The 1,153,433-nt window shown below is 43.9% G+C and overlaps 7 protein-coding genes and 1 non-coding gene across 24 annotated transcripts; 3 read left to right on the top strand and 5 right to left on the bottom strand.

Moving 5' to 3' along the window:
• Nucleotides 1-57,710: 57,710 nt before the first annotated feature.
• DNAJB11 (DnaJ heat shock protein family (Hsp40) member B11) lies at nucleotides 57,711-117,957 on the bottom strand. Its single transcript, XM_056533482.1, has 10 exons — nucleotides 117,734-117,957; nucleotides 113,082-113,238; nucleotides 108,720-108,817; nucleotides 101,661-101,793; nucleotides 86,173-86,315; nucleotides 79,037-79,119; nucleotides 71,252-71,309; nucleotides 69,502-69,613; nucleotides 61,129-61,288; nucleotides 57,711-57,798 (listed from the first exon to the last, which is right to left on the bottom strand). Exons 1-10 carry the CDS (start codon nucleotides 117,805-117,807, stop codon nucleotides 57,734-57,736), a joined length of 1,083 nt encoding a protein of 360 aa, XP_056389457.1. The 5' UTR covers nucleotides 117,808-117,957; the 3' UTR covers nucleotides 57,711-57,733.
• A 70,370-nt stretch (nucleotides 117,958-188,327) lies between these two features.
• CALCRL (calcitonin receptor like receptor) lies at nucleotides 188,328-452,708 on the bottom strand. Its single transcript, XM_056533480.1, has 13 exons — nucleotides 452,277-452,708; nucleotides 404,402-404,492; nucleotides 332,366-332,513; nucleotides 320,010-320,120; nucleotides 319,400-319,512; nucleotides 315,573-315,664; nucleotides 293,661-293,787; nucleotides 253,807-253,960; nucleotides 216,467-216,527; nucleotides 216,306-216,372; nucleotides 214,927-215,145; nucleotides 208,869-208,910; nucleotides 188,328-189,046 (listed from the first exon to the last, which is right to left on the bottom strand). Exons 2-13 carry the CDS (start codon nucleotides 404,450-404,452, stop codon nucleotides 188,825-188,827), a joined length of 1,407 nt encoding a protein of 468 aa, XP_056389455.1. The 5' UTR covers nucleotides 404,453-404,492; nucleotides 452,277-452,708; the 3' UTR covers nucleotides 188,328-188,824.
• Nucleotides 452,709-478,201: 25,493 nt separating this feature from the next.
• On the bottom strand, nucleotides 478,202-505,790 carry TRA2B (transformer 2 beta homolog). Of its 6 annotated transcripts, none has more exons than XM_056535471.1 (10): nucleotides 505,562-505,787; nucleotides 487,320-487,550; nucleotides 486,902-487,047; nucleotides 486,575-486,737; nucleotides 485,823-486,011; nucleotides 485,380-485,495; nucleotides 484,797-484,889; nucleotides 484,205-484,252; nucleotides 484,036-484,109; nucleotides 478,202-478,614 (listed from the first exon to the last, which is right to left on the bottom strand). In XM_056535471.1, exons 2-10 carry the CDS (start codon nucleotides 487,347-487,349, stop codon nucleotides 478,604-478,606), a joined length of 870 nt encoding a protein of 289 aa, XP_056391446.1. In that variant the 5' UTR covers nucleotides 487,350-487,550; nucleotides 505,562-505,787; the 3' UTR covers nucleotides 478,202-478,603. The 6 variants fall into 6 exon arrangements, with proteins under 6 accessions (XP_056391446.1, XP_056391448.1, XP_056391447.1 ...); XM_056535473.1 differs by lacking the exon at nucleotides 505,562-505,787 and adding an exon at nucleotides 505,157-505,175; XM_056535472.1 differs by lacking the exon at nucleotides 505,562-505,787 and adding an exon at nucleotides 505,142-505,157.
• VPS16 (VPS16 core subunit of CORVET and HOPS complexes) lies at nucleotides 505,023-814,189 on the top strand. 5 transcript variants are annotated; one of them, XR_008847136.1, is made up of 25 exons: nucleotides 511,060-511,506; nucleotides 518,792-518,880; nucleotides 552,748-552,839; nucleotides 567,112-567,240; nucleotides 579,216-579,360; nucleotides 580,919-581,034; nucleotides 586,882-587,004; nucleotides 590,206-590,261; nucleotides 615,047-615,133; nucleotides 615,819-615,913; nucleotides 624,839-624,915; nucleotides 637,346-637,477; nucleotides 682,712-682,839; nucleotides 684,635-684,670; nucleotides 693,698-693,806; nucleotides 693,895-694,029; nucleotides 697,620-697,728; nucleotides 717,464-717,561; nucleotides 724,752-724,859; nucleotides 744,523-744,600; nucleotides 748,953-749,122; nucleotides 757,154-757,250; nucleotides 802,206-802,278; nucleotides 806,001-806,104; nucleotides 812,168-812,212. XR_008847136.1 is itself a non-coding variant. In XM_056535465.1 (24 exons), the coding sequence occupies exons 2-24, from the start codon at nucleotides 518,811-518,813 to the stop codon at nucleotides 812,310-812,312; spliced, it is 2,439 nt and encodes an 812-aa protein (XP_056391440.1). In that variant the 5' UTR covers nucleotides 505,023-505,070; nucleotides 518,792-518,810; the 3' UTR covers nucleotides 812,313-814,189. The 5 variants fall into 5 exon arrangements, 4 of the variants coding, with proteins under 4 accessions (XP_056391440.1, XP_056391442.1, XP_056391441.1 ...); XM_056535465.1 differs by lacking the exons at nucleotides 511,060-511,506; nucleotides 802,206-802,278 and adding an exon at nucleotides 505,023-505,070 and having other exon boundaries at nucleotides 812,168-814,189; XM_056535467.1 differs by lacking the exons at nucleotides 511,060-511,506; nucleotides 802,206-802,278 and adding an exon at nucleotides 505,309-505,388 and having other exon boundaries at nucleotides 812,168-814,189.
• Nucleotides 814,190-844,575: 30,386 nt separating this feature from the next.
• Nucleotides 844,576-848,965, bottom strand: LOC130284811 (uncharacterized). 5 transcript variants are annotated; one of them, XR_008847148.1, is made up of 4 exons: nucleotides 846,808-848,965; nucleotides 846,542-846,704; nucleotides 845,311-846,187; nucleotides 844,576-845,041 (listed from the first exon to the last, which is right to left on the bottom strand). XR_008847148.1 is itself a non-coding variant. In XM_056535600.1 (4 exons), the coding sequence occupies exons 2-4, from the start codon at nucleotides 846,090-846,092 to the stop codon at nucleotides 844,968-844,970; spliced, it is 573 nt and encodes a 190-aa protein (XP_056391575.1). In that variant the 5' UTR covers nucleotides 846,093-846,187; nucleotides 846,542-848,965; the 3' UTR covers nucleotides 844,576-844,967. The 5 variants fall into 5 exon arrangements, 3 of the variants coding, with proteins under 3 accessions (XP_056391575.1, XP_056391573.1, XP_056391574.1); XR_008847149.1 differs by having other exon boundaries at nucleotides 847,260-848,965; XM_056535600.1 differs by having other exon boundaries at nucleotides 845,311-845,596; nucleotides 845,880-846,187; nucleotides 846,542-848,965.
• Nucleotides 848,966-891,386: 42,421 nt separating this feature from the next.
• TBCCD1 (TBCC domain containing 1) lies at nucleotides 891,387-1,055,275 on the bottom strand. Of its 4 annotated transcripts, none has more exons than XM_056536183.1 (7): nucleotides 1,054,622-1,055,272; nucleotides 1,034,345-1,034,500; nucleotides 1,007,444-1,007,810; nucleotides 1,002,683-1,002,869; nucleotides 997,436-997,930; nucleotides 924,767-924,928; nucleotides 891,389-891,513 (listed from the first exon to the last, which is right to left on the bottom strand). In XM_056536183.1, exons 1-6 carry the CDS (start codon nucleotides 1,054,961-1,054,963, stop codon nucleotides 924,799-924,801), a joined length of 1,677 nt encoding a protein of 558 aa, XP_056392158.1. In that variant the 5' UTR covers nucleotides 1,054,964-1,055,272; the 3' UTR covers nucleotides 891,389-891,513; nucleotides 924,767-924,798. The 4 variants fall into 4 exon arrangements, with proteins under 4 accessions (XP_056392160.1, XP_056392158.1, XP_056392161.1 ...); XM_056536184.1 differs by lacking the exon at nucleotides 924,767-924,928 and adding an exon at nucleotides 932,192-932,258 and having other exon boundaries at nucleotides 891,399-891,513; nucleotides 1,054,622-1,055,275; XM_056536185.1 differs by lacking the exon at nucleotides 924,767-924,928 and having other exon boundaries at nucleotides 891,387-891,513; nucleotides 1,054,622-1,055,275.
• A 42,965-nt stretch (nucleotides 1,055,276-1,098,240) lies between these two features.
• Nucleotides 1,098,241-1,098,433, top strand: LOC130286784 (U2 spliceosomal RNA). Its single transcript, XR_008847418.1, has one exon. It is a non-coding gene; the product is annotated as a U2 spliceosomal RNA (small nuclear RNA).
• A 32,698-nt stretch (nucleotides 1,098,434-1,131,131) lies between these two features.
• On the top strand, nucleotides 1,131,132-1,132,150 carry LOC130285059 (uncharacterized). Its single transcript, XM_056536187.1, has one exon. The coding sequence runs from the start codon at nucleotides 1,131,132-1,131,134 to the stop codon at nucleotides 1,131,876-1,131,878; it is 747 nt and encodes a 248-aa protein (XP_056392162.1). The 3' UTR covers nucleotides 1,131,879-1,132,150.
• The last annotated feature ends 21,283 nt before the right edge of the window (nucleotides 1,132,151-1,153,433 follow it).

Here is a 1,153,433-nt window from a genome sequence, read left to right as displayed (position 1 = left end):
TGTACACACAGGACGTCAGTGATAGAGGCAGAGGAGCGCAGGACCAGGAGGACCGCAGGAGGACGCGTGCCGACCGGGGCCTGGTGAGTGACCGGCCGTGCTATCTTAAGTGATCCGGTCACCGCTCCCCGGTCCCGGCACCTACTGCTATGGTCCATAGGCCATAGCAGTAGATGGTGACCCCGGGCCGGAGGAGCGGTGATTGGAACACTGTGGGGGCAGACCAGTACAGACATACAGCCTGCAGCCATACACTGTATATGGCTGGAAGCTGTATGTCTGTTGGGGGGAGCTGCCTACTATTGTGGGAGAACTGCTGACCTAATGTGGGGGGAGCTGCCTACAAATGTGGGGGGAGCTGCCTACAAATGTGGGGGGAGCTGCCTACTATTGTGGGGGAACTGCCTACCATTGTGGGGGAAATGCTGACTTAATGTGGGGGAATTGCCTACAAATGTGGGGGGAGCTGCCTACTATTGTGGGGGAACTGCTGACCTAATGTGGGGGGGGGGCTGCCTACAAATGTGGGGGGAGCTGCCTACAAATGTGGGGGAGCTGCCTACTATTGTGGGGGAACTGCTACTAATGTGGGGGAACTGCTACTAATGTGGGGTAACTGCTGACCTAATGTGGGGTAACTCCGGACCTATTGTGGGGGAGCTGCCTACTATTGTGGGGGAACTGCCGACCTAATGTGGGGTAACTGCCGACCTAATGTGGGGGAACTGGCAACTTAATGTGGGGGAACTGCCAACTTAATGTGGGGGGAACTATACTGCCTACCTAATGTGGGGGGAACTATACTGCCTACCTAATGTGGGGGAACATGATGCCTACCTAATGTGGGGGGGAACTACAAGGTACCGTACATCACGGTAGGAGGGGTAGTCTTATATGGTGAGTATATCCCAAACTCTATATTTTAACTGTAAAAGTTGGGGGTCGTCTTATAAGCCGGCATATACGGTACATATAATTGTACCTCTGAATCTATAAGAAAAATACTCATGAAACATTGGCCGATTATAAAAATGACCCCATCCTGAAGGATTTGGTTCCGGATTGTCCCCTAATTACCTTCAGGAAACCAAGGTCCCTGCACAACTATTTAGCTCCAAGTAAATTTAGAGAAAAAATTGTAGCAACAAATGCGACACAATTATCTAAACCTTTAATAAATAGGTGCAATAAGAACAGATGTTTATGTTGTGAGATCCTTCAAGATAAATGCTCTTCATTTAAATCTAATGTCACGAATTAAACCTTTCAGATTAAGGGTAATTTTGTGACACTAATTATGCAGTCTATTTGTTGGAATGTCCCTGTCAATTTCAGTACGTGGGCCACACCTTTCAGATGGTGCAGTCCCGTATGAACGCACATCAACATTAACATTAGGAAGGGATACTCGCTACATAGTGTTTCCCGACATTTTGCACAAAAGCACAAAAATGATCCGGCACTATTAAAACTTGTCATTATCGATAGGATTCCTGCTGATCAGAGAGACCGATTTCGCAAACTGATCAACAAGGAATCCGATTGGATATTCAAATTAAATTAAATGAAACGATAGAGAATGCTATATAATAATAATTTTCTCTCTTGTTCCTTATGCACCATATATCTGTGATTTGTTTTATTGGGTATTGTCTATGTACATTTTTATAACTATTTATGTAGTTTTTTTATACTTACTGCTATGCTTTATTCCGGTCCGTGTTCTTTCATTTCCTCTGGCATGCCGTGACCTTGCTGACCACTTCCGGTCTGACGTGCATGGAGGTATTACGTGTTGTAAGTTAATTATCTGTGTTCTAAATATGTATAAATATCTGTATCTGCTCAGTATATGTTGTGAACTTGAAAAAGACGCCTGTCCCGGCATCGAAACGCGTTGTTCCATAATAAATCGACCTTTGTTTATACTACTCCTATCCATTCTGCGCCGATTCAAGTCCCTTTGGAGTCTGGAGGTTGTCGCTACTATAACAATAGGAGGAGGGGAGTTTTAAGTAAGCCCAGGGAGTCGAGTAGAGGCATTGGAGGGCTGTGACAAAAGGGCCAGAGAAGCCCATAGCCTGAAGGACTACAAATAGATAGGGCCATGAGAGAGTGTCAAAGGCCTTCTCTATATCTAACCCCAGTAAAGTCAGAGGGGTGGAGGTAGTGGAGGCCCAGTGGATAACATCCAAAACTTTACGGATATTGTCAGAGGCCTGTCGTCCCAGGATAAATCCCATTTGATCATTGTGTAGTAACCCTGGGAGGAGGCTATTAAGTCTACAGGCTGAAATGGAGGTAAATATTTTTGTATCTAGATTAATAAGGGAAATGGGGCAATAATTGGAAGGGAGGAGGGGATCTTTATGGGGTTTAGAAATGACCACTATGGAGGCCGTAAGAAATTCTGGCGGCATAGGGGAGCCAGACATTAATTTATTACAGAGGGAAGTAATATGAGGGAGAAGGACCGAGCAAATTTTTTTATAATATAAGGATGAAAGGCCGTCCGGACCCGGCGCCTCACCAAGCTTCAAGTCGGAGATAGTCTGCTCCACCTCTTCTGTCGAAATTGGAAGGTTCAAGGAGTCCTTAGCAGAGGAAGAGAGGGAAAGTAAAGAGGCAGAGGCAAGAAAAGCATCAATAGTAGCAGCAGAGGGAGGCGAGGCTCGTTCTTTATAAAAGGAGGAATAAAAAGAATGGAACACCTCATAAATACGGGATGGGTTGGATGTGGGCAATCCAGGCTTTACTTGAATGATGTGAACTCTATTTAGCCACTGTTTCTGGCACAACATAGAAGCTAACAAGCGGTCAGGCTTATTAGCCCACCTATAATAAGTAGCCTGCGTCCAGCGCAGCGCCTTTTTGGTGCGATCCGTATGGACCGCATCTAATTGCAGTGTGGTGGTTTTGATAGCCTGCAAAAGAGAGGGTTGAGGATTTAGTTGATGGGCAATAATTAATTTAGACAACTTATGTTCCAATGCAGATTGAGTCCTAGTCCTTTCTTTCTTTAGCCCTGAGGCCAAAGCAATAAGCTTACCTCGAATGAAAGCCTTATGGGCCATCCATGTCCAGCCAATATCTGTAGAGGAAACAGAATTAGTAGAGAAGTAGGAGGTCAGAGCCTCCTCAATAGCAGTGTGAATATGTGGTCGGGAGAGAAGAGATTCATTAAGTCTCCAAAAATACGGAGTGGAACACCTAGCAGCAAAATGAAATTGAGATAACATCATGCACATGGATATGCTTTGCATAGAGCAAATGTGGAAGAGAGGAGGTAGACAAAAGGATCCAGTTGATCCTGGTATATAGGGCATGAGCAGGAGAATAATACGTGTACCCCCTCTGTGCCAAATTGTGCTCCCTCCACGTATCAGCCAGATCATGACTAGCAAAAGTGTCCAGAAGAAGTCTCTGCTGTGTACCTGACAGTCGAAACCCCCGAGTGTGAGACCTATCAAGCACCCCATTAACTACCATATTAAAATCACCACACCAAATAAGGTGGTCGTATGATAGGGTCTGCAAATTAGAAACCAGGGATACAAAGAAATCCAGTGGATCATCATTGGGAGCAAATGAATTAATGATACACAGCCGAGACTCCCGATAGAGACCTTTGAGAATCAAATATCTACCTTCCTAATCTGTGTGGAGGTTAACCAAAGTAAATGGGAATGAGTTATGTAACAAAACAACCACCCCCCTAGACCTTGTAGTAAAAGAAGCCACATAGAAACGAGAGTAAGTAGAATGGATATGTTTCAGAAAAGAGGTGGTGGTGAAGTGTGACTCATGTAGACATATGACATCAGGGTTATACTTAATATAATCCAACATAGCCTTCTTACGCTTAATGAGGGAATTAAGCCCTCGGACATTATGAGACATCACACGATACATGAGGAAAGGGTAGGGAATGGCCAAGGGAAACAGAGAAGAACCAGATGCTGGGCTATAGTAGCACTACCACGGGAGGGGAGAGCACAGGACCGGAGACAGGAGCGAGGGAACGGAAACAAGCAGAAATCAAAAAATAAAAACAACAACAGTAAAAAATTGAGAACAATCAGGTAATGGACCGATGAGGTCCAGAGAGATGTAGACAGGGGGGACCTCAAAGGGCACTCAGTCCCCCGTGACCACCAGCACCTCAGGGAGTAGGGCAACATGGTAGCCCACTGTCGGGATCACTTTCTAGAGAGGCAAAATATCCACAGCAAGGACTGGAGCTACAACCTCACAAGCACCAAAAATAACAAGAAATAGTAAACCAGCACGGGTTAGACCCGTGTACAGGAGCAGAATAAAACAGAAAAACCTGTGCCTTCTCAGAGGACACGTAGTAGAAACAAAAAGATGAGGTGGAAAAATAAAACAAGAGTCTCCGGAAAATCAGAACAACAGGAGTGTCCCAGACAAGAGAAAAAAATAGAATGAGGACAGCACACAGTACCATATCAATTTGATCATCCAGGAGTCTGTGGGAGCGGTCAGAGTCGCTTGTATGGAGATTATATTCTCTGCCACATCTTCCGAACCTTGGCCAGGCATTGTGGCAGGGGCGCTGGATCATCATACGGTACATTCTCCTGGCGCAGAATCTCCATAGCTTCCTGGGGCGTCCGAGCAGTGAAGAAGGTGGGTCTTGGCTGGAACTGCAACCTGAAGGGAAATCCCCACCGGTAACGTATCTGCGCCTTCTGCAGGGCTAGAGGGACAGGGCGCATGTGTCTTCTTCTTTCCAGATCAGCATAAATGTGTACTGAAGCTGGTAGACCAGGCAGAGGGTCAACGTTCCTGGCTGCTTGTGCAATGCTATCTCGCACTTTGGCGTAATGTATGCGGAGGACCATATCACAAGGAGTATAAGGGTTTTTCGGACGAGCTAGCGCCTGATGAATGTGGTCCAGATGGAAGAGGCCAGGGTCTGTCTGAGGTAAGGAAGCTTGAAACAGACCCGTGACCACCTGAGGAAGGTCATGAAGAGATTCAGGCAAGCCGCGGATCCTAATATTGGCCCAGCGGGACCTATTCTCCAAGTCCTCGATTTTAAGCTCTAGCATATCCAGACGGTCGGCATGATCCGTACTGGCCAGGCGTTCAGAGTCCAGCGCTTCAGCTAGATCATCCACTTTTAACTTCAGGTAAGCCACTCTCTGGCCCAGGTCCCCTATCTGTTTGGTGAAATCCTCAACCGCCTTTGCCAGCTCAGTTTTAAACATACCCTGGATGGAGCGGAAGAGATCCACAGGGGTAAACCGGTCCTCTGGCAGCCGGGTGTGAGGAGGTAAGTCGGCTATGTTCTCCTCTTCCACCAGCTCCAGGCTCGGAGCGCGCGCATGAGTCGGCGCCATCTTTGATTTCGGGCCTGTTCTGAAAATCTCGGGTAAAGTTTGAGATAACGACCTCTGAGACGAGCCAGCATGGGTCAGATCTTGGTTGGCCATGAGGACTAGCTGTATGTGCAGTTTCACAGCTGAGGAGCCGATAAATCTGAAAAAATTCTAATGAAAGCAATTGCAAAATCTATTGGTTTTGCATGCTTTACAACATATCAAAAGTTTTTGTATCTGACAGTGCCCATTTAACATATCTGGTTAAATGAGGACATATTGGGGGCGCATGCGCGCGGCTCACTAGAGAGGGTGCATCCCCTGTGAGCTCCGTGTCACCTGCAGGACTTTATCCAGATACAAAAACTTTTGATATGTTGTAAAGCATGCAAAACCAATAGGTTTTGCAATTGCTTTCATTAGAAAATTTTCAGTATTTCATACTGAAAAAGCCAGTCAAACAACTGGCCCCCCTGCCGGCTTGGACACATACTAGTCCTGCTGTGTCCATGCGTCATCACCTATGTCATGGACACACTTCCATGATTGACAGCTGTGAGCACAGGGCTCACAGCTGGAGGAAAAATCCTCCCACTGTCAGCTTATGTCCCGCTACTGTCATTGAGGACAAGCTGGGAGTTGTAGTTTTGCTAATGCTAGGGGAGATGTGAGCAGACAGCATACTGATGGAGGGGGCGGAGACCTGCTCAGTGAGGCCCTTTGAGAGGAATTCAGACTAGTGAGTTAAATTAAAAGTGTAAGAAAAAAAAAAATAAAGGTGCTAGACACATAAAAATTAGATGTACGTGGTCAGGATTAGGTACTGAGTGATATATAAAAAATATATATATATATTTTGTTGGATCTGACGGGTATGCTTTAATATATATTGTGCCTACTACTATAAATATCCAGATGAGCCCGATATCGTATATATCACACCTACTAGTACAGTTGTATGTATATGATCACTCCTCATGCCACTATAGCTCCATTAGAACACTGTTCCCCAATCCAATAAAGATATAGATGAAGGATCGGCAGCTGCTAGGTCCTTCATCTATATCTTTATTGGATTGGGGAACAATCCAATTTTTTTACTTTACAGGCTTATTAGCAGAAGCTGTCTTGTAAACGGAGTCCATGACTAAGGCGAGGCTTAGCGTTAGCCCCAATAACAGCTAGCGCTAAACCCCAATTATTACCCTGGTACCAACCGCCACAGGGGTGCCGGGAAGAGCCGGTACCAACAGGCTGGTGTTATTTAGGCTGGGGAGTGCCAGTAATAATGGTCCTCGCCCACCACTGGTATCTGGCTGAGAATGAAAATATGGGGAACCCCAAAAGTTTTTTGCATAATTAGCCCCTTAAGGACCAAGCCCATTTTCACGTTAAGGACCAGGCCAATTTTTGTTTTTGCACTTTCGTTTTATTCCTCCTCTCCTTCTAAAAATCATACCACTTTCAATTTTGCACCTACAGACCTATATAAGGGCTTGTTTTTTGCTCCACCAATTGTACTTTGTAATGACATCAATCATTTAATAACAAAACCTACCGCAAAACCAAAAAATATATATTTGTGGGGTGAAATTGAAAAAAAAATTTTTGTAAATTTTGTGGGCTGACATTTCTACACAGTGCAATTTTTGGTAAAATAACACCTTATCTTTATTCTGTAGGTCCATATTGTTACAAGGATACCAAATTGATGTAGGTTTTATTTTATTTCACTACTTAAAATGTTTTTTATCAACATGCACCAAAATTTGTATGTTTAAAATTGTGATATTCTGACCCCTATAACTTTTTTATTTTTCCACATACGGGGCTGTATGAGGGCTCATTTTTTTATGCCGTGGTCTGTCATTTTTATCGGTACCATTTATGTTTAAATGAGACTTTTTGATCGCTTTTTATTAGTTTTTTTATGGTATATGAAGTGGCCAAAAATGCACAATTTTGGACTTTATCAGTATTTTTTTACGTGTACACCATCAACTGTACGGTTTAGCTAACCTTATATTTTAATAGTTTGGACATTTATGCACGCAGTGGTACCACATATGATTATTTTTATTTTTTATTACATTGTTTTATTTTAAAAAAAATGAGAAAAGGGGGTGTGATTTAAACTTTTAATAGGAAAGGGGTTAATTCACTTTTTTTTACACTTTTTTTCTTTAGCCCCAATCTTCTGATTGCATATACTGATCAATGCTATGCCATAACATAGCATTGATCAGTGTTACCAGCGCTCTGCTTCTCTAGCCTGCTGAACAGACTTGGAGCAGCAGAATGCTGAAGGGATGACGAAGAGGCAGGTGAGGACCCTCTCGTCGTCCAGTAAGCTGATCGGGACATCACGATTTTGTTGCGATCAGTCAACTTTGATTTCGGCGTCTAAAGGGTTAATGCCGGGCAGCAGCCCGATCGGCAGTGCCCGGCATTAGCCGTGGGTACTGGTTGTCCGTAGGGACCCACCGGGTTTAACCCGTTCTCCACTGGTGAGAATGGTTTAAACCCTGTAAATGGGACTAGGGCGTACAGGTATGCCCTTCGTCCTTAAGTACCAGGGTTCAAGGGCGTACCTGTATGCCCTTGGTCCTGGACAGGTTAATGTTTTTTTTTTCTTTTTTAAATTCATAGGGTTCCCCCTATTTTTATTCTCAGCCTGACATTACCAAGGTTATTGTGGACCATTGTTACCACCTAGGCACAGGAGTGCCATTTTTGACGCTCCGGGCCTGTTGGTACCGGATCTTCTCGGCACCCCTTACTGTAAGGGCATCCTGGGAGTTGTAGTTGTGCGGTGGGAGCAGATGACAAGCTTGTCATGCGACCAGGCTGCACGACTACAACTCCCAGCATGTCCTTACAGTAAGGACATGCTAGGAGTTGTAGTCGTGCTGCGTGGGTGGAGAATGTTGGGGCCGGTCACAAGCTTGTCACGTTCCCCCGCTGCACGACTAAAACTCCCAGCATGCCCTTACAGTAAGGGCATGCTGAGAGTTGTCATGTGACGGGGTGGGTGACAAGCACATCTCCCACCTGCCCGTGTCACACGACTACAACTCCCAGCATGTTCTTACTGTAAGGGCATGTTAGGAGTTATAGTAGTGCGGCGCAGGATGCAGGAGATGTGCGAGCCAGGGAAGCTTGTCACCTGCCTGCACTTCTACCGCCAACCCGCCGTCTCATAACTACAACTTCAACTTGGCTACCGCACGTGCAGCACCACTACGCCCTAACAGTAAGGACATACTGGGAGTTGTAGTGCTGCGTGGTGAGAGAAGTGCGGGTGGGTGACAAGCTTGTCACATTCCTGCACATCTTTTGCCCGCCTGCGCCGCATGACTACAGCTCCCAGCATGTCCTTACTGTTAGGGCATGCTGAGAGTTGTAGTCGTGCTGAGCGGATGGGTGACAAAGAAGCCAGGGAAGCGGGCAGCATTACGCTACGCTCCCCGGCCACCCGTCCGCAAGCTGTTGGGTTCTACAACTCCCAGCATGTCCTCACTATAAAGGCATACTGGGAGTTGTAGTCCTGCAATCGCTAGTGGGTGGTAGATGCGGGCGACGCTCCCAGGCCACTTGCCCGCATCTACCACCCATTAGCTATTGCAGGACTACAACTCCCAGCATGCCCTTACAGTGAGGACATGCTGGGAGTTGTAGTCCCAACAGCTTGCGGGTGGGTGGTAGATGTGAGCGGGTGCCGGGGAGCAGGTGCGACTTTTTTGAAAATGCTGTCAAAGGCAAGTTTGTAAGCCAGGTTTGACCTGGCTTACACTTGCGACTTTTTGAAGGGGGTTTGCAACTTTTTTTTTGCTTCCTTCCCCCTTTGCACTTGATCAATTCCCGACCACTGCAAACTGAAAATTGCTTAGGTAGGGCTGATTGGTATTTTTTGCTTACCCATAAAAGTCGCACCCAAAATTGCTTAGGCACATGTGCGACTTTTTGTGCGACTTTTGTAAGCAAAAAAAAAAAAACCTCTAAATCCTTTGATAAATTTCCCCTAGGAAGGTGCCCCTAGTTAAAATGTCATTGTACATAGCTGAGAGTGCCGAACCAATCTCAGGCTCCAATATTATAAAAAATTTCACCGGAAGTCTGTTGGGGCCTAGCGCTTTGTGATTCCTAGACGCTTAATAGCTGCTCAGACCTCCTGCTCCTGGTGCATTCAGCATGGACCTATGCGCATCCGACAAAGAGGGAGGCATCAGCGAGCCCAGGAATTGCTCACCTCCTGGTGTGTCCAATGATGACTGATGAGTAGAGTTGTACATAATGGGGGAGATTTATCAAAACCTGTGCAGAGGAAAAGTTGCTGAGTTGCCCATAGCAACCAATCAGATCGCTTCTTTCATTTTGCAGAGGCCTTGTCAAAAATATAAGAAAGGATGTGAGTGGTTGCTATTGGCAACTAGGCAACTTTTACTCTGCACAGGATTTGATAAATCTCCCCCAATATTCTTTGAATACCTCAGCTATTGCTCTGGGATTTCTCCCCATCTTTTGGTTAACGGAAGTGACAGGGTTTCCGCTGCCCCCTCACCAAATGTGGCAGAAGCCTGCCTGACTTCTTGCCTGATGGTACAACTTGTCTGCATATTGATTTCTATGAAATTGTTCCACTGGATTGCATGCTACATTAAATTCTGACTGTGCTTGTTCTCATCTAGATTTATTAGTAGGGGGAGGGTCTGCCAGAAAGGTAGTGTAAGCCGCCCGGAGGCCATTAGTGATAAAGTAAGCCAATCTGGCCTTTCTCTTCCTAGAGAATACATATCCAACTATCCTTCCTCCATAAAACTACTTTAGCAGCCTCCCAGAAGAGAAAAGCCTCCAATTCTGATGCATCAAGCAGATCTGTAAGGTAAGTTTCCTGGGTGGGGATCACCTGGTTATTAGCATGTTTCCTATCTTCAAAGTAATGCCAGACTGTATTCAGATCTCCCCCAATTAGTTTATCAGTGGTTGGATCGAGCAGTACTTTGCCCTCCACTCCTTTAGAAAAAACTCCTTCTTGCATGTATGAGGGCCACAGAGATTATAGAGTTCCAGCCTCCCTGTAGGTATATCTTTAAGGGCCCTGTGGAGTCATTATCTGATGTCTGGGAAATCAGAGTGTAGTCTAAATGTTTATGAAAAAGTGTAATTTTGCTACGTTTCGCCAGGGAACGAAGTCCTTTAACATTCAAAGAAACAACTTTAATCTACTAAACTATAAATAGAGAATAGATAAGAGTTGGTGTAGAGGATCCTCAAAGGATCCCAGCAGGTGCAGGCTAATTTATCACAAATAAGGGGCTAATAGGGGAGATCCACACACACACAGAAGCAAAAACAACATGAACTTAAACTCTAACTGAGAAGTCAACAACATTAGAGACCTAATAAGAAATAACATAAGTTCTTCCTGCTGGATGACCAGGAAAAAATAAGCAGGTTTGGAGGCTTCACTTTTTTCGCAGACTCCATGCGAGCACCTGCAGACCAGTTATTAAAGACCGATCAGGATCACCTCAACCATGAGGTTAGCAGCCAGGAGGGGAGCAGAAAGAAATACTTTGGGGGAACACTTATCCCTGTGGAGAAGAACAGAAAAGGGAGAGAAGGAGGTCCTGGAGGGAGTACAAATAGAAGTGTGAACCAAAGCAGAAGAGAAGTGGAAAGAGAAGGGGTGGAGAGGGTCTGCTAGAAACACTGTCAAGGGGGAAGACAAGGGGAAGAAGGGGTGGAGACTAGCAGTGGGGAACAGAGTGAATGTATACTGTCAAATATGGGGTCCGTGCCCCTGGCAGAAAACCATCAGAACTAATGCCTTATCTAAGGGCAGAATAGAGAGGGACTTGGGGAAAAGTAAGAGGGGATTGAAAACATAATGTAAATCCTCCTAACATAACATATAATCACACAGTGGAAGTCCACAACATCAGTAGCACTCTAGTGAGTGAAGAAACCTCTTCATCCTTTCTGACTGGAAGAATATAGAAAATCAGGTCATGTCCACAACTTGAGCAGGAGGGTTCCTGCTGAGAAGAAACATTAACCGCAGGAGTACAGAATATTTCAACATATCCAATAGCTTCCTACATGGTCAAGATTGCCAGGAATTTGTAACTGGAACAAGATTTGTAGATTATGAAGTTGGGCACACCTTATGGCCCCTTATGCTTAGAGAAGATGGTAATTTACGATAGGCTATCATAATTGCTGCTTTGTCGGTGTAATTAAAATACTTAGCAATAGCTTGTCTGAGGCGGATATCTTTAGTGTCCCCTCTGTTGCCTTGTCACAATCATCTGGGATCTCAACCTGTGCGCCTGTTCAACTAGACAAGGCAGTTTAAAACCCAGAGCCAAGGGTTATACCTCTGCAAAGATGGCAGGCAAAGGTAAGATGCACTCTGGGAGGCCTAGTAGCCTGATATTGCTCCCGCTAGAGTGGTTCTCTAAATCATCTGTCTTTTCCAGAAGGGTTCTGGTGGTTTTAACGGAGACTTGTAGTTGTGGTTTCATTGAGACAAGTTCATCTTCCACCATTGGCTACCTGTCTTCCAGCGCAGTAAGCCAGGCAGGGTGTTGCTGAACTTCAGTCTGCACCAGCAAGGCTTCCACTGTAGCGCCCAGCAATGCCTTGAGATCAGGGCTCAGAATTTTCGCTACCTCCACTGCTATCATTTTGCAGGAAAAATTAAGCCCGGGAATTGCAACCTCAGTGGGATCATCTGGAGATCTCACCATTTTTGACAGGTAGAGGTCTGGTAGTTGTTCTATTGGCGAGAGAACTTTCACAGAGGATAATGGCATTGCCGCCATCTTGGGCTCCAACTTCGGCCCTCAGTGTCAAGTGATGTTGCGTTTGAGCAGGTGCCAACCCCAGCTGGTGCCAACCCTAGAGCGCTGTTCACATCCACGCATCGGAACCGGGAGTCCCTTTTTGTGTCTTTGTATGGTAAATATGAGGACATGTCAACTTTATTTATAAAAAAAATAATATTTTACACTATTGCTGTTATGTCCTGTATTTATTTGCTCTTGCCCACTGTTTCAATATGTCTTTATATTCTTATAACTGGGAGGAGGATTTATGATAGATGTTTGTTTTAGAAATAAAGCATTATTGATATTTTTTTTGTTTCTTTTGGTACATAACAAAAAGATGCATCTATAATTCTGGTACATAAAAAAAAAATGCATACAGCATACATACATACATTATCCAGCCTACAGTTTTTTTTGTGGGTAACAAACATACTTTGCAATTATGGGTTCATTATTATTATGGGTACACTATTATCATACACGTATGTTACCCCCTCCCACCTAAAACACACAATTATTTAAGACCAACAGATGCCTGAAATTACGGTGCTTCTGTGGGATCTTATCACGTATGTTATTTTTGTTAACTAAACTAATAAATATCCTGATCCCACCACCTGATTGTAATCGTGGAAATCCAATGAGTGGATTGTGGGAGGGGAATGGTATATGTATAAAAGTTGTGTTTAGTTACAAGATGTGAGTATTACTAAGGTCATGAACACCTGAAACGTGTTATTTTTTTACCTGTTTTTCTGATTTTATGTTGTTTTTTTTCCAAGAGCACTTGAAACAGCTGTTTGCTGTGTGGACATGCTGGGATTTGCAGTTTTGCAACAGCTGGAGGGCCACAGTTTGGAGATCACTGTTCAGTGGTCTCTAAACTGTGGCCCTCTAGATCTTGAAAAACTACAACTACCAGCAGGCCCGCACAGCAGTTTGCTGTCTGGGCATGCTGGGATTTGTAGTTTTGCAACATCTGGAAGGCCACAGTTTGGAGATCACTGTGCAGTGGTCTCTAAACTGTAGCCCTCCAGATGTTGCAAAACTGCAAATCCCAGCATCCCCAAACAGCAAACAGCTGTCTTGGCATGCAGGGAGTTGTAGTTGCGTACCTCCAGCTGTTGCATAACTACATCTCCCAGCATGCCCTTCGGCGATCAGTACATTCTGGGAGTTGTAGTTTTGCAACAGCTGGAGGCACACTGGTTAGAAAATACTGAGTTAGGTAACAGAACCTAACTGAAAATTTCCCAATCAGTGTGCCTCCAGCTGTTGCAAAAGTACAACTCCCAGCATGCACGGTCTGTCAGTGCATGCCGGGAGTTGTAGTTTTGAAACAGCTGGAGGTTCCCCCCCCCCCCCCCCATGTGAATGTACAGGGTTCATTCACACGAGCGGGTTTATAGATGGTCTCCTGCTTCAAGTTTGAGCTGCGGCTAATTTTCCACTGCAGCCCAAACTCCTAGCGGGAAACTCACCGTAAACCACCGCCAGTGCGAATGTACCCTAAAAACACTGCACTACACTAACACATAATAAAGGGTAAAACACTACATATACACCCCCTTACAGTGTCCCCAAAATAACAATGAAAACGTATCGTACAGCAGTGTTTCCAAAATGGAGCCTCCAGCTGTTGCAAAACAACAGTTCTGGACAGCCACTGACTATCCAGGCATGCTGGGAGTTTAGCAACAGCTGGAGGCACCCTGTTTGGGAATCACTGGTGTAGAATACCCCTATGTCCACCCCTATGCAATCCCTAATTTTGTCCTCAATAGAGAAGTGAAGCGGATGATCCGATCACAAAAAAAGTGGAACATCTGAAGAAGCGCAGACCTCCAGTATGTCCCTGTGGCAGGCACCCAGTCTTACACACACAGGACCTCATGTGCACCCAGCCGGGGCGGCTAGGCTGGGTGCACATGAGGTCCTGTGTGTGTAAGACTGGGAGCCTGCCACAGGGACATACTGGAGGTCTGCGCTCCTTCAGATGTTCCACTTTTTTTGTGATCGGATCATCCGCTTCACTTCTCTATTGATGTGCTGGACCCCGCTACCCAGAGCCCAGAGGAACCTGGATGCTGCGACCCCTCTCTAATTTCTAAGTGACTGCAGGTGTTATGCTCTGAGCATAACACCGTAAGGTAAGGGACCACCCTGCTGGCCCATTTATCTAACTATTTACACACGAAGTTACCTTGTTTACCTGCACGAGGTGCACACCGTTCTCTTTCTTGTATTCTAATTTTGTCCTCAAATACACATGGCGCTCTCTCACATGAGCCCTGTCGTATTTCAAGGAAACAGTTTAGGGCCACATATGGGGTATTTCCGTACCCAGAAGAAATTGCACTACAAATTTGGGGGGGGGCTTTTTTTCCTTTTATCCCTTATGAAAAGGAAAAGTTGGGGTCTACACCAGCCTGTTAGTGTAAAAAAATAAAAAAATGTACATTAACATTCTGGTGTTGCCCCATACTTTTTATTTTCACAAGAGGAAAAGGAAAAAAACTCCCAAAATTTGTAATGCAATTTCTCTTGAGTACGGAAATACCCCATATGTGGGCGTAAAATGCTCTGTGGGTGCACAACAAGGCTCAGGAGTTAGAGCGCTCTATGTACAGTTGAGGCCTAAATTGGAGATTTGCACTGGGGTGGCTGATTTTACAGCCGTTCTGACATAAAACCCCCAAAAAAATACCTACGTGTGACCCCATTTTGGAAACTACACCCCTCACAGAACTTAACAAGAGGTATAGTGTGCCTTAACACCCCACAGGTGTTTGACGAATTTTCGTTAAAGTTGGATGGGAAAATGAAGAAATGCTAGTGTTACCCTCAATTTTTCATTTTCACAAGGGAATATAGGAAAAAAGCACCCCAAAATTTGGAACCCTATTTCTTCTGAGTAAGAACATAGCCCATATGTTGATGTAAAGTGCTCTGCGGGGGAACTACAATGCTCAGAAGAGAAGGAGCGCCATTGGGATTTTGGAGAGAAAGTTTGTCAGGAATTGAAGGCTACATGTGTTTTACAAAGCCCCCATAGTGCCAGAACAATGCCCCCCCCCCCCCCGTCCACATGTGACCCCATTTTGGAAACTACACCCCTCAGGAATGTAATAAGGGGTACAGTGAGCATTTACGCCCCACAGGTGTCTGACAGATTTTTGGAACAGTGGTCCGTGAAAACGAAAAATATAATTTTTCATTTTCACAGCCCACTGTTCCAAAGATCTGTTAAACGCAAGTGGGGTGTAAATGCTCACTGCACCCCTTATTAAATTCTGTGAGGTGTGTAGTTTCCAAAATGGGGTCACATGTAGGTAAATGCACATGGCCCCTGATTTCCATTCCAAACAAATTCTGTCTCCAAAAGCCCAATGGTGCTCCTTTTCTTCTGAGCATTGTATTGCACCAGCAGAGCACTTGACGTCCACACATGGTATTTCCATGCTCAGAAGAAATGGGGTTACAAATTTTGGGGGGTATTTTCTCCTATTGCCCACCATGTAAAAATGTAAAAAAAATATTTTTCATTTACACATCCGACTTTTACAAAAAGTCGTCAAACGCCTGTGGGGTGTTAAGGCTCACTGGACCCCTTGTTACGTGCCTTGAGGGGTGTAGTTTCCAAAATAGTATGCCATGTGTTTGTTTTTGTTTTTTTTCTGTTCTGGCACCATAGGGGCTTCCTAAATGCGACATGCCCCCCAAAAACCATTTCAGAAAAACTCACTCTCCAAAATCTCATTGTCACTCCGACCCTTCTGAGCCCTCTACTGCACTCGCCGAGCACTTCACATACACATATGCGGTATTTTCTTACTTGAGAGAAATTGGATTACAAATTTTGGGGGCTTTTTCTCCTATTACCCCTTGTAAAAATTTGAAAACTGGGTCTACAAGAACATGCGAGTGTAAAGAAGATTTAGAATTTTCTCCTTCACTTTGCTGCTATTCCTGTAAAACACCTAAAAGGGTTAACAAACTTTCTAAATGTCATTTTGAATACTTTGAGGGGTGCAGTGTTTATAATGGGGTATTTCTAATATGAAGGCCCTTCAAATCCACTTCAAAACTGAACTGGTCCCTGAAAAATTCTGATTATGAAAAAATAGAACATTGCTGCTGAACTTTGAAGCCCTCTGATGTCTTCCAAAAGTAAAAACATGTTAAATTTATGATGCAAACATAAAGTAGACGAGTGGGCTTGTACATTTTGATCAAAATGTATACTATCAACCTGTTTGTTTTTGAATTTATGCTGAGAAGCAATTAGATCAATATGCAATATGTAGATGTGCGACCATGCCTGTTTCTTCTACCTGAATTCACATTGAGGGGCATTTACTAATCTTTTACTATGTAGTCTGGTTTTTACCCTGTTTTTTTCTACTTCATTTTTGACTATGTGCGACAAATTTACTAAATTGTTGCACGGCATTAATAAATTTGGCACACATAGGCAAAAGTGGGAAATTTACTTCATGTAGTAGAAAAAATAGTCTGTTCTGGATCTTTTGTTTTTGAGTTTTTTTTTAGCTTTTTCACCACATCTAAATAATTCAATAACTACAGTGGTCCCTCAAGTTACAATATTAATTGGTTCCAGGAAAACCATTGTAAGTTGAAACCATTGTATGTTGAGACCATAACTCTATGGAAACGTGGTAATTGGTTCTAAAGGCACCAAAATGTCATCCAAAATAGGAAAAAGTGACAAAGAAAAATAAGTAGATAACTGATATAGATAAAGCAAATCCTTACATATAAAAGTAATAAAGATCTGCTGGGAGCTGTAAATTACTGTCTATGTCAGTGTTTCCCAAGCAGGGAGCCTCCAGCTGTTGCAAAACTATAACTCCCAGCATGCCTGGACAGCCAAAGGCTGTCCGGGCATGCTGGGAGTTGTAGTTTTGCAAAAGATGGGGCCACCCTGCTTGGGAAACACTGGTCTATGTAGAGGACAGGAGCTTCTTCAGGGGTCCTGTACAGTACAGGCAATGTCCCAAACAAGTAATGGAGTCGCCCTCACCTGGTGTCCAAAAGAGCAGCTAACCCTGATACAGGTAAAGTGTACAGAACATGTAATACCAGACACCAGTCAGTGCATACACTTCAGTAATACAGGGGTTTTACCAGTGAATGCCCATTTTGATTGGTTGGTTCTTCCAGCCATTGACACGTTTTACAGATCTGGACTGTCTGTAGCATTGTATGTTGAGTCTGGTTTCAACTTACGATGGTCCAGAAAAGACTATTGTATGTTGAAACTATTGTATGTTGAGGCCATTGTAAATTGAGGGATCACTGTAAATTGTAGTCATGGCTCAGAAGTGGTAAACGGCGTTTAGTGTGTGTGTGTGTGTGTGTGTGTGTTTATTACATTTTTTTAATACAGTTTTTTTCTCCCTAAATGTACTTACACTTTTTTTTTTTTTAGGTTACTTCTTCTACAGATCTGTGTATCCTGTGGACTCCTTCGGATTCGGTGGACTACTTCGATGACCAGCGTTTTTCTTTGCTTGATGTTAATAAAATGGTTAACGAGGGCTTGTGGGGGAGCCATTGTACTAAATTTTTTTTTAAACCTGTTGTGTTTTATTTTTATTTTACTAGACAGGCTTAGTAGTGGAAGCTGTCTTATAGACTGAGTCCATTACTAAGCCGGGCTTAGCGTTAGGCACAAAAACAGCTAGCGCTAACCCCCAATTATTACCCCGGTACCCAACACCACAGGGGTGCCGGGAAGAGTCGGTACCAACAGGCCCGGAGCGTCAAAAATGGCGCTCCTGGGCCTAGGCGGTAACAGGCTGGCGTTATTTAGGTTGGGGAGGGCCAGTAACAATGGTCCTCGCCCACCCTGGTAACGTCAGGCTGTTACTGTTTGGTTGGTATTTGGTTGAGAATAAAAATAGGGGGACCCTATGCGTTTTTTAAATATATTTAAATATTTATTTAAAAAAAAAAAAAATGCATAGGGTCCCCCCTATTTTCATTCTCAGCCAAATACCAACCAAACAGTAACAGCCTGACATTCCCAGGGTGGGCGAGGACCATTGTTACTGGCCCTCCCCAGCCTAAATAACGCCAGCCTGTTACCGCTTAGGCCCAGGAGCGCCATTTTTGACGCTCCAGGCCTGTTGGTACCGGCTCTTCCCGGCACCCCTGTGGCGTTGGGTACCGGGGTAATAATAGGGGGTTAGCGCTAGCTGTTTTTGTGGCTAGCGCTAAGCCCAGGTTAGTAATGGACTCTGTCTATAAGACAGCTTCCACTACTAAGCCTGTCTAGTAAAGTAAGAAAAAAACACAACAGGTTTTAAAAATTTTTTATTACAAAAAACACTCCCCCACAAGCCCTCGTTAACCATTTTATTAAAATCAAACAAAGAAAAACGCTGGTCATCGAAGTAGTCCACCGAATCCGAAGGAGTCCAAAGGATACACGGATCTGAAATGAGAAGAAAACAAAAAAAATGGGTTAGTACATTTATTATCACCTGCTCACACATCTCCCGCCCCGCACGACTACAACTGCCAGCATGCCCTTACAGTAAGGACATGCTGGGAGTTGTAGTTGTGTGGTGCAGAAGATGTGTGGGCAAGTGACAAGCTTGTCCCCTGCCCCCAGCTGCAGGACTACAACTCCCAGCATACCCTTACAGTAAGGTGGGGCGGAGGCCGGGCACAGTGTTTCCCAACCTGGGACTTGTAGTTTTGCAACATCTGGAGGCACCCTGGTTGGGAAACACTGTTTTAGGCCAGTGTTTCCCAACCAGGGTGCCTCCAGATGTTGCAAAACTACAAGCCCCAGCATGCCTGGACAGTCAAAGGCTGTCTAGGCATGCTGGGAGTTGTAGTTTTGCAACATCTGGAGGCAACCTGGCTGGGAAACACTGGCCTAAAACAGTGTTTCCCAACCAAGGTGCCTCCAGATGTTGCAAAACTACAAGTCCCAGCATGCCTGGACAGTCAAAGGCTGTCTAGGCATGCTGGGAGTTGTAGTTTTGCAACATCTGGAGGCAACCTGGCTGGGAAACACTGGCCTAAAACAGTGTTTCCCAACCAGGGTGCCTCCAGATGTTGCAAAACTACAAGTCCCAGCATGCCTGGACAGTCAAAGGCTGTCTAGGCATGCTGGGAGTTGTAGTTTTGCAACATCTGGAGGCAACCTGGCTGGGAAACACTGGCCTAAAACAGTGTTTCCCAACCAGGGTACCTCCAGATGTTGCAAAACTACAAGTCCCAGCATGCCTGGACAGTCAAAGGCTGTCTAGGCATGCTGGGAGTCGTAGTTTTGCAACATCTGGAGGCAACCTGGCTGGGAAACACTGGCCTAAAACAGTGTTTCCCAACCAGGGTGCCTCCAGATGTTGCAAGACTACAACTCCCAGCATGCCTAGACAGCCTTTGGCTGTCCAGGCATGCTGGGAGTTGTAGTCTTGCAACATCTGGAGGCACCCTGGTTGGGAAACACTGTTTTAGGCCAGTGTTTCCCAACTGTTTTAGGCCAGTGTTTCCCAACCAGGGTGCCTCCAGCTGTTGCTAAACTACAACTCCCAGCATGCCCGGACAGCCAAAGGCTGTCCAGGCATGCTGGGAGTTGTAGTCTTGCAACAACTGGAGGCACCCTGGTTGGGAAGCTTGCGCAACTTACCGTCTTCCGTAGGATCCAGCGCTGCACGACACTGCCGCGCGACGATCTCCGACAGCGATCGTCGCTGGAGCCTCGGAAGGGTAAGTGAACTTCTTCGCCGGTCCCCTTCAGCTGTTTAGTTTTGCAACAGCTGGAGGACTACAGTTTACAGACCACAAACCAGTGGTCTGCAAACTGTGGCCCTCCAGCTGTTGCAAAACTACAACTCCCAGCATGCCTGGACAGCCAATGGAGTTGGCTACCCCCCTTGTCTCCCGCCCGGGCTCCTCATACGGCCTCCCCGCTACCCCCCCCCCCCCCCTTGTCTCCCGCCCGCGCCGCTCAGCTCCCGCTGCTACAAGACTACAACTCCCAGCGTGTCCTCACTGTAAGGCCATGCTGGGACTTGTAGTCTTGCAACAGCAGATAGATGGGAGTTGTGTGGTGCTGGCAGGTGAGAGGGGGGGGATGTAAATCACTGTAGTGTCCCGGTAGCGCAGTGAGGGTAGCGGGGAGAAAGTATGTTGGAGCCCGGGCGGCAGTAGCTTTTCCTGCTCCATGTTGGAGCTGGAGTAAATTTAGTCAATTTTTATGGTCGTTGCGACAGTTTATTGCGCAACTGCGACTGTCTCAGTTAATAAATTCCTGACCACTGCAAGTCAAAACTGAAAACTTGCGTAAATTAAGCGGGAATTTTTTTTTTTGACTTTCTAGCTCTTGCTAGGGAAAGTCGCACAATTTATAGGGTAGGCGCAATTGCGACAATTTTGCGCCAAAAATAGTCAGAAAAAAAATGACTAAACCCCTTAGTAAATGCCCCTCATAGTGTTTTCTATCCCCTCCTCTTTCTTTGGTTTTAACATGTGTCTGCACTCTGCCTTACCCCCTCAGCCCAACCCTATATAAGTAGTTAGCTACACAAGGGCCTTTTCTTTCCTAGCAGCCTCCCAGTCTGACTGGGAGCGCATGGTAAGTGAGCTTTAACACCCTGTTCACACTGGTGTGGTACTGTGCGGCGTCCGTTGCTTCCGTGGCGCCGTGTCTGTGGGGAGATGCGACCCATGGACTGGTTTGAGCAGCATTGGGGCCGCTCTGCCAGTGGGTCGTTACCCCTTTGGGCACTGGTGTCGCGGCCAGTGCTACGCCATTTTATGCTAGGGACGATAGGGACCCGCTCAAATTAGGTGGCCTTGACGTGGCGAGTGGGCTTGTACCTTTTGATCAAAATGTATACTAACAACCTTTTATTTTTTGAATCTATGCTGAGAAGCAATTAGATCAATATGCAATATGTAGATGTACGACCATGCCTGTTTCTTCTACCTGAATTCATAAAGTAGACGTATTGTATATGTGAATCAATATATAATTTATTTGGAATGTCTATTTTCCTTACAAGCAGAGAGCTTCAAAGTTATAAAAATGAAAAATTTTCAATTTTTCATCAAATTTTTTAATTTTTCACCAAGAAATTATGCAAGTATCGACGAAAATTTACCACTAACACAAAGTAGAATATGTCACGAAAAAACAATCTCGGAATCAGAATGAAAAGTAAAAGCATCCCAGAGTTATTAATGCTTAAAGTGACAGTGGTCAGAATTGCAAAAAAAATGCTCCCGTCCATAGGGTTATAATTGGCTCCGTCCCCAAGGGGTTAAGGGGTTAAATACATATTATTAACAGATTATTTATCATTATAAATAGGGGGGAGGGGGGGAAGATTGAAAATAAGAAAACAAAACAATGCTGCACAGGGCTCTAGTAAACTTCTCTTTAGCTTTAGAGGGAGAAACCTTGTCTCATTATCAAAAGAAAGGAAGGTAATATAAATGAAAGCACTCCATTAAATCGCACATCACTCTCATACCCGGGCTGGAATATAATTTAAATAAATAATTGCTATACATAAAAGCCAGGTAAGAAGTCCAGAATGGAAGGTAACTCTTGTCCCTACATTCTCATGGTATGAAGGACATTTCCAAAAGAATCTGCATGTCCTACTGAATAACAGTATTATTTCACTAACCCAGCACATGCCCTGTACGTGTTACAGCAAGGCAAAGTGTTCTACGCCCCTATTGAGCCTCTCTGTAGGCCAGAAATAGCAGTTTTTAATAGCGATTTGCCTTGAATAAATTTGTACTGAAACAATTTTTTGGGGAATCACATGACTTTCATGTGCAATGTGAAGGAATGATCTCAGTGCAACATCAGTAGTGACAAGCATCCAGGCAGGCCATTGCTGCATTAGTTAGATTCTGGCATTTACATTTCCACAATGAATGAAGAGAAGCAACTGTAACATGCCCAAGGCCAATGTCAGTAGCAACTGAGTTAAACACGTGTGTAGGGCTATAGAGGTGCTAACAGCACGCCAACATTAAACAGTATTTTCCGTGAGTAAAAAATTGCAAAAACTCACATTAATCGGGAAGATTCTTCCGGCTTTATTTTCCTTATTTCATATTACACGTGGACAGTCTCACAGGACTTGATAAGTTACATATAGCAGCAACGATTAGCAGCGATATCTGTGCTTTCACCAGTCATGGCACAACGTTTCAGGGGCGGACCCCCTTTATTCATGCGCTAAGACTGCTGGGAACAAGAGCTTCTAAATAAGTCAATCTCAGCTGTTACTAATTGGAGTACCATTATTAAGTGTGAACATGCACATATAAGTTAAAAGTATTTTAAACCAAAAAACAGCATAATATAACTTATAAAAATACTTTAAAGCTACAATGTTCATTCATACCTTTTGGTATGAGAGTTTCGAGTTCCGTGATCCAAAACGTTTCACGCTGAAGCAAGCGTTTTCGATTTTGGTTTTCATTCGTGTGAACTTGTTACCTGTTCTATCACCTGCCACCTCAAATCTGATACTTGATGTTCATGTTCTTTAAAATGTCATGCTAATGTTGTTTCACCATACTTATTAGATGTAATGTCAGATTAGTTTTGTTCATTTTTTAAAGTTTTTCTAATTGCAGCTCTATGTTCATTAATAGGAATTTTTATGTTCCTGGATGTTTGGCCTATATAGCATTTGCCGCAAGGGCATTTTAATAAATAAATTACATTCATAGAATTGCATGTAAAAAAAACTTTTATTTGAATTTTATGTCCTTTTGTAGGATGATGTAAGACATCACCTTTGATGATACCACTACAATTAATGCAGGAGAGACATGCAAACGTGCCTTCTCTCCGGGAAGCTAAAAATGTTTGTCTGTCTTGCTTTTTATTAGAAATGTCACTTCTAATTAATTTATCCCCCACTGACTTTCCTCTTTTATGTACATACATCGGTGGATTTGTAAATAATGTACCATATTTTGGGATCACTTTTTAATAAACCCCAATATTTTTTTTATTATTTTTTTTTTAAAGATTACTTCTTTTATCATAAGTGGTAACATACAATACTCTCTCTTTTTTTTGTTTTTCTGATCGATTTCTCAATTGTTGTCCAGTATATTCTTTAATTTAGTTTTTTTCTTTTTCTACATAATTTTTTGAATATCCTTTCTCTTCAAATTTTTTTTACAATTTTTGTGCTTATATTTTCATACTCGTCATCTGTACTAGTAATCCGTTGTGCCCGAATAAACTGGCTCCTAGGTAACCCTTTAAACACTGAGGGAGAATGATAACTTTTTTTATAAAGCATATTATTTTTATCCGTAGGCTTCGTATATAAGGTGGTCTGAAAAACCTCTGCTGTTTATGTAACTTTTACATCCAGGAAATGTATGTTTTCGCTATCATATGTGATTGTGAATTTTATCGTATCATGTAACATATTTAAGTTCTCAACAAATTGCAATAATTCCTCTTTACTTTTATGCCATAATAGGAATACACCGTCCACATAGCGTAGCCACATGGACGATGCATTCAAGATCCCCGGCTCAAAAATGTATCTCTCTTCAAACATATTCATAAATATATTGGCTAACGATGAGGCCACAGAGGATCCCATCGAAACGCCAGAAATTTGCTAAAAATATTCTTTATCAAAACGGAAGTAATTTTTAGTTAGTACAAAGTCTAATAAAGTCATAAGAAAAGATAATTTTTTTATTGTCAAGAGTGGCATTTCTGGCCAAGGTTTCATGTACTCATTCCATACCCTCCTCCTGTGGAATGTTAGTGTAAAGACTTTGTACATCGAGAGTACATAAAAAGGTGACATCTGTACTAGAGATACTTTCAAGCTACAGCAAAAAATCTGTGGTATCAATCAAACATCTGGACAGCTTCTTTTTGCAAAAAGCTATCAACAAGGATCCAAAAATGATCGGGCGCCCTGGCGGCCTGTCACGATCCCTGTGGACCTTAGGAATGGTATACAAAACCGGTACTCTAGGAAATTCTGTAACAAGTGACTTCAACTTTTTTTTTCAGAAATAATACCATTTTGATAACTTTGTGTGACATATGTATCCACCATATCTTTGTATTCACTAGTGGGATCTTTCTTCAATCTCGTATATACTTTCTCATCTGCCAACTGACCTAGGATTTCTGACACATAATAATCCTTATTCATAATAACGATGGCCCCTCCATTGTCAGCCCTCTTGATGACAAGGGAGGGGACATCCCGTAATGTCTCAAGTGCCGCTTTTTCGTTCTTACTCAAGTTGGATTTAACAAAAGGTAACTGGGTCCATGATTCTTCTATTTCTTTAACAACTGTAGTAGAAAAAATGTGGTCAAATGTGGAGGATTTACATAAAGCTACCGGAATTTCTTCTAAAGGAGATATTCACTCCGATCTTCCTCTATTTATATCGAAAAGAAACATTTGCATCCGAATGTTACGACAAAATTTGTAAAATTCAACCTTAAATTCAAATTTGGATTTCTCATGTTGGGGCACAAAATTAAGGCCCTTATTTAGAAGATTATATTCATCTCATGTTCGTTTCTGGATTGGGCTCCCTGTTGCAGCCTCTCGCGATCCTTGTCGATAGCAACTGTCCAGAGTTTGATTGATACCACAGATTTTTTGCTGCAGCTTGAATGTATCTCTAGTACAGATGTCACCTTTTTATGTACTCTCGATGTACAAAGTCTTTACACTAACATTCCACAGGAGGAGGGTATGGAATGTGTACGTGAAACCTTGGCCAGAAATGCCACTCTCAACAATAGAAAATTATCTTTTCTTATGACTTTATTAGATTTTGTACTAACTAAAAATTACTTCCGTTTTGATAAAGAATATTTTCTGCTAATTTATTGCGTTTTGATGGGATCCTCTGTGGCCCCATCATTAGCCAATATATTTATGAATATGTTTGAAGAGAGATACATTTTTGAGCCGGGGATCTTGAGTGCATCGTCCACGTGGCTACGCTATGTGGACGATGTATTCCTATTATGGCATAAAAGTGAAGAGGAATTATTGCAATTTGTTGAGAAGTTAAATATGTTACATGATACGATAAAATTCACAATCACATATGATGTTCATCAAAAGCACTAGCATGTACTACTTTATTTTATAAATTCCTCAAAAGTAGAGGTAAAAAAAAAAAAAGAAAATCCACAATCAAATCTATTAATGAGGGAAATTATTTTTAAGTACAGTTTATGCCTTAGCCAACTCGTCTTATTACGGTTGGTAGAAAATCAGAGTAAGCAAAAGGCAGAATGAATCAGTAGAGGAGATAGCCCATATATTCTAAATTAAGGGGGAAAAATGTAATTTGTTTATGTTCGACGTAACTATCAACTGTCTATGGGTGTATTAGATACATTGGATAAAATAAGTATTAAACAAATCATTTTTCTCACTAAACATATTTCCACCAGATGTTAGTATCAACTCAAGTAATCCATTCATACACAGAAACAAAAAAAATAATCTCAGAAATTAAGTAATAATGCAATGTAATAATGTGAAATGGCACAGAAAAAAAAAGAATTGAACACATGAAGGAAGGGAGGTGCAAAAAGGCATGGAAATCCAAGACAATGGGTGATATCTATCAGCATCTAAAAACCAATCCAGCCCCATGTCCGTGCAAATTATTAATTAACTCCTTCCCAACCTATGACACACTGGTACTTCATGGGTCGGCTGAGGGGAATATGACGCGGGCTCGCCAGTCGGGTCCGCCTTCTAACCGGCAGATCCCCGCTGCTATCAGCAGCTGACATCTGTCGGTAATGACGGACATCAGAGCTGGCTCTGATGTCCGTCACTGAAATGGTTAAATGCCATGATCAATAGTGATCATGGAATTTAAACATTAAATGCCGGTTATCCCTGGGGTCTAGGGGACCCATCTGCAGCTTTACTGTGACAACAGTGCTCTATGCTGACAACTCTGTCAGTGTGAGGAACTGTCCAGATTAGAAGCAAATCCCCATAGAAAACCTATCCTGCTCTGGACAGTACCTGACACGGCCAGAGGTTTCAGCAGAAAGCACTGTGGTCAGACGGGAAAGAACTATATCATCCACAATAGTTACCATTAACACACACTTATTCAATGGGTATAGGCAAAAGTCCTTGATGGATGGGCTCTACGGACCCTTCAGCACTATAATCCAACACAATTATCAAGGCAGATAGTCTACAGACAGGTAGGATATATGGAAAAAATCTTCTAACATCAATACCTCGGAATTGTTTCCAGTATCTACGATTTATTCTTGAAACTTCATAATTCACATTTTCATAGTATAAGATGTAAGTAATTCCCTTTTGCAAGATGAATGAAGCACATCGATCTCAATCAGATGAGGAGAGACATGGGTACAAACCTGCTGGCGAAGCGTTTCTGTGGCACGCCCCCTTAGTCATGCGCACAGGTTCCTGTCTCAGCTGAGTTTAAATGGGTGAGCAGTGAAGGAGTAAAATTAACCCTTAACGTACTTCACATACTTCTCATATACTTCTATAAATAAGACACTGTTCACACAAAAAAACACACACCTTCACATAGATATTTACAAGAATACTTTAAAATTGCAATTCTCATTAAAACCTTTTGGTTCCAATGATTCCAATTCTACAATCCAAAATGTTTCCTTTTTCAGCAAGTTTCGTTTATTCATATCCACACTGTTCATTATAGGTACCTCTTCTATCACTTGCCATCTCAGATCTGATGCCACATTACCCTTCTCTTTAAAATGCCTGGCAACTATTGAATCTACATATCATGATACCACACCTGCATCAGCGTCAACGTGTGTATACCGTCTAATAGCAGGTTTATGTTCACCGACTCTAATCTTAATAGCACGGGAAGTCTGACCAACATACACGAACCTACATGGGCATTTTAGTAAGTAAATTATGTTGGAGCTGTTGCATGTATGGTATCCCTTAATGGGAATTTTATACCCCTTAGTGGGGTGAAAAAGGACACTTTCTTTAATAATCCCATTGCACTGGGTACATGCAAGACATGAAAAAGTCCCCTTTCTTCTAGCTGCCATAAATATATGTTTCTCTACTTTCTTTTTTCTAATATCACTACAAATCAATTTACTGCCAATGCTCATACCTCTTCTGAATGCAAACATCTATGGTTCTTTAAACAATACTCCATATTTTTTTTTGTCAGTGGCTAGTAACTTCCAATACTTTTTAACAATCCGTTAAACAATATGAGAACGCTTGTCATGGCCGTCAGTGTTTGAGAAAACCCACAGATAGAAAGGAAAAAAAAACTGAAAAATAATTAATTATGTATATAAGCAAATATGACAAGCATTCTCATATTGTTCAACGGATTGTTAAAAAGTATTGGAAGTTACTAGCCACTGACAAACAATATGGAATATTGTTTAAAGAACCACTGATGTTTGCATTCAGAAGAGTTATGAGCATTGGCAGTAAATTGATTCATAGTGATATTAGAAAAAAGAAAGTGGAGAAACATATATTTATGGTAGCTAGAAGAAAGGGGACTTTTTCATGTCTTGCATGTACCCAGTGCAATGGGATTATTAAAGAAGTAACATGCTTCACCCCAATAAGGGGTATAAAATTCCCATTAAGGGATACCATACGTGCAACAGCTCCAACATAATTTACTCCAACATAAAATGCCTGTGTGGGTTCACGTATGTTGGTCAGACTTCCCGTACATTAAGGGTTAATTTTATTCCTTCACTGCTCCCCCATTTAAACTCACCTGAGACATGAACCAATGCGTATGACTAAGGGGGCGTGCCCCTGAAACGTAGCACGGCAGGTTTGTACTCATGTCTCTCTCCATCTGACCGAGGTATGTGCTTCATTCATCTTGCAATATGGAATTACTTACATCTTATACTATGAAAATGTGATTTATGAAGTTTCAAGAATAAATCGTAAATAATGGAAACAATTTCGAGGTATTGATGTTAGAAGATTTTTTCCATATGTCCTACCTGTCTGTGGACTATCTGCCTTGATAATGGTGTTGGATTACATATGGGAAAGAACTTCACAAATGTCTCTGTAGTATACAGCAGCTGATAAGTATACATTTCTAAATGTAAGTAATTTACAAGTCTGTTTAACTTTTTGGCACCAGTTGATTTGAATATTTTTTTTCAGCCATAAGCAATAGAGCGCCAAATACATAGATCAATGTAATGCAATTCCAGTAATGGCTTACGATAGGCCCCTAGGGGTGATAGGCCCCCGGGGGGGGGGGGGGGGGGGGGGGGCGCAATAAAGTTAAAAATATGAAATATAAAAAATCCTCACCCTAATAAAAGTTCAAATCACCCCCTTTTCCCATGGTTCAAATAAAACACTGTAAAAATAATAATCAGATTTGGTATCGCTGCATGCGTAACTGTCTCAACTATTAAAATTATGATCCTGATGCCGCACAGTATAAAGCATAAATGCAAAAAATTCCAAAGTGATCAAAAAGTCATATATACGCAAAAGTGGGTCTGTTAACCCCCTTAACGACCACGGACATAAATGTACGTCCTGGTTTGACGGTGCTTCGCGCACCAGGATGTACATTTCCGTCCTGTGTATGACCACGAGCATCGGAGCGGTGCTCGCGTCATACACGGCAGGTTCCCGCGGTAATGGCCGACATCCGCGGTCACGCGGATGTTCGGCATTAACCCCTCAGATGCAGTGATCAGTACAGATCACAGCATCTGCGGCAATGCGCATGTTAAAATAGATGATCGGATCACTCGCAGCGCTGCAGAGGCGATCCGATCATCTGTAACGGCAGACGGAGATCTCCTCACCTGCCTCCGTCCGTCTCATGCTCTGGTCTGAGATCGAGCAGACCAGAGCAGAAGATCACCGATAATACTGATCAGTGCTATGTCCTATGCATAGCACTGAACAGTATTAGCAATCAAATGATTGCTATAGATAGTCCCCTATGGAGACATAAAAAGTGTAAAAAAAAAAAAGTTTAAAAATGTAAAAAAATTAAAAAAGGGAAAAATCCCCTCCCCAATAAAAATTAAAATTGTCTGTTTTTCCCATTTTACCCCCAGAAAGCGTAAAACATTTTTCTATAAACATATTTCGTATTGCCGCATGCGTAAATGGCCGAACTATCAAAATATGTTAATGATCCCATACAGTGAACGGCGTAGATGTAAAAAAAAAAAGTACAACAATGCTGCTTTTTTGTCATTTTATTCCAATTTTTTTAATTTTTTATAAAAAATGATTTAAAAGTTTTATATATGCAAATGTGGTATCGATAAAAAGTACAGATGACTGCCCTATATATGGAAAAATGAAAAAGTTATAGGTGGTCAAACTAGGGCGATTTTAGATTAGTGATTTTGTACAAAAAGTTCTAGATTTTTTTTAAGCGGTACAAAAATATAAAAATATCTAGCCATGGGTATCATTTTAATCATATTGACCCACAGAATAAAGAACACGTCATTTTTATTGTAAAGTGTGAAAAAGAAACCCTCCAAAATGTGCAAAATTTCATTCCTCCCTAAAAAAAATATTTCTTTGAGGTTGCCATACATTATGAGGGGTTTAATTACAAAGTACAATTGGTCACGCAAAAAACAAGCCCTTATATGGGTCTGTAGATGGAAATGGAAATGGATTTTAGAAGGCGAGGAGGAAAAAATGAAAATGCAAGAATAAAATTGGCCTGGTCCTTAAGGTCAAAATGGGCTTGGCCCTTAAGGGGTTAAGGTTGGCTGCTGGTTAGGCCTTGAAATGTGAGTGACTGCCGCTGTTCAAATTAGTATACTGCTGAGTGTTGACGCAAAGAAATAAACACCAGACAAAAAGTTGGTATAAATCTCCTTCTCAGCAGAAGTTTAGCTCACCCTGGCTAAAAAGCTGTCCCAGGGAGTTCTGATTATTATATGGAAATACATTGTTTTTTACCGTTGACAAAAAAAGGGGAGGTTAGTTATCACATCAAAATCATCGTGTTATGTTTTGATTGGTTGTTTAAGTATGTGCATCTGTATAATATATATATTTTTACTCTTAGCATTTCATAGGTCACTTATGTACCAATTTCCCTATTCTGACAGAAAATTTCAGATGTATTTTTCATTCTGCACAGTCTGCATATATTTCTCAGATGTTTTGTCTCCAACTTCTTCTTTATCTTGCGTCTTTGTGCCTCATCCCAAGGTCTTCATATTAGTTACAAGCAAATAGCAAGCTGATAGGTCTCATAAGGATAATAATGTTTTTCTGCAGCACTTGATTAACATTAGCATATATATCTATTTTTAATACATATATATTGATCAGTAATCAAAATCCTAATGGCCATCCTTATCAGTCCCCCCATGAAAAACATTATTACACTTTATCTTTCCCTACTATAAATTCTGCCTAACAGTCTCAGGTGCAGGTGTAAAAAGGAGTATGGGATGCTTCACTGGTTTGAGATGAGTGGCTCCTTATGAACCACCTCCTTTGTACTCAGATTGATCCTTCACCTGGGACTCCTATATTAGCCCTCCCCTTTGGGTCTGTCCTTGAGCCATTAATTATACTACATCCTTTGATCGTCTAAAATCTCTCACCCCTTCCCTCCTCTAGAAGCTAGGGAGATTCTGTATTAAAGGACGTGTTGTATAAGAATAAGATAAGGGGGTGTAAGCAGGGAGGGGCACTGTGGAGTGGAGAATCTGGTATTCCTGAAAGCACCAACACTACTACAGGTCAGTGAATGCAATCTACATTTAACCCAATGGGACAACAACGTTTTAAAAGCAGCACTTTTAAACTGACAAAAACAGTATGGGGCCTTACAAGTAGTTAAGGCAAAATTATGCAAAACAGAAAGGTGACTTAACAGTATCTGTAAACCAAAGAATATGCTATACTGAGGAGAGAAAAACAAACAAACACAAGAACAAAAAAAAAAAAAAAAAAGAACCTAGGAATGACGCTCTTAGCAGAGAACAATGAGAAAAAGAGAGTGCTGCCCAGTGCACCCACGAGATCGCGGCAGGGACTCGGCTGTATCACACAGCCGGGACCCTGCTGCACTGCCAGGACCGAAGTAAACTTCGGTCCCGGCAGTTTTAACCCTTACAGCCGCGGTCGGAAGTGACTGCGGGCTGTAAGTGTTATGACAGAGGGAGGGGGCTCCCTCTGTCTCCTCTGCAGCACCCCGCATCGCGATCGCGGGGTGCTGTGTGTGGCCGTGGCTGGCCGGGACCTGCCGCACTGTCGGGAGTGAAGTTCACTTCACTCCCGACAGTTTAACCCTTACAGCCGCGGTCAGAAGTGACCGGGCGCTGTAAGGAGTTCTGACAGAGGGAGGGGGCTCCCTCTGTCTCCTCTGCAGCACCCCGCAGCGTGATCGCGGGGTGCTGTGTGTGGCCGCACTGCCGGGAGTGAAGTTCACTTCATTCTCGACAGTTTAACCCTTCCAGCCGCGGTCAGAAGTGACCGCGTGCTGTAAGGAGTTCTGACAGAGGGAGGGGGCTCTCCTGCAGCACCCCGGAGCATCGCGGGGTGCTGCTGCATACCTGGGCAGCCGGGGGTCCTACAAAGACCCCCAGGTCTGCACTGGGTATTGCCTGAAAGGACGTGCCAGAGGCACGTCCTAATATGCTGCCTGCTAGTGACAACTGGCAGGCAGCATATAACTGCAATGCTTTGGAATACTAAGTATTCCAAAGCATTAAAAAGTGTAAAAATAAATAAATAAAAAAGTGTAAAAATAAATAAAAATGTAATAAAAGTGTAGAAAAAAAATTTATATTAAAAATACATTTATTAAATGAATCTAATAAAAAAAAAAAAAAAAGCATAATGTGTAGGATCACATTGGCGGACATCCGCAGCATGTAATATGCTGCGGATGTCCACCATGTGATCCTACACATTATGCAGCAGTCACGGTAATGAGCGCCCTGCTGCGGCTGGGTAGCTTTGTGTGTCCACTCATAGCGGCGGATTTCCCGCCAGCAGTCATGAGCGGACACACTGAGGTACCCAGCCGCAGCAGTGATGGATATATTCGCCATGAGCGGGTGCTTATACCCACAACATGGCGGATATATCCATCAGGAGCCTTAACTGTCACAGACAGACGCGTTATACTGCCAGCCAACCAAGGACCAATCAGAGAGGTCCTTGGTCCAGCCAATAACTTGTAGGGGTGCGGTATATAAATGGGGTCACTTGTGGGGGTGGGGGTACTGTTCTGCAATGAGAGCCAAATGGCGCTCCTCTCCTTCTGAGTCCTACCACGCAGCCAAGGAACCATATATGGCCTAAGCGGGGGGTATTTCCGAACATGGAACAAGCAGCTAAATAAAATATAGGGTGTATTTCTTTCAATATCAGAAGTGATGTACAAAAAATATGCCCCCCAAATGATGCATTTGTGAAAAATTGCTAATTTTGAATTTATAACACTGACTTTGTAATAATTCCTGCCAAAAAACTATGGTGTTAAAATACTCACTGTACCCCCTAGCGAATACCTTGAGGGGTCTAGTTTTTAAAACGGGGTCATTTGGGGGGGGGGGGTGTTCCTATGTTCTACTACCTTTTAATTTCTGCAAACCTTGCATAGCACACAAAAAAAGATGTACTTTTCAAATTTTCAAAATTTCAAGTTAAATTGTTAGGCTTCTAACTAATTTAAAATGTTAATTAAAAACAACATCTGAAAGTATAAGTTTCATAAACTATTTGGTCAGTAAGTATAAATATATGCAACCTATTAGTGTTAAAATAGCAAAAAATCGTAATTTTTTTGTAAAAATTTCATGATTTTTTGCATTGTAAAAAAAACTACAAATGACATCGGCTTACTTTTACTATGTACATGAAGGACAACTTGTGACAAAAAAACAATGTCAGAATTATCGTGATTGGCAAAACGTTACCAGAGTTATTCTCTAATAAAGACAGACATCCCCGATTTGAAAAAACAGGCCTGGTCTTTCAGGGGCGTACAGGTTTATTTGAATTGGTCCTTAAGGGGTTAATCCAGCAATATTTGACATTTACTATATGTATTACTGCAAATATTGATTACCTTTTATCCCATAAAATTACAGTGGTCCCTCAACATACGGTGGTAATCCATTCCAAATGGACCATCGTTTGTTGAAACCATCGTATGTTGAGGGATCCGTGCAATGTAAAGTATAGGACAGTGGTCTACAACCTGCGGACCTTCAGATGTTGCAAAACTACAACACCTAGCCGTTGGCTGTCCAGGCATGCTGGGAGTTGTAGTTTTGCAACATCTGGAGGTCCGCAGGTTGAAGACCACTGGTATTGGCCATCACGTCGCTATGCACGCCGCTCCTATTGGATGATGGGACGGCGTGCGCAGCGACGTGATGACCATGATGGAGAGCACCGACAATGCAGGGGATCCCAAAGAGGACGTGCCGGAGTCCCCAGGACAGGTAAGTGATCATCAGCGGACCACACGGGGCACCGTAAACGGCTATCCGGTGGCAGCTGAAGAAGGCGCTGCCGGATAGCCGTTTATGCGATGGAACGACATACAAAAGCATCGTATGTTGATGCTGCCTTCAACATGCGATGGCCTCTGAGAGGCCATCGTATGTTGAAATGATCGGATGTCGGGGGGGGGGTCACTGTATCTATTTTGTCACTTATTAAACCATTATTTCAAAAAAGGATATATATCAGGAACATGGTGTAGGAACCATCTTGCAGTGCGGGGCGTGTATCCATGTTGATTTTCCTTCCAGCTTCACCGATGTGGGTGTAATATGCATACTCTGAACAGCTCATGGTAAACAGTACATTCAACTTTTCCTTGTCTCTTCCATAGCTTCTCTCAGTTTGCTTTTTAATATACCATTAGGTCTTTCTACAACCCCTGCTGACTGGGGTGCACAATGATTTATTATTTCTATACCTATTACTACTATTAGGTGTTTTATAGATATATATTATCACTATAGATCTTTTCTGGAATCCCAAATTGTGGAATCATGTATTTTAGTAAAAGTACAGTATAGTACTATAGGGCATCAGCACTTCCTGTGGGACATACTTCTACCTATTTGGTCAATGCATACAGATGTGTTGGAATGGGTATTTCGGGGTTGGAAATTTGCCTCTCATAGGTCTAATACCTCCTTGTGGATTGTTTCAATTTAGTAATTTGTGCCAGGCATACAGTTCTATTAGTGCCCCATACTTTCCCCCCTCTTGTGACATGGGTTACCCCATGTATTAAATACTGCTGCATGTCAGTGAATACGGGATCATCATATGTAAGCATCTCTTTCCTCACTTGTTTCCTGAAATTCAAACATGGGTTTAAGGAACTGGGTAACAATTGCAGAATTTGAACTAGGCACAACTTTATAAAAGGTTCTCGTTGTATTCTTTTCTGTGTCTATGATTAGGGAATCAGTACAATCAGACAAGGACATACTTATATTGGCCCACCTTAGGCAGTTAGATGAAGTCTACTCATAGTCTCTGAAACAGGTAAGATGGTTATGGAGTGTGTTGGTCAGGCACCTTTATTGTTTTACCTAGGTCATAACAGATGCAAATAATGAAGTCTGTACAAACCTTTTTGCATTGTTAAATCCTGAGGCCACCCAATATATGGACATTACTACACACATAGCTCCCCTTTGCTTAGCGTAGGAGGCCATGTATGTTACCATGGGGTACAAGACTGCTGGCACACACAGTTTCTTACCAACTCTCCAGATGCCGTCTTTGCCCTGTACCACCTCTTTCTTCTTCCATTGGTCTTTCTCAGCATGCATTGCTGGTTCCTGCAAGAGACCTAACCAGACAAATCCACACTCCCCATCCACCTGTACACTCTGTACCAGAACTGTGGGAGGACAGGAGCACTGCAGCCTTGGCAGCCATCTCCACCATCCAGTCCCCTTGGCTTCTGGGGTTGTTTCCATGTGGGTCTAATCTTTATGATGGCCAACTTCTCTGGGACTTTGAACACTTGAATTGCAAACTACAGATTTTACATTTGATTGGTTTGCCCAAGGATTCAAGAAAAACCTTTTCCTCCAATAGGCCCATACTTGTGGTTGGTAATAAAAGTGTACCTGTACACAGTCTTACCTTCAGATATCTTACACATCTCAGTGAATATCTTCAACTATACTTTTCTGAACTAACAGCTCAGATCGAGTGGTTTATTGAAGTAGAACTTCATTCTGCGTGTGATCACCATATATCCTGTCTTATGTATTACATCTTTACATCACTTGAAACAACTCAGCATCAACCATGGATTCCCTGTTATTTTGGTTCATAGTTTCTTAACCTCATAAGTTCAAGACAATTTAATCATAATCTTAGAGTAGTAAAGGTACCAAAGAACGGTCTTCTTTTTCAGCATCTTTAGATTACACTAAATTATCATTATAAAGTTATCCACTCCAAATTGATGTTATACATATAAATGCAATGTAGAATGTATAGGTATATCACATTATGTATGCAGGTACTATAAATATACTCAATTTCAAACAATAGATATATATTTTTCCTTCAAATCTAAGGTGATTTTTGTGTTTCAGGAGAGGAGGCTGTCATTCTCCCTAAAAGGCCCCACCTTTCGCCTCCCACTCTTTTCACTGGTCACCACCCCTTTGAGTCTGGCTTTTTGTTTTCCCTCAGGTTTGGTCAGTCTTCAACAACACTTGAACATCTAGTATGTGACTGGATTCCTGTGTTACTTTACAAGGTGACATATGATACACATGTATATATGTATAACAATACCGACATGTACAAACACTCAACGTACAACACACAGGGCCCAACACACATTCTCACCAAAAATGTAAAAGAATAATATATACACAGAGCTCTTTCTAAAATTGAAAAAGTGCGCATTGTTTATAATCCAATAAGCCATTAGCTGATTTTAAATGCTTAGGTAATATCTATCAATTAAATAGAGATTACTTTTTTTTTATCTTATTTAATTTTTCTTGGCCAAACTTCTTCTCTTGTTACTCCTATAATATAATCAGACAATCGCATTTCCTGATACACTTCATTTTTTGGTATCCATCCTGTGCAACTGTGAAAACAAAACTTATTAGGAAATTAATGAAATATCATCAAATATGTTCAATTAACCCCTTAACCCCTTAAGGACTCAGCCCATTTTGGCCTTAAGGACTCAGACAATTTAATTTTTACGTTTTCATTTTTTCCTCCTCGCCTTCTAAAAATCATAACTCTTTTATATTTTCATCCACAGACTAGTATGAGGGCTTGTTTTTTGCGCGACCAGTTGTCCTTTGTAATGACATCACTCATTATATCATAAAATGTATGGCGCAACCAAAAAACACTATTTTTGTGGGGAAATTAAAACGAAAAACGCAATTTTGCTAATTTTGGAAGGTTTTGTTTTCACGCCGTACAATTTATGGTAAAAATTACATGTGTTCTTTATTGTGAGGGTCAATACGATTAAAATGATACCCATTATTATATACTTTTATATTATTGTTGCGCTTAAAAAAATCACAAACTTTTTAACCAAATTAGTACGTTTATAATCCCTTTATTTTGATGACCTATAACTTTTTTATTTTTCCGTATAAGCGGCGGTATGGGGGCTCATTTTTTGCGCCATGATCTGTACTTTTTTTTGATACCACATTTGCATATAAAAAACTTTTAATACATTTTTTATAATTTTTTTTTAATAAAATGTATTAAAAAAGTAGGAATTTTGGACTTTTTAAATTTTTTTTCGTTCACGCCGTTCACCGTACGGGATCATTAACATTTTATTTTAATAGTTCGGACATTTACGCACGCGGCGATACCAAATATGTCTATAAAAAAGTTTTTTACGCTTTTTGGGGGTAAAATAGGAAAAAACGGACGTTTTACTTTTTTATTGGGGGAGGGGATTTTTCACTTTTTTTTACTTTTACTTTTACATTTTTTTACATTTTTTTTTTACACTTGAATAGTCCCCATAGGGGACTATTCATAGCAATACCATGATTGCTAATACTGATCTGTTCTATGTATAGGACATAGAACAGATCAGTATTATCGGTCATCTCCTGCTCTGGTCTGCTCGATCACAGACCAGAGCAGGAGACGCCGGGAGCCGCACGGAGGAAGGAGAGGGGACCTCCGTGCGGCGTTATGAATGATCGGATCCCCGCAGCAGCGCTGCGGGCAATCCGATCGTTCATTTTAATCGCGAACTGCCGCAGATGCCGGGATCTGTATTGATCCCGGCACCTGAGGGGTTAATGGCGGACGCCCGCGAGATCGCGGGCGTCGGCCATTGCCGGCGGGTCCCTGGCTGCGATCAGCAGCCGGGATCAGCCGCGCATGACACGGGCATCGCTCCGATGCCCGCGGTTATGCTTAGGACGTAAATGTACGTCCTGGTGCGTTAAGTACCACCTCACCAGGACGTACATTTACGTCCTGCGTCCTTAAGGGGTTAAGGACCTAGCCCATTTTAACCTTAAGGACCAGGCAAATTTTATTTTGCTTTTTTGTTTTTTCCTCCTCGCCTTCTAAAATCCATAACTCTTTTATATTTCCATCTACAGACCATATAAGGGCTTGTTTTTTGCGTGATCAATTGTACTTTGTAATGGAACCTCTCATTTTACCATAAAATGTACGGTAAACCCAAAAAATTCTTTTTTTAGGGAGGAAATTTTAATGAAAACCACAAATTTGCACATTTTGGAGGGTTTTGTTTTCACACTATACACTTTATGGTAAAAATGACGTGTTCTTTATTCTGTGGGTCAATACAATCAAAATGATACTCATGGCTAGATACTTTTATATTTTTGTACCGCTTAAAAAAAATCTAAAACTTTTTGTACAAAATCAGTAAACTAAAATCGCACTATTTTGACCACCAATAACATTTTCATTTTTCTGTATATAGGGCGGTATGAGGGCTAATTTTTTGCACCATCATCTGTACTTTTTATCGATACCACATTTGCATATATAAAACTTTTAGATCTTTTTTGGGGGAATAAAATGGGACAAAAAAAGCAGCATTTTTGGACTTTTATTTTTTACGTTTACGCAGTTACGGGATCATTAACATTATATTTTGATAGTTCAGACATTTACGCACACGGCTATACCAAATTTTTGTCTAAAAGTCTGGGGATAACCCGTAGGCCCTTGGCCACTGTTTCTATCACGGTGTGGGTCATACAAGGGGTACAGGCACTTAAGTCCGAGTTCCTGCTCTCTCATCATCAGATAATTCAGACTACAGATTGGGAGTGGTGGAACACTCTCTCAGGTAGGATGTTTCTGCCTCCCTTGAGGTGTGGTGGTGATTGGTGCCACAGAAGTAGAAGTTACTGGGTTTTGTTCAGTGGTAGGGTCTACTCTGGCAGGATGGACTTGGAAAACAGTGGGAGTGACTGGCTTCCCGAGTTTGGTGAGGCCGCACCTCCACATAGGGTGGGGCTGCCTCTTGGAGTTGGAGTGGATGTTCAGCAAAAACAATAATTCAATCTCCATTATCTCCACTGTCTAGGGACATATTTTTGTTTATTTTCTCTTGTTAGAACTGACTTGGGTGCGGTTCTTTCCCTGCACCAGCCAGTGCCCCATATCCAAGCTTCTTTTGTTCTGTTAGGTGTTAAGCTCTTGCAGCTGTGTTTGTGGTAGGGGCGGTGGCTCTATAAATACCACCTCCTACCTTCATTCAGGGCGTACGTGGTGTTTTGAAGTGTTCCCGTTTACAGTCACTTCTGCTAACCCGTGCGTTTGTCTTTGTGACTCCCGGCTCGTTGGTTTACTTTCACTTCGCGCGGCTGTCAGGTAAGTGCCGACTTCGGCACCTCGTTTTCTTACTCTCACTGGGGAGGGCTCCGGCCTGTACAGCGCCGTGGCCGCACACCGGCTCCCACCAGGATGCCGGCGGCAGCGGCACTTGTGCACGGCGGGGCTCAGGCAAGCCTGAACTCGGCACCTCGTATGTGCATGTCAGTCAGGTGGGAGAGTGCAGGATCAAGCTGCTGCGCGGCGGGATCCGGGGTGCACTGGGCAGCAGTGAATGGCACACTCCCGCGTGTCCTGCTGCTGCCCCCGGCCCCTGTGCACCTCTTTGTCCTGGGTAGTGGCGGGTGAGGTCGGGACCGGCATCTCACAGCTCCGCACAGCGGTCCCAGCCTCACAAGCACTATCCTGGGTGGGCTGTTTTCTAAATACCCTTCAGGCTCTCAGGGCATTCAGGTGGCCCACGGACTCAGTAGAGGGTCGGTGTAGCCACTGTCATTCAGTGGCCAGGTCCAATCATTATGTTTTTTGTTTATGCAGTTTTCTTCGTGTCAACATCAAAGTTCCTAAGTGCTGCTAAGGTGTGTGCAGTTACTATCAGGGAATTGGTAAAAAAAAAAAAAAAAAGTTTGGTTTATTTTCATGCATGTGTATAGATTCGTGTGACGTTGTGTAGTGCGGGCCCTTACTGGTGGGGGCCCGCAGGAGGGTTCGCTACGTTCTTTATTTTATTTTTCAGGGTGTAACCCTACCTGCTGCCAGGGGCATAGGGTGTGAACAGCTCCAGAGCCGTAGGTTGGTTTCAGGCATGTTATGTCATGTATAATTGATTGGCCAGGTGCCAAACAAAAAAAAAACCTGGTTTCTGGCATATGTAAACTGACCGTTCCTGACATGTCCGCAGTACACTCATAGGGTCAAGTTTTTTTTTGTTTTGGTGGCTAGGAACTGACACGTCCTCAGAGCAGGCTGCCTTAAGTCACACGTTCCCTCACGTTTTACTCAAGTATTTCAAAGCCAGCACGCTGCCCACTTTGATCTGAAGAAGAGTCAGAAGTCACAGTCCCCATAAACACAGCAGCACACGTTTGTTACTGACCCATCTTCAGAGCAATGCCACACAGTCAACTTCTTCAGAGCAGTCTCAGGGTCTGGGTGGTGCACAGTACCATGGGTCACGCCCACGTCCACAGAGCAGACCACGCAAACAACTAATTTGATTCCTTTCTCAAATAGTCTGGGTAGGGGTATCAATGCACATGCTTGTTGCTGACACATATTCAGAGCACGCCACGTAGTCTACTGTTCCTGACTCCTCTTCAGAACAGTCTCAGCTCATTTAGTATTGCATCACATGTTTGTTACCGGCACGTCTTCAGAGCAGGCCACGTAATTCCACTGTTCCTGACTCATCTTCAGAACAGTCTTGGTTGTTAAGTACGTCATCCACATACTTGTTACTGACACGTATTCAGAGCATGCCACATAGTCTACTGTTCCTGACTTGTCTTCAGAACATGAATACTATAGATTAAGTCAACTAACAAAACCAAATTGTTTTTAAAACATATATATTTTATTGTTATTTTTCTTAAAATTCCATAAGTTAAAAAGTTACAGAGAACTGAATGGGCAGGAGGTTATTCAATAGTAAGTATATATAGCATAAGACAATAATATATAACAATGGTTTCATATAAGGACAATCAGTTGTAGGTTAGTGTAAAATATGTACACATATCTGTTCAAAATATCGCAAAGTTATATCTATAAGGGCAGCACATATAGATAATTAATGCACTAGAAATGACCATACATAAAAGGTGCGTCCGAGATTGTTTTAAAGCTCAAAGTAACACTCACCCGTTGTTATAAATAAGATAACCTGCTGCTGAGCCCCAAACAGCCGTTTTCGCGCCTTCCTCAGGGGGGTAATCTATTCTGTCTGCTGCTTTTTATATCTCCCTGGGCATCTCGTTTCCGGGACGCTGGAGTAACTTCCGGTAAAGTCCCATTGGCCGGCGCATGTCTTCCACCCGGCCCGTGTATCTCGCCCTCACTTCGTGCGTCATTGCATCCGCCAAATGTCCCTACGTTACTAATGACTTATTTTTTGCGTTACCAATTCTACTTTGTAATGACGTCAGTCATTTTGGCCAAAAATCTACGGTGAAACGGAAAAGAAAATCATTGTGCGACAAAATTGAAAAAAAAAACGCCGTTTTGTAACTTTTGGGGGCTTCCGTTTCTACGTAGTACATTTTTCGGTAAAAATGACACCTTATCTTTATTCTGTAGGTCCATACGATTAAAATGATACCCTACTTATATAGGTTTGATTTTGTCGGACTTCTGGAAAAAATCATAACTACATGCAGGAAAATGAATACGTTTAAAATTGTCATCTTCTGACCCCTATAACTTTATTTTTCCATGTATGGGGTGATATGAGGGCTCATTTTTTGCACCGTGATCTGAAGCTTTTAACGGTACCATTTTTGCATTGATAGGACTTATTGATCGCTTTTTATTCATTTTTAAATGATATAAAAAGTGACAAAAAAATGCACTATTTTGGACTTTGGAATTTTTTTGCGCGTACGCCATTGACCGAGCCGTTTAATTGATATATTTTTATAATGCGGACATTTCCGCATGCGGTGATACCATATATGTTTATTTTTATTTACACAGTTTTTTTTTTTTTATGGGAAAAGGGGGGTGATTCAAACTTTTAATAGGGGAGGGGTTAAATGATCCTTATTCCCTTTTTTTTGCAGTGTTATAGCTCCTATAGGGACCTATAACACTGCACACACTGATCTTTATCATTGATCACTGGTTTCTCATAGGAAACCAGTGATCGATGATTCTGCCGCTTGACTGCTCATGCCTGGATCTCAGTCACTGAGCAGTCATTCGGCGATCGGACAGCGAGGAGGCAGGCTATCCTGAACAGCCCACTGAGTTAACCGGCAGCTTTTACTTTCACTTTTAGCCGTGCGGCTCAGCTCTGAGCACGCGGCTAAAGGGTTAGTAGCGCGCGGCGCCGCGATCGGCGCAGCGCGCTATTAGCGGCGGGTCCCGGCTTCACTATGACGCCGGGCCCGCCGTGATATGATGCGGGGTTACCGTGTAATCCCGCGTTATATTACGGGAGCAGGAACAAGGACGTACCTGTACGTCCTTGGTCCTTAAGGGGTTAAGGACCAGGCCATTTTACACCTTAAGGACCAGAGCGTTTTTTGCAAATCTGACCACTGTCACTTTAAACATTAATAACTCTGGAATGCTTTTAGTTATCATTCTGATTCAGAGATAGTTTTTTTGTGACATATTCTACTTTAACATAGTGGTAACATTTTATGGTAACTTGCATCCTTTCTTGGGGAAAAATCACCAAATTTGATGAAAAAAATGAAAATTTTGCATTTTTCTAACTTTGAAGCTCTCTGCTTGTAAGGAAAATGGATATTCTAAATAAAAAAAATTTTGGTTCACATTTACAATATGTCTACTTTATGTTTGCATCATAAAATGTATGAGTTTTTTCTTTTGGAAGACACCAGAGGGCTTCAAAGTTCAGCAGCAATTTTGAAAATTTTCATAAAATTTTCACTCTATTTTTCATGGACCAGTTCAGATTTGAAGTGGATTTGAAGGGTCTTCATATTAGAAATACCCCATAAAAGACCCCATTATAAAAACTACACCCCCAAAGTATTCTAAATGACATTCAGTAAGTGTATTAACCCTTTAGGTGTTTCACAGGAATAGCAGCAAAGTGAAGGAGAAAATGCAAAATCTTCATTTTTTACACTCGCATGTTCTTGTAGACCCAATTTTTGAATTTTTGCAAGGGGTAAAAAGGAGAAAATTTTTACTTGTATTTGAAACCCAATTTCTCCCGAGTAAGCACATACCTCATATGTCTATGTTAATTGTTCAGCGGGCGCAGTAGAGGGCTCAGAAGGGAAGGAGCGAAAAATGGTTTTTGGGGGGCATGTCACCTTTAGGAAGCCCCTATGGTGCCAGGACAGCAAAAAAAAAAAAAAAAAAAAAAAAACACATGGCATATTTAAAAAGGATAATAGCAGAAAATACCCCCCAAAATTTGAAGCCCAATTTCTCCCGATTCAGAAAACACCCCATATGGGGGTGGAAATTGCTCTGCTGGTGCACTACAGGTCTCAGAAGAGAAGGAGTCACATTTGGCTTTTTGAAAGCAAATTTTGCTCTGGGGGCATGCCGCATTTAGGAAGCCCCTATGGTGCCAGAACAGCAAAAAAAACAACCACATGGCATACAATTTTGGAAACTAGACCCCTCGGGGAACGTAACAAGGGGTAATCTGAACCTTAATACCCCACAGGTGATTCACGACTCTTGCATATGTAAAAAAAAAAAAAAAAAAAAAAAAAAATAACTTTACCTAAAATGCTTGGTTTCCCAAAAAATTTACATTTTAAAAAAGGGTAATAGCAGAAAGTACCCCCCAAAATTTGTAACACAATTTCTCCCGAGTACGGCGATACCCCATATGTGGCCCTAAACTGTTGCCTTAAAAGACGACAGGGCTCCAAAGTGAGAGCGCCATGCGCATTTGAGGCCTAAATTAGGGGCTTGCATAGGGGTGGACATAGGGGTATTCTACGGCAGTGATTCCCAAATCGGGTGCCTCCAGCTGTTGTAAAACTCCCAGCATGCCTAGACAGTCAGTGGCTATCTGGCAATACTGGGAGTAGTTGTTTTGCAACAGCTGGAGGCTCCGTTTTGTAAACAGTGGCGTACCAGACGTTTTTAATTTTTATTGGGGAGTGGGGCTGTGTAGGGGTATGTGTATATGTAGTGTTTTTTACTTTTTATTTTATTTTGTGTTAGTGTAGTGTTTTTAGGGTACAGTCGCACGGGCGGTGGTTCACAGTAGTTTCTCACTGGCAGTTTGAGCTGTGGCAGAAAATTTGCCGCAGCTCAAACTTGCAGCCGGATACTTACTGTAAACCTCCGCCCATGTGAGTGTACCCTGTACGTTCACATTGGGGGGGGGTGGGAACATCCAGCTGTTGCAAAACTACAACTCCCAGCATGTACGGTCTATCAGTGCATGCTGGGAGTTGTAGTTTTGCAACAGCTGGAGGCACACTGGTTGTGAAACACCAAGTTTGGTAACAAACTCAGTGTTTTGCAGCCAGTGTGCCTTCAGCTGTTGCAAAAGCTACAACCCCAGCATGTACGGACAGCAGAAGGGCATGCTGGGTCTTATAGTTATGCAACAGCTGGAGGCATACTACTTTGGCTGGGGATTGTAGTTATGCAACAGCTGGAGACACACTGGTTTGCTACTTAACTCAGTGTGCCTTCAGCTGTTGCAAAACTACAACTCTCAGCAGTCACCGACAGCCAATGGGCGTGCTGGGAGTTGTAGTTATGCAACCAGCAGATGCACCACTACAACTCCCAGCATGCACTTTAGCTATTTGTGCAAGCTGGGAGTTGTAGTTATAAAACAGCTGAAGGTACCCTTTTCCATAGAAAAAAAATGGGCATCCAGCTGTTGCAACACTATAAGTCGTGTTGTGGTGGTCTGCCTCCTGCCATTGCATAACTACAGCTCCCAGCATGCCATTTTTGCATGCTGGGAGCTGTTGCTAAGCAACAGCAGAAGGCTGTCACTCACCTCCTGCTGCTGCTCCACGCCGCATCAGGTCAGTCCCTCGCCGCCGCTGCTCCTGGGGCCCCGATCCCAACATTGACGCCGGGGATCGGGCTCCCCAGCACCCGGGGTCTTCTTCCTGCACCCGCTCACGTCCTCCGCAAGATGGGCGGAGCGGGTTGCGGAAGTGACACTCGCAGCAGGTGCCCTGATTGGTCGGTCGGTAAACCGGCCGACATATCAGGGCGATCGTGAGGTGGCACCAGTGCCACCTCACCCCTGCTGGCTATGGCTGTTCGATTTCAGCAGGCATCGGGCACCGGCTCCCCTCCGGCTAGTGGTGAGGGGCCGGGAATGGACAGGACGTACTCCTACATCCTCGGTCCTTAAGGACTCGGAAACGGGGGCGTAGGAGTACGTCCATTGTCCTTAAGGGGTTAAAGATAAGCTGAAAATCCCAACTGCTCATTAAGTCCGCTGGGGGACATTGTGCCCAATATTGTAATCCAGCGGAACTCTTTTCTCGCTAAGAGGTTCTTAATGTTTCCACCTCTGATGCCACATTTTACTTTCTCTATGCCTCTAAAATAGAGGTCCTTTGGATCACAGTTATGCACCAGCTTAAAGTGTCTTGGCAATGTTTTCAGGGTATGTATGTCATGCACCCCTTTCGCTGCAACTATGTCCCTAACGTGTTCCCTCACTCTGATCCTGAACTCCCTTGAAGTAAGTCCTACGTATATCTTATTACATGTACATGTAGCATAGTAAATAATATTACTACTGCTACAGGAAATATACTGTCGGATATTGTATGTTCGATTACCATCTGATGTCATGAATACTTATGTTCTTAGTATATTGGAGCATGCTCTACAATCACAAGGAAAACATCCTACTCTTGGTCCTGTTGTTTTAAATGGATTTGTGTGTTGTGGGACATAGTGGCTGCTCGCTAATAAATCTTTAAGATTCGATCCTCTCTTTGCAGTCATCTGAATTCCACTCTCTACAAATGGCGCTAATGTTGGATCTAACTGGAGTATACCCCAGTGTTTTTGCATTGCTTTCCGCATCTCTTGCCATTGGCAGTTATAATTTGAGATGAATTTTATAGTTTCATTACCCATCTGACCCTTTTTAGTTGTTTGCAACAATTCTGTCCTGGATGTTCTTTTTGCTCGATGGTATGCATTTTTTAAATTTTTCATGCCATAACCTTTCTCTCGGAATCTCTCAGTAGATTCTTTGCTCCTCATCTCAAATTTTTAGCAAATTCTTTTTGTCCTCAGAAATTGTAGTGTTTGTACTGCTCTAATTATAGAGCCCGGATGAGCGGAGTCTGCTTTCAGTAGTGAATTTGTCGCAGTTTTTTTCCGGTGTATATCTGTCATTAGAAAACCATCAATGTCTTTTTCAATCTGCAGATCAAGGAAATCGACTTTCTCCCTGCTGTGTAAATAGGCAAGTTTGATATTCATCTTATTGTCATTCAATATCTGTAAGAATTTTTCCAGCTGAGACAACGACCCCTGCCAGATGAACAGCACATCATCTATATATCTTAGCCAGTGACATAGGGACGTTTGGCAGACGCAATGACACACAAAGTGAGGGCGAGATACACGGGCTGGGCGGAAGTCTGGGACTTTACCGGAAGTTACTCCAGCGTCCCGGAAACGAGATGCCCAGGTAGAAATAAAAAGCAGCAGACAGATAGAATAGATTACACCCTGAGGAAGGCGCGAAAACAGCTGTTCGGGGCTCAGTAGCAGGTTATCTTATTTATAACAACGGGTGAGTGTTACTTTGAGCTTTAAAACAATCTCGGACGCACCTTTTATGTATGGTCATTTCTAGTGCAATAATTATCTATATGTGCTGCCAGCTCCACTGGGACTGACTAGTAGCAGGCACCTTATAACTTTGCGATATTTTGCACAGATATGTGTACATATTTTACACTAACCTACAAGTGATTGTCCTTATATGAAACCATTGTTATATATTATTGTCTTATGCTATATACTTACTATTGAATAACCTCCTGCCCATTCAGTTCTCTGTAACTTTTTAACTTATGGAATTTTAAGAAAAATAACAATAAAATATATATTTTTTAAAAACAATTTGGTTTTGGTAGTTGACTTAATCTATAGTATTCATGTATTATATAAGTCACCCAAGTGGGAAATTGGTCCAATGACAGAAGGGACATGGACACATAAATGTCCTCAGGCATTTTGGAATTTGTGTGCTTGTCAACATGCTTGTTGCTGACACGTCTTAAGAGCAGGCCACGTAGTCTACTGTTCCTGACTTCTTCAGAACAGTCTCAGTTCTTTAGTACTGTATCACATGCTTGTTACTGACACGTCTCCAGAGCAGGCCACGTAATTCCGCTGTTCCTGACTCGTCTTCAGAACAGTCTCAGTACTTATACTACAGCGTCACGTACTTGTTATTTCATACGATCCCGGAGCAGCCCACGCAAACCACTGTTCCTGACCCATTTCTCAGAATAGTCTTTAGGTAGGGGTATCAACATTACACGCCTGTTGCTGACGCGTCCTCAGAGCAGGCCATATGGTTGATTGTCCCTCACTTGTCCACAGCAGTCTCAGGATCCGGTGCAGTGCTTCACATTGCTCACCGACTCGCCCACAGAGCTGCCGCAATGACTGTGACATCAACTTCAGGCTTGTTTACTGGCACGTATTCAGAGCAAGGTTACACGCTCGCTCGCACCACCGTCGGCTTGTGACTCTCCTTTAGACCTGTAGCGCTATTAACCCACTTTAGAGCTAGTACGAAGGGACAGATGTACGACACCCGCAGTATGAACTAGGTAGTCATGTATGTAACAAGGTTCCATGTTTGTCTTTGTTTAGTCGTTTTCAGAGGACGGGCTTATCACAGCTCGTTGGCTGTCCAGGCCTTCGGAGGTCAGAGTACAGGTGCAACATTTATCACGTTCTTGCAGTCTTTTCACCTAGTTAGTATCCAGTAGAGCGACAGACAGGCTCAAGTGTGGCTTGCCCCCAGGCTCCATCAGCTGGAGCCTGGGGGCAAGCCACACTTGGTTTCTAGCTAGGGCACGGTATACAATCTGGTACGGGCTAAACCACTCACGTCACAGTTCTGGCACTCCAATGGTCGGCAGGTGGTAGTCATCCCGGCTTCTGGTGCTCCGGGTCACGGTGTTGTGGGGTCCTCTCGGGCGGTTTATATATTTACCATTGGTTTGTTTTCTGATTCAGAGGTGCTCCGCAGCATACAGGAGCCTTTTTCTCAGTCAGTACTCAAAGCTGAGATACAAGGTGCGTACCGGTTGCTTAGGGGTTCGGTTCAATTGATGTCTCTGCTTACTTACGTTGTCACAATTTGTCCACCGGCACCCATTTACTTGGCCCGGACAGGTTGGGCCACAATTTCGCATTGCTCAGACATCGAGGACACCATGTCTTTGCCTGAAACTCCCGTCAGGAGCTCCGAGAGGGATAGCGGGCATGCTTACGGTAACTGGACTATCCCCCGGCTGATGGAGGAGCTGCGCAAAAAGGGAGTGGCCTATCCTGCATGCGCCAGGAAGGCAGAATTGTATAAACTGCTCATGGCAGTCTGCAGCTGGTCCCAGCCAGGTTGCAGGGACCTCAGTGGCTGAGCCCACCCCACGGTGGCCCAACTTCAGGACATGATGAACACTGTACTCAACACCATGGCGGTCTTCCAGGCCAGGCTAGAAGCCATGGACTGCAGCAGGGCACAGGCTGTCCAGGCGGCGGCCCCGGCTATCATGGAGCCGGCGGCTCAGCCGGACCCCGAACCTTGCAGGCAGATAGAGCCAGTGGCTTTGGGCCCTCAGCCTTCCTTCCTAGGTAGGATGCTGGAAGCCACTCGAGTTGACCCAGCACATTTTGTTAGTGCGAACATTCGCAAAGAGATATTGGAGGGCAGGGACGTAAACTTGGCGTCCCTGTTGATCGCCACTCACGATCTAACGGAAGCGAGAGCAGTTTCCTGTGGGGAGCTATCCGTGACTTTCAGGAGCAAAGATGCGAGACTAAACCGCAAATTGACGATCCCAGAATTCGTCATCGCGTTTAGTATGTACCGTGACATTGTGTGCTCAGCCAGACCAGAGCGGAGAGAGGAGTTGGACATGTACCTCCTAAACGTGACAGATCTGGGGTACAGATACGGCCGTATGGCTTACTACGACTACCACAAGTCCTTCGCGGCCAAAGCAGCTGCCTCCTTCGCTCAACACAATTACACCTCTGACTGGTCTCGGATCGATAGTTATTCTGTATGCACTTTGCGGGCTTGAGGGCCCCGTCTTGTTCGGTGTGTCAGTCGATCTCCCACATGGCAGCATGGTGCGACCAGTCTCAAAAGGATGGCCCTGTGGGTAGAGGTACTGGCACGGGGACAATCGGGGCACATAAGAGTTCTGCAAGCGCTGACAAATTGGGCAGGCCAGTCAGGTATCTAGGAAAGAATCAAATTTGTAGACTTGTGCACTAGAAACATTTTCGTTTTGTTTTGTTTTTTCGTTTTGGAAAATATTTTCGGTTCAGCAATATTTTTGGTTTTGATTTTTCGGATACATTCGGTAAATCTTTTTATTCTTTTTTGGACTTTAGCGATCCTAAAAAATTATGGAGATGCCTTTTTTATGAAAATTTCGTAGGGTACCATAAAAAAAAATCATAATAAAGAAGATACAATTTTTTCCATCACTACTGTATCTAACTAAATGTATCTTTTTTATTATGAAATGTTTATTAATTTTTAAACAGGGATCAATTTATGTGAGTGGGTAAAGCACTAAAAATGTAGCCGACAATAAAAATGTATTGTGTGCGTGTTTTTCATTTTTTTAAATTTTTTACATTTTTTTTAGGTAGTACTACTACTCCCAGCTTGGAACACACTCTTCCATGATGGGAGTAGTAGTTACCTGTACAAATTGCTAATGCATTCGTTATTTTGCTATTCGTATCGGTCCGAATGCCCGAAAACTGTAAATTTCGGTAAATTAGACATTCGTGCGTGCCGAACCGAATTGCACATGTCTACAAATTTGTAATAATTTTAACTTGCCATCTTGCAACTACAACCAATGCAGGTTACTCCACGTGTGCGTCCTCTGTTTCCGAGCCCATCCGCAGTCGGTTTGTCTTCAGAAGTCCTCCCAGTCCTGACTAGGCGTGGTCCAGGTCACAGCGCTGTGCAGGATTCTTGGGGATCACCACGACCAAGTTTGGGTGAGGTGGCTCCTCACGGGGTTCACACAGAGTTTCAACACAGGTTTGGTGGCTCTGCCACAGTCCAACTTTGAGTGCCTCAACCTTAGGTCGGCACTCAACAATCCGACAGCAGTGACGGAACAGCTGCAGATTGAGGTCAAGAAGGGTTACATCATTGGCCCCTTTGAGACGCCACCTTTCGAGTACTGGAGGGTGAGCCCAATTGGTGTTGTCATCGGCAAATTCAATAAAAAGCAGCGTCTTATCTACGATTTGTCGGCGCCTCATTCTACTACAGTCCCCAGTTTGAATTCGCTCATCCCCTGAGGAATTCGGGATGAAATGCACCTCAATAGATCAGGCAATACAAATGATCCTACAGCTGGGCGCTTGGCGGTCAAAAATTTACATTATGGATGCTTTCAAGTTGCTCCCAGTCATGCAAGAATTGTGGCCTTGGTACGGAATCAAATGGCTGGATTCTTATTATTTTGCAGTAAAACTCATTTTCGGATCAAAGAGTAGTCCCTGGCTCTTTGACCAGCTGGCAATCGCTCTACACTGGGCACTAGAGCAGGTTGTAGGAGGCAAGAACATTTTGCACTACCTGGACGATTTCTTCATAATCGAGCCCCCGGGCATATGCCCTTATCAACTAGAAGAAAGCCTCCGAGTATTCGAGCTGGTGGGCATCCCTGTGTCTCCCAAGAAGGTTGAGGGACCGGCTAGTTCTTTAACCTTCTTGGGCGTTATCTTGGACAGGGTAAAGATGGAGGCCAGACTTCCCCAGGAGAAGCTGGATAAAATTAGGGTGGTCATTCTCAAATTCACCAGGTCACGGGTCACTACCAGGGTAGAGCTGCAGAGCTTGCTGGGTATGCTAGCCTTTGCCATGAGAATTATACGACAAGGCCGTTCCTTCGTTTCTAGACTCCTGGAACTTTTGCCGACAGCGCCCAGTCAGGACAGCATGGTACAGGTGGGGCATGAGGCAGTAGCTGACTTATGTGGCAAAAGTTCCTCAGCAGTTGGAACGGGGTGTTGTTTTTCAGGCACGAAATATCACACGCAGCGCCCAGGGTTTTTTCTGATGCCTCGTCCACAGTTGGATTTGCGGCCATATACTCACTGGGTGGCAGGGGAATGGCCGATCCAAGTAAGTGGCATCCCGGGGGTTTCAACCTGCTCCGCACTCTTTGAAATTTACCCCATTGTAGTAGCAGCAGCAACAATCTGGGCTGCGGATTGGTCTTGACACTTGGTGACCTTCATATGCGACAACGCAGCCACAGTAGTCATCATTAACAAGGGTAGGTCCAAATCTAGCCAGATTATGCGATTCCTCAGGAGATTTGTTTGGCTTTCACTACAACATGATTTCCAGTTCACGGCCCACTTCATCGAAGGGGTCCGCAACGTTACGGCAGACGCATTGTCTTGTGCTAAGTTTCATACTTTTTTCCAGGTCGCTCCAGGGGTGGATCCTGTGGGGACTCCGGTGCCCCCCTTGCATTCGCTAACAATGGGCTGAGCCAATACAGACGAATAGCCAACACACTCATCGCAGGCTCTCTTTCGGTCAGAACGAAAAGATGTTATCAAGTGGCTTGTGACGCTTACCAGAAGTTCCTGAACTCACATCCAGAGGATGCTGCAGAGTACATATCTTCCCTACTTTGTTTTGTGGGGTTTTGCCACTCAACCTTGCATTTGTCCCTCTGTACAATCAAAACGTACTTAGTGGTCATTCAACATTTTAAAACCATTCAACATCCTGGCAGGCCCTCGCTGTTTTCAGCCCATCCCATCAAGGCTATCCTAAGGGGCATCAGCAACATTTCCGTCACCAGAACCCCTACCCGTATACCAATATCCGGGGAGCTATTTAGAGGCATGTCAGACATGCTAGACAGGTACCCTTTTGGGTTCCTGTATAGTCTGGTCATTAAGGCCGCAATTTACCTGGCGTTCTATGGGTTCCTCAGACCCGGGGAATTCGCCCGTATAACAGGCAACAGCAACGTTTTACTCACAGCCCATCTAGTTAGCGCAGGCAACTCGTGTGTTCTCAAGCTTGCGTCAACTAAGACCTCCAGGTGCAAAGTACAGGTCAAATACTTCCCGACGGGGCACAAATTGTGCCCTGTAGCAGCGCTCAGGCAACTACTTCCTGTCAAGGGTGCATCTTTGTCAGCCAACAAATTCATCAAGTATGTCCGCTCACTAGCCGCGGCACTAGGGCAGGATTCCAAGGTAAAATCAGGGCACTCATTTAGAATGGGGGAGGCCTCCGCAGCCTCCCGTCACAAGGTTCCGGCCCATCTCATTAAGAGCATGAGAAGGTGAAACTCCTGTTTTGCTCGCTATATCCCTAACCCCAAGGCCAAGATAGCGGACATTTTCACTTACTTAGCTCTGTAAATAATCCGCACATATATTCAATAAAAGGTTTTTCATCTTCCTAGCTGTTCTTTGCCCTCTATAGAAATGCCCTCGACTACGGTTTTGGCACACCACAGACCGATAAGTAAGGTTGCTAGAACAGCTTCGGTAAGTACGTAACACATTAAGCCACGACCACAAGTGTTAAGCTCTTGCAGCTGTGTTTGTGGGAGGGGCAGTGGCTCTATGAATACCACCTCCTACCTTCATTCAGGGCGTACGTGGTGTTTTGAACACCCATCCAACCCTCCCTTATATTTATCAACTCCATAAGGGGCATGCCCTCTATAGGCGTGCCCTCGACTACGGTTTTGGCACATCACAGACCGATAGGTAAGGTTGCTAGAACAGCTTCGGTAAGTACGTAACGCATTAAGCCACGACCACAAACTTTATTTCTTAATCCTACCATATAAAGCGTGCAGTCAATTATTAACTGCAGGGATGTGGAAATACTATAGCCCGACGCCCGGGACAAGTAGTTTTGGGCACCGGGCAGGTGAATTGTTTATAGATTTAGCCCTGTATCGGGCGAGCAGGGACAGACAGACTTCTCCCTTATTGTTCTTTAGTGTCGGTGTGAGGCGCAGGAGCGGATGGAAGTCTACACCTCACACCGGTGCTCAGAGTGTATGGAGGGGGCGGCGGCCTCCAGCTGACTGCAGAGCCCCCTTATCTCCCCTCCCAGAGGATGGACGGAGCTCAGAAGACACAGCAGGGTGAGAGAAAGGACGTAGACAGCTCCGTGCACAGCTCCATCCCCCGCACACAGCTCTATCCCCTCCCCCTCCCCCTGATCTGTCTCCACAGGACCTAATTCAGCACGGGGAGGTTGCTTGTTTGCACAGGGAAAACACAGAGCAGGGGTGAGGGGGAGGACGGAAAACTCATCTCACACCGGCGGTGACTACAGCTCTGATGTCCACTCATGGCGGCTCAGGTGAGGAGGCAGAGAATACAGGCGGCGGCAGGAAGGGTGGTTGTATATGTATGGTGTGAGTGTATGTGTGATGTGTGTATGTAATGTAATGTATGATGGGGGGGGGCAGCGGCAGGTGTATGTATGATGTGTGCATATGTATGGTGTATATCAGTGTTTCCCAACCAGGGTGCCTCCAGCTGTTGCAAAACTACAACTCCCAGCATGCCCTGGGCATGCTGGGAGTTGTAGTTTTGCAACAGCTGGAGGCACCCTGGTTGGGAAACACTGGTGGATATGTATGTGTGTATGATGTGTATGTAGTGTGTGATGTGTATGTGATGTGTATGTAATGTATGATGTGTGTATGATGTCTAAGTGTGATGTGTATGTATGTAATGTATGATGTGGGGGACAGCGGTGGGTGTATGTATGATGTGTGCATATGTATGGTGTGAGTGTATGTGTGTATGTAATGTATGATGTGGGAGGGCAGTGGTGGGGGGTGTGTATGTGATATGGGGGCAGTGGCTGGTGCATGTATGATATGTATATGCATGAATGTTTTGTATAGGAGCGGACTGTCACGTCGGGCATTAGGGCAGTTGTGCCATCTAATTTTATTTATTTTTAGTGGCACCAGCACTAAATTGCACCCCCAGAATCCCGCCCCCTTCATACTCGCACGCCAACCAAGAGCCCCACGGATGCACACAAACACGCCGAAACCAAAACTACAACTCCCAGCATGTTGGACCATAACCTAAACTGTAGAACTATAAAGTGCAACATGCTGGGAGTTGTAGTTTTGGTTCGGGTCAGCTGCAGAGCCATAGGCTGCATCAGGGCATGCTGGGTGTTGTAGTTACTAATTGCAATTCCCAGTATTCCTTGACACATCCTATGGCTCTGCAGCTGACACAAACCAAAACTACAACTCCCAGCATGTTACACAATAACCTTAACTGTACTATACAGTGCAACATGCTGCAACATCCACACAACCATAGGCTGTATCAGGGCATGCTGGGTGTTGTAGTTATCTAGTAACTAAATGCAACTTCCAGCATTTTCTGACACAAAATGCAGCACATAAACTGGAGAAGCAGACCTCCCCCCCCCCCCAGTAACACATAAGTCCCTATTGAGACTGAAAAATAGTGATTAAAATATTTTAAAAAGTGCGTATGTGAATAAGCCCCTTTCCTAATAAAAGTTTCCAATTTTCTTTAAATAAAAATAATGTACAAAAATAAACATAAGTGGTATCGCTGCATGTGGAAATGTCCAGGCTATTAAAATATAATGTTAATTAACCCGTACGGTGAACGGTGTAAATGTAAATAATAGTCCAGAATTGTTCATTTTTGGTCACTTCATATGAGAAATTTTTAAGGTGATCAAAAAGTTACATCTAGATTTTTCTGGGCTTCCCTCAGGTGTAAAAGGAGCTACAGCTCTCCCACCGCTAATAGCCTGGCATACTGCGATCACCTATTAACCCATTAGATCACCGCTGTCAGCAGTGTCTAAAGGATCTTATATCCATCCCTGGTGGTCTAGTGGGGGGGGGGGGGGGGGCGGGGGATCAGACTATTTTGGTTGAAATTATTTCATCTACCAGGACAAGTAGATTGTGTTCCGCTTTAGTCCCTTGGACAAGTAGTTTTTTTTAAAAATTTCCACACCCCTGTAACCTCTTAAAGGTGTACTCTGGAGCAGACTCCTCCTGGTCCGTCCTGCCCGGGCTGCAAAAAAATGAAAATAAACCATCCCTCACCTTCCTGGGTTCAAGCTGAGTGCCAGTACAGCTGAGTGCCAGTTTCTCCGTGAAGGAGTTTGTTTGTTATTATATGAAAACTTAAATAAATAAAAAAAAGGAGTACTCTGGTGCAGACTAGTCCTACTCCGTCCTGCCCAGGCTGCAAAAAAAAAAATTAAAATAAACCATCACTTACCTTCCTGGGTTCCCGGGGAGCGCCACTACAGCTGATCGGTCCTCCGGTCCATCTTCTTCATACTTCCGTGTGAACGAAGCGTCACATGGCGCTCAGCCTATCGCCGGCTGCCACGATGTTCTGCATCGGCCCATAATAGGCTGAGCGCCATGTGACACTTCGTTCACATGGAAGTATGAAGAAGATGGGCCGGAGGACCGATCAGCTGTAGTGGCGCTCCCCGGGAACCCAGGAAGGTGAGTGATGGTTTATTTAAATTTTTTTTTGCAGCCCGGGCAGGACGGAGTAGGACTAGTCTGCACAAGAGTACTCCTTTTTTTTATTTATTTAAGTTTTCATATAATAACAAACTCCTTCACGGAGAAATAAAGGTACATTAATTATTGAACATACAATCAAACAGTCCATCTGATGTATAGCATACAATACGAGTATATATCCATCCATATGAAAGCATCATCACATCAGAGAATCTTAAAGAACCTCACGCCATGAAAACCATTGCTCTATCCGGGGTTTAGATAAGCCCAGTCTTTTAGCTATTAATCCCTCCATTGTGAGATTATGCTTCACCATAGCTTTGACGGCAGAGATCTCCGGTATCTCAGCCGATTTCCAAAGCTTCGCGATGGAGGACCTAACCACGGTAAGAACCTGAAATATCAAGGTTCTCTCCCCTAAGGGGAGGAGTGCTAAATTCAGGGATAGCAAGGCAACCTCTGGTCCCCAGTTAAGGGGGGCATCTATCGCGGTGTCCAAAAGACACCTAATCTCATGCCATAGGGGTATAATATTTTCGGGCAGGACCACCAGACAAGTAGAAGGGACCCTCCATGGGCCCCCACAGCGCTAACAAGCAGAGGAGACATTAGGATAAATTCTTCAGAGCCTAACAGGAGTATAATACCACCTATATAACAATTTGTGGGATGTCTCAAAATGATTGGCACATCTAGAAAATCTCTAAGGAAGGTGAAATGCAAACTCCCATTGTTCGGGGGGTAAATGTACATGCGAGGTCCTCCTCCCAACGAGCCTGAAAATTGTATAGCTCATGTGAGTCTAGTTTCAGAATATGATCGTAACCAACCGTAATGCCCTTCCTGAAGGTCACTCCGTTAAAAAAGTGAGATTCAAACTGTGTCTTGGGCACAGCGTCAGGCCAACGAAGGGACACCAAGAAGTGGCGCAATCTCCTGTATGGGGCCCCTGCAGCCCGTGGGAAGGGGGCGTGTTGATCACCGCACGAAGCGGCGGCTGAAACACCCCCTCAATACAACTCTATGGCAGAGCCAGAGCGCTGCCTTCGGCAATCTTCGGCTCTGCTATAGCGATGTATTGAGGGGGCGTGTCGGCCGCCGCTTTGTGCGGTGGTTGACAGGCGATATCTGGCCAGCGAGCCGGGGCCCCGTACAGGAGCTCGCTGGGGCCCCAGTGGTCGGACCCCCCCCCCCCCCTCCGCAATCTGATCTGAGTTTTCATCACTGGACTACCCCTTTAAAAGGAGGTTAAAAACAGCATGCGAGCCTTAAGCTACCCATCTACAATAGTTTGGAGGAATGTATATCTCCTGCATAATGCATAAGTCCTGATCAATTTAATTTAGTTATTTTTAGATGGAAGCAGTTTAAAACGTCTATGAAAGAGGTTTTTGCATCTTGCAAAGTTATTCCCTATCCAAAAGGACCCAAGTCTCCTGTTGCAATACTCTGGCAATTGTCAGAGAATCTCTGCCTCCATTCTAATAGAAGACTCAGGCCTCAAGATCGTAAGGGGCGCTCATCAAGAGCTCAGACCTCCCCGCCATCAGATGGGGGATAACCCTGCAAGAACTGGAAAACCCCTTTAAGGAGTCCCATTCAAGACAATCTGTCCAGGAATACAGAAACATGGCTGTTTTATTTGACAAAAAAAAAAAAAAAAGACTACATCTGTTAATTGGTTAGCTGCACCTGGCGTTGAAGTGAAGTAAATAGAGCTGGGCTGCAATGCCACAACCCATGGACAGGTGTGATACTGCTTGAGGAAAAAGGTATTTCTATTGGTTTAAGCGGATTTCTTTAAAAACAACATCATACCTGTCCACAAGTTGTGTGCTATCGCAGCTCAGTACCCTTACAATGAAGAAGCAATACCACACACAACCTCAGGACCAGTGAAGTGTCGCTTTTTGGAAAATATCTCTATCCTTCTATTTTCGATAACCCCTTTAAGTCTAAGTTATGTTAACAGTGTGTGTTAAATATTCACTGATTACTGATTCATTGTAAGAATAACTAATAATTAGAATAATTCTGTTCCCTATTGCAGGTGTTATAAATTTTATGAAGTATAAAAATGCTGCAAACTATATTAAGACCAATTCAATGGAACATTTATTTATATTAAAAAAACAACAAAAAAAAACCCAGAATAAATAGATCCAGATACTCTTTTGCCTAAAGATCATGTATTAATAGCCCTGAAGTCCATTGTAAACTTTTTGCACTGGCCCATGTTTCAAGAGCTGTTTCACACCTAGAACACAAAAAAGAAACAACATTAATGAACCTGGGTTATGTTACTCTTGCTTCATTAAATGGGCACTATCATTTGGAAGAACTTTTGACATGTCCTAGCGACAGGTCAAAAGTTTTGATCAGTGTTAAAACCTCCGCTGAAGAACGAGACCGGAAAAGTCTAAGTGTGTTCTCTCTTGGCTCTGTGTCAACGTGATCAAGACACACTCTCTATGCAAGTCTATAGAGCATGTCTCGATCATGTGACAGAGCAGGGAGAGGAGAGGAGTATGCAGAAGCACATACTTCTTCCTGCTCGTTTTCCTGACTGGCCACTGCCGATCAAAACTTTTATCATGTCAAAAGATTTTTAAGTGACAGGTACACTTTAAATCAAGATCATAACAGGATTCACACAGTAATAGAGTTTAACCAGATTAACCATATCCTAAATAAAAAATGGTTATAAATGGTACTTCTTCTGATTGGGTGACTGATACTAGTGGGGTACCACAGGGGTCCGTCTTGGGTCCTGTTCTGTTTAATATATTCAGTAATGACCTTGTAAAGGGGTTGAATAGTAAAGTAGCAATATTTGCAGATGATACTAAACTCCGTTAAGCGGTAAACCCTATAGAGGACAGTGCACTATTACAAATGGATCTGGATAAGTTGAAGGTTTGGGAAGTGGCAGAGGAGGTTCAACACTGATAAATGTAAGGTAATGCACATGGGGAGGAAAATCCGGGCTGGGATTATGTATTAAATGGGAGCACACTTGGGACGACTGATGTAGAAAAGGACTTAGGGGTCTTAGTTAACAGTAAATTTAGCTGTAGTGACCAGCGTCAGGCAGTTGCTGCCAAGGCAAATAAAATCATGGGGTGCATCAATAGGGGCATAGATGCCCACGACAAGGAAATAATTCTACCGCTGTACAAATTACTAGTCAGACCACACAGAGAATACTGTGTACAGTACTGGGCCAGTGTGCAAGATAGATACAGTGGAGCTGGAGAGAGTTCAAAGATGGGCAACCAGGGTAATACAGGGAATGGGAGGACTACAGTACCCAGAAAGATCATCAGAATTAGGGTTATTTAGTTTAGAAAAAAGGCGGCTTAGGGGCGACCTAATAACTATGAAAAAATATATCAGGGGACTGTACAGAGATCTCTCCCAGAGATCCATCCCTTATACCCAGGACTGTATCTATAACACGGGGGCATCCTCTACGTCTAGAGGAAAGAAGGTTTCTACACCAGCACAGATGGGGGTTCTTTACTGTAAGAGCAGTGAGACTGTGGAACTCTCTGCCAGAGGAGGTGGTCATGGGGAACTCTGTAAAAAAAAGAGTTCAGAAGGGGTCTGGATGCATTTTTGGAGAGTAATAACATTGCTGGTTATGTATACTAGATTTATAGGGATGGAACATTGATCCAGGGATTTATTCTGACTGCCATATTTGATTCAGGAAGGAATTTTTACCTCTAGTATGATTTTTTTTTTTTGCCTTCCTCTGGATCAACTCAGTAGGGACTCATTAGGGTTATAGTTTGAACTTGATGGGTTCTGGTCTTTTTTCAACCTTATGAACTATGATACTAACTCGTAAATGCCATCAAATAATGTAATAAATAGCTAAAACAGGTATGCACAAAACCCTTTACATTATTCTTTAATAATAGCCTTTATAACTATACTGCACTAAATAAGGGAAAAAATTTACTGGAGTGTTTCTGTAAAGTACATAAGCAAGCTTTGTATTTCACCCCCTCCCACCACTGTACATTTGCATACGTCCCAGTTGCCTACATGTTAACGCAACTGGACATATGCATTGATTCTAGCGATCTCCTGCTCAGTGCGTAAATCAAAGCCGGGAGCCCGCCGAAGCCGCTAAGACTAGTGCGATCCCATTAATATTAACTTCACAGATCTGATCACGGCATCTATGGGATTGACTATGGCAGGGTTGCGATGGTTGCCATGGCAGCAAGAGGCCAGCTGATGGCCTCCTGTCTGCCTAGTAATGCAGTCTGTGAGGTCCAGCCATAGGCTGGATCGCACAGGCTAAATGTCAGTGTGATACTCACAGTTCTACTGTGCTGCAGTACAGATGTACTACCGCATAGTATAGAACAGGGGTCCTCAAACTTTTTAAACAGGGGGCCAGTTCACTCTCCCTCAGACCGTTAGAGGGCCGAACTATAGTAAAAATTAGGTTGGCAGTATAGTTCCCCCCACATTAGGATGGCAGTATAGTTCCCCCCACATTAGGTTGGCAGTATATTTCCCCCCACATTAGGTTGTAGTTCCCCCACATTAGGTTGGCAGTATAGTTCCCCCCAACATTAGGTTGGCAGTATAGTTCACCCACATTAGGTGCAGTTTAGTTCCCCCACATTAGGTCCAGTATAGTTCCCCCACAGACATACAGCCTCCAGCGATACAGTGTATGGCTGGAGGCTGTATGTCTGTGTACTGCCCCACTTCAGTGCTCCATCCACCACTCCTCCAGTCCGGCCATAGCAGTAAGTCCTGGGACCGGATGAGTGGTGGTAACAGAACCGAAGCTGACGCGCCGCTGTTAACACCAAGCTGGCCAGCGCACGTCCTGCTCGCTGCTCCGCGCTCCATTGCTATGAGCACATGCACGGGACATCAGTGACATCCCTGCATGCGCTACCTCCCAGCGGCCCCTGTGTTTTTAAAGTAAACGTGGGGCCGCAGAAAGGTAACCGGGGCATCACTGTGTCCCGAAAACATCTTTCGGGACACAGGGATGTCCTTAGGCAGCTGGGGGAGGTGGGCTGGATAAATGTCCTCGGCGGGCCGCATGCCGCAATGAGGACCCCTGGTATGGAAGAAAAAAAAAATATGTATAAAAATGTTTTTAAATATTAAGAAAGTGTAAAAAAAAAAAAATATGCCAATTTCCCAATAAAACCTTGTATTATCACTTAAAAAAAAAGCCCAAACCTTTACATACTATAAGCCGCACATCCCCTCCATATAGCTCTATGGGAGAGCCCGAAGATAGCCGAACGGCTTTCCCATAGAGAAGTGACCCCCCCGCGATCTAAAAAAACTTATCCCTTATTATTATCTCCTTTAAAAAGGTAAAAACAGGCTGTGTTCTTAAGTGGTTTAAAGTATTAGGATTGAGTTCTTTTTGAAGATGCCAAGGAATTAAAAGTTATTCTTGACAAAAGCATCAACTAAAATGTAAACATGTAAACCTGTTGTTGGAAAGGGGCAAACATCAGGAATCTGTTACAGAGTTTCACATTTGACATTACTATTTAGCATTTTACACCTTCCATTATTTTAAAAGACAGATGCGTACCATTTTTTTGTTCCTCTGTTAGCTGCTCCTTCGGAAATTCCACATCAAAAGTAATCACCAATGATCCTTTGATGTTATTATTGTCAAAATTTGGAAGGCCTTCTCCCTTTTTCCAAAGCTTTGCTCCTGGTTTTGTTATTTTATCTCTCATGATATGAACCTATAAATTTATAAAAAATAAACAATGTTTTTTGTGTTCTTGTAGCTACAATATGAAGCAGCATATACTCTTGAAACACTCAATGATTCTAACATGTTCATTGGTTAATACTTGTCTCCATACTAACTATGCTTGCATGCTAACTCTCTGTACATCTATGGTAGACTGTCACTGGATTTTAAATGAAAATAAAAGATATGTAATAACTTACATAAAGAAACGAGTGTGCTTGTCTGCTAAACATTTATGTACCTGTTAGAACTACAAGCTCTGGCAAAAACTGTATAATCCCACACAGGATTTTTATCCAGCTGTTTTACTTCACAGCAAATACACAATTGGATGACTCCAAACTATGGGGGAGATTTATCACAACCTGTCCAGAGGAAAAGTTAACCAGTTGTGAACAGCAATCAGATTTCTTAAAAAGGCCTCTGAAAAATAAAAAGCAGCAATTGGTCGCTATGGGCAACTGGTTAATTTTTTATCTGCACTGGTTTAAAAAAAATCTTCCCCTACATTTATAGGATATCTGCATCTAAAAATGTACTTGGGAGAGCTAAGAGGGTTTAGGGAACCTGACTTTAATAGCTGGTTCAATTTGCCCTAGTGAAACAAACATCAAGCAAATAAAAAGTAGATTTAAAGTTATCAATCCACAGGATATGTGGGACACCCAGTGATCATGAGAATAGGGATAACTTGTCCCCAAGTGAAAGCAGCAGTACACATGCTAGCCCATTAACTTGCTATGGGACTTTAAGGGGTACTTCACCCCTAGACATCTTATCCCCTATCCAAAGGATAGGGGATAAGATGTCTGATCATGGGGTCCCCCCGCTGGGAACCCCAGCGATATCTCCTGCAGCACCCAGTGTCATCTGCTGCACGGAGCGAAGTTCGACCCGTGCCTGATGACGCGCGAAACAGGGGCCGGAGTATCGTGACGTCACGCCCCACCCCCTCAATACAAGTCTATGGGAGGGGGCTTGAAAGCCGCGCCCCCCTCCCATACACTTGCATTGAGGGGGTGGGGCGTGACACCACAAGGGGGCAGGGTCGTGACAACACAATACTCCCCTGTATCGCCCCTCATCAGACATGGAGCGAACTCCGCTTCGTGCAATAGATGACCCGGGGTTCTGCAGGAGAGATCGAAAAAATGAAAATAAAATTTAAATTATCCATAAACAATCGACTGCTGATGTAGCCAGTGGGGCTTACCTCTCTCTCTCTCTCTCTCTCTATGGTCCATGGCTCTGGCTGGAGCAGGCTCTATCAATCAAGCACAGAGCACATAGAATCAATGCAGTTCCATTGAACTGCATTGATCTATATGAGGAATCTAATGATTCCTCCTAAATGTCCCCTATGCATCTCATCATATCCCAGAAAAAATCATATCCAAGTAAAAAGCGATCGAAAACTCCAATCAATACCACAAAAGATCATGGAGCAAAAAATGAGCCCTCATACAGCCTGGTAAACATAAGAAAAAACTGAACGGCATAAAGGACCTCCCCAAAAATCATCAATCTTCAATATCGTTTTGGTATCCACTGATGCTTTCCTCAGGTCCTTTTACAGTTCTAAAGGAATAGATACAGTGGTCCCTCAACATACGATGGTAATTTGTTCCAAACGACCCATCGTTTGTCGAATCCATTGTATGTTGAGGGATTCGTGCAATGTAAATGTGAGCTCCAGGCCGTGTCCTCACCGCTCCCGATGCTGTCCCAGGGGCTCCCGATGCTGTCCCGCTGCTCCGGCGTCTTCTTCCGGATCCTTTGGCTTCTTCTGCATCTTCTCCGGTGTCCGAGCCTCGCTTTCTGGTGACATTACGTTGGTGCGCTGGGACAGCGTGCGCAGCGACGTAATAACGCCAGAAAGCGAAGCCCGGAGAAGATGCAGAAGACGCCGGAGGATCGCAAAGTGGAACCGGAGCAGCGGGGATAGGTAAGTGAACCTGTCCGGGATGCTTAAACTGCTATCCGACAGCAGCTTAAGCATTTTGCGCTGTCTGATAGCAGTTAATACGATGGTTCCCGACATATAAAAGCATTGTATGCCGATGCTGACATCGACATGCGATGGGCTCTGAGAGGCCATCGTATGTCGATTTGATCATATGTCGGGGCCATCGCATGTCGGGGGGGTTACTGTACATATAAACGGTGTTTTTTTATAATATATTTATATATATATATATATATATATATATATATATATATATATATATATATATATATATATTTATATTTGTAAGATAAAAGGTCAGTTTAAAAAGTAAACAAATCCGCTGCTAGAATTGCAGGGTGCTGGGTAGGCGGTAATGCGTATGTGTCGCTTTAAAAAGACATGGTGGTGCCAGAATAAATGGCATGATAGCGCCGGAAACAAAAGGTATGCTGTGAGTTATCAGACAGGATGCTAGAGAATTCTAAAATATATATACACAAATGTGTATGATGGGTGGTATGCCGTATTGTACGGAGCATGAGCAGAGTCTGTATGAAGGGAGGCATGGCAAAAATATAAACCTTGCCTCATATGTGCACGGAGACATAGATACACAGACATACAAAGACACAAAAAAAACACTTACTAGCATTAGGTGAAACACTTTGCAATATTGTAAACTCATAAAAGTTGCTGCTTTGTAAAAACAATGATATTTGTGCACGGAGACATAGGAAACCGCTTTCTGGCGTTAGGTAGAACATTTTGCAAGTTATTATATAAAAGTAGCTGTTTGTAAAAGTTACTGCTTGTAGATACCATATTACATTTAAGTAGTCATCCTTTGGATGTGTTGACTTACCCCAGATGAAGTACTTGCTATGCGCTGGGTTGCCGTGGAGAGGATATACAGGGGTTAAGTCTGCGTGTGGGTGGCGGGGGTAAGAAAAATGGGTTTGGGGGTAAAGCAAATACCTGGAGAGGAGTCCTGTTGTGCATCTGTTCTGCCTCGGCCCGTGGCAGCATGCCTAGAGCGCACGCTTTAAGGCAGAGGAGCCGCCGGCATGTCACTTCCAGCGTGGGTTGCCATGGATACCAGAGATGCTGTGGGGATATGCGCATGGGTTATGCGCAGCCCGGCATGTGTATGCGCCGGCAGTATACTTTGTATGGAAGCATATGTGCCCAGAGACTGGGCTGATGGGGACATGTGAATAGTGGAAATTAGATGAATAAAACTATTTGTAAAACTAGTTGTTTGTTATCTGTGGTGTGTTTCAGCTATGTAGAGAGGCTGTAGTGGGTTTTCTGTTTTAGTATGCTGCAGGCACTGGGCTGATTTAGGCAAAGGCAGGAGGAAAGGTGGATATGGATGGATAATTATGGATATTATAGGGGGTTGGTATTGGAGGGGTAGATGGATGGGGGGGGGGAATGAGGTTTGGGTCATGTATAGTAATGTTGGGGTGTATTTATGGATTAGTATCTGGGTATGATGTTATGGATCATTGTGAGGGTGTGTATTTATGGATATTGGGAAAATGAATTTTATGGAGGGGGTGTGGTTGGTGGTACAAGGAAATTGTAAATTGTCTTTTGTTGAGGGGTATGGATGGATGGGATGTATAGGGGTGTGGATGGATGGGATATGGATTGCTGGTGGGGGCGGGGAGGGTTTTGGGGGGTATGACTTATAGTGGGTGCAGAGGATGGTTATTGGTAAGTGGGTATTAGATAGGAGACTTGTGTGGATGGATACAGGGTGGGGGTGGGAGACCCATTCGGCGGGGGTGCAACATGAGGGGCACTGGAGTCATGTGGGTACGTATATCGGATTATTGAGGCCGTTTTGGATTGGTGATTGGGAAGGATCTGAGAATTTGTGGATCAAAAAAGGGGGTTGGGTGAATTGTTGGGGTTTACAAGGGTGGGACTGGTGGCGGGTATTTACAGTTCAATACATTCATTAAGTCCATTGGGTTGGAGACCGTGCATCTTGAATATCCAGTAGGTCTCTCTTCTGTTCAGGGTTGCTGTTCTGTTCTGCCGAAATCTGGTTGATGGGTATGATTTTGATCTGTGAAAAGTCTCTGTCGTGCTTGTTGGCTAGGCGACGGGAGACACTGTGCTTTTGATGGTACAGTTGTGGCGGTGACCGTTGAACCGTTTGCGCAGGGGTTGGGTGGTTCTTCCAACACATTGGAGTCCACATTTACATTCTATTAGGTATACCACATGCGTGGAGCTGCAGTTGAGAGGAGTCTTGATTGTATAAGAATTAGAGGCGATTCTTTAGGTGAATGTATCTGTGTTGTGGCCTATGCTATTACATCATAAACATCCCCCTCTGGCCGCATTTGAAAGAGCCCATGGCAAGTGGGGTAAGTGTGGATTGTCTGGGGTTACTCTTCGTTTTTTTTCTTCTTCAGACGACTGGGGGCCAGTATATTCCTTAAGGTTTTTTTTTGATCTTCTGAAAGTGAATCCTGGCTTGGTGGGGATTATTTTCTTGACAGGATCTTGTTTAAGTATATGCCAGTGTTTCTGAAAAATATTCTTGATCTGATTGTGTGATTGGTTGTAAGTGGTGATAAAGTTGGCAGAATATTTCAGAGTTTTCTGTTAGGGCATTGTTGGATGTGGAAGGTGTTTCAGCTTCCATGGCTGGGTTGTTGAAGGGTAGAAGAGTTTCTTGGTTGGTGGCCAAATTGCGGAGGTATGCATCTCTCAAAAGAGGTGTTGGATAATGTTTTTGTTTAAAACGTTTTTTGGAGGGTTTGGATTGGGTCTTGTAGTGTTTTGTGTCTGTACAATTCTTCCTGATCCTTCTATATTGGCTAAAAGGTATGTTTTTGAGCCATTTGCTATAGTGAGCACTTTTAAAATCCAGAAAGCTGTTGGTATCAACGTCTTTGAAATGGGTGCATGTTGTGATTTTGGATTCTTGATGGCTTACTTGAAGGTCTAGAAAAACGATGCGTTCTGAGCTGATGTTGGGTGAAAATTCAAGACCACACTGGCTATTGAGATGTTTGATAAACTGTTCGGTCGAGTTGGTTCCTCCATTCCAGATAATGAACAGGTCATCTATGTAGCGTTTGTAATAGATGATGATGTGAGGGTTGAATTTGGTTGAACCGTCTCTGGGCACATATGCTTCCATACAAAAGTATACCGCCGACGCATACACATGCCGGGCTGCGCATAATCCATGCGCATATCCCCACAGAGTCTCTGGAATCCGTGGCAACCAGCGCCGGAAGTGACGAGCCGACGGCTCCTCTGCCTTAAAGTGCGCGCTCCCGGCGTGCTGCCACCAACCGAGACGGCACAGATACACAACTGGACTCTTCTCCAAGTAGACCCCAACTTTTCCTTTTCATAAGGGGTAAAAGGAGAAAAAGCCCCCCAAAATTTGTAGTGCAATTTCTCCAGAGTACGGAAATACCCCATATGTGGCCCTAAACTGTTTCCTTGAAAAACGACAGGGCTCCGAAATGAGAGAGCACCATGCGCATTTGAGGACTAAGTTAGGGATTGCATAGGGGTGGACATAGGGGTATTCTATGCCAGTGATTCCCAAACAGGGTGCCTCCAGCTGTTGCTAAACTCCCAGCATGCCTGGACAGTCAGTGTCTGCAACAGCTGGAGGCTCCGTTTTGGAAACACTGCCGTACGATATGTTTTTCATTTTTATTGGGGGGGGGGGGGGAAGGCAGTGTAAGGGGTGTATATGTAGTGTTTTACCCTTTATTATGTGTTAGTGTAGTGTAGTGTAGTGTTTTTAGGGTACATGCACACGGGCGGAGGTTTACAGTGAGTTTCCTGCTAGGAGTTTGCGCTGCGGAGAAAAACTTTCCGCAGCTCATACTTGAAGCAGGAAACTTACTGTAAACTCACCTGTGTGAATGTACCCTGTACATTCACATGGGAGGCAAACCTCCAGCTGTTTCAAAACTACAACTCCCAGCATGTACTGACAGACCGTGCATGCTGGGAGTTTTACTTTTGCAACAGCTGGAGGCACACTGGTTGGAAAACCTTCAGTTCAGTTCAGTTCTGTTACCTAACTCAGTATTTTATAACCAGTGTGCCTCCAGCTGTTGCAAAACTACAACTAACCAGCATGTACTAATTGCCGAAGGGCATGCTGGGAGATGTAGTTATGCAACAGCTGGAGGTACGCAACTACAACTCCCAGCATGCCGAGACAGCTGTTTGCCATTTGGGCATGCTGGGATTTGCAGTTTTGCAACATCTGGAGGGTTACAGTTTAGAGATCACTGCAAAGTGATCTCCAAACTGTAGCCCTCCAGCTGTTGCAAAACTACAAATCCCAGCATGCCCAAACAGCAAACAGCTGTCTCAGCATGCTGGGAGTTGTAGCTTTGCAACATCTGGAGGGCTCAGACTGCAGCCCTCCAGATGTTGCTTGGCAACTGACCGGCTTCTGTAGGATCCAGCTGCACAACATCGCCGCCCACCGATCACAGCCCACTGCTGCCGGATGGGTAAGTGGACTTAGGCGCTGGTCCTCTGTCGGTTTCCCCGTTCTGCCCTGCCTATTGTGGGTGGGCAGAACAGGGAAACCCAAAGTTAACCCCCCCGCCCTGATCTGCTATTGGACATTGCTTCTAGACGATCAATAACAGGGATAGGAGGGGACCCCTGCCACCTCACTCCTATCCCTTCAGGGGGATCATGGGTGTCTTGGACAACCCCAATCCCCCTTATTTTCCCGGTCACCATAGACCCATATGACCCAGAATTCACCGGTGATTTGTGGCGATCGCCGCCATGGTGGGGGGGGGGGGGGGTCTAATGAACCCTCTGGGCATTTGCGCATGGTGACTGTTGATCGATATTTGCAGTCATCCCAGCTCGGTCTCCACCCGGCAGGGACCGAAATTTCCACGGACGTACACGTACGTCCTTTGTCCTTAACTACCAGGGAGCTTAGGGGTACGCGTATGTCCTTGGTCCTTAATGGGTTAAATAGAAGTAATTCACAAATCTGTAACTTTCCTGCACCAATTGATATGAAAACTTTTTCCCCCATCAGAATTCCCCTTTTAATAGGCACTGTCTGAAACAAAAACCTTTTGTATGTTAAGCATCATGGCAAACAGTTTTTCTAATATAATTCTTTAAAAAAAAAAAAATCTAATTTTTTAAAGAAAACGGTTTTTAAAAAAATCACTAAAACTAGGGGTCCCCATACCTCCTGGGACACTGAAAAGTCCCACAGCAGCATCAGTTTGTCCCTGGGTCATGGACCAGTAAGTCAGAGCAGAGTGAGGGAAAGATATGAGTCATGCACAGTGCAGGCAAGAAAGGGACTTGCCCCATCCACAAGAGAGGATTGAAGAGACAGTGAGCAGCTTTAATATGCAATTTTTTTTGTGAAATATGGGTGATAGAGACATATGTACATGATCAGGATTAGGTACTAAGTAACATAATAGTTTTGTTTTTTGAAGGATCTGACAGGTATTACCATCTCACCACATACTAGGTTGTTATAATATGTTACAATCCTATCATAGACCAGTATAAATAGCGGGAAGTAATAACCCAGCTTTTTGCCTGTCTCTGGTATCCTGTCTCTAGTTTCCTCCTTTCTGGTGAACTGCGATTGTATAGTGGCACTTTGATTGTTGCTTGTTGTCTAGCGGAGTGGTAGTGGAGGTGAGCAGAAGACCACCCAGCCAGTGGCGCCTCTACCACTTGCTGGTGTGTTACTCTGGATTACTGTGTGATGTCACTACAGCAGGTGGTAATGTCCAACCTGCTGTAGTGACACTATGGTGCAATCCAGTCTACTATTAATAGCAATAAAGAGGCCACTTCACTCATATGTGGCAATAGGTTTGTATTTTTCTTCCGTGACTGTAATAGGTAACGTGGTATATTCAATAGCAGACATTTATATATTTTTCATTTGACAGTAGCTACATTTTTTGTTTTGCATCAAATATCCATAACTACCGTGTGTATACACCAAGTTACATCTTGACATACCAAACCAATACTAACTGGTTTTCTAACACACAGAGCAAAATATGTCAATCCATACCCTTATTTCCCCATTGTTTTGTGCTGTTTATTATATTATGTTGCTTAAACCTTATTGAACAAAAATGGCACAAATTTGTGCTGCTCCAGTTTTACAATATCCTTTGAAATAACATGGAGAGGACATTGAGAGGGCATATACAATGCACATGTTTCTTTGGCAATTAACTCTAACTTACTTTGTGGCCATCCAAATGTGTAATGTCCATTTCAAAACCAATGAGCGCTTCAACTAAAGAAATGGTTACATTTGTATAAAGGTCATCCCCTCGTCGTTCAAATATAGGATGCCTATGAGTACAAACACAATCAAGTTGACAATAAAGCAATCCAAACCAAACAAAAAACACAACATATGATTATGATGACTCGTAAATGCTGTGAAGTGCTGATACGAATTTTTCTTAGGTTGTGCCAGTATGGTAACTAATGGCAGTACCCTATTGGATTCTGGTATTATCAATAGGGATCATGAATATGTCAGCAGATAGGCCAAATAATTCTTATCTTGTCTACCCATTATTCTGAATTCTATCAAGGTCCCTTGCCCATCTTATATAAAGGACAGCCTTATGCCTATCTCATGCATGCCTATATTCATTCACAGCTCCCCCTTCCGTAGGTAGGCTATTTATGCATCCACTATTATCTTAGTAATCCTTTAGGGCTTTTTTTTCTGGTGTAAGGAGTCATTCTTTTTAAATGATTGAAGGGAATGTGTTGCTTAGATATATATATTTTTTTTTTTTTTGCCGATTAAAGATAGATACTGAAACCTGTTATTTTTTTTTCTAATCTGTTTCTATTTTCTGATTGTAATTTTTCTTTTCTTTTTTGTACATTATTATGAGGGCTGCCATCTTGCCAGAGCTGTTTATAACAGCATTTAGTGATAAGATTTACAGCAGGACCCATGGACCATAGCCAACATAAACAGGACTTTTTTCACTCCGATGAATTGGAGACCTTTACAGAGGTCATTTTACAGGGGAGGGGATGCTGCTCTTTGCAGAGATGTGATCCAGTATTATCTCTATACCGGTGTCACATTTTACTCTGCTCTTGAGGCATTACTTGGAAATGATGTGCACATAACAGGAAGTCTTAGTTTTAGGCCTAGTGGCCAGAATAGAAATTGCAATACTTCAGCATTATAAAACATAGATTGCAAAAAAAAAAATCACTAGAAAAATTCCAGTTATGCTAAGAATCATCTTGGCTACCAAATAAAAAAACAGTTTTAACCCGTTAATGATGCAACCTATTTTGAACTCCAGGATCAAGGTTTATTTTTTAAATCTGACCTTTCTTCACTTTATGTGCTGATAACTTTGGGTTGCTTTAACTTATACAAGTAATTTTGAGATTGTTATGTTGTGCCTTCAGCTAGCATTTGTGGAAAAACTCAAACTTTTCATTTTTTTTATTTGACAAACTTTTGCATTCGCTGCAGACAGTCAGGCCACATAAAATAATACTTCACATTAACAATATTTCAACTTAATGTTGACTTTATGCTATAAATGTCCTTTTACTTTCTTAGGGCATTAGAGGGCTTAGAATTGTACCAAAATTTTTTTACCAGATTTATGAACATTTACCAATTTTTTTTTTTTTTTTAAATGGACAAAAGTTTTCTAAAGTGGATTTGAGGGGCCTAAATGCTAGAAACCCCCTTATAAATACCAAACACAGCTGGCCCCCGTTGCAGTTTATGTGCACTCTGTTTCTGAGCTCACAGAATCAGAATGATATGCTTACATAATAGGTAGAAAATGTACTCTTCACTATGAGGTAAATATAAGTTATACAGACATTTACTGTTGAGCAATGATTTGCTGGGAAGAAACAAAGAAATGTACTTTGAAAACCCACTTTTAGTCTACTAATGAGACAGTAAACGCTTAATCAACTGAATATAAAGCTTACTTGAGAACTTTGATTTTAAAGCGCAAGTCGCCTGGCTCTCCATCAATATGGGGTTCACCTACAAAAAAATAAAAAAATAAAAATGGGATTATAATTGCTGAACTCAAGCACTTAAAGGCTATGGTCACCTTTTTACATATATTAGTGGTTACCCTGAGTAAAAAAAACCTTGCCCGAAGATTAAGTCTGTAATCTTCCTTCCTTTATTCTTTATCAGATCCCTGATATGAAGTTTACCGACAGCTTTTCTACGTTACAATTCCTCTCATGTGGGTGTTACATCTGTGTGTTGAGAAGTCAGTTTGCTGTGACTGGTCTGCTTTCTATCTTAAGAGTTTAGGTGATCGAGTTGTGTGGGTCCCACGTCAGACCAAAATCCCAATCTCATATCCGGCAAATTATATTCTCAAACATAAACATATGAGCTATATACATGTACATTCATAGAATAATCACCAACACGTATATTCAAAGAATAATCAAACACGTTTCTGCTGCCAGATAATATGCAGCTTCATCAGTGACATAAATTTGCCAGGGTAACAACATTCTATTACCCACGCAACATTAGTATAATTACTGCCTGTAAAGAAAGTTTCTTCATATGACAGGGAATTATCTCTCTATAGCTCCAACAGACCACAATTTGTATGGACACATTAACTTTAGTTTGTTTTTCCTGCAAAGAAAAAAGTACCAGGACACCAGGGCTGTAGGCTCATAAACGCTTCTATCAACGGCCGTACCTGTGAAGAAAAATAACATATTTCACTTTTCACTTCATCCCGGTGCCTGCAAAGAAAAACCAATCTGGCCAAACCAGTATTTACAGTTCCGAGGGTCAAAGTGCATTCCCAGAGCTAAGCGCTAACCTCCGTCATGCATGGAGCAGAGGTTGCCCGGCTACTAGCAATCACTAGCTCTGGATTCGAAATCTGCAGTCATATCTGCTCCGGGCAGTCGCGTCACTTCCGCACCGCTCTCTGCATGACGCTTGGTGTGGGTTGGGGTCCTTGCCGTATCCCAGTAACACCCCTTTCCGGATCACGGCCAGTACTATGTATTAAAAAGGATACTTCTTGATGTATGTATAAGCTCAAAAGTATAAATATAACCCAAACTGGCATAATAGATAATTCAATCCTCCTTTCTCATTAACCTCATTCTTGCTTTAGAGCTCAAAAAAGATGATTCTGATCCATCCTGATCTTATAGAAGCAGGATCATATATAGGCAGAATCACAGCGGCATTTGCTTTTAGACAGACTGGCACCCAGGCATAACCAAAAGGGATTAAAATCCTATTCACTTAGGACTAAAAGAATTAGAAAAAGCTTTGTATAGGTGAGGACCCTTATCAAGATGCTAGAATAGCTATCTCCAGATGGGGGAGATGGGAGACCTATTATCTGTATAGGGGATGGGAGGGGTAGCATGGGCCCATGGGTCTATTCTCATATACACAAAAGTCCCCCATAGGGTACCCAGGGAATTTAATTCATAAATTCCAATTCCCTTCAGGGTCGAAAACCCATCCATGACTAAGACCCCCAACTAGGGTCACCCTTTTAAAACTTCACTTTTATTTATTATTTTTTTTAAACAAATTATAGTGCAAAAATAATACAAAAAAGGGTGTTTAAAAACACAATATATAGGAATTGGATTGGTCCAATAATGGTTCCACTAATTTAATTTTAACTCAGGCTTCTATGTTAGGGACTCTTTTATTCCATTATTCTGGGTCCTAAGACTGCAATTTTAACGGTCCACATAACATATAACTTCCTCTATTTTATCTACCAATTCCTATTATTGCTTATTAAAGTTAGTTGCACCCTAGCATCCCCCCGATGTTTCGCTGGAGAGACCCAGCTTTATCAAGGTATAGGACACTAATGATGGGAGTGGGCAATCGCAGTGGTTTATATGTCCTCTGTTTGTAGGTGTGGCCACCTACAAATCAACTTTACCCAATCAGGGACTGCCACATCAGTACTTCGTCTCTTAGTTATGATTCTATATCCTGTTACCTTCTGTGTTATTCCCGGATCACTTCCGGGTTATCTAAGTCATGTGATACCCATTTCCATCCAGACCTATCAGATTTCAAGTTCCATCCTTGGTTCTTACCTGTTTACTGTTCATCATCCAATCCGGATAGGTCTTATAGGCTTCACCCTCCTACGTCACTTAGCCAATAAAGTTGGACCGTTCAGGCTTGCGCATTAACCTTCCGTCCTTGCCTTCTATCTTACCACGGCTTTCCTCTATGGTGTTTCCGGCGAATACGTGTCAGATATTACGTTCCCATGGTAAAATATAAACATACAATCCAGCTTCTCCGTGGTTTCGGCTTCTCTCCATGGCGCTAGTAGCGCACGCGCACTATGGTATTCCCGGCGCACGCGTACTAGATTCTTAGTTCCCATAGTAACATATGGGGGTAAACAAACAATCCAGTTAAGCCTGTTGACAACTCCCGGTCTCTCAATATAGTTTCGGCAGCTACAAGTTATTAACAGCGCACTAACACTTCTTATTAGGACTTAATCTTTATGGTAACCTATAAATAATGAAGCTAAGTCACCATATAGCAGACTCAAGTCATCTGTGCTCTCTCCTTGATTATAAGGCAATAAATTATTGTGATGACCTATTATTTTATTCGTTTCTTTCTTTATTATCTTGTAGGTGGGTTCTTTTTATTCTAATAAAATTAATCCTCCAGGTAAGTATCATATCGGTTAGATGTATAATAATGGGTAATTGATTTTATTTTTTGTTTCTTATTTTCTTTTTCCTTTTAAGCAGGTCATTTAAGTTTTTAAGAGTTTTACACACATTCAGGTAAGTACAGGAAATCCCTATGCAGTTAAGCAGGGATTTTATTAAAATATTGTTTGCGATTTAACCCACTTAGTTTTGTATTACTTATTCGCTACTAATCCACTCACTATATTAATAGCTATATTTGCCTTCTCATCCTATTTCATTCTAAAAATGCAGAGTAAGAAAAACCTTCATTGAGGCCATTAGGTGATCTGCTCATTAGGCGAAAGATCCATCTTGCTTCTTTTTGAAGTAGATTATCTATGTCTCCTTTTCTTGGCCCCAATTTAACTGTAGTAATTCCCCAAAATTGAATTGCTTCTAAACTATTCCTGTGTACAGGGTCTATTCTGTCCCTAAATGCCCTATTATAAAATAGTCTTATACCTAGGCGGGGTGGCCGCCCTAAAAAGGGCGGTCCCGCTCTGGAACCTCCTATCACACGCTATCCCATATCTATACTAGGAGGTGCAATCTAAGGTCCAGCCTTAGAGACCTCCATGTATAAAGTCATTTACAACCAGAATATACACAATCAGAGACATGGTTAGAGAGGAGTACCCCGTTGAAAGGATGCTATGCATGTGGACATTGTAAAGCTTGTAAATATGTGAACAAAACATAGGTGGTTCTTGGAAACAAGAAACCTACATAAAGAGCTTTATAAATTGTTCCAGGAAGGGTGTCATCTATGTCGCATCATGCCCGTGTCCAGTTTTATATGTAGGCAAGACGAAAAGAGAACTTCAAAAGGCATATACTAGAACATCTAGGGGATGTGCGACATAGAAGAAACACAACAGTAGCAAATCACATACATGCAGTACATGGGGGTGATGGGTCATGTCTTAGATTTGTAGGAATAGAACACATTAGACCACCGTTTCGGGGAGGAGACTGGGACCATTTGATCTTACAGAAAGAGTTATGTTGGATTTTTCAGTTGCAAACAACTGCCCCTGGGGGCCTGAATGAACAGCTTCATTTTGGTTGTTACATATAGCTTGAAGGAAGCGGGAGATTTATGGAGGTGTGGATAGGTAGTGAGGGAGGGCTGTAGGCAGCCCTTAGGAGTAAATTGCACCTCCTAGTATAGATATGTGATAGGAGGTTCCAGAGCGGGACAGCCCTTTTTAGGGCAGCCACCCCACCTAGGTATAGGGTGATCTTATAATAGGGCATTTAGGGACAGAATAGACCCATAGGCCCATGCTAACCCTCCCATCAACTATACAGATGGAGATAGCTATTCTGGCATCTTGATAAGGGTGCTCACCTATACAAAGCTTTTTCATCTTTTCTTTTAGTCCTAAAAGGAGTAGGATTTTAATCCCTTATAGCCTTTTGGTTATGCCCGTCTGTCTGACTAAGTACTAGTGCTGCTGTGATTCTGCCTATATATGATCCTGCTTCTATAAGATCAGGATAGATTGAATCATCTATTTTGAGCTCTAAAGCAAGAATTTGGTTAATGAGAAAGGAGGATTGAATTATCTATTATGCCAGTTTGGGTTATATTTATTCTTTTGAGCTTATAAATACCTCATGAAATATCCTTTTTAATACATAGTACTGGCCGTGATCCGGGAAGGGGCGTTCCTGGATGTCACTATGCCTATCCTGGGTCACGATCACATGATCGCGACCGGGATATGGCAAGGACCGCCGCCTCACTAAGCATCATGCGGAGAGCGGGGCGGAAGAGACGTCTCAGAGCGGATATGACGGCAGACACTAAATCCAGAGATAGCAAGCGCCAGTAGCCGGGCAACCTCGACTCCCTGCATAACGGCAGGTTAGCACTTAGCTCTGGGAATGCACTTTGACCCTCGGAACTGTAAATACTGATTTGGCCAGATAAGTTTTTCTTTGCAGGCACCGGGATGAAGTGAAAAGTAAAATATAAAAGTTATTTTTCTTCACAGGTACGGCTGTTGATAGAAGTATATATGAGCCTACAGCCCTGGTACTTTTTTCTTTGCAGGAAAAACAAACTAAAGTTAATGTGTCCATACAAATTGTGGTCTGTTGGGGCTATAGAGACTTAAGTCCCTGTCATATGAAGAAACTTTCTTTACAGGCGGTAATTATACTAATGTTGCATGGGTAATAAAATGTTGCGTTACCCTGGCAAATTTCTGTCACCACTGATGAAGCTGCATATTATCTGGCAGCAGAAACGCGTTTGGTGATTATTCTATGAATATACATGTGTATAGCTCATGTGTGACATTAGCCTATCTCTGCAAATAACTTCTCCTTGGAGCTGTGCACAATTCTGCAAATAGCTCAGGTGAAAGGATCACAGTATCTTATTATTTTACCTTGCACCTCAAGGATTATTGGTTACTTTTTAACTGGATAGAATAAAAGTTAAATTTTAAAGGCACATATCCTTTCACGTTTTTGCATTCATGTTTGAGAATCTGTTTTCTCTCTTTACAGCCCATGTGAGTCTACCCTTTAAACTGCCTTTTATACGATTCCCTTCCTGTCTGCAGCATGTGTCAACTGCCCTTCATGTATTACCTCCCCTATGTCCACACTTCGGTACTGTACACAACTCCTTCCACCCTTCCTGCTGCTTTCACTAACAATGAAAGAAGGGAGCGCGGTGCAGAGAGCCTGACAAAGATCTTTATTCTCTGAAAGATGCACCAAAGTGGTAGAAAATATTCTTTAAGGATAACTATTTAAAAAGTGGAAAATATACTTGTGTTGAGCCAGCATTAATGAATAAATTAATGTCATTTATTTTATCAATCCATTAAAAATATAAAATTGGTGGCAGAAAAGCACACAGACATACAGAGCACTAAAAAACAAACAAAAAAACCAACAAAACACAGGAACAGACACCACACCTAACACGTTTCAGATCAATGTGTGGTACTTTAACACTTTTATATATAATTGTAGCTGAGGTACAGTGAAGAGAAGTCTGAGGAGCTTGTCTGGTGTTCCTGAAGGAGGCCTGAGGCCTGGTCCAGCAACCACGCATCTACTTCAAGCCAACTCCTGAGCCTTGGGTGAAAGTCAAAGCCAATGGTAGGACCTGAACACAGTGGGGATTCAGCTGTAGTCTAGTCCTGTCCAAGTAGTCAAGTTAAGCCTGTCAATTACTAAATTCAAGCGTGGCTGCATCAGTCTATACAATTGCAACTACAAGTCCCAGCAAGCCGATAAGTTTCCCTAAGTTCACCTTGCATCTCCTTAATGCCTATCTGAGCTGTGTGGACTTTAACACCTTGTCTACCTCAGTAAAGCATACCAGTTAACTGTAACCTTGCATCGGAGTGATTATTTTCCCTGTGCCAGGTGAAGCTGGTCTTCCGAGGGCGGTGTATTGGTCAACCACGCCCTGGCATCGCGAAGAGGTTAATACACACATTACCCAGTCTGAATCCTGTATCCTTGTATGTATGGATAGAGGATTCTATCTGAAACTAAATGAAGGATCCTTACATGAGGTTAAGCTACGTTCCTCCTTAGCATTTTAGAATTAAATTAAAAGTGCTTTTGTAAAATGGAAAATCTAGGGCAATCATTACACAAAAATAAATGGATAATATGGATTTTGTTAAGTCTGTAATACCCATCATCCATTCATATTCAATAGTCTGTTGGTCCTACAAGCATGAATATTTCTCATGTGCCCAAACAATAATTTATCATAATGGGGACATCTATTCTCTACAGTTTTACCGTAATAAAAAGGTTAATAAATGGAAAGGAGGTGGAGACCATGTATGTACTCCTAGAAATTGTAAAACCATGCGGATTTACAGCTGGTGAAATAGCCAAGGACTACTAGTGGAGGGGGTCAAAAAGACCTGAAATTAGCAGTTGCTGTTGTCGCAAAGAAACCGTATTTAGTGGGAAAAATAGTGATGTGTTCAATACTTATTTTACCTGCTGTATTTTAACTGTATATAACTATATGGTTTAAATATTAGAACAGATTTAATTCTGCACTCCCAACAGTCATCTTCATTACCCTAGATTTTGTTTTTATTATTTTATTTGTTTTTCTGACAATAACATGGTTGAAAGAAAATTACCTGATAACTCCCCCTGCCCTTGTATGGAAGTTTCCTTTATTATATAAAGGTGTACTACGGTGGAATTTTTTTTATCAACTGGTGCCAGAAAGTTTAACAGATTTGTAAATTACTTCGATTAAGAAATCTTAATCCTTCCAGTACTTATTAGCTGCTGAATACTACAGAGGAAATTATTTTTCTTTTTGGAACACAGTGCTCCATGCTGACATCACAAGCACAGTGCTCACTGTTGACATCTCTGTCCATTTTAGGAACGGTCCAGAGCAGCATATGTTTGCTATGGGGATTTTCTCCTACTCTGGACAGTTCTTAAAATGGACAGAGATGTCAGCAGAGAGCACTGTGCTCGTGATGCCAGCAGAGAGCTCTGTGTTCCAAAAAGAAAAGTATTTCCTATGTTATATTCAGCAGCTAAGAAGTACTGGAAGGATTAATATTTTTTAAGTAGAGGTAATTTACAAATCTGTTTAAATTTCTGGCACCAGTTGATTTAAAAAAAAAAAAAAAAAAAAAAAAAAAAGTTAAAAGTTTTCCACCGGAGTACCCCTTTAAAGTACCACATATGCTATGAATAAGGGTCTACTGATCTGAAACGTGTTAGACAAGAGGATCTTTTCGTGTGCTTTTTCATGCTCTGTAAGTCTGTGTGCCTTTCTGCCGTCAATTTTGGACTTCATGTATTACCAATAAAAAGTGACACTTATTCATTAGTGCTGGCTCAAGGCAAGTATTTTTTCTATGAGACGACCGAGGACTGCGGTTCATATGTATTCCAGGTGAGCTAAGAATCTTTCTTCCTTTTTTCTCGTATTTCGAAAGTGGCTTTATTTTGCATTCAGGAATTGAATGAATAACAGCAAAGACAAAAATCATGACAATTCATGCCCACCTTCTCCAATGAATGGATACTCCATCCCATCTCTAACACCAGGTTCAATTTCAACTTCTAAAGTGCGTTCTTCATTTACAAGTCTAAACAGAAAAAATAAAATAAATATAAACAGTGCAGACCAATAATTTAATTTACAAAATTACATCACAAAGTTTCACCATTAGTCTACCAGATCATTGCATTCCAGTGAGCGCAATAAGTGGTCTCAAAAGTCTCTGAGGTTTCTTACTGCTGTTATATTCCCCTATAGTGAAAAGTATAGACCCATACTACCATGTGTTTTCCCTATCTCCCCTCTTTAAGATAAGTGGGTTTTACCAAGTGGAGTACTACCCCTCTTGTTCGCAGGATTGTTAGTCATTGATGGCTCGGACTCCCCCTGGTCCGTCCCTGGATAATGAAATATAGCTCTGGCAAAAACATTATTGACATGGACGGAGCCCAAGCTCCATCTACGTGTCTCGCGATATACCTGATACCAATGAGTATATGGAGGGTGTACTATTTCCTGAGTGTTCATGTCTTGTTTTGGTTGCCCATTTTTGTGGGCTATTTCCTAAAAATATATTTACAATACCTGTTTCAAACTTGTTAAAAATACTAATTAAAAAAACAATTGATAAAAATAAATAGAACGAGAACCTCGGTGCTTTAAAAAACAAATAAAAAACTAAGGCATACTAATCTGTTCCTACCCCACAGCTTCTGTCCTGATGGCTTCCAATCCTGACTGCTCCTCAAGTCCTCTTGCACTCTAACCCCCAGAAAATGACCACTTAATGAGTAGCAGTGAACAGGAGTCATTGGAGCAGCAGATGTGGGGAAGGGGGCAAGCGGAATATGCATGGTGTTTTTTTTTTTTTTTTTAAATCTTCATTTCTTAAATAAAATCATCACCCCCCAAGACATACAACTTACTAATCTAGTATTATCACAAATTGTACTGGCTGCACCTTTTTTTTTTTTACTTCTGACCATCCACCTACTACACACACAAACACACACACACACACACACTTTAATTTGGACATTGAGGGATGAAGGAGGCGTGTTTACAGAATGCTGCCCTGTACTGAAAAATGCTAAGGAGTAGAAAGGCAATTAATACAGCAGCTTTTGCAGACTTGCTGTGTGGAGAGTTTACTGTGGAGAGTTTACTGTGTAGAGCAATGTTTTGCAGAAGTTCTGGACAGAGAACTGGCAGAATTGCTGTGGAAGGAAAGTAGACTGGGTGGTAGGACCGTGATGTAGCTGAGGGAAACCCTTGCATTCTGTGTATTTTAGTACTGAGCAACTGCTTAAACAGAAAGTACAATGATGATCTGACATAAGACCCACAGACAAAAAGGAGATTTTTTTAACATTTACCGTAAAATCTCTCTTTCTCGAAGGATCCATTGGGGGGGATACAGACCGTGGGTGTATCTTGCTGTCTCTAGGAGGTGTGACACTATGGTAATAAAAAAAAGTCAGCTCCTCCCAGCAGGATATACCCACCTGGTCTCCTAGAGCAATAGGAGGAGACCAATAGGTCAAGGAAAACCTAAACACTGTCCAAGAACCAGAAGGAAAAACATAACTGAACACACCCTCGGACAGAGAACCAACGGGAAACAAACCCAAACAAAGGCGGGAGCTGTGTCCCCCAATGGATCCTTTGAGAAAGAGATTTTACGGTAAGTGTTAAAAAATCTCCTTTTCTCTATCGGCTCCATTGGGGGACACAGACCGTGGGACGTACCAAAGCAGTCCTTTGGGTGGGCAGATAAATAATCAGGCAGCCGGCCGATCCACTGCCGCCTGCAACACTTTACACCCCAGACTAGCATTAGCCGATGCGAAAGTATGAACTCGGTAGAACCTCGAGAAAGTGTGCAAAGACGACCAGGTAGCCGCCTTGCAAATCTGCGAGGCCGAGGCTCTATTCTGGAGAGCCCAGGATGCCCCGACAGAACGAGTGGAATGAGCCACAACCCTGAAAGGAGGAATCTTCCCCTTGCAGCGATAGGCTTCTGAAATGACGGACCTAATCCACCTAGAAATGGTGGCCTTGGAAGCAGGTTGTCCCTTGCGACGACCTTCCGTAAGGACAAACAAGGAATCACATTGACGAAACGAAGCAGTGATGGAGAGATAAGCCCGAACAGCCCGGACTTGGTCCAGCTTGTGTAGTAAGCGCTCCCTAGGATGAGAGGGAGTAGGACAAAAGGACAATGTCCTCATTGAGATGAAAGGCTGAGACCACCTTGGGCAAAAAGGAAGGATCTGGCCGGAAAACAACTTTGTCCTGATGGATCACCATAAACGGAGAACGGCAGGAAAGAGCTGCCAATTCAGACACCCTCCGGATGGATTTGATAGCCACAAGAAACACCACTTTCCGAGAAAGGAGGCGGAGAGACACCTCTCTAAGGGGTTCAAAGGGTGCACCCTGGAGGGCACTCAGAACCAAATTTAAGTCCCAAGGGGGAGAAGGAGACCGTTAAGGAGGAACAGCGTGCGCCACTCCTTGCAGGAAAGTCCTGACAAGAGAATTAGAAGCCGGGGGCCGCTGGGAAAGAACAGTAAGGGACGAAACCTGACCTTTAAGGGAACTGAGAGACAATCCCAGTTCCAGCCCCGACTGTAAAAAGGAGAGAAGACGGAGAACAGAGAAGGTCACCGGGGAGAAGTCCTGAGCTTCACACCAACTAAAATAAGAACGCCAAATACGGTGGTAAATTCTTGCGGTGGAGGGCTTACGAGCCTTGAGCATGGGGTGAATGACTTGTGAGGAGAACCCGTGGACCCTCAAAACCGCGGTCTCATCCGCCACGCCGTCAAATGCAGCGACTGTAAATTGGGGTGGCAAAGAGGACCCTGAGAGAGTAGATCCGGGCGGAGCAGAAGGCACAGAGGAACGTCATCCAGGAGCCTGACTACGTCAGCATACCACGACCTTCGGGGCCAATCTGGAGCTACCAGAATGGCGGGAACGACCTCTGCCTTGAGCTTCCTCAGCACCCTGGGAAGGAACGGAAGAGGAGGGAACAGATAAAGCAGGGCGAACCCCGTCCAAGGAATCACTAGGGTGTCCACGGCCAAGGCCTGAGGGTCCCGGGACTTGGACACAAACGGAAGAATTTTCCGATTGTGCTGGGACGTGAAGAGGTCCCCGTCCGCAACGCCCCAGAGGTCGCAGAGCTGCGTGAAGACCTCTGGATGAAGAGACCACTCACCGGGGTCAGGAGAGGACCAACTGAGGAAACAACTGAGGTCCGCTTCCCAGTTGAGCACTCCCAGAATGTGGATCGCTGAGGAGGCCGGAACCTGGCTCTCCGCCCAGGAAAGAATTTGTCACCTCGGCCATGGCTGCCGAGCTGCGGGTGTCGGCCTGTCGATTTATGTACACCAAGGCTGTGGCGTTGTCTGACTGAACGCAGACAGGACGGGACTTAAGACAGGGCTCCCAATGAAGAAGACAAAGAAGAATCGCTTGTAATTCCAATATGTTTATCGGAAGAAGGGTCTCCTGGGGAGACAAGAGACCCTCAACCGTCCAATCCCTGAACACGCTGCCCCAGCCTGACAGGCTGGCATCCGTAGTAACCACTTGCCAATGAAGGGGAAGGAAGGACCGCCCGTGGATAAGAAGAAGGGGCGAGCGGAGCCACCAGAGCAGAGACTGACTGACCCTGGGAGGTAGAATAATCTGACGAACGAGGGACAGGGGAAACCTGTTCCTTCGAAAGGGAATCGCCAGGTGGAGAGGGGGGAATGGAATTGAGCAAAGGGCACGGCCTCCATAGCTGCCACCATCCGACCCGGGACTTCCATACAAGTGCGGATGGAGACTGATACCTGAGTACGCAGGGAGCGGACCCCCTCCCGGAGATAAATTCGGGCATAGGCCGTGTCAAATCAAAACCCCAGAAAGGTTATAGACTGGGTAGGCTGGAGGACTGACTCGTCTCGATAGACCAGCCAGCCGAAACGAGTCAGAGTGTGGAGAGTGACGTCCAGATTCTCCCGAGTCTGGGCTCTGGTTGGAGCCTTGATGAGAAGGTCGTCCAGATAGGGTATCACCGAGATGCCTCTCGACCGTAACAGGCCCATCACTGGCGCAAGGACCTTCGTAAAGACCCGAGGAGCCGTGGCTAGACCGAAGGGGAGAGCTACAAATTTCAAGTGCCCCTCCGGAACCACAAAGCAGAGGTACCGATGATGGCCCCAAAATATTGGCACATGGAGGTAGGCATCCTTGATGTCCACTGAAGAGAGGAACTTCCCCTGTTCCAGGGATGCCACCACCGAGCGGAGAGATTCCATCTGGAAGCGGCGGATGAGAAGACGGTGGAGACGCTTGAGGTCTAGGATTGGTCGTACAGAACCGTCCTTCTTGGGGACCACAAAGAGATTTAAATAGAAACCCCAAAAATGTGTGAGGTCCAGATGACTCGGAAACACAAAAGACGACCTCCCACCCGCAAAGAAACCTCGGGTGGAGGTCTTACTTCATGCAGAAGGGGGTTTGCAGTTGCACGATTTGGGCGCAAAACGGCCAGAGCGGTTGGAGTCCAACTTCCAAGACGGGCGAGCCTGGAACGAGTGAGCCTTCTTGTCCCTCAAGGGCGCATGCCCGGACCCTCTGTTGGAGCCAGAGGCCCGAAAGGAAAAAGACTTCTTTTGGGAAGTAGGGCGAGCCTTATTTTGAGGTAACAAGGAACTCTTACCTCCCGTTGCCTCGGAGATAATCTCAACAAGGCGTTTGCCAAAAAGACGGCCACCCGTAAAGAGAAGCTCAGTGAGAGACCTTTTGGAAGCGGCATCCGCATTCCAAGCTTTAAGCCACAGAGCGGCGGAGGGCTGCTAGGTGACCCACAACAAAGGCAGAACAACGGGCTGCCTGCATGGAAGCTGCGCACAGAAAGTCCCCAGCCTTAGCGAAACGGAGAGCCAGAGCAGATAGATCCTCTGGGGGGGGGGGGGGGATCCCGCTAAAATATCCTGATGGAGCTGTCTGCGCCACTCCAACAGGGCCTTGGACACCCATGTCGAGGCAAAGATGGGAAGAATAGAAGAGCCAGCTGCTTCAGTAGCGAACTTCGCTAAAGAATCTACCTTTTTGTCCACGGGATCCTTAAAGGCAGCGGCATCTGCCAGAGGCCGCCTTTGAGATCCGGGAGATTGGTGGGTCCACAGAGGGAAGGGAAGCCACCTTATCCATTTGACAAGGACTTTGTCGCCAACGTTCTTGAATTGTCCTGACTCCCGGGAATCTCTTGTCCGGATGCTTCCATGCGGATTCCAGAATGTCGTCAAAGTCAGCGTGAGAGCTGAACCTTTGAGGTGCTGCCTTAGTAAGATGAAAGTGTACTCCAGACTGGGTACACGGCTCTGGCATGTCAGAGCGGCGACTCCGAGAACGTCCTCTGGAGGAGTGACGTTTGTGCCCAGATGATAGGGGGGGGGGGGGGGGGTGGACCCGCGAGGGGAACGCCCACGTCTATCCAAAGACTCAATGGAAGAGTCAGACGAGGCACCCCTAGCACGCTTGTGAGAGCGTGAAGTATGAGCAGACGAAGAGCGGGCCTTTTCAGAGGTCCTTCGCAGGGATGACCCCTTCGAAGCTGACATCATTTCGCGGGAGGCCTCAGCCACCGAACGGGAGACTTGGGTCAAGTCAGCCATATACTGGGTCAGGGAAGAAACCCAGGCTGGAGGAGCGGCTGAACCCACCGGGACCGAAGGGGCATCAAAGGGTCTGGTGGAGCAGAGGAGCAAGCAGAGCAAGCGGGCTTAGCGGAGCCAGGCATCTTGGTATTGCAGTGCATACAAGGTATAGTAAGTCACTGAATTCCCAGGTTTCTGTTTAGAGGGATGAACAGCCCTGGGTGCGGACATAATGGGGTACAAAAAAAGAGAAGACAGGCACTTTCTCACTCAGATCTGTGTCCTCTGTCAGCTGCAGAGAGGAGACTTGTTCCGTGCAGCCAGCTAGACTGAAAAGGCCAGCCAATAGTAAGGGAGGGGCGTGCCTGAAACAAGGCACATAGTAACTGACCCCTACACACAGAAAATCGCGCCCACAGCGCTGATTGGGCACTGCTTCAAAAGTAAAAAGAAAGCCGGCGCTGAAGCGCCCGGCTCATAACAGTGCCGCGGCTGCAGCCACGTATAAGGCGCTGTAGAATGTGACATAAGCCAGCGTGAGAGCGCTCGAGACGAAGAAGCGCCGCGGCTGACAGCCGCATATAAGATGCTGAGTAGTGGCCAGAACACACACACAAAGGATTTTATAACACATGCCTTATAAAAACATGCCCCCTTAGTGTAATTGCTCCCCCAGTATAGTGCAGCCCCTGTAAAAGAAGCCCCAAAAAATGAGGGTGGGCCAAAACATGGGGTCTCCAGAGGTTGCGAGGCTGTACCTGTGGAAAAAGTACTTATCTCAGTCAGAAGAACTTACCTAATGAAGTCTTCAGTCAGCTTATGGTCCCTGCATCACACCTGGCTGCTATGCGCGAGCGAGGCGAGCAGATACATAGGGGGACCCGGACCCATGAGGTACCACCCAGGCGCTCACCGTTGGCGAGAGGGGGTTAACAGCGCATATACGCAATGTCTTTGCCCCCTTACTCGCAATGGGGGGGAACAGTGAACCGTAGTTCCTGAGTCCCCACCTAAAAACAGAAAGAAAAAAGGAATAAAAAAAAAAAAAAACTAACACGTCCCTATACTAGGAAAATAAAAAAAGAGAAGACCTAGTCTGGGCAACCCAGACCAGTCCACCTCCTTCAGACACTAAGCTTAAACTGACTAGCTCAGAGCCTGAAGGCGGGTATATCCTGATGGGAGGAGCTGACTTTTTAATACCATAGTGTCACACCTCCTAGAGACAGCAAGATACACCCACGGTCTGTGTCCCCCAATGGAGCCGATAGAGAAACAAAGATTTTTGGTGGTTTTAGAACAGAGGCAAACAGGTGAGCAATGCTATGTGCTTTGGCAGCATTTTTTAAATCTATTTCTTTTTAAACCTGATGTTGTAATACCCCTCTAAAACATCCAGACTCCATTTTTAAATCTTTAACACGCTGGAATACTTCGTTAATTTGCATGAATAAACATAATCCTAAATTTGAAACACGTACTTGACATTAGGGCATTCATCACAAACAACTTCCTGTGTCATTTGAAAACGTCCAGGCCCCAGTTGTGTTGTTCTCATTTCTTGGCGACAGTTACATTTTCTCTTGCCTGGTGCCTGCCGTGCTACAGGCTTGTTTCTTACCACCTAAGGAAAAAAATTATAGTGAATATGTTATGTAAATTATTGCCTACAGATTCCAAATTACCAGGGAAAATTCTATGGTCAGGAATAATACAGTACAGTCTTTTCATCATTACCTCTTAAGGTATGTTCACAATGCGGAATCTCCACTCGCAGAATTCCTCGAGCGGAGATCCCATCTGGTGGCCGCCGCCAAAATATTTTGGCGATAAGACTGCGCGGCACTGCGCCGTCACCATTGACAGCTATGCAGTGCTTGCAGACTACCGCGCAATGAATGAACCAGTTTTTGCTTTGGGCAGAACAATTTCAGCGGCGGAAGTGATGTTAATGTTCACTGCGCATAGGTCCACATGCAGAATTCCGCAGTGTGCACATACCCTTAGCTACTTTTTTTTAAAGGACACAGGAATTTCTCATTTTTTGCACCTTAAAGGGGTACTTCGGCCCTAAGACATCTTATAAGATGCCTGATCGCGGGCTATCTTTCATGCAGCACCCCGCTAGCCTCCTAGCGCTAGCCTCCTGAGCTAACATTGCTCCGGGTCTGATGAATCACGATCACGGGGCCAGAGTATCGTGACTTCATGCTCCGCCCCCTCAAAGCAAGTCTATGGGTGGGGGTGTGACTGCCCCTTCAATGCAAGCCTATGGGAGGGGGTGTGGTGGCCGAGTGTGCTGCTACACAAGGGGGGAGCCGTGACGTCACGATACTCCGGCCCAGAGATCATGATTCATCAGACCCGGAGCAATGTTTTCTCCGGAGGCTGATGATGGCGGGGTGCTGCATGAGAGATTGCAGGGGTCCCCAGTAGCGTTCAGGCATCTTATCCCCTCCCTATCCTTTGGATAGGGGATAAGATGTCTTAGGGCCGGAGTACCAGTTTAACACCTTAAGAATGCAGGGTTTTTCAGTTTTTGCATTTTAGTTTTTTCCTCCTTACCTTTTAAAAATCATAACCCTTTCAATTTTCCACCTAAAAATCCATATTATGGCTTATTTTCTGCATCACCAATTCTACTTTGCAGTGGAAGTCATTTTACCCCAAAAATCCACGGCGAAACGGGAAAAATAATAATAATTGTGCTACAAAATGGAAGAAAAAACGCAATTTTGTTACTTTTGGGGGCTCCCGTTTCTATGCAGTGCATATTTCGGTAAAAACTACACCTTACCATTATTCTGTAGGTCCATACGGTTAAAATAGCAGCAGAGGAAAGAAATGCAGAGATGGCGCAATATAGTGCAGTTAATCCTTCTTAAAAGGGGCGGACAGCTGTCCAAAAACAGAATAGTGCTCACCTATTGGTGTTGTGCAGGCAGGAACAACATTGGCGATCGCATGTAGTAAGTAGCTGGAAGCGATGTTCAGTATCGGGAGGCAGCCGGCCCCGCTATGCAAGCGTTTCAAAGGTTTTCCTTCTTCAGGTCCTTTTCAGAAAAAGACCCGAAGAAGGAAAACCTTTGAAACGCGTTGTCCTGTTCACACTGCATGTTTTATGGATTAATAAAGCCTGCTTTTTTGCACTATACTTGGGTGGGCGCCTCCTAGCCTATATCGTATTTTTCTGCCGGAGCTCTGCGGGAACCTTGCCAGGGGCTCACAGAACCAGCTGTTTTCCCCCATACGGTTAAAATGGTACACTACTTACCGTATATACTCGAGTATAAGCCGACCCGAGTATAAGCCGAGACCCCTAATTTCAACCCAAAATCCCAGGAAAAGTTATTGACTCGAGTATAAGCCTAGGGTGGGAAATACATCATCCCCCCCTGTCATCATCCAGACCCGTCATTAACATCCTCATCATCATCATCGCCTGTCATCATCCAGACCCTCATCATCATCACCTGTCATCATCCCACACCCCCCCTTCATCATCCTCTTGTCATCATCCGCCCTCAGTGGTCTTCAACCTGCGGACCTCCAGAGGTTTCAAAACTACAACTCCCAGCAAGCCCGGGCAGCCATCGGCTGTCCGGGCTTGCTGGGTGTTGTAGTTTTGAAACCTCCGGAGGTCCGCAGGTTGAAGACCACTGCGGCCTTCGACATCATCCAGCCCCCTCTCACCCCCTTTAGTTCTGTACAGTACTCACCTCCGCTCAGCGCTGGTCCGGTGCTGCAAGGCTGTCCGGAGAGGAGGTGGTCCGGTGGGATAGTGGTTCCGGGCTGCTATCTTCACCGGGGGCGCCTCTTCTCCGCGCTTCGGGCCCAGAATAGAGGCGTTGCCTTGACGATGACGCAGAAGTACGTTGGCAATGAACGTACCTCTGCGTTGTTGTCAAGGCAACGTGACTATTCTGGGGCCGGGCCCGAAGCGCTTAGAAGAGGCCTCCCCGGTGAAGATAGCAGCCCGGAACCACTATCCCACCGGACCACCTCCTCTCCGGACAGTCCTGCAGCACCGGACCAGCGCCGAGCGGAGGCGAGTACTGTACAGAACTAAAGGGGGTGAGAGGGGGCTGGATGATGTCGAAGGCCGCAGTGGTCTTCAAGCTGCGGACCTCCGGAGGTTTCAAAACTACAACACCCAGCAAGCCCGGACAGCCGATGGCTGCCCGGGCTTGCTGGGAGTTGTAGTTTTGAAACCTCTGGAGGTCCGCAGGTTGAAGACCACTGCGGGTGGAGAGTTCACTCGAGTATAAGCCGAGGGGGGGTGTTTTCAGCACGAAAAATCGTGCTGAAAAACTCTGCTTATACTCGAGTATATACGGTATATAGATTTAATTTTGTCGTACTTGAAAATTTATACGTTTGAAAATGTCCTCTTCTGACCCCTACAACTTTTTATTTTTCCACGTACAGAGCGGTATGGGGGCTCATTTTTTGCGCTGTGATCTAAAGTTTTTATCGGTACCATTTTTGCTTTGATCGGACTTTTTATTCATTTTTTAATGGTATAAAAAGTGACCAAAAATATGCTTTTTTGGACTTTTGATTTTTTTTTACGTGTACAGCATTGACCGTGCGGTTTAATGAACTATATATTTTTATAGTTCGGACATTTACGCATGCGGCGATACCCCATATGTTTATTTTTATTTACACTTTTTTTTTATGGGAAAAGGGGGGTGATTCAAACTTTTATTAGGGAAGGGGTTAAATGATCTTTATTAACACTTTTTTTTGCAATGTTATAGGGGCCTATAACATTACATACACTGATCTTTTACACAGATCACTGGCATTCATTAACACGCCTGTGATCAGTGTTATCGGCACTTGACTGCCCCTGCCAGGATCTCAGGCACGGAGCAGTCATTTGCCGATCAGACACTGAGGAGGCAGGTAAGGTCCCTCCCGGTGTCCTGTAAGCTGTTCGGGATGCCGCGATTTCACCGCGGCGGTCCCGAACAGCCGGGATAGTTTCACTTTCGCTTCAGACGAGGCGGTCAGCTTTGATCGCCGCATCTGAAGGGTTAATACAGGGCATCACCGCAATATGCCCTGTATTAGCCGCGGGTCCCGGCCGTTGATGGCCGCCGGGTCCGACCCGATATGACGCGGGGTCACCGCTTGACCCCGCGGAATATCGCGGGAGTCGGCGGAGGACGTAAATATACGTCTTCGTCGTTAAGGACCAGAGCATCTTTTGCAAATCTAGCCACTGCCACTTTAAGCATTAATAACTCTGGAAAGCTTTCCAAAATTTCAAACATTTAGCATTTTTCTAACTTTCAAGCTCTCTGCTTGTGAGGAAAATGGACATCTCCAAAAAAATGATATATTTATTCACATATACAATATGTCTACTTTATGTTTGCATCATAAAGTTGACATGTTTTTACTTTTTAAAGACATTAGTGGGATTCAAAGTTTAGTAGCAATTTTCCACAAAAAAGTCAAAATCAGAATTTTTTAGGGACCAGTTTAGTTTTGAAGTGAATTTGAGGGCCATTATGTTAGAAATACCCCATAATGGACCCCACTATGAAAACTGCACCCCTCAAAGTATTCAAAATGACTTTCAGAAAGTTTGTTAACCCTTTAGGTGTTTCACAGGGATAGCAGCAAAGAGGAAGAGAAAATTTAACTCCTTAAGGACGGAGCTCATTTTCACCTTAAGGACGCAGGCCTTTTTTGCACATCTGACCACTGTCACTTTAAGCATTAACAACTCTGGGATGCTTTTACTTTTCATTCCGATTCCGAAATTGTTTTTTCGTGACATATTCTACTTTATGTTAGTGCTAAAATTTTGTCGATACTTGCATCATTTCATGGTGAAAAATTCCCAAATTTGATGAAAAATTTGAAAATTTTGCATTTTTTTTTACTTTGAAACTCTGCTTGTAAGGAAAATGGACATCCCAAATACATTTTATATTGATTCACATGTACAATATGTCTACTTTATGATTGCATCATTAAGTTGACATGTTTTTACTTTTGGAAGACATCAGAGGGCTTCAAAAGTATAGCAGCAATTTTCCAATTTTTCACAAAATTTTCAAAATCAGAATTTTTCAGGGACCAGTGCTGTTCTGAAGTGGATTTGAGGGGCGCACCCCTCAAAACTGCACCCCTTAAAGTATTCAAAATGACATTCAGTAACCTTTAGGTGTTTCACAGGAATAGCAGCAAAGTGAAGGAGAAAATTCAAAATCTTCATTTTTTTTTACACTCTCATGTTCTTGTAAACCCAGTTTTTGAATTTTTACAAGGGGTAAAAAGGAGAAAAATCTTCCTAAAATTTGTAACCCAATTTCTCTTGAGTAAGGAAATACCTCATATGTGTACGTCAAGTGTTCGGCGGGCGCAGTAGAGGGCTCAGAAGGGAAGGAGCGACAATGGGATTTTTGAGAGTGAGATTTTCTGAAATGGTTTTTGGGGGGCATGTCACATTTAGGAAGCCCCAATGGTGCCAGAACAGCAAGAAAACCCCCACATGGCAAACTATTTTGGAAACTACACCCCTCAGGGAACGTAACAAGGGGTACAGTGAGCCTTAACACCCCACAGGTGTTTGACGACTTTTCGTTAAATTTGGACGTGTAAATAAAAAAAAAAATATTATTTCACTAAAATGCTGGTTTTCCCCAAAATTTTACATTTCTACAAGGGGTAAAAGGAGAAATGCCCCCCAAAATTTGTAACCCCATTTCTTCTGAGTATGGAAATAACCCATGTGTGGATGTCAAGTGCTCTGCTGGTGAACTACAATGTTCAGAAGAGAAGGAGCGCTATTGAGATTATGGAGAGAGAATTTGGTTGGAATAGAAGTCGGGGGCCATGTGCATTTACAAAGCCCCTTGTGGTGCCAGAACAGTGGACCCCCCCACATGTGACCCCATTTTGGAAACTACACCCCTCACGGAATTTAATAAGGGGTGCAGTGAGTATTTACACCCCACTGGCATTTGACAGATCGTTGGAACAGTGGGCTGTGCAAATGAAAAATTATATTTTTAATTTTCACAGACCACTATTCCAAAAATCTGTCAGACCCCTGTGGGGGGGGGGGGGGGGTAAATGCTCACTGTACCCCTTGTTACATTCCGTGAGGGGTGTAGTTTCCAAAATGGGGTCACATGTGGGAATTTCTTTTTTTGAGTTTATGTCAGAACCGCTGTAAAATCAGCCACCCCTGTGCAAATCACCAATTTAGGCCTCAAATGTACATAGTGTGCTCTCCCTCCTGAGCCTTGTTGTGTGCCCGCAGAGCATTTTATGCCCACATATGGGGTATTTCCGTACTCAGGAGAAATTGCGTTACAAATTATGGTGGTCTTTTTTTCCTTTTACCTCGTAGGGAAAAAAAAAAAAAAAAAAAAGTATGGGCAACACCAGCATGTTAGTGTAAACAAAATGTTTTTTTTTTTTTTTTTTTTTTACACTAACCGGCTGATGTAGACCCCAACTTATCCTTTTCATAAGGGGGTAAAACAAAATTTGTAGTGCAATTTCTCCCGAGTAAGGAGATACCCCAAATGTGGCCAGGACAGGGCTTCGAAGTGAGAGAGCGCCATACGCATTTGAGGACTAAAATAGGGATTGCATAGGAGTGGACATAGGGGTATTCTACGCCAGTGATTTCCAAACAGGGCGCCTCCAGCTGTTGATAAACTCCCAGCATGCCTGGACAGTCAGTGGCTGTCCGGAAATGCTGGGAGTTGTTGTTTGCAACAGCTGGAGGCTCCGTTTTGGAAACACTGCCGTACAATGTTTATATTTTTTATTTTGGGGGGGGGGGGGGGAGTCTAAGGGGGTGTATATGTAGTGTTTTACCCTTTATTATGTGTTAGTGTAGTTTTTTTAGGGTACATTCACACTGTCGCAGGTTTACAGTGAGTTTACCGCTAGGAGTTTGCGCTGCGGGATAAAATTTGCCACAGCCCAAACTTGAAGCAGGAAACGTACTGTAAATCTTCCTGTGTGAATGTACCCTGTACCTCCAACTGTTGCATAACTACATCTCCCAGCATGCTCTTTGGTCATCAGTACATGCTGGGAGTTGTAGTTTTGCAACAGCTGGAGGCACACTGGTTGGAAAACCTTCAGATTGGTTGGAAAATACTGAGTTAGGTAACAGAACCTAGCTGAAGGTTTTCCAACCAGTGTGCCTCCAGCTGTTGCAAAACTACAACTCCCAGCATGTACTGATGACCAAAGAGCATGCTGGGAGATGTAGTTATGAAACAGTTCGAAGTGCGCAACTACAACTCCCAGCATGGCGAGACAGCTGTTTGCTGTTTGGGCATGCTGGGATTTGCACTTTTGCAACATCTGCAGGGCCACAGTTCAGAGACCACTGCGTGATCTCCAAACTGTGCCCCTCTAGATGTTGCAAAACTACAAATCACAGCATGCCCAGACAGCAAACTGCTGTGTGGGCATGAGGGGGTTGTAGTTTTGCAAGATCTGGAGGACTACAGTTTATAGATCACTGCAAAGTCATCTCCAAACTGCAGCCCTCTAAATCTTGCAAAACTACAAATCCCAGCATGCCTAAAAGGCTGTCTGGGCATGCTGGGAGTTGTAGTTTTGCAACATCTGGGGTTTAGCCCCCCCCCCCCCCAGATGTTGCTAGGCAACTACTCCCCGGCTTCCTTAGTCTTCATCAGGGAGCCACGGGTGATCGCTGCCCGCCACTGCCGATCAGGTAAGGGACATCCACCGTCGCTGCCGCTGTCACGCTACAGTTCCCCCGTTCTGCCCGGTGTACCGTCGGTGGGCAGGACGGGCGAACCGAACTTTAACCCCCCCGCCCACCGATCTGCTATTGGTTGTTGCGTCTTGACAACCAATAGCAGGGATAGGAGGGGTGGCACCCCTGCCACCTAACTCCTATCCCTTCAGGGGGACCGGTGGAGTCTTGGACACCCCCGATCCCCTTGATTTTCCGGGTCACCGGACACCGGTATGACCCGGATCCGCCGAAAATAGTCAGTCTGAATTGACAGTCGATGACCGGCATGGGGGGGGGGGGGGGGGGGGTCTCAGGACCCCCCTGGGCATATGCACGGGATGCCTGCTGATAGAGTCAGCAGTCATCCCGATCCGGTCCCCAACCGGCTAGCGGTGGGGACCGGAATTCCCACGGGCGAATGCATACGCCCCACGTCCTTAAGGACTCGGGATGCAGGGCATATGCATACGCACCTACGTCCTTAAGAGGTTAAAATATTCATTTTTTACACTAACCTGTTCTAATATACACATTTTTTATTTATTTTTTTATTACCATTTTTACAAGGGGTAAAAGGAGAAACTTTCTTAGCCTTGGCAGCCGCTGCCTGGCACTGATCTCTAAAGGTGAGCCTACTGTCCACCAGTACCTCAAAGTTTATTTCAGTAGCAGTTTTACTTAATGTTTTATTATTTAGCACATAATTATACATTTTGTTTTTACAGCCCAAGTGCATAACAACATTTATTCACATGAAATAAAATTTTCATATCCCCTTGTAATTTAACACAAAAAAAAATTATTTTTTAAAACATTTTTGGGGGGCTTCAGTTTATTACAAAGTGCACTTTTCAGTAAAAAGAAACTTTGTTAAAGGCAAAGTTTATACAAATGAGCAGTTATTTTTCCTTTAAAGATGAAATGCCCTTCATTACTGTACTGTCCTTCACCATGAATCTAATCCCTTCCTGCTTTTCTCTCTGAACTGTGACTCAACTGTGGCAACAGAGCATGCACTTTCCTACAAACCCCCTTGCCTGCATACACAGTGGAGGCGAACAAGCAATATGCAGTTAAATTAAGCATTTTCAATCGTCTCAGCAAATGCCATAAGACATCATAACCAGGGGCAACCAGGATAAAAGAAAGTAGGTACATGGGAAATTAGTAAATTTATATATGGCTCACAAACAGAAGTGCTTATATATTGAAAATATTTTAAAATTACACACATAATGCCTAGGTTTAGGCCTACCATATTTTTCGCTCCATAAGACTTTTTCTCCCCCAAAAGTGGGAAGGAAATGTCTGTGCGTCTTATGGAGCAAATGTGTGTGTGCCAAAGTGCAGGGAAGGCTGCAGAGGGGAGACTGCTGAAGAGGTAAGCTTACCTGCCATGCCGCTGTCCCATTTTCCTGTCCGCATAATAGAGTCTTATGGAGAAGCATGTGTCACTCCCCTGCGCCAAGCGTAACACTACAGAGGGAAGCAGAGTGACGTGTATCACATGCTCCTCCGTAGAATCCATTATGCAGACTGCAGAACAGGGCAGCGGTACCGGTAAACAACTACAAGGGGGGGGGGTTTAAATATTTTAGTACCCGTTTGGTTCAGAATATTTTTTTCTTGCTTTCCTCCTCTAAAACCTAGGTGCGTCTTATGGTCAGATGCGTCTTATAGTGCGAAAAATACTGTATTTATCTTTGTGGTATAGTCCCTTTAATCAATCAAATTAGGTTGTCCAGAGAAAGAAAACCTCTGTATGGTGTCAAAAAGGATAATAAAGCAACTTACTAATATAATGTTATAGATCTCAACATATTAGCCAAGATGCCTTGCTTGTAGCTGTGACATCACAGGTTGTAAATCCAGAGAACTCCCATCCCTGTTCTTCCCTCCAGTCCTGCATGCTAAAGATCAGACCAGTGATCTGAAGGGGGAGCTCATAATGCTGCTCATTTGATTTTAAAGACAGGAGAAAGCAGCAGTAAGCATGTTCTGGTGGAAACTAATGTGACTGAGAAAGGAATTCTGAAAAATCTAAGCAGTGATATAACCCCCCCCCCCCCCCTCTTCACATCATTTGTCTAGTCCTCAGCAGACAGGAGAGGTGGGAAAGGGGAGTAGCGATGGAGCTCTAAGTATGAAGAAATGTCACAACTACAAGGGAGAGATCAGAGCTAATATGGAGAGATCTGTGCTGACTAATTAAATCATGTTAGTAAGTTGATTTTTGACACCATACACAGGTTGTTTCTTTTGTCAGACAACCCATTTAAGGAGTTAGTAATGGTTAGCATATTCTAAAGCCTTTAAGAATCTTGTCCATTTCAATGACAACTACAAAAGTAGTTAATAGAACACAACTATGTCAACCTTGGGTGCATAAAATTTAACATTTTGATTGCGTGTCAAGATATGACAAATTGAAATTTTTTCATGCTCTGATCCTTTTATTTTTACATTTTAAGTGTCACTGTCACTAAAAGAAACATCTCGAGACATGTCAAGTTTTTTTTCAGTCAGGGTCGAGGTGTTCAGACCCCCGCCATTAGAATCAGGCGGGAAAAGCTCTTGGCTAGGCACTTCTCTGTTTCTCTGTTCACTGCAGAGACAGGCTTCATATACTTTCTATAGAATCACCCTCAAACGATACACAAGTTCATTATCATCTTTAACCCGTTCAGGACATCGGGCATACCAGTAAGTCCTTGGGTCCTGGTACTTAAGGACTAAGGAAGTACCTGTACGCCCTGATGCTTTAAGCGGGTTTGAAGCTTCAGAGCAGTGACTTTTGGCTACTATCATGAGCCAGACACTCACTGCTTATGACAGGCAGTGGCAATCCTGTCGCTGTCCGGAATTTAATCCTTTGAGTCGCTGTGATATGTTCCCGGTAGCTCGATGGATCTCACCGAACCCCCACAACGTGATCACGGGGGTTCGGGTCAGCTAAAATGGCAAAGAAGGGTCCTCTTACCTGCATCATGCCGCCGATCCAGTGGGCTTAGCCAGACTACCGTATATCAGTGGATCACCGATCTCACTATGTGATGCTATGCCATAGCATTATGCAGTGAATTCAATCTAATGATTGCATATTAAAGTCTTTACACTTAAAAAGTGTAAAATAAAAAAATAAAAGTTTGGTATCACCACGCACGTAATTGTCCAAACTATTAAAATATAATGTTTATGATGCCGAACGGAAATGGAGGTAAACTTAAAAAAAAAAAAAAAAAAAAAACTAAAATACTGATTTTTAAATCACATCATATATCAGAAAAAAATAAAAAATAAAAAGGAGATTAAAAAGTCCCATCAAAACAAAAATGGTACAGATAAAAACTTCAAATTAGTACATAAAAAAAGAGCCCTCATAAATCTCTGTATATGGAAAACGAAAGTTATAGGGGTCAGAATTTTAAGCATACCAATTTTGTTAAATTAAGTTAGCATTTTTTTTACAAGTCATACAATAGAAAAACAACATAAATTGGGTGTTGTATTAAATTGCATTGACCTACAGAAGATAATGTATAATTTTTTACCATAAAGTGGACTGTGTAAAACTCAAACCCCCTCCAAAGTTGCAAAATTGCTGTTTTCCGCTTTCAAATTTTTTTTTTTTTGCTTTTGTAGTAAATTTAAAGATGTCCGTACAAAGTACAATTGGCCGTGCAAAAAAAAAAAAAAATCTCTCATATGGGTCTGTAGGTGGAAAAATAAAGTTATGGATTTAAAAAACGAAAATTCATAAAGAAAAATTGGTTGTATCCTTAATCAGTTATGGATGCAGGGCGTACAGATACGCCCTAGTCCTCTGGTACTTAAGGATGCAGGGTGTACCTGTACGCCCTGACACCCTAAGTGGATTTGAAGCAAGCACAGGAGCTGCGCTCACTTCAGAGCAGTGAGTGTCGGCTACTATGAGTAGCCCCACACTCACTGCTTATGCCAGCAGCGGCGATTCCGCCGCTGCCTGGCATTTAATCCTTTAGACTCTTTAACCTTGTGATCAATGCCGAACACTGCGTCAAATGAGAAAATGAAAGTTGCCATTAGCTCAGTGGAGATCACGGAACCCCCACAACGTGTAAATGTATAAAAAGCTGTATACGGAAAAATAAAAAATAAAGTTTCAAGGGTCAGAAAAGGATAAATTTTCTGCATACCAATTTTGTTAACAAAAAGTAGTACAATAATAAAAAAATAAAAAAAACTATAAATGGGGTATAGTTTTAATCGCATTGAATAAAAACAGGTCATTTTTATCATGAAAAGCACTGTGTAAAAACCAAACCCCTGAAAAGTTGCAAAATTGCAGTTTTCTTCTAAATTTCCACCCACAAATAAAACATTTTTTGGTTTTGCGGATCATTTTATTTTAAAATGTAATGTGTCATTACAAAGTATAAATGGTTGCACAAAAAACAATCCCTCATATGAGTCCTTAGGTGGAAAAATAAAAAAGTTATTGATTTTAAAAGGAAGAGGAAAAAAAAAAGGAAAACAAACTAAAACAAAATAGGCTATTTCCTTAAGGGGTTAAAACTACAATATGTTATCAAGTCAGTGAATTTAAAATATACACTATGACCAGGTTGAAGTTCTCACGTAAGTGCCAGTGCATCACAGTCTAGCAGCTATTGTTAAAGGGGTACTCCGGTGAAAATTACTTCCATTAAAAAATCTTAATCCTTCCTGTACTTATTAGCTGCTGAATACTACAGAGGAAATTTTTTTTTTTTTTTTTTTTTTTATTAAACACAGAGCTGTCCGCTGACATCATGAGCACAGTGCTCTCTGCTGACATCTGTCCAGAGCAGCATGTTTGCTATGGGGATTTCCTTTTACTCTGGACAGTTCCTAAAAAGGACAGATGTCAGCAGAGAGCACTGTGCTCATGATGTCAGCAGACAGCTCTGCGTTTCAAACGGAAAAGAATTTCCACTGTAGTATTCAGCAGCTAATAACTACAGGAAGGATTAAGATTTTTTAATAGAAGTAATTAACAAATCTGTTTAACTTCCTGGCACCAGTTGATTTAAAAAGAGTACCCCTTTAAGAACAATATGCATCACATTAAAAACACAGTAATGGAACTCCAATTAAAAATAGTCTAACATTTTACATGTATTAGGCTGGAATTCCACTTTTTTTTTTTGGGGGGGGGGGGGGACGCCAAGAAAACGCCAATTCTGCCGCATGGCGTTTTTTCAGCCAGAAAACGCTGCAACCAGATGTTAGCTGTAAATCAATGAGAAATCGCAAAATTCTTTTTCCACTTTGCATTTTTCAGTTTGGCGTTATTTTAAGCCTTTTGGCATTTTTTCACTCTTTTTCAGCTCCTTGGCGGTTTTTGATTTTCCCCCGAAATCGTGTTATCTCCTTTGGCGTTTTTGCAGGCAGTTTTTATTCTTTTTTGGACATTAGCAATCCCAAAAAAGTGATGGAAATACCTTTTTCAATAAAATTTCGTAGAGTACCATTAAAAAATATATATCATATAGTAGTGATGGAAAAATTGTATTTGACAAAATCTTTTTTTATAACTACATTTTTATTCATTTTTAAACAGGAATCGATTTATCTGTGCGGGCAGGGCACTAAAAATGTAGTGTGTGTGTTTATTCTTTATTTTTTTATATTTTTTAGGTAGTACTACTACTCCCAGCATGGAACACACTGCACACCGGCCGCATCTATACATTATACAGGAGGATCACAGCGGGTGTCAGGAGTGACATCCTCTGTGATCTTTCCTTAACTGCAGGTACTACTGCTCCATGCTGGGAGCTGTAGTACCTGCATTAACAGACAATTCGCAACAGGTGTCAGAAGTTACACCTATTAATGTAGGTACTACAGCTCCCAGCATGGAGCAGAGTGTGCTCCATATTGGTGGAAGTAGTACCTGCAGTTAAGGACAGATCACCGCAGGCGTCACCCCATGCGATCGCCCTATCTATTGCAGAGATGCGGAGCAGCTTTCTCCTCCGCTCCGCATCTCTGCACTATACTCCGGCCGGCCAGTGATATGAATAGATCAGAGCAGTGATTGGCTGCAACCATCCGGCAATGACCACTCTGGGCGGAAAATATGAATGAGTGATGTTCTATTTGAATCACTGGCCGGCCTACAGAGCAGAGATGCGAGCACTATATAGAGCCACTCCGCATCTCTGCTATATTATGGACGATCACACCGGGGCAATCTGTCTATTAGTACAGGAACTACTACTCCCATCATGGAACATTCTGTGTGGAGTAGTACTACCTAAAAATGTAACTAGAGAGAAAGAAAAAGTGAAACACACACACTATTAAAAATTAATTAAAATTTCATAATAAAAAAATGTTGTTACTTTTTTTTTTCCATCCCTACTGCATTTTTTTTTTTGGGTACCCCAAAAGGGGCCAAAAATACAATTTCCCCTCAAATGCAAAAACGACAGAAAAACGTCAGATGCGAGAAATTGCACTGGCGTTTTTTCTGTGAAAAAAAAACGCAGGAAAAAAAAAACCAAGCGGAAACTTTGCCTTAGAGGGCCAAGCCTCTATATTCTGAAAAACCACTTGGCTGTCACAATCCAGCTATAATAAGTCACAACCAAAGTTCAGGTATACAGATTGTTAAACTAGTAACTTATATCACACTGTAAGTAAGAACATTAAGACCAATGGAAGAGAGTTATAAAAACCGGTGCAGAGGAAAAGTTGAGCAGTTGCCATATTCTTACATATTTAAAAAGGCCTCTGAAAGATAAACTAAGCAATCTGGTTGCTATGGGCAACTAGTAAACCCTTTCCTCTGTACAGTTTTTGAATCTCCCTCAATGTCTCTATATAAAAGAGATCCAGTGCATTACATAAATTGAAAGAAGATTGGGGCTCAAGGTCAAGGATTTGTGGACACACATAGGATAATAATTAAATTTATTAATAATAAATGTGTAAACAGTGATCCCACACATTATTAATAAATAAAAATTATTATCCTATGTGTGTCCACAAATCCTTGACCTTGAGCCCCAATCTTCTTACTTTTTAATTTTACATTTACCTGATACACCATGGGTATAGGTGTATCTTTTGGGCAGCCCAGGTCTATTTTGGTCGTGATTTGAACAAGAGGAACTCCATTTTTCTCTACTACCATTACATAAATTGCTTACCCATGTGTATTGAAAGGGCTGCTGTGACTCATCACAAGGTAAGCAATTTTTGTTGTGCACTCAATCCCTTAGATATAGAGACACTCGGGGAGATTCATCAAAATTTGTGCAGAGGAAGAGTCGACCAGTCACCCATAGCAACCAAAAGTTTGCTTCTTCCATTTTTCCTCTGAAAAATAAAAGAAGTGGTCAACTTTTCCTCAGCACAGTTCTTGATGATTCTCGCCCATTGGTTTTAAAAAGGTTATCCAGCACATTTCTTCCAAAAACAGCCCCAAACCTGTTCTCAGGTTGTGTGTGGTTTAACCACTTGGTTTTATTCAACTCAATGAAACAGAGCTGCAATACCACACACAACCTGAGGACATGTGTGGGGCTGTTTTTGGGAGAAGTAAGCTCTGTTTTTCTTAACTTAGATAACCCCTTTAATATTGTTACTTACTATGATATGAATTACTAGTTTAACTATCTGTCTACTCAAACTTTGGTTGTGGTTTATTATAGCTTTGTTGTGACAGCCAAGTGGGTGTTCAGTATATAGATTTTTGGCTCTGTAACACAAGATTTATAATATTCGTAATTGAAGTTTCGTTATTGTTTTTTTCCTGCTATGCATATTGTTCTTACAATAACTGTTAGTCTGATGAATTGGCATTTATTCTTTGAGGATTTCTTCAACCAGGTCATTATTTCTATTTTTAATATACTGACTAAAAATATTGTAGTTGTAAAGGTCATCATGAACTCATGTGTTTCTGTTGATGGTTTAATGTAAAGTTTTCCATATATCCCTATATGATGCTGTCACTATGACATAGATACAAAACATTGTAGGACTATAATGTATAGTTTCCTACAGAATCTGTCTACTGCATCGAGGAAAGAGATGGGCACTTAGCTGAGCACTTCTCCCTGCTCGTTCTAGTGAGTGGAGGTCTAAACACCCAGACCACAAAGACAGCTCAAATTAAGCTGTCCAAATAAGTTAAAACTGTTCTTTTTGACATGAATGTATAAGACATGCATAAGAAAAAAATACCTCAACAAAATTTCCAGAATAAACTTCTTCCAACGTCACTTCCAGGTCAATTATTATGTCACTGCCACGTGGGACATTTCTGTCTTGTTGACGCGGATTGCCTCCAAACATAAATCCAAAATCTCCAAAGAAACTAAGAAAATATAAAATAAAATAAACTGAAAGTTTATTCTTATATGAATAAAAACTGGATCACAAAATGTACTCAAACGACTATATGTCCTTATGAAGGTTAATGTATAATGCTAGCACCTCGACCCTTGATAAAGCCGGGGTAGTGCCAACATATGACGTTTTAATAGCCGTTTAGGGATCAAGAGTGAATTAAAATAACACTAGGATTGGAGTTAATAAATTGACTCAGGAGAGTGGAATAAACACCAATCTCTGGGAGAATATCCGATTCTATCACTATATGAAGGAAATGATCCCCATTTCACTTGCTCCCAAAATGTGTTTTTAAAGCACATCAATAATTTTTCCTCACAGGTGTTAGAATTTTAAAGGGGTAGTCCAGTGGTGAAAAACTTATCCCCTATCCTAAGGATAGGGGATAAGTTTGAGATCGCGGGGGGTCCGACCCCTGGGGCCCTCTGCGAGCTCTCTGTACGGGGGCCACGCTCTCCAGCCAGATAGCGGGTTTCGACCCCCGCACGAAGCGGAGGCCGACACGCCCCCTCAATACATCTCAATGGCAGGGCCGGAGATTGCCGAAGGCAGCGTTGTATTGAGGGGGCGTGTCGGCCGCCGCTTCGTGCGGAGGTCGATACGCCCCCTTCCCGCGGGCTGTCGGGGCTCCGTACAGGAGATCGCAGGGGGCCCCAGCGGTCTGACCCCCCGCGATCTGCAACTTATCCCCTATCCTTAGGGGATAAGTTGTTCACCACTGGGTCACCACTGGACTACTCCTTTAATAAAGAACAATAAATATATAAGTTTTAATATTAGGGGTTCCCTAGTATTGGGAAATCAGTCCCACAAGGGCGTAAGCCTGAGTGGGAAATTGGAACTGTTTACACACTTCAACCATGAGGTCTAGCATTGCCTTGCATTAGCAGGAACCCAGGGCCAACCGCACCAGCATATGGTCTCACAAGGGGTCTGAGGATCTCATCTCAGTACCTAATGGCAGTCAGGCTACCTCTGGCAAGTACATGGAGGGCTGTGCGCCCCCCCCCAAAGAAATGCCACGCCACACCATTACTGACCCACCGCCAAATCGGTCATGCTGGAGGATGTTGCAGGCAGCAGAACATTCTCCAGGGCGTCTCCAGACTCGGTCACGTGCTCTGTGTGAACCTGCTTTCAACTGTGAAGAGCACAGGGTGCCAGTGGAGAATTTGCCAATCTTGGTGTTCTCTGGCAAATGCCAATCGTTCTGCACGATGTTGGGCTATAAGCACAACCCCCACCTGTGGATGTCAGGACCTCATACCACCCTTATGGAGTCTGTTTCTGACTGAGTGGACACATGCACATTTGTGGCCTACTGGAGGTAATTTTGCTGGGCTCTGGCAGTGCTCATCCTTGCACAAAGGTGGAAGTAGCGGTCCTGCTGCTGGGTTGTTGCCCTCCTACGACCTCCTCCACATCTCCTGATGTACTGGCCTGTCTCCTGGTAGTGCCCCCATGCTCTGGACACTACGCTGACAGACACAGCAAACCTTCTTGCCACAGCTCGAATTGATGTGCCATCCTGGATGAGCTGCACTACCTGAGCCACTTATGTGGGTTGTAGACTCAGTCTCATGCTACCACTAGGGTTAAAGCACCGCCAGCATTCAAAAGTGACCAAAACATCAGCCAGGAAGCATAGGAACTGAGAAGTGGTCTGTGTTCGCCACCTGCAGAAGCCCTCCTTTATTGGCGGTGTCTTGCTAATTGCCTATAATTTACACCTGTTGTCTATTCCATTTGCACAACAGCATGTGAAATTGATTGTCAATCAGTTTGCTTCCTGAGTGGACAGTGTGATTTCACATAAGTGTGATGGACTTGGAATTACATTGTATTGTTTAAAAGTGTCCTTTATTTTTTTTGAGCATTGTATATTTAATATGGCTGAGACAAAAGGACAGAAAAATTAAGCTTATATAAAAATAGTCTTGGTGGTTCAAAAGTCATATACAGTAAAATCTCCCTTAGCGGACACCTCCCAATAGGGGACACCTCCCAACTGTGGATAGTTTTTAAAGGGGTGGCAGAAAGTTAAACATATTTGTAAATGACTTCTATTAAAAAATTCCTGTACTTATTAGCTGCTGAATACTACAGAGGAAATTGTTTTCTTTTTGGAATGCACTCTGATGACATCACGAGCACAGTTCTCTCTGCTGACGTTATTATAATAATAACAATGCTTTATTTATTGTTGTCCTTAGTGGGATTTGAACCCAAGTCCCCAGCACTGCAAGGCAGCAGTGCTAACCACTGAGTCACCATGCTGCCCTTAGCATAAATCTGCTATGCATGGTTGCTAAAATGGACAGAGATGTCATCAGAGAACACTGTGCTCGTGATGTCATCAGTGTTCCAAAAAGAAAGGAATTTCCTCTGTAGCATTCATCAGCTAATAAGTACTGGAAGGATTAAGATTTTTTAATAGAAGTAATTTACAAATATGTTTAACTTTCTGCCATCAGTTGATTTAAAATAAAAAAGGTTTTCACCGGAGTACCCCTTTAACCCCTTAAGGACTGGGCTTTTTCCATTTTCAATTTTTCCTCCTTAACTTTAAAAAAAATCATAACTCTTTAAAATTTTCACCTAAAATTCTATATTATGGCTTATTTTTTGCGCCACCAATTCTACTTTGTAATGACATTAGTCATTTTACCCAAAAATGTACGGTGAAACGGGAAAAAAAATAAATCAATGTGCGACAAAATTGATAAAAAAAACCACTATTTTGTAAGTTTTGGGGGGCTTCCGTTTTTACGCAGTACATTTTTCGGCAAAAATGATACCATATCTTTATTCTGTAGGTCCATACGGTTAAAATGATACCCTACTTATATAGGTTTGATTTTGTATCACTTCAGAAAAAAATCATGAATACATGCAGGAAAATTTATACGTTTAAAATGGTCATCTTTTGACCCCTATAACTTTTTTATTTTTCTGTGTTCAGGGGGCTATGAGGGCTCATTTTTTGCGCCCTGATCTGAAGTGTTTAGCGGTTCCATTTTTGTTCTGATCAGACTTTTTGATCACTTTTTATTCACTTTTTTGCGGTATTTTTTCTTTGGAATTTTTTTGCGCGTACGCCATTGAACGTGCAGTTTAAAAAGCAATATATTTTTATAATTCGGACATTTCCGCACGTGGCGATACCACATATGTTTATTTTTATTTACACTTTTTTTTATTCTTGGGAATGCCGGGTGATTCAAACTTATTAGGGGAAGGGATAATTGAAAGGGTTAATGATTTTTTTTACACTTTTTTAATGCAATATTATAGCTCCTATAGGGGGCTATAACATTGCATTAACTGATCTTTAACACTGATTGATCCATTCCTATGGAGATGAATCAATCAGTGTTTTCGGCGATTGAATGCTCAAGCCCTGATCTCAGGCTTGAAGCATTCAATCGGCGATCGGACTGCAGGAAGGAAGGTAAGAGACCTTCCTCCTGTACTACAGCTGTTCGGGATGCCGTGATTATACCGCGGCGATCCCGAACAGCTCCCTGAGCTAACCGGCACTTTTTACTTTCACTTTTATCCGCGTGGCTCAGCTTTGAGCGCGCGGCTAAAGGGTTAATAGCGCGCGGCACCGCGATCAGTGCCACGCGCTATTTGAGGCGGGTCCCGGCTTCACTATGACGCCAGGCCCGCCGCGATATGATGCGGGGTCACCTTGTGAACTCGCGTTATATAGCAGGACCGGGACCCAGGACGTACTCCCTGGCAGAGTTCCATAAAACTTAATGTATTTGCACTCTCCGAATAGGGGACATTCCCAATAGTGGAAGCGGACACACCCAAAAGGAGACAAAACACTCCCAATACGGGACAATAGGGAACAAAAACACTCCCAATAGGGGCCAACCAGGCTTATGTGCTGGCTCTACCTTGTTAACAGGGCCGCCGTCAGGAAGCCCTGCAGAAGCCCCAGCACAGAAGCAGAAGACCAATGTTTAACACCTTGCAGCAAAACGCCGTTACTAAACGGCACTGCGGCACAGGAAGGTTATGAAGCAAGCTCAGGAGCTGAGCTCGCATCATATCCGCATGGTCCCGGCTGCAGCAGCCAGGACCCGTGGCTTATGCTGGACATCGCTGTTCAGGCAGATGTCTGGCATTAACTCTTTAGACTCATCGATCAAAGTTGATCGCCGTGTCTAACGTGAAAGTGAAAGCTTCCCGGCAGCTCAGTCGGGCTGATTGGGACCATCGTGGTAAAATTGCGATGTCCCGATTGGCTAGAACGCATCAGGAGGGTGCCTTACCTGCCTCCTGCGCGTCCGATCGGCGATTGATTGCTTCAAGCCTGAAATCCAGGCTTGAGCAATCAACCAATGATAACACTGATCAATGAATTGCAATGCAATTGTGTTGATCTGTGTATTGAATACTGCATGTTATGATTTAACCCCTTACCTAATAAAGTTTGAATCATCCCCCTTTTCCCATTAAAAAACAAAAAAACAAACTGTAAATAAGAAAAAACATGTGGTATCGCCACGTGCTTAAAGGGGTACTCCGCCCCTGGCATCTTATCCCCTAGGATAGGGGATAAAATGTTAGATTGCCGCGGTCCCACTGCTGGGGACCCCGGGGATCGCTACTGCGGCACCCCGCCATCATTACTGCACAGTGCGAGTTCGCTCTGTGCGTAATGACGGGCGATACAGGGGCCAGAGCAGCGTGACGTCGTGGCTCCGCCCCTCATGACATCACAGCCTGTCCCCATAATGCAAGTCTATGGCAGGGGGCGTGACGACCACCACGCCCCCTCCCATAGACTTGTATTGACGGGGGCAGGCCGTGACGTCACGAGGGGCGGAGCCGTGACATAACGATGCGCCGGCCCCTGTATTGCCCGTCATTACGTGCAGAGCGATCTCGGAGTGCTGCGGCAGCGATCCCCGAGGTCCCCAGCAGCAGGACCCCGGCGATCTGACATCTTATTCCCTATCCTTTGGATAGGGGATAAGAGGTCTAGGGGCGGAGTACCCCTTTAAGTGTCCAAACTATAAAAATATATCGTTAATTAAACCGCACGGTCAATTGCTGACGCGCAAAAAAAAAAATTGAACAAACTAAACAATTAAGTCCAAAATAACCTATTTATGGTCACTTTTCAGACCATAAAAAAAATAAAAATATTAATAATAAAAAGCGATCAAAAAGTCAGATGAAAACAATAATGATACCGATAAAAACTTTAGATCACGGCGCAATAAATGAGCCCTCATACGGCCCCGTACGTGGAAAAATAAAAGTTATAGGGGTCAGGAGAAGACAATTTTAGAACGTATACATTTTCCTGCATGTAGTTATGATTTTTTTCAGAAGTAATACAAAATAGGGATCGACCGATATCGATTTTTTTAGGGCCGATACCGATAATCTGTGACCTTTCAGGCCGATAGCCGATAACTTAGACCGATATTCCGGTATACGTTATCGGCTATTTCCCCCCCACCGGGCGCTTTAAATCAATGAACTGCAGCGGCTTTTGCGGGGCCAGAGACCACCACCACCGCCCGCTTCTCTCCCCCTGCCTGTCCTGGGGTCCTCCCTAGTCCAACCACCGCCGCCGCCCCATTGCCTCACCCATCCCCGGTTTTATAATTACCTGTTCCTGGGGTCCGCGCTACTTCTGGCTCCAGCGGCGTCCTGAGCTGTCACTGTGCGCGCTGACTGTGACGCTGCGTTGAGGACGTCACTCATCATTGCACAGCGCACAGGAGGAGCCAGAAGTAGCGCGGACCCCGGGAACAGGTAATTATAAAACCGGGATGGGGGAGGCAATGGGCAGGGGCAGCGGTCTCTGGCCGGGGCATTTGGTCGGGGCATAATCGGCAAGGTAATTGCCGATACCTATAATGTCCAAATTCGTGAATATCAGCCGATAATCGGTCGAACCGTAATACAAAATCAAACCTATATAAGTAGGGTATCATTTTAATTGTATGGACCTATAGAAGATAAGGTGTCATGTACTGCACAGAAACGGTAGCCCCCAAAAGTTACAAAATGGCGTTTTTTCTTCCATTTTGTCGCACAATGATTTTTTTTCGTTCCGCCATAGATTTTTGGGTAAAATGACCGAGGTCATTACAAAGTAGAATTGGTGGCACAAAAAATAAGCCATCATATGGATTTTTACGTGCAAAATTGAAAGGGTTATGATTTTTAAAGGGTAAGGAGGAAAAAACGAAAGTGCAAAAATGGAAAAACGCTATGCCCTTAAGGAGTTAAACAGGGGTCTCCTGCTTCTGTATGTCCGGCAGCCACATCATTCAACCCCCTCCTTACCTCATTCCCCTGTGCCAATTCATCACCCCCTCTTTACCACCCCCTGTGCCATTTTATTCCCCCTTTTTCCCCTTGTACCACTTCATAAAGTGGGGGGGCTTATGAATTTACACAGAGGGTAATAAAGGGGGAATGAAATGGCACAGGGAGGGAGGCTCAAGGGGAAATTATGTGGCACAGAGGGGGGCATAATTTGGCCCAATGCAGGGGAAATAAGATGCACAGGGTATAAAGGGGAGATGAACGGATACGGGGGAGGGATAAGGAGTGATTAAACGACACTGAGATTCTACGGTAATATTGCTTTTTATTGTGTTTTATAGGTAATTACACTCTGGGGTGGGTACAGTACAGTATTCTGTCATTTAGGAATAATTTTGAGCCTTTTTCCCAATAAGGAACATCACTCCATAGCAGACACTTTTATTCCCCATGAGTGTCTGCTATTGGGAGATTCTATCGTACTGTTTTGTGCTTTGTATAGAACTGTTAAGTGGAACCATCACCATAAAAAGGGCAGCATAAAATAGACACAAGTCTATAAAGAGTACATTTGCTAGAAATACTCACTGTGAGAATATATCACCGTGAGAACTTTGATGACCATCTTTAAGTCCTTCTTCGCCATATGCATCATACTGTTTTCTTTTTTCTTCATCAGAAAGCACCTAAAAATATAATATATTATTTATATACACTGGGAGTTTTGAAATGTTTAGCTTAAAATCCAACAACATACAATTTCAAGGAGATGTTTAGGCAAGAGAGTTTTTAAATATGTGGTCTGGGCTGTGCCAAAAACAACAAAGTGGTATAAGTGGCCCAGTCTTTGCCATGGCCCACAATGGCGGTACCCCTAATGTTAAGAAGCATGAAGCAGGATTTCATAATAATATATATATATATATATATATATATATATATATATATATATATATACACACACATACATATATACACACATACACACACACACACACACACATGTTATTTTTCTACATTATATAAAAAAGTTTATGCAAATGACAATGCCCATTTAACAACAGAAGGTACAGTGAGAGAGAAAGACATGGCAAAATAGCTACTCTCCCATAAAGATTAGTCAGGTTAACCCCTGTGATACAGCTACACCAGTGGCACTTCAGCTATTTTCTTCCTTACCTAGTAGTGTTGCTGGAGGCCTCTGATTTACCTATTTTCAAGTGTGTCTGGAGAGAGACCAGCCTAACATGCCTTGAATGCTTTCCCAAATTACTTAAATTTAGGAGGTGATAATAATTAAAAGTTTAACCTGTTCAGGAAAAAGGTTGTACGCCCTTGCGTCCTGATACTTAAGGACCGAGGGCGTACCTGTATGCCTTGGTCCCATTACCAGGGTTTGAAGCATTGATCGCAGTGTCTAAATGCAGGAGTTAACAGTGCCAGTTAGCTCAGCAGAGCTGATCAGGACCCGCTGTTTCGCCGCAGATGTCCCTATCAGCTGAGTGCACAACAGGAAGGCACTTACCTGCCTCCTCGCCATCCAATTGGTGTTCTGAAGCTCTGGCAAGCAATGGTAGGCTAGAACAGAGCACCAATAACACTGATCAATGCTGAGTCAAAGCTCAACATTGAACAGTGTATGCAATTTTAAGATTTTTAATTTTAGTCCCCCCCTTTTCCCCCCATTTAAAAAAAATAAAAAATAACAATCAAAAATAAACAATCATATGTGGTACCGCTGCGTGCGTAAATGTCGGAACTATTAAGATTTAAAGGGGTATTCCAGGCAAAAACTTTTTTTTTTTTTTTATATATCTCAACTGGCTCCAGAAAGTTAAACAGATTTGTAAATTACTTCTATTAAAAAAATCTTAATCCTTTCAGTACTTATTAGCTTCTGAAGTTAAGGCTGTTCTTTTCGGTCTAAGTCCTCTCTGATGACACCTGTCTCAGGAAACACCCAGTTTAGAAGCAAATCCCCATAGCAAACCTCTTCTAAACTGGGCGTTTCCCTAATAAAAATCAGTATTCCCCCCCCCCCCTTTCCCCATAAAAAAAAAAAAAATGTTTGTAAATAAAAATAAAAACAAACATGTGGTAAAGCCGTGTGCGTTAATGTCCAAACCATAAAAATATATTGTTAACTAAACTGCACTGTCAATGGCATACGGCGAAATTTTTTTTTCAAAAGTCCAAAATAGCGTTTTTTGGTTACTTTTTATACTATAAAAAAAATTAATAAAAAGCGATCAAAGTTCAATCAAAAACAAAAATGGTATCAATAAAAACTACAGATCACATCGTAAAAAATGAGCCTTTATACCGGCCCGTACATTGAAAAATAAAAAAAGTTATAGGGTTAGAAGAAGACAATTTTAAATGTATTAATTTTCGAGCATGTACCGTATTTATCGGGGTATACCACGCACCGGCCTATAACATGTACCCTCATTTTACCAAGGATATTTGGGTAAAAAAAGTTGTGTGTGCGTGTATACCCCGATATAAACCCAGGAAAGGCAGGGGGGAGAGGCCGTCGCTGCCCGCTTCTCTCCCCCTGCCTTTCCTGGGGTCTAGAGCGCTGCTGTCGGCCCTTCTCACCCCCTGGCTATCGGCGCCGCTGCCCGTTCTGTCCCCCTGACTATCGGTGCCGCGCCGTTCAGCGCATAGCAACGACGCCGGGGGATGCACGCCGGAGGCCTGCAGCAGCGAGGACCCGACTCAGGTAATTATGCCACCGGGGATGGGAGGAGGCAACGGGGCAGCGGCGCCGGCAATGGGTGCCGCTGTCCCTTCTCTCCCCCTGGCTATCGGCGCCGGCACCGATAGTCAGGGGGACAGAACGGGCAGCGACAGCCCCAGGAAGGGCTCTAGACCCCAGGAAAGGCAGGGGGAGAGAAGCGGGCAGCGACGGCCTCTCTCCCCCTGCCTTTCCTGGGGGTGTATCGGCGTATAACACACACAGACTTTAGGCTAAAAATTTTAGCCTAAAAAGTGCGTGTTATACGCCGATAAATACGGTAATTATTTTTTCCATTAGTAAGACAAAATCAAAACCTATATAAGTAGGGTATCATTTTAATCGTATGGATCTACAGAATAAAGAGAAGGTGTCATTTTACCGAAAAATTTACTAGAAACCCTTCAATTTTGTCGCACAATGATTTTTTTTCCCCGTTTCGCCGTAGATTTTTGGGTAAAATAACTAATGTAATTACAAACTAGAATTGGTGGCGCAAAAAATAAAAAATAAAATAAAAATAAAAACATCATATGGATTTTTGGGTGCAAAATTGAAAGGGTTGTTCTTTAAAATGTAATTAGGAAAAAACAAAAGTGCAAAAACGGAAAAACACTTGGACCTTAAAAGGGGTTAAGGACAAAACTGGCTTCATCCTTAAGATTAGAGATGACCGAACTTACAGTAAATTCAATTTGTCACGAACTTCTCGGCTCGGCGGTTGCTGACTTTTTCTGCATAAATTAGTTCAGCTTTCCGGTGGGCTGGAAAAGGTGGATACAGTCCTAGGAAAGAGTCTCCTAGGACTGTATCCACCTTTTCCAGCCCACGGGAGCACCTGAAAGCTGAACTAATTTATGCAGGCTAAGTAATCAACTGCCGAGCCGAGACGTTCGTGACGAATCAAATTTATTGTAAGTTCGCTCATCTCTACTTAAGAGGTTAAAGGATATTATTAATAAAAATAATAATAATAATATTATTATTAAACTAACTGGCACCATACTGGCTCATTGCCTCAGTTTCAGAATGTCTGGCATACACTGTAGAGGTGCCACAGCAGCCAATCACCAGCCTAAACAGTCACTGCACACACTTCCTCTTGCACAAGGCCAGCGACTGGCTGCAGCATACTGTCCACATTATAAGGCGAGGTCACAGAGGCATTCTTACAGGCAGTATGGATAGGTTAACTTAAGCAAACATAGATTACAGCCCATGATAAAACTTTATTTTTCAAAGGATGTTAATAAAGCAATGGTATAAACAGATAGTTGACATGGGAACCAACCTCTAACATGTTTCCACCCTACCCATCAGTATAGAGAGGGTGGCAGCACAATACCAGAAGCTAGTAGAGGGGCTAGTATGGTTTATGGGTTTTGGTTTTTTTGTTTAAATGCCATACCTTGCTAGCCAGAGTATAAATTAGGTGGAATCAGTAAAGCTTAAGTGGGCATTATACGGGGGGGGTTCACGATTCATGCCCAATTAACCCTATATTCATAACCTTAACCCTAGCAGTCTCAGCCTTTTTAAAATAAAGTTCACACCCACCTGACTATTAACAAATAATCAATCACATATCATAATGTGGATAGTGTAGAACCCCTCCAAAAAAAAAAAAAAAAAAAAAAAAAAAACACATTACAATCAGGACCCCCAAGGCTAGAAAATCCAATTTTTTATACTGACCACATGTCAATGTATTTAATTCAATCCATCCAATGAGATGTGTAATCAGAGTTATCATTAGGTAGCAATAATGCTGCTATCACACTATAAAAATACCTCTGTTATAAACGCCCGTAACAAAAACCCTGGAAATCGGCCATAAAACGGACATTAGAAAATCCCATTATAGTCTATGGGATTTTTCTAATAGCCGTTTTAACCTGTTATCACCTGTTATTAATAATGGCTGTTATTTTGTGACGGGTGAATGAACGGAAGAAATGGTGCATGCACTATTTCTCCCGTTACTATCGCCCGCCACAAAATAACAGCCGTTATTAATAACGGGTTAAAACGGCTATTAGAAAAATCCCGTAGACTATAATGGGATTTTCTAACAGCCGTTTAATGGACGATTTTCAAGATTTTTATGACGGACGTTCATTATGGAGGTATTTTTTTTGTGTGAAAGCAGCTTAACATGGAAGTATAACATGTCTAAGAAAAAGAGGAAAGCTTTACAACTTTTCACTGACCTCATAAGCAGCACCTAAATCTTGAAATTTTTCTTGTGCTTGTGGATCATCTGGATTCCGGTCTGGATGCAACTGTAATGCTAGTTTTCTATATGCCTTCTTTATTTCCTTCACAGTAGCACTGCGCGATACCCCCAGGATTTTATAGAAATCACGCCTAAAACAAGGAAGACAGGTTACTATGAGTAAGCAAAAAGTGGTTGCAAAGATCTTAAGAATCTTGTATCCTTCACTTGTACTGGAGAAAAAGGAGAATGGCACTTCCTAGGTAGTAACATCTGTAATGAATAATCCTTGTAAGAACAATGTAACCTATTTATAATGGTCATGCACTGTGAAGAACTTTGTATCACATGGTTTTCTAGAACTGCAGCCAGATCTCTCCTAGTAACCATTCATTGCTCTGGCAACATGAATATCCAAATACATGGACTACACCAGTAATGGCAATGCTCCACATAAAAAAAAAAAAAATAAAAAGTGGATGTTTGTACAGTATTCCAAAGGACATTTCCTTTATTTGTGTGTTTGCTGATGCAGGATCCAGGTTTTTGAGTACAAAATGTTGTTTTAGTTGGAACCTTACTAGGACAGTTTCTCACTATGGTAATGGCATGTTATAAGCACGTGGCTTTTCGTGTAAAAACGGACAACCACCTAGTCAAAAACCATGAAACATCTCCTTTGAAAAATAGGAACCATACAGAAGACAAATGACATGTCACTTTTTTCCAGTGCAGTTATACGCTGAAACTACCATTAAAGTCAATGGTTGCGTCAGGAGTGATCCCCCCCCCCCTCCCACCGCTGCGCTGCCTGGATCAGAAGGAGCTGCAGATCAGCAATACACATCGGAATGCATTATGCCCCATTGCATATGGGACATATGGTAATCAAAGTTCTTTTCAATGGAACTACATTGGGTAGTTCTCCAGCTCTTGGCAGTTCCTGACATGGACAGAGGTGTCAGCAGAGAGCACTGTGGTCAGACTGGAAAGAACTACATAACTACTGGAAGGCTTAACATTTCTAACTAGAAGTCATTTACAAATCTGTTAAAACTTTCTGGCACCAGTTGATAAAAAAAAAAATTCTCCTCTGGAATACCCCTTTAGGGCCACATTTACATCACATATGTTCTAAACCTGACATATAAGCTTGTTCACCTAGAACAACTAAATTGTGTAGCCATAGACTTCCATTAAGCAAATGTATGCGAAGAGTGCCTTAAATAGTAAAAGTACACAACCAGATCCTTAACTAGTAACCTATAGGTAAAAAAACAGATGGATAATTAAAAGGAGCAAAGGTTTTTACACTTGAGTAAAATGATATGTTGAATATATACCACTGAAAAAAATTGTCATCAGAATGGGACCTAAAGCTGTAATGTAGTGCATGCATGCTTGGACACGATCTGTTCTCATTCAGGTGGGAACAGGCCAAATGGTGACCTAGCCGTAAACATTAACTACACCTACTGACAAGACAACAACTGAGGAAAATACTGTGGAATACTAGCATGCTAGGTCCTTCCTTCTGATCACCAGTCAGTATGTCCTAAAATATTTTTTTATTTGTTTTCCAGTTTACATTGCGTTTGTTCCATCTGCCACACGTATATGTTGGCAAAATGTCAAAATGGGATAGCAACAAATATACGCAGTTAGGTACGAGTCCCATTGACTTGAACAACCTGAACGCCATTAACACGTACGTGAAATTACCAGAACGTAGCTCAGGTTATTGAGGTCAACAGGGCCCATGCACAAATCCCACTTAGCGGACAATAAAAATTTTGACAACAGGTCTCCTGCCTATGACCAAAAAGGCTCACATTGGTGCCCGCTGTGCTTCAAACTGTTAAAGGGTTACTACACTCCCCAGCATGTTACTCTGCTCCACAGCATCCGGAACATTGAGTTCTTGAACACTGTGTGCAGGCTTCCATATTCACGCCCGCCCCCTCGTTACCTCACGCCCCATCATGTGACGTCACGTCCCGCCCCCTCAATGCAAGTCTATGGGAGGGGGCGTGACGGCCGTCGCGCCCCCTTCCTATAGACTTTCATTGATGGGGCAGGCCGTGACGTCACGAGGGGGCGGGCCTGAACATGGAAGCCCGCACACAGCGGCCAGGAACTCAATGTTCCAGTGTGAGGTGGAATTTTCCGGACGCTGAGGAGCGGAGTAACCCTTTAAGGGTCCATTAAAGAGTACCTGTCATCAAACCATGTTTTTTTAAACTAACTCAGATTATGTTTCCTAACTACTCCTAACACCCCTCCTGCCCTTAAAAAAATTGTCCAAGCTTTAAAAAGCTCTGTATCATACCTTTCCCCTTGCTCACATTGTGGAGATAGCAGATGTTCCCCAGCAGGCGCGACGTCATTAAAGCCTGCCAGAGCTGTGCCTCGCTATGCCCCACAAGCACTTCCTGAGTTTGGTCTCCTGCCAGGCCGGGAGGAGACCAAACTAACTGTAAAACTTGTGGTAGGGAACAGAACAGAGCCACTTAGTGGCCATGTTTTCAATCACATTAAAGACATAATAGTTGAGAATTTTAACAGCAAGTAAATAGCAAAGTGTCTTATAATTACATAAGGAACAATAAATTAAAAGTTTAGTTTGGTAAAAGGTACTCTTTAAGAACAGAAAAAAAAAGCCCAATGGACCCTTAAAGGGGTACTCCAGGGCTTACACATCTTATCCCCTATCCAAAGGATAGGGGATAAGATGCCTGATCGCAGGAGTCCCGCAGCTGGGGACGCCCGTGATCATGCACGCGGCACCCCGTTTGTAATCAGTCCCCGGAGCGTGTTCTCTCCGGGACTGATTACGGTCGACCGCAGTGACGTCTCGCCCCCGTGTGACGTCACGCTCCGCCCCTCAATGCAGGCCTACGGGAGGGGGCGTGATAGCTATCACGCCCCCTCCCGTAGGCTTGCATTGAGGGGCGGAGCGAGACGTAACACGCCGCCGGCCCTGTGGTCGACCGTAATCAGTCCCGGAGTGAACACGCTCCAGGGACTGATTACAAACGGGGTGCCGCGGGCATGATTACGGGCGTCCCCAGCTGCGGGACTCCCGCGATCAGGCATCTTATCCAAAGGATAGGGGATAAGATGTCTAAGCACCGGAGAACCCCTTTAACAGGAAGGAGCATAGCGGCAGTGTGAACCTAGCCTAATATCGGTAACATTTGGATTTGCACAAATAGCAATATGTTGGGCAAATTGGTCATATTTACTATCAGGACAATGACAGCTTTCTATTATAACAGTTAGAGAGTTGTTGTTTACTTTTTGGGGTGACATTGATCACTGTAGGTAAAGTTTTGTTTTTCTTTTTTTACCATTTTTAAATTGTATTAAATGGACGGAGGACATTTGAAACATTGGCCGACATTTATCATTGTCTTTAGACTTTTTTGTGTCTAGAAAAGGTGCACAAAAGGCGCAAGCAGGGTTTACTTGCGCCTTCCAGTTTACACATTTCTGCTGATTTTGAGTTGTAATCCACTGATTTTGGCAATACACGATATTTGTAAAAAGGCGCAAAGCCACTGAAAAGTCTCTAAAACTACACCAGCCCAGACTTAGCTTTTTGGAGTATGTGAAGAGAGAAATTTCAGAAAATGTGACCTGCACAAAATTTATCATACGCTCTGTGACCATTTAATAAATGTGGTGCTCCTACACATAAGGCTGGGTTCACATCACGTTTTTCCCAATACGGGGCCACATACGGCTGGGGGGAGCTAAAACCGGGCGCTACCCTGTATCCCTGCCGTGTGCGGCCTGTATGTAATTCATTTCAATGAGCCGACAGGAGTGAACCGGTCGGCTCATTTTTCCCAGTATGCGGTTTTCTACCGGACCTAAAACCGTGGTTGACTACGGTTTTAGGTCCGGTGGAAAACCGCATACGGGGAAAAACGAGCCGACCGGTTCACTCCGGTCGGCTCATTGAAATGAATTACATACAGGCCGCATACGGCAGGGATACAGGGTAGCGCCCGGTTTTAGCTCCCCCCAGCCGTATGTGGCCTCGTATTGGGAAAAACGTGATGTGAACCCAGCCTTATCAGCACACAAAAGAGGTGTAGAAAAATGCTTCACTTACACCTACAATGATAAATGACGGCCATTTTGTGCAGCTACACATTTCCTGCAATTTCTCTGGTTCATGCGTTGAGCAAACTTTTGCAACTTTTTTTTATCCTGCTGCACAAAAATTTGCGACTTTTCTAGACATACACAAAAAAGGTCTTGGCTGGTGTATTTTTGCGACTTTTGAAAGCTGCATAGTGAAAAGGATAAATGATGTACTGCAAGTTAACTTTGTGAAGAATGTCTATTTGAATTAAAAAGTCGCAAAAGTCCTCTCCCCCACCCCCCCAAAAAAATAAATAAATAAAAAATAAAAAACACCAAAAATAGACAACCAAACAGCAATGCATTTTACAGAATACAATGATAAATTCCCCCCGTTGTGTATATGAAGCATTGTTGAAGCAGAAACCCCCTTGTGTCCATAGTGTGGGCCCCTAACTAAAGCAAAGCAACTCTCAGACCCCCATCACATGAACAGGAAGACCAAGTCTATGGCAGAGGATCCACAAGATGTGTGCACGACAGTTTCATCCTTACCCTGCGGCCACCATTCCCAGCACATAAACGAGCAGGAGACACACGCTGCTCAGCGGTAAACGGCCGATCTTCATGGCTCCTGTAAGGCAATCCCTCCGGCTGTTACCACATATACACTCTGCTCATTCACCTCTAGCTGAACAGAGTCCTCACTATTTCCTATACACCATGCATTGAACCGCACACAGCCAATCACAAACTACAACGTCGGCTCCAGGGTTAGCGTCACCGGCCAATCATCGCTCTCCTGCTGACGCTTCCGGGATCGCTCGTCCAATGAAAGGAGCAGACATGGCACATCGACGTTCTCGCTTGCCTGGCCAATCCCCTGCCTGCGGGAAAAGCGCCGGCTTCCCTTCCTGATTGTCACCTGTGTGTATGGGTTTCCGCCTCCTCATGGTGACAGGGAAGGCTTGGGATACCATTGGAAGATATATCACTTTTCTACATTTCCTGCCATTTGTGGCAGGTTTATCAAACTCTCCGAAAGTAAAATTGACGTAGCTGCCCATACCAACCACAACATAGCTTTAATTTTACCAAAGCAGTTTAAGAAAGAAAAGCTGAGCTCTGAATGGTTACCTTGGACAGAAAAGCCATAGTGGGATGATGGGATGATTGACTGCAATTCTCATAACTATCATTAGATGTCCCTACACTTTTTATAGTCATGGTAAATCGCAGTATGTTGTTTTCTGTAGTTCTTGTTACTATGTTGCAAAAAGGATCTGCAAGTAACCATTTACTTGCTGACATATTTACAGTTGTATAATGGAATCATAGTAGATTCTATAGAAATAGTAAAATGAGTCAAAACATTTGTAAGGCTAGATTATTGATTTTACATGTTTTGATTATCATCATCTTGGAATACATTTCTTTTACATGGAAATTATGGGTGGAATGTCAGAAATGTATTTACTGTAGTCCGGGGATACATTTACTGACATATGGGGATACATTCTCCTGTAGAACCGATCATAGAAGAGTATGATACTAGCAATAAGCACAAAGATTGATTAATGCCCCCCCCCCCCACCCACACACACATATATACATATAATGCCCTATATAAAGCCCCCCACAAACCGGCAGAAGGTGTAAAATTTAATGCAGAAATATAACTTTATTGGGAGGGATCCTTGTGCCGCCTACGGATTACAGGAAATGGAAATTTCAGGTAAGATAAATTTCCCACTTCCTGGGCGTCCTACGGTGGCACACATATGGGGAAACCATGGCAATATGAAATTAAGGGAGTGAAAATCTTAACTGCTCCCTGCGGCTTATATAACACTCAGACCAAAGGCTGACTCCTCTGACACTGCGACATCCAGCCTATAGTGCTTAACCCCTTAAGGACCTAGCCCAAATATACCTTAAGGACCCGGCCATTTTTTGAACACCTGACCACTGTCACTTCAAGCATTAATAATTCTGGGATGCTTTTACCTTTCATTCTGATTCCGAGATTGTTTTTTCGTGACATATTCTACTTTATGTTAGTGGTAAAATTTTGTCGATACTTGCATCATTTCTTGGTGCAAAATTCCAAAATTTGATGAAAAAATTGAAAATTTTGCATTTTTTTTTAACTTTGAAGCTCTCTGCTTTTAAGAAAAATGGATATTCCAAATAAATTATATATTGATTCACATATACAACATGTCTACTTCATGATTGCACCATAACGTTGACATGTTTTTACTTTTGGAAGACATCAGAGGGCTTCAAAGTTCAGCACCAATTTTCCAATTTTTCACAAAATTTTCAAAATCGGAATTTTTCAGGGACCAGTTCACTTTTGAAGTGGATTTGAAGGGCCTTCATATTAGAAATACCCCACAAATGATCCCATTATAAAAACTGCACCCATCTAAGTATTCAAAATGAAATTCAGTAAGTGTGTTAACCCTTTAGGTGTTTCACAGGTATAGCAGCAAAGTGAAGGAGAAAATTCAAAATCTTCATTTTTTACACTCGCATGTTCTTGTAGACCCAGTTTTTGAATTTTTACAAGTTGTAATAGGAGAAAAAGCCCCCAAAATTTGTAACCCAATTTCTCTCGAGTAAGGGAATACCTCATATGTGTATGTCAGGTGTTCGGCGGGCGCAGTAGAGGGCACAGAAGGGAAGGAGCGACAATGGGATTTTGGAGAGTGAATTTTTCTGAAATGGTTTTTGAGGGGCATGTCACATTTAGAAAGCCCCTATGGTGCCAGAACAGCAGAAAACACCACATGGCATACCATTTTGGAAACTACACCCCTCAAGGCACGTAACAAGGGGTCCAGTTAGCCTTAACACCCCACAGGTGTTTGACAACTTTTCGTTAAAATCGGATGTGTAAATGGAAAAAAAAATTCACACTAAAGTGCAGTTTTTCCCCCAAATTTACCATTTTTACAAAGGGTAATGGGAGAAAATGCCCCCCCAAATTTGTAACCCCATCTCTTGTGAGTATGGAAATACCCCATGTTAGGAAGTAAAATGCTTTGCGGGCGAACTACAATGCTCAGAAGAGAAGGAGTCACATTTGGCTTTTTGAAAGCAACTTTTGCTGAAATGGTTTATTGGGGGCATGTCGCATTTAGGAAGCCCCTGTGGTGCCAGAACAGCCAAAAATACCCACATGGCATACTATTTTGGAAACTACACCCCTCAAGGAACGTAACAAGGGGTCCGCTGAGCCTTAACACCCCACAGGTGTTTGACGACTTTTCGTTAAAGTTGGATGTGTAAATGAAAAAATTTTTTTTTTTTACTAAAATGCAGTTTTCCCCCTAAATTTTACATTTTTACAAGGGGTAATAGGAGAAAATGACCCCCAAAATTTGTAACCCCATTTCTTCTGAGTATGAAAATACCCCATGTTAGGACGTAAAATGCACTGCTGGCGAACTACAATGCTCAGAAGAGGAGGAGTGCTATTGAGCTTTTGGAAAGAGAATTAGTATGGTAGTCAGGGGCCATGTGTGTTTACAAAGCCCCCCGTGGTGCCAGAACAGTGGACCCCCCCACATGTGACCCCATTTTGGAAACTAAACCCCTCACAGAATTTAATAAGGGGTGCAGTGAGTATTTACACTCCACAGATCTTTGGAACAGTGGGCTGTGCAAATGAAAAATGTAATTTTTCATTTTTACAGACCACTGTTCCAAAAATCTGTCAGACACCTGTGGGGCGTAAATTCTCAATGTACCCCTTATTACATTACGTGAGGGGTGTAGTTTCCAAAATGGGGTCACATGTGTCGGGGGTCCATTGTTCTGGCACTATGGGGGCTTTGTAAACACATGTGGCCTTCAATTCCGGAAAAATTTTCTCTACAAAATCCCAATGGCGCTCCTTCTCTTCTGAGCATTGTAGTTCCCCCGCAGAGCACTTTAAATTCACATATGTGGTATGTTCTTACTCAGAAGAGATGGGGTTACAAATTTGGGGGGCTTTTCTCCTATTTTCCCTTGTGGAAATGAAAAATTTAGGGTAACACCAGCATTTTAGTGAAAAAATATAATTTTTTTAATTTTCCCATCCAACTTTAATGAAAATTCGTCAAACACCTGTGGGGTTTTCAGGCTCACTATACCCCTTGTCACGTTCGGTGAGGGGTGTTGTTTCCAAAATGGGGTCACAGGTGGGTATTTTTTATTTTTTTTGCATTTTCAGAACCGCTGTAAAATCAGCCACCCCTGTGCAAATCACCAATTTAAGCCTCAAATGTACATGGTGCGCTCTCACTCCTGAGCCTTGTTGTGTGCCCGCAGAGCATTTTACGCCCACATCTGGGGTATTTCCGTACTCAGGAGAAATTGCGTTACAAATTTTGGGGGTCTTTTTTTCCTTTTACCGCTTGGGGAAATAAAAAGTATGGGGCAACACCAGCATGTTAGTGTAAAATTTTTTATTTTTTTACACTAACAGGCTGGTGTAGCCCCCAACTTTTCCTTTTCACAAGCGGTAAAAGGAAAAAAAGACCCCAAAATTTGTAGTGCAATTTCTCCCGAGTATGGCGATACCCCATATAGCGCCCTAAACTGTTTCCTTGAAATACGACAGGGCTCCGAAGTAAGAGAGCACCATGCACATTTGAGGACTAAATTAGGGATTGCATAGGAGTGGACATAGGGGTATTCTACGCCAGTGATTCCCAAACAGGGTGCCTCCAGCTGTTACAATACAGGAATATGGGTGCACAACTGTGGTAGATGTATACAATGACATTGATGTTAAAATTGAGACATTCGCCAGTGTATCCTTATATAAGGATACACTGGCGAATGTCTCAATTTTAACATCAGTGTTGAGGGATAGCCAATGTCATTGTATACATCTACCACAGTAGTGCACCCATATTCCTGTATTGTATTCTAATTGTTTCACATCCACACCGTTTATCTGGTTTAGGATTCTATTGTGGCACTTGTAGTCCGCTGCAGGCATCCTCCATTGTATGCATTTTTATGCTGGGGATCGCCCTTAGCAACGGACTACAAGGGCAGGATCTGCTCCCCCAGTATAAATGCACAACCGCATTTGGGGTTGAGCACCTCCAGCCATTTGAGACCACGTTTTTTGTTGTTTGCCTCCAGCTGTTGCTAAACTCCCAGCATGCCTGGACAGTCAGTGGCTGTCCAGAAATGCTGAGAGTTGTTGTTTTGCAACAGCTGGAGGCTCCGTTTTGGAAACCCTGCCGTACAAGACGTTTTTTAATTTTTTACTGGGGGGGGGGGGGGGACAGTGTAAGGGGTGTATATGTAGTGTTTTACCCTTTATTATGTGTTAGTGTAGTGTAGTGTTTTTAGGGTACATTCGCACTGGTGTGTTACGGTGAATTTCCCGCTAAGAGTTTGTGCTGCGGTGAAAAATTTGCCGCAGCCCAAACTTGAAGCAGGAAATTTACTGTAAACCTGCCTGTGTGAATGTACCCTGTACTTTCACATGGGGGGACAAACCTCCAGCTGTTTCAAAACTACAACTCCCAGCATGTACTGACAGACCGTGCATGCTGGGAGTTGTAGTTTTGCAACAGCTGGAGGCACACTGGTTGGAAAACCTTCAGTTAGGTTCTGTTACCTAACTCAATATTTTCCAACCAGCGTGCCTCCAGCTGTTGCAAAACTACAACTCCCAGCATGTACTGATCACCGAAGGGCATGCTGGGAGATGTAGTTATGCAACAGCTGGAGGTACCCAACTACAACTCCCAGCATGCCGAGACAGCTGTTTGCTTTCTGGGCATGCTGGGAATTGCAGTTTTGCAACATCTGCAGAGCTACAGTTTTTAGACCACTGCACAGTGATCTCCAAACTGTGGACCTCCAGATGTTGCAAAACTACAACTCCCAGCATGCCCAGACAACAAACAGCTATGTGGGCATGCTAGGAGTTGTAGTTTTGCAACATCTGGAGGGATATATTTTATAGACCACTGTATAGTGGTCTCAAACTGCAGCCCTCCAGCTGTTGCAAAACGACATATTCCAGCATGCCCAAACAGCTGTCTGGGCATGCTGGGAGTTGTAGTTTTGTAACATCTGGAGGGCTACAGTTTAGAGACCACAGTCTCAGACTGTAGCCCTCCAGATCAACTTACCGTCTTCCGTAGGATCCCGGCAGCCGTCCTCTTCAGACGCACGTGACGCTGCCCGCCGATCAACGTCGCTGCAGCCTCCGGACGGATAAGTGGACGTTGGCGCCCGGTCCCCTTTGGTTCCCCGTTCTGCCCCGCCTATTGTGAGTGGGCAGGACGGGGAAAACAAAAGTTAACCCCCCTGCCGCCAGTCTGCTATTGGTTGTCGCCTCTGACGATCAATAGCAGGGATAGGAGGGGTGGCAACCCTGCCACCTCACTCCTATGCCTACAGGGGGATCATGGGTGTTTTAGACAACCTTTATCCCCCTTCTATTCCAGGTCACTGGGTCACAATAGACCTGTATGACCCGGAATCGGCGCAAATCGCAAGTGTGAATTCACTTGCGATTTGCCCCGATCGCCGACGGGGGGGGGGGGGGGGGTCTGATGATCCCCCCCCCCGGGCATTTGCGCGGGGTGCCTGCTGATTGATATGGATACGCCCTGGGTCCTTAAGTACCAGGACGTCAAGGCGTATCCATATGCCCTAGGTCCTTAAGTGGTTAATAAAAGTACAGGGTGGGCCATTTATATGGAAACACCTTAATAAAATGGGAATGGTTGGTGATATTAACTTCCTGTTTGTGGCACATTAGTATATGTGAGGGGGGAAACTTTTCAAGATGGGTGGTGACTATGGCGACCATTTTGAAGTTGGCCATTTTGAATCCAACTCTTGTTTTTTCAATAGGAAGGGGGTTATGTGACACATCAAACTTATTGGGAATTTCACAAGAAAATGATGTGCTTGGTTTTAACGTAACTTTATTCTTTCATGAGTTATTTAAAAGTTTCTGACCACTTATAAAATGTGTTCAATGTGCTGCCCATTGTGTTGGATTGTCAATGCAACCCTCTTCTCCCACTCTTCACACACTGATAGCAACATCGAAGGAGAAACGCTAGCATGGGCTTCCAGTATCCGTAGTTTCAGGTGCTGCACATCTCGTATCTTCACAGCATAGGCAATTGTCTTCAGATGACCCCAAAGATAAAAGTCTAAGGGGGTCAAATCGGGAGACCTTGGGGGCCATTCAACTGGCCCACAATGACCAATCCACTTTCCAGGAAACTATTCATCTAGGAATGCTCGGACCTGACACCCATAATGTGGTGGTTCACCATCTTGCTGGAAAAACTCAGGGAACGTGCCAGCTCCAGTGCATAAAGAGGGAAACACATCATCATGTAGCGATTTCACATATCCAGTGGCCTTGAGGTTTCCATTGATGAAGAATGGCCCCACTATCTTTGTACCCCATATACCATACCATACATTTTTGTGTACCAACAGTCTTGGAGGGATCTATCCAATGTGGGTTAGTGTCAGACCAATAGCGGTGGTTTTGTTTGTTAACTTCACCATTCACATAAAAGTTTGCCTCATCACTGAACAAAATCTTTTGGGTAAACTGAGGGTCCTTGTCACGATGCCGGCTGGCAGGAGGTGGATCCTCTGTGCCAGAGAGGGATTGGCGTGGACCGTGCTAGTGGACCGGTTCTAAGTCACTACTGGTGTTCACCAGAGCCTGCCGCAAAGCGGGATGGTCTTGCTGCGGCGGTAGTGACCAGGTCGTATCCACTAGCAACGGCTCAACCTCTCTGACTGCTGAAGATAGGCGCGGTACAAGGGAGTAGACAGAAGCAAGGTCGGACGTAGCAGAAGGTCGGGGCAGGCAGCAAGAATCGTAGTCAATAAGGCAATAGCAGGAGGTCAAGTACACAGTATGGACAAACACAGTAACGCTTTCACTAGGCTCTAAGGCAACAAGATCCGGCAGGGGAGTGCAGGGGCAGTGATCAGATATAGTCTGGGAGCAGGTGGAAGCCAATTAAGCTAATTGGGCCAGGCACCAATCATTGGTGCACTGGCCCTTTAAGTCTCAGGGAGCTGGCGCACGTGCGCCCTAGAGAGCGGAGCCGCGCGCGCCAGCACATGACAGCAGGGGACCGGGACGGGTAAGTGACCTGGGATGCGATTCGCGAGCGGGCGCGTCCCGCTGTGCGAATCGCATCCCCGACGGCCATGACAGTGTAGCGCTCCCGGTCAGCGGGACCGACCGGGGTGCTGCGGAGAGAGAGACGCCGTAAGCGCTCCGGGGAGGAGCGGGGACCCGGAGCGCTAGGCGTAACAGTACCCCCCCCCTTAGGTCTCCCCTTCTCTTTGTCCGGTAACTGCCTCCCCTGGGATGAGGACACCGGGAAAGAATGGAGGGTTTCCTCAACGTCAGGCAGTACAGCAGGAGTGGGAATGGGGAGGGAGGGCAGAGGGCGAGGCCTGGCACGGGGCAGTGTGACACCAGGACGGGGGCCATGAGGAGGCACCGAGGCTTGCCTGACTGGACTGGGAGGGGGGGAGAGGCACTTCTTATGGCAGGCAGAGTCCATAAAGACCTTAGGGAGACCGGTTACAGGGGGAACCACAGGGTCACGGCAGGGAGTACTGGGAACCGGTTTAAGGCAGTCCTTGAAACAAGAGGTACCCCAGCTCTTGATCTCCCCTGTGGACCAATCCAGGGTTGGGGAATGGTGTTGAAGCCAGGGTAGTCCAAGGAGAATTTCGGAAGTGCAATTGGAGAGGACCAAAAACTCAATTTTTTCGTGATGAGGTCCGATGCACATTAGGAGGGGCTCCGTGCGGTAACGCACGGTGCAATCCAACCTGACTCCGTTGACCGCGGAAATGTAGAGTGGCTTGACGAGACGGGTCACCGGGATGCGGAATTTATTCACCAAGGAATCCAGAATAAAATTCCCAGAGGCACCGGAGTCCAGGCAGGCCACGGCTGAGAGGGAGGAGTTGGCTGAATGAGAAATCCGTACGGGCACCGTGAGACGTGGAGAAGCCGACTTAGCATCAAGAGACGCCACACCCACGAGAGCTGGGTGCGAGCGTGCGTTTCCCAGACGTGGAGGACGGATAGGGCAATCCACCAAGAAATGTTCGGTACTGGCACAGTACAGACAAAGATTCTCTTCCCTACGGCGATTCCTCTCTTCCTGGGTCAGGCGAGACCGATCCACTTGCATGGCCTCCTCGGCGGGAGGCCTAGTCGTAGATTGCAATGGAGACTGTGGGAGAGGTGTCCAGAGATCTAAGTCTTTTTCCTGGCGGAGCTCTTGATGCCTCTCAGAAAAACGCATGTCAATGCGAGTGGCTAGATGAATGAGTTCATGCAGGTTAGCAGGAGTTTCTCGTGCGGCCAGAACATCTTTAATGTTGCTGGATAGGCCTTTTTTAAAGGTCGCGCAGAGGGCCTCATTATTCCAGGATAGTTCAGAAGCAAGAGTACGGAATTGTATGGCGTACTCGCCAACGGAAGAATTACCCTGGACCAGGTTCAGCAGGGCAGTCTCAGCAGAAGAGGCTCGGGCAGGTTCCTCAAAGACACTTCGAATTTCCGAGAAGAAGGAGTGTACAGAGGCAGTGACGGGGTCATTGCGGTCCCAGAGCGGTGTGGCCCAAGACAGAGCTTTCCCAGACAGAAGGCTGACTACGAAAGCCACCTTAGACCTTTCAGTAGAAAACTGGTCCGACATCATCTCCAAGTGCAGGGAACATTGTGAAAGAAAGCCACGGCAAAACTTAGAGTCCCCATCAAATTTGTCCGGCAGGGACAAGCGGAGGCTAGGAGTGGCCACTCGCTGCGGAAGAGGTGCAGGAGCTGGCGGAGGAGATGGTTGTTGCTGCTGTAGCTGAGACTGAAATTGCTGTAGCTGTGACTGAAGCTGCTGTAGCTGCGACTGGAGTTGCTGTGTCATGGTGGTCAAGTACGACAGCTGGTGATCTTGTTGGGCGATCTGTCGGGCTTGCTGGGCGACCAGTGTAGTGAGGTCGGCGACAACTGGCAGAGGAACTTCAGCGGGATCCATGGCTGGATCTACTGTCACGATGCCGGCTGGCAGGAGGTGGATCCTCTGTGCCAGAGAGGGATTGGCGTGGACCGTGCTAGTGGACCGGTTCTAAGTCACTACTGGTGTTCACCAGAGCCCGCCGCAAAGCGGGATGGTCTTGCTGCGGCGGTAGTGACCAGGTCGTATCCACTAGCAACGGCTCAACCTCTCTGACTGCTGAAGATAGGCGTGGTACAAGGGAGTAGACAGAAGCAAGGTCGGACGTAGCAGAAGGTCGGGGCAGGCAGCAAGAATCGTAGTCAATAAGGCAATAGCAGGAGGTCAAGTACACAGTATGGACAAACACAGTAACGCTTTCACTAGGCTCTAAGGCAACAAGATCCGGCAGGGGAGTGCAGGGGCAGTGATCAGATATAGTCTGGGAGCAGGTGGAAGCCAATTAAGCTAATTGGGCCAGGCACCAATCATTGGTGCACTGGCCCTTTAAGTCTCAGGGAGCTGGCGCGCGCGCGCCCTAGAGAGCGGAGCCGCGCGCGCCAGCACATGACAGCAGGGGACCGGGACGGGTAAGTGACCTGGGATGCGATTCGCGAGCGGGCGCGTCCCGCTGTGCGAATCGCATCCCCGACGGCCATGACAGTGCAGCGCTCCCGGTCAGCGGGACCGACCGGGGCGCTGCGGAGAGAGAGACGCCGTAAGCGCTCCGGGGAGGAGCGGGGACCCGGAGCGCTAGGCGTAACAGTCCTGTTCCAATTTTTGTTTTGCCCATTCTGCAGCACCTGAAACTACGGATACTGGAAGCCTGTGTTAGCATTTCTCCTGCGGTGTTGCTATCAGTGTGTGAAGAGCGGGAGAAGAGGGTTACATTGACAAATCCAACACAATGGGCAGCACATTGAACACATTTTATAAGTGGTCAGGAACTTGTAAATAACTCATGAAAGAATAAAGGTACGTTAAAACCAAGCACATCATTGTTTTTCTTGTGAAATTACCAATAAGTTTGATGTGTCAAATGACCCTCTTCCTATTGAAAAAACAAAAGTTGGATTCAAAATGGCCGACTTCAAAATGGCCGCCATGGTCACCACCCATCTTGAAAAGTTCCCCCCCCCTCACATATACTAATGTGCCACAAACAGGAAGTTAATATCACCAAACATTCCCATTTTATAAAGGTGTATCCATATAAATGGCCCACCCTGTAAATTGGTATGACATAAAGATTACAGATTTAATAATAGGTGTTTGTCCAACTGGACCTTCTTTATCATTCCTTTTTTAGTTTACAGGGGCTTTCTTCAGTGATAATAAATCAGCTCATGTTGCAAAATTGAAATGTTTACCAATGTGAGGAAGACTCCCCTGTCATCATGCAAGTATCCAGGTCACATCACATCTACAAGTAGTGGTAGCTTATCAAGGATGCATGTCAGGTATGCCAGCCCTTGGAAGACACCAAATTAGTCACCCTCCTAATATTTATGTTACAGTAAATGCTTATTTTGGTGAAACAAGGGATGGAGGAAGAATAGCTTTAAATGGGCACTAATGTACTTTGTTTAATAAAAATTAAGTTTTCTATGTTTTATTTGTGTTTAAAAAAAGCTGCCACTAGGTGTCTCCCTTCTTGTCCAGAGCACATTTCCCCCCATCTTTTGCACAGACTTTGGATTCCTGCTGACCTTGCAGAAGTCCAAAAGCAGAAAATGCTGAGGGGTGTGTGTGCAGCCTTAGCCAATCGTAGCTCATCTCACACTCTGAACTGCTATGGACTGTGTGTAGCAGAGTGAGGGAGGAAGTTCTCCCCTGTATAGCTTCAGATGATGTCACAGCCTGCTGGGTAATGCCTTTCCCAGTCTGTGAGACTGAGCAGAAAATACAGAGCAATATCAAGGTAGAAAACTAACAAATAATAATAAGGGCAGGGGGTGGTTCATCATGATGGGGGACAGTGAACGGGGAGGATTATAGTATTTAACAAGATCATGAGAAGTACTCTTTAACATCTTGCACACTACCGTTACATTCATCAGTGGAGAACTCTAGGAGAAAGATTATTTAGGCTATATTCACACAGCAGAGTTTCCGCATACCGAATTCTACATCAAATGAAAGCCCAATAGACTTCCCTCTCCTATTCACACTTCAGAATATCTGCATACGGATTCTGTATGGATTCTGCAAGGAATCCACACCGATTCCGTGCCAAATCCAAGACAGAAACCACCCAAATGAATGCGGATGCAGCATTGGTGCGGATGTGTGGAAATTCTGCTGCGTGAATATATTCTAAGAGCAGTTGGTGTTGGAGGGGTACATGGACTTTTTTCATGGGCAGCTAGGGGAAAATGTACACACTACTGGCAGAAATGACAACTATAAAGCTGTCCATAACCACCCATGGGAGCATGAACCAACTGGGTCCTAGGTATGTTGGCGAACATGGCAAGCAACATACTTTCTTATGTGCAGAAGGGTATATCACTAGCATCAAGCAAAGGGATGATTATTGTATAGCCCCCCTTTTAGATCTTCAATATAAAGGCAAAATGAGGAATTGTTTTCTGGGTTCAGAGAGGGAGGCAAAAATGATATATTATCTGCTGTGTACCCAGCTTGCCACAGCTTTTGCCAAGCGGACACTTACCAGCCCCACATCTCAACAAGCGACCCATCTCTGCTTCCAGGAGTTTGTGTTTACAAAGCCCCCATAGTGCCAGAACAATGGACCCCCCCCCCCACATGTGACCCCATTTTGGAAACTACAGCCCTCATGTAATGTAATAAGGAGTGCAGTGAGCATTTACGCACCACAGGTGTCTGACAGATTTTTGGAACAGTGGTCCGTCAAAATGAAAAATTTAATTTTTCATTTGCTCAGCCCACTGTTCCAAAGATCTGTCAAATGCCAGTGGGGTGTAAATGCTCACTGCACCCCTTATTAAATTCTGAGAGGGGTGTAGTTTCCAAAATGGGGTCAAATGTGGGGGGGGGGCATGGCGCTCCTCCTCTTCTGAGCATTGTAGTTCACCCGCAGAGCACTTGACGTCCACACATGGGGTATTTCTATACTCAGAAGAAATGGGGTTACAAATGTTGGGCGTAATTTTCTCCTATTACCCCTTGTAAAAATGTAAAATTTGGGGAAAAAACTGCATTTTAGTGAAAAAATAATTTTTTTAATTTACACATCCGACTTTAACGAAACGTCGTCAAACACCTGTGGGGTATTAAGGCTCATTGGACCCCTTGTTACATGCCTTGAGGGGTGTAGTTTTCAAAATGGTATGCCATGTGGGTTTTTTTCTGCTGTTCTGGCACTATGGGGGCTTCCTAAATGTGACAAGCCCCCCAAAAGCCATTTCAGAAAAATTCACTCTCCAAATTCCCATTGTCGCTCCTTCCCTTCTGAGCTTTCTACTGCGCCCGCCGAACATTTGACATACATATATGAGGCATTTCCGTACTCGAGAGAAATTTGTTTACAAATTTTGAGAGGAATTTTCTCCTTTTACCCCTTGTAAAAAAAATAAAAAAAACTGGGTCTACAAGAACATGCGAGTGTAAAAAATGAAGATTTTGAATTTTCTCCTTCACTTTTCTGCTATTCCTGTGAAACACCTAAAGGTTTAACACACTTACTGAATGTCATTTTGAATACTTTGAGGGGCGAAGTTTTTATAATGGGGTAATTTGTGTGGTATTTCTTATAAGAAAGCCCTTCAAATCCACTTCAAACCTGAACTGGTCCATGAAAAACTCTGATTTTGAAAATTTTGTGAAAAATTGAGATCCAGGCATGAGCAGTCAAGCGGCAGAATAATCGATCACTGGTTTCTTATGAGAAACCAGTGATCAATGTGAAAGATCAGTGTGTGCAGTGTTATAGGTCCCCATGGGAGCTATAACACTGCAAAAAAAAGTGAAAAAAAAGGGAATAAAGATCATTTAACCCCTCCCCTATTAAAAGTTTGAATCACCCTTTTCCCATTAAAAAAAATTAACATATGTGGTATCGCCACATACGGAAATGTCCGAATTATAAAAATATATCATTAATTAAACTGCACGGTCAATGGCGTGCACACAAAAAAATTCCAAAGTCCAAAATAGTACATTTTTGGTCACTTTTTATATCAGGAAAAAATGAATAAAAAGTCCTATGAATAAGTCCTATCAATGCAAAAATCACGGCGCAAAAAAATAGCCCCCATACCGCCCCATACGCGGAAAAATAAAAAAAGTTATAGGGGTCAGAAGATGTCAATTTTAAACGTATACATTTTCCTGCATGTAGTTTTGATTTTTTTTCCAGAAGTACGACAAAATCAAACCTATATAAGTAGGGTATCATTTTAACCGTATTGACCTACAGAATAAAAAGAAGGTGTCATTTTTACCGAAAAATGTACTGTGCAGAAACGGAAGCCCCCAAAAGTTAAAAAATTGCGTTTTTTCTTCAATTTTGTCTCACATTGATTTTTTTTTCCGTTTCACCGTAGATTTTTGGGTAAAATGACTGATGTCATTACAAAGTAGAATTGGTGGCACAAAAAAGCCATCATATGGATTTTTAGGTGAAAGATTGAAAGAGTTATGATTTTTTAAAGGTAAGGAGGAAAAAACGAAAATGCAAAAATGGAAAAACCCCGGGTCCTTAAGGGGTTAAGGGGTTAAATGGCTTCCAAAAATAAGAAAAACTTTTGGTGGCTTTTTCACTTTCCAGGACAATTGGGCACACTGTCACATGTCGTTATGGCAGTGTAAATGATAGTTAGGATATATTTTTCTTTTAAAATAAGACCAAACTTATTGCTACTTCCCAATATTTATTGTGTTTTGATTGCTTACGCGTTGGGCAGTGAATAGTGTGGCCCTATGCAGCAGTTCCACAACTAGTCGACTTTGCCTGCATTGAAATACAGTGGTCCCTCAACATATTTAGTAATTGGTTCCAAACAGACCATTGTTTGCTGAAACCATTGTATGTTATTATACTCACGTTTCCCCGCCGCTCCGGCCCTTCTGTTCGCTGCTCCTCTGCTGCCGTATCACTACTGTTGCTGTCATCACGTCGCCACTAACACCTCCCCTGTTGGACAACGGGGCGGCGTGAGCAACGACGTGATGACGGCGACAGAGAGCAACTGTGCTTGGCAGCAGAGGAGAGGCAAAATGATGGGCCAGAGCGGCCGGGATATATAAGTATAAATCAGCGGGGCACATGGGGCACATTAAACGAATAGCCGTTTTTGCAATGGCACCAACACACAGAAGCATCATATGTTGATGCTGCCTTCAACATATGATGGCCTCTGAGAGGCCATCGTATGTTGAAATGATCGTATGTCGGGGCCATCCTATGTCGGGGGACTACTGTAAAGTGTAGGAGGTCTCAAGTCAAAACAATAAATAGAACTGTACACAGGTTAGGGAAACCAGGCCGGGACACAAAGGGATATAGACAAAAACTAAAGTCCAAGGTCAGACTGAGAATGCACAAACAAATGTGAAATTTGAGTCAACAGGCCAGATCTTAACCAGAGAAAGCAATGCTTTACCAAAACAGTAAAACAGTCAAGAGACTAGCCAAGGGTCAAGTAAACACTGAATAGCAAAGCAGGAATAGAACAACAGCTAGTGCTGAATAAGACAAACAAACATGAGCAAAGAATGGCAGACTGGATGGAAATTTATATGCACCTGAGATGGGTGTGTACACAGGGAGCAGATGTTATAGATTCAAAGCCAAGCTCCCTAAAATGACTGGGCATTGCCCCAGCTAGACAACAGAAACCTTAACCCCTGCAGATCCAAGTCCTACTCATTATAATCGCTTTCTATAATTTTTTATTCAGTACCTAAATTAACTCCTTTTTTTAATTGTTACTGGTATTGTTATGTACTGTACACTTACTGATATGAAAGACTAATAACAATTTATTTAAATAGCCGCATTAATGATACTGCGATCATTCATGCAGCCCAGCTACACGACTGTTTGTAAAGGCTTGCGAAGGCTCAGCAAACAAGCGCCAATTGTTACAGTTGCGCTCCAGTCGGACTCGCCGGCCGTGAGGGCTTTTTGTCCCCGCTGTCGGCGGGGCTGAGATTCGCAGTGCGGAACGTGTCTGCATGCTAGTCTTGCTCCCTGATGTCCCGTAGTTCTGGCATGTGTGAGGGGTGGTATGAACTAGGGACCCAGAGGGAGATTTAATGCATGGGATGTGGGATTGAGCAAGCCTTGAGCGCAGCACCCTAGCCAACATGCTACCACTCTTATTGCCGTATTCGGAGAATTTACTACGGCCGACCTTTACTAGGTGACCCCAGGAGGCCTCAAGCAGACGCTTCACTTCCAATCTGGCAATTTCAAGATCCCGGAGGACTGGCAACTGGGAAGAGAGCTCCTGGGATATGAAAAACTGGGAAAAAAGGTGTAGAAAACATGGAAAGGCTTGCGTGGGGCACTGAAGAGAGAACAAGATAAACACAGGTGTGAGGGGGGGCAGGGTAGAGAACATAATTAAAGGGGTACTCCGGTGAAAAACTTTTTTTTTTTTAAATCAACTGGTACCAGAAAGTTAAACAGATTTGTAAATTACACTGCATAAGACAACCTCGGCACTGCAGACACACCTGAGGGTTCAGATATTGCGCAGCTGATTCCTACACCGGCTGAACAGTCCGCAAAGGAGCGGTGCAACACAGGTCCACAAGACAAAGTCTAAATGTTCCAAGGAGAAGTAAAGAAGACCGTGGCACTCACCAAGATGCTTCAAACGACTTTATTCACCGGGTGACACTGCAGGGGGATAACGGGTAGACAAGCAGGGGTGCTTCTGGACAACGGAACTGTTTCGCATGCTCTGACGCTTCAACTGGTCCTGACGTCAGAACATTCACAGGTACGTATATATAGCACCTGACCTTGGTTACCATAATGATCACATATTGTCACAATCACACCCTATCGGTCCAGCCAAGACGCTAGAGAGAGTGTGATGGTGCAAGGGTTAAAGCCGCCAGACCTCTGGGTATCCACTACTAGTCCCAGCAAGTCACCAAATTAACCCTTAGATAAACGTGTTTCAGCCGAGCTGCCTTCAGAAAGGTGAGCTCATATACTTAGAGATCAAAGACCAGAGCTGATTAATTAAACATTTAATCTGATAAAAGGTATCACAGTGCTGACGATATAAAAATACAGAAACAAATGACATACAGTTACAAAAATATATAAAAGAGTTTAGCAAGTTCAGAAAAGCAAAAATGAAGTTCTTACAGCATGATAGTATAGCAGTCCATGAGAGTGGGTCTCCAGCTGTTCTTAGGATGGTCTTGTCAGCTTGGGGCACAGATCTTAACAACTGACTCTAGCATTGTTACATATTATATATCTCCTTTTTGGAGGGACTCCATCCCCCCCTCCCCTCTGGTCCCACCAGGGGGGGGGGAGGGGGGGCATCTCTTATCTCATATATGGGACCAGAGACCCCTTACATCCTGCTACTTCAAAGAAACTCCTGACTTCAAAAAGAGGAAAACAGCAGACAGGCCCCAATTGACTGCAATACACAAAAACAAAGGATATACCGTCTGAATGACCCCTCACCCCCCAGGTCTTAGTTTATACATAGATGCAATTATAAAACACGTGTATGTTTCCATAATCAGGCCTTGGGCCTGACACATATACAAAACAATTATCGTGTGAAAAGTTAAAACATACCTTAAAAACAAAAAGTAGCAAAGAGATAGTAATACTTATAACAGCACATTCAATTCCGTTTTATCATTAAGACCTACATGTCCCATAGCCTCCAGCCTTAATATCCACCTTGCCTCTTTTCTGCACAGAACAGCTTCTTTATCCATCCCGTACTGCGAATGTTCAACTCGTTCTAAGGCTGTGAAGCAGAAGGCCAGGTTCTCTCCAGAATGACATTCATTAATATGCTGGATGAATCTTGTCGCTCCTACCCCCGTTCTCAGCGAGCGAACATGCTCGCGGATCCGGTGAAATAAAGGGCGCTTAGTTCTGCCCACGTAGAAGCGGCTACATGTACAAGTAAGGGCATATACAACAAGAGTAGAGCGACACGTAATGAATTGTCTCACATTCACAATGTAACCATTCAAATTAATCCATTACATTTTGAATAAAATTTGCAAAAAGTACAAGAACCGCAAAAAAAATTACATGTTGGTCTATGATCACCTAACCAACATGCACCGGTTTTTTCTTCTTCCAATTTTTTCCTTTGACTCTTAACAACATCTCCGATAGTTTTATTTTTCTTGTAAGTAATAATTGGTTTTAACTGGGTAACTTTCTCTAAATCTTTATCTCCCTGTAACATATACCAATTCTTATAGATCACATTTCGAACGATGTTGTTAAGTGGGGTGTTGTCAAAGGAAAAAACTATTCTTTCTTCATTAATAGATTTTTTTCTGCTTAGATTCTAACAAAGCCTGTCTAGGGATCCCATCCACCTTCAATCTCACTTTTTTAATAATGTCCATGGGGTAACCTCTCTGAGATAATCTTAGACCTAATTCATCAGCCTGTTTCTTATACCTGGATGTATCATTATTTACGCGTTTGATTCGCAAAAATTGACTATAAGGTATACTACATTTAACGTTGGGTGGATGAGATGAATTCAAGTGCAGGAGGGAATTCTTGGCTATTGGCTTACGAAAAATAGATGTCACTATATTGTTCTCCTAAATATCGATTTGGACATCTAGAAATTCGAGGTGATCTCTACCGAACTGGGATGTAAATCTCATGTTCACACCATTCTCATTATTCAGGTACTGAACAAACATATCGAACTCCTGTTCAGAACCCTCCCAGATCACGAAGAGATCATCTACAGATCTCAAAAACATTTAAATTTTACCAATAAATGGATTTTTGGTGGAAAACACTATATTGCTTTCTAGTACAGACAAGAAAATGTTTGCATAGGAGCATGAGGCTGGGGACCCCATTGCAGTCCCATCCACCTGTCTGTACCAGGTCTTATTGTAAACAAAGGCATTATTTGTGAGCACAAACAGAAGAGCATCAGAAACAAAATCAATAGTGTCTTTTGACTTTCCAGTTTTTTCTAATAATTCACGTGTAGCCTGCACTCCGCACTGTGGGGAATGCGGGTGTACAGGCTGTCTAGGTCAATAGAAGCTAAAGCAAACCCTGGCTGCCAATGGAAACCGCTAAGGGCGGTAATCAGATCACTCGTATCTCTAAGATACGATGAAATGTGTTTCAAAAGAGGAGAAACAATGCAATCAATGTAGCTGGATAAAAATTGAGTCGGTGAGCCAATCCCCGAGACAATAGGCTGTCCCGGGGGCTGGCTCAACGATTTATGGACTTTGGGTAATAGGTACCAAGTAGGTTTTCTCGGGTGTCTCGGTAATAGTTTCTCTGCGGTTTTAATCTCAATTATCCCCCTTTCCACATAGTAACGCAAAAAAGATCTACGTTTTTGCATAATCTGAATAGTTGGGTCTTTATATAACTTTTCATAAGTCATTAAATTTCCTAACTGATTCTCAGCTTCATTATCATGGTCCAACTTGGACCACAAGACAACCGACCCACCTTTGTCACTTTTAGTTATGATGACATCACTTCTTGTACTCAGCTTGTCTAAAGCTATTTTTTCTCTTTTAGACAGATTATTATGTGGTTTGGGGTAAATTAGACTTTTCACTTCCTTTAATACTGATTGACTAAATATATCAATAACACCACCTGGTATAAGAGGGGGATTAAACATGGAGGGATTACCTCCTTAAAATGTACTAACATCTATTTCCCTCTCATTACCATGCTTGTCACGATTCGGCAGGCTGGAGGTGGACCCTCTGTGCCAGAGAGGGATAGGCGTGGACCGTGTCGGTGGACCGGTTCTAAGTTGCTACTGGTTTTCACCAGAGCCCGCCGCAAAGCGGGATGGTCTTGCAGCAGCGGTAGCAACCAGGTCGTATCCACCGGCAATGGCTCAACCTCTCTGACTGCTGAGATAGGCGCGGTACAAGGGAGTAGACAAGAGCAGGGTCGGACGTAGCAGAAGGTCAGGGCAGGCAGCAAGGATCGTAGTCAGGGGCAACGGCAGGAGGTCTGGAACACAGGCTAGGAACACACAAGGAAACGCTTTCACTGGCACAATGGCAACAAGATCAACAAGGAAGTGCAGGGGAAGTGAGGTATTAATAGGGAAGTGCACAGGTGAAGGTACTGATTAAAACCCATGCCCCAATCAGTGGCGCACCGGCCCTTTAAATCGCAAAGTCCCGGCGCGCGCACGCCCTAGGGAGCGGGGCCGCGTGCGCCGGGACAGCACAGACGGGGAACGAGTCTGGTAAGCGGGTCGGGATGCGCATCGCGAGCGGGCGCGTCCCGGATCGCGAATCGCATCCCGGCTGGGGACATTATCGCAGCGCACCCGGTCAGCAGGTCTGACCGGGGCGCTGCGAACAGGAGAACGCTGTGAGCGCTCCGGCGAGGAGCGGGGACCCGGAGCGCTTGGCGTAACAATGCTCAGTATCCATTAAATCACACAATAATAAAACATTCTGTTCATCAATAGCATCAAACTCTTTAGGGATCATAAACCCCAACGGTCCAATATGACATCTAGTTTCTCCATCTTTTATCTGCTTCACCACATTTTTATTATCATTTATCACATTAGCAAAACACTTCTTTAAATTGATCTTACGAATACCCTTAAACCTGTCCTCTTGAAATTTAGCAAAGTCAAATGCCTCAGAACGGGATAAATGAAGAAGCTGTTCTGTGCAGAAAAGAGGCAAGGTGGATATTAAGGCTGGAGGCTATGGGACATGTAGGTCTTAATGATAAAACTGAATAGTATTACTATCTCTTTGCTACTTTTAGTTTTTAAGGTATGTTTTAACTTTTCACATGATAATTGTTTTGTATATGTGATCACTATGGTAACCAAGGTCAGGTGCTATATACACGTACCTGTGAACGTTCTGACGTCAGGACCAGTTGAAGCGTCAGAGCACGCGAAACGGTTCTGTTGTCCAGAAGCACCCCTGCTTGTCTACCCGTTATCTCCCTGCAGTGTCACCCGGTGAATAAAGTCGTTTGAAGCATCTTGGTGAGTGCCACAGTCTTCTTTTCTTCTCCTTGGAACATTTAGCTTTGTAAATTACTTCTATTAAAAAATCTTAATCCTTCCTGTACTTATTAGCTGCTGAATTCTACAGTGGAAATTCTTTTCCGTTTGAAACACAGAGATGTCTGCTGACATCACGAACACAGTGCTCTCTGCTGACATCTCTGTCCATTTTAAGAACTGTCCAGAGTAAAAGGAAATCCCCATTGCAAACATATGCTGTTCTGGACAGTTCCTAAAATGGACATTGCGTAGATCAAGAGCCTTCTGACGGCGAGCACCATGGCGCATATGAGTACTCCCCAGAGAACACACTTGAGGGCTTCCCAGCGAACCGGGAGTGGGGTGGGATCATTAGTATGATCAGCGTAGAAGTTGGCCACAGTCTGGGAAAGACCAACGACACACACGGTATCTAGGAGTAAAGATTCGTTCAACCACCAAGACCATGCAGGGCGGGTCAAGAAAGGAAAGTGAAGCAATAAGTACATGGATGCGTAATCCAACCACAGAATGTGCCCAACCTAAGCCGAAGTCAACCAAGGGAGAGAGCTATTTTGGATTAGGATGAGATCTATTCGGCTGTAGGAGGCATGATGGGGAGAATAAAAACTGTAGTCCCTGTCAGAAGGATGTAGGAGGCGCGAGGTGTCACATAGCTGGAGCAGGACTAAGGAATGCTTGACCTTCTTGATCGCAGCATAGGAGAGACAAGAACGGCCAGAGGAGTTATCCATAACAGGATCAAGGGTAAGGTTAAAGTCTCTGCAAAGTAACGTAGTACCTCATAGTAAGGGGAGGGCAATATTGACTAAGGAGGCAAAAAATTCAACTTGGCCTTTATTAGGGGCGTAGGAATTGATGATAGTAAATTCACGACCTCCTAACGTGAGAGTCAAGATAAGGTAGCGGGTGGCCGGGTCTGTCGTAACCGAGAGGACCTGATGGGCCAGGGATTTGTGCATGGCAATAGCTACCCCCTTTGAACGGGAGTCGGGATTGTCGGCACAAAACCACAAGGGATAGAATTTGTTCTTTAGGGAAGGAGTGTGTCCTACCTTAAAATGCATCTCTTGAAAGCAGACAATGTGGTTCTTATGTCTTTGGAAGTGCTGAAGAATCTGGGCTCGTTTGGAGGGGACATTCAGACCCTTGGTATTGAAGGAGGCCACGTTGAGATGAAGGGAATCGGAGGAGCCCTAGTATTTAGACCAGGGGGTGAAGCTGAGGAGAAGAGAGCAGGGGAAAGAAAGTGAGAGAGAAAGAAGAGTAGGAGAAAAGAAGGAGGAGCAAGAAGGAAGAGGGAGGGGAGAGGGGAGGGAAAAGGAAGAGAGGATAGAGTGAAAGACCGAACAAATGAAAGTGAAACACAAAGAACTATAAAAGCAAACAAGCAAAACCAGGGGGAGAAAGGGACAACAGGTACGGAAAAAATGATAAGAACTGTAAGCAGCAGGGAGTACTGCTGCAGCAGAAACTAAGGCGGACAAAAGTCCAACGAGGAGGAACACACCAAGGTACGCCCTGGCTGTACCTCCTGACTACTCGGGGAAAGTGGAAGACCGGCAACTGGGAAGAGAGCTCCCGGGATATGAAAAACTTGGAGAAAAGGTGTAGAAAACATGGAAAGGCTTGCGCGGGGCACTGAAGAGAGGACAAGATAAACACAGGTGTGAGGGGGGGCAGGGTAGAGAACATAATTAACCTCTTAAGGACCCAGGACGTATGGATACGCCCTCACACCCTGGGCGCCGGACAGAGATCGGAACCGGATGCCTGCTGAAATGCTTCAGCAGGCATCCAGGGCAAACGCCGAGGGGGGCCATGTAGGCCCTCCATGTTGGCGATCGCCGCAAATCACAAGGGAAATCGCCCTTGCGATCTGCGGCAATACCGGGCTGATCGGGTCTCTGGAACCCGACCGCCCGGTAATTTCGCATGATCCCGGCTGTCACAGACAGCCAGGACCATGCTAACGTATAGGAGCGAGGTGACAAGCCTGCCACCTCCTCCGATCCCCTGCGATCCGTCGGTTAGTTAACCGACCAATCGCAGGGGGGGGCGGTTACTTCCTCCCGTCCTGCCCGGCCCCTGGAAGTCCGGAGAGGACGGGAGGAAGACCGGAGGACGCGGCGGGGGACAGGGGAGTGCTGGGGACCGGCCCCGGTACTTACCTCGTCCCTGAAGACCCGGATCCAGACGATGAAGACGGCGGCGACAGGTGAGTTGATCTTCAGCCGCGGTCGGGCCCTTTACAGCAATGCACGTCGCCGTAAAGCGACATGCATTGCTGTAATGGGACCCTGTAAACTACAACTCCCAGCATGCCCAGACAGCCCATGGCTTCTCGGCATGCTGGGAGTTGCAGTTTTGCAACATCTGGAGGTCCACAGTTTTGGGACCACTGTGCCCTTCCAGATGTTGCAAAACTACACATCCTCAGCATGCCCTTACTGTCCAGGCATGCTGGGAGTTGTAGTTCTGTAACATCTGGCCCTTCAGATGTTGCAGAACTACAACTCCCAGCATGCCTGGACAGTAAGGGCATATTGGGAGTTGTAGTTTTGAGACATCTGGAAGGGCACAGATTGGGAACCACTGTATTAGTGGTCTGCAAACTGTAGTCCTCCAGGTGTTGCAAAACTACAACTCCAAGCATGCTGGGAGTTGTAGTTCGGCAACATCTGGCTCTAAAGATGTTGCCGAACTACTACTTCCAGCATGCCTGAGAATGTTTGGGAGTTGTGGTTTTGCAACAACTGGAGGCACACTGGTTGGGAAACATTGTCTGTTTCCTAACTCAGTGTTTCCCAACCCGTGTGCATCCAGCTGTTGCAAAACTATAACTACCAGCATGCACTGATAGACTGTGCATGCTGGGAGTCGTAGTTTTGCAACAGCTGGAGGTCCCACCCCCTGTGAATGTACAGGGTATATTCACATGGGCAGTGGCTTACAGTGAGTATCAGGCTGCAAGTTTGCAATGCAGCAAATTTTGCGCGGCAGCTCAAACTCGCAGCGGGAAACTTGCTGTAACCCCCCGCCCATGTGACTGTACCCTAAAAACACTACACTACACTAACAACGTCTGGTAAGCCACTGTTTCCAAAATGGAGCCTCCAGCTGTTGCAAAACATCAACTCCCAGTATTGCTGGACAGCCGTTGACTGTCCAAGCATGCTGGGAGTTTTGCAACAGCTGGAGGCACCCTGTTTGGGAATCACTGGCGTAGAATACCCCTATGTCCACCCCTATGCAAATCCCTAATTCAGGCCTCAAATGCGCATGGCGCTCTCACTTTGGAGCCCTGTCGTATTTCAAGGCAACAGTTTAGGGTCACATATGGGGTATCCCCGAACTCGGGAGAAATTGCCTAACAAATTTTGGGGGGCTTTTTCTCCTTTCACCCCTTATGAAAATGTGAAGTTGGGGTCTACACCAGCATGTTAGTGTAAAAAAATAAATTGTTTACACTAACATGCTGGTGTTGCCCTATACTTTTCATTTTGACAAAAGGTAAAAGGGAAAAAAAGCCCCCCAAAATTTGTAATGCAATTTCTCCCGAAATTGTAATGCAATTTCTCTGGGCCTTGTTGTGCGCCCCCAGTGCTCTGGGGGCGCACAATAAGGCCCAGACGGGAGAGTGCGCCATGTACATTTGAGGTCATTTGCACAGGGGTGGCTGATTGTTACAGCGGTTTTCACAAATGAAAAAAAAAAAAAAAAACACATGTGACCCCATTTCGGAAACTACACCCCTCACGGAATGTAATGAGGGGTGCAGTGAGAATTTACACCCCACAGGTGTCTGACAGATCTTTGGAACAGTGGGCTGTGCAAATTAAAAATTTCGTACAGCCCACTGTTCCAAAGATCTGACAGACACCAGTGGGGGTAAATGCTCACTGTACCCCTTGTTACGTTCCTCAAGGGGTCTAATTTCCAAAATGGTATGCCATGTGTTTTTTTTTTTGCTGTTCTGGCCCCATAGGGGCTTCCCAAATGTGACATGCCCCCCCGAGCAAAATTTGCTCTCAAAAAGCCAAATATGACTCCTTCTCTTCTGAGCATTGTAGTTCGCCCGTAGTGCACTTCAGGTCAACTTATGGGGTACCTCCATACTCAGAAGAGATGGGGTTTCAAATTTTGGGGGGTATTTTTTGCTATTAACCCTTGCAAAAATGTGAAATTTGGGGGGAAACACACATTTTAGTGAAATTTTATGTTTTTACATATGCAAAAGTCGTGAAACACATGTGGGGTATTAAGGCTCACTTAATTCCTTGTTACGTTCCTCAAGGAGTCTTGTTTCCAAAATGGTATGGCATGTGTTTTTTTTTTGCTGTTCTGGCACCATAGGGGCTTCCTAAATGCAACATGCCCCCCAAAAACCGTTTCAGAAAAACGTACTCTCCAAAATCCCCTTGTCGCTCCTTCGGTTCTGAGCCCTCTACTGCACCCGCCGAACACTTTACATAGACATATGAGGTATGTGCTTACTCAAGAGAAATTGGGCTACAAATATAAGTATACATTTTCTCCTTTTACCCCTGGTAAAATTCAAAAATTGGGTCTACAAGAACATGCGAGTGTAAAAAATGAAGATTGTGAATTTTCTCCTTCACTTTCCTGCTATTCCTGTGAAACACCTAAAGGGTTAAAAGGCAGACCAAATATCATTTTGAATACTTTGGGGAGTGCAGTTTTTATAATGGGGTCATTTGTGGGGTATTTCTAAGATGAAGACCCTTCAAATCCACTTCAAACCTGAACTGGTCCCTGAAAAATAGTGAGTTTGGAAATTTTGTGAAAAATTGGAAAATTGCTGCTGAACTTCGAAGCCCTCTGGTGCCTTCCAAAAGTAAAAACTTGTCAATTTTATGATGCAAACATAAAGTAGACATATTGTTTATGTGAAAAAAAATTTAAAATATTTTGAATATCCATTTTCCTTACAAGCAGAGAGCTTCAAAGTTAGAAAAATGCAAAATTTTACACCAAGAAAGGATGCAAGTTACAATTTTTTTTTTATCACTATGTTAAAGTAGAATATGTCACGAAAAAACAATCTCGGAATCAGAATGATAACTAAAAGCATTCCAGAGTTATTAATGTTTAAAGTGACAGTGGTCAGATGTTCAAAAAATGGCCGGGTCCTAAGGTGTAAAATGGCTGGGTCCTTAAGAGGTTAAAGGGGTACTCCGGTGAAAAACTTTTTTTTTTTTTTTTTAAATCAACTGGTGCCAGAAAGTTAAACAGACTCTATTACTTCACAAGGGTGAGACGACTCTTGGTGTAAATTCTGCCTCTCCACGTCTGACTGTGCCTCTGCGATTTCTCCTTCCGCCAATTCCTCCTTCTCAGCTGTGGCCTTCTTGGACTCTGGTTCTGCAGGAAACTTTATTTTGGCCTCTTTTGTTAATAGGTTCAGAATCCCAGTAACCTGTCTCGTTAAACCGCTCTATATCTCTTCTGTTAACGGAGAAAAGTTGGACTGCACTGTGCGCTACCGCACAGAACCCCTGCCTATGAGCATTGGACTGCATCATGAAAATATTGAATTTTTTGTTCTGCCCAACTGCACCTCTGAAGTTCTTCTCGGCCTGCCGTGGATCCAACGTCATGCTCCTACCCTCGACTGGACCACCGGGGAGATCAAAAGTTGGGGTCCTTCTTGTCACAAACGATGCCTCACATCTGCTCCCACTTGTCAAACCCCTGAGGCTCCACCTATACCGGGCCTTCCCAAGGCCTACCAGGACTTTTCAGATGTTTTCTGCAAAAAGCAAGCAGAGATCTTACCACCTCATAGGCCTTATGATTGTCCCATTGATCTCCTTCCTGGTACCACTCCGCCCCGGGGCAGGATCTACCCTCTGTCTGCCCCAGAGACTCAAGCCATGTCTGAGTATATCCAAGAGAACCTAAAGAGAGGTTTTATTCGGAAGTCCTCATCCCCTGCTGGAGCGGGGTTCTTCTTTGTTTGTAAAAAAGATGGATCCTTACGACAATGTATTGACTACCGCGGTTTAAATAAAATTACCATCAAAAACCGCTCTCCCCTTCCTTTGATCTCTGAACTCTTTGACCGTCTTCGCGGAGCTAATATTTTCACTAAATTGGACTTAAGGGGCGCGTATAATTGGAGATTTTCCTATCCTAGGTGACGGAAAATGTAGATTTTATGAAAGACAGGAGGCGAGCATTATATGCAATAACTTTCTTTACTGAAAACATATAGCAGTATTAATAAAGTTCTTTTTCACTGAATTATAAGAAAAAACTTAGGTAGCAGGTGTATCAGTACAGGTATGCACAGCCGAACATGCTGGTCAAGGTACTGGCCAATGAGCATCCAGCCCAGGTGATATAAGGTCCTGTATGCTAGAGATAGTCCTCTTTCTTTAATAATAGTCAAATAAATCAATAGTAGATAACAGAGTCAAATCCATGAACAGAACTGGAACAACATGCAGAAGAATTCTTCGTCAGGAGAAGATCTAGGAGTGGGATGAAGTCAGCGTTGGAACTGAAGGAAAACTTGGCAAAGAAATGTGGCAATAATCCATAGCGTAGAGATGTAGAATAGAGAGGTCCATGCATCCGGAATATTAGTAAGCTGTAACAGAATAAAAATTATTAGAGGAATGGGTTAAGGGAGGGATAATGCTCGCCTCCTGTCTTTCATAAAATCTACATTTTCCGTCACCTAGGATAGGAAAATCTCCAATTTTATATCAAGACAGGAGGCCTCGCATTATATGCAAGTTTAAAGCTATATTGCCATATAAGTATTATCTAACAATATACAAAATAATTATAACAGAGACATGGATACATGAGAATCAGGTCTGAAATAAAAGGATTTAAATGTAGACTCAGAAGACCAATTTGCAGCTTTGAGCAAGTCTGAAAGGGAACCGCCTGACTGAAAGAGTTTGGTAGAGACAGCTCCTCTAGTTGAGTGTGCGCCAAATAAGGAAATATCTATACCAGCTAAAGACATGGTTTGTTTGATCCATCTAGCTAAAGTGGCGGAAGAGACTGGACGATGCGGTTTGCAGTAGGAAACTAGAAGTTGGGCAAAGTTAGGGTGACGTAAAGGTTCAGTTCTGGATTCATAGGTTTGGAGACAACGGACTACACACAGTTTTTCGTTATGAGGAAAAGCGGGATAGAAAACCTGATGTAAATTAGTTTTGGTGCGTCTGGTAACAAAAAATATAACTCCTTGAGGTGAATATTGCCTGCGAGAGATATCTAGGGCTTTGACGTCAGAGACCCGTTTGATAGAAATAAGGCAAAGGAGGGAAGTGAGTTTGAAGGATAAGAATTTGAGAGATAAAGACTCATTATCTTCCCAAGAAATGAAAAGATTAAGGAGTAGATTAACGTCCCATGTGGATGTATATTTGGGTAAAGGAGGGCGTCGGAAGCGAATACCCTTTAACAATTTACAAATAATAGGGTGTTTACCTACTGGCATGGAGTTTATGGGAGAGTGATAGAAAGAGATGGTAGAACGGTACAGATTTATGGTGCGGTACGCTTTCCCTGAATCAAAAGAAGATGATAAGTAATTTAAGATGTGAGGAATAGATGCATGAACGGGATCCAGACTCCGTTGACTGCACCAATCAGCCCAAAGTTTCCAGGCTGATCGGTAAGCCTTTCTGGTACCTGGAGCCCAGGCATCTGCCAGGATGTCTCTAACTGATTGAGAAATTTCTGATTCAAATGAGGTTGTCCTATAATTAGCCAAGCAACCAGAGGGAGTTGATGGGATAAGATCTGAGGATGAGGGTTCCCTAGAGGGTCTAATAATAGGGACGGATGGTGAGGAAGTATCCTGGGATAATCTATCAGTTTCCTGAGAATATGAGGGAACCACGACTGGGATGGCCACCAGGGGGTGACCAGGACTATGGTTGTTTTCCAAATGGATACTTGTAGAAGGACTCTGGGGATCAGAGCAAATGGAGGGAAAGCGTAAAGGGTTTGAGAAGGCCATCTCTGAAGGAAGGCATCTACCCCTAACGCTTCCGGATCGGGTCTCCAACTGAAAAATCGTGGAAGTTGGCAGTTGAGACGGGAAGCGAAGAGATCCAAGTGGAGAGGACCCCAGAGAAGATTCAGTTCTTGAAATATGGAGGGATCCAGCTTCCAATCGCTGGAATCTATGAGATATCTGGAATTCCAGTCCGCCACAATATTGGAGAGACCCGGAAGGTATTCTGCCCTTAAAGTAATATTTCTGTCTAAGCAAAAGTGCCAAAGATTCTTGGCAATGTTGGCAAGAGTCTCCGACTTCGTTCCTCCTAAACGATTTATGTATTGGACAGCAGGAATGTTGTCCAATCGAAGAAAAATACAGCAATTTGAGTAATCCTTCTCAAAACTCTGGAGAGCAAAGAAGCCTGCCAGGAGTTCTAAACAATTGATATGCAATAGAGACTCCGAAGGGGACCACTTGCCTCCTGTAGAAAGGGAGCCACAACGAGCTCCCCAGCCGTTCAGACTTGCGTCTGATTCCATGACTAAATCTGGGTTGGAATGAAAAATTGTCTTGCCATTCCATTCTTGAATATGCTGAAGCCACCAAAGAAGTTCTTCTTTGGCTTCTGGAGAAAGTAAGACTTCGTCTGAATAAAGTAATCCTTCCCTCAGATGTTGAATCTTTAAACGTTGGAGGGCCCTGTAATGTAATGGGGCTGGAAAGATCGCTTGTATAGAGGAAGAAAGGAGGCCTACTATACGAGCTATGGCTCGTAGGGAGATAAAGTTCTTGTTGAGGAGAGAACGGATTTCTTTCCTTATGGTTCTTAGTTTTTTTGGGGGGAAGACTCAGAAGGGTAGAATGGGTATTGATGAGAAAACCTAGGAACTCCAGTTCTTTGGAAGGGGTAAGGACAGATTTGTCGTAATTGATTAAAAAGCCCAAATGGGTCAGAAGAGAGAGGGTCCATTCCATATGAATGTAGGCTAAGTGTTGGGAATTGGCCATAATGAGGATGTCGTCCAGATAAATTATTAGACGGACTCCTCGGGAACGAAGAGCGGCCATGACTGGTTTCATCAGTTTGGTGAAACACCAGGGAGCTGAGGAAAGGCCGAAGGGGAGGCAATTGAATTGCCATTTTTTGTTGTTCCATATGAATTGAAGGAATTGTTGGTGCGAGGGGTGGATAGGGACTGTTAAATAAGCATCTTTTAAGTCTATTTTTACTAACCAATCTTCTGGTAGCAATAGATCTCTCAACAGATGGATGCCCTCCATCTTGAAGTGTTGATAACGAACAAAATTGTTCAATATTTTCAAATTTATTACTGGTCTGAAACCTCCATCCTTCTTTTTTACCAGAAATAGGTTGCTGATGAAGCCCGGGGAGTTTAGAGGAACTTGAATTATAGCATTTTTTGCGGAAAGTTCTATTATCTCTTGATTTCCAAGAATCTGATCTGCATTGGAAAAATGAATTGGATGAGGGAGTTGTTCTTGGTAAGGAAGAGAAATGAATTCTATCTGATATCCCTTTACTGTGTTTAGGATCCATAGATCGGATGATATTGTTACCCAGTTTAGGGAAAAAAGAAGGAGACGACCGCCCACTGGAAGAGGGGAAGAAAGAGGAACATACAGTCTTACCTGATGGTCTGGAACGGGTGAAACCTCTTTGTCCTCTCGCTCTCCAAGGACGTCCACGGGTTGGGAAGAAGGGGTTGGGTTGGGTGGTGGGGACGGGATAGGAGGGTCTATCTTGCTGATGGGATCCTCTTTGTTGAGGTCTATAATGGGGGCCACGGCCGGAAAAACGGCCTCGACTTTTTCCGGCCCTGGAGAAAACCTTGCTGGAAAAGACCTTCTTCAGAGAAGATTGGGCCTTGTCCAGGGAAGAAAATAAACCTACATACTTGGAGATTTCTTTTATGAATTGTTCACCAAAAAGGGAACTTTCATTAGGAGACTGGGGGTTTGAAGAGGCTAAATGGGTTAGCTGGGGGTCTAACTTCATTAGAATTGCTCTTTTCCTCTCCGTGTAAAAGGAATGGTTAACATTTCCAAAGGTGCACATGGCCCTTTGGGCCCAACCTCTGATGGTAGGGACATCAATGGGTTTACCAGAATTATATGCTTCCTCTGAAATGTCCAATATTTTGGCAAGGGGACCTAAAAGGTCCAAAAATTTATCCTGACACAGCTTAAAGCTGCGGTCAATGCCCTTTTTTGGGTTTTTACCTGATTTTTGGAGGTATTTTATAAGGATCGGGTCAAGCTCAGGTGTATGAGCTGCAGTCAAAGAGATAATAGGTCTTGGGCATTCAGCTTTTAGTTTATTACGGGTCTTATTATCTAAACCATTTTTTATCCAATGTTCAATACATTTTTTCAACTGAAGAATTAGGTGTCCATTCACCCGATCTGGGGTGTGAAATTTGGGATGGATCAAAAAATGGAACACCTTTACTATCTAGAATACCTTCCTCTCCAGTAGAGGAGTCTTCCATATGGAATTCATTATCATCATCATCACCCTCCACTTCGTCTGGTAAGTAGGAGGGGTCATTATAGTCTGAATCGACTGACTTATCCGATTCATTATTGTCAGAGTCCTCATTGTAATTAGTGTGATCAGGTTGAAATGAGGCTTTTTTAACCCGCTTGCTTGTTTGCTCCTCACGGGTAGAGGGTCCTGGATGTGAGGTATACACACCATCATCATAGCCGTCATTCTGGGACTGGCTTTCAATATAGTCCTGACCTTCAACCTCAAAAGAGGGTTTTTTATGTTTGGGATTAGGAAGGTCGTTCGTATTAATATGCCTCTTTTTTGAGAGACTCTTTCTGACAAGAACATTAGATTGATGCGTTTTGTGGGACATCATTTGAGAAACGGTCATAGCGACCGATTTGGCCATGGATTCATGCATGGCAGTCATGGCATTATTAACAGCGGTCTGGACTGACCTGGAGACAGATTGGTCGACCAGTTGTTGAATATGGTCTTCTGACATATTACTAGGTTGATTTTGTCCAGAAGACATGATGGGTATTACTACTATTAATTATATATATATAAGTTAGTCAGAAATATGTATAAATGTATTAACTATGACTAAAACTAATTTCAATATTAATGCGGGCTCAAATATTTTTACCACAGGACTAACAGTATATAAATTAAATGGAGTTGGAGAAAAAACCTGACTGGAATGTCCTTAAAAGAACACTTATAGTACAGTCTGGTAACAATGGTTAGAATTGGTTAGGTTTCTGGCGTGTGACAGGAATTACAGCGCTGAATGACGGAGGTCCGCTCTGACAGGGAGAGGAGCGCGTCTGTCAGGGCGGGAGGCGGGGACTGCCAGTGATCACCACTGGCAAGTCTCGCGAGAGCCGAGATTACGCGCGTGTTAGATAGAGCAGGAGAAAGCGCGCATATACAGGATAGAAGGAGCGTCGGAGTAAAAGATGAAGGTAACAGGGGGTTAAAAACGAGGTTAATAGCCCACCGGAGGATGAAGAGTTGGTTTGAGGTGAGAGAACACTGTGTTGGAAAAAAGGGGTTTAAGTATTTTTTGTTTTATATACAACCGGAATATAGCTGAGGATGAATATCAGAAGGAGGACCAGAATATATATGGAAAGAACTATACAAGTATTACATTATAAGACAATAAACTGATATGAACTACTTATCTGCGGAGCAGTAAAGAAAGAGGACTATCTCTAGCATACAGGACCTTATATCACCTGGGCTGGATGCTCATTGGCCAGTACCTTAACCAGCATGTTCGGCTGTGCATACCTGTACTGATACACCTGCTACCTAAGTTTTTTCTTATAATTCAGTGAAAAAGAACTTTATTAATACTGCTATATGTTTTCAGTAAAGAAAGTTATTGCATATAATGCGAGGCCTCCTGTCTTGATATAAAATCTTATTTGCATCAGGAAAGGTGATGAGTGGAATGAGTTCAATACTAGAGATGGACATTTTGAATATCTAGTTATGCCCTTTGGGCTCTGCAATGCCCCTGCAGTCTTCCAGGACTTCATTAATGAGATATTTCGGGACTTATTGTATACCTGTGTTGTGGTTTACTTGGACGACATCTTGATTTTTTCCTCTAACTTAGAGGAACACGTCATGTCCGTCTAGTGCTCCAAAGACTTCGTGAAAACCACCTATATGCCAAAATGGAAAAATGTCTCTTTGAATGCAACAGTCTTCCTTTCCTAGGTTACCTAGTCTCTGGCCAAGGGCTTCAAATGGACCCAGATAAACTGTCAGTGATTTTGGATTTGCCACGCCCTTCTGGCTCCGCACTATCCAACGCTTCCTGGGATTTGCCAACTATTACCGTCAGTTTATTCCCCACTTTTCCACCATTGTGGCCCCTATTGTGGCCCTGACCAGGAAGAATGCTAATCCTAAGTCATGGCCTCCTCAAGCAGATGAGGCCTTCAATCGTCTCAAAACTGTCTTCGCTTCTGCACCAGTGCTGTCCAGACCAGACGGCAGTGCTGACCAGAGACGCTGCTTAGCTGTGCCCGGCGGGGATGCGATCCGCCTAGCGGGACGTGCCCGCTCGTGGATCGCACCCTGTCCTTCTCACCTGCCCCGTCCTCCTGCTGTTCTGTCCCGGCGCGCGGCCCCGCTCTCTAGGGCGCGCGCGCGCCGGCTCTTTGAGATTTAAAGGGCCAGTGCACCACTAATTGGTGCCTGGCCCAATCAGTGTTAATTAGCTCCTACCTGCACCTTGCTTATAAAAACCCACTTCCCCTTCCTGTCCTTGCCGGATCTTGTCGCCTTAGTGCCCTGTGAAAGCGTTTAGTGTGTTCCCAAGCCTGTGTACCCAGACCTTCTGCTGTTGCCCCTGACTACGACTCTTGCTGCCTGCCCTGACCTTCTGCTACGTCCGACCTTGCTCTTGCCTTGTCCCTGTGTACCGCGCCTGTCTCAGCTGTCAGTTGGGGTTGAGTAGCTATCGGGTGGAACGACCTGGGGGTTATCTGCCGCTGCAAGTCCATCCCGCTTTGCGGCGGGCGCTGGTGAAAACCAGTAACCCCTTAGACTCCGTTCCCCTGGTATGGCCCACGCCATCACCCCACTGACACAAAGGATCCACCACCAGTGTCCTCGCTGCATACCAGTCCGGATCCTGACATGAGCATTGTGGCGCTCCTGCAGTGCACCTGACGTCCACACATGGGGTATTTCCATACTCAGAAGAGATGGGGTTACAAATTTTGGGGGGTCTTTTCTACTATTAACCCTTGAAAAAATGTGAAATTTTAGTGGAAATTTTTTTTTTTTTTACATATGCAAAAGTCGTGAAATCCCTGTGGGGTATTAAGGTTCACTTTACCCCTTGTTACGTTCCCCAAGGGGTCTAGTTTCCAATATATAATGCCATGTGTTGTTTTTTTTTGGCTGTCCTGGCACCATAGGGGCATCCTAAATGCGGCATGCCCCCAGAGCAAAATTTGCTTCCAAAAAGCCAAAAGTGACTACTCCTCTTCTGAGACCTGTAGTGCGCCAGCAGAGCACTTTTCACCCCCACATGGGGGTGAAATTTTGTGGGGTATTTTCTGCTTTAACCCTTTGTAAAAATGTAACATTTTTGAGAAAACAAGCATTTTATGTAAAAAATAATAATTTATTTTTACATTTGCAAAAGTCATGAAACACCTGTGGGGTATTAAGGCTCACTTAATTCCTTGTTACGTTCCCCCAGGGGTCTAGTTTCCAACATGATATGCCGTGTTTTTTTTTTTTTTTTTTGCTGTTGCTGTTGCTGTTTTGGCACCCTAGGGGCTTCCTAAAGGTGACATGCCCCCTAAAAACCATTTCAGAAAAATGTTCTCTCCAAAATCCCCTTGTCGCTCCTTCCCTTCTGAGCCCTCTACTGAGCCCGCTGAGCAATTTACATAGACATATGAGGTATGTGCTTACTCGAGAGAAATTGGGCTACAAATACCAGTAAAAATTTTCTCCTTTTACCCCTTGCAAAAATTCTACAAGAACATGCGAGTGTAAAAAATGCAGATTTTGAATTTTCTCCTTCACTTTGCTGCTATTCCTGTGAAACACCTAAAGGGTTAAAACACTTACTGAATGTCATTTTGAATACTTTTCGGGGTGTAGTTTTTATAATGGGATCATTTGTGGGGTATTTCTAATATGAAGACCCTTCAAATCCACTTCAAAACTGAACTGGTCACTGGAAAATAGTGAGTTTGAAAATTTTGTGAAAAATTTGAAAATTGCTGCTGAACTTTGAAGCCCTCTGGTGTCTTCCAAAAGTAAAAACTCATCAATTTTATGATGCAAACATAAAGTAGACATATTGTATATGTGATCCAAATTTTTTTTATTTTGAATATCCATTTTCCTTACAAGCAGAGAGCTTCAAAGTTAGAAAAATGCAAAATTTTTATTTTTTTCAGCAAATTTTGGGATTTTGCACCATGAAAGGATGCAAGTTGCCACAAAATTTTACCACTATGTTAAAGTAGAATATGTCACGAAAAAGCATTCTCGGAATCAAAATGATAACTAAAAGCATCCCAGAGTTATTAATGTTTAAAGTGACAGTGGTCAGATGTGCAAAAAACGCTCTGGTCCTAAGGTGTAAAATGGCCTGGTCCTTAAGGGGTTAAGGAAGGGGAGGGTGGACAGGAAGGCAAAAGAAAGACAGGAGAGGGGAGGAGTGGGTAAGGGGACACAGGAGCAACTGCAAAGCCTGAGAAACTATGAAATAAACAAGAAACAAGTAACGATAAACGTATATAAGTATATAAATGGCCCATACAAAAAATATGGAGAAAAACTGTTCCAGGTTAAACCCCCCCAAAGGACGAGGGGGCACTCCCTCCGTCTGGAGAAGAAAAGGTTTAGTCTAAAGGGGCGACACGCCTTCTTTACCGTGAGGACTGTGAATTTATGGAACGGTCTACCTCAGGAACTGGTCACAGCAGGAACAATTAACAGCTTTAAAACAGGGTTAGATACATTCCTGGAACAAAATAACATTAATGCTTATGCAGAATTGTAAAACTACATCCCTTTCCCTTATCCCCTTACACCCTTCCCTTCAATTCCCTGGTTGGACTTGATGGACGTATGTCTTTTTTCAACCATACTAACTATGTAACTATGTAACACCAGTAAATCATTAACAAGCAATAGGATGCAGTAAACCCCATGCCCCCCCCCCAAACACCCACCCACCACCCCATTAAAGTTATATTTTAACCCCTTGGGGACGGAGCCCATTATGACCCTAAGAATGGGAGCATTTTTTGCAAATCTGACCACTGTCACTTTAAGCATTAATAACTCTGGGATGCTTTTACTTGTAAATTTGATTCCGAGATTGTTTTTTCGTGACATATTCTACTTTATGATAGTGATAAATTTTCGTCGATACTTGCATCCTTTCTTGGTGAAAAATTCAAAAATGTCATGAAAAATTTGAAAATTTTGCATTTTTTTAACTTTGAAGCTCTCTGCTTATAAGGGATATGGATATTCCAAATAAATTATATATTGATTCACATATACAATATGTCTACTTTATGTTTGCATCATAAAATTGATGAGTTTTTACTTTTGGAAAACATCAGAGGGCTTCAAAGTTCAGCAGCAATTTTCCAATTTTTCGCAAAATTTTCAAAATCTTAATTTTTCGGGAACCAGTTCAGGTTTGAAGGGGATTTGAAGGGTCTTCTGATTAGAAATACCCCATAAATGACCCCATTATAAAAACTGCACCCCTCAAAGTATTCAAAATGACATTCAGTAAGTGTGTTAACCCTTTAGGGGTTTCACAGGAATAGCAGCAAAGGGAAGAAGAAAATTCAAAATCTTCATTTTTTACACTCGCATGTTCTTGTAGACCCAGTTTTTGAATTTTTACAAGGGGTAAAAGGAAAAAAATCCTCTCAAAATTTGTAACCCAATTTCTCTCGAGTAAGAAAATACCTCATATGTGTATGTCAAGTGTTCGGCGGGTGCACTAGAGGGCTCAGAAGCGAAGGAGCAACAATGGGATTAAGGAGAGTGAGTTTTTCTGAAATGGTTTATGGGGGGCATGTCACATTTAGGAAGCCCCTATGGTGCCAGGACAGCAAAACCCCCCACATCGCACACTATTATGGAAACGACACCCCTCAAGGAACGTAACAAGGGGTACGGTGAGCCTTAACACCCCACAGGTGTTTGACAACTTTTTGTTAAAGTCGGATGTGTAAATGAAAAAAAAAATTTCCACTAAAATGCTGGTTTTTCCCCAAATGTAACTTTTTTTTTTACAAAGGGTAATAGGAGAAAATGTCCCCCAAAATTTGTAACCCCATTTCTTCTGAGTATGGAAATACCCCATGTTTGGACGTCAAGTGCACTGCGAGCGAACTACAATGCTCAGAAGAGAAGGAGCGCCATTGAGCTTTTAGAGAGATAATTTGTTTGGAATGGAAGTCGGGGGCCATGTGCATTTACAAAGCCCCCCGTGGTGCCAGAACAGTGGACTCCCCCACATGTGACCCCATTTTGGAAACTCCACCCCTCACGGAATGTAATATGGGGTACAGTGAGCATTTACACCCTACTGGCGTTTGACAGATCTTTGGAACAGTGGGCTGTGCAAACAAAAAAATTAAATTTTTCATTTTCACGGACCACTGTTCCAAAAATCTGTCAGACACATTTGGGGTATTTCCGTACTCAGGAGAAATTGCGTTACAAATTTTGGGGGCCTTTTTTTCCTTTTACCTCTAAAAAGTAAAGGGCAACACCAGCATGTTAGTGTAAAAAAAATTTTTTTTACACTAACAGGCTGGTGTAGACCCCAACTTTTCCTTTTCATAAGGGGTAAAAGGAGAACAAGCCCCCCAAAATTTGTAACGCAATTTCTCCCGAGTACGGCGATACCCCATATGTGTCCCTAAACTGTTTCCTTGAAATGCGACAGGGCTCCGAAGTGAGAGAGCGCCATGCGCATTTGAGGACTAAATTAGGGATTGCATAGGGGTGGACATAGGGGTATTCTTCGCCAGTGATTCCCAAACAGGGTGCCTCCAGCTGTTGCTAAACTCCCAGCATGCCTGGACAGTCAGTGGCTGTCCGGAAATGCTGGGAGTTGTTGTTTTGCAACAGCTGGAGGCTCCGTTTTGGAAACACTGTACAATACGTTTTTTTTTTTTATTGGGGGGGGGGGGGGGGCAGTGTAAGGGGGTGTTTATGTAGTGTTTTACTCTTTATTAGGTGTTAGTGTAGTGTAGTGTTTTTAGGGTACATTCGCACTGGCGGGTGACGGTGAGTTTCCCGCTAGGAATTTGCACTGCGGCGAAAAATTTGCCGCAGCTTATACTTGAAGCAGGAAACTTGCTGTAAACCCGCCCGTGTGAATGTACCCTGTACGTTCACATGGGGGGGGGGGGGCAAACCTCCAGCTGTTTCAAAACTACAACTCCCAGCAGCATGTACTGATAGACCGTGCATGCTGGGAGTTGTAGTTTTGCAACAGCTGGAGGCACACTGGTTGGAAAACCTTCAGTTAGGTTCTGTTACCTAACTCAGTATTTTCCAACCAGTGTGCCTCCAGCTGTTGCAAAACTACAATTCCCAGCATGTACTGATCACAGAAGGGCATGCTGGGAGATGTAGTTATGCAACAGCTGGAGGTACGCAACTACAACTCCCAGCTGTTTTCTGTGTGGGCATGCTGGAATTTGTAGTTTTGCAACATCTGGAGTGCTACAATTTAGGGACCACTGAACAGTGATCTCCAAACTGTGGACCTCCAGATGTTGCAAAACTATAACTCCCAGCATGCCCACAGCTGTGTGGGCATGCTAGGAGTTGTAGTTTTGCAAGATCTAGAGGGCAGTATAGAGATTACTGTGCAGTGGTCTCTAAACTGCAGACCTCCAGCTGTTGCAAAACTACAAATTGCAGCATGCCCACACAGCAAACAGCTGTCTGGGCATGCTTGGAGTTGTAGTTTTGCAACATCTGGAGGGCTACAGTCTAGAGACCACTATAGTGGTCTCAGACTGTAGCCCTCTAGATGTTGCTAGGCAACTCACCGGCTTCCGTCGCATCCAGGGAGCCGTCCTCTTCTGCCGCATGCCGCCGCAGATCTCCGTCGCCGCCCGCCGATCGCCGTCGCTCTGCTGCCTCCGGACGGGTAAGTGGACGCCGGCGCCGCTCCTCTTCATTTTCCCCATTCTGCCCCGCCTATTGTGAGAGGGCAGGACGGGGAAAACGAAAGTAAACCCCCCCGCCCCCAATCTGCTATTGGTGGTCGCGTCTAGACCACCAATAGCAGGGATAGGAGGGGTGGCACCCGTGCCACCTCACTCCTATCGCTTTAGGGGGATCGTGGGTGTCTTAGACACCCGCGATCCCCCTTCTATTCCGGGTCACCATAGACCCGTAATGAGCCGGAATCGGCACAAATCGCAAGTGTGAATTCACTTGCGATTTGCGACGATCGCCGACATGGGGGGGTCTAATGACCCCCCTGAGCATTTGCACGGGGTGCCTGCTGATAGATATCAGCAGCCACCCCGGCCCGGTCCCCACCCGGCGCGCGGCGGGGACCGAAATTCCCACGGGCGTATGGATACGCCCTTCGTCCTTAAGTACCAGGACGCAAGGGCGTATGCATACGCCCTTCGTCCCCAACAGGTTAATAGTTCGGACATTTACGCATGTGGTGACACCAAATATGTTTATTCTAGTTTACATTTTTTTTTTTTTTTTTTTTTTTAAGAAATGGGAAAAGGAGGGTGATCAAAACTTTTATTAGGGAAGGGGCCTATTTATAATTAGGGGCTGATCACCGGAGTAGAAACCCTCTGCTTACTGTCTGAGGTCATCAGGACACCGCAATTTTGCTAGGGTGGACCTGATCAGCTCAGAGGACATTTTAGATGAATGCTCATTCTACAGGTATATCAAAAAAATAAACCTGTACCTGTACCCGTCTCCAGCACTGAAAATATTGGACTAACACGTCCAAATTAGTTATTTCCAAACCAAAAACATCTATCAAAATATATAATTATTTATTGTAGTTATACCTTAAAATCCTGATCCTACAAAATTTCTAAGCAATTATAAACAGAAGATCGGTACACATATCAAAAAGTGGAACTCTAAGAAAGAGATCTACTTGGTGGTCAATCCCACATTTCCCAATGCATTTCCCTGTGTATCAGATAATACTACGGTTCATCAGGGGATATTATAGAGAAGATTTGAGTGGAGATTTTAACTATACATAAGATTATTCCATCTTATAGGTACAGGAACTGTAACGCCGAGCGCTCCGGGTCCCGCGGCTTCCCCGGAGCGCTTGCGGCGTTATGCTAACAGCAGCGCTCCGGTCTCTGTCTCTGACCGCGAGCGCTGCTGTGTTCATGCCGGCGGGGACGCAATCCGCGTGGCGTGTCAGACCCGCTCGCGGATCGCGCCCCGTTCTACTCACCCTCCTCCTCCGGTGGCTGTCTCGTCCCGACACGCGCGGCCCCGCTCCCTAGGGCGCGCGCGCGCCGCCGTTCTAAGATTTAAAGGGCCAGCGCACCGCTAATGAGGTATTCTAGGTATATAAACATATAATGTATGAGGATAGAATGTCACTACCACGTACAATTTAGTTAATACTAGCTGAGTACCCGGCGTTGCCCGGTTTTTTCTTCCTAATCCTTGTTGTGGAGGAAAATCAACAGAGGAAGCTTTTGACTTCATATCTCGTCCTCATATATTGTTGTCATATCCCAACCCCATATCCCATCCTCATACCCCGACCTCCTATGCCAACCTCCTATCCCGTCCTCCTATCCTGTCCTCCTATCTCTACCTCCTATCCTGTCCTCCCATCCCGTCCTCATATCTCGTCGTCATATCCCGTCCTCCTGTCTTGATCTCCTATCTCGACCTCCTATCTTGACCTCCTATCCCGACCACTTATCCCGACCTCCTATCTCGACCTCCTATCCCATCCTCCTACCTCGACCTCCTATCCCAACCAAATATTATCGAAATATCTCCAGCCGTTTGGAAGTTATGCAGTAACATATATTTCCCATAGACTTGTATGGGACTTTAAACAAAAACCCCAACCCTGGCAAATGGGGGTGAGTAAGGGTTAAATCACCTATCCTATGTTTGTTGTTGACATATAAGTAACGTGTGCCAAGTTTTCTGTTAATATCTTTAGCCGTTTGGACGTGATTGTGGAACATATATACACACACACACACACATTGAGTTTTATATATATAGACTAGCTGAGAACCCGGCGTTGCCCGGTTTTTCCTTCCTAATCCTTGTTGGGAAGGAAAATAAACAAAGGAGGAAGCTTTTGACTTGTTATCCCTCATATATTGTTGTCATATCCAACACCAACAACAAAAGCGTCAGCAACAAGGATGTATGAAACATTACAAAAGTTTATTTATTGAGAATCATATAAAAAATGAATCATAGCAATTAAAAAGCACAGTGTACACAGCTGGAAGAGAAGGCAGAAACATACAGGCTCAAAGTGAGGGGTATTTGAATGAAAAGAACACTGACAAACATTGCTTAAACGAGGGACTCACATGGAGAGATGCAAACTATGCAGTAAAATTCTATAAACTGAGTACAAATGCAACAGCGGTCAGAAAGAATGACAGGTGTATATTACCACAACCGAGCCATGTAGTTACCTGCACCTACCCCAACGCACGTTTCACGCCAATGCGCTTCGTCAGGAGGCGTGGCTATTCCTGGATACAGGTGTTCTATTTATATGGTGGACTGACCTATCCCTAACTAATGACCATGAGAGACAGACAAATGCACCAATCATTAACTGCCGCCTAGAGGAAGTAGTTATATGTTAAACCGTACCTAGTTCAAAGGGATGGTGGACTAGCGCCATAATGGTGCCGCGCAATCCCGGAAGTGGCTGCAGCCATGTGATCGTATCGGTCACATGACCGGAGACACGCCCGTGTGATGACTCGGCGGTAAACAAAGTCCTATGTGTCAATGGTAAGCACCGGGTGGATGGAGGCAAGGCATTGCGAAAGGCGCATGCGCACGTGTGTTCAGGCCGAACTTAGACAAGGTGAACAGTGCGAATAGTGCTAAAGTGGAACATGCAGTGCAAGTGAAAAAACAGTGCAACATAAAAAATAATGAAAAGTTAATACCTACCTGAGGTGATTACTGTGTAAAACAAATTAATTACAATATATGTGACCATTGAATGAATGTGATTGGATAGTGGAGAATGCGTGTGTATCAGTCAAATGTGAGCATGTAGAAGAGAAATGAGGGAAGTGAACGTGGTGTAAGGATGATGTGAGTGTTGTTTAGACTATGTGTGACTATGTGATGGTGAGATAAGTGCCATGTGTTAATGTGGATATAACATAACACAGCATAGTGGACAAATAATAGACTATAGTATTAAACCTCATCAGTAATGGATAATTAGTAGACACTTAATTATTGGAATATATAAAAAATATATATAAAAAATATATGTAAAAAAAATTATTCTATGAAGGAAAATTAAAGGGGAATTTATGTATATACACACATATATAAAAATAATATTAAAATCTATGGAGGTGTGCATAAAGAATAAATGCATCTGTACACATACAAAAAAGTGCAAATGCAGAAAATGAATGCCGCCTAGGCGCAAATAATACATGGCTCGGTTACTAATTAATAAACACATTAGCAGCAAAAAGATATAAGGTGCATTGAACAGTAGATAGTCCAGTGGAAAATGGTGCCCATCCAGCAAGGAACTCTAGAAACAAAGGGAATAAGAGACAAAGAGAGAAAGAAAGAAGAATTAAAATAAGATAATTAAAAACCCAATAAAACCAGAAATAAACAACTGGGAGCAGACCAAAAATATAGAATACACGTGTGATGGTTATATAAAGGGGGCATAACTGATATAATCATTGAGTCCGGCAGGTTGCATGGTTTTGAGTTTCACAATCCATCTGATTTCCCGTTATGCCAACAATTTTCTCCACTCACCTCCTCTGGGACTGATGAAGATCCTATCTATTCCTCTGAACCTGAATCCTGTGGGATCACTGTTATGGTGTGTCTTGAAATGTCTGGGGATGACGGTAAGACTGGATAGATCCTCTTGATTACTGGCAGCTGCAATACCAAGAACATGTTCCCTAATACGTCTTCGGAACTCTCTCGTGGTCATGCCAACGTATATAAGTCAACAGGGACATGTTGCGTGGTAGATAACTCCGACAGTGTTGCATGTGATATTATGTGTAATCCTGAAGTTCCACTAGAGTCAAGGAAATGGGTATCATCAGCCATATTCTTACATGCCACACATTTGCTACATGATTTACAGCCCCAACGTGGGCCCTTGTTATCAGGTATCACTGTCATAGAGGGTTCTGTATAGTGGCTATGTACCAGATTATCTCGAAGATTCGTAGATCTTCTGTATGTGACAGATGGATACTTCTGGATATACATTTTGAGGATAGGGTCTACCGTCAGTAGATCCCAGTATTTACCCAATGCATTTCTCACTTCGTTGGATTGTGTATGGAATGTGGTGATGAACCTCACCTGGTCATCTTTGTTGTTCATAGGATGAGTTTGGAGTAGCGTGTTTCGGTTGGCAGCTTTAGCTCTGGAATAGGCTCTCCGGATGACATGTTCTTCATAGCCCCGGTCACGGAATCTTTGACTTAATTCTCTTGCTCTTATCTCAAACGACTCAAACGTCTCAAACGACTCAAACGTCACAAATGCGACGTATGCGTAAGAATTGGCCAATAGGGATACTCTGAATGAGTTTCCTAGGATGGGAAGAGTTGGCATGGAGAAGTGGGTTAGTAGCCGTACTTTTCCTGTATAGATCCGACTGTATGGTCCCACTATCATCTACCTTAAATGTGACATCCAGGAAATCCATATTTGTCCGTCCGTACTTGAAGGTAAGTTTGATGTTCTGATCATTTCTATTAAGATTTTCCATAAATAGATTCAGTTCTTCCACCGTGCCTTTCCATATGAAGATGATGTCATCTATAAATCTTGCCCAGTATTGGACCCTGTCAACAGAAAGGTGAGTGTCAGTCTGGAAGATGGAACATTCCCAAGCGCCTAGAAACAGATTAGCATAAGAGGGCACACAAGCCGCCCCCATTGCTGTGCCCTGCGTTTGCAAGTAAAAGGAGTGTTTAAACAGGAAGAAATTGTGGGTCAAGGCGAACTGTAATAATTCAACAATGAACTCACCAACTCCAACTTCTGTATCAGACATCCTAAAGAAGAGTTTTACTGCATTGATACCATTCGTATGTCGAATGGATGTGTAAAGCGATTCGACGTCGCATGCAACAATTAACATGTCATCCTCGAGATGTATATCCTGCATCCTGCGGAGGACATCAGTGGTGTCCTTTAGATATGATGGTAATGTTTCGACCATATCTCGTAGGACAGAGTCTATGAGTTTAAAAATAGGCTCACAAAAATTATTCCTACCTGATACGATTGGTCGGCCGGGTGGAGACGTCGAGTGCTTATGCACCTTGGGCAGGAGGTATAATGTTGCCACTGCGGGATATTCAATCGTCAGTTGTCCCATCTGTTGGTGTGTGATGGTTCCTCTAGAGACAGCACGTAGTAGGATCTCTTTTAGTTCAGCCTGAAATTTAATAGTTGGATTAAATGTTAATTTTTTAACAGGCAGTATCTCGCAGTTGTCTCTGAGCTTCTTTTTCATAAAGGTGGGTGGGCCAAATGACCACGTTCCCACCTTTATCTGATGGCTTGATGACAACATCCTTTTTTGTAACTCATTGATCGCTTTACGTTGGCTTGTGGTACAGTTCTGACGAGTGTGCTCGGTGTTAATACCTTCAATTTCTTTTGATACCAACTGAACAAACAGATCAATATTGGAAACGAGTGAAAGAGGAGGACACTTACGTGATTTTGGTGTGAGAGTTTTGGGAAACCATTCAGGAGGTGTATCTTGTTGTTCATTTGCCAATTCTTTGAGGGCTTGGAGTGCAATATATTCATCTCTTGTTGAACAAATTGTTGCAGAGGATTGATTATGAAAGATCTTCTTGAATACTAACTTTCGTGCGAAGAGATGTAAATCTTTAATGGTATCAAACTGATTAATTCTAGAAGTGGGAACAAAAGTGAGACCTAGATTTAGAACATCTAACTGGGCAGGTGTTAAAACTCGATCTGAAAGGTTGATTACCTTAAGGTTTTGGCGTTGAGCATCAGAGGTGTTGGCTCTATCATTACGTCTGCGGCTAAGTGGACCATTTGTCTGATCCTTCTTCCTTTTGTAGGAGTGGTGTCTCGAGTTCCTTGTAGACACAGATGAGGCATCAGATTCCGCATCTACTGACTGTTACGCCTAGCGCTCCGGGTCCCCGCTCCTCCCCGGAGCGCTCACGGCGTCTTTCTCCCTGCAGCTCCCCGGTCGGTCCCGCTGACCGGGAGCGCTGCACTGTCATGGCCGTCGGGGATGCGATTCGCACAGCGGGACGCGCCCGCTCGCGAATCGCATCCCAGGTCACTTACCCGTCCCGGTCCCCTGCTGTCATGTGCTGGCGCGCGCGGCTCCGCTCTCTAGGGCGCGCGCGCGCCAGCTCTCTGAGACTTAAAGGGCCAGTGCACCAATGATTGGTGCCTGGCCCAATTAGCTTAATTGGCTTCCACCTGCTCCCTGGCTATATCTGATCTCCTCCCATGCACTCCCTTGCCGGATCTTGTTGCCTTGTGCCAGTGAAAGCGTTTAGTGTGTCCAAAGCCTGTGTACCTGAACTTCTGCTATCCATCCTGACTACGAACCTTGCCGCCTGCCCCCGACCTTCTGCTACGTCTGACCTTGCCTCTGCCTTGTCCTTCTGTCCCACGCCTTCTCAGCAGTCAGTGAGGTTGAGCCGTTGCTAGTGGATACGACCTGGTTGCTACTGCCGCAGCAAGACCATCCCGCTTTGCGGCGGGCTCTGGTGAAAACCAGTAGCCTCTTAGAACCGGTCCACTAGCACGGTCCACGCCAATCCCTCGCTGACACAGCGGATCCACAACCCGTAAGCCGAATCGTGACCGTAGATCCGGCCATGGATCCCGCTGAGGTGCCGCTGCCAAGTCTCGCTGATCTTCCCACGGTGGTCGCTCAGCAATCGCAGCAGATTGCCCAACAAGGACAGCAGCTGTCGCAGTTGACCGCCATGTTACAGCAACTTCTGCCTCTGCTACAGCAGCAACCATCTCCTCCGCCAGCTCCTGCACCTCCTCCGCAGCGAGTGGCCGCTCCTAACCTCCGCTTGTCCCTGCCGGACAAATTTGATGGGGACTCTAAACTCTGCCGTGGATTTTTGTCTCAGTGTTCCCTGCATATGGAGATGTTGTCGGACTTGTTTCCTTCAGAACGGTCTAAGGTGGCGTTCGTAGTAAGCCTTCTTTCAGGAAAGGCCTTGTCTTGGGCCACACCGCTCTGGGACCGCAATGATCCTGCCACAGCCACAGTCCAGGCCTTCTTCGCTGAACTCCGGAGTGTCTTCGAGGAGCCAGCCCGAGCTTCTTCTGCCGAGACTGCCCTGTTGAACCTGGTCCAAGGTAATTCTTCAGTGGGCGAGTACGCCATCCAATGTCGTACTCTTGCTTCCGAGTTATCATGGAATAACGAGGCTCTCTGCGCGACCTTTAAAAAAGGCCTATCCAGTCGCATCAAGGATGTGCTGGCCGCACGAGAGATTCCTGCCAACCTCCAAGAACTCATCCATTTGGCTACCCGCATTGACATGCGTTTTTCTGAGCGACACCAAGAGCTCCGCCAGGAAAAAGACTTAGATCTCTGGGCACCTCTCCCACAGCATCCTTTGCAGTCTACGCCTGGGCCTCCCGCCGAGGAGGCCATGCAAGTGGATCGGTCTCGCCTGACCCAGGAAGAAAGGAATCGCCGTAGAGAAGAAAATCTCTGTCTGTACTGTGCCAGTACCGAGCATTTCTTGGTGGATTGCCCTATCCGTCCTCCACGCCTGGGAAACGCACGCACGCACCCAGCTCACGTGGGTGTGGCGTCTCTTGGCTCTAAGTCTGCTTCTCCACGTCTCACGGTGCCCGTGCGGATCTCTTCTTCAGCCAACTCCTCCCTCTCAGCCGTGGCCTGCTTGGACTCTGGTGCCTCTGGAAATTTTATATTGGAGTCCTTTGTGAATAAATTCAGCATCCCGGTGACCCGTCTCGTCAAGCCGCTCTACATTTCCGCGGTCAACGGAGCCAGATTGGACTGCACCGTGCGTTACCGCACAGAACCCCTCCTCATGTCTATTGGACCCCACCTCGAGAGGATTGAGCTCTTCGTTCTCCCCGGCTGTACCTCTGAGGTCCTCCTCGGTCTGCCATGGCTCCGGCTTCATTCGCCCACCCTTGATTGGACCACCGGGGAGATCAAGTACTGGGACTCTGCCTGCCACAGGAAGTGCCTCTCCCCCCCTCCCAGTCCCGTCAGGCAAGCCTCTGTGCCTCCCCATGGCTCCCGTCCTTGTGTCTCCCTGCCCCGTGCCAAGCTTCACCCTCTGCCCTCCCTCCCCATTCCTACTCCTGCTGTACTGCCTGCCATTGAGGAAACCATCCATTCTTTCCCGGTGTCCTCATCCCAGGGGAGGCAGTCATTGGACAAAAAAAAGGGGAGACCTAAGGGGGGGGGTACTGTTACGCCTAGCGCTCCGGGTCCCCGCTCCTCCCCGGAGCGCTCACGGCGTCTTTCTCCCTGCAGCTCCCCGGTCGGTCCCGCTGACCGGGAGCGCTGCACTGTCATGGCCGTCGGGGATGCGATTCGCACAGCGGGACGCGCCCGCTCGCGAATCGCATCCCAGGTCACTTACCCGTCCCGGTCCCCTGCTGTCATGTGCTGGCGCGCGCGGCTCCGCTCTCTAGGGCGCGCGCGCGCGCCAGCTCTCTGAGACTTAAAGGGCCAGTGCACCAATGATTGGTGCCTGGCCCAATTAGCTTAATTGGCTTCCACCTGCTCCCTGGCTATATCTGATCTCCTCCCATGCACTCCCTTGCCGGATCTTGTTGCCTTGTGCCAGTGAAAGCGTTTAGTGTGTCCAAAGCCTGTGTACCTGAACTTCTGCTATCCATCCTGACTACGAACCTTGCCGCCTGCCCCCGACCTTCTGCTACGTCTGACCTTGCCTCTGCCTTGTCCTTCTGTCCCACGCCTTCTCAGCAGTCAGTGAGGTTGAGCCGTTGCTAGTGGATACGACCTGGTTGCTACTGCCGCAGCAAGACCATCCCGCTTTGCGGCGGGCTCTGGTGAAAACCAGTAGCCTCTTAGAACCGGTCCACTAGCACGGTCCACGCCAATCCCTCGCTGACACAGCGGATCCACAACCCGTAAGCCGAATCGTGACACTGACGTCATTGAGGATATGGACTGAGACCTCGAACGCATCGCCGAACTTGAAAACTTCCATTTATAGATTCTATTGTTCAAAAAATCTTGTGTGTCTCTATGAAATTTCTTTGTCTTTTGTGCCTGCATCTGTTTCTCCCAGATTTTATGGGCTTCATCCATCTCCTTCTTAAAAGACTCAATCTCTGGCTCACTCAGCGCATCATATAATTGTTTTGTTGCAATCTCAATGTCACATGTGATTTGATCAAGATTTCTTGTATTGAGATCTATGATTAGTTGTAAAAATGTCATAGAACATTTATTGCACGTTTCCTCCCATTGCTTGCTAAACTGTTCGTCATCTCGCCCATAAGACGGGAATATTTGCACCCGAAGCCCTCTTGGGATTAAATTTCTGTTCACATATTGCTCAAGAGAGGATTTATTCCACCATACCTTGACTCTTTTATGTAGTAAATTCCTCAATGTGGATTTAAATAAACGTGTATTAATTTGGTCTGCTCCTACCAGCGTTGTGTCACTTGTGCTAAACAGATCATTGACCTGGGACCGCCAGGTCGCTTCTCTGGCTGAAAAGTCCATTTCTGGACAAAAGATTCCTCTGTAAAAAAACAGGAAACAAAATGTCACCTATAAGGCAATACAACAAAGAATATGTTGCCGAGGCCACCCACTGGGAAAATTCAACACCAACAACAAAAGCGTCAGCAACAAGGATGTATGAAACATTACAAAAGTTTATTTATTGAGAATCATATAAAAAATGCATCATAGCAATTAAAAAGCACAGTGTACACAGCTGGAAGAGAAGGCAGAAACATACAGGCTCAAAGTGAGGGGTATTTGAATGAAAAGAACACTGACAAACATTGCTTAAACGAGGGACTCACATGGAGAGATGCAAACTATGCAGTAAAATTCAATAAACTGAGTACAAATGCAACAGCGGTCAGAAAGAATGACAGGTGTATATTACCACAACCGAGCCATGTAGTTACCTGCACCTACCCCAACGCACGTTTCACTCCAATGCGCTTCGTCAGGAGGCGTGGCTATTCCTGGATACAGGTGTTATATTTATGTGGTGGACTGACCTATCCCTAACTAATGACCATGAGAGACAGACAAATGCACCAATCATTAACTGCCGCCTAGAGGAAGGAGTTATATGTTAAACCGTACCTAGTTCAAAGGGATGGTGGACTAGCGCCATAATGGTGTTATATTGTTGTCATATCCCAACCCCATATCCCGTACTCCTATCCCGTCCTCCTATCCCGTCCTCCAATCTCGACCACCTATCCCGACCTCCTATGCCGAACTCCTATCCCGACCTATCCCGTCCTCCTATCTCGACCTCCTATCCCGACTTATCCCGTCCTCCTATCCCTTCCTCCTATACTGTCCTCCTATCCTGACCTCCTATCCCAACCTCCTATCCCGACCTCCTATCCCGTCCACCTTTCCCGACCTCCTATCTTGACCTCCTATCTCAACCTCTTATCCTGACCTCCTATCCTGATCTCCTATATCGACCTCCTATTCCGTCCTCCTATGCTGACCTCCTATAGTGACCTCCTATCCTGTCCTCCTATCTCGACTGCCTATCCCGACCTCCTATCCCGTCCTCCTATCTTGACCTCCTATCCTGACCTCCTATCTCGACCTTCTATCTCGACCTCCTATCTCCCCCTATCCCAACCTCCTATCCTGACCTCCTATCCTGATCTCCTATATCGACCTCCTATCCCGTCCTCCTATCCCGTCCTCCTATCCCGTCCTCCTATCTCGACCTCCTATCCTGACCTCCTATCCCGTCCTCCTATCTCGACCGCCTATCCCAACCTCCTATCCCGACCTCCTATCCCATCCTCCTTTCCTGTCCTCATATCTCGACCTCCTATCCCGACCTCCTATTGACCTCCTATCTTGACCTCATATCCCGACCCGTAATATGTGTACCAGGTATTGAAATATCTCCAGCCGTACGGAAGTTATGTGGGAACATACATTTCCCATTGATTTGCATGGGACTTTAAACAAAAACCCCGACCCTCACAAATGGGGGTATTTAAGGGTTAAATTAACTATCTTATGTTTTAAGTGGACATATAAGCAACATGTGACCAAGTATTATCGAAATTTCTCTAGCCGTTTGGAAGTTATGCAGTAACATATAATTCCCATAGACTTGTATGGGACTTTAAGCAAAAACCGCGACCCTGGAAAATGGGGGTGAGTAAGGGTTAAATGACCTATGTTTGTTGTTGACGTTTGGACGTGATTGTGGAACAAACATACACACACACATACACACAGTAGCCCTGATTTACTAAGACTGGAGTGTTTATTCTGGAGTGATTTCAATATCACTCGTCTTTTTTTTTCAAGCTTATTTACTATTCTGTCGCACAATCGTTTTTTTTTCTTTCGCACGTTTTTTTTGTGTCACACTAGTCAATTGTGTCGCACAAACTCAGAGCTAAAAAAATTAGTTGTGTGAGTCAAAATAGTTTAGACTTGTTTGTTTAAAAATGCTTCCATGAATCAAAAGTATGTGTTTGCAGTGGGGATCAAAAGTTTTGGCACCCCAGGTAAAAATGTGTATTAATGTGCATAAAGAAGCCAAGGAAAGATGGAAAAATCTCCAAAAAGCATCAGGTTACAGATTAGACATTCTTATAATATGTCAACAAAAGTTAGATTTTATTTCCATCATTTACACTTTCAAAATAACAGAAAACAAAAAAATGGCGTCTGCAAAAGTTTGGGCACCCTGCAGAATTTATAGCATGCACTGCCCCCTTTGCTAAGCTGAGACCTGCCAGTGTCTAGAAATCTGAAACTGAAAATAGTTGATGCTCACAAAGCTGGAGAAGGCTATAAGAAGATAGCAAAACATTTTCAGATGTCAATATCCTCTGTTCAGAATGAAATTAAGAAATGGCAGTCATCATTAACAGTGGAAGTTAAAGCAAGATCTGGAAGACCAAGAAAAATATCAGACAGAACAGCTCGCAGAATTGTGAGAAAAACAATTCAAAATCCACGTTTGACTGCACAATCCCTCCGGAAAGTCATCAGAAGAAAACCTCTTCTACGTCCTCACCACAAAAATCAGCGTTTGAACTTTGCAAATGAACATATAGACAAGCCTGATGCATTTTGGAAACAAGTTCTGTGGACCGATGAGGTTAAAATGTAACTTTTTGGCCGGAATGAGCAAAGGTACGTTTGGAGAAGAAGGGGAACAGAATTTAATGAAAAGAACCTCTGTCCAACTGTTAAGCATGGTGGTGGATCAATCATGTTTTGGGGTTGTATTGCAGCCAATGGCACAGGGAACATCTCACGAGTAGAAGGAAAAATAGATTCAATAAAATTTCAGCAAATTTGGGATGCTAACTTGATGCCATCTGTGAAAAAGCTGAAGTTAAAGAGGGGAGGGCTTCTACAAATGGATAGTGATCCTAAACACACCTCAAAATGCATGGGGGATTACATCAAGAGGCGTAAACTGAAGGTTTTGCCATGGCCTTCACAATCTCCTGACCTCAACATAATTGAAAATCTATGGATAGACCTTAAAAGAGCAGTGCGTGACATACAGCCCAGAAATCTCAAAGAACTGGAAGACTTTTGTAAGGAAGAATGGGCAAAGATACCTCAAACAAGAATGGAAAGACTCTTGGCTGGCTACAAAAAGCGTTTACAAGCTGTGATACTTGCCAAAGGGGGCAGTGCAAGATATTAACTCTGCAGGGTGCCCAATCTTTTGCAGACACCATTTTTTTGTTTTCTGTTATTTTGAAAGTGTAAATCATGGAAATAAAATCTAACTTTTGTTGACATATTATAAGAATGTCTAATCTGTAATTTGATGCCTTTTGGAGATTTTTCCATCTTTCCTTGGCTTCTTTATGCACATTAATACAAATTTTTACCTGGGATGCCCAAACTTTTGATCCCTACTGTAACATTATTTTTCAAACATTACAACAATAACCCTTTTTTAGCAGCTTGGGTGTTAAATTGATTTAAACCTAATATTGCAAATGTGTTAAAAAGAAAAAAAAATTAACATTAATTATCACAAAAGCATTCAATATTTTATTCATAAAAGCGTTTAACTGTACAAAATGTTTTCAGGTTATAAAACAAGTTACTTTCACACAAAAACACAACAGTCCCTTGTTAGAAAGCACTCCATTTTTTGAATTTCACTCAACCTCTTGGCTGTCGGTTATTGTGTGAGGCAAATTTTGGTAGTACCAGAGTATTTTTCTGTTTTTGTCAGGAACACGCCCATTTATGCATAAAACACGCCCATTTCTGAGTGGTTTCTAAAGTGTCGGTTGTGCGGCGTAAAATTTGGTCGCAGAAATTGTCACACAGACGTTGCGACAAAAATTTTGTCGCAATAACCGAGAAAAATAGTCGGTTGGACTTTAGTAAATCAGGGCCATTGAGATTTTTATATATAGATTATATGATGATTATTGATAGTAAGTTACCTTCAACCGTGTATCACCATATAATAATGTGAGGTAACAAGAATAACCTATATTTAGAGGCAAACAATATATATAGCAAATAGCCTTTCCATACATGGAGTCCAGACACCCATGATAGTGATAATCAAATGTTGCCTTAACAATTCTAAAGAAGTTATCTTCACCAATATATAGGATAATGCCAGATAATGCCAGACCTACCATGCCAGTGTAAATACAAATAAGTCTCCTTACCTAAGGTTAGATAATCAAGATAAGGGAGCAGGGCCACCATCAGGGGTAGGGAGGGGGGGGTACAACCCATACATCTGTATGGGGCCTGGAGCTTCCGGCGGCCCGGACGTCCCTGGACCTTTTTTTTTTATTGGCTTGTAAGTGAGTGACTGCGACTGTCACTCACTAACTTCTGGGTGCCTGCCAGGACTATGACCGGGCCTCATGGTCCGGGGGGGCCTGCACATTTCTATTAAATTACCTATTTCTAGGGCGCGGGCCCCTTAAGAATCATAGCAGGGCTGGTGTGAGGTGGAAGACAGGCCAGGGGCTGATGGGAGTAGAGACGTCACTGATGTGCCCCGCGCAGGCACGCACGTCTACTCCAATCACCTGACCTGTCCCTGCCTACATCCACGTGCGATCTCCAGCATCCTCCCCGTGCAGTGACAGGAGCAGCAGCAGCCTCACGCAGTTGCACCGATCCCTGACAGGGTAAGTAAACTGGCGCGGGGGATTAGGGTGATAAGAGGTGCAGGGGAGGGGTGTTATGGGGGTGATAAGAGGTGCAGGGGGGTGTTATGGGGGTGATATGAGGTGCAGGGGGTTATGGAGGTGATGAGGAGAGGTGCAGGGGGGGTGATGAGAGGTGCAGGGGGGTTATGGGGGTGATGAGAGGTGAAGGGGGGCTATGGGGATGATGAGAGGTGCAGGGGGGTTATGGGGGTGATGATAAGTGCGGGGGGTTATGGGGGTGATGATAGGTGCGGGGAGGGGTTATGGGGGTGATAAGGAGAGGTGCGGGGGGTTATAGTAATGATGAGAGGTGCGGGGGGGGGTTATAGTAGTGATGAGGAGAGGTGCAGGGGGGGGTTATGGGGGGTGATGAAAAGTGATGAGGACACAGAGGATAAGAGGGGGTGTATAGGTATATATGATGTGTATGCATGTGTGGCAGCATTATATTCAGTGGGTACAGTGTGTGGCAGTATTATATTCAGTAGATACAGTGTGAGGCAGTATTACATTCAGTGGATACAGTGTGGGGCAGCATTATATACAGGTTATAGTGTGTGGCAGGATTATATTTAGTGGGTACAGTGTATAGCAGTATTATATTCAGGGTACAGTGTGGGGCAGTATTTTATTTAGGGTACACTTTCTGGCAAGGTTATAATGATTACTGTCTTCATGCAGAGGATGAGGATCTGCTGACAAAGTGAGGAGCCAATGATGTCTGGATGTCAGACTCTGCAGATAAGATGGAGCTGGAGTAAGACCTGGTCTCTGGATCAGATGAAGAAGAAAAGATAACAGAGAAGATATCACTCAAGTCAAAGGACATCACTCAGGTCACTGATATCATTGTGTATTCTCCTGACTATCCCATCAGAGCTGTAGTCCCTTGTAAGTTCTGCGGTGATGATGGGTAAAACTGTGTCCAATCTGTGTCTCTCCAGCTGTTACAAAACTACAACTGCCATTGCCAGAGGCTCTCCAGACATGATGGGAGTTTTAACTTTCCATCAGCGGGAGAACCACTTCAACCGAGGTGATCGTGGGGGTCTCAGCAGTCGGACCCCCACCAACAAAATGGCTGAGGGGGGAGGGGTAGGGAGCCCCGAGGTAATTTTTTGCATCGGAGCCCTGTGGTTTCTAGATACACCTATGGGGGCAACTATTAACAGAGGGGCCTACCTATTTATACCCAGGACTGTATCAATAACAAGGGGGCATCCTCTACGTCTAGAGGAAAGAAGGTTCCTACACCAGCACAGACGGGGGTTCTTTACTGTAAGAGCAGTGAGACTGTGGAATTCTCTCCCGGAGGAGGTGGTCATGGTGAACTCTGTAATAGAGTTCAAAAAGGGTCTGGATGCATTTTTGGAGAGTAATAACATTACTGGTTATGTAAACTAGATTTATAGGGACAGAACGTTGATCCAGGGATTTATTCTGATGCCATATTTGGAGTTGGGAAGGAATTTTTACCTCTAGTATGATGATTATTTTGCCTTCTTCTGGATCGACTCAACTCAGTAGGGACTCATTAGGGTTATAGGTTGAACTTGATGGACTCTGCTCTTCTTTCAACCTTATGAACTATGTTACTATGTTACCCAAACTATATGGAGCCCCCTATATAGTTCCATATATTCCATATATATATTCCATATAGTTTGGGTAGGCCCCTCTGTTAAAGGAGTAGTCTGGTGAAAAATAACATATCCCATATCCAAGGATAGGGGATAAGTTATAGATCACAGGGGGGTGCAAGTGCTGGGACCCCCCGGTTCTCCTGCACGGGTGCTGGCAGTTTGCTGGAAGCTGACACCTGTACCCTGCAGGAAGCTGCGTCCTGCACACCCCCTCCATGTATCTCTATAGGGTACATGGAGGGGCGTGTCGTCCGGCGATCTGTGCGGGGTATGGCATGCTGACTGCCGGGACCCTGTGCAGGAGACAGCGGGGGGCCCAATGCTCGTACACCCCTCGATCTATAACTCCTTGGATAGGGGGATAAGTTATTTTTTACCAGACAACTCCTTTAATAGCACAATATTATACAACACAGCACTCTGCTCTAATCTAATTAGATATATATAGTTAGAAGATAAAATAATATTGGGGCAGGCCACGGGGGGGGGGGGGGGGGGGGGGGCGGTGCGGTCCAGGGCTTGAGCTGTGTGAGGGGCCCTGAAATTTCTGATGACAGCCCTGTAAGGGAGCCTCAACTCATCAGCCAAGTCTACAATCAAACATACAGCATCTGAGAAATAATCCACAACACAGTAAGCAGAGCTAAAACTGGCAAGTAACGATAATGATACTCTACCCCCACTTCTAATCACTCACTGTCCATGACCACGCAATTCTCCAATCCTGACTGGTGGTATATGTGTCAAAATACAGCTCTTTTATATATCCCTCACTGTGTGTGCTGCTTTGTGCACGGCATCGTTTGTTCTTACATCTGTATGAACCTGCTGGTAAACCAGAATATTTTTTGAGTTTTATGTTGTTTAATTATGCTAGGGGCCAAAATGTTCTTTAGAGTGGGGGCCCAGCGGTAAGTGACTTTCGGTTGGTTTGGCATTTCTTCTTTCAGGAGATCGTCATTCTGCAGTATATGCCAGTGTTTAAGATTTGTTTAATTTCTTTTGCGAGGTCACAGAAGGTAGTGATAAAGTTAATATTCTAGGTGCCAACTGTCTCCGTGTCTGATGGAACCCCTGCCTTAGTGGGGTCTGTATGTAAACATTCCTGTTGAGTTCTTGTTTTGACCTTATTATAGGCGTCCTTAATAATGGATTCTGGATACTTCTTCTCTCGGAACCTATTTGCCAGGATTCCAGCTTGTACTTTAAAGGTGACATCATTCATGCAGTTTTTGCGTACATGTTTGTACTACCCATACGGCACGTTTCTTAACCAAGGTTTATAGTGGGCACTATTATATTCTAAATAACTATTGATGTCCACTGTTTTAAATAGGTAGATGTGATAAACTTAATCTCTTAAGGACTCAGGGTTTACCTGTATGCCCTGAGCCCGGTCCCAGTGTGAAAAACGGGGTCACGCCGTGACCCCGCATCACACCGGGTCGGTCCCGGCTGCTAACGATAGCCGGGACCCTGGGCTAACAGCGTGCAGCACAGATCGTTGTGCCGCACGCTGTCAACCCTTCAGACGTGGCGATCAAATTTGACCGCCGTGTCTAAAAACGAAAGTAAAGATAAAATCGCAATGTTCCGATCAGCTGGGACGCAGGCAGAGGTCTCCTTATCTCTCTCCGCGTCGTCCGATCATCGATTGATTGCTCCAAGCCTGAGCTACAGGCTTGAGCAATCAAGCCGCTATCTGACTGATCCCTGCAAAGCTATGGCTTTGCAGGGATCAGCATAGGAGATCAGTGTGTGCAGTGCAAATAAAAAAGTGAAAAAAAAATGTTAACAAAGGCCATTTAACCCCTTCCCTAATAAAAGTTTGAATCACCCCCCTTTTCCCATTAAAAAAAACTGTAAATAAAAATATTTGCATATAAAAAATTTGCATATGTGGTATCGCCGCGTGTGTAAATGTCCAAACTATAAAATTATATCATTAATTAAACCACACGGTCAATGGCGTACGCGCAAAAAATTCCAAAGTCCAAAATAGCGTATTTTTGGTCACTTTTTATTTAATAAAAAAATGAATAAAAAGCGATCAAAAAGTCCGATCAACACAAAAATGTTACCAATAAAAACTTCAAAATACGGCGCAAAAAATGAGCCCTCTTACTGGCCCGTACGCGGAAAAATAAAAAAGTTACAGGGGTCAGAATATGACAATTTTAAACGTATACATTTTCCTGCATGTAGTTAGGATTTTTTTCAGAAGTGCGACAAAATCAAACCTATATAAGTAGGGTATCTTTTTAACCGTATGGACCTACAGAATAAAGATAAGGTGTAATTTATACCAAAAAATGCACTGCGTAGAAACGGAAGCCCCCAAAAGCTACAAAATGAAATTTTTTCTTCAATTTTGTCACACAATTATTTTTTTTCCATTTCGCCGTGGATTTTTTGGTAAAATGATTAATGTCACTGCAAAGTAGAATTGGTGAAAAATAAGCCATAATATAGAAAAATAAGCCATAATATGGATTTTTAGGTGAAAAATTGAAAGCGTTATAATTTTTAGAAGGTGATGAGGAAAAAAATAAAAATGCAAAGACGGAAAAACGCTGAGTCCTTAAGGGGTTAAAACCATCATGTGTGATATTGAGATCAAGAAAATGAACCTGTTCCTCACTCATCTCTAGAGTGAATTTAATTCCCCAATTATTCATGTTAATCTTCTCGTTAAATTGTACTATGGATTCCTTCGGCCCCCTCCAGAGGAAGAACAGGTCGTCAATATATTGACGATAAAAAATAATGTGTGCTGAAAATTCTGGGTCATTCTCAATGTGCTCACATTCAAAGATCCCCATAAACAGGTTTGCATAGGAAGGGGCCACTTTGGACCCCATAGCGGTCACTTTTTGTTGATGATAAATGTTTTTATGGTATATAAAATAATTATTTTCCAGAATTAATTTAAGGCCTTTTATCAAAAATTCCCTCTGAGGTTCTGCGAGATTGTCATCATTTGTCAAAAAATTCCTGACACAATCAATCCCAATTTCATGCTTGATGTTCGTGCATGAATCGGTTACGTCACATGTGATTAAATACAGACCTTGTTTCCATTTGCATGTTAGTAGCTGTTCGATAAGTTGTGTGGGTAGACCTATGACATATTCCTGTAAGTATAGACCTATGACATATTCCTGTAAGTATAGATCGATGTAATGGGACAAGTTACTAGTCAGACAGTTAGTGTTGGAGATAATGGGGTGACCCAGTGGATGACTGATGGATTTATGGATTGTAGGGAGAAAGTGAAAGTAAGGTTTATTGCTGTGGTTGGAGAGTAGAAACTTCTGTTCATTTTTATCCAGTATCCCATCTGCTGTTCCTGTTGCGATCAGGGCTTGGTATTCATCACCGATCTTCCTAAGCAGATGTTCCAGAATCCATTTATAGAACTGTTATCAGACATAGAATCTAAAATGTATATGTATTCCGGCGCTTCCCCAGAAGGTGGCAAAAAAAGAGAAAAATCTTAATGTAGCTGCCAGGTATTAGTTATGGATCCCTGTATACCATAAAAAACCAATACAATGTAATGAGTGTTACGCCTAGCGCTCCGGGTCCCCGCTCCTCCCCGGAGCGCTCACGGCGTCTCTCTCCCTGCAGCGCCCCGGTCAGTCCCGCTGTCCGGGAGCGCTGCACTGTCATGGCCGTCGGGGATGCGATTCGCACAGCGGGACGCGCCCGCTCGCGAATCGCATCCCAGGTCACTTACCCGTCCCGGTCCCCTGCTGTCATGCGCTGGCGCGCGCGGCTCCGCTCTCTAGGGCGCGCGCGCGCCAGCTCTCTGAGACTTAAAGGGCCAGTGCACCAATGATTGGTGCCTGGCCCAATTAGCTTAATTGGCTTCCACCTGCTCCCAGACTATATCTGCTCACTGCCCCTGCACTCCCTTGCCGGATCTTGTTGCCTTGTGCCAGTGAAAGCGTTTAGTGTGTCCAAAGCCTGTGTTACCTGAACTTCTGCTATCCATCTTGACTACGAACCTTGCCGCCTGCCCCGACCTTCTGCTACGTCTGACCTTGCCTCTGCCTAGTCCTTCTGTCCCACGCCTTCTCAGCAGTCAGCGAGGTTGAGCCGTTGCTAGTGGATACGACCTGGTTGCTACTGCCGCAGCAAGACCTTCCCGCTTTGCGGCGGGCTCTGGTGAACACCAGTAGCCTCTTAGAACCGGTCCACTAGCACGGTCCACGCCAATCCCTCGCTGACACAGAGGATCCACTACCTGTAAGCCGAATCGTGACAATGAGTAAACAATAAATACCGGCGCTTTTGTAAAATATGACAAAATTTATTAATTGAATGGTTTTTGTAAAAACAATGCAATAAAAAGAATGCAATAAAATGGTGTGATAAAAAAGTGTGGAGAAAAATAATAAAAGTGATAATAATCTTGAGGTAGATTCTGACTGTAGATGAGGCTTAGATCATGTTCCAATCAGTGGACAGATGGTCGGGGAGGCTGAAAATACAAATGTGTTGAATGAAATACTTCTCAAAATTAAAATTAAAAGTGGGAGATATGTAGTTAATAATTAACAGATTCACACATACCCCGTTCAAGAAGTTGGAGGGTATTCCTGGTAGATCTGTGAGTAACAGAGCGGAGTAATGGGGTATGCAGACTGATCGATTTATTCTGTATGTAGTATCCAAAGAAGGGGGAAGAAATATATATATTATAATATATGATGACGCATGATGGCGGTAGGTTTGAAATAGAATGTACCTGTCACGCTATGTTGGTGCAGGTACTTGTTGTAAATAATGTATAAGAATACTTGTGTCTCCTTTATTTCTATGACGATGTGCCAATACTTCAAAGTGGACAGGGAACTCCTTTTTATGAGAAGAGAAAACAATTAAAGATATAAAAAATGTATAGCTGGTTGTGAGATGAAAAAATATTAATGCACTGCTTACATCTTTTTGTGCAAAGGAGAAAAAAGTTGAAAAAAGTTGAAAAAGACTGTTGTTTAATCCACTGAAAACGTGCTTGAGGAGCAGCCGTGGGTTATTTGAACTGAATGAAGGATATATCCGTGGGTGAAATGCTCTGCTGGCATATATAGTGAAATCCTGTGGCTCTGCGCTTGGGAACGCAAGTGCCTGTATGAAAAGAAGCACTATTTTAGTGGAAGTTACCATGCTGAACAAGGAAGTAGCAATGTATATAGTATATCCAGTGGGTAAGCTCCGTGCTATTAATAGTGATACAGGTGCGATCTTCTGCAGTAGTGCTTGTTACACTATAATTTAACAGGATCGCCGTGGAATTAAGTCCTATCCAAACGGTACTTGTAAATTGAAAAGGGAAAAAATATATATAATAAGTACCTGGTACGGAGTCCTGGGGCGCTCTGACTTGTAGGTTTGTCCTCGGAAATATAAGTCCTGAATGGTCTGGGAAAACAGCCCCGGCCGGTGGCATCTCAACCAGATCCCGTTTGCGCTACTCGGTGAAAGAAAAAGGTAATCCTGGGTTCACGCTGTCACAGTGACGTCACTACAGGTGTAAGTTTGGACCAAAAAGGGCTCCGACGCGTTTCGGAAATCTGCTATTTCCTTCGTCTGGGAGTGTCTGATGGTCCATGATTACCTTCCTTATATACCGGCAGTGATTGCTCCGAGTGCAAGGTGTTTCAGGTGAGGGTGTGATTGATGTGCAATTGTCCGGGAATGCAAAGCATTTGTTAAAAACGGAATCAGCCTATCGAATTATAGATGATAGGGAGAGTGTATATATGTAAAGAAATTTTGTATACATATATATAGAACATAAGCAAAATAATTATAAAACCGTGTATTAAAAAAGGGGAGAGAACTATGTTTACGTATAGTAAATTATAAGCATGCTTCTGAGTTTTCACCACATGTATTGGGATGTTATAGGAAATCAAAGAGTTCCATTTCCATATTTAACCCATTGGGGGCCAAAGTATCAAGGTTAAAAATCCACCGAGTTTCGGCTCGGGACATCTGAGCGATGTAATCACCACCTCTCCAGTGTGGGTTTATTTGTTCTATTGCAAAAAATATGGATTCCTTTATACTGGAATTGTGTGTAATTTTCAGTAAGTGTGTTAACCATTTAGATGTTTCACAGGAATAGCAGCAAAGTGAAGGAGAAAATTCAAAATCTTCATTTTTTCGCATTTGTTCTTGTAGACCCAGTTTTTGAATTTTTCCAAGTGGTAATAGGAGAAAAAGCCCCCCAAAATTTGTAACCCAATCTCTCTCGAGTAAGGAAATACCTCATATGTGTATGTTAAGTGTTCGGTGGGTGTAGTAGAGGGCTCAGAAGGGAAGGAGCAACAATGGGATTTTGGAGAGTGAATTTTGCTGAAATGGTTTTTGGGGGGCATGTCACATTTAGAAAGCCCATATGGTGCCAGAACAGCAGAAAACCCCACATGGCATACCATTTTGGAAACTAAACTCCTCAAGGCATGTAACAAGGGGTCCAGTTAGCTTTAACACCCCACAGGTGTTTGACGACTTTTCGTTAAAATCGGATGTGTAAATGAAAAAAAAATTTCACTAAAGTGCAGTTTTTCCCCCAAATTTACCATTTTTACAAAGGGTAATGGGAGAAAATGTCCCCCAAGATTTGTAACCCCATCTCTTCTGAGTATGGAAATACGTAAAATGCTCTGCGGGTGAACTACAATGCTCAGAAGAGAAGGAGTGCCATTGAGCTTTTGGAAAGATAATTCGTTTGGAATGGTAGTCAGGGGCCATGTGCATTTACAAAGCCCCCCGTGGTGCCAGAACAGTGGACCCCCCACGTGACCCCATTTTGGAAACTACACCCCTCACAGAATTTAATAAGGGGTGCAGTGAGTATTTACACCCCACTGGCGTTCGACAGATCTTTGGAACAGTGGGCTGTGCAAATGAAAAGTTTAATTTTTCATTTTCACGGACCACTGTTCCAAAAATCTGTCAGATACCTGTTGGGGGTAAATGCTCACTGCACCCCTTAATACATTGCATGAGGGGTGTAGTTTCCAAAATGGGGTCACATGTGGGGCTCTCCAAAGTTCTGGCACTATGGGGGCTTTGTAAACACAGGTGGCCATCAATTCCAGACAAATTTTCTCTTCAAAATCCCAATGGCGCTCCTTCTCTTCGGAGCATTGTAGTTCGCCCGCAGAGCACTTTACATCCACAAATGGGGTATTTTCTTACTCAGAAGAAATGGGGTTGCAAATTTTGGGGGGCTTTTTTTCCTATTTTCCCTTGTGAAAATGAAAAATTTAGGTTAACACCAGCTTTTTTGTGAAAATACTTTTTTTTTTTTTTTCCCATCCAAATTTAATGAAAATTTGTCAAACATCTGTGGGGGTTAAGGCTCACTATACCCCTTGTCACGTTCCGTGAGAGGTGTAGTTTCCAAAATGGGGTCACGTGGGTATTTATGTTTTTGCGTTTATGTGAGAACCGCTGTAAAATCAGCCACCCCTGTGCAAATCACCAATTTAGGCCTCAAATGTACATGGTGCACTCTCACTCCTGAGCTTTGTTGTGCGCCCGCAGAGCATTTTATGCCCACATATGGGGTATTTCCGTACTCAGGAGAAATTGTGTTACAAATTTTGGGGGTCTTTTTTTCCTTTTACTGCTTGTGAAAATAAAAAGTATGGGGAAACACCAGCATGTTAGTGTAATTTTTTTTTTTTTTTTTACACTAACAGGCTGGTGTAGCCCCAGACTTTTCCTTTTCATAAGGGGTAAAAGGAGAAAAAGCCACCCAAAATTTGTAGTGCAATTTTTCCCGAGTACGGAAATACCCCATATGTGGTCCTAAACTGTTTCCTTGAAATACGACAGGGCTCCGAAATGAGAGCGCGCCATTAGCATTTGAGGACTAAATTAGGGATTGCATAGGGGTGGACATAGGGGTATTCCCAAACAGGGTGCCTCCAGATGTTGCTAAACTCCCAGCATGCCTGGACAGTCAGTGGCTGGGGGGGGGGGGACAATGTACCTGGCATGTTACAGTTTCCCGCTAGGAGTTTGCGTGCGGCGAAAAATTTGCCTCAGCCCAAACTTGAAGCAGGAAACTTACTGTAAACCTGCCTGTGTGAATGTACCCTGTACATTCACATGGGGGGGGGGGACCTCCAGCTTTGTCAAAACTACAACTCCCAGCATGTACTGACAGACCGTGCATGCTGGGAGTTGTACTTTTGCAACAGCTGGAGGCACACTGGTTGGAAAACCTTCAGTTAGGTTCTGTTACCTAACTCAGTATTTTCTAAGCAGTGTGCCTCCAGCTTTTTCAAAACTACAACTCCCAACATGCACTGATCGCTGAAGGGCATGCAGGGAGATGTAGTTATGCAACAGTTGGAGGTATGCAACTACAACTCCCAGCATGTCGAGACAGCTGTTTGCTGTTTGGGCATGCTGGGATTTGCAGTTTTGCAACATCTGGAGGGCTACAGTTTATAGATCACTGTATAGTGGTCTCAGACTGTAGCCCTCCAGATGTTGCTAGGCAACTTACCGGCTTCCGTAGGATCCAGGGAGCCGTCCTCTTCTTCCGCACGATCACGATTCGCCCACCGATCACCGTCGCCCGCTGCCTTCGGATGGGTAAGTGGATCTTCTGCTGTCGGTCCTCTTCGGTTTCCCCATTCTGCACCGCCTATTGTGGGTGGGCAGGACGGGGAAAACTAAAGTTAACCCTCCCACGCCCGATCTGCTATTGGTCGTCGCTTCTGATAACCAATAGCAGGGATAGGAGGGGTGGCACCCCGGCCACCTCACTCCTATCCCCTCAGGGGGATCATAGGTGTCTTAGACAACCGCGATCCACCTTATATTCCAGGTCACCATAGATCCCGTATGACCAGGAATCGGCGCAAATCGCAAGTGTGAATTCACTAGCGATTTGCGCAGATTGCCGACATGGGGGGGGGGGGTCTGATGACCCCCCCCCCCCGGGTATTTGCACGGGGTGCCTGCTGATCAATATCAGTACCAGTCCTTAAGTACCAGGACGCAAGGGCGTTTGCATATGCCCTTCGTCCCCAACAGGTTAATCACAAGGACTTGGATAGCTTAGTGTTAGGCCTACATGTAAGTATGTTTAGCTAGTATGCCAGTCTGGTCCCATTCTTCAGAGTAGGCATAGTGGCCATAGCTCATAAGTACCAGGTACCACCTTCATTGATAACTAGTTGGTAGATGCTACTCTGTCTCTGAATTAGGTTGTTGTGATCGTCAGTGTACTTAGGGTGTGGTATTGTTTATGATGTTTATGCATTCTGCTACTTACCCTACTGAGTTATGTTTTACCCACTAGAGGCGTGCCCTCGTACACGGTTATGGGCACAGATCAACCGCTTTTATTAAGGTTTAATGTTTTCCATTCAGGTATGTGTAACGCTGTGACACGAGCACGAGTGTGAAGCCCCGAGCACAAGTGTTAAGCCTATCAGGCTGTATTTGTGCCAGGGGCTGGAGTTTTTCCACCCCTAAACTACTAGGCGGGGCATATAGGTGTAATGGGTGGGGTGTAGGTGTATATAACGCCCCCTGCTCTTACTGGCGGGGCATACATGACGTTTTTGCAGAGCCCTCCCAACCCTCCTTATTTTATTTATTTTAATTTAATTCATTCATTACAGGGTATGCCCACTAAAGGTAGTTATGGGCACAGTTATGACGCAGTTATGGGCACAGAGCAACCGCTTTTGTTAAGGTTTAATGTTTTCCATTCTTGTATGTGTAACGTTGTGACACGAGCTCGAGTGTGAAGCCCCGAGTACAAACTCCTTTCGTTACCTGCTCCTGTGTTAGTCTGTTCAGTGCCTGGAGACCGTGCATTCTTTTCCTAGAAGTTTGTCCATTATTCACCCTTTCTATCTAGGCAGGAGGGCTGCAGTAGGATGATAGTATTCCTATCACTCCTTCCATTGTTGGAAATGGGCTGCACAACATGTTGGGATAAGCGCAAACCATTCTGTGCGATTCTCTTCATCCTGCTGTACTACACTATGGAGCACTCTTTCTTTGTTTCAGGTTTTACTATTAGACAGTTTAGAAGTATCTCCTCCAATGTTTTTGATTCAGCACAGATTATTTGGATAAGAAAAACACTTTTTTGATGTCATGTCATAGCATACACTGTCATACATAGAAAGAGATGAAGGACAGGTAAGACGAAAGGACAGAAAACTGTCTATGCATATTGTATATGCAAAAACTATGGTTAAAAGATTGGCCATATATATGCTTATTCCTTCAACAGCTACTTCCCCCATTTAATGTATTTGTAATGATGCCAATATTTCTGTAATTTCTTTGCCATTAGCCATCCTGCATGTTTATTTTAAGGCTAGGTTCACATTACACTTTTTGCATCCTGTTGAAACGTCCTGGGTTTTTAATTAAAAAAAAAGTCATTTAAAAAAAAAATTTTTTTTTTACAAAAAGCTTAACCACTTGTAAATCCTGTGCCTGCTGTATGAAGAGTGTTCAGCATCCCAGGAGCTATCAGCAACCAGGACCCATAGCTAATCGCCAATTAGGCCGTTGTTCATCATTAACCCTTTAGATGCCACAATCAAAGTTGATCACGGCATCCAAATGCAGAAAATTAAATTTCCAGTAGGCTTAGGGAGCTGTTTGGGACTACCATGACAAAATTGCAGGGTCACAATGAGCTGAGAGGATGGCATGAGGGCCCTTACCTGCCTGCTTGCCAGCCAATCGGTTATCCAATGCTATGCTATAATGTAAGAAGGGGTGGTGTCACTCTGCGTCCTGGGACCAATTGTCCATTGCACTTGAGTATGTATTGGTACAGTTTTTCCCTCTGTATCTAGGTTTTAGTAGTAGCATTGTTATATGCACTGTATTTTTGTCTGACTAGAATGTTTGTACACTTTTGAGGAGTATATACCAGGGCTCAGTGGGCCACCTTGTGGGTTTCTTCTTCACCCCACTTTTGTCGAATATCTCCATCTATTTTATTGATAGTGAACAATAAAAGTATTTTGTATTATCATGAATTGAAATGACTCAATTTTTCTTATTGTAGTATATTGTGTTGAGGCAGTTCATTTAGTAATAAATATAATTTTTGGCCCTTATATTTGTTTGATGTTTATAAGGATATTTGTACAGCACTCACCCTTTAGTTGAAGAATAGGTAGAAACTTTATTTCTTTTCTTTACATCAAACAGGTCACAGTGGAGGAGAGAAGAACAGAGATCTCCGTGAAGCTTGTGGGTGACAAATCCGTTTTGGGGGCTTTCCACTTGATACCACCTACCTGGTACATGCTTTTTATAACCCTAATGCAGCCTTGTGGAAGTACACAAGAAAAACCTCCATTTTGTGCAAAAAAATTAACATTGTTACAATTGTAAAGTTTTGTGCCCAAATTGCATGCTTTATATAACCCTAAAGCAGCCATGTGAACCTTATGGCCATATTCACACCTCAGAATTTCAGCTGCAGCATTGAATTCTACAGGATTCTCTTGCACTGTGCACACAGCTGAATTTCGTGCCAGAAATTTGATTTTCCATGTCCACACAAAGAATGAACACGTTCATTCTTCGTGTCGAGTCCGCACGGAATGCATAGCCGCCTATGAGACGGCACATTCCTGTGCGGTCCTAGTGCCAGCATATTATGCTGGCACCCCGCAGTGTCCGGAATTTCTGCACAAAAATTCTCTGTGTGGACATTCCTTACGTGTGAACATAGCTTCTGTGTTAAAAGGCCACAGGAAAAATCTGCATTTTGTGCCAAAAAATAAACATGTTTACATTTGCAAAGCTTTCTGCCCGAAGTACATGCTTTTTATAACCCTAATGCAGCCATGTGGACCCTATATAATGCAAATACACAAGAAATAAGTTCATAAAATTATCAAAGATAAATAATTTTGCATATAAATAATAATTATGTACTTGTATTGCTTGTCAATGTGTATGGAAATGCTCCTCTCCTGGAAAGGCTGCAAGCTGTCTGGATCTTGTCTGAATCTTGTCTGAATCTTATTATACATTGTACTGAGGCACAGGAGGGAGCAGAGTAGAGAGATAACTACGCCCCTATTGTAATGACTGGCTCTAGCTGCACCTGGAGGCTTAAATCATTGTAGCCTGGTTGTTTACACTGGTTGCTGGGACAACGCCTTTGGCTGCTTGGGTGTGTTCAAGGTTTTCTTCAGCCTATCTGTTCCCTGTTTTCTGTCACATATCAGGATTCTCCTTCTATCCAGAAGGTTTTGGTCACTGAAAATTTGTCTGTAAAAGTACCTGTTTACTGAAGCTGACACTTTCTGAACTTTTGGCTGTTCTGCTATACTGATTTTTGGCTTGCCTCTTTACTACTCTCCTGATATCTGCATTGTTACTGCATGATCTCCTGGTATAGACTTTGGCTTGTTGACACAAACTGTGTGTTCGTCTTTAATGTTTTTTTTGTTAGTGTTGTCTATTTCTACTTTTCCTTGATCTTGTACACTATTGTAGTTTGTTGTTTTGACCTACTCTGGCCCAGCACGTAGCAGTCAAGGGAACATCTTTGTAGTTGTGGACCCATTACCTAGGATGGGTACGCAATAGGAAGAAACAGAGGCTGTGGGTAAACTAGGGCTTCACTTGTCCCTTGCCCAAAACGTGACACCCATCTCAGCAAACAGGTACATATTTCTAGTTGCTAGTACCAAAAAGACTAGGATAAAAGGGTTTGGTTGCAATATTAAAGAGACAGAGATCCCTATTTGCAATTTTTTAAACAATTTTTCACATCTTTAGCAATCAAATTTTTTTATAAAGTGTATAAGAAAATGCTTAGTTTTTAAGGAGGAAGAGTCATCAGAAGAAAATCTCTTCTACGTCCTCACCACAAAAATCAGCATTTGAACTTTGCAAATGAACATATAGACAAGCCTGATGCATTTTGGAAACAAGTTCTGTGGACCAATGAGGTTAAAATTTAACTTTTTGGCCGGAATGAGAGAAGGGGAACAGAATTTAATGAAAAGAACCTCTGTCCAACTTTTAAGCATGGGGGTGGATCAATCATGCTTTGGGGTTGTATTGCAGCCAGTGGCACAGGGAACATCTCACCAGTAGAAGGAAAAATGGATTCAATAAAATTTCAGAAAATTTTGGATGCTAACTTGATGCCATCTGTGAAAAAGCTGAAGTTAAAGAGAGGATGGCTTCTACAAATGGATAATGATCCTAAACACACCTCGAAATCCATGAGGGATTACATCAAGAGGCGTAAACTGAAGGTTTTGCCATGGCCTTCACAATCTCCTGACCTCGACATAATTGAAAATCTATGGATAGACCTTAAAAGAGCAGTGCGTGACAGACAGCCCAGAAATCTCAAAGAACTGGAAGACTTTTGTAAGGAAGAATGGGCAAAGATACCTCAAACAAGAATTGAAAGACTCTTGGCTGGCTACAAAAAGCGTTTACAAGCTGTGATACTTGCCAAAGGGGGGCAGTGCAAGATATTAACTCTGCAGGGTGGCCAAACTTTTGCAGACGCCATTTTTTTTTCCGTTATTTTGAAAGTGTAAATGATGGAAATAAAATCTAACTTTTGTTGACATATTATAAGAATGTCTAATCTGTAATTTGATGCCTTTGGAGATTTTTCCATCTTTCCTTGGCTTCTTTATGCACATTAATACAAATTTTTACCTGGGGGGTGCCCAATCTTTTGATCCCCACTGTAGACATATGACCAGAGGCATTGTCTCCTATCCCTGAGGAAGTTACTACTGGTAACGGAACACCGGAGTCGTTTTTTTTTTTATCCTTCTTGGATCTTGGATCTGTTAGACGACTGGGTTGTATTGTATCTAACTTTATTTTTTCTCGATATTCAAGTAGAGGTTGTTGCCTGCTCTTTTGAAGAAGATTTATATACATTTGCTACTTATTTTACATAGGCCAGGTAACTATTTCTTGTTGTTGTAACCCTGTTTCTATTGTGGACAAAGCTTTGAGGGTGGGATATAGCTTATTTTTACTATATGGCTGTGTCTGTTTTTAATCATTTTTATCCTTCTGTCTGGTAGTTCTTTCCATTTTTGAGCTCATTTTTCTTTGTTTCCCTTTCTCATGTTTCATTGTATGTGTAGTTTCAAAGAAGGTGCACCCCATTTTCTTGCATTTTCAGTGGTGCCTAAACTTTTGTTGGGATTCACACATAGAAACCTGTCAACATCTAAGCTACTTAGTTATTTATGAAGAACATTCACCTCTTTGATAAATGTGGGAGAAGAACACAAGATCTACGCCCAGGCAAATGGAAGTAAAATGAACTGATTTACACATAATGATAAACTTTCCATACAGGTTTTATTTAACCATGAAGGATGCCCCATTAAAAATCAACGGATCTATTAATGCTGTTTGAAAAAAATAAAATAAAAAAAATCAACAGGCCAAAGATGATGGGAACAGGTCTGTATGGGGACAGGGGAAAAAAGCTGTTTCCAAATCTGTTATTGTCAATGAGACAAAAGATGAGGCATGTTTTCATCACAAACGCTCAACATACAATGAAACCTCTTTGGGAAAAGTGCTTTAAGTGGTTTTGTATGGGGTTGGTCTTCTCAAAGAAAACAACCACTATGAAAAGGGTATGGTGGTCTGAAAATCTGGTCTGGATAATGGAGTAGTCTTCTTTAACAGGTGGCCTTTTGGAGAGATTTCACTATATACATTTACTTGTCAAACGATCCTTCCAGAGGATTAGGGATAACTACTGCCAGAGGTGAAAGGGGTACTCCACTGGAAAACTTTTTTTTTTTTATATCAACTGGGGGCCGAAAGATAAGCAGATTTGTAAATTACTTCTATTTAAAAAACGTAATCCTTCCAGTACTTATCAGCTGCTATATGCTCCACAGGAAGTTCTTTGAATTTCCTTTCTGTCTGACCACAGTGCTCTCTGCTGACACCTCTGTCCATTTTAGGAACTGTCCAGAGTAGAAGCAAATCCCCATAGCAAATCTATCCTGCTCTGGACAATTCCTAAAAAGGACAGAGGTGTCAGCAGAGATCACTGTGGTCGGACAGAAAGGAAATAAAAAAAAAAAAGAACCTGTGGAGCATATAGCAGATGATAAGTACTGGAAGGATTAAGATTTTTAAATAGAAGTAATTTACAAATCTGTTTAACTTTCTGGCACCAGTTGATTAAAAAAATTATTTTTTCCAGTCTAGTACCCCTTTAAGGGATAACTTTTATTCGTTGATAAATCCCTTTAACTGTTGCCTTAAAGGGGTACTCCACTGCCCCAGCATTCAGAACATTTTGTTCCGAACGCAGGGTATTGGCTGCTTGTGATGACGTGGCAGTCGCCACGCCCCTCTCAAACTTGCGTAGATCGGGCGTGGCCGTGACATCATGAGGGGCGTGGCCATGGCGTCCCCACCCGACAGTCTGCACCCAGCGTTCGGAATAAAATGTTCCGAACACTGGGGCAGTGGAGTACCCCTTTAAAAAAAGTGAAATATAATAGAGACTAAAGGAAAAAACGACAATTGAGGCACATGAGTACAATTTTATTGTATGGCTTTAATATAATAGTTTTTAGTTTCAGATTAGTTTTTTTCACATAAAAAATAGCACACTATCTACTTTTCCCTTTAACAAGAGCTTTTATAGTATAAAGAACTTGCAGGCAAGATATCAAACTGTAAGCGGCAGATTGTAGTTGAAATGTAAGCATCAAAATACATAGTAATGATAAACATTTCTGTGTAATAAAAGAGAAAATATAACCTACGGTACTGGCACTTAAAAAAAAAAAAGAATATTTTACTTAAAAATCAACATAAGAAGTCATTATTCACATACCTCTTATAGAAGAGTAACAAGTGCAAACACATTTTAATGGAGTTTACAACAAACATACTTTGCATAAAAAGTATATATAAATATATTTTGAGACACACTTTATATGTTTAAAAGTAGATATTGCATTCAGACAGCAGTTACATCCAATAATAAATGCAGCAGGCATAAACAGTAATGCTGGAGCAGAAACACACATTACATATAAGGTTTTTCTGGTTTATAAGAAATATTTTCCATGTCATGGTAGTTTTTTCCATTTGAATGCTCACTGCTATAGTCATGCGTGAAGGTGGTACCCTGAGCTTCACTGATAGAAGATATAGTGTAGGAAGCTGATCTGAGACCTTCAGAATGTGCAAAGCTATTTCCAAACTGAATTCTGTACTGATTCCAGTGTCTTTTTAGAACAGCTTGCACCTAGAAATAATCATTTTTACAGATATAAAAATGTATTACTGATATATTATGGCAAATTAGTGTAATAAATTCAGTAGTTTTTACAGATTATGAACACCATAAAACAAACAATTAAATTAACACCTTCCAACCACAGTGACTTTTGACAGTTTGACTTTTTTTCATTCTTGCCTTCCAGGCGATGCTATTGACTCTGGTATCCTGTGGTATCCTGTATCCAGGAGCCTAAACCTCTCTTATACCAGCCTCTTTAGATGGACAACAAGGTACTCAATGTGTATTCAATGTGTATTCAATGTATTTAATGTAATAAGCAACCACAAAAGGGTAAGGTTTCGCTCATAAATGACTTTCCTGAGACCTACGTGTAAAGGCAGATTGCTGCGGAGGATATAGGTGAATAGGAGAGGTAGGAGAAACGGTCCTCAGTTATGTAATGGGGAAGTAGGATATTGCGACCTATGGCCGCTAGCTGGTGTTACAAAATTCTACTTCCCCATTACACAGCCGAGGACTGTTTCTCCCACCTCTTCTATTTCCCGTTTCCTCCGCAGCAATCCACCTTTACACATAAGTCTATGGAAGGTAATTTTTGACAGAAACTTTACCATTTTGTGATTGTTGTTACAATGAACACATTGATTTTATCAAAGTGGAGTGCCTAATTGTCTATCTAAAGGGTATAGGAAGGATTGGGATCCTACAAATGCACAAACCATCACCAGGGAGGGCAGTGTTTTTTGTCTTGATACCAGCCTCTGCCAGCAGTACTAACCAGCCAGCATCCTCCATGTATATAGCAGTCTCAGCTCTTGAGCCTGCTCCATATCTTACTTCCCAACATATTGATGTATATATAAGTGAAATGTTAACAGGTAAAATATGTCTTGTAGCCAATTGTGATTGTGAATAAAATTAAACAGAATGTACTGTAACTGCTTATTTACCTATTTAGTTTATGGACACTTGGTATTCATCAGGATGCTGACATACACTGTGGCGCACTGCAGTGGGCCCCATTCATTTCAATGGTCAAAAAAGTAATGCAGTGACTATGCTCAGGCCCCTTTCCACTGGTATATGTAATTTAACTCAATATGCTAATAGAACTCAATAGCTAGCAAAAAACATATTTGGCCTATGAAATGAATGGGGCCCTCTGCAGTTCTCCACAGATGCCAACAATTACCTGTGATATAATGCATAAATGCAGTGTGACCCAGCCTTATCTTGTGTGAGTTTAAAGGTGGACAACTAAAATATAAACAGAATATTTAGACTACAGTACCTAGAAAGATAAACAAAATGACATTTATTTAGTTTATAAAAATGTTGGCTATTTGGTGACCTTATAACTAGTATATCAAAGGTCAATATAGAGATCTCTTTCTGTTCTATGTATACCCAGGACTACAGCTATAACAAGGGGCAGCCTCTATGTCTAATGAAAAAGTTTTCTACATCATCATAGAAGAAGATTTTTCTGTAAGGGCAGTGAGAATGTAAAAATATTACAAACTATGGTTACTAAATTAGTAGAGGTAGGTTGTTTATTCTGGGATTTATTCTGATTGCCTTACATGAAAATCGGATAAAATTATATTAACCATGAGGAATTTTGCTTCTAATTCATGTTTTTTTTTTGTCTTCCTTTGAACAAAAATGGAGTTAACTATATATAACTATATGAGGAATTTTGACATTTGCCTCATTGGGGTATTGTGTTCCTCTGGATCTACACTCAACATTATGCTGAACTGGATGGATTTTTGTCTTTTTTTAAACCTTACAAACTATGTTTCAATTTTATTATATAGAATGTAATATTTGACACATTAATAAAATGATTGTTATTCTTATTTCACTGGAGATCATGACAGGTCCCCAACCCTAAGAAGCAATGTGGGTGCTGTTAACTAGCATAAATTACTGTGCACAGAGATTTGTTGATGAGTTAAAAGGGATACTCCGCTGGAAAAAAAAATGTTTTATTAAATGGTGCCAGAAAGCTAAACAGATTTGTAAATTACTTCTATTTAAAAATCTTAATCCTTCAGCTGCTGTTATGATCCACAGGAAGTTCTTTTCTTTTAAAATTTCCTTTCTGTCTGACCATAGTGCTCTCTGCTGACACATCTGTCCATTTTAGGAACTCATTAACAACCTTTAAGTGGTTGCCCCCTCCAGGGGAAAACCCTTTACTAGAAACCCCCCGTAAAATAGTAACTTTATTTGTTAACCCCTCAAGGACCCAGCCCATTTTCACCTTAAAGTGGTATTCCGGGAATTTTTTTTATTTGACTATGCTACAGGGGCTGTAAAGTTAGTGTAGTTCATAATTTAGTATCGGTACCTGTGTGTGATGGTTTTCTCACAATTCTTCTGTGATTTTCACCTCACTATTTATTTTTACCAGCATACAAAATGATTGTTGTCTCGGATTTTTCCCAGCTTGCAATGCGGCCGAGACCTGACTCACTAGTCAGCTGATGACAGGGAGCCTGTCTGCTTCAATGGGTAATGCAACAGCTGGAGGCACCCTGATTGAAAACCACAGGCCTGCAGCTCATTTATGTTTCAATGGGTGGGGTGGCTGATGTGTGGGAAGGAGGAAAATAGAATTGTGGGATTTGTAGTAAAAAAAAAAGAATAGTCAAACAGGAAATATAAGTTCACAAAAAGCTAGCCACAGTGTTATGGTAATCTCACAGCATAGCCATTTATCCCCAAGACAAGTGAAGATCCTTCCTAAGCATGTCCATTACTGTCAGCCAGGTACGTACTAAAATCACCTTATGGTGGATAACCCCTTTAAGGACCCGGACATTTTTTGCACATTTGACCACTGTCACTTTAAGCATTAATAACTCTGGGATGCTTTTACTTTTTATTCTGAGAAAATTTTTTCGTGTCATATTCTACTTTATGTTAGTGGTAAAATTTTGTCGATACTTGCATCATTTCTTGGTGAAAAATTCCAAAATTTGATGAAAAATTTGAAAATGTTGCTTTTTTTTTACTTTGAAGCTCTCCGCTTATAAGGAAAATGGACATCCCAAATAAATTATATATTGATTCACATATACAATATGTCTACTTTATGACTGCATGATAAAGCTGACACGTTTAAAGCAGGGCTTTAAAGTTCAGCAACAATTTTTCACTAAATTTTCTAAATCTGAATTTTTCAGAGACCAGTTAAAATTTTGCCGAAATGGTTTTTGGGGGGCATGTCACATTTAGGAAGCCCCTATGGTGCCAGAATAGCAAAAAAAAACACATGGAAACTACACCCCTCAAGGAACATAACAAGGGGTATAGTGAGCCTTAACACCCCACAGATGTTTGATGACTTTTCTTAAGTCGGATGTGTAAATGAAAAAAATATATATTTTTTTTTTCAAAAAAATTCTGGTTTCCCAAAATGTTATGTTTATGTATGGAAATACCATATGTGTGGACATCAAGTGCTCTGCTGGCACACTACAATGCTCGGTAGAGAAGGAGCGCCATTGAGATTTTGGAGAGGGAATTTGGTTGGAATAGAAGTCGGGGGCCTTGTGCGTTTACAAAGCCCCCCGTGGTGCCAGAACAGTGGAACCCCCCCATTTGACACATGTGACCCCATTTTGGAAACTACACACCTCAAAGAATTTAATAAGGGGTGAAGTGAGCATTTACACCCCACTGGCATTTGACAGATCTTTGGAATAGTGGGCTGAGCAAATGAAAAATTACATGGGACTCTTTCTCTTCTAAGCATTGTAGTTTGCCCGCAGAGCACTTTACATCCACATACGGAATATGTTCTTACTCAGAAGAAATGGGGTTACAAATTTTGGGGGGCTTTTTTTTCCTATTTTCCCTTGTGAAAATGAAAAATTTAGCGTAACACCAGCATTTTAGTTAAAAACATTTTTTTTTCATTTTCCCATCCAATTCTAATTATGCTTATTATGTTCCGTGAGGGGTGTAGTTTCCAAAATGGGGTCACACGTGGGTATTTATTTTTTATTTTTTTGCGTTTATGTCAGAACCACTGTAAAATCAGCCACCCCCAATTTAGGCTTTAAATGTAAATAGTGTGCTCTCACTCCTGAGCCTTGTTGTGGTTCCGCAGAGCATTTTACGTCCACATATGGGGTATTTCCGTACTCAGGAGAAATTGCGTTACATATTTTTATTTTTCCTTTTACCTCTTGTGAAAATAAAAAGTATGGGGCAATATCAGCATGTTAGTGTAATTTTTTTACACTAACAGGCTGGTATAGACCCCAACTTTTCCTTTACATAAGGGGTAAAAGAAAAAAAGCCCCCCAAAAAACGCAATTGCTCCTGAGTACGGAAATACCCCATATGTGGCCCTTAACTGTTTCCTTGAAATACGACAGGGCTCCGAAGTGAGAGAGCACCATGCGCATTTCAGGACTAAATTAGGGATTGCACAAGGGTGGACATATGGGTATTCTACGCCAGTGATTCCCAAACAGGGTGCCTCCTGCTGTTGCAAAATTCCCAGCATGCCTGGACAGCCAGTGGTGGTCCGGAAAGGCTGGGAGTGGTTGTTTTGCAACAGCTGGAGGCTCCATTTTGGAAACACTGCCGTACGATAATTTTTTTATTTTTATTGGGGGGGGGGGGGGGGGCAGTGTAAGGGGGTGTATATGTAGTGTTTTACTTTTTATTTTGTGTTAGTGTAGTGTTGTGTTGTGAATTTAGGGTACATTCACACAGGCGGGGGTTTATGGTGAGTTTCCCGCTAGGAGTTTGCGATACAGGGAAAAATTTGCCGCAGCTCAAACTTGAAGCAGGAAACTCACTGTAAACCTGCCCGTGTGAATGTACCCTGTACATCCACATGGGGGGGGGGCAAACTTCCAGCTGTTGCAAACTACAACTTAAAACATGCACTGACAGACCGTGCATGCTGGGAGTTGTAGTTTTGCAACAGCTGGAGGCACACTGGTTGGAAAACTTTCGTTTAGGTTCTAACTCTGTATTTTCCAACCAGCGTGCCTCCAGCTGTTGCAAAACTACAACTCCCAGCATGTACTGATCGCCAAAGGGCATGCTGGGAGATGTAGTTCTACAATAGCTGGAGGTACGCAACTACAATTCCCAGCATGGTGAGACAGCCGTTTGCTGTTCATGCATGCTGGGAGTAGTAGTTTTGCAAGATTTAGAGCACCACGGTTTAGAAACCACCGCACAGTGATCTTCAAACTGTGGCACTCCAGATGTTGAAAAACTTTAAATCCCAGCATGCCCAGACAGAAAACTGATGTGTGGGCATGCTGGGAGTTGTAGTTTTGCAACATCTGGTGGGCTACAGTTTAGAGACCACTGTATAGGGGTCTCCAAACTGTAGCCCTCCAGATGTTGCTAGGCAACAACTCACTGGCTTCCAGAGTCGCAGGATTGAAGCACCAGGGAGAGGATTGCCGATTGCCGCTGGTAGGTGAACCTTCACCGCCGCTGTCGGTCACAGGACAGTTCCCCCGTTCTGCCCAGATTACCATGGGTGGGCAGAACGGGGGAACCAAATTTTAACCCCCCCACCCCCGATTTGCTATTGGTCGGTTACTTCTGACCGACCAATAGCAGGGATAGGAGGGGTGGCACCCCTGCCACCTCCCTCCTATCCCATCAGGGGGATCATGGGTGTCTTGGACAGCCCCGATCCCCCTTATTTTCCGGGTCACAGATCGCCAGTCTAAATTGACCCCCCCAGGGGTTTGCACGGAGTGCCTGCTGATAGATATCAGCAGTCATCCCAGTCTGATCCCTGCCCAGTGCGTGGTGGGGACCGAAACTATCACGGGCGTACAGGTACACCCTGGGGCCTTAAGTACCAGGGTGTCAGGGCGTACCTGTACGCCCTGGGTCCCTAAGTGGTTAATGGTTAAAATATACCCCACACAAACATTTAAAATTTCCAGCAGCTCTGAGGTGGTGGTTATCTGGAGAGTCAATACCACTCTCTCAATAATGGGACACATATTTAGCCCAGGACAATGCTTATAATCTGTGTGCTTATATTACAACACACTATTGTGCCTGGTGCTGGATACCTATTCTTATTAATATGCCACCTTTATACACGCTGTATTAAAACTTCTAACTACTAGCCTCCCCGACATTTCGCTGACGAATCAGCTTTGTCAAGGGTAGCGAGGCTAATACATTCACAAACGCCGTCTACGTTCTTTTATAATCTACTATTGATGTCATTGCTCCATTATTCCACCAGTCAGTGTGTCCCACGTAATATATCACGTCTCTCGCGTGAACTAAGATGACCAATAGGAGAATTTGACGTCCAGATGTATCTTCGCCTGCTTTGCGAGACTGCGGTCAACCTGACCGAGTCATGTGACTGCAAATCTCGCGGTATGACGGCGCCGATCATAGTGCGCATGACTTTGAATTTAGTGTTTATCACTTCCCCTCCGCAATCACTGCGCATGTCATTGCACTTAGTTATTGAACGATCCAGTGTTCTATAAAGCGTCTGCCAGCTGTCCTGGTTTCCTTTTATATAGGTATTGATAGCTGCTTGTTTTTTGTATATTGTAAACATCAGAATATCTCCAATCTCATACTTCCTATTATTGAGATACATAATTGTGATGGTTAATTGAGATATATGTTTTCCTATCTCTAAATACTATGGTGAATATATCATTCTTGCCTGATTATTCATTTTTTCTATTCAAATATAACACTTATTGGTGGATCTACATAATATTTCCAGTATCATTGTATTTAGATTCCTTGACACCAATGATGGTATATTTAGAATTCAATTAATTGGTTATAATATCCACCATTCTTTTATTCCACATACATATATTGGATATATGATACGGTATATATCCTTCCATAAATATTCAAGTGATTATTTTCTTCACATATCACTTAACAGGTATATAGAAATTTTATGGTTTATATTTGGATTATTTGCATACTTAATTTATTATGTAGAGAGATGTAAAATGTTTCTATAAGGGAATATTATGTTAGGGGCAGAATAACTCCCAATAGTCACCCCTATAAAACCTTTTTATTTTGAGATATATCCTATTATGTTGATTTATGCTCATCTTTTTCTCTCCCTCTTCCTAGTTGACATCTCATCTGATGATCTCCTCACTACTCCGGAGGAATTCCTTTATTCTTCCATCATCAAGTACCAACAAAAAACTCCACTGTATACCTCCATATCCAGACGCTGATCTCCTCTTCTCTCCTATATGTGTACTACAGCCACCGGTAAGTATTGACCTAATTTATTTTCTTTGGGTGTATTAACTGGTTATTTATTATTCACACTGTTTTATTGATTAAGATATCTTTGTGTTTAGGTTTAAAGGGGTACTCCGCCCCTAGACATCTTATCCCCTATCCAAAGGATAGGGGATAAGATGTCAGATGGCCATGGTCCCGCTGCTGCGGAGCCCCGGGATCCCCGCTGCGGCACTGCGCTATCATTGCTGCACAGAGCGAGTTCGCTCTGCATGTAATGACGGGCAATACAGGGGCCAGAGCATAGTTACGTCACGGCTCCGCCCCTCAAGACATCACGGCCCGTCCCCTTAAAGCAAGTCTATGGCAGGGGGCGTGACGACCACCACGCCCCCTCCCATAGACTTGTATTGAGGGGGGCGGGCCGTGACATCACGAGGGGCGGAGCAGTGACATAATGATGCTCCGGCCCCTGTATTGTCCGTCATTACGTGCAGAGCAAACTCGCTCTGTGCAGTAATGATAGCGCAGTGCCGCAGCGGCGATCCCGGGGCTCCCCAGCAGCAGGACCGCGGCGATCTGACATCTTATCCCCTATCCTTTGGATAGGGCATAAGCTGTCTAGGGGCGGAGTACCCCTTTAATGATAATAGTTAATTTTCATAGGTGTTTGTTAGTAGTTAATTTAAGGGGTTATAATATTGTTTTATCTGTTTATCTTTATTAGTCAAGGATCTTGATAGATATTGGTTACTCCCTACTTAATATATTATTCAAGAAATGCTGTGAATGTAAATTCTTAATTTAGCCCACTAGGGCTCTTGCAGTTTAGATAATAGTTACATCTCGTTTCTTCTTTTAGCAGCAATCTTTCAGTGTTCCCTTTTCTTGGACCTGTCTTGATTTGACAGAGTCCCCAAAATTACAAAATGTCGGCTTTCTTCTCATGTCTCAGACGAACATGTCTCGCTAATGGGGTATCAACCCCTGTTCTGATAGTACTAATGTGTTTTCCTATCCTCCTAAGTTCCTGTGTAGTTTTACCTACATATAACTTCGGGCAGGTGCAGGTAGGAATGTAAATTACGTTTTGACTACTACAGTTGATGAATTGTCTTATAGACTTGTGCACGACCAAAAATTTAATTTCGTTTAGTTTCGTTTTTTTTCGGATAACATTTTTTTCGTTCTGTTAAACCTTCGGGATACAGTAATTTGTTTTATTCTGTTTTCGGATGCATTCGTATATATCGTATTTATCGGCGTATAACACGCACTGGCGTATAACACGCACCCCCATTTTAACAGGGAAATTTAAGTAAAAAGAATGAAATGTAAAATAAATTACTTGGACTAAATGCCACATCATCCCCCCAACTTCGTTTTCTTCTGCACCTCAGTTTGGTCCCGTCCCCTCCAGTGCCACATCATTCCTTCCCTTTTATCAGTCCCTGTGCCACATTTACCCCTATCATCGCCACCCCCCATGTCTCATCATCCCCCCATGTCTCATCGTCATACAGCCATTAAGCATTTAGTGCCTCCCCCACCATCATTTCCTGTCTCATCATCCCCCACCCTGTCTCATCATGTCCCCCATGATTCCCCCTCATCATTTCCCCGTCTCATCTTCCCCCACCCTGTCTCATCATGCCCCCCATCATTACCCCTCATCATTTCCCCCTGTCTCATCATCCCCCACCCTGTCTCATCATGTCCCCCATCATTCCCCCCTCATCATCCCCCCCACCCTGTCTCATCATGTCCCTCATCATCCCCCCACCCTGTCTCATCATCCCCCCCAACCTGTCTCATCATGCCCCCCATCATCCCCCCCTCATCATTTCCCCCTGTCTCATCATCCCCCCCACCCTGTCTCATCATGTCCCCATCATTGCCCCCTCATCATTCCCCCACCCTGTCTAATCATGTCCCTCATCATCCCCCCCCACCCTGTCTCATCATCCCCCCAACCTGTCTCATCATGCCCCCCATCATCCCCCCCCCTCATCATTTCCCACTGTCTCATCATCCCCCCATCATGTTCCTCCTAGTTCAGTGGTCTTCAACCTGCGGACCTCCAGATGTTGCAAAACTACAACTCCCAGCATGCCCTGACAGCCAACCGCAGCCCGCAAGACAATAGGAAAATAAGGAAAATAAAAAAACTATAAAAAGCAGGGAAAAGGGGAATGATGAGGGAGGGGGGAGGTAAGAAAAATGAAAAGTAAAACTGTCACTTGTTTTCTCCCGCACTATCCACAGGTACTGGTGGATAGTGAGGGAGACAATGATTAAAAGGTAGGGCAGATTCGGACAAGGTAGGGCTCACTTTAATCAGCGTCTCCCGCACTATCCATCAGTACCTGTGGATAGTGTGGGAGAAAACAAGTGAACGGGGAGGAGACGCCGCTGGTCACAGATTTAAAGTGGCCGCGGCCGTGCTGCTAATACTTAACAAGCAGCCGCTGCTGCGGCCGCTTTAAAGGGGTCCGCCCCTGGCATCTTATCCCCTATCCAAAGGATAGGCAATAAGATGTTAGATCGCCACGGTCCCGCTGCTGGGGACCCCGGGGATCGCCGCTGCGGCACCCCGCCATCATTACTGCACAGAGCGAGTTCGCTCTGTGCGTAATGACGGGTGATACAGGGGCCGGAGCAGCGTGACATCATGGCTCCGCCCCTCATGACATCATGGCCTGTCCCCTTAATGCAAGTCTATAGCAGGGGGCGTAACGACTGCCACGCCCCCTTCCCATAGACCTGTATTGACCGGGGCGGGCCGTGACATCACGAGGGGCGGAGCCGTGACATCACGAGGGGCGGAGCCGTGACCTAACAATGCTCCGGCCCCTGTATTGCCCGTCATAACGTGCAGAGCGATCTCGCTCTGTGCAGTAATGATAGCAGGGTGCTGCAGCAGCGATCCCCGGGGTCCCCAGCAGCGGGACCCCGGTGATCTGACATCTTATCCCCTATCCTTTGGATAGGGGATAAGATGTCTAGGGGCGGAGTACCCCTTTAAATCAGTGACCAGAAGATTTATTGGCGTATAACACACAGGCAGGCTTTTTGCCTTAAATTTAAGTTTTAAAAGTGTGGGTTATACGCTGATAAATACGGTATTATTTTCGGTTCTATTCGGAAACTGTTCGGCTTTCGGATGCATTCATTATTTTGGATCTATTTGATATATATATCATTAGTTTTACTTTTGATTTCGTGCGTTCGGATCGTATAAATTAGTATTCGTGACGAAACAAATTGCACATGTCTATTGTCTTATAGTATATTCTCTACCATCCGGTGGGTTCCGAAATCTTTTTATCTTTGCCATGTATTTGCACATGGCACAGTGCCCACAGAAAGGAAAACCACCATGTGGTTTCTCTTTCATCTTCCTTCTGAAAATGGCTATGTAGAAAGATATCTTTAATATTGGCCCCTCTTCTATAAGTGATGCTAGGTCTATGACCAATCACTTCTTGTAGATTGGGCTCCAATCTCAGTACATGCCAATGTTGGTTTAGAATCTGTGTAACATGGGATGCATAAGCATCAAATGTCCCAATACATCTAATTACCTTTTGTTCCATATTGGTCTCTCTTTTACGACCAAGTAATTCCATTCCATTGAGGGTTTTGACCTTATTAAAAGCTCTTCTCATATGCTGTTTTGGATAACCACGATCTATGAAGCGCTGCACTAAGTTATCACTTTCTATTTGGAAATTCTCCTCTTCCAAACAGTTATTCTTCGCTCTTAAATATTGTCCAAATGGTATAATGCGTCTTAAAGAACCAGGGTGCCAGCTTTGCCAATGGAGGAAGCTGTGGGTTTTCTATATATTGTTCAGAATTTTATATTCTTTGTCAATATATATAGTTTTATCCAGAAAGTTTATGCTTTTGTCCCCTTCTTCTAGGGTAAATCTCATCCCTATCTTGTTATTGTTCAATTTATTAACAAATTCCCGAAGAAGTGTGGTGTCCTCGTTCCAAAAAATCAGTATATCATCTATATAACTCCCCCAAAATAAATTGTGCTGTGTGTCGTGCTGTGATTCATCTCCAAAAACAAAAGTGCTTTCCCACCACCCCAAAAATACATTTGCAAACGAAGGTGCACATGTGGTCCCCATTGCTGTACCTTTTACCTGTTGGTAAAAGGTACCCCCAAAAAGAAAAAAGTTGTGCTTTAAAATATATTCTAATAGTGTAGTGACAAATTGGTTATGCCTCTCAAAGTGAATACTACGTGTGGCCAAAAACGTGCTCACCTCAGTGAGCCTAATTGGTGATCTATATTGCTGTACAAACTTTCTACGCCAAGGCTTATTAATTTGGTGTGTGGTGCCACTGACAATTAACACATTTTCATAACTGTGTCCTTTGGTGTCCTTTAGATAAGAGGGGAAGCAAGAAACAAATGGGGCTAGAATCATGTCTACATAGACACTTGCTCCCTGTGTTAAATTTTTGTTACCTGATACTATGGCACAGCCTTTTATTGGGTTTGTACCTTTGTGGGTTTTGGGCAAAGTATAAAAAGTGGATATTACTGGATATTGATTGTAGATGTAGTTATATTCACTTTCCGTGATCAAAATATCCTCCTTGGGTCCTAAGTTCTAGAAGGTACTGTTTAGTTGGGTCTTTGGGTAAAACATTGTACGTTGTTCTATCATCTAATAGTCGATGAACCATATCTTCATAATCCTTCTTGTCTGACAGTACAATGTTTCCTCCTTTGTCTGAGGGTATGATAATCAAATTATGATATTCCTGTAACCTTTTCAGAGCAACGCGTTCTTCTGGAGGAAGATTCGAATGTCGTATGAGACTACTTTGCCGCTGCGCGCATGGGGGATATGCAAAGGGGCGCATGCGCTGGGACCTGTGTGTCAATCACACAGCATTCCCAGCACTGACATGCAGGGGATAAGCGTGGTGGCAGCGGGGCATTGCGAACCTCACGCCTATCTCACTGTGTGCGGCTTCCATTAAAACTGTTTTTTTGGGGGGGTAATAAAGGACTGTAGACAGAAGGTGTTGGGACGGGGACACCGCACTTTTTTGGGAATTTGTTAATAAACTGAACAATAACGAGATAGGGATGAGATTTACCCTAGAAGAAGGGAGCAAAAGCATAAACTTTTTGGACATCACTATATATATATATGTGTGTATGTATATATGTATATATATATATATATATATATATATATAGACGAAGAATGTAAAATTCTAACCAATATATATAGAAAACCCACAGCGACCAACAGCTTCCTCCAATGTCAAAGCTGGCACCCTGGTTCTTTAAGACGCATTATACCATTTGGACAATATTTAAGAGCGAAGGGAAACTGTTCGGAAGAGGAAAATTTCCAAATAGAAAGTAACAACTTAATGCAACGCTTCATAGATCGTGGTTATCCAAAACAGCATATGAGAAGAGCTTTTAATAAGGTCAAAACCCTCAATAGAATGGATCCCAAAAGAGAGACCAATATGGAATAAAAGGTAATTAGATGTATTGGGACAGTTGATGCTTATGCATCCCATGTTTCACAGATTCTAAACCAACATTGGCATGTATTGAGATTGGACCCCGATCTACAAGAAGTGATTGGTCTTAGACCTAGCATCACTTATCGAAGAGTGGCCAATATTAAAGATATCTTAGTAAATAGCCATTTTCAGAAGGAAGATGAAAGACAAACCACATGGATTCCCAACCCTTTCCCTGTGGGCACTGTGCCATGTGAAAATACATCACAATAACAACCTATAAGGGGTGACCCCCTTATGGGGACAACCCTCACTAGAACCCTCCCTAGGGAGGGTTCTAGTGAGGGTTGTCCCCATAAGGGGGTCACCCCTTATAGGTTGTTATTGCCAATTTTGCCCTGAACACTCTCAGGGACACTTTTTTGAGTATTGATGTGAAAATACATGGCAAAGATAAAAAGATTAGAGAATCTACTATGAGACAAATTATCAACTGTAGTAGTCAAAACGTCATTTACACTGCTACCTGCACTTGCCCGAAGTTATATGTAGGTAAAACTACACAGGAACTTAGAAGGAGGATAGGAAAACACATTAGTACTATCAGAACAGGGGTTGATACCCCATTAGCGAGACATGTTCGTCTGAGACATGAGAACAAAGCCGACATTTTGAAAATTTGGGGACTCAAATCAAGACAGGCCCAAGAAAAGGGAACACTGATAGATTGCTGTTAAAAGAAGAAACAAGATGGATCTATCATCTAAACAGCAAGAGCCCTAGTGGGATGAATGAAGAATTTACATTCACAGCATTTCTTAAATAATATATTTAGTATGGAGTAACTAATATCTATCAGGACCCTTGACTAATAAAGATAAACAGATAAAACAATATTATAACCCCTTAAAATTAACTTCTAACAAACGCCTGTGAAAATGAACTATTATCATTAAACCTAAACACATAAAGATATCCTAACCAATAAAACAGTGTGAATAATAACATTAGTTAATACACCCAAAGATAATAAATTAGGTCAATACTTACCGTTGGCCGTAGTACACATATAGGAGAGAAGAGGAGATCAGCGTCTGGATATGGAGGTATACAGTGGAGTTTTTTGTTGGTACTTTATGGTGGAAGAATGAAGGAATTCCTCCGGAGTGGTGAGGAGATCATCAGATGAGATGTCAACTAGGAAGAGGGAGAGAAAAAGATAAGAACAAATAAACAACATAGCATATCTCTCAAAATAAAAAGGTTGTGTAGGGGTGACTATTGGAAGTCATTCTGCCCCCAACATAATATTCCCTTATTTAACATTTTTACATCTCTACATAAATGAAGTATGCAAATAATCCAATATATAATCCAATAATAATATAAACCATAAAATTTCTATATACGTTATTATATGTGAAGAAAATAATCACTTGAATATTTAAGGAAGGATATATATACAAATATGTGTATATGGATTAAAAGAAAGGGAGATCTTATAACCAATTAATTTAATTCTAAATATACCATCATTGGTGTCAAGGGATCTAAATAATACTGGAAATATTATGTAGATCCATCAATAAGTGTTATATTTGAATAGAAAAAAATGAATAATCATGCAATAATTATATATTCACCATAGTATTTAGGGGTAGGAGAACATATCTCAATTAACCATCACAACCAATAAGATTATGAATTACGTATCTCAATAATAGGAAGTATGAGATTGGAGATATTCTGATATTTACAATATACAGTAGCTATAAATACCTATATAAAAGGAAACCAGGACAGTTGGCAGGCACTTTATAGAACACTGGATCATTCAATAACTTAGTGCAATGACATGCGCAGTGATTACGGAGAGCAGTTATAAACACTAAGTTCAAAGTCATGCGCACTACAATCGGTGCCGTCTGTCTTGCAAAGCAGGCGACTATTGGTCCTCTTAGTTCACGTGAGAGACGTGATATATTACGTGGGACACAGTGACTGGTGGAATAAGGACGTAAATGACATCAATAGTAAATTATAAAAGAAGGTAGACAGCGGTTGTGAACGCATTAGCCTCGCTACTCTTGACAAAGCTGATTCATCATCGAAACGTAGGGGGGGCTAGTAGTTAGACGTTTTAATACAACGTGCATAAAGGTGGCATATTAATAAGAATAGGGAGCCGGCACCAGGCGCAATCGTGTTTTGTAGTAGAAGCACACAGATTATAAGCATTGTCCGGGGCTAAATAAGTGTCCCATTATAGAGAGAGTGTTATTGACTCTCCAAATAAACACCACCTCAGAGCTGCTGGAAATTTTAAATGTTTGTGTGGGGTATATTTTAACCATTAACCAATAAAGTTACTATTCTAGTAAAGGGTTTTCCTGTTATTGATTGATTTGCCCTGTAACCTCCAGGGACATTCTTTAGATTTTTGCATTTTAGGAACTGTCCAGAGTAGGAACAAATCCTCATAGCAAACCTCTCCTGCTCTGGACAGTTCCTGATATGGATATAGGTGTCAGCAGAGAACACTGTGGTCAGACAGAAAGGAAATTCAAAAAGAAAAGAATTTCCTCTGTAGTATACAGCAGCCGATAAGCACTGGAAGCGTTAACATTTTTAAAAAGAAGTAATTTACAAATCTGTATAACTGTTTCAACTAAATATTGGAAGATCAGCCAGTCCTAATAAAACCAATGCATTTGGCCAACTTTCCACAAATGTGTATGGAGGCCTTTAGGGAGATCATTTTAGAGGAGGATAACTTAATATTGAAGAGAGATCTGGGGAATCTGGAGGCTTGGGCACAGACATGGCAAATTATGTTTAAATGTAGATAAATGTAAGGTTATGCACTTGGGCCGTAAAAACAGCATGTACAATTTTGTGCTAAATAATAAAACATTAGGTAAAACATCTACCGAAAAGGACTTAGGGGTACTGGTGGACTTTCCAGGATTCCAGAATTCCAGGAGGCAGTTGATGCAAAGGCTAACAAAGTCATGGTATGTATCAAGAGAGTCATAAAGGCTTGGGGACAGGAACATAGTTTTGCCATAGTTTTTGTATAAATCATTAGTCAGACCACATATGGAGTATTGTGTCCAATTTTAGACACCTGTATATATGAAGGAAATGGCAGAACTAAAGTGGGTGGAGAGAAGGGCGACAAAGATAACTGATGGTATGGGAGGATTCCAGGACCAAGACAGGTTATCAAGCTTGGGGTTATTTAGTGTAGAGAAAAGTTGTCTTAGGGGCAATCTGATTACAATGTACAAATATATGAATTGACAGTACAGAGATCTTTCCATACCTAGGCCAGAAACCATGACAGGGGGTGCCCTGTACGTTTAGAGAAAAGAAGGTTTCACCATCATCAAAGATGGGGATTCTTTACTGTAAGAGCAATGAGACTATTAAACTTTATGCCACATGATGTTGTGATGTCTGACTCAATAAAGTTCAAGGGGGGCCTGGATATTTTTCTGAGAAATATAATATTACTGTACAAGTTATGGATACTAGATTATTGTGAATAGAACATCCAGGGGCTTATTGGTGTCTGGAATTAATTTTTTTTCTGTCATGGGTCAAGAACTTGATAGACTCTTGTCTTTTTTCCAAACTTACAAACTACATAACTATTTTACTGTTAGAGATGTAAAATCTTGATATAGAAAAAAGTGGGCTTTCTTCCATTACAGCATGGGTGTCAAACATGCGGCCCACAATGAATATTTTTGCGGCCCGGGACACAAGGATGCCCCGTTTACCTCTCTGCGGCCCGCGTTAACTTTAAAAACACAGGGGACGCCGGGAGGTAGCGCATGCAGGGATTTCACCGTGAGCCCATAGAAAAGCAGAGCGTAGTGGAGCAGTGAGGAGGACACGTGCATGGTAAGTGACCAGCGGCACGTCATCTTCAGTGCTCCGACCACCGATCCTCTCCAGTCCTGGGACCTACTGCTATGGCTTATAGGCCATAGCAGTAGATCGTGAACCCGGACTGGAGGACCGGTGGTCGGAATACTGAAGTGGGGCAGTAAACAGGCACACAGCTTCCAGCCATACACTGTATTTGGCTGAAGGCTGTATGTCTGTGGGGGAACTGTACTGCACCTAATGTGGGGGAACTATACTGCACCTAATGTGGGGAACTATACTGCACCTAATGAGAGGAGCTATACTGCACCTAATGTGGAGGGAACTATACTGCACCTTATGTGGAGGGAACTATACTGCACCTAATGTGGGGAACTATACTGCACCTAATGTGGGGAACTATACTACACCTAAGGTGGGGGAACTGTACTGCACCTAATGTGGGGGAACTGTACTGCACCTAATGTGGGGGAACTGTACTGCACCTAATGTGGGGGAACTGTACTGCACCTAATGTGGGGAACTGTACTGCACCTAATGTGGGGAACTATACTGCACCTAATGTGCGGGGAACTGTACTGCACCTAATGTTTGGGGGGAACTGTACTGCACCTAATGTAGGGGAACTACCGTATTTATCGGCGTATAACACGCACTTTTTAGGCTAAAATTTTTAGCCTAAAGTCTATGTGCGTGTTATACGCCGATACCGCCCCAGGAAAGGCAGGGGGAGAGAGGCCGTCGCTGCCCGCTTCTCTCCCCCTGCCTTCCCTGGGGTCTAGAGCCCTGCTGCCGGCCCTTCTCACCCCCTGGCTATTGGCGCCGCTGCCCGTTCTGTCCCCAGGGGGAGAGAAGGGGCAGCGGCACCCATTGCCGGCGGCGCTGCCTCCCCCCATCCCCGGTGGCATAATTACCTGGGTCGGGTCCGCGCTGCTGCAGGCCTCCGGCATGCGTCCCCTTCGTCGTTGCTATGCGCTGCACGGTGCGGCGCATGACGTCAGTGCGCCGCGCCGTGCATAGCAACGACGCAGGGGACGCACGCCGGAGGCCTGCAGCAGCGCGGACCCGACCCAGGTTATTATGCCACCGGGGATGGGGGGAGGCAACGGGGCAGCGGCGCCGGCAATGGGTGCCGCTGCCCCTTCTCTCCCCCTGGCTGTCGGCGCCGCTTTTCTCCCCCTGGCTATCGGCGCCGGCAATGGGGCGCCGGTACCGATAGTCAGGGGGACAGAAAAAAAAACAAAACTTTTTTTACCCAAATATCCTTGGTAAAATGAGGGTGCGTGTTATAGGCCGGTGCGTGGTATACCCCGATAAATACGGTATATTGCACCTAATGTGGGGGAACTATATTGCACCTAATGTGGGGGAACTATACTGCCCCTAATATGGGGAACTATACTGCACCTAATATGGGGAACTATACTGCACCTAATATGGGGAACTATACTGCACCTAATGTGGGGAACTATACTGCACCTAATGTGGGGGAACTGTACTGCACAGTCTTGTGCAGGGGACGGAATCTTGTGCAGGGGGGCATGGGGTCTTGTGCAAAGGGGGGCGTCGGGTCTTGTGCAAAGGGGGCATGGGGTGTTTTACAAAAGGGGCATGGGGTATTGTGAAGGGGGTCATGAGGTGTTGTGAAGGGGGGCATGGGGTATTGTGTAAGGTGGGCATGGGGTCTTGTGCAAAGGGGGCATGGGATGTTGTGCAGGGGGGCATGGGATGTTGTGCAGGGGCGCATGAGGTGTTGTGCAGGGGGGCATGGGGTCTTCCGTAGGGTGGGCATGGGGTCTTGTGCAGGGGGGACATGGGGTCTTGTGCAGGGGGGGCATGGGGTCTTGTGCAGGGGGGACATGGGGTCTTGTGCAGGGGGGACATGGGGTCTTGTGCAGGGGGCATGAGATGTTGTGCAGGGGGGCATGGGGTCGTGTGCAGGGGGGGCATGGGGTCTTGTGCAGGGGGGACATGGGGTCTTGTGCAGGGGGGGCATGGGGTCTTGTGCAGGGGGCATGAGATGTTGTGCAGGGGGGCATGGGGTCTTGTGCAGGGGGGGCATGGGGTCTTGTTCAGGGGGCATGGGTTGTTGTGCAGGGAGGGCATGTTTTTTTTTTTTTTGATGCAGCCCACATAAACTTAAACTTTTTTGGCCCATGTTAGCCTTTGAGTTTGACATGCTTGCATTACAGTATAGAGACTAACTGCAGTGATGTCTCCCGTACGAGGCACACACGGGCGAGGATATCTTCTCTATAACACACACTATGAAGTAAAAAAGCAGCAGCACAGAGGATATTTTTAAGCAGTACTGAACAGTGTGAGCTGGAAATCAAGCAATGCGGTGGTCTGTGTGTCGATGTTGGCCTCTGCAGCTCCCTCCTTCTCCCATCTCTACATACTTCTACAGGCAGCATGAAACATGATACTTTACTAGGCTGATCCATCTCGAGATAGACTTAAGTTTTTTTTTTTTTTTTAAACGACAACGTGGTTAGGAGAGAAGAACGACGTGAAAAAGTGTATTTTTCTTTAGACTTTAAAAGTTTATTTTATTTGCAAGGACAAAACTAAATTGGCAAGGACAAAACTGTTTCTGAATCACATTTTTGCCATTAAAGGGGTACTCCGCCCCTAGCATCTTATCCCCTCTGATAAGATGTCAGATCGCAGGGGGTCCATCCGCTGGGGACCCCTGGGATCTCCGCTGCAGCACTCCACTTTCATTACTGCACAGAGCAAACTCGATCTGTGCGTAATGACCAGCGATACAGGGGCCGGATCATTGTGATGTCACGGTTCCGCCCCCTCGTGATGTCACGGTCCGCCCCCTTAATGCAAGTCTATGGGAGGGGGCGTGATGGCCACCATGCACCCTCCCATAGACTTGTATTGAGGGGGCGGGACGTGAAGTCATGAGGGAGCGGAGCCATGACCTCACAATGCTATGGCCCCTGTATCGCCCGTCATTACGCACAGAGCGAGTTTGCACACGCCCCCTCCCTTTAAGAGGATTTCAAACCAAGCGAGCTACAGAAAATAGTTTTTTTGTTGTTGTTGTTTTTTACAAAAACAAAGGCATGTACATGATCAGGATTAGGTACTGAGTAACAGTTTACTTTTTTGTGGATACCCTTTAAGTGGTTTAGTAATATCAGTACACCAAACTTACCTCTCCATTAAAGAAACAGAATATTGTTGCAACCAGCAATCCCTGAAAAAAAGACCATGTAAATTAAAGATTTATACAGCACAGAAGCTGACTAAGATTGTAAACTACAGAGTCACAATGAAACACAAAAGCTGACATTCAGAGATATACAAATGCAATCATCTATCATCCTTATGGTAATCATACATATTAATTTAACCCCTTAAGGACCAAGCCATTTTACACCTTAGGACCAGAGCGTTTTTTGCACATCTGACCACTGTCACTTTAAACATTAATAACTCTGGAATGCTTTTAGTTATCATTCTGATTCTGAGATTGTTTTTTCGTGACATATTTTACTTTAACATAGTGGTAAAATTTTGTGGTAACTTGCATCCTTTCTTGGTGAAAAATCCCAAAATTTGATGAAAAATTTGAAAATTTTGCATTTTTTTAAATTTGAAGCTCTCTGCTTATAAGGAAAATGGATATTCAAAATATTTTTTTTTATTCACATTTCCAATATGTCTACTTTATGTTTGAATCATAAAATTGACGTGTTTTTACTTTTGGAAGACATCAGAGGGCTTCAAAGTTCATCAGCAATTTTAAAATTTTTCACAAAATTTTCATACTCACTATTTTTCAGGGACCAGTTCAGGTTTGAAGTGGATTTGAAGGGTCTTCATATTAGAAATACCCCACAAATGACCCCATTATAAAAACTGCACCCCCCCCCCCCCCCCAAAGTATTCAAATTGACATTTAGTAAGTGTTTTAACCCTTTAGGTGTTTCACAGGAATAGCAGCAAAGTGAAGGAGAAATTTCACAATCTTCATTTTTTACACTCGCATGTTCTTGTAAACCCAATTTTTGAATTTTTATAAGGGGTAAAAAGGAGAAAATGTCTACTAATATTTGTAGCCCAATTTCTCTCGAGTAAGGACATACCTCATATGTCTATGTAAAGTGTACGGCGGGCGCAGTAGAGGGCTCAGAAGCGAAGAAGCGACAAGGGGATCTTGGAGAGTACGTTTTTCAGAAATGGTTTTTGGGGGGCATGTTGCATTTAGGAATCCCCTATGGTGCCAGAACAGCAAAAAAAAAAAAACACATGGCATACCATTTTGGAAACTAGACCCCTTGAGGAACTTAACAAGGAATAAAGTGAGCCTTAATATCCCACAGGGGTTTCACGACTTTTGCATATGAAAAAAAAAATATATATATGTTTTCACTAAAATGTGTGTTTCCCCCCAAATTTCACATTTTTGCAAGGGTTAATAGCAGAAAATACCCCCCAAAATTTGTAACCCCATCTCTTCTGAGTATGGAGGTACCCCATAAGTTGACCTGAAGTGCACTATGGGCGAACTACAATGCTCAGAAGAGGAGCACGATTGATCTTTTGGAAATAGAATTCGTTTGGAATGGTAGTCAGGGGCCATGTGCATTTACAAAGCCCCCCGTGGTGCCAGAACAGTGGACCCCCCCCACATGTGACCCTATTTTGGAAACTACACCCCTCACAGAATTTAATAAGTGGTGCAGTGAGCATTTACACCCCACTGGTGTTTGACAGATCTTTGGAACAGTGGGCTGTACAAATGGAAAATTACATTTTTCATTTTCACGGATCACTGTTCCAAAAATCTGTCAGACACCTGTGGGGCGTAAATGCTCACTGTACCCCTTATTACACGAGGGGTGTAGTTTCCAAAATGGGGTCACATGTGGGGGGGGGGTCCATTGTTCTGGTACCATGGGGGCTTTGTAAACACAAGTGGCCTTCAATTCCGGACAAATTTTCTCTTCAAAATCCCAATGGCGCTCCTTCTCTTCTGAGCATTGTAGTGCACCCATAGAGCACTTTACATCCACATATGGGGTATGTTCTTACTCAGAAGAAATGGGGTTACAAATTTTGGGGGGCTTTTTTTTATTTTCCCATGTGAAAATGAAAAATTTAGGGTGACACCAGCATTTTAGTGAAAAAAATATTTTTTTTCATTTTCCCATCCTTTAATGAAAATTTGTCAAACACCTGTGGGGTGTTCAGGCTCACTATACCCCTTGTTACGTTCCGTGAGGGGTGTCGTTTCCAAAATGGGGTCACATGTGGCTATTTATTTTTTTGGGTTTATGTCAGAACCGCTGTAAAATCAGCCACCCCTGTGCAAATCACCAATTTAGGCCTCAAATGTACATGGTGCGCTCTCACTCCTGAGCCTTGTTGTGCGTCCGCAGAACATTTTAAGCCCACATATGGGGTATTTTCGTACCCAGGAGAAATTGCGTTACAAATTTTGGGGGTCTTTTTTTCCTTTTACCTCTCGTGAAAATAAAAAGTAAAGGACAACACCAGCATGTTAGTGTAGAAATTTTTTTTTTTACGCTAAGAGGCTGGTGTAGACCCCAACTTTTCTTTTTCATAAGGGGTAAAAGGAAAAAAAAGCCACCAAAATTAGTAGTGCAATTTCTCCCGAGTACGGAGATACCCCATATGTGGCCCTAAACTGTTTCCTTGAAATAGGACAGGCTTCTGAAGTGAGAGAGCACCATGCGCATTTGAGGACTAAATTAGGGATTGCACAGGGGTGGACATTGGGGTATTCTACGCCAGTGATTCCCAAACAGGGTGCCTCCAGCTGTTGCTAAACTCCCAGCATGCCTGGACAGTCAGTGGCTGTCCGGAAATGCTGTGAGTTGTTGTTTTGCAACAGCTGGAGGCTCTGTTTTGGAAACACTGCCGTACAATACGTTTTTTTTTTTTATTGGGGGGACAGTGTAAGGGGGTGTATATGTAGTGCTTTACCCTTTATTATGTGTTAGTGTAGTGTAGTGTTTTTAGGGTACGTTCACACTGGCAGAGGTTTACAGTGAATTTACCGCTAGGAGTTTGCGCTGCGGCGAAAAATTTGCCGCAGCTCATACTTGAAGTAGTAAACTTACTGTAAACCCGCCAGTGTGAATGTACCCTGTACGTTCACATGGAGGGGCAAACCTCCAGCTGTTTCAAAACTACAACTCCCAGCTTGTACTGACAAACTGTGCATGCTGGGAGTTGTACTTTTGCAACAGCTGGAGGCACACTGGTTGGAAAACCTTCAGTTAGGTTCTGTTACCTAACTCAGTATTTTCCAACCAGTGTGCCTCCAGTTGTTGCAAAACTTCAACTCCCAGCATGTACTGATCCCCGAAAGGCATGCTGGGAGATGTAGTTATGCAACAGCTGGAGGTACACAACTACAACTCCCAGCATGCAGAGACAGCTGTTTACTGTTTAGGCATGCTGGGAATTGCAGTTTTGCAACATCTGGAGAGCTATAGTTTAGAGACCACTGCACAGTGGTCTCCAAACTGTGGACCTCCAGATGTTGCAAAACTACAACTCCCAGTATGCCCAGACAGCAAACTGCTGTGTGGGCATGCTATCAGTTGTAGTTTTGCAAGATCTGGAGGTGCACAGTATAGAGATCACTGTGCAGTGGTCTCAAACTGTAGACCTCCAGCTGTTGCAAAACTGCAACTCCCAGCATGCCTAAACAGCTCTCTGGGCATGCTGGGAGTTGTAGTTTTGCAACATCTGGAGGGTTACAGTTTAGAGACCACCATAGTGGTCTCAGACTGTAGCCCTCCAGATGTTGCTAAGTAACTCACCGGCTTCCGTCGGATCCAGGGAGCTGCGTCGCCGTCCTCTTCTTCCGCCGATCGTCGCCCGCTGCCGCCGCCGATGGGTAAGTGGATCTTCGGCGCCGTTCCCTGTCGGTTTCCCCGTCCTGCCCCGCCTATTGTGGGTGGGCAGAACGGGGAAACCGAAAGTAAACCCCTAGACCACCAATAGCAGAGATAGGAGGGGTGGCACCTCTGCCACCTCACTCCTATTGCTTCAAGGGGATCGTGGGTGTTTAGAACATCCCGATCCCCTTTATTTTCCGGGTCACCGGGTCACTATAGACCCGTATGACCCGGAATAGCCGCAAATCGCAAGTGTGAATTCACTTGCGATTTGCAGCGATCGCCGACATGGGGGGGTTTGATGACCCCCCCTGGGCATTTGCGCAGGGTGCCTGCTGATAGATATCAGCAGTCACCCCGGCCCGATCCCCGCCCAGCGTGTGGTGGGGACCAAAATTCCCACGGGCGTACAGGTACGCCCTTGGTCCTTAAGTACCAGGGAGCAAAGGTGTACCTGTACGCCCTTGCTCCTTAAGGGGTTAAAGGGGTACGCCGGTGAAAACCTTTTTTCTTTTAAATCAACTGGTGCCAGAAATTTAAACATATTTGTAAATTACGTCTATTAAAAAATCTTAATCCTTCCAGTACTTATTAGCTGCTGAATGCTACAGAGGAAATTCCTTTCTTTTTGGTACACTGATGACATCACGAGCACAGTGCCCTCTGCTGACATCTCTGTCCATTTTAGCAAACGTCCATAGCAGATGTATGCTAAGGGCATCATGGTGGCTCAGTGGTTAGCACTACTGCCTTGCAGTGCTGGGGCCTTGGGTTCAAATCCCACTTAGGACAACAATAAATAAAGAATTATTATTATTATTATAATGATGTCAGCAAAGAGCAATGTGCTCGTGATGTCATCAGAGATAATTCCAAAAAGAAAAAAATTTCCTCTGTAGTATTCAGCAGCTAATAAGTAGAGGAAGGATTAAGATTTTTTAATAGAAGTAATTTACAAATCTGTTTAACTTTCTGGCACCAGTTGATTTAAAAGAAAAAAAAGGTTTTCACTGGAGTACCCCTTTAAAATGAAACTGTCAAATGGTTCCACATAGTGATATTCCTTGTTGGGGTAAAAAGCACCTTCACAAGCACACCTTTAGATTTGCAAACCTCTGCTTTTAAAGGGGTAGGAAAACTTTTTTTTTTTTTATCCACTGGTGCCAGTAAGTTAAACAGATTTGTAAACTACTTCTATTAAAAATCTTAATCCCTCCAGTACTTATTAGCTGCTGAATACTACAGAGGAACTTCTTTTCTTTTTGGAACACAGTGCTCACAGTAGGAGAAATTCCCCATAGCAAATACATGCTGCTCTGGTCAGTCCCTAAAATGGACAGAGATGTCAGCAGAGAGCACTGTGCTCGTGATTCAGCAGAGAGCACAGTGTACCAAAAAGAAAATAATTTCCTCTGTAGTATTCAGCAGCTAATAAGTAATGGAAGGATTAAGATTTTTAATAGAAGGGATTTACAAATCTGTTAAATTTACTGGGACGAGTTGATTTAAAAAAAAAAAAAGTTTTCCACCGGAGTACCCCGTTAAGCCATGAAATAGCCTCATAAGAAACCAGCTGAAAGAGTTTCTTTCAATACAAGAATATGGTATTTTTTAAGGTTAGTTGTGATCTACTACCACTCAGATACCACACCCATGCTCAGTCACAGAACTAAGAGTTATAGGTGAGCTGTTTTTCTACAAAACATCAGAGGATAGGCACTAGGAACTAATGTGAAAGGCTCAGCAGTGAGGGAACACAATATATAGTGCACAAGAGCATGGAGACTCAATCTTCAGCAGCCAGGAAAATAAAGATGGAAAAGAACAACCTAGATAACTATAGCCAGCTGATGCCAAGTTTATTTGTGGTTACCGTGATTGGTTATACAGTCACAGGGAGCAGTTCCAATCACACTCGCCATGCCCCCTCCTGCCCAGTCAGTGGTAATTGACAGCCTAAAGGCAGGGAGAAGCGATGCACTGAGGTTTTCAATCAAGCCTGATTGGCAGGAAGGGACACAGCAAATGTGACCCTATCCACTTGCCTCTGTTTATCTCTAACGTCAGCTTTTGCAACAATTTAACTTTGATTTCAGCTCTTAATGGGACCGCAAAGAACTGTAGAAAAGAGCGTTGGAATGCTGTTCTCCTGACTTGTCAGGTCCCAGGGCTGGTGTGTGAGGCCCCAGGAACCGGACAGGTTTGACAACAGCCAATCAATCAGCAAGAGATTTATGAACTTTGTACATTTTAAATGAATATTAAACATCACTGAAATACGAACATCGTACTATGTTTGGCAAACAATATATTGCTATACATTTTACTATATATTACCTGATAATTCATGAGAATATGCATAATATAGTCAAAGACTTCTTCTGCTATTCGTCCACTTGGTCTCCATGGAAGCAATACAAACTGAATTCCAAGAAGGGGCACAAGGATTAGAGTTGCCCTCACAGCTTTCATGTAGAGATTAGATTCAGCTTGGTGTGTAACTTTCAGTTTTGTTATCAGAACACGAACAATATTCAGCAGAAAAAAAAGATTCACCTATATTAAAAAAAAAAAAAAAAAATCTGTAACTAAACTATACATGAGATATACAGTAACCCCCCGACCTGCGATGGCCCCGACATATGATAAAATCGACATACGATGGCCTCTCAGAGGCCATCGCATGTCGATGTCAGCATCGACATACAATGCTTTTATATGTCAGGGCCATCGCATTAACTGCTATCCGACAGCACAAAATGCTTAAGCTGCTGTCGGATAGCAGTTTAAGCATCCCTGGCAGGTTCGCTCACCTATTCCCGCTGCTCCGGGTCCACTTCGCGATCCTCCGGCATCTTCTGGATCTTCTCCAGGGTCCGGGCCTTACTTTCTGGCGTCGTTATTACATCAATACGCATGCCGCGCCGGCGCAGCAGCGTAATAACGTCACCAGAAAGCGAGGCCCGGACCCTGCAGAAGATGCGGAAGAAGCCGGAGGATCGCGAAGAAGACACCGGAGCAGCCGGACAGCATCGGGAGCCCCTTGGACAGCATCGGGAGCGGTGAGGACCTGGTCCGGAGTGGCGGGGACCGGTGAGTACAGCTTCCTATACTTTACATTGCACGGATCCCTCAACATACGATGGATTCGACAAACGATGGGTCGTTTGGAACGAATTACCATCGTATGTTGAGGGACCACTGTAGTTAAGTTCTAATCTCACTGAAAATATAAGGTGTCTATTATACGGTGTATATAGCTGCATTTACAGTACATATGTTCTAAAAACTAAACTAAAATGCAAAAAGAAAAAAAGAAAACAAAAAGGCAGTTAGGATATATTGAATACTTTTGTTCACACTTCTAAAAACATAAACATAAGCAGAATGTAACCAACAAAATGAATGCTTTACAATATTTTATTTGTTCCTGTGTCAGTCTAGATCTACACATGAAGCTTTGCTATATTTGGCCAAAAAGGCTTATAGCTTAACCACACGTTTTTCACAATTTTCCAGATTACTTCATATGCCCTGTATTGGATTGTACAGTCAATATGAAATCAGATGATGATCAGATAAAGAAGCAGCATGCTGCTTCTTCATCTAACTTCTCAGCAATGTGTCGCTTGTTTAGTCAGCTTGCCAAGGTTATTCTGCTTTGTAACTCTTAGAAACACTTATGCAGTTATAAACAAACAAAAAATTCTACATACCAACAATGCAGCACAAATAGGTCCATGAATAATATATAGTAAATGGGTGTCAGAACTAATCCAGCAGCTGCAAAGATATTAATATATTACAAATTATGACTACTATAAATACATTAATAATATGAAATAAAAACTCTACTGGAGAGATAACTCATACTTACTTGTCATTATAATACAAACTTCTAGCAACAGCATGTATACAAGCTGGTATCAGTGGAAATCCTGAAAGTAAATAATTTAATATTATCGGTCAAAAATTCTGGCAATCTTCATAGTTACATAGTTACATAGTTACATAGTTAGTACGGTCGAAAAAAGACATATGTCCATCAAGTTCAACCAGGGAATTAAGGGGTAGGGGTGTGGCGCGATATTGGGGAAGGGATGAGATTTTATATTTCTTCATAAGCATTAATCTTATTTTGTTCCAGGAATGTATCTAATCCTGTTTTAAAGCTGTTAATTGTTCCTGCTGTGACCAGTTCCTGAGGTAGACCATTCCATAAATTCACAGTCCTCACGGTAAAGAAGGCGTGTCGCCCCTTGAGACTAAACTTTTTTTTCTCCAGACGGAGGGAGTGCCCCCTCGTCCTTTGGGGGGGTTTAACCTGGAACAGTTTTTCTCCATATTTTTTGTATGGGCCATTAATATACTTATATACGTTTATCATATCCCCCCTTAAACGTCTCTTCTCAAGACTAAACAATTGTAACTCCTTTAATCGCTCCTCATAGCTAAGATGTTCCATGCCCCATATTAGTTTAGTCGCGCGTCTCTGCACCCTTTCCAACTCCGCAGTGTCCCTTTTATGGACAGGTGACCAAAACTGAACAGCATATTCCAGGTGAGGCCGTACCAATGCTTTATAAAGGGGGAGTATTATGTCCCTGTCCCTTGAGTCCATGCCTCTTTTGATACATGACAATATCCTGCCGGCTTTGGAAGCAGCAGCCTGACATTGCATGCTAAGAGCTTCACTTAAGAGCAACATGATACCTTAAAGCAGTGCAATTTATCTTCAGTTTTCACGTGTATTTTCCACTAATATGTTCTATTAAATGATTTTTCACCCTTTAAAAAGGGGTTATCCACCATAAGCTGATTTTAGTACTAACATGCCATACAGCAATGAACATGCACAGGAAGGATCCGTGCTTGTCTAGGAGCTAAATGGCTGTGTTGTAAGTTCAATATAACACTGTTGATTTATTTTGGTGAGAACTACAAATCCCAGGATTCTTTGTTTGTACGTGTGAGGTCACTTTTCTTCCTCCCACACATCAGCCACCCCACCCATTGAAGCACAGGTGACCTGCCTTCCATGCTGTGCTGTGAACAGTAGACCAGTGTCTTCTAACCGGGGTGCCTCCAGCTGTTTAAAAACTAAATGATCCCACCCAGCAGTCGCTCCACCCATTGAAGCAGACAGGCTCCTTTGAACACCTGACTAGTGATGTAATGCCTCAGGCCACATTGCAACCTAGGAAAACCTGAGAGGACACTCATTTTGTATGCAAGACCACCATCACACACAGGTACAGACACTATATTATGAACTACACTAACTTTACAGCTCCTGTAACATAGCCAAATAAAAAAACTATAGGAATTTATTTCTGTATAGGTAGATAAGCTAAGAAGATAAGCTACTTATAGCTGACCTTTATTTTATCCTGTCTGAAACACAGGCATCATAAAACAGGGGCAGGCTGCCTTATTATAATAGTGTGGCTTCTCCCCGCCTCTCTGTGCTTGATTCATAGGTCTTTCCTTATGTACATTCATTAAACTGATGACAGGTTCCATCTTTAAGGTTCATCTTCACAAATATTTTATATTAAAAAAAAAAAAAAAAAAGGAATCCGATACCGATCAACATCGATCTAAGTTCCTGAACCTCTTTTTCTGAAAAAATTCTATGCACCAATTAGTGTTTTACCTTTTAACTCCACTTCAACTGGAAATGTGAGGCGTGCCTGTGGTAATACATTGTTCAATTTCAAAACCATATCTCACTTCTAAATGGGTCTTCCTATTAAACACTCATTGAAAAATAAATACGGTAGTAATAATAATAATGCACCAGGAAGGAGATGTTGGTATCTAGTAAAACATGTAAATGATTACAATATTACAATGAAAGGATAAGTTTATTGGAGAAAACTGTACAAATGAAAGAAGGCTACAATATCCTGTTGGGACGCCTCTAGCCCGGATACCAGATGAGATATGGTTTGGCATGGAAGCATACAGGTAATATGGCATCCTGTGGCACATTTGCAGTTGCTGCAGCTGGGACTGTAAATCCTGCGAAGGTTGTGGAAGCTGGTTTAACATAAATGCATGTTTGAAGATTAATCTGGTAATCAAGCTGGCCAAGGATGTGCTGCAATCTGGGAGAGACATTCCTGGATCATTCCTCTAGTATTATCCTGCTAAAAAATGCCAGTTGGAACCCTGCCATGAGAGGCAATACATATGGCCTCATGATGTCCTACAAATCGCTAAGCTTTAGTGTCCCTCGTACAACAATTAGGGGTGATTGACTGTCATATGCAATAGCTCCCAAGATCATCACACCAACAGCTGGGGCCATTCAAGAGCAAAGGCAGAATTGAAGCGCTCACCATGAGACCTCCATACTCTAACTCACCCATTGTTGGATCCCAAACAGCACCTGCATTTTTCACTAAAGACTTCATAGTTCAAGGTCATAGTGGAGGTTTCTCGTTCATGCAAACGAAGACTATTATGGCTTGCTGTCTATGGTAGCACATAAAATGGGTGCCATGACATCAAATTTCCTTCTGCTAAGTGCCTGCCAAGTACCCGTGTCTGGAAGTTGGACAAGGGACTGTGAGAGCTGCTCATGCTTGTTGGGGGACAAACAATCGTCTCTACTGGTGGTCAGTTTAGACTGTGCTGAGCCTGTTTGCCATGAATATGTGCCCCCCCCCCCTCAAAGTCTGTCTACTGGGAATGTATTCACCTGCATTGTAAAGGCATGTCTAGCAGTCAATGATTTCTCACAAAGAAGTACACTACCCAAATGTAGTCTTTTTTTTATAGAGCAGTGGGGGAAGCACTTTTACACTCTTTGTTTACAAGACCCAGTGTGTCTATTCAGGCTATAAAGTATAAAAGAGAAAATTATAGCATTCTCCAAAGTCAGATGTAAAAAAAATATTTTCTTTTAATCTTTTCTTAATTACAACGTCCCAGGTAATAAAGTTATGGCAACAATTAGTATTTGTCATGCATAAGAAGCAATAATAATTCACATATAACTAAAATGCAAAACTCAACCACAAACAGACCTGTATAATGAACCTGTTCAAACCCCAGTAAGAATACATTAGTTAATCCTGTAGTATAAACAAATACATAGACAAACACTACCATGTGATTAGAACCAGATAAGAAAAATGTATTTTTATAATTTGTTTCTATTGCATTTTTTTTTGTTATTATTGGTGCTGCCATCTTGCCTGATCTGTAAAGTATTTAGTGATATGCTTTACAGCAGGACCCATGGACCTGTAATAGATGTTTCTATGGTTTCCTTCCATGTAAAAAAAAAATGATTCATTTAGGAGGCCCCTTCCCCATCTGTTTTCCCCCTCTGCTCCTTGCGGTATCTGCTCTGTACCCCTCCCATCGTGTAATGACTTTGAACAAAGAAAGCCCGGGAAAGTTACAGGAAGTGGAGTGTCATGAGGACAAGGCACATTCCTCATGATATTTGCACACTCCCTAAATGCTAGAACATCCCCTAGCAGGGGGTGGGAACTTATGTTAATGACAAAGGTGATATAAGCTTGAACGATTTGAAATAAAGCCAGTGGACAGCACACAACGCTAAAGCACAATGGCTCTGTCTGATTTATTTCTCTATGCTTCGGTATATACATTATGTACAAGAACGATGAGTTAATCTACCACAGATGTTGCCCAACGTGGGGCTTGGACTAAAGGCCTCATGTGCAAGTCGCAATACGCAGACCAGACGGATTGAACAAAGACGGACGCAGATGGGATTTGATCAACTCCAGGCGTACGGTAGGACATACTTGTACCTAGCCAAAAGCACCCATGTCTCCCCTTTGTTTTGTCATGCTGATCTGGCTGACTTGCATGTGACCTAACAGAGAAAGACAGATAAATTATCGTCCAGCCAATTACCCATGTATAATGTAGCTATCTTACTGCCCGGGTGTGTATGAAGTGTGTTTAAGTGAATAAGTGGAATTGGGACTGTTCATTGGGGAGTTGCGTTGCGGAGTGCATTGTCATAAATAGATAAGTGATCTAGAACAGATAGGTGCTGGTTGCCTGGTATAACGTCATAATTAGAGCTTGTCTAGGACTGGGGGTACAAGGGATTTTCCCAGCAATAGCAGACTTCTGGAACTTGTCCCATTATAACTGATTGAATATGTGATATGTGTCTTGTCTTGTCTTAATGTGTATTGTTAAATTAGCTAATTCAGACGAAGAGGGGGAAATAACTTCCCTTCTAATACTAGATCTAATGTATTAGTGTTTTAAAGATATCTCCTAAAAGTACAGCAAGGTTTTTGAGAGGGTTTTAGTTGCAACAGTTGGGGACACCCTAGGGTTTGTGAGCTGTTTAGAGGAGACAGAGGGGGCTGAAGTGAACTGCAGGGCTTTGGAATGTGCAGAAGTAATCTGATCTCATTGATAGAATTGCATATGGAGAGGAAGTGGGGGAAGGGAATTACAGTTGTATAGAAAAAAAAATGGAGTTTTGATTGAAAGCATGTGGTTAGTTCAAAATGGAATTGATAAATTATAGATATTAAGGCAGTTGCAAGTTTGAAATATATTGATGGTTGATAGGAACCAAGAAGGTTTATATATATGGCAGTGTAATATACAGTTATATATAACAGTGTGATTCTTGAGAACAATTGTGATTTGACTTAGTTACGTTGTAGTTCTCTGAATGGATATAGATAGGCAAAAGAATGTGAGGTGAATAGATAGGCATAAGGTGTTGGCTGGAAGTATGATGCAAATATTTAGGTATTGAAGTTAACACCGATGTACAGACATACATTTGTTTATAATTTGGTGATAGGATAGTGAGAATTATCATATTTACAATTAAGAGAGTTTTTGAATTAAGCAGGGAGGAGTGTGAAAATTGAACTGCTTTTATAATATTATGGAGCTTAGAATCCCTTATGGAGTGACACCTTAAGATCATAACCCAGATTTTACCTTTCTTTATTCCATGTTTCTTTCTCTTTCTCCCTTTTCCTCTCCCTCTCTCTCTCTCCTTCTAAGCTATTAGTCTCTGCCACGTGCTTACACCTATGGGGGGCAGCCATGTTACCACTGCCAGAAGTGAAGTTCCTCCCCCAGCAGCCATTTTGCCTCCTGCAATTAGTTCTCACCTCCACTCCCCAGCAGCTATTTTTAACACATCTAGTCAATTGAAACATATATGATAAATTAGGAATACACGGAGTATGACCAGTGAATGGATTTAGGTGAAACTGTGTATGTACATGATTATGTCATAATGAAACTACTTGATATTTTATTAATCTCTTAATAAGTTTGTTTTCGCAGGAGTGCAAGATGGATAAAAAAAATTAAATAAAAAAAAGGAAATTTATAAGGAAACGCAATTAACTGTCTGATTATAATATAGGAGTAATGAGAGAAATTTGGCCAAGGAGAATAAAATAAAACTTAAAATAAATGAAAAAGTGATCACTGTTTAATTAATGAATATTACTTTAAGCATTTAAAATCAGCTAATGGTTTATTGATTAAAAAATTGGGAAAAAATCCTCTTCAATGCGCATTATTTATAAAGAGCTCTGTATATATTTTTTATTCTTTTACATTTTATTTTTGGTGAGAATGTGGGCCCTGTCTGTGTGTGTTGTATGTTGAATATTTGTAAATGTTGGTATTGTTACATGTGTATGCTATGTCTCCATGTAGGCACTGATTGCTCAATGATTTTTGAGGAATGAACAAACTGAAAAAAATACAAAAAGACAGACTCAAAGGGGTGGTGACCAGAGACATAGAGGAGTGGGAGGAGAAAGGCAGGGCTTATAGGAAGATTGACAGAACAGCCTTGGTCTAAGGAATCAGTCACATTAAATTGAGGGAACTACAAATCTACTGTTTAAACTTGAATGTGTTCTAGTACCTGCATACACAACGTGATATACCGTATTTATCGGCGTATAACACGCACTTTTTAGGCTAAAATTTTTAGCCTAAAGTCTGTGTGCGTGTTATACGCCGATACACCCCCAGGAAAGGCAGGGGGAGAGAGGCCGTCGCTGCCCGCTTCTCTCCCCCTGCCTTTCCTGGGGTCTAGAGCGCTGCTGTCGGCCCTTCTCTCCCCCTAGCTATCGGCGCTGCTGCCTGTTCTGTCCCCCTGACTATCGGTGCCGGCGCCCCATTGCCAGCGCCGATAGCCAGGGGGAGAGAAGCGGCGCCGACAGCCAGGGGGAGAGAAGGGGCAGCGGCACCCATTGCCGGCGCCGCTGCCCCGTTGCCTCCCCCCATCCCCGGTGGCATAATTACCTGAGTCGGGTCCGCGCTGCTCCAGGCCTCCGGCGTGCGTCCCCGGCGTCGTTGCTATGCGCTGAACGGCGCGGCGCATGACGTCAGTGCGCCGCGCCGTGCATAGCAACGACGCAGGGGACGCACGCCGGAGGCCTGGAGCAGCGCGGACCCGACTCAGGTAATTATGCCACCGGGGATGGGGGGAGGCAACGGGGCAGCGGCGCCGGCAATGGGTGCCGCTGCCCCTTCTCTCCCCCTGGCTGTCGGCGCCGGCAATGCGGCGCCGATAGTCAGGGGGACAGAACGGGCAGCGGCGCCGGTAACCAGGGGGAGAGAAGGGCCGGCAGCAGCACTCTAGACCCCAGGAAAGGCAGGGGGAGAGAAGCGGGCAGCGACGGCCTCTCTCCCCCTGCCTTTCCTGGGGATGTATCGAGGTATACACGCGCACACACGCACCCTCATTTTACCATGGATATTTGGGTAAAAAACTTTTTTTACCCAAATATCCTTGGTAAAATGAGGGTGCGTGTTATAGGCCGGTGCGTGGTATACCCCGATAAATACGGTACCTATACATTCTACATTGTATTTATTCGAATAACATCAATTTTAAGTGGATAACTTTATAATGATATTTAGTGTAATATGAAGATGCTGATTGTCTTGAACTTATAAAAAAAAAAAAAATTCAAGAGCCATGATAGGATATCGGAGAATCCATGGTTAATGCTGAGTCATAAATGTAAGTTTGTTCTAAGTAATGTAAAGATGTAATACATAAGACAGGATATATGGTGACCACACGCAGAATGAAGTTCTACTGCAATAAACCACTCAATCTGAGCTGGTGGTTCAGAGAAGTAGAGTTGAAGGTATTCACTGAGATGTGTAAGATATCTAAAGGTATGACACAATGAGTACGGGTACACTTTAATTATCGCCCACACGTATGAGCCTATTGACGTAAGAGTGTTCTTGAATCCCTGAGCGAACCAATCTGTAGTTTGTAATTCAAGTATTCAGAGTCCGAGAGCCGCCAGAGAAAGTGGCCATCGTAAAGATCAGAGACACATGAAGGAAACAGCCCCAGAAGCCAAGGGGACTGAATGATGAAGGAGGCTGCCAAGGCTGCAGTGCTCCTGTTCCCCCACAATGATGGTACAAAGTGTACAGGTGAATGGGCAATGTGGAATTTTCTGGTTAGGTCTCTTGCAGGAACCAGCAATGCATGCTGAGAGAGACCAATGGAAGAAGAAAGAGGTGGTACAGGGCAATGACGGCATACAGAAAGAGTTGGTAAGAAAATGTATGTGCCAGCAGTCTTGTACCCCATGGTAACATATATGACCCTATACACTAAGCAGAGGGGAGCTATGTGCATAGTAATGTCAGTACATTGGGTCGCCTCAGGATTCAACAATGCAGAAAGAAGGTTTGTACAGACGTCATCATTTACATCTGACATATGGCCTAGGTAAAAAAACAATAAAAAGGTACCTGACCAACACACTCCATAAACATCTTACCTGTTTCAGAGAATATGAGTAGACTTCATCTAACTGCCTGGGGTAGGTCAATACCAGTATCTTCTTGTCTAATTGTACTGATCCCTAACCATAGATACAGTAAAGTATACAATTAAGAACCTTTTGTGAAACTGTACCTAGTTCAGATTCTGTAATTGTCACCCATTTCTTCAAAACCTATGCAGGAAATAAGTGAGGAAAGAGAAGATTGCATATGATGATCCCGTATAGATGTATCTCTGATAACTGTTAAATCTATGTCTGTGCATAACCATGGTTCCAAAGGGAAAGATAATCACAACGGATTGTTAGGATGTGACGTTGTATGAGAAGAAACAGTAGGTGAACATGTACAAATAGCGGGGTGCAACAAGTATTTCAGTGAGTAATAATGTTATAAAGGAAAAGAATACTTGGTGTAAGATTACAGAAAGGATAGACCTAGCTAGCGGGATGAGATGAGTAAATGGTAACTATCGTAAAGTATGGGATACTTGGGGATATGAAGTTTAGAGTCAAATTAGAAAGGAATTAAACTGGGGAATACACATTAGTCAAGACACGTCTGCCTATACACACTTCCATTAACGAACCTACAAAGAAATCCAAACCACACTTTAGAGGAAAAGGTACAGCCCCTCCTGGGAGTTTTGATCCCTTTGTGTATATTGATGTTAAAGGAGTCCCAAGGGGGGCCCCAGATGAGTTTTATAGCTAGAGGTCAAATAAAAAGACGTAGTTGAGTCAATAATATCCCAGATTTCCATGAGTAAAATTAATTATATCTATTATAACCAACTAAGATTAATACATTTCTTTGTAAATGCTTTTCAAGGTTAGGCCGAACAACTAAGAGCCACATCCGGTAAAATATTCCAAAATGGTACGGCATTAGATATGATGTATGGTGTAAAAGGAAAAAGGGGGGTATACAAGATGTTTGGGAGATTTGTTGCTCATATATCTCAGCCAATATAGGACCAGTAAAATAACCTTACTTATAATTCTAATAATCTTGCTTTGTTGTGTGTTGTGTTTTGCCTTGCCTAAAGAAGAAGAAGTGTGAGACGACCGACAAGAATGCCACACCAGTGATGACAAATGTGGACTTTGAGATAACAGATGAAGCCTATACCCCATTACAGAGCTTCAATGCCATCTATTACACCAGTGACCCTCAGGGACAGCATCTGACTCCATATGTGTAAAGTCTGAGGCTAAGGGGGTCCATGGAGACGCCATTGGTCGTCTAAAGTACAGTGAAACGTTCGAGAAAACACATTGGGGCAGATGAGTTAGGATGATGGAAATTAGGGAAAGGTAGAATGATCATTTTTTAGTTGGGCTTGTAATAGATGTTTCTATGGTTTCCTTCCATGTAAAAAAATGATTCATTTAGGAGGCCCCTTCCCCATCTGTTTTCCCCCTCTGCTCCTTCCGGTATCTGCTCAGTACCCCTCTCATCGTGTGATGACTTTGAACAAAGAAAGCCCGGGAAAGTTACAGGAAGTGGAGTGTCATGAGGACAAGGCACATTCCTCATGATATTTGCACACTCCTTAAATGCTAGAACATCCCCTAGCAGAGGGTGGGAACTTATGTTAATGACAAAGGTGATATAAGCTTGAACGATTTGAAATAAAGCCAGTGGACAGCACACAGAACGCTAAAGCACAATGGCTCTGTCTGATTTATTTCTCTATGGTTCAGTATATACATTATGTACAAGAACGATGAGTTAATCTACCACAGACCATAGACAACAATAGACAGTACCTGTCCCATTCAGATGGATTGGAGTAAGTGCGCTACCAAGCCGACTCCCTTACTCACGTGATCATCCAGCTTTCATCCCGGTTACTTAATTGCACAGTGCAGTGTTTTTACATTGTGCAAACTTCATTAGCTCTATGGTACCCCTTTGAGTACTAGAACTAACTAAGGGCACAAATAAATGGGGAATAGAAATAGTAAAAGCTCATTCTACCTTTAAAGAAGAGCATATCTTTATTGTTATTATACATATAAAGCTCCTAAGGAGAGTGATATAGCAATCACTTCCCCTACTTTTAGGATGCCATATTATACTGGGCTGAAAACCTGTAAGCTCAATACTTTGTTGGGTGTATCGCACGAATTCTAAAAGGGTGTCATCCTATTGTGTAAGTCAAATGGACCACCAAGAGATAGCTCACTTGTTCCTAGGGGTGCCCGATAAGCATGACCCCCATTTATGTCCATCAGCACAAAGTCCACCCTGCATATACACTATAGAGATGAGCAAGCTGAGTGTGGGCTTAGCATTACTGACAATGATGTACTTCTACCCATTATTGACTGCCGCATGAGAAAGTGGAATTACATCCGAGACATGTGTTCTCTTTCAGTTATAAGATGGCACAATGGTTTTTAAAGACACAAGATGCAGAGATCTGGTATAACTTAACATTAACCCCTTAAGGATCACGGGTTTTTCCGTTTTTGCACTTTCGTTTTTTCCTCCTCACCTTTTAAAAATCATAACCCTTTCAATTTTGCACCTAAAAATCCACATTATGGCTTATTTTTTGCACCACCAATTCTACTTTGCAGTGACATCAGTAATTTTACCCAAAAATCTACGGCGAAAGGAAAAAAAAAATCATTGTGCTATGAAATTGAAGAAAAAACGCAATTTTGTAACTTTTGGGGGGTTCCATTTCTACGCAGTACATTTTTCGGTAAAAGTGACACCTTATCTTTATTCTGTAGGTCCATACGGTTAAAATGATAGCCTACTTATATAGGTTTGATTTTGTTGTACTTCTGTAAAAAATCATAACTACATGCAGAAAAATTTATAAGTTTAAAATTGTCATCTTCTGACCCCTATAACTTTTTTATTTTTCTGCATATGGGGCAGTATGAGGGCTCTTTTTTGCGCCGTGAACTGAACTTTTTAGCGGTACCATATTGATCTGACTTTTTGATCGCTTTTTATTCATTTTTTCATGGTATAAAAAGCGCCCAAAAATACGTTATTTTGGACTTTGGAATTTTTTTGCGCGTACGCCTTTGACCGTGCGGTTTAATTAACTATATATTTTTATAGTTCGGACATTTACGCACACGGCGATACCACATATGTTTATATTTATTTTTATTTACATGGTGTTTTTTTTTTTTTATGGGAAAAGGGGGGTGATTTGAACTTTTATTAAGGAAAGGGTTAAATCACATTAACTTTTTTTTTTACACTTTTTTTTGCAGTGTTATAGCTCAGGCTTGGAGCAATCAATCGCCGAGGGGACAGGCCGGAGGCAGGTAAGATGACCTCCGCTCGTGTCCCAGCTGATCGGGACACCGCATTTTCACTGCGGTGGTCCCGATCAGCCCCGCTGAGCAGCCGGGCAGCTTTCACTTTCGGTTTAGACGCGGCGTTCAACTTTGAACGCCGCGTCTAAAGGGTTAATAGCACATGGCACTGTTAATAGCGCGATGCCCCGGGTCCCGGCATCAGATACATGCCGGGACCGACCCGATATGACGTGGGGTCACCGCGTGACCCCGCATTATATCGCGGGAGACGGCCAAGGACGTAAATATACGTCCTTGGTCGATAAGGGGTTCTCCAGCGCTAAGACATCTTATCCCCTATCCAAAGGATAGGGGATAAGATGCCTGATCGCGGGGGTCCCGCGTGCTCGCTCCGGGTCTGATTACTAGCGATCACAGGGACGGAGCATAGTCACATCACGGCTCCGCCCCCGTGTGACACGTCACGCTCCGCCCCTCAATGCAAGCCTATGGAGGGGGCGGAGCCGTGATGTCACTATGCTCCATCCCTGTGATCGCTAGTAGCCCGCTCCAGGGGCTGATTCCAACGGGGTGCGGCGTGGAAGATCACGGGGGTCCCCAGCGCCGGAGTACCCCTTTAAGCACTACAGCACTTTATAAGTATGAAATTGTGGCATTTGCCCATTTTTTTTTTTTTATTATCATAGAAGCTTAATTAATATAATGCATTCTGATTGGGGTTACAACACGTCAATTATAGAGAGCTATTTGTCATTGGCTTTTGTATTCTATTTATATATGAGCTATATGTAGTTAATTGTATGTTTGATAAAGATCAATTGTTGGACATAATGTTGTTACCTGGGATGTTGTAATAAAGAAAAAAAAAATTTAATCTGACTTTGGAGAATGTGGTCATTTTCTTTTTCTAACTAAAGTAAGGCTTTTATGTCTGGGATTACCAGTGTGGGACATACATTCATGGCCGTAAATGTTGGCACCCCTGAAATTTTTCAAGAAAATGAAGTATTTCTCACAGAAAAGGATTGCAGTAACATATATTAAGCTATACACATGATTATTCCTTTGTGTGTATTGGGGCTAAACCAAGAAAGGAGGAAATAAAGCAAATCGGACACCGAACCCAAAAATGGGCTGGACAAATTATTGGCACCCTTAAATTAATATTTGGTTGCACACCGTGTGGAAAAAATTACAAAAATCAGTGGCTTTCTATAACCATCAATAAGCTTCTTACACCTCTCAGCCGGAAAGTTGGACCTCTCTTCCTTTACAAACTGCTCCAGGTCTCTCTTAGGTGCCTTTTCCCAACAGCAATTTTAAGATCTCTCCATTGGTGCTCAACGGGATTTAGATCTGGACTCACTGCTTGCCACTTTAGAACTCTCCAGTGCTTTGTTGTCATCCATTTCTGGGTGCATTTTGAAATATGTTTGGGGTCATTGTCCTGCTGGAAGATCTCAGACCCAAACCCAGCTTTTTGACACTGGGCTGTACAGTGCAACCCAAAATCCGTTGGTAAAGCTCAGATTTCATGATGCCTTGTACACATTCAAGGCACCCAGTGCCAAAGGCAGCAAAAAAAACAAACACAATTGAACCTCCACCATATTTCACTGTAGGTACTGAGTTATTTTCTTTTGTAGGCCTCATTCTGTTTTTTTCGGTAAACAGCAGAATGATGTGCTTTACCAAAAAGCTCCCTCTTGGTCTCATCTGTCCACAAGACGTTTTCCCAGAAGCATTTAGGCTTACTCAAGTTCATTTTGGCAAAAAGTAGTCTTGCTTTTTTATGTCTCTGTGTCAGCAGTGGGGTCCTCCTGGGTCTCCTGCCATAGCATTTCATTTAATTTAAATGTCGACGGATAGTTTGCGCTGACACTGATGCTCCCTGAGCCTGCAGGACAGCTTGAATATCTTTGGCACATGTTTGGGGCTGCTTATCCACCATCCGGACTATCCTGAATTGACACATTTTATCAATTTTTCTCTTCTGTCCACGCCCTGGGAGATTAGCTACAGTGCCATGGGTTGCAAACGTTGTTGCCATTGTTGATATTTTTCCACAATGTTGGTTCTCAAGTTCTAAGACAGTTCTCTTCTTCTCTTTCTGTTGTCCATGCTTAGTGTGGCACATACAGACATACAATGCAAAGACTAAGTGAACTTCTCTCCTTTTTATCTACTTTCAGGTGTGATTTTTATATTGCCCACACCTGTTACTTGCCCCAGGTGAGTTTAAAAGGAGCATCACATGCCTGAAACAATCTTATTTTTCCACAATTTTGAAAGGGTGCCAATAATTTTGTACAGCCCATTTTTGGAGTTTGGTGTGACATTATGTCCAATTAGCTTTTTTCCCCTCCTTTTTTTGGTCTAGTTCCAATACACACAAAGGGAATGAACATGTGTATAGCAGAACATGTGTATAGCAAAACATGTGTTACTGCAATCCTTTTCTGTGAGAAATACTTAATTTTCATGAAAAATTTCCAGGGTGCCAACATTTACGGCCATGACTGTATATCCTCTGCTTGGGGCCAAATTTGCAATTGCTGATTGAACATGTGCTGCTTTATGAGTGTATAAAGTAATAACATATCGTTAGGATAGTCCATCACTTTATGATTAGAAGGGGTCCAATTTCTAGGATCCTGAAAATGAAGGGACTTATGTTTTTGGAATGTAAATGGACACTAGGGTATCACTAGAGTATCTCTAGCAAACTCACAAAACATCACTAGGATTCTAATCCACTTCTACCCTAATATGTTTAACATAAGCGGAAATATGTCAATCCATTGTAATTTACATTATGACAAATTAAGATAAACTCATCTGATAAAGACACAAATTAGTGTAATCTATCTATCTATATAAAGCTCAACGGGTGGTGTGTGTGTGTATGTATGTGTGTATGTTCCAGCATCACGTCCAAACGGCTAAAGATATTAACATGAAACTTGGCACACATGTTACTTATATGTCAACAACAAACATAGGATAGGTGATTTAACCCTTACTCACCCCCATTTGCCAGGCGCGGGGTTTATATTTAAAGTCCCATACAAGTGAATGGGAAATATATGTTACTGCATAACTTCCAAACGGCTGGAGATATTTCAATAATACTTGGTCACATGTTACTTATATAGCCACTTAAAATATAGGATAGTTAATTTAACCCTTAACTACCCCCATTTGTGAGGGTCAGGGTTTTTGTTTAAAGTCCCATGAAAATCAATGGGAAATGTATGTTCCCACATAACTTCCATACGGCTGGAGATATTTCAATAACTGGTACACATATTACGGGTCAGGATAGGAGGTCGGGATAGGAGGACGGGATCTGGGGCTGGGATAGTTTATATCCTTTCAGTCCCGGCTGCTATCAGCAGCAAGGACCCGCGGCTAACACTGGCAATCGGGCCAATGCCCGGTATTAACCCTTTAAACACCAAGATTAATGTTGATTGCGGCATTTAAAATGCAAAAAATACACTCCCTGCAGTTCATGATTTCCCAGTATTCCTGATCGGTATAATAACTGGGAAATTGCGATGACTCAATCAGCTGGGAAGGCAGCGGGAGGGCCCATACCTGCCTCCTCGCCATCCGATCGATTCTCCACGGCTCCAGTCAGCCTCAGCAGGCTGGAGCATTTGAGTACTGATAACACTGATCAATGCTATGCTATGGCATAGCATTGAACAGTGTATGCAATCTAATGAATGCATGTAACAGTCCCCTATGGGAACTAAAAAATAGTGTAAAAAAAAAGTAAAGAAAAATAGTTAATGATTGTGATTTAACCCCTTCCATAGAAAAACTTTGAATCACCCCCCTTTCACATAAAAAAATATATGTAAACAAAAATAAACATATGTGGTATCGCCGCATGCACAAATGTCCGAACTATAAAAATATAACAATTAGACCACACAGTCAATGCCGCATGTGTAATAAAAAAAAAAAAAGTCCAGAACTGTGTATTTTTGATCACTTTGTATACCCTAAATTATTTTATAAAAAGCTATCAAAAAGTCCCATCAAAACAAAACAGGTACCGATAACTACAGACCATGGCAAAAATAATGAGCCCTCACTCATCCCCATATACGGAAAAACTAAAAAGTTATAGGGGTCAGAAAAGGATATTTTTTCACATGCTAATTTTTGTACAAAAAGTTCTAATTTTTTAAAAGAAGAAAACAAAATAAAACCTATATAAGTTTGGTATTATTTGAACCTGTTGGGGACCAAGGGCGTACAGGTACTTGAGGACCTTATTATCCTAATAAATGCTAATCAGCATAACTGTCACTATGTGTGTCATTCATCTTTCACAGACTCCTGAATGTCTGATCAACTTCTTAGTCATTCAGGATTCCGAGAAAGCTTCGACTATTTCAGCATGCTGGGAGTTGTAGTTTAGTAACAACTGAAGCTGCAATGTTTGTAAATAACTGTGTTGGAGCACCAGCTGTTGTAAAACTACAGCTCCCAGCCTGTCCACACACCCTTTATCTGTAGTTTTGCATACACTCAATAGAAATCTCCTATATTGCATACCGGTATGCTTTACGGCCGGTATCCAGTATGCTGTAAAATCTAGACTAGTCTGTCTGGCTAAAAGACAGGCAACCCCTAGTGGCGGCTATTTTGAGCTTGAATTTCAGGTGAAAATGTAAAAAAAATTTAACAGGTGTATATTGTGAAATGTCATATTATAATGAGTCCTGCAATATATGAAAAGTTTTTAACAATGACAGTGCCTCTTTAATGTCGGGCAGTGCAGATCGGGCCGATGCCCAGCATTAACCATTTAGACTCTGCAAGTTGATTGCAGCATCTAAAATGAAAGTAAAAGTATCTAGGCAGCTCATTTTAGGCGGAGCTGATTGAGACCATCACTATCCCGATCAACTGAGAGAAACATAGATGTCGGCAGATAAGAACCATTTGGCCCATCTAATCTGCCCAATATTCTGAATACTATCAATAGTCCCTGGTCCTATCTAATATGAAGGATAGCCTTATGTCTATCCCATGCATGCTTAAACTCCTTCATCCACTACTCTCTCAGTAAAGTAATACTTCCTCATATTACTTGTAAATATTTGCCCCTCTAGTTTAAAATTATGTCCTTTTGTGGTATTTTTTCTTCTTTTAAATATACTTTCCTCTTTTACTGTATTGATTCCCTTTATGTCGGGAGGGCTCTTACCTGCCTCCTTGCTGTCCGATAGGTCTTCTGCTGTACCCAGCCAGGCTCTGCAGGCTTGAGCAGCAGAGCACTGATAACACTGATCAATGCTATGCTATGGCAATGATATATGCAATGAAAAGTTGATAAAAGTAAATTAACCCCTTCCTAATAAAAGTTTAAATCCCCCCCTTCTAAAATACAAAATAAAAATAATCATATGTGGTACCACCACATGCGTAAATGTCCAAAATATTAAAATATAAGGGTAGCTAAACCGCACTGTCGATGGCGTACAAAAAATACCAAAGTCAAAAATTGTGCATTTTTGGTCACTTCATATACCATAAAAAAAAAATGTATAAAAAGTGATCAAAAAGTCCTATCAAAACAAAATTACTAATAAAAACTACAGACCAAGGCGCAAATAAATTTGCCCTCATATAGCCCCGTATGTGTAAAAATTATAAAAAGTTATAGGGGTAAGAAGATGACAATTTAAACATACAAATTTTGGTGCATGTAGTTATAATTTTTTTTAAGTAGTAAAATAAAATAAATTGGGTATCCTTGTAACCGTATGGACCTAAAGAATAAAGATAAGTTGTGATTGTTACCAAAAAGTGCACAGCGTAGAAACAGAACCCCCAAAAGTTACAAAACGTTTTGTTTTTTTATTTCACCCCAGATTGTTTCGCCGCAGATTAGGTTATAAAATAAGTGATGTCATTACAAAGCAAAATTGGTGACACATAAAACAAGCCCTTATATGGGTCTGTAAGTGCAAAATTGACAGCATTATGATATTTGGAAGGAGAGGAGGTAAAAAACGAAAGTGTAAAAACGAAAATTGTCCGGGTCCTTAGGGGTTAATCGTATGGACCTACAGAATAAAGATAAAGTGTAATTTTTACCAAAAAGTGCACTGCATGGAATCGGAAGCCCTCAAAAGTTAGAAAATGGTGGTGTTTTTTTCACTTTTGCCCGACAAATAATTTTTTTTTGTTTCGCCATAGCTTATGTGAAGAAATGATTGATGTCATTATAAAGTAGGAAAATACAGGAGAAAAATCACAAAAGTGGAAAAAAAAAAAAAGTGTTCTTAAGGGGTTAATAATAACAGAAGTTGAACAATTAAATAATAAAGGAAACAGCTTTTAATGCCACAAAATGAAGACAACACGCTTCAAGGGAATTGCTCCCCTCTCCGTCAGGTCCGCAATTCATAAAAGCAATATATAAATTTAGATACAGAGAAAACCAACAAAATCCCCTGACCTGGGGTCATGTGACATCACGGGTGCACATGTAGAGTGCGTGCACAATGCATGTTATACAGTGGTAGATAATCAGACAGTTATATATGCAAAACTAGCAGCAGTTATAATATAAGGCTTTACAGTGTACAGATATATTGCATATAGTTTTCAATCATATATTACATGGTCAAATAGTTATTATTGTGTTCGCACATCGGCAAGTGCGATGTGCTGTAGCTTCTTCTATTATTCATACAGAGAAGCTCCGATCGTAACGTTGGGTGGTGCTTGAAATACACTCTGTCTAGTACAGGAGACAGTGCAAGTACAACAGCGAGATCAGCTGTGCAGCATCCCTCCCGTCCTGGCTCCGGATGGAAGACACTCAACAAGGACATCACAAAACAGCTCTGTTGGTCTGATATTCAGGGGCAAAAGATGGAATTCCTGACAAAACAAACTTTTTTTTGTAGCAGAGATCAGAATGGCAGAGAAAATTAAGGTAGTATGAGAGGTCCCATTTCTGAAAGTCCTATTCTGAGCGGGACATGAATGATACAGAAATATGTAATATATATAGTACTGTAATTAGGCAAATAGATATCTATCTTGTGATGTACTGGGCTTGACTAATGCAATAGTAGGGAATTTTGTAGAAGCGCCACAGTAAGTATTTGAGTTGTTACAGTTTAAAATGGGATACATAAAGAAAAAATCTGCAACATAGGAAAATAAAAGATATTTGCAGATGCAGAATTTTGTAGAAGAATAAGAGGAGCAAAAACGTAGTAAATTCTTAATGATATGTAGAAAACAGAGGCAGTAATAATGTGCCTGTTATGCTGCCAAGTATGTTTATAATGATGGCGTACAGATAAGTGATACCATGAATTTTAGAGCACGCACATACTGTAAGACTGGATTTTCATATATATATATATATATATATATATATATATATATATATATATATATATATGTGTGTATGTGTTACGCCGAGCGCTCCGGGTCCCCGCTCCTCCCCGGAGTGCTCACAGCGTTCTCCTGTTCGCAGCGCCCCGGTCAGACCTGCTGACCAGGTGCGCTGCGATAATGTCCCTAGCCGGGATGCGATTCGCGATGCGCATCCCGACCCGCTTACCAGACTCGTTCCCCGTCTGTGCTGTCCCGGCGCGCGCGGCCCCGCTCCCTAGGGCGCGCGCGCGCCGGGTCTTTGCGATTTAAAGGGCCGGTGCGCCACTGATTGGCGCATGGGTTTTAATCAGTATCACCCCCTGTGCACTTCCCTATTTATACCTCACTTCCCCTGCACTTCCTTGCCGGATCTTGTTGCCATTGTGCCAGTGAAAGCGTTTCCTTGTGTGTTCCTAGCCTGTGTTCCAGACCTCCTGCCGTTGCCCCTGACTACGATCCTTGCTGCCTGCCCTGACCTTCTGCTACGTCCGACTCTGCTCTTGTCTACTCCCTTGTACCGCGCCTATCTCAGCAGTCAGAGAGGTTGAGCCGTTGCCGGTGGATACGACCTGGTTGCTACCGCCGCTGCAAGACCATCCCGCTTTGCGGCGGGCTCTGGTGAAAACCAGTAGCAACTTAGAACCGGTCCACCGACACGGTCCACGCCAATCCCTCTCTGGCACAGAGGATCCACCTCCAGCCTGCCGAATCCTGACAGTAGATCCGGCCATGGATCCCGCTGAGGTCCCGCTGCCAGTTGTCGCTGACCTCACCACGGTGGTCGCCCAGCAGTCGCAACAGATAGCGCAACAAGGCTACCAGCTGTCTCAACTGACCGTGATGCTACAGCAGCTTCTACCACAGCTTCAGCAACCATCTCCTCTGCCAGCTCCTGCACCTCCTCCACAGCGAGTGGCCGCATCCAGCCTCCGTTTATCATTGCCGGACAAATTTGATGGGTACTCTAAATTTTGCCGTGGTTTTCTCTCACAATGTTCCCTGCATTTGGAGATGATGTCGGACCAATTTCCAACTGAAAGGTCAAAGGTGGCTTTCGTGGTAAGCCTTCTGTCTGGGAAAGCCCTGTCATGGGCCCCACCTCTCTGGGACCGCAATGATCCTGTCACTGCCTCTGTACACTCTTTCTTCACGGAGATTCAAAGTGTCTTCGAGGAACCAGCCCGAGCCTCTTCTGCCGAGACCGCCCTGCTGAACCTGGTCCATGGTAATTCTTCTGTTGGCGAGTACGCCATCCAATTCCGTACTCTCGCCTCCGAATTGTCCTGGAATAACGAGGCCCTCTGCGCGACCTTCAAAAAAAGGCCTATCCAGTAACATAAAAGATGTGCTGGCCGCACGAGAAATCCCTGCTAACCTGCATGAACTTATTCATCTGGCCACCCGCATTGACATGCGTTTTTCCGAAAGGCGTCAGGAGCTCCGCCAGGATATGGACTTTGTTCGCACGAGGCGGTTTCTATCCCCGGCTCCGCTCTTCTCTGGTCCGCTGCAATCCGTTCCTGTGCCTTCCGCCGTGGAGGCTATGCAAGTTGACCGGTCTCGCCTGACACCTCAAGAGAGGACACGCCGCCGCATTGAGAACCTTTGCCTGTACTGTGCCAGTACCGAACACTTCTTGAAGGATTGTCCTATCCGACCTCCACGTCAGGAAAGACGCACTCCGACTCCGCACAAAGGTGAGACAGCTCTAGGTGTGAACTCTGCTTCTCCACGTCTTACTGTGCCTGTGCGGATTTCTTCTTCTACCTTCTCCTTCTCAGCTGTGGCCTTCTTGGATTCCGGATCTGCAGGAAATTTAATTTTGGCCTCTTTCGTTAACAGGTTCAACATCCCGGTGACCAGTCTCGCCAGACCCCTCTACATCGCCTCTGTTAATGATGAAAGATTGGATTGTACTGTGCGTTACCGCACGGAACCCCTCTTAATGTGCATTGGACCCCATCACGAAAAGATTGAATTTCTGGTCCTCTCTAACTGCACTTCTGAAATTCTTCTTGGACTACCTTAGCTTCAACGCCATTCCCCAACCCTCGATTGGACCACCGGGGAGATCAAGAACTGGGGTACTACTTGCCACAAAAACTGTCTTATGTCTGCTCCCAGTCCTGTCAGTCAAAACCCTATGGCTCCTCCGATACCAGGTCCCCCCAAGGCCTATCTGGACTATGCTGATGTTTTTTGCAAAAAACAAGCAGAGACCTTGCTTCCTCATAGGCCTTATGACTGTCCTATTGACCTCCTCCCTGGTACTACTCCACCCCGGGGCAGAATCTATCCTCTGTCCGCTCCGGAAACACAAGCCATGTCGGAATACATCCAAGAGAATTTAAAAAGGGGATTTATCCGCATGTCTTCCTCCCCTGCCGGAGCTGGATTTTTCTTCGTCTCCAAAAAAGACTGCTCCTTACGACCTTGCATTGATTACCGCGGTCTTAATAAAATCACTATAAAAAAACGCTATCCCCTACCTCTTATCTCGGAACTCTTTGACTGCCTACGTGGCGCCAACATCTTTACCAAATTGGACTTAAGAGGTGCATATAATCTCATCCGCATCAGGGAAGGGGACGAGTGGAAGACCGCGTTTAACACCAGAGATGGACACTTTGAATATCTGGTTATGCCTTTTGGGCTTTGCAACGCCCCTGCCGTCTTCCAAGACTTTGTAAATGAAATTTTTCGTGATCTTCTATATACCTGTGTTGTGGTCTACCTGGACGATATTTAGATTTTTTCTTCTAACCTAGAAGAATACCGCCGGCATGTCCGCATGGTTCTTCAGAGACTTCGGGACAATCAGTTATATGCCAAAATGGAAAAATGTCTCTTTGAATGTCAATCTCTTCCCTTCCTAGGATACTTAGTCTTTGGCCAGGGACTCCAAATGGACCCGGACAAACTATCAGCCGTATTGGATTGGCCACGCCCCTCCGGACTCCGAGCTATCCAACGTTTCTTGGGGTTTGCCAACTATTACAGACAATTTATTCCACATTTTTCCACTATTGTGGCCCCAATTGTGGCCCTAACCAAGAAAAACGCCAACCCTAAGTCCTAGCCTCCTCAAGCGGAAGAGGCGTTCAACCATCTCAAAACCGCCTTTTTTTCTGCTCCCGTACTCTCCAGACCTGATCCATCTAAACCCTTCTCACTGGAGGTAGACGCCTCCTCGGTGGGAGCTGGAGCGGTACTCCTACAGAAAAATTCTTCCGGACATGCTGTTACTTGTGGTTTCTTTTCTAGGACCTTCTCTCCGGCGGAGAAAAACTACTCCATTGGTGATCGAGAACTACTGGCCATAAAACTGGCTCTCGAGGAATGGAGGCACCTGCTGGAGGGATCCAAATACCCGGTTATTATATACACTGATCACAAGAATCTCGCTTATCTTCAGTCTGCCCAACGGCTGAACCCTCGCCAGGCTAGGTGGTCGTTGTTCTTTACCCGTTTTAACTTTGAAATTCATTTTCGCCCCGCTGACAAGAACATTAGGGCTGACGCTCTCTCTCGTTCATCGGATGCCTCTGAAATGGAAGCTTCCCCGCAACACATTATTCCTCCGGACTGTCTGATCTCCACTTCTCCAGCTTCCATCAGACAAACTCCTCCAGGGAAGACCTTCGTCTCTCCACGCCAGCGCCTCAGGATTCTCAGGTGGGGACACTCCTCACACCTCGAAGGCCATGCTGGCATCAAAAAATCCGTCCAGCTCATCTCTCGTTTTTATTGGTGGCCTACCCTGGAAGCTGATGTTGCTGATTTTGTTCGGGCTTGTACAGTCTGTGCCCGGGACAAGACCCCTCGCCAGAAGCCTGCCGGTCTCCTCCATCCTCTGCCTGTTCCTGAGCGACCATGGTCTCAGATTGGTATGGACTTTATTAATTACAGATTTACCTTTATCCCATGGCAACACAGTTATTTGGGTGGTCGTTGATCGGTTCTCCAAGATGGCACATTTTATCCCTCTTCCAGGTCTTCCTTCTGCGCCTCAGTTGGCGAAACAATTTTTTGTGCACATTTTTCGCCTTCACGGGCTTCCTACGCATATCGTCTCGGATAGAGGCGTTCAATTTGTGTCGAAATTCTGGAGGGCCCTCTGTAATCAGCTTAAAATCAAATTAAACTTCTCGTCTTCTTATCATCCCCAATCCAATGGGCAAGTGGAAAGAGTTAATCAGGTTCTTGGTGACTATTTGCAACATTTTGTTTCCTCCCGCCAGGATGACTGGGCCGATCTTCTACCATGGGCCGAATTCTCGTACAATTTCAGAGTCTCTGAGTCTTCCGCTAAATCCCCATTTTTTGTGGTGTACGGCCGTCACCCTCTTCCCCCCCCTCCCCACTCCCATGCCTTCTGGTTTGCCCGCTGTTGATGAGGTGACTCGGGACTTCTCCACCGTCTGGAAAGAGACTCAAAAATCTCTCCTACAGGCCTCATCCCGGATGAAGAAACATGCCGACAAAAAAAGAAGAACTCCTCCTGTCTTTTCTCCAGGAGACAAAGTATGGCTCTCCGCCAAGTATGTCCGCTTTCGTGTCCCCAGTTATAAACTGGGACCACGTTATCTTGGTCCTTTTAAAATCAAATGCCAAATCAACCCTGTCTCCTACAAACTCCTTCTTCCGCCTTCTCTCCGTATTCCTAATGCTTTTCAGGTCTCTCTCCTTAAACCACTCATCCTTAACCACTTCTCTCTAAGGTTGTTGCTCCTACTCCTGTTTCCTGGTCCTCTGACATCTTCTCGGTTAAAGAAATTCTGGCATCCAAGACGGTCAGAGGTAAAAAAAAAATTCTTGTAGATTGGGAGAATTGCGGCCCAGAGGAGAGGTCATGGGAACCCGAGGACAACATCATTGACAAGGACCTTATCCACAAATTCTCAGGTTCTAAAAAGAGGGGGAGATCCAAGGGGGGGGGGTACTGTTACGCCGAGCACTCCGGGTCCCCGCTCCTCCCCGGAGCGCTCACAGCCTTCTCCTGTTCGCAGCGCCCCGGTCAGACCTGCTGACCAGGTGCGCTGCGATAATGTCCCCAGCCGGGATGCGATTCGCGATGCGGGACGCGCCCGCTCGTGATGCGCATCCCGACCCGCTTACCAGACTCGTTCCCAGTCTGTGCTGTCCTGGCGGTCTTTGCAATTTAAAGGGACGGTGCGCCACTGATTGGGTTTTAATCAGTATCTTCACCTGTGCACTTCCCTATTTATACCTCACTTCCCCTGCACTTCCTTGCCGGATCTTGTTGCCATTGTGCCAGTGAAAGAGTTTCCTTGTGTGTTCCTAGCCTGTGTTCCAGACCTCCTGCCGTTGCCCCTGACTACGATCCTTGCTGCCTGCCCTGACCTTCTGCTACGTCCGACTCTGCTCTTGTCTACTCCCTTGTACCGCGCCTATCTCAGCAGTCAGAGAGATTGAGCCGCTGCCGGTGGATACGACGTGGTTGCTACTGCCGCTGCAAGACCATCCCGCTTTGCGGCGGGCTCTGGTGAAAACCAGTAGCAACTTAGAACCGGTCCACCGACACGGTCCACGCCAATCCCTCTCTGGCACAGAGGATCCACCTCCAGCCTGCCGAATCCTGACAATATATATATATATATATATATATATATATATATATATATATATAGTCAATTTTTTTCGGAAGCATGCAGGAAATAGAATGGTTCTCTTTCTTTTTACATTATCAGGGTTATTTTCACAGATATGGCAAGATGCAGGTAAACCCTGGCTTTATGTTGCTCCATACAGTTGGATCCTTTAGTGGATTAGTTCAGTTTTTTCATTAAGCCCATGTGGTTGGAGTGACTTCAAATTGTAGATCAAGAACATTTCCCTTTTGACCAGTGCTTCAAATCTATTGGTGACGTGAGTGGAAATCTGGTCAATAGAAATAATCAATTTGGGGTTTAGATTATCCAAGTGCATTCTTCTGCAATGACGTGATAGGCCAGGCAGCTGGAAATTCTTTTTTAAGTTTGTACAATGTTTATTTAGCCTGAAATGTAGAGGATGGATTGTATGCCCAACATACTTCGTCATGACTGGGGGTGGGCAGGGAGAAGTGAGCTCTAAAGCTGTCCCTATAAATAACTGTCCCTTCCTACTTGCCCAATTGCCCTAAATGATGGATCGACAACTTGGAGCCTGTCCCATCCTTGCGCTAAAGTGCGCTAAACCAGAAGATGCAGGGGATGAACAGGTTAACTGGTCAGAAATCAAGGACACTGTTCACACTGGACTTAGAACAAGGAACACACTAGACACCCCACTCCAAGCATGGAGGGATATCAATACCAAAGCCAAATAGGCTCCTAGCCAGGGTGCACTCTCCACTGAGTGATGAGGATACTGGCCTAGGAGGTAACAAAATCCAAAATACAACCAGACGGATTAGCCCGAGGCTCAGAACAGGATTCTATCCTCGGAGTTGCAGCATCAAACAAGGTCAAAACAGGACTGACACAGTGTGAATACAGACTAAGGCAACACAAAGCAAATGCAAAACGAACATACACAAATACTAAAACCCAACAAATGTACTAAAACAAAGCAGGCAAGTCTATACATCAAACAGGGCAGATAACCATGGCTAAAACTCAGAATATGTGCTCAGACAAACATAGCTCAGGTGCTTCATAAACAAGACATGATCAGAGTACAAGTATAATTACCAGCAGAGAATTCCAGCAGTTTACACAGAAACCGTTTAGACAAAAACAATGTCTGAACAGGACCCAAGGGAGAAAATACAGAAAAACAGACATTACACTTCTTTTTGCACTTGCATTCAATCAAGTATACAATGAATTTCGATTAGCATGTGAGAGGTTTCTTTATTTGAAAGGATTCTCCTGTGTGTGTGCTGGTAAAGGTAGTGGTGCTATGTTAGACTGTCGTGCAGCATAGGCATCTAGGTTTCTTACATATACCGTATATATGCCCCTTTTCTTTGGATGGACTGTTCTGCCCCGAGTCTGCTCCCTTTCTATAACGCGGGGCCACGGCGTGGCCTCGCATCATAGCGGATCAGGCCCGACCTGTGGCTAATACCGTGCAGCACTGATCTGGCATGCCGCACGTTATTAACCCTTTAGGCTCGGCGTTCAAAGTTGATTGCCATGTCTATAGTGGAAGTAAAGTACTCCCGGCTAGCTCAGTCTGCTGTTTAAGACTGCCACGGCGAAATCACGGTGCCCCAAACAGCTGGAACACACAAGGCGGGCCCCCTACCTTCCTTCTGCGTTTCCGATCGCCGAATGACTGTTCAGTGCCTGACATCCAGGCATGAGCAGTCAAGTGGCAAAATCATTGATTAATGTTATCCTATGGGATAACAATGATCAATGTAAAATATCAGTGTGTGCAGTGTTATAGCCGCATGCTGTGGTATCGCCGCATGCTGAAATGTCCGAATTATAAAAATATATTGTTAATTAAACCGCATGGTCAATGGCTAGAGATGAGCGAACTTACAGTAAATTTGATTTGTCACGAACTTCTTGGCTCGGCAGTTGATGGCTTTTCCTGCATAAATTAGTTCAGCTTTCAGGTGCTCCGGTGGGCTGGAAAAGGTGGATACAGTCCTAGGAGACTCTTTCCTAGGAATGTATCCACCTTTTCCAGCCCACTGGAGCACCTGAAGGCTGAACTAATTTATCCATATATCAACTGGCTCCAGAAAGTTAAACGGATTTGTAAATTACTTCTAATAAAAAATCTTAATCCTTTCAGTACTTATGAGCTTCTGAAGTTAAGGGTGTTCTTTTCTGTCTAAGTGTTCTCTGATGACATGTGTCTCGGGAAACGCCCAGTTTAGAAGAGGTTTGCTATGGGGATTTGTTTCTAAACTGGGTGGTTCCCGAGACACGTGTCATCAGAGAGCACTTAGACAGAAAAGAACAACCTTAACTTCAGAAGCTCATAAGTACTGAAAGGATTAAGATTTTTTATTAGAAGTAATTTACAAATCCGTTTAACTTTCTGGAGCCAGTTGATATATAAAAAAAAGTTTTTTGCTGGATAACCCCTTTAAGGACCCGGCCATTTATTGCACATCTGACCACTGTCACTTTAAGCATTAATAACTCTGGGATGCTTTTAATTTTCATGATTCTGAGATTGTTTTTTGTGACATATTCTACTTCAAGTTAGTGGTAAATTTTAGTTGATACTTGCATCATTTCTTGGTGAAAAATTCCAAAATTTTATGAAAAAATAATAATTTACAATTTTTCAAATTTTGAAACTCTCTGCTTGTAAGGAAAAAAGACATTCCAAATAAATGATATATCGATTCACGTATACAATATGTCTACTTTATGATTGCATCATAAAGTTGACATATCTTTACTTTTGGACGACATCAGAGGGCGTCAAACTTCAGCAGCAATTTTCTAATTTAAAAAAAAAATTTCAGGGACCAGTTCAGTTTTGAAGTGGATTTGAAGGGCCTTCATATTAGAAATACCCCATAAATGATCCCATTATAAAAAATGCACCACCCAAAGTATTCAAAATGACAATCAGTAAGTGTGTTAACCCTTTAGGTGTTTCACAGGAATAGCAGCAAAGTGAAGGCGAAAATTCAAAATTTTCATTTTTTACACTCGCATGTTTTTGTAGACCCAGTTTTTGAATTTTTACAAGGGGTAATAGGAGAAAAAGCCCCCCCCCCCCCCCCCCCAAAAAAAAAAAAAATGTATAACTCAATTTCTCTTGAAAGCGAAGGAGAAACAATGGGATTTTGGAGAGTGAATTTTGCTGAAATGGTTTTTGGGGGGCATGTCGCATTTAGGAAGCCCCTATGGTGCCAGAACAGCAGAAAACCCCCACATGGCATACCATTTTGGAAACTATACTCCTCAAGGCATGTAACAAGGGGTCCAGTGAGCCTTAACACCCCACAGGTGTTTGACGACTTTTCGTTAATGTCGGATGTGTAAATTAAAAAATATATTTTTTTTATTTTTTATTAAGTGCAGTTTTTTTCCCAAATTTACCATATTTACAAAGGGTAATGGGAGAAAATGCCCCCCAAAATTGGTAACCCCATCTCTTCTGAGTATGTGGTTACAAATTAGGATGTAAAATGCTCTGCGGACGAACTACAATGCTCAGAAGAGGAGGAGTCACTTTTGGCTTTTGGAAAGTAAATTTTGCTGAAATGGTTTTTGAGGGGCATGTCGCATTTAGGAAGCCCCTATGGTGCCAGAACAGCAAAAAAGACCCACATGGCATAATATTTTGGAAACTACACCCCTAAAGGAATGTAACAAGGGGTACAGTGAGCCTTAACACCTCACAGGTGTTTGACGACTTTGTTAAAGTCGGATGTGTAAATGAAAAAAAAAAAAATTTCACTAAAATGCAGTTTTCCCCCCAAATTTTACATTTTTACAAGGGGTAATAGGAGAAAATGACCCATGAGTATGGAAATACCCATGTGTGGACGTCAAGTGCTCTGCTGGCACACTACAATGTTCAGAAGAGAAGGAGCGCTATTGAGCTTTTGGAGAGAGAATTTGTTTGGAATGGAAGTTGGGGGCCATGTGCGTTTACAAAGCCCCCCGTGGTGCCAGAACAGTGGACCCTCCCACATGTAACCCCATTTTGGAAACTGAGGATTTACACCCCACTGGCATTTGACAGAATTACATTTTTCATTTTCACTGTTCCAAAAATCTTACACGTGTGGGGCGTAAATGCTCACTGTACCCCTTATTACATCACATGAGGGGTGTAGTTTCCAAAATGGGGTCACATGTGGTGGTAGGGGTCCATTGTTCTGGCACTATGGGGGCTTTGTAAACACACGTGGCCTTCAATTCCGGACAAAATTTCTCTTCAAAAGCCCAATGGCGCTCCTTCTCTTCTGAGCATTGTAGTGCAATTTTTGAATTTTTACAAGGGGTAAAAGGAGAAAATGTATACTTCTATTTGTAGCCCAATTTCTCTCGAGTAAGGACATACCTCATATGTCTATGTAAAGTGTTCGGTGGGCGCAGTAGAGGGCTCAGAAGCGAAGGAGCGACAAGGGGATTTTAGAGAGTATGTTTTTCTGAAATAGTTTTTGGGGGGCATGTCGCATTTAGGAAGCCACTATGGTGCCAGGACAGCAAAAAAAAAAAACCACATGGCATACCATTTTGGAAACTAGACCCCTTGAGGAACGTAACAAGGGATAAAGTGAGCCTTAATACCCCACAGGTGTTTCACGACTTTTGCATATGTAAAATAAAAAAAATTCTCACTAAAATGTGGGTTTCCCCCCAAATTTCACATTTTTGCAAGGGTTAATAGCAGAAAAGACCCGCCAAAATTTGTAACCCCATCTCTTTTGAGTATGGAGGTACCCCATAAGTGGACCTGAAGTGCACTGAGGGCGAACTACAATGCTCAGAAGAGAAGGCGTCATATTTGGCTTTTTGAGAGCAAATTTTGCTCGGGGGGCATGTCGCATTTAGGAAGCCCCTATGGTGCCAGAAAAGCAAAAAAAAAACACATGGCATACCATTTTGGAAACTAGACCCCTCACAGAATGTAATGAGGGGTACAGTGAGCATTTACCCCCCACTGGTGTCTGACAGATCTTTGGAACAGTGGTCAGTGAAAATGAAAAATTTTGCACAGCCCACTGTTCCAAAGATCCGTCAGACACCTGTGGGGTGTAAATTCTCACTGTACCCCTTATTACATTCCGTGAGGGGTGTAGTTTCCAAAATGGGGTCACATGTGGGTGTGTTTTTTTTTTTTGTGTTTGTCAGAATCAGCCACCCCTGTGCAAATCACCTCAAATGTACATGGCGCACTCTCCCTTCTGGGCCTTGTTGTGTGCCCCCAGAGCACTTTGCGCCCACATATGGGGTATCTCCGTACTCGGGAGAAATTGCGTTACAAATTTTGGGGGGCGTTTTTCCCTTTTATCTCTTGTGAAAATGAACAGTATGGTGCAACACCAGCATGTTAGTGTAAAATTTTTTATTTTTTTACACTAACATGCTGGTGTAGACCCCAACTGTTCCTTTTCATAAGGGGTAAAAGGAGAAAAAGCCCCCCAAAATTTGTTAGGCAATTTCTCCCGAGTACGGCGATACCCCATATGTGACCCTATTCTGTTGCCTTGAAATACGACAGGGCTCCAAAGTGAGAGCGCCATGCGCATTTGAGGCCTGAATTAGGGACTTGCATAGGGGTGGACATAGGGGTATTCTATGCCAGTGATTCCCAAACAGGGTGCCTCCAGCTGTTGCTAAACTCCCAGCATGCTTGGACAGTCAATTGCTGTCCAGAAATGCTGGGAGTTTTTGTTTTGCAACAGCTGGAGGCTCCATCTTAGAAACACTGCTGTACAATACATTTTTCATTTTTATTGGGGTGGTGGGGGGGCAGTGTACGTGTGTATATGTAGTGTTTTACTCTTTATTTTATGTTAGTGTAGTGTAGTGTTTTTAGGTTACATTCACACTGACGGCGGATTACACTGAGTCTCCCGCTAGGAGTTTGAGCTGCGGCGGAAAATTTGCCGCAGCTCAAATTTGTAGCGGGTAACTCACTGTAATCTGCCGCCAGTGTGAATGTAGCCTGTACATTCACATGGGAGGGGGGGCAAAACTACAACTCCCAGCATGCACTGATAGATCATGCATGCTGGGAGTTGTAGTTTTGCAACAGCTGGAGGCACACTGGCTGGAAAATCTTGAGTTAGGTTCTATGACCTAACTCAGTATTTTCCAACCAGTGCGCCTCCAGCTGTTGCAAAACTACAACTCCCAGCATGTACTGATTGCGGAAGGGCATGTTGGGAGATGTAGTTATGCAATGACTGGAGCCACGCAAGTACAACTCCCAGGATGCAGAGACAGCCTTATGCTGTTCCTGAATGCTGGGAGTTGTAGTTTTGCAAGACTTAGAGGGGTTCAGGTTGTAAATCACTGTCCAGTGGTCTCAAAACTGTGGCCCTTCAGATGTTGCAAAACTACAACTCGCAGCATGCCCAGACAGCAAACAGCTGTCTGAGCATGCTGGGAGTTGTAGTTTTGCAACATCTGGAGGGCCACGGTTTAGAGACCACTGTAAACTGTGGCCCTCCGGATATTGCTAGGCAACAACTCACCTAGCAGGACCCGGAAGTATTGCTGCCGCCGCCGCACGTGGGGGAGGATCGCGAACGGGGATCTGGGATCCAGGTAGGGACCTTCGGCGCCGACCTTCCCTGGACGGTTCCCCCGTTTTGCCCGGACACCGATAGGTGGGCAAAGCGGGGGAACCGAACTTTAACCCCCCCTCCCCCGGTCTGCTATCGGTCGGTCGCTCGGCCGACCAATAGCAGGGATAGGAGGGGTGGCACCCCTGCCACCAAACTCCTATCCCTTTAGGGGGATCGAGGGTGTCTCGGACACCCCCGATCCCTCTTATTTTCCGGGACACCAGTGACCCGTATGACCCGGAATCGCGCAGATCGCAGGTCTGAATTGACCTGCGATTTGCGCGCATCGCGGTCATGGGGGGGGTCTCAGGACCCCCCTCGGCGATGTGTCGGGATGCCTGCTGTTAGATAACAGCAGTCATCCCGGCCCGATCACCGCTACCGGTGACGCGACGCTCCCGGAACCCCACGACGTACATGCACGTCGCCGCGCGCCAAGTGACACTTCGCGGCGCCGTGCATGTACGTCGCTCGTCGTGAAGGGGTTAAGGTCCACAGTGGAACCATTTTTATTAGGTAAATAAAATAAAAAACATGCGATGACACGTTTCGGGAGGATCTCTCCCTTCCTCAGATCAGGATCATTTTGATTTTGAGAGAGCCGCAGCGCCATCTACTACAGGTATTTTTCAAGCTTCTCCCCATATGGGGTATGGTCTATGGGGTTACAAATTTTGGGGTGCTTCTTTCCTATTTTCCCTTGAGAAAATGAAAAATTTAGGATAACACCAGCATTTTAGTTAGTGAAAAAAAAAATTTCTTCATTTTCCCATTCAACTTTAATGAAAAATCTTCAAACACCTGTGGAGTGTTAAGGCACACTATACCCCTTGTTACATTCCGTGAGGGGTGTATTTTTCAAAATGGGGTCACATGTGGGTATTTTTATTTTTATTTATTTTTTTTGCGGTTATGTCAGAACAGCTGTAAAATCAGCCACCCCTGTGCAAATCACCAATTTAGGCCTCAAATATACATAGTGCACTCTCATTCCTGGGCCTTGTTGTTCACCAGCAGAGCATTTTACGCCCACATATGGGGTATTTCCGTGCTCAGGAGAAATTGTGTTACAAATTTTGGGGGTATTTTTTCCCTTTTACCGCTTGTGAAAATATAAAGTATGGTGCAACACCAGCATGTTAGTGTAAATTTGTTTACATTTTTTTTACACTAACAGGCTGGTGTAGCCCCCAACTTTTCCTTTTCATAAGGGGTAAAAGGAGAAAAAGACCCGCAAAATACAGAAATACCCCATATGTGTCCCTAAACTGTTTCCTTGAAATACGACAGGGCTCCGAAGTGAGAGCGGCATGTGCATTTGAGGACTACATTAGGGATTGCATAGGGGTGGACATAGGGGTATTCTACCCCAGTGATTCCCAAACAGGGTGCCTCCAGCTGTTGCTTAACTCCCATCATGCCTGGACAGTCAGTGGCTGTCCGGAAATGCTGGGAGTTGCTGTTTTGCAACAGCTGGAGGCTCCGTTTTGGAAACACTGCCGTACGATACGGTTTTTCATTTTTATTGGGGGGGGGGGGAGGGACAGTGTAAGGGGGTGTATATGTAGTGTTTTACTCTTTATTATGTGTTAGTGTAGTGTAGTGTTTTTAGGCTACATTCACACTGGCGGGCGTTTACGGCGAGTTTCCCGCTAGGAGTTTGTGCTGCACGCGAAAAACTTTGAAGCAGAAAACTCACTGTAAACTCGCCCGTGTGAATGTACCCTGTACATTCACATGGGGGGGGGGGGGGGGCAAACCTCCAGCTGTTTCAAAACCACAACTCCCAGCATGTACTGACAGACCATGCATGCTGGGAGTTGTACTTTTGCAACAGCTGGAGGCACACTGGTTGGAAAACCTTCAGTTAGGTTCTGTTACCTAACTCAGTATTTTTAAACCAGTGTGCAACCAGCTGTTGCAAAACTACAACTCCCAGCATGTACTGATCGCCGAAGGGCATGCTGATGTAGTTATGCAACAGCTGGAGGTACACAACTACAACTCTCAGCATGCCGAGATAGCTGTTTGCTGTTTGGGCATGCTGGGATTTGCAGTTTTGCAACATCTGAAGTGCTACAGTTTAGAGACCACTGCACAGTGATTTCCAAACTGTGGCCCTCCAGCTGTTGCAAAACTACAAATCCCAGCATGCCCAAACAGTTGTGTGGGCATGCTGGGAATACTGTATAGTGGTCTCAAACTGTAGCCCTCCAGATGTTGCTAGGCACCGGCTTCCGTAGTCTGCAGCAGGGAGCCAGCCGCACGTCATCGCCGCCCGCCGATCGTCGCCGATGGGTAAGTGACCTCCGGCGCTGGTCACAGGACGGTTCTAACGTTCTGCCCCCACTATTGTGGGTGGGCAGAACCAAACATTAAACCCACCCCCCGATCTGCTATTGGTTGTCGCTTCTTGACGACCAATAGCAGGGATAGGAGGGGTGGCACCCTTACCACCTCACTCCTATCCCTTCAGGGGGATCGTGGGTGTCTTTGACAACCGGAACCCCCCTTATATTCTGGGTCACCGGGTCACCATAGACCCGTATGACCCGGAATCGGATTTGCGGCGATCCCCGACATGGGGGGGGGGGGGGGTCTCAGGCCCCCCCCCTGGACATTTGCACGGGATGCGTGCTGAATGATTTCAGCAGGCATCCCGGTCCGATCCCCGCCTGGCGCGCAGCGGGGACTGGAATTTCAACGGGCGTACAGGTACGCTCTGGGTCCTTAACGATCAAAAACCCAGGGTGTATCCATACGCCCTGGGGCCTTAAGGGGTTAAACGTATTCATTTTTGTTATGATTTTTTCCAAAAGTACAACAAAATCGAACCTATATAAGTAGGGTATCATTTTAATCGTATGGACCCACAAAATAAAGAGAAGGAGTCATGTTTACCGAAAAATGTACTGCATAGAAACGAAAGCCCCCAAAAGTTACAAAATTGTGGTTTTTCTTCAATTTTGTGGCACAGAGATTTGTAGATTTTTGGGTAAAATGACTGATGGAATTACAAAGTAGAATTGGTGGCGCAAAAAATAAGCCATCATATGGATTTTTAGCTGCAAAATTGAAAGAATTATTATTTTTTTTAAAGGTAAGGAGGAAAAAACGAAAGTGCACAAACGGAAAAGGGGTTAAGTGTACTTGAGGCAATCATGCCCAAAGTGTCAGTGCTCGTTGGAAAGTCACCACTGGTGTCTTTGGTAGGATCTTCCTTAGGTAAGGGTAACATAGTTCATAAGGTGAAGAGAATTCCACAGTCTCACTGCTCTTACAGTAAAGAAAGAATCCCTGTCTGTGCTTATGTAGAAACCTTCTTTCCTCAATACGTAGAGGATGCCCCCTTGTTATAGATACAGTCCTCGGTATAAATAGATCATGGGAGAGATCTCTGTAAGGTCCCCTTATATATTTATACATAGTTATTAGGTCTCCCCTAAGCCTTCTTTTTTTCTAAACTAAATAACCCTAATTCTGATAATCTGTTTGGGTACTGTAGTCCTCCCATTCCCCGTATTACACTGTTTGCCCATCTTTGAACCCTCTCCAGCTCCACTATATCTTTCTTGTACACTTGTAGAATTATTTCCTTGTCGTGGGCATCTATGCCCCTATTGATGTACCCCATGATTTTATTTGCTTTGGCAGCAGCTGCCCGACACTGGTCACTACAGCAAAATTTACTATTAAGTAAGACTCCCAAGTCCTTTTCCACGTCAGTCATCCCAAGTGTGCTCCCATTTAATATATTTTTCTTCCCCTTGTGCATTACCTTACATTTATCAGTGTTGAACCTCATCTGCCACTTTCCAGCCCAAATCTCCAACCTATCCAGATCAATTTTTAATAGTGCACTGTCCTCTATTGTGTTTACTGCTTTACAGAGTTTAGTATCATCTGCAAAGATTGCTACTTTACTATACAACCCCTCTACAAGGTCATTAATAAATATATTGAATAGAACAAGACCCAAGACTGACCCCTGTGGTACCCCACTAGTACCCCCCTGGGGGGGCGGAGCCGGTATTGCTGCCGGTCATTACGCACAGAGCAAGTGTGCTCTGTGCAGTAATGATAGCGGGGTGCCGCAGCGTAGATCCCGGGGGTCCCCAGCAGCGGGACCCCCGCGATCTGACATCTTATCCCCAATCCTTATAGTACCCCTTTAATAACCACTCTGTTTCCTATCACAGAGCCAGTTACTTATCTACTTGCACACATTTTTCCCCCAGTCCAATCCCTCTAATTTTATGCACCAACCTTCAATCAAATGCTTTGGAAAAATCCAAATATATCACATCCAGAGATTCCCTCTGGTCCAGTCTGGAGCTCACCTCCTCATAAAAGCTGATCAGGTTAGTTTGACAGGACCGATCCCTCATAAAGCCATGCTTACCGTATATGGGGTCATACATTTATTTTTATCAACATACTCTAAAATAGCATCTGTTAGAAAACCATCAAACAATTTACATACAACGGAGGTTAAACTAACAGGTCTATAATTCCCGGGGTCAACTTTTGACCCCTTTTTAAATATTGGCACCACATTTGCCATGTGCCAGTCCTGGGGAACAGTCCCTGTTACTATAGAGTCCTTGAATATTAAAAATAGGGGTCTGTCTATTATATTACTTAATTCCTTTAGAACACGGGGGTGAATGCCATCTGGACCTGACAATTTGTCTATTTTGATTTTTTGTAGGTGGCTCTGTACTTCTTCCTGGGTTAGACCGGTGACCTGTACTGGGGAGTTTATCTCGCTGTATTTCACCTGGCATTTCATTTTCCTCAGGGAATACAATGGAGAATAATTTGTTTAATATATTTGCTTTTTCCTGATCCCCGTCTATAATTTCTTCTTTATCATTTTTTAAAGGGCCAACACTTTCATTTTTAACCTTTTTGCTATCTATATAGTTAAATAACATTTTGGAGTAGTTTTACTCTCTTTGGCAATGAGTCTCTGTCTCTATTTTATCTGTTATCTGTTTTTTACATATTTTACATTTTTCTCTATAGTTTTTTAATGCTTCTTCACTGCCGTCCTGTTTTAGTAGTTTAAATGCTTTATTTTTGGCATTTATTGGCCCCTTAACATTTTTATTTATCCATATTGGTTTTCTTTTATTTCTGACCCTTTTATTTCCATAAGGTATTTACATCTTACAGTGAGAATTTAAGATATTTTTAAAAGTCTCCCATTTAGTGTCAGTATTCTTGTTTTTGAGGACATTATCCCAATTTATATTGTTAAAGGGGTACTCCGGTGCTAAGACCTCGTATCCCCTATACAAAGGATAGGGGATAAGATGCCTGATCTACTTCTGATTACTAGTGATCACAGGGACGGAACATAGTGACAAGATTGAGAGAGAATAAAGTAATTTTATTTTTGTAATCCAATATAGTATAATATAATGTTTTGGTCAGCAACTATAGGTCGCATTCCACTCACCACATAGCCCAGCTGACAACCATATTCATATACTAATTCACCCTCCGCAGCAATCCTCATATATGATGAAGGTCCTTAGAGACCGAAATGTTACATTATACTACATTGGATTGCAAAAATAAAATTACCTTATTCTCAATCTCGAATGGCAAGTTGTTATTAATACATACAATGAAGGAGTGGGATCATACTTGTGCACTGTTCATATAAGAAAGTGCCATATCCTATAATACATTGTCCTCAGAAGATTGGGAAACAGCTTTGTTTTACACCCCTTTGCTGTCCCTTTGCTGTTTATGGAATGCAGCTCCATCTTACCTCTAAATGCTAGGCCGTACTGAATGTAGTGAGGAGACTGCTGGACCCGAAGTGGAAGTTATGTGGCTTCTTTATTTGGCAAGAAAAATTATTGTCCAGTTCTAGCTCTGCTCCACTCCTTTAGCTATCAATTACTTAGTTACCTGTGTATCTCTTTTAGTTCACCTTGAAAGAGGGATTTACTAAAAACATAAAGTGCTACATAAATTCACTTCTGTATGGGTCCCATGGTATAGGGAGTACTGCATGAGAGGTTCACAGTCGTAGGCTGTGCGGTTTCCTGAGTCTCTAACTTGTCCTAAGGTGCTGTTGGGTGGGTCTCTCAGTCAAGGACATTTACTCATTTTGGTGCAGGCTTTCGTTTTTCATTGTCTACTTACGGACTAAGGATGACATGTATATTTTGAAAATGTGCATTTATATTTAATATTTTTTCTGGGAAATGCTTATATTGGCTACTGAAGTTTTCCTTTTCATGCTTCACAGGTAGATAAGTGAGTTTTGGGATAAGGGGGGGGAGGATGTTGGGGCAATTTTCTTTGCATTTCTGTATCTGTTTGCTGAATTTAAAAAAAAATTTAAAAAAATTGATAAAAAAAAAGAAGCTTTTCTATATATTTATGAATATGACATAGTACTGGACAAGGATTCGGTGTCTCAAAATACGTTAATACAATACAGTTACATACCCCATCCAAGTAAGTAGTACCATATCAAGTGCTGCTTTTCCGCAAATACAGCAACTACTATAAGTGTATGTAAATATATTCCTTCACACAGCATCCAAAAATAATTGCATCCCATGAGGTAAAAGTGGATGAACTGAGATACCTTACAGCTGACCTATAGGAAAAAGAAGGAAACAAAAATCAAAATGTTCAGAAAATATGTTTATAAACATGCATATTAAAGCATCATTACCTAAAGAAAAAATATTATGAGAGTACTATAGTAAACTGATGTACAGAACAAGACAGTCTATTGAAGTAAATTTATGCAGAATACCATTAAAAGTCATATATAGGTGGGCATGGGCACTAAAGCCTTTATTAATCGCTTTATCACCAGTTTCTTGGAACATTGCTGTTTTATCCTCACTTGACAACAATTGCCACTGATGTACTGATTTTGAGTGAAACCCAAAGTCAAACAATTGGTGGGGCTCTCTAGGCTTGAACTCCACTGAGACTATCTTCAAACATGTGCAGCATAGTGCTGCTTGTAATGTGTTTATGTCATATACCTATTAAGATGACAAAGTCAAATAGATTTCAGGTTTGATCATGCTTAACTCAATATGAACATTAAATGATGTTCAAACATAAAAAAAACAGGTGTTTTTGAAAATCACCAGAACTGTTTCTTAGCTTACATATAATGCAGTCTGTTTGCTGTATAGCAGCATATAGCCACAGAGACTCCATTAGAGTACTTACCCTGAAGCGAGTCATCATGTGGTCTGTAGCTGTCTAGTAGGGACCTTGTAATTCTCAATGGCCACAGTATAAAAAGATTATTAGATAGATTGATGTATGTTCTTTGTGTATATTTATGTATAGGCTTTCTTTGAGTCAAGTCCAACCAAATCTTGCTCATATAACCATTGTTTTTGACTGCTGGGGTTGCCATCTTTAGCTCTGCTTTGTCTTTCTTACATAATGGCACGCAAAACAGTGTTTCACTTTTGGTCTAATTAGTATATAGATATATATACCCCTTTTCCCATCCAATAATCTTTTATTTCACCTGGTAGCAGCCACTATTTTCTAGATCTGTTTGTTATTTGCACTTATACTAATTATTGTTTATTTTTTTATAAAATGTATTAAAATTACGCACAACATGAGCCAGAACACTCTCCAACATAACATTGTTTTACTTATTGTTTTAATGAACTTAAAATTAAAAAAGAAGGGAGGGTCTGCAAAGCAGTTTATCTTTTGACATAAAATGGTAGGAAAGAAGCGCTGGACATCAGATACTGAGAAGCTTGGCATGTAGTTGCAGTTCTGGGCTTAGAAAGAAACGTGTAGCTGGAAAAGCAGTTGTAGCAAGCTATCTGCAGTACATCTGTAGGACGATATGGCGTTCTCTATAGCGATCACTCCAAAGAGGCATCTTTGTGATACTGAATAGTCCCGTGCTGAATAGGGATATCTGTTTTGAAGTTAAATTGAGAGGGAATGTGAGACACTCTTGGAACATCTGCGATTAAAGTAGTTACATATCTGAGGCTGTTTAGGGAACCACTGAGGCTAAAACAAAAACAGAGATAAAAATCCAGCCTACTTTATGCTATGCATCCTTGTACACCAAAATGCTGTCCATGTGATGTAAGGTTTGTACTGCTTTTAAAATATTTAGATGTTGAAGGACATGTCCTAAGAAACAGTTCGGGACTTCCACATACTTTTCACATTTATAGTGTTATAGTGAGAAGGTGTTATTTAATTAGTTCAAGAACAGATCAGGTCCCCCCTTAGGCCAGCATTCACTCCTCTTGTTTATTTAGGGAAAAGTCGCCCAAATAGTAAAACCACTGTATTTCAGGAAAGAAGCAACTAAATAAAAACAGCGTTGGAATCAGGACAACTGATACAGAGATACAAAATGGTATAAAAATTGGAATTTCACACTGACTCTTTAAAGAAAAACTGTCAGCCTGTTCACCCACACTAAAACCAATACACTGGATTATAGTGTGCATGAACAGAAGTCCAACGAGGGCTCACTTACTTAAATATGTCCAGTAGGTCCTGAGATATGTTCCTAGAAGATCCTCTGCTAAATTCAGTGAATTGAGCGCAGGAGGTGGGGCTCTGTCCGCTCAATTTACATATTCATTGTCTGGGACTCCACATCTTACACAATTCACTAAATTTATCAGAGGATCTTCTGGGGGACATATCTCGGGACCTACTGGACATATTTAAAGGGTACCTTTCATCATTTTTTTTTATATATATTATAGATTAATGTATGCAGAATAACTTTCCAATTGCATGTTATTAAAAAATATGCTTTTTTCTATAAAATTTTCCACTTTGAAAAAAATGACCACTAGAGGTCTCCCTATCAGTCCTGGCCACAAGCCCTTTTTTTTAGATTTCAGACTCATGCTGGAGTATTAAATCTCAGACTGCAGCCGGGACACAGACAAGCTCAGCACTGCTCCCTGCCTGTCAATCAGACAGGCAGGAGCCAGCACAGCAGGGCATACTCCTGACTCTTCCTTACTGCAAGCCCTCATTTTACTATCTGAGCTCTGATCTTTCTTCTCTCTGCACATGCAGTTGTAAACAGAAAGGAGAAGATTCAGAGCTGCCAGCTGAGCTTGTCTCCAGGCTGCAGTCTGAAATTTTTTTTTCAAAGTGGAAAATTAAATAGAAAGAAGCATATTTTTTAATAACATGCAATTGGAAAGTTATTCTGCATACTAATCTACTAATTAATCTATAATATATCAAAAGTTTTTTTGATGAAATGTACCCTTTAACCCCTTGGGGACCGAGCCCATTTAGACCTTAAAGACCAGAGCATTTTTTGCAATTCTGACCACTGTCGCTTTAAGCATTAATAACTCTGGGATGCTTATACTCATGAATTTGATTCCAAGACAGTTTTTTTCGTGATATAGTCTACTTTATGTTATGTCGATATCATCGATACTTGCATCATTTCTTGGAGAAAAATAAAAAAAATGTCATGAAAAATTTGAATATTTTGCATTTTTATACCTTTGAAGCTCTCTGCTTGTAAGGAAAATAGACATACCATATAAATTATATATTAATTCACGTATACAATACGTCTACTTTATGTTGATATCATAAAGTTGACATGTTTTTGCTTTTTGAAGACATCAGAGGGATTCAAAGTTCAGCAGCAATTTTCCAAGTCAATTTCAAAATCTGAATTTTTAAGGGACCAGTTCAGTTTTGAAGTGAATTTGAGGGTCTTTAAGTTAGAAATACCCAATAATGGACCCCATTAGGAAAACTGCACCCCTCAATGTATTCAAAATGACATTCCGAAAGTTTGTTAACCCTTAAGGTGTTTCACAGGAATAGCAGCAAAGTGGAGGTGAAAATAAAAATAAAAACATTTTTACACTAACATGTTGTAGACCCATATTTTTTATTTTTTACAAGGGGTAAAAGGAGAAAAAAAAATTCTAACCCAATTTCTCTCAAGTAAGGAAATACCTCATATGTGGATGTAAAGTGCTCTGTGGGTGCACTAGAGGGCTCAGAAGAGAAGGAGCAACAATGGGATTTTGGAGAGGGAATTTTGCTGAAATGGTTTTTGGAGGGCATGTCTCATTTAGGAAGCCCCCATGGTGCCAGAACAGCGAAAAACACCCAACATGGCATACTATCTGGGAAACTAAACCCCTCAAGGAACGTAACAAGGGGTACAGTGAGCCTTAACACCCCACAGGTATTTGATGAATTTGCATTGAAGTTGGACGTGAAAAATGAAAAATTTTATTTTTTTACTACAATGCTGCTTTTACCCCAAATTTTTCATTTTTACAAGGGGTAATAGGTGAAAATGTCCCCCAAAATTTGTAACCCCATTTCTCTCGAGTAAGGAAATATCTCATATGTGGGTGCACTACAATGCTCAGAAGGGAAGGAGTGACAATGGAATTTTGGAGAGAGTATTTGGTTGTAATAGAAGTTTGGGGTCATTTGTGTTTACAAAGCCCCCATGTGACCCCATTTTGGAAACTACACCCCTCACAGAATTTAATAAGGGGTGCACTGAGCATTTACACCCCACTGGCGTTTAACAGATCTTTGTAACAGTGGGCTGTGCAATTGAAAAATTTAATTTTTCATTTTCACGGACCACTGTTCCAAAAATCTGTCAGACACCTGTGTGGTGTAAATGCTCATTGTACCCCTTGTTACATTCCATGAGTGGGATTTTATCGTTTATGTCAGTACCGCTGTAACCAGCAGCCACCCCTGTGCAAATCACCAGTTTAGGCCTCAAATGTACATAGTGCGCTCTCACTCCTGAGCCTTGTTGTGCGCCCGCAGAGCACTTTGCGTCCACACATTTCCGTACTTGGGAGAAATTGTGTTACAAATTTTGGGGGTCTTTTTTCCCCTTTTACCTCTTATGAAAATGAAAAGTATGGGGCAACACCAGCATGTTAGTGTGAAAAATTTAAAATTTTTACGCTAATATGCTGGTGTAGACCCCAACTTTACCTTTTCATAAGGATAAAAGGAGAAAAAGCCACCAAAAATTTGTAGCGCAATTTCTCCCGAGTACGGACATACCCCATGTGTGGCCGTAAAATGTTGCCTTGAAATACAACAGGGCTCCGAAGTGAGAGAGCGCCATGCGCATTTGAGGTCTAAAGGGATTTTCATAGGGGTGGACCCGGATGCAAGCATTACACTTGCCTCCTCCACCAAAAATACTGTATATCAGTTTTCCCCTAACAGGGTGCCTCCAGCTGTTGCAAAACTCCCAACATGCCTGGACAGTCAATGTGTGTCTGGCAATACTAGGAGTTGTTATTATGCAACAGCTGGAGGCTCCGTTTTGGAAAAACTGACGTACAAGACGTTTTTCATTTTTATTTTAGGGGGGGGGGGGGGCGCACAGTGTAAGGGTGTAATGTATATGTAGTGTTTTACTCTATTTAGGGTTAATGTAGTGTAGTGTTTTAGGGTACATTCACACGGGCAGGGGTTTACAGTGAGTTTCCCGCTGGGGGGGGGGGGGGGCAAAACTACAACTCCCAGCATGCACTTACAAACCATGCATTCTGGGAGTTGTGCAACGGTAACAGACTACTGCAGTGTTTCCGCACCACTGTCTGTTTCCTAACTCAGTGTGACTCCAACCCATGTGACTCCAGCTGTTGCAAAACTACAACTCCCAGCATGCATGGTCTGTCAGTGCATGCTGGAAGTTGTAGTTTTGCAACAGCAGGAGGCACACAGGTTGGAAAACACTGACTTAGGAAACAGACAATGCTTCCCAACCAGCGTGCCTCCAGTTGTTGCAATACTACAGCTCCCAGCATGCCCAGACAGCCGAAGGGCATGTTGGGAGTTGTAGTTATGCAACAACTGGAGGAGAACAGTTTGGAGACCTAAATGGCCAGATGTTGCCGAATTACAACTCCCAGCATGCCTGGACAGTCTCAGCATGCTTTGAATTGGCATCTGGAGTGCTACAGTTTGGACACCACTGTATAATGGTCTCCAAACAGTGCCCTTTCAGATGTTGCAAAACTAAAACATCTGAAGGGCCAGATGTTACAGAACTACAACTCCCAGCATGCCTGTGCTGTCTGGGCATGCTGAGAGTTGTAGTTTTGCAACATCTGGAGGGACACAGTTGCTGTCTGGGCATGCTGGAAGTTGTAGTTTTGTAACTCCTAGAAGCAGCAGTGAAGATCACTTTACAGCGATCTTCACTGCTGCCTCTGACGCTTCTGCTGCCTCCACTTGCCTGCCGGTCCTCCCCTACTCCACTCGCCAGTCCTCGGTCCCTGCCTGCCGCCGGTCTCCTGCATGCCCAAGGTACTACCCGCAATCTTCCCCCACTGTGTCCCGGCTTCCTAACCGACCAATAGCAGGGGACAGAAGGAGCTGGCACCCCTGCCACCTCGCTCCTATCCTTTAGGATGATCGGGGCTGTGTCTCTGACAGCTCCGATCATTCCTATTTTCCAAGCTATCGGGTCAACGGGTCAATCGCCGCAAATCACTGATCAATTCAGATTGACCCGATAGCTTGGAAAATAGGAATGATCGGAGCTGTCAGCTGTCAGCCCTGATCATCCTAAAGGATAGGAACGAGGTGGCAGGGGTGCCACCTCCTTCTGTCCCCTGCTATTGGTCGGTTAGGACTAACCGACCAATGGAAGTTGGGGCGGGGGGGGGGTTTAAGTTCAGAGCTTAAGTAAGTGATGACCCCTCGTTGGACTCCTGTTCATCCATCCTGTCAGTTTTCCTTTAAATAGTTCTTTGATAAGTAATAGAAACAAATAGCAAACCTGCTATATATATATATATATATATATATATATATATATATATATATATATATATTTGTGTTCGGGGCTCCATATGTGTACTAGTGACAGGAAAGATTGCCTACATACCTATACATGATCTTACCCTAGCATAGCGGTCTGAGTTGTGCCATAACCGCGCAATGAGGGCACGCCTATAGAGGGCATGCACTATAGTGAAAGAATAAGATAAGGGAGGGTTGGGAGGGTTCCACAAACGACACGTGCTCCGCCCCTGTAGGAGAGGGGGAAGTTATATACACACGCCCCCACCTGTTCCCAATAAGCCCCACCTGGAAGTGCAGGGAGCGATAATTACTTCCGTCTCTCGCACAAATACAGCCCATCAGGCTTTATACTTGTGTTCGGGGCGTCATACGTGTACTAGTGACAGGAAAGATTGCCTACATACCTATACAAGATCTTACCCTAGCATAGCGGTCTGAGTTGTGCCATAACCGCGCAAGGAGGGCACGCCTATAGAGGGCAAAAAGCAACCATGCTAGGATGAATACAATTCCTGAAATAACAAATCCTATATCCAGCATCAATCTTCACATACCCGAAGTAGACTATACCTAGTGTGCTGACAGAGTAGCCCTGACCAACTAGTGACTACTAGAGGCGGTAACCATACCTTTGAAACCGTGGTAGTAACGTCCATCTGTAAAGAATCAACCTGAGAATAACATTCCCTGTCAAATATACTAACTGAACTATACCTATTACCATCCCTACTTGTGACATTACTTCAAATGGACATGGAAAGGCTAACTTCATGGCAGGTCTGACAAGCACCAATCCCCTGCTATTTAAGAGGCAAAAACTAAACTGACAGGTAAATGACAAGAAATACCTATCTACCTGATAGACCGTGTGAGTCATGTCGCCTGGCAAGGTTCACGAAGGCACCTTACCTGATTGAGACTGTAACAAAAGACATACCTAACTAGCCACTGTACTGACCCAACTGGACTTGGAAGTGATGACCCGTTGCAGATGACAGCTCCCTGCGTGAGCAACGTACCTGTAGACATGACCAGTGTTTAGGTGAACCATCATGCCTGTAGACCTGACAGGTCTTTGTGACACCGTCGTGCCTGAACCCGTCACAGGTCCCCGCTAAACCATCGAGCCTGTAGACATGACAGGTCTTTGTGAAATCATCGTGCCTGTAAATGTCCCAGGTCTTTGTAAACCACTTTTTTTTTTTCTTCCAAATACGTAAGTGTGAAATGCCATATTGAGATTGTATGCTATCTGAAACGTGTCAGATTACCTACATAACCATGTCAAAATCAATTGCTCTGAAATGAGACAGCAGCAACCACGATTCAATCCCCGATCCTAAAGAAATGAGTCATGTAACTGTGTATTAAATGCACAATATATCTGCAACTAAATGCTGGCTTACCTTAAAAGAGAACATGCAAGTATGCTGGTCAGTTGAATCTGTGTACTATAACGAAATGATAACATCATCTCAGAAATACAACAGACGAGGTTGTATCTGACCTGAAAACGTGTCAGGTCATAACAAATATAACAAATGACAAAATTGCTCTGAAAACGAGTCAGTAGCAACTGGCATTACCCCTTTAACCTAAAGAGGAGTCAGGCAACAAGGTAACATCATGAGTATTCCTGACAAGAAACCTGTATGAAGCTGGCGTGATGTTCTGAAGGTGTGTCAGTAAAAAATGACCAATTGTGTCCAATACCCTAACCAAATGATCTACATCCACTGTGTGCACCGCATAAAACATGTTAACCGTATGTACGGCACAACCTGCTAACAGTATACCCAACTACAAGTCGCTACTCAATATGTTATTGCTCTGAGACATGTCTGTAACAATAACCTATGTGTTGCATCCCCCCCTGCAGACGTAGGAGGTTTAAGAATGTGCTCGATATATCTGCAGTGAATGTAAGCACAATTATGGACATTTATCAACGGGTTTAGTCAGGTTTTCTTTACTATAATTGTCGCAAAATTGTCGCAACTGCGACTACACGATTTTTCGTGCGACATTTTGACTGGAAAGCGAGAAAAGCAAGTTTTCCTAAAATTTACTATGAAGTAATAATTTTAAAATGGACTACGGGTAGTCAGGTATTTATTAACTGCGACAGTCGCAACTGCGCAAAAAAAAGTCGCAACAGCGTTAAAAATTGACTAAATTTACTCCAGCTCAAACATGGAGCAGGAAAAGCTACAACCAAAGTAAAAAAGGAAAAATTGCTTACGTGAAAGAAAATTATCAACAGGCTGAAACCAGTTGATAAATACGTCACACATAAGCAAAAAAAAAGTAAGGAAAAAATTACTAAAAAAAAGAATACATAAGCAAACATTGATAAATGTCCCTCATTATGAATACTGTAATCGTGTATTGTAAATATATGTACAGCCAGAGGTGCAACTGTTATTCAACAGTAGGAACAAATGCACATAATAACCTACCCGCATACAACTATGGTAGTATGCAACAAATGCTGTGTACTGGTGCATGTATCATACACAAGCTGGGAGCGTAAGTAGAGATGAGCGAACTTACAGTAAATTCGATTCGTCACAAACTTCTCGACTCGGCAGTTGATGACTTTTCCTGCGTAAATTAGTTCAGCCTTCAGGTGCTCCGGTGGGCTGGAAAAGGTGGATACATTCCTAGGAAAGAGTCTCCTAGGACTATAACCACCTTTTCCAGCCCACCGGAAAGCTGAACTAATTTATGCAGGAAGAGTCATCAACTGCCGAGCCGAGAAGTTCGTGACGAAAGAATTTACTGTAAGTTCGCTCATCTCTAAGCATAAGTATCGTGAAAACGTAAGGAACGTTATGAATTTATGCTCTAACACCATAATGAGTACAGTATACATGCCTGGAAAATAAAGTGTTAACAACATATATCTAAAAAGATAAAAGACAACGTGCAACTATGCCGGATAGTTGAATATGTCTACTATAAGTAACTGATAACGTGGTCATGAAATATCACGGAGGAGGCTGTATCTGTCCTGAGAACGTCTCAGGTCATGAAAATAAACCACAATGCAATTGCTCTGAAAATTCGTTGGTAGCAACCGACATTAACCCCTTAAGCTGAAGGAGTCAGGCAAATAGGGCAACATCCTAACAAAGCTGTATAAGCTTTCCGTATAAACACTATGCACGAATATGCAGTATGAAAGCTATGAGCATGAGTACAGTAAAGCTACGGGAGCATGTGTGTAGTGTAGACTCTAAGGATGGAAATACAGAAAAGCTATTACCCATGTGCAGTACAACAAAATAAAGCTATGAACTTAACCAGACTACCAGACTATGAGCGTAACGTGCAACTATGCCAGATAGTTGAATCTGTTTACTATAACGAAATGATAACGTAATCGAGAAATACAACAGACGAGGTTGTATCTGACCTGAAAACGTGTCAGGTCATAACAAATACACAAATGACAAAATTGCTCTGAATACGAGTCAGTAGCAACCGACATTACCCCTTAACCTGAAGAGGAGTCAGGCAACAGGTTAACATTGTGAGTATTCCTGAAATTGGTTGCTCTGAATGTGAGTCAGTAACAACCGCGATTCAACCCCTAATCCTGAAGGAACGAGTCAGGTGACCGGGTATTGAACAGCCGATTAGTGCCACTAAAATGATGACCACCCTTTGAACGAGTACCTGTGCCGGATAGTTGAATATGTGTACTATAACTGATAACGTAGTCGTGAAATACAACAGAGGAGGTTGTATCTGACCTGAGAACTTGTCAGGTCATGACAATAAACAACAATGCAATTGCTCTGAACGAGTCAGTAGCAACCGACATTGACCCCTTAACCTGAAGAGGAGTCAGGCAATAGGGCAACATCCTGACAAACCTGAGTGAACTTTCCATATAAAAGACTATGCACGAATACACAGAATGAATGCTATGAACATAGGTACAGTAAAAGCTACGGGAGCATGTGTGTAGTGTAGACGCTATGGATGAACATGCAGAATAAATACCATTACCCATGTACAGTAAACGCTATGGATGCTAGTGCAGAGAACATAACAGAATGAATGCTACATGTACGCAGAATAAGTACTACAACGTGTCAGCATAATAATTACTACCATCGTATGTACAGAATGAATGCTACGAATGTCCGTGTAGTGTATTGCTACAATTATATGTGCAATATACGACGTGGACATGTCTGTGATATGAATACAACGAGCGTATATGTGGTATAAATGCTATGAGCGTATAGTGGTATGATACTATGAGCAGTATAATGCTATGAGTATACTTGCGGTATCAATGCTAAAAGCGTATGTGCCTGATGTAGGCCATGTGTATGTGCAATATAAATGCTACAAGCACATGTGCAGTATAAGCGTCGAGCATATGTGCTACGAATAAATATGTGGTATGATGCTATGCGGTATGAGCAGTATAATGCTGTGAACATGCTATGAGCGCGTGGCCACAACTGCACGAAACAGCATGACACTATGTGTGAGAACCGTATGAACCTGCGTGTATGAATGCGGTGAACATGTGAACAACAAAACCATGACCGTGTAACCAATATATCTGCCATGAGCGTATGAACCCTGCGTGTATGAATGCGATGAACGTGTGAACAACAAAACCATAACCGTGTGACTAATATAACTGCCATGAGCATATGAAACCTGCATGTATGAATGAGGTGAACATGTGAACAACTTAAGAACCGTGAGCGTGTGACCACTATAACTGCCATGAGTGTATGAACCGTATGATTGCCATAGGCAGTATACTGCCGTAACCTGTATAAAATACCGTTAACATATGAACCAAATGATACTTTGAGCATATGAACCAGTGATAATTACGAGGTGTTTGATTGCCATGAACGTAACATGGTAGAAAGAACGTAAGACCATGAACATGCCAAGAATATGTGAACAGCATAAAAGCCAAGTTTGTGGACAGTGTAAAACACCAGTGAGTGAGAGAATAACCATGAGGTGAACAGCATAAACGAGTTTGCACAGTATAAATGCTGTGAATGTATTGTCAGTGAGTATATGTACCGTATATAATGATATTAGCACATGAAACTGTATACATACTATGCGCATACGAGCAGTGTGCCATAAGTGTATGAATTAACCATGACAGTACGGATGATAAGAAACTCATGGAGCTATCAAACCGTGAAGATGCTCTACTCGTGTGCACCTTGTACCAGTAATGCGTGTATGCCCATTATAACCCAAGCGTATGAACCGTATGGATACAATAATCGTGCAAATAATGAGTATTACACGGTGTATACTATGATTTAATTAGATGTAGCCTATGTTCCATCTCTACAGAGCATTGCACCCTACTGTATACTATATTGAAACAAGACACTCTGCAGAGCACTGCATCACCACACACAGCATATGCTACCCTGCAACGAGATCCTCTGAGAAGTATTGCACCACACCAAACATTAAATGCCACCCTGTGTTGCAACGAGACCCTTCGCAGAGCATTGCACCACACTGCACATGCTAACTGTAACGACCCTCTGCAGAGCATTGCACTATGCCCTATATAATATGTTATATTGAAACCATCCCATCTGCAGAGCATTGCACTAACTGTATAAAGTTTGTTTATAATGCGACCATCTGCAGAGTATAGCACTATACTGTATATAGTATATATTATATTGTAACAAGACCATCTGCAGAGCATAGCACTATAGCTGTATATCGTGTATACTATACTGTAACAAGACCATCTGCAGAGCATAGCACCATAGCTGTATATCATGTATACTATATTGTAACGAGACCATCTGCAGAGTATTACACCATAACTGTATATCATGTATACTATATTGTAACAAGACCATCTGCAGAGCACTGCACTATACCGTTATACAGTACATGTTATATTGTAACGAGACCCATTGGAGAGCATTACACTGTACCGTATAATGCAAGGGCACCGTATACCCCGCAGAGCACCGCAGCACACAGCAAAAATTATTTTGAAACGATTCTTTGCAGAGCATTGCACCACACTGTATACAGCAAACGTTATATTGAAACAACCCTCCGCCGAGCATTGCACTATACTTTAGATTAACGATAGCAGACAAGCTGACAGGACCGCCTAACGAGGACTGGAAAGCTGCCGCAACCTGTCCCAAGGGCATAGACAATTGTAGCTGTGCGGGTGGTCAACATGCCACCATGAGGCAGCTAGCGTGCTACGCGAAATGCTGAGGCCACACCACCCCCAGCACCGATTTAACTCACCTGCTCGCCGCTCCTGGCCCCCACTACCACTGCGGGGAGAGCCAGCCAGAACCATACCTTCCCAATATTACCTTATAATCAGAGTGAGACACAGCATCCCCAGATAAAACAGCCAGCGGAGCTGCCAGGGATGCTGCGCCTGCACCCCCCAAGCCAGACTCATGAACAGCAAGGCCTCGGCACCGTGAGTAGCAGCTCTGAAGATTTTTGTGGGAGATTCAAACACCAGACACAGGAAGCAGAGATTCCAAAAACGACACGTGCTCTGCCCCTGTAGGAGAGGGGGAAGTTATATACACACGCCCCCACCTGTTCCCAATAAGCCCCACCTGGAAGTGCAGGGAGCGATAATTACTTCCGCCCCTCGCACAAATACAGCCCATCAGGCTTTATACATACATATATATATATATATATATATATATATATATATATATATATAAAGCACTACAAAGTACTAATAAAACGTGAAAAATATTAAAACTTCGCTTTTATTGCGTTCCCATAAAACATATTAGTGAACGTATCAAAAAATGATGTGCAAAAATGTTCGGCTGCCACCTGATTGCTGAGAATAAAGTTCATAGAAAAAACGGCAGTCATTTCTTTCATTTGTTCGTCTAAGCACACCCAAAAACGCACTGCTGTTATATGTTTCTATACACACCAATCTTTGTTGTACAGCAGATTCATTAAATTTTACATAAAAACGCTGCTTACTGTGTGCATTTTAAACTTCTCATGCATACAATGTAACTTTTGCAAAATGTCCATAATTCATATGCACAGCAGTCCATACCAACGTATAGTATTGCAGTTGTTAGAACTCACAAATTATGTTATAATCCATGTGTGGAAGTCCATACGTCTCTCTAAGGTGCGGAAACTGGATGGAGCCCCTTTCGTCAACTAAGTCACCCAAGGGGGAGAGAGGTAAGTCTGGGAGGTAGTTTGTTAGAAAATCCATTGGGATTTCCCCTAAAGGGATCTTCCTGTCCTCGGTGGATTGTCTTAGGAATTGCTTCCAGAGCCAGCCTGAGACATTTACTGAGGAAAAGTAAGAAGGGGGTAGGGGGAGGATTGGTGCGGGGGAGAGGGTGAGCAGGCTGGACTTAAAGGGGATATCCAGGGAATTGCTTCTAAACTGGGCGGTTCCCGAGACGAGTGTCATCAGAGAGCACTTAGACAGAAAAGAACAACCTTAACTTCAGAACCTCATAAGTACTGAAAGGATTAAGATTTTTTTTAATAGAAGTAATTTACAAATCTGTTTAACTTTCTGGAGCCAGTTGATATATAAAAAAAGTTTTTCCTGGATAACCCCTTTAAAGGAGGACAGAGTGGTCTGGAGGAGGAGGAGGAAAGAGGAGTCTGTAGGAGGAGTATACAGGAGTCTGGAGAAGGATGGAAGAAAACATAGGAGGGGTCTGGAGGACGAGGGTTGAGGAGGAAAGAGGAGTTTTCAGGAAGAGGATACAGGTGGACAGAGGGGTCTGGAGCAGGAAGAGGACAGAGAAGGAGGAAAAAGGAGTATGGAGGAGGACAGAGGGGTCTGGAGGAGGAAAAGGGAGGAGGACAGAGAGGTCTGGAGCAGGAGGGTGGACAAGGATGGAAGAGGACAGGGGTCTGGAGAAGGACAGAGGAGAACAGAGGGGTCAGAAGAAGAGGGGGATGGAGGAGTAAAGAGGTGTCTGGAGATGGAGGATGGATTAGGACAGAGAGGTCTGGAGCAGAAGGGCAGAAGAGGATGGAGGAGGAGGACAGAAGGGTCTGGAGGAGGAAAGTGGAGGAGGACAAAGGGGTCTGAAGAAGGAGAAGGACAAAGTGGTCTGGAAGAGAAAAGAAAAAAAAGGGGTCTAGAGAGGGAGGGCAGAGGAGTCTGGAGGAGGACAGAGGGGTCTGGAGGAGAAGAGAAAAGAGCGGTAATGAGGAGGACAGTGGAGTCAGGAGGAAGATGGAGGAGTAAAGAGGGGTCTGGAGGATGGAGGATGACAGAAGGGTCTGGAGGAGGAGGGTGGATGAGGAAAGAGGAGTCTGAAGAAGGAGGAGAGGGGTCTAGAGAAGGAGGATAGAGTGGTTTGGAGGAGAAGGAGAAAGAAGGGTCTGGAGGAGGATGGAGGAGGACAGAGGGGTCTGAAGGAGGGGGATGGAGGAGGACAGTACAGGGGTGAAATTCAGCTGAACCGAGAAGAAACAGTATGTGGCAGTATTACAGTTAAAGTGTGTAGCCGTTTTAGTATTACAGGTACAGTGTGTGGCAGTATTATTATAATGGGTACTATGTGTGTCAGGGTTATTTTCAGGGGCACAGAGTTTGGCAGTGTTATATTAATTATTATTTTTTTCATATAGAGGATGAGGATATGCTGAGTGAGGAGTGAGGAGGATGAGGATATGCTGAGTGAGGAGCCAACAATGTCACACTCTGCAGAGAAGATATAGCTGGAAGAAGACACAGCATCTGGACCAACAAAGTAAAAAAAAAACATCACTCAGGTCACTGATATCACTATATATTCTACTCACTGTCCATTCAGAGCTGTAGTCACTTGTAAGTTCTGCAGTGATCATGGATTAAAGGGGTACTCTGGTGGAAAAAACATTTTTTAAATCAACTGGTGCAAGAAAGTTAAACAGATTTGTAAATTACTTCTTTTAAAAAAATCTTAATCCTTCCAGCATTTATAAGCCGATGTATGCTCCACAGGAAGTTTTTTTCTTTTTGAATTTCCTTTCTGTCTGACCACAGTGCTCTCTGCTGACACCTCTGTCCATATCAGGAACTGTCCAGAGCAGGATATAATTGCTATGGGGATTTGCTCCTGCTCTGGACAGTTCCTGACATGGAACAGAGAGCACTGTGGTTAGACAGAAATTAAATTCAAAAAGAAAAGAACTTCCTGTGGAGCATATAGCAGCTGATAAGTGCTGGAAGGATTAAGATATTTTAGCAGAAGTAATTTACAAATCTGAATTCAGGTAGAAAATAGACATGGTGCACATCTACAATCTTGCACAATGATCTAATTGCTTCTCAGCATAATTTCAAAAACTAACAGGTTGTTAGTATATACCGTATTTTTCGTCCTATAGGACACACCGGCGTATAAGACGCACCCAATTTTTAGGGGCAAAATCTTAAAAAATAAAGATTTTGAACCCAATAGTGGTCTTCAACCTGCGGTCCTCCAGATGTTGCAAAACTTCAACTCCCAGCATGCCCGGACAGCCGTGGGCTGTCCGGGCATGCTGGGAGTTGTAGTTTTACAACATCTGCAGGTCCGCAGATTGAAGACCACTGCAGGAGGAGGTAATACTCACGTGTCCCCGCCGCTCCGGACCCGTCACCGCTGCCCTGAATGTCGCTCCATCGCTGTCACCGTGTCCCCGTCGTTCCGGAACGTTTCTGCTGCCGGCCGGGTATCCTCGCTCTCCGTCGCCGCCATCACGTCGTTACGCACGCCGACGTACGTACGCGACGACGTGATGACGAGGAAGGAGAGCGCCGGCATACAGGGGATCCCGGCACGGAGCAGACACCAAGGAGGCAGGTAAGGTCCCTCCCGGTGTCCTGTAAGCACTAACCCGGCTATTCAGTCGGGCTGTTCGGGACCGCCGCGGTGAAATCGCGGCGGTCCCGAACAGCCCGACTGAACAGCCGGGTTAGTGTCACTTTCCCTTCAGACGCGGCGGTCAGCTTTGATCGCCGCGTCTGAAGGGTTAATACAGGACATCACCGCGATCGGTGATGTCCTGTATTAGCCGCGGGTCCCGGCCGTTGATGGCCGCAGGGACCGCCGCGATAGGGGTGCATTCGCCGTATAAGACGCACCGACTTTTTCCCCCCAGTTTTGGGGAAGAAAAAGTGCGTCTTATACGGCAAAAAATACGGTACGTTTTGATCAAAAAGTACAAAGCCCACTCGCCACGTCAAGGCCACCTATTTAGAGTGGGTCCCCAACGTCCCTAGCATAAAATGGCGTAGCACTGGGCGGCGAACACCACATCCGCGACACCAGTGCCAGCAGGGGGAACGACCCACTGGCAGAGCGGCCCCAATGCCACTCGAACCAGTCCATGGGCACTGGTGTCGCGGCGGTGGTGGTCGCCGCCCAGTGCTACGCCATTTTATGCTAGGGACGTTAGGGACCCACTCTAAATAGGTGGCCTTGACGTGGCGAGTGGGCTTGTACTTTTTGATAAAAAATGTATACTAACAACCTGTTAGTTTTTGATATTATGCTGAGAAGCAATCAGATCATTATACAAGATTGTAGATGTGCACCATGTCTGTTTTCTACCTGAATTTACACTGTGTTTTCTATCCCCTCCTTTTTTTTTTTTTGAACATGTGCTGCACTCTTCCCCACCCCCTCAGCCCAACCCTATATAAGTAGTAGTTAGCTACTCAAGGGCCATTTCTTTCCTAGCAGCCTCCCAGTCTGAGAGCATGGTAAGTGAGCTATTACACCTTGTTCACACTGGTGTGGTGCTGTGCGGCGTCCGTTGCTGCCGTGGCGCCGTGTCTGCGGGGAGGTGCGACCCATAGACTGGTTGGAAGTGGCATTGGGGCTGCTCTGCCGGTGGGTCGTTTCCCGCCCATGGGCACTGGTGTCGCGCCGGTGGTCGCCGCCCAGTGCTACGCCATTTTATGCTAGGGACCCACTCTAAATAGGTGGCCTTGACGTGGCGAGTGGGCTTGTACTTTTAGATTAAAAATGTATTCAAAAATGTATACTAACAACCTGTTAGTTTTTGATATTATGCTGAGAAGCAATCAGATCATTATACAAGATTGTAGATGTGCACCATGTCTGTTTTCTAATTTACAAATCTGTTTACCTTTCTGACACCAGTTGATTTAAAAAAAAAAAAAAAAAAATTCCACCGGAGTACTCCTTTAAACTGTTCCCCAATCTGTGGCTCTCCAACTGTAGCAAAACAACAACTTACATAATGCCAACTTACAAAAATGGGCTGCTTATTCTAAAATGCCCGGGCCTACTTTTGGTCCCAGTCTGGCTCTGAATACATTGATGAATGTAACAGACTACTAGCAGATACCACCTTCTACAATCTGCTGCATAGCAATCCATCTGCAGTATATTATACAGAATTAAAAAATTTACTAGAAGATGGGCTTTCTAAGGCGTCCTGACAAAACAACTTCATACTGATTACTTAACCAGACACCCTATTGTTTTACCATCTGCCAAAAGTTCGACCTGTTCAACCTCCCGACAGACCCATAAAAGCCAGCATAAATTCACTCACCTCCAACTCTCCTAGTTTACTGAAACACTACTGCAAAAATATGTAATCCAAATTCCATCGTACAATCCAGATACAACAGACTTTATTAAATCTATTATTGATATACATTGGGAGGACCACTGTACCATCTAACCATGGATATTACCTCATTATATACTATTATTGAACATGAAATTGGCATCTCATCAGTATCTAATTTTTTACACTCTGATCCCGATATGCCTGAAGCACAACAACAATTCCTCCTTGATGGGATTCGGTTTATCTCACAACATAATGTTTTTTGGTTTAACGGGCTCATCTATAAACAACAGTGCAGGACCGCAATGGGGATGTGTTTCGCGCCAAGTCTAGCTAATCTTTTCATAGGATTTTTTTGACAAACAAATCATCTATAACAACATCTATTTCAACAAGTGCAAAATATACAGGCGTTACATAGATTATATTTTCATTGTATAAGGAGGCAATGCAGAGGAAATAGAGACCTTTGTGACATGTCTAAACAATAATAAAAAACTTTACTCATATCCATTTTCAGAACAGTGCAGAATTTCTCGATGTAGAAGTGTTCCATACTGCTCACAATAAAATCATGACTAAGATGTTCTTTAAAACCCTTGAGGGGAACAGCTATTTTACTTATTCCAGCTGCCACTACAGAAAGTGGATCCATTATATCCCATTTGGGCAATATAAACGTATTAAAAGGAACTGCCCGAATTAAGCTGATTACACCAGGAAAAGCAAGACACTTACTGAAAGATTCAAGGCTAAAGGCTACCCCTGTTCCCTAATTCAGAGCAGCCAAAACAAAGCAGGACAATTAGACCGAAATCTGTGAAGCTGGAGTGACATGTGTGAATACTTACATTTGCACATAGAGGAATCACTGAATTTTAAACAACCTTTTCACTTTTTTTTTCTCTACTCTGCCTCTAGGGGGAGGGGTAGATTGGTCACAGGTGCTTAAATCTTAGCCTGGGACTCAGTTCTGAGTGTGCTCTGTCTGAGTGTTGCATTGGAAGAGAGGCAGTTGAAAGAGAGTTGTAAAACAGGAGCTTGAAAGCAGGAGTTTGAGATCGCTGTGAGTGTTACTTTGTGAAATCCCCATAACTAGATGGCCTCCATGTTGGAAAATGCAGTCCGGTGTACATCTTGCCTGATGTATGCAATCCTTGAACAGCAGTTTGAGGGTGCATATTGTTGTACGAGGTCTGTGCGAGTTGTTAATTTGGAAGCCCAGATCCTGGATCTAAAGGAGCAACTGGCAACACTGAGATGCATTGATAACTTGGAGAGGAGTCTCCTGCTCACTGAGCAAGTATTCTCTGGGGTAGAGGTGGGGGAGGATAGTGGGACAGAGGTGAAGGACAGGCAGCTAGCTGGGTAACAGTTAGAAAACATGGTAGAGGAAAAAGTGTCAGGGAGGCTAGTCCTGATCTGCAACTGGGCCGACTATGCTGTTGGATACCAGCTCTACCGTAGGGACGGGCTGCACCTCAATGGGAAGGGTGCAGCTGTGCTTGGGGAGAAGATGGCTAGAAGGGTGGAGGAGTGTTTAAACTGGGGGTGGAGGGTACCCACAATATAGAGGGGGAAGATAGTGTAGATAGAGAGGGGGGACTTATTAATGTACCTGGGGGTGGAGCGGAGGGAGGGGTTAAATAGTTAATAGGGATAGACTTCATAAAAAAAAAAAAAAAACATACACCATTGAATTGCATGTTGACTAATGCCAGAAGTCTGTCCAATAAAACTGATGAACTGGAGTTGATAATGTCTGAGTAGAATTATGACATAGTGGGTACAACAGAGACTTGGTTGGACGATAGCTGTGACTGGGCGGTCAACATACAGGGTTATAGTCTATTCAGGAAGGATTGGATAAAAAAGAAAGGGGGAGGAGTTTGTTTTTATGTAAAGTCCAGTCTGAAGACCGCACTGCGGGAGGATATACGGGAGGGAAACGATAATGTGGAGTCATTATGGCAAGAAATATATGGAGATAAAAATTTTAAAAATCTGATAGGGGTTTGCTATAAGCCACCAAACATAATGGAAGAGGCAGAAGATCAATTACTGAGGCAAATAAACAAGGCAGCAAATCAGAATGAGGTGATAATAATGGGGGACTTTAACTATCCTCATATAAACTGGGAGACTGAGACCTGTGAATCTCATAAAGGAAACAGGTTTCTGACTATAGCTAAAGACAATTATCTGTCCGAAATGGTGCAGGGCCCGGCCAGAGGGGGTGCCCAACTAAACTTAATATTAAACTACTAAAACCGTACGCATTAAAAAGCTATGGAGAAAAATTTAAAATATGTAAAAAAAGAAAAATGATAAAAGCCGCAAAAATAGAGACAGAAAGATTCATTGCCAAAGAGAGTAAAACTAACCCCAAAATGTTCTTTAACTATATAAATAGCAAAAAGGTAAAAAATGAAAGTGTAGGCCCTTTAAAAAAATGATGAGAAAGAAATTATAGCTGCGGATCAGGAAAAAGTTAATATATTAAACAAATTCTTCTCCACTATATTCACTGAGGAAAATGAAATGCCAATTGAAATACAGAGAGATAAAGGTAAACTCCACTGTACAGGTCACCTGTCTAACCCAGGAAGAAGTACAGTGCCGCCTACAAAAAATCTAAATAGACAAATCACCAGGCCCAGATGGCATTCATCCCCGTGTTCTAAAGGAATTAAGCAATGTAATAGATAGACCCCTATTTTTAATATTAAGGGACTCTATAGTGACAGGGACTGTTCCCCAGGACTGGCAAATGTGGTGCCAATATTAAAACAGGGGTCAAAAGGTGACCCTGGGAATTATAGACCTGTTAGTTTAACCTCTGTTGTATGTAAATTGTTTGAGGGTTTCCTAAGGGATGCTATTTTGAAGTATCTTGATAAAAATAAATGTATGACTCCATATCAGCATGGCTTTATGAGGGATCGGTCCTGTCAAACTAACCTGATCAGCTTTTACGAGGAGGTGAGCTCCAGACTGGACCAGGGGGAATCGCTATTGTATATCTGGATTTTTCCAAAGCATTTGATACGGAGACACATAAAAGGTTGGTGCATAAAATGAGAAGGATTGGACTGGGGGAAAATGTGTGCAAGTGGGTAAGTAACTGGCTCAGTGATAGAAAACAGAGGGTGGTTATTAATGGTACTTATTCTGATTGGGTGACTGTTACTAGTGGGGTACCACAGGGGTCAGTCTTGGGTCCTGATCTATTTAATATATTTATTAATGACCTTGTAGAGGGGTTGTATAGTAAAGTAGCAAAATTTGCAGATGACACCAAACTCTGTAAAGCGGTAAACACTATAGAGGACAGTGCACTGTTACAAATGGATCTGGATAGGTTGGAGGTTTGGGCTGGGAAGTGGCAGATGAGGTTCAACACTGATAAATGTAAGGTAATAATGCACATGGGGAAGAAAAATCCAAGCTCCAATTATGTATTAAATGGGAGCACATTTGGGACGACTGAAGTGGAAAAGGACTAGGGAGTATGAGTGAACAGTAAATTTAGCTGTAATGACCAGTGTCGGGCAGCTGCTACCAAGGCAAATAAAATCATGGGGTACATCAATAGGGGCCTAGATGCCCACGACAAGGAAATAATTCTACCACTGTACAAATCACTAGTCAGACCACACATAGAATACTGTGTACAGTACTGGGCACCAGTGTACAAGAAAGATACAGTGGAGCTGGAGAGGGTTCAAAGACGGGCAACCAGAGTAATACAGGGAATGGGAGGACTACAGTACCCAGAAAGATTATGAGAATTTGGGTTATTTAGTTTAGAAAAATGAAGGCTTAGGGGCGACCTAATAACTATGTATAAATATTTCAGGGGACCGTACAGAGATCTCTCCCATGATCTATTTATACCCAGGACTGTATCTATAACAAGGGGGCATCCTCTGCGTCTTGAGTGAAGAATTTTTCTACACCAGCACAGACTTTACTGTAAGAGCAGTGAGACTATGGAACTCTCTGCCAGAGGAGGTGGTCATAGGGAACTCTGTAAAAGAGTTAAAAAGGGGTCTGGATGCATTTTTGGAAAGTAATAACATTGCTGGTTATGTTTACTAGATTTATAGGGGCAGGACGTTGATCCAGGTGTTTACTCTGCCATATTTGGAGTCGGGAAGGAATTTTTATCTCTAGTATGAGGGTTTTTTGCCTTCCTCTGCATCAACTCAGTAGGGACTCATTAGTGATATAGGTTGGACTTGATGTACTCTGGTCTTTTTTCAATCTTATGAACTATGTATGTTATTATGTATGTAATACCACCACCTGTAAGTGCTGTAACAACATCACACACAGATGTAAAACTTTTAAATCCAATATCACAGGAGAAATATTCAAAATAAAAAGCCTTATGACCTGTAATACCACCTATATCGCTACTTACTTGAATGCCTATGTGGGCTATTGTCTGTTGGACGTACGATTCAGGCAGTCAGGAGCAGAATCAACATACATCGGTCCAACATTACCAATGGCTTTTAACCCCACAGTCTCTTTCGACACATGGCAGAAAAACATTACTGTGACTTTCAAACACTCAAAATTACACCTATTGATCATAGCAAGAAAACCACCAACCAGCGCTTTGGAAACTTACGCAAACAAGAAAACTTCTGGATTTTCAAGTTAAAAACTTTTATACCTCAAGGTCGAAATGGATATATTGAGAATGTCATCTAACCCCTTCAATATAGATTCCATCTAGTACAACTGTACCCCCATACTCGGTTGGGCCTCTTCTCTCCCCCCCCCCCCCCCCGTATCTCTATTACCCTATTGTTTATTCCATTACTATGCCATTTTCTGGGTTATCACCATTATTATTCACCATAATTGGTTCATATAATACATGAAGTGTACTATTTTATTATATGTCTGATGGTACTTTCCATACATTAAACCGTAATGATGACTGTGATGCATTGTATACAGCCATCACATCAACACTTCCAGATTACTTGCCTGGATTCTCTCCATATTCACCAATGTCCATTTTTTTTTTTTTACCTTGGTCTATTACTATGTATTGATCTCAATAATCAGTCCTTTTACTTAGCTTCTCAATTGTTTTAATATTCCCTTCCTTGTTATTCTATCCACACCTACTAGGTTTAACCCTTTCAGGACTTTTTTTTTAGGTTTTAGTTTTTTCCTCCTCACCTAATAGAAATAACTCTTAATTTTCCATCTAAAGACCCATATGAGGGCTTGTTTTTTGTGTCACCAATTGTACTTTGTAATTACATCACTCATTTTACCTCCAAATGTACGGTGAATCAAATAATTATTTTTTGCAAATTTTGGGGGCTTCCGCATTTCTGGACTTGGGTATTTTTTTAAGCTTTCGCTTTTCACTGTGTAATTTAATGAACATTATATTTTATTACTTCAGACATTTACACACGTGGCGATACCACATATGTTTATGTTTTTATGTTTTACATTATTTTATTTGAAAAATGGGAAAAGGGGGGTGATTTAAACTTTTATTAGGGAAGGGGTTAAATCACATTTATTTCATATATATATATATATATATATATATATATATATATTTACACCTTTTTAGCCCCCATAGGGGACTATAACATGCAATCGGTGCTCCATTGCAGGAGGTAAGAGACCTCCCGCCGTCTTCTCAACTGATCAGGATGCCGCGGTTTTGCTGCAGCAGTCCCGATTAGCCTGCTGAGCTAGCCGGGAACGGGATTTACCGCATTTAGACGCTGCAATCAACTTTGATCACAGCGTCTTAAGGGTTAATGCCGGACATCACCCCGATCGGCGATGTCTGGCATTAGCCGTGGGTCCCGGTTGCTGATCCTTTTCTGATTGGACCAATCCTTTTTTTATGAATGAAGCATGGAGTGCCTGTTACATGTTTAGTATTTGTTTGTACACTAACCTCTATTTCATTTCAGCTAGTCTTACCAACATTATTTCCTGTGTTTACTATTTTGTATATGTTCCTAATATAGGATCTACTAATGTGATTTTATTACTTTATGTATGGTTTAAATTTTATTTGTGTATGTCATTTATCCAAATCATGTCACGTGCCCAGCTCTTTGACCTTACCTTGGCACCTTTTTTTGCTATTTAAACCTGTAACTTGTACCTGTAATTCAGATAAGCTTTAATGGCAATTGAAAAAGGGAGTACTAGCTCCTGAAACGTGTCTTGCAAAATGTGCACCTTATATTGTTTTATTTTATATGATGTGTCAATAAAATTTGTTGATACTCTTAATCTTCAAGTCTGATCCGTGACAGTAGCGCCACCGCAGTGCTTTTTTTCTCTGAGAACCATTAGTCCATACAAGACAGAGAGGAGGGTACTGTAGGATATGTAGCAGAGCTGAGCCAGCTGCATACCTTCCAGCACTTTTTGGGCAGTTTCCCTGCTATGCTGGTGGTTGTGGCTATAGTGAATGAAGTTGCAAACAGCTAGAGCAATCTTCCTGGACTCGACACTGTTTAAATTGGCAATTACATGTCCCACCTGCAGTTCAGAACTGCATGCGCTAGCTGTTGCTGTTAGCGAAGCAGGGAGGAGCGCCCTTGATTTACTAATTTGGTGGACTAAATCGATGACCAGTGTTTCTTAGTGTTAGTGTGCAAAGCGACTAACACTAACCTCTGCAATATTACCCCAGTACCCACTGTCAAAGGGGTACTGAGATGAGCTGGGTACAATCAAGCGCAGTGCCTCAAAAATGGCGCTTTAGGTCTGGGGTGGCATGGCTGCTTCGTCTGTTGTATGTAAAGCCAGGCACCTAATGACCTTACCGGCACACATATGCGTGCAGTCGTCATCATGTAGATTCCACAGCTTGTTTGTCAGGTGATGTCGGGCAAGTCATGTGATGAAAGGGAGCATGGTTGTGTTGTAATGGATGGAGCGACCAATGTGTGGGAGGAAAATGAGGAGCTAAGCACAGCCAGTGAGAGATATGATACAAGCCAGTCATGAGGGGGCCATCCCGGGACAGCAGGACATCACCCCAAAAACAGGAATGTCCCACCTAATCTGGGATGGTTAGGAGGTACGCCTTTGCCTATACTTGCCTTCTCCCTGTAGCCACTTCCCTGTAGTGTTGACAGCTTCTCTCTTCTCAGCAGTGCTGTGAGGCAGCAGAGGAAAGGCAGGACACTGCCCAGACAGAGATTATGAAGGCTATGGGCATCTTATTGATGCCTCCCAAAAAGACCCCTGTACTAGCAGGGTCCAGGAAAAAGCTTTCAGAAATTTAGAGCAATTAACAGCCTGGGAACTAAGGAGAATCCCAGCTAGCAGAGTTTCATAGGTGCACAGTCCTGGCTGAAGCTTTCTAGTATGGTAACTTTTCCCCGGCACCCAGTAGAACGTTTGGAGCTGAAAAAGATTTTATTTGTGGCACAGGCCCTGGATGTTAAAGCCTAGTGACACATCTGTTTAAAGAGAATCTGACACCCTGTTCACCTGCACTAAACCCAAAATGCTGGGTTATAGTGCTGGTGAACAGCTTTACAAACAGGAATCACTTACTTAAATCTATTGAGTATTTCCTGAGTTATGGCACTGTAATCTTGCCCTCACCTGCGGCATTCATTAGCAAATTAATGAAGGGGGCAGGCCGGATGAACAAAATGGAGGAGGCATGGGAGGTGGGTGAACCAGCTCCCTGCCTCCATTAAGCAGAGCTTTGCAATGCAGCAGGAAGATTAAATAACTCAGGAAATACTCTGATTTAAAGGGGTACTCCACCCCTAGACATCTTATCCCCTATCCAAAGCGGATAAGATGTCAGATCGCCGGGGTCCCGCTGCTGGGGACCCCGGGGATCGCTGCTGCAGCACACCGCTATCATTACTGCGCAGAGCGAGATCGCTCTGCACGTAATGACGGGCAATACAGGGGCCGGAGCATCGTTATGTCATGGCTCCGCCCCTCGTGATGTCACGGCCCGCCCCAGTCAATACAAGTCTATGGGAGGGGGCGTGGCGGTCATCACGCCCCCTGCCATAGACTTGCATTAAGGGGACGGACCGTTATGTCATGAGGGGCGGAGCCATGACGTCATGCTGCTCCGGCCCCTGTATCGCCCGTCATTACGCACAGAGCGAACTCGCTCTGTGCAGTAATGATGGCGGGGTGCCGCAGCGGCGATCCCCGGGGTCCCCAGCAGCGGGACCGCGGCGATCTAACATCTTATCCCCTATCCTGTCTAACATCTTATCCCCTATCCCCACAAAGAACATGAACAACGAAACACCACAGACAAACCTTTCACACATACACCAAAACATATCCTGGGAGCTCACCAGTTATCCTCGTAACCATCCTAAGGCTGGGAGGCCCCACGAACTGGGGGATCAGTAGAAACATCCAACAACATCCACGGCACCCATACATTGTCAAATTATTGTGAGCATCACCGACTTACATATAAGGCATAGTAAAGGGGAACATATTTATTCACTAAGGCTATCCACCGGGACAGAGGAGGGGGAAGACGCATCCTTCCGGGCCATCACTACAATTTTGCATGCACAAAACAGGAGAAACCGGATCAATATGCGCCTATAAGAGCCTGTCACCAAATCATTAATAACTCCCAACAAACAGACTTCTGGTGTCAAAACAAAGGGGAGTTTCAGATGGTCTGACAAGAATGTCATCACCTCTCTCCAAAAGGGCACAACACAAGAGCAGTTCCATACCGCATGCAAAAAAGTGCCTCTCTTACTCCTGCACCTAAAACAAACATCCGATCCCGAGACCCCCATACGGTGTAGTTTAACGGGAGTATACTACAAACGGAGGACAAACCTGGATTGAATGAGCATATTTCGGGCACTAACCACCGTAGGATAATATGTCTTAACCACTTCATTCCACATGTCTACAGAAAAACTAGGAACATCCTCAACCCACTTCAGCTGTGCAAGAGCAAATGGGTCCGGACCCACTGATTGCAATAGAGCATAACTCTGAGTGAGAGGCCCTTCCAGTGAACCAAACTGCGTATAGACTGCATGTCGCAACTGAAGATACCTCAAGTGGGCATCCTGAGGGACATGAAACGCCCTCTAAAGTCAGCAAATGAAGGAAAGACACAGTCATTTCCAAACAAGTGCATGGCGAATTTGAGTCCATGAGAGCTCCAAAATCCAGCTGCCTCCAACTCCCGCAGGTGTTCCAAATGAGGAATACCAACCAGGGGTGCTCTAGGAGACACCACCGGCTGAGGGAAGCGAAGAGAAAGCACCAACCAGACCGCAGCCACCGTCGTAATAAAAGCTGGCAAGGATGAAGAGGGAGCATACCTGTACAATTTATTTGTCAGTGTCTCATAGGAACCCAAGAGAGCCCCCCGCCAAAGCTGTGAAGGCATTAGAAAGGTCCAGGTCTATCCACCAGGCTGCATACACCAGCTGTGAAGCTAGAAAATAGTTATGCATATTAGGAGTGGCAAGTCCCCCCCGCTGCCTTGGCGCCTGGAGCAGTGCCTGTTCCAATCTCAGAGGTTTATTCTGCCAATAGAAGGATCACAGAGCCCTGTTAAGTTTAACTCCCGGACGAAGGCTTGAACGTGCTGAAACGCGCGTTGGGGTGACCCTGCCTTGGACCCTGTGAGCTGTCTGCTGCTTATATTCTGCACTTGAACATTGCACTTTTTCTGGGTTGGTATTCTTTTTATGTTTACTCTAGCACTTCTTGCATTTATCTTGCACACCCCCCTTAGTCCACCTTACAGTGTGACTTATGTATATACTGCCATTTTACTACCAGGGTTAGTGCAATATCAACTACAGTTACCTTCCCTAGTGCAATATTGTCACCACTTTTTTGCCATAGCTTTAATTCATGTGACAGCGCAGGTTCTGGGGCAATGTTTTTGCTTTCCCCATGTGTTGTCATTTTCCTCCTTTGCATATTATGTGCCTGTTTTTATGAGCTTTTGATCTAATAAAGTTTATAATTAATTTGGCATGACTCCAATTTTCTTTTTGGGTGTACAAAAAAAAAAACCTTGGGAGGAATAATATGTGACAAATGAAAGAGGTAGAGGAACTTAGGGAGCAAAATCATTTTGAAAATATTAACCCTACCTGCTAAGGATAAGGTTAAGTGCCTGTAACGGCATAAGCGTATCACCTAGAAGAGGGTCTAAATTAAGGGCCATAAACTCAGAGTTATTGGGTGACACCTCCACCCCCAAATACCTAAAGCAGGACACCGCCTGCAACCCATTAGGCAGTTTAGAAGGTAAAACCCACTCCCGGGACAAGGACATAATAGATGATCTAGCCCAATTTACTCTCAGATCCGAGACCTCCCCGAACCTCTCCAAAAGACCAAACAGAGCATCTAGGGAGCCCTCCACATCAGCTAAATAAACCAAGGTTTTCATTGGCATACAGGGGTATCTTTTCAGTCAGGGGCCTCTAGGGATTCCTTAATAGAGTCAGAGGCACAAACAGCCGCCACCAGAGGTTCCACAGCCAAAGCAAACAGAAAGGGAAATAAAGGTCACCCTTGCCAAGTACCCCTGCCCAGCGGGAAGGATCTTGAAATCTCCAAATTGGTGCGTATTCGGGCTCTAAGCGTATCATACAGCAAACGGACCCAAGCCCTAAAAACAGGTCCAAATCGGAGGATACGCATCAGGCATCAAATATAGTGCCACTCTACCGAATCAAAGGCCTTATAGACATCAAGGCTAACTACATAACCAAGGGAAGTGTTGCGGAGATGTTAAGCTGGAGTCTTTTGACATTAATATCAGTAGCCCTCCCTGGCATAAACCCAGTCTGATGAGGGTAAACCACTGAAGAAATTACCCTCTTAAGCCTGTTTGCCAGTACCTTTGCCAACATTTTTATATCAACATTGAGAAGGAAAATGGGACGATGAGAGTCCGGCAAAGCCCCAGACTCCAAGGCCATAGCATACAGTTTAAGCAAGATAGGGATCAATTTCTCTTAATTCACCCTGTACCAGTCCCCAACCAAACCATCAAGCCCCAGAGTCTTCCCAGAGGGCAAATCTTTTATAACCCTTAACAACTCCTCAGCCATCAATGGGGTCTCAAGACCAGAAGACTGAAGCGAGGTCAATGGGATAAGGGGCAGCTCCCTCAGGGAGTCATTTAAATAGAATTAAAACATGATTACTTTTATTAGTTACATAAAAACATAGAGATGGGGAAAGGACAAACTAACTGCGGGAGGTTAGACAAAAAGGGGCGACACTACCTGCTCATGTGCATAGACAATATAGTTCAATAAAGGTGCATGGTGCATTAGATAAAGTGCATACATCAAAGGGTCGAGAAAAGACCTCTATAAAGTGCACATAGCTAAAAATACAGACATGCATACCACTCGTAAGAGGTGATTGATAATACCAGCAGCAGAGCAGGAGCGACGCCACCACTACGATCGTTTCGGCGAACCTTCGTCCTGGGGGTACCTTCGTCCCGGCGAACCTTCGTCCCCCAGGACGAAGGTTCGCCGAAACGATCGTAGGGGTGGCGTCGCTCCTGCTCTGCTGCTGGTATTATCAATCACCTCTTACGAGTGGTATGCATGTCTGTATTTTTAGCTATGTGCACTTTATAGAGGTCTTTTCTCGACCCTTTGATGTATGCACTTTAATGCACCATGCACCTTTATTGAACTATATTGTCTATGCACATGAGCAGGTAGTGTCGCCCCTTTTTGTCTAACCTCCCGCAGTTAGTTTGTCCTTTCCCCATCTCTGTGTTTTTATGTAACTAATAAAAGTAATCATGTTTTAATTCTATTTAAATGACTCCGTTCTCTTGGTGTTTTGTTTAACAATTTTTGGAGGCCATATATGAAGCCCTTTTGTACCGGGGATGTGCTTTAGACATAGTGTATGTCTCATCGATACATTTATACCCCGATACTTTGTTGCTATTTTATTATTTTTTGTACCTCAGGGAGGATAGTATAGTCTCAGGGGTCACCCTGGAGGAGGAGGAGTATAGGGAACTATAAAAGAAGTGAAATACCTCAATAATTACCATGGGGTCAGAGCTAAGGGACCCATCCTGAGTACGTTTACAGGGTATGAAAGCTATAGGAAGACTCTCCCTAGATAAGTAAGCCAACAGCTTACCATTCTTGTCCCCAAATTCAAAAATGTCTCTGTTATACCCACTATGTCATAATCCTCCTCAGACATTATCAACTCCAGTTTGTCAGTTTTATTGGACAGACTTCTGGCATTAGTTAACATGCAATTCAATGGTGTATTTTTTTCTTCCTATGAAGCTTATCCCTATTAACTATTCTAACCCCTCCCTTCGTTCCACCCCCAGGTACATTAATAAGTCCAGTTTCTCTATCTACACTATCTTCCCCCTCTATGTTGTAGGTTCCCTCCCCACTCCTTCACCCTTCTAGCCATCTTCCCCCCAAGCACAGCTGCACCCTCCCCATAGATGTGCAACCCGTCCCTACGGTAGAGCCGGTAACCGACAGCGAAGTCGGCCCAGTTCTCCATGAACCCAAACCCCTCCTTCCTACACCAGCTTCTGAGCAACTTGTTTACCTCCCTAAACTCCCACTGCCTCTCTGGTGTGGCTCGTGGTATTTCAGAAAATATTAACTTGGAGGTCCTTGCCTTAAAGGGGTACTACCGTGCTGACAATTTATCCCCTATCTAAAGGACAGGGGATAAGTTGCCTGATCCCGCGGGGTCCCGCCGCTGGGGACCCCCGCGATCTCGCACACAGCACCCCACTCTCATCAGGCCCTGGAGCGAACATCCGCTCCGGGTCTGATGACTGGCGATCACGGGGCCGGAGAATCGTGACATCACGGCTCCTCCCCCATGTGACGTCACACTCCGTCCCCTCAATGTAAGTCTATGGCAGGGGGCGAGACAGCTGTCTCGCCCCCTGCAATAGACTTGCATTGAGGGGCGGAGAGTGACATCACACGGGGGGCGCGGCTGTGACGTCACGATCACCGGCCCAGTCATCAGACCCGGAGCAGATGTTTGCTCCGGGGCCTGATGAGAGTGGGGTGCTGCGTGCGAGATCGCGGGGGTCCCCAGCGGCAGGACCCCGCGCAATCAGGCAACTTATCCCCTGTCCTTTAGATATGGGATAAGTTGTCAGCACAGTAGTACCCCTTTAAGCTTGCTGCCTAAGTCCCTGAAATCCTTTTTAGTAGGGGGATGAAAAAAGAACAAGGGAAATGGCGCTCTGGTTTAAAAATGTGGATAGAGTAATTGAGAAATGCCGCTTACCCTGCGGGGTTGTGATGTTGACAGGCACAACTCTGTTCAGCACTTTGAAAAGTAGCGGCACGGTCCGGGAGCCGCCGGTCGTCGGTACCGCAGGCAGCGGTCGAGAACGTAGCAGGAGGTGGTGCGGGAGTCCCTGGTGGGGGATGTCCCAAAGTTCCGACTTGCGGGAGCGGCGCTGCACCGGGGAGGTGGAAGAAATGGACGTAGGCAGTGGAATTGTGGAAACCGTTTTTATTTGCCGAAGTGCTGGAGATACAAAGGCAAACAGGTTCTCACAATGATCTTGGCAGGCTGGACAACGTGTTTGGAGACGGGATTCCTCTCTTCGTCAGGTCCGCTATCACAGGGCTTATGAAATGTATTTATACAGTAGTGGGGTTGGACAGCTTTGAGCTCGGTTGGGTTGTGGATGGGAGCCGGGCTGAGTCCGGGATTGAAGCCTCGTAGGTATAACTTTAATTGGTGATGACAGCTGGGGTCAAAAGGTTAATTGGGTAATGGTTTGGGGAAGTTAATAATGTAGTTTGTGGTTAGGTTAACTGCGTTTGTGGTTTCTTTGAAGTGTTGGGGTTATTGTAGGACATTGAGACTTGTCAGTGAATAGAAGCTACAGTGGAGTACTGTGGGAATGTAGTAGCTGTGAGCTGCCAGTAGATGGCAGTGAGGTAGTTTGTGAGACAAATCTCATAGGGGATTAAAAGCATGGGGAATTAGGGAGGTGAAAAAGTGGTGAAACAAATTTTCTTGTTTACGAGTTTTTTGTGTTTATGATCTTAATCATTTCTGTTTATTATTTAAAAACATTTTTGTGTGCTATTATGCTTTTTTATATTTTCATTTTATAGTTTTTTAAAAAGTTTTTATTATTATTTAATGGTTTTATTGCGCGTTATTTATGTCATTTTTTATTTTTATTTTTTTTTAAATGTTTTTAATAGTTTTTTATGGTTTTCTATTTTTATATATTTTATTATTGTTTTTTATACTTTAATTTTGTTAGGAAGTGTTTGATTTTAGGGTGTTTTGGGATAGGGGGTGTGGGCTGGGTGGGGGGGGGGGGTATGGTGGGGATGTGGTGTGGTTTATAGTGGGTATTGCTTGGTGGGTAGACTAGTGGTTAGCTTGTAGTCAGGCTTATGTGGGTAGACCAGTGGGTAGGCAGTGCTGGTGGTTACATGATAAGTTCAGTTGCATCGTTTAGACCTTGGGGTTGAAGTGTCCCCAGACGGTAGATCCAGTACATCTCATTCTTTTTTAAGGTTGTAAATCTGTCATTTCTGTGTACTGGGATGTGGTCAATGGGACAGATGGTGATGGGGTTGGTTATGTCCGGATGTTTTTCGTGGCAAAGTTTTGACAGGCTGTGGAGGAGAAATTTTCATTTTATGTTGTTCCTTTGTCCTACCCACTGTTCTACCCACATAAGCCTGACCCGCTACTAACCACCAGTCTACCCACCAAGCAATACCCACTATAAGCCACACCACATCCCCACCATATCCCCCCCCCCACCCAGCCCACTTCCCCTATCCCAAAACACCCTAAAATCAAACACTTCCTAACAAAAGTATAAAAACCAAAAATAAAAATATATAAAAATAGAAAACCATAAATATAATATAAGAATAAAAAAAACAATAAAACAAATATATAAATAGATATAAAAAACAATATAAAAAATGAATATAAAAAATCAAATAAATATATAACAAGCAATAAAACCACAAAATAATAATAGAAACCTAAAAAAAACTATAAAATGAAAAAATAAAAAGCATAATAGCAAACATCCAATTTTTTTTTAAATAATAACCAAAAATGATTAAGATCATAAACACAAAAAACTCGTAAACAAAAAAATTTATTTCACCTCCCCAACTCCCCATGCTTTTAATCCCCTATGAGATTTGTCTCAGGAACTACCTCACTGCCATCTATTGGCTGCTCACAGCTACTACATTCTCACACTACTCCACTGTAGCTTCTATTCACTGACAAGTCTCAACATCCTACAATAACCCCAACACTTCGAAGAAACCACAAACTCAATTACCCTAACCACAAACTACATTAATAACTTCCCCAAACCATTACCCAATTAACCTTTTGACCCCAGCTGTCATCAACAATTAAAGTTATACCTACGAGGCTTCAATCCACGGACTCAGTGCGGCTCCCATCTGCAACCCAACCGAGCTCAAAGCTGCTTAGCCAACACTGTGGTTCAGCTGACCTAACCATAGACCATAATGGCCTATTGATTTCAATGGGCAAAATTCTTTAATGTTATAGATACACACAACACAGCCACAGTAAACCCTCCTATAGAGGTCACGGAGGCTGACGTCACACACCAGCCCCCAGTGACCTCACAAGCCCGCTAAAATTTGAAAATTTGTCCAACCCCACTACTGTATAAATACATTTCATAACCCTTGTGATAGCGGACCTGACGAAGAGACGAAATCCCCTCTCAATACGCATTGTCCAGCCTGCCAAGGTCACTGTGAGAACCTGTTTGCCTTTGTATCACCCGCACTTCGGCAAATAAAAACGGTTTCCATAATTCCACTGCCTATGTCCATTTCTTCCTACTCCCGGTACAGCGCCGCTCCCGCAAGTCGGATCTTTGGGACAACCCCCGCCTGGGACTCCCGCACCACCTCCTGCTATGAAATAATTTTTAAAGGACACTCCACCTACCTCTTACTTTGTCATTGATGCCAATATGTGCCATGATTGCTGGGTCCTCTCCAGCCCCACCCAGCAACCTGTCAACCCGATCCGCGATGTGCCAAACTCGAGCACCAGGAAGACAACACACTGTTCAGCAACCCCAGTCTTTGTGACAGATCGCCCTGTCTGTCCCCCTAATAATTGTGTCCCCCACTACCAGTACCTGTCAGGCCTGCCCTGCACTCCTCCCTCCTTACTGGAGCAGACACCCCCCTGGCGGTCAGAGGCAGTATCTTGCTGCAGTACTGCTAGCTCTGAAATGGCATCCCCTTCATCTGCCAACCGGGCAAAGTTGTTGGGGTGTGCCAGATCAAGACTAGCCTTCCTGACACTTTTCCCTCTACCCCGTTTTCTAACTGTAACCCAGCTAACTGCCTGACTGTCCTGCACCTCCATCCCACTATCCTCCCCCACCTCTACCCCAGAGAGTACTTGCTCAGTTGTCAATGAGTCTCAGTGTTGCCAGTTGCTCTTCTAGATCCAGGATCTGGGCTTCCAAATGAACAACTCCAACACATCCTGCACAACAATATGCACCCTCAAACTGCTGTTCAAGGATTGCATACATTGAACAGGATGTACACCGGACTGCATTTTCCAACATGAAGGCCATACTAGTTATGGGGATTTCACAGATTACAGCCAAAAACAGACAGTAAATATTACAAATGAATTCTATGTAGACCTTGTGAGTTAAAGTCTCTACAGTGTAAGCAAAGTAACACAGCAATATCTCAAACTCCTGCTTTCAAACTCTCAGGTTTTCTAACTCTAACAAGTGCCCTTCTTTCCAAAGCCCACTAAGACAGAGCACGCTCAGACTGAGTCCCAAAATAAGATTTAAGCACCTGTGTGTGACCAATCTACCCCTCCCCCTAGAGGTAGAGTGGAGAAAAAAAAGGTGAAAAGGCTGTTTAAACTTCTAGCAGTGATCCCTCTATGTGCAACCTTATGTACTCACACAAATCACTCCAACATTGAAGTCTCCTATAAAAAGAACAGGGTCAGTAGGGAAGGAAGTCAGTTTATCCATAAGCGAATCCAACAAGGCCACATGAAAGGGAGAAGGCACATAAAGAGAGACCACAGTGAAGCAGAAGGAAGACAACGCACAATGTAAGATCACATACCTACCGAAGTGGTCACAGGAAACCCAGGAGACTACCAAAGGCAGGGATTTTGACACCAGGACTGAGACCCCTCTAGCAAGGGACAAGTAAGAAGAATGATATCCCTTTGCAACCCATGCCCTCTTAAGGGTCAACACTTTTTGACTTGTCAGGTGAGTTTCCTGCAAACAAATGATATGTGGGGAGTGTCTCTTTACAAAATCTAGGCACAGCGCTCTCTTAAACTTGGAATTAAGGCCAAGGACATTCCAACTAAGTACCTTAAGGGACCCCATCATGAAGCCGTTGAGAAGCACAAACATAGCCCAACACGCCATACAGAAACCATCCAACTAGGGGAGCTCCCAGGCACACCACATACAACCCGACAACAAGGAAAGACGACAAAGACACCACATCACAGAACAGCAAAAACAAATAAGAACTGGATAACATTCCCAAAACGAATCCCTGTCTAAAACTAACTAAACCAGTGCAGACCTGCACCCTAAACAAGAGAACTATATCAGGCGAGTGCAGAAGCTACGTACAATCCACCAACCACCGCCTCCCGCCCACCCAGTAACTAAGGTAAACAACCCCCTGACCCACTAGCCAGGGAACCCTAGGGGGAACTAGTACCTCAGCCAGCTACTACTCCCAGCCTACACCTCTAACTAACTAAGAAGAGAGTAGGCAGTCCAGCAGGGTCATCAGTCCGGTGGCTGAGCAGCCCTAGGGGCAGCTTCCGCCCAGCAGGTGAAGTGAAGAATTTCTCAGACTAGCCGGGTACAGCATAGCATATCGATACTTTTGGAGTGAAGTTTGGCTCAGACATCCGTAAATTGGGTACGCTGTTTTCTTAATTCCACAGAGAAGTCCGGGTAGTAGGAGACTCTGCTGTCACCGAAGAGCACCTTGCCTTTAATCTTCACCGCCCTCAGGATAGCGTCTCTGTCTTTAAAGTAAAGAATCTTCACCACGAACAGTCGGGGGGGGGGGGGGAGGGACAGGAGGTCTGGCTGGGACCATATGGGCCCACTCCACTGAGAAGAAAGGAGAGAAGGTATCCGCAGGCAAGATCTCTTTCAGCCAGGATTCGAGGAATGCCACGGGATCGGCGCCCTCCGACTTTTCAGGAAGGCCCACCAGCTTAACATTGTTGCGCCGTAAGCGATTTTCAAAGTCGTCAGCTCTCTCCACTATGCTTCGAAAATGCTGCTTTAGATCAAGGATTTGTTGAGGGATAGGGCCTGTTTTCCACTTCTGTGGTGCGTTCTCTCAGCTTTTGAGTCTCGTGACGTAGGATGACAAACTCCTGTCTAAGCTCATCCACTTTAGAGATCATAGAAGTATGACAAGAGGTTATAGTAGACAATATATCCGTAAAACGGAGGTCCATGGTGGCCCCATCATACGGCATCTGATCAGGAGAAGGAAGAGGTGACGGATCAGAAGGCTGATCGGCTACGGACACGGACTGACCAGTTGAAGCGCTGCCTGACAGATCCTCAGACCTGGAAAACTGACTCAACGTTTTAGCAGGGTGGAGACGCCACTTTGGTGGAAAGAGGCATCTGAGCCACAGAGTGTCGCTGGTAGTGCCCGCTAGCCTCAAAGTGTCCATCATCTGAAGAGACATCTTCATCCGATGAAGGGCAAGCCACACCAATCCCTGACATATTCAGCTTGGATTTGCCCCTCGGACCTCCCATGGTAGCACACAGTCACTTATCCGGGCAATTATGAGCAAAGTAGGGCATAAGAAGAGAGGAACACCACACGTAGCATACAGGGCGGATGCCTCTGGTTAAGATAGCATAAAGATCCGCAGTAATAGAGCTTCAGTAGTAGGTGAGTGACAGAACTTAGCAGAGCACTACACAAGCACTGTAGCCCCCACAAGGCACAGAAAGCCCAGCCAGAAGTAATGTCAGCACAGTCCAGTACAGGGGGGGGGGGGGGGGGGTTCAAGGAGCTTTAGAAGAGGAGACCTCCTGCACTGAGCCAGATCTTCCCCCTATATAAGTCCCAGCAGCTTGTATGGAATAGGGAATTCTATAGTCCCGAGGGCCAGATAAAGATGAGAGGGGAGGGTGTACTAACAACTCCACAATATTAAGGGGAAGGTGCCTCCGTCCTCCCGTGACCTCCTGTGACCTCCTGCAGAGTGCTTATCTTCATCGCTGCAGCCCGACAGTCTCAGTAGCACAGGGACAGCAGGAGTTGCCTTGGAAACCCAGCCAAGGTCCAGGTCCCGCCTACGGAGGCCAGTAATGGTGGGCCCTCAGTACAGCAGCCAGGAAGCAACCCGGGACTACAAGATATACGGGACACCACTGGCACCACACAGCATGCTTAACATGCATGCCTATTTTAAATGTGGTTTTCAGTGGTTCTTCTATCTAGCTAGGATCTTGTTTGGTTGTCCAAATAATAAGTGTGTCTTAAAGATTTTAAGTAAGATTTGGCCTTGAGTACTGAGAATCTGAAATGGGAACAGTGAGCTGTTTTTGCAGACTGATTAAGACTGGTGACCTGTGACACAGAATTCACTTATTATAACCCTGATCTGCCAGTAAAACCAGCTTATAAGCATTTAAGTAGCATGTACAAAAAGAAAAATAGCCAGCACAACTACCTGCTGTTGCAGCAGCACTCTTGGTCAAAAAATGGAGGCTCTAAGCACACTTTTTGATCAAAACGTGTCCCACATCCACCACACGGAGGTGGCCTCATTTGGGATTGGACATAACACTCATTTCACTCACCTCTGCTGGGCATATAGTCTTTGACTGGGTGACATGCTGGATCCACTATCAAAGAGCACAACGTGCAACGTACGTTGGGGTTGGAGCTGGTAGGTTGGCAGCATGCATGGCAGGATGTTCTGAAATTGTATTTGTGGATTTTGCATGCATTTTTTCCATATGTAATGTCACCGTGATTTATTGGTCTACTGCTTTCCCTTATGACCCTTACATCTTTTCCAGCAGTGTTATTGGCATTTTATATAACATTCTCATTCCCCTGTATTCCATATTTTTGCACCCACCATACCGCCTCAACTTTTCTGTAGTTGTCAACTCAGTGCCTGCTATATTTTAAATGTATGTCTATATTGCATATATGCCTAATAAAGTGGTTACTTTTACATTACTGGCTCTTTTGTCGGTGTATATAGGTGGAAATTATAGGCAATTAGCAAGACACCCCCAATAAAGGAGTGGTTTGCAGGTGGTGACCACAGACCACTTCTCAGTTCCTATGCTTCCTGGCTGATCTTTTGGTCACTTTTGAATGCTGGTGGTGCTTTCACTCTAGTTGTAGCATGAGACTGAGTCTACAACCCACAAAGTGGCTCAGGTAGTGCAGCTCATCCAGGATGGCACATCAATGCGAGCTGTGGCAAGAAGGTTTGCTGTGTCTGTCAATGTAGTGTCCAGAGCATGGAGGCGCTACCAGGAGACAGGCCAGTACATCAGAAGATGTGGAGGAGGCCGTAGGAGGGCAAAAACCCAGCAGGACCGCTACCTCCGGCTTTGTGCAAGGAGGAGAGAGAGGAGCACTGCCAGAGCCCTGCAAAATGACCTCCAGCAGGCCACAAATGTGCATGTGTCCACTCAAACGGTCAGAAACAGATTCCATGAGGGTGGTATGAGGGCCGGACATCCACAGGTTTGGGTTATGCTTACCTCCCAACAGTGTGCAGGACGTTTGGCATTTGCCAAAGAACACCAAGATCGGCAAATTCACCACTGGCGCCCTGTGTTTTTCACAGATGAAAGCAGGTTCACAATGAGTACATGTGTCTGGAGACACTGTGGAGAACGTTCTACTGCCTGCAACATCCTCCAGCATGACCGGTTTGGCGGTGAGTCAGTAATAGTGTAGGGTGGCATTTCTTTGGGAGGTTGCACAGCCCTCCATGTGTTTGCCAGTGGTAGCCTGACTGCCATTAGGTACTGAGATGAGATCCTCAGTCCCCTTGTGAGACCATATGCTGGTGCGGTTTGCCCTGGGTTCCTGCTAATGTAAGACAATGCTAGAGCTCATGTGGCTGGAGTGTGTCAGTAGTTCCTGCAAGAGGAAGGCATTGATGCCATGGACTGGCCCGCCCATATCCCAGATCTGAATTGAGCACATCTGGGACATCATATCTCGCTCCATCCTCCAAACACTCGTTGCACCACAGACTGTCCAGGAGTTGGCGGATGCTTTATTCCAGGTCTGGGAGGACACCCTTCAGGAGACCATCCGCAACCTCATCAAGAGCATGCCCAGGCGTTGTAGGGAGGTCATAGGGGCACGTGGAGGCCACACACACCACTGAGCCTCATTTTGACTTGTTTTAAGGACATAACATCAAAGTTGGATCAGCCTGCAGTGTGGTTTTCCACTTTGATTTCCAGACCTCCATGGGTTGTTAAATTTGATTTCCATTGATAATTGTCAGCACATTCAACTATGTAAAGACGAAAGTATTTCATACGATTAGTTCATTCATTCAGATCTAGGATGTGTTATCTTAGTGTTCCATTTAGCAGCCCAGGAATGGAAGCAATTGCACTGAATGCGATCAGATGTTAGAGATTAATGGACAGATTGGTGCAAAAATGTTAAATGACAATACTCTGCTTAGTGCTTAAATGTGTGCATAGTCAGAGATGTTTTCCTCTGCACTTATTAAAATCATTGTGAAATGTAAGACCAAATAAATCATTAATTACACATTTCATTTTTACTTACTGGGTTGGTAGCCACCAAAGGTTGGTTGTTTGCCACAGCTGTTAATGAAATTATTGTGACCACTGAATTGCAGACAAAGGACAAAAAAAGATTCTTGTGGAGGGTAATTCTCTGGCAGCTTAAATTTCTGAAGCAGAAAGATTGAAAAGTAACAGATGAAACATGTTGTCCAAATACTGTGGTACAAATTGCAAAGAAAAAGCAGTTTTACAGTAATACAAGTGTCACCAACAATCTATAATCTGAATTTTTTTTTGTAATACAGACACATGGCTAATATAGTACGAAAATCACTACAAAAGGGTTTTCTAAATAATTCAGCCCTCTTTTGAATTAAAGATCCATCAGCTGTTATTGTCATGTGAAACTGTGGGCAGATGCACATTTCTCCTGCAACTACCACAGCAAATAATGTTTGGATAAGTATTATGGGGGGCCCTACTGATTTTAAGAATGGAGGGGCTGCTTTGCTGTTTTAAAGGGGTGCTCCAGTGTTCTGAACATTTTGTTTAGAATGCTCAGACCTGGAGGCCGTGATCGTGACATCACAGTCACGCCCCTTGTGCTTTCACGTCACGCCCCCTCCATTCATGTCTATTGGACGGTATGTGTTGGCCGATACACCCCCTCCCATAGACATGAATGGAGGGGGCATGGTGTGATGTAACGAGGGGGCATTGCTATGGCGTCACGACCACTGCCGCAGGAACCCAGTGTTCGTTTAGAACGCTGGGTGCTGTGGGAGATCGCAGGGGCCACAGCAGCGGGACCCCCGCGATCAGACATCTTATACCCTTTAGATAGGGATAAGATGTCTAGCAACAGAGTACCCCTTTAAGACAATAAATCCTGTACTGCAAATCAGCTGCTATCATAATTGTGATTGTTGGTGCTTCTAGCAGTGGTACCCCCCAGTCTCAAACGTAATGTTATATTACATAGTACAGGACTCCCTTTACACCCTTTGAATGAAATGTTTTCAGTTTTGATCTATTTACAAATCTAATAAATATGGTCAGGTGTAGAGATATTTTGCTAGTAACACAACAACAAAAATCCACAAGTATATTAACAACATCACAATTGATATTTCATTAAAAAAAAGTTGGGGTCTGCAGTAGCATGTTAGAGTAAAAAAATTGAATTTTTTACACTAACTTGCTAGTGTTTCCCCATACTTTTCATTTTCACAAGAGGTAAAAAGATAAAAAAAGACCCCCAAAATTTGTACCACAATTCCTCCCGAGTACCGAAATACCCCATATGTGGACGTAAAGAGCTCTGTGAGTGCACAACAGGGCCCTGGAGTGAGAGCGCACCATGTACATTTGAGGCTTAAATTGGGGATTTCCACAGGGGTGGGTGATAGTTGCAGCGGTTCTGACAAACGGAAAAAAAAAAAAAAAAAACACCCACATTTGACCCAATTTTGGAAACTACACCCCTCAAGGAATGTAATAAGAGGTGCCTTAACACCCTCAGAGATGCTTGATGAATTTTCGTTAAATTGGACGTGAAAATAAAAATTAAATTTTTTTTCACTAAAATGCTGGTGTTACCCTGAATTTTTGATTTTCACAAGAGGTAATAAAAAAAAAAAAAAAAGCCCCAAAATTTGTAACACCATTTCTTCTGAGTAAGGAAATACCCTATGTGGATGTAAAGTGCTCTGCAGGCGCACTACAATGCTCAGAAGAGAAGGAGCTTAATTTGTTTTTTGGAGAGAGAATTTGGCTGGAATTGAAGTCCATGTGCGTTTACAAAGCCCCCATGCTGCCAGAACAATGGACCCCACATGTGACCCCATTTTTGAAACAACACTCCTCACGAAATGTAACAAGAGGTGCAGTGAGCATTTACACCTCACAGGTGTCTGACAGATTTTTTAACAGTGGTCTGTGAAAATAAAATAATTTTTTTTTATTTGCACAGCCCACTGTTCCAAAGATCTGTCAAATGCCAGTGGGATGTAAATGCCCACTGCACTCCTTATTACATTCCGTGAGGGGTGTATTTTCAGAAATGGGGGTCACATGTTGGGGGGGGTGCACTGTTCTGTCAGCACTGGGGCTTTGTAAATGCACATGGCCCCCGACTTCCATTCCAACCAAATTCTCTCTCTCCAAAAGCCCAACGGCGCTCCTTCTTTTCTGAGGCCTCTAGTGCACCCACAGAGCTCTTTACATCCACATATGGGGTATTTCCTTACTTGAGAGAAATGAAGTTAAACATTTTGGGGGACATTTTCTCCTATTACCCTTTGTGAAAATGAAAAATTTGGGGTAACACTAGCATTTTAGTTAAAAAAAAATAAAAAAAAATCTAATTTTTCAATTAATCTAATCTCATTTCCCACTTTAACGAAAGTTCGTCAATCACCTGTGGGGTGTTAAGGCTCACTATAACCCTTGTTAACTTCCTTGAGGGGGCTCATTTTCCATATAGTGTTCCATCTGGGTTTTTTTTCTGGCACCATGGGGGCTTCCTAAATGAGGCTTGCCCCCCCCCCCCCCCCAAAACCATTTCAGCAAAGTTCGCTCTCCAAAAGCCCAATGTTGCTCCTTCCCTTCTGAGCCCTCTAGTGTACCCAGAGAGCACTTTACATCCACATATGAGGTATTTCCTTACTCGAGAGAAATTGGGTTACAAATTATGGGGGGCTTTTTCTCCTTTTACCCTTTGCAAAAATGAAATAAATGTGTCTACAAGAACATGTTAGTGTAAAAAATTGAGATTTCAAATTTTCTTCTTCACTTTGCTGCTATTCCTGTGAAACACCTTAAGGGTTAACAAACTTTCTGAATGTCATTTTGAATACTTTGAGGGGTGCATTATGGGGGATTTCTAACATAAAGACCCTCAAATTCACTTCAAAACTGAACTGGTCCCTGAAAAAATCAGATTTTGAAATTTTTGCTAAAAATTGGAAAATTGCTGCTAAACTTTGAAGCCCTATAATGTCTTCAAAAAGTAAAAACATGTCAACTTTATGATGCAAACATAAAGTAGACATATTGTGTATACAATTTATTTGGCACGTCCATTTTCCTTACAAGCAGAGAGCTTCAAAGTTAGAAAAATGTAACATTTTAAAAATTTTCATGAAATTTTTGAATTTTTCACAAAAAAACTATGCAAGTATGGACGAAAATATACCACTAACATAAAGTAGAAAATGTCATGAAAAAACAATCTCGGAATCAAATTTTTAAGTAAAAGCATCTCAGAGTTATTAAAGGAGATGTCCGGCGCAGACTTTTTCTATTCCGCCCTGCCCGGGCTGCAAAAAAAGACAAAACAAACTTTCACTTACCTCCATATGTTCTCCCGGAGCTCCGCAACAGCTGATCGGTCGGCCAGGCTGTCTGCTTCCTACTTCCTTTAGCCCGGTACGTCACACGGCGCTTCAGCCTATCACCAGCTGCAGCGATGTCCCGCCTCGGCCGGTGATAGGCTGAAGCGCTGTGTGACGTACCGGGCTAAAGGAAGTAGGAAGTAAACAGCCCGGCCCACCGATCGGCTGTTGCGGAGCTCCAGGAGAACATATGGAGGTAAGTGAAAGTTTGTTTTGTCTTTTTTTGCAGCCCGGGAAGGACGGAATAGAAAATGTCTGCGCAGGACATCTCCTTTAATGCATAAAGTTACAGTGGTCAGATTTGCCAAAAATTATCTGGTCCTTAAAGGGGTACTCCCGTGGAAAACTTTTTTTTTTAAATCAACTGGTGCCAGAAAGTTTTGTAAATTACTTCTATTAAAAAATCTTAATCCTTCCAGTACTTATTAGCTGCTGAATACTACAGAGGAAATTGTTTTCTTTTTGGAACACAGAGCTCTCTGCTGACATCATGACCACAGTGCTCTCTGCTGACATCTCTGTCCATTTTAAGAACTGTCCAGAGTAGGAGAAAATACCCATAGCAAACATATGCTGCTCTGGACAGTTCCTAAAATGTGCAGTGGTAAGGAAGAAAAAAACCCTTTTCAAAGGGCGCTGCTGTTGTCCTGGTGAGATGAAGATGAAAAGTCTGAGGCAGAAGTATTTTGCAAGATATAGCTTCTTTATTGGTGTAGAATCAAAGCAAGCAGGGATACAGGCTAGATAACGCGTTTCGGGGGACAGCGCCCCCTTCTTCAGATCACTGATCACTGATCTGAAGGGGGCGCTGTCCCCCGAAATGCGTTATCTAGCCTGTATCCCTGCTTTCTATGATTCTACACCAATAAAGAAGCTATATCTTGCAAAATACTTCTGCCTCGGACTTTTCATCTTCATCTCACCAGGACAACAGCAGCGCCCTTTGAAAAGGTTTTTTTTCTTCCTTACCACTGCATATCTATCCAGGACTGGCTAGTCCTGTCCTGTACCCTGGGCTTAGCAGCTGCATCCGGTGGACTATCATCCATACCACTAACCCCATTGTGGGTCTACATGCAAGTTTTTTGCTCGCTCAAGGTGAGCATCCATTATCTACTCTTCGACTAACCCCTCCCACCTGTCATCAACGGTATCACACTAGGCGCCTTCCCGTCTGTCTTTCCTTCTTTTGCTCTTTTCAGAGTTCCTAAAATGGACAGAGATGTCCAGCAGAGAACACTGTGGTCATGATTTTAGCAGAGAGATCTGCTTTCCAAAAAGAAAACCATTTCCTCTGTAGTATTCAGCAGCTAATAAGTATTGGAAGGATTAAGATTTTTTTTTGTAGAAGTAATTTACAAATCTGTTTAACTTTCTGTCACCAGTTGATAAAAAAAAAAGTTTCACATGGGAGTACCCCTTTAAGGTCAAAATGGGATTCGTCTTTAAGAGGTTAAAGGGGTACTCCGATGGAAAAAAAAAATTCAAATCAATTTCTATTTAAAAATCTTAATCCTTAATCTTAAACTGCTGTATGCTCCAGAGGAAGTTGTGAAGTTCTTTTCAGATTGAACACAGTGCTCTCTGCTGACACCTCTGTTCGTGTCAGGAACTGTGCAGAGTAGAAGCAAATCCCCATAGCAAACCTCTCCTGCTCTGGATAGTTCCTGACATGGACAGAGGTGTCAGCAGAGAGCACTGTGGTCAAACTGAAAAGAACTTCCCGACTTTCTCTAGAGGATTCAGCAGCTGAAATGTACTGGAAAGATCAAGATTTTTTAATTGAAGTAATCTTAAACTTAAAGAGGTACTCCGGTGAAAACCTTTTTTGTTTTAAATCAACTGGTGGCAGAAAGTTAAACATATATTTGTAAATTACTTCTATTAAAAAATCTTAATCCTTCCAGTACTTATTAGCTGCTGAATGCTACAGAGGAAATTCCTTTCTTTTTGGAACACTGATGACATCACGAGCACAGTGCTCTCTGCTGACATCTCTGTCCATTTTAGCAACCATGCTTAGCAGATGTATAGCAGATGTATAGCAGATGTATGCTAAGGGCAGCATGGTGGCTCCGTGGTTAGCTCTGCTGCCTTGCAGTGCTGGGGACTTGGGTTCAAATCCCACTTAGGACAACAATAAATAGAGCATTATTATTATTATTATTATTATTATAATAACGTCAGCAGAGAGAACTGTGCTCGTGATGTCATCAGAGAGCATTCCAAAAAGAAAAGAATTTCCTCTGTAGTATTCAGCAGCTAATAAGTACAGGAAGGATTAAGATTTTTTAATAGAACTGATTTACAAAATATGTTTAACTTTCTGCCACCAGTTGATTTAAATGAAAAAAGGTTTTCACCGGAGTACCCCTTTAAACAAATCTGTTTAACCCATTAAGGACACAGGGCGTACAGGTACGCCCTGATGTCCTGGTACTTACTGACACAGGGCGTACCTGTACACCCGTGGGAATTCCAGTCGCCGGGCGGGGACTGGACCGGGATGACTGCTGAAATCATTCAGCAGGCATCCCGTGACAATGCCTGGGGGGTCCATGAATTCACCCGGGCTATCTGCAGCGATTCCGGTCATATGGGTCACGTGTGACCCAATGACCAGGAATTAGAAGGTGATCGGCGGTGTACTATACACCGCCAATCACCTCCTGTTGCTGGGGGGAGGTGGCGATCATGTCACTTCCCCAGATGAGCTGCTATTGGAACTATTGCTGCTGGCAGAGGAGGGGTTAATGTCCCCTTCTCTCAACTCTGCTAGCCCACTGAGTTCAGCCAGCGGGCAGAGCTGAGAGAAGGATCCAGGGACCCCCCCCCCTCTGACCAGATCTGTGCCCCTCAGGGCAGAAGAAGTGGCCTCCTGCCACCTGTAGCTCAGGGTGATTTTGTGTGCAGGGACAGGTAGGAGTTGACAAAAAAAAAAAAACTTTTCCCCCCACTGACCCCCTAATAGGTCCTCAAGGATCTGCTGGGCATTTTGCAGCATGACCCGGGCCCTATTAGGGCTTCAGGGCGCTGGATTTGGCCAGTTTATTTATTTTTTTGGCCCCGATTTATTTTTTATTTTTTTTATAACCGTGTTATATTTTATCACACACCGTTATATAGAGTTTCCACCAAACACACACACACACACACACTTCCCCGCCCCACTCTACGGTATGGCCATGACACAGGGATGGTTCGAGGCCATACGGAAATGCCTGCATTACGCTGATAATGCAGCATGTCCCCCCCCCCCCCCCGAAGTGATTCTGCCAATGACCAGCTTTACAAAGTGAGGTCAGTCATAGATCACTTTGGGGCCACATTTTCGGAGGCCTACGTACCCCTAAGGGAGCTCTCTGTAGATGAGTCTCTTATCAGTTTTAAGGGGAGAATCATCTTCCACCAGTATATTCCCTTCGAAGCAGGAGCTTGTGCACCCATTGCTGGATAAGGGTTACCACATGTATATGGACAACTTTTATACCAGCATCCCTATGTTCACATCCCTCGCCGCCAAATCCACGTCCGCTTGTGGGACTGTGCGGAAGAACCAGAGAGGCCTCCCTCAAAATCTTCTCTGGACACCTATGCCCAAGGGTGAGTCCCGTGCCCTTACCCATGAAAACCTGTTGCTGGTCAGGTATAAGGATAAGAGGGATGTCATTAGGCTTTCCACAATTCATGGTAACGGCAGCTCACCGGTCCCTGTGCGAGGTACCACAACAACGGTCCTCAAGTCTGATTGTATTCTGGACTACAATCAGTATATGGGGGGAGTTGATCTATCTGATCAAGTCCTCAAGCTATACATCGCCATGCGGAAAACACAGGTACGGTACAAAAAAGTTGGTCTACTTGGTATAGGTTGCCATGTACAACTTTATTGTACTGTCCCAGTACGCTGGCAACACAGGGACATACCTCTAGTTCCAAGAAGAAGTCCTAAAGGCCCTGATCTTTGGCGACCGAGAAAGAGCAAGCCGGAGTTCCCAAGGAACTGGAAATATAGGTGCCAGGGTGATCCCAGGCAAGCACCTTCCAGGTGAGGTCCCCCCACCCTGGAAAGCAGGGACGATCCCAGAAAAAATGCAGAGTGTGTCACAAGAGGGGAATACGGAAGGACATCACCACTCAATATGACACTTGCCCCGATCATCAGGGCCCCTGCATTAAAAACTGCTTCAGGGAGTATCACACTTCCATGGAGTGCTACATTTTCCCCATTCATGTTAATTTCCCATAATTTGACCCCAATGTACAAAGCCTAGGGTACATTCCAAATTTTAACCCCATAAACCACTAAATTCCCCCCCCCCCCCCCCCCCAAAAAAAAAAAAAAAAAAAACCTAATAAAAGCTCTGGGGGTATTTTTTTTAAAACTGGTCTTTTTTATGTTGCCTCAAATGTGCAGTGCTCTATTTCCACCTGAGCGGTGTGCGCATTTGAGGCAACAGGTTAGGGATGGCCACACACATCACATTCCCAGAATGTTGATTAAGAGCATAGGGTTTGCGGCGGGCATATTTTTTTACTTTTGGCTATGCTTTGGGTCATCATTCTGGGAACATAATTGGCATATCAGTAGTGAAATTGCAATTTTCATCCCCCCCAAAGTACACTTCATCCATTCCTGGAAAATAAATTTAGGGAACACCCATCCGTTTCAAATGTCCAGTTCCCCCCCTATACACCTTCCCCAGGGGGTGTATTGTGTGGAATGGTGTCACATGTGGGTGTTTCTTTATTTTATTTTCCTCTGAATGTATGTAACTGTCAGCTACTGATATGCCATAGGCCTCAAATGCAAATATAGCTCTATGACTCTTGAGCCCTGTAGTGCGCCCGCACAACATGTTATGTCCACATATGGGGTATTTCCATACTCAAAAGCAATGGGGTTACAAAATTCTGGGGCAAATTCCTCATATTGTGCAAATGAACAATTTGGGGTAACACCTGCATTTTTGTGAAAAAAAAAACAATTTTGTCATTTTACGGCCCACTGTTCAAAACACAAGTGAAGTGTAAATGCTCACTGTACCCCTTGTTACGTTCCTTGAGGGGTGTAGTTTCCAAAATGATAGCACTTGTGGGGGGTCCCGCTGTTCTGGCTCCATGGTAGCTCTGTAAACGCTCAAGGCCCTGACAAAATTCTCCAAAAGCTAAATGGCGCTTCTGCTCTTCTGAGATCTGGTGGGCAACCGCAGAGCAGTTTATGTCCAAATATGAGGTATGTCCTAACTCTGAACAAATTTACGGGGACATTTTCTCCTATTACCACTTGTGAAAATGAAAAATTTTGGACAACCCCAGTATTTTGGTGTTAAAAATAAAATTTTTCCTTTTCACATGCCACTTTAATGAACATTTATCAAACACTTGTGAGGTGTAATGCCTCACTGTACCCCTTGTTACCTTCCTTGAGCGGTGAAGTTTCCAAACTGGTATGCAATGTGGTGTTTTTTATGCTGTTCTGGCACCATAGCGGCTTCCTAAATGTGACATGCGCCTCAAAAACCATTTCAGCAAAATTTGCATTCCAAAAGTCAAATGTGGCTCCTTCTCTTCTGAGCATTGTAGTGCACCCGCAGAGCACTTTACGTCCACAGATGGGGTTACACATTTTGGGGGGCATTTTCTCCTATTACCCCTTGTAAAAAATGTAAAATTTGGGGAAAATCTGCATTTTAGTGAAAAAAAAAATATTCATTACACATCAGACTTTAACGAAAAGTCGTCAAACACCTGTGGGGTGTTAAGGCTCACTGTACACCTTGTTACATGCCTTGAGGGGTGCAGTTTCAAAAATAGTATGCCATTTGCTTTCCAAAAGCCAAATGTGACTCCTTCTCTTCTGAGCATTGTAGTGCGCCCGCAGTGCACTTGACATCCACACATGGGGTATTTCCAAACTCAGAAGTGATGGGGTTACAAATTTTGGGGGGAATTTTCTCCTATTACCCCTTGTAAAAATGCAAAATTTGGGGGAAAACTGCATTTTAGTGGAAAAAAATTCATTTACACATACGAAATGAACGAAAAGTCGTCAAACACCTGTAGGGTGTTAAGGCTCACGGTACCCCTTGTTACATGCCATGAGGGGTGGAGTTTCCAAAATAGTATGCCATGTGTTTTTTTTTTTTTTTTGCTCTTCTGGCATCATAGGGTGCGACATGCCCCTCAAAAACCATTTCAGCAAAATTTGCATTCCAAAAGCCAAATGTGGCTACTTCTCTTCTGAGCACTGTAGTGCACCCGCAGAGCACTTTAGGTCCACACATGGGGTTACACATTTTGGGGGGAATTGTCTCCTATTACCCCTTGTAAAAATGCTAAATTTGGGGGGAAAAATGCATTTTAGTGAAAAAAAATTAATTCATTTATACATCCGAAATTAACGAAAAGTAGTCAAACACCTGTACGGTGTTAAGGCTCACTGTACCCCTTGTTACGTGTCATGAGGGGTGTTGTTTCCAAAATAGTATATCATGTGTTTTTTTTCTTGCTGTTCTGGCACCATAGGGGCTTCCTAAATGCGACATGCCCCCCAAAAACCATTTCAGCAAAATTCACTCTCCAAAATTCCATTGTCACTCCTTCCCTTCTGAGCCTTCTAGTGCACCCACAGATGAGGTTTTCTTTACTCGATAGAAATTGGGTTACTCATTTTGGGGGGCTTTTTCTCATTTTACCCCTTGTAAAATTTAAAAAACTGGGTCTACAAGAACATGCGAGTGTAAAAAATGAAGATTTTGAATTTTCTCCTTCACTTTGCTGCTATTCCTGTGAAACACCTAAAGGGTTAACAAACTTTCTGTCATTTTGAATACTTTGAGGGGTGCAGTTTTTATAATGGGGTCATTTATGGGGTATTTCTAATATGAAGGTCCCTGATAAAATTCAGATTTTGAAAATTTTTGGAAAAATTGGAAAATTGCTGCTGAACTTTGAAGCCCTCTGATGTCTTCCAAAAGTAAAAACATGTTAACTTTATGATGCAAATATAAAGTAGATATATTATATATGTGAATCAATATATAATTTATTTGGGTTGTCCATTTTCCTTATAAATAAATGTACAATTCTATAATAAAAGAGAGACAGAGCTTCCCATGGGATTGCATCGCCAGTATAACCAGGTGCAGACACGTTAGTGCATAAGTGAAACTGCTCACCTGGTTTGGTTGTGTTACAGACACAACTACTATATGCGCGTCAGTCAGGGATAGTGGAATCCCTGGCATCAGTATAGAGGGATCTCCATGCCGATAGTAGCAGTGTTGAAAGGTTGAGGAAAAAAATGGACTTGTAGCACAAATCACTTAGACAGCAATGGAAGGTAAAATTCTTCTTTATTTCAAACAATAACAATGCGTTTTAAGGCTACACTGCCTCTTCGTCAGGTAAACAGGCTTACATGCATGAACATTAAAACATCAGTGTTTATACCTATACCTACACTCGCCAGGTATTGCTCATCTATAGCAAACATTCTTAAAATCAAGTGTAAGGTTAATAGTGTTATTATAGCATAAAAGTGTGGTATATTAAAACCATATATAAATATATAATTAGAATATGTGGATCAGGGTTTCCGCTGCATTCGGTGACCAATTAAAAGGTTTCCGATAATTCTTGGAAAGGTATAGAGTCTGCCAGAATAACTTCTTATAGTTGATTATACAGTTATTCTTGCTCTTAGGCAGCTTTCACATTAATGAATGGCTTTGAGAACAGATGCAGAATAATGTGAGAAACGATCTGCAATATATACGAAGAAAACTAACGCATTCTACTGAGAATTAGTGACCAAATATATATACATTATAAACTGTTGGATTTGTGTGAGATGAAGGGTTATTACTAGGGATGTCCCGATATCGATACTGGTATCGGTATCGGGGCCGATACTAGCCATTTGCATGGTATCGAGGACCCGTTTAATGTCCCGATACCATGCCCGATACCTGTTGCCGCTCTGCTGCCCAGTTCTCCCATCCTCCCGTCCGCATCATAGTGTTCCATGGAGGAGCATGTGACACACACGTCACTCCACCTCCTCCACTGCACCCAGCGTACTGCTACAGAGAAAGCAGAGTGAAGTGTATGTCACATGCTCCTCCATAGGACGACACGATGCGGACCGGAGGAGGGGAGAACGGGGCAGCAGAGCGGCAGCACCCGACCCGAGGAGGTGAGCTGCCTGCAAGGAGGGGGCTGCTACTAATGTCTACAGGGGGGGACTGCTGCTGTCTAAAGGGGGGCCCTGCTGCTGTCTAAAGGGGGGCCCTGCTGCTGTCTAAAGGGGGGGGCCCTGCTGCTGTCTAAAGAGGGGGGGCTGCTGCTGTTTAAATGGGAGCCCACTGTCTAAAGGGGGGATGTGGTCTACAGGGGGGCTGCTACTTATGTCTACAGGGGGGCTGCTGTCTAAAGGGGGGGCCCTGCAGCTTTCTAAGGGGGGGGGGGCCTGCAGCTGTCTAAAGGGGGGCCCTGCTGATGTCTAAAGAGGGGCCCTGCTGCTGTCTAAAGGGGGGCCCTGCTGCTGTCTAAAGGTGGGGGGGCCTGCTGCTGTCTAAAGGGGGGGCCCTGCTGCTGTCTAAAGGGGGGGCCCTGCTGCTGTCTAAAGGGGGGCCCTGCTGCTGTCTAAAGGGGGGGTCCTGATGATGTTTAAATGGGGGCCCACTGTCTAAAGGGGGGCTGTGGTCTACAGGGGGGCTGCTACTTATGTCTACAGGGGGGCAGGTGTCTAAAAGGGGGGCTGCTACTAATGACTGCAAGGGGATACTACCTACTATTAAAGACAATCTTACAGCACCTGCACTAACTTGAATTTATGGGTAGATAGTGCAGGTGACCCGGTTTCTGCCATTGCTCACCATGTGGTCATGGGTCTCACAGCCAATGCAAATTTCCTGTTCTGTCCAATGGAGAAGAGAGAAATCTTGGCTCATACTACAGCAGCCTCCTCCATTGTACACAACAAGGACCCACATATCATACGGTAAACAGCGCCAGAAACTGGGACATCCTGGTGTCAGATTCCCTTTAAAATATAAGTACTCTTACTTGGTATCGGCGAGTACTAGAATTAAAGTATCGGTACTCGTACTCGGTCTTAAAAAAATGGTATCGGAAAATCCCTAGTTATTACTATAATGCAGAGGGGAGCAAGTAGAAAATCATGATGGTGAATGGAATAATGGTAATATGGCAAATATATATACAGGGTGGGCCATTTATATGGATACACCTTAATAAAATGGGAATGTTTGGTGATATTAACTTCCTGTTTGTGGCACATTAGTATATGTGAGGAGGGAAACTTTTCAAGATGGGTGGTGACCATGGCGGCCATTTTGAAGTCAGACATTTTGAATCCAACTTTAGTTTTTTCAATAGGAAGAGGGTCATTTGACACATCAAACTTATTGGGAATTTCACAAGAAAAACAATGATGTGCTTGGTTTTAACGTAACTTTATTCTTTCATGAGTTATTTACAAGTTTCTTTGTTTACAGCCAATGACATGTCGTCAAGGTTAACACGTGGGGAGCGGATAGAAGTTGTGTTGATGTCTGGTGAACGCAGTAACCGGGTCATTGCAGCAGATTTCAATGCAAGACACCCTACGAGACCAACCATCTCCCATGCTACAGTTAGCAAACTACTTGCTAAGTTTCGTGAAACTGGTTCAGTGTTGGATTTGCCAAAATGTGGACGCATGAAATCTGTCACTAATAAAGAAACATCAGTGGCTGCCCTAGCTTCATTCAGCAAGAGCCCACAGCGTAGCACTCGCCGCATGTCACTGGCGAGTGGCATTAGTCAAACATCCCTTCGATGGATATTAGCTACTCACAAATGGCACCCTTACAATCTCCAGCTACTGCAGCATCTCAACGAGGATGACCCAGATCGGAGCACTGAATTTGCAGAATGGGCAAAAGAAAAATTGGAACAGGCCCCTCAGTTTACGCAGAAGATTTTGTTCAGTGATGAGGCAAACTTTTATGTGAATGGTGAAGTTAACAAACAAACCCACCGCTATTGGCCTGACACTAACCCACATTGGATAGATCCCTCCAAGACTGTTAGAACACAAAAATTGATGGTATGGTGTGGTATATGGGGTACAAAGATAGTGGGGCCATTCTTCATCAATGGAAACCTCAAGGCCACTGGATATGCAAAATTGCTACATGATGATGTGTTTCCCTCTTTATGCACTGAAGCTGAAATGTTCCCTGAGTTTTTCCAGCAAGATGGTGCACCACCACATTATGGGTGTCAGGTCCGAACATTCCTAGATGAACAGTTTCCTGGAAAGTGGATTGGTTGTCGTGGGCCAGTTGAATGGCGGACCGGTGTTTGTTCATTCTTGCTTTTAGTTGTTGTTTAGTTTGTCCTACATATTGCAAGTTGCATTCACATTCCAAAAGATAGATCACATAGGATGGTGAACAGTCAATTTTGCTTTTTATTTAGAAAATTTCCCCTGTGGTGTTGCTTCCGAAGGTGTTGGTCCCATGTCTGATATTCAAGCAACATTTACAGGAGTGACTGTGGCATTTAAAAGCGCCTGGCTTCTTCTCAATTCTTCATTCTTGAGCCTACTAGGGGCTAATTTGCTTTTTAAAGTAGCTGCTCTTCTAAACATGAGTTGTGGTTTTCTTGGAATGAAAAGACAGGATCTTTTAGAAAAATGTCCCAGTTCTCTTCCACGATCCGTCTGATTGTATTATGTTTAGTGGAATATGTAGTTATGAAGTTATGTTTGTGGTCCAGTTGGGGTTTTCCTTTGTCTTTGTTATTATTATTATTATTTTTGTTGTCCAATGTCACTTCTGCTCCAATTTTTATGTTGCCTTCTCCAATGTTGTTCACATCCTGATTATTTGTCAGGTCTCGCTGCTTTCCCAATTTACCTTCCACTTCCTATAGTGGCAGCTACTGTAAGATAAAAGGCTATTGCAGTCAACTTTAAAAAAAAAAATTTGTTATAATTTTCTCACCTTTGTTGGATAGCTCCAAATCCAGATATTCCATGCGGTCATCGCATCTACCAGGGAGTGAAATATTATAACGATTATTATTAAGGTATTCAGTGAATTTTATAAACTCCTCTCTTGTTCCCTTCCAAATAAATTGCAGATCGTCTATGTACCTTTTATATAATTTGTAAATGTATTCAGGGATGTGGAAATCCTATTGCCCGACGCCAGGGACAAGTAGTTTTGGGCGCCGGGCAAGTTAATTTTTCATAGATTTAGCCCTGTATCGGGCTAGCAGGGACAGTCCGACTTCCCCCGTATTTTTCTTTAATGCCGGTGTGAGGCGCAGGAGCCGATGCAAGTCTGCACCTCACACCGGGCTCAGAGTGTATGGAGGGGGCGGCGGCGGCCTCCAGCTGATTTCAGTAGCCAGGGGCCGCTGCTCAGAGAACCCACCCTGTGCCCAAGTCTGTCCTCCTTCACACACAGAAATCCTCCCCGTGCAGTGCAGTCTGTCCTCCTCACACATTATCAGGTGAGGAGCTGTGCACGGACGTCCTCCCCCTCACCCTCCTGCTCTGTGTTTTCCCCGTGCAAACTTGCAGCCTCCCCGTGGTGTATTAGGTCCTGTGGAGACAGAGCAGGGGGAGGGGGATGGAGCTGTGTGCGGGGGAGGGGAGGAGCTGTGTACCGAGCTGTGTTCGTCCTCGCTCTCCCCCTGCTTCTTGTGTAATGTAGAGCGGGGGGTGTGAAGCTCAGGTGAGGAGGCCGAGCATGCAGGTGGCGGGAAGGGTGGTTGTATATGTATGTAATGTATGATTAGGGGGGGTGTATCAGCGGCGCGTGTATGTATGATGCGTGCATATGTATGGTGTATATGTATGGTGTGAGTGTATATATGATGTGTGTATGATGTCTGTGTATGTGTGTATGTAATGTATGATTGGGGGGGTGTATCAGCGGCGGGTTTATGTATGATATGTGCATATGTATGGTGTATGTGTATGATGTGAGTGTATATACGATGTGTGTATGATGTCTGTGTATATACGATGTGTGTATGATGTCTGTGTATATACGATGTGTGTATGATGTCTGTGTATATGTGATGTGTGTATGATGTCTGTGTATATATGATGTGTGTATGATGTCTGTGTATATATGATGTGTGTATGATGTCTGTGTATATATGATGTGTGTATGATGTCTGTGTATGTGTGTATGTAATGTATGATGGGGGGGCAGCGGCGGGTGTATGTATGATGTGTGCATATGTATGATGTATATGTATGGTTTGAGTGGATGTGTGATGTGTGTATGATGTATGTGTGATGTATGTGTGATGAGTGTATGGTGTCTGTGTATGTGTGTATGTAATGTATGATGGGGGCAGCGGCGGGTGTATGTATGATGTGTGCATATGTAAGGTGTATATGTATGGTTTGAGTGTATGTGTAATGTGTGTATTATGTATGTGTGATGTATGTGTGATGTGTGTATGTGTATGGTGTCTGTGTATGTGTGTATGTAATGTATGATGTGGGAGGGGCAGCGACGGGTGTATGTATGATGATGTGTCTGTATGTATGTATGTAATGTATAATATAGGGGGCAGTGGCGGATGTATGTATGATGTGTCTGTATGTAATGTATAATATAGGGGGCAGTGGCCTGGTGTATGTATATGTGTATGCATGTATGTTTTGTACAGGGGCGGACTGACAAGTGCCGTCGCCAGTTGTGCTATCTAATTTTTTTATTTATTTTTAGTGGCTTCTGGCCACCCATACTGAATTGCACCACCAGAATCCCAACCCGTCATACTCGCCCGCCGACCAAGAGCCCCACGGATGCACACAAACACGCCAGAACCAAAACTACAACTTCCAGCATGTTGCACCATAACCTAAACTGTAGAAAACTAAAGTGTAACATGCTGGAAGTTGTAGTTTTGGTTCGTGTCAGCTGCAGAGCCATAGGCTGCATCAGGGCATGCTGGGAGTTGTAGTTACTAACTACAATTCCCAATATTCCTTGACACAGACTATGGCTCTGCAGCTGACAGGAACCAAAACTACAACTCCCAGCATGTTACACAATAACCTTAACTATACAGTGCAACATGGTGCAACACCCACACAACCATAGGCTGTATCAGGGCATACTTGGAGTTGTAGTTATCTAGTAACTAAATGCAACTTCCAGCATTTTCTGACACATAAATTAGAGTAAATAAAATGCACCACACAAACTGGAGAAGCAGAACCCCCCCCCCCCCCCCCAGTAACACAGCGCTGTTCAGTGTTTTCCAATCATAAGTCCCTATGAAGACTAAAAAATAGTGATTGAAATATTTTAAGAAGTGCGTATATATGTGAATAAGCCCATTTCCTAATAAAAGTTCTGATAACAAGTGGTTCCGATAAAAACTACAGATCACGGCACATAAGATTACCCTTATACATCCCTGTATATGGAGAAATTGGAGTTATAGGGGTCAGATGGGGGGGCTTGCCTCGGGTGTAAAAGGATCTAGCTACAGCTCTCCCGCCGCTAATAGCCTGGCATGCTCCGATCACCATGGCCGCTATTAGACCATTAGATCACCACTGTCTAAGTTGACATCAGTGTCTAAAGGGATCTTATATCCATCCCTGGTGGTCTAGTGGGGTGGATCGTACTATTTTGGTTGAAATTATTTTATCTACCAGGACGAGTGGATTTTCTTGAGGGACAAGTAGATTGTGTTCCGCTTTAGTCCCTTGGACAAGTAGTTATTTATTTTAATTCCCACACCCGTGTATTCTTGCTCAAACGCGCCCATGAATAGATTAGCAAACACGGGCGTGAAGCGAGTACCCATGGCAGTTCCACGGGTCTGCAAAAATATTTTTTTCTTGAATGTGAAATAGTTGTGGTACAAAATAAATCTGATACAATCAATGATGAATTGTAGAGCAATCATCCTCTAAAACTTTTTCTATAACCCCAAAACCTTGTTCGTGGGGAATATTTGAATATAAGGATGAAACATCCAAAGATGCCCATAAAAAGCCAGGTTGCCACTCTACATCCTTAATCTCTATTAAGAATGGAGAGTCTTTGAGGTATGAATTTAATTTGACGACGTATTTTTGTAATAAAGTATGCACATATTTTGACAGGTTACTAGAAATGGAGTTAATTCCCGAAATGATAGGTCTCCCTGGGTGGTTGTCCATATTTTTATGGACTTTGGGGAGATTATAGAATAACGCTGTTTTTGGATTCTTTATAATAATAAATTATTTCTCTTTTTTGTTAGAATGCCTTTAGTGAAAGCGTTCTGGACCAAGTTAATACATGTCTCTTGGTACTTCAATGTAGGGTCAAAAGTAAGTAAGGTAGTCTGGGTCTTCTAAAATTCTATAGGCCTTTTTCACATAGTCACCTCAATTCTGTATCACGATTCCTCCTCCCTTATCAGCACTACTGATGGTCAGATTCATATTTTGTGATAGCATCTTTAAAGCCTCACGTTCTCCTTTGATGAGATTGTGTTTTTCTGGACTCTTTTGGTTCAGGTTCCTAAATTCGCCTGCTACTAATTCAAAAAAGGTTTCTATATATTGACCTTGTGATGGGTGGTAAAAAAGATGGATGGTGGTTTTAGGTGCATATTAATGGGAGGTGGGTCCAGTAGTGGTGTTGTAATCTCTGAGCTTGATGTTTCTTTAATCATTTGAGTTGGTAAGTTGAAGTGTCTGGTTAGAGTTAGTTTGCGGATGAACCTGTTAAGATCAATGAATAACTCAAAATCATTGATTCCGTTAGATGGACAGAATGAGAGTCCCTTGTTGAGGAGATTCATTCTCGTTCCAAATGTGGTCTGAGAGATTAAATATTTGAATACTCTCTTTGGTTCCAACTTTAGCTACTGTTATTTGTGTATTCTGTTCTTCTTTACTCTTGGTAAGATAGAGTCTTTTCTCCCTGCTCCCTCTCCTCCTGCAGACCCTTTTGGTTTTTCTTTTTCTTCTTCTTCCGGTTCTTTTCTCTTCTGGGGTTTTGGAAATTGGTAATGTAATTGGTTCCCAGGTCTTTCTTTATTGTATACGTTGATGTTGGTGTGAGGGTTGTCGGGAGATCTAAAAAAAAAATGTTGAGTGATGGGAAACTTGATTGTTGGGAGGAGTTGCTTTAAAGGAAATCTGTCATCAGAATCACCCGCACTAAAGCTGTTACACAGGCTTGTAGTGCGGGTGATCCTGATTAAAACGCTTCTTACCTGGTTAAAAATGGTTCAGCGGTTCTTCAGATATCTTTATTTTTAGTTTCCTGTTATTCCCTGGCTTGGGACTCAGTGGGAGGTCTTATCATCTCGAACTCGGCTACATGTCATTCTAGCTGGGCGGAGCGTCCGCTCGGCTCATGAATATTCATGAACTTAACGTCGTAATCTAACTCCTTTTTCTAGGTCTGGTGGGGAGGGCCGCGCATGCGCCGCATTCCGTACAACCTGAAGTGTGGAGTCTCCATCTTCCTTATGGGTGCTGTTTCGGTTCTGACCCACATGGGAATGAAACCTACTATTGGTGAAATGTCGGGTATTTTGTAGGTTCTTTTGGTTTTGATCCGATCGATCTTACGTACTTCTTACGTGGTCCATAGGGAGTGGGGTTATGTTGTGTGGATTTGTTTTGAATCTGGTTGGTATTCTTTTCCCCTCTGTCATTTGGCTCTTCCATGTCGATGTTATTTGTGTCATCCTTTTGCCAGTACTTTATGTTCCCGGTCATGTAATCCTTCCTTTTTTTCCCCAGGACATCTCTTTCTATGTTCAGGATTCTCACTGTGAGTGCTCTATCTAATTTCGGGAAATCCCGATGGTTTCTATGTTCGTTAATGGTGTCCATAAGGCTCGATATATCTGAGTTTAAAGCCTGGCACACTGTTTCCTGTTTTTTGCATAGTAGTTCCATAATAGTCAGAGAGAAGTTATGTATCATAATCTTCCATTCTTCTACAAATAAGACATCATCCTTAACCCCTTAACGCATATTGACGTTTACGAACGTCCATAAGCGTCTCCTGAGGTATGACGCGCGCTCAGCAGGTGAGCGTGCATCATACCTGGTGGGTCCCGGTTGCTATAAGCAACCAGGACCCGTGGCTAATGCCGGACATCACCGATCGGGCCGATGTCCGGCATTAACTCTTTAGACGCGGTGATCAAAGTGAAAGTAAAAGCTTCCCGGCAGCTCAGTCGGGCTGATCGGGACCATCGTGATAAAATCATGATGTCCTGATCAGCTGGGACGCAGCAGAAGGGTGCCTTACCTGCCTCCTGCGCGTCCGATCGGCGACTGATTGCTCCAAGCCGGAAATCCGGGCTTGAGCAATCAACCGCCGATAACATTGATCCCTGCCATTGAATGCAATGGCAGTGATCAGTGTATTGAATCAATGTACTGCATGTTATAGTCCCCTAAGGGGGCGATGACATTGCAATGAAAAGTTTTTTTTCATAAAGATCATTTAAAGGGGTACTCCGGTGAAAAACTTTTTTTTTTTTTTTTTTTTAAATCAACTGGTGCCAGCAAGTTAAAAAGATTTGTAAATTACTTCTATTAAAAAAAAAATCTTAATCCTTCCTGTACTTATTAGCTGCTGAATACTACAGTGGAAATTCTTTTCCGTTTGAAACACAGAGCTGTCTGCTGAATCACGAGCACAGTGCTCTCTGCTGACATATCTGTCCATTTTTAGGAACTGTCCAGGGTAAAAGGAAATCCCCATAGCAAACATATGCTGTTCCGAACAGTTAATAAAATGGACAGAGATGTCAGCAGAGAGCACAGTGCTCGTGATGTCAGCAGACAGTTCGATGTTTCAAAAAGAAAATAATTTCCACTGTGGTATTCAGCAGCTAATAAGTACAGGAAGGATTAAGATTTTTTAATAGAAATAATTAAAAAATCTGTTTAACTTTCTGGCACCAGTTGATTTAAAAAAAAAAAAAAAAAAAAGTTTTTCACCGGAGTACCCCTTTAACCCCTTGCCTAATAAAAGTTTGAATCACCCCCCTTTTCCTATAAAAAAAAAACTGTGTAAATAAAAATAAACATATGTGGTATCACCACGTGCGTAAATTTCTGAACTATAAAAATAAATCATTAATTAAACTGCACGGTCAATGGCGTATGCGCAAAAAAATTTAAAGTCGAAAATAGCGTATTTTTGGTCACTTTTTATACCATAAAAAATGAATAAAAAGCGATCAACAAGTCCGATCAAAACTATAATGGTACTGATAAAAACTTCAGATCATGGCGCAAAGAATGAGCCCTCATACCGTCCCGTACATGGAGAAATAAAAAAGTTATAGGGGTCAGAATAGGACAATTTTAAACATATAAATTTTCCTGCATGTAGTTATGATTTGTTTCATAAGTAATACAAAATCAAACCTATATAAGTAGGGTAATGGAATGGAAGGTAAAATTCTTCTTTTTTTCAGCCAATAACAACGCATTTCGAGGCTACACTGTAAACAGGCTTAACTGACTAAGAGGCAGTTTAGCCTCGAAATGCGTTGTTATTGACTGCAATAAAGAAGAATTTTCCTCAACCTTTCAACACATTTTCCTTATAAGCAGAGAGTTTCAAACTTTTAAAAAATGCAACATTTTCCCATTTTTCATAAAATTTTGGAATTCTTTACCAAGAAATGATGCAAGTATCGACGAAAATTTACCACTAACATAAAGTAGAATATGTCACGAAAATACAATCTCGGAATCAGAATGAAAAGTTATTAATGCTTAAAGTGACAGTGGTCAGATTTGCAAAAAATGCTCTGGTCCTTAAGGTAAAAATGGTCTTGGTCCTTAAGGGGTTAACTTTCTAGCACCAGTTGATTTGATAAAATAAAAAAAATGTTTTCCACCGGAGTACCCCTTTAATGGTTTGGGTGTTAGGCAGACCTTGAGCTGTGTAAGGGGCCCAAAATGTTCTGATGGTAGCCCTGATTCAGACTAACTATAATATGTTTTACAACCACTTACTAACCTGTTGATAGCAGCTATATAATTTCTCCTAACATCCTGGAGAAACTATTCAAACCAATCATTAGCCGTATTGTTTATTTTGTATGATTGTTTTGCTAAGCTTTTTAAAGGGGTTGTCCCACAATCAACACTAAGCCTTCCACAGGATGGCACTTCCAGCGGTCAGACATTTATCATCTATCCTGTGGATAGATGATAAGTGATGATGGTGGGGCAGCTTCTTTAAAGGGTGCCAATAATTCTAAAGATAACTGCATAGGTTATATGGCAATACATTTTTAGCAGAAAATTAGGCATAATTAGATGTCAGAACAACACTGGTTCAAATATTTTAATCAATATGTAATTTAAAAGTTAAAAACATAGTCAATATTTGTGCCAGACCAATCATCTTAAGTCATAGGCCAAAATAATTATACTAGAATAATTATTAATTGGTGGCAAGTTATCTAGTTAAGATGAAAGATATATTTGTTACACCTGTAAAAAATAATTACATATAGCTACTTACTTAAAGTAAAAGAAAATTCCTAAAGATATCAAAAGTGATGCGACCGACAATCCATGTCCAATAATGGTCAAGTAAAACAAATTGAGGGCTGTCTACAGAAAGAAAAAAAAATGTATAAGAATATGACATATAACACAAAAATTAGGGATCGACCCTTTAACGGATTGGCCGATATTATCGTCCGATATTCACGATTTTGAAAGTTATCGGTATCGGCATCTAACCTGCAGACAATGCCAATAATGCGTTCAGCACTGCTCCGCACGCCAAAACAAGGCGTGTGCACTAGGGGCACAAATCGTGGGACTTCAGTCCCGGCCCTGAAGCAGTGGCGGATCCAGGAGGGGGGCAACGGGGCAATTTCCCCCCCCCCCCCCCCCGAGATTGCTGCCCCTCCCTGACAGCATGGTGGAGCAGGAGCTGTCAGCTGTCCCGTTCCACCACTCCCTCACCTTTCTCACACACTGCTCCATTCTTGCAGTGGGAGTGAGAGCCGCGGGGACGCCATCCCCGTCAGGCCGGCGCAATGACATCACATCATCGTGCCGGCACCCGGAGATCACATCCCCGCAGCTCTCACTCACACTGTAAGAACGGAGCAGCATGTGAAAAAGGTGACCACTGCTCGGGCACGATATGGGCGGTCAAATTATAAGTGAGGGGCACATGTCAGGGGGCACTATATGTGAGGGTCACAGGACAGGGGGTATTATATAGGAGGGATGAGGGGCACATGACAGGGGGCATTATATGTGGGGGCACATGACAGCCCCCCCACTCCCCCTGTCATGTGCCCATATAATGCATGGAAAATCGCTATAAATTATCGGCTATCGGCCTGAAAGTTCACAGGTTATTGGTATCTAAAAAATAAATATCGGTCGATCCCCAATAAAAATGTTATTGATGTTAGTAAATTAAATAAATTTGTGAGTGCACATAGTTACTCTCTAATTGCTTGGACAAGGCACAGGCACATGAACCAGCCAAAATGCTACATTGTCCAGGAATCCTATGGTGAATAAATATTATACAGGAAGGTACACTATCTATTTTAATATACAGTGCTGTAAAAACAGTATTTGCTCTGATTTACTCTATGATTGCATTTGTGCTACAATTATTTCGGCTGTTTTAACACAATGTCAAAGTCATCACATTGTTTTTTTAATTTCATTTATTGAAGAATAAAAATTTACCCAACACAGACTTTGTGAAAAATGAAAATGCTCCCTGGTTACTCAGTCAGCTAACTGAATAAGGTTAATACAAATGTGTGTACAATTATGGTATGGTCTGTTGTAATAAAAAAAACAACACAGGCTTGATGTAGTTGAGAGCCGTGCAGACATACTGTTCATTGAAATTTTTTATTTGACTAGTAATTGGTTTACCACTTTGCAAGTAAACCTGCTGTTTAGCTGGAAATTATACAGTTGTTAAAATAGCATCTATGGCTTGTAGAACTGCATGGCCAATAACAAAAGAGAATAGCAGGTCCACATGGTTTTCAACTGCATTGCTGCCACATGACATTTCAAACAGTAATAACTCATTCTACGGTATGGGGTCTTACCAAAATGTCTTCAACCGCGCATAAGCGGCTATTTCAGGAAACACTAAAATAAGTCATTTGACCGCTTGGGCAAAAAAATAAATTTCTGGGTAAAGTAGCAAAATAAAATCCAAAGCAAACCAAAAGGAATACAAAAGAAGTATTTTTAAATTTGCCTATACAGAACCACCGATGACTGCTAAGCCATTTCAGATAAACTGCAGTGGACCAATAAGTCAAAAATAGAACTTTGTTAAACACACGGGTCCGGTTTGAGAATTTGCAGTCATAATTCAGTGGTCTGAGGCTGAAGTGCATTTGTTAAATGCAGTCACACAACAATATAAAAGCACAAAAGTAAGAAACATTTAATGCAGGCAGATCAATGCCTGATAAAAGTGCAAATTTAGCATAACGGTGGCCCTGGGCCTTTTACAAGGTGCAATAATTGGCCTGTTTGGAAGACAATTGCCCTGTATAAAAGGCCTTTTAGTTCAATGCTCAATAATAAAAACTAACAAAATTAAAGATATAGAGTGCCCTAATCAAAGGCCTGCTTTGCACCTAATTGTAATGTTGATGTAGGAATTGAAATGGGTAGTTCAGGTTAAAAGAAATGAAAGTGTTATCCCACAACCCTAAATTATTATTATTATTTTTTTTTTCAAAAGGCACAGTTCCTGTATGACTATTACAAATACAAACCACTGGAAAACTAAATCCCCAGCAGCACCCATATTGTTCTGTATTCTGTATCTACCTGAATAGTTTGATACTATCTGTAAAGTGATACTGTTGTATTCGTAAATAACACTGCTGACAAGTCCTAGATCTCTCTGGAGAGACTTTGGTAAGATCTTAACAGCTACTGCTGCGACTACTGTAGTAATATAATTAGATATTCTAATATCAAATGAGACTGATATTTTTTGATATATAGAAGGTGGGGGACTTCAATTAAAAAATCTTCACCCTTCCAGTACATTTTAGCAGCTGTATGCTACAGAGGAAATTATTTTCTTTTTTAATTCCTTTTTTTGTCTTGTCCACAGTGCTCTCTGCTGACATCTCTGTCCATGTCAGGAACTGTCCAGAGTAGCATAGGTTTGCAATGGGGATTTTCTCCTGCTCTGGACAGTTCCTGATACGGGCATCAGGTGTCAGCAGAGAGCACTGTGGACAAGACAAAAAATTAATTCAAAAAGAAAAATTATTTCCTCTGTAAGATACAGCTGCTAAAAAGTACTGGAAGGGTAAAGATTTTTTTAATAGAAGTCATTCACAAATGTGTTGAACTTTCTGGCACCAGTTGATTTAAAAAGAAAATGTTCTCCACTGGAGTACCCCTTTAAGGATGTCTCCAGCAGCAACAGCAGATAAATACAGGGTGGGAATAAAAAAAAAAAGTGGGGGTGGGGGGGGAGCTTAGTTTATGTACATATATGAAAAGTGAACGCTTCTGAAAAAAGTAATTTATATACCCAATGAGCCAGCAATGGGGTCATGGGGACATCCCTTTGAATGTGGATGAATTAAAGTAATTCTGTAAAGAACAGTTAACCAGGAATCCTCCAGATCAATGTGGTCATGGTCTATTTCTAAAAGTATTATATGACATTCCTCTGAAACAAAAGCTCAAAATCTGGGAGTAAAAAAAATACATTTTCAGAAGTCTGTTTCCCAGAGATTCTGGCACTTTTGTTCACCAGTTAGTAGTAAGGCTCAGCTAAAGAGCCCAGGACAAGACTCTGATTGTCATACACAGAACTGTGGGAAGATTTCTGATACAAGCTGTCTCACAGCCAGATGCACATTAACTTAAGCCCTAACTTTTTAAAAAGAGTTTTGCATCCATCATAGAAGGAGGAGGAGATAAAATGATATCTGCTATGGCGATTTGCTCCTACTCCGGACAGTTCCTGACATGGACAGATGTGTCAGCAGAGAGCACTAAGATCAGACAAAAAAGAAATTCAAATAGAAAAGAACCTCCTCTGTAGTATACAGTAGCTGATAAGTACTGAAAGGATTAATATTTTTAAATAGAAGTAATTTACAAATCTGGCCCGAGTTGATTAAAAAAAAAAAAAAAAAAATTCCACCGGAGTACCCCTTTAAGCATCTATATGATGCTTTTGATGACTGATTAAACCAATTAGTATATATTTTAAGATATTTAAAAAACAGAAGCTCTGTGTGATGTGTGTGTATAAAAGTGGTTCCTTAAAAAAAAAAAAAAAAAAGATGATAATATAGTTTCAGAAACACCCACCTTCACTCTTTCAATCGTGAAGGCATTACACTGTGTATAATTTGTCCATGTTCTATTACTGTCGGGATGCCTGAACCAGTATCCATGTGCATCACAATGCTTTGTAACTTTCTCTTTAAAACAGAAAACAAATCAAATGGTTACTTATGAAAGCATTAATTGATTTGAAAAAAAGAAATTACTTTATTCCCAGCGTACAGCATGTGTAATTCCATTCTTTGTGTCTATTTTCCCCAACATATATACGGTTTCTGTGCTAGAGTCAAAACTGTAGCAGACCACACTTTTGAGTCCAGCACATAAAAAGTGTACGCTTGGGGAAGAAACTAAAAGTTATAGGCAAAATGAGATGTGATTGGGGCCTTAGGGTCATTTCAAACTAGCGTAATATAACTAGGATATTCACCCACCCAAAGTTTGCATAGGTGAAACCGTCCAAATACATTTATACTTTATGTATGTTATACTGCATTTAGACCCCAATTCTTCTCACAGGAGTATGTACAAAAACACAAAATATATTCCTACTAACACAATGCCAGTTCATCTCATATCTACATATTATGTGTCATGAAGACAAAATAAAATATCAGTAATAATCAAAACTTACCTGAGGGATCAAAGTCCTGAAAATAATCTGGGCAGTGTTGCTCAGAAATGTCTCCTGCTGTTGCATCTCCCCAACATAACCATCCATCCCATGTTCTATTACAAACCCGACCTAGAAAAATAAAAAGGCAAATTATTAATAGGTTTATATAAGGTTTAAATAAGGGTACAATGTTGCACAATAGCAGAAACAAATAAATTAGAAATTTGTCCAGAATGGTGAATGAATAGTCCATCATTTGGGATAGGATGAAAATATTACATGGATTAAAAAATATTATACAAATAAAAGTCTGAACAGTTCAATAATAAAAGATGGAAGTCTGGCCCTACCTACTGTGTCTGAGTCCACACTTCACATAGGGAGGAGAAAGAGTCTAGACACCAACAACCTATGTGACTGTGGTGCTCTGTAAACATACAGCTTGTTTCCATCCAAGGAATAAAAATGGCACCCACCAATATGTGAAGACAGCACTATAGGCATGAGGAAGTGCATAAGCATGAAATAGGTGTCCAGAGAACACCCCTGTTTGCACTCCATGCTGCCTTTGTATGTATGCACACAATTGTATAAAGTAACAAGAAGTCTTCAAAGTCTTCACATATCAGTGAATGCCATTTTCATTTCCTCTCTATTTGGATAAAATATGCATATGTGCATATGTGTGAAACCCATAACAAAGATATGGTGCAACCAATTGCCTTCACAAGTCACATATGCAAGTCACATGATTAGTGAATAGGGTCCACCTATCTGCAATTTATTTTCAGTGCAAATACACCTGTTCTGTGAAGGCCTCAGAGTTTGTTAGAGAACATTACTGAACAAACTGAAGCATAAAGGAGCTTACCAAAAAGGTCAAGGATAATTTGTGGAGAAGTACAAAGCAGGGTTAGGTTATAAAAAAAATAAACTAAGCTTTAAACATCTCACAGAGGGCCAAAACATTCATGATAAAAATGGAGGCACAGCTTCAAACCTACCAAAACAAGGCTGTGAAGCCAAAGTGACAATTTGGGCAAGGAGAAAATTAATCAAAGAAGAAACCAGGGCCGGACTGACCATAGAGCATACTGGTAAGCCTTTCGTCCACTGAGCCGTATATGTATTTAACTATAACAACATATTAATGACAGGCTTATAGTTAAATGTGCCGAACGGCTGTTTGACAAATGGAAGATTTGTGCCTTGGTCTCCCAATCACTCTTGTGGTTGCCCGCATTATGCAGACAGCCACAAGACACCAAACAGCCTTCCTTTGGGCTCCAGTACATCTGACACTTGACTTAATAATCATGTGCCGAAGATCAGATCAGAGATGAGGAGAGCAGAGGCGACGCTGTGGACTGTCTGTCCGGAACAAAGGTTATAAGTGCCGAAAAGTGTATTGGAGTGGCGCTATCCCGGTTCCTGCATTTTCTATAACACTTGCTTCTTGGGTGTGTATGACCTATAATAGGGGTTATACTACTATATATATGTTGTTGCCTCTTCTTGCACATGGCTTTTACTGTGTTTGCAGTCGCTTGATGCACTTTACTATTTAAATCCTCATGTCCTACACTATTGGTGTTCATTATGATGCCATTTAGTCTGGGTATATGGGTTCATTCTTTAGTATAATTATCCATATTAATATGATTATGTCCTATACTATTTAACTAGCAAGGCATGCAGGTTGCAGTGATGTCCCACTTTTCTGATGTGTGAATTCCTCCCCATAATACTAATATTGTAATTTTACTATAAATTTTAATAAAGATTGTTATATTATGTGTATTTTTTTATATAAGTGACTTGGCTTTCTATTTTTTTGGTATATATGCTATGCATGGAAATCACCATATGGTTGCCTAATTAATTACAGGGCTTACCTTTGTTGCACTTTAGGAATATATATTTGTACATATATTCAGCATCTCCATGTTTTGGTGTGTCATTTTGAATAAAACTACCTAAAAGGGGCTGTCACTACTATTACTACTAATAATAATCTTTATTTATATAGCGCACACAGATTCTGCAGCGCTCCTAAAGGGGGCTGCTGCTACTACTACCACCAATACCAAAAGGGGGCTGCCACTACTATTACTACTATCTTAATGGGGCTGCTGCTGCTGCTACTACTACCTAAAGGGGGCTGCCACTACTACTACAAAAAAAATGGAGCATCTGAAATAACTACCTAAAGGAGGCTGCTGCTACTACAATTAATGCTTAAAGGGGATACTACTACTACTTAAAGGGGGATGCTACTACTACCTAAAGGGGCTGATTCTACTACTACCTAAAGGGGGATTCTACTAATATTACTACCTTAAGGAGCCTACTGTTACTACTACCTAAAGGGGACTGTTATTACAACTAGCTAAAGGGGGCTGTTGCTACAACTACCTAAAAGGGGACTGCTACTACAACTACCCAAAAGGGGGCTGCTGCTACAACTACCCAGAAGGGGGTTGCTACTACTACTACTACTACTTATAGGGGGCAGTTGATACTACAATATGCTATGCAGGGGGCTGCTACTACTATATATGGGGGGGGGGGGGAGGGGGGGGGTTGCAACTATATACAGAGTGGTACCAATTTCAGGGAGACCTACCTACAGGGAGTAACTCCTACTAATAGGGGGCTGCTACTAGATAGATAGATACAGTGAGTAACAATACAGGAGGTAGGCAGCACAACCACGTAATCCAAGAGTTTCTTGGGGTGCAGGCAGAGAAATACAGTCCCAATCGCAGACTGCATAGACAATCCAAGATACAAAATTTCCACAGCACACCCAGTATTAAAGTGCAAAAAAGTGGGATTTTATTGACCCATATCAGATGCGACGTTTCCATGGCATCCCGCCATCTTGAAAAAGATGGTGGGATGCCATTGAAACGTCGCATCTGATATGGGTCAATAAAATCCCACTTTTTTGCACTTTAATACTGGGTGTGCTGCAGGAATTTTGTATCTTAGATACAGTGAGTAACTATCTACAGGGGACAGCAATCTACACGGGGACCTACCTACAAGTGACACCTGCATACTGAGGGAAACCTTGTAAAGGGACCTGTCTATCTACTGGAGCGACCTATCTATTTATCTACCGTCTGAACTGTAGGACACCAAAGGGGACACTATCACTGTTAAGAGCACTGTAGGTGCTGGAAAATTATGGTTTCTAAAATGGTTGTCTGGCAGGTTCTGCGGCGACAAGTTGTGGCTGGAAGAAATTGTCATAACAATCTGGGCCGTATGGAGAAGAAAAGGTAAAGGAAAAGTAGTAGACATCATCTGTAAGTCACTAATGTAACTGCACTGTAAGCAGAGCCTGTGTAGAGCTGATAACTACCACTATATGTCACTGTATGGTGATAACATTTCCTTCTTTTATACTGGTATTATTGGAAATATTGGTCTCAGTATGTAGGATTGAATCAGTAAAAGTATCATGGTAATATCTATGGTAATCATATTTCTCCTTGTATACTGGTATTACTGGTGATATTGGTAACAGTATATAGGATTTGGTCTGTACCAGTATGACAATAATATGTATAGTGATAAAATTGCTCCTTGGATACTGGTTTTATTGGACATATTGGTTAGTAAACAGGTTTTGGACAGTATAATGGTAATATGTAGGATGATGTATATTGTCCTTCCCCTTTGCAGCTCCGACTTCACTAACTGAAATTGGCTGCTTACCTTATAGATTTCACAGTATGAATGCATGAGATAACTCAAGATTTTTAAGGGGTATTAGCAGTAGTCACACACTTCTAACTTCTAACACAGTGTCCATATAAATTCCCTTGCCACAGTGACCATAACACAGTTACATCATCATTTATAAGGTTGAAACAAAAGAGTCCATCAGGTGCAACCTAAAACCCTACTATGTTTAACCAAAGTAAGGCTTAAGAACCCTATGAGACCGATGCCAGTTGTTCCATAATAGAAAAACAAACTGGGGGAAGAAAACCCCAAGGTAATGTACCCAAACTAGGAACCCCCAACTTAAATTAGTGAGGCTAAATTAGTGACACAGAGGCTATCCTCTGTGTCCTTGACAAAGCCTGTCCCACTGGCGAAACGTCAGACAGGCTAACTATGTCATTTTAAATAGCAGACTGCCAAACCATAAATACATCAAAGCAGAAGCACATCAGTAGATGCATTTGCTCCGTGACCGCTGTTAACAAGTGGATATGCCCACAGCGTGTCAAGTACAAAGAAAGGGAGTTGTATGCAGTCCCATACATAACTACTAATGCAGTTGCATGACATGGGCGGCACACTGTGTTTTTAAAGTTTGCTATTATTTGGGTTACACACTCTACGGAGTACAATAAAGTTTACTCACTAATTTAAGTTGGGGGTTCCTAGTTTGGGGACATTACCAGGGGTTTTCTTCCCCCAGTTTGTTTTTCTATTATTTGCTCTGGATCCTCCGGGAGATTGTATTTTTTAAATTGTTCCATAATAGGACAAAATCCTTCCCAACTTCAATAATAAATAGAACAAATCACTAACTGTCTGTTAGTGCATGCTGGGAGTTGTAGTTTTGCAACAGTTGAAGGCTAGCCCCCCCCTCCCCCCATGTGAATGTACATTCACACGGACAGAGGTTTACAGCGAGTTTCCCTTTCAGTTTGAGCTGCAGCAAATTTTCCGCCGCAGCTCAAACTCCCAGCGGGAAACTTGATGTGAACCCCCAGCCGTGTGAACGTACCCTAAAAAACACTACACTACAATAACACAAAATAAAGTGTAAAACACTACATATACACCCCCTTACACTGCCCCCCACCCCCCAATAAAAATTAAAAACATCTCATACGGCAGTCAAATACAGATTGTTCTGACTTTTTGTTTTAAACTTGCATGATACTACATATTGTTCACACAGAGCACCTGACCTGGGGAAGCTTTTGACTTCATATCCCGTCCTCATATATTGTTGTCATATCCCAACCCCATATCCTGTCCTCATATCCTGACCTCCTATCCCGTCATCATATCCCAACCTCACATCTCAAACTCTTATCCCGTCCTCCTACCCCGTCCTCCTATCCCGTCCTCCTATCCCGTCCTCCTATCTCGTCCTCCTACAAATCCATGTGCCTCCAGCTGATGCAAGACTACAACTCCCAGCATGTACGGTCTGTCAGTGCACTCTGGGAGTTGTAGTTTTGCAACAACTGGAGGCACACGGGTTGGAATCGCTGAGTTAGGAAACAGACTCTAGCTCAGGGTTTCCCAACCAGTGTGCCTACAGCTGTTGCAAAACTACAATTCCCAGCACGGCCAGACAGTCAGGGATGCTGGGCGTGTAGTTCTGCAATATCTGGCCCTTCAGATGTTGCAGAACTACAACGCCCAGCATGCCTGGACAGTCTGGGCATGCTAGGAGTTGTAGTTATGCAACAACTGGGGAAGAACAGTTTGGAGACCGCTAAGTAGTGGCCTCCAAACTGTAGCCCTCCAGATGTTGCAAAACTACAACTCCAAGCATGCCCAGACTGTCCAGGCATGCTGGGAGTTGTAGTTCTGCAACATCTGAAGGGCCAGATATTGCAGAACTACACGCCCAGCATCCCTGATTGTCTGGGCATGCTGGGAGTTGTAGTTTTGCAACATCTGGAGGACTACAGTTTGGAGACCACCATATAGTGGTCTCCAAACTGTGCCACTTCAGATGTTGCAAAACTACAACTCCCAGGATGCCCAGACAGTCATTGCATGCTGAAAGTTGTAGTTTTGCAACATCTGGAGGACTACAGTTTGGAGACCACCATATAGTGGTCTCCAAACGGTGACCCTCCAGATGTTGCAAAACTACAACTCCCAGCATGCCCAGAAAGCCTTTGTCTGTGTGGGCATGCTGGGAGTTGTAGTTTTGCAGCTTTTTGAAGGCCACAGTGAAGATCACTTATCGCGATTTTCACTGCAGCCTTCTCCACCGCACTTTCCGGCCGCCGCTCCTCCTGCTGCAGCCGCTGGTCCGTGATGCCGCCTCCGCAGGTCCGGGTAAGCCGGGCCATGCTCCCCCCTCTCCGCCCGTGTTCCCCCGCTCTGTACCGACTTCCGATCGGTGGCCAGAGCGGGGGAAATTAACTCAAACCCCCCCCCCCCCCCTCCTGCCATTGGTGGTCAGCCTGACCGACCAATGGCAGGGGATAGGAGGGGGTGGCAACACTGCCACCTCGCTCCTATCCTTTAGGCTGGTCGGAGCTGTCTCTGACAGCTCCGATCAGTCTTCTTTTTCGGGAGATCGGGTCACCAGTGACCCAATTTGCCCGGATTGCGATTTGCTGCGATCGCCGATATGGGGGGGTCTCAGGACCCCCCTAGGCATTGCCACGGGATGCCTGCTGATAGATATCAGCAGTCATCCCGGTCCGATCACCACCCGGCGAGCGGCAGTGATCGGAAATGCCGAGGGCATATGGATACACCCTCCATCCTTAAGTGACGGGACGCGAGGGCGTATGCATACGCCCTTCATCCCCAAGGAGTTAAAGGGGTACTCCGCCCCCAGACATCTTATCCCCTATCCAAAGGATAGGGGATAAGATGTCAGATCGCCGCGGTCCCGCTGCTGGGGAGCCCGGGGATCCCCGCTGCGGCACTGCGCTATCATTACAGCACAGAGCGAGTTCGCTCTGTGCGTAATGACGGGCGATACAGGGGACGGAGCAGCGTGACGTCATTGCTCCGCCCCTCGTTACATCACGGCCCGTCCCCTTAATGAAAGTCTATGGCAGGGGGCGTGACGACCGCCACATCCCCTCCCATAGACTTGTATTGAAAGGGGCGAGCCATGACGTCACGCTGCTCCGTCCCCATGTATCGCCGTCGCCCTTTGGATAGGGGATAAGATGTCTAGGGGCGGAGTACCCCTTTAAGACCTTCATTATCAAACACTCATGAATTCTTGACTCCTCTTTCTTATCTATTTTTTCACTGCCTCCCTTAACTGTGCATATCTAAATAGCGACATCATATTATTAGGAATTTTATATTGTGCATTTAGCTCCTCAAATGGTCTGAGTTTCTCAAAAAATTGTGCAACATATTTTAAATTATATTTACCCCAAAATCGCCACTCCTGTCCATCAAGTTCTTTGAATCTTGTGGTATTAAATAGTCTTGTGCAATCTAGTGAGCCTTCCACCTTCATTACTTTACTCATTTGTGCCCAAACTTTACCCACCATCTCTGCTATAGGCTCCTTTCTACCCAACTTGGATTCTAAAAATTCTCCCATATCTTCACACGCCTCCTTTTTTTTTTCTTTTACCATGTTAGCAAAGGAATCTGTTTCCTTCCACTTCTTTACGTACCTCAACTGTGCCGCTATATAGTATAGTCTAAAATCTGAAACAGCTAGTTCTCCATTCTTCATTCCCCTACATAAATAACCTAATTTCAGTCTTGTTTTTTTTCCCCTTCAGACCAGTTCTCTTTCCATAGCTTCAATTTCTTAAAAAATTTGTTCTCCTAACCATACTGGACTATTGGTCAACACAAACAAGATCTGAGGCAGGATTATCATCATTAATAGGCTAATCCTATCTACCATACTAAGTGGTAAACCTATCCAAATTTTTATTTTTGCTTTTATCTTCCTCAGAGTGGGCCAAACATTTAATTCCGGATATTTTAAAAGTTGCCTTCCAACATTTATACCCAAGTACTTAAACGTTTCTCCATCTCCTATTATCTTGAGTCTCCCATGAGATATTTGTTTATTTAGTGGCATTAATACAGTTTTATTCAAATTTATACTCAATCCCGATTTATTCCCAAATTCCTCTTTTTCCTCTATTATCCCCTCTAGTGCCTGTTGCGTCTGCCCCCCGACACCTAAACCCCTCTACCATCTTCATGTTTCTAATCCTTGTTGCCAATGGTTCAATGTATAGGGCGAAGATATGGGGGGACAAAGGAAAGCCTTGTCTGGCTCCTCTGGTCAACTGAAACCCTTCTGACTGGATCCCATTTACCAGAACCACTGCCCTGGGGGAGTCATACATAATTCCCATCCATTTCATAAAATCTTCACAAAACCCATATCCCCTTATTACAGTCCAGAGGTAGGACCACTACACCCTTTTGAAGGCTTTGACAGCATCCAATGACAGGATGGAGTGGTCCCCCCCCCTTCCATTTGCAAATTTCCAAACAGTCTTCTCACATTATCTGCGTGGTTCTTTCACTCATAAATCCACATTGATCATTGGATATTAATAAAGGCATTACCTTCACCAATCTCACTGCTAAGATCTTTGCCAATATTTTCAGATCAGTATTTAGCAGTGAGATTGGCCTATACGCATCAGGCTCATGTTCGTTTTTCCCAGGCTTGAGAATCAATGTTTTCATTGCCTCCTTCATTGAGGGGGGGTAATATTCCTCTCTTAAATGTCTCTAAATAACTTCACCATTCTGGGGACAAGAACACTTGCATACTTTTTGTACAGTTCGAATGGTATCCCATCCGGACCTGGGGCTTTTGATCTTGGTGCTTCTTTTACCACCTTCCATACTTCACTTTCTGAGATCTCACCTTCCAACATCTCAACAGCTTTCTTTGTTAATTTTGGTAGTTCACATTCATCAATATATTTTTGTATGTTTTCTTGTTCTACTTTTGTTTGTGAGGTATATAACTCTTTATAAAATTCTAGAAAGACTTTTGTGATTTCTTTCTGTTCTCTTACAATCCGTCCCCCTTTATCTTTGTCGGCTGCTATTAATGTTTTTTCTTTTTCTTCTTCTATAAACTTGGCCAGCCATCTTCCCGGCTTTTAACCTTTTAAATATCTCTTCTGCTATGACTGGAACATTGTTTTTTTAACCTTTGCTGTTAATAATTCTTTATACCTCCCTATTGCCGCTTCCCATTCTCTTCTATCCTTTTCCAGTCCTGTTACTACAAAGTACTTTTCTGCCTCCTCTACTTCCCTTCACATCTTTTCTTCCTCTATCTTAGATTTTTTCTTCATCCTTACAATTTTCTCTTTACAAATATCTCACAATACCGCCTTAAAAGCATCCCAAACCATCCCCTCTGAAGCTGTTCCATCATTAACTCCTTAAGGACCAAGCCCATTTTCACCTTAAGGACCAGAGTGTTTTTTCCATATCTGACCACTGTCACTTTAAGCATTAATAACTCTGGGATGCTTTTACTTATGAATTTGATTCCGAGACTGTTTTTTCGTGATATATTCTACTTTAACATAGCAGTAAAATTTCAACGATACTTGCATCATTTCTTGGTGAAAAATGCAAAAATTTCATAAAAAATTAGAAAATTTAGCAATTTTCGAACTTTGAAACTCTCTGTTTGTAAGGAACATAGACATACCAAATAAATGATATACTGATTCACATATACAACATGTCTACGTTATATTTGCATCATAAAGTTGACATGTTTTTACTTTTGGAAGACATCAGAGGGCTTCAAAGTTCAGCAGCAATTTTCTCCTGAGTAGGAAAATACCCCATATGTGGCCCTAAACTGTTGCCTTGAAATACAGGGCTCTGAAGTGAGAGAGCGCCATGCGCATTTGAGGACTGAAAAAGGGATTTGCATAAGGACGGAACTGGATGCAAAAATGACACTTGCCTCCGATACCAAAAATACCCTATGGCAGTGTTTCCCAAACAGGGTGCCTCCAGCTGTTGCAAAACTTCCAGCATGCCTGGAAAGTCAATCGCTGTCCGGCAATACTGGGAGTTGTCTTGCAACAGCTGGAGGCTCCGTTTTGAAAACAGTGTCATATGAGAAATGTTTTATTTGGGGGGGGGGGGGCTGTGTAGGGGTATGTGTATGTAGGGTTTTACTTTTTATTTTGTGTAATGTAGTATAGTGTGGTGTTTTAAGGGTACATTCACACGGCCGGGGTCTACAGCGAGCTTCCCGCTGGGAGTTTGAGCTGCGGCGGAAAACTTGCATCTCAAACTTGTAGCAAGAAGCTCGCTGTAGACCCCGGCCGTGTGAATGTATCCTGTACATTCACATGGGGGGGAGGGGCGCAAACCTCCAGCTGTTGCAAAACTACCACTACCAGCATGCCCTTTGGCTGTCCGTGCATGCTGGGGTTTGAAGTTATGCAACAGCTGGAGGCACACTGGTTACAAAACACAGAGTTTGTTACTTAACTCAGTGTTTCGCAACCAGTGTGCCTCCAGCTGTTGCAAAACTACAACTCCCTGCATGTACGGTCTATCAGTGCATGCTGGGAGTTGTAGTTTTCAACAGCTGGAGGCACACTGGTTGCGAAACACTGTGTTAGGTAACAAACTTCACAACCAGTGTGCCTTCAGCCGTTGCAAAAACTACAACTCTCAGCATGCAGTGACAACTGAGGGCATGCTGGGACTTGTAGTTATGCAACAACTGGAGGCATACTACTAACACTCCCAGCATGCCCTTTGGCTGTCCGTGCATGCTGGGGGTTGTAGTTATGCAACAGCTGGAGGCACACTGGTTGCAAAACACTGAGTTTGTTACTTAACTCAGTGTTTCCCAAAAAGGGTGCCTCCAGCTGTTGCAAAACTACAACTCCCTGCATGCCCAGACCGCCGAAAGACATGTTGGGATTTTGGGGGTTTTGCAATATCTGGAGGGTCACAGTTTGGAGTCCAAGCTGTAGCCCTCCAGATGTTGCAAAACTTCAACTCCAAGCATGCCCAGACTGTCCAGGCATGCTTGGAGTTGTAGTTCTGCAAAATCTGAAGGGCCACATGTTACAGAACTACAACTCCCAGCATGCCTGGACTGTCTGGGCATGCTGGGAGTTGTAGTTTTGCAACATCTGTAAGAGCACAGTTTGGAGACCACTGCACAGTGGTCTCCAAACTGCGGGCCTCCAGATGTTGCAAAACTACAACTCCCAGCATGGCCAGAAAGCCTTTGGCTGTCTGGGCTTGCTGGGAGTTGTAGTTTGGCAACTCCTGGAACGCAGCAGTGAAGATCACTTACCGTTGATCTTCACTGCTGTGTCCGCCGCTGCCTCCGCCGGTCCCGCGCTGTCGGTCCGGATACCGCCACGGGTCCCGACACGATCGCCGATCCCGGGACATGATCGCTGGTCCTGGGACCATCCGCCATCTTTCCCCCGGGGCAGGCAGGATTTCACCTCTAACCTCCCGCCCCCCTCCTGCCATTGGTCGCTAGTCCTAACGACCAATGGCAGGGGTTTAGGAGCGAGGTGACCCGGGAGATCGGGTCACCAGAGACCCAATCAGCCCGGAACCCCGCAAGTCATTGTCATTAGTCAGTGACTAACTGACTGACTAATGACAACGATCTGCAGCAGGGGACCAGTCTGATTGGTCCCCTGCTGCATAGTGTCATCGGTAAGCTGTCCAGGACAGCTGAGATGACGTTTCTATCACCATGCCAACGGACATGGTGATAGAAAATGTATTGGACGTGTATACACGTCCATTTGCGTTAAGTCAGAGAAAAAATGGACGTGTATACACGTCCATTTGCGGGAAGGGGTTAATGTCAAAATATGCTTTTATTTTATCCCCTACCTCACTATCTTCCCCCATACTTCTATCCAAAATGGATCTATTCTCATATTCATCTGGTGTGTTTTTCTATTTACCATTTGAAACATTAGCGGTGTATGATCGGATATATACTCCGGGGTTCGTATTTTATACCCTTTATCCATGGCATGATCTCCTTATCACCAATTATCATATCTATACGGGATAGTGTTTTCTTAGATTTATTATAATGTGAGTAAACTCTCGATTCTAGGTTTCTCTCTCCGCAATAATCCACCCATCCTAATTCCTCCACATTTCTTTTTAATTCTTTTATTCCATTGCTCGGATTTTGTCTCCCTATCCTTAATCTATCTTTCCCTTCATCCATTACTGCATTAATATCTCCCATCACCATAATTGGGATACCTCCTTTATCATTTGCAAACCGACAAAATTCCTGAAATATTCCTAATGAAAAAGGGGGTGGCACATAGACAAAAAAGCGAGCAGCAGCCTTCTTCCCTCCCAATTTAATACCAGGAATACATATCTTCCTTTTTTATCTACTTTTGAATTCAGCACTTCTACCTTCAACCCTTTATGTATTAACACACTTACCCCTCTAGAATAACAAGTATGTGTTGAGTGGAACTGCTTTGCAAATCCACTTTCTCTGTAGAATTTAAATTATAAAATATCTTATGACAATGTTGGAACCATACCAGGAAAAAATCAGCATATGTTAGGATTCAGCTCATAAACCATTATTTTCATTTAAATAATTAATACCATTATTTTTATTGAAAAACATGAAGGTTACTTAGAAATGTTACCTTCCTTTGTGTGTGTTGGTTCTTGCATTATTTTCTGATAGCACTCAAACTGTGCAGTCATAATCTTGTTCCTTGTAACACCAACTGCTTGAAAAGCTTGCTCCACTGATTCAGTAGTCTCCTCCTTCTGGTCAATCATTGTATGAGTCTATTGTAAATAGAAAAATTAGATGAGCACATACAGTAAAACATATATGACTACTGATATCATTTATAAGTAGGGCACACAGGAATAGTAGCTATATGTAGCTATAGTCTATTTCTCTAAAATATCCCCATTTAAGGAAAGTCTGATCTAGTATAGGCAAAAGATTTAGTATAACTGGCATCCAATGTATTTAAATATCTGATGTTTATTGGCATATAAGTACATTGGGAGGTCTCACTCCATAACTGACTGCCTTCCAGTATAAGTATGGACAGAGAGAAAACTTTCAATCACAGATTGTGACCCGGCGTTTCGAAATGAGGAAAGAATAGCGAGAGAAAAATTACTGCATGCGCCGTCTTTTTCTCCCGCTTAAAAAACAACGGAGCCCGACGGACCCCATTACAGTCAATGGGATCCATCGGGACCCATTGTTGCCCGCTATGCCCCATTCCGATAACGGCCATTAAAGGTAAAAAAATAAAAAAATAAAATAAATAAATAAAAGAGAGCCTGGCGGCTGTTTTTGGGAGGCGCACAGCGGCAGTGTGAAAGAAACCTTAGACTCCAAAGTCCAGTATGAGCAGGGATTTTTAATGAAGAATGTACTAGTTAGATTAAACCTTTTCCCCCAAACTATTATATCAATCTGTTCAGCTCCTTCTGCTTTATAATATGGTGCAACGTGAAAGGTTTAAAAGGGTTAAAGCTGGAGTTTTTTTTTTTTCAGGATTTCAACAGTCAAAGTGATATTATTGTGCTGAAAAATGTATCCCCTAGGGGAGAAGTGTCTAATCATGGGGAGGATGGAGGTCCCCCCCCCCCCCCCCGACGATCTCTTGCACAGGACCCCAGCTCTCCCCAGGAATGGAGCGTGTCAACCCCCGCACGAAGTGGTGGCCCACGCACCCCCTTCATGTATCTCTATGGAAGAGCCAGAGATACACGAATGCTGTATCTCCGGCTCTCTCGTAGAGATACACAAAGGGGGCGTCTCAGCCTTTGGATAGAGGATAAATTGTCCTGCATAAGAGTACTCATTTAATAGCAATTTAAAAAAAAAACTTTTGCTTACCTCCTGCACTCCAGCGGTGGCTCTGGTAACCTGCTCTGGTCCCTGGCTGCGCTCCTCTTCAGTTCAGAAATCGTTGCACCCAAGCCCTGAGTGGCATTAGGGCCCGGAGTGTCACATTGCCTTTCAGACAAATCATTGCTGAGGCGGGACATTGCCGAGACCAGTGACTGGCTGAGAGGCAGTGTGACACTCCGGGCCCTGACGTCACTCCGTGCATGGGGCGTCATGAATTCTAAACTGAAGAGGAGTGCAGCCAAGGACCAGAGCAGGTCACTGGAGCCACAGCTGGAGAGCAGGCGGTAAGTAAAAGTTTTTTTTTTTTTTTTTTTTTTATGCTGTTAACGGTTTCATTGGGTTATTCACCATGAGGTAATTTAAGTGCTTACCTACCAGATAGTAATGGATATGCTTAGGAAGGAACTGTGCTTGTATAGGGCTAAATAGCTATGTTGGGAGTCCACTATAATGCTGCTGATTAATTTTGTGAAATGTCTATTTACTGTAGGAGCTCCCTCCCTCCATCTTCAAGTCCCAGGATTTCTTATTTGTTATAGGTCACTTTCTCCCTCCCACACATCAGCCACATCACCTATTAATGCACACGTGAGCTGCCCTCCCTGCTGTGCTGTGAACAACAGAACAGTGTTTTCTAACCAAGGTGCCTCCATCTATTGCAAAACTACAATTCCCTGCAGAATGATTGCCCTTCCACCAAGCGGTCACTCCACTCATTAAACCCTTAAAGACCAAGGACATATATTTACGTCCTTGGCCGGCTCCCGCGATATATATATCATATCGGGTCGGTCCTGGCATGTATCTGAAGCAGGGACCCGGGGCTAATAGCGCGCAGGTGTGATCGTGGTGCCACGTGCTATTAACCCTCTAGACGAGGCGTTCTAAGTTGAACCCCGCGTCTAAAACGAAAGTGAAAGCTGCCCAGCTGCTCAGTGGGGCTGATCGGGACCACCGCAGTGAAAATGCGGTGTCCCGATCAGCTGGGACACGAGCGGAGGTCCTCTTACCTTCTTAGTTAATAAATGTGATTTAGCCCTTTGCCTAATAAAAGTCCAAATCCCCCCCATTTCCCATAAAAAAAAATGTAAATAAAAATAAATATAAACATATGTGGTATCGCCGCATGCGTAAATGTCCAAACTATAAAAATATATAATTAATTAAACCGCACGGACAATGGCGTACGCGCAAAAAAATTCCAAAGTCCAAAATAACTTATTTTTGGTCACTTTTTATATCATGAAAAAATGAATAAAAAGCGATCAAAAAGTCTGATCAATACAAAAATGGTACCGCAAAAAATTTAAGATAATTAAAAATTAGCCCTCATACCACCCCATACGCAGCAAAATAAAAAGTTATAGGGGTCAGAAGATAACAATTTTAAATGTATACATTTTTCTGCATGTAGTTATGATTTTTTACAGAAGTACGACAAAATCAAACCTATATAAGTAGGGTATCATTTTAATCGTATGGACCTACAGTATATATTTAAAGTGTCATTTTTACTGAAAAATGTACTGCGTAGAAACGGAAGCCCCCAAGATTTACAAAATGGCGTTTTATGTTCAATTTCGTTGCACAATTTTTTTTTTTTCGTTTCGCTGTAGATTTTTGGGTAAAATGACTGATGTCACTGCAAAATAGAATTGGTGGTGCAAAAAATGTGTCATCATATGGATTTTTAGGTGCAAAATTGAAAGGGTTATGATTTTTAAAAGGTGAGGAGGAAAAGACTAAAGTGCAAAAAACGGAAAAACCTGTGGTCCTTAAGGGGTTAAAGGGGTACTCCGGCACTTAGACATCTTATCCCCTATCCAAAGGATAGAGGATAAGATGCCTGATCGCGGGGGTCCCGTCGCTGGGGACCCCAGTGATCTTGCACGCCGCACCCCGTTTAAAATCAGTCCCCGAAGTGTGTTCGCTCCGGTCTTGCATTGAGGGGGGCGGAGCGTGATGCCACACGGGGCAGAGCTTTGACGTCACAACGCTCCGGCCCCGTGATCGATAGTAATCAGACCCGGAGCGAACACACTCCGGGGACTGATTTTAAACGGGGTGCGGCGTGCAAGATCATGGGGGTCCCCAGCAGCGGGACCCCGTGATCAGGCATCTTATCCACTTTCCTTTGGATAGGGGATAAGATGTCTAAGCACCGGAGTACCCCTTTAAAGCAGACAGGCTCCTTGACTAGTCATGTAATGTCTCAGGCTGCACTGCAATGGTAAAACCTGAGACAACATTAATTTTGTATGCTGTATGCTGTTTAAAATAAACCATGGGACAAAATTCACATAAGAATTGCAAGACCAGCCATCAAACACAGGTTCAGACACTATATTATGAACCACACTAACTTTACAGCCCCCATAGCATAGTCAAAAAAAATAGAATAAGCCTTTAAGTCCTGAAAAAAAAAAAAAATACTTTCTGCTGGTGACCCGCTAAAACAAGTGGATCCAGTATTCCTTTTCTAGACACTGCAACCATGTTTGTACTAAATGCAGAGGGGTAACGTTACCCATCCCTGCATCTAAGCCACCTTTCTGCTTAAAGCGTTACTGCAATTTAAATTTAGATAGATCGCCTGGGGTTTTAGACAGGAGACACCCTTATATCATCAGATATATTAACGAGAAGAATGCGGCTGTGTGCTCCATTCCCAGACTCAGCACTCAATCTGACAGATTGCAGGAGACGGGCTTCATGAGCAGTCTAGGAGCGAATCAGTCAGATTGAGTGGCCAGCCGGGGAATGCAGCTGTCTTCTCCTGCTTATATCTAATGATAAGAAAGGGTCTAAGAACTGAGACCCAAACCGATCTAAACTTTTGGCATGTCTGTGTGACATGTGAAAAGTTTATTTTAATGACAGTAACCCATTAAAGTTAGTCTTTCACTGTATGAAAAAGGTAAACGCTACATCAAGGAAATAAAAATACTGGTTAACAAAAAAGAAATGTTTTATAGTAATGTGATGCGGAATAATGTAGGATGCAGTAGCTGCTGCCCTGTCTTTAGTAGGCAGGGAGAGATAATTCAGTGGTGGAAGCTTGTAGAAGAGTGGCTAAGGACTTTTAGGGATTTTGCTGGATAAGGTGGGATATAACAGCACCGCAGGACTTTGCTTTTTGTTGGTGCATGGAACCTTACCTACATTGTGAAGTATTTATACACTACAGATGTATACTTTATATTCTATCCACACACTATTCTGTGAAAGATGAGAGCTTAAACTGTGAAGGTTAGAAATAAACACTGAAAGGCAGCTTGCAATACAAAAATGCTAAAAAGTCCGACATTTTGAGGGAAAGGGCTGATATCAGAGCCGTAGACTGTAATGCCCAGAACATTTTAATTAGAGGTGCAAGCTAGTTTGAAAGGGTTATCTAGGATTAGAAAAATAGCGCTAAGGGTGCATTCACACCACGTTTTGGACATACGGGTGCCGGATCCGGCGGGGGGAGGGGCAAACCGGGCGCTCCCGTACCCTGGCCGCATCAGCCCGTGACTCCATTTACTTTAATGACCCGACCAGAGTCAAACAGTTTCCGAGTCCTTAAGAATCGAGGATGTAGGAGTACGTCCTGTCCATTCCCTGCCCCCGCAGCCAGCTGGAGCTGGGCCGGTGCCCGATACCTGCTGATATTTATCAGCAGGCATAGCGGCATATCGCCCAGGGGGGTCATGATGACCCCCCATGTCGGCGATGGCCGCAGATCGCTGAACAATTCAGCCCAGCGATCTGCGGCGGATTCCGGGTCAACCGGGTCTCCAGTGACCCGGTGACCCGGAATTACTGACTGATAGGGGCAGTCTCTGACGGCCCCGAACAGCCATAGCCAGCAGGGGTGAGGTGGCACTGGTGCCACCTCACGATTGCCCTGATTCGTCGGCTGGTTTACCGGCCAACCAATCAGGGCACCTGCTGCGGGTGTCACGTGATCGGGTGCGGGAAGAGGACCCCGGCAGCTGGGGACCCCGATCCCCGGCGTCCCTGTTGGGATCGGGGCCCCAGGAGCGGCGGCGAGGGACTGACCTGAAGCGGCGTGGATCAGCAGTTGGACGTGAGTGACAGCCTCCTGCTGTTGCTTAGCAACAGGTCCCAGCATGCAAAAAGGGCATGCTGGGAGCTGTAGTTATGCAACAGCAGGAGGCAGACCACCACAACTCCCAGCATTCCCTTATGGACATGCTGGGACTTATAGTTTTGCAACACCTGGAGGCACATTTTTTCTATGGAAAAGTGTACCTTCAGCTGTTGTATAACTACAACTCCCAGCTTGCACAATCAGCTAAAGTGCATGCTGGGAGTTGTAGTGGTGCATCTGCTGGTTGCCTAACTACAACTCCCAGCATGCCCGTTGGCTGTCGGTGACTGCTGAGAGTTGTAGTTTTGCAACAGCTGAAGGCACACTGGTTGTGAAACACTGAGTTAAGTAGCAAACCAGTGTGTCTCCAGCTGTTGCATAACTACAATTCCCAGCCAAAGTAGTATGCCTCCAGCTGTTGCATAACTACAAGTCCCAGCATGCCCTTCCACTGTCTGTACATGCTGGGGGTTGTAGCTTTTGCAACAGCTGAAGGCACACTGGTTGCAAAACACTGAGTTTGTTACCAAACTCTGTGTTTCACAACCAGTGTGACTACAGCTGTGTCAAAACTACAACTCCCAGCATGCACTGATAGACCGTACATGCTGGGAGTTGTAGTTTTGCAACAGCTGGATGTTTCTCCCCCCCCCCCCCCCCCCCCCTCAATGTGAATGTACAGGGTACACTCACATGGGCGGAGGTTTCCCGTAAGTATCCGGCTGCAAGTTTGAGCTGCGGCAAATTTTCTGCCGCAGCTCAAACTGCCGGCGAGAAACTACTGTGAACCCCCGCCCGTGCAACTGTACCCTAAAAACACTACACTACACGAACACAAAATAAAATAAAAAGTAAAAAACACTACATATACACATACCCCCACACAGCCCCCCTCCCCAATAAAAATGACAAACGTCTGGTACGCCACTGTTTCCAAAACGGAGCCTCCAGCTGTTGCAAAACAATTACTCCCAGTATTGCCAGATAGCCACTGACTGTCCAGGCATGCTGGGAGTTTTACAACAGCTGGAGGCACCCTGTTTGGGAATCACTGGCGTAGAATACCCCTATGTCCACCCCTATGCAAGTCCCTAATTTAGGCCTCAAATGTGCATGGCGCTCTTTCGCTTTGGAGCCCTTTCGTACTTCAAGGCAACAGTTTAGGGTCACATATGGGGTATCGCCGTACTCGGGAGAAATTGTGTTACAAATTTTGGAGGGTATTTTTTGATATTACCCTTTTTTAAATGTAAAGTTTTTGGGAAACCAAGCATTTTAGGTAAAAATTTTTTTTTTTTACATATGTAAAAGTCGTGAAACACCTGTGGGGTATAAATGTTCACATTACCCCTTGTTACGTTCCCCAAGGGGTCTAGTTTCCAAAATGGTATGCCATGTGGGTTTCTTTTTGCTGTTCTGGCACCATAGGGGCTTCCTAAATGCGGCATGCCCCCAAAGCAAAATTTGCTTTCAAAAAGCTAAATGTGACTCCTTCTCTTCTGAGACCTGTAGTGTGCCAGCAGAGCACTTTTCACCCCCATATGGGGTGTTTTCTTAATCGGGAGAAATTGGGCTTCAAATTTTGGGGGGTATTTTCTGCTATTACCCTTTTTAAAAATGTTACATTTTTGGGAAACCATGGGAAACCAAGCATTTTAGGTCCAATTTTTTTTATTTTTTTTACATATGCAAAAGTCATGAAACACCTGTGGGGTATTAAGGTTCACATTAACCCTTGTTACATTCCACGAGGGGTCTAGTTTCCAAAATGGTATGACAATTTTTTTTTTTTTTTGCTGTTCTGGCACCATAGGGGCTTCCTAAAGGTGACATGCCCCCCAAAAACCATTTGTCGCTCCTTCCCTTCTGAGCCCTCTACTGCGCCCGCTTAACAATTTATATAGACATATGAGGTATGTGCTTACTCAAGAGAAATTGGGTTTCAAATACAAGTAAAAATTTTCTCCTTTTTACCCCTTGTAAAAATTCAAAAATTGGGTCTACAAGAACATGCCAGTGTAAAAAATGAAGATTTTGAATTTTCTCCTTCACTTTGCTGCTATTCCTGTGAAACACCTAAAGGGTTAAAACACTTACTGAATGTCATTTTGAATACTTTGGGGGGTGCAGTTTTTATAATGGGCTCATTTGTGGGGTATTTCTAAGATGAAGATCCTTCAAATCCACTTCAAAACTGAACTGGTCACTGAAGAATAGTGAGTTTGAAAATGTTGTGAAAAATGTAAAAATTGCTGCTGAACTTTGAAGCCCTCTGGTGTCTTCCAAAAGTAAAAACTCATAAATTTTATGATGCAAACATAAAGTAGACATATTGTATATGTGAACCAAAAAAAATGTATTTTGAATATCCATCTTCCTTACAAGCAGAGAGCTTTAAAGTTAGAAAAATGCAAAAATTTCCTTTTTTTCATCAAATTTGGGGATTTTTCACCAAGAAAGGATGCAAGGTACCACAAAAATTGACCACTATGTTAAAGTAGAATATGTCATGAAAGAACAATCTCAGAATCAGAATGATAAGTAAAAGCATTCCAGAGCTATTAATGTTTAAAGTGATAATGGTCAGATGTTCAAAAAACGCTCTGGTTCTTAAGGTGTAAAATGTCCTGGTCCTTAAGGGGTTAATTAACATAAACCTCCCTAAAAGTTGTGACCTTGGGTTGACCCCTTTAAATGGGTGCTGTTAGATAAAAAAAAACTATATGTTGTACATCTTGGCAAAACATGAACCTTTCAAATATACTTCATAAGAAAATGTTATTTCCTTTTTTTGGGGGTGAAATCATGGCTTATATAATCATGACTTTATCCAAACTGAAGCATAGGCATGGACAAAGTCCAGTAAGTGAGGGTGGGCTAGCACTCCTCTGTACTCTCTTCTGTTTGATAGGACAGGAGAGAGCACAAATGAGTCCTATCAGACAGGAGAGAGCACAGAGGAGTGCTATCAGACAGGAGAGAGCACAGAGTAGTACTATCAGACAGGAGAGAGCACAGAGGAGTGCTATCAGACAGAAGAGAGCACAGAGGATTGCTACCAGACAGGAGAGAGCACAGAGGATTGCTACCAGACAGGTGAGAGCACAAAGGAGGCCTATCAGACAGGAGAGAGCACAGAGGAGTGCTATCAGACAGGAGAGAGCACAGAGTAGTACTATCAGACAGGAGAGAGCACAGAGGAGTGCTATCAGACAGGAGAGAGCACAGAGTAGTACTATCAGACAGGAGAGAGCACAGAGGAGTGCTACCAGACAGGAGAGAGCACAGAGTAGTACTATCAGACAGAAGAGAGCACAGAGAAATGCTACCAGACAGGAGAGAGCACAGAGGAGTGCTACCAGACAGGAGAGAGCACAGAGGAGTACTATCAGACAGGAGAGAGCACAGAGGAGTACTATCAGACAGGAGAGAGTACAGAGGAGTGCTATTAGACAGGAGAGAGCACAAAGGAGTACTATCAGACAGGAGAGAGCACAGAGGAGTACTATCAGACAGAAGAGAGTACAGAGAAATGCTACCAGACAGGAGAGAGCACAGAGGATTGCTACCAGACAGGAGAGAGCACAGAGGAGTACTATCAGACAGGAGAGAGCACAGAGGAGTACTATCAGACAGGAGAGAGCACAGAGGAGTGCTATCAGACAGGGGAGAGCACAAAGGAGTACTATCAGACAGGAGAGAGCACAGAGGAGTACTATCAGACAGGAGAGAGCACAGAGGAGTGCTGTCAGACAGGAGAAAGCACAGAGGAGTACTATCAGACAGAAGAGAGCACAGAGGAATGTTAGCCCACCCTCACTTACTGGACCTTGTTCATGCCTCTACTTCAGCTTGGACAAAGACATGATTTCATAAGCCATAATTTCTATAAAAAGTAAGTACAATTTTCTTATGAAGTGTATTAGAAAGGGTAATGTTTTGCCAAGATGTACAACATATAAAGTAACAAGATGTACAACAATGTAAAGTGATCTGCGGGTGCACTACAATGCTCAGAAGAGAAGGAGCGACATTTGGCTTTTTGAAAGCAAATTTTGCTGAAATTGTTTTTGGGGGGCATGTTGCATTTAGGTAGCCCCTATGGTGCCAGAACAGCAAAAAAGCCCCACATGGCACACTATTTGGTAAACAGCACCCCTCAAGGAACGTAACAAAGGGTACAGGGAGCCTTTACACACCACAGGTGTTTGACAAATTTCCGCTAAAGTTGGATGTGAAAATGAAAAATAAGATTTGTTTTACTAAAATGCTGGTGTTACCCCAAATTTTACTATGGACATACCCCATATGTAGATGTAAGGTGCTCTGCAGGCGAACTACAATGCGCAGAAGAGAAGGAGCGCCATTGGGCTTTGGTGAGAGAATTTGTTTGGAATTGAAGTCGGGGGCCATGTGCGTTTACAAAGCCCCCATGGTGCCAGAACAGTAGACCCCCCACATGTGACCCCATTTTGGAAACTACACCCCTCACGGAATGTAACAAGGGGTGCAATGAGCATTTACACCCCACTGGTGTTTGACAGATCTTTGGAACAGTGGGCTGTGCAAATTAAAAATAAAAAAAATTTTGGACCACCTGTGGGGTGTAAATGCTCACTGCACCCCTTATTACATTGCGTGAGAGGTTTAATTTCCAAAATGGGGTCACCTGTGGGGGGGTCCACTGTTCTGGCACCATAGGGGCTTTGTAAACGCACATCGCCTTCAATTCCAGACACATTCTCTCTCCAAAAGCCTTATGGTGTTCCTTCTCTTCTGAGCATTTTAGTTCGCCCACAGAGCACTTTATATCCACACATGGGGTATTGATATACTGAGAAGAAATTGGGTTAGACATTTTGGGGGCTTTTTCCCTATTACCCCTTGTGAAAATTTTAGATAAAACCAGCATTTTAGTGAAAAAAGTAAAAAGAAAATTCATTTTCACGTCCAACTTTAACGAAAATTCTTCAAACACCTGTGGGGTGTTAAGGCTCACTATATTCCTTGTTACATTCTGCGAGGGTTTTAGTTTCCAAAATGGAGGGGTTTTTGTGTTTAAGTCAGAACCGCTGTAACGATCAGCCACCCCTGTGCAAATACCAATGTACATGGCACTCTCACTCCTGAGCCCTGATGTGTGCCCGCAGAGCATTTTACGCCCACATATGGGGTATTTCCGTACTAAGAAGAAATTGCGTTACAAATTTTGTAGGCCTTTTTTTCCTTTTACTTCTTGTGAAAATGAAAAGTATGGGGCAACACCAGCATGTTCGTGTAAAAAATTTTTTTACAATAACATGCTGGAGTAGTCCCCAACTTTACCTTCTCATAAGGGGTAAAAGGAGAAAAAGCCCCCCAAAATTTGTAACGCAATTTCTCCCAAGTACGGAGATACCCCATATGTGGTCCTAAACTGTTGCCTTGAAATACGACAGGGCTCCGAAGTAAGAGAGCGCCATGCACATTTGAGGCCTAAATTAGGGATCTGCATAAGGACGGACCTGGATGCCACAATTACTCTTGCCTCCCATACCAAAATTACCCTACGGCAGTGTTTCCATCTGGGAGTTTGAGCTGCAGTGGAAAATTTGCTGCATCTCAAACTTGTAGCGGGGGCAAACATCCAGCTGTTGCAAAACTACTACTCACAGCATGCCCTTTGGCTGTCCGTGCATGCTGGGGGTTGTAGTTATGCAACAGCTGGAGGCACACTGGATGCAAAACACAGCGTTTGTTACTTAACCCAGTGTTTCCCAACCTGTGTGCCTCAAGCTGTTGCAAAAGTACAACTCCCAGCATGTATGGACAGCCAAAGGGCATGCTGGGAGTTGTAGTTTGCAACAGCTGGAGGAACACTGGTTACAAAACACTGAGTTAGGTAACAAACTCTGTGTTTCGCAACCAGTGTGCCTTCAGCTGTTGCAAAAACTACAACTCTCCGCATGCAGTGACAACTGAAGGGCACGCTGGGACTTGTAGTTATGCAACAGCTGGAGGCATACTACTAACACTCCCAGCATGCCCTTTGGCTGCCCGTGCATACTGGGGGTTGTAGTTATGCAACAGCTGGAGGCACACTGGTTTCAAAACAAAGAGTTTGTTAATTAACTCAGTGTTTCCAAACCTGTGTGCCTCAAGCTGTTGCAAAACTCCCAGCATTCATGGTCTGTCAGTGCATGGTTGGAGTTATAGTTTTGCAACAGCTGGAGGGACACGGGTTAGGAAACACCGAGTTAGGAAACAGACAATGTTTCCCAACCAGTGTCCCTCCAGTTGTTGCAAAACTACAGCTCCCAGCATGCCCAGACAGCCGAAGGGCATGTTGGGATTTGTTGTTATGCAACAACTGGAGGAGAACAGTTTGGAGACCACTGTGTAGTGGTGTCCAAACTGTAGCCCTCCAGATGTTGCAAAACTACAACTCCAAGCATGCTCAGACTGCCCAGGCATGCTGATAGTTGCAGTTCAGCAACATCTGAAGGGCCAGATTTTGCCGAACTACAACTCCAAGCATGCCTGGGCAGTCTGGGCATGCTTGGAGTTGTAGTTTTGCAACATCTGAAGGGCTACAGCTTTGGCACCACTGTATAGTCGTCTCCAAACTGTGGCCCTCCAGATGTTGCAAAACTACCTTTGACTGTTTGGGCATGCAGGGAGTTGTAGTTTGGCAACTCCTAGAAGGCAGCAGTGAAGATCACTTACCACTGATCTTCACTGCTGCATCCGCCGCCACCTCCTTACTGCCGCCGATCCCGCCATAGGTCCTGCCACGATTGCCGGTCCCTCGCCGCTTTTGCACCCGCCGCCATCTTCCCCCGCTCTGCCTGAACATCGAGGGGCGGGCAGAGCGGGGATTCCAACTTTAACCCTCCTGCCCCTTACTGCCAGTCAGTCCTAACCAACCAATGGCAGGGAATAGGAGGAGGTGGCACCCCTGCCACCTCGCTCATATCCTTCAGGAGAGTCGGAGCTGTCTCTCTGGTCACCGATGGGCCTCATGACACGCCTCAGTGCATGAAACGGACTATATCGCCCGGTGAACGCCTATGCCTCTGCTCTCCTGTATGTACTTTTAAAGTTTCCATTTTCATGGATATGCATCAATGAAGTACCGAGTGTTCTATTTCATGGAGTCTGGTAGGAAATGGCGCCTGGCATCCAAAATTAGATCTTGTCCCCCATGCAAGCGCACCCTAAACCCCTAGGTCTTCAGTTTTATACCTTGCTGTGGACAGGTGACACCTCTAGGTTTAGCCCCTGGGCGGGAATAGGTCCGCCCCTATCCAAGTCATACAATTATGCCAAAGAAATAGTTTTTCCAGCAAATCCTCTTCCTAGGGGTACCAGACATGACCCCCTTATTGTGTAAGATTTACCCAGCAGGCAAAGTTCGAGCAGAGACAAGGGTCACCTGAGGACTCATTTTAAGGGTATTAGGATGAAGAATTCAACCGTATAGAAAGGGGCTGCAAACATACTTTCCTGACCCCATATTTAATAATTGGAAGATATGGCATTTTTTTAAGTGGGCCACTTCCATACATCTCTTTCATTTATGGACACCAGAACCTGGTGCCTTGCTGCCTGGAAATTGTGTTAAATTTCCTGTCAAAGAACAGCTGTATTAATGGCCACGTCTTACTAGTCACACCTATAAAGCAGTTTTCTAGACATGCGGTCTCCAGTCTTCTTGATCAAACGGGAATTTATTATTTTGGAATGCTTAACCCCTTAAGGACCGGGGGTTTTTCTGTTTTTGCATTTTCGTTTTTTGCTCCTTGCCTTTAAAAAATCATAACTCTTTCAATTTTGCACCAAAAAATCCATATGATGGCTTATTTTTTGCGCCACCAATTCTAATTTGTAATGACGTCAGTCATTTTGCCCAAAAATCTACGGTGAAACGGAAAAAAAAAATCATTGTGCGACCAAATTTTTTTTTAAAACGCAGTTTTGTAACTTTTGGGGGCTTCCATTTCTACGTAGTACATTTTTCGGTAAAAATGACACCTTATCTTTATTCTGTAGGTCCATACGATTAAAATGATACCCTACTTATATAGGTTTCATTTTGTCGGACTTCTGGAAAAAATCATAACTTCATGCAGGAAAATTAATAAGTTTAAAATTGTCATCTTCTGACCCCTATAACTTTTTTATTTTTCCGTGTATGGGGCGGTATGAGGGCTCATTTTTTGCGCCGTGATCTGAAATTTTTAACGGTACCATTTTTGTATTGATAGGACTTATTTTTAAATGATATAAAAAGTGACCAAAAATGCACTATTTTGGACTTTGGATTTTTTTTGCGCGCACGCCATTGACCGAGCGGTTTAATTAATTATATATTTTTATAATTCGGACATTTCCGCACGCGGTGATACCATATATGTTTATTTTTATTTACACTGTGTTTTTTTTTTATTGGAAAAGGGGGGTGATTCAAACTTTTAATAGGGGAGGAGTTAAATGATCTTTATTCCCTTTTTTTTTCACTTTTTTTTTGCAGTGTTATAGGTCCCATAGGGACCTATAACACTGCACACACTGATCTTCATCATTGATCACTGGTTTCTCATAAGAAACCAGTGATCAACGATTCTGCCGCATGACTGCTCAGGCCTGGATCTCAGGCACTGAGCAGTCATTCGACGATCGGACAGCGAGGAGGCAGGTAGGGGCCCTCCCGCTGTCCTGTCAGCTATTCGGGATGCCGCGATTAGCCGCGGCTATCCCGAACAGCCCGACTGAGCTAGCCGGCAACTTTCGCTTTCACTTTTAGCCGCGCGGCTCAGCTATGAGCACGCAGCTAAAGGGTTAATAGTGCGCGGCGCTGCGCGCTATTAGAGGCGGCTCCCGGCTTCACTATGACGCCGGGCCCGCCGTGATATATCAGGAGAGCAGGACCAAGGGCGTACCTGTACGCCCTTGGTCCTTAAGGGGTTAAAGGGGTACTCCGGTGAAAACTTTTTATTTATTTTTTAATTTTTTAAATCAACTGGTGCCAGAAAGTTAAACAGATTTGTAAATGACTTCTATTAAAAAATCTTAATCGTTCCTGTACTTATTAGTTGCTGAATACTACAGCGGAAATTCTTTTCTTTTTGAAACACAGAGCTCTCTGCTGACATCAAGAGCACAGTGCTCTCTGCTGACATCTCTGTCCATTTTAGGAACTGTCCAGAACAGCATATGTTTGCTATGGGGATTACCTTTTACTCTGGGCAGTTCCTAAAATGGACAGAGATGTCAGCAGAGAGCACTGTGCTCGTGATGTCAGCAGACAGCTCTGTGTTTTAAACGGAAAATAATTTCCACTGTAGTATTTGGCAGCTAATAAGTACAGGAAGGATTAATATTTTTTAAAAGAAATAATTTACAAATCTGTTTAACTTTCTGGCACCAGTTGATTTAAAAAAAAAAAAGTTTTTCACCGGAGTACCCCTTTAACTAACACAGATAAGGGTAACGGAATTACAAGTTGTGCATAGTTACATCGTTCAGCAGGTTGAAAAAAGACCAGAGTCCATCAAGTTCAACCTATAACCCTAATGAGTCCCTACTGAGTTGATCCGGAGGATGGCAAAAAACTCTCATGCTAGAGGTAAAAATTCCTTCCCGACTCCAAATATGTCAGTCAGAATAAATCCCTGTATCAACGTTCTGTCTCTATAAATCTAGTATCCATAACCTGTAATGTTATTACTCTCCAAAAATGCATCCAGACCCTTTTTGAACTCTATTACAGAGTTCACCAAGACCACCTCCTCAGGCAGAGAATTCCACAGTCTCACTGCTCTTATAGTAAAGAACCCCTAGAGGATGCCCCCTTGTTATAGGTACAGTCCTGGGTATAAATAGATCATGGGAGAGATCTCCGTACTGTCCCCTGATATATTTATACATAGTTATTAGGTCTCCCCTAAGTCTTCTTTTTTCTAAACTAAATAACCCTAATTCTGATAATCTTTCTGGGTACTGTAGTCCTCCCATTCCCCGTATTACTCTGGTTGCCCATCTTTGTACCCTCTCCAGCTCCACTATATCTTTCTTGTACACTGGTTCCCAGTACTGTACACAGTATTCTATGTGTAGTCTGACTAGTGATTTGTACATTGGTAGAATTATTTCCTTGTCGCAGTGGCGTAGCAGGGGCCCCCGCAGCCCCCGCGGTGCGGGGGGGCCCCGTCTAGGCTGGGGCCCCCGGATTATCACTGACGCTTTGGAGCACCTGCTCCAGGCCCCCGCGCGCCCAGTGAAGAAGGGGGCCCCTGACCCGGCCGCCACAGGATCGGGCCCCACGTTGCTAGGGGGCCCGCCGCCCGCAGGACCCCCATTGCCACTCCACTAAGACATACCGCAAATCCCCCCCGCAGGCACCTCCCAGCCTTCAGCGTGCGGCCCGTGCGGCTGCGTCATCACGTCAGTGAAAACGTGACGTGGTGCCGGCTGAGAGGAGAGCGCGGGAGATGAGTGCCCACCGGCAGTTTTCCAGCGCCAGGCCTACTGCGGCCGTACAGGTACCCCTCCCCCCCCCCCAGCATGGCCTCCCTCCCACTACAACTACCAGCATGCCCGGAGAGCCTTTAGCTGTCCGGGCATGCTGTGAGTTGTAGTTTTGCAACAGCTGGAGGCACCCGGGTTGGCAAAAACTGCCAACTATATAGTGTGTGTGGTGGGGGGATTTATTATATAGTGTGTGTGTGTGTGTGTTGGGGGTATTTATTATATATTGTGTGGGTGGGGGGATTTATTATATAGTGTGGGGGTGGGGGGATTTATTATATAATGTGAGGGGGTATTTATTATATAATGTGGGGGGGGGGGTTATTATATAATGTAAGAAGGGAGGAAATTATGCATGTGAAGGGAGGATAATAATGATTATTATAATCCTCCCCTCACATATATGTAACATCTCCCCCTCACATGTATAATCTGATAACCCCCTCCTCACATTGATTATCCCTTCACATATAATCTGATTATGATATTATATATGTGAGGGGATTATCAATGTGAGGAGGGGGTTATCAGATTATACATGTGAGGAGGAGATGTTACATATATGTGAGGGAAGGATTATAATAATCATTATTATCCTCCCCTCACATGTATAATCTGATAATCCCCTCCCCCCGTACGTATCCTGTACTGATGCGGAGTTATATCCTGTATTATACTGCAGAGCTGTACTCACTATTCTGCTGGTGGAGTCCCCGTCTACATACATTACATTACTTATCCTGTACTGATCCTGAGTTATATCCTGTAGATCTTTTATTAAAAAATATAAAACATTACAAAAAGAACGAACATCACCATAACAATAATACAAACAACATACACCTGTATAATATATACAAAAATGAGTCCATATTAGTCCAAAAATGTCCAACCAAGTATCTTCTGGTCCAGCCTCATTCTCACCAAACACACCGCTATAATAACAACAACTACTAAACACTCTACAATAATAATAATACTTACAGTAATAATAACAACAACAATAATAACAAAAAACTGGTCCGGTTGCATTTCCCCACCCAAAATAATAAATATAATAAATATGTGTCAAACCACCAACAAACACCGCAAACAGAAAAACAGAATATACAATTTATTTTTATTTTTATTTATTTATTTATTTATTTTTTTGGCCCTGAGCTGGTCCCGCATCCCATGCCCCCAGTACATGATAACAGACGTCCATGAAACAGTCCAGGATTTTTTTTTTAAAATTTTTTTTTTTTTTTTTTTTTATAAAAGGTCCCACACAGAAACCCCCCTCCCCCCATCTACCCACCACCCAACCTAACACTAAACCCCAACACAACACAACCCCTAGAAAAAAAACAATATATATACATATATACACATATACATAAATGTACAAACAAAACAAATATATACAAAATAATACAAACTATACAAAACAAACAACAATAAGGCTTTTCAATCACACAATCCCCTAAAGCTCAAGTTCAGTGCCTGCAAGCCCTATATCACCATATGTCTACAGCACAAAACAAAAAGACTAATGTGCCAGCATCAGCCCACCACCAGGGGGAGACAACAGGCTAAGGCACTTTAAAGGCAGAGCCCCTCCACAGACGAGAGGCCCTGCCAGCACCCAGCCTCTCGTACTCCAGAGAACGCACCTTCACCAGGTCACCAAGAATGTTCCTAACCACCTCACCCACAGGGAGGATTTTACGCTGCGTCGACACTAAACACCGTGCGTTCCACGTGTAATACCTGACCACTGAGCTGACTAGGAATAAAGTGCACTGGTCCCAGCCTCCAAGGTTTCTGAATGCCCCATAGGCCCATTCCGCATAGGAGAGACTGGCCAGCCGAGGCCAACCAATGGAAGCGCCCACCCTGTTGTAAACCTCTGTGTTAAAGGGACAATGAAGCAGAAAATGCTCCATGCTTTCCAGCATGCCTCCACACTCTTCGCGGGGACATCCCCGGTCATCAGAGCTCCTGCACTTCAGATTGTCTCTCACACACAGTTTCCCGTGGAAGCAGCGCCAAGTCAAGTCCCAAAACTTCAAGGGGATCCTGATAGAATTCAAAAGCTCTAAACCCACCTCCAGATCCCGACTTGGGCAGTCCTTGAGCGCCAAAGGCCTCTGGAAATGAGAAGACAGGACCCTCTTGTCAAGGAATTTCCTCGACAGAGTCCTAATCTCCAACATCCCCAGACCCCACCGACGAATAACCTTCAGAGCCGGGGTAGCGTAAGCCGGGAGATGCCCGTGTGGTGTGCGAAGATCCTTCACTTGCCCTCCTGTCTCCCATTCCTGGAAGAAAGGCCGAAACCATCCCCTACAGGAGGATACCCACGGAGGAGCCCTCTCTGACCAGAGGTTTGCTATATTGGTCTTAAGAAAGGTATTCACTAGGAACACCACAGGGTTGACCATACACAACCCCCCTAGTCTCCTTGTACGGTAAGTAACCTCCCTCTTCACTAGGTTCAGTCTATTCCCCCATAACATTTGGAAGAACACACTGTAGACCCGGGTCCAAAGAGGTTCTGGCAACATGCATACACTGCCCAGATATATCAGCAAAGGGAGCAGGAAAGTTTTCATCAGGTTAACCCTTTCCCGGAGGGTCAAAGACCAACCCTTCCACTGATCCACCCTCTGAGCGGCGATCTTAAGCCTGCTGTCCCAGTTTTGTTTGGGGTAATCCCCTTGACCAAATTCGATGCCGAGGACTTTTGCGGATTCCTGGGGCTCTGGAAGGGCGTCCGGGAGATTAAAATCAGGATCTCCCCCTCCCAGCCAGAGACTCTCACATTTATCCTGATTGATCTTGGACCCGGATACCTCCGAGTAGCGGTCCACCTCTGACATCAACCATCTGCCCTCCTCTTGTGAGGAGACAAACACGGTGATATCATCAGCGTACGCTACCACCCTCAGAGCCGAATCCGGCACCGCCAGGTCCATTCTCACCCCCGCCAACGGTCCACAACCAATCCTTCTAAGGAAAGGATCGATTGCAAACACGTACAGCAAAGGGCTCAAAGGCCAACCCTGACGGACGCCAGACCCAACCTCAAAAGAGCGGCCAATCCAACCATTCACAAGCGGGAAACTCTCTGCCCCTACATACAAGGTCTTAAGCCAATCAACAAAACCCCCTGGCAGGCCATATCTCAGAAGGACAGACCAGAGGTACTCATGGTTAACCCGATCAAACGCTTTTGCCTGATCCAAGGACAGCAAGTACCCCTTCCAGTGGCCAGCCCTACCCTGCTCCACAGCCTCTCGGACACTGAGCACAGCACTGAATGTACTGCGGCCCGGAACAGAGCAATGCTGAGCCCCCGAAAGGAGCCGGGGTGCAAACTCCACCAACCGGTTAAACAGCACTTTTGCCAGAATCTTTCTGTCCGCATTGAGAAGTGCTATGGGACGCCAATTCTCAATGTGGGACGGGTCTTTACCCTTTGACAGGATGATCAGCGCTAACCTCCTCATTGACTTTGGCAGAGTGCCCGAGGATAGACACTCATTAAAAACCGCAGTCAAGAGGGGAACCAAAGTGTCCTTAAAGGTCTTATAGAACTCAGATGTTAAGCCATCCGGACCGGGTGACTTCTTGAGGGCAAGCCCATCAATAGCCATCCTGACTTCCTCTTCCCTGATCATCTCTGTCAAAACGTCAAGAGAGGGGTCTACTCCTGGTTCAGGGACGGTTTCAGCCAAGAAAGCTGATACCTTATCTCGATCTAGATCCTTCCTTCCCAAGAGGTGCGAGTAGAAGGATCTGACGACCTCCAGGATCCCTGATCTGGACCTTTTCAAGGATCCCGTACTATCAATCAGTCCTGAGACTATTTTACTATTCACTGACATCTTGCAGTTTCTGTAAGGGTCGGGCGAGCGGTACTTCCCGTAATCCCTCTCAAAAACCAAAGATGCGTGCCTATCGTACTGGCACTTCATCAGCAAGGACTTCACTCTGGAGATATCCTCTTGGCTACCTCCAGCCGAGACAAGGTTCTCAAGTTTCTTCCTCAGGCCCTGGTACAAGCGGTACCTATTTAGGCTTCTGAGGCCCGAGAGCTGGCGGAAGAATCTCGCAACCCTTTCCTTGAAGATCTCCCACCACTCTGACTTACTGTTACAAAGGCCCAGCAATGGTACCTGGCTCTGAAGAAAATCCTTAAAGGACTGTCTTATTTCCGCTTCTTCCAAGAGAGACGAATTCAGCTTCCAATAGCCTCTGCCCATCCGGGGGGTCTCTGTGACATTCAGAGAAAACAAAATTAAACAGTGATCGGAGAACTCCACCTCAACAACAGACACTGCTGAAGAGACGGCTTCCTCCTTTAAATAAAACCTGTCTATCCTAGACCTACAACTACCCCTATGATAGGTGAATCCCGCGTGGCCTGGGGTGTGCCGGATGTGGACATCCACCAGGCGAGCCTCACTCGCTATGCTATTAAGGGCGACGCTATCATAAGTCAGCTTGTCTCTGGCACCTCCCCTGTCTTGGGGCCTCGTGACAGCATTAAAGTCCCCTCCAAAGACCACCTGCCGACTTGTAAAAAGATAGGGCTTGATCCTCATAAAGAGGCACTTCCGGTCCCATTTAGACTGTGGGCCGTAGATGTTAATAAGGCGAAGTTCTTGTCCCCTCATGAGGACATCTAAGATCAGGCACCTCCCCATTTCTAACTCGATAACCCGTCGGCATTCTACCGCTGCGGTAAAAAGGACCGCCACTCCGCTATACGGCTCGGCCCCAAGAGACCAGTAGGAGGGCCCATTCCTCCACTCTCTTTTAGCCTTGTAGATAGATGACATATCTGTTAGCCTGGTCTCCTGCAAAAATAAAATATCAGCATTAATATGGGCAAAAAAATCATAGGCCGCAAATCGAGCTGTATCTGACTTAATGCTGGCAACATTAATGGATGCCAGAGTCAACGGAGAGGGTGCCGCCATCAAGGGTGATTGAGTTAGACAGCTTTCTTTTTCCCACTCCCCTTCTCACCCTCCACATCAGAAGAACTCTTCACCCTCTTTAGAGAAATAGAAGTGTCCATCTCACCAGACGTCGTTTTACTTTCCTCGTCTCCGGATTCTAGGCCAGTCCCTTCCCCCGAGGACATAACCTCCCCAGGGGAAGAGGACTCGGCGCCCCCTGGAAGCCCCTCTGCCACCTCCCCCTCATCCTCCCCTTACGAAGAAGAGGAGGAGATGTCCCTGAGGGGTCGGAATCGATTGGAAAGGCCAACCAGAGGGGAGTCAGTTTTGCCTTCCTTTGGCACCTGGACCAGGGTGGGAGAAGATCTCAAATCTCCCTTTTTTTTTTTACTTGTACCCCGCTTTCGTGTCTCCTTCTGCCATCCCATATCATCCTCCTCCACGCTATCTGAGGAGATGGCACCTTCCTCATTCTGGATCCTCCTGACCTCCTCATTCAGCTCGCGATCCCTCAGGGTCTCAGCAGCAAGGTTGGCCTCTGGGACAGAATGAGAGGTCGTCCCAGTAACCCGGGCTTTCCCCATCACCCTATCCCTTTGGCGTTTATCAAGACGTCTTAGTTGGGCTGGTGTCTTTCTCTTGCTGTTCCTCACTGACCCCTCAGTTCCTCCACCCCTGCTAGTCCCCTCCCCAGCAGATTCCGGCTCGTGATCTTCACCCGCTGGGGACAAGACCGCATTAGCGAAAGAACGAGGGCAACGACTGAATGGGTGACCTAAGTCACCACACAGGTGACACCTAATCTCTGCACAAGATGCGGCAAGATGGCCTACACCCCCACACAAGGCACATTTCTGCACCGTACAGTTTGCACTGAAGTGTGTGGGGTCACCACATCTGTGACAGAGCTTCGGCTGACCCCGGTAGAAAATCTGGATACGATCCCTGCCGAGAAAGGCAGAGGATGGAATATGGGTAACTGTATTTCCTGAACGCTTAAGTTTTACCAAAAACGTCCAGGCTCCTGACCAGATGCCAAACTCGTCCCTGTTCTTCTGCGGGACCCCCATTACCTCGCCATACCGTCCTAACCAGGTGATAATGTCAACACAAGAGAGTGATTCGTTACGGGTCAAAACGGTCACTCTCTTGATTTCGTTTTGACGAGACAATGCCTGTACGGCAAAGTCTCGCCAGCCGGGCTCATTCTTTACCAATTCATAATTCGACCAGAAAAGCTCAAGCCCCTCTGGCCGAACAAAACTGATATCGAATTCAGGAGCACCGTAGGGATGTATCAAGGCAAAGATATCAACTGCCTTGAAGCCCATCTTTAGCAAGAGCTCAACCACTTTGGTCCTTGAAGGACACATATCTTCGCCCTGCCACCGAAGACGGACCACATTCCTACGGTTACTACCTGCCCCGGCTGTTGGGAGGGACCACACAGTATCGCCCCCTCTTTCCTCTCGGAAGGCAGAGAGACCGTGTCTCTCTATCCAGAAGGACAGATCAACTGCTCTACCCTCTACATTAATCGACCTTTCCCCCTTTTTCAGAGCTTCCAGGAGACGTCGCTGCAATAAACCGTCCCTAGAGTCAGGAGACGAGGAAAGTATTCTACTTCCCCCAGCAGTGACATTGGCATAACTCCTATGGTCTGTCACCACTGGGGGGGCAACCGGACCAGACCCTACACCTACACCACTTCTAATGACAACATCCCCACCACCCTCAATAACAACATTAGCACTTCCCCCAACAACATTGTTTCCAATAGCCTCATCTGTAGTCCCATCACCACCACCCCCAATTACAGCAACAGCAAAATCACCTTCTCCAATAACATTAACCTCCATCCTCTCCCCAGTCATACACCCCATACCCCCATTTACCCTCTCATTCACACTGGCTGGACCAGAAATAGCAAATCCGGGAAACGAGGACGATGATGATGATGATGATGTTTTTTCCTGTTTTGCCTCAGCATCACGGGGCACTGGGGCTGGGACAACCTCCGCTGGCCCTTTAAGGGACCAGGCAGCATGCTTGCCCGGTCTAGAGGAGGCCCCAGCCCTGTTCTTATTAGTGCCCTCCGCCTCATCAGCATCATCTCCAGTCTTTTCATGGCGCCGCTGATCAATGGGATCAGCGGCACCAATGCAAAACAAACGTTTTTCTTCACTTTTGGGAGTGTCTGTTATGCCCTTTACTACCTCCGGCACTGAGTCACCCCCCTCTCCCACAGGGGAGCGAACTACAGCACCGGAGTCTGCCTCTCTGCCCACCGCTGGGCCGCCCCCACTGTACGGCCTTGCGGCCGATGCCTTCTCTGCTCCATCCCTGCTACTGCAAACAGACACGGAGCTCTGCGCCCTTTTAGAATCTGTACTCTCCCCGCACCTTTGCACCGAGTCCACCACAGAACACGGGCTGGGCTGGGTAACGGGGCTTGCACAATGAGCTGACCCTGCAGCCGACTCAGGATTTACAGGGAGGGGGGTGTAGATGTAACTCACCACTTCTTGCTGCTTTGGCTTGGTCTTCTTCTTACCCCCAGGTGCCTCATTTGGGAGCTCATCTCCAAACACCAGGTTCTGAGGACACACTGGGGATTCCAGCATGCGGATCTGGGCCATTAGCGCCCCTCCCTGGTAGCTGCTGTCACTGTCCTCTCCTGAGTCGGCAGGTGATACTGCTGGTTGCTGTGCAGGGGGCCCACTGTACGGGGCCTGCTGCTGTTGCCGCAGGCCACCAGGTGGATCTGGCTGTTGTTCTTCCTCCATCTCCTCCACATCATCCACCTGGCTCTCAGGTTGCAGCCCCATCAACCTTTTATTTTTATCTTCTTCTGTCACCCTGAAGCGCTCCTCATTTTCCAATTTTTCTTTAAATGGACCACTCTTCTCCAGTAATGCTGCTCTCCTCTCCTCCAAAACTTGCATGTCAGCCATAAGTCTTTTTATCTCTGACTGGATCTCAGTTTTTTTCCGTTTAGGAGTTACCTTGGCTCTGGCCCGGGCACAGCGCAGTTCCTCTCGGAGCCTCCTGATGGCCTTACAGGCGTCTTCATACTCACGGAGGTGACTTTTTACCCGGGAGGTATAGGTGGAAATAGACTCCCGGGTCCTCAGCACTCCCCAACCTTCCTCACTGAGGTCGGCTTCACCTCCGTGAGCACTCTGCCTTCTTCCGGACGAACCCAGCTTTCCACTGGCAGCACCCAGCTTTCCCAAGGAGGATCCCACCTTGGAGTTTTTCGCCTCTGTGGGGGGAGTTGGAGCAGCATTGCTGCGACTCCTGGTGGAACGCCTCACCCCCAAATCCTCCGATGTTCCGGCCGCTTGCTGGCTTCTACTGCTCCCCTGCGGCCTAGTCCGAGGAGCAGAAGCCTGGGCCTCGCCTCCCTCCCTCATGCCTGGAAACCCACTCCCTCCCTGGGGAGGAGGAAGCAGGCCCCAGGTGGAACAGATGGAAATCCCTGGAGCTCAGGAGACACAGCAGACACCACCACACAGCTGAAGCACGACCACACCCGCAACTAATTGGTCAGCACTCCAGAGCTGTACTCACTATTCTGCTGGTGAGGTCACTGTGTACATACATTACATTACTTATCCTGTACTGATCCTGAGTTATATCCTTTATTATACTCCAGAGCTGTACTCACTATTCTGCTGGTGAGGTCACTGGGTACATACATTACATTACTTATCCTGTACTGATCCTGAGTTATATCCTGTATTATACTCCAGAGCTGTACTCACTATTCTGCTGGTGGGGTCACTGTGTACATACATTACATTACTTATCCTGTACTGATCCTGAGTTATATCCTGTATTATACTCCAGAGCTGTACTCACTAATCTGCTGGTGAGGTCACTGTGTACATACATTACATTACTTATCCTGTACTGATCCTGAGTTATATCCTATATTATACTCCAGAGCTGTACTCACTAATCTGCTGGTGAGGTCACTGTGTACATACATTACATTACTTATCCTGTACTGATCCTGAGTTATATCCTATATTATACTCCAGAGCTGTACTCCTTATTCTGCTGGTGGGGTCACTGTGTACATACATTACATTACTGATCCTGTACTGATGGAGGTGGGGGACCGGGGAGCCCAAAAAAAGTTGCTTGCCCAGGGTCCAATCAAAATTAAAGACGGCCTTGTGTGTCGCCGCTGGCACTGCACTGCGCTGCCGCTCATGGGCCCCTTACCGAGAATTGTGTGCCGCTTCGCTGCTGCTCGGGGGCAAAAACAAATGTAAGAATTACCTACAGATGCTCTTCATAAGTCCATAGAAAATGCCTATGGCAGTACATATCAGTATGGGCGGAGTAATTTGTGATGGGTGGGGTATATTGGCGTGGGCGTGGCATACCTTGTGGGGGAGGAGCTTAGGGGCCTCCTCAAAACCCCAAATTTATTGTTACCCCACTGCCTATGCCCCTATTGATGCACCCCATGATTTTATTTGCCTTGGCAGCAGCTGCCCGACACTAGTCACTACAGCTAAATTTACTATTAACTAAGACTCCTAAGTCCTTTTCCATGTCAGTCGTCCCAAGAGTGTTCCCATTTAATACATAATCCCAGCCTGAATTTTTCCTCCACATGTGCATTACCTTACATTTATCAGTGTTGAACCTCATTTGCCACTACCCAGCCCAAACCTCCAACCTATCCAGATCCATTTGTAACAGTGCACTGTCCTCTAGTGTTTATCGCTTTACAGAGTTTAGTATCATCTGCAAAGATTTCTACTTTACTATTCAACCCCTCTACAAGGTCATTAATGAATATATTAAATCGAATAAGACCCAAGACTGACCCCTGTGGTACCCCACTAGTAACAGTCACCCAATCAGAATAAGTACCATTAATAACCACCCTCTGTTTCCTATCATTGAGCCAGTTACTTACCCACTTACACACATTCTCCCCCAGCCCCATCTTTCTCATTTTATGCACCAATCTTTTATGTGGCACCGGATCAAATGCTTTGGAAAAATCCAGATATACGACAACCAGCGATTCCCCCTGGTCCAGTCTGGAGCTCACCTCCTCATAAAAGCTGTTCAGGTTAGTTTGACAGGACCGATCCCTTATAAAGCCATACTGATATGGAGTCATTAATTTATTTTTTTCAAGATACACCAAAATAGCATCTCTTAGGAAACCCTCGAACAATTTACATACAACTGAGGTTAAACTAACAGGTATATAATTCCCGGGGTCACCTTTTGACCCCTTTTTAAATATTGGCACCACATTTGCCATGCGTCAGTCCTGGGGAACAGTCCCTGTCACTATAGAGTCTCTGAATATTAAAAATAGGTTTCTGTCTATTACATTACTTAAAGCGTACCTGTCAGATCACCCAAAAAAAACAAAAAACTGTTTATGTTGCTCAGTATCTTATCCTGATCATGTACATATCATTTTTATCATTTGTATGTGTCTTTGACCTATATTTCTCTCAGAATTAGCTTTATTTCTTAATTACCTTAATATTGTCGACTAGAAGAAGGGGGGCAGGTCCCTTTCTTCTCCTCAGGTGATAACCACTCCACCTCACTCACTCTCCTCTGTCACTGGTCTGGGAGGGAGCATCTGTAACCCTTTCCTTTCTGGTTTTATGCTATACACACACACACTGTGTGCTTACAGCTTTTGCAAAACTACAGCTCTCAGCATGCCCACACATCCTTTGAGTTGTAGTTTTGCAACAGCTGGAGGCATATGATTGGTAAAACTCAGATTTACAGCAGTGTCATTGAAGGCTGTTTTCCTCCTACTGTTGCAAAACTGCAACTCCCAGCATGCCCACACATCATTTGGCTGTCCAGGCATGCTGGGAGTTGTAGCTTTGCAACAGCTGGAGGCACACGACTGTAGTCCCCCTGTATTAGATACACACACACATTGACTTCATTTATTCATACACATGCACATTACCTAGACAACAAAGATTTACACACATACATATATATCCACACACACATACATACATGTAGGGACACTTACTTTTTAAACAAAAAATCCTCCATTCAGTCCACATCCTTAGTCACCAGCTTATTTCCTCATTTGCTCACAGGCAGCAGTGTACTCCTGCCCCTCCCCCCCCTTCTCCTCACACGAGGAGACTGTAAAGGAAACACAGACAGTGAGGGAGACAATCACATCAGCTTTAGATCTGCAGACCTGTCAATCATGAAGTGGGTCCATGACTTAGGTGACGACAAGTGGACACTGTTATGATTTGGCTAGCTGGATGTGGATCCACTGTGTCAGCGAGGGATTGGCGTGGACCGTGTCGGTGGACCGGTTCTAGGGTTGCTACTGGTTTTCACCAGAGCCCGCCGCAAAGGTCGTATCCACCGGCAACGGCTCAACCTCGCTGACTGCTGAGAAGGCGTGGGACAGAAGGACTAGGCAGAGGCAAGGTCAGACGTAGCAGAAGGTCGGGGCAGGCGGCAAGGTTCGTAGTCAATGAGGATAGCAGAAGATCTGGAACACAGGCTTTGGACAACACTAACGCTTTCTCTGGCACAAGGCAACAAGATCCGGCAAGAAAGGGTAGGGGAAGGGAGGTTATATGGACAGGGGGCAGGTGGAAGCTAATTAGACTGATTGGGCCAGGCACCAATCACTGGTGCACTGGCCCTTTAAATCTTAGAGAGTTGGCACGCGCGCGCCCTAGAGAGCGGAGCCGCACGCGCCAGAACATGACAGCCGGGGACCGGGACAGGTAAGTGACTTGGGATGCGATTCGCGAGCGGGCGCGTCCCGCTATGTGAATCGCATCCCCGCCGGCAGTGTCAGTGCAGCGCTCCCGGTCAGCGGGTCTGACCGGGGCGCTGCAGAGAGAGGAACGCCGCGAGCGCTCCGGGGAGGAGCAGGGACCCAGAGCGCTCGGCGTAACAGTACCCCCCCCCCCCCCTTAGGTTTCCCCCTCTTTTTGTCTCCTTGTCCCTTCAAATGAAAAGAGAGCATAGAGGGCGCCTCTTGAGTTTCCTTCCGGAACAAAAAGTCCTGGGTAGCTACACCAGCGGCAGGTAGTTCAGAAGGAATGGAAATGGGGAGGGGGGGCAGAGGGTGAAGCATGTCACAGGGCAGAGTGTCACCAGGACGGGGGCTATGAGGAGGCATGGCACAGTCCTGATAGGCCTTGGGGAGACCAGGCACAGGAGGAGACACTGAGGCCCGACAGACGGGACTGGGAGCAGATATGAGGCATTTCTTGCGGCAAGCAGGACCCCAATTCTTGATCTCCCCGGTGGTCCAGTCAAGGGTGGGAGAATGATGCTGGAGCCATGGCAGACCGAGGAGGACTTCAGGAGGTGCAGTTGGGCAGGACGAAAAATTCAATTTTCTCGTGATGCAGTCCAATGCTCATAGGCAAGGGCTCTGTGCGGTAACGCACAGTGCAGTCCAACTTCACTCCGTTGACCGAAGAAATGTAGAGCGGCTTGACGAGACGGGTCACCGGGATGCAGAACCTATTCACCAAAGAGGCCAGAATAAAATTTCCAGAAGAACCAGAGTCCAAGAAGGCCACGGCTGAGAAGGAGGAGTTGGCAGAAGGAGAAATCCGCACGGGCACAGTGAGATGTGGAGAAGCAGACTTTGTACCAAGAGACCCCACACCCACGTGAGCTGGGTGCGTGCGTGCGTTTCCCAGACATGGAGGACGAATAGGGCAATCCACCAAGAAATGTTCGGTACTAGCACAGTACAGACATACATTTTTATCCCTACGGCGAGACCTCTCTTCATGGGTCAGGCGAGACCGATCCACTTGCATTGCCTCCTCGGCGGGAGGCACAGGGGTAGATTGCAAAGGATACTGTGAGAGAGGTGCCCAAAGATCAAGGTCTTTTTCCTGGCGGAGCTCCTGGTGTCTTTCAGAAAAACGCATGTCAATGCGGGTGGCCAAATGGATAAGTTCTTGCAGGTTGGCAGGAATCTCTCGTGCGGCCAGCACATCCTTGATGTTACTGGATAGGCCTTTTTTAAAGGTCGCGCAGAGGGCCTCGTTATTCCAAGATAATTCGGAGGCGAGAGTACGAAATTGGATGGCGTACTTGCCTACTGAAGAATTACCCTGGACAAGGTTCAGCAGGGCAGTCTCGGCAGAAGAAGCTCGGGCTGGTTCCTCGAAGACACTACGGACTTCAGCGAAGAAGGACTGGACTGTGGCTGTGGCAGGATCATTGCGGTCCAGAGCGGTGTGGCCCAAGACAAGGCCTTTCCAGAAAGAAGACTCACTACGAACGCCACCTTAGACCGTTCTGTAGGAAATTGGTCCGACAACATCTCCATATGTAGGGAACATTGAGACAAGAAGCCACGGCAGAGTCTAGAGTCCCCATCAAATTTGTCCGGCAGGGACAAGCGGAGGCTAGGAGCGGCCACTCACTGCGGAGGAGGTGCAGGAGCTGGCGGAGGAGATGGTTGCTGCTGTAGCAGTGGCAGAAGTTGCTGTAACATGGCGGTCAACTGCGACAGCTGCTGTCCTTGTTGGGCAATTTGCTGCGATTGCTGGGCGACCCCTGTGGGTAGGTCAGCGAGACTTGGCAGCGGCACCTCAGCGGGATCCATGGCCGGATCTACTGTTATGATTCGGCTAGCTGGATGTGGATCCACTGTGTCAGCGAGGGATTGGCGTGGACCGTGTCGGTGGACCGGTTCTAGGGTTGCTACTGGTTTTCACCAGAGCCCGCCGCAAAGCGGGATGATCTTGCTGCGGCGGTAGCAACCAGGTCGTATCCACCGGCAACGGCTCAACCTCGCTGACTGCTGAGAAGGCGTGGGACAGAAGGACTAGGCAGAGGCAAGGTCAGACGTAGCAGAAGGTCGGGGCAGGCGGCAAGGTTCGTAGTCAATGAGGATAGCAGAAAATCTGGAACACCGGCTTTGGACAACACTAACGCTTTCTCCGGCACAAGGCAACAAGATCCGGCAAGGAAGGGAAGGGGAAGTGAGGTTATATGGACAGGGGGCAGGTGGAAGCTAATTAGACTGATTGGGCCAGGCACTAATCACTGGTGCACTGGCCCTTTAAATCTTAGAGAGCTGGCGCACCCGCGCCCTAGAGAGCGGAGCCGCGCGCGCCAGAACATGACAGCCGGGGACCGGGACGGGTAAGTGACTTGGGATGCGATTTGCGAGCGGGCGCGTCCCGCTATGTGAATCGCATCCCCGCCGGCAGTGTCAGTGCAGAGAGAGGAACGCCGCGAGCGCTCCGGGGAGGAGCAGGGACCCGGAGCGCTCGGCGTAACAGACACAGCCAGGCTGGTATGTATCCCAGGAGGCAGGGAGGCATTTTTTTTTACAGTTTTTTCAGTATGAAATACTGAAACATTTTTTATGGAAGCAATTGTAACCTATTGGTTTTGCATGATTTACCACATATCAAAAGTTTTTATATCTGACAGTCCCCATTTAATTCCTTTAGAACACTGGGTGAATGCCATCTGGACCTGGTGATTTGTCTATTTAGATTTTTTGTAGGCGGCACTGTACTTCTTCTTGGGTTAGATCGGTGACCTGTACTGGGGAGTTTACCTTATCTCGCTGTATTTCACCAGGCATTTCATTTTCCTTGGTGAATACAGTGGAGAAGAATTTGTTTAATATATTTGCTTTTTACTGATCCCCGTCTATCATTTCTTCCTCATAATTTTTTAAAGAGCTTACTGTCATTCTGTCTCTATTTTTGCATCATTTATTAGTTTTTTTTTTACATATTTTACATTTTTCTATATAGATTTTTAATGCTTCTTCATTGCTGTCCTGTTTTAGTAGTTTAATTGCTTTATTTTTGTTCCCTTAATATTTTTTTATTCATTCACATTGATTTTCTTTTATTCCTGACCCTTTTATCCCTATAAGGTATATACATCTTCCAGAGAGATAAAATATTCTTAAAAGTCTCCCATTTAGTGTCAGTATTCCTGTATTTGAGGACATTATCCCATTTTATATTGTTAAGGGCATCTCTCAGTTGGTCAAACTTTGCCTTCCTAAAGTTCATTGTTTTTGTGGCCCCTCGAGAGATTCCCTTATTGGAGAACAAGTTATAATGTATTATATTATGATCACATTTTCCTAGGTGTCCTTCTACCTGCACATTAGTTACTCTGTCAGGTCTGTTGGTTAATATTAAGTCCAGTAGGGCGCCCCCTCTGGTCGTGCCCTGCACCATTTGGGACAGATAATTGTCTTTAGCTATAGTCAGAAACCTGTTCCCTTTATGATGATTCACAGGTCTCAGTCTCCCAGTTTATATCAGGATAGTTAAAGTCCCCCATTATTATCACCTCATTCTGATTTGCTGCCTTGTTTATTTGCCTCAGTAATTGATCTTCTGCCTCTTCCATTAAGTTTGGTGGCTTATAACAAACCCCTATACGTATTTATTTTATTTTTATCTCCATAAATTTCTACCCATAATGAATCCACATTATAATTTTCCTCCCGTATATTCTCCCGAGGTGCGGCCTTCAGACTGGACTTTATATAAAGACAAACTCCTCCCCATTTCCATTTTGTCCAATCCTTCCTGAATAGACTATAACCCTGTATGTTGACCGCCCAGTCACAGCTATCGTCCAACCAAGTCTCTGTTATACCCACTATGTCATAATTCAACTCAGACATTATCAACTCCAGTTCGTCAGTTTTATTGGTCTGACTTCTGGCATTAGTCAACATGCAATTCAATGGTGTAAGTTTTTTTTTCCTATGAAGCCTATCCCTATTAACTATTCGAACCCGACCCTCTGCTCCACCCCCAGGTACATTAATAATTCCTCCCTGTTGATCTACACTATCTTCTGCCACTATGTTGTAGGTTCCCTACCCCCCAGTCCATAGTTTAAACACTCCTCCACCCTTCTAGCCATCTTCTCCCCAAGCACAGCTGCACCCTCCCCATTGAGGTGCAGCCTGTCCCTACCACAGAGCCGGTATTTGATAGTGAAGTCGGCCCAGTTCTCCATGAACACAAACCCTTCCTTCCTACACCAGCTTCTGAGCCACTTGTTTACCTCCCTAATTTCCCGCTGCCTCTCTGGTGTGACTCATGGTACAGGTAATATTTCAGAAAATATTACCTTGGAGGTCCTTGCCTTAAGCTTGCGGCCTAAGTCCCTGAAATCATTTTTAAGGACACTCAACCTACCTCTTACTTTGTCATTGGTGCCAATATTTACCATGACCGATGGGTCCTCTCCAGCCCCACCCAGCAACCTGTCAACCCGGCCTGCGATGTGCCGAACTTGAGCACCAGGAAGACAACACACTGTTCGGCGATCCCGGTCTTTGTGACAGATCGCCCTGTCTGCCCCCCTAATAATTGAGTCCCTCACTAGAAGTACATGTCTGGCCTGCCCTGCACTCCTCCCTCCCTCCTTACTGGAGCAGACACCCCCTGGCAGTCACAAGCAGAGTCCTGCTGCAGTACTGCTAGCTCTGAAATGGCATCCCTCTCATCTGCCAACCAGGCAAACTTGTTTGGGTGTGCCAGTTCAGGACTAGCCTCCCTGACACTTTTCCCTCTACCCAGTTTTCTAACTGTAACCCAGCTAGCTGCCCGACTATCCTGCATCTCCATCCCACTATTCTCCCCAACCTCTACCCCAGAGAGTACTTGCTCAGTGATCAGGAGACTCCTCTCCAAGTTGTCAATGCATCTCAGTGTTGCCAGTTGCTCCTCTAGATCCAGGATCTAGGCTTCCAAATGAACAACTCGCACACATCTCGCACAACAATATGCACCCTCAAACTGCTGTTCAAGGATTGTATACATTGTGCAAGATGCGCAATGGACTGCCTTTTCCAACATGGAGGCCATGTAGTTATGGGGATTTCAGAGATTAACAGCCATTAATCTGCACCCATCACAGGTTTATAATGGGGGGGGGGGGTAAATACCGTGGAACCGCCATGTTGTTCAATGTGCATAACGTACTGTAAATAAATAAGACCTACCCTGAAAATAAGCCCTAGTGTGTTTTTTGTGGCTAAAATTAATATAAGACCCGGGCCTATTTTCGGAGAAACACGGTAAGTACTCAAACAAGTCACTCAAAGAACTATGAGAAAGATCCCACAGAAGAGAACTGGTCCCAAGTTGATCAAGCACAGGCAGGGCTCCATAAAATAATGATGGTGAAGGCTCAACATGCTATTTTTTTTAGGAAAAAGACAGGTAAACTGAATAAGTCATTTATGTGCATTGTTAATCAGAAGGGGAAAAAAGATAGAAGGGGTGAAAGATAAGGAAGGAAGGGAATATGCCGAACAGGGGGCAATAACCAACGTAGCCACTCAGTTCTACCAGGATCTCTATATGAAGGAATGTAAGATGACAGAGGGGGAAATTGATAGATTCTTGGAGGGGATCAACCTTCCTAGACTTAATGAGGAAGAAAAAAGTAAAATGGGGGAGAATATTAGTATGGGAGAAGTGGAAGCGGCCCTGAAATCCTTCACACATACATCTGCCCCAGGGTCGGACGGTTTGGTCTTTGATGTCTACAGATGTTTTAGTGACCCATTGCTTTCGTATCTTTTGGAGGTTTATAATGAATCCTTGAGTAGGGGGATGGTTTCCCCAACAATGGCTGAAGCCATTATTGCACTAATTCCAAAAAAAGGTCAAGAAAATGGAGCTATGGATGTCTTTAGGCCCATATAATTATTAACCCCTTAAGGACGCAGGATTTTTCAGTTTTTGCATTTTCGTTTTTTCCTCCTTACCTTTTAAAAATCATAACCCTTTCAATTTTCCACCTAAAAATCCATATTATGGCTTATTTTTTTCCTCACCAATTCTAGTTTGCAGTGACATTAGTCATTTTACCAAAAAATCCACGGCGAAACGGAAAAAAAAATAATTGTGCGACAAAATCGAAGAAAAAATGCCGTTTTGTAAATTTTGGGGTCTTCTGTTTCTACGCAGTGCATATTTTGGTAAAATTGACACCTTATCATTATTCTGTAGGTCCATACGGTTAAAATGGTACCCTACTTATATAGGTTTAATTTTGTCATACTTCTGGAAAAAATCATAACTACATGCAGGAAAATTTATACGTTTAAAAATGTCATCTTCTTACCCCTATAACTTTTTTATTTTTCCACGTACAGAGCGGTATGAGGACTGATTTTTTGCACCGTGATCTGAAGTTTTTATCGGTATGATTTTTGTTTTGATCGGACTTTTTGATCACTTTTTATAAATTTTTTAATGGTATAAAAAGTGACCAAAAATGGTTACTTTTTGACTTTGGAATTTTTTTGCGCGTATGCCATTGACCGTGCGGTTTAATTAATGATATATTTTTATAGTTCGGACATTTACGCACGCGGCGATACCACATATGTTTATTTATTTATTTTTTTTACACTGTTTTATTTTTTTTATGGGAAAAGGGGGGTGATTCAAACTTTTATTAGGGAAGGGGTTAAATGACCTTTATTAACACTTTTTTTTACTTTTTTTTTGCAGTGTTATAGGTCCCATAGGAACCTATAACACTGCACACACTGATCTTTTACACAGATCACAGGCGTGTATTAACACGCCTGTGATCAGTGTTATCGGCGCTTGACTGCTCCTGCCTGGATCTCCCGCCGATCGGACACCGAGGAGGCAGGTAAGGGCCCTCCCGGTGTCCTGTCAGCTGTTCGGGATGCCGCGATTTCACCGCGGCGGTCCCGAACAGCCCGACTGAGCAGCCGGGTCACTTTCACTTTCACTTTAGAAGCGGCGGTCAGCTTTGACCGCTGCTTCTAAAGGGTTAATACCGCACATCGCCGAGATCGGCGATGTGTGGTATTAGCCGCGGGTCCCGGCCGTTGATGAGTGCCGGGCAGGCCCGTCGGAAGAGGACAGGCAAACCAAGCAATTGCTTGGGGCCCCGAGCTGGCCCGGGGCCCCGAAGCAGAGCCTGTGTTTGCCTGTCCTCCTTCCCTATCCCGTTCAGCAGGCAGCTCGCCCTGTCGGCCTGCCGGGCCAGCAGTGCTAGAGCTTGTCTGGAGCGGGAGGCAGAGACTGAAGTCGCTGCCTGCGTCTCCTTTTTGTGCCCCGCCCCGGCTCACCTCCGGTCCGGACTTGGTACGTTCGTGCGTCACATTACGTCACGCTGAGTCCCAGGGCGTCCTAACGCCGGCCCTAGAGCGTGACGTGTCACGTGACTGTGCGCGTTGTGTGGCGTTAGTTACATTTCAGTGACTCTGACTGGGGTGAGTACCCCTAACTACTTGCCTACTGGGTCTGGGGGGAGGGGTTTAGTCTGGGGTACTACCTGCCTATTGGGGGGAAGGGGGTTAATCTGGGGTACTACCTTCCTACTGGGGGAGGAGGGGGTAAATCTGGGGGTACTACCTGCCTACTGGGGGGGAGGGGGTTAATCTGCCCCCCCAGTAGTCAGGTGGTACCCCCAGACTAACCCCTTCCCCCCCAGTAGGAAGGTAGCACCCCCAGATGAACCCCCTCCTGGGGTGCAGGGGGTACTACCTGCCTACTGGGGGGGGGGGTAATCTGGGGTACTACCTTCCTACTGGGTGAGGAGGGAGTTAATATGGGCCCCCCCAGTAGTCAGGTAGTACCCCCAGATTATCCCCTCCCCTCCAGTAGGAAGCTAACACCCCCAGATGAACCCCCTCCTGGGGTACAGGGGGTACTACCTGCCTACTGGGGGGGGTTAATCTGGGGGTACTACCGGCCTACTGGGGGGAGGGGGTTAATCTGGGGTACTACCTGCCTACTGGGGGGGGGTAATCTGGGGCCCCCAGTAGGTAGGTAGGTAGTACCCCCAGATTAACCCCCTCCCCACCAGTAGGAAGGTAGTACCCCAAGATTAACCCCCACCCCCGCCCTGTAAGAAGGTAGTGCCCCCAGATTAACACCCTCCCCCCCAGTAGGAAGATAGCACCCCCAGATTAACCACCACCTGGTGTACAGGGGGTACTACCTGCCTACTGGTGGGGGTTAATCTGGGGGAACTACCTGCCTACTGGGGGGAGGGGGTTAATCTGGGGCACTACCTGCCTACTGGGGGGTTAATTTGGGGCCCCCCAGTAGATAGGTAGTAACCCCAGATTAACCCCCTCCCCACCAGTAGGAAGGTAGTACCCCCAGATTAACCCCCACTCCCCCACCCTGTAGGAAGGTAGTACCCCCAGATGAACCACCTCTTCCCCCCAGTAGGAAGGTAGCACCCCCAGATGAACCCCCACCTGGGGTGCGGGGGGTACTACCTGCCTACTGAGGGGGAGGGGGTTAATGTGGGGGTACTACCTTCCTACAGGGTAGGGGGGAGGGGGTTAATGTGGGGGTGCTACATGCCTACAGGGGTTAATCTGGGGGTACTACCTGCCTGCTGGGGGAGGGGGTTAATCTAGGGGTACTACCTGCCTACTGTAGGGAGGGGGTTAATCTGGGGGTACTACATTGTATCGAATATACATTAAACATTTGCAAAAAACACCACTGTACCATACAATTTATATGGTACAGTGGTGTTTTTCGCAAATGCTCATTTATTGAAAATGGTAAAATTTCATGCACATTAAATGCAACAGCAGTATTTGCACAGTGCAAATATTGCTGTTGCATTTAATGTGCATGAAAATTGCAATGTTAACCTCCTTTTTTATTTACATAAATTGTGGGTAAACTTAAACTGTATGGCTATGCTGTGGTTCCTGTAGGCTTTGCGTGGGGGGGGGGGCTCCATGTCTATTTTGCTTGGGGCCCCCAAATTCCTTCAAACGGCCCTGGTGCCGGGACCGACGCGATATGATGCGGGATCGCGGCACGATCCCGCTTCATATCGTGGGAGCCGGCGCAGGACGTAAATATACGTCCTGCGTCGTTAAGGGGTTAAAAAAATACAGGGTGAGATTGATGGGTTTTTATGGGAAGGGAAACAGACACGTATGAGACACGCATTCCTGAGTCCTCCAATGATAAATGGAGGCTTTGGAATAACAAATTTGTAGCTGTATTATGTAACGGCACAGACTGAATACATGATTATTACATGATTTAATACATGAGGTATTAAAAACCTTCTTCGCTAAAATGAGTAGTAGGGGAGGATCTACATTAGAATTAATTGAGGGTGGTAAGTGTATGCACAAGGAATGTGGGGATTTATAAGACGTTTACTGGGGATTAAGGGGAGTATGCAATATACACTACTATGGGGTAATGACTATTTCACAGAAATGGTGAAACTAAAAGAATACGTAGATTGGGAAAAGAAGGGTGTAGTTAGAGTTAAGGATTTAGTGGTAGAGAATAGGTTAAAAGGTTGGAGCACATTAAAAAGTGAATATAACATAAATCAGAAGAGAAATGAAGAGCGCGTATGAGAAGGAAAAAAATAATTCCAGATGGGTAATAGACAGACATACATTAACCTCTTAAGGACCCAGGACGTATGGGGATGTCCCCGCACCCTGGGCTTTAAGAACCCAGGACGTCCCCGTACGTCCTGCCGTTTTCCGGTCCCTGCCGCGCGCCGGGCAGAGATCGGAACGGCATGTCTGCTGATATCCTTCAGCAGGCATGCCATGCAAATGCCGAGGGGGGTCCCGGGACCCCCGCATGTCGGCAATCGCCGGAGATCGCTTGCGAAGTCACGCAAGCAATCTTTGGCAATTCGGGTCACTTGTGACCCGATGACCTGGAAATAAATGGTGATCGGCGGTGTACAATTACACCGCCAATCACCTGCCGTTGCTAGGGAGCGGTGACAATACTGTCACCGCCCCAGGAACGCTGCTATTGGCTGGCGATCATCCAGCCAATAGCAGAGCGGTCCCTTCCCGCTGCTGCACCTGCTCTTTTCGTTCAGTCAGCGGGTGCAGCAGCAGGAAGAGGACCATTGATCCCCCCTCAGAGCTCCGGAGCCCCCTCAGGAGCCGTAGAATAGGGAGAGCTGATTGCAGGGACAGGTAGGAGTAAATAAGTAAAACAGTGAAATAAAAGTTAAAAAAAAGTTACAAAAAAGTCCCCAAGGGTCCTATTAGGGTCTGATCCCTGACCCCGGGTCCTATTAGGGGTTCAGGGAGCTGAGTGCGCCATCCCCTTTTTTTTTTCTTTGGCCGCATCTTTTTTTTTTTATAAAAAAAAAAATCCCCCCCCTGATCCCCTAATAGGTCCCCCAGGGTCCTATTAGGGTCTGATCCCTTACCCCGGGTCCTATTAGGGGTTCAGGGAGCTTCGTGTGCCACCCCATTTTTTTTTTGTCCGCAGCTTTTTTTTTCTATTACTGTTATTACACTTTTTACACCAAGCACCACACAGTACATGCAAGCAGAGAGCTTCAAAGTTAGAAAAATGCTAAATTTTCAAATTTTTCATCAAATTTGGGGATTTTTCACCAAGAAAGGATGCAAGTTACCAAAAAATGTTACCACTATGTTAAAGTAGAATATGTCACGAAAAAATCTCGGAATCAGAATGATAACTAAAAGCATTCCAGAGTTATTAATGTTTAAAGTGACAGTGGTCAGATGTGCAAAAAATGGCTGGGTCCTAAGTTGTAAAATGGCTGGGTCCTTAAGGGGTTAATGGACTATATATTAGGTTTACGGGCATCAACTACAAAAGGTGCTGGGTAAGGTATATAGGGGATTGGTAAGAGCCTCCCTGGAAAAATCAGGCCCAAAAATTAGGGAAATGAGGTAGGTCAGGTAGGAATAGAAGAGTGGGAGGAGTTTTTTACCAACACTGCATTCTCCTCTTTAAATATGAACCACAGAATCTCGCTAATAAAACTGGCCCATAGGATACCGTACACACCATTATTCCTACATAGGATAGGGAAGAGAGAGGACATTGTTGAAAATGTTTCATATATTGCAGGACTCATAATATGACATTTCACAATATACACCTGTTAAAAAAAAATTACATTTTCACCTGAAATTAAAGCTCTAAATAGCCACCACTAGGGGTCGCCTGTCTTTTAGCCAGACAGATTAGTCTAGATTTTACAGCATACTGGATACCAGCTATAAAGCATACCGGTATCCAGTATAGGAGATTTCTATTGAGTGTATGCATGGGCACGCACTGCCTGTGAACGAGCAAAGGAGCGTGCTCACACAGGCAGTCCCCCACCCCCCTCTTCCTCACTGCCTTCAGACATGCTTCAAGGTCAGTTCCCAATTCAGCCCCCTGCTGAGCGCATTGAGAGGCCTTACCTGGTATGTTGCCACTGTGCAAACTACTAAATATGCCTGTCCTTTGCTTATGTAGAGCTGGCACTGGAGGATCGTCACTGCTCCGGACGCGATTCCTGCTTTCTCCCGTGCTGCGGCCCCTGCTGCGTCCCGTGCTCTGGCCTCTGCTCTCTCCCATGCTCTAGCCAATTTAATGTGGATAAGTGCAAGATAATGCACCTTGGGTGTAAAAACTAAAGAGCAGGTTATAGAATATATGATACAATCCTAACCTCAGTAACTGAGGAAAGGGATTTAGGGGACATTATTTCAGAAGACAAAGTTAGGCAGACAATGTCATAGAGCAGTAGGAAATGCTAGCAGAATGGTCTAAAGAGAGATATTAGTAGAAGAAAGAGGGAAGTGATCATGCCGCTGTACAGAGCACTAGTGAGACCTAACTTGGAGTACTGTGCGCAGTACTGGAGACCGTATCTCCAAAATTATATAGATATTTGAGGAGAGAGTTCAGAGAAGAGCTACTAAACTAATACATGTGTAGTAGTACAGGATAAAATTTTCCAGGAAAGGTTAAAGGACCTTAACATGTAAATACACAAAACCCCGCTATATGTAAATGCCACAATGGACCACATAAACTACTCTCTCCAAAAATAGAGGCCAATTACGATAGTAGAATAAACAATCTCTTTATTGGAAAACAAACATACATATCATTAAAATCAGACATAGAAGATAAGGCACCAAGGTACACATAAAGAAAAGTGGGGTGAGGATGGTAGCTGGAATATCATGGAGTACAGGATAACAATATCAATACAATGGATACACAGTGTGAATAGATGCTGATAGAAGCAGCACTCACAGGTAAATATCCAGATAGTATCTTGCACTCACTGGTAAATAATCACGGTATAAAAGGTATATAGGCCACATTCCCTGTCGTCCCTCAGCAGCACAAACGGGGGTTTCCTGCCCCTTCGTGAGCCAATAGGACACAGGAATTTTTTCATGAAAAAAAGTAGTAAGGCACCTCCCCAAGTGCTTATATAATGTCCGTCCGCCTACAGGACAGTGAGTTTTTTTCCTGTCCTATGAGTCGGACGTGTTGCCTCTGTCCCGCTCACTACGCTTTTCTATCTTTATTTTATTCCAGAAGTCTCTTCTTTCGTTGGTTAGACCAGACTAACCTGTATGTGTAGATTTTCTCTGATTCGCCGTGCAATTTTCCCGGAGCCCGGCTGCTCCTGTGGAGCGCGCATCGTGTGCGACCTCATTTCCGGTGACATCACCGGAAGTCTCTCCGGTTTCCGAGCGTGGACGGGGCAATATTCTTCTATTTTTTGTGTTATTTCATACAAAGCCTATACTTACTTACTTTTATTATACGATTCTGTCTAAATCTTCTAGTTTTTATGCAGTATTTTTTTCTTCTTCTGCAGGATCTAGCGGGCCGGAAGTGAGGGGGCGTGGCATGTTTGTTTGGCGCCGCGGCGCCCTATTTTAACCTCTCCCTACTTTAGCTCAGTTTCTTGGTAGTGGTAGTGTTTGTACTCTGTTGTGTACACTTGCTATTCATTTTTTGATCTCTTGATCTTAGAGAACCCTTGTTCTGTAGGTCCTCATGGTCTCTTTCCTCTGCTTCCTTTCTCATTTTTTTCTTCTTGCTAAATAACTTTTTTAGATGTGTTTTCTCCATTAGACATTCTCAAAGGATTCTGGGGGCTCTAGTGATCGCAAGGACTCTAGAAAAAAGTCCACTCATAAAAGGAAACACATTGAGTGTTCTGTGTGCAAGGTCCCTCTCCCGAATGGATTTGAGTTCCCTACCTGCAGTAGATGCTGTCCCCGGTTACCCTCAAACCAGGAGCCATCCATGCAGGACATGTATGTTTGGGTGAAGAACCTGGTAGCGTCCTCCATTAAGGAGCTGAAGGATTCGCTTGCCACAGCCCCCCCTCCAGCCAAAACTCCTAGAAGGGGTGAAGCTCCCACCTTAGTCCACTCTGAAGAGGAGTTCAGAGTAGAGGATGAAGCAAATTCTTCCTCCTCTGAGGATATTGAAGTCCAGGGCAAAAAAAGTTTTCCCATTGAAAAATTTCCCAAATTTATTAGAGCCGTGCAGACGGAAAATCTGCCGGAAGGTCAGGAGGAAACCCCTTCAACCTCCAAAGGTCCTAGAACCTTTTCTGTAGATGACTCTATTATGGATCTAATCAAGAATGAATGGATTAATCCAGAGAAAGCGCCTGTGTTGAATAGGCGTTTCAAGACGCTTTTTCCACTAGATCAGGCAAAATGCAAGTCTTGGATATCCCCTCCCAAGGTGGACTTCACTATTGCGAAGCTATCAAAGAGGACCATCATTCCATCCAAAGATGGCTCTAACCTATCTAATCCTATGGATTGCAGGATTGAGGTGACGTTGAGACGTTCCTATACCACCGCCACTAGCCAGACTACAGTAGCTTGTGCGCTTTCTGAAGTTATTAAAGCTATGAAATCTTGGCTATCTAAGATCCAGGATGACATAGACTCGGGCGTCAGTTGAGAGGATATCCTAAAATCCATTAAATCCATTAACCTGGGCATGGATTACTTCAGTGATGCCAATAACCAACAGGTTAAACTGGCTGCACATAACATGTCCCTATCCTGTGCCGCCAGAAGAGCGCTTTGGATAAAGCACTGGCCTAGTGACACCTCGTCCAAATATAGCCTATGTGATCTGAAATACGGCCCGGACAAACTCTTCGGCCCAGAACTGGACACGATTATGGAAGAACTATCCAACAGGAAGGGGAAAAACTTTCCTGTCACTTACCAGTCCTTTCGAGGGAAATACAGTCAATCTAGACGTGACCGCTCCCCTCAGCGTTTCAGACCCAGTAGAGGCTCCTCACGCGGTAGAGGTGCTGCCTCCTCCAGAAAAGGAGCATCTAGGAGGCAAAGATACCAAGAAGCCAGAATTTTGACTACCTGCCTGTAGGTGGTCGTCTTCTCCACTTTCTTCCAGCTTGGAGGCTAACTATACAGGATATGTGGGTACTAAACATTATCCACAGAGGTTACTCTCCACCCCTAACCTCTCAGCCTCCAGAAGCAGCCAAACCCAAGCAGCCAAAACAGAATATTATAGAAGAAGCTATTCTAGAACTCATAGCTGTACGGGCAGTAGAACCAGTGCCTCTACTAGAGAGAGGCAGGGGAGTTTACTCCCCAGTATTCCTAGTTCCAAAACCAAGAGGAAAGTGGAGGCTCATCATAGATCTCCGCTACTTGAACAGGTTTATAGTCAAGAAAAAGTTCTGCATGGAAACTATAAAATCCGTAAAGATGTTGCTCCAAGAAAACGATTTCATGACGTCCCTGGACCTCAAGGACGCTTATTTCCATGTTCCCATTGCAGTCAGTCACCGGAGACTACTCCGCATTGCAGTCTGGATCAAAGGTACTCTTCATCACCTTCAATTTCGAGTTCTTCCATTCGGGATTTCTACAGCCTCCTTTGTATTTACAAAGGTAATCTCCTCTATGATGGCAGTGCTCAGGATTCAGGGAGTACGTATAATTACGTACTTAGACGACTGGCTCATCCTAGTCAGTTCTCAACAAGAGTCTCTCCACCATACCAACCTAACCTTGAGTCTCTTGTACAAGTTGGGATGGATAGTAAATATGGAGAAGTCACAACTAACTCCAGAGACACTGAAAAAGTTTCTGGGATTCCTCATAGACTCCCACAATATGACTGACTATCTCCCTCTCTCCCGAAAGGAAGGACAGAGTTTCCAAGGGCTATCAGTTCCTGCGAGTTCCTCGCAGTGTTTCTCGGAGGACTCTTATGAGATTCCTGGGTCTCCTATCCTCCTCAGCAGAGGCAGTACCTTGGGCCCTCTGGCACATGAGACCTCTTCAGTCCCAGATTCTGAAGTGCTGGGACAGGAAGATTTCCTCCCTGAATACCTGCATCAGACTCCCCCTTACAGTACGCAAATCCCTCACTTGGTGGGAAACACCTCAGGATGCAATGTCCCTCCTAGAACCAAGGTGTTTGATTCTTACAACAGACGCCTCAGGATCAGGATGGGGAGCTCATCTTCTGGGAAGAAAGGTAGCCGGAAAGTGGAGTTCAAAAGAACTCCCCCTATCATCCAATGTCAAAGAATTAAGAGCAATATATTATGCCCTGCTACATTTTTATCCCCTTCTCAAAGGAGAGGCGGTCAAGGTAAGAACGGACAACATGGCGGCCGTATACTATCTAAACAAACAGGGAGGAACAAGATCCACTGTGCAAGAAGTAGCGAAGATATTCAGGTGGGCCGAAGCCAGCGTTACCAGGTTGTTAGCTGTTCATATAAGGAGCATAGAGAATATCATAACAGATCGCCTCAGCAGAGATCTTACCGTACCAGGGGAATGGACTCTCAACCAGAAAGTTTTCCGCCAGAGTGTGGATCTCCCAGACATAGACTTAATGGCAACAAGAAGAAATCGCCAGGTGAAGAAATTCTGCTCCCTATATCCTTCAGACAACCCCTGCTGGACAGATGCAATGACAATTCCCTGGAACTTCAGCCTGGCTTACATCTTCCCACCAACTTCCATGATACCCAGGGTATTGATGAAGATCAGACAGGATAAAGCCTCGGTGATAGCGATCATTCCCTTTTGGCCCAAGAGATCCTGGTTGTCCCAGCTCATCCAGATGAGCAGAGGAGTATACTGGAAGCTTCCCCTCAGGCAGGATCTACTCTCTCAAGGTACACCGCTTTGCCACAACCTCAGAACCTTCAATCTGACAGCATGGAGGTTGATAGGTTTTCGGACCGTATTCTGAGCACACTATCTCACTCTAGGAGTGAGTCTACTAACAAAGCCTATGCCAGAATAAGGGGGATCTTCCACAAGTGGTGCCTTGGTAAGAATATTAATCCTACCAATCCTTCTATTCCAACCATACTAGAGTTTCTCCAGGACGGCTTTGACAAAGGACTTTCTCCAAACTCCATCAAAGTTCAGCTAGCAGCTTTATCGTCTTCTCTACACAAACGATTCACACAAGATTCAGTTGTCAAATCTTTCATCAAGGCTATAACCCGCTTACTCCCTAGAACTATTGCTCCAGTGGCCCCTTGGGATCTTTCGCTGGTTCTCCAACAATTGTGTACCGACCCCTTTGAACCCCTGGAGGAGGTGGAACTGAGGTTCCTCACTCTAAAGATATCTCTATTATTAGCTGTCACTACGACTAAACGTGTGAGTGAACTTCAGGGTCTGGCTGCTATCGAGCCATATACAACCTTCTTGCCTGGGAAGGTCCTTATGAGATTCCTTCCATCATTCCTACCAAAAGTTGCGTCTTTTGTAATCAAGTGATTTCTCTTCCTCAGTTTTCTCTGGAGCCTGATTTGTAACATGAAAACCTAACAACCCTAGATGTGGTAAGATGCCTTCAGATCTATATTGAAAGAACAGACTTTTCGCACAGTAGAGAACCTTCTTGTTCTATTCCATGGGTCAAAAAAGGGGTCTAAGGCTTCTAAACCATCGATTTCTCAATGGATTTGTGATTGCATTCACTTATGCTACACTTCCAAGGGGTTAACAGCTCCACAGTTTACCAAGGCCCATTCTACTAGATCAGTTTCAACTTCTTGGGCAGAACGAGGTTCTGTTCCCTTAGAGCATATCTGCCAGTCCGCAACATGGAGCACTCCTATTACATTTCTTAAACATTATAGAGTAACATCATTCCTCTCTAGCGATACATTGTTTGCTAGATCTGTACTTAGTTCTGCAAGGCATGAGAGCCCTCCCTAGGGGTTATACTTGCTAAATCCCTGTTTGTTGTTAATTTGTTTTTCCCTTAGTCTCCTCAGCAGCACAAGCATCCCTCCCTTATTTTATTTTTTCTTTCTCTACTTTATAATTTACTCACTGTCCTGTAGGCAAACGGATATTATATAAGCACTTGGGGAGGTGCCTTACTACTTTTTTCATAAAAAAATTCCTGTGTCCTATTGGCTCACGAAGGGGCAGGAAACCCCTGTTTGTGCTGCTGAGGAGACTAAGGGAAAACAAATTAACAACAAAATTTAGTCTTATAAAAGATTCTTGCCATGCATCCTGCCTGAAACCACCTCACCTCTTTACTCTTAGCTGCAAATACAGTGAAGGAGTTTTAGCATGCATGGGATAGGCATAAGGCTATTCTTCGTATAAGATTGGACCAGGGACTATTGATAGTATTGATATGGAAACTTAAAGGGGTACTCCGGTGAAAACCTTTTTTCTTTTAAATCAACTGGTGCCAGAAAGTTAAACCTATTTGTAAATTACATCTATTAAAAAATCTTAATCCTTCCAGTACTTATTAGCTGCTGAATGCTACAGAGGAAATTCCTTTCTTTTTGGATTTCTCTTCTGTCACGACCACAGTGCTCTCTGCTGACATCTCTGTCCATTTTAGCAACCGTGCATAGCAGATGTATGCTAAGGGCATCATGGTGGCTCAGTAGTTAGCACTGCTGCCTTGCAGTGCTGGGGCCTTGGGTTCAAATCCCACTAAGGCCAACAATAAATAAAGAGTTATTATTATTATTAGGACATCAGCAAAGAGCATTGTGCTCGTGATGTCATCAGAGAGAATTCCAAAAAGAAAATAATTTCCTCTGTAGTATTCAGCAGCTAATAAGTACAGGAAGGATTAAGATTTTTTAATAGAATTAATTTACAAATCTGTTTAACTTTCTGTCACCAGTTGATTTAAAAGAAAAAAGGTTTTCACCGGAGTACCCCTTTAATAGTTAATATCCTTAAAGTACAGAATTTGTTAGAAAATAAGCTGAATTTGAGAAAGGCCGAGAAGTTGTTTTAGATTGTATTTTATAGGAGTTCTCAGGAAGGAATTACCAAGCTGACAACAGTAAACTGAGGAGTTTCTGTAAGATTAGCCAAGGGCTGAGATAGCAAGCAGGTGTCCTCTGGTTAATTGCTATGTATAATTGTATAACCTGTGACGTACACGTAACGTATATCTAGTGTATAAAAGGTGGCGTTAGACACTGCGCTCCGGCGGACATACCGGCCGTGAGCGCACTTCCCCGTTAATTTCTGCCGCCGGTGGGGCTGGAATTTGCATCGCATGCGCTCGCATGAGAGTCCCAGCCCGTGACTCACCTCTGACTCCGGTCTCTGTTCCTCAGCTCTGGTGCGCATGCCCCCGCCTCCTAGGGTGCGTGTGCACTGGAGCTTTGAAATTTAAAGGGCCAATGCATCCGTAATTAGTTTGACACCTGTACCTCTGTTATAAGTTCCACTTCCTCCCTATGGCCCTTGTGAGATCTTTGTTTGCCTTAGCGCCTTAGAGAAAGCAGTCTTTACTGTTCCTTGCCGTATACCAGACCTTGCATTCCGTGACCTGACCGTGTTCCTAGGCGCCTGCCTATTGACCTTCTGCTACCCTACTGACTACGCTCCTGTGCAACCTGCCCAGACCTCTTGCTAGCCTGACTACGTCCTGTCTATTGCCTTCTGTGCCACGCTTCACCTCAGCCACCTTTGTGGTCGAGTCGTGCCAGGGGTAGCGACCTGGGTGCTGCCTGCCGCAGCAAGTCCATCCCGCTTTGCGGCGGGTTCTGGTGAAAACCAGCTGCACCTTAGACTCCGCTCCCTGGCACAGCCCACTTCATCTGCCACACAGGACCAGCTGATCCACTACATCATCTGTTCCAGACCACCTTGGTATTACGTTTCTATTACCTCCGTCTGCGGTGAGTCTTACAGGTGGGTAGCCAATTTTTAATAAACAGTGATATTGAAACTAAACAGTTAAAGGGGTACTCCGGTGAAAAACGTAATTTTTTTTATTTTTTTTTTAATCAACTGGTGCCAGAAATTTAAACAGATTTGTAAATTAAGAAATATTACAGAGGCTCTTATCTCCCAGACAACCTGTGACTCTGGCTGCCCAAACAACACCTGTACCAGGGGCGCCAAAAATTATACAAAATATATAGAAAAATTGGGGCTCAGAGTCATGAATATTAGATACAAATTAATTTATTGATAATAAGATATTCGTAATATTTGTATCTTTTGACCCACAGGGCCCTTGTGGGTCAGCAGAAATACACTGATATATTAAATAGTCTATACATAAAATATTCAAAGCATAAAATATGGCAAATAATTATTTAAAACTAATAAAATACATAAAATGAAAAAACTTTAAAATTATTTGCTAAGTGTCCACAGAGTCTGTAGAAATAATGCAGGTAGATAATGTGAATAAATATCTCAGTTGCAGCAATAAATCCAGATTATTTAACTTCAATTATGGGGTCTGTAGATATTCTCTCTAACGGATACAGCGATTGATACAATAGTAACTGGGCAACAGATGAAACAATTTGTAACCTTATATGAGGTTGTGATTCTAGTTCTCTGCACCGTGCACTATTAGAGACTTGGCGGTCTCAAAAAATGTGCAGCGGCGGTAATTATTTTTGGTTGCTACTGGTTACAGTATTTGAAATGCAATATGGTAAAAGTTAGTACCTTTGTTGTATGCTGGGTTGGTCGCCGGACGGGTCCCGGTTTCCCAAGCAGTAACAGATCTGCTAGAGACACGGCTGTCTCACAGGTATGTAGCGGAGATGGTGTATAGCGCTTCTCACATGATAAATAATTTTTAGTTGGTACCTCTATTGTGTTGTCCTGATCGTCAGCCGGTCACAATCCCTGGGCAGAGGGTGCGCTGTTAGAAACTTGGCCGTCTCAGTTCGTACAGCGGCAGCGGTGGGCTCGATCTGAGGGTACTGCAGCAGTTCTCCTGCAAGCAAGGAAAATGGAAAGCCAGCAATGTTCTCCTGGTGTTGGTGGCACATAATGTCCTGTGATGATTAGCAGGTGCCGTGGGTCTTTGTGTATCGCTGTATCCTTGTGGGATTTTGGTGGATGACACTTAGGATAAATAGTAGTTTAAGGCTGGACGCGTTTCAGGTCCTCCATAGGACCTTTCTTCAGCAGCTATTTATCATGTGAGAAGCGCTTCCACTATACACCATCTCCGCTGCATACCTGTGAGACAGCTGTGTCTCCAGCAGCACTGTTACTGCTTGGGAAACAGGGACCCGTCCAACCCAGCGACCAACCCAGCATACAACAAAGGTACTAACTTTTACCATATTGCATTTCAAATACTGTAACCAGTAGCAACCAAAAATAATTACCGCCACTGCACATTTTTTGAAACCGCCAAGTCTCTAATAGTGCGCGTTGCAGAGAACTAGAATCACAACCTCATATAAGGTTACAAATTGTTTCATCTGTTGCCCAGTTACTATTGTATTAATCGCTGTATCCGTTAAAGACAATAACTACAGACACCATAATTGAAGTTAAATCATCTGTATTTATTGCCGCAACTGAGATATTTATTTCCATTATCTATCTACCTGCATTATTTCTACAGACTAGCGAATAATTTTAAAGTTTTTTCATTTTATGTATTTTATTAGTTTTAAATAATTATTTGCCATATTTTATGCTTTGAATATTTTATGTATAGACTATTTAATATATCAGTGTATTTCTGCTGATCCACAAAGGCCCTGTGGGTCAAAAGACACAAATATTACGAATATCTTATTATCAATAAATTAATTTGTATCTAATATTCATGACTCTGAGCCCCAATTTTTCTATAGATTTGAAAATTACTTCTACTTATTAACTGCTGAATACTACAGAGGAAATTCTTTTCTTTTTGGAACACATTGCTCTCTGCTGACATCACAAGCACAGTGCTCTCTGCTGACATCTCTGTCCATTTTAGGAACTGTCCAGAGCAGCATATATTTGCTATGGGGATTTTCGCCTACTAGTTCTTAACCCCTTAAGGGCTCAGCCCAACTTATTTTTAAGTTTTCGATTTTTTCCTATTTGCCTTCTAAAAATCATAACTCTTATATATTGTCATCAACAGACTAGTATGAGGGCTTCTTTTTGCGGAACCAGTTGTCCTTTGTAATGACATCACTCACTTTACCATAAAATGTGTGGCGCAACCAAAAAAAAAAAAATACTATTGTGTGTGGGGAAATTGATAAGAAAACCGCAATTTTACAAATTTTGGAAGGTTTCGTTTTCATGCTGTACACTTTACGGTAAAATAGACCTGTTTTCTTTTTTCTGTGAGTCAATACGATTAAAATGATACCCATGATTACATACTTTTCCATTATCATACCGCTTTAAAAATCACAAACTTTTTAACCAAATTAGTGCATTTAAAATCCCTCTATTTTGCTGACCTATAACTTTTTCATTTTTCCGTATAATCGGCGGTATGAGGGCTCATTTTTTGCGCCATGATTAGTAATTTTTTTATACCACATTTGCATATATAAAACTTTTAAACCTTTTTTTGATCAATTTTATTTGGAATAAAATGTTATTAAAAAAAAGCATAAATTTAGGATTTTTTTTTACGTTCACGCCGTTCACCGTATGGGATAATTATATAATATTTTATATATAATATATACCGTATATACTCGAGTATAAGCCGAGTTTTTCAGCACGATTTTTCGTGCTGAAAACACCCCCCTCGGCTTATACTCGAGTGAACTCCCCCACCCGCAGTGGTCTTCAACCTGCGGACCTCCAGAGGTTTCAAAACTACAACTCCCAGCAAGCCCGGGCAGCCATCGGCTGTCCGGGCTTGCTGGGAGTTGTAGTTTTGAAACCTCCGGAGGTCCGCAGGTTGAAGACCACTGCGGCCTTCGACATCATCCAGCCCCCTCTCACCCCCCTTTAGTTCTGAGTACTCACCTCCGCTCGGCGCTGGTCCGGTCCTGCAGGGCTGTCCGGAGAGGAGGTGGTCCGGTGGCATAGTGGTTCCGGGCTGCTATGTTCACCGGGGAGGCCTCTTCTAAGCGCTTCGGGCCCGGCCTCAGAATAGTCACGTTGCCTTGACAACGACGCAGAGGTGCGTTCATTGCCAACGTACTTCTGCGTCATTGTCAAGGCAACGCCTCTATTCCGGGCCGGAAGCGCGGAGAAGAGGCACCCCCGGTGAAGATAGCAGCCCGGAACCACTATCCCACCGGACGACCGCCTCACCGGACAGCCCTGCAGCACCGGACCAGCGCCGAGCGGAGGTGAGTACTCAGAACTAAAGGGGGTGAGAGGGGGCTGGATGATGTCGAAGGCCGCAGTGGTCTTCAACCTGCGGACCTCCGGAGGTTTCAAAACTACAACTCCCAGCAAGCCCGGACAGCCGATGGCTGCCCGGGCTTGCTGGGAGTTGTAGTTTTGAAACCTCTGGAGGTCCGCAGGTTGAAGACCACTGAGGGCGAATGATGAGAAGAGGATGATGAAGGGGGGGGGGGGGTGGGATGATGACAAGAGGATGATGAAGGGGGGTGGGTGGGATGATGAAGGGGGGATGTGTGGGATGATGACAAGGGGATGATGAAGGGGGGATGTGTGGGATGATGACAAGGGGATGATGAAGGGGGGATGTGTGGGATGATAAGGGGATGATGAAGGGGGGATGTGTGGGATGATAAGGGGATGATGAAGGGGGGATGTGTGGGATGATGAAAAGGGGATGATGATGAGGATGTTAATGACGGGTCTGGATGATGACAGGGGGGGATGATGTATTTCCCACCCTAGGCTTATACTCGAGTCAATAACTTTTCCTGGGATTTTGGGTTGAAATTAGGGGTCTCGGCTTATACTCGGGTCGGCTTATACTCGAGTATATACGGTATATAATTATAGAACATCCGGATGAAGCGCATAGTGATTGCGTGAAACCACCGGCAGTCGCCTTTTCTGAGCGCTCCACATCTGATATGCCCGATCGTTGATTGTGGAGGCACTGTACGAGTGAGGCCGGAGTTGAGGTACCCTTGCGGTGAATGCAGGTGTGATTTTGTTCTTTGTATGTTCTATTATTGACTATTGCCTGTTTCACCTAGCACCGCCGATGGGACCCTTTGTACAAGTACCTATCTGATGTAAACCTCCCATGTGTATCCTTTACAATTAGACGCTGTGTTTGCTAGCAGTGCCACTTGTTTCTGTCTTTTCAATTGGTTTTCATAAATATAATTATATTTTAATAGTTCGGATATTTACGCACGCAGCGATACCAAATATGTTTATAAAAAAAAAATTGTTACACTTTTTGGGGGTAAAATGGGAAAAAAGGACAATTTACATTTATATTGGGGGAGGGGATTTTTCTTTTTTACTTTTCTTTTTTACTTTTATTTTTACACTTTAACCCCTTAAGGACGCAGACAATTTTATTTTTACGTTTTCGTTTTTTCCTCCTCGCCTTCAAAAAATCATAACTCTTTTATATTTTCATCCACAGACTATGAGGGCATTTTTTTTGCGCGACCAGTTGTCCGTTGTAATGCCATCACTCACTTTACCATAAAATGTATGGCACAACCAAAAAATTACTATTTGTGTGGTGAAAATAAAAAGAAAACCACAATTTTGCTAATTTTGGAAGGTTTTGTTTTCACGCCGTACAATTTACGGTAAAAATGACATGTGTTCTTTATTCTTTGGGTTAATACGATTAAAATGATACCCATGATAACATACTTTTCTATTACTGTTGTGCTTAAAAAAACTAGCAAATTATTTTTTTTCTTTTTCGGGCATTTTATGTGGGGGTCTGTACGTGCCATCAGCAAATGTTCTGGGCTGAGTGGCCGGAACCTCCACTGACTTCTGCGCTCCCTGCCGCTACTTAGCCCTAATCAGTGAGCACACCACTGATTAGGTAAACGCTTTTTTTTTTGGTGCAGGGCTTTTTTTGCGCAAGAAGTCTTTTTTGTTTTCTTTTCCCCTTTTTAGTTTATATTTTTTCTGTTAGGTTAGGTTTAGTTAGGCTACGGCAAAAAGTATCGCACCACACCACACGCAGCACACACACCAATAAAGTTTTACCCCTGCAAATATATAAACTTCACCCCCCATTAGAGTAGGGAAATGGCCCACAGGGCGTTTTTAGCAGAGGAGGCATATGCCATACATGCCTCCGACACTGAAAGCGCCTCAGAGGACGAGGAAGACCCCCACCTTCCTTATTTCTCCGTCCTCCTCATCATCTAGTTCTGATGATGAGCCACCAAGGCAGCAGAGACCCCACCAAGCGAGGCTGCAAACCTCCTCTGCTCCTGACCCTGTGCCCCATGCTGGTATGAGTCCCCCTGGCGCTCATACCAGTCAAGCCCCCCAGCCAAGTTTACTGGTGCCCCGTACTGGCAAACTTGTCTGGACATGAGCCAATGATTCCTGAGTTTGTTTGCGACTCAGGAATCAAGATTGACATTGTCGGGTTCACTGAAATGGACTATTTTAGTTTTTTTTTCAGTGACTACTTTGTCAATCTGATGGTTGAGCAGACGAACCTGTACGCCCAACAGTTCATTGCCGCACACCCAGGCTCCTTTTTAGCTAGGCCCGGTGGCTGGTTCCCAGTCTGTGCAGCCAAAATGAGGACCTTTTGGGGCCTCGTGCTGCATACGAGCCTAGTTAAAAAGCCATAAGTCAGGCAATACTGGAGCGGGGACGTCCTCTACCAGACCACGCTCTACAGTATGGCCATGACCCGTCCCCGGTTCGAGGCCATTCGGAAATGTTTGCATTATGCCGATAATGCGGCATGTCCCCACCAAACTGATCCCGCATATGACAGCCTGTATAAAATCAGGCCAATCATCAATCACTTCAGGGCCAAATTTTGGGAGGCCTATGTCCCAGGAAGGAAGGTCGCTATTGATGAGTCTCTCATCAGCTTTAAGGGAAGACTCAGCTTCCGGCAATACATCCCTACCAAGCAAGCGCGGTATGGCGTGAAGATGTATAAACTTTGCGAGAGTACCTCAGGGTACACTTGGAAGTTTATGGTGTATGAGGGACAAGATCCCCGCATTGAACCCACAGATTGTTCCCCCACTCTGGGTGATAGCGGGAAAATCATTTGGGGCCTTTTGCACCCATTGCTAGATAAAGGTTACCACCTTTACGTGGATAACTTTTATACTAGTATCCCTCTTCACACCCCTTGCCGCCAGATCCACAGTCGCTTGTGGGACAGTCCAGAAGAATCAAAGAGGCCTTCCTTCCTATCCCCTTCAAATTCCTATCCCCCGGGGTGAGTCCCGTGCCTTTTCCAATGAAAACCTGTTACTGGTCAGGTATAAGGATAAGAGGGATGTCCTTATGCTGTCCACAATTCATGGGAACGGCAGCACCAGTGTCTCTGTGCGAGGTACCGTGAGACCGGTCCTCAAGCCCAACTGTATCCTGGACTACAATCGGTATATGGGGGGAGTTGATTTTTCTGATCAAGTCCTCAAACCATATAACGCCATGCGGAAAACACGGGCATGGTACAAAAAAGTTGCGGTCTACATGGTACAGGTTGCCATGTACAACACTTTTGTACTGTACAAGTACGCTGGCAACACAGAGGACATTCCTGGAATTCCAAGAGGAAGTTCTAAAGGCCCTTATCTTTGGTGACCGCCAAGGAGCAGGTTAGAGCACCTCTAGAACTTCAGTGCCCCAGATCGTCCCTGGCCAACACTTTCCAGGTGAGGTCCCCCACACTGGAAAGAAATGACGATCTCAGAAAAAATGCAGTGTGTCGCAAGAGGGTGATTCGTAAGGACTCCACCACTCAATGCGACACTTGCCCCGATCATCCGGGCCTCTGCATTAAAGCACTAAATTTTAATCCTTTTCCCTGATTTAAATTCCCCAGAATTCGACTCCAATGTACCAGTCCAGAGTACATTGTCTTTAAAATTTTAAATCCAACCCCCACCTCAAAAAAAAAAAAAAAAAAAAAACAACCTATTTTCCAATACCCCTGATAATATAATTTTTTTTTCTCCCCCCAAAAAAATGGGTCATGGGACACAAAGTCAACAGCATTGGGGGTTTGCAGTTGCCTCAAATGCGCAGCGCTCTCCCCACCTGAGCGGGGTGCGTATTTGAGGTAACAGAATAGGGACAGCCATTCCCAGAATGATGATTCAGAGCATAGGGTTTGGGGCAGGCATAATTTTTACTTTCGGCTATACTCTGGGTCATCATTCTGGGAATATAATTGGCATATCAGTATTAAAATTGCAATTTTAATTTCCCCCCCCCCCATAGTACACTTCATCCATTCCTGGAAAATAAATTTAGGGAACACCCGTCTGTTCCAAATGTCCACTTCACTCCTATACACCTCCCCTAGGGGGTGTATGGTTTGTAATAGGCACACATGTGGGTGTTCCTTTCTTGTATTTTCCTCTGAATGTATGTAACTGTTAGGTCCGTAACAAACATCGGCCTAAAATGTGAAGAGTTCTCGCTCATGAACTCTGTCGTATTTCCAGGCGAAAATTCGGAGTCACATGTTAGTTGTTCCCAGAAAGATGAAGCAGAGTATAGGTTGAAAATTGCAATTTTCAAAAGCTACCCTTCATCCATTCCTGGAAAATAAATTAAGGAAACACCTGTACATTCAAAATGTCTTCTTTAGCCCTATAACCATTCCTCAGGGTGGGTACTTTCTGTAATGGTGTCACATGTGGGTGTTTCATTTTTGTATTCTCCTCTGAATGTATGTAACCGTCAGCTACTGATATGCCATAGGCCTCAAATGCAAAAAAAACCTCTATGCCTTCTGAGCCTTGTTGTGCGCCCGTCCAGCACGTTACACCATATGTGGATGTATTTCCATAGTCAGGAGAAAAAGCCCTCCAAAATTTGTAACCCAATTTCTCCCATTACCCCTTGTGAAAATGTAAAAAATTGGGTAACCCCAGCATTTTAGTGTAGAAAAATAAAAAAAATTAATTTACGGCCCACTGTTCAAAAGACAAGTGAGGTGTAAGTACTCACTGTACCCCTTGTTACCTTCCTTTAGGGGTGTAGTTTAAAAATTGTGGTCACTTGCCGGGGTTTTGTTTTTTTAGATTTTACATCAGAACCTCAACCATTGCCGTTCAAATCACCACTTTAGGCCTCAAATCTCATCGGTGTTGTCTCACTCATAAGCCCTGTTTTGCACCCGCATAGTGCTTTACTGCCTTACATGGGGTATTTTCTTATTCTGGAGAAATTGGGCTACACATTTTGTGGAGATTTTTTCCTCTTACTACTTGTAAACTAAAAAAAAATGTTGGTTAATACCAACAATTCAGTGTTAAAAATCAATTCTCTTACTTTTACGGCCCACTGTTTAAAAAACATGTGAGGTTTAAATACTCACTATAACCCATGTTCTAGTCCTTGAGGGGTGTAGTTTCCAAAATGGTGTCACATGTGAGGGTTTACTGCTGTTCTTGCACAATGGGGGCTTTGTAAATGCACATGGCCCCCGACTTTAATTCTAACAAACTTTTCACTCCAAAAGCCCAAGGCGCTCCTTCTATTCTGAGCATTGCAGTGTGCCCGCAGAGCACTTTACATCCACATATGGGGTATTTTCTTTCTCAGGAGAAATTGCACTACAAATTTTGGGGGCCTTTTGCCCTATTACCCTGTGTGAAAATGAAACATTTAGGGTAACACTATCAATATAGTGCAAAAAATCAAATTTTTCACTTATAGAGCCTACTGTTCAAAAAACCTGTGAGGTGTAAGTACTCACTGTAACGCTTGTTATGTTCCTTCTGTTCTGAGACCTGTAGTGCGCCAGCAGAGCACTTAATGTCCACATATGGGGCGTTTTCTTAATCGGGAGAAATTGGGCTTCAAATTTTGGGGACCATTTTCTACTATTACACCCTGTGTGAAAATGAAACATTTGGAGTAACACCATCATTTTTGTGTTAAAAATCTCATTTTTCACTTTTACGGCCTACTGTTCAAAAAACCTGTGAGGTGTAAGTACTCACTGTAACTCTTGTTATGTTCCTGGAGGGGTCTAGTTTCAAAAATGGTGTCCATTTGGGGGGTTTCTGCTGATCTGGTACCATGGGAGGTTTGTAAATGCACATACCATGTTTCTCCGAAAATAAGACCGGGTCACAAAATTTTAGTCACAAAAAACACACTAGGGCTTATTTATGGGGGGCTGCAGGAGTGTGGAGGATGGGGGGCTGCAGGAGTGTGGAGGATGGGGGGCTGCAGGAGTGTGGAGGATGGGGGGGCCTGCAGGAGTGTGGAGGATGGGGGGCATCCTCCACACTCCTGCAGACCCCCATCCTCCCCTTCCCCTGTCATCCTCCACACTCCTACCGTACCCTACAGTGCCCCCCACCCCTCTGCCATAATAAACTAGGGTACTGGTACACATTTCACCTTCATACCCTGCGGCGAGATCTCCTTCTTCTGTTGCTTAGTAGCCAGGGGCCGGGACAAGTCCGTGACGTAGGCCGTGCAAACGCGCCGACGTTTTAAAACGACAGCGTCCCTGCCCCGGCTGAATTGCGGTAAGGTAACTTGCCGCGGTACCAGCTAAGGGAGGCAGGGGGGCAGGGGGGGGGGTGGCCGAAGGGGGCTGTGGGGTCTGCGGGCATTACTGGGGTGGCCGGGGGGTTTGGAGTCTGTGGGCATTACTGTGATGGCCGGGGGGGGGGGGTCTGCAGGCATTACTGTGGTGGCCATTTGGGGTCTGCGGGCATTACTGGCGGCCGCGGTACGCATCTGGATGGCGATCCGCCAGCTGATTACCTGTGGACTAGGTCTTATTTTAAGGGTAGGTGTCACGATGCCGGCTGGCAGGTAGTGGATCCTCTGTGCCAGAGAGGGATTGGCGTGGACCGTGCTAGTGGATCGGTTCTAAGTCACTACTGGTTTTCACCAGAGCCCGCCGCAAAGCGGGATGGTCTTGCTGCGGCGGTAGTGACCAGGTCGTATCCACTAGCAACGGCTCAACCTCTCTGGCTGCTGAAGATAGGCGCGGTACAAGGGAGTAGACAGAAGCAAGGTCGGACGTAGCAGAAGGTCGGGGCAGGCAGCAAGGATCGTAGTCAGGGGCAACGGCAGGAGGTCTGGAACACAGGCTAGGAACACACAAGGAAACGCTTTCACTGGCACGATGGCAACAAGATCCGGCGAGGGAGTGAAGGGGAAGTGAGGTGATATAGGGAAGTGCACAGGTGATAACACTAATTGGAACCACTGCGCCAATCAGCGGCGCAGTGGCCCTTTAAATCGCAAAGACCCGGCGCGCGCGCGCCCTAGGGAGCGGGGCCGCGCGCGCCGGGACAGGACTGACGGAGAGCGAGTCAGGTACGGGAGCCGGGGTGCGCATCGCGAGCGGGCGCTACCCGCATCGCGAATCGCATCCCGGCTGGAGGCGGTATCGCAGCGCCCCGGGTCAGTGGAACTGACCGGAGCGCTGCAGTGAGGAGAGTGTAGCGAGCGCTCCGGGGAGGAGCGGGGACCCGGAGCGCTCGGCGTAACAGTACCCCCCCCTTGGGTCTCCCCCTCTTCTTGGGGCCTGAGAACCTGAGGACCAGACTTTTGTCCAGGATATTGTCCTCAGGTTCCCAGGACCTCTCTTCTGGACCACAACCCTCCCAATCCACTAAAAAGAAGGTTTTCCCTCTGACCTTTTTTGATGCTAAAATCTCTTTGACGGAGAAGATGTCCGAGGAGCCGGAGACAGGAGTGGGAGGAACAGATTTGGGAGAGAAACGGTTAATGATAAGTGGTTTAAGAAGAGAAACGTGAAAGGCATTAGGAATACGAAGAGAAGGAGGAAGAAGAAGTTTGTAAGAGACAGGATTAATCTGGCGCAAAATTTTGAAAGGACCAAGATAGCGTGGTCCCAACTTATAGCTAGGGACACGGAAGCGGACATATTTAGCGGAGAGCCATACCTTGTCTCCAGGGGAAAAAATGGGAGGAGCTCTTCTTTTCTTATCCGCGAATTTCTTCATGCGTGAAGAAGCCTGTAAGAGAGAATTTTGGGTCTCTCTCCATATGATGGAAAGATCACGAGAAATTTCATCCACAGCGGGCAGACCAGAGGGCAAGGGGGTAGGGAGGGGAGGAAGAGGGTGACGGCCGTACACCACGAAAAATGGGGATTTGGAGGAAGATTCAGAGACTCTGAAATTATACGAGAATTCGGCCCAAGGTAGAAGATCTGCCCAGTCATCCTGGCGGGAGGAAACAAAATGTCGTAAATAATCACCCAAGACCTGGTTAATTCTTTCTACTTGTCCATTGGATTGAGGATGATATGCAGAAGAAAAATTTAATTTAATCTTGAGTTGTTTACAGAGAGCCCTCCAGAATTTAGACACGAATTGGACGCCTCTATCCGAGACGATCTGCGTAGGCAACCCGTGAAGACGAAAAATGTGTACAAAAAATTGTTTAGCCAACTGAGGCGCTGAAGGAAGACCAGGAAGAGGGATGAAATGTGCCATTTTGGAGAATCGATCAACGACCACCCAAATAACAGTGTTGCCATGGGATGGGGGTAAGTCAGTAATAAAATCCATACCAATCAGAGACCAAGGCTGTTCGGGGACAGGCAGAGGATGAAGAAAACCAGCGGGCTTCTGGCGAGGAGTCTTATCCCGGGCACAGATAGTGCAGGCTCGCACAAAGTCCACCACATCAGTCTCTAGAGTCGGCCACCAATAGAAGCGAGAGATGAGTTGCACAGATTTCTTGATGCCCGCATGACCTGCGAGATGGGAGGAGTGACCCCATTTGAGGATTCCGAGGCGTTGGCGTGGAGAAACAAAGGTCTTTCCTGGAGGAGTTTGCCTGATGGAGGCTGGAGAAGTGGAAATCAGGCAGTCAGGAGGAATGATGTGTTGAGGAGAGAGTTCAACTTCAGAAGCATCTGAGGAACGAGAGAGAGCATCGGCCCTAATGTTCTTATCGGCAGGCCGAAAGTGAATTTCAAAATTAAATCGGGCAAAGAACAGAGACCACCTGGCCTGACGAGGATTCAGCCGTTGGGCAGACTGGAGGTAGGAGAGGTTTTTGTGATCGGTGTAAATAATAACTGGAAATCTTGATCCCTCCAGCAGATGCCTCCATTCCTCAAGTGCTAATTTAATGGCTAGAAGCTCTCGATCCCCGATGGAGTAGTTCCTCTCCGCCGGAGAGAAGGTCCTAGAAAAAAAAACCACAAGTAACAGTATGCCCGGAAGAGTTTTTTTGTAGAAGGACAGCTCCAGCTCCCACTGAGGAGGCATCAACCTCCAATAGGAAGGGTTTAGATGGGTCAGGTCTGGAGAGCACGGGAGCCGAAGAAAAGGCAGACTTGAGCCGTTTAAAGGCGTCTTCCGCTTGAGGAGGCCAAGACTTGGGATCGGCATTTTTTTTGGTTAAAGCCACAATAGGAGCCACAACGGTAGAAAAATGTGGAATAAATTGCCTGTAATAATTGGCGAACCCCAAAAAACGTTGGATGGCACGGAGTCCGGAGGGGCGTGGCCAATCTAAGACGGCAGAGAGTTTGTCTGGATCCATTTGTAGTCCCTGGCCAGAGACCAAGTATCCTAGGAAAGGAAGAGATTGGCATTCAAACAGACATTTCTCTATTTTGGCATAGAGTTGATTGTCACGAAGTCTCTGAAGAACCATACGGACATGCTGGCGGTGTTCTTCTAGATTGGCAGAAAAAATCAGGATATCGTCCAGATATACAACAACACAGGAGTATAGGAGATCACGAAAAATTTCATTAACAAAGTCTTGGAAGACGGCAGGGGCGTTGCACAGGCCAAAGGGCATGACCAGATACTCAAAGTGTCCATCTCTGGTGTTAAATGCCGTTTTCCATTCATCCCCCTCTCTGATGCGGATGAGATTATAAGCACCTCTTAAGTCCAGTTTGGTAAAAATGTGGGCACCTTGGAGGCGATCAAAGAGTTCAGAGATGAGGGGTAGGGGGTAGCGGTTCTTAACCGTGATTTTATTAAGACCGCGGTAGTCAATGCAAGGACGTAGAGAGCCATCTTTTTTGGACACAAAGAAAAATCCGGCTCCGGCAGGAGAGGAGGATTTACGGATAAAGCCCTTTTTTAAATTTTCCTGGACGTATTCAGACATGGCAAGAGTCTCTGGGACGGACAGAGGATAGATTCTGCCCCGGGGTGGAGTAGTGCCCGGGAGGAGGTCAATAGGACAATCATAAGGCCTGTGAGGAGGTAGAGTTTCAGCTTGTTTTTTGCAAAAAACGTCCGCAAAGTCCATATAGGCCTTAGGGAGACCGGTTACAGGAGGAACCACAGAGTCACGGCAAGGGTTACTGGGAACCGGTTTTAGGCAGTCCTTGGAACAAGAGGGCCCCCAACTCCTGATCTCCCCAGTGGACCAATCCAGGGTAGGGGAATGAAGTTGAAGCCAGGGAAGTCCAAGGAGAATTTCAGAAGTGCAATTGGGGAGGACCAAAAGTTCAATCCTCTCGTGATGAGATCCGATGCACATTAGAAGGGGCTCCGTGCGGAAACGTATGGTACAGTCCAATCTTTCATTGTTTACACAATTGATGTAGAGGGGTCTGGCGAGACTGGTCACCGGGATGTTGAACCTGTTGACGAGAGAGGCCAAAATAAAATTTCCTGCAGATCCGGAGTCCAAGAAGGCCACAGCAGAGAAGGAGAAGGCAGAGGCAGACATCCGCACAGGCACAGTAAGACGTGGAGAAGCAGAGTAGACATCAAGGACTGTCTCACCTTTGTGCGGAGTCAGCGTACGTCTTTCCAGGCGGGGAGGACGGATAGGACAATCCTTCAGGAAGTGTTCGGTACTAGCACAGTACAGGCAGAGATTCTCCATGCGGCGTCGTGTCCTCTCTTGAGGTGTCAGGCGAGACCGGTCGACCTGCATAGCCTCCACGGCGGGAGGCACAGGAACAGATTGCAGGGGACCAGAGGAGAGAGGAGCCGGGGAGAAGAAACGCCTCGTGCGAACAGAGTCCATATCCTGGCGGAGCTCCTGACGCCTTTCGGAAAAACGCATGTCAATGCGAGTGGCTAGGTGAATGAGTTCATGTAGATTAGCAGGGATTTCTCGTGCGGCCAGAACATCTTTAATGTTGCTGGATAGGCCTTTTTTAAAGGTCGCGCAGAGTGCCTCATTATTCCAGGATAATTCTGAAGCAAGAGTACGGAATTGTACGGCATACTCGCCAACGGAAGAATTACCCTGGACCAGGTTCAACAGGGCAGTCTCAGCAGAAGAGGCTCGGGCAGGTTCCTCAAAGACACTTCGAATTTCCGAGAAGAAGGAGTGTACAGAGGCAGTGACGGGGTCATTGCGGTCCCAGAGCGGTGTGGCCCAAGACAGGGCTTTTCCAGACAGAAGGCTGACTACGAAAGCCACCTTAGACCTTTCAGTGGGGAACTGGTCCGACATCATCTCCAAGTGCAATGAACATTGGGAAAGAAAGCCACGGCAAAACTTAGAGTCCCCATCAAATTTATCCGGCAAGGATAGTCGTAGTCCAGAAGCGGCCACTCGCTGCGGAGGAGGTGCAGGAGCTGGCGGAGGAGATGATTGCTGGAGCTGTGGTAGTAACTGTTGTAGCATAACAGTCAGTTGAGACAGCTGTTGGCCTTGTTGCGCTATCTGTTGTGACTGCTGGGCGACCACCGTGGTGAGGTCAGCGACAACTGGCAGAGGAACTTCAGCGGGATCCATGGCCGGATCTACTGTCACGATGCCGGCTGGCAGGTAGTGGATCCTCTGTGCCAGAGAGGGATTGGCGTGGACCGTGCTAGTGGATCGGTTCTAAGTCACTACTGGTTTTCACCAGAGCCCGCCGCAAAGCGGGATGGTCTTGCTGCGGCGGTAGTGACCAGGTCGTATCCACTAGCAACGGCTCAACCTCTCTGGCTGCTGAAGATAGGCGCGGTACAAGGGAGTAGACAGAAGCAAGGTCGGACGTAGCAGAAGGTCGGGGCAGGCAGCAAGGATCGTAGTCAGGGGCAACGGCAGGAGGTCTGGAACACAGGCTAGGAACACACAAGGAAACGCTTTCACTGGCACGATGGCAACAAGATCCGGCGAGGGAGTGAAGGGGAAGTGAGGTGATATAGGGAAGTGCACAGGTGATAACACTAATTGGAACCACTGCGCCAATCAGCGGCGCAGTGGCCCTTTAAATCGCAAAGACCCGGCGCGCGCGCGCCCTAGGGAGCGGGGCCGCGCGCGTCGGGACAGGACTGACGGAGAGCGAGTCAGGTACGGGAGCCGGGGTGCGCATCGCGAGCGGGCGCTACCCGCATCGCGAATCGCATCCCGGCTGGAGGCGGTATCGCAGCGCCCCGGGTCAGTGGAACTGACCGGAGCGCTGCAGTGAGGAGAGTGTAGCGAGCGCTCCGGGGAGGAGCGGGGACCCGGAGCGCTCGGCGTAACAGTAGGGCTTATAATTGCAGCCCTACCCCATAACCCTGCTAGGGCTTACTTTCAGGGTAGGGTTTATTTTCAGTTCTGAGACCTGTAGTGCGCCAGCAGAGCACTTAACGTCCACATATGGGGCATTTTCTTAATCGGGAGAAATTGGGCTTCAAATTTTGGGGTCCATTTTCTTCTATTACACCATGTGAAAATGAAAAATTTGGAGTAACACCATAATTTAGTGTTAAAAATCTAATTTTTCACTTTTACGGCCCACTGTTCAAAAAACCTGTGAGGTTTAAGTACTCACTGTAACCCTTGTTATGTTCCTGGAGGGGTCTAGTTTCCAAAATGGTGTAAAATGTGGGGGGGTTTCTGCTGTTCTGGCTACATGAGAGGTTTGAAAATGCACATGGCCCCCCGACTTCAATTTCAGCAAAACTCTCTCTTCAAAAGACCAATGGCGCTCCTTCTGTTCTGAGACATGTAGTGCGCCAGCAGAACACTTAACGTTTACATATGGAGCATTTTTTTAATCGGTAGAAATTGGGCTTCAAATTTTGGGGTCCATTTTCTCCTATTACCCCTTGTGAAAAAGAAAAATTTGGGGTAACACCATCATTTTAGTGTTAAAAATAAAATGTTCAATTTTCACGTCCAACTTCAATGTAAAGTCATCAAATACCTATGAGGTGTAAGGCTCACTATACCCCTTGTTAAGTTCCTTGAGGGGTTTAGTTTCCAAAATAGTATGCCATGTATTTTTTTTTTTGTTTTTTTTTGCTGTTCTGGCACCATGGGGGCTTCCTAAATGCAGCATGGCCCCCAAAAACCATGAAAGCAAAATATGCTTTCAAAAATCCCACAGTTGCTCTTTCCCTTTTGAGCCATGTTGTGAGCCCGCAGAGCACTTTATGTCAACAAATGAGGTATTCCCATACTAAAGAGAAATTGGGCTACAATTTAAGGGGGGCTTTATCTCCTAATATTACTTTTAAAAATGAAAAAAATGGGGTTACAAGAACATGTTAGTGTAAAAAATGCAGATTTATATTTTTCTCCTCTCTATTCTTGTGACACACCTAAAGGGTTAACAAACTTTCTGAATGTCCTTTTGAATACTTTGAGGGGTGTGGTTTCTATAATGGGGTCATTTATGGGGTATTTCTCACAGAAACACCCCTCAAATCCACTTCACACTTAACTGGTCCCTGAAAAATTCAGATTTTGAAATTTTCGTGAAAATTTTGAAAATTGCGGCTATACTTTCAAGTCCTCTAATGTCTTCAAAAAGTAAAAACATGCCAACTTTATGATTCCAACATAAAGTAGACATATTGTATTTGTGAATCAATATCTAATTTATTTGGAATATCATGAAATTTTGGGATTTTTCACCAAGAAAAGATGCAAATAACGATGAAAATTTACCACTATGTCAAAGGAGAATATGTCACGAAAAAACAAACTCGGAATCAGAATAAAAGGTAAAAGCATTCCAGAGTTATTAAAGCATAAAGTGACAGTGGTCAGAATTGCAAAAAAGAGTCCTTAATGTGAAAATAGGCCCTAAAAAAAAAAAAAAAAAGGTTTCCACCGGAGTACCCCTTTAATATCTTTAAAGTACAGAATTTGTTAGAAAATAAGCTGAATTTGAGAAAGGCCGAGAAGTTGTTTTAGTATGTATTTTACATGAGTTCTCCGGAAGGAATGACCAAGGTGATAACAGTAAACTGAGGAGTTTCTGGGAGATTAGCCAAGGGCTGAGATAGCAAGCAGGTGTCCTCTGGTTACTTGCTATGTATTATTGTATAACCTGTGATGTACACTTAAAGGGGTATTCCAGGAAAAAACTTTTTTTTTTATATATATCAACTGGCTCCGGAAAAGTTAAACAGATTTGTAAATTACTTCTATAAAAAAATCTTAATCCTTCCAATAGTTATTAGCTTCTGAAGTTGAGTTGTTGTTTTCTTTCTAACTGCTCTCTGATGACTCACGTCCCGGGAGCTGTGCATGATGGGAGAATATCCCCATAGGAACTGCACAGCTCCCGGGACGTGAGTCATCAGAGAGCAGTTAGAAAGAAAACAATAACTCAACTTCAGAAGCTAATAACTATTGGAAGGATTAAGATTTTTTAATAGAAGTAATTTACAAATCTGTTTAACTTTCCGGAGCCAGTTGATATATAAAAAAAAGTTTTGGCCTGGAATACCCCTTTAATACATACCCAGTGTATAAGAAGTGGGTAACCCAGCCTAATAAACAGAACCATGAGATATGATTGCATCTGGGAGGGGAGGTAGACTAACCTTGAAAGAGGAGACAATTAGTTTCTTTTGAATCTGGGATGGTCTCCAATGATTATGAGGGCTGGGGGATGTTTTCTTGTGATGGTGTGAGAAAATGTGGTGTATTTATTTTAAAACAATATAATCTGTGACGTATATCTAGTGTATAAAAGGTGGATAGCCTTTTTTAATAAACAGATCAGCACATTATTGTCCTCGTACCAGCTTGTCTGTGTATTCATTAAAGGGGCTGACAACTAAAGGATAGGGGATAAGTTGCCTGATCGCGCAGGGTCTAGCCGCTGGAGACCCCCACGATCTCACACACATCACCCCTCTCTCATCAGGCCCCGGAGCGAACATCTCTCCGGGTCTGATGACTGCCGATCACGGGGCCGGAGTATCGTGACGTCACGGCTCCGCCCCATGTGATGTCACGCTCCGCCCCCTCAATCTAAGTCTATGACAGGGGGCGAGACAACTGTATCGCCCCTGCCATAGACTTGCATAGAGGGGGAGGAGCGTGACGTCACACGGGGGCGGAGCTGTGACGTCCTGATCACCGGCCCAGTCATCAGACCCGGAACGGATGTTCGCTCCGGGGCCTGATGAGAGCTGGGTGCTGCGTACGAGATTGCGGGGGATAAGTTGTCAGCATGGTAGTATCCCTTTAATGTAGCTTTTCTCATTTGGCCAAATTATACCTCTCATCCTTTTTGGACCCACACAGATGACCTGTAAGTGGATGTTTATCCAGATCAGTATATAGAATATTGGAAAGACTAAATGGGCCAAATGGTCCTTATCTGTTGACACATTCTATGTTTCTATGTTTATGGAGTCAGCCATCACAACATCATGTTGCAGAGTCTCACTGCTCTAAAGGTAAATAACCTGTGAATATGGTGAAACCTTTTTTCCTGTAGACGTTATGATTACTGAACTTGTCATGGTTACCGGCCTAGTTTCAAAAATCACCCCAAAGACATCTTTTCTCCAAACTAAATAACCCCAAACTTGATCATTCTTCTTGTGACGCTAATCCACCTATACCATAAATTACCTTTATCACCCTTCTCTGCACCAGCTCTAGCTGAGCATGTCCTTATATACAGGTGCCCAAAATTTGACACATTACGCCATATGTAGTCTGGCTAATGGTTTACAGAGGCAAAACTATGTCTATGTCACAAGCCTCTGTTACTCTCTTAACATATCCCATGAGTTTATTAACCTTGGCAGCCATTGCCTGGCTCTGGTCAATTAGGTTGAGTTTACTGTTCACAGTACCACAGTAATTTTTGGTAGTCGTTTTACCTAGTGTTTTATTATTTAACACATAATTGTACATTTTAAAAATACAATGTAGCCCGGACCTTCTAGGTGAGTAAAAAATGGATATACGTGGATCGTGCTTCAATAATAATTATCATTTATTATAAAATGTAGATAAGATTTCGACACTTCTCACAGGGCCCTTGTGAGAAGAACATACATATTAAAAGGCACCGCGCTCAGATCCTACTGGACCAGGCTCACAATTGGAAGCACCGCACAGAGAACTGTGCACACCACGGACACTCAGCCATTGCGGGAGCAATACCCATCACCTGAGTTACCATTTACAGACCGGTAACAATTTCTAATATTACAGACTGTTTGCTACTGTATCTAAAAGGGACATATCTACCCTAAATATCTAGAAGAGCAACTCTTTAATATATTTGTATGGTACAGATTTTACTCTGCTATTTTATCCTATTATTCTATGACAAGTTTATAGTTTTAATTACTATTGCCTAAATACATTGTTAGGTTGCCTTTTAATATGTATGTTCTTCTCACAAGGGCCCTGTGAGAAGTGTCGAAATCTTATCTACATTTTATAATAAATGATAATTATTATTGAAGCACGATCCACGTATATCCATTTTTTACTCACCTAGAAGGTCCGGGCTACATTGTATTTTTTGGTTTTCCCTTTCTAGCAATTAAGGTATAGTTGCTTGCCCAGTTTGACCTCGGTGCGTAATAGTTGTGAGCTGCACACACCTACATAGTTTTTTCTTAATTGTACATTTTGTTTTTATGGCCCAAGTGCAAAACTTAACAGTTATTCACATTAGACTATATCTGCCATTTCTCTGCCCAAGCCTTCGGAGCGGCAATATGGCGCAACGTGCAGACACACTGAAGCGATGTGCGAGTGGCCGCGCATGCACGGTGTACTCACACACATTGCAGCTGCTCCCCCTGCTCTATGAGCTAGGCCGAGAGCTCCCGCAATGTGCGAGTATACTGCGCATGCACACTGCAACTCTCACATCACAGTGTATCTGCTTGTAGCGGTGTATTGCCGCTCCGAGCAAGCACTTGTTAAGGCAGCATACAGCAGTCCTTCAGCGGCGGATCCGCAGCAAAATAAGCGCTGTAAATCCGCTCCTCTGAACGTACCCTTTCTGCCAACAAGTTTTCCTTTGCTGGACTTGCAAGTTTTCCGCTTTTCAGATAACAACGGGGTAGTTAACGTGTGTACTTTAATAATAATAAAAAATAATAACACCCTTCTTTGCTCCTTCATCTCTGTCTTTTTAGTAGGTTTTCTACTGTTTCCATTATACTTGGCAACTTATAAAAAAAAAGCCAGAAAAATAAGCTATGAATTCCCAAAAAATAGGCTATAAGGTGATTTGCATTTTGTACTTAGTTAAATAAGCATTTGACCTCTTAGCAAATCACAACTTAGTACTTGGTGGGAAAATCCTTTTTGGCAATTACAGAGGTCAGATGTTTCTTGTAGTTGGACACTAGGTTTGCACACATCTAAAGAGTGATTTTGCCCCACTCCTCTTTACTGAACCTCTCAAAATCATTAAAGAAGAAGTATCATGGACAAAAACGAATCCCCCTCCGCCATCGAATTATTATCCCCTATCCGCAGGGGATACTTCTCCTTTAACGCTTCAAGGCTGACTATTGGCAGCTTGAATCTTCAGCTGCCACCACTAATTTTCTATGGGATTAAGGTCTGAAAACTGGCTAAGCCACTCCAGGACCTTAAAAGGAAAACTGTCAGATATTTTCTCCCGCACTATCCACACTACTGGTGGATAGTGTGGGAGATGCCATGTTGCTATAACTGGCACGGGCGGGGCTTCTGGAGGTTAACTGGCAATGACGTTAGCGCCGCTTATGAATATTCATGCCCCCTCCCTCCAGTTCTCCCTCTCTTCGCCGCTCCTAACTGAAGGGAGGGGGATGAATATTCATAAGCGGCACTGACGTCAGTGCCAGTTAACCTGCAAAAGCCCCGCCCGTGCCAGTTACATCAAGATATACACACAGAATAAAACTACAATTGCGGGTGAACGGCCGGGCAGATCCGGACAAGGTAGGGCTCATTGGAATCAGTGTTTCCCGCACTATCCATCAGTACCTGTGGATAGTGCGGGAGAAAATATCTGACAGTTTTCCTTTAATGCTATACTTCTTAAGCCACTGCTTTTTTCACTTGGCCATATTTTTTGGTCCCTGTCATGCCGAAATACCTATCCACGGCTTACTTTCCTGCAGCTGCATGATTTCAATGCAGCTGCAGGTTTTGCAAGGATGCTACTAGCAGACCAGTCTGGCATTTAAAGTGTACCTCTCATGAAACAAATTTTTTATATATTAAAGATAAAGCCCTACTGAACAACTTTTCAATTGCTTTTATTTAAAAATGTTCCCTCCTTTCATATTTTTTTTACTTTTAAAACTCCTCCACTAGGGGTCTCCCTAGCAATCCTGTCAGCAAGCATTTTGGACTCAGTGAGCGAGTCTGAAATCACTCTGCAGCCAGGACACATTGAAGCTCCCCGCCAATCAGACAGGCAGGAGGGAGGTAGCACTGAGCTTGTACAGAGAGGATACTTTCTCTTTTCTCTTTTTCTCTTTTCCTCTCCCCTCTCTCCACATGGCTAATATATGCACTGCTTATCTCACTCTCTCCACCGACTTGCAGTTGCTATGACAACCTCCCCTGCACTGTGCCTTGAATTGAGCTACAGAAAAGCATATAAAAAAATTATTTTTAGGGGTTTTTAAAGCAAAATAAATGCTGGGATAGACTTAGTCAGAGACAGGGACAGATGGAGAGGGGGATTAGGAAAAGTTTAGATGGTAATAGGTACTCTTTAAGTTGTTTGGCCTGTCTGCAAGCTTTTTACAATATATCTTTAAAAACATGTAAAAAAAAAATTGCATGATTTTTGGTTCTATAGTAACTGCAAGGGAAAACGTAAAAACAAAAAAAATATTTAGGGGGAAATTTCTTACAATGGTGCTAAGTAAAATCATTGAGTGAAGAATGAGGGAAAAAATGAAGTACAGTATACATATAATACATATTCTTTTACGTACAGTCATGGCTGTAAATGTTGGCACCCCTGAAATGTTTCAAGAAAACGAAGTATTTCTCACAAAGAAGGACTGCAGTAACACATGTTTTGTTATACACGTTTATTCCCTTTGTGTGTATTGGAACTAAACCAAAAAAGGGAGGAAAAAAAGCAAATTGGACATAATGTCACACCAAACTCCAAAAATGGGCTGGAGAAAATTATTGGCACCCAACCTTAACTTAATATTTGGTTGCACACCCTTTGGAAAAAATAACTGAAATCAGTCGCTTCCTATAAACATCAATAAGCTTCTTACACCTCTTAGGCGGAATGTTGGACCACTATTCCTTTGCAAATTGCTCCAGGTCGCTCTTACTGGAAGGGCGCCCTTTCCCAACAGCAATTTTAAGATCTCTCCACAGGCGTTCAAGGGGATTTAGATCTGGACTCATTGTAGGCCACTTCAGAACTCTCCAGTGCTTTGTTGCCATCCATTTCTGGGTGCTTTTTGACGTATGTTTGGAGTCATTGTCCTGCTGGAAGACCCAAGATCTTGGACACAAACCCAGCTTTATGACACTGGGCTGTACAGTACGACCAGAAATCCGTTGGTAATCCTCAGATTTCATGATGTCTTGCACACATTCAAGGCACCCAGTGCCAGAGGAAGCAAAACAACCCCAAAACATCATTGAACCTCCACCATATTTCACTGTGGTGTTCTTTTCTTTGTAGTCCTCATTTCGTTTTCGGTAAACACTAGAATGATGTACTTTGCCAAAAAAAACTCTATCTTTGTCTCATCTGTCCACAAGACCGTTTCCCAGAAGGATTTTGGCTTACTCAAGCTCATTTTGGCAAAATGTAATCTTTGCTTTTTTTATGTTTCTGTGTCAGCAGTGGGGTCCTCCGGGGTCTCCTGCCATAGCGTTTCATTTCATTTAAATGTTGACGGATAGTTCGCGCTGACACTGATGCTCCCTGAGCCTGCAGGACAGCTTGAATATCTTTGGAACTTGTTTGGAGCTGCGCACTGTGGACAAAGACAAATCTAGATCTCTGGAGATGGACTTGTAACCTTGAGATTGCTGATATTTTTCCACAATTTTGGTTCTCAAGTCCTCAGACAGTTCTCTTCTCCTCTTTCTGTTGTCCATGCTTAGTGTGGCACACACAGACAAACAATGCAAAGACTAAGTGAACTTTTCTTCTTTCTATCTGCTTTCAGGTGTGATTTTTATATTGCCCATACCAGTTATTTGCCCCAGGTGAGTTTAAAGGAGCATCACATGCTTGAAACAATCTTATTTTTCCACAATTTTGAAAGGGTGCCAATAATATTGTCCAGACCATTTTTGGAGTTTGGTATGACATCATGTCCAATTTGCTTTTTTTCCTCCCTTTTTTTGGTTTAGTTCCAATACACACAAAGGGAATAAACATGTGTATAGCAAAACATATGTTACTGCAATCATCTTCTGTGAGAAATACTTAATTTTCTTAAATTTAAGGGGTGCCAACATTTACGGCCATGACTGTATGTGTGTGTGTTACATTTAGGGCTCACTCAGCTGATCATTTAAAGCTGAGCCCCCTGGTATATACATTTAGGGCTCATGCATACCAGAGAATTTCAAAGATGAGACATTCAGTCTGAAAATTGTGATCCAGCACCCTTCCATTGTTTTCAATGGGGATCTGCTGCAGTGTGCACACTGCAGAATTTCTGCTGCACAAATTCAAATTACAGACAAAAGAATGAACATGGCAGACTTCTTCTAGTAATTTCTATGGTGAGGTCTATTCACATATGTATTGGAGAATTCCCTACAGATTCTAGTGTATTTCATGGAAAGAATAGCAAAGAACTATTCAATATGTAATCTTGTTGTTAGTGAATCACATGTCCTAACTGCAATAATGAAATAGCTCAAAACACATAGAAACAACTGAGCTCTATACATTATACATAGAAATGTAATTCTATAAGTCACAGGTTCCCTCCATTTTATAGCATATGTGATTTGATATTGTAGTGTATATTGATTACTTCATTTACCAAAAATGACTACTTACTCTAGAAAAAGCCCCAGAGTCTTGGCCACTAGGTGTCTTACTTTGCTGCTGTCCAGTGCCTGTTAGGCTCAGTCCATTTATAGTGAGATACTAAGAAGCATTCTAAGCAGCTGTCCTTCGTGCAAATACCATTGTTCTTACTACTGTATGTACAGAGTATTATATGTAATCACCCCCTCAGTCTGAAGGCTTGTCAGCTTGTATTAAATAATCCCAAGCACAGTGCCAGCCTTTCATCAGCACTATGCCATGGAATAGCAGAGAAAAGTAGGTGATGTATTGTGACTGGCCAGACATGTAAGGAAAGGAAATATAGGAGTACTGCTGGAAAATCACCCATCTCTTGCTTCACCTCCTGAAATAAAAAGAATTAGACATAGCTGTGCACCATGAAGGAGCTCAATAACCACAATGAGAGCCCCAAAATAAACTGTTACCACTGTGAAGGGTTAAACTAAGAGAGTCAAGCAAGTTATTTAAGTCTTATGAAAATTGCAGTTACATGATAATGTAGTAATCATTTTTTCATGGCATGCTAAATTACTGTCATGGACTGGCAAAGTTTGATTGCTTTGCTGCATGGGTTTTGCCTTTCTTATTTATATCTTAATATGTATTAGAAAGATTGATCAGAATTCAATATGTCTAAATGTAGACAATTAATAATCACAAGATTCAAAATCCTTTAATGTATATCTAATATAATATAAAATAACACAATAGTAGAAATGAATAGTAACAACAAAGTAATGAAGGTATTAATAAAAAAAGAAATGTAATGAATGAGAACCCATGAAAAAAAAAAAAACACCACACTGAGCATGTGTCTCAATATTTCCATACATTGTCATAAGATATTAAAAAAAAGGTATTGCCTTAATATACTATAAAATCATACTTACTCTTGTTATTATAGCAACTAAGATATGAATTACAAGAAGATATTTCCCCATTGCTGAGATATGTCATAGAAGTTGTCTCTTCTTAAATTACCTGCAACATCAAAAGGTGAAAGCTTGAATTAAATAATGTATTATGAATTACCTAAATAAATTAAGCAATGATCTTATTTAAAAATGCAAAACTACCTTCATTACATTATTCAAATAAATGATAATTAATTCCACCCACCCCAGATAAATTAACAGAATAATGGCATGCTTCATGACCAAAAGCCTGATAAAGGGAATCTTTCAGGTCCCTTGTGCCCCCACATATGCCCAAGTACCTAACTGATGCGTTCTAATGCTCTTCTCATATGTGTAATGCTTCAAACACTAAATAAAATACCATTTTAACCAGAGATTGTGCTGTATGCTAATTAGGGTTATCCTTGGGGAAGTAGATGTGACTGCTTCAAAGCATGCTTGCTGCACCCTACCCCCTGCCAGAGCAGCCAGATTGACACTGAGTGTAGGGGAAAGTCCTAAAAATGTTCCACAGACACAGGCTGCATCTATAGTTAGGGGGAATACATTTAAAGGAATTCTGTCATCAGTGTCACCTGCACTAACCTGTTGGTACATGCTTGTAGTGCAGGTGACACTGATGATACTAATGATACTTACCTATCCCAGATCTGGTGCTCCGTTCATGGTTGTGCTTATTGTACAGCCCAAAAATGGATCACTAAGTTGACGTCGGACATCTTGTATGTATCCGCCATTTTGTGTATGTTCTAAGTAAGCAAGTTTATTCTTTACAAATGTGCCAGTCTGAGGGGAGTATCTCTCTAGTCACTCCAGATTTGTTCTCGCTGAAGAATAGAGCCATGTCTGGTATCACCTCTACAAATTCCTATCTGTTGATGGACCAAGGGGGGTTGGCATGTAGAAACTGTGAAACTTACAATTATGTCTTGTCCAAATGAACATTAGTTCATATATATATATATATATATATATATATATATATATATATATATATGGTAATCAGTAGGACATATGATATTGTCATATACTGTTAAGTATTGTAAAGGACATCAATACATATCTATTATCTTATATATGATTCTCACTAGGAGTATTGCTTAGCGCTTGCATTCCTAAGACGTGGTGGGAAGGAGAAAACCTCTCAAGTACAGACTTTAATAAGGAGCCTCTGTCTTAAGCTATGCTAGGGTTTGTGTGTGTTATTCTAACTAACAATGAATTACCCATTTTACTTGACAGAGTAACATGCACGCATTTGTGTTGAAGGAACATCCATTGTATTTTTATCTTTCCAATAAATGTATAGTTGGGAATATGTTCAACTAGGTCCCGAGATGTCTTAGGGTCCACCATGGTTGATTACTGAAGTGTCAGAGTTAATCCCTATACTTCTAATTTAGTAGCCATATGTCATGTGTGGAATATGGGTCTGAAATCAGCTTTGGACAGTTAATCCTTACTGGTAATGATGCTGGTTGCCTATGCAATAGTACCCCCTAGTGTATGGGTAGATGTCATTACGCCAACAAAAAAGTAATTATGGGTGATGTGCCCAAATGCATTGTGGGTGATTTGACATCATATAGTCATTACCATATGTACACGCCCAACCTACATTCATTGGGGAATTCCAATTTGGGAGGGTGTGTCTAATTGTTTAGAACATGGTAATAAACCCCATGTTCAAAAGACAAGGGGTCAAACCTAGAGAAAAGACAGACAAAGAAGCCTGCCCTGAAAGAGGTCCAACAAGATGGAAGCCATAAAAGCCCTGTAAGTTCAATGTAGATCCCAGCAAAGTGGACTGATCATACAGTACAGACCAATGGCTGGCTGAACATGATGATGCGATGATGGACCATGCAGCTTTCCAAGGAGCAGAAGTGAGATTCTTATATAGACTTGGTAAGAGAGACACAAAAATGGTATTCCATTTAATTAAAGGGTAACTCTCATTAAAAAAATGTTTTGCTATTGTACTCCTTATAGTAAATAAAAAATATTTCTAATATACTTTGTTTAAAAAAAAAAAGAAGTTTTCTATGTTTTATTTGTGCTGAAAAAAGCACAAGGGCACATTTTCCCCCATCTTATACACAGACTTAGGACTGAGGTCCAAACACAGAAAGTGCAGCCTGGAGTGCTGAGGGGGGTGTGTCCAGCCTCATCCAATCATAGCTACTCTCACACTTAACTGCCATATGCTGTTGGTTGGACACACCCCCCTCAGCACTCCAGGGTGCACTTCCTGTGTTTGGGCTTCGGTCCTAAGTCTGTGTATAAGATGGGGGAAAATGTGCTCTTGAGCTTTTTTAACCTCTTAAGGACATAGGACATTCTCTAACTTCCCCGCTACCTGGGCTTTAATGCCCAAGGACGTTAGAGAACGTCCTGTTGTATTTCCGGTCTCTGCCGCTCGCCGGGCAGAGATCGGAACCGGATGCCTGCTGAAATACTTCAGCAGGCATCCAGGGCAAACGCCGAGGGGGGCCATGTAGGGGGGAAAATCGCCCTTGCGATCTGCGGCGATACCGGGCTGATCGGGTCTCTGGGACCCGACCGCCCGGTAATTTTGCATGATCCCGGCTGTCACAGACAGCCAGGACCATGCTGGAGTATAGGAGCGAGGTTAACTAACCGACCAATCGCAAGAGGGGGCGGTTACTTCCTCCCGTCCTGCCCGGCCCCTGGAAGTCCGGAGAGGACGGGAGGAAGACCAGAGGACGCGGCGGGGGAGTGCTGGGGACCAGCCCCGGTACTTACCTGGATCCAGACGATGAAGATGGCGGCGGCAGCGACAGGTGAGTTGATCTTCAGACGCGGTCGGGCCCTTTACAGCAATGCACGTCGCCGTAAAGCGACATGCATTGCTGTAATGTGACCCTGTAAACTACAACTCCCAGCATGCCCAGACAGCCCTTGGCGTCTGGGCATGCTGGGAGTTGCAGTTTTGCAACATCTGGAGGTCCACAGTTTGGAGACCACTGTGCCCTTCCAGATGTTGCAAAACTACACATCCTCAGCATGCCCTTACTGTCCAGGCATGCTGGGAGTTGTAGTTCTGTAACATCTGGCCCTTCAGATGTTGCAGAACTACAACTCCCAGCATGCCTGGACAGTTTTGGCATACTGGGAGTTGTAGTTTTGGGAACCACTGTATTAGTGGTCTGCAAACTGTAGTCCTCCAGATGTTGCAAAACTACAACTCCAAGCATGCTGGGAGTTGTAGTTCGGCAACATCTGGCTCTAAAGATGTTGCCGAACTACTACTCCCAGCATGCCTGAGAATGCTGGGAGTTGTGGTTTTGCAACAACTGGAGGCACACTGGTTGGGAAACATTGTCTGTTTAATAACTCAACCCGTGTCTGTTTCCCAACCCGTGTGCCTCCAGCTGTTGCAAAACTATAACTACCAGCATGCACTGATAAACTGTGCATGCTGGGAGTTGTAGTTTTGCAACAGCTGGAGGTCCCCCCCTTGTGAATGTACAGGGTACATTCACATGGGCAGGGGGCTTACAGTGAGTATCAGGCTGCAAGTTAGCGATGCAGCAAATTTTGCGCGGCAGCTCAAACTCGCAGCGGGAAACTCGCTGTAATCCCCCGCCCGTGTGACTGTACCCTGAAAACACTACACTACACTACACTAACACAAAATAAAATAAAAAGTAAAAAAAACACTACATATACACATACCCCTACACAGCCCCCCCTCCCCTCCCAATAAAAATGAAAAATGTCTGGTACGCCACTGTTTCCAAAATGGAGCCTTCAGCTGTTGCAAAACGACAACTCCCAGTATTGCCGGACAGCCGTTGACTGTCCAAGCATGCTGGGAGTTTTGCAACAGCTGGAGGCACCCTGTTTGGGAATCACTGGCGTAGAATACCCCTATGTCCACCCCTATGCACATCCCTAATTCAGGCCTCAAATGCGCATGGCGCTCTCACTTCGGAGCCCTGTCGTATTTCAAGGCAACAGTTTAGGGTCGCATATGGTTTATCGCCGTACTCGGGAGAAATTGCCTAACAAATTTTGGGGGTGCTTTTTCTCCTTTAACCCCTTATGAAAAGGTGAAGTTGGGGTCTACAACAGCATGTTAGTGTAAAAAAATAATTTTTTACACTAACACGCTGGTGTTGCCCTATACTTTTCATTTTGACAAGAGGTAAAAGGGAAAAAAGCCACCCAAAATTTGTAATGCAACTTCTCCCGAGTACGGAGATACCCCATAAGTGGGCGCAAAGTGCTCTGGGGGCGCACAACAAGGCCCAGAAGGGAGAGTGCACCATGTACATTTGAGGTGATTTGCACAGGGGTGGCTGATTGTTACAGCGGTTTTGACAAACGCAACAAAAAAAAAAACACATGTGACCCCATTTTGGAAACTACACCCCTCACGGAATGTAATGAGGGGTGCAGTGAGAATTTACACCCCACTGGTGTCTGACAGATCTTTGGAACAGTGGGCTGTGCAAATTAAACATTTTGTACAGCCCACTGTTCCAAAGATCTGACAGACACCAGTGGGAGGTAAATGCCCAATGTACCCCTTGTTACGTTCCTCAAGGGGTCTAGTTTCCAAAATGGTATGCCATGTTGGGGTTATTTTGCTGTCCTGGCACCATAGGGGCTTCCTAAATGCAACATGCCCCCCGAGCAAAATTTGCTCTCCAAAAGCCAAATATGACTCCTTCTTTTCTGAGCATTGTAGTTCGCCCGTAGTGCACTTCAGGTCCACTTATGGGGTACCTTCATACTCATAAGAGATGGGGTTACAAATTTTGGGGGGTCTTTTCTGCTATTATGCTATTAACCCTTGCAAAAATGTGAAATTTGGGGGGAAACACATTTTAGTGAAAATTTATTATTTTTTTTTTACATATGCAAAAGTCGTGAAACCCCTGTGGGGTATTAAGGCTCACTTTATTCCTTGTTACGTTCCTCAAGGGGTCTAGTTTCCAAAATGATATGCCATGTGAGGGTTTTTTGCTCTTGTGGCACCATAGGGGCTTCCTAAATGCGACATGCCCCCCGACCAAAATTTGCTCTCAAAAAGCCAAATATGACTCCTTCTCTTCTGAGCATTGTAGTTCGCCCGTAGTGCACTTCAGGTCCACTTATGGGGTACCTTCATACTCAGAAGAGATGGGGTTACAAATTTTGGGGGGTATTTTCTGCTATTAACCCTTGCAAAAATGTGAAATTTGGGGGGAAACACACATTTTAGTGAAAAATATATATATATTTTTTTACATATGCAAAAGTCGTGAAACACCTGTGGGTTATTAAGGTTCACTTTACCCCTTGTTACATTCCCCAAGGGGTCTAGTTTCTAAAATGGTATGCCATGTGGGGATTTTTTGCTGTTCTGGAACCATAGGGGCTTCCTAAATGCAACATGCCCCCCAAAAATCATTTCAGAAAAACGTACTCTCCAAAATCCCCTTGTCGCTCCTTCCCTTCTGTGCCCTCTACTGCGCCCACCGAACACTTTACATGGACATATGAGGTATGTGCTTACTCGAGAGAAATTGGGCTACAAATATAAGTATATATTTTCTCTTTCTACCCCTTGTAAAAATAAAAAAATTGGGTCTACAAGAACATGCGAGTGTAAAAAATGAAGATTGTGAATTTTCTCCTTCACTTTGTTGCTATTCCTGTGAAACACCTAAAGGGTTAAAACACTTACTGAATGTCATTTAGAATACTTTGGGTGGTGCAGTTTTTATAATGGGGTCATTTGTGGGGTATTTCTAATATGAAGACCCTTCAAATCCACTTCAAACCTGAACTGGTTCCTGAAAAATAGTGAGTTTGAAAATTTTGTGAAAAATTGGAAAATTGCTGCTGAACTTTGAAGCCCTCTGGTGTCTTCCAAAAATAAAATCACGTCAATTTTATGATGCAAACATAAAGTAGACATATTGTATTTGTGAATAAAAATTTTTTTATTTGGAATATCCATTTTCCTTACAAGCAGAGAGCTTCAAAGTTCTAAAAATGCAAAATTTTCTATTTTTTCATCAAATTTTGGAATTTTTCACTAAGAAACGATGCAAGTTACCACAAAATTTTACCACTAACACAAAGTAGAATATGTCACGAAAAAACAATCTCGGAATCAGAATGATAGGTAAAAGCATCCCAGAGTTATTAATGTTTAAAGTGACAGTGGTCAGATGTTCAAAAAACGCTCCGGTCCTAAGGTGTAAAATGGCCTGGCCCTTAACCCCTTAAGGACACATGACGTACTGGAACGTCATGTGTCCACTCCCGATCTATAACGCGGGGCCACGGCGTGGCCCCGCGTCATAGCGGGTCGGGCCCGGCCTCTAACAACGGCCGGGACCCGTGGCTAATAGCGCGCGGCATTGATCGCTGTGCCGCGCGCTATTAACCATTTAGACGCGGCGTTCAAAGTTGAACGCCGCGTCTAAAGTGAAACCGAAAGCATGCCGGCTAGCTCAGTGGGCTGTTCGGGATAGCCGCGGTGAAATCGCGGCATCCCGAACAGCTGACAGGACAGCGGGAGGGCCCCTACCTGCCTCCTCGCTGTCCGATCGCCGAATGACTGCTCAGTGCCTGAGATCCAGGCATGAGCAGTCATGCGGCAGAATCATCGATCACTGGTTTCTTATGAGAAACCAGTGATCAATGTAAAAGATCAGTGTGTGCAGTGTTATAGGTCCCTATGGGACCTATAGCACTGCAAAAAAAAGTGCAAAAAAAAAGTGAATAAACATCATTTAACCCCTTCCCTATTAAAAGTTTGAATCACCCCCCTTTTCCCATAAAAGAAAAAACACAGTGTAAATAAAAATAAAAATAAACATAAATGGTATCGCCGCGTGCGGAAATGTCCGAATTATAAAAATATATCGTTAATTAAACCGCACGGTCAATGGCGTGCGCGCAAAAAAATTCCAAAGTCCAAAATAGTGCATTTTTGGTCACTTTTTATATCATGAAAAAATGAATAAAAAGCGATCAATAAGTCCTATCAATGCAAAAATGGTACCATTAAAAACTTCAGATCACGGCGCAAAAAATGAGCCCTCATACCGCCCCATACACAGAAAAATAAAAAAGTTATAGGGGTCAGAAGATGACAATTTTAAACGTATTAATTTTCCTGCATGTAGTTATGATTTTTTCCAGAAGTCCGACAAAATCAAACCTATATAAGTAGGGTATCATTTTAATCGTATGGACCTACAGAATACATATCAGGTGTCATTTTTACCGAAAAATGTACTACGTAGAAACGGAAGCCCCCAAAAGTTACAAAACAGCGTTTTTTTTTAAATTTTGTCGCACAATGATTTTTTTTCCCGCTTCACCATAGATTTTTGGGCAAAATGACTGACGTCATTACAAAGTAGAATTGGTGGCGCAAAAAATAAGCCATCATATGGATTTTTAGGTGTAAATTTGAAAGAGTTATGATTTTTTAAAGGCAAGGAGCAAAAAACGAAAATGCAAAAACGGAAAAACCTCCGGTCCTTAAGGGGTTAAGGGGTTAAGCACAAATAAAAAAATAAAACATTGAAAACTTCTTTTTTTAACCAACGTATATAGAAATCTTTTTTATTTACCATAAGGAGTGCAATAGCAAAAATTAGTTTTAATGAGAGTGACAATTTAAGACTAATTTGGATAATGTGCATGGAATTATACCATTTAGATTGGTGAATAGAAACATTAAATGGGTATTCCGGGCAAAAACATTTTATCTCCTATCCAAAGGAAAGGGGATAAGATGTCTGATCACAGGGGGCTTTCCAAATAAATGATTTATTGATTCACATGTACAATATGTCTACTTTATGTTTATATTATAAAGTTGACATGTTTTTACTTTTTGAAGACGTTAGGGGGCTTCAAAGTTTAGCAGCAATTTTCAAATTTCTCACGAAAATTGCAAAATCTGAAATTTTTAAGGACCAGTTCAGTTTTCAAGTGAATTTGAGGGTCTTTAAGTACAAAATAACCCATAATTGGCCCCATTATAAAGACTGCACCCCTCAAAGTATTCAAAATGACATTCAGAAAGTTTGTTAACTTTTTAGGTGTTTAAAAAAAAAAAAAATTTCCCATACACCCTATTATATTAAGTTAAAAGTGCAATCTTTATTGTCTGATTTTCGCACATTCTTTGGAGTTTAAAATGATCATCCGCCTCGTTGTCCTGATGTGAAAAATATTTGGACCAGCAGGTCTATTTTTGTATATATATCAAACAGTGCACAGTGCCTGCAGTAACACCTGCACAATTGCACGTTCAGGACAGGGCGTCTGTATTTAAAACTTATATGGCCCCCCTCAACATGTTTTACTACCGAAGTAGCGTTGTCAAAAGGCAAATGGGCACTAAGAGAAAAAAGCTGTGTCGGGGGTTCTTATCACCTCCCTTCATGAGGTCACAGGAAGCTGTATTAAAATAAGAATAAACACCAATGAGATTTGTTCCACTATGATTGATGTATCTATTGGCCACTGGAAGTAGCCAGTATAAGCAGCCTATCAGCCACAAGGTATAATGTCTGCCAATCCAGGGCCAGATCCCCTGATTGACAGCTAGGTCCACAAGTTAGACTATTTCAGTTTCTTTAATGATGTCCGGTCATGACGTTCTGCGCAGAAGACCTGCGCGATGTAACTAGCTCATTAGCTCCGTAATAATTTACTGTGCGCGTGCACCGTGACCTGTCGGGCGCATGCATACTTCCGGCTGTGCACGGTCCTGTGCGCAAAACCTTAGACGAGCAAAGAGACTGATGCGCAGTATAGATGCGCAAGAACTTGGTGGAAAAAACAAATAGGTGCCTTATCTCTTGTATATGTCTTGCCTTAGAATAAACAGTTTATTTCAGAAAAGAGTTCAGCTTTGTTTCTGATTGATTTATGTATGCTTTCCATATATGTCCTTTTATTTATGAGATTAATTGCTAACAGTGGTTGCAATGATTATATAATGAATACAAGATGTTTATATGGTGCATGGTAAGTATATGACGATAGGCATTGTATATCATTATGAATAAATGGTTACATAGTTACATAGTTAGTACGGTCGAAAAAAGACATATGTCCATCAAGTTCAACCAGGGAATTAAGGGGTAGGGGTGTGGCGCGATATTGGGGAAGGGATGGGATTTTATATTTCTTCATAAGCATTAATGTTATTTTGTTCCAGGAATGTATCTAATCCTGTTTTAAAGCTGTTAAATTTTCCTGCTGTGACCAGTTCCTGAGGTAGACTGTTCCATAAGTTCACAGTTCTCATGGTAAAGAAGGCGTGTCGCCCCTTGAGACTAAACTTTTTCTTCTCCAGACGGAGGGAAACAGGAATGGTAAACAGGAAAGCTCTTAGGCTCTTTCTGTATATATGTTGTACAAACAATTGGATAGTATTTGCAACAATTATGTAATAAAAAGGCATACAACAAGCATAGAATATCTAGTAAGCATGTATAAAGAATACACATAATCGACAGTGATTCTTAAATGGTAAGTATTATAAATGAATACTCCAGAATTCTTTTTATACTGATAGGCTGCTTCATCTTCCAGATTTGAGTCTGGATGTATTTGATTCTTAAATTTAGTCATATGGGACTTCTCTATTTTTATATATGTGAGAGTGACCTCAACATAGGCTAAAGTGCTAACTCCAATCAGAAACGAAGCTGAACTCTTTTCTGAAATAAACAGTTTATTCTAAGGCAATACATATACAAGAGATGAGGCACCTATTTGTTTTTTACACCAAGTTCTTGTGCATCTATACTGCACATCAGTCTCTTTGCTCGCCTAAGTGTTTGCGCACAGGACCGCGCGCAGCCGGAAGTAAGCGGGCGCCCGACATATGACGGCTTACGCGCATCTATACTGCGCACTTGTCACTTCGCCCTTCTAAGTGTTTACGCATGAGTTCGTGCGCAGTCGGAAGTAAGCGAGCGCCCGACAGGTCACGGCGCACGCGCACACTAATTACGGAGCTATTAAGCTAGTTACATCGCGCAGGTCTTCTGCGCAGAACGTCATGACCGGACATCATTAAAGAAACTGAAATAGTTTAACTGGCTGTCAATCAGGGGATCTGGCCCTGGATTGACAGACATTATACCTTGTGGCTGATGGGCTGCTTATACTGGCAACTTCCAGTGGCCAATAGATACATCAATCATAGTGGGACAAATCTCATTGGTGTTCATTCTTAATACAGCTTCCTGTGACCTCATGAAGGGAGGTGATTAAAACCCAGACACGACTTTTTTCTCTTAGTGCCCATTTGCCTCTTGACAATGCTACTTCAGTAGTAAAACATGTTGAGGGGGGCCATACAAGTTTTAAATACAGATGCCCTGTCCTGAACGAGCAATTGTGCAGGTATTACTGCAAGCACCGTGCACTGTTTGATATATATACAAAAATAGATCGGCAGGTCCAAATATTTTTCACACCAGGACAACGAGGCGGATGATAATTTTAAACTCCAAAGAATGTGCAAAAATCAGACAATAAAGATTGCACTTTTAATTGAATAAAATTGGGTGTATGGGAAAAAAAATTTGGGGGTTGCCTAAGGGTGACCTATGAGTTTGTGGATTAATTCTCCACCCTCCATACATCTGTCTCCATTTAAGTATATACTCTTTAGGTGTTTCACAGGAATAGCAGCAAGGTGGAGGAGAAAATTCAAGATCTTCATTTTTACACTAACATGTTCTTGTAAACCCAGGGTAAAAGGAGAAAAAGCCCCCCAAAATTTGTAACCCCATTTCTTCCGAGTATGGAAATACCCCATTTGTGGATGTTAAGTGCTCTGCAAGTGCACTACAGGGCTCAGAAGAGAAGGAGCACCATTGGGCTTTTGGAGAGAAAATTTGGTTAGAATAGAAGTCGGGGGCCATGTGCGCTCACACAGTCCCTGTGCTACCAGAAAAGTGGACCCCCCCCCCACACGTGACCCTATTTTGGAAACTACACCCCTGAATGTAATAAGGGGTGCAGTGAGAATTTAAACCGCACTGGCGTTTGACAGATCTTTGGAACAGTGGGCTGTGCAAATTAAAAATGTGTTCAAAAAAATCTGTCAGACACCTGTGGGGTGTAAATGCTTACTGCACCCCTTGTTACGTTCTGTGAGGGGTTTAGTTTCCAAAATGGGGTCACCTGTGGGGGAGTACACCTTTCTGGCAGCATGGGGGCTTTGTAAACGCACATTGCCTTCAATTCCAGCCAAATTTACTCTCCAAAAACCAAACTTTTCTCCTTTCCTTCTGAGTGCTGTAGTGCGCCCGCGAAGCACTTAACATCCACATATGGAGTATATCCTAACTCAGAAGAAATGGTGTTACAAATTTTGGGGGTCTTTTTTCCTCTTGTGAAAAAGAAAAATTTGGGGTAACAAAAAAATTATTTTCATTTTTCACGTCCAACTTTAACAAAAATTTGTCAAACAACTGTGGGGTGTTAAGGCTCACTATACCCCTTGCTATGTCCTGTGAGAGTTGTAGTTACCAAAATGGGGTCACATATTTTTTTTTTTTGTGTTTATGTCAGAACCGCTGTAACCAGCAGCCACCCCTGTGCAAATCACCAGTTTAGGCCTCAAATGTACATGGCACGCTCTCACTCCTGAGCTCTGTTGTGTGCCCTCAGAGCACTTTACCTCCATATATGGGGTATTTCTGTACTCAGGAGAAATTGTGTTACAATTTTTGGGGGTCTTTTTTTCATTTTACCTCTTGTGAAAATAAAAGGTAGGGGCAATACCAGCATGTTAGTGTCAAATATTAAATTTTTTTACACTAACATGCTGGCGTAGACCCCAACTTTACCTTTTCATATTGGGTAAAAGGAGAGAAAATTTGTAGCGCAATTTCTCCTGAGTACAGAAATACCCCATATGTGGCCCTAAACGGTTGCCTTGAAATACAACAGAGCTCCAGTGCGAGGGAGTGCCATGCGCATTTGAGGCTTAAATTAGAGATTTTCATAGGGATGGAACGGATGCAAGCATGGTGCCTCCTCCACCAAAATACCCTGCGGCAGTGTTCCCCCAAACAGGGTGCCTCCAGCTGTTGCAAAGTTCCCAGCATGCCTGGACAGTCAATGGCTGTCTGACAATAGCAATACTGTGAGTTATTACAGCCGGAGGCACCTTTTTGGAAAGTTATGGGGGGTAACACTGTAAGGGTGTGTGTGTGTATATGTAGTGTTTTACTCTTTATTTTGTGTAGTGTAGTGGTTTTAGGGTACATTCGCACTTGTGGGGGTTTACAGCCAGTTTCCCGCTGGGAGTTTAAGCTCCAGCGGAAAATTTGCCACAGCTCAAACTCAAAGCAGAAAAACTCGCTTTAAACTAGACATGTGCAATTAGTTTTGGACGTAATTAGTTTTTGTCTGAATTGTTCATATTTCGTACATTCGGATTGATCCGAATGTACGAAATATTTACATCCGAATGAATCCGAACAAAACGAATTGTATATGGCTACGAAATTGTAAAAAACTAATTTTATTTTTGTTAAAACAAAATTTGTTTTCATTTAGAAGCAAGGAACCATTATCGGGAGCAGGTGCATGGAAAAGAAGAGACCCGTGGAGATCAGAACATTAAGACAGGTAAGATACTGTATAATTCTATGTGATTCATTAATACATGATGTAATGTTGAATGAATGAATAAATGAATGCTGCATGAATGATTGATGTGTTTGATCGATGTGTTTGATTGTCGGGTGATTTATGTATAACATGTCATGTCACTTGCGCTAACATAGTATTTCTGTTACTATTACCCTGCCTCCAGCTGTTGCAAAACTACAACACCCACCCAGCATGCCCTGACAGCCGAAGGCTTTCTGGGCATGCTTTCTCTTTTCTGAACTGGGTTAGTAGGTCAATGAAATGCATAGTAATAGCCGTTGGAACATTTGTTATTCATAAAACCTCAGACTTAATTGGATGATTGCCGTTTAGAATGTTTGGACCCCAAATGGTTGTCTGGGCATGCTTTGAATTGTAGTTTTGCAACATATGGAGGGCTACAGTATGGACACCACTGTATAGTAGTCTCCAAACTGTGGCCCTCCAGATGTTGCAAAACTACAATTCCCAGCATGCCCAGACAGCCAAAGGCTGTGTGGACATGCTGGGAGTTGTACTTTGGTAACTCCTAGAAGGCAGCAGTGAAGATCACTTAACACTGATATTCACTGCTACCTTTGTGATGCTACCGCTCCCGTCGCTGCCTGCCGCGATCACCAGTTCCCCGCCGCGGTCGCTGGTCCCCCTGCTCTCTGGCCCCCGTCGCCATCTTCTACCTGCTCTGCCTGGACTTCCAAGGACGGGCAGAGCGGGATTTCAACTTTAACCTCCCGCCCCTGTGATTCGCCGGTCAGTCCTGACCGATGCATTGCCGTGGAATGAGATTTGCCATAGAATGAGATGGTCCACCTCCATCACATCCTATTAGCTTGTCACGTGACAAGAGAGAGCCAATAGGATGTGATGGAGGCGGACCATCTCATTCTATGGCAAATCTCATTCCACGGCAATGCACCGGCCAATCGCAGGTGACAGGAGGAGGTGGCAACCCTGCCACCTCACTCCTATCCTTCAGGATGGTAGGAGTTGTCTCTGACAGCCCAATCTTCCCTACTTTCCGGGTGACCAGAGACCTGATCAGCCCTGAAAAGCCATAATTCGCCGATCTTAGGACCCCCTAGGCGATACGCCGGGATGGCTGCTGATAGATATCAGCAGCCATCCCATCCCGATCCCCACCCCGTGCGGGGCAGTGAACGGAAATGTCAAGGGCGTACAGGTACGCCCTGTGTCCTTAACCCCTTAAGGACGACAGGTTTTATCATTTTTGCACTTTCGTTTTTTCCTTCTCACCTTTTAAAAATCATAACCCTTTCAATTTTGCACCTAAAAATCCTTATGATGGCTTATTTTTTGCGCCACCAATTCCACTTTGCAGTGACATCAGTCATTTTACCCAAAAATCTACGGCAAAACGGAAAAAAAAAATCATTGTGCGACGAAATTGAAGAAAAAATGCAATTTTGTTACTTTTGGGGGCTTCCATTTCTACGAAGTACATTTTTCGGTAAAAACAACACCTTATCTTTATTCTGTAGGCCCATATGATTAAAATGATACCCTAACATATATAGGTTTGATTTTGTCGTACTTCTGTAAAAAATCATAACTACATACAGAAAAATGTATACGTTTAAAATTGTCATCTTCTGACCCCTATAACTTTTATTTTACCGCTTATGGGGCGGTATGAGGGCTCATTTTTTGCGTCGTGATGTGCAGTTTTTAGCGGTACAATTTTTGATCGATCGGACATTTTGATCTCTTTTTATTAATTTTTTCATTATATAAAAAGTGACCAAAAATACATTATTTTGGACTTTGGATTTTTTTTTGCGCGTACGCTATTGATCATGCGGTTTAATTAATTATATATTTTTATAGTTCGGACATTTACGCACGCGGCGATACCACATATGTTTATATTTATTTTTCGTTACATTTAGTTTTATGGGAAAAGGGGGGTGATTTGGACTTTTATTAGGGAAAGGGTTAAATGACATTTATTAACTTTTTATTTATTTATTTTTTTGCAGTGTTATAGCTCCCATAGGGTGCTATTACACTGCACACATTGATCTTATACACTGTTCACTCCATAGCTTTGCATTAATCAGTGTTATCGGCGGTCGATTGCTCAAGCTTGCATCTAAGGCAATCAATGGCCGAAGGGACACGCCGGAGGAAGGTAAGAAGACCTCCTCTCCTGTTCAAGCTGATCGGGACACCGCATTTTCACTGCGGTGGTCCCGATCAGCCCCACTGAGCAGCCAGGAAGCATTCACTTTCGTTTTTAGACACGGCGGTCAACGTCTAAAGGGTTAATAGCGCGCGGCACCGCGATCGCTGCTGCGCGCTATTAGCCCCGGGTCCCGACTTCAGTTACATGCCGGGACGGACCAGATATGACACGGGGTCACCGCGTGACCCCGCTTTATATCGCGGGAGCCGGCCAAGGACGTAAATATACGTCCTTGTTCGTTAAGGTTTCCTCTGGATAGAGTGATGTATAAACCTTTTTCTTGTATGATATGATATCCTGACCTAGTAGCCTATGTTGTATCATAACATAGTTGCTTACTACTCACATGTATTGTTCTACTATATGTAGTCAATTAACAAGCTTGTAATGTTTGCTAACATATCTAATTGATATTAGAATTAATATGAATTAATTTGCATATATCATTCTGTTTGTTACTCATTTATGTTTATAACCAATAAATCTGCATACTTTATAATACCTGTGCAATTTTGTACATTGCAAAACTACATCCTTAAGCGTTAATGTCATCCTATCATAAAAAGAACTTGTTGATATCTGAGGAAATAGTCAGACTCAGATGTGAATTGTATTGATTAGGTTTGTCCACAATTCACCAGGTCATAATTTTGATATTTTCTGAGAATTTTCCAAATTTAAAATTTTTCATAATTAATATTTTTATGGCCAATAATTCATAATTGATTTATTACTGCACAACATCACTGGTTATCTTCCTTACTTGGGCAGAAGGCTTGGTGCACGGGCGGCATAAATAAGATCTACAAAATCACTGATATCAAGCAATTACATTTTTAAATTGAATCCCTATTGTGTTAAAATGGAGAACATAAAATAAACATTTTTAAGGAGTATTCCAGCTCCCAAAAAGGTTGAAATTCAGGAAGCTTAAAAAAAAAAATAGTAACTGAAGCTGGTTGTCAGCCATAACTCCGTCCCGCATCAGGCGAAACAGCATCCTGCCTCCTCCCTCGGACCAATCTGCATCAGGCGCAACTCCCTCCTCCCTCATCCTAAACTTCCTCAGACAAAAAAACCTTCCTGCCGTTTAGCAGAGCCAAGTCAGTGTTGGCTCTCTGCTCCACGGGTTCTGCTCTACATGCTATTCAGTGTCGGCTCTGCTATACAGACTCTGTAGCACATGTAGTGTCTGTAGTACAAGTTTCACAGTTTCGACATGCTGCGCAGCGTTGGCTCTACTATGCGACAGGAAGTTGTGTCTGAGGGAGAATCGTCTGAGGCATGACCGCGTTTTGGAAGAGGGAGGAGGGAGTTGCGGCTGAAGTATGACGGTGATTGGTGTGAGGGAGGAAGCGGGACGCTGATTTGCCTAACGGGGGACAGAGTTGCGGCTGACGACTGATGGCGATTCGTCTGAGGCAGGAGGCGGGACGCCGTTTCGCCTGACGGAGTTACGACTGACAATGTCCTAAAATGGATGCCGTACAATGGCTTCTGGTCCCAACTGCTTTCCACTGCTTCCTGGTTACTGTAATGAACTTTTGGGAAAGTTATGTTACATGTAAATTACTTATTATATTTTCTTGTTTTTCCAAGCCTATATGCATGTTCTTCTCAAACTTTGTAATTCCCATCTCCCTCCTCCACTTTAAAGCATATGAGTCTTTTGGCAGAACATACTGATTGATTTTAATTAATTACCTTTTTGTAATGTCCTCTTGTCCATTCAAATTGTATACATGTCTTAATACTTAAAGGGGTATTCCAGGCAAAAACTTTTTTTATATATCAACTGGCTCTGGAAGGTTAAACAGATTTGTAAATTACTTCTATTAAACAATCTTAATCCTTCCAATAGTTATTAGCTTCTGAAGTTTTCTATCTAACTGCTCAATGATGATGTCACGTCACGGGAGCTGTGCATGATGGGAGAATATCCCTTGCATGATGGGAGAATATCCCCATAGGAGCTGAAAAGCTCCCGGGATGTGAGTCATCAGAAAGCAGTTAGACAGAAAACAGCAACTCAACTTCAGAAGCTAATAACTATTGGAAGGATTAAGATTTTTTAATAGAAGTAATTTACATATCTGTTTAACTTATATAAAAAAAAAGTTTTTGCCTGGAATACCCCTTTAAAACTTTTTTTGCTGCCCACAAGTTCCCTCTTCCAACAATAAAGTGACTGAGACCACCACAAATTGCTTCAAATTATTGAAACCACAGCCAGGTGATTTGGATAATTGATTGTTAGCACATCCAAAGCTCCGGCAGTCAGTCACCTGTAATGGAGAGTTATAATTGCCCCTTTTTTTCATGGCACACGCACACATTTTGCTCAAAACTTTATTTGAAGATTCACATGAACACCCACACAGGTTTCTGGCGTTTCCTTAATGAGTCACAAGCACCGCATATATAAGCCATTGCCTGACTCCTCCTGAGTAGCGTGATCAAGCAGTTTCACTGCGAAACCATTTGTTGCACTCAGCCAGCTCCACGGAGCTGATGTCTGCTCTCCTCCCTTCCCTCCAACCTGCTTTGACTGTATAGCACTTCGTATTTACGAATAAACCCGGATTTGAAAACCTCCATGCTGTGTCTTGTGGTGAGTGCAACGTTACTTTTTCTATTACCTGTATTACCCCTATTTAGGTAGTAACAGTACCCCCTCTTTTAGGAAGCTACAGTAACCCCCATTAGGTAGTAATAGTAGCCCCCTTTAAATAAAAAATTAATACATTAAAAAAATAAAAAATAAACACACTCACCTAGGGACCTGGTTGCGTAGCAGGTCGCCTAATCTTCTTCTCCTCCGGTCTGTGCTTCGGCGCATTATGACGTCATTCATGAGTTGGAGAACAGAGCGTAGAGGGCCTTTTGTGGTAGCCTGCATATTGTATGCAGCCACAAGAGTGACTGACAGGGCAAGGAACCAATGGCGCTTCACTCTCTCAATCAGCGGTGCACCAAATTTAACTATAGGCGCGTCTGTAAGACGTGCTTAAAGAGAACCTGTCACCAATAAAAGTTTTAATATAGTGTTCCTTGTGTAATTAGCAGACACTTTACCATTCACTTACTTTTAAAATAATCAACATAAATATGTTTAAAATGTAATAGAAAAAATGGCTCTGTTCTGTTCCCTGCTGCAATTAATACAGTGAGTTTGGTCTCCCCCCAGCCTGGCAGGAGACCAAACTCAGGAAGTGTTTCTCTGCTCTGAGCTTGATTGACACCTGGACAGAGCCTCACTGAAAGCTGCAAAGAGCCTCATTGAAAGCTGCATAGAGCCCCACTGAAACATGCATAGAACCTCACTGAAAGATGCACAGAGCTTGAGGTCTTCTATTCATCACAGCACTGCAACCATGTGAGTGCGGAAGTGGTCCCCCAGCAGGCTTCAGTGATGTCATGCCTGCTGGGAAACACCCACTTTTTCCTACTGGGAGATTGCACTATGTAAGCAAGAAGAATGGTATGATACAGAGCTTTTTAAAGCTCTGAAATTAGGGAATATAGCCTGAGTTAGTTTAGAAAAGTTTACTGGGTGACCGGTACTTTTTAAAGTTAAATGGGTCCCAGAACGGCTGGTGTAGTAAGGTTTTACTAGACCGACCGTGCTGACAACATTGCCACCGGGCAAATGCCCGATGGCTAGGCTGGCCCTGATGGGATATATTTCAGTTGGGGGGGGGGGGACACATGGGGGAGCACAGTTCGCTTTTGGGGGGGGGGACATGTCCCCCTCTGGCTCTCCACTGGGGACACCACTGTTTAACGCGCGTGTTTTTGCCATGAATGACTGAAATTGCGGGTTTGAGATTTATTTATTTATTTTTTTTGTGGGACCAATTGTACTTTGTAATGACACCTTTCATTTTACCACAAAATATACTGTGTAACCCCAAAAAATATTGTGTTAAATTCGGAAGAACTTTTGGAGGGTTTCGTCTTCATGCTGAACACTACAGTTTTCTTTATTCTGCGGCCAATACAATCAAAACGATACCCATGTTTACATGCATTCTATTATTGTATTTAAAAAAAAAAACCTCTAACTATTGCTTTTTAACTTTAAAATGTTTTCATAAATGGGGCTGTATGAGGACTTTTTTTTACACCATGATCTGAAGTTTTTATCGGTACAGCGTTTGCATAAATGTGACTTTGTGATCACTTTTTATAAAAAAGATTTGATGTGAATAAAAGCAGCGTTTTCTCTTGTTTACTGTATGGGACCATTAACACTAGTTTAACAGTTCAGATATTTACACACGTGGTGAAAATATGTTCATTTATTTATTTATTTTTTTACATTCTGTTTGGTAAAATGGTAAAAGAGGGGAATAAACTTTTTTTTTTTCTCCACATTTTTAAAAGGTCCCCAAAGAGGACTATTTATTGCAATCTTTTAATTGCACATACTGATCAGTGCTATGCATAGGTATAGCACTGATCTGTGTTATCTGCAACGTACTTCTCTGGTCTGCTAGAATGTAGACCAGAGAAGAAGACAGCAGCCGGCCTGTAGGCACTAGTAGACTGTTTGGTCTATCAAAGTCTCCAGCTGTCTAGCAGGTATGCCATGTTATGCCTTTTTAAAGGCATCCTAATGTGTAACAGAGGCCTAAAAAGTGATATGGATGGGTTCTAACAGCATAATTCCTATTATTAATTGCTTTAATTTGTGAATTATTTATCTGGTGAAGACACTGCATGCATAATAGGTTAGGCATTAAAACTACTTATAGATTACAAGTTTGCTTTTTAAAACCAAAACACAATAATGTTGTTGGAATATTTCACAAGAAAAGGTCAGCCAAGTTTTATTTTTAGTTAGGAAAAGTTCTCAACAGAGTTATCTGGCTGCAAACAGAAAGTGGCAAGTGACGAGCAAAAGAACCATGTAGCAACTGTTTTTAAACTCAAATAAAATGTCTGGGGAAAAAAAACTATAAGAATATGTTCCCACAAAGTATTTTGGCTGCTTTTTAAGCACAGATATGTGTACATATTTTACACTAACCTACAAGTGATTGTCCTTATATGAAACCATTGTTATATATTATTGTCTCATGCTATATATACTTACTACTGAATAACCTCCTGCCCATTTAGTTCTCTAACTTTTTAACTTATGGTATTTTAAGAAAAACAACAATAAAATATATATGTTTTAAAAATAATTTGGTTTTGGTAGTTGACTTAATCTATAGTATTCCTACTTTTTAAGCTGTATACTATCAAAAAACAGAATAAAAAAAAAAAAAGTCTTAAACCTTGTGGGAACATGAGCTCATGCAAAAAAAAAAAACAAAACCTGCTGAAATATGGCCTAAAATACGTACCATAAAAACTTAACACAAAATCTATGTCAAAACCAAAATAAAATTATTTGTGGGACAAAATTGAAAAAAAAAAAAAAAAAACAAACACCATTTGGTAATTTTTAGCGGCTTTCGTTTCTACACAGTGCATGGCCAGCTGACCGGTGCGATGATTCATTGTACCTGAGGTGGAAGGAGCCTGCTGCGATTATGCTGTGGAGGTTGCAGAGTTTTGAGAGCAAGTGAGCAGAGGTCCCAACAGAGGCGGAGGGTGAGAGGCTGGACTGTGGAGGTCTGAGCGAGGCATACGGAGGAGCGAGGTGGCGTCGGCAAGCTGCGTTGAACAGCTGTGAGGAGGAGAAGGCTGTGAGCCACGTGGGACGCCGTGCTTTTTAGGAGTTGCGAGACGGGAGTGGAGAGAGGAGCAGAGCTCCAGAGCACAGTTAACAACTTCTAAGCTTCGGTGGGGCAATTGAAATATCAGAGATTTTCCTGCATTCAAAAGTCTGCAATTGTGGGTTGACTTTTTGTGTAAGCTTGGAACCCAGAGGGTTGTTGTTCCCTTAGGATTGTGATGTCCCAATGCAATGTTTATTTTTTAAGACCTAGCCACTATAAGAAGGTCTGAGCTTCCAAGAAGCTGCGCTATTCAGGGACTCTCTCACTAATAACTAACAACTTATTCTGCCTCATCATTTACTTTTTTTTCTCCTTCCCTTTTTTTTTTTTTTTTTGCTTGGCTATAATACTAATATTTATATAAAAGCTGAAAATGACTGCTGAGCTTTGAAGCTGCTGCATTGTAATTTTCAGTAATTAATTATCCATCTTCCATGCGTTAACACTTAACGGACTTTGGTGCTTTAACATTTATTAAGGACTCATCGTTTTTCCGTTTTTACATTTAAATCTTTTCCTCATCACCTTGTAAAAATCATAACGCTTTCAATTTTGCACCTAAAATTCCATATGATGGCTTATTTTTTGCGCCACCAATTCTACTGTGACAGTCATTTTACAAAAAAAAATCCACAGCAAAATGGAAAAAAAATTAATTGTGCGACAAAATTGAAGAAAAAATTCTATTTTGTAACTTTTGGGGGCTTCCATTTCTACACAGTGCATTTTTCGGTAAAAAGGAAACCTTATCTTTATTGTGTAGGTCCATGCAGTTAAAATGATACCCTACTTATAAAGGTTTGATTTGTCGTACTTCTGAAAAAAATCATAACTACATGAAGGAAAATTTATACGTTAAAGACATTCTCATCTTCTAACCCCTATAACTTTTTTATTTTTCCGTGTACAGGCTAATTTTTTGCACCGTGTTCTGAAGTTTTTATTGGTACCATTTTTGTATTGATCGGACTATTTGATCGCTTTCTATTCATTTTTTCATGATATAAAAAGTGACCAAAAATACACTATTTGGGAATTTTTTTTGCGTGTACGCCATTGACCATGCAGTTTAATTAACAATATTTTTTATAGTTTGGACATTTCCCCACGCAGCGATACCACACATGTTTATTTTTATTTACACGGATTTTAATTTTTTATGGGAAAACTTTTATTAGAGAATTTAAGAGTTAAATGACCTTTTTTTTCAGTGTTCTAGCTCCCATAGAGGGCTACAACACTGCACACGCTGATCTTTTACACTGATCACTGCAAAGCCATAGCTTTGCACGGATCAGCGTTATAGGGGGTTGATTGGTCAAGCCTGTAGCTCAGGCTTGGAGTAATCAAACGCCGATCGGATGCGACGGAGCAAAGTAAGGGGACCTCCGCTCGCATCCTAGCTGATTGGGACATTGCAATTTTATTGCCGTCACGCCCCCTCCCATAGACCTAGACAGAGGAGGCGTGGCATGACGTCAAGTCCCCAGTCCCGGAGGTTTCCAAAACTAGAGACGCAGTCCCATAGGCGTGCGCATGGGGTGTGTCGGGTGTGCCTGGGCACACCCTAATCAAGCCTCAAACTTGAGGCCAGGGCTGGACTGGCCATTGGGCAGACTGGGCATTTGCCCAGTGGGTCGGGCCGTTCACCTGCCCTGTCGCGATACACCTGTTTTCTGCACTACACCGGCCACTGCTTTCAAAGTCTCGGCCTCCGCTTTGAAAGTAGGGGTCGGTGTAGTGAAGAAAACTGCCCGCTCTGCCTCCTCACTGACACAGCCCGTCCCTACCCTAAAAAGGGCCTCACTCCGTCCGGTGACCAGTCCTCCGGCCCCAATTGCAGTAAACCAGGGCAGGGACACTGCTGCTTTATGAGAAGCAGACGTCCGTGCGCAGGCACGCCCCTGACGTCACAGACATCCCTGCCCCGGCTGCTCTGCTCCGAGGAGAAGAGGAACCCGGAGCCCCGCTCACTTCTACAGCTGACTAATCCTCCCCTACAAGGTAAGAGAGGAAGGGGGAAAGGAAGAAAGTATAAAGGAGGATAATTCAATGGCAGGGGGTGCGGAGGAGAAGAAGGCTGGGAAGAAACATGTGAAGGCGGATGACTGAAAAGGGGTGTGCGGAGGAGAATGGGGCTGGGGGAAGATGACTGAAGAGGGGTGTGCGGAGGAGAAGCGGGCCGGGGGGGGGGGGCCGAGAAATATAAAGAAGGATGACTTAAGAGGGGTATGCGGAGGAGAAGGGGGCTGAGTAACAATGAAAGATGACTGAAGAGGGGTGTGCAGAGGGGAAGGGCTTGAGAAATGGATGACTGAGGGTACTTGGGGTGGAGAAGGGATCAGGGGGGGTCAGAAAAAATGTTAAGGATGACTGGGGAAGGATGAGTCTGGGGGGTGCAGAAAAGTCTGAAGGAGGATGACTGAGGGGTCTTGGGGGAAGTGGTCTGGGGGTGCAGAAAAGTAAAGGAGGATGACTGAGGGGTCTTGGGGGAAGTGGTCTGGGGGTGCAGAAAAGTAAAGGAGGATGACTGAGGGGTCTTGGGGGAAGTGGTCTGGGGGTGCAGAAAAGTAAAGGAGGATGACTGAGGGGTCTTGGGGGAAGTGGACTGGGGGTGCAGAAAAGTAAAGGAGGATGACTGAGGGGTCTTGGGGGAAGTGGTCTGGGGGTGCAGAAAAGTAAAGGAGGATGACTGAGGGGTCTTGGGGGAAGTGGTCTGGGGGTGCAGAAAAGTAAAGGAGGATGACTGAGGGGTCTTGGGAAGGGGGCAGAAAAGTGTGAAGGATGATTGAAGGGGGTGTCTGAGGAGAAGGGGGCTGGGAGAGCAGAAAAGTGTGAAGAAGGCTGACTGAGGGGTCTTAGGGGTCAGGACTTCTTCCAGTTACATCTTTTTTTGTTCCTCATGCTCATCCTCTGTATGAAGACAATATTCATTATAACCCTGCCAGACACTGTGCCTCCTGAATATAACTCACACATGACCCCTGAGGGGGAAGGGGTCTGGGGGGAGGTCAGAAAAGTGTTAAGGAGGATGACGGGGGCAGAGGAGTCTGGGGGACTTAGGAGTCTAAAGGAAGAGGGGAAAGATGGGTCTGAAAGAGTACTAAGGGGTCTGGGGGGGACTTGGGTCTTGTTCACACTGGAGTCTGTCGGCAGAAATCCACTTGCAGCAGCAACCCATTGTTTTCAATGGGATTCTGCTGCACTGTGCATAGTGCGAAATCGTCACAGTGGAATGGACATCTACCCAAAGAATGAACATGTTCATTCTTTGGGCTGAATTCCACCGGACTGCTTTACCATCTATGAGATCCAATGACTTTAGCGGCGCCTAGCAGACATTCAGCTGGCTTAAAGGACATCTGCAACAAAAGACAACTTATCCCCTATCCACAGGATAGGGGATAAGTGTCTTATTGCTGGGGTCCCACCACTGGGTGCCCCAGTGATCTCTCAAACAGGGCCCCCGCATTGCCGCTGTATGTGAGCGGCTAATACGCGTAGCATCAACCTCTCTGAGGTCGATGGTACGCCCCCTCCATGCCCCCTCCCCATACAGTTCTATGGGAGAGACGGGGAGGCACGAACGCTGCCTCCCCGCCTCTCCCATAGAGATACATGGAGGAGGTGTGTCGGCCATGGCATCACGCTGCGGCCGGCATGCCTCCTATGCGGGAGAGCCGCGGCCCCATGCAGGAGATCTCAGGGGGTCCCAAATGTTGTCTTTTGCTGCAGATGTCCTTTAATGTCCGCAGTGGGGACGAGTACAGGGGTGAGATTTTGCTAAACAGAAGAAACATGTGTGAGTTATATTCAGGAGGCACAGTGTCTGGCAGGGTTATAATGATTATTGTCTTCATACAGAGGATGAGCATAAGGAACGAATGATGTCCAGTGTCAGACTCTGCAAAAAAAGATGTAACTGGAAGAAGTTCTGATGTCTGGACCAGATGAGAAGAAAAGGAACAACAAAAGAGAAGACATCTCCTGTCAGTCATTATAGCATTATGTATTCTGCCTGACTGTCCCATCACTGCTGAGGTCACTTATTATTTCTGCAGTGAAGATGGATGAAACTATACACTGATCTGTGGCTCTCCAACTGTTATAAAACTACAACTCCCAGTCCCATCATGCCTGAAACTCTGCAGGCATTATGGGAGTCGTAGCTTTGCAACAGCTGGAGAGCCACTTCAACTGTGGTGATTTTAGACTATGCACTCCATTTTATTTTGGTGAGGTCCAACTGCTGGGACCCACACCTAAAAAAGAAATGGGCTACATAGTTTTATAAGCCCGGGCCTATTTTTGGTCCCAGTCCGGCCCTGCATGAGGCTCTATACCCTCTGTGCTGCACTGCCTTGCCGAGCATTTGTTAACCTGCCGATCCAATCCTCCTACACTATGCGAGCGATATCGCCGCACAGTGTGGGACGGACATGCTCCTCCTCCAGACCTCCCCTGTAGCATGCACGGCGGCTACGCAAGTGTGAGGCACGGCCATGTGGTTACTGCGCAATACCAGCGGCATTACTCACACTCCCAGAACGGCTTACGGCAGCCAATATCTGCTAGAGGTGATTTCTTCATTTTTAAATCATCAATTTGTAATAAATTGTGTAATTTATTGGTTATATAATTATTATTATTATGATAGTATATGCTAGCACTACCATATTTCTATGGATTCTCTAGTTAGTCACCCGAATTTTAGTTTAGCAGCTTTAATGATAACAGCCAATGTTTAATTATTTTATATATATATTTTTCCGATTTTTTTTTCCTCAGCCATGTACACTAAGAGTTTTTCTTCTTCCTTCATGCTGCATTTTTATTTCATTTACTCGTTTGTTCAGCCTCAGTCAGACCCATCTGTGCCACATATTAAAGGGGCAAATGGCTCCTCCTGATAGTTTAGATTCAAATACACATTGTTCTGTTTTATTGTTTTAAACTTGCATTATACTCCATATTGTTCACACAGAGCACATGACCTGAGCTGTTTACTGAGCGCAATTCAAAGAGATAAGGAGGTCTGTTTATGTATGTATGTGTGCATGTGTGTATATATATAAATACGTACACGGGTTTGTGCTTTAGGGTGCACACCCTAATGCAATAGGCTGCGCCCGCCTATGCGCAGTCCCCACATAGAATACGGGTGCTGCAGGGAGATCGCAGGGGTGTCCCAGCAGCGCCCCCCCGTGATCAGATATCTTATCCTTTGGATAGGGGATAAAAAGTTTTTGCCCGGAATACCCCTTTAACCCCTTAAGGACTGAGCCCTTTTTCACCTTAAGGACTGAGACCTTTTTCGCAATTCTGACCACCGTCACTTTAAGCATTAATAACTAAGATGCTTTTACCGATTATTCTGATTCTGAGATTATTTTTTCGTGACATATTCTACTTTATTTTGGTGGTAAATTTTCGTCGTTACTTGCATCCTTTCTTGGTGATAAATCCCAACATTTCATGAAAATTTTGCATTTTTCGAACTTTGAAGCTCTCTGCATGTAAGGAAAATTGATATTCCAAATACATTTTATATTGATTCACATATTCAATATGTCTACTTTATGTTGGCATCACAAAATAGACATTTTTACTTTTAGAAAAAATTAGAGGGCTTCAAAGTATAGCAGCAATTTTCAAAATTTTCATGAAAATTGCTAAATCTGAAGGGACAGATGTTACAGAACTACAACTCCCAGCATGCCTGGGCAGTCTAGGCATGCTGAGATTTGTAGTTTGACAACACCTGGAGGGCCTCCGTTTGGGCACCACTGTAATAGTGGTCTCCAAACTGTGACCCTCCAGATGTTGCAAAACTAGAACTCCCAGCATGCCCAGACAGTCTTTGGCTGTCTGGGCATGCTGGGAGTTGCAGTTTGGCTTCCACTAGGAAGGGCAGCGGTAAATATCGCTTACTGCCCCCTTCCTTTTCCCCCCCACCGTCACTTCCCTACCTGTGCCGCTGATCTCCCCAGTCTCCAGCAATGATCTGCGGTCCCCACAGCATCTTCTGCACAGGTACAGGCCGCCATCTTCTCCCTCCGTTCTGCCCGACATCCAGGGGTGGGCAGAACGGGGGGTTTCCATGGCAACCCCCTGTCGTGCGCTGCCATTGGTCAGAACTCAGTTCTGACTAATGGCAGGGGATAGGAGGAGATCGCAGCACTGCAACCTCACTCCTATCCCTCAAGATGATCGGGGCTGTCACTGACAGCTCCGATCATCACTATTTTCCAGGTGATCGGGTCACCAGAGACCCGATCAGCATGGAATAGGAGAAAATCGCATGTCTGAATGGTTTCAGCAGGCATCCTGGTCCCGTCCCCAACCGGCTAGCGGCAGGGGATTTTCCCATGGGCGTATCCATACGCCCTCAGTCCTTAAGGACTTTAAAACGGGGGCGTATGGATACACCCGCGGTCCTCAACAGGTTAAGCAACCATTGAACTTGAACTTTTAAAATCTGGAGAAAACTGCTATAAAAAAAAAAAAAATTTGTGAACGGACCCAACTAAGAGAACTATGGTGGCAAATATCGGTTACAATTAATAATTTAAAATATTGTGCTATCTTGGATTTTGTTTATAGAATCTCTCCTTTATAGCTGAATATTTAGTATCTGGTTTATGTGATTTGTTAATGTTGTGTGGTAACAGAGATTGAGGTCATCTGCTGTATTGTTAAAACCAAAATAACGGTGGGGTTCATTGGGCTAATCTTTTAAGGTGGCCTAGTGGAAAGGTGTGGGTGAGGAGAGAATATAGGTGATCGCTAAGTAAGAAGAATAATAAATTGGTTCTGGAGCATAAAACAATGGGGTGTAAAAAGAACGCAGGGAAAGATGACTCGGTGCCCAACTGCATGCCAGGGGGTTGGACATCAACCCATCAGAAGGAGAAGGGAGATGGTGCGGTGGGCGGAGGCTCAATGGAACAATTCTTCAGATCTCCAGGGATCAAGGGGGGGGGGGGGGGGGAAGTGCAGTTTGGATGATCCAGAAGAGTATTGGGGGAATGTCATATGGTCAGAAGAAACCAAAGTAGAACTTTTTGGTAAAAACTCAACTCATCGTGTTTGGAGGAGAAAGAATGCTGAGTTGCATCCAAAGAACACCATACCTACTGTGAAGCATGGGGGGTGGAAACATCATGCTTTGGGACTGTTTAACTGCTAAGGGGCCAGGAAGACTGATCCGTGTAAAGGAAATAATGAATGGGGCCATGTATTGTGAGATTTTGAGTGAAAACCTTCTTCCATCAGCAAGGGCACTGAAGATGAAACGTGGCTGGGTCTTTTAGCATGACAATGATCCCAAACACACTGCCCGGGCAATGAAGGAGTGGCTTCGTAAGAAGCATTTCAAGGTCCTGGAGTGGCCTAGCCAGTCTCCAGATCTCAACCCCATATAAAACCTTTGGAGGGAGATGAAGTCCCAAAACATCACTGCTCTAGAGGAGATCTGCATGGAGGAATGGGCCAAACTACCAGAAACAGTGTGTGAAAACCTTGTGAAGACTTACAGAAAACGTTTGACCTCTGTCATTGCCAACAAACAGTATATAACAAAATATTGAGATTAAATTGTTATTGACCAAATACTTATTTCCTACCATAATTTGCAAATCAATTCTTCTAAAATCAGACAATGTGATTTTTTGGATTTTTTTTTCTCATTATGTCTCTCATAGTTGAGGTATATCTATGATGAAAATTACAGGCCTCTCCTCTTTTTAAGTGGGAGAACTTGCACAATTTGTGACTGACTACTTTTTTGCCCCACTGTATATGTGACACTAATGAAATTGTAGAAATAGACAATCAGTGGTTTGGCTTCTTCTCCAGGCCTAGATATGCTACGAGTGTGTTGGGCTGTATTGGGTGGGTGTATGTATTTATGAGTATGTCAATGTGTATGTATATAAATGTGTGAATGAGTGAGAAGAGAATGAATGAGAGTGACAATATAGTTAATCTGCTTGTGGTTTAGAGGATGGTGGTTGAAAATGTAGTGTGGTAAGAGCGCCTGCAGTGCACTTGCAGGCGCTGGAGGCCCCCTATTTGGAGCCCACTGTTCGTGCAAAAAGCAACTCAGTTCAATAGACAAGTATAGTCAATAGGTTTAGCTGAATCCACCGGCCCTCTGGGTCACAACAGCACGGCGGCTGTATGATAAGGTGAATATAGGCAGCACGGCAGCTGTCAATGACAAATCACAGCACGGCAGCTGTCATGAGATGAAGTCTGGCCGGTACACAGTACCGCTTACCCTTAGATGGAGGATGTGGCGGTCCTCAGTGTTGGAGTCGGGTACAGCGGTTCAGGGTCAGGTTCCAGCGCTCCTGGAGCCGGGCAGTAGTGGAGTCGGAGGATATGGCAGTCCTCAATGATGGTGTCGGGCGCAACGATGCAGAGTCCGGTTGCAGCGCTGCTGGAGTCAGAGGATATGGCAGTCCTCGGTGGTAATGTTGAGTCCAGCGGTTTTTAACCTTTCTATAACGCGGGGCCACGGCTGGGACTGATCGTGGTGCCGTGTGCTATTAACCCATTAGACAGGGCGTTCAAAGTTGATCGCCGCATCTAAAGTGAAAGTAAACTACTCCCGGCTAGCTCAGTGGGCTGTTCGGGACCGCCACGGCGAAATTGCGGCGTCCCAAACAGCTGGAGCACACAAGAGGGCCCCTACCTTCCTCCTGTGTGTCCGATCGCCAAATGACTGCTCCATGCCTGAGATCCAGGCATGAGCAGTCAAGCAGCAGAATCATTGATCAATGTTATCCTATGGAATAACAATGATCAAAGTAAAAGATCAGTGTGTGCAGTGTTACAGCCCCCTATGGTGGCTATAACATTGCAAAAAAAAAAAAAGTGAAAAAAAAATAACTTAATAAAGATCATTTAACCCCTTCCCTAATAAAAGTTTGAATCACCCCCCTTTTCCCATTTAAAAAACAAAAAGTGTAAATAAAAATGAAAATAAACATGTGGTATAAATGCGTGCAGAAATGTCAGAATTATAAAAATATATTGTTAATTAAACCGCAAGGTCAATAGCGTATGTGCAAAAAAATTTCCAAAGTCCAAAAATAGCGTATTTTTGGTCACTTTTTATATCATGAAAAACTGCATTCAAAGTGATCAAAAAGTCTGATCAATAGAAATGGTACAATGGTACTGCTAAAAACTTCAGATCACAGTGCAAAAAAATTGATCTCATACCGCCCCGTTTGCGGGGGAAAAAAAAAGTTATAGGGGTCAGAAGATGAGAATTTTAAACGTATTAATTTTTGTGCACGTAGTGCGACAAAATCAAACCAATATAAGTAGGGTATCATTTTAACCTCTTAAGGGCACAGGGCGTACCTGTATGCCCTGCGCCCGGTCCCAGTATTTAAAACGCGTCATACCGGGTCGGTCCCGGCGGCTTATGATAGCCGGGACCCTGGGCTAATAGCGCGCGGCACAGATCGTTGTGCCGCGCGCTATTAACCATTCAGATGCGGCGATCAACTTGAGCGTCTAAAACTAAAGTAAAAGCTTCCCGGCAGCTCAGTCGGGCGCGATTTTATTGCGATGTCCCGATCAGCTAGGACACGAGTGGAGGTCCCCTTACTTTGGTCCGTCGCATCCGATCGGCGTTTGATTGCTCCAAGCCTGAGCTACAGGCTTGAGCAATCAACCCCCTATTACGCTGATCCATGCAAAGCTATGGCTTTGCAGGGATCAGGGTAAAAGATCGGTGTGCAGTGTTATAGTCCCCTATGGGAGCTATAACACTGCAAAAAAAAAAAAAAAGTGAAAAAAAGTTAATAAAAGGTCTTTTAACCCCTTCCCTAATAAAAGTTTGAATCCCCCCCCCCCCCTTTTCCCATAAAAAAAAACCGGTGTAAATAAAAAAAAAATAAACATATGTGGTATCGCCGCATGTGGAAATGTCCAAACTATAAAAATATATTGTTAATTAAATCGCACGGTCAATGGCGTACGCGCAAACAAATACCAAAGTCCAAAATAGCATATTTTATGTCACTTTTTATATCATGAAAAAATGAATAAAAAGTGATCAAAAAGTCTGATCAATACAAAAATGGTACCAATAAAAACTTCAGAAGACAGCGTACCCGGAAAAATAAAAAATAAAAAGTTATAGGGGTCAGAAGATGACAATTTTAAAACATATACATTTTCCTGCATGTAGTTATGATTTTTTTCAGAAGTACGACGAAATCAAACCTATATAAGTAGGGTATCATTTTAATTGTATGGACCTACAGAATAAAGAGAAGGTGTAATTTTTACCGAAAAATGCACTGCATAGAAACGGAAGCCCCCAAAAGTTACATAATGAAATTTTTTCTTCAATTTTGTCGCACAATTCATTTTTTTTCCGTTTCACCATGGTTTGTTTTGTAAAATGAATAATGTCACTGCAAAGTAGAATTGGTGGCGCAAAAAATAAGCCATCATATGGAATTTTATGTGCAAAATTTAAAGCGTTATGATTTTTAGAAGGTGATGAGGAAAAAATGAAAATGCTGAGTCCTTCAGCGGTTAATCGTAAGGACCTACAGAATAAAGTGAACATGTCATTTTTACCAAAAAATGTAATGCGTAGAAATGGAAGCCCCAAAAATTTACAGAATGGTGTTTTTTCTTCAATTTTGTCGCACAATGATTTATTTTCCGTTTCGCCATAGATTTTTGGATAAAATGAATGATGTCATTACAAAGTAGAATGGGTGGCACATAAAATAAGCCATCATATGGATTTTTATTTGCAAAATGTAAAGAATTATGATTTCGTAAAGGTAAGGAGGAAAAAGCGAAAGTGCAAAAACTGAAAAACCCTGAGTCCTTAAGGGGTTAACTGTGTGTTTCTCACCAGCTTTTTCCTTTATATATAGTATAATTAAAGTTGTTTTATTTTTAACACATGTATATAAGAGACTTTTGTTAACTCCTTGGGTTAAATAGTTGTGAGGCTTCAGTACCTCTATATGTGTTAATAGGCCAACTTTAAGTAGGTTGTTTAACCCCTCAATGACACAGCAATTTTTTGCGCTTTATTTTTTTCCTTCTCCCCTTTTAAAATTTATAACTCTTCCAATTGTCAATTTTGTGGGCGATATTGGAAAAAAATGCCATTATGCAAACTTTAGGGGATTTAGTTTCTACGCATTACACTTTTCAGTAAAAACTACACATTATTGTTTTTCTGTTGGTACATACACTTACAATGATACCCAATTTATATAGGTTTTGTTTTATTTTACTAGTAAAAAAAAATTATAAAAACTTTTTGTAAGAAAATTAGTAGGCTTAAAAGGGTTACCCCTGTGGTCAAGGCTTTTTTGCTTGTGATTTACCCTGTTTGTCTTGGCTAGCTCTTTTTTATGGTGTTTGGCCTAATGTCCTTCTGTTCTTTGTTTGCTTTTTATACCCCAGTTTGTTTTCTGGCCGTTGTTTCTACTTCCTTTTTGTAGCCTGCCTTGAAACTATGAATCCCAGCATGCCTCATGTCTTGCACGTTTGTTTGTTTTTTTCTTTGGGATCCGCCCTGCTTTTTTTTTGCCTTTTCTTTTACCCTTTGGGTAACGCCTTGCACACGCCCACTTGCTATTGCTGCACAAACCCACATGGCTAATTGTGATGTCATGCAGCAGCTGCAAAACTCAAACCAGCAGGCACACGTTACAGATGCGGAAAAAAAAAATCCACACACATACATTGCATGATGCATCGGCAAACCAGACACCCACACATATATACACACACACACACACACACACACACACACCGGTACTAAAAACACAGCTGGATGAACAGAATCACCCACGCATCCAGGCCATATGCCTGGGGATTGGACGGGCAGCCGGAGTGTCAGCGCGATGAATGAACAGGCTCACACAGGCAACCACGCCTTCATGCAAGGGGATTGGACGGGCGGCATGAGCGTCATCAAATAAACAGAAAGAAGCACGCATGCGCTACACACCACCGGCAATTGGTTTAGCAACATGGTAGGAGTTACTGAAGGGCTAACAGGGCTAACCAATCATCAAATAGGCTGATCGGAGCAACATACATATTCAATAGCTGACCGCCCACACGCCGAGAGAAAGGAGCGGGGGGAAAAAACAAACCAGTGATGTATTGGCCACCATCAACTCTGGACATGGCCGATGTGGTGGCCGACAGTAAACTCCCTCATAAAACTACTGAACTTCTGGGGCCACAATCAGGTAAGAAAAACATACACTTGCAGGCCAAAAAACAAAAAAAAAAAAAAAAAAGCACATGTCAATTGCAAAAAGCAAGCACATAAGAAGAAGAGGCAACATAGTTAAAAATATTCCCCACCGGAGTACCCCTTTAAAGGGGTACTCTGGTGGTTTTTTTTATTTTAATCAAGTTAAACAGATTTGTAAATGACTTCAATTAAAAAATCTCTTCCCTCCCAGTACTTTTTAGCAGCTGTATGCTACAGAGGAAATTATTTTCTTTTTGAATGTCTTTTTTGTCTTATCCACAGTAATCTCTACTGACAACTGCTGTCCATGTCAGGATCTGTTCAGAGCAGCATAGGATTGCAATGGAGATTTTCTCCTGCTCTGGACACTTCCTGATATGGGCAGAGTGCACTGTGGACAAGACAAAAAAGAAATTAAAAAACAAAAAGAATTTCCTCTGTAGCATACAGCTGCTAAAAAGTACTGGAAGGGAAAAGATTTTTTTTAACCCCTTAAGGACCCGGGCTTTTTCCATTTTTTCATTTTCAATTTTTCCTCCTTTACTTTAAAAAATCATAACACTTAAAAATTTTCACCTAAAATTATATATAATGGCTTAATTTTTGCATCACTAATTCTACTTTGTAATGACATTAGTCATTTTACCCAAAAATTTACGGTGAAACGGGAAAAAAAATCAATGTGCGACAAAATTGATGAAAAAACACTATTTTGTAAGTTTTGGGGGCTTCTGTTTTTACGGAGTACATTTTTTGTCAAAAATGATACCTTATCTTTATTCTGTAGGTCCATACGGTTAAAATGATACCCTACTTGTATAGGTTTGAATTTGTATCACTTCCGAAAAAAAATCATGAATACATGCAGGAAAATTTATACGTTTAAAATGGTCATCTTTTGACCCCTATAACTTTTTTATTTTTCTGTGTTCAGGGCGCTTTGAGGACTCATTTTTTGCGCCGTCATCTGAAGTTTTTAGCGGTAAAATTTTTGTTCTGATTAGACTTTTTGATCACTTTTTGTGGTATAAAAAGTGATCAAAAATGCGCTATTTTGGACTTTGGAATTTTTTTGCGCGTACGCCATTGAACGAGCGGTTTAAAAAGTGCTATATTTTTATAAATCGGACATTTCCGCATGCGGCGATACCACATATGTTTATTTTTACTATTATTTACATAATGTTTTTTTTTTTTTTTGGAAATGCCGGGTGATTCAAACTTTTATTAGGGGAAGGGATAATTGAAAGGGTTAATGATTTTTTTACACTTTTCTTATGCAATATTATAGCTCCTATAGGGGGCTATAACATTGCATGTACTGATCTTTTACACTGATTGATCCTTTCCTATGGAGATGGATCAATCAGTGTTTTCGGTGATTGAATGCTCAAGCCTGGATCTCAGGCTTGAAGCATTCATTCGGCGATCGGACAGCACAGGAGAAGGTAAGAAGACCTCCTCCTGTGCTACAGCTGTTCGGGATGCCGCGATTATACCGCGGCGATCCCGAACAGCTCCCTGAGCTAGCCGGGCACTTTTACTTTTGTTTTTAGCCGCGCGGCTCAGCTTTGAGCGCGCGGCTAAAGGGTTAATAGCACGCGGCACAGCGATCAGTGCCGCGCGCTATTAGAGGCGGGTCCCGGCTTCACTATGACGCTGGGCCCGCCGCGATATGATGCGAGGTCACCGTGTGACCCCGCGTTATATCGCAGGACCGGGACTCATGACGTACGCATATGTCATGGGTCCTTAAGAGGTTAATAGAAGTAATTTACAAATCTGTTTAACTTTCTGGCACCAGTTGATTTAAAAAGAAAAAATGTTTTCCACCGGAGTACCCCTTTAACGACGCAGGACGTAAATGTACATCCTGGTGAGGTGGTACTTAACACACCAGGACATACATTTGCGATGCCCGGATCATGCGTGGCAGGTTCCGGCTGCTGATCGCAGCCAGTGACCCGCCCGTAATGGCGGACATCCACGATCCCGCGGATATCTGCCATTAACCCCTCAGATGCTGTGATCAATACAAATCACGGCATCTGCAGCATTGTGGTCATTAAAATAGATGCTTTTTTATAACATTTTATTTTTAAAAAATTAATAAAAAATGGATTAAAAGTTTTATATAAGCAAATATGGTATCAATAAAAAGTACAGATCACAGCGCTAAAAATTAGCCCTCATACCGCCGCTTATACGGAAAAATGAAAAAGTTATAGGTCTTGGGGGATTTTAAACTTACTAATTTGGTTAAAAAGTTTGCGATTTTTTTTAAGCGCAACAGTAATAGAAAAGTGTATAATCATGGGTATCATTTTAATCGTATTGACCCAAAGAATAAAGAACACATGTAATTTTTACGGTAAATTGTACGGCACGAAAACGAAACCTTCCAAAATTAGCAAAATTGCGGTTTTCTTTTTAATTTCACCAAATAGTATTTTTTGGTTGTGCCATACATTTTATGGTAAAGTGAGTGATGGCATTACAACGGACAACTGGTCGCGCAAAAAACAAGCCCTCATACTAGTCTGTGGATGAAAATATAAAAGAGTTATGATTTTTTGAAGGCGAGGAGGAAAAAACGAAAACGTAAAAATAAAATTGTCTGAGTCCTTAAGGCCCAAATGGGCTGCATCCTTAAAGGGGTATTCCAGGCCAAAACTTTTTTTTTATGTATATCAACTGGCTCCGGAAAGTTAAACAGATTTGTTGTTGTTTTCTGTCTAACTGCTTTCTGATGACTCACGTCCCGGGAGCTGTGCAGTTCCTATGGGGATATTCTCCCATCCTGCACAGCTCCCGGGACGTGACATCATCATTGAGCAGTTAGACAGAAAACTTCAGAAGCTAATAACTATTGGAAGGATTAAGATTTTTTAAATAGAAGTAATTTACAAATCTGTTTAACTTTCCGGAGCCAGTTGATATATATAAAAAAAGGTTTTGCCTGGAATACCCCTTTAAGGGGTTAAAATTGCCCTCCTCTGACCCCTATAACTTTTTCATTTTATCATATACTGTGCTTTATGAGGGCTCCTTTTTTGCGCCGTGATAGTTTTTAATTATACCATTTATGTTTTGAGGGGACTTTTTGATCACTTTTTATAAAATTTTTTCTTCAATATGAAGTGACAAAAAATGCGTAATTTTGGACTTTAGTATATTTTTATGTTTACACCTCAGGCCTCTGTGCAGCAGCTTTCAGTCTGTGTATTTTTCACTAAGGCTCTTTTTAGCTGTCAATCAAGCTCAGTACAGAGAAACACTTCCTGAATTTTGACCAGACGGAATGTGTTCTGGCCAAGAAAGGAGACCCCTGGTGGCCAGAAGTATACAGATGAAAAACTAACATAAAACTTTTTTTTGTTTGTTTTTTAAATGGAAGCCAATTACATAAGTTATTTATTTGTCAAAAATCATGTTTAATGGCAGTGCCCTTTTAAATGGTTCCGACATTTATGCATGCAGCAATACCACATATTTATCTTTTTTTTTTAATTATTATTATTTTTTACATTTTTTTTTTGTTCATATAAGGGACTATAACATGGAATCTTTCAATTCCTAACATTAATCAATGCTGGGCTACTGCAGTGTTACCTGCGCTCTGTTGCTCTAGCCTGCGAAAGCAGGCCGGAGCCACAGAGAGAAGATCGGATGGCACGTAGGCAGGTAGGGACCCTCCGTCCGTCATGTAAGGTGCTCGGATACAGATGATTACCCTGCGGTGGTCCCGATCCCCCATAGCAACCAACCCGTAACATTGAATCGCTTTAGGTCCCGCGATTGGCTTTGATTGCAGGATCTAAAGAATTTATAGCCACGCAGGGGTTATTAACTATGACCCCTGGTTGTTGATTCCAGCCAGGGGCCGTGCGGTATGGAGTGGGAAGCTGCCCCCCACCTTCCCAGGAAGTATGCATTAAGATTTGATGCTGCAGATTTCAATGTAAACTAATTTAATGTACACAGCTTCAAATATGCTACAGATCCTGTGTGTGTGTGAATAGATCCAAAGGGTATGTTCACATGTGCGGATTTTTCTGTGGATTTATTGCTGCTAATTTTGCTACCCATTGACTTCAATGGGTAGCAAAATTTGCTGTGAAAAATCTGCAACAAAACATGCATGTGTGTATGTATCCCTGACTAGTTTCTTTGTACAGATAAGGCTGCTTTCAAACTATGAAAACTACCCGTTATATAACACCTGTTCTAAAATAGCGGGCGATTGCGGGGTTAATACGCCATTAGAAAATCCCTAACAAATGCCTTTTGTGACGGGAGATTGAACCGAAGAAATAGTGCATGCAGTATTTCTCCCATTACTATCTCCCGTCATAAAATAACGCCTGTTATGAATGACGGGCGATAACGGTTTAAAACGGCTATTAGAAAAATCCCATAGACTATTATGGGATTTTCTAACGTATGTTAGGGATTTTCTAATGGCGGTTGAACCCCGCGATCGCCCGCTATTTTATAATGAGTGTTATATAACGGGCACTTTTCATAGTGTGAAAGCAGCCTAAGCTAGATGAGACATCCTGTGTGAATAGGCTATAGATTGTAGTTAAAGGGGTACTCCGGCACTTAGACATCTTATCCCCTATCCAAAGGATAGGGGATAAGATGTCTGATCGTGGGGGTCCCGCCGCTGGGGACCCCTGTGATCTTGCACGTAGCACTCCAGTTAAAATCAGTCCCCGGAGGAGATAAGATGTCTAAGTGCCGGAGTACCCCTTTAAAGTTAATTAAAACTACATGGGCTGTAACTGACCAACTGTGCATAAATGCCAGATGACCAGTTAGTTCTGTTAGGTAGTGATATGAAAGTTTTTTATTAATTTTTTTTTTTTTTTTTTTTTTTAAATCAGATCGTTTTTATTAAACACTTTTTATCCTGCTTCACAGGTCGAGGAAAAAAAAAAAAAAAAAAACACACAACACAAACAAAAAAGATATTAGAGAAACCTCAAGCAAGCAGCCTAGTTCCAGAATATCAAACCTTAAATCATCAGGAAACCAGAGGCTGCTGATCACAGGAGCTGTGTAATATACATTCTTGTAACCACATATCCGCAGTATTGAGGAATCATAAAATAAAATGAAAAATAATATATACATAAAAAATAAAAATAAACTGTAAACCACAACAAACATTTGTGTGCAGCGTCATGTGTAAGGGTAAATCAGATACAGCAAGAATTCTCTCTACAAGATAAACCAAAAGGTTATAGAGAATTGAGATGCCCTGGGGAGACACCTAGTCATCAAAAAGAAAAGGAGATAAACACAAAAAAAGGGGAAGCAGAAAAGTCCGGCCGATGAAGGAACAAGAAGGAAACAATAGTCATAGGAGAGGTGAAACATAAAAGGGAGGTAGGAAAGACCTAGCATCAAATGGGGACAAAGGAGAGGTACAAGAGTGAAACATAAAAATACATAGAAACTCTTTCCCATCCCACAAGTATTGATATGACTAAGTAGAACCAGCAGAAAAGAAGGCATGCATAGGACCCCTGCACAATTGTAGAAGAATGGCTGCGGGTAAGCCCGGTGTATCAAGCCATTGCCCCCAGATCCGCTCAAATTTAGCCAGTGCATTACGTTTCAAATACACCCCTCTCTCCAACCTGATAATGGCATTCATCCTAATTATAAATTCCTGTATCGTGGGAGGAGCTGCATGGGTCCAGTGTGAAGCAATGACCTTGCAGGCCTGGTATAGAATGCGTTGGACGCCAAGGACAGCACCGCCGTCCTCCTGATTTCCATCCAAATAATCCAGCACACACGATACAGGAGTCAGTGGGATAATAATGGAAAATACCCTTTGAATCAGGGCAACAATCTCACGCCAGAACTCCCCCAATTCCCTACAACCCCAAAACATGTGTAGTAAGTCAGCATTGTCCATTGAACATCTGGGGCATGTAGAGTCGGAGCGCCATCCTATCTTATACAAAAATTCCGATGTACGATACACCCTATGGATAAGATACAATTGAGATAAACGGTTAGGTTCTTTTTATTGATCTTCTAACTTTGTATGGTTTTTTACCCCCTTTTTTTTTTAACCTTTTTTACTACAACAGTTTCCCTTCCACTTGTGCCATTTTGTACAGCTGAATTTGCAAGCAGGAAATATTTAGCATCTTTTTATAGCCTATATCTGCTTTGTAAGAGAATAATCTTTATTTCTTGTCCTCTAGTGCTTACAGGAGAAAGCCACTTTTGAATGCTTTTCTGGTGCTGATCTTTTGCAAAAGGGCTGTAACTTTGTAGCAATAACCTGGCAAAACTGCAAGTGAGAATACTCAATCTTTTGAAGTGGCAGAAATAATTTTAACTGTGAACTAGTGCAGTTAAAATTTGGTAGCGGATTACAGTGGCAGGCAAGTGGATGGGATTTTATTCATCTTATTTACCTGCTGGGGGCATTTAAATTTTGCTTGGAAATATGAGCATGCTGTAATAAACCAGGTGGTCCTGGCCAAATATTTGCACCCTGACTTGTCTACATTTGACTTAAAGGGGTACTCTGCCCCTAGACATGTTATCCCCTATCCAAAGGATAAGGGATAGCATGTCTGATCATGGGGGGTTTGGCCGCTGGAACCCCCCCCCCCATGATCTCTGGGGCGGAGTTTCTGTATTCATGAACACGGAAGCCTGGGTTTTCCATATTCAGGACGTCATGGCCCCTCCATTTAGGTCTATGGGAGGGGGCATGACGGCTAGTACACAGCCATGGTGCCCTCTCCCATATGTCACGTCCCCATCTCGGAGGCAGAGCCTTGCACAGAATGCCAGGGGCTGTACTGAGATTGCAGGGGTCCCACGATCACACATCTTATTCCCTATCCTTTGGATAGGGGATAAGATGTATAAAGCCGGAATACCCTTTTAAGTAGTCCGACTTCAAGTGCATGCCTAGATATATGGCTATATGCCCTTTCACGTCATATTTTAATTCCTGTTAAGTATAAAAGCTTCATATTTGACAGTCTTTCCCTATTCTCTATGTACTTTAGACCTTCAGAGATTAGCTAGTTACTGGTTCACTCTCCTGTATGTAACCTTTTTATTTATAAAATATGGCTGGAGCATTGTATCAATAAAACCTGTTATGCCTTCTGTCTCAACCCCATTCCTCATAGTCTGTAAGCTCTCACGAGCAGGGCCCTCACTCTTTCTGTTTGAATAGTTAGTGTGTAATATTGTTATGTCTGATACTTGTCTTTATTTGTACCCCAAAATTGTAAAGTGCTACGGAATCTGTTGGTGCTATATAAATAAAAATACTATTATTATCAGCATTTCCTGATTTTGGACTTCTGCCAGGCCAGCAGGAGTCCAAAGGCTTTGCAAAAGATGGGGAAAATGTGATCTGGACAAGTAGGGAGACACCTAGTGGCAGCTTTTTTTTAAACACAAATAAAACATAAAAAACTTCATTTTTTAAAACACAGTACATTAGAAAGATTTTTTTTATTTACCATAAGTAGTGCAATAGCAAAACTTAATTTTAATGAGAGTGCCTATTTAAATATTTACAATTACGTCATATTATCTCTTCCCTGAAATAGAAATCTAATAACCTTATATACCTATATGAAAATTACTTTCTTAGATCTATAGGAGTAAGAAGAGGGATATCCAGGGCATATAAGGCTTTGCAATCTGCTGTGTTACCCAAGATTAATTTAAGAAGAATGGGAATGTTGCCATCTTTATTCCATTATCGACATGGGTTAACCCCTTAATGACGAGTGCCGTAAATGTACGGCGCTGCTAAATGTACGGCACTGAGTTTCTTGATCACCGAGTCTCCAGATCCGGTGATCGGAACGGGATGACTGCTGATATCTATCAGCAGTTATCCCGGTATATCGCCCAGGGGGTTCCTGAAACCCCCCTTGTCTTGAGACCCCTTGTAAATTCTGACCAGCGAATTCCGGGCTGATCGGGTCTCTGGTGACCCTATAGCCCGGAAAATAGAGATGATCGGAGCTGTCAGTGACAGCTCCGATTATCCTAAAGGATAGGAGCGAGGTGGCAGGGGTGCCACCTCCTCCTACCCCCTGTGATTGGCCGATCAGGCCGATGGGTGAATCGCAGGGCAGGGGCAGTGGGGGGGAGGGTCAAAGTTGAGATCCCCGCTCTGCCCACTCTGGAAGTCCGGGCAGAGCGGGGCAAAGATGACGGAGGCGGTTACCGTTGGCATACAGTGGGGGACCGGCACCAGTGAGGACCAATGCAGCAGTGAAAGTCTGGTAAGTGATCTTCACTGCTGCATTGTAGTTTCACAACTACAACTCCCAGCATGCCCAGATAGCCAAAGGGTGTCTGGGCATGCTGGGAGTTGTAGTTTTGCAACATCTGGAGGGCTACAGTTTGGAGGAGACCACTGTATAGTGGTCTCCAAACTGTGCACTTCCAGATTTTGCTAAACTACAACTCCCAGCATGCCAAGAATGTCCAGGCATGCTGAGCATTGTAGTTCGGCAACATCTGAAGGGCCAGATGTTGCAAAACTACAACTCCCATGCTGGGAGTTGTAGTTTTGCAACAACTGGAGGCAAATTTGTTGGGAAACACTGTCTGTTTACTAACTCAGTGTTTCCCAACCTGTGTGCCTCCAGCTGTTCAAAAACTACAACTCCCAGCATGCACAGTCTGTCAGTGCATGCTGGGAGTTGTAGTTTTGCAACAGCTGGAGGTTTGCCCCCCGCCTATGTGAATGTACAGGATACATTCACATGGGCAGGTTTACAGCGAGTTTCGCGCTTTAAGTTTGAGCTTCAGCAAATTTTCTGCCGCAGCTCAAACTCCCAGCGGGAAACTCGCTGTGAACCCCCGCCGGTGTGAATGTAGCCTAAAAACACTACACTTCACTTACACAAAATAAAGGGTAAAACACTACATATACACCCCCCTACACTGCCCCCCCCCTCCCACCCCCACAATAAAAATTAAAATTGTCTCATACGGCGGGGTTTCCAAAACGGAGCCGCCAGCTGTTGCAAAATAACTCCCAGTATTGCCGGATATTGACTATTCAGGCATGCTGGAAGTTTTGCAACAGCTGGAGGCACCCTGTTTGGGGAACACTGAGGTGTCCATCCCTATGCAAATCCCAAATTTAGGCCTCAAATGCACATGGCGCTCTCTCACTTCGGAGCCCTGTCGTATTTCAAGGCAACAGTTTAGGGCCACATATGGGGTATTTGCTTAACAAATTTTGCAGGGCTTTTTCTTCTTTTACCTCTTATGAAAAGGAAAAGTTGGGGTCTACACCAGCATGTTATTGTAAAAAAATAAAACATTTTACACTAACATGCTGGTGTTGCCCCATACTTTTCATTTTTACAAGAGCTAAAAGAAAAAAAGGCCCCAAAAATTTGTAACGCAATTTCTCCTGAGTACGAAAATACCCCATATGTGGGTGTAAAATGCTCTGCGGGCGCACAACATGGCTCACAAGTGAGAGCGCACTATGTACATTTGAGGTCTAAATTGGTGATTTGCACAGGGGTGGCTGATAGTTACACCATATTTGTAACACCATTTTTTATGAGTATGGAAATACCCCATATGTGGATGTAAAGTGCTCTGCGGGTGCACTACAGGGCTCAGAAGAGAAGGAGCACCATTGGGCTTTTGGAGAGAGAATGTGTCTGGAATTGAAGGCCATGTGTGTTTACAAAGCCCCATGGTGCCAGAACAGCAGAACCCCCCCCACATGCGACCCCATTTTTGAAACTACACCCCACACGGAATGTAATAAGGGGTGCAGTGAGCATTTACACCCCACAGGTGTCTTGACAGATTTTTGGAACAGTGGTCCATGAAAATGAAAAACGTAATTTTTCATTTGCACAGCCCACTGTTCAAAAAAATCTGTCAAACGCCAGTGGGGTGTAAATGCTAACGGGTATAGTTTCCAAAATGGGGTCACATAGGAGGGAGGTCCACTGTTCTGGTAGCACGGGGGTTTTGTAAACGCACAAGGCTCCCGACTTCTATTCCAACCAAATTCTCTTTCCAAAAGCCCAATAGTGCTCCTTCTCTTTTGAGCATTGTAGTTCACAGAGCACTTTACATCCATACTCAGAAGAAATAGTGTTACAAATTTTGGGGGGCTTTTTGGGATAACACCTGCATTTTTGTGAAAAAAGTAAAACGTCCAACTTTAGCGAAAATTTGTCAATCACCTGTGGGGTGATAAGGCTCCCTATACCCCTTGTTACATTCCTTGAGGGGTTTAGTTTCCAAAATAGTGTGCCATGAGTTTTTTTTTTTTTTTTTTTTGCTGTTATGGCACCATGGGGGCTTCCTAAATGAGACATGCCCCCCCAACAACTATTTCAGCAAAATTCGCTCTCCAAAATCCCATTGTTGCTCCTTCTCTTCTGAGCATTGTAGTGCACCCACAGAGCACTTTACATCCACATATGAGGTATTTCCTTACTCAAGAGAAATTGGGTTACAAATTTTGGGGGACATTTGTACCTATTACCCCTTGTAAAATGAAAAAATGGGTTTACAAGAACATGTTAGTGTAAAAAATAAAGATTTTGAATTTTCTCCTCCACTTTGCTGCTATTCCAGTGAAACACCTAAAGGGTTAACAAACTATCTGAATGTCATTTTGAACACTTTAAGGGGTGCAGTTTTCATAAAGAGGTCCATTATAGGGTATTTCTAACATAAAGACCCTCAAATTCACTTTGAAACTGAACTGGTCCCTGAAAAATTCTGATTTTGAAATTTTCATGAAAAATTGGAAAATTGCTGCTAAACTAAAAAGTCCTTTGATGTCTTCAAAAAGTAAAAACATGTTAACTTTATGATGGAAACACAAACTAGATATATTGTATATGTGAATCAACATATCATTTATTTGGAATGTCCACTTTCCTTACAAGCAGAGAACTTCAAAGTTAAAAAAATGCAAAATTTTCAGGAAATTTTACCACTAACAAAGTAGAAAAAAATTTACCACTAACAAAGTAGAATGTCACGAAAAACCTCTTCGAATCAAATTCATAAGTTAAAGCATCCCAGAGTTATTAATGCTTAAAGTGACAGTGGTCAGATTTGCATAAAATGTCCGCGTCCTTAAGGTCAAAATGGGCTGCGTCCTTATGGGGTTAAAGAGTACCTGTACCTGCAAAATAAGCTATTTGTAACAAGTATTATTTAACGAAAAATTATGTTTCCATGTTTATTTTTGAAAACCCACCACTAGGGGTCTCACTACATGTCCCGGCCGCTAGTCTCTTATTGATCTCGGACTCACGCTGGCCTGGCATGAGTCCAAAATCCCAGACTGCAGCCGGGACACGTTTCGAGCACAGCGCTTGCTGCTCCCTGCCTGTTAAACAGACAGGCGGGAGCGAGCGCTGTGCTCGTAGCAGCTCCGGAAGGGAGATCTGTCTACAGCTGTCAGTGCCTACAGCTGTCCAGATGCAAGAAAAAAGACCTTTGTTGTCATGGCGCTGCCCATTCGGTCATCAGTATGGGAGAAAGAAGGCTAAGAGTAGATCTCAAGTAAAATGTAAAGCTTTATTGCTTAAATATAAAAATAATAAAAGTGTGGATGATGCGTTTCGAGGGGGGCTCCCCTGTAGCATAGTCAAATAAAAAAAAATCCTGGCATACCCCTTTAAAATAAAACAGTACTGCATGGTGAATGGTATACACACAAATTTAAAAAAAAATAATAATACTTTTTGGTCACGTCACATATCTGAAAGAAAAGGAATAAAATGTATGGTCACATGTATATACCGATAAAACTACAGATCACGGCACAAAAGATTAGCACTTGTGGCAAAATATGATGATGCACATATTTTATTTTTTAATTAGTAAAGCAAAGTGTATATCAATTTGGTATTGATGTTATCATAGAATAAAAAACTGAATTGAATGCTTTGTCATTTGACCTCACAAATATTTTCTTTTTGTTTCCCAATGCATTATATGATAAATGAAGGGTATCAATACAATATACAACTTGTCCTGCAAAAAAAAAATCCTTATACAAATATGTATATAGAAAAATAAAAAACATTTGGGTCTTAGAATGTGACAAAGAAAAAAAATATAAGTGAAAAATAGAAATTCACCAAATCGGGAAGGCGTTAATGTACAGCAATGCCAGAAGGGAAAACAGAAAAAGCAATAATCCTGCCATGAGGGTCCTCCAAGAGCCATGTTCCACATACAGTGACCCCCCGACCTACGATGGCCCCGACATACGATCATTTCAACATACGATGGCCTCTCAGAGGCCATCGCATGTTTAAGGCAGCATCAACGTACAATGCTTTTGTATGTCGGGGCCATCGCATAAACGGTTATCCGGCAGCGCAGACTGCTTCAGTTGCTGCCGGATAGCCATTTATGGTGCCCCGTGTGGTCCGCTGACGATCACTTACCTGTCCTCGGGGCTCTGGCGCGTCCTCTTCGGGATCCCCTGCATCGTCGGCGCTCTCCATAATCGTCATCACTTCGCTGCGCACATCATCCAATAGGACTATCATCCAATAGGAGTGTGATGGCGGCGACGGAGAGCGAGGATGCCGGGGAAGCAGAGGCCTTGCCGGAGCGACGGGGACACCATGGGGTCGCGGCGACAGTGATGGAGGGTGACATCCAGGGCAGCGGTGACGAGCGGTGACGTCCGGAGCGGCGGGGACATGTATAACCTCCAATACCACTGGTCTTCAACCTGCGGACCTCCAGATGTTGCAACGGCTGTCCGGGCATGCTGGGTGTTATAGTTTTGCAACATCTGGAGGTCCACAGGTTGAAGACCACTGTCCTATACTTTACATTGCACGGATCCCTCAACAAACGATGGTCCATTTGGAACAGATTACCATCGTATGTTGAGGGACCACTGTACATGGAGTTACTGTATTCTTAATCAGTTATATACTGAATGACACTTGAGCTGCAGAGTTGTCACGGATGAGACAAAGGTTTACACATCTGTAGTTTGTATAGTATATGCCCTGACATATAAAGGTCACTGAGCGAGACATCTTAACCCCTTAACGACGAAGGACGTACATTTACGTCCTCCGCCGACTCCCGCGATATGCTGCGGGGTCACGCAGTCATATCGGGTCGTCCAGGCGGCTATCAACGGCCGGGACCCGCGGCTAATACAGGACATCACTGATCGCGATGATGCCCTGTATTAACCCTTCAGACGCGGCGATCAAAGCTGACCGCCGTGTCTGAAGTGAAAGTATCCCGGCTGCTCAGTCTGGCTGTTCGGGACAGCCGCGGTGAAATCCCGGCATTCTGAACAGCTTACAGGACACCGGGAGGGCCCGTCTGATCGGCGAATTACTGCTCCGTGCCTGAGATCCATGCAGGAGCAGTCAAGCGCCAAGAACACTGATCACAGGCGTGTTAATACACGCCAGTGATCTGTGTAAAAGATCAGTGTGTGCAGTGTTATAGGTCCCTATGGGAGCTATAAGGCTCTTTTCAAACTAGTGATTTTAAGTTCCGTCACTATTTTCGGCAAAAAACTGCCGATAAAAAAAACCCTGTCGGCCGAGACAAAATCGCTTTGCAGCCTATGGGATTTTGTAACTGCCCGTTTGCACCCGTATATGCCCGTAATTCATTCCGGAAGTTACACAGTGACGGGACATCGTGGCGGAAAAATTACTACATGCAGTAATTTTTCCGCCGCGATGTCCCGTCACTGTGTAACGTCTGTAATGAATTACGGGCATATACGGGTGCAAACGGGCAGTTACAAAATCCCATAGGCTGCAATGCGATTTAGTCTCGGCTGTCAGGGGTTTTGTAACGGCCGGTTTTTGCCGAAAATCATGACAGAACATGTGACGGAACTTCAATAACGGAAAAATCACTGGTGTGAAAAGAGTCTAACACTGCGAAAAAAAAAAGTGTTAATAAAGGTCATTTAACCCCTTCCATAATAAAAGTTTGAATCGCCCCCCTTTTCCCATAAAAAAATAAATAAACCAGTGTAAATAAAAATACAAATAAACATATGTGGTATTGCCGGGTGTGTAAATGTCCGAACTATAAAAATATATTGTTAATTAAACCGCACGGTCAATGGCGTACACGTAAAAAAAAAAATTCCAAACGTCCAAAAAAGCGTATTTTTGGTCACTTTTTATACCATTAAAAAAAATAAAAAGTTATCAAAAACCCGATCAAAACAAAAATGGTACCGATAAAAACTTCAGATCACGGCGCAAAAATGAGCCCTCACACCGCCCTGTACGTTGAAAAATAAAAAAGTTATAGGGGTCAGAAGATGACATTTTTAAACGTATACATTTTCCTGCATGTAGTTATGATTTTTTCCAGAAGTACAACAAAATGAAACCTCTATAAGTAGGGTATCATTTTAACCGTATGGACCTACAGAATAATGATAAGGTGTCATTTTTACCGAAATATGCACTGCGTAGAAACGGAAACCCCCCAAAAGTTACAAAATGGCGTTTTTGTTCGATTTTGTCGCACAATGATTTTTTTTTCTGTTTCACCGTGGATTTTTGGGTAAAATGACTAATGTCATTACAAAGTAGAATTGGTGACGCAAAAAATAAGCCATAATATGGATTTTTAGGTGGAAAATTGAAAGGGTTATGATTTTTAAAAGGTAAGGAGGAAAAATCGAAAGTGCAAAAACTGAAAAACCCTGAGTCCTTAAGGGGTTAAAACACACAGACATGACAAATCTTAAAATCTCCTCGGCTGGCGAGAACGGTTATACAGTAAGTTCTGTCCCATAACCAGGCTGTGACGATATGACACACTGACGAGACGCATGGAGACAAGTCGTGACATAACGGTCCGAGCATCAGAAAAAAAAAAGCAGAGGGGCTGATCATCAGGTGTCAGGAGGTGACTGCTGTCATATACACAAGAGACATGCCCAGAAACCCCGCTACTCACAGCCCTCAGTGCAAGCGGATCCCCGGGAAGAAAGACAATGGCAGCCCTCAGTGCTTCAGTCTTCGCCACAAGGTAACGCAGTTGTCATATGAAGAAGACCCAATGTATAAAAACGCCAAAGTGAATGTCTCCGATCATCAACAGGAAACATAAGAGCTTCCTGTGACATCATCGGACTCCGCCTGCCTTATGTTCTCTTACTGAAGAAAGTGCCTGCCCTGAGCTGTGACCTGCCGGGGATAGCGCTCCTCCGCACTGCGGGAACAGGCTGGACCTGGTCACTTCCTATGCCCATAAAGCAGGATATGGCTGTTTAGATCAGGAAATCTGGCTCCTGCTACACTCTCACAGATAACATTGTGTGTGTTCCATTAGTGCTGCCCAGATGCGAAGCCATGATAAACTTAGCCAATTCTACCAACGACTCTGATTTTCCTGTCACTTCACAGGAGTCTTGTACATGCAAAGGATTTCACTAGGATCGCACTCGATCCATAAACTGATGTAGGAAATGATGGAGTCTATGCTGGCCTGTTAAAATACATTTTTGGAAAGGGTCGCCCAATTTAATTGATAAATAAAAACGAACTATGGCCTGTTAATAACAAAATACAAGTAGTGAGTGGGGTTGGGGAACATGCTTGGCGCAAAAGTTGTACTACAGTACTGGGGTGCGGTAGTTGTAAAGTTTGTGATGCCAGAAGGTGTATGCTCACACGGAGGAATTCAAGCTGAAAAATTTCCACCTGGAATGTAGTCTTTTTATTTTGCGCCGAAAGGTAAAGGGTGTGGGAGGGCCAAATCGAGCTGACTATTTCAAGATTTTGTGCGGAATTCCACGCGAATTCCGCGAGAAAACGATTTTGGGTGGAAAATGTTTTTACCGTTGACTTCAATGGACTTCTGTTTGCGTATTCCGCAAGAAGAATGAACATGTTCTTTCTTCTAGCGGAACAGAATTCCCCGAGCGGAATTTACTCAGTGTGAACAGTGCAGAATAAAATACATTGAAGTCAATGGCAAAAACAGATGTTAATTATTTCTGAGTGGAGGATTCAAGAGGAATTACTGGAGTAAATTCCTCTTGAATTACTCAGTGTGAACGGACCCAAATAGGGCTGTGTACATTTTCAGTTATATAGGTGTACCATGAGGGCTGTAGTATCATGTGGCTGGAGTGGTGCAACCTTGTATCACTATGAAGATTCTGCAAACCACTATTTCAATGAAGCTGTAATCCATACAAAATTTTAAATTAAAACATCAAATGCCATTGTATTTAGAAAATAACTTGGACTTTTCTCCTGGTGCAGTCCAGTACACTTCAGTTATGTGGTACAGTTCTTAGGATACATTTTCAGTTCAGGAGCAAGTGTCACTAGGACAAGCCACAAAGCTTCTTGAAGAATGTCTTTTTGACAAATATGCCGAAACTGGAGCTTTTTGGAAACTCACATCAGCTCTTTTTTCGCAGTCACAAAAATGAAGTATACAGAAGAAAGAACACTGCAGTGGCAGCTGGTTTGCAGGGTCGGATTAAAAGCATCATGGGCCTGGTTCTGAAGATTTTGATGGGCCTTCTTATCGAAATATATAAAATGAAAACGCAACATAAAGCTATTTGGTTTAACACAAATAAAGCACATCTGTCATATGTTGTATGCACATTAAAACGCAACTGTCATCAAATCTGGGCCATATAACCTACACACAGCCTTTGTACTGTGTGCAGATTGTGTATTAGGCAGTGTTTTTACCTTCTGTCTGCCATCCTTTATTACCCCAAAAAACAGTTTTGATTGAAGCCGCACACAGTCGGATAGGCGTGGCGCCTATCCCCTGCTTGTCAGCGCCTGGACCACTGAGTGATCGACACACAGGTCCCAGCGCATGCGCACCTTCGCTTATCCCCCGTGCACGCGGTGGCGTGTGTCGTCATGTCAAGTGCTCGCTTCCGCTGCCTACCTCCTCAGTGTGCATGCCCAGTGCTAGGGGCAGGGAGTGCACTTCCTCTCTTCCTCTAGGCACTGGGAATAGAAGCAAAAGAGCGTGCGTCTCCGGTACAGCATGAAAGAAGAGGATAGCAAGCACTATTAGATATTCAGTAGTAATAAAGGTGCACATCTGAATGAAGTTTTATTTGAACAGCAGGGCATGACGACACGCCGCGGCACGCACGGGTGATTAGCGAAGGGGCGCATGCGCTGGGACCTGTGTGTCAATCACACAGCAGTCCCAGCGCTGACGTGCAATTGATAGGCATGGCGGCAGCGGGGCATTGCGAACCTCGCGTAACGCCTATCCGACTGTGTGCGGTTTCCATCAAAACAGTTTTTCTCTATCGGCTCCATTGGGGGACACAGACTCTGGGTATATGCTGCTGTCTCTAGGAGGTTGACACTATGGTAACCAAAAAGTCGGCTCCTCCCAGCAGGATATACCCGCCTCCAGGCCACTGAGCAATTCAGTTTTTTGCTTAGTGTCTTAAGGAGGTGCGCTCGGTGTTCGGAGCGGGCGCCATTACAGAGGAGTCCCGCTGTATATCTTCAACGGCCCGGTGGATGTTAGCTCCGCCCACCTGGCCGCATAAGCGCTTCAGCAGCGCGAAAAGGGCCACCAATCAGCGATGTGCGCACGTTGGGGCCGTGCAGGGGCCAATCACAGAGCTCCTTGCCCTGACCCGGCCTCTTCCTCCTATTAGTGCTTTTTCTCTCTCCCTCAGCATGTTGCAGAGTTCACCTCACAGCAGCTGCCTCGGGACACAGACTCTGGGTGAGACTGTTCATTTTTTGATTATGTCCGTGCCCAGAACTGTTCCTCCCTCTAAGCAGATTCCGGGAATATTAGTTACCCATTACGCTTGTAAAAGCTGCTCTGCTAAAATGTCAGGTTCTGCTGAACCCACTTGTCCTGCCTTCTCCACCAGACCCCCCTGCTATTTCTAACCCAGGTGCCCCTTCAGACCTGGTGGGTTCGGCCGCCCCTCCAGCCTGGGTTTCCTCCCTCTCCCAGTCTATATCCGACTTGACACAGGTCTCCCGTTCTGTGGTGACTGCCTTGGAGAGGTCTACCCTTCACCGGCCCTCTAGAAGGTCCCGTTCCCCTTCTCCCTACGCTTCGCATAAACGTAATAGGGGTGTCTCCTCTGACTCTTCCCAGGAGTCTACTGGTAGGCACGGGCGTTCCTCTCGCAGGTCTCGCCCGACCACTGCTTCAGGCCACAGGCGTCACTCTTCTAGAGGACGTTCCCGTGGTCGCCGCTCTGGCTCTCCTGAACCTCGTACCAGGTCGGAGTCTCCCTCTTCCAGGGCCGCCTCCACTCGTTCGCACTCTCCTGGAGAGCTAGCGGCCGAGGGTTCCGATTCGGAGGACCGTTCGGACTCAGTGGACACGGTGAACTCATTGGTTATGGCCATAAGAGACACCTTTAACCTAGAGGACCCAGGAACTTCGGATGCAGCTCCAGAAGTATCCTTTCATTGTGCCCGACCGACACCCAAAGTGTTCAGCTCTCACGCTGAATTTGAAACCATTCTAGAATCTGCCTGGAAGCACCCTGAGAAGAAGTATCAGGGACTGAAGAGAGTTTAAAAGCGATATCTTTTTGCCAAGGACCTTGTTTCCAAAGTGACTTCCTCTCCGTCGGTGGATCCTCCCATTTCCCGCCTCTCTAAAGCTACTACTTTGCCGCTGGCGGATGCAGCAGCCTTCAAGTATCCTACAGACAAAAAGGTTGAGTTGTTAGCGAAGTATGCCTTTGAAGCAGCGGGTTCTTCCCTGCTCCCTGCCTTCGCCTCTACCTGGGTGTCTAAGGCCCTCTCGGTTTGGCAGTCCCAACTCCGTCAGGTTATTCTTTCAGGTTCTCCCCCAGAAGAACTGTCTGCTCTGGCCCTCCAATGTTCCAAAGCTGGAGATTTCCTGTGTTCTGCTTCCTTGCACTCAGCTCGTTGCGCTGCCTATGCCACCGGTAATCTAGTGGCCCTCCATCGTTCCATTTGGCTTAAAACTTGGAACGCGGACGCTGCATCTAAGAAGTCTCTCACCGAGATTGCTTTTACTGGTTCCCACCTGGTTCCCAAGCGCCTGGATGAGATTATCTCTGAGGTGACAGAGGGCAAGAGCTCTTTATTACCTCAAAACAAATCTAGCACTTCTTTCCGTAGGAAGTCTTCCTTTCGGACGTCTGGCCCCTCTAAAGGGTCCAACCAGGCGCCTCCACGGGACAAGAAGGTCCCCTTTTTCAAGGCCCGTTCATCGTGGAAGTCGGACACCAACCGGCCCGACCGTTTTGCGGCCAAAGCGGGCAACCGCAAGCCAACTTCTGCATGAAGGGACGCCCCCACCCGCAGCTTTTTTTCTGGTGGGAGGTCGTCTCTTGTTTTTTAGACATGTTTGGACCACGCACATTCAGGACTCCTGTGTCAGGGAAGTGGTGTCCAACGGATACCAGATAGAATTTGCCTCCCTTCCGAGGGATCGTTTTTCCAGTCCCATGCTCCCCGATCTCCCTCGCTTGCGAGGGGATTTCGGGAGGCTCTTCAGTCCCTTCTCTTCCAGGGCGTCATTATCCCAGTTCCTTCAAAGGTAAAGCTTTCGGGAGTTTTTATTCCAATCTTTTCGTGGTTCCCAAGAAAAACGGTTCTGTGCAGCCAATCCTGGATCTCAAACGTCTCTCCGTTTGGTGGTGGCATCTATGGATCAAGGGGAGTTTCTTTCCTCGGTGGACATCAAGGATGCCTACCTCCACGTTCCAATTTTTCACGGACACCAGCGGTACCTCCGCTTTGCGGTTCCGGAAGGTCATTATCAATTTGTGGCTCTCCCCTTCGGTCTGGCCACAGCGCCATGAGTCTTTACCAAGATTCTGTCGCCTGTGGTAGCTCTGTTACGGTCAAGAGGAGTCTCAGTGATACCCTACTTGGACGACCTTCTCATCAAAGCCCCCACCAGAGCCCAGGCTCTGTAGAATGTGAGCCTCACTCTTCAGACCTTATGTCGCTTCAGGTGGATGGTCAACCGAGACAAGTCTGTTCTCTCCCCCACCCAGTCTCTGGTCTTCTTGGGGCTTCAGTTCGACTCTGTTTCGGCTCGGATTCGCCTTCCGTCGGACAAACGTCTGGACCTCTTGTCGGGAGTCCGCTCCCTCCGGACGCCATCCCCGGTCTCCATCCATACTTGCATGGAAGTCCTGGGTCGGATGGTGGCAGCCATGGAGGCCGCACCCTTTGCCCAGTTTCATTACCGTCCTCTTCAGCTGGCGTTTCTTGCACGTTGGGACAGGTCTCCCTCGATTGCAAGATTCTTCTTCCACTCCGGACTCGGCGGTCTCTGCGCTGGTGGCTCTGCTCACCTCTTCTTCTACAGGGGCGTTCGCTCCTCCCCCTCCACTGGCAGGTGGTCACGATAGACGCAAGCCTGTCGGGCTGGGGGGGTGTTTTCTGGGATCAGACGGTTCAGGGCCTCTGGCCTCCCCAAGTAGCCCTTCTTTCCATAAACATTCTGGAACTGAGGGCGATTTATCTGTGTCTGAAGCATTGGGAGTCCCTGCTTCTGGGTCACCCTGTCCGTGTCCAGTCGGACACTGCCACAGCTCTGGCATACATCAATTGGCAGGGCGGCACTCGCAGCTCAGCGGCCATGTCCGAGGTGTCAAAGATCCTCCTCTGGGCGGAACAAGTGGATCCAGCCATTTCGGCGATTCACATTCCGGTGCATTGCCGTAGAATGAGATTTGCCATAGAATGAGATGGTCCGCCTCCATCACATCCTATTGGCTCTCTCTTGTCACGTGACATATTTAAACGTCACGCATCGATGCGCACAGCAGTGTCAGTTTGGCTATCACAGGGAGAGGATCTCCTCACCCTGTGATAGCTGAAGCTGTACGGAGCTCTCATGGCCTCTGTGGCCCGACAGGAGTTCACACATGTACGCAGCTCATACGGCTGCCTCATATACATTTACTGTTGATCCACAGCGCTATCGGGATCCCTATGCCCGATGGCGCTGTCATCAGAATCCCCACGCCCGCAGCTCTACACCCCTTCCCCCGCAGCTGTACTCCCCGTCCCCCGCATCTCTACACCCCGTCCCCCGCAGCTGTACTCCCCGTCCCCCGCATCTCTACACCCCGTCCCCCGCAGCTGTACTCCCCGTCCCCCGCATCTCTACTCCCCGTCCCCCGCAGCTCTACTCCCCGTCCCCTGTGAACGCTCAGGGAGCGATCCACAGCGCTATGGGGATTCCTACGCCCGATGGCGCTGTCATCAGTGTGCGTCCCCGCGAGCGCCCCATGCCCGCAGCTGTACTCCCCGTCCCGTTAACGCTCAGGGAGCGGGGAACAGAAAGTAGAGCATCGGGCGCAGGTAAAGTAGTGCTGCGCATGCGCAGCACTACGTGAATAACTTAACCTGCGCCCGATGCTCTACTTTCTGTTCCCCGCTCCCTGAGCGTTAACGGGATGGGGAGTAGAGCTGCAGGGGACGGGGAGTACAGCTGCGGGCATGGGGCGCTCGCGGGGACGCACACTGATGACAGCGCCATCGGGCATCGGGATCCCGATAGCACTGTGGATCAACAGTAAATGTATATGAGGCAGCCGTATGAGCTGCGTACATGTGTGAACTTCTGTCGGGCCACAGAGGCCATGAGAGCTCCATACAGCTTCAGCTATCACAGGGTGAGGAGATCCTCTCCCTGTGATAGCCAAACTGACACTGCTGTGCGCATCGATGCGTGACGTTTAAATATGTCACGTGACAAGAGAGAGCCAATAGGATGTGATGGAGGCGGACCATCTCATTCTATGGCAAATCTCATTCCACGGCAATGCACCGGGAGTTCTCAATTGGGAAGCGGATTTCTTCAGTCGGTCCTCAGCCGACCCCGGAGAGTGGTCTCTTCTTCCGGAGGTGTTCGCGCAGGTGGAAGGAGTCCCTGCGATTCTGGAAGCTCCAGACTGGCCTCGAAGGGCATGGTACGCCGACGTGGTCTGGCTTCTGGAAGACGTTCCGTTCCGCCTTCCTCTTCGTCCAGACCTACTGTCACAGGGTCCCCTCTGCCACCCCAATTTAGTCGCTGCATTTGACGGGGTGGCGGTTGAGACCGCAATTCTAAGGGCCCGCGGCTTTTCTTCCCAGGTAATTTGCACCATGCTTAGGGCTCGCAAGCCCTCCTCTGCGAAAATTTACCACCGTACCTGGCGGTCTTTCTTTGGTTCGAAGCTCATTCTTTTTCTCCAGTTACCTTTTCCGTGCCCCGTCTCCTTTCCTTTTTACAGTCGGGGTTGGAACTAGGGCTGGCTCTCAGTTCCCTTAAGGGTCAGGTTTCGGCCCTTTCTATTCTTTTTCAGCGTCCTCTGGCTTCCAATTTTCATGTCCGGACCTTCCTCCAAGGTGTGGCACATGCGGCCCCTCCTTACCGGTCCCCTTCTCCCGCTTGGGACTTGAACTTAGTTCTAGGCGCTCTCCAGGGCGCACCCTTTGAGCCCCTTGGGAAGGTTCCCCTTCGCCTCCTTTCCTGGAAAGTGGCTTTTCTTATAGCTATTACCTCCATTAGGAGAGTTTCTGAACTGGCAGCTCTCTCCTGCCGTCCCACTTTCCTGATAATTCATCAGGACAATGTTGTTTTCCGACCAGATCCGTCTTTCTTGCCTAAAGTCGTTTCGGCCTTTCATCTCAACAAGGATATCATCCTTCCGTCCTTTTGTCCCGCTCCTTCACATCCCAGGGAGGGCCTGCTTCACAAATTGGATGTGGTCCGAGCGGTTCGGACTTATCTTTCCGTCACCTCTTCCTTTCGTCAGTGCGATTCTTTTTTCGTCCTTACGGAAGGCCGTCGGAAGGGACAGCCTGCTTCTAAGGCCACCATTTCTTGGTGGATCCGTTGTGCTATTTCGGAAGCTTACCGCTGCAAGGGGAGGACCCCACCTTTCAGGGTTTTGGCTCATTCCACCCGCTCTGTGGGAGCATCCTGGGCTCTCCGAAACAAGGCCTCGGCCTCGCAGATGTGTAAAGCGGCCACTTGGTCGTCTTTGCACACTGTCACGATTCGGCTTACGGGTTGTGGATCCGCTGTGTCAGCGAGGGATTGGCGTGGACCGTGCTAGTGGACCGGTTCTAAGAGGCTACTGGTTTTCACCAGAGCCCGCCGCAAAGCGGGATGGTCTTGCTGCGGCAGTAGCAACCAGGTCGTATCCACTAGCAACGGCTCAACCTCGCTGACTGCTGAGAAGGCGTGGGACAGAAGGACTAGGCAGAGGCAAGGTCAGACGTAGCAGAAGGTCGGGGGCAGGCGGCAAGGTTCGTAGTCAGGATGGATAGCAGAAGTTCAGGTAACACAGGCTTTGGACACACTAAACGCTTTCACTGGCACAAGGCAACAAGATCCGGCAGGGGAGTGCAGGGGCAGTGATCAGATATAGTCTGGGAGCAGGTGGGAGCCAATTAAGCTAATTGGGCCAGGCACCAATCATTGGTGCACTGGCCCTTTAAGTCTCAGAGAGCTGGCGCGCGCGCGCCCTAGAGAGCGGAGCCGCGCGCGCCAGCACATGACAGCAGGGGACCGGGACGGGTAAGTGCCCTGGGATGCGAATCGCGAGCGGGCGCGTCCCGCTGTGCGAATCGCATCCCCGACGGCCATGACAGTGCAGCGCTCCCGGTCAGCGGGACCGACCGGGGCGCTGCGGGGAGAGAGACGCCGTGAGCGCTCCGGGGTTCATACCTTCGCATCGGCTGATGCTAGTCTGGGTCGTAAGGTGCTGCAGGCGGCGGTGGTAAAGCTGACTGCCTGACCTTTTTATTCTCTGCCCACCCAAGGGACGGCTTTGGTACGTCCCAGAGTCTGTGTCCCCCAATGGTGCCGATAGAGAAAAGGAGATTTTTTTTAGACTTACCGTAAAATCTCTTTCTCGAAGGATCCATTGGGGGACACAGCTCCCGCCCCTTTTCTGGGGTTCCCTTTTCGGTTATCTGCCCGAGGGAGTGTTCAGTTATTGTTCTTCCGGTTCTTGGACAGTTCATGTTTTTTTCCTTTGACCTGTCGGTCTCCTCCTATTGCTCTGAGACTAAACTGAATTGCTCAGTGGCCTGGAGGCGGGTATATCCTGCTGGGAGGACTTTTTGGTTACCATAGTGTCAACCTAGTAGAGACAGCAGCATATACCCAGAGTCTGTGTCCCCCAATGGATCCTTCGAGAAAGAGATTTTACGTTAAGTCTAAAAAATCTCCTTTTTTGGGCAATAAAGGACGTCAGACAGAAGGTTAAAGGGGTATTCCAGGAATTTTTTTATTTGACTATGCTACAGGGGCTGTTAAGTTAGTGTAGCTCATAATATAGTGTCTGTACCTGTGTGTGACGGTTTTCCCACAATTCTTCTGTGATTTTCACCTCACTATTTATTTTTACCAGCATACAAAATGACTGTTGTCTCGGATTTTTCCCAGCTTGCAATGCGGCCGAGACCTGGCTCACAGGAAGCCTGTTTGCTTCAATGGGTGGAGGGATCAATCTGCAACTAATGCAACAGCTGTAGGCACCCTGATTGAAAACCACAGGTCTTTTGTTTCAATGGGTGGGGTGGCTGATGTGTGGAAGGGAGGAAAAGGGCATTGTGGGATTTGTAGTCAAAAAAAGAAGTCAAACAGGAAATAAAAGTTCACAAAAAGCTAGCCACAGTATTATGGTAATCTCATGATATAGCCATTTAGCCCCAAGACAAGCGCAGATTCTTCCTAAGCATGTCCAATACTGTCTGCCAGGTACGTACTAAAATCACCTTATGGTGCATAACCCCTTTAAAACACTGCCTAATACACAATCTGCACATAGTACAGAGGCTGTGTGTAGGTTAAATGGCCCAGATTTGATGACAGTTGTGCTTTAAATTACCAGGATAGCTGAATATATGTAAATGTATGGAAACTTTGCATATCTTTATAGAATCTGTTCTTTAGCTAAAAAAAAGACTGTAGCACCTATCCATGTGATGTCACACCCGCTGCTTCTTTGGTTGACACGCAGGGTTGCTTACCAGCGATGTGTTGACATCCTGTGCATGTGGCGTGAATGGGGATTATGGTTCTCAAGAGTCTAAACCTAAGGAAAGAAAAGATAAAAGGGGAATGCGACCCTAGTGATGCCTGTAAAAATTCCAATAGGTGAAAAATGCAACGCAGCTGGATGTGGATCCTCTAACCTGTACGGCTGATGACTCAGATCGTATTGGGGAGCGGAGTCTAAGGTGCCGCTGGTCTTCACCAGAGCCCGCCGCAAGGCAGGATGGGCTTGCTGCAGCAGGCGACACCCAGGTCGCTACCCCCGACACGGCTCGACCACACAGGTAGCTGGGCAAGGCGAGGTACAGGAGGATAAGGCAGTAGCGTAGTCAACGTAGCAGAAAGTCAGGGCAGGCGGCAAAGGTGCGGAGTCAAATAATGTAGCGGAAGGTCTGGGTACACGAACAAGGAAAACAGGCTATAGGGTACGCTTAATCTCAGGCTAGGGGCACTGAAGATCCGGCAGGGAAGTGTGGGAGGGGCAGGGACTTTATAAGGTAGTATCAGGTGCAAACAGTAATTATGGGCGTACTGGCCCTTTAAATCTCAGAGCTGTGTCGCGCACGCGCCCTAGGAGACGGGGGCGTGCGTGAAGGAGCCGACACACAGGAGCAGAAGTGGCAGCAGTACAGGGTTAGAGACAGACTGGGATTCGCATGCGAGCGCGTCCCGCGATGCGCATCCCGGCCCCGCCGGGAGTAGGGACAATGTGCTCACGGCCAACATGTGCGGATGGAGCGCAGGCTGTAACAGTACCCCTCCCCCTTTGGTCTCCCCCTCCTTTTGCGGCTCAGGAATTTCCTGAGAAGGTCTTTGTTCAGAATATTGTCCTGCGGCTCTCAAGGCCTCTCCAGCCCGAAAACTTCCCAATAAACCAGAAAAAAAGCGTTTTCCTCTGACAAACTTAGAGTCCAGGATTTTCTTTACAATATATACATCTGAGGTACCAGAGATGGGAAGAGGAGAGATGTCTCTTGGAGAAAAACAGTTGACGATGGCTGGTTTCAGGAGGGAAACATGGAAGGAATTCAGGATCCGGAGAGAAGAGGGAAGATGGAGGGAATAAGCCACAGGATTGAGCCGCTTCTTGATTTTATAGGGAACCAAATAACTAGGACCTAGTTTATAACTGGGTATCTTAAAACGGATATATTTAGTAGATAGCCAGACTTTGTCATCAGGAGAATATTCAGGAGGAGGACGTCTCTTCTTGTCTGCCTGAACCTTCATACGAGAAGTAGCCTGTAGAAGTGAAAGACGTGTTTTTTGCCAGATAGAAGACAAATTCTGTACTTGTTCATCAACAGCAGGAACTCCAGAGGAAGATGACAAAGGAGGAGGAGGACGAGGGTGAAGTCCATAGACCACATAGAAAGGTGAAGCACCCGAGGAATCTGAATTCTTGTGGTTGTAGGGGAATTCTGCCCGTGGTAGCAGATCGACCCAGTCATCTTGATGCGCAGAAATAAAATGGTGCAGATAGTCTCCCAAAACCTGATTCACCCTCTCAACCTGTCCATTGGATTGAGGATGGTAAGCTGAGGAGAAATCCAACTTGATTTGTAGACGTGAGCACATGGCCCTCCAGAATTTAGAGACAAACTGAACCCCTCGGTCGTAAACAATATGGGAAGGGAGTCCATGCAAACGAAAGATATGATGAAGAAAAAGCTTGGAAGGTTGTGATGCTGATTGGAGGCCAAGGAAGCTCAGGAACTGGTAAGGGCTGAAGCAGAGCTGCTGGCTTGGAACAGGGAGTCTTGTCCCGGGCACAGACTGAGCAGGACCGAACAAAATCAATGACATCCTTTTTCAAAGTAGGCCACCAGTAATGTCTGGAGATGAGCTGTAGAGATTTACGAATACCAGGATGGCCGGCCAAAAGAGAAGAATGTCCCCATTTCAAGACTCGGAGCTTCAAACAAGGTGATACGTAAGTTTTTCCTGGAGGTAGATGTTGGAGACTTGCTGTTGCTGTAGAAATGAGACACTCTGGCGGGATAAAATGCTGTGGAAGAGATTCACCGTCGTGCACATCTGAAGACCTGGAGAGAGCGTCAGCTCGGACATTCTTTTCTGCAGGACGGAAGTGGATGTTGAACCTGGAGAATAATAAAGACCATCGGGCCTGTCGTGGGTTGAGACAATGGGCTGACTGAAGATAAAGCAGATTCTTGTGGTCTGAATAAATTGTGACGGGATGTACCGAACCTTCCAGGAGGTGACGCCACTCTTCTAAGGCCAGCTTGATGGCTAAGAGCTTGCGATCTCCGATAGTATAGTTTCTCTTAGCAGGGGAGAAGGTTTTAGAGAAAAATCCACAGGTTAAAGTCCTCCCTTTAGTAGACTTTTGTGTTATAACTGCCCCAGCTCCTACTGAGAAAGCATCCACTTCCAAGAATAATGGCTTGTTAGGATCAGGTCTGGATAAAACAGGAGAAGAAGCAAAGGCAGACTTCAACTGTTTGAAAGCTTCTTAAGTCGCTGGTGTCCACACCCTTGGATTAGCCGTCTTTTTGGTAATGAAGATGATAGGAGCTACCAGAGTGGAGTAATGAGATATAAATTGCCGATAGTAGTTGGCAAAACCAAGGAAGCGCTGGGTCGCTTTCAAACCAGACGGTAGAGGCCAGTTTGGAATTGCAGACAACTTGTCGGGATCCATTTGGAGACCTTCACTTGTAACAAGTACATTTTTCCAATTTGGCATAGCGCCAATTTTACGGAGACGGTGTAAGACTTGGCAGAGATGAGAGCAATGAGATTGAGGATTGGGCAAATAGATGAGTATGTCGTCCAAATAGACTACGACAAAGGAGTATAGAAGATCTCGGAAAATATAGTTGACGAACTCCTGAAAGACGGCTGGAGCATTACAAAGTCCAAATGGCATGAAAAGATACTCGAAATGTCCATCACGGGTATTAAACGCAGTCTTCCATTTGTCCCCTTTACGAATGCGAATCAAATGATATGCCCCACGTAGATCAAGTTTTGAAAAGATCCTGGCACCTCTCAGGTGATCAAATAATTCCGAGATTAGAGGTAGTGGATAACGGTTCTTTCACAGTAATTTTATATTTAACCATGGTAGTCAATACAAGGTCGCAAGGAACCGATACAAGGTCGCAAGAACCCAGCACCGGCAGGAGAAGAGGACTTCCTGATAAACCCCTTCTGAAGGTTTTCTCGGATGTAGTCTGCCATGGCCTGGGTTTCTGGAACAGACAAGGGGTAAATTCTGCCTCTGGGAGGAGTGGTGCCGGGCAGTAAATCTATAGGGCAATCGTAAGGACGGTGTGGAGGCAATACTTCAGCTTGCTTTTCGCTGAAAATGTCTGCAAAGTCCTGGAGGAAAGAAGGCAGACCAGGCAAGGGTTTAGAAGTTGGTTTCAGCTTAGTAACACGTACATGGATACAATGGCTGTTACAATGTGGACCCCAGCGTACAGTACAGTCTTTTTCCATTTACCTTAGAGATGTACAGGGGTTTCAGAAGGCGGGACACAGACAGACAATACTTATGCACAAGGGAGGCGTCAATAAAGTTTCCTGCAGAGCCAGAATCCAGGAAGGCCAGAACGGAGATGATCTCTTTGGTGGGAAGAAGAAGCTGGACCGTCAAATTTAAGCGTGGAGAGGAATTCACACCTAGGGAGGCCTCTCCTACAAACCCTAGGTGCGAGCCTTTCCCTGGCTGAGGACGCAGAGGACAAGTCTTTTAGGAAGTGATCCGCACTGGCACAGTATAGGCAGAGATCCTCAGTTCATCGACGATTCCTTTCCTGCAGGGTCAGGCGAGACCGATCCACCCGCATAGCCTCCACTGCGGGAGGCAACATAGAAGGTTGCGGTGGTTGCTGGAAGGCTGGTGCCAGATGAGGAAAGCGCTGATGTCATGCAGACTCCCTTTCTAGGCGTAGTTTCTCACGTCGCTCTGAGAAATGGATATCAATCCAGGATGCCAACTGTACGAGGTTATTGAGATTAGATGGCAATTCTCGGGCAGCGAGAACATCCTTGATTTGACTTGGCAGTCCTCTCTTGAAGGTGGCGCAGAGAGCTTCTTCATTCCATGCCAACTCTGATGCCATAGACAGACAAGGAGAGCGCTCCTAGTGTGATAGCGTAATGTAAAAGCAAAGATAAAAGACAAGAAAACTTGCTCACCAAGTCTAGTTGTACTGCGACCAAGTACAACTATGGTGAAGGCGTGAAGTGACCCTGCAAAGGGCGAAGAGCGGCAGCTGCTCCTGGACACAAAGGCGAAGAAATTAAGCGGATCCCTCCAGGGAACAAACCAGGATAGAGGCAGCGCACAGGACTTCAAAGGTAAAATGGTTTATTTACCCGGCATGCAACGCGTTTCATCAGGCATGTTGAGGGTGGAGATACATAGGGTATTTATACACAACAGTTAACCCGCACATTGCTGGAATAAAAGCAATGGGCGGGAGCCCATAAAACACACATATGAAAAATAGTAAAATACAAAAAAATATATATAAAAATAAATAAATAACAAAATTATATATATCCACATGCCCAACTAGAAAAATTGGACATGTAAATACATAAGATATAAAATATAAAATATGTCAATAAATTTGTAATATATTTATAATATGTTATGATAATAGAAGGCAAGTCAAGTCACATAGCGTTCTCAATCATCTCATTTAAACCACCAGGGAAAAGGGAACCAAGTGAAAAAATCCAGAATGATTCTCTATTAATTAGCCTTTGGAAACGATTTTTTATAATAGATGGTATGACTTCAATGATTTTTAATTTAAGACAGTCAAAATTCCCGGAGTGTATTTGACATATGTGTCGTGAGACACTGTGTAGCATGAATTGTCTTCCCACATTAGAACGATGTTTATTCATGCGGGACCGCACTGTCTGAACAGTGCGGCCCACATACTGCAAACCGCAAATACAAGATAAAAGGTAAACCGCATAGCTGCTTTCGCAATCATGCGTTCCCTTAATCCGAAATACATTTTTCGAAATATTACAAACAAAATTATCACCTTTTTCTATCATGATGCAGCATTTACATCTCATTTTACCACAGGGGATAGTGCCATTATCCTGTCCTACACGATTAGATACAACAAAACGATTATTCTTAAGACCGTCACTGGGGGCCACCAAATTACGCAGATTTTGTGATCTGCGGAATGTGACACCTGGGTGGTCGGGTAGTATATCTTTAAGTATCGGATCACCTTTTAATATATACCAATATTTATTGAATATTGTTTTTATCTTGGGTGCTGCGCAATTAAAATTGGTAACGAAATTGTGACTATAATTCTTATTGGATTTTTTATTATTTTTGCAATCAATTTGACATTTATCGATTGTGAGATTTATAATTTCTTTCTTAATATCATTCGCATTAGTTTTATCAATTATCAAATCCTCTTGTCGTTGTCCCTTAGCCTGATTAAAAGCTTTATTTAGAATCGATTTTGGATAGTTTTTCTCTCTAAAACGATTCTGTAGAATACGTGATTGTTCCAAAAAGTCAGAATTAGATGTACAATTTTTTCTGATACGCAAATATTGCCCATAGGGCACATTACGGATCCACTGGGGATAATGGGAACTATTGAAATCCAATAGACTATTTATGTCCACTGGTTTAAAAAATGTTTTTGTTTTTATACGGCCGTCCGAATCCTTTCTGAGTTGAAGATCAAGAAAGTCAATAGAGGAAGAAGAGCAGTGAATGGTAAATTTTAGACCCCAGGTGTTAGAATTAAGAGTGTCAACAAAATCATGTGCTTGAGAGGAAGAGCCTGTCCAAATAATGAACAGGTCGTCAATATATCGCCTATAAAAGGCGACATACCGATTAAAAACAGGGGACTGTGTGATATGTGAGGACTCGAAACGCCCCATGACCAAATTAGCATAACTGGGGGCGAATCGAGTCCCCATCGCACAGCCCCTGCATTGTCTGTAAATGATATCATTAAAACTAAAAACTAAAAAACTCTGATGCCAGGGTACGAAAGCAAATGGCATACTCACCCACAGAGGAGTTGCTCTGAGTAAGGCTCAGCAATGCCGACTCAGCGGAGGAAGCTCGAGCAGGTTCTTCGAAGACACCCCGAAATTCCGTCAGGAACGCCTGGAGATTGGTAGTGAGAACATCACCGCGGTCCCAAAGTGGAGTTGCCCAGGCAAAAGCCCTTCCAGTTAAAAGACTGAGGATGAAGGCCACCTTTGCTCGTTCCGTAGGGAACAGATCTGCCATGAGTTCTATGTGCATGGAGCACTGAATCACGAAACTACGACAGGACTTCGGATCCCCCTCATATTTCTCGGGAAGACACAAGCAGAGTCTAGAACCGGAGACAACTGCAGGAGCGGAAGGCACCACCGGAGCAGGAGGAGGCTGTGGCGGTTGCTGCTGAGCAGATAGCAACTGGCTCATCTGCTGTGCCTGCTGGGCCAACTGCTGAGACTGGAGCGCCATGGTGGAAGCGAGATCCGGACTAGCGGGCAGAGGAACCCCAGCAGGATCCATGGCCGGATCTTGCTGTAAGGCAGCTGGATGTGGATCCTCTAACCTGTGTGGCTTATGACTCGGACCGTATCGAGGAGCGGAGTCTAAGGTGCCGCTGATCTTCACCAGAGCCCGCCGCAAGGCAGGATGGGCTTGCTGCAGCAGGCGACACCCAGGTCGCTCCCACCGACATGGCTCGACCCCACAGTTAGCTGGGCAAGGTGAGGTACAGGAGGATAAGGCAGTAGCGTAGTCAACGTAGCAGAAGGTCAGGGCAAGCGGCAAAGGTGCGGAGTCAAATAACGTAGCGGAAGGTCTGGGTACACGGCAAGGCAAACAGGCTATAGGGTATGCTTAATCTCAGGCTAGGGGCACTGAAGATCCGGCAGCGAAGTGTGGGAGGTGCCGGGACTTTATAAGGTAGTGTCAGGTGCAAACAGTAATTATGGGCATACTGGCCCTTTAAATCTCAGAGCTCCGTCGTGCGCGCACCCTAGGAGACGGGGGCACGCGACGGAGCCGAGACACAGGAGCTTAAGCAGCAGCAGTACAGGGTGAGAGACGGGCCGGGATTCGCATGCAGGTGCGTCCCACGATGCGCATCCCAGCCCCGCCGAGAGTAGGGACAATGCGCTCACGGTCGACATGTGCGGCCAGAGCGCAGGCTGTAACAAAAAAGGAATGAAATCCACTCACCATTATATGTTGTGCTCAGAGCACAACATCTAATGTGGCATATGGGGTGAATAGTGAGAGTCCTGCTGCACACAATCACTTCCGAACACCTCCACAGTTGATCGGTAGAAACATGTATAGTATGAAAAAACCTGATTCACGTGGCGCTGGACTGGTTCAAGATGTAGAGATCAAGGCTCCATGATGTAGGATGAAAAATGTTTATTTTATTGCACAAACAATGCGCTTCTGGCCTGTAACAGGCCCTTCCTCAGGACAGTACATACAGAAATAAAACAAGTGTTGATTTAAATAGACATGCACATGTTAGGAAAAGGTCACATCAATTTTGCTATTCACAAAAATAGTTACGTAAAATCACTTGAACAGGTATTGATCGCCTTTTAAAACAATTCATAAAAAAGCATATCCTATCTATATATCAGGGAAATACTGCATAAGGTGGAAATTAATCATAAGAAATCATTATCATAGTGGAATGGTAACATTAGAAATAGTTCAGCTTGGAAGTTACCAGTGCTGCAATGAGGTAGTGACAGTACATAGGATGCTAGAACCCAACCGGGTCTGAAGTACTATAATGCAGTGAAGAGCGCTATACTCAAAGCGGTGTTGAGAGTGGCTGTAGTTAAAAGTCCCTCTCCCATGCCGGACAATGGTGTTCGAGAAATAGATAGCCAGGTCTGCACTATAATGCAATGAGGAGCGGTATACTGGTAGCGGTGTTGAGAGTGGGCGTGGTTAACAGTCCCTTTCAGGAGGGAAGTTTAAGGACTTATGTATCTTCGGCAAAAAATAAAAATATGGTTTATTAGTATTGTTGGTGATTAAAAACTGAAAGTCATTTTTGTTCAAAATATTCTCCCCATGGGCCTTATCGAAGATCTCCAGTAGTGTCTTGCGGATGGTAGGAAATGGACCTTGGTGGACTTAACAGTAATATTCAGAGATTTTTTGCCGAAGATACATAAGCCCTTAAAGGAGAACTCCAGAATATAAAAATTGTTGCCCATAATGCCGGCAGTAAAAAAAAATAAAGATGTTCATACCTTCCTCTGCTCCCCCGGGGCCTTCGGTAACCGGCTCTGGCCTCTGCCGTGATCCACTTTCTGGTTGCCGGTGGTCGGAGAGTCTTACTGCGCTCAGCCAATCGCCGGCCGCAGTGAAGTCCCGACTCGGCGATAGGCTGAGCGGCAGTGTGATGTTTTCAGCCCCGGCCGCAGGTGCCGGTGTGGTGAAGAATTTTGTGCCCTGAAGCGTTCTCACACTGTCGCTCGGCCTATCGCCGGCTGAGTCGGACTTTGCTGCGGCTGGTGATTGGCTGAACGCAGTATGATTCATCCGACCACCGGCAACCAGGAAGTGGATCGCGGCGGAGCCGGCTACCGGAGACCCCGGGGGAGCGGAGGAAGGTATGTACAACTTTATTTTTTTTACTGCCGGCACTATGGCCGACAATTTTTATATTCCGGAGTTCTCCTTTAACCTCCCCTCCTGAAAGACCCATTATAGCTTGTACGAATTTGGCTAGTAGCAATCTATCTCACTATTTAGATAATTTTTTTACAGAAACATGTGAAGCTAACAAGTTTTTAAGGGACTCCACTGAGCTTATTAAATTATTATTTACTTTTACATGGGATGCCCATTTTTCTCTTGTCACATGTGATGTGAATTCTTTAGATACTAATATTGATCACACCTTGGGCCTTAAAGCCACCCATTGATTTTAACACAGGATCCTGACCTACCTCCTGACCAATGTAATTTTATTCTTGAAGGATTGAAATTAATTTTATACAACAACATTTCCTTTACGATGGCCATGTATATCACCAGGTAAAAGGGACAGCGATGGGGGCCAAAGTGGCGCCCTCATACGCCAACCTTTTCATGGGGGCTTTTGAGGAACATCACATTTGGGAGAATAGCTCCCTAATGGAACACATTGCCCTTTATCTCAGATACATCGATTATTTAATATTTCTGTGGAGAGATCCTCCATTTACTGCACATATGTTTCTGGAGCACCTTAACAATAAGGATTGGGGACTAATGTTCACCATGCAAGTAAGTCAGCAATCCATTGAGTTCCTGGATCTCCTCATTACACATGATGAGAGATTTTTGTTACGTCCACTTTTTTTATAAAAGTGTGGATACTAACAGTTATATTGATTTTACCAGTGGACTGTTACGCCGAGCGCTCCGGGTCCCTGCTCCTCCCCGGAGCGCTCGCTGCGTTCGTCTCCGTGCAGCGCCCCGGTCAGACCCGCTGACCGGGAGCGCAGCACAAGTGTCAACGGCGGGGATGCGATCCGCGTTGCGGGACGCGCCCGCCTGCGGGTTGCATCCCGATCTCCTCACCTGCCCCGTCCTCTGTCTGCTCAGTCCCGGCGCGCGGCCCCGCTCCCTAGGGCGCGTGCATGCCGGCTCTCTGAGATTTAAAGGGCCAGTGCGCCATTGATTGGCGCCTGACCCAATCAGTACCTACACCTGTTCCTTCCTTATAAAAACTCACTTCCCCTTCCTGTCATCACCGGATCTTGTTGCCTTTTTTCCCTGTGAAAGCTTTTAGTGTGTTCCCAAGCCTGTGTTTCCAGACCTTCTGCTGTTGCCCCTGACTACGACTCTTGCTGCCTGCCCTGACCTTCTGCTACGTCCGACCTTGCTCTTGCCTTGTCCCTTTGTACCGCGTCTGTCTCGGCAGTCAGCTGGGGTTGAGTCGCTATCGGGTGGAACGACCTGGGGGTTACCTGCCGCTGCAAGTCCTTCCCGCTTTGCGGCGGGCTCTGGTGAAAACCAGTAACCCCTTAGACTCCGTTCCCCTGGTACGGCCCACGTCATCACCCCACTGACACAGCAGAGGATCCACCACCAGTGTCCTCGCTGCATACCTATCCGGATCCTGACATGGACATTTTAAAAAATGCCTAGAGAATGTGCCATTTTCTCAATACAAGGGAATCAGAAAAAACTGCTTGAGAGAGGAAGGTTTTAAACTGCAAGCTAGGATCCTAGAGAAGCAATTCCAGGTAAAAAAATAAAAATATAAAGTATTCCAGGGACTTAAAAAGTCATGCATATAAAAAAAACTAAGAATCTCACACAAGCCCAATGTCTTTTACCAAAAGAAAAATCTACAACATTACAGTAGCGTGATCTTAATTTTATCACTACCTTCAATGCTTCAGCATACAAACTGCAAAAAATCTTTAAGAAACATTAGCATATCTTGGAAATGGACCACTTCCTGAAATATTCATTGCCCAAGAATCCTCAAATCACTTTTAGGAAGGCTCCATCTCTCAAGAATCTCCTAGCCCAGGAGTCTGAAACCTTTAAGACAAAAAGAGCCACTTGGACCCGTTTCCGAAGAAAAAAAATCTGGGAGCCGCAAAACCATTGCGACATTTAAAACAAATATAACCGTGCATATATTGTTTCTTACCTTAATGCTATATATACAGGATCGTGCAGTCAGCTGTCAATCTGAAGAAAAAAAGGACTTTCACTTAACAACGTAAAATATATTTTTGGGGTGGGCTTTTTTGGGGGCCCAGGCTTGGGGTGGGCTGGGAAGAGGGGGGTTAATGCTAACAGACTTGCGGAGCCGCAGCAAAGGAGTAAAAGAGCCGCGGGTTGCCGATCCCTGTCCTAGCCCCTAGCTAGCTTAACCCCTTAAGGACTCAGCCCATTTTCACCTTAACCCCTTAAGGACCCTTGATGTACGCCTACGTCATGACACCCTGGTACTTAAGGACCTATGAGAATTCCGGCCCAGCCGCGTGGGGATCGGACCGGGAAGCCTGCTGAAATCATTCAGCAGGCATCCCGTGCAAACGCCCAGGGGGGGGGGGGGGGTTTGGTGTCATCAGACCCCCCATGTCGGCGATCGCGGCAAATCGCAAGTGAATTCACACTTGCAATTTGCGCAATTCCGGGTCATTACGGGTCTATGGTGACCCAGAATATAAGGGGGATTACGGTGGTCTAAGACACCTATGATCCCCCTGAAGGGATAGGAGTGAGGTGGCAGGGGTCCAACCCCTTTCCCTGCTATTGGTATTCTAGACGCGACCACAGCGAGTGATCTGGATATCCCCGCTGCTGTCAACTCATCCATCCAGGGCCGGACGGAGCTCCGAGCCACCTGCCACCATAGACCTACGTGCCAGGATATCCAGAACAAAGACGGAACAAACACCTAAGAAGACTGCAGGTATTTCTATCAGGCCGAGTGCGCTGTGAGCACCAGCACCCTTGCCAATCTGCACAACACTATATTTCATCACATTCATTAATTCCTTACGCATTAGACTGCTACAAACCACAATTGTCTTTACAGCGCTGCTACTATTTTTCTCTATTTTTATTATACATCATTTTACAAGTGATTCTAACTTTTTCCTTGTCAAAGACTGGTACTATCATTTTAAAACCATTTTTTATGTTGCATTATGCTATACTGCTTTTAACCTATATATATATATATATATATATATATATATATATATATATATATATATATATCATTATTTCTGTAGCAAGGGCCCTGCTGTGACTGAATTTCACTACCAACTATATTGGCATTATATTTAAATAAAGCACATTATATTTAGATACCAGCCACATCTCCCATCTCATTTTTCCCCACACACACTAACACAAAATGCTAACTGTACTCAGTTTTAATATGGTGTTTTATTGGGCAAGTACGGCCCGGTAGGTCAGAAAACTTGAGTCCGTTTTCCTGCAGGAATTCCCTCACCTCCTGCTTCTGGTGCACTGACAATGTCTCACCTATTGTTACTGGGGGAACTGGTTGCACTACACCGCAACATGCGGTCTCTGCACAGTTTGGTTCCCTGGCGATTACCCCTGTCTTTAACGAATTGGAGCTACTCCTGGGGACCACCAACCTGGCGAAGCCTCTTACCCAGAGTTATGCTTTGCTGCAATCAGTGGGTTCGGACCCGTTTGCAGTGGCGCAGGTGAAGTGGGTTGAGGATATTCCCAGTCTCTCAGAGGTTATGTGGAAGGAGCTTGTTAAACCCTTAAAGGGTAGCTCCCACCATCCTATAATTTTTTTTTTGCTAGCCCGTCCTCCCCCCACCTACCCCGTTCCCTCATTATACTGGCAGTTATTGCAGAGTCCGTCAGCGGGCGTGCAGGGACAGCGGCGGCGATGTGCGGGAGGAGTGGCCGGGGAGCCAATGCGCTCGCTCCCGCCTGTCTGATTGACAGGCAGAGAGCGAGTGCAGCCTAACTGAAAAAGGACTGATTGCCACTCCAAAATCAGTCCTTTTTCAGTAGCCGGTTTTTAAATGTAAATTAAACTTTTTAATGAAAAAAATAAAAATAAAAGTATATTAGAGATATGTTGTAGTACATAAGTACTACAACATATCAAAAAATAAAGTTGGTGACAGTGCCCATTTAAGGACTTAGCGTTTTTCCATTTTCATTTTTTCCTCATCACCTTCTAAAAATCATAACGCTTTAAATTTTGCACCTAAAAATCCATATGATGGCTTATTTTCTGTACCACCAATTCTACTTTGCAGTGACATTATTAATTTTACCCAAAAATCCACGGAGAAACGGAAAAAAAATAATCATTGTGTGACAAAATTAAAGAAAAAATTTCATTTTGTAACTTTTGGGGGCTTCCGTTTCTACGCAGTGCATTTTTCGGTAAAAATAACACCTTATCTTTTTTCTGTAGGTCCATACGGTTAAAATGATACCCTACTTATACAGGTTGGATATTGTCGTACTTCGTAAGGGCCGGTATGAGGACTCATTTTTTGCGCTGTGTTCTGAAGTTTTTATCGGTACCATTTTTGTATTGATCGGACATTTTGATCGCTTTTTATTCATTTTTTCATGATATAAAAAGTGACCAAAAATACACTATTTGACTTTTGAATTTTTTTTGCGCGCACGCCATTGACCGTGCAATTTAATTAAGGATATATTTTTATAGTTCGGACATTTTCGCACGCGGCGATACCACATATGTTTATTTTTATTTTCATTTTTTTTATGGGAAAAGTGGGGTGATTCAAACTTTTAATAGGGAAGGGGTTAAATGATCTTTGTTAACTTTTTTTTTGCAGTTTAGAGCACTTTTTTGCAGTCTATAGCACTGCACACACTGATCTATGCTGATCCCTGCAAAGCCATAGCTTTGCAGGGATCAGTCAGATAGGGGCTCGATTGCTCAAGCCTGTAGCTCAGTCTTGGAGCAATCAATCCCAGATCGGACGCCGCAGAGAGAGGTAAGGAGACCCCCGCCTGCGTCCCAGCTGATCGGAACATCACAATTTTATCGCAATGTCCTGATCAGCCCGAATGAGCTGCCGGGAACCGTTTATTTTCGTTTTCAGATGCGGCAATCAACTTTGATGGTCGCGTCTGAAGGGTTAACAGCATGTGGCACAACGATCGCCACACGCTTGTTAGCCCAGGGTCCCGGCTACCGTTAGCAGCCGGGACCGACCCGGTGTGATGCGGGGTCACCGCATGACCCCGTTTTTCACACCGGGACCGGGCTTAGGGCAAGTCCTTAAGAGGTTAAGATGTATTCTACAGTTGTCAGTGCTCAGGATATGCTTATTCAATCCAGGTTTGTTCTCCGGTTGTATTATACTCCAGTTAGACTACATCGGATGGGGGTCTCAGGGTCAGCAGTCTGTTGTAGGTGTGGGGGAGAGAGAGAGAAGGGAACCTTCTTACATGCGTATGGACTTGCTCCTGCGTTGTACCCTTTTGAAAGGAAGTAATGACATTATCGGATCACTTAGAATTCCTCTGTTTTAATGCCTGAGGTATGTTTACTGGGGGGTTATTAATGGGTTGGTGACAGGCTCTTACAGGCGCATTTTGATCTGCTTCCTTTTGTTTTGTGCACAAAGTTATAGTGATGGCCTGGAAGGATGGGTCCTCACCCCCTCTGGCCCAGTGGATAGCCCTAGTTAATAAATATGTCCCATTGTACCATGCCCTTTATGTTAGTAGGAAATGTCCGAAAAAATTTGATATCTGGGTTCCATGGTGGTTGTTGTTGGATGTCTCCACTGATCCTCCAGTTCGGGGAGCCTCTGTGTCATAGGAGGACTAATTTGAACTGAAGAGGCTCCTAGGGTATGTTTGGATGTGTGTTAATGGATTGTTTAGGTGTGTTCTTTGGGGGAGATTTATCAAAACCTGTCCAGAGGAAAAGTTGCTGAGTTGCAAATTGATGGTATATGGGTCGGACATAGGAGAGCTGTCCACCTGAGACACACACGGGATGTGCAGAGACAGGAGAGCTGTCCACCTGACACACACACACGGGATGTGCAGAGACAGGAGAGCTGTCCACCTGACACACACACACACACACACACACACACACGGGATGTGCAGAGACAGGAGAGCTGTCCACCTCACACACACACACGGGATGTGCAGAGACAGGAGAGCTGTCACACACACACACGATGTGCAGAGACAGGAGAGCTGTCCACCTGACATGCACTCTCCACAGTACCCCCTTGCTGGAGAGAACACTGCCGAACCCCGTGCCAGACACCCCCCCTAACCCCACAGCAGACATGCTGGCGGCTCCCGAGGAGAATTAAGACGGCTGGGAAACCCCTCATAACCCACAGCAACAGGGGCCCTGCAGCTCAGTACAAGGAAAGTAGTCAGAATAAAAAATTCTCCCAGACCTCCTATCTGTAGGACAGGAAACCTAAACTGAGGATGGAGAGGAAGGAGGTCCAAATCTATATCCAGGTTTCCTGTCTCACGGTGGGAGGTTCTCTCCAGGGGTGCCATCATGGGTGATCTGGTAAACAAGATTTTGAGTTAAAAAAAAAAAATTTCTATGAACATTTTGTTCAAAAACTTTATTAAAAATTGCATTACACAAAGAAAGCAACTATGTTTACTGTGCTTTTATTTGGAGGGATGCACAATTAAAGCACATGGGTCACCAATACATGAGGCTTAAAGGGATACTCAGCTGGAAAACACATTTAAATCAACTGGTGCCAGAAAGTTAAACAGATTTGTAAACTACTTCTATTAAAAAAAAAAAAAATCCAGTACTTAGTTGCTGTTATGATCCACAGGAAGTTTTTTGAATTTCCTTTGTCTAACCACAGTGCTCTCTGCTGACACATCTGTCCATTTTAGGAACTGTTCTGAGTAGGAGCAAATCCCCATGGAAAATCTCTCCTGCTCTGGACAGTTCCTTAAATGGACAGAGGTGTAAGAGCATTGTGGTAAGGCAGACGGGAAATTTAAAAGGAAAGAACATCCTATGGATGTAACAGCAGCAGAAAAGTACCGATAGGATTAAGCTTTTTGTTTAATATAAGTAATTTACAAGTCTGTTAAACTTTCTGGCACCAGTTGATTTAAAAAAAGTTTTCCAGGGGAGTACCCCTTTAAAATGCTGTGAAGTTTAAGTTTAGAATAAATCTCACACATAAGCAGATAACCTGACACCGAAAGAACAAATAAGGCTCACTCACAGGGCCATTGCAGAAGTCTGAAAAAGGGAGCATAATCATCGATTACAAAACTCCACAGGCAAACTTTTGGAATGTTTTAGAGCACTGTCTGATATAACCAGAAAATCTTGACTATAACCAAATTTTAGTATGGCCAGGTTACCACTGCCACATGGCATCTTTATTGTATTCTAGGAAAAGGTTAACAGAAAACACTTCAGGGAAATTTAAACAAATGCATTAAATGGCAGGTGTGTAGGAGGATGAAGGTTCTTAAAATGTCAGGAAAAGAACATTTATTTTCTCTTTACGTTGCCTTCTATGGATTAAGAAAAGAACGCTTTTAAACAGAAAAGACGATTCTACTTGTTACCATCAAAAAAACAAAACAAAAACCAAACACATGCACATTTGCAAGTCATTGACTACAAGAAAAGTTCCTCTTTACAAAAATTGCAAAAATGTTCTCAAAGTGTATGATGTACATCCGAGCGTTATTGTATGTATAAACTGGTTTGTTTCAATTTGTATGAAGAAACTTCACTTTAATATCGACCTAAAAAGAAGAACAAAAATGTAGGCATCAATAAATTTAGCTCAAGTCATTTTTTTATTATATAACCTGCAATCATAGGGTATAGTGTTCATGAGCAATACAAAAATAACCTAGATTATAGTAGCGATTCAACAATCATGTCCTTAGATGTCTACTAATTTCTAAAAGGGAAACTGACAAACAGTTCACCCACACTGGGTTAGTTTTACTCCTGTCACCTGTACTAAACTGTGTCACTAACATGAATCAGTCAAGGTATGACCCTCTATTCTACTGCTAAAGCACTTCTATGCGCAATGGAGGCAGGGAGCCAGCTTGCCAAGAATCCCTGCCTCCTCAATGATTCCATATACCCGCCCCGATATAAATCGTTAATTTTCCCTCAATCTCACGTCCTAATGATGCAATAGCCTGTTAGAGTCAGAAGTGCTATTCTTATGCAGTCTTAAGGGCTTAGCGAGGGAGTGACCCCTGCAGTCTGCTACAACAGCACCACACAACTGCAGGTTCTCGTAAGAGTGGCGAAAATCGCATATGTATAGCAGGGATGAGCAAAATGTGGCATATTGAGGATGTAGGAAAGCTTAGCAAGCCAGCTACCCGCCTCCTTTGAACACAAGCGCTTTAGCATTAGAACAGAAGGACGACATTACTGCGACACCACTGGACCGATTCATGCAAGCAACAGTTTATTTACCTGCACTATTATCCCAGTGTATTGAGTAGGGATCATCCGATTATCAGTTTGGCCGATATAGATTTTGGACGTTATCGGTAATTACCTTGCTGATTATCCAATAAAGCCCCGCCCCCCACACCACCGGACCGGCAGAGGCCGCTGCCCCATTGCCTCCCCCATCCCAGGTTTTATAATTACCTGTTCCCAGGGCTACTTCTGGCTCCTGCGGCGTCCTGTGTTACGCTGTGCGCTGCGCTATGACGTCCTCAACGCGACATCACCGTCAGTGCGCACAGCGACAGCTCAGGAGGACGCCGCAGGAGCCAGAAGATGCAAACCCTGGGCCCAGGTAATTATAAAACCGGGGATGGGGGAGGCAATGGGGCAGTGGCAGTCTCTGGGGTGGTGCGTGGGGTCGTGGTGATTGGACTCAGGACAACCCCAGGACAAGCAGGGGGAGAGAAGCGGGTGGCGGCAGCGGTCTCTGGCACCACAAAAGCTGCTGCAGTTCATTGATTTAAAGTGCCTATGGATAAATAGCCAATAACTTATACCGGAATATCGGTATAAGTTATCGGATATCGGCCCTAACCTCCACAGAGTATCGGCCCTATAAAAAAACAAAAAAAAAAACCCCGATAGCGGTCAATCCCTAGTATAGTTTAATGTAGGTAAACAGGCTGTCAGTTTCCCCATTTATGTGCCTTTACAGCTTAATTTCTAAAATACAGACTTATAAAATATTCTGACTGCCTACCACCTTATAGAGAAGCAATTCACACCAATATGCAAGCTCTTGCTCCCTTTTGGAGAGACTTCAGGCCAGCATTCAATAATTTACTTCCATAGTGGTTTAAGTTCTGTTTTTCTAATACATTTAAATACTGCAAGTGATTTGGAACTCTTAAATTTGGCTTAGGCCACATCAGTGTTCACTATTTCTTGAGTCTGCTATAAAATGATGAGACTTGAGTGAATTTTTTTTTTTTTTATATACAATTGTGCACATTAGGAATTTGTCAAAATTCTGCAAAACAACAGACAAAGAAACCCTATTTCTGTATGCAGTTCATGCTTAAATAAACCTAAAGATTCTTTAAGAAACCATTTGAGTGCCAGGATTACATAAAAATGAACCCTGACTGACTTCATTTAACGTCAATGGGACGTATAAGAATGTCAGACATGTGAAAAGTTGACTGGATGGATGCACTTCCCTGCTCACTGCAATATCCAACCAGTTGCACTAAACATTTTTTCCTTGCAATACTTCCTTACAATCTAATAATTTTCTTAATATACTTCATTAAAATTTGATTGGCCACTTTAAACTACTCATATTTTTACCAGTCTTCAATTTAATGCACATAAACCCTGAAAATCCAGCCTTTGGTCCTTTAAAAAAAAAAAAAATCTGAGGGGAGGGGGATGTTCTCTCCATTATGTTCCTCAGAGCACAGACAGCTTGCAGTCTTCAAGAGAAGAAAGTTTTTAAAATGACTGTAGGTTCCCCATTGCTGCTTTAGGGTATGTTCACACTGAAGAATTGGCAAGGAAAGCGTGTTCATTCTTCATGCGGAATGGAGTTCAGCGTCGGAATTCAACTTGCGGAAATTCCTCAGTGTGAACTGAGGAGCGGAAACAATTAAACTATTGGGTTTTTCACTGCTGACTGAATTGGAGGGGTATAAGCAAGCAGAATTATTCAAGTAAATTCCTCTCCAATTCCTCGGTGTAAACATACCCTTTGTCATGAAAAGTATGCATTTTGGTTACAAAGCTGTAAAGAAATCTATTTTTGGCACAAAATACAGGTTTTTCTTCTGTCTTTGCACTATAGTTTCACATGACTGAATTAGAGTTCTATAGAGCATGCATTTAGGCAGAAAATGTTTGTAATAGGGAGAGGGGGAGAAGAGAAGCTCCTCATGCTCCTGGAGAAACAACCCCCAGCCGCTGAAAGAATTTCAGAAAGACTCAGTAATATGTAAAATATCTTTTGATGTATGTATTAAACACATGCATATTATGCATACAGGTCTTAGGGCACATTACTACACCGGTTTAAGCTTTCAAAAAAAAATAAATATATATATATATATATATATATATATATATATATATATATATATATATATATATATATATATATATATATATATATATATATATATATATATATATAATTTTTTTTTTTTTACTAATGACTGTAATGCTTTAACTAGACTACATCAGTGATCAGTGGAAAAAAAAGCGCACAGCAGCTTCTCCCAACTCATTTTAGTGATAAATAGGGGTCTCAGCGTAGAGACTGACCAATCAACTCTTAATATGCATCCAAAAATGACATGCTGCCAACTTTTCAAAAAGGTGCATGCAGCAGTTTTTATTATTATTAACTTAAAGGGGTACTCCGGTCAAATTTTTTTTTAATCAACTGGTACCAGAAAGTTAAACAGATTTGTAAATTACTTCTATTAAAAAATCTCAATCCTTCCTGTACTTATTAGCTGCTGAATACTACAGTGGAAATTATTCTCTTTTTGAAACAGAGCTGTCTGCCGACATGAGCACAGCGCTCTCTTCAGACATCTGTCCATTTTAGGAACTGCCCAGAACAGCATATGTTTGTATGGGGATTTCCTTTTACTCTTGCAGTTCCTAAAATGGACAGAGATGTCAGCAGAGAGCACTGCTCGTGATGTCAGCAGACAGCTGTTTCAAACGGAAAGTAATTTCCAGTATTATTCAGCAGCTAATAAGTACAGGAAGGATTAATATTTTAATAGAATTTACAAATCTGTTTAACTTTCTGGCACCAGTTTTTCACCGGAGTACCCCTTTAACCCCTTAACAACGCAGGACGTAAATGTACTTCCTGGTGATTTGGTACTTAACGCACCAGGACGTACATTTACATCCTGAGCATAACCACGGGCATCGGAGCGATGCCGGCATCATGCACGGCAGGTCCCGGCTGTGGATTGCAGCCATGGACCTGCCGGTAATGGCGGACACCCACCATCCCGCGGATGTCCGCCATTAACCCCTCAGATGTCGTGATCAATACAGATCACGGCATCTGCAGCATCGCAATCACTTAACAGGGTGATAGGATCGCCCGCAGCGCTGCCGCAGCGATCCGATCATCCAGCACGGCAGACAGAGGAGTCTTCTGCTCTGATCTGCCTTCCCGCAGACCAGAGCAGAAGATGACCGATAGCAATGAACAGGGATTAGCAATCGAATGGTTGCTATAAATAGTCCCCTGTGGACTATAAGAGTGTAAAACTAAAAGTTAAAAAAAATGTGAACCCCCAACAACGTAAATTGTCCCATTTCCCCCCAAAAAAGTGTAAACATTTTTATATACATATTTGGTATCACCGCGTGCGTAAATATCCGAACTATTAAAATAGAATGTAAATGATCCCGTACGGTGAATGCCGTGAACGTAAAAAAAAACAACTCCAAAATAGCTGTTTTTTTATAACATTTTATTCCAAAAAATATATAAAAAATGTTATAAAAGTTTTGTATAAACAAATATGGTAATAAAAAGTACAGATCACGGCGCAAAAAGTGAGCCCTCATACCACCGCTTCTACAGAAAAATGAAAAAAGTTATAGGTCTTCAAAATAGGGGGATTTTAAACGTACTCATTTGGTTAAAAAGTTTGCGATTTTTTTTTTTTAAGCGCAACAGTAATAGAAAAGTGTATAATCATGGGTATCATTTTAATCGGATTTACCCAGAGAATAAAAAACATGTCATTTTTACCGTAAATTGTACGGCGTGAAAACAAAACCTTCCAAAATTTGCAAAATTGCGGTTTTCTTTTTAATTTCCCCACACAAATAGTATTTTTTGCGCCATACATTTTATGGTAAAGTGAGTGATTGCATTACAACGGACAGCTGGTCGCAAAAAAAAAAACAAGCCCTCATACTACTCTGTGAATGAAAATATAAAAGTTATGATTTTTTTGAAGGGGAGGAGGAAAAAACGAAGGTGTAAAAATAATAATTGTCTGAGTCCTTAAGGTCCAAATGGGCCGAGTCCTTAAGGGGTTAAGGGAAACTGACGGCTGTTAACTTGCACTATAAACTAGTGTATTGGTTTTAGTGTCTGAACAGGAGTGAAAGGATTTTCCTTACATTGGTCCATGCATTTAAGCTATGGCCCCCTATTAATATAATGCCAATTAGGTTAAATTTGCAATGGAGACTGGAGACCGCTTGCTGAGCTTCCCTGCCCACCTTATGCATATTCATTATTCTTCACTCTCACATCTCATCACGACACAAGAGTGAATGAATATGCATAGCATGGGCGGGCATAGCAAAGAATACAGACAGAGGCAGGGGAGGTCTGCAAACTGGCTGCAGTCTCCACTGCACCCTAAAACTAAATAGCCTTCTAGCAACGGGGGCCCATCTTCAAAAAATGTGTGAACCAGTTTAACTAGTACATTTCACTCTTGTTAACCTGCAATATAAACCAGTGTATTGGCGGTCAATCTGGCAGTATCCCCTAAATTCTCTTTATAATCTTGTATTGTGTTTTTTTGTAAAGAGATTTTTTTAATAGGTCTTTATTTAAAAAGAAAATTGCTTGTACAGCCTCAATAATGTGCTGTATGTGAGCTCTATTTTTTTCAGTACTTTTATAGAGCCTATGATTCTCTCTAGCACACTTATATTTGCTTATTCCTCAGCATTTCTTCATGTTTCAAACTTACGTGGAGAATAAGAGCGAGACCTGGATCGAGACCTGTATCCACCTCTACTGTAGTATGGTGAAGGAGACCGCCTTCTGTTGAAGTGAAGTGTTACAAGATTACACACTTTTTTTTTTTAGACTATTTGGGGCACAAGGTTTTCTTGTTTCTTCAAAACCAAGACCCCTACCTTGAAAACTGATCCCTGTCCTGACCACCACGCCATCCTCCACCACCTCTGAAATACAGAATATTAGATACATGAAGAAATAGAAACCACAGAAAGTATATCATAGTGGTATTCCCACTCCAGACACTTATCGAAAATCCATGGGCAACATACTTCGGATAGATGGAAATGCTGGCTTAGATGTTAAGGCAAATCTGACAACTAGTTCACCCACACTAAACCCAGTATACTATGTTATAGTGCAGGTGAAGAGCTGTAAAATGAGGGTTACTATAGGAAATCCGTTTGTTAGGTGTAGCGTTATGCTTGTAAATAATTTTATTCCTAATGAGCTCCAGCACGCATAGGAGGCAGTGAGCTCGGCCAGCTTAGACCAAAATACTGGTAGATAGAGTTTTTGCTTTAGTGAATATACAGGGTGTGACCCTATTGGAACACCCAAGATACTGTGAGGTGCCATAGTATCCTTACATTTAGACTTCTAAAATACTGGTAGACCTCAATTTAAATATGGTACTACAAATTCAGTAATCAGTATTTCAAAGAAAGATTGCAGAAGATAATACACAGAAAAATAAATAAAATTGACTACCTGTAAGAGGAACGGCTGTAATATTCCCTGTCATCATATCCTCCACGGTCATAACCTCGATCATAGTAGTCTCTTCGGCGTGAACTGCCACTACGTTAGAAGGTAAAGAAAATGGGAGTAGGGGAGAATAAAAAATAAAGTGAATGATCACATTTCAACAGCATAGCAAGCGAGAAGGCTCACTGTACATCAAAGCATTAGTCTCACATTGCTTGGGCATTAGGATACTTCTAAGCTTCCCCTGGAAATCTTTTAGCCTAAGAATTGCTGGTAGACTCATTATCAGACTGCTTCCCAAAACTCTTGTTGGCATTAGTAGAGTCGAGATTTAGGCTGGGTTTACGTATACTGGATATATAATCCCAGCCTAAGCAACCATTCCATTGTTAATCAATAACTGGTTATTGAATGACCTGTACTTCAGAAAGCCTAAGGCTGCAGTGGCAACTGATCTACCTGCCATCTCATTTTGGGAAGCCAGTCTGCCATTTAACACCAGTGACTAACCTATAACAAACCATAGACTAACATATGAAATTATGTTAAATTCGTAAGAGACCACCACCTAATCCTTTATACTTACTAGGTAGGCCTTCCCATGTAAATCCCTGGTGTGGGTGTATGAGGCCTTTTAGTTATTGAGAAGTCAACTCTTATCCTCCTTCCATCTAGTTCCATGCCATTGGCTCTCTCTTTAGCCTGCAGAAAAGCCACTTATTTAGCCACAAAACTCAGTGTAAAGTTGCACAACACACAAGTTAGACAATCAACCTCTGGCTTATGTACAGATGTTTTTGCCCTATAAAGATCAAACACTAACATGATAAATCAATGGGATAGGGTCAAATTGAGGAATAGCTGTGTAGAACACTGCAGATAGAAGGAACATACTTCCTGTCCAAACAGCCATTTGAAAAACGAATACATATGTATGGGGCCAGAGATTAATCTATGTTCTTTTGTCTCAAAGCTTGTCTAGCTAAATTGACTGACAATTTGCTAAATATACCAATAATATATTCTCACCTCCTTTGCATCGTCAACATTTTCAAAATATACAAATGAGAATCCTCTGGATCGTCTTGACTGCTGATCATATACAATGGAGACATCAGCTATTGGACCATATTTCGAAAATACCTCTCTTAGGTCACGCTCTGTGGTATAAAGGCTAAGGCCAAATACACCCAAGCAACAATTGGGATCAGGATTTGCCTAGAGAGAAAAGACATTTTATTAACTTCGCCCATTGAAGTTAGGGATCGACCGATTATCGGTTTGTCCGATATGATCGGCCGATAATCACGATTTTGTAAATCGTTGCAGATATGCCGATAATGTCCCTCCCCGCCCACAGACGACCGTCGCTTCCCCATTGCCTCCCCTCATCCTCTGGCCACATACCGCCGCCCCATCCCTGGTGTTATAATTACGTGTTCCCGGGGTCCGCGATCCTTCTGGCTACGTCGGCATCCTTCGCTGTCACTGTGCAGCAACAGCGCAATGATGAGTGGTGGCGTCACCGTCCGTGCACAGGATGCCGACAGAGCCAGAAGAAGCGCGGACCTCAGGAACCGGTAATTATAACACCAGGGATGGGGGGGGGGGGGGGGCGGCATTATGTTTGCATAAAGTGCCTGCTTTAAATCATTGATCTGCAACAGCTTCTCCTCAGGGAAAAAAAAATAAAATAATAAACAAACAACGATATCGGTCGATCCCTAATTTTATTATGTGAAGGGTATTACTAAACAAAAGCCATCGTAAAAGTAACTTACTCTATTGCCAACATGACGTCTACGATTTGACATAGGAGAGTGGCTATGACTGTGACGTCGTCTATAATCTCTGCTGTATGAACGGCTTCTTGACCTTCTATGTGACCTGGAACGAGTACGAGACCTTGTATAGTGTCGACGAGAACTCCTCCTTGATCTGGATCTTGGGGGTGGAAAGGGGAGCAGACAGAATTAAAAAAGAAAAAATAACTTACCTAAACATTTTCTACTACCGCAAGAAAACCCCTTCATGGGTTAATGTACATAAATTAGTAATTGTATTTGTGCAATGAACTGTACATAAGAGATTAAATGGTGACAACAAACCTTGATTCGGATCTTGACCTTGATTTGGATCTTGACCGTCTTGACCCCTCTTTTGAACGAGATCGTGCTGGAGAACGATTGGGAGAGTGGCTTGCAGACTTTCCAGAGCGCCGTGCACTTCCACTTCTTGAAGCAGATCGAGATTCCTGAACAGAAACAACACACTTAATACAAGAGATAAATTACACTGCATTTGAAGTGTTAAAAAACCTCCTACAAAGTTCATTTTAAGTAGTCTTCACTAGGAGTCTGAGGGACAAGTTTACTTACAACCCCATTTTGACCTACGTATTTTACCCTGTATGCTCTCTTTAAAGATAATTGCATGCATATATTTTGATATATACAGGGACACAGAAACAGACTAGTAATTACTTAGCGTAGAGCTTTATGATCCCAGATTACTTCTTATCTTAACTTCATTTTTATTTCTTTCTTCATTCTTCATTTTCAAAATTCTGACTTCTTTTCATCTTCCCCACTTCATACATATTCCTCAAAATTCTACAAGTAGGGCTTCAGTTCTGACAATTAGCATGCATACTTTATTTTTCATATTTCAGCTTCAATTATTTCTGAGCTTCAAAAAATTCTCATATAATAAACGTGTCAAATGACGACTTCTGTTTTTTCCTTCTTCAATCTTAACCTTAACAGAAAAAGAACAGGATGGAGTTTAAAATCTTTTGGATCAAAACTCTGACAAAGCTAGTAGAATGTAAAAAAAAAAATATATATATATATAAAAATAAAGTATCCTAATGCCATAACTGCCTTGAGTTCCCTATTTTATTTCACTTGTCCTGAAATGTGAAAGGGCTTCTATTTTCCAGTATACAAATTTGCAGCACCCAGTCAATTTAGACTACACTATTTCAAATGGGAACATTTAAAATGCTTTTAAAAATGCATTACAGATCTAATTGCCATGTGTACAGAGAACTTGCAAGGTGGGCCTGCTCCACATCCAGCACTTGTAAGCTGCATTTGGCAGCAGACAGCTCCAGCTAATAGCTCAGAGAGCTTCATTGCCACTGTTGAAATGCCACTGTCAACTGACAGCTGCATTTTAACATTATTCGGTGCACATCACTGGTGGTCCAAGAATTTGGCCAGCTCACTGCAGATCCAGGTCACTGAGGTCTTCTGATCGACCTGCCATGAGTGATCTGTGAATACAGCCTGCCTATGGCAGACAGTAGAAACAGATCACCTATTGCTGTTTGTCCCCTGCGCAGTACTCCGGTACCCCAAACAAGTAATGTTTTCAGGATTACCCTACATGCCTCCTCTTAGTCCAGTCGGTTGCTCTGAGCAGCAGAGCGCTGATTGCATACCGTTCAATGCTACGGCACAGCATTGATCAGTGTAATCAAAAGATTGCATGTAATAGTCCCCTGTGAGGACTAAAAAATGGTGTAAAAATAAAAAAAAGTTAAGTGTGATTTAACCCTCCCCCCCCCAATTTAAAAAAACAAACACAAAAAAACACATGTGGCATCGCCACGTGCATAAGTGTCCAAACAAAAATATATTAAAGTGCACGGTCAATAGCGTACACAGGGAAATTCATAAGTCTAAAATTGTGTATTTTTTGGTCACTGCATACACAAATAAAAAATTAAGCGATCAATAAGTCCCATAAAAAAAATTATAAAAGTTTTAGACCAAGGCGCAAAAAATGAGCCATCATATGGAAACATTTTATATATAGGGGTCAGAAGAGGAAAATTTTAAATATTCAAAGTTTCGTACAAAAAGTTCACTTTTTTTTAAAAAGTAAAACAAAAATCAAACCTATATAATTTAGGTATCATTTTAATTGTATGGACTTACAGAATATAACGCGTCACTTTTACCGACAAGTGCACTGCGTAGAATTTTAAGTCCTCAAAGTTACAAAATGGTGCTTTTCCCCTTAAATTTTGCCTAATTTTTTTCTGGTTTCACCATAGATATGGCAGTGAAGTAATTTACAGTATTATAAAGTAAAATTGGTGGTGCAAAAAACAACCCTTCATATGGGTCTGTAGGTGGAAAATTTAAAGAATTATGCTTTAGAGATAAAGAAAAAATGAAAGTTCAAAAATTAAAAATGGCTCTGTCCTCATTGGACATTTAACACCTCAACCAGTCATTGGCTGAGCAGCAGTATGACACACTGGACCAGATGTCAGGTGCCACAGGAGTGCTGGAGGTTAATAGATTTTATTATTTTTTTGGACATTTTTACTTCACCCCTCCTGCCAGATAATCCATGCAAGAATGTGCACAAGGACTATGGGAATGTTGTCATGTTGTACGTAACATGCCCTACATGGCTTTAAATGTAGGGGTTCTTCAGGGCCTTTCTGCCAGATCCAACACTGGGTGTAGAGAGATGCTGCAAAGGCAAGCTCAGGGAGGACAAAAACCTCCCGTGGAGCAGAAGGGCTGCATCATCAAATAAACCTTTTAAGAAACAGCCAGAGTGTTATGCAAATTTCCTATTTAATAGTTGCCTCAGCTCCGGTCCCATCTGAACTACAGAAATCTCTCTCCTTGCCAGATGTCAGAACATTACAACCCCCACACACCCTTCCAAACTTCTGTCTCTCCATTACTGGTCCGTTTTTGGTCTCTCCAATTATATGGTAATCCCTTTACAGACTAACAGTTCTGTAGATGTTTATAAACCGTTTCCCCACAATACATGCCCCATTGATGCGACTGCCTCACAAACCTAAACATATGCATTATGTGAAATTATTTCTTGCTAATTCTTAAGTTTGAAAGGTTTATACATTCTAATCCCCTATGTGCCTGCCATGCTTTCATAACCTACTTGGCTGTAACCCACTAAGGTAGGTCAGGCATGCTCAGTTCAACTGCCACCTCCTGGTAGTTCCAGAAAGTACTGACTCACTGTCCATTGTACATATAAGCAAGGAAAATCTGTTGAGGCTCCACTATCTCAGGAACAGGGACTCTGGAGCCGTGGTGGGCCTGCATGACTGCCACTGTATTCATTCTCTATGCGAGCTCCACCACTTCCAACAGCTGTCTATCGAGTATTGACGTCACGACTTCACCCCCTTGTGACATTCCGACCCCCCCAATGCAAGAGCCATCACGCCCCTCCCATTGATTTTCATCAAGGGGGCATGGAGTGACGTCACGATACTCCAGCCCCATAGTAGTGACCCTTCTTCAGACACTGAGCGAACATTGCTCTGTGCAGCTGCCACAGGTGGGTGTCTGCATGAGACATCTTATACCCTATCCTTTTGGATAGGAGATAAGATGTCTTCGGGCCGGAGTAACCCTTTAAGGACAGAGGGCATACCTGTACACCCCGAGTCCCGTTACCAGGGTATGAATGACACGAGCTGAGCACGCCTCAAACCCGGTGGGCCCCAACTGCTATCAGCAGCCAGGACCAAAGGCTAATGCCGGGCACTGCCAATCGGGCTGATGCCCAGCATTAACCCTTTAGACCAAATGAAAGTGAAATGTCTCGCCAGCTCAGCAGAGCTGATCAGAACTATAGTGACAAAATCGTGATGTCTCGATCAGCTGAGAGGACTGCGGGAGGGTACTCACATGCCTCCTCGCTGTCTGATCAGTGTTCTGCTGCTCCATGCCTCTCCAGCAAGTTGAACTGATCAATTCTATGCTATGGCATGTTTCAGCCCCCTACTTTTTTTTTTTTTTTTTTACACCATTTTATAGTCCCCATAGGGGACAATAACACGCAATCATTATATTGCATACACTGTTCAATGCTATGTAATAGCCTAGAATTGATCAGTGTTATCACTGCCAGTGCCAGGAGTGTTTTTTTAACGTGGTGTCTAAGCTGTTAATGTCAGGCACCACAGCAATCAGTGATGTCCGGTATTAGACACTGCTCCCGTTGGTTGATAGCTGCCGGGACCGGCCCACTATCAGCTCCTGAGCCTGTGTCATAGAAGGGGAGCTGGCGCAGGATGTACATGTACGCCCTGCTTCCTTAAAAGGGTACTTTTTTTTTTAATCAACTGGTGCCAGAAAGTTACAGATTTGTAAATGACTTCTATTAAAAAATCTTAATCCTTCTTGTACTTATTACTGAATACTACAGAGGAAATTTTTTTTGTTTTGGAACACAGAGCTCTCTGCTGACAACTCTGTCCATAGCAGCATATTTTGCTATGGGGATTTTCTCCTACTCTGGACAGTTCTTAAAATGGATAGAGGTGTCAGCAGAGAGCACTGTGGTCATGATGTCAGCAGAGCGCTCTGTGTTCCAAAAAGAAAAGAATTTCCACTGTAGTATTCAACAGCTAATAAATACTGGAAGGATTAAGATTATTTTAATAGAAGTCATTTACAAATCTGTAACTTTCAGGCACCAGTTGATGTAAAAAAAGTTTTCCACCAGAGCACCCCTTTACCTCTTAAGGACGCATGATGTACGCGCAAGTCATGAGTCCGCTACCGATCATAGCGGGTCGGGCCTGGCCTCTAACAACGGCCGGGACCCGTTGCTAATAGTGTGCGGCCTTGATCGCGGTGCAGCGCGCTATTAACCCTTTAGACGCAGCGTTCAAAGTTGAACGCTGCGTCTAAAATGAAAGTGAAACCATGCCGGTTAGCTCAGGGAGCTGTTCAAGATCACAGCATCCCAAACAGCTTACAAGACTGCTGAAGGATCCCTACCTGCTTCCTCGCTGTCTGATCGCCGAATGACTGCTCAGTGCCTGAGATCCAGGCATGAACAGTCAAGCAGCAGAATCATCGATCAGTGGTTTCTTATGAGAAACCACTGATCAATGTAAAAGATCAGCGTGTGCAGTGTTATAGGTCCCTATGGGAGCTATAACACTGCAAAAAAAAAAAAATAGAGTGAAGGTCATTTAACCCCTCCCCTGAAGAGTTTGAATCACTCCTTTTCCCATAAAAAAATAAAAACAAATAAAACTGTAAATAAAAAAAACAAACGTGTGGTATCGCCACATGCGGAAATGTCCGAATTATTAAAATATATTGTTAATTAAACCGCCAGTCAATGGCGTACAAGCAAAAAAATTCCAAAGACATAAAAAGTGACCAAAAATGCACTGTTTTGATCATGAAAATAAGCAATCAATAAGTCCTAGCAATGCAAAAATGGTACAGTTAAAAACTTCAGATCACGGCGCAAAAAAAATAAAAAAATAGAGCCTTCATACGTGTAAAATGTATGTTAAAATGTAAAGTGATCTGTTAAAATGTTATAACGCCATTACAGAGCTAGCAGAACTGCAGCAGGATACCGCCTCTGACCGCCAGCGGGGTGTCTGCTCCAGTAAGGAGGGAGGGAGGAGTACAGGGCAGGCCAGACAGGTACTAGTGGTGGGGGACTCAATTATTAAGGGGACAGACAGGGCAATCTGTAACAAAGACCGGGATCGCCGAACAGTGTGTTGTCTGCCTGGCGCACGAGTTCGGCACATCGCTGATCGGGTTGACAGGTTGCTGGGCGAGGCTGGAGAGGACCCAGCAGTCATGGTACATATTGGCACCAATGACAAAGTAAGAGGTAGGTGGAGTGTCCTTAAAAATGGATTTCAGGGACTTAGGCCGCAAGCTTAAGGCAAGGACCTCCAAGGTAGTATTTTCTGAAATACTACCAGTACCACGAGCCACACCAGAGAGGCAGCGGGAGATCAGGGAGGTAAACAAGTGGCTCAGAAGCTGGTGTAGGAAGGAAGGGTTTGGGTTCATGGAGAACTGGGCTGACTTCGCTGTCGGTTACCGGCTCTACCGTAGGGACGGGCTGCACCTCAATGGGGAGGGTGCAGCTTTGCTTGGGGAGAAGATGGCTAGAAGGGTGGAGGAGTGTTTAAACTAGGGACTTGGGGGGAGGGAACCTACAGCAAAGAGGGGGAAGATAGTGTAGATAGAGAGGTGGGAATTATAAATGTACCTGGGGGTGGAGCGGAGGGAGGGGTTAGAATAGTTAATAGGAATAGGCTTCATAGGAAAATAAAACTTACACCCTTGAATCCCATTAACCCCAATAACATAAAGGATGGAAATGTAAAGTCTATGTTCACAATAACAGAAGCCTAGCAAATAAAATTGGGGAGCTTGAGGCCTTGATACTGGAGGAACATATTGATATAGTTGGGGTCACTGAGACATGGCTGGATTCCTCGCATGACTGGGCTGTCAATCTGCAGGGGTTTACATTGTTTCGCAAGGATAGAATGAACAGAAAAGGTGGTGGAGTCTGTCTGTATGTAAGAAGTGGTATGAAAGTCAGTGTGAACGATGCCATAGTGTGTGATGATTCTGAGGATGTGGAATCACTGTGGGTAGAATTACAAAAAGAGGTAAATACTGAAAAAAATTATACTTTGTGTAATCTACAGACCCCCTAATATCAAGGAAATAGAAGGTCGGCTGTATAAACAAATAGAGAGGGCTGCCCGGGCCGGTACAGTGGTAATAATGGGAGATTTTAACTATCCAGATATAGATTGGGGTCCGGGGTTGGCTAAAACTACAAAGGGGCGACAATTCCTAAATTTATTGCAGGATAATTTTATGGGCCAGTTTGTGGAGGACCCAACAAGAAGTGATGCCTTGTTGGATCTGATCATTTCCAACAACGCAGAGCTGGCTGGTAATGTAACTGTGCGGAAAAACCTTGGTAATAGCGACCACAATATAGTTACTTTTGACTTAAAATGTAGAAAATAAAGACAGGCAGGGAAGGCAAAAACATATAACTTTAAAAAGACAAACTTCCCTGGGCTCAGGGCTGCACTACAGGACATAGACTGGGGGGAGGTGTTGTCAAACACTAATACAGAAGGTAAATGGGACATCTTTAAATCAACTCTAAATAACTATACAGCTAAATATATACCAAAGGGGAACAAATATAAACGACTAAAACTAAATCCTACATGGCTGACAAATGTTAAAAGAGCAACAAAAAAAAATAGCCTTCAAAAAATTCAAATCTGATGGGTCAGCTATAACATTTACACAGTACAAGGAGCTTAATAAAATCTGTAAAAATGTAATAAAAACAGCAAAAATTCTAAACGAGAGACAGGTGGCCAAAGAAAGCAAAACTAATCCTAAATATTTTTTTAGATATATAAATGCAAAAAAAAAAACAAGGACAGAGCATGTAGGACCCCTTAATAATGATAATGGGGAGGTTGTCACGGGCGATCAAGAGAAGGCGGAGCTACTGAATGGGTTCTTTAGTTCTGTATATATTATGGAAGAAGGAGCTGACATTGGCCAGGTCAGTGCTGGTAACACATCATGTAATGAACTCAACTGGCTTAATGTAGAGATGGTACAAGGTAAGTTAAGTAATATAAATGTAAGCAAATCCCCAGGGCCGGATGGACTACACCCAAGAGTTCTTAGAGAGGTAAGTTCAGTAATATCTGTACCCCTGTTCATGATATTTAGAGATTCTCTGGTGTCTTGTATTGTGTCAAGGGACTGGCGCAAGGCGAATCTGGTGCCAATCTTCAAAAAGGGCTCTAGGTCTTCCCCAGGAAACTATAGACCGGTAAGTTTAACGTGCATTGTGGGTAAATTGTTTGAAGGACTTATAAGGGATTACATACAGGAATACATTGGGGATAATTGTATTATAAGTGATAGCCAGCATGGGTTTACTAAGGATAGAAGTTGTCAAACCAATCTAATTTGATTTTATGAAGAGGTGAGTAGAAGCCTTGACAGAGGAATGGCTGTGGATATAGTGTTTCTGGATTTTGCTAAAGCTTTGATACTGTCCCTCATAGACGTCTGACAGGTAAGTTAAGGTCTTTGGGTTTGGAAATTTTAGTTTGTAACTGGATTGAACACTGGCTCATGGATCGTACCCAGAGAGAGTGGTGGTCAATGATTCGTACTCTGATTGGTCCACGGTTATTAGTGGTGAGCCCCAAGGTTCAGTACTGGGCCCGCTGTTTAATTTATTTATCAATGATATAGAGGATGGTATTAACAGCTCTGTTTCTATCTTTGCAGATGACACCAAGCTTTGTAGCACGGTACAGTCTATAGAGGATGTGTATAGGTTACAAGATGACTTGGATAGACTAAGTGTCTGGGCATCCACTTGGCAAATGAGGTTCAATGTGGATAAATGTAAAGTTATGCATCTGGGTACTAATAACATGCATGCATCGTATGTCTTAGGGGGGATTAAACTGGCAGAGTCACTGGTAGAGAAGGATCTGGGTGTACTTGTAGATCACAGACTACAGAATAGCATGCAATGTCAGGCTGCTGCTTCCAAAGCCGGCAGGATATTGTCATGTATAAAAAGAGGCATGTACTCAAGGGACAGGGACATAATACTCCCCCTTTATAAAGCATTGGTAAGGCCTCACCTGGAATATGCTGTTCAGTTTTGGTCACCTGTCCATAAAAGGGACACTGTGGAGCTGGAAAGGGTGCAGAGACGCGCGACTAAACTAATATGGGGCATGGAACATCTTAGCTATGAGGAGCGATTAAAGGAGTTACAATTGTTTAGTCTTGAGAAGAGACGTTTAAGGGGGGATATGATAAACGTATATAAGTATATTAATGGCCCATACAAAAAATATGGAGAAAAACTGTTCCAGGTTAAACCCCCCCCCCCCAAAGGACGAGGGGGCACTCCCTCCGTCTGGAGAAGAAAAAGTTTAGTCTCAAGGGGCAACACGCCTTCTTTACCATGAGAACTGTGAACTTATCGAACAGTCTACCTCAGGAACTGGTCACAGCAGGAAATTTTTACAGCTTTAAAACAGGATTAGATACATTCCTGGAACACCACAACATTAATGCTTATGAATAAATATAAAATCCCATCCCTTCCCCAATATCGCGCCACACCCCTACCCCTTAATTCCCTGGTTGAACTTGATGCACATATGTCTTTTTTCGACCGTACTAACTATGTAACGGCGAAGGATGTATATTTACGTCCTCCGCCGACTCCCGCGATATATCCGGTCGGTCCCGCGGCTATCAACGGCCGGGACCCGCAGCTAATACAGGACATCACCGATCGCGGTGATGCCCTGTATTAATCCTTCAGACACGCCGATCAAAGCTGACAGCGGAGTCTGAAGTTAACGTGAAAGTATCCCGGCTGCTCAGTCGGGCTGTTCGGGACCACCGCGGTGAAATCGCGGCGTCCCGAACAGCTTACAGGACACCGGGAGGGCCCTTACCTGCCTCCTCGGTGTCAGATCGGCGAATGACTGCTCCGTGCCTGAGATCCAGGCAGGAGCAGTCAAGCGCCGATAACACTGATCACAGGCGTGTTAATACACGCCAGTGATCTGTGTAAAAGATCAGTGTGTGCAGTGTTATAGGTCCCTAAGGTCATTTAAACCCTTCCCTAATAAAAGTTTGAATCACCCCCTTTTCCCATAAAAAAAAAATAAAACTGTGTAAATAAAAACATACGTGGTATCGCCGCGTGCGTAAACGTCTGAACTATAAAAATATATTGTTAATTAAACCGCACGGTCAATGGCGTACACGCAAAAAAATTCCGAAGTCCAAAAAAGCACTTTTTAAAAAAATGTTTATGTTATAAAAAGTGACCAAAAATGTGATCAAAAAGTCTAATCAAAACAAAAATGGTACTGAAAAAAACTTCAGATCACGGCACAAAAAATGAGCATTCATACCGCCCTGTACGTGGAAAAATAAAAAAGTTATGGGGGTCAGAAGATTACAATTTTAAACATATACATTTTCCTGCATGTAGTTATTTTTTCCAGGAGTACAACAAAATCAAACCTATATAAGTAGGGTATCATTTTAATCATATGGAATTACAGAATAAAGAGGTGTCATTTTTACCGAAAAATGTACTGTGTAGAAACGGAAGCCCCCCCCAAAAGATACAAAATAGCTTTTTTCCCCAGTTGTGTCGCAATGATTTTTCCCCCCCCGTTTCGCCGTAGATTTTTGGGTAAAATGACTAATGTCACTGCAAAGTAGACTTAAATGCAAAAAATAAGCCATCATATGGATTTTTAGGTGCAAAATTGAAAGTTATGTTTTTTTAAAGGTGAGGAAAAAACAAAAAAGTGCAAAAAACTGAAAAATCCCGGGTCCTTAAGGGGTTAAGTTGTTAAAAGGGTACTCCGGTAGAACACTGTTTTCCATATCAACTAGCACTAGAAAGTTACAGATTTGTTAATTATTTCTATTAAAAATTCTAATCCTTACAGTACTTAGCCTCTGTATTCTACAGGGGAAGTTGTGAAGCTCTTTTCAGTCTGACCAAAGTGCTCTATGCTGACACCTTAGTCCATGTTAGGAACTGTCCAGAAAAGGAGATTTTTCTATGCGGATTTGCTTCAACTCTGGACAGTTACATGTGTCAGCAGAGCACTGTGGTCAGACTGAAGAGAGCTTCACAAATTCCTATGTAGCATACAGCATCTAAGTACTGGAAGGATTAAGCGTTTAATAGAATTAAAAATTATGTTTAACCCCTCAAGAACCAGGCCAATTTTATTTTAGCATTTTCATTTTTTCCTCCTTGCCTTCTAAAAATGGTAACATATTTTCATCCACAGACTAGCATGAGGGCACAGTTGTCCTTTTTATGGTAAAATTAGTGATTTCATTACAATGTATAGCGCAACCCAAAAAAAAAATATATATATATATTTGTGGGGAAATTAAAAGAAAACTGCTATTTTGCAAGGTTTCATTTTCACGGTGTACAATTTACAGTAAAAATTATGTTCTCTTCATTCTGTGGGTCAATACAATTAAAATGATACCCATGATTACACACTTTTCTATTGTTGCCCAAAAAAAAAAAAAAATAAAAAAAAAAATACGCAAACCAACCAAATTAGTAAGTTTAAAATCATTTTGACGACCTATAACGTTTTCATTTTTCCGTATGAGGGCTCATTTTTGGCGCCGTGATCTGTACTTTTTATTGATACTACATTTGTGTATAAAACTTAATTTTTAAAACAAAATGTGACAAAAAAAAGCAGCAATTTTTGACTTTTTTCATTCATGACTTACTGTACGGTATCATTAACATATTTTACTAGTTTGGACATTTACGCACGCGGTGATACAAAATGTTAATTTTTTAACACTTCTTGGGGCTAAAATAGGGGGGGGAAAGGACATTTTAAATTTTTACTGGGGTAGGGGATTCTTCAAATTTTTTTTTTAAACCTTTTTTATACTCTTTAATAGTCCCCATACGGGACTATTTATAGCAATCACTTGATTGCTAATACTGTTCAGTGCTATATTCAAGGCAGTGTTATAGGTTATCTTCTGCTCTGAGATCGAGCAGACCTGAAGAAAACGGGAAGGAAGCAGAGGCAGGTGAGGGGACCTTTGCTCGCCAGGTTAGCTGATCTGATCTCAACGGGCGATCAGAACAGCATAAAATGTAGCCACGCTGCCGTGATCTGTATTGATCACTGCATCTGAGGGGTTAATGGCAGACATCTGCGCAATCGCATATGTCTGCCATTCCCTGGCTGTTATCAGCTGCTGGCACCTGCTGAACATGACCTGTCACCACTCCGATGCTCGCGGTCACGTACAGGACGTAAATGCACGTCCTGGTGCGCCAAGTATTGCCACAATAGGAAGTACATTTAAATCCGACCTCAGTGAGAACAGCAATTCCCCGTTAGGGAAATTGCAGGGGGAGGGGTCCCAGCAGTTGGACCCCCCCCCCCCCCGCGATCAGACATCCATTATCCTGTGGATAGGGGACAAGTTGTATTTTGCTGGAGATTTCCTCTAACTTTCTAGCACCAGTTGATGTGAAAATATTTTCTCCCACTTAAGTACCCCTGTATTGTTTTAAAAAAAAAAAAAAAAAAAAAAATAAATATTATATTATATATATATATATATATATATATATATATATATATATATATATATATATATATATATATACATATACACATATATATACACACACACACACAAACACTAACATTTAACCCCTTAACGACCAAGAACGTAAATGTACACCCTGGTGCTGTGGTACATATATTTACGTCTTGTACATGACCGCGAGCATCTGAGCAATGCTCTGATCATGCGCGGCTGATCACAGCTGCTGATCACAGCCAGGGACACGCCGTAATGGCAGACATCCGCAATCGCACGGATGTCTGCCATTAACCCCCCAGATGCCATGATCAACACAGATTACGGCATCTGCGTGAGTGCGGTCAGAAATATGGATGATTGGATCGCCCGCAGCGCTGCCGCGGAGATCCGCTCACCCAGAACGGCACACGGAGGTCCCCTCACCTGCCTCCGCTGAGATTACTACATTCTAGGCTTCCGCTTCATCCAAGAACTTGCAGCCCTAGACAATGTTCACTAGTCCCGTAGTGAAAGCATGAAGCAGGGGCAAAGTAGGTGTTCTGCAATTTCATACATTAAAGGGGTGTGACGAGGAAGGTACGAAAAATAAAAATGCCCCAAAGCCACCACAATACCTGTTGTGTCCCCAGTAGTGATCCTTGTTATTTTTGCCAGCTCCTGTGGCCTGTTTTCTTCTGAATATTCGTTTTCCTTGCAGCTCACACTACAACTCTCAGCAGTCCGTGCAGCTCTGTGTAATGGCTGCCAGCCAATTGCTATTACTAGAGATGAGCGAACTTAGAGTAAATTCGATTCGTCACGAACTTCGGCTCGGAAGTTGATGACTTTTCCTGCATAAATTAGTTCAGCTTTCAGGTGCTCCGGTGGGCTGGAAAAGCTGGATACAGTCCTAGGAGACTCTTTCCTAGGACTGTATCCACCTTTTTCAGCCCACCGGAGCACTGGAAAGCTGAACTAATTTATGCAGGATAAGTCATCAACTGCCGAGCTGAGAAGTCCGTGACGAATCAAATTTACTCTAAGTTCGATCATCTCTAGCTATTACTATCTGTGTGCATACTAGGGATCGACCGATAGATTTTTTTAGGGCCGATACCGATAATCTTTTGAGGTTAAGGCCGATATCTTATACGGATATTCCGTTAAAAATTATCGGCTATTTCTCTCCCCCCCACCCTGAAGCCGCTGCAGATAATTGATTTAAAGCTCCCTGCCTGTATAAAGCCCCCCTGACTTATAATACCCCCTGTCCTGTGCCCCTCATATATTGCCCCCTGTTCAGTGCCCCTCACATATAATGCCCCATGTCCTGCCCCCTCAGGGGGCATTATATGTGAGGGTACAGGACAGAGGGTATCATAAGTCAGGGGGGGGGGCTGTCATGTCCCCCCCCCCATATCCCCCTGTCCTGTGTTCCTCACATATAATACCCCACTGATATGTGCCCCTCACTTATAATTTGCCCGTCCATCCATACAGCACCTGAGCAGTGCTCACCTCACACGCTGCTACGTTCTTGTACTGTGAGTGAGAGCTGCAGGGACGTGATCTCCGGCGCGATGATGTGATGTCACCTCGCCGGCCTGCCGTGGATGACGTCCCTGCGGCTCTCACTCACACTGCAAGAATGAAGCAGCGTGAAAAGTGAGCAAGTGGAGGACCAGGATAGCTGACAGCGCCTGCTCCACCATGCCGTCAGGCAATTGCTCCACACAGCAAAACAAGGCATGCGCACGAATCACGGGACTTCAGTCCGGGCCTGAAGTTCAGGGCTGGGACTGAAGTCCCACGATTCGTGCGCACGCCTTGTTTTGCGCATTATCGGCAGGTTAGAAGCAGATAACGGGGGAAAACGTGAATATCTGTCGATAATATCTTCCGTGCCGATAATCAGTCAATCCCTAGTGCATACTATGTTGTTGTAAACAGGGTTACAAGTCTTTTCTTTCAAACTATCCCTCCCCAGCAATAAATCATGCTATACTCTGAATGGCAGCAGTCCGTGATCAGATCTACGGCAGGCAAAGAGCAGCATTATGTGCAAAGATGTGACTGAGAATCTTGAAAGGAGAATGGGCTCTGCCGGGAAGATCCTCATACAGGGAGGGGAGGTGTGGCTGTGAAGACAAGACAGAAACCACGTGGTGTTTTTCCAGGAGGGTGGGATTACTCTTGGGGTATGATCACACTGCGGAACTGTAGCTGAATCTCCGCTTGCGAAATTCAGCGAGCGGAGATTCAGCCTGGCAGACGCCGTTGGCGGTAGGACCGCACGGCAATGCGCCGTCACTATTGGCGGCTATGCAGTGTTCGCGGACTTCTGCGCAAAGAACGAACATGTTTTCTTGGCCCGAAACAATTTCAGCGGCGGACAATTCAGCAGTGTGAACGGGTCTCGCGGAAGACCCATTCACACAGATGCGAACGTTCACTGTGCGGAATTCCATGAACACAAATTTAGTGAGGGCTTTGCACCAAGACAAGGTGGATCTGATAATGGCATATTTCACTCACTTCCTGTATGCAAGTGACAGAGGGAAACTGCTCTATAAAGCTAATGAGTGCTATTTAGACAAATAGGTTGGTGAGAGGGAAAGGATGGGCTATGGGCATTTGTTTTCTAGTCCACTTAAAGGAGTACTCCAGGGAACTGCTTTCTCTTTCCCCCATTGCCCCAAAGGAGAGAAAAAGACAGGGGTGTTGAAATTGAACTTGTTCTAGGGACTAAAATTGGATTTCACTACTGTAAAAGAATTTTTTTTAAACTTTTTGTACTAAGTATGCTTGAAATTGTCTGATATCTTTAACTTATTTTCCCCATATACATGCATAAGGGCTTTTTTCCCACACCATAATCTGTAGTTTTTATTGTTACCATTGTGGTATTGATCTGCCTTTTTCATGGGTTTACTTAATTTTTTCTGGGATATGCAATTTTGAGGTTTGGCATTTCTTTAACATTTATGCCATACACCGTACAGGATAAAAAATTTTTTTAATAGTTCAGAATGTTAAGCACACAATGACCCCAGACAGGTTTACATATTTTTTTATGGAAAATGGGATCCACCCCACTAGACAACCAGGGTCCCTTTAAATGCTCCTTTTGACACTGCTGTCAGCGGTGATCTAAAGGGTTAATAGCTGGCCACAGTGATAGCCACATGCTGGCTAACAGCAACGGCCCTCAGCAGATAGGAGCCTGCACCATGCACACTTGACAGTACCATGCCGTACATACATTTCATGGTGCCATTTAAGTCCTGGATACCATAGCAGCACATGGCCCTGCTAAATACCTTCAGAATTCACATACCCAGCTCCCTGGCCTGTATGTTCTGGGCGTCAGACACTAGGCTTTCCACACCCCGGAAAAAGTAGCCAAATGATGTGTACTACTATTAAGAGATCATGAAGGAAAAAAATAAAATTAATTAATAAGTCTTACCCCCTATCTGAGCCAAATATAGCTGAACAGCTCTCCAATAGAGATATATGGAGGGGCATGGCAGTTGTGACATGCCGCTCCAATGGAGAGCGGAGTGCCCGAACAGGAGATCACTCCTTTAGGGTGCATTCACACACTATTTGTTCTTGCGGGTTTTCCGCTGTATATTTGAAAGTGGGCGGGCTCTTCTCGGCTGTCCGTAGCAGATTTTCCGAGGCGGAATTTACGCCGCAGTCCCTAGGTGACTTCAATGGGGCTTGTGGCAGATTTTCCGCAGGGTAAATTCCGCCACGGACAGCCGAGAAGAGCCCACTCCCTTTAAAATACGCAGCGGAAAACCCGCAAAAACAAGTAGTGTGTGAATGCACCCTGAAAGGAGTAGTTCTGCACACACTTTTATCCATTCCAGGCTACAAAAAAAATTAAGAAAACTAACTTGCCTGCCTACGCACCCCCGGAGCTCTGGTACAGGTGTTCGGACGCCGAGCTGTTTGCTTCTTACTTCCTGTAAGCCCGGCACGTCACACGGAGCTTCAGCCTATAACCGGCCGCCTGACTACTTCTTTAAACTAGAAGCCTTCAAAATGGCTTTGAAGAATTGACTTTCCATCAAAAATATTTGGCACTATTGCATTTGTACCAAACAGAGTTAAATTTATTCTCCACTTTCTCTGCAGGAAGGTGGCGTATTGACTAGGGATCGACCGATATCAGTTTTTAGGGCCGATACCGATAATCGGTGGAGGTTATGGCCGATAACTTATACCGATATAAGTTATCGGCTATTTATCCCAGCGGGCGCTTTAAATCAATGCACAGCAGTGGCTTTTGAGGTGCCATAGGCCGCGGCCACCACCCGATTCTCTCCCCCTACCTGTCAGGGTGGTCTGGGCCATCCTTCCTTCCTGTAGTGTCCGGCAGCATTCCGGGTGGAGGGTGAACCAGTCCGGGCTGTCCTTCTCCAGGTGTCATCTTCTCCACTCCGGGCAGGCTCCGGCCTAGTAACACAGCATAGACGCCGCTGCGCAGCGACGCCCGTGCGCAGCGACGCCCGTGCGCAGCGGAGAAGGACAGCCCGGACCGGTTCACCCTCCACCCGGAAAGCCGCCGGACACTACAGGAAGGATGGCCCGGACCACCCCCATTACGGGTAAGTTTTAATTTTTTTTTATTGACTCGGAGGGTGGGGCCCGACCGGTCGTGGTGGTGGTGGGGGGGGGGGGGAAGGGGCAGGGCATTATCGGCAAGGTAATTGCCGATACCGATAATGCCCAAAATCGTGATTATCGGCCGATAATCGGTCGATCCCTAGTATTGACCACTGCACAAAGCGATGGCTGACACGCCCCCTCAGTACAACTATGGCAGAGCCTGAGCACTGCCTTCAAGCCCCGTACAGGAGATCACAGGGGCCCCCAGCAGTCAGATCCCCGGCGATCTGAAACTTATCCCCTATCCTAAGTTTTTCAGCACTGGTCTACTCCTTTAAGATTTCTAAGAATCATGTGCAGTTGTCATGTTCCACTGGAAGTTGTATGGTGATTTAGGGGGAGATTTATGAAAACCTGTCCAGAAGAAAAGTGGTTGAGTTGCCCATAGCAACCAATCAGCTTGCATCTTCCTTGTTTCAGAGGCCTTATCAAAAATGCAAGATATGGGCAACTCAGCAACTTTTCCTCTGGACAGGTTTCCATAAATCTCCCCTTTAGTGTACAGTGTTGGCAGAAAGCTGCAGCCCATCACTGGCCTCATGGTGACGTCATCCCATTCCAGCTGGATTTCCAACTCCAGCAAATATTTGTCACAGCTTTGAGGTAGCGCACACAAAAACCCCTCCCCAGTGCTATTTTAGCAACCCCTGTGCAATTTCAGCAGTCTGCATGCAGTACCTGCTGTATGTTATTTGACTGTCCACTCCTGCAAGTTTTCTTACAGGTCCAGCAGGATCCTACCCCAATGAAGTCCTCTACCTCAGGCGTCAGATGCTGTACATGAAGGAAGAGACCACCAAGGCAAGTGACTGATACAGCAGCCATAGTCCATACCAACCTTTGCGGGCTTTCTGCCTGTGACCAGCTGGAGCCTCACCCCCACTGTGTACATGAAGTCAAGCAGGGGATAACAGGTGTGGAAAAATCAGGGGTGAGTAAAGCAAAATTTTACTATTATGTACTCCCTAAATTATATTAAAAAAATATCCACACTCACACAGCTTTGTCAACACAAAGGTCACCTGGCACAGCTTTTTTTTTAGACAACTCAGTCAATGGGGGAGATCAAAATCTGTTCAGAGGAAAAGTTGCCAAGTTGCTCATAGCAACCAACCAGATCACTTTCCTTTTTGAAAAGGCCTGTGAAAAAAAAAGCAGCAATCTGGTTGCTATGGGCAACTCCGCAACTTTTCCTCTGGACAGGTTTTGATAAATCTCCCAATATCTTTAAATAGCTATTGTGTGCTATTGTGATCTTCGGTCAGCATTTAAAAAATGCAACTACTGAGAGCCCATTTTATAAGCTACATAAGTGCCTCCAGCTGTTGTAAAACTACAACTCCCAGCATGCCCGGACAGCCTTCGGCTGTCCGGGCATGCTGGTGGTTGTAGTTTTACAACATCTGGAGGTACCCTGGTTGCAGAGAGCTATATCAATGGAGTATAAACAAAGAACACCGCATTGATGCATTAGGCGAGGGCGCATGTTACCCGGTGGTTAAGAGATTAATCTAGTAATGGGGGAGGGGACCACCACACACACGGATGTACTCCGGAATATCCGGCGCGCACAAAGAATGCATGCAACGCGGTTGAATCCCCGCCACTTCTCACTTGTCTTTGAATAGGGGTAGGTACATGGTTATACCTATTGAAGCACGGCCACCACATAGAAAGTACATATTTTAAGTAAGCACTGACCATGAGTATGCTTACACGTAAAAAGACGAATGTAAAAAGTTCACAAGATGAAGCTTTTCTTCCTAACACCGTGCACGTGTAGATCAGAGCTCCTCGTCACACTCTGGGCCTCACGTTGGCAAAAGTCGTCACCGCGAGAAGCCATTTTAAAGAGCAGTTACTAGGCTCACAAAATGGCGACCGGCTCTTCAGCTGCAGGGACCGCGCCTGCTGGGACCTAGTACCCTCGTTACAACACTAGCGTGCAGTAAACACTGTCGTGTTACCCTAATATACAGAGACCGGGTTTAAAATGCTTCCATTATAAAATGAAAGAAAACCTAGAGGGGGGGAAAAAAAAAAAACCTGCGCGTTTGTGTCGCAACACTCGCCACCCCAGGCAGCCTCACATAAGGATAGAGAATGGACGCAAGTACTAACCCGATCGCCGAAATTCTGCTCCCCGCTATCACTCATCTTCGCTACTTCACCGCCTTCGTCTCCACTTGTTCCTAGGAAAATGGAAGCGCTTAGCGACGTCGATATATCTAGTGAGAAGGCGTCAAGTCTCCTCCTCCTAAGCTGGGAGGGGCTGCTCCGTTGGAGTCTGCGCTTTGTGTAATGTGCGCAAGATTGTTCCTTTTCCAATCTAAGAAAAGTGCTATGCGCATGCCCGAGTCTACGCTATTACCGTAGACCTGTAGCGCTAGCGTAAATCTGCGCATGCGCAGTAGTAAATTTAGCTTATTGGTAAATACTTTAGATCGGTGTTTCCCAAGCAGAGATCCTCCAGCTGCTGGAAAACTACAACTCCAAGCATGCCCGGACAACCAAAGGCTGTCCGGGCATGCTGGGAGTTGTAGTTTTGCAACAGCTGGGGGTGATGTAAAGTTTTCTCCAATCTTTGGAAAACGCCATGCGCATGCGCGAGTTCACGCTAATTGCGTAATGTCTGCGTAATGTCACGCATGCGCATTAGTTCTAGCGTAGATGGTGCGTATGGTGTTTTTCACAGATTGGAAAATACCTGCGCATGATTCTCAGAAAACTAAGAGCGCATGCGCAGCTTTCCTCCGCTACGCAGTTAGCGTAGCGAGGCTAGCGTAAGTTAGCTAGAGTAGGTTGCGTAGTGTAGAAGACGGGGAGAGGGAAACAAGCGTAGGGTTAGCGTAGTGTAACATTAGTGTAGCATAGCTAGCTTAGATTGTAACGTAGTTAGCGTAGTTTAGGTTTTATAGTGAAAGGAGGTAGGTTATAGGTTTTAAAGTAAAGAGACTACAACTCCCAGCATGCCCAAGCATGCTGAAAGTTGTAGTTTTGTATGTTTTACAGTGAAGGGACCATAACTCCCAGCATGCCCAGCTAAAGGCTGTCCAGGCAGGATGGGAGTTGTAGTTTTACACAGGTATAGAGTAGTTAGCGTAGTGTTAGCGCAATTTTAGCATAGTTAGTGTAGCATTAGCGCAATTTTTATGTATTTAGTGTAGCTTAGTGTTAGCGCAATTTTAGCATATTTAGTGTAGTGTAGGCGCAGTTTTAGCATATTTAGTGTAGTGTTGTGGAAGCGCAGTTTTAGCGTATTTAGTGTAGCTTAGTGTTAGCGCAGTTTTAGCGTATTTAGTGCAGCTTACTGTTAGCGCAGTTTTAGCGTATTTAGTGTAACTTACTGTTAGCGCAGTTTTAGCGTAGCTTAGTGTTAGCGAAGTTTAGCCTATTTAGCGTAGTTTAGTGTTAGTGCAGGTTAAGCGTAGCGTAGTGTTAGTGCAGTTTTAGCATAGCTTAGTGTTAGCGCAGTTTTAGCGTATTTAGTGTAGTGTTAGCACAGTTTTAGTGTATTTAGCGTAGCTTACTGTTAGCGCAGTTTTAGCATATTTAGCGTATCTTAGTGTTAGCGCAGATTTAGCGTATTTAGCGTAGCTTAGTGTTAGCGCAGGTTTAGCGTATTTAGCATAGTTTAGTGTTAGTGCAGGTTTAGCGTATTTAGCGTAGTGTTAGTGCAGTTTTAGCATAGCTTAGTGTTAGCGCAGTTTTAGCGTATTTAGCATAGCTCAGTGTTAGCGCAGTTTTAGCGTACTTAGTGTAGCTTAGTGTTAGCGCAGTTTTAGCATATTTAGTGTAGTGTTAGCGCAGTTTTAGCGTATTTAGTGTAGTGTTGGCGCAGTTTTAGCGTATTTAGTGTAGCGTAGTGTTAGCGCAGTTTTAGCGTATTTAGTGTAGTGTAATGTTAGCGCAGTTTTAGAGTATTTAGTGTAGTGTAGTGTTAGTGTAGTTTTAGTGTAGCGTAGTGTAAGCGCAGTTTTAGCGTATTTAGTGTAGTGTTAGCGCAGTTTTAGTGTAGCTTAGTGTTAGTGCAGTTTTAGCGTATTTAGTGTAGTGTTGTGTTAGCGTAGTTTTAGCGTATTTAGTGTAGTGTAGCGTAGTGTTAGTGCAGTTTTAGCGTATTTAGTGTAGTGTACTGTTAGCGCAGTTTTAGTGTAGCTTAGTGTTAGCACAGTTTTAGCGTATTTAGTGTAGTGTAGTTTTAGCATATTTAGTCTGGGCTTAACGTTAGCCCCAAAAACAGCTAGCGCTAACCCCCAATTATTACCCCGGTACCCACCACCACAGGGTATGGCGCTCTTGGGCCTGGGCGGTAACAGGCTGGTGCTATTTAGTCTGGGGAGGGCCCGTAACAATGGTCCTCGCCCACCCTGGTAACATCAGACTGTTGCTGTTTGGTTGGTATTTGGTTGAAAATGAAAAGACGGGGAACCCCCCCCCCCCCTTTTTTTTTTTTTGTTAAAAAAAAAACATGTGTGGTTCCCCGTCTTTACATTTTCAGCCAAATTCCAACCAAACAGCAACAGCCTGACGTTACCAGGGTGAGCGAGGACCATCGCTACTGGCCCTCCCCAGCCTAAATAACGCCAGCCTGTTACCGCCTAGGCCCAAGAGCGCCATATTTGGCGCTCTGGGCCTGTTGGTATCGGCTCTTCCCGGTACCCCTGTGGCAGTGGGTACCGGGGTAATAATTGGGGGTTAGCGCTAGCTGTTTTTGGGGCTAACGCTAAGCCCAGACTTAGTAATGGACTCCATCTACAAGACAGCTTCCACTACTAAGCCTGTAAAGAAATAATAAAAAAAAAAGCACACACAAGTTAAAACAATTTTATTAGGAAAAACACTCCCCCACAGCCCTCATTAACCATTTTATTAAAACAAAAGAAAAAATGCAGGTTATGGTCGTAGTCCACCGAATCCAACTTAGTCCTCCACATTCACGTATCTGAAACGTGAAGAAAAACACAAAATAATGGGTAAGTACATTTTTGGGGGATCTTTCCCTGGAGAGCCTAACTTACCACTCCCGTTCCAGCTCCGTCATCTTCCTGCGATGCTACACGTCCAGTGACTGAGCAGGAACGGAGGTGGGTAAGTGGCCTTCTGATCACTGTATAGGGCTGGATACTGCATTAACGTAGCAGAGCGCAACTGACTCTGCTACTTTAACGTACAAGGACGTACTCGCCTCTGCTACATTAACGTAGCAGAGCCCAATGGCCTCTGTTACTTTAATGTAGCAGAGCGCAAGTGCCTCTGCTACTTTTGAAAAACTACAACTTCCATCCTGCCCGGACGACCTTTGGTTCTCTAGGCATGGTGGGAGTTGTAGCCCCTTCACTTTAGAACTAAGCTAAGCTATACTCTCTAAACTACGCTTTATCTGCCTGTAAAACTAAGTTACCGTATTTATCGGCGTATAACACGCAATTTTTAGGCTAAAATTTTTAGCCTAAAGTCTGTGTGCGTGTTATACGCCTATACCCCCCCAGGAAAGGCAGGGGGAGAGAGGCCGTCGCTGCCCGCTTCTCTCCCCCTGCCTTTCCTGGGGTCTAGAGCGCTGCTGTCGGCCCTTTTCACCCCCTGGTTATCGGCGCCGCTGCCCGTTCTGTCCCCCTGACTATCGGTGCCGGCGCCGATAGCCAGGGGGAGAGAAGCGGCGCCGACAGCCAGGAGGAGAGAAGGGGCAGCGGCGCCGGCAATGGGTGCCTCCCCCCATCCCCGGTGGCATAATTACCTGAGTCGGGTCCGCGCTGCTCCAGGCCTCCGTCGTTGCTATGCGCTGCGCGGCGCATGACGTCAGAGCGCCGCACCGTGCATAGAAACGACGCTGGTCCCCAGCGTCGTTGCTATGCACGGCGCGGCGCTCTGACGTCATGCGCCGCGCCGTTCAGCGCATAGCAACGACGGAGGCCTGGAGCAGCGGAGCAGCGCGGACCCGAGCAGCGCGGACCCGACTCAGGCCTGGAGCAGCGCGGACCCGACTCAGGTAATTATGCCACCGGGGATGTGGGGGCAGCGGCGCCGGCAATGGGTGCCGCTGCCCCTCCTCTCCCCCTGGCTGTCGGCGCCGCTTCTCTCCCCCTGGCTATCGGCGCCAGCACCGATAGTCAGGGGGACAGAACGGGCAGCGGCGCCGATAACCAGGGGGTGAAAAGGGCCGACAGCAGCGCTCTAGACCCCAGGAAAGGCAGGGGGAGAGAAGCGGGCAGCGACGGCCTCTCTCCCCCTGCCGTCGCTGCCCGCTTCTCTCCCCCTGCCTTTCCTGGGGGTATATCGGGGTATACACGCGCACATACGCACCCTCATTTTATCATGGATATTTGGGTAAAAAACTTTTTTTTACCCAAATATCCTTGGTAAAATGAGGGTGCGTGTTATAGGCCGGTGCATGGTATACCCCGATAAATACGGTAGCTGACTACACCTGCGTACAACTACGCTAACTATGCTAAAACTGCACTAACACTACGCTGCACCTACTACTCTAAGACTGCGCTAACAGTACGCTACGCTAAATACGCAAAAAAACTGCGCTAACACTAAGCTACGCTAAATACGCTAAAACTGCGCTAACAGTAAGCTACGCTAAATACGCTAAACCTGCGCTAACAGTAAGCTACAACTGCGCTAACTGTGCTAACACTACACTAAATAAGCTAAAACTGTGCTAACACTACACTAAATACGCTAAAACTGCGCTAACACTATGCTACGCTTAATACACTAAAACTGCGCTTACACTAAATTAAATACGCTAAAACTGCACTAACACTAAGCTACACTAAATACACTAAAACTGCGCTAACACTACACTACACTAAATACACAAAAACTGTGCTAACACTACATTAAATACGCTAAAACTGCGCTAACACTACACTACACTAAATACGCTAAAACTGCGCTAACACTACACTACACTAAATGCACTAAAACTGCGCTAATACTACACAAAATACGCTAAAACTACGCTAACACAATACAACACTACACTAAATACGCTAAAACTGCGCTAACACTATGCTACACTAAATATGTTAAAATTGCGCTAACACTACGCTAACTACTCTATACCTGTGTAAAACTACAACTCCCAGCATGCCTGGAAAGCCTTTAGCTGTCTGGGCATGCTGAGAGATGTGGTCCCTTCAATGTAATATAAGCTAAACTAGAACTCCCAGCATGCCTTTTGTAGTCTCTTCTAAACCTATACCCTACCTCCTTTCCCTATTAATCCTAAACTACGCTAAATTAAAACCTACGCTAGGTACACTACACTAATATAAATCTATGGTAAGCCTAAGGCTACACTACGCTACCCACTAACTACGCTACGCTAATTTCCACGGCTATGGTAAGAGATAAGCTATTATTGTAAGCCTATGATCTAAAGAAGTGTTTCTCAACCTGAGTGCCTCCAGCTGTTGCAAAACTACAAATACCAGCATACCCGGACAGCCGAAGGCTGACCGGGCATGCTGGGAGTTGTAGTTTTGCAACAGCTGGAGGCACCCTGTTTGGGAAACACTGATCTAAAGTATTTTCCAATAAGCTAAACTACTGCGCATGCGCAGGTTTACGTTACTAACGTAGCCTACAAATAGCGTAGACTCGCGCATGCGTATGGCACTTTTCACGGCTTGGAAAATACTTTACGTGTGATTGGAAAATCACCTACGTTGGCCAGCGTAGTGCTGCGCATGCGCTCTTAGTTTTCTACGAGTCGTAGAAAACTTTACATCACCGGTCCTACCACACAGCACATTCCCTCTTCTAGCAACAGATTCCTCATACACTAAGCCACCAGCCTTTGTACCATTCATTATAAAGCAGACACACGGAAGTTTTATTACCCCTTCACTATCGACAATTCCAGCGGAAGTATACACTGATAGTGAAAGAAAGCACGTGACTGTCAAATGCGCTTAATCTAATTGGTCGACTGGCTTAGTCATATGACTCCAGCTTCCCGGTGATTTTAGGCATTATTCTGACGGAGAAACGTCTTTCAGTATGGAGTTCTGCACAGCTAATTGGTATCCTATGGGTGACGTGTATTATCGGTGAGTGCAGGGCTGCTGGGGCAATGCTTGCGCTTCAGTATAAAGTCCAGGACAGGATGTATAGGTAGGGTGACTACATTTCCTAACTGCCATTCAGGGACACTTACTTACGCAGGCCCCCCCCCCCCCCTTTAGACAGCGGTGGCAGCAGGGCCCCCCTGTAGACAGCGGTGGCAGCAGGGCCCCCCTGTAGACAGCGGCGGCAGCAAGGCCCCCCTGTAGACATTAGCAGCAGCAGCAGCAGGGCCCCCTGTAGACATTAGCAGCAGCAGCAGCAGGGCCCCCTGTAGACATTAGCAGCAGCAGCAGCAGGGCCCCCCTGTAGACATTAGCAGCAGCAGCAGGGCCCCCCTGTAGACATTAGCAGCAGCAGCAGGGCCCCACTGTAGACATTAGCAGCAGCAGCAGGGCCCCCCTGTAGACATTAGCAGCAGCAGCAGCAGGGCCCCCCTGTAGACATTAGCAGCAGCAGCAGGGCCCCCCTGTAGACATTAGCAGCAGCAGGGCCCCCCTGTAGACATTAGCAGCAGCAGCAGCAGGGCCCCCCTGTAGACATTAGCAGCAGCAGCAGCAGGGCCCCCCTGTAGACATTAGCAGCAGCAGCAGGGCCCCCCTGTAGACATTAGCAGCAGCAGCAGCAGGGCCCCCCTGTAGACATTAGCAGCAGCAGCAGCAGGGCCCCCCTGTAGACATTAGCAGCAGCAGCAGCAGGGCCCCCCTGTAGACATTAGCAGCAGCAGCAGGGCCCCCCTGTAGACATTAGCAGCAGCAGCAGGGCCCCCCTGTAGACATTAGCAGCAGCAGCAGGGCCCCCCTGTAGACATTAGCAGCAGCAGCAGGGCCCCCCGTAGACATTAGCAGCAGCAGCAGGGCCCCCCGTAGACATTAGCCGCAGCAGCAGGGCCCCCCTGTAGACATTAGCAGCAGCAGCAGGGCCCCCCGTAGACATTAGCAGCAGCAGCAGGGCCCCCCGTAGACATTAGCCGCAGCAGCAGGGCCCCCCTGTAGACATTAGCAGCAGCAGCAGGGCCCCCCTGTAGACATTAGCAGCAGCAGCAGCAGGGCCCCCCTGTAGACATTAGCAGCAGCAGGGCCCCCCTGTAGACATTAGCAGCAGCAGGGCCCCCCTGTAGACATTAGCAGCAGCAGGGCCCCCCTGTAGACATTAGCAGCAGCAGGGCCCCCCTGTAGACATTAGCAGCAGCAGGGCCCCCCTGTAGACATTAGCAGCAGCAGCAGGGCCCCCCTGTAGACATTAGCAGCAGCAGCAGGGCCCCCCTGTAGACATTAGCAGCAGCAGCAGGCCCCCCTGTAGACATTAGCAGCAGCAGCAGGGCCCCCCTGTAGACATTAGCAGCAGCAGCAGGGCCCCCCTGTAGACATTAGCAGCAGCAGCAGCAGGGCCCCCCTGTAGACATTAGCAGCAGCAGCAGCAGCAGGGCCCCCCTGTAGACATTAGCAGCAGCAGGGCCCCCCTGTAGACATTAGCAGCAGCAGGGCCCCCCTGTAGACATTAGCAGCAGCAGGGCCCCCCTGTAGACATTAGCAGCAGCAGGGCCCCCCTGTAGACATTAGCAGCAGCAGCAGCAGGGCCCCCCTGTAGACATTAGCAGCAGCAGCAGGGTCCCCCTGTAGACATTAGCAGCAGCAGGGCCCCCCTGTAGACATTAGCAGCAGCAGGGCCCCCCTGTAGACATTAGCAGCAGCAGCAGCAGCAGGGCCCCCCTGTAGACATTAGCAGCAGCAGCAGGGCCCCCCTGTAGACATTAGCAGCAGCAGCAGCAGCGCCCCCCTGGAGACATTAGCAGCAGCACACAGCTCACCTGCGGCTGTCCTCCGTCGGGTGCTACCGCTCCACTGCCCCGTTCTTCCGTCCTCCCGGTCCGCATGATTGTGTCCTATGGAGGAGCATGTGACATATACGTCACTCCGCTTCCTCCGTAGCATTACGCTGGGCGCAGGGGAGGAGGCGGAGTGACGTGTGTGTCACATGCTCCTCCATGGAAGACTATGAAGTGGACGGGAGGACTGGGCAGCAGAGCGGCAGCAAGTATCGGACATGGTATCGGGGACATTAAACGAGTCCCCCATACCATTTAAATGGCGGACGGCGGCTCACGGGCTCAGATCATTCTGGGACACTGCATTGTCCCGGAATGAAGGTGACCGGGACAGACTCTCCAAATGCGGGACTGTCCCGGGCGATCCGGGACACGTGGTCACCCTATGTATAGGAAACATATAAAACTATTTTGTTCTTCAATCAGCATGATTTTGTCGTCTGCATATTGCACCACACACTCCCATCAGTACCTTCTACAGCTGATGAGGTGACTGGCGACTGCGTTTTACAATTGAGCTGAAAAACAGTGGTAGACATAATTAATCAAGTATATGCTGCGCTGTACAGTGGTCACTCAACATACGATGGTAATCTGTTCCAAATGGACCATCGTTTGTTGAAACCATCGCATGTTGAGGGATCCGTGCAATGTAAAGTATAGGACAGTGGTCTACAAACTGCGGACCTCCAGATGTTGCAAAACTACAACACCCAGCATGCCCCGACAGCGTTGGCTGTCCGGGTATGCTGGGTGTTGTAGTTTTGCAACATCTGGAGGTCCGCAGGTTGTAGACCACTGTTAGAGGAAGTTGTACTCACCTGTCCCCGCCGCTCCGGATCGTCACCGCTGCCCTTGATGTCCCCTTCCATCGCGGTCGCCGTTTTCCCGAAGCTCCGGCAAGTCCACTGCTTACCCTGCATCCGCGCTCTCCATCGCCGCCATCATGTCGCTCCGCACGCCGCTCCTATTGGATGATGGGACGGCGTGGGCAGCGACGTGATGGCGTCGATGGAGAGCGCCGACGATGCAGAGGATCCCGAAGAGGACACGCCGGAGCCCCGAGCACAGGTGAGTGACCATCACTGGAGCTCACGGGGCACCGTAAATGGCTGCACCCGTATATGCCCGTAATTCCTTACGGACGTTATACGGTGACGGGACATCTGCATGCAGTAATTTTTCCGCCACGATGTCCCATCACTATATAACGTCCGTAAGGAATTACGGGCATATACGGGTTCAAACGGGCAGTTCCAAAACCCCATAGGCTGCAATGCGATTTAGTCGCTGCCGTTAGGGTTTTGTAACGGCTAGTTTTCCATGATATAGTGACGGAACTTCTGACGGAAGTTCCTAAACGGAACAATAATATAGTGTTAAAGGAGCCTAAGGAGTTAAATGGTGATGCTATTAACTCCGCAGCCTGTACAGTAAACAGCGGTGTACAGTGCACCACTGTTCACTATATAGGAGCCCTGAACAGAGTCCCTGCTCTAAAAGGGATTTTCAGTTTAAAGGGGTACTCCGGCGCTAAAACATCTTATCCCCTATCCAAAGGATAGGGCATAAGATGCCTGATCGCGGGGGTCACACCACGGGGGACCCCCGTAATCTTTCGTGCAGCACGCCGTTATTATCAGCCCCGGAGCATGTTTGCTCTCGGTCTGATGACTGGCAATCATGGGGCCGGAGTATTGTGACATCACGCTCCCTCCCATAGGCTTGCATTGAGGGGACGGAGTGTGATGTCAGACTGGGCGGAGCCGTGACGTGACAATACTCCGGCCCCGTGATTGCCAGTGAACATGCTTCGGGGGCTGATGGTAACAGGGTGCTGCTTGAAAGATCACGGGGGTCCTCATCGGCGGGACCCCTGCGATCAGGCATCTTATCGCCTATCTTTAAGACCCCTTAAAGATCAGAAGGCTCCTGAGCTGGGAAAGCAATGTAAGCCTTCTACCAAGTCAGCCAAGAGGGAGTTAAGAGGCGATGCCGTTCATCACCCGTTACATCAGGGGTCTCAAACTGGCGGCCCTCCAGATGTTGCAAAACTTCAACTCCCAGCATGCCTGGACATGCCCAAACAGCCGTTTGCTGCAGCTGACAGCTGTCGGGCATGCTGGAAGTTGAAGTTTTGTAACATCTGGAGGGCCGCCAGTTTGAGACCCCTGCCTTACATCTTTTGTGGCCAGACACAAAGCAGTGATTTATTTATCTCCAATTCACAGAAGCAGCACTACCAGAGTGCATAGGTTTAGTTGCCCACAAACAAACAGTCTTGGTCCAGGACTCTTCAGATATAAAAGAAAAATATTTGCAGCACTCAAAGTTATGGTGTGAAAAAAAGTGGAGCTTTATTCCATCCAGAAAAGCGATGTTTCGGCTAGCTCACCCAGCCATTATCAAACAGTTTATACCGTTTGATAATGACTGGGTGAGCCAGCAGAAACGTCGCTTTTTTGGGATGGAAAAAGCTCCACTTTTTTTTTTTACCTAAACTTTGTCTGAGTGCTGCAAATATTTTTCATATATATATATATATATATATATATATATATATATATATATATATATATATATATATATATATATATATATATATTATGTGTTTCTATCCTAGATATACAAAATACTATTGGTATAGAAAAATGCCCCCATTCCTCCTCTATTCATCCTGATAGCATTAACAGAGTTAATAGAAGTGGAATGCACTTATCTATATTAAGGGTAGGGTCACATGTACAGGATCTTATGCATATTTGAAGCTGCGATTTCAATGAAAACTAATTGACTGAACACAGCTTCAAATAGTGCGCATCATATATGCAGGAGATCCTGTACATGTGACCCTACCCTAATAGTATTATACCTATATTTAAGGGGTGACAGAGGGGTGTACATGGGTGACAGAGGTGTAGAGGGGAAGGAGTTCAGTACCTGAAGCTGAGTAGTCCTCTTTGGATCCTGGCTCCATGCTCAGAAGCACCACACCTGCTCTTTCCCCATCATTTTGCTGGGGGACCAGGGAATATCGCCTGGAAATATGGGGATCGGAGCTGCAGCATATCCGTCCCGCAGCGTGTGCACCCAAGGCAAAAGCTAATTTTGCCGCCCCCTGGACTCCACCCTTTGGCACATCCCCACTTTACTTCTGGGTGACACACTGTAATGAACCCCCTCCTCGTGTAATCTCCTTACTACTGGGGTGACTGTCGGAAGTGTCAGAACACTTCTCAAACCCTGTGAGGCCCCCTGCATTCCTTCCAGAAAAATTTTAGTTTTCTAAGAAAGGTAGTACAAAGTTCAATCATGGTTGGAAATAGACATCATGGCGTCTTAAACCAACTTTATTCTCTGACACGACACACTGTAACAAACCCCTCACCTCATGTAATCTCCTGTTGGGGGGGGGGGGGGATAACTATTAGGGATCGGGGGGGGATAACTATTAGGGATCGACCGATTATCAGATTGGCCGATATTCACGATTTTGAACGTTATTGGTATCGGCATCTAACCTGCCGATAATGCGTCCTGCGCTGCTCTGCATGGCAAAACAAGGCATGCACACGTATTGCGGGACTTCAGGACCCTGAACTTCAGAGACTATTTTGTAATATTTGGCTCAGTGTGCAAATACGACCCCCCCCCTCCCTCATGTTAGCAGTGGCGGATCCAGGGCCGCCCTCCCCCCCCCCCCCCCCCCGAGATTTTTGCTCCTCCCTGACAGCTGACAGCATGGTGGAGCAGGAGCTGTCAGTTGTCCCGCTCCACCACTCCCTCACCTTTCTCGCACTCCATTCTTGCAGTGGGAGTGAGAGCCGCAGGGAAGCCATCCACGGCAGGCTGGCGCGATGACATCACATCATCGCGCCGGCGCTCGGAGATCACGTCCCCGCATCTCTCAATCACACTGCAAGAACAGAGCAGCGCGAGAAAGGTGACCACTGCTCGTGCGCTGTATGGACGGGCAAATTATAAGTGAGGGGGGCAAATTGTAAGTGAGGGGCACATGTCAGGGGGGCATTATATGTGAGGAACACAGGACATGGGGCATTATATGTGGGGATCACAGGACAGGGGGTATTATATATGAGGGGCACATGATGGGGGCATTATATGTGGAGGCACATGACAGCACCCGCATCATGTGCCCATATAATGCCCCGCTGACATGTGCCCCTGACTTATAATGCCCCCTGTCCGGTGCCCCTCACATATAATGCCCCATGTCCTGTGCCCCTCACATATAATGCCCCCTGAGGGGGCAGGACAGGGGGCATTATATGTGAGGGGCACAGGACATGGGGCATTATATGTGGGGGTCACAAGACAGGGGGGCATTTATGTTTATTTACCAATGAAAAAAAAGATTTACAAAAAAGCTAAACATTAACAATAAACTTGTTCATTTAACAGCAGATTTGTGTAGAAATTTTTTTTTCCCCAAAAATTATCGGCTATCTGCCTGAAAGTTCACAGGTTATCGGTATCGGCTCTAAAAAAAAAATCAATATCGGTCGATCCCTAATAACTATGCATCAAAATAATAGACTGTTTTATCTCAACTGCTGGATCAAGATAGGTAAGTACTACTTGGTGTTGTTTTCTTGCACTTATAAAAACTGGGATTAATATACAGCAATATTGTAAAATGGTAAAATGAATAAATATTGAAACAAAAATATTATTTGTGTGTGGTTGGAGGGGGGTGGGTGTCGCAATTTGTCGCTTTCATTTTTATTCAGTGTACTTCACCAAAAACAGATGTTGTTTTCATACTGTGGATCAATTATTGTATATATGGGGCAGTATGATGGCTCATTTTTTTGCGCCGTGATCTGGTTTCTCTGTAGCTTCTTTGTTTTGGTGGGACATTTTGATTACTTTTCATTCCTTTTGGAATTTTAATTTTTCTGGGATGTGATGTGACCAAAAATCTGCAATTTTGCTATTGGTTTGCTTTTATGCAGTTAATTGTACAGGATTAATAATGTTACATTTTAAGAGTTCTGATAATTCAACACTTGGCGATCTCAAATATGTAGGGAGTAATATGTAGGGATCTGTAATCTTGCAGACAGTTGGGGAGATTTTATCAAAACCTGTGCAGAGGAAAACTTGACCAGTTGCATATGGTAAGCAATCAGATTTTTGCTTTTAATGTTTCAGAGGCCTTTAAAAAAAAAAAATTAGGAAGCAATCTTAATTGGTTGCTATTGGCCTTTTACATTACCCTGTCTGTCTAGAGCCTAGTGAAGGTTTTTCTTTCCAGTAGGGGCTACGAATAGAACGGTGTTAGCAGTTAGACTCCCACCAATGTAGCATTTATTACCTGTCCACTAGATATGTGATAAAGGCTGGAATACCCTTTTAATCCATATTACAAAAAATAATTGCGGTAATATGTTCATAATGATTTTGTTTTTTTTTTCCTTCAGAAAATTTGATCTGTACCAAATGGAATGGAATATCAAAGAAGAGTTCAAAGATTGCCTTGTAGCTGTTGGCCCATATGGAGGACCAATAGGTACGTTTTAGATTTTATGTATATACACTGCTTATAGGACACAGGCAGAATACTCAATGACATCCAGTGACTTACAGGTAATGTCATCTCTAGTCATTCCTTTAAACCTTCATTTGGTTCATACTGCCGTGACTTCTCGCCTCTAAAGAGTTTCATACCCAGACATAATTGGTTCCTTACTTTTGAATCAGTGGCTCATCTTCTATATAAAGTAAATAGTGATTATAATCCTTCCACACTCTGTGACCCCCATATATACTGCCATATACTATACTTCCTGGAAACATCACTATACTTTAATTAACCCAAAAATGCATCAGATTATACTCTACAATAAATTAAATACCCCTACAATAAATTAAATATACTGTAAAATTTGTAAATATTTGAAAAGAAAGCCTAATACTCCATGATCTGTGTCAGCTGACATTATAGTATCTTCTTCTTAGGGTGGGTTCACATCTCGTTTTTTCCCATACGAGAGCGCATACGGCAGGGGAGAGCTAAAACCTTGCGGTCCTGTATGCCTTTCTATGCGCTCCCATATGTAATTAATTTCAATGAGCTGGCCGGAGTGAAACATTCGGTCCGTTCGGCTCATTTTTGCACCGTATGCGCTTTTACAACCAGACCTAAAACCGTGGTTGACCACAGTTTTAGCTCCGGGGAAAAAGTGCAAAAATGAGCCGACCGGACCAAACGTTTCACTCCGGCCGGCTCATTGAAATTAATTACATATGGGTGGACATAGAAAGGCATACAGGAGCGCAAGGTTTTAGCTCCCCCCCTGCCGTATGCGCTGCCGTATGTGATAAAACGTGATGTTAACCAGCCCTTACCTAGTAATAAGAAGTAGTAAATCAATAGTGTCAAACCTTGTTCTAACTAACATTGGAATAGTTGCAACCAATAACTTTCAAGCTTTAATTTTTAAAAAGTAAAATGAAACCTGAAATCTGGTTGCTATGGGCAACTATGCCACTGTTCCTTTGCCCAGTGTTTGTTTAATTGCCCCTTATTGCACACCTACACTTTTGTGGGACAAAATTGAAAAAAAATAAAAAAAACTACCATCAGCTACTTTTTCTATGCAGTGCACTTTTCAATAAAAATTACACCTTATCATTATTCTGTAGGTCCATACGATTAAAATGATACCCAACCTAAAATGATACAAACTTATAGGTTTAATTTTGTTTTTCTTCTGTTAAAAAAATTATAATTTTTTGCATGTAAATTGGTGGTTTTAAATTTGTCCTGTTCTGACCCCTATAACTTTTTCATTTTTCCGTATACTGGGATGTGTGGGAGCTAATTTTTTTGCACCATGATCTCTAGTTTTTATCGGTACCATTTTTGTTTTGATTGGGCTTTTTGATCGCTTTTTATGCATTTTTTAAGGGTATACAGAGTGACCAAAATATGCAATTTTGGACTTAGGTACTTTTTAATGTATACACCATTGACTGTGCAGTTTTTAATTAACATAATATTTTAACCCCTTAAGGACGAGCGCCGTAAATGTACGGCGCTGCTAAGATGTACTTAGCACACAGCGCCATACCTTTACGGCACAGCTTTCCTGGATCACCGCGTCTCCGGACGCGGTGATTGGAACAGGATGACTGCTGATATCTATCAGCAGCCATCCTGGCACATCGCCCAGGGGGTCCTGAGAAACCCCCCCCCCATGTCGGCGATTGCGGCAAATCACGACCCTTTTGGGCGGTGATCGTGACGGCGATCATTGTGGCTATCGGGGCTGGCAGGGGTCTCCTACCTTGCCCTGGTCCGGCAGGGGTCCCCTCGTGTGCAGTGGCGGCGACAGGAGCAGCAGGATCGGTCCCGGCGGCAGGATACAGCGGCGGTGGTCCCGGTGCCAGGATACAACAGGAGGTGAGGCCTGTTCACCGCCTACTGTTGCTTAGCAACAATTCGCAGTATGCAAAGCCAAAGGGCATGCTGGGAGTTGTACAGGGTGTGCCATTTATGTGGATACACCTTAATAAAATGGGAGTGGTTGGTGATATTAACTTCCTGTTTGTGGCACATTAGTATATGTGAGGGGGGGGGGAAACTTTTCAAGATGGGTGGTGACCATGGCGGCCATTTTGAACCCAACTTTTGTTTTTTTCAATAGGAAGAGGGTCATGTGACACATCAAACTTATTGGGAATTTCACAAGAAAAACAATGATGTGCTTGGTTTTAACATAACATAACTTTATTCTTTCATGAGTTATTTACAAGTTTCTGACCACTTATAAAATGTGCTGCCCATTGTGTTGGATTGTCAATGCAACCCTCTTCTCCCACTCTTCACACACTGATAGCAACACTGCAGGAGAAATGCTAGCACAGGCTTCCAGTATCTGTAGTTTCAAGTGCTGCAGAATGGGCAAAACGAAAATTGGAACAGGACCCTCAGTTTACGCAGAAGATTTTGTTCAGTGATGAGGCAAACTTTTATGTGAATGGTGAAGTTAACAAACAAAACCACCGCTATTGGTCTGACACTAACCCACATTGGATAGATCCCTCCAAGACGGTTGGAACACAAAAATTGATGGTATGGTGTGGTATATGGGGTACAAAGATAGTGGGTCCATTCTTCATCAATGGAAACCTCAAGGCCACTGGATATGTGAAATTGCTACATGATGATTTGTTTCACTCTTTATGCACTGAAGCTGGCACGTTCCCTGAGTTTTTACAGCAAGATGGTGCACCACCACATTACGGGTGTCAGGTCCGAGCATTCCTAGATGAACAGTTTTCTGGAAAGTGGATTGGTCGTCGTGGGCCAGTTGAATGGCCCCCAAGGTCACCCGATCTGACCCCCTTAGACTTTTATCTTTGGGGGTCATCTGAAGGCAATTGTCTATGCTTTGAAGATACGAGATGTGCAGCACCTGACACTAGGGATACTGGAAGCCTGTGCTAGCATTTCTCCTGGTGCAACAGCTGGAGGCACATTTTTTCTATGAAAAAGTGTGCATTCAGCTGTTCCATAACGACAACTCCCAGCATACACAGACTACCAAAGAGCATGCTCTTTCCCCCCCCCCCCCCCCCCCCCCCATGTGAATGTACAGGGTACATTCACACAGGTGGGTTTACAGCAAGTTTTCTGCGGCAAATTTTCCACTGCAGCTCAAACTCGCTGTAAACCCAACCGTGTTAATGTATCCTAAAAACGCTACACTACACAAAATGAAAAGTAAAGCACTACATATACACATACCCCTACACAGTCCCAGTCGCAATAAAAAAAAAATAAAAAATCTTGTACAGCACTGTTTCCAAAACAGAGCCTCCAGCTGTTGAAAAAACAACTCCCAGTATGCTGGGAGTTTTGCAACAGTTGAAGACACCCTGTTTGGGAAATACTGCCGTGGGGTATTTTTGTGGCAGATTAAAATCCCCAATTTAGGCCTCAAATCTGCATGGCGCTCTCTCGCTTTGGAGCCCTGTTGTATTTTAAGGAAACCGTTTAGTGCCACATATGGGGTATCTCCGTACTCGAGAGAAATTGCATTAGAAATTTTGGGGGGGCTTTTTCTCCTTTTACCCCTTATGAAAAGGTAAAGTTGGGGTCTACACCAGCATGTTAGTGTAAAAAAAATAAATTTTTACACGAACATGCTGGTGTTGCCCCATACTTTTAACTTTCACAAGCGGTAAAAGGGGAAAAAAAAAGACCCCCATAATATGTAATGCAATTTCTCCTAAATACGGAAATACCCCATATGTGGGCGTAAAATGTTCTGCGGACGCACAAGGCTCAGGAGTGAGAGCGCACTATGTACATTTGAGGTCACAATTGGTGATTTGCACAGAGGTGGCTGATTTTACAGCGGTTCTGACATAAACGCAAAACAAATTCCCAGATGTGACCACATTTTGGAAACTACACCCCTCACGGAATGTAACAAGGGGTATAGTGAGCCTTAACACCCCACAGGTGTTTGACAAATGTTCGTTCAAGTTGGATGTGAAAATGAAGAAAAAATTTTTTTCACTAAAATGCTGGTGTTACCCTACATTTTTCATTTTCACAAGGGAGAATAGGAAAAAAGCCCCCAAAACTTGTAGCCCCATTTCTTCTGAGTAAAAACATACCCCATATGTGGATGTAAATTGCTCTGCTGGCGCACTGCAATGCTCAGAAGAGAGCCATTGGGCTTTGGGAGAGAAAATGTGTCCGAAATTGAATGCCATGTCTGTTTACAAAGCCCCCATAGTGCCAGAACAGTGGACTTCCCCCAAATGTGACCCCATTTTGGAAACTACACATCTCACGTAATGTAATTAGGGGTACAGTGAGCATTTACACCCCACAGGTGTAACAGCTGGTGCAACAGTGGTTCGTGAACATGAAAAATTTCATTTGCACAGCCCACTGTTCCAAAGATCTGTCAAACGCTAGTGGGGTGTAAATGTTCACTGCTCCCCTAATTAAATTCTGTAAGGGGTTTAGTTTCCAAAAAGGGTCACGTGGGGAGTCCACTGTTCTGGCACCACGGGGGGCTTTGTTAACACACATGGCCCCCAACTTCTATTCCAACCAAATTCTCTCAAACGCTCAATGGTGCTCCTTCTCTTCTGAGCATTGTAGTTCGCCCGCAGAGCACTTTACATCCACATATGGGGTAATTCCATACTGGGAAATGGGGTTACACATTTTGGGAGGCTTTTTCTCCAATTAACCCTTGTGAAAATGAAAAATTTGGGTTAACCTCAGCATTTTAGTGAAAAAAAAAAAATCTAATATTTCATTTTCACGTCCAACTTTAGCGGAAATTTGTCAAACACCTGTGGGGTGTTGAGGCTCATTGTACCCCTTGTTACGTTCCTTGAGGGGTGTAGTCTTCGAAATATTATTATTTTTTTTTTTTTTGCTGTTCTGGCACCCTAGGGGCTTCCCAAAAACAATTTCAGCAAAATTTGCTTTCCAAAAGCCAAATGTGACTTCTCTTCTGAGCATTGTAGTGCACCAGCAGTGCACTTGACGTCCACACATGGGGTATTTCCATAATCGGAAGAGATGGGGTTACAAATTTTGGGTGGCATTTTCTCCTATAACCCCTTGCAAAAATTTAAAATTTGGGGGGAAAACCAGCATTTTAGTGGAAATTTCATTTACACATTCGACTTTAATGAAAAGTCGTCGAACACCTGTGGAGTGTTAAGGCTCACCGGACCCCTTGTTACTTTCCTTTTAGGGTTGTAGTTTCCAAAATAGTATGCCATGTGTTTTTTCTTTTTAATTATTTTTGCTGTTCTAGCACCATAGGGGCTTCCTAAATGTGACATGCCCCCAAAAAAACATTTCAGAAAAACTCTCCAAAATCCCATTGTCGCTCCTTCCCTTCTGAGCCTTGTAGTGCACCCACAGAGCACTTGACATCCACCTGTGAGGTATTTCCTTACTCGAGAGAAATAGAGTTACAAATTTTGGGGGGCTTTTTCTCCTTATTACATCTTGTAAAATTTCTAAAACTGGGTCTACAAGAACATGAGTGTAAAAAATGAAGATTTTGAATCTTCTCCTTAACTCCTTGGGGACGAAGGGCGTATGCATACGTCCTGAGACCCCCCCCCCCCCCCCATATCGGCGATCGCAACAAATCGCAGGTCAATTCAGACCTGCGATTTGCCGCGATCCGGGCAAATCGGGTGACTGGTGACTCGATCTCCCAGAAAATAAGACTGATCGGAGCTGCTCCGACCAGCCTAAATCATAGGAGCGAGGTGGCAATGTTGCCACCCCCTCCAATCCCCTGCCATTGGTCGGTCAGGCTGACCACCAATGGCAGGAGGGGGGTGGGGGGTTAGCGTTCATTTCCTCCCGCTCTGCGCACCGATCGCAGTCGGTACAGATCGGGGGGAACACTGGCGGCGAGGGGGGGGGGGGGGGGACAAATATTGCAGAACTACATGCCCAGCATCCCTGATTGTCTGGCCGTGCTGGGAATTGTAGTTTTGCAACAGCTGTAGGCACACTGGTTGGGAAACACTGAGCTAGAGTCTGTTTCCTAACTCAGTGATTCCAACCCGTGTGCCTCCAGCTGTTGCAAAACTACAACTCCCAGAGTGCACTGACAGACCGTACATGCTGCGAGTTGTAGTCTTGCAACAGCTGGAGGCACATGGGTTGGAATCACTGAGCTAGAGTCTGTTATCTAACTCAGTGGTTCCCCACCAGTGTGCCTACAGCTGTACCCCTGCCTGTGTGAATGTACCCTAAAAACATTACACTACACTAACAAATAATAAAAAGTAAAACACTACACATACACCCCCTTACACGTCGCCCCCCATAAAAATGAAAAACGTCTCATACGGCAGTGTTTCCTAAACGGCGCCTCCAGCTGTGGCAAAACCACAACTCCCAGTGTTTCCGGACAGCCATAGACTGTCCTGGCAGGCTGGGAGTCTTGCAACAGCTGGAGGCACCCTGTGGGAGACACTGCTGTAGGGTTTTGGTGGAGACAAGCCCCATCCTTGTAAGTGGGTCCACCACTACTGCAAATTCCTTATTCAGGCCTCAAATGCGCATGGCGCTCTCTCACTTCAGAGCCCTGTTGTATTTCAAGGCAACAGTTTAGGGCCACATATGGGGTATCTCCATACTCGGGAGAAATTGCGGTACAAAGTTTGGGGGGAATTTTCTCCCATTACCCTTTGTAGAAATGGTAAATTTGGGGAAAAAACTTGCACTTTAGTGAAAAATTTTTCTTTTCATTTACACATCCGAATATAACGAAAAGTCGTCTAACACCTGTGGGGTGTTAAGGCTCACCGGACCCCTTGTTACGTGCCTTGAGGGTTGTAGTTTCCAAAATAGTATGCCATGTGTTTTTTTGTTTTTTTGTTGCTGTTCTGGCACCATAGGGGCTTCCTAAATGCGACATGCCCCCAAAAACCATTTAAGCAAAACTCACTCTCCAAAATCCCATTGTCGCTCCTTCCCTTCTGAGCCCTCCACTGCGCCCGCCGAACACTTGACATACACATATGAGGTATTTCCATACTCGAGAGAAATTGGGTTACAAATTATGGGGGGCTTTTTCTCCTTTTACCCCTTGTAAAATTTCAAAAACTGGGTCTACAAGAACATGCGAGTGTAAAAAATGAAGATTTAGAATTTTCTCCTTCACTTTGCTGCTATTCCTGTGAAACTCCTAAAGGGTTAACAAACTTACTGAATGTCATTTTGAATACTTTGAGGGGTGCAGTTTTTATAATGGGGTAATTCATGGGGTATTTCTAATATGAAGGCCCTTCAAATCCACTTCAAAACTGAACTGGCCCCTAAAAAATTCCGATTTTGAAAATTTTGGGAAAAATTGGAAAATTGCTTCTGAACTTTTTTTTTTTTTTAAATCAGGTATTTTTATTAAGATTTTAAACAGTTTTATAACAAAAACAATACACCATCAATAAACCCCCCCCCCCCCCTCGACCCACCCCACCCACCTTACAAACAAAACGTCCGTCCCTCCCCACCGCAGCATCAATAATACACACTAGTATTGAACTAGAGGTTCAAATATACCCATATCCCAATGAGGCTTCTGAACTTTTAAGCCCTCTGATGTTTTCCAAAAGTAAAAACATGTCAACTTTATGATGCAAACATAAAGTAGACATATTGTATATGTGACTCAAAACATAATTTATTTAGAATGTTTGTTTATTTTCCTTACAAGCAGAGAGCTTCAAAGTTAGAAAAATGCAAAATTTTTTCATCAAATTTTGGAATTTTTCTCCAAGAAACGATGCAAGTATCGACAAAAATTTACCACTAACATTAAGTAGAATATGTCACGAAAAAACAATCTCTGAATCAGAATGAAAAGTAAAAGCATCCCAGAGTTATTAATGCTTAAATATATATAGTTTTTTTTCCTGGATAACCCCTTTAATTTTGCTGCTATTCCTATGAAACACCTAAAGGGTTAACACACTTTCTGAATGTCATTTTGAATACTTTGGGGGGTGCAGTTTTCATAATGGGGTCATTTATCCGGTATTTCTAATATGAAGACCCCTCAAATCCACTTCAAAACTTAACTGGTCGCTGAAAAATTCCGATTTTGAAAATTTTGTGAAAAATTGGAAAATTGCTGCTGAACTTTGTAGCCCTCTGATGTCTTCCAAAAGTAAAAACATTTCAACTTAATGATGCCAACATAAAGTGGACATATTGTATATGTGAATCAATATATAATTTATTTGGAATATCAATTTTCCTTACAAGCAGAGAGTTTCAAAGTTAGAAAAAATGCTAAATTTTCTAAATTTTCATGAAATTTTGGGATTTTTCACCTAGAAAGGATGCAAGTAACAACGAAATGTTATCACTGTGTTAAAGTAGAATATGTCACGAAAAAACAGTCTCTGAATCAGAATAATCAGTAAAAGCATCCTAGAGTTATTAATGCATAAAGTGATAGTGGTCAGAATTGCAAAAAAAAGGCTGTGTCCTTAGGGTGAAAAAGGGCTCAGTCCGTAAGGGGTTAATACTTCGGACACTTACGGATGCGGCGATACCACATATTTCTCTATCGGCTCCATTGGGGGACACAGACCTTGGGTGTATGGTGTTGTTGCTAGGAGACTTGACACTAAGGAAACCAAAAAGTCGGCTCCTCCCAGCAGGATATACCCGCCTAAGCTTAGTGTCGCAGGAGATGGACACTAGTCTGGGTTTCTCCCCAGACTTGGTCTAACTTTTTATTTTTATAGAATAGGGACGTTTTGTTTTTCTTATTCCTTTTTATTTTTATTTTTTCAGGTGGGGACTCGGAACATAGCGTTCACTGTTTCCCCATTTGCGATTGAGGGGCACAAGCATCGTGGATGTACTGTTAACCCCCTCTCGCCAACGGTCAGCGCTTGGGGTTGTACCTTATGGGTCCGGGTCCCCCACTTTTCCCTGCTTGTCTCGCTTTTCAAGCCCGGTGCAGTGCCGTAGATTGTGATTTGCCATAGATTGTGATGGAGTGACTCGGCAGTTTTCCCTGCTTGAACGCTCCGCCTCCATTACATTCTATAGGCTGACACTCGCATACCACCCCCCCAACAATTGGTCACTGCGGGGGCTGGGGGGGGTGTGTGCGCGAGTGTCACGTGACATATTTAATCATCAGGCATCGCAGCTCACGGCAGTCTCACTTGGGCTATTACAGGGAGAGGATCTCTCCCTGTGATTAGCCCGAAGCTGCACGGAGCTCTCACGGCCTTTGTGGCCCGATTCTGAGAGCGGAATGGAGCCACAGAAGTCAATCCATTTACTGTGTCCTCCCCGCTGCGCCTGTCAGCTTGTGTGCCCCTCGCACAAGCTGACAGTCAGTGTCACCCGCCAGCGCGATCACTATTCACCGCTAACTATTCACCGCTAAGTGTTGTATGTCCCCGCCAGCGCAATGTTCACTGCTAACGGGACCCCTGTGCCCGCTAGCAGTGTAATGTGTCCCTGCCTGTTAGCTCAGGGAACGGGAAACAGATTTAAAGGGCTTCGGGCGAAGCGAGTACTGCGCATGCCTAGGTAGGTAGCATAGATTTACATTTAGTGTAGCGTAATTTAGGATTAGTTTGATAGAGACTACAACTCCCAGCATGCCCAGACAGCTGAAGGCTGCCAGAGCATGCTGGGAGTTGTAGTGCAGTGAAGGCACCACAACTCCCAGCATGCCCAGACAGCTGAAGACTGTGCGGTGATGCTGGGAGTTGTAGTGCAGTGAAGGCTCCACAACTCCCAGCATGCCCAGACAGCTGAAGGCTGCCCGGGCATGCTGGGAGTTGTAGTGCAGGGAATGGCCCACAACTCCCAGCATGCCTAGACAGCTAAAGGCTGCCCAGGCATGCTGGGAGTTGTAGTTTTACACAGGTATAAAGTAGTGTTAGCGCGATTTTAGCGTAGCTTTAGTTTAGTGTTAGCGCAGTTTAACATTTTTAGCGTACATTTAGCGTAGTGTAGTGTTAGCGCAGTTTTAGCGTATTTAGTGTAGTGTTAGCGCAGTTTTAACGTATTTAGCGTACCTTAGTTTTACCGTATTTAGCGTAGTGTAGTGTTAGCGCAGTTTTAATGTATTTAATGTAGTGAAGCATTAGCACAGTTTTAGCGTATTTAGCGTAGCGTATTGTTAACATAGTCTTAGAGTAGTTAACGCAGCGTAGTGTTAGTCCAGTTCTAGCATAGTTGGCATAGTTGTACACGGGTGTAGTGTAGCTAACTTAGTTTTTACAGGCAGATAAAGCGTAGTTTAGATAGTTAAGCGTGTGGTGTAGCTTAGCTTAGTAATAAAGTAAAGTGGCTACAACTCCCAGCATGCCCAGACAGCCAAAGGCCGTCCGGGCAGGATGGAAGTTGTAGTTTTGCAAAAGTAGCAGAGGCACTTGTGCTCTGCTACGTTAATGCAGTATACGGCCATCTGTATAGATGGCTGTATACGGTGATGACAAGGTCACTTACCCACCTCCGTTCCTGCTCCGTCACTGGACGTGTAGCAACGCAGGAAGATGACGGAGCTGGAACGGGGGTGGTAAGTTAGGCTCTCCAGGTACTAATCCATTTTTTTGTGTTTTTCTTCTCATTTCAGATACGTGAATGCGGAGGACTACATCGGAATCGGTGGACTACGACGATGACCCGCATTTTTTTCTTTTCTGTTAATAAAATGGATAACGAGGGCTGTGGGGGAGTGTTTTTCCTAATAAAAATGTTTTAACTTGTGTGTGCTTTTTTTAAATTACTTTACAGGCTTAGTAGTGGAAGCCGTCTTGTAGGCGGAGTCCATTACTAAGTCGGGGCTTAGCGTTAGCCCCAAAAACAGCTAGCCCTAACCCCCAATTATTACCTCGGTACCCACCGCCACAGGGGTACCGGGAAGAGTCGATACCAACAGGCCCAGAGCGCCTGGCGTTATTTAGGCTGGGGAGGGCCAGTAACGATGGTCCTCGCCCACCCTGGTAACGTCAGGCTGTTGCTGTTTGGTAGGTATTTGGCTGAAAATGAAAAGACGGGGAACCGCACACGTTTAAAAAAAAAAAGCGGGGGGAGGGTTCCCCGTCTTTTCATTTTCAGGCAAATACCAACCAAGCAGCAACAGCCTGACGTTACCAGGGTGGGCGAGGACCATCGTTACTGGCCCTCCCCACCCTAAATAACGCTAGCCTGTTACCGCCTAGGCCCAAGAGCGCCATATTTGGCGCTCTGGGCCTGTTGGTATTGGCTCTTCCCGGTATCCCTGTGGCAGTGGGTACCGGGGTAATAATTGGGGGTTAGCGCTAGCTGTTTTTGGGGCTAACGCTAAGCCCCGACTTAGTAATGGACTCCGTCTACAAGACTGCTTCCACTACTAAGCCTGTAAAGTAATTAAAAAAAGCACACACAAGTTAAAACATTTTTATTAGGAAAAACACTCCCCCACAGCCCTCGTTAACCATTTTATGAAAAGAAAAAATGCAGGTCATCGTCGTTGTCCACCGATTCCGATGTAGTCCTCCGCATTCACGTATCTGAAATGAGAAGAAAAACACAAAAAAAATGGATTAGTACCTGGAGAGCCTAACTTACCACCCCCGTTCCAGCTCCGTCATCTTCCTGCGTTGCTACACGTCCAGTGACGGAGCAGGAACGGAGGTGAGTAAGCGGCCTTGTGATCATCGTATACAGCCATCTATATGGATGGCTGTATACTGCATTAACATAGCAGAGCACAACTGCAACTTTTGCAAAACGATCTTTGGCTGTCTGGGCATGCTGGGAGTTGTAGCCACTTTACTTTATTATTAAGCTAAGCTACACCCCACGCTAAACTATCTAAACTACGCTTTATCTGCCTGTAAAACTAAGTTAGCTATACTGTAAAACTGCGCTAACACTAAATTAAAGCTACGCTAAATTGAGCTAACCCTACGCTACGCTAACTACGCTTAAATCGCGCAAACACTACTTTATACCTGTGTAAAACTACAACTACCTGCATGCCTGGGAGTTGTGGTCCTTTCACTGCACTAAAACTCCCAGCATCACCGCGCAGCCTTCAGCTGTCTGGACATGCTGGGAGTTGTGGTCCCATCAGCTAAACTACAACTCCCAGCATGCCCGGACAGCCTTCAGCTTTCTGGGCATTCTGGGAGTTGTTGTGCCTTCACTGCACTACAACTCCCAGCATCACCACGCAGCCTTCAGCTGTCTGGGCATGCTGGGAGTTGTGGTGCCTTCACTGCACTACAACTCCCAGCATCACCACGCAGCCTTCAGCTGTCTGGGCATGCTGGGAGTTGTGGTCCCATCAGCTAAACCACAACTCCCAGCATGCCCAGGCAGCCTTCAGCTGTCTGGGCATGCTGGAAGTTGTGGGCCCTTCCCTGCACTACAACTCCCAGCATGCCCGGGCATTCTGGGAGTTGTAGTCTCTTTAAAACTAATCCTAAACTACGCTACACTAAAAGTAAATCTATGCTACCTACCTAGTCGAGCCACAGAGGCCATGAGAGCTCCGTGCAGCTTCGGGCTATCACAGGGAAATATGTCACGTGACACTCGCACCCCCCTCCAGCCCCCGCAGTAACCAATGGTTGGGGGGTGGTGTGCGAGTGTCAGTCTATAGAATGTAATGGAGGCGGAGCGCTCGAGCAGGGAAAACTGCTGAGTCACTCCATCACAATCTATGGCAAATTACAATCTACGGCACTGCATCGGCATGATGCAGGTGACAAATAAGCTGGCTGAAGACTTCATGGCTGAAGACTTCATGTGGTGAGTTCTTCATATTGAGGTGAGTATTCTCCCCCCTTTTTTTCTTTCAGGTGCGGGGGCTTGCAACTGCTGGAGACCCCCTGTTTTGGTCCCACTCCTTTTTATTCTGTCTAGTGGGAATCCCTATTGTGCAAGTGTTCCCTAACTTTTATTGGGGGCACTTGGGAATGCAGGGGCCTATGGAGTCAGTGGTGTAGGACTGTGTATGGATTTCTTTCACAGTTATCAGCAGCCGCGGCTGCCTTTTTTACTTTAGTTTCTTCTGTGCTCTGACTGCGTCCTATGCGACACGGCCGGGGCGCAGTTTACTTTCCCTTTCGCAGCGGCCGCTGCGCTGGCATTCTCGCTCGCTCCCATTGCCCTTCACTCACATAAGCTTCAGGGACGGGAGCGGGCACCATTTTTTACCGGCCTCCTTCTTCTCAGCAGAGTACGTGCTCTTGGAAGAGTGTGAATCTCTCTGGCCAATGTGGACTGAGCAGGGATCTGTCAGCCAATCGGAGACGCCTCAGTCTAGTCCGGCCCCTCTTTTTTGATTTGTCCGGCCGTCCCTGCTAGTGTTCTTTCTCTTCTCGTTCCCTTCCTCACAGCAACTGCCTGAGGGGACACAGATGCTGGTGAGGCTGTTTCATTTTGTTTTATTCATGTCCGAGCCCAGAACTGTTCCTCCCTCTAAACAGGTCCCTGGAGCCCTGCATGGGGCTGCTGTACCCACTGCCTGCACCACTGCACCTCTTGATCCCCCTGGTATTTCTATTCAGGATGCTCCCCCAGACCCAGTGGGTTCTGCTGCCCCTCCAATATGGGAGTCTTCCCTCTCTTGGCGCAGGTCTGACTTGGCGCAGGTCTCCCATTCCGTAGTGACTGCCTTAGAGAGGTCTTCCTTACACCGTTCCCCTAGAGAGCCTCGCTCTCCCTCACCCTATTTTAAGCGCTCTCACAAGCGTAATAGGGGTCATTCCTCTGACTCCTCTCCGGAGTCTTGGTACAGGCGTAGGCGTTCCTCTCATGGGCACTGTCACTCTGCTACGTCTCCCAGCAAGTGTCTTTCTTCTAGAAGACGCTCCCCGAGTCGCCATTCTGAATCTCCAGAACGGCGCGCTAGGTCAGTGTCTCCCTCCTCTATGGCTGCCTCCACCCGTTCCCACTCTCCTGGTGAACTAGTTGATGATGCTGCTTCTGTCTCTGACTCAGAAGACCTCGCAGACATGACCGATACGGTGGACTCATTGGTTTCGGCCATAAGAGACACTTTTCGCTTAGGGGACCCAGGAACTTGGGGCTGTCCCAGAAGTTTCCTTTATTCGTGCCCGTTCGGCACCCAAAACGTTAAGCTCCCATGCTGAATTTGAAGCCTTGCTAGAGTCTGCATGGAGGCACCCTGACAAGAGGTTTCAAGAAATAAAGAAGGTTCAAGCGCGTTATCCCTTTGCTAAGGACCTTATGACCAGGCGGACCTCACCTCCTACGGTGGACCCACCAGTTTCCCGTCTATCTAAGACCACTACCTTACCTCTGTCCTATGCTGCATCCTTTAAGGATCCAGCGGACAAAAAGGTGGAAACCTTGGTTAAGTTTGCCTTTGAGGCTACGGGTTCATCTCTTCTCCCTACCTTTTGCCTCTGCCTGGGTTTCCAGGGCCCTGGCGATTTGGGTTTCCCGACTCCGCCAGGGCATTTCTTCTGGGGCTTCCTCGGAAGAACTGGCCGATTTAATTCTCCTTCTTTCTAAAGCAGGAGACTTTCTATGTTCTGCTTCCATGCGCTGTGCTGCTTTTGCCATGGGTAACCTTGTGGCTCTCCGTAGATCCGCGTGGCTTAAAGCCTGGGATGCGGATGCAGCTTCTAAAAGGTCTCTCACTGAGCTTCCTTTTGCTGGCTCTCTGCTTTTTGGTAAGCGCCTAGACGAGATAATCTCGGAAGCCACGGGAGGGAAGAGTCCCTTATAACCTCAAAGTGAGGCCCGTACTACTACCTCCCGCCGTAAATCTACCTTTTTTCGGTCCTTTCGGACCTTCGGGGTCACGAAGGGGACTAGGCCGGCGCCTTCTCGGGACAGGAAAGCTCCCTTCTTCCAGGCTCGCCCATCCTGGAAATCTGATAACCGTTCGGGCCGCTCTGCGCCCAAGGCGGGTACCCGCAAACCCACCTCTGCCTGAAGGGACGCCCCCACCCACAGATTTTTCTCGGGTGGGAGGTCGTTTGTTACTCTTCCGGGACGTCTGGACCACACAGGTGCAGGACTCCTGGGTCAAAGACGTGGTGTCCAACGGTTACCGGATCGAGTTTGCCTCTCTTCCAAAGGATCGTTTTTTCCTTTCCCGAGCTCCAGGGTCTCCCTCTTTGGCAAAGGCCTTTTGGGGTGCACTTCAGTCCCTCCTCATTCAGGGCGTCATTGTCCCTGTTCCTCCCAGGGAATGCTTTCGAGGTTTTTATTCCAACCTCTTTGTAGTTCCCAAGAAAGGGGGTTCCGTACGCCCAATCTTGGATCTAAAGCTTCTCAACAGGCATCTCCTCCTGCGCCACTTTTGCATGAAGTCTCTCCGTTCGGTTGTGGCGACCATGGATCAGGGGGAGTGAAGCTCCGAGGGTATTCACCAAGGTCCTTGCACCGGTGATCGGCCTGCTTCGGACAAGGGGGGTGGGGGGGTCTCAGTGATCCCTTACTTAGACGACCTTCTGATCAAGGCTCCGTCCAGAGACCAGAATCTAGAGAGCCTCACCCTCACCCTTCAGGCCCTGCCTCGCTTCGGTTGGTTGGTCAATCAGGACAAGTCCAATCTATCCCCCACTCAGTCCCTGGTTTTTCTAGGACTTCGGTTCGACACCCAGTCCACCCGGGTTCACCTCCCACCGGACAAGCGATTGACCCTTCTGTCAGGGGTTCGTATACTCAGGAACCCTTCCCCAGTGTCCATCCGATTTTGCATGGAAGTCCTGGCTTGGATGGTGGCGGCCATGGAGGCCGTTACCTTCACTCAGTTTAATTTCCGTCCCCTTCAACTTGCGATTCTATCCCGGTGGGACAGGTCTCCATTGTCCCTCGATCGCAAGATCATGCTTCCTCGGACATCTCTCCGCTCCCTTCTGTGGTGGCTCCGCTCCCCCCTGCTTCTTCAGGGATGCTCCTTCCTGCCCCTCCATTGGCTGTTAGTCACGACGGATGCCAGCCTTTCGGGTTGGGGGGGGGGTCTTCCGAGACCGGACAGTCCAGGGCCTTTGGTCTCCCAGGGAGACGCTCTTCTCGATCAACATCCTGGAACTGAGAGCAATCTACCTTTTGTCTGTTACATTGGGAGAACCTTCTCCAGGGCCGGCCAGTTCGTGTCCAGTCGGACAACTCCACTGCGGTGGCATACATCAATCGCCAGGGCGGCACCCGCAGCTCGGCGGTGATGGCCGAAGTTTCCAAGATCCTTCTCTGGGTGGAGCTCATGGTTCCGGCCATCTCGGCTATCCACATTCCTGGCGTAAACAATTGGGAAGCGGAGTTCCTAAGCCGGTCCTCTCCCGATCCCGGAGAGTGGTCCCTTCATCCGGAGGTGTTTGCAGAGATCTGCGGCCTCTGAAGAACTCCAGATGTGGACCTCTTTGCATCCCACCACAACAAGAAGGTTCCCCTCTATGTGTCAAAGTCACGGAACCCCCGTGCTCTAGCAGCGGACGCACTGGTAATTCCTTGGTCGGGGTTCGCCCTTCCTCATCTGTTCCCTCCTTTTCCTCTCCTTCCCAGGGTACTGAGGAAGCTCAGAGCGGAGAACATTCCCGCCATTCTCGTGGCTCCAGTTTGGCCTCGGAGGGCGTAGTACTACGACGTCGTCCGGCTCCTGGACGACATTCCGCTGCGCCTTCCACTTCGTCCATACCTTCTCTCTCAGGGTCCCCTGTGCCACCCCAATTTACCGTCGCTGCATTTGACGGTGTGGCGGTTGAGACCGCGGTTCTAAGGGCCCGTGGCTTCTCAACACAGGTGATTCGCACCATGCTTAAGGCACACAAGCCCTCTTCTGCAAGGATTTACCACCGTACCTGGCGGTCTTATTTTCGTTGGTGCGAATCCCAATCTCTTTCTCCAGTCGTGTTCTCCCTTCCTCGACTTCTTTCATTTTTGCAGTCAGGAATCAACAATTAGCTCTCAGCTCTTTAAAGGGTCAAGTGTCTGCCCTTTTCATTCTTTTCCAATGCCCTCTGGCATCTGATTCTCATGTTCTGACTTTTCTTCAAGGAGTGGCCCACGAGGCTCCTCCTTACAGGTCTCCTACACCTCCTTGGGATCTGAATTTGGTCCCTGGCGCTCTACAGGGCGCGCCCTTTGAACCCCTCAGGGAGGTTTCCCTTCGTCTCCTTTCCTGGAAGGTGGTGTTCCTTGTGGCAATTACCTCCATCAGACGGGTTTCGGAATTGGCGGCTTTCTTGCCGCTCTCCCTTTCTAATTGTCCATCAGGACAAAGTTGTTTTTTGTCCGGTTCCTTCTATCTTGCCTAAGGTGGTTTCTGCTTTCCACCTTAATGAGGATATCGTACTCCCGTCTTTTGTCCCGCTCCATCTCATCCCGCTCCATCTCATCCGTTTGCTTCATAAACTTGATGTGGTACGGGTGGTTCATACCTACCTCTGAGTTACATCTTCTTTTCCTCAGTGTGATTAACTTTTTTGTTCTTACGGACGGCCACCGTAAGGGTCTACCTGCCTCTAAGGCGACCATTTCGCGGTGGATTAGGTCTGCCATTTCGGAAGCTTACCGTTGTAGGGGCAAGACCCCTCCTTTCAGGGTTTCAGCTCGCTCCACGCGTTCTGTTGGAGCTTCCTGGGCTCTTCATAACAGAGCCTCAGCCTCTCACGTCTGTAAGGCGGCTACCTGGTCGTCCTTGCACACTTTTACTAAATTCTACCAGGTTCATATCTTTGCATCCGCGGATGCTAGTCTGGGCCGTAAGGTGTTGCAGGCGGCGGTGGCCCAGCCTGCCCCTTGATTATTTTCTGTTCCCACCCTAGGGACGGCTTTGGTACGTCCCAATGTCTGTGTCCCCCAAATGGAGCCGATAAAGAGGGATTTTTTTCTTACCGTAAAATCCTTTTCTCAGAGGCTCCATTGGGGGACACAGCTCCCGCCCTTTCTTTGGTGTTCCGGTTTTGGTTACCTGTCCGAGGGTGTGTTCAGTTCATTTTTTTTGTTCTGGTTACCTTGGACTGTTCTTGGTTTTTTGCCTCTCGGTCCTCTCCTACTGCTTGGGGACTAAACTGATTACCTCAGGCTCTGTAGACGGGTATATCCTGCTGGGAGGAGCCGACTTTTTGGTTTCCTTAGTGTCAAGTCTCCTAGCAACAACAGCATACACCCAAGGTCTGTGTAAGACAAAAATCCCTCTTTTTATGTTTGTTTTTGTTTACGTGTTTTATTTTATTTTTTTTTTTTTATGGAAAAAGGGGGTGATTTAAACTTTTATTAGGGAAAGGGTTAATTCACATTTCTTAACTTTTTTTGTTTTTTTAACACAATTTTTTTGGTTTCCATAGGGGGACTATTACATGCAGTCCTTGGATTCCATACCCTGTAAATGCTATGCCATAGCATAGCATAGCATTAATCAGTGTTATCGGTGCTCGATTGCTCCAGGCTACTGAGGCTTCCTGGAGCATTGAGCCACCAATCGAATGGCGAGGTGGCAGGTTAGGGCCCTCCCGTCATCCTCTCAACTGATCAGGACACCGCGGTTTTACTGAGGGGGTCTTAAATAAATAAGTCCTGGCAGCTCAGCGGAGATGATCGATTCATTTATTTTATTTTTATTTTTCAGTTTTAGACACTGCAATGAACTTTGATTGTGCCGCCTAAGGGGTTATTGCTGGGCATCACCGTCATCGGTGATGTTGGGCATTAGACACTGGTCCCAGCGGGCTTAGCTCCTGAAGAGCAGCAGGCGGAGGACATTCAGGTACACCCTACGTCCTTAAGGAGTTAAAGAGGTACTCCGGTGGAAAATATGTTTCGAAATAAACTGGTGCCAGAAAGTTAAACAGATTTGTAAATTACTTCGATTTAACCTCACCATGGCAAAGGGTGTACAGGTACACCCTCGCGTGCTGGTACTTAAGGACCGAGGACGTACCTGTATACCCTGGTCCCGTTAACTGGGTTTAACTCCTTAAGGACTCAGCGTTTTTCCATTTTTGCATTTTAATTTTTTCCTCATTACCTTCTAAAAATCGTAACTCTTTCAATTCTGCACATAAAATTCCAAATGCTGGCTTATTTAATTCTGCTTTGGTTTGCTTAGTCATTTTACCAAAAAATCCACGGCGAAACGGAAAACAAAATCATTGTGCGACAAAATTGAAGAAAAAATACAATTTTTTGGGGGCTTCCGTTTCTATGCAGTGCCTTTTTTGGTAAAAATTACACCTTATCTTTATTCTGTAGGTCCATACGATTAATATGATACCCTACTTATATTGGTTTGATTTTGTCGCACTTCTGAAGAAAATCATAACTACATGCAAGAAAATGTATACGTTTAAAATTTAATCTTCTGACCCCTATAACTTTTTTATTTTTCCGCCTACAGGCCGGTATCAGGGCTCATTTTTTGCGCCGTGTTCTGAAGTTTTTATCGGTACCATTTTTGTATTGATTGGACTTTTTGATCGCTTTTTATTCATTTTTTTTATGATATAAAAAGTGACCAAAAATATGCGCATACGCCATTGACTGTGCGCTTTAATTAATGATATATTTTTATAGATCGAACATTTACGCACGCGGCGATACCCCATAGCTCTGCACGGATAAGCGAGATAGGGGCTCGATTGCTCAAGCCTGTAGCTCAGGCTTGGAGCAATCAATCCCCGATCGGACGCCGTGAACACAGGTAAGGAGACCTCCGCCTGCGTCCCAGCTGATCAGAACATCGCGATTTTATCGTGATGTCCCGATCAGCATGACTGAGCTGCCGGGAAGCGTTTAGTTTCACTTTCAGACGCGGCGGTCAACTTTGATCGCCGTGTCTGAAGGGTTAACAGCGCGCAGCACAATGATCGGTGCCGCGCGCTGTTAGACCAGGGTCTCGGCTATGATTAGCAGCCGGGACCGACCCGGTGTGATGCAGGGTCACGACGTGACCCCGTTTTAAACACCGGGAGCTGGGTTCAGGACGTACCGGTACGTCCTGAGTCCTTAAGGAGTTAAACCATTCAAAAAGTACAAAATTTTGCAATTTTGGTCACTTCATATATCCTAAAAAATTAATATAAAACGATCAAAAAGTTCAATCAAAACAAAAATGCTACCGATAAAAACTTCAGACCACGGCACAAAAAATGATCCCTCATACATCACCCATGTGGAAAAATAAAAAAGTTATAGGGGTCATAAGAGGACAATTTTAAACATACAAATTTTGGTGCATGAAGTTATACATTTTTTTAAGTAGTGAAATAAAATAAAAACCTACATAAATTGGGTATCCTTGTTCCTTGTGACCATATTGACCTACAGAATAAAGATAAGGTGTAATTTATACCGAAAATTGCACTATGTGTAGAAATGGAAGCCTCCAAAAATGAAATTATTATTTATTTATTTTTTTTACCCCACAAATATGATTGATGTCATTACAAAGTACAGTTGGTGACGCAAAAAAACAGACCCTTATATGGGTCTGTAGGTGCAAAATTGTAAGAATTATTTTCCCATCGCCATGACAGCACCACCTGAGAGCTGGACTCCGCCCCTAGGGACAGGAAACCTTTGAGATTAAAAGGAAGTCCTCTCCTCTCCATCCTCAGTGGTTTCCTGTCCCTATGGGAAGCCTGGAGAGGAGCATTGTCTCAAGTGGGGCTCTGATTTTTTTGAATGGCTGTGGGATCTTTTATGCTGGGCCCCTTGGTGTACGGGATCCCTGTATGAGCCTTGGTTGGGGATCTCAGCCAGGCTCACAAACTTTCATCATGTTTAAATCTCCCCCCTCTCCCCTCTGCCGGTGGCCCGCACTGACTTGCTGAAACACTATACCCACCGCCGCTGGTATGCGGCCTGGCTTTCGGCTGTGTGTCGTGGGCTGCTAAAGGAGGTTCCCTGGCGTCTGCGAGTTCAAAGCGGATAGCTGTTGGCGGCTGCGGTCATGTAAGGGGCGAAGATTAGCGGCGTCACTACGGGTAGTGATGCTGCGGAGGAAGCCGGAGGTCAAAGGGGGCAGATGTGAAGTCACATGCCGGGCCTCCGGCGTGCAGGAGGGGGCAGATTTGAAAGGAAGTCTTCTTCTGCCATTCTGCCTCCTGTTGTGAGCTGGCCAGTCATTCAATACCTGTCTAGCATTGGAGTGGGGGATTTTTCCTGTGCTTCCAGCATGAGTACCAGCGGTGACAACCCAAAGTGTACTCAATCTGACTCCTCTGCACAGACGCCATCTTCGGTACCGGCGAGTGAGTGTATTCTTTTTAAAAAACTTATTTTCTAAATTGTGGTCTCTTTCAGCACTGTGATGATGCACCTAGAAAATCTTCCAAAAAGACAAAAAATCGTGAATGTAATGTGTGATGAAATACTACCTCCTGAATATGGAAAAACTTCATGTCAATCTTGCATTAATAAGCTGATTACATCGGAGGTTCCAGCTTTTAGTTCAGTCTCTTCTGGCACAAATGCAGGATCTTATTAGAAAAGAGATCCAGTCATCCATTCATATTTTAACAGCTGCTAATCCTGTAGTCACTGATTCCACACCTCTTCCCACTGCTTCAAATGTTGTTACTCCTCCAGTGGCCTTAAATCAATCTGATTCTGATAAAGAGGGTATCATTGTGCCAGATGGGTCTAACTCAGGGGAGGAGTCCGAGGAAGACTCCTTAGGGAAAGCATTTTTTTTTCTTTTGTGGACACTGATCAATTAGTGAAGGCTGTATGTTCCGCTCTAAATATGGAAGAGCCCAGGGAACCAAGGTCAATTCAAGATATCATGTTTGAGGGTCTTGATTCTAAAAAATAGAGTATTTCCTATTCACAAGATTCTCTCAAGTTATTCTTAAGGAATAGGAGAACCCTGACAAAAATACTTTTTTGCCTAAAGCCCTAAAGAGAGAGTATCCATTTGTTGACACTGAAACTTAAACTTGGAATAACCCTCAAAAATTTATGTGACTATTTCTAAAATCTCTAGGAAGGGGTTGCTTTCCTTAAGGATCCAATGGATAAAAAATGGACATGTTTCTTAAAAGAACATGGGAAGCCTCAGGGGCAGCCTTGAAGCCTAATGTGGCAGGGACTTCTGTGGGCAGATCTGTATCAATTTGGTTAGATCAGTTAGCCGCTAACATACAAAATAAAGTACCAAGGGAACAGCTCTTGTCTTCCATCCCCACTATCTTTAAGGGGGTGGCCTTCTTAGCTGACTCCACCTCACATGCTCTAAGGTTATCTGCCCGTGCTGGGGCACTATCAAATTCAGCTAGAAGGGCATTATGGTTAAAAAACTAGCCAGGTGAAGTATCCTCAAAAAAATTATGTGCCATACCATGTGAAGGAGAGCATTTGTTTGGGTCTGTCCTTTCTGATATACTTGAGAAAGCAAATGATAAGAAAGGTTTTCCCTTTTGAGTCTTGCAGACGTAACCAGTCCTTTCGTTCCAGGGAGAGAGGTGGAGGTCAGTGTAGAGGAAGAAGTCAGTCGGGGCGCTGGAAATTCTCCAAAAAGAATAGTGGCCTCATGTTCAACCAGCCCCAGACCTCTTAAAAAATAAAAAATAAAAAACAGGGTCTCAATGAATGGGTCCTGCGAGTGGGTGGCAGACTGCAGGGTTTCTTTCCAGCATGGCAAAAAATAGCAGGCAGTTCCCAGGTTCTGGACATAATTCAGAACGGTCTGCGCTGGGAATTTTGCAGCCTCCCACCCACTCGCTTTGTCATAACCAAAAATCCTGTGGGGTCAATAGGTCAAATATCATTACAACAAGAAGTTCTTCTTTTAAAGGATATGTCCGGTGCTCACTTTTCTTATTGTATCCGTTCCGGGCTGCAAAAAAAAAAAAGAAAATAAGCTTTCTCTTACCTGCATACGCTCCCCCAGTGCTCCAGTACAGGCGTTCGGTCCCTGGGCTGTATTCTTCTTACTTCCTGTTAGCCCGACACGTCACACGGAGCTTCAGCCTATCACTGGCCGAGGCGGGACATCGCTGCAGCCGGTGATAGGTTGAAGCTCCGTGTGATGTGCCGGGCTAACAGGAAGTAAGAAGAATACAGCCTGGGGACGGCACACCTGTACTGAAGCACCGGGGGAGCCTAGGCAGGTAAGAGAAAATTTGTTTTCTTTTATTTTTCAGCCCGGAACGGATAAAATAAGAAAAGTGAGCACCGGACATCTCCTTTAATGGAAAAAGGGGTTCTAGTACAGGTACCGTCAGGTCAGGAGTGTCAGGGATTTTATTCCACACAGTTCCTTGTGAAAAAAAACAACAACACCTTTTCGGGTAATTATAAATTTAAAACCTCTAAACAGATTTATAAAATACAAGAGATTCAAAATGGAAACACTAAGATCAACTGGAATGGGTAACCTGAAGATCTTGACTTTACAGTGTGAGTCCTAATTACAAATAATTACTGGCAGTCCTTCGTGCCCTGCAGACAATTGGACACACATCTTTCATAAAGATGTTAAAATTCATAAAGATAATTCAACTGCTGTGTGGCCCTTATAAACAGACAGGGTATGACTAAGAGCCCTCATCTAATGTCCCTCTCTTCCCAGGTCCTCTCCTATGCAGAAAAAGACCTAGCGTCAATATCAGCAGTTCATCTAAAGGGTTCCCTCAACACCAGGGGAGACTATCTGAGCAGACATTGTCTCCATCAGGGAGAATGGTGCCTAAACAAGGATATATTCAGAAAAATCTGTGTACTGTGGGCCTATCCTCAAATAGATCTGTTTGCCACCAGAGAGAATCGCCAAGTAAAGCAGTTTCTCAGAGAACCCTACAGCAGTGGATGCACTGTCCCAGTATGGAAGTGGAGTCTGAGCTATGAATTCACTCCACTAGCATTAATACTTTGATTTCTAAAAAAGATTCGGGAGGACAGGGCAAGGGTCACTCATAGCTCCATTCTGGCCCCACAGGGCATGGCTTTCCTGCCTTCGGGAGATGTCATTAACAGACCCTTGGGTCTTACCGGAACAACTGGATCTTTTGTTTCAGGGTCCTATATTCCATCCAGATACTCAGTCTGCACCTAACTGCATGGAATTTGAAAGGGTAATTCTGAGGAATAAAGGTTTATCTGATTCAGTCATCTCTACATTACAATCAAGTAGAATGCCTGTTACCTCAGCAATATACTTCAAGATTTGGAAGGCTTACTTTAATTTTATAGATCCATCCTTGGTGGACTTTAACAAACCCAATATTGCATCAATCCTGGACTTTCTTCAGAAAGGTTTCGAAAAAGGTCTTAAGTTAGCTACTCTGAAAGTACAAGTGTCAGCCCTAGGATCTTTGTTCTCTCAGTCTATAGCTGGTCATCCATGGATTGTGAGATTTTTTTAAGGGAACCAAAAGGCTCCAGATTCCAAAACTCCCTATAACCCCTTGGGATTTAACCTTAGTTCTTAATATACAAAACGGTAAAGTCCAGCACACGGTGTCCGATGCTATTAGGTTTATTATGGTATAAAATCTGGATGCAGGATACAGGACAACAGCCTACGCGTTTCGGGCGTTAGCGTTTCAAACATTTTATTACACACACATTGGTCATGTGATTTTAGTTTCAAGTAAAATACAAAATGCGGAATAGATATTTGAACACATGATGGAGTTACCTCCACATTCCAAAACTGGACAAAGACAAACGGGGAACAATAAACCACAAAAAATAGGGGAATAAATATTGCATAGTAAATCGTTCTTCCTATATAAAACAAATTGCAAAAAATCCAATCAAATAAATAAAATTATTGGATATTACTCCAGGATTCAATACGTAAGGATAAGATCCTGACGTAGATTTAAGCCATTTGGCTGTCTGGTCCCCAAAAGAAAAATCCAAAATGATTCCCTAGTCAAAAGGGTACGTCTGTGATCTCCTCCTCCTCGTATGGTTCTCTTCACCCTCTCAATCCCTGTCACCCTAAGGGAATTAGTATTACCTTGATGTTGTTCCCTAAAATGCCTCGTCAGGGCTGAAACATTGAACTGATTATTAGATTTTCAGAATGTAACTATGCCCCATGGTCCATTTGAGGATACTACCCCTGTAGCAAATGTGTTTAATAGTGTGTGTACAGATTTTTCAGATCAAATGAATGTTATACATTTAAGTGTGTTTATATACTGATTCTGTACCATTTTGTGATAGGGGACGTCAATTTCGCTCCGCCAACCCTGACTTCTACCCAGTGACCTCACGGCCCCCAGTACTGGATAGATTTCAGGAGTTGGTGGAGAGGGATTTGGTGGAGTTACACAAGAAAACACAAACAGCGTTTAAGCATAATAACATGAGCAGAGATGAGCTAGAGGGGATTAAAGATCTGCAATCCAATAAAAATCTAATTGTTCGCAATTCTGATAAAGGGGGCACTATCGTTATGTATTTGGACCTCTATGAGCACCTTAATATGTGTATGCTGGAGGATCCGAATACATATAGAATGATACTTAATGATCCCACAAAAATTTGCCAAAATAGACTGAATCGCCTTTTGGAACATGGATTACAACTAGGTGTGATTGACCAAAAGATGAAAGATTTTCTGTATGTTCAGAATACTGTCACCCCAGTCTTCCACTCTCTCTCCCCAAGGTCCACAAAGGGGTTTTTCCACTTCCCCTTCGCCTTATTATGGCAGGCATAGGATCCTGGGGAGAGAGACTGGGAGACTGGGTTGATAGTTTTCTTCAACCCCTAGTGAGCATTACTTCTACCTTTATTAGAGACACAAAACATGTGTTGGAGACCATGGAACAAATAGACTGTCAGGAAAGCTACTCATGGGCCACTTGTGACGTGACAGCACTGTATCCGTCCATACCCGGGGGGAGGGTCTGCGGGCCCTGTCCCGGCATATGGACGCATACAGCAACTACTCCCCTGATCAGAGAGAATACATTTTGGAGGCCACACAATTTTTGTTGGAAAATAATTTTATGTTCAATGGCATGTATTTTTTTTCAGATCAGGGGAGCATCCATTGGCGCCAAATACTCGCCCTCATTCGCGAACATTTTTATGTCGCAATGGGAGGAGTCATATATTTTTTCAGCCCATAACCCATTTATTGAGTCAATAAAGTGGATTGGACGCTATATTGATGATTTGTTAATAATTTGGAGGGATACAGAGCTGAGGTTCTGGGATTTTGTATAATACATAAAAAATAATAATTTGAACCTAAAATTTACGGCTTCTTTCTCCCGTTCAAACATACCATTTCAAGATGTCAGGTTCTCACATGAGGGTACACGGATTATTTCATCACCGTATCGTAAAGAAGTTGCAGGGAATACAATATTGCAGGTGACATCATGTCACCCTCGCCATGTGGTAGAAAATATTCCATATGGCGAATGGTGCCGATTGCGCTGCAATTGTACACGTATAGAAGAATATGAGGTGGAATCCAAAAAATTACACAATAGATTGAAAGAAAGAGGTTTTTCTAACAGCACCCTCCTTACAGCTAAGAGGAGAGCAGACAGTCTGAATAGACAACAACTCATTGTGACCGATACTACCAAAAATAAGAATAAAAAATCAGATAATGATGTTCCATACTTTATCACTAAATATAGCAGACAATTTGGTAACATCGGCCACATAATGAGGAAATACCTTCCTTAATTACACCAAGATCCGATTTTGGCGGGAATTTTATCACAGGGTTTTAAAATGGTATCTAAAAAAGGTCCCTCTTTGGGTAATAAACTGTCCCCCAGTCTATTTTCTAACAAATCGAATTTGAATACTACGTGGCTTCACACTCCAGGTAACTGGAAGTGCGGTCATAATACGTGTCTAACATGTAAATACATGTATATGTGTCCAGGGATTTCAGATCTTACAACGATAATAAAGTTTACAATATAAAAGAGTATATAATTGTAATTCTAAGTACGTTGTCTATCTGGCCTCCTGGGACACATGCAGGTCTCAATATGTGGGTTGTACCACAACACCACTAAAAGTTAGAATCAGAAGACACGTATCAGACTGAACTAATAATCAGTTCAATGTTTCAGCCCTGAGGAGGCATTTTAGGGAACAACATCAAGGTAATACTAATTCCCTTAGGGTGACAGGGATTGAGAAGGTGAAGAGACCCATAAGAGGTGGAGATCACAGACTTACCCTTTTGAATAGGGAATCATTTGGGATTTTTCTTTTGGGGACCAGACAGCCAAATGGCTTAAATCTACGTCAGGATCTTATCCTTAAATATTGAATCCTGTAGTTATATCCAATAAATCCAATAATTTTCTTTATTTGATCGGATTTTTTGCAATTTGTTTTATATATGAAGAACGACTTACTATGCAATATTTATTCCCCTATTTTTTGTGGTTTATTGTTCCCCCTGTTTGTGTTTGTCATGAATGAAAGGCAGACCACATTGTAATAGCCTGTAATCCAGTTTTGTAATGTGGAGGTAATTCCATCATGTGTTCAAGAATCCATTCCGCATTTTGTATTTTACTTGAAACTAAAATCACATGACCAATGTGTGTTATAAAATGTTTGAAATTTTAATGTTTCTTATGCCATGACTAAGGCCTAATGCCCGAAACGTGTAGGCTTTTGTCCTGTAACCTGCATCCAGATTTTATACCTTAATAAACCTAATAGCATCGGACACCGTGTGCTGGACTTTCCTGTTTTGTATCAGTTACTGGGCGGGTGCGCTAACCGCCAGTCCGGGCACAGGTGTGATTGCTGGAGATTTAAGCTGCCTGCACCTATCCTTAGTTCTTAATATATTATGTGGTGAACCCTTCGAGCCAGTTTCCTTGCTCTCCATCAGACACCTGACCTTGAAGACTGCTCTCCTGGTAGCTGTTACCTCTGCTCGTAGAGTGGGTGAAATAGCTAATATTTTTATTTTTTTTGCCTTGAACCATAAACTCATATCCTAGATGACAGAATAGTTCTTAGGATTGACCCAGCATTTTTGGAAAAAGTGGTACCTAATTTTCTTTTGTCTCAGGAGATAGTTAAATTTTTTAGCAATCCGGCAGATGAAAGGGAAAAGTCTTTTATATGCTGGATGTAAGGAGGTGTGTTCTTTCTTACCTGGAACGAACTAAAGATTTTAGGAAATCAAATAGACTATTTGTGCAATTCTGCGGCCAGAATAAGGGTAATAGTGTTAGAAGTGACACACCATAGCCAGATCGATTAGGGAGGCTATTTGTTTGTCATATGTCTCCTCTGGCCTTTCTCCTCCCGTTGGTCTCAAGGCTCACTCTACACGTGCAGTTGCATCCTCTTGGGCCGAGAGGAGAGGGCCCCGATAGACCAAATCTGTAAGACGGCTACCTGGTTGTCTCCCCACACTTTTTTTCGCCACTATAGGTTGGATGTGGGGAACTATTCTGATTTATCCTTTGGTCGTAAGGTTCTCCAAACTGTTATTCCACCCTAATCTTGGTCTCTGGTATTCTCTCAGGTGGTGCTGTCATGGCAATGGGAAAAGCCGGTAATTACTCACCGGTAATTCTGTTTTCACGAGCCATGACAGCACTGCTGCATTCCCACCCTTTTGTCTTTTCTAAATAGTGTATCACGGGTGTTTTAGATCACTTGGGTGTAGCAAAAAAAAAATATATATATATTTTTTTTAAATATATTTCCTTGTTCAGTTATTGTCATGACTGTTATTACTAACTAAGTAGGAAGGCTCTTCTAGGTCTCTGTAACTCACTGAGGATGGAGAGGAGAGGACTTCCTTTTATTCTCCAAGGTTTCCTGTCCCTAGGGACAGAGTCCATCTCTCAGGAGGTGCTGTCATGGCTCGTGAAAACAGAATTACCGATGAGTAATTACCGGCTTTTTAAAAGGGGAGGGAGAAATAACGAAAGTGCAAAAATGAAAATTGGCCTGGTCCTTAACCTGTTGGGGATGGAGGGTGTATCTGTAGGCCCTCTGCCCACTCCCTGTCTATAACGCGGGGCCATGCCGTTGCCCCGCATCATAGCGGGTCGGGCCCTGCACCTAGCAACGGCTGGGACCCGTGGCTAATAGCGCGCGGCACTGATTGCGGTGCCGCATGCTATTAACGCTTTAGACTCGTCGTTCAAAGTTGAACGCCACGTCTAAAGTGAAAGTTAAAATGTTGCTGGTTAGCTCAGGGGGCTGTTCGGGATAGCCGCGGCATCCCGAAGAGCTCTAGGACAGCAGGAGGGTCCCTTACCTTGCCAAGATCCAGGCATGAGCAGTCAAGCGGCAGAATCATTGATCAATGGTTTCTTATGAGAAACCATTGATCAATGTAAAAGATCAGTGTGTGCAGTGTTTTAGCCCCCTATGGGAGCTCTAACATTGCAAAAAAAAAAAGTTAAAAAAAAAAAATTGAATAAAAATCGTTTAACCCCTTCCCTAATAAAAGTTTGAATCACCCCCCTTTTCCCATATAAAAAAAAGTGTAAAAATAAACATGTGTTATTGCAGCGTGCAGAAATGTCCAAATTATAAAAATATATTGTTAATTAAACCGCACGGTCAATGGCGTATGTGCAAAAAAAAATCCCAAAGTCCAAAATAGCGTATTTTTGGTCACTTTTTACATCATGAATAAAAAGCGATCAAAAAGTCTAATCAATACAAAAATGATACCGCTAAAAACTTCAGATCACGGCGCAAAAAATGAACCCTCATACCGCCCCGTACGCTTAAAATTAAAAAGTTACAGGGGTCAGAAGATGACAATTTTAAATGTATACATTTTCCTGCATGTAGTTATGATTTTTTTCCAGAAGTATGACAAAATCAAACCTATATAAGTAGGTTATCATTTTAATTGTATGGACCTACAGAATATTGTCATTTTTACTGAAAAATGTACTGCGTAGAAACAGAGGCCCCAAAAGTTACAAAATGGCGTTTTTTTTCTTGGGTAAAATGAGTGATGTCATTACAAAGTAGAATTGGTGGCGCAAAAAATACGCAATCATATGAATTTATGACTTTTAAAATGTAAGGAGGAGAAAACGAAAGTGCAAAAACTGAAAAACAGAGTCCCCAAGGGGGTTAAAGGGGTACCCAGCTGGAATTTTTTATTTATTTTTTTTTTAAATAAACTGGTGCCAGAAAGTTGAACAGATTTGTAAATGACTTCTATTTTAAAATCTTAATCCTTCCAGGATTTATTAGCTGCCGTATGCTCCTCAGGAAGTTCATTTCTTTTTGCATTTCCTTTCTGTCTGAAACAGTGCTCACTGCTGACACCTCTGTTCATTTTAAGAACTGTCCTGACTAGGAGCAAATCCCCATAGCAAACCTATCCTGCTCTGGACCGTTCCTGACATGGACAGAGGTGTCAGCAGAGAGCAGTGTGGTCAGATAGAAAGAAAATTCAAAAAAGAAATGAACTTCCTGTGGAGCATACGGCACCTGATAATCCTTCCAGGATTTATCAGGTGCTGTATGTTCCACAGGAAGTTCATTTCTTTTTGAATTTCCTTTTCTGTCTGACCACAGTGCTCTCTGCTGACACCTCTGTCCATGTCAGGAACTGTCCAGAGCAGGATAGGTTTGCTATGGGGATTTGCTCCTAGTTAATCTGACAGTTAATTGAGAAAAAAAAATATCAGTATTAAAATTTATATATTAGCTGAATACCCGGCATTGCCCGGTTTTTCCTTCCTAATCCTTGTTGGGGAGGAAAATAACCAAAGGAGGAAGCTTTTGACTTCAAATCCCGTCCTCCTATATTGTTGCCATATCCCTACCCCATATCCTGTCCTCATATCCCGACCTCATATCCCGACCTCCTATCCCGACCTCCTATCCCGTCATCATATCCCAACCTCACATTCCGTCCTCCCGTCCCGTCCTCCCCTCCCGTCCCCCCCCTCCCGTCCCCACCTCATATCCCGACCATCCCGTCCTCCTATCGTGACCTCCTATCTTGACCTCCCATCCCGTCCTCATATTCCGACCTGTAATATGTGTACCAGGTATTGAAATATCTCCAGCCGTACAGAAGTTATGTGAGAACATACATTTCCCATTGATTTGCATGGGACTTTAAACAAAAACCCCGACCCTCACAAATGGGGGTAGTTAAGGGTTAAATTAACTATCCTATATAAGTGGACATATAAGTAACGTGACCAAGTATTATCGAAATATCTCCAGCCGTTTGGAAGTTATGCAGTAACATATATTTCCCATAGACTTGTATAGGACTTTAAACATAAACCCCGCCCCTGGCAAATGGGGGTAAATATATATATATATATATATATATATATATATATATATATATATATTACAATTGAAAGCAAATAAAAACTGTTTATGGGTTGAAGGTAGCTTAAAAAATATTTTCCTCGAGCATCAGCAATGGCATATTGGTATTAAGATATTGATCAGTCATCACAAACATAAGGGTCATCCCTATCCCGTCACGTCATGACGTCACGAAGAGGGGTGGCCGACCCCAGCAATACGCACACAGTAATCGGAACTAATTGTTCCGAACGCTGGCCAGTAGAGTACCCCCTTTAAGGTCAAAATGGGCTTTGTCCTTAAGGGGTTACAAATCTTAAAGGACAACTGCGGCCACAGGATAGGGGATAAGTGTTTGATTGCAGGGGGTCCGACCGCTGGGACCCCCGCGATCTCCCAAACGGGCCCCACATTGCCACTGTGTGAGAGCAGCTAATGCGTGTAGCGTCGAGCTAACTGAGGTCGGCGGTACGCCCCCTCCACGCTCTCTCCACATACAGCTCTATGGGAGAGACGGGGAGGCACGAACACTGCCTCCCCGCCTCTCCCATAGAACTACATGGAGGAGGCTTGTCGTCCGCGGTGTCATTCTGCGGCCGGCACGCCTCCTGTACGGGAGAGCCGCATCAGACTTGGGGCCCGGGCAGGAGATCCCGTGGGTCCCAGCGTTTGGACCCCCCACGATCACCTGTGGATAGGGGATAAGTTGTTATGGTTGCAGATTTCCTTAAATCCTTCCAGTACTTATCAACTGCTGTATACTACAGAGAAAGTTGTGTAGTTCTTTCCAGTCTCGCTACAGTGCTCTCTGCTGACACCTCTGTCTGTGTCAGGAACTGTCAAAGAGCAGGATAGGCTTTCTATGGGGATTTGCATCTACTCTGGACAGTTCCAGACACAGACAGAGGAGTCAGCAGAGAGCTCTGCGGTCTTACTGGAAAGAACTTCACAACTCATTGTGGAGCATAGAACAGCTAATAAGTATTGAAAGGATTAAGATTTTTAAATAGAAGTAATTTACAAATCTGCACTCTTCCCCACCCCCTCAGCCCAACCCTATATAAGTAGTAGTTAGCTACACATGGGCCTTTTCTTTCCTGGCAGCCTCCCAGTTTGACTGGGAGAGCATGGTAAGTGTGCTATAACATCCTGTTCACACTGGTGTGGTGCTGTGCGGCGTCCGTTGCTGCCGTGGCACTGTGTCTGCGGGGAGGTGCGACCCATGGACTGGTTTGAGTGGCGTTGGGGCCGCTCTGCCAGTGGGTCGTTCCCCCTGTGGGCACTGGTGTCGTGCCGCCCAGTGCCAGGCCATTTTATGCTAGGGACGTTAGGGATCCACTCTAAATAGGTGGCCTTGATGTGGCGAGTGGGCTTTGTACTTTTTGATCAAAACGTATATACTAACAACCTGTTAGTTTTTGAAATTATGCTGAGAAGCAATTTGATCATTGTGCAAGATTGTAGATGTGCACCATGTCTGTTTTCTACCTGAATTCACTAATTTACAAATCTGTTTTAACTTTTTTGGCACCAGTTGATTTAAAAACATTTGTTTTTCACCGGAGTACCCCTTTAAATCAGTTGTTACGATGCAGAGCTTTACAGCAAGATAAGGAGGAGGAGTCTTCTTAGCTACACTGCATTGTTACTGCAGAGTACAACCACCGCTGGTGAGCAAACTAAACACTGTTCATCCCCATTTACACAATTACGGTATCACACTATGGAGCGCTTTACTCTGTTGTAGTTGTTGTTACTGCAGCGGCTCCTGTACTTCTATAAGCAGGGCAAAAAGCTAGTACAATTGGCTGTTCTGTATAAAATAGAGGATTGTTCTGCAGTAGCATGAGTATGTATACAGTAAATTATCATGCATAGCCACCAACATTGATGTACACTTTGAACACCAGGTGGCACTATGCTATGTTAGTAAAAGTCAAAACTCAAGTCATTGATGTAGAACGCTACACTGCCACCTGGTACCCTTGGCTAGAATTTTGCTCTTTGCCCAGTTAAACTTGCCCATGCAAGTTGTTATCTTTTATTTCTACTTTTTTCTTTTATTCCCTTCTCGGCCTTTGGAAGCACTCTTCCTCCATCTGGCTGGCTCATTGTTTTTCTTGTTGTGAACCTTTTTGTGCCACCTCAGTTTGTAACCCTGCCATTTATCAGTACACCTTCACAATGTACAGCCAGTCTGGATTATTCTCTCATCCTTTTGTTCTTGTATTATTCTTAACTTCTCCTTACTGCTGCCATCTACAATCTGTTACTACCATATTATTACATACTCACTGTTCCATTGTTCAAATTTTTTCCCGAGCATTTGCAGGCATGACTTTGTTTTCAATTGTAACATGACCACTGGGCCAACCAGGTCCTGGTGTGCCCTCAGTTGCTGTATTTTCTCAAATTTGTAGATTGTTTCTGCCTCTTCTCTTTAATATAACTTATTTGGGTTTGAGCAAATTTATATATAATAGTTTTTTATTTTTTTTATAATTAATTGACTTCTAGTTGGCGAGACAAAGTGAACCATAATATGCAGTTTAAAATTCTCAATGTCCTAATTTGATATCTGTGTAAAGATTGTAACAGTAAAAGTGATACCCACTATTCTGTTTTCTCACAAATTTTTTTTTTTCTTCCCCTTTTTAGCCCTAATGAAAAATTATTTGTCAAGGGCCAGTAGTTCAAGACCTGTGTTGGAGATTTATTCAGCATCTGGTGTCCTTTTATCCAGTATGCCTGTAAGTATGGTTAACATGGCGGATGTAAGCAAACTTTCAGTGATTTTGAATATTGATATACAATCAGTTGTTGTATAGCGTGGGTACAGTGTGGGTTTAGCAAAAGTTTAGAGAGAACTGTGGCAAATAAACGCCATGGGGAAGACTTATCAAAATCTCTGCAGAGGAAAAGTTGACCAGTTGCCCACAGCAACCTTTCAGATTTCTTCTTTTATATTTCAGAGGCCTTTTTTAACCCCTTAACGTAAATGTACGTCCTGGTGCGGCGGTACTTAGCACACCAGGACGTATATTTACGTCCTGTGTATGAGCGTGAGCAACTGAGCGGTACTTGCATCATACACGGCAGGTTCCGGCTGCTAGCAGCAGCCGGGGACCCGCCGGTAATGGCCGACATCCGCGATCACGCGGATGTCCGCCATTAACCCCTCAGATGCCGTGATCAGTACAGATCACAGCATCTGTGGAAGTTGAAAAATGAAAAATCCCCTCCCCCAATAAAAATGAAAATTGTCCGTTTTTCCCATTTTACCCCCAAAAACATAATAAAAAAACAAAAAAAAAAACCTATTTGGTATCGCCGCGTGTGTAAATGTCCGAACCATCAAAATATAATTGTTAATGATCCTGTATGGTGAACGGCGTAAACGTAAAAAATAAAATCCAAAAATGATACTTTTTAGTCACATTTTATTCCCCCCAAAAAATTATAAAAAATTATCTAAAAGTTTTATATATGCAAATGTGGTATCGATAAAAATGACAGACGGCGCAAAAAAGGAGCCCTCATACCGCCCTATATACGGAAAAATGAAAAAGTTATAGGTGGTCAAAATAGGGCGATTTTTATCTTACTGATTTTGTACAAAAGTTTTAGATTTTTTTAAAATGGTACAAAAATATAAAAGTATCTAGCCATGGGTATCATTTTAATCGTATTGACCCACAGAATAAAGAACACATGGCATTTTTACCATAAAGTGTATAGTGTGAAAATTAAAACCCTCCAAAATTTGCAAAATTGTGGTTTTTCATTTAAATTTCCTCTCTAAAAAATTTTTTGGGGGGGTTCGCCGTACATTTTATGGTTAAAATTAGAGGTTTCATTACAAAGTACAATTGATCACTAAAAACAAGCCCTTTTATGTGTCGGTAGATGGAAATATAAAAGTTATGGATTTTAGAAGGCGAGGAGGAAAAAACGAAAACGCAAAAATAAAATTGCCCTGGTCCTTAAGGTTAAAATGGACTTTTATCCTTAAGGGGTTAAAGAGATTTTATGGGTTGCTATTGGCAACAGCTCTACTTTCCCATCCCCTATACTTTTTAGCTGTTAGAGTTGTCATCACATGATACATACATTCATAGTTTTTCCACACTTCCATACTAAGGGGTTCATAAAGTTTAAAAAAAAATTGTGATGTGTCACAAGTTTTGGTTAATGCTGAGAACCCCACAGGCGGCCCAGCGATTTCCAGCAGAAATAAATTGGTCCAGTGTTTAGCTGATTGCTGCTGCCCATTTTTATGTATTTTTTTTCATGAAGTGTTTTCTTTTGTTAACCCCTTCCCGCCACAGTATGTATGCATACTTCCTAGCACCCCACATATTCGCGCGCTGGGACATATGCATACGTCATGCTGATCTCCTGCTCTGCCACGCGGCAGCTCAGGAGATCGACGGCGGGACTGGGCTGTCAATCACAGCCGGGGTCCTGCCGCAGCTGCCGGGGCCGTGACTGTGCCGGACCCGGCAGCATTAACCCCATAGATGCCGTGATCAATCCTGATTATGCCATCTATGGTGTGGACAGGGGGAGGGTGCTACCCCTGTTCACCAACGGCTGGGCCGCAATATGATCGCGGGTCGCCATTAAATGCTATGGCAGCAGGAGGCCAACTGGTGGCCTCCTGTCGGCCAGCTACAGAAGCCTGAGAGATCCTGCCACAGGCTGGATCGCACAGGCTGTAGTGTGTGCCGCTCATCAGATTATACTGTGCTGCAGTACATGTATTGCAGCACAGTATAACCTGTAAAAAGTGAAAAATAATAAAAGGTTCTTCAGTAAAAGTATGAAGTGTAAAAAATGAATTAAATAATAATAATAAATGCCCCTTTCCCAATAAAAGCCCTGTATTATCATTAAAAAACACAAATCATATACATACTAGGTATTTCCACATCTGTAATGACGTGTATTATAAAGCTATAATGTAAAGTATCCCGCACGGTGAACACTGTGCGTACAAATAGCGGAGTAAAAAAGATCAAAAGGTAGCATGTATCGCAAAAATGATACCAATAAAAAGTACAGCTTGTCCCGCAAAAAATAAGCCCTCACTCAATGGTGTCGGATGAAAAAAAAAAAAAAAAAAAGTTACGGCTGTCGGAAAATAACACGAAAAAGGGATGAAAAAGAATTTTGCTCAGAAAGGAAAAAGAACATAAAAAGCTATATAAAATGGGTATTGCCATAATCCTACTGCCAGGGTATTGCCAGCTCACAAACAGTCGGAGTATTGTGACGTCACCCCCCCTTGGCGCATGATATGGATACACGTCTAGTGTGAATGTTCATGGAAACTTTGTGTCAGATCATCATCTTCTCCAGACCATAAGAATAAAATATACTGTTTAAAAAATAACTTCTACAAATAGACGTTCACAACTGCATGTTGCATACAAACATGCAGTAATTTTCTGCAGTGTATGAACATACAAGAAAGATTGAACAAGAGCATTAAATTATGTTCCAAAAACAGGTGCTGCATAATAAGTACCTTTTTAAAGTACCTTAAATTTTCTATTACACGAACAGAGAACACTCTGTAATTCAAAAAATGAATGAAATGAAAATTACTTGCTGCATGCTATGTATACACATCCAGTGTGAATGTTCATGGAAAATTTATGTTCAATCATCTTCTCCAGACCATAAGAATATAATATAATGTTTCAAAAAATAGCTTCTAAAAATGAACATTCACAACTACATGTTGCATACACGCATGCGGATATTTTCTGCTGTGTATGAACATGCACGAAAATAAAAAAAAACAAACCTTCTATAAAAACGCCTTACATTAATAGAAGTACATCAGGATCCAAAACTCTTCTCTGGTGAAAAGGGCAAGAGCCCAGTCACCCCCGCGTTTTGGACATACAGGGAATTGCTGTTACCTGCATGTTCTTCAGCTATGTGTCTTGTAAGACCTGACATGGACCGGCTGGAAACTCTATATTAGGATGAAGATGTTCATACATGAGTCTTCTGAGCTTCCGGACGGTACATTCACGACAGGTGACTCAATATACTACGTGTTAACTGTCGCAATTTATGAAACTTTTTACGGGGTATGTTACCCCCGTGGCCATAGATGTTACTTGGCGTGACACCAGCATGTTGGAATACATATTGCAGCGTGAGTTTTTACTTTTATAATTCCCAACAGTATGTAACCATGTAGATGTTTTTTGGTCCGTCGGGAAATCGCTGGGCGACATGTTACCCTATGATTTTGCCCCCTTAGCCACTCATTGTACACCACCATCCAAAATCTTGGCTAATGTATCATTCTGTAGTAAAACAGGAATGTGCTTGGTAATGATGGTTTTGATCTGATCAAAATTACGGCTGAATGGGGTGGTGAATGTAGGAATGAATGTGGGTTCAGATGGATTATGTTTAGCTGTAGTGACATCTAGATATTCCTCTCTGGTTTTAGCAATAGATTTAGCCCTTTTTAAAACTGAATTACTATAACCTCCTGCTCTTTAATCTGTTAGTAATATCTGTACTGGCTTAAACATAAAAAGAATCTTTGGATGATGCGCATTTTGCTCATATATATTCTATTGGGAGATTTTTAGTAGCGTGAATAGGATGACCGCTACTAGCATGTAAAATACTGTAATTTACAGTTTATCAGATGTACCGTCCGGAAGCTCAAAAGATGCATGTATGAACATCTTCGTCCTAATATAGAGTTTTCCAGCTGGTCCATGTCAGGTCTTACAAGACACATAGCTGAAGCACATGCAGGTAACCGCAATTCCCTGTTTGTGGTTGTAGCTCCTGCCCGAGAAGCGTACCTACCTACCCTACTACTGCTGAATACCAACCCCTAACTAACCAAGCAGTCTGAGATGTGCCATAACTGCTGCGTATAGAATATGCCTGGAGAAAAAAAGAGGGCTAAACCCTATAATTGCATCAAAGTACATTTATTACAGAGTGTACAAACCAACGTCTCAAAAGCATCAGCCATCTTTCTTCAATATGTAATTATTTACATCCCTATAAGGCTATCGTAACTACGGCCATGCATCTGCATGTAATTCCCCTAACCTTAGGAAACCATGACAACTGAAGGACAGCGCGGCCTCTAACGTTGAGCTGTCTTGGTGTCCCGATGGGGAATTAACCGAGCGTCAGCTAACCAACTAGCTAAGCCAGCTGCTAGAGGGCACGCAACCTCCCTCTTCAGGGTAGATTTGATGGCATGCAAACAATGACACCCTGTCAGAGGAAAACCACGTGATTTTATGCTGGATACCTGACAGATATATTTTGATAGTATAATGCTGGATGCAAAGAAGAGTGGCAAAACCCGATGAAATGCAAGTAGGAACAAAATGGTATGTGAGATATCCACTAGGTATCTGATGAAAAATATCACGTAACTATTCTAGGCTACGTGTTGGAAGCTCTCTGAGCTGTGGGCGTGAAAAGCCTCGACTGAGAACAACCCTATGCCGTATATGCCACTGCAAGTGCCAACAATGTGTATACACAAAAGACTACGTGATCACCAACCTAAACTTGTGTCAGGTAACCACTGTAACTGACCTGTGGACGTGAACAGCAATGCAACCCCTTATGCAGCAACAGGATGATGAGACTCACCCAACATGTGACTACTATCATCGTCAATCTAAGCCAAGACCAAACCAACCAACCACACAGAACCAAGCTATGTCCCCAATGCTAAGTAAACGTATGGACACGGGATGACGTTACCGCCGACCTGAAGTCGTGTCAGGTCGCAACTGAACTGACCGATAGACGTGATAGGCCGAAACATGAAAGACTCAACTAAATCTGTAACTAACAGTATGACCATCACCCTGAACCAAAACAGGTCGTAACCGTGACATACCTATAGACCTGGCAATTAACAATGGAAACATCATGGTATCCTTGTAGCATAACCCAATTGCTGAAAGAACACAACGTATAAAAAGACATTATCGCCACCCTAAGTCTTGTCAGGTTGTATCCAGACTGACCTGTAGACGTGACTGGTCTAGATTTTTTTTTATTTTATATACGTGTCAGGAATAATGAGTATATCACCGCCTATGTGTCATAATGCTGTTGCTCTGAAGGCGTGTTAGTAACAACCATGCAACGTACCCCCCTGCAGGCGTGGCAGGCATGATGTGTATACACCATCTATGTGTCGTAATGTTGTTGCTCTGAAGAAGTGTCAGGAACAACAACTATGCAATGTATCCCCCTGCTGACGTGGCAGGTATAATGGGTATACATCACCTATGTGTGGTGTTATTGCTGTTCTGAAGGCGTGTCAGTAACAACAATTATGCAACGTACCCCTCCTGCGGGCGTGGCAGGCATGACAGGTATACGCCACCTATGTGTCATAAGGTCGTTGCTCTGGAGACATGTCCGTAACAACAACTGCAATGTATCCCCCTGCAGACGAGGCAGGCATAATGGTTATACACCACCTATGTGTCATGTTATTGTTGTGCTGAAGGCGTGTCAGTAACAACAATAATGCAATGTACCCTTTCTGCAACGTGGCGGGCTTAATGGGTAAACACCGCCTGTGTGTAGTGTCAATGTCGTTCTGAAGACATGTCAGTAACAACGATAATGCAACGTACCCCGTCTGCAGCGTGAACGGTTTAATGGGTAAACACCACCTGTGCGTCGTGTAATTGCTGTACTGAAGACGTGTCAGCAACAGCAACTGCCATGTATCTCCCTGCCTATATACAGATGTGTACAGAACGACTATGTGCGAAACTGTCGTAAAACCGCTATGCGTGGCTGTACCACCAACTTGATGAACCTATACTCGGGCAAACTATATGCGCGTCTGCACCACCAGCGGACGTATATGTGGCTAACCACAACCGATGACAGAAAATATGCATGCATGTAGTAACTATTATGACCACATACCTGCGTACAGGGCCACACCCCATGCACTGTATGAGCATGTGCGCTGCACCAACGCTGCAAGCGTGCAAACTTCACAAATACCGCGAGCGCATGTACAGAACACATGCCACGAGCACACATGTAATATAACCCTACAAACATGCACGATACAAGTCCTGCGAGCGGGTGTGCAGCACAATCCTTATGAGTGCATGTTTAGTATTAATCCGACAAGCGTGAGGACCGTGTGATACTATGAACTTGCGTACAGTGTAACTCGGATGAGCGTGTACATAGTATGATTCCTATGAGTGTGTGTACAACATGACTCCTTCAAGAGCGTGTGTAGTATGAACCCTGCAAGCGTGTATAAGCGTTTATACAGCGTAAACCTACGAGCAAGTGTACGGTATGGATGCTACAATCGTATGTACCGTATGGAACCTACAAGAGTGTGTACCGTATGAACCCAACAAGCGCGTGTACAAAATAAGTCCTACAAGCGAGTATACAGTATAAATTATGCGAGCGAGTGTACAGTATAAATGCTACAAGCGAATGTATTGTATAATCCTAACGTGTGTAAAGTATGAATCCAACCAGCATATGTACAGCATATCCTACCAGTGTGTGTAAGGCAGAAAACCCTACAGGTGTGTAAAGCATGAATCCTACAAGTATGTACACAGCATAATCCTACAAGCATGTACAAGCATGTGTATAGTATAAACGCTACGAGCATGAATCCTACAAACGTGCACAAGCGTGGGTGCAGTATGAATCCTACAAGCAAATGTACAATATAAATCCTAAAGGCAAATGTACAATATAAATCCTAAAGGCGAATGTACAATATAATCCTACAAGCGAGTGTACAGCATAAATTCTACAAGCGTGTGTACTGTAAGAACCCTACAAGCGTGTGTACAGTATAAACCCTACAAGCGTGTGTATAGTATAAACTCTACAAACATGTAGACAGTATGACCCTGCAAGCGTATGTACAGGATGCGCCCAACAAGTACAGCATGAATCCTACGAGCGTGTGTATAGTATAAATCTGACAAGCGTATGGACAATGAGAAACTCATGAATCCTACAAGCATGTACAAGCGTGTGTACCGCATAAATGTTACCAGCATGAATCCTACAAACATGCACGAGCGTGAGTACAATATAAGTCCTACGAGCGAGTGTCTGTTATAAATCCTACAAGTGAGTGTACCGTATAATTTCTACAAGCTTGTGTACAGTATAAACCTTACAAGCGTATATACAGTGTATACAATATAACCCTACGAGCGTATGTCCTACAAGTACTGCATGAATCCTATGAGCGTGTGTACAGTATAAAATCTACAAGCGTATGAATGATGAGAATCTATAGCGTGTGTACAGCAGAATCCTACAGACGTATGTACAGCATAAATCCAACCAGCGTGTGTACAGCATAAATCCAACCAGCGTGTGTACGGCATGAATCCTACCAGCGTGTGTACGGCATGAATCCAACCAGCGTATGTACAGCATGTATCCTACAAACGTGTACAGCATAATCCAACCAGCGTATGTACTGCATGAATCCTACAAACGTATGTACAGCATGAATCCTACCAGCGTGTGTACAACATAAAACCTACAAGCGTGTATACAGCATGAATCCTACGAGCATGAGTACGGCATGAATCCTACCAGGATGTGTACATCATGAATCCTACCAGCGTGTGTGCAGAATGACTCCTATAAACGTGTGTATAGCATAAATCTATGAATCTGTGTATAGCATAAATGCTATGAATGTGTACAACAATATGATCGAATGTATTGCACAAATTATAAGAGCGAACAAATGAGTATGTACAGACCAACTACGTGCACAGACCATAACTTATGTAAATTAACTTATAAGAGTGTGTGCACCGACAACTATATGAGCATATGCATAGAAAAAGAAGTGTGTGCCCGGCACAACTACATGACCGTCTATGTATAAGGAATGTGTACATGAAATGACTATATGAGCGTTGACTTTAAAAAAAATAAAAATTTATACATAGCGAAACACATGAAAAGCGTAATTCGTGCAAATGACGTGTTAAATAAATAGAAATTGTGAACTGACAGGCCCCAAAGCTAAACAATACACCTTTCCCATTTATTAAGGACAGAACTCCCACCTGAAGTGGAGCTCCAACTCAGATGATTATTCCTGACTGCTAACAACTTGCAACACACCGAGAGAATACAAGTAACTGCAGGGGGGAGGGGGGAGAAGGATAAAGGAAGACAGGATTAACACTGCTAAGTGAGTACGCCCCCATGCACCCCTGCAGCGTAATCGACCGCAGTATGAGTGAGAACTGTAGCTCCGCAACAGCCGGAGGCACACCACCCGGAACACTGAAGTATGAATATAAAATATATGAAAATAAATCCCACGTGAATACCACACTATTAATTGTTCCCTCCTAAACAAATATAATCCCCAGGGCTGGATTGACTGAGGTTCCCCCCGAAGCTGCGGCTTGCCTCCTGAGTGAGGAGGGCGCCGCCGCACACCTCAGCCAGTCCCAGCCACTTACCCACACCGGCTTCGATTCCAAATGAGCTTCCGATCAGCTGACCCGACAGTCAGCTGATCGGGGATGACGTGAAGAATCCGCAGCGGTTAGGTGCGAGCTGGTTAAATTCAATTATATGCGATTGGAAAACTCACATGTCACACACCTGTTGCAGCATCCCGCGGCCTCACGCCGCGCCCTCGATGCGGCCCCAGGTCCCCATAACATTGCTAAACGTGCGCCAATAAAGCATATGAAACACCGGGGCTGTACTGACTGAGGTCCCCCCGAAGCTGCGGCTTCCCTCCAGAGCGAGGAGGGTGCCGCGCATGCCTCAGTCAGCCCCAGCCACTTACCCATACCGACACGACCAACTTCCGATCAGCTGACCCGACAGTCAGCTTATCAGTGATGACGTAACAGGACCTGCAACCGAAGAACCCACGGCGTCCGGATGTGGGGCGGCCGTGGGTTCTTAAAGGCAGCCCGCTCCTCCCACAAACTCAGGCCAGCAGCGCAGGCCTTTATGCATGTCCAAAATGCAGGGGTGACTGGGCTCATGCCCTTTTCACCAGAGAAGCGTTTTGGATCCTGAGAATGGAGACTAGGGCTCCCTCGGGATTAAATTATAGAAACAATCTGATGTACTTCTATTAATGTAAGGCGTTTTTATATAAGGTTTTGGTTTTTAGAATTTTCGTGCATGTTCATACACAGCAGAAAATATCCACATGCGTGTATGCAACATGTAGTTGTGAATGTTCATTTTTAGAAGCTATTTTTTGAAACATTATATTATGTTCTTATGGTCTGGAGAAGATGATTCAACATAAATTTTCCATGAACATTCACACTGGATGTGTATACATGGCATGCGGCAAGTCATTTTTCATTTCATTCACTTTTTAAGTTACAGAGTGTTCTCTGTGCAATAGAAAATTTAAAGGTACTTATTATGCAGCACCTGTTTTTGGAACATAATTTAATGCTCTTGTTTGATCTTCGTGTATGTTCATACACTGCAGAAAATTACTGCATGTTTGTATGCAACATGCAGTTGTGAATGTCCATTTGTAGAAGCTATTTTTTTTGAAACAGTATATTTTATTCTTATGGTCCTGAGAAAATGATCTGACACACAGTTTCCATGAACATTCACACTAGGCGTGTATTCATACCATGCGGAGTGTTCCCTGATGTGCAATAGAAAATTAAAGGCAGCTATTATGCAGCACCTGGTTTTGGAACACAATGTCAGTTCCGGCTGAGAAGAATAGAGGGCGTATCTGAAATGGGGCTATGTCATTTACAAATGTGTATATAAACCCTTCAATGTGGTAATGTCATTGCCATGACTAAGAGCTTATGCTCGAAACACGTCGTCGTTTCACTCCGATTTGAGTGACATGTCACATTTTTTTTATTCTAATGGGAAGAAGTAAAGGTTAAGTTTTATTGCACTTGCACCTGTGGAAGCTGGATTTCCTTTCCTCTTATGGGTAACCATGCCACTGTTCCTTTGCCCAGTGTTTTAATAAATTGCCCCTAATTGCACATCCCCACTTTGTGGGCCAAAGTAAAAATAAAAACACTCCATTTTGTAATTTTTGGCGGCTTGCTTTCTACGCAGTGTACTTTTCAGTAAAAGTAACATTTTTATTCTGTAGTTCCATACAATTAAAATTATACCCAACTTATATAGGTTTTATTATGTTTTACTATTTTTAAAAATAACTATTTGTACGAAAATTAGCGTGTTTAAAAATCTCCTGTTCTGACCCCTATAAAAAAAAATTTTTTCCTGTATACGGGGCTGTGTGAGGGCTCATTTTTTGCACCCTGATCTGAAGTTTTTCAGTGTCATTTTTGTTTTGATGGGACTTTTTGATCGCTTTTTATTAGGGATGTTCCGATACCAATTTTTTTAAGACGGAGTAAGAGTACCGATACTTTAATTCTAGTACTCGCCGATACCAAGTACGAGTACTTTTATTTTAAAGGGAATCTGACACCAGGGTGAACCGGTCTCTGGCGCTGCTTGCCGTGCTGATATGTGGGTCCTTGTTGTGTGCAATGGAGGCGGCTGCTGTAATAGGAACCAAGATTTCTCTCTTCTACATTGGGCAGAACAAAAAATTTGCATTATGGGCGAGACCGTTGATCACATGGTGAGCAGCGGTAGAAACCACGTCACCTACCTATAAGTTCAAGTTAGAGCAGGTGACTCTGTAGACCCTTGTAGACAGTAAGCCCCCCCTTGTAGACAGTAGTCCCCCCCCCCCCCCTTTGGTCCTCTGATGGGTGCTGCTTCCTCCATAGCGTTACGCTGGGCGCAGTGGAGAAAGTGGAGTGACGTGTTTGTCACATGCTCCTCCATGGAACGCCATTATTCAGATGGGAGAACGGGGCAGCAGAGCGGCAGCAGATATCGGATTTGGTATCTGGGACATTGAACCAGTCCCCGATACCATGGAAATGGCTAGTATCGGCTCAGATACCTATACTAGTATCGGGGCATCCCTACTTTTTATACATTTATTATGGTATGGTTTATTTTTATTTTTTTTTATTTTACGTATACAAAGTGACTACAAATACAAAATTCTGGACTTGGGAATTTTTTTACGTGTACCCCAATGACCATGCGGTTTAATTAACATTATTTTTATAGTTCAGACATTTACGCACACGGCTATACCACTTTGGGACGGGGGGTTAAAGTTCGGTTCCCTCCCTCTGCCCACCCACAGTAGTCCGGGCAGAGCAGGGGAACCGTTGGGGACCGGAGCCGGAGGTCACTTACCATCGGCGGCAGCGGACGGCGATGACATGCGTCTGGCTACCTGGTGCAGACTACAGAAGCCGGTGAGTTGGCTAGCAACAACTGGAGGGCTACAGTTTGAGACCACTTTTATTTTTCCATATACAGGGATATATGATGACTCAGTTTTAAAGTGCTAATGCTGGATAACTGCCTGATTTGGCTATGTCCGGCAGTAGCCATGGGACCCTTTGGGTACCAACCGTGCTTCGCACAGCGAGAGCAGACAATGGACATAAGCGTATGTCCATTGTCGTTAATTAAAGATTACAAAGGAATGGCCTTTTAAAGAATATTTTGCAACTGTCTGCTAACTTGGAGCGCGTATTGATTATATGTACTCTTTTAGTCAATCCTTTTACATTCATACATTCTCCCCACCCAAGGCTGTTATGCTAAATGCAGATGAAAAGCATGAGGCAGATTTACCAGAACGATTTCAAAATTAAACAGTCATTGTTGCCCCTAGAAACCCATGAGAGCTTAGCTTTCATTTCTTAACCCCTTAAAGACCAAGACCATTTTGGCCTTAAAGGGGTACTCCGGCCCTAAGACCTCTTATCCCCTATCCAAAGAATAGGGGATAAGAAGATGTCTGACCGCGGGGGTCCCGCAGCTTGGGACCCCCGCAATCTTGCATTCGGCACCCACCTCTTTGAGCTGCATGCCGTGCTGCCAGCTCACAAACTTCCGGGTGCCAACCACAGGGCTGGGTATCGTGATGTCATGACTCCGCTCCCGTGTGATGTCATGCCCCGCCCCCACTATGCAAGCCTATGAGAGGGGGCATGACGGCAGTGTTTGTGAGCTGGCAGTGCGGCGTGCAGCTCAAAGAGGTGGGTGCCGAATGCAAGATTGCGGTGGTCGCCAACGGCGGGACCCCCGCAGTCAGACATCTTATCCCCTATTCTTTGGATAGGGGATAAGATGTCTTAGGGCCGGAGTACCCCTTAAAGGCCAAAATGGTCTTGGTCTTTAAGGGGTTAAGAAATGAAAGCTAAGCTCTCATGGGTTTCTAGGGGCAACAATGACTGTTTAATTTTGAAATAGTTATGGTAAATGCAGATAAAAAGCATGAGGCAGATTTACCAAAACAGCCTTGGGTGGGGAGAATGTATGAATGTAAAGGATTGAATAAAAGAGTACATTTAATCGATACGTGCTCCAAGTTAGCAGGCAGTGGCAAAATATTCTTTAAAGGCCATTCCTTTGTAATCTTTTATTAACGACAATGGACAAACGCTTACGTCCATTTGTGAAGCACGGTTGGTAACCAATGGGTCCCATGGCTACTGCCGGACATAGCCAGTCAGGCAGTTATCCAGCATTAGCACTTTAAAATTAAGCCATCATATATCCCTGTATACGGAAAAATAAGAGCTATAGGGGTCAGAAGAGGCAATTTTAGGCATACTCCTTTTTGTACAAACAAAAAGTTATAATTTTTGTTGTAAAATAAAACAAAACCTATATAAATTGGGTATGACTATTCATTTGGACCTACAGAATTTAAATGTGTAGTGTTTTTTACTGCAAAAGTTGCAAAAACTGTTAAATTTTACCCCGCAAATTTTTATATATAGTTAGGAGTAGCCGTATTAGTCCAGTGATGCAAAAAGCAAAATCATCTGTAGTTGCAGTATCTTGTAATACCTTTTTTATTGGACTAACAAGATTTTGTAGAGACAAGCTTTCGGGATTCCTCCCGTTATCAAGTCATAAGCATTTCTGAGCTCACAAGGGGAAAACACAGGTTCTATCTCACAAAATATGCTTGGGTTTAAACAACATATGTGGAGAATGGACATTAAGTTGGGCCATAAATTGTATAGCTATAGGACGATAGACTGCAGATAAGGATGAGGGGGGGGGGGGGGGGGGCTGGAGAGCAGAGGTGAGAGTGGTGATTACGCTGGACAGAGGAGAAAGGACAATTTTACTGCAGAACCATAGACTGAAGATAAGACTTAGACAGGGGAGCAGCTGCTGTCCATGTCTAAGTCTTAACTTCAGTCTATGGTTCTGTTGTAAAATTGTCCTTTCTCCTCTGTGCAGCGTAATCACCACTCTCACCTCTGCTCTCCAGCCCCCCCCCCCCCCCCCCCCCTCCCCTCATCCTTATCTGTAGTCTATCGTCCTATAGCTATACAATTTATGGCCCAACTTAATGTCCATTCTCCACATATGTTGTTTAAACCCATGCATATTTTGTGAGATAGAACGTGTGTTTTCCCCTTGTGAGCTCAGAAATGCTTATGACTTCATAAAAGGAGGAATCCAGAAAGCTTGTCTCTGCAAAATCTTGTTAGTCCAGTAAAAAAGGTATTTCAAGATACTGCAACTACAGATGATATTGCTATATATATAATATATATATATATATATATATATATATATATATAATACATTTTTTATTCTTTCACTGTAGATATTATGTAGATAGTATGGTAAAATGAGTTATGCCTTTACAAAGTACAATCATTACTCATATGGGTCTGTAGGTGGAAAATTTTAACAGTTATGGCTATTAGGTGAGGAAGGAAGGAAAAAAAAAATTAAAAGTGGGGTGGGGGGGGGGGGGGAGAGGTTGTCCTTTTAAGGGGGTTAAAGACCTTGTTGGTCTCTCTTCCTGTTATAAAGCATGACATTTATACATCTTTATACATGTAACCCCTACTGAAACATACATTTTATTTGTAGTGGAAAAGTGGACAAGTTGTACACCTGGGATGGTCTGTTTCTGAAGACCTAATCTGCATTCAGGAAGATGGAACTGTGTTAGTATATGACATATTTTGTGCATTCAAGCGTAACTTCAGCATGGGAAATGTAAGTAAGCTTGTACGCTTTTTACTTCAAAATGTGACTATAAATGTTTAGCTGCTGTGCAAGTATTTCTGCGTATATGTTGACACATGTTGCTAACCTGTTGACACACTAACCGGATGACAATTATCAAAATGTTACTTAACCCATCTGGATTGGTCGCTCCTTTCCACCGTTCATCATCTTTTCTTTCTGGTATGCTAATGAGCAGTTTGGGGCATGGGCGGCGCTCTGCTGGCTTTCCCGGGCACGGTGACCTAATTGTTTCCAGGTCGGAGCTCTGCCCGGCATATCAATATTCAAAGATTCCCTCAGCGTAGGCTTCCTTGAATAGATGAGTCTTCAGGTTGTTTTTGTGAGTCTTGATGATTGAGACCCAGATGTGCTTGGGTAGCGAGTTCCAGTTTATGGGGGAAGCTCGGGAGAAGTCCTGGAGACTGTCATGAGAAGTGTTGGAGACTTGAGACTTGGAGGCGGACATCTTGAGATGATCAGAGTTAAAGGGAGATCAGGTCAGAAATGTATGGAGGGGACAGGTTGTGGATGGCCTTATATGTCATGGTAAACAGCTTAAATTGAATACGTTAGGCAACAGGTACACAGTGAAGTGATTGGCACAATTGAGTGGTAGAGGAGAAGAGGGGTGGATTGTACGAGCAGCGGAGTTGAGGATGGATTAAAGGAGAGCGATTGTTGTCAATGGAAGACCCCAGAGGAGGATATTGCAGTAGTCCAAGCTGGAGATGAGAGCATGTGCAAGTTGTTTAGTTGAGTCAAAGTTGAGAAATGAGCGGATTTGGAAGATGTTTTTGAGCTGGAGGCGACAGGCAGTGCTAAGGGTCTGCATGTGTGGTTTGAAAGACAGCGCCAAGTCAAAGGTGTCTCCAAGGCAGCGGACTTGGGTTGCTTGAGAGAGAATAGAACCATTGACTTTGATAGACCGGCTGGGGGGTTGGTGCCGAGTTGAGGGGGGGGGGGAATTATGAATTCTGTTTTCTCCATGTTGCGTTTGAGAAAGCGGGAGGAGAAAAAAAAAGAGCGAGCAGACAGACCGTTCCATATATTTCACAATAGCTTATCATAGTTTTACACCAATCACCATAGCTAAGGGTACTAGCATACTTATTGCTTAAAATCTCCCTTGGGAGTGGGCAGACAATCAAATGGATGAAGAGGGGAGATACATTTTTAGGAAAGGATCCATACCATCACAAAAGGTTACACTAGTGTCGGTATACTTACCCAATATTAAGCAGAACGGTGCTTTAAACCAAATTCTAGATAAATTAGAAAAATTTACAGCAGATAATTTTGGGAAGAGATTTTAATTTTACAATGGATCCTCAAGCAGACACTTCAAAAGGCTTTTCACATGAGTACAGCAACATTACGGAGATGTAGAAAGGAGTTACACAATCCATATTATTCTTGGCAAAGTATTTGTAAGAGCGATCTCCAGGCATTGTCTGGAAAGCACATAAATGTGTGGATGTCTTGGCAGAGTGGGGGACAGCGGGGTGAGATCGAGGGGGCAGCCATTGCTTACCCAGCGGCGGCATGTAGGCATCCGGCAGGCTGCGAGGGATCTGACTGGCTGGTGAGTGATCGGTGGCCCTCAAGAGCATTCAACCCTACAACCCCCCAGCATGCCCAGACAGCCTTGGGCTTAAAGTTGTAGTTTTGCAACATCTCAAGAGCCACAGTTTAGAGACCACTGCATAGTGTTCTCCAAACTTTGCTCCTCCAGCTGTTACCAAACTACAACTCCCAAAATGCCTTTTGGCTGTCAGTGCATGCTTGGAGTTGTAGTTTTGCAACAGTTGGAGGCACACTGGTATGGAAACACTGAGTTTCTCTGTTACCTAACTTAGTGTTTCCTGACCGGGGTGCCTCTAGCTGTTGCAAAACTACAACTTCCAGCATGCACTACAACTTCCAGCATGCACTGACAGCCGAAGTGCATTTTGGGAGTTGTAGTTATGTAACAGCTGGAGTTTTTCCCATCCCTCCCCCTGCCACCAATGTGAATGTACAGGGTACATTCACACGGTCTGGTTCGCGGTGAGTTTACCACTTTACGCTTGCGCTGCGGCAAGTTTTCCGCCGCAGCTCAACACCGCTGCAGATCGGGCGCTTTAAATCAATGAACTGCAGGGCGGTGGGGGATGCGGTGCGGGGCATTATTGGCAAGGTAATTGCCAATACTGATAACGTCCAAAATCGTGTATATCCCCCCCCCAATAAAATTTAAAAATGTCCCTTACAACACTGTTTCCAAAAAAGTAGCCTCCAGGCATGCTGTGAGTTTTGCAATGGCTGGAGGCACCCTGTTTGGAAAACACTGCAGTAGGGTATTTTTGGTATCGGAGGCAATTGTTACACTTGCATCTGGGTCCATCCCTATGCAAATCCCTAATTTAGGCCTCAAATGCGCATGGCGCTCTCTCACTTCGGAGCCCTGTCGTATTTCAAGGAAACAGTTTAGGGCCACATATGGGGTATTTCCCTACTCAGGAGAAATTGCGTTACAAATTTTGGGGGGCTTTTTTCCTTTTACCCCTTATGAAAAGGTAAAGTTTGGGTCTACATCAGCATGTTGGTGTAAAAAAAATATATATATTTCTCGGTCGCTTCTTCATTGGGGGACACCTAACCGATGGGTATATGCTCTTGCCACTATGAGGCGCTGACACTAGGAAAAAAAAAAGTCGGCTCCTCCCTGGCAGGATATACCCGCCCACCTGCAGTGAGGTATCAGTTTTAGCTAGTTTCAGCTAGGAGGCAAGACACAGGTCTGGTGCTCTCCAGACCTTGTGTTTTTTTTATTATTTTCTAGTTAGGGCTGTTTAGTTAGATTTTTTACTCCCTTTTGTTTCCCTTTTTCAGGTGGGGGTTCAGGAGCATGTCTCTACCTGTTCCCCCATATGCGGCTAAGGGGCACGGGACATGAAATACAAATGCACCGTTAACCCCTTCCTGCCAACGGCCAGCGCCTGGGGTTGCACCTAGGGTCCGGGTCCCCCTATTTTCCCTGCTCGTCTTGGTCTGTAGCAGCATGACGTGATGCAGGTGACTAAAAAGCTGGTTGAAGACGTCTTGAGGTCAGTATAAGAAGACAGGTGAGTATATATCCCCCCTCTTCCTCCCTCCCTCTCCCTGAGGGACATTGTCCTTTTATTGGGGGTTCATATTTGGGCTCTCTCTGGTCCCCTGGGGGGGGGGGGGGGCGTGTTATCCATACTGGGTCCTGTGGAGGACAGCCGCCGGTGTTTTTGGCGGCTCCCTTCACAGACTTTTTTGGCGGCTCACCTCTGAGCAGCCTTGCTGTTCCTTCTAAGTGCCGACCGCACTGTGCGATGCCCGGCTGCGGTATGTGTAGAATTCAACTGCTGGGACTCCGGGTTCTGCTGCGCGTAGCCGCCACTCCTATTTCCCAGTGCACTGGGTGGGGGGGTTATGTCGCCACCGTGCTGGCACGGTCCAGGAATTATGGCGGTGCATGGCTCCGCCCTCCTTCCCTCTGATTTGCGCCATGGCCTCTTCTTTGACCGGTGGGCGCTACCTGCGGCCGTTTTGCTGTGAGCGGAGTTGAGCTCCACCCCTCTACCATGTGGGTGTCGGCGGTGCTCTGTAGCAGAGCGGCTCCGTCGGCCACCCCGCACTGCGGACAGCAGGAACTTAGCCTCGGAGCTGTGTGGTGGCAGGTACTGCTAGGCATTCTTCTTCGTGCCGTCACAGCTCCTGGGGCTGCCTGCATGTCTGTTTTTTGCTTTCATGTTTAAAAAAAAAAAAAAAAAACTCAGATCATTTGCTGTAGTTTGGCACCCTCTTGTGGTCAAACTTATATTGCACCCTTTTTTCTATGCAGCCTTGGCCAGCCAGATCATATACTGTACATAGTATATTTCTTGGTCTCTCAGACCATTTGGTGGTTTTTGGCACCTTCTTGTGGCCAATACTTGGATTGCAATTTTATTTCTATTGCAGCCTTAGCTGGCCTTATCTTTTTCAATCTGACATTGTGGCTCCGTGTCATGGAGCATATGATAACCACTGTGGCTGTTTGTTACCAGGGATTCAAGTCTCCTTGGAATTTGGGGGTCATATTCCAGCAATATGTTCCCTTCTGCTATTGAGTGCATACAATGAGCAAGTTCTTTTGCGTTCCTGCCAGACTCTCTGGTTTCTTTTAAGATTCCTCATCTGTCCGGTCTACTAGCCATCTATCCTAGGAGTGTTTCTTGGCATGTCATGCTATGGGATTCCCTTCTCAACAGGCTATCGCATCCGTTGCTAGTGCTACGGATCCCCTCATCCAGCGCACGGCCCTCAGGAATATTCCTGTGGGGGCATGGATTAGACCTGATATTATTATGCCAGACAGTAATCTCGCCTGTTACTCTTTTCATGGCTTCCGCGTCCACAGCTCACACTCGGTACCCCACTGCTGGTGCGAAGTGCCCGATGAAGTGACCCGTAGTATACTATGTCCCCTTACCAGTAAACCACACTGTGGTCTGCATGGTTTTTCTCTGCCGCCGGTCAGAAGTATCTGCGGCGGGGGTCCGGTACCTCACTTCTGTGTGAGGCGTCCGATGGAGTGTTCCGTTGTCTCCTAGGGACCCCTACCAGTAAGCCAGACGGTGGTCTGCATGGTTGCCTACACCGCCTGTCGTACATAGAGCGGCTGATGTATCTACGGCTGGACTCCGTTTCCTTTCTACTGTGCAAGGTTCCGACAGGATGAATCGTTGTCTACTATGGACCCATACCAGTAAGCCAGACAGTGGTCTGCATGGTTGCCTACACCGCCTGTCATACTTCAAGCAACTGATGTATCCACGGCTGGAGTTCAGGTTCCTCACTACTGTGCGAGGTACCGACGAAATGACTAATTTTCTTCTATGGACCCATACCAGTAAGCCAGACAGTGGTCTGCATGGCTTCCTACACCACCTGTCACATATCTCATGGCTGGTGTGTCTGCGGTTGGACTTGGGGTACTTCACTACTGTGCGAGATGCCGCCGGAATGACTCGCTGTCTACTATGGATCCATACCAGTAAACCAGACAACGGTCTGCATGGTTTCCTACGCTGCCGGTCACACTTCTCACGGCTATTGTTTCTGTGGCTGGAGTTCAAGTGCCTCACCGCTGTGCGAGATGCTCGACTGTATGACTTGATGTCCACTGTGTAACCACACCAGTCAACCAGACAGTTGTCTGCATGTTTTCTTCTGCTGCCTGTCACACGTCGTATGACTGATTTTTATTTTTTTATTTATTTTTTGCGGCTGGAGTTCCTGTACCCCACTGCTGTGCGCGGTATATGTGGAACTGATCCAGAGTGTCCCACGGACACTATACGTGATGTCAGGGATGCATTCTAAGGCTCCTCTGCCTCCCTCTATCTGGGCGGGTTTTCTCTGCCTCCCCACCCTCCCACCTATAGCAAAGGGGCACAGTTATCGCCTGTTTGACTTTCCCTTTTTTGCCAAATGCCTAGGAGTGTTCTTGTTCAGCTAGACTGTTGTCTACACTTTCCGCCGTCATTGGTCGCTGACCTCTGGGCTGCCGCGGACATTGCGAGTTTTTCCGTACCCCACGCCTGGGTGAGGGGTCGGAAATGGGGTCCCTAAAGGTATTCGGGATTGATACCAGCCGGACGATCATTTCTCTGTTGGGTTTGTTCTACTCCACCAGGTTGCCCATTAGCTAGGCCACACTCGTACCCCGCTTTCTGTGGGAGGTTGAATGGAGTGCCCCTGGGCTCTCAGGAATCCTATGCCTGCCGGCCAGACGTTTTTCCGCATGGCTTTCTACTACATTGGGTTCACTATAATACACCTTCACCCCGTGGTCGGTAGTTCAGCTTACCCACTGCTATGGTGTAGTTTCAAGTGAGTCACCCCATGTTGGCCATTGAACCTTATACAATTCACCACGTACTGGTTCACAGGGTTACCTACTTGGTCAGGTCCCCTCTGCTGCCTACCACTGTCTACAGGCTGGTACCTCTCTTCTCTGTGTGTTCCGTATGCGGGACCCAATGTGGCCACGGTTTCTTTTTCCACATAGCCAGACTGTGTCTGTCTGGGGTTTTAATCCACCTGGTCTCCTCCCCCGTTTCTGCCGATGCTGCAGTCTGGTGTCTCTCTTCCAGGTGCAGTTCTGCAGAGTGTGTACCTGTGGAATCTAGGGACCCTTTCTACCTGTAAGTCACGCTGTGTCTGCATTTTTCCTGCTCCACGTTCATTCTTCATCTTCTGAGTCTGTGCCTGCAGCCGTGGTGTCTGGCACCGTTAGGAGATGGGGTGTCGGCTTTTTCCTTTGCTGCAGGTTCAAGGGACTTTCTCAGCAACAGCAGTATCACTCTGTTCTCCTTTCTTAGGTTGCACTGTTGGTCTGCTAGGGGCATGCCTCCTTTCCTTCTAGTCCCTGGAATATCTGTTCTCCTTTCTTAGGTTGCACTGTTGGTCTGCTAGGGGCATGCCTCCTTTCCTTCTAGTCCCTGGAATATCTGCGGTTTCCTTAGTGTCTGCAGTCTTGGTACTCTTCTGCTATGGTGGGGTACCCATGCCTGTGCTCCTTAATCTGCTAGGACCAGTCTGTAGGTATAGAGCTCACCTTTACCTTTTGTTCAGTGGGGTGAGCCTCGGGATTCCAGTGATTTTGTTTCCACAGCTCTGCGGCAGTTGAGCACTTCTGTTCTGACATGGGGCCAGCTGGGGCGACAGTCAGTTCAGCCCCTCCCTATGCCTCCGGGTCTTTTTTTCCGAGGCTTCTGTCCAGGGTGGCTCAGGCACCTACTCGTTACTGTCTGGAATGGCTCTCAAAACGTCTAGTTTTTTTTGCCCAGCTCCATTGTACGGGATTCTGATACCTTTTGGGACACAGGTGGCTCCTCCATACAGCGATGGTTGCCGCTGAGGCCTGGGGGCTCTATTCACCCAGTACCTGTCCGTGGCTGTGGGGCAGCATTTCCCTGCTCTTACTGCGCCTGGCGCGTTTTGCCAGTCCCCTTTCCACAGGGGGTATGGGGTTCAGGGTGCTTGGCATGGGTCTGTACTTGAGTTTTCATCTCGAGCACCCTTGTTTTCCCTCCTCTGGAGGGACTATTTTGTTGAATATTTTTCTTTCACCGAGCTGGTGCCATCTCGCTGTTCCCACTATATAGGTGGATTATTTGACGGGGCTTTTGTTTTTTTGCTGAGCGCATTCAACAGGGATTTTTTCTGTGTGCTTATTATCCACTATTACAGCCTGGCTCTCTTTCATTTTCTTTTTGGTTATCTACTACTGCTCACACAGCTTGGCTCTCTCCTCTGTTGGAGGAGTTTGTCCAATCTCCCGTGAGGGGAGATTTTTTGTCCTTGTCAGTTGTACTGCACTGACACCGAAGTCTTCTGGAGTCCTCTTTCCTGTGCCCAGACCCTGAGAATCCCAGCTGGGTTCTCGTTGGTTTTTCCTCCATTCACATTCTGGCGGGTTGTTTCTTAGGAGTGCTCTGAGCCCCTCGGTCCACTGGGTCTATGACTTGTTGACCTCCTTGGCTTGGACTCTGTCCTAGGATGCTGTGGTATTCCTTCTTTTCAGGCGGCTCTTCCTGTTCCTTGGACCTGGGTGACGGTTCAGGTCTGAAGCATGTGTAGGGATCCGGCCAAAACTCCTCCGTGATCCCATTAGTTGGGGTTGTCTTTCTGTTCTGCACTCCTTCACTTCATGGTTTTTACATGGCGGTTTGTCGCCCGGAGAGATTTGCGGGCGTCAGTTTTCCTTACTCTTCTGGGGTTAATCTTCCAGGTGACTCTACATCTCCAGTTTACTTGTTGCTCCCCCGGTATCCGGGATGCCCTCCGCATTATGCCAGTACGGCTATTGTCGCCCTCTGGGTGCTCATGTCGGGCCCCTGGGTCAGAGGTTTTGGGTCTGCGGCTGTTCATGTCTTTGTTCTCATGCACCAGACCTCTCCAGAGCAGAAGTCCATTTTTCTTTTGGTCCTGGGTTTCTTGTCTCTCTTTATGACCCGGGTGCCTTGGGTCTATACCTGGGACGGCCCTTCCTTGGTGTCCTAGTCGGTCTCCTTGGACGGGAGGTCTTCCGGGAGCTCAGTTTATGGGCCTAGTGTGTCTCCGTCCTGGGGACTCGTCTGCAGGCCTTGTGGACATGAGTTCAGTCTCGGGACTGATTCCTTTTCATTGGTTGTTTTTTCCCACCCTGCTTTGGTACGTCCCATCAGTTAGGTGTCCCCCAATGAAATGATGCAAGTATCGTTGAAAATTTACCACTAACACAAAGTAGAATATGCAGGGATACAGATGTGGAGGAGAATCCTGGCAGGGGTTCCCTTATTCTTCCAGTAGAAAACTGACTTCGGCACTGAGAGAGCTATACTGGTGGCGTGATGACACTGGAGTTGGGGGTAGCTTTGTATCAAACTTTTTATTGAGCTCATAAAAAGTGGTAATGCATAAGGATTACGCGTTTCGGAGGTGCTCCCTCCTTCCGTGGAGCCCCTCCGAATTGCGTAGTCCTTATGTATTAAACTCACGGATAATCAGCACTATATAGTGCCATCTCTGTCTCCCCTCTTTTTCCTCCATATATCCTACAAAGTAGAATATGTCACGAAAAAACTAACTCTGAATTAAATTGATAAGTAAAAGCATCCCAGAGTTAATAATGCTTAAAGTGACAGTGGTCCATTTTGCAAAAAAATGCTCTGGTCCTTTAAGGTCAAAATGGGCTTGTCTTTAAGGGGTTAAAAGCCTTTAATTCTATTAGTCAAGGGTCACCTCTGCCAAGGGATGCAACTAGAGTGCATATAGCATTGATCCCTAAAGGCAAGGACGCAACCCAGTGTGCAAGCTACAGGCCGATATCATTATTAAACACAGACTTGAAGCTTTTCTCAAAGATACTGGCCTGTAGGTTACTTGGTATGGGGAAAAAAGGGGACAAATACCTGCACACCCTGTGCCTTTATCTCGTGTTAACAAGAGTGTGTGAGTGTGCAAGGGAACTGCTCACCTTATTGTGTTGCGCTCCTAGATGCAACACCGAAATTTGCCTGGGGAGGGGGGTGGGCGTATCAGCAGCAGCCTTTGTCCGTCTGTACCTGGAATCCTAGAACGGTCGTAGAACTGGAGGGAACCACAACTTGCGGCGATGTGAGGGGAAAAAAAGGACACGGTCTTCAACGCTTGTTGGAAGTCACTCCGTAATAAATTCAGACTCCAAGAGGTTGGAGGTAATAAGCGTTTTATTTATGCAAAACAGGATGACAACGCGTTTCAAGGGGACAGCACCCTTCTTCCTCAGGTCAACCTAACATGGCCTGTAGGTTAGCCGCTGTGCTTGAGAATGTTGTTCATATGGATCAAGTGGGATTCATGGCAGGCAGAGAGGCAAAGGACAATACCACACGGTCCATTGATCTGATCCAGTTCGCCTGGTCAAGAAAGATATCAATGCTGTTATCTACCGACGCTGAGAAGATGTTTGACTGGGTGAACTGGATATATATGGAAGAGACTTTAAAACATCTGGGTCTACAGAATAATTTTGTAAGTTGGATTATGGAATTATATAGCTACACCTCGGTGAAAATTTGTGTAAATGGTATACTATGAGAGGAATTAGACATAAGAAATGGCACGAGACATGGGTGCCCGCTCTCCCCCCCTGATCTTCATTTTTGTACTGGAGTCTTTTCTATCTAGGATTAGACCTAATGAAGATCTGGGGGGAATAGCGGTACAGGGGACAATTCACAAAGTGGCCACATATGCGGACAAGTTGATATTTTTTGTAACAATACCACTAGACAGATTACCTATATTGATGAATGAACTTGAAAAATATATCTGACTATCTAACAAAAGACACAGTACTCCATTTACAGATAACTTTTAAATTTAAATTGGCAAATCAAGCAGTTAAATTATTGGGGGTCTGGATCCCATCAGACAGAAGAGAATTGTATCATTTAAATTTTGTGCACCTCATTAATTCAGTCCTCCAGCAATGTTATAAATGGTCTTCCAGCCTTTCCTGGTTTGGCTGCTGTGCCCTGTACAAGATGTCGATTCTACCGTAAATCCTGTATTTTTTCCAGTGCCTCCCAGTAATGATACCACAAGCATTTTTTAGGGAAATGGTAACAATACAGATTGAGTTCATATGGGCAGGGAAAAATCAAGAATAAAAAAAGAAACAATGTGCCTGCCTAAGGAGAGGCGGGGGGGGGGGGGGGAGTACACCTACCAGACTTAAAATGGTATCATGTAGTAGCACATCCCGCAAGGGTGGTTGAGTGGTATAGACAGGTAGAGCTTAAACCCTGGGTCACGGTCGAAAAGGGGGAACTAAGATCCCGCTAAATTGTCTTCCATGGAGTAAAGGGGTTAAGAACCCCAAGCTAACGAAACAAGCAACAATAGGCTCCACCCTAGCAGTATGCGAAGACCCTAATGTGCGTAAATTTTTTCTCCCACGTAATTAACAATTAACACCAATAATAGGAAATCCAGCTTTCTCCCCTAGCCTTGAAGATCCTCTATTTCGACAATGTATAGAGTCTGGTAAATTTCGAGTTAGTCATTTAAGAGAAGAATACTCACATAATTCTTGGCTAGACATGGCATTAATAAACTCGCCAATTCCATTGGGGTTTTGGAGGGTTACGCAGTTAAAAACATTACATTCAGTCCATCCCAAAGCCGTAACGTTATCTAGAGATGGTTACTAGATTTGAAGAAATGTGCCGAACAGGCCGAACAAAACACGTTCTCTCACGAATCTACAAGATTTGGTTAACAATAGGGGGATGGAGTCTACCGTTGTTTGCCAAAAAATGGGAGAGGGACCTAGAAATACAGCTTCTACCAGAAGAGTGGTATAGGCTTTTTAAATTAGCATGTTGTTCAGCTATTAGCACACGTGCCCAAGAAGCCAATTACAAGGGGCTCCGCAAAACACAAGAACAATGTGATATAATGTGTCGGCGTTGCTGTGCAATGGAAGGCACTATTCGTCATATATTTTTTGTTTGTGCCCTGTTCTTGCAGAATTCTGGAGGAAGGTGCATAAGATTATTAGCTCAGTAGCACAGAAACAAATACTTATGACACCAGCATTTTTTTGCTGCTGCAATACAATGATATACTTATGAAAACGTACAGATACGTCAGCTTCCTTGTAATGTTAGCAAGAAATTGCATTCCATTTTTATGTAGACAGAAAAAAGTCCAATCTGTGGCTTTCTGGTGTACTAAGGGGAACGATGTCATGTACTTGGAGAACTGGAGAACTTGAGGCTGACGAACAATGATGCGGAGGTTGAGTTTCTAAGCATATGGCAAGAATGGAAGAACTTCCAAAGCACCCCAGAATATGAGGCAATAATGAGAGAGCTGGATGAGGGGGAAGGGGAGGCAGGAGGGTTGATGGGATGTAATAAGTTAGACACGGTGTTTAAAGGGTGAGAGAGGAGACTGATAAGCATCATATAAAATTTTAATATGATGGATATATTGTATAGTTGAACCTGTGTGCAATGTCGTGTTTTTTTTTTTACAATTTTTTTGAGGATGTTAATTATGTGAAAACTTAAAGAATAAAAAAAAAGTTTGGTATTTTGGATAGTTGAGAAGTGACATCAGGGCTGGAGAGGTAGATTTGAGTGTAATCAGCGGAGAGGTGGTACTTGAATCCAGCGTTTGAAAATCTGTTTAACTTTTACTCTCGAGGTGTGGTGTATATAATTTCTGCTTAGGTCATACTTTTAGCCACAATTCTCAATTGTTATCAATTACGGTATTATTATTTTTTTTAATTAAAAATTATTCACTCATGCAAAACAATATCCTATTTTACACTTATTGCATGTTAGACTGCAGTACATTTTATTTACGGTATGTATCTGAATTATGGTTTTTAACCTACTATTTTGGAAAAATGTCTTCGTTCATTTTAGGAAGTTAAGCAGAACCAGGTTCAAGAAGCTAAGATATTCCATTCTGAATACAGAACTGGCATCGCAATTTTAACTGGAGCATTGAAATTCACCATTGCATCAAATATTGAAGAATTAAAATTGCGCAGAATGCCAGATGTTCCAGGTAAAACTACATTAGTGATTTATTTTTTATTTTTTAACCAAAGTCAACATCTGCATAAAATTTGTATGTGTCTCACAGACATTGGGGGGTATTTATCAATTTTGCCTGTTGAGTTTCTTTTTACCCTTTTTTTTTTTTTTTTTTACTTTGGTTTTCGTGGACATGCACCAAATTTATCATTTGGTCCAAGTTGTTAGTAATTTTGGCTCAAATTTTGAAATCGGCTGTTCAGAGCGCCTTTTACACAGAACTTACCACCACAGAGGACAGCGTATTTTACCCTGTAGAGCAGCCATTTCGGAGTCCCTCCTGCAGTATTTCTGCAAGCGACATGAGTTATTTTCTTTTGTGGGGTTTATAGCCACCATGTGAAATGGATTTTATTTTCAACTTGAGTAGTTTTTTTTTGTTACTTTAGTGCTTAACTTTCCTGAACCTGTGTGGCCATGTCCAATGCTGGCTCAACAGAGGGTGAAGGTCCCTCAGAGACAACTATATCGCAGGATAGTATTGTGCAGCCTTGGAGATGTTTCTGCTTTCACAAAAAATGTTTTTATGTATTTTGACGCCTTTACATTTTCTGACATTGCTGTGTGTGTTATCTATGTGAAAAATTACTTGGCGGTGAATTGCGCCAAAAAAAACCCTAAAGGCGCAAAATTGAGCCAAAGATCGTTTGGCGCAAATGATGAATTACTGACTAAAGTTAAAATCACACACCGGACCGTGTGATTTTGAGAAAGTTGTAAAAATGACAGTGGAGAAAATGCGGCAATCTTTGGCGCAAAAAGACACTGCACCAAAGTATTGCGCCAAAGTTACGTGAAAAAATCCTTTGATAAAATTGATCTTTGGTGTGGATTTTAAAACTTCAACTTGTCAAATTATGTTGCAGATACAATGCAGGTTTGTTATGCATATTCTCCATTGACTTCAATGGGTAAGTCAAAACCCACAATGAATTTGGACCTGCCGCATATTTAGTTGTGGAAAGACTGCAGATCTGCACCAAAATCTTTTAAGCGTTACTCTCCAGAAAAACAAATTTTGGCACAGACAAAAGTTGTCGGTCACACTTGGTTTCACTCCTGAGACCAGCTGCAATCAGGAGTTATTAGCTGAGAAAGTAGGCCGCATTGCATTCTGATCCCTGGCTGGCTAGGAGATCCAACCTTATCTCTGCATAGAAGTCTATGCAGAGAAAAGTTTTGGTTTCAAATATTTTTAATTTTTCTCTAATTAGCTTAATAGGAAATTGGATCTTGATGAGGTCGGTATGTGTCTGAAGTAAATAATTTTGTTTTTCAGCACCATTGAGGACTAGTACTCATGATTGGAAATAATGACCCTTAGTTTATCAAAATGTGTGAGAGAAAAAGTGGAAAGATTTTCCCACGTCAACCAATTACAGCTGAAGGCTGAGCTGTAATTGGATGCTGCAGGCAAAATCTCTCCACTTGTTCTTACACATTTTGATAGATTTGGGGCAATATGTAAAATAACTTAACCTTAGAAAATTATTATAAAAGTATAAAATAATTTTTTTGTATCTTTTCAGGTGCTAAAGTGTCACCTTCTTGTTGGACAGTACTCTTACAGGATCGAATGACATTAATTTTACTAGCCATAGGCAAAGAATTGTTCCTCTTGGACAACACAGCCTGTTCTGTTATAGTAAGTTAAATAGTAATTTTCTGTTGACAATAAAGCATACCTGTCATTTGCAAAACCTTTTTATATAATGTAGATAATAACATTATATTTTTATTTGTAATCTACTTTGGTTACATAATGTGCATATTTTTTGTGTGAAAACATGCTTTTTTGTCCTTGCAGCTATTGTCTGTGCTGCAGAAACAAAATACAGGAATCATGGATGGGATAAGCAGGGCTCTATGCAGGCTCCTGGCTTGTCAATCAGCCTGCTGTGTGAGCCGGGGCCATGTCAGAGAGCCTCAATGCATAGAGCCCTGCTTATCTCGCCCACACTTTCTGTATTTTCTCGCTGCAGAGATAAGGCAGTATTATAAAAGTACATATAATGTTATTATCTACATTATATAAAAAGTGAACTGCGTAAATGTAGAAACATTTCAAAACTGCTGTTTTTTCTTACAGTCCAGAATAAAATTAATAAAAAGCAATTTAAAATGTCAGATACACAAAAGTTGTAAAAAAAATACTACAGATCATGGTGCAAAAAATGAGCCCTCATACAGCCCCATATACAAAGAAATAAGAAAACTATCATTTAAAACATACATATTTATTAGTATTATGATTATTATTTAGTAGTAGTAGTAGTATTATGATTATTATTATAACTTAAACATTTTTTTTTTTAAAGCAGTACAAAACAAAACCCTTTGCTAAATCATATGGGTCTGTGAATGGAAATATAAGAGTTATGGCTCTTAGAAGGCAAGTAAGGAAAAACGAAAATGCAAAAAACATAATTGGCTATGTTTACACGTAAGACTGTCCACACGGAAAATTTATAGACCTGTATATTCTTTTACCAGAATATGAATTTTCGTTCCAGAAACAACTGATTCAGAATTTCTGCCGTGTGAACAGGACAGCAGAATCCCATTACTACTACTGCAGAATCTCTTAGGGTATGTTCACGCATTGGAATTTCCGTAATGGAATTGCGGAATTCTTCATGGAAATTCCATCGCATGAACATATTCTAGAGGGTTAACCCCACCAGGACACAGGGTGTACAGGTATGCCCTTGCGTCCTGGGACTTAAGGACCGAGGGTGTACCTGTACGCCCTGAACGTTTCTGTTCACCGCCGGTAACCGAGCGGCAAATGGAACAGGATGCCTGCTGAAATCGTTCAGCATCCATCCTGAGCCCCCGCATGTTGGCGATCAATTCAGACCGGCGATTTGCGGCGATTCTGGGTCAATCGGGTCTCCGGTGACCCGGGAAAAAAAAGGGTGATTGGTGCTGTGTCGGACAGCACCAATCGCCCTTTACCAGCAGAAGTGAGGTGGCACTGATGCCATGCCACCTCACGATTGTCCTGATTTTTTGGCCGGTACTACACCCCTAGTCCGGAGAGAGATACAGCGGGTGCCGGGAGTGGACACCGGCAGCGGGGGTCCCTGATGGTGGGATTGGGGCCCCAGGACTGTTGACGGTGGAGCAGCAGCAGGAGGTAAACGCTGTGCCTCCTGCTGTTGCTTAGCAACAACTCCCAGCATTCACAGCCAAAGGGCATGCTGAGAGTTGTAGTTGTGCAAAAGCAGAAGGCACACCACTACAACTCCCAGCATGGCTGTCTGTGCATGCTGGGAGTTGTAGTTTTGCAACAGCTGGAGGCACATTTTTTCTATGAAAAAATTCACTTCTAAACTGATCTGGTCCCTGAAAAATTCAGATTTTGAAATTTTCGTTAAAAATTGGAAAATTTCTGTAAAACTTTTAAGCCCTCTAATGTCTTCAAAAAGTGAAAACATGTCAACTTTATGATGCAGATATAAAGTAGACATATTGTATATGTTAATCTGTATATAATTCACTGGGCATGTCTATTTTCCTTACAAGCAGAGAGCTTCAAAGTTAGAAAAATGCTAAATTTTCTAATTTTTCATGAAATTTGGATTTTTTCACCAAGAAATTATGCAAGTATCAACGAAAATTTACCACTAACATAAAGTAGCATATGTCAAGAAAAAACGATCTCTGAATCAAATTCATTAGTAAAAGCATCCCAGAGTTATTAATGCTTAACCTCTTAAGGACCCAGGGTGTACGGGTACGTCCTGACACCCTGGTACTTAAGGACCCAGGACGTACCTGTACGATATCGATCAGCAGGCACCCCGCGCAAATGCCCAGGGGGGTCATCAGACACCCCCATGTCGGGGATCACCGTAAATCGCCGGTGAATTCACACCGGCGATTTGCGGCTATTCTGGGTATATGGTGACCCAGAAAATAAGGGGGATCGGGGTTGTCCAAGACACCCACGATCCCCCTGAAGGGATAGGAGTTAGGAGGCAGGGGTGCCACCCCTCCTATCCCTGCTATTGGTCGTCTAGAAGCGACGACTAATAGCAGATCGGGGGGCGGGAGGGTTACATTTTGGTTTCCCCCTTCTGCCCACCTGCAATAGGCGGGGCAGAATGGGGAAACCGACAGGGACCGGTGCTGGAGGTCCACTTGTCCATCAACAACGGCAGAGGCGACAATCGGCGGTGGTGATCGGCGGCAGCAGAGGATGGCGATACGGCTCCCTGGATCCTACTGAAGCCGGTGAGTTGCCTAGCAACATCTGATGGGCTACAGTTTGAGACCACTATACAGTTTCAAGGAAACAGTTTAGGGCCACATATGGGGTATTTCCGTACTCGGGAGAAATTGCACTACACATTTTGGTGTCTTTTTCTCCTTTTACCCCTTATGAGAAGGAAAAGTTGGGGGCTACACCTGTTAGTGTAAAAAAAAAAAAAATTTTAAACTAATACGCTGGTGTTGCCCCATTCTTTTTATTTTTACAAGCGCTAAAAGGAAAAAAAAGACCCCCAAAATTTGTAACACAATTTTTCCTGAGTACAGAAATACCCCATATGTGGGCGTAAAATGGTTCAGGAGTGAGAGCGCACTATGGCCCAGATTTATCAAAGAATGTTTACAGTAGAGCTCTTTTCCCATGTTTATTTGAGTGGTGGGTTTGACTAGCATGCATCTTATCAAGAAGGTGCCGCAGGATGATGAATTTTGCGCCGCTCTGCTGTGGTGGGAAAAGCTCTACCACATACACTATTTCTAGACACTTGTGAGGGAGGGAAGTAGACACTTTCCCGGCCCCTGAATTTGGAAGGTTAGGTGTTTTTACTTACTTTCACAGAGCTGCCTGGACATTTTTACTTGCATTTTAGACGCTACAATCAAATTTGATTGCGCAGTCTAAGGGGTTAAAGCCGGACATCACCGTGATCAGTGATGTCTGGCATTAGAGATGGATCCTGGTGGCAGATAGCCACCAGGACCACCCAGCTATGACCCACGCTCATAGAAGGGGAGTGGGACGCTGTCGTCCACAAGAGGTTAAAGGTTGAATTGTGGAAGGTAGAAATATTCTCACACCTGCTGGTAGGTGTTGTAGCTTTGCGCCCAAAAAAGTAACTTTGCGCACAAAATCACGACTTTTGACAATAGTCGCAAATGATAAATACGTGACCACTGCATGGTCAAAAAGAAAAAGTTCTACGGGTAGGCAAAAAGAGTAAAACTGTCTATATCAAAAGGTGCATAAAAAAGTCTCAAAATATGCTGCTTGCGCCTGAACTGCGCCTAAACATGGACAAAAAAAAATGCTCTAAAAGCAATGATAAATCTGCCCTTATGTACATTTGAGTCCTAAATTGGTGATTTTGCACAGGGGTGGCTGATTTTACAGTGGTTCTGACATAAACGGGGGAAAAAAAGAAATGCCCACGTGACCCCATTTTGGAAAATAGGAAAAAAGCCTCCCATAATTTGTAACCCCATTTCTTATGAGTAAAAACATACCCCATATGTGGATGTAAAGTGCTCTGTGGGCGAATTACAATGCTCAGAAGAGAAGGAGCGCCATTGGGCTTTTGAAGAGAAAATTTGAAGGCCACATGTGTTTACAAAGCCCCCATAGTGCCAGAACAATGGACCCCCCCACCACATGTGACCCCATTTGTTGAAACTACACCCCTCATGTAATGTAATAAGGGGTACAGTGAGCATTTACGTCCCACAGGTGTCTGACAGATTTTTGGAACTGTTGTCCTTGAAAATGAAAAATGTTATTCACTCACTGCACTCACTTTGTGTAGTTTCCAAAATGGTGTCATGTGTGTGGGGGGCGTCTACTGTTCTGGCACCACGGGAGGGGGGGGGGCCTTTGTAAACGCACATGGCCCCTGACTTCCATTCCAAACAAATTTTCTTTCCAAAAGCTCAATGGTGCTCCTCCTCTCCTGATCATTGTAGTGTGCCAGCAGGGCACTTAACGTCCACACATGGGGTATTTCCATACTCGGAAGAGATGGGGTTTCAAATTTTGGGGGGCATTTTCTCCTATTACCTCTTGTAAAAATTTAAAATTTGGGGGAAAACTAGCATTTTAGTGAAAAAAATTTATAAAAATCATTTACACGTCCAACTTTAACAAAAAGTCTTCAAACACCTGTGGGGTTTTAAGGCTCACTGTACCCCTTGTTACGTTCCCTGAGGGGTTTAGTTTCCAAAATAGTATGCAATGTGTTTATTTTTTTTTTTTTTTTTTTTTGCTGTTCTGGCACCATAGGGGCTTCTTAAATGTGACATGCCCTCCAAAAACATTTCAGAAAAACTCACTCTCCAAAATCCCACTGTCACTCCTTGCCTTCTGAGCCCTCTAGTGCATCCACAGAACACTTCACCTACACATAGGAGGTATTTCCTTACTCGAGAGAAATTGAGTTACACATTTTAGGAAGATTTCTCTCCTTTTACCTATTGTAAAAATTCAAAAACCGGGTCTACAAGAACATGCCAGTGTAAAAAATGAAGATTTTGAATTTTCTCCTTCAATTTGTTGCTATTCTTGTGAAACACCTAAAGGGTTAACATACCTTTTGAAAATTGCTGCTATACTTTGAAGCCCTCTGATGTCTTCCAAAAGTAAAAACATGTCAACTTTATGATGCAAACATAAAGTAGACGTATTGTATATGTGAATCAATATATAATTTATTTGGAATATTCATTTTCCTTTTAAGCAGAGAGCTTCAAAGTAAAAAAAAAAGCAAAATTTTACATTTTTTCATAAAATTTTATAATTTTTCACCAAGAAATGTTGCAAGTATCGACAAAATTTTACCACTAACATAAAGTAGAATATATCACAAAAAAACATTTTCTGAATCAGAATGTAAGGTAAAAGCATCCCAGAGTTATTAATGCTTAGTGACAGTGGTCAGATGTGCAAAAAATGGCCGGGTCCTAAAATTAAAATTTGCTGGATCCTAAAGTGACAGTGGCCAGATTTTCAAAAATGCTCTGGTCCCTTAAAGAAGATCTGCAGTGAAATAAACATATCCTCTATCCACAGGATAGGGGATAAGTGTCTGATCACGGGGGTTCGATCGCTTGGACTTCCCGCGACCTTCCATATGGCTCTCCGGCATTGCCTTGCTGTGTGTCGGCTAATGCACGTGTCGTCGACCTCACTGAGGTTGATGAACACTCCCAACCCCCCATACAGCTCTATGGGAGAGTCGGGAACCCCTACAGGAGATCACGGTGGGGTCCCAGCATTCGGACCCCCAGCAATCAGACACTTGGGGGATACGTTTATTTCACTGCACATTTCCTTTTAAGGTCAAAATGGGCTTGGTCCTTAATGGGTTAAAGTCTTGGACTATCAGAGCCTATGCTTAATCGGTAGGCTTCTCATGCCAGGTAACTGATTGGCTTGAATGCTTTATCAGATTTAAAGAATTAAACATTGTACATGACCTAAAAGGCCACTTTTTTTTTTTTATTGTAGACCCTACCTGGATTAAGCCCTCCATCCGGAACTTACCTGCATATGTCAATGTCATTTAATTACAAGTATCTAGCAATCTTTACAGATAGTGGTTACGTATGGATGGGAACTTCATCACTGAAGGTAATTAGCACATTCCTTTTATCTGATCATAAATGATTGTGTCCACTTTCTGTGTTTTATTTATTTATTTTTTTTACTGGAGGAATCATGTCTACCTTGTTTAAAGGGAACCAATCAGAAGATTTTACCCTATATAACGCTTGGCAAAGCATTATATAGGGTAAAATCTTTATCCTCACCATCCCAGGGGGACGCTCCTGCCCCCAGGGATGGTGAGGATATGAATTATAAACTGCTCCCCACCGTGCCTGTAAGAAGTCCCCCCTCTCACCTAGTCCTGTGTTGGCCGGCAGTTCATATCCTCACCATCCCCTCGGGGATGGTGAGCATGAAGATTTTACCCTAAATAATGCTTTGCCAAACGTTATATAGGGTGAAATCTGATTAATTTGTTCCCTTTAACTTGAATAACCATTTGACATGTGCTGTAAATGTACCACGTTGCAGTAAGGTATTTCGCGCCCAACGCCATACATTAACAGCGTGGCTATAAAGTTAGCGAGCTCCAGCTGCTATCAACAGCCGGTGACTCTCAGCTATTGGCGGACGTCAGTGATCATGCTTATGTCTGCCATAAACCTTTTGGATACAGTTATCAATGCTGTAACGGCACCTATAGGGAAAATAGAATTGCTGGTGGGTTCGGGGAGCTCATCGCACCCCTGCAGTGCGATTGCAGGGATTCGTTGAGTGCAAATGGTAGCCCGAGAGTTCTTAACCTCCTCCATGCTACAGGATGGCTGATCTTCTCCTTGTGCAGGCTGTCCAAGATGATTGCCGATACTACTAATCAGTACATGGCACTGATTGCACATAAAAGTCCCCCCCTCCTTTCCTGTATAAATTTATTTTTCAATGTTCAATCAAGTCTCATCAAAATAAAAATGGCACCAATAAATACTACAGATCATGATGCAAAAAAGATTAGTCCTCATATGGCAGCATATACAGAAAAATAAAAGTGTATATATATATATATATATATATGTATATGTAATGGATAAAGGCAGCACACCACAATAATGTAATCCAAAAAGCTGTGAATTTATTCCATGATGTGAATAACAACGTTTCGGCAATCTCTCACCGCCATTTTTGGTGAGAGATCGCCGAAACGTTGTTATTCACATCATGGAATAAATTCACAGCTTTTTGGATTACACTATTGTGGTGTGCTGCCTTTATCCATTACATATCCAGCAGAACCGGAGCACCGAGGTTCAATAGGCTTGCACCCATTTCATTACTCTGGATGTGCTGCTTTTTATGGAATAAAAAAAAAATATATATATATATGTATATATATATATATATATATATATATATATATATATATATATATATATATATAATATGTATGTATGCCATGGCCTTAAATGTTGGCAACACATGTTTATTCCCTTTGTGTGTATTGGAACTAAACCAAAAAAGGGAGGAAAAAAAGCAAATTGGACATAATGTCACACCAAACTCTAAAAATGGGCTGGAAAAAATTATTGGCACCCTTTCAAAATTGTGGAAAAATAAGATTGTTTCAAGCATGTGATGCTCCATTAAACTCACCTGGGGCAAGTAAGAGGTGTGGGCAATATAAAAATCACACCTGAAAGAAGATAAAAAGGAGATCAGTTCACTTACTCTTTGCATTGTGTGTCTGTGTGTGCCACACTATGCATGGACAACAGAAAGAGGAGAAGAGGACCCTAGTCTGAGTCAAGTCTGAGGACTTGAGAGCCAATATTGTGGAAAAATATCAACAATCTCAAGGTTGCAAGTCCATCTCCAGAGATCTAGATTTGCCTTTATCTACAGTGCGCAACATTATGAAGAAGTTTGCAACCCATGGCACTGTAGCTAATCTTCCTGGGAGTGGACAGAAGAGAAAAATTGAAAGGTGTAGGATAGTCCGGATGGTGGATAAGCAGCCCCAAACAGGTTCCAAAGATAGTTCATGCTAACACTGATGCTCCCTGAGCCTGCAGGACAGTTTGCATATCAGTCAACATTTAAATGAAACTCTATGGCAGGAGACCTAGGAGGACCCCACTGCTGACACAGAGACATTAAAAAGCAAGACTACATTTTGCCAAAATAAACCTGAGTAAGCCAAAATCCTTCTGGAAAAATGTCTTGTGGACAGATGAGACCAATCTTTTTGGTAAAGCACATCATTTTACGGTTTACCAAAAACGGAATGAGGCCTACAAAGAAAAGAACACAGTAACTACAGTGAAATATCATGGAGGTTCAATTATGTTTTGGGGTTGTTTTGCTGCCTCTGGGTGTCTTGAATGTGTGCAAGGTGTCATGAAATCTGAGGATTACCAATGGATTTTGGGTTGCACTGTACAGCCCAGTGTCAGAAAGCTGGGTTTGTGTTCTTGGGTGTTCCAGCAGGACAATGACCCAAAACATATGTCAAAAAGCACCCAGAAATGGATGGCAACAAAGTGCTGGAGAGTTCTGAAGTGGCCAACAATGAGTCCAGATCTAAATCCCATTGAACAACTGTGGAAAGATCTTAAAATTACTGTTGGCAAAAGGTGCCCTTCCAATAAGAGAGACCTGGAGCAGTTTCCGGCTGAGAGGTGTAAGAAGCTTATTAATGGTTATAGAAAGCAACTGATTTCAGTAATTTTTTTTCAAAGAGTGTGTAACCAAATATTAAGTTAAGGGTGCCAATAATTTTGTCCAGCCCATTTTTGGAGTTTGGTGTGACATTATGTCCAATTTGCTTTTTTCCCTCCCTTTTTTTCTTTTAGTTGCAATACACTCAAAGGGAATGAACATGTGTATAGCAAATCATGTGTTACTGCAATCGTTTTCTGTGAGAAATTCTTCATTTCCTTGAAAAATTTCAGGGGTGCCAACATTTACGGCCATGACTGTATGTATGTGTGTGTATGTTTGTGTGTGTGTGTGTATATATGTATATGTGTATGTATGTATATATATATATATATATATATATGTGTGTGTGTATATATTATAGAGTGTGTGTATATATTATCCATCTAACAAAAATATAAATTATAAATATCAATATTTTTTTTTATTTGCTTTGCTAAATATTTTATAGTATAGTAAAAAAATATAAAGGCTGTGTTCTTAAGGGGTTTACATTTTTTGTTGAGTTGTCAAGCATCATAGAAAGAAGATCAGTGTATAATTAAATGTATTGTTTTTTTCTTTTGTTTTTAGGAAAAACTTTGTGATTTGACATCAGACATAAGGCAGCCACCAAAACAGATGTCTTGGTAAGGTCAATTCGTAGTAACATAGTTCATGAGGTTGAAAAAACACCAGAGTCCATCAAGTTCAACCTATAACCCTACTGAGTTCCTACTGAGTTGATCCAGAGGAAGGCAAAAAACCCTCATACTAGAGGTAAAAATTCCTTCCCGACTCCAAATATGGCAGTCAGAATAAATCCCTGGATCAACGTTCTGTGCCTATAAATCTAGTATACATAACCAGCAATGTTATTACACTCCAAAAATGCATCCAGACCCGTTTTGAGCTCTCTTACAGAGTTCACCATGACCACCTCCTCCGGGAGAGAATTCCACAGTCTCACTGCTCTTACAGTAAAGAACCCCCGTCTGTGCTGGTGTAGAAACCTTCTTTCCTCTAAACGTAGAGGATGCCCCCTTGATTCATCTGTACTTACCCCTTGAATGAAACAGCTTTAAAAAAAAGTTTGTTTATAAGTCTGCAATAGTAAGACATAAAATGAAAGCGGAGGTGTCATTAACCTCCCTAGCGGTATGATTCCGTCTGGAAATTTGTACCAAAAGCGGTACAATTTTTTGCATTGAAATTCCACATCTCCCCCCGTCACATTCCCCCTCCCTTGTCACATTCCCCCCCCCATATCACATTCCCCCCTGTCACATTCCCCCCCCTTGTTGCATTCTCCCCCCCCTGTCACATTCATCCCCCCTGTCACATTCTCCCCCCTTGTTACACTCTCCCCCCGTCACATTCATCCCCCCTGTCACATTCTCCCCTTGTTACATTCTCCCCCCCCTTGTTACCTTCTCCCCCCTCCATGTTACATTCCACTCCCCCCCTGTCACATCCCCCCTTTGTCACATTCCTCCCCCCTGTCACATCCCCCCCCCCTTGTCACATTCTCCCCTCTGTCACATTCCCCCCTATGTCACATTCCCCCCCCCCCCCCCTTGTTACATTCTCCCCTGTGTCACATTCCCCCCTTGTCACCTTGTCACCTTCTTGTCCTGCAGAAAATACATTAGGTTTGCCGGCAGATTTCAAACCTAGTGTATTTGCTGCAGAACAAGTCCTTTCCCCTTCAGCCAATCACAGGCTTTACACCACTGCGGCCTGTGATTGGCTGAAAAGGGAAAGGTCCTGTAAGATGAATAGAGCAGTGAACAGAGCGCACGGAGGGGAACGACATCTTCAGGGACCGGGACTAGGTGAGCAAAAGGTTTTTTTATTTTCTTCCTTTTTACTTTTACACTTAGTTCAGGGTTTTCTACCAGGGGGCCTCCAGCTGTTGTGAAACTACTGCTCCCAGCATGCCCGGACAGCCTTTGGCTGTCCGGGCATGCTGAGAGTTGTAGTTTTGCAACATCTGGAGGCCCCCTGGTTGAGAAACACTGACTTTTAGTATATGTCTTTACCTGCTCTGGCCGGCCCCCGCAACGGGAGCCGACCCGAGCAGATAATCACATATTTTCCCGGGGGCTGCATCACTACATCGCAAAAAGCAAGAATCGCGATTTGATTGCTTTTGCGATATACTGTGCAGCCCGCACAGCAACTCTGCAATTCTACCCCGAGCGTGACTCGGGGTTACCGCTTCTAGCAGCGAAAATTAACCCCGAGTCACGCTCGGGAATACCGCTAGGCTGGTTAAAAAAACATTTTGCCCAAACAAAAAAAAATGCATTGGGCCACAGGGTTCATAAAAGGGGGTGCATCACTCCCCGGATGTCAATCAAAACCAACTTTTTCTCTGCATAAGTCTATGCAGGGAAAAGGTTAGACAAATCGGCGAAGGAGTGCAGCTTGCTGCTGTGCACTTAATCGTCTAAGGCTAGGTTCACGTGGCCGCTATGTTCTGGTACAGGGAACGATGTTGCTTAATCCGATATTTCAACCAGTTTAGGGTCTGTTCAGCGCAAAAAACAAACTGACCCATTCAGATGTGTAGATTCCTGAAGGTTCACGGTTCACAGCTAGACTGAGTTCACTGCACAGACGTATGATTCGGAGCACAATGGCATGAACCTAGCCTTATACATTGGTCCCTCAACATATGATATTAATTGGTTCCAGGAGAACCATCATATGTTGAAAGCATCATATGTCGAGTACATATGTCTATGTAAAAATAGTAATTGGTTCTGGGGCCTCGGAACCATTGTATGTTGAATACATATCTCTATGGGAAACTGCCAATTGGTTCTGGGATGACCATTGTATGTGGAGTGTATGGGGAGTGTTTAACAAACCAGGGTGCCGCCAGCTGTTGCACAACTTCATCTCCCAGCATGCATGTACAGCCATTGACTGTCTGGGCATGCTGGGAGTTATAGTTTTGCAACAGCTGGAGGCACACTGATAGGGAAACATTGATGTATGTATAGTGTGTGTATAGTGTATAGTGTGTATATGTATTGTATGTGATGTGTGACATCGCATACAGTACTGTACAGTTCTTTAAATACCTTCAGGGGGGGACAGAATGTCCTCCATTACGATCCTGCCGACTACAGCTCTATAGGAAAGGAAGGGGAGCAGCTCATTGGGGGGCTTACACAGAGCTCACAGTGGAAGCCTGCGTGAGTTAACAGGACAGCATGTGAGTAACAGGAGGCAGAACGGGGCACACGGGGCACATTATACAACTATCTGTCATTTGCTGAAGTTGTCAGCGCTGTCAGATAGCTGTTTGTACGATGGCCCCGACACACAGCAGCATCATATGTCGAGGCTGCCTTCAACATACGATGGGCTCTGAGAGGCCATCATATGAAGAAATGATCATATGTCGGGGCCATCATAAGTCGAGGGATCACTGTAATTCGTGATTTCAGCAGGCCTCAGATGTGAGACCGGGTGCAGTCTCATCTTTTGTGTACCTTTTTATAAAAGGCATTCTAACTCTTATATCTTTTAGATTACTCCTGTAAATGGGGATGACATTTGTATAAGCTCCAGTTACAGGACAGCTGTTGAAATAAGTTTTTTGAACACATCACTATTTTTCATATAATAAACATCAATGTGTTTGTATGTTCCAGCATCACTTTCCAAACTGCTAAAGATATTTACTTGAAACTTGGTACACATGTTACTAATATGTGAACTAAAAATATAGGATAGGTTAATTAACCCTTACCCACTCCCATTTGCGAGGGTCAGGGTTTTCATTTAAAGTCCCATACAAGTCTATAGAAAAATATCTGTTCCAGCATAACTTCCAAACGGCTGGAGATATTTCGAGAATACTTGGTCAAGTGTTACTTATATGTGAACTAAAAAATAATAAAGGCTAGTTAAATTAACCCAAACCTAACCCCATTTACAAGTGTCTGGATTTTTGTTTAAAATCCCATGCAAGTCTTTGGAAAATGTATGTTCCAGCACAACATCCGTACGGTTGGAGATATTTTGATAATGCTTGCTGCGCGAATTACTTTATATGTCAAATACAATATAAGATAGTTATATTAACCCTAACCTACCCCATTATGTGAAGGATGGGGTTTTTGTTAAGTCCCATACAAGTATATAGGACTTCCGGTACCTTACATCACAAGCTTCGCTTTGCATCTCCTGGTGAATGCATCAGTTTGGCTTGCAAGCCACACTCTCCCTGCATGTCACTCCCATCTTACAAAGCCACATCCACCCTTTAAGCCTCACTCCTTTTTATTTTCTACCCTTTTCTGCATCGGTCTTGCTGGCAAATCACGCCCACTCCCACAAAGTCCCATCCCCTTCTGTTTTCAGCTTACAATATCTTCATCACAACTCGTCCCACGTGGGTATGTGACGTGAGGTAGGGCACAGAGGACAGGTTGTGAGGACTGGATGCTAGGACAAAGCTTCCTCCTTTTTGTTGCTTTTCCTCCCCCACAAGGATTAGGTAGGAAAAACTGGGCAATGCCAGGTACTCAGCTAGTTAAATATATTTCCTAAGGTGTTATTAACATGAACATTTAAACCAGATGTTGGTAATAAGCCAAGTAATGCATACATACATACATACATACATACAAAGAAACAAAAAAAAAAAAAAAAAAAAAGCTTAGAAATTAAGCTATGTGTAAGTGTAGTTAAATGTTACAGGAAAAATATTGAACATGCTTAATGATATTTATTCAATAGTTTGTAAAAAAAAAAAAAAAAGAAAAAAAGCCTATGATTTTTGCCCAATCCTCCACACAGTGCTCAAATCATGAGGTTCCATGGGCCTTTTCTATGAATCATGATCTTCTATTCTATTCTTTTCATAGATTTTAAATGGGATTTACGTCAAGTCATTAGCTGGGCCATTTTAGCAGCCAGGGCCGGACTGGCCATTGGGCACATTGGGCATTTTCCCTGTGGGCTGAGCCATCCAACTCCCCCCTGCAGCACCTCTACAGCTCTGACCGCTCTCTTCGTCCTGTGCACTGAAGGTGGCCTTATTCTTGGCCAGCCCTCTGCCCTACTACTCTTCTCCATCAGGTTCAGTTCCTTGACGAACTGGACCTAACGAAGAGTGGGTAGTCCTCTGGAAACACATTGTCCCTACTTTGTGTTTTCAATAAACATTAAGGGGAAGGTTTATAAAAACCTGTCCAGAGGAAAAGTTGTTGAATTGACCATAGCAATCGGATTGCTTCTTTCAATTTTGAAAAGGGCTGTGAAAAATTAAAGAAGTGATCAGATTGGTTGCTATGGACAACTGCACCACTCTCTCTTTTTACACAAATTTTGATAAATTCCCCCCTAAGGCCCATAGTTATCAAACCGTGTGAGAGAAAAAGTGGAGGGATTTTTCCATAGCAACCAATCACAGCTCAGCTTTCACTTTACCAGAGCTCGTTAGTTGCGCTGTAATTAGTTGCTGTAAGAAAATCACTCCACACTTTCTCTCACACAGTTTGATAAATCTGGGCCTAACTGTTTAACCACTAAAAGACACTTCTGGATTTATATAGCATCAGAGCCTAAAGTTTGGCTTCAGGGGAGTTTCCCTGCCAGGAATACCCCACCATCCTTCATACTCCAGGTATTGTATTAGGCTAGGATTCCACTTGGCTTTTTGATAAAAAAAAAAACGCCTGAAAAAATGCCAGTGCAATGTCCTACGTCTGGCGTTTTTTCTGGCATTTTTTCATTTGTGTGGAAATTGCATTTTTGGCTTTTTTTTTTTTTTTTTTTGGTACCCAAAATTTGTTGGGTACCAAAAAAAAGGATGCAACAGTGATGGAAAACATTTTATTAAATGAAATATATATATTTTATAACAAACTTTTTATTATTTTATAATAAAGTGTGTGCTTCACTTTTTTTTCCTCTATTTTTTAAATTTTTAAGATAGTACTACTACTCCCAGCATGGAACAGACTGTTCCATGCTGGCAGTAGTAGTACCTGTAGTAATAGACAGATCGTCCCAGGTCTCAGTCCTGACACCCGATGCGATCGTCCATTATATAGTACAGATGCCGCTGTATACATAGCTCACATCTCTGCTCTGTACTCCGGGCAGTGATGTAAATAGAACATAATTCATTCATAATTTCTGCCCTGAGCTGTGATTGGCCGGATGTTTGCAGCCAAGCACAGTGGCCGGCCCGGAGTATAGTGCAGAGCAGAGATGCGAGCGATGTGTACAGCCGCTCCTCATCTCTGCTATAGACAGGACGATCACAGCGGGTGTCAGTAGTGACATCCACTGTGATGTGTCCTTAACTCTAGGCACTACGACTCCCAACATGGAGCACACTCTGCTCCATGCTGGGAGCTGTAGTACCTGCATTAAAAGACAGATCGCAGCGAGTGTAACTTCTGATTCCCGCTGCGATCTGTCTATTAATGCAGGAACTACAGCTCCCAGCATTGAGCAGAGTGTGCTCCATGTTGGGAGTAGTAGTACCTGCAGTTAATGGAAAGGTCACAGCCGGTATCACTCCTGACACCCTCTGTGATTCTCCTCTATAATGTATGGATGCAGCGGCCGCTCTTCTATGGTCCCCTGCACTGCTGTATATATACACATATTCCTAGAGCTGTGATTGGCTGGAACCATCTAGCCAATCACTTCTCTCTGCAGGAAATATGAATATGTGTGTATATATGTCGGGGCAGGGGACCATAGAAGAGCATCCGGCCCCATCTATATATTATACAGGAGAATCGCAATGGGCGATCTGCCTATTACTACAGGTACTACTACTCCCATCATGGAACAGTGTGTTCCATGCTGGGAGTAGTAGTACTAACAAAAAAATATGTAAAGAAAAAAAAGTGAAAAACACACAATACATTTACTGTATATACTGTATCTTTAAAAAAAAAAAAAAAAAAAAAAATTATGATACCCTACAAAATTTTCTTGAAAACAGGTATCTCCATCACTTTTTTTGTATCGCTAAAGTCCAAAAAACATAAAAAATCGCCTGCAAAAACGCCAAAGTTAAAACCCACATATCGTTTTTCTTAGCGTTTTCTCACTCCCATAAACTTCTATTGGAGCAAAATGCCACGATTTTGACTAAAAACGCCAGTTTGAGCAACATACAGCGTTTTTTCCAAAATGCCAAGGAGCTGAGAAAAAAAACGCAAAAAAAGTGAAAAAACGCCAAAAGGATTAAAAAAACGCTAAAGTGAAAAAACGCCAAGTGGAATTTTTCGATTTCTCATTGATTTACAGCTAACATCTGGCCGCAGAATTCTTTGAGGCAGAATTGGCGTTTTGGCAAAAAAAAAAAAGGTGGAATCCTAGCCTTAAGGGGGCACAGTGTCTGGCAGGGTTATAATGATTGTCTTCATACAGAGGATGAGAATCTACTGATAAAGTAAGGAACCATTGATGTCCGGACGTCAAACTCTGTAGAAGAAGAAGTCCTGGTGTCTGGACCAAATGAAGAAAAAGGAATTACAGCGAAAATTACAGCTATAATTGTGTGTTCTGCCTCATTGTCCCATCACTGCTGCAGTAATGATGGGTACCCCATTCTGTAGCTCTCCAGCTGTAACAAAACTACAACTCTCATCATGCCTGAGGCTCTAAAGGCATGATGTTTGTTGTAGATTTTTGGCAGCAAATCAGCAATCAGGCCACCACTAATTAAAAAAAATGAAATAAAAATGGTCTGCATAGTCCAAAATGCATGGATCTATTTTTTTTTTTTTGTCCCATTCCGGGCCTGCTAGTAGCTTTATTTCTTTAAAACCATTTGAGAGCTTTCTTGGCTGTGTATTTTGGATCATTGTCTTGCTGAAACGTCCACCCTTGTTTTCCTTTCTTTTATTATCCTGGTAGATTGAAGAAGATTTTTGTCAATAACGTCTAGGTTAATTTGCCCATTCATCCTTCCTTTTCAATTGTGTAAAGTTTGCCGAAAACCAGCCACACACCATGATGATCCCATCTCCAGAGTTATTTTTCCAATATTGTACTGGCTTTTTCCATTGTTGTGCAGCATACTTTCAATGATCAGCCTCTGAAAAAAGGAAACAAGGCAATTATGCTTTAATAACTGACACAAATCAATGAAGTGTAAGAAACTTTAAATGATCATGTTCAGCTTTTTATTCTTCAATGGAGACTTGTGTGGTGAGTGTGCATACAGGCCATGATAGTGGAGTGCATTTTCTTTCAGACAATAGTACCTGCTAATTTCAGGTCTTTTTGAACCTCTCCACAAGTGATTCTTGGCTCTGGGACATCTCCTTTTGATTATTCTTTTCAATTTTCTGTCTGAAATCGTGAAAGAAGGACGTGGTTGAGGTAACCAATGCCTGTAACCAATGCCATTGTTATGTTTACCAATAATTAGGTTGAGAAGGTCTTGAGACGGCTCTTTGTTTCTACCCACCACAAGATGTTTTGTGTGACACATTGGCAATGAGACCTTTTTTTTAGGCTAAGAGTTAGGACTGAAACAGATTATGTTAATTTGGACTGACAATGGGCTGGATTGCTTTTTAGTTGCTTGATACATTTTTCAGCTGTTGATTTGGCTTTCAGTGTGTTTTTTTTCCCTTTCTTCATGTGTTCAATACTTCCCGGTGTCATTTCACATTATTACACATAACTTAATATCTGAGCTTTTTCTTTTGCTTTCTCAGTATGTATGGGTTACATAGGTTGTTACCAACATGATATAAACATTTCATGTCAATAGCACTTTTGGAAATCTATTTAGTGAGAAAAATGCTGAGGTGTATAGCACTTATATCACCCCACTATTATCCCCAGTTACATGAGAAATACATCTCGGTCACTCACTGCTGAGCTGATCTGGATCTGCTAAGACCCAGCAGCTTATGCAGCCGCAGCAGGGTGATCACATAATTGTTAAGATGAGAAACAAACAGGAAGCCTTATGGCTACTGCTTCCTTTTGTACACAGGGCTTATTGAGCACTGTGTATGCTATACTGAGAAGGCAAGGATGGCAATTATGTATTTTTAACTCTAATTCACAGTAAACCCATTTAAGCCATATGATTGAATTAGTACCAAATTCCGTTCTCTCTTGCGCATCCTCATGAAGCCGCAGAGACCCCTACACAGCGGCGTCGAAAGTAGTACTTGCACAAGGAACGTGTGGAAAGCTGAACAAGCGAGAAGTCTTTTGCTGTCTGGGCATGCTGGGAGTTGTAGTTTAGCAACATCTGGAGGGCCACTGTGCAGTGGTCTCCAATCTGTGCCCTTCAGATGTTACAGAACTACAACTCCCAGCATGCCTGGACAGTGTCTGCATGCTGGGAGTTAGTTTTGCAACATCTGAAAGGAGACAGTTTGGTTTGCCCCCCCCCAATGTTAATGTACTGTGAGTGGTGTAGTTTCAAAATGGGGTCACATGTGGGGGGTCCACTGCTCTGGCACCAAGGGGGCTTTGTAAATGCACATGGTCCCCAAATCAATTCCAAACAAATTCTCTCTCCAGAAGCTCAATGGCTCTCAATCTATTCTGAGCATTGTATTTTGTCCGCATAGCACTTTACATCCACATATGGGGTATTTCCATACTCAGAAGAAATGGGGTTAAAAATTTTGGGAGGCTTTTTCTGCAATTACCCCTTGTGAAAATGAAAAATTTGGGGTAACACCAGCATTTTAGTGAAAATGTGTCAAAAACCTTTGGGATGGCTCACTGTACTCCTTGTTACGTTCCTTGAGGCGTGTTGTTTCCAAAATAGTATGCCATGTCAGGCTTTTTTTTTTTTTGCTGTTCTGGCATCGGGGCTTCCTAAATGCGGAAAACCATTTCAGCAAAATTTGCTTTCCAAAAGCCAAATGTGACTCCTATTCTGAGCATTGTAGTGCGCCTGCCGTGCACTTGACGTCCACACATGGGGTATTTCCATACTCAGAAGAGATGGGGTTTCAAATTGTGGGGGCATTTTCTCCTATTACCCCTTGTAAATATGTAAAATTTGGGGGAAAACCAGCATTTTAGTGAGAAAAGAAAATTCATTTACAAATCAAACTTTAATGAAAAGTCATCAAACACCTGTGGGGTGTTAAGGCCCACTAGACCCCTTGTTACTTTCCTTGAGGGGTATTGTTTCTCCAAATAATGTGCCATGTGGGGGGGGGGGGGGGGGGGGTTGTCCTGACACCATAGGGGCTTCCTAAATGTGACTTTCCTCAAAAAAAACATAAAAAAAAAACTCACTCTCCAAAATTCCATTGTCGCTCCCTCCCTTCTGAGCCCTCTAGTGCACCCACAGAGCACTTAAAGGGGTTATCCATCATAAGGTGATTTTAGTACGTACCTGGCAGACAATAATGGACATGCTTAGGAAGGATCTGCGCTTGTCTTGGGGCTAAATGGCTATGTTGTGAGATTACCGTAACACTGTGGCTAGCTGTTTGTGAACTAGTATTTCCTGTTTGACTTATCTTTTTTTGACTACAAATCCCAAAATTCCATCTTCCTTCCTACCACACATCAGCCACCCCACCCATTGAAACATAAATGAGCTGCATCCATTCAAATCAGTGTGGTTTTCAATCAGGGTGCCTCCAGCTGTTGCATTAGTTGGAGATTGATCCCTCCACCCATTGAAGCAGACAGGCTCCCTGTCATCAGGTGTCGGCCACATTGAAAGCTGGGAAAAATCCGAGACAACAGTCATTTTGTATGCTGGTAAAAATAAATAGTGAGGTGAAAATCACAGAAGAATTGTGAGAAAACCGTCACACACAGGTACAGACACTATATATTATGAACTTCACTAACTTTACATCCCCTGTAGCATAGTAAAAAAATTCTTGAATACCCCTTTAACATCCACATATGAGGTATTTCCTTACTCAAGAAAAATTGGGTTACAAATTTTAGGGTGATTTCTCTCCTTTTGCCCCTTGTAAAAATTCAAAAACTGGGTCTACAAGAACGTGAGTGTAAAAATAGAAGATTTTGAATTTTCTCCTTCACTTTGCTGCTATCCCTGTGAAACACCTAAAGGGTTAACACACTTTCTGAATGTCATTTTGAATACTTTAAAGGGGTCATTTAAGGGGTATTTCTAATATGAAGGCCCTTCAAATCCACTTCAAAACTGAACTGGTCCCTGAGAAATTTCGATTAAGAAAATTTTGTGGGAAATTGCTGCTGAACTTTGAAGCCCTCTAATGTCTTCCAAAAGTAAAAACATATCAACTTTATGATGCAAACATAAATTAGACATCTTGTATATGTGAATCAATATATAATTTATTTGGGATGTCCATTTTCCTTATAAACAGAGCGTTTCAAACTAAAATAAAAAATGCTACATTTTCAAATATTGCATCATTTCTTGGTGAAAAATTCCAAAATTTGATGAAAGTATCGACAAAAATTTACCACTAGCATAAAGTAGAATGTCATGGAAAAACATTCTCTGAATCAGAATGAAAAGTAAAAGCATCCCAGAGTTATTAATGCTCTGTACTTATGTACATAGTAAAAGTAAGTTGAAATCATGAAATTCTAAAAAAAAAAAAAAAATTCCATATTTTAACACTAATAGGTTGCATATATTTATACTTACTCTGCAAATAGTTTTATGAAACTTATACTTTTCAGATGTCGACTTTATTTTGGAAGCATTTTTTTATTAACATTTTAACCCCTTAAGGACGCAGCCATTTTACACCTTAGGACCCGGCCATTTTTTGAACATCTGACCACTGTCACTTTAAACATTAATAACTCTGGAATGCTTTTAGTTATCATTCTGATTCCGAGATTGTTTTTTCGTGACATATTCTACTTTAACATAGTGGTAAAATTTTGTGGTAACTTGCATCCTTTCTTGGTGAAAAATCCCAAAATTTGATGAAAAATTTGAAAATTTTGCATTTTTCCAACTTTGAAGCTCTCTGTAAGGAAAATGGATATTCCAAATATTTTTTTTATTTTATTCACATATACAATATGTCTACTTTATGTTTGCTTCATAAAATTTACGTGTTTTTACTTTTGGAAGACACCAGAGGGCTTCAAGGTTCAGCAGCAATTTTCCAATTTTTCACAAAATTTTCAAACTCACAATTTTTCAGGGGCCAGTTCAGCTTTGAATGGGATTTGAAGGGTATTCATATTAGAAATACCCCATAAAAGACCCCATTATAAAAACTGCACCCCCCAAAGTATTCAAAATGACATTCAGTCAGCATTTGAACCCTTTAGGTGTTTCACAGGAATAGCAGCAAAGTGAAGGAGAAAATTCACTATCTTCATTTTTTACACTCTCGTTTTATTGTAGACCCAATTTTTGAATTTTTACAAGGGGTAAAAGGAGAAAATTTATACTTGTATTTGTAGCCCAATTTCTCTCGAGTAAGCACATACCTCATATGTCTATGTAAAGTGTTCGGCAGGCGCAGTAGAGGGCTCAGAAGCGAAGGAGCGACAAGGGGATTTTGGAGAGTACGTTTTTCAGAAATGGTTTTTGGGGGGCATGTTGCGTTTAGGAAGCCCCTATGGTGCCAGAACAGCAAAAAAAAAAAAAAAAAACATGCCATACCATTTTGAAAACTAGACCCCCTTGAGGAACGTAACAAGGAATTAACTGAGCCTTAATACCCCACAGGTGTTTCACGACTTTTGCATATGTAAAAAAAATAAATATATTTTTTCACTAAAATGTGTGTTTCCCCCCAAATTTCACATTTTTGCAAGGGTTAATAGCAGAAAATACCCCCAAAATTTGTAACACCATCTCTTCTGAGTATGGAGGTACCCCATAAGTTGACCTGAAGTGCACTACGGGCGAACTACAATGCTCAGAAGAGGAGTCATATTTGGCTTTTTGAGAGCAAATTTTGCTCGGGGGCATGTCGCATTTAAGAAGCCCCTATGGTGCCAGGACAGAAAAAAAAAAAAACACATGGCATACCATTTTGGAAACTAGACCTCTTGAGGAACGTAACAAGGAATTAAGTGAGCCGTAATACCCCACAGGGGTTTCACGACTTTTGCATGCGTAAAAAATAAAAAAAAAATTCACTAAAATGTGTGTTTCCCCCCCCAAATTTCACATTTATGCAAGGGTTAATAGCAGAAAATACCCCCAAAATTTGTAACCCCATCTCTTCTGAGTATGGAGGTACCCCATAAGTTGACCTGAAGTGCACTACGGGCGAACTACAATGCTCAGAAGAGGAGTCATATTTGGCTTTTTGAGAGCAAATTTTGCTCGGGGGGTATGTCGCATTTAGGAAGCCCCTATGGTGCCAGGACATCAGAATAACCTCCACATGGCATACCATTTTGGAAACTAGACCCCTTGGAACGTAACAAGGGGTACAATGAGCATTTACCCCCACTGGTGTCTGTCAGATCTTTGGAACAGTGGGCTGTACAAAATTTTTAATTTGCACAGCCCATTGTTCCAAAGAGCTGTCAGACACCAGTGGGGTGTAAATTCTCACTGCACCCCTCATTACATTCCGTGAGGGGTGTAGTTTCCAAAATGGGGTCACATGTGTTTTTTTTTTTGCGTTTGTCAAAACCGCTGTAACAATCAGCCACCCCTGTGCAAATCACCTCAAATGTACATGGTGCACTCTCCCTTCTGGGCCTTGTTGTGCGCCCCCAGAGCACTTTGCGCCCACATATGGGGTATCTATGTAGTCGGGAGAAACTGCATTGCAAATTTTGGGGGGGCTTTTTTCCCTTTTACCTCTTGTCAAAATGAACAGTATGGTGCAACACCAGCATGTTAGTGTAAAAATTTTTTTTTTTTTACACTAACATGCTGGTGTAGACCTCAACTTCCCCTTTTCATAAGGGGTGAAAGGAGAAACCCCCCCCCCAAAATTTGGTAGGCAATTTCTCACGATTACGACGATACCCCATATATGGTCCTAAACTGTTGCCTTGAAATACGACAGGGCTCCGTTGTGAGAGTGCCATGCGCATTTGAGGCCTGAATTAAGGATTTGCATAGGGGTGGACATAGGGGTATTCTACGCCAGCGATTCCCAAACAGGGTGCCTCCAGCTGTTGCAAAACTCCCAGCATGCTTCGGCAGTCAACGGCTGTCTGGCAATACTGGGAGTTGTTGTTTTGCAACAGCTGGAGGCTCCATTTTGGAAACAGTGGCGTACCAGACATTTTTCATTTTTATTGGGGAGGGGGGCTGTGTAGGGGTATGTGTATATGTAGTGTTTTTTACTTATTTTATTTTGTGGTAGTGTAGTGTTTTTAGGATACAGTCACACGGGCGGGGGATTACAGCGAGTTTCCTGCGGCGAGTTTGAGCTGACGCGCAAAATTTGCTGCATCGCAAACTTGCAACCTGATACTCACTTTAAGCCCCATGCCCATGTTACTGTACCCTGTACATTCACGGGGGGGGGGGGGGGGGGGGGGGGACCTCCAGCTGTTGCAGAACTACAACTCCCAGCATGCACGGTCTATCAGTGCATGCTGGTAGTTATAGTTTTGCAACAGCTGGAGGCACACGGGTTGGGAAACACTGAGTTAGGAAACAGACAATGTTTCCCAACCAGTGTGCCTCCAGTTGTTGTAAAACCACTACTCCCAGCATGCCCAGGCAGCCAAAGGGCATATTGGGAGTAGTGGTTACGCAACAGCTGGAGGAGAACAGTTTGTGGACCACTGTGTAGTGGTCTCCAAACTGTGGACCTCCAGATGTTGCAAAACTGCAACTCCCAGCATGCCCAGACGCCAAGGGCTGTCTGGGCATGCTGGGAGTTGTAGTTTACAGGGTCCCATTACAGCAATGCATGTCGCTTTACGGCAACGTGCATTGCTGTAAAGGGCCCGACCGCGGCTGAAGAGGAACTCGCCTATCGCCGCCGCCGCTGTCTTCATTGCAGGGATCCGGGTCCTCAGGGACGAGGTAAGTACCGGGGCCGGTCCCCAGCACTCCCCCGTCCCCCGCTGCGTCCTCCTGTCTTCCTCCCGGCTTCTCCGGACATCAAGGGGCAGGGCGGGAGGAAGTAACCGCGCCCCCCCCCTGCGATTGGTCGGTTAACTAACCGACGGATCGCAGGGGATAGGAGGAGGTGGCAGGCTTGCCACCTCGCTCCTATACTTTAGCATGGTTCTGGCTTGCTGTGACAGCCGGGATCATGCAAAATTACCGGGCGGTCAGGTCCCAGAGACCCGATCAGCCCGGTATCGCCGCAGATCGCAGGGGCGATTTCCCTAGCGATTTGCGGCGATCACCGACATGGGGGGCCTACATGGCCCCCCTCGGCGTTTGCCCTGGATGCCTGCTGAAGCATTTCAGCAGGCATCCGCTTCCTATATCTGCCCGGGGCGCAGCAGAGACCGGAGAAACACCAGGACGTGGGTCCTTAAGGGGTAAAATTAATTAAAAGCCTAACCATTTTACTTAAAATTTTCACAATTTTGGAAATTTGAAATGTACATTTTTTTTATTTTTTTTTTTTTATTGTGCTATGCAAGGTTTGCAGAAACTTGGAGGTGTAGAACATAGAAACCCCCCAAATGACCCCATTTAAAAAAACTAGACCCCCTCAAGGTATTCACTAGGGGGTACAGTTAGTATTTTTAACACCATAGATTTTTGGCAGGAATTATTACAAAGTCGGTGGTAAAAATTCGAAATTTGCTTTTTTTCCCAAACTGATAATTTGTGGGACATAAGTTTTGTACATCTGATATTGAAAAAAATGCACTCTATATTTAAATGAACTGCTCGGCCCGTGTTTTGAATACCCCCGCCTAGGCCATATTTGGTTCCTTGGCCGCGTGGTAGCACCCAGAAAGAGAGGGGCGCCATTTGGCTTTCAGGGCATCATTTTAGGCTGAATAGATTATAGGACACACCTGCAAAGGCATTTAGCTTTCAGAATGATACAGAAACCCCCATAAGTGACCCCATTTTGGAAACCACACCCCCTAAGGTATTCATCTAGACCAAAAGGGAGGCTTTTTTTCACAAATGCATTGTCTGAAAAGGAGGAAATGCACCCCCTATTTTATTACCCTGTTCACCCTGTGTTTGTCAATACCACCACTTAGGCCATATTTGGTTGCATGGCCACATGGTGGGACCCAAAAGGAGAGGAGTGCCATTTGGCTTTTAGTATATAATTCTACAAATTATAGGCCGCTTTTCATCTTGCAAAGCATTCTAGTCAGCAATATTTCACCCCCAGAAGTGATTCCATTTTCGAAACTACACCCCCTAAAATATTCACCTAGGGCAAAAAGTGAGTACATTGAGCCCTTATTATGTGGCTAGAATTATTTCAAAATCAGGGGAAAAAAATTGGAATTAGCTTCCCCCCCCCCCCCCCCACAAATGCTTCATTTGTGGGACAGCATTTTGGTACATTACTTCTGAAATGGAGGAAATGTGACCCGTATTTTATCACGCTGTTCATCCCGGGCTGGGCAGTACCCACACTTAGGCCATATTTGGTTTCATGACTGCCTTGTAGGACCCAGGAGAGGAGCCCCTCTGGCTTTCGGGGCATCATTATATGAATTATAGACCCCACTCCATGTCTGCAAAGGATCAGAGCTGGCAGAATGACACCGCACCCCTACAAGTTACTCCATGTGGACTGCAAGATTTTTGTCTCAAAATGAAATATTTATTACCTGGACCAGGGACGCTCTGATTGGTCCTTGGTCAGCTAGCAGTGACGTCTATGACAGTTGAAGTTCCTAATGGATATATCCGTCATTTTGTGGGAATAGGCACCCACCCATGACGAATATATCAATCACTGGGCGTTAAAAAAATAAATCTTGAAATAACTGGTTTATTTTGTCAAAAAAAGGCATGCAAATGTATGCTGCAGTAGTCTCATTTGGAAATGAATGGGGCAGCTACGGTATATGTCGGTATATATGTTATTTTGATGTGATGCTGACGGATACCTCTAACATACTGCTGACGCAGGATGAATGGGGCCTTTGTAAAAACATATATCAAGGGTAGGGTCACACAGAGCTCATCCACCGCGTATTTCACACCGCGGATGCCCCGCCGCCAGTCACAATAGTGAGCCTGCGGCTGCTGGGTAGCACAGTGTGTCTGCTTATGACTGCCGGCAGGAAATCCGCCGCTATGAGTGGACAACACAAAGCTACCCAGCCGCAGCAGGGAGCTCACTATTGTGACTGCTGGTGGGGCATCCGCAGCATGTAATATGCTGCAAATGTGCACCATGTGATACTACACATTTTTCTCATATTTTTTATTATATTAAAATGTATTGTTTTTTACTTACTTAGTATTCTAAAGCATTGTAGTAATATGCTACCTTCCAGTTTTACACTAGCAGGCAGCATATCGGGACGTGCCTCATGCACCTCCTGGGAAGACCTGGGCGTCTTTGTCAGACCCCTGGCTGCCCAGGTAAGCAGCAGCACCCCCAATCGTTGTGGGGTGCTGTTGGAGAGAGACAAAGGGAGCCCCCTCTGGCAAACTCCTTACAGCTCATGGTCGCTTCCGACCGTGACTGTAAGGGTTTATGTGCTGGGACCGACATTTACTTTGGTCCTTGCAGGCCCCTGCCTGTTGGGGATCACACGCAGCACCCCGTGATCGTGTCGCAGGGTGCTGCGGGGGAGACAGAGGGAGCTCCCCCCCACTTCCTACAGCGTTACAAGTTAGTAACGCTGTAGGAAGTGGGGTAGTCCCGTGATCTCGTGGGTACACTGGGCATCACCCACAAGAACCATGGACATGTATACTTGTGCGGGAGTGTGCATCCCCCCTGGAGATGTATACATGTCCATGGTCATTTGGGGTTAAAGTCTGTCTATAGCTATTTAGAATACATTTTTAAAGAAATATGCCTCTGATAAGCAAATCTTTTGACTTGCGTTTCAGATCTGATTCTAGCAAATCAGTCAACAATTTCAATCTGTATTTAAAATCTGTTTTAGATTTGGAAATGCCCAGATACGTTATGTATGACACTCTGAGGTGTCCTAGGACTGTATTAAACCCCATTTTAACCCCTTAAGGACCCAGGGTTTTTCTGTTTTTGCATTTTCGGTTTTTCCTCCTTAACTTAAAAAAATCATAACTCTTTCAATTTTACACCTAAAAATCCATATGATGGCTTATTTTTTGCGCCACCAATTCTACTTTGTAATGACGTCAGTCATTTTACCCAAAAATCTAGGGCGAAACAGAAAAAAAAATCATTGCGAGACAAAATTGAAAAAAAGCCATTTTGTAACTTTTGGGGGCTTCCGTTTCGACACAGTACATTTTTTGGTAAAAATGACACCTTTTCTTTATTCTGTAGGTCCATACGATTAAAATGATACCCTACCTATGTAGGTTTGATTTTGTCATACTTCTGGAAAAAATCATAACTACATGCAGGAAAATGTATAAGTTTAAAATTGTCATCTTCTGACCCCTATAACTTTATTCTTCCACGTATGGGGCGGTATGAGGGCTCATTTTTTGTGTCATGATCTGAAGTTTTTAGTGGTACCATTTTTGCATTGATAGGACTTATTGATCGCTTTTTATTATATTAATTTTTTCATGATATAAAAAGTGACCAAAATGCACTATTTTGGACTTTGGAATTTTTTTGCGCGAATGCCATTTTTATAATTTGGACTTTTCCGCACGCGGCGATACCACATATGTTTATTTTTATTTTTCACAGTTTTTATTTATTAACTGCCTTTGAAAATCACTCCTCTAGGGTTCCCCATACCTCCTGTAATGGACAAGGAATGGCTGATTGACAAGGCTGCAGGAGGGACACAGCTTGCAGCAACACTGCTGTAACACATAGTTTTGCCAATTAGGTGCCACCAGCTTTTGCAAAACTACAACTCCAAGCATACCTGGACAGCTATAGGATGTCTGGGCATGCTGGGAGTTGTAGTTTTGCAATAGCTGTAGGCACACAACTGAAGGCAACACTGCTGTAAAAGAAAAAGTTATCCAAACACTATACGTCCACTATTTCAAAACTACCAGTTCCAGCATTACAGGACTGGCACAGGATGATACACATGAATGAAATAGAAACATACAGAACAGATAAAAAAATGTATGCATAAAAACTACTGTACTTTTTAGCACTAAACCTTTGCACTAATTTAGGAAGATCTCCACTCACCATATTGTCTATGGTGGTGGAGTACATGCAATCTCCAATAATCATAGCTTCTCTCTGTGTAACATGTACAGAATAAAACCAAAGAGGATCTCTTTGAGACCAGTTAGTCAGGGCAGAATGAGGGAGAAAGGAATCATGCACAGTGCAGGCAAGAGAGGGTCCCACCCCCATCGCAAGAGAGATCGAAAAGACAGTGAGCAGCTTTAATTTGCTAATTTTTTTTATTGTGAAATATGGGTGTTGGAGGCATAAAAATTATTTGTGCATGATCAGGATTAGGTACTGAATAACATAAGTTATATTTTTTTTGTGGAATCTGACAGGTACGCTTTAAGTTTGACATCTTAGTAAACTAATACAATAATAAAAAATAACTTGAAATTGGGTATCGTTTTAATTGCATTGAGCTACAGAATAAAGAGATCATATAATTTTTACCTTAAAGTGCACTGCGTAAAAACACCCCCTCCCCCAAAGTAGCAAAATTCAGTTTTCACACACAAATAATACTTTTTTCACTTTCATCGTACATTTTATAGTGAAATGCAAGGTGTCTTAGTAAAGTACAATTAGTCACGCAAAAAACAAGTCCTCAGATGGGCCTGTGAATAGAAATATTAAAAAGATTAAGGCGATGAAGGCAGAGTCCTTAAGAGGTTAGTGCCACTGTTGTTTTAAAGTAAGCGTTTGACATATCGCACAGAAAGTTTAGATCAGTTGGGGTCTCAGTTCCCGCTTTATTTGCTCCAGAAAAAATATACACAAGTCCTGGAGATATGTGATACCGTAACCCATATATCATCATGACGCTAATGCTGGGGTATCAAACATAAATCCAATACAACCTGTAAAAGGCTAACTTTTTATTAACCACTATACACCAGAGAAAATCTAGTTCAATAAAGCCACAGAAAAATCCTATTCATGGAAATAAAAATATCTTTTATTAGTATACATTAAAATAACATCATAATGCGCACAATAAAGCAGATAATGACAGTTGCCAAATGCAACGCAGAGGGTAAACCGTATTTATTAACTCTTAATAGATACTGTTTACCCTCTGCTTTGCATTTTGCAATGGTCATCTGCTTTTTTGTGCACATTATGATGGTGTAATGTATACTAATAAAAGATAATTTTATGATGATTTTTTTCTGTGGCTTTATTGAACTTTATTTTCTCTGTTGTATAATAATTTATTTTCTACATATTGAGGAACTCCACTTCACTCCCCAGGTTGAAACACAGTAAGACTAAGTGCAGCAGATGTACTTCATTATAAGTCTATGAAGCCAGTCTCCTGCTATAAGCTGGAGAGTGAAGTGTGCTGCAGTGTGCTTCACCTATCTATAGCTAAAAATCAAAGGGAGTCTCAGCACTGAGACCTCAAACGATCTAAACTAGAAAAAATATATAGCTTTCAGCAGCAATTTAGGTGGCCAAGCAGCATTGCTGGGCTATAGCACATGATTACTAGTACCCTCTCTGGTGGAGAAGGAGATGGTGCTAATTTTCAAATTTTTTCTGAAAAGCAATTTCAAAGAATACTTTACATGTGGAATATTGTGCAATTTAATACGACTGCCAGACCATGTGATCAATTGGGGCATAAAGTGATCATTAACATGTGTGCTACTTTTTACATTGTGCCGACCAACAATTTCAGAGAAAACTATGTATGTAGAATATTGCGCAATCCAAAAAGGTTGCCAAACCATGTGATCATGAGTCTAGAGACTACTGTACCTTCCACAGCAATATGAACATCTGTAGCTTTATTGGTTTTGAAGAGGCATGTATTTGTATATGGCACTGAATATTGTCCCCGAAAACAAGATGGGTGCCAGATTATATGATCTATGACCTTCATGTTATAAAGATGAATCCCTGAAGGACCAAGCCTATTTTCACCTTAAAGGGGTACTCCGCCCCAAGACATCTTATCCCCTATCCAAAGGATAGGGGATAATATGTCTGATCTCTGGGGTCCAGCCGCAGGGGACCCCCGCAATGTTGCATGCAGCACCCACCTGTAAGCACTGCAGGAAGCGTTGGAGGCTCTATGTTATGCCTCCCGACCACGGGGGATGGAGTATTGTGACGTCACAACTCTGCCCCCGTGTGACGCCCCGCCCCCTCAAAACAATAATCCTATGTGGTACCGGCGCGTGCGTAAATGTTCGAACTATTTAAAATATAAGGTTAGCTAAACCGCACGGTCGATGGCGTACACGTAAAAAAATACCTAAGTTCATAATAGTGAATTTTTGGTCACTTTATATTCCATAAAAATATTAATAAAAAGCGATCAAAAAGTCCCATCAAAACAAAAATGGTACCGATAAAAACGAAAGAAGCAAAAGTAAGCCCTCGTACAGCCCCATACGGGCTCAGAAGATGACAATTTTAAACATACTAATTTTGGTGCATGTAGTTATAATTATAATTTTTTTTTTAAGTAGTAAAATAAATAAAACCTACATAAATTGGGCATCGCTGTAACCGTATGGACCTACGGAATACATGTCCTTTTTACCGAATAGTGCACTGTGTAGAAACGGAAGCCCTAAAAAGTTGCAAAGTGCCGTATTTTTTCTTCATTTGCCACAAAGTTTTTTTTTTTTTCGCCTCAGATTGTTATAAAATAAGTAATGTCATTACAAATTACAATTGGTGACGCAAAAAACAAGCCCTTATATCGGTCTGTAGGTACAAAATTGAACGTGTTATGATTTTTAGAGGATGAGGAGGAAAAAACATGAATGTTTAGAGTCCTTAAGGTGAAAATTGGTACTCCACTGGAAAACTTTTTATTTATTTTTTCTTCAAATCAACTGGTGTCAGAAAGTTAAACAGTTTTGTAAATTACTTCTATTAAAAAATCTTAATCCTTCCAGTACTTATCAGCTGCTGTATGATCCGAAGGAAGTTAGTTTCTTTTTGAATTTCCTTTCTGTCTGACCACAGTGCTCTCTGCTGACACCTCTGTACATTTTAGGAACTGTCCAGAGCAGGAGCAAATCCCCATAGAAAACCTATCCTGCTCTGGAGAGTTCCTGACACAGACAGGTGTCAGCAGAGAGCACAGTGGTCAAACAGAAAAGAAATAAAAAATAAAAAAAAACTTCATGTGGATCATGCAGCAGCTGATAAGTACAGGAAGGATTAAGATTATTTTATAGAAGTAATTTACAAATCTGTTTAACTTTCTGGCACCATTTGATGAAATTATTTTTTTTTTCCTGTGGACTACCCCTTTAAGCACAACATAGCATTATACTATTGTGTCAAATTTCCTAAGTTATCGATTAACAACTTATTACATGCATTTAAATATAGGGGCTTATTGGCTTGCAGCGAATGGCTAGCAGGAGCCATATTGATTATGCAAATAAACCAACTTTAACAACCATGGTGCAGGAGGTAGCCTTGGCATTGTGGGCGAAATTGTGAATTATTCTAACAAACTGTTTCAGAGAAGAATAGGTTTGTAGAATATTATGCAATCCAATATGGCGGACAAACCATGTGGTCAATAAACTTGAAATGAACAAATCTTACTCTGGGCAACATTGTAACCACAAACAGAAATGTATATAACTGTAGCTTTAGTAGTTCAAAAGAAGATTTTTGAATACTATGCAAAAATTGCCACAAAAACCAAGATGGCTGCCAGTTTATGTGACCTATGACCTTAATATTCAAGTTATGCGCAGCTCACAGATCTACTACTATGCAAAGTTAGGAGTTTTGGGATAATAGTTCAGTTATTACATTTACCGTATTTCCATCATGACTAAATAATATGATGATAATAATTAATAATCTGAACAAAAACAATAGGTTTCCTTTACAACTTCTCCACCATAATTATGGTGGAGTAGGTGATCATGAACATGTATGCTAATTTTAACATTGTTTTGGCCAGCAATTTCAGAGTAAACTATGTTTGCAGGATATTGCACAATCCAAGATGGCGGTCCGACCATGAGACCAATTGACTTGTAATGAGCAAATAATAATCTTGATTATGCTGTCACCACATACAACAATTTTTAAATCTGCATTTTTTTTTTTTTTAAACTGTAATTTTTATTGCGTTTTAACGGTTTTGTTCATGCAAGAAAAGTGCTTTAACAGAAGTACAATAAGTACAAAATGCAAGTCATTAACGAGCACAAATATCCAGAGCACCAATAACTATTAAATAATCGCTCTGATAATGCAGTGGTAAGTAACAAGGAGAGAAAAGGAAAATACAACATAAAACAGATTCACGTTAGACAACACAAAGACAAAGGGAGGGGGGAGGAAGATAGGAAAACAAGGGGAACAGAGAATACCTTCAAGGAGGTTTACAGTCAGTAAAGCAATCCCACGGATCCCAGACAGAGAGGAGGAGCGGTACAGTATTATTAAGGGATGCAGTTAACGACTCCAGGGTTCGCATCTCCCGTATACGGGCCATTAAATCACTCTCTGATTGGGGAAGCGTGCGTTTCCAGTACTTAACAATTAGCGTTTTGGCAGGCAGAACAATATGCAAGAACAATTTCAAAGGTCAATTACATAGCTAATTAACCGGGCCACCCCCCCCCCCCCCCAAAATCCCCTTATGAGCGGACAGGACCAAAAGATGTGAAACGTCAGCCCAATGGCCACCCCACAACGCCAGCATTGCGTAGGGGTAGAGGGATCTATTAAGGAGTTCAGGAGTGTGATATCAACCCATAAGCATCTTAAATTGGGTCTCCTTATAAGCTGTACAGATCGAGGCCTTAGAGGCCCTCTCCCAGATCACCTTCCATTGGGGAATAGTGATACAGGTTTTCAAGACCTCCTCCTAGCGAGACATATAGCGATGGTTGGGCGAAGCCCCTCCCACGGGATAGTTGCGAATAAAGTAAATAGCCGAAAGAAGGCCTTTCTCTTGCGGTCCCCAACAGCACAACTGTTCAAAAGTCGTGGGCAAGGAGTCCACTGGGGAGCTCAAGGAAGAGGACATGTAATGGCTAAGTTGGAGGTAGTGAAATCGCTCGGAGGAAGGAAGACCATGACGAGACATCAGCTGGTCAAACGGCAAGAGGGTACGTGAGTGGAAGTGTACTACATCAGCCCAACAGAATAGCCTCCTAGCTCCCCATCCAAGCCTGTCGGGAAACTGGGGTGGTAGAGAAATTACCTCAGAGGCAAAGCCAAGGAGACAAATTTAAACTTGACCGAACAGTAATTCCAAACATTCCGAGAGAAGGCCATCTGGCCTATAAGAGGGCCTAGAGAAGGGGAAGAAAGAGGGAGGGTCCAAAGGAGAGAGTTAGGATGGGGCAAGCCAAAGCTTCCTTAGTTCCATCCATCTGCTGTAGGCTTGATATGAGGACCGCCAAATGGCGCAATTGGCTCACGGGCACGAGCCAAGGCATCCCTCTTCAATCTGCTTCCCAGGGCAATGCAGTGCCCCCTGACTGATTTATGTGCTTCCCCCAAAACGGCCTGCGAGGAGACAGAACCATCATTGGTAGCAAAATAATCAGAGATTCATGCCTCCGGGAGGGCGGAGAGGTAAGCATAGAGTCATTCAGATGCCAGTGACAGCGACAAGGAGAGGTAGATTGAGGAGAAAAGGAAAGCAGGATCGGACTATGGTCCAGCTCCAGGGACGCGTCAGTTAGCATGCGCAACATAGGGAGATTTCCAAAAAAATTATCAATACGGGTATGCAGCCGATGAGGATGAGAATAAAAGGAAAAGGACCGGTCTGCCGGGTGATTAATTTGCCATTGATCGTATAAAGAGATGGGATAGACAATTGTAGTTTTATTATCTGTTGAAATCTTCCTGTAACTGGCACGGGCGGGGCTTCGGCGCTTAACTGGCACTGACGTCAGCGCCGTTTATGAATATTCATCCCCCTCCCCCCAGTTAGGAGCAGCAAAGAGAGGGAGAACTGGAGGGAGGGGGGATGAATATTATATACCGTGGAACCACCAAAAGTTTAAAAAATACAGTGATACACACATTTGGTCATACCGCCCAGCCCTAATATAACATAGAATATATAGTACTCCTTACTATTTTTCATGTATTTTTAAAGAAAAGGATTCACCCTCTCTAGTATCATCAACATCTTACTCTGATATTCCATATACAGGTATGATAGTATTTCACATATACCTGAAATAGCACTTACTTATATATAATAGTCAATAAATCATTACTATTGATAATTATTTATTGCTTTTTAGGTGCATTCGACCACGAAGTAAACAAGTTGCTGTTGTTGTCCTATGGGAAAAAGTGCTGCTTGTTGCTGGACCGAAAGAGAACATATTGTATCTTTTCAATTGTTCTTATGTAAAATTTTTCCAGTGAAAAGTTATATTGCCCTCCAAGCATGGTGAAAATAAATGATCTACTGCTTTCCCCCTGTTCCCGATAGAACATCATTTCCGATCACTGCTGCTCCACAGTGTGACCAGCCAATTCACACTGAAGTTTGTGTGTGTACCAGAAGTCACTTAAAGGGGTTATCCACGAATAGAAAAAATAGATCTTATTTCTTTCAAAAACAGCACCACTCCTGGTGTGTGTGTGTTTGTGTGTGTGTGTGTGTGTGTGTGTTTGTTAATAGATCTTGGCTCAATTCACTTCAATAGAACTGAGGTGCAAAACCATAACCAACCTGCAGACAAATGTGATGCAGTTTTTTGTTTTTTTTTCCCCCTTAAAGAATTCTGTTCTGTTTTTCTATTGCTGGATAACCCCTTTAATGTAACATGCCAAGTGTCTTACGGAGTTACACTGGCAAAGTTACTTCCAGTCTACACAGCAAGCTCTGAATCGAGATGCAGTGGGAACTAGAGCCAGAATCCTATTGTAAAATTAAAGCGCCTGGTAAGAGGAAAAAGATGGCAGATCTCTGCCCTTACCATTCCTATGATGGAAGGGTAAAATAACATTTTGGCTAAAGTAAGTTTAAGTAAATAAATAATTTTAAAACCTTAACAACCATTCTAGATTTCCTTTGGATGAGGAAACCTTCATTGTCTCTGAACTTGATGGAGTCAGACTTATCTCTCATTCTACACATGAATTTCTTCATGAAATCCCAAGTAAGCACCATGGGAGAGATTTATCAAAACCTGTGTAGAGCAAGAGTGGTGCAGTTGCCCATAGCAACCAATCAGATTGCTTCTTTTATTTTTAAAGAGGCCTGGGAAAAATGGGCTATAGGCAACTGCATCACTCTTCCTTTAGACGGGTTTTTGATAAATCTTCCCCCTAAATCCATATATGTTGAAGGATTTGTATTTTTTAATATGATGTTCACTGTGTAATTTGTGATAACTATACTGTTCATAACTATTGCAGAAATAGTGTGTGTGTGTGTGTCTGTTCCTAACACTTTCTACAAACACTACTCAACTGTGCGCATTTCAACTTCAAATTTTTTAAACTCAAAATACAATAAGTATTAATAAGTATAATAAGTATTTAGGTCAATAAAAACTCTAGGTAAAAGCATAGGGGGAAGATGATCCAAAATGGGATACATTTAATCAAACTGAGGATCAAGCAGGCAAAATTTGAGGTTATCTGGGTGAAAGATCAGAAACAATATAAGAAAATCTTATTCCTGAAAGTGTAGATAATGCTTAACATAAACTTTTTTTTTTTAAACTATCTTTCTCTATCGGCTCCATTGGGGGACACAGACCATGGGTGTATCTTGCTTTCTCTAGGAGGTGTGACACTATGGTGATAAAAAAAAGTCAGCTCCTCCCAGCAGGATATACCCGCCTTCAGGCTCTGAGCTAGTCAGTTTAAGCTTAGTGTCTTGAAGGAGGTTGACATTGTCTGGTTTGCTCCAGACCAGGTCTGCTGTTTTTTTTTTTTTTCCTAGTATAGGGACGTGTTAGTTTTTCATTCCCTTTTCTTTTCTGTTTTCAGTTGGGGGCTCAGGAACTGCGGTTCACTGTTTCCCCATTGCGAGTAAGGGGGCACAGACATTGCGTGTATGCGCTGCTAACCCCCCCTCGCCAACGGTCAGCGCCTGGGTGGTACCTCATGGGTCCGGGTCCCCGTATGTCTCTGCTCGCCTCGCTCGCGCATAGCAGCTAGGTGTGATGCAGGGACCATAAGCTGGCTGAAGACTTCACTGAAGACTCCATTAGGTAAGTTCTTCTTACTGAGGTAAGTACTTTCCCCCCGGACTCGCAACCTCTGGAGACCCCCTGTTTTTGGCCCACCTTCAGTTTTATGGGGCTGCGTTTTACAGGGGCTGCATCTTTTTATTGGGGGAGCAGTGGCACCTAAGGGGGCATATATTATAGGGCACTTTACTTCTGGGGGCACTTTATTTTATTATGTGTGTGTGTGTGTGTGTGCTTGTTGCAACTACTTCAGCGCCTTATATGCGGCTGTCTGCCACTGCGCTGTTCGGGCCGGGCGCTTCCTTACTTTCGCTTTACTTCAGCGCCTTATTCGCGGCTTACAGCCGGGCGCTTCTGCACCGGCTTACTTTCACTTTTTAGGCCGCCCGCTCTATTCCCCCGAACGCTATGCGGACTGGACATGGCGCTCGGGACAAGGAGCGGGCACCATTACAGTCCTTCTCGGCCAGCCTAGCTCCGCCCACAGGGCTGGGAGCTTCCAGGGGCGCGAAACAGCCTCCAATCAGCACCGTGGGCGCGGTTTTCATAATGTTGGGGCCTGTTACTGGGTGCCTTACTTCAGGCACGCCCCTCCCTTTCTATTGGCTGGTCTTTTTTAGTCTCCTTAGCTGCACGGAGTGAGTTCTCCTCACTGCACCTGACAGGGGACATAGACCAGGGTGAGAAGGTTAGTTTCTCTCTATCTCTTTTTTCTACATTATCTCTGCTCCCAGAGCTGTTCCTCCCTCTAGTCAGAAACCTGGAACATCAGTGCCTTATTATTTTTTGTAAGCACTGTAATACCAAGATGTCTGGCTCTGCTGAGCCCACTTGCCCTGCCTGCTCCACTGCTCCCCCAGACCCCCTGGTACCCCCTGATGCCCTTTCGGTCCCGGTGGGTTCAGCCGCTCCACCACCCTGGGTTTCTCCCTGACCCAGTATATGGCTGACTTGACCCAAGTCTCCCGTTCGGTGGCTGAGGCCTCCCGGGTAGTGATGTCCGCTCTGAAGGGGTCTTCCCTGCGCAGGACCTCTGAGAGGGCCCTCATGCTTCACGCTCTCACGAGCGTACTAGGGGTGCCTAGTCTGACTCTTCCATTGAGTCTTCAGATAGACGTGGGCGTTTCCCTCGTGAGTCCCGCCCCCCTGTCATCTGGGCACGAACGTCGCTCCTCCAGAGGACGTTCTCGGAATTGCCGCTATGCCACGCCATGCCTCTACTCATTCACTTCCCCAGGTGAACTGGTGGACGAGGCTTCCGAGCCGGCATCTGACTCAGAGGACCGCTCGGACTCAATGGCAACGGTGAACTCATTGGTGACAGCCATAAGAGACACCTTTCACCTAGAGGACCCAGGATCTTCAGATGTCTATCCAGAAGTATCCTTTCATCATGCTAAGCCAGCACCTCAAAGGTTCGGCTCTCACACTGACTTTGATGAAATTCTGGAATCTGCATGGATCGGGTGTGAGGTCGTCTCTTGTTTTCCGAGACATCTGGATTTCACACATTTAGGACTCTGGGTCAGGGATGTGGTGTCCACGGTTACTGGATCGAATTCGCCTCCCTTCCGAGGGATCGCGTTTTTTGATCCCGGGCCCCCCGGTCTCCTCCTCTGGCGAAGCAATTTCAAGCAGCTCTCCAGTCTCTGCTTCTCCAGGGGGTTATCGTCCCCGTTCCTCCAGGGGAAGGTTTTTCGGGTTTCTATTAAAAAAATTTTGTGGTCCCCAAAATGGACGGTTCTGTGCGACCAATCCAACCGTCACCTTCTCATCCACCACTTCAGAATGGAATCTCTCCATTCAGTGGTGGTGTCCCTGGAACAAGGGGAGTTCCCTTCATCGGTGGACATCAAGGATGCCTACCTCCATGTGCCAATATTTCCGGGCCATCATCGGTACCTCCGCATGCGGTTCCGGAGGGGCACTTTCAATTCGTAGCCCTCCACTTTGGTTTGGCCACGGCTCCTCGGGTCATTACAAAGATCCTTGCGCCAGTGTTGGGCCTGTTTGGTTGAAGGGAATCTCGGTGATATCCTATCTGGACGACCCTCTCATCAAGGCTCCGACCAGAGCCCAGACTCTGGAGAATCTGGACGTCACTCTCCACTCTGACTCGCTTCGGGTGGATGGTCATCCCGGACAAGTCAGTCTTCTGTCCTACCCAGTCTCTAACCTTCCTGGGACTTCGATTCGACGGCCTCTGCCCGCATTTGTCTTCCGCCGGACAAATGTCTGGCGCTCTGGTCGGGGGTCCGCTTCCTTCGGACCCAGGTATCAGTCTCCATCTGCACAGTATGGACGTCCTGGGTCGGGTGGTGGCAACTATGGAGGCCGTACCCTTTGCCCAGTTTCTTTACCGCCCACTTCAACTGGCGATTCTCTCTCGATGGAACAGGTCTCCTCTGTCCCTCGATCGTCAGATTGTTCTCCCTCGCAGGGTCCTTCAGTCTCTGCTCTGGTGGCTCCGCTCGCCCCTTCTTCTCCAAGGGCGGTCATTTCTTCCCTTCTCTGGCAGGTTGTTACAACGGTTGCCAGCCTGTCAGGCTGGGGCGGCGTGTTCAGGGATTGAACGGTCCAGGGACTCTGGTCTCCCTTGGAGACCCTTTTTCCGATAAACATATTGGAATTACGGGCAATTCTTCTTTGTCTTCTTCATTGTGAGTCCTGTCTTCAGTCTCGTCCTGTCCGTGTTCAGTCGGACAGCGCCGCCGCCGCCGTGGCATACATAATCGACAGGGCGGCGCTCGCAGCTCGGCAGCCATGGCCGAGGTGACCAAGATTCTCACCTGGGCGGAGAGTAAGGTTCCGGCCATTTCAGCGTTTCACATTGTGGGAGTGTTCAACTGGGAAGCGGACTTCCTCAGTCGGTCCTCACCTGACCCTGGCAAGTGGTCTCTTCATCCGGAGGTCTTCGCGCAGCTCTGCGACCTCTGGGGCTTTCAGGACGTGGACCTCTTCGCTCCTGCACAATCTGAAGATCCTTCCGTTTGTGTCCAAGTACCGGGACCCTCAGGCTGTGGCCATGGACGCCCTAGTGATTCCTTGGGCGGGGTTCGCCCTACCTGATCTGTTCCCTCCTCTTCCGCACCTTCCTAGGGTGCTGAGGAAGCTCAAGGCAGAGGACGTATTCGCCTTTCTGGTAGCTCCAGATTGGCCCCGAAGGTCGTGGTACGCCGACGTAGTAGGCTCCTCTGCGCCTTCCGCTCCGCCCGGTCCTACTCTCTCGGGGTCCTCTTGCCACCCCAATTTACAGTTGCTGCATTTGTTGGCGTGGCGGTTGAGACCGCGGTTTTGAGGGCCTGCGGGTTCTCTTCCCAAGTCATTCACACCATGCTCTAGGCTCGTAAGCCCTCCTCCGCACGAATTTACCACCGTACTTGGTGGTTTTATTTTCGTTGGTATGAAGCTCAGGACTTCTCCCCGGTGACCTTCTCGGTTCCCCGTCTTCTCTCCTTTTTTTGCAGATGGGGTTGGAACTGGGGTTGTCTCTCAGTTCCCTTAAAGGTCAGGTTTCGGCACCTGGTTTCTATTTCTCATGTCCGGACCTTCATGCTAGGAGTGGCTCACGCTGTTATTGGTCACCTTCTCCCCCTTGGGACTTGAACTTGGTTCTGAGTGCCCTCCAGGGTGAACCCTTTGAGCCCCTTAGAGAGGTGTCTCTCCGCCTCCTTTCTTGGAAAGGGGCGTTTCTTGTTGCTATCACCTCCATCCGCAGGGTGTCTGAACTGGCAGTGCTTTCCTGCCGTTCTCCATTTCCGGTGATCCACCAGGACAGGTAATTTTCCGGCCATTTCCTTCCTTTTTGCCTAAGGTGGTCTCGGCCTTTCATCTCAATGAGGACATTGTCCTCCCGTCCTTTTGTCTGGCTCCTTCTCATCCTAATGAGTGTTTGCTACACAAGCTGGATGTAGTTTTGGGCTGTTCGGTCTTATCTCTCCATCACTTCTTCGTTTTGTCAGTGTGATTCCCTTGTCTTCCTTGCGGAAGGTCGTCGCAAGGGACAACCTGCTTCCAAGGCCACCATTTCTCGGTGGATTCGGTCCGCCATTGCGGAAGCCTTCGCTGTAAGAGGAAGATTCCTCCTTTCAGGGTTGTGGCTCATTCCACTTGTTCTGTTGGGCTTCCTGGGTTCTCCACAATAGAGCCTTGGCCTCGCAGATTTGCAGGGCGGCTACCTGGTCATCTTTGCACACTCTCTCTCTCTCTGAGTTTTCAGAGTTCATACTTTCGCATCGGCTGATGCTAGTCTGGGTCGTTAAGTGTTGCAGGCAGCAGTGGATCGGCAATCTGCCTGATTACTTATCTGCCCACCCAAGGGACGGCTTTGGTACATCCCACGGTCTGTGTCCCCCAATGGAGACGATAGAGAAAAGGAGATTTTTTTTACATTTTCCGTGAAATCTATTTCTCGAAGGATCCATTGGGGACACAGCTCCCGCCCTTTTTGGGTTTTTCCTTTGGTTCTCTGTCCGAGGGTGTTTTCAGTTGTTTTTTTTTTTTTTTCTGGTTCTCGGACAGTTTTGGGTCTTTCTTTGCCCTATTGGTCTCCTCCTATTGCTCTGGAACTTAAACTGACTAGCTCAGAGCCTGAAGGCGGGTATATCCTGCTGGGAGGAGCTGACTTTTTTTATTACCATAGTATCACACCTCCTAGAGACAGCAAGATACACCCACGGTCTGTGTCCCCCAATGGATCCTTCGAGAAAGAGATTTTACGGTAAGTGTTAAAATTTCTCCTTTTTGGATAATATAAGATTAGGTAGATTAGATGCAACATGTGGTCTTTTTCTTCCATCACTCTGAGTTATAAACAGTGTTGATTACTCATCTCTCAATCTACATAACAAACAAATAACACTCTGGGCAAAGAAATACAATTTTTGGGTCCATAATGGCTTAGTTAGCTAAAGTACATCACCAATATATGAAAGCGAAAAAGGAATTTTAGGCCTTTGCTACTTAGTCAATGATGCACTCTTGGTAATATATCAAAGTAAAATATAGTAGTTTGTTTGTGTTTGCAGCTCCAAAATAACTAGCTTTTATAATAAACATGTCAGTTTACAAGGTACAATGTTGCCTCTTTTTGTGTACAGTGCTGATTTCTGGTTTCCACATTCAAGAACCCATGCAACATCCACCATGTTTGTTAGATAAGTAATTTTAGGCAAAAACAAGGACATAGCAGGAAGAAAGTAAAAACTCTAACCAACAAGGCGATTAAAGGCCATCTTAAAAGTGACCAGATAAGGCCCCTTTCACACTGCCATTGATGCCCTGAAGTGTGACGTCCGCTGCAGAATAGTGGGAGAAAAATTACAGCATGTGCCGTCTTTTTTTCCCGCTATCCATAACCACGCCTGGCGGCCTCCATAATAATAAATGGGAGACGCCTGAACCCATTGTTTGCCATTGCTCCCCGTTAAGAAAACGGCTGTTCAAGTCAGAAAAAAGAAAAGTGACGGCCGTTCTCGACAGGGAGCAACGGCAGTGTGAAAGTAGCCTAGAGTAATTATTCTATGTTTTCCCTTGATATATCTCGTGGGTTGCACCATGGACTATAATGACCATTTTAGCCCATACATTCTTGCCATTTATCTATATATTTTAATCATTTTACCTTTAATCTTTTTTACTCTCTACTTTCAGCTAGCCTTCAGCCTTTATGAAGTTGTGGAATTTGAGGGTAGATTGTTCATCAGTCAGGGTATTATGCATATAGCTATAACACCTCTTCAGACCCTTGTTACATTTACATGTTACAGTGCCCAAATACATGCAACCATCTAAGTAGGTTAAACAGAAAGGACTGGAGAAATCTTCAATCACAGCCAGTGCAGTAGGATGTCAATTGTGTATGATAGCAGACACCTACATTGCCTGTGTCCATGGTACCCCATGCTGTTCATTTGTGGCAGTGTGCTGTACATACATTTCAACCACACATCAAATGCATAAAGCGGTGTGGGAAGGGGTTAAAACTTTGGGTGTTCTGTATAACCAGAACAAGGAAATAGGTTTAGTGCTTTTAGTAAGTAATCTACAAAACCAATATAGGGACATATGTACACCTCATGAACCTTTTTTAAGGGGAATCTGTCTGCTCCATATTGCAATCAGAGCTCAAGTGTCAAAAGGCAGTGCCGAGCCACATGATGCATGCCTCCTCACTCATCATACCTTCCTGCCTTTATTGTTTGATGTACAGGATTAAGCCTTCAGCATTGATCTGTGCACGGAAAACAGTCAAGTGAGGGAGAAGGTTGTTTTTCTACAGCTCAGCATAGCCTCCCTGACACTTGAACTTGGAGCAGGATCTAGAGCGGACAGATTCCCTTTTATTAGCAAACCTACAAACCAGTAACACTGCAGAATAATTTTTATCAAACTAACTTCTTTAACTTCTGTATAGACATATTAGCAACCAAAGCATGTATTAAGCTGTACTAAGGGTATTATCAGTTGCTTTAAGGAAATCTCTCAGCTGATATGTGTTGCAGGCACCCTTGGATAGCGTTTTTGGTATAAAAGACCAACTTATAAAGCCACCTTTTTCTTCTCAGTCAACTACCACAGCCTGGCTTGCTTCTTCACTTGCCCTCCCCTCTCAGCCCCACTTTACCATACAGAGCTCTATACATCAATTAAGGAGGGAATGGGACGTTAGGGCAAGCAAGGAGGCATGCCACACTTTGAAAGTTGAGCAGCTTGGCTCCACTGACAGGTCCAGTGCTACCGGTATTGTATCTATGGATTTCCTTCAATCTTTTGTATTTCGCACATTATAGTTTGCTTGGCACTAGTAACTGTAGTTGATATATGTATTCTTGTTAAGGATTTGTTAATGTGCGGCCTTAATCTGTGAGTGACTATTGCTGTACTAATTTCCGACGTAAGAAAATTCACACCACGCCAGGTTGGTATGGGTTCCCTCCTCGGTACCCCAGGGAGTTCTGTTACAGGAAGTAAATTTGATTTTTACAAACTGAGAAAAAGGGGAGGGTGAAAGGTAAAATTATGTGTCGTTCTATATGCTGATTGGTCATTTGAGTGTGGCGTAGCATAAGTAATTATCTTGCAAGTCCTCTTAGCTTAAGATTTCAGCATCTTTCCACAAAGTCCAATGTTTAGACGTCTTGTATCCATAGTCTACATTTCAAGGCTTTAGTCTTAGTTACAGGCAAAGCGATAATATGAAATGGTTTGCATTTAGCATTCTGATGTATCTGTGTTAAAGGGTAAGGGAACAGATATTTTTCCAGCAGCAATGGCATTTTAATATTAATATATTGATCAGTAATTAGAAACATAAGGGTCATCCCTAGCGTTCTTAGAATGTAAAAAATGGAAACAGTTGTAAATCAGCTCACCAGGTCTTCATACACTACAGGCACTGGCAATAGGATCCGGAAGCAAGGATGCAGGGAACCGCTCCCCCATGGTGCAGACAAATGCAAAAGCATGGATCCAGCTCCCGGAGAACAAAAATACTGGTAACACTTTAATAGTGCACATTAAAAATGTCACTTGCCATAGCAGCAAGTGACATGTCACTCAAGTAAAAACACACACACAGAGTGAAACACTGATGCGTTTGGAGCCTAAGCTCTTAGTCATGGCGAGCTTAGGCTCAAAACGCGTTGGAGTTTCACTCTGTGTGTTTTTACTTGAGTGACATGTCACTTGCTGCTATGGCAGCATACCATTTTTAATGTGCACTATTAAACCTTACGTTTTACCAGTATTTGTCTTCTCCGGGAGCTGGATCCATGCTTTTCCATTTGTCTGCATTCTTAGAATATGTATTACTGTACATGGTCAAACTTGCATGTGACAGTATGTGTTTCTTATTTATTTTTTTATTTTATTTTTTTGTGTTAGAGGCTACTGAAGAAATTTTCAAAATAGCTTCAATGGCCCCAGGTGCACTTTTGATGGAAGCACAAAAAGAATATGAGGTAAATGTCAACTTGTAATTATGTTAATTTGTATGTGCAATTAAAAGCCAAATACTTTTATGTATACCAGCAATATGCCCTAACAATTAATTTTTTTTTTTTTTATCTAAAAAATCTGTTCCTGAATCCGAGGCACACCCTAAGGCTATGTTGAAAAGGCAGAATTTCCGAGCAGAATTCTGCGCGGATATTCAACTCGGAAATTCCGCTGCAGCAATGTTGCCTTGGTTTGGTTGGGATTCTACTGCACTGTGCACACGGCAGAATATCTGCTGTGGAAATCCTGATTCTGGCATACGCAGAATCATTGAACCTTTTCAATGTTTCTGTGGTTTACCTTCAGAAATGCATAGCAGTCTATGGAGAGGGCGCATTTCTGAGTGGTCCTAGTGCTGCGGAATGTCCACCCGTATTTTCCCGCAGACATTCCGCACATTTGTGAGTGGTAAATTGTAGGTTACACACAAATATATTTGGTATCCATACAATTGAGTGACTATTGCCTTTTAAAACATGTATAGTTTTTACTAGCTATTTTTAAGCTTTTGCCAACATTCTCATGAAAAAAAAGTTTAATTTTTTTTTATTTGTGACATCTTTATACTTAACATTAATGTATCTACTTGTCAAGTATAAATAAATGTATAAATGGGCACTGTCAGATACAAAAACTTTATATGTTGTACATCTTGGCAAAACAGTAACCTTTATAATATACTTCATAAGAAAGTTTATAATATACTTCATAACAAAGTTCAGTAAGTTAGGGTGGGCTAGCTCTCCTCTGTGCCCTCTCCTGTCTGATAGGACAGGAGAGAGCACAGAGGAGTGCTATCAGGCAGGAGAGAGCACAGAGGAGTGCTATCAGACGGTAGAGAGCACAGAGGAGTGCTAGCCCACCTTCACTTACTTGACTTTGTCCATGCTTGTGCTTAAGCTTGGACAAAGCCATGATTTTTATAAAGAGGAAATAAAATTTTCTTATGAAGTATATTAGAAAGGTTAATATTTTGCCAAGATGTACAACATATAAATTTTTTTTTTATCTGACAGTGCTTATTTAAACATCACTTTTTTTCCCCATCACCCATGACAGCACACCTGGAGAGGACCTCCCACTGTAGGACAGGAAATCTGGATATAAAAATGGACCTCCTTCCTCGCCACCCTCAGTTCAGGTTTCATGTCCTATGGATAGGAGGCCTGGAAGTTCTTCTCTGACATTAGGTGAGCTGTGGGGCCTCCGTTGCCGATGGTTGTGAGGGGTGACCCGGCTGGCGTAAGTCTCCACGGGAGCCGCCGGCTTGGCTGCTGTGGGGCCGGGCAGTGTCCGGCTCGGGGTTCGGTGGTGGTCCCTTTTAGGAGGGCACTGTGGAGTCTGCGGGTCGGCTGGCCAGCACGCCCATCTCTGTGCGTCCTCCGGTGAGCATGCGCGCATGTGACTGGAGACGCGGCGCACAGTGATGACGTCCGGCCCAGCAACCCTGGGAGATGCGTCACTTCCGGGGGACGTACGTACGGGCGGCGTGCGCGCAAACATTTACAAGAGACGCAGATTCCAGAGCCGGGCGTCTGTTGGATCTCCTGCGTCCAGAGATTCCTCCTGCACCAATGCAGTCCTTCATACTGCAGTGGATCCTGAGGTGGTGCCTATATTCCAGTCCAAGTCGAAGACCTTCTCCAGCATGCCTGAGACTGGGAAAGAAAGTGGACGTGCCAAACCAAGAGCTCCAGCCTGGTATGACAGCTTCCTTGGGTGAGACCTTTTCATTTTTTCATTGTCTATGGTCTAATTGGGGTTATCATGTGCTTTATTGTAGGCAGATAAAAACTCAGCTGAGGCCCCTAGGAAAACGTAATCTAAAATGCATAATATAGAATGTACGCAATGTAGAGGTCCACTAGACCCCTCATATAAGAGAGCCATCTGTCTTTCCTGTGTAGACTCACTAGTTGCTAAGGAATCTTCCTCCTTAGCATTAACCATCAAAAAAATGATTTAAGGATGAGCTCAAAAATTCTCTACAGGGCTTAGGTCTTGCAAGGGATAAGGATGTGGCTGTACTCCCTGCCCCATTGTCCCAATCCCCACCACATGAGTCCAATATAGGAGAAGAGGGAGAAGTCTTATCTTCTGATGAAGAAATAGAAGATCCGGGTACTATATCTTGGATTACCCATGAGGATACGGATCAACTTATCCATATTACTATGAATGTGGAAGAAAGTAAAGAGCCTTTATCAGCTGAGGATGCGCTCTATGAGGGTCTAGGTCCTAAAGATAGACGCACTTTCAGCCTCCATAATAAAGTCAGAGCACTTATTGATGAGGAATTGAGTCAGCCGGAAAAGAATTCCTACCTTACTAAATACCTTAAAAGAAAATATCCGTTTGAGGAAGAAATCACAAAAAAATGGGATAGATCCCCCCTTATTGATTTGGCGAAGATTTAAAAAAAAAAATTTGCTCTGCCCTTTTAGATTCCTTTCCTGTAATTTCCAAGGCTGCAAACTTTCTAGCAGATTCAGCGTTGGATCTTGTTGGATCCTCTGCTAGGTCTGCAGCATTATCAAACTCAGCCAGGAGAGCCATCTGGCTTAGATCATGGAAAAGAGACGTCACATCTAAATCAAAACTCTGTGCTATACCTTGTGCAGGTGACCTTCTCTTCGGACCTCCATTAGACGACATTCTCCTTAAGGCCTCTGATAAGAAGAAAGGGTTTCCTGTTCCCCCTAGAGAGTCTGACTCATCCTTTAGGGGCAGGGAAGGCATTCCTTTCAAGGGAACCAAAATAAAAAAATGTAAGGTGTCAGGGAGGGGTAGGGGATTCCTCTTTAATCCCAATAGACACTTCCGTCCCAAAGATTCCCAACAATGACACCTTCACTCCAGTAGGGGGACACCTGTCCAGATTTGCGGCAGCTTGGGGGACCATTTCCTCAAGCCCCTGGGTCCTAAATACCATCTCCTCGGGACTCCTCCTGGAGTTCAATACCATTCCCCCAGACAGGTATCTCCCCACGGGAGTGATGACCGATACACAAAAACAAATCGGCAATGTGTCTAGAGGTCAAGTCCCTCCTGCAAAAGAGGGTTCTTGTCCCAGTTTCCCTATCGGAAGAAAAGCAGGGATTCTATTCCTCCCTTTTTCTAGTAAAAAAATAAAACCCTCAGGGGCGTTCAGGCTAATCATCAATCTCTCAACCCTGAACAAATTTCTATCATACAAAAAATTCTGCATGGAATCAATCAAGTCGACTATCAGTTTTCTATTCCCAAACTGTGTGATGGCTTCAATCGATTTGGAGGATGCAGACTATCACATCCCAAACCATTCCTCCCATCAAAACATCCTCAGAGTAGCGGTATTCTTAGAAGGGAAACGGGTCCACCTTCAATATAGAGCTCTACCTTTCAGGGTATCTCAAGCACCCAGAGTGTTTACAAAAGTAATGGCAGAGACAGTCTCCTTTTCAGAACAAAGGACATTCTTATAGTCCCATATCTAGAAGACTTCCTTATTGTAGCTAGTTCAGAAGATCTGCTTATCCAACAGATACAGTCTGTAAATTCAATCCTCACATTCCTAGGTTGGAACCTGAACCTAAAGAAATCCTGACTTGTTCCCTCCAGGACCTGTCAGTTTTTGGGGATATCCCTGAACTCAACTTCTCAGATGGCAAACCTGCCTCCAGCGAAACAACTATCACTTCAAGAGAAGGTACTGAATCTATTTCTATCCCACACTCCCTTCTTTCAGAGAAGCCATGTCGGTCCTAGGTCTCAGGACAGCAGCAATCCCAGCAGTAAGGTGGGTCCAGTTCAGGTCAAGAGAGCTTCAGCTAGACATCCTTTCCCAGTGGAATGGGGAAATATCTTCCCTGAACCAAAGGTTCTCCCTCAGGTGGTGGCTGGTTCCGCAAAACCTATCCAAAGGAGTTCCCTGGTTTCCCACCTCAGTAGTAAGGATCACAACAGACGCCAGTCCTTGGGGCTGGGGAGCTCACGTGGGCTCATCTGCTTCAGTGGGAGTGGGATCCACATCTAGCTCCTTCCTCTTCAAATTACAAGGAGCTCTCAGCAGTCTATCAGGCACTTCTCTGCCTGTCTCATCAAGTGAAAGAGAAGGATGTCTTAATCTATACAGACAACACAACCACAGTAGCATACTTCAACAAGCAGGGGGGAACAAGATCCAAACAACTTATGGACCTGACATCTCACATTTTTCTTTGGGCAGACACCCCTGTGTCATCTATAAGGGCAGTACACTTGAAGGGCAAAGAGAATACCATAGCAGACTTTCTCAGCAGAAACAAGATGAGCCAATCAGAGTGATCACTAAATCTGGAAGTCTTCAGTATAAGTCACAGATTTGGAGTCTTCTCAGTAGATCTATTTGCTTCAAAACTAAACAAAAAGCTTCCCAAGTTCTACTCTCTAAATCCTCTGGATCATCCATCTGCAGTGGACGCTTTCTCACAGGCGTGGACAAGGGGAGTAGGGTACACTCCCCCCCCCCCCCCCCCATTCTGCTTAATCCCAGCAGTGCTAAGGAAAATTAAACAGGACCACGCACAAGTCTTGCTCATTGCTTCCTTCTGGCCCCGGAGACCTTGGTTTACCCTTCTGAGAGGACTCTGTCAGTCTGCCAAACGTGGGTTCTTCCAGACAGGAAAGATCTCCTCTCTCAGGGCCCAGTTCTGCATCCTCCATCCCCTCATCTGCATCTCACGGCCTGGATGCTGAAAGGATAATCCTTAATATTGGAGTCTTCACTGATGGGGTAATTAGTACCTTTCTTGCAAGCAATAAAGAAGTAACCTCAAAAATCTACCTTAGATCTTGGAAAGCTTTTCTTAATTTTGCAGGTGATGAAGTAGATCCCTTAGGAGAACCTAGGATCCCTGTTATCCTCAGTTTTCTGCAGAAGGCTAGAGTTAGGCCTTAGTCCCAATTCTCTCAAGGTTCAGGTCTCTGCTCTAAACCTTATTAAAAGGTTTCTGGTAGGGGCTTCCAGACTCCGTCCTTCAACTAGGTCCTTAGTTCCTCCATGGGATCTCACTTTAGTTCTAGATGCCCTCATGACTCCTGCTTTTGAACCTCTAGATTCTGTTTCCATTAAAATTTCAACAATTAAATTAGCTTTTCTCTTGGCTGTCACCACAGTAAGAAGGGTGGGAGAATTACATGCCCTTTCTGCTTTTGCCCCTTATACCAAGATTCTAGATGATAGGGTTGTAATGAGAACATTACCACACTTGCCTAAAGTAGTGTCCGATTTTCACCAAAATCAAGACATTTTCCCTTCCTTCTGTAATAATCCTTCTAATGATAAAGAAAAACGTTTTCATAATCCAGATGTAAGAAGGTGTTTAATTACTTATATTGATTCTACAAAAAGTTTTCGTACATCTGAAAACCTTCTCTTACAGTTTTCTTTTTTTTTTTTAAATCAGATATTTTTATTAAGGTATTTTTCAAGATAAACAAATACACACCATACAACAACAAAAAAACAATCCCAACCACCACCCCTGCAGTCCCACCCCCACCCAGTAACAGTACCCAAGTTTCCACCAAATGTCCGCAAGTAAGACAGATAAGCCGTCAAATAACATAAGGCACATCCATCAAATAAAAAGCCTTAAGTCGGCAGTAAAGGGTCAACCTGAAACCGCACCGAGGCAGGCGCGCACACAGTAAAGAGAACAGAAAATAGGAGAGATCATATACAAGGAGCAGCACGGTGAGCCAAGGATCTCAAGCAGACACACCTGGACCCCACTCACACATTCAATCCCTAGGAGAAGGATCCCATTATGTACTAGCAGATTGTCGATCAAAAACATGCATCCAAGGTCCCCAAACTGCCTGGAACTTACGGGTAGCTTTCCGCTTTTCATATATATCTCTCTCCATACGAACAATAAGTGACAGTCTAGCAATAAGATCAGTAATAGTAGGGGGGTTATCTCTAATCCATTATTGGGCTATCAGCTTCCTAGCCTGGTAAATACCCATAGCATCCCAATCTCTGCACCCGAGGGTTCAGAGTCACATCCAGTAAGGCTCAAAAGACACAACTTAGGGGCTAGTGACAAAGTAATCCCATACACTCTGTGAATTAAGAGCAATACATCCCTCCAGAAAGGTACCAGATGCACACAGTTCCACATCATGTGAAGTAAATTAGCATTAAATTGACTACACCTAGGACAGGCAGAATCAGTTCGTATACTTATTTTATGCAATAAAGCTGGAGTTTTATACACCCTGTGCACCAGGTATAACTGGGACAGACTGTTCTCCGAGAGAGACAAGAAGGGGGGTGAGGGCCAGGACAGTAGTCCATTCGTCATCAGTCAAGGGACCCACATCAGCTTCCCATTTACCCCGCACCAGCAGAGGAAAGCCAGTATGGTAGGAGCTGAGCTGCTCCCGATACAAGAGATAACCCCCGCCGACTCCCTCTTGGTAACCACAGATTCAATAATTACATTTGCCCAGCGATCCCCAGCGAACCTAACCCGCCATGCGCCTCATACACATGTCGAAGTTGCAAGTACCGAAAAAAGGAGGAATTAGGCAGGCCAAGCTCACTCTGGAGATCCCCAAATGATTTAAATACACCAGTCGTACACAGCTGGTCAAGAGTACTCAGACCCCTCGCTTCCCAGAATCATGGAAAGCGAAGAACTCCTGCAAGGCCGGGTTATGACACAGGGGAGTAAACCTAGTATAGCCCGTTAAATTTAGGATAGCCTTAACCCGTCCCCATAATTTACACAATAGCCTAGTGGTGGGAGAGTCATCCGGAGGTCTAGTGAGTGCACCGATCTCTAAGATATGTAGAGGGACCCTACCCCCATGTTTGGCCATAAACAACCTGCTCGCTGGGCCCACGATATGAGCTCCCGCCCAGCCCCTAATTTGGTGCAACTGGGAAGCCAGAAAGTAAAGGAAGGGACTAGGAAGGGCCAACCCCCCAGAGGATTTACCGCTCTGCAGTGTCTCTAACTGTATCCTAGCAGGCCTCCCCCCCCCCCCCCCCCTCCCCAAACAAGTCACCTGAAGAGACGCTGAATCCAGTGGAAGTAAGCCATCGTAATCCATACCGGAGAGTTCTGTAAAATATAAAGGAGTTGGGGCATTAACACCATCTTTGTCAAATTAGTACGTCCGACTACAGACAGGGGTAGCTTATTCCAAACTTCTACTTTTTGAGAGCTCTTATCTAAAAGAGGGACTAAATTGTGCGGAATATAGTCATGAATCAAGGGAGTTATCTGAGTCCCCAGGTACTTAAATTTAGTAACAACCAGAATATGAGAATCCGTTATCAGGGGGATAGGGGGCAACGTATCCAGGGGCATTAGCACCGACTTATCCCAGTTAATCATCAGATCGGAGAAAGAACCAAAGTCTGAGATCCACTGCATAACCGGAGCCAGCGAGCGAGCAGTATCTCCCAAGAACAGTAGCATATCATCCGCATAGAGCTCCACCCTCTCCTCCATCCTACCAAAATAGAGTGAAAAAATAGATCGGGCACCCGCACCCTCCGGTGTCATCTGGAGATTAAGGAACACCCTACGAATATTATCCGTTGTCGACTTCCCTGGCATAAATCCAGTTTGGTCCCCGTGCACCAATGACAAAACCACTTTGGCCAACCTGTTCGCGAGCGCCCGAGCCAGCAGCTTAACATCAGCACACCGGAGCGAAATAGGTCTATAGGATCCCACAAGTAACGGGTCCTTTCCAGGCTTCGGGATGAGTATTACGGAAGCCTCCAACATAGAGCGAGGGAGAGATCCCTCCACCTCTGCCGACTGGAGCGCCTGCAACAGCTGCGGCAGCAGCACACCCTGAAAGTTTATAAACCTCAGCAGGGAGGCCGTCTGGTCCCCGAGATTTCTCACTAGCAGAATCCTTCAAAGCCGCCTCCAGTTCCTCCAGAGCGAGGGGCGAGTCCAGCTCGCCCCTCTGGTCTGGGTAAAGAGAGCGGAGGGAAACGCTACCCAAATATTCCGCAAGTTCAGTAGGGGAACAAGTAGTTTTAGAAGCATAGGTGTCCCTATAGAACTCCAGCATTACCTGTAGAATAGCTCCATCATCAGTAACCTCATTCCCCCTAGAGTCCCGAAGGCACCCAATAGAGGCTACTCCCTGCTGAGCCCTAGCTATAGATGCAAGCAGTTTGCCCGACCCCTCCCCACTCTCAAAGTACTGTTGTTTAACAAAGAAGCGCTTATGATCAGCAGCTTCCTCTAAAAACGGTTATAGAGGGACTGGGCTTGAATCCACCGCGATTGCGATGCATCCGTGGGAGCATGAACATAGGTGTTTTCAGCTGTCACTACCGCCTTCTGCAACCGCACCAACTTCTCCCTGGTCATAGTCTTATTAATACTAATATCTCTAATAAAATGTCCCCTCAGATACGCTTTGAGGGAGTCCCAGACCACAGAGACCGACGCCAAGCCAGCATTGGAGGTGATGAAATCACGCAACTCAGTAGTAATTATTTCTGAGGTGGATAAGAGTTGCAGCCAGAACGGATTCAGTCTCCATGGCAAGCGACCCACCCCCACCCTAGAACCATCAACCAACTTTAGTTCAAGACGAATAGGAGAATGGTCCGACAATCCTCTAGCGAAGTACTCCACCTCCCCTACCATATGAACCATATCCGCATCTCCAATAGCCAAATCTATTCTAGACAACGTCCTGTGGGACGTGGAAAAGCAAGAAAATTGAGCCAGGGATGGATTACGAGGGCGCCATAAATCTATCAAACCCAACTCCCCTAAAACCTGTGCCAGGCCCGTAGGTCTAGAAGGCGGGGAAGCCTGTGCACCCCAAAATGTTTCTAGGGACACATCCAAATATTGGTTAAAGTCTCTACACAGCAGAATCGGGGCAACAGGGAGTCCAGAAACAATGGATACAATGTGTTGGAAGATAGACCCATCATAAGCGGGGGGGGAATGTAGACACCCACAAGAATTAACAGTCGGCGAGACACCTCACAGGGCACACAAACAAATCTGCCCTCCGTATCAATGGAGGTAGACAGGACTTTAAATTGAATGGTTTTATGAATCAGAATACTGATCCCTCTGGCATGAGAGGAGAAAGTAGAGTGAAACGAGTGTCCCACCCACGCCCTATGGAGCATGGACGTGGTCTCGTCAGTCAAATGAGTCTCCATAAGACAAAGTATAGCAGGCTGGAGGCGTCTCACCAAGTCAAAAACTGCGTATCTCTTAGAGGGATCGCCCAGCCCCCGCACATTCCAACTCAAAATGTTAACAGTCTCCATACCAGGCAATAAACCAAATGAAATAGCTGCTGCCTAGGGGGCATCCATATGCTCCCCAAGGAAAGAACGTACATAATAAGGACGGCCAAAAAATAATAGCATATTCAAGGTACATCTTAGTGGACATCAAACAAACAAAACAGATAACAAAACACCCGCACACACTCGGATCGCCGTAGAACACGGCACAAGGGGGCACCAATACTCGCATACCAGTCAGAAGAAAGGAGGACACACAAAAGAATAAAGCAGGAGAGAAATGACATAGAAAGTGAAATCAGTGGACACCAAGCTGAAAGAAACAGTCGCATACTCCTGCAAGTTAACTCCCGCATTCAGTGATAAGGAAACATATCCCACAATGTAAACATGTAGCATAATGAATAACAAATCAACTGCGATAATCGACATTAGGAAACACACTAGAACCCCGCTACTCCAACTGCCCCCCCCCCCAAAAGCAAAGAAATTTGGGACTCGTGGGATTTGGGACTCGTAGGAGTCCAACAATCTAGTTGCAGAGTCCTCACCATCAAAGAAATGAGTAGACTCCATAGCCACCACTCGCAGACGCGCAGGGTAAAGCATTGAGTAAGGCACATCTAGAGCCATCAGGCGCCTTTTAATCCCCAAGAAGGTGGACCTGCGCTTCTGGACCTCAGCGGAGTAGTCAGGGAAAAAGGATAGGGTGTGTCCATCCATAGTGAGAGGCTGGCGCTCCCTCGCCAATCGCAGGATAATGTCCCGGTCTCTGTAATGAAGCAGCTTCACCAACATAGATCGTGGAGGGCTCCCAGGGGGTAGGGGCCGAGTAGGGACCCTGTGGGCCTGCTCCACAGCAAACAGTGAGGTAAGGTTAGACGCACCAAATAAATCCTTCATCCAGCTCTCCACAAACTCAGTAGAATTCCTCCCCTCAACCTTTTCTGGCATTCCCACAATCTGCACATTATTCCTGCAGAGCCTATTTTCCAGGTCATCCGCTTTAGCCTGGAGGGAAGCAATGGCCTGTCCATGAGTAGCAGAGTCTCTAACCAAGGGCACAACCGTGTCCTCAACATCACTAATACGGCCCTCCGCTGAAGAGATACGATCAGTAACTTTCTGCAGGTCATGACGGATTAGAGAGACATCTGATTGTACTGTCCCCTCCTGAGTGGTCATGCGGGAGAGGGTCTGATTGCATCTCTGGATTTCAGCAAACACCGCCCCCAAGGAAGGTTCTGCAGGCGGACCATGTGGCAAAGGGCCGACAGCCCCAGCAAGCTCAGGCGGAGTGTGTGGGGGGGGGAACAGAACCTGAGAGTCAGCATTAGATGGTTGTAACATAGGCCCATAGTCCTCCAAGGGATCAGGTGGAGAGAGTGCAGCGGCCATAGGCAAAGGCGCCGTTCTACGGTCAGGTGAAGGAGGCCGCAAAACAAACCTCTCCAGCCGCGCCGCCACCTCCTGCTGAAAAATCGGAAGCACCGCCCTGAGTTGAGGAGGACCCAGCTCCAGATTGTGGGGGGCACCAACCCTCCTTGTGGCCGCCTCTGTGACCCATAGTATTAGCAGATTAGCACAGACGGAGAAGTCCAGCACTAGTAGGTGCAACAAGTAAGCACACAGTCCAGGTCACCTAGGTGGGCAGAGTCCGAGGGCACAGTGCAACACAGGAGCACTAGCAAGCAGTTAAACAGCAATTACAGGAAAAAGATAGGGCCAGGAGGTCAGAGGAGGCTCCACAGACTGCAGGTGATAAACAGCCCAGGTAGGTACTTCACAGAGCCCTGTAGCACCACTTAGCAGCCAGGCCCATGCACAGTCCTCCCGCACTCCAGGGTCTCAATAGGTTGGAGCGAACCCACAGCAGGTCAGGGAGAGCGTCCCTGCACACACACCGCTCTCAATCCTCAGGGGTCCACAGCTGTCCGAGCCGGTGTGGACAGCCCCCCGCCACCCTCTGGTATGCAGAACTGGGACACGCGACTGCCGTGAGGTAAGCAGCAGGGGGAGCGGCCGTGCGGGGGAGCAGAGAGAGACCACAGTGGAGCTTCCCCACGATGGCGCCCGCACACATGTGGAGTGTGCGCGTCCTCAGCGCTGGGTTCAGGCCACACGGGACCGTTCTCACAAGGGCCCGAGTACTCACAACCTCCGGAGCAGATGAAGGGCCACAGATATCTTCAGGAGAGCTGCGGAGGGAGGCCGCGGTCAGGCAGGTCAGTTCAGGGCGCAGTCCTGGAGCGAAGGCCGCAGGGGAGACCGGAGCATCCGGGAGAGCAGGAGGCAGTGGGATCCAGACAAAAAAAAAACTGTGTCAGCAAGAAGCAGAGGCACGGGGGTATTGCTCAGTCCTTAATAGCAGTCAGGATGGCAGGGATAGGTAACAGGATTCAGACAGGATGGCAGGAGCTTGCAGCACACACGTCCGCTCAGTTAGCCATCCAAGCCACGCCCCCCTCTCAGTTTTCTGACCCTAATAGGGGTAAAGCTGCCTCTAGATCCACTATTACTAGGTGGATTAAACTTGCCATTAGCATGGCTTATGAGGCATAAAGTCTGGACCCCCTTCTTTCTTTAAAGCTCATTCCACTAGGGCATCTTGGGCTGAAAAAGCGGAAGCTTCTATAGACCAAATTTGTAGGGCAGCCACCTGGTCATCTAGCCATACTTTTCTGAAACCCTACAGGTTGCACCTAGAACCAGTTGGCGATCTAAGTTTTGGTCGAAAGGTTCTTCAGGCTGCTGTCCCCCCCCCCCAAGTTATTTCTATTCTAGTCTCCAGGGGTGCTGTCATGGGTGATGGGTTAAAGATGGATTACTTACCGGTAATCTGTTTTTCGAGAACCCATGACAGCACCCCTCGGAAATCCCTTCCTTTTCATTTTTGTAAATTTTGTATTTAACTGAGGGTGGATAGGAAGGAGGTCCATTTTTATATCCAGGTTTCCTGTCCTACAGTGGGAGGTCCTCTCCAGGGGTGCTGTCATGGGTTCTTGAAAAAACAGATTACCGGTAAGTAATCCATCTTTTTCTTGTTAAACATACTGTAAACAGAAAAATGCAAGCAATGGTCACTTTGCCTATTCATATATTTATTTATTTAATTTTAGAAAGAAAGCCAGAAGGCTGATGACTATCTTCGTGAGATAAAGGATCAAAACCTGCTTCCTGTAGCTGTATCAAAATGCATTGAAGCAGCTGGTTATGAACATTCAACAGAAATGCAAAAAGCTTTGCTTAAGGTACATTGACTACAGAAAAAGCTTATCTGTGTGAATATGCATCATTAATGAGTTACAGATCCATCTTTGTTATTAACCTCTTGGGGTCGAAGGGCGTACAGGTACGCCCTTGCTCCCTGGTACTTAAGGACCAAGGGCATACCTGTACGCCCGGGGACCGGACAGGAATGCCTGCTTAAATCATTCAGCAGGCATCCTGTACAAATGCTTGGGGGGGGTCCTGAGGAACCCCCCCCCCCATATGTCGGTGATTGCCGCAAATCGCCGATCAATTCAGATCGGTGGCTTGCGGCTGATCGGGTCTCTGATTACCCGATAGCCCGGAAAATAGGGATGATCGGAGCTGTCAGAGACAGCCCCGATCATAGTTACATAGTTAGTACGGTTGAAAAAAGACATACGTCCATCAAGTTTAACCAGGGAGTTGAAGGGTAGGGGTGTGGCGCGATATTGGGGAAGGGATGGGATTTTATATTTCTTCATAAGTATCGTTATTTTGTTCCAGGAATGTATCTAATCCTGTTTTAAAGCTGTTAATTTTTCCTGCTGTGACCAGTTCTTGAGGTAGACTGTTCCATAAGTTCACAGTTCTCATGGTAAAGAAGGCGTGTCGCCCCTTGAGACTAAACTTTTTCTTCTCCAGACGGAGGGAGTGCCCCCTCGTCCTTTGGGGGGGTTTAACCTAGGACATTTTTTCTCCATATTTTTTGTATGGGCTATTAATATACTTATATACATTTATCATATTCCCCTTACACGTCTCTTCTCTCTCTGTAACTCCTTTAATCGCTCCTCATAGCTAAGATGTTCCATGCCCCATATTAGTTTAGTCGCGCGTCTCTGCACCCTCTCCAGCTCCACAGTGTCCCTTTTATGGACTGGTGCGCAAAACTGAACAGCATATTCCAGGTGAGGCCGTACCAATGCTTTTATAAATGGGGAGTATTATGTCCCTGTCCCTCGAGTCCATGCCTCTTTTTATACATGACAATATCCTGCCGGCCTTGGAAGCAGCAGCCTGACATTGCATGCTATTCTGTAGTCTGTGATCTACAAGTACACCCAGATCCTTCTCTACCAGTGACTCTGTCAGTTTAATCCCCCCTAAGACATACGATGCATGCAGGTTATTAGTACCCAGATGCAGAACTTTACATTTATTCACATTGAACCTCATTTGCCAAGTGGATGCCCAGACACTTAGTCTATCCAAGTCATCTTGTAACTTATGCACATCCTCTATAGACTGTACCGTGCTACAAAGCTTGGTGTCATCTGCATAGATAGAAACAGAGCTGTTAATGCCATCCTCTATATCGTTAATAAATAAATTAAACAACAGCGGTCCCAGTACAGAACCTTGGGGTACACCACTAATAACCGGGGACCAATCGGAGTACGAATCATTGACCACCACTCTCTGGGTACGATCCATGAGCCAGTGTTCAATCCAGTTACAAACTAAAATTTCCAAACCCAAAGACCTTAACTTACCTGTCAGACGTCTATGAGGGACAGTATCAAACGCTTTAGCAAAATCCAGAAACACTATATCCTCAGCCATTCCTCTGTCAAGGCTTCTACTCACCTCTTCATAAAAGCAAATTAGATTGGTTTGACAACTTCTATCCTTAGTAATCCCATGCTGGCTATCACTTATAATACAATTATCCCCTATGTATTCCTGTATGTAATCCCTTATAAGTCCTTCAAACAATTTACCCACAATGCACGTTAAACTTACCGGTCTATAGATCATCCTGGAGGATAGGAGCGGGTGGCAGGGTGCCACCTCCTCCTATCCCCTGCGATTGGCTGATCGGCGGACTGATCGTCGAATCGCAAGACAGGGGCGGAGGTGCACGCTCATTTCCTGTGCAGTGGTCTCCAAACTGTGTCCTTCCAGATGTTGAAAAACTACAACTTTCAGCATGCCCAGACAGTCCAGGCATGCTGGGAGTTGTAGTTCTGTAACATCTGGAAGGGCACAGTTTGGAGAACACTATACAGTGGTGTCCAAACTGTAGCGCTCCAGATGTCAATTCAAAGCCTGCCGAGACTGTCCAGGCATGCTGGAAGTTGTAGTTCAGCAACATCTGGCCCTTCAGATGTTGCCGAACTACAGCTCCCAGCATGCCTTGGCAGTCTGGGCATGCTTGGAGTTGAAGTTTTGCAACATCTGGAGGGCTACAGTTTGGAGACCACTACACAGTGGTCTGCAAACTGTTCTCCTCCAGTTGTTGCATAACTACAACTTCCAACATGTCCTTCGGCTGTCTGGGCATGCTGGGAGTTGTGGTATTGCAACAACTAGAGGCACACTGGTTAAGAAACATTGTAATTTTCCTAACTCGTTGTTTCCCAACATGTGTGCCTCCTGCTATTGCAAAACTATAACTCCCAGCATGCACTGACAGACCATGCATGCTGAGAGTTGTAGTTTTGCAACAGCTGGGGGCACACAGGTTGGGAAACACTGAATTAGGAAACAGACAGTGGTGCGGAAACACTGCGGTAGTCTGTTACCTAACCCAGTGTTTCCCCATCCCAACCAGTGTGCCTCCAACTGTTGTATAACTACAACTGCCAGCATGTACGGTCTGTCAGGGTACATTCACACGGGCGGGTGTTTACAGCAAGTTTCCCACTTAAAGTTTGAGATGCAGCAAATTTTCCGCTGCAGCGGGAAACACACTGTAAACCTCCGCCCGTGTGAATGTACCCTAAAAACACTACACTAACCCTAATTAAAGAGTAAAACACTACATATACACTACACCCTTACATTGTGCCCCCCCTCCAATAAAAATAAAAATCTTCTTGTACGTCAGCTTTTCCAAAACGGAGCCTCCAGCTGTTGCAAAATAACAACTCCCAGTATTGCCGGACAGCCATTGACTGTCCAGGCATGTTGGGAGTTTTGCAACAGCTGGAGGCACCCTGTTTGGGGAAAACTGACGTACAGTATTTTTGGTGGCGGAGGCAAGTGTAACGCTTGCATCCGGGTACACCCCTATGAAAATCCCTAATTTAGGCCTCAAATGCGCATGGAGCTCTCTCAGTTCAGAGCCCTGTCGTATTTCAAGGCAACAGTTTAGGGCCAAATATGGGGTATCTCCGTACTTGGGAGAAATTGCTCTACAAATTTTTGGTGGCTTTTTTCCTTTTACGCCTTATGAAAAGGAAAAGTTGGGGTCTACACCAGCATGTAAGTGTAAATTTTTTTTTTTTTACACCAACATGCTGGTGTTGCCCCATACATTTTATTTTTATAAGAGGTAAATGGGGAAAAAAAAGACCCCCTAAATTTGTAACACACTTTCTCCCAAGTACAGAAATACATGATCCATATGCGGACGTAAAATGCTCTGCGGGCCAACAACATGGTTCAGGAGTGAGAGCGCACTATGTACTTTTGAGGCCTAAACTGGTGATTTGCACAGGGGTGGCTGCTGGTTACATAAATGCAAAAAAATAAACCCCCACATGTGACCCCATTTCGGAAACTACCCCCCTCATGGAATGTAACTAGGGGTATAGTGAGCCTAAACACCCCACAGGTGTCTGACAGATTTTTGGAACAGTGGTCCGTGAAAATGAAGAACGTAATTTTTCATTTGGACAGCCCACTGTTACAAAGATCTGTCAAACGCCAGTGGGGTGTAAATGCTCTCTGTACCCCTTGTTACATTCCTTGAGGGTTGTAGTTTTCCAAATAGTGTGCCATGTGGGGTGTTTTTTGCTGTTCTGACATCGATGGGGCTTCCTAAATGAGACATGCCCCCCAAAAACCATTTCAGTAAAATTTGCTTTCCAAAAGCCCAATGCCGCTCCTTCCCTTCTGAGCCCTCTAGTGCACCCGCTGGTCACTTTACATCCTCCTATGAGATATTTCCTTACTCGAGATAATTGGGGTTTCACATTTTGGGGGACATTTTCAACTATTACCCCTTGTGAAACTGAAAAATTTGGGGTAACATCAGCATTTTAGTGAAAATTTATTTTATTTTATTTTCACGTCCAACTTTATTGAAAATTTGTCGAACACCTGTGGGGTGTTAAGGCTCACTGTACCCCTTGTTACGTTCCCTGAGGGGTTTAGTTTCCAAAATAGTTTGCCATGTGGGGTGTTTTTTGCTGTTCTGGCACCATGGGGGCTTCCTAAATGCGACATGCCCCCTAAAAACCATTTCAGCTGAATTTGCTCTTTAAAATCCCATTGTCGCTCCTTCTCTTCTGAGCCCTCTAGTGTGCCCCCAAAGCACTTTACATCCACATATGAGGTATTTCCTTCCTCAAGAGAAATTGGGTTACACATTTCGGGGGGCTTTTTCTCCATTTACCCTATGTAAAAATAAAAAATATGGGTCTACAAAAACATGTTAGTGTAAAAAATGCAGGTTTTGATTTTTCTCCTCCACTTTGCTGCTATTCTTGTGAAACACCTAAAGGGTGAACAAACTTTCTGAATGTCATTTTAAATACTTTGAGGGGAGTAGTTTCTATAATGATGATGGGGTATTTCTCACAGAAAGGCACCTCAAATCCACTTCAAACTTAACTGGTCCCTGAAAAATTCAGATTTTGAAAAAGTAAAAACATGTCAACTTTATGATGTAAGCATAAAGTAGACCTATTGTATATGTGAATCAATATATAATTTATTTGGAATATCCATTTTCCTTACAAGCAGAGAGTTTTAAAGTTAGAAAAATGCTACATTTTCAAAATTTTCGTGAAATTTGGGGATTTTTTTTTTTACCAAAAAAGGCTGCAAATAACGACAAAAATGTACCACTATGTTAAAGTAGAATATGTCACAAAAAACAGTCTCTGAATCAGAATGAAAGGTAAAAGCATCCCAGAGTTACTTATGCTTAACCCCTTAAGGACTCAGCCCATTTTGGTCTTAAGGACTCAGACAATTAAATTTTTACGTTTTCATTTTTTCCTCCTCGCCTTCTAAAAATCATAACTCTTTTATATTTTCATCCACAGACTAGTATGAGGGCTTGTTTTTTGCGCGACCAGTTGTCCTTTGTAATGACATCACTCATTATATCATAAAATGTATGGTGCAACCAAAAAACACTATTTTTGTGGGGAAATTAAAACGAAAAACGCAATTTTGCTAATTTTGGAAGGTTTTGTTTTCACGCCGTACAATTTCTGGTAAAAATGACATGTGTTCTTTATTCTGAGGGTCAATACGATTAAAATGATACCCATTATTATATACTTTTATATTATTGTTGCGCTCAAAAAAAATCACAAACTTTTTAACCAAATTAGTACGTTTATAATCCCTTTATTTTGATGACCTATAACTTTTTTTATTTTTCAGTATAAGCGGCGGTATGGGGGCTCATTTTATGCGCCATGATCTGTACTTTTTTTTGATACCACATTTGTATATAAAAAACTTTTAATACATTTTTTATAATTTTTTTTTTAATAAAATGTATTAAAAAAGTAGGAATTTTGGACTTTTTAAAATTTTTTTCGTTCACGCTGTTCACCGTACGGGATCATTAACATTTTATTTTAATAGTTCGGACATTTACGCACGCGGCGATACCAAATATGTCTATAAAAAATATTTTTTACGCTTTTTGGGGGTAAAATAGGAAAAAACGGACGTTTTACTTTTTTATTGGGGGAGAGGATTTTTCACTTTTTTTTTACTTTTACTTTTACATTTTGTTACATTTTTTTTTACACTTGAATAGTCCCCATAGGGGACTATTCATAGCAATACCATGATTGCTAATACTGATCTGTTCTATGTATAGGACATAGAACAGATCAATATTATCGGTCATCTCCTGCTCTGGTCTGCTCGATCACAGACCAGAGCAGGAGACGCCGGGAGCCGCACGGAGGAAGGTGAGGGGACCTCCGTGCGGCGTTATGAATGATCGGATCCCCGCAGCAGCGCTGCGGGCGATCCGATCGTGCATTTTAATCGCGAACTCCCGCAGATGCCGGGATCTGTATTGATCCCGGCACCTGAGGGGTTAATGGCGGACGCCCGCGAGATCGCGGGCGTCGGCCATTGCCGGCGGGTCCCTGGCTGCGATCAGCAGCCGGGATCAGCCGCGCATGACACGGGCATCGCTCCGATAAGTACCACCTCACCAGGACGTACATTTACGTCCTGCGTCCTTAAGGGGTTAAAGTGCGAGTGGTCAGATTTGCAAAAAATGCTCTGGTCCTTAGGGTCAAAATGGGCTTGGTCCCCAAGGGGTTAAAGTTGACCATACACATACTGGTAAGATGGTTGTTAGGGTGTGTGTTTGTGTTTGTGTGTGTATATGGTATATCTATGCACTACTCTTGATAAGTAGTATGTTCACCTTAAAGCATGTATCATTTCAACTTGATACATTAATTTTCCAGGTCCGTTTAACCCCTTAAGGACATAGGGCGTATCCATACGCCCCCGTTTCCAAGTCCTTAAGGACCGAGGGCGTATGGATACGCTCTGAGCATTTCCGGCCCCCACCGCTAGCCGGAGGGGAGCCGGAGCCGGATGCCTGCTGAAATCGTTCAGCAGGCATCCCGGCATATCGCCCAGGGGGGTCATTATGTCATTATGTACAATTCAGTCCAGCGATCTGCGGCGGATTCCGGGTCAATCGGGTCTCCAGTGACCCGATCACCCGGAATTACTGGCTGAAAGGGGCCGCCAGAGTCTGCAGGAGTGAGGTGGCACTGGTGCCACCTCACGATCGCCCTGATTCGTCGGCCGGATTACCGGCCGACCAATCAGGGCGCCTGCTGCGGGTGTCACTCCCGCAACCCGCTCCGCCCCTCTTCCGGAGGACGTGAGCGGGTGCGGGAAGACTACCCCCGGTGCTGGGGACCCCGATCCCCGGCGTCCCTGTTGGGATCGGGGCCCCAGGAGCGACGGCGGCGAGGGACTGACCTGTGCGGCTGCATCGTGGAGCAGCAGTTGGAGGTGAGTGACAGCCTCCTGCTGTTGCTTAGCAACAGCTCCCAGCATGCAACAAGGGCATGCTGGGAGCTGTAGTTATGCACCAGCAGGAGGCAGACCACCACAACTCCCAGCATGCCCTTATGGGCATGCTGGGACTTGTAGTTTTGCAACAGCTGGAGGCACATTCTTTCTATGGAAAAGTGTACCTTCAGCTGTTGTGTAACTACAACTCCCAGCTTGCACAATCAGCTAAAGTGCATGCTGGGAGTTGTAGTGGTGCATCTGGTGGTTGCATAACTACAACTCCCAGCATGCCCGTTGGCTGTCGGTGACTGCTGAGAGTTGTAGTTTTGCAACAGCTGAAGGCACACTGAGTTAAGTAGCAAACCAGTGTGTCTCCAGCTGTTGCATAACTACAATCCCCAGCATCCCCAGCCAATGTAGTATGCCTCCGGCTGTTGCATAACTACAAGACCCAGCATGCCCTTCCGCTGTCCGTACATGCTGGGGGTTGTAGCTTTTGCAACAGCTGAAGGCACACTGGTTGCAAAACACTGAGTTTGTTACCAAACTCGGTGTTTCACAACCTGTGTGTCTCCAGCTGTTGCAAAACTACAACTCCCAGCATGCACTGATAGACCGTACATGCTGGGAGTTGTAGTTTTGCAACAGCTGGATGTTTCCCCCCCCAATGTGAACGTACAGGGTACACTCACATGGGCGGAGGATTACAGTAAGTATCCGGCTGCAAGTTTGAGCTGCGGCAAATTTTCTGTCACAGCTCAAACTGCCAGCGAGAAACTACTGTGAACCCCCCGCCCGTGCGACTGTACCCTAAAAACACTACACTACACTAACACTAAATAAAATAAAAAGTGAAAAACACTACATATACACATACCCCTACACAGCCCCCCTCCCCAATAAAAATGAAAAACGTCTGGTACGCCACTGTTTCCAGAACGGAGCCTCCAGCTGTTGCAAAACAACTACTCCCAGTATTGCCAGATAGCCACTGACTGTCCAGGCATGCTGGGAGTTTTACAACAGCTGGAGGCACCCTGTTTGGGAATCACTGGCGTAGAATACCCCTATGTCCACCCCTATGCAATCCCTAATTTAGGCCTCAAATGCGCATGGCACTCTCACTTTGGAGCCCTGTCGTATTTCAAGGCAACAGTTTAGGGCCACATATGGGGTATCGCCGTACTCGGGAGAAATTGGGCTTCAAATTTTGTGGGGTATTTTCTGCTATTACCCTTTTTAAAAATGTAAAATTTTTGGGAAAACAAGCATTTTAGGTTAAAAAAAAATTATTTTTTTTTACATATACAAAAGTCATGAAACACCTGTGGGGTATAAACGTTCACTTAACCCCTTGTTACGTTCCCTGAGGGGTTTAGTTTCCAAAATGGTATGCAACATGTTTTTTTTTTGCTGTCGTGGCACCATAGGGGCTTCCTAAATGCGGCATGCCCCCAGAGCAAAATTTGCTTTCAAAAAGCCAAATGTGACTCCTTCTCTTCTGAGACCTGTAGTGCGCCAGCAGAGCACTTTTCACCCCCATATGGGGTGTTTTCTGAATCGGGAGAAATTGGGCTTCAAATTTTGGGGGGTGATTTCTGCTATTACCCTTTTTAGAAATGTAAAAATTTTGGGAAACCAAGCATTTTAGGTAAAAAAAAAATAAAAAAAATTCACATATGCAAAAGTCGTGAAACACCTGTAGGGTATTAAGGTTCACATTACCCCTTGTTACGTTCCCCGAGGGGTCTAGTTTCCAAAATGGTATGCCATGTGTTTTTTTTTTTGCTGTTCTGGCACCATAGGGGCTTCCTAAATGCGGCATGCCCCCAGAGCAAAATTTGCTTTCAAAAAGCCAAATGTGACTCCTTCTCTTCTGAGACCTGTAGTGCGCCAGCAGAGCAATTTTCACCCCCATATGGGGTGTTTTCTGAATCGGGAGAAATTGGGTTTCAAATTTTGGGGGGTATTTTCTGCTATTACACTTTTTAAAAATGTAAAATTTTTGGGAAACCAAGCATTTTAGGTAAAATTTTTTTTTATTTTTTTTACATATGCAAAAGTCGTGAAACACCTGTGGGGTATTAAGGTTCACTTTACCCCTTGTTACGTTCCCTGAGGGATCTAGTTTCCAAAATGGTATGCCATGTGTGTTTTTTTGCTGTTCTGGCACCATAGGGGCTTCCTAAAGGTTACATGCCCCCCAAAAACCATTTGACGCTCCTTCCCTTCTGAGCCCTCTACTGGGCCCGCCGAACAATTAACATAGACATATGAGGTATGTGCTTACTCGAGAGAAATTGGGTTTCAAATACAAGTGAAAATTTTCTCCTTTTTACCCCTTGCAAAAATTCAAAAATTGGGTCTACAAGAACATGCGAGTGTAAAAAATTAAGATTTTGAATTTTCTCCTTCACTTTGCTGCTATTCCTGTGAAACACCTAAAGGGTTAATACACTTACTGAATGTCATTTTGAATACTTTGGGGGGTGTAGTTTTTATAATGGGGTCATTTATGGGGCATTTCTAATATGAAGGCCCTTCAAATCCACTTCAAACCTGAACTGGTCCATGAAAAATAGCGAGTTTGAAAATTTTGTGAAAAATTTCAAAATTGCTGCTGAACTTTGAAGCCCTCTGGTGTCTTCCAAAAGTAAAAACTCATAAATTTTATGATGCAAACATAAAGTAGACATATTGTATATGTGAACCCAAAAAAAAATATTTTGAATATACATTTTCCTTACAAGCAGAGAGCTTCAAAGTTAGAAAAATGCAAAATTTTCTTTTTTTCATCAAATTTGGTGATTTTTCACCAAGAAAGGATGCAAGTTACCATAAAATTTTACCACTAAGTTAAAGTAGAATATGTCACGAAAAAACAATCTCGAAATCAGAATGATAACTAAAAGCATTCCAGAGTTATTAATGTTTAAAGTGACAGTGGTCAGAATTGCAAAAAACGCTCCGGTCCTTAAGGTGAAAAAGGGCTCGGTCCTTAAGGGGTTAAACTGTGCCGATCATTGATCCATTGCTATTGTGCAACTTCATTATTCCTGCCACCTTCCCATTTTTAAATGAAGATTTATGAAATATACATAATTCCAACCCTGTATGGTAGAAGGTACACTAACAAGCATCCTTACAAAAGTCCAATTACATCCTGACAGATATGTACTAAACCTAACCTATGAAGCCTTCACAGAGGCATCATGATGTCTGAAGATTTAAAGTGTCACTGTCATTCGAAACAAAACCTCTTGACCTGTCAGACACATGGCAAAAGTTTGATTGCTTATGGTTTGGGTGCTTAGCCCACCACCCTTCCTTAGAACAAGCCAGGAGGTTTTCACATCGCAGTGCTTCACTCCTGGCCTGCTATGTTCCCTGTCTTGCTGCAGGAGACTGATACTATAGCAAATTGTCGGAGCCAATCTCGTGCAGCAAAAGTTAGGAGAAAAATTAGCCTCACAAAAACCTTTTTTTTTTTTTTTTTTTTTTTTTTTTTTTATGATTAAATAAATGCCTGTGACATTTTAAGCAAAACTATATGTTGTTTACAGTAATTAATGACTAAAACATGAGACCTACAAAGAGACCAAAATGGTGTTATGGTAATTAATGGCTAAAACATGAGACCTACAATGAGACCAAAAGCAGTTATACAGAGCTATACAAAGAAGAAATCCTAAAAAACATAAGTTTACCAAACCTATATTATGGTTACGTCTTACATAATTAACACAATAAAAGTGTGTTGATGTTTGGCACCATTTGCTTTGCACACTCAGCACTCTCCTCTTCCATCTGGCTGATGTAAGAGTGAAACTCTCATATTTACTGATGACTGGGAGAATGAAAGAGTGACCTAGGGGATAGGAAACAGCTTGCTGTTCTATTGCATGGAAGGAAAAATCAGCATATTCGCAACAAGGAAGGTATCTCAGGAATGGCTGAACTGTACAGAGTATAAGCAAATCCCCATAGCAAACCTATCCTGCTCCGGACAGTTCCTAAAATGGACAGAGGTGTCAGCATAGAGCACTGTGGTCAGACAGAAAGGAAATTCAAAAAGAAAATCACTTTCTCTGGAGCATACAACAGCTAATAAGTACAGGAAGGATTAAGATTTTTTAATTTTAGTAATTTACAAATCTGTTTAACTTTCCGGCACCCGTTGATATAAAAAAAATTTTTTCCCAGGGGAGTACCCCTTTAACCCCTTAAGGACCCTTGACGTACGCGTACGTCATGACACCCTGGTACTTAAGGACCCATGTCATGGAGAATTCCGGCCCCCGCCACGCACCGGGTGGGGATCGGACCGGGATGCCTGCTGAAATTATTCAGCAGGCATGCCGTGCAAACACCCAGGGGGGTCTGATGACACCCCCCCCCCATGTCGGCGATCGCGGCAAATCGCAAGTGAATTCGCACTTGCGATTTGCGCGATTACTGGTCTATAGTGACCCGGTGACCCGGAATATAAGGGGGATTGCGGTTGTCTAAGACACCCACGATCCCCCTGAAGGCATAGGAGTGAGGTGGCAGGGGTGCCACCCCTCCTATCCCTGCTATTGGTGGTCTAGACGCGACCACCAATAGCAGATCGGGGGCGGAGGGGTTAACTTTCGTTTTCCCCATCCTGCCCACCCACAATAGGCGGGGCAGGACGGGAAACGACGGGGACCGGTGCTGAAGATCCACTTACCAATCCGGGCGGGCGACGGAGGCTGAGGGCGACTGAGATCGGCGGGCGGCGATGACGTGCGGCTGGATCCGACGGAGGCCGGTGAGTTGCCTGGCAACATCTGGAGGGTACAGTTTGAGACCAATATACAGTGGTCTCTAACTGTAGCCCTCCAGATGTTGCAAAACTACAACTCCCAGCATGCCCAGACAGCTGGAGGGCTACAGTTTGAAACCACTATATATTTGCTGTCATGCTGGAATTTGTAGTTTAGCAACAGCTGGAGGACCACAGTTTGGAGATCACCTTGCAGTGTTCTCTAAAACTGTAGCCCTCCAGATGTTGCAAAACTGCAAATCCCAGCATGTTCAAACAGAAAACAGCTGTCTCGGCATGCTGGGAGTTGTAGTTGCGTACCTCCAGCTATTGCATAACTAAATCTCCCAGCATGCCCTTCGGCGATCAGTACATGCTGGGAGTTGTAGTTTTGCAACAGCTGGAGGCACACTGGTTGGAAAATACTGAGTTAGGTAACAGAACCTAACTGAAGGTTTTCCAATCAGTGTGTCTCCAGCTGTTGCAAAAGTACAACTCCCAGCATGCACGGTCTGTCAGTACATGCTGGGAGTTGTAGTTTTGAAACAGCTGGAGGCACACTGGTTGGGAAACACTGGTGTAACATGATGTGTATGCTAAATAGGCTAGAACAGTGTTTCCCAACCAGTATGCCTCCAGTTGTTGCACATCTACAACTCCCAGCATGCCCAAAGTCAGGGCATGCTGGGAGTTATAGTTTTGCAACAGCTGGAGGCACACTGGTTTGTAAACACTAGCATACACACACAACAGGGACTACAACTCCCAGCATGTGTCATTCAGTTGCCCCCCCCCCCCTTCACGTATAGAGATCATTCCCAGTATGAGATTTATTCCCCTGCAGTCCATACATCCCCAGCCCATGCACCTTCTCATCCTCCCCTTCAGATATCCCCTTAAGATAACACTCCTCTTCTCTGTGAGGTCCTTCTCCTGTGCAAACCTGCGTCCTTGTACTCAGCTGGATGAGATGAGGGGGCGTGGTTTATTTCTCTCATGCAGACAGAGGAAGAAAAAAAAAAGCTATGACCTCTTGTTTACAGCAGACTCAGAACTGTGGACAATAGTAAAAGAAAACACTCTGAACTACAGAACTTCCTGCCCAACAAACAGGTAAGCAAAACACACACATGCTGCCAAAACATATAACACATGTATATTGCAAAACAACAAAACTTACAAAGAAGATGCCATATAGTCAAAAAAATTAACCACCGGAGTACCCCTTTAAGGACCAATACAAGTCTATGGTACTGTCTGGTTCACAGACATAGAGCAAGGACAGAAGCGTGTGGCCAATGTTCTAGTGGTCAGTCAGGGTCTGAACTAGGGCTGTAACTAACAATTATTGCCCGATTAATTGTACGATTAATCAGATTTTATGGAAAAATCTGGGACCAAAGTTAAAGCAGGCATATATATATATATATATATATATATATATATATATATATTACAAAGTATAGGAGAGGCTCTTAATCACCTTTTCCAATGACCCGAGCAGCCCAAATGGCACCTGATACCCACGGTGTCAATTGAAAATAAATAATGCAGGAAAGAAGGTCGTCAACCTCAGGCAAAATGGGACATCGATATGGGGCGCAGACTTCAGGAGGGATGAATTCTTTTATTGATGTAGAAAAAGATGCAATGCTGTAGTCACAGAGCGTTTCCAGCCCGAACCGGGCTCTTCGTCAGGCAATACATAATAAAATCAAAGTAGCATATTTAAACCGGAGTAAGAACGCCTTCCGGGTCCGGTAACACCAGAAATAGTTAAAAAAACATGACCGAGAAATAGTCATTAAAACAATTTGAAATTTCACAAATAGACTGTAACATCATATTAAAAGCTTAGGTGATGAAATGTAAATGAAATTGTATATAGTTGTAATGGTACAAGCCCAACTCACTTAACATTGCTGTGACGTCATGTATGTGAGTCGGAAACAGATCCGGCTAGTGATGTGGTGGACAGATGTGAATAGTGCACAAGCGTACAAGAGTCTATACGGCATGTGTGGGCGTAAAAGAAGGGGAGTGTTATATGTTATGAAATAATTTCTCTAATCTCATTCAAATCATGAGGTGATAATATATGCATCTTATATATCCAGAATATTTCAAGTCTCTAATTTCTCAAAACGGTTCCAGACATTGGCTAGGACAAAATCAATGGGTGTGATTCTAATTGATGGTACATTGTCAGGGTGAGTAAGAGCAATATGTTTTGATAATCCATGGAGTAGAAATTTCTTTTTGATATTCAGACGATGCTGGTTTAGTCTAAGATGAAGAGGTCTTGTGGTGCGGCCGATATACTGTAGGGTGCAGTGGAGACATTCAATCATATAGATTACATAATTAGTAGAGCAAGTGAGCCGATATTTAATTTCAAAGATTTCTCCTGTGGTAGAGGACGCAAAATTCATTTGATTGTGATTAATTTGTGAACAGCATAGACATCGTGGTCTCTTGCACTTGTAGCTTCCTTTTTCAAGTGATCTACTGAAGGGGTCCATAGGAAGGCTGTATGATTGCTGTTGGCGTTTTGACTTGGCTGGGTCCCAATATGGTTTTTAAGGAAGCTGCTCTCCTATAAGTACAACGAGGTCTTGGGGGAATAATAGATCCAAGAAATCGATCGGCTTTCAGGATATGCCAGTGATTAGTGATGATATTCCTAATTTTAAGGGCATCTCTGCTGTAAGTGGTAATAAGATTGAATGCAAACGAGTGTTCAGTGGTAGATTTTGATGTTGATTCATTTTTGTAAAGGCAGTCTTTTTGTGAGAGTGCTTTAGTCTGATTAAAAGCATGATTCAGAATCTTTTTGGGGTAGCGTTTATCCTGAAACCGATGTTGAAGAATTTTGGACTGTGTCTTAAAATTCTCCTCGTCAGTACAATTTTTTCTAATTCACTTGTACTGACTAAAAGGAATATTACCAGTCCTCTAAAGTACTAAAAGTAATAAAAAATAGAGAAAAAGATTGGGAGATGATGATGTAAGTATAAATGTTTAATATATGTAATCTGCCTTCACCTCAGCAGGGCCCTTGCATAAGGTGACCGGCAATTTAATAACACTTTGTAAAATTGTGTCGTTAAAATAATATATAGAAAATATAAAAAGATATATATATAAAAAAATATGCTAGTTGCACTTAATCCGTTGGTGATATAGTTCGGATATGTAAGACTTGTAATTGTCCGTAGGTGATATAGGTGCACTTATAACATTTAGTTCAAGATTATTTGCAGAAATAATTGCAAAAACAGTTCTTTGACTTGTATGAATAAGTCTTAGTATTAGAAGAACGCTGTATTGGTTATCGGTGCACAGCACCACTCACCACCCGCAGGATACACTTGTGTTCGGGGCTAGTGTGGCTGTCACGGCTTGGTCCTGCGCTGTCAGCGGCCGCGTCCTGAGTTGTAGCGGGTGCCCGTCTGTGTTGGGGGTGAGTGGCACTCCGGCAGTCTGTGGGTCCCAAACTGGCACGGCAGGCGTCCGGCCTTTAGTAGTTATGTCCGGGGCTCACGCAGAGAAGCCGGGGCTGTGGATGGTGGATGCAGCTGGATCGGAGAAGGCGTTCCTCGTGTCTGACCTAGGCGCTATGCGCGCGCGTGTTGCGGTGGTCTCCAAACGAGGGGCATCCAGCAGTTTCAAATAGCAAAATGAAAGTTTTGGATTATTGTGCAAACTGCATGGAATATTACATAAATGCTAAACACGTTTCAATGCCTCGGGCATTTTCTTCAGTAGCGATATATTATCTGGTCTATAAGGAACGGTCTCACTATTTGTAGTGTCTGAACAGTGATGTAACATTCATCTCATGAGGGAGGAAAGGAAAACACGGAAAAGGTAAGAAAGAAGGAAAGGAAAAGAAAAGGAGGAAATGGAGAAAGTAGAGAAAGATGGGTGGAATGCTTATGGTATATTTGGTTAGCATATTTCTGCAAATAATCTTGAACTAAATGTTATAAGTGCACCTATATCACCTACGGACAATTACAAGTCTTACATATCCGAACTATATCACCAACGGATTAAATGCAACTAGCATATTTTTTTTATATATATATCTTTTTATATTTTCTATATATTATTTTAACGACACAATTTTACAAAGTGTTATTAAATTGCCGTTCACCTTATGCAAGGGCCCTGCTGAGGTGAAGGCAGATTACATATATTAAACATTTATACTTACAACATCATCTCCCAATCTTTTTCTCTATTTTTCATTACTTTTAGTACTTTAGAGGACTGGTAATTACATATCTACAATACTACATAGCTTTAGGCCTTTTAGGGTGAAGGCAACACCGTTAACCTCGAGTACTATATCTCATATCATAGGTGAGCGACACAATTTTCTTACTTTTAAAAGGAATATTAGTCAGCCATTTTTTATAATGGCCACTACCAAAATCTAAGTAGCTATTGGCGTCCACTTTTTTAAAAAATGTGGACGTCAGAAAAGATGTGTCATTATGCGTGATGACAATATCAAGGAAGTTAATGCGATCCTTATCAGATTCAAGGGTGAAATGTTGTCCCCATTTGTTGTCATTCAGGTATAGGAGAAAGGTGGAAATTTCTTCCGGGGGACCCTTCCAAACAAAAAACAGATCGTCGATGTAACGATAATAAACTTCAATATTTTGCATTATGGATTCATTATGCCAGATGTATTGGGTCTCAAAGGCGCCCATGAAGATGTTCGCATAAACAGGGGCGACCTTTGAGCCCCTAGCTTTACCGAGTTTCTGATGGAATCTTTTGCTATTATATAAGAAAAAATTGTTATGAGGAATATATGAGAGTGAATCAATCAAAAACTTCCGATGACCAGGAGAAGTATGAGGATCATTTTCAAGTGCTTGTACGCATTGGATGCCCAGATCATGTTGTATATTGGAATACAACGATGAGACGTCACAAGTGATGAGCGTATATTCGGACTTCCATTGGAGTGGAATGAGATGCTCGATTAACTGCGTGGAGTCTTTCAGATAACTCGGCAAATTTATGAGTTGGTGCAGGCTATAATTGGACGTCCTGGAGGTGAGGTAGTGTATTTATGAACCTTTGGCAAATGATAAAAATATGGCTTATTGTGGTTCGTTTGAAGAATGAATTTCTTTTCGTTTTGTGAAAGGATGCGGTCTTCTGTTGCTATATTGACTAATGTTGAGAAACCCTTTTTGATATTTTCAAAAGGGTCTGAGGTCACGGTGGCATAATAATTAGTATCCGATAAGATCTGTAAGGATTTACGATCATATTGGTCATAGTCGAGCAAAACTATACCTCCGCCCTTACCTGCTGGTCGAATCACTATTTCAGTGTTAGCTGGCAGCTTTTTTAATGCTTGTCTTTAATCTTTCGTCAAGTTGTCTTTCGTATGATACCTAGTTTTGGAGAGTTGACTGTTAAAATCACTCACTAATTTTAGAAAAATCTCGATGTTAGCTCCTTGGGATTGTACGGGATAAAAATTGGACGTTGGTCTCAATTGGGTATATTGCACCTCAGAGATAGTTGCTGGAGGAGAGATGGATGTTCCTGACACATGTTCTTCAGCAGGGATCTTATGTTTTTGAATAGCAAAAGGCCGCTGCAGAATAAGTTTTCGTACAAATTTCAGAAAATCAAGGAATAGATCAAAAGGTTTGCTGGAAGTATCTGGGCAGAAAGACAACTCTTTACTCAAAAGGCTGTTCTCTGCAACTGTAAGCTTGTGTTTTGAGATATTGAAGATATACACTGATCTATTTATTTCTTGTTGCTGTTGGTACGTACTGGGTCCAGGGGCCTTCCTTTTTTGGCCACCCATGCATCCTCTTTTTTGTTCCTCTTTTTTTCTTTTTCCTGTTTGGGGTGCAAAGAAGTCCGGGATCTTCCTGGTTATCACTGGGCTCAATTCTAAAAAATAGGACTGTTTCTCGGTTTCAGATGATGCAGTTAGTCCATCTTCAGGTCTGTCCGAGATACTAGGATGTTGACTACAGACAGGTATATCTTCCAGTAGTATGAGGGGACTTAAAGAGAGATCTGAAATATTCACAATAGTATCCTCATATGTAGAAAAATCCAATGAGGCTGGTGTGAGAGGTGTTAACATAGTAGACAGATCGAGCGAAATAGCACTACCAGATGTAGACGGAAGGATTGGATCATGCTTGCGATCGGCATTGTCTCCAACTGAATGGTGACTTACTACTGGAGATGGATTAGTCAAACTGAGACTTTTATTTTTATTCAAGTAGCTGAATGCTGCGTTTGAGAGCATCATTGGCCTTGGCTAAAACACAGCATTCAGCTACTTGAATCCAAAAAATTCTGTTTGACTAATCCATCTCCAGTAGTAAGTCACCATTCAGTTGGAGACAATGCCGATCGCAAGCACGATCCAGTCCTTCAGTCTACATCTGGTAGTGCTATTTCGTTTGATCTGTCTACTATGTCAACACCTCTCACACCAGCCTCATTAAATTTTTCTACATATCAGGACACTATTGTGAATATTTCAGATCTCTCTTTAAGCCCCCTCATACTACTGGAAGATATACCTGTCTGTAGTAAACATCCTAGTATCTCGGATGGGCCTGAAGATGGACTAACTGCATCATCTGAAACAGAGAAACAGTCCTATTTTTTAGAATTGAGCCCAGTGATAACCAGGAAGATCCCAGACTTCTTTGCACCCCAAACAGGAAAAAGAAAAAAAAGGAACAAAAAGAGGATGCAGGGGTGGCCAAAAAAGGAAGGCCCCTGGACCCAGTACGTACCAACAGCAACAAGAAATAAATAGATCAGTGTATATCTTCAATATCTCAAAACACAAGCTTACAGCTGCAGAGACGAGCCTTTTGAGTAAAGGGTTGTCTTTCTGCCCAGATACTTCCAGCAAACCTTTTGATCTATTTCTTGATTTTCAGAAATTTTTACGAAAACTTACACTGCAGCGGCATTTTGCAATTCAAAAACATAAGATCCCTGCTGAAGAACATGTGTCGGGAACATCCATCTCTCATCCAGCAACTATCTCTGAGGCGCAATATACCCAATTGATACCAACGTCCAATTTTTATCCCATACAATCCCAAGGAACGAACATCGAGATTTTTCAAAAATTAGTGAGTGATTTTATCAGTCAACTCTCCAAAACTCTGTATCATACGAAAGACAACTTGATGAAAGACAAGCATTAAAAAAGCTGCCAGCTAACACTGAAATATTGATTCGACCAGCAGATAAGGGTGGAGGTCTAGTTTTGCTTGACTATTAGAGATGAGCGAACTTACAGTAAATTCGATTTGTCGTTAACTTCTCAGCTCGGCGGTTGCTGACTTTTCCTGCATAAATTAGTTCAGCTTTCCGGTGCTCCGGTGGGCTGGAAAAGGTGGATACAGTCCTAAGAAAGTCTCCTAGGACTGTATCCACCTTTTCCAGCCCACGGGAGCACCTGAAAGCTTTACTAATTTATGCAGGAAAAGTCAGCAACCGCCGAGCCGAGAAGTTCGTGACGAATCGAATTTACTGTAAGTTCGCTCATCTCTATCGACTATGACTAATATGATCGTGAATCCTTATGGATCTTATCGGATACTAATTATTATGCCACCGTGACCTCAGACCTTTTCGAAAATATCAAAAAGGATCTCTCAACATTAGTCAATATAGCAACAGAAGAACGCATCCTTTAACAAAACGAACAGAAATTCATTCTTCAAATGAACCACAATAAGCCGTATTTTTATCATTTGCCAAAGGTTCATAAATCCACTACTTCACCTCCAGGACGTCCAATTGTAGCCTGCACCAACTCTACACTCAGTAATCTTGCCCACTATCTTGATCTTTATCTCCAAACGTATGCCGTAAATTTGCCAAATTATCTGAAAGACTCCACACAGTTAATCGAGCATCTCATTCCACTCCAATGGAAGTCCGAATATACGCTCATCACTTGTGACGTCTCATCGTTGTATTCCAATATACAACATGATCTGGGCATCCAATGCGTACAACAAGCACTTGAAAATGATCCTCATACTTCTCCTGGTCATCGGAAGTTTTTGATTGATTCACTCTCATATATTCTTCATAACAATTTTTTCTTATATAATGGCAAAACATTCCATCAGAAACTCGGTAATGCGATGGGCTCAAAAGTCGCCCCGGTTTACGCTAACCTCTTCATGGGCTTCTTTGAGACGCAATACATCTGGCATAATTCATCCATAATGCAAAATATTGAAGTTTATTATCGTTACATCGACGATCTGTTTTTTGTTTGGAAGAAATTTCCACCTTTCTCCTATACCTGAATGACAACAAATGGGGACAACATTTCACCCTTGAATCTGATAAGGATCGCATTAACTTCCTTGATATTGTCATCACGCATAATGACACATCTTTTCTGACGTCCACATTTTTTTAAAAAGTGGACGCCAATAGCTACTTAGATTTTGGTAGTGGCCATTATAAAAAATGGCTGACTAATATATAAATGAAGGGTTTTCCTTTGCCGCTTTTCTAGATCCGCAAAAAGTTATTATGGTTTAAAGCACATTTGAGATGACAATAAAATACCCTTCATGTATATTATGTCCACTCTGATAATATGATGGTAGGTCCTATAGTAATTAGGGACTTTAAATTAATGAAGTAGGAGCTACACAATTCTGTACTATATTTGTTTGTCACTGGATATTTATCTCCCCAGTACTAAAATTTGATTGAACAACATGGATATCGCCTACCTTTTAGGTTAGAAATGATGGGATGACCATATACGAAGATGACATGATACCGTCAATTAACTATAGGACCATGATCATTTGATTTTGTAATTACATATAGGAATATCTAATGCAGGTAGTAACTTAAAATACTAGCTAACCATTCCTAATGCTATATATAGGGATCACATTCTGTGGGATACACATCTTTTTAGGTATATTTGTTATATATTCCACTAACAACCACTAAAAATGACTAAATGTTACATATCCACTTTGATGGTGATTGACATATCTACTTGATATTTTCTCTGGATTAATAGGGAATAACAAATCGATCCTTTAGCGATCGTTTGTGTAACCATTTTTCCATCTTAGGAACAGAACTCATCATTTTGTATATATAACGTACAATAAATATTAACTGTACATTATGTATCCTAATTATGATATCTCTATCTTATGATATAGAATTCATTACCTTATGTTATACATAATACATAATTAATATCAGCCATATTTGCTTATAGTGATAATATTGTGAAGATACATATCGGAATGGTAAAATGTCAGTGACAGCCATTAGGCTGTTTATAAGCTGTAATATAATATTGTCACCTTAGAGCCCCATTTCTGAGAAAGGAGGACTTTACCTGATATATTCCGGTACAAGGTACACGTAAAGGTCTGAGTGACTGCACGTCTATGTCCTGGTACAGCAATATACATAGAATATGAATGGACTGTGGATTTCTAAGTCCTAGCGCATGCGCCGGATTAGTGATTGAGTTATACACTGAAAGCAAGCGGAATATTTTCTAAGTCCCCGCGCCTGCTCACAATAAAATGCGAGGCGATGTTTAAGTCCGGGCGCATGCGCAGCAATAGGACAAGCGATCCACCGGTCTTGTGATCACACACATGATCGGGACATCACAACAGTGGCGCTCCGTGATGGCAGCAGTTCACGTCATCAGACAATAACAGGTAAACATCAACCTGGTTGGCCATATCTCACACAGGTAAGTGAGCTGGAAGGTACCTATTGGACATAAGGATCGGAATCTAGGATTGGTCCGTTAGAGTGTCGGGGAGTGATGAGGTGACAAACCTAGGATATAAAAGACAGAGTGAGACACCCGTTTGCATTCAATCTTATTACCACTTACAGCAGAGATGCCCTTAACCCCTTAAGGACGCAGGACGTAAATGTATGTCCTGGTGCGGTGGTACTTAACGCACCAGGACGTACATTTACGTCCTGTGCATAACCGCGGGCATCGGAGCGATGCCCGTGTCATGCGCGGCTGATCCCGGTTGATGATCGCAGCCAGGGACCCGCCGGCAATGGCGACGGCCGCGATCTCGCGGGCGTCCGCCATTAACCCCTCAGATGCCGGGATCAATACAGATCCCGGCATCTGCGGCAGTACGCGATTTCAATGAATGATCGGATCGCCCGCAGCGCTGCTGTGGGGATCCGATCATTCAGAACGCCGCACGGAGGTCCCCTCACCTGCCTTTGTCCGGCTCCCGGCGTCTTCTGCTCTGGTCTGAGATCGAGCAGAGCAGAAGATGACCGATAACACTGATCTGTTCTATGTCCTAAACATAGAACAGATCAGTATTAGCAATCATGGTATTGCTATGAATAGTCCCCTATGGGGACTATTCAAGTGTAAAAAAAAAAAATTTTAAAGTAAAAAAAAAGTGAAAAATCCTTTCCGCCAATAAAAAAGTAAAACGTCAGTTTTTTCCTATTTTACCCCAAAAAGCGTAAAAAATGAATTTAATAGACATATTTGGTATCGCCACATGCGTAAATGTCCGAACTATTAAAATAAAATGTTAATGATCCCGTACGGTGAACGCCGTGAACGTTAAAAAAAAAAAAAAAAAAAAAAAAAAAAAAAAGGCAAAAATTGCTACTTTTTTAATACATTTTATTTAAAAAAAATTATAAAAAATGTATTAAAATTTTTTTATATGCAAATGGGGTATCAAAAAAAATTACAGATCATGGCGCAAAAATGAGCCCTCATACCGCCGTTTATACGAAAAAATAAAAAAGTTTTATAGGTCATCAAAATAAAGGGATTATAAACATACTAATTTGGTTAAAAAGTTTGTGATTTTTTTTTTAAAGCACAACAATAATATAAAAGTATGTAATAATGGGTATCATTTTAATCGTATTGACCCTCAGAATAAAGAACACACGTCATTTTTACCGTAAATTGTACGGCGTGAAAACAAAACTTTCCAAAATTAGCAAAATTGCGTTTTTCTTTTTAATTTCCCCACAAAAATAGTGTTTTTTGGTTGCGCCATACATTTTATGATATAATGAGTGATGTCATTACAAAGGACAACTGGTCATGCAAAAAACAAGCACTCATACTAGTCTGGCAATGAACATATAAAAGAGTTATGATTTTTGGAAGGCGAGGAGGAAAAAACGAAAATGTAAAAAATTAAATTGTCTGAGTCCTTAAGGCCAAAATGGGCTGAGTCCTTAAGGGGTTAAAATTAGGAATATCATCACTAATCACTGGCATATCCTGAAAGCCGATCGATTTCTTGGATCTATTATTCCCCCAAGACCTCGTTGTACTTATAGGAGAGCAGCTTCCTTAAAAACCATATTGGCACCCAGCAAGTCAAACGCCAACAGCAATCATACAGCCTTCCTATGGACCCCTTCAGTAGATCACTTGAAAAAGGAAGCTACAAGTGCAAGAGACCACGATGTCTATGCTGTTCACAAATTAATCACAATCAAATGAATTTTGTGTCCTCTACCACAGGAGAAATCTTTGAAATTAAATATCGGCTCACTTGCTCTACTAATTATGTAATCTATATGATTGAATGTCTCCACTGCACCCTACAGTATATCGGCCGCACCACAAGACCTCTTCATCTTAGACTAAACCAGCATCGTCTGAATATCAAAAAGAAATTTCTACTCCATGGATTATCAAAACATATTGCTCTTACTCACCCTGACAATGTACCATCAATTAGAATCACACCCATTGATTTTGTCCTAGCCAATGTCTGGAACCGTTTTGAGAAATTAGAGACTTGAAATATTCTGGATATATAAGATGCATACATTATCACCTCAGATTTGAATGAGATCAGAGAAATTTTTTCATAACATATAACACTCACCTTCTTTTACTCCGCAAGCTCCAATACTGGTCATTTTCAACATCTGCAGTACCTGGGTTTTGTGCCCATTGTTTTGTCACGGACATAAGGGTATGCGCCATTCCCACACATGCTGTATAGACAGACTCTTGTATGCTTGCGCACTATTCACATCTGTCCACCACATCACTAGCCAGATCTGTTTCTGACTCACATACATGATGTCACAGCAATGTTACGTGAGTCGGACCTGCACCATTACATCTATATACAATTTTATGTACATTTCATCACCTAAGCTTTTAATATGATGTTACAGTCTATTTGTGAAATTTTAAATTGTTTTAATGACTATTTCTCTGTCATGTTTTTTTTTTATTATTTCCGGTGGTACCGGCGTGTTACCAGACCCAGAAGACGTTCTTACTCCGGTTTAAATATGCTACTTTGATTTTATTATGTATTGCCTGACGAAGAGCCCGGTTCGGGCTGGAAACGCTCTGTGACTACAGCGTTGCATCTTTTTCTACATCAATAAAAGAATTCATCCTTCCTGAAGTCTGTGCCCCATATCGATGTCCCATTTTGCCTGAGGTTGATGACCTTCTTTCCTGCTTTGTATTTGCCGATTTCCGCCTGTTGATCGGAGGGACCAGGAGGCTGCACTTCTCTAAGATATGCGCATTTAGGTGTTATGCTCTCAGCATAACTCACCAAGGTAAGGGTCCAATTCACTGGCCTCATTATCCTTTCTCTACTGTAACCATCCAACTTTCGGGTTTACCTGCACGAGGTGCGCACCATTTTTTTCTGTTTCCTGTTTCTGAAAATAAATAATGGAAATAGATATTGAGGCTCAGGGTCTTGAATATTTGGTTAAAATAATGTATTAAATTATTAAATATATATAGTGTATGCCAATCTCACAGGGCCCTTGTGAGTTAGCAATTATACAATAAAATCAAGGTAATAGCATATATGTTGCAGAAGGCAAAAAATAATATATTTTAATTATTTACTGTTGCATAATCAGTACATGGATTTTTACCACGTTTTCCATGAAATTCCATTTTTTTGTTACCCAAGTGGTTGGAGCTATTTATATAAATATCCTATGGAATTGACCTTGAACATTACTTTAGCTGTTGAGGAAAAGTCCTATGGAGGACTTGAAACGCGTCCAGCTTATACCTTAGAGTGCCGCATCACCCAGCCCTATTTTGGATACAGAGCCATCCTATCTACGGCATACGTTACTTGAGTACGGGGCCGCAGCTACGAGTACACGCCATATTGATTAAACTGCCAGGACCGCAAAAGACATTTCCACTTACCGGACCCACCGTTATCCATCTCCTTGCTGTATTACATGAGACGGCCGTGTCTCTAAGGCTGGGTCCACACTACGTTTTGTCCCATACGGGAGCGCATACGGCAGGGGCGAGCTAAAAGCTCGCGCTCCCGTATGTGACCGTATGCGCTCCTGTATGCCATTCACTTCAATGAGCCGACCGGAGTGAAACGTTCGGTCCGGTCGGCTCATTTTTGCGCCGTATGCGCTTTTACAACCGGACCTAAAACCGTGGTTGACCACAGTTTTAGGTCCGGTTGTAAAAGCGCATACGGCGCAAAAATGAGCCGACCGGACCGAACGTTTCACTCCGGTCGGCTCATTGAAGTGAATGGCATACGGGAGCGCATACGGTCACATACGGGAGCGCGAGGTTTTAGCTCCCTCCTGCCGTATGCGCTCCCGTATGGGACAAAACGTAGTGTGGACCCAGCCTAACAGTAAGTCACCTTCTACCACTGTCGGGATTGTCAGCCGCATTCCACTGCATACTTTTGAGACTGCACGGTCTCTAGCAGTGGACCCTTTGCCTAAAGTGATTGTGTTACCATCCACCATTAACTATATGCACGTATTGTAACAAATTTGAAGAACAGTTACTTATCTGTAATATCGCTGCATACCGCTGAGACGGCAGAGTCTCTAGCAGCGAACCTCTTGCATAGAGAACTAAGCAGAGACACATCATCACAAGTGCATACAGAGTATCTGTTTCTACAAAGGATACTTATTACCATTGTACTATCACCATTTGGATTACAAAGTGCGGTCCTCTCATTCATTTATGACATTTGGCTGGATTACAGATGCGAAGTCACTGACTAAATGCACCTTATTTGAATGTCAAGTATATACCTCATTTATATATTAACCATACTTATTGTATTTTATATTATTTTATTTTATCTTTTTTTTGCCTTCTGCAATGTATAAGCTATTACCTCGATTTTATTGTATAATTGCTAACTCACAAGGGCCCTGTGAGATTGGCATACACTATATATATTTATTAAATTAATAAATTATTTTAACCAAATATCCAAAACCCTGAGCCCCAATATCTATTTCCATTATATATATGTATGTGTGTGTATATAATATATAATATGTATGTGTGTGTATGTGTATATATATATATATATGTGCTTGTGTGTTACATCTATGTCATGGCCGGAAATGTATTTCTCACAGAAAAGGATTGTAACACATGTTTTGCTATAAACATTTTTATTCCCTTTGTGTGTATTAGAACTGAACCAAAAAAGGGAGGGAGAAAAAAGCAAATTGGACATAATGTCACCCCAAACTCCAAAAACTGACTGGACTAAATTATTGGCACCCTTTCAAAATTGTGGATAAAGAAGATTGTTTCAAGTATGTGATCCTCCTTTAAACTCACCTGGGGCAAGTAACAGGTGTGGGCAATATAAAAATCACACATGAAAGCAGATAAAAAGGAGAGAAGTTCACTTAGTCTTTGCATTGTCTGTCTGTGTGTGCCACAATAAGTTTGGACAACAGAAAGAGGAGAGAACGGTCTGAGGACTTGAGAACCAAAATTGTGGAAAAATATCAACAATCTCAAGGTTAAAAGTCCATCTCCAGAGATCTAGACTTGCCTTTGTCCACAGTGTGCAACATTATCAAGAAGTTTGCAACCCATGGCATTGTAGCTAATCTCCCTGGGCGTGGATGGAAGAGAAAAATTGAATGGTTGAATTGATGAAAGGTGTCAATGGTGGATAAGCAGCCCCAAACAAGTTCCATAGATATTCAAGCTCTACAAAAGTCAGCAAGCACTATCTGTCAACATTTAAATGAAATAAAACGCTATGGCAGGAGAACCAAAAGGAACCCCACTGCTGACACAGAGACACAAAAAAGCAAGACTACATTTTGCCAAAATGAACTTGAGTAAGCAAAAATCCTTATGGGAAATGTCTTGTGGACAGATGAGACCAAGATAGAGCTTTTTGTTAAAGCACATCATTCTACTGTTTACTGAAAATGAAATGACGGCTACAAAGAAAAGAACACAGTACCTACTGTGAAATATGGTGGAGGTTCAATTATGTTTTGGGGTTGTTTTGCTGCCTCTGGCACTGGGTGCCTTGAATGTGTGCTAAGAATCATGAAATCTGAGGATTACCAATGGATTTTGGGTCGTACTGTACTGCCCAGTGTCAGAAAGCTGGGTTTGCTTCCGATATCTTGGGTCTTCCAGCAGGACAATGATCCCAAACATTTGTCAAAAAGCACCCAGAAATGGGTGGCATCAAAGTGCTGGAAAGTTCTTTTAGTGGCCAGCAATGAGTCCATATCTAAATCCCATTGAACACCTGTGGAGAGATCTAAAAATTGCTGTTGGGATAAGGCGCCCTTCCAATAAGAGAGACCTGGAGCAATTTGCAAAGGAAGAGTGGTCCAACATTCTGGCTGACAAGTGTAAGAAGCTTATTGATGGTTATAGGAATCAACTGATTTCATTAAGTTTTTTCCAAAGGGTGTGCAACCAAATACTAAGTTAAGGGTGCCAATAATTTTGTCCAGACCATTTTTGGAGTTTGTTGTGACATTATGTCCAATTTCCTTTTTTTTCATCCCTTTTTTTTTTTCTTTTGCTTTAGTTCCAATACACACAAAGGGAATAGGGCACAGAGGTGCCAACATTTACGGCCATGACTGTATTATATAACAATGCCCATTCTACAGTATTTAAAAAATAAATAAATACCTCCAGCACTCCTGCCAATGTCGCGGCCCAGTGTGTCATACTGTTGACCAACCAAACACTAGCCAAGCTGGACATTGCATGAGCAGCAGTATGACTCTCTGGGAGCTGACGTCACTCCAGACCCAAGCATCAATCTGCAGCTCAGGAAGAGGAGAGAGCAGAGGGCCCGTACAGGAGATCGTGGGGGCTCTGACCCCCCCCCCCCCCCCTCGTGATCTAAAACTTATCCCCTATCCTGCACATAGGGGATACATTTTTTTTTTCCATGAGGCTACTCCTTTAACCTTTTAAAGGGGTACTTGTGCCAGAAAGTTAAACAGATTTGTAAATTACTTCTATTAAAAAATCTGTACTTATCAGCTGCTTTATGCTACTCAGGAAGAAGAACGATAAGATACAGAGCTTTTTTTTTTATTAACAGCGGAAGGGATGTTAGGCGTAGTTAGGGAACATTGCCTGGGTTAGTTTAGAAAAGTTTATTTGGTGACAGGTACTCTTTAACTCTTTCAATGTTCCATTTATAGGGCTTGTTGTTTGCAAGACTAATTGTACTTTGTAATGAAGTCACTCATTTTGACACAAAAAGTAAATTTTGTGTTTAAAATTGAAAGCAAAAAAAATCCCAGTTATTCAATTTTTAGGGGATATAGGGGGGAGAGTCATCAAAACCTGTCCAGAGGAAAAGTTGCCCATAGCAACCAATCAGCTTGCTTCTTTCATTTTTAACAAGGCATCTGCAAAATTAAAGAAGCTATCTAATTGGTTGCTATGGGCAACTGGGCAACTTTTCATTTGCACAGGTTTTGATAAATCTCCCCCATAGTTTCTACACAGGGCACTATAATTATCAAGCTATCCTTTTTCTGTAAGTCCATATCATTACAATGATTACAATTTCTATAGGTTTTGCTTTGTTTTACTAGTTTAAAAAAATTAACTCTTTTTGTTAGAAAAGGTATGTGCTTAGAATTGTCATTTTCTGACCCCTATAACTTTTTTATTTTTCCATATATGGGGCTGTATGAGGACTAATTTTTTGCGCCCTGATCTGTAGTTTTTATAGGCAGCATTTGAGGCAGGTAGGGATACTCCAGTCATGTAAGCTGATCGGGACCCCGCAATTACCTCACGGTGGTCCCGATCAATTACACCCACCAAACGCAACCGACTTTTGGTCCTGCAATCAACTTTGATCCCGCTGCAGACTTAGCTGAGGCCCCTGGCTGACTATTTCAGCTGAGGCCCCTGGCTGACTATTTCAGCTGAGGCCCCTGGCTGACTATTTCAGCTGAGGCCCCTGGCTGACTATTTCAGCTGAGGCCCCTGGCTGACTATTTCAGCTGAGGCCCCTGGCTGACTATTTCAGCTGAGGCCCCTGGCTGACTATTTCAGCTGAGGCCCCTGGCTAACTATTTCAGCTGAGGCCCCTGGCTAACTATTCCAGCTGAGGGCCGAACCGTCAAGCTGAATGCCGTCACAATCCCACTCCGACTGCGGTCACCCCTTCCCAGGTGTACCCATACCTATAGTGGGAAGGGGTTAGTGGAAGGACGGGAGGAAGTGGGAACCTCATTGTGAAGAGTTAAAGGGACAGCACCTGAAGGGTTAACATGGGAGAAATAGAAGGGAGAGCACCTGAGGGGTTTACCTATGAACCAGATGCTCTCTGCAAGGGAGAAGAAGCAGTTCAGACATTGGCCATCCTCCCTGCACCAGGACACTGCAGAGATTATGAAGAACAAAGCTTCTGGCAGGAAGAAGGCTTCCTTTGACAGGAAGCAGTGCTCACTGATGAAGCTGGCGCCGGCTCCCAGACTGTCACACATGCCACAGGCCAGCAGTGTCTATTGGTTGGTAGGCCATGCCTCTAGTGGTTGAGACCACGCCCCTACCTACCAACTAATCGATAATAGAAATCAATGACAGCTATTTCAATTGTTGATGTTAAACTAATATATCTTTTTTAATTTTTGCAGCCCCAATCTAAAAACTCTGACACAGACAAATAAAACCATTTGACATGTCCCCAGGATATGTAAAATGCTTTTTGTTGTGACTGGTACACTTTAATACCAAATTATATAAAATAGGCAAACTTCTAATTTCTAAATGTAGGGACGTGGCCTGGCAATGGCGGAGTAGGAACTGGTAAGTTCTCCGATCCCTCTCCTGCATTCTCCTTTGGGGGCTACAGCAGGTCACTCATTCAAGCAGGGACATCTACTCTGTGCCCCTACAGCTACACAGGCAGCTTCAGGTCTAAGAGCTTTATCCTCCCTCTTTCCCTCTGCCTTCCCATTTTAGCATGACTAGGGATGCAGACTCTGAACAAAGGGACTCAAACTCTGAACAAAGTTACTACCACAACCTGCTTTCAATCTACCTCATGGTAGATGGAAAGCAGCTCCCTACTCTCTCTGAATTGGAGAACTTTGTTGAGCGGGAAGCTTCATATAAGCAGGAGCTCTCATCCCTGAAAGCTGAGATACACACTCTGGATGATAGTCACTAACCTGGCCTCTGACCACTATTCCTTGCTTACTACAGCAGAGGGCTTTAAGGAAACTGTCGCTTCTCAACAATGCCATATCTGTCTTCTCTTTCACTTGCATGAAGATGCTGAAAACCAGAACAGGCTTAATAATATCAGGATTCAAGGCTTGCCAGAAGCGACCAAAACCACACATCTAATCTCTGTGACCTCTTCGCTTCTGCAGCGTCCCCCAGGGGATGAATTTGATATTGATTGGGTTTCCACCATCATTAACAAGCTGATGTCGTCTGCATCATCACTGGGTTAAAGAGGAAATGATGATGGCAGTTCGGAACCTGGATTGTGTGGACTTTGATGGGGAATGTCTACAATTTCTGCAGGACTTATCCCGTACCACGCTGTTCCAACGCCGTGCCCTTCCGCCCCTACCGGACAACCTTAGGGAACAACCTGGTCTGTAAGGAAGCTGTGTCCCAGTCCATTAGGGAGTTCCTCCTTACCCATGCTTCTGATCCCACTGCTTTAACCCTCCAATGGGAGGCCTTAAAATGCAAAGCACAAAAGCGCTATGACTGCTGAGAATTTGACTGCACTCACCATTACTAGGGAGCAACTAGGGAGGGACGTACTCATGGGACTCGTAGCAGCAGGGACAGTACCACAATTTCTTGTATGAATATGCCAATAAGTGGGGGGGGGGGCCTTTGCTAGGCTTATCCATCCACGCAATCATCCCTCACTTGCGCAACAGGCTCAATGTCAAGGTGCATAACCCTAATGACATTTTAGATCTCTTTAAAGATTTTTATGCCTCTCTTTATATCATTAAGGGTAGGCATGCTGATCTCTGAGTGTGAGATAGCGGTGCACATTTGGGAGTATGTTGTATATACGGACCCCCCCACTTTGGACATAAGTGACTCTGAGGCATTTGAAGTCCCCTTTTCTGAGTCTAAGCCTGTTTGTGCAATCTCCACCTTAAAACGTGGCAAGAGTCTGGGTCCCAATGGCTTCACGGCAGTATTTTATTAGACCTTTCAAGACCTCCTTTTATGTTTAAGTGCTTCAACAGTGGATCTGCTTCTTGTCCCTTCCCACAGCAGGCATTGGAGGCTCATTGGTGGTCTTGCCAAAACCAGGCAAAGACCCTGCCTATCGCCAAAATTGCCGCCCAATCTCTCATTAATTATGATCTTGAATAGGGCTGTTCCCGGAAATCATACATGGTTGGTTTTAAACAGAAGGGAGACCCCTAGTTGCCAGATTTTGAAGGTCATGAAGTGACCTTTAAAAGAAAAAAAAATATTAGGGGTGCCCTTTTTCTCCCTTTCTTTACTTTATTATTATGGAACACCTGGTGGTGGCTTTCTGGAACAATCCCACGATACAAGGTATGCAAATTGGGCTTTGTATGCGGATGACCTGCTTTTGTATCTCTCTTTCCCGATCACTGCCCTGCCTTCTGTGCTTTTTTTTTTTTTAATTCTCTGTTCCTATGCATGACAATATAAATAATCGACAAGAAGAGGGAGTACACCAATTTTCATCATTTTCACCCTATTTGCTAAACGCAAGCTTTCCAAGCACATGGCATCATTCACCCTACTAAACCAAAGTGCTATTGATGGAACCCCTTTCTGTCTCCAGAAAAGGGGGCTACAGCTTCTAACCATAGCTACTAGAAAACTAAGTAGGGAGTATCTGTACTTCTTCACCAGTAAATCATTATATTGTAATAAAAAGAATTCTGGGGAAATTGGGATCATTTGCCTCGTTACCTCACATATAATCCTATGGACTTGCACCCAGAAGCTCACAATTCATGGGTATTGCCAAAAAATGTGTAGTAAAGTACCTAATTCCTCCCCACAACACCAGCATAATGTATCAGAGCCTCCCTGAATTTTATCTAGCCCTTTCGGCACGCTATACCATCTGGAAATTATCTTGTAGTTTGACTCCTGCATGCGTGTGGAAATAGCTGTACAATGTGCTAGACTAAACATCCTAGACCATTCTTCTGTTGAAAAATGTCTATCTAATTCTCTTTCCCATTTTTGTGTAAACCCAGGTAGATTCTGGTCTTTTGGCGCCATCCATAACTTATATTAAGCGAATCTTCATTCCTCATGTGTATAACTCTAAATCTATCTGCTGTAATCCATTGTCTATAAACTGTATCCTCCAAACTTGCGGGAAAAGCTGGATGACCTATTAGAGGCATTTGTTGTTAATTAATTGGTAAAAAGAGTTCCCGTACCCTTTCCTCACTGCAAATCATATGAGTAGCCCCTATAGTTGGATGTTCTTTCAAACTCCCTTTACACCACGGCAGACATTTTAACAGTGTTTTGGTTTCTGCCAACTGGGTGGTTTACTGGGTGGTTGTCTACACCACCCTATTACTGTGCTAGTTGTTCGGAAATATTTAAATTATATAATTCTTTCCTGTCTACTGAAATCCACACCCCCTAATAATTTCACTGGCTGTTCTGCCCAACTAAAACTAGAATTCTTCTGTAGTTGCAGCACCGTATCTTTCTTTACTGTAATGTTTAGAATTCGGGTAGAAAACCGACATGGTGCACATCTACAATCTTGTATAATGATCTGATTGCTTCTCAGCACAATATCAAAAACTAACAGGTTGTTAGTATACATTTTTGATCAAAAAGTACAAGCCCACTCGCCACGTCAAGGCCACCTATTTAGAGTGGGTCCCTAACGTCCCTAGCATAAAATGGCGTAGCACTGGGCGGCGACTACGGGGGGGGGTCAAATGACCCACTGGCAGAGCGGCCCCAATGCCACTCAAACCAGTCTATGGGTCGCACCTCCCCGCAGACACGGCGCCACGGCAGCAATGGACGCCGCACAGCACCACACCAGTGTGAACAAGGTGTACTGTAATAGCACACTTACCAAGCTCTCCCAGTCAGACTGGGAGGCTGCTGGGAAAGAAATGGCCCTTGTGTAGCTAACTACTACTTATATAGGGTTGGGCTGAGGGGGTGGGGAAGAGTGCAGACACATGTTCAAACAAAAAAAAAAGGAGGGGATAGAAAACACAGTGTGAATTCGGGTAGAAAACAGACATGGTGCACATCTACAATCTTGTATAATGATCTGATTGCTTCTCAGCATAGTATCAAAAACGAACAGGTTGTTAGTATACACAAGGGCCATTTCTTTCCTAGCAGCCTCCCAGTCTGACTGGGAGAGCTTGGTAAGTGTGCTGTTACACCTTGTTCACACTGGTTGTGGTGCTATGCGGCGTCTGTTGCTGCCGTGGCGCCGTGTCTGTGGGGAGTTGCGACCCATAGACTGGTTTGAGTGGCATTGGGGCCGCTCTGCCAGTGGGTCATTCCCCCCCGTGGGCACTGGTGAAAGGTGAAAGGGGACACCCTTGTCTCGTACCATTCCTTAACTCCAGTTCACCCGAAACGATCCCATTAGCCTGTATCCTTGCCGACGGGTACCTATATAACTCTAGGACCCAATTTAGGAATTTTTTTTAGATACCCAAAAGTGTTTCTACTATATAAATCCAGTTCACCCAGTTGAACGCCTTCTCGGCATCTGTAGATAATAACATCGCTGGGATCCTTTTCGACCTGGCGAACTGGATTAAATCAATGGACCTGGTGGTGTCCTTGGCTTTTTGCCCCATAATGAACCCCACTTGGTCTAAATGGACAAAGGTCCCCATTCCTATTAGGACATAAACGAGCCCCCCTGCAGCAATTGTCCAAAAGATGACTCATGGTCAAGGCTGCATGAGACTGCCCCCGTCCCCTCCATAACCATGGGCCCTCCTCCCCCTGCCCCCTACACACACATTCACCGCAGCATGGGAGTCCATGTGGCTGCCCTGCCAGTGCTCACCCGGCGGCTGAAGGTAAGATGACCACCATAACTGATGCCCTATGCATGCCCTCCCCTCCCACCGTCCGACTCCACCATCCGTTGATGGATGAAGTCTTGCACAAGCATATATGTGAGCGGCGCGCACTGCCGGGAACTCCCCAGCTACCGACATCAGCTGTTGTTTTTCCCCTGTGTGCTCCTGTCACTTACAGCCTCAGTGATGCTAGGAGTGGGGGGGGGGGGGGGGGTGGCGGCTCGTAGCAGCTAATGGCGGCTATTGCGGAGTTTCCGGCAGTGCACTCTTCTCCTCATATCTCCGCCTGTGCCGCTCACATCTTCCTCCACCAGGCTCACCTCTTCCTCTGCCCGCATCGCCCCTAACATTACCATAACGACAACTCGTAGCATCATAGGATGCCTGATGAAGCCGCGCAAGCACGGTGAAACACGTTGCATTTTTTTTTTATCTAAGAGCCGAGGAATGTGCTCTCCAATCACCCAAAGTGCAAGAAAAAGTGCAAACGTATTAAACTAAAAAAAAGTGCACAGAGGATGCGGTCTATTGCAAGCCCTTCTCCAAAAGGAGTGAGGCCCCCCGACAAACCTTACCCTTCGCCTCTGGACCAAAAGGTTCCTGCGAGGTTCCAGGTTCGATGTCCCTTTTCGCCGAAGCTACGAAGGGACCACAAATGCTCCCGGCATCCCCCTTGGCGTTAGCCAAGGTATCTGCCCGCAGAGCCGTTAACGGTAGGTACCCTGCCAAAGCAGGAGCACCCGGGGTGTTTGCAGGGAGGTGCGGAACCTCCCACACACACCTCCCCTAGACCACCAGGAGGGACACCCAGAAGGGCTACCGCATCCTGACAAATCCAGTGGACACACAACACGTAAAAAGTGACACAGTGAGACAAAAAGAAATAAATAAGTGAATATGTGCAGATATACTGCCCAGACGTCCCATTTTACTTACCGGACGTGTCCGATCTTGGCCAGTGCCGATATCCCCCTCCAAAGCTCCAAAAATGACCCCTGGGGGGGGCTATTAAGTCCAAAAGTCAAACCTAAATTCCTAACCCCAAGGCCGTAGCCCGGGGTGCAAAAACACCTCTAATTAACCCCCCTTTTTAAAATGTAACTTTTATTATATATACTCTTAAAAATGAGAATAACCCAGCAAGGTGATGATTAAAATTGGGATGTCAGGTAGAATAGTATAAATGTGATTAGAGCAGTATGGCTACCAAGTCAAGGGCTCTGCAGCAGCCCAACATTCCTACACTGACACCAAATTAAAACACTAAATTGCCGCCTCTCGGCAATTTAGTGTTTTAATTTGGTGTCAGTGTAGGAATGTTGGGCTGCTGCAGAGCCCTTGACTTGGTAGCCATACTGCTCTAATCACATTTATACTATCCTACCTGACATCCCAATTTTAATCATCACCTTGCTGGGTTATTCTCATTTTTAAGAGTATATATAATAAAAGTTACATTTTAAAAAGGGGGGTTAAATTAGAGGTGTTTTTGCACCCTGGGCTACGGCCTTGGGGTTAGGAATTTAGATATCCCCCTCCGCCCTTTGGAAGTCTTCACCCACCTTGACAGTGAAGACATGCTGGGGTTGTAGTTTTTTCAAGAGCTGGTGAGTCATAGGTTGGGAATTGCTGTATCCTAGCAAAGGAGTCTCCAACCTGTGGCTTCCTAGCATTAGCAAAACTAAAACTCCCAGCATGTCCACACTGTCAGGGCATGCTGGGAGTTGAAGTTATGCTAATGCTCAGTGAGATGTGAGCAGGCTGATGTTAACAGTAGACTAAGGGAGGAAGCGGAGGCATGCGCACACACCCCCTCCCTTTGACAGGATTTCATGCAAGGGAGCTACATGCAAGTCTTTTTTGCAGAAATAAAGGTGTTAGAGAAATATATACATGATCAGGATTAGGTACTGAGTAACATGAAACTTCATTTTAAACAATAAGTGCTTTTCTCATGAAACATTCCTTTGAAGTGCAAATGCCGTGCATTATGTTAATTTCATATGCAAATTTTTTGTTGAAATTACCTTGCTGTTAGTACTTATTTTAGCAGTCAATAGCAGCTGATGTCCAGTATCTCACAAAACTGGAAGATAGCTCTTTCTTCTGTCTTTGACTGCTTGCACAGTTTCTGCTCATCCACAAATTCAGGAAATTGACCAGTTAGGCCCTTTGCTCAATGTGAGAAGTCCAGTTTTAAATGGTTACTGTTGTTTCAGCTTCCTTCTATTTTATATACTATGTAATTCCTAATATTTTTGTAAGTCCCTTAATTTACTAAAAATGACTCCGTACCCCAGAATAACTGTTCTAAATTCTAGGCCACTAGGTGACTCGCTTCTCTGCATTCTGCTGTTCCCTGCATGTTAGGGAAATTCTTTCACTAGTCAAACACAGCAAGACAAATCGTGGGGGCGGGCTTAGCATGTTCTCGGTACTGGGGTGAGAGAGCGTACAGTACTGTTGGCGTCACTAGGGAGGTGCAGCCCACAACAGATGACACACCCCAGTTGGGTGACATCATGACTGACCCATGTGCTATTCCACCTCCTTGATCCATACCCACAGTAATTAATAATCATACTTACATTCATACCTTCCTGCTCCCTGCTGACCTTGGAACTCTCCTATCTGACAGCCCTCCTACTCCTAGGTAGGGCACAGTGTACAGGTATTGACTACTGTGAATATAGAGTGCGTATAGCAAAGCTGGGTGTGTACAGTGCATATAGCAAAGCTGTGTGTGTACAGTGCATATAGCAGAGCTGTGTTGTTGTAGCGCATGTAGAGAGCTGTGTGTGCAGTGCATGTAGCAGAGCTGTGTGCATGCCGTGTATGTAGCAGAGCTGTGTGTGTGCTGTGTAAGTTAGGGGAATTTGGGGGCTTGAGTGGGGGCTTGGGGAGGCATATGGCACAACAATTTGGGGGCATGAGGCACAGTAATATAAAGTTAGTTTAAAGGGGTACTCCGGTGGAAAACCTTTTATTTTTTTTAATTTTTATTTTTTTTTTTTAAATCAACTAGTGCCAGAAAGTTAAACAGATTTGTAAATTATCTCATAGGAAGAGAAGAATAAGTCGCACTCACCCGTTGATGCAGCAGTAAATAGCGTTTTTATTGCGAGATTCCAGCAGTGCTCGAACAAAAGTCCATGGCGGGGAGCGAGAGTCGGCCGACCCTCTAGACGCGCGACATACCAATAGGTAGGACTAGGTAGGACAATAGGTAGGACTAATAGGAGCGACTAGTTTCGCATCACGTGATGGACGCTTCTTCCGGCTCAAGGTACGCCCCTCACAGGTAATGTCGGTCTTTTTATCCTTGCAGGTGAACAGCCATGGACAACACAAACGGTGTTATATAAACTTTCACCTTTGAAAACAAAGACCGCTATCTATTACGTAGAGAAGCACTCTGGATAGTTAAACTGAATGCGACTGGAAATTTAGGAATGAATGGGCGTAATGATTATTCTGCATTTTTGTAAGTCACTTTTTATCTCATTGGTTTTATCTTTCCTATTTGTATCCTTATTTTTTATTATGGTGAAAGTTTATATAACACCGTTTGTGTTGTCCATGGCTGTTCACCTGCAAGGATAAAAAGACCGACATTACCTGTGAGGGGCGTACCTTGAGCCGGAAGAAGCGTCAATCACATGACGCGAAACTAGTCGCTCCTATTGGTATGTCCCGCGTCTAGAGGGTCGGCCGACTCTCGCTCCCCGCCATGGACTTTTGTTCGTACACTGCTGGAATCTCGCAATAAAAACGCTTTTTACTGCTGCATCAACGGGTGAGTGCGACTGATTCTTCTCTTCCTATGAGATATTGTATATACTACTATACCTTTTGAAGTCCGCACCCCCGATTACAGCATACAGCAGTTATATGACTTGAGAACATAACCGTATGTAGTTTGGAAATAGCATCATTATCTTTCCACCTGTCTGAATTTAACTCTTAGTGCAGTGCCTGGCTACTATATCTTTCTGTTGTCTACACTAGATTTGTAAATTACTTCTATTAAAAAATCTTAATCCTTCCAGTGCTTATCAGCCGCTGAATACTACAGAGGAAATACTTTTCTTTTTGCAACTCAGATCTCCCTTCTGAATCACGAGCACAGTGCTCTCTGCTGACATCTCTCTTCATTTTAAGAACTCACCAGAGTAGGAGAAAATCCCCATAGCAAACATATACTGCTCTGGACAGTTTCTAAAATGGGCAGAGATGTCAGCAGAGAGCACTGTGCTCGTGATGTCAGCAGAGAGCTCTGTGTTCAAAAAAGAAAATAATTTCCTCTGTAGTATTCAGCAGCTAATAAGTACTGGAAGGATTAAGATTTTTTAATAGAAGTGATTTACAAATCTGTTTAACTTTCTGGCACCAGTTGATTTAAAAAAAAAATGAAAATAAAAAAATTACACCGGAGTACCCCTTTAGCCCCTTAAGGACCAAGCCTATTTTCGCCTTAATGACCAGGCTAATTTTATTTTAGTATTTTCGTTTTTTCCTCCTCGCCTTCTAAAATCTGTAACTCTTTCATATTTCCTTCTACAGACCCATATAAGGTCTTGTTTTTTGCGTGACCAATTGTACTTTGTAATGAAACATCTGATTTTACCGTAAAATGTACGGCGAACCCAAAAAAAAATATTTTTTAGGGAGGAAATTTAAATGAAAACCACAATTTTGCACATTTTGGAGGGTTTCGTTTTCACACTGTAAAATTTACGGTAAAAATTATGTGTTCTTTATTCTGTGGGTCAATACGATTAAAATGATACCCATGGCTAGATACTTTTTATATTTTTGTACCGCTTAAAAAAATCTAATACTTTTTGTACAAAATCAGTAATCTAAAATTGCCCTATTTTGATCACCTATAACTTTCATTTTTCAGTATATAGGGCGGTATGAGGGCTAATTTTTTGGGCCGTCATCTGAACTTTTTATCGATACCACATTTGCTTGTATAAAACTTTTATATCATTTTTTATAAAATTTTTTTAAAATAAAATGTGACAAAAAAACTGCATTTTTGGAGTTTTTTAAATTTACGTTTACGCCGTTCACCGTACGGGATCATTAACATTATATTTTGATAGTTCGGACGTTTACGCACGCGGCGATACCAAATAGGTTTATAAAAAAAAATTTACACTTTTTGGGGGTAAAATGGGAAAAACTGACAATTTTTATTGGGGGGAGGGGATTTTTTACTTTTTTTTTAAAACTTCTTTTTATTTTTACATTTTTCAACTTTTTATTTTACACTTATGTCCCCATAGGGGACTATCTATAGCAATCCTTTGATTGCGAATACTGTTCAGTGCTATCGGCTATCTCCTGCTCTGGTCTGCTCGATCTCAGACCAGAGCAGGAGACGCCGGGAGACGGCCGGAGCAAGGTGACAAGGTGAGGGGACCTCAGGCTGCCATTACAGATGATCGGATCGCCACGGCAGCGTTGCGGGCGATCCGATCATCTATTTTATTATGCGCATTGCCGCAGATGCCGTGATCTGTACAGATCACGGCATCTGAGGGGTTAATGGCGGATGTCGGCCATTACCGGCGGCTCCCCGGCTGCTATCAGCTGTGTATGATGCGAGCACCGCTCCGATGTTCACGGTCATACACAGGACGTAAATGTACGCCCTGGTGTGGGAAGTCCCGCCAAACCAGGACGTACATTTACGTCCGTGGTCGTTAAGGGGTTAAGCTAACAATCTGAGTTTACAAGTTTTTATAGCCTGAGCTGAATGGCAACAGTTTTTCCAATGGTTTACAGCTTCAGTCTTGAACTATTGACCCTCCATTCCCTTCACTTATACAAGTGTCTCTAGTCCTGAAAAAAACATATTTACTTAATCCCTTATCAGTATGAGGCTAGGTTTCCCATGGGTTCCCTGTAACAGCAGAACACAACACTATGGAAAGTATAAGTATTGCCGCTCCTAATTGTGCGTTGCGTGCCATACAGTGATCTCTCAATATACGATGGTAATCCGTTCCAAATGAACCATCGTTTGTTTAAACCATCGTATGTTGAGGGATCCGTGCAATGTAAAGTATAGGACAGTGGTCTTCAACCTGCGGACCTCCAGATGTTGCAAAACCACAATTCCCAGCATGCCCGGACAGCCGTTGACAGTCCGGGCATGCTGGGAGTTGTAGTTTTACAACATCTGGAGGACTGCAGGTTGAAGACCACTAGTATTGGAGGTTATACTCTCGTGTCCCCGCCGCTCCGGACCATCACCGCTGTCCTGGATGTTGCCCTCCATCGCTGTTGCCACGTTCCCGGGGTGTCCCCGACGCTCCGGGAAGGTCTCTGCTGCCCAGGATCCTCTCCATTGCCGCCATCACGTCACTGCACACGCCGCTCCTATTGGATGACGGGACGGCGTGCACGACGACGTGATGACGACGAAGGAGAGCGCTGGCGATGCAGGGAGCCCCGAAGACAGCTGAGTGATTGTCAGCGGACCACACGGGGCATCGTAAACGGCTATCTGGCGGCAGCTGAAGTAGTCTGCACTGCCGGATAGCCATTTATGCGATGGCCCGACATAAAAAAGCATTGTATGCAGGGATGTGGAATTCCTATCGCCTGATGCCCGGGACATGCAGTTTTGGGCACCGGGCAGGTGAATTTGCCTGGCCCTTAGCCCGGCTTCGGGCAAGCAGGGCCGGACCTGACAAGCACGGCGGCGATCTGCAGTCTGTATGGAGCGGGCACCCGACTCCTGCCCGCTCCATACTCTGCAGCACCCGGCTGTAAAAAACTGTGTCCTCCGAAGCATAGCAGGGGAGATGAGAAGCTGTGTATTTGTCTTCTCTCCCCTGCTCTGCAGACGTGCAGGGGGAGATGAGGGGGCGTGGCTTCTTGCTCCCCGTGCAGACCTGCGTCCTTTGCCTTCACTCCCCCCAGCTGTAGCTTCAGAGAGCTGAGGGGAGGAGCGGTCGCACGTCTGCACGGGGAGACTGCATGCGGCGCTCACAGGGGAGTATGGAGCGGGCTCCGGACTCGTTCCCGCTCCATACTCTGCAGCCCCCGGCTGTTCTCAGTAGCCGGGGGCCGCCGCTAATAGCCAGCATGCAGAGATCGCCGCGGCTGGCTATTAGCCCTTTAGATAGCCACCTGGTGGGCTAGTGGGGTGGATCGCCCCCCCGCAGCGCGATCGCAGGGGGGCGATCCACTATGGAGGTAGCCGGAGGACTTACCTCTGCTTCCTGCTGTCCCGCTCTGTCATTGATAGATCCTGGCTGGACTAGGCTCTATCAATGGATCACAGAGCACACAGATCAATGGAGTTCATCTGTCTGAGGAATCTAATGATTCCTCATAAGTCTAATAAAGTGTAAAAAAAAAAAAAGTTTTAATAAAAGTTTGAAAGACACACATTAACCCAGTGGTCTTCAAACTGTGGCCCTCCAGATGTTACAAAACTACAATTCCCAGCATGCCAGGACAGCTGTTGGCTGTCCGGGCATGCTGGGAGTTGTAGTTTTGCAACATCTGAAGGGCCACAGTTTGAAGACCGCTGCATTAACCCCTTCCATGTTAAAAGTTCAAATCACCCCCTTTTCCTATATAAAAACACGTAAACATAATAAAAATAAACATATTTGGTATCACTTCGTGCGTAATTGTACAACCTATTAAAATATAACATTATGTATCCCGTACGGTAAATGTAAAAAAAATACCAAACCACAGATTTGTAATTTTTATAATATCCCAGAAAAAAAGTTAAAAAGCGATTAAAAAGTCAGATCAATACCAAAATGGTACCGATACAAAAACAGATTATGGCGCAAAAAATTAGCCCTCATACAGCCTGATATGCGGAAGAAAAAATAAAGCTACAGGGGTTAAAAAATGGCAATTAAAAAAATTTGAAAAAGTTCAGAATTAGTAAAACATGACGTAAACTATACAAATCTGGTATCGCTGTAATCAGGCCGGCCTAAAGTATAAAACTAACATGTTGTTATCTGACCACAAGGTAAATGGCGTAGAAAAGAAAACCATCAAATCTGCTAAATTATCTTTTACTATTTCAATTTCACTTCCCTTAATATATATATATTTTTTGGTTCAGAGAATATGTTATTGAAAAATGAAAAGGTATCATTATAGTAGGTAGTTATGGCTATTATAGGGCGAGGAGGAAAAAAATTAGAGCGTAAAAGTGAAAATTGGCCCGGACAAGTGGATCGTCAAGAGGGACAAGTAGATTTTGCTCCATTTTAGTCCTGTGGACAAGTAGTTTTTTAATAAAATTTCCACACCCCTGGTATGTTGATGCTGCCTTCAACATGCAATGGCCTCTGAGAGGCCATCGTATGTTGAAATGATCGTATGTCGGGGCCATCGTAGGTCGGGGGGGGGGGGGGGGGTGGGGTCACTGTATAGTGAAGCACATGAAAAGCATGCTTCTTCATGGTCCCTTAATGTTTGTTTTGCAGTTACGTGAGGCACTGCATGCATTGGTCTTTATTCTTTTAGTAGAGAAGTCATTAATTATAACTTTTTGTGAATAGGGACATTTAAACTTGCTTTTTTTTTTTACTCTGACTCCTCGACTCCGACTCCACAGCCCTGGTTATACTGCTGACATGAGACACAGTAATGGTGGGAGCATGTTTGAGAGTATATAAAATGGGAGGGGGCAGGCATGAAGTCTGAGGTGGTGAGGTACAATATATAAAATGAAGCTTGAGGCAGTGAGGCAAGTTATATAATATGGGGCACTATTTATTCATGGGCACTGTGTGTTTTACGTTTACATTTCAGAGTTATGGTGTAGTTTATAAAACATTTCTTAAGTGGTAAAGTTTCTATAGGCTACAGTATGTTGTGGTATTGAATTCATAGGGTGCACTGTATGGCAAGGTTATATTCAGAGGGAGCAGTGTGTGGTTGTATTATATTTAGAGAGTTTTCATATAAGGTGACACCATTTTCTACCACACCGGGTGACGCCAACCCTAGCAACGTCGCTGCCTAAAAGTTAAAGCAAGGCTACACCCTTATCTGAGCAGATGTTTCAGTGCCTAGTGTAACCCTTCCTAACTGTGCTGCCTTCTGTATTAAATCTCCCTTTCATCCACCATTAAGTGTGTTGGCGGTGGCTCACTGTTAAAGGAAATCTGTCACCAGTGTCACCTGCACTAACCTGTCGGTACCAACGGGTAGTGCAGGTGACGCTGATGACAACTGTACTTACCTTGTCCCGGTCCGTGGCGGAGAACTCTTGTAATCTCCGTTAGCTCCAGCTCCGGGCACAGTCTTGGGGCACGGGTGGAGCTTAATGACATCACCAATGCTGTTCCCAGGACCCAGCAGAAAACAGCAGCAGCTTGGGGCATGGGCAGAGCTTAGTGACATCACCGCTGCTGCTCCCTGCTGGCTCCCAGGTCCTGGGAACAGCAGCGGTGACATCATTAAGCTCTGCCCGTGCCTAAAGCCTGGAGTTGGAGCTAACGGAGGAGATTACAGGAGATCCCTGCCACTGACCCGGACAAGGTAAGTGCTGTTGTCACCAGTGCCGGTACCGACAGGTTAGTGCAGGTGACAATGGTGACAGATTTCCTTTAAAAGTGTAATCCATTATTTGCTATGTTGCGGTTTCCTGCATTTCTGCATTTCTGTTTATGTATGTACCACTAGCAAACAGGTCTCGTCTGGTCCCCCCCCCCCCCATTAAATGGAGAGAATGAGAAATAGGTGTACACCTTGGAGGGGGCTCTCAGGAGCTCTGTAACATTTAGAGCACGAAAATCGCCATTCGCAAATTTCTTTTAAAATGACAGCTCTAAAATAATACATAATGAGAAATTAAACATCTTTCAGATCTACAGGTATTTAAAAAAAAATTTCTGTTTGAGAGCTATATTAGCTAATCCTGCATCTGCCTACTTTCTTTTGCTCATCTGTCGCCATTGGTTATGCCCACATTAGAAAACCTGCTAAGGTGGTCAAACATTTTCAGTGTAATTGCAGCGTTCTGGTCTGTCCTGGAAGCATAAGCAGTTAGTCTCCACTGAGCATGCAAGCAAAGCGGATTGTGGGAAAGCTTGTCTACTGTTGCAAAGCCACAGTTCAGTGAGGCACAAAAAAGGCACATTTTTACTCCTATACATTATGAATGTGGTACAAAGCTGCTTTTACCAACATTGCTTATTTGGAAACCCCCTTCTTGTGCCACCTATGAGAAGCTGCTACCCTGTAGGTCAAGTGTTGAAATCATTAGAGCCTCAAAATATGACTAGGTATTATCTGGGGAACAAAAAGGATGAGGACCTACCTGTAAAAATCTATTTTAGGGTTCTTTTCCTTGTCTGTACCGAGCAGGGTCCTTGTAGATCTGAAGTGAGGCTTGGTGAGACCACCAAGACTGGCTTAGGGAGTCTTACAGGCTATGTAACCTCCCTGGGGAACAGGTATGTCAGTTTGCTCTGCTCCAGGAGGAAGAAAGCGGTCTATAGAGCCTTCATACTGGGGGGCTTTCTTTTGAAGGAGGGCTACATGCTGGTTTTCACAGGGAGCATTGCCTGACTTATAACACCCTTACTTTGTATTCTCACTTGCATTCATGTGAAAGGTACTCTTTTCAGAAGCTGGGGGCTCTATGATGGCATAAGGGCGGTGCAGTCCTTATGCCATTAAGCATGTCTAATTTCAAATTGTACAGACATATCTAACGTGCTGTAGTCTAATTTTTAAAGCATTCCTCTCAAAACCTTTCAAGTTCTATTTTGGTTTTTAATGCAATGAACTAATACACTGAAGAACATTTAAATAGAAGAATATTGCCTTATAGCGTATTAAAGAGAATGATTCAAATATGTGCAGTGTGTTTCAATAACCATAGTTTGCTTTGTTTGTAGTTTTTTTTTTTTATTTAGAATATTTCTTATTTGTGCATATGCATTAGTGGGGTATTTCCAAAATATATTAAAATATTTCAAAATATAATTAATTTAGGCAATTTTTTTGTCATCCCATTACCACATACACTACTGTACAGTTAATTTTAACATGTTCTAAATTCAAATTCCTTGTATTACAGGCTGCATCATTTGGAAAATGTTTTCTAGATTCATATTCGCCTTTAGATTTTGTTACAATATGTCACGATCTCCGTGTACTTAATGCAATCAATGATTACCAGATTGGCATACCTTTGACTATTGTTCAGTATCCTTTTCAGTGATTAAATGTCTGTAACCTCCAAGATTTTTATTCCTCTGTTAGGAGCACCCAAATAACCATATTTGTTGTAACTATAATAACTATACTTTCATCATTGCACCATAGGGCAAGCAAGACCAAATGTAACAAAGAGGGCAGCGTAGACATGGTGGTGACAGACTGACACTACTTTGGCTGAGGGCAGCATAAGCTAGTGACAGTCCTGCCAATGATGTGAGTTTTGTATGCTTCATGAGGTGTAAACAATTCATTACTGAAATTAAGGTTTCTATTACTGTGCTTGGTATCCCAGAATATTCATGGCCCTGTTTTTTTATGACCAGATGCTCCCTTCACCCACCATCTGCTGATTGACTGCTTTCTACCTACACACATTTTAAAGGGGTACTCCGGTGAAATATATATATATATTTTTTTAAATCAACTGGTGCCAGAAAGTTAAACAGATTTGTAAATTACTTCTATTAAAAAAAAAATCTTAATCCTTCCTGTACTTATTAGCTGCTGAATACTACAGCGGAAATTCTTTTCTTTTTGAAACACAGAACTGTCTGCTGACATCACGAGCACAGTGCTCTCTGCTGACATCTCTTTCCATTTTATGAACTGTCCAGAACAGCATATGTTTGCTATGGGGATTTGCTTTTACCCTGGACAGTTCCTAAAAATGGACAGAGATGTCAGCAGAGAGCACTGTGCTCATGATGTCAGCAGAGAGCTCTGTGTTTCAAACGGAAAAGAATTTCTACTGTAGTATTCAGCAGCTAATAAGTACAGGAAGGATTAAGATTTTTTTAATAGAAGTAATTTACAAATCTGTTTAACTTTCTGGTACCAGTTAATTAAAAAAAAAAAAAAAAAAAAGTTTTTCACCAGAGTACCCCTTTAAGCAAAAAGCTATGAAACCTGTCAAGCTGAGACATAGGAAATGGGCTTAACTAACTGTAGAAAAATAAAAGTAGAATATAAGATGGAAGTAATATTTTGCTGGCATTGGGGTCTCTCATTTTTAAGGGTTGAAATCAATAAAAAAAATACTATATACTCACCTGTCTTGATCAATTGCTGCCCTTTCAAATGGTCCGAGAGCCCTTCTTGTAAGCAAGATTTCTACAGCTCTTGTTGGTTACAGTACCGAGTACATTTTAGCCATTTCTGTGTAATTTATTTTAGATTTTGGGAATTTTGCCAGAAATGTTGAAAACCCACAGCTAATAATGAGAACACACATTAAATATAGGTATTTACTAGTTACCGTAGTTATTTCCTCAAGTTACAATATTCTTAACAATAGTCAACCCAGAAGAAAATAACCTTGTATCTTCTGACCGTAACTCTGTGAAAAAAAAATTGTAATTAGTCCTGAAGACCCCCAACTTTTTAAACCAAAGTAATGGAAACATTTTAGATTAAAAAAACATAAGCTTGTAAAAAAAAAAAAAACCAACATCATTATGGAACTACCTTTACTTGGTCAGCAGACCACCCTGGCACAGGGGAAGAGCAATTATGAGCAAATATGGTACGTACTGTACTGTATAAGGGCACTACTAGACAGTCAGTCATTACATGCATGTCAGTAATACAGGTGTTTTACCAATAAAAGGACCATGCTGACTGGATATATCTTCCTGCCAGTCAGATATGTTAAGTATGGGTTTTAGGTTACTGTACATTGGTCTAGAAAAGACTGTAATACATAGAAGATATTGTAACCTGCGGGCAATGTAATTTGTAGGACCTCTGAAATGTTGAACTATTATCCTTTACATTTCTGCAGATATAAACAACTTACTATTCCAGTTCTTCTAGACAGGTATTGCTTACTTATTGCTATTTATATGTGACATCATTTATTTGCCACAGCTACAGTGGAAACGTGTGAGCATGTGTTGCATTTAATTGGTATATGCAGCAAAATTAAATTCATATGTGGTGGTTCAATGCTGTGTAGACTGTTCTGGCCTTTTGGTCTCGCATTTAATAAACATGCATTAACTGCACAGTTTATTTGAAAACTATAGAGGGCAATTATCAATCTATGGGTGAAAGGAATTAGATTTTATTTTTTAACTAGCGCATTGCACGATGTTGGGAGGATCATGTTGTCATTTATTTTTAATATTTTTTTTTAAACTGAAATTATGTACACCAGTGGTCTATGACTCTCAACTCTGTCAAGCATGATATTTTAGAAAAAGGTGTAAACAATATGGCTAACTCTTTCAAAGGATATCCGCTCAAATCCTTGCCTATGCTCCCGTGCTCTGAACAGTAGGGTGGTGTACCCTTCCAAAAGCAGAATGCGAACAATAGGAAATATCCAGCACTAGGATGGAAAGTAAAATGTCCAATTTATTGAGGCATGTAAATAAAACAGGTACACAGGAGCATAGTCTCCTACGCAGTTCGTGCTGGAGCATCCTTAGCCATGCCATGACTAAGGGCACTCCAGCCTGAAATGCGTAGGCGACTACGCTCCTATGTACCTGTTTTATTTACATGCCTCAATAAATTGGACGTTTTACCTGCCATCCTGGTTCTGGATATTTCCTATTGTTTGTAAACAGTATGGCTATTCCTTTTGTCTAGTTTAATATACAGGGTGGGCCATTTATATGGATACACCTTAATAAAATGGGAATGGTGGAATGGTTGGTGATATTAACTTCCTGTTTGTGGCACATGTGAGCGGGAAACTTTTCAAGATGGGTGGTGACCATGGTGGCCATTTTGAAGTCGGCCATGTTGAATCCAAATTTAGTTTTTTCAATAGGAAGAGGGTCATGTGACACATCAAACTTATTGGGAATTTCACAAGAAAAACAGCGATGTGCTTGGTTTTAATGTAACTTTATTCTTTCATGAGTTATTTACAAGTTTCTGACCACTTATAAAATGTGTTCAATGTGCTGCCCATTGTGTTGGTTTGTCAATGCAACCCTCTTCTCCCACTCTTCACACACTGATAGCAAGACCGCAGGAGAAATGCTAGCATAGGCTTCCAGTGTGCTGGACCTGGCACGTTCCCTGAGTTTTTCCAGCAAGATGGTGCACCACCACATTATGGGTGTCAGGTCCGAGCATTCCTAGATGAACAGTTTCCTGGAAAGTGTATTGGTCGTCGTGGGCCAGTTGAATGGCCCCCAAGGTCTCCCGATCTGACCCTCTTAGACTTTTATCTTTGGGGTCATCTGAAGGCAATTGTCTATGCTGTGAAGATACGAGATGTGCAGCACCTGAAACTACAGATACTGGAAGCCTGTGCTAGCATTTCTCCTGCGGTGTTGCTATCCGTGTGTGAAGAGTGGGAGAAGAGGGTTTCATTGACAATCCAACACAATGGGCAGAACAATGAACACATTTTATAAGTGGTCAGAAACTTGTAAATAACTCATGAAAGTATAAAGTTACGTTAAAACCAAGCACATCATTGTTTTTCTTGTGAAAATCCCAATAAGTTTGTGTCACATGACCCTCTTCCTATTGAAAAACAAAAGTTGGATTCAACATTTTTGTCCCTACAGCTACTGCCTGTGTGTCTCTGTGAGGAGACAAAATACAGGAAGTGTGGGTGGACAAGCAGGACTCTGTGCACTGAGGACACGCTCCCGGCTCACACAGCAGCAGGACAATTGATAAGCCAGGAGCCTGCACAGAGCCCTGTGTGTCCTGCCCTAACCTGTATTTGGACCCCTCAAAGAGACCTACAGGCCATAGCTGCAGGGACAGCATTTTTTTCACACAAAAATATACAGTTTTATTTTAATCAATGTATATTACAATTATACATAAAATAGTATCTACATTATGAGGGCGTGTCTAGCCATGGAGGTGTGAGGACGTGTCTGCCTGGAGCTCCGGCCTGCCGCTCGCTTATACCTGCTACCAGTGCCGCATTTATGGGGAAATCTGACAAGAAGGGGAAGGTGAAGCCCCCCGCTGCCTCCCAGACCCCGCTGCTGGACTTGGAGTCCTATTTTACAAGGTCCCAGACGCCCCACTCCAAGACCCTGAAGCCCGCGCTGGAGGCCAGCGCCATCTTGGAGCCGCAGCCACGTGAGCGCTCCGCTGCTGCACAGCGCTTCGGACAGCCTGCGCAGGTGGTCCCTGCAGTCTCCCCGGCCTCCCTGCTCCCGGATCCTACCTGTGCCCTCCGGACAGGGTCCTGTGCTCCTTGGGCCGCTTCTCCTGCAGACCCGCTCGTTCCCCTGCAAGGACTGGGCCGAGTCTCCTCCTCTACAAGTTCCGGCGGTGCGCGTCAAGTCCTGGCTGCTGACGCCCCGGCCTCATCCTCAGTGCCTGCTCCGGACCTCCCAGGCTTTTCAGGACCGGTGAGTGCGGGCGATACCCAGATTCCGCCAGCCCCTCACTCCCCTAAGGGCCCTTCTCCACCGGACCTCTTAACTGGGGACTCTCTATTAACCCCTCGAGTGCCGCTGCTGCCACCACCTCTGGGCCCTACCACCTCACCCAGCCAGCTCCCAGCTGGATCACAGCCCCCTGCTGACACTCTCCTGAGACTCCCTGGGGTCGCTTCGCCACCCTCTCCTGGCATGCTTTCAGCTCTCTGCCCACCAGCCTCTCAGCCAGTCCCCCTGTGGTGGAAGTGCCACCCTCCCCTCAGTGGTCTGTGGGATCCTCTTGGGACACGGCTTTGACTCAGGTGGCTATGTCCCCTACTGTGTAAGCCCTTCCCGGGCTTCAACATCTCAGGGTCGCTGCCACCACTCTGTCTCCCCTGCACCCAGCTCCTTCTCCTACCTCTCCTGCTCCTGCATGAAGCTTGGAAAATACCCCTTCGGTTTTCAGACCTAGCCTGCCTCCTCCTGGATCAATATCTATGGAGACGAATTTTTATCATCCTCCTAGGAGTTGTGAAGTCGGTCCCTGCCAGGCCCAGGTGGCCGCTACGCCAATTACCTTGGCCGACTTACAATCTCTGGTTTGCTCTCTGCCTACTAAGACCGACATCTCTAATCTCACTAGACAGGTGGTAGATGAATGTAAGCGAGAATTTGCTCAGTTACGTAATGAACTTTCTATGGTCTCTGCCAGAGTGGATGCAATGGATGTGTCTCAGGAGTCCGCTCAAACCTCACTTCAAGCCTTACAGTCGGTGGTGAGCAATTGTTCTGCCTCCAACAACACTTGGATGACGTTGAAAACCGCAGCCGCAGGAACAATATCAGAATTCGGGGGTTGCCGGAGGCGGTGTCCCCTAATGAACTGTGGGAGGCTTTGACTACCATCTTTAATGACCTCTTAGACTGTCCTCCTGATGTACATATAGAAATGGACAGAGCACATAGGGCGTTGTGCCCCCCTAGCACTGATGACCGGAACCCAAGAGATGTCATTTGCAGGATTCACTTCTACACGCTCAAGGAGGACATTTTGCAATGTGCGAGACGCCGCAGACGTATTACCTACAAGGACGCTACTATTCAACTTTATCCGGATCTCTCCCGTCATACCTTGGCGCAGCGTGCCGCGCTAAAGCCACTCCTGCAGGTCCTCCGAGACCGTGACATCCCGTACCGCTGGGGGTTTCCGTTTTCACTCGTGGTGCGGCAGAAAGGACGTTTGTTCACCCTACGCTCGCATGATGACCTCCCGGGCTTTCTGAGGGACTTGGACTTGCCGGAGGTCATGCTCCCGGACTGGCCTATGCTACACACTCCCACTTCCAGAAGGCCGATGCCCCCATCCACTTCCCCCTCCTCACTGGCTCCTCATTCAAACCTACCTCCAAGGAGTCCCTGAGCCCGAGGAGCCCATGTTGCTGTTGAGCCTAATCCTGCACAACGCTCCCCTACTGGGCATGCTGAGAGAGGGGCTGACCTGATGCCGGCTTGATTTGCATTCAGTGCATAAATTGTTTCTCATTATGTCATGTACCCATCCTTATATTGCCGTAATCTGGTACTTTGGGGTGTCCTTTCTTTGCATACTTCTGCCCTCATGTCTTCCTCCCTGGTCCCTGTCTTGTTTTCCCATCTTCCCCAATTTTTCCAGAGCTCCCCATTTGAGGTTACTTCAGTATATTTTTGGTTGCACCTGGTCCCTTGTTCCTCATCCACGCTACATTTTTTTTTGCCCCTTATTATTGGCAGTGTCGGAGCCCCGGCCTTTTGCTGCCTGGCTAGTTCTACCCCCCAATAGGTGCAGGGTACCCTGGGCCTTTGCAGTGCCGGGTATTTTTTTCTTACACATAGTTGCTAGTTCACGCAGCAGTAGCTCCCACCTTTCCCCTTCCCTTCCCCTTTTCTACTGCTTTTTTTTGTTGATTGTCCCCCCATCCTCCCTCCCCCCTCCGGATTCGCTTCTAGTTTTTCCTTCTCCTTCCTTTTGGTTTTTCCCTACTTCCCTCTTCTTGCTCTTTTCTCTTTCTTTTTCCTTCTTTCCCTCCAGCTTCTCCCCGTTTTCGTCTTCCCCCGTCTTCCTTCCTTTCTTTCTTCCTCTTTGTTTCTCTTTTCTATAGCCACTGGGTTCTATTCTTTTCTTTTTTCCTCTTTCTTTACTCCCCCTCTACCATTTCTTTTCTCTCAGTACTAATTTTGCTTTTTGTTTTCTCCTCTCCTTGGTCTTGGTTATGGCGGATCTAAAAGTTGTCTCCTTCAACGCGAAGGGGCTCAATACTCCGGAAAAGCGAGCTCAAGTATTACACCACTTCCACAAACTGAGAGCTCACCTGGTGTGCTTGCAAGAAACCCACTACAAGGTAGGCCATGCACCCTCTCTTAAACACCCTCACTACACCACTTGGTATTGTGCGGACAATTGGCACTCCAGGTCTTGTGGGGTGGCGATTGCCATTCACAAGTCGCTTCCTCACAAGGTTCTGGATTGCACAATTGATCCGGACGCCCGTTACATTGTCCTTACCCTGTCAGTCAGTGGCCACGTGATCACGATTTTAAACGTATACGCCCCTAACCATAACCAAATCTCTTTCTTGCTGAATTGGGTGGACACTGTCCTCCCTTTAGTCAAGGGCACTGTTCTCCTGTGTGGCGACATCAACCTCACTTTAGATCCCACGCTAGACAATTCAATGGGCCGCTCTAGTGTGTCTTACTTGGCCATAAATCGCCTTAAGCGGGCCTTTTCCTTATTGCAGCTTTGCGATGCCTGGCGGCTTCTTCATCCAGCGGATAGGGATTATTGCTTTTATTCGGCCCCTCACGGTTCTTCTAGCAGGATAGATTATATCATTTTAAAACATAACGCCCTCCCGGGGTTGACATCCTCAACTATTGGGAATATTCTATGGTCTGACCATGCCCCTGTGATCTGCACTTGCCGTTTCTAGGGGGGAGTGGACCTGGCGTTTAAACAAATCCCTTCTATTGGACTCTGTATGTGTTGCAGATGTCGAACAATCGGTCTCTAATTTCATTATTGATCATGCCCAGGATTCCACTTCCCCTATGACGAAATGGGAGGCTGCCAAGTGTGTCTTGCGGGGGGGGGGGGGGGGTCTTTATTAAGCACCGCACCCGCCTTAAAAAGGAAAAGGCTCATGCCCTTAAGCAGGCGTTACAGAGGGTTGCTGATTTGGAACTGGCCCACAAGTGTGCACTCTCTCCCCCTACTTTATGTGACCTTCTGTTGGCGCGCCAGGAGGCTCGTCGCCTGCTGGGCGCTGCTTCTAAATGCATTTTTCAACTCTGCCGTAGTAAGTTCTACTAGTTCGGTGACAAGAGTGGGCGCATGTTGGCTAGGGCGTTGAGGGAACATGTGGCTAGGTCTCACATCCCCTGTATTAAGACCCCATCGGGATCCGTAGTTCACACCACTCCGGAGATTGCCTCTATATTTTGGAGTTATTATGCTGCTCTTTATAATCTGCCCCCTAGCTCTTCAGTTAGCCCCCGGATGGACGCTTTCCCCCAGGTTGGTCTCCCTCGTGTTCCTGAGGAGGCGATGGAGCTTCTGGAGGCTCCCTTCTCTTTGAGTCAAGTTCTTGGAGTTATTGACTCCATCCCTGGGGGCAACAGTCCGGGCCCGGATGGCTTTACTGCCGCATTCTATAAATGGTTTGCTGAGCGCCTTGCCCCCTTATTGCAGGAAGCTTTCAACGAGGTGTCCCCATTGTCTCCCTTTCCCCCACAGACTACTTTAGCTCATATCACGGTCCTCCCTAAGCCGGGCAAAGACCCCCAGGTCTGTCCTAGCTACAGGCCTATTTCTCTACTGAATGTAGATGTGAAAATCTTTGCTAAATTGATCGCTTCACGATTGGGTCCGGTCCTTCCGAACTTGATCCATCCTGATCAGGCGGGCTTTGTACGGGATAGGGAGGCCCGTGACAATATGCTTAAAACCCTGGACATTATTCACTATGCTAAGTCCCGTAAGATCCCTTTTGATGGTTCTCTCCTTGGACGCGGAGAAGGCCTTTGATCGTATATCATGGCCTTCTCTGCATCAAACCTTGTCCTCTATAGGTCTCGGCCCCGTTCTCACTTCAAAGATTTTGTCTCTTTACCAAACCGCCTCAGCACGCCTTAAAATTAATGGTTCCCTATCCCAATCCTTTAGCATACATAATGGGACACGTCAGGGTTTCCCCTTATCCCCTTTACTATACGTATTGGTCATGGAGCATCTCCTGACTGCTATCCGTCGGAATCCTGATATCTCGGGTGTCAACATTGGAGGTCATGAGTACAAGTGCTCAGCATTCGCTGATGATCTCTTGCTATATATCACTAATCCCCATGTCTCACTTCCTGTGTTGATGTCGGAGCTGTCGGGATTCGGGGTATGGTCCAACTTTAAAATCAATGTTTCTAAATCAGAGGCACTTAATGTCTCCCTCCGTCAATCCTCAGTCGATCTCATTAAGTTGAATTTCCCCTTTGCATGGCCTTCAGGAGGCCTTTCCTATTTGGGCACGAAGATCCCTGCAGATTTATCCTGTCTTTTCCATTGCAACTTCACTCCTCTGCTAACACAATTTGACACTCTCCTGCAGTCATGGCGCCTCAAGAACTTTTACTGGTTTGGCAGGATTACTATCTTAAAAATGACCCTCCTACCAAAATTATTGTACTTAGTCCAAACATTACCGATTAAACTTTCTGCTACGTTCTGGAGGGACTTGCAAAGCAAGTTTGGCTCTTTTGCTTGGGCTTTGGGTCGGTCACGCATTCGAAGGGAGACACTTTATCGCCCTAAGGAGGCTGGGGGTGTGGGCCTGCCTGATTGCCGCCTGTATTATATGGCGGCGATGCACACTCGCCTATTAGACATTTTGCACAATTCTGAGTCCAAGTTCTCGGTGCGTATCGCGCACGCGGGTTTCTCCTCTTTCTTTAGCTGGCCTTCCTTGGACGTGGCCTCCACCCCCACCCGCTTGTCTCTTCTATCCTTCACTTCTAGGCATACCTTTTCTGCCCTTCGGGGCTCCCTGACTAGTGGGTCCATGGTGGAGCCACTTTTATACTACCATACGGCGCTCTACGCGCTTACACAGACCACTGACACAGTTTGAACAGCTCTGTCTTCAGCCTCCCCTACCACCTCACACCATAGGCTTTCTCTATAGGATGCTACTATCCCGCTACTCCACTTCACTGCCTGCTTTTTGTGCTGCCTGGGAGTCGGAACTTAATACACAATTCACACCTGAGCAATGGCGGAAATGCTTCTACCTGTCCCACAAGTCGGTTATTGCTAATAGAATTCAAGAAACTAACTACAAGATCCTCTCCCAGAGGTACCGTACTCCGGAGCAGCTACACCGATGGTTCCCCTCTGTTTCTGAGAATTGCTGGCGAAGTGACCTCTCAGCTGGCACCATGTTGCACATTTGGTGGGACTGCCCTTCTCTGCGTCCCTTTTGGACTACGGTCCGCCGGGTAGTGGGTAGGATCACTGGTGTGGCTGTTCCGGACTCTCCTGAGGCCACTCTCTTATTTATGTTTGATATGTCCTCCTCTAGATATAAGAAGTCTCTCTTGCGATATTTACTGCAGGCGGCGAAGTCGTTTTTTCCTCGTAAGTGGAGATCTACTGTCTCCCCCACGATTGCTGAATGGATAGGGGAGGTAAACTACTTCCAACGTATGGAGGAACTAATTGCCTTGACCCCTGCAGAGAACGATCGCTATACTAAAACTTGGTTTGACTGTCTGTCTTTCCAGTCTACTCCTGAATATCGTACTCTGCTTTCCCCTCAGAACCCAGTGGCTCCTGTTCCTGGCCCCTCCACCTCTACCTGACTTCTTATCTCTTTTGTTCTCTCCCATCTGAGGATTCCTAATTCTTTTCTCCTTTCACTTGTCTTGTCCCCTTATGTTTTTACCCTTGTGCCCTTCTTGTGAACATCTTGTTACCTGGAATTTGTTATCAGTTTCCTTACTCATGTTGCGTACGTGTTTGGCTGGACACGATTTGGTTAATGTAATTTGAATTTTCCAGTATGGCATACTTCTCTTTCTCAGTTTGAGGTTTACTGAGATGCTTTATTGTTCCCTGATCGGGAGTTTGGTGTGATGTAACACCTGAACGTAGACTTGTTCTGCACCAGTATACTTGTACGGTGATTGTACTTTGTTTGTTTATTTGTTTTTATTTGAAACTGAATAAAACTTTAATTGGAAAAAAAAATTGTATCTACATTATATCAAAAGTTTTTAACGACAGGTACGCTTTAATGCTGTGTTCATACATTCTGGTTTTTAATTGCAGTTATTGAAAAAAAAAACACGAATAGATTTGAAAACAGACGTCTATTTTTCCTTTTTATATGTGTCCTTCATTTATAAAGTTGTTTTATGTCCTCTTTGTTGCTTACAGAAACCATATAATATTTGTTTTTACTTCAACACAGATTAGTTTTGAGAAGACTTTATCCACTTGCTGTTAAAATTTGTGAACACCTAAAGATTCCAGAATTTCAAGGTGTCAGTCGTATTTTAGCTCATTGGGCATGTTACAAGGTATTATTTTTAATTAGATATAAGTATTGATATAATTTTTTTTCCCTTTTTTGTGTGTAGTTATATTTACATATTTGTTTGTTTTTAGGTTCAACAGAAAGAGAAATCAGATGAAGAAGTAGCCCAAGCTATTAATCAGAAACTCGGTGACACTGCTGGGATTTCTTATTCAGAGATTGCTTCAAAAGCATGTGACTGTGGAAGAACAGAACTGGCAATCAAAGTAAGTATAGTTGTTTTAAAGGGGTACTCCACTGCCCCAGCATAAGGAACATTTTGTACTCAACCCCGCAGAATTACAAAGTAATAACAGAATGTTAAAAATCTTTGCTAGTTTGTTAAAAAGGAAAAACTAAAATATTGCATTTACATAAATATTCGGACCCTTTACTCTGTTCTTAGTTAAAGCAACTTTGGCAACAATTACAGCCTCCACAAGGAGACTGATGCTGCAAGGCTTGTACACCTGGATATTAGGATTTTCTGTCATGTTTCTTCAGATCCTCTTAATCTGTTGGTGGATAGCCATTTTCAGAGATTTTCGATTTGGTTCAAGTCAGGAGTTATATTACTGGAGTTATATTACTGTGTAATATGCTTCTATTACTGCCGTGTGCTACTTTGTCGTCTTTTCATGCACTGGACTCACACCCAGAAGTTCTGTAGTACAAGTCTTTTTATTTTACTGTAGTCTCTGACCTTCCCCAGCATTCCGTGAGACAATGTCACAAGTCACATTTCCTTCACGGGGAGTTGCAGTGGGTGGTCCCATGGAATGCTAAATAAATAGGGATCGGCCGATTATCAGTATGGCCGATAATCACGATTTTGGGCATTATCGGTATCGGCAATTACCTTTCAGCTAATTACCTCAGCAGCTAATAAGTACAGGAAGGATTAAGATTTTTTAATAGAAGTAGTTTACAAATATGTTTAACTTTCTGCCACCAGTTGATTTAAAAGAAAAAAGGTTTTCACCAGAGTACCCCTTTAAATGGTCAACAAATTGAAGGGCTTGAACCTCATATGTACACGTCCAAATAAAACGGGTACATATGAACAAGCCCTTCAATTTGTTGACCATTTAAATTCTAACACATGGGGATTACAATTTTAACTACATTATTCTACAGGAGCTATTCAATTTTTAGACCTAGAAATCCTCAATCATTCTGGACATATTTCTACTAGAACTTAGTAGATGTTATTTGTTTTTTGAATTATGAAAGTGCTCATTATCCTACTTGACTGAGAGGCGTCCCCTATGGTTAGTATCTGAGGATTTGAAAAAACTGTATGCTGATTTTCACCATCAAGCTGCTATTCTTAGGGGCCGCTTCTCAGCCAAGGGCTACCCAGGAGGCCTTCTTAGTAAGGCATACCAACAAGTAAGGAATATTAAACAAATTCACCTTGTCACTCCAAAAAATAAAAATGAAAATTCATATAATACTATTATAAAAGAGAAAATGATAATAGATTGAAATATAATTTCATAACTAATTATAACTGTGGAGCAACTGAGATCAGGAAAATCTTGAAAGGTAATTGGCCCATTATTCACAGTGACCCTATTTTGAGTGACATTGTACCTGTTACTCCTGGAGTGACGTTCAGGCGATCTAGGAATTTATAGAGTTTAGTAACTCCTAATAGATTAAAATGCAGTATTGACAACATTTGAGTACCTTCTAGCCCGATTGAGTTGGGCTGTTATCCCTGCAATAAAGCTCGCTGTTTGTGCTGTTCAATGATCGGAACACTCAACACTACATTTAAGTCCTTTCAAACCGACAAAACATTGTCTATTGCTCATAGTCCGTTGTGACACTCATTAGCGGTATATCTTTCATACTGCAATTGCTGCTTGCAATACGTGGGCCGCACCATTCAGACGGTGCGATCGCGTATGTGCAAACACAAATCCAACATTAAAAAAAGTTTTGCATTATATAGTGTGTCTCGCCATTTTACCATGATACACAATAACAATAATAATGATTTACACCTTATTTTAGAAACAATACCAGAAAAATCCTTAATCCTTACCAGAAATCGTTTAATCATGAATCTTATTGGTTTTTTAAGCTGGCTACTTTAGTTCCTCAAGGGCTTAATGAAGCAATAGCGAATGTTAGGTAATATTATCCTTTGTATGTAAGGGGTGATAATTACAAGTTTATAGTCTTTTGTAATCATTTTTTTTATATCAAGTTTTTCATATTCTTTTATTTTTACATATACAGTGACCCCCAGTCTTATGATGGCCCCGACATATGATCATTTCAACTTATGATGGCCTCTCAGAGCCCATCGTATGTTGAAGGCAGCATCGACATATGATGCTGCTGTGTGTCGGGGCCATAGTACAAACAGCTATCTGACAGCGCTGACAACTTCAGCAACTAACAGTTGTTTAATGTGCCCCGTTCTGCCTCCTGTTACTCACATGCTGTCCTGCTAACTCACGCAGGCTTCCACTGTGAGCTCCGTGTAAGCCCCGCCCCCCAGTGCAGCCATAGCCAATAGCCTGCAGCATCTTGCTGCAGGCATCCAATGAGCTGCTGGCTGCCCTCCCCTTCCTTTCCTATAGAGCTGTAGTCGTCAGGATCGTAATGGAGGACATTCTGTCCCCCCTGAAGGTATTTAAAGAGCTGTACAGTACTGTATGCGATGTCACACATCACATACAATACATATACACACTATACACCCCATACATCAATGTTTCCCTATCAGTGTGCCTCCAACTGTTGCAAAACTATAACTCCCAGCATGCCCAGACAGTCAATGGCTGTACATGCATGCTGGGAGTTGTAGTTGTGCAACAGCTGGAGGCACCCTGGTTTGTTAAACACTCCCCATACACTCCACATACAATGGTCATCCCAGAACCAATTAGCAGTTTCCCATAGAGATATGTATTCAACATACAATGGTTCCAAGGCCCCAGAACCAATTACCATTTTTACATAGACATATGTACTCGGCATATGATGGTTTCAACATATGATGGTTCTACTGGAACCAATTAATATCATATGTTGAGGGACCACTGTATTTTGTTAATTTTACATAGGGAAGGGAAGTGGCCTCTACTGCTGTTATAAACTTTGTATAAACCTTATTTCCTCCTGCCCAATGTCTGTAGAGGGAGCTGTGAGGAGACTAGGGAAGAGCGGATCGTACTGTGTAATGTGTGTGACTTTGAGGTTCCCCCTCCCACATCCACCTCCGATGCTCTGTCCTCTCTCCCTGCTCTTCTGATTCTTTCCCTGGCTGCTCCATTGATAGGTCACTGCTCCTCAGGGTTTTAAAGAAAACAGCGCCGGCTCCCCCTTTCATTTCACCTAGCTTGTGCTATGCATATGTGCAGTAAGCAGTCCGTGCTTTCCTGTGAGTCTCTCTGTCTTGACTTTCTTATGCTCTTTGCCTGCAATAAAGCATCTGTGTAGGTGTTGTGATGTGCTACACCACACAGAGGCTACACTAATGGTAGCCCCCAATACACACTTTATTAATAAATCGCATGAAAACTGCATTGTCCTAAAATTAAATACATAAATGAAATGCTTTAACTTGATCAAGACTTAACTTGAACAATTTTATTCATTAAAAAAATAAAATGGTGCCAAATTTTCTTTTAGGTATGCGTTATAGCTCTATTGTATACAGCACAAATATGCATACTTTGCTGTACATAACATTTTTATAATTTAAAGAGACAGTGTGAACCCAGCCTTAATGAATGAAATTGAAAATTTATAATGTACATTATAAAATTGACTTTTAATTTATTTATTGATTTTTAAGCTGTTGGAATATGAGCCGAAGTCTGAGGATCAGGTACCTTTGCTTTTGAAGATGAAGAGAAGCAACCTTGCTCTTGGCAAAGCTATTGAAAGTGGAGACACTGACCTTGGTAAGTAATATAATAGAATACAGGCTTAAGAAATTAAAAATATGCAATTCTCTTTTCATTTGAAATGAGAATTTATAATTCAAGTGAGTCCAGGTTTACCTTTTAATTGCTACAGTTAAGAAAAAATAATTTTTTTTAGATTTTGATAATGCAGTTAAACCAGTTAAAGCAGATACTCTAAGTGTGAAAGAACTTGCACCAATCTCTTTAGCACTATAATAGATAATGGAACAAAGTCGATACTTAAATGATTATGTGACCTATAACTCTGTGGGGGAGATTTATTAAAACCTGTCCAGAGGAAAAGGAAATCAGCTTGTTTCTTTCATTTTTAACAAAGCCTCTGCAAAAATGTAAGAAGTGATCTGATTGGTTGCTATGGGCAACTGGGCAACTTTTCCTTTACACTGGTTTTGATAAATCTCCCCCTGTGTGTTTATATGGCACTGTTCCACAGAGGTACAGAATCCATGTTTAATTTTTCCATTCACAGGAGGGACCCTTTGGAGCAACAATTCCCAGGGTTCCTGAAGCAAGAGCTGTTCCTGTTACAGCAGATATAGCCAACTGATTTCAATCTGTACAAAAATGTTAAGCGAAAGGAGGTGAAGTCATCATGTCATCTTAGGGCCGGTTCACACTACCTTTGTAGTGTACAGGTGCCGGATTCGGTTGGTACGAGTGAAAACTGACCACTCCCGTATCCCTGGCCCGAACCCCATTCACTTCAATGAGCTGACCGGATTTAAACGCTGACTCCGGTCGGCTCATTTTTGCCCCGTATGCGGCTTTCCCACCCGACCTAAAACCGTGGTATACCACGGTTTTAGGTCCAGTTAGAGAACTGTATACAGGACAAAAATTAGCATTTGAATTCGGTCGGCTAATAGAAGTGAACGGTGTGAACCGACCCATAGCCAAAGCCCCCCTCCTTCCCTTATACTCCAAGTATCTGAGGTATAAATGGCAGAAGTGGTTTAAATTAGAATAGAAAAAATTTTTATGGCATTGCCACATGCTAAAATTTAATTTGGAATTGTTGCTTTTCTTTAATTACCTTAATACAAGGCATTTGGAAGACAATATGATGCAAGGCAATCGAATAGTTTATTCAACCTGGCTACTTTAGGTATCATATCCTCTGTTGCCATAATTCCAGTGCTGTCTTATATTGCAATAAGAAGCCAGCAAGAATAAGAAAACAAGAACAATGCAACAGCCAATATCCATAGAGGAAAACATTTTTTACATACCTAAGAAGAAGCAAGTATGACTAGGCCTATGGAGCTTTGTGACCCTGGTTCCCCAAACATCTAAAAAAGGATAGTAGGAGCATCTGAAAATCAGTTCATTCCCACAAAATGTGCACTATGGACCCCAAGACGCCCACCAGCAAGCAGCAGACATATAGTATTTATTCAACTTGAACAGGGTTCTTCTATACCACTGAAAAATTGTTTATTTTATTCACATGTAGCGGAAGCAGGAAGCTAGTTGTAGAGTCCTCCGCCACCTCATGCAACTATATAGCTGATGGTAGTGCAAGTTGGCTTACTTGAGGTAAAGCAAAGCTCCTCAGATCAAATGGTAACAACTGCGCAGAGGGAAGAAGGGGACTAGGTCTGTGATTAAACTACAGAGTTGAAAGTAGCATAGCCATGAGCCTGAAGTAACAAAGGAGAACGGGGCTCGCATGTTCCAGATCCTGACATAACTTGCTATAGCGTGGGTAATGTTTCCTGAGGGAAGAACGACTGAGAACCAAATACTGTCAACAGAAAAGAGCGCTTGCCAAAGAGAAGGGTAAGAGGACCTGGTATAGAGACCTGCTGAAATCTAAAAGCTGACTTGTCCCATACTCTGAGGAGGGAGGACATAACAGAGATGACAGAGGGTGTCCACTGGTCTACATTTTAAGGAAGCCAGGAGATCCCCTGTGTGTGGAGGGGTGGCCATCAAACTTTCTAGTTTTACCTACAATTTAGTGGCGGAATTGTGAAATAATGTTATGAATGTTTTAGGCAAGGCATCCTCCAATGCCATACAAATTAGGATTCTATCTGACATAATCTTAAAAATAAGAACTGGAAAATTCAAAATGTAGCTGATCAAATATACCATAAGGGTAAGTTTACTTGCAAAAATGCCAATAAAAAGCCAAATCTGCTGCATGGTGTTTTTTTCAGTGAAAAAATGCTGCGGTCAGATGTTAGCTGCTAGTCAATAGGAAAACACAAAATGCCTTTTCCACTTGGCGTTTTTCAGTTTGGCGTTTTTTCACTCCTCTTTGGCGTTTTCTGGCTCCTAGGCAGTTTTTCAAAATTGCAGCATGTTGGGACTACGGTGTTTTTTTTCACTGAAATCATGGCGTTTTTCTCCCATAGACGCCTATGTGAGTGAAAAAACGCCATGTGGGTGTTAACTTTGGTGTTCTTACAGGCGGTTTTTATTCTTTTTGGGGCTTTAGCGATCCAAAAAAGAGATGGAGATACCTTTTTTTTTTATTATTATTAAATTTCGTAGGGTACCATTAAAAATAAAAATAAAAAAAAATACAGTTGGGATGGAAAATTTTTATTTTTTTAGATCAACATTTTTATTTTTAAACAGGGACCAATTTATGTGGGTGGGCAGGGACGTCAAAGGGTAGCCGGCAATATTAAAAATGTATAAAGGGGCCATTTAATTGTAAAAATAATATATATTTTTTTATAATAAATTTTGTAAAATTAGTTATGTATTTTAATTGTGTGTTTTATGTTTTTGTTTTTTTAACTTTATTTAATTTTTTTTACATTTTTTTAGGTACTACTACTATTACTCCCAGCATGGAACATACTGTTCCATGCTGGGAGTAGTAGTACCTGTACTAATAGACAGATCCCCCAGGTGTCACTTCTGACTCCCGTTGCGATCGTCCTTCATCCTTCTGAGATGTGGAGCAGCTTTCTTCTGTGCTCCTCATCTCTGCATTATATGGCTGGCCAGTTATGTGAATAGAAATTCACATCACTGATTCATATCTCCCGCGAGAGCGGTGATTGGCTGGCACCATCCAGCCAATCACCGCTCTGACAGGCAAATATGAATAAGTGATGTGAATTTCTATTGAGATCACTGGCCGGCCCGGAGTTCAGAGCAGAGATGCGAGCGCTGTAGAGAGCCACTCTGCATCTCTGCAATATAAAGGACGCTGTAGCAGCGCTTATGAGCGCATGCTGAGGCGGCGTCTGAGGTCATCGGATACCGTCCACCAAACCCCCCCCCCCCCCCCGAGCTCTCGGAGCATTGAGAAGTGTCACAGCAGCTCCTATGTTAAGTATGATTAGGTCCCTGTACACATGTCGGGCAACAGAAGCACCGCCCCTTTCTGCCTACAGGGCGTGCTGTGACAGCCAGGGCCGGCCTGAAGCAGGACTGGCTGTACCACGGGTCCCGGTGGGAGTTGTGGGACCCATTTTTTTTTCCTTATTATTATTTTTTATTACCACATCATAGTCCGGGACCATGATGTGGTAATAAAAAATGTATTAAAAAATCTCTGGCGCAAAGTACTGCCTGGGACCAATGGTCCCTCCAGGTCCCATGGTAGGACCGGCTCTGCTGACAGCATATGTAAACAAAGCGCTGTTAGTGGCTCAACAATGCATTAGTATGGCTACAGGTGATCAGATGGTTATTTTAGACTGGTGATATTTACAATGTTTAGATTACTATAGGCTGGAAACTTGGCCTAAATCTGTTACCAAAAGATTATGTCATCCCTGGACTTCATGTTCCAATACATCAAGATTACCAACAATTTCTTGGAATGGTGGTAAAATAGAAATCGGGGTAGTACACCTGCAGTTTTGCCATTCTCTTTGCCATCTCAATAGCACTCAGGTTGTTCACCAATTTCGTATATTGAGATGCATATTGAGATGGCAGCTTACATAAGACAAAAGGTGGGTACTTTTGTTCTTTTATCTATTATTGAACAAGGAATAAACACTTCAGCACCACTACTCCTAACTGGTTAACACTCAATTCGGCTGTAAACTCCAAACCCTGTGGACATGCTCAGGTGATGCAATTTTATACAGGTAGAGCACATAGAAACAATTGAAATAGAAGAAATGTAGATAAAAGCACTCACCGTGTCCAGTAGCAAAGTAATCCTTTAGACTTTATTCATGCTAAAAGGTACAAAAAGGGATGGAGAATCAGGGTGGTAAAATGCAGGGGAACAAAACTGACACTGGGGCGACGTTTCACACCTAGCGGTGCTTTCTCCAGCTCTCAATGACGTCAGTCATCTTTACCTGCTTAAGTACAGGAAGGAGGGAGGGGAAATGGGTGTTGCCATTACAACACAGGGGTGTGGAAATTTAAAAAAAAATTCTTGTCCAAGGGACTAAAGCAGAACACAATCCACTTGTCCCTCATGACTATCCACTTGTCCTGGTAGATAAAATTAATTCAACCAAAATAGTACGAAAATAAGGTCTTTATTAGTTTTGGGGTTTCCTTTTTTTTTTTTTTGCCATTCACCTTGTGGTCAAATTTACATATTATTTTGATACTTTAGGTCGAATTGATTACACCAATACCAAATTTGTTTAGTTTCAGTCTTGTTTTAATAATTTTTTTATTTTTTTTAAACTTTTTAATAAAAAAAAAATTCTGTATACTGGCCTGTATAAGGGCTATTTTTTGGGCCGTAATATGCTGTTTGTATCGGTACCATTTTGGCATTGATCAGACTTTTTAAACAGTTTTTTACTTTCTGGGATATGATGTTATAAATCTAAAAAACGCAATTTTGTGATTTGGTATTTTTCATTTTTTTATGTTAACACCATTTACTGTACGGGATATAAAATGTTATTTTTGAATAGTTCAGTCAATTATGCACGCGCCAATACCAAATATGCTTATTTTTATTATGTTTGCATATTTTTATATGGAAAAGGTGGGTGATATGAAGTTTTAGGGTACATTCACATGGGCGGATTTATTTGCGGGTTTCCCGCTGCGTATTTGAAAGGTGGCGGGCTCTTCTCGGCTGTCCACAGCATATTTTCCGAGGCGTAATTTACGTTGTGGAATATCTGGCGCAAGCCCCATTGAAGTTAGAAGGGTCTGCCGCTGCAGCCGAGAAGAGCCCACCCCCTTTCAAATACGCAGCAGGGAAACCCGCAATTAAATCCGCCCGTGTGAATGTACCTCTAATATGGAAGGGGTTAATGGGTGTTTTTAAACTTATTAAACTTTAAAAAAAAAAATTTACACTTTTTTTGGAGGAATCATTTAGATTCCTCTTACAGATCAATGCAGTTCTATTGAACTCCATTTGATCTGTGTTCATTTGATAGAACCTGCTCAAGGCTAGACCACCAGGGATGGTTAAAATATCCCTTTAGACACCGCTGTCCACTTTGAAAGCGGTGATCCAAAGGGTTAATAGCCGGCCGCGGCGATTGCCGCATGCCGGGCTATTAGCGGCGGCCCCTGGGTACTGAAATCAGCTGGGGGCCACTGAGTATGGAGCGGGCTCGAGTCAGGAGCCTGCTCCATACACCCAGGGTGCTGGTGTGAGGTGTAGATTTATGTCCCATGCACCTCACACCGGCGCTCTGGGTGTATGGAGCGAGCAGGAGTCAGGAGCCTTCTCCATACACACTGAGCACCGGTGTGAGGTGCAGACTTGTGTCACATGCAAGTCTGCATCCGCTCCCGCACCTCACACCGGCATTATGAAAAAAAAAAAAAGAGGGTGGGGGGGAAGTCGGTCCGGCCCTGCTTGCCCGATACAGGGCTAAATCTATAAAAAAAAATTCAACTGCCCGGTGCCCGGAACTACATGTCCCTGGTGTCGGGTGATAGGATTTCCACATCCCTGCAACAGGTAAGTAATGCATACAAAAGTGAAATACCAGCTATAACATTCAAATTTGTTTAAACTTGTACTTGTAGCAAGTGGTATGTAGCTAAATGGAATTATAAAAAAGCATTTAGTTTGGTTGCAACAGGGCCCCTCGGCCTCAATGAAAAAAAACAATTGGGATATCCACAGCGCTTCACGCTGTTAAAACTTTTGGTGCAGGTCTCCGCCTCTAGGGGAAGGTTCCACCCTTTCGATGCTGAGAAACCGTACCAAAGAACTGTCACTTGAGTGACAGGTATTTATGTGCATAATAAGCCTAGTTGCTCCCACTCCAGTCCGTAAGGTGCGCAGATGTTCTTTTATTCTTACAGCAAGTTATCTCTTGGTTTTCCCTACATAGCACAGCCCGTATGGGCACATGAGGGCGTATACCACGTAGGGAATCCTACAAGAGAATTGTCTTACCACAATGTGAACACCGCCCAAACGGTCAGACTTGTCAGTAAACATTTGATAGCAAACAGAGCAAGTCCCACATCTAAAATTCCCTGTTGGGACACATTTGTTTAACCCAGGGGGTCCGCAAACTACAGCCCGCGGGCTTCATGCGGCCTGCCGAGGACATCTATCCGGCCCGCCGGGTGTTTTTGCCGCCGCTGCTTAAGGACATCCCTGTGTCCCGAAATATGTTTTCGGGACACAGGGATGCCCCTGTTAACTCTCTGCAGCCTCACGTTTACTTTAACCCTTTAAGGACAAGCGCCGTAAATGTGCGGCACTGCTAAGAAGTACTTAGCGCACAGCGCCATACATTTACGGCGTAGCTTTCCTGGATCACTGCGTCTCCGGACACGGTGATCGGAATGGGATGGCTGCTGATATCTATCAACAGCCATCCCGGCACATCGCCCCTTGTCGGCCCCTTGTTAATTCTGACCAGCGGATCACGGCTTTCCCGGGCTGATCGGGTCTCTGGTGACCCGATAGCCCGGAAAATAGGGATGATCGGAGCTGTCAGAGACAGCTCCGATCATCCTAAAGTATAGGAGTAAGATTGCAGGGGTGCCACCTCCTATCCCCTGCAATTGGCCAATTGGCGAATCGCAGGGCAAGGGTGGGGGGTCAAAGTTGAGATCCCCGCTCTGGAAGTGTCCGGGCAGAGCGGGGCAAAGATGGCAGCGGCAGACAGCAGGGGACCAGCAGCAGACGGGGGCAGACAGCGGGGGGACCTGCGGCAGCAGAATGCAGCATGGAAAATCTGGTGAGTGATCTTCACTGCTGCATAGTTTCACAACTACAGCTCCCAGCATGCTCAGATAGCCAAAGGCTGTCTGGGCATGCTGGAAGTTGTAGTTTTGCAACTTCTGGAGGGCTTCAGTTTAGAGACCACTGTATAGTGGTCTCCAGACTGTGCACTTCCAGATGTTGCAAAACTACAACTCCCAGCATGCCAAGACTGTCCAGGCATGCTGGAAGTTGTAGTTCAGCAACATCTGAAGGGCCATATGTTGAAAACTACAACTTCCAGCATTCCCTTCGGCGGGAGTTGTAGTTCTGCAACAGTTGAAGGTTAGCCCCCCCCCCCCCCATGTGAATGTACAGGGTACATTCACACGGGTGGTGGCTTAAAGCGAGTTTCCCTTTCAGCTGCAGCAAATTCTCTGCCGCAGCTCAAACTCCCAGCGAGAACCTCTATGTGAACCTGCCCGTGTGAATGTACCCTAAAAACACTACACTAACACAAAATAAAGTGTAAAACATTACAAGTACACCCTGTTAAACTGCCCCCCACCCCCCCCATTTAAAAATGTTTCATACAGCAGTGTTTCCAAAACTGAGCCTCCAGCTGTTGCAAAATAACTCTCAGTTATTGCCGGACAGCCATTGACTGTTCAGACATGCAGGGAGTTTTGCAACAGCTGGAGGCACCCTGTTTGGGGAACTCTATTGTGTCCGTCCCTATGCAAATCCCTCATTTAGGCCTCAAATGCGCATGGCGCTCTCTCATTTCGGAGCCCTGTCGTATTTCAAGGCAACAGTTTAGGGCCACATATGGGCTATTTCCGTACTCGGGAGAAATTGCACTACAAATTTTGGGGGGGCTTTTTCTTCTCTTACCCCTTATGAAAAGGTAAAGTTGGGGTCTACACCAGCATGTTAGTGTAAAAAAAAAAAAAAAGTTACACTAATATGCTGGTGTTGCCCCATACTTTTCATTTTTACAAGAGGTAAAAGGAAAAAAAGACCCCCAAAATTTGTAGTGTAATTTCTCCTGAGTACGGAAATACCCCATATGTGGACGTAAAATGCTCTGTGGACGCACAACAAGGCTCAGGAGTGAGAGCGCAGTATGTACATTTGAGGTCTAAATTGGTGATTTGCACCGGGGTCGCTGATAGTTACAGCGGTTCTGACATAAACGCAAAAAAAAAAAAATCACCCACATGTGACCCAATTTTGGAAACTACACCCCTCACGGAATGTAACAAGGGGTATAGTGAGCCTTAACACAGCACAGGTGTTTGACAAATTTTCATTAAAGTTGGACTTGAAAATTAAAAATCTGATTTTTTTTTTTCACTAAAATGCTGGTGTTTTTATTTTCACAAGGGGTAATAGGAGAAAAAGCCCCCCAAAATTTAACACCATTTCTTCTGAGTAAGAAAATACCCCATATGTGGATGTAAAGTGCTTTGCGGGCATACTACAATGCTCAGAAGAGAAGGAGCGCCATTGGGCTTTTTGAGAGAAAATTTGGCTGGAATTGTATGCCATGTGTGTTTACAAAGCCCCCATGGTGCCAGAACAATGGACCCCATTTTGGAAACTACACCCCTCATGTAATGTAATAAGGGGTACAATGAGCATTTATACCCCACAGGTGTCTGACAGATTTTTGGAAAAGTGGTCCATTAAAATGAAAAATTAAATTTTTCATTTGCACAGCCCACTGTTCAAAAAATCTGTCAAATGCCAGTGGGTTGTAAATGCTAACTGCACCCCTTATTAAATTCTGTGAGGAATGTAGTTTCCAAAATGGGGTCACATGTGGCGCTCCTCTTCTGAGCATTGTAGTTTGCCTGCAGAGCACTTTATATCCACATATGGGGTATTTCCATAGTCAGAAGAGATTGTGTTACAAATTATTTTTATGGAGGGGAGGGGGTTCTCCTATTACCCCTTGTAAAAATTAAAAATTTGGGATAACACCAGCATTTTAGTGAAAAAAATAAAAATTTTAATTCTCACGTCGAACTTTAGCGAAAATTCATAAATCACCTGTGGGGTGTTAAGGCTCACTATAACCTTTGTTACGTTCCTTGAGGGGTGTAGTTTCCAAAATAGTGTGCCATGTGTGTTTTTTTTTTTTGCTGTTATGGCACAATGGGGACTTCCTAAATGTGACGTGCCCCACAAAAACCATTTCAGCAAAATTCGCTCTCCAAAATCCCATTGTCGCTGCTTCCCTTCTGAGCCCTCTAGTGCACCCACAGAACACTTTACATCCACATATGAGGTATTATTTTCTTACTCGAATGAAATGGGGTTACAAATTTTGGGGGACATTTTTACCTATTACTACTTGTGAAAATGAAAAATTTGGGGTTGCACCAGCATTTTAGTGAAAAAAAAAAAATTTCATTTTCACGTCCAACATTAGTGAAAATTTGTCAAACACCTGTGGGGTGTTACGGCTCACTGTACAAAAACAATCTCAAATTCATAAGTTAAAGCATCCCAGAGTTATTAATGCTTAAAGTGACAGGGGTCAGATTTGCAAAAAAAATGGCTGCGTCCTTAAGGTCAAAATGGGCTGCGTCCTTAAGGGGTTAAAAACACAAGGACTGCCGGGAGGTAGCGCACGCAGGGACATCACTGACGTCCCGTGCGTGCGCCCATAGCAGAGGAGTGGAGCAACTTGCAGGACGTGTGCTGGCCAGCTTGGTAAGTGTTACCAGCGGCACGTCAGCTTCGGTGCTTTGACCACTGGTACTGGGACCTACTGCTATGGCCGGACCGGAGGAGCGGTGGTCGGAGCACTGAAGTGGGGCAGTACACAGGCATACAGCCTCCAGCCATACACTGTATGGCTGGAGGCTGTATGTCTGTGGGGAAAAATACTGCCAGCCTACTGTGGGGGGAACTATACTGCCAACCTGATGTGGGATAACTACAACCTAATGTGGGGGGAACTATACTGCCAACCTAATGTGGGGGGAACTATACTGCCAACCTAATGTGGGGGAACTACAACCTAATGTGGGGGGAACTATACTGCCAACCTAATGTGGTGAAACTACTACCTAATGTGGAGGGAACTATACTGCAAACCTAATGTGGGGGAACTACAACCTAATGTGGGGGGGAACTATACTGCCAACCTAATGTGGGGGGGAACTATACTGCCAACCTAATGTTAGGGGAACTATACTGCCAACCTGATGTGGGGGAACTACAGCTTAATGTGGGGGGAGCTATACTGCCAACCTAATGTGGTGAAACTACAACCTAATGTGTGGGGAACTATACTGCCAACCTAGTTGGGGGGGGGGGGGGGGGGGGACTATACTGCCAACCTAATGTGGGGAAACTACAACCTAATGTTGGGGGAACTATATTGCCAGCCTAATGTGGGGGAACTACAACCTAATGTTGGGGGAACTATACTGCCAGCCTAATGTTGGGGGAACTATACAGCCAACCTAATGTGGGAGAACTATACAGCCAACCTAATGGGGGGGGGGGGGGAACTACAACCTAATGTGGGGGAGCATAATGCCAGGCTAATGTGGGGGGAACTATACTTCCAACTAAATGTGGGGGAACTATACTGCCAACCTAATGTGGGCGAACTACAACCTAATGTGAGGAGAACTATACTGCCAGCCTAATGTGGGGAAACTATACTGCCAGCCTAATGTCGGAACTATACTGCCAACTAAATGTGGGGGAACTATACTGCCAACTAAATGTGGGGGAACTATACTGCCAACCTAATGTGGGGGAACTATACTGCCAACCCTAATGTGGGGGAACCACAACGTAATGTGGGAGGAACTATGCTGCCTACCTAATGTGGGGGAACTGCGCTGCATACTTAAAGGGGTAGTCCACTAATAAGATATATAAGTGTGCATAGGAATTTGTTCCTTTTTTATTTTTATTTTTTTAAACTATAGTCTGGCCCTCCAACGGTCTGAGGTCTTTGTTCTTTTTCTGTTTGACTGACACTCCTTTGATCATATCACCGATTTTTTATTTTATTTTAGATGTTATAACTGCCGTTTTGGAGGTGCACTCTTTAAAGCCTCATCCTGCTGCAGTTTTAACCAGTTTCGTTTTATGAGGTTTCTGATCGTAGCATTCATAGGAGTGTTGTCAAAAGAGAAACAGAATTGTGGATCTTTTTTGTCCCCCTGCGATGGGGACCCCTGTCTCCTGTACTTATGCAAATATCTTTCTCTCTGTGTTTGAGTGCAATTTTGTGTTTAATTCCCACAACCTGTTTACATTTCACATAAAGCAATATCTACGCTTTGTTGAGGACGTGTTGGTTAGTGTGGGATGGTGACGAGGAGGCGTTCCAGAGCTTTGTCTCATATCTAAATAATACTAATGATGTTAATATTTATTTTACATATCATTTCCATCCTTGATGATTGCTTGAACTACATTTAGATAAGACACATCCAAGAAATGCCCTACTACATTACAAAAGTTTGCATCCCCAAAGCAAAGATAGCATACCTTACTGCCAGTTAGTGAGAATAAAGCGCATTAATAATGACACTACAATGTACTTAGAGCAAGCAGGAAAACTGGCTCATAGCTGGTATGCAAAGACTACCCAAAAAGGGTGGTGACTGAAGCTTTTAAAAAAGTAGAGAAAAAATCCAGGAAAATGTTGCTAGCTAGCAATAATAAGGGAGAAAAGGACAAAAGATCCACAATTCTGTTTCTCTTTTGACAACACTCCTATAAATGCTACGATCAGAGACCTCATAATATGAAACTGGTTACAACTGCAGCAGGATGAGGATTTAAAGAGTGCACCTCCAAAACGCCAGTTATAACATCTAAAATAAAAAATAAAAAAATGAAAAAATCGGTGATCTGATCAAAGGAGTGTCAGTCAAGCAGAAACAGAACAAAGAAAAAAATTAGTTAAATGTGTCCCAACAGGGAATTTCATATGTGGGACTTGATCTATTTGCTATCAAATGGTTACTGACAAGTCCGTCCGTTTGGGCTGTGTTCACATTGTGGTAAGACAATTTGTCTCTTGTAGGATTCCCTACGTGGTATACGCCCTCCTGTGCCCATGCGGGCTGTACTATGTAGGGAAAACCATAAGACAACTTTCTGTAAGAATAAAAGAACATCTGCGCACCTTACGAACTGGAGTGGGAGCAACTAGGTTTATTACGCACATGAATACCAGTCACTCAGGTGAAAGTTCTTTGGTTCGGTTTTTCGGAATCGAAATGGTGGAACCTTCCCCTAGAGGCTGAGATCTGCAACAAAAGTTGTTACAGCGTGAAGATTCCAGATTGGATGCAACAGGGCATCCATTTAGCTACATATCACTTGCTACAAGTACAGTTTTATACAAATTTGAATGTTATAACGGGTATTTTACTTTTGTATGCATTAATTTCCTGTTGTAATGGAAACACGCATTTCCCCTCCCTCCTTCCTGTACTTAAGCAAGCGAAGATGACTGACATCATTGAGGGCTTGAGAAAGCACCGCTAGGTGTGAAACGTCACCATCCGTCTTGTTCCCCTGCCTTTTATTACCCTGCCACCCTGCTTCGCCATCACTTTTTGCACCTTTCAGCATGAATAAAGTCTAAAGGATTACTTTGCTACTGGACGTGGTGAGTGCTTTCATCTACATTTCTTCTACTTCAAAACTTTTGTTCCTTTACCTGGATGACTTTTTACTTGTGGCGGACTCAGAGAGATGCTGGCAGTGCACTCTTTGGGAATAAAATATAAAAATCGGAAATTTCCACTGCAGTTGCAGTTTCTATTATCAACAGACAAGTCAATGTTTGTCTTTTGATAGCAGCCTTTCAACTTTCTCTTCTTTTTATCTGTCATCCAGAAGGCTCTGACAACTGAGCCTTTTGAGCTCATTGCTTTCAGTCCCCTTAAGAATATGGGGGGAGATTTTTCAAAACCTGTCCAGAGGAAAAGTTGCTTCTTTCATTTTTGAAAAGGCCTCTGCAAAATAAAAGAAGCAATCTGATTGGTTGCTATGGGCAACTCATCAACTTTTCCTCTGGGCCAGTTTTGATGAATCTCCCCCATGGTCCTGAAAACCTTCCTGTTAGTAGCAGTTAAATCAGCTCCTAGTGTGGGGGAATTTGCTGTATCAAAGGAGTAGTGTACTGACAAGTAACTCGAGTCCGTTGTGCCCAGGCTGCAAAAAAAAAGAAACTTTAACTTGCCTTCCTGAATTCCCCTGTAGCGCTGCTACAGCTGTTCAGTTCTCCTGTCTGATCTCCTTCCTTCTTCCGTGTGCATTGATCGTCACACTGCGCTCAGCCTATCAGCGGCCGCAGCGATGTCCCGCCTCGGCCGGTGATGGGCTGAGCACAGTGTTGCGATCCAGGCACACAGGGGAAGACCCGAACGGAGGACCGGAAAGCTGTAGCGGCACTACGGGAGAAATGCAGGAAGGTGAGAAAGTTTCTTTTCTTTTTTTTTTTTTTTGCAACCCAGGCACAATGGACTCAAGTTACTTGTCAGTACACTACTCCTTTAACTAGTTCAGATCCTTTTGAGATAGAAACATAGAATGTAACGGCAGATACGAACCATTTGGCCCATCCAGTCTGCCCAATAATCTGAATCTGATCAATAGTCCCTGGCCCTATCTTATATGAAGGATAGCCTTATGCTTATCCCATGCATGTTTAAACTCCTTCACTGTATTTGCAGCGACCACTTCTGCAGGAAGGCTATTCCATGCATCCACTACTCTCTCAGTAAAGTAATACTTCCTGATATTACTTTTAAACCTTTGCCCCTCTAATTTAAAACTAGTTTAATTACTCCTTAGCAAATTCTTGGAATTGTTCACTGAGTACATTCGTTCCTTTGAGAGAAAGATGCAAACCATCTTCTTTGTACAGTTCCTTTCTATTCCAAGTAGAGCTATCATGAGACAAAAAGCCAAATCCTTGCTCTTGACACCATTTACTAAGCCATAAGTTGAACTCCTTAATGTGCCTCTGCATATCATTGAACGTTATGCACAGGCAGAAGATTCCTTCACCTTTGAAACTTCATTGCAAGTCAGGTCATTTGTCCCTAGATGGACAAGAACATCCACGTACCCTTCCTGCTTTGCTTACTTAACAATATTGAAAATACGTCTTTTATCTCTTCTAGCAGTAGCACCCGGGAGACATCCCAAAAAATACTAGATGACAGAATTTTTCCTAAGCCAGACCCTACCTTTTTTCCCCATGGTGATCTCTTATTCTCACATGTTCCAGGACATTATTTTTTCCTCCATTCTGTACTCACATATCTAATAAGGAAAGGCAGTTTCATACATTAGATGTAAAGGTGTTCCCTAGAGTACTTAGACAGGAGGACTAAGAGCTTCATACTGTCCTCTAACTTACTTCTTTTTTCACCTTAATAAGGGTGCAAAAACCTGCAAAGACTAGCTAACTATGTGGGTTAAGCAATCCTTTAGCTTAGCTTATGTCTCTTCAGGGCTGTTGCTCTTAGAGCTTACTCTACCAGGGCAGTGGCCTCCCGTTCAAGAGGATGGGGCTTGGGGAAACAGAATTGAGTAATTGCGTTTAACCCCTTAAGGACCTAGGGTGTATGGATACGCCCTGGCTTTCTGGTACTTAAGGATCCAGGACGTATCCATACGCCTGTGGGAATTTCGGTCCCTGCCGGGCGGGGACCGGACCGGGATGACTGCTGATATCGATCAGCAGGCACCCCGCGCAGATGCCCAGGGGGGTCATCAGACCCCCCATGTCGGCGATCGGCGCAAATCGCAAGTGAATTCACACTTGCGATTTGCGCCTGTTCCAGGTCATACGGGTCTATGGTGACCCGGAATATAAGGGGGATCGCGGTTGTCTAAGACATTTACGATCCCCCTGAAGGGATAGAAGTAAGGTGCAGGGGTGCCACCCCTCCTATCCCTGCTATTGATGACCAATAGCAGATCGGGACGGGGGGTAACTTTCGTTTTCCCCGTCCTGCCCAGCCACAATAGGCGGGGCAGAACGGGGAACCGAAGGGGACCGAGCACCCGAAGATCCACTTACCCGTCCGGAGGCTGCGGGCGACGGTGATCGGCAGCGGCCGATGTCGTGGGGCAGAAGAGGACGGCTCTCTGGATCGTACGGATTGATCTGGAGGGATACAATTTATAGACCATTGGTATAGTGGTCTCTAACTGTAGCCCTCCAGATGTTGCAAAACTACAACTCCCAGCATGCCAGACAGCTGTTTGGGCATGCTGGAATATGTAGTTTTGCAACAGCTGGAGGGCTACAGTTAGAGACCACTATACAGTGGTCTATAAATTGTATCCCTCCAGATCTTGCAAAACTACAACTCCTAGCATGCCCAAACAGCTGTTTGCTGTCTGGGTATGCTGGGATTTGTAGTTTTGCAACATCTGGAGGGTCACATTTTGGAGATCACTGTACAGTGGTTTCTAAAGTGTAGCTCTCCCAGATGTTGCAAAACTGCAAATCCCAGCATGCCAAAACAGCAAACAGCTGTCTCGGCTTGCTGGAGTTGGTAGTTTGCGTACCTCCAGCTGTTGCATAACTACATCTCCCAGCATGCCCTTCGGTGATCAGTACATGCTGGAGTTGTAGTTTTCGCAACAGCTGGAGGCACACTGGTTGGAAAATACTGAGTTAGGTAACAACCTAACTGAAGGATTTCCAACCAGTGTGCCTCCAGCTGTTGCAAAAGTACAACTCCCAGCATGCACGGTCTGTCAGTGCATGCTGGGAGTTGTAGTTTTGAAACAGCTGGAGGTTTGCCCCCCATGTGAATGTACAAGGTACATTCACACGGGCAGGTTTACAGTAAGTTTCCTGCTTCAAGTTTGGGCTGCTGCAAATTTTTCGCCGCAGCGCAAACTCCTAGCAGGAAACGCACCCTAACCCACCAGTGCGAACATACCCTAAAAAACACTACACTAACACAAGATAAAGGGTAAAACACTACATAAGCACCCCCTTACACTGTCCCCCCCTCCTCCCCCCCCCCTAATAAAAATGAAAAACATATTGTATGGCTTTGTTTCCAAAACAGAGCCTCCAGCTGTTGCAAAACAACAACTCCCAGCATTTCTGGACAGCCACTGACTGTCCAGGCATGCTGGGAGTTTAGCAACAGCTGGAGGCACCCTGTTTGGGAATCACTGGCTTAGAATACCCCTATGTCCACCCCTATGCAATCCCTAATTTAGCCCTCAAATGCTCATGGCGGTCTCTCACTTCGGAGCCCTGTCGTATTTCAAGGAAATGGTTTAGGGCCACATATGGGGTATTTCTGTACTCGGGAGAAATTGCACTACAAATTTTGTGGGCTTTTTCTCCTTTTACCCCGTATGAAAAGGAAAAGTTGGGGGCTACACCAGCCTGTTAGTGTAAAAAAAAAATGGAGCATAAAAAGCTCTGCGGGTGCACAACAAGGCTCAGGAGTGAGAGTTCACTATGTACATTTGAAGCCTAAATTGGTGATTTGCACAGGGGTGGCTAATTTTACAGCGGTTCTGACAAAAGACAAAAGGCAAAAAAAAAAAATACCCAGATGTGACCCCATTTTGGAAACTACACCCCTCACAGAACGTGACAAGGGGTATAGTGAGCCTTAACACACCACAGGTGTTTCACGAAGTTTGATTGGAAAATGAAAAAAAAAATGTCATCTAAAAATGCTGGTGTAACCCTAAATTTTTCATTTTCACAAGCGAAAATAGGAAAAAAGTCCCCCAAAATTTGTAACCCCATTTCTTCTGAGTAAGATTATACCCCATATGTGGATGTAAAGTGCTCTGCGGGCGAACTACAGTGCTCAGAAGAGAAGGAGCGCCATTGGGATTTTGAAGAGAAAATTTGTCCAGAATTGAAGGCCACGTGTGTTTACAAAGCCCCCATAGTGCCAGAACAATGGACCCCTCATGTAATGTAATAAGCGGTACAGTGAGCATTTACACCCCACAGGTGTCCGACAGATTTTCTGAACAGTGGTCCGTGAAAATGAAAAATGTAATTTTTCATTTGCACAGCCCACTGTTCCAAAGATCTGTCAAATGCCAGTGGGGTGTAAATACTCACTGCACCCCTTATTAAATTCTGTGAGGGGTGTAGTCTCAAAAATGGGGTCACATGTGGGGGGGTCCACTGTTCTGGCACCACGGGGGGCTTTGCAAACGCACATGGCCCCTGACTACCATTCCAAACTAATTCTCTTTCCAAAAGCTCAATGGCGCTCCTCCTCTTCTGAGCATTGTAGTTCGCCAGCAGAGCACTTGACGTCCACACAAATTTTTTTTTCATTTACTCATCCAACTTTAACAAAAAGTCATCAAACACCTGTGGGTGGTTAAGGCTCACTGTACCCCTTGTTAAGTTCCTTAAGGGGTGTCGTTTCCAAAATAGTATGCCATGTGGGCATTTTTTGCTATTCTGGCACCACAGGGACTTCCTAAATGCGACGTGCCCCCCAAAAACCATTTCAGCAAAATTTGCTTTCAAAAAGTCAAATGTGACTCCTTCTCTTCTGAGCATTGTAGTTCGCCCACAGAGCATTTTACGTCCTAACATGGGGTATTTCCATACTCAGAAGAGATGGGGTTACAAATTTTGGGGGGCATTTTCTCCCATTACCCTTTGTAAAAAGGGTAAATTTGGGGGAAAAACTGCACTTTAGTGAAAATATATTTTTTTCATTTACACTTCCGATTTTAACGAAAAGTGATCAAACACCTGTGGGGTGTTAAGGCTAACTAGACCCCTTGCTACATGCCTTGAGGGGTTTAGTTTCCAAAATGGTATGCCATGTGGGGTTTTCTGCTGTTCTGGCACCATAGGGGCTCTCTAAATGTGACATGCCCTCCAAAAACCATTTCAGCAAAATTCACTCTCCAAAATCCCATTGTCGCTCCTTCCCTTCTGAGACTTCTAGTGCGCCCGACGAACACTTGACATACACATATGAGGTATTTCCTTATTCGAGAGAAATTGGGTTACAAATTATGGGGGGCTTTTTCTCCTATTACCACTTGTAAAAATTCAAAAACTTGGGTCTACAAGAATATGCGAGTGTAAAAAATGAAGATTTTGAATTTTCTTCTTCACTTTGCTGCTATTCCTGTGAAACACCTAAAGGGTTAGCATACTTACTGAATGTCATTTTGAATATTTTGAGGGGTGCAGTTTTTATAATTCGGTCATTTGTGGGGTATTTCTAATATGAAGGCCCTTCAAATCCACTTTAAAACTGAACTGGTCCCTGAAAAATTCAGATTTTGAAGATTTTGTGAAAAATTGGAAAATTGCTGCTGAACTTTGAAGCCCTCTGATGTCTTCCAAAAGTAAAAACATGTCAACTTTATGATGCAAACATAAAGTAGACATATTGTATATGTGAATCAATATATAATATATTTAGAATATCCATTTTCCTTATAAGCAGAGAGCTTCAAAGTAACAAAAAAAAAATGCTAAAATTTCAATTTTTTCATCAAATTTTTGAATTTTTCACCAAGAAATGATGCAAGTATCGAAAAAATTTTAACACTAACATAAAGTAGGGAATGTCACGAAAAAACTATTTTGGAATGAGAATGAAAAGTAAAAGCATCCCAGAGTTATTAATGCTTAAAGTGACAGTGGTCAGATGTTCAAAAAAATGGCCGGGTCCTTAAGGTATAAATAGGCTGGGTCCTTAAGGGGTTAATTACTGGCTTTTCCAATATACAGGTAATTTACTACCTTGGTTAACTACCCGCACTTTTCCCTGATTGAAAAGTCAGATGGGCTAAGCTCTGAAGGGTGCTAGCCTGATCCACGTCCCTCAGCCTCATATTCACACCCTTCCCCAAGCCTGATTCATGCCCTCCAAGCCCTTGAGCCTTGCAGTCGCACCCTTTTTAAAATGAAGTTCACGTTCAGAAACAGGATATATTGGCAAATGAACCCAATGTAATTACTGTTAAACAGTTGTGGTAGGCTGAGGAGTGAGTCAGCACGATACAGCACCGTTCCTTTGCATGCCCCTGCATCTGTGAAGTGCCCCGCTGAGGTGTCAATGGGGAGATTTATCAAACACTGTTCGATCACTCCTTTAATTTTTCAGAGGCCTTGTTAAAAATCAAAGAAGCAATCTGATTGGTGCCATGGGCAAATAGGTTTTGATAATCTCCTCTATTTTGTGTATCTGAAGAAATAAAGTATACTTTATCTTCATTGATTGGTAAGTTGCTGTCTTTATTCATTCTAATTTGAATTGGTATTGAGGCCTTTGTTATGACTGAGCATCACTGATTAAAGACGTTTACTATGGACTTGAAGCTTTGAATATCCCTCCGTATATATACTGAGAGAGCTGTTGCGAGAAGTGCCAGGTTAACCCTTTGATTGCTGTTCACTGTTAAACAGTGTTTGGTTCATTAAAGTCAATGGGAACATGTTTTGCTATACATTGGCATCCCTTTCACAGGTTGCCAACGTATATACACAGTTGAGTCACCAAACAGGGATGTAAATGGAGCCTAATTGACTCAACTGGAGACATTGTTGTTACAATTTTACAGTTCTTTCAACAGCAGAAAACATGCCAACTTAATTTTTTTTTTTAGTTTACACTGTTGTGTCGTATATGAAACACGAGTTCAACCGTGGAGATTTCTTCATGACCCTGCAGAACCACCCTATTGCTCTCAGTTTATATAGACAGGTAATGCTATGTACTTATTTCACTTTCTTTAATCAACAGAGTGGCAAGGGAAATGATGCATATTTGCTCTTTCCTCATCTCACCTTTTTGTTATTTTCCTATACGGTAGTTTGTGTGGCTTTTTTTGTTTGTTTGGTTTTTTTTGTTATTTTTTTCTCAAATTTGAATTTATTAATTTCTTTAGTTCTTTTCTATGTTTATCTTACTTCCTGAAATGTAATCTGTTTACCCTTTTTGAGGAGATCCCAATGCACACAGAATTTTATTAGACAGCCATGGATGTCATACAAGCAATTCAGAGCATCTAAATGTGGTACCTGGGTGGTGTAGTTCAGGTAGTAGTAGGGGCAGGTGGTGATAGCCCACGGACAGATGGTAGTATAATCCCTTGTAGTGTTTGTGACGCCAGGATGTGGTTGTATGATGTAGGGCACCGCTGACAACCAACCCAGAAATGGCATGTATTAAGAGAGTCCAAAGCAGGTTTTGATGCAACTGGAACTTTACTGAAGAAGGCAGTATAACAGTCTTTACAGATAGCCAACTTCCACAGAGGTGACCAGGACATACACAGGGAACCTCTCAGGCTTGCTTGGACTTGTAGTAGTAATAATGATTATGCAGGCCACTGTGCTACTGTTATGACTTAGGTTGGGACAGTAGAGACTTGACTTGTAGACATAGATCAGACTTACAGATTAGATTTGGCTGCAGACTTGTAGGCGTTGGCCTAGCTGTACTGGACTGAACTTGCACAGGACTGGTGCTTGCTTTACTGTCCAGGAACTAAGAGCAGGAACCAAGAGAGTAAGTGTGGAGACTACAGCCCTATATTAATCAGGGACTGGACTAAAGCCCATTGGTAGCTGGTTGCCTGTGGTTACCTGGTTACCTGTGCCTCTTGAACGCTGGGTATCAGGTTATCACATGACCATGTCACATGACCTTAGGAAGGTCCTATACAGTTAAAACATCCTAATAACCTTTGTACTTAGCTTATATTCACTGTCCAATACCTAAAACAAACATATATAATTAATGTACAATAGAAATCAGAATAATGACGTAGGGGGATCCTGCAGGAGAGCCATGTGGACTTGAGGGACTCTACCTGAGGAGATTTTAGGAAACTGTACAGGACCGTGTTCTTTACCAGGACATAACATAATTATAACAATGACAACCATATTCTGTGACTATATATTATTATTTAATGCTAGAGTTAACTACTTACGGTAGGTTTCCAGAGATATTGCATATTAAATAACTACCCTAGAGTGCCAAGTTTAATATAAATCAATATTAACCTCTTTATCTCCTCAGACCTTTGTTTTTTTTTTTTTTTTTTTTTTTTCAGTTTCACCCAACAATTATTCTTGGTTTGGCATTATAAAGGGTGCCATGGTGTATATGGTAAACATATCCCTGTTACCCAACACAGGCCAACAAGTGTTATTTTGGCCTCTGTTCCTGTGTTATTCATTTGGGTTTTGTGGATGAAATATCACAGGCTTTTGCACTATTCCATTAATCGGTTATCCCTGAATAGCCCAAAAAAAAACACCAGAACTAATTTCTCTCTCAAAAAGCACTACACCTCAGGTTATTTTTGGTAATACAACTTGGGCCTTTCACTTCAATGGAACTTAGCTGTGATGTCTTTTACATTTGGATAACCCCTTTAAAGGGGTTGCCCAGTGAAACACAGCTTATCTTCTATTCGTTAATGTGAGCACTAAAGATTCCAGAGTACAGCACTTGGGCATCTCTGGCACTCCCATAGAAATTAATGGATGACTTAGTGTCTTTAGCACACGCTTTCTCTGAGAGTCAAAGTCCTGTTCTGGAGACACTTATGTCTTATCCTGTGGATAGGGGGTTAAGTTGTTTTTTACTGGACAGACCCTTTTTTTTAACCCCTTAAGAACATAGGGCGTATCCATACGCCCCCGTTTCCAAGTCCTTAACCCCTTCAGGACGGAGCCCATTTTGGCCTTAAGGACTGGAGCGTTTTTTGCACATCTGACCACTGTCACTTTAAACATTAATAACTCTGGAATGCTTTTAGTTATCATTCTGATTCCGAGATTGTTTTTTCGTGACATATTCTACTTTAACATAGTGGTAAATTTTTGTCGATACTTGCATCCTTTCTTGGTGAAAAATCCGTAAATTTGATGAAAAATTTGAAAATTTTGCATTTTTCTAACTTTGAAGCTCTCTGCTTGTAAGGAAAATGGATATTACGAATACATTTTTTTTTGGTTCACATATACAATATGTCTACTTTATGTTTGCATCATAAAATTGACGAGTTGTTACTTTTGGAAGACACCAGAGGGCTTCAACGGTCAGCAGCAATTTTCCGATTTTTCACAAAATTTTCAAACTCAGTATTTTTCAGGGACCAGTTCAGGTTTGAAGTGGATTTGAAGGGTCTTCATATTAGAAATACCCCATAAATGACCCCATTATAAAAACTACACCCCAAAGTATTCAAAATGACATTCAGTCAGCGTTTTAACCCTTTAGGTGTTTCACACGAATAGCAGCAAAGTGAAGGAGAAAATTCACAATCTTCATTTTTTACACTCACATGTTCTTGTAGACCCAATTTTTGAATTTTTACAAGGGGTAAAAGGACAAAATTTTTACTTGTTTTTGTAGCCCAATTTCTCTCGAGTAAGGACATACCTCATATGTCTATGTAAAGTGTTCGGCGGGCGCAGTAGAGGGCTCTGAAGGGAAGGAGCGACAAGGGGATTTTGGAGAGTACGTTTTTCTGAAATGGTTTTTGGGGGGCATGTTACCTTTAGGAAGCCCTTATGGTGCCAGAACAGCAAAAAAAAAACACATGGCATACCATTTTGGAAACTAGACCCCTCGGGGAATGTAACATGGGATAAAGTGAACCTTAATACCCCACAGGTGTTTCACGACTTTTGCAAATGTAAAAAAATAAAATAAAATTTTACCTAAAATGCTTGTTTTCCCAAAAAAAATTTATTTTTAAAAAGGGTAATAGCAGAAAATACCCCTAAAAATTTGAAGCCCAATTTCTCCCGATTCAGAAAACACCCCCCATATGGGGGTGAAAAGTGCTCTGCTGGCGCACTACAGGTCTCGGAAGAGAAGGAGTCACATTTGGCTTTTTGAACGCAAATTTTTCTCTGGGGGCATGCCGCATTTAGGAAGCCACTATGGTGCCAGGACAGCAAAAAAAAAAACACATGGCATACCATTTTGGAAACTAGACCCCTCGGGGAACGTAACAAGGGGTTAAGTGAACCTTTATACCCCACAGGTGTTTCACGACTTTTGCATATGTAAAAAAAAAATATTTTTTTTTTACCTAAAATGCTTGTTTTCCCAAAAATGTTACATTTTTAAAAAGGGTAAAAGCAGAAAATACCCCCAAAATTTGTAACACAATTTCTCCCAGAGTACGGCGATACCCCATATGTGACCCTAAACTGTTGCCTTGAAATACGACAGGGAGAGCGCCATGCGCATTTGAGGCCTAAATTAGGGATTGCATAGGGGTGGACATAGGGGTATTCTACGCCAGTGATTCCCAAACAGGGTGCCTCCAGCTGTTGCAAAACTCCCAGCATGCCTGGACAGTCAACGGCTGTCCGACAATACTGGGAGTTGTTTTGCAACAGCTGGAGGCTCCGTTCTGGAAACAGTGGCGTACCAGACGTTTTTCATTTTTATTGGGGAGGGGAGGGGGGCTGTGTAGGGGTATGTGTATACGTAGTGTTTTTTACTTTTTATTTTATTTTTTGTGGTAGTGTAGTGTTTTTAGGGTACAGTCGCACGGGCGGGGTGTTCACAGTAGTTTCTCGCTGGCAATTTGAGCTGAAGCAGAAAGTTTGCGGCAGCTCAAATTTGCAGCCAGATACTTACTGTAATCCTCCGCCCATGTGAGTGTACCCTGTACTGGGTACTGGGATGCTGGGAGCTGTAGTTATGCAACAGCAGGAGGCAGACCACCACAACTCACAGCATGCCCTTATGGGCATGCTGGGACTTGTAGTTTTGCAACAGCTGGAGGCACATTTTTCTATGGAAAAGTGTACCTTCAGCTGTTGTATAACTACAACTCCCAGCTTGCACAATCAGCTAAAGTGCATGCGGGGAGTTGTAGTGGTGCATCTGGTGGTTGCATAACTACAACTCCCAGCATGCCCGTTGGCTGTCGGTGACTGCTGAGAGTTGTAGTTTTGCAACAGCTGAAGGCACACTTGGTTAAGTAGCAAACCAGGGTGTCTCCAGCTGTTGCATAACTACAATCCCCAGCATCCCCAGCCAAAGTAGTATGCCTCCGGCTGTTGCATAACTACAAGATCCAGCATGCCCTTCCGCTGTCCGTACATGCTGGGGGTTGTAGCTTTTGCAACAGCTGAAGGCACTCTGGTTGCAAAACACTGAGTTTGTTACCAAACTCGGTGTTTCACAACCTGTGTGTCTCCAGCTGTTGCAAAACTACAACTCCCAGCATGCACTGATAGACCGTACATGCTGGGAGTTGTAGTTTTGCAACAGCTGGATGTTTCCCCCCCCCCCCCCCCCCCCCCAATGTGAACGTACAGGGTACACTCACATGGGCGGAGGATTACAGTAAGTATCCGGCTGCAAGTTTGAGCTGCGGCAAATGTTCTGCCGCAGCTCAAACTGCCAGCGAGAAACTACTGTGAACCCCCACCCGTGCGACTGTACCCTAAAAACACTACACTACACTAACAAAAAATAAAAAGTAAAAAAACACTACATATACACATACCCCTACACAGCCACCCTCCCCAATAAAAATGAAAAACGTATGGTACGCCACTGTTTCCAAAACGGAGCCTCCAGCGGTTGCAAAACTACAACTCCCAGCATGCACTGATAGACCGTACATGCTGGGAGTTGTAGTTTTGCAACAGCTGGATGTCCCCCCCCCCCCCCCCCCCCCCCCAATGTGAACGTACAGGGTACACTTGCAGCCGGATACTTACTGTAATCCTCCGCCCATGTAAGTTTGAGCTGCGGCAAATTTTCTGCCGCAGCTCAAGCTGCCAGCGAGAAACTACTGTGAACCCCCGCACATGTGACTGTACCCTAAAAACACTACACTAACACACAATAAAATAAAAAGTAAAAAACACTACATATACACATACCCCTATACAACCCCCCTCCCCTCCCCAATAAAAATGAAAAACGTCTGGTACGCCACTGTTTCCAGAACGGAGCCTCCAGCTGTTGCAAAACAACTACTCCCAGTATTGCCAGATAGCCACTGACTGTCTAGGCATGCTGGGAGTTTTACAACAGCTGGAGGCACCCTGTTTGGGAATCACTGGCGTAGAATACCCCTATGTCCACCCCTATGCAAGTCCCTAATTTAGGCCTCAAATGCGCATGGCGCTCTCACTTTGGAGCCCTGTCGTATTTCAAGGCAACAGTTTAGGGCCACATATGGGGTATCGCCGAACTCGGGAGAAATTGTGTTACAAATTTTGGGGGGTATTTTCTGCTATTACCCTTTTTAAAAATGTAAAATTTTTGGGAAAACAAGCGTTTTAGGTAAAAAAAAATTATTATTTTTTTACATATACAAAAGTCATGAAACACCTGTGGGGTATAAAGTTTCACTTAACCCCTTGTTACGTTCCCCAAGGGGTCTAGTTTCCAAAATGGTATGCCATGTGTTTTTTTTTTTTTTATGCTGTCCTGGCACCATAGGGGCTTCCTAAATGCAGCATGCCCACAGAGCAAAATTTGCTTTCAAAAAGCCAAATGTGACTCCTCTTCTGAGACCTGTAGTGCGCCAGCAGAGCACTTTTCACCCCCATATGGGGTGTTTTCTGAATCGGGAGAAATTAGGTTACAAATTTTGGGGGGTATTTTCTGCTATTACCCTTTTTAAAAATGTAAAATTTTTGGGAAACCAAGCATTTTAGGTAAAAAAAATTTTTTTTTTTTACATATGCAAAAGTCGTGAATCCCCTGTAGGGTATTAAGGTTCACTTTACCCCTTGTTACGTTCCCTGAGGGGTCTAGTTTCCAAAATGGTATGCCATGTGTTTTTTTTTTTTTTTTTTGCTGTCCTGGCACCATAGGGGCTTCCTAAAGGTGACATGCCCCCCAAAAACCATTTGTCGCTCCTTCCCTTCTGAGCCCTCTACTGCACCCACTGAACAATTAACATAGACTTATGAGGTATGTGCTTACTCGAGAGAAATTGGGTTTCAAATACAAGTAAAAATTATCTCCTTTTTACCCCTTGCAAAAATTCTAAAATTGGGTCTACAAGAACATGCGAGTGTAAAAAATGAAGATTGTGAATTTTCTCCTTCACTTTGCTGCTATTCCTGTGAAACACCTAAAGGGTTAAAACGCTGACTGAATGTCATTTTGAATACTTTGGGGGGGTGCAGTTTTTATAATGGGGTCATTTATGGGGTATTTCTAATATGAAGACCCTTCAAAATCCACTTCAAAATCCACTTCAAACCTGAACTGGTCCCTAAAAAATATTGAGTTTGAAAATTTTGTGCAAAATTTCAAAATTGCTGCTGAACTTTGAAGCCCTCTGGTGTCTTCCAAAAGTAAAAACTCATAAATTTTATGATGTAAACATAAAGTAGACATATTGTATATGTGAACCCCAAAAAAAAATTATTTTGAATATCCATTTTCCTTTCAAGCAGAGAGCTTCAAAGTTAGAAAAATGCAAAATTTTCATTTTTTTCATCAAATTTAGGGATTTTTCACCAAGAAAGGATGCAAGTTACCATAAAATTTTACCACTAAGTTAAAATAAAATATGTCACGAAAAAACTATCTCGGAATCAGAATGATAACTAAAAGCATTCCAGAGTTATTAATGTTTAAAGTGACAGTGGTCAGATGTTCAAAAAATGCTCTGGTCCTTAAGGTGAAAAAGGGCTCGGTCCTTAAGGGGTTAAACTTAGGACTCTATGTAAGACTGATGCTGCTAAGTGGTACGTGTCTGCCAAATACGCAAATGTATGCAGTGCACATGTCAGAGAGTCCCCTGACATATACCTTTTGACAGTGTTAAACAAGTCTTACTGAGAAATGCTTTTCCTTTCTGTAGTGGCTTCTGTATGCTTCAGAACAAATACTTGTTTGTGATCTGTAAGATTATGCTCTAATACAGTTATTCTTATTTACAGTTTTGCAAGCATCAGGAGCCTGAGACTCTAAAAGATCTATACAATCAAGATGATAATCATTTGGAACTTGGAAACTTTCATGTTCGTTCAAGCTATTACACAGAAAAGGTAATGTTTCTGAAGTATTTATTTTAACACTTTTATTGTGTGGTATAAATAACATGTGCCTTATTTAGTGTTATTGGTTGTTTAAAAGGGGTTTTCTGTTTAAAAAATAAATTTGCTAGGGGACAGGGATGGGTAGGATAAATGAAAAACAAACAAAAACAGACTATATTTACCCTTCTTATTACTTGCAGCCCAGCTTTGTGCTAGCTTTGAGTCTTTGGTGGAAATTAGAGATGAGCGAACTTACAGTAAATTCGATTTGTCACGAACTTCTCGGCTCGGCAGTTGATGACTTATCCTGCATAAATTAGTTCAGCTTTCAGGTGCTCCCTTGGGCTGGAAAAGGTGGATACAGTCCTAGGAGACTCTTTCCTAGGACTGTATCCACCTTTTCCAGCCACCGGAGCACCTGAAAGCTGAACTACCGTATTTATCGGCGTATAACACGCACTTTTTGGGCTAAAATTTTTAGGCTAAAGTCTGTGTGCGTGTTATACGCCGATACACCCCCAGGAAAGGCAGGGGGAGAGAGGCCGTCGCAGCTCGCTTCTCTCCCCCTGCCTTTCCTGGGGTCTAGAGCGCTGCTGTCGGCCCTTCTCACCCCCTGGCTATCGGCGCCGCTGCCCGTTCTGTCCCCCTGACTATCGGTGCCGGCGCCGATAGCCAGGGGGAGAGAAGCGGCGCCGACAGCCAGGGGGAGAGAAGGGGCAGCGGCACCGTTTACAAAGCCCCCCGTGGTGCCAGAACAGTGGACCCCCCACATGTGACCCCATTTTGGAAACTACACCCCTCACAGAATTTAATAAGGGGTGCAGTGAGTATTTACACCCCACTGGCGTTTGACAGATCTTTGGAACAGTGGGCTCTGCAAATGAAGACTTACATTTTTCATTTTCAGGGACCACTGTTCCAAAAATCTGTCAGACACCTGTGGGGCGTAAATGCTCACTGTACCCCTTATTACATTACATGAGGGGTGTAGTTTCCAAAATGGGGTCACGTGGGGGGGGGGGGTTTCCATTGTTCTGGCACTATGGGGGCTTTGTAAACACACGTGGTCTATAATTCCGGACACCTGCTGGTCTATATATATATATATATATATATATATATATATATATATATATGCACGCGGGCGGCGTGAGTTTGTGCTTTAGGGTGCACACCCTAATGCAATAGGCTGCGCGCGCCTATGCCCCAGTTGTTATCATTGATATGACGGAGTTCTTGAATTGAATGGGCGGGTCCGTTCCACAGGAGAAATAAATCATCTATGTAGCGGCGGTAAATGATTGCATGTTGTTTGAAAAGTGGATGGGAGGTGATGAAGGAAGTCTCAAACGCACTTTTCAAACAACATGCAATAATTTACCGCCGCTACATAGATGATGTATTTCTCCTGTGGAACGGACCCGCCCATTCAATTCAAGAACTCAATCATATCAATGATAACAACTGGGGCATCAGGCTGACCACAAACACATCCTCCGATAAAATCGACTTCCTAGATCTACAGATATCCCACGAGGACACCAACATCATTACATCTACTCATTTCAAAATGGTCGACTCAAACAGTTACCTCTCATTTGATAGTGGACATTTAAAAAAATGGAAACTTAACATACCATTCAATCAGTACAGGCGCATTAGAAAAAACTGCACATCCAACAGCACCTTCAGATCCCAGGCTAAAACTCTGCAAAACCGGTTTTTAGCAAAAGGATACCCAAAAGAAATACTAAATGAAGCGTACAACAAAACAAAAATACTAACCCAAGATGAATGCCTTCTACCAAAAAAGCACCAAGAAAATCCAGAAGAAACTTCATAACTACTTACAACTATTCACACAATAACATCAGGTCCATTCTGAACAAACATTGGCATATACTCCAAAGTGACCCCATCTTGAAAAGCACCCTACCGAACAAACCAGTACTCTCCTTCCGGCGAGCACCCACCATCCGAAATCTCATAGCCCCAAGTAGACTTCGACGTCTCATCAAACATCAGAGCACTGATTCCAATTCCAAACCAAAAGGGGCATTCCGCTGTAAAACCAAAAGATGCCTATGCTGCACCACCATTGACCATGGAAAAACAACTTTTTCCAACTCAAAAACGGAAGAAACATTTAACATCAAATTTCACCTTAACTGCAAATCCAGCTATGTCATCTATCTCATCACCTGTATCTGCAACAAACAGTATATCGGAAGAACCACCCAGGAACTGCACACCAGACTCAATAACCACAGAAACAACATCAAACGGAAATTTACATTACATAGTGTATCAAGACACTGCTCCGAAAAACATCCGGACATACCTAACCCAAGAATCTGTCCTATAGACTACATCCCGTTGCACCAGAATGACAGATTCACCATCCTGAAGAAAAGAGAGATGTACTGGATCTACCGACTCGGTACATTACAGCCCCATGGTCTTAATGATGCGACAGAACTAATAACCTAAACAGAACTAAAACTGCCCAGTAATTGAATCCCAAACCCAAAAATACAAAAAGGGAACAACACCAAACTAACAACAATAAAATAAACCCAATGCTTCTTAAAAAAAAACAATAATTATCCACAAACCAGAATAACCATTTCTTCTACCAATATGTTTGATGGATCTGTACCACCATCTACTTACAAAACACAGTATTTATAAGACTACTCTAAGCCTGAAGAACTGCCTAGGAATTGTAACAATTTGTAATCACAAAATCTATCAGTTTTTACTCACACTGTCAATCTCAATTGGATTAACATTTAACTATGTATCCTTTTCAACCACAAACCCAATAACCCATTGACCCTACATAAACAGCTAAAGTTAAATTTTTAACCACTTCATTTGTTCAATAGTCGGTCTCCCATACCGGTTGCTGCCGGCCTCTAAGCTATTCAGCTACACAGTCAGACCAAGAACAACTACCATAGACCTGAACAGGCCCAGTTGGAATAAAGCCGCGCTTCCATACTAGCTAAAGATAAACCCTTACTAAAATTAAAAAAAAAAAAAAGCTCAGTGGAGGTCAGAGCCTCACTTCCTGCCAAATTTTGAAATGGTGATGCACTTGCACTGTATATAAGGACACTAATCACACCATACTACAGACCTGAGGAAGAAAGGGATACCTTTCGAAACGCGTAGTCCGTACAAGATTGCTATCCCCCCCTGTTTTTTGTTTTCTGTTACCTTTATCATAGCTAATAAATACCTATTGGATTTTAATACTGCAGTCTGCAGTTCTATTTCACCAGTACCAGTGAAGCGCTCCAGCACTGTCGGCATTTTTGGGGAAGCCTCCTGCCAGAGACACCCCGCACTCCTTCCGTTCTTTCAGATCTAGCATGTTATCTTAGTGTTCCCTTTATTTATTTTTTAGATATAACATATATAGTGTGTGTGTGTGTTATGTATGACGTGTGTGTGTATATATGCATTATGTATCAGAACAAAGGATAAAAGAAAGTTGCCTCCAGCTCTTCCAAGAAATACAGTACTTTTGTATTAACCCCTTCCCGCAGAATGTCATATATAAACGCCGAGTTGTGCAGTGCGTTCGCGCATCCCGGCGTTTATAAATGACATGCAGTTAACCCGGCGATGCGCAGCATCGCACGGGTTAACTGGCAGAAGTCCCGCTGTTTCCAGCAGGGGACAACTTCTGCTTCACCCCCAGGACCATCAATTGATGGTCCTGGTCAGCGATCACTGTGATTGGTCCCTGTGGACCAATCACAGTGATCTGGGGTGAAAGTTCAGATCCCCCGCACTGCCCGCCCCTGGAAGTCGGGCAGAACGGGGGACGAAGGCTGCGGGGGCTCGCGGGGACCTGCGGCACACGGGGGGAACAGGAGGGGACCGGCGGACTTACCTGATCCAGCGGCGGGACCGAGGAGCAGCGCGGGACCGGCCACGTGGACGAGCAGCGACGGGTGAGTATATGGTCCTCAGAAGCAGCAGTGAAGATCTTCACTGCTGCTTCTAGGAGTCTGAAAACTACAACTCCCAGCATGCCTAGACAGCCTTTGGCTGTCTGGGCATGCTGGGAGTTGTAGTTTTGCAACATCTGGAGGGCCTCAGTTTGGAGACCATTGTATAATGGTCTCCAATCTGTGCTCTTCCAGCTGTTGCAAAACTACAACTCCCAGCATGCACTGACTGTCCAGGCATGCTGGGAGTTTTAGTTCAGCAACATCTGGCCCTTCAGATGTTGCCGAACTACAACTCCCAGCATGCCCTTCAGCTGTCTGGGCATGCTGGGAGTTGTAGTTTTGCAACAGCTGGAGACACACTGGTTGGGAAACATTGTTTCTAACTCAGTGTTTCCTAACCTGTGTGCCTCCAGCTGTTGCAAAACTATAACTCCCAGCATGCACTAAAGACCATGCATGCTGGGAGTTGTAGTTTTGCAACATCTGGAGGGCCCCAGTTTGGAGACCATTGTATAATGGTCTCCAATCTGTGCTCTTCCAGCTGTTGCAAAACTACAACTCCCAGTATGCACTGACTGTCCAGGCATGCTGGGAGTTTTAGTTCAGCAACATCTGGCCCTTCAGATGTTGCCGTACTACAACTCCCAGCATGCCCTTCAGCTGTCTGGGCATGCTGGGAGTTGTAGTTTTGCAACAACTGGAGACACACTGGTTGGGAAACATTGTCTGTTTCTAACTCAGTGTTTCCTAACCTGTGTGCCTCCAGCTGTTGCAAAACTATGACTCCCAGCATGCACTAACAGACCATGCATGCTGGGAGTTGTGGTTTTGCAACAGCTGATGCAAGCCCCCCCCGCCCCGCCACCCCCGTGAATGTACAGGGTACATTCACATGGGCGAGGCTTTTACAGTGGGTTTCTCGCATCTTGAGATGCAGCAAATTTTGCGCTGGGAAACTCGCTGTAATCCCCCGCCCATGTGACTGTACCCTAAAAACACTACACTACACTAACACAAAATAAAATAAAAAGTTAAAAACACTACATATACACATACCCCTACACAGCCCCCCTCCCCCAATAAGAACGTCCGGTACGCCACTGTTTCCAAAGCAGAGCCTCCAGCTGTTGAAAAACAACAACTCCCAGTATTGTCGGACAGCCGTTGACTGTCCAGGCATGCTGGGAGTTTTGCAACAGCTGGAGGCACCCTGTTTGGGAATCACTGGCGTAGAATACCCCTATGTCCACCCCTATGCAAATCCCTAATTTAGGCCTCAAATGCACATGGCGCTCTCACTTTGGAGCCCTGTCGTATTTCAGGGCAACAGTTTAGGGCGACATATGGGGTATCGCTGTACTCGGGAGAAATTGCGTTACAAGGTGTGGGGGGCTTTTTCTTCTTTAACCCTTCATGAAAAGGAAATGTTGGGGTCTACACCAGAATGTTAGTGTAAACATTTTTTATTTTTTACACTAACATGCTGATGTTGCCCTATACTTTAAATTTTCACAAGAGGTAAAAGGGAAAAAAGCCCCCCAAAATTTGTAACGCAATTTCTCCCGACTACAGAGATACCCCATATGTGAGCGCAAAGTGCTCTGGGGGCGCACAACACGGCCCAGAAGGGAGAGTGCACCATGTACATTTGAGGTGATTTGCACAGGGGTGGCTGATTGTTACAGCGGTTTTGACAAACGCAAAAAAAACAAAACCCCACATGTGACCCCATTTCGGAAACGACACCTCTCACGGAATGTAATGAGGGGTGCAGTGAGAATTTACACCCCACAGGTGTCTGACGGATCTTTGGAACAGTGGTCCATAAAATGAAAACTTGTACAGCCCACTGTTCCAAAGATCTGTCAGACACCAGTGGGGGGTAAATGCTCACTGTACCCCTTGTTACGTTCCTCAAGGGGTCTAGTTTCCAAAATGGTATGCCATGTGTTTTTTTTTTTGCTGTTCTGGCACCATAGGGGCTTCCTAAATGCGACATGCTCCCCGAGCAAAATTTGCTCTCAAAAAGCCAAATATGACTCCTTCTCTTCTGAGCATTGTAGTTCGCCCATAGTGCACTTCAGGTCAACTTATGGGGTACCTACATACTCAGAAGAGATGGGGTTACAAATTTTGGGGAATATTTTCTGCTATTAACCCTTGCAAAAAGGTGAAATTAGGGGGGAAACACACATTTTAGTGGAAATTATTATTTTTTTTTTTACATATGCAAAAGTCATGAAACACCTGTGGGGTAATAAGGCTCACTTTATTCCTTATTACATTCCTCAAGGGGTCTAGTTTCCAAAATGGTATGCCATGTGGGTATTTTTTGCTGTTCTGGCACCATAGGGGCTTCCTAAATGCGACATGCCCCCCGAGCAAAATTTGCTCTCAAAAAGCCAAATATGACTCCTTCTCATCTGAGCATTGTAGTTCACCCATAGTGCACTTCAGGTCAACTTATGGGGTACCTCCATACTCAGAAGAGAAGGGGTTACAAATATTGGGGGGTATTTCCTGCTATTAACCCTTGGAAAAATGTGAAATTTGGGGGGAAACACACATTTTAGTGAAAAAAAAATATTTTTTTTTACATATGCAAAAGTCGTGAAACACCTGTGGGGTATTAAGGCTCACTTTATTCCTTGTTACGTACCTAAAGGGGTCTAGTTTCCAAAATGGTATGCCATGTGAGGGTTTTTTGCTGTTCTGGCACCATAAGGGCTTCCTAAATGCAACATGCCCCCAAAAACCATTTCAGAAAAACGTACTCTCCAAAATCCCCTTGTCGCTCTTTCCCTTCTGAGCCCTCTACTGCGCCCGCCGAACACTTTACATAGACATATGAGGTATGTGCTTACTCGAGAGAAATTGGGCTACAAATATAAGTATACATTTTCTCCTTTTACCCCTTGTAAAAATTTAAAAATTGGGTCTACAAGAACATGCGAGTGTAAAAAATGAAGATTGTGAATTTTCTCCTTCACTTTGCTTCTATTCCTGTGAAACACCTAAAGGGTTAAAATGATGACTGAATGTCATTTTGAATACTTTGGGGGGTGCAGTTTTTATAATGGGGTCTTTTGTGGGGTATTTCTAATAAGAAGACCCTTCAAATCCACTTCAAACCTGAACTGGTCCCTGAAAAATAGTGAGTTTGAAAATTTTGTGAAAAATTGGAAAATTGCTGCTGAACTTTGAAGCCTCTGGTGTCTTCCAAAAGTAAAAACTCGTCACTTTTATGATGCAAACATAAAGTAGACATATTGTATATGTGAATAAATTTTTTTTTTTATTTGTAATATACATTTTCCTTACAAGCAGAGAGCTTCAAAGTTAGAAAAATGCAAAATTTTCAAATTTTTCATCAAATTTTAGGATTTTTCACAAGGAAAGGATGCAAGTTACCACAAAAATTTACTACCATGTTAAAGTAGAATATGTCACGAAAAAACAATCTCGGAATCAGAATGATAACTAAAAGCATTCCAGAGTTATTAATGTTTAAAGTGACAGTGGTCAGATGTGCAAAAAACGCTCTGGTCCTTAAGGCCAAAATGGGCTTGGTCCTGAAGGGGTTAAAACATCAAACCTTTAAGGCTACTTTCACACTGCCACTGGGCTCTGCCAGAAACTGCCATTAAGGCTCTCCTTTTTTTTTTTTTTCTCCCCTTTAACGGCTGTTAGTGTGATGCAGCCCAACACGAGGAATAACTGGCACAGAGGATCCCATTCACTTGAATGGCATTCTCTGACGTCCATTATTGTAGCTGTTATTCTGCCGGAAGATAGCGGGAGAAAAAGACGTCGCAAGCACAAATTTTTCTCCCACTATGTTATAACGGACCCGCTACTGACGGGCAGTAGCGGTAGTGTGAAAGGAGCCTAAAAAAACCTGACTCTTTATAAGGGGAAGTTGCAGCAGACCTGCTGTAAATGTTTAAATTACAGGTTAGTGCAGCATGAGTTGTAGTTTTGGGTCACCAGTATAGTCATAGGTTGTATCAGGGCATGCTGGGTGTTGTATTTAGTAACTACAATTCCCAGCATTCTTTGACACAGTAATATCAAATATGTTTATCATTCTGTTTACATATTTTTTTAATGAAATTATGGAAAAGGGTTGTGATTTAAACTTTTAATATGGAAGGGGTTAATGTATGTGTGTTAACCTCTTAAGGACACAGGGTGTGCAGGTACAACCTCGTTCCCTGGTACTTAACCCCTTAAGGACTCAGGGTTTTTCAGTTTTTGCACTTTCGTTTTTTCCTCCTTACCTTTTAAAAATCATAACCCTTTAAATTTTCCACCTAAAAATCCATATTATGGCTTATTTTTTGTGTCGCCAACTCTACTTTGCAGTGACATTAGTCATTTTACCCAAAAATGCACGGCGAAACGGAAAAAAAATCATTGTGTGACAAAATCTAAGAAAAAACGTCATTTTGTAACTTTGGGGGCTTCCGTTTCCACACAGTGCATATTTCGGTAAAAATTACACCTTCTCATTATTCTGTAGGTCCGTACGGTTAAAATGATACCCTACTTATATAGGTTTGATTTTGTCGCACTTCTGGAAAAAATCTTAACTACATGCAGGAAAATGTATATGTTTAAAAATGTCATCTTCTGACCCCTATAACTTTTTTATTTTTCCATGTACAGGGCGGTATGAGGACTCCTTTTTTGTGCCGTGATCTGAAGTTTTTATCGGTATGATTTTTGTTTTGATCGGTCTTTTTGATCACTTTTTATTCATTTTTTAATGGTATAAAAAGTGACCAAAAATGCGCTTTTTTTGACTTTGGAATTTTTTTTGCGCGTATGCCATTGACCTTGCGGTTTAATTAATGATATATATAGGGACCTATAACACTGCACACACTGATCTCTTGCACAGATCACTGGCGTGTATTAACACGCCTGTGATCAGTGTTATCGGCGCTTGACTGCTCCTGCCTGGATCTCAGGCACGGAGCAGTCATTCGCCGATCGGACACTGAGGAGGCAGGTAAGGGCCCTCCCGGTGTCCTGTAAGCTGTTCGGGATGCCGCAATTTCATTGCGGTGGTCCCGAACAGCCCGACTGAGCAGCTGGGTCACTTTCACTTTAGAAGGGTTCTTCTAAAGGGTTAATACCGCACATCGCCGCGATGTGTGGTATTAGCCGCGGGTCCCGGCCGTTGATGAGTGCCGGGACCGACGCGATATGATGCGGGATCGCGGCGCGAACCCGCTTCATATCGCGGGAGCCGGCGCAGGACGTAAATATACGTCCTTCGTCGTTAAGGCGTTGGATCATACAGGTACGTCATTAAGTGACTTCGAAACAAGCGCAGGAGCTGTGTTCGCTTCAAAGCAATAAGTGTCGACTACCATCTGTAGCCAGCTGCCGGTCATTTAACCCTTTAGCAGCCGTGATCAATGCCGATCACTGTGTCTAAAGTGAAGGTAAAAAATCTACAGTAGCTGAGAGCTTACTGACCCCCCACGACATGGAGACAGACTGCCAGTGTGTGTTAGTTCTATATGCAGAGGTAACTGTGTGGTGGTAGTAATATATTTAAAGGGCACAGTGTGTATATTTGGTAGTATTATATTCTGAGGCCACAGTGTGTGGTAGTATCTACCAGCCTCATTGAATGACATCGGTGGGCAGAGCGGATCTGCGCTGAGGTTGGTGTCAGGAAGGAAGATAGAGTGACAGTGTGTTAGTTTTATATGCAGAGTTAGCAGTGGGTGGTAGTATTATATTTAAAGTGCACAGTGCATAGTAGTATTAAATTCAGAGGGTGCAGTGTCTGGCAGTATTATTTCTCTGTTGCTTCATTGGGGACACCTTACTGATGGGTATATGCTCTTGCCACTAGGAGGCGCTGACACAAGGGAAATAAAGTCGGCTCCTCTTTGGCAGGATATACCAGCCCACTGGAAGTGAGGTAACCAGTTTTAGCTAGTGTCAGAAGGAGTCTAGACACAGGTCTGGGAGCTCCCCAGACCTGGTCATTTTTCCCTTTGTTTTTTTCCTAGGACCCGTCGGAGAGTGTGCTCCAGAGGGTTCAGCCGGCGAGAGTTCGGGGGCGGGGGGCGGCTCATGACTGCCATTGCTCCACCTTTCTTCTTCCACTGACTCAACGCGCGATCCAGGAGGTCAGGCAGCGCCTCCTCTCTGACTCTTGCGCTGCTGGGGTAGTCTCCTCACTCTGTGATGCCTAGCTCTGCTCTCCTTCCCCGCTGCGGGGGTCGGCGGTGCTCCGATAACGAGCAGAGCTTTTGCCCCGAGGCAGAGCCGACTGAAGCTCACTGTTCCGGCCCGCAGTTGCCCCTGTCTCGGAACTGTAGGATGGCTAGCAGGTGCTTCTATAGCACGCTGCTATGAGCAGTCTCTGCTCCAGGGGCTTCTGCACATGGGACATATGCACTGCGGGCAGCACTTTGCAGGGCGCCCTGCGCCAGCCTTTAGTACATGATTTTTTAACAGATATAAAAAAAAATACATAAATAAAATAAAATCTATCTATCTATCTATATATATATATCTGTAAGTATTCCTTGGTCGCTAACTCCTTTTTGGTGTGGTTTGGCACTCCCTGTTGGCCCATACTCTTCTTGCACTCTGATTTCTGTCACTTGAGGCATCCCTAATCCTTTGCTGCTCACGATCATGGAGCATATGCAAACAGACATGGCTGGTTGTTGCCAGGGCTTCCGTTTTCCTTGGATACTGCCGGGGGATATATTCAAGCACTCTGCTCATACAATGTGTAGGCCCTTTTGCGTTCCTGTCAGATGCTCAGGTTTCTTTTGAGATTCTGCATCTGTCAGGTCTGCCGGACACCTATCCTAGCGATGTTCTTGGCAGGTCATGCTATATGATTCCCTTCTCCATAGGCTACCGCATCTGCGGCTAGTGCCCTGGATCCCCACATTCAGCTCCATGGGAGTATTCCTGCGTGGGCATGGATTGGTCCTGTTATCTTTATTCCTGACAGTAGTCTCGCATGTCACGGCCGGCACTCCGGTACCCCACTGCGGTGCGAGGTGTCCGAAGGAATGCTCCGCTGTATACTATGGACCCATACCAGTAAGCCTGATTATGGCTGCATGGTTTCCTCTGCAGCCTGTCTCTTATCACACAGCTGTTGTATCTGTGGCAGGAGTTCCGGTACCTCATTACTGTGCGAGGTGCCAACGGAATGACTCGTTGTCTACTATGGACCCATATCAGTAAGCCAGATAATGGTCTGCATGGTTTCCTCTGCCACCTGTCACACATCACACGGCTGATGTATGTGTGGCTGGAGTTCCAGTACCTCACTACTGAGCGAGGTGTCCGATGGAGTGACCATTGTCTACTATGGACCCATACCAGTAAGCCAGACAGTGGTCTGCATGGTTTCCTCTGCCGCCTGTCAAACATCGCACGGCTGATGTACCTGCGGCTGTAATTCCGGTACCTTACTACTAAGCGAGGTGTCTGATAGGGTGACACGTTGTCTACTATTGACCCATACCAGTGAGCCAGACAGTGGTCTGCATGGTTCCTACATTGCATATCACACGGCTGATGTAGCTGCGGCAGGAGTCCCGGTACCTCACTACTGCGAGGTTCCCGACGGCATGACTTGTTGTCCATCATGAACCATACCAGTAAGTCAGACAGTTGTCTGTATGTTTCCTCTGCCACCTATCACACATCAATCGGCTTATGTATCTGCGGCTGGAGTTCCGGTAACTCACTACTGTGCTAGATATCCAATGGAGTTACCCTTTGGCTACTATGGTCCCATACCAGTAAGCCAGACAGTGGTCTGCATGGTTTCCTACACCACCTGTCACACATCACACGGCGGATGTAGATGCGGCTAGAGTTCCGGTACCTCACTACTGTGTGTGGTGCCCGTCGGAATGATTTGTTGTCTACTATGGACCCGTATCAGTACACCAGACAGTGGTCTGTATGATTTCCTATACCGCCTGTCATTGGCTGATGTATCTGCGGTTGGAGTTCTGGTGCCCCACTGCTATGCGCGGTAAATGTAGAACTGACCAAGCGTGTCCTGCGGACCCTATCAGGATGACAGGGATGCATTCCACATCTCCTCTCCCTTCCCCTATCTCCAAGGGGGGCAGGGTTTCTATCCATGTCTCCTAGGTCTCCCAGCCCTCCCGCCTATGACAAATGGGCACAGTTATTCTGACTGTTTCCTTTTCGCCAGCACCTGGTGGTGTTCTTGTTCAACCAGGCTGTTGTATGCATGATTTCCGCCACCTTCGGTATTTCATCTCAGGACTGCCGCGGACAGGTTTCCTGTACCCCTCTGCTGGGTGAGGGATCTGGAGGAGGGTCCCTATAGTTACTTTCTGTGGGTTGTTGAATGGAGTTACTAAGGAATCCTATTCTGGTTTGGCCAGATGGTTTTCTGCCTGGCTTACCACTACGTCGGGTCACTTACCCATACTCTTTTCACACCATGGACGGTTGTTCAGATAACCTACTGCCAGGTGTAGTTCCGAGTCAGTCTCCGCGGGTGGCCTCATTGGCCTTCTACAATGCACCACATACTGGTTTGCAGGGTTCCCTACTTTACCAGGTCCCTCTCTGCATGCCTGCTACTTTGTCTGATGGCTGGTATCTCACTTCACTTTTTTTCCGTCTGCAGGACCCGGCGTGGCCATGGTCCCTATGCCACATAACCAGACTGTCTGCATGCTTTTCTAATCCACCAGGTCTCCTCCTTCGTTTCTGCCGATGCCGCGGCTGCAGTCCCGTGTCTCTTTCTTTCTAGGTGACCTTCCGCAAAGTAAGTCTCGGTGGGTACATGAGACCTTTTTCTACCTGTAAAGTTCAACGGTGTCTGCGTGTTTCATGCTCCACATACATTCCTCTTCTCTTGATTCTGTGCCTTCAGTCTTGGTCTGTGGCACCATTAGGAGATCATGTGTGGGTTTTTTACTGCAGGCTCCAGGGACTTTGTCAGCCACAGCAGCATCACTCTGTTCCCCTTCCTAAGTTTGCAATGTTGGGCTGCTACAGGCATACCTCCCGTCCCGCAGGGCCTTTTGGATGTCTGCGGTTTCTTTTGGGTCTGGAGTCTTGGTACCCCACTACTATCGTGAGGTACCCATGTCTGTGTCCCTCCATATGATAAGGCCACCGTCAATGTAGAGCCCAACTTTCCTTCTGTTTGGTGGGGTATGCCTCGGGGCTTCCTGGGATTTTGTTTTCGCAGTTCTGTAGATCACTTCGGTTCTGGCATGGTTCCTGTGAGGGCGACACAGTCCGTTCTGCCCCTCCCTATGCCTCCAGGTACCTCTGGGGTTTCTGTCCTGGGTGGCTCCGGCACCTACTCTGTTGGCTTAATCATCCTCCGGACTGGCTCTCCATATGTCTTTTATTTTTGCCCAGCTCCAGTGTGCAGGATTCCTATCCCCCTGGGGACACGAGATGGCTCCTCCATACAGTGATGGGTTGTCGCTGAGGTCTGGGGGCTACATCCTCCCAGTTCTTGTCTGTGGGGCAGCATTTCCCTGCTCCCTCTGTCACTCCCCTTTCCAGGGGGTATGGGGATCAGGGTGCTTGACATGGTCAGTACCAAAGTTTAATCTCGGCCACCCTTGTTTTCCCTCCTCTAGGGGGACTATTTTTGTTGGGCTTTTTCTACTGCCAACATGATGCCATCTCTCCGTTCCACTATGTAAGTGGGATATCTGGGTGGGCCGTTATTTTTTGCTAGGAGCGATCAACAGAGCTTTTTACTAGGGATCGACCAATATTGATTTTTTAGGGCCGATACCGATAATCAGTGGACTTTGAGGACGCTAGCCGATATCTTATACTGATATTCCGGTATAAGTGATTGGCTATTCTCCCCCTACCCCCCCAGCAGAAGCCGCTGCAGATCAATTATTTAAAGCGGGCGCTTTAAATCAATGAATTGTAGTGGCTTTTGCGGGGCCATAGACCGCCGCCGCCACCTGCTTCTCTCCCCCTGCCTGTCCTGGGGTCCAACCACCGCCGCCAGAAAAGGAGATTTTTTTGTACTCACTGTAAAATCTCTTTCTCGTAGCCTTCATTGGGGGACACCGCACCCACCCATTTCTTCACTCTTCATCTGGATAATCCTATCCGGTTGTGTTGTTTTTTTTTTTATCCGAGATTCTTTTCCTTCGGACATGTTCTTGGTTGGCTTCTCCTACTGCTTTATGACAGACTGGTTACCTCACTTCCTGTGGGCGGGTATATTCTGCCAGGGAGGAGCTGACTTTTTTCCTAGTGGCAAGAGCATATGCCCATCAGTATGGTGTCCCCGAATGAAGGCTATGAGAAAGAGATTTTATGGTGAGTACAAAAAAATCTCCATATTCAGAGGGTAAAGTGTGTGGGTATATTATATTTAGAGGGTGCAGTGTGTGGCAGTCCTCGCTTGTTTATTTACTTAAGTTTTAAAACAGATAATTGTATTATTTTATCTACGCTATATATTGTACACTACGGTGACATTTAACCCCTTTCGTTTTGGCATTTTCATTTTTTCCTCCTTCCCTTCTAAAAATCATAATGTACCTACAGACCCATATAAGGTCTTGTTTTTTGTGTCACCAATTGTACTTTGTAATAACATCACTTATTCTATAATATAATCTGCGGCGAAACTAAAAAAAATTATTTGTGGGGTGAAATTTTTAAAAATGCCATTTGGTAATTTTGGCGGCTACCGTTTCTACACAGTGCACTTTTTGTTAAAAATGACACCTTATCTTAATTCTGTAGATTCATACGGTTACAAGGATACCAATTTATATTGGTTTTATTTTATTTTACTACTTAATATATTTTAAACTACATGCACCAAAATTAGTATATTTAAAATTGGCATCTTCTGACCCTATAACTTTTTCCATATATGGGGCTATATGAGGGCTCATTTTATGCGCCGTTGTCTCTGTATTATTTTTTATTGGTACTATTTTTCTTTTGATAGGACTTTTTGATTGCTTTTTATTATTTTTATTGTATATGAGGTGACCAAAAATGCACAATCTTGTACCTTGGTATTTTTTTTATGTGTACGCCATTGACCGTGCAATCTAGCTAACCTTATAGTTTAATAGTTCGCATATACTGATCAGTGCTATGCCAAAGCATAGCATTGATCAGTGTTCTCAGTGCTCTGCTGCTTCTACCTGCTGAGCAGGCATGGAGCAGTAGATTGCCAATTGAATGACGGAGAGGCAGGTAAGGACCCTCTCTTCGTCCGGTAAGCTGATCGGGACATCGGGATTTTGTCGCCATAGTCCCGAGCTGCCGGGACAGTTTAAGTTTAGTTTTAGATGCCATGATCAACTTTGATCGCTGTGTCTAAGGGGTTAATGCCGGGCATCGGCCTGATTGCCGGTGCCCGGCATTAACCATGGGTCCTTGCTGTTGGTAGCAACCGGGTTTAACCTGTTCTCCGCTCGTGAGAATGGTTTAAACCAAGTTAATGGGATCAGGGCATACAGGTACATATTCTTGTATTCTTAAGGGCTTGGGATTCAGGGCGTACCTGTATGCCCTGCGTCCTTAAAATGTTTAAAAAAAACAAATGCTCTTCATTCATCTATAGAAAATGCCTATGGGTGGTGCATATCAGTATGGGTGGTGTACATTGGGGTGGGACATACCTTGTTGGGGAGGAGCTTAGGGGCCTCCTCAGTAGGTCTCGCAGGGGTGCCCCCAAATTTATTGTTACCCCACTGTGATGGACTAGTTTGTGTTGGTCCATTACATAAAATTAATTTGAATCTGTGGTTATACCATAGCATAACAAAAGAAAAGAAATGCGTTGTAGAGATCAAACAATACTTTATTGACTATACAAAATGCATTAAAAACCCATGAAAGGGATTAGAGAAAATATAATGAACATTATGATAATGGCCGCAATGGACCAGACTGAAGAAATGGTGGCTACCAATAGTATAAATATAATACACAGGAATGTATGTAAACAGATCCTTATTATTGGGACTAAGCCCACATACAGGGATATAGCATGATAAAAAAGGTTACTCTGATGCTGAATAGATTTATAGCAAAATATAAAACAACATATAAAAAACCACAGTGGGACAGAGTATACCTGGGTAACCAACACCTAACCCAACGTTTCGCTACTGCTTCATCCGGGGCCGCCCGGAGGGGTACCCAGTGTGGACTAGAAGACTTCATTCTCGGTATTAATAACAATCAACACAACCTCAAATTCACTTCCACCACTAGTAACACAAAAATAGAATTTTTGGATATTGAAATATCTGCGACAAACACAATTAATCTGTAAAACTTATAAAAAACCTACAGCTAAGAATAGTTTTATCCAATTCAATAGCTGCCATGTACCAAGATGGCTGACCAATGTCCCCAAAAGTCAGTATAGGAGACTCAAACGCAATTGTTCATTGGACTCAGATTTTCAAAATGAGTCTAAACAGTTGACGTTACAGTTTTGGATAAACAATATCCACCTCAAATCTTACAGAAATCTTTGGATGAAGTGAACGGGATGGATAGGGCAACCTTGTTTGACAGCACAGAACGTAGCTCGGATATGGAAGATATTCAACCAAAAATAGTGATACCCTTTAATAGGGATTATAAAAGAGTGGAACGTACAATCACCAAACACTGGCACCTAGCACAGGGAGATAAAGTCTTGGGCAGGCTACTTCCGCCCAAACCACAGATTGTATGCACCAGAGCCCCAATAACTGTAGCTCCCTCAGTAAGGAAACCGATCAGCCATGTCAAAACATCCACATGGCTGACTATGAAAGGCTTCTTTCGGTGTGGATCTTGTCCCACTTGTCATCTTTTAGGAGGCCCAAAAAAAGTACAGGAAATTAGTTCCACAACTAATCAATTTACATGGAAGATTCCCAATTTGATAACATGCAATACAAAGGGAGTAATTTATATATTGCAGTGTGGATGCCTCAAACAATATATTGGTAGAACTAAGAGACCCCTCAAAGTTAGAATATCCGAGCATGTCACCAATATCAAAAAGGGCTGCCAAAAACATCCTTTGTCATAACATTTTGCGCAGTTCCATAATAGAGATCCTTCCAGTCTGTCATTCATAGGTATTCAAACAATTAGTCAAGATTGGCGTGGAGGTAGTTTTTTAGTTAGGATGTCCAGGGCTGAGAGTCAAAAATTTTTTGAATATGATAGTTTAGAGCCGAAAGGCTTGAACTCGACCTTGGAACTTTTTGGGTTCCTGTAAATGAGATTAGAAATAATCTAGTATCCAATATATACATTATATATAGCATTTTCCTCCTTATGATCATGATTTGCTGTTCATTCTCTTTATTAGATGAATATTCAATTTTCACTATTTTTTATTATTTTTATTTTTATTACTATTTTAGTTTAAGAAAATGACCATATATCAGATATCTCCAACTATAGTGCATTATGCAATGAAGCGGTTGTCTCAAACTATTTACAATTCTAATTTATTGCATATTTGGAACTGTGTGTGAACTCAGACTGATAAATCCATCTCAGACTTTTAAGATGAGGATATACTAAAGAAATCCATCACAGGTTTTCACAGTCTCTGTACGATTCAATTAAGTTCCAGATTGTAGTGACTATAAAAAAGGCTACTAACCTCACTAGTAGTAGTGACTATAAAAAAGGCTACTAACCTCACTAGTGCTATATACACCACTGAAGAAGGGGTGTTAATTTGCCATAACCCGAAACGCGAGGTATTTGGAAGCCGGATCCCACTAAACTATATTCACACTTAGCACCTATCCCGCTATCCCGGGTCTTTTACCCGCTAACATCTATGAGGATTTATCTACATTAATGCCTCAGGAATGAAAGAATTGCCCTATATCCACCTAGGATTACTGACCGTATGCTGACCGTCTGCTGAATAATCCTATTGGAAAAGATAAAGACTCTAATATCTGCTCAAAACAAGCGTCCACCACAAAACAGTCAGCTGACCTGCAATCAGCTGATTGCTGACGTCAGACGCCGCCGAGAAACACGCTGACCGGCCGAGCACCGCTATCCTCGTAGCTCGGTGAGGGAGACGTGGCCATGCATCGCCACCCCAGCTCGAGCGTGACACAGCCAGCTAGACCGTAGGAGCGGTGAGTGGCACGAAAGTGCCGACAATTTCATTCACAGCTATTACGCTCCATATCAATACAGCATTAATACAGAAACCATAGAGAGTACAGCATACGGAAAGACTGATACAGTATACCTAATACCATCCTTAAGTGGATATAATTGGCAAAAAAGAAAGACTGCTTCAATATATGCGGGACATATGAAAGTGGCCACTATTCACACTGGACTATATTAAGACTGCGATTTATTCATTTACAGGATAGAACATATGGTTATTACTGGAAACCACAGTTGTTTGATACCATCAGCACTATATTCTGTATTTATTTGTACTTTATTTGCAGGTTTCACACTACATTTATATTTGTATTTGTAGGTTGTATTTTCATTTGCAGGTTGTTCCTTTCATTGTAGGACAATTTACCCCGTTATAGGGGACACAATTTCTCTAGGTTTCATTTGAGCCATTGTGTTTTTTCTATTCCTTGTGTGAATTGGTGACCATATTAACATATTGGTTTTACCAAGCTATTTAGTGGCATCCCTTCTGTATTTTTGAGTGCCAACGTGGGGCCCCACGTAAGGCACATTATTAACACTAATATTTTTTAAATTGTATTTTAATTGTCACTTGATATCCATATCTCATGTATGTATATTGAGGTACATATAATAAATTTATATTTTTTGGTATATCTTATCGAATTCCTTTCTTGGCATTCCCAGACTGATACCATATAACTCTTTGAAGAGTTAGTGTACTGAGGACTGGTATATTTTATTTTCCTTGACTTAACTCCTTTTTTCCTCTTTTGGGTGAGAGGTATCCAGTTAACCTCGTACATTTTATGTTTTAGAGCTACGCATCCACAATTCTATAAAGTAGAATATGTCACGAAAAAACAATCTCTGAATCAGAATGAAAATTAAAAGCATCCCAGAGTTATTAATGCTTAAAGTGACAGTGGTCAGAATTGCAAAAAATGCTCCCGTCCTTAGCGTTATAATGGGCTCCGTCCCCAAGGAGTTAAAGGGGTACTCCAGTGGAAACCTTTTTTTTTTTTTTTTCTTTTTTTTTTTTTTTAAATGAACGTTAAACAGATTTGTATATTACTTCTATTAAAAAATCTTTACCCTTCCAGTACTTTTTTAGCAGCTGTATGCTACAGAAGAAATTCTTTTATTTTTGAATTTATTTTTTGTCTTGTCCAAAGTGCTCTGTGTCAGGAACTGTCCAGAGCAGCATAGGTTTGCTATGGAGAATTTCTCCTGCTCTGGACAGTTCCTGATACGCGCATCAGGTGTCAGCAGAGAGCACTGTGGACAAGACCAAAAAGAAATTCAAAAAGAAAAGAATTTCCTCTGTAGAATACAGCTGCTAAAAAGTACTGGAAGGGTAAGGATTTTTTAATAGAAGTAATTTACAAATCTGTTTAACTTTCTGGCACCAGTTGATTTAAAAACAAAATTTCCACCGGAGTACCCCTTTATGACTATGGTGGTAAAACCCCTTTCAGTTCACTGCATTTCTATTTCAACTATATATTCATCCATTTGCTTAGAGTGTTGAAGGCCGTGTTGCAGAGCTGCAGAATGCTGTGGATGAGTACAGTAAAGCAAAAAATGACCTGGCTGCTAAGGTGAGAGAATCTTTTTAATTACATTTTTTGTTTGTTTGTTTGTTTTGGACATTCTCATGTTTTGTTTTATAACAACATTGACCCAGATACTATAAATCCTTTCATTACTAGATGTCCTAATGTCCCCAGGAAAATGTTACCTTTTAGAGTGGCATAGCTTATTTTTTTGGTTTGTTTTATGCTTAAGCTATTTTGTTTATTTTCTTGCAGTACAGGTGGGACTTTGATGTGGTACCGAAAAAAACTAAAGTATCTTCTCATTTAGTTTTATACAGAGGAAAAATTTTAAATGAAAGGGGTAGAGGCAGGTGGCGTATCTAAAGAGCAGCATGGGAATAAAGCAGGAGGGCAGGCAGGAGCATCAGAGAGAAGATGGATGAGGGAGGGGGCAGCAGGCCGTGCAGTCTGCGTCACACACATCACGATTCTCTCCTTGCCTGCTCGGCTGTCATCACATGTCTCGCTGCAGACATGGGGCTGGAGGAGAGTAGGTTTATGTATACAATGTTTAGAGCTGCAGTAGCATCAGTATTTACCTTCCCCTGCTGACCTCTGTGATCGGCCTATTAGTTATGCTGCTCAGCAACATGTCTCCCCCCCCCCCCCCCACACACACACTTTCTCACTCATTGTACTGCACTGAACAGCTGGGTGTCCTATCATCTGCAACATGGACTGACCCCCAGAACTGCCTCATAACCCTGTAACATAATGTATTACACTCTAGTCCCCTCCAGAGCCTCACTCGTTATTCTCCTATGACTTCTTATCCTCCAGTCACTCCCAGAGCGAGCTGCAGTGACTATTTTTCTGTGACTTGACCTATCCTTGAGTCACCTCCAAAGCTACAGTCACTATTCTGCTGTCATATAACTTCTTATCCTACTGTTACCTTCAGAAGTATTGTCACTATTCTTCTGTTATATCATGTCTTATCCTCCAGTCACATTCAGAGCTGCACTCACTATTCTGCTTTTACATCATGTCTTAGTATGCAATGACCCAGCTCTGGAGGTTTACACTGAAGAGGTTTACAATGCAATGTGAACCATTCTTATCTTTATTAACCAGTTGATGCCCAACTTCTGTACATGAATAGTGGCTAGGTAACGGGTGACGGGTAATGTAGCTGACACCCACCGGTAATGATCATTCCACAGCATCTGAATGAGATCTGTTACAATGTCATCCACTTTGCTGGTACAGTAGAATCTCCCAATAGCGGACACTTACAGGGAATAAAAGCGTCCGCTATTAAAAGATGTCCGCTATTGAGAGATGTCCCCTATTGGGGTAAAAAAGGCTCAAGAATCTTACTAAATGACAGAATACTGTATTGTACTCACTCCAGAGTGTAAATACCTATAAAACATGATAAAAAGCAATATTACAGTAGAATCTCCCAGTGCCGTTAAATTAGGCTGGATTCACATCACGTTTTTCCCAATACTGGGCCTCATACGGCTGGGGGGGGAGCTAAAACCGGGTGCTCCCGTTTCCCTGCCATATGCGGGCCCGTATGTAATTTATTTCAGTGAGCCAACAGGAGTGAACCCGTTGGCTCATTTTTCTACGATTTAGGTCCGGTGGAAAACCGCATACATGGAAAAATTAGCCGACCGGCTCATTGAAATGAATTACATACGGCAGCGTCCAGTTTTAGGTCCCCCCAGCCGTATGCGGCCCCGTATTGGGAAAAACGTGATGTGAACCCAGCCTTACCCCTTATCATCCCCTGCACCATTTTATCCCCCCTTAATACCCTTGGCCACTTTATTCCCTCTGTGCCTTGTGCCACATCATTTCCCATTGATACCCCCCATGCCATTTCATTCCCCCTTTATTGCCTGTGTGCAATTTCATAATCCCCCTCTTTACCAAATCCTATTCCTTTTCTCCCCCCCCCCCCCCCCCCCACTTGTGCTCTGTGCCAAATCATCCTCCCTCATCCCTTGTGCCACATAATTTCCCCCCCTCCCGCCTCCCACTGTTGTTCTTCTTACCTTACCAGCAGGCTCAGGTGCAGGGACTCGGGTTTGATGTTTCATAATGTCCTTCCAGGAGCTTCACTCATCAGTGCCCACAGCCAGCGCTGCTCACAGCCTCTGTGAGTGCATCGCAGATGACGTCACCAGAACATCAAACCCGCTGAGCGCCCCCTGCACCTGAGCCTCCTGACCAGGTAAGAAGAACAGCAGGGTGAGGAGGGAAGGAAAAAAGTGATGTGGCATAATCGGTGAGGGTGGGATGATTTGGCATATGGGATAAAGGGGGAAAGAAATGGCACAGGGGGGGATGAAAGGGCACAGCGTGGAAAAGAGGGGGTGATAATTTGGAGGAATGAAACAGCACAGGTGGGGTGGTTACAGCGAAATGGTGTGGCACGGGTAATGGAGGGAAGGGGGGGTGAGTGACGTGGCTGGTGGACGTACAAAAGCAGGAGACCACTGTTTAGACAGCGGTCTTCTGCTTCTGTGCTGGGGCTGCTGCAGGGGGTGCACCGGTGGCAGGGCCCCCTCGGAGCCTGTGCCCCTTACTTGGGTATTGGCTGTACCCGCTGATGGCGGTCCTGTGTACAAGGTAGGGCCAGCACATAAGCATGGTTGTCCCCTATAGTGAGTGTTTTGTCCCCTATTGGGTGTGCCTGCGTCCCCTATTTGGAGGGTACATATACATTAAGGGCTATGGGACTCTGTTGGGGAATTAAAAATGTGTGCTATTGGGAGGTCTCCCCTATTGGGAGGTGTCCGCTAAGGGAGATTTTACTGTACTGTAAAATGCTGCAGATTTTCTACCTTCAAAATCCAGATAAAAATCTGTGGCAGATTTGCCCTATGTGAATATGCCCATAGTCTGTAACAGTTGTATTTTACCTCTGTGCTGGAACCCCTTTTGCACACAGACACAGAAGGAAGGGACGTATGAAATCACCAGCATGGAGAAGAGCAAGGCCAAATCTGCAGCAGACAAGTCACTAGCTGGTCAACAGTGGGAAATATGAAAAGTTAATTCATTTATCATAATTTGTGACAAGTGCAAAACATTTAAAACATACCGTATACCGTAATGGTTTTCCAAATATTCCAAAAATATTTTAAAAATGTGAAAAAGGTATTTAACTTAAAATTATAAAAATAGTTTTGCTGACACATTCCCTTTAACTCTCTGGTTAATAGAAAATATGATTTTTGTATGTTTAAAATGTATGTCTTTTTACCCTGCAGTGAAAATATCAACATACAAAATCACAGAAAGACTAATTTTATATTTTTTTTTTAATTCATTGGCACAAAAAAAAAAGATAGTGTACAGAAGGGTCCTACTAATCCATAATTGCTTTTTTATTCTATAAATTTTTGTCTTGATGGAGCTGTTTGGTAGCTTTTTTTTTTTTTTTTGTGGGAAAAGTGAGCTTGCTCTCATTTGTAAACTAGAATCTATGCATAAAGGCAGTATTTAAGTCCGTAGTTTTTTTAATCAGGATTTGTAGGTAAAACCCAGGAGTGAATCCTCAACAGACAAATAGTATAATATAAAGATTATGCATATATGCACATGGGCAAAAACTTCACCTGTGTGCTGCACAGTGCGGAGGTTCTCGCTGCAGGCAGCATGCAGTGGTCCATTAATTTCAAATGAAGCTTTAAAGGGGAACTCCAGTGGAAACAAAATGCTTTCTAATCAACTGGTGCCAGAAAGTTATACAAATTTGTAAATGACTTCAATTTAGAAATCGTAACCCTTCCAGTACTTATCAGCTGCTGTATATTACAGATAAACTACAGAGAAATTTGTGTAGTTCTTTCCTGTCTGACGACAGTGCTCTCTGCTGACACCTCTGTCCTTGTCAGGAACATGTCCAGAGCAGGAAAGGTTTTCTATGGGGATTTGCTTCTACTCTGGACAGTTCTTGACACTGACAAAGGTGTCAGCAGGGATCACTGTTGTCAGACTGGAAAGAACTACGCAATTTTCTCTGTAATATACGGAAGGATTCCGATTTTGAAATAGAAAGTTAAACAGATTTGTAAATTACCGTACTTCTGTCACCAGTTGATTTGAAGACTTTTGTTTCCCACTTGTTTTCCACTGGAGTTCCCCTTGCCACATGAAAAAAAGTGACATGTCATTTCTGAAATCAATGTGAAATTGGTTTGTTTCTGTGCAAGTGTGCACAAACACATAATACTGCTTAAGAAGTAGTTATTTATAGATAAATCACCTTTGTTCATAACTTGACTAAATCTGTTTTTTCTTCTGTATGCAACAGAAATTACACTTTATGCTTGATTTTTTTTTGTGAGATTGTATATGGAACTGATTTTGTACCAAACATTCCAATTGATTTTTAGGTTACGGAGGACCAAGTCAAATTGCTAAGAATTCAGCGTTCTCTTCAAGAAAAACATGATAAATCTTATTTAGATCTTTCATTACATGATACCATCTATAGTCTGATTGTTGATGGTATGCAAAAAAAGGCTGATCAGCTTTATAAAGAATTTAGAATCCCCGATAAAAGGTAATTTAATTTAGGCAAGACACATGATATGCTTTTTTTCTGTTGACATTTTAGTGTGTTTTATACAGTGTAGCTTGACCCCTTAACAGCAATTGACATAAATGTACGTCATGGACATGATTGCGAGCACCGGACCGCTGCTCGCTTCATGCGTGGCAGGTCCCGGCTTCTATGAGCAGCCAAGGACCCCCTGGTAATGGTGGACATGAGCGATCATGCTGGATGGTAATGTTGCAGCTTTTTTGTCACATTTTATTCCCAAAAAATGTTATAAAAAAATGTATAAAAAGTTAAATATAAGCAAAAGTGGTACTGATAAAACTACAGATCACGGCTCAAAAATGAGCCCTCATACCGCCCCGTATAGGGATAAATAAGAAAGTTATAGGTGGTCAAAATATGGCAATTTCAAACATACTAACTTTCTGAAAATAGTTTGATATTTTTTTAAAGCGGTACAATTATAAAAAGGCATATAGCATGGATATAATTTTAATCGTATTGACCCACAGAATAAAGAAAACATTTTTTACCGTAAAATGTACTGAAAACTAAAGTGTACGTGAAAACTAAACCTTCCAAACTTTGCTAAATTGCAGTTTCCTTTAAAATTTTTCCACATAAATAATTTTTTTTTTGTTGCGCCGTACATTTTATGGTAAAATAAGTGATGTTGTTACAAAGTAAAATTGGTAACTCAAAAATAAAATTGGCCTGTTCCTTAAGGCCAAAATTGGCTTGGTCCTTTAGGAGGATAACCCCTTGGTACTTAACGCACCAGAACGTACATTTACGTCCTGAGCATAACCGCGAGCATCGGAACGATGTCCGGATCATGTGCGGCAGGTCCCGGCTGCTGATCTCACCAGGGACCCGCCCGTAATGGCGGACGCCCGCGATCCTGCGGATGTCTGCCATTAACCCCTCAGAGGCCGTGATCAATACAGATCACGGCATCTGCAGCATTGCGGACACTTAAATGGATGATCGGATCGCCCGCAGCGCTGCCGCGGCGATCCGATCATCCAGCATGGCAGACGGAGGTCCCCTCACCTGCCTCCGTTGCCTTCCCGGCGTCTTCTGCTCTGATTTGCCTTCCTGCAGACCAGAGCAGAAGACCTATAATGCTGATCAGTGCGATGTCCTATACATAGCACTGAACAGTATTAGCAATCGATTGATTGCTATAAATAGTACCCTGTGGGGACTATTAAAGTGTAAAAATAAAAGTAAAAAAATATGAAAAACCCCCTCCCCCAATAAAAATGTAAATTGTCCCATTTTCCTTATTTCACCCCCAAAAAGTGTTAAAAATGTTTTTTTTATATATACATATTTGGTATCGCCACGTGTGTAAATATCTGAACTATTAAAATAAAATGTTAATGATACCGTACGGTGAACGTAAAAATGAAAAAAAAAAAAAGTCCAAAATAGATGCTTTTTTATAACATTTTATTCCCCCAAAAAATTCAAAAAAATGGATTAAAAGCTCTATAAGCAAATATGGTATCAATAAAAAGTACAGATCACGGCGCAAAAAATGAGCCCTCATACCGCCACTTATACAGAAAAATGAAAAAGTTATAGGCCTTCAAAATAGGGGGATTTTAAACGTACTAATTTGGTTAAAAAGTTAGCGTTTTTTTTTAAGTTCAGCAGTAATAGTAAAGTATGTTATCATGGGTATCATTTTAATCGTATTGACCCAAAGAATAAAGAACACGTCATTTTTACCGTAAATTGTACGGCGTGAAAAAAAGAAAACCGCAATTTTGCTAATTTTGGAAGGTTTTGTTAACTCCTTAAGGACTTAGGACGTATGAGTACGTCCTAAGTCCGATCCCTGTCTATAACGCGGGGTCCCGACGGGACCCCCGCGACATAGCGGGATGGTCCCGGCGCTTATTCACAGCAGGGACCCGCAGCTAATAGCGTGCGGCCTCAATCGTTCGGCCACACGCTATTAACCCTTCCGATGCGGCGCTCAAAGCTGAGTGCCGCATCGAAAGTGAAAGTAAATGCTGCTCAGTCGGGCTGATCGGGGTCATCGCGATTGATTGCTCCATGCCTGAGTTACAGGCTGGAGCACTCAACCGCCGATTACACAGCTTGTTGCCATGCAACGACAAGGCAACAATCTGTGTATGCAATCAGCCATTGCAAGCTCATAGGTCCCTATAGGAGCTATGAGCTCGCAAAAAAAAGTGTAAAAAAAAAAAGTTAACCCTTTCAGGTATTCCCTTCTGAATTTTTCTAAGTGCTCTCTGATGACACATGTCTTGGGAACCGCCCAGTTTAGAAGAGGTTTGCTATGGGGATTTGCTTCTAAACTGGGCGGTTCCCGAGACACGTGTCATCAGAAAAGAACAACCTTAACTTCAGAAGCTCATAAGTACTGAAAGGATTAAGATTTTTTTAATAGAAGTAATTTACAAATCTGTTTAACTTTCTGGAGCCAGTTGATATATGTAAAAAAGTTTTTTCCTGGATAACCCCTAAGGACCAAGGGCGTAATGTTACGCCCTGGCGTTTTCCGATCACTGCGCGCACCGGGCAGAGATCGGAACGGCATGCCTGCTGAAATCGTTCAGCAGGCATGCCGTGCAAATGCCGAGGGGGGTCCCGGGACCCCCACATGTCGACGATCGCCGCAAATCGCTTGTGAAATCACACAAGCGATCTGCGGCGATTCCGGGCTGATCAGGTCTCTGGGACCCGATCACCCGGAAAATACCGATGATCCCAGTTGTCACAGACAGCCGGGACCATCCCGGAGGACAGGAGAGTGGTGGCAAGCTTGCCACCTGCACCTGTCCCCTCCGATTTGGCCGGCCCTGGATGTCTGGACAGGCCAGGGGAAGATGGCGGCGACGGAGCAGGGACCGGCGGGTATACTTACCTGTCCGGGGACCGCAGCATCGGAGCAGACGACGCGGGACCGCTGGCGGAGGTGAGTAGGTCTTCTGTCTTCTGCTCTTCTATGGTGTCTTCTTTGCAGCAGGGGGCACCGCCGTAAAGCGGCGCTCCCTGCAGTTACTGGCAGTCACAAAACTGCAAGTCCCAGCATGCCCAGCCAGCAAAAGGCTGTGTGAGCATGCTGGGAGTTGCAGTTTTGCAACATCTGGAGGACCACAGTTTGGAGACCACTGTGCTCTTCCAGATGTTGCAAAACTACAACTCCCAGCATACCAAGACTGTCCAGACTTGCTGGGAGTTGTAGTTCTGTAACATCTTGCCCTCCAGATGTTGCAGAACTACAACTCCCAGCAATACTGGACAGTCTTGGTATGCTGGAAGTTGTAGTTTTGCAACATCTGGAAGAGCACAAGGGTTCCCAAACTGTAGTCCTTCAGATGTTGCAAAACTACAACTCCAATCATGCTCAAACTGCCTAGGCATGCTGGGAGTTGTAGTTCAGCAACATCTGGCTCTAAAGATTTTGCCGAACTACTACTTCCAGCATGCGTGAGCATGGTTGGGATTGTAGTTTTGCAACATCTGGAGGGCTACAGTGGTCCGCAAACTGTTCTCCTCCAGCTGTTGTGTAACTACTACTCCCAATATGCCCTTCGGCTGTCTGGGCATGCTGGAAGTTGTAGTTTTGCAACAGCTGGAGGCTGCCCCCCGTGAATGTACAGGTTGCACTCACATGGGCAGGTGGTTACAGTGAGTGTGCAGCAAATTTTGCGCTGGGAAACTCTCTGTGATCCCCCGCCTGTGTGACTGTAACCTAAAAAACACTACACTACACTACACTACCACAAAATAAAATAAAAAGTAAGATACACTACATATTCACATACCCCTACACAGCCCCCCCTCCCCTCCCCAATAAAAATGAACAACGTCTGGTACGGCACTGTTTCCAAAATGGAGCCTCCAGCTGTTGCAAAACAGCAACTCCCAGTATTGCCGGACAGCCATTGACTGTCCAAGCATGCTGGGAGTTTTGGAACAGCTGGAGGCACCCTGTTTGGGAATCACTGACGTAGAATACCCCTATGTCCACCCCTATGCAAATCCCTAATTTAGGCCTCAAATGCACATGGCGCTCTTACTTTGGAGCCCTGTCGTATTTCAAGGCAACAGTTTACGTCCACATATGGGGTATCTCCGTACTCGGGAGAAATTTCCTAACAAATTTTGGGGGCTTTTACCCCTCATGAAAAGGTGAAGTTGGGGTCTACACCAGCATATTAGTGTAAAAAACATTTTTTTTTACACTAACATGCTGGTGTTGCCCTATACTTTTCATTTTCAAAAGAGGTAAAAGGGAAAAAGGCCCCCCAAAATTTGTAACTCAATTTCTCCCGAGAACGGAAATACGCCATATGTGAGCGCAAAGTGCTCTGCGGGTGCACAACAAGGCCCAGAAGGGAGAGTGCACCATGTACATTTGAGATGATTTGCACAGGGGTGGCTGATTGTTACAGCGGTTCTGACAAACGCAAAAAAAAAGAAAAAAAAACTACACCCCTCACAGAATGTAATGAGGGGTGCAGTGAGAATTTACCCCCCCACAGGTGTCTGACAGATCTTTGGAACAGTGGTCCGTGAAAATAAAAACATTTGCACAGCTCACTGTTCCAAAGATCTGTCAGACACCAGTGGGGGTAAATGCTCTCTGTACCCCTTGTTACATTCCTTGAGGGGTCTAGTTTCCAAAATCATATGCCATGTGTTTTTTTTTTTTTTTTTTTTTTGTTTTTTTTGCTGTCCTGGCACCATAGGGGCTTTCTTAATGCGACATGCCCCCCGAGCAAAATTTGCCCTCAAAAAGCCAAATATGACTCCTTCTCTTCTGAGCATTGTAGTTCGCCCGTAGTGCACTTCAGGTCAACTTATGGGGTACCTCCATACTCAGAAGAGATGGGGTTACAAATTTTGGGGGGTATTTTCTGCTATTAACCCTTGCAAAAATTTGAAATTGGGTGGAAACACACATTTTAGTGACTTTTTTTAAATCTTTTTAAATATGCAAAAGTCGTGAAACACCTGTGGGGTATTAAGGCTCACTTAATTCCTTGTTATGTTCCTCAAGGGGTCTAGTTTCCAAAATAGTATGCCATGTGTTTTTTTTTTGCTGTTCTGGCACCATAGGAGCTTCCTAAATGCAACATGCCCCCCAAAAAAGATTTCAGAAAAACTTACTCTCCAAAATCCCCTTCTCGCTCCTTCGCTTCTGAGCCCTCTACTGCGCCCGCCAAACAATTTACATAGACATGTGAGGTATGTGCTCACTCGAGAGAAATTGGGCTACAAATATAAGTATACATTTTCTCCTTTTACCCCTTGTAAAAATTGAAAAATTGGGTAAACAAGAACATGCGAGTGTAAAAAATGAAGATTGAGAATTTTCTCCTTCACTTTGCTGCTATTCCTGTGAAACACCTAAAGGGTTAAAACGCTGACTGAATGTCATTTTGAATACTTTAGGGGGTGCAGTTTTTATAATGGGGTCATTTGTGGGATATTTCTAATATGAAGACCCTTCAAATCCACTTTAAACCTTAACTGGTCCCTGAAAAATTGTGAGTTTGAAAATTTTTTTAAAAATTGTTGCTGAACTTTGAAGCCCTCTGATGTCTTCCAAAAGTAAAAACTTGTACATTTTATAATGCAAACATAAAGTAGACATATTGTTTATGTGAATAAAAAAAAATTATTGGGAATATCCATTTTCCTTACAAGCAGAGAGCTTCAAAGTTCGAAAAATGCAAAATTTTAAATTTTTCCATCAAGTTTTGGGATTTTTCACCAAGAAAGGATGCAAGTTACCACAAAAATTTACCACCATGTTAAAGTAGAATATGTTACAAAAAAACAATCTCAGAATCAGAATGATAAGTAAAAGCATTCCAGAGTTATTAATGTTTAAAGTGACAGTGGTCAGATGTTAAAAACGCTCTGGTCCTAAGGTGTAAAATGGCCTGGTCCTTAAGGGGTTTAGTTTTTTCCTCCTCTCCTTCAAAAAATCATAACTCCTTTTATATTTCCATCCACAGACCCATATGAGGGCTTGTTTTTTGTGCGACCAATTGTCCTTTGTATTGACTTCATTCATTTTACCAATAAATGTATGGCGCAACCAAAAAAAAAGTATGTGTGGTGAAATTGAAAAAAAACCAGTAAGTTAGTTTACGGTAAAAGTGACATGTTTTCTTTATTCTGTATGTCAATACGATTAAAAGGTTACCCATGGTTACAGGTTACATACTTTTCTATAATTGTACTGTTTTCCACCTTTTTTTAACAAAATTAATATGTTTAAAATCACTCTATTTTGACCACCTATAACTTTCTCATTTTTTCATATACGAGGCTGTATTAGGGCTCATTTTTTGCTCCATGCTCTGTAGTTTTTATTGGTACCACTTTTGTGTATATGTAACTTTCTAATCACTTATTCATTTTTCGGGGGAATGTGATTTTGGAAGAAGGCAGGTGAGGGAACCTCCGGCCACCATGTGAGATAATCTGATCCCCGTGGCCATGCTGCGGGCGATCCAATTATCCATTCAAACGCCCGCATTTCCGCAGATGCCGTGATCTGTATTGATCGTGGCAACTGAGGGGTTAAAGGAGTAGTCCTGTGGATAGGGGATAATTTGCAGATTGCGGAGGTCCAACTGCTGGGGCCCCCCGCGATCTCCTGTACGGGGCCCCGACAGCCCGTGTGAAGGGGGCGTGTCGACCACCGCACGAAGCGGCGGCCGACACGCCCCCTCAATACAACTCTATGGCAGAGCCGGAGTGCTGCCTTCGTCAATCTCCGGCTCTGCCATAGCGTGTTGAGGGGGCGTGTCGGCCGCCGATTCGTGTGGTGGTCAACACCTGCTATCTGGCCCCCGTACGGAGAGATCGCGGGGGCCCCAGGGGTCGGACCCCCCGCAATCTCAAACTTATCCCCTATTCTTAGGATAGGGGATACGTTTTTCACCACTGGACTACCCCTTTAATGGTGGACATCATTGATCACTGATGTCCGACATTACCGGCGGGTACCTGGCTGCTAATAGCAGCCTGGACCTGCCGTGGATGGTGAGAGCACTGCTCCAGTGCTTGCATCACACGCAGGGCATAAATGTACATCTTGGTACATTTAAGTCCTGTGTCGTTAGGGGGTAAAAGAGGACCGATCACAGGAAGGTCACCATGATTTTCAAATTAAATTAGTTAACTAAAGGGAATTATATATTTAAGTATAACTGATAAGTAAAATGTAAAACAGGTAAATAAATCTGCATAAGGACAGAAACTGCCTGGTTTTTCCATAGCAGTCAAGCAGAGCTCAGCTTTTATTTCACCAGAGGTCATAACGAAACCTTGATAACATTCAGGAAGTGTGGAAGACTTTAGCTCAAAACTTGGCATCTTTACTGGGTTTCTTTATTTTGCGCTTTCCTGAATGGGGCATTTTGAGTGTAATCCCTTACCATTACCCTACTTGGTATTCATCTCAGAACAGCTGCTCTTTATTTATTTGGGCAACTGCCGCACAAGAAACTGTGAGAGGACACTTTATATCTATCAGTAAAACTTTCCTAAGGTCCAAGTTTTTTTAATTGATTCATTTCTCATTGTAATTGTGTTGGATGTCCATTTTACTGTTATAGAGTTCCAAAATGATATGCCTTTGCATAGAATGTGTAGCTTTAGAAAAAGGTTCTTGGGCCTTGTAAAATTTAAGTAATCCTCTAAGAAATTTTGGATGTATTAGCGCAGCGCAGTACACAGGTTCAGGGATCCTATTAGAAGCATTCAATTGACCACACTCTATCATGGAGGTTGGGGAACAGTGATAAAGAGTGGCCACTCACTCACTTAACAGCCTAAATGTTACTATTGTTCAGGAGTTATCTCTAATCCAGACCGCTGCCAGCATGTATCAACTATAACACACAGCTAGCATAGGCTGTGTATGACACATGAATGATTTTGACTTACACGTTTATCAAATGTCGAAAAGAGGTTAAAAAAGCTTTTTCCCAATGTAATATTTGATATTTTATTTCTCTCTGTCTTCAGGTATTGGTGGCTGAAAATATCTGCACTGGCAGAAAAGGAGGATTGGGAAGAGTTAGAGAATTTTTCAAAAAGTAAAAAATCCCCAATAGGATATCTGGTAAATTTTTGTTTGTGTACTATATGTTTTAGTGTTTAGTTTTTTTTAGCTATTATTTTGAAAAAATGGCACTGATATGTGTAAAAGGGGTAAGACGTTTTCATCATTTAGTAACTTTTAATTTTTCAGTGCTCTATCAACCTAACAGTCACTTAAATCTGATAGAAGTTTGGAATCTCCTAGAAGTACAATGGCAAAGTATAGCAGAGTCCTAGTGGATATATTAGGGGTTTTCCCCTTTCATGAATTTATTCCCTATCTGCTAGAGTGGCCACTGCTCCATTCATGCTCCATTTTATTGGGGGGGAAAAAAATTCAATTCTGTATTGGTTTTTAATTCTGCAGTCTGCTTTTTACATTTACATCGTTCACTGTGCGGGATCATAAACATTCCACACAAGGCAATACCAAATGGGTTTTCTCGTTCGGCTCCATTGGAGGACACAGAGACCGTGGGTATATGCTGCTGACACTAGGCAACAAAAGAAAGTCTGCTCCTACCAGCAGGATATACCCTGCCTACACACTCTGAGCTATCAGTTTTAGCTTAGTGTCCGTAGGAGGCAGACACAGGTCTGGAGTTCTCCAGACCTGGTGTTTTATTTTCTTATTTTTTAGTTTAGGGACGTGTATGTATATTATTTTTCTACCTTTTTATTTATCTCTTTTTAGGTGGGGGTTTAGGAGCATAGCGAAGAAGGGGCACAGGCATCGAGTTATGCACTTGTCAACCCCATCTCGCCACCGGTCAGCGCATGGGGTTGCACCTTTGGGTCCCGGTCCCCCTACCTACCCTGCTCAATTTGCTGTCTCAGCCCAGCATGATGCAGTTGTATAATAGCTGGCTGAAGACTTCAGTAGGTAAGTTTTCCGCGTCAAGGTGAGTATTCCCTTCACTTTTACTTCTCCCTCCCCCTTTTTTCTAGGAATCTGTCTTTTACTCAGGATTCCTAACCTCTGGAGACTATTTGTGCTCTGCTTCTCTGCAGTCTGCCCGTTGTATAACTTTTGCCACAGATAACCTCGTGGCGATTCGTCACTCCATGTGGCCGATGCCGCTTCCAAGAAATCTCTCACTGAGCTTCCTTTCTCTGCGACACGTCTCTTCGGGAAACGCCTGGATAAGAATATCTCCAAGGCTACTAGAGGTAAGAGCGCCTTATTGCCGCAGAACAAGTCTTGCCATAATGATTCCCGCAGGAAGTCGTCTTCCTTTCGGCCTTTTCGGTCTTTTGGCTCGGGTCGAGCAACCAGACTGGCGCCCTCACAAGATAAGAAGGCTACTTCCTTCAAAGCCCGTCCCTCCTGGAAGTCTGATAACCATTCCGGCCGTTTTGCAGCCAAGTCGGGCACCCGCAAGCCTCCCTCCGCATGAAGGGACGCCCCCACCCGAACATTCTTTTCGGGTGGGAGGTCATTTGTCCCCGTTCCAGACATCTGGTCTGCCCAAGTGCAGGACTCTTGGTTCCTTGGTTTGCTTCCCTCCCAAGGGATTGCTTTTTTCAATCCAGCCCCCCTAGCCCTCTTTCCTTGGCAGTGGCTTTTCGGGTCGTGCATTGGACCCTTCTCGCTCAGGGAGTAATCGTCACAGTTCCTCCCAAGGAGCGTTTTTTTGGGTTCTATTCCAACCTGTTTTGTTGTCCCCAAGAAAGAGGTCCCATCTGCCCGATTCTGGATCTGAAGCTCCTCATTCGCCTCAATCCTGCATAATTTCCATATGGAGTCTCTCCGCTCTGTGTGGCATCCATGGATCAAGGGGAGTTTCTTTCCTCTGTGGATATCCGGGACGCTTACCTTCACATCCCCATTTTTCCGGCGCATCAGTGCTATCTCCACTTCGCAGTTTCGGAGGGCCATTTTTCAGTTTGTGGCCCTTCCTTTTGGCCTGGCCACGGCCCCAAATGTCTTCACCAAGGTCCTGGTGGCAGTGATCGCCATCCTGCAAACCTGGGGTGTGTCCGTGATCCCCTACCTGGACGACCTCCTGATCAAGGCTCCAACCAGGGCCGAGAATCAGGAGAGTCTCCATTTCACTCTTAAAACCTCGTCCAATTTCGGCTGGGTGGTCAATCAGGACAAGTACAACCTGTTTCACACCCAGTCTCTGATCTTCTTGGGACTCCATTTCGACACAGCGAATGCCCGGATTTGGCTCCCACCGGACAAGCGCCGCACTCTGTCATCAGGAGTTCTTCTTCTCAGTTGTCCGGTTCCAGTTTTCATTTGGTTCTGCATGGAAGTCCTGGGTCGGATGGTGGCGGCCATGGAAGCTGTTCCTTTCGCCCAGTTTCATTGTTGACCTCTTCAAATTTCTCTTCTGTCCCGGTGGGACAAGTCTCCGCTATCCCTCGATCGCAGGATTATTCTCCCCCCCCCCCCCCCCCAAGGACTCGCCAGTCCCTCCTGTGGTGGCTTCGTTCTCCTCTTCTTCGACAGGGGCGATCTTTTCTGCCCCTCCACTGGCAGGTCATCATGACAGATGCCAGTCTCAGCAGTTGGGGGGGAGTCTTCAGGGATCGGACGGTCCAGGGCTGTTGGTCCTCCCAGGAAGCTCTCCCCAAACTTCAGGTAATTTACCTTTTGCAACAGTAGAACATATAAAGAAAAAAGAAATGTGTCTGCACTCACCGTATTTTTTTAATTCAGTCCGTGCTTTATTACGGCAAAATATCAGCAGACAGAGTAGAAACACATATTCACCCGGGGTGCAGGGAGGGTGGACGGCAACCAGCCGGCAGCAGGAGCGTGTAGCTGGAACGACAGCGTGGTTTTGCGTCAGACGCATCATCCGGTACCTGATCCATTGGATTCATTGGTCAGGTATATATGGGAAACGGGGAAGGGGAGAAGTGACCCAATCACCTTTTTAAAATACATGACACAGAAAGAGTAAAGTATAAAACCAATAGAGCAAACATATATCTTGCTATATTATAGAAAGGAACTAAAGTTGTTTCTTTCATTTAGGCCAAGTGGCCCCAAAGCTTTAAGTCTTGCAATCCATTTAGCTTCACATTGGAGTAGTTTTTGGCGTCTGTCTACACCCTGCGGTTGTAGTGGAATGTGTTGTAAACCGGCGAATTTGATTTCCTTAATATTAATATTGTGATATGTTTCCATATGAGTAATAAAGTGAGTAGCACCTATTTTCTTATGTAGAAAAAACTAATTTCCACACCGGTCCCTTTAGAAGAGGAAAGAGGAAGAAAAAGAGAAAACCGCAATGTGTGGACTCAACCGAAAAAAAGGAAGAATGTCTCGTGGCGCCAATAACCACTTCTACAAATGTTTGACAGGTATCAATTTACCAGAGACTTATATACGGGTCCTTGAGAGGGGCCTTAATTTTGGTCTAAGTGAACCTTTTGCTGAGGATCTTTTCGAAATCGATCTTTTCAAAGCCATTCGAAAGATCGGATTCGAAAGATTCTTTAAATTAGCACCTAGCATGAATGAAAAATCAATAAAAAATGATGACACCGAGGTAAATATTAATAAAACAAATAGGTGAAAATCCTTGTAAACTTAGTGACTTGGGCTTTCCATTAGTCAAAGAATTTGATAAGAATGATTTAAAATGTGTAACTATGTTCACCGATCTTTTGTTTGATGAAATTCCTGGCGAAATCTTCTCTACGACCAGGGAACATGTTAGACCCTTTGCTGGTGGTAACAAATCTACATTTTTCCCTCCTATCCCATCTGGCAGCAGTATCGACTTAATCAATCGAGCAGTAAAAAAAGACGTGTTGGCACTTTGTTATCCCAAAAATAAATGTAATCTTCCTCTAGAAGAAATGAAAGCTCTAGATTGGCTAGCGTCTAGGGAAGATATCATCGTTACGAGAGCCGACAAGGGCGGTGCTGTGGTGGTGGCGTCTAAGACTGACCACGACAGCGAAGCCCTTAGACAGCTAAGTGACAGTCATACCTATCAAAAATTATCTTCTAAGGCAACCCAAAAAAAATTACTGACAAACTTAGGTCCTTTTTGAGATCATTAGTCGAAAAACTGCTAATCACTGAAAAAATGGCTGCTAAATTACTGCACGTCAATGCAAAACCAGCAAAATGGTAACTCCTGCCTAAAGTCCACAAGTCGCTGACCCAAACCCTCGGACGACCAATCGTGGCGGGGATTGGGTCGGCTACTGAAGCCCTCTCCAGTTACCTTTAGTGGCTTATCTCCCCCCCTACTCCTGGGTATTCCCTCATATGTTAGGGATACTAGCGACCTATTGGGAACTCTGTATAACTTTAATTGGCTTGAATCATACACTTTGGTGTCACTCGATGTAGAAGCCCTTTACACCCGTATCCCATGGGATGCGGGTGTAAGGGCAATGACTTATTTTCTATCCTACTCAGGAAAACCGAAAGAATTTATAGACTTTGTAGCCAAAGCATTGATGTTCATATTAAGTAACAACACATTCATGTATGACAGTTGCTAGAATAAATAATTGCATGGTACCCCTATTGGGTCCCCTGTGTTATGTACCCTGGCGAATATATATCTTGCTGTGTTTGAGCTCACGTACGTCCACACTCTCAGGAACCCCTTCACATCTTTTGAAGGACGATGTCCTTATCGTATGGGATGGATCCAAAAAATAATTCATTGAATTTGTACAATATCTCAATAATAGCGATATGAATATGCTCTTTACATATGTATACGGTGGAAAAACTCTTAATTTTCAAGATGTCACTCTAAATATCGACAATTTATGTTGAAAAACCACTAGTTACAGTCAAGAAAGAGAGAGCACGGGAGGTCTCTTCCCTGTTGGAGCAACTAACTGAGCTTGAGAGACGATTCCGAGCTCCGTTCTCCCCATCCGTTGCCCGGGAACTCACTTCCATTAGGGAACAGTTGCGAGACATACTTACTCAGAAGCATGCGGACTCTGTAGTCCGGTTCCGTCAAAAGTTATTCCAACATGAGGACAAGGGAGGGCGACTGATGTCGGCTATGATTAAAAAGCGGAAGGAGAAGACATTTATCCCTGCCATTAAAACGGACGCACACCAACTAACCACAGACACTAAGAAAATCGCTTCGGCTTTACGGATTACTATACTACCCTATATAACATCTCTCCCCATATCCCCGACCACACACAACGGTCTCAAGCTATAACATCCTTTCTGCGCTCGCTGGCACTGCCCACCTTGACTGCAGAGGAGGGTGCATCCCTATTGGAGCCTTGCACCATTGAGGAGGTACAGAAAGTACTACAATCCTTCCCCAGATGGACTTAGCCTGACTTACTATAAGACTTTTCAGGAGGTCCTGGCCCCCAAGTTGATGCACTGGTGCAACGCTCTATTGATGGGGGGTAGCCTACCTGCTCAAGCGCTCGAAGCACATATTACTATCCTTCCTAAAGAAGGCAAAGACCATCTCTTGTGTTCCAGCTACAGGCCCATATCTTTGCTCAATCTTGATATGAAGGTGTGGGTCAAGGTGCTAACACTTAGACTGGGGCGATATCTCCCACGCCTCATACACCCGGATCAAACGGGCTTCGTACGTGGCAGGGAGGGCAGACACAACGCCCTTAGAGTGATGCATGCAATGCATTATGCTAGGTCCACGCACGCACCGCTTATCCTCCTCGGCACAGACGCCGAGAAGGCATTCGACAGTCTCCTGGCAATACTTACAACACACATTGGCCTCATTTGGAGTGCCACAAGCATTCACGTCAGCTGTCATGTCGCTTTACTCGGGCCTGAGTGCCCGCGTTAAGGTCAATGGCACTTTGTCCCCCATCTTCCAGATCAGAAATGGTACTCGGCAGGGGTGCCCCCTCTCCCCGTCATTGTACATTATAGTCATAGAGACGTTATTGCAGACTTTGCGGAGGGAGAGGACGATTGAAGGCTTGGTGGTGGGTGAGCATGAGCATTTCGGCTCGCTCTCTAACTTTAAGGTCAATTATACCAAGTCGAAAATATTGAATGTTTCCTTGCCCAACTCTAGAGCCGTACTCTTACAAAACTCCTCCCCTTACCGATGGCCGTCAGATCACATTACTTACCTAGGCATTGCCTTTCCCCCATCGCTGTCCGACCTGTTTACGGCCAACTACATGCCTATGTTTGCGAAACTAAAACGACAGTTGGAGTCTTACCAGCTGCCCTTCCTGTCTTGGATGGGTAGACGGAATCTCCTACAGACGTATATTATGCCCTCCATCCTGTACTTGCTCAGAATGGTACCTATTGCCTTACCGACAAAGCATCTGCTTCAATGGAAGCGATTGTTCTCCTCATTTCTCTGGTCAGGCAAGAAACCACGCTTGCCGTACAAACTCCTGCTCAGGCGTAAATCACACGGGGGCATAGCTCTCCCGGATGTTGAGCAATGGTACCGGGTGGTGCATTTGCAGAGATGGACGGAGATTCTCTCTCGCACTAGCCTTCTACAGGGCACTTCTCTAGAATCACTACAACTAGTGGTACCTGATACCTCACGCAAGAGAACACTCTGGCTCCCCTCGACAGACATACTCACCCAGATAGCTAACCCATTGCTGCGGGGCACGCTCCTGCTTAAAAAGGCTTTTAATAGGTCGGGCGGACGTATGGTGGGAGGCAGACCTACCCTGTCCCCAGCTTTACCGAGCTCTCTGATTCCACACATCCTGACACCCCATGCCTTGGAGGTAGATGGTGTCTGGAGACATTTTATATCTGTGCCGCTGAAGCTTTTGTGTAGGGATGGCCACCCACCGTCTCAGGAGGTAATCCAGGAACTGATCCCGACCACGACCCTAAATTTCATGCAAAGTTACATTATACGGCGCACATGTGCCTCATTACTAAGGCAATATGTCATCGGCTCCGACCTGTCCTGGGTAGAAAGACTAGCTTTAGCTACCACGGACATTGACACTAAGCCGCAGCGCTCTGTATTCCGCTCACATTATATGGACGAGGATGGTGCTACTCCTCCACTTTTCCTTACCTCCTGGGAAAAGGAATTGAATGTTATCCTCACTGACGCTGACAGGAAGAGAATTCTAGATAGCTCTCATGAGTTCTCTAAGTGCGTTAGGTTACAGGAGGGACATTACAAATGGCTAGCTAGGTGGTATAGGACTCCTGAGCTGCTCAGACATTGGGGCCTCACACAGACATCGGAGTGCTGGAGATGTGGGGATGACATTGGCTCCCTCTCACACATATGGTGGCACTGCCCCCTCCTAACTGACTTCTGGAAGGGCGTGGAGGAGACTATGACTGAGGTGACCAGCACTAGGGTCGACCTTACACCACTCCAGATCTTCCTTGGGCTCCCGGGCTCGGGGTGCCCCCTACATCCCAAATCCCTGACAGCGCATTTACTCACGGCGGCTAAGGCCCTTATCCCGTTACACTGGCGTCAAGCAACTCCGCCAACTGTTGATGAATGGAAAGGTAGAGTCTCACAGATATGCCGCTTGGAGGAGTTGTCGAGCTGGGGGACTCACACACACGACCGTTTTCTGCAGACGTGGACCCCGTGGAGGAGGTACCTGGCTTCCCCTGGAGCTTCCTAATCACTGCTCGCTGTTTCCTTTGTTTCTTCTGACCCTTCCCCACATATCACACACCTTGGATTAGACGTACCGATTGAACTCCATCAGTACTGCATTTTATCCACATCCTCGTGTTCTCCCACATCCCCCCCCCCCTTTTTTTGTGTCCTCTCCCACCCCCATTCCATCCCTTACCCTCCTATTGTGGTCACCCTCCTTCCTCCAACTTCCCATTCCTTCCCTGCTGAACCCCACACTCTAGCCCATATACCTTACGCTGACCCTCTCCATCTCTCTCTCTCTCTTCCATCACTTTCTAATCCCTGACCACTTGCTTTTTGTTCTTTCCTCCCTAATCTTTCTTTCCATCTCATCTTCTCCCAATGCTACCATGTAAGTTGAATCTTCTTGCTTGAGACAGACCATCCCTGGTTCGCGGGTGCAGCTGGCCTCGCTCGTGGACATTGGGTCCTCTCACTCACCCTTACATGTATGTCATGTCCCCGGCTCACAATGTCTCCCTCAGACGCTATGTACTTGTGAACTTATATGGTTACTGTTGAATTCCTTGTTAAACTCAACTGTTGTGTCTTGAAAATTCACAAATAAAGAATTGATTAAAAAAAGAAAAACCACTAGTTGCAGGGAAAAAAATAGCAAAAAATTCTGTTACGTTATAACAGTTCACATCCGGTTTACGTTAAAAATAATATCCCTTATTCACAATTCATTAGATTGAAAAGAATTAATAATGACAGAACTCAATATCTTAAATAAGCAGAAGAATTAAAACAACGATAAAAATAAAGAGATTACCCTGAAAAATTAATTGAAGAGGCGTTCCAAAAAGCCGAACAAAGAGAAAGAAAAGAACTTCTTATTCCAAATAAAATAAAGAAGAAAACAGAAAGTAACCATGAGATTTAAAAATGCATTTTTTCATTTATCAATAGCCCTATGAATAAAATCATAAAAAATGCCATTCTGTCCAATTGCTACATGTTAGAGCAGGACCCGTTAATTCATAATACCGCCAAAAACAAACCTATAATAACAATTAGAAAAAATAAGACCATCTTGGGCCACATAAAATATAACAAAAAAAATAAAACCAATAGTGAACAAAATCGGCTTAACAAAAATATACCAAAAGGTAATTTTCATTGTGGTCATTGTAATTAGTGTAAAAATAACCTTAAAAAATTATATATAAAATTGGGTGGAAATACAGTTAAAGTAAATCACTTTATTACTTGTAAAACCAATCATGTTGTATATTGTCTACTCTGCACCTGCAGTTGTTTTTATATAGGTAAAACGAAAAGAAATCTTAATATAAGATTCCACGAGCATCTATACTCTCTATGTACGAAAATAGGTGCTACTCACTTTATTACTAATATGAAAACCTATCACAATAATAATATTAAGGAAATCCAATTCGCCGGTTTACTACATATTCCACAACAACCGCAGGGTGTAGACAGACACCAAAAACTACTCCAGTGTGAAGCGAAATGGATCGCAAGACTTAAAGGACAACTGCAGCGCAATATACACTTATCCCCTATCTACAAGATAGGGGATAAGTGTTTGATCATGGGGGGTCCGACCGCTGGGACCCCCCTCGATCTCCCTAACGGGGCCCTGCCATTAGCGCTCATGGTGACGTAGCGTCGACCTAGAGGTCGAAGGTGACGCCCCGTCTCCTCCCTGTCCCAATGCAGTTCTATTGGGGAGGCGGGGAGGCATGAACGCTGCCTCCCCCCCTCTCCCATAGAGATGTATGGAGGAGGCGTGCCGGCCGCAACCTCATGCTGCGGCTGGCATGCCCCCTGCATGGGACAGCCGCGGCCCCGTACAGGAGATCACAGGGGGTCCCAGCGGGCGGACCCCCCGCGATAAAACATTTATCCCCTATCCTGTGGATAGGGGATAAGTGTTAATCACGCTGCAGATGTCCTTTAGAGCTTTGGGGCCACTTGGCCTAAATTAAAGAAACGACTTTAGTTCCTTTCTATAATATAGCAAGATATATGTTTGCTCTATTGGTTTTATACTTTTGTATACTTTTATACTTTCTCTGTGTCATGTATTTTAAAAAGGTGATTGGGTCACTCCTCCCATTCCCCATATATACCTGACCAATGGATCAGGACACGGATGATGCGTCTTTGACGCAAAACTGCGCTGTCGTTCCAGCTACACGCTCCTGCTGCCGACTGGTAGCCGTCCTCCCTCCCTGCACCCCGGGTGAATGTGTTTCTACTCGGATTGCTGATAATAATTACTTTGCCGTAATAAAGCATGAACTGAATTAGATAAATATGGTGAGTGCAGACACATTCTTTTTTTCTTTATATGTTCTACTGTTGCGGAATTGCCTATTCCGGCTAGTGTCTTGCACCCCATAACATCACTTCACGGGACATATTTAAGTGCTTGCTTGGACTTTGCTATAGACTCATGTTGTAGTGCCCATCCCCCACTCTATCCTTGTGAATTTACCTTTTGCCTACTCCATTGGGAGCGTCCTGCTCGTGTCCAGTAGGACAACTCCACGGCTGTGGCATATGTCAATCGCCAGGGCGGCACTCGTAGTCCTGCAGCGATGGCCGAGGTCTCCAGGATACTTGTCTTGGCGGAACTCAAGGTTCCCTCCATCTCGGCAATTCACGTTCCGGGGTGGAAAATTGGGAGGCGGACTTCCTCAGTCGCTCCTCGTCAGACCCCGGCGAGTGATCTCTTCATTCAGAAGGGTTTGCTGAGATCTGCAACCTCTGGGGAACTCCGGACGTGGACCTCTTCGCTTCCCGCCACAATCAGAAAGTTCCTCACTTTGTCACGAAGTCCAGAGATCCTCTGGTCCTAGCCGTAGACACCCTAGTAATCCCCTGGTTGCACTTCATCCTCCATTATCTCTTCCTCTCCTTCCAAGGGTCCTGAGGAAGCTCAAAGCGGAGGGCGTTCCCGCCATTCTCGTGGCTCCGGACTGGCCCAAGCGAGCTTGGTATGGCGACTTTGTTCGCCTAGTGGACGATGTCCCACTGTCCCTTCCAGTTCATCCCGACCTGCTCTCTCAGGGTCCACTTTGCCACCACAATTTACTGTCACTGCATTTGACCACGTGGAGGTTAAGACTGTGGTTCTGAGGGCCAGGGGGGTCTCTCCCCAGGTGATCCTCACAATGATCAGGGCGCGCAAGCCTTCCTCTGCGAAGATTAATCACCATACTTGACTGTCCTATTTCAATGATGTGAATCTCACACCTTCTCCCCAGTTGTGTTCTCCCTTCCACGCCTTCTTTCCTTTTTACAGTCTAGGCTGGAACAACGCTTGGCTCTCAGTTCCCTTAAAGGGGTACTCCGCCCCTAGACATCTTATTTCCTATACAAAGGATAGGGGATTAGATGTCAGATCGCCAGGGTCCCACTGCTGGGGACCCCCGGGATCTACCATGCGGCACCCACCTTTAGCGGCTTCCGGAACCGCTGGAGGTCCTCAAGCTGAGTCCATCTCGACCACAGGTACGGAAGATCCGCCCCGTGTGACGTCACGACTCCACCCAGTGTGACGTCACACCCCGCCCCTCAATACAAGTCACGCTGTCACGCCCCCTCCCATAGACTTGTATTGAGGGGCGGAGTGTGACGTCACATGGGGGCAGAGTCGTGACGTCACGATCTTCCATACCCGTGGTCGAGATGGACTCAGCCTGAGGACCTCTAGCGGTTCTGGAAGCCGCTATAGGTGGGTGCTGCATGGTAGATCCCGGGGGTCCCCAGCAGCGGGACCCCGGTGATCTGACATCTTATCCCCTATCCTTTGGCGAGGGGATAAGATGTCTAGGGGCGGAGTACCCCTTTAAGGGTCAGGTGTCGTGTCTCTCCATTCTCTTTCAGCATCCCCTGGCGTCCGACCCTCACATCCGCACCTTTCTGCAAGGTGTTGTTCATGCGGCTCCGCCATACAGATCCCCCTACTCCCACGTGGGACGGTAGGTAATCTGGTTCTCAGTGCCTTGCAGGGTACTTCCTTTTGAACCTCTCCGGGACGTTTCTCTTCGTATCCTTTCCTGGAGGGTGGCCTTCCTCACCTTTCCTGGAGGGTGGCCACCTAGTCGTCCTTGCACACGTTTACAGGATTTTACCGGGTGCATACCTTTTGTCCGCTGATGCTGGTTTGGGTCGCAAGGTGTTGCAGGTGGCAGTGGCCCAGCCTTCCACCTGAGTTGCTTCAGTTTTCTCCCACCCCGGGGACTGCTTTGGTTCGTCCCACGTTCTCTGTGTCCCCCAGTGGAGCCAAACAAGAAAAGTAGATTTTTATGCTTACCATAAAATCTTTCTCGGATGATCCATTGGGGGACACAGCTCCCACCCATTTGTTCTGGTGCCCTTTGTTCGGTTGCCTGTCCGAGGGTTGGTTCGGTTAATTTTTGTCTATGGTTTCCTCGGACAGTTGCTGTTTTTTCTTTCCCGGTCGGTCCTCTCCTACTGCTTTGGGACTATTCTGATAGCTCAGAGTCTGTAGGTGGGGTATATCCTGCTGGGAGGGGCCGACTTTTTTTTGTTGCGTAGTGTCAGCCTCCTAGTGGCAGCAGCATATACCCACGGTCTCTGTGTCCCCCAATGGATCCTCCGAAAAAGAGATTTTACGGTAAGCATAAAAATCTACTTTTTTTTATATTATACACTTTAATTTATTTTCCGTTAGTAAAATGGGGGGAAAAAAGAGGTGATTAAAATTTTTCTTAGGGGAGAGGCTGCTTTTTATTATTATTATTTTCTATGTCCTGATGAGGAAATTAAATTTCCATAGCATAGCACTGATCAGTGATATCAGCGTTTTGCTACTACAGTCGAACAGAGGGCAATCGGCAGCATGCAGGTGAGGAGGGGGAACTCCAGCCACCATTATAACAATGCCAAACCTCCCCTCGCACTGTTCTTTGGGAGTGCAGTAAGTACCCTAAACTAACCAGCAATAATTATTTTAGCCTTTAAATGCTGGTATTTTGTCTGTGAAGCAAGCGCACCTTAGAACGTTAATTTAGACCACAACTTAGACTGTAAACACAGAAGGACTTAAAGGGGTTGTGCGCTGCCCTGACTTTCTGAGCTCTGCTCACAGCGTCCGGAAGTTCATTTCTCCGAACGCTGTGTACGGGCTTCCGTGTTCGCGGCCATCGGGCGTGACGTCACGCCCGCCCCCTCAACGAAAGTCTATGGGAAGGGGGCGCGACCGGGGCGGGCGAGACGCCACGAGGAGCCGGGCCCGGCGGCCGCAAACACGGAAGCCCGCACACAGCATTCGGAGTAATGAACTTCTGGACGCTGTGAGCATGTGTGTGTATATGTATGTATGTATGTATGTGTATGTATTTATGTGTGTATATATAATATAGAGAGAGAGAGAGAGAGATAGAAAAGCGCAGCACTCCTCAGTGAGGAGTGCTGCACTTTTCTATTTCTATATCACGAGGACTCTGATCAAGTCTGGGCTCTGACACCCCCACACGGATTGGTATAAGTAGTGCTGCAATACCATTTTGTATATTTATATGTTTTTTTTATTTTTATATTTTTTTTGTGTTTTCTTTTCTAATTCTCTTTGTAGTTATACATTGATGCAGATGAGGTAGGATTACACTATTGACAATAGGTGATAGTTACAACTCATGTCCTCCCCTCCATGCACAGTGACTGACATATGCAAATGAAGATCTGCAATTGCGGATTTTACAACTTCAAATCCTTAGCGAATCCTGTGCCATTTTAATGTACCCTTAACCAGGAAACAGGTGATGCATTACTTTTAACAGCAGAGCAGCATCTCATGTAAATGGCTGCACCCATAGTCATATAGAAAAAGGTAGAATTAAAAAATATTTAATCAGAAAATAAAAGCCGATTAGAGAAAAAACATTTCAATACGCATATCTGGTTTTACTCATAAAAAACAAACAAACAACCTCTCCCTTTTAAATATGACATAGCCAGTTGTGGTCTACCTGTATGTCTGCAGCCAGCTCCTTTGTCTTACTAACTTTGTGAATTATGTACTTTGCTGATGTCTAGGGGCAGAGTACCCCTCAGATGCCATTATCAATACAGATCATGGCATCTGCGGCAGTCATGGACGCAGCAACATGACTGCCTGAGGTCCCTTTACCCGCTCCGGCCATCATCTCAGGTCTTCTTTTCTTGTCTGACATCGAGCAGACCAGAGAAGAAGATCCTGTACGGTGAACAGCGTGAATTAAAAAAAATGAAATAAAGTCCAAAATTGCAGCTTTTTTGTCACATCACATTCCAAAAAATATATAAAAATGTATAAAAAGTTACATATACTCAAAAGTGGTTCAGATGAAAACCACAGATCAGAGCAAAAAATTACGCCCTCTACAGCCCTGTATAAAAAAAATTGAAAGTTATAGGTGGTCAAAATAGAATGATTTAAAATATACTTATTTTGTGAAAAAAGCTTGATTTTTTTTTTAAGCAGTACAGTAATAGAAAAGTGTGTAATCATGGGTATCCTTTTAATCGTATTGACCCACAAAATAAAGAAAACATGTCATTTTTACCAAATGTGCAGCGTAAAAATGAAACCTTACGAAATTAGCAAAATTGCTGTTTTTTAAATTTCCCCACACAAATAATAATTATTTTGGTTGCGCCATACATTTTATGGTAAATTGATTGATGTCATTACAAAGGACAATTGGTGGCACAAAAAAAACTCCTCTGGACCCCTGCTATCGTGCTATAATGGAACACAAAGTCTGTTAGTTACCATGAGTTACAGATAACAAGATCATCAGCTGCCTTGTATTCATCAAACCTTCATACTTATATCAAATCGATGCGGACCTCCCTGATGGCCTGGGAGCAATTCCGCAGGCCTTCTCAGGTATGGCACAATATAAACCCAAATTATTATTACTCATTCTCCAACAACCAAAACTCCATGCTGTCCTCAATTTCCCCAATTTTTGTCTCCTAAATTTAACTGCACAATCTAGGATTATTAGGGACTGGCTTAATATCCATGCTGACATGGACCTAGATCATATGTTAGTGCCTGCACTCTTGCTTCCTTCCTAATGCTTTACATACTCTGCCTGTGATGCTCTTAACACCGATTTAAGAACAGTCGTCTTTACCTACACCTGCAAACACTCTCCTGCTGAAAGGGACCCAGCCTTCTATTCCCTTTTGACATGCCCTAGGTCCAGTAGAAGACAAATATCACTCTTTCACAAGTTTTACATTCTCTCTTCGATTATAAATCTACAACGAGGGGCCTCTCTGCCTGGCTCCTTGTGTTCTCCACCTTGGACACTAAAGATTTGCTTAACGTTTTGGAATACTTGCTTAAGACCCTCCTTTTAACTAGATTTATGGACTCTTGGGACCCTTCACAGAATGTACATATCTCCACTCTTATGCTACAAAATGGACATCTACCTCACAGAGCCTCCTTGTTTTCGCTATGGTGTCTCCCCCCCACCCCCCCGACAGACCTTCCCATTTTCTATGGTCTTGTACTTATTCAGCTTTTTTGGCAGCAAGTTCATGACTTTGCAAGTACCTACTTGACAAATTTCATTCTCTTTAAAGGGCAGCCACAGTGGGGAGTGTTTGGCTGGGTGGACACTAAAACCTACTGGTGCGTTTTCTTGATCTGAATGTTTTTTACTTTGTGACTGTTTCTTGCAGATTTTATATTTAGCCTATCCCTCTATATTTGCTGTATTGCCTGGGAATTGTTTTCCATCCCTTGTTCACTGTGTCCTATTTCTTAAAACAGTTTACAAAAAAAAAAATAGATATACACTGTAGTATAAATGTGAACAATGCCACAAATTTTTATGCAGGATCGCAATCGTTGTCTCCGAAAGTGCCTAGGTATAGGTTTAATATCCTTAATCCATGTCGATTACACTCCCTAGAGTATGTTCCTTAAGGGTACACTCCCACGTAGTTTATACGCAACATATTTTGCTGCATGTCTGCTGCTGTGTACTTTCCTACCCATTGAGATTAATGGGTAGGAAAATATGGAGCAGAAAATTACACTGCATATACATTACATGGGACTGTACCCTCAATGTACATATATTTAATTGTACAAAAAGCAAGCAATTCCGCTCACCGAACTCCACAGCACAGCTAAGTCTCCATTTCAAATGCTGAAAAATGAAAGTGGTAGTCAGCAATGAAATGTCCTCAGACTTATTGTATTCTCAGTTAAAAAGTCCCCAGCCTGTAACTAACCGTATGGTAAGAGCAAACCACAGAACAAGACGAATGACCTGTTTCGAGTCATGTGACTCTTAATCTGATAACATTACACAAATGCGCTAGCGATTTATAGGAAGTTCACAGGCAGGAGCAGCGGGGGAAGGGGCAAGGAGAATCACACCATTCAACCCCAACCCACATATTCCGGCCAAGAACAACCTTAAAGGGGTACTCCACCCCTGGCATCTTATCCCCTATCCAAAGGATAGGGGATAAGATGTTAGATCTCTGCGGTCCCGCTGCTGGAGAGCCCCGGGATCGCCGCTGCGGCACCCCACTGTCATTACTGCACAGGGCGAGTTCGCTCTGTGCGTAATGACGGGCGATACAGGGGCCGGAGCAGCGTGACATCATGGCTCCGCCCCTCATGACATCACGGCCCGTCCCCTTAATGCAAGTCTATGGCAGGGGGCGTGATGACCGCCACGCCCCCTCCCATAGACTTGTATTGACGGGGGCGGGCTGTGACATCACAAGGGGCGGGGCCGTGACGTAACGATGCTCCGGCCCCTGTATTGCCCGTCATTACGTGCAGAGCTAACTCGCTCTGCGCAGTAATGATAGCGGGGTGCTGCAGCAGTGATCCCCAGGGTCCCCAGCAGCGGGACCCCGGCGATCTGACATCTTATGCCCTATCCTTTGGATAGGAGATAAGATGTCTAGGGGCGGAGTACCCCTTTAAAGTATAAATCCAGAATTCTCTGTTCCGCAGAACTCTCAACCAATTACCCCCACTTCAAGGTTTTCTAACTGGTCAATGCCATAAAAAGAAAGGAAGAAACCTCTCCAAAATTTGCATCTCTGAAATTATTGGAAACGCTGGATATATTGACATGGATCATATTATATATACCGCGTTAGTGTTCCTGTACTCTTTACTTTAACGGCCTCTTCGTGTTGCAAACATTGCAAAGCACCCTGTATACAACATACAAAGACTGGAAATTGCTGAAAAAATGTATGGCATACCTACTGTTTTCACCAGTGTTAGGTGTATATTGACCTTTATGAGCATGTTTGCAGACAACACAACGTGGGAGACCACAGGGGTAAAAACCCTTCAATGAAACCAAAGTATTGCTACCTCCAGCTGAAAAACGCTGTGGTAGAGCACTTGGACATAGGAGGTTACCTAAAGTCGGGGCACGTCTAGCAGGAAAATTACATCCATTTTTTTTTCTAGATATTTTTTGATAACCTTAGTGATTGCTGAGAATTCAAGACTGTATGTGGTAACAAGACAATCTATCATCTAAATAATGTATTTATTTGTGTGCATTCTTTCCAGGAACAGGAGTAATAATTATCTATTTTCTTGTTTTGTGTGGCACTTTCTTTTTTGCTCTGTCAAGGATCCAAAATTGATAACCCCTTGACCTCAGACATTTACACATATTAATTACCTCTGAATCCAAAAGTAATTAGGAGGAACAATTTCTCCTCGCACGATATAACTCACAGGCTCACCCCGCAAAGCAAGTCTATGGTGAGTCCATAGACTTGCATTGCGGGGGGCGGGGCATGACATCACACAGGGGGCAGAGTTGGGATGTCACGATACTCCGGCCCCATAGTCGTGACCCATCAGACTTGGAGGCTGCAGCGCTGTGTGCTGACAATGATAACTTGTCCAGCATTTAAAGGGTAGCCATGAAACCGCTTTAGTTGATAGAATGGCGGATAAAGGGGGGCTGTCATATGTATGAACAGAGAATTTTACATCCTACTTAATAGACAAATCTTTAGTTATGCCAATACTTACGGATGGGTGCTGCATGCGAGATTGCGGGGGTCCCCAGCAGCGGGACCCCCGCTATCAGAAATCTTATCCCCAGAGTACCACTTTAAAGAGCCGATATCCGCCATGATGGGTCTCAAAGGTGGCGGGAATCGGCTCTTATGAACGTTTGGGAGTGAGTGGAAAATGAGCATGACTGTGGTAAGGACAAAGATATAATCATAAACCTTTTTATTAAACACACATACAGATAGACCAATATCAAGGAGATCATTCAGCTCCTTCCTGAAAACAGAGGTGGGATCTGAACGTAACACTCCATAAGTATTGGCATCACTAAAGATTTGTCTATTAAGTAGGATGTAACATTCTCGGTTCATACATATGACAGCCCCCTCTATCCGCCATTCTATCAACTAAAGCAGTTTCATGGCTACCCTTTAAATGCTGGACAAGTTATCATTGTCAGCCATGTATGGAAAGACGAATCTGTGCTTCACTAAATATATAGGAGGACAGATTAATCACATTAAGAGAAGCATTTACTTTGATCTGCTTTTGGTTTCCTGTTTAAAATGCCTTGGGTCTGTGTTTGCTACGGGCCTTCCTGCCATGTTTTTTTGCCTTTTTCTTAGGTTTATTATGCTGTGTATGGGGATCTGGGATATCAGCTAACATGTCTGGTTCACGTTTAGTTCCCTGACTCCATGTCAAACAATTTTGAGACCTATATATGGAGGGTATTAATCTCAATCTACTAATATATCACCAGGCAGGTCATCCCAAAAAAAAAAAACTTGTTTCCCATATATCTCCTTAGTATAAACTTTATTGAAAAACCATACATATATCAATTAAAATTTATAGTGCAACTTCTCCTTCTAGTATAAAGTGCAAGTGGCCCTGTGTCCTCTTGACAAAGCTACAGTTGTAGCGAAACATGTCGGGGGCTGAGAGTTAGAACTTTTAATCAGTGCATTCTCCTAATTCCAGGTACAAACGGATATATCCAGTATTGGAAATAAATGAGATCTGACAGATCCAATACCGCTTGCATATATGGAAAACAAGTTTTTTTTTGGATCACCTTCCTGGTGATCTATTACTAAAGGAAACTAAACGCGATGTATTTATTGGTTTTACTCGTTTGGCTCTTACATGGGCTTTTTTTCAGAATGGATCTGGAAGGTAAAATTTTGTCCCACAATCCCCATGCATTGTTGGACTGGAAGTCGTGGAGATCACACTGGAATTTCTGCTTTTTAGTATCCACAATTATTTTCTCCAACTTAGCAATATTGTCCTTGAGTTTGAGATCCATGTCACATAAAATAGTCATCCCAGAATGTGGTAACAAGTCCTTCTGAATTTTTCTAATGTTGGCTTTCACTTTAAAGGGGTACTCCGGTGCTTAAACATCTTATCCCCTATCCAAAGGATAGGGGATAAGATGCCTGATCGCGGGAGTCCCGCAGATGAGGACGCCCGGGATCATGCACGGGGCACCCCGTTTGTAATCAGTCCCCTATCACGCCCCCTCCCGTCGGCTTTCATTGAGGGGTGGAGCGTGACATCACACGCCGCCGACCCTGCGGTCGCCGGTAATCAGTCCCGGAGCAAACGCGCTCCGGGCACTGTTTACAAACGGGGTGCCGCGTGCATGATCTCGGGCGTCCCCAGCTGCGGGACTCCCGTGATCAGGCATCTTATCCCCTATCCTTTGGATAGGGGATAAGATGTGTAAGCACCGGAGTACCCCTTTAACCCCTTAAGGACCAGGCCATTTTACACCTTAGGACCAGAGCGTTTTTTGAACATCTGACCACTGTCACTTTAAACATTAATAACTCTGGAATGCTTTTACTTATCATTCTTTTTCCGAGATAGTTTTTTTGTGACATATTCTACTTTAACATGGTGGTAAATTTTTGTGGTAACTTGCATCCTTTCTTGGTGAAAAATCCCAAAATTTGGTTTGCTTGTAAGGAAAATGGATATTCCAAATAATTTTTTTAAATTCACATTTCCAATATGTCTGCATTATGTTTGCATCATAAAATTGACAAGTTTTTACTTTTGGAAGACACGAGAGGGCTTCAAAGTTCAGCAGCAATTTTCCAATTTTTCACAAAATTTTCAAACTCACTATTTTTCAGGTACCAGTTCAGGTTTGAAGTGGATTTGAAGGGTCTTCATATTCGAAAGACCCCATTATAAAAACTGCACCCCCCCAAAGTATTCAAAATGACATTCAGTCAGCGTTTAACCCTTTAGGTGTTTCACAGGAATAGCAGCAAAGTGAAGGAGAAAATTCACAATCTTAATTTTTTACACTTGCATGTTCTTGTAGACCCAATTTTTGAATTTTTACAAGGGGTAAAAGGGGAAAATTTATACTTGTATTTGTAGCCCAATTTCTCTCGAGTAAGTGCATACCTCACATGTCTATGTAAATTGTTCGGCGGGCGCAGTAGAGGGCTCAGAAGGGAAGGAGCGACAAGGGGATTTTGGAGAAAACGTTTTTCTGAAACGGTTTTTGGGGGGCCTGTTGCATTTAGGAAGCCCCTATGGTGCCAGAACAGCAACAAAAAAACACATGGCATACCAATTTGAAAACTAGACCCCTTGAGGTACGTAACAAGGAATAAAGTGAGCCTTAATACCCCACAGGGGTTTCACAACTTTTGCATATGTAAACAAAAAATTTTTTTTTCCTAAAATGTGTGTTTCCCCCCCAAATTTCACATTTTTGCAAGGGTTAATAGCAGAAAATACCCCCCAAAATTTGTAACCCCATCTCTTCTGAGTATGGAGGTACCCCATAAGTTGACCTGAAGTGCACTACGGGCGAACTACAATGCTCAGAAGAGAAGGAGTCATATTTGGCTTTTTGAGAGCAAATTTTGCTCGGGGGGCATGTCACATTTAGGAAGCCCCTATGGTGCCAGGACAGCAAAAAAAAAAAAAAAAAACACATGGCATACTATTTCGGAAACTACATCCCTCAAGGAACATAACAAGGGGTTCAGTGAGTCTTAACACCCCACAGGTGTTTGATAAATATTCATGAAGTGGGATTTGAAAATTAAAAATTTGATTTTTTTACACTAAAATGCTGGTGTTACCCCAAATTTTTCATTTTCACAAGTGTTAAAAGGAGAAAATGTCAGCGTAAGTTTGTAAATACATTTCTTTGGAGTGAGGACATACCTCAAGTCTGGGCGTAAACAGCTTGCACACTGGTCTGAGAGGAGCAGGTCGCATTCAGGGGCCTTGAGCTTCTGCGTTGCGGCCTATGGAGCCAGAACAGTGGGACCCCCCCTCAAGGGGCATTACATGGGGTAAATAACTGGGGTACACTAAATAACTAAAATGGGGTACAGTGGGACATAAGATTATAAAACAGGTTATGTTCCCAGAATGATGACCCAGAGCATAGCCAAAACTAAAAAAAAATATGCCCGCACCAAACCCTATGCTCTGAATCATCATTCTGGGAATGTGACGTGTGTGGCCGTCCCTAACCTGCTGCCTCAAATGCGCACCCCGCTCAGGTGGAGAGAGAGCGCATTTGAGGCAACAAAAATACTCCCCGATGATAGTGACTCAGTGACCCATGACCCAGAGAAAAAAATACCCCCAGAGGTCTTATCAGTTTTTTTTGTTTTTTTTAGATGAGTTTTTTTTGGGCAATTTTGTGGTTTTATGGTGTTAATATTTGGAATGTACTCTGGACTTGGTACATTGGGGTCAAATTATGGAAAATTAAAATGAAAAGGGAAAATTTAGTACTCCATGGAAGTGTGATACTCCCTGAAGCAGTTTTTAATGCAGAGGCCCGGATGATCGGGGCAAGTGTCACATTGAGTGGTGGTGTCCTTCCGAATCTCCCTCCTGTTACACACTCTGCATTTTTTCTGGGATCGTCCCTTCTTTCCAGTGTGGGGGACTTCACCTGGAAAGTGTTGGCCTGGGACGATCCTGGCACCTATAACTCCAGTTCCTTGGGAAGTCTGGCCTGCTCTTTCCCGGTCGCCAAAGATCAGGACCTTTAGGACTTCTTCTTGGAACTGGAGGAATGTCCCTGTGTTGCCAGCATACTGGGACAGTACAAAAGCGTTGTACATGGCAACCTGTACCAAGTAGACCGCAACTTTTTTGTACCATACCCGTGTTTTCCGCATGGCCATGTATGGCTTGAGGACTTGATCAGAAAGATCAACTCCCCCCATATACCGATTGTAGTCCAGAATACAATCGGGCTTGAGGACCGGTGTTGTGGTACCTCGTACAGGGACAGGTGAGCTGCCGTTACCATGAATAGTGGTCAGCATAAGGACATCCCTCTTATCCTTATACCTGACCAGCAACAAGTTTTCATGGGTAAGGGCACGGGACTCACCCTTGGGCATAGGTGTCTGCAGAAAATTTAGAGGGAGGCCTCTTTGGTTTTTCCGCACGGTCCCACAAGCGGACGTGGATCTGACGGCAAGGGATGTGAACAGAGGGATGCTGGTATAAAAGTTGTCCACGTACACGTGGCAACCCTTATCCAGCAAAGGGTGCACAAGCTCCCAAATAATTTTCCCGCTAACACCCAGAGTGGGGGAACAATCTGGGGGTTCAATACGGGAATCTCGTCTCTCATACACTCTAAACTTGAGAGTGTACCCGGAGGTACTCTCACAAAGTTTATAGAGCTTCACGCCATACCGTGCCCGCTTCGAGGGAATATACTGGCGGAAGATGAGTCTCCCCTTAAAACTGATAAGAGACTCATCAACCGAGAGCTCCCTGAGGGGTACGTAGGCCTCCAAAAATTTGGCCCCAAAGTGATCGATGACGGGCCTCACTTTGTAAAGCTGGTCATGGGCGGGATCACCTCGGGGCGGACATGCCGCATTATCTGCATAATACAGGCATTTCTGAATGGCCTCGAACCGCCTCCGTGCCATGACCATACTGTAAAGCAGGGATCGGTAGAAGATGTCCCCGCTCCAGTACTGTCTGACACTTGGTTTTTTGACCAGGCCCATATGCAGCAAGAGGCCCCAAAATGTCTCTGCTGCATCAATGGTGTACCATTCATTGGGCCTGGCCAAAACAGAATCAGGGTGGTGGGCGATGAACTGCCTGGCGTACAGATTCGTCTGCTCCACCATGTGATTGACAAAACTGTCACTGAAAAAATAACTGAAATAGTTAATTTCAGTGAATCCAGAATTGTCAATCCGGATTCCGGAGTCTCCCACAAACTCTGGAACCCGTGGCTGATAAGCCTCTGGGGGTCTCCAGACAGGTTCACCAGAAGGGGGCTCCGGTAAACTTCTCTGGGGGGTCAGACTCCTAGTACGAGCAGCATCACCACTCGCACTAGTGCCGGCCACTGGGCCACTATCATGGGGGGTGCGTCTCCGCTGCCATATAGGTGACTCATCATCAGTACTAGATGATGAGGAGGACGATGAAGAACACAGGAATGTAGGATCTTCATCGTCCTCATTGACAGATTCGGAGTCGGAGGCAAGAAAAGCGTATGCCTCCGCTGCCGAAAATGCCTGGCGAGCCATCTCCTTTTTTCTACGGTGGTGGTGGGGGTTGGTTGGTGGCGGGGGTGGTGGGTGTGTGTGTGTGTGTGTGTGGGTGTTGGGGTGGGGGGTGAGTATGTAGTGTGTGTGATTGGTGTAACTAACTGGATGGGGGGGAAAAAAGCGCTGCGGCCAAAAATAAAAGGTCACACTAAAAAAATTGTGGCGGACCCTTTAGATTCTATTAGGGGGTCAGGGGGGGGGAAAACATTTTTAAACTTTTTTTTTTTACACTTCTTTTTTTTTACTTTATTTTACTGGTTAACCCTACCTGTCCCTGGGGCTGTACTCTCTCCCTGCTCTAAGGGGGGTCTTCCTCTGTGAGGGGCTCCCATCTTCACAGAGGGGGGGGGGGGTCCCTGGCTCTTTCTCGCAGCTCTGGCCGCTGAATGAACTCAGGGAGCAAGCAGAGCCGCGAGAAGGGGCCGTTAACCCCTCCCCTGCCGGCTGCTATTGGACGAACAATAGCAGCGATCCTGGGGTGGTGACGAAATCGCCACCTCCCCATAGATACAGAGGGTGATAGGGGGTGTATCCTACACCCCCGATCACCTTGTATCTCCGGGTCAGCGGGTCACACGTGACCCGCATCACCGGAATAGCCGAAGATCGCAAGTGTGAATTCACTTGCGATTTTCGGCGATCGCCTACGTGGGGGGGTCTGATGACCTCCCTGGGCATTGGCGCGGGGTGCCTGCTGATCGATATCAGCAGTCATCCCGGTCCGGTCCCCGCCGGGCACGCGGCAGGGACCGAAATTCCCATGGGCGTACAGGTACGCCCTTAGTCCTTAAGTACCAGGGAGAAAAGGCGTACCTGTACGCCCTTGGTCCTTAAGGGGTTAAGGGATAAAAAGCTTAATAACATTAATAAGCTTAAAGTGTACCTGTCATGACCATGTTAAATGTTATAATCCGCCAAGTTCACTGCCTCCATCATGATAAACCACCCCCCTGCCTTTATTTTTTTAAATTTTCTACCTTGATATTGCTCTGTATTTTCTGCTCCGTGTCAGATTCACAGACTGGGAAGGGGCGGAACGCATCATCTGAAGCCATACAAGGGAGACCTTCCTCCCTCACTCTGCTACACACAGCCCAGAGCAGTTCAGTGTGAGATTAGCTATGATTGGATAAGGCTGCGCACACACCCCTCAGCAATCCGGACTGCATTACCTGATTTGGGATTTCTGCCAGGCCAGCAGGAGTCCAAAGTCTGTGCAAGAGATGGGGGGAAATGTGCTCTGGACAAGTAGGGAAATATCTGGCAGCTTGTTTAAATACAAGGAAAACTTCATTTTTTTTTTTTAAACAAAGTACATTAGGAAGATTTTTTATTTACCATGAGGAGTACAATAGAAAACAGTTACATTTAATGACAGTGCCCATTTAAGGAACATACCGTGAGTGCATCATCCCAGGTTTTCTGTAAATCTCTAATAGGTATGGTAGGTATTTTATTTTTATTTATTTTTTTACCCTGTACATATTTTTCCAGTTCAGGAGGACTTGTTACCACATTCTGAGATTCCTGTTTTATGTGAATATGATCTCAAACTCCAAGACAGCATTTTTAAATTAGAAAAAATAATTGTGGATACTAAAAAGCTGAAATTTTAGCGTGCTCTCCAAGACCTCCAGTCCAACAAAGTCTATGCATGGTGCTGGTGGTACAAAATTCTACTGTCTAGATCCATCCTGAAAAAAACAACAGATCTAAGCCAAAGGAATAAAACCAATCGACGCGTCACGTTTAGTTCTGCAGAGACTGGGACGCAATGTCAGACATGTCGGACAGAGCAGCTGATATCCCAGACCGCCCTGCACAGCATAACCAGGCCAACCTAAGAAAATAGCAAAAAAGGGGCAGGAGGGCCGGGAGAAAACACTGACCAAAGAAGTTTTCCACAAGATGTGATGTGATTAATCTGTCCTCTGCACATCTTCTTTCCAAAGGCCTTTGTTTTTCCCCTTCTCACTATTTCAATGTGTATGATAACATTCTGGAGGTAAACAAATTCATAAGGACACTCATATTGAAGAAACCTTTTGATACTATCAATAGTATGAGTGCTATGACTGACACCAGCGCTAAATCTACGCCCAATTTGAACTCTATTCCCCTAATGTTTCTCCTTCGGTTACTGCCTCTGAAATGTCTTTGAATATGTGTCATTCTTTATCAGAAGAAATGCATTATGTAATCTTAGAATGTTGGGAACAGAATCTTTAAAGTTTTGCAATGCTATACATGAGTCTTCTGATTTTGTTGTTGGTAATCCAGATTTTTATCCTATTCTGTCTAGGAGTCCTGCTATATACAGTTTTCAAAAGGTAGACATGCAGGAGTTAATTTACTTGAAAAATGACTCCTGCATGGCTGACTATGATAATTTGTCCAGCAGTGAAAGGGTAGCTGTGAAACAGCTTTAGTTGATAGAATAGAAGATAAAGTGGACTTATACATCCAACTTAATAGACAAATCTTTGGTGATGCCAATACATATGGAGTGTTATGATCAGATCCCACCCATGTTTTCAGGAAGGATCTGAAGGATTTCCTTGATATAGGTCAATCTGTAGTAGTGTTTAATGGAAAGGTATATGATTATATATTTTTCCTTATTACGATCATGCCCATTTTCCACTCACTCACAAAGGTTCATAAGAGCCGATTCCCACCACCTATAAGACCCATCATGGCAGGCATTGGGTGTTTAAATGAACATTTGTGTGAGTGGCTGGATTCTATTCTCCTACCCTTGGTTCCCTTATGTCCCAGCTGTATTAAAGACACTCATCATCTTCTTTTTGTTGTGGATAACCTTAAGGGGAAAGCCTCCTATTCATGGTCTTTGTACTGTTGTCTGCCACATTCAAAGTCATTACAAGCTGTTTCATACATTTATGGATCTGATTTACATACATGCCATTCATGCCACACCATTCAGGCGGTGGCAATCGTGAGTTATATCAGAGCAACTGTTCCTCCTAATTGCTTTTTCGATTCAGAGGGAATTAAAGGGGTATTCCGGCCAAATACATTTTATCCCCTATCCAAAGGATAGGGGATGAGATGTATTTGGCCGGAATACCACTTTAATGTGTGTGAACGTCTGAGGGCAAGGGGTTATCCATTTTGGATCCTTGACAGAGTGAAAAAGAAAGAAAGTGTCTCACAAAACACGGAAAGATTTAATTACTCCTGTTCCTGGAAAGATTGCACGCAATAAATACATGAGTAATTATAGATTGTCTTTTTTACCACATACAATCCGGAATTCTCAGTAGTCACTAATGTTATCAAAAGATATCTACCTATTCTCTACCAAGATCCGAGTTTTAGCAAAATTCCTCAAAAATAGATTTAATTTTTCTGCTAGATGTGCCCCGACTTCGAGTACCTGTCATCAAATAAACTTTTCTAAACTAACTCAGGCTATGTTCCCTAACTACTCCTAACATCCCTCCCACCCTAAAAAAAAAATTCAGAGCTTTATAAAGCTTTGTATCATACCTTTTTATTCTTGCTCTCATAGTGCAATCTCCCAGCAGGAGAAAGTGGGAGTTTCCCAGCAGGCATGACCTCATTGAAGCCTACTGGGGAATCATTTCCGCCCTCACATCGTTGCAGTGCTTTGATGAATTGAAGACCTCAAGCTTTGTGCAGCAGCTTTTAGTCTGAGTATCTTTCAGTGAGGCTCTTTGCAGCTTTCAGTCTGTGCAACTTTTAGTCTGTGCAGCTGTCAACAATCAAGCTCAATGCAGAGAAAGACTTCCTGAGGTTGGTCTCCTGCGATTACAAGCAGGAGACCATAATCTGAGATTTTGACCACACGGAATGTGTTCTGGTCAAGAAGGGAGACTCCTGGTGGCCTGAAGTATACAGCAGAAAAACTAACTAACATAAAACTTGGCTTTCATTGAAAGGTTTTTACTCCTATGGTCTTCCACATTGTGTTGTAGGAAAGCATGCTCATAAATGTCAACATATACCTAACACTGTTAATAACAATAGGTTTGCCATAATTTTTTTCATCTATTGCCAGTCTTCCTATGTTGTATACAGGGTTTTTTGCAATGTTTGCAACCTGTCTTATGTTGGCAGCACCAAGAGGCCTTTAAAGAAAAAAAATACAGGAACACTTATGCGGTGTATAGAATATGATGCATGTCAATATATCCAGTGTTTTTAAACAACTCAGAGATGCACATTCCAGAAATGCTTCTTCCTTTCTTTTCATGGCACCCACCTTGGGAGAGGGGGTTATTGGTTTGCAAGTTCTGCAGAACAGAGAAGTGTTCTACACTGAAAACATACATCAGGGAGGGTGTTCTGGTGGCTCTCCAGTGTGGTTGTTAACTCAAGATAAAGCATTCTGCACTTTCTTGTCCCTGTTATCAGTAGGTTCTTGCACTTGCAGTTTACTTTTGTTTCACCTGTTGAAACTAATGCAATAGCTTTGCTATAACTATTATGGTAATGTGCTGTTTGATGTTTATTTACCTTGTAACACGTACAATGCGTGTTTGCAAGTCTAATTTGTATTCTTTATTTTTAGATTGAATTTTTATTATAAAACACTGATATAATATCAGTAAACAGTACAAAATGTCAGAAAAAAGAAACTGTGCCATCACCAGCTTCTATCACCAGCTTTTATTGTAGCTTACAGCTTTTATTGTAATCCACAAAGTATATAAAATGTGCTTTACAGACATGGATGCAAAGCTGTGCCAGGCGGCTAAGATGTCAGGATAGCGAGGGGGAGAAAGGGACACACCTGCGACAATTGTTTCGCAGAGAGAGCACTTCTACAGGCTGGTGCTGACGTCAGGACGTCACTGTCTGTTTATATATCCACTTTAGCAGGTTGTTATAGCAACCAGCACAAACTATACATGGGAAGATATAAAAAGTGACACGTAAAACAAATATACACTGTACTGTTAAAACAAGACCTCAATGTAGCATTAATTTAACGGAGCAAAGCATCCAACTCATTATTTTCATTCAGCCCCCAGTGGCCCTTTAGCGTTGATGTGAATAATCCATCTGGATTCACACTGTAGGAGCTTCACATGACTATCTCCACCTTCTAGTGGGACGTCAAATCTCTCAATTACCAAGAAACCTGATTGTTTTTACATCACTATTATGCATATCTCTGATATTATTAAAGGAGTAGTCTTCTGAAAAGTATTTCCAGCCCTTTGTGCCATGACTGCAATAAAAAAACTTTAACTCACCTTCCTCCATTCCCACCTGGCGCTGCTAATGCTGTTAGGTCCACCGGTCCAGTCTTCTTCCGTTTTCCGTGTGCATTGATCCTCACACTGGCTGAGGCGTGACATTGCTTCAGTCAGTGATAGGCTATGCGCAGTGTGACAATCCCTGCACATGGAGGAAGACCAGACCAGAGGACCGGGCAGCTGTAGCGGCGCTACGGAGGAAGAGTTAAAGTTTTTTTTTTAGCCTGGGCACAACAGACTGGAAATACTTTTCAGAACACTACTCCTTTAATAAACCTAGTAGCACCTATTCCTGTGCACACTGAGCGTGAATGCTCTTTCACTCGTATCACTAACTGTCGTTTTGTCTTCCCTATGTAGTATTGCCCAAATCCACAAACAAGGGCGTATACCACATAGGTAGATTTACATTAAATGAATTGCCTAATGGTTATTTGGTAACCGTAATATGCACTGTTTCTGAGTGAAAATCACATTACAAAAGCGAGCAATTACCACATTTATAATTATTCTCAAGGAGCCACTTCTAATCTTTTTTTAATATTGTCCTCTATAGTCTGATTCTTCCGATATGTAATGATAGGTCTGTGTATTTTAACATTTTTCAAATCTCTCTGGCTCAAGTATATGCCAGTTCCATGTAATAGCATTTGTAATTATCTCATTCATAGGTATGTTTTCAAAAGAAAAATAATTTTATTACCCTCTGATCTGTTCTTATACATTGTAACAATTCAGCTCTGATTTTCTTCCCTTTTTTTAAGTCCGTAAAATCAACCTCCAAAAAAAGATGGTGATACTCCTTGTAGTGTAGGATCTTTAGGTTTCTCAATAGTGAAGGAGTTCAATCAGGAAAAAGTAGTCCTTGCTGAATCTAATAATGGTGAAAGAACTGGGCAAATTGAAACTAAACCTTTCACAGGGGGTAATAAATATCCACCTTTAACCCCCCAATAGTGCAGAGTAGCCCCCCTGGATATTTTCAGTAAGGCAGTACTTAGAGATGCATGTGAAGAACAGGGATCCAGCTCACAGGATAACGAGAGGATAAAACGTAGCTTTTACTTGCTCATATTAAAAAGATCAAAATTAGACACAAACCAAAAAAAAGGGGGGGGGGGGACCAAGCCCCTAAAAACAGTACACCAACATGTGTCCAGCTACAGACGAGCTCTTAATCAGCCATGATTTAGAGGGAAATTCTCAAAGAATTTTGCACCCAAAAAAAATAATTTCACACCAGCTTTTTGATAGTGTAGAAATTACAGAAATGGTTGTAGTTTTGTTTTTGTTTTCTTCTCATTTTAGATACGTGAATGCGGAGGACTACGTCGGATTCGACAGATTGCGATTATGAACAGTGTTATTTTAAATGTCAATAAAAGGGTTAGCAAGGGCTGTGGGGGAGTGTTTTTTTAAATAAAACATTTTTTCAATGTGTTTTTTATAATTAAATTTTTAGGCTTAATAGTGGAAGCCGTCTTTTAGACAGAATCCATTACTAAGCCAAGGCTTAGCGTAACCCCCAATTATTGCTCCCCGGTACCCACCGCCACAGTGGTGCCGGGAAGAGCCGGTACCAACAGGCCCGGAGCATCAAAAATGGCGCTCCTGGGCCTAGGCGGTAACAGGCTGACGTTATTTAGGCTGGGGAGGGCCAGTAACAATGGTCTTCGCCCACCCTGGTAACGTCAGACTATTGCTGCTTGGTTGGTATCTGGCTGATAATGAAAAAAATGGCAATTTATAAAAAAAAAAAAAAAAAAAAAAATGCAATAGGGTTCCCCTATTTTCAGTATCAGCCAGATACCAACCAAGCAGCAACAGCCTGACATTATAAGGGTGGGCAAGGACCATTGTTACTGGCCCTCCCCAGCCTAAATAATGCCAGCCTGTTACGGTCTAGGCCCAGCAGCACCATTTTTGATGCTTCGGGCCTGTTGGTACCTCTTCCAAGCACACCTGTGGTGGTGGTACCGGGGTAATAATTAGAGATTAGCATTAGGTGATTTTGGGGCTAACCCTTAGCCCTGGCATAGTAATGGATTTCTTCTATAAGACAACTTACACTACTAAGCCTGAAAATTCTATTATTAAAAACACATTGAAAAATGTTTTTATTTAAAAAAAAAAAAAACACTATCCCCCCGCCCCCACAGCCCTCGTTAACCATTTTATTGAAATAAAAAAACGCTGGTCATCGTCGCAGTCCACGGAATCAGACATAGTCCTCTGCATTCAGGTATCTGAAGTGAGAAATAAAGAAAAACAAGAAACATGGGTTAGTAAATTTTTTGCGCTCTCCCTTGGGGAGAGTGCACATAATGCAGCGTGTTCATGAACAGGGAGCCTCCAATTGTTGCTAAACTACAACTCCCATCATGGGGGCTGTAGTTAAGCAACAGCTGGAGTCTCCATGTTTGGGAACACACTGCCAGAAAGGCTCTGTTCCCATTATGCAAAACGCATAGTCAGGCCTGGACTGTGTAGCTCAATCTGTCCCTCTGCCCTTGGACTACTACTCCCATCATGGGACAGAGTCTGTCCCATGATGGGAGTAGTTGTAGTACCGCAGCGCTGAGGGATGGCACTTGCACATCCCCCCGGCTGCGGGACTTTTAGGACTACCACTCCCATCATGGACAGACTCCATCCAGGGGCTGAGGGGCAGATCGCATCGGGTCTTTCTCCAGAGACCCGCTGCGATCTGCATTTATTAACGGTAAAAGCTGGCGGCACATGTGGCTACAATGCGCTGCCAGCTCCTGTATACACTAACACATATCATAATCCCCGCCCGGGAGACGGGAGCTCTGATTGATGAATTTATCAATCAAGGCTCCTGTCTCCCGGCGGCAGTGATTATGAGCGGTGTATACAGTGTATCCGCATGTGCCACCGGCTTTTACAGTTAATAAATGCAGATCGCAGTGGGTTTCTGGAGAATGACCCAGTGCGATCTGCATCTCAGCCCCTGGACTATAACTCCCATCATGGGCAGAGTCTGTCCATGATGGGAGTGGTAGTCTTAACTGTCCCAAAATAGTTAATATAATTCTCAGATTCTTTAGAACACTTTGGTACGTGTCCTCCGAGGTGGTTTATATTTGTGCAAGAAAAGTGCATTTGTGCATTTTTTTGCGTTTAAAAAAACACGCAGTTAATAATAATAATATTAATAATTCGATTTTACAGTAGAAAGTGCTCTATGGTAAACTTAATCTTAGATATGGCTATGAAAATTCTATCAGATTTTGCGCAAAAAAACTCTTGCGCAAATTTTTGCCTTAAAAAGACAAAAAAAAACTATATACAATGATAAATTCCCCCCAAAATGTTTAAATTTGAGGATAAATGGTATATCTAAAAACATGGAACTGCGATGGGGACTCCGGATTCCTGTACATTTGCTCATGTGTTCCTGACCATGTTCGAGAGCCAACACATCTTCACCTCCTAAACCCATATGTCAGCCATATAAAACTCTTAGATTTGAAGATGATGTTTGTTGTGTGGGAGGGAGGTGAAGAGGTATTTAAAGAATTCATACAATACCTGAATCTGACAAATACTGTGAATGTTATTCACAGATCAGTTTGGTGGAAACACACTTGGTTTTCTGGATGTCAACATCTCAATAGATAGGGAAAAATAACATTGTAAAGAAACCTCAAACCTGTTACTGCATTTTAAAAGTTCTTAATTAAAAGTAGTATTCTGTACAGCCAACTGGTAAGAATAAAAAGGATTAACCTCTTCAGGACATAGGGCGTATGGATACGCCCTGCATTCCGAGTCCTTAAGGACCGAGGGCGTATCCATACGCCCGTGGGAATTCCGGTCCCCACCGCTAGCCGGTTGGGGACCGGAGCCAGATGCCTGCTGAAATCGTTCAGCAGGCATTGCGGCATATCGCCCAGGGGGGTCATTATGCCCCCCATGTCGGCGATCGGCGCAGATCGCTGGACAATTCTGTCCAGCGATCTGCGGCGATTCCAGATAAATCGGGTCTCCAGTGACCCGGAATTACTGCCTGCAGGAGTGAGGTGGCACTGGTGCCACCTCATGATCGCCCTGATTAGTCGGCTGGTTTACCGGCCGACCAATCAGGGCGCCTGCTGCGGGTGTCACTCCCGCAACCCGCTCCGCCCCTCTTCCGGAGGATGTGAGCGGGTGCGGGACGTGGACCCCGGGAGCTGGGGACCGCGATCCCCGGCGTCAATGTTATGATCGGGGCCCCAGGAGCGGCGGCGAGGGACTGACCTGCAGCGTGGATCGTTGGTGGTGAGTGACAGCCATGCTAGGAGCTGTAGTTATGCAACAGCAGGAGGCAGACAACCACACCTCCCAGCATTCCCTTATGGGCATGCTGGGACTTATAGTTTTGGAACAGCTGGAGGCACATTTTTTCTATGGAAAAGTGTACCTTCAGCTGTTGTATAACTACAACTCCCAGCTTGCACAAACAGCTAAAGTGCATGCTGGGAGTTGTAGTGGTGCATCTGCTGGTTGCATAACTACAAGTCCCAGCATGCCCGTTGGCTGTCGGTGACTGTGGGAGTTGTAGTTTTGCAACAGCTGAAGGCACAATGGTTGTGAAACTCAGTTTTTTTTTTACCTAACTCATTGTTTCACGACCGGTGTGCCTCCAGCTGTTGCAAACTACAACTCTCAGCAGTCACCGTACACCATGCACCGTACATGCTGGGAGTTGTAGTTTTGCAACAGCTGGAGGCACACTGGTTGTGAAACACTGAGTTAGGTCACAAACTCAGTGATACATAACCAGTGTGCCTACAGCTGTTGCAAAACTAAAACTCTCAGCATGTACAGTCTGCGCATGCTGGGAGTTGTAGTTTTGCAACAGCTGGATGTCCCCTGTCCCCCCCAATGTGAATGTACAGGGTACACTCACATGGGCGGAGGTTTACAGTAAGTATCCGGCTGCAAGTTTGAGCGGCTGCAAATTTTCTGCCGCAGCTCAAACTGCCAGCGAGAAACTACTGTGAACCCCCGCCCATGCGACTGTACCCTAAAAACACTACACTACACTACCACAAAATAAAATAAAAAGTAAAAAACACTACATATACACATGCCCCTGCACAGCCCCCCTCCCCAATCCCCAATAAAAATGACAAACGTCTGGTACGCCACTGTTTCCAACATGGAGCCTCCAGCTGTTGCAAAACAACAACTCCCAGTATTGTCGGACAGCCGTTGACTGTCCAGGCATGCTGGGAGTTTTGCAACAGCAGGAGGCACCCTTTTGGGAATCACTGGCGTAGAATTCCCCTATGTCCACCCCTATGCAAGTCCCTAATTTAGGCCTCAAATGCGCATGGCGCTCTCACTTTGGAGCCCTGTCGTATTTCAAGGCAACAGTTTAGGGTCACATATGGGGTATCACCGTACTCGGGAGAAATTGTGTTACAAATTTTGGGGGCTATTTTCTGCTTTTACCCTTTTTAAAAAGGTAAAATTTTTGGGAAAACAAGCATTTTAGGTAAAAATGTTTTTATTTTTTTTACATATGCAAAAGTCGTGAAACACCTGTGGGGTATAAAGGTTCACTTTACCCCTTGTTACATTCCCCGAGGGAATGGTATGGTATGCCATGTGTTTTTTTTTTTTTTTTTTTTGCTGTCCTGGCACCATAGGGGCTTCCTAAATGCGGCATGCCCCCAGAGCAAAATTTGCTTCTAAAAAGCCAAATGTGACTACTCCTCTTCTGAGACCTGTAGTGCGCCAGCAGAGCACTTTTCACCCCCATATGGGGTGTTTTCTGAGTCGGGAGATATTGGGCTTCAAATTTTGAGGGGTATTTTCTGCTATTACCTTTTTTAAAAATGTAAAATTTTTGGGAAAACAAGCATTTTAGGTAAAAATTATTATTTTTTTACATTTGCAAAAGTCATGAAACACCTGTGGGGTATTAAGTAGAGGTGCACCGAAATGGAAATTTCAGAACCGAAACGAAACCGAAATTAAAAAAAAATGTCCGGCCGATACCGAAAATTACTTCTACCCGTCTTCTGGTAAAATGCAGTGCTCCGCTCATTAGATTAGATTCCCCCACATTAGATTGCCAGCTCCCCCACATTAGGTCGGGAGTTTCCCCACGTTAATAGGCAGCTCCCCCACAATAGTAGGCAGCTCCCCCACAATAGTAGGCAGCTCCCCCCAACAATAGTAGGCAGCTCCCCCACAATAGTAGGCAGCTCCCCAACAGTAGTAGGCTGCTCCCCCCAACAATAGTAGGCAGCTCCCCCACATTAATTGGCAGCTCCCCCACAATAGTAGGCAGCTCCCCCACAATAGTAGGCAGCTGCCCCCCACAATAGTAGGCAGCTCCCCCACATTAGGTCAGCATTTCTCCCACAATAGTAGGCAGGTTCCCCCCAATATTAGGCAGCTCCCCCCCAACAATATTAGGCAGCTCCCCCCACATTTGTAGGCAGCTCCCCCCCCCCACATTAGGTCAGCAGTTCCCCCACAATAGTAGGCAGGTTCCCCACAATAGTAGGCAGTTCCCCACAATATTAGGCAGCTCCCCCCACATTTGTAGGCAGCTCCCCCCCACAATATTAGGCAGTTCCCCCCAACAATATTAGGCAGCTCCCCCCACATTTGTAGGCAGCTCCCCCCACAATATTAGGCAGCTCCCCCCCAACAATATTAGGCAGCCCCCCCCAACAATATTAGGCAGCTCCCCCCCCCACAATATTAGGCAGCTCCCCCCCAACAATATTAGGCAGCTCCCCCCACATTTGTAGGCAGCTCCCCCCCACATTAGGTCAGCAGTTCCCCCACAATAGTAGGCAGGTTCCCCACAATAGTAGGCAGTTCCCCCACAATATTAGGCAGCTCCCCCCAACAATATTAGGCAGCTCCCCCCAACAATATTAGGCAGCTCCCCCCAACAATATTAGGCAGTTCCCCCAAACAATATTAGGCAGTTCCCCCAAACAATATTAGGCAGCTCCCCCCAACAATATTAGGCAGCTCCCCCCACATTTGTAGGCAGCTCCCCCCCACAATATTAGGCAGCTCCCCCCCACAATATTAGGCAGCTCCCCCCACATTTGTAGGCAGCTCCCCCCCACATTAGGTCAGCAGTTCCCCCACAATAGTAGGCAGCTTCCCCCCACCGCACAGACATACAGCTTCGAGCCATATACAGTGTATGGCTGGAGGCTGTATGTCTGTACTGCTGCCCCCACAGTGTTCCGGTCACCGCTCCTCCGGCTCGGGGTCACATCTACTGCTATGGCCTATGGACCACAGCAGTAGGTGCCGGGACCGGAGGAGCGGTGACCGGAACACTGAAGAAGATGACGCGCCGCCAGTCACTTACCAGGCCCCGGCCAGCGCGCATTCTCCTGCGATGATCCTGCGGTCCTCCTGCGTCTCTATGGTTGTACGCACGGGACGTCAGTGACGTCCCGTGCGTACGACCATAGAGGCGGAGAAGCGAGGGACCGAAGGAGGATCGCAGGAGGACGCCGGGGAATGGTGAGTGACCGGCGGACATCCTTATGTCCTGAAAAGATTTTTAGGGACACAGGGATGTCCGGGATAGGAATACTTATTTTTATGTGCCTCCAGCCTCCAACTCCCAGCATGCCCGGACAGACTTTGCCGGTCCGGGCATGCTGGGAGTTGTAGTTTCACAACAGCTGGAGGCCCCCTGGTTTTTAGTATACAGTATTAGGTTTTATATGCTCTGGTCGCCCCCGCCTGCAGCCACACACGGGAGCCGGCCCAGGAACATAAAAAGAAGTATTCCTATCCCGGAGAGCGCACCCCCCCAGATGTTGCGCCCGGTGCGGCCGGCCCCCCCTGCACCCCCCACGAGTGCCTCTGCCACTGCCAGTGTTTGCAACTTGTGCTGTGGGCGGGCAGGGGAGGTGGGTCATTATCGGCACATTTTTTGTTGTTTCGGCATTTCCCCGAAATAGCTATTTTCGGCCGATATGTATCGGCTGCCGATATATCGGTGCATCCCTAGTATTAAGGCTCACTTTATCCCATGTTACGTTTCCCAAGGGGTCTAGTTTCCAATATGGTATGCCATGTGGGGGTTTTTTGCTGTTCTGGCACCATAGGGGCTTCCTAAATGCAACATGCCCCCCAAAAACCATTTCAGAAAAACGTACTCTCCAAAATCCCCTTGTCGCTCCTTTCCTTCTGAGCCCTCTACTGCGCCCGCCGAACACATTACATAGACATATGCGGTATGTGCTTACTCAAGAGAAATTGGGCTACAAATATAAGTAAAAATTTTCTCCTTTTACCACTTGCAAAACTTCAAAAATTGGGTCTACAAGAACATGAGTGTAAAAAATTAAGATTTTGAATTTTCTCCTTCACTTTGCTGCTATTCCGGTGAAACATCTAAAGGGTTAAAACACTTACTGAATGTCATTTTGAATACTTTGTGGGGTGTAGTTTTTATAATGGGGTCATTTATGGGGTATTTCTAATATGAAGACCCTTCAAATCCACTTCAAAACTGAACTGGTCCCTGAAAAATATAGAGTTTGAAAATTTTGTGGAAAATTGCTGCTGAACTTTGAAGCCCTCTGGTGTCTTCCAAAAGCAAAAACTTGTCAATTTTATGATGCAAACATAAAGTAGACATATTGTATATGTGAATAAAAAAAATTTATTTGTAATATACATTTTCCTTACAAGCAGAAAGCTTCAAAGTTAGAAAAATGCAAAATTTTCACATTTTTCATCAAATTTTTCATCAAATTTTTCATCAAATTTTTCATCAAATTTTTCATCAAATTTACGGATTTTTCACCAAGAAAGGATGAAAGTTACCATAAAATGTTACCACTATGTTAAAGTAGAATATGTCACGAAAAAACAATCTCTGAATCAGAATGATAACTAAAAGCATTCCAGAGTTATTAATGTTTAAAGTGACAGTGGTCAGATGTGCAAAAAACGCTCTGGTCCTTAAGGCCAAAATGGGCTTGGTCCTGAAGAGGTTAATAACAACAAAGATTTATTCCAGAAAAAAAGCAGATGATCTTTGCACTAGATTAAGTGAAAGAGGCTACCCTAGGGAAATGATAGATTGAATATACAAGATGGTTGAAGATCAACCTGAAAATCAGTCCTCAGGGTATACAAGAAGGATAGGTAAAGAATAGAGTATTTATTACTCTTATGATTTATTATGATTTATTTATTTATCTTTCTTGTATACCTTAAGGACTGATTTTCAGGTTGATCTTCAACCATCTTGTATATTTATTTTCCAATAGACCTTTGGGTGAAGGTAACATCAGTTCACCTCAGGTATATCTATTCACTGAGTGAGCTACACTAATTTCTTTATAAACTATAGATTAAGCAACTAAAAAAATAAAGAAATCCAGAGATGAATTGTTACAATGTAAAAATCAGAACAGATCAGAGGGTAATTAAATAATTTTTTCTTTTGAAAACACATTAATTAATAAGATAATTAAAAATTATATTAAATGGAACTGGCATATACTTGAGCCGGATAGAGATTTGAAAAATCATACAGAAAACAGACCTATTATTACATATCAGAGGAATCGGACTATAGGGGACAGTATTAAAAAGATTAGAAGAAGCAAACTGTTAAAAGAAAAGAACTGGCTCATTGAAAGGCAGTTACCAAATAACCGTCAGGCAATTCATTTCATGTAAATCTACCTATGTGGTATATGCCCTTGTTTGTGGATGCGGGCAATACTACATAGGAAAGACAAAATTATGGTTAGTGATAAGAGTGAAAAAACATTTACGCTCAGTGTACACAGGAATAGGTGCCACTAGATTTAATAAACATATCAGAGACATGCATAATAGTGATGTAAAAACAATCAGTTTTTTTGGTGTTGAGAGATTTGACGTGCCACCAGAAGGTGGTGATCGTCATGTGAAACTCCTATAGTGTGACATCATCCCCAGCCCATAGAAGTACTATCTGAGTGTGAAACAATTGTCGCAAGTGTGTTCATTTTTCCCTGCGCTATCCTGACATTTTAGCTGCCCGATACAGCTTTGCATCCATGTCTGTACAGCACGTTTGATACCTTTTGTGGATTACAATAAAAGCTGCAAGATCATCTGGTGAGTGCACAGTTTCTCTTTTCTGGCATTTTATGGATTGAATTGCCCTTTTTATATTACGGGACACCTATATGAGGAGCGTTTATCTGCAGTAAAAAATTTTATCAGTGCTGGATACCTACCTACAGTGGGGCAAAAAAGTATTTAGTCAGCCCTCTTAAAAAGATGAGAGGCCTGTCATTTTCATCATAGGTATACCTCAACTATGAGAGACATAATGAGAAAAAAAAATTATTAAATCATTGCCTGATTTTTAAAGAATTTATTTGCAAATTATGGTGGGAAATAAGTATTTGTTCACATACAAACAAGCAAGATGTCTGGCTCTCACAGACCTGTAACTTCTTCTTTAAGAGTCTCCGCTGTCCTCCACTCGCTACCTGTATAAATGGAACCTGTTTGAACTTATCAGTATAAAAGACACCTGTCCACAACCTCAAACAGTCAAGTTCCAAACTCCACTATGGCCAAGACCAAAGAGCTGTCGAAGGACACCAGAAACAAAATTGTAGACCTGCACCAGGCTGGGAAGATTGAAAATGGAAGACACACAAGACTACTGATAAGTTCACTCGATCTGGGACTCCATGCAAGATCTCACCCCGTGGTGTCAAAATGATCACAAGAACTGTGAGCAAAAATCCCAGAACCACACGGGGGGGGCCTAGTGAATGACCTGCAGAGAGCTGGGCCAAAAGTAACAAACAAAGGCTACCATCAGTAACACACTACGCCGCCAGGGACTCAAATCATGCAGTGCCAAACATGTCATGCTTAAGCCACTACATGTCTGGGCCCATCTGAAGTTTTCTAGAGCGCATTTGGATGATCCAGAAAATGATGATGTATGATATTGGAGAATGTCTTATGGTCAGCTGAAACCAAAGTAGAACTTTTTGGTAAAAACTCAACTTGTCGTGTTTGTAGGAGTTGCATCCAAAGAACACCATACCTACTGTGAATCATGGGGGCGGAAACATGTTTTTCAGCAAAGGGACCAGGACAACTGATCCGTGTAAGTGAAAGAATGAATGGGGCCATGTATCATTAGATTTTGAGTGAAAACCTCCTTCCATCAGCAAGGGCATCGAAGATGAAACATGGCTGGGTCTTTCAGCATGACCATGATCCCAAACACACCGCCCAGGCAAAGGAGGAGGGGCTTCGTAAGAAGGATTTCAAGGTCCTGGAGTGGCCTTGCCAGTCTTCAGATCGTAACACCGTCGTAAACCTTTGGAGGAAGTTGAAAGTCCATGTTGCCCAGCGACAGCCCCAAAATACTGCTCTAGAGGAGATATGCATGGAGGAATGGTTCAAAATACCATCAACAGTTTGTGAAAACCTTGTAAAGACTTACAGAAAAAAGTATTGAGATGAACGTTTGTTATTGACCAAATACTTATTTTCCACCATAATTTGGAAATAAATTATTTAAAAATCAGACAGTCTGATTTTATGGATTTTGGTTTTCTCAGGTCTCTCATAGTTGAGGTATATCTATGATAAAAATTACAGGCCTCCTCATCTTTTTAAGTGGGAGAACTTGCACAATTGGTGGCTGACCAAATACTTTTTTGCCTCATTGTATTTCTTGCAGAAACTGTACATAATGACATAACAGTGGGAGAACAATTGGCTCATATAATTTTATCTTATTTTATACTTATCTTATTTTATACCTATAAGTTTATTCTATTTAAAAAAAAAATATATATATATATATGCAAATCAAAAAATGTTGCAGTATCTTGTAATACCTTTTTTATTGGACTGACAGTCGGATACTTCATAATCTGAAATATTACAAGATACTGCAACATTTTTTGATTTGCATCTGCATCACTGGACTAATACGGCTACTCAAATTTACTATATATATATATATAATATATTTTACGTAGTAAATTTGAGTAGCCGTATTAGTCCAGTGATGCAGATGCAAATCATAAAATGTTGCAGTATCTTGTAATACCTTTTTTATTGGACTAACAGAATTTTGTAGAGACAAGCTTTCGGGATTCCTCCCTTTATCAAGTCCAATGCGGTATCTTCCATAATGTAGTAAATTTGAGTAGCCGTATTAGTCCAGTGATGCAGATGCAAATCATAAAAATGTTGCAGTATCATGTAATACCTTTTTTATTGGACTAACAGCATTTTGTAGAGACAAGCTTTCGGGATTCCTCCCTTTATCAAATCCAAAGCAAATCTGACTTGATAAAGGGAAGAATCCCGAAAGCTTGTCTCTACAAAATGCTGTTAGTCTAATAAAAAGGTATTACAAGGTACTGCAACATTTTATGATTTGCATCTATATATTTTACCAAAGATTGTTGTTTTTAATTACCGGCCTGCTGCAATGTGTTTCTATAGTTTTGTCATTGCTTAAAAAAGTGCTGTCCAGTGATTGGTCAGAGAACATAGTAATATAATTTGTAAGGTTGCAAATAAGACTAAAGTCTGAGTTCAACCTAAAACCCTATTGTGTTGATCCAGAGAAAGGCAAAAGCCCCTTATGAGGGAGATCTAATTGCCCCATGACAGATGAAAAATTCCTTCCCGACTCCATTATGGCAATCAAAATACATCCCTGGATCAACGTTCTGTCACCATGAATCTAATACAGTGGTCCCTTAACATACGATATTAACCCCTTAAGGACCCAGCCCAAATATACCTTAAGGACCCGGCCATTTTTTGAACATCTGACCACTGTCACTTCAAACATTAATAACTCTGGGATGCTTTTACCTTTCATTCTGATTCCGACATAGTTTTTTCGTGACATATTCTACTTTATGTTAGTGGTAAAAATGTTGTCGATACTTGGTGAAAAATTCCAAAATTTGATGAGAAAATGATGCATTTTTTTTTTTTTTTTTTTTACTTTGAAGCTCTCTGCTTATAAGGAAAATGGATATTCCAAATAAATTATACATTGATTCACATATACAGTATGTCTACTTTATGACTGCATCATAAAGTTTACATGTTTTTACTTTTGGAAGACATCAGAGGGCTTCAAAGTTCAGCAGCAATTTTCCAATTTTTCACAACATTTTCAAAATCTGAATTTTTCAGGGACCAGTTCAGTTTTGAAGTGGATTTGAAGGGCCTTCATATTAGAAATACCCCACAAATGACCCAATTATAAAAACTGCACCCCTCAAAGTATCCAAAATGACATTCAGTAAGTGTGTTAACCCTTTAAGTGTTTCACAGAAATAGCAGCAAATTGAAGGAGAAAATTCAAAATCTTCATTTTTTACACTCGCATGTTCTTGTAGACCCAGTTTTTGAATTTTTACAAGTGGTATTAGGAGAAAAAGCCCCCAAAATTTGTAACCCAATTTCTCTTGAGTAAGGAAAAACCTCATATGTGTATCTCAAGTGTTCGGCGGGCGCAGTAGAGGGCTCAGAAGGGAAGGAGAAACAATGGGATTTTGGAGAGCGAATTTTTCTGAAATGGTTTTTGGGGGCATGTCACATTTAGAAAGCCCCTATGGTGCCAGAACAGCAGAAAACCCCACATGGCATACCATTTTGGAAACTACACCCCTCAAGGCACGTAACAAGGGGTGCAGTTAGGCTTAAAACCCCACAGGTGTTTAACAACTTTTCATTAAAATCAGATGTGTAAATGGAAAAAAAAAATTTTCACAAAAGTGCAGATTTTTCCCCAAATTTACCATTTTTACAAAGGGTAATGGGAGAAAATGCCCCCCCCCCCCAAATTTGTAACCCCATCTCTTCTGAGTATGGAAATACCCCATGTTAGGACATAAAATGCTCTGCTGGCGAACTACAATGCTCAGAAGAGAAGGAGCCACATTTGGTTTTTTTAAAGCAACTTTTGCTGAAATGGTTTTTTGGGGGCATGTCGCATTTAGGAAGCCCCTGTGGTGCCAGAACAGCAAAAAATACCCAGATGGTATACTATTTTGGAAACTACACCCCTCAAGGAACGTAACAAGGCATACAGTGAGCCTTAACTACCCACAAGTGTTTGACGACTTTTTGTTAAAGTTGGATGTGTAATTGAAAAAAAAATTTTTTTTAACTAAAATGCAGTTTTTTCCCTAAATTTTACATTTTACAAGGTGTAATAGGAGAAAATGACCCCCAAAATTTGTAACCCCATTTCTTCTGAGTATGGAAATACCCCATGTGTGGACGTCAAGTGCTCTGCTGGCAAACTACAATGCTCAGAAGAGGAGGAGCGCCATTGAGCGTTTGGAATGGTAGTCAGGGGCCATGTGCGTTTACAAAGCCCCCCGTGGTGCCAGAACAGTGGACCCCCCCACATGTGACCTCATTTTGGAAACTACACCCCTCACAGAATTTAATAAGGGGTGCAGTGAGTACTTACACCCCACTGGCGTTTGACAGATCTTTGGAACAGTGGGCTGTGCAAATGAAAAATTTTATTTTTCATTTTTACAGACCACTGTTCCAAAAATCTGTCAGACACCTGTGGGGCGTAAATTCTCACTGTACCCCTTATTACATTACTTGAGGGGTGTAGTTTCCAAAATGGGGTCACATGTGTTGAGGGTCCATTGTTCTGGCACTATGGGGGCTTTGTAAACACACATGGCCTTCAATTACGGACAAATTTTCTCTTCAAAATCCCAATGGCGCTCCTTCTCTTCTGAGCATTGTAGTTCGCCCGCAGAGCACTTTACATTCACATATGGATGATGTTCTTACTCAGAAGAGATGGGGTTACACATTTTGGGGGGGCTTTTTTCCTATTTTCCCTTGTGAAAATGAAAAATTTAGGGTTACACCAGCATTTTAGTGAAAACACCTGTGGGGTGTTAAGGCTCATTATACCCCTTGTCACGTTCCATGAGCGGTGTAGTTTCCAAAATGGGGTCACATGTGGGTATTAATTTTTTTGCGCTTATGTCAGAACCGCTGTAAAATCAGCCACCCCTGTGCAAATCACCAATTTAGGCCTCACATGTACATGGTGCGCTCTCACTCCTGAGCCTTGTTGTGCGTCCGCAGAGCATTTAACGCATACATATGGGGTATTTCTGTACTCAGGAGAAATTGCGTTAGAGATTTTGGTGGTCTTTTTTTCCTTTTACCGCTTGTGAAAATAAAAAGTATGGGGCAACACCAGCATGTTAGTGTTAAATGTTTTATTTTTTTACACTAACAGGCTGGTGTAGCCCCCAACTTTTCCTTTTCATAAGGGGTAAAAGGAGAAAAAGCCCCCAAAATTTGTAGTGCAATTTCTCCCGAGTACGGTAATACCCCATATGTGACCCTCAACTTTTTCCTTGAAATACGACAGGGCTCTGAAAGGAGAGCCCCATGCGCATTTGAGGACTAAATTAGGGACTGCATAGTGGTGGACATAGGGGTATTCTACGCCAGTGATTCCCAAACAGGGTGCCTCCAGCTGTTGCTAAACTCCCAGCATGCCTGGACAGTCAGTGGCTGTCCAGAAATGCTGGGAGTTGTTGTTTTGCAGCAGCTGGAGGCTCCATTTTGGAAACACTGCCGTACAAGACGTTTTTAATTTTTATTGGGGGGGGACAGTGTACGGGGGTGTATATGTTGTGTTTTACCCTTTATTATGTGTTAGTGTAGTGTAGTGTTTTTAGGGTACTTTCCCATTGTCGGGTTACGGTGAGTTTCCCACTAGGAGTTTGCGCTGCGCCGAAAAATTTGCTGCAGCCCAACCTTGAAGCAGGAAATTTACTGTAAACCTGTCCGTGTGAATGTACCCTGTACATTCACGTGGGGGGGCAAACCTCCAGCTGTTTCAAAACTACAACTCCCAGCATTACTGACAGACCGTGCATGCTGGGAGTTGTACTTTTGCAACAGCTGGAGGCACACTGGTTGGAAAACCTTCAGTTAGTTTCTGTTACCTAACTCAGTATTTTCCAACCAGTGTGCCTCCAGCTGTTGCAAAACTGCAACTCCCAGCATGTACTAATCATCGAAGGGCATGCTGGGAGATGTAGTTATGCAACAGCTAGAGATACCCAACTACAACTCCCAGCATGCCGAGACAGCTGTTTGCTGTCTGGGCATGCTGGGATTTGCAGTTTTGCAACATCTGGAGGGCTACAGTTTTTTGACCAGTGCACAGTGATCTCCAAATTGTGACCCTCCAGATGTTGCAAAACTACAAATCCCAGCATGCCCAGACAGCAAACAGCTATGTGGGCATGCTAGGAGTTGTAGTTTTGCAAGATCTGGCGGGATATAGTTTAGAGACCACTGTATAGTGGTCTCAAACTGCAGCCCTCCAGCTGTTGCAAAACGACATATTCCAGCATGCCCAAACAGCTGTCTGGGCATGCTGGGAGTTGTAGTTTTGCAACATCTGGAGGGCTAGAGTTTAGAGACCACAGTCTCAGACTGTAGCCCTCCAGATCAACTTACCGGTTTCCGTAGGATCCAGGGAGCTGTCCTCTTCTGATGCACGTCACGCCGCCCGCAGATCACCGTCACCGCAGCCTCCGGATCGGTAAGTGGACGTCGGCGCTCGGTCCCCTTCGTTTCCCCGTTCTACCCCCCCTATTGTGGGTGGGCAGGACGGGGAAAACGAAAGTTAACCCCCCCCCGTCCCCAATCTGCTATTGGTCGTCGCCTCTGACGATCAATAGCAGACCAATAGCAGGGATAGGAGGGGTGGCACCTCTGCCACCTCATTCCTATGCCTTCAGGGGGATCGTGGGTGTCTTAGACAACCGTGATCCCCCTTATATTCCCGGTCACCATAGACCCGTATGACCCGGAATCGGCGCAAATTGCAAGTGTGAATTCACTTGCAATTTGTGCCGATCGCCGACGGGTCCTTCAGTACCAGGACGTCAAGGCGTACCCATACGCCCTAGGTCCTTAAGTGGTTAATTGGTTCCATGAGGACCATTGTATGTTGAGTACATACTGTATGATTATGGAAAACTGGTAATTTGTTCTGGAGCCCCGGAACCATTGTATGTTTAGTACATATGTCTATGGAAAACTGGTAATTGGTTCCAGGACCACCATTGTATGTTGAGTGTATGGGAAGTGTTTAAAGGAGATATCCAGTGGTGAAAAACATATCCCCTATCCCCTACCGCTGGGGCCCCGACACCGTGGGAAGGGGGCGTGTTGACCACTGCATAAAGCGGCGGCTGACACCCCCCCCCCCCTCAATACAACTCTATGGCAGAGCCGGTGCGCTGCCTTCGGCAATCTCCAGCTCTGCCATAGAGTTGTATTGAGGGGGCGTGTCGGCCACCGCTTCGGGCGGTGGTCAACACGCGCTATCTGTCCAGCGAGCCAGGGCCCTGTACAGAGAGATCACGGATCTCAAACTTATCCCCCATCCTTAAGTTAGGGGATACGTTTTTCACCACTGGACTACACCTTTAACAAATCAGTGTGCCTCCAGCTGTTGCATCACTAAAACTCCCGGCATGCCTGTACAGCCATTGACTTTCTGAGCATGCTGGGAGTTGTAGTTTTGCAACTGCTGGAGGCACACTGGTTGGGAAACACTGATGTACTGTATGTGGGGCCATTATTAGGGTGCCGAAGGTGGAAAGTTTAATGTGATTGGAGAACAAAGGCTTGATTTGGGAGGCATCCTGTACACAGGGCACGCCAACAAGTAGTGATAGGAGTTGTGTAAGTGCCCATTATATCCAACAGGTATGGGAGAAGCGGGCTCATTATTGTACTTGTCTTACTAGCTTTGTATAGGCAGGCAGCTGGTATACAGTTGTAGGTTAAAATGCCAAATACTACATCCTATCACTATGGGTTGCCCCACACATGACATCATGACATCCCTGCTCCCCACACAGTCCTCATATAAACTTTGATCCATAAAAGTGATGGAAGTTCCTGAGCTCCCAAAGTGCAGTAGTAAATGTGCCCCTGCATGTATCCCCGGTATTACCTGTCCAGAGAGTGGCCGCACACAGCATGCACACGGTCAGGATGCTCTTGCCGTCCCTGGCAGGGGGATCACACTCCGCAGTCCTGGTGTCCTAGTCACTTAGGCTGTGTCTGGAAGGGTACTTCCAGCAATTCTAGAGAAGACAGGTGCCGTGTACACATGGGGAGGCTCCGTGCCGCTGCTCCCTTACACTGACTTTCTCCAGCTCTCCCCGCTCTCAGCACTGCCTGTGCTCCCGACACCAGGCACGTCAGCCCTTTCACTGACACACAGCAGCACGAGACCGGGTACCACGTCCCCCCAGCCCCGTCTCCGTACGGGATATGTGCCGCAGGTGTAGGGCTGTGCGCTCCTGCGTCCCAGCAGGAAAGCAGTTAGCCAGATTTTTGCGATGGTCCCGACACACAGACGCATCATATGTTGATGCTGCCTTCAACATACAATGGGCTCTGAGAGGCCATCTCATGTTGAAATGATCTTATGTCAAGGCCATTATACGTCGGGGGACCACTGTATTCATAACCTGTAAGGTTATTACTCCCCATAAAAATATCGAGGCCTCCCTTGAATTTTTTTATTGAGTCAGAAATCACAACATCATGAGGCAGAGAGTTCCATAGTCTCACTGCTCTTACAGTAAAGAATCTCTCTGTGATGATGGTGAAACCTTCTTTCCTCTAGACATAGAGGATGCCCCCTTGTTATGCTTACCGGCCGAGGTATAAAAAGAACACTAGAAAGATCTCTGTACTGTCCATTCATATATTTGTACATCATGATCAAATCACAACATTTTTTTTCTCCTAAATAACCCCAAGCTTAATAACCTCGGTCTTGTTACTGTAATCCTCCCATACCATTAAATATCTTTTTATGCCCTCCTCTGCACCCTTTCCAGTTCAGCCATGTCCTTCTTATATACAGGTACCCTAAATTGGACACCATACTTCATATTTGGTCTGACTAATAATTCATACAGAGGCAAAATTATGTCCTTGTCACAAGCCTCTAGGCCATTCTTGATACACATTTGTTAGTCATGGCAGCAGCTGACCGGCACTTATCACTAAAGTTGAGATTACTGTCCATCAGTACCTCCAAGTACATTTTATTAGTAGTTTTACATAATATCTTATTATTTAGCACATAATTGTACATTTTGTTTTTACGGCCCAAATGCATAAGCTGACATTTATCCACATTAAAATAAACGTGCACAATTGGTGGCTGAATAAGTACTTTTTTGCCCCACTGTATGCGATCCGTGCTTCCATTGTCCTGGTATCTTCATTTGTTCTTTCCGTTCGGTCGTAAGGCCTTGGGCACAGGCAGGGCTTCATGATGTCATGTGCTGCTGTTTATCTACTGGCCCCTGCTGTGAGCAGAACCAGGGAAACAGCAGCAGTGATGTCACGAAGCTCCGCCTGTTCCCCCAAGTATGCAGGCCAAATGGAGGGAACAGATGAAGATTCCGGGACAAGAGAAGCACGGATCGCAGACACGTGAGTATGGTTGTCATTAGTGTCCCCTGCACTACCTGCTTGTAGCAGCAGGTTCGTGAGGGGACACTGATCTTTAAACATTTCTCCACCCTTCTGGCTATCTTCTACCCAAGCACAGCTGTACTCTCCCCATTGAGGTGCAGCCTGTCCCTACTGTAGAGCCTTTATCTGACAGCAAAGTCGGCCCAGTTCTCCATGAACCTAAATGCCTCCTTCCTACACCAGTTTTTGAGCCACTTGTTTAGCTCCCTAATCTCCCGCTGCCTCTTTGGTATCACATGGTACAGGTAATCTTTCTGAGAATACTACCATGGAGGTCCTTGCCTTAAGCTTGTTGCCTATGTCCCTGAAATCATTTGTAGGGACACTCCACCTACCCCTTACTTTGTCATTGGTGCCAATGGGCACCATGACCGCTGGGTCTTTGTCAGCAACTCCCAGCAATCTGTGCACTCGATCCGTGATGTACTGAACTTGTGCATTTGGAAAACAACACACTGTTCGATGATCCCGGTCTTTGTGACAAATCTCCCTGTTTGTCCCCCTAATAATTGAGTCCCCCACTACCAGTACCTGTCTAGCCCACCCTGTCACAAATCTAGATGGGCCAAATGGTTCTTATCTGCCGACACATTCTATGTAAGCTCTAGTCCTGCCCCCTGAAATGGAGAGAATAAAAAGCTGTATACCATAAAAGCAAACTTAATAAAAGCAATGAGAGCACTAAAATCACCTTGTCACTACTCTGAAGGGATAATATAACTACTTTTAAAATACTCTTTGTTTTTTTAACAGCCATTTGTTGAAATATGTATGAAACACCGAAACAAATTTGAAGCAAAGAAGTACGTTACCCGTGTGAGCCCTGAGCAAAGGGTAAAAGCTTTTCTTTTAGTTGGGTAAGATTGTTTTAAAATTTCTGTTGTATGTATTTTTATTTATGATAGAATATATAAAACACAGCAGACGTATGAAGTTTGTCAAATATTATAACAGGGCATGGTGCTCTGGGATGAGCTTGCCCTTAATCAGTCGCTTCTCTTGAGTTTAGGGATCAGATTAACTAAACACAGCAAAATATTCAGGCTATGCCATAAACATCTGATGGGTGACACCCAGCACCCCTTCCCATTAGCTGTTCAGCAGAGCTGTTCACTGAACGGTCATTGTGTAGTGGCCATGCTAAGTTACCGCTTAGCTTCCATACACTTGTGTATATCTCCTTTTTTGTATCCAGTATTGATTGTATTTGGCTTAAACACTGCCTTAAAAAACACTGTGTGTTATTTAGCCAAACTTCCTGCCTTAGTCTGTTATACTTGCTTCTTCTGGGCATAATGGTCTATTTATTTTGTTATATTGTTTATTGTTTAACAACAGAAAAAACTATACAAATGCAGTTAACGGTACAAGAACAGCAAAAATAGGCAGTATGTTAAGAGTTACCCAGAGAGTCTATCACAGTAACCTAATAGAAGAGTGTGCAAAAAAAGGGGTGGGGGATCCTACAAGGCCCCTGGCAGTGCCCAGGAATCTGACGTATAGACCCCCGCATGAAACAGCAGCCGTCATGCCCCTTTTATGTATCTCTATAGGAAAGTCGGAGATACAGTGTTTGGGTATCTCCAGCTCTCTCATACAGATACATGTAGCCACCAGTAGGTCAGAGGCTGCACTACCATTAGGCAAGTTAGGTGGCTGCCTAAGGCCTTGCATTCGCAGGGGCCTTGTGGCCGCCTAACTCTACCCCCCCCCCCCCCCCAAGGAAGTTAAATGGGCGGTAATGCATACAGTTTGCACATGGCCACTCAGTATTGTACAGGAGGAGCAGGGAACGGAAATCCCTCCTCCCGTACTTTATCACAGCTCCGCAGCTCTTACTGCGCAGGCCGATCGCGATGAGGAGATGACGTCATCGCGCGTGGCCTGCACTAGAAGTCCTGCACGGAACAGACTCCGGCCTGGGAAGAGGACAGGCAGCAGTGGCTCTGGAGCTGAGACTGAGCGCTGCTGCACCAGAGAGTGCTGACACCGGACAGCAGGTGAGAGGATAATAACAGCAGGGGAATCTGAAATAAGGAAAGTGGAAGACAGGAAATATTAAAGGAAGCAGGGTCACTATTAAGGGGTATAAGAGGAGTCTGTAAGGGGGGGACAGAAAGGGTATAAGGGGTTAGAGGAGAACAAGTATTTAAGGCAGGGGGCAGGAGGAGAAAATTGCTTTATATAAAGGGGGTACAGAAGGTGATAAGAGGGCTCTATATAAGGGGGTACAGGAGGAAAAGAGGAATCTATATATATATATATATATATATATATATATAAGGGGGTACAGAAGGATAAGAGGGCTCTATATACAGGGGTACAGGAGAAGAGCTTGCAGTATAAAGGAGTACAGAAGGTGAGGAAGAGGGCTATATACAAGGGGATATAGAAGAAGAGGGCTCTATATAAGGGGTTACTGGAGAAGAGGAAGGGGGCTCTATATGATAGAGTACAGGAGAAGAAGAGGGCTCCATATAAGTGGGTACAGGAGGAGAGGAGTAGTATTTAGGGAAGGAAATGAGAATATGGTCTTTAGCGGGGAACAGGAGGAGTGGAGGGTTTTATAAGGGGGGGACAGAAGGAGAGGGTGTCTTTAAGGAGGTCATAGGAAAAGGAAAGCATTTATATTGGGGAACAAAAGAGTCTGTTAGGGTGCAGGAAGGGCACCTATTGGAGGAGGATCAGGATGAGGGGTCCATACAGAGGGTAAACCAGAAGTGAATGGTTTTGCAGGTGAAGAGCTGCAGGACAGGGGAAGGTTCCTCAGGGGTGGGTCAGAGAGAACACAACATACAGGGCAGCAGAGCTTTAAATATTGATTTAGCATATTTTGCATTTTTATTAAGTTAACAAGCACAAAAACTTCACAAAGTACAATTAAAAACATGTACACGTAAAAACAAATGGTAGCTGAATTATGTCAGCCCTTAGCATTTTAAGTATTATTAGTTTGACCATGTTATGGTGAGATTTATATTCAAAGCTTCTGATTCCTAGCACTGATTTTAAGTGCCTAGGATTTGTTACTTTTTTGTAATAGAAATCAGCTAAATATCTGCATTAGCTAAAATCTCTTTAGTAATGTCTAACTAAGGTGCGTAGTCTAAGGTATTATGCGGTATTTACCCTTTACCACCATATGTAGGTGAGAGAATCCTCCATGTTTTCCCAAGGATAGTCACTGATTAGGAATAAACTAATGCTGCTTCAGCACTACTGTGGCTAAACAGGGTTACTGGCTTGATCACACTGTGGACATTCCACTGGCAGGATTGTACTGCTCTGTGCACAATAAGGAATTCCGCTGGTGGAATCTATGTCCTCCCAAAGAATGGACATGTTCATTCTTTGGGGCAGAATTCAGCCGGAATGTTCATTCTTTGGGGCAGAACTAAGCCGGACTACATTGCCTGCTGTAAGCAGACATTCAGCCAGTGAAATTCTGCTGGCTGAATGTCCGCAGTTGGAACGAGTCCTTAGGATGGGTTTACACTACAGAATTTCTGACTGGAATTCAGCTTAGGGATTCTTAGGTCGAAAGTTCCGGTGCTGCAGAATCCTATTGCTGGCAATGGGATTCCGTTGCACAGTGCAAACTATTGAATTTCAGCGGTGGACGCTCCCTAGCTGAAATTCCACTACCAAAAGAATGAACTTGTTCATTCTTTAGGCGGAGTCCGCTCCACTGACATTGCCTATAGTCCAAGGGGGTCCTGGCCACGCTCCCAAATTTCAATCTTCTTCAAAGATTATAAGTGTGTACCCAGCCTTAAGGTAATTACCAGGAGTGTAGTCAGGAATGTGTCAGATAGTAGGCCTAATGGAGCAGCACCAAATGTCAGAACCAGAAGTATATCAGGAATGTAGTTAGGAGCAAGGCTTTGGTCAGGAATAGGCCAAACACTGTAATCTATAGCAAATTCATATTACCAGCAGCTGCAGAAGGAAAATACCCAAAAGACCAGGCAAGGCCCTGAACTTCAATTTCCCTTTTAAATGCTTGCCAAGCCTGACATCCTATTTGGGCTTTGGTTGGCATTACAGCCTGACCCTGCTGCATAATTGGAGTAGTAGAGCCACTAACTAAACAAGAAAGGCTGTGGTGAGAATGGAAAAAGAATCCAGTTGCTTAGCAAGTGGATGGGGTTGTTGGCAAGAGCCAAACCCTAAAAGGGAATGAAGTGAATAACTGAAACAGCCTGTCACTTTAAATCTGTTACAAAAAAAAACACAGAATACTTAAAGAATGTGCTGCATTATACAGGGTGGTCCATTTATATGGATACACCTTAATAAAATGGGAATGGTTGGTGATATTAACTTCCTGTTTGTGGCACATTACTGTATTTTTTGCCGTATAAGACGCACTTTTTCTTCCCCAAAACTGGGGGGGGGGAAGTTGGTGCGTCTTATATGGCAAATACACATTAAAACCCTGTCCTTTCGCGGCGGTCCTTGCGGCCATCAACGGCAGGGACCCGCAGCATATACAGGACATCACTGATCACAATGATGCCCTGTATTAACCCTTCAGACACAGCGATCAAAGCTGACCAAGGCTGCTCAGTCGGGCTGTTCGGGACCGCCGCGGTGAAATCGCGGCGTCCCGAACAGCTTACACCGGGAGGGACTTTACCTGCCTTCTCGGTGTCTGATCGGCGAATGACTGCTCCGTGGCAGGGATCCCCTGCATGGCCGGCACTATCCTTCATCGTCATCACGTCGTCGCGCACGCCGTCCCGTCATCCAATAGGAGCGGCATGCGTAGCGATGGAGAGCGAGGATACCGGGCAGCAGAGACGTTCCGGAGCGATGGGGACACCCCGGGGACGCGGCGACAGCGATGGAGGGTGACATCCGGAGCAGCGGTGATGGGTCCAGAGCGGCGTGGACACGTGAGTATTACCTCAAATACCAGTGGTCTTCAACCTGCGGACCTCCAGATGTTGCAAAACTACAACTCCGTTGGCTGTCCTGGCATGCTGGGAGTTGTAGTTTTGCAACATCTGGAGGTCCGCAGAGTGAAGATCACTGTCATATACTATACTTTACATTGTATTTGGTTCAGAATCTTTTTTTTTTTTAGATTTTCCTCCTTTAAAATTGGGTGCGTCTTATATGCCGGAGCGTCTTATATGGCGAAAAATACGGTAGTATATGTGAGGGATGAAACTTTTCAAGATGGGTGGTGACCATGACGGCCATTTTAAAGTCGTCCATTTTTAATCCAACTTTAGTTTTTTCAATAGGAAGAGGGTCATGTGACACATCAAACTTTTGGGGAATTTCACAAGAAAAACAATGATGTGCTTGGTTTTAAGGTAACTTTATTCTTTCATGAGTTATTTACAAGTTTCTTTGTTTACAGCCATTGACATGTCTCGAGGTTAACACGTGAGGAGCGGATAGAAATTGTGTTGATGTCTGGTGAACGCAGTAACCGGGTCATTGCAGCAGATTTCAATGCAAGACACCCTACGAGACCACCCATCTCCCCTGCTACAGTTAGCAAACTGCTTGCTAAGTTTCGTGAAACTGGTTCAGTGTTGGATTTGTGAAAATGTGGACGCATGAAATCTGTCACTAATGGAGAAACATCAGTGGCTGACCTAGCTTCATTCAGCAAGAGCCCACAGCGTAGCACTCGCCGCATGTCACTGGCGAGTGGCATTAGTCAAACATCCCTTTGGCGGATATTAGCTACTCACAAATGGCACCCTTACAAACTCCAGCTACGGCAGCATCTCAATGAGAATGACCCAGAACACTGAATTTGCAGAATGGGCAAAACAAAAATTGGAACAGGACCTTCAGTTTACGCAGAAGATTTTGTTCGTGACGAGGCAAACTTTTATGTGAATGGTGAAGTTAACAAAACCACCACTATTGGTCTGACACTAACCCACATTGGATAGATCCCTCCAAGACTGTTGGAACACAAAAATTGTGTGGTATATGGGGTACAAAGATAGTGAGGCCATTCTTCATCAATGGAAACCTCAAGGCCACTGGATATGCAAAATTGCTACATGATGATGTGTTTCCCTCTTTATGCACTGAAGCTGGCACGTTCCCGGAGTTTTTCCAGCAAGATGTGCACCACCACATTATGGGTGTCCGGTTCGAGCATTCCTAGATGAACAGTTTCCTGGAAAATGGATTGGTCATCGTGGGCCAGTTGAATGGCCCCCAAGGTCTCCTGATCTGACCCCCTTAGACTTTTAACTTTGGGGGTCATCTGTAGGCAATTGTCTATGCTGTGAAGATACGAGATGTGCACCACCTGAAACTACAGATACTGGAAGCCTGTGCCAGCGTTTCTCCTGCAGTGTTGCTATCAGTGTGTGAAGAGTGGGAGAAGAGGGTTGCATTGACAATCCAACACAATGGGCAGCAGATTGAACACATTTTATAAGTGGTCAGAAACTTGCACATAACTCATGAAATAATAAAGTTACTTTAAATCCAAGCACATCATTGTTTTTGTTGTGAAATTCCCAATAAGTTTGATGTGTCACATGACCCTCTTCATATTGAAAAAACTAAATTTGGATTCAAAATGGCTGACTTCAAAATGGCCGCCATGGTCACCACCCATCTTGAAAAGTTTCCCCCCTCACATATACTAATGTGCCACAAACAGGAAGTTAATATCACCAACCATTCCCATTTTATTAAGGTGTATCCATATAAATGGCCCACCCTGTACTGTTTTAGTGTGTATTTTTTTAATATGTAATACAGTTACATAGTACAGTTAAAATGACATATGCCTATTAATAATTGTGTTATGGTTAGTGATATTAACTGATCCCACTTTGATTCAGTTACAGGTCACCAATTATGTAGCAGCAGTAGTGATAAGTTACCATACATGTCATGGATAAGTAATCATTTAGATTTTTTTCCCGTTGCAGAGAGTTGGATCAAGCTGCAGAAGCTGCAATTGAACATAAAAATGAAAATGAAATGAACATGGTCCTGTCAAAATGCTCCTCTGTCACTGATTCTTTAGCAGCAGAAAAGATTGAGCGTGCCAAGGCACTGATACTTAAGAAGTAATTTAACCTAATAAAGAAAACCCCTGTCATTGCACAGTCTGTTCATGACCCCACCACTGCGCACTGCATAATTTCCGCTTGTGGAAATTCCATGCGGAGATTCCGTGTGCAGCAGGCCGCTGGAATGCTATGACCACACAAACATGTGCCGTCCACATTGATGGCAATGCAGTTCTGGGCGGAATTTTGCAAAAACAATGTTACAAAGTCCAGAATTGGAATTTTCACAGTGGAAATTCAACAGTATGCACGGTGAGGCAGAATCCCATATAAGACAGTGGGAGGTGGCTACATTGGAATCTCCACCCAGAATTTCTCTGGACGGAAATTCTGTAGTGTGCATGAACTAAGGTTATGTTCACATGGCGTAAAATGTGCAGAATGTCCACACGGAAAACGTGTGGACACTCCGCACACATGAATAATCTGGTGGGCATAGACGGCAATGCATTTCCAAACGAAATCTGCAAGAAGAATAGAAAAGTCTATTCTTTTTTGCGGACGCAGGAATTTTCACAGTGTGAACGGTGCAGCACAATCCCATTGAATTCCTGCGGAATTCCACATGAAAATTCCATTGTGTCAACATATCCTAATGGTATGTTCACACAGAGGAAGTTCTGCAGAAATTCTGTGTCTGCATTCATTTAGCCGAATTTTGTGTGTGTTTTTTTATTTTTCTGCATTTGTGGAATCTGTGCAGAATTATATGCAGAGTTTCCTTTTAAAATTCTACAGGATTCCATATTACACTTATAAAAGTGGGAACATAATGTTAGTTACATTCCAATTCCACACTTTCTGCAGAAATCCAAGCCCCATTGACTTCAACAGGATTCCTCTGTAGAATTCTGCAAAATTAGAAGACAAGACATATTTTTTGCAGAAATCTTGAAATTCTGCTGTGTGAATGGGACAGCAGAATCCCATTGAAGTGACTAGGTAATTAATTTCTGCGGAATTTACTGTGGAATTTTCAAGTGGAGATTCTGCCATGTGAACATAGCCTAAGAGTGATGAATTCATAGCAAAGATACATAAACATTACTGTTTTATTTTATAGCGATAACATACAATGTAATGAAAGCCAGTGCCAATTGGGAAATGAGCGAAATATATCTGAAGACATGCTGTATGAACTGAAGATAGAGGGAAGGAGAAAAGAAGTAAATAGTGTAAGGGTCTATCCACATGGCAGAATTTCCGCACATCAGCACCAATTCCGCTTGTGGTTTCTGGCTTGTGAGGATTTTGTGAACAATTGATGCGGAATCTGCATGCGGAAATTCAGAAGTGTGAATGGGAGTGCGGATTCCCATAGAAGTCTATTTGGCTTTAATTTGAGGCAGAATCTGTCCCTTAGGGTCAATTCACACGGCAGAATTTCCGCATGCAGAATTCCGCATGTATTCAGCCTTAAATAAAAGCCAAATAGACTTTTATCGGATTCCACACTCCCAATCGCAATTCTGAAATTTTGCATACGGATTCCGCATGGATTCCACACTGATTCTGTGCCAATTCCACACTAAATCCGCACAAGCCAGAAACCACCCAAATTAATGCGGAAGTGGAATTGGTGGGGATGTGTGGAAATTCTGCCATGTAAATAGAGCCTTACTTTACTTGCGATCTCCCTTACCATCTTACCCATGTGCAAAATAATTTGAATTTCTCCACACCTGATGTCTTATTCGTTGAAACAGGGTCCATACCCATTAAAGGGGTACTCCGGTGCTTACACATCTTATCCCCTATCCAAAGGATAGGGGATAAGATGCCTGATCGCGGGAGTCTCGCAGCTGGGGACACCCGGGATCTTGCACGCGGCACCCCTTTTGTAATCAGTCCCTGGAGCGTGTTCACTCCGGGACTGATTACCGGCAACCGCAGGGCCGGCGGCGTGTGACGTCACGCCTCCGCCCCCGTGTGACGTCACGCTCAATACAAGCCTACGGGAGCTTGCACTGAGGGGCGGAGCATGACGACACACGGGGGAGGAGGCGTGACGTCACATGCCGCCGGCCCTGCGGTCACCGGTAATCAGTCCTGATTACGAACACGCTCCGGGGGCTGATTACAACGGGGTGCCGCGTGCATGATCCCGGGTGTCCCCAGCTGCGGGACTCCCGCGATCAGGCATCTTATCCCCTATCCTTTGGATAGGGGATAAGATGTGTAAGCAACGAAGTACCCCTTTAAAGTAGTAGCGTAGTGATAATTCTTATGTTTCCATTGTGCCCGGCTGCAAGAAATAAAAAAACAAATCTTAACTCACCTTCCGTCCTTGCCCCGTTGTGCCGATATTGGTCTTTGTTCCTCCAGTCCCATTCTTCTTCCTGCTTCTGTGTGCACGGATTGTCACACTGCGATCAGCGTAATGCCATCCGGAGCAATGTCCCGCCTTGGCCAGTGATAGGTTGAGAGTCATGTAACAGGCCCAGGCTCTTTACATGACACTGTCTTTCACTGGCTGAGGCGAAATATCGATGCGGCCACATATATGCTGATCACAGTGTGACGATCCATGCACACAGAAGTAGCAAGCAGAACAGGACCAGAGGACCAAAGACAGATATTGGCGCAACGGGGGTAGTGACGGATGGTGAGTTAAGGTTTTTTTTTTTTTTTTTTTTGCAGCCCGGGCACAATGGACTATGGACTAAAAATTCCTGTTACACTACTCCTTTTAACTGTGCTACGCACATAAAGTAATGCATAGGTGTGTTTTTGTTTTTAAATAATATTGTATAGGCCCCCTCATGCCACAACAGTTATGACTTAAATCCAAGCCTCAACCAAAAGAGCTCTGAAGGTGTCCTGGTTTATGTTATTCCAAGCCATTAGCAGCAGATTCCTTAGAGCCCTATTAGTTATGAATGGGGCCTTCATGAATTGAATTTATCCAGCACATCCTACATATTCTCAATTAGATTTAGATCTGGGAAATTTGGAGGCCAAGTTCATGTTCCTCAAACGATTCCGGAACAATCTTTGCAGTGTGACAGGATGCATTATCTTACCATAAGAATTTATTGCCATTAGAAAATATTGTTGCCATGAAGATGTGTCTAAAACATTGTTTGGGTACAGTGCATTTGGAACCACACTATATAATGACAAAGTGAAGACAGAGTGTTAAAAATCTTTGCTGTAATTGGCAGCAATTACAGTTTCCAGTCATCTGGGGCATGATGCCACAAGGGTTGCACACCTGCATTTGGGAATTTCTGCCATTCGATTCTTCAGATCCTCTAAAGCTGTGTCTGGTTCGATGGAGACAAATGATAGAACCTCTCTGGAGAGACCAAAAAAATGGCTATTGGGTTCAAGACTCTGTAAATGTCCTTGAGTGGCCCAGCCAGAGTTGTCCCTATACCACTCCTGTGTTGTCGTGGCTGTGTGCTTAGGGTCATTGGGAGAAAGATATCATTGTGCAAATAAAGTTATTTTTACTCCGTTTGACTGGAGGCATTTGTTGAAAATTTCCCCTGCATTTATTAAAGAGGTGCACGGTCTTCATAAAGGGCAATGTGACTTAAAAGTAAACAAGTTTCTATGTGTGGTCTGGGCTGGTGTGAGGATGCGCAAAAAATTGCAACACTTTTTTACTGAATAAAGCTAACCATGCCAGTCGAAATGCAAAAAAATTGTTGACTTTTTATCACCAAAGTAATGGGTTTGAAAACTTCACTTCAAACATTAAAATATGGTGCCACAATTTTCCCTATATGATAATTGGGTCCAAATATAGTCAGTAAATCCTCTCCTATGGTCCTCACCAATGCAATGATTTCACCACAAAACACAATAAGGCTAGGTTTCCACTTGTTTTTTTTTGTAAACCTAAAAAAATGCCAGCAAAAACGCCAGAAAAACTGCCACGTTTTTCCTGAGTTTTGGCAGTTTTTCTGGCGTTTTCTCTGGTGTGTGGAAACAGCCAAATTTGTCCCCTGTGGCAGTTTTTTCACTGCCTTCAGGTACCACTCTGTGGGTCGGATGCTGAGCGCCCAGTCCACAGAGTGTAAGGAGATGAGGAGTGATGTATAGCATCACTACTCCCCTCCCTGGGCTGTATAGTATACAGGGGGGCATAGTGTACCCGTGTATACAGGAGTTGGGAATCCTGTCACCAGACGACAGGATTCCCTGCTCCTACAGGCCCTTTTGGGCGGTATACAGAATATACAGCTATCCATAGATAGCTGTATATAGTGTATACAGAACAGGAGGTCCACTTACCTCCCTCGTTTCTGTCCCCGCTGGTCCATGTAGCTCTGCCCCCTAGTGATAATGTCATTGGGGGCAGAGCTACAGACGGGATCCAGGCTAGTAAGTCTGAAGCTCTGTTAACATTGTCCGTTTTGGATAATGTGAACAGACCCTTCTTGCAGTGTCTACCCAGACAGGGAGACTCCAGCTGTTGCTAAACTACAACTCCCAGCATGCCCAGACAGCCAAAGGCTTTCTGGGCATGCTGGGAGTTGTAGTTTTGCACCAATTGGAGGCTCCCTGTTTAGGTAGACATTGCATTATGGGCACTCTCCCCTGCGGAGAGCTCAAAAAATGTCCTAACCCATTTTTTTTTCTTTGTTCTCATTTCAGATCCGTGTATGCAGAGGATTACGGCAGATTTGATGGATTATGATAGATGAACTGGATTTTTTTATTTTAATAAAATGGTTAATGAGGCCTGTGGGGGAGTGTTTTTTAAAATAAAATAATTTTTCCAATGTGTTTTTTTTTATTGAATCTTCAGGCTTAGTAAGGGAGGCTGTCTAATAGACGTAATCCATTACGAAGTCGGGGTTAAGCGTTAGCCCCAAAAATAGCTGCTGCTAACCCCCAATTATTACCCCGGTACCCACCTCCACAGGGGTGCCAGGTCAGACTTTTGCTGCTTGGTTGGTATTTGGCTGATACTGAAAAACCCTATGCGTTTATCTTTTATTCATTTATGAAAAAGAAAGGAAAGGGTTCCCTGTATATCCAGTATCAGCCAGCTACCAAGAAAGCAGCAACAGCCTGACTTTACCAGGGTGGGCGAGGACCATTGTTACTGGTCCTCCCCAGCCTAAATAACGCCAGCCTGTTACCGCTTAGGCCCAGGAGTGCCATTTTTGACGCTCCGGGCCTGTTGGTACCGGCTCTTCCAGGCACCCCTGTGGCTTTGGGTACCGGGGTAATAATTGGGGGTTAGCGCCAGCTGTTTTTGGGGCTAACGCTAAGCCCCAGCTTAGTAATGGATTCCGTCTATTAGACAGCCTCCATTACTAAGTCTGAAAATTCAATAAAAATACAAAAAAACACATTGGAAAAATTATTTTATTTAAAAAAAAAACACACCCCCACAGCCCTCGTTAACCATTTTATTAAAAAATTCAGTTAATCCGTCGTAATCCATCGAATCCACCATAATCCTCTGCATACACGGATCTGAAACGAGAAGAAAAAAAAATGGGTTAGGACATTTTTTGCGCTCTCCGCAGGGGAGAGCGCCCATAATGTAATGTCTTCCCAAACAGGGAGCCTCCAATTGGTGCAAAACTACAACTCTCAGCATGCCCAGACAGCCTTTGGCTGTCTGGGCATGCTGGGAGTTGTAGTTTAGCAACAGTTGGAGTCTCCCTGTCTGGATAGACACTGCCAGAAGGGTCTGTTCACATTATCCAAAACAGACAATGTTAACAGAGCTTCAGACTTACCAGCCGGGATCCCGTTTGTAGCTCCGCCCCCTAATGACGTAATCACTATGGGCGGAGCTACATGGACCTGCTGGGACTTGACAGAGGTAAGGGGACTTCTCCATCTTCTGTATACACTATAGATAGCTATATATAGTGTATACCGCCCAAAGGGTTAACCTACACTGTCCAGCAGTGTAAGTTACACTCTTTCCTTGCCGGGCTGGCTTAGCGCACAGCTCAGCAAGGGGTTAAGTGAGCCAGCAATGTGAATACTGTATACACATTGCAGGCTCACTGTAAGTTATTGCTGGTCAGTAGGTATAAGATGTATATTGACTGCTCAGCATCAGCTGTTCTCCCGGCTCTGTAGCCTTGAAAACAGCTGATCCTGACAGTTACTTCAGGAGGATCGCAGCGAGTGCCAGGAGGAGTGACATCCACTGTGATCTGACCCTTACTGCAGGTACTACTACTCCCAACATGGAGCACACTCTTCTCCATGCTGGGAGCTGTAGTACCTGCATTAATAGACAGATCGCAGCGAGTGTAACTTCTGACACCCGCTGTGATCCTCCTGTATAATGTATACATATGGGCGGCTGCTCTTCTATGGTCCCCTGCACTGACGTATATATACACATATTCCTATTTCCCACAGAGAGTTGTGATTGGCTGGAACCATCTGGCCACTCACAGCTCTGCGGGAAATATGAATATGTGTATATATACGTCAGTGCAGGGGACCATAGAAGAGCGGCCGCATCTATACATTATACAGGAGGATCGCAACGGACCCAGGCAATCTTTCAATTAGTACAGGTAACTACTACTTCCATCATGGAACAGTTTTTCCAAGCTGGGAGTAGTAGTACTACCTAAAAAATGGAAAAAGAAATAAAAAGTCAAAAACACACACTACATTTTTATTATTGTCGGCTACACTTTTAGTGGCCTACCCGCCCACATAAATTGATCCCTGTTTAAAAATTAATAAAAATTTTGTTATAAAAAAGATCAATTTCGTTAAATACAATTTTTTCCATCTCCAATGTATCTTTTTTATTATTTTTAATGGTACCCTACTAAATTTTAATAAAAAAAAGGTATCTCCATCACTTTTTTGGATCACTAAAGTCCAAAAAAGAATAAAAACTGCCTGAAAAAACGCCAAAGTTAAAACCCACATGGCATTTTTCTTGCCGTTTTTTCACTCCCATAGACTTCTATGGGAGTAAAACGCCAAGATTTTCCCGGAAAAAACGCCAAAGTCTCGACAAGAGATCGTTTTTTAAAAACTCCCAAGGAGCCCAAAAACGCCAAAAGGATAAAAAATAAAAAAACGCCAAACTGAAAAACGCCAAGTGGATTTGGCATTTTGCAGTTTACTATTGACTTGTAGCTAACATCTGGCCGCAGCGTTTTTTTCACCAAAAAAAACGCCATGTGGCAGAATGGGTAGTGATTAAGCCGCACAGCGGCAAGGTGCAAGAAGACTCTTACTCTCCGTCCTTGCCATACTATTGTTGCTTTCCAATCTACACCTTGTGATTTGCCTAGTTGGTGGACATTATTACCGTCATTCACATTCCTGGGTTACTGCTTCTAAGAAGAGCAAAGAAATAAGGAGGCACTCACGGTTTTGTCGGGGTGACAGCAAGCTTCTTTATTTCAGGTGCGGCGTGCGATCATCGGCGTGGGACGCCAGACCAGTGCAGACAGGTAGTGACAAATGTTTCACGCCCCTTCTGGGCGTTTCTCCAGACTCGCCTTCCTCCTGCTTCACGCACAGGTAAATACTCCGCCCAGCGTGACGTCAGGGGGAAGGGTTAGTGTCTCGATGTGAAATAAAACCACAATTTAAAAACAAGACAGCTGTATGCAAAAATCAAACATGAGAAGCAACATAATAGTACTTATAGAAATACACTAAGGTCAAGGCGATCATTCAAGCCCAAATTACCTTGAGCATTGAGTTCGAGGATAAGTCTAGCCTCTCGTTGCAACAGGGTTTTTAGCCGATCCATGCCTTCCTTTTGATTAACCCTTTCTATATCTAAAAAGTAGGGATGCACCGATATAACGGCGGCCGATACATATCGGCCGAAAATAGCTTTTTCGGCAAAATGCCGAAACAACTAAAAATGTGCCGATAATGACCCACCTCCCCTGCCCGCCCACAGCACAAGTTACAAACACTGCCAGTGGCAGAGGCACTCGTGGGCGGTGCAGGGGGGGTTGCGCTCTCCGGGATAGGATTAGGAATACTTCTTTTTATGTGCCCGGGCCGGCTCCTGTGTGTGGCTACTGGCAAAGTCTGTCCGGGCATGCTGGGAGTTGTAGTTTCACAACAGCTGGAGGCACCCTGGTTTTTAGTACACAGTATTAGTTTTTATATGCTCTGGTCGGCCACCGGGAGCCGGCCCGGGCACATAAAAAGAAGTATTCCTAATCCTATCCCTGTGTCCCGAAAAATCTTTTCGGGACATAAGGATGTCCGCCGGTCACTCACCATTCCCCGGCGTCCTCCCACGATCCTCCTTCGGTCCTTTGCTTCTCCGCCTCTATGGTCGTACGCACGGGACGTCACTGATGTCCCGTGCGTACAACCATAGAGACGCAGGAGGACCGCAGGATCGTCGCAGGAGAACGCACGCCGGCCGGGGCCTGGTAAGTGACCGCGTCATCTTCTTCAGTATTCCGGTCACCGCTCCTCCGGTCCCGGCACCTACTGCTATGGTCCATGGGCCATAGCAGTAGATGTGACCCTGGGCCGGAGGAGCGGTGACCGGAACACTGTGGGGGCAGCAGTACAGACATACAGCCTCCAGCCATACACTGTATATGGCTGGAAGCTGTATGTCTGTGGGGTGGGGTGAGCTGCCTAATATTGTTGGGGGAACTGCCTAATATTGTGGGGGGGGGGGAGCTGCCTAATATTGTTGGGGGGAGCTGCCTAATATTGTGGGGGGGGGGGGAGCTGCCTACTATTGTGGGGAACCTGCCTACTATTGTGGGGGAACTGCTGACCTAATGTGGGGGGGAGCTGCCTAATATTGTTGGGGGGAGCTGCCTAATATTGTGTGGGAACTGCCTACTATTGTTGGGGGGAGCTGCCTACTATTGTGGGGAACCTGCCTACTATTGTGGGGGAAATGCTGACCTAATTTGGGAACCTGCCTACTGTTGTGGGGGAGCTGCCTACTATTGCGGGGGAGCTGCCTACTAATGTGGGGGAACTCCCGACCTAATGTGGGGGAACTCCCGACCTAATGTGGGGGAGCTGGCAATCCTAATGTGGGGGAATCTAATCTAATCTAATGAGCGGAGCGCTGCATTTTACCAGAAGACGGGGAGAAGTCATTTTCGGTATTGGTTTCGGACGGACATTTTTTTTTATTTCGGTTTCGTTTCGGTTCTAAAATTTCCATTTCGGTGCACCTCTACTAAAAAGGTAAGGTAGGAGGCATCGCTGGAATGGCAGGTTACAATGTGTTCAATCAGCCTGGGGCTACCATGTCCTGTTTTTATAGAATGTACATGTTCCCTAAATCTAATATTTAGAGCTCGTTTAGTGCACCCTATATAAAACCTCTTGCAGGGGCAGAGTATTTCATAAATGACAAAATTAGTCCGACAGCAAATTACATCTTTGAATTTAATATTTTTACCTCCAATATTTATCATTTTTTCTGGATTGATGAAACTACACCAGTTACAAGAATTACAGCAATAATTCCCTGGGGATAAAGTTCTACTTAACCAGTTCTTGTCATGTTTTTTCACCTCAAATTTACTTTGAACTAATTCATTTTTCAGATTCCTGGTTTTACGGAACGCTATCAAGGGTTTATTTTTAGTAATATCCCTTAAGATAGTATCGTTCTGCACCAGGAACCAGTTATCACAAATAATTTTCTTAATTCTTTCAGCCATCGGGCTGAATTGAAAAGAAAAAGTAAAAGAGGGAGTTTTCTCCTTTTTATGATCACTGTATTTCTTGTCCTTTCAGAAGGTCGCTTCTTTTTTGTTTCGAAGCTCTTTCCAGAGCCTGATTAAGGATGGGTTCGGGGTAGCCTCTAATTAATAAGCGTTTTTTCAGGTCCAGTGCCTGCAATATAAAATCTTCGTTGCTGCTGTTCACTCTTTTTAATCGTAGAAACTGTCCATATGGGACAGCTTTTTTTACATGTGTGGGGTGGTAAGACTCATAATGCAGCAATGAGTTGCAGGCAGTGGGCTTGCGATAGCCCTTCGTTTTTAGGCTATTGTTCTCTAAGTTAATCAATACATCCAAGAATTCTAGTTCCTTGCCACCTACTTTACTGGTAAATTTTAGATTCATGTCATTGGATGCGTTCAGTTCAGACACGAAGTCCGCAAAAGCGGACTCCGTGTCTGTCCATACAATGAACACGTCATCCACGAATCGTCTGTAGCATGCTATCGACTTCAAATGTTTATTCTTACCCGAAAAAATATATTTTTTCTAAAACATAGCTACAAATAGGTTAGCCAGTGTACACGCCACTGGCGTCCCCATAGCTACGCCTCCCGTCTGTGTGAACCATTGTTCACCGAATTTAAAGGAGTTGTTTGATAGAATAAATTCGAGGGATTCACAGATGAAGTCGATGCATGCCTCACTCTTATCAGACGATGATAAAAAATCTCATACCACCTCTACTGCTAAATCTTGAGGTATACTTGTATAGAGGCTTTCTATGTCCACAGACGTAAGAATGCAGTCTGCTGGCCATGAAAGTCCTTCTAATGTTAACAAAAACTCATTTGTATCTTTGACTAGGGATGAAATTTCAGATAGAAGTGGATGAAGTAACCAGTCCACAAATTTTGAGATGGGTTCAGTTAGGGTCCCCACACCGGAGACGATTGGTCGTCCGGGTGGAGACTCTAAAGTTTTATGTACTTTAGGAAGGAAGTACCACTGGGCAACCCTAAGAGATTTAGGGAGTAGTTTTTCTGCCATTTTTTTTAGATAGAACCCCCTTTTCCGTGTCGTAGTAAGGACTGTAATTTACTTGTGGTTTTACTTAAAGGGTTGGAGGAAAGTTTTTGATAGAATCTATTATCGTTAAGCTGTCTATTTGCTTCCTGGATGTAATAGCTTTTTTTCATAAGGACTATATTTCCTCCCTTATCTGATTTTTTAATTTCTATGTCATCTCTTTTTTTCAGTTGTTCTAAAGCTAATTATTCTTCCCTACTGATGTTATCACCATGTACAGGGTATTTGAGTGCTCTAATGTTTTCTAGAACTCTTTTTTGAAAAAGATCTAAACTACTCCCAGGTGCCAAAGGGGGGCAGAAAGTAGATCTATTACCTCCAGTGAATTCCTGGACCTGAAAGGTGGTTTGCGACATGTCAAACTCTGAGGGACTTGAATCATTTTCATTTAGTAGGTTTATAAGGGATTCCAAGCCCTCCAGTTCCGCTTCTGGGGCATCCTGGAAGACACTGAATCCCAAAGGACCTATGCTGACGGGGATCTCTCCCTCTAGTCTGAGTTGCATATAACGAAGTTTATTAGTACAAAAAAACTTTTTTAGATTCATTTTTCTTACAGTTTTGAAAAGATCGATTTCAAACTGTGTAATATCGAACTGTTCAGTTAGACAATAATTAAGGCCTTTTTTCAGTAAACTTTCGGTATGCCCATCTATTGTTAGGTCAGTCAAGTTACTAATGGCCAGAGTGTCCTGACAGTCGTTTATTGTTTCCATGACACGTTCTTCCGCTTCTGACTTATACTTTTGTTTCGCCCATCTTTGATGTCCCCTCCTTGTTTTCCTCCTAAAGGGTGCATTGATGTAGATGTAGATGGGATATTAGTCAGTTGTTCTTTTGTAAGGACGTTTTCTTCACTCTTGTCACTGCGACTTGACTCCTCAGTACCACTTGATTCTGAATCCGTAGTCCAATAGTCGCTTTTTTTGTAATTTTTTTTTTGGTATATTGATTTTTATTATTACGTCGGTTTCTGGGATTTCTTTGTTTTCTCCCACTTTTGGCAAAGGTAAAAATCTTGTCGGTATCGTAGTCTGTTTTGTCCCGAATAAACTTGTCTTTTTTAGTATCCTTAATAACCGCATACTGCTTCTATGTTGGGGCAAATACTGGTTTTGAATTTGCATCTTATCTCCATTGTGGGATATCTGATGCTGTCAGTAATGCAGTAATTTACCACTTTTTACATGCATACATGACTGCATGGTGCTGGTCCCCAGTACAATTGCCATATATTGCTCACACACCCCTGATGAAGTTAAAAGACATATTGTGGCAGAAATGTGTTTCATAGCTTCCCTCCCTATGGGACTATTGTACATTTGCTTTACCTGTTCTCTCCATGGTGTATTACCGTGGTAACTTTACCTTTATTGTGTCTTGTGTTGGATCATTGCTATGGTCAGGACCATAGGAGAGCATTTACTGATGGTATTTGGACCTAATTATCATATATGGAGAATTGTGGCACCATATTTTACTGTTTTGAATTAAATGTTAAGTTTTAAGAGATTCAAGTCTTCCCATTACTATTGTCTATTGCCTTGAACACAAGCTACTTGGTTTCAGAAACCTTAATTATCTGCTGTATTGGTTTGTTTGCAGTTTTTTCATCAAAAACTGCAAGACTAATGATAAATTCTCCTAATGCCTTGTTGTAAGGTGAACCTTTGGCCTAGCCTGAGGTCCAGAACACTCTGAATCAGGTTTTCATTACAGCCCCTGAAGAACTACCCCACTAAATAATGCTGCCACCACCGTGCGTTACTGTAGGGATGTTGGGCAGGTGATGAGCAGTGCCTGGTTTCCTCCAGCCATGATGCTTAGAATTGAGGCAAAAAAAGTTAGAGCAGACCAGAGAATATTTATAGTTTGGACATTTACACATGCGGGAGTACCACATATGATTGTTTATTTTGTATTAAAATTTTTTATTTAACCTGTAGAGGGGACACAGGGTGTACAGGTATGTTCTGCATCCCTGGTCCTTAAGGACGCAGGGCGTACCTGTACGCCCTGGTCCCGTTTAGAGAGTTTAAATCGTTATCTCCAGTGGAGAATGGGTTAAACCCGGGTCCCGGTTGCTACGGGCAGCCAGAACCCACGGTTAATGCCGGGCACGGGCGATCAGGCCGATGCCCGGCATTAGACATGTGCAATTCGGTTCGGCACGAATGTCTAATTTACCGAATTTTACCATTTTCGGGCATTCGGACTGATCCGAATGCACGAAAACATATTTTGAACATTCCCGAATAGCCACGATAATCTGAATAGCACAATAACGAATGCATTCGTTATTTACCGAATGCATGCGGTAAATAACAAATGCATTCGTTATCCGTAAACAAATGTAAAGAATTCATTCTAGTAACAAAAATAATAAGGATACAGATACGGTTTGATTTTTCGGATACATTCGGTATTCGGGTACATTCGGTAAATCTTTTTATTCTTTTTTTCACTTTAGCGATTCTAAAAAATTATGGAGATACCTTTTTTATTAAAATTTTGCAGGGTACCATAAAAAAATAATAAAAAAGATACAGTAGTGATGGAAAAAAATGTATCTAACGAAATGTATCTTTTTTATTATGAAATGTTTATTAATTTTTAAACAGGGATCAATTTATGTGCACGGGTAAAGCACTAAAAATGTAGCCGACAATAATAAAAATGTAGTGTGTGCGTGTTTTTCACTTTTTTTTCATTTTTTTTAAGGTAGTACTACTACTCCCAGGATAGAACACACTCTTCCATGATGGGAGTAGTAGTTACCTGTACTAATTGACAGATCTCCGGGGTCCCTTGCGATCCTCTTGTATAATGTATAGATGCGGCGGCCGCTCTTCTATGGTCCCCTGCACTCACGTATATATGCACATATTCATATTTCCCGCAGAGCTGTGATTGGCCAGATGGTTCCAGCTCTCTTTGAGAAATAGGAGTATGTGTTTATATACGGCCGTGCAGGGGACCATAGGAGAGCGGCCGCCGTATCCATACATTATACAAGAGCATCACAGCGGGCGTCAGGATTGATACCCTCAGTGATCTTTCCTTTACTACAAGTACTACTACTCCCAACATGGAGTACACTGCTCCATGCTGGGAGCTGTAGTACCTGCATTAATAGACAGATTGCAGCGGGTGTCAGAAGTTACACTCGCTGCGATAGGTCTATTAATGCAGGTACTACCGCTCCCAGCATGGAGCAGAGTGTGCTCCATGTTGGGAGTATTCGTACCTGCAGTAAGGGACAGATCTCAGCGGATGTCACTCCTCCTGACACCCGCTGCAATCGTCCTTATGTGAATGTCAGGATCAGCTGTTCTCAGGGCTACAGAGTCGGGAGAACAGCTGAGGCTGAGCCGTAGGTATACATCGTATATCTACTGCCCAGCAAGAACTTACAGTGAACCTGCAATGTGTATACAGTATACACATTGCTGGCTCACTTAACCCCTTGCTGAGCTGGGCAATATGCGCAAGCCCAGCAAGGAAAGAGTTAACTTACACTGCTGGACAGCGTAGGTTAACCCTTTGGGCGGTATACACTATATACAGCTATCTATAGATAGCTGTATATAGTGTATACAGAAGATTAAGTCCGCTTACTTCCCTCGAGTACCGGGCAGGTCCGTGTAGCTCTGCCCCCTAGTGATGACGTCATTAGGGGGCGGAGCTACAGAAGGGAACAAGGCTAGTTAATCTGAAGCTCTGTTCACATTGTCCGTTTTGTATAATGTGAACAGACCCTTCTGGCAGTGTCTACCCAGACAGGGAGACTCCAGCTGTTGCTAAACTTAAACTCCCAGCATGCCCAGACAGCCAAAGGCAGTCTGGGCATGCTGGGAGTTGTAGTTTTGCACCAATTGTTGTTTTTCCAATGTGTTGTGTTTTGTTTTTTATTGAATTTTCAGGCTTAGTAGTGGAAGCTGGTCTTATTGACCGAATCCATTACTAAGCCAGGGCTTAGTGCTAGCCCCAAAAACAGCTAGCGCTAACCCCCAATTATTACCCCGGTACCCACCGCCACAGGGGTGTCGGGAAGAGCCGGTACAAACAGGGCCGGAGCGTCAAAAATGGTGCTCCTGGGCCTAGGCGGTAGCAGGCTGACATTATTTAGGCTGGGGAGGGCCAGTAACAATGGTCCTCGCCCACCCTGGTAACGTCAGACTGTTGCTGTTTGGTTGGTATTGTGCTGAGAATGAAAATACGGGGAACCCTAGACGTTTTTTTATTTAAATAAATAAATAAAAAGACGCATAGGGTTCCTTGTATTTTCATTCTCAGCACAATACCAACCAAATAGCAACAGCCTGATGTTACCAGGGTGGGCGAGGACCATTGTTACTGGCCCTCCCCAGCCTAAATAACGCCAGCCTGTTAACGCCTAGGCCCAGGAGCGCCATTTTTGACGCTCCGGGCCTGCTGGTACCGGCTCTTCCCGGCACCCCTGTGGCTGTGGGTACCAGGGTAATAATTGGGGGTTAGCGCTAGCTGTTTATGGGGCTAATGCTAAGCCCCGACTTAGTAATGGATTCAGTCAATAAGACCAGCTTCCACTACTAAGCCTACACATAAGGACGATCGCAGCGGGTGTCAGGAGGAGTGACATCCCCTGGGATCTGTTCCTTACTGCATGTACTAATACTCCCAACATGGAGCACACTCTGCTCCATGCTGGGAGCTGTAGTACCGGTATTAATAGACATATCGCAGCGAATGTAACTTCTGACACCCGCTGCAATCTGTCTATTAATGCAGGTACTACAGCTCCCAACATGGAGCAGAGTGTACTCCATGTTGGGAGTAGTAGTACTTGTAGTAAAGGAAAGATCACTGCGGGTATCACTCCTGACACCCGCTGTGATGCTCCTGTATAATGTATGGATGCGGTGGCCGCTCTCCTATGGTCCCCTGCACGGCCGTATATATACACATATTACTATTTCTCACAGAGAGCTGTGATTGGCTGGAACCATCTGGCCAATCACAGCTCTGCGGGAAATATGTGTATATATACGTGAGTGCAGGGGACCATAGGAGAGCGGCCGCCGCATCTATACATCATACAAGAGGATCGCAAGGGACCCCAAACATCTGTCAATTAGTACAAGTAACTACTACTCCCATCATGGAAGAGTGTGTTCCGTGCTTGGAGTAGTAGTACTACTTAAATTTTTTTTTTTTTAAAGTGAAAAACACGCACACACTACATTTTTATTATTGTCGGCTACATTTTTAGTGCTTTACTCGCTCACATAAATTGATCCCTGTTTAAAAATTCATAAACATTTCATAATAAAAAAGATACATTTCGTTAGATACAATTTTTTCCATCACTACTGTATCTTTTTTATTATTTTTTTATGGTACCCTACGAAATTTTAATAAAAAAGGTATCTCCATAACTTTTTAGGATCGCTAAAGTCCAAAAAAGAATAAAAAGATTTACCGAATGTACCCGAATACCGAATGTATCCCAAAAAAAATCAAACCGAATGTATCCGGAAAAAATTAAACCGAATACCGAATGTATCCGAAAAATCAAACCCGAAAATATTACTGAACCGAAAAAATTTTCAAAAACGAAAAGAAAATGTTTCTAGTGCACAAGTCTACCCGGCATTAACCTTTTAAACGCCACGATCAAAGTGGATTGCGGCGTCTAAAGCGAAAGTGAAAGAATCCCAGCAGCTCACCGGAGCTGATCGGGACTATTGTGACAAAATCATGATGTCCCAGTCAGCTTACCGGACAACAGGAGGGTGCTTACCTGCCTCTCCGTCATCCATACAGCGATCTACTGCTCCATGCCTGCTCAGCAGGCAAGAGCAGCAGAGCGCAGGTAACACTGATCAATACTATAGATTGAGTGGTGCAGATTAACAAAAAAAATAGTAAGAAGTGTAAAAAAAATGTAAGTTTATTAACCCCTTCCCTATTAAAAGTTTAAATCACACCCCTTTTCCCCTTTTTTAAATACCGTATTTATCGGGGTATACCACGCACCGGCCTATAACACGCACCCTCATTTTACCAAGGATATTTGGGTAAAAAAAGTTTTTTACCCAAATATCCACGGTAAAATGAGGGTGCGTGTGTGCGCGTGTATACCCTGATACACCCCCAGGAAAGGCAGGGGGAGAGAGGCCGTCGCTGCCCGCTTCTCTCCCCCTGCCTTTCCTGGGGTCTAGAGCCCTGCTGCCGGCCCTTCTCACCCCCTGGCTATCGGCGCCGCTGCCCGTTCTGTCCCCCTGACTATCGGTGTCGGGGGAGAGAAGCGGCGCCGACTGCCAGGGGGAGAGAAGGGGCAGCGGCACCCATTGCCAGCGCCGCTGCCTCCCCCCATCCCCGGTGGCATAATTACCTTTTGCCGGGGTCGGGTCCCCCCCCCCCCCCCCCCCAATGTGAACGTACAGGGTACACTCACATGGGCGGAGGATTACAGTAAGTATCCGGCTGCAAGTTTGAGCTGCGGCAAATTTTCTGCCACAGCTCAAACTGCCAGCGAGAAACTACTGTGAACCCCCGCCCGTGCGACTGTACCCTAAAAACACTACACTAACGCACAATAAAATAAAAAGTAAAAAACACTACATATACACATACCCCTATACAACCCCCCTCCCCTCCCCAATAAAAATGAAAAACGTCTGGTACGCCACTGTTTCCAAAACGGAGCCTCCAGCTGTTGCAAAACAACTACTCCCAGTATTGCCAGATAGCCACTGACTGTCTAGGCATGCTGGGAGTTTTACAACAGCTGGAGGCACCCTGTTTGGGAATCACTGGCGTAGAATACCCCTATGTCCACCCCTATGCAAGTCCCTAATTTAGGCCTCAAATGCGCATGGTGCTCTCACTTTGGAGCCCTGTGGTATTTCAAGGCAACAGTTTAGGGCCACATACGGGGTATCGCCATACTCGGGAGAAATTGTGTTAAAAATTTTGGGGGGTATTTTCTGCTTTTACCCTTTTTAAAAATGTAAAATTTTTGGGAAAAGAGGCATTTTAGGTAAAAAAATATTTTTTTTTTACATATGCAAAAGTCGTGAAACACCTGTGGGGTATTAAGGTTCACTTTACCCCTTGTTACGTTCCCCAAGAGGTCTAGTTTCCAAAATGGTATGCCATGTGGTTTTTTTTTTTTGCTATCCTGGCACCATAGGGGCTTCCTAAATGCGGCATGCCCCCAGAGCAAAATTTCCTTCAAAAAAGCCAAATGTGACTCCTTCTCTTCTGAGACCTGTAGTGCGCCAGCAGAGCACTTTTCACCCCCATATGGGGTGTTTTCTGAATCAGGAGAAATTGGGCTTCAAATTTTGGGGGGTATTTTCTGCTTTAACCTTTTGTAAAAATGTAAATTTTTTGGGAAACCAAGCATTTTAGGAAAAATCTTTTGTTTTTTGTTTTTTTACATATGCAAAAGTCGTGAATCACCTGTGGGGTATTAAGGTTCACTTTACCCCTTGTTACGTTCCCTGAGGGGTCTAGTTTCCAAAATGGTATGCCATGTGTTTTTTTTTTTGCTGTTCTGGCACCATAGGGGCTTCCTAAATGTGACATGCCCCCCAAAAACCATTTGTCGCTCCTTCCCTTCTGAGCCCTCTACTGCGCTCACCGAACAATTAACATAGACATGTGAGGTATGTCCTTACTCGAGAAAAATTGGGTTTCAAATACAAGTAAAAATTTTCTCCTTGCGAGTGTAAAAAATGAAGATTGTGATGAAGATTTTCTCCTTCACTTTGCTGCTATTCCTGTGAAACACCTAAAGGGTTAAAACGCTGACTGAATGTCATTTTGAATACTTTGAGGGTTGCAGTTTTTATAATGGGGTCTTTTATGGGGTATTTCTAATATGAAGACCCTTCAAATCCACTTCAAACCTGAACTGGTCCCTGAAAAAAAGCGAGTTTCAAAATTTTGTGAAAAATTGGAAAATTGCTGCTGAACTTTGAAGCCCTCTGCTGTCTTCCAAAAGTAAAAACGCGTCAATTTTATGATGCAAACATAAAGTAGACATATTGTATATGTGAATAAAAAAAAAAAATTATTTGGAATATCCATTTTCCTTACAAGCAGAGAGCTTCAAAGTTCGAAAAATGCTAAATTTTCAAATTTTTCATCAAATTTGGGGATTTTTCACCAAGAAAGGATGCAAGTTACCACAACATTTTACCACTATGTTAAAGTAGAATATGTCACGAAAAAAACTATCTCGGAATCAGAATGATAACTAAATGAGTCCTTAAGGTGAAAAAGGGCTCAGTCCTTAAGGGGTTAAATATACTAATTTTGGTGCATGTAGTTTATAATTTTTTCAAAGTATTAGAATAAAATAAAACTTACATAAATTGTGTATCCTTGTAAGCGCATGGACCTACAGAAAAAAGATAAGGTGTCATTTTTACCGAAAAGTGCACTGCGTGTAAACGGGAGCCCCCAAAAGTTACAAAATGGCGTTTGTTTGTTTTTATTTCACCCCACAAATAATATATTTTTTTTTTGTTTCACCACAGGTTATATTATAAAGTAAGTGAAGTCATTACAAAGTACAATTGGAGATGCAAAAAACAAGCCCTTATATGGGTCTATATTTTCAAAATTGAAAGTTATGAGTTATGAGTTTTAGAATACGAGGAAAAAAAGAAAATGCAAAAATGAAAATTTGCTGAGTCCTCAACCCCTTAAGGACCCATGACGTACCGGTACGTCATAAGTCCGCTCCCATTCTATAGCACGTCATATAGCGCCCAGCACTGATCGCGGCGCAGCACTGATCGCGGCGCCGTGCGCTATTAACCCTTTAGACGCGGCGTTCAAAGTTGAACGCCGCATCTACAGTGAAAGTAAAACAATGCCGGTTAGCTCATGAACATCTTACATGACAGCCGGAGGGTCCCTACCTGCCTCCATGCTGTCCGATCGCCGAATGACTGCTCAGTGCCTGAGATCCAGGCATGAGCAGTCAAGCGGCAGAATCATCAATCAGGCATTGAACACCACTATCACTTATCCTCAGTGGCAAATTATTTGGGAGAGGGCGTCTAAGGCTTCCATATGTACTGCCTACAAAGAGACACAGTTTAAGATGTTGAAGGGTTGGTATCATACCCCTGCTTTGTTGAATACTTTAAATCCTGATATACCGCCCCAGTGCTGTCGCTGTGGGATAGGGCTAGGAACGTTCTTCCATATAGTTTTCTTTCTCCCCCCATTCCCCCCCCCCCCCCATTCTGTCTTGTGCCCCTTCTTTGGTTGTGTGTGTTGTTCGTGTACTTGTTAGTTTCAGTATGTCTGGTCTTGTGGCTTTATGTCTTACACACGAACCCTGTGGGTGATTCTCCTGGACTGCTTCGGGAGCTCACTCTTTACGTTATATACCTAGAACAAAAAAAGAAATATATAGAGACTTATACATTCAACACACATACAACAATAAACATAATAAACCACCACAAATTGATAAAAACTTATCAGACACCTTCCGTTCATTAGAACACATTTTAGTAAAAAAATTTTAACAGTGGGAAGTAAAATCACAGACACAATGTATACAAGAAGGCTTTGTTCAAAAAGGGTTACGCCTGATAAAAAAAATCCAGCAGGAGATCTAAATGGAGAAAGTTTTGCTAAAGAATGGGAAGAATTCCTACACCAGCAATCAATAATACTAGTACAACTAGTCATAAAAAGACGTAAACAACTTTTAGAAGAATTAGGAGAAAAACATGAACAAATAAAACAAGATTTAGACAAATTTCCACAAAATGAGGAATATCTTAAATATCAAGAATGCCTATGTAGAAAACTAGATAAAGTAGAGAAAGAAGTCATAGATAAAAAATCAAGGAAATTTGGGAGAGACTACACTACTGAAAACCCTAAAAATCACTTAGAAAATAAACCTATACAAAAACATAACACCACTATATACAATTTACCCACATCAAATAGATACCAACCACTGGTTGAAAATGATTTTTTATCCCAACCTTATCATGCACCCCACTATCCACCAAGAAAGCCAAAAAGATCATACCAGTACCAACAGTATCAAAACTGGAGACACAGACCACAACAACGCTTTCACCACCACAATCATTATTGGAATTCAGATCATCAACCCAACAAATTTCAATATCACAATCCACCTCCTCGGACACAAACACAATCATACCACAGGACATACAATACACAGAAACAACCACTTCTTCCCACACCACCCCAACCCAAACAACAAGAAACACTGAGACCAGTAGAAACACAATCATTAACTACACCTCAGAACCACTCTGTTACATTAGTACAAGTTCACCCACCACTACGAGAAATTTCCCACAAAGCAACCCCCACGCGCAAAAGAACATACGAAGAAGAACCAGAACCAGACGTAAGGCCAAAAACCAAAGTAGACAAGATACATTAAATGATGATACATCAATCATAAATTTAAGCGATAAGACATTGTCTACTCAACATATGTCCCTATTAAATAAAGGACTTAAATTTGCTCCAAGTGAACCAATGAATACATTTATGAGATATATAGGGATAGAAAAATATATGCGGAAATTATGCCTAAAAAAATATTATCAAAAAAATCCCATAGAACACACCATCCCAACACATTCATACACACACACAAATCTTAAACAAAAATCTAAAGTGTACCCAAAACAAGAGATGAGTGATCCTATGACTACATTTAAGGTAAATATAGAAAATGACATAAAAAAATTAAAAATGAACAACAAACAAAACCTAACAAAAAGAGAAATACAGGCAATGAAAGATCTTCAAAAAGATAATCATATTACCATACACCCCGCCGACAAAGGCGGAGGCATAGTAATCATGGACACCGTCAAATACAATATTGAATGCAATAATCAACTATTGGACACGAATACATATAAGCGTTTGACTCAAAATCCAACCAAACTGTTTCAAAAAGACCTACATATTTTATGTAACCAAGCTTACCAACAACAGATACTGACAAAACAAGAATTTAATTATATCACGAATACTGAAAAACGCATACCGGTTTTCTATTGCATGCCTAAAATACATAAAAACCCCACTCAACCACCAGGTAGACCCATTATTTCTGGCATCCAATCCATCACTTCACATCTATCAGAATACATTGACATCTTATTGCAACCATTTGTTAAACAAACTAAATCATACATCAAAGACACAACACAAGTAATCAAACTCATAGAATCACTAAACTAGCAACCAAATTGGACTTTAGCTACACTAGACGTCAGTTCATTATACACGTGCATAGACCACCAACAATGCATTACAGCAATAAAATATTTCTTACAAGACAGTACAATTCCTCCAGATCAAATACAGTTCATTTTAGACAGCATACAATATATTTTATCACATAACTATTTTTTTTTTTTAATGGTCATTTTTATTTACAGTTAATTGGAACGGCAATGGGGACCAGGTTTGCGCCGAGTTTCGCTAATTTATTTATGGCCCAATGGGAAAATCTCACGCTCACTCCAGAACTCGGCGCAGAACTGGTCCTCTGGAAGCGATATATTGACGATATCCTCATCATATGGAAAGGCACTCTGGAACAGTTAATAACATTTATAGAACATCTAAATAATAATGCACATAATTTAAAATTCACTCCAAATATCAGCACACATACAATAGAATTTTTGGACCTACAGATTACAATACGAGAAAATAAAGCGATCTGTAACACTTATCATAAACCAATATCCAAAAACAGTTACATACGTTTTGACAGCTGTCACTTACCACAATGGCTCATAAACATACCATACGGACAATACCGACGCATTAGACGTAATTGTACAGAAACTTACCAATTTGAGGATGAAGCACATACACTAACACAACAATTTTTACAAAAAGATTATCCTGTTACATTACTACAAATCTCATTACATAAAGCAAGATCACAAGACAGATCACAATTTTTCAATGACACCCATAAAAAACCGGAAGAAGACACACATCAAGCTAAATTAATTATCCCATTCAACACTTCACACAACCAGATCAAAAGAATAATCAACAAACACTGGCACTTACTACATCTTGACAAAACTATTGGTTCATCACTTCCAAAACATGCTCCTGTTATTTTCACTAAAGCACCGAATTTAGGTTTAAAAATCGCCCCTACCACAAAACAGTTAAAAACTACTCAATATTCAATAATCCAATCCACTATTTCTCATATGACAGGTTTCTACAGATGTGGCCAATGTAATAACTGCAAAGTCACCGAATTCTCTAAAAAAACGGATACAATCACATCTTCATCCAATCTCAAAATGCATTCCATTAAAGAATTACTGACATGCAATAGTAGTAATATTATTTACATCATTACATGCCCATGCAATAAGCAGTATATAGGCCGTACGTCACGCACTCTCAAAAAAAGAATAGCAGAGCATTTTTATAACATAAAAAGAGGATACGATAAACATACACTATCTGCCCACTATAGACAATTTCACCACAGTCACATAAGAGGTACGCAATTTGCCGCTATACAGTCTATACAGCCAGACTGGAGAGGAGGCAATTTCATCGCTAAGATGTCTAGAATTGAATCCAAATTCATCTTTGAGATGGACACATTAGCCCCTAAAGGACTTAATGCAGAATTAGAAATATTCGGCTTTTTATAAACAAAACCATTTAAAAATTATCTATACCCATATCCATTTACACATACATAGAATTAATGACAACACATAACACATACCATATACCTACATAGCACATACATACACAGTATTACATTTTAGAAGAAAAAAAAATTAAGTAAAAAAAAAAAGTTAAAGAAAAGTAAAAGAAAGGAAGAAAAAAAAAGAAAAAATTAATAACAATTTTTTTATTTTTTTATTTTTTATTTTATATCAAATAACTCTGATAACACATCAAACCTATCTACACATTTGTCAATCAAACCATTTTACATTATATGATTTTATATAATTTCCCTGTGCATTTTTCTTTTATATTTATATCCATACAATCATATTCAATATCCAATATATATTCTTATATATTTTTTATATATTGCATATTTTAACATCTATATACACTAAAGTTTCTAATCATGATTCTACGCATGTACTTCATACAGATATTTATATTACAAATCTATATTTCTATCTCATTCATATATACACACACAATTTATTAACACATGACACACTGAATCATCTACCGATAAGATAGATACAAACTAAAATATCATTCATTATACTTTTGAAATCATTATACACATTTAGTGGTTCATCCAATATACATCACTCTTTGACTCGGACTACCATACAAACACATACATGCTCATACATATATAAGTCTCACACATCATTTTGCACACAGTAATCTTCAAGATTTAATTTTCCCATACTATGCAATAATTCTATGGTCAAATATGCTTATATGCTCTTTTTCATTTTATATATTTTATATTTGATCCACTATCCATATATTCCATGGTTATATATTCAAATATGCTTATATGCTCTTTTTCATTTTATATATTTTATCCACTATACATATATTCCATGAAAAATCCGGAACCATCCAGATCTCATGTCCTGAAGGAGATTCAGTACTGATTTCAACCATAGCCCAGCCAATTTACTAATTACAGAGATGATGTGACTATATAATCCTCACATAACAGACAAACCAACATAGCTATTGAAAAAGAGACCGAAGTGTGTCTCGAAACGCGTCTAGCCCTCCCACCTTATACCAGCAGTCTGATACAGACACCTTGATCAAAAGCCAGGAACGCACTTTACGATTTGCAACCGCTGGAGACCCTAGGACTGGGGCCCACTGCAATACGTGCACATCAGCACACGAGGACACCGCCAGTATCCATTGCCAACATCCACTACTGATCCCCTATTTTACCACCGCTTCCGTGGACACCCGCTCAGCCCGGACAGTTTCCATCGACCGGAAGCCAGCCGTGCCAGTCCGGCATCACGGGAACCCACGTAGCTGCTTTGCGGCTTATCCTCCAGACAGGCATCTACCAACCTAGAGCCGGATGCAAGCCGCGCCAGCCTGACTGTGTGCCTAGGATTACCGCTAGGAGGATCGGGGTAAGTGGTGCTGTGTATCATATGGATACATAATTGCAATATACCAACTACGTCCATAGGAATATATGCTATAAAAACAATTTATTTAAGGATACCGGTATCCACATTTTACCACAACCATTGTGATACTAACAATTGAACACTAAACTATCTTCACAAACCGGATACAAACTATAATACTGAAAGGTTATCCAATACTATTGCCTTTTATCCTGGAAAGTGAACAATAGCTGGTTTCCATATATATACACCTGTATATATATGTATATATGTGTATAAGTTTTATAAGCTTTATTATTATTTTTTAATTATTTTTAATTAAAAGTTATACTTTTTAAACTATTTTACTATCAATTGTACTATTCTACCCTATGCAAGGGCCCTGCAGGGGTAGATAGTCATTATATTATAAATAAATATTGAAATATATTGAATTCTCCTAAATCACTTATTTACCACCCATACACCATCACATCACCCAATCACTTATTGTAATTTCTACTTAATATTTATACACATTTTCTACATACACATATACTCAGGTGATATACCTGGATATATATATATATATATATATATATATATATCACATCCTTTTCTTTCTTTCACCTTATACCACCAACACATAAATCAATTTATTTACAACTATTTAACTAACTATATAAGCCCAGATTTGAGAAAATACGCAATCAGTATATATATCCATATATACACCTCTTCCATATGTAAATAAGTTTGTATGGGTTACACAACCTTGGCGTGAGTACTCATCTGGCAATGAATTCCATACAATCAAATTTTCGGTTGCAGCTACCTCCCTACATTTTTCACTTTACATTATAGTGCTTAACTTTTTGCTTGACGATGTCTTAGCCTGATTCGACATTGTGCTGTTCTCGTATTCCATTTTCTAAATGTAATGGTTGTTGTACTTATAAAACTTTGAAACTTTAATAAAAATTTACAGTTGAAAAAAAAAAAAATCATCGATCAGTGGTTACCTATGAGAAACCACTGACCAATGTAAAAGATCAGTGTGTGCAGTATTATAGGTCCCTATGGGAGCTATAACACTGCAAAAAAAAAGTGGGAAAAAAAGTGAATAAAGATCATTTAACACCTTCCCTAATAAAAGTTTGAATCACCCCCCTTTTCCCATTAAAAAAAAAAAGCTGTTTAAATAAAAATAAACATATGTGGTATCGCCGCGTGCGAAAATGTCCGAATGATAAAAATATATTGTTAATTAAATCGCACGGTCAATGGCCTACGTGCAAAAAAATACCAAAGTCCAAAATTGTGTATTTTTGGTCACTTTTTATATCATGAAAAAATGAATAAAAAGCAATCAGTAAGTCCTATCAATGCAAAAATGGTACCGCTAAAAACTTCAGATCGTGACGCAAAAAATGAGCCCTCATACCAACCCATACGCGGAAGAATAAAGTTATAGGGGTCAGAAGAAGACAATTTTAAACATATAAATTGAATACGTATTTTCCTCCTCTCTCCACTGATTCGTAGTAAGCGCAGGTGTATCCGCTTCCCATTTCAAGAAACCAACAGCAAATGGACTCGGTCCAACAGATTGCAAAATAGCATAGGTCTGGGTAAGTTGCTTGGAGAAATCAGTAAAGCCCAAGAGCAGCTCCACCTTCAAGGGTACAAAATTGTGCTCTATTTGTGTCTCAATTGAAGGTACAGGGGGAAAAAAAGCAGTTTGGGGATTTGAAAGTTAGATTGTATGTCAGTAAAGGACAGAAATTTATGATCCTCAACAAACAAGTGAGTAACAAATTTAACTCCTTGGCTACGCCCAGAAGCTGGCAGTTGGCAAATCATGCAGTTGGGAGAAGTGTACATTTGCCCACAGAGGGGCTCTATGAGAGAGACAGTAAGCTGTGGGAAGCACTTAGACACCACAAATCAAAATACAGCCACTGTTCTAATGGGGCAAAGGAAAGCGGAAGCAGAGGAAGATCTATACAGTGCGCTGGTGAGGCTCTCATAAGATCCCATTAGTGTTCCAGCCCGAGCCGTGGCTACGTTAGAGAGATCAAAACCTATCCACCAGGCAACATAGACCAATTGAGATGCAAAGAAATAATTATACATATAAGGAGCTGCCATGCGGCCTTGTCGTTTTGGCACCTGGAGAAAAGTGGTTTACTAAATAAACATGAACCCTTAAAATGTAACTTTTAATAGATATACTTTAAATGGGAACTGCCAGATTCAAAAACCTTTTATATGTTGTACATCTCTGCAAAATATTACCCTTTCCAATATACTTCATAAGAAAGTTTTATTAACTTTTTATAGAAATCATGGCTTTGTCCAAGCTGAAGCAGATGCATGGACAAAGTCAAGTAAGTGAGGGTGGGCTAGCACTCCTCTGTCTGATAGGACAGGAGAGCACACAGAGGAGCCCCATCAGACGGGAGAGCACAGAGGAGTCCTATCAAACAGGAGAGAGCACAGAGGAGTGCTAGCCCCACCTCACTTACAGGACTTTGTCCATGCCTGTGCCAGCTTGGACAAAGCCATTTACTGATCCTGAGTTACATCCAGTAGGGCCCCAACCAGAGGGGGTGCCCTACTAGACTTAATATTAACCAACAGACCTGACAGAGTAACTAATGTGCAGGTAGAAGGCACTTAGGGAATAGTGATCATAATATTAACATTAAAACTTGTTCTGCAATAAGGGGAACCCTCTCGAGGGGCCACAAAAACAATGAGCTTTAGGAAGGCAAAGTTTGATCAACTCAGGGAAACCCTTAACAATATAAAATGGGATAATGTCCTCAAAAAAAAAATACTGACACTAAATGGGAGACTTTTAAGAATATTTTAAATTCTCACTGTAAGAGGTATATACCTTATGGGAATAAAAGGGTCAGAAATAAAAGAAAACCAGTGTGGACAAATATAAATGTTAAGGGGGCAATAAATGACAAAAATAAAGCATTTAAACTACTAAAACAGGACGGCAGTGAAGAAGCATTAAAGCGCAACTGTCACCACCGTACAGTTATCATTGCATAGAGAAGAATGTGCAGTAAATGCAGGTGCTTTTACTCACATTTGCCATGGCCTGTAAAGAAAAATTCTTACTTTATTCTGATGCCGGGCCACAGTCGGATGGGCCGGCCGACTCCCGCAGCGGCACGCCCCCTCTCCACCTCCTCTCTGCTCTTAGCATGGAGCACTGCACTACAATCTTGCCGATCCGGCATGATTGAGGTGTCAGCTTTTATGAGGAGGTGAGCTCCAGACTGGACCAGGGGGAATCGCTGGATGTCGTACACTGCTCAAAAAAATAAAGGGAACACTAAGATGACACATCCTAGATCTGAATGAATTGACTAATCATATGAAATACTTTCCTCTTTACATAGTTGAATGTGCTGACAACAAAATAACACGAAAATTATTCATCGAAATCAAATTTATAAACCCATGGATGTCTGGATATGGAGTCACATTCAAAATCAAAATGGAAAACCACACTACAGGCTGATCCAACTTTGATGTAATGTCCTTAAAACAAGGCAAAATGAGGTTCAGTAGTGTGTGTGGCCTCCATGTGCTCGTATGACCTCCCTACAATGCCTGGGCATGCTCCTGATGAGGTGGCAGATGGGCTCCTGAGGAATGTCCTCCCAGACCTGGACTAATGCATCCGCCAACTCCTGGACAGTCTGTTGTGCAACGTGGCATTGGTTGATGGAGCAAGACATGATGTCCCAGATGTGCTCAGTCAGATTCAGGTCTGGGGAACGGGCGGCCCAGTCCATAGCATCAACACCTTCCTCTTGCAAGAACTGCTGACATACTCCAGCCACATGAGGTCTAGCATTGTCTTGCATTAAGAAGATATCCCATGCAGCAAAGAAAAAAAAAAATACCTAGCCATTCCATAGTATATTCACCTACCACCTCTCTGACATGTTTGTGATTTTTTTTACGGCCCCCATTCACCGGCTATTCAGCTCATAAATTCCTGTTACTTTCTGGTTATGGTGGCTATGCCTGTGATCTCAAAGACTACATTTCCCTGCATGCACTGCTCACATTTCCTGCTCTCGGCTGCCTGAGCAGAGAGCTTGTTACTACCCCTAACTTATGTTAGTCACTCCCACAGCTCTGCCAGCTCACTCCCACATAACACTGAGCTCCAATCATAGCCCTATACAGCAGGGTGGCCACGAGGAAACAAACTAATCTCAGTGCTCAGAGAGAGGGACCCTGGAGTTGAAGCTGCAGTTTTACACTGTAAAATCGCTCCCTCCCCCTCCTCCTCTCAGTGAAACAGCTTTACAGTGGCACAATCACCTCCCCCCTTCTCTGCCCTGCACTCCTCTCTCCCCAGTGCTCAGTGTGACAGCGCTACACTGGCAGCCTGTTTGCTGGGGCTGCTATGATCTGAATCAGCCGGCATATAGGCAGTGCTGCTCAGCCAATCACTGCAGAACAGAGGGAGGACAGTGTGAATATTCATCAGATGGGAGGGGCTAAGGCCGAGCACAGGGAGCTCTCTGCAGCACAGGGGTTTTCTGGGTAATTGTCACGTCACGGCCCCGGGATGCTGCTGATAACAGCATGAATAGGGGGTCGAAAGTCATGAAAACCTGGAACAGCTGAATTTCCTGTCAGATAGAAGATTGCAGAAAAAGCTTGTTTCTAAGCAGCATTGGTAATGGAAGTGATTTACAAACCTATATAACTTTACCTTCTGCACTAAAAGCTGAACAATTTTTTACTGTGAGACTTGTCCTTTAGGAGGAACCCAGGACCAACCGCACCAGCATATGGTCTCACAAGGGGTCTGAGAATCTCATCTCGGTACCTAACAGCAGTCAGGCTAAATCTGGCAAGCACATGGAGGGCTGTGCTCCCCCCCAAAGAAATGCCACCCCACACCATTACTGACCCACACCAAACCGCTCCTGCTGGAGGATGTTGCAGGCAGCAGAAGTTTCTCCACGGCGTTTCCAGACTATGTCACGTGCTCAGTGTGAACCTGCTGTCATCTGTGAAGAGCACAGGGTGCTAGTAGGGAATTTGCCAATCTTGGTTGTCCCTGGCAAATGCCAAACATCCTGCACGGTGTTGGGCTGTAAGCAGAACCCCCGCCTGTGGACATCGGGCCCTCATACCACCCTCATGGAGTTTGTTTCTGACTGTTGGAGTGGACACATGCACATTTGTGGCCTGCTGGAGGTCATTTTGTATTGCTTTGGCAGTGCTCCTCCTGCTCCTCCTTGCACAAAGGCAGAGGTAGCGGTCTTGCTGATGGGTTGTTGCCCTCCTACGGCCTCCTCCACGTCTCCTGATGTACTGGCCTGTCTCCTGGCAGCGACTCCATGCTCTGGACACTACGCTGACAGACACAGCAAACCTTCTTGCCACAGCTCGCATTGGTGTGCCATCCTGGATGAGCTGCACTAGCTGAGCCACTTGTGTTGGTTGTAGACTCCGTCTCATGCTACCACTAGAGTGAAAGCACTGCCTGCATTCAAAAGTGACCAAAACATCAGCCAGGAAGCATAGGAACTGAGAAGTGATCTGTGGTCACCACCTGAAGAACCACTCCTTCATTGGGGGGGGGGGGGGGGGTCTTGCTAATTGACTAATTTCCACCTGTTGTCTATTCCATTTGCACAACAGCATGTGAAATTGATTGTCAATCAGTCTTACTGCCCGAGTGGACAGTGTGATTTTACAGAAATGTGATTGACTTGGAGTTACATTGTGTTGTTTTTAGTGTTCCCCTTTATCTTTTTGTTACATTGTGTTATTTTTAGTGTTCCCTTTATTTTTTTGAACTAGTTTTTAGTTAAAACTGGTTTTCCCTAGTGAAAACTAGTTTTGAATAAATGCCTTTGTAAAAACTAGTATTGACTGTTTTTTCCTAGTTAAAACCAGTTTTTACTAAACGCCTTCGTACAAACTAGAATATTTACTGAACGCCTTTATACAAACTAGAATACAGAAAACATGCATCGACGATTTCTATATATCTAGGGCACATACAAACATCCACCCACAATAGACACAACAATGGGAAAATAACTAAAGTAATTTCTCAAATGAGAGATGGGATGCTGTACCATTGGAGAGCCCTATTATTGTAACAAAAAAAGCCAACTAGACTCCAAAAAATTTAATAAACAACAGAGAGAAGGGAGCTATTTGAAAAAATACACAATAAATCTTTATTGAAGAAAATTTACACATTCAAAGCAGAGTATGAATAAAAACATTATAAAACAGGAGGAATAGACGACAGAGGTGGCAAAACCTGGGACAAAACACTTGTCAAGCAGTAATGGATATAATTCATAAGAGTACCATGTAAACAGAAAGATGTATAGCAGCTGAAAATTTAAGTGTGCAAAATGGCAGGGAATCTGGACAACATAGGTCCTAAAGTGCAGGTGCAACTCACTAACCGCCACAATAAACACAAGAGTAGTGAAGCTGAACAAACATCAAACTATTACATACCAAATGATGTAAAGAAGTACTGCAAGTCCCAGGATGCCGCCACCCCTACACGTGTTTTGGTCCGCTGACCTTCATCCGGGGGTGACGGCATCCAAGCAACTATGGGTATTTATATAATATATGACCAATCACAGAGCAAATGTACGGATTACTAACCTCTAACACCTGTATAAAGCGATCCGCTCTGCGCCATCACCGGCGGCCGCATCCCGGAAGCCCGCGTCATGTGACGCCCATGCAACAAAGTCACATGAGCGGCACATAGAGATGCGAGATCCGGGAGTACGGCGGCCGGGGAGGGACAGAGCAGGACGCGTTCGCAAGGGAAAAGTATACCGAGGACCCCTAGTGGGTAAATCAAGGTATCGCACCCAGTACTGACGATAAAGTGAGTACTAAGTGCTCCAGAATTAAACCAAAATGGGATAAAGAGATGCAGCATAAATACGATAGTAATTAATATAAAAGGGCAACATAATAAAAATAAATATTAATATGAAACAATATATGTGTATATATATAGGCATAAAGAAAAAAGGAAAGATAGTACATCTTTCACATATATGTAAAATATACAAAATTTACATTAATAAGAAAATATATATAAAAATACACTGTACCCATACATACAAATATATATACAAATATATATACATACACATATACATAAGAAAATATAGATAAATGAATATGAAGTGCGATGATATGAAGGGAAATAATAACATTGTATGTGATGTAAATAACAATTAATGAATAAATTTAATAAGTGATGATGGTGTAGGTAAATAAAAGAATATATATATAAAAAAAAAAAAATATATATATATATATATATATATAGATATAGATATATATTATATGTGTGAAGGAGTGAGAAGAATGTGTATTTGGGGGTAAAATTATGTGGTGTAAAATATAACCATACATAAATAAAAATAATATTAATAAGTGAATATTGGATGAAAGAATATATATAAATAAGATCATTTTAACACATTAATGTACAGTAATTGTTGGGCGACCACCGCTTATCGCATGGATGTAGTGCACATACAACCATGCGCGGAGGCCAACCAACAACGTAATAAGTGGCAAAGACATGCAAAAAAGCGTGAAAAAACTTAAAAAGTGCAGCACACATGAGGTGAAGTGACAAATATATTGTGAAAAAATATATATTAACATGCTCCAATGAACATTTCAAGAGCCCCTATGCCGCTCCATCCCAAAAGGAATAAACAAGTCAATATGTCTAATGGTTGGCTAGAGATATATCAGGGATCCGAGGAGTACGATTCCATATTCATAAACACTCTCATGAGAAGAAAACATAGCACTGTGACATAATCTGGAAAAACATAAGAAAGAAAAAGACAATTGCATTAAAACCAAATAAAATTGAACAGAACCTGTCCATACAATAAAGATGAAAACCACTAGTTACAAGGAAACCATCTAAGAGGGGGGTCAGTCAGAGAAACAATCTTCATCCTAATCACAAGAAGGGAGCAAAGCTAAGAACCTCATTTAAACCACATGGTTGAGTAGTGTTGAGGCGCCAGATCCACCGGCTCTCACATTGGGCCAGTATTTTCCCGATATCCCCACCTCGCATACCTAGGTCTATGTGGTCGATTCCACGGATCTTTAATATAGAAGGGTCACAGTTGTGCATTTGCTTGAAATGTTTCGCTAACGGTTTCAGATCTTCTAAGACCTCTGTTGCCCGTGCCAGATTGATGTCCCACACATGCTCCCTTACACGGATTTTCATGGCCCGAGTGGTAAGTCCCACATATATCTTGGTACAAGGGCAAGTTGCATAATAGATTTTCACCTGTTTCACCTTTTGTTGAGCAGGTGATGAAGTGTCGAATAGAGAATTGTCTTGAGCCTGAAGAATCTGTAAAAACAGAAGTTCGCTCAATGTTTGGACAGGCCACATACCGTCCACATGGTACACACCCTAACCGCTGATTCACTATCCCAAATGGATGTGATGGTATAGGGATATATTCACTTTTAACCAACATATCTTTGAGATTCTGCACTCTACGTGCCGTTATTGCTGGTCTGTCTGTCACATACTGTTTTAAAATGGGATCAACCGTCAGTATGGGCCAGAACTTCTCCATACATTGGTACATTTGATGCCACTGTACATTAAATTTAGTGACAAAACGTACCTGCTCATTAGTAGGTAGTGGTTGTTTAGGTCGTAGAAGTTGGGATCTTTGTTGAACTTTAGCACGATTGTAGGCCTTCTTGATATTCCGATTGCTATATCCTCTGTCCTTAAAGCGTTGTCTTAAATCATCTGCCTGCTGATGGAATGTCGATTCAGTGGAGCAAATTCTCCTGGCCCGAAGATATTGCCCGTAAGGTACTGCTCTTATCATGTGTGGAGGATGTGCCGTTGAAGCATGTCAGTAAGAATTTACCGATGTCTCTTTACGAAATACGTTGGTCTGTAGATGTCCAGTAGAGTCACGCTCTATGAGTACATCAAGAAATTGTACACGGTTAGCATCGTGGCTGTATGTCACCCGGATGTTCCTTCAGTTTTGGTTCAAAAATGAAATAAACTGAGTTAACTGAAAAGAATCACCCTGCCAGATCATGAGGACGTCATCGATGTAGCGCGCCCAAAATAGGACGCGATCCATCGAGACGTCCCCATGATCCGCCAGGAACAGGTCCCTCTCCCAGGCCCCAAGGAACAGATTAGCGTAGGACGGCGCACAGGCCGCCCCCATGGCTGTCCCCTGGAGCTGCAGGAAGAGAGACCCGTTAAACGTAAAAAAATTGTGAGTTAAAGTGAATTCTAACAAATGAAAATGAATCTCACCATGTCTTGTGAGTAACTGCGGGTTTCCAGGAAAAATTGTGGTGCTGTAATGCCGTCTGTATGTCGAATGCTGGTATACAATGACTCGATGCCTAAAGTGACCAATAGGGTATCCGGTTCTAGATGGATTCCCTCAATCCTTTGTAGTAGTTCAGTGGTGTCTCTGATGATGGAAGGTAGGCATTCAACGAGTGGTTTAAGCTTACAATCAATAAACTTTGCCACATTTTCAGTGAGACTGGAATTCCCAGAAATTATAGGCCTACCTGGGGGGCGTGTCTGATTTTTGTGCACCTTAGGTAATAAATATAACGTGGGTATCATAGGGTGTGTAACTTTTAACACATCAGCCATTTCCTTAAAGATTGTACTAGCTGTTTTTGCCGCATCCAAGATGTGGTGCAGACTAGATTGGAAAGAAGACAAGGGATTATAGGTCAGTTTCTTGATCTCTCAGCTGACGGTATGCCTCAGCCTCATACATTTTTTGGGGCCACACCACTATATTGCCCCCCTTATCTGTGGGTTTATACACAATGTCAGGTAGACTACAAAGACGTCTAAGTGACTCTTGCTGTTGATGTGTTAGATTATCATTACAAATAGTTTTGGCCAATTTTTGAAATTCATTTGTTACTAATTTTACAAATAGTTCAACAGGTGGTCATACAGATAATGGGAGGAATTTTTGGGATCGTTTTTTAATACTCTGAGGTACCTGCTGTTCTAGGGGTGTGTCCTGTTCCAGTAACAGTTCATCCAAAATACAAAGTGCTGCCCTTTCTTCTACTGTTGAGAATTCCTCCAATTCCCTTCTGTGAAACCACTTTTTAAAAATCAGTGACCGTGCAAATAAATGTAGGTCCTTTACTGCTGTAAAGAGATCAAAGTTGGCGGATGGTGAAAAGGTTAAACCTTTGGCAAGAACTGACAGATCAACTTCAGAAAATTGATAGCTAGATAGATTGATTACCTTGAGATTAGCGTCTCCAGGAGTTAGTCCAGCTTGTGATTCTGGTTTACGTTTTACTGAGGTTTGAGGAATTTCATTTTTCCTTTTCAGTTGACGATTACGATAGTTAAATCGCCCATGCCCAGAGCTGCTCTCACTTGCTGAAGACATTGAAGAGATAGAGCTAGATCTAGAACGAGATCTCGGGCCCCCTCGATTATTATCTGGTTGTGGGCGGGGCCATTTGTAGACACGACCTACTGCTACATCATTTGAATCTCTCATAAATTTCTTACTTTTTCTGTCTGAAATATCCTTTTCCCATATCTCAGGGGTGGCGGCATCCTGGGACTTGCAGTACTTCTTTACATAATTTGGTATGTAATAGTTGTAAATGATGTTTGTTCAGCTTCACTACTCTTGTGCTTATTGTGGCAGATAGTGAATTGCACCTGCACTTTAGGACTTATGTTGTCCAGATTCCCTGCCATTTTGCACACTTAAATTTTCAGCTGCTATACATCTTTCTGTTTACATGGTACTTTTATGAATTATATCCATTACTGCTTGACAAGTGTTTTGTCCCAGGTTTTGCCGCCTCTTTGTCGTCTATTCCTCCTGTTTTATAATGTTTTTATTCATACACTGCTTTGAATGTGTAAATTTTCTTCAATAAAGATTTATTGTGTATTTTTTCAAATAGCTCCCTTCTCTCTGTTGTTTATTTACTTTATACAAACTAGAATACTTACTGTACGCCTTCGTACAAACTGGTGAACTGTGAAAACTAGAATTGACTTTTTTAGTTTTTTTATGCTTGAGGTTTTTTGTGACATATTGTACTTTATATTAGTAGTACATTTTGTTTAGACATGCAGTGTTTTTTTGCATTTCTCTAGATTTGAAATTCTCTACTTGTAAGACAAATAGTCATGCCAAATAAATCTAGTTATTAGGGATGTCCCCTTACCATTTTTTTTTCCAGACTTTTTTTTAAGACCGAGCATGAGTACCAATACTTTTTTTAACCACTTAGAGACCAAGGGCGTACAGGTACACCCTGGCTTCCTGGTACTTAAGGACCCAGGGCATACCTGTACACCCGTGGGAATCCCGATCGCCGCCACTCACCGGGCGGGGACCGGACCATCCCATCATTCAGCAGGCACCCCGTGCAGACCCCTGGGGGGTCCTTAGACCCTCCAATGTCGGTGACCACCGCAAATTTGCGGCGATTCCGGGTCATACGGGTCTCCGGTGACCCGGAAAATAAGGGGCATATGGAGTGTCCAAGACACCCCCCCCCCTGAAGGGATAGGAGGGATATCCCTGCTGTTGGTCAGTCAGAAGTGACCGACCAATAGCAGATCGGGGGGGGGTTGAAGTTTGATTCCCCCACTCTGCCTACCCACTGTAGTCTGGGCAGAACGGGCAGTGAGTTGTTGCCTAGCAACATAGCAACACTATACAGTGGTTTCTAAACTGTAGCCCTCCAGATGTTGCAAAACTACAACTCCCAGCATGCCCACACAGCTGTTTGTTTGGGCATGCTGGGATTTGTACTTTTACAACAGCTGGAGGGCTACAGTTTGGAGATCACTGTGCAGTGGTCTCTAAACTGTGGCCCTCTAGATCTTGCAAAACTACAACTCCCAGCATGCCCACACAGCAGTTTGCTTTCTGGGCATGCTGGGATTTGTAGTTTTGCAACATCTGGAGGGCCACAGTTTGTAGATCACTGTGTAGTGGTCTCTAAACTGTGGCCCTCTAAATCTTGCAAAACTACAACTCCTGGCATGCACGAACAGCAAACGGCTCTTTCTCCATGCTGGGCGTTGTAGTTGGGTATCTCCAGCTGTTGCATAACTACATCACCCAGCATGTCCCTCGGCGACCAGTACATACTGAGAGTTGTAGTTTTCAACAGCTGGAGCCACACTGGTTGGAAAATACTGAGTGTGCCTCGAGCTGTTACAAAAGTACAACTCCCAGCATGAACGGTCTGTCAGTGCATGCTGGGAGTTGTAGTTTTGCAACAGGGTTTACAGTGAGTTTCCTGCTTCAAGTTTGAGCTGCGGCAAATTTTCCACCAAAGTGCAAACTCCTAGACAGCAACTGACTATCCAGGCATGCTGGGAGTTTAGCAACAGCTGGAGGCACCTTGTTTGGGAATCTCTGGCGTAGAATACCCCTATACAATCCCAAATTAAGTCCTCAACGCGCATGGCACTCTCTCACTTCGGAGCCCTGTCGTATTTCAAGGATACAGTTTAGGGCCACATATGGGGTATTTCTGTACTCGAGAGCAACTGCGTTACAAATTTTGGGGGGCTTTTTTCTCGTTTTACACCTTATGAAAAGGAAAAGTTGGGGTCTACACCAGCCTGTTAGTGTAAAAAATGTTTTTTATTTATTTATTTTTTTACACTAACATACTGATGTTGCCCCCATACTTTTCATTTTCACAAGAGGAAAAAAAAGACCCCCAAAATTTTTAACACAATTTCTCCTGAGTACGGAAATACCCCATATGTGGAGCGTAAAATTCTCTACGGACGCACAACGAGGTTCAGGAGTGAGAGTGCACTATGTACATTTGAGGCCTAAATTGATGATTTTCACAGGGGTGGCTGATTTTACAGTGGTTCTGGCATAAACGCAAAACAATAAATACCCTCTTGTGACTCCATTTTGGAAACTACACCCCTCACGGAATGTAACAAGTGAGCCTTAACACCTCACAGATGTTTGACAAATTTTCGCTAAATGGTAACTCTCATAAAAATTTTTTTTTTGCTATTGCACTCCTTATCGTAAATAAAAAATATTTCTAATATACTTTGTTTAAAAAAATTAAGTTTTCAATGTTTTATTTCTGCTTAAAAAAGAGCACATTTACCCCCATCTCATACACAGACTTTAGACCGAAGCCCAAACACAGGAAGTGCAGCCTAGAGAACTGAGGGGGGGGGGGGGGTGTCCAGCCTCATCCAATCATAGCTCCTTTCACACTTACCTGCCATATGCTGTTGGTTGGACCCCCCCTCAGCACTCCAGGATACACTTCCTCTGTTTGGACTTTGGTCCAAAGTCTGTGTATGAGGTGGGGAAATGTGCTCTTGAGCTTTTTTAAGCACAAATAAAACATAAAAAACTTCATTTTTTTTAAACAAAGTATATAGAAATATTTTTTATTTACCATAAGGAGTGCAATAGCTTTAATGAAAGTTACCATTTAAAGTTGGATGGGAAAATGAAAAAAAAATGCTGGCGTTACCCAAAATTTTTTCATTTTCACAAGGGAAAATAGGAAAAAAAAAAAAGCCTCACAAAATTTGTAACCCCATTTCTTCTGAGTAAGAACATACTCCATATGTGGATGTAAAGTGCTCTGCGGGCGAACTGCAATGCTCAGAAGAGAAGGAGCGCCATTGGGCTTTTGAAGAGAAAGTTTGTCCGGAATTGAAGGCCATGTGTGTTTACAAAGCCCCCATAGTGCCAGAACAATGGAACCCCCCTCAAGTGACTCCATTTTGGAAACTACACCCCTCATGTAATGTAATAAGGGGTACAGTGAGAATTTACGCTCCCCAGGTGTTTGACAGATTTTTGGAACGGTGGTCCATGAAAATGCAAAATGTAATTTTTCTTGCTGTTCTGGCACCATAGGGGCTTCCTAAATGCGACATGCCCCCAAAAACCATTTCAGCAAAATTTGCTTTCCCAAAGCAAAATGTGACTCCTTCTCTTCTGAGCACTGTAGGTCGCCCACAGAGCATTTTACGTCCTAACATGGGGTATTTCCATACTCCGTAGAAATGGGGTTACAAATTTTTGGGGTATTTTCTATTACCCTTTGTAAAAATGGTAAATTTGGGAAAAAAAACTTTTTTACATTTACACATCCGACTTTAACGAAAAGTCGTCAAACACCTGTGGGGTGTTAAGGCTCACTGGACCCCTTGTTATGTGCCTTGAGGGGTGTATTTTCCAAAATAGTATGCCATCTGGGGTTTTTTTTTTTTTTTTGCTGTTCTGGCACCATAGGGGTTTCCTAAATGCGACATGACATAAGTGACCATTGCAATAACAACATAGAAACATGGGATTCAGGTCTGAAGTAAAAGGTTTTGAAAGTAGAATCAGAAGACCAATTGGCCGCTTTTAACAAATCCAAAAGGGAAGCGCCAGATTGGAAAAGTTTGGTTGAGACTGCACTTCTGGTAGAATGAGTCGTAAATTTGGATATATCGATACCGGCTAAATGCATGGTTTGTTTGACCCATCTAGCAAGAGTGGGAGAGGATACGGGAGCGTGAGGTTTGCAAAAGGAAATCAATAATTGGGAAGATGATGGAGCTCGAAGAGGTTCAGTTCTGGATTCATAGGAACGGAGACAGCGGACTATGCAAAGTTTCTCCTGATTAGGAAAAGAAGGCTAAAAAACAGAATGGAGATTTGTTTTCGTACGCCGATATATGGAAAAAACAACGCCTTGATCTTACGTCGGAGACTCTTTTAATCGAAATAATACATAAGAGAGTGGTAAGTTTGAATGATAGGAATTTTAATGATAAAGAATCATTATCTTCCCAAGAAATGAACATGTCGAGAATAATATTTATATTCCATGTAGAAGTATATTTAGGTACAGGAGGTCTGCGAAAGCGAATACCTTTAAGGAGTTGACAAACTAAAGGGTGTTTACCCACCGGAATGGAATCTATCGGAAGGTGTTTAGAAGAAATTGCTGAACGATAGAGATTAATCGGTATATAGGCTTTGCCAGCATCAAAAGAGGCTGATAAGAAATTTAAGATGTGGTATATAGATGTTCTTAAGGGATCCAGATGTCGTTGATCGCACCAATGAGACTAAATTCCCCAGGCTGATCGGTAAGCTGATTTGGTACCCGGGGTCCATGCATCTGAAAGGATGTCTTGAGTCGATTTTGAAAATTGGAGATTAGATCTTGGTGACCCGAAATCATCCAAGCCACCAGAAGTAGTTGGTCTGACATTATCAAAGGATGACAATTCCCTTGAGGATCTAGGATAAGATCGTGAGTGGATGGAAGAAGACAAGGAAGGTCTATGAGGAGATGTAGGATTTGGGGAAACCACAATTGAGTTGGCCAAAGAGGAGTGATAAGAACCAGAGTAGATTTCTGAATTGCGGTTTGGAATAAGACTCGAAGGATGAGATTGAACGGAGGAAACGCGTATAGGGTTTTCTGAGGCCAAAATTGCAGGAAAGCGTCTACGCCTAGAGCTTCAGGGTCTGGACGCCAACTGAAAAATAGAGGCAATAGAGAAAAATAGAGGCAATAGAGACACTCAGTTCAGACGGGAGGCAAAGAGGTCCATGTGAAGAGGACCCCATAGAGAATTGAGTTCCTGAAAGATTGGGGAGAGAAGCTTCCAATCGATGTAATCTGTAAGGTAGCGAGAATACCAATCCGCTACTGAATTGGAAATTCCAGGTAGATATTCCGCTTTCAGGGTTATCTGTCTGTCCAGACAAAAATGCCACAAATCTTTGACAGAGTCCGCAAGAATCTTGGATGTTGTACCTCCCAAGTGATTGATGTACTGGACAGCGGAAATGTTGTCCATGCGAAGGAGGACACAACAATGGGAGGAGTTTTTATCAAAACTTTTTAATGTAAAAAATCCTGCCAGCAGTTCCAGACAATTTATGTGTAATTGGGCCTCTGTTGGGGACCACTTCCCCCAGTCGAAAGAGAACCGCAGTGAGCTCCCCATCCGGAAAGACTCTCATCCGATTCTATAATGATGTCTGGATTCGGATGGAAGATTGCCTTGCCATTCCAGGCATCTATGTGAGCGAGCCACCAAAGAAGTTCTTCTTTGGCCTCTGAAGATAGGGGAATCTCGTCTGAATAACGGAGACCTTCTCTTAAATTGCGAATCTTTAAACGTTGGAGAGCCCTGTAATGAAGAGGGTCTGGGAAGATGGCCTGGATCGAGGCTGATAAGAGCCCCACTATTCGAGCTATCGTCCTCAAGGAAATTATGTCCTTGCGGAGAATTTGTCGGATTTCCTTCCGAATAGTCTTCAATCTTCTTGGGGGAAGGCTCAGAGTGGTCAACTGGGTGTTGATCATGAAGCCTAAAAATTCCAGATCTTGAGAAGGGGTTAAAACTGATTTCTTGTGATTTATAAGAAAACCCAGATGAGTCAGAAGAGTCAGAGTCCAACTCATGTGGAGCAAAAGTAACTCTTTTGACTGGGCCATAAGGAGAATATCGTCGAGATAGATGATAAGACGAACTCCTCGAATTCTGAGAGAGGCAACTACTGGTTTCATTAGTTTTGTAAAGCACCACGGGACTGATGACAGGCCGAAAGGGAGGCAAGTGAATTGCCATCTCTGGTCTTCCCACAGGAATTGAAGGAAGGTTTGGGAAGAAGGATGAATTGGAACTGTTAGATATGCATCCTTTAAGTCTATTTTTATTAGCCAGTCGTGTTTCATTAAAATGTCCCTTAGTAAGTGAATGCCCTCCATTTTGAAGTGGCGATAGACCACTAAGTTGTTCAACAATTTCAGATTGATCACTGGTCTGTGACCCCCGTCTTTCTTTTTTTACCAGAAATAGGTTGCTGATGAAACCTGGTGAGTGGGGTTGAACTGGAATAATTGCTCGTTGGGCAATCAAATCTCTGATTTCTCGGTCTATAAGAGTCCTGTCTGCTTGAGAGAATTGAATTAGATGTGGTAGGTAAGTTTGGAGGGGAAGGGAGACAAATTCTATTTGGTAACCCTTGATCGTGTTTAGAATCCAAAAGTCGGATGTAATTGTATGCCAATTGTGGGAAAAATGCAGGAGTCTTCCCCCTAGGGGAATATTTTGGGAAGAAGACTGTGGAAGATTTACCTGTGGGAGGTCTTGAACGAGGGTATCCTCTTTGACCTCTAGCCCGCCATGGTCTGCCCCTGTAGGGAAAAAAGGGAGGGGGGCGGAGGAGGACCCTGAAAATTGAGAGGATGGTTGGGGATAGGAGCCTCTGGTGTATTTATGTTGAGAGGATCGGCCGGAAAAACGGCTCCGTCCTTTCCCGGCCTTTCCAAAAACACGTTGTGAAAAAACTTTTTTCATGGATATTTGGGCCTTGTTCAGAGAGGAAAATAGGCCCACATATTTATTTAACTCCTTAATAAAATCTTCCCCAAAGAGCATGCCTTTGGTGGGGTTAGGGGGTTCCAGTTGGGGGTCAATTTTTAAAAGAATGGAACGTTTTCGTTCGTTAGAGAGGGAAGCGTTTGCGTTCCCGAAAAAACCTATGGCCCTTTTGGCCCACCCTTTGAGGGCTTCCGTATTTACCGGAGTATTGGAATTGGATGCTTCTTCAGCTAGGTCCAATATCTTAGTCAGTGGACCCATAAGGTCCATCAGCTTGTCTTGACAAGACTGGAAGCTCCTATCTATCCCCTTTTTGTTTTTTTTTCCCGTTTTAAAGAGAAATTTGGAAATTAAAGGGTCCAACTCTGGGGTGCAAGAAGCATTATTCGGCAGTGTTGGCCTAGGGCATTCTGCCTTCAACTTATTACGTGCTGGTTTATCCAGAGGTTTGTTGGCCCATAGGGAGAAAAATTCGGCCACTTTAGAATTTGGAAGCCATTCCCCAGATCGGGGGGTGGCATATTAAAGCTGGGTTAAAATATGTATCTCCGGATTCAGTTAGCATATTTTCTTCCTGACTGCCAGGGTTGTCATGATTAGAATAACTGTCCTCCGAGACATAAAGTATCTATCTGATCCATGTCCTCTATATCGGAGTCGTTCGACTCATCAGAGGAGGGAACTCGGTAGGAGACCGGTTTAGCTCTGAAGCTCGATTTTTTAGTCTTACTAGTATCATCCTCCTCATGGGATGAGGGTGAATTATGAGGCTTATGGGAACCACTACTGATGGATGTCTGCTTGCGCTCAGTAGAGTGGGACTCTTGGCGCATTCCAGAGGTAATTTTTTCAATCTTAGAGGAATATGGGCCGTCTGATGAGTGGCGTTTTTTAGATTTCGCCTTACCTGGCCCTTGAAGTCCCTTAGCCAGTTGGGACACCGACTACTTTGGAGACCAGAATTGATCTGATGGAGTCATGGGAGGTAAATTACTCATAGGTAAATTAGTAATAGTTGCGGATTGCGAGCGTGCTAACGCGAGAGCAACTGATTGGTCAATAGAATTCTGTAATGCAGAGACCACGGTTTGAACCGCTGTATTTATAGATTTTGAAATTGAAGCATCCACCAGAGATTGTAAATTCTCTGATAAAACATTTTCAGTAGATGAGGTATTATTCTCAGCAGACATTGTGAGGAGACAAAATATCTATATAAATATGGATAAGGAATAATAAGTAGTTAATTAATGTATGATTAATTATATATAAAGGAGCAATTTATTATTATAACAAATAATGGGTTACAATAGTAAGTAAGAATTTATGAGAGGAATAAATGGAGAAAATTACTGGAAACTGCCACAAGGTGGCAGTACAGGATAAGGAAAGAAAATTGTAAGACTGTCTAACAGGAGGGAAGTGAAACGAGTATCTATATATATGAAGGATACTGTGGTGGTAATGTAGCAATCTGTTGCCAATGGACGACGCGTCCGCCGGGTTCCGTCACTCTGAGGAGAATGACAAGATCCCAAGGACGTTAGACAGAGGATGACCGCTCTGTCAGCAAGTCACGCGAGACTTGCGCGCGCGCCGGGAGAGAGGAGGAAGCGCTCGAGCCGCAGTAATGGCGGCGTTGGCGCCAAGGGAGAGGAAAGAAAGATAAAGTAAGTACAGTGAAAATAAACCTAAGGTTAAACCGTATGAGGGTCGGAATGACCGGGGAATACAGGAAAAGAAACAGAAAATAACACCGGGTGAAAAAATAATAAGGTGAATGGATGAAGGGAAAATATAATATAAATAAAGGGAATATTGAGGAAAAAACTGCGATTTTGCAGAATATGGATAGAAGGAAAAAAGGGTATAAGAACCGGGTAATGTATAAATGAATATAATGTAAAAGTTCAATGTATCAGACCACTAATAGGAAAAAATAAAAGTGAAAACATACACTATAGGTAAGAAGTGGAAGAAAATAATAAGAGAGAAAATAAATGGGTAAATAAATGAAATTAATAAATGAATTAATTGAAATAATGGAATATATGAGGTAATTGTTTGTGAAAGAAATTATGAACTTATCTTTGTCACACTGCTGAGCAGCAAAGAAGAAGGGAGATACCTGAGAGTTGGTCACCTTTATCACCTGGCTTACCGTCTTATTGGCTAATGATACGGGACATGATACTAGGTTGCATCCTGGATTGTACAGTCATATACTCTTTATATGCTTTAAAAAAAAAATTTCTTGTTAATACATACAGTTTATATTTGCTGCTGAAGTTCAGTAAAGGAGTTTTAAAAGCATAATATGAAGCATCTTGTTTTGCCATAAAATCAATATATACAAATAGATAGGATAAGATAAATGGTATAAAATGCTGAATGATATAAATAGTGAACAGGTTTAAATGTCCATCCCAAAATTGCCTGCAACGTTTCCCTGATTGAGGTAGTAGTAAAACAGTAGCAAGTCTGTATAATAAGTCTATGAAGTACATAGGTGGTACAGCGTACTGCTCACCCAATTGCCTGTAAAAGAGAAAAAAGAGAGACCGGAGGGAGGCGCCTCGTGTGATACCGTATGGGTAAGCAACATGAAAAACTTGGGGGTCGGTTAAGACACACCCCTAGGTAGTGGCTGCTCACCTGAGAGCAAGTGAAAACTTGCGTGTCAACCCACAATGGGGTTACCAGAAGTGGCAAAGATGGTAGGACTGCTGCCAAGCCGGAGGTCACAGGGGAGGAAAGACAACCAATCCTGATGAAACTTTAGGCAGGTAGAACAAAAAGACCCCAATAGGCGCTGCAGATTCCCACGAAGTAAACCAAACCAGAGATGAAGTGGTAATAGTGCAAAACACTGGAAGGTTTATTGTAGTAAAAACAATAAAATACAGATTATGCGTTTCGGGGGAGCCACCCCCTTCTTCAGATCAGAGTATGTACAACAAGATGCAGACAGGGTTTAAATACATGGAGACTAAGTGCCAACCACTTAAGTGGGAGGAGCTAGTCCTACATGCATCACATGGTACATTGTGTGAAAATATACAAATAAACACAAAAAACAGAAATGAGCAATTGATAACTTAAATGTAATGACAGTGAAAAAAGATTGCTGTCCGTTCCGTCATGTTACTAACAGGAAAATATACAAAAACATCAAATAAGTACATAAAAGAAAGAATGACAGCATCCGGACTGTAGAATATAAAATATAAACATCCGGGCTGTACTTCATACACCGCTCCCGACAGTATCCGGAATGAGGAAAGTAAACATCCGGGCCGTACTGTGAACGGACTGCCGTCAGGAGCGGTATTTCATTGAGCACCGGACCAACTGGTGCAGTTGTCTGTAAGTAAACACTGCTGCCACGGACGCGTCGCTATGGAGCGCCCGTCACGTGATAACAGTGAACCAATGGACATGTGGTCACGGACGCGTCGCTAAGGAGCGGCCGTCACGTGACCACAAGGAGCCAATGAACATACAGAGATGTCGGCATGATCGTTCTAAGCTGTCAGAAGATGTTGATAAGGCTCTAACATATATAAGAAGATCAGACTGTAGCGTAAATCAATGGGGCCACAGATAGGTATGCTAAAAGAAACCAAAAAACACATGTGGTGGGCAATATACATGTGTTCCGGAAAAATGTAAATACTGAAAAATATACCTGACCTCCAAAGGTGATAAAATAAGAACATGTCAAGGTGCAAAAAGTGTGCACTCATGTAAATAAATAAATGAATGAGTGATGGTAAGATAGAAAAACATTATTATAAAAAATATTAAATATTAAATGATAGATTATATAGAACACATAGTAAATAATAAATAAAGATAGGGTTGAGTAGTGGAACATGGAATGTGATAAAACCATGGCTGCACAGTAAACTTAGCTAATAATAATAATAATAATAGTAATGATCAGGCCATGGAATACAGTAAAACCATGGCTACATAATGTAGTATTATCAATAGGGTTAAAATTACAAATGCGATACAAAAAGTAAAATAAAACAGAATAAAAGTTGATAGAAATATTAATAATAATAATATTAATAAAATATTAATAAAATTATTAATATTAATATAGTTATAATAATTAAAAAGATTACACTTCAGAGGAAAACATTACGAAGATACAGGACAGGATGAGATGGCACATCATAAGTTACATTCAATCATCTCATTCAGTCCCCTAGGTGATAAAGTACCCAATGTGTGAATCCAAAAATTTTGTCTCCTTCTCAAAAGATTATATCTCTGATTCACACTCTTAGTGATATGTTCAATGGGGGTGGCACAAACGGAATTGAAATCACTATTGTGTTTCTCCGTCAGGTGTCGAGAAACACTGTGTAAGAGAAATCCGTGAACTGTATTGTTCCGGTGTTTATTAAGACGTTCTCTAAAGCATCTAATAGTCCTCCCTACATACTGCAAGCCACATGGGCATTGCAGGAGATAGATAACATATTGCGATCCACAATTGAGCAGGGATTTAATAGGGAAAGTTTCCCCTGTGGCAGTAGAGGTGAAAGTTTTGCATTTGTGCTTGATAACTGCACAACACTTACAACGTGTTATACCACAGCGGAAGCTCCCTGTAGTATCAAGGAAACTAGATATACGTGTAGTGTGTGGTTTCAATTTGCTTGGAGCTATTAGATTGCGTAAAGTACGAGCCCTCCTGAATGTGATTGGAGGTTTAGGTGGAAGGAAACTACTAAGATGGGGATCTGCGCGTAAGATGGACCAATGTTTAGTTAGGATCTTCCGAATCTCTTGATGTTCTCTGCTGTAGGTAGTTATAAAATTAGCGGAACGGTAGGTATTGCTAGAAGCTGCTGGGTCTATTTTAGGAAGCAAACATTCTGCTTGGTCAAGAGAAAGGGCTCTATTATAGGAGGATTGCACCAGGGAACGGGGATAGCCTTTAGCTTTGAATCTAGCTTTGAATCTAGATACTGTCGGGAGCGGTGTATGAAGTACAGCCCGGATGTTTATATTTTATATTCTACAGTCCGGATGCTGTCATTCTTTCTTTTATGTACTTATTTGATGTTTTTGTATATTTTCCTGTTAGTAACATGACGGAACGGACAGCAATCTTTTTTCACTGTCATTACATTTAAGTTATCAATTGCTCATTTCTGTTTTTTGTGTTTATTTGTATATTTTCACACAATGTACCATGTGATGCATGTAGGACTAGCTCCTCCCACTTAAGTGGTTGGCACTTAGTCTCCATGTATTTAAACCCTGTCTGCATCTTGTTGTACATACTCTGATCTGAAGAAGGGGGTGGCTCCCCCGAAACGCGTAATCTGTATTTTATTGTTTTTACTACAATAAACCTTCCAGTGTTTTGCACTATTACCACTTCATCTCTGGTTTGGTTTACTTCGTGGGAATCTGCAGCGCCTATTGGGGTCTTTTTGTTCTACCTGCCTAATGCTCACCCAATTGCCGTTCTCCTGTTTCTTGCAGCCGGGTATGTGATGTGCAGATTATCGGTGCAGACCTAGTTGTATCAGTGTGGATCTCCTGGTTTCTGCAGCTGGACAAGCAATGTTACAGTTACTGGTGAAGACCTAGTGTCAGAAGAGTGGGGCTGGGCACATGGTGATAATGATGATGATATGCAGGAGAGGTCGCCCCTCTCCTGTGATTGTGCGTGCCTCCTGGTTCTTGCACCCACTAGTAGCATGCAGACCTGAATGTATGCAGAGATGTCTGTAGTGATATTGGAGATGCCAGTTACGTTGTTGGAGAGCGCGCTGGTTTGTGGTAGCAGTGAAAGAAAAAAAAAGAAAAAAAATCTGGTGTCCTCATGGCATGGAAGTGCGGGAACAGGGATATCAAATGGTATATAGCATAAGCTTAGTATGTTGATATTTAGGCACATTTCTGTCCCATGTCTAAATATCATCTAAATATCAGCAGGGCCCTGCTGGGGGAAGCATTGTGTAATGTTGACAAATATATCCGTTTAATTATTTTAATAAAACATTTGCCATATATTCAGATCTTGAGCACTAGTTAAATTTGTTATTTCTATTTATTATTTTATAGACACCTGTGGTTGGTGTTTTACTAGTTGCCCAGTCCACACACTGTTGTTTTAGTATAAGAGAGCCATCCCATTCAATTTTTTCCTTTCTGTTCACTTTTTTTTTAAGTACTCGCCGATACCAAATACGATGTTATTTTCCGTTCAACAGATGCCAACCAGGCACATAAACAAGGCATCAACTAGAAAAGAAAGTAAGTAAAGGTTAACGAAAATACAAGAGTATAAAAGTACAAAAGTACAAACACCTGAGTAGCAGTTCATGCAAAATTGCACCATCCAAAATGTAAGATAGATAAACAACTTTAACTGTAATATAAAGGTATACCAGACTAGTATATATGTTCTCAAAGCTAAAAAGATGTGTCTAAAATGGGTCAAGTTAGGGCGAACGCCTGAAACACTGCAATATATGGAACAGTCTGTAAGGTTAGGAACTGCTTAATAGATGTTAAGTTATATTAATACTAAATATCCCAACAATGAGAGAAAGAGATCCATAGTAACCATCTTTTGTAAAATTTCTGATGTGTACCAGAGCCTAAGGCAATTATTTTCTCATATGAGTAGGTGGTATTCATTTTACCTAATATGTCACTTAGGCTAGGGGTTGTGCAAGTTTTCCAGTGGCTAGCCAGGGCCGTTTTTGTAACTATGCAGATAAGGCAAACTAAGTCCCTATGTGATGGTAGAATGCGTTCTAAGTTGATTAAGAGGAGAACCAGTTTCGAGGACTAATCTATCGGGTAGCCTAAAAGCGAATGAGTCAGATCTCTTAAAAAGAGCCCCTATGTCCGCAGCCATGCCAGCATAGGTCTGAGGAACCTGGGAATGCTTTAGCAATTCTGTCCGGAGTATAGTACCCCCTCAAAATCGTTTTATAGGCACTCTCCACATGGGAAGCACATTGAAGAACTGACTTAATATGTAGAAAAGCCTGACACCAATCTTCTAGCGTAAAAGTGCGGCCTAGGTCTCTCTCCCACATGCGGAGAGGGTATGATTTGTGGCTGTCATCAGCACCTGTGAATGATGTGTAAATAGGCTTTAAACCCTTGGAGTCCGAGGACAGGTATTTAGTAACATAGAAGGACGTCTCTGAGGTATGTTGTGTCAGTTGTGATATGAAATGTCTCACTTGGAGATATTTGTAGAAATCTCCATTACGCAGGTGGAATCTATGATGAAGTGTCTCGAAGGTCATTAGGGAGTGATCCTCAAACAAATCTCTAACCTGAGTCAACCCTGCCAAGAACCAATTGTTGAGATGTAAATTAGGGATATAAGCTTGTATGAGGGTTAGTGGGATTTCTCCAATGGGTGCTTTAATCGGTGTTTGGGCCTGTGTAAGATAAGTCAGCCATGTGGAATAGGTTGCTTAAATTAGGGGGTTAGTCAGTGTGTGTGTGTGTGGGGTTAAATCCCACAGTGGAATATATAGTAGATCTTGTAGTGTAAAAGGGGGGACAGAGATTCTCAATTTCAGCCCAGGGCAGAGAGTCCCTGCCTTTCAACCACTCTCTCATCGATCAGACTATAGTCGAGATATAATAGTCTCTCAAGTTCGGGGAACCGAGGCCACCAGCTAGTGTTGAATTAGAAAGTAGAGTGTGCAATTCGGGGTTTCTTTTTTTGCCCACATAAACTGTGTGAGCATGCGCTGGGCTGTTACAAAAAAAGAATTAGGGAGGGCAATAGGGACTGATCTGAAGAGATACAAAAATTTTGGCAACAAAACCAATTTAAATGCCAATCCAGGAGATCATAGCTTTGAAAAGAGACTCCAGCTCAGATGCTAGGGAAGATAAAAGCGGGGTATAATTAGAATGGAATAAAGTGGAATGTGGATATGATAATTTGATCCCCAAATATTGTATGTACGATTCTCTCCAATCCATGCTGTATACGGAGTGAAGATGAGAAACAGTCTGGGATAACAGGTTAAGGTGGAGGGCTTGCGTTTTGGTGCTGTTTAATTTATAATAGGACAAACGGCTATAATCCGCTATGGTGTCCATTTAATGCAGCTAAAGATTTCAGAGGGTCTGTTAGGGTCAAGATGACATCATCGGTGTATAGCGTAATAGTCAGGGACGTGCACACATAGGGGTAAAAGGGGGCTGGAGCCCCTGCCCTTTTCCTCACCTGCCCTTATAGTGCCCTCACAAAAGGAGGTGCAGACTCAGGGTGATAGGTGCAGTAAAAAGGATCCGTTGCTGGAGAGATTTGTATGTGGTTTAATGGAGGGTGCTGTGCCCTCCCTGCAAGAAGGGGGCGACACTCACCCTGTCATTATCAGCTATTTCTCTGCTTCTCTTCACACGGAGGAGGCAGAGAGAAGCCCCACCCACAGTCTGCCCGGCCAGAAACTCCAGCCTGTGCAGAGGGGGATGGTGCCCTAACTTACTGTAAGTAACTGAAAATATGAGTGAGTGATATTGTGTGTGTGTGTGTGTGTATCTTTATGTGCCTATGCAGAGAGGGATGGCTGGGGCCTTACTGTAAGTGACTGTGAGTGTGTATATATGAGTGATTGTATGTCAGTATGATGTGTATATGTCTGTGTGTGTGTATATCTCTATGTATGTGTATATATATATATATATATATATAGATATGTGAGCAAGTGAATCTATGTATATGTGTGTATATATGTGAGCAAGTGAATCTGTGTGTGTGTATATAATGTGAGCAAGTGAATGTATGTATATGTGTGTGTTTATATCTGTGAGTGAATGTATGAGTGTACCTGTATGTATGATGTGCCTGTTGGTTATATCTTTTAGTATATATTCCATGTTGTATGTATGTGTCAGTGTCTCTTTGTATGTGTGTATATTTCTTATGTACTGTATGTGTCTTTATGTTATGTGTTTGTATGTATTGTATGAAGCACATTAATAGAGGAATGTAAGCACAGTATATAGGGAATTTTTGGAAGTACAGTATATATATTTTTTTATATTGGAACATTATATTTTTATGTATTCTGGCACTGTGTATAGATCCTTAATGGTAGCACAGTATAGTTAAATAATAGTGGCACAGTATATAGTTCATTAATGGTGGCACAGTACAGTAAGCCCCCGACATGCGATGGCCCCGACATATGATAAAATCGACATACGATGGCCTCTCAGAGGCCATCGCATGTCGATGTCAGCATTGACATATGATGCTTTTATATGTCGGGGCCATCGCATTAACTGCTATCCGACAGCACAAAATGCTTAAGCTGCTGTCGGATAGCAGTTTAAGCATCCCTGGCAGGTTCGCTTACCTATTCCCGCTGCTCCGGGTCCACTTCGCGATCCTCCGGTGTCTTGCGCATCTTCTCCAGGGTCCGGGCCTCGCTTTCCGGCATCATTATTACGTCACTACGCACGCCGCGCCGGCGCAGCAGCGTAATAACGTCACCAGAAAGCGAGGCCCGGACCCTGCAGAAGATGCGGAAGAAGCCGGAGGATCGCGAAGAAGACACTGGAGTAGCGGGACAGCATCGGGAGCCCCTGGGACAGCATCGGGAGCGGTGAGGACCTGGTCCGGAGCGGCGGGGACAGGTGAGTACAGCTTCCTATACTTTACATTGCACGGATCCCTCAACATACGATGGATTCGACAAACGATGGGTCGTTTGGAATGAATTCCATCGTATGTTGAGGGACCACTGTATATAGGGAATTAATAGATGAATGGTGGCACAGTATATAGTTAAATAATAGTGGCACAGTATATAGGGAATTAATAGATGAATGGTGGCACAGTATATTAGTTAAATAATAGAGGAACAGTATATAGTTAAATAATAGTGGCACAGTATATAGTTCATTAATGGTGGCACAGTATATAGGGAATTAATAGATGAATGGTGGCACAGTATATAGTTTAATAATAGTGGCACAGTATATAGTTAAATAATAGTGGCACAGTATATAGTTAATTAATGTTGGCACGGTATATAGGGAATTAATAGATGAATGGTGGCATGGTATAGTTAAATAATAGTGGCAAGGTATATAGGGAAATATATAGATGAATAGTGGCACAGTATATAGGGAATTAATAGATGAATGGTGGCACATTATATAGGGAATAGATGAATGGTGGCACAGTATATAGTTAAATAATAGTGGAACAGTATATAGTTAAATAATAGTGGCACAGTATATAGTTCATTAATGGTGGCACAGTATATAGGGAATTAATAGATGAATGGTGGCACAGTATATAGTTAAATAATAGTGGCACAGTATATAGTTAAATAATAGTGGCACAGTATATAGTTAATTAATGGTGGCACGGTATATAGGGAATTAATAGATGAATGGTGGCATGGTATAGTTAAATAATAGTGGCACGGTATATAGGGAATTCATAGATGAATGGTGGCACAGTGTATAGGGAATTAATAGATGAATGGTGGCACAGTATATAGGGAATTAATAGATGAATGGTGGCACAGTATATAGGGAATTAATAGATGAATGGTGGCACAGTATATAGGGAATTAATAGATGAATGGTGGCACAGTATATAGGGAATTAATAGATGAATGGTGACACAGTATATAGGGAATTAATAGATGAATGGTGGCACAGTATATAGGGAATTAATAGATGAATGGTGGCACAGTATATAGTTAAATACTAGTGGCACAGTATATAGTTAAATAATAGTGGCACAGTATATAGTTAAATAATAGTGGCACAGTATATAGTTAAATAATAGTGGCATAGTATATAGTTTAGTTAATGGTGGCACAATATATAGGGAATTAATAGATGAATGGTGGCATGGTATAGTTAATAGTGGCACAGTATATAGGGAATTAATAGATGAATGGTGACACAGTATATAGTTAAATAATAGTGGCACAGTATATAGTTTAGTTAATGGTGGCACAGTATATAAGGAATTAATGGATGAATGGTGGCATGGTATAGTTAAATAATAGTGGCACAGTATATAGGGAATTAATAGATGAATGGTGGCACAGTATATAGTTATATAATAGTGGCACAGTGTATAGGGAATTAATAGATGAATGGTGGCACAGTATATAGTTAAATAATAGTGGCACAGTATATAGTTAAATAATAGTGGCACAGTATATAGTTCATTAATGGTGGCACAGTATATAGGGAATTAATAGATGAATGGTGGCACAGTATATAGTTAAATAATAGTGGCACAGTATATAGTAAATTAATGGTGGCACAGAATATAGGGAATTAATAGATGAATGGTGGCATGGTATATAGGGAATTAATAGATGAATGGTGGCACAGTATATAGGGAATTCATAGATGAATGGTGGCACAATATATAGGGAATTAATAGATGAATGGTGGCACAGTATATAGTTCATTAAGGGGGGTACGGTATGTAATAAAAGAGAAACTGACAGGCTGTTTACTCGCACTAAACCCAATACACTAGGTTACAGTGCAGGTGAACAGGAGAAAGATATTATACTTACTAAATGTGGACCAGCCGTTTTCTAGGTATTGCCCCACATTTCTAGTATGCAAAGTCAGTCTTGCACGCAATGGAGGTGAAGGTTCCCTGCCTCCATCCTGTATGCTGTGCTATGCTTGTCCATCTTTGTATATTTATAATTCTTTTTTTTGCCAACTTTTATATTGTAGCATGTAAGCATATATTAGTGTGGTGTCCATCTCTTCAGTGTAAGAACCAGAGCTGTGTGGAAATTCCTGCATAAGGTGGGTGCTGGGTGATTGGTGCTGGGTTCTGTCATATAGAGGTCAGACCGGGGCATATAGGGGGGGATTTATTAAAACCTTTGCAGAGGAAAAGCCTTCTGCAAAATGACAGCAGCGATCTGATTGGTTGCTATGGATAACTGCACCGCACAGGTTTTAATAAATCTCCGCAATAATACAGTATATTATAGTGCAGCTGTCACATGTTTTCTGTAAATAAGACTGACAGCACAGCTAAAGTTGTATATACACATGGCAGACCTCAGAGAAACTGTTCTTGAATTTATTTTACAAAAACACCAACTTTTATGGGGGATAGCAATGTCGAGGAGGCCTGCCAGGAGGTCCACTGTGTCCTTGGGCCGCAGCACATTAAGTCTGGCAGACGTTTTTTAAATGATAAGTGTCCTCTTTTTTTACTTGAGCCCCTGCCCTCCAAAATGTCTGTGCACGTCCCTGGTAATAGTGTGTTGGCTGGTTCCTATGGGAATCCCCGTTATAGCAGGTTGGAGTCTAATTGCTTGGGCTAAGGGTTCCATCGCTAGGATATAGATAAGGGGCGACAGAGGGCACCCCTGCCTGGTCCCATTAGTTATATTAAAGGAGTACGATGTTATTTTAAATGTCACGTGACAGTTTTTTTTGTTTTTTTTTTCTATGGGAAAAAGGGGGTGTTTTCAGTTTTTATTATTGGGAGTTTTTTTTTTTTTTTTTATACTGAAAAAAAACAAAACCATAATGAATGTAAAAGTAAATCCCCCAGATAGCTGTCCCATAAATGAAAACACTCATATAAGCTATGTAGGTAGTAGGTAACCCCCCTATTAGCTTGGTAGTTAGTCTCCATAATAGCTTGTAGTAGTAGATAGCTCCCCACATTAGGTAGGCAGCAGAAGTCCCCAATATTAGGTAGGCAGCAGAGGCAGCAATTTCCACCCCTCCGGCATACATACCTCTGTGGCTCTTCTTTTTTTTCCCCCTGTTGGCTCCATCACGGTGCAGCGATTGTGGTGGCGGGGCACTGGTCCTGAGGCAAGATGGCTGGCTATCAGCCACCATCTTACCAGGCGCAGCGCTACACGTTCTGCGGCGGCCAGTATCTGCATGACGTTCATGTACGTCACAGGTCGGAAAAACCTTCCATGACGTACATGTATGTCATGCATCGGGAAGGAGTTAAAACTAGTTTTAACTAGGCAAACCTGTTTGAATGAAATCTCTCAAATCTTTCCTCTGACCCCAGCAGGCCTCTGTGTGAGTAATGTCACATTACAGGGATAAAAACCCCACTGATGTCACAGTACAGGGATAATGCAGTGATAAGTAATGTCACATTACAGGGTAACCCCAATGATGTCACAGTACTAAGATTATGCACACAGCAATGTTACAGTATAGAGTAAATATGCAGTGATGTCACTATGTTGGGGTAGTATAAAATGGGAGGGGCCAGGGCACAGTATTTATAGTCTTACCTTTGTAACCTGCTAATCTTCTGTTTTCCTGCAGTCTTAAATCTTTCCTATGACCCCAGCAGGCCTCTGTGTGAGTCTAAGATCACATGCACAACAGGGGGTGGGGCAAAGAAGGGCAGACAGGCCAAAGATTGCTGAGTGTATGGCAGTGTTTCCCAAGCAGATGTTTCAAAACTACAACTCCCAGCATGCCCAGACAGCCTATCTGAGAATGGTGGGAGTTGTAGTTTTGCAACATCTGGAGGCACCCTGCTTGGGAAACACTGATATATGGACTCACTCAGCAGCTAACATTTGGGTCACTTGTCTTTTTATCTGGGGAGCAGGCCCCGAATGTTTTAATCTAGTGACGCCTCTGGCTGTCAGCATATTACAGAAGTCAAAGTCACATATCTTGTAATGTCCTGCACTGCCCATAGCTCCGTAGCTTTGTAACATCCCACATCCGATCAGCTGTGCTTGCTAAACCTTGCCACCACAGAAAAGAAAGAAAAAAAGAAACAGTAGCAAAGTAGAAATATTTACAGAAAAATATAATGGTGTCCCTTGAAGTGAAGCTCCATAAAAGTTTATGAACTCTTGTTCTGTGATCCTCAGAGGCTCCTAGCACTGATGCTGTAAATTCAGGCAAGCTAGGGCAGCGTGGTCAACCCGCATGAGCGTGCTTAGTAGAGGGGTACACGGGTATGCGGAGGCAGCGTGGTCAACCCACCACGAGTCAGGCGACGTAACACAACCAATAAAAATCATTCTCAAGCACCACTTGTGAGCTAGATTAACTTTGCACGTGTGAGTGAGGCTGGGTTCACACTACGTTTTCTCCCATACGGGAGCGCATACGGCAGGGGGGAGCTAAAACCTTGCGCTCCCGTATGCCTTCGTATGCGCTCCCGTATGTAATTCATTTCAATGAGCCGGCCGGAGTGAAACGTTCGGTCGGCTCATTTTTGCGCCGTATGCGCTTTTACAACCGGACCTAAAACTGTGGTCAACCACGGTTTGAGGTCCGGTCGTAAAAGCGCATACGGCGCAAAAATGAGCCGACCGGACCGAACGTTTCACTCCGGCCGGCTCATTGAAATGAATTACATACGGGAGCGCATACGAAGGCATACGGGAGCGCGAGGTTTTAGCTCCCCCCTGCCGTATGCGCTCCCGTATGGGAGAAAACGTAGTGTGAACCCACCCTTAGATGAACTTTGATCTCAAGCGCCACGTGTAAACTAGATGAACTTAGTTCAAACTGTTTCCACAGAGGTCAAAGTAATTTTGTTAAAACTAGTTTTCTCTACTTTAAACCAGTTTCAATTGACTATCGGTTTTTGATTTGCAGTAAATTCTAGTTTGTACGAAGGCATTCAGTAAATATTCTAGTTTGTACAAAGGCATTTAGTAAAAACTGGTGTTTCAACAAAGGCGTTCAGTAAAAACTGGTTTTAACTAGAAGAAAAACAGTCCATTCGGGGGCGTGGCTTGGCGGTTGAGATGAGCGGTCGCATGGAGTAAGTGCTCCCGCTCAGGACCTGCAATTTCATTATCCTGGACTGAATCCTGGAGACTTTGACCCCACGAACCCGACTGAGGACCCGTAATATGCCTCCTCAACCGGATCAAGCTAAACAAAAAGACCGCACGGCGGTAGAGAAGCTCAGAGATTATGCCCGTGCTGAAAAACAAGATGGCGCTGGACAGGCCGGAGCGCGCTCTGCAGCAGTAGGGGTGAAGGGCCTGCCGCCTGATCTCCCAGACTCTCCTGAACCGACTCTGCGGGAGGTTAGTGACACCCTTCTCATGGCCATACAGAACTGTAGGACATCTCTTACCGGCAAATTGGAGGAGGTACGGGTGGACGTAGGCCTCCTGCGTCAGGACATGCAAACTCTCCGTGAGCGGGTCACGGAGACGGAGTCCCGTATCTCAACACTGGAGGATTCTGTGCAGCCCTTGCCCTCCTCCCTCCGGGAGGTGCAGGAGCAATTGGAGGGCGCCCGGCAGAAAAATGATGATTTAGAGAACCGGCTGCGCCGGAATAATATCAGGGTGATTGGCCTACCTGAGCGGGCGGAGGGCCAGAACCCCGGGGCCTTTGTTGAAACCTGGATTAAGGAACTCTTCCCGGACGCTCAGTTTTCAGCGGCTTATGCTGTGGAGAGGGCACATAGAGTTCCTGCTAGACCGCCGGTTCCTGGGGCACCCCCGCGCCCGCTGTTGGCGCGCTTTCTCAACTGTAACGACAGAGACATGATTCTCCGTTCTGCTAGACGACTCCTTGAGATCAAGGTGCACAATGCTAAGGTGTCCATTTTCCCGGATTTCTCATCTGACCTGCAGCGCAAGAGGGCCTCCTTCACATCGGTGAAGGCTCGGCTGAGGGAGCGTGGTGTGCCCTATTCTATGGCTTACCCTGCACGCCTCCGGGTGGTGGACGGTGAACGAGCCATCTTTTTCTCCTCCCCGGTCGAGGCGGACGACTGGCTGCGCGGGCGGCGCTGATCCGGGACCTCCCGTTATGGACTTGTGACCTGCTATCTTGCACTCGGACTGGGATGGCTCTGAGGGCCCTTTTCTTCTATTTCTTCTCCCTCTTCATGAATGGCTGCAGCTCAGGACCTCTAGGCCACGGAACAGGTACTGTGCCCCTTTCCCATACCTGGATGCCCCCTTCCCAACTGGTCCCCTGGACTTCCACCTTTTCCCCCAGGCCCTGATGATATATTCCACCCCCCCCCCCTCCTGATCCATGGGACTGGTCTTTGTGGCAGACCTATGTTACTATCTGACCGCCTGATTGTACCGTGGACTATGCTCTGGGCACCATGTTGGACGCTCTGCTGCGCCTTTGCTCGGTTTCAGCTCCCTGACACTCTGGTATGTCCGCTCAGGGGCATGCAGTGAATTTTGTCCTGGACTACCTTTATAACCCATACTGTGGATGATATCAGGATGTCGGTGCCGAAATGTTTTTGTTTTTATTTTTCTGTGTCTTATCTCCCTGGACTCTCCACCCTACGCAATATACACGTCCCCTCTGATAGCTGCTGGTCGGGATGTACCCTGGCATATTTGCTCTCACCTACACCGTCCCCCCCTTCTTCCTCCCCCCCCCCTCCTCCCTTTCCCCCCCCCTCCTCCCTTCCCCCCCCTCCTCCCTTCCCCCCTTTCCCCCCCTCCCTTCCCCCCTTTCCCCCCCTCCTCCCTCCCTTTTCCCCACACCTCCCTTCCCTTTTATTGGGCTCTCCTACCCCTTTCCCAATCCATGTCCGCCTTTCCCTTCCTTTTCTCTTCCTTTCCTTCCTTCCCCCCCTCTCCCCCCGCATATGTGCAATTTGACTTGTATATATTCTTGTGCCCTCCCCCGAGCGGGATTTGATGCTACTTTATCTTTTATTCGTCTGCTTTCTCCCAATGGCCTCTGGCTCTTCTTCTCCTTTCCCCCCTTTTTTATGCCTTCCCAGCTGCCCTTGCCCTTCCTCCCTTAGCCATTCTTCACTCTAAATCTCTCCCTCGTCTCTCTTATCTTCATCTCTGATGCTTGGACTTTTTCCTTTCTCTAGGGGCTCCCTCCTGGTCTGCCCTCGACTTACATTCTCTTCTGTCCCTACCTCTGGGTTACTATCTATGCATATATTGTATAGGTCAATTTCTCTATTTTTGCATATGTAAGCAGGTTCTCCCCACTAGATGGAGCTGTTGCTCTTCTGATGCCTGATTGGCTTCAAGTATACATTGTTCTATGTTCTCTTTGGTTAACTGGTTATATAATTGTTAGGGGGATGTTGCTTTGTATATATACTCTACCTCAGATGCTATCTGGTGAATGTGTTCGGCCATTGATTGCTTATCTGTCATGTGTCAGCAGACCCGTGCGTCCTTGTCTTATCTTGTCTGGTGTGTGGCTGTTGTATGTGTATGCCCGTGCAATGCTCTACTATGGCGAGTCTTAGAGTGATGTCATGGAACGTTAGGGGTGTGCGTACACCGCGCAAGCGTGCCCTGATATTTGCACATATTAGAAGACACCGCCCTCATATAGTTACTCTTCAGGAGACCCATTTAACGCCTGATAGAGCCCACCTTTTGTCTAGGCCTTGGGTCCAATAGTCTTATCATTCCTTCCATTCGTCCTATTCTAGAGGGGTTTCAATATTGGTTAGTAGATTGGTGAGATGGGATCCAGTCGCGGTCCGTAGGGATCCTCAGGGTCGTTACATCTTTGTGCATGCTTACTTGAACAATGTCCCGTATGTGTTTCTTTTCATCTATAATCCTCCCCCTGCCTCTATGGAAATATTGCATAAGGCTGTCACTTTTGCTGCTGCATATCCCTCAGCACGGGTCCTCTGTATGGGCGATTTTAATATGGTGTTAGACCCCACACTGGACCGTCATAGCGCTAGAGGTACTGTCCTAGCTACTGGCGGGGATTCCCTTTCCTCATTTCTGGGGGAGGTGGGGTGGGTGGACATATACCGTGAAAGGTTCCCACATACTAGACAGTACTCATGTCACACATTGGGACGTCATGCGCTGTCCAGAATCGACCTGGCGTGTGGTAACTCGCTACTTATGTCTCAGGTCACCGCGATCTCCTACGAGCCGCGTGCTATATCTGACCATTCTCCCCTATTGCTTGATGTCTCCATGGTCGGTTCTGGCACACCGCGTAGATGGAAGATCCACCCCTTTTGGTTGGATCAGATTGGCCCTAATGATAGAATCCCTGATCAACTTCAGGTATTTCTTGAGGCTAATACCCCCGAGGGGTCCCCGGCACTGGTGTGGGAAACGTTGAAAGCCTATCTGAGGGGGTGCTTACGCTCTACTATCTCATTCATCAAGAGATCTACAGTTAGGAGGGAGGAGGAATTGGCTCAGAGTTGTGCACAATTGGAGGCTCGTTATGTGGCGGACCCGTCGGAGGCTAATGAGATCTTGTGGCTACGGGAGGGGCGACAATATATGTTGCACCTCCACGAAAAGGCCAATAGGAAATTATTCTTCACCAAACAGTTTTATTTTGAGCACGGGAACCAATCTAGTAAGTTACTGGCTCATATAGTCAGACAAAACTCCTCTGTTGCTCCTATTCTTAAACTCCGGGCCTCGGATGGGTCCGTCATGTTGGGTAATGATGAGCTGTTACAATGTTTCTCTACGTTTTATTCTACTTTATATACTTCGCAGGTGCAGTATGGTGTTGCTGAGTTGGCTGCCTACCTGGACGGCATTGATTTTCCTAAATTATCGGCTGAAGATAGGGACTTTTTAGATGCTCCTCTTACTTTATTGGAGCTGCAAGAAGCTTTGGCAGACATGGCCAGGGGTAAGTCTCCGGGCCCTGACGGCCTCCCTTTGGAGGTTTACTTGAAGTACAGTGACGTACTCCTGCCTCCTCTGCTAGCTATGTATGACAGAGCCTTTACTGATGGGGTCCTGCCTGATTCCTTATATGAGGCGATGATTGTTGTCCTCCTAAAGCCTGATAAAGACCCTATGGAGTGCGGTTCCTACAGGCCTATCTCCTTATTGAACCTTGATTATAAACTACTAACTAAAGCCCTGGCCAATAGACTGAATCGGGTTGTATTGTCGCTTGTGCATCATGATCAATCCGGTTTTATGCCAGGCAAATCCACTTCGGATAATATCCGTCGTGTCCAAACTGCCGTCCAGGTGGGTGGTGTTATGGGAGGGGACTGGGCCGTGGCGTCACTTGATGCAGCTAAGGCCTTTGACTCGATTGAGTGGGGATACCTCTTAGAAGTGCTTTGTAGGTTTGGCTTTGGTCACAATTTTAGGTCCTGGGTCTCCCTCCTCTACAGGTGTCCGCGGGCCCAGGTCCTGGTGAATGGTGTGTGTTCTCCCCTATTTCACCTAGGTCGTGGTACGCGTCAGGGGTGCCCCCTGTCCCCGCTTCTGTTTGCGGTGGCGGTGGAGCCCCTTGCTTTGCGTATACGTCAGGATCCTGGTTTCCGGGGCATGTCTGTGGGAGGTAGGGAGAACCGCATAGGCCTTTATGCCGATGACATGGTTCTCTTTGTGTCTGACCCCACTACAATGATCCCCTATGCGATCGACCTGATGGATCGTTTCGGATTTTTTTCGGGACTGTTCATTAATTGGTCCAAATCGGCGGTCATGCCTCTACTGCCTAGAGCGTGGCCCCCGACGTTGGGTGGTCTCCCGGTTGTCACTACATTTAAATATTTGGGGGTGTATATCAATAGGGATCCCATGCTGGATCTTGAGGTCAATGTTCTCTCCCTCCTGCCCTACATTAAATCTAAGTTTAGGATATGGGCCCAGCTGCCACTGTCCGTCTCTGGACGTATTAATCTTATCAAACTTATTATTCTCCCCAAATGCTTGTATACCCTAGAACATGCTTCTGTTCCTGTCCCTAAATCCTTTTTTGATTCTGTACATTCCCTTCTGTCTCCGTTTATTTGGGGACCTAGCAGACCTAAGATTAGTCTCACCACTCTCCAGCGTCCCAAGCTGGAGGCGGGTATGTCCCTTCCTGATTTTTATTTGTATTACCTGGCGGGGCAGTTGAGATATATTAGACATTGGGTTCTGGGAGACTCCATGCCCGACTCTGAACAATGCCTGGATAGGTTCGTCCCCTCAGTGTCTCCCCGGATGCTCTTAGAAAGCCCTACTCTAGGGGGTCGTGCTTACCTACCTTCACATAAGCTGGCTGTAAAAGTGTGGCGGGCCGCTAAGTCAGTATATGGATATGCTGATATCCCGTCTGATACCCCTCTATGGCACAACCCCTTTCTCATCCATGTGGGTGAGACTCTAGACTCTGTTTTTTGGATGAATGCTGGTGTGCTCACTCTGGGCGATGTGTATAGGGATAATGTTTTGTGTTCCTTCGAGCAATTGCAATCAGAATATGATTTACCCCGACACTGCTTCTTTAAATACCTACAGCTCCGTCATGCATTGTCAACACAGTTCCCTGCTGGACGTGCACCCATATCGGCATTCCCTCTTATTGGTGTTTTAAAATCGCAGGGTCCTAGGGGACTGGTGTCCATCCTATATACGCACCTCATTCAGGCCAAGAACTCCCGTTCCCGGTTGCCGGCTGTCCGACACTGGGAATCTCACATTCCCAATTTGACTAAAGATGATTGGGAGGAGATGCTTTCCTCACATATGGTGGTGTCTCCTTCTGCTAATAATAAACTGATTCAATTAAATATTATACATTATAGTTACATCACCCCCGTTCGTTTGCATAGAATGGGTCGTTCTGACTCGGACGCCTGCCATCGATGTGGTACGGCTAAAGCTGATTTCTGGCATCTTATCTGGGCTTGCCCTGATATAAGATCCTTCTGGCAGGATGTCCTTGGTCTTCTTGCCACAATTATCCAACCTTCCCCGGGGTGTGACCCTCTGATTTGTTTATTTGGAGTTCTGGATGAGGAAGTGTGGCCACATTACGTGCGCACTTTACTGCGAGAATCCTTATTTTTTGCTAGGAAGGCGATTGCCCTCAAATGGATGGACCCCGGCCCGCCTTCCCTGTCTCAGTGGAAAGCTTTGGTTAATGCTATGATACCCTTCTCCCATCTTGTTTACAAGAATAGAAAATGCCCTGGTAAATTTCTTTCTGTGTGGGGTCCCTGGTGCTCCTCACCATTGACCCAATGTTCGTACTCTGCATCCCCTGAGGGGACTTAAGGTCATGACTGCCCTTCCCTTTCTAGATGTGGTTGTATGTACCCCTTTGATTTCTGTGTGTTAGGATGTTGTGCTGGATGTGTGTGCTCCCTCCCCTCTGTGGACGCATGGGTCTGCTTTAACATTAGAAACGTTATGCTTGGCACTCGTGACTAGATGTGGCGATATCTGCTGAATTCTACACTACGGCCTCTATTCAATATTATTTTGCCGATTTTATATTACATACCATCCCCCTTTTCTTTTCTTTTACTTTTTTTCGTTCACCTTGTTCACCCTCTTTTTGTGTTAAGGTTTATCAACTGGTTGTTCTTGGTTTCCCTCAGATTGTGCCCTCACTGCACTGATTACTGCCGGATCTTTATATGATATTATGTCGTTTACATCCTGCTTACTTGTACATGTTCTCAGTGCCTTTTTTTTAATTGTGTATTCCGCTTTATACCATTCTGCTCTGTGAGGCGATTTGTCTGATGTTTGTTTAATCTTCAATAAAACGTATTTAAAAAAAAAAACAGTCCATTCAAGTTTTCAGAAAAGCATTCAGTCAAAACTAGTTTTCACTGGGGAAGAGCAGTCAATTCTAGTTTTCACATACGTTCAGTCAAAACTAGTTTTCACTGGGGAAAAGCAGTTTTAACTAAAAACTAGTTTTACCTGTAACATATTATATCAGTCCCATCGAACCCCCCATTTTTAACCCACCACCCAACCTAACACTAAACCCCAACACAATGTGCAAATAAGACAATATATACAATCTGCCCCTAAGCTGGTCCCTCAGTACATGATGGTGGACGTCCAAGAACGAGCCCTTTAGCCCACCACCTAACCTAACAAACCCAAACGCTAGGTAGGGTTTCCCCCGAAAATACACCCTACCCCGAAAATAAGCCCTAGCTGAATTATCGGGGTGGGCTACCCCGAAAGTAAGACCTAGGCCAGGGGTACTCAGCTGGTGAAATGTGTAGTTTATTATGGCAGAGGGGTGGTGGGCACTGTAGGAGTGTGGAGGACGACGGGGGAAGGGGAGGATGGGGGGCTGTAGGAGTGTGGAGGATGGGGGGGGGGGCTGTAGGAGTGTGGAGGATGGATGGCTGTGGGAGGATGGGGGGGGGGTGCGGCCTCCTCCACACTGCTGCAGCCCCCCCATAAATAAATAAACCCTACCCTAAAAATAAGCCCTAGTGTGTTTTTTGTGACTAAAATTAATATAAGACCCGGTCTTATTTTCGGATAAACACGGTATATACAATACATAAAATATACAAAGACTACAACAATATATACAGTACATAAATGTACTCATAATAACAATATATACAATAACAGAATACATATTACACTATACAAACCAAACAACAGCCACACAAACCCCTAAAGCTCAAGTTCAGCTCCTGCAAGCCCTCCCGATATTACCATATACCGACAGCACAAAACAAAAAACACTAATGTGCCAGTATCAGCCCACCACCAGGGAAGGAGACAACAGGCTAAGACACTTTAAAGGTAGAGCCCATTCACAGACCAGAGGACCTGCCAGAACCCAGCCTCTCATACTCCAGAGAATGCTTCTTCACCAGGTCACCAAGTATGTTCCTAACCACCTCACCCACAAGAAGGATTTTATGCTGCGTTGACACTAAACAGTGCATTCCACATGTAGTACCTGACCACTGAGCTGACTAGGGATAAAGTGATCCGATCCCAGTCTCCAAGGTTTCTCAATGCCCCATAGGCCTATTCTGCATAGGAGAGACTGGCCAGCCTAGGCCAACCAATAAAAGCACCCACTCTGTTGTAAACCTTTATGTTAAAAGGGACAATGAAGCAGAAAATGCTCCATGCTTTCAAGCATCCACACTCTTTGCGGGGACATCCCCGGTCTTCAGAGCTCCTGCAGTTCAGATTGTCCTTCACACACAGTTTTCCATGGAAGCAGCGCCAAGTCATGTTCCAAAACTTCAAGGGGCTCCTGATATAATTCAAAATCCCTAAGCCAAACGCTCGATCCTGACTTGGGCAATCCTTGAGCACCAATGGCCTCTGAAAATGGGAAGACTGGACCCTCTTGTCAAGGAATTTCCTCAACAGAATCCTAATCTCCCACATCCCCAGACCCCACCGACAAATAACCTTCAAAGATGCCCATGTGGTGTGCAAAGATCCTTCACTATCCCTCCTGACCCCATTCCTGGAAGAAAGGCTGAAACTATCCCCTACAGGAGAATACCCATGGAGGAGACCTCTCTTTCCAGAGATTTGCAAAGAATACCATGCGGTTGAGCATACACAACCCCCCTTGTCTCCTCTTTTGGTAAATAACCTCCCTCTTCACTAGGTTCAGTCTATTCCCCATAACATTTGAAAAAACTAACTGTAGATCCAGGTCCAGAGAGGTTTCGGCAACATGCATACACTGCCCAGATATATTAGCAAAGGGAGCAGGAATTTTAATCAGGTTAACCCTTTCCCTGAGGGTCAAAGACCAACCCTTCCACTGATCCACCTTCTGAGCGGCGATCTTAAGCCTGCTGTCCCAGTTTTGCCTGGGGTAATCCCCTTGGCCAAATTTGATGCCGAGGACTTTTGCAGATTCCTGGAGCACTGGAAGGGTGTCCGGGAGATCAAAACCAGGATCTCCCCCTCTCAGCCAGAGACCTCACACTTATCCCGGTTGATCTTGGACCCAGATACCTCTGGAGTAGCAGTTCACTTCTGACATCGCCCATCAGCCTTCCTCTTGTGAGGAGACAAACACGGTGACATCATTGGTCCATTCTCACCCCTGCCAACGGTCCACAATCAGTCCTCCTAAGGAAAGGACCAATTGCAAACACGTACAGCAGTGGCCTCAAAGGACTACCCCGATGGATGCCAGACCCAACCTCAAAATGAGTTATATCCTGTATTATACTCCAGAGCTGCACTCACTATTCTGCTAGGTGGGTCACTATGTACATTACATTACGTATCCTGTACTGATCCTAAGTTATATCCTGTATTGTACTCCAGAGCCGCCACAGACATAAAAGAGGCTGGGAAGCATCATGTCAGTAGACTCTCAAAGTTTTCTTAGGAGACAAGGGAGTGAGTTCAACCCCCACAAAGGACAACATCTGCATAGAGTTTGTACGTTCTCTCCATGCTTGCGTGGGTTTCCTCCCAGTACTCCAGTTTCCTCCCACACTTAAAAACATGCTGATAGGTTTACAGTGTGAGAAGAAATGGGGACAGTGACCAATCTGTGTCGAGTGTACAGCGATGCAGAATCTGTATGCGCTATATAAAGTTATTATTATTAAGTAATGTAATCTTGCATTGGCTGCAATAGTTACATTTTTGCGCAATGGGTGCCACCCATTGTACACAATCTCACTATTGCAGTGAATGCAAGTACACATTACATACATTACGTTACTTATCTTGCACTGACCGGTGTAATGAGAAATTCTGTGTCTTGACAAGTTCTGTGTCCCGATCAGCTGATGAAAGTGCTGTGCTGACTCAGCCCTTTCATCAGCTGATCGGGACACAGAACTTGTCAAGACACAGAATTTCTCATTACCCCGGAGTTATATCCTATATAGTGCTCTAGAGCTGTACTCACTATTCTGCTGGTGGAGTCACTATGTACATACAGTACATTACTTATCCTGAACTGATCCTAAATTATATTCTGTGGAAGCTGTGCAATCCGTGTTCAGCTCGACTTCCTGCGTCCTACTGCGCACGGACTGGTACGGACCGTACCCTGTGCTAGCAATGACAAAATGAAGAAGAATTGTCCAGCGCACGTTCCCGTTAAAGTCCAAAACTTTATTCAAGCATGTAAACCAGGTACGAAGACAGGGTAGACACAGGTGACGCGTTTCAGCCCGTCAAAGGGCCTTAGTCATACAACATATAATGAGAGAGTGAGACCTTGGAGAGTGAGACCTTTGAGAGTGAGACCTTTGGAGAGGATTGTGGCACCAGTTAGAGGTGGCAATATCAAGCAAAAACATAGAGAGGTATTTTGGATTTTGAGGTTGGGAAGTCGAATACCGAAGGGTCTCAATAAAAGACTAGACACCATTCTGCATTACTAAATTGTAAAAGATGTCTATAATGGTTATATATATCTTTCAACTGTATTATTACTGTGCTATATAGAATACTTGTTCCCTTCTCTCTCAGTCACTATATTTTAGGTCAAACGTATTGTTTCTCTAAGCAGTAGTTATTTTCTACATTTCATATATACTTATATTTTTTACATTGTTCTTTCATTATCTAGGTTTATATTCCAACTGTATAGTATTGTGGCCATTGTTCAAGTATATTATATAATATTTTTGTATGACATGCGATGGCCACTTACCATACTGTCCATGTGTCCCAATACCACAAGTGAACCTGCAGAGTTGCATTCGGCATCTCTTGAATTAAGTATTACTAATAGACTTTTTGTCTACACATAAGTCAGAAATTACAGTGACCCCCCCCCCGACCTACGATGGCCCCGACATATGATGAAATCGACATACGATGGTCTCTCAGAGGCCATCGCATGTCGATGTCAGCATCGACATACAATGCTTTTTTATGTGGGGGCCATCGCATTAAGTGCTATTCGGCAGCGCCAAATGCTTAAGCTGCTGCCGGATAGCAGCTTAATGTTCCCCATGTGGTGCGGTAAGTATTACTTACCCCTCCACGATGCTCCGGGTCCAGCGCTGGTCTTCCGGTGTCTTCTCGGCCCTCTCCGATGACGTCAATACGCTGCTGCGCACGTCATCCAATAGGAATGGCGTATGCAGCAGCGTAATGACGTCGCTACGCAGGCCCAGTAAGGACCGGAGAAGACAGAAGAGGACCGGAGAAGACAGAAGAGGACCGGAAAAGACAGCGGAGGACCGGAGAAAACAGCGGAGAGCCCAGCGGAGGCCGGGGTCACCATCGGGAGCGGCGGGGACAGGTGAGTACAGCTTCCTATACTTTACATTGCACGAATCCCTCAACATACGATGGATTCGACAAACGATGGCTCGTTTGGAACGAATTACCATCGTATGCTGAGGGACCACTGTATATGCATTGATATATGAAAAAGTTGCCGCATGCAATATGACAGTTCCACTATAGGGTTGTAATGACCTGTACACATTGTGCGGTTGTGTGTGCGCGGCAGAGAGTACTCCCGGAGGAGTTGGGTAATTATTTATGAAATACAAACCATTGCAACATATTAGTTCTTCTGGGAGCCTCATGCCATGACACACACCCAGCAATAAAATTTAAGTAAAAGAGACTATGTTTCTATTGCAATTTTAAATTATGTGTTTTTGAGGTACAGAGTGGACCAGAGTGGGGAGTGGTGTGCAAGAGGTTAATAGAACTTGATCCATACTTCGGATATGTGCACCTGAATGTGGAAGGGGAGGGATGATTACGCGTACTCCAGTAGGAGGTGCGCGTCGTCTCCCTCCTCCCCCCCTATACCCTATAAAGGTCTCACTCTGTCATTATATGTTGTATGACTAAGGCCCTTTAACGGGCTGAAACGCGTCACCTGTGTCTACCCTGTCTTCGGACCTGGTGTAGATGCTTGAATAAAGTTTTGGACTTTAACGGGAACGTGCGCTGGACAATTCTTCTAAATTATATTCTGTATTATACCCCAGAGCTGCACTCACTATTGTAATTCGCCAAGACTTGCCCCTGACTGGGTGTGGATTAAAGGGTGGTGGGAGTGAATATGAGTAGTTGATTGGCTACTTGTTATACCACAGAGCAGATCCTAACACCAGCCCCACAGTCCCATTCTTGCATACACGAACTGCAAAAAATGTAGCAGACTTCATGGCCAGTACCCCAGCAATATCCGTGGCCAAAGCCAGATGAATCTACAGCTGCATCACAGGGTGTCTGTGTAGATCACATGTAGCTCCCCTGCGGTTGTGTAAAAGTAAGCAACCTTTGTGTGCGTGGTGAGCAGAACTGATTTACCACCACAAGCAAACGCCCTAGAGGAGCACAGCCTTCTGCAGTGATGTAAACACTGCTTTGGTATCAGAGTGGAGGTCCTGTGCAGCTCTTAGGCCATGTTCACATGTCAGAATTTCCGTGCAGAATTTTATTTAGTTTAAATTTTTATTTGACTTTTAAGTCCACTAATTTAAAATATTAAAGGGGTATTCCAGTTATTAAATAATAACATACCGCTGGGATTTGCTATGACTTTATGACCCACTTATTCTAAGGATCGGTTAGGGGTCCCAGAGATGGCAATCAAACTGAAAATAAAAGTGATGAAACATACCAATGATCCTCGTACATTCAGGCTTAACGTGTCATGTGGCCAAGAGGTACCTGATTTTACATTGTTAGTTTAGCGTATGGCAGTGTGGCTTACACAGACTAAATGTGGTTTTAATATTTTACACCTGTAGAAGTACCGGAAAAAAAAGGTATTGGAAGTGCACTGTTTCTGGCTTTGTGGCACACAACAGCTAGGTGTATGTGTGCCCTATGGGTTAATAGCAAAAATGGTACTTAAAATTTATTACCATTACCACTAGAGATGAGCGAACTTACAGTAAAATCGATTCGTCACAAACTTCTCGGCTCGGCAGTTGATGACTTATCCTGCGTAAATTAGTTCAGCCTTCAGGTGCTCAGGTGGGCAGAGTCTCCTAGGACTGTATCCACCTTTTCCAGCCCACTGGAGCACCTGAAAGCTGAACTAATTTATGCAGGAAAATTCATCAACTGCCGGGCCGAGAAGTTCGTGACGAATCGAATTTACTGTAAGTTCGCTCATCTCTAAATACCACCTATTGCACTGTAATCGTACTAAAACTGTATAAATGGACTTGCGAAAACTTACATAAAAGCTTGCTATCCAGATCTAGACTAGATCTTAACCCCTTAAGGATGCAGCTCATTTTCACCTTAAGGAGGCAGCCCTTTTTTGCAAATATGACCACTGCCACTTTATATATTAATAACTCTGGGATGCTTTTACCTTTCATTATGATACAGAGATTGTTTTTTTTTTTTTTTTTTTCGTGACACATTCTCCTTTAACCTGTTAAGGACCCAGGGCATACCTGTACGTCCTGAGTCTGCTCTCATTCTGTAACGCGGGGCCACGACCAGGACCCATGGCTAATAGCGCGCAGCACTGATCGCGATGCCGCGCGCTATTAAGGAACCATGGAAAAAATAACAAATTATATTGCTAAAATTTCAGGGGGGTGCCTTTAAAACATCACTTTTAATGGTATGTATTAAAATACACCAAACTAAATTATATGTGTCATAATTGCCACCACCTGCTGTGTGCAGGCTCTTCTGATATCCATGCACTCACTATACTTGTAAATTTTGATTCTGTAATGGCCAATCCAGTTACAGGTATACCAAATCTTGCTGATTGGTTGTCAGAGGCGAAGGAGGTTTTTTCTGAACGTGTGTATACTCAACCGAGATATACACCTTTACTAAAAATAGCTCTTAGAGATCTTGTGGTTTGCTACAAGGAATACCCGCTCTCATTTTGGGAGATACAAGCTTTTGAAAGCTACCTACGTAATAACATAGTCCCACGTGGTTTGCGTATTCCCGGTTTTACCAGCCACAAGGCTTAGAACCCCTGCTGTTCTAAAAAAGTGGGAGGCAGAGGCTACTGCTACATCACTCAAATTCATCCAAATACTTCTAGAGGAAGAGAAAACAAATCTAGTTATAGCAGAAGCAAAACTTAAGGAACAGAGAGAAATCGTACTGAAATTCAAAGACGACCGGGAGTTTATTAACAAGGAGACATACACCAAAAATATCATAGAGAGATTTCAATACCAACTCAAGGAAAGGAAGCATTCACAGTTTGTAAGGGACTTACAAGAGTTTAGGGAGAACAGAGCTTATAGTGTCCTCCCCAGACCGAGTAACCAGAGAAACAGAAACAGAGATATCATCCTCCAACACGGATATAGGAGAGGCTGAAAAAACGAATAGCAATCGAGGTAGGAGAGGTAAGGGTAACTATCGACCACGTCGTGGTCAAGGGGCTAGTAGAGCCAGAGGAGGAACAGGTAGAAAACAATACCAGAATACAGAATGGCCCAACAGTGGATCTGCGGCCCCTTCCTCTTCTGCCTCATCACATTTTTTAGCCACAAGGAGCAGGGACCCCTACCCCACGAGAGGGAAAGAGAACAAGGATTAACATAAAAAGAATGAGGATACTCTGCAGGTCATTAACTTATCACAATATACGTGGTCTGACACACAGGTGAGGGTCCTTGTAAGGGTCTTTCATTTGTACCCACAGTTAGGCATGGCTCGTTTACCTGGACCAAGGACCTTCACCTGTTTGCTAGAACTGAAATGGCACAAATATCACAAGATACACTACGGCACTACGCGATCTAACTACCCTGCTGGATGATAACGTGAGAGATAGGAGTGAGGGACCCTTCACCACGTGTAAAACTAAAAAGACGACCTTTCCCCCGGTGGGTGATACTTCTTGTGTCGATGTTTTCCTTGAGCTTGTAAAAAAAGAAATTGAGATCTTAAAAAATACCCCCAAATCAGCAGTTCGCACCAATATCACAAGAGAGGAGCAACAAGCTCTTAAGCTGATACAAGATAACAAACAGATAGTGGTGAAAACTGCTGATAAAGGTGGGAACATTGTTATAATGGATCGCACACAGTACATGAATATGTGCTATAAACTATTAAATGATAAAACCACTTATGAGATATTGTCTGATGACCCCACAACTGTTTACAAGAAAGATTTAACAAGAATCTTGACCCAGGCTAAAGAGAAAAGACTCATCAGTGAGGAATATAACTTTAGGTTACCCAAAACAACAACAGTCCCAACCTTCTATGCCCTGCCCAAAATCCACAAGGGGGTCACACCCCTTAAAGGACGACCTATTGTGGCGGGCATAGGGGCTTTGGGACAAAACCCCGGCATTTACATTGACAGGATTCTGAGGGAGTTCGTTGTGTCCCTCCCTTCGTACACGAGGGACACGATGGACCTGCTGAAGAAAATAGAGGGTATCACAGTAGAGAGCAATACATTATTAACCAGCATTGATGTGGAAGCTCTCTACTCGTCTATACCGCACAACATTGGTCTTTTAGCCGTGGAATATTATTTATCCTTTAGGGGTACATATCTAAAATCTCATAATGAGTTGATTCTGGAGCTGCTGCGTTTCACCCTCACGCATAATTATTTCCTGTTCGACGGCAGATATTACCACCAGCTCAGAGGGACTGCAATGGGGAGTCCTAGTGCCCCCAGTTATGCAAACCTCACTCTGGGCTGGTGGGAGGCGACACAGGTCGTTGCCGTTGACAGGGAATGTTATGCAGAACGGTCCTTATTATGGGCCCGTTTTAAAGATGACATCTTCATTTTGTGGCAGGGTGACTCGCCGCAGTTCGAATATTTTATTAGTTCCCTGAATGTTAATACCTTGGGCCTAACTTTCACTTTTGAAGTGATTAGAACCACTCTTCCTTTTTTGGATATTAACATCAATATTGAAGGTGATGGTAGTCTCCGCACTACAATCCACCGAAAAAGTACAGCGATGAACAGCCTCCTGAGGTGGGAGAGCTGCCACCCGGGACCCCTAAAAAGGGGTATCCTGCGGGGGCAGTATCTCCGCCTCAGGAGGAACTGTTCAGAGGAGCAGGATTTCATCAGGGAGGCGAGGGAGTTGAGGACCAGGTTTACTAATCGGGGTTACCCTCAACACGTTCTCAAAAGGCATTTCAATAAGCCAAAGGTGTTCCCAGACACACTATACTTACCCCCAAACCTAAAATAGAGACAGACAAGACAACGCGGATCATTGCAACATTTGATAGTTGTGCAGGAGAAATGAGGCAGATTATCACCAAGTACTGGGATATTTTACTTATGGACCCAGATATGAGAGATGTGATCACAGAAACCCCGCAGATTACATACCGTAGGGGCAGAAACATAGGAGATATGATTACTAAGAGCCCTCTACCATCTCTCCCGGCTGAATCAATAACATGGCTAGATAGGATTCCACAAATCCTTAAATTAAAAACCTTTGATGATTATGGAACTAAGCGCAAATATACAATTAAAGATTTTACTAACTGTAGTACCCGGGGAGTTATTTACATGGCCACTTGCCCCTGCCCCAAAAGGTACATAGGCAAAACATTCAGGGAATTGAAGAAGAGAATCATGGAGCACATGGGGGACATACGACATGATCGGGCTACACCAGTAGTGGGGGTAGATCAACAGATTTGAGGTTCACTGGGATTGAGAAAATAGGTCCACCTGAAAGAGGGGGAGATTGGGACAGAACCCTTCTCCAGAGAGAATGAGCTCCATACTTCTCAACCAGCGGGCCTCAATGAACAACTCAATTTTGCCTGCTTCCTATAAATTGCGCATGATCCCCATTGATACTCCAATGACCCTTAACCTCCCGTTGTGCCTTGGTGTGATCCATCTCACTTATATACTCTCTCCCTAACCCTGCAAATAGACCTCCAGTCTTTTTAATGCGATCCCTGTCACTCTTTTGCCAGTAGAATTTAGATCCTATATGGGCCCAATTAGTCCAATTACACTCTATAAGATCCTCCTCTCCCCGTTATCCATCTACCTGCGGTGAGTGTGAGGTAGTGAGTGGAGATCCTAGTGGATCTAAAGGTAGCCTCACCGCTAGCGGAGGGCCCACTAGGACAAGTAGGAGGCACGAGAGCGGGCCCGTCCTTTTTAGGACGACTATCCCCACCGAGGAATAGGGACGCAAGTTAGTAATAGGTTAAGAGAGGTTCCCTAGGCCCCCGACTTGCCCCCTTTCCCTCCATGTTTTATTATTCAGGGTAGGGGAGAGGTGTACATGATTTTGTACAACTGAGACTGTTTGTTCAAAATCCTAAGAATCACATCCGTACATGTGTGTCTGGGATACATCTGGGCAATAGCGGTACTATTGGGTGTCCAACCCTGCATTTTTTTAAAACAAATTAGTAATATAATAACTACACTATGCCAGTTTTTCTGTTGCTAGTGGCAACGGAATATTTGTCATCTAATAGCACATCTGGAGATCAATGCTTTCCAGATATGCAGTGATTGATATACGGGTCAAGTCCGTAATCCACCTGATGGAACCCTATTAATGAGGCTTGTACCCTTATACAAGTCCCCCTAGCTCCTCTTATTCATTTAGTAATTTCAGTGCTATATGGTTGTATGGGACAATAAGTTGTCTTATATCATGTTAATCGTAGCCAACCTCTCGGGGGTAATATAGAGTGCACCTGCGATCTAGGGACCTTGTGCCTTCTGACAATAATTAGGCACCTGGCACCGTTCCCCGCTATTCTGCCACAATACACAACGAGTTTCTATCCCCTTCGTATTGCATAACCTAGAACTCCGCATCTATACCCTTTATTTATCTACATACTTGGTAACTGTTTCTACCTTTTGGCCGAAATTACCCTGAATACAATCATCTTTACCGCGGTCCAATGGTGTGCCGCGCTCGCAATTAGGACCCGTCCGCTGCGACGTCATCGGCGGGCATGTCCCAGTGACGTGGGACGCCGGAAGTCTCTGGTAGTGAGCGCTGAGAGCAGTCAAACATAGACAGCTCCCCGCCACTGCGGGTTGGCGCTACACCGGAGACTTTCGGATGAACGGTAGAATCGTAAGTAGCCCTTCAGCGGCACTTGCTCAGTTTCTTTTTTGCAGGTATCCTGGACAGATAAAAAACAGCATATTGTTATATGTTTTCTCTCTAGGTTACATAGTTACATAGTTAGTACGGTCGAAAAAAGACATATGTCCATCAAGTTCAACCAGGGAATTAAGGGGTAGGGGTGTGGCGCGATATTGGGGAAGGGATGAGATTTTATATTTCTTCATAAGCATTAATCTTATTTTGTTCCAGGAATGTATCTAATCCTGTTTTAAAGCTGTTAATTGTTCCTGCTGTGACCAGTTCCTGAGGTAGACCGTTCCATAAATTCACAGTCCTCACGGTAAAGAAGGCGTGTCGCCCCTTGAGACTAAACTTTTTTTTCTCCAGACGGAGGGAGTGCCCCCTCGTCCTTTGGGGGGGTTTAACCTGGAACAACCTGGAGGTGCCTGGAGCAGGGTGCAAAAACAGTGAGTGTGACTCCTTGAACTGAAGCATCAGCACCCAAACATTCAAGGGACCATTGTCCATGTGTAATGTATTTATACTTTCTTTTTAGGTACGCTGGGCTCCGCTGTCTGCCGTTTGTTGGAATAGAGGGAAAGCACTAGTATCGGGTGCCCCTCTTATATAAAATACATACCATTAAAAGTGAAGTTTTAAAGGCAATCCCCCTGAAATTTTTGCAATATAATTTGTTATTTTTTCCATGGTTCCTTCATAAGCCGGGAGGTTATAGCTGTGTGCAGGCTCTTCTGATATCCATGCACTATACTTGTAAGCCGCGCGCTATTAACCCTTAACACACGGCGTTCAAAGTTGAACACCGCGTCTAAAGTGAAAGTAAAACCATGCCGGTTAGCTCTGGGAGCTGTTCGGGATCACCACGGCGAAATCGCGGCATCCCGAACAGCTTACAAGACAGCCGGAAGATCCCTACCTGCCTCCTGGTGTCCGATCGCCGAATCCAGGCATGAGCAGTCAAGCGGGAGAATCACTGATCAGTGTTTTCCTATGAGAAACCCCTGATCAATGTAAAAGATCAGTGTGTGCAGTGTTATAGCCCCCTACGGGAGCTATAACATTGCAAAAAAAAAAGTGAATAAAGATAATTTAACACCTTCCCTAATAAAAGTTTGAATCACCCCCCTTTTCCCCCATTTTAAAAAAAAACTGTGTAAATAAAAAACTGTGTAAAATAAACATGTGGTATCGCCACGTGCGGAAATGTCCGAATTATAAAAAAAATATATTGTTAATTAAACCGCACGGTTCAAAGTCCAAAATAGTGCATTTTTGGTCACTTTTTATATCATAAAAAAATTATCAATATGTCCTATCAATGCAAAAATGGTACCGCTAAAAACTTCAGATCACGGCGCAAAAAATTAGCCCTCATACCGCCCCGTACGCGTAAAAATAAAAAAGTTATAGGGGTCAGAAGATGACAATTTTAAACGTATACATTTTCCTGCATGTAGTTATGATTTTTTCCAGAAGTAGGAAAAAATCAAACCAATAAAAGTAGGGTATCATTTTAATTGTATGGACCTACAGAATAAAGAGAAGGTGTCATTTTTACCAAAAAATTTACTGTGTAGAAACAGAAGCCCCCAAAAGTAAAAAAAATGGCGTTTTTTTTTTCAATTTTGTCTCACAATTATTTTTTTTTCTGTTTCGCCGTAGATTTGGGTAAAATGACTGACATCATTACAAAGTAGAATTGGTGGCGCAAAAAATAAGCCATCATATGGATTTTTAGGTGCAAAATTGAAAGAGTTATGATTTTTTAAACGTGAGGAGGAAAAAACGAAAATGCAAAAACGGAAAAACCCCGGGTCCTTAAGGGGTTAACATAGTGGTAAATTTTCGTAGTTACTTGCATCCTTTCTTGGTGATAAATCCTGAAATGAAAATTTAGCATTTTTCTAACTTTGAAACTCTCTGCTTATAAAGGAAATGGATATTCCAAATAAATTATATATTGATTCACAAATACAATGTCTACCTTTTGTTGGCATTATAAAGTTGATATGTCTTTACTTTTTGAAGACAGAGGGCTTCAAAGTATAGCAGAAATTTTCTAAATTTTCACAAAAAATTCCCCATAAATGACCCCATTATAGAAACTGCACCCCTCAAAGTATCCAAAATTACATTCAGAAAGTTTGTTAACCCTTTAGGTGTTTCAGAGGAATAGCAGCAAAGTGAAGGAGAAAATTCAAAATCTTCATTTTTTACACTCGCATGTTCTTGTAGAGCCATTTTTGGAATTTTTACAAGGGGTAATCCCCCCAAAATGTGTAACCCAATTTCTCTCGAGTAAGGAAGTACCACATATGTGAATGTAAAGTACTCTGTTGGTTCACTCTCCAAAATCCCATTGTCGCTCCTTCCCTTCTGAGCCCTCTGCTCAGAAGGGAAGGAGCGACAATGGGATTTTGGAGAGTGAATTTTGCTGAAATGGTTTTTGCGGGGCATGTTTCCACTTGTTTTTTTCTGGCAGTTTTTGAAAACACATGGCATAATATCTTGGAAACTACACCCCTCAAGGAACCCCTCAAGGGGTACAGTGAGCCTTAACATCCCACAGGTGTTTGACGACTTTTCGTTAAAGTCAGATGTATAAATTAATTTCCCCAAATTTTTCTTTTTTGAGAGGGGTAATAGAAGAAATGGGATTACAAATTAAGGGGGGGCATTTTCTCCTGAGTATGGAAATACCCCATGTGTGGACCTCAGAAGAGAACAAGTCACATTTGGCTTTTGGAATGCAAATTTAGCTGAAATGGTTTTTGGGGGGCATGTCACATTTAGGAAGCCTCTATGGTGCCAGAACAAAAAAAACACATTGCATACTTTTTTGGAAACTACACCCCCCAAGGAACGTAACAAGGGGTACAGTGACCATAGGTGTTTGACGACTTTTCGTTAATGTCAGATGTGTAAAGGAATATTTTTTTTTTGTGTTAATGTCAGAACCACTGTAAAATCAGCCCCTCCTGTGCAAATCACCAATTTAGGCCTCAAATGTACATAGTGCGCTCTCACTCCTGAGCCTTGTTGTGTGTCCGCAGAGTATTTTACATCCACATATGGGGTATTTAGGAAAAAATTGCGTTACAAATTGTGTGTCTTTTTTTTCCTTTTACCTCTTGTGAAAATGAAAAGTATGGGGCAACACCAGCCTGTTAGTGTAAAAATATTTTAAAAATGTTACTAACAGGCTGGTGTAGACCCCAACTTTACCTTTTCTTAAGGGGTAAAAAGAGAAAAAGTCCACTAAAATTTGTGGCGTAATTGCTCCCAAGTACGGAAATACCCCATATGTGCCCCTAAACTGTTGCCTTGAAATAAGACAGGGCTCCGAAGTGAGTGCGCCATGCGCATTTGATGCCTGAATTAGGGATTTGCATAGCAGTGGACTCTGATGCAAGCGTTACAATTGCGTCCGCTACCAAAAATATTTTAGGCCAGTGATTCCCCTCCAGCTGTTGCTAAACTCCCAGCATGCCTGTACAGTCAGTGGCTGTCTGAAAAATGCTCGGAGTTGTTTTGTAACAGCTGGATGCTCCGTTTTGGAAACACTGCCGTACGGGGTGGGAGGACCCCCCTCGGCGATGTGCCAGGACCAGCTAGCTGCGGGGACCAAAATTCCCATGGGCGTACCTGCGCCCCAGGTGCTTAAAGACTCAAGAAGCAGGGCAATACGCCCTGCGTCCTGAAGAGGTTAAGTATTTAAAAAGACAAAAAAAAAGACTGATAAACACAGCCTTATACAATACTTACATTGTTTTAATATCTGAAAATACAAATCTATATGTTGAAAACAAAGTATATTCTTGAGAAAAACATAAAAATACAGATTAACAGCAAAACATTAAAGTGCTGGTACAGACAGACAATCATCAATTACAATAAAAGTAATCAACATCAATTACAATAAAAGTAAAATAAAATAAAGATTAGAATATATATATATATATATATATATACGGTATATATATATATATATATATATATATATATATATATATATATAAGAAGGGAGAAAAGAAAAGAGACACAGAGGGAGATATCTATCTTCAAATTTGGATCCAGTGTTTAATAGATCTATCTTTCTTCTTCCATATTCGATGAACACTTAACAACATCAGTATCAACCCTATGTATGGAAAAAAGAAAGACACAAATGTTAATAACTTGGAGGTGAATCACAACTGACACTCAGACTTTAAGCATGAGCATTGTTCTTTTTCGGCAAAATATTTTGTTTAGGTAATGATAACCACAGGATAATGCACTATTTAAACAAAATGAATTAGAGGTATGTGGTAATAGTAATAAATAACTTAAAAGCGCTTTACTGTTTTTTGTTATTGTTTTTTTTCATTGTCTACATTTGCATGTGTAAAACATAATTAAAAGGATTACTATTTTTAATTGTATTACGATAATACAATTTCTAAGGCTAAAAACAGCTGAAATCACATCTGTGCATGGACAGGCACAATTTTTAGTCAAAAGTCGCATGACCTGATCCTAGTCACTAGCAGACTACAATCAGGTCCGCTGCCCCATAGAGTTCACTCGCCCGAACCTGTCCAGCGCTTGTCCACGCACTGATGTAATTTCAGCCGATTTGAACTTTAGAAATTGTATCTGTGCATCGTAGGCACTAAGTGTGATGTGAACCCAGCCTTACATTAAAAGTAAATTCTAAAAAAAAGGATATAAATTACTATACTCTGATGTTCATAATGTAATCTCCGCATTAACTTATCGGTATGTTTTTGTAGTGTGACACAGGGAGAACATACAAACACCAAACCGATGTTGCCCTTGATGCTTAGACCTTAGAACCCAGGACCTTAGTGCTACATGACAATAATAAATTGATACGGACCAACAATTATGGAAGGTAGCAAATGTTGGTAAAGCAAAACAGCAAAAGCTTGTGGCCATTTAAAAAAAAAAAATTCTCCCTGTGAAAGTGTATACAGTACGGCCACATAGTCCACTTTTTACAACTTTAAGAATTACGTAGAAGGTTGGGTTAGTAGTTTTATTATTTGATACAGAGAATGTTCTATAGACTTTCCCTTATTTCATGCTTTTGGGCATGATCATAAAGGCATATGACAGGTATGAAGCACATACTGTGGTTTTTACATCACACATGGCAAAGAACACTAACATAGCAACTATGGAAAGGGAAAACCATGTCATGCACGAACAGGAAATGGCCTTCCACAATGTGTTACCACAAACTGAACTGGCATAATGTAGATATGGTCCAAGGTAACTTAAGTAAAGTAGATGTAAGCAAATCTCCAGGAACAGATGGGTTACACCCAAGAAGTTCTTAGAGAACTAAGTTCAGTCATTTCTGTACCCTTGCTCATGATATTTAGAGATTCACTGGTGTCTGGTATTGTGCCGAGAGACTGGCGCAAGGCGAATGTGATGCCAATCTTCAAAAAGGGCTCTAGGTCTTTCCCATGTAATTATAGACCAGTAAGCTAAACATGTATTGTGGGAAAATTATTTGAACCACTCATAAGGGATTACATACAGGAATACATAGGGGATAATTGTATTATAAGTGATAGCCAGCATGGGTTTACTAAGGATAGAAGTCGTCAAACCAATCTAATTTGCTTTTATGAAGATGTGAGTAGAAGCCTTGACAGAGGGATGGCTGTGGATATAGGTGGAGATTTATCAAAGGATTTAGACTGGTTTTTCCTGTCTAAATTTGTCGCACAGAAAGTCGCAGTCTATATAGGTGTGACTTTTCTGCAACTTTTGCTTTATTGGATTTTTAGAACATGATGCATTCTAGTCTATTTTAGATGGAAAAATGCATTGGTGCTGAATTTATCAAAAGCGACTTTTCAGCGACAAGTCGCATCGGCTGAAAGTACACCGAAATGTCAGACCATGCTGGAGCAGGTTTAAATACAGTCTAAAGCATAGATCCCAAAGTCTGTGTGCAGAATTTATCAAGAGCCTTGCGCCTTTTGATAAATTAGGCACACAATAGACCAGCCTAACCCTCTGTAGTTTGGTCTATATTGATGCGAGACATAGACAACTTTGATAAATCTCCTCCATAGTGTTTTTTGGATTTTGCAAAAGCGTTTGATACTGTCCCTCCTAGATGTCTGATAGGTAAGTTAAGGTCTTTGGGTTTGGAAACTTTAGTTAGTAACTGGATTGAACACTGGCTCATGGATCGTACCCAGAGAGTGGTGGTCAATAATTTGTACTCTGATTGGTCCAGGGTTATCAGTGGTGTACCCCAAGGTTCAGTACTGGGCCCGCTGTTGTTTAATTTATTTATCAATGATATAGAGGATGGTATTAACAGCCCAGTTTCTATCTTTGCAGATGACACCAAGCTTTGTAGCACGATACAGTCTATAGAGGATGTGTATAGGTTACAAAATGACTTGGATAGACTAAGTGTCTGGGCATCCACTTGGCACATGAGCTTCAATGTGGATAAATGTAAAGTTATGCATTTGGGTACTAAAAATCTGCATGCAACGTATGTCTTGGGGGGGGGGGGGGGGTAAACTGGGAGAGTCACTGGAAGAGAAGGATCTAACTGTACTTGTAGATCATAGACTACAGAATAGCAGGCAGTGTCAGGCAGCAGCTTCTAAGGCAAGCAGGATATTGTACTGTATCAAAAGAGGCATGGACTCAAGGGACATGGACATTAAAGGGGTATTCCAGGCCAAAACTTTTTTTTATATATCAACTGGCTCCGGAAAGTTAAACAGATTTGTAAATTACTTCTATTAAAAAAATCTTAATCCTTCCAATAGTTATTAGCTTCTGAAGTTGAGCTGTTGTTTTCTGTCTAACTGCTCTCTGATGACTCACGTCCCGTGCCTGGAATACCCCTTTAACTACCGCTTTATAAAGCATTGGTACAGCCTCACCTGGAATATGCTGTTCAGTTTTGGTCACCAGTTCATGAAAGGGACGTTGAGGAGCTGGAGAAGGTGCAGAGACGCGCAACTAAACTAATATGGGGCATGGAACATCTTAGCTATGAGGAAAGATTAAAAGAATTACATTTGTTTAGTCATGAGAAGAGACATTTAAGGGGAGATATGATCAACGTCTATAAGTATATTGACCTGTTGGGGACGAAGGGCGTATGCATACGCCCTTGCGTCCTGGTACTTAAGGACAAAGGGAGTATTTATACGCCCATGGGAATTTAGGTCCCCGCCGCGCCGGGCGGGGACCGGACCGGGGTGACTGCTGATATCAGCAGGCACCCCGTGCAAATGCCCAGGGGGGGTCATTAGACCCCCCCATGTCGGCAATCGGCGCAAATCGCAAGTGAATTCACACTTGCGATTTGTGCCGATTCCGGGTCATTACGGGTCTATGGTGACCCGGAATATAAGGGGGATCGCGGGTGTCTAAGACACCCACGATCCCCCTAAAGCGATAGGAGTGAGGTGGCACGGGTGCCACCCCCCCTATCCCTGCTATTGGTGGTCTAGACGAGACCACCAATAGCAGATCGGGGGCGGGGGGGGGGGGGGGGGTTTACTTTCGTTTTTCGTTTAGGCGGGCCAGAACGGGGAAAACGCAGTGGAGCGGAGATGAAGATCACTTACCCGTCCGGAGGTAGCGGAGCGACGGTGATCGGCGGGTGGCGACGGAGATCTGCGGGCGGCAGAAGAGGACGGCTCCCTGGATGCGACGGAAGCCGGCAAGTTGCCTAGCAACATCTAGAGGGCTACAGTCTGAGACCACTATAGTGGTCTCTAGACTGTAGCCCTCCAGATGTTGCAAAACTACAACTCCCAGCATGCCCAGACAGCTGTTTGCTGTGTGGGCATGCTGGAATTTGTAGTTTTGTAACAGCTGGAGGTCTACAGTTTAGAGACCACTGCACAGTGATCTCTATACTGCCCTCTAGATCTTGCAAAACTACAACTCCTAGCATGCCCACACAGCTGTTTGCTGTCTGGGCATGCTGGGAGTTGTAGTTTTGCAACATCTGGAGGTCCACAGTTTGGAGATCACTGTTCAGTGGTCTCTAAATTGTAGCACTCAAGATGTTGCAAAACTACAAATTCCAGAATGCCCACACAGCAAACAGCTGTCTCGGCATGCTGGGAGTTGTAGTTGCATACCTCCAGCTGTTGCATAACTACATCTCCCAGCATGCCCTTCTGTGATCAGTACATGCTGGGAATTGTAGTTTTGCAACAGCTGGAGGCACACTGGTTGGAAAATACTGAGTTAGGTAACAGAACCTAACTGAAGGTTTTCCAACCAGTGTGCCTCCAGCTGTTGCAAAACTACAACTTCCAGCATGCACGGTCTGTCAGTACATGCTGGGAGTTGTATTTTTTAAACAGCTGGAGGTTTGCCCCCCCCCATGTGAACGTACAGGGTACATTCACACGGGCGGGTTTACAGTAAGTTTCCTGCTTCAAGTATGAGCTGCGGAAAATTTTTCGCCGCAGCGCAAATTCCTAGCGGGAAACTCACCGTTACCCGCCAGTGTGAATGTACCATAAAAACACTACACTACATATACACAGCCTTACACTGTCCCCCCCAATAAAAAACGTATTGTACGGCAGTGTTTCCAAAACGGAGCCTCCAGCTGTTGCAAAACAACAACTCCCAGCATTTCCGGACAGCCACTGACTGTCCAGGCATGCTGGGAGTTTAGCAACAGCTGGAGGCACCCTGCTTGGGAATCACTGGCGTAGAATACCCCTATGTCCACCCCTATGCAATCCCTAATTTAGTCCTCAAATGCGTATGGCGCTCTCTCACTTCGGAGCCCTGTCGTATTTCAAGGAAACAGTTTAGGGCCACACATGGGGTACTTTCGTACTCGAGAGAAATTGCACTACAAATTTTGGGGGGCTTTTTCTCCTTATGAAAAGGAAAAGTTGGGGTCTAGACCAGCCTGTTAGTGTAAATTATTATTATTTTTTTTTTACACTAACATGCTGGTGTTGCCCTTTACTTTTTATTTTCACAAGAGGTAAAAGGAAAAAAAGACCCCCAAAATTTGTAACGCAATTTCTCCTGAGTACAGAGATACCCCATATGTGGACGTAAAATGCTCTGCGAGTGCACAACAAGGCTCAGGAGTGAGAGAGCACTATGTACATTTGAGGCCTAAATTGGTGATTTGCACAGGGGTGGCTGATTAGAGTGGTTCTGACATAAACCCAAAAAAATAAATACCCACATGTGACCCCATTTTGGAAACTACACCCCTCATGTAATGTAATAAGGGGTACAGTTAGCATTTACGCCCCACAAGTGTCTGACAGATTTTTGGAACAGTGGTCAGTGAAAATGAAAAATGAATTTTTTTTGTTTGCACAGCCCACTGTTCCAAAGATCTGTCAAACGCCAGTAGGGTGTAAATGCTCACTGTACCCCTAGTTACATTCCGTGAGGGGTGTATTTTCCAAAATGGGATCACATGTGGGTATTTATTTTTTTGGGTTTATGTCAGAACCACTCTAATCAGCCACCCCTGTGCAAATCACCAATTTAGGCCTCAAATGTACATAGTCCACTGTTCTGGCACCACGGGGGGCTTTGTAAATGCACATGGCCCCCGACTTCCAAATCTGTTTAACTTTCCGGAGCCAGTTGTGATATATATATTTAAAGGTTTTGCCTGGAATACCCCTTTAACTACTGCTTTATAAAGCATTGGTACGGCCTCACCTGGAATATGCTGTTCAGTTTTGGTCACCAGTTCATGAAAGGGACGTTGAGGAGCTGGAGAAGGTGCAGAGACGTGCAACTAAACGAATATGGGGCATGGAACATCATATCTCCCCTTAAATGTCTCTTCTCATGACTAAACAAATGTAATTCTTTTAATCTTTCCTCATAGCTAAGATGCACATGGCCCCCGACTTCCATTCCAAACAAATTATCTCTCTAAAAGCTCAATGGCGCTCCTTCTCTTCTGAGAATTGTAGTTCGCTCGCAGTGAGCTTGACGTCCAAACATGGGGTATTTTCATACTCAGAAGAAATGGGGTTACAAATTTTGGGGGCATTTTCTCCTATTACCCCTTGTAAAAAAGTAAAATTTGGGGAAAAAAAAGCATTTTAGTGAAAAAATTTTTTTTTCATTTATACATCCGACTTTAACAAAAAGTTGTCAAACACCTGTGGGGTGTTAAGGCTCACCGTACCCCCCCTTGTTACGTTCCTTGAGGGGTGTAGTTTCCATAATAGTGTGCGATGTGGGGGGGGGGGGGGTTGCTGTCCTGGCACCATAGGGGCTTGATAAATGGGACATGCCCCCCAAAAACCATTTCAGAAAAACTCACTCTCCTAAATCCCATTGTTGCTCCTTCCCTTCTGAGCCCTCTAGTGCACCCGCCGAACACTTTACGTAGACATATGAGGTATTTTCTTACTCGAGAGAAATTGGGTTACAAACTTTGAGAGGATTTTTTTCCTTTTACCCCTTGTAAAAATTCAAAAACTGGGTCTACAAGAACAAAAAAATTAAGATTTTGAATTTTCTCCTTCACTTTGCTGCTATTCCTGTGAAACACCTAAAGGGTTAACACACTTACTGGATGTCATTTTGAATACTTTGAGGGGTGCAGTTTTTATAATGGGGTATTTCTAACCAGAAGACCCTTCAAATCCACTTCAAACCTGAACGGGTCCCTGAAAAATTCTGATTTTGAAAATTTTGCAAAAAAATTGGAAAATTGCTGCTGAACTTTGAAGCCCTTTGAAGAATTTTTCATGACATTTTTGCATTTTTCACCAAGAAATGATGCAAGTATCGACGAAAATTTACCACTAACAAAGTAGAATATGTCACGAAAAAACAATCTCGGAATCAAATTTATAAGTAAAAGCATCCCAGAGTTATTAATGCTTAAAGTGACTGTGGTCAGATTTGCAAAAAATGCTCCCGTCCTTAGGGTCATAATGGGCTCCGTCCCCAAGGGGTTAATGGCCCATACAAAAAATATTGGGAAAAACTGTTCCAGGTTAAACCCCCTCAAAGGACAAGGGGGCACTCCCTCCATCTGGAGAAGAAAAGGTTTGGTCTCAAGGGGTGACACGCCTTCTTTACCATACGAACTGTGAATTTATGGAACAGTGTACCTCAAGAACTGGTCACAGCAGAAACAGTTGAAAGCTTTAAAAAAGGGTTAGATACATTCCTAGAACAAAATAACATTAATGCTTATGAAGAAATATAATCACATTCCTGCCCCTTCATAACTCCACACCCCTTTCCTTCAATTCCTTGGTTGGACTTGAGGGACGTATGTCTTTTTTCAACCATACTAACTATGTAAAACAGCATACAATATTATCAAATGTATTTGTATGCTGCAGTGTTTTTTATTTTAATTTTTTTAAGCTGTTAAAGGGGTATTCCAGGCAAAAACATTTTACCCCCTATTCAAAGGATAGGGGATAAGATGTCTGATCACGGGGGGCCCGCTGCTTAGACCCCCCGTTATCTCCCTGCAGCACCCGCTTTCTATGCGGGTGCTGAATCTTCAGTTTCGGAAACCTTTGGGTTTCCAGGACGGGGGACCTGACGTGACGCAACGCCCCTCCATTCATGTCTATTGGAGGTTTCCGAAACTGGAGATTCAGCACCCGCATAGAAAGCGGGTGCTGCAGGGAGATCGCGGGGGATCTCAGCAGCGCCCCTCCCCGCGATCAGACATCATATCCCCTATCCTTTGGATAGGGGATAAAATGTTTTTGCCCGGAATATCCCTTTAAGGACGAAGGGCGTACAGATATGACTTTACGTCCTTGTACTTAAAGGGATACTCCGCCCCTAAGATGTCAGATGCCGTGGGTCCCACCTCTGGAGACCCCCAGGATCTCGACTGCAGCCCCCACCTGTTGCGGCTTCTGGCAGCGCTGGAGGCTCTCATCCTAACGTCTCACGACCACGGTGACGGGAGATCGTGACGTCACGACTCCGCCCCCATGTGATGTCACACTCCATGTGCCAGCTGCCACACCCCCTCCCATAGACTTTCATTGAGGGGTGGGGTGTGACATCACGGGGGCGGAGTCGTGACGTCACAATCTCACGTCACCGTGGTCAGAAGCCGAAGCCTCCAGCGTTTCCGGAAGCGGCAACAGGTGGGTGCTGCAGCCGAGATCCCGGGGGTCCCCAGTGGGTACTCTGGCCCTAAGACATCTTATCCCCTAAGATAAGATGTCTGATCGCGGGAGTCCAACCACTCGTGACCCCAGCATTCTCGCATGCAGCATCCACCTATGGGAGCTGCACGCAGCACTGCAGCCTCCGAATCTGCCGGGTCACTACTACGGGGCCGCAATATCGTGAAGTCATGATTACACCCCCGTGTGCAGTCACTCCCAGCCCCGCAATGCAAGTCTATGAACCATAGACTTGCATTGCGGGGGCAGACCGTGACGTCATGGTACTCCGGTCCCTAAGTCATGACCCGGCAGACTCTGAGGCTGCAGCGCTGCATGCAGCTCCCACAGGTGGGTGCTGCATGTGAGAATGCATGCCAGCAGCGGGAACTCCGCGATCAGACATTTTATCCCCTTTGGATAGGGGATAAAATGTCTTAGGGCCAGAGTAACCCTTTAAGGACCAAGGGCATACCTGTACGACCTGAATCCTTAAGTAGCTTTGAAGCGAGCGCAGGAGCTGCACTCGCTTCAGAACAGTTAGTGTCAGCTACTATCAGTAGCCAGACATTCACTGCTAATGACAGGCAGCGGCGACCCTGCTGCTGCCTGTCATTAACCCCTTAGACACCATGTTCAATGCAGATCACAGCACCGAAAGCAAAAGATCATCATTAACTCATAGGAACCCCCAAAATCAAGTCCGTAAGCTAAAATGGTGGAGGAGGGTCCCCCTACCTGCCTCCTGCCAGCAGGCTAGATCAAAGGATAGCCGATCACACTGTATAACGCTATGCCATAGGCATATCATTATGATTGCATATCAAAGTCCCCTTTGGGGACTTAAAAAGTGTTAAAAAAAAAAAGTTTTTTAAATTATATAATACCCCCTCCTCTAATAAAATATTAAATTACCCTTATTTGTACAAAAACAAAAAATTATTTGCGATCGCTGAGTACATCAATGTCCAAACTATTAAAATATAATGTTTCTGATCCTGCATGGTAAACTTCGTAAACGTAACAAAAATAGCAAACACCAAAAATATAGATTTTTAATCACGTCATATCAGAAAAAAAATAATTATAAAAAGCAATCAAAAAGTCCCATCAAAGCATAAATGGTACCAATAAAGACTACAGATCACAGTGCAAAGAATGATCTCTCATAAATCCCCATATATACGGAAAAAATAAAAATAAAGTTATAGGGGTCGAAAAAGACAAGTAGTAAAATAAAAAAAAATATATAAACTGGGTATTCATTTAATAAACAATAAAATAAATGTAATACAGAATGCCACTTCAAAAGACATTAGAAAAATAGTTGCAGCGCTGGGATGAATGAGAAATATGCCTGTACAAGATAGGTACCAGTCTAAAGTTATATGGCAATTGTAGTCTCGGTAAAATTATCCAGATACAGTAATGCTAGTGAAATGAAGAAAAACATGCTCAGGTTGGCACGGGTGCTGGAGATCGCAGCGCACCCGGCCTCAGTACAGAGATACCTGCGGTCTTCTGTAGTAGATAGTGATGAACGGTGTACAATGGCAGTGCGGAACGGCGTCCAGCTCACTGTATATCTCTCACCCGCAGGCAGGTTAGTTTGTGGTAGCGGGAGTGCTCTTGCTGCTGATAGCGGCATCCTCGTGCAGTGCGGTCTCTGTGAGAACGTGACACACTAGGCAGTGGTCAAATTTGCCGGGGACTGCAGCTCTTGTCAGTATGGGTTCAATAGTGAAGTGCCCTTTTTCAATGGCAGTATGGTGTTTGTACTGAAAGTGTGGTCTTATATATAGGGTGCATGCACTCTCTTTCCAGTCACAAAATAACGTCCGTTATTAATAACGGGCTATGACTGGTTAAAACGGGTAATGTAAAAATCCCATAGACTATAATGGGATTTTTTGGACTGTTACACAGCACTTGTGTTTGGGGTCTGTGCATCCACTTCCTACTCAGACCATTCTTTAACAGTTCGGAATATGTCTTTAAAAATCCCTTTTACATTTCATCCTTCACTAGAAATAAGGGGACTTGGTCCAAGCCTTACCTTAAAGGAGTACTCCGGCGCGCACTTTTTTCCTTTTATCCCTTTTATTCCTTTTAACACACTTTCTCTTACCTGCCAACGAGCCCTCGGAGCTACGGTACACTCCGGTACAGGTGTTCGGTCCCCGGGCTGTATTCTTCTTACTTCCTGTTAGCCCGGCACGTCACACGGAGCTTCAGCCTATCACCGGCCGCAGTGATGTCCCGTCTCAGCCGGTGATAGGCTGAAGCTCCGTGCGATGTGCCGGGCTAACGGGAAGTAAGAAGAATACGTCCAAATGCAGTGGTGTCCGCTCACCTCCGGAGCCGAATCTCCGACACACCTGTGCTGTCACGGACCCGCCGGTCCCGCCCCGGCTTCAACAGCGTATAGAAGGAAGGATTGTCCGGCACCAGGTATGCTCTAAAAGATTGCTTTTATTCATGCCATAGCAAGGAAACAGACATCACAGGACTGTGGTAATCTGACGCGTTTCGCTCTCGAGCTTAAACGTAGACTAAATTCAACAGACCAAAGTGCAAATTTAAAACAGAGACTCGATGGTCACATGATAAAATACCTGACATAGGTAGTAATTATAAAAACCCGGCATGGATATCATCTGTTAGTATTACAGAATGGGTTGGATCCTACCATTAGTGCTTTATTCGCTGTGTGTTTATCCTATGAGTGTGAATATACTCCAAACATTAAGTGCAAAAATCGACAGGTATGCACACAATAGGTTGCAGTATGTTGATATCGTGCATGTATAGGTCAATAGTAGAATGGGATAATCTACCTCATTGACTAAAACTCAGATCTGCATACATGGATATATATGTTAAAATGACATGCATTAAATTGATTACGGCATGTCAATATCATACATGCACGGGTAAATAATGGAAAAGGATAAGCAACCTCTTTCTATGTGTAGTTCTGAGACCTACGTGCATGTATACATATACTAAAAGATGATATATATGCCATGAATTAATAGATGTACATAAATAAATTGAAACACTGCACAATTTGCTCTGTTTTGGTTTACATATATATCCATTACGTATTAATACTATAATTTTCAGTAACCGCACTCTAATAGGTATCAAAACACACTAGGCGGAATCACCCTCCCAACACTCGCACCAAGAGAAATTATTGGTCTACCAAAAATATATAAATAAAACATAATAAGGGGCTACGGCGCTCGGGGCATCCGGGGAGGCATATAACGCTAGACTATATTCTTATGTACAGGTCATGATTAAATTTATAGGCAGGTAGAACAAAAAGACCCCAATAGGCGCTGCAGATTCCCACGAAGTAAACCAAACCAGAGATGAAGTGGTAATAGTGCAAAACACTGGAAGGTTTATTGTAGTAAAAACAATAAAATACAGATTACGCGTTTCGGGGGAGCCACCCCCTTCTTCAGATCAGAGTATCTCTGATCTGAAGAAGGGGGTGGCTCCCCCGAAACGCGTAATCTGTATTTTATTGTTTTTACTACAATAAACCTTCCAGTGTTTTGCACTATTACCACTTCATCTCTGGTTTGGTTTACTTCGTGGGAATCTGCAGCGCCTATTGGGGTCTTTTTGTTCTACCTGCCTAAAGTTTCATCAGGATTGGTTGTCTTTCCTCCCCTGTGACCTCCGGCTTGGCAGCAGTCCTACCATCTTTGCCACTTCTGGTAACCCCATTGTGGGTTGACACGCAAGTTTTCACTTGCTCTCAGGTGAGCAGCCACTACCTAGGGGTGTGTCTTAACCGACCCCCAAGTTTTTCATGTTGCTTACCCATACGGTATCACACGAGGCGCCTCCCTCCGGTCTCTCTTTTCTCTTTTACAGGCTATGATTAAATCTAAGCGTTTGTTCATTCCCCGCGGGTATCTGGTATCCAAAAGAAATATCCAATATGTCTCTCTATTGAAGAGGCGTTTTCTCGCATCCCCTCCTCTAATACCTATCTTAACCTTTTCTATACCAGACACCCGCAGGGAATCCAACTCCCCCGCGTGCACATCCCAAAAATGGCGTGATAACATGGAAATGCCTACTCCTTCACTCCTACTGTCGGAGATGTGTCTCCTGATTCTTGTTTTAAGGGTATTGGTAGTGCACCCTACATATTGCATGTTACACTTGGTGCATGTGGCCACATAAACTAACATCGTAGTATTGCAGTTAATGTATTCACGTAGTTGGTATGATTTTTTAGTTACACAAGACATTATTTCTTTAGAGTGGTGCATATATTTGCATGGAATACATCGGTTGTGACCGCAACCCCAATTCCCTACAATATCCAACCAATTACCCTGTTTAATTTTGTCCTTTGTCTTGTATTCTCCTTTTTTAGAATTGAATAGACTTGGTGATAGGGAGGAGCCCAATGAGGGTGCTTTTCTGGAGACCGCCATGATACCCTCTTTAACCACCTCCCTCAGTATTGGGTCTCTCTCTAGAACTGGTGTATACTTATGGATTATATTTTTAATTTGGGCAAATTGCGCACTGTATGTGGTAACAAAAACTGCTCTTTTTTGTTTATTTTTGGTATTTTGTGAACTATTTGCCCTTTTTCTTTTCCCAGTATATTTAATCAATTGCTCTCTATTAATGCCTTCTACTCTTTCCTGAGCCTTATTAAGACAGTCCTCTGTATAGCCCCTTCTGGCAAATCTGCTTTTAAGCTCTCCTATCTCTTTTTCCCCATTGTACAGGATCAGAGTAGTTCCTCTTGGTTCTGCACATCTCCCCAAAGGGGATATTCTGGACCACATGCTTTGGGTGGCAGGAGGATGCCATGAGGACTGAATTTGTTGCCGTCTCCTTTCTGTAGGGGACGACAACAATCTTAGACTCTCTGCTGGATAGGGAGATGTCCAAAAAATTGACTGAGGTGCTACTAAACTGAGCTGTAAATTTAAGATTTAAATGATTATTATTAATATAAGAAACGAACTCAAAAAAACGACATTCTGTACTCCCCCAGATAATCAATAAATCATCTATGTAACGCCCTATCCAGCAGATGTTCTCAAAAAAAGGGTTACTGGGTGTAAACAAAAATTGCTGCTCCCAATAAAACATGAAAATGTTTGCGAAGGAGGGTGAATATTTGGCACCCATGGACGCTCCCTGGGTCTGAAGGAAGAAATCGCCATCAAACATGAAATAATTGTGCTGCAACAAAAATTCAGTAACCATGACGATAAATTCCTTCAGACCCGGGGAATAACTGCTAAATTGATCCAAATGACATGCCAGGGCAGTAAGACCCGCATCCCATGGGATGGATGGATATAATCCCACTACATCACAGGTAGCCCAAGACATATGTTCACTCCACTCTTTCTGATCTAGAATATTAATGACATGTTTGGTATCCTGTAAAAAAAGTGGGCGTGATTTTAGTGAGGGGTTGCAAATAGTGGTCCACCCACTCCCCAAGGCGCTCAGTGACCGATCCTATGCCTGCCACGATTGGTCTAAGGGGAGGTGGAAATACCCCTTTATGCACCTTGGGGAGTGAGTGAAACACAGGAACTACTGGGGCCTCTACATGTAGATATTCTGCCAACTTACTGCTGAGAATACCCATAGCAACACCCTCTTCCAAAACTCTTTTTAGCTTAGTTTGAATTGTTTTTGTTGGATCGCTACTGAGTTTCCTATAGGTGTCACCGTCTGAAAGGAGCTCTATGTTTAACTGTTTATACAGATCAGAATCAAGCACTATCACATTACCCCCCTTGTCTGCATTACGTGTGACAATATAGTTATTCTCGCTCCTCACTAAAATCACGCCCACTTTTTTACAGGATACCAAACATGTCATTAATATTCTAGATCAGAAAGAGTGGAGTGAACATATGTCTTGGGCTACCTGTGATGTAGTGGGATTATATCCATCCATCCCATGGGATGCGGGTCTTACTGCCCTGGCATGTCATTTGGATCAATTTAGCAGTTACTCCCCGGGTCTGAAGGAATTTATCGTCATGGTTACTGAATTTTTGTTGCAGCACAATTATTTCATGTTTGATGGCGATTTCTTCCTTCAGACCCGGGGAGCGTCCATGGGTGCCAAATATTCACCCTCCTTCGCAAACATTTTCATGTTTTATTGGGAGCAGCAATTTTTGTTTACACCCAGTAACCCTTTTTTTGAGAACATCTGCTGGATAGGGCGTTACATAGATGATTTATTGATTATCTGGGGGAGTACAGAATGTCGTTTTTTTTAGTTCGTTTCTTATATTAATAATAATCATTTAAATCTTAAATTTACAGCTCAGTTTAGTAGCACCTTAGTCAATTTTTTGGACATCTCCCTATCCAGCAGAGAGTCTAAGATTGTTGTCGTCCCCTACAGAAAGGAGACGGCGACAAATTCAGTCCTCATGGCATCCTCCTGCCACCCAAAGCATGTGGTCCAGAATATCCCCTTTGGGGAGATGTGCAGAACCAAGAGGAACTGCTCTGATCCTGTACAATGGGGAAAAAGAGATAGGAGAGCTTAAAAGCAGATTTGCCAGAAGGGGCTATACAGAGGACTGTCTTAATAAGGCTCAGGAAAGAGTAGAAGGCATTAATAGAGAGCAATTGATTAAATATACTGGGAAAAGAAAAAGGGCAAATAGTTCACAAAATACCAAAAATAAACAAAAAAGAGCAGTTTTTGTTACCACATACAGTGCGCAATTTGCCCAAATTAAAAATATAATCCATAAGTATACACCAGTTCTAGAGGGAGACCCAATACTGAGGGAGGTGGTTAAAGAGGGTATCATGGCGGTCTCCAGAAAAGCACCCTCATTGGGCTCCTCCCTATCACCAAGTCTATTCAATTCTAAAAAAGGAGAATACAAGACAAAGGACAAAATTAAACAGGGTAATTGGTTGGATATTGTAGGGAATTGGGGTTGCGGTCACAACCGATGTATTCCATGCAAATATATGCACCACTCTAAAGAAATAATGTCTTGTGTAACTAAAAAATCATACCAACTACGTGAATACATTAACTGCAATACTACGATGTTAGTTTATGTGGCCACATGCACCAAGTGTAACATGCAATATGTAGGGTGCACTACCAATACCCTTAAAACAAGAATCAGGAGACACATCTCCGACAGTAGGAGTGAAGGAGTAGGCATTTCCATGTTATCACGCCATTTTTGGGATGTGCACGCGGGGGAGTTGGATTCCCTGCGGGTGTCTGGTATAGAAAAGGTTAAGATAGGTATTAGAGGAGGGGATGCGAGAAAACGCCTCTTCAATAGAGAGACATATTGGATATTTCTTTTGGATACCAGATACCCGCGGGGAATGAACAAACGCTTAGATTTAATCATGACCTGTACATAAGAATATAGTCTAGCGTTATATGCCTCCCCGGATGCCCCGAGCGCCGTAGCCCCTTATTATGTTTTATTTATATATTTTTGGTAGACCAATAATTTCTCTTGGTGCGAGTGTTGGGAGGGTGATTCCGCCTAGTGTGTTTTGATACCTATTAGAGTGCGGTTACTGAAAATTATAGTATTAATACGTAATGGATATATATGTAAACCAAAACAGAGCAAATTGTGCAGTGTTTCAATTTATTTATGTACATCTATTAATTCATGGCATATATATCATCTTTTAATATATGTATACATGCACGTAGGTCTCAGAACTACACATAGAAAGAGGTTGCTTATCCTTTTCCATTATTTACCCGTGCATGTGTGATATTGACATGCCGTAATCCATTTAATGCATGTAATTTTAACATATATATCCATGTATGCAGATCTCTGAGTTTTAGTCAATGAGGTAGATTATCCCATTCTACTATTGACCTATACATGCACGATATCAACATACTGCAACCTATTGTGTGCATACCTGTCGATTTTTGCACTTAATGTTTGGAGTATATTCACACTCATAGGATAAACACACAGCGAATAACGCACTAATGGTAGGATCCAACCCATTCTGTAATACTAACAGATGATATCCATGCCGGGTTTTTATAATTACTACCTATGTCAGGTATTTTATCATGTGACCATAGAGTCTCTGTTTTAAATTTGCATGTTGGTCTGTTGAATTTAGTCTACGTTTAAGCTCAAGAGAGCGAAACGCGTCAGATTACCACAGTCCTGTGATGTCTGTTTCCTTGCTATGGCATGAATAAAAGCAATCTTTTAGAGCATACCTGGTGCCGGACAATCCTTCCTTCTGTAAGAAGAATACAGCCCGGGGACCAAACACCTGTACCGGTGGCTCGTTGGCAGGTAAGAGAAAGCCGGTTTTCTTTTATTTTGTAGCCCGGATGGGATAAAAAGAAAAAAATGCGCGCCGGAGTACTACTTTAATCAATTATTCCTTCCAAAATCCTAAAATAACAGACCAATTCACTGAGTCACACAGCCCAAGTCCCTTCTGATATGAGTCCGGATCTCCTAGATTTACTGAGCCTATTACATGGCCATTTGTCGACTGCACATGCTCTATTACAAAGGGCCACATGTGGCCAACAAATAATTTTTAAACTTGCAATCAGACATTTATTCATTGTCAAATTGCTGGCCCGATTATAAAGGGTGAATTTTAGCTTGTTCAGCCAATAATCACCCTATGAAATAGGGCCCTTAACTAATCCAACAACTTCTCTTCTAGACTTAAACCCACAAGATACCTTCCAAACCAACCGAAGTCAATTCCTCCCCCTAGCTTATTGAAAACTAGTATCTGCCCCAAGGACTACTTGCTAAAAAAATTGTTCTTTTTCACTTGACTGCACCAATGGCTTGCTACAACATGGGCATGGTAGGCAAGATTATTTATTGTCCCACAGTTCAGTATGTGTGGTTGTTTTTTTTTCTTTTTTTGAGTAAAACCTGGTGACAAGTTCTCCTAACTGGTTAACGCCCATGGATGTCTATACTTGTCCAATGGCCGTTAACCGTGTATGAGGCGGGCTCCCGACTCGAGCCCGCATCATATAGGGCTCCCGACTCGAGCCCGCATCATATAGGCTGGCCCCCAGCTGATTCTTGTAGCTGGCTGTTATCCCTTTAGATCCCATCCCTGGTGGTCCAGTGGGGTGGATCGCCCCCCCCCCCTTCCCCACAGCGCGATCACGAGGGGGAGTGTGATCCACTGTGGAGGTAGCCTGATGGCTTACCTCTCTTTCCATGTCGGCTTTGGTGCTCAGAATGATAAAGCCTGGCAGGACCAAGCTTTATCAATCAAGCACAGAGCACACAGATGAATGTGGTTTTATAGAACCACATTCATCTGTATAAGGAATCAAATGATTCCTCCTAAAAGTCCCCTAAGGGGACTAAAAGTGTAAAAAAAAAAAAAAAGTTTAAAATCACATACATTAACCCCTTCCTTATTAAAAGTTTAAATCACCCCCCCTTTCCCCAAATACCATAAAAAAAATATATAAACATAATAAAAATAAACATATGTGGTATCGCCGCATGCGTGAATGTTCAAACTATAAAAAAAATATATCAAAAATTAAACCGTACGGTCAATGGCGTCCAAAGTACAAAATAGCGTATTTTTGGCCACTTTTTATACCATAAAAAAGGAATAAAATGCGATCATAAAGTCAGATCAAAACAAAAATGATACTGATTAAAACTTCAGATCACGGCACAAAAAAATTAGCCCTCATACCACCAAATACGCAGAAAATTAAAAAATTATAGGGGTCAGAAGATGACAATTTTAAATGTATACATTTTCGTGCATGAAGTCATGATTTTTTCCAAAAGTACGACAAAATCAAACCTATATAAGTAGGGTATCATTTTAATCATATGGACCTACAGAATAAAGATAAAGTGTCATTTTTACCAAAAAATTTACTGCATGGAAACGGAAGCCCCCAAAAGTAAAAACATTTAGTTTTTTCTTCTATTTTCTTTCCCGCTTCACCGTAGATTTTTGAGTAAAATGACTGATGTCATTACAAAGTAAATTGGTGGCGCAAAAAATAAGCCCTGGTTTAGGTTTAGGATTTTTAGGTGCAAAATTGAAAGGGTTATGATTTTTAAAAGGTGAGGAAAAGACAAAGTGCAAAAACAGAAAAATGCTTGGTGCTTAACCCCTTAAGGACCCAGCCAATGTTCACTGTAGGACCCGGCCATTTTTTGCATATCTGACCACTGTCACTTTAAGCATTAATAACTCTGGGATGCTTTTACTTTTCATTCTGATTCAGAGACTGTTTTTATGTGACATATTCAGCTTTATGTTAGTGGTAAAATTTTGGCTATACTTGCATCATTTCTTGGTAAAAAAATCCAAAAGTTTTGTATTTTTTTTAATTTTTATTTTTTTTAACTTTGAAGCTCTCTTATTTGGAATATTAATTTTCCTTATAAGCAATTATATATTGATTCACATATACAATATGTTTACTTTATGTTGGCATCATAAAGTGGACATGTTTTTACTTATGACAGACATCTGAGGGCTTCAGCAGTATAGCAGCAATTTTCAAATTTTTCACAAAATTTTCTAAATCGAAATTTTTCAGGGACCAGTTCAGTTTAGAAGTGTATTTGAAGGTATTAGAAATACCCCATAAATGACCCCATTATAAAAACTGCACCCCTCAAAGTATTCAAAGAGTCATTCAAAAGGTTTGTTAACCCTTTAACAAAGTTAACCCTTTAAGGAGAAAATTCAAAAACTTCATTTTTTAAACTGGCATGTTCTTGTAGCCCCAATTTTAGAATTGTAGCCCCAATTTTAGAAGGGGCAAAAGGAGAGAAATCTTCCTAAAATGTGTAACCCAATTTCTCTCGAGTAAGGAAATACCTCACATGTGTTTGTCGAGTGTTTGGCGGGTGCACTAGAGGGCTCAGAAGGGAAGGAGCGACAGTGAGATTTTGGAGAGTGAGTTTTTCTGAAATGGTTTTTGGGGGGCATGTCACATTTAAGAAGCCCCTATGGTGCTAGAACAGCAAAAAAAAAAAAAACACATGGCATACTATTTTGGAAACTACACCCCTCAAGGAACGGGTGTTTGACGACTTTTCGTTAAAGTTGGATGTGTAAATGATTTTTTTTTCCACTAAAATGCTAGTTTTCCCCCAAATTTTTAATTTTTACAAGGGGTAATAGGAGAAAATGCCCCCCAAAATGTGTCACCCCATCTCTTCTGAGTATGGAAATACCCCATGTGTGGACGTCAAGTGCTCTGCTGGCGCACTACAATGCTCAGAAGAGGAGGAGCGCCATTGACCTTTTGGAAAAAAAATGTGTTTGGAATGGAAGTCAGGGGCCATGTGCGTTAACAAAGTCCCCCGTGCTGCCTGAACAGTGAACCCCCCCACATGTGACCCCATTTTGGAAACTACACTCCTCATAGAATTTAATAAGTGGTGCAGTGAGTATTTACACCCCACTGGCATTTGACAGATCTTTGGAACAGTGGGCTGTGCAAATGAAAAATTTAATTACCTGTGGAGCGTAAATGCTCACTGTACCCCTTATTAAATTACGTGAAGGGTGTAATTTCCAAAATGGGGTCTCATGTGGGGGTTGGGGGTCCATTGTTCTGGCACAATGGGGGCTTTGTAAACACGTGGCCTTCAATTCCGGACAAATTTTCTCTTCAATAGCCCAATGGCGCTCCCTCTCTTCTGAGCATTGTAGTTCGCCCGCAGAGCACTTTACATCCACATATGGGGTATGTTCAAATTAAATGGGGTATTAAATGGGGTTACAAATTTTGGGGGGCTTTTTTCCTATTTTCCCCAAAAATTTAGGGTAACACCAGCATTTTAGTGTAAAAAATTTTTTTTCTTAATTTTTCCATCCAACTTTGAAGAATTTTCATTAAACACCTGTGGGGTATTAAGACTCACTATACCCCTGGTTACATTCAGTGAGGGGTGTAGTTTCCAAAATGGGGTCACATGTGGGTATTTATTTTTTTGCGTTTATGTCAGAACCGCTGTAAAATCAGCCATCCCTGTGCAAATCACCAATTTAGGCCTCAAATGTACATGGTGTGCTCTCACTCCTGAGCGTCCGCAGAGCATTTTAAGCCCACATATGGGGTATTTCCGTACTCGGGAGAAATTGCGTTACACATTTTGGGGGTCTTTTTTTCCTTTTAGCGCTTGTGAAAATAAAAAGTATTGGGCAACACCAGCATGTTAGTGTAAATTTATTTTTATTTTTTTCACTATAACAGGCTGGTGTAGCCCCCAACTTTTCCTTTTCATGAGGGGTAAAAGGAGAAAAAGCCCCCCAAAATTTGTAGTGCAATTTCTCCCGAGTACGGAAATACCCCATATGTGGCCCTAAACTGTTTCCTTGAAATACGACAGGGCTCTGAAATGAGAGAGTGCCATGCGCATTTGAGGGCTAAATTAGGGATTGCATAGGGGTGGACATAGGGATATTTTACGCCACACAGGGTGCCTTCAGCTGTTGCTAAACTCCCACCATGCCTGGACAGTCAGTGGCTGTCCGGAAATGCTGTGAGTTGCTGTTTTGCAACAGCTGGATGCTCCGTTTTGGTAACACCGCCATACAATACGTTTTTCATTTTTATGGGGGGGGGGGGGGGGGGGTTCAGTGTAAGGGGGTGTATATGTAGTGTTTTACCCTTTATTATGTGTTAGTGTAGTGTTTTTAGGGTATATTCGCACTGGGAGGATTAAGATTTTTTTTAATAGAAGTAATTTACAAATCTCTTAAATCCAAAAAGAAATTGGAACTCTCCATATTTTCTGTTACACATATGAACTGTGCCTCCCCTTGCCCTCTTTTATATTTGGGCAGTAATTTAATAGTAATGTTACTATGTAATTTGATATCTGGTGCCGGACATTCCTTTTTGCTGGTATAAAATTCATCCACGTGAAGGCGGTAACCCTTATCCAGCAGCGGGTGCAAAAGGTCCAACACAAGTTTCCCACTAACACCCAGAGTTGGGGGGTGCATTCTGAGGGTTCAATACGGGAATCCCGTCCCACGTACACTCTAAACTTGTAAGTGTACCCTGAGGTGGTCTCACAGAGTTTATAGAGTTTCACGCCATACCTCGCCCGCTTAGTGTGGATATATTGGCAGAAGGTCTCTTCTTAAAACTAATGCGATTCTATACAAATAAAAGATAAAAGAAAATCAGAGCTTCTCATGGGGTAGTATATCAAAATGGTGTTGGACACAACAGCTTGTTCGCCTGTGCTGCGTTACACAGTGCAACTGCCCGGTGATCGGATAGGGAATGGTCCATAGCTGAAGATGCAGTAGTCAGAAGAATACTCTATGAATGGGAGGTAGAAAATTACCGGGTCTGACGGCACATCCGCTTCAGGAAATTAGCAGCAGGAGATCCAGGTGTCTTTAAAACACTTCAACTTTATTCTGGTAGCCTTAAAACAGACTTGTTTCGGAGCATAAGCCCCTTTCTCAATGTGAACAAAGCAAGTATACAGATAGTAATTTGATCACTATTTATAGGCGTACTGGTCCCTTCTATTATGACAGAATCCAGTTAGGCACATTGATATCATGTCACAAGTTTAGAAGTATTGGTAGTGAAAGTGCATATAGTATACATTTTGCATGGAAATAATGTGGATACAATCAATAGTACATCATAAATAAAAACAATAAAACATCACCTTGTGAGGAAGGATTAATGAGGCGAGTCAGCGATCAGCGCATTGTCAGACACGCTGATCGCTGACCGCCTCAATCCTTCCTCACAAGGAGATGTTTTATTGTTTTTATTTATGATGTACTATTGATTATATCGACATTATTTCCATGCAAAATGACAGACTGTGCTCTCCACTGTACTGCGATATACATTGCAGGGCTCCTTGCTGGTTATTAGATTCACAGGTACTGTGTTAGAATGTTATGTGCACTTGTATTGCATTGTGGATGTAATTATCTGATTACGATATCACTATGTTAATGGTGCCGGTCTGGTCTGAGTTGGTGTATTAGCGAGTGGTAATTAAAAAACAAACTGTAGACATGCTGGTGCTCGCTCTGGAGAGAGAGCGTGACTATGCTGGCATATTGAGGAATGCAGTGATCAGTAGTTCTGCATATACATTACTGCAATATATTGAGATGAACTACAATGGAACTCAGATGCTATATTGTTATATAAATTGTAAGTATATAAAACATTTATGGGATGATTTTTTTAGTTTTTTTTTGCGAAAGTATTGGTATGTAGGAAACTAAAAAGTAGTGGTAATGAGTTAGTGCTATTAGAGAATAACTGGGAATAAAGAGCGGTTATTTGGCTGGCTATACAGGTAGGAGGATTACAGAAAGGGGTCACTGATGATGGTGTGAGAGTCAATATACAGTACTGATGGATGAAGTTACTGTAAGGAGAAAGTTAATTTGGAAATGGTGGTGATGTAATATTAAGGAAGCTGGAATGGTGATTATCAGGAATATACAAATGTAAGGAACAAACCGCATGGTATAGATCTTATGTGGATAAAAAAGGACAGTGGTACCAGATTGGGGAAGGAGGTAATAAAGAGGAAAAAGAAAGAAGGAAAATGGGAGAGGGATTAAGGGAAGATGGTATCCTGGATGTCTGATTGGAAGCAGAATTGGATCTGAGGTATATTAGTAGATATTTTCAATGCCCTCATTCAGGCCGTATGGAACTAGAAATTTCATTTTAAAAATCCAGTACTACTCTCTCCTTTTAGGGTCTCAAATCTATCGGCACTATTTTCTGATATCTGTTCTATGCCTGTGATGATAAAATCGGAGAAGGTATTGTTATTGGATTGGTTGGCATGGCGTGATACACTGTGCTTTTCGAATTTGTGGAGTACATTGAATCTGTCTGTGACTATTCATTCTATTTCTGAGTGTTTGGGAAGTGCGTCCAATGTATTGCAATCCACAATTACATTAAATTAGGTAAACTATATACACACTGCAAAAAAAAATAAAGGGAACACTTAAACAACACAGGAAGCAACACTGATTGACAATCAATTTCACATGCTGTTGTGCAAATGGAAAAGACAACAGGTGGAAATTATAGGCAACTAGCTCGCGTTAAATCGCTCGCGTAACATAGATTTACTTTTTACGATCCTATAGTAATGAGGCCGCTCTGGGTAAAGTCTACGGGCATCCAAACAACCCGAAACATTACATCTGCTGTTTCATGGAATGGAAGATAGACATTCTTTGAGGCCTTTTACCGCCGAGTCTGCGCGCAGGGGAACCCGCTTTCTCGCGCTGTTTATATACTGCCAACAGTTCTCATATCCCGTCCTCCTATCTCGACCTCCTATGCCGTCCTCCTATCCCTTCCTCCTATCTCAACCTCTTATCTTTACCTCCTATTCTGACCTCCAATGCCGTCCTCCTAACCCACCTCTTGACCTCCTATCCCGACCTACTATCCCAACCTCCTATCCCGACCTCCTATCCCATCCTCCTAACTCGACCTCCTATCCCATCCTCCTATCTTGATTTCCTATTTTGACCTGCTATCTCGACCTCCTATCCCGACCAGTAATATGTGTACCAGGTATTGAAATATCTCCAGCCATACGGAAGTTATGTGGGAACATACATTTCCCATTTATTTCCATGGGACTAAGCAAAAACCCAGACCCTCACAAATGGGGGTAGTTAAGGGTTAACTATCCTATATTTTTTTTTATAACTGTTTATTTAGAAGAGTTTTTTCCATTGTAACATACAGAAAAAAGAATAAAGATGGATGTACAATAAATCTAGTTAACATTGCATGAATACAGTACATGAGCACTTAATATGATAGCACTGTACATAAGAATAAGAAAAAGGAATAAAGAAGATAAAGAAATTATAGAGCAGTACAGAAATTCAGGTAAAGTACATGATCCTACTAAAAAGTGAGGAAAAAAAAAAAAGAAGAGAAAGTGAAACTAATATATTTTAAGTGGACATATAAGTAACATGTGACCAAGTATTATCGAAATATCTCCAGCCATTTGGAAGTTATGCAGTAACACATTTCCCATTGACTTTTATGGGACTTTAAAAAAACAAACAAAAAAAAAAAAAACATTTTTCAGGGTACGTTCACACGAGCGGATTTAAAGGGTATTTTACGCTGCTGATCCACTGGTGAAGGCCCGCTCTATGCTGTCTTTACATGTGCCTGCTCGTAGCTGCAATATGCCGCAACGAGCAGACACACTGCAGCTATGTGTGCGGCGTACTCGCACATCGCGGCCACTCTCCCTGCTCTGAGCTAGGCAGAGAGCTTCCACGATGTGAGAGTATACTGCGACTTGCACATCGCAGTGTGTCTGCTCGTAGCGGCGTATTGCCGCTACGAGCAGTCACATGTAAAGACAGCATAGAGCGGGCCTTCACCAGCGGATCCGCAGCGAAATACGCTGCAAAAATCCGCTCGTGTGAACGTACCCTAAGGGTGGAATTTTGAAAAATACTTTCTTATTCCTTATCTATGTCTTAAAAACAACACCTGTGCAAAAATCCAGGTTTCTAGGTCCAAGGGTTTAGGCTGGGCGTTGATGAGTCAGGTCTTCTTTTTATATATAAGATTAGCAAGACACCCCCAATAAAGGAGTGGTTCTGCAGGTGGTGACCACAGATCACTTCTTAGTTCCTATGCTTCCTGGCTGATGTTTTGGTCACTTTTGAATGCTGGCGGTGCTTTCACTCTAGTGGTAGCATGAGACAGAGTCTACAACCCACACAAGTGGCTCAGGTAGTGCAGCTCATCCAGGATGGCACATCAATGTGAGCTGTGGTAAGAAGGTTTGCTGTGTCTGTCAGCGTAGTGTCCAGAGCATGGAGGCCTTACCAGGAGACAGGCGACTACATCAGGAGACGTGGAGGAGGCCGTAGGAGGGCAACAACCCAGCAGCAGGACCGCTATTTCCGCCTTTGTGCAAGGAGGAGCAGTAGGAGCACTGCAGGAGCCCTGCAAAATTACCTCCAGCAGGCCACAAATGTGCATGTGTCCACTCAAACAGTCAGAAACAGACTCCATGAGGGTGGTATGAGGGCCCAACATCCACAGTTGGGGGTTGTGCTTACAGCCCAACACTGTGCAGGACGTTTGGCATTTGCCAGAGAACACAAAGATTAGCAAATTCGCCACTGGCACCCTGTGCTCTTCACAGATGAAAGCAGGTTCACACTGAGCACATGTGACAGACGTGACAGAGTCTGGAGAGGCCTGCAACATCCTCAAGCATGACCATTTTGGCAGTGGGTCAGTAATGGTGTGGTGTGGCATTTCTTTGGAGGGGGCCGCACAGCCCTCCATGTGCTTGCCTGAAGTAGCCTGACTGCCATTTGGTACCGAGATGAGATCCTCAGACCCCTTGTGAGACCATATGCTGGTGCAGTTGGCCCTGGGTTCCTCCTAATGCAAGACAATGCTAGACCTCATGTGGCTGGAGTGTGTCAGCAGTCACAGTCACTGACTGTCATGCTGAGAGTTTAGCAACAGCTGGAGACACCCTGTTTGGGAAACACTGCTGTAGGGTATTTTTGTGGCGGATTCAAATCCCCAATTTAGGCCTCAAATGCGCATGGTGCTCTCTTGCTTCGGAGCCCTGTCGTATTTCAAGGAAACAGTTTAGGGCCACATATGGGGTACCTCCGTACTCTGGAGAAATTGCGTTACAAATTTTGGGGGGCTTTTTCTCCTTTAAACCCTATTAAAAGTTAAAGTTGGGGTCTACACCAGCATGTTAATGTTAAAAAAAAAAACATGCTGGTGTTGCCCCATACTTTTAATTTTCACAAGCAGTAAAAGGAAAAAAAAGACCCCCAAAATTTGTAACGCAATTTCTCCTGAGTACAGAAATACCCCATATGTGGGGGTAAAGTGCTCTGTGGGCGCACAACAAGAGTGCATTTGAGGTCTAAATTGGTGATTTGCACTGATTTTACAGCAGAATGTAACAAGGGATATAGTGAGCCTTAACACCCCACAGGTGTTTGACAAATTTTCGTTAAAGTTGGACGTGAAAATTAAAGAAAACATTTTTTTCACTAAAATTCTGGTGTTACCCAACATTTTTCATTTTCACAAGGGAGAAAAGGAAAAAAGCCCTCCCAAAATTTAGTAAGAACATACCCCAAATGAGGATGTAAAGTACTCTGCGGGTGCACTACAATGCTCAGAAGAGAAGGAGTGCCATTGGGATTTTGGCAAGAGAAGGTGTCTGAACTTGAAGGCCATGTGTGTTTACAAAGCCCCCATAGTGCCAGAACTGTGGATCCCCCCCCCCACATGTGACCCCATTTTGGAAACTACACCCCTCACATAATGTAATAAGGGGTACAGTGAGCATATACACCCCACAGGTGTCTGACAGATTTTTGGAACAGTGATCCGTGAAAATGAAACACTTTATTTTTCATTTGCACAGCCCATTGTTCCAAAGATCTGTCAAACGCCAGTGGGGTGTTCACTGCATCCCTTATTCAATTCTGTGAGGGGTGTAGTTTCCAAAATGGGGTCACATGTGGGGGTCCACTGTTCTTGCACCACGGGGGACTTTGTAAACGCAAATGGCCTCCCACTTCTATTCCAACCAAATTCTCTCACCAAATGCTCAATGGCGCTCCTCCTCTTCTGAGGATTGTAGTTCATCCGCAGAGCACTTTAAATCCACATATGGGGTATTTCCGTACTCAGAAGAAATGGGGTTACAAATTTTGGGAGGCTTTTTCTCCAATTACCCCTTGTGAAAATGAAAAATTTGGGGTAACACAGCATTTTAGTGAAAAAATTTTTTTTTTAATTTTCACGTCCAACTTTAGCAGAAATTTGTCAAGCACCTGTGGGGTGTTAAGGCTCACTGTACAACTTGTTACGTTCCTTGAGGGGTGTAGTTTCCAAAATAGTATGCCATGTGTTTTTTTTTGTTGCTGTTCTGGCACCATAGAGGCTTCCTAAATGTGACATGCCCCCCAAAAACTATTTCAGCAAAATTAGCTTTCCAAAAGCCTAATGTGACTTCTTCTCTTCAGAGCATTGTAGTGCGCCAGCAGAGCACTTGACGTCCACACATGGGGTATTTCCATACTCAGAAGAGATGGGGTTACAAATTTTGGGGGGCTTTTTCTCCTATAACCCTTTGTAAAAACCAGCATTTTAGTGAAAAAAAAATTCATTTACACATCCAACTTTAAACGAAAAGTTTTCAAACACCTGCTGGGTGTTAAGGGCTCAGTGGACTCCTTGTTACGTTTCTTTGGGGGTGTAGTTTCCAAAATAGTATGCCATGTGGTTTTTTTTTCTGCTGTTCATAAATGTGACATACCCCCCAAAAACCATTTCAGAAAAACTCACTCTCCAAAATCCCATTGTTGCTCCTTCCTTTCTGAGTCTTGTAGTGCACCCACAGAGCACTTGAGTGTAAAAAATGAAAATTTTTTATTTTCTCCTTTACCTTGCTGCTATTCCTGTGAAACACCTAAAGGGTTAACACACTTTCTGAATGTCATTTTGAATACTTTGGGGGGTGCAGTTTTTATAATGGGGTCATTTATGGGGTATATCTAATAAGACGACCCCTCAAATTCACTTCGGAATTTTTCAGGGACCAGTTCAGTTTTGATTTTGAAAATTCTGTGGAAAATTGGAAAATTGCTGCTGAACTTTGAAACCCTCTGATGTCTTCCAAAAGTAAAAACATGTCAACTTCATGATGCAAATATAAAGTAGACATATGTATATGTGAATAAATATATAATTTATTTGCAATATCCATTTTCCTTACAAGCAGAGAGTTTCCCATGAAATTTTGGGATTTTTCATTTTTCAAGAAAGGATGCAAGTAACAATGAAAATTTACCACTATCAAAGTAGAATATGTCACGAAAAAACAATCTCTGAATCAGAATAATCTGTAAAAGCATCCCATAGTTATTAATGCATAAAGTGACAGTGGTCAGAATTGCAAAAAAAAGTCCTTAAGGTGAAAAAGGGCTCAGTCCTTAAGGGGTTAATGCTTAAAGTGATTTGCAAAAAAAAATGTTCCCTTCCTTAGGGTTATAATGGGCTCCGTCCCCAAGGGGTTAAAGTGATAGTGGTCAGATGTGCAAAAAATACTCTTGTCCTTAACCCCTTAATGACGGAGGACGTAAATGTACGTCCTGGTGAGGTGGTACTTAACGCACCAGGACGTACATTTACGTCCTAAGCATAACCGCGAGCATCGGAGCGATGCCCGGATCATGCGCGGCAGGTCCCGGCTGATCGCAGCCAGGGACCCGCCCGCAATGGCGGACATCCACGATCGCGCGGATGTCCGCCATTAACCCCTCAGATGCCGTGATCAATACAGATCACGGCATCTGCCGCATCGTGGTCACTAAAATGGATGATCGGATCGCCCGCAGCGCTGCCGCGGCGATCCGATCATCCAGCATGGCAGACGGAGGTCCCCTCACCTTGCTCCGCTGCCTTCCCGGCATCTTATGCTCTGATCTGCCTTCCCGTAGACCAGAGCAGATGACCGATAATGCTGATCAGTGCTGTGTCCTATACATAGCACTGAACAGTATTAGCAATCGAGTGATTGCTATAAATAGTTCCCTATGGGGACTATTAAAGTGTAAAAATAAAAGTAAAAAAAGTTACAAAAATATGTGAAAAACCCCCTCCCCCAATAAAAACATTAATTGTCCCATTTTCCTTATTTCATCCCCAAAAAGTGTTAAAAAAATATTTTATATACATATTTAGTATCGCTGCCTGCGTAAATATCTGAACTATTAAAATAAAATGTTAATGATACCGTACGGGGAACGGCGTGAACGTAAAAATAAAAAAAAGTCCAAAGTAGATGCTTTTTTATAACATTTTATTCCCCAAATTTATAAAAAATGGATTAAAAGTTCTATATAAGCAAATATGGTATCAATAAAAAGTACAGATCATGGCACAAAAAATTAGCCCTCATACTGCCGCTTATACGGAAAAATGAAAGTTATAGGTCTTCAAAATAGGGGGATTTTGAACGTACTAATTTGGTTAAAAAGTTTGCGATTTTTTTTAAGCGCAACATTAATAGAAAAGTACAAAGGCAAGGTGTCCAGCGCGAGTATCAGAAAACAGGATATTTATTCCAATAAAAGCTACAAAGACCAGGAGAACATGACAGGGTGACGCGTTTCAGTCCTAAGACTGGACCTTAGTCATACCTACATACATATAAATAGAAAAGTATATTATCATGGGTATCATTTTATTCGTATTGACCCATAGAATAAACAACACATGTCATTTTTACTGTAAATTGTACGGCGTGAAAAGAAAACCTTCCAAAATTAGCAAAATTGCGGTTTTCTTAAAAATTTCACCACACAAATAGTGTTTTATTGGTTGCGCTATACATTTTATGGTAAAGTGAGTGATGGCATTACAACGGACAACTGGTCACGCAAAAAACAAGCCCTCATACTAGTCTGTGGATGAAAATATAAGAGTTATGATTTTTTGAAGGCGTGGAGGAAAAAAACTAAAACGTTAAAATTAAATTGTCTGCATCCTTAAGGCCCAAATGGGCTGCGTCCTTAAGGGGTTAAGGTAAAAATGGTCTCCGTCCCCAAGGGGTTAAGAACCTCACAGTTACAGAGCCATCTAGTGGCATTGGACATAAATAACATACATAATTACCTTACCGCTATCATGTGTGACTTTATGTCGTGTAGTTGGAAAGGCTTAAAGATTAGATTGTCTACATATGTGCCAGAATTATCAAACAAACGTAATTGTCGCTGACACCTTAGGTTAAATTTTTTTTTTAACAGCATTTAATGATATGCTCCATAAGAGCACAGCAAAAGACAAGAGCTGTCCCTTTGACATGAATGGAAAAGGGCTCTGGGGATGCTCTGTTAGTTTTAGGCTTAGGCTAGGTTTACACGGCTGTTGTCTCCCATTCCGCTATTCTCCTGTCATTGCTGCTAAACGGACCATACTAACAAACGGATGTAAATTTATGCATAAGGGTGCCATCCTTTTGCATCAGTTTTTAATCCGTTTATTGTCTGTTTTTATTTTTGTCTGACTACTTCCAGGCATGCTCAGAAGTAGTAACAGATCAAAAACGAATTGGAAGGAACGGGTGCAAACGGAGACATTAAAGTCTCATCTGTTACCCATAGACTTCAATGTAAAATTTATAATATCAATTTCTATTCAGTCATTTTTGACAGGAAAAAAAATACTGCATGCAACGTCTTTTTGCCGTCAAAAATAACGAATTGGGAACCAAACGGGAGCAAGAGGCTTGCAAAGGACTTTAAAAAAACTCCCATTGACATGGGATTCATTTACAGCCGTTTGCAAGCTGTTTGAACATGTCAAGAACGGATTTAATAACGGCATGAGAATACGGGTACAGACAGTAATGTAAAAGAGCCCTTATTGGTCAGAATAAATATTGCAAATTTTCTGGTTTATTTTAAAACAGATAGTAAAATGGAAAATTATCACTAAAAAGCCTTAAATATGTTTGTTTAACATAAAAAGGTCATTTGCTGATGACACGTTACATTTAAAAGTACCGTCAACTTCAACAGCAAATTCCACCAAATCCACTTTTATGGTCCAATCACACACACACACACACACACACACACAGGATCTGCTGTGGATCTGAAGTTGAAAAATTTGCAGTTGCAGATTTAAAGTTGTTAAATCCGCAATTGATATTACAAGTCAATTCTTATGTCCTTTTGACTGCTTTGCTAAATCCACAACTGCAGATGCACAATTGCGGATCCAGTGTTTGTGAATACACAATTCTGATTTACTAAGAATGGAGTGTAGTTTTCTTTGTTTTTTCTTTTTTCCCCAACAGGTATTTTTCCACAGTATTTAACCTCTTAAGGACCAGGCCCATTTTGACCTTAAGGACTTAAGGTCCTTCTCGCCTTCTAAAAATCATAACTCATTTCCATCCACAGACCCATATGAGAGCTGTTTTCTTTATTCTGTGGATCAATACAATTAAAATGATACCCATGTTATATGCTTTTCTATAATTGTACTGCTTAAAAAAATCTCTCAAACCATTTTAACAAAATTAGTATGTTTGAAATTGCCCTATTTTGACCACCTATAACTCTCTCATTTTTCCGTATATGGGGCGGTATGAGGGCTCATTTTTTGCGCCATGATCTGTAGTTTTTATCCGTACTACTTTTGCTTAGGTCTTACGTTTTATAATTTTTTTAGGGAATAAAATGTGACAAAAAGCTGCAATTTTTGACTTTTTAAAAATATTTTTAAGTTTACGACGTTCACCGTGCGGGATAATTAACAATAGATTTTAATAGTTCAGACTTTTACGCATGCGGCGATGCCAAATATGAGTATAAATTTTTTTTACGCTTTTTTGGGGGTAAAATGGGAAAAACAGACGTTTTACTTTTTTATAGGGGAAGGGGATTTTTCACATGTTTGTACTTATTTTAAATTTTTTTACTTTTATTTTTACACTTTAATATTCCCCATAGGGGACTATTTATAGAAATCAGTTGATTGCTAATACTGTTCAGTTCTTTGCATAGGACATAGCACTGAACAGTGTTATCGGCGATCTTCTGCTCTGGTCTGCTCGATCTCAGACCAGAGCAGAAGACCCCGTCAGTCAGCCGGAGCCAGGTGAGGGGACCTCCGGCTGCCATGCTGGATGATCGGATCCCCAAGGCAGCGCTGCAGGCGATCCGATCATCCATTCAAAGTACCGCACTGCTGCAGATGCCGTGATCTGTATTGATCACGGCATCTGAGGGGTTAATGGCGGACATCAGCACAATCGCGGATGTCCGCCATTACCGGCGGGTCCCTGGCTGCTGATAGCAGTTGGGACCTGCTGCGAGCACCGCTCCGGTGCTCGTGGTCATGGCGGCCTGTAAATGTAAGTCATGGTGCGTTAAGTACCATGGCACCATGACGTACATTTACGTCCATTGTCGTTAAGGGGTTAATAAGGTTTCCCTACATTTTAAACTTTTCCCTAAATATTATTATTATTTTTTTTTTAAACAAATGCTCTGAAATGTGGGGTTTTCCAGAGCTCAAATCCACCACATTTTCTGTGGAAACCTTAGACAATTTGTTGGGATTTTACGAAAATGTCAGGGACAAGACCCCTATTTGGCGACCACACCCCCTTTTCCACAGTGGCCATGCCCCCTTTTAGGTTTCCTCTGTAAAATGGAGAGTTGGTTGGGTTTTTGATTTTTTTGTTACAAGTTTTCTTTTGATTTTGGCGCACAACCCGACAAAACAGGTTGGGTTTTAATAGTAAATCAGGGCCATCGTGTTTTATCATGCTGTAACAAACAGTCTGCACAACACAACACAAGTTTCCAATGTCAATGGAGTGAATACCTCAGAAATAAAACTCTGAAGTATGTGAGAGGTCCCGAATTAGACTAGGTGTTGTGAATAAAAGGCTCAAACAGCAAGAGCCACTGTGTAAAGAAGTGTAAATAATTAGGCAAGATTGGTAAACGTCCTCCAAGGGGACGTTGTCTTCTGTTTTCTATTTTTCAGCATCATTTAATAGTTATTTAAAAATGTATTATTCAACTGAACCCCATACAATCATGGTTATTTTTTTACTCTCCTTAACTTGTAAGTTTAGAATCACAAAACTGGTATAAAAAAGGTTTCATGACTGACATTACTGACTTTTCCATCTTCCAAAAGAAAAAGTATAAATTTCAATACTAACAAAATCTAAATATATCTTAGGGCTCAATAGCATCACAAATGCACAATACATTGCTTGTATACATCGGCAACATAACCAGTCAAAATGGGATGCCATCATACTGAAGTGGGCTTCAATGACTTTAATGGCCCAAACATATTCAACTAGTGACTACTTTCAGATAATTTCTCTAATCTATAGGTGTATTTTCTTGGATTCAAAAGTGTGATGTGCTGCACATTTGAGTCCTGTAAAATACAAGTACACATTCATTAAATGACCCAAATGCAGTCACTAGTTGACTATGTCCAGGCCAATATGGTCAATGGTGACAATGCCAATATAGGCATATATATGACCGGTTGCAGAAAAATACAAGCAGTGTATTGCAGAATTATGATATGAATGAGCTGTTAGTCACAAAATGCATCTCACTTACAATCTGAAGTTTTATTTAGGTCAAGATGTGTTTTATCCAGCAACTTGTTTTGTCCCATCACTAGGAGACACAAGGCTATCCAACTGATGTCGATTTCCAGTCTTAACAAGCCATTCATTGAATTTTTGTTCAACAATTGTTTGAAAATGCCTTCGCTGCTCCCTGTAAATAAGCATAAACGAAACAAATATATCAAAACATTATGTAAACTTGTATATTTGATTCTAAACAGTTAAATGGGAGGAGAGAAGGAAAGAAATGCACCAGGACCACTTTAACCCCTTACGGACGCAGCAATTTTTTATTTTCGTTTTTTTTTCCTCCTCGCCTTAATAGCCATAATGTTTAAAATTTTTCACCTACAGACCCATATGAGAGCTTGTTTTTTAGTGCCACCAATTACACTTTGTAATGGCATTACATATTTAACCATAAAATCTCCAAAACCACGAAATCTAAAATATATATTAAAAAAAGGGTACTTTTTGGTAAAAATGATATTATCTTATTTCTGGCCGATTACAACTATACAACATTTATTTTTTATTTTTTTTAAATTTTTTACTACCTTTAAAAAAGGGGCGCCTGACAGGATGCCCTGCCGTAGCTGAGAAGCCAAAACTGAAATTGCCTTCAACACCCAAGCATAAGTGAAGGTGGGTAGCAAGGACAAACCTGCCGCTTCAAATGCAAATTTTGCCAAGTTCTTGATCTACTTGTTCGCTGGATCCTTAAAGGATGCTGCGTCTGCCAGCGGCCGGGTAGTAGATTTGGACAGAAGAGAAAGTGGAGGATCTACGGCAGGTGGTGCTGTCCAGTTGGAACTGTCCATAACAGCATATGTTTGCTTTGGGGATTACCTTTTACCCTGGACAGTTCCTAAAATGGACAGAGATGTCAGCAGAGAGCACTGTGCTCGTGATGTCAGCAGACAGCTCTGTGTTTCAAACGGAAAAGAATTTCCACTGTAGTATTCAGCAAGTACAGGAAGGATTAAGATTTTTTTATAGAAGTAATTTACAAATCTATTGGAATATATAGCTTATGCCTCTAGGACCTCACCAATGGTGCATAATGATGTGGGCAATAATAAATTATGGCAGCGTTAATCAAAAATAGTTTTTAATTCAGATTATAAATGTTACGCCAAGCGCTCCGGGTCCCCGCTCCTCCCCGGAGCGCTCGCAGCATCCTCGCATTTGCAGCGCCCCGGTCAGACCTGCTGACCGGGTGCGCTGCAATATCTCTCTCAGCCGGGATGCGATTCGCGATGCGGGAGGCGCCCGCTTGCGATGCGCATCCCGGCTCCCGTACCTGACTCGTTCCCCGTCTGTCTTGTCCCGGCGCGCGCGGCCCCGCTCCTTAGGGCGCGTGCGCGCCGGGTCTCTGCAATTTAAAGGGCCACTGCGCCACTGATTGGCGCAGCAGGCTTAATCAGTGTGTTCACCTGTGCACTCCCTACTTATACCTCACTTGCCCTGCACTCCCTCGCCGGATCTTGTTCCCATTGTGCCAGTGAAAGCGTTTCCTTGTGTGTTCCTAGCCTGTGTTCCAGACCTCCTGCCGTTGCCCCTGACTACGATCCTTGCTGCCTGCCCTGACCTTCTGCTACGTCCGACCTTGCTCTTGTCTACTCCCTTGTACCGCGCCTATCTTCAGCAGTCAGAGAGGTTGAGCCGTTGCTGGTGGATACGACCTGGTTGCTACCGCCGCTGCAAGACCATCCCGCTTTGCGGCGGGCTCTGGTGAATACCAGTAGCAACTTAGAACCGGTCCACCAACACGGTCCACGCCAATCCCTCTCTGGCACAGAGGATCCACCTCCAGCCAGCCGAATCGTGACAATAAAATATAGATATATAAAACAATGACAAAGTAACACATTAAACTGGCACTGTCTAGTGAAAATCCCACTGGGCCCTAATGGGATATCCAAACTAGAATATAAAAAATATAAAAATTATGAATTAATGTTCCAATAAGTCCATGAATCTGCAAATAAAAAATAATAAAATCTGCAAAGAGTATGGATAGATATTCGGTTTTGTGGCAAAATAGACTTGTAACATAAAGTCAATGTACTTGTAACAAAGTCAATAATCAAAAAAATGAATGAATGAAAAAAAATATAAAAAAATCAAAAAAATTGACTATGTTACAAGTACATTGACTTTATGTTACAAGTCTATTTTGCCACAAAACCGAATATCTATCCATACTCTTTGCGGATTTTATTATTTTTTATTTGCAGATTTATGGACTTATTGGAACATTAATTCAACATTTTTATATTTTTTATATTCTATTTTGGATATCCCACTAGGGCCCAGTGGGATTTTCACTAGACAGTGCCAGTTTAATGTGTTACTTTGTCATTGTTTTATATATTTATATTTTATAATCTGAATTAAAAACAATTTTTGATTAACGCTGCCACAATTTATTATTGCCCACATCATTATGCACCATTGGTGAGGTCCTAGAGGCATAAGCTGTATATTCCAATTGATATTTATTACTGTTGCCGGTGGGGTACTGCTTTAGCTTTGATTGCCTCGGTCCTTCTGTTGTGAGCTGCACCTAATTTTAAGTTTTTAATTTACAAATCTGTTTAACTTTCTGGCACCAGTTGATTTAAAAAAAAAAAAGTTTTTCACCGGAGTACCCCTTTAATTTGTTCGTTACCACAAAATCATCTGGAGACATGCCCAAATTTTGTCCCTCGTGTCTATTATGCATTTTAAAGAATTTGTGCCATCTTAATTTGCGAACAAATAACATTATGTCTTTACTCCATTCGAACTCATCAAAATTGACTGTTGGCACAAAAGTTAGGCCCTTTAAAAGGACCGACTTCTGTGCCTCCGTTAATGTCACACTTGATAAATTCACAATCTGCGTAACCTCTGGTTTCTCTACTTTCTCTGAGAGTTGTTTGGGACCCTTGGTGGATACCGTAAATGGTAGGGGTCTTTCTGAAAAGGTGAGGGAAATGATGACGATGAACCACCACATTGTGTGTTCTGACTGTTATTCGCCCCACGATATCTTCCTCTAGATTTTCCTCGACGACCCCTATTGGTGCCCCTATTTCCACCGCTTTTGTTCCCAACCGAACCTCCCTCCGATATATCCGTATCGGAAGAAGAGATTTCAAAGTCGGTCTCTCTGGTAGTAGAATTCTTTTCCTCCAGAACCTTATATGCCCGATTCTCTTTGAAATCCGCAAGATCACGCACAAATTGAGTGTGCTTGCGGAATTTGAAATAGTATTGATACTTTTCTATGTTATTTTGCAATTGTGTTTCTTTTTTTTTTTAGAGAACTCTGGGTCACCCTTGAAGCGCACGGACTGTCTCAAGATTTTTCTTTTCTTCCTCCTAGAGGATTCTCGCCAGCATTGACGTCGAGGCCTTATATTCGTTCATTAACCCCTTAAGGACCAGGCCATTTTACACCTTACTGAAATAAAAAGGATGGAGAAGCGCTCCACTGTGAAGGACAATAGACAAAAGAAAGTGAGCCCCTAATAATAGAGAGACTCACCAGATGATGTTGTGCTATAGAGGCACAACGCTCTAGCAGGCATGTAATCCTTTCGGATGGTTGGGATGGAGACTTCACCTGGATATCCACCTAGGACTGCATCTTATCCCGCCCATGGCTAGGCATAGGGAACATGAAGTGAAAAATGTGCACTTTTTGTGGTGCACAGGTAATAGGAATATTACAGCGCTGTCCACAACCAAGGTAAGATGAAAGTATTTATTACATGTAACGCGTTTCAAGGACGCTCCGTCCTCTTCCTCAGACATTCTGAGACTCTTTCCTAGGAATATATCCACCTTTTCCAGCCCACCGGAGCACCTGAAGGCTGAACTAATTTACGCAGGAAAAGTCATCAACTGCCGCGCCGAGAAGTTCGTGACGAATCGAATTTACTGTAAGTTCGCTCATCTCTACTTAGGACCAGAGCGTTTTTTGAATATCTGACCACTGTCACTTTAAGCATTAATAACTGGGATGCTTTTACCCATCATTCTAATTCCGAGATAGTTTTTTCGTGACATATTCTACTTTATGTTGTTGGTAAAATTTTGTCGATACTTGCATCCTTTCTTAGTGAAAAATTCCAAAATTTGATGAAAAAAAAATAGAAAATTTTGAATTTTTCTAACTTTGAAGCTCTCTGCTTGTAAGGAAAATGGATATTCTAAATATTTTTTTTTAATTCACATATACAATATGTTCACTTTATGTTTGAATCAAAAAATTGACAAGTGTTTACTTTTGGAAGACACCAGAGGGCTTCAAAGTTCAGCAGCAATTTTCCAATTTTTCACAAAATTTCCAAAATCACAATTTTTCAGGGACCAGTTCAGGTTTGAAGTGGATTTGAAGGGTCTTCATATTAGAAATACCCCACAAATGACCCCATTATAAAAACTGTACCCCCCAAAGTATTCAAAATGACATTCAGTCAGTGTTTTAACCCTTTAGGTGTTTCACAGGAATAGCAGCAAAGTGAAGGAGAAAATTCACAATCTTCATTTTTTACACTCGCATGTTCTTGTAGACCCAATTTTTGAATTTTTACAAGGGGTAAAAGGAGAAAAAGTATACTTATATTTGTAGCCCAATTTCTCTCGAGTAAGCACATACCTCATATGTCTATGTAAATTGTTCGGTGGGCACAGTAGAGGGCTCAGAAGCGACAAGGGGATTTTGGAGAGTACGTCTTTCTGAAATGGTTTTTGGGGGGCATGTTGCATTTAGGAAGCCCCTATGGTGCCAGAACAGGGAAAAAAAAAAAAAAAAAAAAAAACACATGGCATACCATTTTGGAAACTAGACCCCTTGAGGAACGTAACAAGGAATAAAGTGAGCCTTAATACCCCACAGGTGTTTCACGACTTTTGCATATGTAAAAAATAAATAAAAAATTTCACTAAAATGTGTGTTTCCCCCCCAAATTTCACATTTATGGAAGGATTAATAGCAGAAAATACCCCGCAAAATTTGTAACCCCATCTCTTCTGAGTATGGAGGTACCCCATAAGTTGACCTGAAGCGCACTACGGGCGAACTACAATGCTCAGAAGAGGAGTCATATTTGGCTTTTTGAGAGCAAACTTTGCTCGGGGGGCATGTTGCATTTAGGAAGCCCCTATGGTGCCAGGACAGCAAAATAACCCCCACATGGAAACTAGACCCCTTGAGGACCGTAACAAGGGGTACAGTGAGCATTTACCCCCCACTGGTGTCTGTCAGATCTTTGGAACAGTGGGCTGTACAAAATGTTTAATTTGCACAGCCCACTGTTCCAAAGACACCAGTGGGGTGTAAATTCTCACTGCACCCCTCATTACATTCCGTGAGGTGTGTAGTTTCCGAAATGGGGTCACATGTGGGCTTTTTTTTTTTTTGCGTTTGTCAAAACCGCTGTGCAAATCACCTCAAATGTACATGGCGCACTCTCCCTTCTGGGCCTTGTTGTGCGCCCCCAGAGCACTTCGCGCCCATATATGGGGCAACACCAGCATGTTAGTGTAAAAAATTTATTTTTTTACACTAACATGCTGGTGTAGACCCCAACTTCACCTTTTCATAAGGGGTGAAAGGAGAAAAAGCCCCCAAAATTAGCTATTGGCTATGGCTGCACTGGGGGGGGGCTTACACGGAGCTCACAGTGGAAGCCTGCGTGAGTTAGCAGGACAGCATGTGAGTAACAGGAGGCAGAACGGGGCACATTAAACAACTGTCAGTTGCTGAAGTTGTCAGCGCTGTCAGATAGCTGTTTGTATGATGGCCCCGACACACAGCAGCATCATATGTCAATGCTGCCTTCAACATACGATGGGCTCTGAGAGGCCATCATATGTTGAAATGATCACATGTCGGGGCCATCATAAGTTGGGGGGGTCACTGTACAGGGTCCCAATACAGCAATGCATGTCGCTTTACGGCGACGTACATTGCTGTAAAGGGCGCGACCGCGGCTGAAGAGGAACTCGCCTGTCGCCGCCGCCTTCATCGCCGGGATCCGGCTCTTCAGGGACGAGGTAAGTACCGGGCCCCAGCACTCCCCCGTCCCTCCACCATGTCCTCCGGACTTCCTGGGGCAGGGCGGGAGGAAGTAACTGCCCCCCCCCTGCGATTGGTCGGTTAGCTAACCGACGGATCGCAGGGGATAGGAGGAGGTGGCAGGCTTGCCACCTCGCTCCTAGCCTCCAGCATGATCCTGGCTGTCTGTGACAACCGGGATCATGCAAAATTACCGGGCGGTCGGGTCCCCCTCATGGCCCCCCTCGGCGTTTGCCCTGGATGCCTGCTGAAGCATTTTAGCAGGCATCCGATTCCAATCTCTGCCCGGCGAGCGGCAGGGACCAGAAAACGCCATGACGTTGTGGAACGTCATTGGTCCTTAAAGCCCAGGGTGCCATGACATTCCACAACGTCATTGGTCCTTAAGAGGTTAAACATTAAGTGCGTTTGCAAGCAGTTGGATATTTTTTGAATACACGAGGGACCTCTTTTCGAGCACATAATAATTTGGTATTACAACTACTTAATTTTGTTGTAACAAAGAATTATTTCTTGTTTAAAGGTTGTGTCTTCCACCAGCTCAGGGGGACCGCTCAGGGGTACCTGGCTACGCTTCATAGATGATGTGTTTGTAATCTGGAGTGGAACCAAAGAGGAGTTCCAAGATTTGGTTGAATCCATCAACACAAACACATTAGGTTTATTTTTCACTTTCGAAATTCAAGAGAAGGAATTAAACTTTTTGGATGTTAAAATTTAGAGAGACTTAGAGGGAACTCTACAGAGCACTATTTATCGCAAAAAAACGGCAACAAACAGTCTCCTTAGGTGGGAGAGCTGCCACCCGGGCCCCCTAAAAAGGGGGATCCCTAAGGGGCAGTACCTCCGCCTCAGGAGGAACTGTTCGTTGCCAGAGGACTTTAAGAGGGAGGCAGATGTGATGAGGTCAAGATTTAGAGACAGAGGGTATCTGGAGTTCACCCTAGCACCAGCTTTTCAAAATGCAAAAAAAACACCAAGAAGGGACCTACTTGTAACCAAAATTAACAGCGACAGGTCCGGTTAGGGTGTGACACGGATCATTGGTACGTATGATCGGATGTCCTATGCTGTGCGCAATATAATCTCACACCATTGGGACATACTACATATGGATCCAGACTTACAGGACACAGTGGGCCCATTGCCCCAGATAACATACCGATGAGGTCGCATTATAGGGGACTCATTAGTCCAGAGCCATCTGAGTCCAGAGAGTACAAGATCATCTACTTGGCTGGAGAAGAGAAGTAATCCGCAGGGCTGCTATAAATGTGGTCATTGTCGTGCCTGTAATAACATCTTAAAAACTAAAAATTTACCACATCAACATCGACCTACCCCAATAAGACACTTCATCAATTGTTCATCCAAATCTGTGATATATATTGCCTTCTGTCCTTGTCCCCTACAATATGTGGGGAAGACAATTAGAGAGTTGAGGAGAAGAGTGTTGGGGGATATTAGAAATAGGAGAGAAACCCCCTTAGTGGTCCATATTAACCAACAACATGATGGCAATTTGTCATCAGTACAGTTTGTGAGAGTGAAATTTTACCCAATCCCACAAAGGGGAGGCAGCACAGACAGACTTTTGCTCCAAACGGAGTGTCGGTGGATACACCGGTTGGATACAGTCTCCCCTAAGGGACTGAATGAGCAGCTGAACTTTGGTTGCTTTCTATAAGGGGGAAATGGTCAAGTGAGGGGGCATCAACCCTGGTGACTGGTCAGGTAGTAAGGGAGGGCCCTTAGTGGGCCCAATAGGAGGTAGGCGTCACCATCCTTACTGTAACATCTGTAGTATTGTATAGTATTGTACCTTTTTAGGGCGGCCACCCCGCCTAGGTACTAGGGACAGTAACTAGGGACTTATAGGGCCAGTGCCAGGTTCCCTAGGGCCCTGTCATTCTCCGGTCACCTCCTTTGATAGAGATAAGCCCCTCCCCCATTATGCCCCCTTACTACCAGGTTCCCCCGCATAGATTAATGGACCTAATTACTCCAATTTTATACCCCAACATGTGTATCTATGAGCAAAAACTGTTTACATATGTGGTTGCCCTCTGTCTCCGAGTCCATCCTGCATCCTTGTATTCAGATCCTCTTTGCATATAACAAGATCTTAATATAATTAAAAAATGGACATCTATATACATTTTCTGACTGTTCTATTGAGCATGAATTAAATCTGCCGAAATCAGTGTAATTTGATTAAAGCATCACTTAACCAATGTCAGGGGCCGATACTATATGCGCGCACAACTGTTTGTTATGCCGGCATTTGGGCACGCCCTCAGAGCGTGTCACGCGTGACGCGCACTGATTGCGCGCGTATATCCGGCAGACTGACAGGAAGTGATGTCAGACGCCGACACCTCGCTGGAACAAGCGAGTAGAGCGGAGATTCTCCGGCTCCCTGCGCTACAGCAGGTTCTGCATTACCCTGTCTGTACCGTGGAAACAGTGAGTAGGACTAGGGAACTCTTGTAGCTCCCCAACGTTTCTCTTGCAGGTTAATACTGACTGGGCTATATGTATTTGTGCTTATTTTTTAGGTGGACCTGAACTGGAGATCCTGGGGAACTAAATACCTATAGGGATAGAGCTGCATTTTTTCTTACAGGCTAACTATATGAATCCCTGATGTTACAATAATTAGGGTCAGCCTTTTCTTTGCAGCAACCCCGTACCTGGATCTATATAGTAATTCACTGTCTATACATTTTATATGTTTTGACCAATGACGTTAACTCCCTAATGACACCAACCTGAGTGCTGGTAGAAATGAGTCAGCGGTCTTTATTTGGTTGGGAGAATTTGTTGTGCAAAAGGCACGGTTGAGCTGGCAAGGCCAAGCAGAGCCCACCTGAGCCATCCACCATACAGCTAGAATCCTTTGCAATTTTATTGGCAATGGTAATCTATGTTCACAAATACATGATTTATGTTTTGTATTTTATCTATAATTAAGTAAAAGTTACGTTTTAGGCACACCCCTAAACATGTTAATAGGGGTTTATTGTTTATTTGCTTGGTGACCCTCATATGCTAAAGTGTGGTCTTGACGCAGGACTCTACCCTATTTGCGCCTTTTGGTCTATTTTCAAATATTGTTTATAAAATATATTTTTTTAACACTTTTTGAGGGTGAAATAGGGAAAATGGGACAATTTACGTTTTTATTGGGGAATGGGGGTTTTTCACATTTTTTTTAACTTAATTTTTTTTACCGTATATACTCGAGTATAAGCCGAGTTTTTCAGCACGATTTTTCGTGCTGAAAACACCCCCCTCGGCTTATACTCGAGTGAACTCTTCACCCGCAGTGGTCTTCAACCTGCGGACCTCCAGAGGTTTCAAAACTACAACTCCCAGCAAGCTCGGGCAGCCATCGGCTGTCCGGGCTTGCTGGGAGTTGTAGTTTTGAAACCTCCGGAGGTTCGCAGGTTGAAGACCACTGCGGCCTTCGACATCATCCAGCCCCCTCTCACCCCCTTTAGTTCTGTACAGTACTCGCCTCCGCTCGGCGCTGGTCCGATGCTGCAGGACTGTCCGGAGAGGAGGTCGTCCGGTGGGATAGTGGTTCCGGGCTGCTATCTTCACCGGGGAGGCCTCTTCTAAGCGCTTCGGGCCCGGCCCCAGAATAGTCACGTTGCCTTGACAACGATGCAGAGGTACGTTCATTGCCAACGTACTTCTGCGTCATCGTCAAGGCAACGCCTCTATTCTGGGCCCGAAGCACGGAGAAGAGGCGCCCCCAGTGAAGATAGTAGCCCGGACCCACTATCCCACCGGACGACCTACTCACCGGACAGCCCTGCAGCAACGGACCAGCGCCGAGCGGAGGCGAGTATTGTACAGAACTAAAGGGGGTGAGAGGGGGCTGGATGATGTCGATGGCCGCAGTGGTCTTCAACCTGCGGACCTCCGGAGGTTTCAAAACTACAACTCCCAGCAAGCCGGGACAGCCGATGGCTGCCCGGGCTTGCTGGGATTTGTAGTTTTGAAACCTCTGGAGGTCCGCAGGTTGAAGACCACTGAGGGCGGATGATGACAAGAGGATGATGAAGGGGGGGGGTGTGGGATGATGAAGGGGGGTGGGGATGATGACAAGGGGATGATGAAGGGGGGTGTGTGGGATGATTACAAGGGGATGATTAAGGGAGGGGGGTGTGGGATGATTACAAGGGGATGATGAAGGGGGGTGGGGATGATGACAAGGGGATGATGAAGGGTGGGGTGTGGGATGACGACAAGGGGATGATGACAGGTGATGATGATGAGGGTCTGGATGATGACAGGCGGTGATGATGATGAGGATGTTAATGACGGGTCTGGATGATGACAGGGGGGGGATGATGTATTTCCCACCCTAGGCTTATACTCGAGTCAATAACTTTTCCTGGGATTTTGGGTTGAAATTAGGGGTCTCGGCTTATACTCGGGTCGGCTTATACTCGAGTATATACGGTACTTTTATTTTTGCATTTTAATAGTCCCCATAGGGGACTATTTATAGCAATCGATTGCTAATAGCAACTCGATTGCTAATACTGTTCAGTGCTATGTAAAGGACACAGCACTGATCAGCATTATTGGTCATCTTCTGCTCTGGTCTGCGGGAAGGCAGATCAGAAGACACCGTGAAGGCAGCGGAGCCAGGTGAGGAGACCTCCGTCTGCCGTGCTGGATGATCGGATCCATTTTAGTGACCGCGATGCTGCAGATGCCGTGACCTGTATTGATCACGGCATCTGAGGGGTTAATGGCGGACATACGCGGGATCGCGGATGTCTGCCATTACGTTCATGGCCCTGGGTGCGATCAGCAGCCGGGACCTGCCGCGCATGATCCGGCCATCGCTCCGATGCACGCTGTTATGCTTAAGACGTAAATGTACGTCCTGGTGCGTTAAGTACCACCTCACCAGGATGTACATTTACGCCCTGCGTCGTTAAGGGGTTAAATATGGAATTTTGTTTTCGGAGTCCCTTTTTTTAATTTGTCATGCTAGGAAGGAGTCGGGTTTATTTGCCAACCAGTAGAAATGTAATTAGATTTTTTTTTTTTTTATTGCCAACTCGAACTTATGTAACTCCATGTTATGCAGTTCTATTGTAATGAATGTTATGGAAGAGGCTATCTGGGGATTGTAATTTATTTTATTCTTCCTATGTAAATCAGCAAGTTTTGTTAGGAGTTCTAATTTCCTATACTGGGTTTGTTTTCTTTGATATGTTATTTGGCCTATAATTTGTCCTCTTAACGCTTTAAATGCACACCACAAGGTAGTCTCAGAGGAAACTCAACCTTTATTAGCTTCAAAAAAGGATGGTATCCATGAAGCCAAACATTCACTCATCTCTTGGTTATTATATGTAGGTATGCTCGCCATGGTCGTTCTACTTAAAGTGCAAAACTATCTTTTAATGTTAGGACTATTGGCGCATGATCTGACCAGAAGATAATTTTTATTTCAGACGATATTGCTGCCTTTAAGACAGGAAACCAGAAAAAATGGACCCAAAAAGGCGCTGCTCACAACCAAATATATGTAGTACAAAGGTGTAAAAAGAAAGTGCCAAAGGCACTATGTTTATTTCATGCAATAACACATTCCGGAGGGTATCTCCTCCTTCATCAGATTGGCATGGAGACAGACATAACAGGCAGTATATTTATACAATAAAATGGGCGCCCAAATCAAGTAGGCGGAGCAAACATGAAATTCAAAATTATTAATACGGAACAAAAGATACATCAAATTAATTAGCAAAGTGCACAGTATGTTAAAAACAAGCAGCATACATTAAAATAGTATTGTAATTTCATAGCATATAGGATCACAGGGTAGCGTGACTACAGGTCAAAGCATGCCCTGTGATCCAGTGCTCCGGCGGTGGTAGTTGAAAGCGAGGGTGAATGGATGAATGTAAATAGAAGCGTATCACAACATTGTACACATCCACTTGTTTGTAGCGGAGCTGGTAACCAAGGACGCGTTACCAGGATTCGAGACATGAGCGGCTTCGCAGAGTGCAGAGAGAAGAGAGAGTGTATCTATGGACGCGTCGCCGGGGCCGGGACCCACGTGGGAAGAAATCGCCAATCACATGCAGGAAGATGAACACAGTATAGTGAAGCCTGCAATTCGCTCATGCTGTCAGAGGTGATGTCCAGCGGAGGTCACAGGCTGCTGGCGGCGTTCATGGAGAAAAGCATAGAATAATTAAGTAAGTGTCAAGAAGAAAGGTGCTTGAGATCATGGTGTATTTTATATACAGACATGACAAAGGTATCTGAGACTATTATATAATATCAAAGTATTATAAAGGTGGTATAATATCAGCTACTATAAAAGGGGCCATAACTTCTAGTTATAACCTGTTATTTTAGGAACCATTAAGGTGCACAAAGTCTGTAAAAGGGGTTTATAAATAATAAGTGGTTAGTATAATAATATAAACAACATTAAAAAGAGGAGCATAAGGATTAATAAAATAATTAATATAAGAAAGACAAATATGTACTAAAATGGCATAGCAGCAGCATAAAAGAATAAATATTAGTTAGCAGCCCATACAGGATAGCAGCCAGTCAATAAATGACCGCATACAGTAGCTTATGAGATAGCAGCATGAAATTAATTCATGGGTGGCAACATGAATAAACATACAAAATAGCAGCATAAAGGGACATGCGCAAAGCAACACATCAAAAGAATAGCATATCAAAAGAATATAGCAGGTAGCAGCATAAATTAGCAAAAATTGATAGCAGCATATAAATGGATAGCAGCCAATTTGTAGATAGCAGCATAAATAGTTAAAAGATATTATTAAAAATTATGAATATAAAAAGGGTACCGTTACAGGTAGATATATTGCAGAATTATGTAAGAATGCTTATTGAAATAATCGGCAGATAGTGACACATATAATAGACAAATGGCAAACAATATTAAAAAAAAAATAAAATAAATAAAAGAGTGTGATATGACGAATGGAGCATACCATGTGAGTATGGATCCTCATGATCATAAAGAGCTTTCTATGAATTCATTAAGCCCGGAAGGCATTAGGGTCCGTAGCTTAAAGATCCAATAATTTTCACGCCTTTTTAGGACCGAGAAACGTCCGGGTTTCTCTTGCTATATTTTCAATGGGCAACACTGAAATGGCTCTGAAGTCAGAATTGTGTACCTCTACCAAATGTCTAGACACACTATGTAGTAAAAAGCCTAGATTCGTATTACTTCTATGTTTATTAATCCTGTCTCAAACATTGGGTAGTCCGTCCTATATATTGGAGCCCACAAGGACATTGAAAGAGATTAATGACATATTTGGAACGACATGTCAAATAAGACTGGATGGGAAACAATTCTTTAGTAACCCTAGAGGTAAAAGACTCAGTTTTATTGCACATCTGGGCGCAACATTTGCACCAAGGGGCACCACATTTAAAACTACCCTTTTTATCCAAAAAGGTCTGTGTTAAATGTTTGTTTGTTTTTAGCTTACTTGTGCCAGAATGTTTCGGAGCGTGCGATTTCTCCTGAACGTAATCCCGGGCACAGATGGTAGTATCTTGTTAAGATGGAGGTCTTGTTGGAGAATATGCCAGGGTTTAGAAATAATTTTCTTAATGGTCTTACTCTCTCTACAGAATGTGGTAATGAAATTTATAGACCATTGGGAATCAGGTACAGTGGTCAGCGGCATATTAGATCGAGATCCGGTGGTGCGCTTACCAGGTTTGAGACAATATTGTTCGGTAAGTTTACTTGCTTTTAGGAATGAAAAATAAATTAACTTTTTAGGGTAATTTTTCACACGCAACCTGGCTTTTAGTAGCTTACTCTGTTCGTAAAAGTCTCTCTCAGTTGTGCAGTTTTGTCTCACCCGTTTAAAATGTCCATATGGAATGATAGTGATCCATTTGGTGTAGTGTGCACTGTAAAATTCCAAATAACTGTTACTGTCGACCTTCTTAAAATATGTTTTTGTGTAAAGTTTGTCTGTGTTGCCATGATAAACTATAACGTTCAGAAATTCTGCATGGTTTTTAAAAATATTGTGAGTAAAATGAAGACCCCATTCATTTACATTAAGGATAAAAAATCATTAAGTTCTAAAAGGTTCCCACTCCAGATAAAAAAAGATGTAATCAATATATCTTTTAAAATACATACAATATTTAAAAAGCGGGTGTGGGTATATAACCTGTTTTGCCACAAACAGGTTGGCAAAACTGGGTGCCACCTTAGACCTCAAGGCCATACCAGTATGTTGAGAATATATTTGTTGATTGAACTCAAAATAATTGTGAGTCAAGATGAATCTAAGGCTCCTTATAACAAAATCGACCTGTGCTGCTGGCATATTTTTATCAAGTTCCAAGATATGGGCAGTGGCTTTTATCCCAAGTTCATTATCAATAACTGTATATAACGGTGAAATATCCATCGTTACCAAAAAGTATTCATTTTTCCAAGGTACCTCTATAATGCTTTTTATAAAGTCTGTTGTGTCTTTTAAATATGATTCCAAAGAGAAAACATGTTTATGTAACAATATATCTATATAATGGGCTCAATTGGCTGATAACGAGTTAATCCCAGAGATAATTGGGTGCCCCGGTGGATTTGCAAGATGTTTATGCACCTTTGGTAAATAGTAATAAATCGGTAAAGCCAGTACCAATACTAAAATCTAATCACGTTCTGCTTTGTCTAAAACACATTTGTTAAAACCATCTAAAACCAAATCTTTAACCCCTTCCCGCAGAATGTCATATATAAACGCCGGGTTGTGCAGTGCGTTCGCGCATCCCGGCGTTTATAAATGACATGCAGTTAACCCGGCGATGCGCAGCATCGCACGGGTTAACTGGCAGAAGTCCCGCTGTTTCCAGCAGGGGACAACTTCTGCTTCACCCCCAGGACCATCAATTGATGGTCCTGGTCAGCGATCACTGTGATTGGTCCCTGTGGACCAATCACAGTGATCTGGGGTGAAAGTTCAGATCCCCCGCACTGCCCGCCCCTGGAAGTCGGGCAGAACGGGGGACAAAGGCTGCAGGGGCTCGCGGGGACCTGCAGCATAGGGGGGAACACGTGGGGACCGGCGGACTTACCTGGAGCAGCGGCAGGACCGAGGATCAGCGGCAGGACCGGCCACGTGGACGAGCAGCGACGGGACCAGCAGGTAAGTATGTAGTCCTCAGAGGCAGCAGTGAAGATCTTCACTGCTGCTTCTAGGAGTCTGAAAACTACAACTCCCAGCATGCCTAGACAGCCTTTGGCTGTCTGGGCATGCTGGGAGTTGTAGTTTTGCAACATCTGGAGGGCCCCAGTTTGGAGACCATTGTATAATGGTCTCCAATCTGTGCTCTTCCAGCTGTTGCAAAACTACAACTCCCAGCATGCACTGACTGTCCAGGCATGCTGGGAGTTTTAGTTAAGCAACATCTGGCCCTTCAGATGTTGCCGAACTACAACTCCCAGCATGCCCTTAAGATGTCTGGGCATGCTGGGAGTTGTAGTTTTGCAACAGCTGGAGACACACTGGTTGGGAAACATTGTTTCTAACTCAGTGTTTCCTAACCTGTGTGCCTCCAGCTGTTGCAAAACTATAACTCCCAGCATGCACTAAAAGACCATGCATGCTGGGAGTTGTAGTTTTGCAACATCTGGAGGGCCCCAGTTTGGAGACCATTGTATAATGGTCTCCAATCTGTGCTCTTCCAGCTGTTGCAAAACTACAACTCCCAGTATGCACTGACTGTCCAGGCATGCTGGGAGTTTTAGTTCAGCAACATCTGGCCCTTCAGATGTTGCCGAACTACAACTCCCAGCATGCCCTTCAGCTGTCTGGGCATGCTGGGAGTTGTAGTTTTGCAACAACTGGAGACACACTGGTTGGGAAACATTGTCTGTTTCTAACTCAGTGTTTCCTAACCTGTGTGCCTCCAGCTGTTGCAAAACTATGACTCCCAGCATGCACTAACAGACCATGCATGCTGGGAGTTGTAGTTTTGCAACAGCTGATGCAAGCCCCCCCCCCCGCCACTCCCGTGAATGTACAGGGTACATTCACATGTGCGAGGCTTTTACAGTGGGTTTCTCGCATCTTGAGATGCAGCAAATTTTGCGCTGGGAAACTCGCTGTAATCCCCCGCCCATGTGACTGTACCCTAAAAACACTACACTACACTAACACAAAATAAAATAAAAAGTTAAAAACACTACATATACACATACCCTTACACAGCCCCCCTCCCCCAATAAGAAAGTCCGGTACACCACTGTTTCCAAAGCAGAGCCTCCAGCTGTTGAAAAACAACAACTCCCAGTATTGTCGGACAGCCGTTGACTGTCCAGGCATGCTGGGAGTTTTGCAACAGCTGGAGGCACCCTGTTTGGGAATCACTGGTGTAGAATACCCCTATGTCCACCCCTATGCAAATCCCTAATTTAGGCCTCAAATGCACATGGCGCTCTCACTTTGGAGCCCTGTCGTATTTCAGGGCAACAGTTTAGGGCGACATATGGGGTATCGCCGTACTCGGGAGAAATTGCGTTACAAGGTTTGGGGGGCTTTTTCTTCTTTAACCCTTCATGAAAAGGAAATGTTGGGGTCTACACCAGAATGTTAGTGTAAATTTTTTTTTTTTTTACACTAACATGCTGATGTTGCCCTATACTTTACATTTTCACAAGAGGTAAAAGGGAAAAAAGCCCCCCAAAATTTGTAACGCAATTTCTCCCGACTACAGAGATACCCCATATGTGAGCACAAAGTGCTCTGGGGGCGCACAACAAGGCCCAGAAGGGAGAGCGCACCATGTACATTTGAGGTGATTTGCACAGGGGTGGCTGATTGTTACAGCGGTTTTGACAAACGCAAAAAAAACAAAACCCCACATGTGACCCCATTTCGGAAACGACACCCCTCACGGAATGTAATGAGGGGTGCAGTGAGAATTTTCCCCCCACAGGTGTCTGACGGATCTTTGGAACAGTGGTCCATGAAAATGAAAACTTGTACAGCCCACTGTTCCAAAGATCTGTCAGACACCAGTGGGGGGCAAATGCTCACTGTACCCCTTGTTACGTTCCTCAAGGGGTCTAGTTTCCAAAATGGTATGCCATGTGTGTTTTTTTTTGCTGTTCTGGCACCAGAGGGGCTTCCTAAATGCGACATGCTCCCCGAGCAAAATGACCCCCGAGCAAAATAACTCCTTCTCTTCTGAGCATTGTAGTTCGCCCATAGTGCACTTCAGGTCAACTTATGGGGTACCTCCATACTCAGAAGAGATGGGGTTACAAATTTTGGGGGGTATTTTCTGCTATTAACCCTTGCAAAAAGGTGAAATTAGGGGGGAAACACACATTTTAGTGGAAATTTTTTTTTTTTTTTTTACATATGCAAAAGTCATGAAACACCTGTGGGGTAATAAGGCTCACTTTATTCCTTATTACATTCCTCAAGGGGTCTAGTTTCCAAAATGGTATGCCATGTGGGTATTTTTTGCTGTTCTGGCACCATAGGGGCTTCCTAAATGCGACATGCCCCCCGAGCAAAATGACCCCCGAGCAAAATGACTCCTTCTCTTCTGAGCATTGTAGTTCGCCCATAGTGCACTTCAGGTCAACTTATGGGGTACCTCCATACTCAGAAGAGAAGGGGTTACAAATATTGGGGGGTATTTCCTGCTATTAACCCTTGGAAAAATGTGAAATTTGGGGGGAAACACACATTTTAGTGAAAAAAAATATATTTTTTTTTACATATGCAAAAGTCGTGCAACACCTGTGGGGTATTAAGGCTCACTTTATTCCTTGTTACGTACACACGTAGTTTCCAAAATGGTATGCCATGTGAGGGTTTTTTGCTGTTCTGGCACCATAAGGACTTCCTAAATGCAACATGCCCCCAAAAACCATTTCAGAAAAACGTACTCTCCAAAATCCCCTTATCGCTCTTTCCCTTCTGAGCCCTCTACTGCGCCCGCCGAACACTTTACATAGACATATGAGGTATGTGCTTACTCGAGAGAAATTGGGCTACAAATATAAGTATACATTTTCTCCTTTCACCCCTTGTAAAAATTTAAAAATTGGGTCTACAAGAACATGCGAGTGTAAAAAATGAAGATTGTGAATTTTCTCCTTCACTTTGCTTCTATTCCTGTGAAACACCTAAAGGGTTAAAATGATGACTGAATGTCATTTTGAATACTTTGGGGGGTGCAGTTTTTATAATGGGGTCTTTTGTGGGGTATTTCTAATAAGAAGACCCTTCAAATCCACTTCAAACCTGAACTGGTCCCTGAAAAATAGTGAGTTTGAAAATTTTGTGAAAAATTGGAAAATTGCTGCTGAACTTTGAAGCCCTCTGGTGTCTTCCAAAAGTAAAAACTCATACATTTTATGATGCAGTCATAAAGTAGACATATTGTATATGTGAATAAAAATTTTTTTTATTTGTAATATACATTTTCCTTACAAGCAGAGAGCTTCAAAGTTAGAAAAATGCAAAATTTTCAAATTTTTCATCAAATTTTAGGATTTTTCACAAGGAAAGGATGCAAGTTACCACAAAAATTTACCACCATGTTAAAGTAGAATATGTCACGAAAAAACAAACAATCTCGGAATCAGAATGATAACTAAAAGCATTCCAGAGTTATTAATGTTTAAAGTGACAGTGGTCAGATGTGCAAAAAACGCTCTGGTCCTTAAGGCCAAAATGGGCTTGGTCCTGAAGGGGTTAAGTACATTTTTGTATTTCTAAGTGGGATTGTATGAGAGAGGTGTATAATGTGTCATCAGATACAAGTCTCAAAGCCTCTTTGATGTAATCTTCACGGTTTAGGAAAACAAATAACAATAGCTAATAGACCAGTGTCAGATCCCACTAACAAAGGGATACCAACCATAGGGACCACTGATTGTCATATTTCCAATGCTAATCTTGTATCCAATAAAATAGGGGTAATTCTGAACATCAATTATTTTTCACTCCAAACACTGACTCTCTAGATCTGTCTATACATAACACTCCCACATCCAATACAGAGTATAACTTACATGATGGTCTCCAAGCCCAAAATTCAACCACTTTTTTAGGGCTTCCCCCCAATGTCACCAACCCTCCCCTACTCCCTCTAGAAATTCCACCTCTGGAAATTATACACATTGCCCCTCCCAAATGATGGTTCCTAAAATGGACAGAGATGTCAGCAGAGACCACTGTGCTCATGATGTCAGCAGACAGCTCTGTGTTTCAAACGGAAAAGAATTTCCACTGTAGTATTCAGCAGCTAATAAGTACAGGAAGGATTAAGATTTTTTAATAGAAGTAATTTACAAATCTAAATAGGTAAAAAACTGGGGATGTGCAGCTCACAATTAACTAGCCGAGGTAAGAGGGCTGTACACCTACACCTGGTGTTGTGATAAGGGAAACAAAACTAAAAAAGTAGCCAACCCCTCTAGGCTAGCATCAATTGCCTGATACAGTGATGTAATGGTAAAAATGATGACTGGATCGTGCTTCAATTATAATATGAAAGTGCAAATTTATTACACAATATAAAATACATATAAAATATAAACAATAACTCCTCAAAACACAAGGGCCCTTGTGCCGAGGAAAATTAAAATATAAAACTTATAAAACTTATACACACACCAATAGCTAGCATTGAGAATTTTTTAACAATGCAATAGTACTTTAAATCCGGCCTCCGATATTTCAAATGGGTTAAATGTCCCTTAAAAGGTATGGATTCCAATTATACGTAAGGTAAAGTCCCATATAGGATATAGATTCCAAATTTTAAACGTAGAATATGTAAATTATAGTTACCAGTCTGCAATACATCCCGATAGAAAGTCACCTTGAGTTGAAAATGTGGAGTCCGCACGGTTAGGTGGTACCAGACGCTGGCATGCGTCCTCGCAGCGGTCTGCCTGCCACAGACCAGCTGTAATAATAACCGCTTGCTGATGTTTCGCTGCAGATGGTAACCACACGATGAAGCAGGTGCGGACTTCTAAGTAACTCGATGGTGGGTGACGTCACAGGCGCTTGGGCAATGCTGCCTGAAAGATGATTCCGGGAATGGTGTACTGCTTAGCAGAACTGGATCGGAGTTCGCCTTTGAATAGTCAGGTAGCGGTGATGTATAGTATTCTTATACCTAGACGCGTTTCTGGGCTCATGTGCTTTATACACGGCCCTTTCCTCAGTAGGCTTGCATGATCTCTGAAGCAACAGATCTACTATATATTCATCCGGTCGTAATCAAATAGATTGTGTAAAGGTGATACTTAAGATATTCAAAAACTAGGAATGGATCACTATGGAGGGGTTTAATGTGTAAAACCCGAACTGGTATTAGTATGGACTCGTAAGTCAGTACATACTTGCGGATCTTGCGTTATCGCATTGTATGTATTGGTTTTAGCGATAGTTTCAACAAATTCACAATGGGTAAAAAACATATACTAACATCCACTGTATATATCCTAAAGTTAAATAGAGGCTCTAAACATAAGAAATATAAAAGTTTTGCATGATGCGATGGGAATCCGCATTTGCAACCCAACCATCGCATCGTGTGAACGGAGACAATAGCAGATATGGTTCGTGTGAGCCAGTATATATACGAATATAAAGAAAAGGAATAGATATAGTATTACTAAAAAATAAAAATGAAAATGGCAATAAAGACAATTAAATAAAATTAAATGAAATAAGCTATAAAGAAACACAATAATATTAATAAAATTAAAACTAGAAAATTTATAATAAAAATAAAATAAATATAAATAAAAATAAATAAAAATAGAAAAAAATAAAATAAATAGATAATGAAAAATATATAAAAATAAATAAATAAAAATGAAAACAAAAATAAAAATAATATAAAAATAAAGATAAAAATAATAAAAATAAAAATTTAATTAAAAATAGAATAAAAATAAAAAAAATTAAAATAGAAGTAAATAAAAATTAATTAAATACAATAATTACCGTATTTATCGGGGTATACCCCGCACCGGCCTATAACACGCACCCTCATTTTACCAAGGATATTTGGGTAAAAAAAGTTTTTTACCCAAATATCCATGAAAAAATGAGGGTGCGTGTGTGCGCGTGTATACCCCGATATACCCTCAGGAAAGGCAGGGGGAGAGAGGCCGTCGCTGCCCGCTTCTCTCCCCCTGCCTTTCCTGGGGTCTAGAGCGCTGCTGTCGGCCCTTTTCACCCCCTGGTTATCGGCGCCGCTGCCCGTTCTGTCCCCCTGACTATCGGTGCCGGCGCCGATAGCCAGGGGGAGAGAAGCGGCGCCGACAGGCCTCCGTCGTGCGTCCCCAGCGTCGTTGCTATGCACGGCGCGGCGCTCTGACGTCATGCGCCGCGTCGTTCAGCGCATAGCAATGACGTCGGGGACGCACGACGGAGGCCTGGAGCAGCGCGGACCGGACTCAGGTAATTATGCCACCGGGGATGGGGGGAGGCAACGGGGCAGCAGCGCCGGCAATGGGTGCCGCTGCCCCTTCTCTCCCCCTGGCTGTCGGCGCCGCTTCTCTCTCCCTGGCAATCGGCGCCGGCACCGATAGCCAGGGGGACAGAACGGGCAGCGGCGCCGATAACCAGGGGGTGAAAAGGGCCGACAGCAGCGCTCTAGACCCCAGGAAAGGCAGGGGGAGAGAAGCGGGCAGTGACGGCCTCTCTCCCCCTGCCTTTCCTGGGGGTGTATCGGCGTATATAACACGCACACAGACTTTAGGCTAAAAATTTTAGCCTAAAAAGTGCGTGTTATACGCCGATAAATACGGTACAATGAATATTACTAAATAAACTGACCATACAGTTGTCTCAGACACGAGAAACTGATAAATATACTTTTTTATATAGATACCACATTCTCAAGTACCAAGAGTCACACTTGAGAATGTGGTATCTATATAAAAAAGTATATTTATCAGTTTCTCGGGTCTGAGACAACTGTATGGTCAGTTTATTTTGTAATATTCATTGTAATTAATATTGTATTTAATAAATTTTTATTTACTTCTATTTTTTATTTTTATTCTATTTTTAATTAAAAAAAAATGTTTATTATTTTTATCTTTATTTTTATTTTCATTTTTATTATTTTTATTTATTTATTTTTATATATTTTTCATTATCTATTTATTTAATTTTTTTCTATTTTTATTTTATTTATTTTTATTTATTTATTTTTATTTATTTTTATTAATTTTCTAGTTTTAATTTTATTAATATTATTGTGTTTCTTTATATCTTATTTCATTTAATTTTATTTAATTGTCTTTATTTCCATTTTCATTTTTATTTTTTAGTAATACTATATCTATTCCTTTTCTTTATATTCGTATATATACTGGCTCACACGAACCATATCTGCTATTGTCTCCGTTCACACGATGCGATGGTTAGGTTGCAAATGCGAATTCCCATCGCATCATGCGAAACTTTTATATTTCTTATGTTTAGAGCCTCTATTTAACTTTAGGATATATACAGTTGATGTTAGTATATGTTTTCTGCCCATTGTGAATTTGTTGAAACTATCGCTAAAACCAATAAATACAATGCGATAACGCAAGATCCGCAAGTATGTACTGACTTACGAGTCCATACTAATACCAGTTCGCGTTTTACACATCAAACCCCTCCAAAGTGATCCATTCCTAGTTTTTGAATATCTTAAGTATCACCTTTGAACAAAATATTTGATTACGACCGGATGAATATATAGTAGATCTGTTGCTTCAGAGATCATGCAAGCCTACTGAGGAAAGGGCCGTGTATAAAGCACATGTGAGCCCAGAAACGCGTCTAGGTATAAGAAAACTATACATCACCGCTACCTGACTATTCAAAGGCGAACTCCGATCCAGTTCTGCTAAGCAGTACACCATTCCCGGAATCATCTTCCAGGCAGCATTGCCCAAGCACCTGTGACGTCACCCACCATCGAGTTACTTAAGTCCGCACCTGCTTCATCGTGTGGTTACCATCTGCAGCGAAACATCAGCAAGCGGTTATTATAACAGCTGGTCTGTGGCAGGCAGACCGCCGCGAGGACGCATTCCAGCGTCTGGTACCACCTAACCGTGCGGACTCCACATTTTCAACTCAAGGTGACTTTCTATCGGGATGTATTGCAGACTGGTAACTATAATTTACCTATTCTACGCTTAAAATTTGGAATCTATATCCTATATGGGACTTTAACTTACGTATAATTGGAATCCATACCTTTTAAGGGACATTTAACCCATTTGAAATATCGGAGGCCGGATTTAAAGTACTATTGCATTAATTAAAAAATTCTCAAAAAAATTCTCAATGCTAGCTATTGGTGTGTGTATAAGTTTTATATTGTAATTTTCCTCGGCACAAGGGCCCTTGTGTTTCGAGGAGTTATTGTTTATATTTTATATGTATTTTATATTGTTTAATAAATTTGCACTTTCATATTATAATTGAAGCACGATCCAGTCATCATTTTTACCATTACATCAATGTATCAGGCAACTGATGCTGGAATAGGGAGAAAAATTGGGATGAGATCCGGCGCCTCCTCCGATATAATAAAGATGTAACAAAACTGCCTATATTTAAAAAAAGGCTATTTTATTGGAGGGTGCAACTTAAAAGTTTCGAACCCGAGCCGGGTTCTTCGTCAGACAATGGGATAAAAAACATACAAGGCGCCAGTTTTAAATACACAGATCAGCTGAGTGCTACCGGGTCAGCGGGTCACGGTCAGCATGAAGGTTAAACATAGACATTTTATATATAACAGTAAAAATGAATAAAATTCAATAAAATTGAAATAAAATATATGATGCTGATATGTTATGAAATAGAACATATACCTAGGAGAGTGTAACCTAGGTATTCGTTGTTTGACATAATGCTGCGGCTTCCCGGCATCATGTCACGTCCTCGGGAATCAGTGTCCCGTTTCTGAGATTCTGATTAGATGTGTGGACATTATTTCAAACAATTTTCAAATCTTGCATAAGTGTGGTGTATTGATGTATGTTCTTTACAGCTTCGGGGTGTTATTAGTTTTTAACTTTTTTAGTTTTTAATTTGGCAGCGCTGGAGGGCTTTTTTGCGCATGATAGTGGTTATATCCATGGACCGGTATCCATGTGGACAGCGCAGGTGAGTATTTTTGCGTAACTGATGCGGCTGTTATTATATGGTTATCCTTCTGAGATTGTCCATTTTTGGGTTTATAGTTAGGTAGTTAGGTATGGAGCATTTTTTATGCATGCTTTATTACTGTTCCGGTCCTTCCAGGGTTAGACTGCGCTGGAGACCCATATTTGTCATCCAACGCGGAGGTGGAGGAGTAAGGAGAATTAGATTATAGTTTCAACAATTTCATTAAGACCTCGCGGGAAGATGGTTTCTAGTTTATACATCCAAAAAACCTCCCGTTTTTTGAGTGTCTCAAAACGATTAGAACATGTTTCAGATATCACATCAATCGGAGTTATCTTGATTGGTTCTGTTATGGTTGGGTGAGCCATAGAGCAATGTCTAGAGAGGCCGTGCAGTTGGAATTTATTCTTTATGTTCTGTCTATGTTTATTCATTCTGCAGTGCAACGGTTGTATTGTTCGACCCACATACTGTAACCCACACATGCAGTCGATGAGGTAGATGATATACATTGACTGACAGGTAAGTCTGTGCTTGAGTACGTGTTCCTCTTTTGTTGTATTGGATGTAATTATTTTCACATTATGTTGTATTTCCTTGCAACATTTGCATCTTTTTTGCCCACATCTGAAGCTTCCAACCGGTAAACTATTTTTTAGATTATTTACTTTATGTTGCCGTATTTGACTTGGGGCCAGGAGGTTTTTTAGAGTGGGGGCTCGTCGGAAAGTAATTCTTGGTTTTTCCGGGATCTTGCCTTTCAAATGTATGTCATTTAGTAGAATATGCCAGTTCTTTTTTAGCGCTGTCTGGATCTTATTAGCAGAATCACTGTATGTGGTGATAAAATTGTTTTTTTGTATTTCTGCATGTTTTTCTGGTTTCTCCATATTAGTTGGCTTTGTAGGGATCAGACAGTCAGATTGTGATTTACTAGATGCCTTTTTTAAGGCTTGCTTGATGATAGGTTTTGGATATTTCTTTTCTTTAAATCTGCTTTCAAGAATTTTTGCTTCTTGCATGAACGTGAGGTCCTCTGTACAATTTTTCCTGATGCGTTGAAACTGGCTGTATGGTACATTTTTGAGCCACTGTCTGTAGTGTCCACTGTTAAAGTCCAAATAACTATTAACATTGACTGTTTTGAAGAATGTAGAAGTGATAATTTTATTCTCAATGTGAGAGATGGTCAGGTCTAGAAAATTAATTCTTTCTGTAGAGGCCTCCATTGTGAATTTTATGCCCCATTGGTTATTGTTAATGGTTGTAAGGAGAATATCAGTGGGATCTTCAGGACTGTCCCAGATAAACAGGTCGTCAATGTACCTACGGTACATGATGATGTGGACATGAGGGCAGGATTACTAGTGATGAACTGGGATTCGAAGGCGCCCATGAACAGATTTGCATAGGCTGGTGCGACCTTCGAACTCATCGCGGTCCCTTTGTGCTGTTGGTACGTTGTTTTATTATATGAGAAGTAGTTATTATGAAGAATAAAATTGAGACCTTTGATGAGAAAGTTCTTTTGTTGGGTTTGTAGCGTTGTATCCTCATCTAGGAATTTGACTCAGTCAAGTCCCAGTTTGTGTGGGATGTTTGTATAGAGCGATGTTACATCACTTGTGACCAAATGATAACCAGATTTCCATTTAATATTGAGTAGTGCCTGTATCAGCTGCGTGGAATCACGTAGATAGCTGGGAAGTGCTGTTACGTATGGTTGTAAGAACAGATCGATGTAATGTGCTAAATTGCTGTTGGATGAATTGATGCTGGATATGATGGGACGCCCAGGTGGATTGGTTAATGATTTATGGATTTTTGGTAGAAAGTAGAAATATGGTTTGTTTGCATTACAGGTTTTAAGGTATCTTTCTTCATTTTTGTCCAAGATATTGCTCTCAGTGCCTTCTTGAATTAATGCGTGTTATTGTTTCTCCACAAGTGGGAAGGGGTTGTATCTGATCTCCATGTAAAATTCTTTGTCCGAAAGGATCCTCAGTGCTTCCTTTTCATAGTAATCGTGCTCCAATATAACCAGTCCCCCTCCCTTGTCAGCATTACGGATTACTATATTGGTGTTTTTTTGTAATCCTTTAAGAGCCTTAAACTCTTCATTTGTCAGGTTTTTCCTTTTGGTATGTCCTATAGATTTTTTGAGTTCCAGGGAGACTAGCTCATGGAACACATCTATGTTGGGGCCCCTCGCATGCGTGGGATAGAAGGTGGATGGCACTTTTACCGCTTGGTGTATGATACCATCATTAATTACATTGTCAGTGTCGGTGCTTCTTCTGGGGTCCTGCCCTGCTTGAAGTCCTTGTTCCTTAATTGCAAAGAATCTCTGTAGTGTCAGCTTTCTGATGAACCTGTTAAGATCCAGAAACAGTTGGAATTCATCCCCTTTATTGGATGGACAGAACGAGAGTCCTTTTTCCAATAGGGATATCTCGGCTTTTGACAGTTGGTGTTTAGATAAATGAAAGATTTTTATTGTTCCATCGTTTCTTTCCTTGGTGCTTTTCTCGTTTTCCTCTGTGTCTTCTATTTTTCTTTTGTTCCTCTTTTTCTGAAACATCTGTGGAATTTGTAGTTGCTTCATGGGGCACATCTCTAAAAAAGATTCCGATGTTGTTGTTTCTTCCTCATGATGCGTATCTTCCGGCGGGTTTGAATTTCTCCTTTTGAGATATGGAGCTATAGAGTTGCTATTGTCAGTGTTGTCAATTATGACAATATTCTCGTCTCTAACCGGGGACAGTACTAGTGTTGATATGGGTGTAGGCTCAGGAGGCGAGATCGCTTCATGTAGCGAAAAATTTATGAGATCTGTAAATTCCTGTTGCGTTTTTATTGGTGTTAGATCTCGTTGCAATTGTGGGGAGCTTAGTCGTTGCTCCTCCCTTTGTTTGAGTCTGTCCTTGATCTCTCTACCAGCAGTTTCATATTTTCTGGTCAGACTGTAACTGGCCTGAATGAACAGAGATCTAGGGGTGTTTGCCTTCTTGTGCTGATGTGTGTTCGGAGTTTTTTCTGGGGTCTGGATGATGTTCTGAGAAGGAATCATAGTCTGCTGTTGCTTTTTGGGGGGTGAAGATCTGGGGTTGGCTGTATTGCATATGTATGGTGACCCTTCCTTGCTGGTGTCGTTATCCAAAATGACCGTAGTGATCTCATTACTCCTGTTGACCATGGTTTTACCTTTTGTTTGAGCATTATGAACCACATTGGGTGCCTTTTCTTTGTCACCTTTTCGCACACTATCTGTTCGTTTTTTCCTATATAGTGTGTTTATAAATTGCTTGCTGTTTTGACCCATGGGTCCAGAATGATCTCGTGTTGGTGATCCACGCTTCTGTGCAATTTTCCCTTGATATGAACTTTTGTTCTTGTCGCTTGTTGTATTGTCAGAATAGTGTTTCTTTTTGGAAAGGCTATTCCATGCCCAGGGATCACCCTGTGCATAATCTAGCCGATCTCGGTGTAGTTTTTGTGCTTTTTTCTCAATAATTTCTGTTTCTAATTTTGATAATCTGGTTGTAATTTGTGAATTCATTTTTATGTAATGTGTGTGACCAGAGTGCATTCTCAGCTCATTCATAATACACAATACATCATCATTTAGCGCTTTACACATAGATAACCTTTTTTCACATAAAAAATCAAGCATTTTAAAAGTACATGAGTCGGTCAGTTCGTACCACATTTTTGTGTATTCAATGTCATTTTTAAAAGTGGAGCAAAAAGTCAGTCTTAGCCCCCTGGGTGTTATTTTTTCTTTTTTATATATGTTGAGAAAATCAACGTCTATTTGGTGATGCATTTCCTCTTTCATTTTTGCTTCTAATTTGAAGAACAAGTCATTAATAATTTCAAAGTTACTCTCGTCCAGGTTGCTGTTGTCAGTAACAACCTGGTTACCTGTGGTCTCCTCCGATGTGGGCTCTATTAGTTTGCTTATAAGAGCATCACGCTGCTGTAGTCGGTAGTTGTAGTAATCCATTTTCGGTATCCACTGGAGCTGATTTTCTCAACATATATAAAAAAGAAAAAAGAAAACCCAGGGGGCTAAGACTGACTTTTTGCTCCACTTTTAAAAATGACATTGAATACACAAAAATGTGGTACGAACTGACCGACTCATGTACTTTTAAAATGCTTGATTTTTTATGTGAAAAAAGGTTATCTATGTGTAAAGCGCTAAATGATGATGTATTGTGTATTATGAATGAGCTGAGAATGCACTCTGGTCACACACATTACATAAAAATGAATTCACAAATTACAACCAGATTATCAAAATTAGAAACAGAAATTATTGAGAAAAAAGCACAAAAACTACACCGAGATCGGCTAGATTATGCACAGGGTGATCCCTGGGCATGGAATAGCCTTTCCAAAAAGAAACACTATTCTGACAATACAACAAGCGACAAGAACAAAAGTTCATATCAAGGGAAAATTGCACAGAAGCGTGGATCACCAACACGAGATCATTCTGGACCCATGGGTCAAAACAGCAAGCAATTTATAAACACACTATATAGGAAAAAACGAACAGATAGTGTGCGAAAAGGTGACAAAGAAAAGGCACCCAATGTGGTTCATAATGCTCAAACAAAAGGTAAAACCATGGTCAACAGGAGTAATGAGATCACTACGGTCATTTTGGATAACGACACCAGCAAGGAAGGGTCACCATACATATGCAATACAGCCAACCCCAGATCTTCACCCCCCAAAAAGCAACAGCAGACTATGATTCCTTCTCAGAACATCATCCAGACCCCAGAAAAAACTCCGAACACACATCAGCACAAGAAGGCAAACACCCCTAGATCTCTGTTCATTCAGGCCAGTTACAGTCTGACCAGAAAATATGAAACTGCTGGTAGAGAGATCAAGGACAGACTCAAACAAAGGGAGGAGCAACGACTAAGCTCCCCACAATTGCAACGAGATCTAACACCAATAAAAACGCAACAGGAATTTACAGATCTCATAAATTTTTCGCTACATGAAGCGATCTCGCCTCCTGAGCCTACACCCATATCAACACTAGTACTGTCCCCGGTTAGAGACGAGAATATTGTCATAATTGACAACACTGACAATAGCAACTCTATAGCTCCATATCTCAAAAGGAGAAATTCAAACCCGCCGGAAGATACGCATCATGAGGAAGAAACAACAATATCGGAATCTTTTTTAGAGATGTGCCCCATGAAGCAACTACAAATTCCACAGATGTTTCAGAAAAAGAGGAACAAAAGAAAAATAGAAGACACAGAGGAAAACGAGGAGGAAAGCACAAGAGAAGAAAGGGAAACGAGAAAAGCACCAAGGAAAGAAACGATGGAACAATAAAAATCTTTCATTTATCTAAACACCAACTGTCAAAAGCCGAGATATCCCTATTGGAAAAAGGACTCTCGTTCTGTCCATCCAATAAAGGGGATGAATTCCAACTGTTGCTGGATCTTAACAGGTTCATCAGAAAGCTGACACTACAGAGATTCTTTGCAATTAAGGAACAAGGACTTCAAGCAGGGCAGGACCCCAGAAGAAGCACAGACACTGACAATGTAATTAATGATGGTATCATACACCAAGCGGTAAAAGTGCCATCCACCTTCTATCCCACGCATGCGAGGGGCCCCAACATAGATGTGTTCCATGAGCTAGTCTCCCTGGAACTCAAAAAATCTATAGGACATACCAAAAGGAAAAACCTGACAAATGAAGAGTTTAAGGCTCTTAAAGGATTACAAAAAAACACCAATATAGTAATCCGTAATGCTGACAAGGGAGGGGGACTGGTTATATTGGAGCACGATTACTATGAAAAGGAAGCACTGAGGATCCTTTCGGACAAAGAATTTTACATGGAGATCAGATACAACCCCTTCCCACTTGTGGAGAAACAATTACACGCATTAATTCAAGAAGGCACTGAGAGCAATATCTTGGACAAAAATGAAGAAAGATACCTTAAAACCTGTAATGCAAACAAACCATATTTCTACTTTCTACCAAAAATCCATAAATCATTAACCAATCCACCTGGGCGTCCCATCATATCCAGCATCAATTCATCCAACAGCAATTTAGCACATTACATCGATCTGTTCTTACAACCATACGTAACAGCACTTCCCAGCTATCTACGTGATTCCACGCAGCTGATACAAGCACTACTCAATATTAAATGGAAATCTGGTTATCATTTGGTCACAAGTGATGTAACATCGCTCTATACAAACATCCCACACAAACTGGGACTTGACTGAGTCAAAAAATTCCTAGATGAGGATACAACGCTACAAACCCAACAAAAGAACTTTCTCATCAAAGGTCTCAATTTTATTCTTCATAATAACTACTTCTCATATAATAAAACAACGTACCAACAGCACAAAGGGACCGCGATGGGTTCGAAGGTCGCACCAGCCTATGCAAATCTGTTCATGGGCGCCTTCGAATCCCAGTTCATCACTAGTAATCCTGCCCTCAATGTCCCACATCATCATGCACCGTAGGTACATTGACGACCTGTTTTTTATCTGGGACGGTCCTGAAGATCCCACTGATATTCTCCTTACAACCATTAACAATAACCAATGGGGCATAAAATTCACAATGGAGGCCTCTACAGAAAGAATTAATTTTCTAGACCTGACCATCTCTCACATTGAGAATAAAATTATCACTTCTACATTCTTCAAAACAGTCGATGTTAATAGTTATTTGGACTTTAACAGTGGACACTACAGACAGTGGCTCAAAAATTTACTATACAGCCAGTTTCAACGCATCAGGAAAAATTGTACAGAGGACCTCACGTTCATGCAAGAAGCAAAAATTCTTGAAAGCAGATTTAAAGAAAAGAAATATCCAAAACCTATCATCAAGCAAGCCTTAAAAAAGGCATCTAGTAAATCACAATCTGACTGTCTGATCCCTACAAAGCCAACTAATATGGAGAAACCAGAAAAACATGCAGAAATACAAAAAAACAATTTTATCACCACATACAGTGATTCTGCTAATAAGATCCAGACAGCGCTAAAAAAGAACTGGCATATTCTACTAAATGACATACATTTGAAAGGCAAGATCCCGGAAAAACCAAGAATTACTTTCCGACGAGCCCCCACTCTAAAAAACCTCCTGGCCCCAAGTCAAATACGGCAACATAAAGTAAATAATCTAAAAAATAGTTTACCGGTTGGAAGCTTCAGATGTGGGCAAAAAAGATGCAAATGTTGCAAGGAAATACAACATAATGTGAAAATAATTACATCCAATACAACAAAAGAGGAACACGTACTGTACTGTAATGTAATGTACTGAACTGGCTTAATGTAGAGATGGTACAAGGTAAGTTAAGTGATATAAATGTAAGCAAATCCCCAGGACCGGATGGACTACACCCAAGAGTTCTTAGAGAGGTAAGTTCAGTAATATCTGTACCCCTGTTCATGATATTTAGAGATTCTCTGGTGTCTGGTATTGTGCCAAGGGACTGGCGCAAGGCGAATGTGGTGCCAATCTTCAAAAAGGGCTCTAGGTCTTCCCCAGGAAACTATAGACCGGTAAGTTTAACGTGCATTGTGGGTAAATTGTTTGAAGGACTTATAAGGGATTACATACAGGAATACATAGGGGATAATTGTATTATAAGTGATAGCCAGCATGGGTTTACTAAGGATAGAAGTTGTCAAACCAATCTAATTTGCTTTTATGAAGAGGTGAGTAGAAGCCTTGACAGAGGAATGGCTGTGGATATAGTGTTTCTGGATTTTGCTAAAGCATTTGATACTGTCCCTCATAGACGTCTGACAGGTAAGTTAAGGTCTTTGGGTTTGGAAATTTTAGTTTGTAACTGGATTGAACACTGGCTCATGGATCGTACCCAGAGAGTGGTGGTCAATGATTCGTACTCTGATTGGTCCCCGGTTATTAGTGGTGTACCCCAAGGTTCAGTACTGGGCCCGCTGTTGTTTAATTTATTTATTAATGATATAGAGGATGGTATTAACAGCTCTGTTTCTATCTTTGCAGATGACACCAAGCTTTGTAGCACAGTACAGTCTATAGAGGATGTGCATAAGTTACAAGATGACTTGGATAGACTAAGTGTCTGGGCATCCACTTGGCAAATGAGGTTCAATGTGGATAAATGTAAAGTTATGCATCTGGGTACTAATAACCTGCATGCATCGTATGTCTTAGGGGGGATTAAACTGGCAGAGTCACTGGTAGAGGAGGATCTGGGTGTACTTGTAGATCACAGACTACAGAATAGCATGCAATGTCAGGCTGCTGCTTCCAAAGCCGGCAGGATATTGTCATGTATCAAAAGAGGCATGGACTCAAGGGACAGGGACATAATACACCCCCTTTATAAATCATTGGTACGGCCTTACCTGGAATATGCTGTTCAGTTTTGGGCACCTGTCCATAAAAGGGACACTGCGGAGTTGGAAAGGGTGCAGAGACGCGCGACTAAACTAATATGGGGAATGGAACATCTTAGCTATGAGGAGCGATTAAAGGAGTTACAATTGTTTAGTCTTGAGAAGAGACGTTTAAGGGGGGATATGATAAATGTATATAAGTATATTAATGGCCCATACAAAAAATATGGAGAAAAACTGTTCCAGGTTAAACCCCCCCAAAGGACGAGGGGGCACTCCCTCCGTCTGGAGAAGAAAAAGTTTAGTCTCAAGGGGCGACACGCCTTCTTTACCATGAGAACTGTGAACTTATGGAACAGTCTACCTCAGGAACTGGTCACAGCAGGAACAATTAACAGCTTTAAAACAGGATTAGATACATTCCTGGAACAAAATAAGATTAATGCTTATGAAGAAATATAAAATCTCATCCCTTCTCCAATATCGCGCCACACCCCTACCCCTTAATTCCCTGGTTGAACTTGATGGACATATGTCTTTTTTCGACCGTACTAACTATGTAACTATGTAACTATATGTACTCAAGCACAGACTTACCTGTCAGTCAATGTATATCATCTACCTCATCGACTGCATGTGTGGGTTACAGTATGTGGGTCGAACAATACAACCGTTGCACTGCAGAATGAATAAACATAGACAGAACATAAAGAATAAATTCCAACTGCACGGCCTCTCTAGACATTGCTCTATGGCTCACCCAACCATAACAGAACCAATCAAGATAACTCCGATTGATGTGATATCTGAAACATGTTCTAATCGTTTTGAGACACTCAAAAAACGGGAGGTTTTTTGGATGTATAAACTAGAAACCATCTTCCCGCGAGGTCTTAATGAAATTGTTGAAACTATAATCTAATTCTCCTTACTCCTCCACCTCCGCGTTGGATGACAAATATGGGTCTCCAGCGCAGTCTAACCCTGGAAGGACCGGAACAGTAATAAAGCATGCATAAAAAATGCTCCATACCTAACTACCTAACTACAAACCCAAAAATGGACAATCTCAGAAGGATAACCATATAATAACAGCCGCATCAGTTACGCAAAAATACTCACCTGCGCTGTCCACATGGATACCGGTCCATGGATATAACAACTATCATGCGCAAAAAAGCCCTCCAGCGCTGCCAAATTAAAAACTAAAAAAGTTAAAAACTAATAACACCCCGAAGCTGTAAAGAACATACATCAATACACCACACTTATGCAAGATTTGAAAGTTGTTTGAAATAATGTCCACACATCTAATCAGAATCTCAGAAACGGGACCCGGATTCCCGTGCCGGGAAGCCGCAGCATTATGTCAAACAACGAATACCTAGGTTACACTCTCCTAGGTATATGTTCTATTTCATAACATATCAGCATCATATATTTTATTTCAATTTTATTGAATTTTATTCATTTTTACTGTTATATATAAAATGTCTATGTTTAACCTTCATGCTGACCCTGACCCGCTGACCCGGTAGCACTCAGCTGATCTGTGTATTTAAAACTGGCGCCTCGTATGTTATTTATCCCATTGCCTGACGAAGAACCCGGCTCGGGTTTGAAACTTTTAAGTTGCACCCTCCAATAAAACAGCCTTTTTTTAAATATAGGCAGTTTTGTTACATCTTTATTATATCGGAAGAGGCGCCGGATCTCATCCCAATTTTTCTACCTATTCCTACACGTTAGAACCGGACTTGCCAGTCACAGTTAGGGATACAGAGGCAGCCACCTACCTAACGCCACCGTACTCTTGGATCTCGGGCCAGGGATACCAATGGCTTCTTGCTATCTGAAGGCTTACAAAGGTGTTGTGCCCGCAGCACAACTAACCACGGTAAGATGCATTTAACTCGCACGTACCCGTTTTTACCTCAAACGGTAACACACCAGGAGCGCGCCTCTCCTTTTTCCTTTTATTTTCAGGCAACTGATGCTAGCCTAGAGGGGTTGGCTACTTTTTTAGTTTTGTTTCCCTAATTTACAAATCTGTTTAACTTTCTGGCACCAGTTGATTAAAAAAAAAAAAAGTTTTTCACTGGAGTACCCCTTTTAAAGACACAACAGACTTTATAAAAAGCATTACAGAGGTACCTTGGAAAAATGAATACTTTTTGGTAACAATGGATATTTCATCGTTATATACGGTTATTGATCATGAACTTGGGATAAAAGCCACTGCCTATTTCTTGGAACTTGATAAAAATATGCCAGCAGCACAGGTAGATTTTGTTATAAGGGGCCCTAGATTCATTTTGACTCCCATTTATTTCGAGTTCAATCAACAAATATATTCTCAACATACTGGTACGGCCATGGGGTCTAAGGTGGCACTCAGTTTTGCCAACCTGTTTGTGGGTCTATCCGAAAAACAGGTTATATACCATAATTCAAATATTGTATGTATTTAAAAAGATATATTGAGGATATCTTTTTTTATCTGGAGTGGCAACTAGAGATGAGCGAACTTACAGTAAATTCAATTCGTCACGAACTTCTCGGCTCGCCAGTTGATGACTTTTCCTGCATATATGAGTTCAGCTTTCAGGTGCTCCGATGGGCTGGAAAAGGTGGATACAGTCCTAGGAGACTCTTTCCTAGGAATGTATCCACCTTTTCCAGCCCACCGGAGCACCTGAAGGATGAACTAATTTACGCAGGAAAAGTCATCAACTGCCGAGCCGAGAAGTTCGTGACGAATCGAATTTACTGTAAGTTCGCTCATCTCTAGTGGCAACCTTTTAGAACTTAATGATTTTTTTATCCTCTCTTAACCTCTTAAGGACCATGGACGTGTATACACGTCCAATGGCCCTTAACCGGGTATGACGCGGGCTCCTGACTCGAACCTGCGTCATACCGCCCGGCCCCCAGCTGATTCCTGCAGCTGGGGGCCAGCGTTAATAGCCGAAAAGCGGCGATCGCCACGGGCGGCTATTAACCCTTTAGATCGCCGCTGTCAAAGTTGACAGCTGCGTCTAAAGGTGCATGCATTCAGTCCCTGGTGGTCCAGTGGGGTGGATCGCCCCCCCGCAGCGCGATCCACTGCTGAGGTAGCCTGAGGGCTTACCTCTCCTTCCACGGCGGCTCCGGCTCTCTGAATGATACAGCCTGGCAGGGCCAGGCTTTATCATTCAAGTGCAGAGCACACTGATCACTATGGTTCTATACAATCATAGTGATCTGTATAAGGAATCTAATGATTCCTCCTAAAAGTCCCCTAAGGGGACTAAAAGTGTAAAAAAATAAATAAAAAAAAACACACACACATTAACCCCTTCCTTATTAAAAGTTTAAATCACCCCCCTTTTCCCAAATTCCATATAAATAATATATAAACATAACTAAAATAAACATATGTGCTATCGCCGCGTGCGGAAATGTCCGAACTATAAAAATATATAATTAATTAAACCGCACGGTCAATGGCGTATGCGCAAAAAAATTCCAAAGTCCCAAATAGCGTATTTTTGGTCACTTTTTATATCATGAAAAAATGAATAAAAAGCGATCAAAAAGTCCAATCAATACAAAAATGGTACCGATAAAAACTTCAGATCACGTCGCAAAAGATTAGCCCTCGTACCGCCCCATACGCAGAAAAATTAAAAAGTTATAGGGGTCAGAAGATGACAATTTTAAACGTATAAATTTTCCTGCATGTAGTTATGATTTTTTCCAGAAGTACGACAAAATCAAACCTATATAAGTAGGGTATTATTTTAACCGTATGGACCTACAGAATGGGAAGGGTTAATTTTTACAGAAAAATGTACTGCGTAGAAACAGAAGCCCCCAAAAGTTACAAAATGGCATTTTTTTCTTCAATTTCATCGCACAATGATTTTTTTCCCCACTTCGCCGTAGATTTTTGGGTAAAATGACTGATGTCCCTGCAAAGTAGAATTTGTGACGCAAAAAATAAGCCATCATATGGATTTTTAGGTGCAAAAATTGAAGTGGTTATGATTTTTAAAAGGTGAGGAGGAAAAAATGAAAGTGCAAAAACTGAAAAACCAGTGGCCCATAAGGGGTTAATGTTATTGAATGGGGTCTCAATTTAATCACAATATTTTTTAAAAACCATGCAGAATTTCTGAACATTATAGTTTATCATAGCAACACAGACAAACTTTACACAAAAACATATTTTAAGAAGGTCGACAGTAACAGTTTTTTGGAATTTTACAGTGCACACTACACCAAATGGATCACTAACATTCCATATGGACAGTTTAAACGGGTGAGACGAAACTGCCCAACTGAGAAAGACTTTTACAAACAGAGTAAGCTACTAAAAGCCAGGTTTCGTGTGAAAAATTACCCTAAAAAGTTAATCGATTTTTCATTCCTAAAAGCAAGTAAACTTACCGAACAATATTGTCTCAAACCTGGTAAGCGCACCACCGGATCTCGATCTAATATGCCGCTGATCACTGTACCTGATTCCCAATGGTCTATAAATTTCATTACCACATTCTGTAGAGAGAGTAAGGCCATTAAGAAAATTTTTTCTAAACACTGGCATATTCTCCAACAAGACCTCCATCTTAAAAAAATACTACCATCTGTGCCTGGGATTATGTTCAGGAGAAACTGCACGCTCCGAAACATTCTGGCACCAAGTAAGCTAAAGAAAAACAAACATTTAACACAGACCTTTTTGGATAAAAAGGGTAGTTTTAAATGTGGTGCCCCTCGGTGCAAATGTTGCACCCAGATTTGCAATAAAACAGTCTTTTACCTCTAGGATTACTAAAGAATTGTTTCCCATCCAGTCTTTTTTGACATGTCGTTCCAAATATGTACGGTAATTAATCTCTTGGGCTCCAATATATAAGACAGACTACCCAATGTTTAAGAGACAAGATTAATAAACATAGAAGTAATATGAATCTAGGCTTTTTACTACATAGTGTGTCTAGACATTTGGTAGAGGTACACAATTCTGACTTCAGAGCCCATTGAAAATATAGCAAGAGAAAACTCCCAACGTTTCTCGGTCCTAAAAGGGCGTGAAAATTATTGGATCTTTAAGCTACGGACCCTAATGCCTTCCGGGCTTAAGGACTTAATAGAAAGCACGATATGATCATGAGTAGAGATGAGCAAACTTACAGTAAATTAGATTCGTCACGAACTTCTCGGCTCAGCAGTTGATGACTTATCCTGCATAAATTAGTTCAGCTTTCAGGTGCTCCGGTGGGCTGGAAAAGGTGGATACAGTCCTAGGAAAGAGTCTCCTAGGACTGTATCCACCTTTTCCAGCCCATGGGAGCACCTGAAAGCTGAACTAATTTATGCAGGATAAATCATCAACTGCCGAGTCGAGGAGTTCGTGAAGAATCAAATTTACTGTAAGTTCGCTCATCTCTAATCATGAGGATCCATACTCACATGGTATGCTCCATTCGTCATATCACACTCCTTTTTTGATATTGTTTGCCATTTGTCTATTACAGGTGTCACTTGTCTGCCGATTATTTCAAGAAGCATCCTTACATAATTCTGCAATATAGCGACCTGTAACGGTACCTTTTTATATTCATACATTTTTTTATAATATCTTTTACCTATTTATTTATGCTGCTATCTACAAATTGTCTGCTTTCCATTTATATGCTGTTATCAATTTTTGCTAATTTATGCTGCTACCTGCTATATTCTTTTGATAGGCTATTCTTTTGATATGTTGCTTTGCGCATGTCCCTTTATGCTGCTATTTAGTATGTTTATTCATGTTGCCACCCATGAATTAATTTCATGCTGCTATCTAATAAGCTACTGTATGCTGTCATTTATTGATTAGCTGCTATCCTGTATGGGCTGCTAACTAATATTTATTCTTTTATGCTGCTGCTATGCCATTTTAGTACATATGTGTCTTTCTTATATTAATTATTTTATTAATCCTTATGCTCCTCTTTTTAATGTACAGGGTGGGCCATTTATATGGATACATCTTAATAAAATGGGAATGGTTGGTGATATTAACTTCCTGTTTGTGGCACATAAGTATGTGTGAGGAGGGAAACTTTTCATGATGGGTGGTGACCATGGCGGCCATTTTGAATCCAACTTTTGTTTTTTCAATAGGAAGAGGGTCATGTGACACATCAAACTTATTGGGAATTTCACAAGGAAAACAATGATGTGCTTGTTTTAACATAACTTTATTCTTTCATGAGTTATTTACAAATTTCTGACCACTTATAAAATGTGTTCAATGTGCTACCCATTGTGTTGATTGTCAATGCAACCCTCTTCTGCCACTCTTCACACACTGATAGCAACACCGCAGGAGAAATGCTAGCACAGGCTTCCAGTATCTGTAGTTTCAGGTGCTGCACATCTCTTATTTTCACAGCATAGACAATTGCCTTCAGATGACACCAAAGATAAAAGTCTAAGGGGGTCAGATCGGGAGACATTGAGGGCCATTCAACTGCCCACGACGACCAATCCACTTTCCAGGAAACCGTTCATCTAGGAATGCTCGGACCTGGCACCCATAATGTGGTGGTGCACCAGCTTGCTGGAAAGACTCAGGGAACGTGCTAGCTTCAGTGCATAAAGAGGGAAACACATCATCATGTAGCAATTTCGCATATCCAGTGGCCTTGAGGTTTCCATTGATGAAGAATGGCCTCACTATCTTTGTACCCCATATACCACACCATACCATAAATTTTTGTGTTCCAACAGTCTTGGAGGGATCTATCCAATGTGGGTTAGTGTCAGACCAATAGCGGTGGTTTTGTTTGTTAACTTCACCATTCACATAAAAGTTTGCCTCATTACTGAACAAAATCTTCTGCGTAAACTGAGGGTCCTGTTCCAATTTTTGTTTTGCCCATTCTGCAGCACCTGAAACTACAGATAATGGAAGCATGTGCTAGCATTTCTCCTGCAGTGCTGCTATCAGTGTGTGAAGAGTGGGAGAAGAGGGTTGCATTGATAATCCAAAACAATGGGCAGCACATTGAACACATTTTAGAAGTGGTCAGAAACTTGTAAATAACTCATGAAAGAATAAAGTAACATTAAAACAAGCAAATCATTGTTTTTCTTGTGAAATTCCCATTAAGTTTGATGTGTCACATGACCGTCTTCCTATTGAAAAAACAAAAGTTGGATTCAAAATGGCCGACTTCAAAATGGCCGCCATGGTCACCACCCATCTTGATAAGTTTCCCCCCTCACATATGCTAATGTGCCACAAACAGGAAGTTAATATCACCAACCATTCCCATTTTGTTAAGGGGTATCCATATAAATGGCCCACCCTGTAGTTTATATTAGTATTATACTACTAACCACTTATTTATAAACAACTTTTACAGACTTTGTGCACCTTAATGGTTCCTTCAATAACGGACTTGGGGGTTATATGTATATGATTGCATATTTCCCTCTGTGTACTATAGGTTATGGCCCCTTTTATAGTAGCTGATATTATACCACCTTTATAATACTTTGATATTATCTAATAGTCTCAGATGCCATTGTCATGTCTGTATATAAAATACACCATGATCTCGAGCACCTTTCTTCTTGACACAATTATTCTATGCTCTTCTCCAGGAACGCCGCCAGCAGCCTGTGACCTCCGTTGGACATCGCCTCTGACAGCACGAGCAAATTGCGGGCTTCACTATACTGTGTTCATCTTCATGCATGTAATTGGCGCTTTCTTCCCACGTGGGTCCCGGCCCTGGCGACGCGTCCATAGATACACTCTCTCTGCACTCTGCGAAGCCGCTCATGTCCCGAATCCTGGTAACGCGTCCTTGGTTACCAGCTCCGCTACATGTGTACAATGGTGCGATATGCTTCTATTTACTTTCATCCATTCACCCTCACTTTCAACTACCACCGCCGGAGCAGAGAATAACAGGGCATGCTTTGACCAGTAGTCACGTTACCCTGTGATCCTATATGCTATGAAATTACAATACTATTTTAATGTATGCTGCTTGTTTTTAACATACTGCGCACTTTGCTAATTAATTTGATGTATCTTTTATTCCGTATTAATAATTTTTTATTTCATGTTGGCTCTGTCTACTTGATTTGGGCACCCATTTTATTGTATAAATACACTGCCTGTTATGTTTGTCTCCATGCCAATCTGATGAAGGAGGGGATATCCTGCGAAATGAGTTATTGGATGAAATAAACATAGTGCCTTCGGCACTTTCTTTTTACACCTTTGTACTGCATATATCTGGTTGTGAGCAGCGCCTTTTTGAGTACATTTTTTTCTGGTTTCCTGTCTACATGTTTAAGGGAGAAGACTCCTTCCTCTCCCATCTGGACCTCGGGCTTGCAGCTTGCCATCACCCACCACCTATACCTGAGGAACCCTAAGGGGTTTATATGCCTGTTTTCTTTACTACTATCTGGTGAGCGACCACCCTATAGAGTCTACGCCTCTAGTGTCCTGCCTTGGACTGCTGGTGTTAAGGATAATACACGAGGCGCTGTCTTTTGTCTCCCTGTTTTTTCTCTCTTTGCATACATTGCTGCCTTTAAAACTGGGTTTGTTATGAGAAAATAGTCTATACGCGTGTACATTTTTTGGGGCTTCGAGAAAAATGTATAATCAGCCTCAATAGGATGTTGTATCCTCCATAAATCGTAAAGACTAAAATGTGCAATAGTGCGTGATATGGCTGTCTGTACCACGTGTGGTGTTTTAGAGCTTGTGTTTTAGAGCTTGAGTCGATTGATGGCCGGATTAAAGGATTAAAATCCCCCATAACTGCTACTTTCTCCTTGAGCGAGAATGCTGCCTTACGCAAAACTTTACATAGGAATTTATCCTGTTTAATATTGGGAGCCTATACTCCTATGATGGGGCACCATTTATTCTACCTCTTGCTATTATATATCTTCCTTCTAGATCTATTTCAATTATTGGGATTGGGAAATTCACATTATTCATTGCTTTTTTTTTTTCAATTTCTTCCCACAAATACATATATTTTTCATTTCGCTGTACAGTTGGTGGTAAAATGAGTGATGTCATTACAAAGTACAGTTGGTGGTGCAAAAAACAAGCCATTATATGGATCTGTTAGTTGAAAACTGAAAACATTATGGCTTTTAGAAGAAGAGGGAAAGACAAAAAGTGCCACAAAAAAACAAACAAAAAAAAACATGTCCTTAAGGGCTTAATATTGCATTTTAAGGTCTGAACAGGAATGAGATTTATATGCTTTTCCCAGGTCTGCACTGGACTGTGTTACATTTAAAAGCAGTACTGCATTTTTCAGCAGACAGGTGGCTCTGCATATTCGGCTGTGAACAAAGCAGGCTGGCAGCTCGTAGTGTTTAGGACTCCAGCATGAGTCTGAAATGCTTGCTGCCAGGACTGGTAGGGAGACCCCTAGCGGTCATTTCTTCAAAGTGGAAAATTAAATAGAAAGAAGCATATTTTTTAATAACATGCAATTGTAAAGTTATTCTGCATACATTAATCTATAATATATCAAACGTTTTTTTTTTATGAGAGGTAATCTTTAAAGGGGGTTAAGGACATAGCCCATTTTGGCCTTAAGGACAGGATTTAGCAAATCTGACCTAAGTCACTTTATGCATTAATAACTGAGATGCTTTCACTTATGAGAGTTTTTTGTGACATTCTACACTGCTCAAAAAAAATAAAGGGAACACTAAGAACACTTTTGTCTTTACATAGTTGAATGTGTTGACAACAAAATCACACAAAAATGATCAAAGGAAATCTAATTTATCAATCCATGGAGGGTCTGGCTATGGAGTCACACTCAAAATGAAAATGGAAAACCCCACTACAGGCTGATCCAAACTTGATGTAATGTCCTTAAAACAAGTCAAAATGAGGCTCAGCAGTGTGTGTGGCCTCCACGTGCCCATATGACCTCCCTACAATGCCTGGGCATGCTCCTGATGAGGTGGCGGATGGTCTCCTGAGGGATGTCCTCCCAGACCTGGACTAACGCATCCGCCAACTCCTGGACACTCTGTGGTGCAATGTGGTGTTGGTGGATGGAGAGAGACATGATGTCCCAGATGTGCTCAATTAGATTCAGGTCTGAGGAACGGGCAGGCCAGTCCATAGCATCAATGCCTTTCTCTTGCAGGAACTGCTGACAAGGGGTCTGAGGATCTCATCTCGGTACCTAATGGCAGTCAGGCTACTTCTGGCAAGCACATGGAGAGCTGTGCAGCCCCCAAAGAAATGCCACGGCACACCATTACTGACCCACCGCCAAACCGGTCATGCTGGAGGATGTTGAAGGCAGCAGAACGTTCTCCTTGGCATCTCCAGACTCGCATGTGCTCAGTTCTCATTCAAAAGTGACCAAATCACCAGCCAGGATGCATAGGAACTGAAAAGTGGCCTATGGTCACCACCTACAGAACCACTCCTTTATTGGGGGTGTCTTGCTAATTGCCACCTGTTAAAATAATTTCCACCTGTTGTCTGTTCTATTTGCACAACAGCATGTGAAATTGATTGTCAATCAGTGTTGCTTCCTGAGTGAACAGTGTCATTTCACAGAAGTGTGATTGACTTGGACTTTGTGTTGTTTAAGTGTTCCCTTTGTTTTATTGAGCAGTGTACTTTAAGATAGAGGTAACCTTTTGTCAATACTTGTATCATTTCTTAGTGAAACGTTAAAAAAGTGTATGAAAAAAAATTGAAAAGAAGTATATTTTGAAATCTGAAATGCTCTACTAGTAAGGAAAATGGTCATGCCAAATAAATGACATATTGAATCACATATACAATGGGGGAGATTTATCAAAACCTGTGCAAATGAAAAATTGCTCAATTGCCCAAAGCAACCAATCAGATCGCTGATTGTAGTTTATTTTTTTTTTTACAATGCAAAAAATCATGACATTTAAAAAAAAAAAAAAAAAAAAAAAGATTTTTTGCGATTTTAACACTAATAGGTTGCATATATTTATACTTACTGACCAAATAGTTTATGAAACTTATACTTTCAGATGTCTACTTTATTTTGACAGCATTTTTTCGGTTTTAATTAACATTTTAAATTAATTAGAAGCCTAACAATTTAACTTGAAATTTGGAAAATTTGAAAAGTACCGTATTTATCGACGTATAACACGCACTTTTTAGGCTAAAACTTTTAGCCTAAAGTCTGTGTGCGTGTTATACGCCGATACCCCCCCAGGAAAGGCAGGGGGAGAGAGGCCGTCGCTGCCCGCTTCTCTCCCCCTGCCTTTCCTGGGGTCTAGAGCGCTGCTGTCTGCCCTTTTCACCCCCTGGTTAGCCAGGGGGAGAGAAGCGGCGCCGATAGCCAGGAGGAGAGAAGGGGCAGCGGCACCCATTGCCGGCGCCGCTGCCCCGTTGCCTCCCCCCATCCCCGGTGGCATAATTACCTGAGTCGGGTCCGCGCTGCTCCAGGCCTCCGTCGTTGCTATGCGCTGAACGGCGCGGCGCATGACGTCAGAGCGCCGCGCCGTGCATAGCAACGACGCCGGTCCCCAGCGTCGTTGCTATGCACGGCGCGGCGCTCTGACGTCATGCGCCGCGCCGTTCAGCGCATAGCAACGACGGAGGCCTGGAGCAGCGGAGCAGCGCGGACCCGAGCAGCGCGGACCCGACTCAGGCCTGGAGCAGCGCGGACCCGACTCAGGTAATTATGCCACCGGGGATGGGGGGAAGCAACAGGGCAGCGGCGCCGGCAATGGGTGCCGCTGCCCCTTCTCTCCCCCTGGCTGTCGGCGCCGCTTCTCTCCCCCTGGCTATCGGCGCCGGCACCGATAGTCAGGGGGACAGAACGGGCAGCGGCGCCGATAACCAGGGGGTGAAAAGGGCCGACAGCAGCGCTCTAGACCCCAGGAAAGGCAGGGGGAGAGAAGCGGGCAGCGACGGCCTCTCTCCCCCTGCCTTTCCTGGGGGTATATCGGGGTATACACGCGCACACATGCACCCTCATTTTTTCATGGATATTTGGGTAAAAAACTTTTTTTACCCAAATATCCTTGGTAAAATGAGGGTGCGTGTTATAGGCCGGTGCGTGGTATACCCCGATAAATACGGTACATTTTTTTATGTGCTATGCAAGGTTTGCAGAAATTTGAAGGTGGTAGAACATAGGAACACCCCCCCCCAAATGACCCCATTTTAAAAACTAGACCCCTCAAGGTATTTGATAGGGGGTACAGTGAGTATTTTAACACCATAGTTTTTTGGCAGGTATTATTGCAAAGTCAGTGTTAAAAATTTGAAATTTACATTTTTTCACAAATGCATCATTTGTGGGGCATATTTTTTGTACATCACTTCTGATATTGCAAGAAATGCACCCTAGATTTTACTTGGCCCGTGTTTGGAAATACCCCTGCTTAGGCCATATTTGGTTCCTTGGCCACGTGGTAGGACCCAGAAGGAGAGCAGCGCCATTTGGCTTTCAGGGCATCATGTTAGGCGAAATGGACTACAGGCCGCTCTTCATGACTGCAAAGGGTTTTAGCTGTCGGAACCATACAGAACCCCCACAAGGGAAATTTTGGAAACTACACCCCCTAAAGTATTCATCTAGACCAAAAGTGAGTACTTTGAGTCCTTTTTGTGTGGCTGGAATGGATACAAAGCCAGTGGGAAAATGTACATTTTCTTTTTTTTTTTCACAAATGCATTATTTGTGAGATATTTTTTTACAGTGCATCTCAAAAGTAGAAAATGCGCCCCATATTTTATTACGCTGTTCGTCCCGAATTCGATAATACCCCCGCTTAGGCCATATTTGCATGGCCACACGGCGGGACCCAAAAGGAGAGGAGCACCATTTAGCTTTCAGGATATCATTATACAAATTATAGGCCGCGCTTCATCTTGCAAAGCATTCTAGCTGTCAGAACAATACCGAAACCCCAGATGTGACCACTTTCGAAACTACACCCCCTTAGGTATTCACCTAGGGCAAAAGTGAGTGCGTTGAGCCCTTATTGTGTGGCTAGAATTATTTCAAAGTCAGTGGAAAAAATAGCAATTAGCTTTTTTTCCACAAATTCTTTATTTGTCGGACATCATTTTGGTACGTCGCTTTTCAAATGGAGGAAATACGCCCCATATTTTATCACCCTATCCCCAGGCTGGGCAGTACCCCTACTTAGGCCATATCTGGTTGCTTGACCGCCTGGTAGGAGCAAGCAGGAGAGGAGCCCCTTTTGGCTTTTAGGGCATCATTGTATGAATAGTCCCCATTCATACTGCGTTTCTGCAGTATAGGTGTCCGTTGTCATGTCAAAAAAGGGATGCCAATGTATACTGTAGTAGTCTCATATAGAAATAAATGGAGCTGCTACAGTATACGTCAGCATCACTCTTTTTGACGTGATGCTGACAGATGCCTCTTACACTGCAGAAACGCAGTATGAACGGGACGCAGTGTAGGGTCACATACAGCACATCCAAAGCATATTTCACACCGCGGATGCCCCCCAGCAGTCACAAGGGGTGAGATCACTGCTGTGGCTGGGTAGCTCAGTGTGTGTGGACACACAAAGCTACCAAGCCGCAGCAGGGAGTCTCATTATTGTGACTGTTGGTGGGAATCCGCAGCATGTAATATGCTGCGGATGTGCGCTGTGTGATTCTACACATTATACATTTTTATTTTCCATTATATTTATTTAATAAATTTATTTTTATTTTTTTTTACACTTTTTTATACTTATTGTTTTTATACACTTATTTATTTTATATTTTTTTTCACTTTTTTTATGCTTTGGAATACTTAGTATTCCAAAGCATTGCAGATATATGTTGCCTGCTAGTTTTACACTAGCAGGCAGCATATCAGGACATGCCTCTGGCACGTCCTGACAGGCAATAACCGGGGCAGACCTGGGGGTCCTTGTAACCTGGGGGTGCTATAGGAGAGAGACAGAGGGAGCCCCCCTCCCTCTGCCAAAACTCCTTACAGCTCACGGTCGCTTCCGACCACGGCTGTAAGGGTTAAAGTAAACTTCGGTCCCGGCAGTGCGGCAGGGTCCCGGCTGTGTGTTTCAGCCGAGTCCCTGCCCCAATCTCGTGGGTGCACTGGGCAGCACCCATGAGAGCCATAGAGAAGTATACGCGTCCTAATGGCGGAACGTGCATCCTGCCTGGACGTGTATACATGTCCATGGTCCTTAAGGTGTTAAGAAAGTTTGTCAACCCTTTAGGTGTTTCACAGAAATCGCAGCAAAATGGAGGTGAAAAGTCAAAATAACCATTTTTTACACTAACATGTTCTTTGTAGCCCCAATTTTTTCATTTTCACAAAGGGTAAAAATGTTGTTTCAGACTTGTAGGATTCTACTCTATTTACTATGGGGATCACAGATTTAAGAGTCGGGAGAATATTGTGACCAACTTATTCTAGGATGAAATTTTCAGCCATTTATTCACAGGATTTTCTGTGAATTCAATAGTAAATAGGTCGGGTTGTGAAACCACGCCCCTTTGTGACAGACCACGACCCTTTTCGGCTTTTCGCAAGGCAATGTCAGGTTAGTTGGATTTTCCTGGTGCACACAGACATGTCTCAAACACTATGCACAAAAATAACTCAGAAAAACTAGTAGGTTTTAGCTTAGTAAATGAGGCCCAATGTAGACGTGAAGTGCTCAGCAGGTGCATGGCAGGGCTCAGAAGGGAAGAAGTCCCTTTCCCAAACAAAAACCTCTCTGGGCAAAAGCCCCTCAGGGACTAAATCCCTATCTCTAGAGAACCCACCTAAAATATTTTTCTTTATTGTTTTTCAATTAAAATATACAAAATAAAACACCCTGTGTCATCATATATACAGTGATATTAAAATTACAAAAGGGTTTGAGATCCTTTTCTGAGGGTTATGGAAGCAATACCACTCTTGTTCAATTCATTGGAATATATCTGATTGATTTCATGGGGTAATACCCCTTATCTCATAAATTGTATGCTGCCCCACCCTATTCAGGTCTCACCTAATGCTTCTAAAAAAATAAAAAAAAGCCATCTCAGAAAAGGATCTCATACCCCTTTGTAATTTTAACCCCTTTTTCACCTTAAGGACTAAGCCCTTTTTCACAATTCTGACCACCGTCACTTTACGAATTAATAACGCGAAAACGCTTTTAACGAATATTCTGACAATGTTTTTTGTGACATATTCCACTTTATTTTGGTGGTAAATTTTCGGCGTTACTTGCATCTTTTTGGGTGAAAAATCCCAAAATTTCATGAAAATTTTGAAAATGTTGCATTTTTCTAACTATGAAGCTCTCTACTTGTAAGGAAAATGGATATTCACAATAAATTTTATTTTTCTTCACAAATACAATATGTCCACTTTATTTTGGCATCATAAAATGGACATATTTTTGCTTTTTGAAAAAATTTGAGGGCTTCAAAGTAGAGCAGCAATTTTCAAAAAATTCATGAAAATTGCTAAATCTGAAGGGACAGATGTTACAGAACTACTGGCATGCTGAGAGTTGTAGTTTGGCAACAACTGGAGGGCTACCGTTTGGGCACCACTGTAACAGTGGTCTCCAAACTGTGACCCTCCAGATGTTGCAAAACTACAACTCCCAGCATTCCCAGACAGCCTTTGGCTGTATGGGCATGCTGGGAGTTGCAGTTTGGCCTTCCTAGTGGTTGCCACAGTAAAGATCATTTTACTTTCACTTTCAATTACCCCCCCCCCCACCGTCGCTTCCCTACCTGATCCAGTATCCAGCAGTCTCCAGCGAAGATCCCGGGTCACCAGGCATCTTCTCCTGCAGGTACGGCCTCCATCTTCTTCCCACGATCCCCTCGACATCCAGGGGTGGGCAGAACAGGGGGTTGCCATGGCAACCCCCTGTCCTGCGCTGCCATTGGTCAGAACTCCGTTCTGACTAATGGCAGGGAATAGGAGGAGATCGCACCTATTTTGCGGGTGATCGGGTCACCAGAGACCCAATCAGCCCGGAATTGGAGAAAATCGCATGGGCGATGAAATCATTCAGCAGGCATCCCGATCCAGTCCCCAAGCGGCTAGCGGCGGGGTCCGGAATTCCCACGGGCGTATCCATACGCCCTGCGTCCTTAAGGACTCGGGATGCAGGGCGTATGGATACGCCCTGCATCCTTAACAGGTTAATATCACTGTATATATGACGACACAGGGTGTTTATTTTGTATATTTTAATTTAAAAATATTTTAGGGGGATTCTCAAGAGAGAGCTTTAGTCCCTGAGTTGCTCTTGCCCAGGGTTTTTTTTTGTTTGGGAAATATTTAACCCTGGGAATTCTTGGGGACTTTTTGGTTACTGACAGAAGGGAAGAAGCACCATTTGGCTTTTAGAGAGAGAATTTGGCTGGAATATATTTTGAGAGCCATGTTGCATTTACAAAGCCCCCATAATGCCCAGACAGTTAAACCCCCCTTATGTGACACCATTTTGAAAACTACACCCCTAAAGGAATGTAATAAGCGGTGCAAAGAGCATTTGGACAGCACAGGTGTCTAACAAATTTTTGCAACAGAGGGCCTTAAAAAATCAAAAATTTCATTTATGCTAGCATCTTGGTGTAGCCCAAAACTTTTCATTTTTACAAGGTGTAAAATGAGAAAAAGCCTCCCAGAATTTGTAACCCAATTTCTCCAAAGAATGGAAATACCCCATATATGGACTTAAGGTGCTCTGCGGGCGCACAGCATGGTTTAGAAGTAAAGGAGCAACATTTGGCTTTTGAAGAGAGCATTTGGCTGTTATGGATGATGGAGGCCATGTCATGTTTATAAAGCCCCTATGGTGCCAACAACGCAGAGCTGGTTGGTACTGTAACTGTGCGGGAAAACCTTGGTAATAGCGACCACAATATAGTTACTTTTGATTTAAAATGTAGAAAACAAAGACAGACGGGGAAGGCAAAAACATATAACTTTAAAAAGGCAAATTTCCCTGTGCTGAGATCTGCACTACGGGACATAGCCTGGGGGGGAGGTGTTCTCAAATACTGATACAGAAGGCAAATGGGAAATTTTTAAATCAACTTTAAATAACTATACAGCTAAATATATACCAAAGGGGAACAAATATAAACGATTAAAACTAAATCCTGCATGGCTGACAAATGATGTTAAAAGAGCAATAAACAACAAAAAAATGGCTTTTAAAAAATACTAATCTGATGGGTCAAACATTTAACCTCTTCAGGACCCATGACGTATGCATACGTCATCACACCCTGGGTCTTAAGGACCCATGACGTATGCATACGTCATGTCTTTTCCTGGTCTCCGCCGCTCACCCGGCGGAGATCGGAAGCGGATCCCTGCTGAAATCCTTCAGCAGGGATCCAGGGCAAACGCCGAGGGGGGCCATGTCGCATGCGATCTGCGGCGATACCGGGCTGATCGGGTCTCTGGGACCCGACCGCCCGGTAATTTTGCATGATCCCGGCTGCCAGCCTGCCATCTCCTCCGATCCCCTGCGATCTGTCGGTTAGTTAACCGACCAATCGCAGGGGGGGGGGGGGGGGGGGGGGTGACGGTTACTTCCTCCCGTCCTGCCCGGCCCCTGGAAGTCCGGAGAGGACGGGAGGAAGACCGGAGGACGCGGCGGGGGACGGGGGAGTGCTGGGGACCGGCCCCGGTACTTACCTCGTCCCTGAAGACACGGATCCCGGCAGGGAAGATGGCGGCGACGACAGGTGAGTAGATCTTCAGCCGCGGTCGGGCCCTTTACAGCAATGCACGTCGCTGTAAAGCGACATGCATTGCTGTATTGGGACCCTGTAAACTACAACTCCCAGCATGCCCAGACAGCCCTTGGCATCTGGGCATGCTGGGAGTTGAAGTTTTGCAACATCTGGAGGTCCACAGTTTGGAGACCACTGTGCCCTTCCAGATGTTGAAAAACTACACATTCTCAGCATGCCCTTACTGTCCAGGCATCTGGCCCTTCAGATGTTGCAGAACTACAACTCCCAGCATGCCTGGACAGTTTTGGCATACTGGGAGTTGTAGTTTTGCAACATCTGGAAGGGCACAGATTGGGAACCACTGTATTAGTGGTCTGCAAACTGTAGTCCTCCAGATGTTGCAAACTACAACTCCAAGCATGCTGGGAGTTGTAGTTCGGTAACATCTGGCTCTAAAGATGCTGCCGAACTACTACTTCCAGCATGCCTGAGAATGTTTGGGAGTTGTGGTTTTGCAACAACTGGAGGCACACTGGTTGGGAAACATTGTCTGTTTCCTAACTCAGTGTTTCCCAACCCGTGTGCCTCCAGCTGTTGCAAAACTATAACTACCAGCATGCACTGATAGACTGTGCATGCTGGGAGTTGTAGTTTTGCAACAGCTGGAGGTCCCCCCTTGTGAATGTACAGGATACATTCACATGGGCAGGGGGCTTACAGTGAGTATCAGGCTGCAAGTTTGCGATGCAGCAAATTTTGCGCGGCAGCTCGAACTCGCAGCGGGAAAATCGCTGTAACCCCCTGCCCGTGTGACTGTACCCTAAAAACACTACACTACACTAACACAAAATAAAATAAAAAGTAAAAAACACTACATATACACATACCCCTACACAGCCCCCCTCCCCTCCCCAATAAAAATGAAAAACGTCTGGTACGCCACTGTTTTCAAAATGGAGCCTCCAGCTGTTGCAAAACAACAACTCCCAGTATTGCCGGACAGCCGTTGACTGTCCAAGCATGCTGGGAGTTTTGCAACAGCTGGAGGCACCCTGTTTGGGAATCATTGGCGTAGAATACCCCTATGTCCACCCCTATGCAAATCCCTAGTTCAGGCCTCAAATGCGCATGGCGCTCTCACTTCGGAGCCCTGTCGTATTTCAAGGCAACAGTTTAGGGTCACATATGGGGTATCGCCGTACTCGGGAGAAATTGCCTTACAAATTTTGGGGGGCTTTTTCTCCTTTCACCCCTTATGAAAAGGTGAAGTTGGGGTCTACACCAGCATGTTAGTGTAAAAAAAGAAATTTTTTACACTAACATGCTGGTGTTGCCCTATACTTTTCATTTTGACAAGAGGTAAAAGGGAAAAAAGCCCCCCAAAATTTGTAATGCAACTTCTCCCGACTACGGAGATACCCCATATGTGGGCGCAAAGTGCTCTGGGGGCGCACAACAAGGCTCAGAAGGGAGAGTGCACCATGTACATTTGAGGTGATTTGCACAGGGGTGGCTGATTGTTACAGCGGTTTTGTTACAGCGGTTTCGGAAACTACACCCCTCACTGAATGTAATGAGGGTGCAGTGAGAATTTACATCCCACTGGTGTCTGACAGATCTTTGGAACAGTGGGCTGCGCAAATTAAAAATTTTGTACAGCCCACTGTTCCAAAGATCTGACAGACACCAGTGGGGGGTAAATGCTCACTGTACCCCTTGTTACGTTCCTCAAGGGGTCTAGTTTCCAAAATGGTATGCCATGTGGGGGTTATTTTGCTGTTCTGGCACCATTGGGGCTTCCTAAATGCGACAAGCCCCCCGAGCAAAATTTGCTCTCAAAAAGCCAAATATGACTCCTTCTCTTCTGAGCATTGTAGTTCGCCCGTAGTGCGCTTCAGGTCAACTTATGGGGTACCTCCATACTCAGAAGAGATGGGGTTACAAATTTTCGGGGGTATTTTCTGCTATTAACCCTTGCAAAAATGTGAAATTTGGGGGGAAACACACATTTTAGTGAAAAAAAATAAAAAATTTTTACGTATGCATAAGTCGTGAAACCCCTGTGGGGTATTAAGGCTCACTTTATTCCTTGTTACGTTCCTCAAGGGGTCTAGTTTCCAAAATGGTATGCCATGTGGGTATTTTTTCCTGTTCTGGCACCATAGGGGCTTTCTAAATGCAACATGCCTCCCAAAAACCATTTCAGAAAAACGTACGCTCCAAAATCCCCTTGTCGCTCCTTCCCTTCTGATCCCTCTACTGCGCCCGCCGAACACTTTACATAGACATATGAGGTATGTGCTTACTCGAGAGTAATTGGGCTACAAATATAAGTATACATTTTCTCCTTTTACCCCTTCTAAAAATTCAAAAATTGGGTCTACAAGAACATGCGAGTGTAAAAAATGAAGATTGTGAATTTTCTCCTTCACTTTGCTGCTATTCCTGTGAAACACCTAAAGGGTTAAAATGCTGACTGAATGTCATTTTGAATACTTTGGGGGGTGCAGTTTTTATAATGGGGTCATTTGTGGGGTATTTCTAAGATGAAGACCCTTTAAATCCACTTCAAACCTGAACTGGTCCCTGAAAAATTGTGATTTTGGAAATTTGGTGAAAAATTGGAAAATTGCTGCTGAACTTTGAAGCCCTCTGATGTCTTCCAAAAGTAAAAACACGTCAATTTTATGATGCAAATATAAAGTAGACATATTGTATATGTGAATAAAATAAAATAATATTTGGAATATCCATTTTCATTACAAGCAGAGAGCTTCAAAGTTAGAAAAATGCTAAATTTTCAAATTTTTCATCAAATTTTGATGAAAAGAAAGGATGCAAGTTACCAAAAAATTTTACCACTAAGTTAAACTAGAATATGTCACGAAAAAACAATCTCGGAATCAGAATGATAACTAAAAGCATTCCAGAGTTATTAATGTTTAAAGTGACAGTGGTCAGATGTGCAAAAAATGGCCGGGTCCTAAGGTGTAAAATGGCTGGGTCCTTAAGGGGTTAAACAGTACAAAGAACTTGATAAAATCGGTAAAAATTTAATAAAAACGGCAAAAATTCTAAATGAGAGACAAGTGGCCAAAGAAAGCAAAATTAAATATATTTTTTAGATATATAAATACAATAAAAACAAGGACAGAGCATGTAGGACCCCTTAACCCGTACAGGACCTAGGGTGTATGGATACGCCTTCTGTACCTGGGTCTTAAGGACCCAGGGCGTACCTGTACGCCCGTGGGAATTTCGGTCCCCGCCGCGCGGGGACCGGGCCGGGGTGACTGCTGATATCGATCAGCAGGCAACCCGTGCAAATGCCGAGGGGGGTCATCAGACCCCCCCCATGTCGGCGATCGGCACAAATCGCAACTGAATTCACACTTGCGATTTGCGCCGATTCCGGGTCATTCGGGTCTATGGTGACCCGGAATAGAAGGGGGATCGCGGTTGTCTAAGACACCCACGATCCCCCTGTAGCCATAGGAGTGAGGTGGCAGAGGTGCCACCCCTCCTATCTCTAGACGCGACCACCAATAGCAGATTAGGGGTGGGGGTGGGGGGGTTACTTTAATTTTCCCCGTTCTGTCCACCCACAATAGGCGGGGCAGGACGGGGAAACGACGGGGACCGAACGCCGAAGATCCACTTACCCGTCGGTGGAAGCTGCGGGACCGGATCGGCGGCGATCGGCGCGGGCGGCCATGTCGTGCAGGAGAAGAGGACGGCTCCCTGGATCCGACGGAAGCCGGTAAGTTGCCTAGCAACATCTAGAGGGCTACAGTCTGATACTGTAGCCCTCCAGATGCTGCAATACTACAACTCCCAGCATGCCCAGACAGCTGCTGGGCATGGTGGGAGATGCAGTTTTGCAACAGCTGGAGGTCTACAGTTTAGAGACCACTGCACAGTGATTTCTATACTGTAGCACTCTAGATCTTGCAAAACTACAACTCCCAGCATGCCCACATAGCTGTTTGCTGTCTGTGCATGCTGGAATTTGTAGTTTTGCAACATCTGGAGGTCCACAGTTTGGAGATCACAGTGCAGTGGTCTCTATCTGTAGCCCTCCAGATGTTGCAAAACTGCAAATCCCAGCATGCCAAAACAGCTGTCTCGGCATGCTGGGAGTTGTAGTTGCGATCCCTCCAGCTGTTGCATAACTAGATCTCCCAGCATGCCCTTCGGCGATCAGTACATGCTGGGAGTTGTAGTTTTGCAACAGCTATAGGCACACTGGTTGGAAAATACTGAGTTAGGTAACAGAACCTAACTGAAGGTTTTCCAACCAGTGTGCCTCCAGCTATTGCAAAACTACAACTCCCAGCATGCACGGTCTGTCAGTACATGCTGGGAGTTGTAGTTTTGAAACAGCTGGAGGTTTGCCCCTCCATGTGAACGTACAGGGTACATTCACGCGGGCGGGTTTACAGTAAGTTTCCCGCTTCAAGTATGAGCTGCGGCAAACTTTTCGCTACAGCGCAAATTTCTAGCGGGAAGCTCACTGTAACCCGCCAGTGTGACTGTACCCTAAAAATATTACACTACACTAACACATAATAAAGGGTAAAACACTACACATACACCCCCTAACACTGTCCCCCCAATAAAAATGAAAAATGTATTGTACGGCAGTGTTTCCAAAACGGAGCCTCAAGCTGTTGCAAAACAACAACTCCCAGCATTTCCGGACAGCCACTGACTGTCCAGGCATGCTGGGAGTTTAGCAACAGCTGGAGGCACCCTGTTTGGGAATCACTGGCGTAGAATACCCCTATGTCAGCCCCTATGCAATCCCTAATTTAGTCCTCAAATGCGCATGGCGCTCTCACTTCAGAGCCCTGTCGTATTTCAAGGAAACAGTTTAGGGCCACATATGGGGTATCTCCGTAATCGGGAGAAATTCCGTTACAAATTTTGGGGGGCTTTTTCTCCTTTTACCCCTTATGAAAAGGAAAAGTTGGGGGCTACACCAGCCTGTCAGTGTAAAAAAAATTAAAATTTTACACAAACATGCTGGTGTTGTCCTTTACTTTTTATTTTCACAAGTGTTAAAAGGAAAAAAAGCCCCCCAAAATTTGTAACACAATTTCTCCTGAGTACAGAAATACCCCATATGTGGGCGTAAAATACTCTGTGGGCACATAACAAGGTGCAGGAGTGAGAGCGCACCATGTACATTTGAGGCCTAAATTGGTGATTTGCACAGGGGTGGCTGATTTTACAGTGGTTCTGACATAAACGCAAAAAAAAAAATACCCACATGTGATCCCATTTTGGAAACTACACCCCTCACGGAAAGTAACAAGGGGTATAGTGAGCCTTTACACCCCACAGGTGTTTGACGAATTTGGATGGAAAAATTAAAAAAAAAAAAAATTTCACAAAAATGCTGGTGTTACCCAAAATTTTCATTTTCACAAGGAAACATAGGAAAAAAGCCCCCCAAAATTTGTAACCCCATTTTTTCTGAGTAAGAGCATACCCCATATGTGGATATAAAGTGCTCGGCGGACGAACTACAATGCTCAGAAGAGAAGGAGCACCATTGGGATTTTGAACATAAAATTTGTCCGGAATTCAAGGCTACGTGTGTTTACAAAGCTCCAATAAAGCCAAAACAATGGAACCCCCCACATATGACCCCATTTTGGAAACTACACCCCTCACGTAATGTAATAAGGGGTACAGTGAGCATTTACGCCCCACAGGTGTCTGACAGATTTTTGGAACAGTGGTCCGTGAAAATGAAAATTGTAATTTTTCATTTGCACAGCCCACTGTTCCAAAGATCTGTCAAACACCAGTGGGGTGTAAATACTCACTGCACCCCTTATTACATTTTGTGGGTGGTGTAGTTTCCAAAATAGGGTCCCGTGGGGGGGGTCCACTGTTCTGGCACCACGGGGGGCTTTGTAAACGCACATGGCCCCCGACTTCTATTCCAACCAAATTCTGTCTTCAAAAGCTCAATGGCGCTCCTTCTCTTCTGAGCATTGTAATGCGCCAGCAGATCACTTGATGTCCACACATTGGGTATTTCCATACTCAGAAGAAATAGGGTTACAAATTTTGGGGGTCATTTTCTCCTATTACCCCTTGTAAAAATATAAAATGTGGGGGAAAACCAGCAATTTTGTGAAAATTTTTTTCTTCATTTACACATCCGACTTTAGCAAAAAGTCGTCAAACACCTGTGAGGTTTTAAGGCTCACTGTACCCCTTGATGTGTTCCTTCAGGGGTGTAGTTTCTAAAATAGTATGCCATGTGTTTTTTTTTTGCTGTTCTGGCACCATAGGGGCTTCCTAAATGCAACATGCCCCACAAAAACCATTTCAGAAAAACTCACTCTCCAAAATCCCATTGTCGCTCCTTCCCTTCTGAGCCCTCTACTGCGCCCGCCGTACACTTGACATACACATATGAGGTATTTCCTTACTCGAGAGAAATTGGGCTACACATTTTAGGAAGATTTCTCTCCTTTTACCCCTTGTAAAAATAAAAAAACTGGGTCTACAAGAACATGCCAGTGTAAAAAATGAAGATTTTGAATTTTCTCCTTCAATTTGCTTCTATTCCTGTGAAACACCTAAAGGGTTAACAAACCTTTTGAATGTTATTTTGAATACTTTGGGGGTGCAGTTTTTATAATGGGGTCATTTTTGGGGTATTTCTAATAAGAAGGCCCTTCAAATCCACTTCAAAACGGAACTGGTCCCTGAAAAATTTTGATTTGGAAAATTTTGTGAAAAATTTGAAAATTGCTGCTGAACTTTGAAGCCCTCTGGTGTCTTCCAAAAGTAAAAACATTATACAACGTTATACAACATGTCTACTTCATGATTGCATCATATGTGAATCAATATATAATTTATTTGGAATATTAATTTTCCTTATAAGCAGAGAGCTTCAAAGATTAAAAAAATTTGATGAAAAAATGTAAAATTTTGCAATTTTTTTTATTTTTCACCAAGAAACGATGCAAGTATCGACAACATTTTACCACTAACGTAAAGTAGAATATGTCACGAAAAAAACAATCTCGGAATCAGAATGAAAGGTAAAAGCATTCCAGAGTTATTAATGCTTAAAGTGACAGTGGTCAGATGTGCAAAAAATGGCCGGGTCCTACAGTGAAAATTGGCTGGGTCCTTAAAGGGTTAAAGTGGATTTGAAGGGCCTTCATTAGAAATACCCCACATATGACCCCATTATAAAAACTGCACCCCACAAAGTATCCAAAATGACATTCAGTAAGTGTTTTAACCCTTTAGGTGTTTCACAGGAATAGCAGCAAAGTGAAGGATAAAATTCAAAATCTTCATTTTTTACACTCACATGTTCTTGTAGACCCAGTTTTTGAATTTTTACTAAGGGTAATAGGAGAAAAAGCCCCCCAAAATTTGTAACCCAATTCATCTTGAGTAAGGAAATACCTCATATGTGTATGTCATGTGTTCGGAGGGTGCAGTAGAGGGCTCAGAAGGGAAGGAGCAACAATGGCATTTTGGAGAGTTAATTTTGCTGAAATGGTTTTTGGGGGGTCATGTCACATTTTGGAAGCCCCTATGGTGCCCAGACAGCAGAAAACCTCCACATGGCAAACCATTTTGGAAACTACACCCCTCGAGGCACGTAACAAGGAGTCCAGTGAGCCTTAACACCCCACAGGTGTTTGACGACTTTTCGTTAAAGTCGGATGTGTAAATGAAAATTTTTTTTTCACAATAGTGAAGTTTTTTCCCCAAATTTACCATTTTTACAAAGGGTAATGGGAGAAAATGCCCCCCAAAATTTGTGAGCCCATCTCTTTTGAGTATGGAAATACCCCAACTTAGGACGTAAAATGCTCTGCGGGCGAACTACAATGCTCAGAAGAGGAGTCACATTTGGCTTTTAGAAAGCCAAATTTTGCTGAAATGGTTTTTGGGGGGGCACGTCGCATTTAGGACGCCCCTATAGTGCCAGAACAGCAAAAGAAAAACCCACATGGCAAACTATTTTGGAAACTACAACCCTTAAGGAACGTAACAAGGGGTACAGTGAGCCTTAACTACCCACAGGTGTTTGACGACTTTTTGTTAAAGTCTGATATGTAAATGAAAAAAATAATAATTTGATAAAATGCAGATTTTTTCCCCAAATTTTACATTTTTACAAGGGGTAATAGGAGAAAATGACCCCCAAAATTTGCAACCCCATTTCTTTTGAGTATTGAAATACCCCATGTGTGGACGTCAAGTGCTCTGCTGGTGCACTACAATGCTCAGAAGAGAAGGAGCGCCATTGAGCTTTTGGAGAGCGAATTTGTTTGGCATGGAAGTCAGGGCCCCCCTGGTGCCAGAATAGTGGACCCCCCCACATGTGACCCCATTTTGGAAACTACACCACTCACAATTTATTAAGGGGTGCAGTGAGCATTTACACCCCACTGGCATTTGACAAATCTTTGGAAAAGTGGGCAGAGCAAATGAAAAATTACATTTTTCATTTTCACGGACCACTGTTCCAAAAATCTGTCAGATACCTGTGGGGCGTAAATGCTCACTGTACCCCTTATTACATTACGTGAGGGGTGTAGTTTCCAAAATGGGGTCACATGTGGGGGAGGTCCATTGTTCTGGCACTATGGGGGCTTTGTAAACACACGTGGCCTTCAATTCCGGACAAAATTTATCTTCAAAAGCCCAATGGCGCTCCCTCTTCCGAGCATTGTAGTTTGCCCACAGAGCATTTTACATCCACATATGGGGTATTTATATACTCCTAAGAAATGGGTTACAAATTTAGGGGGGCTTTTTTCCCTATTTTCCCTTGTGAAAATGAAAAATTTAGGGTAACACCAGCATTTTAGTGATTTTTTAATTTTTTTTTCATTTTCCCATCCAACTTTAACAGAAAAATTTCAAACACCTGTGGGGTGTTGGTATTTTTTTTTTGCGTTTATGTCAGAACCGCTGTAAAATCAGCCACCCCTGTGCAAATCACCAATTTAGGCCTCAAATGTACACAGTGCACTCTCACTCCTGAGCCTTGTGCGTCCGCAGAGCATTTTACGCCCACATATGGGGTATTTCCGTGTTCAGGAGAAATTGAGTTACAAATGTTTTTTTTCTTTCTTTCTTTTACCACTTGTGAAAAATAAAAAGTATGGGGGCAGACAGTGTAAGGGGTGTCTATCTAGTGTTTTACCCTTTGTTATGTGTTAGTGTTGTGTAGTGTTTTTAGGGTACATTCGCACTAGCGGGCATTTACAGCAAGTTTCCCGTTAGGAGTTTGCGCTGCGGCGAAAAATTTGCTGCAGCTCAAACTTGAAGCAGGAAACTCACTGTAAAGCCGCCTGTGTGAATGTACCCTGTACATTCAAATCGGGGGGGGGGGGGGGGGGGGGGGGGGGCAAATCTCCAGCTGTTTCAAAACTACAACTCCCAGCATGTACTGACAGACCATGCATGCTGGGAGTTGTACTTTTGCAACAGCTGGAGGTACACTGGTTGGAAGGCCTTCAGTTAGGTTCTGTTACCTAACTCAGTATTTTCCAACCAGTGTGCCTCTAGCTGTTGCAAAACTACAACTCTCAGCATGTACTGATCACCAAAGGGCATGCTGAGAGATGTAGTTCTGCAACAGCTGGAGGTACGCAACTACAACTCCCAGCATGCAGAGACAGCTGTTTGCTGTCTGGGCATGCTGGGATTTGCAGTTTCGCTACATCTGGAGAGCTACAGTTTAGAGACCACTGTATAGTGATCTCAGACTTTAGCCCTCCAGATGTTGCTAGGCAACTCACCGGCTTCCGTAGGATCCAGGGAGCCGCATCGCCATCCTCTTCTGCCGCCGCCGATGGGTAAGTGGATTTCTGCACCGGTCCCTGTCGGTTAACGCCCCGCCCCCGAACTGCTGTTGGTCGTCGCTTCTTGATAACCAATAGCAAGGATAGGAGGGGTGGCGCCTCACTCCTATCCCTTCAGGGGGGATCGTGGGTGTCACCGTATATTCCGGGTCACCATAGACCCGTATAACCCGGAATCGGCACAAATCGCCATTGTGAATTCACCGGCGATTTGCGGCGATCGCCGACATAAGGGGGTCTCAGGACCCCCCTGGGCATTTGCATGGGATGCCTGCTGAATGATTTCAGCAGGCATCCCGGTCCAGTCCCTGCATGCGTCAGGGACCGGAATTCCCACAGCCGTATGGATACGCCCTGGGTCCTTAACGATCAAAAACCCAGGGCGTACCTCTTCAGGACGCCGGGCGTATGCATACGCCCTGCATCCCGAGTCCTTAAGGACGTGGGGCGTATGCATACGCCTGCGGTAATTCCGGTCCCTGCCGCTAGCCGGTTGGGGACCAGACCGAATGATTTCAGCAGGCACCCCAGCAAAGGCACCCCAGCCCACCCATCCTGCCCCCCCCGCGATCGCAGAAAATCGCATGTCAATTCAGACATGCGATTTTCTGCTATTCCGGGCTGATCGGGTCTCTGGTGCCCTGATCACCCGGAAAATAGGGATGATCGGAGCTGTCCGTGACAGCCCCGATCATCCTGAGGGCTAGGAGTGAGGTCGCAGTGCTGCGATCTCCTCCTATCCCCTGCCATTGGTAAGAACTGATTCTGACCAATGGCAGAGCAGGACAGTGGGTTGCCATGGCAACCCCCCGTTCTGCCCACCCATGGATGTCGAGGGGAACATGGGGAGAAGATGGAGGCCGGGTACCTGCAAAGAAGATGCCTGGGGACCCCGGATCGTCGCTGGAGACTGCTGGATCCTGGCTTAGGTAGGGAAGCGACGGTGGGGGGGGGGGGGGTCTAGGAAGGCCAAACTGCAACTCCCAGCATGCCTAGACAGCCTGCTGGGAGTTGTAGTTTTGCAACATCTGGAGGGTCACCGAAACGGTAGAACTCCTGATGTTGCCAAACTACAACTCTCAGCATGCCTAGACTGCCCAGGCATGCTGGGAGTTGTAGTTCTGTAACATCTGTCCCTTCAGATTTAGCAATTTTCATGACATTTTTGAAAATTGCTTCTCTACTTTAAGCCCTCTAATTTTTTCAAGAAGCAAAAATATGTCCATTTTATGATGCCAACATAAAGTGGACATATTGTATTTGTGAATAAAAATAAAACGTATTGGGAATATCCATTTTCCTTACAAGTAGAGAGCTTCAAAGTTAGAAAAATGCTAAATTTTCAACATTTTCATGAAATTTGGGGATTTTTCACCAAAAAAGGATGCAAGTAATGCCGAAAATTTACCACCAAAATAAAGTAGGATATGTCACGAAAAAATCTCAGAATCAGAAAATTCGGTAAAAGCGTTTGAGTTATTAATTCGTAAAGAGACGGTGGTCAGAATTGCGAAAAAGGGTTCAGTCCTTAAGGTGAAAAAGGGCTGCGTGGTTAAGGGGTTAAATCTAGGAGAATAGTATGAATAGTCACATTCTGCAGCATGCTGAAGTCTCCATGTATCATAAAGATCATGCGTGTGCAAGAGTCCCTGTAAATAGAAGGACCTCCGGGACAACTGGTCAGACAGATCCATGGTAGGGATGGAAACAGAATTAAAGTCTCCACAGACTATTACTTACCCTGGTGATGTTGGTGAATTAGCTTAAAAAGGTTTGTGAGGAACCTGCCTTGCCTGCGATTTGGGGCATACAGGTTAACTATAGTGTAGGTCACTCCATCCACTTTGCAGATCAATATAATATAGCGAAAAAGGTTGACAAATTGTTGGAGTATTTCAAGGGCCACAGAATTGCAAAATGCCATAAAGACGCCCGTATTTTCTTTAAGTAGGTAGAGTGAATCACAGTAGGGCATTTCCTATGTGGAGGATAGATGTGTCTCTTGTATACATGCTATAGTGGCGTTTCGTTTCTCTAATTCCCGCCACATTAGATGGCGTTTGAATGGACTATTTAAGCCATTAAAGTTTAACAAAACAATGTCAATTCCCATATTTACGAAACAGTCAAGATGCTCGTCGCACACTACTTGAGGTGGAGTGGACTGGAGTAATACATGAAAGGAATGAGGTAGAGCAGGACTTAGGTTGGGTGTAGACGAGACACACACTAGGAGGACACAATAGGAAAACACAAGAGGAAAAGACAGAGAGAGAGAGAACGGCACCCCAGCAAAGTAGCTAAAGCCAGTGCGGCAATGAAAAAATAGAACATCAAACAGCTCAAAGAAATTTTCTATCTAAGCAATCAGGAATATATCACTAGATAGAAAGACACTAGAACAGTGGTTCTTAACCTGGGTTCGATCGAACCCCAGGGGTTCGGTGAGACAGTCTCCGGGGTTCGGCGGGGAGGCCCGGCTTTTTTTTTTTTTTTTGCCTCGGGACACCCCTGTGTTCCGAAAGATGCTTTCAGAACACAGGGATGCCTCTGTTAATTCCCTGAGGCCCCACGTTTACTTTAAAAACGCGGGGCTCACAGGGAACTAGCGCACGCAGGGACGTCACGTCCCATGCCTGCGCCTATGGCAACGGAGCGAGGAGAAGAAGTAAGAAGGATGCGCGCTGGCAGTTGGTAAGTGTTTACCAGCGGCACGGCCGCTTCGGTGTTCCGACCACCGATCCTCCGGTCCTGCTATGGCCGGACCCGAGGAGCGGTGATCGGAACACTGAAGTGGGGCGCAGTACACAGGCATACAGCCTCCAGCCATACTGTATGGCTAGAGGCTGTATGTCTGTGGGGGAACATACTGCACCTAATGTGGGGGGGGGGGGGGGGGGAAATTATTTTGCCAACATAATGTGGGGGACTATACTGCCAGCCTAATGTGGGGGACTATACTGCCAGCCTAATGTGGCGGAACATACTGCCAGCCTAATGTGTGGGACTATATTGCACCTAGTGTGGGGGAACATACTGCCAGCTTAACGTGGGGGACTATATTGCACCTGATGTGGGGGAACATACTGCCAGCTTAATGTGGGGGACTATATTGCACCTAATGTGGGGGGACTTATACTGCCAGCCTAATGTGGGGGAACTATACTGCCCGCCTAATGTGGGGGAACTATACTGCCAACCTAATGTGGGGGAACTATACTGCCAACCCTAATGTGGGGGAACTACAACCTAATGTGGGGGATCTATACTGCCAACCTAATGTGGGGGGATCTATGCTGCCAACCTAACGTGGGGGGGAACTGTGCTGCCTAACTAATGCGGGGGAGCTGTGCTGCGTTCTTAAAGGAGTAGTCCACTAATAGATATAAGTGTGCATAGGAATTTGTTAAATTTTTATTTTTTTTTAAATAGTCCGGCCCTCCAACGGTCTGAGGGCCCGTGAACTGGCCCCGTTTAAAAAAAGTTTAAGGACCCCTGCGTTAGGGCCTAATCTTAAATATGTTTTGAATTTGAAAAAATAATTTTATTTGTCCAATTAAGAGGGGTTCGGTGAATGCACATATGAAACTGGTGGGGTTCAGTACCTCTAACAAGGTTAAGAACCACTGCACTAGAATAACCTGCCAGTGATCCACAGAATGTGTCACCCGAACTATGGAGGCGGGTAAAGTTATATAAACAATGTAAAATATACTCAGCTACATTGCACCATAACGTGATCACGGGGTAAACATCGCTGGATGAGACAGTTCATGCAGGGTCCGGATCTGTAGGGCGAGATGTAGCTGGATCACCATCTAAGTATCCCCATGCGTGGAGAGCGTCCATGCCTTCCTCATTAGATAAAATGGCGTGAACTTTCCCTTGTCGCGAGATTAGTAATTTTGCAGGGAACCCCCAGCAATATGGTACAGCAAGTTCTCGCAGTAGAAATGTCAGTTGGGAGAAGGATCTTCTCGCTTGTAATGTTGCAGCAGATAAATCTGCATACAATTGGAAGTCTTCATACGGAGCAGGCAGGGACCTCACTTTACTAGACACCTGGAGCAGCTTGCCTTTGGTTTGGAAGAAAGAAAATCGGGCCAACACATCTCTCGGCAGGTTTCCAGGTAACAATCTCAGCCACTCTGTGAGCCCGGTCAATGCTGTATTCATACGATTGTAAGTCAGGTAGCAGAGCACGGGTCAGTTCACGTAATTCAACAATTGTGAACCAGACAGACAATCTCCGGTACTCCCCGGAATTTGACAGTTTCTCCAGTTTCTGTCTTCGGAGTCTATCACTTTGGCTTGGAGGGCTGCCAGCTTCCCATCTAAGTCTTCATGCACGTCTGCTAGTTCATTATGCGCATTAGCAAAAGACACTATCTTGGAATCTGTATGAAGGCCTTTCTTTTCCAGAACTTTCACTGACTAGTTTAAAGGTTGTACAATACTTTGCATGTTTCTATGAAAAGAGCTGTGGAACATAAGCAGCATTTCTTTAAGAGTGGGGTCTGAGACCACCGCACCGGTTGTCTGGTAGTCTGCTAAAATATCAGGGCCCCGCTCTGGAGTATGTTCAGGCCAGTCTGATGAGGCCTCAGCTGCATCCTGAGATTGCATTATCGGGCGCTGTTTTAATGGGCTAGTGGTAGGTGAGCGTACAGATTTGTTTGCTCCACCATCAGATTGACAAAGTAGTCCAGGGATGTGGAATTCCTATGGCCCGACGCCCGGGACATGCAGTTTTGGCGCCGGGCAGGTGAATTTGTCCGGCCCTTAGCCCGGCTTCGGGCAAGCAGGGCCGAACCTGACAAGCGCGGCGGCGATCTGCAGTCTGTATGGAGCGGGCACCAGACTTCTGCCCGCTCCATACTCTGCAGCCCTCGGCTGTAAAAAAAAACTGTGTCCTCCGAAGCAGAGCAGGGGAGATAAGAAGCTGTGTATTTGTCTTCTCTCCCCTGCTCTGCAGATCTGTGGGGGGAGATGAGGGGGCGTGGCTTCTTGCTTCCCGTGCAGACCTGCCTCCTCTGCCTTCGCTCCCCCAGCTCTAGCTTCGGAGAGCTGGGGGGAGGAGCGGACGCAAGTCTGCACGGGGAGATGCTTGCGGCACTCACAGGGGAGTATGGAGCTGGCTCCGGACTCCTGCCCGCTCCATACTCTGCAGCCCCCGGCTGTTCTCAGTAGCCGGGGGCTGCCGCTAATAGCCAGCATGCGGTGATCGCCGCGGCTGGCTATTGACCCTTTAGATCGCTGCTGTCAAAGCTGACAGCGGCATCTAAAGGGACATGTGAATGCTCCCCGGTGGGCTAGTGGGGTGGATCGCCCCCCCCCCCCCCCCCCCCGCAGTGCAATCGAAGGGGGGGGATCCACTATAGAGGTAGCCGGAGGGCTTACCTCTGCTTCCTGCTGTCCCGCTCTGTCATTGACAGAGCCTGGCTGGACTAGGCTCTATCAATGGATCACAGAGCACACAGATTAATTGAGTTCAATAGAACTCTATTCATCATCATACAGATACAGATACAGTAGAGCAGCCCCCGTGGGTCATATTTGATTAGTTCCCCAGCCGCTCGAGGGGGAGGAATGAGTGAAAAAGAAAATACTGTTAAATACCGTGAAACCGCCATAATTTAGAAAAATACTGTGATATACATTTTTGGTCAAACCACCCAGCACTAATATTATATATATATATATATATTATATATATATATATATTCAGCATTGTTGTGGTACTGCTTGGACCGTGGTTGGTGGACTTCATTATGTGGGGTATATATGCGCATATTATAACATTCTGGGGTATCTTTCAAAATTTCTTAATCTTTTCTATTTTTCGCATTAAATTTTTTTATATGATAAAAGGAAAATATTGTTTTATATATTTTTTTATATTTATTTTTTATTATGTTTTGTTTTTTTAGTTTGAATTATACTAGGCAGTATGCCTAGGGTTAGCGCTGCTGAATAAGCGGGCGCCCTTGATCATAGCCTAGGTGGGGTGAGTCCAGTGGGGTGAGGGCTTGACGGTCCTGAACACAGGAGTCCCCCCTTTGATGGATGACTCCTTGGCCCTATTAGGGGTTAAGTCAGTTATCTATCCCTGGCCCAACAAGGTGTAACCCTATTAATATTATACAAAAATAATGAAAACATAACTGCAAAAAAAGAAACAATGTGTTATTTATTATATTTTATTTATTTTTTTATTTTCATTTTCATTATCATTTGTTTTATTGTGTTTTCTTAATCTCTTGTTTCTAATCTTCCTCTACTCTGTTATGCGCCTTGTAACCCCCATGTTGAGGCATCCGAATCCATGGTCCTGTTGTGCCCTTTTCTCTGTTGATACCTCTCTGTATACTGCCTCGCAGATAGCGTTGGCCGTTGCCGGGGCAGCGGATCACGTGAGCGGGTGAGTCACATAACCGCGAGCGTGTATGCGGAAGTATCCACAGCCTGTTTGCGCAGGCGCAATAGCTAGTAGCCCACGCTTGCGGCGCCATTGTATGGAGCAGGTGGATGTTTCCTTCTCACTATGCAGTATGTATTACTTTATGATGTTTATTATATGCGCAGGTGTTTATGATTGTACGATTATATGCAATCACATCTTGAGATGTATTTTCAAGCTGTATTTTAACTTTATGTATGATTTTTATGCACTGTACGCACTATAGCACTTTATTTACACTGATGCACTATGTGCTATATAATTATGTAACGCACTGTTTATACTTTTATATGATGTTTATATGATTGGCACTTTATGAATTGATTTGCACTAATTAATTGTTTGGGGCATAAAAGCCCTGTGGTGTTTGTATATCACTATGCTTGAAAATGGCTCCAGGAGGAGTTGAAACGTTGTAATGCTGACATGAGATATTAAATTACACTGTTTTTTGGAGTGCTGCGCCTGTTTTTGGTTTATATATTACATATATATACATACACACATTCATGGCAGTTATTGTTGGCACCCCTGAAATTTTTAGTATTTTTCACAGAAAAGGATTGCAGTAACATATGTTTTGCTATACACTTTTATTCCTTTTTTTTTTTTAAAGACGAAAAAGAAAGTTTTATAAAAAAAAAAAATTCAACTTGGGACTTCTAGCGCAAAAAGCCCTGCGCCATAGAAGAGCAGATACCTAATCAGAGGTGTGCATCACTGATTAGCACTCGGTGGCAGCAAGGGGCGCAGAAGTCAGTGGGGGTCCAGCCACTCAGCCCAGAACAGTGGCTGGTGGCACAAACACAGCCCCCAACAGGAAAAAAATACATAAATAAACCATAAAAAAAAAAAAAAAAAACTTATATCCCCCAAAAAGCGCCTGCACCCCAAAATAACGCTGATCAGTTACGACACTGATCAGCATTGGGGTGGGCAATTTGCTTACAGTGGCCGGCCGCTCTTTTATATGGAAAAGGGTCCGGCCACAAAATAAAAATCTGTGCCCCAAAAAGGCTGGCGGCACACCATAGCACCCCTGTAGGGCCCGGGTCACCCAATAGGGTTTTTTATTTTTAACCACCTAAAGATTTCCATAACTAACGCTGTCCCTATACACTCAAGTGCCTGATGCTACAGGATGGCAAAGAATGCATGGCAGAAAAAGAAAAAAAGGAGGGGAAATGGCAGAACGGGTCACCGTTCTGCTCACCAGAGCACACGTAGTGTGGGGTGGGCAGAGTGGGGCAGCGTGCTATTAACCCTCCTGACGTGATTGGTCCAGTCGTTGTGACCGGCCAATCACACTGTCCTCCCAGCTATGTACGGAGGGTGCTTGGTGAGGTGTCATACACCACCAATCACCCTCCTTTTCCGGGTCATCACGTCACCGGAGACCCGAATGACCTGGAAACGCTGTGATTCGCCGGACACGCTGTGATTCCCGATGTCACGGGATGCCTCCTGAACAATTTCAGCAGGCATCCCGTTCTGCTCACCACCCAGCGAGCGGCGGTGACTGGAAAACCGCAGGGCGTACAGGCCATACAAAACATTTATTTACAAACTAAGTTAAAATAAAAAGCTCTGCACCAAAAAAAAATAAATAAGCAGATGATAGTGGCATGCATCACTGATTAGCATTCAGTGTCGGCAGAAAAAAAATTACACAGTGGAGGGACCAACCACAGCACAGAACAGTAGCTGGTGGCATGGACACACACACACAAACAAAAGCCAACAAAAGCCAAGGACCACATGTGCAAAGCTTCAAAAAGACCTGGTATTAGCAGGTACTGTTTCACAAAAAACTAAGTAATGCACTTCGCCATCATGGCCTGTTTGCATGTTCATCATGCAAGACCCCAGTGCTACATAAAAAGCATGGTTAAGTTAATTTAAGTTTGCTGCGCAACTTTTGGAAAAGCCAGTGAAATCTTGGATGATTATTAGCCTGGTCAGATGAGAGCAAAACTGAACTGTTTGGATGCCATATTACACATTATGGGGAAGATTTATCAAAATCTGATCCCAAAAACACAGCCAAGGAAACTCAAATGGTTTCAAAGAAGAAAAAAAATAAATAGAAACAAACTGCTAGAATGGCCCAGCCAATTACCTCACTTTAATCCCTTTACAATAAAGCTTTAGGGTACGTTCACACATACAGGATCCTGCACAGATTTGATGCGCAGGATTTGTAACTGCCTATTAGAAGCTGAGCTCAGTCATTCAGTTTACATTGATATCTGCAGCAGAAAATCCTGTGCATGAACTCTGCGGACGTGAGAGCGTACCCTTATCCTGACTTCAATCCAACTAAAAATCTATGGAAAAAACTGATGATTCATAAAAGGGGCCCATGGTACCCTTGAGACTGTGTGAAAGAATGGGCCAAAAACCAGAGAAATGCATGCGACTAGTTTCTCTATACAGGAAGAGTCTTTATCAACAAAGGTGGAGATTTATCAAAACCTGTCCAGAGAAAAAGTTGCTGAGTTGTCTTTAGCAACCAGATTGCTTCTCTTTTTTTTTTTTTTTTTTTTTTTAAAGGCCTTTGAAAAAAATGAAAGAAGCAATTTGATTGGTTGCTATGGGCAACTCAGCAACTTTTCCTCTGGACAGGTTTTGATAAATCTCAACGATAGGCTTTTTTACACATTACATAAATAAAAATTTCAAATAAAATATGTTTATTTTTATTTATTTTGTAAAATGGTAAAAGGGGGTGATTTTATTTGGAGATGGGCTTTTACATAGTTTTGAAAACTTAATTTTACACTTTAAGGGTCTATTCACACGTACAGTTCAGTCAGTTTACATTGAAAACTGCAGCCGAAAATCCTGCCCATCAAATCTGCACAGAATACTGTACGTGTGAATAGACCCTAAAGGCCCCATAGGGAGCTTTTATATGAAATCATTAGATTGAATTACCTGTTCAATGCTAAGCCTATTGTATAGCACTGTTCAGTTTGATCAGTGCTCTACTGGTGCAGACTGACTGCCAGTATAAGAAGAGGGAAGTTCCAGAAGCAGGAGGATGGTGAATGACCTCCAGACGTAATTTAGCACATTGAGCCCCTGCAATCACGCAGCGGGGGTCCAATTTGGACCATCATAAAACCAACACCTGACTTTATATTAACAAAGATTTATTAAGATATACGAAGATCCCTTGGTCGCTCAAATAATGCAAAATATTCCAAAAGGAATTATTGCCCGTCAGTAGAAAAATGACAAGAAAACCAGCAGGGTATGTCTCTAGCCTCTGCTTGGATTTATCAGATTCCCACCTGTCACGAAAACACATGTGTAACCTGTAAATAAAATGTGGGCTGACAGAGGGAGACCCGTACCTCTGTCAAAATTCTTTGGTTCTATGGTCACAATGGATTGAAAAGATTAACTTAACTACATAGCAGGACGAAGTAAGATTGGGAACGAGAGCCCCTCAGGGATGGCTGTCCCTAAGCGAACCTTCAAATGCATATTTAGTTTTAAATGGAGAGTAGTGCTTTCTATTAGAATGTGAACAGGTATTGCTATGATGGGAAGTGCCTTAGAAGCCATTTGTATCCCCCACACTCTACATATTCAGATGGCAATATAAATTTCTACTAAAGAATGCATATTTTGGCGCAAGTTGTGTGCAAATCCTTTAGACTGCAGCTCTTGATAAGCCCCATCCAAGTTATTAAAAATGATTGCATAGAATGGTGAAAAAGGGGGATTTTTACACCCCCGTTCCCAAGTCCTTAAGAACAGGTACACCCTGATTCCACTAACAGGATTTAAACTGTTCTTACGAGCGGAGAACGGGTTAAACCCTGTGGGTCCCGGGTGCTACGGGCAGCCAGGACTTACGGCTAATGCCGGGCACCACCAATCAGTCCCGATGCCTGGCATTAACCCTTTAGACTCTGCATCTAAACTTCAAGTAAAAGTATCTCGGCAGCTCAGCAGATTGATCGGGACTATCGCAACAGAATTGCGATGTCCGGATCAGCTTACTGGACGACGGGAGGGTCCTCACCTGCCTCCTCGTTGTCCAATCAGCGATCTACTGCTCCATGCCTGCGCAGCAGAGCACCGATAACACTGATCAATGCTATCCTATAGCATTGAACAGTGTATGCAATCAAAAAATTGCATGGTTTAGCCTCATAAGGGGGCGGGGGAAAAAAAAGTGGTTACAAAAAATAAAGAATAAATGTGAATAAGCCCCCCACCCCCAATATAAGTTTAAATCACCCCCCTTTTCCTATTTTATAAATAAAATAATGTAATTTAAAAAAATTATCATTTGTGGTACCGCTGTGTGCATAAATGTCCGAACTATTAAAATATAAGGTTAGCTAAACCACACGGTCGATGGCTTACGCGTAAAAAAAAAGTACAATATTTAGAATTGGTCACATCATATACCATATAAATATTAATAAAAAGCAATCAAAAAGTCCCATCAAAACAAAAATTGTACCGATAAGACTACAGCGCATAAAATAAGCCCTCATATAGCCCCATACGCGGAAAAATAAAAAAGTTATAGGGGTCAGAAGATGACAATTTTAAACATACTTATTTTGGTGCATGTAGTTATAATTTTTAAAGTTAGTAAAATAAATAAAACCTACATAAATTGGGTATCCCTGTAACCGTATGGACCTACAGAACAAAGATCACGTTTCATTTTTACCCAAAAGTGCACTGCGTAAAAATGGAAGCCCTAAAAATTTGCTAAAAGGAGTTTTTTACTTCATTTCACGACACAAAAAATATTTTTTTTGTTTCGCCGCAGATTATTTTATAAAATAAGTAATGTCATTACAAAAGTACAATTGGTAATGCAAAAAAAAAGCCCTTATATGGGTCTGTAGGTGAAAAATTTAACGCGTTATGTTTTTTAGAAGATGAGGAGGAACAACAAAAGTACAAAATGAAGATTGTTTTGAGTCCTTAAAGTGAAAATGGGCTGAATCCTTAAGGTGTTAAAATAGTCTGAAAAGGACAAAAAAATACATAAAAAACAAACTGCTGTATTATATTGCTGATAATATCTCCAGAGCAATAAAATATTAAAAATTCAGACTCTGATTTAAGGAAAAAAAAACACACTTTTTGGAGTTTTAAAATACTGTTCATGTAGCATACATATAGCCTTAAACTGGATGGGTCTCAGTCAAAAAAAAAAAAAAAGAAGCTTGGTCTGGGATATAAGCAGATGTAGCAAACCCTATGGGTGTGCAGCTTGACAGCAGATTGTGCAAGAACCAGGGGTTGCCATTTTTGTGGTTTAGTGTGTGTGGCATGATCAGTCCCTTACTGTTTATTGACACTGGGCCAGATTTATCAATCCGACTGAAATAAAAAAAACTGTCTGGTTTTGCCCGTAGCAACCAATTACAGCTCAGCTATTGTACCTTATCAAACTCTGGTATAATGGAAGCTGAGCTGTCATTGGTTGCTATGGCAGAACCAGTTCGATAAGATACAATAGCTGAGCTGTAATTTGTTGCTATGGGCAAAACCAGACTGTTTTGGTTTCAGGCATATCGATAAATTTGCGTCATTGTGTGTTTTGGTGAAACACTATAAAGCGCCATACAGAATATTAAACCTCCTCTTCTAGATTTCCCAAACTCCAAAACCCACACATGGTATGTGAATGTCTGGAAAGTGTTTTGTATTAAATTTACTGTATTTGTATCCTTCCTATTCAAATGACAATGCCTACCTTCCTCATTATTTATGACACACAAAGTAATTTCAGTCACAATTACTCTCCTGCTTTGCCCTATCCTGACATGTAGGCTCCTGGTGACATTTTCTCAGTCCAAGTTGGAAACAAAAAAAACATACGTACCTGGTTAATTTAGCTTCCTTGACAGCTTTCTGCCACATCTGTACTTTCTGTTGTCTTTGATCCATTGATTTCTGGAACACAGGTGGAAGACCTCCTGGAATCTCAGTTGTGTCCCCTTCCATTTCAAATGGAATAACAAATGAATAAAACTCGCGTGGTGACATGAGCTTCCATACCTGATTGTCATTCTCTGTAGATAGAAGCTGAGGTCTGTCCCAATAATTAGGCAAGGTGGCTAAACCAGTCTGTCCCATATGATCTTCTAACATTGAATAATGAGTGTGAAAGGGAGCAAATACAACGCACTGATTACCAGAGAACAAAAGGGGCCTTGTAGGAGTAAGTATATGGAAAGTACAGCTTAATGTAGACAAGAGTGACAGGCGCTGACAAACACTGATTACTTTTACATGGTCGCACATTTGAACATGTAGAACACTTTGCACCGGTCCAAGAATAATTGTGCTATTTCTACATTTTTCAATGGTAACACACCTAGAATAAAAAAAAAAAAGAAGGTTTGAAGAATATAAGTTGCTGACTGAACTTGAAGTTATAACTGTTTTTATAACAGCTTTCCTCCATTTGATAGCATATGTAATTCCTCACATACAGTCATGGCCGTAATTGTTGACACCCCTGAAATTTTTCAAGAAAATGAAGTATTTCTCACAGAAAAGGATTGCAGTAACACATGTTTTGCTATACACGTTTAGTCTAGGGATCGACCGATTATCGGTTTGGCAGATATTATCGGCCGATAATCACGATTTTGGACATTATCGGTATCGGCAATTACCTTGCCGATAAGCCGATAATGCCCCGCCCCCGGCCAGAGACAACCATCCCCGCCGCCGCCCCATCGCCTCCCCCCATCCCCGGTGTTATAATTACCTGTTCCCGGGGGTCCACGATCCTTCTTGGCTCCTGTGCTGTTGCTGTGCGCTGCGTAATGACGAGTGACGTCCTCAACGCGACGTCACCGTCAGTGCGCACAGTGACAGCGCAGGACACCGACGTAGCCAGAAGGATCGTGGACCCCAGGAAGAGGTAATTATAACACCGGGGATGGGGGGAGGCGGCGGTATGTGGGTAGAGGATTTGGGGGGGCGTTAACATTTTTATAATGCTTTAAAAAGGGGGATGCCAGCCACTAGTGGGTGGGTTGACACGATTCACTTGTTGTCTATGAGAGTGCCAGTAGTACTGCAGCGCTATGCTCGTAACCATGGAGTCAGATAGTTCTGCTTAGGAGCCCTATGCACAAGACTGCAGATTTTAAAAGAGAACCTGCCACATAGAAAATGCAGCCCAATCTGCAGGCCCCATGTTAGGCTAGAGGTACATATATGCGGCATATGGCTCCGGCGAAACTGGGGGAAAATTGCCAGAATTGCATCAGTTGGCATCATCCGGCATCCATTGTTTGTGGTCACCGGACTGGGGGGAAGGCAGAAAGATGCGTTCCTCTGTCTGTGCCGGTCTGGCGAGTCCTAACAGACACCGGATGATTGTGGGGGGGGGAGGGGCAACTGTGGTGGTTAGACTCAGGTCCCCAGGATAGGCAGGGGGAGAGAAGCGGGCGGTCTCTGGCCCGGCAAAAGCCGCTGCAGTTAATTGATTTAAAGCGCCCGCTTTAAATCAATCTGCAACGGCTTCTGCCCCGCCGGGGGGGGGGACGTGGTTGAAATAGCCGATAACTTATACCGGAATATCGGTATAAGTTATCGGCTATAAGCCGGAAAGGTGACAGACTATCGGTATCAGTCCTTAAAAAAAAAAATCGATATCGGTGGATCCCTAGTTTAATCCCTTTGTGTTTATTGGAACTAAACCAAAAAAGGGAGGAAAAAAGCAAATTGCACATAATGTCATGCCAAACTCCAAAAAAAGGGCTGGACAAAATTATTGACACCCTTTCTAAATTGTGGAAAAATATGATTGTTTCAAGCATGTGATGCTCCTTTAAATTCACCTGGGGCAAGTACCAGGCGTAGACAATATAAAAAGCACACCTGAAAGCAGCTAAAAAGGAGAGAAGTTCACTTAGTTTTTGCATTGTGTGTCTGTGTGTGCCACACTAAGCATGGACAATAGAAAGAGGAGAAGAGAACTGTGAGGACTTGAGAGCCAACATTGTGGAAAAATATCAACAATTTCAAGGTTACAAGTCCATCTCCAGTAATCTAGATTTGCCTTTGTCTACAGTGCGCAATATTATCAAGAAGTTTGCAACCCATGGCACTGTAGCTAATCACCCTGGGCATGGACGGAAGAGAAACATTTATGAAAGGTGTCAACGCAGGATAGTTCGGATGGTGGATAAGCAGCCCCAAACAAGTTCAAAGGTATTCAAGCTGTCCTGCAGGCTCAAAGAGCATCAGTGTCAGCGCAAAATATCCTTCAACATTTAAATTAAATACTATGGCAGGAGACCTAGGAGGACCCCTCTGCTGACAGACATATAAAAGCATGAAAGCACTACATTTTGCCAAAATGAACTTGAGTAAGCCAAAATCCTTCTGGGAAAAAATCTTGAGGACAGATTAGACCAAGATAGAACTTTTTGGTAAAGCACATGATTCTACTGTTTACCGATAACAGAATGAGGCCTACAAAGAAAAGAACACAGTACCTACAGTGAAATATGGTGGAGGTTCAATTATGTTTTGGGATTGTTTTGCTGCCTCTGTTACTGGGCGCCTTGAATGTGTGCAAGACATCATGAAATCTGAGGATTACCAATGGATGTAAGCTGGGTATGTGTCAGAGATCTTGGGTCTTCCAGCAGGACAATGACCCCAAACATACGTCAAAAAGCACCCAGAAATGGAATAGAACAAAGCACTGGAGAGTTCTGAAGTGGCCAGCAATGAGTCCAGATCTAAATCCCATTGAACACATGTGAAGAGATCTTAAAATTGCTGTTGGGAAAAGGCGCTCTTCCAATAAGAGAGACCTGGTGCAGTTTGCTAACGAAGAGTGGTCAAACATTCCGGCTGAGAGGTGTAAGAAGCTTATTGATGGTTATAGGAAGTGACTGATTTCAGTTATTTTTTCCAAAGGGGATGCAACCAAATATTAAAGTTAAAGGAGAACTCCAGACCGAACTCCAGACCATAAAAATTGTCCCCCATAGTGCCGGCAGTAAAAAAATAAAGATGTATATACCTTCCTCTGCTCCCCCGGGGCCTCCGGTCTCCGCCGCAATCCACTTCCTGGTTGCCGGTGGTCGGATAAATCAGCCAATCACCAGCCGCAGCGCAGTCCGACTCGGCCGGCGATAGGCTGAGTGGCAGTGTGACGTTTTCGGCCCCGGCCGCAGGTGCCGGTGTAGTGAAGAATTTTGTGTCCTGAAGCGTTTTCACACTGCCGCTCAGCCTATCGCCGGCCGAGTCGGACTGCGCTGTGGTTGGTGACTGGCTGATTCATCCGACCACCGGCAACCAGGAAGTGGATTGCGGCGGAGACTGGAGCCGGTTACCGGAGGCCCCGGGGGAGCGGAGGAAGGTATGTACATCTTTATTTTTTTACTGGCGGCACTATGGGGGACAATTTTTATGGTCTGGAATTCTCCGTTAAGGGTGCCAATAATTTTGTCCAGACCATTTTTGGAGTTTGCTGTGACATTATGTCAAATTTGCTTTTTTTCCCCTCTTTTTTTTGGTTTAGTTCCAATACCCACAAAGGGAATGAACAAGTGTATAGCAAAACATGTGTTACTGCAATCCTTTTCTGTGAGAAACACTTCTTTTTCTTGAAAAATTTCAAGGGTGCCAACATTTTACGGCCATGACTGTATTTGTAAATCATCAAAATTATCAAAGATGACCTCTTACCCCAGGAAAAAAAAAAAAAAAAAAACGGTAAAGTCTTGGACACTAAGTGTCTTAGCTCTCATGGCAAACTGATTTCTGCTGGCAAACTGATTTCTGCTGAATTAGGGAAAATTCCTTCTCTAGAAGTAGAGATGGAACATAAGTTGAGGACTTCGCTTGGGCCATTTGTAGGAAAAAGCCTGGACTGTGTCAATACAAGCTGAACCTGTCTGCCTCCTCCAGTGGCTACATGCTGTGCCTGAAAGGTAAACCAATGCTTCTCTCATTTCACTGACTACCGATAAAGGCCTTGGCGGATGTGCCTTGTATAGCTAGTTATCATCAATTCACTGCTTAGACCAGGGCTGCTTACTTTCTGATGTAACCCCTTCAATGCTATGATGCTGTTTTCCTTTCTGTTAAAATAGCACTTTGCAAAGCAAATGCATCAATACACCCCTATGTCATAGTACAGCAAAGTGGTAGGTGCTTTCCTGTGATTGGTCAGAGACGTGAGGAGAAGGAAGTGCCTGTGTGTACTACTGGCAAACTGACCAGCTCTGGTCCCAACCCCTGAAATGGAAAGGAAAATATAGAGCACCATGAAGGGAAACTTCTGAAAATACAGGTGCCCTTTACTAGAACAAATCTATAGGTGTTCTAAAAGCTGACTATGCAAACATACATACATAAAAGGCAGATGGCAAATAACTCCTATATGCTTTAATTGTAAAGTAAAGATACCTATATGCTAACATATTAATGTTAAGAGGGGTTGTCCCGTACAGAAAGAAAAAAAATAATTAATATTTATGTTTCAAAAGAAGTATAAGGATGGCACTCACCACGTTTGAATACATCGTAGCTTTTATTCGTGCGACTATACGAAGTGCATCGTGCAGCTAGATCTGCAGCGGGCGATGACGCTGGGACCTTTCCCCAGGAAGGTGCAACAGCTGTTTTGTAGCTTGTAGCTACTTCATCAGGCCACCTGGCCTGATGAAGTAGCTACAAGCTACGAAACAGCTGTCGCACCTTCCTGGGGAGAGGTCCCAGCGTCATCGCCCGCTGCGGATCTAGCTGCACAATGCACTTTTTAGAGTCGCACAAATAAAAGAAACAATTTATTCAGCAAACGTGGCGAGTGCCATCCTTACACTTCTTTTGAAACAATGTATGGAAGCGATATGTGCCAGATAGGATAAAGCACCACAGTCTTCAATTTGCACGACTCCCACCAGCGTACTATAGGCTGTATGAAAATGTATTGCTTTAAAGACAATCTTATGCATTGCCAGATAGACTGTATATCTTTCTACACAATTAAATATATATTTATATATACACACACACACCACAAAATGTAAATCAAGGAGAAATATGTCACCTACTTTAATCAAGAAATAAAAAATAAATAAATTGTCCTTACCTTAAAGGAGATAGTAGATAAATGAAAGACTCATTGCAGTGAGTGAGTTTAACATTAGCACTCACCAAAGTATCAGAACTTTTAGCCAGTGTTTGTCTGTGTATATAACTCATCAGAACCATATGATTACCACGTGGCACTTTATAAACATTGCAAACAATTTTTGCTTTTCTGTTTGAGCCATCAACTGCATAAAAAATATAAAAAATTAGAGTATCAAAAACATAAAATGTACAATACATTTGACAATAAAATACAGTTGTACCTCTGTTCGATGGTCCTTTACCTAATTTTTTTCTCTAGGGTAGGGTCATACGTGCATATTTTTCTATCCATTGAAGTCAATGGGTAGCAAAATATGCAGCTGATTTTGCTACCCATTGACTTCAACGGGTAGGAAAATATGCGGCACAACAGGGCACATGTGACCCAACCCTTAAATGGTCCCAGAGCCATGTCAAAAGTTTTGATCGGTACACTCTTGACCAACCGTATATCATGTGAATAATTGGTCTTTAAACAAAGAAAGTGCACCTCCCAGTCTGAAAGTGTGGGGAGAGTGGTGTCTTTTCTTGAGGACCAATTACACTACTCATACAATTCTGAAATCCTGTGATGCCTTATTGTGAAATTTTCCCTAGAAACCTCATTATAGATATATTTTTTTCCTATGCATTTGCAACTATTTTTATGGTTCACCCTTTGTGAGTGGAATGATTGTGCTTTCTTTTTCTTGTCCTGGAATATTGTGACAGTGGCCTGACTTGTTGACTTTACGATTTACACACTGCTTACTATAGTCATTGATCTATGTGTATGTCTCCCATCTCTCGTCCTGTGCATTGATATTATTTTCTGTACTGTTCTACCTTTAAATAAACAGTTTATGGATAGGGGATAAGATGCCCGATCGCGGGGGTCCCGCCCCCTCCCATAGGCTTGCATTGAGGGGGCAGAGAGTGAAGTCACACGGGGGCGGAGCTGTGATGTCACAATGCTTCGGCCCAGTGATCGACAGTAATCAGACCAGGAGCGAACACGCTCTGGGGACTGATTTTAACAGGGTGCTGCGTACAAGATCACAGGGGTCCCCAGTGTCGGGACCCCCACGATCAGGCATCTTATCCCCTATCCTTTGGATAGGGGATAAGATGTCTAAGCGCCGGAGTACCCCTGTAAGGACAATTTTATTTTAATGTTTTTGTTTTTTCCTCCTTGCCTTCCAAAAATCATAACTCTTATATTTTCATCCATAGACTTGAGGCCTTGTTTTTTGCGTGACCAGTTGTCCGTTGTAATGCCAACGCTCACTTTACCATAAAATGTATGGCGCAACCAAAACAATACTATTTGTGTGGGGAAATTAAAGAGAAAACCGCAATTTTGCGAATTTTGGAAGGTTTTGTTTTCACGCTGTACAATTTACGGTAAAAAAGAAGTGTTCTTTACTTTTTGGGTCAATACGATAAAAATGATACCTTTTCTATTACTGTAGCGCTTAGAAAAAAAAAAAAAAACGCTAACTTTTTAACCAAATTAGTACGTTTAAAATCCCCCTATTTTGAAGACCTATAACTTTTTCATTTTTCCGTATAAGCGGCGGTATGAGGGCTAATTTTTTGCGCCGTGATCTGTACTTTTTATTGATACCATATTTGCTTATAATCCATTTTTAATCCATTTTTTATAAAAAATTTTGGGAATAAAATGTAATTAAAAAAAGCAGCTATTTTAGATTTTTTTTTACGTTCACGCCGTTCACCGTACGGTATCAGTAAGATTTTATTTTAATAGTTCAGATTTTTACGCATGCGGCGATACCAAATATGTATATAAAATATCTTTTTAAACACTTTTTTGGGGGTGAAATAGGAAAAATGGGAAAATTTACGTTTTCATTGGGGGGAGGTTTTTTTTTCACATTTTTTTACTTTCATTTTTACACTTTAATAGTCCCCATAGGGGACTATTTATAGCAATCAATCAATTGCTAATACTGTTCAGTGCTATGTATAGGACATAGCACTGATCAGTGTTATCGGTCATCTTCTGCTCTGGTCTGCGGGAAGGCAGATCAGAGCAGAAGACGCCGGGAAGGCAGCGGATGCAGGTGAGGGGGCCTCCGTCTGCCTTTCTGGATGATTGGATCGCCGCGGCAGCGCTGCGGGCGATCCGATCATCCATTTTAGTGACCGCGATGCTGTGATCTGTATTGATTACGGCATCTGAGGGGTTAATGGCGGATATCTGCGGGATCGCGGATGTCCGCCATTACCGGCGGGTCTCTGGCTGCGATCAGCAGCCGGGACCTGCCGCGCATGATCCGGGCATCGCTCCGATGCTCGCGGTTATGCTTCGGTCGTAAATGTACGTCCTGGTGCGTTAAGTACCAGCTCACCAGAACGTACATTTACGTCCTGTGTCGTTAAGGGGTTAAACATGTATGTGACAGGTCATTAGGTTTTTCAAATAATAGGGACATTCTAAGCCAAGACCAGCAACTGATTCAAAAAAATTATAAATGTTTCCTCTTATTATTTAGGATACACTTGTGATTTTGGTTATAGCTGGGGGAGCTGCAAACCTTGTACCCATTATATGTTTGTAATAATACTGTAAATTTGAAGTGATATGCTTTATTGGCATGGTATTTCCTTAAACTACAGTTGATCTCATGTTACTTGATGCTTATGCTTTTTTCATGAGATTTCTGCTTTTACATGGTTTTACATATTTGTATATAACTCGATAAATGATTATTGTGTCCTATATGGGCATTTACTTTTTTTTGTGGAACTGTTGGGAAAATATGTCAGATCTATATTTATGACACAATAAATAAATATTATATATATATATAAATAAAAAATAAAGCTTTGATGAAGCGATGTGACCTGCTTTTAATAAAAGTTGGAATGAATAAATAAATATAAGGGAGGTCTGACGTTTTCCAAATATTTTTATTGATAAAGCCTTTTCATTTTGTGTTCTGTGAACTATGAAAAAAGGATGTAGATATGATCAATTGATATACATTTTTCTGTACTGGTCCAAAGTTGTCAGACATTTTCATCAATTAGGACATTAAAGTTGCTGATGTATGAACAATGAAAATCAGACTGAAAGGGCTATTCCGGAGGAAAAAAACTAAAATATGACTCAAGTTAAGTGGTGCCAGAAGATTACTGATTTGTAAATTACCTTTATGATGTATTATATTATATTCCTTATAGGTGGCTTCCAAAGGCCCTGGGTGGCCTATGGCCACCCAAACCAAACATATACTTTCTTCTCTGTTAGTCTTCCCTACTTTGATATTGTTGCTATATGCACAAAATGTAAACTAAAGAGGTACTCCAGGGAACCTAAACTATCATCTATCCATAGTTTCTCAGCCAGTGACTGGCTGAACAGGCTGTGACACAAGTGTGTCTCCAAAGGTGGGGACAGGCGAATTCCAGGAACTGGCAAGTAGATGGGCCCCGAGGGGGTCCCAACTGTCTGACCCCTGTGATCATACACGTATCCTTTACCCTGTAGATAGTAGAAAAGTTAGGGTTCATCTTTAATTGCTCGTTTAAAAAAATTCAACATGCCTTTTTCAACTTTTCAAAGAAAACAATTCAACACAATTTGTGTCACTGCATGTGGAAATGTCCAAACAATTTAACTATAACACAGTGAATGGTAATTTAGTTTTGCTATAGTCATTCAAATACTATTGTACTGCATTAACCCATTCAATAGATGCTCTGCTTATACAGCCTGTGGTAGACTGTAGAATCAGATTAGTCAGAGCAGGCACCAAGGCCTTCAGAAGGCCTTATGTTGCCATGACAACTGACCGACTCCCTATAGTTGCATCACAGGGAGTTGATTTCAACCCTCAAACACCAATGACAAGTGCCGAATGCTGTTTAAATACTGCTGTCAGCTTTGCTTTGCTAGCTGGCAATGGAGATTGTTCTGTGTCTGCTATGTGCTGTTGAATGCAGCTGGAAGGTGCCAGGTATAGGACAGACTTTGTTCATTCATCCTTTTCATACACCCCTAATGGAGCCATGACTGATCTATCAGTGGTGAGTCATTAAGACTACATCAAATACTCCTTCTTGAAGATCCCAAAGCGCTGCCAGTAAAATGGTCAACTCAACCTGTGCATTAAAACTTTTATTGGTATAAAAACGTACAACGCGTTTCAAAGCCGGACCAGCTTCTTCTTCAGGTGAACTGAGGACGAAGCCGGTCTAGCTTTGTAACACATTGTAAGACTTTATACCAATAAAAGTTTCATGCATGGGTCGGGTTGACATTTTTACTGGCAGCGAATCATGCTGGAATCATCAAGAACAAGGGGTATTTGCTGTAGTCTGATGCCTTGTAGCATAAGAAGGAGGAACAGCAGTCTGGTTTTTAATAACAAGCTTCGCTTTGAGTTGTGCTGGATCTTTCACAACATGCCCAGGTGAGTCGGTCCTTGACCTTCACCTGGTGCTTTTTTTTTTTTTTATTTCTTTTTTTTTATTTTTTTTAAAGAGGTTAACTAGAGAGGTAGTTTACAAATCTGTAAAGCTTTCTGGCATCAGTTGATTATTTTTTTTCAGTTTTTTTTTTTTTTTTTTATCTTCAATAAACCCAACAGTTTACATTTTCCTAATAACTTACATCCCCTTCATTCTCTCTCTATTTAAGTGAATAAAGGTTTTACAAAGATTGCGGAGCAAATTACAAATGACATAAAAAGTAATAATATTATCTTACTCTGTTGTGCCCAAGCCAGTTTTCTTCCAGACTTGATACATGTAGACATTCCAAATGGATTAACCACAAAGCATTCCTTTATCCAGGCTTGCAACTTTTTAAGGGAGAACGTTTCACTTGTCTTTGAATAACCACTAACATTTTGCAATGGCTGCCAAAGGGCTAAATCAATAAAAGAATGGACAGTTCTATTTTTGTCTACTGTTCCTTCAAGAAGGAAGCCAAGAGCTTGAGCAGCTTCAAGGGATAAAAGACTACAATGACTTGAGTGAGAAGATTTAGTGAGCTGATCAGGCTCCAAAAGCATCTCCAAAAGATATGGTATGTGATTCTGCATGAATGCATGGTGGCCATAGTCATCCCAGTTCTAACAAAACAAAAAAAAGAAAGATGATATTATTTAAAGATCTTTTCCACAAGTTAGATTACAGGAAGACACAATGTGTCATGCAACCCCCCCCCCCCCCCCCCCCACACACACACACACACACACACCTGTCCCTGCACAGCTGCACTTTGGTACACTAGTTGCAGCCCTAGCTTGGAATGCAGGAGAAGAGCAGAATAAACCTTCCCAGAGACTTCACTCTGACCTGGTGAGGATTGCTGCATTATTGCCCTGTCCCTATGTCACACAGAAACATGTAAGATAGTCAGCAGAAAAATACCATCTGATTCATCTTGCTTGACCTTATATTATATCCTTCTTATTTTAGGATAAATATTTTGCTTAAAGTGGCATACTGTGAATTTACTATCCACATCTGCTGGAAGTGTGTACTACCCTTCCATTAAAACAATATCTTCTGACATCTCAATGCCGGGTTGACAACCAACTTCCCATCAACATCAAGTTTAAGGAGGTGGGAGATAAAAAGAAGGGAAGGGGATGCGTTTCTATTTTGCCACACTGTTATTGCTTCATGTATAAATTTTCTTCTAAGAATTTGTCTAAACCTGTTTTGAAGAGCTCATCTGTTTTTTTCTGTGACCAGTTCCTGAGGTAGACTGTTCCACAAATTAACCGTTCACATGGTAAAGGAAGCTTGTAGCCTCTGAATATTAAAGTTTTCTCCACTTAAAGGGAGTGCCCTCTTGTCCTTTAACCCCTTCAGGACCAAGCCCATTTTGGCCTTAAGGACAGGAGCGTTTTTTGCACATCTGACCACTGTCACTTTAAACATTAATAACTCTGGAATGCTTTTACTTATCATTCTGATTCAGAGATAGTTTTTTCGTGACATATTCTACTTTAACATAGTGGTAAATTTTTGTGGTAACTTGCATCCTTTCTTGGTGAAAAATCTGTAAATTTGATGAAAAATGTGAAAAATTTGCATTTTTCTAACTTTGAAGCTTTCTGCTTGTAAGGAAAATGGACATTACGAATACATTTTTTTCTTGATTCACATATACAATATGTCTACTTTATGTTTGCATCATAAAATTGACAAGTTTTTACTTTTGGAAGACACCAGAGGGCTTCAAAGTTCAGCAGCAATTTTCCAATTTTTCACAAAATTTTCAAACTCAATATTTTTCAGGGACCAGTTCAGTTTTGAAGTGGATTTGAAGGGTCTTCATATTAGAAATACCCCATAAATGACCCCATTATAAAAACTACACCCCCAAAGTATTCAAAATGACATGTCAGTAAGTGTTTTAACCCTTTAGTTGTTTCACAGGAATAGCAGCAAAGTGAAGGAGAAAATTCACAATCTTCATTTTTTACACTCGCATGTTCTTGTAGACCCAATTTTTGAATTTTTGCAAGGGGTAAAAGGAGAAAATTTTTACTTTTATTTGTAGCCCAATTTCTCTAGAGTAAGCACATACCTCATATGCCTATGTAAAGTGTTCGGCGGGCGCAGTAGAGGGCTCAGAAGGGAAGGAGCGACAAGGGGATTTTGGAGAGTACGTTTTTCTGAAATGGTTTTTGGGGGGCATGTTGCATTTAGGAAGCCCCTATGGTGCCAGAACCGCAAAAAAAAAAAAAACACAAGGCATACCCATTTTGGAAACTAGACCCCTCAAGGAATGTAACATGTGATAAAGTGAGCCTTAATACCCCACAGATGTTTCATGACTTTTGCAAAATGTAAAATAAAAAAAATAAATATAAAATGTTTACCTAAAATGCTTGTTTTCCCAAAAATTTTACATTTTTAAAAAGGGTAGTAGCAGAAAATACCCCTCAAAATTTGCAGGCCAATTTCTCCCGATTCAGAAAAGACCCCATATGGAGGTGAAAAGTGCTCTGCTGACGCACTACAGGTCTCAGAAGAGGAGTAGTCACATTTGGCTTTTTGGAAGCAAATTTTGCTCTGGGGACATGCCGCATTTAGGAAGCCCCTATGGTGCCAGGACAGCAAAAAAAAAAACCCACATGGCATACCATTTTGGAAACTAGACCCCTTGGGGAACGTAACAAGGGGTTAAGTGAACCTTTATACCCCACAGGTGTTTCACGACTTTTGCATACGTAAAAAAAAAATATTTTTTTTTAACCTAAAATGCTTGTTTTCCCAAAAATGTTACATTTTTAAAAAGGGTAAAAGAAGAAAATGCCCCCCAAAATTTGTAACAATTTCTCCCGAGTACGGCGATAACCCATATGTGGCCCTAAACTGTTTCCTTGAAATACGACAGGGCTCCAAATTGAGAGCGCCATGTGCATTTGAGGCCTAAATTAGGGACTTGCATAGGGGAATTCTACGCCAGTGATTCCCAAACAGGGTGCCTCCAGCTGTTATAAACCTCCCAGCATGCCTGGACAGTCAACGGCTGTCCGACAATACTGGGAGTTGTTGTTTTGCAACAGCTGGAGGCTCCGTTTTGGAAACAGTGGCGTACCAGACGTTTTTCATTTTTATTGGGGAGGGGGGCTGTGTAGGGGTATGTGTATATGTAGTGTTTTTAACTTTTTATTTTATTTTTTGTTAGTGTAGTGTTTTTTGGGTACAGTCACACGGGCGGGGGTTCACAGTAGTTTCTCGCTGGCAGTTTGAGCTGCGGCAGAAAATTTGCCGCAGCTCAAACTTGCAGCCGGATACTTACTGTAAACCTCCGCCCATGTGAGTGTACCCTGTACGTTCACATTGGGGGGGGAGGGGGGGGGGGGGGGGACATCCAGCTGTTGCAAAACTACAACTCCCAGCATGCGCTGACAGACTGTACTGTACTGTACTGTACTGTAGGCACACTGGTTATGTATCACTGAGTTTGTGACCTAACTCAGTGTTTCACAACCATTGTGCCTTCAGCTGTTGCAAAACTACAACTCTCGGCAGTCACCGACAGCCAACGGGCATGCTGGGAGTTGTAGTTATGCAACCAGCAGATGCACCACTACAACTCCCAGCATGCACTTTAGCTGTCTGTGCAAGTTGGGAGTTGTAGTTATACAACAGCTGAAGGTACACTTTTCCATAGAAAAAATGTGCCTCCAGCTGTTACAAAACCATAAGTCCCAGCATGCCCATAAGGGAATGCTGGGAGTTGTGGTTGTCTGCCTCCTGCTGTTGCATAACTACAGCTCCCAGCATGCCCTTTTTGCATGCTGGGAGCTGTTGCTAAGCAACAGCAGGAGGCTGTCACTCACCTCCTGCTGCTGCTCCGGGACAAAGGTCAGTCTCTCGCCGCTGCCGCTCCTGGGGCCCCGATCCCAACATTGACGCCAGGGATCGGGGTCTCCAGCTCCCGGGGTCCATGTCCCGCACCAAATCACGTCCTCCGGAAGAGGGGCGGATCGGGTTGCGGGAGTGACACCCCCAGCAGGCGCCCTGATTGGTCGGCCGGTAAACCGGCCAACGAATCAGGGCGATCGTGAGGTGGCCCGAAACATGTCTGGCCTTTCATAAAGAACTTGTTACTGTCTGCCACCTGAATTACTGACATTACCCTATGCAATCATCCTTGCAAGTGCTGCAGCCCCTTGTCCAGGGTACCACCGCATAGTGTGATACACGCCCAAACAGCAACGGCCACACGAGGACGCCGCTGCCTTGAGTGCACACACTTTCTGTTACCTGGAGTTACTACCATCAAACAGGACGCCTTTCCGTGCCATCCAGCGGGCATTCAAGTTCAGGACCAGCTGGCAGCCATGCCACCCAGCAGACAGGCAAGTCCTGCAATAGCTGAAAGCCTCCACACCAGGACGGTAAACCTTCTTGCAACTACCAGTTGCGCATCAAGCTAGGACCTCAGGTAACATCTGCCAGCAGGCCGGGTGCAAAACCGTGCCAACCTGCGAGCAAGTTTTTCTCCTATCATACTAACCCATGGATGTACAAACTGTCACCTTCTGTTCTGTTATACTACTAGCAGTGTAATGCCAAGACTATGAACTAACAATCCCGAGTGCACCACTGTTACTAGTGCCTTGAGTGAATCACACAGGGCATTTTACACATTTTATTTATAAGGTGGCAGATTTACAAGTTATTTTAGTATATTTCTTTTATTATATCTCTTCCACCATTTTTTTTACCGTTAACACGCCATAACATTTTGCTATATTTTATGTACTGTACTGGCTCTGTGTCAGATTCAAAAACATTTATTTATTGTACATCTTAGCAAAACATTAAAGGAGAACTCCGGAATATAAAAATTGTGGCCCATACTGCCGGCAGTAAAAAAATAAAGATGTACATACCTTCCTCCGCTCCCCCGGGGCCTCCGGTAACCGGCTCTGGTCTCCGCAGCGATCCACTTCCTGGTTGCTGGTGGTCGGATGAGTCTTACTGCGCTCAGCCAATCACCGGCTGCAGTGAAGTCCCGACTCGGCCGGCGATAGGCTGAGCGGCAGTGTGACGTTTTTGGCCCCGGCAGCAGGTGCCGGAGTAGTGAAGAATTTTGTATCCTGAAGCTTTTTCACACTGACGCTCAGCCTATCGCCGGCTGAGTCTGACTTAGCTTCGGCTGGTGATTGGCTGAGCGCAGTAGGATTCATCCGACCACCGGCAACCAGGAAGTGGATCGCGGCGGAGACCGGAGCCGGTTACCGGAGGCCCCGGGGGAGCGGAGGAAGGTATGTATATCTTTATTTTTTTACTGCTGGCACTATGGGGGACAATTTTTATGTTCTGGAGTTCTCCTTAACCTTTCTAATATAATTCATAAGAAAATGTTAATTCCTTTTTATAGAAATCATGGCTTTGTCCAATCTGAAGCATAGGCATGGACAAAGTCCAGTAAGTTAGGGTGGGCTAGCGCTCCCCTGTGCTCTCTCCTGTCTGATAGGACATGAGAGAGCACAGAGGAGTACTCTCAGACTGGAGAGAGCACAGTTATTTTTTTTAAAAGAAGTAAAACAAAATCAAACCTATATAAGTTGGGTATCATTTTAATCGTATGGACCTACAAAATAAAGGTGTGTTATTTTTATCGAAAAGTGCTCTGCGTAGAATCTGAAGCCCCCAAGTGTTATAAAATTGTCGTTTTTGTTCTTCAATTTTGCCCCACAACATTTTTTTTTGGTTTCGCCATAGATTTTGTGGTAAAATGATTGATGTCATTACAAAGTAAAATTAGTGGCGCAAAAAACAAGCCCTCATATGGGTCTGTAGGTGGAAAATTTTTAAGAGTCATGATTTTTAGAAGGTGCAGAAATGAAAAAGCCCTGTGCCCTTAAGGGGTTAATTTGTAGAGTGGGTAGATATGGTGGTTGGGGCAGAGTAGGTAGTTTCCCCCCTCCCCTCATTAAGTAGTTAGTTTTCTCCAGTAGGTTGACAGGTCCCCTTTATATAGTAGTAATAACAGAAGTCTCCTTTAGGTAGTAACAGCAGTAGTTCCCTTTATGTAGTAGTAATAGCAGTACCCCTTTTAAGTAGTGACAGAAGCAGTCCTCTTTATGTAGTAGTAATAGCAGCAACCCCCTTTACATAGTAACAGAAGCAGTCGCCTTTAGGTAGTAGTGATAGCAGAAGCCATCATAAAAAGGTAGTAACAACAGCAGTCCCCTTTAGGTAGTAGTAATAGTAGCAGCCCCCTCCCTTCTCTCCTCCTCCCCCCCCCCCCTTAGGTAGGTAGACAGGCGGTCTTCCCCATAGCCGCCCCTCACCTCTCTAGCTCAGTAGGTCTCATGTAAAAATAAAACAACAAAAAGAAAAAAAGTCACCTCCTCCCCACGCCCACATAGAGTTATTCAAGTCTGCACCCAGATCGCACAGAACTGCCCTGGCAACATGACAGACATTATGTGCAGCCTCCAGGTGTGCAGGTACTGGGGTGAATGCTTATAGTTTTTAGCTCAGACACAAAGGTCCTGACACTAAAGTCTGACGCTGTAGGCGCTAGGACAGGGAAGAAATAACATATTTAATTTATTTAGCAATGATATAGAGGATGGCATGAACAGCTCTGTTTCTATCTTTGCAGATGACACCAAGCTTTGTAGCACGGTACAGTCTATAGAGGATGTGTATAGGTTACAAGATGACTTGGATAGACTAAGTGTCTGGGCATCCACTTGGCAAATGAGGTTCAATGTGGATAAATGTAAAGTTATGCATCTGGGTACTAATAACCTGCATGCGTCGTATGTCTTAGGGGGAATTAAACTGGCAGAGTCACTGGTAGAGAAGGATCTGGGTGTACTTGTAGATCACAGACTACAGAATAGCATGCAATGTCAAGCTGCTGCTTCCAAAGCCAGCAGGATATTGTCATGTATAAAAAGAGGCATGGACTCGAGGGACAGGGACATAATACTCCCCCTTTATAAAGCATTGGTACAGCCTCACCTGGAATATGCTGTTCAGTTTTGGTCACCTGTCCATAAAAGGGACACTGTGGAGCTGGAAAGGGTGTAGAGACGAGTGACTAAACTAATATGGGGCATGGAACATCTTAGCTATGAGGAGCGATTAAAGGAGTTACAATTGTTTAGTCTTGAGAAGAGACGTTTAAGGGGGGATATGATAAACGTATATGAGTATATTAATGGCCCATACAAAAAATATGGAGAAAAACTGTTCCAGGTTAAACCCCCCCAAAGGACTAGGGGGCACAGCCTCCGTCTGGAAAAGAAAAAGTTTAGTCTCAAGGGGCGACACGCCTTCTTTACCATGAGAACTGTGAACTTATGGAACAGTCTACCTCAGGAACTGGTCACAGCAGGAAAAATTAACAGCTTTAAAACAGGATTAGATAAATTCCTGGAACAAAATAACATTAATGCTTATGAAGAAATATAAAATCCTATCCCTTCCCCAATATCGCGCCACACCCCTACCCTTCAATTCCCTGGTTGAACTTGATGGACATATGTCTTTTTTCGACCGTACTAACTATGTAACAGGCAATGTCCGTGGATCGGTTTCCGCCATTGAGCAGGTTCAATGTTCTGGTGCAACTATCTAACTAGAATTTTCTGTCGGAAAGTCAGACCAGAAAATTTCACAGTGTGGATGGCTTAAAGGAGTACTCCGGTGCACACTTTTTTCATGTTATCCCGTCCGGACTGCAAAATAAAAGAATACGCACTTCATCTTAACTGCCAACGAGCCCCCGGAGCTCCGGTACAGGTGTTCGGTCCCCGGGCTGTATTCTTCTTACTTCCGGTTAGCCCGGCACGTCACACGGAGCTTCAGTCTATCACTGGCCGAGGCGGGACATCGCTGCGGCCAGTGATAGGCTGAAGCTCCGTGTGACGTGCCGGGCTAACCGTAAGTAAGAAGAATACAGCCCGGGGACCGAACACCTGTACCGGAGCTCCGGGGGCTCGTTGGCAGGTAAGATAAAGTGCGTTTTCTTTTATTTTGCAGCCCGGACGGGATAACATGAAAAAAAGTGTGCACCGGAGTACTCCTTTAACACCTGTAAAACCCCTTCACCTGTATGTTAACCTTGGAATTTCCAACTGAATTACGGTCGTAAATTCTGTAGTGTGAAAGCAGCCCGAGTCTCAGCTGGAAGAGGAAAAATGAACATACCAAAAAAAAAAAAAAAATGTATATATTGATTCACATATACAATATGTCTACTTTATGCTGGCATTATAAAGTTGACACGTCTTTACTTTTGGAAGACATTAGAGGGCTTTAAAGTATAGCAGCAATTTTCCAAACTTTCAACAAGAAATTCAAAATCAGAATTTTTCAGTGTCCAGATAAGTTTGAAGTGGTTTTGAGGGGCCTTTCTTTAACCACTTAAGGACCCTTGACGTACGCGTACGTCATGACACCCTGGTACTTAAGGACCCATGACGTACGCGTACGTCATGGAGAATTCCGGCCCCTGCCGCGCGCCGAGCGGGGATCAGACCGGGATGCCTACTGAAATCGTTCAGCCGGCATCCCGTGCAAACGCTCAGGGGGGGGGGGTCATCAGACCCCACCTCATGTCGGCGAACGCGGCAAATCGCAAGTGAAATCATTACGGGTCTATGGTGACCCATAATATAAGGGGGATCGCGGTTGTCTAAGACACCCAGGATCCCCCTGAACCGATAGGAGTGAGGTGGCAGGGGTGTCACCCCTCCTATCCCTGCTATTGGTGGTCTGGACGCGACCACCAATAGCAGATCGGGGGGGTTAACTTTCGTTTTCCTCCGTCCTGCCCACCCACAATAGGTGGGCCAGGACAGGGAAACGACGGGGACCGGCGCCGAAGATCCACTTACCCATCCAGGCGGGCGACGGAGGCTGCGGGTGATGGAGATCGGCGGGCGGCGATGTCGTGCGCCTGGATCCGACGGAAGCCGGTGAGTTGCCTAGCAACATCTGGAGGGTACAGTTTGAGACCATCATACAGTGGTCTCTAACTGTAGCCCTCCAGATGTTGCAAAACTACAACTCCCAGCATGCCCAGACAGCTGTTTGGGCATGCTGCAATATGTAGTTTTTCAACAGCTGGAGGGCTACAGTTTGAGACCACTATATCGTGGTCCCTAAACTGTAGCCGTCCAGATCTTGCAAACTACAACTCCTAGCATGCCAAAATAACTGTTTGCTGTCTGGGCATGCTGGGATTTGTAGTTTTACAACAGCTGGAGGACCACAGTTTGGAGATCACTTTACAGTGTTCTCTAAAACTGTAGCCCTCCAGATGTTGCAAAACTGCAAATCCCAGCATACCCAAACAGCTGTCTCAGCATGCTGGGAGTTGTAGTTGCATACCTCCAGCTATTGCATAACTACATCTTCTAGCATGCCCTTCGGCGATCAGTACATGCTGGGAGTTGTAGTTTTGCAACAGCTGGAGGCATACTGGTTGGAAAATACTGAGTTAGGTAACAGAACCTAACTGAAGGTTTTCCAACCAGTGTGTCTCCAGCTGTTGCAAAAGTACAACTCCCAGCATGCACGGTCTGTCTGTCAGTACATGCTGGGAGTTGTAGTTTTGAAACTGATGGAGGTTTGCCCCCCTATGTGAACGTAGCATTCACACTGGCAGGTTTACAGTAAGTTTCCTGCTTCAAGTTTGGGCTGCGGCAAACTTTTCACCGAAGCGCAAACTCCTAGCGGGAAACTCACCGTAACACGCCAGTGCGAATGTACCCTAAAAACACTACACCAACACATAATAAAGAGTAAAACACTACATATACACCCCCTTACACTGTCCCCCGCCAATAAAAATGAAGAACGTATTGTATGGCAGTGTTTCCAAAACTGAGCCTCGAGCTGTTGCAAAACAACAACTCCCAGCATTTCTGGACAGCCACTGACTGTCCAGGCATGCTGGGAATTTAGCAACAGCTGAAGGCACCCTGTTTGGGAATCACTGGTGTAGAATACCCCTATGTCCACCCCTATGCAATCCCTAATTTAGTCCTCAAATGCGCATGGAGCTGTCTCACTTCGGAGCCCTGTCGTATTTCAAGGAAACAGTTTAGGGCCGCATATGGGGTATTTCCGTACTCAGGAGAAATTGCACTACAAATTTTCGGGGGCTTTTTCTCCTTTTACCCCTTATGAAAAGGAAAAGTTGGGGGCTACACCAGCTTGTTAGTGTAAAAAAAATTTAAAATTTTACACTAACATGCTGGTGTTGCCCCATACTTTTTATTTTCACAAGCGTTAAAAGGAAAAAAAGACCCCCAAAATTTGTAACGCAATTTCTCCTGAGTACAGAAATACCCCATATGTGGGCGTAAAATGTTCTGCGGGCGCACAACAAGGCTCAGGAGTGAGAGCGCACCATGTACATTTGAGGCCTAAATTGGTGATTTGCACAGGGGTGGCCAATTTTACAGCGATTCTGACATAAAGGCAAAAAAATAAATACACACATGTGATCCCATTTTGGAAACTACACCCCTCCCGTAATGTAATAAGGGGTACAGTGAGCATTTACGCCCCACAGGTGTCTGACAGATTTTTGAAACAGTGGTCCGTGAAAATGAAAAATTAAATTTTGCATTTGCACAGCAAACTGTTCCAAAGATCTGTCAAATGCCAGTGGGGTGTAAATACTCACTGCACCCCTTATTCAATTCTGTAAGGGGTGTAATGTCCAAAATAGGGTCACATGTGGGGGGGGGGGTCCACTGTTCTGGCACCACGGGGGGCTTTGTAAACGCACATGGCCCCTGACTTCCATTCCAAACAATTTTTTTCCCCAAAAGCTCAATGGCGCTCCTTCTCTTCGGAGCATTGTAGTACGCCAGCAGAGCACTTGATATCCACACATGGGATATTTCCATACTCAGAAGACATGGGGTTTCAAATTTTGGGAACCATTTTGACAAAATTAGTATGTTTGAAATTGCCCTATTTGGACCACCTATAACTTTCTCATTTTTCCGTATATGGGGCAGTATGAGGGCTCATTTTTTGCACCATGATCTGTAGTTCTTATCAGTACCAGTTTTGTTTAGGTTTAACTTTATAAATTTTTTATACATTTTTTTGGGAATAAAATGTGACAAAAAAAGCAGCAATTTTGGACATTTTTTTACGCTTACGCTGTTCACCGTACAGGATAATTAACAATATATTTTAATAGTTCAGCCTATTTTTTTTTTAAATCAGATATTTTTATTAAGAGAGTTTAAACATTTTTAAAACAAAAACAGTACACCAACAGTAAACCCCCCCTCCACCCACCTTACAAACAAACCATCCGTCTCTCCCCACTGCAGCATCAATAATACATACTAGTAGTGAACTAGAGGTTACCCATATCCCGATGAAATCGCTCCCTCACACCTTGCACAATAGTTCAGACTTTTACGCACGCGGCGATACCAAATGTGTATTAATTTTTATTACGCTTTTTTGGGGGTAAAATGGTAAAAACTGACGTTTTACTTTTTATTGGGGGAGGGGATTTTTCACATATTTTTTACTTTATTTTTTATTTTTTTATCCTTTTTTTTTTTTTTTTTTTTAAACACTTTTTATGTCCCCATAGGGGACTATTCATTGCAATCAGTTGATGGCTAATACTGTTCAGTGCTATGTATAGGACATAGAACTACTCAGTATGATCAGTGATCTTCTGCTCTGGTCTGCTCGATCTCAGATCAGAGCAGAAGACCCTGGGATACGGCTGGAGCCAGGTGAGGGGACCTCCGGCCGCCATGCTGGATGATCGGATCGCCGCGGAAGCGCTGCGGGCGATCCAATAATCTGTGCCAAGTACCACACCGCTGCAGATGCCACGATCTGTATTGATCACGGCATCTGAGGGGTTAATGGCGGACATCTGCGCGACCCGGGCATGACGCGAGCACCGCTCCGATGCTCCCGATCATGGCGGCGCCTAAATGTACGTCATGGTGTACGTCATGTACCACATCACCATGAAGTACATGTACGTCCATTGTCGTTAAGGGGTTAATTATTCGTGAATCTTTTTTGGATATTCAAATTATCCACATTAGTACCGCATGGTCTAAATGAGACCATCGAAAATGTTCGATAATTATTTGCAGGCCGTACTTACTGACACTGTATAGTCTACATGGTTTGCACAATAAAACCCCTTTTAAAGAAAAATTATTCCTATCACATTACCATAACCTTCTGTTCCATATATACATTTTACATGCTCTGCATATGCCATAATCATAGCCCTCTGTTCTGTACATACATTTTTCATGCTCTGCAGTTGCAATATGACCACCGCATTTTCTCGATTATTGCTGACATTATCTTCATTTTTCAACTGTTGCTAAACTCTACTCCCTATACTCAGATACATTGGATTAAATATATATGTACATATCACTTCTACATTTACATCCTATATTTACACCATTTATTATTTAACCCCTTAAGGACCCAGCCAATTTTCAGTGTAGGACCCGGCCATTTTTTGACCACTGTCACTTTAAGCATTACTCTGGGATGCTTTCACCTTTTCTGTGTCCGAGAAGGTTTTTTCCTGAAATATTCTACTTTATGTTAGTGGCAAATTTCCGTCGATACTTGCATCATTTATTGGTGAAAAATTCCAAAATTTTATGAAAAAATTGGATATTTAGATTTTATTTTTTTTAAACATTGAAGCTCTCTGCTTGTAAGGAGAATAGACATACCAAATAAAATTATACAGGGTGATCCATTTATATGGATACACCTTAATAAAATGGGAATGGTTGGTGATATTAACTTCCTGTTTGTGGCACATTAGTATATGTGAGGGGGGAAACTTTTCAAGATGGGTGGTTACCATGGTGGCCATTTTAAAGTCGTCCATTTTTAATCCAACTTTAGTTTTTTCAATAGGAAAAGGGTCATGTGACACATCAAACTTATTGGGAATTTCACAAGAAAAACAATGATGTGCTTGGCTTTAACGCAACTTTATTCTTTCATGAGTTATTTACAAGTTTCTTTGTTTACAGCCAATGACATGTCGTCAAGGTTAACACGTGGGGAGCGGATAGAAATTGTGTTGATGTCTGGTGAACGCAGTAACCGGGTCATTGCAGCAGATTTCAATGCAAGACGAGACCACCCATCTCCCATGCTACAGTTAGCAAGCAGTTAGCAAACTAAAGCTGTCCTAGCTTCATTCAGCAAGAGCCCACAGTGTAGCACTTGCCGCATGTCACTGGAGAGTGGCATTAGTCGAATATCCCTTCGGCAGATATTAGCTACTCACAAATGGCACCCTTACAATCTCCAGCTACTGCAGCATCTCAACGAGGATGACCCAGATCGGCGCACTGAATTTGCAGAATGGGCAAAACAAAAATTGGAACAGGATCCTCAGTTTACGCAGAAGATTTTGTTCAGTGATGAGGCAAACTTTTATGTGAATGGTGAAGTTAAACAACAAAACCACCGCTATTGGTCTGACACTAACCCACATTGGATAGATCCCTCCAAGACTGTTGGAACACAAAAATAGATGGTATGGTGTGGTATATGGGGTACAAAGATAGTGAGGCCATTCTTAATCAATGGAAACCTCAAGGCCACTGGATATGCAAAATTGCTACATGATGATGTGTTTCCCTCTTTATGCACTGAAGCTGGCACGGTCCCCGAATTTTTCCAGCAAAATGGTGCACCACCACATTATGAGTGTCAGGTCCGAGCATTCCTAGATGAACAGTTTCCTGGAAAGTGGATTGGTCGTCGTGGGACAGTTGAATGGCCCCCAAGGTCTCCCGATCTGACCCCCTTAGACTTTTATCTTTGGGGTCATCTGAAGGCAATTGTCTATGCTGTGAAGATATAAGATGTGCAGCACCAGAAACTATGGATACTGGAAGCCTGTGCTAGCATTTCTCTTGCGGTGTTGCTATCAGTGTGTGAAGAGTGGGAGAAGAGGGTTGCATTGACAATCCAACACAATGGGCAGCAGATTGAACACATTTTATAAGTGGTCAGAAACTTGTAAATAACTCATGAAAGAATAAAGTTACGTTAAAACCAAGCACATCATTGTTTTTCTTGTGAAATTCCCAATGTTTAATTTGTCACATGACCCTCTTTCTATAAAAAAAAACTAAAGTTGGATTAAAAATGTCCGACTTCAAAATGGCCGCCATGGTCACCACCCATCTTGAAAAGTTTCCCCCCTCACATATACTAATGTGCCACAAACAGGAAGTTAATATCACCAACCATTCCCATTTTATTAAGGTGTATCCATATAAATGGCCCACCCTGTATATTGATTCACATACACAATATGTCTACTTTATATGTGCATCATAAAGCTGACATGTTTTTACTTTTGGAAGGCATCAGAGGGCTTCAAAGTTCAGCAGCAATTTTTCACAAAATTTTCAAAATCTGAATTTTTCAGGGACCAGTTCAGTTTTGAAATGCCTTCATATTAGAAACACCTAATAAATGACCCCATTATAAAAACTGCACCCCTCAAAGTATTCAAAATGACATTCAGTAAGTGTGTTAACCCTTTAGGTGTTTCACAGGAATAGCAGCAAAGTGATGGAGAAAATTCAAAATCTTCATTTTTTACACTCGCATGTTCTTGTAGACCCAGTTTTTTTAATTTTGCAAGGGGTAATAGGAGAAAAAGTCCCCCAAAATCTGTAACCCAATTTCTCTCGAGTAAGGAAATACCTCATATGTGGATGTTAAAGGGGTACTCTGGTGCTTAAACATCTTCCTACCTATCCAAAGGATAGGGGATAAGATGCCTGATCGCGGGAGTCCCGCCGCTGGGGTCCCCCGGGATCATGCACGCGGCACCCCGTTTGAAATCAGTCCCCGTAGCGTGCTCGCTCCGGGACTGATTACCGGCGAACGCAGGGCCGGCGGTGTGTGACGTCACGCCTCCATGTGATGACACTCTCCGCTCCTCGATGCAACCCTACGGGAGGGGGTGTGATAGCTATCACGTCCCCTCCCGTAGGCTTGCATTGAGGGGGGGAGCGTGATGTCACACAGGGGCGGAGGCGTAACGTCACACGCCGCCCGACCTGCGGTCGACCATAATCAGACCCGAAGCGAACACGCGCCGGGTATGATTACAAACGGGGTGCCGCGTGCATGATCCCGGGGGTCCCCAGCTGCGGGACTCCCGTGATCAGGCATCTTATCCCCTATCCTTTGGATAGGGGATAAGATGTTTAAGCACCGGAGTACCCCTTTAAGTGTTCGGCGGGCGCAGTAGAGGGCTCAGAAGGGAAGGAGCGACAATGGGATTTTGGAGAGTTTATTTTGATGAAATGGTTTTTGGGGGGCATGTAACATTTAGGAAGCTCTTTGGTGCCAGAACAGCAGAAAAAACCCCACATGGCATACCATTTTGGACACTACACCACTCAAGGCACGTAACAAGGGGTCCAGTGAGCCTTAACACCCCACAGGTGTTTGACGACTTTTCATTAGTCGGATGTGTAAATGAAAAAACATTTTTTTCACTAAAGTGCTGTTTTTCCCCTCCAAAATTTACCATTTTTACAAAAGGTAATGGGAGAAAATGCCCCTCAAAATTTGTAACCCCATCTCTTCGGAGTATGGAAATACCCCATGTTAGGACGTAACATGCTCTGCAGGCGAACTACAATGCTCAGAAGAGAAGGAGTCACATTTGGCTTTTTGAAAGCAAATTTTGCTGAAACGGTTTTTGGTAGGCATGTCGCATTTAGGAAGCCCTTATGGTGCAAACACAGAAAAAAAAAAAAAAAACACATGGCATACTATTTTAGAAACTACACCCCTCAAGGAACGAAACAAGGGGTATGGTGAGCCTTAACACCTCACAGGTGTTTTATGACTTTTTGTTAAAGTTGGATGTGTAAATGAAAAAAATAATTTTCTCACTAAAATGCTGGTTTTTCCCCAAATTTTACATTTTTACAAGGGGTAATTGAAGAAATGGGGTTACAAATTTTGGGGGTAATTTTCTACTGAGTATGGAAATACCCCATGTGTGGACATCAAGTGCTCTGCTGGCAAACTACAATGCTCAGAAGAGAAGGAGCGCCATTGAGCTTTTGGAGAGTGAATTTGTTTGGAATGGAAGTCAGGGGCCATGTGCGTTTACAAAGCCCCCAGTGGTGCCAGAACAGTGGACCCCCCCCCCCCACACGTGACCCCATTTTGAAAACTACACCCCTCACAGAATTTATTAAGGGGTGCAGTGAGTATTTACACCCCACTGGCGTTTGACAAATCTTTGGATCATTTTCCCATCCAATTTTTATGAAAATTCATCAAACACCTGTGGGGTGTTAAGGCTCACTATACCCATTGTTACATTCCATGAGGGGTGTAGTTGCCAAAATGGGGTCACATGTGGGTATTTAGTTTTTTGCGTTTATGTCAGAACCGCTGTAAAATCAGCCACCCCTGTGCAAACCACCAATTTAGGCCTCAAATGTACAAAGTGCGCTCTCAGTCCTGAGCCTTGTTGTGCGCCGCAGAGCATTTTACGCCCACATATGGGATATTTCCGTATTCAGGAGAAATTGCATTACCAATTTTGGGGGTCTTTTTTTCCTTTTACCACTTGTGAAAATAAAAAAAAGTATGGGGCAACACCGGCATGTTAGTGTAAAAAAAAAAAAAAAAAAAAATTTTAAACTAACAGGCTGGTGTGGCCCCCAACTTTTCATTTTCATAAGGGGTAAAAGGAGAAAAAGCCCCCCAAAATTTGTAGTGCAATTTCTCCCGAGTACAGAAATACCCCATATGTGGCCCTGTTTCCTTGAAATACTTTGAAGTGAGAGCGCGCCATGCGCATTTAAGGACTAAATTAGGGCTTGCATAGGGGTGGACATTTGGTATTCTACACCAGTGATTCCCAAACAGGGTGCCTCCAGCTGTTGCTAAACTCCCAGCATGCCTGGACAGTCAGTGGCTGTCTGGAAATGCTGGGAGTTGTTTTGTAACAGCTGGAGGCTCTGTTTTGGAAACACTGCCGTACAATACATTTTTCTTTTTTATTGGGGGTGGGTAAGGGGGTGTATATGTAGTATATGTAGTGTTTTACCATTTATTATGTGTTAGTGTAGTGTTTTTAGAGTACATTCGCACTGGCGGGTTACGGTTAGTTTCCCGCTAGGAGTTTGCGCTGCAGCGAAAAATGTGCCGCAGCTCCAACTTGAAGCAGGAGACTCAAACCTGCCCTTGTGAATGTACCCTGTACATTGAAATGGGGGGGGCAAACCTCCAGCTGTTTCTAAATTACAACTCCCAGCATGTACTGACAGACCGTGTATGCTGGGAGTTGTACTTTTGCAACAGCTGGAGGCACACTGGTTGGAAAACCTTCAGTTAGGTTCTGTTACCTGACTCAGTATTTTCCAACCAGTGTGCCTCCAGCTGTTGCAAAACTACAACTCCCAGCATGTACTGATCGCCAAAGGGAGATGTAGTTATGCAACAGCTAAAGTTACGCAACTACTATTCCCTGCATGGCAAGACAGCTGTTTGGGCATGCTGGGATTTGCAGTTTTGCATCATCTGGAGAGCTACAGTTTAGAGACCACTGCACAGTGATCTTCAAACTGTGGCCCTCCAGATGTTGCAAAACTACAAATCCCAGCATGCCCAGACAGCAAATCAGCTGTCTGGGCATGCTAGGAGTTGTAGTTTTGCAGGATCTGGAGGGCTACAGTTTAGAGACCACTATATAGTGGTCTCAAACTGTAGCCCTCCAGATGTTGCTAGGCAATTCACCGGCTTCCGTTGGATACAGGGAGCCAGCCGCACAACATCGCCGCCTGCCGATTTCCACCGTCGATCGTGACCCGCAGCCTCCGCCGATGGGTGAGTGGACCTTCGGTGATGGTCCCTGTCGGTTTCCCCGTTCTGCCCCGCCTATTGTGGGTGGGCAGAACCCCCCACCCCCGATCTGCTATTGGTCATCGCTTCTATATGACCAATAGCAGGGATAGGAGGGGTGGCACCCCTGCCACCTCACTCCTATCCCTTCAGGGGGATCGTGTCTTGGACAACCCCGATCCCCCTTATTTTCCGGGTCACCATAGACCCATATGACCCGGAATTGCGCAAATCGCCAGTGTGAATTCACTGGCGATTCGCAGCGATTGCTGACATGGGCATTTGTGCAGGGACCGGAATTCCCCCCTGGGCATTTGCACGGGGTGCTTCTGATCCTTATTTCCCCCTGGGCATTTGCACGTCATGGGTCCTTAATACCTTAAGGACGGAGCCCATTTTCACCTCTAGGACGAAGCCCTTTTTTGCAAATCTGACCACTGTCACTTTAAACATTAATAACTCTGGAATGCTTTTACTTATTCTGAGATTGTTTTTTCGTGACATATTCTACTTTAACATAGTTGTAAATTTTTGTGGTAACTTGCATCCTTTCTTGGTGAAAAATCACCAAATTTGATTTAAAAATTAAAAATTTTGCATTTTTCTAACTTTGAAGCTCTCTGCTTGTAAGGAAAATGGATATTCCACTTTTTTTTTTGGATTCACATATACAATATGTCTACTTTATGTTTGCATCAAAAAATTGACGAGTTTTCACTTTTGGAAGACACCAGAGGGCTTCAAAGTTCAGCAGCAATTTTTCACAAATTTTCAAACTCAATATTTTTCAGGGACCAGTTCAGGTTTGAAGTGGATTTGAAGGGTCTTTATATTAGAAATACCCCATAAATGACCCCATTATAAAAACTGCACCCCCAAAGTATTCAAAATGACATTCAGTAAGTGTTTTAACCCTTTAGGTGTTTCACAGGAATAGCAGCAAAGTGAAGGTGAAAATTCACAATCTTCATTTTTTACACTCGCATGTTCTTGTAGACCCAATTTTTGAATTTTTATAAGGGGTAAAAGGAGAAAATGCATACTTGTATTTGTAGCCCAATTTCTCTCGAGCAAACACATACCTCATATGTCTATGTAAAGTGTTCGGCGGGTGCAGTAGAGGGCTCAGAAGCGAAAGAGAGACACATGGCATACCATTTTGGAAACAAGACCCCTTGAGGAACGTAACAAGGAATTAAGTGAGCCTTAATACCCCACGTGTTTCACGTGCATATGTAAAAAAATAAAATAAAATTTCACTAAAATGTGTGTTTCCCCCCCCCCCCCCAATTTCACATTTTTGCAAGGGTTAATAGCAAAAAATACCCCCCAAAATTTGAAACCCCATCTCTTCTGAGTATGGAGGTACCCTATAAGTTGACCTGAAGTGCACTATGGGCGAACTACAATGCTCAGAAGAGAAGGAGTCATATTTGGCTTTTTGAGAGCAAATTTTGCTCGGGGGGGCATGTTGCATTTAGGAAGCCCCTATGGTGCCAGGACAGCAAAATAACCCCCACATGGCATACCATTTTGGAAACTAGACCCCTTGAGGAACGTAACAAGGGGTACAGTAAGCATTTACCCTCACTGGTGTCTGTCAGATCTTTGGAACAGTGGGCTGTACAAAATTTTTAATTTGCACAGCCCACTGTTCTAAAGATCTGTCAGACACCAGTGGGGTGTAAATTCTCACTGCACCCCTCATTACATTCCGTGAGGGGTTTAGTTTCCGAAATGGGGTCACATGTGGGGTTTTGTTTTTTCTGCGTTTGTCAAAACCGCTGTAACAATCAGCCACCCCTGTGCAAATCACCTCAAATGTACAAGGTGCACTCTCCCTTCTGGGCCTTGTTGTTCGCCCCCAGAGCACTTTGCGCCCACATATGGGGTATCTCCGTAGTTGGGAGAAATTGCATTACAAATTTTGGGGGGCTTTTTTCCCCTTTTACATCTTGTCAAAATGAAAAGTATAGGGCAACACCAGTATGTTAGTGTAAACAATTTATTTTTTTACACTAACATGCTGGTGTAGACCCCAACTTCACCTTTTCATAAGGGGTGAAAGGAGAAAAAGCGCCCCAAAATTTGTTGGGTAATTTCTCCCGAGTACGGCGATACCCCATATGTGGCCCTAAACTGTTGCCTTGAAATACGACAGGGCTCCAAAGTGAGAGCGCTATGCGCATTTGAGGCCTGAATTAGGGATTTGCATAGGGGTGGACCATAGGGGTATTCTACGCCAGTGATTCACAAACAGGGTGCCTCCAGCTGTTGTAAAACTCCCAGCATGCTTGGACAGTCAACGGCTGTCCAGCAATACTGGGAGTTGTTGTTTTGCAACAGCTGGAGGCTCCATTTTGGAAACAGTGGCGTACCAGACGTTTTTCATTTTATTGGGGAGGGGGGCTGTGTAGGGGTATATGTAGTGTTTTTTACTTTTTATTTTATTTTGTGTGTAGTGTAGTGTTTTTAGGGTACAGTCACACGGGCGGGGGATTACAGAGAGTTTCCTGCTGTAAGTTTGAGCTGCCGCGCAAAATTTGCTGCATCGCAAACTTGCAGCCCGATACTCACTGTAAGCCCCCTGCCCATGTGAATGTACCCTGTACATTCATGGGGGGGGGGGGGAACCTCCAGCTGTTGCAAAACTTCAACTCCCAGCATGCACAGTCTATCAGTGCATGCTGGTAGTTATAGTTTTGCAACAGCTGGAGGCACACTGGTTGGAAACAGACAATGTTTCCCAACCAGTGTGCCTCCAGTTGTTGCAAAACCACTACTCCCAAACATTCTCAGGCATGCGTGAAGTAGTAGTTCGGCAACATCTTTAGAGCCAGATGTTGCCTTACTACTCCCAGCATGTTTGGAGTTGTAGTTTTGCAACACCTGGAGGATTACAGTTTGCAGACCACTAATACAGTGGTTCCCAAATCTGTGCCCTTCCAGATGTTGCAAAACTACAACTCCCAGTATGCCAAAATTGTCCAGGCATGCTGGGAGTTGTAGTTCTGTAACACCTGGCCCTTCAGATGTTGCAGAACTACAACTCCCAGCATGCCTGGACAGTAAGGGCATGCTGGGGATGTGTAGTTTTGCAACATCTGGAAGGGCACAGTGGTCTCCAAACTGTGGACCTCCAGATGTTGCAAAACTGCAACTCCCAGCATGCCCAGACGCCAAGGGCTGTCTGGGCATGCTGGGAGTTGTAGTATACAGGGTCCCATTACTGCAATGCATGTCGCTTTACGGCGACGTGCATTGCTGTAAAGGGCCCGACCGTGGCTGAATAGGAACTCACCTGTCGCCGCCTTCATCGCCGGGATCCGGGTCTTCAGGGACGAGGCAAGTACCGGGGCCAGGCCCCAGCACTCCCCCGTCCCCCGCCGCGTCCTCCGGTCTTCCTCCCGTCCTCTCCTGACTTCCAGGGGCCGGGCAGGGCGGGAGGAAGTAACCGCCCCCCCCTGCGATTGGATCGGTTAGCTAACCGACGGATCGCAGGGGATAGGTGGAGGTGGCAGGCTTGCCACCTCGCTCCTATACTCCAGCATGGTCCTGGCTGTCTGTGACAACCGGGATCATGCAAAATTACCTGGCGGTCGGGTCCCAGAGACCTGATCAGCCCGGTATCGCCGCAGATCGCAAGGGCCCCCCTACATGGCCCCCCTCGGCGTTTGCCCTGGATGCCCGCTGAAGCATTTCAGCAGGCATCCGCTTCCGATCTCTGTCCAGCGTGCAGCAGGGACCGGAAAACGCCAGGGCGTATGGATATGCCCTGGGTCCTTAAGGCCCAGGGTGTGAGGGCGTATCCATACGCTCTGGGTCCTTAAGAGGTTAAATACCCCTTTTGTGGACAAATTGCTGTGAAGGGAAGTAGCAACATTTGGCTTTTGGAGAGAAAATTTGACTGGAATAGTTTTTGGGGGCCATTTACGCCCCCTTCCCATAGACTTTCGTTGAGGGGGCGGGCGTGACACCACGAGGGGGCGACCTCGAGCACGGAACCCCGCACACAGCGGTCGGAGTAATAAACTTCCGGACGCTGCGAGTGGAGCTCCAGAAGGCAGGGCACTGGAGAACCCCTTTAACTCCCCACAGGTGTTTGATGACTTTTCGTTAAAGCTGGATGTGTACATTATTTTTTTCACTTTAATACTAGTTTTCCCTCAAATTGCCCGCCAAAATTTGTAACCCCATTTCTTCTGAGTATGGAAATACCCCATTTGTGGACGTCAAGTGCTCTGCTGGCGAACTACAATGCTCAGAAGAGAAGGAGCGCCATTGAGCTTTTTGAAAGAGAATTTGTTTGGAATGGAAGTCAGGGGCCATGTGTGTTTACAATGCCCCCCGTGGTGCCAGAACAGTGGACCCCCCCCCCCCCCCCAACATGTGACGCCATTTTGGAAACTAAACCCCTCACAGAATTTAATAAGGGGTGCAGTGAGTATTTACATCCCACTGGTGTATGACAGATCTTTGGAACAGTGGGCTGTGCAAATGAAAAATTACATTTTTCATTTTCACGGATCACTGTTCCAAAAATCTGTCAGACACCTGTGGGGCGTAAATGTTCACTGTACCCCTTATTACATTACGTGAGGGGTGTAGTTTCCAAAATGGGGTCACATGTGGGAGGGGTCCATTGTTCTGGCACTATGGGGGCTTTGTAAACACACGTGGCCTTCAGTTCCAGACAAATTTTCTCTTCAAAATCCCAATGGCGCTCCTCTTCTGAGCATTGTAGTTCGCCCGCAGAGCACTTTACATCCACATATGGGCTTACAAAATGCGGTTAAAATTTTCGGGGCTTTTTTCCGATTTTCCCTTGTGAAAATCAAAAATTTAGGGTAACACCAGCATTTTAGTGAAAATATTATTTCTTTCTACATTTTCCCATCCAACTTTAATGAAAATTCATCAAACACCTGTGGGTGTTAAGGCTCACTATACCCCTTGTTATGTTCCGTGAGGGGTGTAGTTTCCAAAATGGGGTCACATGTGGGTAAATATTTTTTTGCGTTTATGTCAGAACCGCTGTAAAATCAGCCACCCCTGTGCAAATCACCAATTTAGGCCTCAAATGTACATAGTACACTCACTCCTGAGCCTTGTTGTGCATCTGCAGAGCATTTAACGCCCACATATGGGGCATTTCCGTATTCAGGAGAAATTGTGTTATAAATGTGTTTTTGTTTTTTGCTTTTACAGCTTGTGAATGGGGAGTATGGGGCAACACCAGCATGTTAGTGTAAAAAATTATTTTTTTTTTTACACTAACAGGCTGGTGTAGCCCCCAACTTTTCCTTCTCATAAGGGGTAAAAGCCCCCCCAAAATTTATAGTGCAATTTCTCCCGAGTACGGAGATACCCCATATGTGACCCTAAACTGTTTCCTTGAAATACGACAGGGCTCTGAAGTGAGAGAGCGCCACACGCATTTAAAGACTTCATAGAAATTGCATAGGGGTGGACATTGGGAATCTATATATGTTATGTTTTACCCTTTATTATGTGTTGTGTAGTGTAGTGTTTTTATGGCGGGTTTCCCGCTAGGAGTTTGCGCTGCGGCGAATAATTTGCCACAGCTCCAACTTCAAGCAGGAAACTTGCTGTAAACCCGCCCATGTGAATGTACCCTTGTACATTCACATGGGGGGGGGGGGGGGGAGGGGGCAAACCTCCAGCTTTTTCAAAATAACTCCCAGCATGTACTGACACACCGTGCATGCTGGGAGTTGTACTTTTGCAACAGCTGGCACACTGGTTGGAAAACCTTCAGTTAGTTTCTGTTACCTAACTCAGTATTTTCCAACCAGTGTGTCTCTAGCTGTTGCAAAACTACAACTCCCAGCATGTACTGATTGCCCAAGGGCATGCTGGGAGATGTAGTTATGCAACAGCTGGAGGTACGCAACTACAACTCCCAGCATGCCGAGACAGCTGTTTGCTGTTTGGGCATGCTGGGATTTGCAGTTTTGCAACACCTAGAGGGCTAGAGTATAGAGACCACTGCACAGTGACCTCCAAACTGTGGCCCTCCAGATATTGCAAAGCTACAAATCCCAGCATGCACAGACAGAAAACTTCTGTGTGGGCATGCTAGGAGTTGTAGTTTTGCAAGATCTAGAGGGCTACCGTTTGGAGATCACTGTGCAGTGGTCTCTAAATTGTAGACCTCCAGCTGTTGCAAAACTACATCTCCCAGCATGCCCAAACAGCTGTCTGGGCATGCTGGTAGTTGTAGTTTTGCAACATCTGGAGGGCTATAATTTAGAGACCACTGCATGACATTGCCGCCCGCCGATCACCGTCGCCCGCAGCCTCTGCAGATCGTTAAGTGACCTTCGGTGATGGTCCCTGTCGGTTTCCCAGTCCTGCCCCGCCTATTGTGGGTGGGCAGAACAGGGAAACTGAAAGTAACCCCCCCCCACCCCCGATCTGCTATTGGTCGTCGCGTCTATACGACCAATAGCAGGGATAGGAGGGGTGGCACCCCTGCCACCTCACTTCTATCCCTTCAGGGGGATCGTTGGTGTCTTGGACAACCGCGATCCCCCTTATATTCTGAGTCACCATAGACCCATAATGACCCGGAATTGCGCAAATCGCAAGTGTGAATTCACTTGTGATTTGCGCCGATCGTCGACATGGGGGGGGGGGTGATATAAAAAATATAGAAAAATATACATAAATATAAATGGACAGACAACAGTCACAAAAATAATAATAAAACAATAATGTAAAAGCACATTATTGTGCTTTTACATTATTGTTTTATTGTTATTTTTGTGACTGTTGTCTGTCCATTTATATTTATGTATATTTTTCTATATTTTTTATATATTGTCACATCCACATGTGGATATGTAATTCTATGTAACAACTCTTTCAAAAAGTACTCTAATGGTTAATTCCTGGAGGTATATATATCTGTTACCAGCCTTCTCTTGTCATGCCTGATGAAGCTGCGCATGCGCAGCGAAACGCGTTGCATCTAATAAATCCATTGATTTTACTTGGCTGCCTGATGGTTCCTCTCTGCGCCAGACAAAACTCCTGAATCCATGGTCATTCGGTTTTGATTTTACTCTTGCCCAGGAGGGCTGCAGTGGACCTTCTTTCATATTTCTTCTGCATTTTACCTTGTTGTGTGTGGGCGCACAACCAACTTTGGTAAGCGGCTTGGGAATTACCGTCCCCTACCCCCACTAACAAGATCTACCGATCCCGCACATGAGGCGCCTTCCTCCCTCTCATGAGATTACAATAACACTGTGGCTAGCTTTTTGTGAACTTGTATTTCCTGTTTGACTTTTCTTTTTTTGACTACAAATTCCACAATTCCATTTTCCTCCCTCCCACACATCAGCAACCGCACCCATTGAAACAAATGAGCTGCATCCATCAAAAGACCTGTGGTTTTCAATCAGGGTGCCTACAGCTGTTGCATTAGTTGCAGTTGATCTCTCTCCCACCAGGAGATCGCTCCATCCATTGAAATAGACAGGCTCCCTATCATCAGCTGACTAGTGAGTCAGGTCTCGGCCGCATTGCAAGCTGGGAAAAATCCGAGACAAGAGTCATTTTGTATGCTGGTAAAAATAAATTGTGGGGTAAAAATCACTGAAGAATTGTGAGAAAACCATCACACAAAAGGTACAGACACGATATTATGAACTACACTAACCTTACAGCCCCTGTAGCATTGTCAAATAAAAAAAAAATTCTAGGAATACCCCTTTAAGGCTGGAATTCCACTGAGGTTTTTTTTTGCAAAAACATTGTAAAAACGCCAATTTTCCCGCACAGCTTTTTTTCAGCTGCAAGTCAATAGTAAACTGCAAAATGCCAGATTCACTTGGCGTTTTTCAATTTATTTTTTTTTTTTTTATCCTTTTGCCGTTTTTCAGCAATTTTGGGCTCAGAGGCTGGATTTTCAAAACTCCCGACAAAACCTAGTTTGGCGCTTTTTGCCCAGAAATCGTGGCGTTTTCCTCCCATAGAAGTCTATGGGAGAGCAAAAACGCCATGTTGGTTTTAACTTATGCGTTTTTGCAGGCGGTTTTTATTCTTTTCTGGACTTTAGCGATCCAAAAAAGTGATTGAGATACCCTTTTCATTAAAATTTCGTAGAGTACCATTACATCTTTTTTTAAGGATACGTTAGTGATGGAAAAAATTGTATCTAACGAAATTTATCTTTTTTATTTCGAAATTGTTATAAATTTTTAAACCGTGATCAATTTATGTGAGCGGGTAAAACACTAAAAATGTAGCAGACAATAATAGAAATGTAGTGTGCGTGTTTTTCACATTTTTTGATTTTTTTTTTTTAGGTAGTACTACTACTGCCAGCATGGAACACACTGTTCCATGATGGGAGTAGTAGTACCTGTACTAATAGACAGATCGCCTGTTGCTATCCTTCTGTACAATTTATAGAGGCGGGTGGCCGCTCTTCTATGGTCCACTGCACTGCTGTATATATACACCAATTCATATTTCCTGAAGAGAGCTGTGATTGGCCGGATGGTTACAGCCAATCACAGCTCTCTGTGGAAAATATGACTAGGTGTGTATATATACGGCAGGGCAGGAGACCATAGGAGAGCGGCCGGCCGCATCTGTACATTATACAGGAGGATCACAGCGGGTGTCAGGAGTGATACCCGCTGTGATGTGTTCTCCGCCCCTCAATGCAAGCCTACGGGAGGGGACGTGATAGCTGTCACGCCCCCTCCCGTAGGCTTGCATTGAGGGGCGGAGCGTGACATCACACAAGGCGGGGGCATGACGTCATACGCCGCCCGCCCTGTAGTCGCCGGTAATCAGTCCCGGAGCGAACACGCTCCGGGGGCTGATTACAAACGGGGTGCCGTGTGCAAGATCCCGGGGGTCCCAAGCGGCGGGACTCCCGCGATCAGGTATCTTATCCCCTATCATTTGGATAGGGGATAAGATGTCTAAGCACCGCAGTACTCCTTTAAATTGCTGCTTTTTGGTCACATCACAGCCCAGAGCACCTTTTTGTGAGTGTGCATAAATGGGGGAAGGATTAGTAAGGTGAGCGTTACTCCATTTGTTACTTTAAATTGTTGTCAGTCCTTTGTAAAGAATTTTATAATGGATGAAAAACAACTTTAAGTGCAAATATTCAAAATAATTCTAAAGTAGTGTTTTGTAAAACTTACAATAAATAAAAGCATTGTTTCACAGTTTGTTTGTTTTTTACCTTATTATGAAAGTTTGACTGCCCGGCTAAATCAGGAGTAGGCGATCTTGCCCTAGGACTCGGCCATTCATCTCCAATCAGAGAAGTACGAAGAGAGACCTTATTAATTTGTTGTATATAAAGGAATAGGAGGAACTGTAGGGTATCCACCGAGAGCTGTACAAGAAAGTTACAGTATTCTTACTTCAGCAAAAACATACTTCTAAATAATTCAGATACACAATGTTAAAACATGTAACAAGCCCCCCAATTTAAATGGGCTCGGTTATTTGAAAAAACTATTTTTATAATGTAGATAACTTTTTTGGGAGAATTAACAAAAATTGTGCAGTGGAAAAGTCCATAGCAACCAAATAGCTTTTTACATTTTTATAGGCCTCTGAAAAATAAAATAAGCAATCTGATTGGCCGCTATGGGCAACTGCACCAACCTTTCTCTACACATGTATTGCTAAATCTACGGATATATGCATATTTTTTATAAACATTGGTTAAAAAATGTACCACTAAGGGTACCTCAACTGTCCAGAACACTGGCTTATCTATAGAAAGTGCAGACGAAACAAGCAGAGTTGTGTGCATGCTCCAGGCTTGTCAATCAGCCTGCTGTGTGAGTCGGGGTCCCATAGCCTCACAGTGCACAGCACAGCCAAGGAAGTGCTAACATGGAAATGCTCCCTCCTCGGTAACTGCATGCAGATTCCAGTGGGGCCACTTGAATCTCTAATGTGTATGGTAGCCTCCCAACATATGATGCGTTGTGTGTGTTGGATTTCAACTGCCTGATCATTTTGTTTTCCAGGAGATAGAGACTGGAACTGTGTGGTAGGTAAGTGGGGAAAAAAGAGGTGCGCTCCTAGTGAAGTACTGTGGGTAGCTGGAGGGAGATGTGCAGAAAATTGCACCTTATTGTGTGGTGAGTACAACACATTGATGCGCACGCAGACTCGCTTACAGAACGATGTCGAAGAAGTGGCTGCCTCTGTGTCCTTGCCCGTGACCTCCAGGTACGGTAAGAAATAGAAAGGATAAGAGAAAAACGGACTCTCCGGGTGGCGCCTTCCTTTCAAAGATGAGAAATTGCCAATGTATTTTAAAAGGCCTTTTAAAATACATTGGCAATTTCTCATCTTTGAAAGGAAGGCGCCACCCGGAGAGTCCATTTTTCTCTTATCCCTTTCTAGAACGTTCTGATGGCAGATTACCTTCCATCTCCCCTTTCACAACACTTACGGGTTCGGCTTTTGGGTACATTTAGGGCATGTGCAAACAAGCGTTCCATGCCCTAAAGGTGCATTTGAATTTTTTTTTGGGGTATTATATTTCAAATAATTCCAGTGTGAAAAATGTCTAACCTTTCCTCTGCTGCTGCCTTCCTAAAACTTACCAGGTCCCCTCTGAACACCTCTTTCTGTCCCTGCTTTAACACACAGAAAATGCCACGTTAGACAATCACTGGTTGCAGTGGTGACCCACCTCAACCACCTCCGGCTGAGCAGACATTTCCTGTGTGGCAAGATAGGTCCAGAAACCAGAGATCAGCTAGGGCCAAGGGAACGACTTAAGTACAGCAGCAGCCCACGCCACTAAAACTTCTAAAAGATTCTGGTATAGGCATCAATACTGGACATTAGAACGAGTACTGGCAGACTAAAATCCCTCTCACCTCTCCTCTGTTCTTGTGCAAAGGTCACTCCATCCTTTGCTCCATTATCCGGAGCAGGACCTTCTCTTATTGCTTCATTATGTAGAGTAGTACAGGACATGCACCACTACATGTGTGGATTTCCTTTTTTTTTGTTGGGGGGGGGGGGGGGGGGGTGTTGGGGAGATTCCTTCCTACCTCCCAGGGACATATCTTAATTACAAGTGTCAGCAAGGTCCTCATGTTTGACATTCACCTAAGGCCTCACAAAGTCTAGAGCATGCTCTGTTTTCACAATTTTCAAATAAAAATTGTAAAAGGGACATCCTCACTTGAAGAAAAATAAATAAATGTAACAATTAAATTAGTATTGTGCAGAGTTAGGAACTTTCTTAGCGTGTACCAATCATTATGAAAAACTTTTGACAAGTCCTAGTAACATCAAAAGTTTTGATTGGAGGGGGTTTAAGTGTTCAGACTCCCACTGACCTGAAGAACGAATCGGGAGAAGTCTGCGCTGCCGTACACTCCTCTCCCTGCCTCCCGTGATCAGGACAATTTCATAAACTTACAAGCCCCAGGACCTGAGAGGTAAGAACAACAGTGTACCGATGCGCTATGTGATGGTGCAAAATACGAATTCTAAGGCATACCTGTAATTAAAAATAAACATTTGACATGCCACAGGTTTTTATATGTTGGGGTCTAAGGGCCGAGAACCCACCGATTAGGACGAGGGGTGATAAAAGCACGGCAGCACACTATACTCAGCTCTGACATGTGTCTAACATGTCAAAAGTTTATTTTAAATGATAGGTACACTTTTAATCCCTTAAGGACCACGGGTTTTTCCGTTTTTTGCACTTTCGTTATTTCCTCTTCACCTATTAAAAATCATAACCCTTTCAATTTTGCACCTAAAAATCCATATGATGGCTTATTTTTTGCGCCACCTATTCTACTTTGCAGTCATTTTACCCAAAAATCTACGGCGAAACAGATAAAGAAATCATTGTGCAATGAAATTGAAGAAAAAAACGCCATTTTGTAACTTTTGAGGGCTTCCATTTCTACGCAGTCCATTTTTCGGTAAAAATGACACCTGATCTTTATTCTCTAGGTCCATACAATTAAAATGATACCCTATTTATATAGGTTTGATTTTGTCGTACTTCTATAAAAAATCATAACTACATGCAGAAAAATGTATACGTTTAAAATTGTCATTTTCTGACCCCTATAACTTTTTTATTTTACTGCTTATGGGGCGGTATGAATGCTCATTTTTTTATTTCAATGATTAACTTTATTAAGCAAAAAAAAAGGAATAATAGCACATACAAGATCCATGACATGTACATGTAAAATAAACCTAGCAAGCAAGGTACAGCAGGGGCAATATTGTACCATAAAGGGGGAACCAATACTCATCCGAGTAACAACATTAGTCTAGTAAATCCGAACATATTAGGCAAGTAGTGGGGGGGAGGGGTAGTGGGGTAACCAGTTTTTAGCGGTACCATTTTTGTATTGATCGGACTTTTTGATCGCTTTTTATTCATTTTTTCATTATATAAAAAGTGACCAAAAATACGTTATTTTGGACTTTGGAATTTTTTTGCTCGTACGCCATTGACCGTGCGGTTTAATTAATGATATATTTTTATAGTTCGGACATTTACGCACCCGGTGATACCACACGTTTATATTTATTTTTATTTACATGTTTGTTTGTTTTTATGGGGAAAAGGGGGGTGATTCAAACTTTTATTAGGGAAAGGGTTAAATGACATTAACTTTTTTTTTTACACTTTTTTTTTTTTTGCAGTGTTATAGCTCCCATAGGGGGCTATAACACTGCACACACTGATCTTATACCCTGTTCACTGCAAAGCCATAGCATTATATCGCGGGAGCTGGCCAAGGACGTAAATATACGTCCTTGGGTTAAACCAAACATGGGGACATGAAGGTTCCACTAATGCTCACCACAAGATTCTCCTGCCAGTCAAGCTTGATTTTTTTAAATCAACTGGTGCCAGTAAGTTAAACAAATTTGTAAATTACTTCTATTAATAAATCTTAATCCTTCCAGTACTTTTTAGTAGCTATATACTACAGAAGAAATGCTTTTCTTTTTGGATTTCTCTGATGTCAGGACCACAGTGCTCTCTGCTGTCCATTTTTGGAACTGTCCAAAGCAGGAGAAAATCCTCATAGCAAACATATGCTTCTCTAGACAGTTCCTAAAATGGACAGCAGAGGTCAGCAGAGAGCACTGTGGTCATGACATCAGGGAAATCCAAAAAGAAAAGCATTCCCTCTGGAGTATACAGCCCATAAAATGTATTGGAAGGATTAAGATTTTTTAATAGAAGTAATTTACATATCTGTTTAACTTTCTGTCACCAGTTGATTTAAAAAATAAATAAATAAAAAAGTTTTCCGGGGAGTACCCCTTTAACGACAAAAGGACGTATATATTTATGTCCTCCGCCGGCTCCCAGTGACCCCACGTCACATCGGGTCGGTCCCGGCGGCCATCAACTGCCGGGAACCGCGGCTAATACAGGACATCACCGATCGCGGTGATGCCCTGTATTAACCCTTCAGACGTGGCGATCAAAGCTGACCGCTGCATCTGAAGCCAAAGTGAAAGTATCCCGGCTCAGTCGGGCTGTTTGGGACAGTCGCAGTGAAATCGCGGTGTCCTGAACAGCTTACAGAACATCAGGAGGGCCCTTACCTGCCTCCTCTGTGTCCGATCGGTGAATGACTGCTCAGTGCCTGAGATCCAGGCAGGAGCAGTCAAGCACCGATAACACTGATCACAGGCGTGTTAATACACGCCAGTGATCTGTGTAAAAGATCAGTGTGTGCAGTGTTATAGGTCCCTATGGGGGCTATAACACTGCAAAAAAAAAAGTGTTAATAAAGATCATTTAACCCCTTCCCTAATAAAAGTTTGAATCACCCCCTTTTACCATAAAAAAAACAACATGTAAATAAAAATAAACATATGTAGTATCGCCGCGTGCATAAATGTCCGAACTATAAAAATATATTGTTAATTAAACCGCACAGTCAATGGCGTACACGTAAAAAAATTCCAAACTCCAAAAAAAGCGTATTTTTGGACACTTTTTATACCATTAAAAAATGAATAATTTTTTGCATTCTCTCATCACTTTGATACCCAAACCTGGTAAAGATCCTCACGATTGTGCCAGTTACCGCCCTATTGCCCTTCTTAACTCGGATTTGAAACTGTTTTCCACGGTGTTGGCTACCAGGCTTTGCTCATTTCTTCCCTCCCTTATCCATAAGGATCAGGTTGGGTAATAGACAACACCAGAAGGGTAATAGACCTCATTGACTTGATCAATCAAAGGTCCGAACAAGCCTTGCTTCTTAGTTTAGATGCCGAGAAGGCATTCGATAGATTGGGGTGGCCATTCCTTTTTGCCCCCCTTCAAAAGTTTGGGATCACTGGTAACTTCTTGACTGCATTGCGGGGCCTTTATTCCTCTCCTACTGCCTCCCTCAAGCTTCCTCATGATCCTTCCCCTGTCTAATGGGACTCGTCAGGGATGTCTGCCTTCTCCCCTGGTTTTTGTTTTATGTATAGAACCTTTGGCTGCCATGATTAGGGGGGACCCGGACATTACTGGTGTTTCCCTGCACAATAAGGACTTTAAAATCTGTTTATTTGCCGATGATGTTCTTCTTACTCATCCCTTAATCTCTCTCCCAAACCTGTACAGGACCCTTCAGGCTTATAGTGTGGTCTCCGGCTATAAGGTTAAGCTGTCTAAATCGGAAGCTCTCCTGCTAAATTTACCCCGGTCTCTATCTGCCCAGCTTCGGTCTAACTTCTCCTTTAGGTGGTCTCCATCGGGTATTAAGTACCTGGGAGTCCAAATTACTTAAAGCAGGGATGTGGAAATCCTATCGCCTGATGCCCGGGACATGCAGTTTTGGGCGCCGAGCAGGTGAATTTTTTTTATAGATTTAGCCCTGTATCGGGCAAGCAGGGACAGACCGACTTCCCCCTTATTTTTCTTTAATGCCGGTGTGAGGCGCAGAACCCGATGCAAGTCTGCACCTCACACCGGCACTCAGGGTGTATGGAGGGGGCGGCGGTGTGAGGTGAGATTTCCGAACCCATCTCACCTCACAGCGGCCCCCAGCTGATTTCAGTAGCCGGGGGCCGCTGCTCAAAGCCCCCCAGCCGGTGTGAGGGGATCTCACCTCACCGCTCCTCCCCTCTAATCTCCGAAGTTTGCTGAAGCTAGAGCGGGGAGGAGCGAGGGCAGAGCCCGAGGATGGCCTGCAGGAGATGATTAAGCCACACCCCCTCATCCCCCCTCTCGAAGGATGGAGAGCGCAGCTCTGCATAACATAGGAAGACAGGGGGAGAACGAGGACGTACACAGCTCCTCCCTCCCCTGCTCTGTCTACACAGGACCTCGCTTATCACGGGGAGGTTTCAAGTTTTCACGGGGGAAAACAGAGCAGGGGGAGGGGAGAGGACGTGTGTGAGGAGACATACTGCACTGCACCGGCTGGGGATTTCACCTCACACCGGCATGTATGTATATGTATCTAATGTATGATTGGGGGGGGGGGTCATCAGCGGCAGGTGTATGTATGATGTGTGCATAAGTATGGTGTATGTGTTATGTATATATGATTTGTCTATGTGTGATGTGTGTATGTAATGTATGATATAGGGGGCACCAGTCCGGTGTATGTATATGTGTATGTATGATGTGTCTGTGTGATGTGTGTATGTAATGTATGAAATAGGGGGCAGTGGCCCGGTGTATGTATATGTGTATGTATGATATGTATATGCATGTATGTAATGTATGATGTGGGGGGGCAGCAACAGGTGTATGTATGATGTGTGCATATGCATGGTGTGAGTGTATGTGTGATGTGTATATATGATGTGTGTATTTAATGTATGATGTGTGGGGGGGCAGGTGTATGTGTGATGTGTCTATGTATGATGTATGTATGTATGTAATGTATAATACAGTTGTGCTATCTAATTTTATTTATTATTAGTGGTTTCTGGCCACCCACACTGAATTGCACCCCCAGAATCCCACCCCCTTCGTACTCACCCGCCGACCAAGAGCCCCACGGATGCACGCAAACACGCCCGAACCAAAACTACAACTCCCAGCATGTTGCACCGTAACCTAAACTGTAGAACTATAAAGTGTAACATGCTGGGAGTTGTAGTTTTGGTTCGGGTCAACTGCAGAGCCATGGGCTGTATCAGGGCATGTTGGGTGTTGTAGTTACTAACTGCAATTCCCAGTATTCCTTGACACAGCCTATGGCTCTGCAGCTGACACGAACCAAAACTACAACTCCCAGCATGTTACACAATAACCTTAACTGTACTACTATACAGTGCAACATGCCGCAACACCCACACAACCATAGGCTACATCAGGGCATGCTGGGTGTTGTAGTTATCTAGTAACTAAATGCAACATAACACATAAATTAGAGTAAATAAAATGCATCACATAAACTGGAGAAGCAGAATCCCCCCCCCCCCAGTAACACAGCGCTGTTCAGTGTTTTCAAATCAAAAGACTCTTATGAAGTCCCTATGAAGACTGAAAAAATAGTGATTAAAATATTTTAAGAAGTGCGTATATATGTGAATAAGCCCCTTTCCTAATAAAAGTTCAGATAATAAATGGTTCCGATAAAAACTAAAGATTATGGCACATAAGATTACCCTCATACATCCCTGTATATAGAAAAATTGGAGTTATAGGGGGCTTGCCTCGGGTGTAAAAGGAGCTAGCTACAGCCCTCCCGCCGCTAATAGCCTGACATGCTGCGATCGCAGTGGCTGCTATTAAACCATTAGATCACCGCTGTTAAAGTTGACAGCAGTGTCTAAAGTGATCTTATAGCCATCCCTGGTGGTCTAGTGGGGTGGATCGTATTATTTTAGTTGAAATTATTTTATCTACCAGGACAAGTAGATTGTGCTCCGCTTTAGTCCCTTGGACAAGTAGGTTTTTTTTTTTTTTTACATTCCCACACCCCTGTTAAAGACCCTGATGGATAAATGGCGCTCGCAATATATCTCCTTTTTTGGCCATATTACGGCGGTCAAAATGACCATTCTTCTGAAAATGTTATATTTTTTTGAAACGTTGCTAGTACGTGTTCCGCTTTCTGCCCTGCGTTCTTTTCAGTCGGCTATTTTTTGTTTAATTTGGAATGGGAAACGGCATCGGCTCCCCATGTCTGTTATGATGGCTAGTCGGGGGTTGGGGGGGCTTAGCCGTCCCGGATGTAGTCAAGTATTATTGGGCTGCGCCATCTTGCTGCTTGGTCCTCATACCATGCATATAGCCGCTGGATGCAAATAGAGACACTCTGGCTTGCGCCCTATCACCCTAATACATTCTTGTGGTCTCCTCCGGCCTCTCTCCCTATCCTAACTTCTTTGTTGGGAGTACTGCTCAGTGAAATTCCTTCTGTCCTCTTTTCCCTCTCCTCTTCGGTCTTTCCTTTATCACCCTGATTTTCCTTCTGGTATGACGTCTATGATGGTGCGGGAGTGGGGGACTAGGGGTCTTTTCTGTTGGGCTAATGTTGTGCATCCTCTTACGCGTTCTCTCCTGTCTTTCGACCAGTTGAGGTCTCGATGGGATCTCCCCTTGTCTGAACCCTTCCGTTACCCACAATTGCAGCATTTTATGTCGACTATGGTGTGCTCTTTGACGGTCCCCTTGCCGACTGGATTTGAACGGCTTTGCCGTGGGGGACCTCAGACAAGGGGCCTCCTCTCAGATATCTACTCTCTCCTCCTCCAACCCCTCAAGGGTGTTCTGGTGTCACATGGTTACATGGGGCGCTGGGAGACTGCTCTTAATACTTCTCTCTCTCTCTCTCTCCCTCAATGGAAGATTATTTGGGAAAGGGCGTCTAAGGCATCGATTTGTACTGCTTATAAAGGAGACCCAATACAAGTTAGTTATGGTTTGGTATCACACTCAGAGTTATTGAATAGACTGAACCCGGACATCCCTCCTCAGTGCTGGCGATGTGGGGTGGGTTTGGGTACGCCGTTACATATAAATGTAAGCAAATCTTCAGGGCCAGATGGATTGCACCCAAGAGTTCTTAGAGAGGTAAGTTCAGTAATATATGTACCCCTGTTCATGATATTTAGAGATTCACTGGTGTCTAGTATTGTGCCTAGGGACTGGCGCAAGGCGAATGTGGTGCCAATCTTCAAAAAGGGCTCTAGGTCTTCCCCAGGAAACTATAGACCGGTAAGTTTAACGTGCATTGTGGGTAAATTGTTTAAAGGACTTATAAGGGATTACATACAGGAATACATAGGGGATAATTGTTTTATAAGTGATAGCCAGCATGGGTTTACTAAGGATAGAAGTTGTCAAACCAATCTAATTTGCTTTTATGAAGAGGTGAGTAGAAGCCTTGACAGAGGAATAGCTGTGGATATAGTGTTTCTGGATTTTGCTAAAGCATTTGATACTGTCCCTCATAGACGTCTTTGGGTTTGGAAATTTTAGTTTGTAACCGGATAGAACACTGGCTCATAGATCGTACCCAGAGAGTGGTGGTCAATGATTCATTCTCTGATTGGTCCCCGGTAATTAGTGGTATACCCCAAGGTTCTGTACTGGGACCGCTGTTTAATTTATTTATCAATGATATAGAGGATGGCATTAACAGCTCTGTTTCTATCTTTACAGATGACACCAAGTTTTGTAGCACGGTACAGTCTATAGAGGATGTGCATAAGTTACAAGATGACTTGGATAGACTAAGTGTCTGGGCATCCACTTGGCAAAGGAGGTTCAATGTGGATAAATGTAAAGTTATGCATCTGGGTACTAATAACATGCATGCTTCATATGTCTTAGGGGGGATTAAACTGGCAGAGTCATTGGTAGAGAAGGATCTGGGTGTACTTGTAGATCACAGACTACAGAATAGCATGCAATGTCAGGCTGCTGCTTCCAAAGCCAGCAGGATATTGTCATGTATCAAAAGAGGCATGGACTCAAGGGACAGGGACATAATACTCCCCCCTTTATAAAGCATTGGTACGGCCTCACCTGGAATATGCTGTTCAGTTTTGGTCGCCTGTACATAAAAGGGACACTGTGGAGCTGGAGAGGGTGCAGAGACGCGCGACTAAACTAATGTGGTGCATGGAACATCTTAGCTATGAGGAGCGATTAAATGAGTTACAATTGTTTAGTCTTGAGAAAAGACGTTTAAGGGGGGATATGATAAACGTATATAAGTATATTAATGGCCCATACAAAAAATATTGAGAAAAACTGTTCCAGGTTAAACCCCCCCAAAGGACAAGGGGGCACTCCCTCCTTCTGAAGAAGAAAAAGTTTAGTCTCAAGGGGCGACACGCCTTCTTTATCATGAGAACTGTGAACTTATGGAAAAGTCTACCTCAGGAACTGGTCACAGCAGGAAAAATTAACAGCTTTAAAACAGGATTAGATACATTCCTGGAACAAAATACCATTAATGCTTATGAAGAAATATAAAATCCCATCCCTTCACCAATATTGCACCACACCCCTAACCTTCAATTCCCTGGTTGAACTTGATGGACATATGTCTTTTTTCGACCGTACTAACTATGTAACTATATATTCTGGATGTGTCCTCTTATTGGACCATACTGGACTGTGGTTCAAGGATTGGTGCAAGAGGCTTTGGGAGTACTGGTTCCTCTAGACCCACTTATCTATCTCCTTCATCTCTCCTACCCCACGCTAGCTAAGAAACCCTTTAAATTGTTTATGAGTATAGTTTTGGCTGCTAAGACCCTAATCGCCAGGTGCTGGAAGAAAATCGCTGACCTACTCCTCCATATTCGGGAAATTAGATCCTTGGAGTTTCTTACGGCCTCCTTAAACAATACTATCCCCTCCTTTCTGGCAGTCTGGGAGCCTTGGGATCACTTTTCTGATAGGCAGCCGCCTTGACTCTTTACCTTTCCTTCTCCCCTTCTTTCTTGCCCTCCTTTTCCTTTTAGCATTCCCCCTCCTCCCTGTTGTTGTCTTGTCGGTCATCTGTTTGTCCCCCCCCCCCCCCTCTTACCCTTCCCTTGTTGCGAGTCATTTTGCTGTTTTGGCTATGCTACCTGATGGATATGTGATTAATGGTTTGCTGGCACCTGGTGCCATGGTTCCTAGCGGACCAGTTTGAATTGTTTCTAGTCAGATTGTTTTGCTTTATGTACTGGTGGCTTATTTTGAGCTTATGCTCCCATGCCTTTACTTATGTGTTATCTTGCCTGTTTGAAATGTATTCTATAAAATCTCAAAAATTTACAGTAAAAAAAAAAAAAAAAAAAAATGAATAAAAAATGATTGACAAGTCAGATCAAAACAAAAATGGTACTGATAAAAACTTCAGATCACGGCACAAAAAATGAGCCCTCATAACGCCCCAGACGTGGAAAAATAAAATAAAAAAAGTTATAGGGGTCAGAAGAGGACATTTTTACATTTTTAAACGTATACATTTTCCTGCGTGTAGTTTTGATTTTTTCCAGAAGTATGACAAAATCAAACCTATATAAGTAGGGTATCATTTTAACCGCATGGACCTACAGAATAATGATAAGGTGTCATTTTTACCGAAAAATGCACTGCGTAGAAACGGAAGCTCCCAAAAGTTACAAAATGGCGTTTTTTCTTCGATTTTGTCACACAATGATTTTTTTTCCCTCTCGCCATGGATTTTTGGGCAAAATTACTAATGTCACTGCAAAGTAGAATTGGTGATGCAAAAAATAAGCCAGAATATGGAGTTTTAGGTGGAAAATTTAAAGGGTTATGATTTTTAAAATGTAAGGAGGGTAAAACGAAAGTGCAAAAACTGAAAAACCCTGCATCCTTAAGGGGTTAAGTCCCAGGGACCTGACAGGTCCTTTTTTAAAGGCAGACAGCTCTGGAATAAGCTGCCAGAACAAACCCATCACCTCTAAACATGGCCTTAGACTTCTCCAGGCATCAGTGTTGCAGTTAGGCTACGTTTAGCATAGTACTTTAGCACCATAGGGAAGGGACATACTAAAAGGAATGACAAAGTGGAATGCCCATAGAGAATAATGGGCCAGAGTGGAATGCCCATAGAGAATAATGGGCCAGAGTGGAATGCCCATAGAGAATAATGGGCCAGAGTGGAATGCCCATAGAGAATAATGGGCCACAGTGGAATGCCCATAGAGAATAATGGGCCAGAGTGGAATGCCCATATAGAATAATGGAATATGTTATATTTAAATTAGAGACAAAACTGTTTGTGATATCTAATAAATCTTTATCAGACAAACTCTCTAAACTCAGTGACATTGTTTAATATTTACATTAAGTAGAATTGTCATTGTTTTCTGCAGAATGACAAGATGGGATTACACAATGGAATGCCCATAGACTATAATGGGAAGTGAAATATGAGCTCATTTGCATGTAAATCTGTGTTATTCAGATAACTAAACTTTACCACAAGTGTTCCCCAGGTAGAGTAGCACATTGTTAAATGTGGAAGCAGAATTTAATGTGGAGTTTGAACCACGTAACATATCAAATGTTTAGCGGGCATACTCTATATACTCAGTGGGATTATTTAAAAAACGGAGATTTAGAGGGATTATCATTGTTTTCTATAAAATGACAAGGGTTATGACAAAATGGAATGCCCATAGACTATAATGGGACGTAAAATATGAGCTAATTTTCACGTAAATTTGTGTTATTTAGGAAATTTAACCTTGCTAAAAGTGTTCCACAGGTAGAGTAGCACATTCTAAAAGAAAAATTACCTGGGATTATAGCTGTTTTTTATGGAATAACAGGGAAATGGTAGAATGGAATGCCCATAGACTATAATGGGAAGCAGAATTTGATGTGGCGTCTGAACCACGTAACATATCAAATACATATTTAGCGGGCATACTCTACATACTCAGTGGGATTATTTAAAAGTGAGATATAGAGGGATTATCATTTTTTTCTATAAAATGATGGGGGTAATGACAAAATGGAATGCCCATAGACTATAATGGGAAGTAAAATTTGAGCTCATTTGCATGTAAATCTGTGTTATTTAGGAAATTCAAGCTTACCGTAAGTGTTCCCCAGGTAGAGTAGCACATTCTAAAAGAAAAATTACCTGTGATTATGGCTGTTTTCTATGGAAAAACAGGCAAATAGTAGAATGGAACGCCCATAGACTATAATGGGAAGCAAAATGTGATTTGGAGCCTAAACCATTTAACATATCAAATTAGCCTTTACCACAGGTGTTCCCCAGTCAGGGTAGCATATTATTAAATGGAATTTACCTGGGATTATAGCGGTTTTCTATAGCATGCAAAAGTGAATAACGAAATGGAATGCCCATAGACTATAATGGGAAGCAATATTTGATGTGGAGCCTGGACCATTTAACATATTAAATAGATGTTAAGCAGGTTTAACCTTCATACTCAGTGGGATTATTTAAAATTGTGATTGACTGGAATTATAATTGGTTTCGATGAAAGCCTTAGCCATTTAAGTTATAAAAATAGCCTGTACCATAAGTGTTCCCCGGGTAGTGTAGCACATTGTAAAATTGAAATTATCTGGGATTATAGCCGTTTCTTATAGAAGGCAAAGGGGGATGACAAAATGGAATGCCCATAGACTATAATGGGAAGTAAAATATGAGCTCATTTGCACGTACATCTGTGTTATTGAGGAAATTCAACTTTACCACAGGTGTTCCCCAGGTAGAGTAGCACATTGTTAAATGGAAATTATCTGAGATTATGTGTGTTTATTTTGGTATGTTTAACGCCGAGCACTCCGGTCTCTGCTTCTGGACCAGCGCGCTCCCGGCGTTCCTGCCCTGTACGCTCCCCGGGCAAACACGCTGACTGGGAGCGCAATTATGTTAACATGCTTCACGGGGATGCGGGTCACATGGCAGGTCGTGCCCACTCGTGATCGACGTCCCGTTCCTACTCACAGGTCCCCGCTCAGTCCTTTGTTCTGTCTGTGTCCCGGCGCGCGCGTACCTGCTCTTTAAAGGCGCGTGCCAGCTCTCTGAAATTAAAAGGGCCAGCGCACCAGTGATTGGTTCCTGGCCCATATTAGTCAAAAGTATAACAGTGTCCTGCCCCTTCATGCCCTTGCCGGATCTTGGTCGCAGTATTGCTCTTAAGAAAGCTTTTATTGTGTATTCCTTGCCCGTTGCTATTGACTACCGCCTGTGAACCGTTGCCGCCTGCCCTGACCTTTTGCTACATCTGACCTTGCCTCTTCCTGTCCCTTCTGTACCGTCTCTCAGCTGCCAGAGAGGTTGAGTCGCTACTGGGTGGAACAACCTGGGGGCTACCTGCTGCAGCAAGTCCATCCCGCTTTGCGGCGGGCTCTGGGAAAAGCCAGCAACCCCTTAGACTCCGTTCCCCTGGTACGGCCCACGTCATCTCTGGCACAGCGGATCCACCACCAGCATCCCGCTTCTATCTCACAGTCCAGATCCTGACAGTATGCAAAGGTCAATGCAAAATGGAATGCCAATAGACTATAATGGGAAGCAAAATTTGATGTGGAGTCTGAACCATTTAACATATCAAATAACTCCAGCAGGCATCCTGTGCAAGTTTAGTGGGATTATTTATATTTAAGATTGAGTGGGATTATAATTGGTTGCTATAAAATGTCAAGTGCAATGACACAATGGAATGCTAATAGACTATAATGGAAAGCAAATTTTGATTTAAGTATGAACCATTTAACATATCAGATACATCTTAAAAGTACAGTCCCACATTCCACTTAAGCAGCCTATTTCATGCTGTGTAAAATCTCCTGCTGCAGCGGGAAATACGCTGCATAATCCCTGATCACCATACACACAGGGCTCTCTGTGGGAGGTGAGGCCGCGTGTCACGCTGGTGCATGGCCCTGCCTCCAAGACTCGCTGCGCACTCAGGGCTGCTGCCAGAGAGCCCTGTGTGTATGGTGATCAGGGATTATGCAGCGTATTTCCCGCTGCAGCAGGAGATTTTGCACAGCATGAAATAGGCTGCTTAAGTGGAATGTGGGACTGTACTTTTAAGATGTATCTGATATGTTAAATGGTTCATACTTTAACCTCTTCAGGACATAGGGCGTATGGATACGCCCTGAATCCCGAGTCCTTAAGGACCGAGGGCGTATCCATACGCCCGTGGGAATTCCGGCCCCCACCGCTAGCCGGTTGGGGACCGGAGCCGGATGCCTGCTGAAATCGTTCAGCAGGCATCCCGGCATATCGCCCAGGGGGGTCATTATGCCCCCCCATGTCGGCGATCGCCGCAGATCGCTGGACAATTCAGTCCAGCGATCTGCGGCGATTCCGGGTCAATCGGGTCTCCAGTGACCCGGTGACCCGGAATTACTGGCCAGAGCCTGCAGGGGTGAGGTGGCACTGGTGCCACCTCACGATCGCCCTGATTCGTCGGCCGGATTACCGGCCGACCAATCAGGGCGCCTGCTGCGGGTGTCACTCCCGCACCCGCTCCGCCCCTCTTCTGGAGGACGTGAGCGGGTGCGGGAAGACGACCCCCGGTGCTGGGGACCCCGATCCCCGGTGCCCCTGTTGGGATCGGGGCCCCAGGAGCAGCTGCGGCGGCGGGACTGACCTGCAGCGTCTGGATCGTTGGAGGTGAGTGACAGCCTCCTGCTGTTGCTTAGCAACAGCTCCCAGCATGCAAAAAGGGCATGCTGGGAGCTGTAGTTATGCAACAGCAGGAGGCAGACCACCACAACTCCCAGCATTCCCTTATGGGCATGCTGGGACTTATGGTTTTGCAACAGCTGGAGGCACATTCTTTCTATGGAAAAGTGTACCTTCAGCTGTTGTCTAACTACAACTCCCAGCTTGCACAAACAGCTAAAGTGCATGCTGGGAGTTGTCGTGGTGCATCTGCTGGTTGCATAACTACAACTACCAGCATGCCCGTTGGCTGTCGGTGACTGCTGAGAGTTGTAGTTTTGCAACAGCTGAAGGCACACTGGTTGTGAAACTCAGAGTTTTTTTTTACCTAACTCAGTGTTTCACGACCGGTGTGCCTCCAGCTGTTGCAAACTACAACTCTCAGCAGTCACCGTACACCATGCACCGTACATGCTGGGAGTTGTAGTTTTGCAACAGCTGGAGGCACACTGGTTGTGAAACACTGAGTTAGGTCACAAACTCAGTGATACATAACCAGTGTGCCTACAGTTGTTGCAAAACTGCAACTCTCAGCAGTCACCGACAGCCAACGGGCATGCTGGGAGTTGTAGTTATGCAACAGCTGGATGTCCCCCCCCCCCAATGTGAACGTACAGGGTACACTCACATGGGCGGAGGATTACAGTAAGTATCTGGCTGCAAATTTGAGCTGCCGCAAACTTTCTGCTGCAGCTCAAATTGCCAGCGAGAAACTACTGTGAACCCCCGCCCGTGCGACTGTACCCTAAAAACACTACCACAAAAAAATAAAAAGTAAAAAACACTACGTATACACATACCCCTACACAGCCCCCCTCCCCTCCCCAATAAAAATGAAAAACGTCTGGTACGCCACTGTTTCCAGAACGGAGCCTCCAGCTGTTGCAAAACAACTCCCAGTATTGTCGGACAGCCGTTGACTGTCCAGGCATGCTGGGAGTTTTGCAACAGCTGGAGGCACCCTGTTTGGGAATCACTGGCGTAGAATACCCCTATGTCCACCCCTATGCAATCCCTAACTTAGGCCTCAAATGCGCATGGCGCTCTCACTTTGGAGCCCTGTCGTATTTCAAGGCAACAGTTTAGGGTCACATATGGGGTATCGCCGTACTCGGGAGAAATTGTGTTACAAATTTTGGGGGGTATTTTCTGCTTTTACCCTTTTTAAAAATGTAAAATTTTTGGGAAAACAAGCATTTTAGGTAAAAAAAAAATTTTTTTTTACATATGCAAAAGTCGTGAAACACCTGTGGGGTATAAAGGTTCACTTAACCCCTTGTTACGTTCCCCGAGGGGTCTAGTTTCCAAAATGGTATGCCATGTGTTTTTTTTTTGCTATCCTGGCACCATAGGGGCTTCCTAAATGCGGCATGCTCCCAGAGCAAAATTTGCGTTCAAAAAGCCAAATGTGACTCCTTCTCTTCTGAGACCTGTAGTGCGCCAGCAGAGCACTTTTCACCCCCATATGGGGTGTTTTCTGAATCGGGAGAAATTGGGCTTCAAATTTTTAGGGGTATTTTCTGCTATTACCCTTTTTAAAAATAAAAATTTTTTGGGAAAACCAGCATTTTAGGTAAAATTTTTTATTTTTTTTTTACATTTGCAAAAGTCGTGAAACACCTGTGGGGTATTAAGGTTCACTTTATCCCATGTTACATTCCCCGAGGGGTCTAGTTTCCAAAATGGTATGCCATGTGTTTTTTTTTTGCTGTTCTGGCACCATAAGGGCTTCCTAAAGGTAACATGCCCCCCAAAAACCATTTCAGAAAAACGTACTCTCCAAAATGCCCGCCAAACACTTTACATAGACATATGAGGTATGTGCTTACTCGAGAGAAATTGGGCTACAAATACAAGTAAAAATTTTGTCCTTTTACCCCTTGTAAAAATTCAAAAATTGGGTCTACAAGAACATGTGAGTGTAAAAAATGAAGATTGTGAATTTTCTCCTTCACTTTGCTGCTATTCGTGTGAAACACCTAAAGGGTTAAAACGCTGACTGAATGTCATTTTGAATACTTTGGGGGGTGTAGTTTTTATAATGGGGTCATTTATGGGGTATTTCTAATATGAAGACCCTTCAAATCCACTTCAAACCTGAACTGGTCCCTGAAAAATACTGAGTTTGAAAATTTTGTGAAAAATCGGAAAATTGCTGCTGAACGTTGAAGCCCTCTGGTGTCTTCCAAAAGTAAAAACACGTCAATTTTATGATGCAAACATAAAGTAGACATATTGTATATGTGAACCAAAAAAAAAAATGTATTCGTACTATCCATTTTCCTTACAAGCAGAAAGCTTCAAAGTTAGAAAAATGCAAAATTTTCAAATTTTTCATCAAATTTACGGATTTTTCACCAAGAAAGGATGCAAGTATCGACAAAAATTTACCACTATGTTAAAGTAGAATATGTCACGAAAAAACAATCTCGGAATCAGAATGATAACTAAAAGCATTCCAGTGTTATTAATGTTTAAAGTGACAGTGGTCAGATGTGCAAAAAACGCTCCGGTCCTTAAGGCCAAAATGGGCTCCGTCCTGAAGGGGTTAAATCAAAATTTGCTTCCCATTAAAGTCTATTAGCATTCCATTGTGTCATTCCACTTGACATTTTATAGAAACCAATTATAATCCCACTCAATCTTATAAATAATCCCATTAAACTTGCACAGGATGCCTGCTGAAGAGTTATTTGATATGTAAAATGGTTCAGACTCCACATCAAATTTTGCTTCCCATTATAGTCTACGGACATTCCATTTTGCATTGACCTTTGCATACCATAATAAACAGATATAATCCCAGATAGTTTCCATTTAACAGTGTGCTACTCTACCTGGGGAACACTTGTGGTAACGTTGAATTTCCTAAATAACACAGATTTACATGCAAATGAGCTCATATTTTACTTCCCATTATAGTCTATGGGCATTCCATTTTGTCATTACCCCCCTCATTTCATAGAAACCAATTCCAGTCAATCACAATTTTAAATAATCCCACTGAGTATGAAGGTTACGCCTGCTTAACATTTATTTAATATGTTAAATGGTCCAGGCTCCACATCAAATATTGCTTCCCATTATAGTCTATGGGCATTCCATTCTACCATTTCCCTGTTATTCCATAGAAAACAGCTATAATCCCAGGTAATTTTTATTTAAAGGAGTAGTCCAGTGGTGATTCAGTGGTGAGCAACTTATCCCCTATCCTAAGGATAGGGGATAAGTTGCAGATCGCGGGGGGTCCGACCCCTGGGGCCCCCCGCGATCTCCTGTACGGAGCCCCGACAGCCCGCTGGAAGGGGGCGTGTCGACCTCCGCACGAGGCGGCGGCCGACACGCCCCCTCAATACAACTCTATGGCAGAGCCGAAGCGCTGCCTTCGGCAATCTCCGGCTCTGCCATAGAGATGTATTGAGGGGGCGTGTCGGCCGCCGCCTCGTGCGGGGGGTCGACACCCGCTATCTCGGCGGAGAGCCGGGGCCCCGTACAGAGAGATCGCAGGGGGCCCCAGCGGTCGGACCCCCGCGATCTCAAACTTATCCCCTATCCTTAGGATAGGGGATAAGTTTTTCACCACTGGACTACCCCTTTAACAATGTGCTACTCTACCTGGGGAACACTTGTGGCAAGGTTGAATTTCCTAAATAACACAAATTTACGTGCAAATGTGCTCATATTTTACTTCCCATTATAGTCTATGGGCATTCCATTCTACCATTTTCCTGTTATTCCATAGAAAACAGCTATAATCCCAGGTAATTTTCATTTAACAATGTGCTACTCTACCTGGGGAACACTTGTGGTAAAGTTTTACTTAACTGAATAAGGCTGGGTTCACACTACGTTTTGTCCCATACGGGAGCGCATACGGCAGGAGGGAGCTAAAACCTCGCGCTCCCGTATGTGACCGTATGCGCTCCCGTATGCCATTCACTTCAATGAGCCGACCGGAGTGAAACGTTCGGTCCGGTCGGCTCATTTTTGCGCCGTATGCGCTTTTACAACCGGACCTAAAACCGTGGTTGACCACGGTTTTAGGTCCGGTTGTAAAAGCGCATACGGCGCAAAAATGAGCCGACCGGACCGAACGTTTCACTCCGGTCGGCTCATTGAAGTGAATGACATACGGGAGCGCATACGGTGACATACGGGAGCGCGAGCTTTTAGCTCCCCCCTGCCGTATGCGCTCCCGTATGGGACAAAACGTAGTGTGAACCCAGCCTAACACAGATTTACATGCAAATGAGCTCATATTTCACTTCACATTATAGTCTATGGGCATTCCATTGTGTAATACCATCTTGTCATTCTGCAGAAAACAATGATAATTCTACTTAATTTAAATATTAAACAATGTCACTGAGTTTAGAGAGTTTGTCTGATAAAGATTTATTAGATATCAAACAGTTTTGTCTCTAATTTAAATATAACATATTCCATTATTCTCTATGGGCATTCCACTCTGGCCCATTATTCTCTATGGGCATTCCACTCTGGCCCATTATTCTCTATGGGCATTCCACTCTGGCCCATTATTCTCTATGGGCATTCCACTCTGGCCCATTATTCTCTATGGGCATTCCACTCTGGCCCATTATTCTCTATGGGCATTCCACTTTGTCATTCCTTTTAGTATGTCCCAGGGAAACTCATTTCTTACAGTCCCATATAAATATCACCAGACAGCAGCTACTGTGCCATTAGGATATCACAATGGCTCTATAAGGGACTTTTAGTGTTAACAGCCTGACACAATGAGGGCAATTCTAGAAAAGCGATGATTTGGGGATTAGAAGAAAGAGCTAACACTTCTGCTCAATCATTATTACCTTGCTCTTAACCTTCTCGTACTCGTCAACAGAGGAGCAGCTGGAGACACGTTCAGCCCACTCTAGACTCTTGGGGGCGCTCCGTTCAGTCAGGCTATGAAACGCCTCAAAGTACAGCCAGGCAGTGTCCTCCACTAGCTGCAACTTTCCGCACGCTATGTGACGCCACATCGTCCAGTTGAGGCGCGGGTAGCAGCCTTCTGCCGAGCGGGTCCTCACATAAGTTGCCATCTTCCGCAAGTAGTGCATGTTAAACTTAGCCGGCGGAGGAAACTGCAGCGCTCCTATCAAGAACGGGTCTGTCTTTGCCCAGATTTGAACTTTATAAGCATCCATGGCCATGGAGTCATGCGAAGCTTTAGCACCTTGAACCTAAACTGACTAGAACACGAACGTTACTACTGCCTGCAAAGACGTAATGCAAAGCCATGGAAACAAACGTATGTGGGTGGAGCGATATCTGGGCGGAGGGAAAAACGCGGAACTGTGAGCATACACAAAGAAGATGCGCAATAGACATCTTGTAATAAGGGTGTGTTATGACGCCCTCCAGTCCAGTAGGTGGCGCAGGTTTTTGCTGACTAGATATTGGAAGCTAAAGCTGTTAATGCAATGCATGGAAATGCTAGGATATACAGTGACACCCTTCCACTTTTTTAAATAGATCCTCCTCTTACGCATACCGGATTTTCTGTGACAGGCTTCCTCGTTTATTATACATTCTTTAAGAAGACCACCCCCAAAAAGACATAGGCCCAGATTTATCAAAATGTGTGAGAGAAAAAGTGGAGAGATTTTCCCACAGCAACCAATCACAGTTCAGCTTTCACTTTACCTCAGCTCGTTAGCTGAGCTTTGATTGGTTGCTGTGGGAAAATCCCTCCACTTTTTCTCTCACACATTTTGATAAATCTTGGCCATTGTGATTACAATATTGCAAAAAAAATAAAAATTGTAATTTTGGGTGGTTGTCTCAAAGAGGTTTCAGTGTACTTTGTCTTTTCTAGGATGTTTGTATGGGCTCCTAAAAGCTTACCAGTAGCACTTACACTATAGGCAGTTTAGCAATGAATTGACTAGAATGGGTCAGCAACCCCTGGCACACATGGCACGAGGGGTGCAGAAACGGGGCCCACCTGGCACAGGTGCTAGCTGGATACTGGGATTTAATGACAAGCAATCGCCCCTCTCAGCTATATGCATGCACGGGCATACAGTTGAAAGTTGCCTCTCATTGTACGCCTTTAGGAACTGCAGCCTACACTGATAGGAGACCAGTGACCTCTGCCCCCCACGCATTTGCAGGTGTCAATAACATCACTCATTGGCGCCTGCACTGTCAAGTAAGAAGAACGTGGCCAGTCTTTGAACATGATGCAAAATCATAGAATGTTGCAGAATTTTGTAATACCTTTTTTATTGGGCTAACAGTATTTTGTTGAGATAAGCTTTCGAATGTCCTCCCTTTTTCTAGTGAAAAGCATTTCGAGCTCATGAGCAGAAAACACACAGGTTAGGCTAGGTTCACACGGCTGCTGTCCCCCGTCTAGATTTTGTCCGTTATTGCCTTCTAAACAGACCATTCTACTAACGGATGCAAAAGGATGCTATTTAGTGGCATCCGTTTGCATCAGTTTTTCATCTGTTAGTATCAGCCGTCTACAGACTCCTGCAGCCAGGACTACTATTACTCCCATCATGGAACCAACTCTTTTTTATGATGGGAGTAGTAGTTCCCCAGCTGTGGGAGTCTGCAGGCAGATGGGAGGCTAGATTAGTGCTTGTACTACTACCCCCATCATGGGAAGTCTGTTCCATGTTGGGGGTAGTAGTACGGAGGCTGAGGGATTGATCGCACCAGGTAGTTATTAAAGGGGTATTCCAGGCAAAAACTTTTTTTTATATATCAACTGGCTCCGGAAAGTTAAACAGATTTGTAAATTACTTCTATTAAAAAGTCTTAATCCTTCCAATAGTTATTAGCTTCTGAAGTTGAGTTGCTGTTTTCTGTCTAACTGCTTTCTGATGACTCACGTTCCGGGAGCTGTCCAGCTCCTATGGGGATATTCTCCCATCATGCAAGGGATATTCTCCCATCATGCACAGCTCCCGTGACGTGACATCATCATCGAGCAGTTAGACAGAAAACTTCAGAAGCTAATAACTATTGGAAGGATTAAGATTTTTTTAGAAGTAATTTACAAATCTGTTTAACTTTCCGGAGCCAGTTGATATATAAAAAAAAAAGTTTTTGCCTGGAATACCCCTTTAACTATGGAAACAAGCAGCATACTCCACTCCCCTGGATGTAAGTAGTGCGTTTTACTTTCATTTTCAAATACAGTCATGGCCGTAAATGTTGGCACCCCTGAAATTTTTCTATGAAATGAAGTATTTCTCACAGAAAAGGATTGCAGTAAAAGGGCTGGACAAAATTATTGGCATCCTTTCAAAATTGTGGAAAAATAAGATTGTTTTTAAGCTCCTTTAACCTGTTGGGACGGAGGGCGTACCGGTTGGTGATCGGACCGGTATGACTGCTGATATCTATCATGGCAATGCCTAGGGGGGTCCTGAGACCCCCCCATGTTGGCGATCGCCGCAAATTTGTGGCGCATCAGGGTCAATTGGGTCACTGGTGGGAAAATAAAAAGGATCAGAGCTAGGGGAGAGCAAGGGGAACACATGCGGCGTGGAGGGGAGCTTACCGGACCAGCGGCGGCAGCATCATTGGAGCAGCGGCGGCAGGAGGAGTGCGGCCGGAAAGTGCGGTGGTGTAGGAGGCTGCAGTGAAGATCACCAGTAAGTGATCTTCACTGTGGCCTCCTAAAAGTTGCAAAACTACAACTCCCAGCATGCCCACACAGCCAAAGGCTGTCTGAGCATGCTGGGAGTTGTAGTTTTGCAACATCTGAAGTGGCACAGTTTGGAGACCACTATACAGTATACAGTTGCAATATCTGGCCCTTCATATGTTGTAGAACTACAACTCCCAGCATGCCTGGACAGTGTTGTAGTTTTGCAACATCTGGAGGGCTACAGTTTGGAGACCACTACTTAGCGGTCTCCAAACTGTTCTTCCCCAGTTGTTGCATAACTACAACTCTTAGTGAGTAACGCGATGCCCCGCCCACCCACACGCCCACTTTGTATCTCAGTGCTGGGACCGCTGTGTGATTGACACACAGGTCCAGGCGCATGCGCCCTTCAACTAATGTAACGTGCGCGCTGCTGCGTGTCATCCAGCACCTGCACACAGTACAAAGGCTGTGTGCAGGTTATTAAACTAAAATTTCATGACAGTTGCGCTTTAACACCCCATAGGTCTTTGACAAATTTTCGTTAAAGTTGGGCACAAAATTTCCCTGAAATGCGGGTGTTACCCCAAATTTTTCATTTTCACAAGGGGTAATAGGAAAAAAGCCTCCCAAAATTGGTAACACCATTTTTTCTGAGGATGGAAATACCCCATATGTGGATGTAAAGTGCTCTGCGGGCGAACTACAATGCTCAGAAGAGGAGTGCCAATGGGCTTTTGAAGAGAGAATTAGGCTGGAATTGAAAGCCATGTGCACTTACAAAGCCCCCATGGTGCCAGAATGGTGGACCCCCCCACCCCACATGTGACCCCATTTTGGAAACTACTACTACTACTCACGGAATGTAACAAGGGGTACAGTGAGCATTTATGCCCCACAGGTGTCTGACAGATTTTTTGAACAGTCGTCCGTAAAAATGAAAAATAAAATTTTTCATTTGCACAGCCCACTGTTCCAAAATGTGGGGAGGGTCCACTGGCTCCATGGGAGCTTTGTAAACGCACATGAACCCCGACTTCCATTCCAACCAAATTCTCTCTCCAAAAGCCCAATGGCACTCCTTCTCTTCTGAGCATCGTAGTTCACCCACAGAGCACTTTACATTGTCAGGATCCGGACTGGTATGCAGCGAGGACACAGGTGGTGGATCCTCTGTGTCAGTGGGGTGATGGCGTGGGCTGTACCAGGGGAACGGAGTCTAAGGGGTTACTGGTTTTCACCAGAGCCCGCCGCAAAGCAGGATGGACTTGCAGTGGCAGGTAACCCCCAGGTCGTTCCACCCGATAGCGACTCAACCCCAGCTGACAGCTTAGACAGGCGCGGTACACAGGGACAAGGCAAGAGCAAGGTCGGACGTAGCAGAAGGTCAGAATGTCTGTATAGATATCCTGTCCTGTACTTACCTGACACACCGTAGCAACTTATGGTCGCAGCACATGATTCCATGTAGCACGGCTCTGCTGGCCGATCATCTATTTTCCTCCTACCCCGCAGCAAACGGGTGAGTCCTATGTTCGTACATATCTTCAATAACATATCCTCTCAGCAATATGTTATAATATGTTGATCTCTATATGTAACTTGTATATCTACTTGAAATGTTTGCTTCATGTTATGATCTGTGACCTTAAAGTTTTGTATATTACTTTATATATGTGCATGACTTAATTACGTAGACAGCACTGACATCTGGTGTCTTGATGCAGTAACCCTAGAATGAACTGTAGAATCTATATCTGAATACCATATGGATATGGATAAAGTTTGATATATTTAGACCTCCAAATATGGCGACTATTTCTTACATTGAACAGCCGCATTTAGACAGTATGTGATTTGTGTATATTTGTGCATCACTTATTATGATTGTTTTTCCATAACTATGAACCTAGATATCTTGTTTATTTCTGTTTATTTTTCCATAATTCGTAGGTCTGATGAAGGTCTGTTTATGACCGAAACTTAACACTTTTTGTTTTGGATTGCCGAATAAAATTATTCTGATTGCATCACAAAAAAGCGGTGTGCCTAGTCTATAATTAACTTTGATAATAAGGAGTGGGATTCCTACTACGGAACCCCCATCATTTACCTAAGAGAAGTGATGTAATTTGTATATTGAAGGCTTCCTAAATGCAACATGCCCCCCAAAAACCATTTCAGCAAAATTCGCTCTCCAAAAGCCCAATGTCGCTGCTTCCCTTCTAAGCCCTCTACTGCACCCACAGAGCACTTTTCATCCACATATGAGGTATTTCTTTACTTGAGAGAAAATGAATTACAAGTTTGGGGGGGCCTTTTTACCTTTTACCCCTTGTAAAAATGAAAAAAAAATTGGGGCTGCAATACATTTTTTGTGTAAAAATGGAGATTTAGATTCCACCGTGTCCACCGGTAGCGGCTCAACTTCACTGACTGCTGAGACTGGCGTGGTACAGGAGGACTAGACAGAGGCAAGGTCATACGTAGCAGAAGGTCAGGGCAGGTGGCAAGGTTCATAGTTAGGGGCAACAGCAGAGGGTCTGGAACACTGGCTTGGAACATACACAAACGCTTTCACTGGCACTAGGCAACAAGACCAGCGATACCAGGAAGGGGAAGTGGGTTCTTATACAGAGGACACAGGTGCAGGTACTGATTGTGCCAGGCGCCAATCAATGGCGCACTGGCCCTTTAAATCTCGGAGAGCCAGCGCGTGCGCGCCCTAGGGAGCGGGGCCGCGCGCGCCGGGACTGAGCAGACGGAGGACGGGGCAGGTGAGGAGATTGGGATGCGAGCGGCGTGCGGTAGCGCACAGTGCAGTCCAATTTTTCTCCGTTAACAGAAGAGATAGAGAGCGGTTTCACGAGACGGGTTACTGGGATGCTGAACCTATTAACAAAAGAGGCCAAAATAAAATTTCCTGCAGAACCAGAGTCCAAGAAAGCCACAGCTGAGAAGGAGGAGTTGGCGGAAGGAGAAATCCGCACAGGCACAGTGAGATGTGGAGAAGCAGAATTCACACAAAGAGACGCCACTCCCACGTGAACAGGGTGCGTGCGTGCGTTTCCCAGACGCGGGGGACAAATAGGGCAGTCCACTAGGAAATGTTCGGTACTAGCGCAGTACAGGCATAAATTTTCATCTCTGCGACGAGACCTCTCTTCATGGGTCAGGCGAGACCGATCCACTTGCATAGCCTCCTCGGCGGGAGGCACAGGGGTAGATTGCAGAGTATTCTGGGAGAGAGGTGCCCAGAGATCAAGGTCCTTTTCCTGGCGGAGCTCCTGGTGTCTTTCAGAAAAACGCATGTCGATGCGGGTGGCCAAATGGATAAGTTCAGACAGGTTAGCAGCAATTTCTCGTGCGGCCAGTACATCTTTGATGTTGCTGGATAAGCCTTTCTTGAAGGTCGCGCAGAGGGCCTCATTGTTCCAGGATAGCTCTGAGGCGAGGGTACGAAACTGGATGGCGTATTCGCCTACGGAAGAACTCCCTTGGACGAGGTTCAGCAAAGCAGTCTCGGCTGAGGAGGCCCGGGCTGGCTCCTCAAAGACACTACGAACTTCAGCGAAGAAGGACTGGATAGTAGCAGTGGCAGGATCGTTGCGGTCCCAGTGCATCATCTCCAAGTGCAAGGAACACTGGGACAAGAAGCCATGTCACAACTTAGAGTTCCCATCAAACTTGTCAGGTAGGGACAAGCGGAGTCTGGAAGTTTTCAACTTGCTGCGGAGGAGAAGCAGGAGCTGGTGGAGGAGATGGTTGCTGCTGTAGAGGCAGAAGCTGCTGTAGCATGGCGGTAAACTACGACAGCTGCTGTTCTTGTTGGGCGATCTGTTGGGATTGCTGGGCAACCACCGTGGTTAGGTCAGCGAGACTTGGCAGCGGAACCTCAGCGGGATCCATGGCCGGATCTACTGTCAGGATTCAGCAGGCTGGTGGTGGATCCTCTGTATCAGTGAGGGATTGGCGGGGACCGTACTGGAGGACCGGTTCTAAGTTGCTACTGGTTTTCACCAGAGCCCGCCGCAAAGCGGGATGGTCTTGCTGCGGCGGTAGCAACCAGGTCGTGTCCACCGGTAGCGGCTCAACCTCACTGACTGCTGAGACTGGCGTGGTACAGGAGGACTAGACAGAGGCGAGGTCAGACGAAGCAGAAGGTCAGGGCAGGCGGCAAGGTTCGTAGTCGGGGCAACAGCAGAGGGTCTGGAACACTGGCTTGGAACATACACAAAACGCTTTCACTGGCACTAGGCAACAAGATCCGGTGATACCAGGAAGGGGAAGTGGGTTCTTATAAGGAGGACACAGGTGCAGGTACTGATTGGGCCAGGCACCAATCAATGGGAGCGGGGCCACGCGTGCCGGGACTGAGCAGACGGAGGACGGGGCAAGTGAGGAGATTGGGATGCGAGCCGCGGGCGGGCGCGTACCGCTACGCAGGTCGCATCCCCGCCGGTGACACTAATACAGCGCTCCCGGTCAGCGGGTCTGACCGGGGGCGCTGCACGGAGACGAACGCCGCGAGCGCTTCGGGGAAGAGCAGGGACCCGGAGCGCTCGGCGTAACAACTGGTCTCTGAAAAATTTTGAAGCTCTCTGATAAACTTTGAAGCTCTCTGATGTCTTCAAAAAGTAAAAATATGTCAACTTTATGATGCAAACATAAAGTAGACATATTGACAGGCATTTACTAATCTTTTACTATGTAGTCTGGTTTTTACCCTGTTTTTTTCTACTTCATTTTTGACTATGTGTGACAAATTTACTAAATTGTTGCACGGCATTAATAAATTTGGCACACATAGGCAAAAGTGGGAAATTTACTTCTTGTAGTAGAAAAAATAGTCTGTTCCTTTTTCCTGCTGTCTGAATAGGTTTGGCTGCTAGGTTTCCTTCTGGATCTTTTGTTTTTGAGTTTTTTTTTTAGCTTTTTCACCACATCTAAATAATTCAATAACTAAATTGTAGTCATGGCTCAGAATAGTGGTAAACGGCGTTTACTGTGTGTGTGTTTATTACATTTTTTTTAACACCGTTTTTTTCTCCCTAAATGTACTTACACTTTTTTTTTTTTTTGGTTACTTCTTCTACAGATCCGTGTATCCTGTGGACTCTTTCGGATTCGGTGGACTACTTCGACGACCAGCGTTTTTCTTTGCTTGATGTTAATAAAATGGTTAACGAGGGCTTGTGGGGGAGTGTTTTTTTTGTAATAAAATTTTTTTTAAACCTGTTGTGTTTTTTTTTTTTTTACTTTACTAGACAGGCTTAGTAGTGGAAGCTGTCTTATAGACGGAGTCCATTACTAAGCCGGGCTTAGCGTTAGCCACAAAAGCAGCTAGCGCTAACCCCCAATTATTACCCCGGTACCCAACACCACAGGGGTGCCAGGAAGAGCCGGTACCAACAGGCCCGGAGCGTCAAAAATGGGGCTCCTGGGCCTAGGCGGTAACAGGCTGGCGTTATTTAGGCTGGGGAGGGCCAGTAACAATGGTCCTCGCCCACCCTGGTAACGTCAGGCTGTTACTGTTTGTTGGTATTTGGCTGAGAATAAAAATAGGGGGACCCTATGCATTTTTTTAAATGTATTTAATTGTTTATTTAAAAAAAAACGCATAGGGTCCCCCCTATTTTCATTCTCAGCCAAATACCAACCAAACAGTAACAGCCTGACGTTACCAGGGTGGGCGAGGACCATTGTTACTGGCCCTCCCCAGCCTAACCCCAGCCTAAATAACGCCAGCCTGTTACCGCCTAGGCCCAGGAGCGCCATTTTTGACGCTCCGGGCCTGTTGGTACCGGCTCTTCCCGGCACCCCTGTGGCGTTGGGTACCGGGGTAATAATAGGGGGTTAGCGCTAGCTGTTTTTGTGGCTAACGCTAAGCCCAGCTTAGTAATGGACTCCGTCTATAAGACAGCTTCCACTACTAAGCCTGTCTAGTAAAGTAAGGAAAAAACACAACAGGTTTTAAAAAATTTTATTACAAAAAACACTCCCCCACAACCCTCGTTAACCATTTTATTAAAATCAAACAAAGAAAAACGCTGGTCATCGAAGTAGTCCACCGAATCCGAAGGAGTCCACAGGATACACGGATCTGAAATGAGAAAAAAAAAATGGGTTAGTACATTTATTATCACCTGCTCACACATCTCCCGCCCCGCACGACTACAACTGCCAGCATGCCCTTACAGTAAGGACATGCTGGGAGTTGTAGTTGTGTGGTGCAGGAGATGTGTGGGCAAGTGACAAGCTTGTCCCCTGCCCCCAGCTGCAGGACTACAACTCCCAGCATGCCCTTACAGTAAGGTGGGGCGGAGGCCGGGCACAGTGTTTCCCAACCTGGGACTTGTAGTTTTGCAACATCTGGAGGCACCCTGGTTGGGAAACACTGTTTTAGGCCAGTGTTTCCCAACCAGGTTGCCTCCAGATGTTGCAAGACTACAACTCCCAGCATGCCTAGACAGCCTTTGACTGTCCAGGCATGCTGGGAGTTGTAGTTTTGCAACATCTGGAGGCAACCTGGTTGGGAAACACTGGCCTAAAACAGTGTTTCCCAACCAGGTTGCCTCCAGATGTTGCAAGACTACAACTCCCAGCATGCCTAGACAGCCTTTGACTGTCCAGGCATGCTGGGAGTTGTAGTTTTGCAACATCTGGAGGCAACCTGGTTGGGAAACACTGGCCTAAAACAGTGTTTCCCAACCAGGTTGCCTCCAGATGTTGAAAGACTACAACTCCCAGCATGCCTAGACAGCCTTTGACTGTCCAGGCATGCTGGGAGTTGTAGTTTTGCAACATCTGGAGGCAACCTGGTTGGGAAACACTGGCCTAAAACAGTGTTTCCCAACCAGGGTGCCTCCAGATGTTGCAAGACTACAACTCCCAGCATGCCTAGACAGCCTTTGGCTGTCCAGGCATGCTGAAAGTTGTAGTTTTGCAACATCTGGAGGCACCCTGGTTGGGAAACACTGGCCTAAAACAGTGTTTCCCAACCAGGGTGCCTCCAGATGTTGCAAGACTACAACTCCCAGCATGCCTAGACAGCCTTTGGCTGTCCAGGCATGCTGGGAGTTGTAGTTTTGCAACATCTGGAGGCACCCTGGTTGGGAAGCTTGGGCATCTTACCGGCTTCCGTAGGATCCAGCGCGACACTGCCGCGCGACGATCTCCGTCAGCGATCGTCGCTGGAGCCTCGGAAGGGTAAGTGAACGTCTTCGCTGGTCCCCTTCAGCTGTTCAGTTTTGCAACAGCTGGAGGACTACAGTTTACAGACCACAAACCAGTGGTCTGCAAACTGTGGCCCTCCAGCTGTTGCAAAACTACAACTCCCAGCATGCCTGGACAGCCAAAGGGTGTCCAGGCATGCTGGGAGTTGTAGTCTTGCAACATCTGGAGGCACCCTGGTTGGGAAGCTTGGGCAACTTACCGGCTTCCGTAGGATCCAGCGCTGCACGACACTGCTGCGCGACGATCTCCGTCACCGATCGTCGCTGGAGCCTCGGAAGGGTAAGTGAACGTCTTCGCCGGTCCCCTTCAGCTGTTTAGTTTTGCAACAGCTGGAGGACTACAGTTTACAGACCACAAACCAGTGGTCTGCAAACTGTGGCCCTCCAGCTGTTGCAAAACTACAACACCCAGCATGCCCTGACAGCCAAAGCCTTTGGCTCTCAGGGCAGGAGCCCGGGCTGAGATTACAGTGCAGCCGCCCGGGCTCCTCATACGGCCTCCCCGCTAACCCCCCCCCCCCTTGTCTCCCGCCCGCGCCGCTCAGCTCCCGCTGCTACAAGACTACAACTCCCAGCGTGTCCTCACTGTAAGGGCATGCTGGGACTTGTAGTCTTGCAACAGCAGACAGATGGAAGTTGTGTGGCGCTGGCAGGTGAGAGGGGGGGGGGGATGTAAATCACTGCAGTGTCCCGGTAGCGCAGTGAGGGTAGCGGGGAGAAAGTATGTCGGAGCCCGGGCGGCAGTAGCTTTTCCTGCTCCATGTTGGAGCTGGAGTAAATTTTGTCATTTTTTACGGCAGTTGCGACAGTTTATTGCGCAACTGCGACTGTCTTAGTTAATAAATTCCTGACCACTGCAAGTAAAAACTGAAAACTTGCGTAAATTAAGCGGGGAAAAAAAAAATTTACTTTCTAGCTCTTGCTAGAGAAAGTCGCACAAAAAATAGGGTAGGCGCAATTGCGACAATTTTGCACCAAAAATAGTCAGAAAAAAATTACTAAACCCCTTAGTAAATGCCCCTCATTGTATATGTGAATCAATATGTAATTTATGTAAAAGCAGAGTGCCTCAAAGATAGAAAAATGCAAAATTTTCTAATTTTTCCTGAAATTTTTGAATTTTTCACCAAGAAATGATGCAAGTATGGACATAAATTTACCACTAACATAAAGTAGAATATGTCACGAAAAAACAATCTCGGAATCAAATTTATAAGTAAAAGCATCCCAGAATTATTGCTCCCGTCATAATGGGCTCCTTCCCCAGGGGGTTAAACTCACCTGGGGAAAGTAACAGGTGTGGGCAATATAAAAATCACACCTGAAAGCAGATAGAAAGGAGAGAAGTTCACTTAGTCTTTGTATTGTTTGTCTGTGTGTGCCACACTAAGCATGGACAACAGAAAGAGGAGAAGAGAACTGTCTGAGGACTTGAGAACCAAAATTGTTTGCAAAAATATCAACATACTCAAGGTTACAAGTTGTCAGGATTCGGCAGGCTGGTGGTGGATCCTCTGTGTCAGTGAGGGATTGGCGAGGACCGGTTCTAAGTTGCTACTGGTTTTCACCAGAGCCCGCCACAAAGGGGGATGTTCTTGCTGCGGCGGTAGCAACCAGGTCATGTCCACCGGTAGCGGCTCAACCTCACTGACTGCTGAGACTGGCGTTGTACAGGAGGACTAGACAGAGGCGAGGTCAGACGTAGCAGAAGGTCAGGGCAGGCGGCAATGGTTCGTATTCAAGGGCAACGGCAGAAGGTCTGGAAACACTGGTAATGGCACACACAAAAATGCTTTCACTAGGCACTAAGGCAACAAGATCCGGCCAGGACAGGAAGGGGAAGTGGATTTTTATTCACATGAAGCAGAGGAAGCTAATAGACACTGATTGGGCCAGGCACCAATTAGTGGTGCACTGACCCTTTAAATCCCAGAAAGCCGGCGCGCGCGCGCCCTAGAGAGCGGGGCCGCACGCCGGGACTCAACAGCCGGGGAACGGGACAGGTGAGTAGATTGGGATGCGACCCGCGGGCGGGCGCTTCCCGCTACGCGGATCGCATCCCCGCCGGCAGTGACAGTGCAGCGCTCCCGGTCAGCAGGTCTGACCGGGCGCTGCAGAGAGGAGAACGCCGCAAGTGCTCCGGGGAGGAGCAGGGACCCGGAGCGCTCGCCGTAACAGTACCCCCCCCTTAGGTCTCCCCCTCTTTTTATCTGCATGTCTCTTCATCCGAGACGAGGCCAGTGGGAGCGACTCTTGAGTCTCCTTCCAGATAAGGGAGAAGTCCCGGGTTACTTCATCTACGGCAGGAACTCCTGAAGAAGTGGGAATGGGGAGGGGGGCAGAGGGTGAATCCTGCCACGGGGCGGAGTGGTACCAGGAAGGAGGCTATGAGGAGTTAAGATCTCTGCTTGCTTTTTGCAGAAAACATCAGAAAAGTCCTGGTAAGCCTTGGGAGGGCCCGGTAAAGGTGGAGCCTCAGGAGTTAGACAAATGGGAGCAGATGTGAGGCATCGTTTGTGACAAGAAGGACCCCAATTTTTTATCTCCCCGGTGGTCCAGTCGAGGGTAGGAGCATGACGTTGGAGCCACGGCAGCCCGAGAAGAACTTCAGAGGTGCAGTTAGGCAGAACGAAAAATTCAATTTTTTCATGGTGAAGTCCAATGCTCATGGGCAGGGATTCAGTGCGGTAGCGCACAGTGCAGTCCAATTTTTCTCCGTTAACAGAAGAGATAGAGAGCGGTTTGACGAGACGGGTTACTGGGATACTGAACCTATTAACGAAAGAGGCCAAAATAAAGTTTCCTGCCGAACCTGAGTCCAAGAAGGCCACTGCTGAGAAGGAGGAGTTGGGGGAAGGAGAAAGCCGCACAGGTACAGTCAGACCTGGAGAGGCAGAATTGACGCCACTCCCACGTGAACAGGGTGCGTGCGTGCATCTCCCAGATGCGGAGGACGAATAGGGCAGTCCACTAGGAAATGTTCGGTACTAGTACAGTACAGGCATAAATTTTAGTTTCTACGACGAGTCCTCTCTTCTTGGGACAGGCGAGACCGATCCACTTGCATAGCCTCCCCGGCGGGAGGCACAGGAGTAGATTGCAGAGGATTCTGGAAGAGAGGTACCCAGTGATCAAGGTCCTTTTCTTGGCGGAGCTCCTGGCGTCTTTCAGAAAAACGCATATCAATGCGGGTGGCCAACTGGATAAGTTCAGATAGGGTAGCAGGAATTTCTCGTGCGGCCAGCACATCTTTGATGTGACTGGATAAGCCTTTCTTGAAGGTCGCGCAGAGGGCCTCATTATTCCAGGATAGCTCAGAGGCGAGGGTGCGGAACTGGATAGCGTACTCGCCCACAGAAGAACTCCCTTGGACAAGGTTCAATAGGGCTGTCTCGGCAGAAGAAGCCTGAGCTGGCTCCTCAAAGACACTGCGTACTTCAGAGAAGAAGGACTGGATAGAAGCAGTGGCAGGATCGTTGCGATCCCAAAGCAGTGTGGCCCAGGACAAGGCCTTTCCAGATAACAGGCTGACCACGAACGCCACCTTAGACCGTTCTGTAGGGAATTGGTCCGACATCATCTCCAGGTGCAGGTAACACTGGGACAGGAACCCACGGCACAATTTAGAGTTCCCATCAAACTTGTCAGGTAAGGACAGGCGGAGTCTGGAAGTGGCAACTTGCTGCGGAGGAGAAGCAGGAGCTGGTGGAGGAGATGGTTGCTGCTGTAGAGGCAGAAGCTGCTGTAGCATGGCGGTCAACTGTGACAGCTGTTGTCCTTGTTGGGCGACCACGGTGGCGAGGTCAGCAAGACTTGGCAGCGGCACCTCAGCGGGATCCATGGCCGGATCTACTGTCAGGATTCGGCAGGCTGGTGGTGTATCCTCTGTGTCAGTGAGGGATTGGCGGGGACCGTACCGGAGGACCGGTTCTAAGTTGCTACTGGTTTTCACCAGAGCCTGCCACAAAGCGGGATGGTCTTGCTGCGGCGGTAGCAACCAGGTCGTGTCCACCGGTAGCGGCTCAACCTCACTGACTGCTGAGACTGGCGTGGTACAGGAGGACTAGACAGAGGCGAGGTCAGACGTAGAAGAAGGTCAGGGCAGGCGGCAATGGTTCGTAGTCAAGGGCAACGGCAGAAGGTCTGGAAACACTGGTAATGGCACACACAATAACGCTTTCACTAGGCACTAAGGCAACAAGATCCGGCCAGGACAGGAAGGGGAAGTGGGTTTTTATTTACATGGAGCAGAGGAAGCTAATAGACACTGATTGGGCCAGGCACCAATTAGTGGTGCACTGGCCCTTTAAATCTCAGAGAGCCGGCGTGCGCGTGCCCTACAGAGCGGGCCCGTGCGCGCCGGGACGCGACAGCCGGGGAACGGGACAGGTGAGTAGATTGGGATGCGACCCGCGGGCACGTCCTGCTACGCGGATCACATCCCCGCCGGCAGTGACAGTGCAGCGCTCCCGGTCAGTGGGTCTGACCGGGGCGCTGCAGAGAGGAGAACGCCGCGAGCGATCAGGGGAGGAGCAGGGACCCGGAGCGGTCGGTTTGCCTTTGTCCACAGTGCGCAACATTATCAAGAATTTTGCTACCCATGGCACTGTAGCTAATCTCCCTGGGCATGAACGGAATAGAAAAATTTATGAAAGGTGTCAACACAGGATCGTCCGGATGGTGGATAAGGAGCCCCAAACAAGTTCCAAAGATATTCAAGCTGTCCAGCAGGCTCAGGGAGCATCAGCGTCAGCGCAAACTATCCGTCGACATTTAAATTAAATGAAATGCTATGGCAGGAGACCCAGGAGGACCCCACTGCTGACACAGAGGCTACATTTTGCCAAAATTAACTTGAATAAGCCAAAATCCTTCGGGAAAAACATCTTGTGGACAGATGAGACCAAGATAGAGCTTTTTGGTAAAGTACATCGTTCTACTGTTTACCAAAAACGGAATGAGGCCTACAAAGAAAAGAACACAGTACCTACAGTGAAATATGGTGATTTGTGGTTGTTTTGCTGCCTCTTACACTGGGTGCCTTGAATGTGTGCAAGGCATCATAAAATCTGAGGATTACCAATAGATTTTGGGTCGCACTGTACAGCCCAGTGTCAGAAAACTTGTTTTGCGTCCGAGATCTTGGGTCTTCCAGCAGGACAATGACCACAAACATATGTCAAAAAGCACCCAGAAGTGTCCAACAATGAGTCCAGATCTAAATCCCATTGATCAACTGTGGGGAGATCTTAAAATTGCTGTTGGGAAAAGGCGTCATTCCAATAAGAGAGACCTTGAGCAGTTTGCAAAGGAAGAGTGGTCCAACATTCCGGCTGAAAGGTGTAAGAAGCTTATTGATGGTTATAGGAAGCGACTGATTTCAGTTATTTTTTCCAAAGGGTGTGCAATCAAATATTAAGTTAAGGGTGCCAATAATTTTGTCCAGCCCATTTTTGGAGTTTGGTGTGACACTATGTCCAATTTGCTTATTTTCCTTCCTTTTTGGTTTAGTTCCAATACACACAAAAGGAAATAAACATGTGTGTAGCAAAACATGTGTTACTGCAATCCTTTTCTGTGAGAAATACTGTATTTATCGGCGTATAACACGCACTTTTTAGGCTAAAATTTTTAGCCTAAAGTCTGTGTGCGTGTTATACGCCGATACACCCTCAGGAAAGGCAGGGGGAGAGAGGCCGTCGCTGCCCGCTTCTCTCCCCCTGCCTTTCCTGGGGTCTAGAGCGCTGCTGTCGGCCCTTTTCACCCCCTGGTTATCGGCGCCGCTGCCCGTTCTGTCCCCCTGACTATCGGTGCCGGCGCCGATAGCCAGGGGGAGAGAAGCGGCGCCGACAGCCAGGGGGAGAGAAGGGGCAGCGGCACCCATTGCCGGCGCCGCTGCCCCGTTGCCTCCCCCCATCCCCGGTGGCATAATTACCTGAGTCGGGTCCCCGCTGCTCCAGGCCTCCATCGTGCGTCCCCGGCGTCATTGCTATGCACTGAACGGCGCGGCGCATGACGTCAGAGCGCCGCGCCGTGCATAGCAACGACGCTGGGGACGCACGACGGAGGCCTGGAGCAGCGCGGACCCGACTCATGTAATTATGCCACCGGGGATGGGGGGAGGCAACGGGGCAGCGGCGCCGGCAATGGGTGCCGCTGCCCCTTCTCTCCCCCTGGCTGTCGGCGCCGCTTCTCTCCCCCTGGCTATCGGCGCCGGCACCGATAGTCAGGGGGACAGAACGGGCAGCGGCGCCGATAACCAGGGGGTGAAAAGGGCCGACAGCAGCGCTCTAGACCCCAGGAAAGGCAGGGGGAGAGAAGCGGGCAGCGACGGCCTCTCTCCCCCTGCCTTTCCTGGGGGTATATCGGGGTATACACGCGCACACACGCACCCTCATTTTATCATGGATATTTGGGTAAAAAACTTTTTTTACCCAAATATCCTTGGTAAAATGAGGGTGCGTGTGATAGGCCGGTGCGTGGTATACCCCGATAAATACGGTACTTAATTTCCTAGAAAAATTTCAGGGGTGCCAACATTTACGGCCATGACTGTATCTGTCCCCTGCAGCGCTTCTATACATACATGTCCCTCGCAGCGCTATCTGTGAAGTATGCTATCAACAGTGCATCTGCCCTTTCGCAGATACATATGTATGCGCACGCTGGGGGGGACATACGTAAGCGCAGCGGGGGGCAATATATATAGCTAGCACAGCGGGGGGCAATATATATAGGTAACGCAGCATGGGGCAATATACATAGCTAGTGCAGCGGGGGGGGGGGGGGCAGACATAGAGCGCTGTGTCTGGCCCCCCCACTGCGCTAGCTATGTATATTGCCCCCTGCTGCACTACCTATAGATCTTGCCTCCCCTGCAGCGCTTATATACATATGGTCCTGCACGGCAGCTGGGGAATGCAGCGCAATGCTTTGCTTCCTTCTGCCACTGTGTTTCAACATTACAATGTATGGATACGCCCTGGCTTTCTGGTACTTAAGGACCCAGGATTCCCGTGGGAATTTCTATATTGATCAGCAGGCACTCCACGCAAATGCCCAGGGGGGTCATGAGCAGCCCCCCCCCCCTCCCCCATGTTGGCGATTGGCACAAATCGCAAGTGAATTCACACCTGCGATTTGCGCCTATTCCGGGTCATACTGGTCTATGGTGACCCGGTGACCCGAAATATAAGGGGGATCGCGGTTGTCTAAGACACCCACGATCCCCCTGAAGGGATAGGAGTGAGGTTGCAGGGGTGCCACCGCTCCTATCCCTGCTATTGGTCGTCAGAATTGACGACCAATAGCAGATCGGGAGCGTGGGGGTTAACTTTTGTTTTCCCCGTTCTGCCCACCCACAATAGGCGTGGCAGAACGGGGAAACCAAAGAGGACCGACGGCAGAAGATCCACTTACCCATCCGGAGGCTGCGGGCGACGATGATCGGCGGGCGGCGATGTCGTGCGGCAGAAGAGGACGGCTCCCTGGATCCTACGGAAGCCGGTAAGTTGCCTAGCAACATCTGGAGGGCTACAGTCTGAGACCACTATACAGTGGTCTCTACACTGTAGCACTCCAGGTGTTGCAAAACTACAACTCCCAGCATGCCCAGACAGCTGTTTGGGCATGCAGGAATATGTAGTTTTGCAACAACTGGAGGGCTACCGTTTGAGACCACTATACAGTGGTATCTAAACTGTATCCCTCCAGATCTTAAAAAACTACAACTCTTAGCATGCCCAAACAGCTGTTTGCTGTCTGGGCATGCTGGGATTTGTAGTTTTGCAACATCTGGAGGGCCACAGTTTGGCGATCACTGTGCAGTGGTCTATAAACTGTAGCCCTCCAGATGTTGCAAAACTGCAAATCCCAGCAGGCCCAAACAGCAAACAGCTGTCTCAGCATGCCGGGAGTTGTAGTTGCGTACCTCCAGCTGTTGCATAACTACATCTCCCAGCATGCCCTTCGGTGATCAGTACATGCTGAGAGTTGTAGTTTTGCAACAGCTGGAGGCACATTGGTTGGTAACAGAACCTAACTGAAGGTTTTCCAACCAGTGTGCCTCCAGCTGTTGCAAAAGTACAACTCCCAGCATGCACGGTCTGTCAGTGCATGCTGGGAGTTGTAGTTTTGAAACAGCTGGAGGTTTGCCCCCCCCCCCCCCCCATGTGAATCTAAAAAGTACATTCACACAGGCAGGTTTACAGTAAGTTTCCTGCTTCAAGTTTGGGCTGCGGCAAGTTTTTGCGCAAACTCCTAGCGGGAAACTCACCGTAACACGCCAGTGCAAATGTACCCTAAAAACACTACATTACACTACACTAACACAAAATAAAGGGTAAAACACTACATAAACACCCCCTTACACTGTCTCCCCCAATAAAAATGAAAAACATATTGTACGGCAGTGTTTCCTTAACGGAGCCTCCAGCTGTTGCAATACAACAACTCCCAGCATTTCTGGACAGCCACTGGGAGTTTAGCAATAGCTGGAGACACCCTGTTTGGGAATCACTGGCGTAGAATACCCCTATGTTCATCCCTATGCAATCCCTAATTTAGTCTTCAAATGCGCATGACGCTCTCTCACTTCCGAATCCTGTCGTATTTCAAGGAAACAGTTTAGGGCCAAATATGGGGTATTTCCGTACTCGGGAGAAATTGCACTACAAATTTTTTTTTTTTTTCTCCTTTTACCCCTTATGAAAAGGAAAAATTGGGGGCTACACCAGTCTGTTAGTGTAAAAAAATAAAAAAAAATGTACACTAACATGCTGGTGTTGCCCCATACTTTTTATTTTCACAAGCGTTAAAAGGAAAAAAAAGACCACCAAAATTTGTAACACAATTTCTCCTGAGTACGGAAATACCCCATATGTGGGTGTAAAATGCTCTGCGGGTGCACAACAAGGTTCAGGAGTGAGAGTGCACCATGTACATTTGAGGCCTAAATTGGTGATTTGCACAGGGGTGGCTGATTTTACAGCGGTTCTGACATAAATGCAAAAAAATTAATACCCACATGTGACCTCATTTTTGAAATGACACCTCTCATGGAACGTGACAAGGGGTATAGTGAGCCTTCACACCCCACAGGTGTTTGACAAATTTTCATTAAAGTTGGATGGGAAAATGAAAAAAAAAAAATTTTTTCACTAAAATGCTGGTGTTACCCTAAATTTTTCATTTTCACAAGGGAAAATAGGAAAAAAGCCCCCCAAAATTTGTACCCATTTCTTCTGAGTATGGAAATACCCTATATGTTGATGTAAAGTGCTCTGCGGGCAAACTACAATGCTCATAAGAGAAGGAGCGCCCATTAGGATTTTGAAGAGAAAATTTGTCTGGAATTGAAGGCCACGTGTCATTTCAAAGCCCCCATAGTGCCAGAACAATGGACCCCCCTCCACATGTGACTACACCCCTCATGTAATGTAATAAGGGGTACAGTGAGCATTTATGCCCCACAGGTGTCTGACAGATTTTTGGAACAGTGGTCCGTGAAAATGAAAAATTAAAATTTTCATTTGCACAGCCCACTGTTCCAAAGATCTGTCAAATGCCAGTGGGGTGTAAATACTCACTGCCCCCCTTATTTAATTCTGTGAGGAGTGTTGTTTCCAAAATGGGGTCACATGTGGGGGGGAGTCCACTGTTCTGGCACCACGGGGGGCTTTGTAAACGCACATGGCCCCTGACTACCATTCCAAATGAATTCTCTTTCCAAAAGCTCAACGGCGCTCCTCCTCTTCTGAGCATTGTAGTTCGCCAGCAAAGCACTTGACGTACACACATGGGGTATTTCTATACTCAAGAAATAGCGTTACAAATTTTGGGGGTAATTTTCTCCTATTACCCCTTGTAAAAATGTAAAATTTAGGGAAAAAACTGCATTTTTGTAAAAAAAAAGGTTTTTCATTTACACATCCAACTTTAACAAAAAGTTGTCAAACACCTGTGGGTAGTTAAGGCTCACTGTACCCCCTTCCGTAAGGGGTGTAAGTTCCAAAATAATATGCCATGTGGGTATTTTTTGCTGTTCTGGCACCACAGGGGCTTCCTAAATGCGACATGCCCCCCAAAAACCATTTCAGCAAAATTTGCTTTCAAAAAGCCAAATGTGACTCCTTCTCTTCTGAGCATTGTAGTTTGCCTGCAGAGCATTTTACGTCCTAACATGGGGTATTTCCATACTCGGAAGAGATGGGGTTACACATTTTGAGGGGGCATTTTCTCCCCATTACCCTTTGTAAAAATTGTAAATTTGGGGAAAAAACTGCACTTTTTTTTTCATTTACACATCCGAATTTAACGAAAAGTCGTCAAACACCTGTGGGGTGTTAAGGCTAACTGGACCCCTTGTTACGTGCCTTGAGGGGTGTAGTTTCCAAAATGGTGGGGTTTTCTGCTGTTCTGGCATCATAGGGGCTTTCTAAATGTGACATGCCCCCCAAAAACCATTTCAGCAAAATTCACTCTCCAAAATCCCATTGCTGCTCCTTCCCTTCTGAGCCCTCTACTGCCCCCGACGAACACTTAACATACACATATGAGGTATTTCCTTACTCAAGAGAAATTGTGTTACAAATTTTCTCCTATTAGCATTTGTAAAAATTCAAAAACTGGGTCTACAAGAACATGCGAGTGTAAAAAATGAAGATTTTGAATTTTCTCCTTCACTTTGTTGCTATTCCTGTGAAACACCTAAAGGGTTAACACACTTAATGAATGGATACTTTGAGGGGTGCAGTTTTTATAATTGATTCATTTGTGGTGTATTTCTAATATGAAGGCCCTTCAAATCCACTTCAAAACTGAACTGGCCCCTGAAAAATTCCTATTTTGAAAATTTTTTGGAAAATTGCTGCTGAACTTTGAAGCCCTCTGATGTCTTCCAAAAGTAAAAACATGTCAACTTTATGATGCAAACATAAAGTAGGCATATTGTATATGTGAATCAATATATAGTTTATTTGGAATATCCATTTTCCTTATAAGCAGAGAGCTTCAAAGTTAAAAAAATTTTTTGAATTTTTCACCAAGAAATGATGCAAGTATCGACAACATTTTACCACTAACATAAAGTAGAATATGTCACGAAAAAAACTTCTCGGAATCAGAATGAAAAGTAAAAGCATCCCAAAGTTATTAATGCTTAAAGTGACAGTGGTCAGATGTTCAAAATATGTCCGGGTCCTTATGGTATAAATGGTCTGGGTCCTTAAGGGGTTAAAAACCTCACCAGGAGCCCTGAATGGCTCCTCGGTACCGGCCATTCAGGGCTTCTGGCGGGGTATTTGAAAATGAAAGTAAAACACGCAGGATCTACATCGCAGGGGAGTGGAGCATGTCGTCTGCTCCCCTGGTTAATAACTTCTGATCGCTTCAGGTCTCAGAAGTGAGACCCAGTGCGATCAATCCCTCAGTCCCTGTGCTACAACCCCCAACATGGAACAGACTCTGTTCCATGATGGGGGTAGTAGAACAAGCACTAATGTAGTATCCCCAGCCACCCGCAGACTCCTGCAGCTGGGGGAACTACTACTCCCATCATGGAAACAAGTCTGTTCCTTGATGGGGGTAGTAGTAGTCCCACAACACTGCAGGAGTCTGCTGATTTCACCTCTACTGAGCATGCTCAGAAGTAATAACGGATAGTATAAACCGGGAGCAAACGGATGATTTTAAAGGTTTATCCGTTTGCCTTAGACTTCAATGTTAAATGTAAAAGATTTTTCCATTTTTCATCCGTTATTTTTGACGGGCAAAAAAATTCAGCATTCAGCGTCTTTTGGCCGTCAAAAATTACGGATTACAAACAAAACGGATGCAAACGGGTGATAAAGGACTGTAAAAAAAATCCCATTGAGATCAATGGAATCCTTTTACAGCCGTTTGCAAAAGTAGTAAATGGAGTGCAGAACTGGGATTTTTTGACGGGGGCAGGCAGCCTTGTGAACGATCCCTTATGGGGGAGATTCTTCAAAACCTGTGCAGAGGAAAAGTTGTCCAGTTGCCCATAGCAACCAATCAGATTGCTTCTTTCATTTTTAAAAAGGCCTCTAGGAAATGAAAGAAGCAATCCGATTGGTTGCTATGGGCAACTGGTCAACTTTTCTCTGCACAGGTTTTGATAAATCTCCCCCTATATCTTACAAATATGCAGGCATTAGAACAACAGAGGTGGAGAATTCACACTAAGTTGTGCCATAAATTGTCGTATGCAAAAGTATAGGCACCCCTGGAAATTTCCATGATTTTCATTTATAAATAATTGGGTGTTTGGATCAGCAACTTGATTTTGAGCTATGAAATATCTGAAATATAAGGTAATATTTCAGTAGTGAAGGGAGGTTTATTGGATGAACAGAAAATGTTCAATATGCATCAAAACAAAAGTAGACAGGTTCATAACTTTGGGCACCTCAACACAAATATCACATAAATATTTAGTTTCTCCTCCTTTAGCGGACATAATGGCCTCTAGAAGCTTCCTTTAGCCTGTAATGAGTGTCTGGATGAGGGTATTTAGGACCATTCCATCTTACAAAAAATCTCCAGTTAAGTTCGGTTTGATGGTTGCCGAGCATGGACAGCCCACTTCAAATCACACCACAGCATGGTAAAAAGAAGTCGCCAATTTTTACACAGTTAAATTCAAGGAATGCGTACGTGTACAAAATTTATCAAATGCCCTGCGACCATTTAATGAATTTGGTGCGCCTGCACATTAGCAGCACACAAAATAAAGGTGGACGAAAATGCCACACCTACAATGATGAATTCCCCCAATGTACTTGTTCCTCTGCCTAAATGACAGAGATTCTGAGCAGTATTTTGGGTCATTGTCATTGATTCCTTTATATTAGTCTCAAGTATCTGCTCATATTAAGTGGAATCCATGCGACCGTCAACTTTAAAGGGGTACTCCGGTGGAATTAAAAAAATAAAATAAACTGGTGCCAAAAATTTAACAGATTTGTATATTACTTCTATTTAAAAATCTTAATCCTTCGAGTTCTTATCAGCTGATATATGCTCTAGAGGAAGTTGTATTGTTCTTTCTGACCACAGCGCTCTCTGCTGACACCACTGTCTTTGTCAGGAACTGTCCAGAGCAGGAACAAATCCCCATAGCAAACCTTTCCTGCTCTTGACCGTTCTTGATACGGACAGAGCTGTCGGCAGGGAGCACTGTGGTCAGATAAAAAATAACTATACAACTTCCTCTGGAGCATACAGCAGCTGAAAAGTACTGGAAGGATTAAGATTTTTAAATAGAAGTAATTTACAAATCTGTATAACTATCTGGCACCAGTTGATTAGAAAAAATATTTTTCCACCTTTAACAAGAATCCCAGTACCAGCATTGGCCACACAGCATGATGGAACCTCCATCAAATTTTACTGTGGGTAGCAAGTGTTTGTCTTGGAACACTGTTTTTTTTTTTTCCCCCTTAATGCCCTGCATATCGCCCCTTATTATAACCAAATAACTCCAACTTTGTTTTATCAGTCCACAGCATCTTCTTCTGAAATGGAGCTGGCTTGTCCAAATGTGCGTTTGCATACCTCAAGTGACTGTGGTGTGTGTGCAGAGCAGGCTTCTTTCGCATCACTCTCCTATACAGCTCCTCCTTGTGCAAAGTGTGCTAAATTGTTGAACAATGCACAGTGACACCATCTGCAGCAACATAATGTTGTAGGTCTTTGGAGGTGGCCTGTGGGCAGTTTTTCACTGTTCCCCCCATCCTTTGCCTTTGCCTCTCCAATACACTGGACACTGACAGCAACCATCACAGCATATCGCCCAGGGGGGTCCTGGCTCCAGACTGGAGCCTGCTCCATACCCGGCAGCCCCCACTGTAGAGGTAGCCAGAGGACATACCTCTGCTTCCCTAGGGACCATTGCTCTGTCGTTGATAGAGCCTGGCTGGACCAGGCTTTATCTATGGAGCACAGAGCACACAGGTCAATGGAGTTAAATAGATCTAGTGGGGTGTATCATCCCCCAGCAGCGCGATCGCGGGGGGGGGGGGGGGGCGATCCACTGTAGAGGTAGCTGGAGGGTGTACCTCTTCTTCCCTAGAGACCATAGCTCTGTTATTGATAGAGCCTGGCTGGACAAGGCTTTATCAATGGAGAGTAGAGCACACACATCAATGAAGTTCAATTGAACTGCTTTGATCTGTATGATGAATCTAATGATTCCTCCTAAAAGTTCCCTAAGGGACTAATAAAGTGTTAAAAAAGAAGTTTAATAAAAGTTTAAAAGACGCACATTAACCCCTTCCATTTTAAATATTCAAATCACACCCATTTCCTATATACAAAATATGTAAACATAAAAAAATAAACATATTTGGTGTTGCTGTGTGCATTCCGCACAGTAAATTACGTAAATGTAAAAAAAAATACCAACCCTAGAATTTCATCTTATTTTTATCTTATAAATAAAAAGAAAAGACCCGACTCACTGACTCATCAATGCCCAGCCTAAACCCTTGGACCTAGAAACCTGAATTTTTGCACAGGTGTTGTTTTTAAGATATAGACAAGGAATAAGAAAGGATTTTTCGAAATTCCACCCTTAAGGGGGTGAAAAAGATGTTGTTGTTTTTTTTTTTTTTAAAGTCCCATACAAGTCTATGGGAAATATATGTTACTGCATAACTTCCAAACGGCTGGAGATATTTCGATAATACTTGGTCACATGTTACTTATATGTCCACTTAAAATATAGGATAGTTAATTTAACCCTTAACTACTTCCATTTGTGAGGGTCAGGTTTTTGTTTAACCCCTTAAGGACACATGACGTTCTCATACGTCTCCATTTCCGAGTCCTTAAGGACACATGACGTATGAGAACGTCATGTGCTTTACCGGCCCCCCGCAGCCATCTGAAGCGGAGCTGGTGCCCAATGCCTGCTGAAATCGTTCAGCAGGCATCGGGGCATATCGCCCAGGGGGGTCATGATGACCCCCTATGTCGGCGATGGCCGCAGATCGCTGGACAATTCAGTCCAGCGATCTGCGGCGGATTCCGGGTCAATCGGGTCCCCAGTGACCCGGAATTACTGGCTGATCTGGGCCGTCAGAGACGGCCCCGAACAGCCATAGCCAGCAGGGGTGAGGTGGCACTGGTGCCACCTCACGATCGCCCTGATTCGTCGGCCGGTTTCTCGGCCGACCAATCAGGGCGCCTGCTGCTGGTGTCACTCCCGCTCCGCCCCTCTTCCGGAGGACGTGAGCGGGTGCAGGAAGAAGACCCCGGGTGCTGAGGACCCCGATCCCCGGCGTCCCTGTTGGGATCGGGGCCCCAGGAGCGACGGCGGCGGCGAGGGACTGACCTGATGCGGCGTGGATCAGCAGCAGTAGGAGGTGAGTGACAGCCTCCTGCTGTTGCTTAGCAACAGCTCCCAGCATGCAAAAAGGGCATGCTGGGAGCTGTAGTTATGCAACAGCAGGAGGCAGACCACCACAACTCCCAGCATTCCCTTATGGGCATGCTGGGACTTATAGTTTTGCAACAGCTGGAGGCACATTTTTTCTATGGAAAAGTGTACCTTCAGCTGTTGTATAACTACAACTCCCAGCTTGCACAATCAGCTGAAGTGCATGCTGGGAGTTGTAGTGGTGCATCTGCTGGTTGCATAACTACAACTCCCAGCATGCCCGTTGGCTGTCGGTGACTGCTGAGAGTTGTAGTTTTGCAACAGCTGAAGGTACATTGAGTTAAGTAGCAAACCAGTGTGTCTTCAGCTGTTGCATAACTACAATCTCCAGCATCCCCAGCCAAAGTAGTATGCCTCCAGCTGTTGCATAACTACAAGACCCAGCATGCCCTTCCGCTGTCCGTACATGCTGGGGGTTGTAGCTTTTGCAACAGCTGAAGGCACACTGGTTGCAAAACAATGAGTTTGTTACCAAACTCGGTGTTTCACAACCAGTGTGCCTCCTGCTGTTGCAAAACTATAACTCCCAGCATGCACTGATAGACCGTACATGCTGGGAGTTGTAGTTTTGCAAGAGCTGGATGTTCCCCCCCCCCCAATGTGAACGTACAGGGTACACTCACATGGGCTGAGGTTTACAGGAAGTATCCGGCTGCAAGTTTGAGCTGCGGCAAATTTTCTGCCGCAGCTCAAACTGCCAGCGAGAAACTACTGTGAACCCCCGCCCGTGCGACTGTACCCTAAAAACACTACACTACACTAACACAAAATAAAATAAAAAGTAAAAAACACTACCTATACACATACCCCTACACAGCCCCCCTCCCCAATAAAAATGAAAAAAGTCTGGTACGCCACTGTTTCCAAAACGGAGCCTCCAGCTGTTGCAAAACAACTGCTCCCAGTATTGCCAGATAGCCACTGACTGTCTAGGCATGCTGGGAGTTTTACAACAGCTGGAGGCACCCTGTTTGGGAATCACTGGCGTAGAATACCTCTATGTCCACCCCTATGCAAGTCCCTAATTTAGGCCTCAAATGCGCATGGCACTCTCACTTTGGAGCCCTGTCGTATTTCAAGGCAACAGTTTAGGGTCACATATGGGGTATTGCCGTACTCGGGAGAAATTGTGTTACAAATTTTGGGGGGTATTTTCTGCTATTACCCTTTTTAAAAATGTTAAATTTGTGGGAAAACAAGCATTTTAGGTAAAAAAAAATATATTTTTTTTACATATACAAAAGTCGTGAAACACCTGTGGGGTATAAAGGTTCACATTACCCCTTGTTACGTTACCCGAGGGGTCTAGTTTCCAAAATGGTATGCCATGTGTTTTTTTTTTTTTCTGTCCTGGCACCATAGGGGCTTCCTAAATGCGGCATGCCTCCAGAGCAAAATTTGCTTTCAAAAAGCCAAACGTGACTCCTTCTCTTCTGAGACCTGTAGTGCGATAGCAGAGCAGTTTTTACCCCCATATGGGGTGTTTTCTGAATCGGGAGAAATTGGGCTTCAAATTTTGGGGGGGGTATTTTCCGCTATTACCTTTTTTAAAAATGTAAAAATTTTGGGAAACCAAGCATTTTAGGTAAAAATTATTATTATTTTTTTACATATGCAAAAGTCGTGAAACACCTGTAGGGTATTAAGGTTCACATTACCCCTTGTTACTTTCCCCGAGGGGTCTAGTTTCCAAAATGGTATGCCATGTGTTTTTTTTTTTGCTGTTCTGGCACCATAGGGGCTTCCTAAATGCGGCATGCCCCCAGAGCAAAATTTGCTTTCAAAAAGCCAAATGTGACTCCTTCTCTTCTGAGACCTGTAGTGCGCCAGCAGAGCACTTTTCACCCTCATATGGGGTGTTTTCTGAATCGGGAGAAATTGGGCTTCAAATTTTGGGGGGTATTTTCTGCTATTACCCTTTTTAAAAATGTAAAAATTTTGGGAAACCAAGCATTTTAGGTTAAAAAAATTTTTTTTTTTACATATGCAAAAGTCATGAAACACCTGAAGGGTATTAAGGTTCACATTACCCCTTGTTACATTCCCCGAGGGGTCTAGTTTCCAAAATGGTATGCCATGTGTTTTTTTTTACAGTTCTGGCACCATAGGGGCTTCCTAAATGCGGCATGCCCCCAGAGCAAAATTTGCTTTCAAAAAGCCAAATGTGACTCCTTCTCTTCTGAGACCTGTAGTGCGCCAGCAGAGCACTTTTCATCCCCATATGGGGTGTTTTCTGTATCGGGAGAAATTGGGCTTCAAATTTTGGGGGGTATTTTCTGCTATTACCCTTTTTAAAAATGTAAAATTTTTGGGAAACCAAGCATTTTAGGTCCTGGCACCATAGGGGCTTCCTAAAGGTGACATGCCCCCCAAAAATCATTTGTTGCTCCTTCCCTTCTGAGCCCTCTACTGCGCCCGCCGAACACTTTACATAGACATATGAGGTATGTGCTTACTCAAGAGAAATTGGGTTTCAAATACAAGTAAAAATTTTTTTCCTTTTTACCCCTTGCAAAAATTCAAAAATTGGGTCTACAAGAACATGCGAGTGTAAAAAATGAAGATTTTGAATTTTCTCCTTCACTTTACTGCTATCCCTGTGAAACACCTAAAGGGTTAATACACTTACTGAATGTCATTTTGAATACTTTGGAGGGTGTAGTTTTTATAATGGGGTCTTTTATGGGGTATTTCTAATATGAAGACCCTTCAAATCCACTTCAAAACTGAACTGGTCCCTGAAAAATAGTGAGTTTGAAAATTTTGTGAAAAATTTCAAAATTGCTGCTGAACTTTGAAGCACTCTGGTGTCTTCCAAAAGTAAAAACTCATAAATTTTATGATGCAAACATAAAGTAGACATATTGTATATGTGAACCCAAAAAATATATATTTTGAATATCCATTTTCCTTACAAGCAGAGAGCTTCAAAGTTAGAAAAATGCAAAATTTTCATTTTTTTCATCAAATTTGGGGATTTTTCACCAAGAAAGGATGCAAGTTACTATAAAATTTTACCACTAAGTTAAAGTAGAATATGTCCCGAAAAAACAATCTCGGAATCAGAATGATAACTAAAAGCATTCCAGAGTTATTAATGTTTAAAGGGACAGTGGTCAGATTTGCAAAAAACGCTCTGGTCCTTAAGGTGTAAAATGGCCTGGTCCTTAAGGGGTTAAAGTCCCATGCAAATCAATGGGAAATGTATGTTCCCACATAACTTCCGTATGGCTGGAGATATTTCAATACCTGGTACACATATTACAGGTCGGGATATGAAGTCGGGATTGGAGGTCGAGATAGCAGGTCGAAATAGGAGGTTGATATAGGAGGTCGGGATAGGAGGTCAAGATAGGAGGTCAAGTTAGGAGGATGGGATATGAGGTCAAGATAGGAGGACAGAATAGGAGGGCGAGATAGGAGGTCGGGATTGGAGGTCAAGATAGGAGGTCGATATAGGAGGACAGGATAGGAGGACGGGATAGGAGGTCGGGATAGGAGGTCGAGATAGGAGGGCGGGATGGTCGGGATAGGAGGTCGGGGTAGGAGGTCGAGATAGGAGGATGAGATATGAGGACGGGATAGGACGTCGGGATAGGAGATCGGGATAGGAGGATGGGATAGGAGGTCGGGATAGGAGGTCGGGTTAGGAGGATGGGATAGGAGGACTGGATAGGAGATCAGGATAGGAGGTCGGGATAGGAGATCGGGATAGGAGCACAGGATAGGAGGTCGGGATAGGAGGTCGAGATAGGAGGTCGAGATAGGAGGACGGGATAGGAGGTCGAGATAGGAGGTCGAGATAGGAGGACAGGAGGTCGGGATAGGAGGTCGAGATAGGAGGACGGGATAGGGGGACGGGATAGGAGGACGGTATAGGAGTTCGGGATAGGAGGTCGAGATAGGAGGACGGGATATGAGGATGGAATATGAGGACTGTTGGCAGTATATAAGCAGCGCGAGAAGGCGGGTTCCCCTGCACGCAGACTCGGTAAAAGTCCTCAAAGGATGTCGATCTTCAATTCCATGAAACAGCAGATTTAATGTTTCGGGTTGTTTGGATGCCCGTAGACTTTACCCAGAGAGGCCTCATTACTATAGGATCTTAAAAAGTAAAGCCACGAGCAAAAGCTAGTAACATCATAAAGGAAAAAGCGGATAAAATGTCTGATCAATACCAAAATGGTACCGATACAAAAAAACTGATTATGGCGTAAAAAAATTAGTGTTACACCGAGCGCTCCGGGTCCCCGCTCCTCCCCAGAGCGCTCACAGCTTTCTCCTGTTTGCAGCGCCCCGGTCAGACCTGCTGACCGGGTGCGCTGCGATAATGTCCCTAGCCAGGATGCGATTCGTGATGCGGGACGCGCCCGCTCGCGGTGCGCATCCCGACCCGCTTACCAGACTAGCTCCCCGTCTGTGCTGTCCCGGCGCGCGCGGCCCCGCTCCCTAGGGCGCGCGCGCCGGTTCTTTGCGATTTAAAGGGCCGGTGCGCCACTGATTGGCGCATGGTTTTTAATTAGTGTGTTCACCTGAGCACTTCCCTATATTACCTCACTTCCCCTGCATTTCCTTGCCGGATCTTGTTGCCATTGTGCCAGTGAAAGCGTTCCTTGTGTATCCCTAGCCAGTGTTCCAGACCTCTTGCCGTTGCCCCTGACTACGATCCTTGCTGCCTGCCCTGACCTTCTGCTACGTCCGACCTTGCTCTTGTCTAATCCCTTGTACCGCGCCTATCTCAGCAGTCAGAGAGGTTGAGCCGTTGCCGGTGGATACGACCTGGTTGCTACCGCCGCTGCAAGACCATCCCGCTTTGCGGCGGGCTCTGGTGAAAACCAATAGCAACTTAGAACCGGTCCACCGACACGGTCCACGCCAATCCCTCTCTGACACAGAGGATCCACCTCCAGCCTGCCGATCCTGACAGTAGATCCGGCCATGGATCCCGCTGAGGTCCCGCTGCCAGTTGTCGCTGACCTTACCACGGTGGTCGCCCAGCAGTCGCAACAGAAAGCGCAACAAGGCCACCAGCTGTCTCAACTGACTGTGATGCTACAGCAGCTTCTACCACAGCTTCAGCAACCATCTCCTCCGCCAGCTCCTGCACCTCCTCCGCAGCGAGTGGCCGCATCCAGCCTCCATTTATCTTTGCCGGACAAGTTTGATGGGGACTCTAAACTTTGCCGTGGTTTTCTCTCGCAATGTTCCCTGCATTTGGAGATGATGTCGGACCAATTTCCAACTGAAAGGTCAAAGGTGGCTTTCGTGGTCAGTCTTCTGTCTGGGAAAGCCCTGTCATGGGCCACACCGCTCTGGGACCGCAATGATCCTGTCACTGCCTCTGTACACTCTTTCTTTGTGGAGATTCGAAGTGTCTTCGAGGAACCAGCCCGAGCCTCTTCTGCCGAGACTGCCCTGCTGAACCTGGTCCAGGGTAATTCTTCAGTAGGCGAGTATGCCATCCAATTCCGTACTCTCGCCTCCGAATTATCCTGGAATAACGAGGCCCTCTGCGCGATCTTCAAAAAAAGGCCTATCCAGTAACATCAAAGATGTGCTGGCCACACGAGAAATCCCTGCTAACCTGCATGAACTTATTCATCTGGCCACCCGCATTGACATGCGTTTTTCCGAAAGACGTCAGGAGCTCCGCCAGGATATGGACTTTGTTTGCACGAAGCGGTTTCTCTCCCGGCTCCTCGCTTCTCTGGTCCGCTGCAATCTGTTCCTGTGCCTTCCGCCGTGGAGGCTATGCAAGTAGACCGGTCTCGCCTGACACCTCAAGAGAGGACACGCCGCCGCAATGAGAACCTATGCCTGTACTGTGCCAGTACCGAACACTTCTTGAAGGATTGTCCTATCCGACCTCCACGTCAGGAAAGACGCACTCCGACTCCGCACAAAGGTGAGACAGCTCTAGGTGTGAACTCTGCTTCTCCACGTCTTAATGTGCCTGTGCGGATTTCTTCTTCTAACTTCTCCTTCTCAGCTGTGGCCTTCTTGGATTCGGGATCTGCAGGAAATTTTATTTTGGCCTCTTTCGTTAACAGGTTCAACATCCCAGTGACCAGTCTCGCCAGACTCCTCTACATCGCCTCTGTTAATGGTGAAAGATTGGACTATACTGTGCGTTACCGCACAGAACCCCTCTTAATGTGCATTGGACCCCATCATGAAAAGATTGAATTTCTGGTACTTTCTAACTGCACCTCTGAAATTCTTCTTGGACTACCTTGGCTGCAACGCCATTCCCCTACCCTTGACTGGACCACCGGGGAGATCAAGAACTGGGGTACATCTTGCCACACAAAATGCCTTATGTCTGCTCCCAGTCCTGCCAGTCAAAACCCTATGGCTCCTCCGATACCTGGTCTCCCCAAGGCCTATCTGGACTATGCTGATGTTTTTTGCAAAAAACAAGCAGAGACTTATGACTGTCCTATTGATCTCCTCCCTGGTAATACTCCACCCCGGGGCAGAATCTATCCTCTGTCTGCTCCGGAAACACAAGCCAGGACGGAGTACATCCAAGAAAATTTAAAAAGGGGATTTATCCGCAAGTCTTCCTCCCCTGCCGGAGCAGGGTTCTTCTTTGTCTCTAAAAAAGACGGTTCCTTACGACCATGCATTGATTACTGCGGTCTTAATAAAATCACTATAAAAAAACGCTATCCCCTGCCTCTTATCTCGGAACTCTTTGACCGCCTACGTGGCACCAACATCTTTACCAAATTGGATTTAAGAGGTGCATATAATCTCATCCGCATCAGGGAAGGGGACGAGTGGAAAACCGCGTTTAACACCAGAGATAGACACTTTGAATTTCTGGTTATGCCCTTTGGGCTTTGCAATGCCCCTGCCGTCTTCCAGGACTTTGTAAATGACATTTTTCGTGATTTATTATATACCTGTGTTGTGGTCTACCTGGACGATATTTTAATTTTTTCTTCTAACCTAGAAGAACACCGCCGGCATGTCCGCATGGTTCTTCAGAGACTCCGGGACAATCAGTTATATGCCAAGATGGAGAAATGTCTCTTTGAATGCCAATCTCTTCCCTTCCTAGGATATTTAGTCTCTGGCCAGGGACTCCAAATGGGCCTGGACAAACTATCAGCCGTGTTGGATTGGCCACGCCCCTCCGGACTCCGAGCTATCCAACGTTTCTTGGGGTTTGCCAATTACTACAGACAATTTATTCCACATTTTTCCACCATTGTGGCCCCAATTGTGGCCCTAACCAAGAAAAACGCCAACCCTAAGTCCTGGCCTCCTCAAGCGAAAGAGGCATTCAACCGTCTCAAAACTGCCTTTTCTTCTGCTCCCGTACTCTCCAGACCTGATCCGTCTAAACCCTTCTCACTGGAGGTAGACGCCTCCTCGGTGGGAGCTGGAGCTGTACTCCTACAGAAAAATTCTTCCGGACATGGTGTTACTTGTGGTTTCTTTTCTAGGACCTTCTCTCCGGCGGAGAAAAACTACTCCATTGGTGATCGAGAACTACTGGCCATAAAACTGGCCCTCGAGGAATGGAGGCACCTGCTGGAGGGGTACAAATACCCAGTTATTATATACACTGATCACAAGAATCTCTCTTATCTTCAGTCTGCCCAACGGCTGAACCCTCGCCAGGCTAGGTGGTCGTTGTTCTTTGCCCGTTTTAACTTTGAGATTCATTTTCGCCCCGCTGACAAGAACATTAGGGCTGATGCCCTCTCTCGTTCCTCGGATGACTCTGAAAGGGAAGCCTCCCTGCAACACATTATTCCTCCGGACTGTCTGATCTCTGCTTCCCCAGCTTCCATCAGACAAACTCCTCCTGGAAAGACCTTCGTCCCTCCACGCCAGCGCCTCAGGATTCTCAGGTGGGGACACTCCTCACACCTCGCCGGCCATGCTGGCGTCAAAAAATCCATCCAGCTCATCTCTCGTTTTTATTGGTGGCCTACCCTGGAAGCAGATGTTGCTGATTTTGTTCGGGCTTGTACAGTCTGTGCCCGGGACAAGACTCCTCGCCAGAAGCCTGCCGGTCTCCTTCATCCTCTGCCTGTTCCTGAGCTACCATGGTCTCAGATTGCTATGGACTTTATTACAGACTTACCTTTATCCCATGGCAACACAGTTATTTGGGTGGTCGTTGATCGTTTCTCCAAGATGGCACATTTTATTCCTCTTCCAGGTCTTCCTTCTGCGCCACAGTTGGCGAAACAATTTTTTGTGCACATTTTTCGCCTTCACGGGCTTCCTACGCATATCGTCTCGGATAGAGGCGTTCAATTTGTGTCGAAATTCTGGAGGGCCCTCTGTAATCAACTTAAAATCAAATTAAACTTCTCGTCTTCCTATCATCCCCAATCCAATGGGCAAATGGAGAGAGTTAATCAGGTTCTTGGTGACTATTTGTGACATTTTGTTTCCTCCCGCCAGGATGATTGGGCTGATCTCCTACCATGGGCCGAATTCTCGTACAATTTCAAAGTCTCTGAGTCCTCCGCTAAATCCCCATTCTTTGTGGTGTACGGCCGTCACCCTCTTCCCCCCCCCTCCCCACTCCCACGCCTTCTGGTTTGCCCGCTGTTGATGAGGTGACTCGGGACTTCTCCACCATCTGGAAAGAGACTCAAAAATCTCTCATACAGGCCTCATCCCGGATGAAGAAACATGCCGACAAAAAAAGAAGAACTCCTCCTGTCTCTTCTCCTGGAGACAAAGTGTGGCTCTCCGCCAAGTATATTCGCTTCCGTGTCCCCAGTTATAAACTGGGACCACGTTATCTTGGACCTTTTAAAATCAAATTCCAAATCAACCCTGTCTCCTACAAACTCCTTCTTCCTCCTTCTCTCCGTATTCCCAATGCTTTTCATGTCTCTCTCCTTAAACCACTTTTCCCTTACGTCCTAACCACAGATGAGGTATTCCACCCCCCGCGAACTGGTTAGGACAGATGGAAGTTTTATTGAACCTAATTAAACAATCAGTGAAGACACACCCACAACACCCTGTATAAGTAAGAGGGTCATCCTCTGCCCCATTGTGTTATTTTCTGTCCTCCCGGACAGTGGGACAGATGGTGACCCCCTTACTCCTGTTATATGAGTAGGGTTTTTTTTTTCTTACTTGCAAATTTGGGCATGGTTTGCGCCCATCTGCTTCTATACCACGGAGCCGCGACTCCAATCGCGGCCCCGGCCGGAAGTGCGTCAGCGGCGTCTGACGTCACTTCCTGTTTCTCTCTTCGCTTCCCGGCTCGTTTTTTTGCGCCGTTTTTGCTAATAATGCGGCGAAACCGAGCGGGGAGCCTCTTTCTATAACCCTCTAACTTAGGGTTCCTTTTTTTCCTGTTTTTTAAGACAAGATTTCTTTATCTCTCTGTAACTCTGCCTTGTGGGCGGAGTCTTGTTTTGACGCCAGCCAGGGGGATATTTAAACTCCCCCTAGGCTGTCATTCAGCCTCCTAGAGCGCAGAGCTGTTGGTACTTCCACAGTCCTGTCTTTTTGAGTTTAGTAGTGCATCCTTGCGGATACTACTGTTTCCCTATCTCTATCTCTTACCTGGTCTCTTGCTGAGAACTTTGGGTATTTTAAATTATATTTTAGCTAGCCGCAATTTTTTTCTTGCCGCTACATTATCTAATCCTCCTCTCATATTTATCTAGATATGTCGACCGAGGGCTCAGGGGATCGTGAAGGCTTGGCAAAAAGATCCGCCAAGCGCAAGCACCTCTCTTGCCATGACTGCAATACTCCCCTTGAGGATAATTATGAATTTTCCAGGTGCCCTCCTTGTAGGGCTAAGTCTCTACCTTCCCACCACACTGAGCCTACAGTCCAAGATATGTATGTGTGGGTCTCCTCTAACATGTCGGCCATGCAAGCCTCTATTGAGGAGCTGAAACACGTTGTCTCTCAGAAACGCGCCAGACCTTCTTCACCTCCCAGAATGGAGACGTCTGTGGATCAGGAGAGAGAAGATTCCAAGTCCTCCTCTTCGGATGAGGAGGTCGCTGCATCCTATTTCTTTCCGCTGGAAAAGACCCAGCGTCTTCTGAGATCCATCCGGTCGGGGGACCAGGATGTTGATCCTGGGGAAGCCTCTACCTCCGCCTCTAAGGGACCTAGGGTCTTTAAAGCGGATGATACCCTTCTGTCTGTGCTTAGAACGGAATGGAAAAAGACAGAAAAGGGTCCGGTCTTAACCAAAAGATTTAAGACCATGTTTCCTATACAGGAATCTCAGCTTTCCTCCTGGGGCCCTGTCCCTAAGGTTGATATGGCAGTTGCCAAACTGTCCAAGAGGACAGTAGTCCCTGCTGAGGATGGGTCTTCCTTGCAGGATCCAATGGATCGAAAGGCTGACTGTGCCATGAGGCGCTCCTACTCCACTGCTTCTGCGTCTGCATCAGTGGCGATAGCTTGCTCAGAGGTAGCAAACTTAGTCAAAAAAAGACCCGCCTTTCTAACATCCAGTCAGATTTGGACCAGGGGGTTCCTAGGGATGAAATTCTTTCATCCTTCAAGACGACCAATCTGGCCGTTGATTTTTTGTGCGATGCTTCCACCCAGCATCTTAAATTGGCCTCCAAGTCTATGGCCCTGGCTTCCGCTGGACGACGTCCTCTGTGGTTAAAACCTTGGAAGGTTGACAACTCTTCCAAGAACACCTTATGTGCTATGCCTTACAAACGCCGGGGCGGAAAACGCTCCCGTGGCCCTAAAGACAACAGAAAGCTCTGACTGCGGGCTTCTACGAAGCTCTGGGTTCCTTGCCGAGGTGACCTTTCCAGTTTCCCATCCTGCCCCCCAGATTCCAGTTGGTGGTCGTCTTCACCTTTTTTCAAGCGCCTGGTCCCTCCACATTCAGGACCCTTGGGTCCTGAGATTAATCTCGGATGGTTATTCGATAGACCTCGAATCAATTCCCCCATCCAATTATGTGGAGACAAGAGTTCTTTCACCAATCAAACAGGGGGCGCTAGAAACTTACATTCTGGAATACATCCAGAAGAATACCTTAGAGGAAGTTCCTCTTGCAGAGCGGGGGTCAGGAATTTATTCTCCAGTCTTCCTAGTTCCCAAGGTAACAGGAAACTGGCGGATGATTATAGATCTGAGATATCTCAATCAGTATGTAAAGCACAAACGCTTTCGTATGGAAACTATTCAATCTGTGGTCAACCTCATCTCGCCAGGGGATTACCTGGCTACTCTGGATCTAAAGGATGCTTACCTTCATATTCCTATTCATCCGGTATCCAGAAAGTATCTAAGGATCGCAGTTCAGGTAGGGGGAGTTCTAAAACACCTCCAGTTTTGTAGCCCTCCCGTTTGGAATTTCTTCGGCCCCACACACATTTACCAAAGTGGTGGTATCGGTAGTTGCTGCTCTAAGGCTCCAGGGGCTCAGCATTGTTCCCTACCTAGACGATTGGCTCCTCAGAGCTCCTTCTTCTGCGATCCTGTCCCAACATCTGCAACTAGCAGTATCCTTCCTTCACCAGTTAGGGTGGATAGTCAATTGGGCCAAATCCAATTTCCTCCCAACGACCTCAGTGAGGTTCCTCGGCTTCATAGTCGACTCAATCTCCATGACACTTTACCTCTCTCCCGAGAGGAAATCTCGGGTTCAAGAATCGGCCCTTTTTCTCTCTGTACCCCGGAGAGTATCCATTCGCACTCTCATGCGGATGTTGGGACTTATGTCCGCTACCGTGGATGCGGTTCCTTGGGCTCTTTGGCATCTACGCCCTCTTCAATCAGAGGTGCTCGCCACTTGGAATCTCAGGCCCTCGGGCCTAAACAAGTGCCACTCCCTGTCTTATCGAGTCCGGTCCTCTCTCAGATGATGGTCTCACCTCGAGGACGGCAAGTCAATGATCCAACCCTCTTGGATCATACTTACTACCGACGCGTCCCTTGTAGGTTGGGGAGCGCATCTCTTGGATCTGTTAGTGCGGGGATCTTGGTCGAGATTCGAGCCATCAGATTAGCACTCCTCCACTTTGCTTCTCTTCTTCAAGGGAAAGCAGTAAAGATCCAATCCGACAGCATGACGGCTGTTATGTACATCAACAAGCAGGGAGGCACTCGATCACAAAGCCTCCTCAGAGAGGTGGGTCTGATCTTGGATTGGGCAGAGAGGAACCTAACCCATCTGTCGGCAGTTCACATTCGGGGATCTCTCAATGTGATCGCCGACCGCCTGAGCAGAGGACTTTCAACTGGAGAATGGTCTCTCCATCCAGAGATGTTCAAACAAATAACACTCAGGTGGGGTGTGCCAGAAATAGATCTTATGGCAACAAGGTTCAACACCAAAGTGGTGAGATTTTGTTCCCTGTACAGGGAAGACAACCCAGTAGCAATCGATGCTCTCTCAATCCCATGGAGGTTCAGGCTGGCCTACATCTTCCCTCCAATTTCCTTGATCCCAAGGGTATTGATGAAAATCAGGCAGGACCAAGCCTCTGTCATAGCCATAATTCCATTTTGGCCCAAGAGAGCTTGGTTTACCCAACTCTTGCAAATGAGTCGGGGACAATTCTGGAGGCTTCCCCCAGAGCAAGCACTAGTGTCGGGGGACACTCACAGCTGCTCAAATCTTCAAATGTTCAACCTGACAGCCTGGAGGTTGACCAGTCCCTTCCACATCTAGTGCGGTCTTGAATACCCTCTCGCATTCCAGAGCGGAGTCCACTAACAGAGCCTATAAAAGAATTTGGACAACTTTTCAGTCTTGGTGCTCCAAGAAACAACTACCTGGACAGAATCCAGCTGTTGCCACAATCCTCAACTTTCTCCAGGAGGGATTAGACAAGAATCTATCTCCTTCCACACTCAGAGTTCAGGTATCAGCCATCTCTGCCTTTCTCAATAAACCATTGTCTCAAGACCCACTAGTCAAAACATTCTTGAGGGGATCCTCAAGGTTAAAACCTACAATTATACAACCTGTCCCAGCATGGGACTTATCGATGGTGCTCAAGGGGTTAGCATCTCCCCCCTTTGAGCCCTTGGAGGAGGTGGACATGAAATTTGTTACCATTAAAATAACTTTTTTACTGGCAATCACATCAGCCAAAAGGATTGGAGAACTTCAAGCGCTCTCGGCACTTGAACCATATACTAAATTTTTGCCAGATCGAGTGTTACTCAGATTTATGCCATCCTTTATACCTAAAGTTCCATCATTCCAAAATATTAATCAAGTTATATCCTTGCCAGTATTTTCTCCTCCTCCATCCTCCAATGAAGATAGTGCTCTTCATTGCCTAGATATCTCGAGATGTCTCCAGATCTATATAAGAAGATCTTTGGAGTTTAGGAAGGATGAAAATCTGCTAATTCTCCTTTCAGGACCCAAGAGAGGTCTTAAAGCTTCAAAGCCCTCCATCAGTAGATGGGTAAAAGATACCATTCGTATTGCCATGGTATCCCAAGGTAAGGAGCCTCCTGAGTTTGTAAAAGCTCATTCCACCAGGTCTGTATCTACCTCCTTTGCGGAAAGGAGTCTTGTTCCCTTGGAACATATATGCAAAGCTGCTTCCTGGAGTTCACTCTCCACATTTATCACCCACTACAGACTTGACAGCAGATTGGCCGATTGCTCCTCATTTGGACGGACAGTATTATCTGCCGTCAGGCATGAGAGCCCTCCCTCATAGGGTTTCTGCTTGCCATTTCCCCATCTGTGCTACTGGTTAGGACGTAAGGGAATCGTTAATTTCTAACGATAATTTGTTTTCCCTTAGTCCTAACAGTAGCACAACTTTCCCTCCCTAGTTAAGTTATTTTCTTCTATTGTTTGCCTTTAGTTCTTCTTGTTACTACACAATGGGGCAGAGGATGACCCTCTTACTTATACAGGGTGTTGTGGGTGTGTCTTCACTGATTGTTTAATTAGGTTCAATAAAACTTCCATCTGTCCTAACCAGTTCGCGGGGGGTGGAATACCCCATCTGTGCTACTGTTAGGACTAAGGGAAAACAAATTATCGTTAGAAATTAACGAATCCTGAACAGCTTCTCTCCTAAGGTTGTTGCTCCTACTCCTGTCTCCGGGTCCTCAGACATCTTCTTGGTTAAAGAAATTCTTGCATCCAAGATGGTCAGAGGTAAAAAAAAAATTCTTATAGACTGGGAGAATTGCGGCCCGGAGGAGAGGTCATGGAAACCCGAGGATAACATCCTTGACAAGGACCTTATCTATAGGTTTTCGGGTTCTAAAAAGAGGGGAAGACCCAAGGGGGGGGGTACTGTTACGCCGAGCGCTCCGGGTCCCCGCTCCTCCCCGGAGCGCTCACAGCGTTCTCCTGTTTGCGCTGCGATAATGTCCCTAGCCGGGATGCGATTCGCGATGTGGGACGTGCCCGCTCGCGGTGCACATCCCGACCCGCTTACATCTGTGCGCCGGTTCTTTGCGATTTAAAGGGCCGGAGGGCCGGTGCGCCACTGATTGGCGCATGGTTTTTAATTAGTGTGTTCACCTGTGCACTTCCCTATATTACCTCACTTCCCCTGCACTTCCTTGCCAGATCTTGTTGCCATTGTGCCAGTGAAAGTGTTCCTTGTGTATCCCTAGCCAGTGTTCCAGACCTCTTGTCGTTGCCCCTGACTACGATCCTTGCTGCCTGCCCTGACCTTCTGCTACGTCCGACCTTGCTCTTATCTAATCCCTTGTACTGCGCCTATCTCAGCAGTCAGAGAGGTTGAGCCGTTGCCGGTGGATACGACCTGGTTGCTACCGCCGCTGCAAGACCATCCCGCTTTGCGGAGGGCTCTGGGAAAACCAGTAGCAACTCCACGCCAATCCCTCTCTGACACAGAGGATCCACCTCCAGCCTGCCGATCCTGACAATTAGCCATGATACAGCCTGGTATACAAAAAAATTTTAAACTTACAGGGGTCAGAAAATGGCAAATAAAAAAAAAATTCTAAATTTTTTTTTTTTTTAATTAGTAAAATGTGATGGAAACTATACAAATTTGGTATTGCTGTAATCAGGGCGAGCAAAAGTATCATAATGTGTTTAACATGTAAGTTTGACCACAAGGTAAATGGCATAAAAGAGAAAACCCCAAGGTTGCTAAATTATCTTTTTTTATTTCAATTTCACCTCACAAATATTTTTTGTTTTTGTTTTGGAGTATATGTTATGGAAAAATAAAAGGTGTCATTGCAAAGTACAATCGGTCCTGAAAAAAACAAGCCCTTATATGGGTCTGTAGATGGAAATATAAAAGAGATATGGCTATTATAAGGTGAGGAAGAAAAAACAAGAGTGCAAAAATGAAAATTGACCCGGTCCTTAAGGTGCTTATTAATGAAGACCTTATTTACATACTATTTTGGTTGAAATTATTTAGTGTACCAGGACAAGTGGAACAAATTGTGCTCTGTTTTAGTTCCAAGTACAAATAGTTTATTTCTTTAATTTCCACACCCCTGAGCTGGAGGCACACTGGTGGGGAAACACTGAGTTAGGGAGGGCAAATTTTCCGCCACAGCTCAAACTCCCAGCAGGAAACTCGCTGTAAACCCGCCTGTGTGCACAACTGCAAAATAATGCCCCAGCAGGGAGAAGGGTAAGTTACAACTTAAACCAACAAATCACATTCCCGGAAAAAAAAAATATCCTTATTATTACCCCACCCTAAAACATCACTTTTATTAATGTGTTTAATAACCCCTTAAGGGCGCAGGGCGTACCCATACGTCCCGTTTCCGAGTCCTTAAGGACTCAGGGCGTACAGGTACGCCCTGCGTTCCTCCGACCCTGCTGCTCGCCGGGCGGGGACGGGACCGGGATGCCTGCTGATATCAATCAGCAGGCATTCCGGCATATCACCCAGGGGGGTCCTGATGTCCCCCCATATCGGCGATCGCCGCAAATCGCCGGTCAATTCAGACCGGCGATTTGCTTCAATTCCGTTCCCCGCCGGGGATCGGAGCCGGATGCCTGCTAAAATCATTCAGCAGGCATCCTGGCAGAGTGCCGAGGGCGATCCTGAGGATCCCCCGTATCGACGATCGCGGGTAAATACTAACTGCCGGTCTGCGGGGGTTCCGGGTCATCTGGGTCACATGTGACCCGATGACCTGGATAATGATGATGATCTGTGGTATAATAAACACAATTAATCATCATCCGTACTGTATTGGGAAGTTGCAGTGTTGCCACCCCCAGTACAGCAGTAATTGGGCGGCCGTAGTGACCGCACCAATCACTGCAGTATAGGGAAGTGAAAGGTGGGTTCAGGAGCATACTGCTCCGTTCTGCCCACCATTCTCCAGAGATCTGGTGTGCAGGAAGGAGCTCCCTGCTGCCATCTCCCCCCTCACAGTTAAAAAAGTCTCCACTTGCCCCCTTTCTGTGGCCCCTTGGCACAGAAAGCAGTCAGGGAAAGCATTAGATTAGGTAGGGACAGTTAGGGGTTAAAAAAAAAAAACCTGAATGTTTGTAGGTAAAACCGTCTGTAGGTGTCCGCGGGTCCGTAGCACCTTTAGCTGCGTGACCCCGGCCCTACAGGGTCGCTGCGGTCTGTCCCCAGCGTTTTTTTTGGGGGGCGCAGACCTTTTTTTTTTCAGCGTACCAACTGTAGGTGTCCACAGGTCCGCAGCACCTTTAGCTGGGTGACGTGTGGCCGGGCCCTCTTAGCTACAAGAGAGTCGTCCGCCACCGTTAGCTAGAGCCCACCCGCTGCTAATTAGTCCCGTAGTACTGATCAGCGTTTTTTTTTGTGGTGAAGACGCTTTTTTGGGGATTAAAACATCTTTTTTTTTTTTGCACCTATAGTTCCACTAGTAGCTGGCCTGTGCTGTGTGGATGGACCGTACCTCTGTGTGCAGCCTGCCCACCACTGTCAGTGATTTATCACTGATCAGCGTTTTTTTGGGGGGGTTCAGGCGGGTGCCTTTTTTTGGGGTTTTAATTGTTTATTTATTTATTTTTTTTTGTGTGGGGTTGTGTGTACGTCCCACCAGCCACTGTTCTGGGCTGAGTGACTAGACCCTCCACTGACTTCTGCGCCCCCTGCCGCCACCAAGCGCTAATCAGTTTGCACACCACTGATTAGGTAAACGCTTTTTTTTGGCACAGGGTTTTTTGCGCTAGAAGTTTTTTTTTTTTAGTTTAGTTTTATTTTATATTTTTATATTTTTGTTCTTAGGGTGGGTTATTTATTTAGGTTAGGGCTGGTTAGGGAGGTAGTATCGCACCGCACCACACCACACCACACGCAGCACATGCACAAATAAAGTTTTTCCCCCCACATATACACACTTCACCCCTCATTAGAATAGGGAAATTAGAGGAGGCATATGCCTTACTTGCCTCCGACTCTGAAAGCGCAACAGAGGACGAGGAAGACCCCACTTTCCTTATATCCTCGTCCTCCTCATCATCTAGTTTTGATGAAGAGCCACCAAGGCGGCGGAGACGCCGCCAAGCGAGGCCGAAAACCTCCTCTGCTCATGACCCTGTGCCCCATACTAGTATGAGTCCCCCTGATGCTCATAGTAGTCAAGCCCCCAGCCAAGTTTACTGGTGCCCCGTACCGGCGAACTTGTCTGGACACACCTACAGCCAGTGTGGTAACTACATCCAGGGAGGCAGCTATGTGCAACAAAGGTAGGTGTGTTGTTTTCATATGCAGATCTGAAACATTGTCTTATATGCAAGAGGAGGATTGATGGGGGTTCTGGCAAAAGCCAGGCTATGGATTGCATTGCTAAATGCTCCATCAGAGTGGAATGGGCTCCTGTCCTTCTTTTAAGTAATGATGTGGGTTTAGCCTGTGCTGTATGTATGTATACATCCATTCCTATGAGTAATGTGAGTGCTCATGAAGGGGACATGGTTGGTTCCACCCCTTTCCCGGTTATCCCCTATGGGCCTTTTGGCTTAGATCAAGTGTAAAAAAAGAGGCTTGCGATAGATCGCATCCTCAGGTACATTTTTTTTGTGTGTGAATACTTGCACTTGGGTGACTTGTGAGCACATACCTCAACTCTTTAATAAAATAACGTGTGTGTATATATATATGTATATGTATATATATATATATATATATATATATATATAAAACATCTGTTATGGTGAAAGTATTATTTGTTGTGTACGTGATTGAAATTTGATTGGTAGTAAAGGTATTTTCAATCAAAAATCTGTTCTTATCACTTTAATATCTGATACGATCCCTATCTGGGGACCATAAATTAAATGGATTTTTGAGAACAGGAGCTGATTTCGAAGCTTGCTTCCGTCGCCCTATGCATTGACCCGATGTGGCAGTATCTTCGGGTAGTGTACAGTGCACCACCTCATTCCAGTGTTAACCCCTTAACGACGCAGGACGTATATTTACGTCCTGAGCCGGCTCCCGCGATATGAAGCGGGATCGCGCCGCGATCCTGCATCATATCACGTCGGTCCCGGCGCTCATCAACGGCCGGGACCCGCGGCTAATACCACACATCGCCAATCGCGGCGATGTGCGGTATTAACCCTTTAGAAGCTTCTAAAGGGAAACTGAAAGTGACCCGGCTGCTCAGTCGGGCTGTTCGGGACCGCCGCGGTGAAATCGCAGTGTCCCGAACAGCTGACCGGACACTGGGAGGGCCCTTACCTGCCTCCTCGGTGTCCAATCGACGAATGACTGCTCCGTGCCTGAGATCCAGGCAGGAGCAGTCAAGCGCCGATAATGCTGATCACAGGCGTGTTAATACACGCCAGTGATCAGCATAGGAGATCAGTGTGTGCAGTGTTATAGGTCCCTATGGGACCTATAACACTGCAAAGAAAATGTAAAAAAAAAGTGTTAATAAAGGTCATTTAACCCCTTCCCTAATAAAAGTTTGAATCACCCCCCTTTTCCCATAAAAAAAATTAAACAGTGTAAAAAAAAAATAATAAACATATGTGGTATCGCCGCATGCGTAAATGTCCGAACTATAAAAATATATCATTAATTAAACCGCACGGTCAATGGCGTATGCGCAAAAAAAATTCCAAAGTCCAAAAAAGCGTATTTTGGTCACTTTTTATACCATTAAAAAAATTAATAAAAAGTGATCAAAAAGTCCGATCAAAACAAAAATCATACCGATAAAAACTTCAGATCACAGCGCAAAAAATGAGTCCTCATACTGCCCTGTACGTGGAAAAATTAAAAAGTTATAGGAGTCAGAAGATGACATTTTTAAACGTATACATTTTCCTGCATGTAGTTATGATTTTTTCCAGAAGTGCGACAAAATCAAACCTATATAAGTAGGGTATCATTTTAACCGTATGGACCTACAGAATAATACACCTACAGGTGTAATTTTTACCGAAATATGCACTGCGTAGAAACGGAAGCCCCCAAAAGTTACAAAATGGCGTTTTTTTTTTTCCGATTTTGTCGCACAATGATTATTATTTTTTTCGTTTCGCTGTGCATTTTTGGGTAAAATGACTAATGTCACTGCAAATTAGAATTGGCGATGCAAAAAATAAGCCATAATATGGATTTTTAAGTGGAAAATTGAAAGGGTTATGATTTTTAAAAGGTAAGGAGGAAAAATGAAAGTGCAAAAACGGAAAAACCCTGAGTCCTTAAGGGGTTAAACAAGAAAGATTCTCATTTAATCATCTGTTGGTGAGAATTTGAGTTTGAGAATTGGAGACCAAAATGATGAGTTGCACTGACTGGTTTATGAACGTCTATTCATTTAGCGTTTTAATGACCATGTTTGCACACTGATTGGTATAAAAAAATAAAAAATAATAATAATAATAATCTAGCACACCTGTGCAGGTTTGACATGACATGACAGGTAGCTGTCTTGTGGGTGGTGCTGAATCCTGTTAAATGACGTGAGGGTCTCATGCCTATACACAAGTGTGCGTCATTGCTGTTGCTTGACCATGCATTGGTTTCTGTGGTCAGTGAATGATAAAAACATAATTTACCATCCATTGATGGATGGGAAATCCACCATGAGGCATTTGTTTTTAGAAACTGCTGCTCACAACCAATGTTGCAATGGGGTGTCTCCATCTGCTGGTGGTATTGGAAAGGCATTAGTGCTATGATAGGGTCTGAAGAAGAAGAAGAAGACGAAAAAAATATATAAAAAAAAAAAGAAAGAAAAAAAGAGAGAGAGACTGGCTTAGTGAGCGAGTGAGTGAGAGAGTGAGAGTGAGTGAGAGTGAATAAGTTACATAGTTACATAGTTAGTACGGTCGAAAAAAGACATATGTCCATCAAGTTCAACCAGGGAATTAAGGGGTAGGGGTGTGGCGCGATATTGGGGAAGGGATGAGATTTTATATTTCTTCATAAGCATTAATCTTATTTTGTTCCAGGAATGTATCTAATCCTGTTTTAAAGCTGTTAATTGTTCCTGCTGTGACCAATTCCTGAGGTAGACTGTTCCATAAGTTCACAGTTCTCATGGTAAAGAAGGCGTGTCGCCCCTTGAGACTAAACTTTTTTTTCTCCAGACGGAGGGAGTGCCCCCTCGTCCTTTGGGGGGGTTTAACCTGGAACAGTTTTTCTCCATATTTTTTGTATGGGCCATTAATATACTTATATACGTTTATCATATCCCCCCTTAAACGTCTCTTCTCAAGACTAAACAATTGTAACTCCTTTAATCGCTCCTCATAGCTAAGATGTTCCATGCCCCATATTAGTTTAGTCGCGCGTCTCTGCACCCTTTCCAACTCCGCAGTGTCCCTTTTATGGACAGGTGACCAAAACTGAACAGCATATTCCAGGTGAGGCCGTACCAATGCTTTATAAAGGGGGAGTATTATGTCCCTGTCCCTTGAGTCCATGCCTCTTTTGATACATGACAATATCCTGCCGGCTTTGGATGCAGCAGCCTGACATTGCATGCTATTCTGTAGTCTGTGATCTACAAGTACACCCAGATCCTTCTCTACCAGTGACTCTGCCAGTTTAATCCCCCCTAAGACATACGATGCATGCAGGTTATTAGTACCCAGATGCATAACTTTACATTTATCCACATTGAACCTCATTTGCCAAGTGGATGCCCAGACACTTAGTCTATCCAAGTCATCTTGTAACTTATGCACATCCTCTATAGACTGTACTGTGCTACAAAGCTTGGTGTCATCTGCAAAGATAGAAACAGAGCTGTTAATACCATCCTCTATATCATTGATAAATAAATTAAACAACAGCGGTCCCAGTACTGAACCTTGGGGTACACCACTAATAACCGGGGACCAATCAGAGTACGAATCATTGACCACCACTCTCTGGGTACGATCCATGAGCCAGTGTTCAATCCAGTTACAAACTAAAATTTCCAAACCCAAAGACCTTAACTTACCTGTCAGACGTCTATGAGGGACAGTATCAAATGCTTTAGCAAAATCCAGAAACACTATATCCACAGCCATTCCTCTGTCAAGGCTTCTACTCACCTCTTCATAAAAGCAAATTAGATTGGTTTGACAACTTCTATCCTTAGTAAACCCATGCTGGCTATCACTTATAATACAATTATCCCCTATGTATTCCTGTATGTAATCCCTTATAAGTCCTTCAAACAATTTACCCACAATGCACGTTAAACTTACCGGTCTATAGTTTCCTGGGGAAGACCTAGACCTAGTGAGTGAGTGATTGAGTGAGTAATTGAGTGAGTGAGAACAAATGAATTAAAGCAAGTGAGTGAGTGAGATCGAATGAATGAAAGTCTGAATGACAGAATGAAAAAAGGATGAAGAAAGAAGCATGAAGAAAAAAAAATGTATATGGAGTTGCAGACATGAGTGTAATCTACAAAGCCGTTGAGGCTGGTCCTCATGGGAGGATTATTGCCCCAGGACCCTTAGCACTTTTAAAATGCCATTCAATGCCACTTCTATGGCTAGGTGTAAACTGCAGATGAACATGTTGTGTTAGTTACCATGGATACCCAAGTGATGTGTGAGCTAACACATAGGCCCAACAGAATCCAAGAAGACCAGAATCACCAGCGGCACCCCCATTGGTTGTCAGGTTACCCGGATTCAGCAAATACCAGAGTCCAAAATGATGCAGGTTTATACTGTTAATTTTCAGTTTATCGTTACAGTTGGTGATATTCCATGTCGGAATAGCCAGTGGTCATTGTACCATGTGTCAATACACACGTAAGACTAAAAGTTTCAGTGACCCTCAAAATGGGAAAAATTACATTATTTATGATTTCATCAATTGTTCCAGCAGAAATGTCATCTATGCGATTCAATGCACATGTTCACTCATCTACATAGGCAAAACTACTCAGGAACTACGGCGTCGTATTGGTAAACATGTGAGTACTATAAGAACGTTTACGGACACACCTGTAGCCAGACATATGAGAGACAAACATCAAAACAATCTAAAAGAACTTACCTTTTGGGGTATTCACCAGATGAAATTGGGACCAAGGAAAGGAGACAGTGATGGAATCCTGTTGAGAGAGGAAGCAAGATGGATCTACCGACTTAATTGCAGGCACCCTCATGGGTTAAATGAGGGATTTTCATATTACGCGTTTCTAGAATAAATATCAGGATCTATAAATAAAATAATTACACCACACGATAGGGCGTTTCTTTTCTTTTATATCTGCCTTTCTGACAACAACAAGTGCACACATAAACACACATCAATAACAATATATACATAAAGAGCTTAATTAGATATATCCTTCCGACTACATGATATGTACGTCATGGCAAACCAATTGATATTATGACCAGCACGATCCATCCAAGATAGATTACTTAGGGGAAATAAGCGGAGATGACATAATAGGCAGCTTATTGGTTATACCATTGATGGGGACAGTAGTATATCAATATCCATTCTACTACAAGTAATATGCAATGACTAGTATTAACTACACAACTGATTGGGGTAGAAATACACAGTAATACCTACTCCATTGGGAGTAATGTTAAGGCATTAATATTGAAGGAACTAAAATAAATTATATATAAATATAACACTGGAGACATCTAATATAAAATGCATACAATGAGTGTCAAAAACTATAGGACAAATGGCAGGTATGAGTAAACCTACAGCTAACATCACTTCATCTGCCCATAAATAGCCTATCCGTATATAATACCAATGAACAGAGATATCTCCCCAAAAAAGAAGAACAACAATAACAATAAATAATAACCATCTGTTTCAGACAGTGCATTAATTAATTACAGTCAACCTCAGCGTTACCACCCCCTCCCTTATATATCACTGACTTCTTTGATAATAAGTATTCCATCATAATAATGGCATATGTATATACCCCCTTTCACAATACTGAATATAAATTTTATCTAGCTAAAGGATACTTACCTAGGATGGAGCCAGTCTAACAGTTGACTTGGAGGACACAGGTTGCCAGCACGTCTAAGTCCACTGACATGTGCAGTCAGTAATATACGGCAAAGGATATTCTCTAAGTGCAATGACATGCGCGGGAATCGGCACCTGCGAATAAGATGCAAAAGACCACAAGATATATATAAGTTCACGGACATGCGCAAGATTGGCGCATGCGCTACGGACCTCACCTTAGGGTCATAATTATACCCAATCATATGCGGGCGCCCTTTAGTGACGTCTAGCATGTTTACTCACATGACCAGCAACTAAGATCGTGATTGGATGAATGACTATCATAATGAAACGCACAACTCTCCGAAGCCGGCCTGTGATTGGATGATATGCCGCGGCCGGCACATTCAACGTCAGATGCGATGATATAAAAGGCAGCATGAGACGCCCGCTGGCCATTAGCCACCAGACTTTCCTGACGAAGCTGGGGTGCCAGTGAAACGTTGGAAGGGCTGGCTAATAACTGGTGATTTTAATAAGCAGTAGCCGCCGGCTCCCAATAGATAGAAGATTGAGCTATCAATCAATGCTCACTCTGTAGTATTCAAGAGCTTATAAAATTATAAAAGACAAGCACAGGAGTCAAGGAGCCCGGTGGCAACTGTGTTTTTAAAGTTAGTGGTGGTGTCATTACACCAACTTGTAGAATCACACAATTATGTATATCACAGTTTACATTTTAAATGGATTAATAAAAGGTACATTTTAAATTGGGGGGTACTTAGTTTAAGGGTTCCCCTAGGGGGGTTCCCCTAAAATTGTTGTTAGTAGATTGACCCTAGTACCTCCTTTTGCGGTTTTGTTGTTTAGGAATGGCCAGAGGGATGCAGCTACAGCCAGTGTGGTAGCTACAGCCAGGGAGGCAGCTATGTGCAACAAAGGTAGGCGTGTTGTTTTCATATGCAAGAGGATGGGGGTTCGGGCAAAAGCCAGGCTATGGATTGCATTGCTAAATGCTCCATCAGAGTGAAATGGACTCCTGTCCTTCTTTTAAGTAGTGTATGGGAGGCTGACTGGCTGCCAGCCTTCCTTCCATTCCTATGAGTAATGTGAGTGCTCATGAAGGAGACATGGTTGGTTCCACCCCTTTCCCGGTTATCCCCTCTAGGCCTTTTGGCTTAGATCAAGTGTAAAGAAAAAGGGGCTTGCGATAGATCACATCTAGAGATGAGCGAACTTTTCAAAAATTTGATTCGGCCGATTTGCCGAATTTTCCGACAAAGTTTGTTTCGATCCAATTTTTTTTGCGGCAAATCTATATTAAAAAAGGCTATTTCTAGCCTACATACAGCCTCTATAGGGGTATAGAACACTTTGCTGTGTTCTAAAACGCATATGGAGTGTGCTGGGGTAGTGAAATAATACTGTTATTCAGAATAACATGCAGATTACCGGCATCGCTTTTAAAATCACTGCCGCACAGCAGCACAATGATAGAGCCTGGTGGTGGCATCAGTGTCAGGAAACCATATAGTGACTTAATAACATAGCGTGGAGGTGTTGGCAGCATGAGGAGACCATATAGTGGCTGAATGGGACAGTGTGGAGGTGTTGGCAGCATGAGGAAGCCATATAGTGGCTGAATGACTCAGCTTGGATGAAGCTGAAGCATGAGAACACCATATAGTGGCTGAATGACACAGCGTGAAGGTGTTGGCAGCATGAGGAGACCATATAGTGGCTGAATGGCACAGTGTGGAGGTGTTGGTAGCATGAGGACACCATATAGTGGCTGAATGACACAGCTTGGATGAGGCTGAAGCATGAGGACACCATATAGTGGCTGAATGACACAGAATGGAGGTGTTAGCAGCATGAGGACACCATATAGTGGCTGAATGGCACAGTGTGGAGGTGTTGGCAGCATGAGGACACCATATAGAGGCTGAATGACACAGCTTGGATGAAGCTGAAGCATGAGGACACCATATAGTGGCTGAATGACACAGCGTGGAGGTGTTGGCAGCATGAGGAGACCATATAGTGGCTGAATGGCACAGCCTGGAGGTGTTGGCAGCATGAGGGCACCATATAGTGGCTGAACGACACAGCTTGGATGAGGCTGAAGCATGAGGACACTATATAGTGGCTAAATGACACAGCGTGGAGGTGTTGGCAGCATGAGGACACCATATAGTGGCTGAATGGCACAGCGTGGAGGTGTGAGCAGCATGAGGACACCATATAGTGGCTGAATGACACAGCTTGGATTAGGCTGAAGCATGAAGACACCATATAGTGGCTGAATGACACAGCTTGGATGAGGCTGAAGCATGAGGACACCATATAGTGGCTGAATGACACAGCGTGGAGGTGTTGGTAGCATGAGGAGATCATATAGTGGCTGAATGGCACAGCGTGGAGGTGTTGGCAGCATGAGGACACCATATAGTGGCTGAATGACACAGAATGGAAATGTTGGCAGCATGAGGACACCATATAGTGGCTGAATGGCACGGCGTGGAGTATTGGCAACATGAGGAGACCATATAGTGGCTGAATGGCACAGCGTGGAGGTGTTGGCAGCATGAGGACACCATATAGTGGCTGAATGACACAGCTTGAATGAGGCTGAAGCATGAGGAAACCATATAGTGGCTGAATCACACAGAATGGAAATGTTGGCAGCATGAGGACACCATATAGTGGCTGAATGACACAGCGTGGAGGTGTTGGCAGCATGAGGAGACCATATAGTTTCTGAATGACACAGCGTGGAGGTGTTGGCAGCATGAGGAGACCATATACTGGCTGAGTGACACAGCTTGGATGAGGCTGAAGCATGAGAACACCATATAGTGGCTGAATGACACAGCGTGGAGGGTTGGCAGCATGAGGAGACCATATAGTGGCTGAATGGCACAGCGTGGAGGTGTTGGCAGCATGAGGACACCATATAGTGGCTGAATGACACAGTTTGGATTAGGCTGAAGCATGAGGACACCATATAGTGGCTGAATGACACAGCTTGGATGAGGCTGAAGCATGAGGACACCATATAATGGCTGAATGACACAGAATGGAGGTGTTGGCAGCATGAGGACACCATATAGTGGCTGAATGACACAGCTTGGATGAAGCTGAAGAATGAGGACACCATATAGTGGCTGAATGACACAGCGTGGAGGTGTTGGCAGCATGAGGAGACCATATAGTGGCTGAATGGCACAGTGTGAAGGTGTTGGCAGCATGAGGACACCATATAGTGGCTGAATGACACAGCTTGGATGAAGCTTAAGCATGAGGACACCATATAGTGGCTGAATGACACAGAATGGAGGTGTTGGCAGCATGAGGACACCATATAGTGGCTGAATGGCACAGTGTGGAGGTGTTGGCAGCATGAGGAGACCATATAGTGGCTGAATGGCACGGCGTGGAGGTGTTGGCAGCATGAGGAGACCATATAGTGGCTGAATGGCACAGCGTGGAGGTGTTGGCAGTATGAGGACACCATATAGTGGCTGAATGACACAGCTTGGATGAGGCTGAAGCATGAGGACACCATATAGTGGCTGAATGACACAGCATGGAGGTGTTGGCAGCATGAGGAGACCATATAGTGGCTGAATGGCACAGCGTGGAGGTGTTGGCAGCATGAGGACACCATGTAGTGGCTGAATGACACAGAATGGAGGTGTTGGCAGCATGAGGACACCATATAGTGGCTGAATGGCACAGTGTGGAGGTGTTGGCAGCATGAAGAGACCATATAGTGGCTGAATGGCACGGCGTGGAGGTGTTGGCAGCATGAAGAGACCATGTAGTGGCTGAATGGCACAGCGTGGAGGTGTTGGCAGCATGAGGACACCAAATAGTGGCTGAATGACACAGCTTAGATGAGGCTGAAACATGAGGACACCATATAGTGGCTGAATGACACAGAATGGAGGTGTTGGCAGCATGAGGACACCATATAGTGGCTGAATGACACAGCGTGGAGGTGTTGGCAGCATGAGGAGACCATATAGTGGCTGAATGGCACGGCGTGGAGGTGTTGGCAGCATGAGGAGACCATATAGTGGCTGAATGGCACAGCGTGGAGGTGTTGGCAGTATGAGGACACCATATAGTGGCTGAATGACACAGCTTGGATGAGGCTGAAGCATGAGGACACCATATAGTGGCTGAATGACACAGCATGGAGGTGTTGGCAGCATGAGGAGACCATATAGTGGCTGAATGGCACAGCGTGGAGGTGTTGGCAGCATGAGGACACCATGTAGTGGCTGAATGACACAGAATGGAGGTGTTGGCAGCATGAGGACACCATATAGTGGCTGAATGGCACAGTGTGGAGGTGTTGGCAGCATGAAGAGACCATATAGTGGCTGAATGGCACGGCGTGGAGGTGTTGGCAGCATGAAGAGACCATGTAGTGGCTGAATGGCACAGCGTGGAGGTGTTGGCAGCATGAGGACACCAAATAGTGGCTGAATGACACAGCTTAGATGAGGCTGAAACATGAGGACACCATATAGTGGCTGAATGACACAGAATGGAGGTGTTGGCAGCATGAGGACACCATATAGTGGCTGAATGACACAGCGTGGAGGTGTTGGCAGCATGAGGAGACCATATAGTGGCTGAATGGCACGGCGTGGAGGTGTTGGCAGCATGAGGAGACCATATAGTGGCTGAATGGCACAGCGTGGAGGTGTTGGCAGCATGAGGACACCATATAGTGGCTGAATGACACAGCTTGGATGAGGCTGAAGCATGAGAACACCATATAGTGGCTGAATGACACAGCGTGGAGGTGTTGGCAGCATGAGGAGACCATATAGTGGCTGAATGGCACAGCGTGGAGGTGTTGGCAGCATGAGGACACCATATAGTGGCTGAATGACACAGCTTGGATGAAGCTTAAGCATGAGAACACCATGTAGTGGCTGAATGACACAGAATGGAGGTGTTGGCAGCATGAGGACAACATATAGTGGCTGAATGGCACAGTGTGGAGGTGTTGGCAGCATGAGGAGACCATATAGTGGCTGAATGGCACGGCGTGGAGGTGTTGGCAGCATGAGGAGACCATATAGTGGCTGAATGGCACAGCGTGGAGGTGTTGGCAGCATGAGGACATTAAATAGTGGCTGAATGACACAGCTTGGATGAGGCTGAAGCATGAGGACACCATATAGTGGCTGAATGACACAGCGTGGAGGTGTTGGCAGCATGAGGAGACCATATATTGGCTGAATGGCATGGCGTGGTGGTGTTGGCAGCATGAGGAGACCATAAAGTGGCTGAATGGCACAGCGTGGAGGTGTTGGCAGCATGAGGACACCATATAGAGGCTGAATGACACAGCTTGGATGAGGCTGAAGCATGAGGACACCATATAGTGGCTGAATGACACAGAATGGAGGTGTTGGCAGCATGAGGATACCATATAGTGGCTGAATGGCACAGTGTGGAGGTGTTGGCAGCATGAGGACACCATATGGTGGCTGAATGACACAGCTTGGATGAAGCTGAAGCATGAGGACACCATATAGTGGCTGAATGACACAGAATGGAGGTGTTGGCAGCATGAGGACACCATATAGTGGCTGAATGACACAGCGTGGAGGTGTTGGCAGCATGAGGAGACCATATAGTGGCTGAATGGCACGGCGTGGAGGTGTTGGCAGCATGAGGAGACCATATAGTGGCTGAATGGCACAGCGTGGAGGTGTTGGCAGCATGAGGACACCATATAGTGGCTGAATGACACAGCTTGGATGAGGCTGAAGCATGAGAACACCATATAGTGGCTGAATGACACAGCGTGGAGGTGTTGGCAGCATGAGGAGACCATATAGTGGCTGAATGGCACAGCGTGGAGGTGTTGGCAGCATGAGGACACCATATAGTGGCTGAATGACACAGCTTGGATGAAGCTTAAGCATGAGAACACCATGTAGTGGCTGAATGACACAGAATGGAGGTGTTGGCAGCATGAGGACAACATATAGTGGCTGAATGGCACAGTGTGGAGGTGTTGGCAGCATGAGGAGACCATATAGTGGCTGAATGGCACGGCGTGGAGGTGTTGGCAGCATGAGGAGACCATATAGTGGCTGAATGGCACAGCGTGGAGGTGTTGGCAGCATGAGGACATTAAATAGTGGCTGAATGACACAGCTTGGATGAGGCTGAAGCATGAGGACACCATATAGTGGCTGAATGACACAGAATGGAGGTGTTGACAGCATGAGGACACCATATAGTGGCTGAATGACACAGCGTGGAGGTGTTGGCAGCATGAGGAGACCATATATTGGCTGAATGGCATGGCGTGGAGGTGTTGGCAGCATGAGGAGACCATAAAGTGGCTGAATGGCACAGCGTGGAGGTGTTGGCAGCATGAGGACACCATATAGTGGCTGAATGACACAGCTTGGATGAGGCTGAAGCATGAGGACACCATATAGTGGCTGAATGACACAGAATGGAGGTGTTGGCAGCATGAGGATACCATATAGTGGCTGAATGGCACAGTGTGGAGGTGTTGGCAGCATGAGGACACCATATGGTGGCTGAATGACACAGCTTGGATGAAGCTGAAGCATGAGGACACCATATAGTGGTTGAATGACACAGCATGGAGATGTTGGCAGCATGAAAAGACCATATAGTGGCTGAATGGCACAGCGTGCAGGTGTTGGCAGCATGAGGACACCATATAGTGGCTGAATGACACAGCTTGGATGAGGCTGAAGCATGAGGACACCAAATAGTGGCTGAATGACAAAGAATGGAGGTGTTGGCAGTATGGGGACACCATATAGTGGCTGAATGGCACAGTGTGGAGGTGTTGGCAGCATGAGGACACTATATAGTGGCTGAATGACACAGCTTGGATGAAGTTGAAGCATGAGGACACCATATAGTGGCTGAATGACACAGCGTGGAGGTGTTGGCAGCATGAGGACACCATATAGTGGCTGAATGGCACAGCGTGGAGGTGTTGGCAGCAGGAGGACACCATATAGTGGCTGAATGACACAGCTTGGATGAGGCTGAAGCATGAGGACACCATATAGTGGCTGAATGACACAGCGTGGAGGTGTTGGCAGCATGAGGAGACCATATAGTGGCTGAATGGCACAGCGTGGAGGTGTTGGCAGCATGAGGACACCATATAGTGGCTGAATGACACAGCTTGGATGAGGCTGAAGCATGAGGACACCATATAGTGGCTAAATGACACAGAATGGAGGTGTTGGCAGTATGCGGAAACCATATAGTGGCTGAATGGCACAGTGTGGAGGTGTTGGCAGCATGAGGACACTATATAGTGGCTGAATGACACAGCTTGGATGAAGCTGAAGCATGAGGACACCATATAGTGGCTGAATGACACAGCGTGGAGGTGTTGGCAGCATGAGGACACCATATAGTGGCTGAATGACACAGCTTGCATGAGGCTGAAGCATGAGGACACCATATAGTGGCTGAATGACACAGAATGGAGGTGTTGGCAGTATGAGGACAGCATATAGTGGCTGAATGGCACAGTGTGGAGGTGTCGGCAGCATGAGGATACCATATAGTGGCTGAATGACACAGCTTGGATAAAGCTGAAGCATGAGGACACCATATAGCGGCTGAATGACACAGCGTGGAGGTGTTGGCAGCATGAGGAGACCATATAGTGGCTGAATGGCACAGCGTGGAGGTGTTGGCAGCATGAGAACACCATATAGTGGCTGAATGACACAGCTTGGATGAGGCTGAAGCATGAGGACACCATGTAGTGGCTGAATGACACAGCGTGGAGGTGTTGGCAGCATGAGGAGACCATATAGTGGCTGAATGGCACAGTGTGGAGGTGTTGGCAGCAGGAGGACACCATATAGTGGCTGAATGACACAGCTTGGATGAGGCTGAAGCATGAGGACACCATATAGTGGCTGAATGACACAGCGTGGAGGTGTTGGCAGCATGAGGAGACCATATAGTGGCTGAATGGCACAGCGTGGAGGTGTTGGCAGCATGAGGACACCATATAGTTGCTGAATGACACAGCTTGGATGAGGCTGAAGCATGAGGACACCATATAGTGGCTGAATGACACAGCTTGGATGAAGATGAAGCATGAGGACACCATATAGTGGCTGAATGACACAGCGTGGAGGTGTTGGCAGCATGAGGAGACCATATAGTGGCTGAATGGCACAGCGTGGAGGTGTTGGCAGCATGAGGACACCATATAGTGGCTGAATGACACAGCTTGGATGAGGCTGAAGCATGAGGACACCATATAGTGGCTGAATGACACAGAATGGAGGTGTTGGCAGCATGAGGACACCATATAGTGGCTGAATGACACAGCTTGGATGAAGCTGAAGCATGAGGACACCATATAGTGGCTGAATGACACAGCGTGGAGGTGTTGGCAGCTTGAGGAGACCATATAGTGGCTGAATGACACAGCGTGGAGGTGTTGGTAGCATGAGGAGACCATATAGTGGCTGAATGGCACAACGTGGAGGTGTTGGCAGCATGAGGACACCATATAGTGGCTAAATGACACAGCTTGGATGAAGCTGAAGCATGAGGACACCATATAGTGGCTGAATGGCAGAGAATGGAGGTGTTGACAGCATGAGGACACCATATAGTGGCTGAATGACACAGCTTGGATGAAGCTGAAGCATGAGGACACCATATAGTGGCTGAATGACACAGCGTGGAGGTGTTGGCAGCATGAGGAGACCATATAGTGGCTGAATGGCACAGCGTGGAGGTGTTGGCAGCATGAGGACACCATATAGTGGCTGAATGACACAGCTTGGATGAGGCTGAAGCATGAGGACACCATATAGTGGCTGAATGACACAGAATGGAGGTGTTGGCAGCATGAGGACACCATATAGTGGCTGAATGACACAGCTTGGATGAAGCTGAAGTATGAGGACACCATATAGTGGCTGAATGACACAGTGTGGAGGTGTTGGCAGCATGAGGAGACCATATAGTGGCTGAATGGCACAGTGTGGAAGTGTTGGCAGCATGAGGAGACTATATAGTGGATCAATGGCACAGCCCGGAGTTGCCAGCAGCATGGGTAGGCACTAGCCCTTCACAATCCCTAAGATTAAAAGATGAATTAAGAAATGTAAACCGAAGATTTTGGATAGCGGGTGATACCTATGAGAAAATTTGAAATTACCAGACCCAGGCCCAACAGCGGCATCAGTAACCCATATATTGCCTGAATGACACAGCCTGGAGTAGGCCGATGCACGAGTACACAGCAGGGCTTTTTTTCTTTGAAAATTAAAACAAACTTTGAGTGTCCCGGACCCCATCGTGTGGGTACGAAGGACCAAATACAACAACAAGGCCCCAAAGCAACATCAGTAAAGCATATATTGCCTGAATGTCTTGGCCTGGAGTTGGCTGATTCACGAGTACACAGCAGGGCTTCACAATTCCCCCCCAAAAACACCACAATTTTAGAAATTTTTGAAAAAGATTTTGGATAGTGGGTGCTACCTATGAGAAAATTTGAAATTACCAGACCCAGGCCCCACAGCGGCATCAGTAACCCATATATTGCCTGAATGACACTGCCTGGAGTTGCCTGATGCACGAGTACACACCAGGGCTTCACAATCCCTCCCAAAAAACACCACAATTTTAAAAATTTTTGAAAAAGATTTTGAATAGCGGGTGCTACCTATGAGAAAATTTGAAATTACCAGACCCAGGCCCAGCAGCGCCATAATTTTTTTCTTTGAAAATTAAAACAAACTTTGAGTGTCCCGGACCCCATCGTGTGGGTACGAAGGACCAAATCCAACAAGCCCCCACAGCAACATCAGTAAAGCATATATTGCCTGAATGACACAGCCTGGAGTTGGCTGATTCACAAGTACACAGCAGGGCTTCATAATTCCCCCTAAAAAACACCACAATTTTAGAAATTTTTTAAAAAGATTTTGGATAGCGGGTGCTACCTATGAGAAAATTTGAAATTACCAGACCCAGGCCCCCACATCAGCATCAGTAACCCATATATTGCTTGAATGACACAGCCTGGAGTTGGCTGATGCACGAGTTCCCACCAGGGCTTGACAATCCCCCCTAAAAAAACACCACAATTTTAGAAATTTTTGAAAAAGATTTTGGATAGCGGGTGCTACCCCTGAGAAAATTTGAAATTCCCAGACCCAGGCCCAGCAGCGCCTTCATTTTTTTATTTGAAATTTAAAACAACCTTTGCGTGTCCCAGACCCCAGCGTGTGGGTACGAAGGACCAAATCCAACAAGCCCCCACAGGGCTCATGTGGCCGTGAGATTTAGGCGAAACGTCTCCATTGCCCTTACCGGCCATTGTTTCCAAGACTTCTCGCCAAGGCAAACCCTGTGAAGAACAGCGTGACACCGCCGTGACCTGCACACATGGTATGTTGAAGCGCACACTGTCGCAGGACCAACGGGCTGACAGAGTGTAGCAGGAAGCAGCATTGAGTACACACCAGGGCTTCAGAATCCCAAAGAAAAAACAACCACTTATAAAATAATTTTAAGAATATTTAGGACAGTGGGTGCTACCTATATGTTGCATGAATGACACACCCTGGAGTTGGCTGATGCATGAGTTCACACTAGGGCTTCACAATCCCTCCCAAAAAACACAACAATTGTAGAAATTTATGAAGAAGACTTATGGATAGCGGGTGCTACCTATGAGAAAATTTGAAATTCCCAGACCCAGGCCCAGCAGCGCCATCAGTAAACCATATATTGCCTGAATGACACAGGCTGGAGTTGGCTGATGCATGAGTACGCACCAAAGCTTCACAATCCCTAATGAAAAAGACAAACATTTTTGACTAAAAATTTTAACGAAAATTTAGGACAGCGATTGCTCTCTATATATTACCAGAATGACGCAGCCTGGAGTTGGCTGCAGCATGAGGAGACCATTGAAATGTGTTTTTTTTATTTGAAATTTAAATCAAAATTTGTGTCCCGGACCCCACCGTGTGGGTACAAAGCACCTAATCTCACAAGCACCCACAGGGCTCATGTGGCCGTAAGATGTAGGCGCAACGTCTCAATAGCCCTTTTTGGTTTTTGTACCTTTGTTTAAGAACAAGCGCATATCCAAGAGTCCAGAAGACTCTATAATGCAGGATGGTGGACCACCAAAAGACATTCTTCTATAAAATAATTTTTTATGAAATAAAGAAGCAGAGTTCATCCCTCTGCGTATTTTTTTTGAAAATTTTACTTAAAAAATTACACGCAACAATCGTTCAATGGTGTAATGGTTATTATTGTGGAAAATTCAAGTTTATTACTATGATAATTATCAGAAAATTTGAAAAAAACACTACCCAAGAGTGTTTAATAACCCCATACATTGCACCATAAATGTTGAACTTTAAATTAAGCATGTATGTAAGTATTTAAAAAATCCTAAAATTAAAGGCCCATGCCCAGAAGCATCATGAAGTCAAGTAGTTCCTGAAAGACACAGGAGCAGTCAGGAGTAGGCATCAGCAGTACCCAAGAGGCTTTAATTACCCCTTACATTGCACGATCACTCGCGAGATCGAGCAATAACAGGTGTGTTATGCCCTCAGATGTCCGGGGCTGCACGCGTGCTACACTGAACGGACCAGCGTGTGTCTATCTTTCACCGACAGTTGCGGGTAACCCGCTGAACTGCCTTCGCGATAGGGATCAGGGATTGCAATTATTTGCCAGGAAAAAAGAATCACAACTAAGCGCCGGTCATAAGCTCGGGTTCATTAAGTCCCTGCCCTTTGTACACACCGCATGTCTCTACTACCGATTGGATGGTTTAGTGAGGTCCTCAGATCGGCCCCAGCGGGGTAGGAGAAGGCCCTAGCAGAGCGCCGAGAATTTAAAGATCATTGTTGAAATTAGGATTAAGCATGTATTAGCTACTGCTAAAGTTCCAAAAATTTAAGGCCCAAGGCCTGAGGCATCAGGGAGGCAATTATTTCCTGAAAGACACAGAATGAGTCAGGAGCAGTCATTCCCAGTATCCAAGAGGGTTTCATAACCAACCCCTTACATTTAAAGATCAATGTTGAAATTTGCATTAAGCATGTATTTAGCTACTGCAAAACATCAAAAAATTGAAGGCCCAAGGCCTGAGGCATCAGGGAGGCAAGAAGTTCCCGAAAGACACAGAATGAGTCAGGAGCAGTCATTCGCAGTACCCAAGAGGGTTTCATAACCAACCCCTTACATTTAAAGATCAATGTTGAAATTTGCATTAAGCATGTATTTAGCTATTGCTAAACATCCAAAAATTGAAGGCCCAAGGCCTGAGGGCAGGGAGGCAAGTAGTTCCTGAAAGACACAGAATGAGTATGGAGCAGGCATTCGCAGTACCCAAGAGGGTTTCATAACCCCTTACATTTAAAGATCAATGTTGACATTTGCATTAAGCATATATTTAGCTACTGCTAAACATCCAAAAATGTAAGGCCCAAGGCCAGAAGCATCAGTGAGGCAAGTAGTTCCTGAAAGACACAGGATGAGCCAGGAGCAGGCAATCGCAGTACCAAAGAGGGTTTCACTACCCTAATTGATAACCCAAGAGGGTTTCATAACCAACATAATTGAGAAATGTTGGTGTAGCAGCATGGTCAATCTACTCTGAGGCATCTGGCATTGGTGGCTGGAAATCCTGGCTGATCCATCCCTGATTCATCTTGACAAACATCAGTCTCTCCACATTTTTGGTGGACAGACGATTTTGCCTTGGGGTGACTATGGCCCCGGCCGCACTAAACACCCACTCTGATGGCACACTACTGGCCGGGCAGGACAGCTTTTCTAGGGCAAACTCTGCTAGTTGTGGCCATAAATCAAGTTTGGCTGCCCAGAAGTCCAGCAGATCTTAAATGGTTGTTGGCATGGCCATGTCAAGGTATGCCAGCACCTGCTGGTTCAGGTCCTGCTCCATGTCTACCTGCTGCTGATGAGTTGCTTCACTATGCGGGTGAAGAAAGCTACTCATCAGCGACTGTAGACTCAGGCTGCTGCTGATTGAGCTGGTACTGCTCCTCCCACCCCTCCCCTCCCCAGCAGCCATGGCAGTGGAAGGTGAGCTCAGAGGGCCCCCCGAGTCAGACCTGCGAGTGGATGGACCATGTGGCCGATAGGCATCAGCCAACTGACTACGTAGAATCTCTCTGTAGTAGGTCAGTTTGTCCTCCCTCTCAGAGGGTGTAAAAAAGGCCGCCATTTTGGGACGGTAGCGAGGGTCTAATAAGGTGGAGATCCAGAAGTCATCCCGCTGATGAATTTTGACAATTCGGGGGTCATTACGCAAGCAACTGAGCATGTATCGTGTCATTTGCGCCAGTGACTCGGAGGGACTACCTGCCTCCATCTTCACTGCATACTGCCACGGTGTGTCTGGGTCCTCTGTCTCAACTTCCTCATAACCCTCCAGCTCCTCTGGCTGCTCCTGCTCCTCCTCTCCTGTCCGAAGACTAGAAACACCAGCCATCTCATCCAACCTAAACTGTGCTCCGCTCTGCCCCTCATCATCCTCCTCCTCCAGTTCAGCCCCCACAAGGCTCATGTAGCCTTGAGATGTAAGCGCAACGTCTCCATTGCCGTGACCAGCCATGGTTTCAATCATTTGTTGTAGGAAATGTAGGAGTGGAATTACGTCGTTCATGGCATAATCCAGGCGACTCACAAATAATGTGGCTTCCTCAAAGGGCCTCAGCAAATGGCAGGTGTCACGTATGAGCTGCCACTGGTTCACATTGAAGTTACACAGGGGAGTACTCCTATCTGCTTGGATCATCAAGAAATCGGTGATGGCTTTTCTTTGTTCGTATAGTTTGTCCAACATATGGAGGGTGGAATTCCAACGTGTGGCAACGTCACAAATAAGACTATGTTGTGGGATACCGTTCTGACGCTGCAGCTCAAGGAAGGTGTGCTTGGCGGTGTACGAGTGGCTGAAGTGCATGCACAGTTTCCTTGCCATTTTCAGGATGTTTTGCAAATGGGGTGAAGACTTGAGGAAGTGCTTGACAACCAGATTCAACACGTGTGCCATTCAGGGCGCATGTTTCACACTTCCTTGTCGCAGCGCGGACACAATGTTCTTCCCGTTGTCGGTCACCATGGTTCCCATTTCCAGATTTCGTGGAGTAAGCCATACTTGGATTTCTTTACGAATGAACTTTAGCAGTTCCTCCCCTGTGTGACTCCGTTCGCCAAGGCAAACGATGTGAAGAACAGCTTGACACCCCAGTGCTCTATACACATGGTACAATGAAGGGCCACCGAGATTTGGGCGTGCAGTGGAGGCCGAGGACACGGTGGATGATTTGGAGGCGGCGTCGCACACTGTTACAGGACCAACTGCCTGGGAGCAAGAGCGTGGAGGAGGAAGCGGTGTGACTTGTCCAAGTTGCTGTTGTGGCTGTGCAGGAACCACATTTACCAGTGAGCCGTAAAAGACAAGTATTGTCCCTGCCCGTAGTTACAGCTCCACATGTCGGCGCTGCCGTGCACTTTTGAACACATCGACAGGCTCAAGGACTGGCCCACCTTCTCTTGTACAAACTTATGCAGGGCTGGTACTGCCTTCTTCGCAAAGAAATTACGGCTTGGGACTCTCCACCTCGGCTCGGCACAAGCCATCAATTCTCTGAAAGGTGCAGAGTCCACCACTTGAAAAGGGAGGGACTGCAACACCAGCAACTTGGACAGGAGCACATTCAACTTCTGCGCCGTTGGATGAGTGGGCGCATACTGTTGTCTCTTGGACATGGCTTCGCCGATGCATTGTTGGCGGAATGGCTGACTAAAAGCGGGAGAAGCAGGAGCGACAGAAGGAGGGTTTGACACACAGCTCCCTTCGGCTGAGGTGGTGGAGCCTTGGCTGGATGAAGGAGGGAGCGGATGGCCACTGGATGATGCAGCAGGTTGGACCACTACATCGGAGCCATGGTTCTCCCAGGCCGCTTTATGGTGGCGAAGCATGTGTTGACGCAGGGCCGTGGTGCCGACATTGGGACCCTGGCCACGCTTCAACTTCTGCCGACAGATCTTGCATGTGGCTACGTGAACCTCCTCCGGATGCCTTATGAAAAACTTCCACACCGCCGAGTAGCTGATTTTCCCACCCGCAGTCCGCACTAATTGACTGCTACTGGCGCCGTCTCCAGGAACCCCTGAAAGGTAGGCTGCCACGTAGCAGGTGGTCTCCCCCGGGCACATTTGGCTCCTTAATTTCCACTACTACCACCACGCTGACTGCCAACCGTGCTTCTGCCTTGCTGGAAGAAACTCTGCAGATGGTTTCGGTGAAGTTGATGGAGAAAGAAAAAGAGGTACATCACTTGACAGAGGAGAAGGACAAATCACTTGCTTATTTTAAGAAAGAGCAAGAAGCGAGGCTTCAGCTGGAAAAAGTCAAGGAGCATCACAAAAGGGAGTTTGTGGCTCTGCAGGATGAACTGTCCCTCTCCCAGGGTCTTGTGACCAGCAAGGAGAGTGAAGTGGAAAGTCTGGCCAAGCGGATGTCATTCCAGGAAGAAGAAGTGAGTCTTCTACATGGTGCATATCAGGCTCTGTGGATTGATCACAAGGCTAAGCTAGTAGCCATGGAAAAAATAGAAAAAGAGAAGAATGAAATGAAGATGGAAGTTGAGGCTCTTGCCAGCAATCTGGAGAGTGTCTCTAAAGCTAAGAGACAACTTATGCCCTTGCACATGCTCTTCAATCTGCTTGTCATGACAATGACTTGCTACGTGAGCAGTATGAGGAGGCCATGGAACAAGTTGAGACTCTGAAACATGAAAACAAGAACTTGCAACAGGAGATCTCAGATCTATCTGAACAGATTGGTGAGAGTGGAAAATGTATCAATAAGTTAGAGAAGACCAAGAAACAGTTGCTGGACAGTGAGAGGATGATCTCTGCACAACTCAAGAGTGAGCAGCTGAAATATATAAAGCTGGAAGAGGACCAGGAAGTTATAAAAAAAGAGCAGAGACCAAGCTATGGTGGAATTGGCTCAAGAAAGGCTTCTGGGGCAGAAGTTACGGGATACAGGGATGCTTTCTCTGAAGCCCGGTAAAAAGTCCTCTAATGCTAAGATTGAGGTGAAGCCCTGTAAGAAGTCCTCTGAAGCTAGGACTGAGCTGAAACCTGGTGTGAAATCCTCTGAAGTGGAGACTAAGGAGGAGTCAGGCGGGAAATCCTCTGAACCTGAGCAGACCAAAAATTCTGAAGGTAATGCTGAGGCAGAGAAATCCTCTGAAGCAGAAGCTAAACCAGAGTCAACCTCAAAAGCTATGAGTAAAGAGAATGGCACAACTGCAGCTACAGGTGAAGAGAAGCGTAAGCCTGAAGAAGCTGCAGAGAAGAGCCAAACAGTAGTAGAAGCTGATTCTACACAAGAATCTGAAGGAGCCAAAGACTGAAGTCAAACCTGAGGAAGCTGGTGCCCCTGAAGAGAAAGCTGGAAGGGATGAGGTGAAACCATGTGAGAAATGCACTGAAGTCAAAACTGTGGTTAAACCATGTGGGAAGTCCTCTAAAGTTGAAACTGAGGTCCTCTGAAGCTACAGAGAACAAGACAGTGGTTGGTGAAGCCACTGAGGCCGAAAGATTCTCTGAAGCAGAGGCAGAGGTCCGGCAAGCCAGAAGAAGACATTGGTTAGAAGCGTCGGTCCTCTCTCTCCTTAATTTCAAGAACTCTGCCCACACCAGGGTGAAGAACCTGATACTGGAGAGGTGTGACCGAGAGACTTGTAATTGGTGGCTGGTAAAAGTCCAGAAGAAAAAGTCAAGGACTTCAAAGACTGTGGGACAAAAGTTGTCCAAGGAAAAGGAAAGGCAGTTGGACTCTGCCTTTTGAATAAAAGTGCTCCTTCCCGGTGGTCTGAGCAAATTGGGGGGGGGGATATGTGGCAGAGTGGCAAGGACAGGGTGTATTTCCCTTGCTAACTCTGGAGAATCCACCTGTGGCCTGATTAATGAGGTATCAGGAAGGGGAAGTGTGTTTAAAAGGAAAGGAAACAGAATAGTTGGGGCTCTCCCTGGGAAACAGTATGCTGGCTGTTAGAGGGGGAGACACACGGATCCTGTTTAGGTAACACGCAGAAGGCGCTGCGAGTGGTCCAAGAAGTGGTGTGAACTGTGAGTAACAGGTTGCAGGAGACACATGTTTAACTGGCCGAGGGAAGCTCACCAGTTGATAGACAGGGCATGCTGATATGTGTAGTCAGTGACCAGACGGTCTAGGACTTTATTTTGTTCCCGTTTATGTTTTGTTTTACCTGCAACCTGTGGAAATAAAGCTGGCGAGGAGCCAGACTTGTATGCGATCCTCTGTGTCAGTGGGGTGATGACGTGGGCCGTACCAGGGGAACGGAGTCTAAGGGGTTACTGGTATTCACCAGAGCCAGCCGCAAAGCGGGATGGACTTGCTGTGGCAGGTAACCCCCAGGTCATTCCACCCGATAGCGACTCAACCCCGACTGACTGCTGAGATAGGCGCGGTACAAGGGATTAGGCAAGAGCAAGGTCGGACGTAGCAGAAGGTCAGGGCAGGCAGCAAGGATCGTAGTCAGGGGCAACGGCAGGAGGTCTGGAACACTGGCTTGGGACATACAAGGAACGCTTTCACTGGCACAATGGCAACAAGATCCGGCGATGCTGGGAAGGGGAAGTGAGGTATTATAGGCATGGACACAGGTGAATTCACTAATTTGGGCCAGGCGCCAATCAGCGGCGCACTGGCCCTTTAAATCGCAGAGAGCCGGCGCGCGCGCCCTAGGGAGCGGGGCCGTGCGCTGGGACTGAACAGACTGGGAACGGGTCTGGTAAGCAGGCTGGGATGCGAACCGCTAGCGGGCGCGTCCCGCATCGCGGATCGCATCCCTGCTAGGGACACTATCGCAGCGATCCCGGTCAGCGGGTCTGACCGGGGCGCTGCGAGCAGGTAAACGCTGCGAGCACTCGGCCCAGACCCGGAGCACTCGGCGTAACAGTACCCCCCCCCCCTTGGGTCTCCCCCTCTTTTTGGAACCCGAAAATTTGTGAATGAGGTCCTTGTCGAGGATGTTATCCTCGGGTTCCCATGACCTCTCCTCAGGACCGCAATTCTCCCAATCTACGAGAATTATTTTTTTTTTTTACCTCTGACCGTTTTAGACGCAAGAATTTATTTAACAGAGAAGACATCGGTGGAACCGGAGACAGGAGCAGGAGCGAGAGAGAAGCGGTTAAGGATAAGCGGTTTAAGGAGAGAAACATGAAAAGCGTTAGGAATGCGAAGAGAAGGGGGAAGAAGGAGTTTGTAGGAGACAGGATTGATTTGGCATTTGATTTTAAAGGGTCCAAGATAACGTGGTCCCAGTTTATAACTGGGGACACGGAAGCGGATATACTTGGCGGAGAGCCACACTTTGTCTCCAGGAGCAAAGACAGGAAGAGTTCTTCTCTTTTTGTCGGCATGCTTCTTCATCCGGGATGAGGCCTGTAAGAGGGATTTTTGAGTCTCCTTCCAGATGGTGGAGAAGTCCCGGGTAACTTCGTCAACAGCAGGCAAACCTGAAGGGGTGGGAGTGGGGAGGGGGGGAAGAGGGTGACGGCCGTACACCACAAAGAACGGGGATTTGGCGGTGGATTCAGAGTCTTTGCAATTGTACGAGAATTCAGCCCAGGGTAGGAGATCGGCCCAATCATCCTGGCGGGAGGAAACAAAATGTCGCAAATAGTCACCAAGGACCTGATTAACTCTCTCTACTTGCCCATTGGATTGGGGATGATAGGAAGACGAGAAATTTAATTTGATTTTTAGTTGATTACAGAGAGCTCTCCAGAATTTCCATACAAATTGAACGCCTCTATCCGAGACGATATGCGTGGGAAGCCCGTGAAGGCGAAAAATGTGCACAAAAAATTGTTTTGCCAACTGTGGCGCAGAAGGAAGGCCTGGAAGTGGAATAAAATGTGCCATCTTGGAGAAACGATCAACGACCACCCAAATGACTGTGTTGCCATGGGATAAAGGCAGGTCCATTATAAAATCCATGGCAATCTGAGAACATGGTAGCTCAGGGACAGGCAGAGGATGAAGGAGGCCGGCAGGCTTCTGGCGAGGAGTCTTGTCCCGGGCACAGACTGTACAGGCCCGAACGAAATCAGCGACATCTGCTTCCAGGGTAGGCCACAATTATAAACGAGAGATGAGTTGGATGGACTTCTTGACGCCAGCATGGCCGGCGAGGTGTGAGGAATGTCCCCACCTGAGGATCTTGAGGCACTGGCGTGGAGGGACGAAAGTCTTTCCAGGAGGTGTTTGTCTGATAGAAGCTGGAGAAGAGGAGATCAGACTCTCAGGAAGAACAATGTGTTGCAGGGGGACTTCCGTTTCGGAAGCATCAGAGGAACGAGAAAGGGCGTCAGCCCTGATGTTTTTGTCAGCAGGGCGAAAATGAATCTCAAAGTTAAAACGGGCAAAATACAACGACCACCTAGCCTGGCGTGGGTTCAACCGTTGGGCAGACTGAAGATACAAGAGATTCTTGTGATCCGTGAAGATGACAATTGGGTTTTTGGAACCCTCCAGCAGGTGCCTCCATTCTTCGAGGGCAAGTTTAATGGCCAGTAGTTCTCGATCACCAATGGAGTAATTTTTCTCCGCCGGAGAGAAAGTCTTAGAAAAGAAACCATAAGTAATGTTATGTCCAGAAGAGTCTTTTTGTAGGAGTACAGCTCCGGCTCCCACCGAGGAGGCGTCTACCTCCAGCAAGAAGGGTTTAGATGGATCAGGTCTGGAGAGTACAGGAGCAGAGGAAAAGGCAGTTTTGAGACGATTGAATGCCTCATCCGCTTGGTGAGACCAGGACTTAGGGTTGGCGTTCTTCTTGGTGAGGGCCACAATTGGAGCCACAATGGTGGAGAAGTGCGGAATAAACTGTTGGTAGTAATTGGCAAACCCCAAGAAGCGTTGGATAGCTCAGAGTCCGGAGGGGCGTGGCCAATCTAAAACAGCTGACAGTTTGTCTGGGTCCATTTGAAGACCCTGGCCAGAGACTAGTTAACCTAGAAAGGGAAGAGATTGGCATTCAAAGAGACATTTTTCTATCTTGGCAAATAATTGATTGTCACAGAGTCTCTGGAGCACTAGACGGACATGACGGCGGTGTTCTTCGAGGTTAGAAGAAAAAATCTAAATGTCATCCAGGTAAACCACAACACAGGTATATAACAGATCTCGAAAAATTTCATTCACAAAGTCCTGGAAGACAGCAGGGGCGTTGCAGAGCCCAAAGGGCATAACCAGATATTCAAAATGTCCGTCTCTGGTATTAAATGCGGTCTTCCACTCATCCCCTTTCCTGATGCGGATGAGATTATATGCACCTCTTAAATCCAATTTGGTGAAGATGTTAGCGCCACGTAGGCGGTCAAAGAGTTGAGGCAGGGGATAGCGTTTTTTTATAGTGATCTTATTAAGACCGCGGTAATCGATGCATGGCCGTAAGGAACCGTCTTTTTTGGAGACAAAGAAGAACCCCGCTCCGGCAGGGGATGAAGACTTGCGGATGAATCCCCTCTTTAAACTTTCTTGGATGTAATCCGACATGGCTTGTGTCTCAGGAGCTGACAGAGGATAGATCCTGCCCCCGGGTGGAGTAGTACCAGGAAGGAGATCAATAGGGCAGTCATAAGGCCTGTGAGGAGGCAAAGTCTGCAAAAAACATTGGCATAGTCCAGATAGGCCTTGGGGAGACCTGGTATAGGAGGAGCCACTAGGGTTTGACTGGCGGGACTGGGAGCAGACGTGAGGCATTTTTTGTGGCAAGAAGCACCCCAGTTCTTGATCTCCCCGGTGGTCCATTCAAGGGTAGGAGAATGGCATTGGAGCCAAGGCAGTCCGAGAAGAATTTCAGATGTGCAGTTAGAGAGAACCAGAAATTCAATTTTTTGTGATGAGGTCCAATGCACATTAACAGGGGTTCTGTGCGGTAACGCATAGTACAGTCCAATCTTTCTCCATTAACTGAAGCGATGTAGAGAGGTCTGGCGAGACTGGTCACTGGGATGTTGAACCTGTTAACAAAAGAGACCAAAATAAAATTTCCTGCAGAGCCTGAATCCAAGAAGGCCACAGCTGAGAAGGAGGAGTTAGTAGAAAAAGAAATCCGCACAGGCACAGTAAGACGTGGAGAAACAGAGTTCACACCTAGAGCTGTCTCACTTTTGAGCGGAATCGGAGTGCGTCTTTCCTGACGTGGAGGACGGATAGGACAATCCTTCAGGAAGTGTTCAGTACTGGCACAGTACAGGCATAGGTTCTCATTGCGGCGACGTGTCCTCTCTTGTAGGGACAGGCGAGACCGGTCTACTTGCATAGCCTCCATGGCAGAAGGCATAGGAACAGATTGCAGCAGACCAGAGAAGAGAGGAGTCGGGGAGAGAAATCGCCTAGTGCGAACAAAGTCCATATCCTGACGGAGCTTCTGGCGTCTTTCGGAAAAACGTATGTCAATGCGGGTGGCCAAATGGATAAGTTCATGCAGGTTGGCAGGAATTTCTCGTGCGGCCAGCACATCCTTGATATTACTGGATAGGCCTTTTTTAAAGGTCGCGCAGAGGACCTCGTTGTTCCAAGATAATTCAGAGGCGAGGGTACGAAATTGGATGGCGTATTCGCCTACAGAAGAATTTCCTTGGACCAGGTTCAGCAAGGCAGTTTCGGCAGAAGAAGCTCGGGCTGGTTCCTCGAAGACACTACTAACATCAGTGAAGAAGGACTGTACAGTGGCAGTGACAGGATCATTGCGGTCCCAGAGCGGTGTGGCCCATGACAGGGCCTTCCCAGACAGGAGACTAACCACGAAAGCCACCTTCGACCATTCAGTGGGAAATTGGTCCGACATCATCTCCAAATGCAGGGAACATTGCGAGAGAAAACCACGGCATAGTTTAGAGTCCCCATCAAATTTGTCCGTCAAGGACAAGCGGAGGCTGGAAGCGGCCACTCGCTGCGGAGGAGGTGCAGGAGCTGGCAGAGGAGATGGTTGCTGTAGCTGTGGTAAAAGCTGTTGTAGCATAACAGTCAGTTGAGACAGCTGATGGCATTGTTGCGCTATCTGTTGCGACTGCTGGGCGACCACCGTGGTAAGGTCAGCGACAACTGGCAGCGGGACCTCAGCGGGATCCATGGCCGGATCTACTGTCAGGATTCGGGTACTGTGAGGATACTGGTGGTGGATCCTCTGTGCCAGTGGGGTGATGACGTGGGCCGTACCAGGGGAACGGAGTCTAAGGGGTTACTGGTATTCACCAGAGCCCGCCGCAAAGCGGGATGGACTTGCTGCGGCAGGTAACCCCCAGGTCGTTCCACCCGATAGCGACTCAACCCCGACTGACTGCTGAGATAGGCGCGGTACAAGGGATTAGGCAAGAGCAAGGTAGGACGTAGCAGAAGGTCAGGGCAGGCAGCAAGGATCGTAGTCAGGGGCAACGGCAGGAGGTCTGGAACACTGGCTTGGGACATATAAGGAACGCTTTCACTGGCACAATGGCAACAAGATCCGGCGATGCTGGGAAGGGGAAGTGAGGTATTATAGGCATGAACACAGGTGAATTCACTCATTTGGGCCAGGCGTCAATCAGCGGCGCACTGGCCCTTTAAATCGCAGAGAACCGGCGCGCCCTAGGGAGCGGGGCCGCGCATGTCGGGACTGAACAGACGGGGAACGGGTCCGGTAAGCAGGCTGGAATGCGAACCGCGAGCGGGCGCGTCCCGCATCGCGGATCGCATCCCTGCTAGGGACACTATCGCAGCGCTCCCGGTCAGCGGGTCTGACCGGGGCGCTGCGAGCAGGTAAACGCTGCGAGCGATCCGGGGAGGGGCGGGGACCCAGAGCACTCGGCGTAACACATATTTTACAATAAACAGGAATTTTAATCACAGCTGTGATACTTCCAGACCATATAAAACAAATAGGCTATCCATTCACTCACTACATTTCTGCCACTGAGGAAGGGGTTGGAGCGGTTATACCCTGAAACGCGTTTGGTGTTTACATGAATTTTAACCTTTTTTGGACCAAATACCGGTCCAGTGTCCTATAAATCCTCTTCAAGCCTGGAGAGAATTTTTGTCGGCCCATTTATGGGATTATCCCTACTTCTGTATCGCACTGCTTGAGACAGTGGACTATTAGAACTGCCGGACCATTAGAATTGCCGGACTACCAGATCTGTCGGTCTATTAGATCTGCTGGACTGTCGGACTCATTGACCAGTTGGTTATACCAGACTGTTGGATCCATCACTGGTTACACCAGGAGCTGCCACATTACTGGCTGTACTAGCAGTTGCCGGATTAGTGATACCTCTCTTTGCGGAGAATAATTCAGCTACAGAGTTCTTACCTTTCCTGCTTAAACCACGGAGTCGGCTTGCTTTCATCAGACCAGCTGACTGCCTGACACGTGACCATCCACCCGTTACGTCACACGCCGGCAGCTCGCGGCGGCGGCTGCACTTGCCGGTGCTGCCTCCGTTCTTAGCTAGAGCAGGACATCCCAGACATCGGGACCAGCGCGGAGTGGGTGAGTGGCACTTCGGTGCCTGTGTCGTTTATTCTTGGTGCAGCAGGTCACACCAGCCGGACCTTTAACCTCCATTGGGGTATATGATATCCCTTTGGTATAGAACTCTTTCAAACGTTCATTACTGAATTTTCTTTGCAGGATTGACTTTGAAACATAAGACCGGTTTCTTTTTCCTACTTTTTATTTTCAGGACATTATTTACAGGACAATATTCAGATATTCTATTTTAAGTTGATACATTGTCAACTTACTGTTATTTTGTTATTGTTATTGCCACATTTTCCTTTGCAGGGTTATTATTGTTGCTTCATTGTCGACACATATTGATATTGCTGTTGTATCCCACTATTTTTACAGGGATACATTATTTAATATTCCTATTGTTGTTTATTTGCTGCTATTTTTGCAGGGATATAACACACAACACCGTGCATCATTCATTTATATGGTACACTGGTTGTGAGTATCATATTTGCTCTCCAGGGCTTACTTAATATTTGTGATGGAAACATAACTATTATCTATTGTAATCTCATTCACAGCCGTAGGGCCCTACGGCTGTGACTTTTTAGGTTTTAATATTGTTAGCATACAAGGTTTGTATTTTATGAGCAACAACCACTGTATGTCATTGCTATGTGCCTACTACATTGTATGACCACTAGATGGCAGTGTTACGTTTGTGAGTTCATGTTTTGTCTATGCCTCATAAGTAATAAAGAGATTCTGTTCCTGTTGCAGTGTTCAGTGAAACAACGGACTATCTGCATGTCTTTGTTTAGCCCCAAAAGGTTATGTCTAGCAGGTTATGGGCCCAGGACATGTTACAGAAGCCCAGGATATAATACAGATTACCCCTGGATATAGCCAGATACAGTGAGCTAGAGCAATTGAGTGCAGGAGACAGCAACAGAAAGACAAACAGCAGAAATGGCTGCTGACATCTCCTCAGCAAAGTTCTCCATTGCAAATCTGACAAATCAGAACTACCAATCTTGTAAATTCAAGATGAAAATGCTGCTTATAAGAGAAGGTACGTGGAAATGTATAAATGAAACAAGACCTGCACAGCCCACAGAGGAGTGGTTAGACAGAGATCAGAAAGCGCAGCGCACAATCTCCCTGTGCATAGATGATGATCAAAGCATACATATATGTAACTGTCAGACTGCTAAAGACATGTGGGAAGAGTTACAGAAAGCACATGAAAGACTTAATCTCAGCAATAAACTGTATTTAATCAGAAAGCTCTATCAGACTAAGCTACAGAAAGACCAGGACATGCAGGACTATATAAGACAGACCTTAGAGATGGTGGAGAGACTGCGAGGGATTGGAGAAGAGATAAAAGATTTCCATGTTGCAGCGCTATTATTAAGTGGACTTCCTGAATGTTATGAGACACTTGTCACAGCACTAGACGCACGTCCAGATGATGATCTGACACTGAAATATGTTAAAGGCAAGCTTGTGGATGAATACAAGCACAAAACTGAAAACATGAGTAATGTGAGTGTGTGTTCAGAGACAGCTTTAAAGACGAAATACAAAAATAAACACAGTAACGTGCAGCTAGAAAAGCGGGAATGCTTTGTGTGCAAGAAACCAGGACACCTAAAAGTAGATTGTAGAATCTGGAAAGCTAGAATGCAAAAACAAAGTGCATTGCAACAAGCTAAGAATGTCATAGAAACAAAGGAGTATGCATTCGGATCCAGGAATGGTGTTACCTCTGTGCAAGCATGGTGTGTGGACTCAGGTGCTACAAGTCACATGACAAATGACCGAAGTTTCTTCACTCAGCTTGATGAAAGCAAAACAGAAGGGATAACTACAGCTAATGGACAATTCATGAAATCAGTGGGAATAGGAGATGGCTTTCTATACTGTTCTATCTCTCCAGATATCACTAAAAAGATCCATATGAGGAATGTTCTGTATGTGCCAGATCTTGAAAGCAGCCTTTTGTCAGTAAAGAAACTCACTAACCAAGGCAATGTAGTCACATTTCAGGGTGACAGTTGTATCATAACAAAAGGGGACTGCTTGCTTGCAAAGGCTAAAATCATAGATGAACTATATCAGCTGAACTGCAGTGAAATGGTTAAAATAGCCAAAGAGGATAAACATTCAAACTGCATCCACACTTGGCACAGACGATTGGGGCACAGAAATTCTGATACAATAAAGAAAATAGTTGAGAATAACTATGCAAATGGTATTAAGATTAATCCATGTGATCACATAATGATTTGTACCAGCTGTATTAAAGGAAAAATGGCAAGGACACCTTTTCCCAAGCAGACCAACAGCAAAGCTCAAAAACCTCTGGACGTAATACATTCAGATCTTTGTGGTCCAATGAAAACTATGACTCCAGGAAAGAAAAAGTACTTCCTGACCTTCATTGATGATTACTCCAGATATACCACAGTATTTCTACTTCACAATAAGGATGAAGGGCCAGAGAAATTAGAAGAATGTCTCGCTCAAGTGAATAATATTTTTGGTGGAATTCCCAGAGTACTACGAACAGATAATGGCTCAGAATATACAAGTGGTAAAACACAAGCCATTCTCAGGAAGCATGGAATTATGTTCTAGACAACAGTTTCATATAACCCAGAGCAAAATGGAGTTGCAGAGAGAATGAACCGCACACTGTGTGAAGGTGGGAGGAGCATGCTATTTGATGCTGATTTGCCAACTATATACTGGGGAGAAGCTATCACAACTGCATGTTATCTTCAAAATCGTTTGCTGGGAAAAGCAACTACCAAAACTCCATATGAACTGTGGAACAAAAGGAAACCAGATTTAAGACACATCAGAATTTTTGGAAGTAAAGCCTATCTATGTACACATTCCAAAAGAAAAACATGCAAAATGGGATGCATGTGCAAAAGAAGGGGTACTTGTGGGGTACAGTGAATCTCAAAAAGGATACAGGATTTTACATCAAGGCACGAACAAGCTAACAGTCAGCAGAAGTGTGATTATTGATGAAACTTCTGTGTGCTTAAAGTTTAAACAACAAACTATTCAAACTGAGAAAGAATCAACATCAGTCACTCAAGAAAATAAGGAAAGTGATACAGAAATAGAAATTACTGCAGAAGAATCAAAACCTGAAACTGAACCAGAAATACCTTCAGTCAGAAAATCAACCAGAATCAATAAAGGTGTTCCAGCTGAACGTTTATCTTACATAGCTCGCAGAACTGTTCAAACCGAACCAGGTTCATGGAAAGAGATGCAGAAACTGCCAATGCATGAAAGACCAGTATAGAATAAAGCCGCTGATGAAGAAATGACATCACTCAAAGATCTCCAGACATCGACACTTTCAGAGCTACCTCAAGGTAAACATGCCATAGGATGTAAATGGGTTTTTAAAACCAAATGTAACTCTGAAGGGAAAATCTGTCGGTACAAGGCAAGGCTGGTTGCTAAAGGTTACTCACAGAAGTTCGGTGAGGACTATGATGCTACTTTTGCTCCAGTTGCTAAACAAAGTACATTCAGAACACTAATGACAGTGGCTGCCATGCTTACAATGATTGTGAAACATCACGATATTAAGACAGCTTTTCTTAATGGTGATATTGAAGAAGAAATTTACATGTCACAGCCAGAAGGATATTTGAAAAAGGGACAAGAGCATCTTGTCTGCAAGTTGAATAAATCTCTTTATGGCCTTAAACAATCAGCTCGAGCATGGAACTTGAAGATTAATCAAGTTCTACTAAATGAAGGATTTACAAGAAGCAAAGCTGATCCGTGCCTATATGCTAAACAAGTAGGCACTGAGTGGATGTATCTGCTAATTTATGTAGATGACCTGATCATCGCTCACAAAAACAACAATGAAATTGCAAAGTTAACAGGAGTACTCAACAAGCACTTTGAAACTAAAGACCTAGGTGAAGTGACTTATTATCTTGAAATTGACATCCAGCGTGAGAAAGATGGAAGTTTTCTGTTGAATCAGAGTGCAAATATTTAATTTATTCTTCGGAAATTCAACATGACAGAGGCGAAAGGAGCAAGCACACCTATGGATACAGCCTATCCAATGCTAGAAGGAGAAGATGATCTTCTCACATCCAATGAACAATACAGACAAGCAGTGGGGGCACTTCTCTACATTGCAACCACTACACGTCCAGACATTGCAGCCAGCATGTCTCTTCTTTGCAGGCGAGTTGATAAACCACGTCAAAGAGACTGGAATGCGATCAAAAGAGTTATGAGATATCTGAAACAGACAAAAGACTTAAATTTGAAACTGTCAGCAAGTGGTGATTTAAACCTCGTGGGATATGTGGACTCCGATTGGGCAGGTGATCACAGCACATGCAAATCCACAAGTGGTTACTTATTAAAATTGGGAGACAGTCCTATATCATGGTCCAGCAAGAAACAGATGCCAGTGGCGTTGTCCTCTACAGAAGCTGAATACATATCTGCAGCTTATGCCAGTAAAGAAGTTGTGTGGTTACAGCAATTACTCAAGGATCTTGGAGAAGCAACATCAGAACCTACCGTCTTATTTGAGGACAATCAGACTTGCATTAAGCTTGCAACAAGTGAGAAGATTAATGGAAGAACCAAGCACATCGATGTCAGACATCATTACATTCATGACTTAGTTGATCAGAAAGTGATTGTACTTGTGTATTGTGAGTCAGAAAAAATGATTGCTGATGCTTTGACAAAGCCACTAGCTAGAAACAGATTTGTGGATCTTGGATCAGAAATGGGATTGACATAGATAGTAGATGTTGAGTGGGGATGTTAGCATACAAGGTTTGTATTTTATGAGCAACAACCACTGTATGTCATTGCTATGTGCCTACGACATTGTATGACCACTAGATGGCAGTGTTACGTTTGTGAGTTCATGTTTTGTCTATGCCTCATAAGTAATAAAGAGATCCTGTTCCTGTTGCAGTGTTCAGTGAAACAACAGACTGTCTGCCTGTCTTTGTTTAGCCTCAAAAGGTTATGTCTAACAAATATTGTATTAAATGTATTATTCAATTATTTGGTCTGGAAGTACCTTTCTTTCCATCTGAGCCATCCATCCACCATACATACATACATCATTTTGAGAGGACTGAGTAATCTATTTTTTTTCTCTTATATCTTCATTTTAACTCTCATTAGGGTGTGAGAGTTTCTCAGTTAACCTAGTAAGGGGGATCTAAATCTATGCTGCCTAAAGGGGGGGGGGGTTCTAAATCTATGCTGCCTAAAAGGGGGGGGGGGGGGGTTCTAAATCTATGCTGCTTAAAGGGGATCTAAATCAATGCTGCCTAAAGGGGGGCTCTAAATCTATGCTGCCTAAAGGGGGATCTAAATCTATGCTGCCTAAAAGGGGCTCTAAATCTATGCTGCCTAAAGGGGGGGGGGGGCTCTAAATCTATGCTGCTTAAAGGGGATCTAAATCTATGCTGCCTAAAGGGGGCTCTAAATCTATGCTGCCTAAAGGGGAGCCCTATACCTACAGCATAGATTTAGAGCCCCCCTTTAGGCAGCATAGATTTAGAGCCCCCTTTAGGCAGCATAGATTTAGATCCCCTTTAGGCAGCATAGCTTAAAGGGGGATCTAAATCTATGCTGCTTAACCCCTTAACGACGCAGGACGTATATTTACGTCCTGCGCCGGCTCCCGCGATATGAAGCGGGATCGCGCCGCGATCCCGCATCATATCGCGTCGGTCCCGGCGCTAATCAACGGCCGGGACCCGCGGCTAATACCACACATCGCCGATCGCGGCGATGTGCGGTATTAACCCTTTAGAAGCGGCGGTCAAAGCTGACCGCCGCTTCTAAAGTGAAAGTGAAAGTGACCCGGCTGCTCAGTCGGGCTGTTCGGGACCGCCGCGGTGAAATCGCGGCGTCCCGAACAGCTGATCGGACACCGGGAGGGCTCTTACCTGCCTCCCTGGTGTCCGATCGACGAATGACTGCTCCGTGCCTGAGATCCAGGCAGGAGCAGTCAAGCGCCGATAATGCTGATCACAGGCGTGTTAATGCACGCCAGTGATCAGCATAGGAGATCAGTGTGTGCAGTGTTATAGGTCCCTATGGGACCTATAACACTGCAAAAAAAATGTAAAATAAAAAAAAAGTGTTAATAAAGGTCATTTAACCCCTTCCCTAATAAAAGTTTGAATCACCCCCCTTTTCCCATAAAAAAAATAAAACAGTGTAAAAAAAATTAAAAATAAACATATGTGGTATCGCCGCGTGCGTAAATGTCCGAACTATAAAAATATATCATTAATTAAGCCATACGGTCAATGGCGTACGCGCAAAAAAATTCCAAAGTCCAAAAAAGCGTATTTTGGTCACTTTTTATACCATTAAAAAATGAATAAAAAGTGATCAAAAAGTCCGATCAAAACAAAAATCATACCGATAAAAACTTCAGATCACGGCGCAAAAAAGGAGTCCTCATACCACCCCATACGTGGAAAAATAAAAAAGTTATAGGGGTCAGAAGATGACATTTTTAAACGTATAAATTTTCCTGCATGTAGTTATGATTTTTTCCAGAAGTGCGACAAAATCAAACCTATATAAGTAGGGTATCATTTTAACCGTATGGACCTACAGAATAATGATAAGGTGTAATTTTTACCAAAATATGCACTGCGTAGAAACGAAAGCCCCCAAAAGTTACAAAATGGCGTTTTTTTTTTCGATTTTGTCGCACAATGATTTTTTTTTCCGTTTCGCCGTGCGTTTTGGGGTAAAATGACTAATGTCACTGCAAAGTAGAATTGGCGACGCAAAAAATAAGCCATAATATGGATTTTTAGGTGGAAAATTGAAAGGGTTATGATTTTTAAAAGGTAAGGAGGAAAAAACGAAAGTGCAAAAACGGAAAAACCCTGAGTCCTTAAGGGGTTAAAGGGGGGTTATAAATCTATGCTGCTTAAAGGGGGGTTCTTAATCTATGCTGCCTAAAGGGGGCTCTAAATCTATGCTGCCTAAAGGGGGCTCTAAATCTATGCTGCCTAAAGGGGGGCTCTAAATCTATGCTGCCTAAAGGGGGGCTCTAAATCTATGCTGCCTAAAGGGGGGCTCTAAAACTATGCTGCCTAATGGGGGGCTCTAAATCTATGCTGTAGATATAGGGCCCCCCTTTAGGCAGCATAGATTTAGATCCCCCCTTTAGGCAGCATAGATTTAGAGCCCCCCTTTAGGCAGCATAGATTTAGATCCCCCTTTAGATAGCATAGATTTAGATGCCCCTTTAGACAGCATAGATTTAGAGCCCCCTTTAGGCAGCATAGATTTAGATCCCCTTTAGGCAGCATAGCTTAAAGGGGGATCTAAATCTATGCTGCTTAAAGGGGGGTTCTAAATCTATGCTGCTTAAAGGGGGGTTCTAAATATATGCTGCCTAAAGGGGGCTCTAAATCTATGCTGCCTAAAGGGGGCTCTAAATCTATGCTGCCTAAAGTGGGGCTCTAAATCTATGCTGCCTAAAGGGGGGCTCTAAATCTATGCTGCCTAAAGGGGGGCTCTAAATCTATGCTGCCTAAAGGGGGGCTCTAAAACTATGCTGCCTAATGGGGGGCTCTAAATCTATGCTGTAGATATAGGGCCCCCCTTTAGGCAGCATAGATTTAGATCCCCCCCTTTAGGCAGCATAGATTTAGAGCCCCCCTTTAGGCAGCATAGATTTAGATCCCCCTTTAGGCAGCATAGATTTAGATGCCCCTTTAGACAGCATAGATTTAGAGCCCCACTTTAGGCAGCATATATTTAGAGCCCCACTTTAGGCAGCATAGATTTAGAGCCCCCCTTTAGGCAGCATAGATTTAGATCCCCCTTTAGGCAGCATATATTTAGATCCCCCTTTATGCAGCATATATTTAGAGCCCCCCTTTAGGCAGCATATATTTAGAGCCCCCCTTTTGGCAGCATAGATTTAGATCCCCTTTAGGCAGCATAGATTTAGAGCCCCCCTTTAGGCAGCATATATTTAGATCCCCCTTTTGGCAGCATAGATTTAGAGCCCCCCTTTAGGCAGCATATATTTAGAGCCCCCATTTAGGCAGCATAGATTTAGATCCCTCTTTAGGCAGCATAGCCTAAAGGGGGATTTAAATCTATGCTGACTAAAGGGGGGCTCTAAATCTATGCTGCCAAAAGGGGGGCTCTAAATCTATGCCGCCTAAAGGGGGGATCTAAATCTATGCTGCCTAAAGGGGAGCTCTAAATCTATGCTGCCTAATATGGAGTAACTATGCTACATAATGTGGGGTAACTGCTACCTAATGTGGGGAAACTGCTGCCTACCTAATGCAGATTAATTTGACCAAGGGGCCTGAAGATTCACCGCTGTGCGTGAAACGGCTGCCGTCACCCGCCTGGTGAGACGCTCCTGCCTGCCTCACTCTGGTCCTTGAGCCTGTGGATTTTACTTTGTCTACAATAAAGCTACTGGTTTTATCCCGAAGGGTGAGTGCACTGATTTTCTATTTCTTCTATCCACGGTTATATGAACTCTGCATATCGTGTGACACCGCCTGGATCAGTGTCGCCGCATGCCCATTAGCCAGATTGCTGTTTCTTGATTGAATTATGCCCAGTGCTTTTGTTCTTTTAGCAGATTAATGTGAGTTGCAATGCAATTTTATGGTTAATTTTTTATTTATTTATTAGATTTTTTTTTTTTTTTTTTGGGGGGGGGGGGGCAGAATTTCACTCTTGGACCCAGGCAGCGCAATGTTTTTGGCCAGCCCTGTCCCCTTCTGGAAGCGCTCACTAATATGCAAGAGAGGCAGTGGAGAGAAGCTCTACTTACCCCTCCGGCGTCCGCCTCCTCCCTGGTCTCCTCCTGACTGACTGTTAAAGCGCGCGCTATGACCTGAAGCTGTACGCAGTCAGGTCATATGACTGTGCAGTCTGATATGAGGTCTGATAGGACTGTCTGTCACTGTCTCAGGGCAGTGATATGTGGGGCCTGAATGAGCCTGAAATACCACTATAAAATTGCTAAACACAGGTCTTACTTCTCTTCTATATTAAGTTCACTATGATTTGTGTCAGCACCCTTTGCTATGATTTCATAGAGCTGGGGCTACTAAGTGACATGGTACACACTGAATAATAATTACAACACGCATCTCTTTTTACAAACTATGCATGCTTTTCCATTTATTTGCAGACCATTGATCAAGCCAGCTCTGCCCCTCTGGAATACAGCCAGCGATAACAGACCAGTGAGTGATAACATTGCATCTTGGCTTTTCCAAGGAAATCTGTCATCAGTGTCACCTGCACTAACCTGTTGGTACCGACAGGTAGTGCAGGTGACACTGATGACGATGGTACTCACCTTGTCCCGGTTCAGCCGAGGGTTCTCCTGTAATCCTCTTCAGAGTCTTCGCTCCAGGAACTGGCTTGGGGCTCGGGCAGAGCTTAATGATGTCACTATGCTCCACCCAAGCCACTGTAGAAACAGCGGCAGCTTGGGCCACAGGCTAAGCATAGTGACATCATTAAGCTCCGCCAGAGCACCAAGCTGGTTCCCAGAGTTAAGCTACCGAAGAGGATTACAGGAGTTCCCCCTGCCGGACAGGGACAAAGTAAGTACTGTTGTCACCGTTGTCACCTGCACCTGTCAGAAGCGACAGGTTAGTGTAGATGACACTGATGACAGATTTAATTTAATTCAAGGGCTATTTCCATATGACATACTAGTGATTAATCTGTAGAGTGGTTCATCAATAGTATATCAGTGGGAGTCTATGGCCCTCATTTACTAATAGGATTCCTACACTTTTCCTTTATGTCTGAGGCAGAATTTGCGGCAGAATTTTTTTTTTTTAAACGACAGAATCAGTATCTCTAAAAAAAAAAAAATTACAAAATGGGTATGGTTTCGGGAAAAGGGGCGTGTTCCCTACATTTCATCCCAAATCACTTGTCTTTTCTGAAAACCACTCTGAAAATGATGTGAATTTTCTGGAGAGAAAACCCTACGGAGTAAATTAGTAAATGCCATGGAAAAAAAGGTTGGAGCAAAAATAAAACACAAACCTACACTCTACTACTAGTAAATGAGGGCCTGTGTCTAAAAATAAGCTGTTCAGAAGTTATGTCTGCCCGTCTACTGCACATTGATAGAACTAGAAGTTCTTAGTTCCTATGTAACAGAATGGTATCTGGGCTACACTAACCATGGGCATCCATTACACATTGTGTTGACCTATGAACTTCCAGATATTTTCAATGTGTGCCAGGTGAGAACCCAACTCTTCCTTAGCCAGTCTATGGCTACTTTCACAACAGCGTTTTGCTAGATCCAGCAGTGATCAGCAAAAACGCTTCCGTCATGATAATACACCTGGCTGCATCCGTTGGATCCGGTTATATTATCTCTAAAATAGCCAAGATGGATTTGGCACTAAAACCAAGTCAACAAGTGGCATTCTCTTTTGTGTCTGAGAAAACGGATGTATCACCATTGACTTACATTGTGTTTTATGCCGGATCTGTCTTGATCAGTATCTCATGACGGACAAAAAATATTGCTTGCAGCGCTTTTGTGTGCATCATGGGGATGTCACCAAACAGAATTGAATGCATTCTGGTGCAGTCTTCTACCTTCAGTTCAATTTTGTCCCGATCGGCAATGAATGGGGACAGAATTGAAGCGTTTTCCTCTCCAATATTGAGATCCTATGACGGATCTCAATATCAGAGAGGAAAACGCCTAGCCTATGATTGGCGACCTTTAATAAGCCATCACTATTGAAACCCTGAAAAAACCTTTTGGCAACTGAGTTTGCTAGTAAGTAACTTGGATATCCTTGTTGGTGGATCTATTGCATATTTTGTATTATTTGATAGGAAAAAAATATTATATGCAATATTTTTCAGCTTTTTTCTGGCAGAATCTGACAGCACTCTTTTTAAGTAAATGAGGTCCATCAGCTGATGCTAGTATCAATTGTGTGATTAATTTGGCAATGTACTGTGGCTTTCTTTTATGACAGAGAACACAACACAATTTTGCTCCCCCAGTAGCCTTATACTTTTGTACACTGACGTTTTATGTTACTTGAAGCTTTGTTGTGGGTATAGTGAATTTATATTTTGGTATTTATATTATTGCCATTGAAGAGGACCTGTGGCTATGTACAAAATGTAAAATGACTAGGTCAAGTTCCTAATCAATATGTCTTTTTTTCTTTAGCCCTTTCACCTGTACAAAACATATAGACAGGGTAGCCAAGTGGGTGATAACCTTCTTTTCTGTATGAAAATGCAAGGTTACTAACCACTTGGGAAATAAGATCTAATTCATATATAAACTATCAGGGGGCAGATCTTTCGAAAAGATTAAAAAAAAAAAAAAAAATTATGGACAGGTATACAACCATGATATTTCGTAAATGCACCCTATACATTTTCAAAACGAATTACTTATATTGCAGCGATTTCTTTGATTAATATACCGTATTTAATATTATTATACTCACTTGTATAGCGCTGACATATTTCACAGGGCTTTAAAGACATTAGCCTCACGCTGTCCCCAATGGGGCTCACAATCTAAGTTCTCTGTCAGTATGTCTTTGAAATGTGGGAGGAAACTGGAGAATCTGGAGGAAACCCACGCAAACACAGGGAGAGTTTAGAAACTCCATTCAGCTGTTGTGCTTGGTCAGATTCAAACCCAGCGCTGCAAGGCACCAGTGGTAACCACTGAAATGAGCTGCCCCATGAATGCATCTGACATCTACCTGTGGTGTTGATTGGTATTCAACAGCATGTTGCACCCTTTGAGCCTTTCCCAGTACAACAGTATCACATTATTATTATTTAATAATTTTAATAATATTACATATGTTATATTGTACTGGTAACATTCTGTAGTAAGCATAAATTATTATCTACTTTTTCAGAATGGCACCTGGCCCAAAACCAAAAAGTGGTGCTCAAAAGCGCAGACAAAGAAAGGAAGAGTTAGCACAGAAAGCTAAACTACCAAAAATTAGCTCATTTCTTAAACAAGCTGAGAAAGAACACAGTGAAATACCAGCCCCCTGTAGCAGCATTTCTGATGTCAGTGGGCAGATTAGCCTTATAGAAGATGACAGTAGTTCACAAGCAAGTGTCCAGGGTGGAGAGAATGAAAACTCTTCAAATTTAAATGCTGAAGTTACATGTGAGGAGGCTTCTCACACTGCTTCAAAAAACAAAGAATGTCCTGAGACAGCTTCAAATAATGAACCCTGTGTAACCGTTACTATAGAGAGTGAGGAACCTTCCAGAGAATATCTGAGGGACATGATCATAGCTGCTGAAGACAATGTTTCAATTAATAGTAAATATCCAATTGACCGTGGTAATTTCCCATCAGATATTACTGACAGTGAAACCAAGAGATTCATCCTTTCTCAGGGGTATTGTAGGCCACTCATAACATTTCCAAGAGATAAAAAAACAGGGAGGACGTTGTTTTCCCCCCAATTTTTACACAAAGAGAACACAAGCTGGAATATTGCTCCAACGTTCATGTTTGTGTTATTCTCCAAAACTAGATTGTGCCTACTGTGAACCTTGCTGGCTTTTTGCTGATCGTAGCTCTGGTGCTTATAATTCAGCATGGGTGAATGGTGTAAGAAACTGGTCTTATCTAACACAGGCAGTACATTATCATGAAAGCTCCATGCAGCACATTCATGCTTGCATGTTGATGCAGCAGTGGCGCAGACATGGGACGATAGATGAAGAAAATGATAGAGAAATTAGAAAACAAAAAAACTTCTGGAGGCAAGTGCTTGATAGAGTGATCAATGTTACATTGACACTGGCAATGTGTAATCTTCCTTTTAGAGGTCACACAGAAGTAATAAATCAAGCAAACAGTGGTGTTTTTTTGTCCATTATACAGTTGCTAGCAAAGTATGACCCTACTCTGCAGCAGTTGTTAGAAATGCCAAGGGGATCTGTCCGATATTTGAGCCACAGGGTACAGGATGAGATAATTGCTTTATTATCAAAAAAGATAGAGCAAAAAATTGTTAATGAGATCAAAAGCACTCCATTTTTTGAAATAATCATGGACACAATGCAAGACATTTCAAAAACTGATCAGCTTAGTCAGATTATTCGTTATGTGACAGTTGAACTTATCAACAGAATGCTGTTACAAAATTAAAGATAAATGAAGTTTTCCTGGGATTTCATGCCATCAGTGATCAAACAGCTGCAAACCTTGAAAAAGAAGTTGTACAAAGTATTGAAAAAAGGGGTCTTGACATGATGTGATGGTGCAGCCAACATGAGCGGCATATACACAGGAGTGCAAGCAAGAATTTCAAAAAGAGAGCCATGTGCCCAGTATATACATTGTGCAGCTCACAGTTTAACCCCTTAAGGACCAGACCATTTTACACCTTAAGGACCAGAGCGTTTTTTGCAATTCTGACCACTGTCACTTTAAACATTAATAACTCTGGAATGCTTTTAGTTATCATTCTGATTCTGAGATTGTTTTTTCGTGACATATTCTACTTTAACTTAGTGGTAAAATTTTATGGTAACTTGTATCCTTTCTTGGTGAAAAATCCCAAATTTGATGAAAAAAAAGAAAATTTTGCATTTTTCTAACTTTGAAGCTCTCTGCTTGTAAGGAAAATGGATATTAAAAATAAAACATTTTTGGGTTCACATATACAATATGTCTACTTTATGTTTGCATCATAAAATTTATGAGTTTTTACTTTTGGAAGACACCAGAGGGCTTCAAAGTTCAGCAGCAATATGGAAATTTTTCACAAAATTTTCAAACTCGCTATTTTTCATGGACCAGTTCAGATTTGAAGTGGATTTGAAGGGTCTTCATATTAGAAATACCCCATAAATGACCCCATTATAAAAACTACACCCCCCAAAGTATTCAAAATGACATTCAATAAGTGTATTAACCCTTTAAGTGTTTCACAGGAATAGCAGAAAAGTGAAGGAGAAAATTCACAATCTTCATTTTTTACACACTCATGTTCATGTAGACCCAATTTTTGAATTTTTGCAATTGGTAGAAAGGAGAAAATTTTTACTTGTATTTGAAACCCAATTTCTCTCGAGTAAGCACATACCTCATATGTCTATGTTAATTGTTCGGCGGGTGCAGTAGAGGGCTCAGAGGGGAAGGAGCGACAAATGGTTTTTGGGGGGCATGTCACCTTTAGGAAGCCCCTATGGTGCCAGGACAGCAAAAAAAAAACACATGGCATACCATTTTGGAAACTAGACCCCTCGGGGAACGTAACAAGAGGTAAAGTGAACCTTAATACCCCACAGGTGATTCACGACTTTTGCATATGTAAAAAAAAAAAAATGTTTTACCTAAAATGCTTGGTTTCCCAAAAATTTTACATTTTTAAAAAGGATAATAGCAGAAAATACCCCCCAAAATTTGAAGCCCAATTTCTCCCGATTCAGAAAACACCCCATATGGGGGTGAAAAGTGCTCTGCTGGCGCACTACAGGTCTCAGAAGAGAAGGAGTCACATTTGGCTTTTTGAAAGCAAATTTTGCTCTGGGGGCATGCCGCATTTAGGAAGCCCCTATGGTGCCAGGACAGCAAAAAAAAAATACCCACATGGCATACTATTTTGGAAACTAGACCCCTTGGGGAACGTAACAAGGGGTAAAGTGAGCCTTAATACCCCACAGGTGATTCACAACTTTTGAATATGTAAAAAAAAAAAAAAATGCTTGGTTTCCCAAAAATTTTACATTTTAAAAAGGGTAATAGCAGAAAATACCCCCCATAATTTGTGACACAATTTCTCCCGAGTACGGCGATAACCCATATGTGACCCTTAACTGTTGCCTTGAAATACGACAGGGCTCCAAAGTGAGAGCGCCATGCGCATTTGAGGCCTAAATTAGGGACTTGCATAGGGGTGGACATAGGGGTATTCTACGCCAGTGATTCCCAAACAGGGTGCCTCCAGCTGTTGTAAAAGTCCCAGCATGCCTGGACAGTCAGTGGCTGTCTGGTAATACTGGGAGTAGTTGTTTTGCAACAGCTGGAGGCTCCGTTTTGGAAACAGTGGCGTACCAGACGTTTTTCATTATTGGGGAGGGGGGCTGTGTAGGGGAATGTGTATATGTAGTGTTTTTTACTTTTTATTTTATATTGTGGTAGTGTAGTGTTTTTAGGGTACAGTCGCACGGGCGGGGGTTCACAGTAGTTTCTCGCTGGCAGTTTGAGCTGCGGCAGAAAATTTGCCGCAGCTCAAACTTGCAGCCGGATACTTACTGTAATCCTCCGCCCATGTGAGTGTACCCTGTACGTTCACATTGGGGGGGGGGGGGGGGGAACATCCAGTTGTTGCAAAACTACAACTCCCAGCATGTAGGGTCTATAAGTGCATGCTGGGAGTTGTAGTTTTGCAACAGCTGGAGGCTCCGTTTTGGAAACAGTGGCGTACCAGACATTTTTCATTTTTATTGGGGAGGGAAGGGGGGCTGTGTAGGGGAATGTGTATATGTAGTGTTTTTTTACTTTTTATTTTATTTTGTGTTAGTGTAGTGTTTTTAGGGTACAGTCGCACGGGCGGGGGGTTCACAGTAGTTTCTCGCTGGCAGTTTGAGCTGCAGCAGAATATTTGCCGCAGCTCAAACTTGCAGCCCGATACTTACTATAAACCTCCGCCCATGTGAGTGTACATCCAGCTGTTGCAAAACTACAACTCCCAGCATGTACGGTCTATCAGTGCATGCTGGGAGTTGTAGTTTTGCAACAGGTGGAGGCACACTGGTTGTGAAACACCGAGTTTGGCAACAAACTCAGTGTTTTGCAACCAGTGTGCCTTCAGCTGTTGCAAAAGCTACAACCCCCAGCATGTACGGACAGCGAAAGGGCATGCTGGGTGTTGTAGTTATGCAACAGCGGGAGGCATACTACTTTGGCTGGGGATGCTGGGGATTGTAGTTATGCAACAGCTGGAGACACACTGGTTTGCTACTTAACTCAGTGTGCCTTCAACTGTTGCAAAACTACAACTCTCAGCAGTCACCGACAGCCAACGGGCATGCTGGGAGTTGTAGTTATGCAACCAGCAGATGCACCACTACAACTCCCAGCATGCACTTTAGCTGATTGTGCAAGCTGGGAGTTGTAGTTATACAACAGCTGAAGGTACACTTTTCCATAGAAAGAATGTTCCTCCAGCTGTTGCAAAACCATAAGTCCCAGCATGCCCATAAGGGAATGGTGGGAGTTGTGGTGGTCTGCCTCCTCCTGTTGCATAACTACAGCTCCCAGCATGCCCTTTTTGCATGCTGGGAGCTGTTGCTAAGCAACAGCAGGAGGCTGTCACTCACCTCCTGCTGCTGCTGATCGACGCTGTAGGTCAGTCCCGCCGCCGTCGTCGCTCCTGGGGCCCCGATCCCAACATTAACGCCGGGGATCGGGGTCCCCAGCACCCGGGGTGCACGTGCCGCACCCGCTCATGTCCTCCGGAAGAGGGGCGGAGCGGGTGCGGGAGTGACACTCGCAGCAGGCGCCCTGATTGGTCGGCCGGGAATCCGGCCGACGAATCAGGGCGATCGTGAGGTGGCACCAGTGCCACCTCACCCCTGCAGGCTCTGGCTGTTCAGGGCCGTCTCTGACGGCCCCGATCAGCCAGTAATTCCGGGTCACCGGGTCACTGGAGACCCGATTGACCCGGAATCGCCGCAGATCGCTGGACTGAATTGTCCAGCGATCTGCGGCCATCGCCGACATGGGGGGGCATAATGACCCCCCTGGGCGATATGCCGCGATGCCTGCTGAACGATTTCAGCAGGCATCGGGCACCGGCTCCCCCCCGACTAGCGGCGGGGGGCCGGGAATGGACAGGACGTACTCCTACGTCCTCGGTCCTTAAGGACTCGGAAACGGGGGCGTAGGAGTACATCCATTGTCCTTAAGGGGTTAAACCTTGCTGTTAACGATTCTGTCAGATTCATCCCAGGAGTAACAAAATTTTATGATATAATAGAAAAATGATATCAGTTTTTTGCCAACAGTATAAAAAGGTGGGCGGCATTATTATCATAAATATCTTCTACTTCTGAAGCTGAAAGTATTACTCTGAAGAGATTGTGCCCAACTAGATGGTCTTCCAGGAATGATTCCATAACAGCACTGCGGTATCATTACACTGATATACAGAAAGCACTGACAAAAATCATTCTAAAATCAGACAGAAATTCTAATGACAGCAATGATGCCTCTAGCTTAACCCCTTAAGGACCAGGCCATTTTACACCTTAGGACCAGAGCGTTTTTTGCACATCTGACCACTGTCACTTTAAACATTAATAACTCTGGAATGCTTTTAGTTATCAATCTGATTCCGAGATTGTTTTTTCGTGACATATTCTACTTTAACATAGTGGTAAAATTTTGTGCTAACTTGCATCCTTTCTTGGTGAAAAATCCCAAAATTTGATGAAAAATTTGAAAATTTTGCATTTTTCTAACTTTGAAGCTCTCTGCTTGTAAGGAAAATGGATATTCAAAATATTTTTTTATTTTATTCACATTTCCAATATGTCTACTTTATGTTTGCATCATAAAATTGGCGTGTTTTTACTTTTGGAAGACACCAGAGGGCTTCAAAGTTCAGCAGCAATTTTCCAATTTTTCACAAAATTTTGAACCTCGCTTTTTTTCAGAGACCAGTTCAGGTTTGAAGTAGATTTGAAGGGTCTTCCCATTAGAAATACCCCACAAATGACCCCATTATAAAAACTACACCCCCCCAAAGTATTCAAAATGACAATCATTAAGTGTTTTAACCCTTTAGGTGTTTCACAGGAATAGCAGCAAAGTGAAGGAGAAAATTCACAATCTTTATTTTTTACACTCGCATGTTCTTGTAAACCCAATTTTTGAATTTTTACAAGGGGTAAAAGGAGAAAATGTATACTTATATTTGTAGCCCAATTTCTCTCGAGTAAGCACATACCTCATATGTCTATGTAAAGTGTTCGGCGGGCGCAGTAGAGGGCTCAGAAGCGAAGGAGCGACAAGGGGATTGTTACGCCGAGCGCTCCGGGTCCCTGCTCCTCCCCGGAGCGCTCACGGCGTCTCTCTCCCTGCAGCGCCCCGGTCAGACCCGCTGACCGGGAGCGCTGCACTGACATTGCCCGCGGGGATGCGATTCGCATAGCGGGACGCGCCCGCTCGCGAATCACATCCCAAGTCACTTACCCGTCCCGGTCCCCGGCTGTCATGTGCTGGCGCGCGCGGCTCCGCTCTCTAGGGCGCGCGCGCGCCAGCTCTCTGAGACTTAAAGGGCCAGTGCACCAATGATTGGTGCCTGGCCCAATTAGCTTAATTGGCTTCCACCTGCTCCCTGGCTATATCACATCACTTCCCCTGCACTCCCTTGCCGGATCTTGTTGCCTTGTGCCAGTGAAAGCGTTTAGTGTTGTCCAAGCCTGTGTTACCTGATCTCCTGCTATCCATATTGACTACGAACCTTGCCGCCTGCCCCGACCTTCTGCTACGTCTGACCTTGCCTCTGCCTAGTCCTTCTGTCCCACACCTTCTCAGCAGTCAGCGAGGTTGAGCCGTTGCTAGTGGATACGACCTGGTTGCTACTGCCGCAGCAAGACCATCCCGCTTTGCGGCGGGCTCTGGTGAACACCAGTAGCCTCTTAGAACCGGTTCACCAGCACGGTCCACGCCAATCCCTCGTTGACACAGTGGATCCACAACCTGTAAGCCGAATCGTGACAGTAGATCCGGCCATGGATCCCGCTGAGGTGCCGCTGCCAAGTCTCGCAGCAGATTGCCCAACAAGGACAGCAGCTGTCGCAGTTGACCGCCACGTTACAGCAACTTCTGCCTCTGCTACAGCAGCAACCATCTCCTCCGCCAGCTCCTGCACCTCCTCCGCAGCGAGTGGCCGCTCCTAGCCTCCGCTTGTCCCTGCCGGACAAATTTGATGGGGACTCTAGACTCTGCCGTGGATTTTTGTCTCAATGTTCCTTGCATATGGAGATGTTGTCGGACTTGTTTCCTACCGAACGGTCTAAGGTGGCGTTCGTAGTGAGCCTTCTTTCAGGAAAGGCCTTGTCTTGGGCCACACCGCTCTGGGACCGCAATGATCCTGCCACAGCCACAGTCCAGTCCTTCTTCGCTGAAGTCCGTAGTGTCTTCGAGGAACCAGCCCGAGCTTCTTCTGCCGAGACTGCCCTGCTGAACCTGGTCCAGGGTAATTCTTCTGTAGGCGAGTATGCCATCCAATTTCGTACTCTTGCTTCCGAATTATCTAGGAATAACGAGGCTCTCTGCGCGACCTTTAAAAAAGGCCTATCCAGTAACATCAAGGATGTGCTGGCCGCACGAGAGATTCCTGCCAACCTGCAAGAACTTATCCATTTGGCCACCCGCATTGACATGCGTTTTTCTGAGAGACATCAGGAGCTCCGCTAGGAAAAAGACTTAGATCTCTGGGCACCTCTCCCACAGTATCCTTTGCAATCTACGCCTGGGCCTCCCGTCGAGGAGGCCATGCAAGTGGATCGGTCTCGCCTGACCCAGGAAGAGAGGAATCGCCGTAGGGTTGAAAATCTTTGTCTGTACTGTGCCAGTACCGAGCATTTCTTGGTGGATTGCCCTATTCGTCCTCCACGTCTAGGAAACGCACGCACGCACCCAGCTCACGTGGGTGTGGTGTCTCTTGGTTCAAAGTCTGCTTCTCCACGTCTCACGGTGCCCGTGCAGATTTCTCCTTCTGCCAACTCCTCCCTCTCAGCCGTGGCCTGCTTGGACTCTGGTGCCTCTGGGAATTTTATTCTGGATTCTTTAGTGAATAAATTCTGCTTCCCAGTGACCCGTCTCATCAAGCCGCTCTACATTTCCGCGGTCAAAGGAGTTAGATTGGATTGCACCGTGCGTTACCGCACAAAACCCCTCTTAATGTGCATTGGACCCCATCACGAAATGATTGAATTTTTCGTCCTTCCCAACTGCACCTCTGAGGTCCTCCTCGGTCTGCCATGGCTCCAGCTTCATTCTCCCACCCTTGACTGGACCACCGGGGAGATCAAGAACTGGGACTCTGCTTGCCATAAGAAATGCCTCTCCCCCCCCTCCCAGTCCCGTCAGGCAAACCTCAGTGCCTCCTCGTACACCTGGTCCCCCCAAGGCTTATCTGGACTGTGCCTTGCCTCCTCATGGCCCCCGTCCTGGTGACACCCTGTCCCGTGCCATGCTTCACCCCCTGCCCTCCCTCCCCATTCCCACTCCTGCTGTATGGCCTGCCTTTGAGGAAACCCTTCAATCACTCCCGGTGTCCTCATCCCATGGGAAGCAGTTGCCGAACAAAGAAAGGGGGAGACCTAAGGGGGGGGGGTACTGTTACGCCGAGCGCTCCGGGTCCCTGCTCCTCCCCGGAGCGCTCACGGCGTCTCTCTCCCTGCAGCGCCCCGGTCAGACCCGCTGACCGGGAGCGCTGCACTGACATTGCTGGCGGGGATGCGATTCGCACAGCGGGACGCGCCCGCTCGCGAATCGCATCCCAAGTCACTTACCCGTCCCGGTCCCCGGCTGTCATGTGCTGGCGCACGCGGCTCCACTCTCTAGGGCGCGCGCGCGCCAGCTCTCTGAGACTTAAAGGCCCAGTGCACCAATTATTGGTGCCTGGCCCAATTAGCTTAATTGGCTTCCACCTGCTCCCTGGCTATATCACATCACTTCCCCTGCACTCCCTTGCCGGATCTTGTTGCCTTGTGCCAGTGAAAGCGTTTAGTGTTGTCCAAGCCTGTGTTACCTGATCTCCTGCTATCCATATTGACTACGAACCTTGCCGCCTGCCCCGACCTTCTGCTACGTCTGACCTTGCCTCTGCCTAGTCCTTCTGTCCCACGCCTTCTCAGCAGTCAGCGAGGTTGAGCCGTTGCTAGTGGATACGACCTGGTTGCTACTGCCGCAGCAAGACCATCCCGCTTTGCGGCGGGCTCTGGTGAACACCAGTAGCCTCTTAGAACCGGTCCACCAGCACAGTCCACGCCAATCCCTCGCTGACACAGTGGATACACAACCTGTAAGCCGAATCGTGACAGGGATTTTGGAGAGTACGTTTTTCAGAAATGGTTTTTGGGGGGCATGTTGCATTTAGGAAGCCCCTATGGTGCCAGAACAGCAAAAACAACCCACATGGCATACCATTTTGGAAACTAGACCCCTTGGGGAATGTAACAAGGAATAAAGTGAGCCTTAATAACCCACAGGTGTTTCACGACTTTTGCATATGTAAAAAAAATATTTTTTTTTCCACTAAAATGTGTGTTTCCCCCCAAATTTCACATTTTTGCAAGGGTTAATAGCAGAAAATCCCCCCCAAAATTTGTAACCCCATCTCTTCTGAGTATGGAGGTACCCCATAAGTGGACCTGAAGTGCACTACGTGTGAACTACTATGCTCAGAAGAGGAGGAGCCCCATTGAGCTTTTGGAAAGAGAATTCGTTTGAAATGGTAGTCAGGGGCCATGTGCATTTACAAAGCCCCCCGTGGTGCCAGAACAGTGGACCCCCCCACATGTGACTCCATTTTGGAAACTACACCCCTCACAGAATTTAATAAGTGGTGCAGTGAGCATTTACACCCCACTGGCGTTTGACAGATCTTTGGGACAGTGGGCTGTGCAAATGGAAAATTACATTTTTCATTTTCACGGATCACTGTTCCAAAAATTTGTCAGACACCTGTGGGGCGTAAATGCTCACTGCGCCCCTTATTACATTACATGAGGGGTGTAGTTTCCAAAATGGGGTCACATATGGGGGGGGGTCCATTGTTCTGGTACCATGGGGGCTTTGTAAACACAAGTGGCCTTCAATTCCGGACAAATTTTCTCTTCAAAATCCCAATGGCGCTCCTTCTCTTCTGAGCATTGTGGTGCACCCATAGAGCACTTTACATCCACATATGGGGTATGCTCTTACTCAGAAGAAATTGGGTTACAAATTTTGGGGGGCTTTTTTTTATTTTCCCTTGTGAAAATGAAAAATTTAGGGTGACACCAGCATTTTAGTGAAATTTTTTTTTTTTCACTTTCCCATCCAACTTTAATGAAAATGTGTCAAACACCTGTGGGGTGTTCAGGCTCACTATACCCCTTGTTACGTTCCGTGAGGGGTGTCGTTTCCAAAATGGGGTCACATGTCTGTATTTATTGTTTTATGTTTATGTCAGAACCACTGTAAAATCAGCCACCCATGTGCAAATCACAAATTTAGGCCTCAAATGTACATGGTGTGCTCTCACTCCTGAGCCTTGTTGTGCGTCCGCAGAGCATTTTACGCCCACATATGGGGTATTTCCGTACTCAGGAGAAATTGCGTTACAAATTTTGGGGGTCTTTTTTTCCTTTTACCTCCCGTGAAAATAAAAAGTAAAGGACAACACCAGCATGTTAGTGTAAAAAAAAATTTTTTTTTACACTAACAGGCTGGTGTAGACCCCAACTTTTCTTTTTCATAAGGGGTAAAAGGAAAAAAAAGCCCCCAAAATTAGTAACGCATTTTCTCCCGAGTACGGAGATACCCCATATGTGGCACTAAACTGTTTCCTTGAAATACGACAGGGCTCCGAAGTGAGAGCGCGCCATGCGCATTTGAGGACTAAATTAGGGATTGCACAGGGGTGGACATAGGGGTATTCTACGCCAGTGATTCCCAAACAGGGTGCCTCCAGCTGTTGCTAAACTCCCAGCATGCCTGGACAGTCAGTGGCTGTCCGGAAATGCTGGGAGTTGTTGTTTTGCAACAGCTGGAGGATCTGTTTTGGAAACACTGCCGTACAATACGTTTTTTTTTTTTTATTAGGGGGACAGTGTAAGGGGGTGTATATGTTGTGTTTTACCCTTTATTATGTGTAAGTGTAGTGTAGTATTTTTAGGGTACATTCACACTGGCGGGTTTACAGTGAATTTACTGCTAGGAGTTTGCGCTGCGGTGAAAAATTTGCCACAGCCCAAACTTGAAGCAGAAAACTTACTGTAAACCCGCCAGTGTGAATGTACACTGTACGTTCACATGGGGGGGGGGGGGGCAAACCTCCAGCTGTTTCAAAACTACAACTCCTAGCATGTACTGACAGACCGTGCATGCTGGGAGTTGTACTTTTGCAACAGCTGGAGGCACACTGGTTGGAAAACCTTCAGTTAGGTTCTGTTACCTAACTCAGTATTTTCCAACCAGTGTGCCTCCAGCTGTTGCAAAACTTCAACTCCCAGCATGTACTGATCGCCGAAAGGCATGCTGGGAGATGTAGTTATGCAACAGCTGGAGGGATCGCAACTACAACTCCCAGCATGCAGAGACAGCTGTTTGGTGTTTAGGCTTGCTGGGAGTTGCAGTTTTGCAACATCTGTAGAGCTATAGTTTAGAGACCACTGCATAGTGGTCTCCAAACTGTGGACCTCCAGATGTTGCAAAACTACAACTCCCAGCATGCCCAGACAGCAAACTGCTGTCTGGGCATGCTGGGAGTTGTAGTTTTGAGAGATCTGGAGGTGCACAGTATAGAGATCACTGTGCAGTGGTCTCAAACTGTAGACCTCCAGCTGTTGCAAAACTGCAACTCCCAGCAAGCCTAAACAGCTCTCTGGGCATGCTGGGAGTTGTAGTTTTGCAACATCTGGAGGGTTACAGTTTAGAGACCACTGGGTAAGTGGATCTTCGGCGCCGATGGGTAAGTGGATCTTCGGCGCCGGTCCCTGCCAGTTTCCCCGTTCTGCCCCGCCTATTGTGGGTGGGCAGGACGGGGAAACCGAAAGTAAACCCCTCCGCCCCCGATCTGCTATTGGTGGTCGCGTCTAGACCACCAATAGCAGAGATAGGAGGGGTGGCAACCCTGCCACCTCACTCCTATCGCTACAGGGGGATCGTGGGTGTCTAGGACACCCGCGATCCCCCTTCTATTCCGGGTCACCGGGTCACCATAGACCCGTATGACCCGGAATCGGCGCAAATCGCAAGTGTGAATTCACTTGCAATTTGCGCCGATCGCCGACATGGGGGGGTCTAATGACCCCCCTGGGCATTTGTGCGGGGTGCCTGCTGATAGATATCAGCAGTCACCCCGGCGCGATCCCCCGCGCGGCGGGGACCGAAATTCCCGCGGGCGTACAGGTACGCCCTTGGTCCTTAAGTACCAGGGAGCAAAGGCGTACCTGTACGCCCTTGGTCCTTAAGGGGTTAAAGAAAAACATCAGCTCTTTTGAGTTTGTGATGATAGTTGTTCTTCAAACAAAGATTCTGGATGTTGTGGGGCCAATTTCAAAGTGTCTGCAAGCTAAAGAAACAAATATAGAGAAAGCAACACAATTAGAGAGATACTTCCAGGTAAATATCTATAACACCTGTTTAGACACAATTATAATACAGCTAAAACAAAGATTCCAAAGTCTTCATGAGACTGTGAAAAAATTTAAATCTGTCCTTCCCAGCTCACTTTTATCATCATCTGATGAAGAACTACATAAGGATGGGGAAAAACCTGCAATGCACTTCAAAAATGACTTTTCATCAGCTCTCCCTCACCAGCTAATTTCTTTCAGAGCTTGTTTAAAACCACAGATCGCACAATTGACAACTGTAGAAGAAATAGACAAGCTATTAATTGTTGAAAACAATGCAATAACCTCAAGTTTTCCTGAAGTATACACAGTATTCATTTTATTTTTGACCCTGCCAGTGACAGTGGCAAGTGCTGAGTGTTCATTCTCCAAACTAAAATTGATCAAAAACTACCTGAGGTCTACCATGGGGCAAGACAGACTGGAGTGGACTGGCTATGTTAGTGGACTGGCTATGTTAGGCTGGGTCCACACTACGTTTTGTCCCATACGGGAGCGCATACGGCAGGAGGGAGCTAAAAGCTCGCGCTCCCGTATGTAACCGTATGCGCTCCCGTATGTCATTCATTTCAATGAGCCGACCGGAGTGAAACGTTCGGTCCGGTCGGCTCATTTTTGCGCCGTATGCGCTTTTACAACCGGACCTAAAACCGTGGTCAACCACGGTTTTAGGTCCGGTTGTAAAAGCGCATACGGCGCAAAAATGAGCCGACCGGACCGAACGTTTCACTCCGGTCGGCTCATTGAAGTGAATGGCATACGGGAGCGCATACGGTCACATACGGGAGCGCGAGGTTTTAGCTCCCTCCTGCCGTATGCGCTCCCGTATGGGACAAAACGTAGTGTGGACCCAGCCTTATCCATAGAAAATGAACGTGCTAGGATGATCGACTTAAATAAAGTCATTGATGAATTTGCAGAAATGAAGGACAGAAAAATGAGATTCAAGTAGATCAACCATCTGCCAAACAGGCAGCAAAATGCAGAATCAAACAATTAGTTTGTGCTTTGCCATTTGCACTTTTTCTCATATGTTTTCTGTCAACAGAAAAAAAAAAACTTACATTGAATTGATTACTAAATTTCAGTTCCCTTGATTTTGGTTTATTACCTTGGTTAATAGTATTTTGTTCTATGTGTTTACCTACAACATTGTTTATTGGCACCAAAAATCATTAGCCAGCAGCTGAGCAGCACAATGCTTTGTTTGTTAGGGGGCAAGGAACCTTTCCTTGCTCCTGACCTGGCTGTGTTAATAGCTTCATGCATTCTCCATGTAATAACAATTCTGGAGCATCTTCTTATGACTCTATGTTGTGCCATTCCTTTATTATTTCCACTACAAGTTATGAATGAATTGCTAGCAGTCTGCAGGAACGATACAGAGTGGGGGCACCCAATTGGGGGTATGTACCTGCACAGTCTCACTTTATCCAGTCAGTGCTGCCATTGTCAGACTGTGCAAGGACACATCCTTAACTGGTAACACCCCTCTGTATCCTCACTGCAGACTGTTAGCAATTAATGAGGAGCGATTAAAGGAGTTACAATTGTTTAGTCTTGAGAAGAGACGTTTAAGGGGGGATATGATAAACGTATATAAGTATATTAATGGCCCATACAAAAAATATGGAGAAAAACTGTTCCAGGTTAAACCCCCCCAAAGGACGAGGGGGCACTCCCTCCGTCTGGAGAAGAAAAAGTTTAGTCTCAAGGGGCGACATGCCTTCTTTACCGTGAGGACTGTGAATTTATGGAACGGTCTACCTCAGGAACTGGTCACAGCTGGAACAATTTACAGCTTTAAAACAGGATTAGATACATTCCTGGAACAAAATAACATTAATGCTTATGAAGAAATATAAAATCTCATCCCTTCCCAATATCGCGCCACACCCCTACCCCTTAATTCCCTGGT

This window comes from Hyla sarda, chromosome 8 (genome assembly GCF_029499605.1).
Source record: "Hyla sarda isolate aHylSar1 chromosome 8, aHylSar1.hap1, whole genome shotgun sequence".
In the NCBI taxonomy this organism is placed as follows: Eukaryota; Metazoa; Chordata; class Amphibia; order Anura; family Hylidae; genus Hyla; species Hyla sarda.
This window is presented reverse-complemented; position numbering and strand designations above follow the sequence as displayed.

Bases quoted from the DNA above. Each gene is read 5' to 3' on its own strand.
- TRA2B (XM_056535468.1), bottom strand. From the start codon at position 505,597: ATGAGTGATAGCGGGGAGCAGAATTTCGGCGATCGG. The intron at 486,738-486,901 runs GTTTGTTGTCAC...TCCACCCCCAAG, and splicing joins AGGTCAAGATCCGAATCAAG to ATCCAGATCAAGGAGGAGTT. The intron at 484,890-485,379 runs GTAAGTATAAAG...TACCTTCTAACG, and splicing joins TACATGGGAAGGCCTACCTA to TAGTGGCAGTTCACGCCGAA.
- CALCRL (XM_056533480.1), bottom strand. From the start codon at position 404,452: ATGGGGAAATATCTTCTTGTAATTCATATCTTAGTTGCTATAATAACA. The intron at 293,788-315,572 runs GTAAGTAGCTAT...TTTCTGCTTCAG, and splicing joins GGAATTTTCTTTTACTTTAA to AAATTTAAGCTGCCAGAGAA. The intron at 216,373-216,466 runs GTAAGTATGAGT...ATATCTTTGCAG, and splicing joins AGTTTGTATTATAATGACAA to CTGCTGGATTAGTTCTGACA.
- VPS16 (XM_056535464.1), top strand. From the start codon at position 511,457: ATGGAGTTCTGCACAGCTAATTGGTATCCTATGGGTGACGTGTATTAT. The intron at 749,123-757,153 runs GTAATTTAATTT...CTCTGTCTTCAG, and splicing joins TTTAGAATCCCCGATAAAAG to GTATTGGTGGCTGAAAATAT. The intron at 806,105-812,167 runs GTAAGATTGTTT...TTCCCGTTGCAG, and splicing joins AAAGCTTTTCTTTTAGTTGG to AGAGTTGGATCAAGCTGCAG.
- LOC130284811 (XM_056535598.1), bottom strand. From the start codon at position 846,092: ATGATAAGAGCAGTACCTTACGGGCAATATCTTCGGGCCAGGAGAATT. The intron at 845,042-845,530 runs GTGAAAATCTAT...ATGTTTTTCCAG, and splicing joins CTCAACAAAAGGTGAAACAG to ATTATGTCACAGTGCTATGT.
- TBCCD1 (XM_056536183.1), bottom strand. From the start codon at position 1,054,963: ATGGCCATGGATGCTTATAAAGTTCAAATCTGGGCAAAGACAGACCCG. The intron at 1,002,870-1,007,443 runs GTAAGATAATAT...TTTTTTATGCAG, and splicing joins ACTGGCTTGGGCACAACAGA to TTGATGGCTCAAACAGAAAA. The intron at 924,929-997,435 runs GTACGTATGTTT...GCTTATTTACAG, and splicing joins AAGGAAGCTAAATTAACCAG to GGAGCAGCGAAGGCATTTTC.
- DNAJB11 (XM_056533482.1), bottom strand. From the start codon at position 117,807: ATGAAGATCGGCCGTTTACCGCTGAGCAGCGTGTGTCTCCTGCTCGTT. The intron at 108,818-113,081 runs GTCAGTGAAAAG...TTATATTTTTAG, and splicing joins ATTTAGGTGCTGCTTATGAG to GTGCTTTCTGATGAAGAAAA. The intron at 57,799-61,128 runs GTACGCATCTGT...TTTGTGTTCTAG, and splicing joins AACAGAGGAACAAAAAAATG to GTGTGAAACAGCTCTTGAAA.
- LOC130285059 (XM_056536187.1), top strand. From the start codon at position 1,131,132: ATGACAGAGGCGAAAGGAGCAAGCACACCTATGGATACAGCCTATCCA.